Source organism: Trachypithecus francoisi, unplaced genomic scaffold (assembly GCF_009764315.1).
Source record: "Trachypithecus francoisi isolate TF-2019V2 unplaced genomic scaffold, Tfra_2.0 Lachesis_group10, whole genome shotgun sequence".
Taxonomy (NCBI): Eukaryota; Metazoa; Chordata; class Mammalia; order Primates; family Cercopithecidae; genus Trachypithecus; species Trachypithecus francoisi.
Window position 1 is genome coordinate 93,886,811 of NW_022681455.1, and position 1,049,543 is coordinate 94,936,353.

Genomic DNA, 1,049,543 nt, shown 5'->3' on the forward strand with positions numbered 1-1,049,543 from the left:
GAAGTCACTTTTGGCACTGGAATCTATCAGCCTCAAGAAAAGATCAAGTCTATTGTTGAGATCAGATTAAGACCTAAGACTGTGGTTTGCACCCTAGCAGGAAAGGCAGGCAGGATGTGGGAAGGGAACGGAAGGAAGTGATGTGGTTGGCTCTGTGGTGACGGTGGGATAGGTACCTTTGATTCAAAAGGCTCAAGAAAGTCTACAGAGCAGCCAGATGGTCTTAAGAGCAATCAAAGCACACCACTCTCTGGCTTAACCCAGAGGTATGAGGAGCCACTCATCAGCTTGTAATGCTTTGTTTTATAAAATGCCCTTTAAGTGTGTAAAGCCGCATACTTTCAATAAAACCAATCCAGAGAAGAAAGGAGCCATCATTTTTACCCACGGATGTCTGTCTGTACACATCTCTTTTTAACTCTGAGTTTAGTGAACACTTTGGGAATTTGAAATTGGTCATCATGGGAACAGCTACATCATAGAAGTCGGCAAACACCCTCAGTCCCTTCTCCGAGCTTCAAACTGCAACAAAAGACCATCTGATTCTTCACTGCGGCCTTTGGGGCCACTTCTCCGCGCTCAGTTGTTATGTCTCCCCCTTTCACCTACCGTGAACTAACTCACAAGCCTTACTTCTGCTTCTTGGACGCCCTCTTAGACAGCCTGTCTGCTCTGCCTGGATGTTCCTTCCCCAGATCTTTGCCTGTCTTCTTCTTTTTCGTGCCTTAGCTAAAGCGTCACCTCCCCAAGAGGTCTTCTCTGACTCCGTCTTTTTTTTTTTTTTTTGTCACTGTTACATCATCTTTTTATTTTCTTCACAGCACTTATCTCTCCTTTTATATATATGATTATATATTTATGTATAATATATATGGGGTCTTGCTCTGTTGACCAGGCTGGAGTGTAGTGATGCAATCATGGCTCACTGCAGACTTGAACTCCTGGGCTCAAAGGATACTCCCACTTCAGTCGCCTGAGTAGCTGGGACTACAGGCATGCACCACCACACCTGGCTACTATTTCATTTTTTTTTGTAGAGACAGGGTCTTGCTATGTTGCCCAGGCTGGTCTGGAACTCCTAGCCTCAAACCATCCTCCACCTCAGCCTCCCAGAGCACTGGAATTCCAGGCGTGAGTCACTGTACCTGGCCTTTATCCCTCCTTAAAATCCTCATTTGCTTGCTTGATTGTTTTATGTCATGCACAAAACTTCCTTGAGCGTGGGGCCTTCAATTTCTCATTTCCTCCAAGCCCAGCTCCGTCCCTGGTACACACTAAACTCTCCATCAATAGTTGCTGAACTGAATGAATAAATGGTGCAGATCCTCAAACACGACCATGGGGAAGTCAGCCTTCTGAGGTAAGCAGTGTGCCTCCATTTCTGTCCTCTAAGTCAGTAATTTCAGAAAATATCCCACTTTTAGTGACTAAACCCCTCAAGGGAATACGTTTCTCTACTTAGCTCCTCCTGGGTGAAAGGGGCCAGAACAGCCCTGGAAGAGGCTAAGCAATGAAAAGAGGCGTTGCATGCAAACCCAGCCCAGTAACTCCTCTGTCGAGTGACACTTCCCGGTGCCCTGTCAAAAACTACAGGCAGGCTGGGTGCAGTGGCTCACGCCTGTAATCCCAACACTTTAGAAGGCCGAGACAGGTGAGTCACCTGAGGTCAGGAGTTCGAGACCAGCCTGGCCAACATGACAAAGTCCTGTCTCTACTAAAAATACAAAAATTAGCCAGGCATGGTGGTGCACGCCTGTAATCTCAGCTACTCAGGAGGCTGGGGCAGGAGAATCACTTGAACCCAGGAGGCAGAGGTTACAAGAGTCAAAGGTTGCAGTGAGCTGAGATTACGCCACTACACTCCAGCCTGGGTGACAGAGACTCTGCCTCAAAAAAGAAACAAAACAAAACAAAACAAAAACCACAGGCAGCCCCACCAATGGCAAGAGAAGTGCAGACTGAAATTCCTTTTTTTTTTTTTTTTTGAGATGGAGTCTCACTCTGTTGCCCAGACTGGAGTGCAGTGATGCGATCTCGGCTCACTGCAACCTCCGCCTCCTGGGTTCACGCCATTCTCCTGCTTCAGCCTCCCCAGTAGCTGGGACTACAGGCGCCCGCCACCACGCCCAGCTAATTTTTTGTATTTTTAATAGAGACGGGGTTTCACCATGTTAGCCAGGATGGTCTCGATCTCCTGACCTGGTGATCCGCCCACTCTGGCCTCCCAAAGTGCTGGGATTATAGGCGTGAGCCACCGCGCCTGGTGTGAAATTCCATTCTTTAAAACTCTCAGATGAAAGAGAATTTGGTAACAGACTATGCTGGAAACTCTTATATGTGGCTTGTGGGAGCTTACACTGTGCCACCTTTGGGGATCACTATTGAAAATGCAAATACCCATCCCCCTTGACCTAACAATTCTGCTTCTAGGAATGTATCCAACTGATTTATATTCACACAGGTGCAAAATGAAGAGCAAGGTTATTAATTGCAACAAAAGATGGGAAGCAACGTAAAGGTCCCTGGGTAAGGGGTTAGTTAAGCAAATTATGGCACATGCACAAAAGAGAAAAAAGAGAACGAGGAAGTTCTTTATTTGTATATTAGTACACGATCTTCAAGCAATGGTCTTCAAGATGTGTTAAATGAACAGCGGGTATAATGCTATCATTTGTGAAATGAAGGGCAAAGGGAGGAGTGTGTGCTCGCACCCCCACCCCCCACACCACCATGCTTGTACAGGCATGCCTGAGAGATATTGAGGGATTTAGATCCAGCCCACTGAGATAAAGCAACTCACATACATTTTTTTTGGCTTCCCAGTGCATATAAAAGTTACATTCACAGGCTGGGCGCGGTGGCACACGCCTGTAATCCCAGCACTTTGGGAGGCTGAGACGGGTTAATCACTTGAGGCCAGCCATTCAAGACCATCCTGGCCAACAGGGCAAAACCCCGTCTCTATTAAAAATACAAAAATTAACTGGGCTTGATGGCATGCGCCTGTAGTCCCAGCTACTTGGGAGGCTGAGGCAGAAGAATCGCTTGAACCTGGGAGGTGGAGGTTGCAGTGAACTGAGATCGCACCACTGCACTCCAGCCTGGTGACAGAGGGAGACTCCATCCCCCGCCCAAAAAAAAAAAGTTGCATTTACACGGTACAACTGATTTATATTGCCTTTTTTTTTTTCTTTTTTCTTAAGACAGGGTCTCACTCTGTCTCCCAGGCTAGAGTGCAGTGACACCATCAGCTCACTGCAACCTCCACCTCCCAGACTCAAGCGACTCCTACTTCAGCCTCCCTAGTAGCTGGGACTACAGGCACACACCACCACACCCAGCTACTTTCTGTATTTTTTGTAGAAACGGGGCTGGTCTTGATCTCCTGGACTCAAGCAATCCTCTCGCCTCGGCCTCCCAAAGTACTAGGGTTACAGGCATGAGCCACTGTGTACAGCCTTATATACTATAACCTTTTAAGTGGAATAGCACTGTCTTTAACAAAACATACACAGCATACGCCAAGAACACTTCTGGAAGACTATAAGAAATTGGGGACCTGCCTGACTCTGGGCAAGAGGTCAGGGGGCTGAGGAGCAAGGGTGAGGGGAAGACTGTTTGCTGTGCTTTTTGAACGTGAACCCTATGGTGAGTATATCTCCTATCCAAAAATTATATTAAAACATTTAAAGCTAGGCCAGGCATGGTGGCTTACGCCTGTAATCCCAGCACTTTGGGAGGCTGAGACGGGTTAATCACTTGAGGCCAGCCATTCAAGACCATCCTGGCCAACAGGGCAAAACCCCGTCTCTACTAAAAATACAAAAATTAGCTGGGCATGACGGTGGGCACCTGTAATCCCAGCTACTCAGGAGGCTGAGGCAGGAGAATTACCTGAACCCAGGAGGCAGAGGCTGCAGTGAGCCAAGATTGTGCCACTGCACACCAGCCTGGGTGACAGAGAAAGACTATCTCAAAAAAAGCAACAACAACAACAACAAAACAAACAAACAAACAAATATTTTACAGCTATAGACTTGGCCCCAATCTAGGGTGCCAAAATCCCTTGGGAGACAGAAAATTCTTTATTTTAGTTTAGTTATATAAAGAAGTCAGGATCTCGCTCTGTCACCCAGGCTGGAGTGCAGTGGCGTGATCTCAGCTCACTGCAACCTCTGCCTCCCGGGTTCAAGGGATTCTTCCACCTCAGCCTCCCGAGTAGCTGGAATTACGGGTGCATGCCACCATGCCTGGCTAATTTTTCTATTTATTGTAGAGATGGGGTTTTGCCATGTTGCCCAGGCTGGTCTTGAACTTCTGGGCTCAAGCAATCCTCCCACCTCAGCCTCCCAAAGTGTTGGGATTGCAGGCATAAGCCATCACGCCCAGCCCCGAAACTTTTTTACCTACTTTCTTCCCTATGGAAGATAAACTCGAGAGGAACAACTCCTAACTGACCCGCTGCTCTCTTCGCTGACCTCCTGGTGTCTCCAACTGTCCTTGGCTTCTGAACGTTGGCGAGCTTAGGGCTCAGCCTGACACCTCACCTACGGTCACCTGCTTGATGACACACCCTGGGCTCCAGCCAGGACCCCTCTCCTGATCTTCTGACTCCTGAACTCCAGGCTCCTGTAACCAGTGCCGCCTCCTCATCTTCACTCGAATTTGGTCATCTCAAAGCCAATACGTCCCCCTGCCGCAGTGTACCTCACCCCTACGGGCCTCCCGTTTTGTAAACGGCAATGCTACGCTTCCAGCTGTTCGGGTTCATAACCCTACGGTAATCCTCTCATCTCGTGTCCCACACGGCACATGTCAGCAGATGCAGGAGCCCCATTTTTGTCTGTATCCAGAATCCAGTCACTTCCCGCCACCTTGCCTGCAGCTATCCCTCCTCCCCACTCCCTCTGCTCACCTGGATGACTGTTAGAGCCTGTGGATTGACTTCTCCACATTCTTCCCCCAAACCCAGCCACCGTGATCCAATCTGGTTAAAGCCTAACTCAGGCCACTCTTCTGTTAGGCTCCCAGAGCTTTCCTATCTCAAAGTCCAGAGTGCTTGTGCTGTGCCATCAGGCCCTGTCCAAGTTTCCTCCTCCCTTGCCCTCGTCTCCTGCCACTCTCCTCCCGGGCTCCTGCAGTGGCGGCCACAGTCCCAGTCCCTTCTGGCTCTGCCTCCGGTGCACCGAGCACAGGGCATTTGCACTTGCCATTCCCTCTGCCTGAAATTCTTCCAGACAACTACATCGCTTGCCTCCCCACTTCCTTCAGGCCTTTACTCAAACAGCACCTTCTCCGAGAGGTCTTCCTCATCCCCTGTATCTACAGCTGCGAGCCTCCCGCCCTCGGCCTCCTTCTCTCTGCCTACCTCATGCCAACACTCCATCTCCCGCTGTTCCCTAGCCTTTCTTGCCATGCAGCAAGCCATGTGCTTTACTTATTGTGTATATTACCTGGAAAGGGCACTCCATGAGAACAGGAATGCTCACAGCTGTCCTAGCATCTGGAACAATGCACCTAGTGGGTGCTGAATGACTATGTGTGGAATGAGTGAGTCCTCTGCTCGGCTCCTGGTCGGTGGCTGCCAGCCTGCCTGTGTCTGTGCTGCACCATGGACAGCCCTCAGGGGCTTCTCTGACAGGTGTACACTGCAGGCCTGGGCATCACACCCATGCATGGGCTACCAACCTGACGGCACTTCCCAGGCAGAGTCCTAATGTCTGCTCTGAAGTTACCCTGGAGCATGGACCAGATGTCTGGATGCCCATGGAGGCTAGACAGGGCACAGAAATGAGGGACTCAGGCCTGGCGAGGGAAGGTACGGGCCCAGCCCGAGGGATGGCCACTGCTCAGCTCTGGCCAGTGGGTACCAGGCATAGATGTGTTTTACAGTCATTAAAAGTCTTTGGTTTTTCCAGGGAAACTGGGAATCTGGAGTTTTTTTTAAAAATGGGATGGCTGGGCACCATGGCTCATGCCCGTAATCCCAAAGCTTCAGGAGGCTAAGATGAGAGAACTGCTTGAGCCAGGAGTCTGAGGCTAGCCTGGGCAGCATACCAAGACTCTGTCTCTGTAAATCATTTTTTAAAAGTTAGCTGCATGTGGCAGCGCATGCCAGTGGTACCAGTTCCTCAGGAGGTGGGAGGAACACTTGAGCCCAGGCAGCCGAGACTGCAGTGAGCTGTGATTGTGCCACTGCACTCTAGCCTGGGTGACAGAGCTAGACTCCATTTCATAAACAATAAAGAGGCCAAGCATGGTGGCTCACACCTGTGATCCCAGCACTTTGGGAGGCTGAGGCAGGCAGATCACTTGAGGTCAGGATTTTGAGACCAACCTAGCCAACACGCCAAAACCCCATCTCTACAAAAAATACAAAAATTAGCTGGGTGTGGTGGTACATGCCTGTAATCCCAGCTACTCAAGAGACTGAGGCACGAGAATCACTTGAACCCGGGAAGCAGAGGTTGCAGTGAACTGAGATCATGCCACTGCATTTTAGCCTGGCGGACACAGTGATATGGTATCTCAATAATAAATAGACAATTAAATGGCTCCTAGCTTTTCAAAGCAGAAGACTTAAACATTCTCAACATGTATATACCTACTACGTATCCACAAAATTTTGTTATGTGAAGTTAGAAAAATTTTCAACACTGAGAGTTTAATAAACGATGTACATCTTCAAGGTCTTTAGTCTGTGGCATCTTTATAGACCTTGACCAGAAAGCTGAGACCTTCTGACTGGGTAAAGAGGAGATGTCCAGTGATAGAGTTTTTCTGCAGTATAACTTGGTAGGAAAAATTCTATTTTATCATATTTCATAGGTTTTTTTTTTTTTCTTTGAGATGTAGTCTCGCTCTGTCACTGAGGCTGGAGTGCAGTGGTGTGGTCTCGGTTCACTGCAACCTCCACTTCCTGGGTTCTAGCCATTCTCCTGCCTCAGCCTCCTGAGTAGCTGGGACTATAGGCACCCACAACCACGCCTGGCTAATTTTTGTATTTTTAGTAGGGACGGGGTTTCACCATATTGGCCAGGTTGGTCTCGAACTCCTGACCTTAGGTGATCCACCCGCCTCGGCCTCCCAAAGTGCTGGGATTGCAAGTATGAACCACTGCGCCCGGCCTCTCCCAAACTTTTCTAAGGAGAGTGGATCCCAGGAGAATCTTGTTCATGGAGCTCAGGACCACCCTGTTTGTTGCATGGCCTTCAATGGCCTTTTCTCTGCTTGAAGAAAATGTGAATGAGTCAGGCTTGGAAGCCCCAGACTGAGTTTTACTGCTTTTGTGGAAAGGAATAAAACCTGGGGAGAAGATTGGGAGGCAGGTGGACGATGGGTTGGGGATGCAGGAGGGAAGAGAGACTGAGAATGAGGCAGGTGAAATGGAGATTTTTATTCACTGAGAACTGCAGGGTGTTCAGTATCGATCCCTCCCTTGCTCTTCATACAAAATCTTCAGTAAAATGTACGCAGTTGACTCAATGTCTGTCCCAGTGGAATTCACCTTGGGGGGAACTTGAATGGGGAGGGAAGGCAACCACTGACATAAGCCATTGTGGCAAAAATTAGTTTTAAATACTGATCAGAAGTTAGCGGCACTGACCCAGCAATTCCACTCCTGGGCATATATCCAGAATTGACGACAGGTGTTCAAACAGAAACATGTACCGAGTGTTCACAGCAGCCCTATTCACAAGAGCCAAAGCTGGGAAGCACCTAAATACCCATGAACAGATGAGCGGCTCAACAAAGCGTGATAGACAGTCATGCCTTGGTATAAGTGAGGGCTTAGGGTCCAGGAACCCCACGTTTACCCAAATCCGTGCATACTCGAGTCCTACAGTTGGCCCTGAGGAACCCATAAGAAAAGTTAGCCCTCCATATATACAGCTTTCACATCTCACAAATCCTGTATTTTTGATTTGGTTGAAACATATCTGCGTATGAGTGGACCCTCACAGTTCAAACCCACGTTGTTCAAGGACCAACAGTATTTCTACAGTGGAATATTATTTGGCCATAGAAAGGAATGAGATTCTGATACAGGCTACACGTGGATGAACCCTGAAAATGTCACGCTAAGTGATAAGACCACCTATCATGACTCTCTTTCTCTGAAATGTCCAGAGTGGGCAAGTCTATAGAAACAGAAAGTCAATTAGTGGTTGTTTATGGCTAGGTGGGGGCCTATGGGGATAGTAGTCAGCTACAGGTAAGCGATTTCTTTTTGAGGTCATGAAAATGTTCTAAAATTGACTGTGGTGATGGTTACACTACTCTGTGAATATACAAAAATTCATGCATTGTACACTGTAAATAGGAGAATTGGCCAGGCACGGTAGGTCATGCCTGTAATCCCAGGACTTTGGGAGGCTGAGGAGGGTGGGTCACTTGAAGCCAGGAGTTTGAGACAAGCCTGGGCAAGATGGCAAAACCTCGTCTCTACTAAAAATACAAAAATTAGCTGGAGGTGGTGGCATATGCCTGTAATCCCAGCAACTGGAGAGGCTGAGGCAGGAGAATTGCTTGAATCAAGGAGGTGGAGGTTGCAATGAGCTGAGATCACACCACTGCACTCCAGCCTGGGTGATAGAATGAGATCCCATCTCAAAAAAAAAAAAAAAAAAAAAAAGAATTGTGTGGTATGGGAATTATATCTCAATAAAGCTGTTTAAAAATGTCGAAGTTCATGGCACACCCGTGGATGATTCACAAAACACCATGTGGCGTGGTACGCCCACTGGAAACCACAGCCTGAGACACGCTCAGGTGCAGGGAGGGCCTGGACTAGAAGCTTTCAGAAAGAACTCTCTCCCTGACCAAGATTCAGCTCCAACTCTGGGATTCCACAACCCTTGGATGGATCAACAGCCTCTTCAGCTGTACCAAAGCAAGGAAGGGATGGAAGAACAAAGAATCCCCAACACCCTCTCCCAGCCAAACAGCCAAGAAGGCCTCATCTCAACCTTCCACAGCCCCTGCGTGCATGCTCTATTTTATAAACTCATGTCAGCACCCAAGATAACATGTGCGTGCTTAGAATTAAGCCCTTTTTAATACTAGAGATGGGAGGAACAGAAATCAGTCAAGAGGAGGAAGAGGAGGGACTTGAGTATTCCTGTCTTGCCTTGCATGTGCCTTAAAATCTGAGGGCCTGGCCGGGCGTGGTGGCTCACGTCTGTAATCCCAGCACTTTGGGAGGCCAAGATGGGCGTATCATCCAAGCTCAGGAACTTGAGACCAGCCTGGCCAACATGGCGAAACCTTGTCTCTACTAAAAATACAAAAATTAGCCAGGTGTGGTGGTGTGAACCTTTAATTCCAGCTACTCAGGAGGCTGAGGAAGGAGAATCACTTGAACCCAGGAATTGAAGGCTGCCATGAGCTGAGATCACACCACTGCAACTCCAGCCTTGTGACAGGGTAAGACTCTGTCTCAAAAACCACCGCCACCACCACCAAACAAACCTGAGGACCTGTGGCGGCATAACCACTGCAGCCGTGGGTTTGATCAGAAACAGCCGAGCTTGGTAGAGACTGATGAGGGTCAGGACACAGGACTCAGGGATCCTCTGTCGATTTTTGAGCACTGACGCCTTTGAACAAAGTACATAGGAAGCATTTTGGAGTCCCAGGGCTTGGCTGCAAATGTTAAAGTGCTACTGACAGGGGTGATGACACGCATTCTCTTGAGGATGGTCTGTCACTGGCTTCCTTGAATACTGGACCTTCTTGGAAGGCAAAGCAAGGCTAGATCCTCAGTGACAACCTGGTGACAAGACTGCTGGTGACAAGCAGCAGTCCAAGCTGCTGTGGCTGCTGCCTTTCTCTGCATTGCTGTACTCTCGGGGCCTGTTCCTGGCCACACCCCTTCCCTGTGTCCCCTTACAGCCTTGACCAGCCGCTTCCAGAGCCTTCATCACCTCAGTCTCCTTAAATCTCAACATCTTCACTTTTCATCAGCAGGACAAGAATGACACTTACCTGAGACAGTTGTCTTTATGGATGTTCAATAAGCGGATTCACGGGAAGCACTAACCACAGGGGCTTAGTGAGAGGCTGCAATAGGTAGAAAGTTTGTTCCTACCTGAATGTTACACTGGACAGGAGTATGGTACCCCAATGTGACCAGTCTCTAGCTGAGCTGGTGAGACAAGGTCTTGGGTGCCGCTCCCTCCTTCTGAATGTTTGGCCATGCTCCAGGAAGAGCCCTCCATCTACGAATACCAAAGCATAACCCTTAGCCACTTTAAGGTAGACTGTGGCTTCTCCCCAGCCACGCCCTGGCATTGCCCTTCCTCCTGAAGGGTTACACAGCAGCCCCAGGGCTCCAGATCAAGTCACCCTACAGCTTCCAGCTGGCTGGCCCCTCCTGTCCCTGCAGGCTGGCATCCTGTCTGCAAGCTTGCCTTAGCACACCATGGGGGTGGGCCACATGGGTCTCCACCCTCCTGACTGGCAATTGACAGTTCCCAAGAAGCAGGCTACGCTCGAGTGCAGCTGCCGAGTGGGCTCTGAGCACAGTCCTGGGCTCTGCAGCCACCTGCACGCCCCTCTCTCTGAACGCCAACCCGGGTGTCTGGCCACCATCAAGGTGACTGTGAAGTACTTAAGGCTGTGCGCTTTGCATTCCACAAAAATCATCACTGGGAGCCCCTTTGATTTCCAGGGAAACTGGGGCTTCTTGCTGCACTTCCTGTCAGGACGGCTCTTTGAACAAGCTCACTCCATAATTTCGAGTTTGAATCTCGTTTTAAATGGCAGTTAAAAATTGTATGTGGCAGTTCACAATGAAATTTAGCTTGACAGCTTGGACATAAAACTAAAAATAAATGACTTCACATCCAAATAATAAGTAATAACAATGTTAGCCTGCATAAGAATAGCAAGGCTGGATTCAAATACAATATTAATTTTAGGAATATGAGTGACTGGGGAGAGACAGAGGCAAAGAAACAAATCCTTCATATAGCAATCGGCTCCTCTCATCCCCGAGGCAACTGGCTGCCTCTCACCTCCGCGGCGCAGCAATTATGTGGTGTAATGGAGGCAGCGCAAATAAGCAGAAAGATTTTATTAAACCAAATGAGCAAATCATCTGCGTATTATTGCGATTTGATTGACACTGACAAGTGTCGAGCAGACGCGGATGTGAATATGATAAAGAAGCTTGCAGCAAAGCTCTTGATAATGTTACTCTTGATAAAGTTGCCTGGCCACCCTCTCTAAGTAAATAAAGGGGAGAGGAATATGACGCATATTAATTCACCCAGTTTGCAGCCTACTGGAAGACAAGAGGGGAAAAAAAAGTTGCAATGGGTTCAGCGCGTGGCATTTTATATGAATACCAAAATTGCATTCATGATTCACATAGACTTTACGATAATATATTAATATTAAAACTAAAGGTCATTCCACATAACAGTTAAGCTGCCTGAGCTTCAACCTTTATACCAATAACAGACTCTAGAAAGTAAGGAAGAAATATTTGAATACTCTAATTTTTTTTTTTTTAATTTGGAAGGATTGCTGGCTAACGCTAGCACAGGTGGCCCTTCACCCACCTGCCTTCTCCGGGGACAATTAAAGGGCTACCTCAAGGATGGCTGCATTTGAGACAGCTGGTGCTGCCGAGCGAGGAAAGGTGATTAACTGCCACAGGCCTTCAGGCCCTCGTACAGGGCTACGTCTCACTAATGATTCCCTTATGAGCTGGAGGAGTGTCTGCCATCGTCAGAGCTCCACGGAGTCAGCACAAAACTTTACTCAGCTGCTCAGGGTGCTCCGAGCAAAGGGCCCAGCGTGAGGAAGGCTCTGTCTAGGATGATTTAGGGGGAGACCTGCCTGGAGGCAGGGGGCTGGCCACGATGACCTCTGGAGCTCCCTTCAGGGGGTGGTTTGCTCCCATTCTGTCAGTCGGGCTGGCTCACACAAAAGATTGTCCTGGGTGGGTGGACAGACCCTGAGAATTTTCCTGGAAGAGGGGCTTAAAGAAGAAAATGGAGACAAGGGCAGTCTGCTCGTCCACATTGAGGTTCTGTTCACGCAAAGCAGACAACCATTTCCATAGAGTAAGTGAAACCAGTGTGAGAGAAAGGAATATTTATGCTGGAAAGTTGATCTGGCCCTCAGACTCATGGGCAGATTCAGAGGTCTTGCCTACTGAGACTGGGTGGCCAGGGAGCCTGGTGGCTAGAGTCAGCTTGTCCAGGCTCAGAGCCCACTGTGCCTCATTTAAGATAACTCTACATCCAGTGACCTCTACAGTAGCTTGAAATTGGTGGGAGTAGTTACACCATGGAAACTGGCCATTGTGGGTGTAGTTACACCATGGAAATTGGCAAGCACTATAAATCAGGACTCCTCCCCAACAGCTCATTTTAAAACATTTTAACAGCACCCCACTGGCTGACTCAGGGCACAGACACCTGGCTATTTTATCTAGAACTGACTGAGTCTTTATGAAAGCCAATTTGGTGCAAAACAAGAGGGAAGAAGAAGGCTGAACTCACTTCAGCCTATACAATAATGCTAACAACTTCTCTAGGTGATTTTCTACCTCTTTTGGGGAAAGAATTCGGGTACTCTGGCTTCCAAGCTCCTCTCTAAGGCAGTGCTGGAGTAAATGGGGTGGGACGTGGGGGTGTTGCTGAAAATGCCTGGGTCTTATGGAAGGTGTCCTTGTCTGCTGATTACTGCTGACCTTGCTGGCATCCTAAACGGGTGAACTCAGGCTCTGGTCTCCCTCGGCCTGGTCACTCTCTGGGCCTGGCTCAGCCTCGCCCTCCCCTAGCCTTCTGGCCTCGTTAGGCCTCCCTCATCTGCTGTGGAGTCACCTGGCCCATGCTGAGGGGGGAAGTGCCTGGGTTGTGTCCACACCTCCAGGGAGCAGAAGGCTGCTCAGAAATCCCATGCAGCTCCTCTGCTGGACCACGACCACCCACACTACTTTGCTTATCCAGGTGGATGAAGAGCGAGCAGGGGATCTATTTCCAGGTTCTCAAGGGGAGTTAGGGCAGAGATAACCTCTTCCTTTAGCCTCCTCTTATTCCTTTATCTTACACCTTTCCCTTTCCCCGCCAAGATGTGAAGGAGAGAGGTCAGGACACACGTCCAACTTCACCTCTCATCCATCTGTCTCTCCCACCTTCCTCCTCCTGCATCTGCCAAGGTCAATGATTTTCAATGTTTTCATGCTACCAGTCATGACCCATTCCTGGGAGAGGGACTGAAGTCAAGGGGTTATGACCAGCATTAATACAAATTTTAAAAGAATTTTAAAAATGATAAATTGTCACAAATAAGGCTAAGAATTGTTTTCTAAAATTTGTTTTGTGTATGTGCTGTGTGCACACACGAATGTCCTGCTGTGGGTCATGGAAAAAATATGTGGCAGCCACTCTTCTGCATGATAGTCTATCACAGAGCGACAGGCTGCATATCCCACGGAACACAGGGTTGTCTTCTCCACATGGGAGATCTCCAAGCACGGAGGCTCCCTAGCCTAGCTCTTGACTTGCTGAGGATATTTTTCTTAAAAAAAGAAAAAAAAGAAGAAAAAAAAGGAAATCTTCAAGTCTGGTTTGCCATGCAAAGTCCGCTTATGAATGTCAAAACCTGAGCATAATTCTTTCTCTTGCATTTCCACTGTAAACAAGCGTGACCCCTTCCACTCCTTGAAGATGACCAATGCCTCTGGCCAACTGGGGAGAGGCTCGTTTTCAGAAAGGCCAAAGAAAAAAGGAATTAATATATTATTTCAAACAACATCTCTTGTTCTATGCTAATGGTATAAGAGGCTGTTAGGCTGACCCCCCATCTATGGGACCCTCCTCGCTTCACCAGTGGCGAAGTTTCTCAGGGTAGCGATGGACACTGTGTATGGACACTGAGCTACAGTTTCTCAAGAGGTGCTCAGAGCTATACTGATCTGCATCTGAGAAGCCTCCGCTGTCCATCCTGTTGCCAATGCCATGAGCCACACTTGGCTTTAACGAGCAAATCTATGTGCGATTGTGCAAAAGCCGAGTTAAGTGGCTCAGAGGTTCCTTCCACCAGGACTAAGCCAGGTTGTTCTTGCAATCACTTTTTGCCACCTCCCCTCCCCTCTAGAGGGTCAGTTTTAGGAGGGTAGAGAATGTGTCTGCTTAACTCATCCTCACCCTCAGTCCTAACAGAGCATCTGAGGCATTTGGTATTGAAGTTGTGTAGAATAAACGAATGTGGGATGGGTGTAGTCGCTCATGCCTGTAATCCCAGCACTTTGGGAGGTTGAGGCGGGCAGATCACCTGAGGTCAGGAGTTAAAGACCAGGCTGGCCAACATGGCCAAACTCATCTCTACTAAAAATACAAAAATCAGCTAGGTGTGGGTGGTGGGTGCCTGTAATCCTAGCTACTCAGGAGGCTGAGGTAGGAAAATCACTTGAACCCAGGAGGCACATGTTGCAATGAGCAGAGATCACGCCATTGCACTCCAGCCTGGGTGACAAGAGCGAGACTACATCTCAAAAAAAAAAAAAAAAAAAAAAGAATAAATGAATGTGAACTTAAGTGGGAGAAGTGGCAAATCTCCTATATTCCTTTAAAGTATTTCTCTAATGCTGGGGTGTCTAATTTTTTGGCTTCCCTGGACCACATCGGAAGAAGAATTATCTTGGCTCACACATAAAAAATACACTAACACTATAGATAGCTGATGAGCTTTAAAAAAATTCCCCAGAAATCTCATGTTTTAAGAAAGTTAGGCCTCATTCAAAGCTGTCCTAGGCCACATGCAGCCCGTGGGCCAAAGGTTGGACGAGCTTGCTCTAATGGGTTCCAGGGATTAGTATTAAATTTGGTGTCTCAACCATGCCACAACAATAAGGCCAAAACACTTCTTGTGTGTTCTTTTACAAATCTGCAAACATGCAGAAACCTGAGAGACAAATTAGGTGATTTCTGGTGTGCCCATCTTTTTATAAAACGTTATCACTTTGGCTTGTTGTTTCAGAAGAGTATTTTAAGAGCCCATCATTTAAAGTAAATGTATAGCTCACTGTGCACCACAGCGGAGCATTGTGTATCCTTTGTGTCTTTAACTACTACCATTACTGCTAGTAAAAGTGAGATACACACCCATCAATATATTTTATGCCCTTCTGTTCAGGAATACATACAACGATAACATTATTCCCTATTTAATTTTGAATACTAGTCTGAGGTGAAAGTAAACAAGGCTCTATATTTTTTGGAGTAATAGGTCTCTAAATTCTACAAAATTTCAAGGGATAAAATCAGTCAGATATATCTTAAATGCTAACTGCCATTTCCCTGTGCTCTTAACAGGATTGAAAACCACAATGGTAGGATATTCAGTGTCTATAAGATATATGTATTCTAATCCTTGCTTTATGGCCTACAATAACTAAAACCTTATTTTAAATGAACAGACAATTTTCCCAAAGTACCATTTTCAATACTGTTTTCCTATTTCCTACGCACAGTGCAGACTTTGTAACCTGGTGCTGAAGACACATATAAGTTGAACCTTTGTTACTTCCCCAATCTTATTGACTCATTTGTATTAAGTTCCAGAATACATGTTAGGTTTTGGCAAGACAGATAAGACCTGTACAAGAGGGAAAAAAAATTCCAGATAATGATAGGTGCTGTGAAGGAAATACACAGGGTAAAAACGGACAGGTAGCACTTTGGATGGGAGAGGGTGGCTTTGGGTAGAGATGTCACAGAGGCCCTGGGGAGGAGCTATGGGATCTGAGGGCCAGCTGTGGGAAGGACCAGGTAGTCCCAAGGCCTTAGGAAGGGGAGTACCTGGCCTATTCAGAGTGAGTCGAGGGGGAGGGGTGGCCTGAGAACAGGTGCGTGTGGTCAGATCACACAAGGCCTCCAGAATCACAGTGAGACATGTCAGTTTTATGTTAGAGAAATTTGAAGTAAAATATTGCATAGTGGCTTTTTTCTTCATTGCCAAAAGACAGGGAAAAACTCAAATGTTCCTTGCCTGGTGGATGGGTAGGCAAACTCTGTACACCCTTTTAAAGGCATACTACTCAGTAATGAAAATGAACTATGGGTACATGCAAAAACATGGGTGAATTTCAGATGCGTTATGCCAAGGAACAAAAGCCAGACTTTGTGGGAGTCATCCATTGCTGCCAACAAAACTATTCCTGAACTTGGCAGAAGCAGGGAAGTACAATCCTACTGTGTATTTGGAAGGAAAACTTGAAGGACAGCACAACAGCCTGTTGTAGAAGTTGTAACTGCCTACTTGGGAGGCTGAGGCAGGAGAATCGCTTGAACCCAGGAGGTGGAGGTTGTAGTGAGCTGAGATCACGCCACTGCACTCCAGCCTGGGCAACAGAGTGAGACTGTCTCAAAAAAAAAAAAAAAAAAAAAGTTACAACTGTGTCTCTGTCTTACTTCTAGGGAGAGTCCTGTGATTTTTCACAAATGCACCACCTCCTTGGCGCTTTGCGAGGTGGAAGAGACAGAAGCACGCCATTCACAGTACTTGTTATTCACGTTACTCATTATTCACATTACTGGAAGCAAAATGTACTATTGTATTGAGTCAGCTGGCGAAAGAGAAGTGTCCCGTGACATAGCACAAGCTGTGACAGGCAGTGAGATGGCAGGGACTGGGGTGACCAATGCAGGGTCGCACAGCCACAGAGTCCCGTGCTGGTTCTTCCACTGACACCTATGTTTCCCCAGACTCTGAACACTTCATTTATTTTTATTTTTTTTGGAGACAGAATCTCACTCTATTGACCAGGCTGGAGTACAGTGGCACCATCTCAGCTCACTGCAACCTCTGCCTCCCAGGTTCAAGTGATTCTTGTGCCTCAGCCTCCTGAGTAGCTGAGATTACAGGTGCACACCACCACACCACACCTGGCTAATTTTTTTTTTTTTTTTAGTGGAGACTGGATTTTACCGTGTTGTCCACGCTGGCCTTGAACTCCTGACCTCAGATGATCTGCCTGCCTTGGCCTCCCAAAGTGCTGGGATTACAGGCTTGAGCCACTGAGCCCGGCCCCAGACCCTCAACACTTCAGAGCCTCAGTTTCCCTCACCTGCGAAAGTTGTGCCTAGGATCTCTAAGGTCCCTTCCATCTATAAACTGTTAGTCATCATTCTGTGATTTAATGACACACTGCTTCTTGTGCGACAAGCTGGGAGCGCCCTCAATCCCTGAAGCCACATCTGCTGGCCACCTGCTCTACTGGTCGCTTATCCTCTTCCTTCAAATGAACTCACTTTTTAAAACAAATTTAAATGGGTTTATTTTAAAAGTAAACTTTTGACAGTGCACAGTGGCTCGCGCCTAGAATCCCAGCACTTTCGGAGGCCAAGGTGGGCGGATCACTTGAGCCCAGGAGTTTGAGACCAGCGTGGCAACATAGTGAGACCATGTCTCTACAAAAAATACACACACACACACGCCAGGGATGGTGGCACATGCTTGTAGTCCCAGCTACTTGAGAAGGTGGAGATGAGAAGACTGTTTGAGCCTGGTAGGTTGAGGCTGCAGTGAGCTGTGATTGCACCACTGTGTTCCAGCCTGGGTGACAGAGAAGTACTGTGTCTCAAAAAATATATAAATAATAGTAAGTTTTTTTTTTTTTTTTGAGACAGAGTCTCACTCTGTCACCCAGGCTGGAGTTCAGTGATGCGATCTCAGCTCGCTGAAACCTTGGCCTCCTGAGTTCAAAGGATTATCCTACCCCAGCCTTCCGAGTAGCTGGGATTACAGGCATGTGCCACCATGTCTGGTTAATTTTTTGTATTTTTAATAGAGATGGGGTTTCACCATATTGCTCAGGCTGGTCTTGAAGTCCTGGCCTCAAGTGATCCACCTGCCTCAGCCTCCCAAAGTGTTGGGATTACAGGCATGAACCACCACACTTTATATCACAATGATAAATGGGGGAAAAAATATCAGTGAGACTAGCCGATTAGAAGCCAACTAAAAAAAAATAAATACCATGAAAGCAAAGCAATGTTGCCAATTTCTGGTATGATACTATTACAGCTGGAGACTTGAGTCTGTCTGCTTGCTTGCCTTTTTTTTTCTTTTTCTTTTTTTTAAAAAAAAGGAGGTGTGATTGAAGAGAGGTGTTAAAGACCTATTAGCTCCAAACTGAGACTTTCTCCTTGCTTTCTCTGAAGGCTTAAAAGATAATTGAAAAGGGAATAACTTTGTCCTTTGGTGACTCAGTGTTAATGCTGTCTACCTGCTATGTAATACAATTTCCCATTACATACAGGTCCACCTCCCACACTTTGAGAAACGTTGAGTTTGGCGTGCATTATAATAATTTATACATTATAAAAATTTATATATAATAATTTATAATATATAATAATATAATAATTATTACAGCAAAGGTAATTTATACCCTTGCTTCCCCTGACTGAACTCCCGGAGGCCAGGTGGGTTCTGGCTCCTCTCTCTCTGCAGCCTTACCAGATGCCCCTTCTGACCTCCTGGCAGAGGGCTTGGCGGCATCTAGAGCAGGTCAAGCCTTACCGAGGTGTGACAAGAGTGAGCCAGGGAGTGAAGGAGGGGCAGCCACCATCACCAGCAAGGGGGGATCTCAGTCCTGGTTGCTGTTGCACTCAATTAATGAGCTTTGTCTGAAGTTCTAAAGAAGGGGAAAGGGGTACAGCAAAGGAGGAGTCAGGCCTGAGTTCAAGAGCTGTTTTGAGATGATTTTCAGAGATACTCGAGTCTCTCAGTGGGTATAAGTCTACAAAACAATAATTATAGAATGAATGCTTAAAATAAGTAAACGTTTTAGATAATTTTTTAAATGAAAAAACATGAGGTTTAGGGTCTCTCATAGTTTTTTCATGAAAAATTAGAGCTGAGCCTCCCCTGCAATGGGACAAATGGAGACCCTACCTGGACAGCTCATAGCAGGCGCTGTGAGGGTGCAGCTGGCCTCCACAGTTTTAAAACCTTCCCAGGTGATTCTGACAGGCAGCCAAGGCTGAGAACACTGGATCAGAAAATTCACAAATAAAGAGAAAAACTTGGCCCAGATGAATGTGTTTGCTCGTTACCACATGGGCCCCCCTCCGTACCAGATAACTCCTTGTGCCCCAAAACACACACCTCATCTGCATTTTGTGACCTGTGAAAATAAGTCAGCTATACTCTCAACATCATTCGCCATTAGGGAAATGCTAATTAAAACCACAATGAGGTGCCACTTCACACCCAGTAGAATGACTATTATCAAATGAAAAATACCAAGTGTTGGCAAAGATGTGAAGAAACTGGAACCCTTGGTGCATTGCTGGTGGGAACGTAAATGGTGTAGCTGTGATGGAAAATGTGGTGGTTCCTCAAAAAGCTAAATGTAGAATTAGCCTATGACCCTGCAATTTCACACCTACGTATATTCAGAAGAACTGAAAACAGGGACCCAGGCAAGTACCTGTACACACACAGTAGCCAAGCGGTAGGAAAAATTCAAGTGTTCATCAACAAATAAATGGATAAACAAAATGGCATACACATATACAATTATTCAGCCACAAAAATTGAACATTATTCAGCCATAAAAAGAAATGCAATTCTGAGAATCCTACAAATAAGCAAACTTTGAAAGCGTTATGCTAAATGAAATAAGCCAGACCCAAAAGGAACAGTATTGTACAATACCACTTACGCAAGATATGTAGAATAAGTAGATTCATAGAGGAAGTAGAATAGGTTAGCAGGGACTGGGAGAGGTTGGTGTCTAACAGGTTTGGAGTTTCCGTTTGGAATGATGAAAAAGTTCTGGAAATAGGTAGTAGTGATAGTTCACATGAAATTGTAAATGTGCTTGTAGGAGTCCATTCTACATTGCTATAAAGAAAAAGCTCTGGAAATGGGTAGTGGTGATAGTTACATGAAATTGTAAATGTGCTTGTATGGGTCCATTCTCACATTGCTATCAAGAACTATCCGAGACTGGGTAATTTATAAAGAAAAGAGGTTTAATTGACTCACAGTTCCACAGGCTGTACAGGAAGCATGACTGGGGAGGCCTCAGGAAACTTACAATCATGGCAGAAGGCGAAGGGGAAACAGGCACGTCCTCCACGGCCAGGGAAGGAGGAAGAGAATGAAGGTGGAGGTGCTACACACTTTTAAACAACCAGATTGTGTAACAACTCACTCACTATCACAAGAGCTGCAAGAGGGAAATCAGCCCCCAAGATCCGATAACTTCCCACCAGGCCTCTCCTCCAACATTGGGGATTACAATTTGACATGAGATTTGGGCAGGAACACAGATCAAACCATATCACCGCTTGAAATAAATCTTATATACATTTTAATCACAATCTTCAAAAAAAAAAAAAAAAAAAGAATGAACTGGAGAAAAGAAAAGCCAGCTACAATGGGCCTCTCTAGGTATAGGGAGATCTTTCCAAACTCCACAGGGAACAGACCCATAAAGTCAGCAGAGAGACCTATAGAGCCAGTATGCACCTCCTGGGATCAAATCCCATGGATGCAGGCTGCTCTCTTGATCTCTGTGCCTCAGTGTTCTTAATAAAGTGAGGATACCAACACTGTTCACCTATTTGGTATGTAACAAAACTGAGTGAAATATGTATTCATATTGCATGAACAGGCATACATAAATATGTAAAGCATTTAGCACAGTGGCTGGTATACAGTAAGCGCTCAATGATATTAATAGCTACTAGTACCACTATCATCACCCATGCCTATAGTGAAGTGTCTACCTTGACCCTGATCTCCATTCCAAAGGCAGGATGCATTTTGAGGGTGATGAAAATATTCTGGAATTAATTAGTGGTGATGGTGGCACGACCTTCTGAATATACTAAAACCCACTGAATTGTAGTATGCTTTAAAATAGTGGATTTTCTAGTACATAAGTTATATCTTTTTTTCCAAGGAAGATTATATAGTCATGTAAAGTTTTCTGTGATGTAGACAGAATTGTGTGTAGGGAGCGGGTACATATTTGCTAAGCCTCAAAGTCATGGACACTGCACTCAAGGGCGATTTGCCAGCATAGCAGAGAAAGGCTTGAGTGCTGCTGGTTTGTAAGAGCTCCCCTGGGGGTGTCGGAGAGCAGCCTGCCTCAGACCCTGGGAGGCCCAGTCATCTCTGTTCTCTCAGCAAAACAAGAAGCTGCAGCATGGACCCATCATCTTGCAACACGTGTGACAGCCTCCTCGGAACCTCCAGGCCTGGCATGAAGGATGTCACAACCGTTTAGCCACCTGTGGGGGTCGATACCTGCCACACATTCGGTTGGCTGGAAAGGTGGCCAGCCTGAGTCTGAGGTCGCCTCTGACCAGGCAGCAACATTAGCAGCCACAACGGTGTCAACACCTGCCTGCCAGCAGGCACCATGCATGATAGGTGGCTTTTCATGAACAAACTCTGCAAATGGGGGACCAGTCACCTCCTGCCCTTGCCTGTTTCCACCAGAGCCTCCGGGCCAGCCATACCTGACTCTCTAGTTACCTACTGAAAGGGAGGAGTGGAGTCGGACCTTCCACTGGCAAAATCCAACAAAAACCCCTGGGGTGTGGGGGATCCTGCTGAACTAGAAGCAGGCTCGCCAACATCCCAAATCCATAATCTCCCTGCCCCTTCCACCTTCACACACACCACCCCCAGCTTTTGCCCTGCCTTGTCCCTGGAATCCCTTCTTACCTTGCTTCATAGGATAAACCTGCAGGGCAAGAGGGATGGAGGAAGATCAGCCACGAACCAGCAATCCCAGTCTCACTTCTTTTTTTTTTTTTTTTGAGACGGAGTCTAGCTCTATCGCCCAGGCTGGAGTGCAGTGGCCGGATCTCAGCTCACTGCAAGCTCCGCCTCCGGGGTTCATGCCATTCTCCTGCCTCAGCCTCCCAGGTAGCTGGGACTACAGGCGCCACCACCTCGCCCGGCTAGTTTTTTGTAGTTTTTAGTAGAGACGGGGTTTCACCGTGTTAGCCAGGATGGTCTCGATCTCCTGACCTCGCGATTCGCCCGTCTCGGCCTCCCTAAGTGCTAGGATTACAGGCTTGAGCCACCGCGCCCGGCCAGTCTCACTTCTAAGCAGGGCTAACACCGGCCTTGAAAGACAGCTCGAGCAGAAGGTGGGACCGTGCCGATCACCTTAGTGGGCTCGGCCATCTTGAAGGAAATGCTCAGAAGGGACACCTGCTTCACGGTGTTAACAAGAATGGGCAGCACCTGCTTCGGCAGCGCCACGAGGTCCGCATCTGCGTGAGCCACGCCCCCCACCTGGCGGCTGCTGACACAGCACCGGGACGCATTTCCTGCCTGGGTCACTCAGAGGCGCTCAAGCTCGGGATCCAAGCGGGAGGGCTGGGTGCGGAGAGTATTTGGCAGGTGTTGTGGGAAGGTGGGAGGTGTGAGCAGGGGACGGATTCGAAATTTTCTTGTAACCCAGAGACCGGAATGTCGTGAATGTGTTGGAACTATTTCCTTCTGGGGCAGGAGAGACAATTCCTGCTCATACTGTTTGTGTGATAAGAAGGAAATCCATCAAGAGAAGAGTTGGAAAATGTGTCGGCTCTCAGGACAGAGGAAGAGAGAATAACCAGCCTTTCAGTCTGGAGGATGATCTCCAAGGCTCAAATCTAGGTATTCAGGGAAACATTGCCCCACACACAAAAACTTCAATGCTACTATGATTACTTAGGAAAGATGTCATGCTTAAATATTCACAGTGTATTGTCTGCCAATCATACCTCAATAAAGCACTTGAAATTTTAAAATATATTAGCTGGGCGTGCTGGCTCACACCTGTAATCCCAGCACTTTGGGAGGCCAAGGCCAGTGGATCACGAGGTCAGGAGTTTGAGACCAACCTGGCTAACATGGTGAAACCCCTTCTCTACTAAAAATACAAAAAATTAGCTGGGTGTGGTGGCAGGTGCCTGTAATCCCAGCTACTCGGGAGGCTGAGGCAGGAGAATCGCTTGAACCCAGGAGGTGGAGGTTGCAGTGAGCTGAGACTGTACTACTGAACTCCAGCCTGGGCAACAGTGAGACTCTGTCTCAAAAAAAAAAAAAAAAGATATTATTAGCGACCTGCCCCTTGAAGTTTAGGTATCAGGTTCACGTTTCATTGACTTCTTGAAGAGGGAGGAAGGGCAGGTGTGACCCACACCACAGGGCGGAGACTCCTGGTGTTCAGGTGATTTGTTGGAGGTTGGACAGGTAGAGTGGTGGAGCTGGGCCTCTGCGAAGTTTCCACGAACATTTATGAGCTTGCTGTGGGCTGGTTGGTGGGAAAATTATCAGGGAAATAGTACAGCGAGTGTTAAGAGAGGGTTCCTCTTCGGGAGTTGCCCCCGACTTGCTGTGTAACTGAGCAGCTGACGCCTTTCTGGACCTCCGTTTCTTCATCTGTAAAAGGGCAAAGAAAGGGGTCTCTGAGACCCCTTTTTGCTCTGGGAAGCCAAAGGTGATCTGTGAATAGTTTTTCTAACTTAAAAGCAACGTGCCAGGTGCAGTAGTTCATGCCTGTAATCCCAGCGCTTTGGGAGGCCAAGGTGGGCAGATCACTTGAGGTCAGGAGTTCGAGACTAGCCTGTTCAACAGGGCAAAACCCCGTTTCTACGAAAAATACAGAAAAATTAGCCAGGCATGGTGGCAGATGCCTGTAATCTCAGCTACTCGGGAGGCTGAGGCAGGATAATTGCTTGAACCGGGGAGGTGGAGGTTGCAGTGGGCTGAGATCGTACCACTGCATTCCAGCCTGGGCAACAGAGCAAGACTCTGCCTCAAAAAAAAAAAAAAAAAAAAAAAAACCTCTCCATCCCACCCAAATATTGAAAAGAAGGACCCATCTCCTTTCCCAAATTAAGCAGCACTTTTCTTTCTAATTACAACTTTGATTCTGCTCTGAAATCGGCAGAGCAGAATCAAACTGTAGGATCTCTCACTCAGGATCCTAAAGTTATGAGTTATCTAATTCCAATGTCTTAGTCATTAAAGTGCCAGCAAATTATGTTTATGTGAATCAAAGCATACTTTTGGATTTAAGACTAAAAGCTTTGAATATCTGGTTTGTGTCTGTGTGTGTATTTAAGAAAAACGACGCATATCAGCTGTTAGAAAAATCAGCTCACTTTGAGACCTCCATGCCATTATTGCCTCCTTTAATATTGCTGACAGTCTCTTGCAAATGTATCACAAGTTGGCATTTATTAGTGTGAGGCACAAGTAAGGGGCATGTTATTTGATTTGAATAACAGCTCGGAGCTACAGTTTGAGTCCAGAAATATATTAGTCAGAAACAATCTCATTTAATAACACAGAAACTAATAAAAGAAAAGTATTCCAACTGATTCAGAATTGAATTTATGAATATTGCTTTAGCAGGATTAATGATCAAAACCCCAACCTGTTTGTCACGTTATAACTGACTTTTCCATTTAAATGCAAAACCAGAAGTCAATGAGTCCAAAAGATTGTATATTGCTTTGAAGAAAATCAGTTCATTTTACATGTAAGCTTCCAAATTGGCAATAAACTTTAATTACAGGGTCAGATAATCAAATTATAATCAAATAGCCTCACATAAAAATCTATGTTTGAAATTAATGAGACACAAGCCTGCCACTTGGTATCACTGCACCTCTGTAACTTACTAACAGACATTTCATTTTCATTTAAAAGTCACCTTAAGGACTTCCTCCTCAATTTCCACCGTGTAGCTTAATTTGATTTAGAAAACATTTCATTCTTAGACCATGCAGTCCTTCGGATTTTCATATTCAGTTCTGCATTCCCCCGCCTCCTCTCACCTTGGGGAGGTCTGGTTTACAATTGATGATGGGATTTCCAAATTGGGACGATTGTAACCCTTTCCAACTGAGAGGTGTCTATACTGGGAAGAACCCTTGATCTGGTGTCAGGCATCATGGGACAGAGGCAGCATCCACACCATGGGACTGAGTGGCCTGGAAAATTTTGCCAGAGGAAAAAAATGTTTATAGCAAGCTTGTCCAACCTGTGGCCCAGGATGGCTTTGAATCCAGCCCAAAAGAAATTTGTAAACTTTCTTAAAACATTATGAGACTTTTTTGTGATTTTTTTTCTTTTTCTTTTTCTTTTTTTTTTTTGCTTATCAGCTATTGTTAGTGTTAGTGTATTTTATGTATGGCCCAAGACAATTCTTCTTCCAATATGGCCCAGGGAAGCCCAAAGATTGGACACCCCTGGTGTATAGTTTAGAAATACTTAAATTATTTTGAAATCAGCAAATACATTGGCAAATGAATGGCATACCTGCTTCACTATCTCATGAGATCTGAACAAGCAGAATGCGAACTAATGCTTCAAAATCTCTTTTTTATCTTTAAAAGTGGTTTCTTTGTCTTCTTCAGTAACAGCGGCATTTTTTGTCGGCATGATGAAGAGCCAGCTGCTTCCTCTTCCTGGCAAGCAGGCGAGTAGTGGCCATGGGAAAAGAATGAGGAGCCCAGTAGCCCGCGGAGGGGAATCTAAGATGCGCACACTTCTACCATTGGCACACTTTCTTCCTCTAAGGATTAGACTTTTCTCATAGTTCTCCCATAGAATAAAATAAATGGGGTGCAAAGCATTCGACAGCGTCACCAGATAAAAACAAATTTTTTATATATACCAAATATTGCATGGGATATCAAAAAAAAATTCCTTGTTTATCTGAGATACAAATTTAAGTGGACATCCTATATTTTTATTAGCTAAACTGGAAACCCTGGCCTGCAATAAGAATGGCAATAAATGCTCCTTTAAATGTTCAGAGCTTGACATCTTCTGAAACATTAAAGGTGATTAACTTAACGTTTCCCAAACTTGCCAATGATCACCCAATCATAAGAATCAGCTGGGAGCCTTATAAAACTACGAAAGCCCAGCTGGCACGCTGGCTTACACCCATAATCCCAGTACTTCGGGAGGCCAAGGCAGGTGAATCACCTGAGGTCAGGAGTGTGAGACTAGCCTGGCCAACATGATGAAACCCCATCTCTACTAAAAATACAAGAAATTAGCTGGGTATGTGGTGGCGGGTGCCTATAATCCCAGCTACTCGGGAGGCTGAGGCAGGAGAATGGCATGAATCTGAGAGGTGGAGATTGCAGTGAGGTGAGATTGCGCCACTACACTCCAGCCTGGGCAACAAGAGCGAAACTGCATCTCAAAATAAATAAATAAAACTACAGATGCCCAGGCCCATCCTACAATTACTTATTCAGTAAGCCCAGGGTTTAGGCTGGAAGTCTGTATTTGGACAAGCTTCCAAGAAAAGTTTGGAAAACACTGCAAATATCGCAAATATCTCTTGTCACTACGTCCCTGAGAAGCAAGTGGTGATAGGGTTTGAGAGGTGAGGCAAAATTATTAACCGTCACTTTCAGCTGGGGAAATCATGGCTTAGAAAATTTTCAGCTGTATTTGTAACTTGGACCGATTGAAATGCCAGCCTCAAAATATTTTATTTCATTGCCACGTGAAGTAAAAGATCATATGGTTAAGAGATGGACAGGCAGGAGGCATCTGACCCTGCAAGTTACTTCTATCAGCATAATTATGGTCTTTACTGTTTTGTCTGGCATGCCCAGGGGTCCCACTGGGAGCTATTAAAGAATGAGGTATTGATTACCTCTGCCTTGGGTGTTTTATCTGCAGTAAGGGGATCCTCCCAACCTCAAGTTTTCTCCATGTGTTTATCCCTGGAACAAAAAAATAGAGTGTGATGGACCAAAAACCCATGAGATGTTCCATCCATCAGAGCATGGAGGGTGGAGGGAAGGTGCTACGCAGGTGAGCAATTCTGTACCCTGGCGGCCACTTTTAGCCCCTGTCCCATTGAACATCCGTGGGCCCCAGACACACATGGAAGGCGGGGACAAGTAGGAAAAACAGAACTCTCAAGATAATCATTTGCACTCGCAGCATGACACATGTGCACTAAAGGGAAACTGCAAGGATGTCAGGGTGATGAGAACATTCAATACAGAGAGGCCCCAGGATTATGTCCACCCTACCCTGCTCTGCGCAGTTTACTGCCAGGGCAGGAAAACTGGGTTTCAAGTCAACAATTTGTCTCCTTCTCCTGAGAGGTGTTTGCTTGCAGAAGGATGAATCAGAGAAAAGAATGAGGTCTGATTTCACCCTCCATGATCTGTGTCACCCTGGCCAAGCACACAAGGGAACACATGGCAGGAAATTGTTTCTTCCCAAGAGACTCCCGCCTCTAGAAGGAGCCCTGCTGCTGGTTCCCCTTATGCAGTTGAGTGTTTTCTTGCTCTCTAACAACTAAGACAGTCACATTTTACTTCTGTAGTTAAGTCACCCTCTTTTAAAATGATCACTGAGCCAGTAGTTAGAAAGACAGCTTACACCCATCTCTTACCATGACCATGACCTTGGGCAGCCCTTGTCTCTGCCTCAACTTCCAGTCACGCTAGTTACATTAGGTGCTAACTTTATGGGATTCTCTGCTGATGTTCTTCCTTTGCGTGTGACTGACGGGACACCGTCTACTAGGCACACAGTAAGATCAAAGCTTCTCTTTCCAAAATTAACCCAAAACTGACTTTTGCTGTGCAATCATACTCTTGTAAAATCTGCTTTTCATATCCCTTGAGTTGTTGCCAGAACTCTATATGAACCCAATGACTGAAGGGATAATATGGAAAATGTTTCAATTCCAAAGAAAAAAGCTCAAGTCTTCCCCAAGTCAGTGTATTGAGTCCTTAAACCACATCTCATATCTGAGAGGAGCCAGGGTTTTTTCTAACACCCACTGGATGTAGTTATCACTGCTCTGTGACCTCAGAGGACCCAGCTCCACCTTATAAGACATGCAGGAGAGGACAGGGCAAAGTATCTGTGGGCACAAACTGTGGACAGAATGTGGGAACAGGAAAAATAATCCAGGGGTGATATTAATCATGACAAGTGATGTGGTTTGGGTGATGAAGATACATTAAAATAATCCTGTCTGTCTTAATCTCCTGAACACTTGGTAATGCTCTATTGACTAAATACTTACCAGGTTAAAAACATGTCTTGCTTCCTGCTTTCCTGGAGGCACTCCAGCCTAAATCATCTACAAGGTAAAGAATTTATCAAAAACCATTCTGATAGCTTTGACTACCTCCAGCTGGGATGCCCTGTAACGTTCCCCGAACACCAAGGATCACCACTTACCATCACACTCTTTCTGGAACAGTGAATGCTCTGGGCTCCTGAAGTTAGATTTTGGTTTCAGATGTGATGTTAAATTCTAGGAGGCTGACCCTGGATGGCAACTTGATAAATGTCTCAGAGGCCTTGAAGCTACACGCCCTCTTTGATCCAGAAGTTCCAGAGCTAAGAGCGTATCTTAAGAAATGTCATCAATACAAACCTTATCATTGTTAAAATTCAGTAATCCTGTGTGGCATCAATAAATTATGGTATGCTTATATGAACGAACACTCTGTAGCCATTCAAAATCATATAGAGGAATATGCACTGACATGAAAGAAAGTTCCTCTCCTATGGGTTAATGAGAATTATAGTACCATGGAGAGTTAACAGCGGTCATCTTTGGGTGATAGGATTATAACCGAGATCTTTAGAATTCCTTTTTGTCTTGTTTTCCAAGTTTTCTGCACAAAGCAAATATTATTTATTTATTTATTTATTTATTTTCAGTGACAGGGTCTTGCTCTGTTGCCCAGGCTGGAGTGCAGTAGTGCGATCGTAGCTCACAACAACCTTGAACTCCTGGGCTCAAGCAATCCTTCCGCCTCAGCCTCCCAAATAGCTGGGACTACAGGCGTGTGCCACTGCATCCAGCTATTTACGTTTTTTTTTTTTTTTTTTTTTTTTGGTAGAGACAGTCTCACTATGTTGCCTGGGCTGGTCTCAAACTCCTGGGCTCAAGGGATCCCCCCACCCAAACCTCCCAAAGTGTTGGGATTACAGACATGAGCCACTGCACCCAGGCTGTTGTGCAGTGGTGTGATCTTGGCTCACTGCAGCCTCAACCTCCCAGGCACAAGTGATCCGCCCACCCCAGCCTCCCAAGTAGTTGGGACTACAGGTGTGCACCACGACACATGGGTACTTTTTGTATTTTTGTAGAGATGGGGCTCTCCCAATGTTGCCCAGGCTGGGCTTGAACTACTGGGTGCAAGCAATCTGCCCGCCTTGATCTCCCAAAGTGCTGGGATTACTGGCGTGAGCCACCGTACCTGACCCCAGCTGGTAACTTTTTAAGTAGGAAAAAGCTAATTCCACTTCTGAGGAGGAAAAAAGCAATAGAACAAGATAAAAATCTTACTGGCCTTTGTGGGACTGACTTCCAGTTTCCACTTTGTCATGAAAAGAGTCTATGTTCCTTGTGTTTCTAACTTGTCGCAAACACTGTATTCACGGTTGTCTCGGTTCTTCCTCTCTCACTATTCCTGTGGAAATGTTCCAGACATAAAGGACAAGTAGCAAAAATACCCTCTGATGAGTAAATAATAGGATGCATTCAGATCTGACTTCATTATTGCACTTAACACAGAACCAGACACATAGTAGGTGCTAATTAGCTGTTGAATGAATGAAAGAAAATGCAATGTTAGTATTTTAAGGGCTTTTATTTTTTCCATTGTTAAAATAGGGAAAATGTGTTTTTAAAAAAAACCATTTAACTCAATTCATAACAAACAGTGGTTTAAAATAGAAATTCCAAACCAATTTTGGCTAAAAAGATGCTAGTATATTCTGAACAGCTGCTGTTGTAGACACAGTCTGAAATAAATAACTTCCAGTGTGGTTCCAAGTCTGCGTTGAATAAACAGCACAGATACAGGAACGAGCTTTATTAGCGTTAATTGCAATGAGCCTGTGCAGCTCAAAGGCCGGATTCTTGCTCATGGCGAAATCTAGCAGTGACGGTCCTTCCTCCGGCTGTAGATGGAGCCATAACATTACTAAATACGATCCTACCACGTGCTTTGGGGGTTTTGTGCTGTAAAAGTCAGATGTTTGGAACTTTTCTGGCTTTAGTTTCTGAGTGTGAACAACCAGAAAACTCAGACGTCTATTTTCTCTGACGCTGACTGGGCTTGGAGAAGCCAAGAGACTCGCTGGGGTGGCTTCGGCTTTCATTCTCCCAGCAATTATCACCTCCTCTCACCTTCTTCTCTGACAATTTCTCTGCTTGAGGGCATCCCGGGGCTGTCAGTCGTGCCTCAGCTGGTGAATTTGTTTAGAAAAATCAGACCTGAATCCAACTTTTCCTCACATTCTCTTGCCTTCTTTTCACAAGAGCCAGTCATAAGCAAGGTGCCTGGGGCTCCCCAGACTTCCTGGGCCAGAGAAGTTCAGGGTGAGTTTTCACACCCGCAAATGGGGGCCTCTGCGAGCTGGGCGGGCGCAGACTCCACTGTCTCCCCACATCTGTTCTTTCTCCCCCTTCTGCTCCATCTCTCCTCTTTCTGCACTACCCCCACCTCCCTCACTTCTTTCTTCCCCATCTCCTCCATCTTCTCTTCCCCACTCTCTCCACACACACAGCCCTGCAGCCAGAGTCTTGAGACAAAGGACATTTCCACATGTGACTCTGCATGACTCCCCACTGGCCTGCGGTGTCTTATCATGTCACTCCTTCCTCCGAAGTATTCCATGGCTTCCTCTCTGCCCTCATTCTGGGGAAGTCCAATCTCCTTGGTTGAGGTTCTAGGTTATAGATCTCCCTTCTCCCTTCCCCAATCCCAGGCTGGGGAGATGAGGCCGACCCAGGCTACCTGGATGCTTCGTGCCTTGGGTCCCATTCCTCCTCCACCAGCTGAGATTTTACTCATTCCCTGAGACCAGGTCACATGCCCCTGCCTCCTTCAAGCAGCCCTCTTAGCTTGCCTCAGGTGGGAATTTCTCTCTCCTGTGGAAGGACTTTGTGATGGCACTTGATGGTGTTCTAGATTCGCCTTGGATTCTGATTACTTGGGTGCGCATCTGGGTGATGAGATGACCATTTGAAGGTCATCTCATCTGCACTGCAGTCTTTCCTGTTAACTTAGTGCATTCTTGCGAGGCTCATTGTTGCAAGAGAAGTGAGCAAGTAATTTATACCAGAGACAAAGGCATTGGAGCTGCCATAGTGACTCCATATAGCTTTAGGTGACTGTGAGCCTTGAAAGAGGATGTCAGGCCTGGTGCGGTGGCTCATGCCTGTAATCCCAGCACTTTGGGAGGCTGAGGCAGGTGGATCAGTTGAAGTCAGGAATTCAAGACCAGCCTGGCCAACGTGGTGAAACCCTGTCTGTACTAAAAATACAAAAATTAGCCGGGTATAGTGGCATACACCTGTAATCCCAGTTACTGGGGAGGCTGAGACTGGAGAACTGCTTGAACCCGGGAGGCAGAAGTTGTACTGAGCTGAGATCATGCCACTGCACTCCAGCCGGGGCAACAGAGTGAGACCCTATCTCAAAAAAAGAAAAGAAAAGAAAAGAAAGAGGATGTCTTCACATCCTTGGGCTGGCTAGGAGGAGGGCAGAGGGTGAGTTGAAGAGGATAGTGCAGATGCTGCTGGGTCCTTGACAAGGTGCCCTGTACATGCCCCATAGACCTAAACCTAGGGGCAGTGGGTTGGGAAACCACTGATTCCCAGGCAACTTTGTTGGATCTGAGTAGAGAGCTCTGGAGTCTTGCTTTCTGGGTAGGCCTTGGAGAGGTGAACAGAGTCTCAAGGCAACCCAGCTACTGGATGGGTCTGGGTAGAAAAGGCCTTAGCCTCGCAGAGTTTCCATCTTCCATGGTGGCACAGAGGGACTCAGGGACACAGAGTCAGGTCTTATAGCAGAGGCAGGAGGTCCTACCAGTCCCCATGGCCCTGGGGCTGTGATTTCTCCTTGCTGGCTGGCCTGACATCAGCTGCCAGCACCCAGGTCTGTCTACCAGAGAGGTTTCTCTCGTTGCCAGGGCCAGCCCTGCCCAAGCATGTGGCAGGCCAAAGTGTTGGGAAATTGATGGAACAGCAGTCCTAATCCAATGACCGGTGGGAGTTGGTGTATAAATACCCCAGCTCCCTCGCTCCTCATGTGGGATAACTGAGATGCACGCATGTTCTGCACTGTTTTCCAGAGCTCCTCCAAGAGATTACACTCCGCTGGCCACAGGTAACTTGCTGAATAACACTCTCTCTGCTGGCTCTTCCTTCCCTTCTCTATCTCACACCCCTGCTCATTTGGGGGTTCACTTCCATGTAAACTATCTCATGCTCTGGTTCAAACTGATATAAACTCAAAAGAGGCTCCTGGAGAGGAACCAAGGGTGCTGCCATCGTCGGAACTCATGGGGACTGATGATAGGGTGGGAGCAGAACTCTCTCAGCTGATTTCGTCACAGACAGATAATGACTGAGACCAGCTATGCCCCAGTTCCCAGAGCTCGCATCTGGTAAGCCCTCAAAGAATCTTCAGAACAACTAGAGAGAAAGGGAATGAGGGCATGTGCTTTAAATTAAGTTGATTTGTGGAAAGAGGAAACTTGCACTTTAAAAAATCGGAGTTTGTGGGCGCCTCCTCCATCCATGTCTCTCTTCATCTTGCCCTTTCTTTTAGCTGCTCGAGGGCAGGGAATGGGCCTGGCTCAGTCTGTGGCCTCCCATACACTAGTGTCTTCCATGGGAGTTGAGCCAAATTCAGCCCACCTGGCAATGTGACAAAGCAGGCAGATGGCCCTTAGGGAGCTGAGAGTCCCCGCTTTCCCCCCGGCCAGCTGACCGCTCGCAAGGAGATGGGACCCCAGCCCTAGACTGGCAAGGAGCTGAAATCTGTCAGCAACCTGAGTGAGCATGGAGGCAGCTTCTTCCCAGAGTCTCCAGTTAAGAACCTAGGCTGGCCAACACCTCGCTTTCGGCATTGGGGGACCCTAAGCAGAGAGGCCAGGCGAGCCCAAATAGCATTCCGACCTACAGTACTGCGAGATCACAAATTTGGGCTCCTTTAAGCCACTGACTTTAGAGTAACTTGTTACAGCAGCGATAAGAAACTAATAAACAGGTGGCTAGGGCCAGTGAGGGCCACAATTTGTGGCAACTTTGATTAAAACATTGAAATGCAAGCTCTAGAAATGCCCTTTCCATTTCTCTCCATCCTAAGAAGCACGTAGGTCAGTTATGGAGAACTTCCTATCAGGACAGCTTACTAAGAGTAACAAATGAGGCTGGGCACAGTGGCTTGAGCCTGTAATCCCAGAGCTTTGGGAGACTGAGGCAGGAGTGTCCCTTGAGGCCAGGAGTTTGAGACCAGCTGGGGCAACATGGTAAGACCATCTTTACAAAAAGTAATAATCAAAAAATTTAGCAGGGCATGGTGGTGCCTGCCTGCGGTCTTAGCTATTCAGGAGGCTGAGGCAAGAGGATCACTTGAGTGCTCCAAGATTGCAGGGCTCAAGGGTTAGAGTTTGAGGCTGCAGTGAGCTATGATGGTGCCACTGCACTCTAGCCTGAGCAACAGAGCGAGACTCTGTCTCTAAACAAACAAACATAAAGAAGAATGAAGAAAATTGACTCCTTTTGGATTTTTTTTTTTTTTTTTTTTTGAGACGGAGTCTTGCTCTGTCCCTCAGGCTGGAGTGCAGTGGCGCGATCTCGGCTCACTGCAAGCTCTGCCTCCGGGGTTCACGCCATTCTCCTGCCTCAGCCTCCTGAGTAGCTGGGACTACAGGCGCCCGCCACCACGCCCGGCTATTTTTTTGTATTTTTAGTAGAGATGGGGTTTCACCGTGTTAGCCAGGATGGTCTCGATCTCCTGACCTCGTGATCCGCCCACCTCAGCCTCCCAAAGTGCTGGGATTACAGGCTTGAGCCAGACCCCTTTTGGATCTTAAGGGGACAGAAATGGCTACACATCTAAGATGGCTTTAGGTAGGTTTGGTATGATCTGGAGGTGAGGTGGGGATGAGGTGATCACTGGGATGACTTTTGCATCACACAGTTTGATGAATGCCACCATGACTGACTACACAGTGGCTTTTGGCAGATGCGGGCCCTGGGATTTGCCAGGAAGTCTGGTTGCGTGCACACAAGCAGCCTCCCGTGAGCATGTCTGACAGTGCCCTGTCCCATCCGTTTCTCCATCTGGGTGGTGTGATGGGGCCAAGGTGCAGCTTCAGGTTCACTAATGCTCTTTTGCTCCTCTTCATCCAAGCAAAGGACACTTGGAACTCAGGGTTGGAATCTGATTTTCCTCCTTAATAAAACTTTTCTGTTTCAACAGATTTCAAGCTAATGGTAGCTACAGCTGCCAACTGGAGCTGTTCATATGCGTCCTGGGGGTTGTGGTAGGGACAGGAGTTCACACTTTGATCTTTGCAATGAAGGTAAATAGCATTTTCCAGTCCCCAAAATGGAGGAAGTGGGAGCTGGTTTCCTGCCCTAATCACAGAGCTCTGTGGAATCTACTTGTCTGGGATGGAAAACCCTTATACTGAGGGTTGACTTTCATGTCTCTCACTGGTTAATACAGAAAGATGGTGAACTGGGAAAGTAACCAAATATTCTCCTTTCTGTTGTGGAAAATGTCAACCCTATACGAAGACACAGCATGGAAATAATAACTGCCATGCAGTGGTTACTCAGCCCCAGCGATGGTCAGCTCATAGCCAGTGTCATTTCATCTGTACCGCTACCTACTCGCCTATCTTCTACATTCTTTTAAAGTGAATCCAAGACATCACATTATTTCATCCACAAATATTCAGTAAAGCATATATCAGTTTTATAGTTAGAAATAAAAAAGATTACCTGACTCATCCTGAAACTCCATACCTCACACTCTGCTGTAGAAGCTCCAAAACAGCCTGGAAATAAAATGTAGCTCTTCATCTTTGGGGGATTTGGAAAAAATGTGTTCTCTGCCCATGTTTGTTAACAATGTTTAGGCCAGGTGCAGTGACTCATGCCTGTAATCCCAGCACTTTGGGAGGCCTAGGTGGGCAGATCACTTGAGCCCAGGAGTTCAAGACCAGCCTGGCTAACATGGTGAAACCCTGTCTCTACTAAAAATAGAAAAAAATAGCTGAGTGTGGTGGCATACGCTTGTAGTCCCAGCTACTCGGGAGGCTGAGGCAGGAGAATCGCTTGAACAGGGGAGGTGGAGGTTGCAGTGAGCAGAGATCGCACCACTGCACTCCAGCCTGGGCAACAGAGTGAGACTCCATCTCAAACAACAAAAACAACAACAATAACAACAACAACAACAACAACAAATTAGCGGGGTGTGGTGGCACACGCCTGTAGTCCTAGCTACTGGGGAGGCTGAGGCATGAGAATCGCCTGAACCCGGGAGGCAGAGGCTGCAGTGAGCCAAGATTGTGCTGCTGCACTCCAGCCTGGGTAACAGAGTGAGACTCCATCTCAAAAAAAAAAAAAAAAAAGTTTAATCCAAAGGAAAGAATCTCTAACAGTGGAATTGCCAATCTCTATGGGATGGGCTGTATTTTGAAGCAGTGAGTAGGGGAATATCATCAGCTACTCGTCTGGGCAGTTCCAGTCCTGGTAGGAAAATTGGCATTCCCGTGGGTACAGCATGCCATCCCCCTCGTCAAATTGTGCTCAGCTAATGTCCACCGGACTCACAGCCCTACCTGCTGCCCACTGGGCTCTCTCTTCAACTTAATATCAGGCCGGAATTGTCCTCCTGCCTTGTCCATTTGGATTAGAAACCCCATGATGTTCAGCTGGGCTTACATTTTCCTTTCCTTTTTTGAAACAATAAAAATGTTTTGGAGAGATTCTGGAGTGCATTAGAGAATCATTTTCAATTTTCATGGGAGACATATGTAAAGACTCACCTTCGCTTACAGCTCATCCCCGGAGATGGTCTGCCTGACGTCTGATCACGACCAAATGGAGAAGACCTTTTCTGGCAGTCAACGTGTAAGTACATCTCCCGCCTTCATCCTGCATTGACCTCAGCACAACTGGGATTCATAGGAACGCGGGACTTTAGCTGAGGATCCAGGCCATGGAACCTTTCAGGCCCATGGTGCCCCCTCCTCACTGAGGCTGGTGCTCACAAAAACTCTACAAAATGAGATGGGGCCTGAATTTGGGGGAAGGGGGAGGGCATGGTGATGGTGCAGGTGTTTCTTTTGGTGGACAGAGAAAAGTCACCAGGATTTGTTGGATTTGGCTGTAGTACTTCCTTTTTGCCCACGTGAGTTAATGGAAAAAAGTCATTAAATGCTGTCTACCAGGCGCACTATATTTTCCTTGCAAATACAAATGTAAATTACTCTAGCACAGACAGTTTTAATGGCTGAGTAAATGTTTGACCTTCAGTAAGATTCCAGAATTGAGGTGTCTGCATCATTAGAAAACATGTGCTTGCACATTGACAAGTGACAGAGGGAAAGACAGACGAGATCGTTCACACAGGCGCGGAGTCACAGGGTGGGGAGCTGGAAAATTGGGTGTTTGCTTTTGAGGGGTTCATGAGCCTTTTGTGTGGGGATTAGGATTAACTGCAGAAGGGACTGCAGTAGAGAGATTTTAAAGGAATTTTTCAGGTGAAGGAAAGAATGGAAGCAGACCCTGCTCTCTGACCAGCGGGTGGTGGTGGTTTGAGAATGTGCTTACAGCAGGGATATCCAATTTTTGGGCTTCCCTGGACCACATTGGAAGAAGAAGAATTGTCCTGGGCCACACATAAAATACACTAACTGTTGAGCTTAAAAATAATCACAAACAAATCTCAATTTTTTTTTTTTTTTGAGATGGAGTCTCAGTCTGTTTCCTAGACTGGAGTGCAGAGGTGTGGTCTCAGCTCACTGCAACCTCCTCCTCCCGGGTTCAAGCAATTCTCCTGCCTCAGCCTCCCCAGTAGCTGGGATTACGGGTGCATGCCAACACGCCCAGCTAATTTTTGTATTTTTAGTAGAGATGGGGTTTGCCATGTTGGTCAGGCTGGTCTCGAACTTCTGACCTCAAGTTATCCGCCCATCTTGGCCTCCCAAAGTGCTGAGATTACAGGGGTGAGTCACCGCACCTTGCCAAATCTCATAATGTTTTAAGAAAGTCTATGAAATTTGTGTTGGGCTGCATTCAAAGCCATCCTGGGCTACATGTGGTCCATGGGCCATGGGTTGGACAAACTTTGTGTAGAGAGAAGAGAAAAAAGAGACTTAAGGCTGTCTTGGAGTGTGGGGACTCAAGGGAAGATCATGATAGGATTGGAGAGACAGAGGAATGACTGTTAACACATTTTGCTGTAGAAAAGCCTGGAATCTTTGGGTGTCTCCCCAGGGACTCCTGTTGAGAGGGATCTTCTCCATGACTCTCAGTTGCCATAGTGACACTGACTGACTGTGACGCTGATGGAAGCCTGAGGTGGTCCAGATATATTTGGGTTACAGAAGATGTGCTGGCACACCCTTCTTGAAGAAGGGAGGAGAAGAGCAAAATGTAGCCTTGGGAGACTGGTTGTCACTAAGACATAAACTGTGGGTCCAGGTGTGGTGGCCCATGCCTGTAATCCCAGCACTTTGGGAGACCAAGGCGGGCAGATCACTTGAGGACAGGAGTTCGAGACCAGCCTAGGCAACATGGCGAAACCCTAGCTCTACAAAAAAAAAAAAAAAAAAAAAAGCAAAAATTAACCGGGCATAGTGGTGCACGCCTGTGGTCCCAGCTACTCAGGAGGCTGAGGTGGGAAGATCACTTGAACCTGGGAGGTGGAGGCTGCAGGGAACTGAAGATTGTGTCACTGCACTCCAGCCTAGGCGACAGAGCCAGATACTGTCTCCAAAAGAGAAAAGAAGAGATAAATGATCTGTGGTCTTTGGTTGGAAGAGTAGAGCCCTCTTTCCTTTCTGATGAGGAGTGGATCACGGACCCTCTCATCTAGCTCCTGGCACTTGGATCCAGGACCCCACAGCACATTCCAAGCGCCTTTGGAGACCTGGCCCTGTAAGAAAGCACTGGTCCTTTGGAGCTGGTTTTCTCAGTGTAGTGCTGAGCATCACATGGATCCAGCCCGCTATGCTGAGACACAGTGTAGCATGCAGGCCAGGAAGGGGAGGCGGAGAGCAGAGCAATGAAGGACAAAGGCACATGTCAGCAAGTCCTCCATCCCTTCGGTCCTGGGGACTTGGCGGGCCAGCCAGAGTTTCCTGGCATTTGGTTCTGAAGTAGGTAAGGCCAACTGGCTCTGGAGTTTTGTAGAGCTTATGTCAGACTGCATCTTGGGGTCTTGTTTGCTGCCTGGGAGGTGATGATGCTGGCTGGCTGAGTCCCAGCAGTTCCCTGGGGGGCCCATGTGGAGGCTCAGGAGTCTGATAGGTTCTTTCAAGCCAGTAAAGGAAGGGGTACAGGAAGGTAGGGTTGGGGATGGAAAGTAGAGAGGATCTAACAGCCAGAGCTGGGCTTCAGGGCTTAAGTGAGTCATTGACTGTTGCAAGAAGGAATTCTTACTGACCTGGAGGCTAGACAGGGAACGTTGCTTCTTCCCTTCCTACTGTGAAGGATTCTGCATGCATCTTAGGCCCTTCCTTGGGGGGACGGGGATCTTCCCCATGGGTGTGATGCATGCTTTGAAAAGGCCTCCATAACCCCAGTACCCCCACAAAGCTTGCTTCCTGGAAAAAAAAATGTACTGAAGCCCAAGTTTAATGCAAACCCTGAAGCAGGCAGTCTTTCTGCCTCTTTATATTACTATCACTTTAACACACCTCCACCCCAGGCCCAGCCTCGGTGGAGGGAGCTTGGGGTTTGCCTCTGAAGCCGTGGATCTGTTTCCAGTGATGTTTGTGTACACTTGACTCCCACTGCTCAGGTCTTAAAGGTCATTTGCATGTAAAGTTTCTCCTTCTTTGGAGCAAAGAGATCTCTTTCCAGGACCCTCCAATTCCTCTAATGCTACCAGGAATGAAAACACCCAAGGCAACCAAGAGTGAATCACAGAGCATCCTCAGTCCAGTGTCTCACACACGCTGAGCCAACCAAGAGTGAAGCACAGAGCATCCTCAGCCCAGTGTCTCACACACGCTGAGCCAACCAAGAGTGAAGCACAGAGCATCCTCAGCCCAGTGTCTCACACACGCTGAGCCAACCAAGAGTGAAGCACAGAGCATCCTCAGCCCACTGTCTCACACACGCTGAGCCAATCCGCCGCTCTGCCTGCCTTCTCTACCCTGAAAGATAAACGCCCCACAGGCCACGAGGAAATGAGAGTGGCTGATGTCCACTGAGTGCTTATCACTTGCCAGGCACTCTTCTAAGTGCCTTGCATGGCATATCTCATTTAACCCTCATAACAGTAACCACTGGAGATATAGTATTATTTACGATCCTATTCCAGGGAGGAAGGAACTGAGCCTGGAGAGACTGTCTGACACACAGAGTTGTGCTGCAAGGGAACAGGGATTTTCTTTTCTTTTCTTTTCTTTTCTTTTTTTTCTAAAACAAAACAAAACAAAACAAAAAATAGGGCCTCAGTCTGTTGCCCAGCCTGGAGTGCGGTGGCACAATTATAACTCTCTGCAGCCTCAAGTTCCTGGGCTCTGTAAGATTCTCCCCGGGGCCTGAAAGCTTAAGGGGATGAGTAACTCCTCCCTTCTCAGGCCCAGTCCCAAGGCTCAAGGCCACTTGCATCAGCAGTGTGTGATCTAAGCAGGAAGAGAGCAGAAGACACCTACCCCGGCTGGAAGACATGTACCCCTGAAGATTGAGAAAGAGGTCAATCCGGGTACAACGTAGCAGTTACATCCAACTAGGACACTTCCTGTTTACAGGACACTATAAAACCTTTGCCCCGTCCTCACTTGGGGCTGACACCATTTTAGGCCTCAGCCCGCCAGCACCCAGTGTGTCTGCTCATTAAAACAGCATATTGCTCCACACTGCCTCATGTTGTCTGTTGGCATGCTCTCAGGGTTTGAACTGATACAAGAACCTTACAGGCTCAAGCAATCTTCCTTCCTCAGCCTCCTGAGAAGCTGGGATTACAGGTGCACACCACCATGCCTGGCTAATTTTTACTTTTTTTTTTTTGTAGAGACAAGGGTCTCACTATGTTGCCCAGGCTGGAAAATCCTGACCTCAAGTGATCCTCCCACCTCAGTCTCCTAGAGTGCTGGCATTATAAGCTTAAGTCACCAAGCCTGGCCAGGGAGCAAGGATTTGTCAATAGAAAAATCAAATTCTGTAAAATAGTTAAAGAGGTTTATTCTGAGCCAGCATGAGTGACCATGGCCTGGAGAACAGTCTCAAGAGGCCCTGAGAAAGTGTGCCCCAGGCAGCTGGATTAGTTTGGTTTTATAAATTTTAGGGAGACAGAAGTTACAGGTAAAGACATAAATCAGTACACATAAGGCATACGTTGGTTCAGCTGGAAAGGTGGGACATCTTGAAAGTGCAGGGGAGTTAGTGGGGTAGAGGGTGAGGGGGTGGTGTTTACAGGTCATAGGTGGATTCAAAGATTTTCTTTTCTTTTTTCTTTTTCTTTTTTTTTCTTTTCTTTTCTTTTTGAGACAGTCTCGCTCTGTTGCTCAGGCTGGAGTGCAGTGGCACAATCTTGGCTCACTGCAATCTCTGCCTCCTGGGTTCAAGTCATTCTCAGCCTCCCGAGTAGCTGGGATTACAGGCGTGTGCCACCACGCCCATGATTTAAAGATTTTCTGATTGGCAGTTGGTTGAAAGAGTTAAGTTTTGTCTAAATACTTGAAATCAATGGGAAAAAATGCTTGAGTTAAGTTAGGGGAGATGTGGAGGCGAGGTTCTTGTGATGTAGATGAAGCTTCCAGGTAGCAGCCTTCAGAGAGAGTAGATGGTAAATGTCTCTTTTCAGACCTTGAAAGGTGTCAGACTCTTAGGTCATCGCTCTGAGATCCAGCAAAGACCTAGAAAGAAAAGCCCTGGCTATATTAATGGAGATTTTCTACAGACACAAGTTTCCTCAACAGAAGATGGCTTTGAGGGCCATTTCAAAAGATGCCCAAGGAACAAATTTTGCAGCAAACTATTTTGATTTCCTTCAGGATCTGCTATCTGTCATATGATGCTATACCAGAGTCAGGTTGGAATTTGGTATCTTATTGCCACAAAGAGTCTGTTTTTGCCAGTCTTAGGATGGAGCGCTATGTGAATGTTAATGCTGGTCAGCTGTGCCTAACCTCAAAAGGGAGGGAATATAAAACAAGGCGTGTCCCATCACAGCCAGGAATTCAGTTTTTCGGGTTTCTCAGGGGTCCTTTTGGCCCACAGGGGGTCTGTTTAGTTGGTTGTGGTGCTTAGGATTTTATTTTTGGTTTATAGATTCTGGCCCAGGCTCTTCTCGCTTCTCTCCCTACCTCAGCAAACTCAGGAGCTTTGGTTTTGTGCTGTGGAATTGGGAACATCTTCTGGGGAGGAGTCTCAGTGTGGTGGTTAATGGGGGGTCTGGGGCAGCAGCATACCCAGGCAGGAGGGAGTAGAACTAGATTCTTCCTGGAAGGCCTTTGGGGCTCTGGAACCAAACAACTCAGAATGAGCCACATCATAGCTGTGTGCCTGTCCATGATCTCCCACTCTATTACCGTCCCCTGGGCCACCCCACTGACTACCCCCCGCCCCAGCAATGAATGATATGGTGGCTTTGAGCATCTTCACCCAGAAATTGCTCTGTGCCAGGACCAGCTCTCAGGGCTGAGGATGAAGATGAAAAAGACACAGCTCTTACGACGGTGACCTCAGGACCTGTGCATAGGTGACTAAATCCTGTGCGTGATAGGGAGGGAGAAGAGGGTTTGCGTTAAAGTGTAGCAGTTGCTGATAGTTGGCTTTGTGGCAAAATTCCACAGAGAGAGGGTCTCCTATATTTGGAGAGAGACCTTTTTTTTTTTGAAACAGGATCTCATCTATCACCCAGGCTGGGGCATAGTGGTGGAATCATGGCTCACTGTAGCCTTGACCTCCTGGGCTTAGGTGATCCTCCCACCTCAGCCTACCAAGTAGTTGGGACTACAGGTACGTGCCACCATGCCCAGGTAATTTTTATAATTTTTTTTGTACAGACCGGGTTGGCCATGGTGCCGAAGCTGGTCTTGAACTCCTGGGCTCAAGTGATCTGCCTATCTTGGGCTCCCAAAGGGCTGGGATTATAGACGTAAGCCACCACACACAGCCTGGAGAGACATTTTTAATGGGCCTGCTTGACTAAGAGAAGCATATGGCCCATGGGCATGACCCAGAGGAAGGAATTTAGATAAAGAGGTGTTCAATTATGCATTATGGAAAAGAGAAAGAAGCTTTGGAATTATCTGCATAGACCTTGCGATGGGGTTTGAGGTCCCAGAAAAAAAAGATACGAGTGAAGGGTTCCCCAATATTGACTTATATTATTAGGATGTCAATGAAAAGAGCCAAACTCTGTAAAACATTTAAAGGAATTTATCCTGAGTCAAGTATGAGTGACCAATGGCCTGTAACATGGCCCCAGGAGGTCCTGAGAACATAGCCTAGGATGGTAAGGCTAGAGCTTGGTTTTATCTATTTTAGGGAGACATAAGTGGGGGTTGCTTCCAGGTCATAGGTGCATTAAAAGATTTTCTACTTATTTATTTATTTTTGAGAGGGAGTCTTGCTCTGTCCACCCAGGCTGGAGTGCAGTGGTGCAATCTTGGCTCCCTGCAAACTCTGCCTCCTGGGCTCAAGCAATTCTCCTGCCTCAGCCTCCCGAATAACTGGGATTACAGACACCCACCACCACACCTGGCTCATTTTTATATTTTTAGTAGAGACGGGGTTTCACCATATTGGCCAGGCTGGTCTCGAACTGACCTCAAGTGATCCACCAGTCTTGGCTTCCCAAAGTGCTGGGATTACAGGTGTGAGCCACCATGTCTGGCTCATTGAAATATTTTCTGATTGGCAGTTGGTTGAAAGTTTACTGGAAGACCTGGCATCAATAAAAAGGAGTGGTGTCTGGGTTAAGATAAGGGATTGTGGAGACCAAGGTTCTTATTATGCAGATGAGGCCTCCAGGCAGCAAGCTTCAGAAAGAACAGACTGCAAATGTTTCTTACCAGACAGAAAGAGCCTATCAGCCATACTGGCTCTGTTTTAATGTCAGTGCTGGTCAACTGTGCCTGAATTCCAGAGGGAGGAAGGTATCATGAGGCACGTCCTCGCTTTCCATCATGGCCTGAACTCGTGTTTCAGGTTAACTTTAGAATGGCCTTGGCTGAGGAGGGTCCTTCTGTCAGTTGAAGGGCTTGGAGTTTTATTTTTGGTTTACAAGGAGGGAGCCGTTGGCTAATAAGATCTAGGAGAGTACTAGAAGCTTACAACTAAAGCTGTTCCCTGCTAGCATAGCAGTTATTTACTACAGTCACCCACTGCCTTCCTGATCCCCACCCCAAGGATCTGAAGTACAAGTCAGTCATATGCAGTCACGTGCACTGGAGTTGATGGTGAAGTCCAGGCAGTGATAGGCATAGGAGGCCTGAGGCAGGGCCAGCCAGATGGTTAGGAGATAAATAACAGTAGAGGAAAAGGAACAGTGCCCGCAGAGTGAGGAACAGATCTGTAACAAACCCTGTCTTCCTCCACTGCCCTGGAAAGGTGAATCTTGAAAATGTAGGATGGAGCGGGGTATGATGGCTCATGCCTGTAATCCCAGCACTTTGGGAGGCCAAGGCAGGCAGATCACCTGAGGTCAGGAGTTTGAGACCAGCCTGGCCAACGTGGTGAAACCCTGTCTCTATGAAAAATATAAAAATTAGCCAGGCATGATGGTGGGTGCCTGTAGACCCAGCTACTCGGGAGGCTGAGGTGGGAGAATCACTTGAACCCAGGAGGCGGGGGTTGCAGTGAGCCCAGATCCACTGCACTCCAGCCTGGGCAACAGAGTGAGACTCTGTCTTAGAAAAAAAAAAAGCCAGAAGAAAGAAAGTGTGGGATGGAGGAGGGGAGGCTAGATCCTGTTAGTGCCTAGTGTGTGTTGCGGTGCCGGGACTAGGGCAAGGAAATGAGGCACTTGCCTCAGGCACAACGTTTTGGGGTGTGCCAAAAAACTCATGCAGCCAGATGATCCTATTTTAAAGCAATATTTAAAAAAAAAAAAGCCAAAATAATCTGCGATTAAACTATCAAAATATTAAATAAAGAGAGGACTGGCATTAATGATTTTTCCTTTTACCTCAGGTTCCAACATGGCTGAGCTATGCTCTAAATCCTGTCTGTATTTAATATTCTAATAGTTTATGCATTATGGTGTTTTGTGTTAATTTTGGTCTTTAAAATATTGCAGTACAACATGATTTAGCTTGATTGCCAAGTTTTGGGCCACACCCCTAAATATTGCATCTCACTTGTCTCACCCTAGTTCTGGCCCTGCATTGGGACTCAACACTTTATCTAACTATAAAGAAAAGAGTAATCTGGGCCAGGAGCAGTGGCTCACACCTGTAATCCTAGCACTTTGGGAGGCCAAGGTGGGCAGATCACCTGAGGTCAGGAGTTCGAGATCAGCCTGACCAACATGGTGAAACCCCGTCTCTACTAAAAATACAAAAATCAGTTGGTCATGGTGGCACGTGCCTGTAATCCCAGCTACTCAGGAGGCTGAGGCAGGAGAATCACTGGAACCCAGGAGGCAGAGGTTGTAGTGAGCCAAGATCGTGCCACTGCAGTGAGCTGAGGTCGCACCACTGCACTCCAGCCTGGGCAACAGACAGAGAGAGACTCCGTCTCAAAAAGAAAAAGAAAAAGAAGATCCTTGAGCCGATAGGTTTGTGGGGAGGGGCAGATACAGATACCTGAGTAAAGACACTTTCACAGAATACCTTCAGAGACCCTATATCACCTTTGACAAAATATGTCTCTCTTCCTGCCAGTGAGTGCCCCTGGCTGGGGACAAGCCCTGTGTTCACACATCACTGCAGGCAGCAATGCTGGGGCCTTATTGGGATTCTGGACCCAGATGGTGGGCACAGCGCCAAGGTACCCACTGGTCCAGGAGGGAAGTGTTTGGGGGGTGGCGGGTTGATTTGATTTTGTCTCAATGGGAACTTTCTTTGGATCTCTTTCCCTGACTTCACTGTACATTTCAAAACAACATTCTTTTATGAACAAGCACCAGGACATCAAATACGTCCACACCCTGTGCTAGAAGCGCTTCAGGCCATGTTGTTCTTTTTCTTTTAAAGGCGTCCATGTAAAATCAGATGTTAACTCTCTCTGAATAAACCCGAGTGGAAAGCCTTTTTTTTTTTTTCTTTATTCACACCAATGACAATCCGAACAGGTGGGAAAAATATGTGCCTCCTACCAAACAATGTACAATAGTTTAGAAGGAAAACACTATGTAGTTACATGTGTAAGAAACAGTTCTTATTTATTGATGGTGAGAAAAATGAAAAACAAAGCTTCAAGGAAAACTAGCAGGAAATATATTAACAGGGAGAATGATTTATTTCTTTGAACGAGGCCTATTTCTTTTATAAGTGAGTTTTGTTTTGCACCATAGTCAACGTCAGCATCCCCTATCTTTTTATTTATTAAAGTTTATGGTGGGTCCATCATGTATTACAGTCAGCAAACCACAAAACAGACAAAAGAACCAGCATGCGGGACTTGAATGATGTGCATGGACTCCCGGAATTCCAAAATTATAGAATGCTAGGGCTGCATATGGTGTCTTGGAAGTCGACTGGTCCAACGTTACAATTCCCTCCTTGACCACATCTATATCCGTCCCCATTTTGTTGTGAGGAAAATGAGACTCGAGGGAAAAGGATTAAAGCCAGAATCACACAGTTGGCTGGTGGTGAAAATGGATCATTTTTCAAAGAGATGCTTTGTAGGGGGAGACTCAAAACCTAGAGTTCTGGTCTTTCTTCTTTCCTTTAATGTTTTTCCTCAAGTACTGCGTGAAAGATCAATTTCATTCATTGTTATTGATTATAGTAAATGTGGCTTACCCGGAAGCAATCAAATCTTTGTCTCCCTCCAAGAATTACCTTATTCAAGTTAGTGTTCTATTATATTTGTCTTTTCTTCTCTTTTTGTTCAGAGAAGGTCTCTGCTCTGTCACCCAGGCTGGAGTGCAGTGGTGTGATCTTTCATTTTCAGACACTTAAAGTGCACACAGAGGGCTGCAAGGAGCCTTAGGAAGAACTCTAATTGTTGCTAATGGTGATCCAAATGGATGATAAAATGCTGCATACTGGCTGGGTGCAGTGGCTCCCAGCACTTTGGGAGGTAGAGGTGGAGGGTCATGTGCTCATGAGTTATAGACCAGCCTAAGCACGTGCCTGTCCCAGCTACTCAGGAGGCTGAGGTGGAAGGATGACTTGTGGCCAGGAGATGGAGGCTGCAGTGAGCTATAATTACTCCACTGCACTCCAGCCCAGGCAGCAGAGCAAGACCCTGTCTCAATTTTTAAGAAATGCTGCATACTGCTAAAAGGCAAGATGAAGTAGGAAGACTATCTTTTTCTCTGCAGTCCTGGGCCTGAGAGAGCTCCAAAAATGTTTGTCTTGAATATTGTTGAGTCTTGAAAATGATATGCTAATCAACTGCTTCCTGCTGCAATAACACATATTCTTCTCTGAGTAAATACACAGGACCAGAGGAAAAAAAGTTCCTACTTGTATTCTTAGAATTCTCCCATGCTCTGAGGCGTGGCCTTCAGTGCCCACCAGGTGATTCGACATATCATGCTTTTCTGCCTTTTTTCTTGATAGTGTTCATTTGATTCCTGCATTTCCAGACTTCTTCCCCTTCCTATCTTTTGTTGCTGGGCTTATTTGTTTTGTTTTAAAAACTTTTATTTCACAAATAAGATGTATTCATTTTAGAATCAGAAAATACAGAAAAAGGAAGAAAAGAAATAGAAATCAGCCATAATCCTAGAGTAGTCAGTCAACTTTGACATTTTGGAATATTATTTCTAGCCTTTTGGTATTAATTTGTACACACTCAAGGTCTATGTTCTCTTTCTTCCCTTCTTCCCTTCTTTCTTTCCTCCTTCCTTCCTTCTTCTTCCTTCCTTCCTTCCTTCCTTCCTTCCTTCTTCCTTCCTTCTTCCTTCCTCCTTCCTTCCTTCCTTCCTTCCTTCCTTTCTTTCTTTCTTCTTTCTTTCTTTCTTTCTTTCTTTCTTTCTTCTTTCTCCTTCCTTCCTTCCTTCCTTCCTTCCTCCTTCCTTCCTTCCTCCTTCCTTCCTTCTCTTTCTTTTTTTGACAAAGTCTCACTCTTGTCCCCCAGGCTGGAGTGCAATGGTACAATCTTGGCTCACTGCAACCTCTGCCTCCTGGGTTCAAGTGATTCTCCTGCCTCAGCCTCCTGTGTAGCTGGGATTACAGGCACCTGCCACCATGCTCAACTAATTTTTGTATTTTTAGTAGAGACAGGGTTTCACCATGTTGGCCAGGCTGGTCTTGAACTCCTGACCTCAGGTGATCTGCCCACCTTGGCCTCCTGGGATTACAGGCATGAGCCACTGTGCCCGGCCTCCTTCTCTCTTTCTTTCTTTCCATTTTTTTATTTTTATTTTTATTTATTTATTTATTTTTTGAGACGAAGTTTTGCTCTTGTCACCCAGGCTGGAGTGCAATGGCGCGATCTCAGCTCACTGCAACCTGCACCTCCTGGGTTCAAGCGATTCTCCTGCCTCAGCCTCCCGAGTAGCTGGGACTACAGGTGCGCATCACCACGTCCAGCTAATTTTTTTGTACTTTTAGTAGAGATGGGGTTTTGCCATGTTGGCCAGGCTGGTCTGGAACTCCTGACCTCAAGTGATCTCCTCTCCTCTCTTTTCTTCTTTTTTCTTTTCCTCTTTTCTTCTTTTCTTTCTTCAATAGCCCTTGTCCTAATGCAGGTGAGTATCTTTTCAACAACAAAGATGGGATTATCCAGTGCCCACTGTTGCGCCGCTGTTCTTTTCACAGACTGTACCCTTGTTTTAGAATCTGCCAGTATTGGCAATGGCACTTCTCTCTGGGCTAGGCTTTTAATTTGTTTCAATACAAAGAGAATGAAGTTTCCACGTATAAGAATCAGGGACCCATCAGGTAGATTTTCTTCTACCCTTTGCCTTTGGTAGGGGCCAAAAAAAATTTTCCCTTTGCCCTCCAAAGTTTCACTGAAAAAAGCAACTCACAAAAAGCAGACTCACTGGAGAAAAGGCATGTAAACTATTTAATGGTGTACACATGGAGGCCTTCAAAATTAAGACCCAAAGATAACAGTGTCCATTTTTTTTTATTTTTTATTTTTTATTTTTTATTTTTATTTTTATTTTTTTTGCGTAGGTTCAATGAAGTCTGGACAGCCACACAGAAATATACTTGGACCAAAGAGTCTGATCTAGTGCTAACGGACCACGTGGGGAAGCCCAGCAAGGCCTGTCTAGATTCTTCTTGGCCTCTCTGAGCAAGCGTTTCTTCCTTCTGGGTCTAGGGGAGGACCTTCTCTGGAATGGGGTCTTATGACCTACAGTCAAATAAGGAATGTCAGATAACATCTTTATAGCCAGTTTTTACACAGAGAGGCAGAAGGAAAGTTAAAGTAGTAATTTTAGGTTTTATGGCTGGCTTTGGGGAAAAGCGATTTTGGTTTCTATGACCCACCTTGGTGAAGAGGAATTCCAGTTTCTATGACTAGGCTCAGGGGAGAATGAGTATTGTGCTCCAGACAGTACCTGCATGCCTGTGTCCCCTGAGAATTCAGGGTGAAGAGCTCACCCTTGCCCTTCACCTCTTCCTGGGCTCTGGCAGGCTGGCCTGCTTCCTGCCCCAGCCTCACCCACTCTCCGCACTCCTCACCACTGCTGTGGGCAAGCTGATCTCTCTGGTTTGCTGGGCTCTCACTCTCTGCCCAATGGCAGTAAGTTAACTTCTTTCCATGCTTTATTCTCTGTGAGTAAAAAGGGAAGCAATTCTCACTAACGCCATTTCTCAGAGGAGAAAACAGGTACAGGGGTGTTCGATGACTTCCTCACGACCACCAAGCAAAAAATGGGAGCGGGGCTTTGAAGGGAGGTCTACCCAAACTCCTAAAGTTGAGCCGTCCTCCAAGGAAAAGACAGCACCTGTAAAAGCTAAGTGAATGGGGCAAAAATGCCCTCACTAAGGTCCTACAAAGCTGGTACCCTGATATCCAATTCCAACCTCCAGAACTGGGAGAAGTACAATTCTGTTTTTGATGACCTCCCCAGGCTATGGCTCTTTGCTGTAATACACTGAACTGGCCCAGAAGTGTTATTCCATCATCTGTGTCCTATTCCATCATTCAGAAGGGAGTCACTAACCCCTCAGTGCTGTGTTTGTGGATGCTGCCCACCCAAGGCTGAGATGAGGCACAGGGTCTGGGTCTAAATAAAATGGTAAGGCACTGGAAGGTGCAATGTCAGAGAAGGAGGATGTCTGAATTGCATTTAATCTCAACCTCTACTGGTGCAGCATGAAAGACGAGGCCCAGAGCAAAAGCGGCTTTTCCTGAGATCACACTGTGGACCCCAGGCCCACTGGAGTTGTATTCCATGCTACCTCTCACCCCTTCTTGTATTTCTTCCATCTGTAAGTGTGTGCAGTATCTACAGGGACCACCACACCATGAGTTTTTTAAGATTTCTCTCAAACACACCTCATGAGCTCCCTAGCAAGGGTTATGATGCTAGCATAACTCTCATTGTGCAAGGTGGGGAGAGCCCAAAACACCAAAGGAGTTCTCTAGGGTCTCACAACTGCTAAGATAAAGCCTGTTTGACCCAGCACTGGCTCCTCAAACCTGGGAGCCTGGTTATATCCAGGTCTTCCCAAGCTGCTGAAGGGGCACACTTTTGCATAATGGTGAAAGGTAAGGAGTTGACGGGGGAGGGTGAGTAATCAGAAACCCAGAGGGGCCTTTGAGTAGGTCTTATGGAAAGGCGGCGCTTACAGGATGGAACCTACAAGACGTGACCTCACTTCCTTGCTAACAGATCCCCAGTAGAACTTAGAATTCTGGTCACTAGGCACCCATATTATACACACAGTCTCATTTCCAGTTCATTTGGTAGGCGACGCTCCGGAGAACAACATGTTCTCCTGCTGTGTCCCGACATGTTGCCGACCTCCTAGTCGCAGAAGAGGCCAAAATGAGAGTCTTTCTCGAGAATATAGACATTGGTTCAACCCTCACCCTCCACACCTCTGGCCCTTTGCCAGAAGGCACCCACAGGTAACACAGGGCCCAGGGCAGGCCCGTCCAGGCCAGGCCTCAGCTGTGTCCATCAGGGCAGCACCGAGTCCCTCCCCATATGTTTGGGGGAAACAGGAGATGAGGGGCCCTCCCTGAACAGGAGCAGGTAGGTTGTCAGGTGTTTGGAGCCTGGTAGGTATGTCAGGTTCACAGCCCAGACTGTGCCTGGCAGGATGGGAAGTTCAGTGTCGAGGACACAGTTTGCTGCTCAGATGTGAATCCCAATTCATCTGCTGGAGACCTCAACCTTCTCTGGCTGGAGATCTATGCAGATGCTCCTATGTGCCAAATCCTGTTGGGGATGGGGACACCAGGAAGGAGTTCTAATGGGGGTGTGCCACTGTGGGATCAGCCAGGCAAGCCACTGACACCTCTTGGCCCGGCTCTCGGGCACTCTCTTTGCAGAGCTCCACACAGCAGATCAAACAGGAGCTGTTGGATGGATTCCATTTCTCCATCTTCTTCAAAGAAGGGCAGGGGCCCACCGCCACCAACCACGGCCAGTGCTGGTCTGGGGTGAGATGGGGCACAGAAGGGTCTCCACAGACAGGGACTCCAAAAAACCAGGGTGGGCCCAGGACTCAGACATGAATATGGGAACTCCCTAAACTCTGTCCTAGGAATTTCCCACTTGAGTGGCCCAGTGTTCTCTTCCAAAGGAATCTGGCTCCCATTAGTCCCCAGTGGCAACTTGGTTACAGGCAAAGTCCCTTTCATCTATCAGAGGAAGATCAGAGAAAATCCATCTGTTTTCACTTTATGCTAAGCCAGGAGTATCTCAGCATGTTGCCACAAGAATTGAGTATAATGGTAAAATTATAGCAACATATTCATACCGTTATCATTTTAACTCCCCACCGTAAGTGTATCTCCGGCAACAGGTATCTCCACTGCCCTGCCAGACCTCCTCCAGGACTTAAAATCCAACACTTTTACACAAACAAGGTGGGGGTGGACATTGATTACAACAAAAGTAGGTGAAGCTACACTATGCATTTGTCTTTAAAGTGTCATCTCACAGAACTCATCCCTGTATCCCTATCAGGCAGGAGCTGTACCCTCGCATCTCACTGTAATATTCCTTAAGGGAGGCCATGCTCCACAGCGGGTCAGCCTCTCAGTGCTGGTGGAGCCTGTAGTGATAAAATTCCCTTTCTAGGAAGTCTTTCTACAGGGAGCGTAATCCTAATGTGTGTCCTAATAGGCTGGAGCAGTTTCCCAGGGCTGCCATAACACGGCATGCTGACTGCAGAGCTTAATCACAGAAATTTGGTTCCTCACAATTCTGGAGACTGGAAGTCCAACGTCAAGCTGTCAGACTGGGGTGGTTTCTCTGGGCCTCTCTCCTTGCCTTGGAGATGGCTGATTTCTTCCTCGGTCAGCACAGGGTCTTCTCTTCAACTTCTCTGTGCGCTGACCACCTCTCCTTGTAAGAACCCCAGGCATATTAACTTAGGGGCCACACTAACGAACTCACTTCACCTGAATTGCCTCTTGGAGAACTCTGTGTCCAGACACAGTCACATTCTGAGTCTCTGGGGTTGAGAATAGAAACAGTTACAGTTGGGGGAGGGGACAAAATTCAACCCATAAAATATACAAATCCCCTGCAGAAGACACACACCTGGGAAAGGGATATCTGGGTGAAATTATATGCAGATAGCAAGTTTCAACAGCTCTAGCCAGTTGACTTTCCAAAAGGGCTCCAGCTGCTCACACGGTCACCAGCAGCTTCAGCCTCTGAAGGTAGCTGCTTCTCTGAATACGGCCTCCCCTGAATACTAACATGCTTTTAACTTTTTGCCAATCTGCTGTCTGTGTGGCAGAGAAAATCACCTTTGTTTCATTTCCACTTTCAAACGTACATTTGCGTAACCTTTCACGGGTTCCATACCTGCCCGCGTTTTCTCTTCCCTGAGTCGCCTGGCAGATCCTGGGCCTTGGGATACACTTCCTCCCACCCTGGAGTCTTCTGGCATTTTCCCCTTGCCCAGGGCTGGGATGGCCGTAGCTGTTTCTCCAGACTCACGTTCATGTTAAAGGAACAAAAACAATCATATCCCTTTAAGACAAAGGGTTCTTCTAGAGCATCTTGTCCTGTGTGCTGTTGCTAAAATGAGGAGGGGACGAGACCTCCCCAGGCCCTTCCCCTCCATATCAGAAGTGGAGCCTCAGGTGGCCTACAGGGAATTTCATCCAGTCCTCGCTGTGGAAGGTACTCACTTCTGACCCGGGTGCTGCTCAGCAGCCATGTGACATCCAAAAACCTGCGTCTCTTCTCTATCATGAGGATGATTTGTGAGGACTGCAGGGATGATGCTCTTCATGCAGGCTGCTGATACACAAGGTGCCGTTGCCCCACAGCTGACAAACACCCTGACGATGCCTTGAAGGAGTGAATCATTTTATCAATTCTCCATCCTCACATGCAATTTGACTTTGAAAGCCTAGAACCCTTTTCAACACGGGCACCACATGCACAGGTCCCTGAAGGGTTGATGCTTCTTGGTGTGAGTTCCAGATCCCGATCCTCTGGTGGTTCATGGTGTTACCATGTATGAAATGGTATGTCCCCCTAGTATGAAAATGAGATCTGCAGGATGCCAACTTTCCAGCCCGGCACAAGGGAGAAGCTGTTGGACTCCCTGGTTCCAGCCTTGCTAACTAAACCCATCTCCTCCTATGCCACCTGCCTGGGCCCCTCCTGGGACTTTATCACCATGCCACACTTTTTGGAACTACTGGTTAGAAGGTGAGTGTCCATCCCCTCCAAGGCACGGAGGTGCCTCTGTCCTCTACTGGCTGTGTCTTGAAGATGCAGCTCTCTGAGACTCAGTTGGCTCCTCTGGAACAGGGAGTAGTGAGATGATGAACCTCACAGGGTTCTTGTGGGGACTGAATGATCTAAGACACGGCAAAAAAAGGGGTCCCTAGAGCCTAAAACTCTGGATATCTGCTGGGGGTGCTGTGATTCAAGTTTATTACTTTTCCCTTCCCACTCACTGAAGTAGCTCTCAGCTTTCTGCCTCAATGGCCCATATCCCTCACTGTTTGGAAAAGCACATAGAAAGCAAGTCTACGATGGCATTGGTAAAAGATGTCTGAGATTCCTACTGGCTGGTCTTTCTCCTTGACACAGACAGAAGGGGGTCCCTTGGTGCTGAAAGAGGAAGCACAGGTCCACTCAGATATCTGGAGAGGCTCACTGGGGTTCTCCAACGGTTGGGGTTCACTCATTCAACACATACATACAAAACACCTCATTTGTGCCTCGTTCTTCTTGTGACTTGGCAAAATTTATTAAAGCAGATGACAATCCCTGGGTCTCGACTTACTGAGAGTCAGGTGCTCACACGAGACAGAATAAACAGGTCATATCTACACAGTGTTAGAGGTGAAACCCTCATGGCCTCTTCTACGAATGGTGGCATCCTCCCAGATTCTGACTAGAATGATGGAGTCCAGCAACAAGTATAAACTGGGTGGATTTAGGGTTCTAAAGAGCCTTTTCATCCAGAAAACATGGGGTAAAAGATGTGGCCTCTGCCTGGGGAGACCCTAAAGGAGTCGTAGGGCTCATACTTCTTATAATTCCCACAAGAAGGCTGACATCTGGGTCCCCCACAAGAGGCAAATAGTGAGTTCTGTATATGGAGACTTAGGTGCCCTGCAAAGGAGAAAGGAGGCTGGGGTCTCAGCTGGCCACTGAGAGACCCATACCCCACGCCGTGGCTTCCCAACTCTACCTGTCCTCCTCCAGCCAACATCTGCCCCTACCCTCCTAACCCCAGGACCAGAGGACCCAGAGCTGGAGCTTGATGAGCAACCTGCTCACAAATCAGCCTGGAGCTGCAGTCTTGAGTGCCCACGTGCACAGGGCTGTGCTCCAGGGCCTTTGGGAAGAGAATGTCAGTGGGACACTGGGGCGCACAAGGGTCTGTACAGTCCTGCTGCATGGCCAGGTCTGCCCCTCCCAGGACAGCACTGATGGCTTGGGGAAGGGTGAGGCTGTCCTCCACACAGGCAGCAACATGCCAGGGACCCAGAACCATGCAAGTGTGCCCTGGAGGGTTGTGTGGGAGAAGGCCAGGCCTCTGACTCAGCTGTCCACTCCATCACCAGCACCACCACCTCCATTTTGTTCACCTGGCCCCTTGAAAACACTTCAGTTTGCTATCAGCCCCTGCAACGGTCATCTTTCCGGATAAAGCTGGCCTTCAGGAACTTCGCCTGGCCTGGACTGGGCGTGGAGGACCATCAGGAACTTGTCCTAGGCCAGTTGGTGCTTCCGGAGCCCAACGAGGCCAAGCCAGATGGTGAGGTGGCTTGCAGTCTGGAAGACTTTCCGGGGGTGGTGTTGTGGGGCTACAATTCCCTTACATTTCATCCGGTCATTTCTGTGCTTGGAAAGCCCAGTGAAAAGTGACTGGTGTCGTGACCTTTTCTCCTTTTCCAGATCCTGCTCCACCTCCTGGGCAACACGCATTAACAATGCCGGCCCTGGAGCCAGCACCACCACTGCTGGCGGACCTGGGGCCTGCTCTGGAGCCAGAGTCAGGTGCAGCCCTGGGTGCACCAGGATATCTGTATTCAGCACCAGGACCAGCACCAGGGGAAGGGTCCCCTCCAGTGACACTGCTGGAGCCACAGTCCGCCTCAGAGTCCCCCAGTCCCTCTTCCGGGACTGTGAAGAACCAACCTCTTGAGGAGATGCCTGACATCACCACCTTCCCTCCCAGGCTGCTGGCAGAGCAGCTGACCCTCATGGATGTGGTGAGCAGCTGGGCTTTGCAGGCTGTGCCTCTGGCACTAGCTGTCTCAGACCAGCCTCTACCCGAGGAGTGGCCAATGCCGTGGGTCGAATGTCATCCCCACTTCTTACCAAACATGGGATCTGGATGAGTTTCCTCACGCACAAGCCTTCCCTGACTGCATATGGACAGCAGAGATGGCATATCGCCTGTGCTAGCTCCACAGAGTGTGCAGACCAAATGACAGGGGATGGACAGAAAGCAGGACAGGGCAGGTGCTCACTGAGGGGCAGGCAGGGCCATGGGTCACTCACCCAGCTGCTCAGGAGCCTCACGACCCTCAGCGCTTATTAGGTGCCTGATGCATACTAGATTCTATGGCAGACACCCAAACAGAGCCCATAGTTGCAGCTGCCACAAGGAAAGTGCACCGGTATGGAGAGAAGGAGTACAGGGCTGACTGGGATGGGAGGAAGACGAGGTCTCAGGACGGGAAGGCCTGAGCCACTTTCTACTCCTTGGAGTGCGGATGGCCTGGGAGAAAATGTCACTCTCTCTTCCCACTCTTGTCGGATTCTGGGCCATGATGCACTCAGGGCCCTCAGTGGGCAGAAAATCAAACCCAGAGACTCCCACATGTCTAGAGCCCATTTTAAAGCTTTCTGAACTCCAGCTCGGTTCCTGCCAGAGACCGTGGATGACTGTGAGCTCAGTCCCTGCCTGGGACTGTGGGTGACTCTGAGCTGGGGTGTGCTCTGTCCATGACACTCTCCTCCTCCCCCAAAGGAGCTGTTCAAGAAGGCGGAGCTCTACGACTGCTTGGGCTCCATCTGGGGTCAATGAGCTAAGGAGGGGAATGAGCACGTGGTATCCACAGTTCATGCGACCATCGCACACTTCAACAGGCTCACCAACTGCGTCACCACTTCCTGCCTCGGGAACCATGGCATGAGGGCCTGGGACAGGGCCAGGGTGGTGGAGCACTGGATCAAGGTGGCCAGGGTAAGCCATGGTTGGGCCTGAGAATTTCCTCTTTAAAAATGGGGAACTGCCTCTTCTCCTCCATCGGCTTTCAGGATTGGCATCTGTACGTCTGGCTTCAGCCCTGGACATTACCTAGCCCCTTCTTGTCACAGACCTTGACTCCCACGGCCCAGTGGTGGCTGCTCACTTCTGACCTGGGCTCTTCCTTGGGTTGAACTAAAATCCTCCTAGATGAGTGACATTCACTCGGTCCCAGTTGTGCCCTCCTGAGGCTCCCTGGGCCTCTGCTTAATCCAGGCAGGGAGATCTCAGCACAGCGGGCTGTGGCTTAAGTGGGCCGGGCTCCAACTGTGGACTTCACAGCTCACTCTTCCCTCTCCAGGAGTGCCTAAGCCTCAACAACTTCTCCTCAGTGCATGCCATCGTCTCTGCTCTGTGCAGCAAACCAATATATCGGCTACACGAGACATGGGCAGCAGTGTCCAGGTGAGGAGGGTTCCCTCCACGGGAGCACCAGGGTTGACCTAGGGACCCATAGGCCTCCCCATGTGCCCTCAATGACTCTGAAAGGTTCTTGGAGACCAGGGACACTGGAGGCAGGGATGGCCTGGTGGGTGTGGTCACTAAGCTGCCTTGGACTACTAAGCAAGGATTTCCAACTCAGGACTAAGGTTTTTTAACCATCAGGAACGGACTGGAGCCAACTGGTGGCTTTCAGGTGTTTGTACCCAGCGGTGGAACTGTGTCCAGCTGGAAGCTAACTGTGAACACGCAGGGGCTCATTTGAAGTGGAGATGGACCAGGGGAGGAGCATGATGGGTCCCACCCTGGTCCCCTGGAGCCCTTGTCATCAGAGAACCCTACTGGAAACTCTCAGCCACGAAGTTGGGATTCTCTGGGTTTTCAAACACAAGGGATTGGATTGGAACTCACAAATCTCTCCGCTTATTCCCAAATTTGCTTTTCTTTCTTTCCTCTGCCCATAGCAAAAGCACAAAACATCTGAAACAACTCTGCAAAAAAGACCCTGCAGTGAAGAGGGACCTGCTGATCAAGGCACACTGGAGTCTGGGAGATGCAGGAGAAGTGTTTAAGAGTCAGAGGAAAGAGACAGTTTGGAAGGGCATTGGAGCTGGTGTGGAGTGGTTATTTTCTTTTGACTTACCTACTAAAAGTGGACTTGAAAAATTCCCTCCACGCCTACCTTGGGCAAACAGAAAGAGAGGTGTGTGGGTCCACAGGCACGTGGGGGCATGGCGGCAGGAGGCCCTGGAAATGGGCTGTGGCAATGGCTGCTGGGCTGCGGAGCGGGGGTGATGAGCTGCAGCATTAGCAGGGCTCTGGTTCCCGTGCTTGTCAGTGCTGCTGGCATGGAGCTGCCTCCAGGCTGGGGGGTGGTCATGGTAGGTGGGACTTTCTTTCTTCCTCAAACTGGAAAGCAGTTCCTCAGGAAGCCAGGCCTCTGCTGCTGCTTCTGTCTGCAGCGCATCTCCAAAGGCAGTGGCCTCTGCCCACACTGGGGGAGGGGGGAACAACAACAGAGGAAGCTCATGTGCCAGGGAGTCCAGTGGACCGCCCAGCTTTGGGTACCAATGGGCATACTTGGGACAGATTTACCTGTTTCCTGGGACTCCCTGCTCTGCCCTTTGCAGACACCCGAAAACGTTCATGTCACAGGATTCTCACCAGTGAGCAGTGACACATGCTCATGACAAGTATCTGGGGGATTCATGCATTCCCAGGGGATCCTCCCTGACCAGATCTCAGAATATTCCATGCAAACGGGAAGACAACTTGTCACCCCACCCAGGATTCTGGAAAACGCCGCCATGTCAGCCAGATGGCGCCTCAGGAGGCCCCTTCCTGAGTGGAGGAAGAGAGTTCTGTGCACGGAACTCCCCTGGGGGATCACTGGCGAGGCCAAACCTTTGGCATGGCTCCAACCCAATTTGTGTGGCACAGACTCCAGGGGGGCTCAGATAGGCAGATGCCACTTAACCAGGTCTCCTAAAACACCCTGTCCCTTTCCCATCATGACTGTGCCTGGCTGGAGACCTAGACACTCAGAGACTGCAGGGAACATGACCCTGATGGGTAGCGGTGCGGGGATATCGGGAGAAGGCAGCGGGACAGAGCCTCCAGGATGGGGAGGAGGCGCCTTCTCTTTCGGGTCCCTGGGGAGTCACCGCCTGCTCTGGGTCTCTGTTTCCTCATGTAGAAAATGAAGGGATGCTGAGCCTGTAGTGCAGCCCTCACAGGATGGAAATGAGGTTCAAGAAAAGAAAATAATTTGCTGGTGCTCATGCCTGGTTCTTCCTCAGAGGGATGAGGGGGAGAACAATGGCAACAGCTATAGGAAACAGTACTCAGGAGGCCTTGTGAGGTAGCTGTGGTTTTCATTGCTCTTTACAGAAGAGGAAGCAGTCTCAGGGAGGCCCGGCTGCATGAGTGGGTGACACACACAGGGAGTGTGGAGCTGGGCCAGTGGTATGAGCACTGTGCCAGGTGACTCACGCCAGTCCCTGAGGATCCAAGTGTGGGGTGGCTGGGGTGTAACTGGGGGAAGAGAGGAGAGCCTCACTGTCTCTGTCACTGGCACCTGGCAGGCGGGGAGCTTTAAGGTGGCCACCCAGGAAAGGAACCCCCAGAGAGCCCAGATGAGGCTGCGGAGGCAGAAGAAGGTGAGTGAGCCTTTGGCGTGGAGAGGCCGCAGGGGATCAGAGGACAGGGCTCCCTTCCCTGCCAGCTGGAGGCCTCCATGTGAAGACCGCAAGGACTTACTCTCCAGTCCTGTCCTCCTGTGGACACTGGGCCTGGAAAACCTCCATTTGAGAGACCAGAGCAAGGGTCTGGGAAAGCTGGACTCAGAGTGGATGTGGGGAAGGGTAAGGCTGGGACCACATGCCCTTGTGAATTGTTAAAATCCCACCATAGAGGTAAATAGGAGTGCTTGCTAGACTTGGGGGTCAGGTGGGATAGAGGAGGCAGGGAACTGGGAAAGGCAGTGGAGGGTCTTTGGCTGCTCCAACAGGGAGACCTGAAGAGGGGAGTTCCGGGAGACAGGGGCTGGTGGGACTTCATGAGACAGGCCCTTGGGCAGGTACCTGAGGGCCAATACTCATCATCACTACTCCTCCCCCCTCCCACCCCTCCTTGGCACAGGGAGTGGTCCCCTTCCTGGAGGATTTTCTGACTGAGTTACACAGATTGGATACGGCCATCCCAGACGATCTGGATGTGAGTGAGCCTGGGGCAGGCTGTTGGGAACCAGGATCCTGAGGGAGGAGAGGGTCCTGGACGGAGCCCTTAGATCTCAGCCCTTGGCAAACCTCCTCTCCTGAGAGCCTCACAGCTGCTCCTGTGGGTGGGGGTGTCAGGCCCATCTCATTACCTCTGGCTGATAGAGGCTCCACAGCAGCCACCAGTCCCTATTCCTGAGTGGTGAAGCTGCAGAGCCGCCTGACTGCAAAGCTGCTGAGGTGTGGGCTGAGCTGGACTTAGCCTTTCTCTAGAGTAGTCCCGTAACAGGCCGGTGAAATTGAGCCTCTCCAAGGGCAGGCAGTTCCACGGTCACTGAGTGCTTTCTTTCTATGAGAGAACTCAGTTTCCCTGTCTGTTATCACAGAGGGCTGGGGCAGAAAGTCCCTGAGCCTCAGCTCCTATGCCCCTGCTCTAGAGCCAGGAGCCTGGGGCAGATCCAAGTCCTGTCATGTGCACATCCCCTGACTCTGGTGGCCCTGGCAGTAATGCAGCATGGGAAGGGGTGGGGTGGGGCTAGTTGTGGGCCAGGGACCTTTCTGATGGACTCTGTCTGCCTTCCAGGGCAACACCAACAAGAGGAGGAAGGTAAGCAGCTGGGGCACTCACGTTGGATGAGGGTGGGGATGTGGACGTCACAGTTCACCCTGGACAGGACACTCCCTGGCTCCATCCTCTACATCTTAGGTTTACTGGGAGGGTTTGACACACACAGGAGGAGGAGACCTATCCCAGTGGAGAAAGCAGGAAATGGAATGGAATCAAAGACCAGTTCCTGCAGGAGGGACTTTTTATATCCAACTCTGAGAACAGGCTGGGGGCTGCATGGGGCCCCCTCAGAAAACTGCCCCAGGGATCAGCCCCTTTTCCCTGCCTACCAAAGGTACTCTCAGCATCTTCCACCCAGGCCCTGTCAGCATCCTCTCCTCCGTCTCTAGGAGGTCCAAGTTCTGCAGGAAATGCAGCTGCTCCAAGTGGCTGCCATGAATTACAGGCTTCGGCCTCTTGAGAAATTTGTCACCTATTTCCCAAGAATGGAGCAGCTCAGTGACAAGGAGAGGTGAGGGCCTAGGGGATGGGCAGAGGGTGGGAGAAGGCTCTCCATTTCTTTTTTTTTTTTTAATGTGGTCTGGCTCTGTCGCCCAGGCTGCACTGCAGTGTCACCATCTCTGCTCACTGCAACGTCTGCCTTCTGGGCTCAAGCCCTTCCTCAGCCTCTCAAGCAGCTGGGACTATTGTGGTACACCATGTCCCAGGACATGGTACAGCATGTATAGACACCATGTCCTGTTGTTCTGCTGCTGTTGTTCTGGTACAGATGAGGTTTCATGATGATGTCCAGGCTGGTCTCAAACTCTTGGCCTCAAGCAATCCACCCACCTCAGTCTCCCAAAGTACTGACATTACAGGTGTCAGCCACCCCACCTGGCCTAGAGGAGGCTCTCCCTGTGGCAAGCTGCAGAGAGCCTATGGCCATGACTCCACGGCCAGCATCAAGCCCTGTTGCATGGGGACTGCTGGGGACCCAGGATTCCAGCTGGGAAGGCACTGAGAGGGGACCTGACGTGTGGCTCATGGTGGCCTCACAGCTGCCTCACTGTCCTGTAGCTACAAGCTGTCCTGCCAGCTGGAGCCCGAATCACAGTAGGCCAGTAACATCTTGCAGTGGCTGGGACCCCACTGGGATGCTGGTCAGAACACTGGCTCTGCACCATCCTTCACCTAGACCGTGACACCAGGGAACCACATCTAGGTGGCTGGCAGCTCAGCTGCATCTGGCCCCTGCTCTTCGCGTAACACCAGCTGCTCCTGCTGGCCAGGATCAGGCCATGGGACTTTTGCCAGGCAGGCGGGAGACCATTTTATGTTTATTTTCTTTAGTGTATAAGTAAGGCTTTTTTTCTTAACTTTCATTAAAATAAAATTTTAAAACACTATTCAAAATGTTCTATAGTTGTTGGAATGAGAAAAGTAACCGCAGTGCAGTAACCGAATACCAGTCTTCAGGATTCATAGCCCAGTATGTCAAATTGAGGCTATGGCTGAACAAGTCATGCAACAGCATTTATGTTACACATGCCAACCACTTAATGTTTTCCTTCTTTGTTCTAATTAATTATTGTTAACTCTGTTTAAGGAAAACAAAAACAAAAAAAAAAACAAAGCAAAATCCTTAAAAATCAGAGCATGTTACCCAATCTACCACACTTGTTCTACTGACCAGCAACTCTCAAATTTAAATTCTAGTTAAATTCGAGTTCCACTGGGTTACTCTATTTTCTTGAAGTTTAAATATTTAATGAATCACTGAAATATTTACTGAAGGGCTGGAGATGGGAGGTATTTAAGCAAGTGGTATGGCTGGCCTTCTCCAGAAGTCCTGGGCAGAAGGGAGCTGGCCATCAGTCTCCACGAAATACAGATAAAATTTTTCCACTATAGATCTTCCCAGACTTTCTGACACCTCTCCCCTAAGTGAATATCAAGGAAGGCGAGAATCATTTGAGCCCAGAATCGAAAAGGATGTCCCATGGCTTAATTTGAACACAACCCCCAGTGTGTTATAACAGAGAAAAAACAAGCCAAAGAAGTCAACATTTCAGGGTCTGAAACATGTAATAACCCCAAATCAACACAAAATTAAAACCTAAACCCAATCCTGGAGCCACAAAGCTCCTATAAGAAAAGTGGGAGTCTGTATCTCAGCAAAACTTGTATCTATGCACGCAGTTTGCAAAAAAGAAAGAAAACAAAAACAAAAATTATCTGTGGCAAGAAACCCTTAGACCATGCAATTGATTTGGCAATACTTTTTCTTATTTTTTGTTCTTTTTGGATGGGACACAAAAATCACTGCTAACAAACGTGAATACAAACACATGGGACTATACATCATTTCAGAGCTTCCGCATAGGGAAGAGGAACAATGAACCATTAAAGAAACCATCCTACAGATTGAGAGAAAGTTCAGCAGAATCTTATCTGTGAAAGGGGTTGTTATCTAACATGCATGAGAAACTAACACTACTCTAACTGGGAAAATGAACAAAACCTAATACCCAAGCTAAAACTGAGAAAAGATCCTGAACAGGCACATCTGAAAAGAAAACACGAAATTCACTGACAGGTCAAAGAGAAGCTGCTCAACTTCACTAATCCTCACACAAGTGTCTAAGTACGAACCACGCTCAGATGTGTCTCACTCTAATTAGAACGGGACTTACCAAAAACAACAGAAAACCCATACGTTCACAGGTAGTGGCCAATGCAGAACAGCAGAAAAAGACATTTTTATACACTATCGCTGGCAATGTACATTACTATACACATGAAGTGAAACAGTTGAAGGTGTCTTAAACATTTTACAACTATCCGTTCACCTAGCAATCCCACCACTGGTTTTACACAGAAACCACATAGAATCTGTTATGTTGAAGAGATATCGGCCTTCCTATGGCGACTGAAGCACTATTCACAATAGCAAAGGTATTCAATCCACCTACCTGTTCGTGCACAGATGAAGGGATAAAGAAACTGCAGTACACAATGGAATCCTCTTCGGCCACAGAAATTCATGAAACCATGTCATCTGCAGCAACGTGCAGAAACCTGGAGGACATGACCGTCAATGAAATAAGTCAGGCAGAGAAAGCCAAACATGGCATGATTTCATGCATGTGAGAATGAGATCAACTTCCTCTCTAAACGACTTTATCCCCTAGAAGTAGAAAGTTCCACAGTGGTGAAGAGAGGCTGTGAGTTGGGGAGTCCTGGCAGGGACTGGGAAAGGGACACAATGTTACACTCAGATGACAGGAATAAATTCAGCTATTCTACTCCACAGCAGGTGTCCAGAGTTAACAGTATCCTACCATATTTTCCAAAAAAGACTGAAAAGAAGGATTCTGAATATTGCAACCACAGAGAACTAACAAATAATAACTACACAAGGTAACAGAGACAGTCAATGCCTTGCTTTCATCATTACACAAGGTACATATACATAGATCAAAATGTCCCACTCTACTCTTTAATTGTAAACCTTTACTATAGAGCAAATTGGTTTTAAGCACATAGAAAGAAACAATGCTCAAGTATTATGTGAGACCAGGAAATTCCCACATCTAATACACTAAAGAGCCACCACACAACACAAGAAATCACCAACAGAGTAGACAGACAACATACAGGATGAGAGAAAATGTTCCCAAACTATGCACCTGACCAAGGCCTAATATCCAGAATCTACCTTAAAGACCTTACAGAAATCAATGAGCAAAACTCCCCAAATAACTAATAGATAGGCATGGATATAAACACACACTTCTCAAAAGATAATGTAAAAGCAAGCAACGAATGTGAAAACATGCTCAACCTAATTATCAGAGAAATATAAATCAAAAGCACAATGAGATATCATCTCACACTGGTCAGAATGGCAATTACACAGTTAAAAAAAAAAAAAGGACACGGACGAGGCAGCAGAGAAAGGGGACACTGGTCCACTTTTGGTGAAAATGCAAAGTAGTTCAGACACCATAGAAAGCACTTCAGAGACTGCTCAAAGAACTTAAACCAGAACTACCATCTGACACAGCAAGCCCACCACTGGGGTATACACAAAGGAAAATGAATCCTTCTGTCCAAAACACACATGCACACAAACGGTCTTGGCGGCACACTTTACAATGGCAAACGTGTGAAACCAACCTAGGTATCCATCAACAGTGGATCAGAAAAGGAAAATGGGGTACATATACACCACAAAAAACTAAGCAGCTATAAAAAAAAAAAAGATGCAAATCAACTCCTTGGCAGCAACATGAAAGGAGCTGGAGGCCATTATTTAAAGAGAAATAAGGAAAAAACAGAACATCAAATGCCACATGTCCTCACTTCTAAGGTGGAGCTAACATTGAATACAACCTACGATAAAAGTGAAAACAAGAGACACTGCTGACTATCAGACAAAAAAGGAAGAAGGGATGGAGTATGGGCTATAGACCTACCTGGTGGATCCACCACTCCCTGTGTGATAAACTCTCTGGGACCCCAAGTCTCAGTATCAGGCAATATACCAAAGGCAGTAACTAATTTGCCTTTGTACCTTTTAGTCTATAATAAACGTAGAAATTATGTTAAAAAATACAAACTTAGGAGCTAAAACAATGAATGAAAAACACAAACTTATAATTATCCAAACAATCTTTTATTGGCATAAACTAAGGAAGTGTTCAGAATGAGTAAACCAAATACTCAATCCCAATGTACATATAGTGAACACATTTTTCAAAAGAACACCAAAAAGGCACAATGGGCAAAAGAGAGCCTGTTGCAGGGCAGAAGATGATCAGAGAAAAACTTCAGCTTCTGAGGACTTCATTTGGGGTATTGTTTTCTGAGTCCTTAATGCCCTATTTATGACAATGCAAAGCATTGCTTTCAGCCTTGTGCCCTATTTATGACAATGCAAAGCATTGCTTTCAGCTGGAAGTGGGATTATATCCAACCTTGAGCAGCCATAGATATCCACACAGTCCTGGATCTCCCACTGCCTCCACTCTATCAGTACTAAGGGAAAACACAGTATAGTTTGTCCACCACTCACAGCCACACTCCATGAATGTGACTGGATAAATTGTCAGAGGCATTTGAACCAGAACAACTTCATCTTGAGTAGGGACTGGGTAAAATAAGGCTAAGACCTGAGGGGCCGCATTCCCAGGAGGTTAAAGCATTCTTAATCACAGGACAAGATAGAAAGTCGGCACAAGATACAGGTCATAAAGACCTTGCTGATAAAACAGCAGTAAAAAAGCTGGCCAAAACCCACCAAAACCAAGATGGCAACGAGAGTGACCTCTGGTCATCCTCACTACTACACTCCTACCAGTACCATGACAGTTTACAAACGTCGTGGCAACATCAGGAAGTTACCCTATATGGTCTAAAAGGGGGAGGCATGAATAATCCAGCCCTTGTTTAGCATACAATCAATAAATAACCATAAAAATGGGCAACCAGCAGCCCACGGAGCTGCTTTGTCTGTAGAGTAGCCATTCTTTATTCCTTTACTTTATTTTTGAGAGACGGGGTTTCACTCTTGTCACCCAGGCTGAAGTGCAACGGCGCAATCTCGGCTCACTGCAATCTCTGCCTCCTGGGTTCCAGCAATTCTTTTGCGTCAACCTCCCGAGTAGCTGGTTATAGGAGCCTGCCACCACACCCAGCTAATTTTTGTATTTTTAGTAGAGATGGGGTTCCACCATGTTGGCCAGGCTGGTCTTGAACTCCTGACCTCAGGTGATCTGCCCACCTCAGCCTCCCCAAGTGCTGGGATTACAGGCATGAGCCACTGTGCCCGGCCCCTTTACTTTCTTAATAAACTTGCTTTCACTTTACTCTGTAGACTCGTCCTGAATTCTTTCTTGTGCCGAGATCCAAGAACCCTCTCTTGGGGTCTGAATCGGGACCCCTTTCCGGTAACAAAATGTCCCAAGGAGGGAGTATGTAATGCCTCTTTTTGTGGCCAGAATGGTTTGGCTTCTGCTGAAGTAACAAACCTCCAAATCTCAGTGTCTTAAGAAAGGCTTATCCCTCATGTCCGTCATGCTGTACATGCTCTGACTTTGGAACACATGTTGATAGCACATTCACTATCTTGAACATTACCTGCTGGATTCCATGTCGGGAGGAAAAAGAGTTTTCATTGGGTGAATTTTCTGTCTTCCAAGTTATCTCGGAGTTATCACCTTCCAAGTTTTACCAAGTTTTGCCATTGCAAACCTGGATCAGCGACCTTCCAGGCACCAATAGAAGTCTCCATAAAGTTGGATGCCTGCATTTAAGCCTGTGCTATCTATTTTCTTTTCTTGTTGTCACCATTTTCTAGGTACTCATCTTGGTATCAGTCAGGATAGCCTAAGTTATGCTGTGGGAAAAAACAAGCCCCCAAACTCACTCAGACTAAATGTTCATTGAAGGTTGGCTGGGTCTATGCTGTCTCTGTGCTTTCATAATTGTGATGGTTGGTTGTATGTGTCAATTTCACTAGGCCATAGGGTGCCCAAGTTAAATGTTATTTCTGAATGTGCCTATGAGGGTCATTCTGGATGAGATTAGTGTTTGAATCAGTGGGCTCAGTGAAGTAGATGGCATTACACAAGGTGGGTGGCTATCATCTAATCTTTTGAGGACCTGAATAGAACAAAAGGTGGAAGAAGAAATTTCCTCCACTTTTCCCTGCTTCACTGCTTGAGTTGGGATGTCTCATCTCATCCCCTCCTGACCTTGGATACAAATTTACACCATTTCCTCTAGGCCTTTAGATTCAGAATGAATTATATCACTGGATTTCTGTGTCTCCAGCTCGCTGATGACAGATCATGGGCCTTCTCAGTCTTCATCATTGCATTAGCCACTTCCTTATAATCTCTCTCTCCTCTCTCTCTTTCAGCTTTTTGCCTGAAGTCAGGCTTCAATCAGCCACCACCCAGGTGACTAAAGCAGAGAAACTCTTAACCTAAGAGGCACGAATATGCAGAGGAGTTTAGGGTGACCACAGCAGCTGGAAAACAAAGGAAGGGGGGAAGATATGACAAAAGAGATGCATAAATGGGGAGCCCTAAATTCGATGTATATACTGGCTATCCCTTGACCTACACATTCATAGGGCAGAGTTCAAGAAGTCCAACATAAGGAGAAAAGAACCGAACTGAGATTTCAGTTGCTGCCCACCACAGAGGAGATAGAGTTTGGAGTTTGACTACACCCAAGTTAACTGCTCATTAAACAAACAAAAAAAGTCAATAATCTTAAAAAAATATAATGAATCCAGAGTCTTATAACGTATCATTTCTAGTATCTAGGATATTATCCAAAATTACTAGACATAGAAACACACAGGAAAACAATATTCATACATAAGAGAGAAGGTCACCAATGGAGACTAACCGCAGGATGACCTGGATGCTGGAACTGGTAGACAGGATTTTTAATTCAGCTACTATAAGCATGCTCAACGATGTAAAGAAAATATGCTTGCAGTGAATGACCAAATAGGAAATCTCAGTAGAGAAACAGAAACAATTAAAAAGAACCAAGTGAAAATTTTAGAACCAAAAAATGGCATGTCTGGAAGATGCCTCAAGAGGAACTATCTAACCCAAAGAGTACAGAGAAAAAAAGATTTTAAAAATGAACAGATCCTGAGTGATCTGGGGGAAAATACAACAAGGTCTGATATACATGCAATTGGAATTCTAAAAAGAGGAGCTGGGAAAAAAATATTTCAAGAAAGCAAAAAAGGATAAGAACAAAGTAAACCATAGTTAGCCATGTCCCAGTCAACCTGCGGAAAACCAAAGACAAAGAGCAGCCGAAGGGAAATGACATGTCACATATAGGGAGCACTGCCACAAATGACTTCATCATTAGAAACCACAGAGGCAGGGAGACACTGGAAACATATATTTTAAATTCTGAAAAGAAAAAAAAAAAACCTATCAGTGCATAATTCTATACCCAGCAAAAATACCCTTCAAGAGTGAAACAAAATGAAAACACTTTCTATGAATAAAAGGTAAGAGAATTTGTTGCTGCAAACCTGCATTACAAAAAGTGCTAAAGAAAGTTCTTCAGGCTGAAGGGAAACAACACTGGAGAGAAACTCCATTAAACCTGCCACTAATAAGGTAAAAGAGTTACAAATGAACATTATCATGGGCCCATTTCTTCCCCTGCGCAGGTAGTAAAGTGTGAGGTAATCACTAGTGCTGTTCACCAAATATGTCTGGTTTTCCTTCTTTCAGGCATATGGTAGAATTGCCACTCCACTTACTGGGGTGGGGCATGACCATATGATTGCTTTAGTAAATGAGATGTGGCAGAAACCTTGTCAGAGGATGCAATTTGCCTCACTGCCTTTTTTTCCTGGCTTTAAAAATCATCCTATTAGGGTTCTCCAGAGAAACAGAACCAATAAGAGAGCTGGGGCTTAGAAACCAATACCCCCAAAACATGGCATTTTGACCTGCTGACTTGAAGAATTCCCCAGGTCTCTCTGACCTCTGCCTACTCCTGTCTCAATTCTCTGTCTCTCCCAAAGCACAGGATGAAATGGTTCTCTAAAGTTCTCTTATCTGCCTAATGTCTGGACCTGCCAAAGAAGAAAACAGTTACCTCTGGTCACTTTCCTGATCATTAACTAAAGTCATATCTCAGGAAGAAAGACAAGTCTGTTAACACATCTGGACAGACTTGTTGCAAACTATGTCTGCTCTTTTGGCCCAGCACCCTTTGTTTCAGGCCACTGTATGTTCTTCAAGCCCACTTAAATTCACCTAAAAATCATTTACTATCCCTCTAAAATCATCCACACTTCCCCATCTTCCTCTTCCCTAAGAAGAAGGGTATATAACCATCTGTACCCCATTGTGTGGTGGGGCAATGACTCTGTCATTCTCCCCTGTGCTTGTTAACACATTTGTATGCCTTTTTTCCTATCAACCTGCCTTTTGTCAGTTGATTTTCAGTGAACCTTCAGGGGGCAAAGGTGAAGTTTTCTTCTATTTTATAAAAATCTTCTTCACATACCTTTGGTTCTAGCTGCGTCCCTTCAGAATATCCACACTGAATCATTCGTTTGAGTCTTCCATATTGGGGAGAAATCTGGCCTTGAGAACCTCTCTGTGTGAATCACATGGACCTTCCATCAGCTCTGGACCCATCTTCTGTGAAGGACAGAATACCACCAAGTTTGCTGCCTGAAGTGTCCTGATTCTGAATACACGTTTTTTGCACAAGTCTCTGGGCCTGCAATCTCTTTCCTCCTGTTTATTCAGTACAAGTCACTACCTGACTTCCAAAGTTATGCTCCCTCTAGCATCACTGGATCCACTGTGACAATAGTCTTGAAAACTTACCACTTTATCACTATGGAAATAAAAAATGGAAAATGAAAATAAATCATATTTTCAAGGTGCAGGTGGTGCAATATTCTCATATTCACATTGAGGTGCAAGATCAAAGAAAGCTAGCCTAATTATGGACATGCACTTAGTTAGCAGTGAACCTCAGTCAGTGGACTCAGCTGTTTCAAACTCTTTTTATATGGTTTGAATTCACATGTTTCTACTGTCACCCAAGAATCTTATATGAAAGAGCTTTTTAACATCCAAACAGCTTCAGTGCTTCAACGAGGAGGCATGTGAGAACATACATAAAGTTCTTCTGCAGTTTTGTTTTTTTTTTAAAGTAGACTTTGTTTTTTACAGCAGTTTTAAGTTGTAGCCAGGAGTGGTAGCTCACACCTGTAATCCCAGCACACTGGGAGGCCAAGGCAGGTGGATCACCTGAGGTCAGGAGTTCAAGACCAGTCTGGCAACACAGTGAAACCCTGTCTTCACAAAAAATACAAAAATTGGCCAGGTGTGGTGACATGTGCCTGTAGTCCCAGCTATTCAGGAGGCTGAGGTGGGAGGATGGCTTGAGCCTGGGAGGTCGTGGCTGTGGTGAACCATGATTGCATCACTGCACTCCAGACTAGGTGACAGAGCAAGACTTTGCTTCATAAAAAAAGAAAGTACAAAAGTACGTAGAATTTCCATAAACTTCCTACCCCTACCCATGCACAACCTCCCCCACTGTCAACATGCAACCCCAGAGTGGTACATTTGTTACAACTGGTGAATCGACATTGACATACCATTATCATTCAAAGTCCATAATTTACATTAGGGTTCACTCTTGGTGTATGTGTACCCACTGTGATAGTATCATATGAAAGAGTTTCACTGCCCTAAAATGCCTCTTTTCCCCCAACTCCTGGCAACCTCTGATCTTTTACCTGTCTCCATAGTTTTGCCTTTTCCAGAATGTCAAGTAGTTGGAATCATACAATATGTAGCCTTTTTAGATTGACTTCTTTCACCTGGTAATATGCATTTAAGGTTTCTCACGTCTTTTCATTGCTGGATAACTCATCTCTTTTTATTTTTGTTGATTTATTTTGAGATGCAGTCTCACTCTGTCACCCAGGGTGGTGTGCAGTGGGGTGATCTCAGCTTGCTGCAACCTCTGCTTCTCGGGTTCAAGTGATTCTCATGCCTCAGCCTCCCAAGTAGCTGGGATTACAGGCACACACCACCACACCCAGCTAATTTTAGTATTTTTAGTGACAGGGTTTCACCATGTTGGCCAGGCTGGTCTCGAACTCCTGACCTCAAGTGATCTGCCAGCCTTAGCCTCCTAGAGTGCTAGGATTACAGGCGCGAGCCATGGCGCCCAACCACTCTTCTCTTTTTAGTACTGAATAATATGCCATTGTCTGGATATGCCACAGTTTATCCACTTACCCACTGAAGGACATCGTGGTTGCTTCTAAATAGTGACAATTATAGATAAAGCTGCTATAAACATCCATGTGCAGGTTTTCGTGTGGACATAATTTTTCACCTTCTTTGGGTAAATATTTAATACCAAAGAGTATGATTGCTAGGTCAGATGATAAGAGTATATTAATTTTGCAAACTGTCTTCTATAGTGGCTGTACAAGTTTGTGTTCCCACCAGCAGTGAATGAGAATTCCTATTGTTCCACATCCTCACCAGCATTTGGGGTTTTAGATTTTTGCCATTTAAAAAGGGGTGTAGTAGTATCTCATTTTTTATTCTATTTATTAATTATTATTATTATTATTATTATTATTTTTTGAGACAGAGTCTCGCTCTGTCACCCAGGCTGGAGTGCACTGGCACGATCTAGGCTTATGGCAACTTCCACCTCCTGGGTTCAACCAATTCTCCTGCCTCAGCCTACTGAGCAGCTGGGATTACAGGCACACACCACCGTGCCCAGCTAATTTTTGTATTTTTAGTAGAGACGGGGTTTCACCATGTTGGTCAGGCTGGTCTCAAACTCCTGACCTCGTGATTTGCCCGCCTCAGCCTCCCAAAGTGCTGAGATTACAGGCATGAGCCACCACACCCGGCCTTATTTTTGTTTTTTGTAGAGACAGGGTTTCACCATGTTGCCTAGGCTTGTCTCAAACTCCTGGGCTCAAGAGAGCCACCTGCCTTGGCCTCCCAGAGTGCTGGGATTACAAGCACGAGCCACCATGTTTGGCCTTGTTGTTTTTTTAATTTGCGTTTCCCTGATGACATATGTTTGTTGAGCATCTTTTCGTATGCAAATTGCCGTCTTATATCTTCTTTGGCGAGATGTCTGTTCAAGTCTTTTGCCTATTTTCAGTCAGGTTGTTCATTTTCTTATTGTTGAGTTTTAAGAGTGTTTTGTCTATTTTGTTGAATTGTTCCTTATCAGATACCTCTTTTGTAAGTGCTTTTTCTCTGTCTATGGCTCATCTTCTCATTCTCTTGACAGTGTCTTTTACAGAGCAGGAGATTTTAATTTTAATGAAGTTCAGCTTATCAATTATTTTTTTCATGAATCCTGGCGTTGCTGTTGTATAGTTGGTTCTAATAACAAAAACAAGGACAATAACAAGACTGACCCAAAGTGGGATGTTAATTGCCACAAAAGCAGTCATTTGATATCAACCTGAGTTTTGTGGTAATGTTTTATTTGGCATGTAAAGATCCTTTTATGCAAATCATTTCCATGGACATGTAATATAAAAACATAAGTATTTCCAATTACTTTATCAGTGTAGCTATTCCAAATGAAATGTCTACAGTAGCAACAGACAGACCAGACTGCATATGTCAGTCCCGACTGGAGACTAGCAGGCAGCAACCACTCCCCAAGCTGCTGCTCCTGACGTGTTGCTTGACTCAAAGCCAGGAATGATTAACAAAGGTGTTTTTCCATCCCATCAGAGTCTAGTAATGGTGTTCCATAGAAGAAGCAGAGACTACTGCTGCTAATGACTGTAGATATGTTGAACATTAGGGTTTGTAGCAAGAGTTGCCTGCCATAGCAAGTAATGACAACGAGTGGAGCAAGACAATCATGCTCCAGGCAGATGGACTCCAATGAAACATGTCTCAGGAGACCTTTGGGAAAGGGAACTGATAGTCTTGTTTAAGAGATACCACTTCAGATTGGGCGCACTGGCTCACATCTGTAATCCCAGCACTTTGGGAGACCAAGGCGGATGGATCACCTGAGGTCAGGAGTTCAAGACCAGCCTGTCCAACATGGCAAAACCCCACCTCTACTAAAAATACAAAATAATAATAATAATAATAAAAAACAACAGGTTGTGGTGGCAGGCACTTGTCATCCCGGCTACTTAGGAGGCTGAGGCAGGAGAATCGCTTGAACCCAGGGGGTGGAGGTTGCAGTGAGCCGAGATCACGCCATTACACTCCAGCCTGGGTGACAGAGTGAGCTCTGTCTGAAAAAAATAAAACAGCAACAACAAAACGAGATACCACTTCATTCTGTTGATCTGAGGCCTGTGTGTTTGTCAGTCAATATGCTCGGATGGGCAGGTAACTACAAAGGAACGGAAAGGAAATGGGGGACTTCCTGAGGGCTACACCAAGAGTTCTCATAGCATTACTTCCACTGTGTTCTCTTGGTCAGAGCAGCCACATAGCACAGATTCAAGGTGGAGGGAACATAGATCCCACCTCTTGTTGGGTGCAGTGACGAATAATTTGTGGCCACATGTAACCCACTGGCTGCAGAAAGTCTTTTATTCTCTTCTTTTTTAACCTATGGCTCCATTGGCGTGAGGAGTCCAGTGATCATGCACTCATTGTGACTTTGGTGGCTCTTAGGTGAAATGGCTCTCCTATCAGAGACCAGGACTTTACAGAGCCTATGATTGTGGGGACGGGAAGCACATATTTTGCAAGTAACTAATTGGGAGTGGTGGTAAAAGGGGCATTCCTTTAACTTTTGGTTTCTGGGCCCATATATTTTAGTTACTGGAGACAAAGCACCTTACCAGCTATAGACTCAGCACAAAACTTGCATCCTGTTGGCAACTGACCAGTGCCTCAACTTGCTCAGTTGTATCTGAGCAGGCATTTCAACTGAGCCTGTAATAGGCCATTCCACCATTGTCTTTTTTTTTTTTTTTTTTGAGACAGAGTGTCACTCTGTTGCCCAGGCTGGAGTGCAGTAGGCTTATCACAGTTCACTGCAGTCTTGATCTCCTGGGCTCAAGTGATTCTCCCACCTCAGCCTCCCAAGTAGCTGGGAGTACAGTCGTGTGCCACCATGCCCAGCTGGTTTTTAATTTTTTTTTTTTTTTGTAGCTCACTATTTTGCTCAGGTGGTCTTGAACTCCTGGTCTCAAGCACTCCTCCTGTTTGGGCCTCCCAAAGTCTTGGGATTACAGGCATCAACCACCATGCCCAGCCCATTTATTTTCTTTTTTGAGACAGAATCTTGCTCTGTCACCCAGACTGGAGTACAATGGTGTGATCTCGGCTCACTGCAGCCTCCGCCTCCTGGGTTCAGGTGATTCTCCTGCCTCAGCCTCCTGAGTGGCTGAGACTACAGGCACACAATGCCACACCCAGCTAATTTTTGTATTTTTAGTAGGGACAGGTTTTCACCATGTTGACCAGGCTGGCCTCAAACGCCTGACCTCAAGTGATCTGCCTGCCTCAGCCTCTCAAAGTGCTGGGATTACAGCCATGAGCCACTGTGCCCGCCCAAGACCATTTCATCATTTTATTAGGGTGGCTGCTTTGGGCATGACAGTATAGGGTAGAATCAATCACATGTCCTCTTTCATAACAGGGGCCAGTGATCTGAGGCAATGTTACATGGGATCTCATTGGGTAAATCAGGCCTTTGTTATCCCTCTAATGGTGGTATTGGTAGAGGCGTTGTGGACCTGGAAGACAAACACATATCCAGAGGAGGTATCAGTTCCAGTAAGAACAAATTACTGCTTTCTACAAAGTAGAAGGAGTCCAGTGTAATTAACTTGGCATCAGATGGTTGGCTGATCTCCTTGAGGAGTGGTACCATACAAGCAAGGACTCAGTGTTAGTTGAGTTAGGCTGGGCATTCAGCAGTGTGGTAGTTGGGACCAGCCTTGGGAGAGGGAGACCATCATATTGGGCCATGCATGTCTTCCAGCAGTGCTACTGTGGGCACTCCGTTCATGGGTGTGTGGAATTAGCACTAGAGTGGCCAAAGAAAGAGACAAGTTAGACCAGTCATCCCATCTACTGGGTTGTTGAGGGCCTACTTCGTGGTAGATACTTTCTGGTGGGCATGGACACCAGACACAAAAATAGATGTTCTTTGTGCCCCTTCCCATGCTTTTTCTCCAGACCTCTTTTTTCCAGTCTGCCTATTTGTTTCCCATTCTGCCTCTTCCAGGTCCTTGACCAATCAACCTGCCATCTGTCACTCTGTAGGAGTCTGTGTACCTCAGGCCACTTCTTCCTTCATCAGAGTGAATGACCAAGGGTGTTACTCACAGATCTGCCCACTGTTCTCCACTCCCTCACATCACTGTCCTTTGGAGCCATCCTTGAGTGAGGCTGTTGTGTGGTGCAATCCATTTTCAACTTACACCAGCAAATCAAGACTATGGATCCATAAACAAAGCCTGAGTTTTTCTTCCTCTGATATTTGGTTGTGGGTACGACCTTTCCTGTCCCATGAGACCACAGGTGTGAGATGAGAAAATGGCATTGGTATAACATAGTCAGGTGGCATGGCAGTGTGAGCCATCTGCTTGTTGATCTTACCAGCGCTCTCTGGATTTCTCTCTGGATTGGGCTGTTGGACCTGATCCTAGAATGTTCCATTTCCATCACATAATAGCTGGCTGTGGCATGTGCACAGGCTGAGTAAACGTCTACTGTTGTGCATAGTTTCAGAGAAGTCCCAGTGTAGAAAGCAAAGAACACAGTATGCACCTGAGGCAAGATGTTGTTAGAGTGAAGTAAATGGATACTTTTGCAGAACTGGCTACCAAAGCCACAGCAGGAATCTGAGATGTGGCAGAGGGGATGAAGTAGGCCCCTAGCAGTATCTAATATATCCCCCATCTGTTTCGGTTCTATTGTTACAGGATCTTTGGGTGTTGCTTTTCTGGCTGGAAACCTCTGTGGCTGGTGGTGCCTTTGCCCAAGTTCTTGTTTTGTGTCCAGGAAGAATGAAGTATGCAGACAAGTAGAAGGTAAGCAAGACAAAGAGGAGCTTTATTGAGGTTAGAATAGCCCAGAGGAGACCCGTAGTGGGTAGCTCCTCTCTGTAGGCAGGTCATCCTGTCAGCTCGCAGAAGAGAGGAAGTCTGGAGTGGGTGGCTCCTCTCTGCAGACATGTCATCCCAACAAGTGTTCAGCTCTCAGCAGACAGAGTAGCTCCTCTCTGCAGCTGGTCATCCTGATGTCTGCTGCTCTCAGCAGAGAGGAGGCCCTGGAGAGTGTAGCTCCTCTCTGCAGCTGGTCATCCCAATGTCTGCTCTGCTCTGGCTGAGTCCAGAATTTTTATGGTCTTCAGAGAAGGGAGGTGCGTGCTGCCATGGGTGGGCCCAAGAAAAAGCAACAGAGTTCTCTTTTCAGTCTGCAGGAATGGTAGCCTGGCCCCCAGGTTTCAGGCCTTCCCCCTGCAGGTGGAGCTTCAGTGGAGACCTGCCCGCTTCTGCCCAAGAGCCTGTCTGCCTCCTGCTACAGTCCATGGTGCCTAGGCTGCTTGGGCCAAGAGGCACCTGCAGGCCACCACTGAGCTGCCTTCAGTGCTCCCATCCCCCAGCTTCCCTCCTGTGCTTGTTGGTACCGAAAGTCCAGAAGGCGCTGAGGCAGCAGGGGGCTAGCATGTCAGCACTGCCCTGAGCGTGCGTCCACCTGGCCAGGCTGCGACAATACCTGGGCTCAGCCCCACCCTTGCTCCACAATCAGAGTGAACTCTGTGAGCAGGGAGAGGCCAGGCAGTGGCAGCAGGCACTTCTGAGCCCGTAGGGGGTAGGGGACCTTCTGGGGTCCCCTACCCGCTACCAAGAGCACCAACATGCCCTGGTCCACAGCCAGACTTAGGCAGCTGCAGCAGCACCCAGGGAGGGCGGGGCTCCTGCATGCTCTGCTTTGCCCTGTGGTGCAGGAGGCCTGGGTCGTGCCGCCCCGCTGCAGCCGGCATCTTGGCAGCATCCACTCTAGATGGGTTGCTGCTTCCATCACTATTATCCAAAACTGATTTAGATTCTCTGCCCTCATTCTCTTCCAAGTTTTGGAGGAAACACAATGATCAGAGTGGGAAGCAGAGCGAGAGACCTTGGCAGATCTTTAGGACCACATGACACCCATTATCTAGACCGCACCCTCTGTTAAAACACTTGATATTAAGTTTTACTTTGCTGTTTGTGGCTCCCTTCTTTTAAGGCTATTCTTTCTATACATATGTCCAGTTCTGTATCTCTATAAAATGATTTCAGAGCTTCAAATAAAGTTCCTATGAATTTTTAAAAATTGAGCAATCTGTTCCATTTACTGTATATCATTATATTTATCAGCATATTATTATATATTATCCAATATAAGCCAGTGAATATTCAGAGGGTTCCTGCCATCAATGTCCAACTCTCCAATTCCTCATTCTTAAGAAACTGATATCACTGCTGTTTGTTTGTTTGGCTAAAAAAAGAAAAAGCAGGCTGAGCACGGTGGCTCATGTCTGTAATCCCAGCACTCTGGGAGGCCAAGGAGGGTGGATCACCTGAGGTCAGGAGTTCAAGACCAGTGTGGCCAACATGGTGAAACCCTGTATCTACTAAAAATACAAAAATTAGCCAGGTGTGGTGGCGGGCACCTGTTATCTCAGCTACTCGTGAGGTTGAGGCTGGAGAATTGCTTGAAATTGCTTGAATCCAGGAGGCGGAGGTTGCAGTGAGCAGAGATCATGCCACTGTACTCCAGCCTGGGCGACAGAGTGAGACTCTGTCTCAAAAAAAAAAAAAAAAAAAAAAGACAAAGAAACTGATAAAACGCTAAACCTGTGTTACCAGGAGATTGGTTATGCACCTTCCTTTAGTGGGTCTCACATTGGCCTCAGTCTATTCAATGTATGCTAGAATGTGTCCTGCTTTCAGGGCTTAATTGCTGAGTCCTCAGCTGATATTTTAACTAATGCATCACTGTTTTACTTCTTCCCTCTTACCTGTCCTTGTGTGTTCCCTCCACCCTTCCAAACCATTGTTAGCACTCTTACATGCATCCGTCCATACATTTCTCCATGCTCATATAGCCATCTTTCATTTATATGTACATGGTGTCAGGCAGTCTTCCCATTCCTCCTTGCTAGTAGAATCCTGATTTGGAATGCAAGGTGCTTAGCCCTGGCAATGGGTCATGACTGGTTCAAGTCGATACTGATAATTTATACCCCATATTTCCTGGCCTATTCTGCACCTAGTGGTAATTATGTGACCCAGTTTTGGCCAATGAAATATCAGTGGAAGTTAGCTGAGTGGACATTTTTGCTGACTCATTTAGCAGGATCTCTTGCCCTTCGCTCTTCTTCCTGCCTAGAATGCATCGATGATGCTTAGTTGGTGCTGCAGGCAGCGTGTGACCGCGAAATGACAAACCAATACATTAAGGATGGTGGAGTCAAAATATGAAAAGAATCTGAGTCTTTCAGGGTCCTACTGAGTTGCTGAACCAGTGGCAGAAACAGAAATCTTTAGGGTACCAGTCATAGGAAAAAACCCCTATTTGTTCATACCACTGTTAGTGTGGTTTACTATTATTTTGTATCCAGAAGCACTTATAACTGATACAAAATGCATATGAATGCACACACACAAGTTGTCTGGTGTTCAATTTACAAAAATATGGCCATATTACTCATTATATTTTTATATATTTGTCTGTATAGTACCTTGCTTCAGATTATAATTTGTAATGGAAATCTCTCCAAGTCAGTGAGTATAGCTCTAATTTATTATTTAAACAATGTTTTATTGATTATCTTGAATAGGTAATACCAGAACCTGGTTTAAAATTCAAAATATATAAATGGAAAGTGATGCAGCCACTTTGGAAAACTGTTTGGCACCTCCTTAAAAACTTAAATATAGAGTTGCCATATAATCCAGAAATTTTACGTGTAGGTATATACCCAAGAGTAATGAAAACACATTACTTATACACAAACATTTGTACAAAATGTTTATCAGTTTCATCAATAATGCCCAAAAAGTAGAAAAACTTAAAATGTCTATCTACTGATGAACGGATAAACAGGTTGTGGTATATTCATATAATGGAATATTATTAAACAATAAAAAAGAATGAAATATTGATGCATGCTACAGTATAAATGAACAATGAAAACATTATGGTAAGTGTGATGGTTAATATTGAGTGTCAACTGGATTGGATCGATGGATGCCAAATATTGTTCCCGGGTGTGTCTGTGAGGATGTTGCCAAAGGAGATTAACATTTGAGCTGGTGGACTGGGAGAAGGAGACCACCCTCAATCTGGGTGGGCACCGTCTAATCAGCTGTCTGCACAGCTAGAATAAGGCAGGCAGAGGAACGTGGAAGGACTTAGACTGGCTGAGTCTTCTGGCCTCCATCTTTCTCCCATGCTGGATGCTTCCTGCCCTGGAACATTGGGCTCCAAGTTCTTAAGCTTTTGGACTCTTGGAGCTACACCGGTGGTTTTCCGGGGGCTCTCAGGCCTTCCACCACAGACTGAAGGCTGCACTGTCAGCTTCCCTACTTTTGGGGTTTTGGGACTTGGACTGGCTTCCTTGCTCCTCAGCTTGCAGACTTCACCTTGTGATGGTGTGAGTCAATACTCCTTAATAAACTCCCATTCATATATACATCTATCCTGTTAGTTCTGTCCCTCTAGAGAACCCTGACTAATACACTAAGTACAAAAATTCAGTCACAAAAACCACATACTGTATAATTCTGTTTATGTGAAATGTCCAGAATAGGTGAATCCATACAGACAGAAAGATTAGTGGCTACCTGGGGCTGGGGGTTGGGAGTTGGGAATGGAGAATGACTGCTAATGTGTTTGTGGTTTCTTTTTGGATTGTTGAAAATGTTCTAAAATTAGATTTTGGTGATGGTTGCAAAAGTCTGTGAATACATTAAAAACCACTGAACTGTACATTTTAAATGGGTGGATTTTATGGTATGTGAAATATATCTCAATAAAGCTGTAAAAAAGGCTTAAATGGAAATACAGTAAAAAGTAAGTTTCTCTTCTATCTCTTCCCCTACCTACCCAGTTCTCTTTTCCAGAGGTGATCACTCACTAACTTCCTGCTATGCTTTCAGAGGTATTTTATTTATATTCACACACATGCTCATAGGTGGGTTTATATACTTTCTTACATGTACCATACACTATTTTTTCCCTTACTTTTTTCCCTTAAAAATATATCTTGGAGACACACACAGACAGAGAGGAGAATGCCCTGTGAAGATGGAGGTGGACTGGAGTGATGGCTCTAAATCAAGGAGTGCAAAGGACTTACCAGCAAGCATCAGAACTGGAAGAGAGGCCTGGAACAGATCTTCCTCTCGGCCTTCACAGGGAACGGACTCGTGACACCTTGATGTTGTACTTCTAGCCTCCAGAACTGTGAGAGAATAAATTTCTGTTGTTTAAAGCCAAAAAACAAGCAGACAAAAAATGTATTTTAAATATTATTCCATATCAGCACATTTAAGGTGGATGCCTTCTTTTAATAGCTGTGTAGTTTCATGATTGTTACATAATTTATTTGATGAGTTCCTTATTGGGTATTTGGGGTGTTTCCAATGTTTGCTTTTTCAAACAATGCTGAAATAATAACCTTGTCCATGCATAATTTCTTACCTTGGCAAGTATACTTTCAGGACAAACTCTTGGAGGTAGAATTGTTGGATTAAAAGATAATTACATTTCTAGGCCGGGCGTGGTGGCTCATGCCTATAATCCCAGCACTTTGGGAGGCTGAGGTGGACAGATCACTTGAGGTCTGAGACCAGCCTGGCCAACATGGTGAAACCCCTTCTCTACTAAAAATACAAAAATTAGCCAGGCGTGGTGGTGCATGCCTGTTATCCCACCTACTTGGGAGGCTGAGGCAGGAGAGTCACTTGAATCCGGGAGGCAGGGGTTTCAGTGAGCTGAGATTGTGCTACTGCACTCCAGCCTGGGTAAGAGTGAGACTCAAAAAAAAAAAAAAAAAAGAAAGAAAAAAACACAATTGTATTTATCATTTGAATTGTCAAATTGATCTCCATAATGTTTGTAGGAAATTACCCTCTCACCAGTAATGTATGAGTATTCCTGTTTGCCCACAGCTGTGCTAATACCATGTGTCATATAATTTTTGATCCTGTCAATCAGGTCATTGAAAATTCTATATCATTGTGGATTTAATTTGTATTTTTCTCATTAGGAGCATGTTAAGCATCTTTTATATATTTCATATCATCGATCAATATCATCACACTCAATATATTAATGTCACATTCACTTCATTAAGTCATTTGAATTTTCTTTTCTGAACTTTTTTTCATATCCTTTACCCGTTTTTCTGTGGGTTGTTGCTCTTTTGCTTATTGTTTTCTTTAGGAGCTCATTACATATTAAGAAAATTAGCTTTTGTTCCAATTTTAGCAAATATTTTATCAAGTTTTTTTGTGTTTTGACTTTATAATTTCTTTCTTTTTTGCCATGAAGAAGATTTTGTTTTTGCGTAGTCAAATTTAATACTATTTTCCTTTATTGCTTCTGGATTTTGTCTTCTACTTAAATCATTCTCACTTGAGATTGTAAAGAATTATGTTTATATCTAGGGCTTTTATGGTTTCATTTTTTACATGCAAATCTTTATAAAATTTATTTTGTGTTAAGTAATGGTGTAGAGATCCAATTTGTTTATTTCTAGGTGTCTTTTTAATGGTTCCAACACCATTATTGAGTAGTCTACTTCTCCCCACTAATTTGATATGCCACTTTTCCAATTTCCTGTATGCATTTGCATCTGTTTCTAGACTTTCTGGGCCACGCTGTTTGCATTCCTAAAATAAACACCTCTTAATCATGATGTATTCTATTTTTAATGAGGTGTTCAATTCTATTTGTTAATATTTTACTTAAGATTTCTGCTTCAATATTCACAAATGAGTTTAGTCTATAGATCTATTTTGTGTATGTATGTGTAGTGTTTATTGGGTTTTCAAATCAATGATATAGTCATTTTATTAAAAGATTATAGAATCTAGCCTGGACAACAAAGCAAGACACCTGTCTCTTAAAAAAGATTATCTGTTGTTTAAAAGCCTGTTAGAATTCCCCTAAAAATCCATCTGGGCCTGGTGCTTTTTTGGGATTAGCTCATTAATATCTTTCTATCCTCCATGGAAATTGATCTTTTAGATTTTCTCTCTCTTTTAGGGTCAGTTTTGGTAAGCTGTATAGGACTATATAACTGAGACATATGATATTTTAGAATATCCTCTGATTCAATGGTTACTCTCCCATTATCATTTTTTTTTTTTTTTTTGGTGACAGAGTCCCACCCTGTCACCCAAACTGGAATGTAGTGGTATGATCTCAGCTCACTGCAAACTCTACCTCCTGGGCTCAAGTGATTCTCATGTCTCAGCCTTCCAAGTAGCTGGGATTACAGGCACATGCCACCACACCCAACTAATTTTTGTATTTTTTAGCAGAGATGGGTTTCACTGTATTGGCCAGGCTGGTCTTGAACTACTACCCTCAAGTGATCCACCCGCCTCAGCCTCCCAAAGTGCTGGGATTACAGGGATGAGCCACCATGCCCAGCTCCATTATCATGTTTGAATTTGTGTGTGTCCTCTCTTTTATCATGGTTAGATATATTATGTTGATTATTTAAAAGAACTATTTTTTTTAGTTCTAAGTTCTATTATGTGGTTTAAACTCAATTAACAGGCCAGGCGCGGTGGCTCACATCTGTAATCCCAGCACTTTGGGAGGCCGAGATGGGCAGATCACGAGGTCAGGAGATCGAGACCATCCTGGCTAACACGGTGAAACCCCGTCTCTACTAAAAATACAAAAAAAAAAAAAAAAAAAAAAAATTAGCCAGATGAGGTGGCGGGTGCCTGTAGTCCCAGCTACTTGGGAGGCTGAGGCAGGAGAATGGCATGAACCCGGGGGGTGGAGCTTGCAGTGAGCCGAGATCGTGCCACTGCACTCCAGGCTGGGAGACAGAGTGAGACTCCGTCTCAAAAAATAAAATAAAATAAAATAAAATAAAAATAAATAAATAAATAAATTAACTCAATTAACTTCTGCTTTTTTATTACTTTCTTCTCTCCACTTTCATTGGATTTACTTTTTGTTCTTTTTCTCACGTTTGAGATAGATGCTTAGTTCATCTATTGTCACACTTTCATGTTTATTTTTATTTTTATTTATTTTTTTTTGAGACGGAGTCTCGCTCTGTTGCCCGGGCTGGAGTGCAGTGGCCGGATCTCAGCTCACTGCAAGCTCCGCCTCCCGGGTTTACGCCATTCTCCTGCCTCAGCCTCCCGAGTAGCTGGGACTACAGGCGCCCGCCACCTCCCCCGGCTAGTTTTTTGTATTTTTTAGTAGAGACGGGGTTTCACCGTATTAGCCAGGATGGTCTCGATCTCCTGACCTCGTGATCCGCCCGTCTAGGCCTCCCAAAGTGCTGGGATTACAGGCTTGAGCCACCGCGCCCGGCCTCATGTTTATTTTTATAAATATTCTATGTATTTTAACCTTTGCTTTTTTAAGTTTTAATGTTTAATTTTTTGAGATGGGGTCTCATTGTGTTGCCCAGGCTGGTCTCAAACTTCTGGGCTCAAGTGATCCTCCTGCCTCAGCCTCCTGAGTAGCTGGAATTATAGGCATACACCAACACACTCAGCTTAAACCTATGCTTTAACCATATGTCAAGATTCTGATATGTATAATCATTATCTTTGAAAGAAATTATACAGTTTCACGTCTTTGACTAAAGAGTTGCTTAATAATTGAAAAAATTTCCAGATGGAAAAGACTTCTCACCTTTTAATTTAATTTAATTTTATTGCATTGTGGTAAAATGATGCTTGCTTTAGCTCTACTTAATTGAAATTATTAAAGTTTTCTTGATTATCTCATATATGACTAATTTTCATATGTTTGAAAAGCAAATATATTCTCTTTGATAAGGCTGAAGAGTTCAATATATAGCCATAAGATCTACTTTGGGGTTATGTTGCTTACGTTTTTTATTCTTTTTATTTCCCCATTTTCCTCGTCTTGACCTGAGGGTGGATCTTAGTCTTCTCTAATTAATGTACTTCCATGTGTTTCTCTTCTTATCACCTGTATTTATATTTTGTGAAGGTTGCTGATGTGTTATTTGATGCATAATTATTAGCTTTTATATTTTCACTATGAATTGTGGACTTTAGTAGTACAAAGTATCCTTCTTTGTCTCATTAAGGACTTTTTTCCTTCCATGAATATTTCAACTTGTCAGATATCAAGTTCACAATACCTGCTTTCTTTATGTGTTTTTGCCTGGTATAGTTTTATACTTTCTTTTAATTGTATTTATCTTTGTTTTGGGAATGTCTCTTAAAGTACAGAGTTGGATTTTGCCTTGTAAGCCAATCTGAAAATCTTTTTTCTTCTCATAAGTTAGTTAAGACCATTTACATTTATTGCTACACATTAAATGCCTGGTCTTAGATATATTCTATTATTCTATGTTATATTTACTATGCATGTTAAATTTACTATGTGTTTTTCACTCTGTAGTCTGGGTTTTTTTTCTTTGCTTCTTTTAATTGAAAAAATTTTTGGTGACTAGAATGATTTGTGTTTTTGTCTTAGTAATTATCATTCCACTAACATATTTATATAATGCTCACATTTTCTTTACTTAGGCTCCTATGATATGGTTTGTCTGCTTGAAATGAGACATTTGACTATCACCTATGGTTTATATAAAATCAGTGAATATATTCAATTTCCCATTTCTTTTTTCTTTTCCTCTCATTTAAAAAATTTATGTTTGTACTTTGTCAGAGTACACAACTACAATCTTTTCTTTCACCCTTACCCCATCTTTGATTTGTTTAAGATCTATAGTTAAATATAGTCAATGTTCACTACCAGACCAGTCCTTTTAACAGTTTCCACATTCATCTCTTAGTTGGATGAAGTTCCACCTCTGGCGAATTTTTCAGGAAGGACTTATTAGAACAATATACACTGAATTTTCTCATGTTTCACCTTTTTTAAAAAAATTATTTTTCTATGACTAAGCACACGACAAGATGCTCAACATCATTAGCCATTAGGGAGAACTACAAATCAAAATCACATGAGATACTACTTTACACTCATGACTATTTTTAAAAAAACAGAAAATAAGTGTTGCAAATATGTGTTGAAATTGGAACTGTCATACATTGCTAGTGGGAATGTAAGATGGTTTAATTCCTATGGAAAACAGTTTGGTGGTTCCTCAAAAAGTTAATATAGAATTGTCACATGACCCAGCAAGTCCATTTCTAGATACATACCCCTCAGAGTTGAAAACAGGTACTTAACCAAATCATTGTACTCAAATTTTCATAGCAGCACTATTCATAATAGCCTAAAGGCAGAAATAACCCAAATGTTCATTAGTGTGTGAATAAACAGATGGTGGTATAACCATACAATGGAATATTATTCAGCCATAAAAAGGAATGAAATGCTGTTACATGCTACAGTGTGGATGAACTTTGAAAACGCTATGCTACATGAAAGAAACCAGAGGTCGTATATTGTATGATTCCATATGTATGAAATATCTAGAATAGATAAATACAGAAAAACAGGTAACAGGTTGGTAATTACCAAGGGCTGAAGGGAGAGGTGATAGGCAGTATATGCTTAATGTTTATGGGGTTTCATTTTGAAGTGATGAAAATGTTTTGGAACTAGATAGATACATGTGAAGTTTGCACAACATTGTGAATGAAGTTGATACCACCAAATTGATTTTAAAAACTGTTTTACAATAGTTAATTTTATGTTACCTGAATTTCATAACAAATTTTTTTCTATACTCTTGATATTTGAAGGATAGTTGAGTTAGATAAAAAATCCCTGCTTCACATTTTTTGACAAGATTGTTTCACTACTGTCTTGCTTTGTAAGTTACTCTTGAGGAATCTAATGCTCACCTGACTTTATTTTCTTTGCAAATGTCTTGATCTTTTGTCTGAAGTAGCAGATAATTATTTTTCCTTAAACTGTAATGTCTAGTAGTAGTTTTAATAGGTTGTTTCAGAGTTGATTGCTTTGAAGCAATTTTCCTACATGGTGGGCCTTTTAAATATATAGATTCAGTTTTTATTTCAGGAAAATTTTCTTGAATTATAGTTTTATATATTAGTTCTATTTCAGTGTTTTTTTCTCTTACGCATCTCCAATTATATTATGTTTTGTCTAACTACTACATCTATCATTTTCTTACTGATTCTTTCTACCTCTTTCTTTAATTTCATTTTCTTGGCTTTTTTTTTTTTCATTTCTATCCACTATCTATCTTCCTTCTTCCTTAGTCTACTTTTGATCATACTTACTTTCTCTTAAGCACCTTATACTTTAATAACTTCAAGGTTATTGCTTTATTTATTTTTGAGGCAGAGTCTCACTCTGTTGCCCAGGCTGGAGTGCAATGGTGTGATCTCGGCTCACTGCAAGCTCTGCCTCCTGGGTTCAAGCGATTCTCCTGCCTCAGCCTCTTGAGTAGCTGGGATTACAGGCACCCACCACCACATCCGGCTAAAGTTTTGTATTTTTAGTAGAGACGGAGTTTCACCATGTTGGTCAGGCTGGTCTCGAACTCCTGACCTCCGGTGATCCACCTGCATGGGCCTCCCAAAGTGCTGGGATTACAGGGGTGAGCCACCACGCCTGGCCAAGGTTATTTCTTTTTCTTCAGCTTCTTTCCTAATATCAATTTCCCACTTTGTAAGTTCTAGTTTGTCCATTTCTACTTTGAGTTTTTAAATCCCTGATGTGTTTTTCCCTGTGTGCAACTGCTTAATTTCGTTTAGTTCATTTGGGAATACTGTGTTACATCTTTTTTTTTCCATAAGGGCTAGTTTTATTTCTTCTGGAGTTTCTTATCTACTGAAAAGTTTATTTTTATTTTTTAGAGACAGGGTCTTGTTCTGTCACCCAGGCTCCATGGAGTGCAGTGGCATGATCATAGCTCACTGCAGCCTTGAACTCCTGGGCTCAAGTGACCCACATCAGCTCACTGCAACCTCCGCCTCCCAAGGTCAAGTGATTCTCCTGCCTCAGCCTCCCGAGTATGGTAAACTTCTGAGTAGCTTGGACTATAGGCATGTGCTGTCATGCCTGGATAATTTTTTTAATATTTATTTTTGTAGAAATGGGGTCTCATTATGATGCCGAGGCTGGTCGTGAACTCCTGGCCTCAAACAGTCCTCCTGCCTTGGTCTCCCAAAGTGCTGGGATTATAGGTATGGACCACCACAACCTGCCAAGTTTTTTTAAACTTAAAAAAAATTAAAGTATAATAAATTCAGAAAAGTAAATAGCTGATAACACAAAGCTTCACTTTCCCCCTGCATTTATTATACTTTACCATTTATTAATCTTCCACCATTAAGAATCTATCACATGACAGGGTATACTCTCAACACCACTTACTATAAATAATGTCATTTTTTTTTTTTTTGCCATCTGATTAGTGAGTGACACTGGTTCGAGTCCCATTTTGATGTCTACTTTCTAGGGCTATTCCTGATTATCTACTCTCTTAACCTGGGCTTCCTGAAAGCAGAGCCTGAAACAAGGGCTTGCATGCAGATGGCTTATTTGGGAAATGATTCTAGAAAGAGTGAGGGACTGGGAAGAAGAAAACAGAATAGATGGAAAAGCCAACAGGAACTTGTATTACCAAGTTGATCATCTCTGTGAGTGTGGCTTAATCCTGCTAGACCCTCTGAATATAGAATGCACCTTAATTGTCCATTAAAGGATGGAAAGGAAGAGTATTTATCTACTGGCTCCTGGTCTCATGGGTGAAGAGGATCCCTGGGATGTTTTCTCCATTGTGTTTGGATAAAGATGGGGAAAGGGGATGTGAGGTAGGGTCCAAGAGGTGTTTCATACTATTTTCTAATGGCTTCCACTGTTGCAGTTAAGACATCAGCTCTTGGGCCCAGCATGGTGGCTCATGCCTGTAGTCCCAGCACTTTGGGAGGCCGAGGTGGGTGGATCACCGGAGGTCAGGAGTTCGAGACCAGCCTGGCCAACATGGCAAAATCCTGTCTCTACTAAAAAATACAAAAATTAGCTAGGCATGGTGGCAGGTGCCTGTAATCTCAGTTACTCAGGAGTTGAGGCACAAGAATTGCTTGAACCTGGGAAGTGGAGGTTGCAGTGAGCTGAGATTGTGCCACTGCACTCCGGCCTGGGCGACAGAACAAGAGTCCATCTAAAAAAAAAAAACAAAAAACCCAGAAATTTCCTCCTGGATCTTTAAAAACATAATGTCTAATTTCATGTCAAATTTCTCAAGATTGTCTTGGAATTCCATAAACATATCAAACATTGTTATTTTGAAGTTCATAGACGATGACTATTATCTGAATTACTTACGGATGTTTCACTCGTCTGTTATCTTAGTCTTCATTCATGTGATCTTGTCTCCTTATGTGCCTAGTTATAGTTAAAATGTGTAGCAAACATCATACATTAGTGTAGTGATAATTTGAAGGCCTGGATATCTTCTTCTAGAGGAGATTTGTCTTTGCTTCTGACAGATGGCTAGGCTAGTTGTTCCAGCAATCTCAGATCACCTTAATCCATTCAGAGATTGAGAAGGTTCAGAACAGGGCTTCAGTGTCAGTGAGTGCTAGTCTATTTCCTATTCACTGTTATTCTCATGGTTTAGCCTTTCAAAGTCACAGCTTAAAGCCTGGGGATTTACTGGGGTCTCCATCTTTGGTGTGCCTTAAATTCCAATCTTGTCCCTCAAAGTCTCATAAGTCTGTGGAAGCTCCATCCAGCTTCTCTCACCCTTGCTTTCAGATTGGCAGAGTCTCAAGGGGAAAATCAGCCTAAGTATCTGGCTCACCCTCTGGGCTTTCTTTGTTCCCAGATCTTGTTCCTGAAATTTAATACTGACTTAAATAGCTTGTGGGCATTCAAACCCTTCTATATATAATGTGTATTCTGGTTTTTCTAGTTGTTTTCAACAGGAAAGCTGGTTCAAACCATCACTTTACCATTACTGAGGGAGAGCTCCAAACTGCTGAAAAGGTTTTTCTTTCTTTTTAAAAAGAAACATGGACTAATTTGTTGTAGAAATTGTGAGACATTGGAAACAATGGTACATTTCAAAAACATTGTTTTAAAAATTGGGTGAAAAAAGGCTGGGTGTGGTGGCTCATGCCTGTAATCCTAGCACTTTGGGAGGCCGAGGTGGGCGAATCACCTGAGGTCAGAAGTTGGAGATCAGCCTGGACAAGATGGTGAAACCCTGTCTCTGCTAAAAAGACAAAAATTAGCTGGGCATGGTGGTGCACGCTTGTAGTCCCAGTTACTTGGGAGGCCGAGGCATGACAATCGCTTGAACCCGGGAGATGGAGGTTGCAGTGAGCTGAGATTGTGCCACTGCACTCCAGCCTGGGCTACAGAGTGAGAATCTGTCTCAAAAACAAGAATGAAAAAAAGCAAGTTGTATAAATAATGCCTGCAGTCTGACATTTATATAAATAAAAAACAAAACAATTCTATGCCTATTCTGTGGGTCCATGTACATACACAGAATGGTAAACTCTTGGTGGGGAGCAGATCTGGATTAAGGGTGGTATTATTCAAGGGGATTTTACATCTGTATTATTCTGATTTTTAGTGAAAATATGGTCATGTATTACTTGCTATTTTCTTTTATTAAAAACATCATCATTATTAGAGACAGAGTCTCATTATGTTGCCCAGAGTGCAATACAATGGCTAGTAACAGGTGTGATCATAGTGCACTACAGCCTTGAACTTCTGGGCTCCAGTGATCTTCCTGCCTCAGCCCCCTAGTAGCTGGGAATACAGGTGTATGTGCTTAGCCACTTGTGTTATTTTATAAAATGTTACTCATACATAAGGAAAAGACAGGAAGCAAGCATGCCAGATATTAATGACTAATTCTGGATGGTGGGGTTATGGGGGTCACTTAAAAATTTTTTTCTATATATATGTTTAAGACGGAGTCTCAGTCTGTCTCCCAGTCTGGGGTGCAGTGGTGTGATCTCAGCTCACTGCAACCTCTGCCTCCCAAGTTCAAGTGATTCTCCTGCCTCAGCCTCCCGAGTAGCTAGGACTACAGGCATGTGCCACCATGCCAGGCTAATTTTTGTATTTTTAGTAGAGATGGGGTTTTACCATGTTGACTAGGTTGGTCTTGAACTGCTGACCTCAGGTGGTCCACCCGCCTCAGCTTTCAAAAGTGTTGAGATTACAGGCATAAGCCACTGCACCCAGCCAATTTTCTTACACAGCTTTATTGAAGTATAACTGACAACTGCTGAAAAGTTTTGACTTTCATTTTGTTTTCTTACAGAATATGGATGTAGGATTCTCTTTTTTATTAAAACTTATTTGATTTGGAATTTTTCTGGACCAGGTAAGATATCACATGGGTGATGGAAGGATTTGGGTGGCTTACAAGTTTCTTTCTTTCTTTTTTTGACAGAGTCTTGCTGTGTTGCCCAGGCTGGAGTGCAATGACATGATCTCAGCTCACTGCAACCTCCACCTCCTAGATTCAAGCAATTCTCCTGCCTCAGTGTCCCAAGTAGCTGGGATTACGGGTGCCTACCACCACACCCAACTAATTTTTTGTATTTTTAGTGGAGACAGGGTTTCACCATGTTGGCCAAGCTGGTCTTGAACTCCTGACCTCAGGTGATCCACCTGCCTTGGCTTCCCAAAATGCTGGGATTACAGGCGTGAGCCACCATGCCCGGCCAAGAGGCTTACAAGTTTCCTAGCTCAACAATGTCCTCTGCTATTGTTAGTGAAGGGCCACTTCCTTTAATAAAAAATTGTATTTATTTTATTATTTATTTACTTTTTTTCAATAGGTTTATGGGGAACAAGTGGTGTTTGCTTACTTGAATAAGTTCGCAAACTTGAATAAGTTTGTGTCCTCACCCAAATCTCATCTTTAGTTGTAATCCGAATTGTAATCCCCATGTGTTGAGGGAGGGACCTTGTAAGGGGTGATCAGACCACGCAGACTGTTACTCCATGCTGTTCTTGTGATAATGAGTAAGTCTCATGGAATCTGATGGTTTTATAAGGGGCTTTCCCCTCTTCATTCTATACTTCTATTTCTTGCTGCCATGTGAAGAAGAACATGTTTGCTTTCCCTTCCGCCATGATTGTAAGTTTCCTGAGGCCTCCCCAGCCATGAGGAACTGTGATTCTATTAAATCTCTTTCCTTTATAAATTACTCAGTCTCAAGTATTTCTTCAGAGCAGTGTGATAACTAACACACACCCTTTCTCCTGAGTCCCCAAAGTATCATTCTTATGTATCATTCTTATGCCTTTGCATCCTCATAGCTTAGCTTCCACTTATAAGTGAGAACATACAATGTTTGGTTTTCCATTCCTGAGTTACTTCAGTTAAAATAATGGTCTCTAATTCCATCCAGGTTGCTGTGAATGCCATTATTTCGTTCCTGTTTATGGCTAAATAGTATTCCATGGTGTGTGTGTGTGTGTACACACACACAATTTCTTTATCCACTCATTAATTGATGGGCATTTGGGCTGGTTCCATATTTTCACAATTGTGAATTGTGCTACTATCTTGTGAATTGTGCATGTGCAAGTATCTTTTTCCTATAATGCGTTCTTTTTCTCTCGGTGGATACCCAGTAGTGCAACTGCTGGATCAAATGGTAGTTCTATTTTTAGTTCTTTTAAGGATTCTCCACACTGTTTTCCGTAGTGGTTGTATTAGTTTACATTCCCACCTGCAGTTTAAAAGTGTTCCTTTTCCCACCACATCCACAGCAACAGCTATTATTTTTTGATCATGGCCATTCTTGTAGGAGAAAGGTGGTATTGCATTGTGGTTTTGATTTGCATTTCCCTGATTATTAGTGATGTTGAGATTTTTTTCATAGGTTTGTTGGCCATTTGTATATCTTCTTTTGAGAATTGTCTATTCATGTCATTAGCCCACTTTTTGATGGGATTGTTTTTTTCTTGCTGATTTGAGTTCCTTGTAGATTCTGGATAGATGTATAGATCCTTTGTCAGATACATACATTGCTAAGATTTTCTCCCACTCTGGAGGTTGTCTGTTTACTATGCTGACTGTTCCTTTTGCCATGCAAAAGCTCTTTAGTTTAACTCTCACCTATTTATCTTTGTTTTTGTTACGTTTGCTTTTGGGTTCTTGGTCATGAAGTCTTTGCCTAAGTCAATGTCTAGAAGGATTTTTCCCAATGTTATCTTCTAGAGTCTTTATGGTTTCGGGTCTTCAAGTCTTTGATCCATCTTGAGTTGGTATTTGTATAAGGTGAGAGATGAAGATCCAGTTTAATTCTTCTGTGTTTTGCCAATTATCTCAGCATCATTTGTTGAGTAGTGTCCTTTCCCCACTTTGTTTTTGTTTGCGTTGTCGAAGATCAGTTGGCTGTATTTGGCTTCATTTCTGGGTTCTCTATTCTTTTCCACTGGTCTATATGCCTATTTTTATACAAGTACCATGCTGTTTTGGTGACTATGGCCTTATAGTTTGAAGTCAGGTAATATGATGCTTCCAGATTTGTTCTTTTTGCTTAGTCTTGCTTTGGCTATGTGGGTTCTTTTTTGGTTCTATATGAATTTTAGGATTGTTCTTTCTACTTCTGTGAAGAATGATGGTGATGTTTTGATGGGAACTGCTTTGAATTTGTAGATTGCTTTTAGCAGTATGGTCATTTTCACAATATTGATTCTGCCTATCCTTGAGCACGGGATGTGTTTCCATTACTTTGTGTTGTCTATGATTTCTTTCACCAGTGTTTTGTAGTTTTCCTTGTAGAGGTCTTTCACTTCCTTGGTTAGGTGTACTCCTAAGTATTTTATCTATTTTTTTAGCTATTGTAAAAGGGGTTGAGTTCTTGATTGGATTCTCAGCTTGGTTGCTGTTCGTGTATAGCAGAGCTACTGATTTGTACACATTAATTTTGTATCCTAAAACTTGCTGAATTAATTTATCAATTCCAGTAACTTTTTGGAGGAATCTTTAGGGTTTTCTAGGCCTATGATCATATCATCAACAAATAGTAAGTCTGACTTTCTCTTGACCAATTTGGATGCCCTTTCTTTCTCTTGTTGGATTGCTCTGCCTAGGGGCCATTTCCTTAATAAATGGCCTTTTATTGATATTGATACCACTTAATGATATTATCTTGTCGCACTGGGGCCCACAGTTTCTGGTGGTTCCTTCTTTCATTTCACTACCATGTCTCTAGAGATAGATTCACCTTCTAAAATGCTCCCTTTCTCTTCCAGAAGTACCTTTCCAAAGCTGCCACCTCTGGTCCTAATCTATCTTTCAATCCCCTTCCTTTTACTTCCCCTGTAGCTAATGCTCTGGTCCACCAGCCCTCAGATCAGTTCTCAGGATTTCCCTACTCAGAGTGGCCCTTCTCCTTCTGTGGGAACCTTAGTTGATATTATTTGCGTTCTGCCATCACTAGAATGCTGCCACACTCTCCTCTTATGCTCAATCCTTATCTTGCCTCTCCATCTGGTGTGGGCTTCTGAGCTGATGTGTATATCCCCCACTTACACATAATGCGTGTAGAATTTTGTCTCCTAGTTATGTTGTAGGAAAGGGTTATTTCTTGTACTATTAGGACCCAGAATAGTAATAATACCTCCATAAATACATATAATTTTTGTCAACTAAAAATATAAAACACAAATATTTTTACCTTTTAGGTAGGATTGTTTTAGCTATCCTTTTGCTATTGATTTCTAATTTTGTTGCATTTTGCTTAGAGAAATATATATTGTAAGATTTCAATTCTTTGGAAATTGAGACTTCCTCTATGGCTAAATACATAGTTGATTTTTTCTTTCCATGTTCCATGTGCATCCTATATTAATTTTAGCAATCACATTAAGCAAATCTAGACTTTTTCTTACATTTTTGATCTGCCACTGACAGTGAAAAGCTATTACTAAAATGGATGCAGCCATAGTATTTTTCCATAGTTCTGTCAGTTGTTGCTTCATGTATTTTGAGGCTATACTGTTTGGTGTTACATAAGTTTACATCCATATATCTTTAACTTGTTCTTCCCTCTAACAGCATAGAATATCCTTCTTTGTTGTCTTTTTTGACCTTGAGCTCTATTTTGTCTGATATTAAAATTGTTACCCTGTCTTAATCTTTACATAGTCAATATGCCTTTGCTTTATAGCTGTCTTTCCTCTCTTTGTTAGTAAAGTCTTCCCAACCTTAGGTTGTATGTACAGTGTCTTACATTTTCTTCTAAAATTTCTCTTTTTTTTCCACCAACCTGATGAACAAAATTAAAAAATATGTAAAAAATTCTTTTATTTTCATTGTCGTTAATGATGACATGTTTACCTATGACAAAACAACATTTGCACCAAATCAAGCGGCATTTTAATGACATATATCCTTGAATTTTTAAAAAACTTCCTTATGCTTCAGTTCCTTACCAGTGATTCCTGAGAGCTTTCTGAGTTCCAGCCTCTTTTTTCACTTCACTATAAAAAGGTACAAGAAGCAAAGATACAAAAATTAGCTTGCTGTTTCCTCAGTTTCATAATGGCTAAGAGTGCCCCTGTCATGTTAAATTAAGACAAATCTTAACACAAAGGAACGTTTTGGGAAGGCCACTGGAGCTGTCACAGATGCCGGTATCTCAAGAAGTGGCTGTCTTACCAAGAAAAGAAACAGTAAAGAGAAAGGAAAAAAACAGCAAAGGGGAAGGAAAAAAATGTGATTTGACTAGCTAAAAATAAGTAGGAGAACAGACAGATGGGAGGAGATGTTCAGTTGAATATAGATGTGAACAAATTAGATAGTAGGGATATAAAAATCAAGACGTTAAATTTTATTTAAAAAGAAAAATGGTGCGCAGTGAAGAAAGAGGTAATGCTGTTTTAGGGATGACAAAAGTGAATCTCAATAGAATGAGAAGAGACAAAAAGCAGAAAAGTTAAACAGCATCTACCTCAGAAAAGAGGTCATGATCGAAGTCTAAGAGTACCAGATTGCACTTCCAAAAGCCCGAAGGAAAAACATAACTTGATATATTAGCGAATGTCATATGGAAAATGAAAGGGCAAGAACAAAAGGTATAAGAATACCAGTAATATGGGCCCAATTTTCCAGGCGGTCAGGCTGGAAGGTGCAGTCCACTGGTGGCACTTTGAAATGGAAGTGAAAATTCTACCTTGTAAGATAAAAGAGATTAGGATGAGGAGATGTTTTCTAATTCTATATTTTTAGTTTTCAAAACACTTGTTTCTCTTGCTTTGATATTTTCTATTTCTGGTTGACCTGGAGGTTGTTTTTGTTCTGAACAAAGGGGATGTAAATCTGTGTTTGCTCCCATTCATGGATTTAATTAGGCATGTTGCCCAATCTCTAATAAATCACGGATTTAGTTTTTCTTTGTTAAGGTAGTCAGAGGCCTTCAGGCATGAGTGACTTATTAAAATGTACTCTGATCGTTGGGGATGAATTATCATCCTGATATTGTCAATCACTCGATAATTTTTTATCCCAAAAGCTCTCTCTTGGTTGTTTTGTCCTACACAAAGATGACATTTTATTTTCATATTTGTTCACAGACATGATTCACATTTTTCTATCTAGTGCATAAGGAAATCATTCTGCATTCAGCAATAGTGCCGGTTTGACTAAAAAAAAAATATTTTCCATATCCACAAAAATGTTAATCAGATTCTTGTTAGAACATGTGTAAGAACTGGTTTTCATTTTCACAGCTCTTGATGTCAGATTACTAAAATAATTTATGTTTTGTTGTGGGAACATGAGTGCACGCAAAACCTCTCCAATCACATGACCACTTCTCTGCCCACACGTCTTCATAACACATAGAAATTATTTGTGTTTTGTGGTAACGAATAAATGGCAGGAACAGCAGAATTTCAATGTGGCCTTTCTTTATTTGATTAAACATATTCTCTATGTATTCTTAAAAAAAACTAATTTAAGTTAAATGGCAGTAAACCATGATAATTTAGAAAACATGTTGAAACTAGAGTGAAGAGAAATGTTCTTTACGTAAACCACACTGTAAACCATAAAACTTATTTTTGTCAACTGCTTTTCATGACAGTGGCTGGGAATTTGACATTTCTACTACAGTAGGCAAAAAAACATGTAAAATACACTCTCCCACATACCACATCACATCTCTATTTATATTTCCAAACTAAAAGCATTACAGCCCAAAAAAGTGCTGAGTGCACTGGTCCAGTTACACCAAGAACTGTACATTCACACCAGCAACACCTTAAGCTGGTATCTGTGTGGTAAGGCCACTGCTGGTGGCCCCTGACGCCAAGCCCTCTTCAATGGATCCAGTTTGGCTCACCAAGAGAAAACCACTGCTCTTTAACCCAAAAGGTGGTAAGCTTTTCAATGGCCTCAGGTTACCACAAGATAAAACAAACACAATTCTCAAACAGACTATAAAACCCAACTGAAGTATCCACACGACAGCATTTAATACTACCTCGCCACTTCAAAATGTGTCAGCAGCACTTAGCTACGAAAATGAGTGTTGTGAAAATTCGCAATAGTTTGAAACTGAATATTTTAAAACTAGAAATCTTTAATATGACAGTAAACAATGTGACAGAAACATGGCTGCTTCTCTAATCTTGTCTAAGATATGCATTCAGTACAGGTGACTGGGTCCCAGAAGTTTTCTAAGAAACACTTTTCTTTTCCACTTAATGAACCTAAGAAGTCAGTGCAATCTGGTTCTTCTCCCTGCAGAAGGGTTATTCAGTTTGGGATATAACATTTTACAACAATAATACAAACCTCCTAGGAGAATACCACAATAAATGTCTCAAAAACCACTCCGTTAATCCCAGGGTATAATCTGGCTGTTTTAAATTACTGCAGGGAATATTATGGGCCTTAATGACACTGTAACTGCATAAAGCCAAAGAAAGCTAGAAAGAGGGGCCAAAAAAATGAGCTCAGAGCCAGCCTAAGTGACAACAAACATGTGGTTGTTTACTAGGATTGGAGAGGTTTAGTCTGCAGATGTTTGTGGTCTCTAGAAGGTTCCAGAGGAATGAGTTATTATGAAGATTTGCCGAGTTGGATGAGAGCAAGATTCTTCTTGGAGATGGCAGGCCCCAGGACAGACAGGCCCAGTGGTATAGACAGAATTTATAGATTTCTGTGGTCAGATCATACTCTACTGGTCCCACAATGTACATCAACAAATTAATATTGTACGGATGTCATTTCAAAGCCTCCTAAAGACGAGAGTCATTATTGAAGCCATTAGAGCACAGATGGTTCAAACTATATGCAGATATTCATACTTGCATTTTTGCATTATAGCTGCTTTTTTTTTCTATTGAACTGTAATGAATTGTCTCATAATCTATTCCATCTTCTTGCCATTAGCAGGCTTTGAATGTTCACAAATAGGAGCAAAGAACTCATTTTCCAGAGCTTTAATCACACAAAGAGGGAATGCCTAATTCTCTAAATGAAATGGTCTGTGATCACTGAAGCAGAGATTTAATATATCACGGCAAATTAGGTAGATTTTAATAAATTACTTATCTCCCTGAATACTTTACATATGCTTAAGAAGGAACATAGCCTGTTTGCAAACAGTGAAAACCCACAGCCTATAAAAATCCTTTGAAGAAAATGACAAATAAAAAAGTAAATTAAAAAATGAAATACATTATATCCTAGACCTCTAGAGACAATTCCTTTGCAGCATTGATTCACAGCTCCATTAAAAATATCAATTAAATCCTTCAGTGAGATTGGGTAAAAGCTAGAAAATTAACTTTTGGAGCTGCTTTTCGAGGATCTGGTTACCCAGATACACCTCGGCACTGTACTGGCTTGATGTAAATTTAAATAATGATAAAAAGATACTCCTTTCACGTCTAACTAAGCATATCAGAATTTGAGTTATACTTTTCATAATTTCTTTCTATGTCATATGCTGTTTTCAACGTGTAAATTTCACGTCTATCTATATACCTATCTCCTTTTTATATATACAGCCTTGGATCCCATATCACCATTACAAATACATGAAAATAATACAAATAGAATGAACTTTTACAAAAGAAAAACAAAAAACTTGCAGTCATTGAATAAGTTGGTGCTAAGTTTCATTCTTTATATTTAATTGATAGAAACTGCATGCATCAAAGAAAATGCATACTGAGCTTTAATGTGCATAAAATGGATATTAGCATTTTAAAGAGGAAGATTAACACATTAATCCAAGTAATTTTCATATATTGCTTCTAATAAAATCTTCACAGTATAAAACTCTTAATGAGGCTAATCATAGGCATTCCATTTAGTGGGACAATTAGGGATAACATAAAAGTACTTCTTTTTCACAGGTTTTCTAAGATTTATGCTTTTGCTTATTAAAAATAAAAATGGGAATTACATTTCAGTTCTTCCTAAGAAAATGTTGCAAATGCAAATAGACTTTCTCATGCTATCACGTAGGTATACATTATTGAGAAGGTACTGCCCATTATGGAGAACTTAAGTCCTGAGGGTTGGCAGTTATGAGAAAGAGGGAGTAGAGAAATAAACAAATGAAAAAGTATACAAAACTTCAACACTTCAAACCCACGTCTCCCCACTCCCAGCTTCCCATGAATTATAGATTATATACACCAGAGTAATTACAAAAATCTCATGTAGGAGCTTTCATGTGAGCATTTACTCAGGAGTAGGAGATGCTTCTGGAGCAGTTGCTTTCAAGTCTCCAAGTCATCTCTGTATTGCTCGTAGACAGACCGGAGGGCATGGAGAGCTTCGACTGTTATCCTGAGCTTGCCAATACTTTTATCATCTGCTCGTGCATCAAAAACTAGGGAGAAAAGAGCAGGAAAGTGTTAATGTTGTTCAATAGATTTTTCTTTGGAAAGGCTCGCAGACAGAAACAGTAGTTGAAAAGATGAAAATAGTTCTACAGAAGTCCAAAGTTCACTGGCATCTTGGGTATTTAAAGAATAAACCTTGTCACGTGTGCATGGAGATGAGCATTTGAGACGTACTGCATGGACCTGTACATATTGCTCGTGGAGCTAAAACTAACGAGTTAATTCTGAAGTTTACCTAGTAAAAGCCTCTAAGATAATGACCCTCACATGCAATCAGAATTTTTAAGCTAGTGGCTGGGTGTGGTAGCTCATGCCTGTAATCCCAGCACTTTGGGAGGCCGAAGTGGGGGGATCACTTGAGGTTGGGAGTTTGAGACTAGCCTGACCAACATGGAGAAACCCCGTCTCTACCAAAAAAAAAAAAAAAAATAGCCGGGCATGGTGGCGCATGCCTGTAGTCCCAGCTACTCAGGAGGCTGAGGCAGGAGAACTGCTTGAACCCAGGCGGTGGGGGTTGCGGTGAGCTGAGATCATGCCACTGCACTCCAGCCTAGGTGACAAGAGTGAGACTCCTTCTCAAAAAAAAAAAAAAAAAAAAAAAGAATTTTTAGCTAGTAAGCAGAAGGTCTAAAGGGAATTTATGATAATCTATACAGTGTTTCAGAATGGCAAACCGTTGTATAGATGTTACATGATCATAGCTTGAATTAGTTATTTATCTTTTTCAGGAAAACATTCCATTTAAAACAGATTTTATGTGGAATTAGAAAAGATTAAAATGGCAGACCCAAGAATCTTAAGGTCTGTGGGTTTGAGTATACGTGGGATTTTCTTGGAAGAGGGGCCACTCCTTTTAGAGGTGTCCCAAAGGTAGACTTGGGCTCAAGTGATCCCCACACTGTGGCCTCCCCAAGTGTTAGGATTAGAGACCTGAGCCACTGCACCCAGCCCAGAAGGTGGACTATTGGACTGGAGCCAAGGGCATTCTCTGGGCTCAGTGGTGGGAGCCAGATGGGATGCTGATTCAACCCCTGAGACTCCATCCCTTGTGGACAACGATAGTGTCTAGTGACTCAAGGCCGAAAACCTGGACTTTCTAAGTTTGATAACACTTATCACTTATGAGTCTTTATATAGTTTCCTGTGTTTTTTTTTTTTTTTTTTTTTTTTTTAACAGTGTCTGGCTCTGTCACCCAGGCTGAAGTACAGTGGTGTGATCTCAGATCACTGAAACCTCTGCCTCCAGGGGTCAAGCCAACCACCCACCTTAGCCTCCTGAGTAACTGGGACTACAGTTGGGCGCCATCATGCCCAGCTAACTTTTACATTTTTTTGTAGAGATGGGGTTTCGCCATGTTGCCCAGGTTGGTCTTAAAACTCCTGAGCTCAAGCAATCCACCTGCCTTGGTCTCCCAAAGTGTAGGGATTACAGGTGTGAGCTACCACACTGGCTTAGTTTCCAGTTTATAATTCCTTGTGGTTTTCCTTGAACTTTAATGTATGTGTGTGTTTTTTTTAATTCCAAGAAAATTTGTTAGAAAGCCTTACAACTTGATACATAAAGAGTTAGGTGCAGAAACTGAGCATTGGTGAAGTCAAAATGGCACGAGTGGTCCCCAGCTCATTCTCTGGAGCTGTCATCTCTGCTTTGGGACTTCTCACTTCTATGCTTGCCACAGAACAAAGCCGTAAAATCCCAACCTCACCTATGCCTAATCTTCTGGCTCTTTCCCAAAACATGGCCACAATAGCTGGCCATGTCAGATCAGTGGGTCATATGTGATCTCACAGAAGAAGATGGGTTGCTAAACAACTGTCTGGAAAAAATACCAAGAATATAAAGTAGAGATAATTGTGGTATTTTTGTCAGACTTTCTTGGTCCTGGTAGTCTTTAATAGGGTTCAGGTTAATATTTCAATCCTCTCATCTTTTTCTCTGTGCCAAAGTTGGGACCAACTGCCACGTGGTTAGAAATGCACAGTTTATAAAGATTTCCCAGAAGAAGTTTCTAATTTGGTTATTTGGTCTACTTTGGTTAATTACTTGGCTTGAGCCTGACTTTTGAGCACTTGACACCCACCTAGGACAAGCAGCTTGACAATGAACCAGGGCTGAGCTACAGCATAAGCAGAATGCCTGGCACTTAAGAGGTGCTCACTTCAGTGTTTGCTGAATGCACAAGTGAATATGTAAACAAGTCGTGCACATTTTTCCAGAGATGGCTCTGCTAACTCAACAAATGGGACTAGGAATCAGCTTTATTTCTCTATTTACTACATAAAGCCTAGGCCATCTCTGATTATGATTTTAAAAAGTCTGATTAATAAAACAATTTAGCATGTTCTAGAAACAGAAGAATAGAGAATAGAAATTAAGCATTGTTGGGAATCACAACTAGTGAGGTAAAAATCCAGGACAGCACATTTGTCAGGAACAGATCAAATGTCATTACTCCTCACAAAATCCTGGTGGGAAGTAAGGGATCAAAACTACTTCCTTGTTGTGACTGTATCACTACATTGCAACACTGAATTAAAGAGAAGCCTTGAGAAAGACACTATCAGGATCACTCAGAATAACACGCTTAAGGTTAAGTACCTTAGTAGAAATAAGGCTTCCATAAACATTAACAGAATAACATGCTTAAGGTTAAGTCTTAACTGAAATGTGGCTTCCATAAACAACCTTGGAAAAACATCTGGCCAGGCTTAGTGGCTCACGCCTGTAGTCCTGGCATTTTGGGAGGCTTAGGTGGGCAGATCACTTGAACCAAGGAGTTCAAGACCAGCCTGGGCAACATGATGAAACCCTGTCTCTATAAAAAATACCAAAAAATTTAGCTGGGCGTGGTGATGCACGCAGGTAGTCCCAGGTACCTGGGAGGCTGAGGTGGGAGAACTGCTTGAGTCTAGGAAGTTGAGGCTGCAGTGAGCCAAGATTGTACTCCAACTTGGGTACACAACTCTGTCTCAGAAAACAAACAAACAAACAAACAATGGCCAACTTTTTCTCATACCTTCACCCAATACTAAAAAATGAATAATTCCTTGTGAAGCTAAATTAATTATTTTACAATTTCTGATCATTCAAAGGAAAGCAGGTGGGGAAGGCAGGAAAAGGATGTTGGAAGACACCTCAGCTTCAACAAGGCGTCAACTTGAGTTGTAAAGGATTCAAGTAACGTGTGACTCAACTTGGAGCCAGCAAAAAGAAGGTTTCAATAAAGAGTTTGGAGTTCAGCAACTGTTGGTTGCACAAACTGAGTAACATTTTCACCCATACCATCGATGTTTTGCTCAATGAGGTCCCTCCCTTCCTGAAACATGTTGGCAAGGTCAATGTGAGCCACGCCAATGTCCTCACACTCCAGGTCCTGCTCATCCTCTGGAGGGTCACTGACCACAGTGAAGCGAATGCTGGTAAGGCAGAGATCAGAGAAAGTCATCACCAAGTGAGAAGAAATCACCACAAGACAAAACTCCCAAATGGGGTGTTATCACTAGGTATAAAATGTTAAAGTTTCCAATTATCCCAATACAAAGAAAGGTACACTAGGTTAGATAAGTTATTATAGGAACTATTAGAATTGTTATAAAACACCCAACCTTCAAATGAACACTAATCCACTTTCTAAGCACTGATTAACATTTATCTCTATAATCTGAGAAAATTACTAGGCAAAGAGAAGAACCAGATGTTCACTCTATTACATACTATCTGATTGTATTTTGACACCTCTACTTTTAAGGCTAAAAGGATGAAGTGAATAAAGACCATGGAAGTTCAATGGTCAGCATTTTCCATAGAAACGTAACATTTCCTATAGAAACACACAACTCTGGAGTTGCTACTAAGGACTTTAACAAAACTGTATGTATTCTACAAAACGCAGAGATCATGCTCCCAGGGTAACATTTGAATCATGTTAGATAAATGTTGTAACTCTGCCCAACAGTTATATCAAATGTTTGTATTACTTCAGCAATCTCCAACTTACAATCATAGCATCCAAGTTTTATTTTACTTTAAGACATATAATTGTAGGGTTCTGATGGAACTGATTTGAATTAGTGGCTTTTGTGGAGGCCAAATGCACTTGGATTGACCAAATGACAGGAATTTACAGTTAAGTACTCTTTTGATATGTCTTGGCAGCATAGCTTAAACCATAGATGCTTGTAAACTTTACCATTTTAAACTTTTCAAAGTGTATCCATCCCAAATCAGAAACAAAATAAGAAACATAAAAATCTACATCTCTGAGAAATCATGCCTTGAAAAACACAAATAAAATCCTTTCCAAACGCTTATAGGTAAACGTGACAATACATTTAACCAACTTGCTGAAAGTAAGTATTCTATATTGAATTCCTTTCCTAAGTCTCTGTTTTTAGCTAGCAACAAGAATTTTTTTGTTTTTTGTGTTTTTTTTGAGACAGAGTCTCACTTTGTCACCCAGGTTGGAGTGCAATGATGCAATCTCGGCTCACTGCAACCTCTGCCTCTTGGGTTCAAGCGATTCTCCTGCCTCAGCCTCCCTAGTAGCTGGGATTACAGGTGCCCACCACGACATCCAGCTAGTTTTTGTATTTTTAGTAGAGATGAAGTTTCACTATATGTTGGCCAGGCTGGTCTCCAACTCCTGATTTCAGGTGATCTGCCCACCTTGGCCTCCCAAAGTAATGGGATTACAGGTGTGAGTCACCGCACCCAGCCTGCAATAAGTTTTTATTAGAAAACAGAAATTCTTTAGGTAAAAATCAAAGTTAATGCCTACTCATAAAATAATTATAAAGAGTACATATCTTGGCCTTCAATGTGGTACAAAGGAATTTTTATAACATGTATAAGACAGAGGGATTAAGATGGAGTGGTTAAGGGCATCCATTCTGGGCTCAAATTCCTGCTTTCCTACTGCTTAGCTGTGTGACCTTAGACAAATTACTTAACCTCTCTCATCTCGTTTCCTTACCATTGGAATGGAGATAATTATACCTATCTTACAGGGCTCTTGTGAGGATTAAATGAGATGATACAAGTGAACTGTTGCCTGGAACACAGTAAGCACTGAGTAAATGTTTGCTCTTTTTTTAGTAGTATTTTAAATACAGATAGAGCTGCTTATGCTTCTACATTTCTAAGGGGAAAGAAAAACGTGGTATTGGAAAAGCTTGTTTCAATTGAAATTTTAGTTTGATTCCCAAATTATACATTGACTATATCATTCAATTAAGTAAGATGAATGATGATGAAATAAGTTTTCCTAAAATGAATTAGGAAAAGAGGAAGAATTAAAACTGCTTGGAAGAGGAGGAATTAAAAGTAATATATAATGCACATATTATAACACAAGACTTACAGAAAAGACTGAGGCTATGCAGACTGTAATAATAATGTTAAGTGTTATCTTCATACAGTGTCTCATATCTAAGGATCATGTCTGTATCACTTCACAAATGCAGACAATTACCTCCACTGGATATATGAGAATTCTGTGGCAAAAGAAAGCCTTCTAAATGCCAGAGAAAGAACTAGAAATTTAAAAATGCAATATTTCTGGCTTTAAATTCTATATAGAGAAAAATAAGATGTCAAAAACAAAATTAAGAAACCAGAAAGTTAAGCTGAAAAGGGAGGAAAAGTACACTAAAATCATTTAAGAATTAAAACTAATTTTTAAAAAATAACGAAAAGACACACATAGAATCTTACATCTTACTTCCAACACTGCCAAAACAAAAAGGCAAAACTTTGTTCCATGTCTGGAAGAATGCTTACAGTCTAGTCTGAGGACCTGGATCAACACAGGGAGCAGATGTCAAGCACTCAGGTGGAAGGAAACACAGGAAGTGCTACCTGAGCTACTTCTGCCTCCTCTTCCCACCTCTTTCTCCTGCCACTCTACTTCTCAGTGAGACCAGACTTGTTAACCACCTCTGCTTGGTCCTGGAACACATCTCTCTATACTCCTTCATGCCTGGAGTTCCCTCTGCCCGAAACGATATTCTCTAAGCTTTTTGTGACTTGACTGAGTCCTCCCATCCTTCATGAACCAGCTTACATGTCACCTCCTCAGATTCAATGCTGAGGATTCACTGAATTTGATTCAGCTTTCACTGTTATTTTCTATTTTGGCATTTAACTTGTTTGGTTTTCTCTTAGTCTTACTGCAAATGTAAGTAGTTTATCTGTCTATTTATTATCATAGTCTGTCTTCCTCAGGGGTGGATCTGTTCAACAGAACACTGTTAACAAGAAAAAACTGAAACCAAAAAGGGATCTTAAGTCAGTGTTAAACTATGACATCAAATAAATACTGTTTGAAGGCACATTTCAATATATATTACCTCCCTTTTAAAGTGACACATGTATATTTGCAGATACAGCATGGGGTGGCATGCAAAGGTACTATATATATTATACAATGTCTATAACTTTAGACATGTCGGGGAAGATACGTCAAACTTCTCCAACCGTCGCTTTGTAGGTTATCACCAATATTCAACAGGGTTGCTGTCTGAGAAAGTGAATTCTCATAAACTAGGAGCTACTTTAAATAATGTGACGTCTGAGTATTTAAAAAAGGTGAGAACATTTGCTGGAATAACAATTGGCTTTTGGCTGTGGAAAAACATACATGTAAATGCCTATTTCCCTTAGGAAAATGATACTGTTGAGGGAGAGCAGTAAATGGGGCCATCCTCTCCCATGGTGGTTCGAGGAGTGCATGGCCAGCACTCAAATACTCATCCATGGTTGGAAGCCCTGCGCCAGTCACTTGGCACCTGCAACACCTCTCTATCTTTCTAAAAAATGACATGAACATTTGTTTCTTTGGTGGGTGTTGACAGAAACAATCATGGGAGAGTGGGAGTCATTACAGTTACTGTGGACTTTTCTCTTTGAGACAGGGTCTTGTTCTGTCACCCAGCCTGGAGTACTGTGGCGCAACCATTGCTCACTGCAAGCTCGAACTCCTGGGCTCAAGCGGTCCTTCCTGCTCAACCTTCACAGTAGCTGGGACTACAGGTGCATGCCACTATGCCTGGCTATTTTTTAAAATTATTTTTAGTAGAGATAGGGGGTCTCACTATGTTGCTCAGGCCAGTCTCTAACTTCTGGGTGCCAGGGATCCTTTTGCCTTGGCTTCCCAAAGTGCTAGAATTAGAGGTATGAGCCACCGCACCTGGCCTTTTAAAATTTCTTAATCTATTCTGGTACAAATAAGTGGGTCCTCTGAGGAAAGGCAGGTCTAACATGAAAGCAGAACTTGCTTTTAAATTTTTAAAATAAACACTTTTGTGGTAAAAAAAAATTGTCTCTCAATATGTTACAATATGATCTCACATTTCAGAAACAAAGCGAACACAGAGGCAGACAAATAAGACTGAATAGGCTACTGAATCGCAGCCCAGGACTTGTCCATGGGAACTGAGCTCCATCCTAGACAGCCATGATGCAGCTCGCTGACCGTAGGGAAGCAGATGCCATGGCCACTGCTGTTTATTCCCTTGTCACTCATGACCTGGGGTGACCCTGGGGGACTGGTGGTTTTGAAGGGGGCCCTGAAAGAAGCTGAAGCAAGTCAAACCGGAGTGATTACCATCCTGGAAAAAGTAGAGCCTCAGGCTTAACAGGATTTTACCTTTCCTTCAGAAATAAAAACTGAGATCCAAAAAAATGATATATTTCAGGAGCTAGTGAAAGAATAGTGATAAAGCTATATTATCAGATCCCAAGAGCTAAGAATTCCAGTCTCTCTTCTTCAAACAGAAGATAAAATGCTAGTTTGGAAGTTCTTTTGAAAAATATGTCTTTAACATGGCCCTCTGGAAAGGAAAGAACTTGAGTCTCCTAAGGCAGCAGAGTCAGTGCTGTTTTTGAGGCAGTGATAGGCTGTGTCATCAGTAGGTCATAAGGCAAGGAGAAGTGGGCAATGGAGACAGAAAAGGTGTACTCAGGCCGAGGGAGGAGGGCCAGCAAGGGGCACTGGAGAAACCAGCTTGCGGTTAACAAGCAGCACAGGGGTAACTCCTCAAACTCTGCGGCAGAAGCTCACACAGAAGCACTAACTTTTTAAGATCAGTTTTTTTTTCTTCTGAAAATTATATACATGTATTTTCTCTACTGAACCAGAATTGCAAGGTATCCTATTTAAATTAGAAAAAAATGCCTTCAAAAAATAATAATGAAATGATGGCTTATTAAACAGTGATAGTAAGATACAAATTAGTCTGAAAGGCTGATGAGCCATTACAAACAATAATATTAATGTCACTACTCACAATGATTGCAATTAACACTCACTGTGCACTATGTGTCAGGTACTATACTATCTGTGTTACATATATATCTCATTTAATCCTCACACCAACCCTCTATGGTGTATCATCTCCATTTTAACATTGAAGAGAGAGAGGTGCAAGAAGGTTACGTAACTTGTCTGAGGTCAGTCAGCTAGAAAGCAATAAGACAAGAATTTACACCCAAGGCATGTGACTCCAGAGTGTACCCACCTTTCAACCTGTTAGTCTTTACAACTACAGGAGTGGCAACAGGATACTTTATACACGTTGCCCAGTCTTTGGTGTTCAAAGTCCTATAGGATCGTTACAATGACTTTGTATAGTAGGAAGGGCCATTACATTTCTAGGAAGAAAGCGATCTACAGAGATCCCGTACTCATTCAAGGACACAGAGTGAGTCACAGAACCCCAGTGTTCTGCTTCCTTATCTTGTGCCTTTTATTTTAACCACATCCTGCTACAGAGATCTACTTTACGTAAACCATTAGATAATTTGGACTGCCAAAATGTACCTTCTATTAGGCATCTCTTGTTTTTGTAGTATAGCTTTTAAGATGTCTCTCTTTGCTTGGTTGTTTTCTTTATCCACGTAGATCACTATACCAAAAGAAAAAAAATTCCAAAAAGGAAGTCACTCAGGAATAGGCTACATTAGTCCCACTCTGTATTTTTAAAAATACCTGTTTTTAAAGACACAAGCCATGCCACCTCACTTGTATGCCTGGGAAAAGAAAACAGCTCCAGAAACCAGAATCAAATCTGAACAGTCATGTGATCTAATGTCATGTCACTGGCAGGTTTATGTGCACACTGTCAGAAAAGATACAAGCAACATCTAAGAGTGCCACATCACTGTCACTGCCTGTTAATGGCACTGGCAGTCATGACAGTAAAAGCCAACGGTCTTTATTGCTTTGTATTTGTGGGATTTACTGCATTTTCTTTCACCCAAGAAGCAAGTGATAATGATAATGTATGGCAGAGTGCTTGTCCTTCCTGACAGCCTCAGTAATTTAATCCTTCTCTCCTGCCACAACATGCAATAAAAGAGGCGTCTAGTGTATTGGGTTGAGGAAATCCACAGGCTGACGCCTGCTGGTTAGGGGTATAGGGAGAGAAAGGTGCAGGGAGAGAAAGGCTTTTTAGGGTGTGAGGTTTTTGGTTTTAAAGGCACATGCTGGCTTCGAGGAATGTGGCCAGACTTCACTTGGCTGAAGCATGAGATTAGATAACTGACCTCAAGTCTCAACAGAAAGAAGATGGTAAACTCTTGACATTGTAAGTAAGCGTCTGCACTTTGGGAAAATGGCATCTCAATGTGCGAACACTACAATTTTCCTCCTGATTATTTTTTCTCAGTTCGGCAGCCTTTCAGCCATGCATTAGCTTCTGAAGGCATTTCTTTTTCATATGCCATTTTGGATGTAAAGGCTCCCCTGTGACCAGATCTCAACTTAGAGATTATCCCTGGTCAAAAGCACACAAAGGGTGAAAGATATCATGATAATTCTAAAGCCATTTCTCCTTAGGCTGTGCCAGGAACAAACATCTTTTATGTTGAAAATGTTTCCCTGAACAATTTTAGTTCAATTCCAAATTATGATGCTATCAACTCATTTGTTTGGCTCAGTTGAGCAAATATTAACTGAGGGCCAAAGGCACTGAGTAGGCACATAGTGGGAGAGACATAAAGGTACAGGTATAGGGGTGGGTTAGTGGTGTCAGAGAAGAATCATCCAAGACATAATAACCAAGTTAATAATCAACTCTGGATAGCCAAAGTCAAACATGAGCTCCTAGCTTACTGCTCTTTGCATGATATCATATTAGTAAATGTGGCTAGTTATATAGGTTACCGAAGTTTATAGAAATCAATACAGATTCAAAGGTTCAGAGTATTTTGTTTTATTTCTCAATGCCAAAAAGTCATGCTAACAGATCACTGGAAGATAGTACTTTGTTTTTTAGAAGCTGCTAGTTACACAATGCTAAAGGGGAACTTTTTTTCCAAATGGGATTTTTTTTTTTTTTGGCTGTTAATTACCAATTCAAGATATGGTACACCATATTGTTTTTGACTTCAGAGTTGTAAAGCTTTTATGTCATACTGGCTTCTTTGAAGACAAGGGTAATCTCAGTGGTTAAAAAAAAAAAGACTGAATTTCAAATGCCAGCATTCAAATAAAGGGTCTTCCAATTAAACCTAGAACAGATTTGATAAATTTCAATGGCTTAAAACTTTTTTTATTGTGGCAAAATATGCATAACATAAAATTTACCATCTTAAATTAACAATTAAGTATTCAGTTTAGTGGCATTAAGTACCTACACATTGTGATACAACCGTCACCATTATCCATTTCCAGAACTTCTTCATCTTCCCAAACCAAAACTCTACACTCATTAATCAATAATTTTCCATTCTTCCCTCCTCCCAGCCCGTGGTAACCACTTTTTGTGTGTATGAATCTGACTACCCGAGGTATGTCATGTAAGTGGAATCATACAGTATTTGTCCTTTTGTGTCTGGTTTATTTCATTTAGCTTTGGTGTTCTCAGGGTTCATACATCTTGTAGCATATGTCAAATTTCATTTCTTCTTAAGGCTGTATAATATTTCATCATATGTATATACCACATTTTGTTTATCCACTTATCCTGTGACAGACATCTGGATTGTTTCTACCTTTGACTATTATGGATAATGCTGCTCTAAACATGGGCATACAGGTATCTGAGTTCTTGATTTCAATTCTTTTTGGTATATACCCAGAAGTGAAATTGCTAGACCATATGGGTCATTCTAAATTTACTTTTTTTTTTTCCTTAGAGATGGAGGTCTTGCTCTGTTACCCAGGCTGGAGTGCAGTGGTGTGATCATAGCTCACCGCAGCCTCGAACTCCTGGGCTCAACTGATCCTCCCACCTTAGCTCTTAGCCTCCCCACGGTAGCTGGGACTACAGGTGCACACCACCATGCCCACCTAATTTTTATTTTTTGTAGAGATGGAGTCTCCCTATGTTGCCCAGGCTGATCTTGAACTCCTGGCCTCAAGTGATCTTACAGTCTTGGCTTCCCAAAGTGCTGGAATTACAGGTCTAAGCCACCATGACTGGCCTAATTTTTCTTTTCAAAACATTCTTACCATTGAAATTGGTTTTAAAAAGTGGTGTTGTTGGGGATTCCCTATGCTTCTGCTTTATCCAGTTGGCCAGCATACTATATTTCCTATTCTCTTAATAAAGATAAAAATAACTGCCACTATTTACTGGGTAATATTTATGTGCTAGGTACTACACTCAATACTTTTACTGTCATCATGTAGGTTAAGAATCTGACCCACATTTTACAGATGATTAAATGGATCCAGAGAAGGTTAGGAGTTTGCCCAAGACCACCTAGTTAGAATGCGGCAGAGCCAGAATTTGAATCCAGCAATATCAGCCTCAAGAGTCTGCTCTCTTAACCTCCATGCTACATAACCTCTCCTTCTTCCATGTGCAGCCAAAGTTTTCCTGTTAAAGCTCTAGTCATTTTGTTAACACAAGGCTAGAGGGTGAGAATGTTTCATAACAGTATCAAGGGAAGTCACCTCATTTTCTTTTGTTTCATAAAGGAATATTGCTTAGATATACCTTGTCTAGGTATGTCAAATCATATTTCTTGGCAGAAAACTTTCAAAATATTCTTTTTGAAAATACTCCAGCTACTTAACAATAAGCTTAGTTCTCCAAAAGTGTACCAAGTTGGAACTACGGCTCTCCTGCTTCCACAAACGAGGCCTAGAATGGGCATCTTTATTTAGCCCAACGGTTCTCAGTCTTCATTGTGTATCACAACCCCTTAAAGGGCTTGTTAAAATGCAGATTATTGAGTTGTATTCCCAGAGTTTCTGGTTCAGTAGGTCTGGATGAGGGCCTGAGAATTTGCAATTCTAACACGTTTCCAGCTTCTGTTGCTGCTGGTGGTGAGGGTTCTACACATTGAGAACAATTGTTTGGCCCAATATTCATTTGCCAAATTTTTAAATGGGATCAGGAGATAGTGAACCCTTTCGGGTTGAATACTGTGGGAAAGAGGAACACTTTGGCCACCTCTGATTATGTCATGATATTCTATGACTAACCATGGTTCATCTGGTATACTAAAATCCTAGATGGTTAAAAAAACTTACAATTTCAAAACCTGAAATACATCCTATAAAAAGTAACTCTGGTGATTATTAAAAGTATCAGAACTCTCCAAAAGTTAAGGTATTTACCTTTCATTCCCCTCAGAAATCATATTTGTTTACGACTTGTATGATTTTGACATAAACTTACTGAAAGCATATGTCTCAAAAAGGATACAAACTAGTAGTCCAAATACTTTAGTTGATCTTCAGTCATCTACCATTAAAAACATATCCTTTACTTCTGCAAGCTGGATAAATCCCTATATTCTGTTATCAATGTCATATGGCAGAAGAAATGCAGATGGCTTAATTATAAGGAGTTGATAACCTTGAATCTCAGATAATGTTTGTATTAAAGAGTTATCATCCCTATCATCCTTATCTTTGTCAAATTTCTCCTCCTATTAGTCATAAAATCTGATGTTTTACATCATCTTCATCTTTTGAATTAAACTTCAATTGTTCCAAAAGACAGACTGTTCCAAAAGACAGACTGTTCAGAGGCTAAAGGTCCAGACCGGTATAAGTCTCATAAAAACTTTGGATGATTTCATTAATCTTTTTCTTCCCATTGTCAATTCCATTGTAGGTTTTATTCGGCCCAGACAACATTCTTCAGACCTACCATTAATCTTATTTTTTCCCAAACTATTTTCTTGCCTTTTCAGCATTCTCTGAGCAAAATTTTCAGGCCCAATAAAATACAAATGTTTTGTTCTTGATACCACTATCTGGCAAGTAAATTCAATTTTAGTTTTTCAGTGTTGGTATTCCTTAAATATATATGGGTGTGTGTGTGTGTGTGTGTGTGTGTGTGTGTGTGTATATGTGTGTGTGTATATATATATATATATATATATATTTTTTTTTTTTTTTTTTTTTTTTTGAGATAGAGTCTCTCTCTGTCACTCAGGATGGAGTGCAATGGCACAACCTTGGCTCACTGCAACCTCCGCCTCCTGGGTTCAAGCAATTCTCCTGCCTCAGCCTCCTGAGTAGCTGGGATTACAGGCGCCTGCCACCATGCCCATCTAAGTTTTGTATTTTTGGTAGAGACAGGGTTTCACCATGTTGGACAGGCTGGTCTCAAACTCGTGATCTGCCCGCCTCGGCCTCCCAAAGTGCTGGGATTACAGGTGTGAGCCACCGTGCCAGGCCAATTTTTGTATTATTAGTAGAGGCGGGGTTTCACCATGTTGGCTAGGCTGGTCTCCAACTCCCAATTTCTTGATCCGCCTACCTCAGCCTCCCAAAGTGCTGGCATTACAGATGTGAACCACCACGCCCAGCCAGGAGATATATATTTTCTTTGTGTGTAGGTTACACTGGTTTTAATACCTCTTAATAAAGACTGAATTCAACTATGAATAATCTAGGGGATCACTAGTCTGCATCTCTCATTTTATGTACTTAATTTGGGCCTGAACATACAAGTCTCTTTTGCACAGATTCAGGTCACAACGTAGTGTAAAATCATTGCTAGGTTCAGCTAACCTCTCTACTGCATGGTGTTCAAACAGGAGATAGCATGTACTAATTGTCCTCTAAATTATCCATTTGAATTAAAAAGTCAGTTTGGAAATAAAATTACTTTCATTAATATTTAATGAGATTTGGAAGATCTAAGTCTACATTACATTGACCTTCTGTATCAGGTAACAAGTGAACGGTAAATCATTACAATAATTACATGAGATAGTTACTTATTAACCAAAGACTCAAGGAGATCCCCCCTGAAATGGAGATGCAAATATAATAATTTGAAATAAACATCTTCATTATGTCATACTTAAATGAAAAATAAAACATTCAACAAGCTTAATATTAATTATTTCTCAAATTTGCTGATGACCTAGGAGCTCATTTTTTCAGATATAACAGACATAAAACAGCATTAGTTTGCTTCTAAGCACGGAGTACATTCCTTTCCCCTTAAATATCCCTTAAAATTATCCTTAAAATATTTTCCCAGAAAAATATCCTTAAAATTATTTTCAATTAATCTTGAAAATTCTACACAGTCAAATCTCATTAGATAGGAAAAGAAACCAAAAAAAGGTATAGTAAACACTTTTACTGAACTCATTTCTAACAGATTACTGGTTTTCTTGCTGCTATCAAATGATTAATTCATTAGAAACATAAGTAACTGTTAACATACCAATTAGACAATAAAATACCCTGCAGTAAAGGGAAAAAACAAACCAAAATGCACCAACAGGATGGGCATGGTGGCTCACACCTGTAATACCAGCACTTTGGGAACTGAGGCAGGTGGATCACTAGAGGTCACGAGTTTGAGATCAGCCTCGGCAACATGGCGAAATCTTGTCTCTACCAAAAATACAAAAATGAGCTGGGTGTGACTGCGTGTCCCTCTAATCCCAGCTACTTGGGGGGCTGAGGTGAAAGGATTGCTTAAACCCAGGAAGTGGAGGTTGCAGTAAGCCAAGATGGTACCACTACACTCCAACCTGGGCAATAGCCCCAGACCCCCAGATCTAGAGGTAACCATGTGAGAATGTACAAAATTTGGGCCATTTGAGCATATATCACAGTTTGATCTAAAGAAAGATCTGTATTGCTCTTCAAGCAAATGGAAACATCTATTCCTTGACATGGCCAAGTTTCTCAATACACAATTAATCTCTAAAAAACAATTTTGTTGCCAGTCCAACCAAATATTCTACTGCTGACCTTTACAAAGAATAATACAAAAGCCAAAGAGTTTGTCATTTTTCTTGGGGTATCTTTCTTAAAACTAGTTGACTGAACAGTTCTTTCATTATTAATAATATTTTGATATGGTTTTCTTTTCTGGTACTCTGCAATTGAGGATTTCCAGGAAGCCTGAGAAAATACTTTTGGAAATGTTTTCTTTATATTAAGTGCATGAAATGAAGGAGGAATCAGATTCTTGTCCTGTCCACACTACTTACTTCACATGTGATTTCTTAACACACCTGTTATTGTAGAATTTAAGCTGGACTGGATCTTAGAAAGCACCTTACTTTTCAAATAAGAAACCAAGGAATCATGAAATTTAAACATCTTGCCTTAGTTCACATAATAGTAAAAATTGGGGATAGAGGGAGGACTAGACCACTAGGCCACATCTCTGGATACTTAAGACTACTGTCTTGAGGAATGAACATATTTCTAAAACTGCCAGATGGGGAAAAAAAAAAAGGTAATCATGAGCATTTGTAATCCTGCTGATACAACAGCATGGTTATACTGTTGATTAAAATGCAATTTCTAAGATTAGTAAGGAAAAAATAGTGATGAACTAGCATGAGATGGCCTATTTTGCTAAAAATAGCACGACACTCCATTTTTATGGTTTGTTTTAATGTAGAGCTCTAGGAGAACATACTAAGCTGTTTTAGCTTAGGGTCATGGTAGCCTGATAATATTTTCTATTTCTCTCCAATTATATACTAACAATCACACAATAAAGTTGATTGATCTCAGAATTTATAGGGTACCTGTTGGGTCTGTGCTGGTCCGGTAAACTTACATGTCAATTGGCTGCTAGATCAAGCCCTAAGACAGAAAACCTGCCTGCTGCTATGAATGGATGCGTGTGCTATATGATGAAAGGTGTAGTAAGAACTTACGCTTCACTCAATTAAAATCTTGAACATCTAGACACTGAGAGAGATATACACACGTATTGTAAAAACATCCAAGTGATGACATTGATCAGAAAGGTAGACAAAAAACAGGACATTGAAAGCTTTGAATCATATGATTAAAAAAACTACTTCTCTGAAAGATATTTCTTTGAAATATCATATATTTAAATTAAATTCCTAATTATAGACCCAGCTGACATTTTTCAATTGAACTATTACATAGCAGGACCATCTTAGAAATATTTTTTCACATTGTTTTGTTTTCTCTTAACTTTGGTATTACCTCAACTTTCTTTTCTTTTCTTTTTTGACACAGGGTCTCACTTTGTCACTCAAGCAAGAGTGCAGTGGCAAGATCATAGCTCACTGCAGGCTCACCCTCCCAGGCTCAAGCAATCCTCCTGCCTCAGCCTCCTGAGTAGCTGGGACTATAGGTGTGCAACACCATGCCCGGCTAATTTTTGTATTTTTTTTTTTTTTTTTTTTTTGTAGAGACGAGGTTTCGCCATGTAGCCCAGGCTGGTCTGGAACTCCAGAGCTCAAGCGATCCACCCATCTTGGTCTTCCAAAGTGCTAGGATTACAGGTGTGAGCCACTGTGCCTGGCCCAACTTTATTTTCTTAATCTTTATGCTACTGGTTTGACTTTTATTAATCAATTCTGACAAGACTTCCATGAATTTATGTGAACATTAGAGAAATAAACTTTCTCTCTGTTCTTTCTGCTTCTTTCATAAATAAAAAAGACAAACATAAAAGTCTATATTACAAATGAATCATACATACCATTGCTATAGTTATAGTAGACCCACTGCCCACTCTTGGGTTTTGGAAGTGACACGGGTGTCTCTTCAGCAGGAAGACTGTAGAATCGACACTCAACGAACAGCCGTTGGATAGTGTCATCCATGGTTACTTGAGAATCATTAAGGCTTAGAGCTATGATCTCAATCCGAATTTTTTCTGATGGCTGTTTAAAGAGCAAAAACAAAACAGAACAAAAAGAAATAAAATAATTGAACAAAAAGATCCACTATTACTTTCCACTATCAATTTTAAATAAAACACGAAGGCCAATGGGCTTCTTTTCTTGAATGCAATGTACACTACTGTATGTTACACATGATAGATTATTCACGACAGACAGCGAGAATGAGATTCTAATGCCCCAGGGTTTGAAGTTAACAGTGTCATGGCAATAGTCTCCTAATTTACATTTGAGGCTATAAATACCCCACTAGTAGTCTATCAGGAGTGAAGATTATGAGATCTTCATCTCCGATTGCTTTCAGAATGACAAGTTGTCCTTGTTTCAAACTATGTAATGAAGTACGTGTTTATCACTGCTTTTACTTAATCTACAGTACCTGAGAAAGTTTCAGTTATTCAGAGATCAAAGCCTGTTGAACACTTTATAGGTATTATGCTAATACGTGTAGCTATATGAATCAATATTAACTAGAGCAGAAACTACAGTTCATTCTCTCATATTCTGCCATAATATATTTTGTTCAAGAAATAATACATTTTCAAGCAAAAGAAACAATTTTATGTCTAATTTGAACATTTTTTCACAATTTATTTTTAATTTTATTTTTACAAAATTAACAACTAAAATGGTGTTTATTTAATTTTCACTTTAATCCTTGCTTAATAGATTTTGGTGTTATAGACATTAACATGGGAATTACAAATGTTTCCTTGATTAATGATTTCAAATAATTAATAGACTAGGATTAGAAATTGTATCACACTCCAAGATAGCCCCTCAGTTAAATCTGTTTTTTACAATTTAAAGTTTGTCTTTTAGTATCAAAATCCTATTTTACTAAATTTAGGGACATGCTATAAATTATATAACTTCAAATAATAATTAGAAAAACCTGAAAATAAGACCTGTTTTTATGATCAGCTTTTAGGAATTCATTGTTAAATGTAAATCAGTGTGTAAATTCACCATAGTGGTTACTTAGATATTTCAAAGCATATAATTAATCAAATTGAAAAGTATAAGTATCCTATTGTAAAAATATTACCATAAAGAACAATTTTCATTGCTGTCAAACCCCCTCAATATTTGATGAAGTAATTTTACCCCCTTCTTTCAAAAGACATTTTCTTTTATTATGTATTCTAAGACACTTTAACTAAAAACCGAAATCTGAATATTTCAATAAGGTTATTTTATTATTCAGTAGATTCATGGAAATTTTACTAGGATGACAGAGAAAATTCCACACCATTCTGTCTCCACTAATACAGGTACAAGGCTGCAGCTGGCAATATTACTAGGATTAGCATAGTATGATGAAATATTTAAAGGAAAATTTTTTCTAAAACCTAATAAATCAAATGACTGCCAAATGTCATTAAAGTGATGGTCTTTGACTTGAATATGCTTTTCATATTCAAATTTGAAAAGAAAGAGATGAAAGCCTGGAAAGGTTACTCGGTTTCAACTAATAACCTCAAGCCCTCTCCGTTCACGTGCATAAAAAATGAAGTTGGCTCTATTGTCTAATCTCACTTCAGAAAACCCCTTCTCTGCTCGTTGAAGACTACATGGTAAAGAAAATATTTTAAATGATATATTTTTTCTTAAAATGTATTACGGTTGTGAAAATACTGTAATACATATATTTTATAATTCTGGTCTAAGTGCAGCATACTGTATAGTTAATTCTTCTACGTAAGTTGGAATTTGACAAACTTAGAATTATTATAGCAATAACATCTTATAAAACATTTATGTTTCTGCACAAAAGAATTAAAGGAAAATAGCCACAAAAAGAAAAAAGTGGTATACATACTTATTTCTACTCTGTGAAAATAGGAATTTAAAATTGTTTATCACAGAACCTGATAAAGAAGTAAACGAACTTGTAAATAGCAGGGGAATCAAATTTATCTAAGTGGTTATTTTATTAATAATATATTAGCTATACAATCCCCATATGAAAACTTGCATTGTTGTAAGAACCAATTTAGGCTGTCAAATAAGACTACATGCAACTCTTTAAAGTTTAAAATACAATCCTAGATAAAAGTATTCACTTGGATCCCAGCCAAAACACAAAAACAAAATAACAAAACCCCAAACACCAAAACAACAAAAAAGAAAACTCACTGTATTATCAAAAAAGTCAAGAACTTTAAAATTCTTTTCATGATGTCCATCTTATGTTTGGTCAATTTTTTATATTTATTTGTGTATCTCTACACTACTGCCATTACTTCGATCAAATGTCCTTTTTAATTCTCTGACCAATACACCTGGCAGAAATGATCAGTTACTGTTTCTTCATTCATTTAATGCTACATGAATCAACTTGGAATAAATCCAAAAAGGGGTAAATTTTAAGCAGCTTTTACCTAAGAAAGTAAGCTCTAAATAAATAATTTTTCCAAACATAAATTTTGACAAACGAAGCTAGACAATTTATTTTTCAACACTGGAACAATTCTGGTTGTGTTCAAGCCCCTCTGATTAAAAAGTTCAACCAGATTTTATATAAAGATCTGAAGACTGGCCAGGCGCAGTGGCTCATGCCTGTAATCCCAGCACTTTGGGAGGCTGAGGCGGGCAGATCACGAGGTCAGGAGTTTTGAGACCAGCCTGGCCAACATAGTGAAACCCCATTTCCACTAAAATTACAAAAAATTAGCCGGGCGTGGTGGTGGGTGCCTGTAGTCCCAGCTACCTGGGAGGCTGAGGCAGGAGAATGGCTGGAACCCGGGAGGCAGAAGTTGCCGTGAGCTGAGATTGCATCACTGTGCCACTGCATTCCAGCCTGGGCGACAGTGCGAGACTCCGTCTCAAAAAAAAAAAAAAAAAAAAAATATATATATATATATAAATAAAAAAATCTTAAGATTAAGAAGCACATTAAATGCATAATAGAAAACTTTATCTCAACATGTCAGAAATGAACTCATTCTCGCTCCTCTCCCCCAATCCTATTCATCCTGTGTTATTTCCTACCTCAGCTGATGACATCACCATCCACCTAGTCCCCTACAACCAGGAGACATAGCAGCATCCTTGCCTTTCCATTTTTTTCACACCCACTATATCCTAAAGGTCACCCATTCCTGCTCATTATACTTTCTAAATATCCACAATTGGCCAGGTGCAGTGGCTCATGCTTATAAATCCCAGCATTTTGGGAGGCTGAGGGGGGCAGATCGTTTCAGCCCAGGAGCCCAGGAGTTGGAAACCAGCCTGAGCAATACGGCAAAAACATGTCTCTCCAAAAAACAAAACAAAAACCACACACACACACACACACACACACACAAACTGGCCAGGCCTTGGAGTGGCATGTGCCTGTGGTCCCAGCTACCTGGGAGGCTGAGGTGGGAGGATCGCTTGAGCCTGAAAGGTTGAGGCTGTAGTGAGCCATGATCGAGCCACTGCACTCTATGCACTCTAGCCTGGGTGACAGAGTGAGACCCTGTCTCAAAAAAAAAAAAAAAAATCAATTATTCACTGAATTGTTGAAAGCATATGATATTTCAGACATTGTTTTAACTGTTGGGGATATAAAGAAAAATAAGATGTTGTTTCTTTTCTATTTTTTATCTTAAGAGAAAATGCTAAGTTCCCATGGGGGTAACTAATACAATAGCTTCCTAGTTATTAGAAGGTAGAAATCTGACAGAACAAGGAGGGAGAAAATAGAAGGAACTGACATAAGAGATTTGAGAGCGAACTGGTAGCCGATTGATGAGCGTTATGAGACTGTAAGCTCAGTGACGGTAGGGACTATTAGATTGCTCACTGCATTATGTAGTACACAATAAACAAGTGGATCTACTCTCATGACAAGAGAGAGGTGAGGCACTCATCTCTAATCTCTGGTCTGCAGTCCCAACCATTCTCCTTATTGTAGCAGAATTCTCTTCCTAAAAACCAATCAAATATCATCTTTCCATCTGAAAAGTCTTCCTATTGCCTTACACTCTAGCCACTCCTTTAAACTCGCGGTGTGCTGTTTTATATTGCTCAGTTTTTGCATCTGTTATTTATTGTGTGAAATCTTTTCCATCAAAATTCTACTCTTGTGAGGCCCTGAACCACACATCCTCTCCTTTATGGCAGCAATACTGATCTCCAGGAACGAGTTGGTTATTTCCTCCTCTGGACCCTCACTGCCCTTCTCCATCACATTGTACTACATGGAACCGTTCACATATTTGCCTCTCTCTATAGACTCTGGGTTTCAGGAGGGCAGGACCAATATCTTACTCATTTTTTGCTACTTCACATCCTCCCCAACATAGGCTCTCAATAAATATTTAATGAAATAGTGGAGACTATATATCTTTTATATATTCAGAATATCTTTTATTTTTCTTCAGGGTCTTGCTTTGTTGTCCAGGCTGAAGTTCAGTGGCAAGATGACGACTCACTGCAGTCTCAATCTCCCAAGCTCGAGTGATCCTCCCATCTCAGTCCCCTGAGTAGCTGGGACTAGAGGAGCAAGTCAACATATCCAGATAATTTTTAGTTTTTTTTGTAGAGATGGGGTTTCACTATGTTATCTGGACTGGTCTCAAACTCCCGGCCTGAAGCAATCCTCTCACCTGGACCACTCAAAGTGCCAGGATCACAGGTGTGAGTCACAGTGCCCAGCCTAGAATATATTTTATTTATTGCCAGAACTATGTGAAGCTGCAGGTATTATTGCCTTCTCATTTAAAAAATATTTATTACGGCTGGGCGCGGTGACTCGCGCCTATAGTCCCAGCACTTTGGGAGGCCAAGGCAGGCAGATCACGAGGTCAGGACATCAAGACCATCCTGACTAATACGATGAAACCCCGTCTCTATTAAAAATACAAAAAATCAGCTGGGCATGGGGGTACGCGCCTGGTACTTGGGAGGCTGGGGCAGGAGAATCACTTGAACCTGGGAGGAGGAGGTTGCAGTGAGCTGAGATCGTGCCACTGCACTCCAGCCTGGGCGACAGAGCGAGACTCCACCTAAAATATAAAGGATGTTGTGTGCCTCTATGTTTTGGGGAGTGGTTATTATTAACTGCTGACAAATATATAGAACTCTTGTTCTTCTAGATTTTAATGAAATAAGACTATTGCAAGACAGCTGAATATTGTTGAATCTAAGTGGTAGGGTACTATTATTTCTACTTTTCTGCATGTTTGAAATTTTTCATCATAAGAAAATGGGGAAAAGTTTCACTCAGGTGAATTGGAAGAGGTCCTAAATAATATACTGATTCAAATGACAGTAATTGAAGCAAAGGCTTTTAAAGAGATGAATAATAATGGTTGTTCAGAATTACTAGAGCAACATAACGGGTCATTCCTCTGCAGGCTATCAGCATCCTTTGATACAGGAAATTGGCCAGACAGCACAGGCTTTAGACTTTTCCTGTTTTGTTTCCCCTCTACATGTATGAACTTTTGTTACCAGGTAAGATGCTTCTTCTCAGTTCTTTTTTTCTTGTTCACCAATTACTCTATTAGCGTCCTCAGTCAGCAAGATGTCAGTATCACCATGTAAAAAGAACATTTGTAAATTTTGATTGTGGGCTGGCTGTGGTGGCTCACGCTTGTAATCCCAGCACTTTGGGAGGCCGAGGCAAGTGGATCACTCGAGCCCATGAGTTCAAGACCAGCCTGGCCAACGTGGTGAAACCCCATCTCTACTAAAAATACAAAAATTAGTCAGGCGTGGTGGTGGGTGCCTGTAATCCCAGCTACTCGGAGGCTGAGGCACGAGAATCTCTTGAACATGGGAGTCAGAGGTTTCCGTGAGCCGAGACTGTGCTACTGCACTCCACCCTGGGTGACAGAGAGAGACCATGTCTCTCAAAAAAAAAAAAAAATTTTTTTTATTGTGGTGAACAGAAGTCATTCAAATAAGAACTGCATGCAACTTATTTTTAGTTGTCTGTATAGATGGACACTATATATTATGTGATTAAATGATCTAGAAATGTGATGACAGCTCATATTACTCTAAAAAAATAAATTATAGCTCTTGTGATTTTGGCTCAATTCCACTATTGCTTCCTGACTGATGATAATTCATATTTTGGATCATATTTTTCTATGTGATCTAAAGTGTTTACTTAGGCTTATTATTGGCGTGCTTAAAATTTTCACGTCCTACTTCACAGGATTGTGCGGAATTTTTCCTCTGGTTTCAGCCCTCACAGCAGCCACCCTGGAGTTGAATTGTTGGGCTTCTGAAAACTAATTCAACCTGACAAGCCTTAAACACAGTACTGCATAATTGAGAATGGCCCATGATAAAGGCCTTGCGACTTGTTTCAGTCAGTTATATTTAAATCTAGTTATGGTGAGATTACAGGTGAGCTTAATTGCATTCCAAGTTTCTGCACTGAATAGGCATTTCTTTAACTTTTTATTATAAAACATTTCAAACATGAGAAAGTAGAGAAAATAATTTGGTATATTCAAGTAGTCAGCCATCTCAAACAGATGTTACCATTTTTCGATAGCTGATTTAAGTCTTTTTATTGTTGTTGAAGAAGTCTTTTTATTGTTGTTGAAGAAATAAAATATTTCAGATACAGGTAAAGCTACCAGCTGCCAAATCGCTTGCCCTCCCCTCCTCATTCCCCCACGGTTACCACTATCTTGAAGCTGGTTGTATCATTCCCAAACATGCCTTTATATTTCCTACTACATATGTGTATATCTATAAATAACATACAGTATTGTTTTCTGTTTTTTGGTTTTATATTAGTGGTATCATACTCTTGTTAATCATTCTGCAATTTCTGTTTTTTTATACTCAATACTATATTTTTGAGATTTATTCATATTTATTTTTCAAATCCAATTATTCATATTAACTGTTGTATAGAATCCTATTTATATTGCATATATAATCTACAGTACATTTATTTACCTACTGATGAACAATTACATTGTTTACAATTTTTTTGCTATTACAAACAATGTTGCATTGAATATCCTTTTATGCTTTCTTGTATACATGCATGATTCCCTTAGGAGCAGAATTGCTGGGTAATAGGTAAGAGAATTTCAACCATAAAGGATTATCAAATTAATCTCCAGATAACTATAAATTGGAGTATTTTATATATTTTATATTTATAAAAATTGTGTGTGTGTGTGTGTGTGTGTGTGTACATAGATACAAATAAAGCCTACCTGTAGGAGCCACAGTATGTAGAACTTGTTACTTTGTAACAAAACAACAGAGACAAAATGGAACTAGAAGGCCAAGATCTACATCAATGCTCTTGAAGAGTACAAATTTTAATTGGGGTGAGCTCTAAGACAAGCTCAAAACAGTTGGTTAAAACAATCAGACTCAACCACTGGTATTGACAGAGCCATATGTAAGTAGGGTAGGAATGCATATTAATTAATGGTGATTCTTACAAGTTCCCTTCTTCAGGCTGGGCATGGGCAGAGACATCATCTCAAAGACTCAAAAAAGTCCCCTTGAGTTCCTCACACTAGGCTCCAAAGCTTCCTCTTACATTGTGCATCAAATCCACTCTTCATACGAGTTCTGGTTAAAGCATTTTGATTGTTTTAAACAATAACTTTTTAGGGGAAATAAATACATAGAAAGGTGATGTCTCCAGAATCTCAAACTGTTAAGGCAATAAGGTTTTTAACAAACAAAAGAAAACCACCCAATTGTCATCAGTGGCAGTAATCTATCTTTTCTAACATGTTCTGTTAAAATGTACTATATTAAACAAATAAGGTAAATGTTGCAAACTTCAGTGATGGGGATCAAAACAGTGCTTACTTTTAGAACATTGTCACGGTGTCCTTATATGCCCTATAAATTACTATGTCCATGCAGTGACTTGGATTATTTTTTCCTACCCTAGTATCAAATTAATCTCAATATAATTATGCCAAATAATTATAAATTGGTATTATTTTATCACCATAAAAATGGTGTGTGTGTGTGTATAAATAGATACAAACCTGAGGGACATGACACATTTCCATCATTAACTGTGGTTTACTATGGCAGCAATGTGAAGCAAGGAGAATTTTAAAAATCACCCTCAATTTCAGGTGATTTTGATCTGCTACTCTCCTTTCACCATCATTGAGAACAGATGTTGTAGTATGGTGGCTCTCGATTTTGGCTGCACACTAGAATCACCAGGGGAGCTATAAACAAACTTCTGACTTAATTTATCCGGGTGGAGCTTGGGCCCTGGCATTTAACAATGCTCCCCAGATGATTCTAATGTGCAGCCAAGGGTGAAAAGTACTGCTTTTTTCTAAAGCTATGGTTCTTGCACTTTAGCATACCCCAGAATCATTTGATAAAACACAGATTGGTGGACTCCATAGAACTTCTAATTCATTAGGTCTCCGGTGGGGCCAAGGATTTGCATCTCTTACAAATTCTCAGGTGATGCAGATGCTGATGTTGAGCTCTGGGGATCACACTTTGAGAAATATTGCTCTAAACCAAAAAAGATTCATCTTCCACCGATGGAGACTTCTAACATCTTTATAGAAAGCTTCCACAATATTCATGTTAAACTGTTATTTTGCTATTATTCAACATTTTAGTACAGAATTAGCTAACTACTTCCTTTTTTGAGTCAATCCAAGCTCACCATTAAAAATAATCCAACAATAAAAATTACCAAATGTCAAATATAGAAGTTCCTTGTTTCATTCTACCATCTAACTCACGAGTTGGCAATTTTTTTTTTTCTGTAAAAGGATGAATACAAATGTTTTTGGCATTGCAGGCTATATGGTATTCAACTTTGCTCTTGTAGAGTGAAAGCAGCAATAGATAATATGTAAACGAATGAGTGGCTGGGTTTCAATAACAGTGGAGGGCTGGATTTGGCACATGGGTCATTGTTTGCTGACTCCTGCCCTAGAAATATTCACTGCTAATGCTGTGTGATGTACATCTTCCCAGACATTTTCTTTGCTTACATAAAGCTAAAGGTCATGTCTGTATGCACAAATAAAAATATATGTATAGACCTTTTTGTTTTTCTTTTGTGTGTGTGTGTGTGTTGCAGAGACAGGTTCTCCTCTGTCACACAGGTTGGAGTGCAGTGGTATGATCACAGCTTACTGCAGCCCTGAACTCCTGGGCTCAAGTGATCCTCTAACCTCAGCCTTCAGAGTAGCTAGGACTACAGGCATGTGTCACCAGGCTTGGCTAATGTAAAGAAGTTGTTTTTGTAGAGATGGGGATCTTGCTACATTGCCCAGGCTGGTCCTGAACTCCTGTCCCAAAACAATCCTCTTGCCTTGGACTTCCTAAAGTGTTAGGATTACAGGTGTCAGCCACCACATCTGGCCCCATTTATTTCTTTTTAAATGAAATCATCACTGAGGCATAATTTATCCATTAGTTTGGCTAATCTAATGGATAGTGTCAAATAGGAGAAAACATGAATTTTCAAACATTGTTATGTATAACAATGTTCATTTTAAGCAGAAATATTTGTATTAGCAAAAAATGATAGAAACTTAAGGGTCCATCAAAAGGGGCTTATTTAAATAAATATAGTACAGCCATATAATGAAATATTATGGGTATGTTGAAAGAAATAGAGTATGCTGTCATGGAAAAATGTTGATGGTATGTTAGTAAGAGTTAGTTAAATTGCAAAGCATAAAAAATAGTTTTAAAAGCAATTTCTACCAGGAGAGTATGTCAACATTTCTGGTTTTATATAAAATATATTTTATTTTTATTTATTTATTTTTGAGACAGAGTCTTGCTCTGTTGCCCAGGCGGGAGTGCTGTGGTACCATCTCGGCTCACTGCAACCTCTGCCTCCCAGACTCAAGGATTCTCCTGCCTCACTTCTCAAGTAGCTGGAATTACAGGTGCCTGCCAACACACCCGGCTAATTTTTGTAGTTTTAGTAGAGATAGGGATTTACCATGTGGGTTGGGCTGGTCTGGAACTCCTGACCTCAAGTAATCTGCCCAACTCACCCTCCCAAAGTGCTGGGATTACAGGCGTGAGCCACTGTGCCCAGCCAAGTAAAATATATTTTAAAACCTACTTTCTATCTAGCTTAAGCTTCCACATGTAAAACATTGAGAGTGGCTTATTTTATCCACTGATATCATATTTGATTCCTAAGTGATTTAATAATTTTTCATATGTGAATTCTAAAGCTAGTGAAGTGCTTTTTGCATTGTGCCTTTCAAAGTTTTAAACATATTTTGCTGAATATCATTATTGTAATCACCTGGGAATGCCAGCTTATTGTTCAGAGAACCTAGTTTCCAGGTAGAATTGCAATTTAGTCCAATTGAATATGGCAGTTTTTACAAAACTGCTGAGTAGGAACAGAGAAAGAGAATGATGTAAATATGGACTGCACAGAAAAGTCCATTGTCTTTCAGTCTGTAATTTCCCATTCTCACCTGTGGGCACATTTTAAGACAGCTGTGAGTTCATGGCGATACATTTTGTTGTGAAAAATGAAAGCTGCAGTATTGAATAAAATTAGAAATAATGCAAAAGACAGATTGTTAATTTTTTTAATGCCATGGCAGATGCAAATGTTCAGTTTTGATGTCTATTTTGAGGACCTGAAACAAGGCTTTTAATCAATGTATTATACATCAAATTTATACTGTTAACTTCTGATTATTCAAATTAATAAAATATTCATAGAGAAATGTCCAAAGTTTTACATTTCTCAGACTTCTGTCCCCCCACCCTCGCCATTAATTATCATGCCTAGAAGCTTTTTAGTAAAAGCAGCAGTTGTCAGGCTGACGGAATCTGACAGGCCAGCAAGGCCCAATTACACTTGCGCTATGTGGCACTTTGATGTCCGGGAAACGAAGAGAGATAGGGCAAATTGGGTGGCACATTATGTTAATGACTTGATTTAATCCAGCCACTAAACTTTGTGTAGCCTGTTAAAAAAGATGCTAACACTAATTATGCCACTTTGGAAAGGAAAGGAGGGGACAAGCATTTCATACTGACAAAGTGAAACTCATAAATGTTGTAAATGAAATGAAACAAAATGAAGTAATCTATGATTAATTATACATCACAGACATGAAGAAAACAGAAATAACCATGTAATATGTAGAAGTACTGGGAAATCTGTTAGATTCCTTCTAAGGATCAACATTTCTAAGAAATAACTACGAACTGTCAGATTCTGTAACATGAAGAACAGAAACTGAATGATCTTAAATTGCTTACACAGTATATCAGATAATTTGAATTCACACTGTAACTGGCATAAATGATACTTATCTAGGACACTACTTCTAGAGCTAATTTTGTGACGTTATAAAATAGAGGCAAGCGACTCCCCTCGGCCTCCTCGCCATGGACGCGAACGACTCCCGGGCCCGCAAGGGCTCCTTGCGGAAGTTCCTGGAGCACCTCTCCGGGGCCGGCAAGGCCATCGGCGTGCTGACCAGCGGCGGGGATGCTCAAGAAGCTTGAAAGATCGTTTTTGTGTCTCCATTAAAAGATTGAAGACTGTGGGCCAGACCTAAACTAATTCCACTGGCATCAGAGAGAAGGATTCTTTACATATTGTCATTGATAAATTACCCAGTCTCAGGTGTTTCGTTATGGCAGTAGAAGCAGACTGAGATGACTTCCCTGCTGCCTTTAAAGAAATGACCTGCCATGTCATGAGAGGACATGTGAGAGGGCCCATGGCAGGGAACTATGGAGCTTCCAGCTGCTGAGAGCTTCCGGCTGCTAATGTAGTTGACAATTAGCAGGAAGTCATGGGCCTGAGTGTTACAGCTGAAGGGAGCTAAATTCTGCAAACAACCATGTGAGCTTGGAAGAGAACTCTGGGTTCCGGAAGGGAATATAGCTTATGCAATATCTGGATTTGCACCTGAGGAGAAATAAGTCCTGCCTGGACTCCTGAACTATGGACACTGTGAGATAATAAACGTATGCTGCTATATTTGTTCACAGCATAGAAAACTACTGCACGCAGCACTAGGACTGGATGTATAGATTGGGGATTCCATGACATAGAGAAATAAATGCTATCACCCAGGGACAGCCTGTAGAATACGAGAATCAGTGTGCCAAATAAAGAACTTGGAGGAACACCTACATTCTAGGAAGGAGAGGGAGACTTGCTATCAAAAAAAAAAAAAAAAAAAAAATCTGGAAGATGCCATCAGGAAGGGATGAATAGAGCAAGGAGAGAGTAAAGTAGAGGAAAGCCAAAGGGATGGAGCGCTTAAAGAAATGCCAAGTCATCAACCATGCACAATGAATGCAGCGAGGAGATCCAGGAAGTGAAGACCAAAACGTCGCCAGTGTAGGAATCGTGGGGGATCTTCTGAACAGTTTCAGTCAGGGGTGGTGGTAGAAATGTGGGGGTCATATATAATGGGCTGAGGAGTGAAGGTGGGATGATTTTTCAAAACACTAAGTGAAAAAATAGATAGTCCCTAGAGATTCCAAGAATCCAGTGAGGTGTCTTTTGTATTTTGCTCATCCTCCGCTCCTTCTCTTCTTCCTTCCTTGTCCCTCTTCCCCTACTTCTCCCTCTTCCTTCTCTTTCCCTTTCTTTCCTCTCCCTCCTCCTCTTCCCCCTTCTTCTCCTTCTTTCACTTCCCTTCCTTCCTCCTTTACCTCTGTCTCCTCCCCTTACTCTTCCTTTTCCTCCTTTCCTTCCTGCTTCTTCTCCTTTCCTTTTCCTCTGCCTCCCCCTCTCCTCCTCCTCCTCCTCTTTCAGAATGAGATAGATCTGAAATGAAGGAAAAGTTTCACCAGAGGGCAAGTCTTTGAGCTTAGCTTCTCATTGAGTCATTTACTATTAGTTGCTTGCTGTGCGCCAGGTAATGGCTGCAAGTACAAATCTGCTTCTTGCTTTGAAGGAGGCTGTGCTAGGCAGAATAATAGCCCCACACAGACATCAGCATCTTAAGCCGAAACTGGCTATGTTTCCTGTTACTTTGCAGATGTGATTCAATTGTGGATCTTGAGACAGGGAGGTTATCCTAGAATACATGGGTGGGCCCAATAAAGGGGTTCTTATTATAGGAGGGAAGCAAAAAGGTCAAAGTCAGAGAAACGAGCTTTGAAGCAGAGGCAGGTGGCATCAGAGGGAGATGCAGAGGCTCTGTGGCTGGCCTTGAAAGTGAAGGAAGGGGCCACAAGTGAAGGAGGGCAGGTGGCCTCTGGAAGCTAGAAAAGGCCTCTGGAAGCTAGATTTGGCCCTCGATCCTCTGGAGGGAGTGTAGTTGTGCTGACATCTTACTTTTGGCTCAGTGAAACCTGTATCAGACTTCCCACCTGCAGAACAGGAGATAATAAATTCGTGCTTTTTTAAGCCACTGAACTTGCAGTTTGCCGCTGTAGCCATAAGAAACTCACACAGTGGCTGATGGCAGAAGCAGCCTCCCTGCCCTCCAGTTCCATGCTCTCCTTGGGAACCACTGGGGCTGCAGCATCTGGGGAGGAACTCCCAGAAAGCTTTCCCGGGGAGGTAGTGTCTGAACAGGGTTCAGAAGGAAGAGCGGGGATCAGACGACGACAGAGGTAGACAGTGAGGTGGCAGGGGATATTTCAGAGAGGGAGCATCAGGGACAAAACCTAGGGTCAGGAGTGTGCAGGAGAAACCCCAGATGCCTCAGCAGGTGCAGTGGGGCTGGACTCCAGAGCGCGGAGTGGGGAGCCCAGGGTACTGAGGCTGGCGCTGCCCGGTTGGCCCCAAGAGATCCTGACGACACAGAGGAGCTATCGAAAGGCTTTTGTAGGGAAATGCACAGGGTAAGGTGGGGATGTTCGGGAAATGATTTGGAGGAAGGGGGAGGAGGGGATTGGAAAGCTAGAAGCAGGAAGTCCAGTCACGTGGTTGTCACAGTGATAGGAGCTAAGGTGGTGGGTGTCAACGGAGAGAAAAGACAGAGCTAAAATTCCTTAAGGCCACAGAGTGGGTGTAAGGAATAAGGTGAAGTTCTAGGGAAGACAGAAGATGGGGAGCTGAGTTGACACTCCTCAACCGGGCTGCTACCAGCAGGGAGGCACCTTGTAGATGGAGCAGGTCGGGGAGGAAGTAAACCTCAGGAGACCAGGTGGTGTGTACAGCGATGCCTGACTGCCTGCTTCCCCAGTGCCCTTCATCGTCCTCTGGCGGTGCTTGTGTTGGGGACAGGCAAAGCTTGGAAATACCTTCTTAAGAGATTAATTAAGGATCTGACCAAGCCCAAGGATTAGGTTAGTGGTGTTTTCCAGCTCATCCTAGACCTACATTTTGGTCCCACTATCCCTCCCCAATCCCAGGTAGCATTTAATATTTGGGAGTAGGCTGCACCTTCTCCCATCCCCAGGGGCATCTGGACCAGGGAAGGGCATCTGTGGGAGGAAGAAAAGAGACGGTAGCCACACAGGCACTCCTCCTATTGATAGTGTAAACCATTAAAGCGTCTTTGGGGTTAAGAGGGGTCCCTTTTCCAGGATAGCCAATGACTCTGTGTACACGGAGGGAACAATTCTCCCTCTCAACAGGCAGGTAGGAGCTAATTTTAATAGCACAAAGAATTTGTATATAGGCACTGATCCTGGTGGCAGATTTACTTGCAGTGTGTGACATCAGCCAAGTAACTTACTTCATTAGTTTGCCAGAGCTACTGTAATCAAATACCACAGACTTGGTGGCTTAGAAAATAGAAATGTATTGTCTCAGTTCTGGAAGCCAGAAGCCCAAGAGCAAGGCGTCGGCAGGCTGCTTTCCCCTGAGGACTCTCTGCTTGGCTTGTTGATGGCCATCTTCGGTCTGTGTCCTCACATAGTCCCCCTTCTGTTTCTGTCTCCTAATTTCTCTTTTTATAAATGCCTCAGTCAAACTGGATTAGAGCCCAACCTAAGGACCCCATTTTAACTTTAAAGACTCCATCACCAAATCCAGCCACATTGTGAGGCACGGGGGTTAGGAATTCAGCATATGCAATCTCAGTTGTATATCTACAAGGATGCACTGGAAATTGGTGATACAGACACTGTGCTTTCATGTTGAGTCTGTCTTTTGTTGTAAAGGAAATAAAAAGAAACTTTGATGTAAAAAAAAAAAAAATAGAGGCAATTTTTTAAAAAGTGGGGATAACTATAGAGTAGGATTATCTAATTCCTTTTTAACTAGTTTGTGCCTCTAATCTATTTTTTACATTACATTATTGACAGCATGATCTTTCAAAATGTGATCTAAGCATGCAAACTCCTTAAGATCAGGAGCTTAATTTTTTTGTATTCGTGGATCTATTCCCAGTCCCTAGAACAAGGCTAGGAACACAACAAATGTTCACTACATATATATCTGTTTAATGAATGAGTGATCTTCTATCCTCATTCCTTAAAAATCTCAGAGGCCTCAATACTCTGGATTATGCCTACCTTTTCAGCCTATTCTCCTGGGCTCCCTAAGCATACCATAACGGCTTGGCCCACCCGGAAACCATTCTGAATTCCAGAACAAGCCATGCACTATGTTCTCTAAGATTCTCACGCTTTTCATTCCTTTGGCCTATGATTTTCTCACCCTCTTCATGAACTCCTAATCATCTTCAACACTGGCTTTACTGACTCTAGGAAGTCATACTTGATGAAGGGAAGGCCCCTCAGGTTGACGTAGGGACCCCTTCTGAATGCTCCCATAGCACCCCATGCATTTCATTCTCCTGGTGCAGACCACTATACATTTTAATTGTGTTTCCCCTACAGACTATGAATTCTTTGAGGGAAGGAACTGCTTCTTGTATGCCTGCCTGACACACAATGGATGCTAATAAATGAAGAACTGTTGTGAGGAAATATTAACATAGGATGTACTTAGCACATAACAGGCATTCAGTAATACACTCCTTCCTATGAAAGCTATGTTTCACTGTTCTGAGATTTTTACCAGAAGCAGTTCTTAAAGAGAAGACAAAAGAAAAAACTAATGAACCACAAGTACTTGTAAGCTTACAAAAGGATTTATGAAACAATACTACAACCAAAGTTAACACCATCAATAACTAGGCAAAATGACATTTTCTGCCTCCTGATATGACGCAATGAAGAGGACATAGTATCACTTCTGTATTCCTATCAAAATGCATAACTGGAATCTGATCTTGAGGAAACACCAGACAAATCCAATGAAGAATATGTTACAATGTAAATGGCCTGTATTAAGGAGTGTCACTGTTATAAAAGACTACAAGAAAGCCTGAAGAACCATTACAGATTAATGGAGGCTAAAGAGGCATGAAAACGAAATGCAAAGTGTGATCTGGATTGGATCTTGGACCATATGAATAAGATGCTATAAATGATATTACTAGGACAACTGACAAAATTCTAATGAAAACTGTAGATTAGATAACAATATTATGTAACTGTCCTGAAGTGTTTAGAATTAAAGGGGCACGATTTCTGCAACACTCAAATGGTTCATAACAATTATGTATGAAAGAATGTATGTTTATAAGTAAATACCTAAGTATGTGCACTATATGCATATACAGGAAACAGACTAGAAATGATAAAACGAATAGAGTAAAAACTTAAAATTTGCAAATCCAGGTAAAGAATACACAGAAGTTTTTTGTACCACTTCCGCAATCTTTAAAGAGAAAGGTTCTATTATTCATATTAAATGACTTGCTAAAGTAGTACACACAAAAACTGGTAAAATCAATAGAAAATCCTGTATTTCATTGTCTTAGTCCATTTGTGCTGCTACAACAAAGTATCACAGACTGGGTAATTTATGAATAATAGAAATTTATTTCTCAGAGTTCTGGAGACTGGGAAGTCCAAGATCAAAGTGTCAGCAGGTTTGGTGTTTACTGAGGGTGCTCTCTGTTTCCAAGACTGTGCCTTGTTGCTGCATCCTCTACAGAGGAGGAATGCTGTGTTCTCACATGGCAGAAGAGCAAGAAAACTTCTCTTCAATATCAAGCCCTTTCATAAGGGTGCTAATCCCATTCATGAGAGCTCTGTCCTCACGACTTAATCAACTCCTAAAGGCCATATTTCTTAATAATGTTGCATCGGGGATTAAGTTTCAACATGAATTTTGCAGGGGACGCCATCATTCAAGTGATATCATTAGCCACTATGATTGCTCGAGTTTTGTTCCCAGGCTTTCAGATGATGTCATTTTACTATATTTGGTATACAATTTACCAAAATTAAATTTCACCTGTTAACAATATGCTATGGTATGAATATGGTTTGTTCGTCTCCACCAAAGTCATGTTAAAATTTAATCTGCAGTGTGGCAGTGTGGGGAGGTGGAGTCTAGTGGGAGATGTTCGGGCCATGGGGGCAAATTCCACATGAACAGATTAATGCCCTCACTCTGTTAGTTCCCTTGACAGCTGATTGTTAAAAAGAACCTGGCAACTCTTGCCTCTCTCTTTCCTGCTTCCTCTCTTGCCATTTGATCTACATATGCTCTGGCTGCCCTTATCCTGATGCCCTGAGTGGAAACAGCTTGAGGCCCTCACCAAATGCATATGCCAGTGCCACGCTTCTTGTACAGCCTGCAGAACTGTGAGCCAAATAAACTACTTTTCTTTGTAAATTACCCAGCCTCAGGTGTACCTTTATAATAACACAAAACAAACTAAGAAAACATAGGATGCTGGTCAGTGACTGCTGCTGAAAATAGAATTTTTTAAAGCCCATGGGAGCTGAAGCATGAAGAACTGCTTGCTTTAAATGACGTTCACATTTGAGATAGCATCTGAAACCATTATAGGAAATCAAATTTTGGAATGGTAGTGAAGACCGTATCAGGCTGTAGCAAAGTAATACAAATTATTTTCCCTTAAGTAATGAGAAAAAAAATCCAGTTTATTACAAAGAAAAAATACATATGTATGTCAGAATTATGTGAATATTTTAGAGAAATAGTTATTTCTTTTGCTAAACTTCTTTGTTAAGGTTTACTATACCTTAGTTAAGAGTAACGTACCCACTTCACTGAGATGCTAGCAACGTTGCCAACATACACATGGTTCTATTGCAGGTCTAAGTAGGAGTTTTCACACATTAGATGCTATTACTATAATTAATAAATATAAAATAATAATGATAATAAAACTTTCGACAGATAAAATGTTCTATTTGTATTTATCATGCACAGAAACAATGGATATCTCGATTCCATGGAGGAATCTGTGACAACAACTGAAATGTTCTGTTCTATTGTTTTGTTTTATTTCTTTATTTTTTTAGAGACAGAATCTCACTCTGTCACCTAGACTGCAGTGCAGTGGTGCAGTCACAGCTCACTGCAGCCTTGAACTCCTGGGCTCATGTGATCCTCCCGCCTTGGCCTCCCAGTGCTGGGATTATAGGTGTGAAGCACTGTGTCTGGTCTGTGGTTTTGTTTTAAAGAGATACTAAGCTAAGAATGTGTGAAGGAAGAGTTAAAAGAAATATTCCAATTCTTATCAATAAAGTAAAAATTCTACAAAAGAAGTACAATTAATCACAAGAAAAATTAATGTAGATGCACAGAAAAAGCTAGAGCTTTTTACTCACATTTACTTTATAAAAACTTTTTCCCTCTTACAATAAAAAAATGCTCTGGTAAATAGTATACCTCCCATAAATATTTTAAAAAATATAATTCTCTTCTCAAAATTTCAATTTACATACTACTTTTCAGCCATGTGCTACAAGAAAAGCAAAGTATACCAGTGCAAGATTAATTGCTTTCTAAGAAACCTTCATTTGTTTTGGCAGAAATGAAATAACTGTAATATATTATCAGTGGATATGTCTAGGTAAGAGTAGTCTATGAATTCACATAGGCAAACTACTATAGTTTCAAAGGGCACCTCACATTTTAAGTTCTTTAAAGTTCAAATCTGTTTCAACATATCTTGGTATGCTAGTCTTGAAAAGGAGTCAAGAAGTCAGCTAGTTTTAAGCAAATAACTATTGTAGGTACAGATTTAAGGTACTCTTTGTGAAAATAATACTTATATGTTATAGTCCATTACATAATGAAACCATAAATAAAAATTTCTTGTACTAGATGACTACTTGGTTAAGATTATGATAAACATTAAAGTTTTTCCAGACACAGTTTTCCTTAAGATTTTTAGATATGAAGACTGCACATGTATTATGAATGAAAGGCAGCCTTATTTCAGAACATTTCTAGTTGGCATCAAGTTACTGACCTGTTTGATATTCTTGGAGATAGGACCTGGAATAATACAGTCATCACTGTCAGAAGCTGACATGTCCTCTTCAACTGTTAAAAAATAAAAGGGTAACATTTACACAAGTTAAACCAATTCTACTTATACCTTGTAAAATAAAGAGAAACAAGCACACACCATAAGATAACCTTAAGAAACACGGTAATTATATCTAGATCTTTTTTAGTAGCAAATTTGTTTACAGACACATTACATTTTGGGAAAAAAAAAAGACTAAAAATTTCAAGGTTAACTTTGGTAGAAGCAAAGGAAATGCCAATACAAATACAGCTTATTGTGAAATTTAAGAAAAAATTTTTAAAAAGAGAAGCATAGGGTAATAGATGTTTTTTAACAGTCTGACCAGTAATGTTATGTAAGTCAATGCTATTCTTATTATTTTAGAGTTTTAAAATTTTTATTGCTTTATTGAAATAAAACTGACAGACAAGCGACATACAATTAAATTGCAAAATTTGACACACACATACACACACACACACACACACACACTTTAATTATTTTTAGAGACAGGGTCTTGCTATGTTACCCAGGCTGGGGTACAGAGGCTTTTCACAGGCACCATCACAGCACACTGTAGCCTCGAAGTCCTGGGCTCAAGTAATCTTCCCTTCTCAGCCTCCCAAGTAGCTGAGACTACAGGTGTGCAACACCATGCCTGGCTAAAATGAGATGTTTTGCCGTAAGTGTAACTCTGTGAAACCAACACCACGGTTAAGATAGTGAACATGTCCATCACCTCAAAAAGTCTCCTCAGGTCCCCTGTAATCTCTTCCTTTCTGCCACTCCCCATTCCTATTCTTACAGATTAGTTTGCTTTTACCAGATTTTAAAAAATACAGTAAGTGGTCATTTTTGGCTGGGTTTCAATTTTTATCAAAGTCAAGACCTCTACACTAACGCAGACAATAATACTGAACTCAAAGAGAAAATAAAACTGTTTAAAACATATATTGGGAACATGGTCAGCAACAACACTTGTATTCTATTGCGGAGCTCCAAGCTGAAATAAGAAGAGATACAACAATTCCACCTAACTACAACTAAGCAGATAGAACTATATTCTATCATTTCTGTCAAGAAACAGGTATCGTGAAATAGATGCTACCATTAAATGAAGATGTTCCATGATGCACACTCTAACAGACAAAACAAAGCACAGAGTTAACTAAACAATGTTAGTTTAAATAAGAAAGTCACCTTCTGGTTCCAAGTCCTCTGTTATTTCTGTTTCATCTTCAGAAGATGTCAAGCTTTGTTCTGCAAGCTGACCTTCAGATAGTAAAGACACATCATCTTTTCCTTGCTGCATTTTCTCAGTATTTTCTTTTACCTCATCTACACTGCTTTCTTGTGAAACCTGAAGAAATAAAAGCACACTGGTATATTTATTATTGCTTAGATCACATTTTATAGCATTATTACTGGAACAATTGAATAATAAAGCATGTAAATTTGAGACTTAAATATACACATATGTAATATGTATGAGACTCAGAAAACAACCACTTCAATTTGTACAGACAAATGACAATATATAGATAAATGGAAATCTGAATATGTACTAAGAATAAAAACTGTATTAATCTCAAAATGAATTTTACATTAAGACTTTAATTCACATATCCATATATTACCTGCCAATAGCAGTATAATTATAGCTGTTACCCTTGTCATATTTTTGACTTTCTATTCCAAGGAAGTCATATATAAAAATAGGAGAAATGTTATGACTTCCTGAGTCATGTCAAAACTTACAAGACAAAGTCTTTAAGAACCAAATTAAACCTTCCAAAATAATTTTAACACAAACACATACCTCGGGAACATGTGGAACAGTTGGCATATTAATTTCTATTTCTGGTATATGCTCTACCTCTGGTGAAATTTCCTTCATATCTTCAGAAGGAGGAGAAGTCTCCTTATATTAATGTGAAAACATGCATATATGTTATTTTTTATTATTACTAAATCCCAAATCATTCTATTACATACATATTGAACTAATAAAAATTGGCAGCAAATATAATACTCATTTGACACTGAATTTACTTAATTTCAATAAAATGGTATTTATATTCTTTAAAATATAAATATATATAATATATATATGTAATTTAAGAACTGCAAGTTTAGTTCATTGAAGCACTGTTTACAATAGCAAAAAAAACTAAGAGCAATGCAAACGTCCAATAGGGCATTAGTTAAATAAAATATGCTATATCCAAATACCTGGGTTCTGTGTTACTATGAAAAAATATGATGTAGATCTCTGTCTATTAACATTACAGAGATTTCTATTTCTTTAAAACTAATTTTTGATGGAAATAAAAATTTTGGTTACACAGTAATAACTGCATTATAAATACAATATATCCTGTTACATTTTAAAAATTTAATATGAGAACATAAATATTTTCTCCTGATACAAAACTTCGAAAACATAATTTTAAATGACAATAGAATATATTATATTGATGGGTGTGCCATGACTTAATGAACCATTTTACTACTGTTGGACATTTAACTAGTTCACAGTTTTTAGGTATTATGACTAACATTGCAACAAACACCTCTATGTTTGTGTCTTTTTAATGTTAGTGGTCATTTACTCAGGAATCAGGCTGTGTTCAAATCCCAGTTCTAATACTTTGGCCATGAGCAAGTACTTAACCTCTCTAAACATCACTTTCCCCATCTTTAAGTGGGAATAATTCTAGTATGAACCATATAGGGTTGTTGTGAGGATTAAATGAGTCCAATGTATATAAAGCACATAACAAGCACTCCATAAATACTAGTGATAAAACATCTACTGAATTATAATTATTGAATTCATTATTTATCATATGCATATTAAATGCTCTGTATGTGCCAGGTATTATTTTAAGCTATGGAGAGACAGAATATTTTGATGTGGGTGGTAGTTACACAAGTGTATACATATTTAAAAATCCATTGAGCTCTATGCTTATGATTTATGTCCTTTACTATGTAAGTTATATGCAAATTACAAAGAAGACATATTTTCTAAAAAGTCCGCCAAAGAGAATGGTAACAATCTGAATACAGTAGACATTTTTAAAGTACAGCTGACACCTTTTGTGGATGACCTGGGTGTGGGGGTGAGACAAAAAGAGGAGTCAAGAGGATGCCTCCAAAATTTCATGCCTGTGCAATCAAGTGAATGATTATGTCATTTACAGAGAATGGGAAACAGTGAAAGAGGCAAACATTTTGGAAGAGGGTTGGTATAATCAGGAGTTTGGTTTCTGACATGTTAAGTTTAAATTCCTATTAAACACTCATTGCACATTAAATAGGTAGTAAGAAAATGAATATGAAATTCAGCAGTGAGGTCTAAAGATTATAGATATGAAAGTGTCAGCATATAGATGCTTTTTAAAGCAATGGGGCTGTATGAGAGCTCTTAATGTAGATATGAATTGAGAAGAGGTCTAAGGATTGACTAGAGGCACGTCGACATTTAAACGTATGGTCAAGGAGCGTGAGAAGTATAATAGCAAACTTGGAGGAAAGCTAGGAAGGCATGGTGTCCCAGAGGCCAAGAGAAGAGAGGCCCGTATTCCACTGTGTCAAATGCTCCTGGGAGACTAAGACAGGCACTGAGAATTGACTGCATATGGCAGAGAGAAAGTCACTGAGACCTTAGTTAAGAGTAGTTTTATCAGGATGAAAGCTTGACTGAAGTGAGTCCAAGAAACAATGTGAAGTGAAGGAGACAGAATTTAGAAAATATTTTGAAGACTTTTTTTTTAAATAAATAGGAGCAGAGGATTGGGGCAGAAGCTAGAGAGAGGTAAGGACCCAAAAAAGGGTTTAGATGAGAAATTTGAACAGTTAACACTTAAATATAGTGCCAAAACACAAAGCGATTATTTTAATGGGAAAAGACATACTTTATTCACTTGTTTCCATTTAAATCAGGTAGGGAATAGTATGCCTATATAATTTATTTCAAATATTTGTTATGAAAAAAATCACTATTTTCAGTGTTGACTACTTACATCACTCTGACGTGGCATGATATCCACGAAAGATACCTTTTTATCTACAGGTGTTAAACGTTGTCTTGGTTTAGGTCTTGGTGCCTAAGACAAACCAACCAATATGTCAGACTGAGTATGATGACCATTAGATTTCAGATAAGACTTTAGCTATTACTATTAATTTTTTTTTGGTGGGGGTCACAGGCTTAGTTCTTAAGTTTTATATTCAAAGTTTTATACTTGTTAAAAAAATTAAAAGTCACTGTTACTCACTACAACTAGTGTACTAACAGAGGATGCTGGAGGAAGTCTTTGAACAACTTCTGGCTCTTCTCTGTGAATGAAATTTCCTAAGTCTTCAGTTGTTATTGATCCACTTGGTGGAAGGTAAGCAAATTTCCATTTCAATATAACATGGATGGTGCCAGCAGGATGCTTTTGATGGTCTGTTAACTCAAATATTCCTGTCAAATTACAACAATTTTAATTAATGCTAGGGTGAAGTTCTATTACTGTAAGAATTAAAGAACAAAGAACTCTCTACTTTAAGAGACTCATGCTATACCGACTGAGCTAGCCAGGCGGTTGTACCCCCTAATTTTGGCTTTTACTCAGAATTCAGAAGGCTTAGAGAGTAGAATAAAGACAAAATTATCTATGACAGGTTCATCCCTCAAGTAGACTTCCTTCAGAAGTTAAGGCCTCAAAGATAATACTGGATAATTTAGTTCACTGAAATTAAATTCAGAGATTATTCAGAATTCTTAGCCTTCCTTCGAGAAGGCTCAAGTATCCTCCATTTTGACTTGAAAGTTTTTGCAAGGCTTGTCTCTAAAGAAAAATATATTAATACTTTAAAATTTCAATTAATTTACACATCTAAAGAAATTTTTACATTACCATATAATTCTATTATAATTTTAAATATATTTTGTTGGGATTTGTTAAATCACTCCAAATTAACAGTAGCACAGAAAAAGTCCATAAAATAAACGGACCATCTACAGCAAATAGCAGTAACCAAAGAAACATGAATCTGTTATACTGAGTCTCAAATTTTAATAGTTGCACTTGATTTCTAGGTATGAAAAAAAATCTCTGACTTAAAAAATAATCTATCTATCTTTTTAATTTTAAAAAAATAGACAGGGTCTCACTACGCTGCCCAGGCTAGAGTGCAGTGATTATTCACAGATGCGATCATAGCACACTGGCCACCTTGAACTCCTGGCCTCAAGCCATCTGCCTTCTCAGCCCCTGGAGTAGCTGGGACTACAGGCACCGGCATAAACCTAAATTTCAAGCGTTAGCTTTTGCTTAAGAGTATCCTTTACTTTGCTCTCAAGTGTTGATACTCCTTTTAATGGCTGGCTGGAAAAAAAAAAAAAAAACCTCCCAAACTCTAGACTTTGGGTAGGATAAAAGGATGTAAGTAGAACATGAGGTGATAAACTTTTATAGGCATAGCAAGACTTCCAGAATAGCTAAGTAAAAAGCTCAGCAAATCCTCTCTTAAAAAATGATTTTAAAAACCAGACAAAATGGTCAGAAACAACCATTTAAGGACTCTGGAAATTGATCAAAGATATTGGATAAATCAAGAAGCATTTACTCAAGAAAATCTACTGCACCTTAGTAAGAACAGTAGGAATCTGTGGGACTGCTCTCATCCTCCCCTTTCTCCCCTAGTCCCATTTTGCATAAGTTCTCCCAGGCTAGGATAGGCTAAGAGGACTGGCAGCCTCTGTTGTAGGACACTGACTATATGTGGACAAAACATAGATAATTTCATGCCCAGAGGTATTGTTAAAAACAACAGCAACCTCAATGGCAAACAATCAGAGAAGGTCAACATCACAGACAGTCTGAGGTCTCAATACTGGTTGGGGCAAGCCAAAACACCAGAAGGCCAGCCAACAATTTAAAAGGGTGATCCAAGGAATAAGATATCAAAAGTGGGCATTGGCTGGGTGCAGTGGCTCATGTCTGTAATCCCAGAACTTTGGGAGCTGAGGCAGGTGGATCACTTGAGATCAGGAGTTCGAGACCAGCCTGGCCAACATAGTGGTGAAACCCTGTCTCTACTAAAAATACAAAAATTAGCCAGGTGTGGTGGCGGGTGCCTGTAATTCCAGCTACTTGGGAAGCTGAGGCAGGAGAATTGCTTGAACATGGGAAGAGACGTGGGAAGAGGAGGTTGCCGTGAGCCCAGGTGGCACCACTGCACTCCAGCCTGGGCGACAGAGCAAGACTACATCTAAAGAAAAAAAAAGAAGTGGGACTTGACAAGATCCTATTTATAGCTCATGATGTGGAAGGCTATGGGCACGCACAAAGCTGTGTAAATGCTCAGGGGAAACCCTGGTAAGCTATCTGTCCCTGGTTGAATGAGAGGTCTAGTCAATTCGGAAAGTAAAAGCTGAGGCAGGCTTGTAGACCAAACTTTGATTTGAATGCATCCTCCATGCCACACACTGACCCATAGGCAAAGGGTGGAAACCTACTGGGTCAAGGTGTTTAAGCACACCTTTGAACAATCACTGGCTGACCACTAAGCTATGTTGACTTATAGTTAAAATTGAAACAAAAAGAAAAAAAGAAACAAAACTTAGCAGAAACATCAGTGGCTTACACAGCAGAGGAAATAGATTCTACAGAATTAGTCAAGGCAAGTCACCAAACAAACAAAAATAGCAACAGTAACCACCTAGGAAATGACGTTACAATATATTCTCCAAAAATGTCCAGTTTTCAACAAAATACTTATGAGACATGCAAAGAAACAGGAAAATGTACTGCACACACAGCCCAAAAACCATCAATAGACATTTTTTGAGGATGACCACGTGTTAGACTTGGCAAAGATCTCAAAGCAGCTATTATCCATATGTTCAAAGAACTAAAAGAAAGTGTATTTAGAGAATTAAAAAGAAAGTATAATGATAATATTTTATCATATAGGGAATATAGTAAGAGATGATAATGCTTGAGTACAGTAGCATGTGCCTGTAGTTTTAGCTGCTCAGGAGGCTGAGGCAGGAGGATCACTTGAGCCTAGGAGGTGAAGTCCAGCCTGGGCAACAGAGCAAGATCCCTAATTCTGGAGCTGAAAAGTATAATTACTGCAATGAAAAAATTCAATAGAGGGTTCAGTAGGAAATCTGAACTGGTAGAAGAAAGAATTAATGAACGTGAATGTTGATCAGAACAGATTATCCAATCTGAAGAATGGGAGGAAAAATGAACAAAAATGAATAGAGCCTCAGAGACCTGTGGGGAAACCATCAAACATACCAACATATGGTACATGTACTGGAAGTTCAAGAAGGAGAAGAAAAAAAGAGGAGGAAAAAATAACTGAAAAAATAATGGCAGTAAACTCCCCAAATGTGGTGCATAACATTACACTACACATACAGGAAGCTCAACAAATTCTAAGTAGGATAAATGCAAAAGGATCCACATTTAGGCACATCAGAAGAACTGTTGAAAGCCAAAACAAATAGAAAAACCTGGAAAACAACATCAAGTATGAGAGAACCACAATAAAATTAACAACTGATTTCTTATCTGAAACAATGGATGCCATAAGTGGTCTGATGTACTCAAAGTGCAGAAAGTTAAAAACTAAGCTAAACTAAACTGTTGACCAAAAATATTATATACAGCAAGGCTATCCTACAAAAAACAAAAGCAAAATAAAAACACTCCCAGATAACAGAATCCTCCCAGATTGAGAGAATTCACTGCCAGTAGACCTAACTTATATCACAGGAAGTTCTTCAGGCTGAAGGAAAGAGACACCTATGGTAACTCAAGTCCACACAAAAGAATAGCGACCAATAAAGGTAATTACATAGGTAATTACAAAACACAGTATAAATATACATTTTATCTGGTCTTAACTGTTTTAAAAGATAACTGCATACGATGATAATTGTAAAATTATATTGTTGGGCTCATAACATAGGAAGACAAAATATATATGGTGATAGCACAAAGGAGGGGAAGGAAATAGAGCTATATTGGAATAAGAAACTGATATCAGACAGTAACTCAAACCTACAGGAAGAAATAAAGAATACCAAAAATGCAAATATGTAGGTAAATATCAAAGTTTTCTATAATTATATATTTTCTCCCATCTCTTACTTCTCTTAACTTTTTTAAAGAATATAAGATTTTATAAAGCAATGATTACAACATTGTATTGTTGGGTATGTATATAGCATATACATACCCAACATATACATATATACGATATGTATATATACGATATGTATATATGTATAAATATATACGATAATACATATATACGATATAATTGCATATATACGATATATACATATATATGATAATAATTGCAAAAAGGAGATGAGAGAGAATGAAATTATATTAGATTTTCTATATTTTAATTGAATTAAATATTTAATTTAAATACCTTAAGTATTTAATTCCATTAAGTTAGTATTAATTTTAAGTAGACTGGGATAAGATGCACATTGTAATCCCTAGAGCAACCAGTAAGAAAATAATTTTTAAAATATAGTAATATAGGCCTAAAGTTTAAAGACTTAGAAGAGGTTAGGATGATTAGCTATAAATCATATCCATAACAGTAAGATATAATTTTGTTTTGTTTTTACAATTTTATAGATTCAAGAACATAGGCTTACCTGAGATACACCTGTCATGTGCCAACGAAATCAGAGGCACATTGACTTTTCCTATGTAAATACTCTCCTGGGTATCACTATCATCAAAAACATAAAAACTCAGAGACTCTGACTTAAGGTATCGATCCAAATCCATATTCATTGGCACTGGGAAACACATATGATCATCAAACTGTGGATCATTGCTACTGGGAATGATGGCTGTATCATGGTCTGCAAAATCAAAAAACTTGTACACAACATATGGGTGTGGCTGCAGGTGGCTTGCTCGGGACTGCAGGTGGTTGCAACATCTTATTGTAATGTGAAGTTCATTTAAGTTGCCATCTGTGGAATCTGTAGAACTGAGTTGAGCAGTTTTGGGTGCTTGCTGACTTAACTGGAAAAACATACATATGTATATTACGGAAACAATACAGTTAAAAGATAAACAGCAGCTGCCAAGCCCCAAATAAGATAATTTTGTCAACGACAAAAGCTGCGTATTTTCACCTCATAATTTCTCTGTAAAATAAACTTTGATTCTAATGGAAAATCAGTATTCCCTAGAACATGTGTGAATAGATGATCCTGTGTTATTAGCAATAAACCTTAGAGACTGAGCATACATGTAGAGATTGGTGCTAAAATCAAATAAAACCAAGAAAAATGATAATCTGATGTTCTTCAATTCTATTTGATAACTCAAGACTATAGTTAGGAATGGGTCCAAAGATGAATGTCCTAACTAAAAGACATTCACCTGCCCACCCAGAGCAATGATTCCGTTATATTTGGGTTGGCCCTCATCCTGAACTGTTGGGATTTGAGGAAGCAGATACCTGAGGCCAAATTAGCCAGTATAACAAAGTCAAACTGTTATGAGAAAATGAGAACAGAGTCAGAGATAAACCTTGAAGGGAAAAACAGTTAGGACCGGGAGGATACTTCGGGAGAGAGATGAACAAAAGGAGTTATTAGGTAGAGCCGGAAACTACTCTACGGTTCCTTTGGAACCATTACTGAGATGGACAGCACACAGGTATTTTAGAAAAGAATTGTGCTGACTGTTAAATATTCCATGGCTGATGTGATCTGGAACAAAAAATGCTAGTGTTTCTGTGCTTTGTTTGGTTTACCTTCCACAAAGGCATCCCTCTGCATTTCTCAATCTGGATTGAGCATCTGGGACCCTGACTCCATGCGAAGTTTATTGGAGGAGGAAAAAATAAAGCTGTTGTCATAATCTCCTCAGTGGAGAAATCTGGTGTGTGGAGAGGAGAAACCTAAGAAGTGAATCACAATATTGCTTTCCCAGGGCTAGTTTGCCCTCAGCAATAGAAGGCCGAGAGGAATGACTGAAAAAGTACCTCCACTTCTCCCCTCAATCTACGTACCAGAGCTGAAATTCCACCAGGAAACAACTTACTCAAGTCAGAATCTGGGAGTCTAAAAAGCTTTACACTACAAAACCAAACAATGCGGTCTCCTTATTTCTAACTCCCATCCCCGTAACAGCATTTCCCAAAGCGTGTTGTAAGGAATACTGGCCAGAAAGATGGTCTCTGGAAGCAGGTGCACTCTTTCTTAAGTTTGGAAATCAGTGTGATATTAGTCATGCTTCTTTAACTGAAAGTCATAGAAATTAATTCTATCTAGCAAAAACAACAAAAAAAGGGACTTTAAGGTTACAGGCATATTTCATGGAATACAGACTAGAAATGTGGTTGGGCCTTCGGAAGGCAGTGGCCTAGAAACCAGCAGAATGTCCTCTCCATCTGGTCTCCACTTTTTTCTGTATGTTTGTTCATTACTCTCTTTCTTCAGACCCATTGTCTAACCTTCGCTGTTTAATATGGTAGATGATGGCTCCCTACAGCCCCCAATTTTACGTGTTCCAGATATGTCTTGCTTTCTCTTGATCTCAGAGGGAAGAATCTGACTGGCTCAACTGGTGTCAAGTGGGTATTCGCAACTCATTAGTTATAATATGGTGGGGAGTGAAAGAAAATGGGATCTGCTAACACAAACCTGGCCACTGGGAACCTAGCTCCATGGATTGGAAGTGAGGGAGTTCCAAATAAAAAAAGAGGTAAGATAATTACGACTTGAACAGACATACCAAATGTTTCTACTATATCCTATTCCTCTGTTACTCAATGTGAGTGCATACTCTACATTGCCTATTAGAATTCATGTTATATAGGCTGGCCGCAGTGGCTCACGCCTGTAATCCCAGCACTTTGGGAGGCCGAGGTGGGTGGATCACAAGGTCAGGAGATCGAGACCATTTTGGCTAACATGTTGAAACCCTGTCTCTACCAAAAATACAAAAAATTAGCCAGATGTGGTGGCATGTGCGTGTAGTCTCAGCTACTTGGGAGGCTGAGGCAGAATGCGTGAACCTGGGAGGCGGAGCTTGCAGTGAGCAGTGATCACACCACTGCACTCCAGCTTGGGCGACAGTCCATCTCAAAAAAAAAAAAAAAAAAAAAGATTCATGTTATATATGGGAACCCCTAAAGTCAAGAATCATATTTAACCTTGCTCAATTCAAGGTCTTCTGCATTTATTGGATCATGGAACTAATATGAAAATATGGTCATTAAGACTCCACGAAACATTGTTTGGGAAATGCTGCCCTAAGGAGTTGCATTTAAATTCCCAGTTCCCAGAAAGAGAATATTAATTTTGTATTCTACTTTGCACTTCAGAAACCTAACATGAGGAAATAATTTGAAAGCACAGTAACTGATAGTCCAATAACAGCTGTTTATTTCCTTAACAGTAGAATTTTTAACAAAAGTCTTTTGATGCGTGACAGCAGTATTGTGATGATTAAGTTTTCAAAAGTGTCCTGAATAGCACAGGGGAGTTTCTTTGTGTTGCTAGAACAGTTCTGTATTTTGGTTTTGGTGGTAGTTACATGAATCTATACATGTGATAAAACTGCAAAGAATAACTACACACATACGTGCACACACACACACACACACACGAGTGTATGTAAAAACTGATGAAATTTGAGTAAGGTATGTAGCCTAATTAATAGTATTGCACCAATGTCAATTTCCCGATTTTGAAATTATACTATACTATAGTTATGCAAGATGTTACAATTAGGAGAAACTGGGTGAAGGTTACAAGGGATCTCTTTGTACTATTTTTACCACTTCCTGTGAGTATATGATTACTTCAAAATAAAAGTTAAAAAAAGCCACTTGATGGCTGTGAAAGAAAACGATTTCAGTTTAAAGCATGACACATAAATAAATATTACAAAATTTCTATGTTATAAAAGGGTCTTAAAGCCAAATGAGCTTACCGACTGCATATGCTCTGGCCCCTTAAAATTTGATGTTATATATCCCAAAGCCTTTGCCCTTTCTCGATAAAGTCGAATTGCTTGATCCATGGGAACTCTTAATCGGAACCAGTATTCCACTGTGCCAAAATCTGGGATGTCTCCTTTTGTTCCTACAAATCAATACATAACCCAAGGTTAAAATAGTTTCATACATTAAAATATGTACCAGTAAAAATACATCAATGGCATTATGCATTAAAACTATACATTTTATGCTGAGTAAAATAATATGACTTGCACAAATGATGTGAGATTGGCAAATAGCAGATGAAGAAAATAGCTACTTCTGAAGTATGTTTCATTGTATACTAAATATTATTAAAGAACGACATCAAACTATGTTTGAGATATTCCAATTTGTACTATTTCATTCCTTCTGAAATATATTTTAAAAACCTAAACACTGAATCAAATACTCCACAGATTCTTTTTGATGTTATAGTATAATACTTTTTAAAAATAAGTTGCACTCAATGTTGTCTGACATTTACAATACAAAACCTCAAAATTATAAATATGACGTTCCACATTCTAATTCAAGTTTCAAGACATCTTTGCCACCTTCCCATTTGTATACTATATCACAAGCATAAGGGAAAATGTCATAGCTATGCCAAACACATGTTGCATGCAGTATACCCTTGCACGACGTTTGCCCTAACACCCTCAATACTCCTCTCAACTCAGGCAGTTCTTCATCTGTCTTCTGCGGGGGAGACTTTCTGTATGGCTCCCAGGAGAGTAGAGTATGTCCTTGTTAGGGCACTGATTGCTTTGGCCCATCTGTTCACCAGTCTATTTCTCTAATACGCTGTAAGTTTCTTGAGAGCAAGGGCCATAATTTCCACCAATATATTCCTACCAGAGGAACTAGTATATAAAGGCTACTTAATATTTGTCAAATAGAGAATATTCTATACATAAACTTTTCTGAACACACCAGATTATTACAAATATTACCCCTACTCTCTCCTACTTTATCAATTTTTTTCCCTGCTAATGGATCATTCTCATCAGCATACAAATGTGACTTACTATCTGCCTGCTATAGTTTGAATGTTTGTACCCTCCAAGACTCATGCTGAAATTTAACTATCGTTAAGAGTATTATGAGTAGGACCTTTAAGAGGTGATGAGGCCACGGGGGATCCACCCTCATGGGTAGGACTGGTACCATTATAAAAGGCTGAGATTGGCCCCTTCTTGCTCGCTCCCACCCTCTAATCTTCTGCCATGCTATTATGCAGTAAGAAGACCCTTGCCAGATGTGAACACTTTGATATTGGACTTAGGTATTCTGCTACAGCAGCACAAGACACAGTACGACAGAAGTCATCATTTAAAAATAAGTCCTAAAAGAATAATATTAATGTAATATATATTTGCTTGTATATGCATAAAAGATCTTTGAAGCTGGGTGTAGTGGCTCATGCCTATAATCCCAGCACTTTGGGAGACTGAAGTGGGCGCACTGCTTGAGTCCAGGAGTTCAAGACCAGCCCGGGCAACAGAGTAAGACCCTGTCTTTATGGAAAAACACCCCAAACAAATAAACAAATATCTTTGAAAGAATCTGTAGCCTTCAGTGAGGGGACCCAGGGTGGCTAAGGAAAAGGGGAAGGAGGTAGACATTGACGTCTTTTTGATTTTTGAGTCATGTGAATATATTACCTATGCAATTGATCACTCAATTAATAAAATAAAATCCGTCCCAAGACCCTAAGTCACCCTCCTTCCTTCTTCAAATACTTTCTTCACTTGGTCCCTGGGGTAGCACAGACTCTTGGTTTTCCTCCTACATCACTGGCCACTCCTCAGTTTCCTTTGCTGGCTCTTCCTCCTCTTTCTGGGGCCTTACTTTTGGAGTTTCCAAAGGCTTGGTCCTTGGTCACCTTCTTTCCTTTGTCTACATTCACTCTCTATGTGATTGTATCTATGCTTACGGCTTAAAATATATTCTATATGCTAACAACTCCCACTTTTATATCTCTATCCCTTACCTTCAGATCGGTGTGTCCAACCAACAGCCTGACATTGCCACTTGGATGTCTAATAGGCAGGTCAATCTTAACATGTCCAAACAGAATTCTTGATTTTCTTTATCAGATGTGCTCCTTTCCCAGTTTTCCCTATCTCAGTAAATGGTATCACCATTCTTCTAGCTCCTCATGCCAGAAATTCTTACTTCATCCATTTCCCTCATTATCATACATTCAACTGATAAGCAAGTCTTGAAGGAGAAGTTAATAAAATATGTACTGAATATGACTACTTTTTATCGCCACTTTCATTACCATCTTAATCCAAGCCACCATCGTCTTTCCTTGATCAATGCAATAGCCTGAGAACAGTCCTATTTTCCCTCTTGCCTGCTTCGGACTATTCTTTCCACAGCACTCAGGGTGATTTTTCTAAAAGCTCAGAAAATCCAAACTCCTCACTCTGACCTACAAGGCTCTGCAACATGATCTGGCCCCACCTATCACTTGAATCCCCCCTTTGCCGCAGCCACTGGGCTTCCTGCTGTTCCTCCCACTGTCAGGCTTGCTCCTCCTCAGGTTTTTGCACTTGCTATGGCCACTGCCTGAAACATTCTTCCCCTGGATCCTGGCATGGATCTTCATTCTTTACCAACGCTACCTTCTCAGAGAAGCCCTTACCTGAATTTGCAACCTGCCATTTCTCCCTTTAGCCTCTTGCTCTGATTAACTTTTCTGTATTGCCTATAATCCTCTCTAGAAGGTAAGCTACAAGGGGTAGTTTTGTCTGTCTTATTTACCACTGACCACCGTATTCCCAGTGCCTACTAATAGTGATAACATAAGGTCTTAAAAAAAGTAATAATTTTATAAATAGCTTATATTATTATTTATATTAGTTATAACTATTAAACTATAAATTATTATAAACTATTAAACTATAGTTCAATACATAAATTAATTTATTTATAAATTACATAATTTAGTCAGAGTATCAATACGATAAACATCCGAAGTTACAAGTTTTAAAAAATTAATAGCCATTGTACTGACATCATCAATGACATTTTTTTGGGAGATGGAGTTTCGCTCTTGTTATCCAGGCTGGAATGCAGTGGTGCCATCTCAGCTCACTGCAACCTCTTCTTCCCGGGTTCAAGCGATTCTCCTGCCTCAGCCTCCCAAGTAGCTGGGATTACAGGCATGCACACCACGCCTGGCTAATTTTTGTATTTTTACTAGAGATGGGGTTTCACTGTGTCTGTCAGGCTGGTCTTGAACTCCTGGCCTCAAGTGATTCACTTGCCATGGCCTCCCAAAGTGTTGGGATTACAGGAGTGAGCCACTGTGCTCTGTATCAGTGACATTTAAGATAGTCCAATTAACTGTGGGTAAAGAACGCTGTCTGTGCTCTAAAGGCAACTTTAATATGTAAGAAAAGACAGTATTGTAGAGTACCATATCAATATATAAACCAAATTAGTAATTCAAACACCCACAGCTTATACATCGTACTTACCAACCAAACTTGCTGTACAAAATATTCGGCCGCTTTTTTCAAGCATTTCGTGAAATTTTAATTGACATGCTGCAATTGTTTCATATTCTGTGCTATAAGCTTGGTGGACCTCAAGGGTGATAGTATTCTTCTGGATATATTGCAAAAATAAGTCATTAACATGAACAAGATATTGAGAAGTGAAGTTATATTCAGGATGAAGGCCTCGCACTACGGGAGTTGTCTGTAGTTCAAAATCATAGAAAGCATAGGTACAGAAAGTGACAGGCTCTTTATCTCCAGATGCCTGTAAAACTTCAGAAGAAAAGGTTACTTTGTTGATATGGATTTCAAATAGATTTTCGCCTCGTTCTAAGTGAATGGTTTCATCAAATTCATCAACAGAGTCATCTGGCATGATTTCTGGTTTAAATTTGTACTGCTTGGTGCCATAGGCAATATCCTTTAATTGGGCTGCAAGAGAAGACACACAGTTTAGAGATCAAAATATTGACATAAGAAAATGAAAACTGACTTTTGAAGTGGTAGGAATGAGTACTTCTGGTGAATAGTCTCTATTTTAAATTCTATGACTACACTGTTTTTCTGTAAATAATGCTTTATCGTACAAAAATTTATCATTTCTGTTTTGACATCACCTATTAGGCAACAACAAAATTGCAACCTCAGTTGTAATACAGTCTAAGCCATGAAAAAGGAGAGAAAAACATCAAAAGAAAAAAAGCCCTCTGAATGAACAGCTGAGGTAACTACCTGGCTTTCACCTGCTTCCCTGTCTCTGCTCCACCCATTGTCTTCTTTCCTAAAAAGTCAGTCTCTCTTTCTGCTGCCTCCTTTCCTTTAACTTACTGAGATTTATACTTTTCTTCTTTGTGGGGTGATGGATAAGTTTATTACCCTGATCATGATGATGGTTTCACTGCTATATACATAGGCCAACCAAATATCACCAACGTGAATATCTGCCTTACTTTTCTGTGAAACTGCTCCAGAAAGTCACCAATAATCAATTAATCGCTAGACGCAATGAACGCTGGTCCTTGTATTACTTGATTTCTTTGCTACATTTGACACTGATGAGGATCTCCTATTAGTGCACTCTGTCTTTCTTACCTGGGCTTCCATGTCATCATCTTCTCTGCTTCTCCTCCTATCCTTCTTCTCATTCTTTTGGGATTTCTCTTTCTCTGCTGGTTTTCTGGGCTTCTGTTTTTAATTAGTTTCTTAGTCTACATATTCTCATGAGTGATCTCATCAACTTTTACGACTTTTGTCATTATTAATATGCTAAAGGCTTCCATATTACTATTTTAAATTCATATTTATCTTCTCAACTCCATTCCTATATTTCTAATGTTTTGTTTAACCCTCTATGTAGCTAGGTATCCCACACAACATATTCAAAACAGAATGTATCATACTGTCTTGTTTTTTTGTTTGTTTTGAGACGGAGTCTCACTCTGTCACCCAGGCTGGAGTGTAGTGGTGGAATCTCGGCTCACTGCAACCTCTGCCTCCCAGGTTCAAACGATTCTCCTGCCTTAGCCTCACGAGTAGCTGAGATTATAGGCACCTGCCACCACACTTGGCTAATTTTTAAAATATTTTTAATAGAGATGGGGTTTCGCCATGTTGGCCATGCTGGTCTTGAACTCCTAGCCTCAAGTGATCCATCCACCTTGGCCTCCCAAAGTGCTGGGATTACAGGCTTGAGCCACCGTGCCCAGCCCATATTGTCTTCTAGCTATTTCTGTACTTTAAAGCTCAAGTGATGATTCATTCATTCATTCATCCAAGTTGCCCAAGCTAGATTTCAGAGAGTCAGCCTCAATTCCCCTTTTTCTTTTTTTGAGACTATCATAAAACAGTAACTCTTTTTATTTTATTTGCCTCACATCTATAGGGTCACTACTATTCAATACTGTTTCCTAACTCTTCAACAAATTTGTTCTTGTTCATTTCCACTGTACCTAATTTTATATTTCCAGTTTACTATCCAAATTATTATGGAACTCAAAATGTTTCCTTCCTTCAAATCTTCCTCTTTCTCCTCAATACCTGTAGCATAATCTCCAAAATGCAGTTCTGAGTGTATCACTCCCTACTTTAAAATCCCTCTGTGGTTCTCCAGGTTAATAAGGTTCTACCTCATCAATCAGGGTATAAACAGGGCCTTCACAATTTTGTTCCTTCTGGCTTTATCTCCAGGTTCTCCTCCTTTTTTGACTTTCCTGAATTCCAGTTGGATGGATCTACAGTGCAGTTTCTCAAATGTACTGCAACACTTCATATTTAGGGCATCTTTCCCTGCTTTGCTTACTGCCTGTAATGCCATATATTACTTTTACTTAGTAGTGAATTCTGTCATCTTTAAAGACTCCATACCTACTGTGTGAAGTCTTCCCTGAATCTTGAGGCAGGAATAGGCATTCTCTCCTCAGTGTTTCCTTTTTTTTTTTTTTTTTTGAGACGGAGTCTTGCTCTGTCGCCGGGGCTGGAGTGCAGTGGCCAGATCTCAGCTCACTGCAAGCTCCGCCTCCCAGGTTCACGCCATTCTCCTGCCTCAGCCTCCCGAGTAGCTGGGACTACAGACGCCCGCCACCTCGCCCGGCTAGTTTTTTGTATTTTTTAGTAGAGACGGGGTTTCACAGTGTTCGCCAGGATGGTCTCGATCTCCTGACCTCGTGATCCGCCCGTCTCGGCCTCCCAAAGTGCTGGGATTACAGGCTTAAGCCACCGCGCCTGGCCCTCAGTGTTTCCTTGATACCTTTAGATTTTCTTAGCTTTACACTCTTCATAGTAAAACATAACCATTTATTTACTTGTCAACATCTTAGGAGTTCCATGAGGATGGTGTCTTGATTTTTCCTATTTGTATTCTCCCTGCCCAGCACTTTGCTTAGGATGCATTAGGGGCTTGATCATGTTTATGGAGTAAATCAATGAATTGAGGGGATAAAATATGATGGTTAAAATTTAGTAAGACTTGAAAGGAATAAAAATTCCAAACATTGTGACCTCCCTTTTAACCAAGAAAATTCCATTAAGCAAATTTTTATTGAGTACTACTTGGAATAAAAGGTACACATTGCTCCTCGACTTTTGAAAAACGCTGCTTCATCAGATAAAGACATTTATTGAGCTCTTCTACCCAGATCAGAGTTTCTCAAAGTGTGGTTTGGAAATCCCTGATGGTCTCTGAAACCATTTTGGGGATCTGTGAAGTCACAACTATTTTTATTATAATGCTAATATGTAATCTGCCCTTTTCATTTTTATCCTCTCACAAGTGTATAATGGAGTTTCTTGGAGGTTACATGTGTGATATCACAACAGATTAAATGCAGAAGCAGATATAAAAATCCAGCTGTTTTCTATTAAGCCAGTCTCTAAAAAGATTTGCGAAATGTTAAAAATTTAAAAAATTTTAAACAATGTCCCTCTTCTTGAAGTATTTTTTTGTTTTGGAAAATATAACTTAAAAAAATAAGTACTGTAATTTATGTTAACATGCAATAAGTTTATTATTATTTTAACAAATTAAGAGTATTTAAATTTTTTTAACTTTTAATTTGTTATGATAAATATCAATTAAGTATAACTCATGAATAAAGGCCTTCTCGAACCTCAAAGTTTTAAGAGTGTAAAATTACTGCTGGCATAGACCACTCAAATAAGTATGGTATGTAGTGGACATGGACATGAAAGAGAGACAAAATACTTATCAGTGTAGAACTTACATTGTGGTTACGGAGAATATGCAAAACTCCAACAACTGAAGAACACTTATATGCTCCCCAAACATACAGCTTTTGAGTGCATGAGAAGAAAACTGGGTTGGTAAGTGCTGAGCTAGTTTTTTTCAACATGTAGTCTTGTACCTGCATCTGAATAGCTTGCAGTTATTTCTAAATACAATATAAAAAAGAATGGGCCCCAGGACCTCTAGGGGTGGGGCCCAGGAAACTACATTTTAAACAAGTTCCTCAAGTGATTTTTCTACTTGCTAAAGTCCAAAAATCACTGTAAGGACATTTCAAGTAGAGGGATAGCTAGGAATAACCAGAACCAGCTTCCTAGCACAGGTGAGTATTGTGTTAGGTTTCAAAGCAGGGAAGTGTGTATCTTGGAATCATGGTAGAAAGGAGGTTTAGGCAAAGCAAACAGCAAAAACAAAGGCATGGCAGTGGGCCTGAGCACGACATATCTGCAAAGAGCAGGCAGAGGACCTGTTTGGCTGAGGTGCCCAGGTTGCTTTGAAGAGAAATTAGAAAGTGCTGGTAAATTTGAATCTATAGTAATTTATGAAGTACTTTGAAATCTTGCTTGCAACACTGAATTTAAAAAGCAGTAGGGAATTACTAAAAATTCTTGAGTAGAAAAGAATCAAGGCTGGGTGTGGTAGCTCACGCTTGTAATCCCAAAACTTTGAGAGTCTGAGGCAGGAAGACCGTTTGAGCCCAGGAGTTTGAGATGAGCCTGGGCAACATAGGCTCTACAAAAAAATTAAAAATTAGGAGTACTGCTTGAACCCAGGAGGTCAAAGCTGGAGTGAGCTAGCTATGAATTAGGGGTAAACATAGCAAAAATACATGGTAAGTGCAGATTTGGATGACTTTATAAACTGTTATAAAATCCATTCCTCTAGTTACTGTGGACCAAAAAATCATGTATGCTGTACCTTCGAGTTTCTGGATACGTGCAGCCCTGATATCAAGAAGATGACCATATTGTTCCACTTTGAGTTCATAGTCTTGCTGCAAATTTTCCATCTTACGGGTCACTGCCTCAACCTCTATCTAAAAAATAAGAGATAGTAAGTTTTAACACTTGTGATTAGTTCTATTTTCATTATTCAAAGCAACTATGATTCAAGCATTTTCTAGATCCTGGAAACAGTAGGAGCTATGAACCACGGTTTCCTGACCTCAAATAGCTTACACTTTAGAAAATTATGCTTGGCAATATTCACAAATCAGAAGAAGGAAAAAACTCCAGATTCCTTTTTATGGAGATGTGTTTTCATTTTGTTAAAAGCTAAGACAATACGGTTATGGCATGACTTCAGGATAACTATAACTCACTTGCAGAATGTGCTAATGCTAACAAAGGTGATTTCATTGCCACTACTCATTCTCTAAAATCAGGGACTTTAAAAACATTATTTGTGGTAGGGTACGGTGGCTCAGGCCTGTAATCCTAGCACTTTGGGAGGCCGAGGTGGGTGGATCACTTGAGCTCTGAGTTAGAGACCAGTCTGGCTAACATGGTGAAACCCTGTCTCTATAAAAATATAAAAATTAGCTGGCCGTGGTGGCGGCGCCTGTAATCTCAGCTACTTGGGAGGCTGAGGCAGGATAATTGCTTGAACTGGGAGGCGGAAGTTGGAGTGAGCCAAGATCACGCCACTGTATTCCAGCCTGGGCGACAACAGCAAAACTCTGTCTCAAAAAAAAACAAAAAAAACAGAAAACACCCCACATTATTTGTTTTAAAACTATTTATTCTAATTAAGTACCTAGTTATGAGGCTACATTGCAGAGATGTGATATGTTAATAGGTTACAATAGATGATAATAGATAATATAACAGGTGATAACATATGGTATTTAGAAAAGTACATCATCAGCAGAATATTATAGAAAATGTACCCTCCCCATTTAGTGTATTACATTACCTGATAATCTTTATTAATTTTGTGTTGCATAATTAGCATGTTTCTTGTCTTTTCCAGCTCTTGCACCGTTTCTGCATGAGTTGCTTGCAGCTCTCTCATAGAGCGTTCTAGATCTTTATTAATTTCACTATCTACTTTCACTAAAAAGGAAAGGTCTCCATTTTTTTGTTCTTTTTGAGCCTAAAATAAAAACACGCTTTATGACTGAAACAAAAATTTCTAAGATGTGATTTTATGAATTAATATAGATGTATCAATAAACAATTCATTGATTCATCAATTTTCAATTCATTACTTGAAAACTGATAGAGGAAGTCCTGATATATACATATCAGGACTGCTTCATTCCTGATGGAAAAAATGAAATTTACCTGTTAATCAAATTTGAATATTTGGATAGACAATTGAAACAGTTATAGAGAAATCAAAAAATAGTTTGTTACTTTATAACATATAGAAGAAACATGCACATTTATTTTTATTTCTTCATTTGATTAAAATCTACACTGTGATCTAAAAGGAAGGAAGTGTATTTTTTGTGTCTTCTTGTAAATAACAGAATATTCTAGAACTAAAAACTATCTTCTTGAGATATTTATAATTCAATATTTTACTTAAAGGGTGTGCATCAAGGTCTCTTAGGGCAGAAAATTGTTAATTAGTTAAATAGTGAAGCAGGTAAAAGTAAAATGTTTGTTATAATTATAAGAAAATGTTTTAAATGAGAGTTTTTGAGGTCTGGTTTAATGTAACTTTGATGTCATTATGAAATATGTATACGCTATAACTAAAGGTCACCTGACCACTTTCCTGAATCTTAGTAGTGTTGATACGTTACATATATATTTGTAAAGGACATACTAAGTTTCAGAAGATGGAAGAATAATTCATTCTCCAAATGTAAGGGTTACAGATAAGGGTCATCATTATGCTGAAACAGTTGTAAGCAGACATGAAAATCACAATGAATTTCAGAATGTTACCTTTATAAGTAGGAGAGCTTGACTCAATTCATCAGCATTAATACCATTCTCCTGCAATAGATTAAGTAAAAGCTCACAATGAGTTATGAATGGAAAATACAAGAGACATCCCAAGTATTCAAATTATCCTCATGAAACATAAACTGACTGATGCCATGAACTAACAAACTAAGTCTACAAGACGTTCCAGCACTTCAAAATGTCCCTATGAAACATAAACTACCTGATAGCTTCAGTTAATAAACTGAGTAATTAATATATCTGTATTCTTTTGCTTTGTAGTATAGTGCTTTCTCTATGCATAAAATATTGAGATAAACATTCTGAGTTTTATTTCTTAAATAAGGAAATAATTCACCTGGTTGTACAATTTCATGCGTTTTTTAAGTTCATCAAGTTGTTGCTTTTGTTCCAGATACTGTAACTGTAGTTCTCTATTCTCTTGAACAAGTTTTTCATTTTGATCTTAAAAATAAAGTCAACACAATTGGAAAGGTAAGCAAAAATCAGGTTTAAGAACACATTTCAAATTACTTTAATTCCTGTTACATACCAGTCTTGATCTAGTATTGTTCTGGTCAGAAAGGAAACTGAGCTAGTCCTTCGACAAAGACAGCAGGGGAATGAGGAATAAATGAATACTATCATGTGTCTACCATATGAATCACTTGCTTATCAAAAACCCAAGACATAAGTTCACAGTATTAATATAAGGAAATTGTGGCCTCTGGGACTTCAAAGGAATGTTCTATTTAAAATACCTGAGAAAATGTGTTTCTAAATCTATGATTTTTTACTTACTTATTAAGGGTCCTGAAAAGCATGTGAAAAAAAAATTGTCTTTTAGTTTTTTAGTCGATATCTTCGAATTTTATTTTCCCAACTAAGCATATAGTATTTTTATTAAAACAAGGTAACTTCCAGAACATGGTAGGGGGATGAGGGATGAAATATTACCTCTTGGGTATAATGTACATTATTTGAGTGATGGTTACACTAAAAGTCCAGATTTCACAGCTATCTAATGTACCCATGTGCACTTGTACCCTCTAAATCCATAATAAAAAAATTAAAAAGGAAATTCTGAATCCATATGTAGTCAACCATACTTCCAACAGGTCTATTACAATGGGAGGAATGGATTCTTAAGCCACGCATGGTGGTATCAACAGTAATTCATACGGGTTGGGCATGGTGGCTCATGCCTATAATCTCAGCACTTTGGGAGGCTGAGGCAGGAGGATCCCTTAAGTCCAAGAGTTGAGATCAGCCTGGGCAACACAGGGAGATCCCATCTCTAAAATAAATAAATAAATAAATAAAAATTAGCTGGCCATGCTTGTAGTCCCATCTACTTGGGAGGCTGAGGCGGGAGGATCAGTTGAGCCTGGGGAGTTGAAGCTGCAGTGAGCCATGATTGTGCCACTGCTCTCCAGCCTGGGCAACAGAGCAAGACCCTGTCCCCCCAAAATAAATAAATTCATATGTGCTCTTTATTCACTGAGTTCATGCTACTAATCAGTAGGAATGGACTTGGAGCTAGTGCTAAGAAATGGAATAATGGTTATGCTTGTCTAGGTCCTCAGTTGCTAGGACCCACAAACAGGAGGGTAGAGTAGAATTTAGAAGACAGCAAATTTTTCATAAAGAGACTAATTTTTCACTCCCTGCATTAAACATGTTTAGCTTTTTTTTAAAAAAAGCATAATAGCTAGTGAACAAATCCATAGTATTTGATAATCTCACGTTCTTTTTTTTTTTTTTTTTTTTTTTTTTCTTGAGACGGAGTCTCGCTCTGTCGCCCAGGCTGGAGGGCAGTGGCCGGATCTCAGCTCACTGCAAGCTCTGCCTCCCGGGTTTTAGCCATTCTCCTGCTTCAGCCTCCCGAGTAGCTGGGACTACAGGCGCCCGCCACCTCGCCCGGCTAGTTTTTTGTATTTTTTTAGTAGAGACAGGGTTTCACCGTGTTAGCCAGGATGGTCTCGATCTCCTGACCTCGTGATCCACCCGTCTCGGCCTCCCAAAGTGCTGGGATTACAGGCTTGAGCCACCGCGCCCGGCCAATCTCACGTTCTTAAGTGTACCCTGCTAGAGCTCACTGTGGCACTTAGGTATCCTCCTTTGTTGACTCCCTGTGGACTAACTCTAAGCCGTGTCATCTAAAGTATCTCTACCAATTTCGTCCTGCTCTCAACCATTTATGTTTATCATAAGTCTTCAATTTATGATGTACATTTTTGTTTCCTTTTCTTAAAAAAATGAACACATTTGCCAAGAATTCTTTGAACAAATGCATTTGCATACTGACTGCATTTTAAACAAAAATATGTTTCTTTTATAAGGCATTGTGTTCTCAAGCTATAAATACTACATATAAACAAAAATGTTAAATTACACAGTTAGGAATAAATTTGGATGTTTTTAATGTCACATAATTCTTGGCAGTTTAAAAGTAAAATAATAATAATAATAAAAACCTGTGATCCTAGGCAATACAAAGACATTTTAATATCAAGGCTGGCGCAGCGGCTCACATCTGTAATCCCAGCACTTTGGGAGGCTGAAGCAGGCAGATCACCAGGTCAGGAGTTCGAGACCAGCCTGACCAACATGGTGAACCCCGTCTCTACTAAAAATACAAAAATTAGCTGGGCATAGTGACACATGCCTGTAATCCTAGCTACTCAGGAGGCTGAGGCAGGAGAATTACTTGAACCTGGGAAGCAGAGGTTGCAGTGAGCTGAGATTGCGCCACTGCACTCCAGCCTGGGCGATAGAGTTAGACTCCATCTCAAAGAAAAAAACAATCAAATATACTGTATAAACACTTTTGTCTTATTGTTAGAAGGTTAAAAGGTTATCTTAGAGTATAAATTGCTTATATCTAGTTAACTAAAGAAAAGAATATCCAGGCCAGGCGTGGTGGCTCGCACCTATAATCCCAGCACTTTGGGAGGCGGAGGCAGGTGGATCATGAGGTCAGGAGTTCAAGACCAGCCTGGTCAACATGGTGAAATCCCATCTCTACTAAAAATACAAGAATTAGCTGGGCATGGTGGCACACGCCTGTAGTCCCAGCTACTCAGGAGGCTGAGACAGGAGAAGAATTGCTTGAACCCGGGAGGCGGAGGTTGCAGTGAGCCAAGATTGCACCACTGCACTCCGGTCTGGGCAACAGAGTGAGACTCTGTCTCAAAAAAAAAAAAAAGAAAAAAAAGAAAACAATATCCAAATATGAACAATACTTGAAAATTTTGAAGGTATAGGTTAAATACTTGTCTTTAAACTAAAAATTCAGATGAATAATAAATATGGATTTTTATGAGATAAACTTTTTTGTCAGAGAACAGAGTAAGAACGTGGGTGGGACTCTTTATGTTAAGTTAAAACAACATCTAGACAACATGGTTAGGTAACAAAAAGAAGGCAAATATAGTCCGAAGTATGTAAAAACAAAGGTACTGAGGATAATATAATTTCATTCTCTGGCCAGTAAAACGTTTTAGGGTTTCTAAGGGTGAGCTAAAGTGTGAAGGACATGACTGTTCCATCTTTATCCAGACATACCGTATTTTGATTATTATTTCTATGTTCTAGTCTTCCTTTCCTTTCAAGTTTTCAGAGCAGGGTTCCTATATGTTATTAGGTAGAAATAAACTTGTTTATTTAAATGTTTCCAGACTTTCCTAACATTTGTTTCAACAACGATATCTCCATTCACTGATATTTTTTAAACAAGGGCATTATTAGTAGAAAAATAACTTAGTGGGAGAAGACATTACTGAGTACTGGTAACTTACCTTCTACTGAATTTTATTTAGAATTATCCACTACATTTTTCCTTTCTCAAACTGTTTATTTGGGACATAACTCCTGGGTCTTTAAAAAGTATTAAAATGCTATAGCTCAAAGAGGAAATATACTTGCTGAATTATAATAGGCAAAATCAAAGCACTCTGTACAAGATGAAAAATAACCTCTTTACCTTATGATTTGACAAAAAGCAGGTTAAGCTAAACAGCATTTTATTCAAATGAGATAACATTTCACTCTTTTAAAATTATGTTCTTCCAGCACACCATTAATAAGCAGAGGGCAGAGAACAATTCAACTAAACAATTTTCAGAGCGCCTTTGTGCTAATATCTTCAGCTGTGATCAATATAACCATATGCATTATGCTGAATTATGCATTTCAGCTACAGATAGAAAGGAACTTTCAAAAGCAAGCCCTTAAACACATGCAGTTAATTTAAGCATTAACCAAATGCAAACTGCATTTACATATCCTTCCCCCACAGATTCACACAATCTGAAACTAATTTGTACCTTGAATAAAGAGGTGAGTATTCTCTAAAAATAATTTACCAGTTAGATGAATGACTACAAGAAGCCAGGGAAACATCTTCTGGCAAAGAACACTTGATACATGAGAAGGTAAATGTATGAAGACACTTCAAAGTAAAATTAAACAATTTCAAAATCTGTAATACAAAATGGAACTTTCTAAATATTAAAAGATTTTCTTAAATAGACGGTTACAGTTTTTTTGTGTATTATTTCCCTGGAAGAAATGGTTAAAGGCTGTAATATTTTTCTTATAACCCATTTCCACAAAGAAATGAAAACTTAAATCCTTAGACTTGTAAATTTGAGGTATTCAAACAAAAATAACTGGAAAATAATAGTTGCATTAAAAGTAAAGATTCAGTTCTAGCAATTTTTCTTTAGGAAATAATTGGATAAACATGTAAAAATTTGTGTGGAATTGTTTATAATACTTAAAAAAACTGAAGCTATTTAAATATTCAATAGAAGATTGTTAAATAATCCATGTTACATTCACACACTGGAAAACTGTAACAGCCATTATAAATGATTCTGATGTAGAGTTATATTAAGGAATGATTTTACAATATAGCAAAAAAAGCATATTATAAAACTATATCATTTAGAAATAACTCTGAAAGGACATAAATCAAATATTAGCAGTGATTATTTTGCTGATATTTTGTGGGTTGTGGGATTGATTTTTATAATTTACATATTGGACTTTTTTCATAATGTACATGAGTTACGTTTATTATTTAAAAAATTCCCAAACAGTACAAGAGCCAGTAAAAAAGATGAGGAATAAATTAGATAAATTAAAATAACTTAAGAACTGTAATACAAAGTAAGAACCCTCAGAATTAATTCAACGACAATAAACAGGTCTAACAAAAAAATTAAGATTCTACCCCCCTTAAGAAAAGCTTCTTTACAAAGATCAGTTCAGATATCCAAAAAATAACAGCTTTAGAATTCTTGATATTTAAGTAAATACAGAAAGCATAGAAATAAAAAAAGTTTACTTCATTTCCTTTCCTTTTAAGAACGAGCAATTTATCTGCTCTTGGAAAAGAGAGAGGGAATATAGAGCACTTCCACTTTTTTTACCTAAACAATAATTTATTGAGCAATTACTAAGGCAAAGCACTCTGTTAGGTATTCGATACTGCACATTAAAGTCAGGAACTGTATGTATTTTTGACATGAAAACTTAAAAAAAATCCACCAGGTCAGAAAACCTGTCATCACCATTTTATTCCACTCATAGTCTTCTAGAGAAAAAGTCATAAAAAAATCTATCATCAAATGTAGTCACTTGGTGAATAAACATTGTACTAGTGTGTTTCATTGAAATTAAGACTCCATTGATTATGTGTTCCAATTTCAGACTTGCTAAAATGTGAAAATAATGTCACACTGAAATTTAAAAATGCTATCACTTATAAAATGCAACTCAATATTAGAGATGTTAAAATATGAAAAGATAATGTTCCTTACAGTCAGTGACATATGGCATTGTGGTCTAAATAAAAACATAAGAATACTATCTAGAAACATAACTGTTTTTTAGTGAGTCTGTATTAAACTTTTAAACATTCTCACGCAACTGAATTGCAAGTGTTCAAAAGGAGCATACGACTCGGTTTATCTAGGGCATGAGCAAACAGATAATGACACTTAAAGCAAATAATTCATTTCCCCTGTTGTGCATTTGTGTGTATATCTATGTGTGTGTAACACAGTAAAATTCAGACTTCTTTAATTATAATTCTTTTACTTCTATGAGATCTGTGACTTATACTGAAACTTATTAGTGATTATTATTTTAGCAGGGGGCACAAAGCTTCCTGGCATTTAAGTTCACTGTCACAGAGCAGAATTAGACATTTCATCAGAGATTTTCCCTATTCGAACTCTCAGAACGGCAAGCTACTATGTCTGCCAATCTCTGTCATCTTACACTAGTGTTTTTATGCCATTACACTTGCCACCACCTCACATATTACATATTTATTTAATTGTTGTAGTTTCTTCCTATTAAATTTATATTTTATGAGGGAAAGACCTTTGTTTCTATTCATTGCTGTATCCCCAGAAATTAGAACAGTGTCTAGCACTAACTGGTGCTCAATAAATACTTGTTGACTGTTGAGTAAAGAAAGGCTTAGAATTTAGGAAAATTGAACAATTAAAAACAACCTAAATAAGAACAGCTATGAGAAAAAGTAATTCTTTTGGCATATACACCAGGCTGAGTATGAGAAATTTTGACCAACCACTGAATTCATGAGAGTGGATGACTGTGTTTGCCCCTCACACATCGCAGGGTGAGTAGCAAACAGTAGGCACCAGAGTAAGTACTGACTGATTAAATGAACAAACATTAGATGTCTGAAATGAGAAAGGCAGTGGTTATTTTAAATATACCTCTTTCAGTTTTTAATCTGTCAAGGATTTCAGTTTTGTCTGTTAAGTCAGACTTCAAGGCAGTCTCGAGCTGAGCAATCTGTACTTTCAGTTGCTGCTCCTTTAACTTCCATTGCTCTTCATGGGCAGCACTGAAGGCACTGCAAAACACACGTGACATGCAAGGAAAGCTTGGAAATCAGCTTCAACCGAAAATAATAAAGAGAAAAGCTTTTAGTGGCACAGAGACCACTGTCATCATGTCTTAGGAATTAAGTAAACATATGCTGGTCTGCTGCTGTTGAAACCAAGGCGCCTTTCTCAGGCTGCGGTTAGGGAACATGAAAGAGTTTGTGGGATGAGCAAAGGAACTGGCCTTAATTTAGAGCTCTAAAGTCAGAAAAGCTGGCAGTGTGCTGCTTTTGTGGGACTAGTAAAGGAATTTAGATACTGTACATTCTCCAGAGGAATCCACAATTCCAAACCTCAGCAATTGACATCGTACAAAACCATTCTCTCCCACATACAAACCTCTTAATACAGAGAAAACGGACTTTCCACCTGATCTTTAATTCTGTGAAACTTTTAGAGTCTCTGATAATAACATGTTCACAAAATAATGGCCACAGAATGATAGCATATTGAAACGAAGTAGTGATAATACAGGTTTTGATAAAAAACAAAAAACAATAGGCTAAAAACAGTTTTAGTTGTTAACACATGATTGGAATGAAAACCAGTGCTCTGTGCCTGATAAGAATGATGAAAATAGAATTACTATTACCCAATAAAAGTACAGCAGTTTAAAACATGGTTAAAATTTGCTAATGATCAAGAATCAGCATATTAGAAGAAAGAACCGGTTGAAACATAACTAAGCGATGCACAGAAAGGATACCATAAACATTTGTTTACGCCAGTGATTCCCAAACACTGACGGAAATACTGGTAGTAGGCCAGCTGCAGTAAGGACAATTGGAGAGATTTTAAAATGAAGATTCCAGGGCCCAGGTATTCATATTTTTATAACGCTCCCCAGATGAGAGCCAGGTTTTGGAAAAACTGATCTTGATCTGAATTTCAGCAGAAAACCATTATCTGTGAAGCTTGATATGACTGAATAATCATCAGCAGCTTTGACCATCTAGTTATTTTAAGCCCAGTAAATACAATAAAAACTTATAAAATCTGGTTTTATACTGATGATGAAGTAAATGGAAAAGAAACATATTACTGAAAATTGCCCTTAATGTTGCTCCCAACTAGTCTTCAGTTTTTATTCCAAAAAAGATACTTTTCTGAGAGGCATAGCTTTTCAAAAGAGCAAAATTGTGTATTCATTTCACATTTTGAATATTTTACTGCCTTTAAGATAACACGACCTTGAAAATAAATGGAATTCTGGAAGCTTCTCTAAATATGACATCTGTTTCTTCTATTAGTGTTCTCATTTCACTTATGGAACCTTAAAAAAATATAGAATCTATATACCAATTATTTAAGTTGATTTTATCAAAGGTACAATGACCTAGACTTAAATGAAATCCAAATAAAATATGCATTTTAAATACTAAATAATTTTCTTTTTTATGTTTGTTTTTAAAATAAAGAACAAATATAATTTCTATGTATGGCCAAATTGTATATATCAAACACATCCATATATATGCATGAATGTGAGTACATCTACGTGTGTGTATATATATGTGTGTGTGTGTGTGTGTGTATGTATATGCATGTGTCTTATTTTATTAAAAACATGTACCACCCGGAAAAAAAATTAGCATGATGAAATAGGCACAACTATACATTATATCAGATGCCAAAAATTAGAAACAGTAGTGTTCCAATAGCATTAGTACCAGCGAAAAGATCACCAACGGCTAATCTGGCAGAAACATCAGAAGCTGTATGTGTTTAAATTAAGAACAATTTAGCAGCCTGGGTTTTCCAAACCCACAAAATACTAGTGTAAATCAGCATAAGTCAATCTGAATTTAGTCCACTGCTATCTTCCCTCTAAATTTAGGATTACATTCCACTGGAGTTTCATGAGGAATTCCTTTTGAATTTACTGTATTCCTCTATGCTTAGAGCCATCTGTGTAACTATAAATGGTGAACCACATCTGGCTCCATTTTCTTTGTAAGGGCTGTGCACATGATTAAATCTGCGTATGAGAACAGTCTTTGAGAACGTTTGATTCATGAAAATGTTTTTGTATATTGCCTATAGTGAAAACTGAAGTGGGATCATAGTTAGTCTTTGTACACATTTCACTGTTATGTGATGTTGCAGGACTGATCAAATGTCAGCCTGCAGTGGAATGCCCATTGCTGCTTGTGGTCAATGGCATGTACACTGGCAGACATGGGTCAGCATACTGTAAATACACACCCTTGATCAAAAACATGATAAAGATCTAAATAAAGCCAAAGAGTTCATCTGCTTCCTAAGATCTTTCCTCTTACAGAAGAAATTCCATTTGTTCGATGTTCAAGGGCATCCTAATGTGAGAGATAGGAAAGAACAAACTCTAAATCATCCATAAAGAAATCCATAGTGGCCGGGTACGGTGGCTCATGCCTGTAACCCCAATGCTTTGGGAAGCTGAGGCAGGAGGATGGCTTGAGCCCAGGAGTTCAAGACCAGCCTAGGAAACATAGAGAGATCCCATCTCTATAAAAAATAAAATTAAAGGCTGAGTGTGGTGGCTCGTGCCTGTGATCCCAGAAGTTTGGCAGGCCGAGGTGGATGGATCACTTGAGGTCAGGAGTTCGAGACCAGCCTGGCTAACATGGTGAAACTCCGTCTCTACTAAAAATACAAAAATTAGGCAGGTGTAGTGGCATACACCTGTAATTCCAGCTACTCAGGAGGCTGAGGCAGGAGAATCGCTTGAACCTGGGAGGCAGGGGTTGCAGTGAGCCAAGACCGTGCCACTACACTCCAGCCTGGGTGACAGGGCGAGATTCTGTCTCAAAAAAAGAATTAAAAAATAATAATAAAATTAAAAATTAGACAGGTGTGGTGGCACATGCCTGTAGTCCTAGCTACTTGGGAGGCTGAGGTGGGAGGATTGCTTGAGTCCAGGAGGTTGAGACTGCAGTGAGCTATGATTGCGCCACTGCCCTCCAGCCTGGACAACAGAGCAAGATCCTGTCTCTCTCTCTTTGTTTTTTTTTTTTAAGTCACAGTTACTTTATTTAGGGCCCAAGAAAATTAATTTCATATTCACATCAGGATATTTCAGTTACTGAAAGAAGATGATGACCCAAATGTACTTGGAGTTTCATTTCTGGGAAGCATAAGCTGCTCACATTTGATCACACGAGATTTTATGGTTTCTAGAAGGTTACAGGGCACAGATGCTCACTTTATGGAAACAGAACACAGAGCATCTATGGGTGTCAGCAGTGCTCTTTTACATTTTGAGAAGTAGATGACTATCACATCATAAAAACTTGATCCACCCAATTCTTTAAAAGGTTAATATCATCTTAAAAACTAGAGGAATACCTTTTTAAAATAGACATTATATTAGGGTCTCTCAAGAAGTTAATACCTCAAAATCACATTCAACAGATTTTTTTAGACCCAGTCTCAAATTAACTGAATCACAGCTGGATGGTATCGGGGCAGAGGGAAGGGTGCAGATGGATAGGCGAAGAAGCTCTGAAGAGGTGGTGAAACCTACATTTTAATAAGTTTTCCAGGTTATTCGCATACATTATAGTTTAGGAACCATTGCATTTATCATTTACATGGCCCCAACACTAACTAACTTCAGAAGTGAAGCACAGCATTACCAAATTATAGCATAATTATATAATACTGTATTACATACCACAGTATAGAGGTTCTCTCTGACCCGAGAGAAAGATATAATTGTCAAAAATGTATTCTGAACTTTTAAATTGAACATTTCTTAAAGTTATACTTATTTCTTGGCAGTGTATCAAAAGTGTTTTGGCATATTAAAAAAGGCTCATACTAAAAAGTAACATGAGGGTTTTATCTTCCCAGATGATTCTCTAATATGTCATATGTCAAGTAATAAACACATTCAAAATTTCATTTGAAAAAGGAAGATGAGAATGCAATCTGCAAATCATATTTTTCTCCTGAAAACTAGTCAATTTTGAATAACAAACAAATGCTGTCCTTTTAAAAACATGTTATCGTTATGACTAAGCAAACAGGGAGTATGTGTAGTTTTTGATGAACATTAGTTGTTGGCAATAATGAATAACAGTGTCACGAAACAAAAGCGCTGTAAAAAATCTCAGAGACAATGTCGACTTTTGTCAAATTTCTCCAACTATACTTCTAAAATGTATCATATATTTCAAAAACACTATATTAGAGAATTCTGTAGTTCTGTTGACTATTATGTGTGTTTGCTGGGTTTTGTGCTTATGTGACATTAATTCTTCTTTTGACATTAAATGTTTTGACACTCATTACACACATTTCCTTGCATATATCTCACATAAACTTCACGTGTGAGCAGCATAATGAAGTCTGCTTTTAGTGTGACAGGAAAAAAATGTTAGCGCAAGCATAAAACATTGAAAAAAAAACCCTTCAAATTTATACTCTTAGATCATCTTCTAATATGGAAAGATAAAGTTTTATGGTGGGAAAGTAAATATGAGAAAAACATGACTTTCTCAAAGTTTCATCTATACATTATTCCCAGCTAAGTTCGATTTTTTTTTATTCCAAGTAAGTATGTTCAGTAAATTTTCAAACTGGGGAGAAGTAGAAAATTTGGAAGTAATTGCCATATGGCACTATTTTCTTCTATTTGGACTATGTAAATTATTTGAAATTATAAGATACTGAAGATACATGTAAATCAGTAAGAATTTCTGGATTTATAACAGTTCTGTTATTCCATGAATGTTTCCCTTCTGCATATACAATTTGTCAATGCAATTAAAATCAGAGAGATAGTGAAGCATAACAAAAAAAGAATTCAAGTTTTAGAGTAAAAAAAAAATCTGGGTTTTAGTTCTAAACTACAGTCTCAGCAATGCTGTGTGACTCTGCACAAGTCTTAATTTTTCTGGAATCTCAATTTCCTCATTTACAAAAGAGAGATGATATCTTCTCTAATAGGGTGCTGTGCAATTTGTATACTGACATTTAAACTTTTCAAACACACGTATGATTTTAACTGGTGTCGGAATCTACTGTTGGTAACCCTTAATATAATGAGTCACTGTACAAAGATAGTCCCCACAAATAGGTAAATAACATAGATGATACAAACTACTGAAATAATGCCTACGTTAATTTACGTAACTTTCCCGAAGTAAATAAAAATAAAAGCCTATCCTCACACTCCTTGGGTATAATTTGTTTAATTTACAAAATGTAAATTTAAGTTATAAAAAATAAGACAAAGAGCTAAAAAGTTAAAGATGCACAGATGCACTTGTAGCTCAAATGGTTATTTTCTGAGGTTTCAGCACATGACCAGTAGAAGTAGTTGTTGAATATCAGCTATAACATATGTATTTAAGTATATATTACATTTGCTTTCATGTAAACCTGTATTTATCATTTACCAGTATCATATACTAAAAAGACTTAAAATTACACACACACACACACACACACACACACACACACAGAGAGAGAGAGAGAGAGAGAGAGAGAGAGAGATCTGTATCAGTTAACCAAACCTAGATGTGGAGTATGATTTTGTTTCTAATATTACCAGAAAGCACTAATTTCTAAAATACCATAATTATGAAGTAGATTAAGAAACAAAATCGAAGCAGCCCTTTAAAATGTACCTTGAGATAAAGATGCTTGTGTTTCTCTTTATAAGGAACAGAGACAACTCTAAGTGAACACCTTTGTTTTTCCCTAAAAGAATAACTCTCAGTTAATAAGCTGTGGAGTCTAGGAAAGAGACCAAAAGAGGTTCAAATACAAGCTCTATTACTTTATACATTTAAAAGGTATTGGCTCAGCACAGTGGCTCACCCCTGTAATCTCAGCACTTTGGGAGGCTGAGGCAGGAGGATCACTTGAGCCCAGGAGTTCAAGATCACCCTGAGCAACATAGAAAGAATTTGTCACTAGCAAAAAATTTAAAAAATTAGTCTGACATGGGGGCATGTGCCTGTGGTCCCAGTTACTCAGGCGGCTGAGGTGGGAGGATTGCTTGAGCCCAGGAAGTTGAGGCTGCAGTGAGCCATGATTGTGCCACTGCACTCCAGCTTGCATGACTGAGACACTGTCTCGAAAAAAAGAGGTAGGAAGTGCCTCTTAATGTTACTTAAATTGCTTTATCTTCCTTGTTTGCAAAATGAGAATTTATAATACATACACTTCAAGGTGCTGTGAACAATTTATAACAATAAATGTAGAGTATCTAGCATGCTGTCTGTTTATAGTTAGTGTTCAACAATTGATAGCAGTTTACTGGCAACAAAGTGATATGGTTTTCTTAGTAGTGATAGGCTACTGCTCAGGTTAAACAACTTATTACCAATGTCTTTAAAAAGCTTGTATTTCCTTTATAAAGTTTGTATATTTCTTGCTATCATTTGTTGCTAATTCTTTGATCAACATGATCTATTCTGACAACAGCAAATGCTTTCATATAAAAGAGCACAAACAAGACAATGAAAGAACACATGGAATCATGATTTACCTGTCATAAAGTTTATCATAGTTTTCCTTTAAAAGTTCCCGTTCCTTTTCTAAATCATTAATTCTATCCTGCAGCTAAAATGAAAATAAAATTACATGTTAAGTAAATATTACATAAAACTACTTGGGGGTAAAAAAAACATAAAAAACTCTATATGAGAAGAGGTTAACATGTTTTAATCTTGATTGCTAAATGGTAGCTGCTAACCAGACCACTTATATTGCCTGCATTTAATTCAGCACTGATTCTTTCTAAGTTGTTAAATAAACGTGAAATTAATATTCCTGTTTTAATTTAGTAGAAACGTACACAGTGCTTTATGCAACATGTGCCAGAAGTCAGTAAAGAATATGTTAAGAGCTTGCTAAGTCCCGGGAAACATAATATTTTTTACTTTTCACCATGATAACTTCTGTCATTATATTCATTTTGTATTAATTTACAATTGGCCCATAAAAAATTAAAAGGATTGAATTCTTTTTAGGTTCATGGTTCAACTGTGTTGTTAATCACAATTTACTCTGAAGATACGATTTCTCACATTATCTGAAATTTATAAAGAGCCACTAACACATTTTGTGAATAAATGAATAAACAAAGCTATATACTGTTTTAGCCCATGAATAGTATTTTCAGAAATAAATGGAGTAATAATTACATCTCTATGACTAAAATGTAGATTTCCATACTCTAGCATTTATTTTTAAGTTTTATTCATAAGTATATTTTACAGTCACAACTTTTCCCTGTGGATCAGAGTACTCTTAAACTTTACTTCCATTTTCAAAATTCTCTTTTGATGCTAGTACGAGACAGTAAAGGATTCTCCCAAGATCAGAATAGAATGCAGGCATCTTATTTCACTTCCATTCTCCCTGGGAATAAACTTAACAGGCTACAGAAAATACTACGATAATAGGAAGATGAGTTTTCAAACAACTCCCTAAAAAAAATAATTTCATAAAATTACTGATAATGCAGAATACAACAGCCACCTCCTCAGAAACAGATATAGTCCTGTTATTTTGTCTTAGTATCTCAAACGATTAATAAGCTGTTATGGTTGAGAAAATTAAGTTCCATAGGTAATCTGGTATCAGTTTCAAAATGTTGGTTTCATTTTACTCAAGGATCTTTAATCCTTTGGGTAAACAGTGGATCTTGCCACATTTGCAATACAGTTAAACACTGATTTGCCATTCATATATTAACTACTATATTTTACTGTGCTCAAAACACCATGTATATAGCTCATAATTTTAAATAAGTAAAATTTTGAAATGTCTCTATTTTACTTTTCCAAAACAGTTACCAAGAAGTTGTAATGCAACAGATGGCTAAACTCTTTGGGAGCTTACCTCTTCTATTCTTCTTTCAGAAAACTTCATAGAATGTAACTGTTTCTCAAGACTGCAGCATTTTAAACGCTGCTCTTTAAGTTGCATGTTTAACTCATCCCCATTGGCCATCAAAGCATCGTGGCTGATTCTGAGAGTTCTTTGCTTCTAAAAAATAAAAACAACATCTTTTAAACATTATTTTTGGTTATGACTAATCATTTGACTAAATGATTACAATTCTATAAATGAATTTACTCCTGAAGTTCACCTTATACAGATTATTTTTTACATAACAAATTATGAGTATGGTGCTACTTATCCGTAGGAGACACTCTGAACATGTGTGTGGCATGAGGAAGAAAATACAGGGTTATGTTAGCATAGAGTCACATATTTTATTTTCCTCTAGTTTTTGACTTATTGATGGTGACCAGCAAGTAAATTTATTTTAACAATAACTTTTTTCTTCTTTTTGCTGTGGCTACATTGGTTGGACGTGCTGTCTAAAAATGCTGTAGCATGGGTCAAAAATGCTGACCACAGATATTTGAACTGAAGGGATTCGCCGCCACATCGTATAAAGAGCCTTGGATAGTTAGCTTTTAATTTGCATACAATTAAGTTAAAATTTCCAATTTAGTAAAATTATGAACTTTTCTTAATTTTTAAAAAACGGTCTATTTATGACCATGCTGTAAATTCAATTTTATATACTTTAATGTCACATGGTTTTTTTAAATAAAAAAGGTAATCATATTAAAGTCTTTTCATAGAGACCATATAACCATAACATGCATTGCCTCACCTGCTAACTAAAATCTCTCAAGTCCTACTGAAGTTTTTCTTCACTCATTTAAATGAAACATGGCTATTGAGCCATTCAGGTCAATTTTCGTTAATCTTGGTATTATTATAGAACAGTATCGGGCCGGGCGCGGTGGCTCAAGCCTGTAATCCCAGCACTTTGGGAGGCCGAGACGGGCGGATCACGAAGTCAGCAGATCAAGACCATCCTGGCTAACACGGTGAAACCCCGTCTCTACTAAAAAGATACAAAAATCTAGTCGGTCGAGGTGGCGGGCGCCTGTAGTCAGTCCCAGCTACCCAGGAGGCTGAGGCAGGAGAATGGCGTAAACACGGGAGGCGGAGCTTGCAGTGAGCTGAGATCCAGCCACTGCACTCCAGCCTGGGCGACAGAGCGAGACTCCGTCTCAAAAAAAAAAAAAAAGAACAGTATCTTCAGCCATTTTCTTCTAGGCTCCACACTTCACTGAGGCTGCTGGGTTTAACCTCTCAATTTTTTACCCTATGTCGTGATAGAGCGAGACTCCGTCTCAAAAAAAAAAAAAAAAAAAGAACAGTATCTTCAGCCATTTTCTTCTAGGCTCCACACTTCACTGAGGCTGTTGGGTTTAACCTCTCAATTTTTTACCCTATGTCAGCTTCCAAAAGAGCTGCCTGTACCACAGCAGACACCTATTATTGTTGGTATTTAAACTAATACCTGGGTTCACAGTTAAATAGAAATCAAAACTGTCAAAGTGATAAGAGGATGTAAAATCATTTTTCAATTCCTTTCTTAATTCTTAATCTTGGAAATGGCTTTCAACCATAGGGATTTTTAAAATTTCCTCCTTCTAACATCTGTAGATAGCACTATCATTCTCACTCTCTAATCAGTCTCCTCTTTTACAAACTCTCACATTTATGCAGAAGTAATTACCACTTGGCATTTAAAGAGGTTCCTGCAGGATGGAAAACAAAATCCCCAGAGCATGGCTGAAAAATATTTAACTATTGAATTCAACAGTGAATTTAGGCTTCAGATGACCCTTTGCTTTGCATCAATCTACTGCTCTCCTTGTCTTGGGACTTCAAAGAAAGTATTACTTCACATAAATTCTGTTCAACTGGAATGTCTTGGAGTTCATTAATTCCAGAATCTATGTTAATTATGCAGTGCCAACAGACAGAAGCCCTCAAATGGCATATTCCTGTGGGGTCATAGTCCTTGTTAAAACAACCATGGGCATAAAGAACCCCAAGTATTGTCAACCTGAAAGGTTAAGGTTTAAAATAAATACACTGATAGTTGATATTAAGAGTAATCAAATATTTTGAAGTAATGGTAGTGACCAAAAAAGAAAAAAAATCCAAATCAAAGAAAGTTTTAACAGAACATGATTACTGACCTATTCATCACTTTGGTCTATCGCCAATAATTTTATAAATGCTTAAAATTGAAGATATATGCAAATATAGCAAAACTTCAGTGCTATGTGTCCATAATAAATTCAGATAAAAGGAGTTAAAAATAAATTTCCTTGGTAGAAGATGATTTATAATAAATATGTTTATTATTTTAAGATGACACAGATATTTATAAAAAGTCCAAGCAGTTAATTATTTCTTTAGTACTTGAGTTATAAATAATAAACAATATATTAAGGGAAAGGATACACATTTGTGAATACAAAGAACAATCTTTAAAAATTACGTTTTAGTGTTATGATCATTCTGTTTAAAAAACAACTTGAAAACTACTTTTGAATCCTTTGCATCTCTGTAACAACGTAATGAAATAAATTATTACTGTACCTCTTGAAGCTGAATAAATTTTCCTTCCATTGCTGAAAGAGCATTGCTTTTCTCCACTAGCTGTTTATGAAGCTTAATCATTTCTACATTGTCCCGAATATTTGACCTTCAGAGTTGTGTTTAAGAAGAGAGACAGAAGTAAAAAATGCAAGTTAGAAGAAAGAAAAGCTATGGTGGAATCACAATTTTTCAATTAATGCTACACAGAAAATATTTATATACTTGTACATCAGTCAATGAGGTTTTTGGATTATTATAAATGCAGGACAGATTAATTATTTAAAACAAACCAATAATCATTCCTGAACTTTCATAACCTCAAACTCACAAAGTATGAAGGGAGCCCCCCAAACTTCATGACTATGTTACCTCTACAATTGATAATATGGATTTAAAATCATTTTATAGTATCCTGAAAGATGGCACAAAAACACAATAGTTTTTAGTACATCAATGATACCATTACCAAACTTCACACTTACTTTAAGGAGGACTATCATGCTACTTTTCCCTAAATGAAAAATATGCAATACAGCCATTCATCTTTCTACAACTCTCTCGATGCAAATGGCATCATAAGATTACCATTTATTGGAGTTTCCTCTTGGAGTTTTAAACTTTTTAAAATATTTGCAAAAAAAGTGACCTAGCATTTTACACTAATAATACCCAAAGCTGGCATTTAAATATGTTGCAGATGTGCCTTTAGCTGTAAGAGATCATTTGATGTCCACAGGGTATACAGAAACCTTATATGTTACAATACTATTTTGTATTTTTCCTACTGAGATTAAAGCAAATGCAGAATTTAACAGGAAGATCTAGTTAAAGGTTAATCATAGATCTAAATGAGTACCTGTTTTCAAAAGGCATTTATTTTCTTGATGGAGAAAAGTTCCTTAATTTAATACATTTTATATTAAAAATATTTTGTTAATTTTGAAGCTTCATTTCAGAGTTCACTTTTAGGAAAAATAAATGTAAAAAATTTAAAATCAGAGTTCAATATTTAAAGTAAGAGACTTTACTTTTAAAACTCATCTAGTTTACACATATTGGAAAAATTGTCATAATGCCCTACTGGAACCAGAAAATGGACTACAAAGCTCACACATCTGTAAACCAGCTGAGGACTTGAAATACTTAATTTTCCTCTTTGATATTTGAAAGTTCATTGTATTTTGGCATCGGACAGTTAGTTGTCCTCACACAGAAGATAAACAAGTTCATGGATCCGAATCTTGCCCAGGGTACAGTCTTAACATAACGTTAAAATAATTATATATCTAAAACATGTAATCTAGTAGTTCTGAGCACATACTCAACAATATACTCACTATTATTCACTATTACCTTTAGTCACTAAAAATACAATATATATATACAAAGAGAAAAATATATCTTAAAGTCTATAGAAAATATTATTTTTTTTCATATTTAGAAGCCAAAATATCATTTACTTATTTGCCCCAGCATTACTTGATTTGACCACTCAGCAGCGAATGACAGTTATTGATATGTAAGGAGAGAATGTGATTCAAATATTTTTAAATCTTTTCATATATTTCCAGTTGTCTCTGATATTTTATTTTTGCTTTAAAGTATGATAATTTTTTTTTTTGAGATGGAGTCTCGCTCTGCTGCCCAGGATGGAGTGTAGGGCGCGATCTCGGCTCACAGCAACCTCTGCCTCCTTGTTTCAAGCGATTCTCCTGCCTCAGCCTCCTGAGTAGCGGGGACTACAGGCGTGCGCCACCACGTCCAGCTGATTTTTTGCATTTTTAGTAGAGACAGGGTTTCACTGTATTAGCCAGGATGGTTTCGATCTCCTGACCTCATAATCCACCCGCCTCGGCCTCCCAAAGTGCTGGGATTACAGGTGTGAGCCACTGTGCCCCACCGCAGTATGTTGATATTTTTAAGATTCAGATATATTTGAATAATAACCATTAATTAAAGTAACACAGAATTAAATCTCTATAATCCATTCAAGCACATAGGGTGACAGAAATAACAGTTTCAATTTTAAATTTTTTTTGTAAGGCAAAAACCAGTAAGCATATGTCAAAAACTTTCAGTGGGCCGGGCGTGGTGGCTCAAGCCTGTAATCCCAGCACTTTGGGAGGCCGAGACGGGCGGATCACGAGGTCAGGAGATCGAGACCCTCCTGGCTAACACGGTGAAACCCCGTCTCTACTAAAAAAATACAAAAAACTAGCCGGGTGAGGTGGCGGGCACCTGTAGTCCCAGCTACTCGGGAGGCTGAGGCAGGAGAATGGCGTAAACCCGGGAGGCGGAGCTTGCAGTGAGCTGAGATCCGGCCACTGCACTCCAGCCTGGGCGACAGAGCAAGACTCTGTCTCAAACAAACAAACAAACAAAAAAATCTTTCAGTGGTTTAATTGGTGGGTGCTTTCCTGAATATTTTCCTAAACTCCTTGGAGTTTAAACTTTTCAAAATACTGCCAAAAACAGCGACAGGGCATTTTAAACTGGTAATGCCCAATAGGTGGGCATATATACAACTTACGTAGTATTTAGAAAATAGCAGTAATGTACTTTAAACAATACCTTAAGTAACAATGTGGTATAATAATGTTGTACTTTAAATAAAAAGTCAGTTTGCTGCAGAGTACATCTTTCCAGGGACAATGCTAAACTTGTAAGTCTTTAATAATTACTTTTATGTATCAGTTTTAGTGGCTTTATTATTATGCCTTTTTTTTTTTTTTTCATGTAACAATGAGAAGAGGATAATCTGTTAAACTAAAAGTGCTAGGTCAGTGATAACATAAAAGTTCAAATCAGCAATGTGATAAATGTGGTCTAGCCTTTATGAAGATGTGCAATAAAAATTACCTCAAACCTGACAATCAAATCAACATTTTTATATAGATGAAATATGGTACAAGAATAATGGGGGGAAGTAAGAGAGAAACAGGGAGGGAGATGACACAAAAAGATGACAAGAAATGTGAGAAGGATGCTGTAGGCAAGATGGAGCTAGGGTGCATAGCTAAGTGACCAGTCCTAGACCTCTGTGTTTGTGGAGCAAGGCCTCAGGTTGGTCTTTGAAGAACAGACTTAGGGCTAATTTTATGAGTAATATTTTAAGTGACTTCCACACAATACTTTTTTGCCCTCTTCTACACACTACAACAGGAATACCAAATCTTCAGGATGAAGACATTCTGACAGAAAGAATAATGCATGGTAAAAACATTCAGACATTCAGATGAACTCTGACAGTCATATACCAAATCATACATGCTGCATTACACATGGTGAAACGATCTGCAAACAGATATCAAGCATACTAATGAAGTGCTTCGTAAAAATAAATTTCTCAAAATTTTCATCAAGGATTTTGAAAAAGCCAGGAATGATTAAGTCGGAAAATGCAGTTTCTTTTCTTTTTCCTTTTTTTTTTTTTTTTAAAAAAAACCATGATTTAGAATTATGATCAAATCTTATAAAACTATGAGAAGAGTTGTTGGCCCATCTCTAGATTAAAAACAAACTGAAATAAATTAGATTTTATGTCAAAAAAAAGTAATCCAGCTCAACAACCTGTGTGCCAAGTTTCTCTCATATAATTTGAAACAGTCAAGCAATAAACTCTAAAAAAGGAATTTCTAATGGAAGCCTTGAAAACACTTGACTCCAGCTTTGCTACTGGGTGCCATAATAAATCCAGAAACCTAAAACCTCAGATACACTGGAGAAGTAAAAACTTTCAGCGGAGCTATGTAATGTATAGTCTGATACGAAAGCTTAAGAGGCAAAAATCTTTGCTCCAGTGAAAGTTTCATAGACTTTATTCCCCAGGCATTCAACTCCCCTCCCCCACCCTTTGCCAACATTTCATTCCTTGCTACCGTATTATGAAAGCTAAAAAACGTTTCTTGAAGTTTTGAGATAAAAATGTCATAGTATTTAACGTCATTTAGAAGAGAAGGCTTTAAAACACAGAAGCTAGGCTATGAGATTCTGGGAAGTAGTTAGGTCAAATATTTATGAGACAGAATGGACAGACTGTTTTTGAGTAATAGTCATAGGCTGCCCAAATTTTGGGCATAAGGTTGAAAACAACCTTAGGGTTAAAAAAAGCGCGCTAGATTTTCTTTTCAAACAGTGGCAGACATTCTGTAGCTGTATTGTTGAAGGAAACGTAGGTCATTCATAGTTTTTATTAGGGATACACAGATAACAATCACCAGCAAGGCTACCCCCTAGGACTAGGGCTACAGAAGGCTGCTAGTAAACCGAATAGAATAAGCTTCACTGAAATAGCTGAGCAAAGTCTATTTGAAAGAGAATGATTTTGCTCAAAATTGCTACTTGACTTCACAGGTGAAAACAGTGCTCTCTGATTTAAGATTGCTCAAAGGAAAAACACTGTCTGTGTATGTTTACTTGCCTCTGAATCATTACTTTCCTGTGGTGCTGGGTCAAACTATAAATCAGAACTTAGTATTTTCTTACTCTTACCACCCACAGGAATGGAGGGGACAGTTTTGTCAGCTCTCTACATGCATGAAATCACACTCAGTGAAGGACACTCCCAAAGGCTGGTTGGGGATAGGAAGAACTCAAATCCTGGCTCATCTTCTTATATGGACCATTTTTACGATCAAGTTTAATGGATTCCAACTTGAGATTTACAGTAAAAGAAATGGGAATCTGATTTTTTTTTTCCTTTTTTTTTTAGACGGAGTCTCACTCTCTCACTGGGGCTGGAGTGCAGTGTCGAGGTTTCGGCTCACTGCACCCTCTGCCTCCCGGTTCAAGCCATTCTCCTGCCTCAGCCTCTGGAGTAGCTGGGACTACAGGCATATGTCACCACACCTGGCAGGAATCTGAACCTTACAGTCAATATTTCAAAAAGCCCAATAAGAAACGTAGATTTACTGGCAATGAAGTTGCAAAAGTGAACTAATGGTTCTGTGTTGTTTTCATTTTTTATAGAATTATGCCAATCCAGTGTCATAACACAGATTATTTAACAATTAGCAGAAGGAGTGATTGGCATGATACAGGCCTTTGATGAATACAGTTAATTTAGTAGGCCAAATCTTTCTGAATACAAGGTCCCTAGAGAGAAAAATAGCTGTTGTTTAAAGGCAGGGAACCATTTACCCACTTCAAGCTAATTGTTTTACAGTTCAGGTGGTTAACTGAGGCTCCCAGAAGTAAAGAATTTGGCCAGAGACCTTAAGTGATGAAGACAACACTCAAATCTTGCTCTAAGAGTTAAATTCTTCCCATTCTTCAAAGTTAAATTCTTCCCACGCTTCTAAGTTTTTTCCTCTAAGATCTTCCTAAGTTTTTTTTTTTTTTTTTTTTGAGACGGAGTCTTGCTCTGTCGCCCAGGCTGGAGTGCAGTGGCCGGATCTCGGCTCACTGCAAGCTCCGCCTCCCGGGTTTAGGCCATTCTCCTGCCTCAGCCTCCCGAATAGCTGGGACTACAGGCGCCTGCCACTTCGCCCGGCTAGTTTTTTGTATTTTTTTAGTAGAGACGGGGTTTCACCACGTTAGCCAGGATGGTCTCGATCTCCTGACCTCGTGATCCGCCCGTCTCGGCCTCCCAAAGTGCTGGGATTACAGGCTTGAGCCACCGCGCCCGGCCTAGATCTTCCTAAGTTTTTAACTTTCCCTCCACTATCATGCATACACTCACATACTAGTAACTATTAGCTGTGACAATTTCTGTGGTTTATATAAAGTGGCAGGAGGGTATGTTAAGTCACTATCAAGGACATATCTTAGATAATATTAATAATAAAAACACAAGGATAAAAGAAATGGTATTTGAGTGTGAAAATTTTCATTGGGTGAACTCTAAGCTATTCAAAATAACAGTCAGAGCATGGTGAATATATTTTAAAAAATGACAGCTCACTCCCCTGTGTAATAAGGTCCGCATGGCTATCCCTGCTCCCAGTAACCCATCAGAGAACCAGATGTGCCCTTTATATTAGGGGGCTGGGCAATCAGGCAAATCCAAAGTGAGGGACATTCTGCATATGACTGTCAATGGGCTATAAAAGAGTGGGGGACCATTAGAGAATAAAGGATACTTAAAAGACATGATAACTGAATGCAACAACACGTGACCCTCGAGTGGATCCAAGATTAAAACAAAACAAAAACGGCTATTACAAAAAGACCAAGCTGCAAAAGATATTATTGGGACAATTGGGGAAATTTGGATATGGACTGTATATTAGATGCTGCGGCTGTATCATTCATTGTTAAGTGTACTGAATGTGATAGCTGTATTGTGGTTATATAGGAGGATGTCCTTGTTCCTAGAAGATACTTACTGGTAACTGTACAGAGGGTGAAGTGATATATGCACCTAACGGGAGTAAGGAAGGGAGGGAGGTGAAGAGAAGGGAAGTGAGGAATGAGTGAAGAGGAGAGAGAGAGAGGGAGGAGAAATAGGAGAGAAGAGGAGATGAGAGATGTTGAGAGAAGAAAAGAGGCTGAGTGAAAGAAGACTTAAGCAAGAGCAGGCTGAGTGCAATAATAGGCTTGTACCATTCAAAAAGTATGCTAACAGATGAAAGGTTATGTGAGTGCTCAACTATTCTTTCCACTTTTCTGAAGGTTTGCAATTTTTCAAAATGAAAAGTTGGGAATAACTTAGAGTGCTAGAAAGTAATGTTGTATCTGTGCACAGCGGAAAGAGTGAGCCCTTAAAGCCAAACTGTTTCTTATAATGCATGGCGCGAAAGGCCTCTCTGTTGCGAGATTTGACAGTCGGCTGTCCGCCAAAGGGAAGAAGGCAAGTCAGAGTGTCTGAAATACTTATGGGTTAAATTTCCTCCACTGGGACATTATGGCAGTTACATGATTTCTAATTAAGAAGGTAAACACCCTAACATTTATTTAAAAAAAACACTTAGTACAAACTAGTTACACATTTGTAAGAGTATAAATATTTTTGGAGTTGAAAAAGGTCAATAAATGGTAAAATCATTCTGATTTTAATGTTCATGTACATATGTTCACTGGTTACTGCTTTGAATTTAATTTAAGACGGCCTTTTTAATAAGCAGAAAATGTGCATTTTTATATTGTTTAAATTTAATATGGATTTTTCTTCAAAACAACACAGACATTCAGGCTACTTGTAAATGATACAAGATTTTTTGCTAATGAGGCATTATGTAGAACATATGCAAAAATCACAACTCAGTCTTCCAAAATAGACCACAACAACAGGAAAAAACATGATTTTAATAAAAAAGAGCAGCACTGGGCTTTGACTTCAAAGCAATTAAGGGCTTTGGATAACCAAAAGTTTATGTCAAGCTGATGCCAAACCAAACTGGTCTATTAAACACATACTATGAAGAGTTTCTGTAATATTCTATGAAAAGGCTCTTTGCCATAAATATCAAGCGCTGCCACTCTGAAGATTACAACTACGTTAGGTTCATGTTTGAGAACAAGGAGTCCAACATCCAGATCAGGCTTCTAGAATTTCAAATCTGAAATAATGCATCTGTGAAAGAAAAGTTTAAACATGTTTCCCATTTTGTGATTTTTCTCTACAGTAAATTATACCAAGTTTTATATTCTCCCTAATGTTTTTTTCAAGTTTTCCATTAGTCTCAAAAAAATTGCTGTTACATATAAAATTATAAGCTATGTGTAAACATGTAAAAAAGGCATTGAAGATCCTTATTTTAAGCTATTTCCTCAGTTTCAACAACTGTATTTCAAGCAACAATATGCTATTCATTATAGGTATCTTTCCTTCTAAGCAAATAACATGTAAATTTTCAATTTTATAAAATCAGTGAGGTAGGTGACACACTGATTTATTTCTCTGGTCTCTGCAATAAAAGTTCCTTTGCCTGTAATACTCATTTTGTCTCTGCTTTTAATTCTTGATGTGACAAAAACAGATTGCTACAGAGTAAATAATATAGCCCCCTAAGAAGGGACTTACCTCTTCTATGTGTATATGTTGGTGTCTCTTGTTGGTAATATTCATAGTAGGAAAGTATGTATCCTTGTCTATCACTCTATTTCTTCTGTTGTTCTAGTTTTAGGATTGAAGGACTTTTGGATTTCCCTTTCAGTTAACACCAGCTCCTAAATGATCACATCCCTTTGGAAAAGGGAATGGCCAACACAGTGTCCACTTTACTCTATATGAACTTGAGAAATGTAATAGGGAAAGCAATCCTTGACAACCTTGTACTCAGTGGTTGAGTAAAGATGGGGACTGACCCAAGCTTGAGCTTGGCCCCATGTGAATTTTTATATTCAGACTGTGTCTTAAACATGGCTGCTGGCATTTATTAAGATCACCATATTCAGTGTTGAGGTCTGGTCCTTTAGCACTGCTTCTCACAAGGAACCATTCTTGGTTTTTAAAGTAGGCCAAATCTAAATCTTCTTCCTACAGAAATACGAATAACTCGGAGGTATTCAAGCTTACGCTTTAGCCAGAGTTCAAATTACATCCCCTAATTTAAATATGAATCTCGAAAATATTCATCTTTCTTTTGCCTTGCACTTAGAAAGGTATATAATGTCACTAGACATAAAGGATTTCTCATACAATTTAATTTTACACATAGTTTTTTAGGAATAGAATTTTTAGAGGTAATAATAATCTGATAAATCTATGAAATATAAAGCTTTTTATATATTTTAGTCCACTTTTTTTTAACGAGTCTGATATTAAACATCCTTTCTTAGTTTCCTTATATATTACCACATACGTTTAGTTTGTTAAAACATGAATAAACTCTGAATCTGAAATGAAAAGCTAGAAAATCTTACTTGGTTTTTCTAATAAGAACCTAGCCATACAAGTATGATATTAAACTTGTTGGAAAGGAGAAAAACAAATAGAGTAACTAGGTCTGGTTTAAAAAAAAAAATCCAGAGAAATAAAAGAGACATTATAACCAAATGCTACGTGTAGACCTTATTTGGATTCCAATTCAAATGAACAGTAGAAAGACATCTTCACAGAAGTTTGAATATAAACTAGTTATTAGACAATATCAAAGAACTACTGTGATTTTTATTAGGGATGATAATGGCATGGTAGGTACGTTTTTAAAAATTCCTTTTCAGACAGAAATAGAGGTTGAGTATTTATGAGTGAGGTGACATGATATCTGGCTGGGGATAATTAGGAAAATAAATGTGAGGGGACAGATAAACAAGATTGGCAAGATGCTAATAGTTGTTAAAGCTGAGTGATGTGCATGTGGGGGTTCAATATACTATTCTCTACTTTTGGGTATGCTTAGTTCAAAAAAAAAAAAAAAATGAAAAAAATCCATAAAGGGAAAACATAATTCAAGAAAGAATATGTTAAAAAGATAAAGTATTGTTGAAAGCACAATGTCAAAGCAGAAAATGAATGAACAGGTACTAGGAACCAAAAAATGGCAAAAGAGGATTGGAAATAAAATATTGTACATTATAAAATGTCAGAGATGACAAAAACAAGCAACCCCTATTTTATAAATGGTGCTGGGAGAACTGGCTAGCCATATGCAGAAAACTGAAAATGGGCCCCTTTCTTACATCTTATACAAAATTCAACTCAAGATGGATTTAAGGACTTAAATGTAAAACCCAAAAGTACAAAAACCCTAGAAGAAAACACAGGTGATATCATTCAGGATATAGGCATGGGCAAAGATTTCACAACAAAGATGCCAAAGCAACTGCACCAAAAGCAAAATTGACAAATGGGATCTGATTAAACTAAAGAGTTTCTGCACAGCAAAAGAAACTATGAACAGAGTAAACAGACAACCTACAGAATGGGAGAAAATTTCTGCAATCTATCCATCTGACAAAGGTCTAATATCCAGCATCTAGAAGGAACTTAAACAAATTTACAAGAAAAAAAAGTCAAACAACCCCATTACAAAGTGGGCAAAGGACATGAACAGACTTCTCAAAAGAAGACATCATGTGGCCAAAAAACATATTAAAAAAAAAAAGCTCAACATCACTGATCATTAGAGAAATGCAAGTCAAAACCACAATGAGATACCATCTCACACCAGTCAGAATGGTGGGTCAAAAAACAATAGATGCTGGTAAGGTTATGGAGAAAAAGGAATGCTTTTACACTGTTGGTGGGAGTGTAATTTGGTTCAACCATTATGTAAGACTGTGTGGCCATTCCTCAAAGAACTATAGGCAGAAATACCATTTGATGAGGAAATCCCATTACTGGGTATACACCCAAAGGAATAAAAATTGTTCTATTATAAAGACACATGCACAGGTATGTTCACTGCAGTACCAGTCACAATAGCAAAGATATGAAATTGACCTAAATGCCCACCAATGATAGGCTAAATAAAGATAATGTGGTACATATATACCATGGAATACTATGCAGCCATAAAAAAGAATGAGATCATGGCCTTTGCAGGGACATGGATGGAGCCGGAGGCCATTATCCTTCACAAACTAATGCAGAAACAGAAAACCAAACACTGCATGTTCTCACTTTAACTGAGAGCTAAATGATGAGAACAGATGGACACACAAGGTCAGGGGAATAACACACACTGGGGCCTGTCGGAGGGTGAGGGGTGGGAGGAGGAAAAGCATCAGGAAGAATAGCTAGTGGAAGCTGGGCTTAATATCTGGGTGACGGGATTATCTGTGCAGCAAACCACCATGGCACATATTTACCTAACAAACCTGCACATCCTATACATGTACCCCTTAACTTAAAAGTTGGAAAGTATTAAAAAAATGTTTTTAATGTCATAGACGAAAAGGCGGCAAGGATACTATCTACAGGTCCTACTGTCATTTATCACAGCCAACAGATTACAATCCAAACTTGGAATATTAGGGATCTTTTTAGGATTACAAACTGGTAGCATATTATGGAATTACCATCTTTTAAGGTTGAAAAAACTAATGCTGGACTTAACGTACAAGGTATGCCAACAGCTGAGTGCTTGTCACCCATACTTCTCTCAGTAGTTACAATCAAATGGTATCAGAACTTCCTGTAATCTTGGCAAATGGGGTAAATGAACAGAGAAAACAATATGAGGGTGATTTCTACCCATCAGAAGCTGCTTAAAAGCACAGCAGGTTAGGGAAAACTGTCCTTAGACTAGAGTTCTTGACAGCAGTTGGTAGGTCGAGCATAGGCTTATATGAAGAATGTTAAGTAGAAACACGATTTTTAAACAGACTAGATAAACTTATCCTTTTATGGCACATGATAAAGTATTTTAAACTAATTTTGACCTTATCCAAGTGATATTTCTGTTTTAACATACCTTTGATCTGTAGCTTGCTGTTCTCGAAGCTGAAGAAGAGATAACTCAATTTCATTTTCTTTTCTCCTCAACTGAGTTTTCAGGATCTCAGCCAAGTGCTCTAACTCCTCTATCTGGTCTCTTTGTGATTGAATAACATTTTCCCTGAAATAAAGGGCCTTTGTAAGAACTTGTAGTTTGAGGAAAAATTTTCAGTAGTTAAGATCATTGCAAAGAAAGTTCTTCATGAAAAAGAGCAAGCAGAAGTTAAAAAATTTAGCTTAAGTGCCTCTGCACACAGTGAAATAGTAGCAGATTAAATGTGATGATTTGGAAATACATATGGAACAATGCAAGATACTGCTTTTTATGATAAGGTCCTGGGCAATGGATTGGACTTTGGTTTGATTCAATTAAGTAAGTATTTATTGTGCAGTACACCTACTATGTATGCCACAATCTGGTCTTCAGAATATTTATATGCCTTTGTTCTTTCATATATGCACATCTGCTTATAACACCCAAATTAACACTTCAGAGAGAGGTGGCAGGAAATTTGCCAAGTATAACTTAGTGGTCTCTGGCAAGCATTTATGCCAGACTCTATCATGTCTGGCAGCATCATACTGTAATGAGCCTCAGGAACTGGTATAAACATTGGCTTTTCAGGTGATCATCAGGCGACAAGGTTATGTTTAGTCTTTTATTTTCCTGCAGGCTAATCATTACTGTACTTGCTACTTTTGCTACTTAAAATATTCAAAAGGAAACATTTGAAGACCATATTATTCTTAAGCAACTATCAAGTAGGATACTGTGTGCCATGTTTTCCTTTCTCATGAAGTATTGTTACTTTTTGATGATCCAGGTGAAGGCTTAAAGTGGAACCTTACCTTCATTTGTGTGACTCACGGACACTGAAACCATGAGGCTTGGATTAACTAGAAAAGTAAGCTAAATATGGTAGAAGTAACTTTTTTGAAACCATGATATGATGAAGAATGCAGTGCTACAGACTCACAAGAAAACAAAATCTGAAATCCATATGTATCTGATAACTCCAAACTTTTATGCCACTCCCCAATTCTTTATTTTTTTTTTTAACCAAGATAAGGGTTAATTGATTCAGGATCTAAAAAAATTACATGTGATTTTCTGGGAATAAAAATGTTGTCTTTAAAGCTTACACTATTCTAACTGACTAGACTTTATGCCATTCCTCTGAGGGTAAAACTATAATAAAGAAGACTATTCGATAAATCCTTCCATTGAGGCAGCTGGATAAGTTCTTCATTTTCCTCATTTTTCTGAGAACATGTTATACAATATCTGTTGTTACCCTACAGAACATAGCTGTATTTCAGTGGAGCAAACTGTTTATATATAGCCCAGTTTGGTTTAAAATAAAGGAAAGGGAAGGATAAAAAAAAGACATTATCAATAACCAAACTTCTCAAATGACCAAAAAAAGAACACATACAAATTTCTTATTTCTCCTCTGGCTTCTTCAAGTAAAGTGTTGCCATATTTTGTAAACATGGGATGTAGAGTTTCTGCTACATCTACATCTTGGAATCTTATACCTAAAAACAAAGTAATAAAATATGATTATAGAATTGAAGTTAGAAAAGAAGGATCTTTGATTTGCTATAATAAGGATATTTATAATAAAATCTCTTATTAAGTATTAGGAGGTATGTGTTTTATAGTACATAGAATTATAAATACACTGCCAAAGGGAATATATGATCTCAGCCACCAGAAGGCATTAAATAAAACACAGCAGCAAGTATTGCTCATTTTGCAAATCTACTGTAGAAATCAAATTATCTAGAAATAATTTTATTCAACTTAAGATTTAGACTCCTGCAGTAATTTCTGAAATAAATCACTCTTCTATCCAAGTTTTAACAATGTAAATAGGTTATAAAAGCTTGATTTTTTCCCTAGTGTTTGTGATAAGGGTTTTTTTTTTATTTTTAAATTACTCATTTATATTCCTTGCCCTTAAATGCTTAAGTAAAAATGTTTTCTGCATTTTGATTTATTCCAACCCAGTAAGAAAATCCCTATTTATGAAAAGGTACTTTGAGAATGGATCATCACTAGAATTCCTTTAAATAAAACAGTTCCCTGTTGCACTTAAAATATGTTTTTTCTTATAGAAATAACTATGTACAATTTTACAGAGACAGTCTCATTGTTAAAAATAAGATATATTCTTAATTATGTGAGTTATTTTACATTCATAGAATAAATACTAGAGTTTAAGGTAGATAAAGCATCACAGATGATTAAGATTTTTAAATTGAGAACAAAACAACAAATTTATTCTCTTTAGAAAAGTTAACTTTCTAAAAGTGAGATTTAATTGCTCTCCATATTCTCAGTAAAGAGAAAATTTAAAAAAAGAAAAGAGAATTTTAACAAGAATAATGGAACTATTACTTGCTCTTTCCAAAGCAGTCAATACCTATTGCTGTAATCCTTAAAAATAGAAAAGGCTCTCCCTAAAACATTAAAATAGTTTACTGTGTTAGAATTTGCCAATTATATTATTTTGGCAATAATGCTAATTCTTACACTTTTCCTACATACATCATGAAAAAATTCAACATTACTAGTGGAAATAAAAAATACTCAAAACATATCTTAAAACTTACAGTCTCATGTTGATTTGCCAATGGCTATATAACCTTTTAAAGATTGATACATAGTATTTGTACATATTGGTGGGGTACATGTGGTATTTTGATGCATGTATACAATGTATAATGATCAAATCAGGGTATTTAGGATATCTATCACCTTGATCATTTATCATTTGTGTTGGGAATATTTCAAATCTCTTCTGGTTATTTTGAAATATTCAGTATGCTGTTGTTGCCTATAGACACTATACTGTGCTATAAAACACTAGAACTTTTAATCTATCTAACTGTATCTATGTGCCCATTAACATTAATCAACGTCTTTCCATCCTCCCCAGCGCCCCATACCCTTCCCAGCCTCTAGTAACTATCATTCTACTCTCTACCAATGGTTACATTTTAAAACCTTTGCTTTACAAAGATCTCTGTTCCATTGGTTCCTCACAGTAAGTATTGTTTCTATATTACATTGATCACACATTTAGCCAGTGCTTTCCATCCTTTATCCTGACAAGGCACAAACAGAAAACAGTAGTATTTGTACAGCAGCTTGATGGTAAAGGCTGCTTGTGGCCAGAGAGGGGTTTTAGGGTTCTTAGCCAGCCATCCCAGGCTGAGATATTTTCCTGACAAGTCTGGCCTGTCTCAGCCTCAAAGGTAGTCCTGAAGAGCCTGTTAAGGTGTCAGTTTTGGTAATGATGCCTCAGGTTTACTCATAAAGACTGATTAAGAAAGTATTCATCACTACTTAATGTTTTGTGTCACTTCCATGTCCTGAACTCTATCCTGAACAGTGAGAAAGGTCTGAATCACCAACAGAGTACAAATGTAAGGAGAAATTTAAACTATGTAGTCATGTTTTTAAGAGTCTGCTGATCTGTGGCTCTTAATTTCGCTATAGGGAGAAACTTCCAGCAAACTCTCCTGTCTGAACAGCAATTTATAGCACTAGATTAGCTTGCCATTTTAATTAACATTGACAATATTATGATTTTATCAAAGAGGAAGTCAAAACTTATTTTTCTCTTTCTAAAGACACTTAAAAGCATGAATAATACAGAAACAAAACTTTGTGTTTTTTTTTCGTGTTAAGTGAACTAAGAAAACTTCAGTTTAGATTTAATGTAAAATCTGGGCATTAGACTTATTTATTTATTTATTTTTGAGACCGAGTCTCCTCTGTCAACCAGGCCGGAGTGCAATGGCGCAATCTCGGCTCACTGCAACCTCTGCCTCCCGGGTTCAAGCGATTCTCCTGACCCAGCTTCCTGAGTAGCTGGGATTACAGGCGCGTGCTACCAAGCCCAGATAATTTTTTTAATTTTTAGTAGAGACGGGGTTTCACCATGTTGGCCAGGATGGTCTCGATTTCCTGACCTTGTGATCCGCCCGCCTTGACCTCCCAAAGTGCTGGGATTATAGGTGTCAGTCACTGAACCCGGCCTAGTCTTACTTATTTTTAGAGACAGTGTCTCACTATGTTACCCAGGCTGGACTCAAATTCCTGGGCTCAAGTAATCCTCCCACCTCAGCTTCTCGAGGACTTTAGGTGTACGCCATTGTGCCTAGCGTGAACATTATTTTTATTTAGTATAAAAGATCTTGCAGACTTTAGAGATCATCTTGCCCAGTTCCAGTTCCAGATGGCAAAACTAAGGTTCAGAGAGGATAGGTCACTTTAAAGGTAAAATATATTATTGTGCGAGCTACCATCTCCTGATCTCTTATCCACGCTGTATTATTATCACTCCATTTTATAGATGGGGAAAATGAGGCTGAGGTCAGTATTATCTTCCAAGTAAAAAAGTTAAGCAGTGGCAGAATGTACTTTCTGATTTATAATTTATTATGCTTACTTTAGTTGTATTCAGAGTCTACTGCCAATCTCACATAGCTAGGAGTAGCTAAGCCCTTTCATCCTGCAGCTGCCTCCTGCCTGTGTTGAGGCCTTATTGACTTCAAAGGAACTCTATCTAGGGAAAAGATAGTGTTAACATTTTGGCTTGGAGAGCAAACTACAACAAATTTTTCTCCCTTTCTGTTCATGGTTTTTTTTGTTTTGTTTTGTTTTAATTCTTCAAAGAATTTAAACTAAAGTTTTACATGCTACTTTATATCCCTAAAAATGTTTGGTCTTTTTGTAAAGTATATTGCAAACAAAAACCAATTAGAACTAAAACCTAATTTCCTTTCCTAGTAGTTGAAATTTTAAAAATGTTACTTAAGATATTTATTAAATTGTGGTTCCATTATAATAAAATTTCTCTGTGGGTGAAGAGAACTGAAAATTTTTATTAGAAATATTTATGTTCTAAACTGAGTCTTGTCTACACAATTGAATTACTTTGCAACTTGGGTACATTTTAGGTTATTAATTTTTAAAGTGAATAAAGTGATTGGCCTAGGATCATTTTTAGAGATGGAAGAGACCTTTATCGTCACTTGTTTCAAGCCTTTTACTTTACACGTAAAGAAAACTCAGGGTCACAGTGATTAGGAGACTTGTCTAAGGTCACCAGCTAGTAAGCGGAGAAATAAGGACTCAACTTTTTAAACCTCTGGTTACATGCACATGCCACTGTCATGCTACTGCCATCCAACGAGAAAGATTTCAATACTTTTGCAAATTTTCGAAATGATCTTTGGATGAAGAACTTAAATGTGATCATTCAATACAGTAAATGTGGTCATATGTAAGCAAACTAGTTTCTCTACCTGCCTAAGTACAGTGTATTTAACCAACCCAAACTCAATTCAACTCATTTTACTTAGTTTCATACATGTCTCTTACATTAAGGTTATGCGGAATGTTTTCACTAAATTTGAGACTGATATAGTGATTCTTAATCTTCTTTGACATTATTTTATCAAAGAGAAAGTAAAAAATTATTTTTCTCTTCCTAAAGACGCTTAAAAGCATGAATAACACAGAAGTAAAACTTTGTGTTTTTTTTGTTGTTGTTAAACAATCTAGTAAGACTTCAGTTTAGATTTAATGTAAGCTTTGTTTTACCTTTCCTGGGGCATTCCTGTAAGCCTGCATTTTCATTTGCTTTTCTACGCCCAGTGTTAATACGAGATTGTACATTATTGTATGGAGTTTGCCTGTAACCCTGGGTTTGAAGTTGCTGTTTGGCTGAAATCAGTCTGTTTTTGAGGGCTTCATTTTGTCTTTCAAGCTCATGAACTTTCTCTTGCAGCTCCTCAATCATTTCTTCCATTTCCACATCTCTTCCCAGCCGCTTGGGGCCGCCACCAACCCGCTCATATCTTTTCTTGTCATTAACTAGCCGTATTAACTTGGTGGCCATTCTGGGGAAATAATAAAAAGATGAAAAGGAATGTGAGAAGTCAGCATAAAATGCATTCTGTTGAAAGGAACATAATCACTGTGAAGACTTCAGTGCAGAACCTGAATAATAAATTTCAGGTTTTGATGTAACTATTACTGCCTGTGAAGAATCCTTTGATGATAATTGAAACCACTGGGCAACAATCTGCTTTATAGCACTGACAAATAACAGTTTCCTAAGGCTTATCATTTAAGGTTAGTAAAGAGAGGACACATATTTACTCCATATGTTCCTGAAATGCAATTTTTAACGCATGACCTTATATAGGAATGCTGTATGCAGTTGAGTGTAGTTACAGATTGTGGATGTGGTGGGTTATATCCGCAATCCACAGTAAGTTAAAACTTTTGAAAAGTGTGTTAAGACTGTGCAGCATTTAGGTAATATATTGTTTTCAGTTTCTCCAGGATTAAGACACACTATAAATACAAAAATGTTAGAATGCATAAATGCACACATATAAAGCCCAATGAAAAATCCAAAGGAAACCAAAATGCACCAATAAATGTTACTTAGTGCTCAAGAAACACTTGTGTTTAATGGCAAAAAATAATTAGATGCAAAAGCATCATTTTAATGCTATCTTTAAATTTGGACATAAATTGTGCTTTTGACATATCAGGAGTTTATAATCTTGATTCTTTTAAGTTTTGATAAAAACTGGTTAGAAAGAACAAAAGACAGAAAGGGCACATGGGGGTGATGTAATATACACGTACGGAAAACATGCCTGACAGTGAATGGAAAAATCTTGGCAGGACAAGAAAGAAAAGGTGGCTTTGATGAGAGACACAAGTTCAAGACTTTACAAAATTGGTCGCACATCTTCAATAGCTGATTCTAGTTTATAGTGAATCTATTTTTATAAAGACCCAGACAGGAGATTGAAAATAAAACACACTTCATTTTTCTTTAAATGGGTTTTGCTTTATTTTAGCATGGTTATGGACAGAAGCTTTTACTTAAGGGAACAAAAGTGAAATAAAAAAATCCTTAATAGCTTTGGGATGTCACAGAACAACCTTTTTTCTGCCCTAAGCAGAGTCCGCTGTAAATGCGGTAGTAATACATGTCTATCTACACTTCTGGCTACTCAGCCTACAGCATGTGGCGTCAGGGAGAGCTATGCATAATATAATCAGTTAAGATTGTTTTCTCCTTCCCTTGAGGCACATCCATTAAGCATGCTTTATAAAGGATATAGGATAATAAAAACCAAGATCCAAGAGTACCACAAACACTCTAGTAAAATAATCAATGGATTAGTTCCTTTTCCACCTAATTCTGAGAATGATATATCACTGGGAAATTTGGGCAGGTACCACAGTCCAAGAGGGCCACACACCCTACCTAGTCCTTTAATGAGTTTAGGGTCCAAAGCCCCACCCAATGGCCTGTGCATAAAAGTAAGGTTGTCATACAAATGAGATGTCAACCTAAATATCTGAATTTTCTGTTACAGAGAGACTTTCACACAGAGATATAGATTACATTCAAAAGAAAGACACAGATTTAACATAAAAAGGCAGTTAACAACCAGAGAAAAATAAACGACCCTAATTTTTAAGGCAGGAAAAGCACATCAATAGGGGATCTTTAAATTCTTCAAATGATGTTCAAATAAACTTTGTCAACAAACATGATTGCATGTGTTTGTCTCGTAATAGCCATACATTCCATTTGTTGGATTTGATTATTTTATCATATTAATGAATCATACATGATCTGGCAAAGTCTGATTGCTTATTTAAAAAGGTAGTTTTGGCTAGACGTGGTGGCTCACGGCTGTAATCCCAACACTTTGGGAGGCCAAGGGAGGCGGATCACCTGAGGTCAGGAGTTCATTTGAGACCAGCCTGGCCAACATGGTGAAACCCTGTCTCTACTAAAACATAAAAATTAGCCAGGTGTTGTGGCAGGCGCCTGTGATCCCAGCTACTCGGGAGGCTGAGGCAGGAGAATCGCTTGAACATGGCAGGTGGAGGTTGCAGTGAGCCGAGATCGTGTCACTGCACTCAAGCCTGGGTAACAGAGTGAGACTTCCTTTCAAAAAAAAAAAAAATAGAAAAAAAAATAAAAAAATAAAAAAATAAGAAGGTAGTTTATAAAATCTACATTTATAGAAAATAATAATATTTACTTTTTTTTTTTTGAGACACAGTTTCGCTCTTATTGCCCAAGCTAGAGTCCAATGGCGCGATCTTGGCTCTCTGCAACCTCCGCCTCCCGGGTTCAAGGGATTCTCCTGCCTCAGCCTCTGAGTAGCTAGGATTACAGGCTTGCGCCACCACGCCCAGCTAATTTTTTGTATTTTTAGTAGAAATGGGGTTTCACCATGTTAGCCAGGCTGGTCTCGAACTCCTGATCTCAAGTGATCCATCCATCTCAGCCTCCCAAAGTGCTGGGATTACAGGCGTGAGCTACTGCGCCCGGCCTATTTACTTCTTAAGGATAAATTTAAAGACAGTTCTACCCATGTATCTAGGTCACAGTCAGTGGTGTGAGATTGAGAGGAATTTAGAGCTTTTGGGTCTTATTGTTCATTGGATCATTACTCTCATAGCTAAGTAAAATAAAATTCCAGGAGGTTAAATGGCTTGAACATACCATAGGCTAGTGGCAGAGAGATAACAGAATGTATACATACAACTTGATTCCTAGCTCAGTCTTTTTCCCATTAAACTACATGGCTCATTATTAAGTTGTTTTTTATTTTCTGGCTATGACAAATTACCAATGAGGTCAAATATGTGAATTCAATTCTTTTACTGACCAATTAGGTTTCCAAAGAAAAAAATTGTTAGGTGGTCATAGCAGACTACATGCCTCATTCTGACTGGCTGATGTGTGTGGGATAATGGTCAGAAAAGGAATCAGGCAAGTGAGTCACAAATCTTGAAAACAGCCCTCATCATGACTAAAACCCAACTCAAAGTAAAAGGCTTGCACATAGCAGGTCAGCGGGTTGTTAAAGTCCACAGAGTAGAAACTGAACTGGAACCACCTCCTCAGGATGGAATCTAAGCAGAAAAACCCTATTTTCATTCTTCAGTGGCTGTCTCACCTTTTCTTTGAACCTAGAACATAAATATGAATACAGACCTGCTCATGATTATACATCTGAACACACTTTGTTTTTAATGCTGTCCCTTCAGAAGATAGGCACAGCATTTCTGAATAAAAAAGAATGAAAGAGTATCTACTCTTAAGAAATCATTTTTGCCAAGATTTTTTGCACATAAATCAAAAGTGACAATACTGTTTCTTCAGAAACAGTACTCTTTGAAATCAATATAGAATCTAGTATAACCCAAGCAAAGTTAAATATGTTCCAGAGACTGAAGTGATGTTTTCATTAGTAAACCCCAAATCTTAAGGGAATGTGCATTCTAACAAGTTAGAATAGTTAGTTACTTTTTAAAACTTTCATTTTAAAATCAAGACATTTAAAACACAGATGCTTTGGCTATTTGCTTATTAAACTATAAATATTAAACCAAAAGTTATTTGTAGATATGATATACTCCTGGCACTCTTAGCTATTAGCTTTTTTCTTTTAAACAGCAAATTCAGACATAATAAACACTCATTATCTTTTTGGTTTATTATTCTAGTTTGCAAGATTTTCCATTTTTAAAAATTGTACTTATTTACATCCTGCCTTGTTCCAAAAAAGATTCAAGGTGGGGTTTTCAATTAAGTTTATAAAATACCATACCCTTCAAATTTTACTGAGTCAAGAAAAAAAGCTAAAAGCTTTTTATCATAACCTTTTAATTTTATCCTCTTGCTTGCGGGCATGTTGTTTAAGTAAAATGTTCTCATCATGCAAACGCAAAAATCTGTCTTCCAGTTCCTCACGACTGACACGTGACACTGCCTGGCGAGACTTCATTGTCCGTGTTGTTGAAGCTTCTGCAGAAATGCCAAGATAATTAATCGTGAGGTTACTTAAAATAGTCTCTAAAAACTCTTGATATTAATATCACCTCTGATGCACTAATCTTAGATTTTTTCCTTTGGGACCTACAGTTAAGATTGCTTTAGAAAATGCTGTAGTATTGTTTACATCAATTATGTAAGGTAAGAATAAAAATCTTTGCTATTAATACTTTACATACAGTACTAGGAATTTGAACAATAATAGTATCCATTCAAAAATGTATTCAAGTAGCCATTCTTTAAGAATATAATATGGAATTCTGATTCAATAAAGACTTTCGAATTTACATGCTGAATGTTGTGACAACTAAAAGAGTATCCGAAAGTTATTTTTTTTACAAAGGCAAGAGTAAGAGTAATTTGGTAAACATAATATGACTAAGATATTTTTCTGCACTATGGGTGTTTTAGAAAACAAACTATAGGCCGGGTGCGGTGGCTCAAGCCTGTAATCCCAGCACTTTGGGAGGCGGAGACGGGCGGATCACGAGGTCAGGAGATCGAGACCATCCTGGCTAATACGGTGAAACCCCGTCTCTACTAAAAATACAAAAACTAGCCGGGCGAGGTGGCGGGCACCTGTAGTCCCAGCTACTCGGGAGGCTGAGGCAGGAGAATGGCGGAAACCCGGGAGGCGGAGCTTGCAGTGAGCTGAGATCTGGCCACTGCACTCCAGTCCGGGCGACAGAGCGAGACTCCGCCTCAAAAAAAAAAAAAAAAAAAACCAAACTATAAAAGTTGTAAGATCAAATAAAAAAACTCTAAATTTAAAAATTATTATTTGAAAGCTTCACAAATAATTTCTCTAATATACTACCTTATATAAATTTTAAGAATGTTTATACTCTTTAGCATGCATATATGATATCTTTTTACAGACGCTTAAATTTGGTATTTTCCATAACATTGTGAAGTAGGTCGATTTTCAACAATTCTCCAATAGAAACAAAGAACAAACTGATAGAGACTAAGGTCCTGTGATAGGTTACCGAGGACAAGAATTGTACTCACAGAGTATCAAAACCCAATAAAGCCCTTTGCACACTTAAAATTTATTTGTATTTTAGTACTCGATGCTCCCTGAAAGATAGCTGCAAAGCAAAGCTTACACATACTTTTTACTTTTAACAATAAAATCTGTGTAGCCAAAAATTAGCTGGGCGTGGTGGCGCACTCCTGCAAACCCAGCTACACAGCGGGCTGAGGCAGGAGGATCGCTTAAACCTGGGAGGCGGAGGTTGTAGTGAGTGGAGATCCTGCCACTGCACTCCAGCTTGGGTGACAGAGTGAGACTTCATCTCAAAAAAAAAAAAAAAAAAAAAAATACTAATTCTGTGTAGCCAGATTTTATCTTTTTCAATAAACAACAGATTGACCACTTTTCTGGTTTTCACAGTGGCCATTTACACTGTTCTGATTAAAAAGTGTATGTACATTCCTAAATGGAATGTATCTTAAATTCCTAGCCTTCTCAGGCTAGAGGGGGATTTCACATTTTCTATGAGCTGTTGATAATTGATACATGCATGACAGCATAGCTGACACAATGGACAAACAAAGATAAACAAAGCTCTCTGTTCTAAATTGTTCTTTAATGTGGTGCTTTTCTTTCTCAATTTGAAAGTGCTTTTTAGCTCTACAGCAACTACTAAGTGATAAAAGGATAAAGAAAACCTTTAATCCATATTAATTTGATAAAAAAGTCACTATCACGTGAGATACTCTACTTAAAAGGCAAAACACTTAAAATATGGCCTTTCCTCCCATATAAAATTTAAACACAAAGAAATGTTTTAATACTGAATGTAATTTAAACCAGGCAATTCGGTTTGGAGGCTTGATACTCTCTATGTAGTTTCTACTGATGTAAGGAATTTTAAAAAGATGATTTATGTTAATTTTTTATCAGAACAGAGGGGGGATTGTACATTTTCTATGAGCTGTTGATAATTGACACACGTAGTAAAATACCATATGTGTTCTAAACTCTCCATCTTTTTGTTTAGTACAATCAAGGACTATATAGTTACTTAAATGGTTTGGGTTGTATGAGTATCAGAAATACTTTAAATTAAAAGTGAAGAAGTCAGTGATCAAAGTTCATAACTGTAATAAATAACAGCTGGTCATACCTTGTAACCCTCCCATTCCAAAGAGGTTTAGACCTGTATCTTTCACAGGCAAGTCTCCTGCAGTCTCATCAGTTGGACCAGACATGGCCTAGCTGTGGAAAAAAGAAAATTCAAATAAACTCTTTCCAAGTTATTACATTAACTATGTAATGGAATGAATCAAATAAAATGAAAAAGGGACTAGAACTTTAATGGGCATCTTATTGTCCATATGTGCTGCTTAGAGAAGATGAAAGCTTCTCTTTTAAAAGTACTACTACATTCAATCATGGAGACAGTGTTCCTTTCAACAGTATATTTCCTACAGCTTGCTTAGGAAATGAGGTAAGATTATCGTTTAAGAAATACCTCCTCTCCATCCCTTTCCTCTCCCCAGCCTCCAAAAGAGAGCAGGTATCTTGGAAAACACTCAGGTCAGGAACTTGATTCAAATAGTTGCTCTATCATTAACGAATTAGTCAAGCCACCTAAACTCTCTGAGTCTCTCAGCTTTAAAAAGGAGAAAATAATACCTATCTCAGAGTTATTCTAATGGTAAATGGGATGAGTAAAGTAAAAGCACTGATCACATGTGCCTGAGATGTCAACATTACTCAAATATTAATTGTCTGCTTGATGCGCAAATGAGTGCGCAGTTCTAAGTTTTGTGAAAGAGGTTTCGTTGCATAAATTTACCAACTGGTTTACGTTTTTGTGTGTGTGTGTGTGTGTGTGTGTGTCTTGCCTTTGTTGCCATGAGGCTTAGGTCCCGCGCAGAGTTCAACTACTTCAACATATAGGCTGTCTAGCTAATTCTGGTATTTTTATAGTTTCTATTCGTTACAGAAATGCACCACAGTAGCTTTATTTTGAATGTGGATACGAGTGGTCCACACAGTATCTAGTATGCAAAAATAAAGGATTTTATATTTTCATTTCAATCTACCTAGGAAGCTAAATGCAAACTGTGAATGAAGATACTCTAAAGGGCAGAGTTCTTAAGCTCTAGAATATTGGTTCTAGAATGTAAAGACCAAGAGAGTAGCAAGCTTCATTGTCTTGTTCACCTCTGTATTCTTTCAGGCTAGCATAAAGCTTGGTGCATTCTGAGAGCAGGCATTCATTAAGTAGTTGTTGAGTGAGTGAATGGAGTCCGTGGGGTTTCAGGGTCTGTGAACCCTGAGATGGTTTACCAAATTTTGTATGTATACGTATATATGCAATATCTTTTAAGGAGGGTTCATAACTTTTATTATAACTCACAAATGGTGGAGAACCATTGCATTTTGCTGTTACAGAAACAGCTAACAGACAAATCCTTGGGAGATCATCTACTTCTTTTGGAAGTACTGCTATAGAAAAGGTCAATTTTTAGGATCCTGTTGACACACAGGCCCATGTATGAAAATGATTAGTTTTCCATGACAGAGTTAAGGTCACTTTAAAAATAATGAGAACGATGATGATGATGATGATGATGTTGATGGTGTTAACATCATTGAATGCTTATTATGTGCCAGGTACTGTTCTAAGTGCTCTGTTATAGGAATTAATGAAGTGTCTCGCCATATCCTTGTGAGGTTGTTACTCAAATGATTACCGCTTTGCAAATGAGGAAGCTGAGACACAGATTAGTTAACTCACTTAAGGTAGTAGTTGGAAGTATTAATAGTTGTATCTGGTGATATTTTTGGTTGTCACAACAAGGAAGGGGGGATGCTACTGGCATCTAGTGAGTAGAGGCCAGGGATGATGTTAAATATCTTACAGTGCTTAGGAGACATAATAATGAATTATCCAGCCCAAAATGTTAATAATAGTGTGGAAGCTGAGTAATCCTGCACAATGCTGCAATGCCTCTCCAACACCATCTCATGTTATCCTTCTTTGCTCAGTATGCTTCACCTACATTATTCTCTACTTTCCTCGAACCCCCCACACCCTCGTGTACTCAAGGCCTTTGTATTAGCTGGCTCCTCAATCTCTGGAGTTCAGCTCACTTCCTCAGACAGGCTTTCCCTGACCATCCTATGTTAGAGTAGTCTTCCTTACATTTCTTCACTGTTTATTTCTTTTCTTTTCTTCTTTTTTTTGAGACAGGGTTTTGCTCTGTTGTCCGGGCTGGCCCGGAATTCATGGGTTCAAGTGATCCTCCCACCTCACCCTCCCAAGTAGCTGGAACTACAGCATGCCACCACGCCTGGCTTGTTTCTCTTTTAGCAAGTGTCTCTATCTGAAATTATCAAATAAATTATTGTCTCCATGAAAAAAGGATAAACATCTTGAGACGGGTATTAGTCTTGTTCCAGCTGTTCAGGAACAGTGCCGGGTACAGGGTGGGAACCAACATTAATATATATTGAATGACTGGCTGGGCGTGGTGGCTCACACCTGTAATCCCAGCACTTTTCGAGGCCAAGACGGGCGGATGACTTAAGCTCAGGAGTTCGAGACCACCCTGGCCAACATGGTGAAACTCCATCTCTACTAAAAATACTAAAATTAGCTGGGTGTGGTGGCGCACCCCTGCAATCCCAGCTACTCGGGAGGCTGAGGCAGGAGAATCGCTTGAACCCGGGAGGGGGAGGTTGCAGTAAGCTGAGGTCTTACCACTCCACTCCAGCCTGGGCGACAGAGCAAGAACCTGTCTCACACACACACACACAAACACACAAAAAAGAATAAAGAAAAAATATTTATTTGAATGAATAAATGAATACCAGGCACTGAGATTAAAATGGCAAGCAAAATCCCCGCCTTTATGAAGCTAGCAAGTTATGGAGATAATCAGATGATAAACAAATAATATATAATTAAGCAAACAATAGAACAGTCAGGAGTTTTAGGGTCTACCAACCAATTTCTAATCCAGGGCAAATGAGCAAACTGTGTTAGGGACCTACAACTTGCAGGATCTGGATAGAGATGGCAATCAGCAGCATCAACTCTCACCTTCATGACTGGGATACAACATTTCAAGTTGGTCCTGGATGTGAGGATAAAGGGCGGGCTGTGATTCAGGCCTGAGGATGTGGAGGTGTCTCGGGCTCGGCTGCTTTCCGCGAGCAGAACTCCAGGGCCAACTCCAGGGCCTTCTCCAGACCGCAGAGCGAACCCTAGGACCCTGGCCCGCGCTGCAGTGGGGAGGGTCCGCAACCTCCACCCACCCCCATGCTCCCGCATCCTCCCGAGTACTCACCGCTCCACTGGCCCCGCAGCTAGCTATACCGTTGCTATAGCGCCGACAGCGTGGCGGGCGGCTGGCCGAGAGGCGCACGGGAGAAACATGGTAGGCACCCATTGCCTCCTGGGAAATGTAGTTCTCCTTGGACTCCAGCCTGTTTGCTCGCGGTGTAGCGGACTACGCTCTTCCAGCTGTCGGACCTGGGAAATTCTCCTGTTCTAAATCCCGAGGCGCTCGCAGGCGTCGCCGCGGTGCATTCTGGGAGTTGTAGTTTTTTCCACTGTGAGGGAGAATGGCTCCGGACGGGAGCAGGACGCTGAGAGAACTACATGCAGGAGGCGGGGTCCAGGGCGAGGGGATCTACGCAGCTTGCGGTGGCGAAGGCGGCTTTAGTGGCAGCATGAAGCGCACCCCGACCGCCGAGGAACGAGAGCGCGAAGCTAAGGTATGTGGGGCTCCCGGGGCTTGGGGATCTTCGTGCGCTGTGAGCTAGGATCAGGGAACCGGAAGGGCTTGGTTTGATGGCGAGCGGATGCACGGTGTTAAGCTAAGGGATGACAGGGCCTTGTCAGCAAGGGACCTGGAGACATTGGAGGGGGTGTTACAAATTCCCCTTCAGGATGCAGGCCGAGTCTTGTTGGATCGGCTCAAAAATAAGAAGCAGGATACCTATTTCCTTGTCCTTCCTCTGCACCTATTCCTTGGTTAAATTTGTAGCCAGTTCTGTGCCTCAGTTTACCGGATTCTCAGGTGACTGTGATCATACCAGCTGTGCTTTCTTATAATGGGCTCTGAGGACTGAGATCAGCTTAGCTGAAATATCTGTGCGGTCAGCTGTGTTTCTTTGGAACAATTGTCTCAGTGACCGGCTGATAACAGTTTGTGTCTTTCAGCCATGTGGATATGAATCTTTAACTACATTGCTCGTCTCTACCTGTGGTGTTCAGTTTCCGGTAGTTGCCATTCCATGGGATGACCATAATAATGGCAACAGCGATTTTAAAAAGCATTTACTGTCGGTCAGGCACTGAGTTAGGTGCATAATATTTAAATTATTTCATATCATTGTCACAGCAGATTACAAGGTAGGTATTACACAGATGGAGTATAAACAACAGCCCTGCTTCACAGATGAAGAACTGAGACTCAGAAGCATTGAGTGTTTTCCTTTCTCTCATTCTCAAAGTCAGATCCTGTTGATTTGTCTACGTGTATTGGGAATCCGTCCGCTTTTTTTTCCCACCTCCACTACCTTGGAACAAGCTACCATTATCTTTTTAATGGACTGTTGGAATAGCCTCTTGATTGGCCTATACTCACTCTACACCCTAACTTAACTCTTCTTCCACCTTCTCTCCCTTCCCCCAACTACCATTCTCTTCTGCACACCATAGAGTAAGATCTTCATGAAATGCAAATCTAATTATGTCCCTTTCCTTTCTCCTTACTCTGCCAACCACCTGTTTAAAAATATTCCATGGCTTTCTGTTGCTCTTAGGATAAAGACAAAACTTCACATTGCCTACAAGATCCTGCGTGGTGTGGACCCTACCTGCTTTCACAACCCCATTGGACATGACACTCTGCTGTCTGCCTCCCAGTCACTTTGGCCTCTTAAAATTCACTCTTTCCTGTACTTCATCTGGCTTCAGGGCCTTTGCACGCGTTATTTGCTGCCTACTATATGTTAGGCAAATATTGGCAGTGAATATCAGTGTTAAATAACATAGACACAGTTCTTGCTTTCATAGAATTTCATCCTACAAGTGAGTCTGTTTTAGAGCAATGCACCTAAGGATTTAAAATTTAAAATATGCTCTATATTGACTTGAGTTATCGCAGTATTTCATAAGGGACTGGAAGTTTTCATGCTTGCGTCTGCAAATGATGTGGACAATATGCTAAAGATAAGCACAAACAGGGTGACTCTTCTGCTTTAGTCTACACAGTGCAAAGAAACAAATGTCGCCTCATGGTGTTGTGCACGATGTCTTTCTCATCTTTCAGGTTTATTTTTAAAGTAATTCATTTATTCTGTGAAGATTTATTGAGCACCTATTATTTGCCATACATTGGGATTATAATTTTGGTTAAAATAGAATCCCTGCACGAAAGGAGCTCTTACTCTATTGAAACCATAACTATTGCCTGTGAGGTAGTTATTAGTGTCATCTATATTTTAGAGATGTAGAAATTGAGACTTGCAGGTAAATCGTGACTTGCTCAAGGCCACTTGGTTGCTAAGTGGAACTAGCACTCTAAGCCAGGTCTTCTGACTCCAAATTCAAGGCTTTTTCCATTTTCTGCTTGTGAAACATGTTGAATTAGTAGAGCAAGTTGTCTTCCTTTTTTCTTTAACAAATTTGCTCTTCATTTAAAATTTGTTTGCTTAATATTATTGGTTAGAACAAAGTATAAGTAGTTGTTTTAAATCTGAAATGTAAAATGTCCAATGGCTCATGGAATTATTTTCTCTTTTTCTAATCAATTTTATTGAGGTATAATTTACATACAGTCATTTGCAACCATTTTTTGTGTACAATTTGATGCCTTTTGACAAATGTATATACCTGCAAAACCACCACAATGGGAATAGCAAACATTTCTCTCCTTCTCAGTTCCCTCTCGTTAATTTGTGGTCTCTCCCTCCACCTCGGCCCCCAGGCAACCACTGATATGTTTTTTGTTTCTGTAGATGCATCTGTATTTTCTAGATTTCATATAAATGGAAGCATACAGTGTATACTTTTGGGTCTTTTTTTTCATTCAGCATAATTATTATTATTTTTTTAAATAGAGATAGTGTCTTGCTATGTTGCCCAAGCTGGTCTGGAACTGCTGGGCTGAAGCCATCCTCCTGCCTCTGCTACCCAAAGTGTTGGGATTATAGGCGTGAGCCACTGGGCCTGGTCAGCATAATGATTCTGAGATTAATCCATGGTGTTGTATGTATCAATAGTTTGTTCCTTTTTATTGCAGATTAGTGGCCCACTGTATGGAGATACCACATGTTGTTTATTCATTCACTTGTTGCTGGACCTTAGGATTGTTTCTGGTTTTGGACCCTTATGAAAAAAGCTGCTTTGACCATTCATGTATGAGTCTTTCCATTTTCATTTCTGTCAAAGCTGCTATGACCATTCATGTAAGAGTCTTTCCATTTTCATTTCTGTCGGGTAATGCCCAGGAGTAGAATTGCTTAGTTATAGGGGAGTTCTTTGTTTAACCTTATGAAGAAATTGCCAGTTTTCCAAAGTGATTTGGCCATTTGTTTTAGTTTCCTATGGCTGCTGCAACAAGTTACCACAAACTTGGAGGCTTAAAACAACAGAAATTTATTATCTTTCAGTCCTGGAGATGAGGCATTGAAATCAAGGTGTCAACAGGGCTATACTCCCTTTGAAGGACTCTAGGGGAAACTCCTTCCTTGCCTCTTCCAGCTTCTAGTGGTCCCTGTTGTTCCTTGGCTTGTGGTAGCATCACTTCATAACTTCTCTGCTTCCATCTTCACATGGCCTTCTTCTCTCTGTTTCTGTGTCTCAAATCTCTCTCTCTTTTCTCTTAAAAGGATGCCCGTTATTGGTTAGGACCCATCCTAAATCCAAGATGATCTTGAGGTCCTTAAGAGCCTCAACTTAATTACATTTGCAAGGACACTTTTTCCAAATAACGTTACATTCACACGTGCTGGGTTTCTGGATTTGGACATACCTTTTTGGGGGACAATATTCAAATGCACTGCACCCTTTTACATTCCTACCAACTGTTGGTGGGAACGTAAAATGAGAGTTCTACTTGTTTCATATCCTTGCAATGCTTGTCAGTCTTTTACATTTTAACCATTCTAGTAGGTGTGCAGTGATATTTGTGATTTTAATTTGCATTTCAGTGATGTCTAATGATATTGCATATCTCTCTTTTTATAAATCTTTATTGAGGTATAATTTATATACTGTAAAATTCACCTGTTTTCAGTGTAGGACTCAATGGTTGGTAGCATATTTGCAGAGTTGTGTAACTATCACCACAGTCTTATTTTAGAACAGTTCCCTTCCAGAAGAAACTATTCATTTGCAGTTATTTCCCAATTCTACTTCATCCCTAGGGAACCACGAATCTACTCTGTTCTTTAGATTTGCCTTTTCTGGACATTTTTGTATAGATGGACTCATACAATATGTGGTCTTTTATATTCGGCTTCTTTCACCCAGGATGTTTTTGAGGTTCATCCATGTTACAGCATGTATTGGTACTTTGTTCCTTTTTATTACACAGTAGATAGAATTCCAGTGTCGGGCCGAGCGCAATGGCCCATGCCTGTAATCCCAGCACTTTGGGAGGCCAAGGCAGGTGGATCACCTGAGGTCAGGATAACTTAGATCAAGACCAGCTTGGCCAACATGGTGAAACCCTGTCTCTACTAAAAATACAAAAATTAGCCAGGAGTGGTGGCACATGCTTGTAATTCTAGCTACTCAGGAGGCCGAGGCATGAGAGTCACCTAACCTGGCAGACAGAGGTTGCAGAGAGCCCAGATTGTGCCACTGCCTTCCAGCCTGGGTGACAGAGTGAGACTCTGTCTCAAAAAAAAAAAAAAAAAAGAATTCCAGTGTCAGGATATACCATGTTTTGTTTATCTCTTCACCAGTTGATGGACATTTGATTTGTTTCTACATTTTGACTATTATGAAAAATGCTACTGTGAACATTTGCACCCTAGTTTTTGTGTGGATGTGTTTTCATTCCTCCTGGGTAGATACCTAGGAGTGGAATTACTGGTCATATGGTAAATCTATGTTTAAAATTTTAAGAAACTGACAAACTGTTTACTTGTGTGGTTACACCATTTTATATTCCCCACTAGCCATTTTGAGGGTTACAATTTTGTCACATCCTTGTTAACACTTGTTATTGTCTGTCTTTTCTATTGGATCTATCATAGTGGGTGAGAAGTGGTATCTCATTGTGGTTTGATTTGCATTTCTCTGATGGATAATAATGTTATGCATCTTCGCATGTGCTTATTGGACATGTATATATCTTCTTTTATGAAGTATCTGTTCAAAATCTTTGCCCATTTTTTTGTTGGATTGTGTTCCTATTATTAAGTTTTATGAGTTCTTTATATTTTCTAGATACAAATCCTTTGTTTACTATGTGTGTTGCAAATGTTATCTTCCATTCATCTAGGTTACTTAATAGTTTTTAAGAAAGGTCCAATTTATCAATGTTTATTTTTATGATTCGTGCTTTTTGTGTCATATCTATGCAGTCTTTATCCCAAAGTCACAAAGATTTCTTGTTTGCTTTTCAAATTAAACTTTGTCATCTCCATAATGGGTACTTAGTTTTTATTTTTCTTTTCTCTTTGAAGTAACTTAGATCGTAGTTTCTTCCTTGTGATTGCTTATGCTATAGACTTTTATGCTGTTTCCAAGTCTGGAGGGTGAATAAGAAGGTTGGACCAAATAGCTTCCTATGATTAACATTTATCTAACTTGTGTTGAGCATATGAGAGTACTATATGGTATTCATGCATTTTTAAAATGAACTTTTCTTATAAGGCATATAGTAGAATAGTCCAGATTAGTATTTGATGGTTTGAGATAGAACCATGGCATCTACTATTTCCTTACTATTGGGATAGAGGATTCATACCCTGTGCCTCAGTTTCTCCAGTCATACATGAGGTTAAGAATAGCTGCTTCTGTGGGTTGGTGTGAGGACCCAGTGTGATTAGGTCTAGCTGCTATCCCAGGAATAGAGTAGCATGCCCTTGATTGAGTTTGGTGGCTTCAGGGTTCCTCTGCTGGGGTGGGGCTGGCCCTATGCATTTTTTCTCAGATGTTATAATTTATTATTTTGAATGATTTAAAACTTATTGAAGAGCAAGAGTAGAATCTAGAGCTCCCATAGACCTGTTGTCCGTATTCACAGGTTAATATCTTGCTGTGTTCACTTGATTGCTCTCTCTCTCTTGCCATATATATCCATATGAACAATTTTTTTTTTTAATGAACCATTACTCTTTACCTCTAAATAGTTCAGCATATATTTCCTAAGAACATGGACATTCTCTTACATACGAATATAAACAGTCAGTTGTTAATTTCAGAAAAAGTGAAGGTTGATATAATGCCATTATTTCATCCAAAGTCCATATTCAAATTTTGCTAATTGTCCTAATAATGAATTTTATAGCATTTTTTCCTGGTCCAGGTTTCATCTGGACCGCATATTACCTTTCATTGTCAGGTCCCTTTGCTCCCTTCTCCTTTAATCTGGTGTCCTTTCGTGTCCTTTAAATTGGTTCCTCATCCTTTTTCTTTGAAGACATTGACATTTGTGATGTGTGCAGGCTATTTTTTATTTACTTATTTAGTACAATGGCCCTGCATTCTTATTTGTCTTATGTTTCCTTATGATTGGATTCAGATTTGGCTTTTTTTTTTTTTTTTTTTTTTGAGATGGAGTCTCACTCTGTCGCCCAGGCTGGAGTGCAGTGGCGCGATCTCGGCTCGCTGCAACCTCCGCCTCCCGGGTTCAAGGGATTCTTCTGCCTCAGCCTCTCGAGTAACTGGGATTACAGACACATGCCACCACACCCAGCTAATTTTTGTGTTTTTAGTAGAGACGGGGTTTCACCATGTTGGCCAGGCTAGTCTTGAACTCCTGACGTATTAATCCACCCACCTCAGCCTCCTAAAGTGTTGGGATTACAGGCATGAGCCACCATGCCTGGCCCAGATTTTACATTTTTGCATGTATATTTTTGAGGAAAGATGGGACCTCTAGAGGTCACATATTTATAATCCACATACGCATCCTGGCTGTAGGTAAGTTTCGGCCCAAACAAACTGAAAGTTGTTTCAGAATTATTTTCTAATATTTAAAAATTGAGGGATTTTGCATAAACATCTGGGTGTCTGACTCTCTTGAAAAACTAGAGTATCTGGTAACACTGGGCATGCATTTTCCTAACTAGAATTGAATAGTGGCTTCCCTTTTAGGCAGGAAATACGCTTTCCATTTTTCTGTCATCCAGTTTTGCCCCTTCAGTTACAAAATAGTGGTGTAGTGTGGGGCCTTAGACACAGACTCTTGAAATTGAATTCTGCTCCCTCATTTACTTGAGCAAGCAGTTTAACTTCTCTGAGCCTCCGTTTCCTCATCTATCAAATTGGAGTGATATGGTTCTGGTAGGGATTGAGATATTATATAGCACATAAAACATTGCTGGCATACAGTAAAAATAAACATTGTGGCCGGGCGCGGTGGCTCAAGCCTGTAATCCCAGCACTTTGGGAGGCCGAGACGGGCGGATCATGAGGTCAGGAGATGGAGACTATCCAGGCTAACACGGTGAAACCCCGTCTCTACTAAAAAATACAAAAGACTAGCCGGGCGTGGTGGCGGGCGCCTGTAGTCCCAGCTACTCGGGAGGCTGAGGCAGGAGAATGGTGTGAACCCGGGAGGCAGAGCTTGCAGTGAGCTGAGATGGCGCCACTGCACTCCAGCCTGGGCGACAGAGCGAGACTCCATCTCAAAAAAAAAATAATAAAATAAATAAATAAAAAATAAACATTGTTATTATCACCATCTTCTTATCATCATCATCATCATCATCACCATCATAACCACCACCTGCACTACTGCCTATCTGACTCCAGTAGATATATATTCTGTATATATATATGTGTGTGTGTATTCTGATCCCAGGACATTTATTCTGTAAACTTATGTTGAGTGTCTAGTCAAGTGGATTTTCTCAACTGGGGTTCCATTAACTTATTTCCCATGCAGCCAGAATGGTACTAGTTTTGTACCACCTTTCAGAAAATTGAGAATATAGTCACTCAAACCATTTTCTACGTTCTGTGGTTCAGATAAGGAACCTGATTAAGTGTTGAGCAGTGTACTCAGCACCAGGGTAAAGATGGCAGACACAGTCCCATGGAACTGGCTGGCTGTCCATGGAAGGTAAATAAGTACCAACAGTAGAGTGGTGAGTTTTATCACGGGAGGACATGGTAGCAAAGAGGATCTAACATGGCCTAGTAGTCATGGAATTCCTTCCTTAGAACATCTGTTTAAAGGTGTATCCTTATGAGAGGCCTGGGATTCCTTACGGGGTTTATCAGAAACATTAAAACTGTTTCATTAGTCATAGAATAAAAAGCTATGAATGTTGAATTCCAAGTTAGCTTCAAAGACTCTTATGCTGGCTTAGGTTAGATCATCTTTTAAACTATTAAAAATAGAACTAGTTTAAGTTTATTAAGGAAACGGTTATATACCTAAGAACATTTAATAGTTTTGTTTGAGTCATGTACATTTTTATCAGTGAAGGAAAATATCCATAATATATAACATACCATTTTAAGTAACATGATTTAAAAACTCTTCTGCTTTTGGTGATAGTTGTCTTATCAACTTTACATGATAAGGTTTATTGAGTTATAAAAATAATAACTTGGCCAAATGCAGTGGCTCATACCTGTAATCCCAGTGCTTTGTGAGGCCAAGGTGGAGGAGGCTCACTTGAGACCAGGAGTTGGAGGTTACAGTGAACTGTGATTGTGCCACTGCACTCCAGCCTGGACAACAGAGTGAGACCCCATCTCTAAATAATAATAACAATAACTCAACAAAAGAAAGTTTGCTATTTATGTTTATACTGACTGGGTATTTTTACCTTGTTTTGTATTTCAAATTTGGCGTTTTATTGAGGTCCTGAGAATGTTCTTTTGGAGTCTACTTTTATTATGGGACATTCTACATTATGTCACCAGTTTATCTAAACTGGACACTAAATATAAGACGGTTTTGGTGTTAGACCAAAGACCAGGGGACTTGAAAAATGAAAACCTCACCTGACAGATTCTACTCTATGTTTGTTTTCCTTCTTCCCAAAATCCATTATTATTTTTTGCTTAATCTCTTCTTCAATATATGGGTAAGCCTTTAATCACTGTTTTGGAGGTTCAGCTGACTTCTGTAAATAGAAGAAGAGTTAGTGTATTTGATCATAATTTCCAAACCACTTTAAATACTGTAACTTACTTGAAAATTAACCAGCTAAACTACCAAGTAACAGTGAATTCTTGTTACTTTCTGTTATTTCCAGGCCTGTTTCCTAACCCTCCTCGTATTGGTTTTGAAAACTAAATTAGCCATTCAAAAAAAAAAAAAAGTCTTAGACACTTTGAGCAAACAGTAGCTTCCTTGAAGATAGCATTTGTGTCTAATTCATCTTTTCATCTCTCCATTGTACCTGGCAGGATGTCTTCCACAAAGGAGACATTAATAAGTATCTGGTGAAGAAAGATTAAATGATTGAGAGCGGCCAGCATCTGCTATGTGATACATGTGACCCTTCATAATTATGATTCTGGGTCCTTGGCTGCTGATGAGATTTATTGTGGCTGAGTTTAGCGATACAGATTTTGGCATGTAGATGATAGTCTCCAAAAATGTAGAGATCATGTTTTTATTTTCAGTTTTGTCATTCACCATTTTATCTCTAGCCCTTAAGATTTTGCCAGACACATGGTCTATTCCATACTTGTAAAATAATGAATGAATTCCCAAGAGCATCACTTGTTATTGGTCAGTAGACTTTCTAATAGTGAGAGATGGAACCGGAATTTGAAATAAATAATGGAAAATGGTTAATATCTTATGAATTTTAAGTTAATATATCATAGATGTGGGCATCAATTTTGAGAAATAAGACTCTTCTGTTCAACACATACTTCAGCAACTATCGACACTTGTTTTCAGGTATTCTCTTCCAATTTTAAAATGCCAGTTCACCTTTCAGATTTGGAGTATTTTGTTGTTGTTAGTTTATTATGGTAGATTTCTTGCTAAAGTTATATTTAAAGTGTGACTTCCTAACTTTTAGAGGAGGGGAACTTTTGTTAAGATGGTCCTTTTGGAACCTTAATGAAAAAACACACCTTAGAGAAGGTGAATTTAGAGTTCTGCTAAGCACATTCATTTAATCTTCTATTATAAACTGATTTTGTAATATTTTATAAAATTGTCTCACTGGTTGATTTCACAATGTAAACTGGGAGGATTCTTAGGATTCCTTGGGTTGGGTTAGAACAGGTTCAAGAGATGAAGATTTGTGTTGATAAGGGCTTGTTTCCAAACTTTTGTCCTTGGCATGCTGTTTGTTAAGCCATCACATGTTTGAAAGTTAAACCTTGAATTGATGCTATGGTTTGCATTTTAAAAAATGTATTTTATTATGGTGAGAATACAACATAAGATCTACTTTCTTACCACATTTTTAAGTGTACAATAAAGAATTGTAAACTGTAGGTACAATGTTGGATAGCAGATCTCTGGCACTGATTCATCTTGTATAATTGAAACTTTATGCCACTTAATTAGCTCTTTCCCATCCTCCCAGCCCTGGTAATCACCTTCCTACTCTCTGATTCTATGAGTTTGACTCTTAGGCGTGCATTTTTGTTTTTGCTATAAGCATCTGTCCTGTTGCTATGCCGATCGTTTATTTATTCTGTAGTTTTGGAAATGACCTGCTTCCAAAGTGACCATGCGTCTCCTTATGTTAAAAAACTGCCATATGGATAAAGGGCAGTTAAGATCTTTACAACTGGTAGAAACCAAGTAGAAAATTCAGTTTGAAGGACCAAATTATGTTTTAGCTGCTCTGAGGAGGAGATTTGTTGCCAGAGCATGAGTGTTTTCATAATTGTTTGTGATCAGAAAATTCAGAGCTCTGATTTCTGCATTAGCCCTAAGTCTGCCCTTTGGCACCTTCATTTAGTGACTGGATCATTCAAGGCTGAGCCTCAAGGGCCAGCATTTCTCCAGTAATAATATAAAATGGGCTGATGTTGCAACCTTAACTCACTCTGCTGAATTGGGCATGATTAAAGTCTCAAGGCTGCATTAATATAGATTTTCTATTTCTATGTACAGCAGTCTGTTATCTCACTATTTTCCAGTTTGCCATTTTTTGAAAACAAAGATGGAAAATTCTGCTGATGAATTTTTTTTTTTTGTCTGTCAGCACAACAGCATTTTTTTGGCTTAAGAATATGAGAATAGCACCGGGCAAATGAATGCAAACATTACAGTTCATGTGGACTGTAGCCTGTTGTCATGTCAATCTTGTTATTTAGGTAAATAGTGTGCAATTTTTTGCCGAATCAGCAGCCAATATGCTGCGAGCCATTTTTGTTTTAGTTCCATTATTGGCTGGTAACACTATTAATGAGACAATAATTGGGAAATAGTAGTCATTGTTCTCATAAAACACGATCCTTGTGTTGGAACCACAGCCAGGCAGAGGAGTTGCATATGCAGACTGCAAGGGAGGAAAGGATGAGTAGCCAGTGTTCCCAGCTTTTAAAATCATCAGACCCCTGCTGCTTAAATTGCCCCAGCTGTTAATGCTGGAACCATTACAGTAATGGACTCAGCAAATGAAGGAGAACGAAGACACGCACACTTTATTACCAGAGGGGCAATTTTCTCTTCATGTGTAATAGCAGCGGTGCCTCATATTGATCAGACCATCAAGATACTAATCCTCTGTAAAATTACTTGTTATAACTGAAAATGTGTTAATCCAAATCAGTCTGTGTCCTGACTGTCTACTTACTATTGAATACAGACTATTAGATGCTTTATTTTTCATGATTTAAAGGCTCTGCCCTGAAAATGGTTGCCTTTTCCCTTGCAACACTGAGTGCTTAATCTTAGCTATAGCCCAGGGTTGTCTTTTTGTTTTAAACAGAACATCACCCACTTAATTAAGGAGTGAGTGTCTGTCTTGCTGTCTGAGTTATGCTGGTGTTTTATGTTCCTCTGGATTTATTAAGCATCTTGTTTTACATTCAGTCTGTGGTTTGTGCTGTAAATAAAAATAGGCCCATCTTGCACATATTAGAAATTTGCAGGTAGCAAATGTCAATAAGTACCAGGGACTTTGATTTATACTTCAGGCACCAGGTTGTGGTTTGTCGATTGAACCCATAGGCAGGATGCATCCTGGTGTCTTCTGTGGAGGAGATGTGTTTTTGCATTGTTGTCTAAGAAAGTTTATGTTTATTTCTGCATCCTTGGTTCAGTAGATTGCTTTTTAGACAATGAGGCATATCCGCTCCCCCTCTTATGTCCTGTGAGAAATGACTACAGCTAAACATTATTATGAGAAGACCCATTAAAAACTGATTTCTGTCTTCCTGAATATTTGGAATTTTGGGAACTTTGTAAAATTTCCATTTTTTTCATTACAATCTCTTTCTACATACCTTATATGTTTATTTGTATATAGACTCAGATGCCCTCTTGGCAGTATGTTTATTCTAATATGTTGTTACAGCTCAAAGCATTTGTGTGACATTCTCTGTAGAGTTCATTCAGAAATACTTAATTAGCACCCTTTGTGTACCAGGACTTGGATTACAGGCTGGCGACTTGAGGACGACTAAGATATAATCTTTGCCATTGAGGACCTCAGTTTAGGAGGAAGACAGGCATGTAAACAAATAATTATAACAATGCAGTATAGTAAATACTAGTCTACTGTGAATGTGTACTTCTTGGGAGCATGGGCGCAGTAGTAAAATCAGCCTCACTGGTTTTTCTTGCTGTGTTATCAAAAGCAGAATTCTGACATCCACTTTGCGACTTGTTTCTGAATGACTCGTAGCTGTTTGAAAGAAATCTCTTCCTTCCTCACTGGAGACATGTTTACTACCCTAGGGGGATAGTCAAAGGAAAGATTTCCAAAAATGTTTTGATCAATGACCACATCTTTGGATATGTATAGAGTTTCCCAAAGAGGCTACTTGAAAGGAGATAGTGCTTATGTTGTTTATGTTCTGGCATTTATGTTATAAATCAGTCTTAATGCTTTAGAGTATAGTTTATGAGGAGAAACGGTAGCCAGTGGTGGTTAAGAACATGGATTCCTTTCGCTCTGCTATTTACTGGCTGAGTGATCTTGGGCAAGTCACCTAATCTCCTTGAGTCTCAACCTTCATCTGTAAAATGGGGATCATAGTGGTTGTGAAGATTAAATGATTTAATATATGTAAAGCATTTAGAATATTGTTGGGGTAAGTGCTGTATAAGGTTAGTTATTATTACTATGTATGTGACTATTAAAATAATGAAATTATTTTTCATGTGCAGCTTATGAAAGTCAGCTTCGTAAATATAGAACCACACTGTATATATAAGTATATGGTATATGAGATAGAGAAGCATTTCTTAAATTTCTTAATGAATTTTTTTCTGATTACATAATAATTTTTTATTTTAGAAAAACTAACAAAGACGGAAAAATATGAGGCAGAAAAAAGTCCCATAATTCTTCAGAGATAAATACTGTTTACAAAGATGTATTTTAAACAAAAATTAGAATGATAATGTGTATATTTTTTACTCTGCTTTTTTTACCATCCAGTATATAATGAATATTTTTTCATATAATTCCAATTGTATAGTATTTTATCATATGGATTTTTTTCCATTCTATCATAGGTTATCCTTTAGTGAACATTCTTGTACATAAATCTCTGCAAGTCTTTGGAATGTTTCATAGGATAAATTAAATGGACAATTGTATGGGCTAACTTTTGTTAAGATTTTTGCTTCTCATTGTCAAGTTGCTACCAGGGAGGTAATGCCAGTTTCCAATTTAAGAAGCAATATGTGAGAGTGCTTATTGGTACATCCACTGTAACACCGGGAATTATCAGAAAACAAAAATATTTGCCAATTTGGAGGAGAAGTGGGAACTTGTGGAGGTAATTTGTATTTTCCTAATTATTATATTTGGTTGAATTTCCTCCCACCATTTATATTGGCAAAATATAGTTCTTTTGTGATTTGTTTATTCATATAGGCTTTGTTCATTTCGCTAACGTGTTTGTCTTTTCTTACTGATTTGGAAACATATTTTGTAGATTAGGGATGTTATTTACTAATCATGTGATAGAAAGATTTTTCCAGTTTGTTTATTGCCTGACTATATTTTTGTTATTCAGAAGTTTCTTCATTTATAATTAGAAAAACATTTTCCCCCTCAGTATTAGATTAACAGTCATTTACATGTTCTTCTGGTTATTAATATTTTATATTTTTTTCATATAATTGTTAAAATGTGTTTAGAATTTGTTGGTGTTATGGTATGGAATAGATGTGGAAATTTTTCTTCCCCAAGGCCGATCAGATATTGCTGCTTGCATTTACTGACTTATCTTTTACGTACTGATTTGAATGCTTAAATAATCAGATCTGCTTTTTATCCTGTTTGTTTTTACTTTGATACATCATTTTAATTGCCATAGTTTTATAATGTCTTTCTATATTTGGCAGCATAAGGCCCCTATAATTAGTCTTTACTTTAAAAAATTCCATGGCTCATCTCTTTCATTGAGAAGACAACCTAAATTTTTTCCCAGGTAAATTTAAAAATCACTTTGTCAAGGTCCTCCATGTGCCCTGCCAGTCCGTTGTTATTTGAATTGTTATTGCATTAAAAATATACATTAATCTGGAAATAACTGAAATATTTATGGTAAATAATTTTTTTCATTCGGTAATTATCTGTCTCTACATTTATTTAAGTTTTATGATCGTCAGAAAGTTTTGTAATTTTGTTCAGTTGGGAACTATTTATTTATGTAAAATACGTGGGTATTTTATATTTTTGATTACTATTTTTTGGTTGCTATTGCAAATGGGATATTTAAAAATTGTGTTTTTTTTTAAATGATAAGAAAGTTTTTTATGTGTGTGCTATTTTTGTATTTGGCCACAATACAGAATGCGTCCTTATCATTCTAATATTTTTGGATGATTTTCTTGGATTTTCTGGATATATACGAGGTAGATCATCTAATTATCTGCAAATATAATTTGTTTTTTCCTCTTTCAGTAATTATACTCTCCTCTCTTTTTTTTTCTTCTATTATTACCTTGTCTAGAACCTCCAGTCGGTAGCAGTTATAGCAGATAATCATGTCTTCAACAGTTATGCTTTGGGATTCTAATATTAAGTAAAGTGGTAGTTGTTGGCAGTTATCTTTGATTCTTACTTTTTTTTTTTTTTTCCAGGGGCTGAGGTTGAATTTTTTTTTTTTTTTTTTTTTTTTTTGTGAGACGGAGTCTCGCTCTGTCGCCCAGGCTGGAGTGCAATGGCCGGATCTCAGCTCACTGCAAGCTCCACGCTGAGGTTGAATTTTAATGAATTTTAGGAACATTTTTTGGATATCTGTTTAGATGGTAGTATTTTTACTTCTCCTGATAGAATGTCATTTATTAGACTTTCTAATTATGGTTCCTTGGGATAAAGCCTACTTGGTTGTATTATATAGATCTTTTAATATATTGCTGAATTCAACTTTTTAGTATTTCAATTAGGAAAGTAAGATGGGTCAGTACAACGATTCTTATGGAAATTGCAGAGTGGTACTCCAGGGGTTGAGGGTACATCAGAATCTTTGAATGGGTCCTGTATAACATCCATGTTGAACATAATTCAAGCTACAGTTTGTAAAGCCTAATAAAGCATTTTTGGCTGATGGGGATAAGATCACAGTAGAAGAAGGTAAAGTGAGTAAAAATACTGAGAAACTCCGTTGTGTGCTTTCTTTTTGTCAAATTTGGTATCGTATTATGCTAGTGTCATAAAATGACTTGCAGAATTTTCCTCCTCCTTCTCTGCTTGGGAGCCATTTACAAAGCATCAGGATTATTTGCCTGTTGGGAGTTTGAACTTTACTTCTTCTTTTTTTTTTTTTTTTTGAGACAGAGTCTGGCTCTGTCGCCCGGGGCTGGAGTGCAGTGGCCGGATCTCAGCTCACTGCAAGCTCCGCCTCCCGGGTTCACGCCATTCTCCTGCCTCAACCTCCCGAGTAGCTGGGACTATAGGCGCCCGCCACCTCGCCCGGCTAGTTTTTTTTTTTTTGTATTTTTTAGTAGAGACGGGGTTTCACCGGGTTAGCCAGGATGGTCTCGATCTCCTGACCTCGTGATGCGCCCGTCTCGGCCTCCAAAGTGCTGGGATTACAGACTTGAGCCACCGTGCCCGGCCTTTTTTTTTTTTTTTTTGAGCAGAGTCTTGCTGTGTCACCCAGGCTGTAGTCTTGGCTTACTGCAACCTCTGCCTCCCAGGCTCAAGAAGTTCTCCTGCTTCAGCCCCTTGAGTAGGTGGGATTGCAGGCATGCACCACCACGCCTGGCTATTGTCTATTTAGTTTAATTCTTGAGTAAAATTTTGTCATTATATCTTAGCAGGGCAGAGTTTTACAGTTATTGACATGGCATTGAACATAACATTCTCTGGTTTACTAGGATAGAATTGTGTATAGTTTTATAATTTTAAAAATTTCATATTCACTTTTTCCATCTTCTTTTAAATTATAACTTTGTATATTCATGTCTTCTCTTTAAAAATTGACTGTATTTGCTGGTAGTCTTTTTTTTTTTTTTTTAAACAAGCTCTGGAATTTGTTTATGCTCTAATTCATTAATTTCTACCTTTGTTTTTATTGCTGTCTTTGTCCTGCATTGCCTAAGCTGCTTTTGAAGCAACATCTTGAGATGAATGCTTACTTTTTTTGTTTAATATGGAAAGTATTTCAAAATCTTGAAGCAGTTTTCTCTTTTCTGTTTCTGTATCAATTTGTGCATGTTTTTGTAGCACTTATTCAGTATTCTAATGAGTTTTTTCATTTTCTTTCTCATACTTTATGTATACACACTGTACTTTATTTTTCTTTGTACCCCAATGTCCACAGAGTTTTGAACACAATAGGCACTGAACTAATGTTTCCTGAATGAATACCATGAATACCCCCATTTCACTCCACACAAGTAGTAAGTAGCCTGCTATAGTTAGTGGAAGTTTAGTTCTCCAACTACCAGTGCACATCACTGGTAGCTGGAGGGCTAAACTTGGAGTCTCACATATGCCACTTACTAGGCATTACCTTGTATGAGTCCTCCAATCTCTATGATGTTTCATCTGTAAAATGGGGATAATAACTCTCTTCCCTGCTTCATCTGAGATGTCATCAATAAGATAATAAATGTAAAAGAACTTTGAATACTAACAATGTTATGTAGATATAAATATGATTTAAAATAGGTTTTTAGCATTCTTATCTCATCTACCACTTCTCCCCCTCTCCACCGTGTAGAAATTATCGAGTTCTTAGGAACAGAAAATTATTTTTAAGTAGACAATATTGTACATATTCATGGAGTACATAGTGATGTTTTGATACATATCGTGTGTAGTGATCAGATCAGATCAGCATAATTAGCATATTCATCATCTCATTTATTATTTCTTTGTGTTAGAAACACAGAAACTTAAAAAGATGTATATATGTGTGTATATATATATATATATATATATATATCTGTGTCTTCTGAAGTATCTAGCACAGAACTTTGTTGACAGATATACAGTAAATGTTTGTCGATTGAATGTTTTCTGAGATGTACTTTTCTTTTCCATTTCTTTTTTTCTTTGAGACAGGGTCCTGGGTCCTGCTCTGTCACCCAGGCTGGAGTGCAGTGGCGCAGTCATAACTTACTGCAGCCTTGACCTCCTGGGCTCAAGCAATCCTCCCACCCCAGGATCCTCAGTAGCTGAGACTACAAGTGTGCACTACCAAACCTGGCTAATTTTTGTACATTTTATAGAGACTGGGTCTCACTATGTTGCTCAGGCTGGTTTCAAACCCTTGGGCTCAAGCTATCTGCCTGCCTTGGCCTCCCAAAGTCCTAGGATTACAGGTATGAGCCACTGCATCTGGCCTGAGACCTACTTTTCAAACATGAATTACTAAGTGATCCTCAATTGGACCAAGACCTAGGAGCCTTGCCCCAATCACGTTGCTTCTCCCAGTTTACTCGGGTTGACCTAGACAGCTACATCAACACAGTCTAGTGAAATGCACATGTGTAACTTGAGGATGTCAACCTTTTGGCGCCATCTCATTTGCAGAAAATCAGCTAGAGACATTATACTCTGTTCCTGAAGTATAGACTAATAAAATAGTGGAGTTGATACAGATTGATAACAAATTATAAAATTGGTAAAAAAAATTTCTATTTTTATACAATTTAGTACAGCTATTAATATTTTTTAAATTTTTTTCTCAATTGGATGAAAAATAAATGTATGATTATTCCTTCCCTTTCAATTGCAGTTACATTTTCATTGTTTCTCTTGCACTGAGATTTATTTTTATTTTTAATTTATTTTGTTTGTTGCTATGGAAGGGTGATAATTGTATCAAGTAAGTCTCTTTTACTTACCTGAGAGTTCCCACATTATTTGGGGAAATAAATATCATCATATAAGTCAGTCTTAGGTTAACAGGTTGTTTTAAAATTGCTAAACACTGTCTAAATGCAGAGTGATAGTATTTTCTGGGTAGGTATTACATACTCTCTTTTCGAATATTGGTCACTGAAGGATTTCACAAACCACTGACATTTCAGCATTATGACATTTCAGCATTATGAAGAGCAATGTGCTCTTCTCACCCTCTGCCCCCATATTTTTTTTAAACCATTCATTGCAGTAGGAAAAACTATAATTTTTTGAAAACAGAGATACTTACCCTTTACGCTGCTTTTAAAGATTCCTGGGAGACTTCATATCTCAGATAATTGATGGTAAATTCTGTTTGGTTGTTTATAAGCTCAAACTTTGGAGATCTACAAAAAGAGTTTCATCTGAGAAATAAAAACTATTTTAATGATTGTATGATCCACCAGACCCTGAGGTCTTTTCTTAAGTCCCTCCTCTTTCATGAAGCATTTGAGGATTATTCCCTTCATCTCTTTCCTTACTGACTTTATTTCCTGTGTCAAAAAGTATGATAATAACAGTAAGTTTGTGTATGGTACACTTACTGGTGTATGGTTGACATTAGGTCATATTAAATTTTACATTTTATGATTGCTTATACACAGTAGTGTTTTATACACAGTAATTCTCTTTTCCCTATGGGGATTATAAGATCCCTCTGGCTGACAACACTGCTATAAATTTATTTTTTGTGGCTAGTAAGATGCTACAAATGTGGTTGACTCTCAGTATTTCTTGTCATATGGAAACATATATAGACTGGAAGTTAGACTTTGGGTTTTTTTGTTTGTTTGTTTGTTTGTTTTACTTTACTGAACAGTTATTTAACCTTAACTCTCAGTCTGCTCTTCATCACCAATAGAAAATATTTTGCTTAGAAAATGTTTTGTATAGGCCAGGCGTGGTGGCTTATGCCTGTAGTCTCAGCACTTTGGGAGGACGAGGTAGGTAGATCACAAGATCATAGTTCGAGACCAGCCTGACCAACATGGTGAAACCCCATCTCTACCAAAGATACAAAAAATTAACTAGGCATGGTGGTGTGTGCCTATAATCCCAGCTACTTGGGAAGCTGAGGCAGGAGAATCGCTTGTACCCGGGAGGCAGAGGTTGTAGTGAGCTGAGGTTGTGCGATTGCACTCCAGCCTGGGTGACAGGGTGAGACTCCATCTCAAAAAAAAAAAAAAAAAAAAAAAAAAAAAAGTTTTGTGTAAAACCATATGCCAGAATAGATCTAAGGAAACTGCATTTGTAGCCATAGGAGAAATCGTAGATTTTGGTGGCCCTTTACCTATCACTGTGTTTTTTAAAAGAGTTATGTCTGAACCACCTATGTGTCCCGATTCATTTTGCCATTTCATCTACTGCTCTTCCTCCTGTTTTTATTTAAGACTATAAAGTTACTTTAGTGTAACTGCTGCTGTCACCTTTGCCCTTAGCTAATCAAATAGTTTACCTTGAGGGAAGCATTTATCTCCCACTTTCATTATTATTATTTTTGTAGCTGTAAAGATATATATTTTATGTCTGCAGAAGGCTGTAACAGTGAAACGAGGTATTGATCTGCTGTATTTAGCAATTTCTTTCCACCTTGCCATCAATAGCATGTCAGCATCTGTCTGTACCGTGGTTGACCTCACAAATAGCTCTTTATGCTCCCATTGGATTCAAATGATATAGTATGCTGAAAACTAAATCAATGAATGATTATAAAGTTTTTAGTATTATTTCATGACCTGGAGGCAACTGGACCCCTTGCACTGACAGTTCAGTGTACAATGAATATGGTAAAATGAGTGTGTCTGGCCTTTGTTCTACTGAAAGGAGGAAAACGGGTCACCTGGTTGGGTCAGCTCATACTTCTAATGATCTCAAAACACTTAGGCACTTCAGTTAAGCATCTCACTTTACAGAATCAGGCAGAGAGAAGAGCAAGACTCCCATTTAACTTTATTCCCCATGCCTCATCACAAGTATGTAGCAAATGTTTCTAAAATTATTTGAGCTCTAATCATATAGGCTTTTGCTTTCATTTATAAAAGAAAGACAAAAACCCAAAACTAGATGCTTTGTCACTCTGTCACCAAGGATCTAACGAAAAGACACAATGGTAGAAGGAGGGAGAGTGGTAACCTTGGTTTAGGTCTAAGGGGACTCTTGATTGCTGTCAGCACCTGGAACAAATACCAGGATAGGGTTGTTGGGCCATATTTTCCATTTGTGGAAGTTCCTACTCACCTCCACTGATCTGTGGAACACTGAAATAGCAGGAGCCACTCATTTGCCTGCTTTTGGATGTTGCTGAATTCAGCATCATCTTGAAAAGTTCTTGCTGAATCGTGCAAGAACTTTCATCGTGCAGATGAAAGATGTTTTAGATATTAAACTTGACATTTGGGACATATGGAGAGATAGAACCGGGTGATGGTGGGTGAACAGGGAAAGTAGAACCCAGCAGTTGTCATCCTGATCTTTTGAGGATATGAATCAAATCTATTTCTTTCTAAGAAATGCCATCCTGATGTACTCCTTTGTCCACCAGCCCAGTAGAAAGTTTGACAAGGAGTATTGGGGAGTTCACATATTAATTCATTTCCCAGACATTTATTGGATGAATAATGTCTGAATAATAGGGTATCTTGGCTTTATTCCTTATAGATGATGGGTTATCTCCTTTCCCCAGGGTCACTTAAGGAAGGGTGGGTGATAGTGATCAGAGCTTCAAGATGTTGGTCTACACCAGTGCTACCATGAGGTCAGGAGTTTGAGACCAGTCTACAGTGCTGCTACTGGTGTAGACCAATACCTTTATATAATGTTTATTTTCAAGTTCATTTGTACCACTAAAGACTGTCTCTGATGAGGGCCACTAGGGCTCTATCTGTAATTAGAAATCCTATTGTTGAGGATTATTACTGTGTCCTGGGTTAGAAAGAACAGATGCGAGGACTAGCTCCTTCTCTTGAATGTTCATGGGAAACTGTCATGCTGGGCTTTAGCAAATCCAGAATGTGTCTACCTACCTTGTTTTGGCCAATTGCCATTATTCCCCCCAGTAAGATATTTGAATAGGGGAAATAATGGGTGGATTTTATGACCATTTCACGTCCGGTCAGTTTCTCCTCCTGCATGAAAGGATGAAGTGTGAACTCTTCATGTAAAGTCACAGAGCCGGAAGCCCCAAGGAAGAAATTTAGCTTGGTCCTCTGAATCTGGGATTGAGAACAACAAACTGAGGCACGATACCCTCTGTTTTCTGTAGTATAGGAAATTGCTGATAATTTAATAATTTGAGCATTGAACTTATTCAAGTCCAGTAAAATTTTCTTAAGATCTGCTCAGGGATCTGCCTCTCCTAAATTCTTGGGTCACTTTTGTTATTCATTATGGATCTGTGACTAATTAATCAGCCAAGCTGTTTTTGAAGTCATTTTAATTTTTGTTCTGTATTATCCTTTAGGAATATGAGTACCATTAATACTCTGTGATGTCTGAAGGAGTACTTCCTTTTCATTTGTCCTGTGGTGTCTGAAGGAGAACCTTCTTTTATTTTTCCTGTGTTAGTTCACGTTATACCGTGAGGTTTGCAACTCAGGCCTAAATATAGGATTTGGGAAAGATGTTCCTGTCTCTCAATTCAGTCTTTGTGTACATATATACTTGAGTATTAGATAAGGAATTCTCCCACTCAGATTATGCTGCTGGAAAGAGAAGTCACTTCATATTCGAATCTTTATCAAGTCTTTTGTATTGTGGAATGCTCTTCACTGTGAACAGCATTATTTGATCAGCTATCCAAATAGTATGTGTGTACTTATGGCTTGGAATATTTTTCTGGATCAAAACTATATGTAGTAATCTGGATTTATGCACCATAATTTCTGTTTTTGCCTAAGAGTGGAAGGTTGCTACATGCTCATATATGTCTTAAAATAATTTATGTTTTGCTGTCTGCAGATGTATATTAGAAACTGCTATATTCTTGTTGGTAGAGAATAGGGCAATTGGTTGACCTTTGTTCATACAAGCTTTGATAGTGGGGTGTCTTGGCTTTGTTCCTTGTAGATCATGGGTTATTTCTTGTCCCCAGGCTCACTTAAGGACGGGCGGGTGGTAGTGATCAGGAGTTAGAGTGACTAGTGTTGTCTCTGGTGTAGACCCACACCTTTATATAAAATCATGTTCGAGTTCACACCTCTAAAGGCTGTGTCTGATGAGGGCCACTTAGGGCTCTGTTTCTTAGAAATCCTATTGTTGATGAAAAGGCTATCAGAAGACCTGTCCAACTTAATTCTTGATCCTAGCTAGTCACTTAGTGACAATCATGTGGCCTGTAAATGAGATAAGACATTTCTTTTTATTCAATTAAGATAAAGAAGAAACCTCTTTACAGGTTATATGTTAATGCATACACATCTTAATGCATTTCCACTACACAGGAAAGCAATAAGAGCCCAAACTTAGAATTGTGTAAGGACGTGTTTGTGTCATATGCTGGACTCTGAATCATTTGTGGACTACAATTTTATAAACAGACTCTAAAACAATATAAAATGTGTCGATGAACTGTGTACTTAAATTACATTATTTTCATTAAATAAAATTCTATATATACACAATAATATTCTTAGTTCTCATAATAGTATGGTCATATTATGATGAAATTAGTCCTTCTTAAGATTATTTTCTTTTGTAGACATTTAGGAACTTTCCTAGAAAATCTGTATCCAGTTTTTTTCTGTGCCATTTTAGATTATATACTTTATCAGAAACTCCCTAAAGAAGAATAAATTAATTTTGCATTTTCTTTCATTTTTTAGAATTTGAGAACGTGTGTGTGTCTGAGGCTACCTCTGTGTCTAAAAGCAGAGCATGCTTAAAACCATGACTGAGGAGTTATGCTTAACGGTATACTTTGCATGCATTTGTGATTTGAAATAGGAAAAAAGTCAAATTTGAGACAGCTTGAATGGCATGCTGTCAGTTTGGAACTTCATGAATTGGCAATGGTCTCATTTAGGACCTTCAGATGTGTCTCTGCCTGGACAGAATGAGAACATTTTGCATGTTCAGAAGGAGACAGCCACTCCTTGCTGCTTCACAATAGGCAGTGGTGCATGACAGTTGCCCTTCATTGCTGGCTTCTTGGAGCTTAACCTCTGACCCTCCACTTAGTCACTGCGCAGCAGTTGGAGCAGGTTGGAGATGTTGGTGAATGACGGGCATTGGCCTGCAACGTGCTTGTCATTATTTGACTGTCAAAAGGAGCCTGCCATTGGTTTCCATCAAGGTTTGAAACCTCTGTGCAGCAGTCCATATTACTTAACTTCCAAGGCTGTCAACAGGATGATCAAATGTGCATAAAAAAATCAGAGTGCTGAATATATCTTCAATCAGGAGATAGAAGTTTCCCCTCTTCTTTTCTTTCTTTCTCTCTTTCTCTTTTTATTTTTCTTTTGGCTAAATATATTCAGATGACTTTCACAGGGCCAAGAGGTTGAATCTGTTGCTGTGGTGAGAAAAGTGAACTGTTGTCTCAAGTGGTCTAAGTTTCAAATAGCACAATTTAAATCTGAGCAGCTCTGCTGGCTAAATTCTCTGACTTGTCTGGCATGTTCTGTCAGCTTTCAGCTGTTAGTTTAAGGGACTAGATGCTAGTCCAGTGGTGCTTGGGGTTAGCTCACAGGATGAAACGTTTACTTTGGTCTTTATGTAGTGTTGCAAAGGGGTGCAGAGGTCTGTGTATGTGATTGCGAATGAAAGGGCTGATTTTGGATGTACGATTACTATCTCATTTAAGACTTTTTTCCACATGGTAGAGTTCAAACTAGAATTTTAATTGATCTGATCAAGTCTTGGAAACTTAACAGGTCAGTCTTATGCAATCTTTTTTTAGACATAGAAAAATATGACAGCAAAAGCCATTTTTTTCCTGTAAATTTGTAACTCTGTATTGAAAAACATCTTGAAGTGGAAGAGGATGAACCTAACAGTATTCTAGAATTGTGTGGAAAGTGTTGGTTTGCTTCTAGCCTTGTGCAGTGGATGGTTTGGGAGTCACAAGACCTGAGTTTTAGTTTTGCTTCTGCCATTTTCCAGCAGTGTCATTGTGTATAAGTCACTGAACCCCTTAGTCTCAGTTCTTCATATGGAAAAATAGAGATACTAATATGGTGAGGATGGAAGGAGGTACTGTTTATAAAGTACTTGCTTTTGTTAAGTACTGTAGTCACTTAGTAGGGATTCCCTGATCTCCTTTTTATCCTTTTCTTTTACATTCGGTGTTAGCAGGAAAGATAACAAACAGTAGTAAGGGGCCAGATACAGTGGTTCGTGCCTGTAATTCCAGTGCTTTGGGGGGCTGAAGTGGGAGGATTATTTGAGGCTGGAAGTTCTGCACCAGCCTGGGCAACATAGTAAGACCCTGTGTCTACATGAAATTAAAAAATTAGCCAGGTATGGTGGTGTGTGCCTGTAGTCCTAGCTACTTGGGAGGCTGAGGCGGGAGGATCCCTTGAGCCCAGGAGTTTGAGGTTACAGTGAGCTATGATCATGCCATTGCACTCCAGCCTGGGCAACAGAGCTAGACCCTGTTCTTAAAAAAAAAAAAAAGTCACAAGATGATACTTGAGCTGAATAAACATTCCAGAGCCTGACACAGTCAATCTTTGTGTTCCGACTCTTTTTCTCTCGTATTTCTGATTTTCGCTTATGACATCACATTTTAGTCAAGCACTCAAACCACCAATCTGAGTAGCCTGCCTTCCTTCCTTTTCCTCTCCTTCCCTCCCTTCCATTCATTCATTCACTCAACGAATGTTTATTGAGCTCCTACTATGTGCCAGGCCCTGGTCTAAGTTCTAGGATACAGCCATGAACTAAATAGATATCATTTGGCTTCATGGAGTTTACCTTCTGGAGAGAGAGACAAAAAAATAAATAAATAAATAAATAAATAAATAAATAATGATTTTTGGATAGTTCTAAATACTATAAAAAATTAGTGTAAGAAGATAAAGAGTTATTTTGGTTGGTCACAGAAGAGCTCTCACTGTAAAGTTCTTTCCAGCAGAGAACTGTTTGAAGGAGGGAGAGGGCCCTGAGAAGATGGGGATGGAGTCTTCCAGACAAAAGGAGGCCATACTTCTTTTTTTTTTTTTTTTTTGTGAGGGAGTCTCGCTCTGTCACCCAGGCTGGAGTGCAGTGGTGTGATCTTGGCTTATAGCAACATCTGCCTCCTGGGTTCAAGTGATTCTCCTGCCTCAGCCTCCTGAGTAACTGGGACTACGGATGCCCACCATCATGCCTGGTTAATTATTTTGTATTTTTAGTAGAGACAGGGTTTCACCATGTTGGCCAGGCTGGTCTCGAACTCCTGACCCCAAGTGATCCGCCCTCCTCGGTCTCCCAAAGTGCTGGGATTACAGACATGAGCCACTGCGCCTGGCCAGGAGGCTACACTTCTGTCTCCTGCTCCTCTTCCAGTTGGGCACCAAGTTCTGGCCTTTGGCCTAATGTCTTTCCTTCTTTCATCTCTTCATCTTCAGGCCACTGCTGTGTTCAGCCCCTGTAGATTTCCCAAGACTCTTGGCCTGTTTCCTTTCCACCCACTTCTTCCTTGCCATCTTAAAAAATATAAAATGGGCCGGGTGCCGTGGCTCACGCCTGTAATCCCAGCATTTTGGGAGGCTGAGGTGGGCAGATCACGAGGTCAGGAGATGGAGAGCATCCTGGCCAACTTGTTGAAACCCTGTCTGTATTAAAATACGAAAAATTAACTGGGCTTGGTGGTGCGTGCCTGTATCCCAGCTACTTGGGAGGCTGAGGCAGGCTTGAACCCAGGAGGCGGAGACTGCAGTGAACCGAGATCTCACCACTGCACTCCAGCCTAAGTGACAGACTGAGACTCTGTCTCGGGGAAAAAAATAAAAAAAGTAAAATGACCCTGTCACTCCACTGTTCACAATTTCGTGGAGGTTTGCCACTGGCTGCATGTTAAAATTCAGACTCCTGGGCTTGCTGTATAGGTTCCTGTTTTTTCAGCCTTATTTTTTGTCAGCTGCTAACCACGCCCCAACCCCAGCTTTCACCCCCATAATTTATATCTTATACTCCTACTGTTGGAAAGTGGTGTCCCCTGAACATATGCCTTTGTGCTTTTCTCTCTCCAGGCTCTTCTCCTCCCTTCTCATCGGCACCTAGAGAATGATGTATCTTTCAACAAGGTCCACAAATGCCACCTCTTCTGAGACTTCTGTGATTCTGCCATCCTCAATGTTGTGTATACTTCCTTAGCTTTCATCTCACTGTTGCTGTTTGTCCATTCCTTGCTCAGTCCCTGAGCTCTTTGAAGACAAGAACTGTGCTTTTATTCCTCTCTTGTATTTGCAATATCTGGCTGAGTGTCGGGCATACAACAAGCACTTTATAAACTCTCACCTATCATGACCTAATCTTTAGAAATATTTAGGGATAGATTTACCATAGACTTCAAATGTAAATATAATCAGATTGGACAATATATTTTGAAGAGCTCTTCAGTCAAAATATTCCATGATTGATAGAGGGCTTCTTTCCTTAGGCCTAGTTTAAATAAGCATATTGAAAGGAGAGTGATGCATGAAAACATTAGCAACTAATAGAAATATTATATATACTAACTTCCCCAAAACACCAGGATATAGTGTCAGTGAGCAAGTTAGCTCCAGATAAACTTTTATGTTGCTGGTTTTTTTTTTTTTTTTTATAATCCAACATGTGGTATATCTTTTTTCAAAGAAGATGGTATTAAATTTCATATTTCAATTCAGTAAGTAAATTTCGTATTTTTTCTATCTGTCCATTTATCTCTACATTTTCCCAATTATATTGTATAACATTGTCATGTTTTTTTGTAATTTTCATTATTTTAGAAGGTTTTTTTTTTTTGGAGACAGAGTCTCACTCTCCTTGCCCAGGCTGAAGTGTAGTGGCATAATCACGGTTCACTGCAGCCTCGACTTCCCAGGCTCAGGTGATCTTCCCACCGTAGCCTCGTGAGTAGCTGGGACTATAGGTGTGCAACACCATGCCCGGCTAATTTTTTGTATTTTTAGTGGAGACTTGGTTTCGCCATTATTGCCCAGGTTGGTCTCGAACTCCTGGACTCAAGCGATCTGCCTGCTTTGGCCTCCCAAAGTGCTTAGATTACAGGTGTGAGCCACCGAGCCCAGCCTATTAGAAGCAATTTAATGCCAAACCAAAGTAGATTCGTCATATGAAGACAATAATTTATTTAAAGTTTCCTCTATTGTTGACCAATTAGCTTGTTTCATTTATTTTACAGCACAAATGATGCTGTGTTGAGTCAGTGGGTTTAAACATTTGTATGTGCATTTTTAAATGAATAAATTCCTAGAAACAGAACAACGGAGTTAAAGATAGGGATTTTTTTAAGGCTCTTGATGAATATTGCCAAGTTACCTTATGGAAAAGTTAGATTACTTGTATATGAATTTGGGATCTAACTGGGAATTTGATATTTGAGAGGACATAGGAGAGTTCAGTAATGGGCATAAAGAGAAGAAAGAGATAGAAGGAAAGGAAGAACAAAACCTCGTTTTGAACTTCTCAAATGGTGTTTTAGTGATTTTCAGGCTGTCCTGGCCACCTATAGGGATCTGCTTCTCCAGGTGGGGGCCTGAGAACAGCTTAGCTTCTGTTGATATATTTGTTTGTATTTTTAGATAAAAGTTCCTTCATATTAATACTTCCAAATTTGAAAAGTTTGAAAGCCACTTGGTAGGTCTCTATGTTTACTACTACCATTTTCACATGATTCAAACGGGAATTATCTTGTTCATGCCTCTGCTGTTTGAGATGTCAGCCTCCTAGTTCATTGTTACCTTCTTTTTTTAAAATTTAATTTAATTTAATTTTTTTGACATGGAGTCTCACTCTGTAGCCCAGGCTGGAGTGCAGTGGCATGATATTGGCTCACTGCAACCTCCGCCTGCCGGGTTCAAGTGATTCTCATGCCTCAGCCTCCCGGGTAGCTGGGACTACAGGCCTGCGCCACCACGCCCAGCTAATTTTTGTACTTTTAGTAGACACAAGGTTTCACCATGTTGGCCAGGCTGGTCTCAAACTCCTGACCTCAGATGAACCGCCCACCTTGGCCTCCCAAAGTGCTGGGATTACAGGCGTGAGCCACTGCACCCCAGTCCTCATATGGTCTTATTTTTATTTTTTGTTTTGAGATGGAGTCTCACTCTGTTGCCCAGGCTGGAGTGCAGTGGCGTGATCCCGGCTCACTGCAACTTCTGCCTCCTGGGTTCACATCATTCTCCTGCCTCAGCCTCCTGAGTAGCTGGGACTACAGGTGCCTGCCACCACGCCTGGCTAATTTCTTTTTGTATTTTTAGTAGAGACGGGGTTTCACCATGTTAGCCAGGATGGTCTTGATCTCCTGACCTCCTGATCCGCCTGCCTCGGCCTCCCAAAGTGCTGGGATTACAGGTGTGAGCCACCGTGCCCGGCCCATTGTGGCCTTCTTAAAGGAACCATGTTGCTAACCCAAATGAGAGAGGAGTAACCTCCTGAATTAGGTGTTGTTACTGTACTTTACAAATATCCTGTTACCTCCTTCACCTCTGTATGGTTAAGGAAATGTGATATCAAGTCACTTTCTAGTTACTACTCCTGTATGGGAACTGTGAAGTATCTTTTAGGCAAAGTAGAGGTTAAGGTACCTTAAGGGCAGGAACTTCTTATCTTGCTTTTATTAGCAGTCGTGTCAACATGCACTAAAATGTGATGACCTACTTTCCCTTCTGATAAAAGAAGAATGACCTGCCTGGCATGGATGGAGAGAGGTGCCTGAGGCAGATTACATTGTCACCTCTCATAATAACAGTAGGCATAAGGGAAGGGGGTGTGGAAAGGCCAGCAGATTTCTATTTACCCATGGAAATGCTTGACATTTTTGGCTCCTGATGAAATGTGCTAAGAAGAGGGGAAAAAGGAGCATTGTAGCCGAGGAAGGAATGAATGAATAAGGAAAAAAAGGAATCTGGCATCAGGGAAGGAATGAATGAGTAATCAAAAAAAGGAATCTGGGGTAATATGAGACGTTTGAAGCCATGAAGAGCCTTAAATCCCAGCCCTGTAGCGATCTATTGGCAGAGCTCTAAGACCTCAAACCATAGAGGGAGCCCCCTTTTCTGTCTTTTTAAATTTAACATATATTTGTTTAGAGCCAAGATCTCTGACATGGCTTGGCTGACTTTTCGAAAGATGAACTGAGGCCTGTTATCCCACCTGTTATCCCAGGACTTTGGGAGCTGAGGTGGGAGAATCACCTGAGGTCAGGAGTTAAATGTATTTGCTCACTTGGCTTTGAGACCACAGTCTGATAATCTGGGAAAAAGTAGTTATTTCGAGATGGTCGAAATAATTTAAGGCTTTTTAAAGACAGTAATTGTGTGGTTTAACCTATCATCTTGAAATATGAATTATACAGAGATAACATTAAAAAAGGTTATATGTGACATTTCTAGGTGTCTCAGAAAAAGATTTGAGTTTGTCTCATGTCTACCATGGCAACACTCTTGAGTTGTTATAAAGAACATTATGTAAGGATTTCCTCTAGAATTTTTAAATCTTAAAATGTAACTTACTTTAGCCTGACTAAAAAGAGGTTTAAATTAATGGGAAACTGACTGGAAGGAAGATATAAAACAAACAACAATAACACAGCAAAAACTTCACTAAAGTACACAGTTCTACAAATTATGCACATAAGCACACAAATTTTACAAATTGAGGGTATTTGTAGAAATTCAACTCTCTCATTTGAATCAACTCATGACAGAACATATTTACAAAGTAAGTAGAATGGAAAAATACCAAAAAAGCATTTCTTGGGTTAATGGTATTACCCAGGTCAAATCCATTAAGGAAGTTCTCTGCCAGACCTTTTCTTTTTTCTTAAGAGATGAAGTTTTGCACTTGTTAATATAATTTGGGAGTGGTCAAGAAGCTAGGTGATACAACTTCAGATTCTGGATTTCTGGTCTATTATTTGGTTTTCTTATGAATAAGAGATTCAATCTTTTCTTTAAAGGAAGTAATTTAGATTCGTAGCACTGTCAATTCTGTTCTGAATGTTATAAACTCTCTGTACAAAAATTTGAGAGGAACAGACATGCTCTGATGATGTGGAGAATCTTTAATGTTTCCAAAATGACAGTTCTCTTCACCTAGAATAGAAAGGTATAGCGTTCACCTAATTGCAAATCCCAAATGTCTACACCTGAGGTTGGGTGGCCAGTATCACATGAAAGAGTTTTGTGCCTTTTTGCTCAGTATATGAGTTTGAAAAATGTTGGTTGTAAGTAACAGAATTTCCATTTAACAGTGGATTAAACAGTAATGACATGATTTTTCCCACATCATAAGCTGTCTGGAGGGAGGAAGTTCTCAACCAGCAGTGGCTTAATGATGCAATCAAATGCAGGTACTTTCTAGTTTTCTGCTCTGCCATTCTTTAGCACATAGGCGTTTGGGTCTTTTGACTTGTAACCTAGTGATCGCTGGGTTATAACAGTGCCAAATATCATGTCCTCATGTAACTGTGTTCAGGGCAGGAAGAAGAGGATGGGAAGATAAAAGAGAGTTTTTGTATCAGGAGGGAAATCCTTCCTGTAAGTCCCCTAGCACACTCCTTATTATGTCCTATTGGCCAGATCTGGATTTGTTGGTCATTCCTAGTTGCAAGGGAGACTGGGAAAAGAAGTATCTGGCAAAAGGGAATGAGATTCCTATGCTTGGCTTAGAGAGCCTATGATCTGTTCCTTGGAACTGGGCTCCCCGCTGCCCCTGTTAGCAGGGAAGCAGAATGAATAGCTGTTGAGTAGGCAGCCAATGGCTTCTGCCATACTCAATTAACATATGACTGGAAATGAGATCTTTATCTTTTGTTCCACACTGGCCAAGGGATATGGCCTCTGTTACCGTGTAATGTAACCCTTTGAGACAAATACATTTAAGACCAGGACTGGAACTTCGAATTATCCATCCAATACATTTAATTAACACTGACAATGTTCTAGGTTGTTGCTGGACATAGGAGATACTGCAGTGAATAAGATGGACAGTCTCTGAACTCATAGGGTTGATACTCTAGTAGGACCGAGCGATTAGGAAAGAGTTTCAATAGATATGAGGAAGGCACAGTTTGCTGTGCAGTGAATGCAAATCAGCTAACATGGACTCAGGGAGTTAGGGAGGGCCGCTAACTCCAGAGACACAGGATTCCGCTCATCTCGGAAAATGATAAGTTGATCACCCTCCTTTTGTTAGGTATTCTTGGAAATCCAAGCAAAAAACAAATCTGCTCTTCATGTGGAATCTGTGGCAACTTGAGAATTGTATTCTCAATTTCTCTTCATGGAGTGGGTAATTCCAACAGCAGCTCAGGAAACAGCATAGCAGAGTGTAAATAGCATCATCTTTAAGCCTAGTTGGATGAGGTTTCTGCCTCAATCTATCTGTGTAAGGAACAGGGTTTCTTTGAAAGTATTTTCGAAATACTCTACCATCAATTCATATTTCTACTTTCACCCAAGTCAATATCGAATCCTCTTTGGAAATCTTGGGGTCATCCTTCCTTTCTGTCACCTTCTATCTTTAGTCACCAAGTCTTTCTGTCTGTTAGTGGCTCTAAAATCTGACCCTTCCTTTTCTTTCTTACTGCCTCTGCTTTAGTTTCTTACTCTATAAAATGGAGATAATACATCACTGTGTAGATGCCATAATAGAAATAGCAAGCACTTACAGCGTTAATCATTTTTTAATACATGTTAACCTTGTTAATAGGTCTTATTGTTATGTCCATTTTATGGATGGAGATGTTAAGTAATGTGTTCAAACTGTTCCAGCTAGCAGCTGGTAGAGTTAGGGGTTTGAACATAGGCTGAACTTCTGGCTCCTGAATCTGTGCTCTGTATTTTCCTGAGAACCCTGTATTGTACTGAGGTACGTCATCTGTGTTCTTCTGTACTCTCCTATTTTGGGCTAAACCAGGTCAAACTCCTACCTTAGTGTCTTTGAAATGCTCCACTATCAATCTGTAGTTTCTGCCCTCACCCAAGTCAATATCGAGTTCTCTCTGGAAATCTCGGGGTCATCCTTCCTTTCTGTTACCTATCTTCTGTCACTCACCAAGTCTTTCAATCTGTCAGCAGCTCTGAAATCTGACCCCTCCTTCTCATTTCCACTGCCTCTGCTTAAGTTGAGGGTGTCTCAGAATTCCTCCTTCCAGCACAGTTGCAATAGTCTCAGAACTAATGTTCTTGCCTCTATTTTTCCCTTCTCCCCAGCATCCTTTTTGACAATTTATGTTTCACATTGCTGACAAGTGGTTTTTCTTATTATTTAACTCTGGTTTGACTTTGAGTCCATGTAGGTCTTAAATGTATCCCTATTGGCTGTAGGATAAAAGCCAAGTGCCACAGGTTTCCAGAGCACTATCTGATGTAACCAGCCTCGCCTCTCAGTTCTGACATTCTCCATCTCCCCGCTACCAGCTCCATCTATTTGCTGTGTATTTTGTCAGAGATGCTGTCTTCCACACTCATTCCCCTCCTCCCCCAGATTTATGTGGGGGAGCTCCTTCTGAAGATTCTGCCTCTGCAAATCCTTCCCTTCCACTGTGTCCATTTATCACTTCAGTTTCTGGTCACTTTGTCCTTGGCCATTGTGTTGGTATACTTGGTGTCTCTTTGATGGTGAGTCCCTGGAAGGCAGGAACCCCGTGTGCCCCTGTTTCTGTAGAGCACAGTGCAGTTTCTGCTAACAGAGGGCCTATCATAATACTTATGGAAGGGTTGATTGATGTCCTGAGAATATGTTTTTAATTTTGCATGGTGGATACATTTTATCTATTTGTGGGAAGGAGATTCATGAATAAGTAGGTATATCTCTCTATATACATACACACATATATACACACACATATACAGTCATGCATTGCTTAATGACAAGAATACATTCTGAGAAATGCATTGTTAGGCAGTTTCATCGTGTGAACATCATAGAGTGCATTTACACAAACCTAGATATGGTATAGCCTATTCTCTACTGTATCAGTACAGTTGCTATTTAGTACAGTAACTTGCTATACAAGTTACTATACTGAATACTGTGGGCATTTGTAGCACAGTGGTATTTGTGTATCTAAACATAGAAAAGGTACAGTCAAAATACATTATTGTAATCTTTTTTTTTTTTTTTTTTTGAGACGGAGTCTCGCTGTGTCACCCGGGCTGGAGTGCAGTGGCCGGATCTCAGCTCACTGCAAGCTCCGCCTCCCGGGTTCCCGCCATTCTCCCGCCTCAGCCTCCGAGTAGCTGGGACTACAGGCGCCCGCCACCGCGCCCGGCTAGTTTTTTGTATTTTTAGTAGAGACGGGGTTTCACTGTGTTAGCCAGGATGGTCTCGATCTCCTGAACTCGTGATCCGCCCGCCTCGGCCTCCCAAAGTGCTGGGATTACAGGCTTGAGCCACCGCGCCCGGCCCATTATTGTAATCTTATGGAAGTACTGTTGTATATGTGGTCCATTGTTGACTGAAATGCCATTCTGCAGTGCAAGACTGTGCATATGTGGATGTAAGAAGGATGCTCCTTGTCACCCAGCAGTAATATGAGCCATCACTTATTTTGCCTATATAGTGCCCTTTTGGGAAACATTTTTATTGGCCCCCTTAGATTAACTTTATGAAGAGAGAGTATGTACCCTTCAGTCTATTTCTCCCCCAGTCTACCCAATTAAAGGTGACTAGTCTTTTTTAGTGTTATTGAAATGTAACTTACATCATATAAATGGAATCATACCATGTGTGGTCTTTGTGAATGGCTTCTTCTTCCACTTAGCATGTTTTCAAGGTTCATCTATGTTGTAGAATGTATAAGTTCTTTCCTTCCTTCCTTCCTTCCTTCCTTCCTTCTTTCTTTCTTTCTTTCTTTTTCTTTTTTGAGACAAGGTTTCACTCGGTCACCCAGGTTAGAATGCAGTTGCGTGGTTGTAGCTTTTTTTTTTTTGAGACGGAGTTTTGCTCTTGTTGCCCAGGCTGGAGTGCAATGGCGTGATCTCAGCTCACCGCAACCTCTGCCTCCTGGGTTCTAGCGATTCTCCTGCCTCAGCCTCCCAAGTAGCTGGGATTACAGGCATGCGCCACCACGCCCAGCTAATTGTGTATTTTTAGTAGAGACAGGGTTTCTCCATGTTGATCAGGCTGGTCTCAAACTTCCCACCTCAGGTGATCCACCTGCCTCAGCTTCTCAAAGTGTTGGGATTACAGGCATGAATTTCTTTTAACTTTTTATAAAGATGAGGTGTGGCTATGTTGCCTAGGCTGTTCTTGAACTCCTGGCATCAGGCCATCCTCCCTCCTTAGCCTCCCAAAGTGCAGGGATTACAGGTAATACTCTGTTATGGCTGAATAATATTCCATTATATGGATACATCCCACATTATCTCATTCATTAGTTGATGGACATTGGGTTGTTTCCACTTTTTGGCTATTATGAAAAATGCTGCTATGAACAGTTGTAAGGAGGTTTTTGTGTGGCCATATGTTTTCATTTCTCTTGAGCATATACCTGGGAGTGGAATTGCTGGGTCACATGGTAAGTCTATGTTTGTCAGTTTTTGAGGAACTGCCAAACTGTTTTCCAGAGTGAGACTCCCACTAGAAATGTATTACAGTTCCGTTTTCTCTACACCTTTGCCAACACTTGTTATTGTCTATATAACACCGTATCACATTCCCACTAGCAGTGTATTAGTGTCCCAGTTTCTCTACATCTTTGCCAACACTTGTTACTGCCTATCTTTTAAAAACTTTTTTTTGAGATAGGGTGTCACTCTGTCACCCAGGCTGGAATGCAGTGGCAAGATCATGATTCACTGGAGCCTCGACCTCCTGGGCTCAAGCAGTCCTTCTGCCTCAGCCTCCTGAGTAGCTGTAACCACAGATGTGCTTTCTAAAATTTTTTGTAGAGACAGGGTCTCCCCTATATTGCCCAAACTGGTCTCAAACTCCTGGGCTCAAGTGATCCTCCAGCCTTGGCCTCCCAAACTGCTGGGATTACAAGTGTGAGACACTGCATCTGGCCCTTGTCTATCTTTTTAATCTCTCTCATTTAATTCTCATAATTCTATTAGCCAAAGAAAAATATTCCTACTATTATTTTTTAGATGAAATCCCCAAGACAACAGATTAAATGAGATGCCTCATATATGTGTGAATGGAAAGAAAGAAGTGGTATGGATAATTCAAAACCACAGTTTATCCAAAATTTAGAAGTTTTTGAGTGTGTTTGATGTTGGAGATCATGTTTCCCACTCCCACATTAAAAGACAATTAGTATGATTGTATCTTTTTTGTCTGTGTTTTTTTAATCATTGAGGTATAATCTCCTAATATAAAATGAACCATTTTTAAAGCGTTTGAAATTATTATTCTGAGGATGCCTATTTTTTAGTGATTGCAATAGTGATATTGTCTTCAAAAAATTTGCATGTACTTAAAAACACTTAAAAAGAAAGAAGCAGTAATATGAAGTTTGATCTCCCAAGGAGCCATCATAGATCTACAGAGAGATCTATATAGGGAACAAGAGTAGAAGTACCACGAGGCAAACCAAAAGTCACTTGTTTTAAAGTGATTAAGATAACCATGTTGACTTTTCTCCATACTTTATGTATAGCCTTTTCAAAATTAGAAGGCTATGTCTTCCTTGTTATTCTGACATGAATATTTAGCAGTGCCATCTGTAACCCTAGGATCATACGGTAAATGTTAACAAGAAGCACCAGAACTTGTGTTTTCCCTGTCCTATTGTTTTTCTACAAGAATGCTGACAGCTAGAGTGGCTTTGTGACATTGTGCCTACAAAGCTGAATATTACATGTGTAGTTACCTGGGTAGGTGTAGAATGTATTTTTTTTTTTTTTTTTTAAAGAGCAGGACATAGTGACTGGATGTCATCAGTTACATCTGTTTTATCATACTAAAAATTTTACATATATTTTGAAAACAGTTGCAAATTAGAATTTTCTAACTTGTATCTTTGTGTTATGTTCCTGCTAAGTGAAGAGAATATTTTCTGAAAATACGAAACTTCTAATGTGCATACAGGATTGAAGACGTGCTTATAGAATATTTTCTGGTTTTTCTTGCCTTTCTGCTTAGTGTGTCATTATCTTATTTTTTGAGGGAAAACATGCACATTTTACAGTAGGTTCTCCCCATCTGTTTCAATTCTTCATCTTGTAATGCTTCCTTTCAAATAGCTACATGATTACCTTCCACTTTAGGGGCGCTGAAAATGTTATCTCTGGCTCAGCTGACAGTTTTTATTGATGATCTGGTGGGAACCAGGTCTATGGTTTTTTCAGAGCATTTCAATGTCCCAATACCGCACAAGAAACTTTTCTCTCTCCCCTGCACGCCCCAGATGAACACAACTTTACTGTATATTCTAATAATAAAATACATAAACCATAAATTAAGACAAGGCTGAAAGGTTTAAAGAAGAAAGTAAAAGTCAACCTTAATTTTACTTTCCAAACAACATAATCACTATGGACATTTTGGCCTATAACAGGGGTCGGCAAACAATTGCCTGTGGGCCACATCTGGCCTGCCACCTGTTTTTTTATGGACCTTGAGCTGAGAATGGTATTTACATTTTTGAATAGGAAAAACATTATAGTAACAGTAACATTTTGTGACATGAGAAAATTGATATGAAATTCAAAATTGTTTCCACAAATAAAGTTTTATTGAAACATAGCCATGCTCATTCATTTACATGTTATGTAGACTGCTTTTATGCTAAAATGGCAGGTTTAGTAGTTAGTTGTAGGCCTTCAAAGCCTGAAGTGTTTATTATTACTATCTGGACCTTTACAGGAAAAAAATTTGCTGGCCCTTGGTCTATACCCTTCAAGACTTTTTCTGTGCATTTGTGTGTGTGTGTACATTTTGAAACAATGAGGTTATTCTATGTGCTTTTGTAATTTACCCTTTTTACTGAATATTGTTTACAAGTAACTTCTATTGCATTGTTTGTTTATTCCATTGGATTATAATCTATGAACCACTCTGTTGCTTTTATTTGTATTGTACAAACCCATTAGATGTTACCTGGGAACAGTAATAATAATAGTAGTAGTAGTACTTACTATATGAATAAAAATTGATTTTAATTGTTTAATGAAATAAAGCTTTATTTTTTTCACATAATCTGAATCATGAGCTAGGTAGTGGTCAAGCTGCCCAAGAAGGTCATTGAGGAACCAGGATCTTTCCAGTGTCCTGCCATTCTCAGCATGCAATTTCATAGAAAGTTGGTGACTAAACTCTGTTATTGTTGTGTATCAAGTTACCACAAGTCTTAGCAATCTGAAAAGACAAATGTTAATTACCTTACAATTTCCATGGGTCATGAATCCAGATACAGCTTAGCTAGTTGTCTCTGGCTCAGGGTCTCACAAAGCTGTTGGCTGGGAATTCACTTATTTCAAGACTTGACTGGGGTGGAGGGGATCTGATTCCAAGCTCACTCATGTACTTTTGGGAAGTGACAGACCCATACTGGCTGTTGGCTGGAGACATCAATTCCTTGCCACGTTGGTCTCTCCTTAGGGCAGCTCACAATATGTTTGTTAGTTTCTGCCAGAGTATCTGGGGAGAGTGGGGGTAGGTTACAGACTTTTTGTAACCTACTCTGGGAAGTAATATTCCATCACTTCTGCGGTATTCTGTTTGTTAGAAGTGGATTTCCAGGTCCAACCTATACTCACAGGAGGGTGGGAATATCAGGAGGCGGGGATTATTGAGGGCCTTCTTGGAGGCTGCTTACTATGTGGTTTCATTTAAACGTGGTGGGTGGACCTTCAGGCATTGGCCTGGCAGGAAGGGTCAAAACCAGCCCTTCCAGTTTTTCAATTAGAGCAATGCCATATGGCCACCCCTAGCTGCAAGAAAGTCTGGGAAAGCAAGTTTTTTGAGTGGCACATTGTTGCCCAGGTCAGAATCAGGATTTTGTTGATAAGAAAAATTTCGATAATGGACACTGGGTGGACAACAGAAGGCATCTACAATCTCTGCCTTCTAAGGTGGTTATAAAGGTTCAGTGAGGCAATCCAGCACTGATCTGGCTTAAAATATTCATGCAAACACGAGCTATGATTATTGCTCTTACTTAAAAATCACATAATATAGGTTTGAAAATTAGCTTGTTGACAAAACAGGATCCCTATGTGTTGATACTAAAAGAGGCAGCGTAAAAGGAAGAAAAAATACGCTGATTGGGTACATAGTATGTACCAGGCATTTTATTTATATGCAGTATCTGAGTTAATCCTCATCATAAACCTAAGTAGGTATTGTTTACCACACTTTATAGATAAGGAAAACAAGGCCCAATAATATTAACTAGGTTGTTGAAGGAGCACTTTCCACTAGTGTGTCTTGAGTGGGTTATAGTTCGTGGAGATATTGGTTCCCTTAGTTCTTGGAATGGGCAGATGGGGACAGGGGTAACTGGAGCCCCTGGTCTCTTCATCTCTAACTCTGGGCAGCTTCTTCTGATTACTCCAGTGTGTCTTGAAAATATAGTTTTCTGCATGCTCCATGATGTGGAAAAGGTTAGAGTGTATAACTCTATCCATGAGTAAGTGACAGGACTTGAATTTGAATCCAAGTGTGTATAATTCCAGTTGCCTGTCTCCTTTCCACTGTCAGGCTCTCACCAATCTATAGAAGCCTTGAATTTCCATTAGTCTAAAATAGGAGTTGAAATGCCCCTTCATTTGCTACGAAAATATTATATTTCTTCATTTTCTTGGATTATAAAGTGATTTAAGTTAACGTGATTTGCAGCTTCACTGTGGTCTGAATGGAAACTTATTTGGCCACTAGGTGGCGCGTTTTGGTTCTTTCTCCCAGTCGATAGGTGTGGCTTTGTCCTGTGCCACCGTCTTAGAAGGAACCTAAATTGGATATAAGGAAGACTAGACAACAAGGAGATCTGAAATGAATGGGACATGCACTCTGATGATTCCAGTTGCCTTTTCATCCTTTACTTTCCACTCCTGCTCCTCCTGTGCTCATAGGCTGATGTTTAGGTAACAGATCTAGTCCCTGGAGCCTCAGATGAGTCTTTGATATCTCTTTCTCACTTATAAAAATGGGAAAGTGGGGGGAAAGAACTTTTGTCCTCATCTAGTATGTTAGGTAATAAAATAATTGTAACATGTTTGCAGATAATTTTAGGCACAATTTTTTAAATACAGCTTATTATCGTGGGAATACTTGTGTTACTAGGCAGATAATGATTGCACTATTAATATTAATTTCCCTATTCTTTAATTTAATAATACAAGCTTTAACTTACATGTATTATCTCCTATAATCCTCATAGGAACCCTGCCTAGTTACCATTTTTTTCCCCTGATTTTAGAGATGAGGCAATTGAAGCTTAGAGAGATAGGTTAATTTGCTCCAAGTTTAATAGAGTTTGGTTGCTTTCAGATTTTTTTTCCTGTCTGTTTGGAAGTTCTTAATTCATTATAGTTGTGGGGAGAGTTTTGATGTAAGTCAATATATTTTTAAAATTCCTGTGAAATAATTCATAGAAAGTACTTCTGGAACCATAGTTTGGTTGCAAGCACAGACGTCATTTTCTCCGGTTGTCTTGTGTAAGTGAGCAGTAGCTGGAAGTGGGCTCCCTTCAGGAAGGCTACAGGCTCTTTGCAGAATTACAAATTGTATACACTCAGGGATCACTTCCTTTCTCTTGCCTACAAATGCAGCACCCATTATCATAGAAACTGCAGGGCATTTGACAGGTTAGGTTTAGACTTGGAGCTCATAGAATGGAACATTCTTCTTCTTCTTCAATTAGAGACACAGTAAAAAGATGGGAAGGCACCTAGGCCTAGGGTTTTCTTTGAGACTGCTGACTGATGTATTCTCTTTTACCCAAATTTAGATTCTGCATTAATCTCCAGATTTCTCCAATTGCCTTGAAAAAATAAATCAGCTCATGCTAGGTTTTCTTTAGTCACGAATAATTTAACTGTGCTTAGTATCTCTAGTTGACTCCCCAGTTGTGGTGGTGATTTCTGCAGACCATAGGAAAATGTATAACAAATGTGAGATGAGAGAGCCTTGTCAGGCAGGGGGCACTTACTCTGGGAAGTCAGAACTGGCAGTGGGAGCAGTCCCCAGCACTAACAGGCACACCCACGAGATCTGCCTCCTACACTGTCACTTCTACCTCTTTGTTCCCCTTCCCGACTCACTTCCTGCCAGTGATTTGTGACATATTTCATAGCTGATCAAATGAGTCCCTGACACCTGATTGCTGAGTGCTTCTTGTTTACAGTTGCTTTCCAAGGACACCTAGACAAGATGGAAAGCTTAACGTGCAGTAATTAAATTTGCATCTGCTCTGTGACAGGACTCAAAGGAGTTTTCTTCCTCCCTCACGTATTGTAGAGCTCCTACTGTCTTTGACCATACAGCATCTAAAAAAGGCAGGATGTGGACAGGTAAACAAACATTGGTTCAGTCTACTGCCTGTCATTATAACGATGAATATTAAATAAGATCACTGATATCCCTTTCTTATTTGGCTTTCTACTCTTCACCTACTTGTTTTGCCAGATTGATAACTGATTTTCAATATAAGAACTATAGCTTGGAGGTGATTTAAAAAAATATTTTTAAAGGAAAACAAATATTGCCAAACAATCTGGATTGGTTTAACACCCATTGGATTGTACATTTCTTACAAATGCTTATGAATAATTCAGCAAAGCCAAATACAATCTGCTGGTGGTATCTAGTGTTATTCACACTTGCTAATGAATAATTCCCTTTGGCTTTTATAGGCCAGCTCTAAGGAATGACTTCTGAGACTCAGATGAGTTATTATTGGGCTATTTGTCCGTGTCCTTGGGGCATTGCGAGCCAAAGCCCAACTTGGCTGCCCACTCCACATACCTTCTCCAATTCTTCTGGGAAACATGCAACTCCTCTCCGTCCCAGCTTTTTTAGCCCCAGAATGTTGCTATGAAAGAGACTCTAACAGAAGAGGAAATAAAAATAACAGAATTCAGCTCCACTGTGATTGCATTGGTTCAGTTCCTTCATTGTTTCATTCATATAAAGAAATGTTTATTGGGCACCTTAAAAGCATTGCATGTCCACAAAGATAAGATAGATTTTTATGTGCAACATCCTCAAAGAAAGTAGAAAGTGTAGAGTGTATAGGAGAGGCATAGGATCCTGGAGGAGGATGCTCAGGGTCTTTTGTCAAAATGATCAGTTACCATTTTCTCACCATGTTCTCAGGTATACACTTAAATGCATATTTGCCATTTGTGGTGTTGGGTGAGGCTTCCGTTGCTTTGGATAAATCTAAGATTTGATTAATCTTGGAACTGCTTAAAGGATAAGCCCTATAATGTGATCCAGATATGACTGAGTGGCCCTTGTTCATTTCTGTTGCTCTGAAGTCAGGAATGTGGTGTGACCTGGCTTTACCAGCCTGGACAATCTAAGGATGGTGAACGTGGATTTATTTATGCCTGAGTGGTCTTATACTTATACCTTAGCAATCATACTGTGTAACGTATAACCCTGGGATCAGTGAGTGCATTCAGCCTTGGTGAGCTTGTTTCTGGCAGCCTGTATCCGTTTCAGTTTTCTCTATGCAACTCCTAAATTTTCCTTTAGAGGAGTGTAATCTTCCTCTGAGCACACTGGAAGATTACAGTTCCCAGCTTCCTTGCAGTTAGGTGGGATCATGTGATTAGTTCTAGCCAATGAAGTGGAAGTGATGGGTATCCTTTCCTGGTCAAGACATTAAAAGCTAGTGTTGCCACTTGCATTCTTTCCCTTTCCCTGCCACAGTGGCCTTGGAGGCCTTGTGTTTCAGATGGTGTGGTCTCCACTGGGCTGGTCCAGGAATGACTGTGTGTAGTAGAGTCCATTCCCTTCCCCCATCAACATACTAGAGAGGTAACTTGAGCAAGACAAAGACCTTTGTTGCATTAAGTCCCTGAGATTTGGGAGTTTATTTATTACCACAGTGTAGCCTGGACCATTGTCACTAATATAAAGGGATTAGTACAGGAAGAGCTGTGTGCTTGTTATCTAGGGCCTCATACTCAACATGATTTAGCCAGCTTTGGAGAATGTAGTTTCTTTTTTTTTTTTTTAATCATTTTTTATTATAAATTGCCAAATCATAGTTGTAAATATTATGGGATGCAAAGTGATTTATAATTTATGAAAACAATGTGGAATAATTAACATATATATCACGTCAAATACTTATCATTCCTTTGTGGTTAGAACATTTGAAACGAACTCTTGGTGATTCTGAAATATATAGTATGTTATTACTTACTGTATTCATCATACTGCAGTATATCTTTTTTTAAATTATTTTATTATTATTTTTTTTTGGAGACGGAGTCTCGCTCTGTCACCCAGGCTGGAGTGCAGTGGCCGGATCTCAGCTCACTGCAAGCTCCGCCTCCATGGTTTACGCCATTCTCCTGCCTCAGCCTCCCAAGTAGCTAGGACTACAGGCGCCCGCCACCTCGCCCGGCTAGTTTTTTGTATTTTTTAGTAGAGACGGGGTTTCACTGTGTTAGCCAGGATGGTCTCGATCTCCTGACCTCGTGATCCGCCCGTCTCGGCCTCCCAAAGTGCTGGGATTACAGGCTTGAGCCACCGCGCCTGGCCATGTATATCTTAAAGTAGAAAAAACCTCCCAAACTTACTCCTCCTGTCTAATTGAGGCTTTGTACCTTTTGGCCATCATCTCCCCAATCTTCTAACCCTCCTAGCCTTGGTTACCCACCATTTTATTCTTTGCTTCTTTGAGTTCAGTTGTTTTCAATTCCACATATAAATGAGAATATGCAGTATTTGTCTTTCTGTGCCTGGCTTATTTCACTTAGCATAATGTTCTCTCATTCCATCCAATGTTGCTGCAAATGACAAAATTTCTTTCTTTTTAAAGGCTGAATAATATTCCTTTGTGTATATATGTCACATTTTCTTTGTCCATTCATCTGTTGATGGACACTTTGGTTGATTCCATAACTTGGCTCTTGTGAATAGTGCTGTAGTGAATATGGGAGTGCAGACATCTCTTTGACATACTGATTTCAAGTATGCTGGGTAAATACCTAGAAGTGAAATTGCTGGATCATATGGTAATTCTATTTTTAGTTTTTTTGAGAACTCCATAATTGTTCTACTAATTTACATTCCCACCAACAGATTTCAGGGGCTCCTTTTCTCAACATCCTCACTAAAACATATTTTTATCTTTTTGGTAGTAGCCCTTTTGACTGGTGTGAGGGAATATCTCATTGTGGTTTTAATTTGCATTTCTTTTATGATTGGTAATGTTGAGCATGTTTTTTATGTATCTGGTGGCCATTTGTCTTCTTTTGAGAAATGTCTATTCAGGTACCTTCCCCATTTTTTAACTGGGTTATTAAGTTCTTAATTTAGAGTTGTTTGAGTTTAGATATTTACCAGATGTATAGCTTGTAAATATTTTCTCCCAATCTGTAGGTTGTCTCTTCACTTTGTTAATTGTTTCCTTTCTTGTGCAGAAGCTTTTTATTTTGATGTAATCCTATTTGTCTATTTTTGCTTTTGTTGCCTGTGTTTTTAGGGGTCAGATATAAAAATAATTGCTCAGACAAGTGTCCTGTAGTTTATCCCCTATGTTGTCTTCTAGTAGTTTTACAGTTTCAGGTCTTATGTTAAGCCTTTAGTCCATTTGAGTTGATTTTAGTATATGGTGTGAGATAAGGGTTCAATTTTATTCTTTTGCATGTGGATATCCAGTTTTCTCAACACTGTTTATTGAAGAGACTGTCTTTTCCCCAAAGTATATACTTGGCACCTTTGTCAAACCTATATACATGCATGGGTTCATTTCTGGGCTCTATTCTGTTCATTGGTTGATGAGCCTATTTTTCAATAGTACCATGCTGTTTTAATTACTATTGCTTTGTAGTATAGTTGGAAATAAGGTAGTGTGATACCTCCAGCTTTGTTCTTTTTGCACATGATTGTCTTGGATATTCTGGGTTTTTTCTTGTGTGTGTGGTTCCATATAAATTTTAGGATTATTTTTTCTGTTTATATAAAAAATGACATTGGAACATTGATAGGGATTGAATTGAATGTGTAGATTGCTTTGGGTAGTATGGACATTTTAACAATGTTAATTCTTCCAGTCTATGACATGGGATATCATTTACTTAGTTGTATCATCTTCGGTATCTTTCATTAATGTTTTACTGTTTTCAGTGTATAGGTCTTTTACCTCCTTGGTATTAAATTTATTCCTAAGTATTTTTTTTTTTTCACAACTCACTCTTCACAGAACTGTATTTTATAGCTATTTTATTTATTTATTTAGAGACAGAGTCTTTCTCTGTCACCTAGGCTGGAGGGCAGTGATGTGATCTTGGTTCACTGTAGCTTCTGCCTGCTAGTTTCAAGCAATTATCGTACCTCAGCCTCCCGAGTAGCTGGGACTACAGGTGTGCACCACCATGCCTGGCTAATTTTTTGTATATTTAGTACAGACAGAGTATCGCCATTTTGGCCAGACTGGTCTTGAACTCCTGACCTCAGGTGATCCACCCAACTTGGCCTTCCAAAGTACTGGGATTACAGGCGTGAGCCACTGTGCCTGACCTGTAGCTATTTTATTTTATTGAGATGGATCTTGCTCTGTTGCCCAGGCTGGAGTGCAGTGGTGCGATCTCACCTTACTGCAACCTCTGTCTCCTGGCTTCCAGTGATTCTCCAGCCTCAGCCTCCCCAGTAGCTGGGACTACAGGCATATGCCACCGTGTCTAGCTGATTTTTTTGTATTTTTAGTAGAGACAGGGTTTCACCATGTAGGCCAGGCTAGTCTCAAACTCCTGACCTCAGGTGATCCACTCACCTCAGCTTCCCAAAGTGCTGGGATTACAGGCATGAGCCACCATGCCCAGCCCTGTAGCTATTTTAAATGGGATTGTTTTCTTGATTTCTTTTTTGTATAGTTCACTGTTAGCATATAGAAACACTACTGATTTCTGTGTGTTGATTTTGTATCCTGCAACTTAATTGTATTCATTTATTAGTTCTAACAATGTTTTGGCGGAATTTGTAGGGTTTTTTATATGTAGTGTAAGAGCATATCATCAGCAAACAGCAGTAGTTTTACTTCTTCCTTTCCTATTTGGATGCTTTTTTTTTCTTTTTCTTGCCTGATTGCTCTGGCAGTACTCTAATACTGTATTCCACTTCTGTACTGAATAGAAGTGGCAAGAGTGGGTATCTTTGTCTTATTCTGAATCTTGGAGGAAAAGGTTTTAATTATTTACCATTGAGTATAATGGTAGCTGTGGGCTTATGTATGGCCTTTATTATGTTGAGGCACTTTCCTTTTATACCTAAGTTATTGAGTGTTTTTATCAGGAGAGGATATTTAATTCTGTCAAATGCTTTTTTTGCATCTAATGAGATGACCATCTGGTTTTTGTCCTTCATGTAGAATGTAATTTCAATTGGGAATCAAATGGCAGGTCTAATTTAGGGGCAGAAAGAGAGTTTGTTTAATCAGTTATCAAAGAATCTGTGAGAGAAATAACACTGGTGAAAACAGAGTCATGGAAGTGAAAGAATAAGTAATAAGAAGAGACAGACTTGAGTTGAGGCTATCATAACTGATGTTAATTAATTTTAAATTGCATTTGGCATGTTTAATTGGTAAGATTATGAACCTGTAATTTTTCTCTTTGCTTATATATCAAATTCTGGCCCTTGAGCTAAGAATGGCTTCTTTTTTTGTTCTTTTTTTCTTTCTTTCTTTTTTTGAGACAGAGTCTCACTCTGTTTCCCAGGCTGGAGTTCAGTGGCAGGATCTTGGCTCACTGCAACCTCCGCCTCCCAGGTTCAAGCGATTCTCCTGCTTCAGCCTCCCAAGTAACTGGGACTACAGGTGTGCGCCACCACACCTGGCTAATTTTTTGTATTTTTAGTAGAGATGGGATTTCGCCATGTTGGTCAGGCTGTTCTCGAACTCCTGACCTCAGGACATCTGCCCACCTTGACCTCCCAAAATGCGGGGATTACAGGCATGAGCCACTGCACCCGGGCAAGAATGGCTTTTAAATTTTTAAAAGATGGCCGGGCGCGGTGGCTCAAGCCTGTAATCCCAGCACTTTGGGAGGCCGAGACGGGCGGATCACAGGGTCAGGAAATCGAGACCATCCTGGCCAACATGGTGAAACCCCGTCTCTACTAAAAAAATACAAAAAACTAGCCGGCGAGGTGGCGGGCGCCTATAGTCCCAGCTACTCCGGAGGCTGAGGCGGGAGAATGGCGTGGATTTGGGAGGCGGAGCTTGCAGTGAGCTGAGATCCGGCCACTGCACTCCAGCCTGGGCGACAGAGCGAGACTCCGTCTCAAAAAAAATAAAAAAAAATAAAAATTTTAAAAGATTATAAAGAAAAACAAAGAAGAAGAAGAATATTTAACAGGGGCCATATGTGGCCTGCAAAGCCTAAAATGTTACTATTTAGTCCTTTACAGAAAAAGTTTGCTGACCTTGAATTTATACCCTTACCATCTCTATAAACTATTATCAAAAAGGATCACACTTACCAAACTGTCAGTTCCTGGAGAATTGGGAACTCATTGGTTTTATTAATCCCTGTGTCTTTCAGTCTCGCATGGTGCATGGCAACACAGTAGAAGATCAGAGCAATTTTACTTGATTGAATTGCACACAGAACATGGGCGATATGGAAGACAGTTCAGAGGATGAGAACCAAACACAAATTATGAAGATCATAGGTCTAAAGAAATAGAATTGTTCTTCTTCTGTTCTTGTGGGTGGTGACAGTCCTGGTTTGTGTAAACCTAAGTATGGACATTTATTTAATTTTCCCATATTCACTTTCAAATTAAAGGAAGGTTTTAAAGCAGAGGTGTCCAATATTTTGGCTTCTCTAGGCCACAGTGGAAGAATTTCCTTGGGCCACACATAAAATACACTAACACTGGCTGGGTGTGGTGGCTCATACCTGTAATCCCAGCACTTTGGGAGGTTGAGGTGGGTGGATCACAAGGTCAGGAGATCAAGACCATCCTGGCCAACATGGTGAAACCCTGTCTCTACTAAAAATATAAAAATTAGCCGGGCATGGTGGTGCATGCCTGTGGTCCCAGCTACTCAGGAGGCTGAGGCAGGAGAATTGCTTGAACCCGGGAGGCGGAGGCTGCAGTGAGCTGAGAGCGCACCACTGCAATCAGCCTGGGTGACAGAGCAAGACTCTGTCTCAAAAAAAAAAATAAATAAATAAAAAACACGATAGCTGATGAGAAAAAAAAAATACACTAACACAATAGCCGATGAGCTAAAAATAAAAAAACTCAAAAAAGTCTCATAGCGTTTTAAGAAAGTTTATGAATTTGTGTTGGGCCACATTCAAAGCTTTCCTGAGCCCACATGCGCATGCGGGCCCTGGGTTGGACGAACTTGTTTTAAAGCTGTGAACTTGTAAGTATTGTTAGAATTTTCTTGTTAGTCTATTGGTGTTGATATTTTGTTTTCTCTTTTTTTCTCTGACAACATTCGCTTTTTTTTAATATACCTTTTGCAAGTTTCTGTTTGTTTACTCACTCATTCACTTACTTGCAGGTATATACACACAGAAGTGAAAACATGTTTATACAAAAACTTGCACACAAATAGTAGCATTGTTAGCCAAATCCAGAAACAATCCCAAATGTCCATTAACTGATGAGTAAATAAACAAAGTGTGGTATATCCATATGATGGAGTACTATTCTGCAATAAGAAGAATCAAGAGTGGAGCGTGGTGGTTCCCACCTGTAATCCCAGCACTTTGGAAGGCCAAGGCAAGAGGATCACTTGAGCCCAGGAGTTTGAGACCAGCCCAAGCAACATAGTGAGACCCTCCCTCTATTAAAAAAAAAAAAATTAAAAAGAATGAAGTACTGTCACATGCTACTCCATGGATGAATGTTGAAAACATTATGCTAAGTGAAAGCCAGATACGGATGACTACATATTGTATGATTCCATTTATATAAAATGTCTATAACAGGCAAATCTATGAAGATGGGAAGTAGATGAGTGATTGCCCAGGGGTGGGGTGGGAATCAGGAATGAGGGCTGATGGGTGCAGGGGTTTCTTTTCGGAGTGATAACAAAGTTCTAAACTTAGAATGTGGTGATCGTTGTACAACTCTGTGGATATACTAAAAACCATTGAATCATATACTATAAGTTGGTGAATTTTATGTTATGTGAGTTACATCTCAAAGATACTAACAAAAATAATTATGCAGTGGATTGCCTATTTCCTAGTGACGTTGCTGGTTATTTTCTCTCTTATTTCAAGCAACAGTCAGAATTTGAATCACTTACATTTTACTGTCTTGAAATAAGTTGTTCTAAAAACAAAATTGACTTACAGTCAAATCCTCTTTGATCCAGCAATATTCTATTTACATGAATTTACTCCATTTGTTGTACTGGCACATGGGCACAAAGACTTTTGTATAAGAATGTTCATTGTGGCATTTTTTGTAGTGGCGGAACAGGAACAATCTAAATATCCATTAGTAGGGAACAGTTTAAATACGTAAGGGAGATGAAGCTAGTGAAGATGAAACTGTCTTCAAGACAATTAAAAGAACAAGGCGTAGAATACTGTTACTATTTGTGTAAAATGCTTGCATATGAACAGAATATGTTATAAAGATTCAACAGTGGCTACCTTTTTGGGAGGCAAAGATTGGGCTGATCTAGTAATAGGAGAGGGACAGCCTATTGCAGGGTTACACTTTTAAAAAAATATACTTTCTTTTCATGGAAGCATTATTCATAATTAAAAAGCAGAACCAATGCAAATGACTGTCATCTGATGAATGGATAAACCAAAGATGGTACAGCCATCCAGTCACATAAGTAGGGTCAAAGGGGATTTGAATATAAATCAATTTCATTTTGAGGAAATCTTAATTCAAAAGGGTAGTGTGCAAATATTATCTTTAAAATTAAAAAAATTGACTCCTAGATTATATCTCAGCAACCAATCTTGCATCTCTTTTTGCATACTTTTTTTCAGTCTATGTGGAATAATTTGTTTTAAGACTCATCCCTTCAATTCACCCTCTAACCACTAATGATGCAGCAATTATGTGGTTCCTCTGTAATTTTAACACTGTCTTCTAACCCAGCTGTGTGGCAGCAGTGTATCTGCAGGGTAGGAATGTGGCTTGCAAGGGTCAATATCACACTGCCCACAATTATTTTAATGTCTCCTCTGAAATGACAAATGAACTTTATAGTTATGATAAAAAGTAAACCCATTTCCCCCTAAGGTATAAAGGGTGTAAAATTTACATAGTCAGATGTGACTGCCCTTTTTTTTTTTTTTTTTTTTAAAGAATCCTTCATTGAGGGCTTTAAAAAAAAATCAGGGCTAGGGATAGGAATAGGTGGCTCATGCCTGTAGTCCCAGCACTTGGGGAGGCTGAGGCAAGTGGATCACTTGAGCCCAGGAGTTCGAGACCAGCCTGGGCAACATGGTGAAACCTTGTCTCTACAAAATATTTGCTGTGCATGATGGCACGCACATGTAGTCCCAGCTACTCAGGAGGCTGAGGTGGGAGGATCACCTGAGCCTAGGGAGTTGAGGTTGCAGTGAGCTGTGATCACATCACTGCACTCCACCATGGGCAAGGTCTTATAGTAAGACCCTGTCTCAAAAAAAAAAAAAAAAAAAAAAAAAACCAAAATGGAAAACCAGAAAAACCAGGGATAGGTTTTCAATGTGGGCATTTATTTGATGCAGCCCAATAAACGTGATTAAAATATGAAAATGTTACTGGATTTAGAGCTGCTTCTCTAGAAACTTACACTTTTTTTTTTTTGCTGTTGTTGGTATAATTGGAAGAAATTCTTCCAAGTTTTGCATCTGCGTTGCTTGTCTTATAACACTAACCTCATGTAACTTACAAAATATTTGCTGGCATTTTTCTGGCCCTAGGAGGACCCATAATTTATAACTCCTGCTTTTTATTATTTGGTGCCACTTGTGGCTTGTGTCCTTCCTAATTATTGCCAATCCTCTAGCCTGTCCCCACATTCACTCAGTAAGACTGCCACCTTGAGAGATGAGCTGTTGTTGTTTGCAGTATTTAACACAGCACCTACTACCATCATTTAGTTATCTCTGACAAAGAGCTCATTGGGCCCTCTTGCACCATTTCCTCAGCTGGGAAGTGTGGGATTGTAGAAGCTGCTTTACTTCTCCCCACGTCTGAAGCTTTGTCCTATCGCATGAAGCTAGGATTTAGGATTTCCATGCTATCTTTCTAGCTGCAGGAGAACTACCTGCTCAGGGGGCTGCGTTTTCATTTAAAACGTACTCCACTTTCTTCATGTTCCTGCTGCTTTCTACCTACTGACCCACAGCCAGAGGCAGCTCCCACTGCAGGTTTTTCAATTGCATTACATGGCACCTGGCTTTATACAGTTGACATCTCTGTTTAATTTTAATATCTTGCCTGTATCGTTAGAGAACAGGGTTTGGAGGTGTTCATGACTTATAGAAACCCCACAGTTAACCCTTTTATGATCCTTCTTTTAGTTAGGCCCTATTTACAAATTTTGTAAATTTAGATGACTTCTTATTATTAAATGATGTAAACCCATCCATTTGTACTATTAAAGCTGTCATGAATGGTATGGCATTTTTGAGTCAGACCTTCCTATAGCATAGCTGAGGCACACTGAGGCCCAGAGAGTTTATTGACTTCTTCAAGATTAAAAAGATAATTTGCAGAGCTGAATTTGGAATTCAGAATTCCAGGTCCAGAGCTTTTTCCATAAACTGAACTGATGTAAAAGCTCCAGACTGGGCGCAGTGGCTCAAGCCTGTAATCCCAGCACTTTGGGAGGCTGAGGTGGGTGGATCACTTGAGCTTAGGAGTTCAAGACCAGTCTGGCCAACTTGGCGAAACCCCATCTCTACTAAAAATACAAAAATTGGCCGAGCGCGATGGCGGATGCCTGTAATCCCAGCTACTTGGGAGACTGAGTCAGGAGAATCACTTGAACCTGGAAGGTGGCAGTTGCAGTGAGCTGAGTTTGTGCCACTGCACTCCAGCCTGGATGACAGAGCGAGACTTCGTCTCAAAAAAAAAGCTCCATGATACCTTGAATTTAAGGGTAAATTAATGGTGAGTTAGGAAAGGCATGATACACAATGCACCAGACAACTCTCCATGAAAATACCTCAACAATGAAGTACTTTGGAAAGAGGTGATGCTGAGGTATTTAAAATTTTGTTTACTTTCATTATCATCGAAGAAGTAACAAATCTTTTTTTAGGTTATTTCTGATAGTCTTTAAATGTTCTTCCAGGTACTTCTGTAGCAACTTAACAGATCGTATGACAATATGCTTATAGTGCTTCTTCCTTTTGATAACAGTATTGGAGAAGACAGACAGTGCTAGGACAACCGTACAAATACCATTTCTCATGGCTATAGGCAAGCCAGAAGCCACATCTTTCCTAGGGAAAAGGGCTGACCTGTTACCATTGCTAGTTGTGTGTAAAACATGTGTTAGAAGAAGTAATTATGTTTAGCTGACTGACTATGACCAAGATTAATAGCTCTTGAAAGGGCTGTAATGAAAGACTGCCCCAACTGGCTTCTACATTATTCTTTATTTATCCCGCTCTCATCCCTTTCACCTTTGGGCACCAGCCAAATGTCATTTATGTGAGATTTGCCCCTTGGATGTGAAAGGCCTCTCTTTCTTAATGATGGGAGGCGATTGGGCTGCAGGGCTGGAGAGCTTGGACGGTTGACGTGAGCCAGAGGAGATGCTCCAGGTCTGTGGGAGTCAGAGGACCGGGACTCTCCCTCCTGAAGGAGAAAGAATATGAGGATATTCGGCTGTCTGATCCAGGCCATTGAGGTGTACTTGAGAGATTACAAGGCGTACTTCAAACACTCTGTTGTCAAGTCCATGTATTTTAGTGGCTCTTCAGTTTGGAGCACTTGGAAGTTTCTTATTCTGAAGACCATTTGTTTGAATGAAATCATCAACTATTTCTAGTTTTGTAAAACTTGGAAGTCTCCTTGTGGTGGAGACTGCACAGATCCCTTCTTGCCTCCTTGAGTCATGGACTTTTCAGGCTGGACTGCTGCCCAAAATGCAGATTGCATTTCCCCAGCCTCCTCTGCAATTGGGTGTGGCCATGTGACTGAGAGAAGGTGTTCTTTGGGTGTCTCTGAGGTGTTTCTTTAAGAGAAAGCTGGTGTATGTTCTTTGCCCTTTGCTTCTTGGGCCCTTCCTTCTGTCCCACTGCCTGGAATGTACATACTGGACTTGGATCTTGAAGGTGAAGCCCAAGCCTTACGGGCTAAAAGGGGCCTGGTCTCTGAGAACTTCAGGAGAACCACTGTCCCAGCCTGGTTAAGCCACTGTTATTTTGGATTTTCTGTCATTTGTAGGCAAATCTAAACTTACATAATACGCTGTTTCTACACTTGCAGAAGATGAAAACGCCAAACCCTTGGATTGCCTTTTCCCGTCCTAAGTATTAATATCAAAACTTAAACAGGTTCCTTTCCCCTTCTTCTTTCAACTCCTCCAAATTAAAACAACCTACAAAAAGATCGTGCAGTAATTTATTTAAAAACTAAAGACATGAGAGAGATATCAGTATGAGAGATATACAAGGGAGAGATTAACAAGAAGGCTAGAACGGAAAAGAACACATTTAGGAAAATGATAACGAGGACTGGCCTTCATGGCCTTCTGTAATAGGTCAGCGAGCTCTCTCTCCCTTCTAGTGTTGGGGGCAGCAACAGCTTCTTTTCTTAGATTATGAGAGGCCCTAGGGATTCAATTTCACCTGCATTGTTAAGGCCATAGGAAGCTTTTTAAAATTTCAGATTTCAAATGTCAAGTCTCTATTCAGTGCTGTTGGGCCCCTTGCGTGAGAGTGTTTATGTTTTGCCTGACTCTTTGGTTTCCGGCCATAAAGTTGGCATGCCGTCATCTTTTCTCTAACATTATGTGTATTAGATAACATGTACTATAGTAGCTATAGTGGGTTACAAATGATTCTTAACACAACCCTTTTAAAAGAGTTGCAGAGATGTGTAATTATTTTTCATGATTTTCAAAACTTTTGAAAGAGAAAAGCCCCAGTTTGGTTCGCTGTTCTCATTAGCATTTATATAGTGAACTAAGAGAGAGGTTTTCTGTGCAGTGTTTTTCCTTGCCGTTTCTTGCCTTTTAATTTGAAGAATAGCAGGATCTTGTCTTTTGTTCACATGAGTAAAAGCCCATTCAGCTGGAAAAAGAACAGTGCACTCTTTGTGTACTCGGAGCATTTGAATGCTTTCGGTCACACACTAGTTGCTGTTTAACTACAATAAAATTGTGACCAAAGGAGATAAACATTTAAAGGATAAATGACAGGCCTGTTAATCTGAAAGCAAGTTTCGTAGCATTGTTGTTTTTAGCTAATAGGTATATAGCCAGGAGTCACGGTGATGACTTTTAAATCTGAAACTGAGTGAAGTCTGTGTTTTCAACCAGTTTAAAAAATGTTGCCACTGGACCTTTTTAAAAAAATAGACAAAAATTTTATGTATTTATGGTGTACAACATGATGTTTTGACATGTATACATTGTAGAATGGCTGGATCAACCTAATTAACATATGCATTATCTCACATACTTTTTTGTGGTGAGAACACTTAAAATCTACTTTCTTAGCAATTTTCAAGTATATAATACATTATTATTAACTATAGTCACCATGTTGTACAAGAGATCTCTTGAACATCACTGGACATATTTATGGCTGATTATTTTGTGTTTTAACAATCATTTGAACATGACTAAACTGTCTTTAGAAACTGGTAGGGATTTCTTTGCTGTATTTGCTAAGCTTGGCCATGTCATCCACATATATATCTGAATATATTCATATATGAATACATGCTATATATAATATGTGTGTATGTATGAATACATAATACATATATTTATATGTGTAATATGTGCATATATAAAGTGCCTAAGTATATTGTTTAAGAAAAGAGCCACTGGGGCTTTTATAAGTCTATGATTTCAGAACTAGGTCCATCTTTGCAGCTCTAAAGTATTATGATTTACCTGATTTGGTGGAGGAAAGGCATTTTTTGTCATTTTCTGTCCCTATGGGAATTCAAAGGATAAATTTCAATCTCTTTTTCTTTCTTTCTCTCTCTGTCCATCTTATGCAGCTGAAAACTGGCCTATGACTCTTTGAGGAGAGCTCAAACAGTTGTGGTAAGGATGCTTAGATGTTGAGTGTTATCTATTTTCTGGGATATGAAACATATAGGGTTTTACTAGTCTGTTGTTGCAGAGTGCTGGGTGTATTTTGCTTTAGTTCACTGTTCCGTTGGAGTATTCAGCCTTTTTTTAGGATAACAAAAATATAAAATTAATCGAAGGCATAATCAAGGACTTTTTCCTTTTGTGCAGTCACATCTTATTATACAACAGTAATCGTAAGCTTTGCCCACCTGCCAGATAGGTGTAAGATGATTAACGAAAGCTGAAACTCTGTGTCAGTCTAGAGGAGACAGCAGGGACTGGTGGTGCCAGTGGTGAAGTAAGAAGTGCATATGCTGCTTAAAGGGGCTCTGGTTCAGCATGTGAATGTCAGGCCAATGTTGCAGATATTCTGATTTTTCAAAAGAAGCCGGACACGTAGATTTTTATTTGAAAGCTCTTTATTTTAATGAGCCATCGACTAATTGAAATTTAAAACCTGGCCAGGTGCGGTGGCTCACGCCTGTAATCCCAGCACTTTGGGAGGCTGAGGCGGGCGGATCACGAGGTCAGGAGATTGAGACCATCCTGGCCAACATGACGAAACCCTGTCTCTACTAAAAATACGAAAAAATTAGCCGGGCGTGGTGGTGGGCGCCTGTAGTCCCAGCTACGCAGGAGGCTGAGGCAGGAGAATGGCTTGAACCTGGGAGGCGGAGCTTGCAGTGAGCCGTGATCCTGCCATTGCACTCCAGCCTGGGCGACAAAGCAAGACTCCGTCTCAAAAAAAAAAAAAAAAAAAAGGAAATTAAAAACCTGTGTAGTCCAAATAGACCATATCTACAGGCTGGAAGGAATAGACGGCCTGCCTTTTCTGACCTCTGTTATTTGGAGAGGTTATGTAACCATTGTAACCAGGGAAGGATACATGAGGATTCCTCTTCAGGGAAGCTGACCAGCCTAATAAAAAATATATAGGTTGACATTTGGAGATGTCTAAAGAGAAGGCCAGGTTTCCATCCTATCACTCTGTAGTGAGGCCCACCAGTTGACAAACGAAGCTTCTGCACATTCAACTTCTGATCTGTTTCATATTCCCTCACTTGAAATTATGAACTGATAGGCAAAGATCATTGAACATCGCAGAATGCCTCAAATAGGAATGACAAAATACAGAGCACAGAAACAGAAGAAAAGGAACCCAGAGAAATAGGAAGATGTGGAGAGCAGAAGACAATTTCAAAACAAATTGTAATTAATATTCCCAGAGAGATGAGAGAAAATACACGAAACAGGAACAAGGTGCCAATAAAAAGGAACCTTCACACTGTTAATTTTGTTAGTTGTGATAATGTGTTGTTAAACATTTTTAAAAGTGTTATACATTTTTTAAAAAGTTGTCCGTAGGTATTAGAGATTTATGCTAAATAATTACAATTTGAATATTGTGATGTCTGGGATGTGATTTGAAATAATTCAGAAAAACGGACAGAGTTGTGTGGGAGATAGATAAAATGAGATTGGCAAAATGTTGATAATTGTTGAAGCAAGCTGTGTAATGGGTGCATGGGGTTTATTATATTATTATTTGTACTTTTGTGTGTTTGAAATTTTCCATTATACAACCTTAAAAGAAAAGGATCATTTAGAGAGCAAGAAAGAGCTCTCAGATTTAAAATATGATAGCAGAAATTAAAATTTCAACAGAAGTGTTAGAAAATACAGTTGAAGACATTTGTCTGGAAATCAGACCAAAACAAAGCAATGGAAAATAGGAAAGGAAAAATATGAAATTAGAGGATCAGTCCAGGTGGTCCAGTATTTAACTCTGGGAGTTATAGAATGAGAACCAAAATATCAGAAGGAAAGAGATTATCAAAGAAATAATACAGGCTGGGTGCAGTGGCTCATGCCTATAATCCCAGCACTTTGGGAGGGCCAGCCAGGAGGATCACCTGAGGTCAAGAGTTCAAGACTAGCCTGGCCAACTTGGTAAAACCCCATATCTATTAAAAGTATACAAATTAGCTGGGCATGGTGGTGGGCATCTGTAATCCCAGCTACTTGGGAGGCTGAGGCAGGAGAATCACTTGAACCCAGGAGGCGGAGGCTGCAGTGAGCTGAGATCATGCTACTGCACTCCAGCCTGGGTGACCGAAAAGACTCTGTCTCAAAAAAAAAGAAAAAAAGAAATAATACAGGATCATTTCCTTGATCTAAAAGACATGAGTTTCCAGATCAAAAGGGCCCAGTGACTGCCCAGCACAACTGATGAAAAATGATCCCACTATGGCATTTATCATGAAATTTCCTAATTTCATGATAACCCCAGAGGAAAAGAGAAGATTCTAAGAGCTCTCACTGGCGTCCTGAGCTGGTCCAGGTGCTCTAGGATCCAGGGCTTCCTCGGGCCAATGCTTCAGACAGTTAAACTCATCTTTTGCTTGGTCAGGGATGTGGTGGTTGCCTGGTTGTTGGGATTGAGAGAAAGAATCTAGGGTCTAACCTCTGCTCTTGACTTCCAGCTAGTCTTCCTGTTTTCAGCTTCACTGTTGAAATGCACCTTCCTTCAGTAGTTCCTGGTTCTTGTATTCCTGAGCCTTTCTGGAGATGGTTGGCATGGGAGCTCACTTCTTATTGGTCTTCCCCTTTTCTCCCTCAGTCCTGCCTACCAGTTGGTCTTCAGCTTTGGTGTTTTGTTTTTGGTTTTTTTTTTTGGAGACAGGGTCTGACTTTGTCACCCAGGCTGGTGCAGTGGTGCAATCTTGGCTCACTGCAGCCTCGACCTCTAAGGTTCAAGATCTTCCTGCCTCAGCCTCCCAAATAGCTGGGACTACAGGTGTGTACCACCATGCCCAGCTGATTTTTGTATGTTTTGTAGAGATGGGGTTTTGCCATGTTGCCCAGGCTGATCTCAAACTCCTGGACTGAAGCCATCTGCCTGCATTGGCCTCCCAAAGTACTGGGATTACAGGTGTGAGCCACCACACCCGGTTTTAGGATTTGGCTTTTGCTGTTACATTACTTGCCATTCCTTTTTCATCTTTTGACGTCTCTCATCTGCTTTTTTTTTTTTTGAGACTGAGTCTGGCTCTGTTGCCCAGACTGGAGTGTAAGTGGCGCGATCTCAGCTCACTGCAACCTCCGCCTCCTGGGCTCAAGTGATTCTCCTGCCTCAGCCTCCCAAGTAGCTGGGATTACAGGTATGCACCACTATGCCCAGCTAGTTTTTGTATTTTTAGCAGAGACAGGGTTTCACTGTGTTGGCCAGGCTGGTCTCAAACTCCTGACCTCAAGTGATCTGCCTTCCTTGGCCTCCCAAAGTGCTGGGATTACAGGTGTGAGCCTCTGCACCTCATCTGCTCTTACCTTTCAATTGACTTTGACAGTTTATTTTTATTGTTGTTATTGTTGTCTCCTTTTCTTTTTTCTTTTCTTTCCCTTTGCCTTTCCTTCCCCCTCCCTCCCTCTCTCCCTCCCTCCCTCCCTTCCTTCCTTCCTTGCTTCCTTCCTTGGTTCCTTTTCTTCCTTTTCTTTCTTTTCTGCTTTTCTGGAGACAGGGTCTTGCTCTGTTGCCCAGTCTGGTGTACAGTGACAGAGTCATAGCTCACTGCAGCATCAACTCCTGGGATGAAGGGATCCTCCTGCCTCAGCTTCCCAAGTAGCTGGGACATCAGGTGTGCACCACCACACCCAGCTAATTTTTTTTTTTTTTCGGTTTTGTAGAGATGGCACCTTATTATGTTTCCCAGGCTTGTTTCCAAATCCTGGGCTCAAGAGATTCTCCCACCTTGGCCTCCCAAAGTGCTGGGATTGCAGGTGTGAACCACTGCACCCAGTATATTGTTTTAATTTCTTTACAGGCATTCCAGTGAGGTTTTGGGAAGGAGCCAAGTGCGTGTTTTGAATCCACCACATTAGAATGGAAGTAAATTTGTTGTGTTAATCATTAATTTGTGTGTCAGAGTTTCTTTTCCTGAGGTTTATTTGAAAATCAACGTAAGAAAACAAAATTTAATATGGAGAAAATAATTTCCTCCTTCTTAAAGTCTCCTTTGACTATCCTCACTCAAATTGGTTTGTTTCTACCTTCTCTGAAATACTATGGCCCCAGGAGACTTCCTCTCAGTTTAGCAAATAATTCTCTACTGTTTTGGGTCTTACTGTAAGCACTGGATATGTGCTTTTCACTCAACTAGATTATGGAGTCTCTGTGAACCTAGGGTGATATCTTAGTCTGCTCATTGATTACCTTATGGCTGCTTATGAATATAAATTGAATAAATACTTAGCTGACCAAGGTATACTACTCAATTTTGTATTACTTTGTTTTTATGTGTGTTATACGTGATTCTTTTTATGCCTTCTCAGCCTATTGCTCAGAGATTAGTGGGAAGGAATAAATGTAACAAGTAGACATTGGGGGTAATATTGATAAGTTAAAAATGTCATTGGTTTATAGCTTCAAGGGTATTTTACTGAAATTGCAAATGTTCTATTATATTTAGAAAGAGGAGAAATGGAAACTTGACTAGTCATTATACTGAGGTTGGGAAACCTGGAACTTGAGTTCTGAATCTGTTTTCTGTAGATAGCCTGTTTCACAGTGGCTTTGCTTAATGTTTTACCAGTAAACAGGCACTCCTGTTTGTTTTCAGCTCTTGCCTTTCAGCACAGGATAGCTACAATTGTTCAGAGTATGCCTCTCTTGTATAAATAACAATGCTGTCATTTTCTCTAAAGTCATCTTTTTTATTAAAGAAGCCCTTTAATAGTCCCACATATTCTGTAGTTATGCATTTCTGTGAGTGCTTACTGACCCCAGCACAGTGTTTAATAAATTATTGAACTTTGAAGAACCTTTGAGAAGCAAGGGCTTTATGTGACTGAGCAGCAGACATGAAAAAACGTTATCCTCCAGAGTATCTAACAGACAGAAATAGAGGCTTGATCAGACAATATAAGCACCGAGTGAATGATGGTAATACCATGAAATATTTACACCCATAGAGCATGCTAGGGTGGGGAGGAGAGTGTGTGGGTTTTTATCATTTTGGGTTGAACCTGATGCCATACAACTCACCACTCTATGATCTTAAAAGCAAAACAGAAAGAAAGAGAATGGGAGAAAGAAAGGAAGAAAGGAAAAGGAAAATAAAGAAATGATGAATATTGATTTGGTGATATTTTGTTGTTTGCATTATCTTATCATAAAAGCAAGGCTCCTTTTGTAGACAGGAACCTTACTAAGAGTCAAATTTTAATCAGTCTTTAACAGAAACTGAATGTATCTGAGGCGATTTCTTGCCACTACAAGTTTAAAGTTTTAATTTAATCAATATCTCATGATTTACCATGCCCCAAAAGCTGTCATTTTATTATCTATAAAAACTAGAGATTTGAAGAGTAAAGAACTGAATAGCCTGATACAATCTTACTTTTAAACAGAATATGCAATTTATTTATTTTTTCATGGAATTCTATTTTAAAGTGACTTGTGATTTTTTTAATAATGATCCACAGAGAAAATCAACATAAAGGAAGAAATGTCTAATTATTTAGGCAAGGTTTGGAAGATATTTATCCTAGCTAATATATTTAGAGAATGCCTAATATCTTAGAACATAGAAAGGGGCTAAAACAATGTGCCAGCCAATTTGTTTTGCCCCTGTGCCCAGTATTTTGTATATCCATTTTTAAAAATAAGGAGGAACCTTTTAAGATTTCATGGTGTTATCTAACGTTATTAAAAGTAATTATTGTTGATGATAAATAAAGGTTGACAATAATGTGCTTTATTGAATTTAATTTTACTCATGATTTATTTTAAAAACCCACAGGTTGTGTTTGGGAGATATTTTAATGTAGTGTGTCTGTTTTTTGGTTTTTAGTTATGGAAGAAAGAATCGAATTATGTATTAATAAGGAGTCTCAGATTGACCATAGACATTGGCCTTTCAAGGGGATCATCTGGTTTTAGAGGCTTTAGTCTCCTTTGAGTACCCTGGATGTTTGGTATGCATTATGCTAACCTAATGCATGATTACATTGACCCCATGGTTATAGTGACCTAAATTGGCAAATTTCTGTCACTTCTAAAGTCAAGGTAGTAATGTTGGAAGAGAAACTAGTGAGACTCCCCTTTGCAACTGTAATGTTTTGTCTGTAGATTGCAAATGAGGGAATTTTATGAAGGCTTTATTATTATCAGGAACCCACTGCATACAAAGACATTTTTAGTCTAAGGACCCAGTATTAGCGAAATGTGACATAGATCCATTTGTGAAAGGGTGTACCCAGTTGAAACAGCAGAAGCAAGATTTTAATTGTAGGTTGATTATTTTTGTTGCCAAAATGATGCCCTGGAAAGAATCGAGAGTTTTGAGTGTGAATGATGTGATGTGGATTTAAATCCTGTCTTTGCCACTTAGTGGTTTCACTTCCAGCGAGTCCTGAACCTAAGACTTATTTATTTTATTTCAAAATGGGGCTCATGATGATTTACTTTGCAGATTTGTTAAAGCTTGTAAGCATTTAGCACGGCATCCAGAGTGTGGGAGGCACTCAGTGAATATTAGCTCCTTTCTCCTTCCCTTTCAGCGAAACTAAAAAGGCTTTATCTAGGAGGTGAGACTTGTAGAAACTCTTGATTGATGGAAGGAATGAGTCAGTGAACTAGAAGAAGAGTTCTTAAGGCCTGTGGATAACCATGTGAGAAGGTGAGAAGTGTGTGTGTAGTGATGGGAGAGTGTGGCTGGACAGATGGACAGATAAAGAAAAGAGGGTCTGGTCGGGTGCGGTGGCTCATGCCTGTAATCCCAGCAGTTTGGGAGGCCAAGGCGGGCAGATCACGAGGTCAGGAGATCAAAACCATCCTGGCTAACACGGTGAAACCCCATCTCCACTAAAAATACAAAAAAAAAAAAAAAATTAGCTCCACCGTGGCGGGTGGCTGTAGTCCCAGCTACTTGGGAGGCTGAGGCAGGAGAATGGCATGAACCTGGGAGGCGGAGCTTGCAGTGAGCGGAGATCCTGCCACTGCACTCCAGCCTGGGTGACAGAGCGAGACTCCGTCTCAAAAAAAAAAAAAAAAAAAAGAAAAGAAAAGAAAAGAGGGGCTGAATTAACTGACTTGTAGAGGCAAATGTGATATTGATGTTGGGACACATTATCTGAACTTCCACTGTCATTATCTGCTTCTCAAAATTGAGTTGAGAGCATGTGCAAACTCGAGAATTTATTCTTCTTGTCTACTTGAACATCTCTCTTTTAAAAAATGCAAAATGTTAGAAATGTTTGATCCAATATAGGACAAATAAAAATTTGTCTGTTCTTCTTTTTTTATATATATCTTTTTTGAGACACAGTTTCATTGTCACCCAGGCTGGAGTGCAGTGGCGCAATCTTGGTTCACCGCAACCTCTGCCTCCAGGGTTCAAGCAATTCTTGTGCCTCAGCCTCCCGAGTAGCTGGGATTACAGGTGCATGTCACCATGCCTGGCTAATTTTTATATTTGTAGTAGAGATGGGGTTTCACCATGTTGGCCAGGCTGGTCTTGAACTCCTGACCTCAAGTGATCTGCCCACTTTGGCCTCCCAAAGTGCTGGGATTACAGGCATGAGCCACCATGCCCAACCTGTCTGTTTTTAAATTCTACCTCTGACTGTAGTACTTCAATGGAGAATACATTACTAATACTTCTAGCATGATGGGTACCAATATGAGATTTCCAGTTGCTTCTTGCATGTTCATTTTGCAGATTTTAACTGAGGCTTATATATGCTTAGGGCTGTACTGTACTCTGGGGATTCAGTGGTAACAGACCAGAGTCCCTCTTTTCATGGAGATTAATATTCTATTAGAGGAAGAAGGCCAGTAAATAAGTAAACAGTGGCCAGGGCATGGTGGCTCATGGCTGTAATCCCAGCACTTTGGAAGGCCAAGGCAGGTGGATCACCTGAGGTCAGGAGTTCGAGACCAGCCTGGGCAATATGGCGAAACCCCGTCTACTGAAAATACAAAAATTAGCTGGGCGTGGTGGCAGGTGCCTGTAATCCCAGCTACTCAGGAGGCTGAGGCAGGAGAATCGCTTGAACCTGGGAGGCGGAGGTTGCAGTGAGCCGAGAGATCATGCCATTGCACTCCAGCCTGGGTGACAAGAGCGAAACTCCATCTCAAAAAAAAAAAAAAGAATAAACAGTATTTAAGGTAGTAAATACAACCATGTCTAATAGTGATAAACAGTATGTTGTGTCAATGACTGAGGGGAGGGGACTGCTTTAGATACAGTGGTCTGAAGTCGCCTTTGATGTGAACTCCAAAGGATGACAAGGGCATTCATTTCAGCCTCAGGGACAAAGCTCTGAGGTGCTAAAAACCTAGCATGTAGAAGGAACAGGGGTGGTCAGTGGCCAGAACTTAAAGAGCAGGAAATGAAAGAACGGAGGAATGAGGCCAGATCATGAGGGTAGGGACTTTAGGCTGTGGTGAAGATGTCAATTTTATTCCAGGTCCCATTGGAAATCACTGGAGTGTTTTAAGGCAGGGAGCGTGTGTGTGGAGTGACTTACTCTGATTTGATTTCTATAAAGATCACTGTGGCTCTGTGTGGGGAATATTGGAAGGCCAGAGTAGAATTAGGGAGAAATATTGGGAAAGGAATGTTCTGATGGCTTGGCCCAGGTGGTGACTGTGCAGGTAGACTGAAGGGGAAGGATTTAAGATATATTTTGTGGGCAAAGCTGCCAGGATTTACTTTTAGACAGGATAAGGAAGTTTGAAAGAAAAGAAGAATCAAAGAAAACTTCTGGGCTTTTAGCTTAAGTAACTAGATTGATTTTGTTTGCTTGTTGTTTCTTTTGGAGACAGGGTCTCACTTTGTTGTCCAGGCCGGAATGCAGTGGTGCCATCGTGGCTTACTGCAGCCTTGACCTCCCAGGCTTCAGCGATCCTCTCACCTTAGTCTCCTGAGTAGCTGCGACTACAGGCATGCATCACTACTCCTGGCTATTTTTTTTTTTTTTTTTTTATCTGTGAAGATGCCTCACTGCGTTGCCCAGGCTGATCTCCAACTCTTGGGTTCAAGTGATCTACCCATCTCGGTGCCCCAAAGTGCTGGAATTACAGGTGTGAGCCACTGCCCTGGGCTGAGCAACTAGATTGTGACCATTTACTGAGATAAGAAAACTGAGGATGAAGCAGGTCTGGGGTGAATCAAGTGCTATCCCTTTGGACAATCACATGACTGGTGTCTGTTCAGCACCCAAGGGACCATCAAAGAGGCTGTTGTGGAGAGGGAATCCGAAGGTCAGGGCCAGAGAGAGGAATCTGGGGAGTCATCCAGTATAGAGCTGATGGGTTAAAGCCTTAGAACTCTTCTTTTCATGAATCATTGTTCTTTAGGTTGTAATGACGTTTTAGGCCTCAGCTTCCCTGAACTGGAGTGTTTTTCCTTCACCTTTTCCGGTCTCTCAGTTGCATTGCCAGAGTGTCTCTAAGCCCAACAAACGCATTCCTTCCAGGCAAAAGCAGAAGATGAGACACACCATGAGCCAGATTTTCCATGACAGACTTGTAAGGAACAAGATAATCTCATTGTTCCTTCTGCTACTTAAAATAAAGGTAATATTGATTTTATAGTAGCAGTTCAGGTCCTAAGGCATGATATTGATTAAGTGTCTGATGAGAATTTGTAGGGTAGCCTCCCAGACCTGCAGCTACAGGGCATCTCCCCACTGGACCAGGCCTCTGTGCTGACCTCCACTGTTATAAGTGGTGTTTTTCTTAGGAATCCTTAGCCTTGTTTAGTCTACGCACTGTCCAGAAGCATTTATTTTACCTGATGGATGGCTCAATCCAACCTATTACCTTAATCTGACCTTAAAGATGGGAACCTAATGTTTTTGTTCTTAGTAAATGTGAAGACTAATTTTGACACTGTTTAGAATTATTTTCTTATCAGTAGCAGTAGATTTCATGAGTTTTCTGCTATGAAATTTCCTATTAAAATGCTATAATCTGACTTTTTTATTTTTACTTTTTAACTTTGGAGCCTGGCTTTATGAATTTTTTTTTTTTTTAAACAGGGGAAGGTACCTCTTTTCAAGGTGTCATTATTAAGCCCATAGGACTCTTCAATTTTAATGTTACATTAAGGAGAGCAAATTTCTTGTGGTTATTGTCATATGATGCATTCAACTTGCAGGTCAGGTTTTATATCATTTACAGATCAGATTCTGAAGATATCTTCAATCAAATGTAGTAACAATCAAGGAATATATTATTCACTGGCCTGAAGTATAGAAAGAGTTCCCAGAAATCATCTAAAAATAACTGTTTCATATAAAACATTTTGACTTTCTATCGTAATAAGATTGATATATTTTTTCTCCCGTGTCTAATTCTGGCTGGATTGTTCATGGGGTTAATGCGAGGATTCAATGAGTTAATATAGGCTCAGGTGCATAACATAATGCCTGACACATAGTAAATGCTCAATTTATGTTAACTACTGTTAGCTCCTTTAGCCTGATGTTAGTTGCAAACTCCTTTTACATTATCCAGCACAGGCCTGGGCACAAGTATGATATTTAAGTAGATGCTTAGTGACTGATCGATGTCTCCAGACATTTGGGATTTCCTTCCACATTTGCCATAGCATAGCTTGTTTTATGTCTTTTCTAAAATGGTCTGGGTACCTGACATCCTTTGATCCTTCATATGGTTACACTCAAAAGGAGCCATATGAATTTTGACCATTTGCACCTCTGCCTCTCTTTTTGGTTAGCTGCCAGATAGAGCTCAGGTTTTAAATCCTTTGCAGTTAAAAGAGACAATAAATGTTAACATTCCTAGTACAGTGCCTGGCACAGAATGTGTAAATATCATTTGATTCGGAAACATGACTGCTGGTCAATTCTGCCTCCAGGGAGACAAAACTAAGGAGTGGGGTTGTGGCTCTTTTTGAGGTAGGGGATGAAATAGATATTACTTACCCAAGTAGAAGATGATGCCAGGGGGATCTAATGCTTCTTTTAAATTTCCCTTTTGATGCACAAAGGGACAACTCCGTGTAGCAGGACCTTGGTGGGATGGATAGGCAGCTTTGTAAGTGGAGAAATGGCCTCTGTTTAGCTTATGAGCACAGTCATTTTGGGGGTGGTTTATGAGTCATCTGAAATATGCATTTAATCTAGATTTGTGGCCTGCTGGTGAGGCTGCTGCTTTTTATGATCTCAAGTGTCTTGTCCATGTCAAAACTTGCCTTGTTTTTTTGTTTACTTTGAATCAGAAAAATGTTCACAACCACCCTTGGAATTCCTCCTCGAGTGTGCGTTTGGTCACATCACCCCTGGCTACCACCAGTACATGACTGTTTATTTTGGATGTCCTTTTCTGATGTTCAGCTAATTTAACCCACAGTGAAGTTGATCCTTGCTTCTTTGGAAAAGTACAGATTTACTTATTAGCTGCTTTCAGAGACATTTGCATTTTCGTGCAAGCGAGTATATAATTCCATTGACTTTTGGACTCATCTACCCACATATGTGGTGGGCACGTTTTGAAAGTCAGGATTCAGAGTAAATCAGAACTGTCTTGAGTTAGCTAAAGTTCTCTTTAAGGCTAATAATAAACGTATCTGTGACAAACATGCAGAAGTGGTATTGAATATTCTATTATGTCCATTTATCTTTCCTTCTTCTGGGTGAGAGAGGAGATGAAAATGAAGCTACCTTGGAATTCAAGTTTTCACCTTGTTTCTCTGCATTTATAGCATACGGATTGAAAGCATGGCTGCCAGAGCCATATTACTTGGGCTTGAGTACTAGCTCTGTCACTTACTCATTGTTTAACTTTGGGTGGGGTACTTAATTTCTCTGTACCTCAGTTTCATAATATCTCAAGTGGGAATAATTATGGTAACCACCACTGAGCATTGTTAGGAAGATCAAATAAGTTAATTCATGTAAAATATTTAGAACAGAACTTAGTACATACCAACTGCGATACAAGTGTTAGATATCGTTTTTATTAGTGTTTAGTAATTGCATAAATAAAAGAGATGAAAGTCGAAATTATTAATCAGGACCATTTATCTATGAGACACTACAGGCATTGTGTCTAGCCCTGTGGGTTTATATTAGTTAGGGTAGGTTACTGCTGCAACTTACCCTAACTTGATGTTATTTTTGCTGCAAAAATCATATCAAAATAGTCTATAGTGGCTTAAACATAATAAAATGCATTTCTTGTTTATGTAACAGTAATGAGTAGGTAAACAGGGTGGTAGGGCATTTTCCTCTCTTACTCATTTAGGGATCTAAGCTGAAGGAGGCTCTGCCATCTTCCACACATGGCTTCTAAGGTCACCTTAGGTTATCTCTATTCCAGCCAGCAAGAAGGGGAAGAGAGCTGCAGAAATGTGTTTAGGGGTTTTTTATGGGCCAGACCTGGAAGTGGCACTCATCACTTCTATTCACATTCCATTGGCCAGAACTCAGCAGGAAGAGGAGGAAAACAGCTGCCACTCATCTCAGCCACAGAGTTTTTCAGGGGCCTCTAAAAATGTATGAGACTTGAAAAAAATGTGTTGACTCCAAGCTCCAAACATAAAATTGCAGAATTGAGATGAATAAATGTTTAATAAATGCTTATAAAATGGAGCCTTATATCAGCTTCCAAAGTTGTTACATTTTATATGCAAAAATTGTAATTTCTTCCTACCTAGCCTCCTTGGTTCTTTCCTTGCCTTCTCTACTATATTTGAAAAGATTTTGTAAGTTGGAGTTTGGAATTTCCAAGAATTCCCAAGTACTATCCAGTGATTGCTGAGAAATTATAGTCAGTCATAATTGAGTTTCTCAAGGCCAAATAAATTCAAATAAAAAATCTTCTCAAATTAGTTTGTATTGCAGAGAAACCTTTTAATGCGAAATACGGATACAATCTAATATGTTTATTTTGATGTTGAGTTAGGCCTTCATAAGTAGCAGGATCATGACTTACAGAGGTCTTAAAATAGTCTTGTCGATTCCTATTGTATGCAGACACATTTCGATGGCTTTGAAAAGGTGTATGTTGCAGGTAACTAAACACATTTTATATTTTGAGCTCAGAAAATTTCCCCTTTAGATTCCCTTTTCTTTTTCCTTTTATTTTCTAATAAAATATTTACTGCTGTGATATCCAAGAACATGAATGACACTGCATTGAATAACCCAGGTGCTTGGTCTGGTGGATGCCAGTGGCAGAGAGGAAAAGTGCCCTATTTTTTCAGTTATCGTGTTTCAAGGCTAGGCTTTGGTCTTCCTTCTGAGTCATTTTTGGCTTCTTGGATGATAGATTTCTTAAATTCTTCTATTCTCCTAACTCAAGGCACTTCTGAATAGGTGTTTGCGAGCCGTTGTTTGAAAAACCACTTACTGTGATGGATTTTTGTTCTTCTCTTTTTTGCTCTCTTACACACTTTGCTGTTGTCCTGCCAACTGGAATTTGATTTGTTAATTACAAAAGCAAATGGTCCAGGATAGCTCTAAAGGGACTCTGCTAAAGGTTGGGGCTATGATAGAGACTTTCTTGAAAGGGATTGGCAATTAAGAAATACAGCAACTGCTTGTGATGATTAAACATTTCAAGCATGTCTGAAGGTAGAATGCGGGGAACCTCCAGAGAAGGAGGGGAATAGAGAGGGAATTAATATTTATTGTTAGTCCTACAGTCATCTCCATCTCAGTACAGGACATCTTCATCCTTCCAGTTGTTCAGACCAAAAATTCTGGAAACATCCTTGACTCCATCTTTCCCATTCCACTTTCACCCATCAGCAAATTCTGTTGCATCTGTCTTCAGAATATATTCAGAATCCAGCCACTTCTTACAACCTCTCCTTCTGCCATCCTTCTCCAAGCCACTAGCATCACTCTCCTGGATCATTGCAATTTCTTCCTATCTAGTCTTCTTGCTTCTTTCCTTGTCTTTCTCTACATAGCAACCAAAGTTTAGTCTTCAAAACAAAACAAAACAAAATCATTTCTCTTTTCTGTTCAAACTCTTTTATGTTTCCTCAAAATGTATGTAGAGTTACCATATAATCTGGCAATTCCACTCCTAGTTACCCAAGAGAAATGAAAATGTATGTCCACACAAAATCTGTATGTGAATGTTCACAGCAGCATTATTCATGACAACCAAAAGTGGAAACAACCCAAATGCCCATCAATGATGAGTGTAAACTAAAATGTGGCATAACCATACAATGGAATATTATTTGGCAATAAAAAGAATGAAGTACTGGTACCATGCCATAAAGTGGATGAACTTTGAAGCCATATGCTCTGTAAAATAAGCCAGTGACAAAAGGCCACATATTACATGATTCCATGTACAGAATAGACAAATCCCTAGAGACTGGAAATAGATTAGTGATTGCCAGGAGCTGGGGAGAGAGGAATGGGGGGTGACGGCTAATGGATACAGGGTTTCTTTTGCGGTAGTGAAAATGTTCTGAAATTAAGTAGTGGTGACGATTGCATAACCCTATGAATATACTTTCTGGCTTGTGTACTTTTTTGAAGGGGAAACTTGTGTGGTATGTTAACGATATCTCAATAAAGCTGCTATTACAACAAAAACAACTTCTTTGGCTTTCTTTCTGATCTTTTCCCTGAATCGTTTCTGACCTCTTATTCTAATATTCTTCTCTTTCTCTTTAACCCGTCCAGACTGGCCCCTATTTTGTTCCTCTCATAGGGCAAGTGCTTCCTGCCACGGGCCTTTGTATTTTCTCTTCTCTTTTTGTAGAACTTTCTTACCCCAGGTATCTGCGTGGCTGGTTCACTTGCTTCTTTTAGATCTCTATTTAAACATCCTATTCTCAGGAGACTCTGTGATTACCCGAAAATAGCACTCCCTACCTCATGGCCTGCTGGCATTCTCTCTTTCTTTCATCCTGTTTTATTTTTCTCTGTATCATCAACATGTGATACACTGTTTTCTTGTTTGTTTTTTGTCTGTCTTCCTCCATAAAATGTAGACTCCATGAGGCAGTAACTTGGCTTTGTTCATGACTATATCTGCAGTGATACATACCACACCTCTTTTCATTAGGCCATTAGCATGAGGAAGACATGGATTTCCTTGGCACTGGTGTTGAATTGGGACTAACTGTATTTGCAGGAGGAATATTCAGTGTGTCTATTAGATGCTGCATTAGAAATCATCAGTTTGGAAGCAGTCTCCATGGGAAAAGTAATTTTGGTTCAAAAGGTAGAATGGAACTACTCAGGTTACATGGTCTTTTATTGTCATATAAATGTTGGTACAGAGTTCCTGCTTTTTAAATCATTAGCATTATGCTAATATATAAAGTTTGCTGCTTTTCATGTTTATCTTATAGATTCAAAGCCTTTAGTTCTTTTCAGTCTAATTTACCTAACCTGTCTACTCTCTCCTTTTCTCCCTTGGAATGTTCTTAAGGTTTAATTTTGAAGGTGCTTTCTGTCAGACGATTATTGGTAAAGTAAATGTATTTCTGGGAAGCAGCTGATTAGTTGGGCCTTTGTTGTTGTTGTTGTTGTTGTTGTTTTTTTTTTTTTTGAGGAGTTCGTATTGAGATATACCTATTTTGTGGTTATTTAGAAAGGCCAAGGTAGGGGGAAAAAGAAAAGAATAAAATATATGTATACTTTTAAAAAAAGCAAGCATTTAGTTTGGGGAGCTCTCAAAATGTGATTTCTTCTGCTCCTGTTTTCCTGCTTCCAAGCATAGGTGGAAGATACTGTCCGTTTCTCTGAACTCCTAAGTTGAAATGTGCAAGTCGCTAGGTGGCGCTGAAGCATCATTCTCCGCACAGCCACGCCGTAGAACACTTTTGTTATCTTGCTCCAGCTGACTGGATTTCTAGGTGTCAGGGAAATTGTTTTATTGGTACAGGGCATAGTGTAATATATTCCTCTCCACCCTAGGCAGCTATTTAATGCCCTGAAACATGCACCTCTTGTGGCCATGGCCTGTTAACTATGCTTATTTGGTGTAATAATTAGCAGAATTTCTCGCTAACAGGGGTACTTACCAACGCCTCACATCTTCACTGTGTTTTTGTACGTGATGGATTGTACATTCTGTGGAGAAAGTTGGGAAGGTCAAAGCTTAACCTCTGCCTAACAGGACTAGTTTTTGCACTTTTGTTCAGAATGGGTTTATATTAACTGGCTTTTGAGCTTCTTCAGACCAGAATTGTGTGTAACGTAAACATATTTGAGCTTTTATGTAAGGACCTAGTGAAGGTTTGTAAACACAACACTGTTAATTTTCCAACTCATAGAATGACAGAAAAATAAATAAAAAGCTGCTGGAATAATTGGACGACACTTGTTACTCAGAACTGTGAGTGTTGGAAGCGTGTCATAGGAACAGTGGGCCTGCCACAAGCACCACATTTTAGGTTCAAATCGGAGAAGAAAATTGCACATGGAATTTTAATTTTTTCCATGATCGTAAGTTCGGCCCCATTTAATTCTTTGTGGTTTTTACAAGCCCTCTTAGGCTCCTAATATTTCTATAGCAACAATTTTAACGTTTATTTTAGAACGTGGTCAGAATTAACCGACAGAAGACCAAACAGGAGAAAATAGGTTTAAAGCAGGAAATACTTTAGCCGGGCCACTAACTTACCCTCTATGACCTTAGGCAAACTGTTTGCCTTCTCTGTGCTTTGAATCTCTCATTTCTTAAAATGGAGATTATAATACCCACCCCTTTGTGTCTCCTACATCAGGTAAAAGTGAAACAATAGCTCCTCAATATACCTTTGCTTATATTCAAAGCTCCAGGTAAATGTAAGATGTTGCTATAATTACCTAAAAAAGCTAAGAGGATTTTTCTTTGTTGATTCCAAGGTGAGTTGTAGAAATTCCAGAGGATGGATTAATGTAGTCGGAGGGCTCAGACTTCTACATCTGTGTAGATAGTACCTATTTTCATACACCGTGGCCTGGCTCTGTTTCTGGCCTGGCCCTGTTTCCAAGGTTTAAGTTCCATTCTTTTAACTGTGTATCAGCTATTTTCACTTGGTTATTCTGCTTTTACTTAAGCCCTTTATATAGGGCTGGATTTAGTTTTAGGAAACAGAAACTATGTGAGATAGGAAAATAGGTTCATATAAAGTCATCAGGAGGACCAGAGAAATGGGCTGAAGGTGGACCCTCCAGAGATGGGCTTCCGAAACAGTATCACAGACTGACTTGCCAGGGTAGCTGCTCATCCATCACACTCGGGAAGGGCTAAGAATCAGGAGTCATTCCTAGAACTGTTGATTTGTAAGAACACACAGCCATAGTTGTAGCTGGGATTAGGAAGGTACCACCATTAAAATTGGCATTTGAGAACTACAAAGTGAATGGCCAGATTCTGGAATGTTACTGCCTCATGACTATGTTGCCTGCGAAAAAAGTTGAAACAGCAAGGTGATGGCCTCCATTTTATTTTTTGACTTCTGATTTTCACATGCCGCCATTAAATTGATGAAGCTTATTTCTCATCCAGAACTCCTAGCTGCAAAGGGGTCTGAGAAATATAGTGTTTACCTTTCATCCTCTGCACCACAGGAAGGCACAATAAGAGGAGATTGGAAGGGTGCTGAGTGCCGCCTTATCTACCTCTTCCCCTAGCATGTTTAAAATAAAATATCTTTACCTCTGACTCGTATTGCATTTTCTGTCCAGCACAGCAGCTAGCTTATTGGACCCTCAGTACATGTGTTAATGACACTGACTTCCTTATTTCTTTGTATGGCCCCACCTTTCCTAGTCATGTGTCTTGGTACCATATTAGATTTCAGATCCACCTACCTATCTGTGACTCTTGGTTCCTATTCATTTCCATTGCTGTCTTCTTGTTCAGGTCCAGCTCCTCTCTGCCTGGGCTTTTGCAGTGGTCTCTTTATCTGGCCTTTGGTTTCTTTCACTGTAACCATAGTATAAGTAGATTGGTGTTTAAAAATCAGAACAACAAATAACAAACATGCTTCCATTGTGCTCCCTGTCCTTCTCAAAAGCTTTTTGAGGCTCCTCATTACATGCAGGATAGAATCCAGACTCCTTAGCTTGACTTTCAGGACCTACCATAATCAGGGTGCAATCTATCATTCCAGCCTTATCTTCCATTTTCCCCCTGCTGGAACTGAATTTTAGCCAAAAGGTCTAATCACTGATGTCTAAGTGTCTTGTCCTTTACTAACTTTTCAGCTCTGCTATCCTTTTGCCTGCTTTTAATAGTCTGTTTTCTTTTCTCATTTATTTATTCCTTTGATCCCTTAGGCACAGTTTTTTTCTCCTTCTTCATACTTACAGCATGGTTTACTAAGGCATTTTAATTTTATTACCTGTAGTGTTAGTTTTCTTTTTATGACTGTATACTTTCCACTCCTTTTTATGTAGACAATGTAAATATTTGTTGTGGATTGATTTGTTGATTTTTCATGGTTTAGACATCTACTTGCATGGGAAAAAGGGGATGGTGGAGGGTCAGTCTGGGGGCTGAAGCGGTACTCTAGCTGTGTGATTTTGTCCTTTTGATTACTATTGAAAGGACAAATTAACTATTTGCTTTGAGCAAACTAATGCTGAGTTTTGTGGATTTAGTGTTTGAAAAGGGCCCTGGGAAGGAAAACCCTGGAGTTGAGCTCCTTATCCCCGTTTGCCAGGCTGGATGAGCTCCATGTCCATACCCCTGCATTGCAGTTTGCTGAAGTGTGGGTTGTGAAATAGTAATGGAATTTGTCTGTGGTTTCTTGCCAGCGAGGAGGAGGAAGAAGGATTCTGAGTAAATCAGACATGCAAATTAGTAAGGCCCATGGGCCTTAAGCGAATTACACAATAAAGCCCAAAGAAATTCACTTTGGCTTCTTTCTGCTTTTTGTGTGTGTGAGAAGGCAGCTATTATGTATTTGCTTTAGGCCAGAGGTTCACAAAGTTTTTGGCTTCAGGACCCTTTTTTACTCCTAAAAATTATTGAGGACCCAAAAATCTTTTGTTTATATGGGTTATACCTATCAATATTTACTGTACTAGGAACTAAAAAGCCTTTATTGATTTAAAAATAGCAAAACCCCTTCATTACAAGTTAACGTAACATTTTTTATGAAAAATAACTCTTTTCCAGTGTAAAAAATTAGCAAGAAGTGTGCCATTGTTTTACTTTTCTGCAGATCTCTTTACTGTCTAGCTTGATGCTTGGTTCTTACACTTTTTTGTTTAGTTGCTGTAATACGTTGTTTTGGTTGAACTATATGAACAAAATCTGGCCTCACACAGACGTTAATGGAAAAAGGGAGTATTTTAATTGCTTCTTCAGCTATTAAATGTAGATATTTTTCTTTGCTGTTATTCCAAAACTTGTCAAGTGATAGCTTCTATTTTAAAACATTTTTGTTTTTAATTGACAATAATTATCTATATTTATGGGGCATGTTGTGATGTTCCATGTGCACATTGTGGCGTGATTAAATCAAGCTAATTAACATACCTATCGCCACACATACTTATTATTTCTTTGTGGTGAGAATACTTAAAATCTACTATTTTAGCAAATTTGAAATATACATTACTGTAAACCAGTCAGCATGCTGTGCAACAGACCACTAGAACTTAGGTGTCCTGTCAAATTGAATTTTTTACCCTTTGACTAACATCTCCCCTTTCTCCGCTCTATCCCACCAACCTCTGGCAATTACTGTTCTACTCTCTACTTCTATGGGTTTGACTTTTTTAGATTCCATATTTTAGGGAGATCTGTACCTGGCTTATTTCACTTAGCATAATGCCTTCTAGATTCAAGATTCATCCATGTTGTCACAGATGACAGAATTTCCTTTTGTAAGGCTGAATATTCTTCCATTTTCTTTAGACAAGTGATAATTTCTTAAAGATTACTTGCAGGGTGGAATCTGAAGCTATCTTAATTAACTTTTCCTACTTTGTTATATTAAAATCTGTTTATCTCTTTTGCACTTTGAATGCATCTTTTACATTCAAATGATTTTGTATCATTACGTTTTGATCATTTGGAAAATGATCATGTCACTGAGTTATACAGATCTTCCAAATGTTGATGCATTTCATTATATAATGTAAAAAAAGGTCACACTCATCAGTATCACCACTGATCTTACGGTACAAATCTTTAACTATTGGAAAGCCCCAAGCTCAAGGTAGCAAATAGAAATTTTCTAAATTTCTGATTTTTCTTGACAATCTGAAGTTTATCATTGGCAGCAAATATGGTCAGTTGTTTTTCTTGAAGTGGCAAGCTCACTTTATTAACTGTTGAGAAATGTCTGTCAAATACTCAAGTCTGATTAACCAGAAAAATAGCAGTCAGCTATTTTTTCAAGTAAAAATGGTGTTCTGTGGGGCAAATTCAGCCCAGAACTCAAATCACACACGTACTTTTCTTTGAGATGACCATTTTACTTTAATATTTATCAGAAGTACTTTATGTATGTTTCCTAATTTGTCACACAGTATAGTGAAAAGATAGCTACTTAAAGCTCAAAATTTGATATAATTGATGATTTTTCTGCTTTACCGAGGACATGCTTAAGTGAAACTAACTTCCTTTTTCTTCTTTCTCTTTTAAATGGAATGCGTGGTAAAGAACACAGTGACTGGTAAGTTTTTGAGGTCTATTACGACAGCCTGCTGACTATAGTTAATAATAATGTATATTTCAAAGTTGCTAAAATGGTAGATTTTAAATGCTTTCATCACAAAGAATGTGAGGTGATGTATAAGTTGATTAGCTTGACTTAATTATTCCACAGTGTGTACAAATGCAGAAACATCATATTGTACTCCATAAATATATATTACTTGTCAGTTAAATATAGATATTAAAAAAACTGAATACTAGTTTAGTTGGGTACCACTGGCTTGATTAGTGACAAGGCACCTGCAGTTTTACCCAGCATTCTTTTAAACCATCAGTGGAAATGTCCACACAGCAAATAAGAGTATTGTAACGAAAATAGTATTGATCTTGTGGAACCTTTGCCAAACTTCTGCACTGTACCAAATGGGAAGATTTGAGTAGCTAAAAATTCAAAGAGTGGAATAAGAGGCAACCTGGAGGAGAAAATTTCTCTCCTGTCCTGAGATTGCTGTTAGCCCAGGGTCAGAATTTCTAGGACCTGATTTTGTGAGTTTAAGAAGCACAGGGAGATTTTTTTTTTCCTACCTGCCTTTGGTGATAATACATGTTTAGCCTAAATCAATGTGATTGTGGGTTTTTTTTGTTTTGTTTTGTTTTGAATTGTTGCTGTTAGAAAAATAATGAATGGCAAGGACTGCAGAGATCAGTTGTTTGTGAGATGACTGAGAAGGTAATAGGACCTCCTATTTGGGACATTAAGAAAAGCCTTCTCTAAAAAAAGAACCCATTTTGAGCAACATGCGAAAATTCTCTGAGTCAGTTGGCCTCATTTGTAAGCCTTTGATTGCTTTATTTGTTTGTTTGCTTGCTTGTTTATTTATTTATATTTGGAAGGCAATCTTTCTGCTTCCTGAATGGCTGTCAGAGCTCTCAAATAACATCATCCCTTTGCTGGTGTGAATATAGCCTAGACTTGAGGCAGCAATTAACTGATCATGTAATAGAAGAATCCCAATTTTCCAGTTTCTTTTTTTAACTTCTTGGGTGGTTGGGTAATATCATTGAAACAATTATTACATTTACTCAAGAGTTTGTCTTTTCTATTAAAAAAAAAATTCCATCTAAGTGCCTTACGGTGAAGAGGAGGAGATTGTGTAACTGGAGTCTCCCCTTAACTGGTCTTTATTGTTAAAGAAGAGTGATCCCTTTGTGTTTCAGCTTGGCACACAGAAACGGTTTTAATTTAACAGTCCAGCTCCTTTAATAGATCAATTCTCTATTGTGGTTTGGATTTGGTGCACTCCCAATTTACTCTAAGCTTCTATGGGCTTCCTTGGAGAAATTGGGGCGGAGATGCCAGAGTCATTTTGGGTACAATTTAGAGTTTGTTTATTTATATAAATGTATAAATGTAAGGGGTACCAGTGCAGTTTTGTTACATGGATATATTGTGTAGTGGTAAAGTCTGGGTCAGCTTTTAGTGTAACCATCATCTGAATAATGTACATTATATCCGTTAATTTATGGTTTTATCTCAAACCTCTTATTAATTAATGCTAGCCATGGAAGGTAACTAGCACTTGTAAATGCCTGCTGTGTGTTAGATGCTCTAGTAGGTGTTTTAGACACCCTCCTGTAATCTTCATGGTGACTTTCTGATGTATCCTGAACCTGTACAGTTTTCTCCACTTCTGTCACTACTACTACAGGCCAAGCCACCATCATTTCTTGCACAGACTTGTGCACCCCCAATTTGGCCTCCCTACTTCAAGTTTTAATGGTCTCCTCCCTCTCATAATCCACTTTCCATACATAAGTTGGATTTATTTTAAAAATATATATCAAATGATGTCGCCTCACTGCCTGTAAGACTCTTCAGTGACTTAATGACAAACAGAATGAGATGATTCTCCTGCTCTGGCTGACAGGACCAGAACAGCCTGGGTTCTGTAGCTCTGAGAGCTCATCAGCCACTCTGTCCTTGCTCGTCCACTGTGCTCCAGTCGCGCTGGCTTGCTTTCTGTCCCTGGAAGCCACCAGACTGGTTCTTCCTTAGGGCCTTTGTACCAGCTGTTCTTCCTGCTTGGAACACTTTCCCCAGATCTTTAGTCTGGGCCTGGCTTCTTGTGATTTGTGTATTGCCTAAAATGACACCCACTCAATGTGCCTTCCCTGACCAGCTGAGCTACAGCAGTGTCCCTCTACTGCATCACTAGATTTTACTTTCTTTCTTTCTTTTTTTTTTTTTTTTTTGAGATGGAGATTTGCTGTTGTTGCCCAGGCTGGAGTGCAGTGGCATAATCTGGGCTCACTGTAACCACCTCCTGGGTTCAAGCAATTGTCCCGCCTCACCCTCCCAAGTGGCTGGGAATACAGGCATGCACTACCACACCTGGCTAATTTTTTGTATTTTCAGTAGAAACGGGGTTTCGCCATATTGGTCAAGCTGGTCTAGAACTCCTGACCTCAGGTGATTCACCTGCCTCGGCCTCCCAAAGTGCTGGAATTACAGGCGTGAGCCCCCGAGCCACCGCACTCAGGCTAGATTTTGTTGTCATTAAATCACTTGATGCAGTGCAGAGTGAGTTTCTGCTGTTAGACTGTCTGGATTTCAATCATGACCTTGTCATTTACTAGCTGTGTGATTTTGGAGAAGTTACTTAACTTTTCAGGACTTTCATTTTCTTCTTTATAAAATGGAAATATTATTATGTCCCTCCATTCTAAGAACTAAGGTAGTACTTAGCATCTTTTATGGTTTCTGACACATTGTACATAATCAAGAACTGTTAAATATTACTATTGCAATGTAATGTTATTAAAATCATTGCATATTTTATAGCTTATTTATTTGGCTATTTTTCTGTCTCTTCTACCAGGAATATAAGCTTTATGAGGGAAAGAATCTTATCTGTCACATTCCCTAGAGCTTAGAACAGCGCTTAGCACATAGTAGGCATTCACCAAATCTTTGCTGATTATTAAAATGTGAGATATAATTATCCCTGTTTTTCAAATTGAGTAATTAGGGTTCAGAGAGGTAAAGTAACTTACCCAAGGCTATGCAGCTACTAAATGCTAGTAGTCCTTGGTATTTGGACTGAATGCTGATTACAAAGACCATATTCTTTCTGTTATGCCACAATACATAAGTGGATCTTTATTTCAGATTCTGTCATTTATAGCAGATGGATTTTCAGGTTGCCTTTTTATGTAAATGTGACATGACTCATGAAATGTAAACAGCCATTTGTGTGACTATGAAAGGTCTGAGACAAGAGTTAGACCCACAGGCAAGTTAGGGAAGTGAGATATGGCACATCCACCACCTTCAATGGTGGAAGAAAAGTGACCTGATTCTTGCCTTGGAGATGTGTAGGGTGGTGACCTTGGGCTTGGGCTGCCTGAGGAGGTTCCTATGCTTTGACTTCTGAACGGACAGGATCCCTAAAGTCATCGACCCTAGTGTGGGCTCTTGTACTTCTTCTATCATCTTATTCTAGTTGGTGGAGGCAGAAGTTGAAAAATTAAAATGTTGGCTCCTGCAGCCTCTAGAAAATAATAGGCTTGAATTTGCTTTTGTCACTAACATGATTATGGTGCTTGGTCTGTGGGGGCTTCACTGATGCATTCTTTTTAACAGCCCTGTTTGTTTTTCATAAGTGAGCATAGCACAGAGGAAAAAATACAGGTTTTGGAGACTGGCACATCAGGGTTCAGATTTCTGCTGTGCTACTTCTTGGCTGTGTTTCGGCACATGAACTTCTCTACACCTCAGTTTCTTTGTTTATGTAATGGGGATTCATATGACAATTAAAGAGAGAGCTTGTCTAAAGTGTCTTATGTAGTGGTATCTCCAGTTTGACCCTTTTGAGAATCTGATGAAAGTTATGGAACCCTCCCCCGCGACAAGTGCCCATATACCCAGAACTTTGTATTTAATTTCATGGAGTTCATGAAGCCTCTGAAACCCAGCTTAATTCAGAATCCACACCAACCAAGGTTCTTATAGGAAGACCTTGTGTTTTTGTTTTGTTTTGGCTTTCTGCAGTCTTTTAATAATGTTTATTGAATGAGAGAATTTAACTAATTTCTTGTTTCCATAATCACTTTAAATTCAAGATTTGATTTCCTTTTCCCTGGGACCTGTGACAGTGGCAGCTTCATAGCCTAGTCTAGGCATGCCAGTTGCCCACTGTGGCAATAAATATCTGAGCCTGTGGTTTTTGCCTTAGGTAAACTGTAGAGGTGGACTCATGGAATGCTTGGAAATTTTTTCAGTTTATAATAATGTGTAAATGTCAAGAGCCAATTATTGAGGAATGGCTCCTCAAAGTGTTTGGGTACTGTAGATCGGACATGACCATCTTGGTGTGTGAAATTTTGCTAATGCATCTTTCCTAATAGAATATACAATCTCAGGGCTAGAAAGTCTTAGAGATCATTTAATTTAATTCCTCCAGATTGATTAAGTGGTTTGTCCAAGGTCATTCGACTGGTATAGTGGCAGAGCTCAGGCTGTACAAATCAGGTGAGTATTCTTCAGCTCCTCAGAAGCCAATAACTTCCACTGACTTCTGTGTCTGAAATTCATTAAACCTTCGACACAAAGTGCAGCCATTTTAATGCTGAATGATATTCATCACTGTTTGAAATGGGCTTATTTATGTATGAATGTTTATTCCTGTTTCTTCCTCCATTCTCCCAAAATGTAAACACCATAAAAACAGGAATCTTGTCTGTCTTAGTCACCCTCAGTATCCTTAGAACCTTGTGTGTAGTAGGTGTATAATACATTTTGGTTGAATGAGTGACAGTTCTAATAATGTCAGAAGAATTGGAATTTCTTTACAGAAATCTTTGTCAGTAATTTAACAAACATCGATTGAACCTACTATGTATCAGGCACTATCCCAGGCACAGGTACGAATGAGATATGGTGCTCAGCTTCAAGGAGTTATGGTCTAAATACCAAAATAACAGAATCAAGAGCAGCAGACTAAATTGGGCCCACTGTATTTTTTAAAAATTTAATTTGACTGCTGGGTGCAGTGACTCACTCCTGTAATCCCAGCACTTTGGGAGGCTGAGGCGGGTGGATCACAAGGTCAGGAGTTCGAGACCAACCTGGCCAACTTGGTGACACCCTGTCTCTACTAAAAAAAAAAAAATACAGGCCGGGCACAGTGGCTCACACCTGTAATCCCAGCACTTTGGGAGGCTGAGGCGGGCAAATCACGAGGTCAGGAGATGTAGACCATCCTGGCTAACATGGTGAAACCCCATCTCTACTAAACATACAAAAAATTAGCCAGGCGTGGTGCCGGGCACCTATAGTCTCAGCTACTCGGGAGGCTGAGGCAGGACAATGGCTTGAACCCGGGAGGTGGAGCTTGCAGTGAGCCGAGATTGCACCACTGCGCTCCAGCCTGGGCAACAGAGCAAGACTCTGTCTCAAAAAAAAAAAAAAAAAAAAAAGCCAGGCGTAGTGGCACGTACCTATAATCTCAGCTACTCGGGAGGCTGAGACAGGATAATCACTTGAACCCGAAAGGTGGAGGTTGCAGTGAACTGAGATTGTGCCACTGCACTCCAGCCTGGGTGATAGAGTGAGACCTCGTCTTGAAAAAAAGAAAAAAAAGAATTAATTTGAATGCATGCTCCATTATTTCCTGTGTCTTTTACCTTCCTGCTTTGCTCATTTAACTGCCTAATTTCTGATGACATTTAAGTCCAGGTCTTAGATTCTGTAGATTAGTGGTTTCTAAACCCGGTTGATCATCACCTCACCTCAGTGGCTTTAGAAACACTACAGACCCTACTTTTGGAGATTCTAAACCAGGGCTGAGGTAGGCCCTTGGAAACTCTGTTGAGAAACAGTAACTCCACAGTCACTTGCAATGAGAAGCAAATCTAGCTAGATGCCCCTGATTTATAGGTGAGTATTAAGGATGAGGGTTTCATCTTAAAACCTGGACTTGATATTCTATATTCATAGCATCTTTCTTATCCTTAAAGATTCTATGTACTTTTCAGCACATTGTTCTGTTCCAAGGGGCTCTGCAAAGTATACTTGCTGTCTGTACGTTTCCACTGTGAAAACTCCTTGAAATCATGTAGACAGATGAAAGCTAAACATCAAATAAATAACCTAAACTGGTAATACTCCCATTTGGCTCTCCTTGTGTCTTTTCATGTGGGTTAGCTCTTCAACCAGATTGAACATGTAAATTGAGTATGTATGGTTACATGGTGACTTTCAAGAGTAAATACTTTTTCTGTGGAACAAGAGAGATGGATTTGTGGTTTTCCAGGATTCCTTCTCCCTGACTTGGTGGAAAGATAGCCAGGCATAGCTCAGCACACCTGAAAATAGGCAAGCTGTCAAGGTGTTGGCAGGGAGAGGCTCCTCTGGGTAGGACTTGGGGCATCCTACCAGCGAAAAAGAGACTAGGTTTAAGTGATTTCACATTTGGGCTTTACGTATTATAATTGCTGAAGTGCTAAATTGAGTGTGACAAATCTAACAGGTAATTGCCAAGTAGGTTTCATTACCAGTCATTGCATAAATAAATGATGTTCCTTATGTGAAAAAATAAAACCAAACTAAAGAAAAAAATTGCACTATATTTGGAGTTAGAATTACAGATATTACAGATATGTTCATATACATCAAAGCTCTTTCAGTGTGTCAGCAAACTCTGTTCATTTACCTCTGCCAAGGTGGTCTAGTGTATGTGGGGGTGCAGAGTGGGGAAAAGTGGGGAGGGGTTGTGATTTATGACAAACTGTAAAAGAGGTTAGAATTGGGAAACAAGTATTTTTCTTAGAGTAGTGGCAAGTAGTAAGTAGCATTTGGACCTCACTCAGCTCTAATAGTTAGAGCTAAGCTTTTTAACATTATCATTATATATTAATAATATATCTGTGTGACCAGCCTCAATAGATTTTATTCATTAGTAACTTGATTTTATGAAAATATTTTATGAAAAGATTTTAAAAATACTGAAGCACAGTAAAACCTAAGGCTCACATCACTGTCTGTGGAGTCAGTGAGGAACAGGGCAGAGTGCCAGTGCATATGAAAACTGATTTTTTTTTTGCCTCCTTGGTTTACTGCTTATTCCCAGTAACTTGAACAATGCCTTACATGAAGTAGACATAAAATAATTACTGAATGAAAGAAGAAAGGGAAGTATACTTAGTCTCTACTTTCATGGTGCTTACATGCTAGTGGGAGAGAGACAAAAATTAAGTGCAAATAAATAAACAGAATATGTGATAGCAACTAGGGTGAGAGTGCTGTTTTTGATAGGATGGCGGGGATTGGGCCATTTGGGGAATAAATTGATGAGAAAGAGAAAGTTGTGCAAATCTGGGAGAGGAAACATCATTTGAAGAACAGAGAGAAGGCCTACATGATTTGAGAATGGTGGAGAGAGAGAGTTGAGGGAGAGACTTGCTACGATTAAGAAAGATAGTCAGCTGGGTGCGGTGGCTCATGCCTGTAATCCCAGCACTTTGGAAAGATGAGGTGGGTGGATCACGAGGTCAAGAGATCAAGACTGTCCTGGCCAACATGGTGAAACCCTGTCTCTACTAAAAATACAAAAATTAGCTGGGTGTGGTGACACATGCTGGTAGTCCCAGCTACTAGGGAGGCTGAGACAGGAGAATTGCTTGAACTTGGGAGACGGAGGTTGCAGTTAGCCGAGATCGCGCCACTGCACTCCAGCCTGGCGACAGAGTGAGACTCCATCTCAAAAAAAAAAAAAAAAAAAAAAAGGAAAGAGAGTCATGGTAAAGAGTGTGGATTTTATTTTATGCAAAGTGGGAGCTCATTAAGAAGGTAAAAGTTTTTAAGCAAGGGAATAACATGATTACACCTACTTTTTAAAGGAGGTTGCTCTGACTGCTGTAGAGGATAGACTCTAGGCAGGGGACAAGAGGGAGACCAGGAGGAGGCTCTTGGAGTGTGGTAGGCGAGAGATGGTGGTGGCTTGCCCCAAGAGGGTAGCAGTGGAGATGGGAAAAGTGGATGGATTTGGAATGTATTTTGGCATAGAGAAAACTGTTGAGTGGTTTCAGAGGGTTGCATGAGAAAGTTGATACACTGCCCCTACCCCATGCAAACACACACATTCTTTTTTTATGATGAGCTTTCTTTAAAAGCATTTGTTGGAATATGAGATTATAGGCCATAAGTGAGAAAACAACTCTTTTTGAGCTGTGAGGAATACTAGGAGAGGAGAAAGTGAACTGTGTGTGCTGCTCATGGTGGTACGCTACGATGGTTCTGCAGTTCCACGCATTTTTGACAGCATGGATTCAATGCAAAATGGCAACACACACTGTATCTTTTGGCAGATCAGAACATAATGAAAATAAAATAAAAAACTTCAAAACTGGCCATTGAATGAAATAGGATTCAGAAGAGGTGATCTCAAATCTACTTTATGAGATAATGTCCTTTTTAAAAAGAAACATTGACATCAGTTATTCATTTAGAATGTCTGAATTATTATTCTAGATTCTTTGTGACTGCTGTGAATTCATGATGCACTTGAATAGTCTCTGTTACTCTGAAGTTTTAATAGGTGACAGTCAGAAATGGAGTGGGAGAGCATAAAAGCAAACTGAAATGCTCATAGCTGGTACCCTGAAGCCATTAACTTTAAGCTGGTTATTCCTGATCTACTGTTTGGACATAAGATGGTAGAGAGGCTGAGTATGACTTGAACATTGGTTCCTTAGAAACACCATCCTTTGGCCGGGCGTGGTGGCTCACGCCTGTATTTCCAGCACTTTGGGAGGCCGAGGAGGGCAGATCACGAGGTCAGGAGATCGAGACTATCCTGCCTAACACAGTGAAATCCCATCTCTACTAAAAATACAAAAAATTAGCCAGGTGTAGTGGCGGGTGCCTGTAGTCCCAGCTACTCAGGAGGCTGAGGCAGGAGAATCGCTTGAACCCAGGAGGCAGAAGTTGCAGTGAGCCAAGATCGCGCCACTGCACTCCAGCCTGGGCGACAGAGTGAGACTCCCTCTCAAGAAAAAAAAAAAGAAACACCATCCTTGTAAAGAGAGCATACACCTTCAATTTCTAGGGCAGCAGCATTTGCTTTACAACTTGTATGTCTTGGTGGGAGTAGCGCTATCTATTCACCTTATGGGCCAAAGGGAAAGAGTCCAGTGAAAATGGCTCTGATGTTGTTGGAAGTGGGAAAGCAGGATAATAGGTTCTTCTTAATGGAAAATGCAGCCAATATTGGCCAACTTACTTTGATTTCGGTACTCCTGACACCACCCTAGAAGGCACCCTAGATAGAGGTCCCTTGCTACCACTCATTTTGCAGATCAGGATACTAAGGATTTTCCTGATTTTAAGCATTAAGTATAGATATCCCTGTTGGTCGAAGTTAAATTGGCCAACTAGAGTTTAAAAACAAAAATTAAAAAATATATTATTTTATATTAGGTTTCAAAGGAATTGTCAGTAGGAGAAGCCTGATTGTTCCTTTTATGCCGACTCACACAGTTTCAGCAGATTACATTTGAGGCCTTAATGTTGAAATCTCATCTGTAAGTCTGGTATATCTAACTAATCATATAAACATCTTTCATCTTAGACTGTGTAGCATATCTCTAGTAGACTAGGTGGGCCAAATGACATTATAGTTAAATCAAGCCAATAAATATATGAGAAAGAAGGCAAATGAGTGTAGACTCCATAGTGAGTGATGGAGGTTCTGACAAGTCAGAGACACTGAATTATTCATTGCTCCTGGTTTATGGAAGAGCAGACCCAGATATGTGTTATGCTGATTCTGTGTGATGGGCTACTTCCAGGATTGACCCTATTTTCCTGTCCTGCTCAAGTCTCCTTCCTTCTTAACCATATGTTGTGGATATTCAGAAATGCCGTGGTTTTGTTTAGAGTAGCAGGATTGGTGTTGAAGATCAACAAGAAAAAGCAAAATGGGCTTGTCTGTCCCATCAAGCGATGTGCTGTCAACATTTGTAGACTATGTGCCCTGAATTAGGAGGAAAAAGTAGAGATTCCTGAGTTTAGGAAATTATAATCTGATGCATCTTCTTCAGACTGAAGCCTTAACTAAAGTTTGTGAATTCTTTCTCTTTCGTCTTTATTCTTTCTCTACTCTTAACATTTTTCTCCCCACCTCTTTGGCTATATGCTGTTCTGCTTTTGATACAGAATTGACCTTATTTGGCCGGGTGGGGTGGCTCATGCCTGTAATCCCAGCACTTTGGGAGGCTGAGGCGGGCGAATCACTTGATGTCAGGAGTTTGACACTAGCCTGGTCAACATGGTAAAACTCCGTCTCTACTAAAAATACAAAAATTAGCTGGGCATGGTGGTGGGCGCCTGTAATCCCATCTACTAGGGAGGCTGAGGCAGGAGAATCGCTTGAACCCAGGAGTTAGAAATTGCAGTGAGCTGAGATCAGGCCACTGCACTCCAGCATGGGCGACAGAGCGACTCTGTCTCAAAAAAAAAAAAAAGATCTTTTTCATGCCCAACCTCTATCTCCATTATCTCCTAGCTTTTTGGAAAATATTTAGTACTGGCATTTGTTCTTCACTGATTTTTCCTTCTACCTGTTTCTTTAGTATCATGGGGGTAGTTACCTCAGCGGGAGTAAGGAGACCTTTGTTATGTGTCTCTTACTTGGACATACTCTGTCCTCTATCAGTAAGTGTGTATATACACTGTATTTTCCCATTCAGACATATTGTGTAAGTAATAGGAACCAGGTGTTTGAATAAATTAACCAAGTGCCAAATTTCATTTTGGAAATGAAATGTTTTAGTTTAAGACTCTAGGACATTTGTAAAGCTGAAATATATTGCAAAGTGATGAAAGCTTTCTTAAATTCTGTTATAGTCATGCACCTTAAAATTATTCATTATTACTTATAGTTATTATCTATCTGTATATGCTCATCTACATATGCTAAACATGAAGATATTCTCTCCAGTGAGGACTTCATGTGCCAGATTTTTCAGCCTGGATTGAATTTTATGGATGAGAGAGATACCCTGGAAATGGAACCATTGGCATAACCTTGTGTCTAATGTAATAACAGAACTCTAATGAACTGCAACATGAGCTCAGATCTGCAAAATATTCAGAGAATATAGGCAAAGAGCAGTTTTTTCCTCCTTATGAGCTAGGTTGTTCTCCAAAAGCAACAAGTACTGCTTGTCTTTGCAGAGAGCTGTCATGGAGCTGTAAGTCTCTTTGTGGTTTAGACTTAATGTGAGTAAGATTCCTCTGCATTCTCAGCCTAGAAAAACTTGACAGTTCTCTTGGAATTTGATGAAAGTTTCCTAACTTTGAGGCTAGAGAATGCTCTCATTTCAGATTAGGCAATTGTCAACATTTTTTTCTGTTCTAATTTCATGATGCCAAAAAATCATGTATGGTTGCTCTATTTGGAGAATAATATGTAGCCTCAGACACTTAAGATCATATGTAGTTTAGAAATAATATCAATTGCATATGAATGTTTTGATTTTTTTCCCCCAGCCTTTCTGAATTTTTTGATTTCTTCAAATTCTACATGGTTTTTTATTTTTGTTTTTGTTTTTGACTTTCACATAAATTGTCTATAGTGTCTGGAACATGTACATATACATGTATATATATGTATGTTTTATACAAATCATATATATGTATTGGGTATATGTATATATATGTATATGTATATGTATGTATATTCCATACAAATTATATCTGTGTGTGTATATGTACACGAATATATATATATAATATACATATACATGTATATACACACAAATTATAACACAAATTATATGTACATATATTTTGTATATATACAAATAGATAATATATTTGTGTATGTATAGTTATATATACACATATTTTGTATTTTGTATATATGAATACATATACATTTTGTAATATATACATATATATTACTATATATATTTTTAATTGTGGTAAAATACACATAGGATAAAATCTATAATTTTAGTCCTTAGCCATTTTTTTAACCATTTAACAAGTGGTATTAAGTACATCCTCATTATTGTGGAACCATCACCACTATCCATCTTCAAAACTTTTTCAGTTGTCCATACCAAAACTGTACCAATTAAACAATAACTCCTTGTATCAACCTTCCCCCTGCCCCTGGCAACCACCATTCTATTTTCTGTCTCTACAAATTCAGCTATTTTAGGTAATGCAACGCATATAAGTAGAATCATACAGTATTTGTCCTTTTGTGACTGACTAGTGATGACATTAATTTAATATTAAAATCAGGAGAAACAAGGTGGGCATGTTGGCTCGCACCTGTAATCCTAGCACTTTGGGAGCCCGAGGCAGGAGCATTGCTTGAGCCTAGGAGTTTGAGACCAGCCTGGGCAACAGAGTGAGACCCCCATCTCTACAAAGAAAACAAAACCAAAATAAAGCAAAAAAAAAAAAAAAAAAAGAAAGAAAAAGAAAAGAAAAAAATAGGAGAAACAGATTTAAGACAGTCGGGAAAGAAAAATATTGACTTTGATTTTGGTCTTATTGAATCTTAGGTGCTGGCAGGTGAAGACTTTCGTATTGTAATATCCTGAAGACAGTTTCAAATATACGTTTGGAATAGAGATGAGGACTTCAGAGTTATCCGTAATGAACTCATTTTAAGAATATGAGATTGCCTAGAGGAAGAATGTTTTGTAGAGTTAGAAGAGTGGGATTTATCTGATGATCTTCAGAATTCTGGACATTTATCTTAAATTGCTCTTTAGGAAGTTTAGTAGAAAAAGAAAGGATGCAGATAGTGTCTGCTATTAAGGGCAGAGGAAGAAAGACCTGAAACAGAGACAGAGAAGAAGGGAGCTTAGGTTATAGGAATAAAAGGGAGAGGATGTCATAGAAACCAAGGGAAATGAGGATTTTGAGAAAGAGATGCAAGTGACTGTGCCCGGTGTTTCCCTAATGACCAATAGGATAGTTCTGGGTTTTAGCAAGTATGAGTTGGCCATTGGCCTTGGGAAGAATAGTTTCAGCAGAATGGTGGTGGTCGAAGCCAGATCCTTATAGGGGTCAGGGCCAAAAGAAACAGTAGGAATTCTAGGCATTTATCTTAAATTGCTCTTTAGGAAGTTTAGTGGGGGAAAGAAAGGTTGCAGATAGGGAATCTCAGGTACACAGAGGTTAAGTAACTTGCTGAAGGTCACACCGTAACCTTAAGTAGCAGAGGCAGGATAAGCTCTGGTTCTGGAGCTGGTGCTCTTCATCATTACTTTAGGTTATATTCTCCCACCTTTTTTCTTTGTGGTTGTAGGTGGTTGTAGGCTACTTAAAGAGATACCTATGCACCTGCAGTTAAAATCCAAATAACTCAGTGGAGAGCCTGGTCCTTCGTTATTACGTCTCAGATTGAAGTTTTATATCTTACAGCATGATGAAATTACATCATGCTAGTATGATGTTTAGGTTAGGTTAGGTTATATATGATGGTTAGGTTAGGTTGCAAGTCTTGGAATATATGCAGAAGAATAACTTTATTACAATGACTATTTACTTTTTATAAGACAATCAGCAATGGTGATTTTTCATTAGTGATATAATTGCAAGAGGTAACTTGAGAACATAAAATGCACATATTGAGATGAGATTAAATACAATGCTAATGAAGTTATAGAGTTTTATGCAACAGTTCAATCAAGAAAGCATGATAATAAAGCGTGTATACTGACTTTCCGGAATCTTGAGAATGGATAAATGGAAACAAAGAGAAATACCTATTTTGTATTATAAACCTCTAAAACAGTTATGAAAGAAGTTATTCTTTTAGGTATTTTTCTTTCAGTTTTCATCACTATTAGGCAAAACTGATAGTCGATATAGCTCTGTCAGTAGCTAAGGGATTTTTGTTGTTGTTAAAGTAACATGTCATATCTTGTATAATTCAACTATGGCTACGCGAGGGGAAGTATTTAATGTCTGATTATACAGCCTGTGCTTTGGAAACAGCCGAAAGCCAGACAGCGACAGTAGAGGGCAAAGGATTATTAAATGGACAGTCACTGAGGTCACTTATAGTGACTTTACTGCAACACCATGTGCATCTGCTTTCCCATGGCAGGTTAAAAAAAACCCAGAAATCCTGCTGATCTCAAGTGTTATTATTTACTTTTGGATGCTTGGCAGGGAAGTGCTAAGTCTGATCATACTAACACTAAGTCAGGCAGAGCACGTGGTGAAATCTCATGGGGCTCTATCCTCTGAACCTTGAGAAGACTACCAAAGTGTAAGATTTCAAGGTGGAAAATATCCTGCAATATGATTGAGAGAATTTGGCTTTTTCATCTGAACAGGTGTGGCCGAGTGGAGGAGTTTCTCCTCTTGGAAATGTCAGGGGGTGTATCATTAGGTTCTTGGAGCTAGGATGTAGGTAGAATGGCAAGTAAGGAGTTTTAATTAGTTCTTTTATCTTTCTTTTATGGTTTGGAATGGTATTTTCTTTGGTCATGTATTCACTTACAAAATTATGGACAGTATTTGATGGTGAGGAAGAATCTTGGGTAAGTTGTTATCTTTGTTTTCAGTAGAATTTACTTGGAGCTGGTTCAAAGAAATTATATTAATAGTTTGCAAGTGAGTTACAGCTAATGGAGTCAAAAGAAGTTTCAATAGGGTCAAAAGAAGTTAGAACTGTTCCATCTGAGTCTTTGGCCCTTAGTAAAGGATCCAGCATTTTATTTTGTTTTTACTTATGTCTTTGATATTAATATATTTTTCAGAATATGATAAACCAGTCTTCCCCACAGTTTTGTTTATTTCCACAATCCCTCCCTAACCTTTATTTCTTTTTTGCTTCTCATCATATACATTTTTCTCTTCAGGAGACCTTCTTTTCCTTTTTGAAACTTGGACTATGTTCTTAAAATTGACGACTGTAGGTAAGAACTTAAGACCAAGTTTGTGAGACAAATAGAATTTGATATTCAAATTATCTGAAGAACTGAAGTACATTATTTTGTACTTGCTGTTTTTATTTATTAAAAAAAATTTCTCTTGGAAGAGAAATTGGTGAGATTAAGGAATGCTGTAGCTAACTTCGTAGAATATTTGGAAAACTATGAGTTATAGTGAAAGGTGCTGTCTTAGGGAGAACATTTTAAAAGTGCTGGAAAATATAATATTACAGCTTGAATCAAGAGAAGTGAACTCTGCTAGGGACTAAGTAGTTTGTTAGAAAGGTGCTCATTATAGAATGGCGTGAACGCGGGAGGTGGAGCTTGCAGTGAGCCGAGATCGCGCCCCTGCACTCCAGCCTGGGCAACTGAGCGAGACTCTGTCTCAAAACAAAAACAAAAACAAAAGTGCTTATAATAAAATAAGAAATAAAAATTCTAACTAATCAAATGGGACAAGACCCAGATTCATTGTCTTTATATGCAAATAAAGTATAGATTCTTAGATTCAGAACAGTAAAAGAAAAATACTGTAGAAAACAATAAGCAAAAGGCATGAACAGGCATTTCACGAAAGAGCTACTGCAAAGTCACAAACGTATTAAAAGTTACTCACCCTAACTGACAATGAAATAAATGTAAATTAGAGTAAGCAAACTTGTTTTTCCATTTATGAACTTGCCAAAGATTTAAAAGTTTGATGATAGCGAATGTTTGAGTATGTGAAGAACTGGGTATTATTTGTTGATGGACATGTACCATAGCATTTTTCTGGAGGGTAATTTCACAATGTGAATCAGAAGCCTTAATGGTGCATACATTCTAACCTATAGTGAATCTCCTGCTAAGACTTTTTATCCTAAAGAAGTCATATGTGGGCCGGGCGCGGTGGCTCAAGCCTGTAATCCCAGCACTTTGGGAGGCCGAGGTGGGTGGATCATGAGGTCAGGAGATCGAGACCATCTTGGCTAACACGGTGAAACCCCATCTCTACTAATAATACAAAAAATTAGCCGGGCGCGGTGGTGGGCGCCTGTAGTCCCAGCTACTCGGGAGGCTGAGGCAGGAGAATGGAGTGAACCCAGGAGGCGGAGCTTGCAGTGGGCCGAGATCGCGCCACTGCACTCCTAGCCTGGGCGACAGAGCAAGACTCCGTCTCAAAAAAGAAAGAAGTCATCTGTGCCTTCTTGTCAAGATGGTACAGTAAGCTGACCGTTTGTACATATCTTCTGCTCCAAATTCATAGGAATGGCAGATATAATGCATTAAAAGAATTAAAGGAAAGAAAAAAGTTGTAGCTGGGCTTATAGACAAGATAGTGTTGTAGACCTGAAAGCTAACTAAACATAAAGGGCTGGTAAGCTGGATTGAAGTGATGGTGCCACAGAGGCTCTGGGTGCAGAAACAGAAAGCTAGATTTAGCTCCCATAGCGTACTAGGGACTGAAAGTTTACCACTTGAAATGGGATCATAACTAAGCTCACTGCTTGAAGCCAGGGGCAGGGATGAAGTTGTCCATCCTATAAAAGGAAACTAAATAAAGACACTACTTGGAGGCTCTAGTTTATATGGAGCTGTGGGTCTTGAGGGGCAGGAGGAGATAGATTCAATTTCAAGAATAGGAACTGACTCAGGCTGACTGATTGTGGGAAGACAATGAGGAGACAATGTGGTGTTCCATGTTACCATTATGAGGTTTGGTTCTGGACAGTAGCACAGGGATCCTGGTGGAGGCAGCTGCAGAAACGCTATGGAGGGATAGGTGAGCACAGGTGGAGAGAAAGGGGAGTGAGAGAAGCAAAGAAGAAAAGCCTTTCGCTTAGAATTAGCCTTCAAAATGCAATACCAAAATACTGGAAGATAATAAATACCAAGAAAGATAGCTAACAAAATTAACAATGAGAACAAAAATTTATCCCAGACGAGATGAATTTTTACAGAAAAGTCAGTCAAAAATTAAAAGAAGCATATTCAGAATACTCAAGGTAATAAATAAAGGCATTACATAGATAAAAAATGATGTTTAAAAATACTCCCAAGATACACAGAAACGAATAGGAATAATGACATGAAAAAGAACCAGTTACAAATTTTGGAAATGAAAAAGATGGTCATAAAAATAATAAACTTAATAGAGGGGATGAACTTTAGACCTCACACAATTAAAAAGAGAACTGATGAATTAGAAGAGAATACTAAGGAATTCACTCAGAATGTATGATAAAGAGACCAAAGATTTTTAAAAAGGCATTTAGGAGATTTGAAGGATAGGTGGAAGAGTTCCAACATATGTCTGATATGAGTTCTGGAAAAAAAGAGAAGACAGCCTTGAACTTTTGGCCTCAAGTGATCTTCCTGCCTCAGCCTCCTGAGTAGCTGGGACTACAGGTACATGACACCAGACCACACTAATACGAGTGTGTGTTTGTGTATGTGTGTGTGTGTGTGTGTGTGTGTGTGTGTATGTGTGTGTAGATCAGATTCTCGCGATGTTGCCCAGGCTGGTCTCAAACTCCTAGGCTCAAGCCATCCACCTGAGGTCTCAGCCTCCCCCAAGTGTTGGGATTACAGGCATGAGCCACTGTACCTGGTCAAGAAGCAAAATGTAAAGAGCCAAGAATTGAGAATTTTCCCATTTAAAGAATGATGAGTTTAGATATGTTGAGTAGTACCATCAGGTTGACCCTGTAGAATTTAAGGGAAAAAACATTTTTGAGATACAAAACAAAAAAATGCCGATTACCTACAAAAGATTAGCAATAATAGATGCTAGAAGACAGGAGAATAATATACTAATATATTCAAAATGCTAAGGGAAAGTTATAGTTAATTTTGATTTTTAAACCTTAACAGTTAGTCTTTGATTCAAAAGTGAAAGAAAAATGCAGATACTTTCAGATATAAAGAAAGACCAAGATAGTTACCATCCATGGAAACCTCACCAGGGAAACTGTTAAATGCTGCTCTTCAGCAAGAAGAAAAGTGAAACCAGAGGTAAGGTCTTCTTTTCTTTTCTTTCCGTTTCTTTTTTCTTTTCTTTTTCTCTCTCTTTCTTTCTCTCTCCTTCTTTCTCTCTCTCTCATTATCTCTCTCTCTCTCTTTCTCTCTTTCTCTCTTTCTTTCGAGATGGAGCCTTACTCTGTTGTGTAGGCTGGAGTGCAGTGGTACGATGCTCACTGCAACCTCTGCCTCCCAGGTTCAAGTGATTCTCCTGCCTCAGCCTCCTGAGTAGCTGGGATTACAGACATGTGCCACCACACCTGGCTAATCTTGGACTTTTAGTAGAGATGGGATTTTGCAATGTTGGCCAGGCTAATCTCAAATTCCTGACCTCAGGTAATCTGTCCGCCTTGGACTCCCAGAGTGCTGGGATTGTAGGAGTGAGCTGCTGCTCCTGGCCTGGTTTTTAATTAAAACAAGCAAACAAACAAGGGTAGGCATAGAAATTGATAAAGTGTATTGGAAAATTCACTAAGTTATTGGTTTTAAATACTACTTTTTGTTCTAAAATGAATATAAAACTAAAACTCTGGAGAATGATGAGAATGTGAGAAGGGAGGAAGTAAAATTATGTGTGATCCAATATTAGGGACACAAAAGGGGACATACTACATGAATTACTAATATCTAAGAAAATACAATACATCAGAGAACTAAGATGAAGTTGATACATACCTAGAAAAATAGGCATTATTTAAATTGCTTCAAGAAGTAGAAAATCTGAATAAAACAATGAAAGAAATTGAATGATAATGAAAAGTCCATCTGTCAAATGACAGCAGGCCCAGTTTTATAGGCAAGTTAAACCCAATTTAAGTAATCCTTACTTACTCTTCTTCCCTTTTTAAAGAGTTTTATTGGGGTAGAGTTGACATAGAATAAACTACACATATTTAAAGTTTTGACGTGTGTATATATTTGTTAAACCACCAAAGTCAAGATTTAGGAGACACGTTCATTATCACTCCTAATCTGTGTCCCTCAGAAATCCTTTTCTCCTTCTCTCCCCCAGTGGCTCTGGGCAGCCACTAATCTGCTTTTTGTCGCTATTGACTAGTTTGCATTTTCTAGAATTTTGCATAAATGGAATCACTCATACAGTATATGCTTTTGCACGCGCTCTCTCTTTCTCTCTCCCTTTTACAAAATGGATTCTGTGTTTTTAGAGTAGATTCAGGGTCTGGCAAAATTGTGAGACAGGCACAGAGATTTCCCATATACTCCCTACCTCCACACATGCTCTGTTACACACACTCCACTATTGTCAATATCCGCCATTAGAGTAGTACATTGGTTACACATCATTATCACCCAATGTCCATAAGTTTAATGAACCATTAGGGTTTACTTTTGGTGGTATATATTCTGTTGCCTGGGACAAATGTATAGTGACATGTACTTGCCACTGTGTTACAGTATCACACAAAGTAGTTTCACTGTCCTAAAAATTCTCTGCACTGTGTGCTCTTTTTGGGGGGTTTAAGCGGAGGCCTGTCTTCCTTCACTCAGCATTGTGATTTTGAGATCCATCATGTTGTTGTATGCTTCACTAATTCATTCCTTTTTATTGCTGATTGGTGGATTATTGTATGGATATACCATAATTTCTTTTTCTTTTTTTCAATATACTGCGATTTCTTTATCTGTGCACTTGTTGATGGACATTTGGGTTGTTTCCAGTTTGGGGCAATTACAAATAAAGCTGCTGTGAACATTCATGTGCAGATTTTTATGTAGATATGTGCTATCATATTGTAAGTGTTACTAGATATTTTTTAAAGAAAGTGCCAGATTGTCTTCCAAAGTGGTTGACCATTTTGTTTTCATGAGGGCAGTGTATAAGAGTTCTAGTTTTGAGAGTTTTGAGAGCAGATTTTCTTAAATTTGATGAAATTTATCCTTTTTTTTTCTTTTATGGATTTTGCTTCTGGTTTCATATCTGTGAAATCTCTGCCTTGCGTAACTTAAATACGAAAAGAGTTTCGTGTGTTTTCTAATACTAGTTTTATAGTTTTAGGGTTTTATATTTATAGTTAGGTTTTATATTGATGTATTTATTCATTTTGAGATATTTTTGTGTATAGTACAAGGTGTGGATTGGAGTTCTTTAGAAAGTGTAGATATCTAATTCTTCCAGTACTATTTGTTGAGGACTGTTCTTTCTTCATTTGAATCTTTGTCAAAAATCAATTGAACATAGATATCTGGGTCTATTGTGGACCTCTGTTTTGTTCCATTTATCTGTTTGTTTAGCACTGTCTTGATTTCTGTAGTTTTATACTAAGTCTTGAAGTTGGGTAGTAAAGTCCTTCAACTTTATTTTACTTTTTTCAAAGCTGTTTTGTCACTTTAAGTCTTTGCATTTCTAAATGAATTTTAGAAATAGATTGTCAGTTTTTACAGAAAAAACCTTCAGGGATCTTAGTTTGCAATTGCATCAATTTGGGGACAATGAATTATTGAGTCTTCCAGTCCACTAACGTGGCATGTCTCTTTGTTTAATTTCAGTAGTGTTTTTATTTTCTTTGTGTAAGTCTGGAAAACCTTTTGTCCAGTTTATCTCTGAGTACTTTATAATTTTTGTTAAGGTTCATAGTATTTAAAAAAATTTCAATTTCAGATTGTTGGTTGCTAGCATATAAAAATAAACTAATTTTTGTATATTGATCCTACAGTGTAGCTAAACTTATTTATTAGTTCTAATAGCTGTTTTGTAAATTCTGTATAATTTTCTACATAGATGCTTATGTCATATTTAATGACATTTTTACCTTTTAAAAATTTATTCTCAATCCCGATCCTTTTCACTTCTTTTTCTTGCCTTGTTGCACTGGCTAGAACCTTCAGTACAATCTTGCGTAGAGGGGATGATGGGAAACATCCTTGGCTTTTTTCCTCACCTTAGGGTAAAATCATTCACTCTTTTACCACTAGGCTGGGGTTCATTGATTCCTTTATTAAGATGAAGAAATTCCCTAGTTTACTGAGGGTGTTTATCAGGGTCCTTGTTGGGTGTTGTCTCATGCTCTTACCACATCTATTCAGGTGACCCTCTAGTTTTTCTTTCTTAGCCTGATAATATGATGGATTTATGTAGATTTTTGAATGTTAAACCAACCTGGCATTCTGGGGATAACACTTGGTTATTCTATATTGTCCTTTTTATGTGTTGTTGGATTCAGTTTGTTAACATTTTGTTAATACTGTTTACATTTATATACATGAAGGATATTGATCTGTAATTTTCTTGTAACATTTCTGCTTGCCTTTGGGATTGAAAGCCATTAATTTTCTGGATTAATTTATGTAGAATTATTATTATTTCTTTCTTAAATGCTTTGTAGACTTTATCAGTGAAGGCTTTGGGTTTGTAGTTTTCTTTGTGGGAAGTTTTTAAAATACAAATTCAATTTCATTAATAGATATAGGGCTATCTGTGTCTACTAAAAAGGGGCTATCCTTTTCTTTTTCTTTTTTTTTCTTTGAGGGCAAGGACTATATCTTGATCACCATTTTGTCCCAAGCATATCCCTGGCACATAGTGGGTCAGGAGTAAATGTTTGGAATGGATGAATGAATGAGGCAAACTCAGAGAGAGAAAGTGGGTACTGTGTCTGTGCTTGGCGCAGCGTGGGGTTGTTTGTGGATGGCATCTCATTCTCATCCTGTAGTAGAGGGATAACACAAAAGTGTGGAGCCTCAGGGCTCCAGAGTCCTCATCCTCTGAGCTAAATCTCCTACTTAGCCGAGGTCTTTTCACTGTCTGGGCAAGACTCCTCACTTTGCTGAAATGACAGCGTTCCTGGTGCATGCCTGGTTTAGCTTAGGCTAACCTCTTCTTGAGTGAACCTAGGTAATTTGTGTCTTTCAAGAAATTTCTCTATTTTATTTAAGTTCTAGAATTTATTAGCATAAAGTTTATAACATCCCCTTATTATCCTTTTAATTGACATGTTGAAACTTCTGTGTGTTTTTTAAATTCATTCTGGCTAGAGATTTTAAATTTTCTTTTCTCAAATAAGTAGCTGTTGGCTTCATTTATTTTTAACTTTTCTATTTTCTGTTTCATTGATTTCTATTGTGGTCTTTTATTATTTTCTCCTGTTTATTTTATTTGTTCTTCTTTTTCGAGTTTCTCCAGGTGGAAGCTAAGGTAATTTATTTGTGACCATTTTTCTTTTTATTATAAGCATTCAGTGCCATAAATTTCCCTCAGTTTACTAGTTTAGGGGCATCCTACACATTTTGAAATGTTGTATTTTCATTTTTGTTCAACTTAAAATACTTTCTCATTTCTCTATTGTTTTCTCCTTTGACTCATGTATTATTTAGGAGTCAATTATTTAGTTTTCAAATATTGGGGTTTTCTAGATGTGTATCTGTTATTATTTTAAGTTTAACTCCATTTTGTCAGAGAATGTAGTTTTTATGATTTCAATCCTTATAAATGTATTGAGACCCAGAGATGGTCTATCTTAGCAAATGTTCTGTGTGTATTTGAAACAAATGTCTATTTTGCTGTTGTTTGGTGGAGTGCTATCTACATGTCAGTTTAAGTTGGTTGATGGTGTTGTTTAAGTCTCTTGTGGTGTTTTTGTCTACTTGTTCTACCAGTTATTAAGACAAGGATATTGAAATCTTAGACTGTTAACTATGGAATTACCTATTTTTTTTTGTTGTTCTTTCAGTTTTTGCTGCATGTTTGAAGACCTGTTATTAGGTGTATAAATGTTGAAGATTTTTATGTTCTTGATGATTTGACTCCTTTATCATTATGAAATGACTTTGTCTCTTGTAATATTTTTTATTCTGAATTCCGTTTTGTCTGATATCAATATAGCCACTTCAACTGTCTTTTAATTAGTATTAGTGGGTAAATTTTTTTTCCAACTTTTTACTTCTTTATAAATCTTTTTTTATTGCAGTAGAATATACATAACATATAATTTATCATTTTAATCATTTTAAAGTATACACTTATGTGGCATTAAATACAATTTCACAATGTCCTGTCCATCATTTTACTTTAAACCAGTTTCTTTATATTTGAAGAATATTTTTTATAGGCAACCTATGGTTGCATACTGCTTTTAAAAAAAATCTAGTTTGACAGTTTCTCCCCTTTAATTGGGTTATTTAGATCATTTACAGTTATTGCAGTTGTTTCTATGGTTGAATTCAATTCTACCATTTTTGTCTATTTTTTATCCTTTTTTTCTTGATTTCTGCCTTTTTTTGGATTGATTTTTTTTATGATTCCATTTTATCTCTTTTGTTGGCTTATTACTTGTAATTCTTTGCTTTTTTAATGTTTGTTTTAGGGTTTCTGGTATCCGTCTTTATCGTATCGGAATCTTTCTTGAAGTATTACTGCACTTCACATGTAGCATAAAAATTTTTACTGCAATATACTTTTCATATCTCTCTGGCCATTGTGATGCTGCTGTCATACATTTTATTTCTACATATGTTATGAATCCCACAATGTACTACTCTTGTTTTTGCTTTAGTCAGTTATCTTTTATAAAGACTTAGTGAGAAGTCTTTTGTATTTCCCATATAGTTACTATTTCTGATACTCTTCATTCTCTTAAGTAGATTCAGATTTTTATCTGTTGTCCTTTTCTTTCCACCTGAAGGTCTTCCATTATCACTTCTTACCTTGAAGGTCTGTTGGTGTTGAATTCTTTCTGCTTTTGTATATCTGAAAAAATATTTATTTCTCCTTTATTGTTGAAATATATTATAGCATTTCCCCACTATCTTCTGTCTTCCGGCAACCATTTTTTTTACAACGAGCTATTTGGTGTTATTCTTTTTTCTTTTTTTTTTTTTTTTGAAACAGAGTCTGACTCAGTCGCCCAGGCTGGAGTGCAGTGGTGCAAACTCGGCTCACTGCAACCTCCACCTCCCAGGTTCAAGCGATTGTTGTGCCTTAGCCTCCCAAGTAGCTGGGATTACAGGTGTGCGCCACCACACCTGGCTAATTTTTGTATTTTTAGTATAGACGAGGTTTCGCCATGTTGGCCAGGCTGGTCTTGAACTCCTGGCCTCAAGTGATCCACCCATCCACCTTGGCCCAAAGTGCTGGGATTACAGGTGTGAGCCACCACACCCAGCCTTATTTGGTGTTATTTTTATAGTTTTTTTGTGTGTACACAGTACCTTCATCTCTTGCTATCTGTGGGGGAGTGGTTCTAGGACCCTTGCAAATATAAAAATTCATGGATTCTCAAGTCCCTTATATAAAATGGCATGTAGCACTTGCATATAACCTATGCACATCTTCTTATGTACTTTAAATCATCTTTAGATTACTTATAGTACGTAATACAATATAAATGCTATATAAATAGTTGTTCTATTTCATTGTTTAGGGAATAATGATAAGAAAAAAGTCTGTACATGTTTAGTATATCTACAATCAGCCATTTTTTTTTTCAGGAATATTTTTTATCTGTGGTTGTTTGAATCCATAAATGGGGAACCCATATATATGGAGAGCCAACTGTATTTTCTTTTGTCTGACTGCTTTTAAGACTTTATCTTTTTCACTGGATTTAAGTAATTCGCGTATGATGCGTTTTAGTGTTATTTCCTCTTGTTTTTTGTGATTGAAGTCCTTTGAACATCTTAAATCTGTAGATTGATGGTTTTCATCCAATTTGGAAAATATTTGGCCACTTTTTTTCTGTCTTCCAATCTCTCTCCTTTCCTTTGTTAACTCCAATTACATGTATTAAGCTGCTTAAAATCATCCCATAGCTCACTGATGCTCTGTTAACTTTTTTCTCCTATCTTTTTCCTCTCTGTATTTCATTTTGGATAATTTTCCTTGCTGTGTCTTCAGGTTCATTTTTCTTTTCTTCTATTATAACTAATTTGTGTTGAATTATTATTATCCAGTGTATCTTTCCTCTCAGATATTGTGGATTTACTCTAGAAGCTTGATTTAACGTTACTTCTGTTTCTCTACTTACCATGCTCAATCTTTTCCCAACTTTTTGAACTTGTGAACTACCGTTATACTTACTGTTTCAGTGTACTTGTCTACTCATTTTGTCATCTGTTTTGTTTTTGCACCAGTTTCAATTAGTTGATTTCTCTCTTTATTATCAGTCATATTGTCTTGCCTTGTAGTATTCTCTTAGAAACTTCCATGCCTTGATGCTTTTGATTGGATGACAAACACTGTAAATTTTTAACATTGAAGTGCTGGATTCCGTACTTGCTCTTCTTTTAAATAACTCATTTAAGTTACTTGGAAACAGTTGGATCTTTTCAGGTATTGCAGTTAATTAGAAAGGAACAGTGTGACATTGAGTCTAGGGCTATTGCACTACTGCTGAGGTGAACTCCTTCTGAGTATTCTTCCTGATGTTTTCTAAATTATGACATTTTCTATACAGGCTAGATTTTTTTTGGTATGCTATAGTGTTGGCTCCCATTACTGGAAACAGAACAAGACTTGCTAAATATTAATTAAAAAGATCTCTTTTGAAAGCCTTATAGAGCTACCAAAGCAGCCAGGACATGAGGGTCCAAGAGCAGTGGCTGTAAGTATTGGTTTTAAAAATCTGTAAGTAGGATTGATTTTAATTAAAAACTTTAAAAAATTGTTATATTGTGTAGTTGTTTTTCAGTTAAAAATTAAACAGTTCTTAAGAGAGATGATTTCTCTTGCCTCAGGGATGGTGTGGTGCAGTGGGTGTGGCCTTGTACCTGGGAAGTAAGAATGGGAGTTGTGATTCTCTCCTAAGCAGCAGTATAGTCTCTTGCCAGTCACTTAATAGCTCTGGATGGGCCTTAGTTTCTTTATATGTTCTAAAATTTTGCAATTTTGTCATATTAAAAATTACACGATCACCACCACATAATTGACACATTTTATATGTGTAAACTTTTACGGGAAGTTTTTATACATTTCTCCTGTAGATCACTGAGACTAATTAATATCTGGATTTGTATTAATCCAGTAGCATTAATCTGTGGCCTAAAGTGTAATTTGATGTGCTACACATAGATTCCTATATAAGTAGTTTATAACTAGGAAATAAAACTGTCCTTTCCAGACGTGAATAAACAACAATAACAACGAATGGTTGCCAAAGCGTATTGAGGGCTGTTTATGTGCCAGGCACTGTTCTTAGAGCTTTATGTATTAATGTCATTTACATCTCACAGGGAGATAAGAAAGTAGTTCCAAATCATAAACCTAGACTGGCACTGGAATTCAAGAGTTTGGCGCCTTAGGCTATAAACACATAACAAAGGAGTTTGCTTTGTTATACAGACCCGTGCCCCACTGTCTGAATGCTATTTGCCTAATATCTGCATAGTTTATAGTTTGCAAAATGCACTAATATATATGAATAATGTTTATTTTATCATCACAACTCTATGAAACAGTGTCTCTTACAGATGAGGAAATTGAGAATGAGCGAGTTTGCTTCCGATGTGGTACCTCATCGAGGAGTCTCCATTCAATCCGACTTTCGCCTCCAAATCCAGTTTACTTTTACTGTGCCATATTTTCATGGAGAGGGAAGTTTTTCTTAGGACAGGGAATGCTGAATTTGTTGAAATGGTTGAAATACTTTTTTTCTTCTTATCTAAAGCAAATATGGTATAAGTATATGTGAAATATTTATTTACACTTCTTTTGGTTTAGCTACTTCTTATTGATCTTTTCTTTTCTTTTTTTTTGCGGGGGGGGAAGAATCTTGCTGTGTCACCGTGCAGTGATGACTTACTGCAATCTCCACCTGCCAGGTTCAAGCGATTCTCTTGCCTCAGCCACCCTGGTAGCTGGGATTACAGGTGTGCGCCACCATGGCCAACTAGTTTTTGTATTTTTGGTAGAGATGGGGTTCCCTTTCGTGGCCAGGCTGGTCTTGAACTCCTGGCCTCAAGGGATCCGCCTTCCTTGGCCTCCCATAGTGCTGGGATTTCAGGCGTGAGCCACTGCACCTGGCTCTTAATGATCTTTCTAGTGTTAGTTTAGATATGTCTTCTTTGCCCACTAAGCACCCTGCTTAAGAACTAGGTCATTTTCCCACTTAAAACCCTCATAGGATCATGCAGTTATTTTCACAATGAACGTTCATTAGCCATTATTTGTCATTGTATTTTGAAAAGACTCAGGTAACAAAATTAAATTTTTATTGAACCTGACACAATAGGATGCACAGTTGAAGAAGTATTATGTGGAACATGATACATGGATAAAGAATAAGTGTCCTTAGGAGCATAATCTTGACACGGCTGAAGAGTCAGGAGTGGGATGAAAAATATCCTTCATTTGTAGGTGAGATACACCCTTACATGATGAGTCATAATCCACTTAATCTTTTTATGTAATTACCGTAAGACTCTCAAACCATATCTCTATGTGACAAGATATACAAGCTCAGATACAGCTTAACTTTTTCACAGTAAAGCAGAGGCTTAGGGTTGGTGTAGTTTCTGATATTTAACTTGAAACCCTTAGGAATTTGAGTTGTGGTGCTTTTTTTTTTTTTTTTTTTTTGAGACAGTGAGTCTTACTCTGTCACACAGGCTGGAGTGCAGTGGCGTGATCTCGGCTCACTGCAACCTCTGCCTCCCAGGCTCGAGTGATCCTCCTACCTCAGCCTCCTGAGCTACTGGGACTACAGGTGCACACCACCACACCTGGCTAGTTTTTGTATTTTTTCATACAGACGGGTTTTTGCCATGTCCCCAAGCTGGTCTCGAACTCATGAGCTCAGGTGATCCTCCTGCCTCCTCCTCCCGAAGTGCTGGGATTACAGGTGTGAGCCACCGCGACTGGCTGTGGTGTGTTTCACATAGGTCTTTTGTCCTCTTTTACTTTGCCAGAGCTGTGGAAATAGGTGGTAGCCTGCGTGGAAGGATCTTCATCTGCCCCTCCTGCCAGGTAGGAGAGCTGAGGCTTCACGCTCTCTCTGGCTCTCCATGTGGCATTTGTGAACGGCTTGATGTATTTGACACAAGTGTGACAGCAAAGAAGTGTGTGAGCAGAGCAGTGTGCTGCAGGGCCCAGCTGTGTGGATTTATCTGTACATCAGGCCGAGGAGCAGCAGTTAGCCAGATCTGACAGTCAAACGTGAGCTCCTTCTACCTGTGCTCCAGAGTGCATTTTAATGTTGTGTGTTTTTACCATGGCTGGCATTTGACACAAAGAAAATTGTCAGAGCTGTTTTTTTTCCTCTCCTCTTTAGTGTGCTAGTCTGCAATGGTTTTCCAAATAAATACTTCATTGTACATGGACGAAAGTATGCACTTTCTAAAACAATGCCAAAAATCATGTTGTCTTTATCTTTATACTGAATTTCATGTGAGGAATTAGTAGGTTAGATGTTTGAATTGGTAATAGGTAAGACGTTTACATAGTGCGAAAATCAAAACAATATAAAATGGAATATTTTGAGTAGTCTTGGCTCTGCCTTTGTCCCTTTCTAGTCATTTCCCACCTCTGTTGACAGTTAATCACTTTAATAGTCTGTCATTCATCCTTTGTGTTTCTGTGTGTGAATGCAAGCAGAGTTTTGTGCCTTGGTTTTTACTCCCCAATATCTTCTGGAGAGCTTTTTAGCTCATAAACAGAGAGCGTCCTTGTTTTGGTTTACTGTTGCTTTATACTTCATCACGTGGATGTCCTGTAGTTTATTCATCTGTCCCCTGTGGCTGGAGATTTGCATTGTTTCTAATCTGTTTGTTTTATTGAGATAATAATTTCCATATCATAAAATTCACCATTTTAAAGTGTAAAGTTCAGTGGTTTTTAGTGTGATTCGAAACTTTTGTTCTACAAATAATGATGTAATGAGTATCCTCGTGCATATATTCTTCTGAACATGGTACAAGTATGTTAGAAGGATAAATCAAAAGTAGGTTCGCTGGCTCACATGGTAAATGCATTTGCATTTTGAAAGGAGTTGACTGTTACCCTCTCTAAGGATCGTGTTGTTTTGCCCTCCTGATAGCAGAGCGAAAGGGCCTGTTTTTCTTAGTCTTGCCCATAGTGACCTTGCTTTTCATAAAACAATCTTAATGTTTGATTTTTATAAAGCAGTTAAGAATTTTTAATTTTGGCCGGGCGCGGTGGCTCAAGCCTGTAATCCCAGCACTTTGGGAGGCCGAGACGGGCGGATCACGAGGTCAGGAGATCGAGACCATCCTAGCTAACACGGTGAAACCCCGTCACTACTAAAAAAATTCAAAAAACTAGCCGGGCGAGGTGGTGGGCGCCTGTAGTCCCAGCTACTCGGGAGGCTGAGGCAGGAGAATGGCGTAAACCAGGGAGGCAGAGCTTGCAGTGAGCTGAGATCCGGCCACTGCACTCCAGCCTGGGCGACAAAGCGAGACTCCGTCTCAAAAAAAGAAAAAAAAAAAGAATTTTAAATTTTGATGTTTATGAGCTACCAATTTAATTTACTATTGATATCTGATTGATTTCACTGATGTAAACATGACCAAAACTTCTCTTTATGTTTGTAAATATTGTTATTTAATAATTGATCTTGTCAGTTACTTGGTAAAATTGCAAGTAGTGAGTGTTGATGTTCAGAGCAGATTTTTATCTGTAGGGTCTTAAGTTGGGTGATTTTCTGGTCCCCATTCTCTGCTGTCGTGTAGACACAACATTGCTCACAGTATTAAAATGAAAATTCCTAGTGAAAGATCAGTTATATGCTGCTTGCTCTAGAGTAGGAAAAATCTTGTCAAATTTTATCCTTTTAATACAGCCTTTTAAGTTACAATGTTTTATACCTGTCTGATGCTCAATTCCGAAATGAACTAAGAAGTGGTGGTTGTTACAGAATTTAGCTGAACCATTAATTATAAGCAGAGGTTCAGCCTACATTGGCACTTGTCAACCTATGGGACAGGTCTGTTGCTGTTTCACCTGATTTAGGTGGAGTATGTAATTACTTTTGGGAATCTGTACTTTTGTGCTCCTCTTTATATGTAGATTAGCTTTATTGATGGACTCTCATGTAGAGATCTTAAGGTGGTGTTTGCAAGGTGGAGCCATTTCAAGGTTTGAGAAATGTGCATTTGAATTATTCAAGGCTTACTTTTTTTGGCATTTATAAATATTCTGGCACTTTATGTCTATAAAAAAGACTAAGAATTGATAAAATATTCATAGGAAAATGGAGGCATTTCTGAGCTTGAAGTAAAAATTGAAGTATAGATTTTGATTAAATTTATGATGGAGTGGAGAAATGTATAAGTATGCACATAGAAATATCATTGGTTCTTTCTATGGCCCAAATAATGATTAATACTGAAAAACAGATAAATTGATTAACCAATAGAGAGTTATCCAAACTGGTTTGTCGATTATCTGTAATGGTATGTGTTACATTAGTATTATAACTATAAAAGTATCATAATTTAGGCCAGGCATGGGAGCTCACTTCTGTAATCCCAGCACTTTGGGAGGCCAAGGCAGGCAGATCATTTGAGCCCAGGAGTTTGAGACCAGCCTAGGGAACATACTGAGGCCTCATCTCTACAAAGAAAAGTAAAACAAAACTAGCCAGGCATGGTGGCATTGCACCTTTAGTCCCAGCTACTTGGGAGGCTGAGTTGGGAGAATCATCTGAGCCCAGGAAGTCAAGGCTGCAGTGAGCTGTGATTGGGCCACACTTCAGCCTGTGGGACAGAGTGAGACCCTGTATCAAAAAAAAAAAAAAAAAAAAAAAAAAAAATTCATAGTTGAACTGGTAAGTCAACCTTTTTGTTATAAATGAGAAAACACCTATAGTCAAAACAAAGACTTTGACTAAATAAATATAATAGAATTATGCCTAAGAGTAGAATTCGGTTTTGTGTCTCTTAGGTCAATTGGTTGCTATACTTCTATTCCCTTTCTTTTTCCTCACTTTAGATAATGATACAAAAACAATCCAGAAAGAATTTGTGTTTTACCTAAAAGGACGTTTCCTTTGACTACTCTGATTGTGATGGGTTTGTGAGAGAAGGTTGCTATCCTGGGGTGGGAGAGGGTAGTACTTAGGGCCACCACGTCTGGTTGAGTAGGTTGTGCACTTTGTAAAGACAGTGGCCATTGGAGCAGGTGGAGCCTGAAATCCAGTTTGTGTTTACCAAGTCATATTCTTATGGAGTGGAACTATATTGGCCCAGAGCAAGGTGTACCATTATCTAATTTTTATAAATGTGACTTACTGGCTGACAGTAGCTTTGATGATGCATTTAATTGCATTTTTATTTGAAACCCAGTTGTTTCTGCTGTTTTTGCTTTCTTTCTTACAGATAATGTCTGTTGTATGTACATGTCTATGTGTCTGTGAGTGTATGTGCACATTTATGCCATTTATGTGCCACGTACACACACAAACTCCATATATTCTTGAATGTAAGGTCAGATATTCTTTGAAAAATATCCCTTAGAAGGAAGCAGGTGCCCTGCCCTATATGTATCTGATTTCTTATAAGATACTTTATAATATGAGATCCTCTTTCAGTTACTTTGTTTGAATAGCACAGTACTGTTTGGGGAAAACATAGTCTCTGGAAACAGCCTCAGACAATGCTGGCTTTGAGTGCTTAAAAAGGCTGCTTCATGGAATTGGAAAAGAAAAGAAACAAAGATGTTTAACACAGATTTAGTAATTATTATAGAGATGATAGATCACTCTAAGAAAGCAATGCTGTAAGTGGATATGATCTCAAATAAATGTTTACAAGATGAATAACTATTCTATATATCCTGACATTATGCAGATAGATACTTGTGGCTTGGTTTGGTATTTCCAGTGATAGTACCGTAAAAGGATTTACAAGCTACTATGTCTCAAGCAGATTGTACAGATGGGCGTTTGCTCTGGAAAACTGTATTGGATGACTTGTAAGCTGGCTCTAGCGATGAAAAAGACCTGGATGTCAACAATACATGTGAAAAGTGAATCAAATTGTCTCATGAAATGTGAGAGTGAATAAAATTATTTCTAAGTTTATGCTTCATACCATGTGTAATTTAGTATGTATGTAAATTGACTGGGTGCCATGACTCATGCCTATAATCCCAGCACTATAGGAGGCCAAGATGGGAGGATTGCTTGAGGTCAGAAATTTGAGACCAGCCTGCGCAACATAGCGAGACCTTGTCCCTACTAAAAATAAAAAAAAAAATTATCCAAGCATGGTGGCACCCCTGTAGTCCCACCTACTTGGGAGGATGAGACGGGAGGATCGCTTGAGCCCAGGAGTTTGATGTTATAGTGAGTTATGGTCACACCACTGTATTCCAGCCTAGGTGACAGAGCGAGACTCTGTCTCTAAAAGAAAAGAAAAAAAAAGATATATATATAATTTAATTAATACATTTTATAATTGCGATTTGACTAATTTCTCTCTCTAAAAGATTATAAATTCAAAGTTGGCTAAAATTTGTTTGTATTCTTTTATTTGAAAAATAAGAAAGTGCCTTATTTTGGGTCATTGTATATTCACTTATATGTAATTATTATTATTTTCAAACAGAAACTGAGGCTTCTTGAAGAGCTTGAAGACACTTGGCTTCCTTATCTGACTCCCAAAGATGATGAATTCTATCAGCAGGTAAGGTGTTTTAATATTTTTATCAATTTCAGTGATGTGTTCTGATCAACCTTATTTTACCTATGAGGAAGCTGGGCTAGAGAGGTTAAATGACAGGTGAAAAGGTCAAATTAGATCACCCATGACTCCTCATGGCCTACAGAGCATGTACATTTCTTCAGAGTCGGCTTTTTGCTATGAATTTAATGCTTTAACATAGTGACTGTTTTTATTTCCTCGGACATTCCACACTTCCTTGCCTCTGCTCATGCTGTTTCTTCTGCATAGCTCCTCCTCCTTCCTTTTGCTCCTTATCCTGTTGCAGATGGCTAATTCTTCAAGAGTTCAGTTAAACATCACCTCCTTTGTGAACATTTTTCCAGCTTATGCTACCTACAAGTCAAGTTGATTGCACTCCTTGTAAATAACTCTGCATCACCTAGCACATGTGGTATTGCAATTACAGGATCCCGTGTCTGTCTCTCTGAATTAGACACCACTGTTTCAATTACAAATGACAAAAACTTAAATCAAACTCACTGTGGCAAAAAATAAGGGGAATTTATTGACTTGCCTTAGAAGTCTGGGAGTACGTGGCAAAATCCAGCTTTACAAAAGATGTCATCCGATCAGTTTCTTTCTGTTTTTCTTGGCTTAGCTTTCCTCATTGTGATCTCATGCTCAGTAGGCTCTCATCTAAGAGCATAGCAGGACTCTGACAGCCCAAGGGGTATGTGGTCTTTGGCATCTGGGATCTTAGAAAAAGGTAGGGAGTTCTTTTTCCCTGGTTCCATCAAATTCTCCAGAAGTAATCCTGTTGGCCTGGTTGGAGTCGTGTGCTTATGACTGAACTAGTCATCATGTTCAGGAGAGTCAAATGCTCCTGTTTGCCTGGCCTAGTTCTTGCACCTACTCTTGGAGTGGGGCTGGAGTGGGAGTACTCCCACCAAACTGCATGCACTATGTGAGTTAGACGTGGGTGGCTTTCCCAAGGGAAAATCGGAGTCCTGTTTCCAAAGAAGAAGGGTAGGCCCTCTGGGCATGTAAAAATAATAAATTTTCACCTCTTCTTTCCTACTAGAATGTGAAGTCTTAAAGCGGAGGGTTACCATGAAAATCGGAATAGGAATTAGGTCACGGCATCTTTGTATCTCTAGCACCTGCATGTACATAGCTGACCATCAGTAACCAAGGAAGGAAGAGAGGAAAGAAGGACTTTATCCATCTAGAATCCAGGTCAATATGATTTCTGTGACTTCTAGCTCAGTATTATTCCTAGGCCACTGTCTCTTATCTCCATCCCCATTTGATTTACACCATCTTTCCTCTTCACTATCAGTCCTCTTATAGGTCTGTCTGGTTTTCCTCCTTGCCCCCCTTCATACTTGAAGCTGTAATCTGCAGTGAATGTATATTCTTTTGCAGTCAGGCAAAAAATAATTTTTAAATGTTCCCTTAAGACAGGTAAACCCACAAAAATGCAATTAGTTCTGAAATGCTTACTAATATTTTCATAGCTATGAGCCTTCTAGTGCATGATTACATGCATTGTCACAAAGCAGCTGCTGAGCCATTTCAGCTTTTGTAGTGTGAAAATGGTACAGGAAGAATGAGATACAAAAGGTTATCAGCCCACTGTGCTCTGAACCAGCCATCCGCTAAGGGATAAAAGGAAACCTAAATGCAAACAGAACAACCATCAAGCCTTCTCTGTTATCTTTTCAAGGCCCACAACAAACCCTGATACCAATATCGAATCACTCTAAGTGCACCTTCTTGTTTTTCTGTTCTTTTCTTTTATTTATTTATTTATTTTATTTTTTATTATTAGTATTATTTTTGAGACAGAGTCTCACTCTGTGGCCAGGCTGGAGTGCAGTGGTGTGATATCAGCTCACTGCAACCTCTGCCACCCAGGTTCAAGCGATTCTCCTGCCTCAGCCTCCCGAGTAGCTGGGATTACAGACACCTGCCACCATGCCTGATTAATTTTTGTAATTTTAGTAGAGATGGGGTTTCACCATGTTGGCCAGGCTGGTCTCGAATTCCTGACCTCAAGTCATCCACCTGCCTCAGCCTCCCAAAGTGCTGGGATTACAGGTGTGAGCCACTGCGCCTGGCCAAAGTACACCTTCTAAGAAGGCTTAGTACTTCAGTAAAACTTTAGTAAAAGTAAACCTCTTCTCTTAAAAGATGAAATGAAAATACTTTTTAATGACATGAATAAATAGAAAGTTCAGACCTGACACTGGGTTCCTTAAACAGGCCTTCACCACAAGAATGCCAATCCAGCTGCCAGTCATAAACAGAGGAGTCTGTGCAGCTTCCGTTTTGGGTCTGTTGATTGACCTTTACAGCGTGCTAGGCTTTGTGCTACGTGTTTTATGCATACTCTCACATGTAATCCTCACAACAGCCTCATTCATTCATTCCACAAATAGGTATTCAGCAACTACTCTTCTTCAGGCTTGAGGTACTTGAGGTAGGTATTATTTCTGTTGTAGAAATCAAGAGAGGAACCAGGCACAACTGTAAGTTCTACCTACTTGGGAGGCTGAGGTGAGAGGATCATTTGAGCCCAGGAATTAGAGTCCAGCCTGCATGTCATAACAAGGCCCCCTCTCTAAAAAAGGAGGAAATCAGGAGAGACTAGTTATCCGAGTAGAAGAGCTGGAGTTCAGCCCATATTTGTCTTACTCTGAATGCCCATGCTCTTTCTGTTATATTGTCCACCTCTTGGTCTACCGTGCTCCAATTCAAAACACCTTCAGAGAAGTTTTGCAGTTTCTTTTAATAAGACCATAGATAAAAGAAGCAAAACCAAACCACCAAAAGTCAAAGCAGAAAAGCAGAGAGAACCTCTGTTAGCTCATCATGGAATACAAGGAAGCAAGGACTTACATAGTCAGAAAACAGACTCTGGCTTCCAGAAATATGAATGCAGCCCCTCTTATCCAAAGAAAATGAGACTCTCCTCAGTAACCCCCTTGCTTTCATTGATTGTGTACTAGCTGTGTGCTAGGTTGTTCTGTTGCTATTTTAAGTGCATTACATATATGGGCTCATTGAAATCTTGCTATACTCTTCTGAGACAGGTATTACTAAAACCCGATTTTAGAGATGAGGAAACCAAGGGACAGAGAAGTTTAAAAATTTGTTCAAGACTTATATGCAGGATATGTTGGGACTAGGATTTAAGCCTGGGCTGTTGGCTTTCGGGTCTCTACTCTTAAGTCCTATACTGCTTCTCTCTTCCCTTGTGTTTCTTCATCCTTCTGAGATGACTCTGCTCTTGTCTCAATGGTTCCAGACCTCTGTCCCCATCCCAGCTCTCCCTGTGACCTCCAGCTCTCCACTTCCAACTGCCTATGGAGCGGCTCTACCTGAAAGTCTTCCAGCTACCTCTAACTCAACATGATTCATATTCATTAAGTTACTTACTCCATTAAACAAATGGATTTCACTCCCCAACTCTGTGCCAGGTAATGTTTTAGGCATTAGAAATGAAGTTGTGAAAACTAACAAGAGATTCATGTCTTCTTTGAGCTTATTTCTTGTGCGACAGGTGGTGTAGGAGCAAGCCATGTAGATACTTGTGGGAAGAATGTTCTGGGCCTACAGAATAGCAAAGCCTCTGAGATACATTTGGCAGGAAAAGCACCCGAGGCCAACATATCTGGAACAGAGGGAGAGAGCTGGTGACAGCAGGGGAGACAGTCAGAGAGAGAGAGAGAGGGACCCGGTTATATAGGAACTTACAGTTTGTAAGTTCTGTAAGAAGAACATTGGTGGTTACTCTGAGATGAGGAGGCATGAGAGGGCTTGGAGCACAAGCATGACAGGATGTGATTTACATTTTAATAAGGATTCATTCAGAATCCTTATTCAGAGAAGGCTCCTCCCATTCAGCCTCTTCTCTGATGGTATCCCCTAGTCCCATTCTTAAAATTAGAAAGCTCACCACCCTCTACTTCTACCCATTGCTTTCTTCCCTCATTTAGTCGCTGGGCCCCTGGTGGTTTTACCTCTTTAGAATCTCTCAAATTGTTTTTTCTTTTTCTATCCCACAGACACTACCTCAACTATGTAGGCCGCATTGATCATCTTCCACCTCTGCAGTTTTAGCATCCTCCTGATTGGCATTCCTCATGCCCTCCCCAGTGCCATCAGAACTGACTTGTACCTCCTTGTTTTATAAATTTTGTTGAGTCTCCTTTCTTTCCAAGGTCAAGTTCAAATTCCTCAGCATATCCACCCTATGAGGCCATTGACTTTCTTGTTTTCTTTTTTTTGAGATAGAGTCTTGCTCTGTCGCCCAGGCTGGAGTGCAGTGGTGCGATCTTGGCTCACTGCAACCTCTGTCTCCCAGGTTCAAGCGATTCTCCTGCCTCAGCCTCCCGAATAGCTGGGACTACAGGTGCATGTCACCATGCCTGGCTAATTTTTGTATTTTTAGTAGAGATGGACATGGCGAGGCTGATCTCAAACTCCTGACCTCAAGTGATCTGCCTGCCTCGGCCTCCCAAAGGGCTGGGATTACAGGTGTGAACCACCATACCTGGCTGCCATTGACTTTCTGACCCTAAACTAACCTCTCTGGTGTAATCTCATTCCATGGCCTAAAATGGCACTCAACCATAAACTCTTGTCATAGGGAGTTCTTGGTTCCACCCTGACTCTGCTGTGCCCTCTTATCCTTCCTTGCTAGTACTCTCTTCCCTTTTCTGTCTGGTAAGCATCTACTCTTAAAGACTTTACTTAAACACTACATATTCTGTGAAGGCTTCAGAAAATCCCTTTTGTTCTAAAATGTATGCAAAATCTGACTGCTTCTCACCACCTCTGCTGCTTACACCGTGGCCAAAACTGCCATCATCTCTGTTGCAACAGCCTTCTGACTGGTTCTGCCTCCTTCCCCCGGTCTAGTTGATTTTAACACGGCATCCGGAGTGATCTTTTGAAAACATAAATCAGCTCGTTACACTTTCTTGCTCAAAGCCCTTGAATAGCTTCCCATCAGCCCAGGACCTGACATGCACCCACAAAGCTCTACATGCTTGGGTTCCTAACTGCTTCCCTCACCTCATTTCCTACTCCTGCCCACTCCCCACCCTCCTCACACTTTTATTCCTATTCTGGCACTTTACTCTTCCTGGAATAAACCAAGCTCACTCCTGCCCCAAGGCCTTTGCAGTGAATGTTCCTGCAACCTGGAACTCTCTTATCTCCCCAGGCATCTGCAGAGATTGTACCCTTACTTCTTGCTTTCTTCTGCTCTGACGTCACTGTATCTAGAGGCCTTCCCTCACCACCCTGTGTAAAATACGCATACTTACCCCAGCACTCCCTATCCTACTTCCTTGGCTTTATTTTTCCCCATAGACTTATTATCATCTAAAATACCATCTTTTATTTATTTATATGCTTATTGTATGGCTCAGCATACTAGAACATGAGCTTCTAGAGAGGAAATAGACGTTTTGCTCTCTTCCATGTTCTCAGCACCCAAGTGCTTTCCAAAGAGTAAGTGTTCAATACATATGTATTCAGTACCTAAGGGTTTTCCAGCTTTTCCTTCCTAATTATTCTCCGCTCCCATAGCAGTATACTCACACTTCTATTGTAGTGGGTTCTTCTCTTTTTGTTTCCATTTCAGTCTATACTGTTAAATTATGAGATGCTGTCAAATAGGACCTATCTTCTTTCAATCCTTGTATGTCTGGCACTTTATACAGTACCTGGTACATAGCAAGTATTTGGGAAATATTAAGTAAACAAAATGAAATGAAGTATTGAATGAATGAATGAATGAATGAACGAGAATCTCTACGTCATTTTGTAGCAAAGCACATGTTACCTCAAGTCTTGTGATAGCTGTGGCAGAGTCTGAACAGGGACTCCAGAAGTGTATCCCTTCTGGGGCTCTAGTTTGCATCATGCAGACAGAGTCTGGGTCAGATGAGTGTTTAGCCCATTCGTCATCAGACAGCTGCCAAGTTGCAAGCATTTGACAACAAAAATTGTATAGAAAATGAGTGATAGGGTGCGAATTGCTGAGTGCAAAATAGAGTTAGGAGCAAAATCTATGAACAGCTAGATTAGAAATACGCTCCTCTAAAATCAGAATATTCTGGCACTTTTAAGTGAAGGGCATTTCCCGAGTCACTTGAAGATTTAAAATTTTTTTTCTCTCTATCCAAGGTTGAGTTCCACTGGGCTTCATTTAAGTGAGCCCCTGGTAAACTGGTATCTTACTCATTTAAAACCATGTCTGACTTCTCTGTCTGATGAAATCTTTCAGAAGCATCTCTTGATATGGGAGGAAAAGGTAGAATTTTTATATAATGGCTTAAAATAGACAGAAAATGAAGCCTGATCTCCAGAGAGCTTAGCTTTCCACATCTTTCAGCCATTGACAAAGGCCTGGCATGCTGGCATTTTATATCTAAAATACCTTTCCAAATACTTATTAAACTATATAATCATCATTTATGCCACAGGATCATTTGTGGATCTCAAGAAATACAGTATGTGACCAGACAACTACTAATATAAATTTCATGACTCATTGGAAAAAACTCTAATGGGATTAAATGAAAAAAAGTCTAGCATATTTGAAAATCTGCCAACAGCTGTTCCAAATTATTTGTGATATCTAATGTTCTACATGTACCTGTCCAAAATGGAAAGTGAACTTATTTGTTTGACAGAATGAATTAATATTAAGTTACTTAATGTTCACTTATTCTCCAAAGTTACTTGTTCTTTTTTTTTTTTCAAAGAAAAATTGAACAAATGCTACGTAGTACGTTTATGTGTCAGGCACTAATTTAATTACTTTATAAACAATAAAAGAGGGCATTTAGGTTGGGATTTTTTTTTTCTCTTACATTTTCTTTGAGACAGTGACAAAATTAGCCAATTATTATTATTTGTTTTCACTGTGGCACAGTGAAAATTCCTCAGTCTTGAACAACAGATTTAAATAGTACCAGAAGTTCTGTTGAAGATTTTTGACCATTTAGAGCCATCAGAAAGAATCTCTTGGCAAATATAAGAAATGTCATGAAAATTAAGAAGTTTTTTAGTGCAGCATCTTCGCTCTGATTTTTTTGATTAAAAATATTTTACACTTATTTTGGGAAATTTGAAAATAATATAGATGTCTAAAGAAGAAAATTAAAATAATGCTCAAGTACGTTACTCAGGGATAACCACCATAAACTTTTGGCTATCTTTTTCTCCAAGTTTTTTTTTTTTTCTGTGAGCCTTTACAGTAACGTACTGTTTTTCTTTTAATGAAACTGAGATCCTCTTGTCTGACTATCCTGTTACTAACTTCTTCTATGACTATAGTTTCCTACTGACTTTCAAACAGTTAAGTTTGTTACTTTAATATTCCATCACGTGGTTGTACCATTTTCCCTTCTAATCCCTTCTTGGGCATTTCGGTGATTTTCAGTTTTTAATTATTATCAATAACAGTGTGATGGATATTCTTATAATCTTGTGTGTTTAATAACTTCCTTATGACAAATTCCTAAAAGTAGAATAACTGCATGAAAAGACACGGGCATATTTAGGTTCTGAAAGATCTTGTCCAATTGGCCTTAAGCAACGTTGTAATAATTTGCATTCCTAATTGCTCGCTATCAGAATATTGCATTTTGCCATTATCAACAATATGTATTACTATTATAAAATGTTTTAATGCAAATTTGATAGACTAACTAATTTAAGTATAATATAATACCAATTATATATTTTCCAACTTTGATATAGTTAATATTTATTTATCTATCTATCTTTGAGATGGGGTCTCACTCTGTGGCCCAGGCTTAGGCTTACTGCAGCTTCCACCTCCTGGGCTCAAGCCATCTTTCCACCTCAGCCCCCCAAGTAGCTGGAACCAGAAGTGCATGTCACCACACCCGTATAATTTTTTTGTATTGTTAGTAGAGAGGGGGTTTCACCTTGTTGCCCAGGCTAGTCTGGAGCTCCTGAGCTCAAGCAATACACCTGTCTGAGCCTCCCAAAGTGCTGGGATTACGGGTGTGAGCCACCGCGCCCAGGCAGTTAATTTTTTTATGTGCTAAGAGGCTTCTCTATTAATTTGCTTGTGAATGTGTGTGTGTGTGTGTGGATTTAAATTTTTAATGGTTCTACGTTCCTGCCATATAGGTTGTACTTTTGTTTCCAGTTTGTTTGCCTTTTATTTTTATGATTTATTTTATACAAAATTTTAAAATTTCAGATATTCACATCTATCTTCTTTTTTAAAAAGTTTATTGATTAACTGTATATGTGTATAATTTACATACCATAAAATGCACCTTTTAAAATTGTATAATTCATTGATTTTGGTAAATTTCCAGAGGCATACAACCATCATCACAGTAGTTTTAGAACATTTTTAGCACCCCAAAAAGATCTCTCATGCCTCTTTACATTTAGTTTTCTTTCCTACCCCAGCCAAGATCTCCACTCATCTGCTTCAGTCTTTTAAAGCTTTTATTCTTAGAAAGGAGTCTTGAGCACTTATGTGGAACCAAGTGCTGTGGCTATAACGGGTACTAATGCTATTTTCTTGTTCTTTTTTTTTTTTTTTGAGACGGAGTCTCACTCTGTCTCCCAGGCTGGAGTGCAGTGGTGCGATCTGGGCTTACTGCGACCTCTACCTCCCGGGTTCAAGTGATTCTCCTGCTTCAGCCTCCTGAGTAGCTGGGATTACAGATGCCTGCCACCACACACAGCTAATTTTTGTATTTTTAGTAGAAACGGGGTTTTACCTTGTTGGCCAGGCTGGTCTCGAGCTCCTGACATAAGGTGATCCACCTGCCTCAGCCTCCCAAAGTGCTGGGATTACAGGCGTAAGCCACTGCTCCTGGCCACTAATACTGTCTTCTTTTAGGAGCTTGTGATCTTACAGGACAGATTATTAAACAAATAATAGTTTAAATAAATATAGTTACAAATAGATAAGTGCTATGAAAGAGAAGTAAAGTGTGTGGAGTGATAACAGAGGGCACCTATTTGAGGGTGGAGATTCAGGAAAGGTTTCTATGAGAAAATGACCCAGGGATGGGAAGGACCATCCAGATATGGAGTTGGGGGAAGAGCCTTGGGAAAGTACTTAAGAGCTAGACACTTGAGGACTGCAGGAATAGAAGCACTTATGGTCAGAGAGAAAAGGGACATGATCTAAGTGGAAAAAAATGGAATATTTTCCCATGCCATTATTTTCTTTTTATGCTGTTTTTTATGTCAAGGTATTTGCAGATGATATTTATGTGGTTTTATGGTTTTCCTGGTCCATAGGGTTATAATTTCCCTGTATTAAATAGATCTTATATAGTGTTGAGACCCAGTGTATGCTGAACAAGGGCAGCAAGATTTCAATGGGGGGAGGGCAGGCGCTTGTGCATATGAGTGCATTATTTTCAGTGTTCCTTTCTTAGTCCCAGAGGGGAGTGTGTTCAGAAACAGAGTTCTTTGGAATTACCATACTTTTCTTTATTATTTTATACTAAAGACCATTCAGAGAGTACTGGAGGTGTTAAGACAGTGTGAAGAAATTACCTTCTTCATCACTTCTTCATCATTGCTTTGAGTATACTGGGGCCTCAGGGACTTGCTTAGAAAGTAACCAGTATAGTGATAGAATTAGAGTTACTGCTCATGGCTCCAGAATATTTGGTCTCTGCCTACAGGATCGCATTGCTTTCTTCATAAGCTATGTAAATAGAAAGTACGATATCACTGTTTCTGTTTTCCAATGGGGATAACTGAAATATGGAAACTCTAAATCCTTAATGGATCCCTGACAGTCTCAATGACAGTCCATAGTGGTATGCCACATGACTCTTCTCTTTGTCACTTTCAGTTCATGGTCAACACCTCAGGTAGGCATTTTGAGAAGCAGAGCAGTCCTACCACACTTACCTAGTAAAGTCATTTTTTCACATTCAAACTTGACTCATTGATTTTTCTTACATGCACTTCCTCCCACTTTCTTCATGTCTTCTATAACATCTCCTGCACTCTGCCTCAGTCAGAACAGGCTGGATTATGATATAGTAACTGATAACTCTCAAATCTCAGTGGCTCCACACAATGATATTTCTTGTCCATTTTATGTATCATTTGTGGGTTGGCACAGAGTCACTACCCATTAAAGTAGCTCAGAGATCCAAGCAGCCACCAGCTGGTTGCTGTGGCAGAGGGGTGCAGAGTATGCTGGAGGGTCTTGCAGTGACAATGACATGTTCCAGGCTGGAAGGATGACCATCATTTTTCACTGGACAGAAGTAATCCCATGTTTCATCCATCATGAGGGGGCCAGGAAGTGTAATTTTATACTGGGCCCAAAAAGCTGGGTAGCAGGGGAGGAATCCAGAACTATTTAGCAAACAGCTCTAATGACCAGCATGCATTCTTAGCTAGTGATTCACGTTAACTTCACTGAGAAAGTCAGAGCTTTCTGTAACCACCACCCCTCCAAAAGAAACCCTAGAACTTACTCATCTGCCTACTATTATTACATTTATCATCCTATCTGAATTCATACCTTCTTTCTCCTTCTAGCCTATTCCAATATAAGAAGTATCTTCTCTCCTATCCAAATATTTTTGATCACATACTGCTATCAGTAGATAAGCACATATAGTGATGTCCTAGACAATGTTTAACAAGTGGCCTGTAGGGGAAGAGAACCAGCCTTGATTTTTAGTGTTTTTTGATTTCCGCAGTGTAAATACTCTCACTGTGGACAGTTTCAAGCACCATCATGGTGTTACTGAATGCCTGATTGGAAAGAGATGTACACAGTGAGCTCTCATGAGCCGGTGTGGAGTGACTCCAGCACACCACCGGTAGTATGCCGGTGGTAGTACTTATGTACTTGTGTCTGTTTTATAATAATTTTCATATTAAACCTATTTTTGTGTGTGTGTGTGTATATGCATACGTATTTTAAGAATGCTTGATTTCTTTTATTTTATATTAAAAATAAAGCAGTTCTATCTCTCTCTTGTGCCCCACCACTCTACCAGATTGCCTTACAAATCCCTATATATCTGACTTGGGGGCTACTGCTCTAGACACTCAAGGTCTCCACTTCTTTGGTTATTCACTCTCTGCGTCATCAGCCTCTTTCTCTTGTATCATTCTTGTGAGTGTACTGAGAAACTCTGGTATTCTCTAGCATCTTCCATCATTAGAGATTGTCGCTTAGTCTAGTCTTCTCCTTTATCAAAAGCTCCATTTTTCTACTCCCCTTCATAGCAGAACCATTCAGAGACATCTCTACATGCCATTTCACTTCCCCCTTTTTCTTTCTGTCTTCGCCTACTCCAATCTGACTTCCACCCCCAGCTGTCTACTGAGATTGCTCTTGTCATTGCCATAAGTGATTTCCATGCTGCCAAATCTACTGGATCATCTGGCATCATCTCACTTGGCCCCTCAGTGTCAGGTGACATAGTTGACTACCCCATCCTTCTAGAAATGCTCTCCTCTTGTAGCTTCTGCATTAATACACTCTGCTGGTTTTCTGCTGGTTCTCCTTTGTTGAGGCTTCTGCTGTGACTCAGGAAATAGCTTTGGTCTCCTTTTGATATTTGTACTATTTCCCTAGGTGATCTCCTTCATTTCTAGGCCTTTAAAACCAAGCTGTGTGCTGATCACTCCCACATTGCGTTCCTCTGCCCTCCTTTCTCTTCTGAGCTCCAGATGTGCACATCTAATTCCCCCCATATTTTCACCTGGAGGTTTCATAGGTGTCTTCAAGACTGCAGCTCCAGAGTGAAAGCTTCATTTCCCCCTTCTTCCTACTATTTCTCTTTTTTTTCAGTTTTCCTTATTTCTCAAAATAGCAAATTACTTGTTTAGTTGTTAAATCCAGAAATCTGGAATGTATCCTTAACTTCTGTCCTGAGCAACAGGGAGAAACCCCGTCTCTACTAAAAATACAAAATTAGCCGGGTGTGGTGGTGCATGCCTGTCATCTCAGCTACTCAGGAGGCTGAGGCAGGAGAATCACTTGAACCCGGGAGGCGCAGGTTGCAGTGAGCCGAGATCACGCCATTGCACTCTAGCCTGGGCAACAAGAGTGAAACGCCATCTCAAGAAAAACCAAAAAGCCCAAAAGACTTCTATCTTTTTTTATCCCTTACATCTAATTCATAAACACATCCTTTTGTTCTACCTACAACATATGTATTTCATCTGTCCACTTATCTCTGCCTCTATTTTAGTCCAGACTATCATCACTTTTCTCCCAGATGATTGTGATAGCACATTCCACTCTCACATGTGCCTCTTTCCAATCCATGCCTGATATTATAACTAAGAGCGATTTGTATAAGATGTAAATCAAGTTATTTTTCTCCCTTCTACATCCTCCAGTACATCTAGAGTTAGCTCCAGATTCCTTACCATGACCTCTAAGGCTGTGTGTGATCTGGCCTCCGCCTTCCTCTGCCTCCTCATTGCACGTCACTCTGTCTTTGGCTCTTGTGCTCTAGTAAAACAAGACTTTTTTTTGGTCCCTAGAATAGATTGGTCTTTTTCCTGAGTGCCTTTGGCTTCTTTGGTCTCTCTTTCTGGGAAGCATTTTCTCTGACTTGTCATATTTCTGGTACCTTCTTTTCCTGACGATCTCAGCTTAAGTCCCGTCTCCTTAGAGAATTCTTCCTGCTCTAATAAGATTTCCTACTGGTTTGTTTCTGTCTTAGTACTTAACACAATTTGGGGTTGCTTTTCTTTATTTATTTACTTGATTTGGTAGAAAGCTTTGTGAGAGCAGGGACCTTATTTCCACCTGGTGGTAGATGCTCAATAAACAGATGTTGCATGAAAAAAAAAATGTATGGAAGAGTACTGGACTGTTGCCCTGTCTATCATATGAATGGTAATTACTGAATGAAGACAGAGAAGGAAGGTATCTTAACAATGGTGTGCAGCACAATACAGGGAGGACAGGTTAATGTGTTGATCACGTCTGACTGTTTCTTTAAGACAGCCTAAAACTAGGAAGGAACAGATCCGATCAAACGTTACAGAGGTAAATGTAAAATCCTGTGATTTGGTTACAAATAAATCAGTTGCATTGTACAGAATCAGGAAACTCCAGCCTGACACCGATTCACATGCCAGGTCCTAAGGAAAGTGGTAGCCGAAAAGCTAATGCAGCCCTAACCTACATTAATCATTCCATGTATTTCTTTATTAGGGGAGGGAATTGGCTAATATTACTCTTCTCCAGTGACACCAGTAGAATTATTAGACCTTTCAAAAAAAAAATTATTAGAACTTTCTAGAATTGCAATGTAATAACACCTCATTCATCCATCCACAAATCCATTTATTTCATTCCTTTACCATTTACTGAGTAAATTCTGGGCACTTGTATTATAGTCATGAGCAAAATTACCATGACTCTTGTGTTCATGGAACTTAATGTCTGACTCCTGAAGAGAAGTGAGTTCTCTTTTTGTGAAAGTGTTAAGCAGAAACCAGTTTGTCATTTATTGAGAGACAATGCATACTCATGGTTAAGAACTCATGCCCTGGAAGCCAGGGGTTGGTGTCCAGGGGTTTTAAATTCCAGCTCCAATATTTGCCAGCTGTGTGACTTTGGGCAAATTAATGTCTTTGGTCAAATTAATGTCTCTCTGTTTCAGTGGCCTTATCTATAAACTTGAGATAATAGTGCTATACATAGAGTTAAAATGAGCTAATGCTCACAAATAATTTACAATAGTACCTGGTACGTAGTAAGTGCTTAATAAATATTTTAGATAATAAGCAGTTAATAAAATGGTGTTGAGATTTAGGGTGAGAAAAAGCGGTCACAGAGTAATTCTGGTGTATCAGGACCCACATTATTATTTTTTGTTTTTTATTAAAGATTGTTAGTAATTTGAGCTTGAACTTGAAAATCTTGACTGTAGAGTTTGATGACATTTGTTTTATTTGGTTTTCTGTTTTGGGCTAGGAAGATGTGACTCCTGTTTAGAAATAACCACCAGGTAGTCCCCCAACAACTCCCCAAATGCTTACAAAGAAACACACCTTTGGAAATAATACAATTGTAACTATATATCAACGTCTGTTTTTGCTTTGGTTTTGTTTTAGTGGCAGCTGAAATATCCCAAACTAATTCTCCGAGAAGCCAGCAGTGTATCTGAGGAGCTCCATAAAGAGGTTCAAGAAGCCTTTCTCACACTGCGCAAGCATGGCTGCTTATTTCGGGACCTGGTTAGGATCCAAGGCAAAGATCTGCTCACTCCGGTATCTCGCATCCTCATTGGTAATCCAGGCTGTACCTACAAGTACCTGAACACCAGGCTCTTCACGGTCCCCTGGCCAGTGAAAGGGTCTAATATAAAATACCCCGAGGCTGAAATAGCCGCTGCTTGTGAGACCTTCCTCAAGCTCAATGACTACCTGCAGATAGAAACCATCCAGGCTTTGGAAGAACTTGCTGCCAAAGAGAAGGCTAATGAGGATGCTGTGCCACTGTGTATGTCTGCAGATTTCCCCAGGGTTGGGATGGGTTCATCCTACGATGGACAAGATGAAGTGGACATTAAGAGCAGAGCAGCATACAACGTAACTTTGCTGAATTTCATGGATCCTCAGAAAATGCCATACCTGAAAGAGGAACCTTATTTTGGCATGGGGAAAATGGCAGTGAGCTGGCATCATGATGAAAATCTGGTGGACAGGTCAGCGGTGGCAGTGTACAGTTATAGCTGTGAAGGTACAGTCTGCTCTGCGAAAAAGCAGCCCTGTGTGTGATAATATGACCCGAGTTGTTTAGGCTCTGGAGATACACACATACACAAACATGTTTGCATGTGTGCTTGCGTGTGTACATGCATATGCTTGTGTGTGTATCATGTGTACTTCTTAGTCTTGTCACACCCGTATGTCTGCAGAATATGCCTCTTTCTCATCTAGCCATGCTAGCTGGCTCATCGTTATACTGTACTCAGAATATTTTCACACGTAAGCACTACTGTCATTTGTCTCTCGTGTGCCCAGGAGAGCAGCCTCTTGGTTTCACGCAGCCAACTGTCTTTCTCTACAGCTCAGAGGAGATTGTACAGTTGCTATAATTAACTTGCTGATAAAGAGCTGGGAAAACAAAAATCTGTCAAATCTTTCCAGGTTCCCACAGGTGCACATTTCCAGACTTGCCAAAATATTTTATTGTGGTTGACATCACTATCTTGATGGGTGTGATTTGTCAAATATGGACTTGTTCTTGGCTTCATACAGTTTGTAACTACTGTTCTTCCTTGCCAGAAGCAGTTGAGGTAGGTTTTGTAAGCAGACAGTCCTCCATTTTCAGGAAACTCCCTAGCCCTCTACCCAATTCTGCAGTTTTAGACCTTGCTGGGTGGCTGTGGTAGACTTGTTCTTGCATTTTCTGATATATAATCCCCTTGAAACAGAGATCATAGCCTACCTTTTAGTAGCCCACCCAAATTTCTCTTTTTCTATTATTATTTCTGTGTGTTTATGGCCCTCATTGTTCCTTAGAATAGAATTACAAAAATGGTAGTTGAACAGATCGAGGAGAGCATGACCTCTGTTGACTTTCTTTTGTGCCCGATTATTTGGCAAAGGAATACAAGACATAGTATTAGCTCTTCTGTCTGATTTACTGAAAGATGTTTGGAAAACCAGAATTCTGGATATCCCATCAGGGAATGACTGGAACTTTCAAGGGTCATTATTTTCTGACAACTCTAGTTATTTGACTGGATTTTTGTTATTGTTATTTGTTTTTTTGTTTACTAAAATGACTGTTTTGGAAAAGAGATTTAAGAAAAAAAAGATCTTTAAAGTACTCTTTAAATTTCTTACAATTTCCCAGTCTCAAAAATTTCCTCAGAACTACTCATTTTTTCTAACTTTACCTTGTGTCTTCAATCTGAAACAAGGAACAAGTTTAGCGTTTGGAAATTTCACCACTTTCTCTGGCATCTCAAATAATGATGCTGACCTAAGAAAATCGCTTGAAGGGATTTAATGCTGTCCTAATGGAAAGAACTGAGATCCTCTGATCTTTAATAAGGACTTGCCAGGGATTTAAGAACTATCACATCCAAGAACTCTGATGTGAACGAACAATGGAGTTAGTTTCTTTCTTAAGGAGACAACTCTCCAAACCTGAAGCAGTGGTATGTGATAGTACAAAGCTCTACAAAGATGTCTTTGTGCTCCCAATTACTCTCAGCCCTCCAGTTTAATAGTCCTATTGTACTCCCCTCGCGTGGGTGATCAAGTAGTTTTTGAAACCTAGAATATCTTTCAGAAAGGAATTTAAATGTCTAATGAATAGTTTCTATGCTCAGGAGTAATTAAGACTGATAAAGTATACAAATACAAATTACATATAAATATAGAAATGTTGGTACTTGCAATTGTCACCCAGAAGAGACAACTGCAGACGTTGAATCTGTAAGAGCAGTGTAGAAACTCCTTTGTTCTCTTAACCTCAGAAATTCTCAGAACTCCATCTAATAATAATAGCAATACTGGGAATACTCATTTATTGAGCACCTACTATGTGCCACATGCTGTTATAAGCATTTTACATGCATTGACTCATTTTATCTTCCCAACAATTCAAAGAACAAAATAGTAATGAAGTACTATTGCTATCCTCATTTTACAGATGAGGAAACCGAGTCACAGAAGGTTGATTAACTTGTTCATGGTGATGCAGCAAGTAATTAGCAGAGTTAGGATTTGAGCACAAATATCCAGACTTCAGAATCTGAACACCTAAGGCTATGTGCATTATGAGCAGGTGTTTCTTATCCCAGCAGTGTAGCTGTCTCAGGGATTTTATTTTATTTTTTTACTTTTTAAATTTTTTGAGACAGAGTCTTGCTCTATCTCCCAGGCCAGAGTACAGTGGCACAATCTTGGCTCACTGCAACCTCCGCCTCCTGGTTCAATGGATTCTCCTGCCTCAGCCTCCCGAGTAGCTGGGATGACAGGCGCGCACCACTATGCCCAGCTAATTTTTTGTAATTTTAGTAGAGATGGGGTTTCACCGTGCTAGCCAGGCTGGTCTTGAACTCCTGACCTCGTGATCTGCGCGCCTTGGTCTCCCAAAGTGCTGGGATTACAGGCGTGAGCCACTTCACCCGGCCAGGGACTTGGGTTTTTAAAATGTCCACCTCTGGAAAGGTTAAGGGGATGTTCCACTTGCTTTTTCTTGCAGGTCTTGGTGTCTTCCTTTCTCCAGTTTTACTTCTCACCCACATCTGCTGTAGCTTTCTAGCACATACTCTCAGATGATTGGAATGCATCAGATTATCTTATTCGATGAAACAGAACCTTTCTGTAGGTGTCTGGCTATGTGTCAGATGGTGTACAAAGCATGTGGGTCTGGGTCAGATGGTGTACAAAGCATGTGCCTTGAAACTCTGTGGTGGGTGCATGTCTTCTAAGTGACAAGTGATATCTGTTTAATTTTCTGGTCTTATAATCCTTGGCAGAATGCCGGAACCGTGGTAAAGGTGGACTTGAAGAGAATCATTTGGTTTAAAACCTTGGTTGAGGTTGAGAAAGACTTAAGGAGGTCCACAGAGAGTGGACACTTCAGAGAATTGTGTTTTTTTCTGTGTCCTTGAACTCGTTTGTCTAGACAGTATGGGAACTCCAAAGGTAAATCCGTGGCTTTCTCACTTAGAGGTAATAGGTGAGGTTAGGGGGGCTCTTTTGATTATAATTATGAAATGATGAAACATTAGATCTGAAAGAGACTTTTGAAATCACTTGATGCTCGCCTCTCATTTTACAAATGAAAACACTGAGAAGGGAAGTGGCTTGGCCAAGGTCACATTGTTACTTAGTGACAAGAGCAGGGATTTAAGTTGGAAAGTGTTCCTTGCCACTGGAGAGGTTCACGTAAAATGCATTGGGAATTCAGATACAGAAGTGATTGCTTCCTGCTGAAATTAAATTCAATTGAAGCTTAAGATCTTTCATGACTCTGCTCTCAATACCTTTTCCCAGGGAAATCTTCTTGTAGATTTATAATGAGCCAGTCATCCCTCTTTGGTTTATTTTCATGAGTAGAGGTCATTGAGAAGTAATTTGTATAGGATACGTGTGATTATATACTAAATTCATTGGCTTTCACATGCCGTTCTAGTTAATAGATATCTCCAGTAGGAAGATTGAAATGGTACAAGTTTTAATCAGGAATGGCTTCGGGGAACCATATGTAAATAGGCAGAATATTTGATTTTCCTATTCCAGCTTTGCTGGCAATTGCTTGTTACTCCTAGCTATAAAAAACGAACTTTAGCGGGGAAGGCATTAAAAACCCACTGTTTAATATGGTCCAGCACCTTGTTCTTTGACTGGAACACCTTCAGAAACATCACTTAGATCAACAGTAACTATTGGCTACCATTTTTGTTTCTTTGTTTGGAAGGAAACATTCTTGGTGAAATTGTCTTTCTAGAAAAGCAATTCTTAAGATTTTAAACTAGTGCCAAGTATTGCGTATTCTTGACATTATTTTCCAGGCCTCCCATAAAGAGCCAGGAAGGCAGCTGGGTGCGGAGGCTCACGACTGTAATCCTAGCACTTTGGGAGGCCGAGGCGGGTGGATCACGAGGTCAGGAGTTTAAGACCAGCCTGGCCAACATCGTGAAACCCTGTCTCTACTAGAAATCCAAAAATTAGCCAGGCGTAGTGGTGCGTACCTGTAGTATCTGCTACTCGGGAGGCTGAGGCAGAAGAATTGCCTGAACCTGGGAGGCAGAGGTTGCAGTGAGCCGAGATTGCGCCACTGCACTCCAGCCTGGGCGACAGAGCAAGATTCCGTCTCAAAAACAAACAAACAACAAACAAACAAACAAACAAACAAAAACCCCAGGAAGGCTCACAAAAGGAAGAAGCTGATCCATGTTTCCTGTTGAGCATGTCATGTGATAGCCTGGAGTAGAGACTTCGCAATAATGTTCTTGGAATTCTTGGATTTCCATTCCTGTCTTTGATTTGGGAAAAATTGCATCCCCTTAAGGATGGAAATTTGTTCCCATAATTCTTGAATCTCTAGTTTAACATGACTTGCTCTCATTTCTCAGTTCATCACTGAGACCATGAAAAGCTAGTTTATAATTGCAACTTGGAGTTTTAGAATATTCATAAAAATGCTGTGATGTTTAATGTTATCTTAGCTTCCCAGCATCCCTGTCTGAAATCTCAAAGCTTATTTGATCTAGCTTTGTTTTATTGTATCATGCTATGCCTTGTCAGTGAATTTTGAAATCACTTATACTGCTCAGTAAACCTTGTTTGGTCTTGTAAGTCACATTTTTTGGGGTGACCAGTCAGTTATTTATTCATTTAACAATAAGGTCTCCCATGAAGAACCAAGAAGACCAAGGGGGGGGTGGATCTTATTTGATCTACAAAGTTGCATTTTTTTTCATGCCTATGCAACTATTTTTTCATTTAACAATAAACATCTACTATTTGCTAGACAGTTGTCTAGATGCTGAGCATGTAGCAGTGAATAAGACGGACAAAAATCCCTGCCCTCATCGAGCTCACATTCTAGCAAGGGAAAACAGAAAATAAAAGTAGATTGTGTAACAAGGGTGAGGGATAATCTTACAATTTTAGATAGGAGAGCCAGGCAAGGCCTTGTTTAGGGGGTAACATTTGAGCAGATTGGAAGGAGAGAATGAATCACTGAGAAATTTCAAGGGGGAGCAGATAGGCGGAAAGATAGAACATGATTGGGATGTTTCAGAAGCAACAAGTGTGGATGGAATAGAGGGAGAGAAGAGGAAACGAAATGAAGACAAAGGGACAAGTAAATGGGTGGTGGAAGATAGGGCTTTGTCGTGTTAAAATACAAAGTAGTAGGTTTGGATTTGGAGTGAGATGGGGAGCCACTGAAGAGTAGAAGAAGGGAAGCAATATGAGAAACAGGAGAACTCACAGAGGCGACCAAAGTAATCCAGACTCGGGATATGATGGTCTAGATTAGAAGAGGCAGAGCAAGGGAGAAATGCGTAAATACCGTCCTGTAACTTTTTACCAACAAAGAGAGTGGCAGTGTTTCAGCACCGGTGAGAAAGGATGACCAGCAGTAACGTCTCCCATTTGTCAAAAGAAGACTAAGCCTATAAAAATGGCTACATTTTCTCCCCTCTGTGAATGGCTTTATTCAGGAATAATTGACATACGATTAGCTATACATATTGAACATTTATAGTTTTATAAGTTTCAACACACCTGTGAAACTATCCCCACTATCAAGATAATGAACATACCCATTATTTCAGAAGTTTCCTTGTGCCCCTTTGCAATTCCTCTTTCTGACAGATCTATTTTCTTTTTTTATTGTTTTTTATTTGTTTGTAGAGACTGGGTCTCAATATCTTTCCCAGGCTGGTCTTGAAATCCTGGCCTGAAGAGATCCTCCATGCTCAGCCTTCCAAAGAGCTGGAATTACAGGTGTGAGCCACACATTCAACCTGAATTTGTTTTCTGTCACTGGATGAGTTGGCATTTCCTAGAATTTTAAACAGATGGAATTATATATGTGCACTTTTTTTGGTCTGGATTCTTTAACTTAGCATAGTTATTTTGAGATTCATCCATGTTGTTATGTGTATCAATAGCTCATTCCCTTTTATCCTTTTTTATTGCAATAAAATATACATAAAATTAAACATTATAACCATATTAACTGTACAGTTGAGTGGTATTAAGCATCATCCCACACCGAATCTCTGTACCCATTTAAACAATTACTCCCCATTTCTCCTTCCCCCATTTCCTGGTAACCACTGTTCTGCTTTCTGTCTATATTATATTTGACTATTCTAGGTACCTCATATAAGTGGAATCATGCAATATTTGACCTTTTGTGTCTAGATTATTGATATGGTTCGGCTGTGTCCCTGGCCAAATATCAACTTGAATTGTGTCTCCCAGAATTCCCACAGGTTGTGGGAGGGACCAAGGAGGAAGTGGTTGAATCATGAGGCTGGTCTTTCCTGGACTATTCTCTTGATAGTGAATAAGTCTCGTGAGATCTGGTGGGTTTATCAGGGGTTTCCACTTTTGCTACCTCCTCATTTTCTCTTGCCACTGCCGTGTAAGAAGGCCTTTTGCCTCCCACCGTGATTCAGAGGCCTCCCAGCCATGTGGTACTATAAGTCCTATTAAACCTCTTTGTGTTTCCAGTTTCGGATATGTCTTTATGAGCAGCATGAAAATGAACTAATACAATCATTTTACTTAATATAATGTCCTCAAGATTCATCCATGTTATGGCATGTATCAGAATTTAATTCCTTTTAAAAGATGAATAATATTCCATTGTATGAATATACCACATTTTGTTGATCAAGTCATCCATTGGCTATTCATAATAGCCATCTTTTGGCTATGGTGGATAAAGTTGCTGTGAACATTGGTATACAAATATCTGTGTGTACAAATATCTGTGTGAGTCTCCGCTTTCAGTACTTTTGTGTATATACTTTTTTTGTGTATATACTTTTGTGTAGGATTGCTGGATCGAATGATAGGTCTATGTTGACATTTTTGAGGAACCGCTATACTGTTTTCTACAGCGACTGAACTGTTTTACATTCTCGCTGGCAATGCACAAGGGTTCTAATTTCTCCACATCTGTGCCAACGCTTACTGTTGCTGTTACTGTTACTGTCCCTGTCTACTGTTCCCTGTTTTTTGATAACAGCCATCCTAATGAGTATGAAGTAGTATTTCCTTGTGGTTTTGATATGCATTTTCCTAATGATTAATGACGTTGAACATCTTTTCATGTTCTTAGCCATTTATATATCTTCTTTGGAGACATGTCTATTCAAGTTGTTTGCCCATTTTTGAATTTGGCTGTTTTTTAGTTGTTGATATGTATTCTAGATATTAATTCCTTATCAGATATATGACTTGCAAATATATTCTTCAAGGATAGCTGAACTTTTAATGATATATTAATATGATGAGCAAGGGATCACAGAACAGTGGAATAGACTTTACTGTCCATGACATTGATTAGGCAGTTAAATTCTGTACTACCGAATGACATCATTCGTATTGGTATTAATTAGCTATGGGACCTTAAGCAAGTTACTTAAATCCTTTGTGACTCAGTTTTCTCGTCTGTAAAATAGTGATCAGAGCTGTATCCACCTCAAGATTGTGAGAATTAAACACCTGTAAAGTGCTAAGAACATAACAGCAGTAATTAGAATGTAGTAAGCATTCAATACTGTGTTATTTTTAGCTTTTATCAAAATTATTCATATAATTTTTGCAAGTCAAAAATTTCTATAAGGTTTGTTAAGGAAAAAACAATGCAGAAGTTATTTACACCTTTTCTTCCCATTTTCCTTTCCACAGGCAATCATTTCTACTCTTTTCTTTCAGGTAATGCTTTTGGTAGTTGATAGCATATGTATATTGTTTTGAACATTATATATTGGCTTCCTGATATGGAGGGTGAAGATTTACTCAGCTCTCTTCTTTCTCCCTGCCTGCCTACACATGTGCATGCTTCTGATTCCCATTATAGGTTTACTGTAATTTTGATTGTATCGCTATTCAGCCTTTATAGTTATTATATACATAAGAATGCCTTCCAGAACCTGTGATCTGTTACCCTTTTCTTTTCAACTTTTTTTCTTGCATTAATAGTAGTCTTGTTTTTTGTGTATTTGTATAGTTTTCTATGTAGTTTTCTACGTAGTTACGACTAATTAAATCCCTTGCTCTCCACCAAATCTCCTCTTCTGAAGAGCTTCAGAACCATCAGATATTCTGTCCGTTTCATTTTCTTGGAGCAATGTCTTCCAGAGTCTTCTTGTCTGCTCCAATCTGGTGTTCTATGCCTGATGCATGGGGATCCCCTTCTGTGATCTCTTCGTTGTAATCCAGTGATTCCCTTACTTCTCTCTTTTGTGGACTCCTCACCTTCCTGCATCCTGGCCTCGCTCTTTCCTGACTGTTTTCTTATTTTGGTGGAGCATGTGCTGCAATGGTTTCTTCAGAAAGGATGCTAAGGAGGTAAATTTTTAAGACGTTAAATGTCTTCAATGATCTTTATTCCACCTTGGCATGTGTAGCTTCTTCCAGTATGAAAATCTTGGTAGGAAATAATATTTTTTTCAGAATCTTAGTGACATTGCATTACTGTATTTTATCTGACAGAGTTCATGTTAAGAGTTCTGAATTTTTCTTCAGCTTTTATGTTGCTTTTTTTGTTGGATTTTTTTTTTAATGTTTTACAGTTTCACAGTGATATTTCTCACTCATTTTACTGTCATTGTGTAGGGCTTTCAATCAGCCCTTCAATTGTTGGACATTTTCTTGAACTGCTTTGTTAGTTATTTCTTCCTCTCCAGTTTTCTCATCTCTTTGGAATCCGTATGATTTAGTTAACCTTCTGGACCCTTCCTCTAGTTTTCCTGTTTATTCCCTTATTTTCAATCTTTATATTTGTTTTTTAGTTTAATATCTGGGAGATTTTCTTAACTTCCAACTTGTCTATTGATTTTTTTTTTTTTCTTGATGGAGTTTTGCTCTTGTCACCCAGGCTGGTGTGCAATGGCACTTGGCTCACTGTAACCTCCGCCTCCCAGGTTCAAGTGATTCTCCTGCTGCAGCCTCCTGAGTAGCTGGGATTACAGGTGCAGGCCACCATGACCAGCAAATTTTTGTAGTTTTAGTAGAGACAAGGTTTCACCGTGTTGGCCAGGCTGGTCTCAAATTACTGACTTCAGGTGATCTGGCCGTCTCAGCCTCCTAAAGTGCTGAGATTACAGGCATGAGCCACTGCGCCTAGCCCGTCTATTGAATTTTCAGTATTGAAATATAACATATATCATAAACATACAGCTTGAAGAATTGCCATAAAGTAAACATATCTGTGTACCTAGCACCCTGGTCAAGAAATGAAACATATCAGTGTTTAGACTGGCAGAGGGTAGAATAAGAAGTAATGCAGGAAGACAAAAAGATGCAAAGCTTTCAAAATGGACAACAAAGCATGCTTTCCTTGGCTGTATCGTGTACATATCACATAAACGATTTAAAAAATATGTGCATCCCAGATGGCACCTAAATTCCGAATGTCGTACTCTACCACCAACTGTGCAGAAGGGTCAAAGGCAGTGAAAGGAAGGAAAAAAAGAAACTCCCTTTTATAACTATTCCTTTGCATTAATTTGCTATAGGTAATTACAAGTTGATTTCATTGAGAAGTAAGAACATTATATTTAACAATAAAAAGTTTATCAGACATAAAACTTTTCTCTTCCCTACACAGCCCAAGGAGGGGAAAAACTCACCAAAATATCATTTTAATGAGCAGATTTCAAAAGTGCTGGATTTTTGGGAGACATCGAGAAAGACTTATTGCAGTTATTGTCTCAGATTGTCTTTATTGATGCCACATTGAGTAGAGTACCAGGATGAAAGTTAGAAGGGAAAGTAGTCAAGCAGACTGTTACACTATAAAGATTCCCACTTATTAGACTGTCCACACGCAGTGGCATTAAGACTTCCTGAAACTGTTCCTTGTAGTTTGAAAATTATTTCTTTTTGAAGTCATTATAATGGTTTTCTTTTTCTTTCTTTTCTTTTTTTCTTCTTTTTTTTTTTTTAAGACAGAGTCTCGCTATGTCACCAGGCTGGAGTGCAGTGGTGTGATCTCGGCTCACTGCAACCTCCGCCTTCTGGGTTCAAGCGATTCTCTTGCCTCAGCCTCCTAAGTAGCTGGGATTATAGGCACGTGCCACCACACCCAGCTAATTTTTGTATTTTTAGTAGAGATGGGGTTTCACCATGTTGGCCAGGATGGTCTCAATCTCCTAATCTCGTGATCCGCCCGCCTTGGCCTCCCAAAGTCCTGGGATTACAGGTGTGAGCCACCATGCGGCCTTTTTTATTTCTTTTTAATTTTGTGTGGACTTCAATGGTAGAAGTTATAGTTGATTTGACCAGAAAAGGACATGTGCAAAACCTTCCTAAAATATTTCCTTTTTATTTTCTTGTGCCGTTTGCTATATCTGTCATCATTAGGGCCCCCCTAGAACGAAGTAGCCAAGTCTTGGGTTACCACAAATATAAAGATAATTTTTATATCATTTTCTTTTGCTAAAATGATCTGGATATCAATTAATTTAGCATTACTTATTGTGTTGTATGCTGTCATTAGTCATGTTACATTATTAGGTATTAGTCACATTACATCAGAACTATTTTATGCAGCTTCAACTTCTTTACTAAAATGTGCAGTAGACATCAAATCACAAATATCAAGACTTTTGAACAGGGGTGGGCAAATTTTTTTTGTAAAAGGCCAGAAATAAGTAGTTTTGGCTTTGTGGGTCTTACAGTCTGTGTCTTATCTATGCAACCTTGCTGTCTGTGTGAAAGCAGCCATTTATGTAAATGAATGGGCATGACTGTGTTGTGGTTAAACTTTATTTTACAAAAGCAGGTCATGGGACTGATTTGCCTGTGATCTCTGCAACCCAGCTCTTGAGCAAGGGTCACACACAGACTTTGCTGTTGTTAGGCAGGTACCTCAAATGAGTAAAGTGAAGTGGCTGTGGGGACTGTGACTAGCAAATGTCACATTCTTGTCTAAAATGGGCAGCTACTTCTTCCCTGTAGCCACTTGTGACTGGCTCAGTGATACCAAATCTTGTAATTCAAGGGTAGCTGGGAATTTGGATTTTTAGGCAAAGTCCTTTTATCAGTTGGCAACTCATTTAGATTTGTTAAGGAAATATGGTTCAGGTCAAGCTACACACCTTTGTGAGTTCTTTTCTGGTCCATGAGCTCTAGTTAGCAAATTCTGGTATTTTCAAGTATAACAGTGTATTATGTGTCAATAAGAAGTGCCTGTAGAATGTCATCAGACATGGATAGCAAATGTCTAGCACTGGTGCTGCCACTCACTAACCCTTGTAGTGCCCATGACAAACATCAGTAATTGATCATAACACTCTTTCCTGCTGAGCTAAGAGCAAGTTTCAGATTTCTTCACTAGGGCTCTAAAAAGCTGCAACCAGCCAATCAGTCATGTCCCCTGATATAAAGGTATTCATCATTCCCATTCTAGAGGTTTCTAAAAAAATGTTTTTTTAATTAACCTAGGAAATGACTTTGGACTTTTATTGTTATTCTTTAAAAAAGAAAAACCCAGTTAAAAGATGCTCTTAATTAAAAAGTACTTGAGAAAACATGTATTAGAATGGCAGGTATGAAAAAAGGTAAGATTCTGTTAATATGGCAGTGTTAGATTTTAGATCAAACTAAGGGGACTAAAGAGTATCCAAAGTAAAATGTATCCTTAAAAGTCACTTAGCAGCATTCCTTCCTTACAGAGACCATGAGCTTGGCTTTCTGATTTGTTCATTTTCAGCATGCCTAGTGCAAATTAATGCAAATGGATAGTTATAAAGGGGAGTTTCTTTTTTTCCTTCCTTTCACTGCCTTTGACCCTTCTGCACAGTTGGTGGTAGAGTACGACATTCAGAATTTAGGTGCCATCTGGGATGCACGTATTTTTTAAATTGTTTATGTGATATGTACACGATACAGCCAAGGAAAGCATGCTTTATTGTCCATTTTGAAAGCTTTGCATCTTTTTGTCTTCCTGCATTACTTCTTATTCTACCCTCTGCCAGTCTAAACACTGTTGTCTTTCAGGTTTGACCTTCTCTAAGAGTTCTGCTCTAATTCTGTCGTTGAACCTCTGTCTTCTCTAAACTTCTTTAGTACTGAGGACTGTACTAGTTTAGCAGCAATGCCATGCTTTCTTATGTCCTTTGGTTTTAAATTTGAGGCATTTTTGTTTTTTTCTTCCAAATTAACATTTTCTTTCCCTGCCATCTAGCACAAGGACTGTGAATGGTGTGATCTAAAAGAACATTTTGTTTAAGCAAGCCATGGTGTTCATTGAATGCCTTCTCTGTGCCAATCACTAGGGCTATAATTGTGGATGAAACAGAAAAACAGACTCTGCCCTGGAAGATCAGAGTCTAGTACAGCAGTGTAAAGTCTGATGGAATTTCAATTTAAAATGTCCCCTTCATGGTAATCAGTGATGCACATTTACAGCTCCACTAAAAGGAAAAGCTCCAGTGGAGCATAGCTCTGTTTCAGTCACTGACATATCCCACATGCCTGGCACAGTGCCCAGTAAATAGTAAGTGCTCAATAAATAATTATTAAATTAGCTTTTAAAAGTTTTCATGTAGGGTTATTCCTGCAGGGCTGTGATTGTAGGCAAATCATAGTGTGTACACCTTCTACTTTTTTTAGTATGTCTCCCACTCTTGCACCCCAGAAAAATCAGTCTTGAGTATCCTTTCAGAAGTGTTGTATTCCAATCTTGTGTATCCTTCCAGAAGTATTATGAATATTATATTATTATCCTTCCAGAAAAATCAGTCTTGAGTATCCTTCTAGAAATATTATATGTGCTTGATATTTATTTATTTATTTACTTATATTTATTTTGAGACAGAGCCTCACTCTGTTGCCCAGAATTGAGTGCAGTTGTGCAATCACAACTCACTGCAGCCTCGACCTCCCAGGCTCCAGCAATCCTCCCGCCTCAACCTCCTGAGTAGCTGGAGCCACAGGCGGTTGCCACCATGGCCCACTAATTTTTTTTTACTTTTTGTAGAGATAGGGTTTCACCATGTTGTCTAGGGTGGCCTTGAACTTCTGAGCTTAAGCAATCCTCCTGCCTTGGCCTCCCAAAGTTCTGGGATTACAGGTGTGAGCCACTGCACCCAGCCTGTACTTTGTTTTCAATATGAGTATAGCCTATTTATTTTTTTCTCTGAAAATATATTAGATAGTTCCATATCTGTATATAGTCATATTATTTTTGGTGACTACGTAGAATTTTATTGTCTGGAGAGATCATAATTTATTTAACCAGAAACCTACTGATGAACATTTGAGTAATTTCTGATCTTTTGCTCTTACAAGCAATACTACAATAAATATACTTGCTCAACAGTCATTTTTAACCCCTGAAAGTAGGACTTTTCGTATACATTCCTAAAAGTGCAATTTCTATAAGAGTCAAAGACCTTATGCATTTGTAATTTTGATAGTATTGCCAAATTGTCCTCTACAGAGAGTGTGAGTGTGCCATTTTACTGTACTCTTACTAACACTGTATTGTTTTAAAACTGATGTTTTCTGATTTGATAGGTGAAAGTTCACCTCTTTTTGGCTTTAACATGCATATCTTCTATGTGAATAAATTGGAACATATTTGTATATGTTTATGAGCTAGTTTTATTTCCTTTTATGTACTGTGTCTTTATAACATGCTCAGTTTTTAATTTGTCTATTGGCCTTTGTCTTATTGATGTGTTGTTGCTCTTTATATATTTAGAAAAACATTCCTTGGCTATTCTTGCTTGTTTATATTTCCATGTATGTTATAGAAACAGCTTTTCTAGTTACTAACCCCACTCATCTAAAAAACGATCCCTTTGGTCTTTTTATGTATATTATGTCAAATTTCTAGATGAATTTAGAAAGTACTGACATTTCTGTGATGTTCAGTCTTACTTCCTAAGAGCATAATTTCTCTTTACATCTGTTTTTTATTTTCAAAAAGTAAAACAAAATTTTTTAAAAATAGAGATGGGGGTTTTGATTTGTTGCCCAGGCTGGTCTTGAATGCCCGACTTTAAGCGATCCTACCCCCTTGGTCTCCCAAAGTGCTGGGATTATAGGCGTGAGCCTCCACACCTGGCCTATTTAAGGTTTCTTGATGAAAAAATTAATGACATGTTAAAAATAAGCTAGAATATCTTTTTAAAAATATGACATAAAGGGAAGATATATTTCATTTAATATTCGTATTTTATTAAAATGTCAATTCTTTCTAAAATAACAGTTATAAAATTCAGAAGCCTAGATTAAACATTTCCTTTCTGATCGTTCTCTTTTGGCAGGCCCTGAAGAGGAAAGTGAGGATGACTCTCATTTCGAAGGCAGAGATCCTGATATTTGGCATGTTGGTTTTAAGATCTCATGGGACATAGAGACACCTGGTTTGGCGATACCCCTTCACCAAGGAGACTGCTATTTCATGCTTGGTAATCTTTGGAAAATCAAAATTATATTGAGACTCTAGTGTCTAAATTTAGATTATTGGATATCTATTTTGAATATGTCTTATGAAATAAACTTTTGGAGTATTTTATATTAATAGTGAACCTTCTTTATAAGAACATGTAACTAGGTTTTTCTTTTTTGAGATATTGCTAAAATTTTTTTTTTTTTTTTTGAGATGGAACTTCACTCTTGTTGCCCAGGCTGGAGTGCAGTGGTGCAATCTCTGCTCATTGCCATTTCCACCTCCCGGGTTCAAGCGATTCTCCTTCCTCAGCCTCCCAAGTAGCTGGGACTACAGGCACACACCACCACACCCAGTTAATTTTTGTATTTTTAGTAAAGACGAGGTTTCACCACATTGGCCAACCTGGTCTCGAACTCCTGACCTCAGGTGATCCACCCGCCTTGGTCTCCAAAAGTGCTGGGATTACAGGCGTGAGTCACCATGCCCGGCCCTAAATTTTTAAAAGTTGTTTTTCTTTTTATTCTATGTAGATGCAGAGTTCCTCAAATATGCTAAACAATTTTCTGGATTTTTTATCAAAGGTATTGAATTATCCAAGTCAAATTATAACTTTAAAAAATACTTTCCTGTCTGTATTAGTTTTTAGTAGAGTTTTTTTTTTTCTTTTTTCTTTTTTTTTTCCTAGTTTTGAATGTTGTTTCTTCTCAGGAACAGCTGACCTGACAATGAGGCCTTTCTCTCAACTTGTCATTTAGTTCTTTGGGAAGCGATATCTCAGCTGTGGTTAGGCCAGCTGAAGGTGTGGAGTTTGTGAGGCTTTGTTTTTTTCTTCTTTGCTGTAAGTTTTTAATTTTGTTTTTGGACTTTCTACTTGTTTTCCAATGCACGATATGTAAACAGTATCCTTTTTTACTCACAAAGCTTCTCGGAGTTTATTCTCTACTTGGCTCTAGTTCCTGATTATTTGGGGTTTATCTCATTCCTGTCTACCTGGAGAAATCTACTCATATGTTACTTTTGGAGCCAGGAAGAACCAGGGCTGAAGCCCAGTATTTATGATAAGAGTTGATTCCCAGTTGATTGGGTATTTTAGAGTCCACTATATTCCAGGTACTGTGTAAAGTTCCAGGGGAGATATTGGAGGTGGATGAATCTTGGTTCTTGCCTTTTGGGAATTCGGAGTACGGAATAGCTCTTTAGGCCATTCTGCCGCTAAGCGTTTTCCAAATTTTAGCTCATTGCGTATCAGCTTCAAGGTTTTGGTCACATTGGTGTACTTCTGCCTAAATAAAGTAACTTTTAATCTTTCACTGAATTGAATTTATTTTAAAAGGAGATTTTACATCACTATCTTAAATGGAAATCCAGTATCACTAGGAATAATTAGAAGGGCTTTAGAAATATAAATGTAGAGAAACCAAAACAGTACTAAGGGCCTGCTACTTTTGTGTGCTGGAGATCCTGAGTCTGAGTCCTATTCTGTGTTTCTTAAGAGAGGAGATTAGTAACAGAGAGGTGTTAACTGTATAGTGGTACCAGTCTGAGACTTTCTCCTTAACGTCTGCAGGAGGATTGGGGGATCATTGTGTAGGGACTCTTTCAAGTAGTGTGATTTAATGGCACTTAAGGCAATGTCCCTTTACCTCTTAAATACTTCTCATGAGGAGATTCCTTCATTTCTTGAACACTGATCTAAGTATGCCCTTCATCTCTTGCCTTCCATGTGAACATTGCTTTGCAGTTTACACATCAGTTTCACACAGGCAGCCCCAATCTCCTGTCAGCTTTGTGAGGGAGATGACAGAGATTGTTCTTTTTTTAAGTGATCTTCCTAAAGTCACTCAGTTATGAGATAGAACAGGGACCAGAATGGGTGGCAGGCATCTTATGCAGGGTTTTCCTACTCTAAATGGGGCTATTTCAACCTGGTCCCAATACACTGAAATCTCTATGTGGGAATGGTTTTAGTGTTAAGGTTCTCTCTTCCTCACTGTCTCTCCTGCCTGATCTCAGGAAGTAAGTTTATTTTTTAAAGTCCCTACCCCATCATTGAGTTTCATTTGTAGGTAAACATTATTTCGTTGTTTTTTTTTTTTTTTTGTACCACCCAAATACAGATATTCGGCGTGAGTCTTAATAGATATTAGTATCAGCCAATAAATCACTTTCCTTTGGATACTTTGTTCAGAAGTTTCTATTAGCAATGTATATCTTTCAAAGAAATAAGAGCCAGAATGTTATCTTTTAAAATAGCTTTTAAATTTTTTAAAAGATAGAAGTGGCTGGGTGCTGTGGCTCACACCTATAATCCCAGCACTTTGGGAGGCTGAGGCAGGTGGATCACCTGAGGTCAGGAGTTCGAGACCAGCCTGGCCAACTTGATGAAACCCCCTGTCTCCGCTGAAAATACAAAAATTAGCTGGGTGTAGTGGTGCATGCCTGTAATCCCAGCTACTTGGGAGGCTGAGGCATGAGAATTGCTTGAACCCAGGAGGTGGAGGTTGCAGGGAGCCGAGATTGCACCACTGCACTCCGGCTTGAGCGACAGAGCAAGACTCGGTCTCCAAAAAAAAAAAGTATATAAGTACTCTAAAAATTCAGCTGTATTCTGTATATTTAATAACATCTTATGTGTTCTTTTCTGATTAAAAAAGCAATATGTGCTTATTTGAGAGAAAACCTCTAGAAAAAAAAAAAAGAGAGTCTGAAATGAAGAAAGAATATAAAAATCATGTTAAGGCCTGATTTAATATATTTCTTTTCAGTCTTTTTCTGTACATATATGTCTGGAATTATAGTAGTAATATGAATAAAAACCAGATTTACTGGGAATTAATGACAAACATTCTTTTAATCTTCTCAGCAATCCTGAGAAGCAAATATTAGCTATACTGCAAAAGAATAAATTGAGGTTAAATTTATGTAGTTACTTAACCGTGACTGCACAGCTAGTAAGAAGCATGGATTGTATCTTGTCATCTTATCCCACTTGGAGTCTGACATCCCATGTCAGGCCACCCCTCCTTCTCCCTTAGGGATGCCCTCCTCACCTACTCCCCACTGAACCCTGCTCAGGGTTCCTGTGCCTTCTTCCCACTTGGGCATGATGCCTCTGTCTCACCTAATGGCTTTCAGACTAAATTGTTCAGGAAGGGAAGAAAAGAAGTTAATGATATTCTGTTTGTTTGTTTTCTATTCTTCTTAAGGTTATGGGTTTCTTGGGATTTAAGAACTGGATTATAGGCCGGGCGCAGTGGCTCACACCTGTAATCCCCGCACTTTGGGAGGCTGAGGTGGGTGGATCACCTGAGGTCAAGAGTTTGAGACCAGCCTGGCCAACATGATGAAACCCTGTCACTACTAAAAATACAAAATTTAGCCGGGTGTGGTGGTGGATGCCTGTAATCCCAGCTACTTGGGAAGCTGAGGCAGAAGAATTGCTTGAACCCGGGAGGCAGAGGTTGCAGTGAGCCAAGATCATGCCATTGCACTCCAGTCTGGGCAATAAGAGGGAAACTCCGTCTCAAAAAAAAAAAAAAAAAAAAGAACTGGATTTTAATGAAAATTTTAAATAATGACATTATTCATTGGATTTTTGTGTTATAATGAGTATACACTGTAAAATATACATTGGGTCCCTTGAGCTATTGTGCATGATAAACAGAAGAAGTTAGTGTTATTTTATAGGAGCTGATATCCAAGACATAATATAAAATCCACTCTTGATTTCTCATGTCTTATTTTTAGATGTAGGTGATAATAGTTGGTATCCTACTGAACTGTGCCAAACACAGCACAATATATCCCAAAGTCTGCACTTAGAATATATATTTTTATTAGGATGTCATATTTGATTTCTGAAATGAATCTTCCTAAAGGAAGATTCTTTTTTAAAAATTCAAAAGTAAAGGCAACCATGGTCTAATGCTGCCTTTTCTGTTTACTTTTAAGTCCAAATAGCACAAGGAGCCCCATGGGGGAGAAACTCCGGCCTCGTGCTGATATCTGAAATCTGAACTTCATAGCACTTATGAAAAGGAAACAGTTTAGCTCAATTTATAATAATATATTGGTCTGCAGAGGAAGTGCAGGCTGAACCCTGCTGTCTCAAGTAAATACTCCAGGGGTGTCTGATGGGGAACGTGTCGGGTGCCTGTAATAAATCCACTGCCCATGGAAGTGAGTGAAGTCCTTGTTGGCAGTGCCTGAGGACATGCTTAACTGGGGTTGTCACGGTTTTACTTTTAAATTGGAATCTTTGCCCTAATCTCAGAGTTAGACATGACCAGATTTGCAAACAGATTTACAATTTTCACTAATTTTCCAACCAGGACTTCAAAACACACTCAGAGAAAAAAAAAAAAAACACTCTGGTCTTTCTCAGAGTAGGATGATTTACTTTGCCACAGATGTTTTCCATAGACTGAATGTAACCAGGGAGTTAGGGACTTAAAAGTGGCTTGGAGACAAACCGTGGGTTTGTTTTTTGTGGAACAGATTATACAGTTCAAGGGACATCAACAAAATTATGTTTATTAACCAGGAGCTGGGTGTGGAGGTGGGATGTTTCAGGACAAAGGTGAGTGCTAGGTAAACATTTGGGGCAAAAGCCCTCTTTTCCCCCCTTAATTTATTATTATTATTCTTTACATGTCACCATTGATGACTCTATTCTCTCTGCTCTATTTACTTTTGTTTCTTAAGCCCAACTAAATCTCACTTTCAAGTATTTGTTGTTACTATAACAATCAACAGTTTCAAAACTTAAGTTGCCAGGTAAAAGTTCCACTGCGAAAAAAGAAAACTGCAATAGAAATGTAAATGCATAGCCCTTCTTTTTCGGTTTTTCTTTACCTTGTCAACAGTTTAGGGTAGAGTAATGAAAGGACCATATTATTTCTATCAGGTAACTGGGTCCCAGACTCACTACATTGTCAGTTGCCTGTGTATTGCTAGTGCCTCTCTGAGTCTCTGCCTTCACTGTAAAATGGGAGCTTAATGAGTCTTCCTTCTCGGAGTTTTTGGGAGTACAAATGAGAAAATATATGGTAATAGGCTTTGCAAGCTATAATTTGAAAGTGCAGACTTATGAAGAGTGGGAACTGGACCATGGCATATTGGAGAACCAATGAGACGACTGGGTGATAGAAGAATGCTGAATGCTGTTTTCTTATCCTGCTTCACGCCCAGAGTTTTGTCACATTCGCAAAATACCATTCCATATGTGTATTTGCCACATACAGGAACTACAAGAAAGGGAAGTTTTACCAATGGATTCTCAAGGGTGGGAAGAGTTAACATCTCGTCTGTTGGTTATCGGAGCCCTCTAGTAATCAGTCTTACTTCGGTTGAGGCCAGCTTTACTTTTAGAGCCTGGCCAGTAGTTTTTTACAGATTAAGTTCACCTTCCTTGAAATACCTATGGCTTAGAGGCAGCAAGAACCAGAGCACAGAAATATTTGATGTGGTCTAAGCTGTAAATTGCCATGCTTCTATTTTTTGACTCAACATGGCCACTCTCATTGGAGTGTCTAGCCCTGTGAGCAGGAAGAACAGAGGCCTCCAGGAGTTTAGACTCGTAAGCGGGAGCTCCCTTGGGACTGAGCATGGAAACTGTGGTATCTTTGTAAATCCTCCAGGTGTCCCTCAGTTTTGCCCTGATTTAGACATTTTATTCAAAGGAAAAAGCTTTTGTTATTTCTTTCTCTGACCCCCTTCCCTTCCTCCCCAACCTCTGAATGACCAACTAAAGTAAAAGGTACATATAATTTATGGCTTAATCATAAATTTAAAATAATTATACTTTATTACCTCTCATGGGTCTTGAAATGTAGGTGCTATGTTCTGCTTTCTGCCGAGGCAAGGGAATAATACAGAAACCAGTAATAAATTATAACTTCAGGCTGCAGTTGGTAAGCTTGAGGAACTGCTATTTAAGTGGAAAGTGCTCGAACAGCCAAATGAGCACCTGTCATGTTTATTTTCACTTTGAAAAGTAGAAACATGACAGTATAGTTTCCACTGCTTGTCCAATATGAACTTCTGGCATTCTTGTTATCTTCTCAGGAATTGCACTGTTTGCTTCTTGTGTTCATTTTTTTTTCCAGGGGTGAGGATGTATCTCTCCTTCTGAAACTTTCACTCTAAAATATGCCCCCAAATACTGACATTTTCAAACTTGTGCTTTTTTACTTGATACCTGATTTTTTTTTTTGTATTTAATAGGGAGAAGGTCATGACTTGTGAAATTTACTGGAAGGATAGGGATCTGAGCAGGCTCCTGAGTACTTGAAAGGCTTTATCTACCTCTTATACTTTTTTGTCACATCCAGGTTTTTGCTCATTTCTCTATCATTTGGTGTCTTGAACTTTACCTGAAATGCATGTCTTGAGTGCCTACTAAGGTCCAGGCATTGTGCTGGCAGATTTGATGTATTTTTATTTATTCCTTATTACAGGACTATTAAATAGTAGACTCTCATTCTGACACTCACTTTTTTTTTTCCAGAAAAAAAAATTAATGGAGATTGATTGCTAATGGGTACAGAGCTGCTTTTAAGGCTATGAAAATGCTCTAAAATTAGTTTGTGGTTATGATTGCACAACTCTGAACGTACTAAAATGCATTGAATTATATACTTTCTTTTTTCTTTCTTTTCTTTTTGCAGCTCTTGCTCAAAGGAGAATTTGATATTTAAAATGAGTGAATTGTATGGTATATGAATTAGATCTCAATAAAACTCTAAAAAAAAGAAACTAAAGCTTAGAGAAGTATAATGTCTTGTTCAAGGTGACACTACCTGTTGTGAAGCTTTTGTCCAAATTTTTCTGAGACCAAAGCTATTCTTTCTTCTACTGACCCGTGCTATCTCTGCTAATTTTATAGTTACGGTATCCTTTTTCTTTAAAAATGTAGGAAAAAATGGCTGGGTGCGGTGGCTCATGCCTGTAATCCCAGCACTTTGGGAGGCTGAGGTGGATGGATCACTTGAGGTCAGGCATTTGAGACCAGCCTGGCCAACATGGTGATACCCAGTCTCTACTTAAAAAAAAAAAAAAAAAAAGAAAAAATTAGCCAGGTGTGGTGGCATGCACCTGTAATCCCAGCTACTCAGGAGGCTGAGGCATGATAATCGCTTGAATCTGGGAGGCAGAGGTTGCAGGGAGTCAAGATTGCGCCACTGCATTCCGGCCTGGGTGACAGTGAGACTCCGTCTCCCTCCCCCCCAAAAAAGGAAAAAAATAATTAAACGACTAATACGTGAACACACATGTATTCTCATTCTAACTTTGTGGAACTATATGAAATAAAATGTAGACATTCTCTTTCACCTTGCTTTCCTATCTGGTCCTTTGTAAGCCTTAACATAAATGTAGTTATGTTGGCATATTTAAAATATATGTTGCTGCTGCTGTATTTTTAAAAAACATAAATGATACTTTATTATAAATATTACTCTAGTGTTTGTTTTTTGTACTTAGTATGTGCTGGAAATTTTTTTATGGTAGTATGTCATTCATATTATTCTTATTATAAAAATACTACATGCATGAGGAAATGAAAATTGAAAGATTTAAAATGGAAAGTTGAGGAAGATCTAAAATGGAAAGTGAAAAACTCCACCTATCCCCAAGTTCCATTCCTTAGAGGTAACTGTTTTTTACTGTATTTGCATTTTATTCTTTGATTACCTCCCTAACCCTTAAACATATATATACTTCTACTTTTATTTCTTTATCTAATAACTTAAAGCACTCTTGTTTGTTGATCCAGTAAGAATGACGGAAGCAGGCAGATTGCTGGAGCCCAGGAGTTTGAGACCAGCCTGGGCAACATGGCAAACTCTGTCTCTACAAAAAATGCAAAAAAAAAAAAAAAAAAAAAAGCCAGGTAAGCCAGGTATGGTGGCAGCCGCCCATAGTTGCAACTACTTGGGAGGTTGAGGTGGGAGGATCACCTGAGCTCGGGAGGTTGAAACTGAAGGGAACTGTGATCACACCACTGCACTCCAGCCTGAGTGACAGAGCAAGACCCTGTCTCCAAAAAAAAAAAAAAAGAGTTATGGAATTAGTGTTCTGATACTACCTCTCACTCTTGCGAAATTTGGCTAGTTAACCTTTACCTTTAGGGGTTTATTTCCTTAATTACTTTCCTTTAGGACCAGTTGATAGATACATTCTCTTGAATTTTAGTGTGTAGTATGGGGAATTAAAGTTCTCTTTCAGCCATATCATTACTTTGACATGATTGAGGTTTACAATTTTACATACAGATCTGTAATTTTGATAAGACAAGCATGCTTATAAGTTGATCTGAAATTAGAAAGCCGGTACATAATGATGTTGATGTAAGTGTTGTTTATTGCAAAACCAGATAAGAGTGATGGAATTAATAGGTAGAAAATGTAATCTACTATAACCATCCAACCAGTGCCAGTGAATGAGGAGTACTGCACATGTCAGGTCAAGATTTTATACTTCATCAAAAGCTCAAAATCACACTACATTTTAGCTTGCTTTGTATTTGAATCATAACTTTATTGTGTAATTTCCCTCTCCCCTTGGAATTTATAATTGTCTTTTTTTACTCTTACTGATAGAAGCAGCATGCTATAATGATTGCTCAATGTCACTAGATGTTTCGTCATGTGACTTGTTCAATGTTTGATAAATACTGGCTTCTTCAGACCCCACCTACCACAGTTATCATACTGGGATTTCTTCTCATTGAACACCTTTGCAAATTCCATTAAAACATCATTTTAGGCCAGGTGTGGTGGCTCACACCTGTAATCCCAACACTTTGGGAGGCTGAGGCAGGTGGATCACCTGAGGTCGGGAGTTTGAGACCAGCCTGGCCAACATGGGAAACCCCGTTTCTACTAAAAATACAAAAATTAGCTGGGCATGGTGGCAGGCACCTGTAGTCCTAGTGCCTGTTTTAGTTACTCAGGAGGCTGAGGCAGGACAGTCACTTGAACCTGTCAGGCGGTGGTTTCAGTGAGCCAAGATCATACCATTGCACTCTAGCCTGGGTGACAGAGCAGGACTGTCTCAAGAAAAAAAACATTTTTAAAAAAATTTCAGTAGCTTTAGGGATATAAGCAGTTTTTGGTTCCATGGATGATTTGTATAGTGTTGAAGTCTGGTATTTTAACGTACCTGACACCTGAGTAGTATACATCTGATAAGTGTTTTTTTTTTTTTTTTTTTTTTGTAATCCATCACCCCCCTCCCACCCTCCTTTCTTCTGCTTTCTTCTGAATCTCTAATGTGCATTGTACCACTCTCTACACCTTCATGTGCCCATAGCTTAGTGCCCACTTATAAGTGAGAACATGTAATATTTGTTTGTCCAGTTACTTCACTTAGAATAATAGCCTTCAGTTTCATCCATGTTGCTGCAAAACACATGATTTCATTTTTTTTTTTTTTTAATGACTGAGTAGTATTTCATGGTATGTATACACATCACATTTTCTTTATCTACTCACCGGTTGTTGGGCACTTTGATTGATTCCGTATCTTCGCTATTGTGAAATGTGCTCCAATAAACATATGTGTGCAGATGTCTTTTTGATATAATGACTTCTTTTCCAGGTAGATACCCAGCAGTGGATTGTTGGGTCAAATGGTAGAGTTACTTTTAGTTCTTTGAGAAATCTCTGTAGTGTTTTCCATGGAGGTTGTAGTAATTTACATTTCCACCCCCAGTGTATAAGCACTCCCTTTTCACTACCTTTCTAGCAACATCTGTTATTTTTTGACTTTTTAATAATGGCCATTCTGGCTAGGATAAGGTGGTATCTCATTATGGTTTTAATTTGCATTTCTTTGATGATCTGTGATATTGAGCATTTTTTTGGTATGTTTGTTGGCCATTTGTATATTTTCTTTTGAGAAATATCTATTCATGTCATTTGCCTACTTTTTAATGGAACTATTTGTTTTTTTTTTTTTTTCTTCTTGCTGATTTGTTTGGATTCCTTATAGGTTCTTTGTCAGATGCATAGCTTGCAAATATTTTCTCCCATTCTGTAGATTGTCTGTTTACTCTGATAATTATTTATTTTGTTGTGCAGAAGCTTTTTAGTTTAATTAGGTCCCATTTATTTTTTTTTTGTTGCATTTGCTTTTGGGGTCCTATTCATAAATTCTTGCCTAGTACAATGTCTAGAAGAGTTTTCTTCTAGAATTTTTATGGGCTCAGGTCTTAAATTTAAGTCTTTAATCCATGTTGAGTTAATTTGTATATGTGGTGAGACACAGGGATCCAGTTTCATTCTTCTACATGTGGCTATCCAATGTTCCCAGCACTGTTTTGAATAGGGTGTCCCTTTTCCAGTATATGCTTTGTTGAAGATCAGTTAGTTGTAAGTATTTGGCTTTATTTATGGCTTCTCTATTTTGTTCCATCAGTCTGTATTTACTTTTATACTAGTACCATGCTGTTTTAGTTACTACTGCTTTGTGGTATAATTTTAAGTCAGATAATGTGATGCCTCCAGATTTGTTCTATTTGTGTAGGATTCATCGGCTATTCAGGCTCTTTTTTGGTTCCGTATGAATTTTAGCATTTTTTTTTCTAATTCTGTGACAAATTACATTGGTATTTTGATAGGAATTGCATCAAAGCTCTTAATTTGTTTGGGCAGTATGGTCATTTTCATGATATTGATTATTCCATACATGAGTGTGGATTTCCATTCATTTGTGTTATCTGTGATTTCTTTCATCAGTGTTTTGTAGTTTTCTTTGTAGAGATCTTTGACTACCTTGGTCAAGTTTATTTCTAGGTACTTTTTTTTTTTTGTAGCTATCGTCAAAGGGATTGAGTTATTGATTTGATTCTCAGCTTGGTCATTGTTAGTGCATTGCAGTGCTACTGGTTTTTGTACGTTGATTTTGTAACCCAAAACTTTACTGAATTTGTTTTTCAAATCTAGGAGTCCTTGGAAGTGTTGTTAGGACTTTCTAGGTATACAATCATATTACTGGCAAACAGAGATAGTTTGACTTCCTGTTTTCAATTTGGATGCCCTTTATTTCTTTCCTTTGCCTGATTGCTCTGGCTGAGACTTCCTACCAATTCCACTTTTACTTGGATCACTTGTGTTTCTCTTTCTTAGAATTTTCTAAAAATTATACCGTATTTTAGATTCTTCCAGGCAAGGGCTGTTTTAGCTTTGTGTCCTGTACAGCACCTAACACAGTACTTTGAATATGGCTAGTGATTACTAAGTAATTGTTGAACTAATAAGTGAATGAATGAACCGAGGATTGGCGGTTTTTTTTTTTTTTTTTTCATTTCATTTCATTTCATGGTAGTGTGTCTTGGTTATACAAGCAAAAGGAAGTATTAATTCTATCCTTGAAAGCCCCTGACTGGGAAAGGTTTTGAAATTCCTTCTCAAACAGATGGCCATTCACCTAATGCTTGGAGATTACCAGAGACAGAATTTAGAATCTTCCATGGCAGCCTCTTCTTTTTCACAGTAACTCATGCTTCATTTCCTTACATCTGGTCTAACCACATGACATCACAGAACTTTCTAAAGCGACACAGTATCTGGATCCATCTGTACATTCTCTTCTAAATTTTTTATAAGAAAACCATCAAAGGTAAAAATAATGTGTTGGTTTCTTTTAAGCTGAGGAGGAATGTTTTACTGTGCATTTTGAAATGTTTTTGTTCTCTCATATTTCATTCAGTTAGGGTCACACTGTTTGGGGGTAATTCTGTATCTGAATTTGGTGGTGGAATTTTTCCCATTGGCTAACAGTCTTCATGTTCCCTCTTTGGCCACCTGTCTATTGAACATAATTCCCAAAGGCATGAGCTACAGAAAATGTTTTTTTTTTTGTTGTTGTTGTTGTTTTAGGTCTTTATTTAGGTTGTATATCCTGTGTGTGTTACTTGCCACTCCTGTAAAGACAGTGGAAGAATGACTGTGAATGATGCCATTGTTTTTTTTCAGTCGATCCTTATTGAAGGTTTGAATTTAGAACTAGGCCGGGAATTAGTTTGACTTTCCTCATCCAGTCAGTCCCTGCAGCACATTTCAAGGTCAGACTATATACCTCATGCTGGATGGTTCCTTAGACTTTGTAATCTAAGCCCAATACATACCGTCAGTTTTTTGTTGTTGTTGTTCAGGGATACTTATTTACCAAATAAATAGGACAGCACACACCCATCAGTCAAGGTGATAAGAGCTTTGGCTACTTTTATAAATCTTACCCCTAGATATAATTTTCTATGGGAGTGAAAACTTTTATAAAAACAATTGGGAGACCAAGGCAGGTGGATCACTTGAGGTCAGGAGTTCGAGACCAGCCTGGCCAACATGGTGAAAGCCTGTCTCTGTTAAAAATACAAAAATTAGCTGAGTGTGGTGGTGCGTGCCTATAATCCCAGCTACTCAAGAGGCAGAGGCAGGAGAATCACTTGAACCCAGGAGGCAGAGATTGCAGTGAGCCGCGATCACACCACTGCACTCCAGCCTGGGCGACAGAGCCAGACTCCATCTCAAAAAAAAAAAAAAGAAAAAAAATAAAATAAAAACAAGCATGGGGGGAAGATGATCTCAAGGTACATAAGATACATACCTAAAGGTACAAAGATAAAAAATCATAGTCCTTGGCTAGTTCATTATAGTGGTTTTGTAGTCTGTCCTACAATTGGTTGGGGTAACAACATTTTTTCTTATTTTTGTTCACACTGCTCTCTCTACCCCCTCATCTAGGTATGTGTATAGCTCATTTATTTAGGGGTGATGTTAAAAAAATTGAATGCCCTTAATGGCAAGGGAACCAACCAATCATTGTGGATGCCACAACTTTTTCCCCTGTGGACTGTAGTTATTGATACAGAAGTATTTTTTTTTCTCCCAGCTTTTATTTCAGGTTCCGGGGATACATATGCAGGTTTGTTACATGGGCAAATTGCATATTGTGGGGGTTTAGTATACAGACTATTTCATCACCCAGGTAATAAGCATAGTACCTGATAGATAATTTTTTGATCGTTACCCTCCTCCCACCTTCCACCCTTAAGTGGGACCTAGTGTCTCTTGTTCCATTCTTTGTGTCCATATTTACTCAGTGTTTAGCTCCCACTTATAAGAGAAAACATGCAGTATTTGGTTTTCTTTTCCTACATTAATTCACTTAGGATAAGGGATTCCAGCTGCTTATGTCAGCTGCTAGTAGACCTAAGCTTTCTGACTCTCTCTCTCTCTCTCTCTCTCTCTCTCTCTATATATATATATATATTTTTTTTCTTTGATACAGAGTCTTGCTTTGTCACCCAGGCTAGAGTGCAGTGGCACAATCTTGGCTCACTGCAACCTCCGCCTCCTGATCAAGCAATTCTTTGCCTTAGCCTCCCGAGTAGCTGGGATTATAGGTGCCCACCACCACACCTGGCTAATTTTTGTATTTTTAGTAGAGACAGAGTTTCACCATCTTGGCCAGGCTGGTCTTGAACTCCTGACCTCATGATCCACCCACATCAGCCTCCCAAAGTGCTGGGATTACAGGTGTGATCCACCACGCCCAGCCTCATATATATATATATGGAACTTACCACATATTTGGAGAGAACATCCTTTTTCTCTCTCTCCCGGGTAGTAGCCAGAAACCATAGCTATCTTTCTTAATTGCTAATGCAAAATTGGATATGAGATAGGATGCGTAAAGAAGGAGCTCAGAAGACGTAGAAACAGAAATTAGAGGTTCAAATGGCTTCTTCTATTTCATTCATTAACTTTGAGAGATTCTGGTCCTCACAGTTCACAGTTTAGTGGAACTGTGGGCCGAAGTGATAGCTCTGCACATACAAAGGGGGAAATGGAGAAAACCATTTAATCATCTTTTCTGTCAGTCTAACCTCTCTCCGTTTTCATTTTTTTTTCTGTCAATCTAACCTCTCTCCCTTCTCATCTTTCCTTTTCCCCAACTCGCTGTACACTGCAGTTTCCTGGGAAGAGTTACAACTTGTAGGAATAAAAGAGAAAGGTAGCCCTGGCTAAAGTGGATTGATCTTTTTGCTTATTTAGAAAGCAAAAATCGGCCAGGCGAGGTGGCTCATGCCTGTAACCCCAGCACTTTGGGAGGCCAAGGTAGGCGGATCACGAGGTCAAGAGATCGAGAGCATCCTGGCCGACATGTTGAAACCTCATCAGTAAAAATACAAAATTAGCTGGGCCTGGTAGCACATGCCTGTAGTCCCAGCTACTTGGGAGATTGAGGCAGGAGAATTGCTTGAACCCGGGAGGCAGAGGTTGCAGTGAGCCAAGATCCCACCACTGCACTCCAGCCTGGGTGACAGAGCAAGACTCCTTCTAAAAAAAAAAAAAGGAAAAAAAAAAGAAAAAAAACAAAGCAACAAAAATCAATTATTAACCTCAAGAATCTATTCTCTTCAAAACCCATCAACAAGCTAAGCATTCCACAAAAGTTAATTTTAAAAAAGGGGAAATGGGAAGTTATGTACCTTGAGATTATCTTTATCTCCATGCTCGTTTTGATGAAAGACTTTTCACTTCCATGGAAAAATTTTATTTTGGGGAAGATTTACGAAACTAACCAAAGCTCTTACCAATTTCACTGATCACTGTTTACTGTCCTATTTATTTGGTGAATGAATCACCTCTTTTCTGAGAATCTCTTCATTGAACATTTCCATTTGAAGCTTTAAAACATAAATATGCTTATTTTTAAAGTTTGTATTGCTTAATTTAAAAGTAATAATATATCATCCAGTCAGCGAAGCCATCAGTTTAAGATGGATTCCAATTTCAGAGATGTTAAATATGAAGCAAAAATGTCTACCTTGGAACTGATGAATTAGGGTACATGCTCATTGTAGAGAATTTGCAAACTATAGAAAAGTGTAAAGAAGAGAAAATATTATTTATAATTATTTGGTCTAATTCCTTCTAGTTTTTTTTTCTATACTTAGTAATGTGTTTATCCTTTATTTATATAAAATTAATATCATGTTGTATAAACATTTTGCATCTTTTTTCCCTGATACTTTTATATTTTGAGCATTTTTTTCTTATCAGTAAACAGTTCTTCAATTTGATTGTTTAAAACTGGTTTAAAAATTAATCCCTTACTCATATCAAGCAAGATGTCAGAATAGCACTTGTCTCTTTGTAGAAACATCAATTTGAACAACTATCCATGCACAGAATATCTTTATAAGAGCAAAGGAATCCAGGTTAAAGACTACATTGCCTGGGTGGAGCACAGAAATAAGAAAGGACACATTGAAGAGAGTAGGAAGAACAGTTTCAAATTACCTACGTCACCTCTCCCTGAAGCCTGAGCAGCACAATGTCAAGAGGGATACCCTTTGTGTAGGGGAAGGAGAATGAAGTGAGCACCCAACTTCTCTGTAAACTAAGCAAGAGGCCCACCCCAGTGAACCCCAGTGCTAGCGTGGCCTCCAAAGACAAAGGCTCCAAGCCTACTCGAGCACCAGGTATGCCCTCATGGACTCAGGCTCCAGGTCAGCCCTCGAAGCCCCAGAATCCAGGACTTTCCATATAGACCCAGTCTCCAGTGGACTCAGGATCCAGGCCTGCCTCACAGACTTAAGCTTCAGGACTGTGTTAGCACCAGCTCACCCCTGTGGATACAATTGCCAGGCCCACCCCAGTGGACCCAGGATCTAGGCTTACACCCACAGACCAACATTCTAGGCCTGCCGTTGGGGATGCAGGGACCACAACCACCCAGGTGAACTTAAGCTCCAAGTGTGCCCTAGTGGACCCAGGTTCCAGGCTCCTCCCAGTGGACCCAGGTATTAGGGCTGCCTGCCTGCTGATCTAAGCACCAGGCCAACTCACCTAAGGAGTCTAGCAACAAGCCTGCTCATGGACTCCACTAGATGGGCCCACACGTAATCTCTGGATGGGGTGACTGTTGAAAGGTTTTCCCAGCTGAAGCTAGCCTGGAAGAGGTTCCTACTTCTTCAGATGTTCAGACATCAACACACAGCCACAAGGATCATGAATAATCAGGCAAACATGACCAAAGGAAAAAAAATAAAACACTAGTTATTGACTCTATAGAAATGGAGATCTATGAGCTGACACGTAATTTAAAATATTGTATGCTGAAGGACAGTATGACTATAATGAAAAATTCCATAGAGAGCTTCAGTAGCAGAATCAATGAAGCAGAAGAAAGAATCAATGAGTTTTAAGATAGGACATTTGAAATTGCTCAGTCTGAATCACCAAAAAGAAAGAAAACAAAGCTTGTGGGACTTACAGGACATCATCAAGTAAATTCATACATACGTTATGGGAGTTACAAAAGGAACAGAGAGATAAGTAAGGAGCAGAAACCTTATTTGAAGAAATAGTGACAGAACACTTCCCAAATCTGAAGAGGGAAATGAATATTCAAATCCATGAAGACCAAAGAACCCCAAATAAATTAGTAATAAAGTCAAATTCACCAAGACATATTATAATCAAATTTTCCAAGGTCAAAGACAAAGAGAAAATTTGGAAAGCAGTAAGAGAAAAGTGGATTATTATATATAAGGGAACCCATGTAAGATAATCAGTGGATTTCTCAGCAGCAACCTTGCAGGCCAGAAGTGAATGGGATAATGTATTCAAAATGCTGAAAGAAATAAGACTGTGCCAGCCAAGAAAACCATCCTGGCAAAGCTATCCTTCAGAAATAAAATAGCAAGATTTTCCCAGACAAACTAAAGCTGTGGGAGTTCATCAAAACTAAACCTGTCTGTAAGAACTGCTAAAGGTTGTTCTTTAAGTTAAAATGAAAAAGTCCTAACTAACATGAAAACATACGAAACTGTAAAATTCACTGTAAAGGTAAAAATATACTCAAATTAAAAATACTCTAATATTGTGATGGTGGTGCATAGATCATTTGTAACTCTATCAAAGTAAAAAGTGAAAAGTATTAAAAATAGTTACTGCCACAATAATTTTTAATGGATGCACAACATATAAAAGATGTAAATTATGACATCCATAACATAAAATGTGAGTGGACAAGTTGAAGTGTAGAGTTTTTATATGCAGAGTTAAGTTGTTATGAGCATGAAGTAGACTGTTATTACTATAAGGTGTTTTATGTGGGCCTTATGGTAACCACAAGGAAAAACAAAAACACGTAGTAGATTAGTAGATACACAACAGGTAAAGACAAAGGAATCAAAGCATACCACTGAAAAAAATCCTTAAATCATAAAGGAAGACAGCAAGAGAAGAAAGGAGCAAAGGACGACAAAACAATCAGAAAACAATTAACAAAATGACAATAGTATTTACCTACCAGTAATGACTTAAATGTAAATGGATTAAATTTCCCAATCAAAAGACATAGAGTGGCTAAATGGATTTAAAAACTAAGATTAAACTATAGAGACTCACTTTGGCTAAAAACACACATAGGCTGAAAATAAAGGGATTGAAAAATATTTTATGCAAATAGTAACCAAAAGAGACTGGCTATACATATATCAGACAAGATAGACTTTAAGTCAGTAACTGTCACAAGATACAAAGAATTTCATTATATAATGATAAAGGAGTCAGTTCATCAAGAAAATGTAACAATTGTAAACACAGTTGGCCCTTGAGAATCATCGGTGTGAACTTTGTGAGTTCACTTATATGCAGATTTTTTCAACCAAACACTGATCGAAAATGCAATATTAACGGGATTAGAAACTCACATGTATGGAGAGCCAACTTTCCATATACACAGGTTCAGCAGGGCCAACAGTAGGACCTGAGTATACACTGATTTGTGGATACACACACAGTCCTGGAACCGATCCCTCCTGTATACCAAGGGATAACTGTATATATGCACTCAACATTGGGACCTAAATATTTAAAGCAAATATTAACAGAACTGAAGGGACAAATAGCGATACAGGAGCAGTAGGGGTATTGAGTACCACATTTTGGAAAATCAGTAGAAATCCATTCAGAAAATATATAGGGAGCCAGCAGACTTGAACAGCACTACAGACCAAATGGACCTAACACATACACAAAACATTCCATCCTACATCAAAAGAACACATTCTGTTCAAGTGCACATGAAATATTCTCAAACATAGATCATATGTTAGGCTACAAAGTAAGTACTAACAAATTGAAGAAGACTGAAGTCATATCAGGCATCTTTTTTGACCACAATGATATAAAACTAGAAATCAATAATAAGAGGAAAATTGGAAAATCCACAGTGACGTGGAAATTTTCTTGAACAATCAATTTGCCAGAAATGAAGAGGGAAATCAAATAATCTTTTGAGACAAGTGAAAATGGAAAGACAATATCCCAAAACTTATGGGATGCAAAGATATGGAAATACAAAACTTATGGAAAAGCAAAAGTACATGTATGTGATTGCATCAAACTATCAAGCTTCTCCACAACAAAGGAAACAGCACCAGAATGAAGAGACCACCTATGCGATGGAAGAAAATATTCGCAAACCATGCATTTGATAAGGAATTCATATCCAAAATATGTAAATAACTCATAAAACTCAATAGCAGGTTAACAAGTAACCTGACCTAAAAATGAGCAAAGGACTTGAATAGACATTTCCGAAAAGAAGACATGAATGCTCAACATGTATATGAAAATGTGCTCAACATCTAATCATCAGTGAAATGTAAATCAAAACCATGACATATTACTTCGTACTTGTTAGAATAACTATTATACAATAGACAATAGATAACAAGTGTTGGTGAGGATGTGGAGAAAAGGGAACACTTGTACACCATTGGTGGGAGTGTAAATTGGTACAGCCATTGCGGAAAACTGCATGGAGGTTTCTCAAACAGTTAAAAATAGAATTTCATATGACCCAGCGATTCTACTTTGGGGTACATATCCAAAAGAAATGAAATCAGTATCTAAAAGAGATATCTTTATTCCCATGTTCATTGCTGCATTATTCACAAAAACCATGATTTAGAGACAACCTAAATATCTGTTAACAGAGGAATGAATAAAGAAAATGTGGTAAGTATATCTATATATCTACATCTACACACACATACCCACACATATCCACACACAATGAAATATTATTCAGTCTTAAAAAAGAAGGAAATCCTGTCGTGTGTGACAATGTGGATTAATCTGGAATATGTTATGCTAAGTGAAATGAGGCACAGAAAGACGAATACCACATGATCTTACTTATATGTGGAATCTAACAGTGTTATAAATGCACAGAGTTGAGTGGTGGTTTCCAAGGGTTTGAGGGATGTTGGGTAGATGTTGGTCAAAAGATACCAAGTTTTGTTTATGCAGAATGAATAAACTCTAGAGACCTAATGTACAGCATAGTAACTGTATTAGTCTGTCACATTCCTCTGAAGAAATACCTGAGACTGGGTCATTTATAAAGAAGTTTCATTGGTTCACAGTTCCCCAGGCTGTTCAGGAAGTAGGATGCTGGTATCTGCTTGGCTTCTAGAGAGGCCTCATAAAATTATGCTGGAAAGCAAAAAGGGGGAGTCAGCACTTCATATGGCCGGAGCAGGAGGAAGAGAGAGTGAGGGGGGATGTGCCACACACTTTTAAACCACCTGATCTTGTGAGAACTCACTGTCATGAGAACAGCACCGAGAGGATGGTGCTAAACCATTAATGAGAAACCGCCTCCATGATCCAGTCACCTCCCACCAGGACTCACCTCCAACCTTGGGGATTACAGTACGACATGAGATTTTGTGGGGACACAGATCCAAACCGTAGCAGTAACTATATTTATTAATACTGTATTACATATGTGAAATTAGCTAAGAGAGTAGATCTTAAATGTTTTTAGCGCGCACACACACACACACACACACACACATACCCACACGATTACTGTGAGGTCATGGGTATGTTAATTAGATTGGTTTTAGAAGTCATTTCACAATGTATATATATATTAAAACATTACATTTTACACTGTAGATATATAAAATTTTTGTCAATTATCCTTCAGTAAAGTTCAGAAAATGTTTTAAATCACAAAATAATCTACTTTGGTTATTCAAGTTTTTTGATATTACGTGTATTGCTACAGTGAACCTCTTTGTATATATATCTTTATTTCCCCAGGAACTATTGCTAGAAGTTGAATGCCTTGGTGAGGTATTATGGTGTGAACATTTACACAGTACATATTCTATTGTCAGGCTGTTACTTAGAGACATTTTTATTTTCATTCCTACCTGCAGTGTATGAGATGTGATCATCAGTTACTTCCACCAGCCTCCTTTACCCTACTCTATACAGTGCTAAGCGTTACAATTTACAAATATTTTTGCCAATTTGATGGGCGAAAATGTGCTATTATTTTAAATTTCATTTCTCTATTCATGAGGTTGAACATTTTTTATTTTTGTTGGCCACTGTTTACTTCTTTCTGTTATTCATTGGCTGATCGTATTTTGCTCATTTTTCTGTTGAGGTGTTAGTGTTTTTCTTAACATTTACTTTATCCAACCCTTCTGCCCACTTCCCAGGTATTTTCTTTTTTTTTTTTTTTTTTTTTTTTTTTTTGAGACGGAGTCTCGCTCTGTCACCCAGGCTGGAGTGCAGTGGCGCGATCTCGGCTCACTGCAAGCTCCGCTTCCCGGGTTTACGCCATTCTCCTGCCTCAGCCTCCCGAGTAGCTGGGACTACAGGCGCCCGCCATCTCGCCCGGCTAATTTTTTGTATTTTTTTTTAGTAGAGACGGGGTTTCACCGTGTTAGCCAGGATGGTCTCGATCTCCTGACCTCGTGATCCACCCGTCTCGGCCTCCCAAAGTGCTGGGATTACAGGCTTGAGCCACCGCGCCCGGCCAGGTATTTTCTTATACCCAATTTTCAGTTTTGTACTTAGATTTTTAATATTTATTTTAGGTGAAACATCTTTCCATTTAAGTCTTAACTGTAATACTTACATTAAATTAAATAACAATATATGAAATTATTTAACTGCGTTTATGCTTACTGCTAGCCTTTTTGTACTGTGATTTAAAAAAAATTCTTGATTGTTCTCTTGGTCAGCCAAAATGTAATTTCTAATAATATTCACGAAGACTAATGGCAGGGAAGTGGTCGTGGCATATTCTTTGAGTCTTTGCATTATGGAAGACTGACTTCCTATCCTTTCATTTGTAAATATCTCTTTGATTGGCTATAGGATTATTGAGCATCAAACTTTCACCCTTAAAACTCTATAGAGGCTGGGTGCAGTGGCTCATGCCTGTAATCCCAGCACTTTGGGAGGTCGAGGTGGGCGGATCACCTGAGGTCAAGAGTTCAAAACCAGCCTGGCCAACATAGCAAAACACCATCTCTACTACAAATACAAAAATTAGCCAGGTGTGATGGCGCATGCCTGTAATCCCAGCTACTAAGGAGGCTGAGGCAGGAGAATCACTTGAACCCGGGAGGCAGAGGTTGCAGTGAGCCAAGATTGTGCCACTGTACTCCAGCCTGGGCGATGAGCGAGACTCCATCTCAAAAACAAACAAACAAACAAAAAAACCACCACCAACAACTCTATAGATATTGTTCTGTGACCTCTGATATTTGATGTTGGGAGATGTCTGAGGCCATCTTCATATAGGATTTCATTGTGGTAAGCTGTATTTTCTGTTTGGACATTTGTAGTATTTTATATTTAATTTTTTAACAGAATATGTTTATGTCCTTGCTCAACCATTTTATAGTGCAGACTCTGGTCTTTTCACAACCTTGGAAAACATTCTTCTAGTGTTTCTTTGATTATTCTTGTATCTTTCTGTATCTTACTTTTTTTTTTTGAGGTGGAGTCTCACTCTGTCGACCAGGCTGGAGTACAGTGGTGTGATCTCGGCTCACTACTAGCTCTGTCTCCCAGGTTCAAGCAATTTTCCTGCCTCAGCTTCCCAAGTAGTTGGGATTACAGGCGCCTGCCACCATGCCCGGCTAATTTTTTTTGTATTTTTAGTAGAGACAGGGTTTCACCATGTTGACAGGGCTGATCTCGAACTCTTGGCTGGCCTTAAGTAATCCATCTGCCTTGGGCTCCCAAAGTGCTGGTATTGCTGGTGTGAATCACCATACCTGGCTTGTGTTTTACTTTCTTTCTCTTTTTTTTTTTTTTGAGATGGAGTCTGGCTCTGTTGCCCAGGCTGGAGTGCAGTGGCGTGATCTCGGCTCACTGCAAGCTCTGCCTCCTGGGTTCATGCCCTTCTCCTGCCTCAGCCTCCCCAGTAGCTGGGACTGTAGGCGCTTGCCACCACACCTGGCTAATTTTCTTGTGTTTTTAGTAGAGACAGGATTTCACCATGTTCGCCAGGATGGTCTCCATCTCCTGACCTCGTGATCCACCCGCCTCGGCCTTCCAAAGTGCTGAGATTACAGACGTGAGCCACAGCGCCCGGTCCCGGCCTGTATTTTACTTTCATTCTGTGATTCCTGTTAAGTACATTTTGATCTCCAGGATCTGTTCCTCATGTCTTAGGTTTTCCATCACTCATTTCTTATATTTTCCCTGAGTTATAGGAGAATCTCTTGAGTTCACTCATCCAGCTCAGTAATTTGGTTTTTCTGCAGCATGTTTTCTGCTGTTCAGTCCATCTATTGCCATGTTAAATGAAGAAATGGTATTAAAAAAATCAATTGCAAGTGGTTTTCTCTGATCTCATACTGTTCCAGCTTCATGTCTGCTTACCTTATTTTCACAGATGCAGTGCCTTCTTGAATCAAGTGTCTTCTTGAAAAACTGAGAATTTTCTAAAATTTTATCATGTCAGTTCGAGTAAACCTTTTTCAGAAAAGACAGTTTTGATCAAAGTGCCTCCATTCCTTTGAACTGTAGTAATTTTGCATAGTTCTGGCAATGACTCCTTACCTCTTTATCCTCATAGAAAGTGGACTAGTACTGGCTTATATGCAAGTAGCTGAGATTGGTTCTGTGAGAGATTAGTATAGATTCCTGGCCAAATCCTTTACTTGAAGGTGGAAGAAAATGTGTCTTTACACAGCCAGATAGAGATTTTATAAATTGGAGTGTGCTTAAGCACTTGTTTTTGTCTTTATGTGGATGCTTGCAGTATGAGCAAACCATGGTAGGTTTTGGCCCACTCCTATCGTTGCTGGTTGCTGCAGTTCCTTGTTTCTGCAATGTGTGGCTTATAACAGCAATACATCCTGGGGTCTATGCGTATCACAGATTGTGTGCATAGAACTCTCACTATAGTGAGTATCACAGGTTGTGTACATAGAATACTCACTACAGAGGCAAGAGCCTTGCTCTCTGGGTGCCCCGTAAGCTTCCCTTGCCCTCCTGCTCTCTGCTTTCTGAGTTAAGAGGTGAACATTTCACTTAGGATTTGATTGGTATGTTTATCAGGCTCGCTGCTCTTTTGGAGAGATAATCATGTGTCAGCCTTCTTTGCCTTTCTTTAATTCCACCTATACTATATTCAGCACAATCATTTGCTCTTCTGGCATATTGAGCACCTTTCTCTAATATATAGTGCCAGAAGAGGTTTTGATCCATTTTTACGTTCCATTGATTGACTCATTGAGAATCTAGGAATGGGACAGGGCCTGTGTCTATACTGGCATCTTGCCAGGAACCTTCCCCTCCCCCTTTCATTGGCTATCGAATTCTGAAAATGTTTTCAGCCATGGATGGCCCACATCTAGGAAAAATAAGGTCATAAATATTAAGATTGAGAGATGAGAATGGACAGGTAAGTAAGAATGAAAAGCTTCAGTGATTGTCTGAAGCTGGGAAGATTGGATTTCAGTATTCGGCTTATTTACCCCAAGAGTGCCTTTAGCAAAAGTCATGATTGTTTCTGTAAGAAATTTGGGTGAAATGGCCCTGGTAACATACGTGACAACAAACCCAAGGAAATAAGGGCTGGGGTAAATTTAGGGTGACCAACTGCCCTTTTCGTCTGCGGTCAAGGGGATCTTGGGATGCAGAACTTTCGGTATTAAAACCAGGAAAGTCTTGAACATGAATTGGTCACCGTAGCGTAAATTATAGCATTGCTTCTGTCTTTTATATATGAGATGAGATTTCATGCTACAGTGAATGTCCAGAGCTGTCTTCACCACTGCCAGGGCACGCAGCATTCAGCCAGCAAAGAGTGAGAGCGTCCTTTCTTTTTGTATGTGTGTTGTCACATCATCTACAAACTCTTACTCCAGTTGGATCCAGTGTCAGTCAAGTTTCAGCTGTATTCTGAGATAGCTTTGGTAAATAGACATTCTTTAATTTATTTTTTCTAAAAATTATTAGGAATAATCTTTTAAAGCTGGGAAGGTCTGAAACATATCCTTTGAGATGCACAATCCATGAAACTTGAGTCACTTTTATAGACTTGGAGTTTTTGATAAATTAGAAGCTCTTAAATGAAAATTACAAGTTCCTTTTTTAAAAGTCATAAAGGATTAGATACAGTTGGAAGCAATTTCAAAAGAACTGTTTGATTAGAGAGTTGCCAAGGATGTAAATTAAGGTGGAAGCCTCAAAGTATACCTTCTAGTGTTGTGTTTGCCATTTGGCCTGAGTCACTAGGTGACTCAGTGTTCCCCTCAGTGGAACAAAAGCACTTAACAAACATGCTCATTAAGGTGGTGATTTTTCCCCTAATTATGTCTGTGGGTCCCAGTATTAATAGCATAGGAGTAATAAGGCTTTTATTTGGGTAGATGAGACTGGCATTTATGTATTTCCTAGAAATTGTCCCAGTCTTTTATGGGAATCTAGCCGGGGGAGCCCCCTTCAAACTCCACTTTTTTATTATTTTGCTTGACTCTGAAACCTCCTTTAGGCAACATAGTCAGGATCAACCAAAACTGCTCAGGAATGTCCTCAGAGATGGCAAACGGGAAGAGAGAATGGCCACTTAGCCTTCTTCATGAGGCCTTAAAGTCACACTTCTGAGCCCATCTTGGCTTTTGATCCTCTCTATTGTTATGTTTATATTTGGATTTAAAACTCCAAATGTATCACTGATGTTTTCATCCTCACCTCTAATTGCATTTTGTAGTATTGTTTTACAATGTCCTAAGGTTTTGTGACTTATTTACCTTCAGTTAGTTGTTGCTGTGAAAACCCCAAGAGTTGCTCATGAGTTTACTTTTTCCTGACTTGACTCATCTAATTCATTAGTATGTCCTATTATCTTTTCCTAGAACATTCTAAATCTGTTGTCTGCTCATCATCTCCTCCCCTGTCTCTGCAGTTCAAGTCACTGTTAACCCCTGCGTGACTTACTGCAACAGCTTCCTGACTGGCCTTCTGCTTCCATTCTTGTTTCCCCTTTAGTTCTTCCTCTTTCCTATAAAGCTGCCAGAGTGGTCTGTTCAAAGTCAGATTAAATTATTGATCCTTTTGAATTTGCTACACAGACAATAATATAATCTGTGAACAAAGATACTCTAATTTTTTCCTTCTCTATCTATATACCTTTTGTTTTCTTTTCCTGTCTTAACTGTGTCAGCCAGGTCTTCCAGTATGATACTGAAAAGAAATGTTGAGAGGAGACATCCTTGTCTTATTCTTCCTCTGAGCAGAAAAGCTTCTAGTTTCACACTGCTAAGTATGATGTTCACTGCAGGTTTCCTTACACATTCTTTATATGTTGAGGAAGTTCTTCCCTATTTCTAGTTTACTGAGTTTTTTTTTTTTATCATGAATGGGTATCACATTTTGTCAAATGGTTTTTCTATACCTATTGGTATGATCATATTTTTTTTTTCTTTGTAGCTTGTTGGTGTGATAGATTACATTCATTGATTTTTGAATGTTGAATCAGTTTTTTATACCTGGGAGAAATCTCACTTGGTTGTGGTGTATAATTCTTTTTATACATTGTTGAATTCAATTTGCTTATATTTGGATGTGGATTTTTGCATCTATGCTTATGAGATAATATTGGTCTTTAGTTTTCCTTTTTGTAATGTCTGTCTGGGCGATGCTGACCCCATAGAATGAGTTTGGAAGTATTCCCTGTGTTACCTTCTCATAAAGATTGTTAAGAAGTTGTATAATTTCTTCCTTAAATGTTTGGTAGAACTCAACAGTGAACATATTTGGGCCTGGTGCTTTGGAGACATGTTAATTATTGATTCAATTTCTTTAATAGAGATAGGCCTATTCATATTACTCATTTCTTCTTGTATGAGTTTCGGCAGATTTTATTTCTCAAGGAATTGTGCATTTTGTATAGGTTATCAGATTTTGGGGTAAATAACTGTTCGTATCATTTTAAAATTATCCTTTTAATGTCCATGGGATCTGTAGTGATGTCACGTCTTTCATTTCTGACATTAGTAATATGTTTCTTGTCTCTTTTTTTCTTAGTCTGGCTAGAGGCTTATCAATTTTATTGATCTTTTAAAAGAACCAGCTTTTGCTTTCATTAATTTTCTTTATTAGTTTTCTGTTTTTTATTTCATTGAGGTACATTAACTTTTATTGTTTCTTCTGCTTACTTTGGATAATTTGTTCTTTTTTTAATTTCACAAAGTTGAAGCTTAGCTTATTGATTTTAGATCTTTCTTCTTCTAACATAAGCAAGCAGAATGCTATATTAATGCTATACATTTGTGGCATTTAATGCTATAAATTTTCCTTTAAGAAGTGCTGATGTTGCTTCCAACAAATTTTGATAAGTTGTATTTTCACTTCATTTAGTTCATTTTTCTTAAGATTTTTTTTTGACCCACAGATTATTAGAAGTATATTGTTCTATCTCCAAGTATTTGGGGATTTTCCAACTATCTTTCTGTTATTGTTTTCTAGTTTAATTCCATCCTGGCCTGAGGTCAGACATTGTATGATTTTCATTCTTTTAAATTTGGTAATATGTGTTTTATGACCCAGAATGTGGTCTATTTTAGGGAATGCTCCATGTGAGCTTGATGCTAGTGTGTATTCTGCTGTTGTTGAATGAAATAGCCTATGCAGGTCAGTTATACTCAATTGACTGATGGTATTGTTGAGTTCAACTATGTCCTTAATGATTTTCTGCCTGCTGTATCTGTCCTTTTCTGATAGAGGGTTGCTGACGTCTCCAGTTATAGTAGTGGATTTGTCTGTTTTTCCTTGCAATTCTGTCAGGTTTTGCCCTATACATTTTGATGCTCTATTATTAGGTGCATACATGTTAATGACTGTTACATCTTCTGGGAGAATTTACCCCTTTATCATTATGTACTACCCTTTTTTCTCTGTGATAATTTATTTTTGCTCTGAAATCTGCTTTGTCTGAAATTAATATAGGCACTCCAGCTTTCTTTAGATTAATGTTAGCATAGTGTATCTGTCTTCTTCATTTATTTAAGTTTAATCTGTGTGTATCTTTATATTTGAATTGAGTTTCTTGTAGACAACATATGCCTTGTTTTTTATCCATTCTGATAATCTCTTGTTTTTTAATGTGTATATTTAGACCACTAGCATTTAAAGTGATTATTGATACACTTGGATTAATATCTACTATATTTGTTAAGTTTTCTATATTTTGTCTTGTTTTTCCCATTTTTGTCTTCCACTCTTTTTCTGCTTTTGTAGTTTTGAGTATTCCATGATTTCATTGCATCTGCTTTCTTAGCATATCAGTTACATATTTTTTTTTTTTTTACTTTTTAAGTAGTGACCTAGAGGTTGCAGTATACATTTACAACTATTCCAAGTCCACTTTCAAATAACACTATACTGTTTCACAGATAGGGCAAGTACAGTAAAATAAAATATTCCTAATTTTTTCTCTCATCTCTAATACTCATTGCTATCATTAATTTTAGTTACAAATAAGCATACATAGGCATATATATATATATGTATGTGGCATACATAATTGAATACATTGTTGTTATTGTGAATAAATTGTTATCTCTTCTATCAATTAAAGGTAAGAAAAAGAATGGTTTTTATTTTGCCTTCACTTATTCCATCTCAAAGTCTCTTCCTTTCTTTATGTAGATCTGAGTTTCTGACCTGTATCATTTTTCTTCTGACAAATTTCTTGCAATACAAGTCTACTAGCAACAAATTCCCTGAATATTTATTTGTCTTAAACATTTTTAAAAAAGTCTTTTCTTTCTTTCTTTTTGTTTTTCTGAGACAGAGTCTCACTCTGTCTCCCAGGCTGGAGTGCAGTGGCGCAATCTCGGCTCACCGCAACCTCCACCTCCTGGGTTCAAGCGATTTTCCTGCTTCAGCTTCCCGAGTAGCTGGGATTACAGGTGTGTGCCACTGCGCCCACCTGATTTTTTATTTTTAGTAGAGAAGGGGTTTTACCATGTTGGTCAGGCTGGTCTTGAACTCCTGACCTCAAGTGATCCACCTGCCTTGGCCTCCCAAAGTGCTTGGATTACAGGCACAAGACACCACACCTGGTCTGTTTCTCCTTTACTTTTGAAGGATAGTTTTGTAGGATCCACAATTCTAGATTGCTGGTTTTTTTCCTCTCAACACCTTAGGTATTTCACTTCACTTTTATATTGCTTGCCTGGTTTCTGAAGAAATGTCAGTTTTTTTTTTTTTTTTTTGCTCCTTTATAGAGAAGCTGTTTTTCCCTTCTGGCTTTTTTCAAAATTATCTTTGACTTTCTGCAGTTTGAATGTAATATGCCTAGGTGTAGGTGTTTTTTTTTTTCCTGAGCTTTCCGAGTCTCTAGTTTGGTGACTAACATTAATTTAAGAACCTTCTTAGTTATTATTGCTTCTAATTTTCTTCTGTTCCTTTCCCTCTTTCTTCTCCTTCTGTTATTCCCATTATACATATATTACACTTTTTGTAGTTGTCCCATGCTTCTGTTTGTTTTTTGTTTTTCAGTCCTTTTTCTCTTTGCTTTTCAGTTTTGGAAGTTTCTCTTAATATATCCTCATGCTCAGAGATCTTTCATCTACCTTGCACAGTTCTCTAATGAGCCCACTAAAGGCATTCTTCATTTCTGTTACAGTGTTACTGATTTCCAGCATTGTGTTTTTGATTCTTTCTTAGAATTTCCATCCCTCTGCTTACATTCCCCATCAGTTCTTGCATGTTGTCTACGGTGTCCTTTACAGTCCTTAGAATAGTAATTGTAGTTTAAAATACATTTCTGATAATTAATTTCTGCCATTTCTGACTCTGGTTCTGATTTTTGCTCAGTTTTTTCAAACTTTTTCTTTTTTTTTTTCCATTTAGAAGGCCGTGTACTTTTTTCTTGATAGGCAGATGAGATGTACTGGATAAAAGGAACTGCAGTAATAATGCAGTGGTAAGGTATGTTGGGAGGGGAAGCATTCTATAATCTTATGATTAAGTCTCAATCTTTTAGTAAGTCTATGCCTGTGAATTGTGAACCTCACAAGTGCTTCTCATTTTCTTTTTTCTCATTCTTAGTTGCGATAGGATGCCTAGCAGGGGCTAGGAGTTGTAGGTAGCATTGAGGTATGTTCATGCCACTACACTCCAGCCTGGATGACAAGTGAGACCCTGTCTCCCGAGAAAATAAATAAATAAATAAATAAATTAAGTGGCTGTTTTTTCCCTTCCTTCTGCCAGAAGCATGAGAAGATGTTTTTGGATCTTCACTGTGAGAACCTGTTAGAGCTTTTGGAGATAAAACTCACAGAAGTCTGGGAGTTCCCTAAGACTGAGCTCCCCTGGACTTTTTAACTTTCAGTCCTGTCTACATTTAATCTCCAGCAATTCAGTAGTTACAGTTACGACTTTTCTACCCTGGTACTGGTTCCCATGCATGTTGTTGCTTCTTGTTTTTTACTCTGATAAATTGTCATTCTCTATTTCCAGTCTGTCTCTACAGAGTGAGGAGTGACAAAATTACATGTCATTGAGAGCCATGCTCTTGGTTTTATAATATCTTTACATCTTTGACTTACCACAATGTAACTTTGAATGTTGTACCACTTTTCGTTCCATCTTCCTGTCTTTTGTGCTTTTTCATGTGTTTTATGTCTGCAGATGTTATAAACCTCACAATACTTTGTTATTATTTTGGATTTAAACAGGCATTTATTCTTTCCTGATATTTTTTACTTATGTTACTTTTTATTCCTTTGAGCAGATCTAAATTCCTTCTGATATTATTTTTCTTTTGCCTGTAGAATTTCATAACAATTCTTATAGTGTAAATCTACTGAATATAAATTGTTTCAGTTTCTTTCTGAAAAGTCTTTATTTCACTTTTATTTTAGAAAGCGTGTTCACTATGTATGGAATATAGATTGACAGTTTTTTCCTTTAGTATTTTGTCATCTAGTTGTCTTCTGAGTTTTATAGCTTCTGATGAGAAGTCTGCTGTCATTCTAGTCTTTGCCCCTCTGTATTTAATGTCTCTTTTTCTGACTGCCTTTAACATTTCTACTTTATAACTGATTTTAAGACATTTAATTATGATATACTTTAGTCTTATATCATTTTTTTTGCTTAGAATTCATTGAGCTTATTGGATCTCTGGTTTATAGTTTTCATGAAATTTGGTGAATTTTGGCCATTGTTTCTATAAAAATGTGTATGTATTTGTCACTCTTCCTTCCCTAGAATTTAAATTAAATTTTCATTAAATGGCTTAATATTGTCCTGGAGGTCACTTCTGCTCTTTCATATTTTTGTAGTCTTTTTTCTTTAGCCACTTTATTTTGCATAGTTTTTATTTTTTATGTGTTCTAGTTCACTGACCTTTTCTTCTGCAGTTTCAAATTGCTGTTCATTTCATTCAGTGTGAGTTTTGTTTCAGATACTATATGTTTAACCTTTAGAAGCTTCACTTATATATATCTGAAAGGGCAGACATGTACATTTAGAAGAAAAGAGAGATGTGACTATCTCGCATATTGTGTGTGTGTGTATCTTTCATTTCTCTGTTACTTTTTGAATGGATGTTGGATATTGCACATAGTATTTGTTGGGTGCCTGATTTTGTTATATACTTTTACATACTTTTGGCTTTTGCTCTAATGAAGAATTAAATTGCTAAGAAGAAGTTAGATCTTTTTTTTTTTTAGTTTTGAGATGGAGTTTCGCTCTTGTCTCCCAGGCTGCAGTGCAATGGCGTGATCTCGGCTCACTACAACCTCTGCCTTCTGTGTTCAAGCGATTCTCCTGCCTCAGCCTCCCGAATAGCTGGGATTACAAGCACCTCCCACCAGGCCCAGCGAATTTTTGTATTTTTAGTAGAGACAGGGTTTCACCACGTTGGCCAGGCTGGTCTTGCACTCCTGACCTTAGGTAATCCACTCACCTCGGCCTCCCGAAGTACTGGGATTACAGGCATGAGCCACTGTGCCTGGCCAGAAGTTGGATCCTTTTGAGGCTTAGTTTTAAGCCTTGCTAGGTGGGACTAGAGCAACATTTAACCTAGGACTCATTTAGCCCTACTTCCGCAGTGATGCTTTCCTAAGGATTTTCTAGTATCTCATGTAGTGAGAGCCATTTTGGCTGCTGGGATCATAAAATACTCCTAGCTGTGTGTGAGATCTGAAATTGGTTCCACCTGCTGCATTCTGGTGCTTCTTTTTATGGCCCTTGGGAAGTTTTTATTTATACGTGCACAGGTCAGTGCTCTTCCAAATACTTAAGGGAACCCTTCTGCGATCTCTGTGTGCTCTCTCTCTGTATATCTGTGTCTGTTTCAGCATTCTGCCTTTCAACGCCCTGTGGCCTTGGTCTCCCTGTATTCCAGTCTTTGTCTTCTCAACGTGGCAAGAAAGAAACAGAGACTGGGTTTTGACTTCCTCTTCTTTATTCTGTGACGTTGAAACTGTTTCCATGGAGTAAGTTAGGGCAATTGTAGGTGTCTCTCACCTATTTTGTTTCTCTTCGCCATGGGATTATATCTTGCTGAAACCTTTGATTCATATTTTTGGCTTGTTTTGTAGTTGTTTAAGGCAGAAGGGTAAATCTTGTCACTGTTACTTCACAATATTCATAAATGGAAATCCTGCCTTAATATTTTGCATTTCCTTTCTATGTTTAGAGATGATATTGTAGGTTGTTTTTGCTGACACATAAGGGGCCTGGTGGCATTTGCCTCTTAGTTTAAGTCATTCTCGTTTTTGGTATCTTGATAAAAATCTTGTATTGCCTGTATAGGCTATCATTGCTGGAAACATTACAACTCTGTTTTTTTTGTAGTAGAGGAAGTCATGTCCTAAGCCGAGGTTGTATAGATTTTGCCTGACTTGTGGTATCATTTCTCAGGATCTGCAACAACTTGGTCATTGGTTTTTCTCCCACTGCTTGTGGTTTTAGGAATATTCTTCAACTGATGAATTCACCACCTACTTCATTCTTGGGTCGTGAATCCCTAGACTTGAATTCTGTTCTAAGAGCCAAACATGCAACATGCTGAATTGGTTGGTTTGTTGCCTGGAAAATTGTTAGGGCAAAATTGATACTTTGATTACAGAAGGAAAGAGGCAGATTTTTCAGATGAAAGGTGTTCAACTCCAAATTCTGGTTTATTCTAAAGAGTAGAAATAGATGTGTCATGAGAAGGTGAAAGAAGCTCAGTCCATACATAGTGAATTTTATAGTGGGTGGGCATCATAGGACCACAAATAAGCAGAGTGACCCTATATCTTGTTTACTGAGGACAGTCCTGGTTTATACCTGTTGTTCTGGAATAATTATAAATAGCACCCCCTTTCACTCTTCAAAGTGTCATGCCTTGTATGATAGAATATATACATATTTAATTATAGACATATGATTATATATCTACTTACACTTACATATACTTGTGTATGTATAAGTATATATGTGTATCATATTTATTATATACTTATATTTATATTATTATACTTGTTATATATCTACATATATAATGTCTACTTATAAATAGATACATATATAAGGGAACATATATATACACATATGTATATAGTCACCTACTTATAAGGGATTGATGAAAGAATACAAGGTAAGTGTTGATTCCTTGGTTATTGTCATTTCTTAAAAGATGGATTTACTGTTTACTTTGTGTTTAGTTAAATAATATATATACTGACTAATAAATATGGTTTTTTAAATTTCTGGTGTTTTTCCTGTAGATGATCTCAATGCCACCCACCAACACTGCGTTTTGGCTGGTTCACAACCTCGGTTTAGTTCCACCCACCGAGTGGCAGAGGTAAGTGTAAATAAAAATGTGATTCACACCTAATTGGATGTGACAGAAGTGGTTGAGTGAGCAATTTATCATAGAGCTTTGGAAGAGTATTTGATGGGAAATTTGCTTCCATCTAACTTGACTTTCGTCTGTTTACTTGCTTTTTGAGCTTTGGATTGTGTTGGATACAGTTTTAAAAAGCGTATGCATGGCATTGGATAAGCGTATTTTGCTTCTTGGGGTTATGTTTCTTGGAGAAGGAAAATGCCATGACAAGTGTTTATAGTTAGAGGTTTATTTAGAGGGTTGTATCTGTCAAGGTCAAGGGCAGGAGATGACCAGAGGAATTGGGGCAGATTTTTGTGCTTGTGCATGTGTTAGCTGTGGCTGGGTTTGGATGTTGAGAATTTTCATTTTCCTTAACTTTTTGGTCCGACTTCTGGGCATGTGAATGTAAATTAAAGAGAAAGTTACAGCGTTGCCAAGGAGTTTCTGAGCTCCCAGCTGTGTTCATAACCCAGACTTTATTGCTAAATTCTGCCACCACTTGCAATGGTCGATGGTTAGCTGTTCAGACTAGTTCAGAATAGAAAACTAAGAAATGAGAAAAACTCATATTAGTCATGTTGGGGTCCCATGTACTCAGTTAAGAGGGGTTCCAGAGAGCAAGGCATGAAAGGGATTACAAGTGACCTTCTACCTAAGCTTGCTATGCATGGTTTGCTTTATAGCTTGACCTTTTATGGAACTACAGGGGACAAGTGTGAGAAAATTGGGCAGAAGTGGTACAGGAAGGTGAGAGGTATAAGTGCATGGTGTTCCAGTGGCAGTACTGCCTGAGTCTATACGGCAGTGTTGTGTCTTTTGGTCATTAAGTAGCTTTACCAGTGGACCGATCATATTGCTGTGTGGCAGAGAGAGAATGAATGAGTATTTAAACCAAGATGCCAGCCAGCCCATCCAGCACCCCTTTCTTCCTTTCTCCCCTTTCTTCTCTTTTCCATTCACTCATTCATTTAAATATTTGAGTGCCTGTTATGTGTCCAAAACTGTAGGCCTGGGAGATAGAGCCATCAACATGACCATCATGCCCACCACCTTTGTGAACTTTTGTTGGGGGGACAAATTTTAAACAAACACAGAAATAATTGTCTTAGAGACCTAAAAGGAGTTCTGTTAGAAAAGAGGGAAGGGAGGGAGGAAGGTCGGTAAGGCCGAACAGAGTAAGGAAAGAAGGGAGGGAGGGAGGAGCAAGTATTTATAGAACATCTAATATGTGCCTTGTGTTGTATGGAAGGATTTCATTTCCCCAGTTATAGGCATCTGTCTTTCTAGCTATAACCCTCCCAAGAATCCCTTTCTTGTGGATCACTTGAGTATATGGCTACTTAAGTGCACCCTTCGATGTCTTTCCTAATCTAAGCCGGAAGAGTAGACTGTCTCGTTAGTGCTGGGTTCAAAGGGCTGTACAAAAAGATAAATAAAAAGCTTGGGAAATATGTTCATGGGGATAATAATCATACCTAATTCATAGTGTTCTTATGAGGATTAAATTAGTTAATACACGTAAGTCTTTTTAGAACAGTGACTGGTATACATTCAAAGAAGTTCGCCACTACTACTATTATTAAATTACTTCTATGGCTACTACTGTCTTTTCATTTTATTCTGATGAAAAACTAATAGGAGATAGGAACAACTAAAGTTCACTGTGTGGAAGGTGATTCTGGCTTCATTTGTACACTAGAGTATACATAATAAAGCAAGAGAGATTAAATCATCAGCAAGTTTTGATTGCAGGAATTACAAATCAGAAGGGATTTCAGTTTGTTCATTCTTCAAACTTTTATTGAACTTTATAGTGTTCAAGTTATTCTTGTAGGGACTTGTGAACAGGAATGGTCATGTTCAGTGTCTTCAAGATGCTTATAGTCTAAAGAGTATGCACAGCGCAGAGTAGAAAGTAGCAGATAGCCCGGCTAATTTTTGTATTTTTAGTGGAGATGGGGTTTTGCCATATTAGCCAGGCTGGTCTTGAACTCCTGACCTCATTGATCCACCCACCTTGGCCTCCCAAAGTGCTGAGATTGCAGACATGAACCAGCGCGCCCAGCCTAGATTTTAGTTTTTGATAATTGTGTCAGAATGTTCTTGGGATTCAATACAGAATGTCTTCTTAAAGAAATTTAAATTTTATGCATAATTATATTTTGAATAGGTAGTTAATGCAAATGGTTCAAAATAAAAACAAATACCTAAGGATATACAGTTAAAGTCTCTTTCTCCTTAGGCCAACCAGTCCCTGTCCCCAGAGGCAACCAGTGTTAAAAGGTTCTTGTTACTCTTTTGGTAATATTTAATATATAAGTAAAAATGTGTGTAATTTCAAAAACATTTTAAAATATTTTTAAATATAAAAGTACATGGTTCTGTAGTTTTGTTTCAGTAAACTTTGGTAGTAATTACTCATTAATATATAGTTCTTATCTTGGAGTAGGTAATGGCTTTTTAGATATGACATCGAAAGCATAAACAACTAAAGGAAAAAACAGATAAATTGGACTTCATCAAAGTTAAAAACTTTTCTGCTTCAAAGGGTACCATAAATAAAGTGCAGAGGATCCATGGAATGGGAGAAAATATCTGTGAATCATTTATCTCATAAAGCACTTGTATCTCAAATATTCAAAGAATTCTTACAACTCAGTAATTCAAGAGAGAAATGATCCAATTTAAAATGGCAAAGGAACTGAATTAACATGTCACAGCCCGGATGCAGTGGCTCATGCCTGTAATCCCAGCACTTTAAGAGGCCGAGGTGAGCAGATCACTTGAGGCCAGGAGTTTAAGACCAGTCTGGCCAACATGGTAAAACCTCATCTTCACTAGAAATTCAAAAATTAGCCAGATGTGGTGCCACATGCCTGTAATCCCAGCTATTCAGCAGGCTGACGCAGGAGAATCGCTTAAGCCTGGGAGGTGGAGGTTGCAGTGAGGCGAGATTGCGCCACTGCACTCCAGCCTGGGCAATAGAGCAAGACTCCGTCTCACACACACAAAAAAAGACGGTATACAAATGGCCAACAGACAAATGAAAAATGCTGAACATCATTAGTCATAGGGAAACACAAATCAAAACCACGATGGGATAACATTTCACACCCACTAGAATAGCCAGAATAAAAAAGATAGCGACAAGTGTTGGTGAGGACCTGCAGGAAGTGACACCCGTGTGCACTGCCGGAGGGAATGGATAGTGGTGCAGTTACTTTGGGAAACAGTCTGGCACGTCTTCAGAAGGTGAAATCCAAAGATACCCTGTGACATAGCAATTCCATGCCTAGGTAGATACCCAAGAGTGATGGAAACTTCTACAGGAATGTTCATAGTCACCAAAAAGTGGAAACCACCCAAAGGTTCATCACTTAATGAATGGATAAATAAAACGTGGCATATCCATACAGTTGAATATCTTATTGGGCATTAAAATAGAATACAGTAATGATGCATGTTACAACATGAATGACTCTTGAAAACATATGAAATGGAAGCAGCCAGTCACAAAAGATACATATTATATGATTTCATTTATATGAAGTGTCTAGAATAAGCCTCTCCATGGACGTAGAAAGTAGATTAGTGGTTGCCCAGGGTTGGAAATGTGGGTGGACATCAGGCGGGGTTGTGAGTGGTGACTGCTAAATGGTATAGGGTTTCTTTTTGGGGTGACGAAAATGCTCTAAAATTAATTGCAGTGATATTTGTATAACTCTGTGAATATATGAAACAACATTGCATTATATGCTTTAAATGGTTTAATTTTATGATATGTGAATTATAGCTTAATAAAGCTGTTACCAAAAACAAAACAAAACAAAACAAACAAACAAAAAAAACACCTATCTCAAACTAGGCCTGATTATAGGTTATTTAAATAAAACAAAACACTATACATCCAGAAAAAAATTATTCCACACACTCTCTCTCTCTCTCTTTTTGTTTCTGCAACCACAGTTCATTTAAACTAGTTTTCCTATTGTTGAGAAATTTAGGTTGTTTCCAATCTTGCATAAAAATGCAATTAATAACCTATGTAGCTCGCTCCATACTTGGGAAAGTAAAGGTGCAAGTAGGAAAACTTTCTAGATAGAAGTCATTTTAAAAAGATGTTGTAGGCTGGGTGTGGTGGCTCATACCTGTGATCCCAGCATTTTGGGAGGCTGAGGTGGGTGGATCACTTGAGGTCACGAGTTCGAGACCAGCCTGGCCAACATGGTAAAACCCTGTCTCTACCGAAAATACAAAAATTATCCGGGCGTGGTGGTGCACGCCTTTAATCCCAGCTACTTGGGAGGCTGAGGCAGGAGAATTTCTTGAGCCTAGGAGGCAGAGATTGCAGTGAGCCAAGATCACACCATGCTACTGCACTCCGGTCTGGGCCAGAGAGTGAGACCCCGTCTCAAAAAAAAAAGATGTTGTAGAGGTTGCTGTGGGATAAAAATGAGTGGTCATTCACCTTTATTCTTTGTGGGGTTTTTTGGGCAGGAAATTGGAGTTGTCTGCCCTTATGCACCCAGCACTCTGGGATCTTCATATTAAAATACATATTAGTCAAACTTCTGTTTCTTGGCACAGAAACTTTCTTTTTTCCAGGCTTGTTGATGTTGCATTGGATAAAATGGTAGTAAATGTGCAAGGAAATTTTATGCCAGAGGATTAGCCTTCAAGGTTATTTACAAGGACTCAGTTTAAATTACAAATAATAAAACCAAAGTATTTTAGGGATACATTTTCCTTGTTGGGACTGAAGGGTATTTATAGCTGACTTTTTATTATTCTAGGAAATCACTTCAATATCAAAAGAAGCAGATGCACCGCCCATGTGCATCGGCCTCTTTTCCAACATATGATCCTTTATAAAAAGGAGTTTGTCCATTTGACCTCTGCTTTGCTCCCACGAACTCAGAGAGGGATGAACTAGTTATCTCTGTCCTTGCTGAGGCCGGGGTACTAAGTTGTGCCTTTGAATGTGCCCTGAGGGCATAAGCCAAATATTCTCCATTATTTGAAGAATCTATTCTGCCAAAAACTGCCACTGCCTAGTGTATGCTTTTTGCAGAAAAGGGAAATGAGTTCTTTGCCTTGTGATTATAACTTCAGTTTTCCCCTCTGTTATTACGGAACTATTTAGTGTGCTTTTGAACCAGTTCGGCAGCCTGTTTACCTTTCTTTCCTATCGTTAGTCTCAGGGCACTTGAGATAAAAAGTCAGTGTCCTTGACTTCTTGGTTAACCAGTTATTCATCCAATAATTATTTATTAAATTTCTTCTAGTTGTCGGACTCAGTTCTAGATGTTGTAGTATGTATAGAAAATGTATTTAACTTATATAAATAGGGCATTAGCCTCAGGGACCCAAATGTTTAGTGAGAGATATGAGGCCCACGTAAAAGAAAACCAGCAAACTAAGTGGCCCACGTGAGGCCAAACTTGGCAGCACAGAGCCCAGTGGAACAGGCCACTCTAGTAATTCTTGAGTTAAGGAGTACAGGCCGGGCACAGTGACTCATGCCTCTAATCCCAGCACTTTTGGAGGCTGAAGTGGGAGGACTGCCTGAACTCAGGAGTTTGAGACCAGCTTGGATAATATAGCAAGATCCTGTCTCTCTCTACAACATAAAAATTTAGAAAAATTGGCAGAGTGGTGCCTGCCTGTGGTACCAGCTATATGGGAAGGTGAAGTGGGAGGACTGCATGAGCCCTGGAAGTTGAAGCTGCAGTGAAACATTACACCACTATACTCCAGCCTGGGTGACACAGCAAGACCCTATCTCAAATTTTAAATTTAAAAAAAAAAAAAAAAAATGGAGTATAGACTGAGCCATGGGGTCAACAGGTGAATTCACAGCCAGGGACAAATATGAACAATCCTAGGAAGGGCGGCATAGTAAACTTAGATTTTGCCCATAATTGTAATTGCTGGTTCTGTCTCAACAGTGCTCAACAGGAACCTTGGATTATATTTTACAACGCTGTCAGTTGGCTCTGCAGAATGTCCGTGATGATGTGGACAATGGTGATGTCTCTTTGAAATCCTTTGAGCCTGCAGTTTTGAAACAAGGAGAAGAAATTCATAATGAGGTAAGGACTTTTTTTTTTTTTTTTTTTGAGACAGAGTTTCGGTCTGTCACCCAGGCTGGAGTGCAGCGGCATGATCTCAGCTCACTATAACCTCCACCTCCCAGGTTCAAGTAATCCTCCTGCCTCAACCTCCCAAATAGGTGGGATTGCAGGTACGCGCGCCACCACCCCTGGCTGATTTTTATATTTTTAGTAGAGACAGGGTTTCACCATGTTGGCCAGCCTGGTCTCGAACCCGTGACCTCAAGTGATCTGCCCACCTCGGCCTCCCAAAGTGCTGGGATTACAGTCATGAGCCACCGTGCCTGGCAAGACTTTCAAGAATTGTGAAAGATCTGAGATTCTACCCTACCTGCAAGCTAACAAGTTAATCTGCCACAGTTTCATATTGGTGTAAGACATGAGACTCTTAGGTCAGAGATAGAGGACAGGTTATTACGTACATCAATAGCAGTCACCAGAGTCTCAGTATTTTTGTGTTAGTTCACGAACTTATTTTGTTCAGGCTGCAGTAACAAAATAGCATAAACCAGGTTGCTTGTAAACGATAGAAATTTATCCTCACTGTTCTGAAGGGTGGCAAGTTCAAGATCAGGTGGCATCAAGTTCAAGATCTGGTGTCTGGTGAGGACTTGTTTCATGATTCATAGATGGTACCCTCTCACTTTCCTTACATAGTGCAAGGGCCAGGCGAGCTCCCTGTGGTCTCTTTTATAAGGCTACTCAACTCTTTTATGAAAGCAGAGCCTTCATGATCTCTCACCTCTGAAAAGCCCCACCTCTTAATGCCGTTGCCTCAGATGTTAGGATTTCAACATAAGAATTTTGGAGGGACGTGGCCGGGCATGGTGGCTCACGCTTATAATCCCAGTATTTTGGGAGGCTGAGGCAGGCAGATTGCGAGGTCAAGACCATCCTGGCTAACACAGTGAAACCCCGTCTCTACTTAAAAGAAAATAATAATAATACAAAAATTAGTCAGGCGTGGTGACGGGCGCCTGTAATCCCAGCTACTCAGGAGGCTGAGGCAGGAGAATGGCGTGAACCCAGGAGGCGGAGCTTGCAGTGAGCCAAGATCGCGCCACTGCATTCTAGCCTGGGTAACAGAGTGGGACTCCATCTCAAAATAAATAAATAAATAAATTAAAAAAGAATTTTGGAGGGACATACACATACAGAGCATAGCATTCTCCCAGCTTCTGTTTCTATAGGGCAATGCAAAGTAGGCCAGATAACATGTACACGTTGAGGGGTTGCATTATAGGAGAGGAACCATGAGCTATGGGAACCTAGTCTTTTTCAAAGGATAGTAAGCATGCCTGTCTTGTGCTGTAGGTCAAGACACTGTCTTTATCTTCCAAGCCTATATGCACACCTGCGCTTTTGTTCTGGAGGGAGAAACTCTCTCTATCAAGGTTGTTGCTGTATAAACATCCTTGCAATGAGAGTCCGTAACACAGGACAGTCATTGCTTCCTCACAAGACACGCAGAAGCACAAGAGTCTCAGGAAGAATAGTCTCCCAGCAAAGACTGCTGGGAATTGAGGGTAGGCCCTGGGAGCAAGTGTCAATGCCTTGCTTTTCATTGATGAAATCAGTTGCAATTCTGCAATCTGTGAGACCAGCAGGTCTGGATCCCATGGGTCAAAGTTTCACAAACTCTACTTTTCCCACTAATACCCTCTCAATATTTACTTTATCTTTGGACTACATGCATTGTTTAGTTACTTAATATTTTACTTTAAATCAACTATTTTTTAACATATATAAATTTCTTTAAAAAGGAAGCTTTATATTGCTACTTTAAGTGGAAATCCAGTATCATTAGCCAAAAGAAAAAGTATTCAGAAAAATAGGTCCAATGAAAATAGAGTAATGTTATTACATTCCAGCAGATATTCTTGTCTGGAGGAGGTTCTGAGCCTCAAGTTTCCTTTCTTCATGTTAAGAAGGGAGATTCATGGTAATGGTTGCACAGCTTCATACATTTTCTAATAATCATTGGAGTCTGCACTTACAATGTGTGAATTTTATGGCTGGTAAATTATACCTCAAAAAAAAAACCATTAAAAGAAAAAAAGGAGACACTAAAATGTGGTAGAGAACTGAAGTTCATTCACCTATCTGAGACTTTCTTTTTGATATAATAAGAAGGATTGATGGAGAATTTGAAGTTAAAAAATGTTCTCATGCATCCTTTCTATCCTGCTCAATTAATTGCTGACCATGTGCCAGACACTCTTCTGGGTGCTTTAGAATATATTGGTAAATAAAATAGACATTCTAGTACAGGGAGATGATGGTAAGTAATAAACATAATACATTGGTAGGCCGGGCGCGGTGGCTCAAGCCTGTAATCCCAGCACTTTGGGAGGCCGAGACGGGCGGATCACGAGGTCAGTAGATCGAGACCATCCTGGCTAACACGGTGAAACCCCGTCTCTACTAAAAAAAAAAAATACAAAAAACTAGCCGGGCGAGGTGGCGGGCGCCTATAGTCCCAGCTACTCCGGAGGCTGAGGCAGGAGAATGGCGTAAAACCCGGGAGGCGGAGCTTGCAGTGAGCTGAGATCCCGCCACTGCACTCCAGCCCGGGCGAAAGAGCAAGACTCCGTCTCAAAAAAAAAAAAAAAAAAATACATTGGTAAATTATACAGTATGTTAGAAGTTGATAAGTGCTACAGAAAAGAAACAGAGCAAGATGATGGAAACTGAGAGAACTAGAGAGTCTCCCTGTTGAGAAGATGTCCTTTGAGCAGAGAATTGAAGGACATGAGAGACAGCCATGTGGGTATCTGGGGAATTGCATTTTGGGCAGAAGGAACAGCCACTGCAAAGACTGTGTGGTGGGGGAGTGTCTGGAGTCCATGGAACAGTCCAGGAACAGTACTGTTTGAGTGGACGGAGTAAGGCTGCTACTTACAGGAGAAGAGGTCACAGAGGTAGTTCCAGGAGACTGGGGAGCAGCAGATTGTATAGGTCCTTGGAGGCCCTTATAAGGACAAGGCCTTTCCTTTTTACTCTGCAGGAAACGGGGGCCCATTGAAGAGTTTTGAGCAAAGGAGAAATAATGTCTCCTATAATGACATAATATCTTTTTAATGTCTTTATAAGTTATTTAATATCTTGTGAACTGCTCCACACTTTGTAAAACATTGTCATAATCTCCAGAACCACAGGGGAAGCTATTCTGCCTTTCAGGGGACTGGTAACCACTTCTAATGCTCAGCTCAGGTCTGACTTGCTTCCCTTCATTGTGCCTGATGGGTGTTCTACTTTCTGTCTTATTAGTCCCTGCTGGAGGCATTGCTGATAGCCAGAACTTCAGGAAGGAAGACATTTATGGGCCTGATGACCTCACTGAATTAGACCAGGGAGCAAAGTGATGTCTTTCTGCATATTTACAGTATAGAAATTCTAATCTTGAAATTTGGTTATTTCCTTCTCAAAAAATCTCACGGGCTGGGTGCGGTGGCTCACACCTGTAATCCCAGCACTTTGGGAGGCCAAGGCAGATGGATCACGAGGTCAGGAGATCGAGACCATCCTGGCTAACACTGTGAAACCCTGTCTCTACTTTTTGTATTTTCAATACAAAAAAATTAGTCGGGTGTGGTAGCAGGCGCCTGTAGTCCCAGCTACTCAGGAGGCTGAGGCAGGAGAATGGTGTGAACCCAGGAGGCGGAGCTTGCAGTGAGCCGAGATTGTGCCACTACACTCCAGCCTGGGCAACAAAGTGAGACTCCGTCTCAAAAAAAAACCTCACAATTTTCAGTGTCAGACTGGCAGAATGGATGCTTTCTTTAACATGCATACAGGCTATCTTATTTCCCTATCCTTTCTCATCTTTTGTGACTGACTGTGATGTTTTGTTACCATCAATGGATGGGAGAAATCTGTAAAATCACACTCTGTATCTAACAGAATATTGTCATCGAAGTCTATCTGCTTCAGGCTGAGTGCGGTGGCTCACGCCTGTAATCCCAGCACTTTGGGAGGCCGAGGTAGGGGATCACCTGAGGTCAGGAGTTTGATATCAGCCTGACCAACATGGTGAAACCCTGTTTCTAGTAAAAATACAAAAAGTTAGCCAGGTGTGGTGGCAGGTATCTGTAATCCCACCTGCTTGGGAGGCTGAGGCGGGAGAATCGCTTGAACCTGGGAGGCGGAAGTTGCAGTGAGCCGAGATTGTGCCATTGCACTCCAGCCTGGGCAACATGGCCAAAACTGTATCTCAAAAAAAAAAAAAAAAAAAATGTCTGCTTCAGAAAGTGACTGGCTGCTTTTGACCTTATTGTTAGGCAGGTGGGGCAGAGATGTACTGTATCAGAAACCTCGGCCCCTGGGGTTGAATAGATGCAGTGATCTTGATTTTAAATAGTGTGTGTGCCAGTCTTTACCATTCCTCCGATCTCTGATTCTTCAAGGTCATCTCCTTACTTTCACAGTTAATTCCATATGTCAGGGCACATTGTCAGATATTGTTCTTTTGCCATACAAGTTGGCCAGGGATTTAGCAGTTGCATGCCCGCTCTTTACTTTGTCCTCTTGCTCAGTGAAAGCCCACTTGTCCATAAGAGTTCTCCCAGTTTCTTGCTTGCTTGCTTGCCTGTTTCTGCAAGGCCGTGTGTCTTTGCTGGACAAATCACAGGATGAAACCCTTGATTTTACGTCCTGCAAGCTCTCAGTCTGTGTGAGTTGAGAAGTGGTTTGTTTTCCTTGTCTAGGATGGTTTCTAACTAAGCAGTTTTCAGAAGTTTGGGCATATGTTTTGGAGTACCTTATTGGAGAATTTAAGATGCTTAGGAAAGATTCCTGTTTAATTATAAGCAGAATCTTCTTTCATGTTATTAAATGGCCCATTTTCCTTTTTAAAGATAGTAAAATATGGAATTCAGCCTCTTCTCTTAGTAAATGTCCCCTAGAAGAATGGAATGTTTGACGGTATTGTTTGGCTCTCATTTTCTTCTGACCAGACCTGTGGCTTCCGTATAACCACTGCGAAAGGGCCTTCATAGGGTACCTCTTTGTAGATAGAGCCTTACCATGGCTTCCTGGTCTAATTTCTTTCTCAGCAAAGTAACTTCTATCCGTTATTACAGTGAGACATTAATCCCAAGGGGCGTAGTCACACATATCATGAGGGAACTCTATGGCTGACTTGGGACCAAATCAAGAGCCTAAACAAACTTAGCAGAAGAAAAGTAGGTGACATTTACTGACCCGTTGGAATGATGGAGATGATTTACAACTATATGGTGATAAAGTGGCTCAGAAATATTCTTTTGAAATCTTATTAGCTTTTGTCTCCAAGACCTAAGTGCCCAGTGACTGAAGTCCAGATATGTGGGTTGATTCTGTTCCTTTCTCCTCTTCTAGACTTATTTCCATTAAGTGCATGTTCAAAATCAGGGAGTTTGGTTTGTAAGTATCATGAAAACTTTGAGAGAACCCTGAGAGCTCCTACAGGTTGTCTCCCTGCTGTTGACGTCTTCAGGGATGTGTCACCCGTGGAATGTTCCTTGGCCCCAAGTCAGCATTTGCTCTCCTGACCACTTGCCTCTTATTTCTGCTCTGTTAGCTATGAGCCTCCTTTGACGGCCTACAACTCTGGAGAAGGGAGGAATACCCAACTTCTGTCGTGGTTACCACTTCATCAGTCAGTCAATATGATTAGACATGGATGTTTGCTTGGTTTTTTAGCCCCAAAGTAATAAGGACTTGCTATATTTTGAGTCCTGACTCTGGTTTTTGTGCAGTGTCCATGCTATAGCTTTCCTTCCTAATTTCCAGAGTTTCTTAACTCAGACTCTGAATCAAGCAGGTGGAAATATTTTTTTGCCTTCTTACTTAATTTTAAGGAGAGAGTCAGCTACTTCTTTCTATTGGCAGGGGGGAACTGGTAAAGGTGACATTTGATTAAAATCCTGTAACAGTTTTTACCCACAACATCGAAATGAAAAAGTCAGGTCATGGAGTTGAATAGAAGGCATGCCACTGGATTTGATGTCCACAGAGATTGTATCTCATGGGCAATATTTCAACTCATGAATAAAATTCGGTTGGGAGAAGGTCTTCAGTGTTGTTGAACGTTTCTGACTGGCATTAGTGGGAAGGGGTGGGCATGAATTGACAAGGACATTAAAGCTTCTCCTGGTCAGAAAATTTGTCAGATTGTGAGATGCTTGAGGACAGGAAGTCCAGAACCTTGTGGTCTTGTTTAGTATGCATTCTTGACATCTAGCAAATGCCTGACAGAGAGTAGGCAGTAATTATTTCTGTCTTACAGATGACATAGCTATTCTGTAGTGGTACTCACTTTTGAACTGACTCCAGAGCCCATATTCTTTTTTCTTTTAGAGACATGGCCTCACTGTGTTGCCCAGACTGGAGTGTAGCAGTGCAATCATGGCTCACTGCAAACTCGACCTCCTGGGTTCAAGTGATCCTCCTGCCTCAGCCATCTAAGTAGCTGGGAGCACAGGCGGATGCCGCCACAACCATCTAACTGTTTATTTGTTTATTTTGTAGAGATGAGGTCTCACCGTGTTGCCCAGGCTAGTTTCAAACTCCTGGGCTCAAGTGATCCTCCTGCCATGTCCTCTCAAAGTGCTGGGATTATAGGCCAGAGCCCTTATTTTTAACCATGATACTATCTGTCTCAAAAGATAGTTGGGCATCCAAGGGAAGAGGAAGGCATTATTTATTAAAATAGCCAGGGCTCTGTCTTTGCTGTCTTGTCCAATAGCAGAGCCCCTAGATATAACCTTCTCTTTGCTTCCAAGTTTTAGTGTACTGAAATCATTTCTAGTGTACCCTGATAGACTGGATGAACTAATTACATATGATAGTCTATTTCCAGAGCCACCATGGTTGCCAAGCCTTATCCATTCTGGCCTCTTCAATGGGCATGACCAGCCCAAAGACTGGAAAATCTTTTAAAACCTTGTCAACGCTTTCTGACATAGGACTTGATGTTTTGCTAACAGGCTCTTTCCATAGTGTGAACAAATTTTATGTGAAATCCATCAAAAGGAACCCATTTTTTTTCTTGAAGTAAGTATGTTGTTAAACCTGTATCTTCACAGAAGTTGAACCACACTTGTATTCATTCATCTTTCAAAGCACTCAAGGTTACATCTGTTAACCACTGTCTTTTAATAGCACAGATAAGTTTTAGCAACTGTTGTATTAATATTGTGTCTACATTCCTTTTTTGTTTTGTTTTGTTTTGTTTTGTTTAAACAGCTTTAACTGAAATCAGTCCTACACAGCAAACAAACAGTTAATGTAAACTAAAACCTTTTCATATGACTTGGTATTCTCAGGTTACTTATTTGAGCCATTTTCACCATTGTTAAGTCTTCACAAGTTGGTTTTGTTTGCCTCATGAAAGTTCAATATGGATAAACACACAAAAAAATTCTTTGCGGTAACAGGTGAAGATTATAATAGCTCCATGTCTATATATGGAACATGATCACCTTAGCAAAGCCAGACAACCCAGCATGAAGCTGTGGTGGCTCCACATTTCTGTTTTTTGTTTTTTTGTTTTTTTTTGAGACGGAGTCTTGTCACTCTGTCGCCCAGGCTGGAGTGCAGTGGCTTAATCTCGGCTCACTGCAAGCTCCACCTCCCGGGTTCATGCCATTCTCCTGCCTCAGCCTCCTGAGTAGCTGGGACTACAGGTGCCTGCCACCACGCCCGGCTAATTTTTTGTATTTTTAGTGGAGACGGGGTTTCACCATGTTAGCCAGGATGGTCTCGATCTCCTGACCTCGTGATCCACCCGTCTCGACCTCCCAAAGTGCTGGGATTACAGGCGTGAGCCACCGCGCACGGCCGGCTCCACATTTCTTTAGCGGGCAGTGGTAAAAAAAGTATTTAAGATCAGTAGCATTGTACCTTGATTTTCAAGTTGATGAATGATAGAAGAATTAGAAAATGGATAGAAAATAATTTTTTATATTTCCATAGGTTAACTCAGCCTCTCATCTAAATATGTTGGGATTATTTTAGTTGCAAAGGGCAAAACATTCAACCTGAACTGGCTTAAGTAAAAAGAGTTTCAGGAATCGTTTGATCAAGGGTCAGTTGATATCATCAGGATGTGGTTTTTGTCTTTTCGTCTTGCAGTTACCCCCTACTATGTTGGCTCCATTCTTCCCATTGCTGGCAAAATAGCTGCAGAGTCTTCTTCCTGTAGTTTCTGATAGTCTTGAGACTTACTCTGATTGGACATACTCCTATTCCTCTCAATCCTAGTTCTGTGACTACAGAATCTAGTGGGCTGATTGGCCTAGACCTGGGTTGCATATTCCACCCCTGGCGTTGGAGTTGGAGCCTCTTCAGACCATACGGGCTCTTTGGGGAAGGGGTGGGTGGGATTTGACTGGAATAGGAGGACTGCCAAGGTGGCAAACAGTTGAAGTTTACCATAGTAGATTCATCGGAAGGAAAGTAAGTTACTTGGGTATTTCTGATTTGAAAATCTGAAATTTGAGGTGCTCCAATATTCAGAGCTTTTTGAGCATAAACATGATGCTCAAAGGAAATGTTTATTGGAGAATTTCAGATTTTGGATTTGAAATGCTTGACCAGTAAGTATATAACACAAATATTCTAAAATCAGAAATACTTTTGGTCTCAAGCATTTCAGATAAGGCAGATAAGGGATATTCAACTTGTACTAATATGTTTGCTACTCTTCTTTTTAACCTATTGTCACCTGCCCTGAGTTGACAAGTAACAATTTGAATGGCTTTGTAGGTTTAATGTGTGCCTCCATAATTAGTTTTATATATACAGGTTAAGATTATCACCAGCTCCTCCTGGCCCATGGGTAAGTTATTTTAATTTATTGCAATTTAAGAAACTTATAATTAATATTTCCTAATATGTATCCATGTTTTGCTTTTAATACCAGCCTTAAATAAAGACATTTAATAAAAACACATTCGGTTTATGCCTTTCCCATCAAACATAGTACAGCCTGCTTTATAATTAGGATCTCAGTATTTATTGTTGATTGACTTATAGTTTCCTCACATCTGACTGATAAATGTGACTGAAAACCCCTCTCTGGCCGTGAGCTGGGTTGTGTAAGAGAATTTCAGCTTTTTAATTATTTTATTTTATTTTAACACAGAGACTCTTGCTCTGTTGCCCAGGCTGGATGGAATGCAGTGGCACAATTAGAGCTCATCACAGCCTCAAACTCCTAGGCTCAAGGAATCCTCTTGCCTCAGCCTCCCAAGCAGCCAGGACGACCAGCACACACCACTGTGCTTGGCCAATTTATTTTTAATTGTTTTTGTAGAGACAGCATCTTGCAGTGTTGCCTAGGCTGGGCTCAAACTCCTGGCCTCAAGCGATCCTCATGCCTCGGCCTGCCAAACTATTGAGATTATAGGCATGAACCAACACGTCTGGCCAGACCTCAGTTTTAAGACTACTCTTTTCTTAGCATTGCAGAAATGCTCTGGAGTTGCCAGCTTACATTGGGAACTGATTAGGCTGACCTTTCTCACCTTTTCTCATCCTATGGCCATCAAGTTACCGAAGGAGAATTAAGAGACGAAGTCATTGTCCTTGCTTGTCTATCACAAGGGAATTAAAACCACCATCTTCTCTTTATGGTCCACAGGTCGAGTTTGAGTGGCTGAGGCAGTTTTGGTTTCAAGGCAATCGATACAGAAAGTGCACTGACTGGTGGTGTCAACCCATGGCTCAGTTGGAAGCACTGTGGAAGAAGATGGAGGGTGTGGTAAGTCCATGAGGCCTGAGACCGTGTTTTGTGGACTGCTGTGTTATACAAATCCTCCACTGCCTCATTTGCATAGGCAAATGTAGATTTAATTATTCCTAATTATCAAGTTAGGTTCTTCTTGGTAAGGTGATGGATATAGCCAGGATTTTGTCAGTACAACCTCAGTTTAGTTCAATAAGCATTTATTATTTTCTCCTCATAAGGCATGTGCTGGATATATACTAGGAAGTGGTGATAAGAGAATAACTATTTGAAATAGTATTTAACATTTATTTGCATTTTTATATGCATCAGGTGCTACTCTGTTTTCCCAGTATTAACTTTAAAAAATTTTACAGCAGTACTAAGAGGTATAGAAACTTTTCCAGGATATGAATTTATGGATGTGAAAACTGAGGGACAGGGAAATGAAGGGCCTCCCCCAAGGTCACTGCGTAAGTGGCAAAGCAAGGGGGAAACCCAGGCAGGCTGGCTCCACAGCTTATGCTCTCAACCACTGTGATCCAACAGTTGAACAAGGAGAGGGGCACGAATATCACCAGGTATGACATTAGCTAAAATGAAATCCGGTGATATATGTTAAATGTTAAAAGAAAATCACAGTTCCAGAAGAGGGAGCATTACATTCAGACCACTTGAGCTGGCTGGGATGGTGGTGAAATGGCAGATGTGGCTTTTGGGGCCGTTGAATGCTGAGGAGTATGATGGGATGGGGGATCTGGGGACGAACTTTAGACTCCAGGAACTGTAAAAACAAGACCAGAAGTGAGGAAGTCCAGTGTGACCAGAGCAAGGAGTGCAGATGATGTGGGATGAAATGTAGCTGGAAGGCAGGTTGAAGCCTCATGGAGGTCTTGCACTAAGTCTTAATTTAAATAATAGTAATAATAATAGCAAACACTTACATAATACTTATTATGTACCAGACATTATTCTATGTGTTTTCTATCCTCTTTAACTTTTTATGGCACCCCATAACATAGGTGTAATGTATTCCCCATTTTTCTTTTATTTTTCTTTCTTTTTTTTTTTTTTTGAGACGGAGTCTCACTCTGTCCCCCAGGCTGGAGTGCAGTGGCGCAGTCTGGGCTCACTGCAAGCTCCGCCTCCCGGGTTCACGCTATTCTCCAGCCTCAGCCTCCTGAGTAGCTGGGAGGACTACAGGCGCCTGCCACCGCGCCCGGCTAATTTTTTTGTATTTTTAGTAGAGATGGGGTTTCACTGTGGTCTCGATCTCCTGACCTTGTGATCCGCCCGCCTCGGCCTCCCAAAGTGCTGGGATTACAGGCGTGAGCCACCGCGCCTGACCCTGTATTCCCCGTTTTTCTAACGAGGAGACCAAAACGCAAAGGGTTTATGTAACTTCCTCAAGGTCACCCAGCTAACAGGTGAGGGAGCTGGAATTTGAACTCAAGAAGGCTGCCTCTGGGGTCCTTGCTCTTCACCACCTCACTGTTCTGCCTTCGAACAGTTGGATTTGGAATGTAGTAGAAAAGTGGTAAACGCCTGCAAACTCTGGAGATAGTACCTCTGCACAGAATTTGAATTGTGCTGGAAACAATGAACTAATCTGCAAAAATGGATAGCTATTGCTAATCTCTATTTTATTTTTTTAAGGCCACTTTATTGGGGTATGATTGCCCTACAAAAAACTGTTCATATTTAATGTGTAAAACCTGAGTTTAGAGATACGTGTACATTTGTGAAACCGTCACAGCAGTCTATGCCATAAGCCTATCCACCACCTCCAAAAGTTTTCTTCTGTCTTATTTATTATAATTATTTTTGTGATAAGAACACTTAACATAGGGTCTACCCTAATTCCTACTTTATAATAATGAAAATGTCAAGTCACAACTGTGAAGGCCTCAGTTTAAAAGTCGGGATCAGAATCCAAAAGCCCTTGCTTTCCAGACATCTCAAATCTTTAAATCGTACCTTTCCATGGATATGTGTCTGGGGAAGGAATGTTATAATCCTTTTAATGTATTAATAGTATCACAAAAATTGATTTCTCCAAAGACCTGAATCGATGCAAAACTGAGCATTGTGAAACTGAATTGGAGTTAATGAAAAGTCTGTGCCTAAATCTCCTTGGTCAGTTCTGTTCCTAAACTAAGCCTGTTATGAGTACTCTCCGTTTTTATGGGCTTCTTATATAAAGGCAGCTTCAGTTTCAGGGCAACGTTTTTTTTCCTCCTACTGTGTAATTCTGATTTTGTCCATTTGCATATGAGTTAGAACCTCTTAACTTGATGAACCTTAGCTCTAAGACATCAGCTTGACTTTGAAGTTGTAATTTGACAACTCTGTGAATTAGAGTTGAAGAGCAAATAAGAAAGGCGCTCTTATTGATTTTTTTTTTTTTTTTTTTGAGACAGAGTCTTGCTCTGTCGCCCAGCCTGGAGTGCAATGGCGCGATCTCAGCTCCCTGCAACCTCCGCCTCCTGGGTTCAAGCGATTCTCCTGCCTCAGCCTCCCGAGTAGCTGGGATTACAGGCGCCCGCCACCATGCCTGCCTAATTTTTGTATTTTTTAGAAGAGACGGAGTTTCACCATGTTGGCCAGGCTGGTCTCCAACTCCTGACCTCAGGTGATCTGCCCATCTCGGCCTCTTAAAGTGTTGGGATTACAGGCGTGAACCACCGTGCTTGGCCCTTGATTTTGTTTTTGTTCAAGAGCTTTTTTTTTTTTTTTGTAAAATCTGGCCCAGCAAGGTGGCTCATACCCTTGTCTTCTCAGCATTTTGGGAGGCCAAGTTGGGAGGATTGCTTGAGCCCAGGAGTTTGAGACTAGCGTGGGCAACATAGTGAGACTTCATCTGTACGAAATAAAAAACATTATCCGCCTGTGGTGGTGCGTGCCTATAGTCTGAGCTACTTGGGAGGCTGAGGTGGGAGGATCTTTGGAGCCCAGGAGGTCAAGGCTACAGTGAGCTGTGATCGCTTTACTGCGCTTTAGCCTGGGTGACAGAGTGAGACCTTGTCTCTCTCACACACACACACACACACACACACACACACACACACACAAAATAAAATATTTGGTATTGTGAGCTTACCAGTGATATTCATTATGAATTCATTTAAGGGATTTAGTTATATCTACGTAAATTTGTGCATAAATAATTTCAAGGTGGTGGCACATTTGTTAAAAGGAAATATCTTTTGTTTTGTCGCTCTTGTATAAAAAATACCAAAAGGAAAAGCAATTCTGCGAACTCTCTGGTGCTAGTTTCCCAGCAGTTGGCATGGCATTCCTAAGTGTTCTGAGGGAGATCAGTGGCCTCAGTGTCTCTCCTCAGCATGCCTTGGGATGATCTTTATCAGCAGAGTGAAGATTTAGGCCCAGACAAAAGGGATGTTTCTTCCAAATTAAATGTAAGCATTGCTTCAAGCCTTTTACAAATGACTTTTTACAAATTCAAGTAATTTCTTTTTTCTATTGGAAAAGACAGAACAGAATAATTGTTGGACGGGTCTACGGTTCTGTGGCTGTGTTCGTGCAGTGCCATCTGGTATTTGTATACTCGGGTGGAATTGGCAGTGGCTGGTTAGATTTCCACTTGGTACCAGCCCACCTCATATTTTCTCAGTTGCCAGCAGTAGGGGGCAATGTTGAGCTACCAGATTGAGGCCCCAAGATGTTAGCCTTTCAGGAAAATGCATACAAAAATACCATTAACTGTCAAGAATTATCCCTGTTGCTTCAAGTTAGCTGTAATCTCCAAGATTCCATAACACAGGATATCAGTTGTGGGTTAACAAATTCAACAGCAATTTAACATAAAAAATACAGTGTTTGGTGCACATTTGGATTGTATAGCATTAGACTAATCCAAATGGAATTTCTGAGTGTCCTCGCTTTGCTTACAGGGACTATCTTACTCAAAATTATGATCATTTTAGACAAATGATTCTTTTTTATCTTTATGCTTTTTTTGAATTGTAAAATCATGTGTGTGTTGTGGAAGGATTTCTTTAATCAATGCATTTTGTCTGTTCTGCAAAATAACATCGATCTCTTTTGCTGAGAAAATAAAATAAAAAACCTCAGGGAATATGTACATTACTTTTCCCCTTTTGCTTATGAGTAAAGCAACCTTTATCGGCCCTTGTACCAGGGAAGAGACTTGAGCTGTGATTTCTGTCTTTGTGTTCTTTTTTCACTTTGTGGTTGGAAGGTGTAGTCTGAGGAAGGATATAGAAGAATGGAAAATGAGCTTTGAAATCGCTTTTCTTCCAGTAATGGTAATTGCTTCACATGTCATAACCAGTCACATATTTCAAAAAGTTTAGTCAGCTGTCTTTAAAACTCCCCCATCCTCCACTTCCCATTTCCTGTCCCAGCAAACACCATTTTTATCACACTGTTTATTCTTGCCATTTTTCTCCCGGCGGATAGTTTTACTCCGTCCGTGCTCTTGTGATGTAAATGTTAAACCTTATATTTGAATGACATTCTGATAAAATATCACATTTTCCCTGAATATTACCTCATGAATTTATGAGCCATTAAGCCCAAAGCAACATAACCCTTTCTTATAACCCAGGAATTTAGTCTGGCCTTTCCCCTCCTCTTTGCTCCCTATTGAGGATGGCATTATAACACTATAATACTATTCAAATATTTGTTTTTTATTTTAATTTTTTTAAAACCCGATGCACTTCCTACCCGCCACCGCCCCCGCCATCCAAGATGATTGTATTATGAGAAGACTCTTCAGGATAAGAGAGAGTTACCATTTGAAAGAAACTGTACAACTGCTTTGCTTTCTGGGTAAAGAGAAATATGAAAAGCTGAAGTCTCCTGTGAGGTGAGGAAGTCTTGCTGTAGCCAGAGATTCAACGGATAGGCCATTTGTCTCTCAGGGTCTGGTATCGCTCTTTGCAAAACTGACATTTATTTTACCTATAAAAATGTTTTAACACTATCAAATTCACAATGATACAGAAAAGAATGCTAGGTGCGAAATCCTCTAAATTGGTGACATTTATTCCTTTCCTGTTGACCTTAAAAAAAAAAAAGGTCAATTTGGTATAATCCAATGGAAATATTTGACGATCGTTTCCAGAGTAAACATTTTCAGAAGTATTGATGATTTCTATACTGGAGAGAAATTCTTGCTGTTTTCCTCAGTTTTTTCTTTTAGAAGAAAAAGTAGATCCTGATGGTTTTGAATGTTTTTAATTGCATTTCCTGTTCTGACAATTCCTTGTGCTATTATAGCAATGCATTTATATGGCAGTTGGCCTTAATAACCTTTATTGACTTTAGGGGGTAGGAGCCAAGACTGGATTATTTTAATGTATCCGTTTTGAAACAGTGTAAAACACAACATATAATTATGTTAGGTAAGCTATAGGCTACATTTATTTCTATCCATTTATGTTAAAATTTGGCACAGGAGAGCAGAGAGATGTGGAAAATGAGTAGGTGTTTAATTTAATAATGTAACCAGTTTCTTGTTGTTAAAGTTTTAAGAGAGAAATGTACTTAAGAAGGTAAAGGTTGTCCCTGACAAGTTAGTTATAATAGTTTAATTTTAAGATGAGTCATGCCTTTTCCCCTGCTATTTTGGCCTGTGTAAATCATCTGGGAAGGCCCTTGCCAGGAGCCTGCCCGTGGCTGTGTGGATGAGTCTTCCTCAGCGTAGGTTACACTTCATGTAGGTTACACAGTCATAGGGAATGATTGAGCCAAGCAGTAGTTTGTTTATTTTTGGAGAGATTAATGAAGCTCTCATCACAGTGCTTTAGAATAAATTCTTTAAAACTGAATACAGGAACAAGGCTGCTTTTCCATTTACTGAAATATTTACTGAGTATACTGGTATTTGCTATTGTATTATAGTTCAATTAGCTAAGTTTATTTTAAACTTCCTTCTAGGATTGCAGATTTTTGGGGATGTGCAGAAGAAAGTGTTGAATTTTTTTTGTTTGCATTAATGGGAAAGTCACCAATTTTTTGTGTGTGTATGTGTATGTATAATTTTTTTCTCCCTTCTTTTCAGTGTTAATGTGCACAGTAAGTTACATCAGCCAACATAATCCAGTCTCCCCATTTTTTCAGGGTTAGCATTTCTGATTTAGGAGCAGAGTATATTATAATTTAGGATCCGATGTGAGATGTCTAGTGGTTTTAAATTAAAATGTAAATTCTCTTTTTTGACTGGGGCAGTGCTGAGTGACTCAAGATAAGCACAGATTAGAGGTGGATAAAGAATCATAAGCATCCAAAAATTCAGTTTCTGAAACCTGTATGCAGACCTTTATATTTAGTTTTGAAAATTTGGAAAAATGAAAAAGTCACTTGCAGCTGGAGCAGCTTAAAATCTTTGGTTTAAATCTTTGGTTTTTGGTTATCTTAAAAGTGTTCAGGGAAGCTCGGTTCTTTCCATTCTCCTTCCTACCCACCCACTCCAATTCCCCACCCACTCCAATTCCCCACAGCTATATTGTTCTATTAAAAGTAAAACATCTGGGGAGAAATTTTACATGTAGTTTAGCAATGAATTTCTTACACGTTTTGATTCCTTTTTTGATTATCTTATGAATTTCAGAGTTTTCCATTTTTTTTCCCTAAGCATCTGCACCTTTAGTAAGGAATTTTACAAGAAAGTGTTGTGTATCCTGTCTTTTTGGGAAAAAAGAATATACAATTCCAAGAGAATTCAGGCTTAAACCTCAAAAACACAGTGTGCATCGAAAGCACAAAGGACTGTGTTTATGATTCTCTTTGAAGTGTTTTTGCAACTGGATAAGGAAAATTTTAGAAACCGTCTGATAGTGTTCAGGGTAAATACTTAAACCCCTTTAGAGAATTTCACACACAGATACTGTGCAGCAGAAAAAAGGGATACTTATGTTTCTTAAAGCTGCTACAGCCTACAGCTTTGTACTTAAAGACAGAGGTGTTGAATAGAATTCTACTGAGGATACATCCAGTGACAATATCTCCAGGAACATCAGAGCAAACCAGTGGGTAGGACTTTCTGTTTTTAACCCTTACATGAGCTGTGTGAGAGTTGAGCTTTATTGGTACCAAGTCCTAGGATGTGCCTGGTACATCTCAGGAATGTTAAGAGGATCGTTCCTAGCGCCTCTGCTCTGCACACAATAGGAACAAGACTAAAAATGCTGAAGATGCTGAGACAAAGTGACAGGAGCTAGGAAATTCCAAGTGACAGCCTTGCCATCTCTCTTAACTCTTAGTGTGTGGAGAGAAAAACTGGAGTAAACAGCCAGGGTTTCTGTTTTAACCTTGGTTCCATAGGATTTGGCTAAATTTTGACAACCTTTGTTAAATACACACACGTACATATGCACGCACACACATATGCACATTTCACACATTCTATATGTAAAGAAAAAAAGATGAATTCTGCTGCTTTAAATAGTTTTAACCACCCTGAAATTCAAATTGATATAAAGGTGTGAAGATCCTGCTATTTTCCCTGGGGTGCTATTTTAGCCTTGGCTGCTGGAATTTATTTTGGATTGCTTTGACTAGCAGACCATCATAGCATTTCAGATATGAATTAAGAAACCCTGGTGCAAGATTGGAATGTCAGAAATTTCTATTTTTCCTGGAAAAGATATAATATAAAACAAATTATATACCTTATTTCATCTAGGTTTTTTTGGGGGGGGGTTGGGGAGCATGGTAGAGGGATTAAATTCAGCTCTAGTCTGTTATTTACTTTATTATAATTACCTCTGAAATATCCTAGAAGAATCTCAGTCTAGAAGAATGAAGTAGTTTGCAAAATAATAATAATAATCACCAGACCTACAGTTTTGAAAGGGAAGCAAGATTTCCAAAGGATGTCATGCCATTTATTTGGAATATTATCAAGATGTTAGAATCTTTTTTTTCCCCAAGTTGGTTAATGAATAATCGCTAAACCTGTTACCTTTTGAAGAGTATTGTTATGATGATCCAGTGAGAAAGTCTGTAAAATATAAAACACATAAATACAAGGTATCACCAGTATTGATTTTAGAAGGAAACGTCAACAGTCTTCAGCTGAGGAATCCTTACTTCGAGTCCGGTTGACCGAGTCTTCCTTCGTGACAGCATCCCTCTCCTTTCCTCATTTTCCTTCTTCTGGAGCCGGGGTTCAGTCCAGGAGCTAAAGGGACTCACAACAATTTGGAACTCAGTGCTCCTCTTGCAATGCGTCTATCCACTGTGGGTTAAATATTTCGGGAGGCTGGGCTGGGAATCTTTCCATATTGTACAAAAATGTCTCTATGGAGAAATGTGCTCCCAGTGCCAAAAAATGACTTACCAGAGAGCCCCGGGAACACATTAAGTTGGCCCTTCCGTGCCTTATGGGTAACATAACCACCATCCTGTTCCCTCCTCATTGACATCTGCAAAATAATGACCCTTTTTTAACCAAGGGGAACTATGATCTATTTTTTCTGCATTCCTGAAAGGATCTCTGTGATTGTAGATGATATTTTTAATAGCATCTTTTCCTAACAAGTTAAATGTGATTGACGTGTTTTTTTTCATTTTCTTTGCATGATCTCAGTCCATCTGGAACCACCTGTGACAGTCTCAATTGTAAATTTTTCCTTCATATGTGTAAAAATCTCAGGCAGATCATCTCCTACTTGTTTTTTTTTAATACCACTCAATGAATCTCCTAATCTTTTTTTCATTGACAAAATTAGCTTTCAACTAAAAATCTGGAGTCTTCGGCATTATTCATAATTAAAGTTTAATGTTTTACACATACCTGCATAGCCGTATCTGCATTGGTTATAAAGACTTAGAACTGGTGGTAGCTTGAACATATATAACCCTCTTATTAAATATTATTAATTGAAATAACAAATTATGAAATATCCAGAATTATGCATCAGATGTTCTTTAACAGATGTTGGGGGATTAAGAGGTTTCATATTTTACTTCATGACATAAACTTTTCATGCAGTTAGCAGCGACATTTTTTAAAGGCTGGGAGTGGTGGCATAGACCAATGCCTGTAATACATTCATATGTTTCTGATACTGAAGTTTCGTGTCCTGGACACCTGAACATTGTTTGGGAAGGGTGGGCAGTATTCAGCCATCCAGTAATAAATATCTCAAAGGTAACATACCCAAAACCCACGGTTTGATTTCTGTAATCCCTGGTGTTTCACAGTTCAGTAATTTGAACCATCCAGTTGCCCAGACTAAAACCTTGGAGTCTTCTTGATGTATCTCTTGATTTATCAGTGAATCCAGTTAGCTCTGCTTTCAAAATATACTCATGACCTGAGTACCCTTCAAACCTCCTGTGCTACCACCTTGGTAAAAATTACCATCGTTTATAAAATAGCCTCTCAACCAGCTTTCCTGCTTCTACTACCCTATGTCCATCCCAATCAGAATGCTCCTTTCAGATACAAGGCAGGTCATCATTTCACTCCCCTGTTTCAAACCTACTATCATGGTTAGAAATCCACCTTCCTTGCAATGGCCCAATGCCCTGCAGGATCTGTCCATTCCTCGGCCTCCATCAGTGCTCCCCCTCTTTCCCTCCCCTAACGTCTGCCGTATTATGTCTAGAACATGCCCAGCCCACTCTTGCCCAGGATTTTTGTGTATGCCGCTGCCTCTGTCTTGAATGTCCGTCCTTCTGTAATTTACATGACTCTCTCCCTCATTTCATTCAGATCTCTTGCTCATGTCACTTTCTTGGAGAGAGTTGCTCTGACCAAGCACTCTCTCATTGTAGCAGGGACTTACTCTTTTCTACTGTACTCTTAACACTTTCCACCAACTGCGATTATCCTATATATCCATTTGTTGTCTGTCTCTATATGAAATAATCTCCATGAGGTCAGCAGGGACTTGGTCTGTTTTAGTCACTCTTATTTCCCCAACCTCTAGAACAGCATCTGCTGCATAGGAGGTACTCGACACATGTTTGTTAAAAGCAAGAGTTCACATGAGGTCTGTGTTCTAGTCCTGCCTTTTCCTCCTACCCATGTTGATCAGTGTGGCCTTAAATCTTTTATTTATTTATTTATTTATTTATTTATTTTGAGATGGTCTTACTCTGTTACCTAGGCTAGAGTACAGTGGTGTGATCATAGCTCCCTGTAGCCTCAAGCTCCTGGGTTCAAGTAATTCGCCCACCTCAGCCTCCTGAGAAGCTAGGACTACAAGCCACCATGCCTGCCTAATTTATTTTTATTTTTGCAGAGACAGGTTCTTGCTGTGTTAACCAGGCTGGTCTTAAACTCCTGGCCTTAAGTCATCCTCTCACCTTGGCCTCCCAAAATGCTGGGATTCCGGTGTGAGTAACAGTACCTGGCCAATAAATTCTTTTTAACTTTATACCTTTTCCTAAAGTGTTACCTCTTATTACCTGCTTCACAGGAATATTTTTGGGTTAGTTTTATTCTTAAACAAATACAACTCTCAAAATAATACCCAAAACATCTTTAACTTCTTTTTAAAAACAAAATAATATTGAGGACACAGAGGAAAGTCTTGTTTTATGCCTCTGGCATTTATAGCTGAGAAGATTGAGCAATCACAGGCAAACAACTTATGCAAATATGGAAAATCTTTTTTTTTTTTTTTAATGAGAGGATTAAGTAGGTTATTAGTTTCCCAGAGTACCAGTGTTGCTAAAAGTTACAATCATAGTGTTTTGTCTTATTTGTTATCATCCTTCATATCATCCTTTTAGATTTCCCTCTTCTAGTAAAACTTAGTAAATTGTCACAAAATTAAATGACTTCTCCAACAAAGCTTGGACTTTCTTGTTACAAATTTTCAAAATTATATAGAGAAAGCAGCATGGGCTGGACAGGTTTTGGGCACAGAACTAGGGAAGTCCCTGAGGAGTAAACTGACTTCCTCTAGACAAGCTGAAAACTGATTAAAATATTTATCATCCTTTGGGTATGCAATAGCTTTTGATGATGGAAGGCATATTAATATTCATCTTTGCTGCTTGTCTACACTTCAGACAGATCCCAGGAAAGGATGTTCAAATGACCAGTTTTCTTTCCTCACCAGGAGTCCTTGAGAAACCAGTACAGCTTGGAACCAAGAAATGCCTTGTGATGTGGGTTGAGCTTTTCCTTTGGGGGACAGGAATGGGGGAATACAAACCAGGGGAGACCTTTGGGCTGGAAAGCTTTAAAGGATGACTGCTTTCTCACAGGAAGTCTTTTGCAGAACAAAGGAAAAAGTTTGGTTGTAATTCTATAAGCAGCAGAACTGTTATTGCTTATCTGAATACATGAAGCCGACTTCATTCCTTAGGTAAAGTCGGAAGATCGAAGCCTTATACAAGCTGAAGATTTTTCTTCCTCACCACCAACCACCCCTTCTACAACCACTTTGTTGTAGAAGGAGAGAAATCAGTTGTGTTTGCAGCTGATGCTCAGGTCTTCCGATTGGTTCTAGAGTGCCCCATCTCCCTTTTGTCCTGAGACAGAATTTGAATGCATATGGCATCCACATAGCCTGGCATGAGTAGCACAGGGTGGCCTTCTGGGATTCTCAGGATCTGTCTTTTTATTTTTTATTTTTTTCTTTAATGTGAGAAAGAGTCTGGCTTTATTAGTTGAGTTAATTAAGCAGTGTTTTTTTTTTAGATTGAAACAGCCTTGATTATATTTTTGGTTGCAAATAAGACCTCTGAAAGAACTCAATCTTTATATGAACAGTCTGAAAAACCTGAAAGTTAATAGAATATTCTCATAAAAAGGGCAATGTGTTAAGACTCTTGGTTTCTGTCTTTTAAATCTGAAAATTCAGAATCCTCTTCTCTTGCATTTCAGTTTTTATTATTCCACACTACTGAGATATTTTGATGAAAGGTAACCTTAAACATTGGACAATAATTATGTTTGAAATCTATTGTAATATAGTGACATCAAAAGTGCTCTTTCTTCATCCCAGTCATTTAATCATTCATCTGCCTTTTTTTTTTTTTTTGCTGGTAAGTGTGAAGTTATACAAAGAGCTAGGACTTATGTCTCCCAGGTTGATAAGGCACAAGGCAGTAAGTAATTCAGAGGAAGAAAAAGGAGAAGAGCAGATTCTGACAGAGGCCTTTGGGAATACGAAGGATTTTGATAGATGGAGATGGGTGGAGAATATTCAAAGATGGCAGAAACAGGGCCATCGCAGTGGGAAAACACAGACCTGCTCTCAAACTTGATTAGACTGGATGGAGTTTGGTTTGTGTGAGTCCAGCAGCTAGAGATAAGATTAGGAAGATTAGCAAGGACCCTTTTTTCTCTAATGCATTTCTTTGCGAGGTATGGCACTTTCACCCCTTAATGACTGGCTTGCTATCAAAGTCATGGGAAGCAAAGTGCCAAACATGTGCAACTAAAAATAAAATGAAAACTGTTGGATTATCTTGCACTTGCAAAGGTTTTACTTTGAAAGCAAGTCAAATTCAATTATTTGCACTACTTTCAAGACCTGTCTGCTTTGTGAGTACAGCAAACAAACAACACCATACATTTTTAGAATGAGAATTACAAATGAGATTAGGTAATTTCTCTACCAAGATTCTTTGTTTTTCTCTCATAAATTGAATACCAGCTTAATAATTTTGGACTTTGGTCAGAAGTAGGTCTTCCCGTGTATGAACCACTTATGATTCTCTTCCTTGTTAGGAATCCTAAGTGTATTTCATTTGGTCTTTTGCTATTAGAGTTGTGGTTTGGAGGAAATGACATCTTCACTGCCTCTTGTCCAGGTGACAGTCTCGTGAACTCAATACTTGCATACAAATTATTTTGAAATAGAGCCAAAGTGTCATTCATGAGCTATTTGATTTGGTTCAAGAGAGTGGGTGTGGTCAGCTGTCACTTCCACTGCTGAAATAGAGTGGTTTCTTTCCCACACATACCTCTCCACTCCTTGGCTAACAGTCCCACGTTAGTGATTGTGCACTCTCTGCTGTCTCTATTTGCCAGGGCACTTCAGCTTGTCAGTCACACCAATTGAAAGACTGAGTAAATGTTCAGAACGTAAATGGCTGTTGTTCACTCTGGTCTTTCCCACCTTTGCACATAGGTTTCTGCTAGACTCTCATGTTCTCCCTCTATGTGATGCTCTTATTTTCCAATGACTGGTTTTATTACTTCTAAGGCACAAGATGTTAATTGTTGAGTGATTAATAACTCTCAGTTTGTTCTTCAAACGTGGGCTTCTGAAAGATTGCCTTTACTTTGATCCTGCTTAGGAATCTAAGGTCTTGGGGTAAATTTAGAGGCCACCATTCTCCTTAAATGATAGTGATATAGAGAAATGATATTATGAGACTACGGTTTCATTTTACCAAAGAAACTGATGAAAGTCACACCAGAGGGCCATTGCTCCCCTAGAGAACAAATGGGCTTCAGGCTTTTTAGAATGCCTTCTTTGATACCTCATTATTGCTCATAATGTCAGAGACACAGGTAATTCAGCATAGTGGTATTGGGCGTTGCTTAATTTCTTTCAAGGCCTGGAACATTTATCCTCTATTCTTTATTTATTAGGTATTCACCCTAATGGTACTCAAACTACTAGGCTCTGACAAGCTGCGGTCCAAATGCCATGGCATCCAGGAATGTCAATGTTGGAAGGGACCCGAGAGAGGATCATTTTCTCTTCCTTTTTGGAAAGGAAGGATTCAGAAGGATGTAGGCTTTTCTGGGGGGCATACAGCCAGATAATATAGCACCCCAGATTTCTCAGTTCCCAGTTCAGTGCTTTCTGCCACTCCCTAAATATCCCATGGCTGTGCTTGGGATATTTCTCTGCTACATTCACCAACTTTCAACGGTATGCCAATAGCAAAATAAGATAAACTGAGTGTTTCTCTGGAACTTTTTCTCTACCCTGTGTTTGAACCTGGCATATCAAAATTAGGCTATCTGGTGTTGAGATGGACACTATTTTTGCTCACCCAGCATTCATTCCTCCTTCTCTGGCAGCATCCTCATGTTGCCTTGTAGAGCCATTTTCTTCACTGGCTAGAGGGTGAGGTGCATTGTCTTATTCTGGCTACTCCATGAGCATGGGACCTGAGCCGGATCTTTCACATGAGCTTTCTCAGAGCTTTTTGCTTGTAAATATGGATACAATATCATAGGCACAGGATGCAGAATTCAAAAGTTATCAGTGTGGCCGGGCATGGTGGCTCATTCCTGTAATTCTAGCTCTTAGAGAGAGTGAAGGGCGTGGATCACTTCAGACCAAGGGTTCAAGACCAGCAACGTAGCAAGACCTTGCCTCTACAAAAAATGCAAAACACTGAGCCAGGCGTAGTGGCGCGTGCCTGTAGTTCCAGCTCCTTGGGAGGCTAGGGCAGGAGGATCACTTGAGTCCAGGAGTTGGAGGTTACAGTGAGCTGTGGTAGCACCACTGTGCTCTAGCCTAGGTGACAGAGTGAGACCCTGTCTCTTAAAAAATTAAATAAATAAAAACAAAGTTATAAAAGCCTCTGCTGTGAGAGTGTGTTTCTCCCCGCTCAGTCCTCCAGCTACTCATTCCCTTCTCAAGAGGCTGGCACTATTCCCAGTTCTTTCCATACCTTTCTAGGGTTATTCTATTTTTTTTTTTTTTCTCCCTTGAGACGGAGTCTTGCTCTTGTTGCCCAGGCTGGAGTGCAGTGGTGCAATCTAGGCTCACTGCAGCCTTCCCCTCCTGGGTCCAAGCGATTCTGCTGCTTCAGCCTCCTGAGTAGCTGGGATTCCAGGTGCCTGTCACCACACCAAGCTAATTTTTGTATTTTTAGTAGAGACAAGGTTTTGCCATGTTGGCCAGACTAGTCTCGAACTCCTGACCTCAAGTGATCTGCCCACCTCAACCTCCCAAAGTGCTGGGATTACAGGTGTGAGCCACTGTGCCCAGCCGAGATATTCTATATAGTTACAAACATTTATCTGTTTTTTCCCCACACGAATAACACTATGTCCTAGAGACTGTTCCATATTTGTATGTTCTTTTAAATTACTGTGTATCTTTTTATTGTATGGTTCCATAACTTATGTAACCAGACTCCTACTGTCTTTAGTCTTCTGCTTTTACAAATAATATTGTAGTGAACATCCTAATACATAACATTTTTCACAAGTAAGATCTATGGTAATTAATACCTAGGAGTAGAATTGTTGGATCAAAGGATATGTGTATTTTTAATTTTAAGATAGATGGTCAAATGCCTTCCATAGAATTTGTAGCAGAGTTTATATGTGTGTGTAAATGTGTGTATTTATAGATATATATATACTATCTATATGTATATATGTAGAGTTTATGTACATATATAAACGTGTATATATAGAGATTCGTTTATGTACATATATAAACATAGGCAATATACATATATGTTATCTATGTACATGTGTGTATATATCTATATGTACATATAGATATGTGTATATCTATACATATATGTACATGTGTACATATGTGTGCATATAACACCAGTTTCCTGACATCCTCACCAGTGCAGTGTGTCATCAGACATTTTTGCAAGTGTGATTGGTGAAAATTGGTGCCTGATTTCCATTTGCATTTCTCTCATTCCTGTTTTACCGAGAAAGAAACTAAGGCTCAGATGTATGAAAAGATTTACCAGCCCACAGGAGTAGTGAACAACAGAGCTGGGGTTTGCAGTGAGGTGAGAGCAACTATTCTCTTAATTGCTACAATAATCTTTACCCAGGCTCCATTCTGTTACTGCGACTGAAGAATCCCAATACATACAGCGGTTCCCATGAGGAACACTCATCTGTCCGTGACTGGTAAATGTGGGAAGGTTGTTCTCTTTCACCGTGGACTTGTGCGTCAAATCAACTGATCAGTCTGGGTGATGAGTGCGGTTAGTGTGACATGCAGTGATGTTGAGTTCCACATGGGGTGTAGGTGGCCCTTTATTTACCCTGCTGAGTTCTGAGGCTTTGTGCTATAACTATTTTTGGTGATGGATGGTGAAGGGAGGGCTCCCCATGCCTGGAAACGTGGCACTTTGCCTGATTTTCTGTTTAAAGTTATGTTCCTGTTGGAATCTATTCAGGTCTGAGTTTCAGTTGCCACCTTCTGATACGATGAGCCTCCTTGGCCTCTCCTGCTCGTCTCATTCTTCCTCCACCTGTCAGTCTTCATTAGAATCATTTAAACACTGACTCATTCTCTGTTCTGGGCCTTTTCCTGCTTGGCTATGGAACTGGAGGTTGAAGCCTTTACCTTGCACACAGTTTGTTAGGTAAGAGTTTTATTTCAAGAAGACTTTGCGGAGAACTGAGATGTTTGGGGAGTGGTTAGAACAATATTTTCTAGTAAAGGCAAGGACGAAAAGAGATCTCAGCAGGGGTGGAGAGCTTTCTTTGACCCCTTACTATATTTGAGTGGGTAGACATTAATTTTCGGGAGTTGGGGGCCTTACTAGACCACATCTCTTGCTGTGTTATCTCCTACTATGTTGTAAAGTGAACATCTGTTGCTGGCTCTGTGACCCATGTGATCAGCCACTCCATCACCTTTGAAGTGGTCAGGCCTAGATACTCTTGGGTTAAAAGCTTTAGCTTTCAAGTTAATTATACTGGGGTTTGGGCCCTGACTTCATCATTTTGTTGTGTATGACACTGGCAGTCATATGGAGAGTCTCAAGTTTCTTCATTTGTAAAATGGGGATAATAATAGTACCTCCCTTTAGGAGATTGTTGTGAGATTTCCCTGAGATAATACACGTAGTGTTTTGTGCATTGCCTGACATCTTTTGCATTATTGCTTTGAATCTGCTTCTTTTATTCCTCCTGCCATCCTACTGCTTCGGTGACCCCTACCTTTCACCTGAGTTCCTGTTGCTCCCTTAGGCTCTCATCTTATGTTTGTGCATATCTCTAATTCATGCTTTCCATTTGGTTCTCTGTTCAAAAGTCACCTCACAGTGGCCCTTTCTCTTTTTACCATGTTTTATTTTTTTCCTGAGAGTATTCATCACTGTCTGAAATTATGTTTTATGTGTTCACCTATTACCTGTGCTATTCTATAAGCACATTGAGCGCAGGGACTGTGTCTCGTATACTGCTGTGTTCTTGGTGCCTGAAACAAAGTCATAACATAACACATATTGGTTGAACAAGTGAAGAAGCAAGTGCTTCATGAGTGTACGCCCTCTCAGAGGTGCACCCTTTTGTGCTAGTGGTACTTTGTTTGTGATATTTGTTGAATGCCTTGCTGTTCCTTCTTTTTGGTGTAATCCATTTGAAAAACTCCCTTATTTTAAAAGATTCAGTAATTATCCATTACTAACTGCAGAAATCTTATCTTTTTCACTTTCTCTGGAATGTAATTTCTCTGCATTAGACTCTTTCAACATTAGCATCTATATCAAAGACACTTCCTGCAACTTTTTAAAAACATAAGTAGCAGCTCCAGGCATTGGGGTTCAGTAGCCATAGCTCTCGATCTTGGCTGCATATTTGAAACACCCAGGACAATTTTTAAAATGTTTCATCAGTTAGATCCCACCTCCAGAGATACAGATTTCGTTGGTCTAAGCTGTGGTCCCATTTGATTCTAATGCTTCACCAAGTTGCAGTATGGGTCTGACAGGTGTTTAGGGTTGAGAATTGCTGTTCAGCAGGTACCTGACCTCTCACCAAGTTAGATTTGATTGAACGGATGAATACATGAACAGATGAGCGAATGAACAGGAAGGCTCTCTCACTTTAAGCCAACAGAGAGGTACTGAGTGCCTGCTGTGTTTCCTTCATTCTATGGGGGCCTCGGGAGGGAAACAGCTATGTTTATGATTCTTATGTAAGGTGGAAGATGATGTTGATAACGATGGTAGAAACAGACTATGAAAGCTTGGAAGATGGTAGGATACATTTAGGTAGATCAGATTTCACAGCTTCATAGTGAAGCATTTTGAGTTGATTCTTACAGAATGGAGAGAATTTTAACAGGGGCATGGGCATGAGAAAAGAGTGGCTATTTCCTATGAAGAGAATATCGTGTAGAGTGGTAGAAGTAGGAAGATGCAGGTTACATTAGACTTCTAAAATGGACCAGTGGCTGGCAGTCCCCCCAAACTAGCCCCCTTTTAGAGTTCCCTAACTGAAGAAGCAGCACCACTCCACATCCAGGTCTTCATGCCAGAAGGAGAGGAATCCTTCTGGAAACTTCCCTCTCTCCACCCCAGGTACCCAGTGGGAGAACTCTAACCTTTGAAATACCCCCTCAAAGTTGTCCGCTTTTCATTTCTTCTGCTACCAGCCTTCCTCTGGGCTATTGCAGTAGCTTACTCTATGGTTTCCTATACTCTTCACACAGCAGCCAGGGTAATGTTTTCATATGCAAACCTAATCATACCCCTCTCTGTGTAAACTCATTAATGGGTTCCACTTGCTGTTAGGATAAAGACTAAAATATAGATGCTCCTCAACTTACGATGGGTCTGTGTCCTGATATACCCATTGAAAGTTGAAAATATTGTGAAGTTGAAATTGCATTCAATACACCCAACCTACTCAACATCATAGATTAGCCTAGAGTGACTTCAACATGCCCGGAACACATTAGCCTACCCTTGGCAAGGTCATCTCAGACACAGCCCATTTTACAATAAAGTGTTGGATATCTCATGTAAGTTATTGAATACAGTACACTGTAGAGTACAGTATTGGTGGTTTGCCCTCATGGTAGCTTGGCTAACAGGGAGCACAAACTCTCTGCCACAGCCCAGCATCATGAGAGAGTATGGGACTGTGTATCGCTAACCTGGCCAATGATAGAAATGCAAAATTCAAAGTATGGTTTCTACTGTGTGCATATAGTTTTTGCGCCATTGTAAAGTTGAGAAATTGTAAGTCAGACAAACCATCGTAAGTCAAACCATCATAAGTCAGGGACCGTTTGTCCTTTATCCTCATCCCATCTTTTCCTCCTCACCTTTCCTCCAACCCCTTCACTCCCTGTATTCCTACCACATTGGCCCTTTCTCAATCAGTCCAATTCGTTGTGCTCCCTTCTTCCTCCAGGCCTTTGCACATGTCATTTCTTCTTCCTGGAATGTCTTCTCTCACCAAGAGAGGCATAGAAATTATTTCTACTCGTTTTTAAGATACCAGCTCAATTACTCCTCCTTCAGAAAAGACTCCCTTGACCTGTCTGACTAGGTCAGGTCCCTGCACTATACTTTACCATTATTCTCATGAAAGCCATGCTTGGGAGCTCAAGCTTTATTCTGGAGGCACTGAGGTTCTATGGCAGATAGAGGTTGAGAGCACTTACCTGTTTCGTGGAGGTCCACTGCTTCTAGAGACATTAAATTTGCTGAAGTGGTTTTTGGTCATTAATTTGTGAATCTTACTAACCATCACTTGACAAAGAACTGAGAATTGTTGATCATATTGTAAAATAGAATGTAAATGGCCATGCCGTTTCTTTGTACAGATTCTCCCAATTATTGGAATATGAGCCAATTCCATAGTATTAATTTGGGTCCTGTTATCTGCAATAAGACATCCCTCGTCAGATTTTCGTTGTAAGGGGCAAGTCCAAAATGTCCAACCATTCCATGCAAACTTATAGTAAAGCCATTGTCTAGTTATTAACGAATGATGAGCAGATGAGTGAATTGACAGGAGTTATTCTTTTGGGATGTTGCCTCTGGTAGAACGTCAGTTATTGGCCTCTGTCATTCTTCTTTCCTACTTTCCTAATTCCATTATCTTCCAAACATTATTGACCTCAGATGTTAAGAAAGGTCCAGATTCCTGGGGGCCACCGCATTGTTCCTTCTTTTGCCAGATATAAGCAACTTTGGGGACCTTGGCCCACCAGCCTTTTCCTGCCAGGAAGGTCTGGTGCCATCCTCTTTGATATTGCCCTGTGCCTGTCTAGGTTGGCAGTCTTGTGACCAACCAGGACCTATCGTGGCCTGTGGGTACTTTGGCACTTCAGAGCCATGCAGTATCTGGACAGTGGGTTTGGAATTGTCATTGAGATGCCACTTTCTTATTTTTCTTGTGTTGAGTGCCTAGACTCACAATCCAGCCTGAAGGACCAGGAGGTTTTCTGGCCCAGGGTAGACCCTCTTGGCCCATGTACAAGAATCTTCATGCTGACTGAGTTGGAATCTCCTGGTGAGAAGTGATTTGTTGTCCTGATGAGAATGTAAACACTTGCTAAAGTTGAGTTTCGTCTCTCATGTGAGTTCTATTATAGCCTTCTGTGTTTATAAACATGTCTTGAGCTTGAGGGAGAAATGTGGTAACCTTTGAGCCCCCACGAGAACGTTCATTTGTTTTCTCTATGGGCTGAAATTAAGATAACTCAGCATCCTTCTTTGAGCATCCCATATCCCTCTTGCTTTTCCTAGCAGGCCTGGGATGACGCCCAGTTTGCCATTTACTAATTGCTCCATCCTCTTCCAGTAGAGTCTGTAGTCTTTTGAAAAAGTACAGCTCATATTCAGCAGGCATCTGCCAGCGGGGCTCAGAGTCCAGGGAAGTCCTCAGTCCAGTCTAACAACTGTTATTAATTTTTTTTTAAGGTTTAAGGTGTCGAGCATTTGAGAAAACGGAGTTGCTGCCCTTGTGCTGCTCACATGTGTGTTAGCACACGTAACAGACATATACATGAGAAAGGCATGATGTGCAGTGTCAAATGAGGGGTAGAAAATACATGTTCTGAGGGTGCTGCAGAGAGCAGAAGTTAGATTCAGAAAACTGGGCAAGACACTATGGAAGAGGAGGTACCTTTCAATTGTGCCTTGAAAGGTGAATTAGATTTTAACAGTCAGAGATTTGGTGGGTGAAAAAGAGGGACAGAGAGCCCCATGTTTTTTGTTTTGTTTTGTTTTGTTTTGTTTTTGAGATGGAATCTCGCTCTGTCACCCAGGCTGGAGTGCAGTGGCATGATCTTGGCTCACCGCAGCCTCTGCCTCCCAGGTTCAAGTGATTCTCTGCCTCAGCTTCCTAAGTAGCTGGGATTACAGGCACCTGCCACAACGCTCGGCTAATTTTTGTATTTTTGGTAGAGATGGGATTTCACCGTGTTGGCCAGTCTGGTCTCGAACTCCTGACCTCAGGTAATCCACCTGCTTTGGCTTTCCAAAGTGCTTAGATTACAGGTGTGAGCCACCACACCCGGCCAAGAGCCCCTTTTTTAAATAATTTTTTTTAAGAGGCAGGATCTTGCTCTGTCATTTAGACTAAAGTACGGTGGTATAATTGTATCTCACTGCAGCCTCCAACTCCTGGGCTGAAGCGCTCCTCCTGCCTCAGCCTCCCAAATAGCTGGAAGTATAGCTCTACCACCACACAGTCTAGCTTCTATGCCCGGCTAATTTATAATTTGTAGAGATGGGGTCTCACTTTGTTGCCCAGGTTGGGATGAGCCCATTTTAGACAGTACAAACAAGAGGCACAAGAGGGATAGCTCTACTGTAACATTAGTAGGGCATGTTTGCAGAAAAGTATGTGGTACCTTGTAACCAGCACTTCTGGTACCTAGGTGGGGTGGAACTAGAGAACAAGTAGACAAGGGAGAATGGGGCCAGCTGATGACGAGCTTTGAATGATACACTTAGAAATTTGGCCTTTGTTCTGGAGATGGTGGTTGGAGCTGGATTCAAAGATTTTTGAATAGGGAAGTGATCCAATCGACCCATTCTTCTAAATTAAAACTGGTAGCATTGTGGATAAATTGTAGAGAGGAGAGGCTGGAAACATGAGGACCCACTGCAAAAATTTTGGTGCAAAATAATGAGATTCTGAACCAGGGCAATAATTGGGAGGGAATTAAAAGGAGCGGTAAATTCAGAGTTTTTGTTTATTGTTTGTTTGAGACTCAGTCTCACTGTGTGAGACTGAGGCTTGAGTGCAGTGGTGCGATCTCTGCTCACTGCAGCCTCTGCCTCCCAGGTTCAAGTGATCCTCCTGCCTCAGCCTTCCAAGTAGTGGTATTACAGGTGCGCACCACCATGCCCGGCTAATTTTTGTATTTTTAGTAGAGACGAGGTTTCGCCATGTTGGCCAGGCTGGTGTCGAACTCCTGACCTCAGGGGATCCACCTGCCTCAACGTCCCAGAGTGCTGGCATTGCAGGTGTGAGCCACTGCGCCCAGCCTGTTTTGTTTTTAGATAGGTACATAGAATTCACCATCAGTTTGGATGATAGAGCTGAGAGACGATGAAGTCACAGGCAATTTTACAAGATTTATTCTAGTCTTAGTTATTAGATGGATGGTGACACCATTTACCTACTACACCCAAGAAGGAAGTTTAGGGGCAAGTGAGTTTGAGCAGCCAGTATACCGAACATCTCAGAAGAACTGAAAATACCAGTCTGGAGCTTGGTAGAGACATCGGAGCCAGAGGTAGATTTGGGAGTTTGATTTATGTCTGCAGTAGGCATTCCTTTCGTGCCTATCATGTGCCAGGCAATGTTCTCTCATATGTTAACTCGGGCTTGAAGTACTTAGCACATGGCAGGCATCTCCATAGAGACAGTGGCTGAGCGATTGGAGTGAGTAAGAGAGCATGTAGTTTCAAGAGTAAGGGAGAACAAAGTAGGGTGACCTAGTCTGAAGGACACGCACAGAACAGCCAGTGAAACAGCCAGAGATGGCAGCCAGAGAGGTGAGAAGAGGACCAGGAGTAGGCGGTAGAACGGAGTGGAGGAAAGTCAGTGGATTTAATAGTGTGGAACCCTACAGGGAAGTTAAGAAATGGCCATACTGTTGTATTCAGCATGGGAAGAATTTCAGTAGAATGGTAAGGACATGAGGACAAGGTGGGGGAAGATAGGTGAATCTGTAGAGGCATTTGTGTGATCTGGTTTGAAGGGACATTTCTCAAAACCATTCTGTGTGGCACTGATGTTTACAGGTTAACCTGGAGGTTCCCGAGAGGAAGTGCACTGTAGCCAGACGTGGTGTGTCCCAGCTAGCTTTACTCTGAGTGCTCCAGAAATCAGCCTGTAGACATTCATTTGCCTGGTAGCTGACTAAATACAGGCTAACCTAAAGCCTTAAACATTTTAATTTGCAAAACCTTTGTTGTATTAAATCACAAATGGGAGGCAATTTAGCAATGCATCTCTAAAATTGCACTGGGCTCTGGCTGTGGTATCGCAATTTATGTTGAAAACGAAACTTGAACTCTGTGGCATAAAAACAGATTGTTGATTTTGTGATTAATTTGGTCTCTAAGGCCAAGGAAACTGTTAATGCTGTATATCAGTTATAAAGTTGTGGGAGTATTTGTGGAGCAAAATGAAAAATCAATATCGTAACTACAGGATAGCTCTCTTATGGTGCATTTTGTTGCAAATTGCATGGAAGAAACTGTCCCCCACAGGGACAAACATACCTTCCTTTATTTCACAAGTGTGTGTCTGTTTTGGAAAAGCAGAGGCAAATGGTTGGGCATTATTACGGTATAGCTGGGGGTACTAGGAGAAAGATCAAATTGTTGCAACTTAGAGTAAAACCTCACTTACAGTTACCTGTGTCCCAAGGCAACCTCCAGGAGTAATCTCTAGGAGGGTTGTGAGTCAGAAGTCTAGATACCTGGGTTACACTTTAGCCTCTGCTAATCACATTCTGGTGTCAGACGAGCCTCTTCCCCTCCCTGGCGTGTTTTGTGGTTTTATGTGTTAACTTCAGAGATGCACTGACATGCGTCAGTGAAAAAGGAGTGTCTTCCATTAGCATCATTATGAATACTACACCAAAGGGGTTTGTTTAGGTTTTCCATTCCTAGAAGTGAATAGACTTCTTTTCTATTAAGCCTGTGTATTTAGAGAGGAGTGTGGGGAAATTCTTTCTTGTTTTGCCTTTTGTTTTGATAAAAGCGAATGGTTCCCATTCGCCATAGCAAAGAATCATCATCAACAGATTGCATGGGGAATGTTGAGGTTGGAGCCTCTTCTTAATGGGGATTTTGAGAACCAGGACATGACTTGTTCACCAGTTCATTTCTGCTGGCAACGATGCTTAGATGAGAAGTAGATCTCTCAACATCCAGGCACATTTGTTCTGCAATTCCACCTACCACTTTCCTGAGTAGTGCTGGGATTAATTAAGTCTGATCCCCCATCCAGTTGAAATTTACTGCCAGCTTCTTAGCCTAGTATATATTATCCTTACAAGTCAGGCCTCACCTTGAGGTCAGAAGAAGATGCAGCTTCAAGAAAGTAGCGTTAGTGGAAATACGAAGACTTCCTTCCAGTGAACTGTGCCTCAAGTGGCCTTTGTAAACTACTTCTGTTCTGTGTGACTTATAATTATTTGAGTGCTGGGGTTTTTGTGGTAGATTTTCTTTGATGTATGGGCAGTGGTGGTAATTTGTTTCTTTCTTCCCCCTTCTATTTTGCTTTGCCTCATTTCAATTTAAGCAATGAATTGTGTGGTCTTTTATAATATAGAGATTAGTGTAGCCATTTTTAGCCAGTTTTTATCATCTCCCTTAGGAGCTGACTCTGTGCAAAAGAAACACTTCTGTCTTGTCAGAATGACAGTGATTACCCCACAGTTTGGATCATCTCCAGCAGCTTTGTTCCCTGAAAAGCGAATTTGATTTGATGAATAAAAGTTTGGTGTATTTGATGAGTCAGAGGGCAGGAGAATGTCCTTGTCTCTGATGAGGCTCTTACAGTCAGACACATTGAACATCAGGGATAAAATAAACCTTAATCTCCGAAGGAAAAAACCCTGGAGCATGAAACTGTTCCCACTAGAAATGCTGTAAATCTTGCAAACCATGTAGGTTTTCTGTTTGGGGCAACATCAAAGCCCAGTGACTTTAGAGATTAAAGTGTATTTGACAAGCAAAACTTTCCCTGTGCCTTGCTCTTTACGAGATTTGGCCTGTCTCTTGCCTTTGTTTCACCTCGGTGTGACTTCCTTTCTTCCTGAGAAGTAGGAAGTATCACCTCAAGTCTGGAGTAGGCGGCCATGGTTTGTTCCTTTAAAGCCAGTCGTAGACCTGGTGCAGTGGCTCACGCCTATAATCCCAGCACTTTGGGAGTCCGAGGTGGGTGGATCACCTGAGGTCAGGAGTTCAAGACCAGCTTGGCCAACATGGTGAAAACCCATCTCTACTGAAAATACAAAAATTAGCTGGGCATGATGGCGCACTCCTGTAATCCCAGCTACCCAGGAGGCTGAGGCAGGAGAATCACTGGAACCCGGGGAGCGGAGGCTGCCGTGAACCAAGACCACACCACTACACTCCAGCCTGGGTGACAGAGTGAGACTCTGTCTCAAAAAAAAAAAAAAAAGGCTGGTCGTAGGCCCTGGCCATGGTCCCTTGGCCTTCTCGCATTGTCCTGCCCCAGTGGAGGACAGCGTCTTCTCACAGTCACTTCCCAGGGACTCTCTTATTTGTGGAAGAGTTTCAGAGCCTTTTGCTGACTTGAAGAAGATCAAAAGACAGGAAGACAGTGGTTTGCCTCAGCTTGGATTTTAGCATTTCTGTTTCTTTTAAAACCATCTTCTGTGATGTCTCAGAAGAAATACTTCTTTCTTTCTTTTTTTGTCGAAATAATTTTTTTTTTGCAGATAAATTATTGTTTAACAGAATAGAAATTTTTCTTCAGTAACGTCTTTTTTTGGAAAGTAAGGTACAAGATTTTGCTTTAAAAAAAAAACAAACTATTTTTAAAGAACTGTACCCTCTAAAGTCAAACATTCCTGCCTCCTGCCAAGTCCCTATAAGATCTGGTCTGTGGCTACTTCTCAGGGTGGTCAGATAGCAGGAGAAGGACAGATTGGGCAGGCAAATGGCTTTAAGGGTAAACCCCACAGCATAAAATCTCATTATTGGAAAAGCGCTTTGTGTTTAAGGATAGGTATTCGCATGTGGAAGGACGGCCATGGCCAATGCTTAGGGGACTCACTAAAATATCTTAAATTGTCTCCGTTAAACATGTAGCATCCTTAGAGGTCAGACAGAGCTGAAACTTGAACAGCTGTACAACAAGCATCTGAGATTGTTTTTAATTGTGTTTCCTTTCTCTAACAGCAGTAATTCTTGTTTATATTGTCAAGAACCTTTCCACTGAGCACAAGCGCACCATACTTGAAGGTCAAATGCTTAACCCTTCTGCATGGTTACAATGAAAATGGACCCTTTTGTTTTCATTAATGTATACCCCAGCCGTGTCTACAGGGAGAATGGGGGCCCCAAGCGTTCACCAAGCTGAAGTAACGTATTGTAAAAGAGCCACAAAGAGAGCATATTTTTGTTTCCATACAACAGTTGTTTAGCTTTTGCCTTGTGCACCCAACCACAGGACAATATGCTTACTTGTCAATGGGCAGAATTTGGGGGGACCATTTTGTTCTTTTGACCTGTGTTACTTTTTACTGACCCAACCAAATTGCTTAAAAATTTCCCCTTTCTGCTGTCAGTGTTTAAAGCTGCTTAATGTCTCTGAAGTGATCCCTTCTTTCTTTTTAACACTTTACATTCCTGTTTACCACAGCACCTGTTACTGTAGTGAACCATGAAATCGCAAATGCAATGCAGCTCTTATTGACCAATAATACTTTATTAAATATAAATAGAGTATCCTCCCAGCTTCTGTATGGTGTATAAAGGTATCAGTATATAAAGACAATTGCACATATGTCCATAGCTGCGCATGTATTGGTTGGTGGGCAACAATCGGGAAAAGAGGATGGTGTATTTATTTGTCAGGCAAGAAATCTTTCTTTTTCTGCTCCTTAAGAGTTAACCAAAACTAAAGGGGCCAGTTCAGCAAACATTAAATATGAGCCTCAAACATGAAGGCTTCTTTGTTACTGAAACAAAAATGCCACAGCAGGTGGTAGACTCGAACACAGGAGGGAGGAGGAGGTTCAGTTGTTGCCCATTTTTCTAATCCTTTCAGAATATCCATTGTCTGAACCCCAAAGTTAACGTGTTCCTGCTCAGTCTCATGGAGACAATTTCAGCGTGAAAAGGCTGTGCCCATCACTGGTTTTTGACAACAGTTTAATCTTTGGGTATGGAATGTATAACCACTCAACAAGGCAGGAGAGGCAATTGTCTGTCTAAGATGAGCCAATAATATCTGCTTATCAAAGCATAAAACTGTTCTGAATGTGGCAAGTTAGAGTTAAGTAGGAATTCATGCCAACCGCAGCAGTAGTTTGCAGGTTTTAGGCTGTTTTAATCAAGACAGAAATGTGGCTTTTGTTGTCCTTGGGGCGGCTCAAAGCAACTTTGTGGTAACCACATTAGGTTTCTAAAGCTAAGGCCAAACTCTGCACAGTCTGTATCTATTTATATCAAGATGCTTCAGTGGGGATACAGCTTTTAAAATGGATTCATAATTGAAGTTGGAATATTGTTTTCATTCCCTAAAAATGAATGAAATGTAGTTTATAACTCTGGACCTCAGAGCGCCCTAAGTGGGAGGCATTAAAAGATGAGTTAAAGGGCAAAGGTGGGCTACTGAACTGACGATGTCTGTTACTGCTCATGATGAAGGGCACCACGTATCCCGTTCATATGCCGGGTCCCTCTGTGTTCTCATTGAGTCATCCACATTCGTTTCTTTTATTCTAAATCACAGTTGGAACGATACAAGAAAATGAATGCAGTATAATGAGAATTAAAAAAATAAATCTGTGAGAAGTATAGAGTTGGAAATCTTGTTCTTATAAACGTAAGACACAAATTCTAATGAGCTTATAGATGGTCCGTAAATCATGTTCATGGGTAAAAAATACCCATGAACACGGGTATTCTTTCCTAACCAGAGAGAAGCTACGATTCTGCTGCCTACATCACACATTAGACCGATTCATGGCCTCTTTTAGTGGCACCAAACATATACACAGAGCACTAAACGTATACACAGAGCAGTATCTGCAAACTTATGGACTTTTGTGATCTTCTGGATAATACTAGCATTCAGAAGTTAGCGTTTCATCTGACACATTCCTTTCATGTGTAGTATTCGTAAATGTGAAAATAGCCCTAAATCATTATTTTCACCCTTGACCTGGGACACTATAGCTAGGGAGAATCTCTGGGATATCTGGCATGGAGCTAAGGCTCGTCAACTATTTGGTTGTTGTCTTTCTGAGTTTAAAAAACAATGCTGTTTACTGTGACCTCAGGTCTCTGTGTGTCCAAGAGAGGCTCCAGTTGGGTAGAGTCCCTGATTGGAGTCTCAGTCACCAGAAGTCCAGTCACCACTTCTTCCACCAGTGGAGACCGTCTCTGAACCCTAATCTGTCAGTGAAACCGTGGTCAAGGGCGTAGCATCATTAACCCTGATTTTGCCAGCCATTCTTACTCTGCTACCCCATGAGAACCTGGGCCACTCATTGAACACTCCGAGCCTGGATTCCTTCACTTGGAAAATGAGTTTGCTGAAGATACCAACCTGCCATGTCAGCTTGTTAAAGGGAATACATAAGATGCTGTATCCCTGCCTCACAGAAAGTGCCTTATAGTTGGTCATTTCATAGTTTAGTGGGTAAGAGAGTGAACTGTACTACCAGACTACCTGGGTTTAACTCTTGGCCCCACTACTTATCAGCTGTGTGATCTGAGGCAAGTTACTTAGTGCTTTGATTTTCTTTTCTGTAAGTTGGGATAATAATAAAACCGATTTCACTGAATTGTTATGAAGATTTAAATTGGGATTACATGAAAAGTGATTAGGACAGGGCTTGGCACATGGTAAATGTAAGATAAGTAATAGTTATTGTTATGTTTTGTTATTGTTGTTGACACATTTCTGATTATGCGTTTTACGTAGTCACTGTGATGGTTTTTCTTTCATAGCTACTATTAATACATTAATAAATGCACTGATATTTCCAATTAATAGGTCCTGAATTCCTATTTGAGAGCCATAGCACAAAATTGAGTGTGTGTGTGTGTGTGTGTGTGTTTGTGTGTCCATGTCCGTCCGTCCGTCTCCTCTGGGTAAATATGTACCGAGTAGCAGGTAGCTCTGACATTGAAGACTCGGTAGACAGTGGCGTTTAGGCAGGGACTGCATTTGTCTTAGGTAGATGTTATCTAAGGACAAGTACAGCAACTCTGCCCGTGTGATTTTCACTGGATTATCTTTTTCTACCAGATTGTTATTTTATTTAAGTTTTAATAGTCACAACGTCAATAGCATGAGCTTAGTGAGACATAGCTTTGACCTCAGGAATCTTAAGAAAAATAAGATTATTCTTAATAATAATAGAAAAATAAGATTATTAAGGGTGGGCTGGGTTTGTGGTGATATTTGTTAGTTGTATCTTTGTTCCTACAGGTCTACATTTTAGTTCCATTGTCTCAGAATGAAAAGATAATAACACAGTCATGTGTTGCTTAATGATGGGGATATCTTCCGGGATATGTGTCATTAAGTGATGTCGTTGTTGTGTGAACATCATAGAGTGTACTTACGCAAACCTAGATGGTAGAGCCTACTACACACCTAGGCTATGTGGTGGAGTCTATATGCCCCCAGGCCGCAAACCTGTACAGCATGTTACTGTACTGCACACTGTAGGCAGCTGTAACACAGTGATAAGTATTCGTATATCTACAGATACCTAAACATAGAAAAGGCAGAGTAAAAATATGGCATGGTAATCTTATGGGACCACCATCGTATATGTGATCTGTCATTGACTGGAACATCATTATGTGATATACAACTCTATTTAGCGAATCAGTGTTACATGATAACATGAAGATTATGATAGTCAAGGAACAGGACTTTCTAGTAGAGCAGAGTAACTGTTTTATAAATCAAAATCAATCCTAAAAGCTTAATCAAATTGAACAGTTATTTTATGTCCCCTTTTATCATCCTCCACCCTGTGTATATGTTGTATTTCCCAGCATAGATTGTAAGCTCCTAGTGGCCAGGTATTGTGACCTTCTGGATGTCTTCTGTATAGCAGAGACTCAACTGTCGTTGATTGGTTTATCACATGGCAGTTTACCTTCAGTATGTTCCATTCCCTGTGTTCTGTATAAAACGTGCTGGACCTGGAGTTTGAACACCTGGTTTCTAGTCTGAGCTCAACTTCTTTACTCATTTTGATACGAGTTACTTAATTTAGCTGAGCCTCAGTTTCCTTATCTATAAAAATGTGATTAATACTTGCTCTACCCAACACATATAGTTTGTATGAGGATCAAATGAGATGAAGTTAATGAAAGCACTTTCCGAACTTTGCCAGTTTACATATATGTTAGTTTCGAGCACGGATGTCTGATGTCTGGGTTAGATTTGGCTCTGTTGCTTACTAATGATATAAAATTTGACAAATTACTTAACCTTTCTGAGTCTCAGTTTTTTCATCTACAAAATGGAAATGATAATACCTTTATCTTACAGATTTATTTTTAGGATTCAGTAACATAGTGTATGTGAGCAGCACCTGGCGTATAGAAAGCACCCAATAATGTTGGCTGCTATATCATCATCATCATTATCATGAGTCAGAAAGTATCGAGGTTATGAGATACAGCTTATCTGATATCAGTGCACTCTGCTACCCCATGAGACCCTGGGGTAAGACTGAATAGGGGGTGGAAAACAGTGTGGAGATTCCTTAAAGAACTGAAAGTAGAACTACCATTTGATCCAACAATCCCACTACTTGATATCTACTCAGAGGAAAAGAAAAAAAGATACTTGCACATGCATGTTTATAGCAGCACAATTCACAGTTGCAGAAATATGGAACCACTCCCAATGCCCATCAGCCAACGAGTGGATAAAGAAATTGTGGTATATATATACCAAATGGAATACTGTTCAGCCATAAAAAGAAACAAAATAATGGCATTCACAGCAACCTGGATGGAATTGGAGACCATTATTCTAACTGAAGTAACTCAGGAATGGAAAACCAACCATTGCATGTTCTCACGCATAAGTGGGAGCTAAGCTATGAGGATGCAAAGGCATAAGAATGATACAGTGGACTTTGGGGACGTGGGGAAAAGGGTGGGAGGAAGGTGAGGGACAAAAGACTTCACATTGGGTACAGTGTACACTGCTTGGGTGATGGCTGCTCCAAAATTTCAGGAATCACCACTAAAGAAATTATTCATGTAACCAAACATCACCTGTTCCCCACAGCCTATTGATATAATAATAATTTTTAAAAGACTGAATGGGGGAAAGAGAGGAATAAAGAAAGGCTTCATTTTTATGACTCATTTTAGTAGATTTAATGTGACTCTGAGTGGCCAGTACTTTAGATTTATCCTAAATCTCAGTAGCAAAATTCTAGGGAGAAAAAAGAGCTAACACTTACGGACTGGCTGCCATGTGTCAGGTACTATGGTAAGGGCCTTATGTGTAAAAACTGAATCCTGTGAGCTCTCTGAAGTAGCCGCTATAAGTATCCTCATTTTACGCATGAGGAAACTGAGGTCCAGAGAAGATAAGTAACTTGCCTGTGGCCAACTTGGTCACTAAGGCAGTTGGCCTTCAGGGCCTTGGTTCTTCCTCCCTGTGCTAAAGTCCTCAAGGACAAGGGAGACCTCCTGAATCACCAAACATAATTTTTTCTTCATTGCAGCCAAAAGCAGAGAAGTTTATGCATCAGCTTTGCTTTAATTTGAATTTTGTACTGTCCAGATCCCAGCCTACATAGGGTGACTTATAAAGTGTAGAATTTGTATGTGTGTGTATATATAATTTTCCCAAATCTTTCATTTTTAGATACACATTTCTCTCATGTTCCAAAACGCTGCCTGCTTAATGTCCCAAAGCATCTCCAGCTCCACGTGTCTAGTATGGAACTCATCCCTTGTGGCTTTACAGTGTCAGGGGTTGGCAGTGGTTGGCAGGGGGGATATACTGTCTTTGTTCCTCAGTTTTTTCATCTTTAAAATGGAGATGCTTGATATATGGTGATCGCTGGATTAAGTGAGATAATGTTGATGACAAATGGTTGTTGGCATGGCAGGTCGTAAGCACTAAATAAACATAGCTGTTGTTCTTACTGCCACTCTGCAGGGACCAGTTCTCTAGGCCTGAGGGCAGTAGTAAGGTCTCAGTCGGACCTTCTGGCTTCACTCTCCTGAGCAGATAAAATTTCCACTAGGGCTTTGGTTCGGGTATTGCTGAAAGAGGAGGTGGGTGGGTGGGTGGGTAGGTGGGTGGGGGTAGATATATACAAAGGAGTGAATTATAACAATGAGCCTTTTCTGCTTCAGTTCTTGTGTAGAAAACATATGTTCAGTGATGCAGGCAGCAGTTGGGTTAAAGACACACTGTAGGGCCGCAGACAAAAGCCCTGTGCCCTTCCTGCATTCACAATGTTTCCAAACATATTCCCTTGTCTCACTTGTTAGGGACTGAGCTGTCAGCTGGATCCTCTTGAAAGTGTGATTTCTTTTTCCCGTTCCCTTTCAAAGGCCGTCCCTCCCTTCCCCTCTCCCCCAATGTTTTACACTTCATATAATCCAGTGTGCCCGACAGACCACTTTGGCCTTTGTGCTACTGATGTTTAGGGGAAGGAGAGAATTGATCTGATGGAGATCTTGGGTAACTTTTCACTTGTCCAAGGATCAGAAAGTGCTAAGCCACTTTTAGGCCAAACATCATCAGTGGCTCAATTATTTCGTACTTGGTGTAGTTAGCCATTCTTCACCTTCAATTAACAGATAAGACAATGAACAGATTAGTGCAGTGGAATTCTTAGAAGTAGCGGCTGGGAATTAGGGGCATGTGTGTGTTGTGGTGCAGTTGGGAGAATCCTTGCTTTTATTTATAAAGTGAATAGTTTTTGATAAAAAGATACAGATACAGCAAGGCACTGCGGAAGTATTTGGAGAGAAGTCAGCCGTCATTCTAGTATTAATTATGTGAAACGTACAGGTATGTCCATGTTTAATTCTAGATTGAGGTAGTATTGCTATGTGCCATGGCTGCAGTTTGAGCATTTTCATTTTCTTTATTGAAGTTTTTTGTGGCTCTGATGGGTTTTATTTTCATCAATGAGACTTTAAAAAGATATATTTATGTGTATTACTTTTTGTTATGTATATATATAACAGTTACGTATATATCACATAACAGTATTAGGTATAATACTAATACATTAGAAAAGTATTAGGTATAATACTTTTATGTATAATCTACTAACACTACTATTGAGGTAACAGTGAGCTAGAGATTTAAAGAACTAGCATGCTAAGTACTTCCATCACTGATTACTCCTGGGCATTTGACCCTCCCAAAGTGGACAAGTGAAAATCTGCAAAATGGGAATTACATGATTATCTTACTTTATAAAGCATACCATAATAAAATAAAAACAGTTTTATAGATGATGGTCAACAACAGCAATTTTCTTGTCTTTGTAGAGACCTTGGATTGTGTCTTCATTGCCGTATCATTGAGTCAGTTTTAATGCTCGTTTCCTTTTTTTCCCCAAGAGTCTTGCTCTTGCTTTCTTTCTGTTTCATACTATTGTTTATTAATTGGGTTGCTCATCCTGAAAAGCAGCAGCATATCCCAAGGAAGGAGAGGCAGTAGGCAGGCAGAGAATTTCCCATTGGCTTAGAGCTGTAAATGGGTTGTTAGCTCATTTTAGCAGTGGAGCAATTATAATCCCGCTAATGAGTAGGCAGATAAGTGGAGTTTCCCTTATATGGTGTCTTCTGGTGTGAGGATAATTTAAACACCTAAAAATCCATAGACAAAAAAAAAAAAGTCATATAAGTATTTTTTAACAGAAAATGCCAACAGAGTCATCCTCCCAATACTTGTCAGAACCAACAAAGGAAACTACTGATGGTGTTTTAACTTTTAGTACTGTCATCTGAAAAATCCTTGAAAGGAAAACATTGTGGAAACTCATACATATTCCCCTGAGACTGAAATTAACAGCCTGCAAAGATCTCAGTAGTGGGTAAAGCTAATAGACGGCGAGTTGGGATGAATTGCACCTAAGGTGGCACCTTTCTCTTGCGCCTGGAGTGGACTGTCACCCAGAACCGACAGTAGAACAACTGGGAAATAAATTGATATTCTTTCCCACATCGAATGAATTCATTTCACAGAGATGGGGAGGAAGTGAGGGTAATTAGAGTGTGTTTCTGAGGCTCTTCCCTCCAGCAGATAGGTTTTGTGTTTTCTTGGTTGTAAAGGGGGCTAATGCTTCAGAAGCTACAGTGATTCCCGGGCTCTCTCGGTAAGACTAATTATGCTGTTTCCTGCTCCCGTCTATGAATCAGCTTTGTTACATAGAGTGCATGTAAAAGTGACGAAGAGTAGACTCTATTGAAACAAACAAATCTATTAGGCTGCTTGGAAAACAGAGGGAGAAAAAAGAACAATGATTTTGTAAACTCCATAAAGGCCAAAAAAAGGCTTTCAGTAAGTATGCAGAGACTAGAAATCAAATCCCATTTCCTATCATAAGAAGCCTGTTGTTTCAGCCGTAGTAGTTAATGTACTATATGTGAAAGATTTAAGACTGGTTGGAAAGCTCTGCTTCTGTTTTATTAGGCTGCTATTGAAAAGCCAACAGCATAACTTCGACTAGGTGCTTTGAGATTTCTTAATGGGCTGTCAGGGGCAAGACTCCAGGGCTGTGCTATACTAGCTCTTTCCTGTACATTAAAACAACAGGGGCCAAACGATCACATACAGAAGTATGAATTACTTGATGCTTTCTCTGTTCCATATGGCCAGCCATGTCTTTGGCAATTAATCATGTACAAAATCAGTCGAGTGCTCTCTGAAGCATTGAAGTCAACATTTAGTTGTACCTGTGCCAGTAGGGGCAGTGGGGTTGCAGGCGTAAAATAGCAGGATGAGGGGCTGCTGGCGCCAAGGCCCAAGCAGCTGGCTTCTATAAACAACACTTTTTTTTCCTCTTTACCTTTCTCCCCCACTTTTTCTTTCTTTCTATTTTTTTTTTTTTCTTTCCTTGACAAGTACATGGGGCTGTTTTTCACTATCATCTGAAACATCAAAGTTGCCAACTGGAGCTCTGAGGTCTAGCTTTCATACACTGCCCCAGCATCCGAGCTTAAACCGAAGGGGCAGGCCATCTTTTCCCACAGCAGCCTGAACATTCCAGCGGTCGCCCGCATGACTGTCCCTGAGAGTTTCTGCAGTGGCGGGCAGGCTGCTGCGGCTCCATGGCTTTTTGTCAAACAGAGGAGGCAGAGTGATTTCTCTACTCATAGAAAGAGAGAGATGGGAGGTATGGTGTAAGTGCTTTGGGGAAAAAACAAAAATAAGTAGTCATTCGTAGTCATGGCTGTGATATTTTAGGATTTTGGGTTTTGTAAATCAATATCCATTTCTTTTCCTCTGTGATATTTCCCCCAAGACTTTATACATATAATGCTGCTTCCAATAGTCCTGATACCAATTTCTGACATTTATCAAGCATTTTGTGTATGCTGAGCACTGTGTGAAGCACTTTACATGGATTATTTCATTGACTCTTCACAAGAGCTTCACGAGTTCGGTGCTATTATTTATACCCCTTTATGGATGAGGAAACTGATCAAAGGAACATTTTCCCTGAATTCTTTCCCCACAGACATTCTTGATTCCTCTCAGCTAGCCCCCATAGCTCAATAGTACATGATGGAAAAACACTAAAATATGTCTTACTGGCACATTTTTGAGGACTCATGTCGTGAACTCTGCAGAGATGTTCAGTCAAATAAAGTGGGTCTTTGAGATGAACTAAACCAAGTGTGTCCTTAAGGTGGGAATAAAAGCCTGCTTTGTTGGCAGCCTCTTGAAGACTTCTGCCTTTGTGCCTTCCTTTCAAGACAGTGGAGCTTATCTCCTGCTTTCCTGGGTGAGTAGACTATGAAGGGCGGGGGAGGGGAGGGAAGGATGAAGACAGCAGCCTTAAGTAGTCCAGTAGACGTGGCACCCAGTGGTGACTTGGTGTTATCTTTTAGCCGAGGTCATCCAGGATGCGTTTTCTCAAATTCAGGAAACAGAGGAAAGAAAGTTTTAACATTGTGTAAACATTGGCACCCCCAAAACCTCCTGCTCCCGGAGAGGGAGATAAGGTAGGCAGAAGGCCTGGGAGGAATGTTTATTTGTTCTGCCGCGCTGTGGATCCAAGCATGCTGGAAATCTTTGGTGGTGCCCAGTCTAGTTTAGAAAATGTGAAGGCATCACTCAGCATTGAGCCAAAGAGGCCTCACAAAAGAGCCATCTTAAACTGACAATCACTAAATGAAGGAAGACCTGAGATCGACCTTTCTTTGATGGGACTAAGGCTATCTCAGTGGGTTCTGTGCCTTTCTTCTTCTTCTTTTTTTTTTAAAAAAAGTTAAAAAAAAAAAAAACGGAAAGAGAGAAAGAAAAAAAAAAGTGTTCCTGGACTTTTGAAGAGGGGAGCCCTGGTTGGGGCTTTTGACAGCCTGTGGCAATGTTGATGTGAGGAAATAGCTTTCCCAGCTGATAACATCTTAAACCAAGTTTCTTCACAAGTTGAACCTTTAGCCCTCATTATCAGTCAGAGCATATCTTTGTAATTTGTGTGTGCAGAGGGGAAATACAAGCCTAACATGAGACAGCTATGTATATAAAAAGTGTTGGGGGTGACATTTTTCCCATAATGACAGTATTACTTCTGTGGTGGTAGTGAGGATGGGTAGAGAGGGAGGTCAGAAAGGTACGCAGTTCTGGGAGCCTGGTGTTTAAATGCCTTTTGAAATTGCAAGAACAGTAGTAGATTTTTTTTTTTTTTTTAAATGAGCTCTGTAGAGGGATTACCAGCCATATTTGTAGAATGCCATCCTGTTTCCATGCATTTCCTTGGACAACATTCTTTGATTTGTAAGATGGAGAGAGTAAGTCTGAGTTTTGGAGTCACAGGCCTATCAGAAGCTGTTGCATCTTATCAGAGAGGAACCAAAAGGATTAAAGACTTGCATAGAAGTATTAGTAAAGAGTAAATGGTGTAAGTCTCCTTTTAAATCTCAGAGTGGTTCCTCTCTGAAAACCCTACATGTGACAAATTCTGCTATGATACAGTGGAATTAGGACATACTGAAAGTTACTGACTGTAGCAGTATGCCCTATAAGAATTAGGTAAATTGCTGAGTTTTAATTGAATCCGTTCAGAATTAGGATACTTTTTCCAAGAAAGATAGGAAACTTAAGCCTAAAATTCAAGGCTTCTTAGAGTTCTTGGCTTTTCTTTTCTAATTTGCATTCAGTCTCTCTCTCTCTCTCTCTCTCTCTGGCTGTGGATTTTTTGATTTGGTTTTATACATGAAGTTTTGAGCCAGGAGAAATGAAAGACTCTGGGAAATTCTTAGGGGTCCTTAATATACTGTGTGTTGCCAGAGTCCAAACTAGTTTTCTCTACTGAAATCTAGAAAGTGGGACTTCTTCCTCCTATGCATACCCTCGTATTAGGAGGGTATATTTTTAGACACATCCTTCCAAATGAGTATTGTCCTTTTAGGTAATCACCTACCAAGGGCATATACTCATTTTTCTGGATTCTGTTGCTTGAGAATAATTTTTCCGACCCCATTCTTAGACTCTTCGTCAGAAATAGTTTGAATCAAATCAAAGCTGGTTTCGCATACTGTTTTTGACCTTGAATAGTGCTTTCTGGCCTGATTGTTAGCTTTACTTCCCAGACATGTTTCAGCATGTCATTTGGCTTCATGTATTCCAAAGTATCCATCAGGAGTCCACGTGCGTGGCGTGTTGCTATACTAGGCGCCTTGGGGATTATGAAGAAATGGGTATGGACCCTTCTGGTTTAATGGAACCCACACTCTGGAAGAGAAAACTTTAAATGAATATGTAAGTGCGATGGAGTACGACATGGTGATGCATAAAAAGAATGATCAGCTCCGCCTAATTTGGTGGAAGGACGTAGTTTGTGGAAGACTTCACAGAGGAGGTGTTTTTGAGATGTTTCTTAAAGAATGAGTAGTTACTGAAAAGTTATACAGCAAAGGTACAAATCAAAGTATAGTACAGAACAGTTGTGTGTTTTCAGGGAATTACAGTTTTAAATGAAACAGATGATAGAAGATAAAATTTGAGAAGTAAGCAGGACCTGTATCAAACGGGTTTTTTCCCCCCAGGCTAAGGAATTTGGACTTCAAAAAAATCATTTTTTGTGTGTGTCCTCCAAATGCCAGTAACCGAAGCGTATATAAACAAAGGTGCTCTGGTTTAGGTGGGATTTTGAAGCCAAAGCTCCTTGTCTCCTTGGTGACCCTAAGAAACTTCGTGGAAGCGCCAGGGCTGACAAAAGCCTAGAAACCACTATTGTAGGTGATGCTGAATTACTTAAAAGGAAGTAACATGTTTGGACATATACTTTTAAAAGATCACTCTTGAAGCAGGAAAATTCATGAAAGGGGTGAGATGGACACAGACAGACCAGTTTGGAGGCCATTATATGGTCCAGATGAGAGATGGGCCTGAACTAAGCCTATGGCAGTGGGGAAGGGGTAAGTTTCAGTCATATTGAAGAGAGAGGAATCACAGGATTTTTTTATGTTTAGGTACAGGAAGTGCAGGAAAGGAAAGGGAAGAAGATTAGGGTGATTCTTAGGGTTCTAGTTTGGGTATTACATTGATCGTAGTACAGTCACCACTCTAGGTAAATACGGTGGAAGCAAAAATAGTCAGTTCAAATGTGGACAGGTGAAGGTCAAAATCTTATGTTTGAAGCAGCATGTTTAAGGAAGATAGTCAGTTTTTGGCTATATGGGACCAGAGCTTAGTGGAAAGGTCCGCTTGAAGGTAGAAGCATAGAGATGTCAGCAGTCTACAGGGAACCCTTAAAGCCATTGGAAGGGCAGATCACCCACAGAGACAGCAAGCCGAAGAGATGAGAGGAGGATGAAAGGTATGACCTTGGAATAACAACAGTTCCTCATCCTAGAATGAGGAAAGGCATACAGGAGACTGAGAAGGACCAGCTTAGTGTCAGGCACTGGCCCAGGAGAGAGAGATGTCCACTAACTGAGAGAGATCAAGTAAAATCAGAACTGGTTCTAAAAATAAAACCCACCCTCAAAGAATAAAGAGATAAAGATTTTCTACCACTAGGGATATGCAAAAAGATATGCCTCTGGCTTCTGGTACATAAAAACTTTATGATTGTGATTGTTCAGTGGTTGCCTGTTTTCCTTTAAAGTTATTCCACTTAAAGTAATAGACATTTTCAGGAATCCCTTTGTTAAACTAGCATAACCTAGCACAAGGTAGATAGATTGGCAGAGTTTAAGATGAAAATAAACAGTAATAATCATGACGGCATACGTACCAGGCAACTGATACTTACAAGAACTGTGGAGAGGTTCTGTTATTATCACCATTTGGAGTTACGGGAAAGACCCACAGCTAGGAGGTGACAGCGGGGATTTGAACAGCCAGTACTCTAAAATTAATACTTAGTTCTTTCTGATCTGGCCTGCATTTCCGTAGATTTCTATTGAAAAAAAGTACTAATGAAATGAAATTTAGCCTCTAGTGCACGTTTCCTAAACCTGGGGGGTTTTCTTCTGTATTTTGGGAAGAGAGGAGGGAGAATGTGTTTTTGGTAATAGGAGACTTTATAAAAATTGTTACTTGTTTGAAGACAGTTCTGTGTTACTACTAATAGGAAAATGGCCTATAAACATTTCCTGGGGAAGTCAACCCTTGAAAAGCCGACACTATTATAAGGAGTAAAAATATCACGTTAATTGCCTTGTAAAAAGAATGCTCTTTTGACACTGAAATTTCCTTTCGTGCAATGATTTCTTTTCACCCTAATTTTTTGAGTTTGAATGTTCAAAGTTCACCCTTCCTTTTCTAATGTTAAAATAGTTTTTTGTGACAGATTTTGTTTTTTTGTCAAGTTATATTTCTCTATATTTTTACTACTTATATGCTAAATGTGTTTACTTGAAATTTGTTTTCTGCACTCTTTGTTTTAAAAATGTGGTGCAAATGTTTTTAAGTTAAATTCTTATAAAATTTACATACAATAAAATTGGCCTTTTTTTGGTATACAGTCCTATAGATTTTTTATGGTTTTTGTTTGTTTGGGTTTTTCTTGAGATGGAGTCTTGCTCTGTTGCCCAGGCTGGAGTGCAGTGGCATGATCCTGGCTCACTACAACCTATGCCTCCTGGGTTCAAGCGATTCTCCTGCCTCAGCCTCCCGAGTAGCTGGGATTACAGAAGTGTGCCACCACACCAGCTAATTTTTGTATTTTAATAGAGACAGGGTTTTGCCATGTTGGCCAGTCTGATCTCAAATGCCTGATCTCAGGTGATCTACCTGCCTCGGGCTCCCAAAGTGCTGGGATTACAGGCATGAGCCACATGTCCTATGAGTTTTAACGTTTGTATAAACTCATGTAACCACCACCACAATCAAGGTACAGAATGGTTCCTCATGCTCAAAAATTCCCTCATGCCGCGTCTTGCCCAATCGAATCCCTAGCAACCACTTATGTTCTCTGACCCTATAGTATTGCCTGTTGCAGAATGTCAAATAAGTGGTTTTGTTCACTGAGCATCATGTCTTTGAGATGCTGAGTGGTGGCATGCATCAGTTGCTCAGCCCTTTTTATTGCTGTTGTAGTGTTCTGTTGTGTGGATGTACCACCATGGGTTTATCCATTTTCTCTTTGAGGAACATTTAGGTTGTTTCCAGTTTTTGGTGATTATGAAGAAAGTTGCCGTAAACATTTGTGTACATGTTTTTGTTTGAACATAAGTTATCATTTCTTTAGATAAATCGCTAGAAATGAGATTGCTAGGTCATATTCTCAATGTATGTTTAACTTTATAAGAAATTGCTAAACTGTTTGTCAGAATGGTAGTATTTTGCATTCCTCCTAGCAGTGTCTCAACTTTTAAAAACTTGAATGCTATTTTAGATGCTCTTGGGTTGGTGTTGGCGGATTGTGTTTCACAGTGCCTTGGGGCTTTGAGAAGATGCCCAGTGACAAAGGGAGGACCTCTAGGTCCTCCATACCAGCTTCAAAGAGAATTGTTCCAGTTTTGTTTGTTGTATATATTGGAGTTGCATGTAAGGATACATTTGGGGAGAAAAGAACTTTATCTGCAAAGTATTTAAAAACCGTTGCAATAGGGAAGTGCACCCACAGTGTGAGATGTGGACTACAGGTGATACAGGGTGATGCAAGGTGGCACTTGGGGACTTTGCACGTGAGGACCACACTGAGGCAGTGATTCTCTCTTCAGCTCCATCTGTTTATGTGATTATGTCAAGGAAGTTTTCATTTAAATCTGCTGCATCATTATTCTCCACCACTTGTTAATATCTTCCTTTACAAAGAGGGAGCATGCTTTAGCCTCAGAGCCTTCAGCAAGCAACAATTCCTGTCTAGAATGAAATAAATATATAGTTTTCTTTATAATATATTTACTTTTATGATTATCTTCTCATTTATAAGTACCATTGGTTTTTCCATTTTTCTTTTGAAGTGAATTTATATATTTTTAAAAATGAGCCAATTTTCATAGTATGTTTTTCTTTTTTCCTTTTATCTAGAAATTACTATGAAAAATGAGTCAATTTAAAGAAAAATATTAAATACTGTATTATATAGTTCATATACAAATATGGCAAGAATTATGAAGATGTGCTAGAATAACTGAAGTTTAGGAAACTCTTGAACTAGAGGATCTGGTTATTTAAAGAAACCTTAGAGTGAATCCTTTTGTGAAGTGATAAAGCACATAACTATTTCTTAGTTTATCCCTTTTATGAGTTTATCATTGATGTAATAGTAATTTCTTAAAAGAAGAGAGCCTTCATTGTTCTTTGTTTTTGTAATACTTATTTTTCAAGTCCCTTCTTTATTCACTGATTTGACAGATATTTTGTGGGCAATGGGGATACAGTGTTGACGAAACAGGCAACATCCCCTTTCTTTGTGAAACTTTCTTTCTTACATCCTTGTTCCTTCCCCTCTTAGAGACGGTTCAGGGCCTATGGAAAACAAGGGCCCCTGGATAAAATGTAAGTGATATGAAAGGCAAGGAAGAGGTAAATGACTTTAAAAAATAAACATTTTAATATATTTACAGAGGGAAATAATTTTGTTTTGATCATGTTTTTGGAGCTAGCTGGATGTCTACTTTGTCTTTCATTTAATGCATTTTTGCATTTTGGTAAGATGATATGTACCCATAGACAAAACGATAAACTATGTGACTTTTTTTTTTTTTTTTTGAGACAGAGGTTCGCTCTTATTGCCCAGGCTGGAGTGCGATGGTGCGATCTTAGCTCACTGCAAACTCTGCCGCCTGGGTTCAAGCGATTCTCCTACCTCAGCCTCCTGAGTAGCTGGGATTACAAATGCCTGCCACCACAGCCAGCTAATTTTTTATAATTTTAGTAGAGACGGGGTTTCGCCATGTTGGCCAGGCTGGTCTTGAATTACTAACCTTAGGTGATCCACTCGCCTCGGCCTCCCAAAGTGCTGGGATTACAGGTGTGAGCCACTACGCCTGGCTGATAAACTACATGACTTTTTGAAGTTCCTTTCAACTTTAAGTACATAAAGTAGGGTGTCACAGACAAGGAGTAGTACTGTTGTTAGAATACCTGCTAATGCTCAGACCTCTCTGAAATTAGACATCTCTTAGATTAGAGATCACAGATTGATAGCTGCCTAAGTTCTATTCAGCCCATTGGTGTTTCTCGTTTGACCCACGTGGTATTTTTTGTTTAATTTTAATGAGTTTACAAGATTTACAAAAATTGGTTTTCACATTAAACACACACACACACACACACACACACACACACACCCCACCAGATTTCTTGTTTATTTTGAAAATTCATGAATCTGGCATCAATGAGCCAGCTTTTCTGAGTGGCAGAGCTGGCTGGATCTGAATAGTGGCTGCCTTTTTAAGGCAGAACATGTGCTCTCTTTTAGTAACCTCTGCTTAACTCATTCATGTTATGTGCCTGGCCTAGTGAGTATTTGAATTTTTAACCTCTGGATCTTGGATTTCGTGCCCTGGAATTACCTAGAGAAGCTGAACGTTCCTGCTTGTGCTGGAGGGCTGAAAATGTTGTTACCACAGAAGCTGCTTGACTGTCCAACTGGGCACATCTTCCAGCACAGTAGATGGAATACTGGGCCTAGGAGGCAGGATCAGGGTCCTTTTCCTGGCTAGTGTCAGGTAGATTATCCAGGCTTCTTCACAATGGAGGTACTTTTTCTGACTTACCTGTTTGCATCCGTTAACATTTTGATAAGCAACAGAAACAGGTTCTGATGAATTTTTTTTTTTTTTTTTTTTTTGAGATGGAGCCTCACTCTGTCACCCAGGCTATAGTACAGTGGTGTGATCTCAGCTCACTGCAAACTCCACCTCCCGAGTTTCAAGCTATTCTCCTGCCTTAGCCTCCTGAGTAGCTGTTATTATATGTGCGTGCCACCACACCTGGCAAATTTTTGTATTTTTAGTAGAGATGGGGTTTCGCCATGTTAGGAAGGCTGGTTTCAAACTCCTGACCTCAAGCAACCTGCCCACCTCAGCCTCCCAAAGTGCTGGGATTACAGGCATGAGCCACCGTGCCCAGCCCTGGTGAATTTAAACAAAATGGGACTTTATTGAAAGGATATTGGGTGACTGACACTATCAAAGGAAAAGCGAATGATCTGGACTCAGAAAGTTCCAGGAACTAGAGATACTCTGAGAACCATGGGTGGAAGGAATTAAGGGAATTGATAAATTGCCTCAGCATTTTCCCCCATTTCTATATCATTCCTCTCAAGAGTCTAAAGTCCTGGAAAAGGATCAGGTTGGTCTGGCCCACATCCTTCAATAGGGGAGGGAGGATAGGACACCTTGGTTGACAGTCCCTCTAAGACTTTATACCATGAAAGAAAAGACAGTGTAAGGGGAGATTTAGGTGATGTTGCCAGACAAAGGGGATGAAGTATGGATTTAGGCAATAGAAAAAACAAATGTTCACCACTCCTCAATGTTGTCATGATGATATTAAATATACACTATCAAATGCTATAAAAGAGTAAGGGAGTAGTGTTTCAAGTTACAGGAGAACCAGGTTATGGGTGTGCTCTTTAAGTAAACAAATATATTGGCATCTGTTAGATAAGGAATATATTGAATGACTTAAAACACAGACAATTTCATTGACATTGTAGTGACAATTTCATTCCTTTTAGCGATTGCTTTGGTTATAAAATCTCCAAAGAAGCCACACTAACTTTAAATTAAAAAACAACATCTATAAAATCTAAAGATGTTCTTTGAGATATTCATTCAAAGAAATGGTCTTTCTGATTTTTGTGTTCCCTTTTTTTTTTTTTTGCAAGATCTTGATTTGCAACGAGCAAGGAAAATGAGTGAATCTTCTCCCTTCTTTCCTCGCCAAACGTTGCTGGCATGAGTAGAAATTTAAAGTAATGATTCAAATAAGAGAGGCAGAGAAAGCCTCAGCTGGGTGGCAGGAAACAGAGAGTGAAAGTCAGAGGCTGCTCTTTTTAAAAAGGCAAAACAAACAACTCACAGTGAAGTGTACGTGAAAATCATTTCTAATAATAGCTCATGGTAGGCAATTCCCAGGGAAAAAAAATCATTGGTGTGCTGAGAAAATTAGAGTAAGAATGTGCAGTATCTTGATGTGTTACTTAAGGCAATGGAGCTTTAGAGTTTACCTTATGTGCCATGTACATTGATTAAATACAAAATATATGCTGGCCATTTTTGGCCATCATTTACTGTATTGATTTGTTAGCAGGGGAACTGTAATAAAAAAGCCATTGATTTACTGTCCTTATTTGCTTATGGGCTTTTTTTTATTATTAATTTTTCACTTTTTCTTTCTGTTTTGGATCATTTCTTGTAGACAAATGCTGTGCTTCATGAAGTTAAAAGAGAGGGGCTCCCCGTGGAACAAAGGAATGAAATCTTGACTGCCATCCTTGCCTCGCTCACTGCACGCCAGAACCTGAGGAGAGAATGGCATGCCAGGTTAGTTCTGTTATGAAACGGGATTTGTTGTTCTTGACAAACAAGAACTATATTTGGCCAAGCCTTCCCTTACGGCTGGCCTCATCCCTTTCCGTTGAGGGGCCATGAAAAATAAGCACATTTAAGATGCTTTCAGCTAAAGTTAGCTTTCCTACCCACGGCACCTACATTAATTGTAATGATCCGTTGACATCATCAGTATATTTACACAATTTATTCCTGAATATAACATTTAGCATAAATGTTTGCATTTTGAGCATAATGTAATATAAGTACCTGATGCTGAAGAACCCCTTTTAATCAACAGTCTAAAAGACTAACATTGCTCTTTCATTAGAGCAGATGTCTGGGAAATCCACATAGTGCTCCTATATCACTCTGTGCAGGGCAGATTACTTGAAAGTATAGTCATGCATCCCTTAATGATGGGGATAGGTTCTGAGAAATGTGTTCTTAGGTGATTTCGCCATTGTATGAACATCATAGAATGCACTTATGCAAACCTTGATGACATAGCCTACTATACACCTAGGCTATATGGTATAGTCTGTTGCTCCGGGGCTGCAAACCTGTACAACATGTTGCTGTACTGAATATTATAAGCAGTTGTAACACAATGGTAAGTATTAGTGTATCTAAGCATAGCTAAATATTGAAAAGGTACTACAAAAATATGCTCTTATAATCTTATGGAACAGAACCACTGACATGTGTAAGGTTCACCGTTGACCAAAACCTCAAAATGTTGTTATGTGGCAATGACTGTAGCCTATTTATCAACCCGATTTTTAGGGTTAACCAACTAGGAATGACTCTTGTTTCAACCTGGTCTCTTTCCATGGAGTTACCTGTGCTTAGAAACTGTGTTACTGGTGAAGACTTTCTTTAAATCGTCAGTTTTTACAGAACTGATGCTTGCATAGTAAATACCATGTTATCCTGTTCTTTTTTGAAAAACAGTTGATATGTGGGAGGCTAGAACTAGTTCTCCCAAATGTTAAGATTATCTTTCCGATCTGTAGTTTGTAAAAGTTATTGAATTGTCATCTGTCTCTAAGCCAGAGGGAGAGGAATCAGGAAGGGTATGGCATATTTTGTCTCAGAGTCTTGTTTGGTGCTTAAAAATTCTATGTGCCTGGAAGTCAAGAACATTTATTGATAGACATAATATTCTGCAAATGACTTCATGCAACAGAATTTATAATAATTCATAGCTTTACTAGTAATAATTATCATAAAATAGGTTTGTCTGAACAAGGCTGAAGATGAGCATTTTCCAAGAAAGGAGACAATATAAGTATTTATTCTCACTGGATATCAGAAAGCTGCTTTTTCAAATATGTACTATTTTTAAATTCAGACTTGTATTTAAATAGTAATTTAAAAATTCCCAATGATACTCACCCTCCCCTTCCCCCATCTTTTTGGTGGTGTGGTCAGCATAAATGGCAGACAGTTTCTTTTTTTTCTTTCTAAAAAAAAATGTTTATAAAAATAGACACAGGGTCTTGTCATATTGCCCAGGCTGGTCTTAAACTCCTTGCCTCAAGCGATCCTCTTGCCTTGGCCTCCCAAAGTGCTGAGATTACAGGTGCAAGCCACCACACCTGGCCAGTGGCAAACGGTTTCAACTAAAGTAATGACTAAATGATTTCCAATTTACCTTTCAATAATTAATTCTAAAATTTTCTTTGTATTATAAGTTAAGCATGCATATTCATTAAAGTATACATATTAAGGAATGGAATATCAGTTTGTGGACATCTAAGGGGTTTCTTTGTCTCTGTTTGATGTTTTATGTCATCCTCAGGATGATTCCAATTAACTAGAATGGGAAGAAGAAAGAATTTCCCTGTAATCTCTCCTCCGGTTCCCTTCCACCCAAAGACCGTGTGGCCCAGTGAGAGCGCAAATGGATATTTTTTGTTGATTGCATTTGGTTTGTTAACAATAATTTTTTAATACACTAAATCATTAGACAACATGGTCAAAGTGGCCTGTTTAAAAGGAATCTGCTTTCAGCATTTCTGGCCCTTACTGCTAACAATTTAATCAGGAGCTGGAGCCAGTGTTGAAGTTGATGTAGTCTAGCAACTGAAACAAAAATTCTCAAGTCCTTTGTGTTAAGGGAGGAGGAAAGAAATAGCTTAACAGCTGACACTGTGCAGACCCCCTTAAAACTAAACACCTGAAAGAAAATTTCAAGAGGCTAGTGTCTTGAGGTCTCAGAAGGAGAAATGTCCTCAGAGTATTAAATAACCATAATCCTTCTCCCCACCGCTTCTCCACCCCCATTTGATGTTTCCCATCTTAGTGACCTATCTACAGACTCATCCATGTGATCTGTATAAACAGACGGTTACCATACACCTTTCTTTTCCTCATCAAAGTGTCATCTGGCTGTCTGGAATTGGGCATTGCCTCAAGTAGCCGTCAAACGGGTGGTGGTGAAAGTTATAAAACATCCACTGAGGTGCTTACTGAGCAGCCTGTGTTTTAGAGATTGGCCTATTGTGTACTTCGGAATTACACAAGGAAAAATGTGCTTTGACAGAAAATAATTAGCACTCACCAAAGGCCAAGCAATAGGTTACAGTATTATACTTTCATCAAAGCTATCAGGGGATCAGTTAGATTAGATAATAGAAATTTTTTTCCTCTGAAAGTTAAATACAGATGACTCTAATTACCTTATATTGCACATTAGAGAGTGCATTATGAATTGTACAACTTCAAGAAATTTAGGTCAACTGAGCTGCTGCAGCTGGCAATAACTTTAGTATAAGTCTTTTGTAATAAAGGTTTTTACCTCTCTTTAGCAGGTTCATTTGCGATCATATTAGGGAGAATTTTTAAAGTAAAACTTGTAACCTAGTTATAAAATATTTGTCTGTCTCTTAGGTCGGACGCCAAGCCATTGTTTGGGACTCACTGAAGTCTCTTAAACTGAAGCATATGTTCCTTGTAATTTAGCTTCTTGAGGAAAGTGTCAATTTTGCATGACTTGGGGTAACCGAGTTTGTCACAGTGTCACACAACCCAGCGACTCTAGAGGCACATCTGAGTGCTGTGGGTTTCCTTCTCCAAGCTTCATAATCCCATAAACAACCCTCTCCAAATAGGCTTATTAGGGCTGTCTATTCACTTCCCTAGAGTTGAATGATCCAAAGGACATCGGGAGAAGCTGTGTGAATGCAGGGTAAGTGTTAACAGAAGTGGGACAGAATTTCTGAAGATTCGCCTTTGTTTATCCAGTCCCCTCTGCCTGATGGACAGCTTGTTATAGCTTTTAAAGAACTGGGCGAGCCCTCTGATCTGACCCCTTCTTGACCTGCGTAGCCCAAAGGTCGGTCTGCAGCTAATAAACTCTGAGGTTCTTGGGGTCTACTGTAGGAAAAGGCAGAAAAAGAGCAGCTGCAAGGACCGGGTGTCCCAGGATAGGCTACTTTAGGGTCACTCTCTGATAATGAAAATGATTACCAAATTATATGGAAGTTTAACCGCAATCGTGAGTGAGAGGAGGGTGGGGCCCGGCGTATTAGGTTTGATAAATGAACTGTGAAGAGGCCCATCTGGCTCTCAACATCTTTTCTCCCCCTCTTTCCTTCCAAGGGGAAACATTTTAAAATAACAGCAGTACATATAGACTCAATGACCCATACAAGGAGCTGGAATGGATTAAGATTTAATGGTGACAGTGGAAGAAATTATCATTTGAAAAGTGCTCCAAAGAAAAGGTGCAGTTCAGTGTCCACACCCGAGTTGTCTTTCTAAATAAAATATAATAAAAATCACTGCCTTGTTTATTTTCTACAAAGCCCTGGCGTCTTTCCTAGATGGCTGAAAATTTTGAGGGTGTTGTTTATTATGGAATAATTATTTATAGTTTAGCTTCAGAAATGGAATGGGCTTCCTTTGCCTTGAAGAAGTCAGAATGAGAATCAAAGATTTTGTTCTGCCTGCTTGCTTCATTTCAGTAATGTAGGTAAATCAAGTGTTAGAGAAAATGCTTTTCCAAAAAATGTGTGTCCATGTCAGCATCTGACCACTGACTCTTGTGCACTCTTTAGTATGAAATATAGGTGTGACTCTTGAACAGAGTCTTATTCCTACTACAACCTGGCAGTTTTTCTGTAAATATAAGAAGAAAGCACATAATGTTAACTGAGTAGTTATGTTTGGTTCTTTCTTTATTCCTTTTTTCAAAGAAACATCATAGTGATGCTAATCATTGCCAACAATGGATGAGGTCACTATACACTATTCGTCTATTTATTTACCACTAATTGATAAGATTAGTCTATTTAAAGCTCTCCCCCAGTTTCTCATTAACATAGAGTCCTAATTTCAGACCAGTGATGATGGAGGCCATGCAGCTCTGTACTTTTCTGCAGAGATGAGTGGCACATGCCATGAGTCCGCTTTCTGAAACGAGAATGATTTCATTCAGTAAGCATCTTTTCGTATATTTTGTATACCTACTGCATGAGATGCTGTGCATAAAGGAGAGTGAGCTAAGTGGCCAATCTCAGGGTTTATCTGGGGATGAGAATGTAGAAGTGTCCTAGAAAGAGGCTGTGAGAGGCAGTGGCAAGGAAAGCAGTGGAACCATCATTACCACAACAGAGTGGCAAGTTCTCTGACCCACTCGGGAAAGTATTTAATGGTAGATGTCTTGGAAGACTAGAATTGTTGTGTTATTGAAAACCCTTTATATTGAACTATATTGTCTTGTAACACAAGCCTCACCCAGACAATAGTTATGTTAAAAAATCAAAACAGAAGGCTTTTAAACATTATCCAAAGTTAGCATATTTTTCGTCAAGGTTTTGGCTTGGCTGTCTTATGTCTGTGGGGATTTTGAGTGAGCAGAAAGCCAGGTAGAGGATAATTCAGGGAGGTGGCAAATACTTGAGAATCAATTATGCTTTTTAACTTTAAAGCCATGGCCCTAAATTTTTGCTAAGTGAGGTATAAATACAAAAAAAAAAAAAAAAAAGAAGAGAGAGACACAAAAGCAAGGTCATTAGGATTTTTTTAAAAATTGAGGTACAAGTCATGTATAATGTAAAATTTCATACAACAAAATTTATCATTTTAAAGTGTACAGTTAATTGTGCAACTATTACCACTATCCAATTCCAGAGCATCTTCCTTCCCGCAAAATGAAACCCTGCGTCTGTTAACAGCCACCTTCAATTTCCCCTTCTCTCCACAGTCCCGAGCAAGCACCAATCTACTTTTTATCTCTACAGATTTGCCTATTTGTAACATTTCTTATAAATGAAATCATATAATACGTAGCCTTTTACGTCTGACTTCTTTCATTTGGTATACTGATTGTAGGATGCATCCATGTTATAGCATATAAGTACTTCATCCTTTTTTTTTTTCTTTCTTTCTTTTGAGACGGAGTCTTGCTCTGTCGCCCGGGCTGGAGTGCAATGGCCAGATCTCAGCTCACTGCAAGCTCCGCCTCCCGGGTTTACGCCATTCTCCTGCCTCAGCCTCCTGAGTAGCTGGGACCACAGGCGCCCGCCACCTCGCCCGGCTAGTTTTTTTTGTATTTTTTAGAAGAGACGGGGTTTCACCGTGTTAGCCAGGATGGTCTCGATCTCCTGACCTCATGATCCGCCCGTCCCGGCCTCCCAAAGTGCTGGGATTACAGGCTTGAGCCACCGTGCCCGGCCACTTCATTCTTTTTTACTGCTGATTAATACTCCACTATATAGATGTGCCAAATTTTATTTATCCAGTAATCAACTGATGGGCATTTGGGTTGTTGGACAGTAATCAATTGATGGACATTTGGGTGGGTTGACTTTCTGGCTATCATGAATAATGCTGCTGTAAACATTCATGTACAAGTTTTTGAGTGACATGTTTTCAGCTCTCTTGGGTATATACCTAGGAATGGAATTGCTGGGTCATATGGTAATTCTGTGTCTAACTTTTTGAAGAACTGCCAGGCTGTTTTTCACATCTTTTACATCATCTTATGTTCCCACCAAAAACGCACAAAGTTTCCAATTTTTCTATGTCCTCGTCATTACCTGTTATTTTCATTTTTTTTTTTTTTGAACTATAGACATCCTAGTGGTATATTATTGTGGTTTGAATCGCATTTCCCTAATGACTTATGGTGTCGAGCATCTTTTCCTGTGCTTTTTGAAAACTATTGTTTTTTTCAATAGGACGTTTTAAAACATGGCGGACTTAAGGACTTCCTTACCCCTCTTGTTAGTGGTAAAGAGCTCACAAGCCTATTAAGAATATTTGGTTTGTAGAAAGAGTGGGGTTCCAAATGGGGCTGTCATTAAGTTGCAGCAGTGCTTGTTTCCGCGTTACCATGGTCAGACCTGGCTCTTTATTTATTTGCATGTGGCCCCACTTATTTTTTTCTAGAGATTACCTACTTATTTCTCCTACCATTCTCTTACAGTTCATTCAGCATTGCACACTGGATAGGAATGTAGCCTGATTAAATGGAAACTCAGTTCATTTATAGCTCTGTAACTTTTAGGCTCAAACAGGACTTACTGTACTCCCATAGGAGACAACTTCATTTGGGTCCAAGGAGCCTTAAAAATGGTGCTGAGATTCGTTTCAAATAATGTTTATGAAAGTTTCTTAGAAAAGCTTTTAGAAACTACTTGCTTCTAGTTAAAAGTGACTCTCTTCAGGTCCAGATAATCCTCATATTGGGCTTTGACAGCTCCAAAAACTTCCAAGTTTCCATTTTTTCCTGGACTAGTAAAACAACGGTCTTATTATTAGTCATCTTTCTATTCTCTGTGACCCCAGCCATTACCACCTACCCCCAGAATGGATCCACTCTGGACATCTTTGTTAAGTCTGTAAAATCTGGTTGTTAGAACCTAGAATGTGTAATGAATAGGATTTACTATTCCAAGCTAATCAGCTTTAGAACTTTGATCTGGGCTCAACAAGTATAACACTTTGTGTAAGTTGCTTATGTGGATCAGCTTGGGTTCTAAAACTAGCACATTGAGGTGTTCTCCACGGGTATCTGTCTCTCCTTCTGCCTCCTAGCTAGTCACGGATTGTATGCAAAACTGACAAGTCAGCACCATCCAGTTTAGCAATTAACTATTATTTATTGAGTGTTTATTAGGTGCAAGTAACTGTGCTAGACACTGTGGGGAATATCAAGATGAGTATGACTCGAGTCTCAACTGTGAAATAATTTACTTTAATGTGGAGGTGGTAGTTAATAAGAATACAATGGCTAGCATACACACTTTAACTCTTTTTACTGTGAGGCACTGTGAAACCGTAAGGTAATTTAGCAATGGGGTCTGCCCTAAGGGAACTTATATTTTGATAGAAGCTTTAAAAATGAAGTAACCTGACATTAATTATATATGGACTTGATTCTGTGTTTACATTTTTATCTCTTCTTCCAGAATGAAAGTTTTGTAAGGATAGGACATTTGTTTGTTTACCAGCTGTAAAACATACACCCCAGGTGAGGTGCAGTGTCTCGCATCTGTAATCCCAACTCTTTAGGAGGCTGAGGCGGGCAGATTGCTTGAGCTCAGGAGTTCAGGAACAGCCGGGGCAACATGGTAAAACCCCATCTCTACAAAAAGTACAAAAAACTAGCCAGGCGTGGTGGCGCACACCTGTTGTCCCAGCTACTCGGGAGGCTGAGGTAGGGGGAAGCACTTGAGCCCAGGAGGCAGCGGTTGCGATGAGCCGATTGCATCACGACACTCCAGCCTGGGCGACAGAGTGAGACCCTGTCTCAAAACAAAAGAACAAATTTGCACCCCAGATCTTTGTAAAAATTAAGCTATCTCTTCCATTGGAATAATGCCCTCTATCGAAGGACCTCATTACCTGTTTACCACATATCCCTGGCATCTAGAAGAATGCCTGACACTCAAATTTATGAAATAACTTTCCTCTCAATCTATTCCAGTGTTTATAAGTACTTTGTCTTTATTAATTTTGAAGGGGTATGACCACTTGTGATATTGGCCTGTTGCTTTTTTTGCTCTTTTTCTTAACCTTGCCTGGTGTGGAAATCTTGAAATTGGAAGTCAAGATGGATCTCTGATATTGGAAGTAAGCATTGGTTATTCGTCTAACCTTGCCAGGGGGTGGAAGCCTTGAAACTGGAAATAAGGAGAAATCTCTATTATGCAGTTCTCTGGTGCTTAAGCCCCAAGATGGTACCTCAGGCCCTTATTCCAGCATGAGCGAAGAGGGATGCCATGTGCACAGGCTGACTCCAGTGTACTTGAGGAAGAGAACACCATGAGTCTTGGCTAAGACCAGGACAAAAAGACATGGTCTCCTCCCTGAGCCACCATTCCCAATTTGTTGTCTTTCCTGAAAGTTAAATGGAGCTGGGTGAGAAGAGGAAGAACTGGCATGGAGGGGAAGAAGAGAGTTGTAAAGACCGCCCTTGGGACATGCCTTTGAATAAAGGGATGGGTTTTAGTTCAGTAGGGATAGGGACAAAGCTGAGGCTAATATGGCTTCCATTCCGTAGACAGCTATTTTTTCCTGGTCACCTGCTAGTGTCCTAGTCTGCTTTAGTGATATCAGCACAGTTATGAACCTTAGCATTGGTGACTTGGCATGTGGACTACAACTTGGAGCTGTGTTCACAAAAAGTGGAGCTCCTCACCTTGAGGATGGGCTATGGGATAATGAGACTGATGCGGTTATCTGCTGAGACAGCCTGTGATTGTGTCATCGGACCATGTCAGCTGCTATCATTCATGCTGAAGAGACTGGCTGCTTACTCCGGCACAGCTTGTTAGTTGGGAACTAGAAGTTGTGACATGTGTAGTTGGGTAGCTGTCCATTGCTACTAGGTAAAGTTGTTTGCAGTGTTGGGGTGGGCATGAGGAATAAATGGAAGAGATTCCAGGGAGAAGCAGGGAGGCACTGGCCTGCTAGTTGCCATCTGGGTCTTTTTTAAGACATCTGTCCCTTCTCTTCTAGTAAGTCTCTACTTTTTGCTGCCCTTAGCAGAAGAAAGTTCTTTGTGTCTCTGATCCAGATTACTCCATAAAACCTGATAACTCCATAAAACCTCCTCATAAATGTGTAGGAATTGAAACATTGTATAAATTTAGAGCAAAGATTAAATGAGTCTAGAGATAGGGTTACTTTTTTCCCCCAAGATACAGCAACTTATCTTAAGGAGGCAAGTGTTGTTCATGTTATTACCATTGTTACTGTCATTATTTGAACAGTTTTATGGGGGACAAAAGCCAATTGACTTCTGTGCATCTTATTTATAAAATCAGCACATGGGCTTTAGCATGAACTCTGTTTCTGGCAGGTTTCTGACCGCGATCAGTTGCTGGCTGGCTGTTTCTTATGAGCAGTGCTTCTTAAACTTTTTGAGAAAATGTTGATTCATTTAATTTTCCAACATACATTGATTAAATGTCTGTTGTTTTCTAAGCACCGTTCCAGGTTCTGGGAATACAGCAGTGAACAAAACTGATGGCAGTTCTTTCACGGAGCTTGTATGCTAGTGGAATGACAGATACGAACTGTTTTCCTAAGCGGAACTCTGAAAATTTCTTTTATAAAATGTACATGTAGTTGCTATTCCCTGTATATTCACCAGCACTCAACAGTGACCAAAATAAAGTCATTCAGTTGAGATAAAGATACACCACTCTATTTTCTGAGCTTTGTCATAAAGTAATCACTTGTTGTAAAATTTGCATTTCTAGTTGCAGTGGGTCATATTTGGGAAGTAGCCAGTGGGATGCTAGTTTTCTGAGGAACACCATCCTAGGGAATCCATAACATTAATTCTCCTTCAGTTATCCACACCCTGGTCCCCATTTCCTTTTCTAAGACCTGTGTCACTTTAAAGGTCTTCACTTGAAGGAAGGCTTAAATTCAGGCCACATTATATTGACAGATCTCTCTGAAGAGAGAATGGGCAAAGCCGGACCTATCTCATAGGTGTTGGGGGATTACCTGTGATAATGCACTCAAGTACTTCATAAATGCTGGTTTTTGTTGTTAGGAGTGATCTGTCAGTCATGCGTTGGTTCTACAAAGATTTCTTAAGTGCCTCCCTGGTATGAGGCACTATCTTAGGTCCTGAGGTTATAGAGATGAGTAACATGTGATTAGGGGAAATGTATTACACAATGTAGAATAATAAATACCATGGAAGAGATTGAGTCATGGTTCCATGGAAACCCACATCCCAGGGAAGAAGACAGGCTCTCCTTAAGTGTTCTCATAAGACTCTCATTATGTGCCCAGCCACAGTGAGAAATACTGCTCCGTTACCCAATTGTGTTGGCTACCAGTGGATAGGTAGCTGTTTGTCTCAAAGCATGAGTGAGAAGAAATAGGAAGAAATTTATACATGAGGATAGGTCATTGTATAAAAGTTGTGCTACCTTCTTTCCATTGTATAAAGTTTGTGAAGGAAAAATGGTTTTCTTTCAGAGTAAATTTCATTAGTATGGTTGGGGGCATAGATTCTGAGTCAGATTGCTTGGGTTTGAATCTTGGATGCACTTCTGTAACTCCAGGCAAGTTACAATTGTGGATTGTAGCCAGATGAGTTACTTAACCCCTCTGAGCCTCAATTTTCTCATTTGTTATTTGCCTAGGGGATGATAACAATAGAACCCATTTCATAGAGTTGATTAAGCAATTAAATGTAAAACACCCAGAGCAAGTACCTGTAACATACTAGATGTTCAATAAAAATGACCTGTCATGATCTTCAGATCAAAACAACAAAGCCAGGAATAAACCCAGCCCCCCTTATCCAAATTGGCCTCTCCTTTGAGAGAATGCCCCATGTAGTAAATATCCTAGCCTCCTTGTAGGGGCCTGATATTGCAAAACTGGTTCAGGGAAAAACACCAGACAGAGTTGGTGTTCTGCGCTCAGCACTGTCACACAGAATTGACAGGTGGAGGGCTGGACTTAAGTTGGAATCCCATCATTAGTGGCTGTAGGACTCTGGGCATGTTATAGACATTCTGTGCCTTAACAACTTTATGTAAAAAACAAGCGACTTGATCTTGATCACCCCAAAAGTGGAAGGCATCTTCCAGCTCTCACAAGGAGTGGCTCCCATACGTGAGATCCCCGGGAGCAGGGAAAAGTGGGTGTTACTCCTGATGGGTTTCACTCCTCTACTTCCACTTTCCCTGAAATCTGCAATGGTACTAATTTTAGTAACAATAGCAGCTGGCATTTATTGAGAACTCACTATGTTCCAGACAGAGTTTTACATGCTTTATATGATGAGAAAACCGAGGCATAGAAGTGCAGAGTAACTTGCCCAAGGCAACAGCTAGTAAGTAGTGAAGATGGAATTTAAGCTAAGATGGCCCAGGTTGGCCAAGAGCAGTAACAAGCTTTAGTTTTTATCAACCACTCGTATGGTTCACTTAGTATTTTAGAGACCTTCTAGGATCCTTCTCAGTGTGGAGATAGGCAGGTATGTATCTTTACATATTTATTTCCTCTGGTACTGAGCATGTTTTACAGTTTTTAGTTGTGGGTGCATCTCTATAAGGAAATAGTATCCAGCTAATGCATTATCAATCTCCTTACTATTGATCTTTTAAAGGAAAGGTATCACCTTTATATGCTGTGTCATTTCTTTCATATTTGTTACGGTCTTTTAGAAGGTGGGAGAGTAGGGGTGAAAATTAGAACACCAAAGTTTAGCCTCTGAGAATCTGTAAATCTCTGTAAATCCTCTAAGTCAAGTAATTTTGGGGCTGTGTTAGTCAAGGCTGATTTCAGTAGGTGCCCTTAAGGTGAAAGGGTAGCAATTTATCTACTCCATAATGGGTTAATCACCAGCTGTACAGTTTGTTTATATCTAGGAAACAATTTACCGCACATGAAGAGTAGTAATTTTATTCTATCTCAGGGGTATCCCCAGTGTATTTTACAAATTTACTCTGTAATGTTACAGATAAAAGTTTAACTCTGGCTTTCAGTTGAGGAAGTCATGGTGGAGGAGGATGGGGGAAGGGGAAGGAACAGCTCTGCTGGCCTGTAGGGGACACTGTTGCATCATTTATTAGCATTTGCCAGTCTATTGTCCCAGGACAAAAAAACAAAACCAAACAAATCAGAAAACAAAACAAAAAATAGGTTAATCACCTTAAAAATGCTTATTAGAATTATTTGAATCGTTCCAACGTGTTTAGGATGTTCAGTACTTCTCAGGTATTGGTTAGACTGTTCAGTATCCATGCATGAAAGGAATAGGTTAGTGCTTCTTTCTGAAAAAGGAGTGTTTGACAGGACTCTTCTGATTAGCTTTCTCTCCATAGTCAACTTTGGATAGGGTGCTCAGGATGTTACTTTTTAGTTTAATAAACCTTTAGGTTTAGTTAACCATCTTCATTTTTTTATTAAGATATGCTCATATTAAGTTGTTTGCTTCCAGAATGTATGCTAAATAAATGTTGTAATCCTTGGAAGGGCATTTTGAAAGTTGTTATTGTCTTCTTTTTATCCTCATATATTTTTTTCACTGAAAAAGTTGCTGTTTACTGAGAAAATGAAGTCATATCTACAAGGAAGGCTTATGTAGGGCCTGGTCTGAACTCCAGGAAGCATACGGCCAGATGCTCTGCTATGGCTCTCTTTCCAGACTGTTGACAGCCATTGTATCTGTCCAGGTACCCCATGGCCTTGCCAGCAAAACCTCCACCCCTCTGCCCAGCTCTGGCCTCTTTCCTACCAGAATACGGGCCTGGGAGGCAACTGCAATGAACCCTCAGAAAGCATAGGTTTTGCTAAGGCAGCCTGCACAGTAATGATATTGTTAGCTTGCTTCATTTCCAGTTTCACCATCAATTACACCATGTGTTTCATCCAGTTGGTGCTACCCTCCCAGTGTTAATTATAACCTACAAGACTGTTACAGTTAATTTTATGGCAAGCATATTGTCTCTTCAAGGCTCCAGAGCAGCTCATAAATTATCTTGAAGGTAAAATGTAACTTGGGGAACTAGTTATGAAAATTCCATCCATCTCGCTTAGGAGCTGCAGCTGCTACTGTCAGCTGCCTTGCCGCTGCACTGTGAAGGAATTACGGTGGGTCAAGTTTAAGAGGGTAGGCCCAGGCTGTCACTGAGGAGAAAGGCTGTCCTGGCCCTGTCAGACAAGTACCTTCTGCCAATCCCTGGTGGTTTCACTTTGCAGGCAGGAAGAGGCAGGCAGCGCAGGTGGATGGTCCCCAAGCTGTCTGTATTCATTACTTTACAGAAACTTCTTGTAGGTAGGCAGGTCCAGAGACCTTTCCTCTTCTCTGTTGTCATGATGTTAGGCATCATCTGCAAAGTGTGAGATAGATAACTCTATAACTAACTCTGGGCTTGGTTCAGGAGAGGAGGAGAATAAGGGGGCGGAAGCTATTCGTGGCAGCACCTCCCAGCCACCCCTTGCTGGTCTCGTACATGGTAATTTCTATCTTGCAAAAGCCCCTGGCTTGAACGAGCATTTTATTTGTGGTGGTGATTTTTCCTATAATCCGATAAAAGTGAGATTTCACTGTGAACGAATGTACTCGAAAATTGCCTACTAAATAAATTAACAGATTATCTTATTGGGATAATAAACACACTCCTTTTCTATTTCCTCACACGAAGTCTAAGCTTTACATTTCAGCCCTCGGGGCTTTAGCATTATTATTTTTAATGACTGAACACAAGTCTTTCATTTAGCTTGTTTGTATAGTTACTGTAAATGATCTTTCTGCTGTTGGTACTTCATTTGAAATTCTGCATGTTATGCTAGCTTTAAAAGCTTTGAGGGGGCCTTGGAGAATTGGGAAGCTGTATTAAGCACAGCATCTTCTAGTAGCATTGGAAACAGGCTGTGGCAGGGAAGTCGGAGAGGGTGTGTTAAGAAAGTACATCTGCATGTATAAATCAAAGTGTGAGTCTGAGTGAAGCGTACACAAACAGTGCTGGTTTTGGTGGCAGGTTGAGAACTCACCATTGTAAAGTAAGAGATCCATTCCCTTAGCTGGTGATTTCTCCTTGTGTGTTTCTGAGCACTTTATTGCATCCACACATCTACTAGTTTTTGCACCAAGGATGCCTAAGATCATTACACTGTGGCTGTGTAAGAGACCTGGTTTGGAGGGATTTGAAGGACACATGGAACGGGGAATTCATGTCCAAAGAGGCACCGCCCTTTCTGAAGGAAGTATTCGTCTGAGCTCTTGATGATGGGGGCATGAGAGCTGGATACTTGTGAGTTTTCTAGTGAATGCTAGTGAACTCAGACCAGGGATTGCAGATTCAGATGTCTGTAGGGCCTGGTAATCATGTATGTATTAATGAAGCCAGAGAGGTGAGACACTGTTAAGTTCAAGGCAACACACACACACACACACACACACGTGTGTGCGTATACCAGAACCTACATAGAGTAGAACAATGTTACAAAGTCACAGAGGCAATACCCAGATTGTCTTCTGGTCTCCTGGCCAGCAGGCATTCACACTCTGTCTCAAGTGGGCAGCCAGGCAGCTGCTGTCCAGCCTTGCAAGCAGGCAGGATCTATGTTAGTAGGTCTTCCACATTGTCAAGAGAAGTGAAACATTCACATTGTATGTGTATGCTTCCGAAGTCTTCCAGCGTTTTAAATGTTAGCATGAATTCAAATATTTGCAACTGTTATTCAGGCTAATCAAAACATGTATGGAGGCTGGACGTTGTGGGCAGGATTCTGCTATAGAATGAAAGTCCTGACTGCTTTGAATTAGAAACCTTCTCCATCTTCTCACACTTCTCAAGAATAGAGGGAATGACCCTGGCTGGGAGACCAGGACACAATCTGGGTATTGCCTCTGTGAACCTTGTGACCTTGTAACATTGTCTTATTCCATCTAGGTTCTTGCGTGTGTGTGTGTGTGGTGTGTGTGTGTGTGTATGTGTGTATGTATGTATGTGTGTGTGTGTGTGTATGTGTGTATGTATATGTGTGTGTGTGTATGTGTGTGTGTATGTGTGTGTGTGTGTGTGTGTGTGTGTGTGTGTGTGTTGCCTTGAACTTGGCAGTATTTCGTCTGTCCTTTTATAAACAAAGTATATGAGAGTTTCCAAGAGTGAATGAGGTGGATATGGTGCTCATTGTCACCATAAAAAGGTGTCCACAAAAATGTTGGCTGTTTTGAATTTGATAAAGAGTTTAATTCTCAGAAAGGAAGGGCCGGAACTTCATTGCTAGTGAATCACTATTTCTCCTGTTACACCCTTGAGCTCCTGCTTTAGCTCCCAGCTCCTCCATGGGGGAACCCAGCTGTTCTTTCATGGTAGAAGTGAAGCTTGAACAAAGACGTTATGTGGCCAGAATCATCTTTTAGTCTCACCACTCCACACTGATGGTCACATAGAGGTGTGATTTGAGAAGTTGTTAAATACAAGAGGGTTTGAGCTTCTGGAGAAGAGGAAAATATAAAAACGTTTTTTCCTTTAAGAAAGATAAAAAGATAAGCCTAAACCTTGGCTGCCACTGAAGTCAGCTGTTACGCATGTGTAGTTAAATCACCGTAAATATTTCATAAGGGTTATTAGAATGGAACCGGGTTGACATCACAGCCCCAACTGTACCAAAGGAACCATTTCATTAAAATAAGCCAACATTTCCAAAGAAACATGAATTGCTATGGCAAAGTTAACATAAGGTCAGAAAATCCTCTGGAAGAAATTTCGGTATCAATGTTTATAATCTCTGCATTTATGGATTTGCAGTTTGTGCAAAAAAAACTCCCAATGAGACTTTAGTTTGGTTAAGTGAGACTAGCTTGTGAAATAGTCTGTATATCCAGATCCATCCTAGCCCAATGCCTTGGCAGCCTTTTGGATAAATAATGTCTTTTCCAAAATGTGTGTATTTGAAAAAGGAAGAGGTAAATTAAGTGGCAAACTGTGTCTCTGGGTTGCCATAAACGAACAGAATCCAGAAACAGAAAGCAAAGACTGACAGTTCATTCATTCTTTGAACAAATTACATAGCTGTACGTTTATTTATTGATGCATGAAGGGTTGCAGTGAAGAGCGAAATGTTTACCCTAACTACTTTCATTTTCTTTTTTGAGGGGAGGTGGAAGTAAAGGTTTATTTAAACATGTATTTGTGTGTGTGTGTGTGTAACACAAAATATATATGAGGTTTAGAGGCATTTGGCAGAAAAAAAAAAGATATTCACATTAAAAAAAAAAAAAAAACTTAATCCATGCTCACAGATGGTCCTGTTCAGGTGCTATTTTAATTATGAGGTAAAAAAACAGCCCCACACAGTAGGAAGTCGTCTTAATAAATGGACTGGAGCTTTTGTCTTCAAGCGTCAAAAAGCCTTGTTACTGAGAAATTTAAATACTTAGTATTATAGGGGAGAGTCTCAAAATGACCACGATACTTGGAGAAAGCAAAATGATGGATTCTTCTAAAGATCAAATGAGTGTACGAGAAATGTTTTACAATTGTATAGCTTTGAATTTCCTTAGTATTGGTCATTTTAGTGATATTTTTTTCCAGTGATTAATGTCATAGATATATCCATGCAGCCAGAGGACAAATAAACAGAACAAATTGCAAATACATTAAAACATTTTAATCCTCGTGGAAGTATTTCTTTACTGTTCTTAAGTGCAAAGGGCTGCTTTGCCCTTCACGTGAGAGAGTGCCCAGAAGAACTAATAGTAATTCAAATGATGCGGTAACTTACAGCTTGCATTAATAACACACAAATAGAACAGTCTTCTTACTAAATATTAGTAATATATTTTAATAATGTTTTACTGTCTTTCCCTTAGTGGGGAATTATGAGGACCTCATGTTAGGACCTCAGTGTCCTGACATAGTTAATTATCCGTGGATAATGGCTTCAGCCACCAGAGTTCTCAGTGAGGCAGCTTTGTTGTTGAGGGCTTATTAAGTGTTAACAGACTCAGGTGCGGTGCACCTAGGCACTTGCCTACAGAAGCAAACAGCTGTGTTTGCTTTACCATATTATACATCACATAGAGCATCTCATTTATTATAACGAAGCTAATGATGCCAGTGGAAACCTTTATGTCCCGTTCTATATAGTGATAATATATTTGCTGTAAAGTTGTTAGCTTGTTTTTCTTAAGTAATTAATCTTTTCTTATGCCAAATGTATCACATGAAAATGGGTTAGCACAGGGTCAAAATACATTTAAACCAGTCTGCAGAAATTGGATAAGACCTTTGAATAGAGCATCATTTTTTTTTTTGCTTTCACAAAGGCTTCACCCCGTCTCCAAGCTACCCCCAACACAATGCTCACATTACTAGGAACTTAGGCTAATAACGGAACTGTTTTCCATTTTTTAGTGCTGAGACAGGATTCAGACCTGAATGTGTGCTAAGCCAAGTAAGCTTAGTGACAGTCCTCCATGTTCAGTCCCTTAACAAGGCTATGTATTGTCCATGTGGATAATTTTGGTGGCGGGTTTCTGTCTAACCTATAGTGTCTTTGAGTTTGTGCATAGTGAGACTCTATTGAAATATGCTGAGGCCTAGCTCAGAGAGTCCTGAAGTATAGTGCACTGTGCGTGGCACATAAGATGATTCTGTGAGACACTGATAAATACTTTTTATTTGAAAATTTATATGTTTCGCTTTTTGTGTATATAGGGAGACATTTGAAATTCACTCTCAGCAATTTTGAAATAATGCACTCTATTATTATTAACTATGTTACACTGTTATGCAGTATGTCTCAAAAACTGATTCCTCCTGTCTAACTGAATATATTTTACGTTAGGTTAGAAAAGCATAATTAGAATATTGGATCCATGGTTCTCAACTAATGTTATTGAGGACAAAACTCCAATCAATCTTGTTTTGTTTTTGTTTTTGTTTTTTTAAAGTCGATTTAAAGAAAAATGCTAGAAATACAGTAATGTGGGTGGTTCATGGATATGGCTAAAATCATGACAGTGGATCACATCATCAAAAAGTTTATAAAATGCTGGCCTTATAAACTGGAAGGGTCCAGAAACATATGTTTCAATCATAATTATGCTATTGATTATGAAGGAGATGATCATGATCATCATCATCATAATAATGGCAGCTAACCTCCACTGAGTCTTTACTGTATGCCAAGTACTGTTCTAAATGTTTTGCCCATATTCCTTACACCAACCCAGTGAAGTAGTTTTGTTTTGTTTTCTTTCATTTTAAGGTGGCTAAGACCCAGAGAGGTTACGGAGTTTTTACTCAGGATAGCACAGGTTGTCATTGGTCAAGCCAGCATCTGAGCCCAGGCAGTCAGCTTCTGATGTCCTCTTCTTAATCCCACTGCCTTTTTCTGTATTGTGATAGATTAAGAAATATTATTCTCTGTTCTCTAAAGAAGAAAGGTGGAGAAGCAACATGGAAACATGTAACATAGCATGTGACAATGCCATGATTATCCATGTTTTCTGAAGGGCTCTAACCTGTGCAGCTGACTGGACCCTGCTGGGCCCTTGGCTTCCTTATGTAGCATCCTGGACCTGTACTAGAGCAGATGACAAGGGTCAGTGGAGCAAAAAAAAAAAAATCTTTGGCAACTTCCTTTATTTTCGTACTTAGAAAATTATCATAATTCTTTTCCCCATTCACTTTAAATGTATGCAAGCAGTATCTAATCTTGTGGGAGACTGAAAGAGAAATTCTCTAGCAAATAGCATGTTTATATTCCGAGAAAGAAGAGACAGAGTTAACCTATGAAAATTAATCTTGACTGTTAACAAATGTGCTGAAATGGGTAGAGGAATACAGCCCACAAGACTGAGATGTATGTGGGAATTGGATCTGCCAGGTCCCAGAGCGAGACCTAATGCACACGTTTGAAGTTCTTCTGTGACTCTCAATTAACCTTGATTTAAAGTTCCAGAAAAATGCTCAAGCAAGCAAGAATTCACATACTGTCTTTCTCATTTGATATTTTTCTGAGCCAAAGTGCCTACTTTTTTGAGTGGTATTTATGACTGGTTACATTGCACAAGGAAACTTGACTTGGGTGAGGTGTTAAGGTATGGAGAAATGGGTAATTGGGGAACTTAGAAAACCCGTCCGGTGAACGTTTCCAAGTCACTCTCCCCACGGGCCCAGAGTCATCCTGAACAATTACTGGAGAATTGCGAAGGGCTCAAAGAGGAAAACTGCAGAACAAAATGGGTTGAAAGAATTTATACTTTGTCAACTTGAAGCCAGGGGCTAAAACTCATGTCTCACACCATGGTAATCTACAACCATTTAATTTGCTAACAAGACTTAACTGATCAGGCTCTGCAACCTCATTCTCCAGTATAATCAAAACAAGAAGCATTTGGCTCTGGAAAGTAAACGTTGTCTATCTTTTATTGTCTGGCCCCACCGTTTTCTTTCTGGCAGGCTGAGATGAAACAGAAAGCTGATATTTGGAGCCACTGGAATTGCAGGCCTTGTAATTTAGAAATATCCATTTTATCCCGTGTAATTTCTTCCCTAAGATTCCTCAGTCTAAATCTGATACAGGTAGGAGCCAAGACAAACAGTAACCATTTATAGTCACCCAGACCAGTTTGAATTTCACTCTAATGTAAAGCAAAAAGAGTTTTTGGCTTCATTTCAGGTGTGTAACAGGGGTAGAAAATGCATTTAAAATTTAGCAGCAAATGTTACCATATGTTTCCATAACAACTGCAAACTTTTATGTTAGAAAAGCAATAATATAAACACGTAGGAATCTTGGAACAGTAAACTATTAATTTACCAAATATAAAAAAATACAACATGAAGGGGCTTTTATAGCCACAGAAGCCATGAGGGGCCCAGCATCCTGTGAATTTCTCCATTATGTGGCAGAAAATGCTGTCGGTTCATTTAAATGAGCAAATCTTTTAAAATTATAGATACAGTGTCCGTTCTCCACAGTGCATTTTTGTGAAACAATGTGTGGTGGTGCCAGCTATGGCTGAATTCTTCTTACCGTATTGAACTAGTAAAATACCCTTCAGAAGCTACTCCCAATGCATGTCTGTAAAACAACGACATTTTCTCCCTTCACTCATAGCTTCACACTTAACGACGAAGGCTCGGGTCCTGCAGAAAGTGCAGTGCCCAGTAGTTGGCCCTAATGCTTGGCAAGGAGTAGATGTTCATAGGTTGTTGATAGATATGAGCAAGGTTCTCGGTTTCCTCACCTACCCATTTTGAAATATAAAAAAGACAACGGGAAAATGGGAAAGGCGGATCTATTTAACCACATCTCAAGAATGAGGAGTTAGTAAGAGTTACTGAAATCAAATTCACTGTTGTTTGATTTCTCTGTGGAGCAAAGAAATAACCTTCTTTTAACATGGCTACCTGTGGATGGGCCTTTCATTTAAAAGGAGGCAGAATTTTTTTTCCCTAAACCTACCTCAGAGGGTACATAGGTTTTGAATCTTTATCTACAATGAAACCAACAATGTTACCTTGTCATTTAAGGCAAATGGCGTACCTTGACTAGTCCTGAAACTTGGGTTCATGATATCACTGTCATTAAAAAAAACATATACCAATCAATGAAGGGTAAAGTCAAAGAGAAAAGAAGGTCAAAGGGAGTGGCTGACATAAAACGTAGGTGCAGAACTCTGGGGGCACAGGGGGTGCATTCAGAAAGTGTGCTGATGTAGCTACAGGGTAGAGAGAAGGGTGAAATCTCCAAAATTTTAGAAGGCAGAGTAAAGAGACTAGGGTTTCAGCTGTGGCAGGGTTTTCACCTCGGCCTCTCTTTACCTTCACAATAGAGCCCATGGGCTGTTAAGTGGTGCAGCAGGGGCATTGGTTAAGAAGGCTCACATCGTTAGTGGGCCAAAGGAGAAAATGGACGCTAATGTTTAAGGAGCCTGAATGGATCTGAGAAAATGTGGCCAAGCAGAAGCAAGAGTGAGTGGCATGATTTAGAGTAGCAGAGATGGGAGTGGCAAAAGAAGAGCTGCTTTGTGAAGACATGATTCATTCCCAACTCTTTGGTGGGCCTCTATTTTTAGAGCAGAAACTTAATTTCAGCCAAGTTACCACCGTCTCTAATTGGACTAATAAGAAAGTTTCTCGTGTTTCCGTCAGTGCTTGACCGGTTCTAGAGTGTTTTATCCCATGAAGCATTCTTTAAGCATTAGTGCCATTGGAGTCTAACAATTGACCATATGGGTCCTTAATTTGTGTCTAAGTATCCAGTTGCATGAAGATGGATGGTTAACAAGAAAACCAAGAGCCATTCATTTATTCCACAATTATTTATTGAACACCTAACAGTGTCCCTGGAACTGGGTGAAGAAGAGTGAACAAAACACCACAGCCTGTTTCTTGTGCTGGTAGAGCTCACAGTCTAGTGGCAGGAGGCTGACTAAAAATAAGCAAGCAAGTAAAAAAGAGGGTGTCAGATAACGATATGTACTATGGAGAAAAGGCAACAGGTAGGCAATGGAGCTTTTTAGGGCAGCCTCACTTGAGCTGAGATGAGGGGGAAGAGAAGGAACCAGTCAATATGACAGAGGGATGGGATGAGAGAGGAAGGAGGGGTCACATTTTAGGGTTGGAGTAAAGACTCCATCATGGAGTTTGCTGACAGATGAAACATAAATCCAAATTCTATTTACAAAGTATACGGAAAGTTTCCACTGTGTAGCCAGTGCTGTGTTAGGTGCTGTGGAAAACACAGTTCCTCTAATCAAGGTTATGGTTTAGTTGTTGGGAAAGAGACTTAATTGATTGTGAGATAAATGTCAAATTAAATAACATTGACCATAAGTAAATCATGAGCTCTTTGAAATAAGTAATCAGTGTGAGTTGGGAAAGTCTTTATGGAAAGAAAGAGGGCATCAAAATTGGAGCTCAAAACTATTCAGGCTGGGCGTGGCGACTCATGCTTGTAATCCTGGGGCTTTGGAAGGCTAAGGTGGGAGGATTGCTTGAATCCAGGAGTTTGAGACTGGCCTGGGCAACATAGCCAGATCCCATCTCTACAAAAAAAAATTTTAAATAAAAATGGAAAAAAAAATCTAGTTTGTACTTCCTATGTGTTGATGGTTTGTGTGTATCTTTAATTTTTTTCCTTGTAGTAATCATACAAAGGTGAATGGTTTCATCCCCATGTTATAGATGATGAAACTGAATTCAGAGAAAGTTAAAGATAGCTATTGACAAAACTTCAACTCAAACCATTTAACATCTGAGAACCTAAAAATCACTGACCACTAACTAAAAACATGACGGGCTTTGAGCATCCCTGTGATATTTCTCTCCCTGTCTCTTTCTCCTTTTTGCAGCTGATATGCTAAATGTCAGAACCAAGAGGATCTGTGTGCTTGTTTTTAGGGCTATGGGGAAGAAAGAGCACTTTGGGGAGTGGATGGTCTATTATGAAGCCTGTCTTTGGAGAAAATTCTCTCAAATCAAGCAAGTAGTGGCAGCTACTAAGTGCTGAAGAAAGCAGATCTAGTCTCTGGAGGAGAAGAGGAAAATTAGTGGAAGAAGTAGGTACTTCTTCCTTACCTTGTAAGGTTCAGGAGACCATCAGGGTGAAAAGACCATGAAGACCATTGCAATGTAGAACACATCTCACCAGTGTATTTCCCAGAGACAAGCAGAAATGCTATAAAAGGAGGCATAATACAGTCATGAAACACCCAAATTTTCCTCTTTTTGTTGTTTTGTTTTGTTTCTTTTTTTAGATGGGGTTTCATTCTTCTTGCCCAGACTGGAGTGCAATGGCACAATCTTGGCTCACTGCAACCTCCGCCTCCTGGGTTCAAGCAATTCTCCTGCCTCAGCCTCCCAAGTAGCTAGGATTACAGGCATGTGCCACCACGCCAGGCTAATTTTTTGTATTTTTAGTAGAGATGAGGTTTCTCCATGTTGGTCAGGCTGGTCTCGAACTCCTGACCTCAGGTGATCAGCCTGCCTCGGCCTCCCAAGGTGCTGGGATTACGATGTGAGCCACCACACGTGGTCCCCTTTGGTTTTAGAACTAAGACAACCCTATTTAAAATGTAGTTCTATAATATGTAGTTGTTTGCTTCAGGGATCCTTTCCTTAGATTATCTTTTTAAGGGATGGCCTGGGCATAGATAGGTCAACTTTAAGATGACCTTTTTTCAATTGAGGGCATATCCCAATTAAATTTTCTTATCCCCTGGCTTCTCTGGGGCTGGCATTTCTGACAGACGTGTAAACAGATGCAAGCATTGTTGCTAATGACAGGTGATTATAAGAGGCATGGGGGCCAAGGTAATTAAACCACGATTTGACAGGGACATTTGGCAATGTAATATTTCAGCATTAGAACTATCTGTGCAACGTACTTCCTCCACTTGGCTTGGTGAATATAATTCATTTTTATTCTTCAGAGCGTGTTGCTTTGAGATCTGAAACTGTCTTCTCTGAATTTCTTCATGGTTCATTGTAGAACACTAGAAAATGATTACCATTGGACCGTGTGGGCATCTAGTCAATATCTAAGACCCTATCCAAGGTTTGTCCAGTAGTAGTATAATAGGGTCTGTGACCCTACTGCTGGCATTGTATTTGACATATTATTATGCCCTGTGTGATAGTGATAGTGCCTTTGGAGAGAAACATGAGTTATTTTCATACCAGTCTAATTTCAGTTTCTCTGTTACCTGCATTTACTTGACATTGCTCTCATGAATCAAAGGATCGCTTATTCAATTCTCTTCTTTCCTCAATTTCCACTACTGGCAGTAGGAGAAAATCTCGAATTATCAGTAACGTGGTATTAGGAGGAATGATAGTAGAAATGATCATCAAGACATGGAATTTATGTATTCTTTAGAGTTGAATGTATTTTTTTTTTTAAGTACCTTCTTTTTGCTATCAGTAACAATGCCTCTTTAGGCATTTAGAGACCACCTCCTGCTAACTGCTAATGTGGCAAACTTATGAATATGTATTTGGGGGAATCCTATCTTCTGTTGTATAAATAGGTGACCCTCATGGACTGAATATTTATAGTTTTGATATTGACTAGCTATATGAATTATATTATTTATAGTGAACATAGTAGTGTGGTTTCATCTAATAAAATAACAGCTCACATTTACTATTTATTATGGTCCTGGCACTTGTCTAAAATAGCAACTTTTCCCAAGTAGGTCAATCCATTCCTTGACTGCAAAATCAGCTTTTTAATACTCTTGGTATAGGGGTTGCCTGGCCATTTTAAGAGATCAGAGAATTGGCCCACTTAGAGAAGGTTAACCACTGGCTAGATAGCTGTTTCTTTTCCTCGACCAGTTTTGATTTTCCCGAGAAAGGGATGTAGAGGGAAATGAACTTGTGAATATAGTTTCTTATGCCAGAGGAGTGCTGAGTGATTGTGCCTCTTCGTGGGTTGCCTCCCCCAGTGTGGAAAGCTTGGGAACACTTCATCGGGCAGCCTGGGAAGCTGGCGGCTGGCTTTTACATTCTGCTTCAGGCTGCAGTCTGTTTCTAAGCAGAGGCTTTTTTAAAGCTTTGTCAGATAGGTTAAAAGGTGTCCCACCCCTGGTGTATAAAAAAGAGAGAGCGAGATTAAGCTCACTAAGCCTGCCATGTTCCCTGTAAAATATCAAGTCAAAATGATTTTGAAATCCAAAGTTACCAGGCTTAGGGGTGTGACCTTGAGTGGAAGCAGCCTGGGAACTGGGAAGGAGAGATCTGTGCAAAACGCTATTGGCCACAGGCTGGTGGCCTCGGGAAAGCTGCCGAAGCCAAAGTGAATTGTCTTGTTTCTCTGCCTTGCAGCCAACAGAGCACAACCCCAAATAAATACCCAGCCTGACTTCTAGGCCAGTGGATTCACCACGGAACTCCAGGCAGCCAACCTTTCTCAGAGTGCCTGCTTAAAGCAAAGCCTGGGTTAAGCTCCAGCAGCTGATGGGGGTGAATAAGACAGGGTCTCTGCCCTTGGAAAGCTTACACTCAGAAGAATAGCACTAAAAATTAAAAATCTCATTGAACCCCTACGAAAGCATCCAAATCCTTTGCATGTATTATGAATGTGTTTAATCCTAAATAATAATAATACTAACTAGTACATATTAAGTGCCTCTCTGTGCCAAGTACTTTTTAAGTATTTTATGTGAATTAACCCTTACAATGGTAGGTATGTTTATTATCTCTAATTTTAAGAAAAGGGTACCTGGAGCCAAAAGACGTCAGGTAACATTCCCAGGGGCACAAGGCTGGGAGGCAGGGGAGCTGGGATTCCCAAGCAGGAAGTTTGGTTCCAGAGCCCATGCTGTAGGCCAGTGGTTCGGTAATTTTAGCATCATAATCACCTGTGGGCTTGTGAAACCCAGATTGCAGGCCCTTCCTGAGTGGGGCTTGAATATTTGCATTCCTATCAAATTCTCAGGTGATATGGAGGCCCACAGCTCTATGCCAAGTGGGAAGAGCACAGTGGAAAGCAGTCACTATAAAAGAAGAAAAAGTGAAATACCCTGTTACTGATGTAAGCAGAGTGCTTTGAGAATGTCAGTAGTAGCTAATAATAATATTATTTATTATTATTATCATTATTATTGTCATTATAACTGTCACTTATTGAGTGTACTGGACACTTTTGTAACCATGTAACCATTATAACTGTTACTGTAGGCTATCTCATTTAATCTACACAACAACCATATGAGGTGTTAACTGCACTTTACAGCTGAGGAAACTGAGGCACAGAGAGTTTACAAACTTGCCTAAATGACAGGCCAAGGATTCAAACTATCCCAGCCTAATTCTGGAGCCTTAGCTTTTAACCATGAAGAAGATAGTGAAAAGAGGGGACTCAAACATCCATCCATAGAGCAGGTAGGGTACAAGCTGGGCCCTGAAGGAGGAAGATGCCATAAAAAGGCTTCCCAAATGGAATGGATATGTGCAAAGGCCCAGGGGCGTGAAGGTGCAAAGTGTGATAGAGAGTGAATAACATGGAGACTTGTGTGTAAACTTCATGGCAAGAAATGACGAACCGTAAGGATGGGAAAGCAGGTTGGTTGAACAGCCTTGAAAATGAGGAGTCAGCAGTATTCAAGACTGGACTTGGGGATTTTTGAACCTTTCAGGGACACACTCAGCCTCAAAACTCATTTTTTGAGACTTCCAAACAGAATGACAGTCATACTTTGTTAAAGATGCAATGGAGTCGTCTCTTCTCTCCCTTACGTAGTTTGAGAGTCTCAAAATATGTTCAGAGAAGAGCTGGATGTCTAAGGTTCCGAAGCCTGTGACAGTGAATCACGCCCTGCCAGGAAGAGGGTGTTTTGTACACAGCCACATCAGAAAACCAGTGGGAACGTGCGTGCCCGGCTGTGAGTGTATCCGTGTATAAATCCGCACACTACACTTAGAAAATGCCTGCTGTGCGTGGCACTGGTGCAATGGTATCGTTGGAGCTGCCAACTTGTTTTATTTCTGATAGTGCTTGGCAGCCCCTGAAGGAGGGAAAGTATGAATTTTTATCTCCCATTTACTAGACTTTCATTATATTGTGCTTACAGACACAGTGTCAGCACATAAAATGTTAAACATCACTGGTCTGAAAGAGGCTCCCATTGTCTTACCTCTGGTGCTGGGGGAGTCTTGCTAGCTTTGCTGTAGTGGTTCTGTCAGTGTAATATGACATGAAGCATTTCTCAGTAATGACAGACATTGAATATGAGTGACAGGAACTCTGACCACAAGGAATGGGTTCAATTACCAGAGATTGGGGGGGGGTTACCTGAGATAAAACCAAAGGGCCCAATTGTGCTTGGTTTTGACCCCTTGACTCCGAGATCCAGAGCAAAGACAAATGGCTGATTAACCAGCCCCTAACCCTCTTTTTCAGTGATAAACTTGTTTGGATTTCCCTGTCCAAAAAAAAGAAAAAATTCTATGGGTGGCATGGTTTCTAAAGGAAACATGATCAGAAACAGGAGGGCTGGTGCTCGTCATTTTTGTCTCTTGCAAGCACAAAACTGAAAACTGTCATTCTATCTTGGACTGGATCTAGGATGGTGTCCAGAAATCAATACAAGATAAACGATTGCTCTCTTCACCCCACCTTTCTTCTGCTGCAGTGCCTACATTGCTCCAGTTCACCTGTAGCCAACCTGACGCCAGTGTAAATGAGAGATCCTGCCATCAGAGGCTCTCCTTTTTTTTTCCCTCTCCTGCAGGCTGTTCTGCTCTGCATCGAGTGCAGCTTTGTGCTTGTTTATAGTCCACTGCTTACAGCCCCCAGATAGAGTTATAGCGAGCAGACCAATTAAACTGTCGCAGGCTGCCCTCACTTGACTAGCTCTGCAGAGTCATTTAGCCAGCAGACATTCCTGACTATTAAAGCTAGTAGCAGCATGTCTTCAGTGCTGGAGATAAAATGAATGAAATTTGTTATTCTGGGCTGACACTTGATCCTAGCTGTTGAACTAATGCTGTTGCACCTGAAGTTTTTCTTTATGGTAATTGCTGTCTATGTTATTATTTCATATACTAAATTGGAGAAAATTGCAACAAGTATTAAATTCTTTGAGCTAATTCACGAGAGTTCTATTGTGCATTCTTCCAAGGTAGATCCCAACTTCTGTTGAAGCCTGGGAAGACAGATGTCACTAGCCAGATGCACTGGCTTGTGTTTCATTATTATCAGAGACATTTCAATTTCAGGTCTGGCCAGGCATTTATCAGCTTTACCTGAAATCTGTTTTAAAATACACTTTCGCTTCTAATTCAGTCAGCATATGTTGGGATCTACCCTGGGAATTCGGTTATGATGACCAACATTGACAGTGATTTGCACTAGTCTGGTTGATTCAGTGACAGATTCTTGGTATCAGGAAGTCTCTGGCACAGTATACACTTAGGTGAATGGGCAGTGTGAAATGAGACTTCCCACTGGGCACCTTTGGAATCCACAGCTCTAACTGGGAGTCCTTGAACACCTCAGGTAGTACCACTTCGATGAGGACCTATCAGAACAGGTACACGCAAGGTACAGCGCCTCCCAAAGCATCCGAATCACTGGGCCTCACTGCCCTGCCCATTCATGTTCCCTATCTCCTCATTTCTGTTAACTTCTTTTACCAGATCTCCTTCCAGAATTAGAGAGATTATTTTAGACTTTTCAATATAAACCATATTCAGAGTTTAGTGAAATCTCTGAGGCCCGTGTTTCTGTAGTAGATTGCATAGAAGATCATTTCTTTTACAGCATTCATTTGTATGCTCAGCTTGTGGTCAGAGCTCGTGGTGAAGGCTCCAGACAGGACCCAGAATAAGAATTCAGGTCTGATTAGTGGTAGAAGTACTACGCTTGCTTTCATGTTAATGCTTTGGGAAGACACTGACCCCAATCATAACGTGACTTTAATTTCTACCTGAAGACCACACCTGACAGACATAGCAGGGCTCTGTCAATTACAGGGACATGCATCTCTAGAATCCCAAGACTTTGTCAAGTCCTTACTAGGAAACAGTCGTCAGGCTGTACTCCATATTTTGATTAGAGGCAAATGTGAGAGGCTTGAACCTCAAAGTACTAGAAGAGAGACATGGGGCTTTGTTACTATGTTTCATCATTCTACCCCCAAATTTAGGGACAGTCCACAGATAATGATGCATCCTGCATAAGTGCTTTCTCTCTTGACATAGACAGACATCTGTAATTTGAATGATTATGGCTAGTACTAGAGTGTCTATCTTGGAGGATTTATATTGCAAGTTGAAGTCCATATAGTCTGTGAGGCCCCAAAGATACTGAATGTATGTTGGTCTGCATTATTTCTGATATTCATAAGCTTCGTTTAAAGAAGCTCTTGTAACAACTCGAATCTGCTAAAATTGAATTACTGTAGTTTGCAGCAAAGTTCAGCATGAGAAATGTATATTTTCTTTCCCCACTGAGAAAATGAAAGAAGCATTAGTCTTTCGTTTATATATGAGATGGGTAGATTATGTATAGAGTGTCAAGTATAGAAGATTTATTTTCCCACCCTCAAATCCAGTAGGAAAAACTGGCATTTTCATCAAAACTAAACTAAGACTAATCTTTGTTCTATTTTCTGAAATTGCCAAATATACAAGTTTTAGGTATTTTAAAACAGTATATTCACAGGCAAACATTAACTTGCTCCCAGCGGTCCTTCAGATACACATTCATTCTTGTGTTTGGTATTTGAGGATCCTAATGATATCATAATAACACAAGTAAAAGTTGCCATATAATAGCTGCGTGTGTGCATTTCAGACCCAGAACTAATTCTCCATGTTTCTGTCTCTGTGTCTATCAAGCAGGAGTGGTAAGCTCTTCTCTCCAAATCTTACCTGGACTTCTTTTTCTGTATATTTTATATTATTGTTGGAGCTTAGATGGACCTGTTTTGTGTGGACAGCACAGAGAACATAGGGGAGACCTCAGCATGTAAGCTGATTGACATCGTTTGGATCTGTGTCTCTGCCCAAATCTCATGTCAAATTGTAATCCCCAGTGTTTGGAGGAGGAGCCTGGTGGGAGGTGATTGGATCACGGGGACAGAGTTCTCATGAATGGTTTAGCGCCATCCACCCTTGGTACTGTGTAGTGAGTGAGTTCATGTGAGATGTGGATGTTAAAAAGTGTGTACCACCTTGCTCCTGATCTGGCCATGTGACTTGCCTGCTTCCCCTTTGCCCTCCACCATTGTAAGGTTCCTGAGGCCTCCCCAGAAGCTGAGTGGATGCCAGCATCATGCTTCTTGTACAGCCTGCAGAACGCTGAGCCAATTAAACCTCTTTTCTTTATAAATTACCCAGTTTCAGGTATTTCTTTATAGCAGTGCAAGAATGAACTAATACTACAAGAGCTTGTTTGGAAGCTGGTTATTTTAATAGTACAGAGTTGGCTCTCCGTATCTGTGGGTTTTCACATCTGTGGATTCAACCAACTGGGGTTCAAAAATATTCAGGAAAAGAAATGGATGGTTGTGTCTGTACTGAACATGTACAGACATTTTTTCTTGTCATTTCGTAAACAACACAACCATTAACAACTATTAACATAGCGTTTATTTTGCATTGCAAATTATGAGTAATCTAAAGGTGGTTTAAAGTACGTAGGAGGATGCGTGTAGGTTATATGCAAATATTATGCCATTTTATGGAAGGAACTTAAGCATCTATGGATTTTGGTGTCTGAGGAGGGTCCTGGAAGGAATCCCCTGCAGGTACAAAAGGATAACTGATTTAAAGTAATGGTCAGGGCCAGGCACGGTGGCTCACGCCTGTAATCCCAGCATTTTGGGAGTCCGAGGTGGGTGGATCACCTGAGGTCAGGAGTTCAAGACCAGCCTGGCCAACATGGTGAAATCCCGTCTATACTAAAAATACAAAAAATTAGCTGGGCATGGTGGCAGGCACCTGTAATCCCAGCTACTCAGGAGGCTGAGGCAGGAGGATTGCTTGAACCTGGGAGCAGAGGTTGCAGTGAGCCGAGATTGTGCCATTGCACGCCAGCCTGGGCAATAAAAGCAAAACTCCATCTCAAAAAATAAATAAATAAAACAAAGGTCAGGATTTGGAAGATTCTTGAAATGTGAGTGCAGCAGAAAGGATGACTGAGTTTGGGGCTGTCAGGAGGCCAAGTTAAAGGAAAATAAAGACCCTTCTTCATGGTACTAAGAATGGAAACATCTGTATGTATATAGACAGTTCACTAAAGTAAAAAGAGTCTGAAGATGGCAAATATTAGGGCCGGGCGCGGTGGCTCACGCCTGTAATCCCAGCACTTTGGGAGGCTGAGGTGGGCGGATCACAAGGTCAGGAGATAAAGACCATCTGGCTAACATGGTGAAACCATGTCTCTACTAAAAATACAAAAATTTAGCCGGGCGTGGTGGCAGATGCCTGTAGTCCCAGCTACTTGGGAGGCTGAGGCAGGAGAATGGCCTGAACCTGGGAGGCAGAGCTTGCAGTGAACTGAGATTGTGCCACTGCACTCCAGCCTGAGAAACAGAGCAAGACTACATCTCAAAAAAAAAAAAAAAAAAGGCAAACATTTGGATAAGGTGAGAGTGGTGCATAAAGAAGGGCTCCTGCTCCAGAAAGTTTCTTCTGCAAATCTTGAAATACAGTAATTCCTTTCCTCTTTCATATGCTTACATTTAGAGAGCATCAGACCTCGCCTTAAGCACCTTGCATTCATTGTCATGTTTCAGTTCCGTTGAGGTAGAATACCCTCACTTGACCTGTGAAGAAACTGGGCCTCTGAAAGCTTAAGTAAAGATTCCCACTTACCATTTGTTAAGAAATTTTGGAAGGTGGGTGTTGAACCTGGACTCTGTTGCTTCTAAAGCCCCTTCACCAGTTTTGAGTGGCCAGAACTTTGTGTCTCTGAAATTAATTGCACTTATCTTAGAAAGTAGAACTTCCAGCAGGAAATATGCAGACTGCTTAAAATCCTTGTAGTTGTTCTTGATAATGGTGCCAACCCAGTGCTGGGTTTTTGGTCACTAAAGCCAAAACTAAACCCAGCCAGGATATAAACCAATGTTTTGTTTTGTTTTTGTTTTTGTTTTTGTTTTATTGAGACAGTCTCGCTCTGCCTCCCAGGCTGGAGTGCAGTAGCACGATCTCAGCTCACTGCAACCTCTGCCTCCCAGGTTCAAATGATTCTCTTGCCTCAGCCTGCCAAATAAGCTACTTGGGATTACAGGCACCTGCCACCACGCCTGGCTAATTTTTATATTTTTAGTAGAGACAGGGTTTCACCATGTTGACCAGGCTGGTCTCAAACTCCTGACCTCAGGTCATCCTCCTGCCTTGGCCTCCCAAAGTGCTGGGATTACAGGCGTGAACCACTGTGCCTGGCCTACCAATGTATTTCTTAAAATTTAAACTTTAAACCTGTTTTCCTAAGTGTGGATTATTTAGAGTGGGTTGAGCTGACATGGTCCTTCCCGTGTGAATTATAGGTCTTTGTTCACGTCAGGGATCAGTAAACTTTTTCTTTAAAAGGCCAGATAGTAAATATCTCAGATTTTGTGAGCCATACAGTTTCTGTCACAACTGTTCTCTGTTGTTGTAGTTCAAAAACAGCCCTGGACAATATGTAAATGAGTAAGTGTGGCTGTGTTCCAGTAAAACTTTATTTACTGAAACAGGTGGCAGGATTTGGCCATCAGGCCATAGTTTACCAACCCCTAGCTGAGGCCATGAGGAAGGGTTATGTTTAAGGGAACCAGAACACAACCAATGTTGTATTCTTTTTTCATTCATTGTTCATGTAAATTGCTGGTGAGAGATGTTCTCTCAGCAGAACTTGAAACCATTTTCATTGGCTGGGGTTTAAATTTTTTTTTTTATTTTATCTCTTGTTTAAGCACATATTAAATGTGTCCATGTTCTTTCCATTAAATATCTTGGTTGCCTTCCCAGACTTCAAATTGCAGTGAATTTATCCCCAAAGGATGTTTGGTATCAATTCTCAAGATGCAATTTGAATGTAGTCTGCTTCTATAATGGAAACAGTATTCCAAATCTTCATTATTTAAGTTTTATAGAAAATAATGAATCATTGAATTGGTTATTACTCAACACTGTTAAGGCATATACAGAGTTCTTTGTTTTCTTGTCTTATAGCCTTATATCAGCTCAAAGGATAAAACAGTATGAAGATTTCATTTTATGGTTACATATGAGGTATTAGAGGTATTAGATTATTATTTTCTAGCTAAATTGTGGTAAACACAGATTATATTATAATGAAGCTTTTTCCCCCCAATCAGCATTTTATAAGAGGAAAACTTAAATACAACAACCAGCAAAAACAGTTTGTGAGTCATTTACCCTAACAATTTTAACAGTTTCCTTGTTACTCCATTACTGTAGTGATGACCCCGCCCCCACCCCCCCACCCCTTTTTTTTTGAGATGGAGTCTCACTCTATTGTCCAGGCTGGAGTGTAGTGACGTGATCTCGGCTCACTGCAACCTCCTCCTCCTGGGTTCAAGTGATTCTCCTGCCTCAGCCTCCCAAGTAGCTGGGATTACAGGCATCCGCCACCACGCCTGGCTAGTTTTTTTGTGTTTTTAGTAGACATGGGGTTTCACCATATTCGCCAGGTTGGTCTTGAACTCCTGACCTCGTGATCCACCCGCCATGGCCTCCCAAAGTGCTGGGATGACCCCCTTTTTATAAAACATCCCATCATGTTAGCTCCATATAGTAGGGATTAGTGACATCAAATTCTTTTTGGGAATTAATAGTGGCACTAGGGGTAGCAGTGTCATTTAACTGTGTGGCATGTTTGGGTAGGTAGCTTTTCTGTTTAAAAGTCATCACCCTTCCCCACCCAAGGGCAGCTGTACTGGGAATGGAGGAGAGGTGTCAGCAGAAATTGCATTCTCAACATCTCAACTTCTTTGCTGCCTGCCTGAGTGCCTCCTCACCCATCGGCTTACTATAACTAAAGGTTCTTGTGTTCTCTTGATTTATCTAATGCTGTACCTGTGAAATATTTAGTTACCCTCATTCTCTCTTTTCTCTCTGTTTTCTAGAGCAACGACACAGGGCAGTGGAAAAAGTAGGAGTTTTGGAGTCAAAACCCCTGTTATCTTGGAAAAGCCATTTAACTTCCTTGACCTTCAGTTTCATCTTGTGTAAAATCAGAATAATAATGCCAGCCTTACAGTATAATCTTGAAACTTTTTTTTTTTTTCTTGAGATAGAGTCTTGCTTTGTCACCCAGGCTGGAGTGCAGTGGCACAATCTCGGCTCACTGCAACCTCTGCCTCCCAGATTCAAGAGATTCTCCTGCCTCAGCCTCCCAAGTAGCTGGGATTACAGGCATGTGCCACCACGCCTAGCTAATTTTTGTGTTTTTAGTAGAGATGGCGTTTCACCATGTTGGCCAGGCTGATCTAGAACTCCTGACCTCAAATGAACTGCCCGCCTCAATCTCCCAAAGTGCTGGGATTAGAGGTGTGAGCCACCATGCCCAGCTGTAATTTTGAAACTTAATGAGGATGTATATTTAAGTGCTTTGCAAATTGTGTTTATAATGTATTTGTTATTTTTACTGTTTAACTAACTGTCTTCCCCTACCCTGTTCTGGAGAATCTTCTACCATCATTAAAATAAGTAAATCCACAGTGGTGTTCATCTTGGAACATCCTGTGTGGAGTTGCCCATATGAAAAGCAGTTTAATTATGACAGAATGCCAGGGAGCAGTGTTCCCATTGTGTTGAATAAATGGCATTTCCACAATCACAATCTCAAATACGAAAATCAACAAGGAAAATTCCAAGCAGCTGCCTTTATAACTTCTGATTTGTAGGCCACATTTGAAACCACAGTTTGCTTTCCCAGTCTACAACATTTTAATTCATAGAGCAGGTCTTTCTCTATTAGCACGCTCTCAAGATCTTTTCTTGATCTTGGTTTCAGTTGCTCTGGAAAACAACTACCTTCCAAAGTTTCCTAAAGTAAATTTTCTTCTTAATAGCTAATTCTATTTAGAGGTGGACCAAGCCAAGAATAGCCTCCAAGTTCAGTGACCATCTTTGCAGTCATATGCAAGTGATGCAATCACAAAAAGAAAGAAACTTAATTTTATGCAGATAGATATGAGAGACAGGTAGCTATGAATGCATGGCTCCAGGACCTTCTGCCATGTCAAATGAGCTAAACCCTTCCCCGAAAGCCAGCCAAGAAAACATATGATACCATTTGCAATAGTAGAATGTTGCATTCTGTTCTTCTGTAATTATAATGGCCTGATCCGTGTGGAGTGGGTGAGTCCTGCTTAACAACCGTTAATCTACTGAATCTTAGTATCAGCCTCCCATCTTGAGGAGCAGCAGTTCTTGGCTGGATGAGTCGGTCTTTGATTTCATTATAATAAGGATAGCTTTGTTAAAATTCCGCGGCGCAGTGGTGCCTAAGGATTCTGGGAAAAGAAGGTTTTTCTTTTTTATTTTCCCCTTTTTTGCACGGTGGGGATGAATTGTTTCTCTCTCTTCCATCCCCTAGGTTACTGTTTGTGCTCTCCCTTGATCTCCTGCTTGTCCCTTTATTTCTCCACGTTGTGAAAGTTTCTTTCTGTGTGACCAGGAGTCTGTTTAGCAGACCATATTGTGAGTGAAGGGCCAGCGTTTGTTGCCTGATTTTGGCAACGCTGGGCAGTCAGCTGGGATGTAATTAAGACTCTGAGAACAGGCTGTCTTCTCCACGGGAAGGGCATGTTAGATGGTGCTGGGATTTGGGGCTGTCAGTTTGGCCAAGGCTGGAGACAGAGAGCTAGGGACAGAGATATTTCCTTTCATTTATAATCCCTTTATGTACAGTGTGTGCACTTGGCAAAGTTTACATATAACCTAGTGGCTAGAGCTTACAAGCCAACGCAGTGAAATTAGCATATGTTACATGTATATTTTAGTAATATTTTAAAGCAAGTGCATATTTCCAAAGTGAATTATGCATGGATGGCAGCAATACGGTTGTGTTGCACTGAGTGTCAAATCCCACAACTTTTTGTCGAGACTGTGGGTTTTACACTAAAAAGGCAGAAAGACTAAACGAAGTAAAACAGTTTTAATTTTTAACAGTTTGGTTCGGCCCAAGGAGCCAGGCTGTGACAGATATAACTGACATTTGAATAATTGGATTAATTTAGAGAAGGGCAAATCCGGTTTTGACGGTTGTGCTTGTGTGTACGTCTTTTTTTACTATTATTTGCAGGAATGGAGTTGTGTGGTTTAAATATGCACTTTTTGTGCTGCCAAGCAAATCTTGAGAAAACATCGTGAAATTTATGAAATTATCATTTAATTAATTTGTTTTAATGTATATGTATGTGTATGTGTGTGTTCACATATTATACAGCCTTCATATGTATATAAAAGAAATTCACATATACTTGATTCAGCTCTATCAGTGATATACATATATACACATTGCATGTATAAGCACATTGTATGTGCACTTAGGAACTTAGTAGATCCAGCTTGAGATAACGTGCATGACTTCATAGGATGTGTAGAAAATGCACAGACAAGGAAGCTCACTGTGGCAGTGGCAAGCCCCTTTCCTCGCCACATCAATGTGTTGTAAAACACAGTGCAGAAGCAGCAAAGCCTAATTTGGTATCAGGGGTATCAGTAGCCAAATTCTGCATGGTTGATTCCTCAGTCCTAAGTTCCTTCAGATTCATACAGCTTTTTAAGTTTCATATATGAAGATAATCTCGGCAACATAAAACCAAGTACAGCCCATCATAGCCACCCTCCTCCAGAAATTCTGGTTATGAAATACCTCATCTAAAATCAGCAGGCCACGTCTAGGACCTGTGGCAGGCAGTCTTGAATTGTGGCTGTGGGCTGGCTCTAAGAGCCTTCTCCCCAGCAGGACATTAATAGACATTAACACTCGGACAAGAAGTGTTGATGTGTGGTTTATAATGTTAGCACCCAGTTAGGCAGGTATAACACATGCTGTAGGAATCTTGTACCAACACATGTGTGTGTTGAGTCAGATTAATGAGGACCATAAAAGGAGAGACATTTCACTCGAGCTGGGGACTTCATCCTGTCCTTTTACCAAGCAAACCAGTGCTCAGCTGGGTGGCAGTGTCCTGGTGGGATGTTTTCGATATTGGAATAAGGAGGATATTTGAAAGTTTTGTTTTGCTCTGTTGTTATGTGATCATGAAGCCTAAACTGTTAGGCAGTACAGCACATTCAAACTCCTTTGCATCTAGTACTGTTTGGCTCAGAGGAAAGGAAACTTTCACCATATTCACAACTACACTGTGGGGCAAAAGTTATTATTTTCCTCTCTCAGATTTACCTGACTATTCTTCAAGTGTTTCTGAATGATTCTGAGACACTTTCTGGTTTACTTTGTAAATGGGGCAATGAAGCATTCTTGTCTCCTGACTGGCTCTCCTTAGAGAATTCTCAAAGCCTTTTAAAATTGTGTGTTTTTCTGGGGCAGCCTTGAAAGTCCCAGGAGTGAAGTTGCCATCTGTCCTTTATATTAAAAGAATCTTCTGTATCGTATACCTGATGTACTTGTCCCAGAGATAGATGTTGTTAATTAAAGGACAGCATTTGTCCTTTATCTGAAATAAATCTCTTGCCTGAATAACAGTTTCCCAAGCCTTAGGAAACAGGTAAGGACATTTGGCCCAGAGCCCTGATGTTTACTAAAGGTCCTTGGTCCGGTAGCTGTCCCTCAGCCTTCACTAGATCACATGTGTAGACTAGAAAATTACTTGCTTACATTTTTTGGGGGGGCTTGTTTTCTATTAATTCATTTACCAACATGATGGCCTTTTGCATGGGTGTAAGTAAATGAACATAATATATACTGTTAATAGTAGTTTGTGCCTTTTTTGTGACGATTCACAAACAGCAAGTTCCCAGACATTCTCACCACACTGCATCTTTATGCAATAGATGTGACAGGACCTATATCCTCCAGTGTCACCTCTTTACTACTGCACACTCTCTGTTCCTATACCTTCTGCCCCTGGGAAAAGAAAAAGGCAAACATCTGCTTACAGCAAACAGAGCCAGAGTTCTGCCAGACCATAGCTAGAATATGTATAGGGAGAAAGAAAGCCTCACCCTTAACCTACTCCCTCTCTGTCTCAGGAAACACAGAAAATAATTTGTCTCTGTGATATCGAAAAGCAGTTAGGGTAACGTGGCTGTGAACTGCTGTCTAAAAGTGTGCTCGCCCCTGTAGTTGCTAAGCACGGAGGAGGAGCGCTAGCCAGGGCCTTGCCACAGACAGACTTCAAGAAAAGAGGAAAAGTGCACCAGCAGACTCTGGACTGAGCAACATGTCCTGCGTCCTGCGGGAGGAGGCGAAGTGTGGCCAATGGTTCTTTTGTTGATAAGAAAGACCCTGAAATTGCCTGTGGCGTGGTGAGGAGAGTAGTAGATCGGACCGTGATTTTCTGGTGACCTAACACACCAAACTAAAGCTCAAGTTTAATAGGCAATGATTCCCGTTTAAGGGGAATTCAAATTATTTACAGTTCTCCATCATCATTTCCCCCCCCTTAATCATATGGACTAGGAATGGAGCAGGTGACATACAAGAGGGAAGCCGACTTGGGTGACAAGCAACAGGGGTTGGGCGTGGTAGCTCAAACCTGTATTTCCATCTCTTTGGGAGGCCGAGGCAGGTGGATCCCCTGAGGTCAGGAGTTCGAGACCAGCTTGGCCAACATGGAGAATCCCTATCTCTACTAAAAATACAAAAATTAGCCGGTCGTGGTGACAGATGCCTGTAATCCCAGCTACTCTGGAGGCTGAGGCAGGGAGAATTGCTTGAACCTGGGAGGCAGAGGTTGTAGTGAGCCGAGATCCCACCATTGTACTCCAGCCTGGGCAACAGAGCGAGACTCCATTTCAAAAAAAAAAAGAAAAGAAAAAGACAACAGAGATGGTGGTGGGTGTGGCAAACAGGTGGGCACTTATGCTGTCTACAGGCGCCAGTTGCTTCCAACTCCAAATAGTTATTACCTTACAGAGGTGTGGGCCCAAGATTGCGAGACTAGATTTTTCGGTGAAAGCCACAAATGTGACACTTTTTGAGTTTTCAGTGTTGGCAGATAATTCACTGTTTTAAAACATGCAGATAAAACTCAACTGTAGTTGGATGTACTTCATGGGTTGCTAGTTTGCACACACTTATATACATAATGCAGTAACATAAGTGGGACTATTCTTAATAATGAACAAACAGTGTGGAAACTTTTCTTAATAATAGTAAGAAACTGAGCCGCAAACAACTATTAATATGTTTAGATATTTCCCTTTGGGTCTTTGTTTACTGCATATACATTTTATATACATGTTTTAAAATAGTTGTAATCATAGGAGCTTGTGATTTTTCACTTATCATTAGAAGCAGTTTCTTTATATAATTTATAATGGCTATTGGATATTCCATCTAGGGGATGTATTACAATATGTAAAGTCATGTCCTTATTGTTGGACATTTAAGTTGCTTTTGATTTAACATTGTTGTAAGTAACGCTGCAATTACATATTTGCTTATACTACTTTCTCCTTTTTCTGGGTTAGATCCTTAGAATCTAAAAGGAAGATTGCTAAGTCAAAAGATATGAACGTTTTTATGGCTTTTGGTACATATTACCAGATTGCTTTCCAAAAGCGTTGTGCCAATTTACACTGCAGTCAGCAAAGTATACATTTATCCTTGAAGCATTATTATATTTTAGGGGTTTTTCCTTCTAAATTGGTAGATGAAAATTGGACTTCATTGATGTTTGAGTTTGCATTTCTTGAGGTTTTCCCATTAATCTGTGGACAATTGTATTTGTTCTTATAACATCTGTATTTTCTAAGGCTAAATTTTGTGGAGGTTTTGTTTGCTTTGTGTATGTGTGTGTATTTTTGAAGTTCTCTTTATAACAATTGATAAATAATTTGGGAACAGCCCCCTTGGCAAGGCCTTCCTCCAGGGGACCCTCTGTCTCAGCAGTGCTGCAGCTGCTACTTTTAACTGTGTGTTAACTTGGAGTTGGGCCAGGGCCTAAGCAGGATCCCCTTCCTGAAGAGGGGCTCTTGTGTGTCTGGTGAACCACAAGCTCAGGGCTATATCTGCCAATATGTTTTTGGCAGAAGCCATCTAATAAAATCCCATCCGCGCGGTTCTATGAAATGCAGTCACAAATTTGGATGATGATTACCTGATGCCATATTTTGGTAACAGCTAATCTCCATGTCTTAGATGGTTTTTGTTCATTGCCTCCCCCCTTCCCTTCTTCACCACTCTGCTTGGTGCATGTTTTAACTACAAACGATGTATAATCTGAGTTTCATGTTGCATGGTCTAATGGAAAGGCACTGAGCCAGTCATATGGAGACAGGGGTCCTATTATTGGCACTGCCCTTTGTTTAATAATAGCTTAACAACCGCAGAAAATGCTCTTTTAGCATTCTTCATGTATTCTTGAATCTTCCTAACAGTCCTGTTAGACAATATTATTATCCTCGTTTAGGTGAGGAAACTAAGGCTCGGAGTATTGGAAATTTCCAGTACTTGTATTGGAAAGTATGATATTGGACAAGTATTTTCAATACTTGTGTTGAAGATATTGGAAATACTTGTCCAATATCCTTCATCTCTCTGAACTAAAAATGAGTTTTTTATTTCTAGAAATCTGTCTCCCCATCTGCAAAATGGAGTTGCTTCTCCTCAACTCAGAATGGTGGCATGGAACTAAAATGATGCCATGTAGATATTAAGTTGCCTTGAGGATTGAAATCCAAGACAATAAATTGGTAATAAATTGTAGTTATTAACTAGTTCACCTCTGTGGCTCTCAGCTTCTTCGTTAATTAAATGTAGGGATTGAACCAGATTCATTTCATTGGTTAGTTTGAGCTATCACATTTTCCTGTCAGCCACAGACTCAAATGTTGGTGGATGAAGCCTACGTGGTTCCCAGAGGCTGTGCATGCTGCCTACATTTCAATCAGCTCTACATTTTAGGTACATCCATCCCTCTCAGCCAGTGTTCTTAGGAAGAAAGTGCAAACTTTTAGGAAGGAAAAATCTCACTCTTCAGTGTTTGTGGTGCATACAGGGAAATTCTCTTAATGGAATAGTAGAGATACCGTTGTCCAGTGGCCACTGTAAAGCCCTATGGAGCTGCTTGCTTTTGGCTCTGGAGATATTGTGACCTCTTAAAATATATTTTTCTAAAAAAGGAACACGCCTTATTTCTGTTTTTCTTTGTACTTCATCCTCAGTAGGAATTTAACCAAGGGGGTTAACGGAGAAAGTAAGGCATTGACTTAGCTCCACACAAAAATGCATTCTGGCTTGTTTTCATACATATCACAAAAAAATAGGGGTTCAGGATCCCATATGGCACTTAGCCTCCTAAGCAAAGATCATCAGCCATAGACAAGAAGCAGGTGGCCTGGCACCGAGAGCAGAGGTTATTTTTGCTGCTGGGCTCCCGCCATTTCAGAGTTTAACAGTGGCAAGTCTACTCAGCAGGAGGCTGACCCCAGATGCTCTCCCCTTGGCGGAAATGGAGTCGTCCCATGTCCCACCTCCGCTGCTGGGAGTAAACCTGATGAAATCTAGGCCACAGTTAGACTCCCAGATAAGTCTCTGTTTAAGCTTATTCCCATTTGTTACTTAAATACCACTTCCAGATCTGTTTCATTTGGGGTGAAGTCACAGACTTAATTGTTCACCTATCCTGGGTGGCTCTTGAAAGCCTGTGATAATGATATCTTGGCATTTTATTTTAGGTGAACCCTGGTGCAACAGGTTGGAAAGGCCTAGTTTTGAGGATAGTGGTAGAGACCAGAGGTGTGGAAACCTGGATTCTGCCTCTGGCTCTGCCTCTCCCTAGAGCTCAGTCTCACTGTGTGTAATATGAAGAGATTTGGACCATGTCTGGGGTTCCAAATTCAGATGCCAACAGGGAAGTATCAAAAATGAATGAGAAGGGAAGAGAAAGGAAGAGGGAGACCCAATGGAAAGGGGCATGAGGGAACATTGCGGCGAGTGTGAAAATGTATACCGTGACTGGATGATGATTATATGGGCATATACATTTTTCAAAACTTGTAGAACTTATACTAAAGATCTATCCAGTTTACCATATGTAAAATAAGTGTAAAATGAGTGAAATGGACTAGGTAGTAAACTGCAGAGCATATACCTCATTTAAAGGGGGCGATGATGAGCTCTAGCCAATGACTTCTCTTCAGAATATAGGCCCAGTGTTGCTACATTTTCAAGTAAAGCCACTAATTCCCCTATTTATATAAAATCTCAGGATATGTAGATTTATGGGCCCTGTTTGGTCAGACAAAATACCAGTTTTGTGATCTCTCAACTTTGGGCTTCTTAATTTGACTCTGAGGATCATTTTAGCTTCAACATTGAATGATGCCAACTTGCGGTGAGACCTCAGACAAAAAGATTAAACTTGCCTACACCTCAGTTTTTTTCACCTGTAAGATGTTGATAATCCATGACTAACAGTACAGGGGTCTGATGAAGAGCATATGAAGTACCCTGTACAAAGCCACTTTGCAACATGAATAAGTAACATAAAAATGCAAGTCGCTATTACCTTTTTTATTATTATAAAGAATTATTTCCATTTTTAGAATTGTTATTGTTCAGAATTGAAGCACTAAACTTAGTAAAGATGGCTAATAAAAACATCAAGATTCACCATGAGTAAATGACTTGCCTGCAAATGATCATGCAAACCTTTCATTACCCTTGGAGGGGAATGTTTCTGTTGTGTGTGACAAAAAGAAAAGGCATTTCATTTGTACAGCTGCTCATATAAATTGCAAAAACCATGGGAACTGAAGTCCGAGGTACAGCAATAGCATATAACGAAATGAACTTGATGCTATATTAAAGATTCTTTGTCACATGCACTCACTGCCTAGGAATTGGAATGCTCCAGCCTTGTCACTGACATTTTGTGAACAAGCAGCCTGTATTGGATGGTGATAAATGGATTATCTTAAATGTCATTCTGCACTGTTTTAGAGTTGCAAAGAGAGTTTTGATATTGAGTTGTTGGTTAGTATATTCTATATCAATCCTTTATGATGAAATAATCTCCTCAAGTTACATCCAGAAATGGCAAAGTTGCTTATTTCTTCAATCACCCGTAGCAGTGTTTCCATTACAAGATATGCAGAGAAGATTGTGTAATAATGTCAAACTATTTATAGAAACATTTCCTAGGAATCTCTACTCTCCTTGAGTTGTTTGTGTATTTAATACTAGAGATTTGTTTTTATATGTGTGTGTATATATATATTTCTATTTCTAAATTGACTTCAGCTGAGGATGTTGTACTTTAGTTTTCATAGAGAGCACATTGAAAACTTGATAATATTAGCATTCAACAACTAAAACTAAGGCCACACTAACATTTTGTGAATAGAAAGATTCATGTATTTTGGTTTTAAATGTTGTAATTTTTTTTTTTTTTTTTTTTTTTGGTGTTGCAGTTGCAGCTGTGTCCTAAAGGCTGTCAGGTTGTTATATTCATAACAAATTTAAACCTATTTATTTTGTCTAAAGTAGTATGCAATACTTTGTCCAAAGAAGTTTTAGTATTTATTTTATGCTAATTTCTCCATTATTTTATCTTTAATTTTTTTTATTTTCCAAATTTCATAAAATTATTACTATGACACAGAATGTAGTCATTTGTATAAAGATTTGTTTGGTCCAGTGGATTTGTGTGGAAAGAAGCACAAAGTAGATTTTGAAAGCATATCTCACATTTTACTTGGCAAACTTATTCTAAATATTGGCTTTCTTCCCTAAAGATAAGATCTTTCTAGATACAGATATTGAAAATACTCAGTATATACAGAGTGGCTCCCTTCAGCCTCTCTGTACTCTACTCATCTTACCGTCATCCCCTCATTCTACAGTCCTCAAAACAAAAGACATGTAATTTATATTTTAAAAATCAAAACAATATAAATAATATTAGAGTGTACCATATAAAATTGCTGTTTTTATAGATCCAAACAGTCACATATGAGCAATTTTATATGGCTCACCCAAACAGTGAAGATTTATATTATATTTACTACATGCCAAACATGTGCTGGATGTATATGAATTCATGTACTGATTATAGCAACCCTATGAGTAGTTACTATTATTTCCCCTAGCGTACGGATGACAACTTCGGGACGTAGATTGATTAAGTAAGTGTCAGGACCAGGCAGCCTACCACCAGAGTCTTTGCTCATTATCAGGACTCTGTGCTACCTCTCCAAAAAAGCACTCTCCCACCCCAGTGTAGTGCTTTTCACTGCAAAAATTTAATCATGTCTTTTATCTTACATGTCTTAATGTAGTATTCCTTTCAGCTATTCTAATCAAATATATTATTCTTTTCCTTTGTAGTTTTTGCGCGTTATATCTTTCTTAAGATCAACTTTCTTTAAAAACTCTGTGTTTTTAAAGAAATTCGCTTTAATGATATCCCGATGCTTTCATAGTTTTGTTTTCAGTGTTTACCTATTTAATCCACCTGAACTTTACCTTTGTGACTGGTTGTTGGGTAGGGATTAACTTTATTATTAGGTTTTCAAATGGACAGGCAATTGGCACCTTTTATGGAATAAACCATTCTTGCCTCCATTGATTTGAAAAGACACTTTTATCATATACTAAACTTGCAGAAATTTGTGTGTCAGGGTTTTTTTTGCCTAATTACCAAAACTTTGTGTGTTTTTAGATAATAGGGCCTGCCCTCCTCCATTTTCTTTTTAGAAAATTTCGTTAACCATTTTCATGGCCTTTTTGTCAGATGAATCTTAGATTCCGATAGTCAGATGCCATAAAAAATTCTAAATCCTGTTGGCATTTTAATATAAATGCATTGAATTTATAAGTGTGTATGTTGGATAATTTCTTTAATGTCTCCTCATCTATTAACATGTTTTACTTCTTCATTTATTTATGTCATCTTTTGTGTTCTTAAGTGAATTTTAAAATTTTTCTTGACATTCTCCTTCATTTCTAGATATTTGTGTTTATTGCTGTTGTAATGGAATTATAGATATGTCTGGTAACTGTTGAGTTTTTACATTTATATAGTTACCTTACTAAATTTTATTAGTTCTGGTAGTTTTTCATTTGATTCTTCTGGAATTTCTAAATAAGGAATTAAATAATTTAAAATAAAATGATGTTGCCTTTTTCTTTCCAATGTACTTTTGTTGGTCTTTTTTCCTGTCTTAGCTGATTTTTTTTTGAATAATGTTAACTAATAGTAGGGATAATAGGCATCCTTTGATTTTTTATTTTTTCCTGTTGTTAATTCAGATATTTTAAGTGTTTTGCAGTTAACCTGGAGATTTACTGAGATTTCTGATTAATATCCTTTATTCAGTAAAATAATTCTTACTCTCGTTAATTCTCTTTAATGGTTGTTGCATTTAATCAGATATTGTTTTGAGGGTAGAAGGGTATCTACTGAGATGATGACATGAGTTTTCTCCTTTGTTTTTTAAATTGTGGCATATTACATTATTGGATCTTACATTGTTGAATCATCTTTCCATTCCTGAAATAGAGCTTACTGTATCTTGATGTGATATACACAGGAACTTAATTTGGTGATATTTTATATATAATTTCCTGTAGGTGATATTTTTCTATAACAGTATTTTCTGATGCTCTCTGACCCTAGTTAACAGGTCTCAGTAGAACTCATTCATTCCTAACATTTCTGTGACGTTACTGTTTTGAAGCTTATCCAAAGCTTGATTGGCTTTTGATTATTTTAGCATGAAGGCTTTTGCATGCAATTTCCCTCAAATCTTTAAAGTTTATTTCTGTTGATAGCTTTCCTTGGGAAAGGCATGAGTTTACTCTTCCAACTGTTTTGCTCTTGCCTCCTATCTTCTTTATGGGGAAAGAGTATAAATATTTCTTTGAAGCATGATGAGTATAAATATTTCTTTGACACCTTTATGAAACCTGGAATTGTCCCTTTTCATTTGGAAAGAATAAACTTTTCTTGCTCATCATTCTTTACGCATAAAACTGTAGTTTTAGTTAGTCTGATTTATATGCAGTGTTCCCCAAAATACAGATATTTATTTATTTATTTAGAGACAGGATGTCGCTTTGTTGTCCAGGTTGGAGTGCAGTGCTCACTGCACTCTCAAACTCCTGGGCTCAGAGGATCCTCCTACCTGTCTGCCAGGTAGCAAGTACTGCAGGCATGCACCACCATGACTGGCTAATTTTTAAAACAATTTTTTGTAGAGACAGGGCTCTCACTGTATTGCCCAGGCTAGATGTTTAGTATTTTATGGTGAGAAACAGTGGGGTTAGAGAAGACAGTATTGTTTCATTGTATGTATGTATGTCACCCTTGGCAAATATCACTAATCTCGATGCACATTTTCCTTCTAAACTTGTGTATAGCCTTCTTAACACAGCACATCAAATAGCTAGTATCAATTGATTGACACCTGCAATTTAAATGAGACCTATTGGCACCCCCTAGTATGGACATAGCACTTTTTGGAAGCCAGGAGTCCTAAGCTTTCAGTCTCTAATTTGCAGTGTGAAACATCAAGCTGTTTCAAAATTTAATCTTAGTTTTCAACAGCTATACAATGAAGAGATTAAATTGGATAATATAATAGATTTTCTGATTCTGTTTACATATGCTGCTTCATTATTTCAGGGCCAGACATCGTTTTAGGATTTGTAAATCTCGACTAAACTGTATATTTGTAACTTTATTATTACTATTTTGTTATTTTCTTGTTCATTTGTGATTTTGAGATTGTAAATACATCTGCCATTTAGCTAATTCTCTTTTGTGGCCAAGTACTTTCTCTTACTTTTAAAATTAATAAAGGCTCGTTGTAGAAAATTTGAAAATTGTAGAAAAGCACAAAAGGAAAATAAAAATTACCCATGATCACTGGGTGCGGTGGCTCACACCTGTAATCTCAGCACTTTGGGAGGCCGAGGTGGGCGGATCACTTGAGACCAGAAGTTCAAGACCAGCCTGGCCAACATGGTGAAACCCCTTCTCTACTAAAAATACAAAAATTAACTGGGCATGGTGGCGCCCTGTAATCCTAGCTACTCGGGAGGCTATGGCAGGAGAATTGCTTGAACTCAGGAGACAGAGGTTTCAGTGAGCTGAGATCATGCCACTGCACTCCAGCCTGGGCGGTAGAGCGAGACTCTGCCTCAAAAAAAAAACAAAACCAAAAAATTACCCATAATCCTGCCACCTCGATGGTTAACATTTGGTGTATGATTAGAAATATTTCTGTTGTTAAAATTGTTATACTCTTTTTCATAGAATATTATTACATACATCACTGAAAAATGATTTTCCTCAATGTATACAATCATTTATTTTTATCATATCTCTTTAGGGTTTCACTTTTAAATATTATGACAGACATCCTTTTATAAGAATCTTTGATGCTTTCTTGAACAGATTCCTAGATATAGAATTACTAGGTGAAGGAGAGTGTACATTTTAAGTTCCTAACAAATTACAAGTTCTTGAAAAATATGTCTGGAATGGATGTTTGAATAAAATATTGCCAATTTGATTTCTAGAAAGGTGGACCAGTTTACAGATTCATCAAGAGTTCTTTTTAGAATGCCTCTCCCATCTCAAGTTTGGCAGCATGTTTAAAAACATCTTTTCCAATTTTATGGATGAAAAGTAACAGAATTTCTTTATCACTACTGTGATTGGGCATTTTTTATGTTTATGGCTGTATATGTGTGTGTGTGAATTTCTTGTCCTCTACATTTTCCCCTTCCTTTTATGGCATACATGTTAATTGTTAACAACTACAGTGGCTATGAGCTCATTATCAAAGTGTTGCTCCATAATTTATAATTATACCTAACTTTGGGGGCAAAAATCCCAATTTGGAGGTCAAAAAGAGACCAAAAAGTCTCTGTACATCTCACATGACTTTGCTTGCACTAACTCTGCCTTCCTAAATTACAGTCTCTAATTAAGAAGTGCTAGTCTCCTGGCCAACTCTTAGGCATATTTTTGAAGCTCCTTGGATGCTTGCACCCTTCCAGAGGGCTGTTACTTTGCACCCTCTCTGGCAGCTCATTTGCTTCCATAGGCAGCCTTAAGCCAAAGCACACTGGCTTATTCAATCTGGTGTCTGGATCTTAAAACCTGGCTTCTCAGTTTATGATGCTCACCAGTAAAATACTCATGGCTCTTCTTGCCATGAAGAGAACCAGGCTTGCTTAGCTTAGCTTCATGTGTGGCCTTCATGAATCAAAATAAGAAGAAGGTAGAACTAGTCCCACCCTTAAGTCAAGAAGAACTGGTTAGTCATGAGGTGAAACCACATGACTTTGCTCTTTTCTATTGTGTCTTCTAATTGTTTCTGACAAGAATCCCTGGATTTCTCCCACACTCTTCTAGCTTGATGCTATCAGGCTCCTTTTCAAACAATTGTGAAATTAGTAACTAACCTCTGCTTGCTGATGAGATTGTTTGACAGCCTTTTGCTACCTGGAAACCAGAATGACTGGAAAGAGACCTGTTTATGCATTTTTCATCTTCAATGCTAGGCAAAGAGGTTATAGCCTACATGTGGACTCTAAGCTAAGGAGGCTGACACGTGGGGAGGGAAAAGGGCTGAAATCCAATGCATATGCCCCTCTTCAATCCTGGGAGATTGTATTTGCCAGTCAGAGGCACCTTTTTCGAATTTGCCCAGAGGTGCTGAAAAAGGTGACTGAGGCCCTGCTCAACTGCCTGAACAACTTACAGAAGTGCCTCTCCTTCCAACCAGGTTAGGATCCAAAAAGCTGTATGTGAAACCTCTTGTTTGTAAATCCACGGTGGCATTAAGCAGCCGCTGGGAGTACAATCTGTTAGGGACAGGCTTTTGCTCCAGTATTTAGGTTTGTTCTTATCAGTAAATCTAAAGTTCCTAAGTAAAGAAGCTTCTGTATTTAAATAGCTCAAAATACGACAGGTTTTTTTTTTTAATAGCAGCATTGTTTTTCTTTCCCAAAGCAACCATAAGTGAGACAGGATTAGATGCAAAAACCACTTGCTGATACAGTTTGGAATTGCAAAATTCTAAATTCCAACAGATTCATATTATATGCCAGTATAAACAGAGTGTAGCCAGTTTTCCTCAAAGAGATAACGTGGGTTCTCCACAGTATTTTTGACCCAACAAGCCATTATTAAACTTGGAGAGAAATTTTTGGCTGGGCACCTTGGCTCACACCTGTAATCCAGCCTTTTGGGAGGCTGAGGCAGGAGGATCACTTGAGGCCAAAAGTTTCGAGACCAGCCTGGGCAGCATAACAATGCTCTGTCCATACAATGAATTTAAAAATTAGCTGGGTATGGTGGTGTGTGCCTGTAGGCCCAGTTAACCAGAAGACTGAGGCGGGAGGATTGCGTGAACCCAGGAGGTTGAAGCTGCAATAAGCCATGATTGTGCCACTGCATTCCAGCCTAAGCAACAGAGCAAGACCCCATCTCTAAAAAAAATGGGGGCAGAGTTCTAATGGCATCCAAAGGCAAAGGCCCATATTCCCTGCTATTCCCCAAATCATTGCAACAAAAAAGCAAAGCCATTTACCCTCTAAGTAATGTCAGTAAACATGAAGGAAAACCTGAAGCTTTCCTGCTTAAGAGCCATCCTGAGGCCTGGCATGGTGGCTCACGCCTGTAATCCCAACGCTTTGGGAGACCAAGACGGGTGAATCAGGAGTCTGGAGTTTGAGACTAGCCTGGCCAACATGGTGAAACCCCATCTCTACTAAACACACAAAAATTAGGGCCGGGTGCTGTGACTCACACCTGTAATCCCAGTAGTTTGGGAGGCCGAGGCGGGCAGACCACTTGAGGTCAGGAGTTTGAGACCAGCCTAGCCAACATGATGAAACCCTCTCTCTACTAAAAATACAAAAAATCAGCTGGGCATAGTGGCGGGTACCTGTAATCCCAGCTAGTTGCGAGGCTGAGGCAGAAGAATCACTTGAACTTGGGAGGCAGAGGTTGCAGTGAGCCAAGATCGCGTCACTGCACTCTAGCCTGGACAACAAGAGTGAAACTCTGTTTTAAAAAAAAGAAAAATTAGCCGGGCATGGTGGTGGACGCCTGTAATTCCAGCTACTCAGGAGGCTGAGGCGGTAGAATCATTTGAACGCAGGAGGTGAAGTTTGTGGTGAGCCAAGATCGTGCCACTGCACTCCAGCCTAGGTGACAGAGTGAGATCCTGTTAAAAAAAAAAAGAAAGAAAGAAAGAAAGAAAGAAAGAAAAAAAGCCATTCTGAGCTTCATTTCAAAATCTCCATCCTAGGCCTTAGAGAAAAATTCAGTCCTCACCTTACCACACTCTGTTATTAGAAAGCATTAAGAAGGAGGTGTTTTAAGCTCTTCTCAACCTTATTGTGGATGAAGGTGAAGGATTGCACCCTTATGAGAGGGCACGGTACACCTCCAATACACCTCTTTTCTTTTGTCTGCCCACGTTTGTGACTCCAATGTCCTGGAGCACTTTATGTGAGACTTAGATTTTCTTTTTTCATGGTGTAAGTTAAATATGAAGTAATCTTGATTAGGCCTTTTGTTCACATAACCAATGAACCAATGAAAACCTTGGTGATATTCATGTGTCTAATGTTATCATCTGAGGGGTTTCAGCAAAACACCTTAACTTTAGGGTTCAGAGAGGTTTCATTCTCACACCAGATCCAAAAGTTCCTATTATAATACCTGCTTGCATGAACTTGTTCATGGTACTCACTGGTACAAATTAATGGCTTCAAGTGACAGAGTGCTCAGTAATATTGCCCTCTTGGAAGCTGTGCCCAAGAAACTTCGTTTCCTCACTGGGCTCTGCAGCTGTCGAAACTTCATCACTTTTCACCTGAATCTCTACGATGCCTTTTGCAAATGAGGAGCTGGTGAGAAAAATATGCAGCTCGAAGCTGGCAAAGTTTTAAGTGGGTAAAGCTGGTAGTGTTAAGATCATAGCCCCAAATTACTTAAGGGCTTCTGCTAACATGAAAATAAGACTCTTGACTGCTGAGAGACTGGATATTCAGATAGATTTTTTTATGAAGGAAATAAATATTTCAACATGCAAACACTACCCAAGCGGGTAGTGATGCTTCAAAACAGGGTCAGAGGTCAGGTTTTTTTCGTTTGTGTTTTTTGGGATGGCTCCAAGTTTAAAGGTATTACACATCACTACCTACCCCGAGCCTCACATGGTAAAGTAATTACTGCTAGCTAGTGGAAAATATGTACATTCATTTTTATTTCCAAAGATCCTGAGATTTCTCTCTGTGCTTTTTGTGGTCCTCATTATAAAAAATATATCATGAAGAATGATGGTTTTTCTCCATCCTAACAGTAAAAGAGTCAAGCTGAAAATGCATGTCTGATGCTCAACTTTTTATAACAAACTTAATTTTGGAGGAATAAATAAGCATAGAATGTATTTATTCTTTAGAGAATAGTAGAGTTCATTTTTATAGTTTGGCTTTAAAACATGCAACAGACCCGTAGGGTATTGGATAATTTTTAGAGGAGACGCTGACCTGCTGGTCAGCCAGTTTGAGGGAATTGGGGCCCAGGATGTCTTCAGGCAAGCATAAAGATGTGTGGCATACATTGTTATGAAACTTAAACACTGACTTTCTCAGTGGAGTGGAATTTGGGTGACTGTTGGAATTGCTAAACAGGACTTAGAGTTTCAGAAACCCTTTTCTCTCTGCCTTCAAGTAGGGAAGATAATTATTTGCTGAGCAATTAATTTAAATTCTCTCTCTCTCTCTCACACACACACACACACACACACACACAAACACACACCCACACACCAGATATGGTAAGCTCAGATCTCTGCAGAAGCCAGCAGATAATGTCAACGAGTGAGGCAGGGTTGGTATAATACATTAGGGAGTTGTGGGGACAAGAAAGAACTAGAAAGCACACCCCCGGTCTAAGAGGACAGCCAGCACTCTGCTCCCAGCCAACTGCTGCCATGAGACAATATGGGCCCACTGTTGCGTACAGCTCAGGTTTTTTGTTTTTTGTTTTTTTTTCCAAAAGAAGCCAGAAATCCAGATGTTTGTATGAAAGGTATTTTTATAAAAATTTTAGCATCTAATTTAAAACACTGTTTGAAAATGTATTTGAGGGCTAACTTTGGCCTACCAGCCACTAGGTTATAACTTCAGCTTTCAAAAATTGCAAAAGTTAGAGCCAGCGGCTTAGTGGCCGTACCTTCTCATTCTCTAAGGGAGGTGTTTGGAGCCTGGTGCATTCTAAACAATGACTGTTCTGTGGCTTAAAACCCTATTGTGAAGAACACAGAGTTACTCTGAAATAGAGGGCAGCTTGTCTCATTTATATCGTTTCTTTTTAGTGACATAGATCCTTCTTTAAGGCCAACTTTTAAGGGAGTCGAGTTGCAGAAAAGTTTACAGGGCATAACCACCCTCACCTTCCTTTTCTTACTGAGTTTTAACCATCACAAAGTAATTACTTTCCCTCCTCTATCCCTCCCTTGGAATGTGTCTTTTTTTTTTTTTTTTTGAGACTCACTCGCTCACCCAGGCTGGAATGCAATGATGCCATGACGGCTCACTGTAGCCTCAACCTCCCCAGCTCAAGTGATCCTCCCACCTCAGCCCCCCGAGTTGCAGGGTCTACAGTGCCCACCACGATGCCTGACTACTTTACTTTGTATTTTTTTGTAGAGACAGGGTCTTGCCATGTTGCCTAGCCTGGTCTCAAAACTCCTGGGCTCAAGCCATCCTCCTGCCTCAGCCTCCCAAAGCACTGGGATTACAGGCATGAGCTACTGTGCCCAGCCAGAATGTGTTACTCTTTAAAGTACATTGTGAGGCAGGACAGTATTCACATTGCCTTTCCCAGAGCCCCTAAGCATCAACTGAAGATGGTGTCCCTACTGCAGTCAAATAGAAATTCTGAGTAATGACTGGTTTAATAATGATCAGATAGACCAGAAAAGTCCTCGACTAAGTCAGTGATACTCGGATATGATTATTTTAATTATTTTAATATTGATTCTTTTGTTGTCTTTTGGATTGTTTAGCTGTCACTTTTTCTCTTGGCATTTGAGGTTTCGGGACACAGAGTAAAATGATGGAAATGTGTTTGTTTTTCAGGGCAGAGAGGAGTGGTGGTGAGTAGAGAAATTACATTGTGTCCTCAGCTACCATTGATGTCCTTCCAAATAGGTGAAGTTTAGTTTAAAACCTGCCATTAATTCCTGGCCTCTGGCAAGAGTGGTACAAGGTTACCTGTTTGTTCCAGTATGTGTAGGGAGGGGCTGGGGGTTGGGGAGAAAGAAGGGTGGCAATTAGTCAATGACATTTATGACCCATTTATAAAATACAAATGAAATAATTGGTTACAAAATCATGACAAGCCTTCACTTGTCTTTTACAAACTTGTTCTCAACACACTGTGAAACTTAATGGACACCCTTTGTAGAAAGTGAGGAACAACAGCCATTCTGAAGAGACTGATTCATAGCATTCAACCTGAGACTAGCTATGGCGGCGAAGATTCTTCAAGTACGTTCCTCATTCTCATCTCTGATAGCCGCATTATTGCTGTAGATCCAGAGGCAGGGAATTTGTGGATTCCTCAGTCAGGGAATTGCCACAGTTTTGGTGTAGGATGACCAGATATGAGAAAGAAAACATTTTCCCACAAATATTTAAATGCATGGGGCCCTTTGGGGTCTTTGCTGAGATTAGAGCCCTGTGTGTTTATGAATAAAAGAAGAATAAACAAAAGGCAGCATGCACTGGCAGTCCCCTCCTTCCTGCCCTATTAAAATGCTGTGTGAGGTGGCATCGAGAAAATAAACGCCAAGGTGGACCCCAAGTGTAGGGCCTGAGTGATTTTTCTTTCAAATCCCCTTTCAGTTCCCCACCTCTGACTCTTAGTCTTTCTCTCCTTCCCCACCTCTAGAGAGAGGACATTTCCCGAATAAAATGAAAATCAAAGCTAAAAGCTAATCATATTTTTAAAGTCAGATGTGTTGGGGGTATAATTGGAAGCTAATTTTTAAAAGAATCCTGCCATATCTTTGATAAGGAAGTTCGTGGCTTAAAGAGTGTAACCCCCAGTTTTAGCAGAGATGTTTCCTTTAGTTTTGAAACATTCTTCAACATTTCAGGTTCATGATCAAAAACGGCTGACTGGATTTAAGTCCTTTATTTTCTACACTCCTGAGTAAAATTCTGAAAAACTGGCCGGTCTAGTTTAGAGAAGAACGCTGATGTGGGAGTATTTTCACCATGCATTCCTGCTCTAAATTCTTTGCTTCTAGTGATAGACTATTCTACTTTTGAAATAAGTTCACATTGCTCTAACACTTCATAAGTTCAATCTTTTTCTCATTCTGTTTAAAATAACCACCATGACCACCAAACAGCTGAAATTCATTGTCGTTAAAATTATGATTGAAATAGACAGGGCAAACCTAAGAGTGAACGCTACCCGGCAAATCTGGGTTAAACAGGTTCGAGTTTTTCCAGGGCACAGTATTTAGGATTTCAGGTTCCTGTTCCTTTAAACTGACTTTGGTAAAGCCATTTACCATCTCAGAAACATGTTGTTTCTCTGCTCCTTTGTGAGGACTAACCATAGGTCCCCACCACTGTGCACCAAAGCTGAATATCATCCCAAACACTCTGGATCCTTCTGACGGGCGTTTGTGTGGTACACAGGAAGGGGTGCATTATGAATATGCAATCACTGGTATATAATGTTGTCTTCTGCTAAAAATACAAAAAGGGTACTCTGATCTCAGAGTTGGGAGCTGATTTCTGATTTCAGCCTAGACAGGTCTGCTTAAAACTATAATCAAGCTGATTGTATTGTCCTGGAATTCTAATTTCCAATTTAGGGTTTTGCTATATAATCTCTAGTAGAGTGTGTCTAATCTTTATGAAACCCAGAGTCTTTGTATAAACTCTATGGATTTTCTTCCATGCGTCTAGGTTGAGCTGAGCTGTATCTTTAGGCTGAGCTATAGAGACATTAAATTACTGAGTAAATGAAGGCAACGTTGTTATGTCACTCTGTCTTTCTGAAAGACCAACTCAGATTCTGTCTGCTGTAGCTTTGATCCTTTTCATTTAATTCTAAGTACACTTGTTATTATAGTAACTGTTGTTTGTATGTTATTTTAGCTTTTTACTTAAGTAGCTATTTAGCAATTTAAATGAAAATGTAATTAGGTTACATCTGTTTTACATGCATGTAATACCACGCACATGTAAACTTCTATTAAAGCCATATTTTCTTTTTGGCAAGAAAACGCAAAAACAAAATCGTACCAGTCACTGGAATACGTCTTGCTCTTAAAAATAATAATAATAATAATAATAAAGGATATACAGAGCTCTGTGCCATTATGTATATGGTGGTTAGAGTACACCACTTCTATTTTTTGAAAATTAAAAAAAATATATTAACAAGTAAGAAACAAGCATTCTGTTCTGTGTTCTCTCTTATAGTTTATCTGGATATGGTGTTTAAAATGACAACACAGCCAGGGGTGGTGGCTGACGCCTGTAATCCCAGCACTTTGGGAGGCCGAGACAGGCAGATCACCTGAGGTGAGAGGTTCAAGACTAGCCTAGCCAAAGTGGCAAAACCCCATCTCTACTAAAACTACAGAAAAATTAGCTGGGTATGGTGGCGTGTGCCTGTAATCCCAGCTACTTGGGAGGCTGAGGCAGGAGAATCGCTTGAACCCAGGAGGTGGATGTTGCACTGAACCGAGATCACGCCATTGCACTCAAGCCTGGGCCACAGAGAAAGACTCTTGTCTCAAAAAAAAAAAAGAAAGAAAGGAAAATGACAGTACAGCTTCCCCCCATTCTATGGGTTTGTGCACACAGAAATATACCCATCCTCCCATCACAAACACTGGTTCTTCCAACTCCATAGAGTGGAAAGAGTCAGAAGCAGCTGAGATTCTAACCTAGCTCTGCTTTAAACTGACTTTGGTAAAGCCATTTTACTCTTCAGTATTATTTTTTAAAAAACTAAGAGTAATATTTGCCCAATTTGCCTCATAGACATGTTGTGAGGCTCAAGGGAGATAATGAATATGTAGGTACTTTGAAAAGTATAAAATGCAATTGTTAGAAGGTATTATTAGTATAGTAGTCTGAAAACAGCATAAGCAATAAGCCCCCCAGATACCCACACATTTTTGTATGTACAATGGGGATTGAACTTAGAAAATTAATTCTCCTGTTTTGGAAACCATTGCCTCCCTTATAGCCTGTTAATAGGATTTATAAAACATCATTTCAGACAAAGTCATTTATCTTATTTGCTAATGAGACACAAAATTTGGACTGTCTGGAACCAGGTAACATTTTAAGAGTTGCCCATTTGTTTCATACATGTTCAGCTTTTCAGTGCAGTCATTTTTAATGGGGGTTTTTATAGCATCAGTAAAAATATTTTCATATAATTCTTCCTTGTAAATATGGTTAAACTTTTAGCTTTCTGCTACTTGGTGACCTGTTAAATAACTTAATGTACTTTGAAATTGATTGTTCAGTGCCAAGACAATAAGAAGCCAGGAGGAGCCAGCTTTCTTTTTTACATTGGGGCCTTAAGTTGGGCTATGAATAAAAAATTCTGGCAGGGTTGGCGACATCCAACTTTTAAGGGTTTTTTAAATCTGAATGAGGGAACATGGACTAGAATGCCTATTTCTCTTCCTGTCTGTCTTAAGTAATATCTTAGATGGCAGGGAAAGGAAATATTCTCCCCATGTAATAACATATCTACCATTTATTGAGCACCTACTATGTGGCAATTTGCATTCTAAATGCTTCATATATTATCTCATCTGATCCTTATGGCAGACTCATAGGTAGGTACTACTGTTATCTCCTATTTTGTAGTTGAAGAAATTGAAGTCTAGAGAGGTTGAGAATCTTTCTCAAGGCAAGATAGCTAGTGAATGGTAGAGCTAAGGGTTTAACCTTGGCCATCTGGCACCAAGACATAGGTTTGAACCCATTATGCCTCATCATACCTCATATAATACTAGGGATTTGATTCTTTTTTCTTTGTGTTGGTTTTGTCATCTGAATCAAATGTCTTTGACCTGGAAACCTGGAAAGAATCTTAAAATATTCTTATGCCACCTCCCTCTTTTATCCCAATTCAGAAAACCGTTTTTAGGAGACCTAGGTGACATAAAAATGAAAAGAAATGAGGCATGGTGCTCATGGTACTCACAATTCGGTTAGTGAGGGGGGTTGATAAATAAAGGGGTATAGCTAAGTAGACCGCCAAAGAGGATGACATGCGCACTAAGCTGATACTTGGCTGATGTGCTCTGAGAGGCCAGTGCAGGCAGCAGTCAAGGTCAGTTGAAGCTTCATTTGACCTGGGCATGAAAGAATGTGCAGGACTGTGGTAAGCAAAGGAGACAGGTGGTGTTTCAGGCTTCAGGAATAGAATGAGCAGGGAGTTGGAGGGAAGAAAACACAAAGTGGCCTATTACAATATTTCAGGCAAGAGATGGGGAAACCTTCAACCTGGTCACCAGCAGACAACATAAAGCAGAAAGTAAAATGACGTTGCAAAGGCAAGGTGATGGGATTTGGTGATTGATCAGCAGTCGGTAGGGAGGGCATTGGAGGCAGGTACTGGGGTCTCGAACCCAGTAGGATAGTAGGAATGTTAATCATAAAAGGCAACTCCGATTTGGGAACACTCATTGTAGTTAGGGAGGTAGAATAGGGCAGATGGCAAGAACTTGGAGTCTATATTCAGATGGTCCTGGGTGGCAGTCTGTGCTCTCCCACTTACTGGTAGAATTACTTTCAGCAAGTCACTTGTTTAAACTCCAGTCTCCTCCTCTGTAAGGTGGGAATAATCTTAATACAGCTAACTCTTGAACAACACAGGTTTATACTGTGCAGGTTCACTTATACGTGGATCTTTAAAAATAAAAGTTGCACCAAGTGTGCCTGCCTCTCCTGCCTCCCCTTGCACCTCTTCTGCCTCTGCCACCTCTGAGACAGCAAGACCCACCACTCCACTCTCTCCTCCTCCTCCTGAGCCTACTCAACATGGAGACAATGAGGATGAAGACCTTTAAGATGCTCCACTTCCACTTAATGAATAGTAAATACATTTTCTCTTCTTTGTGATTTTCTTAACATTTTCTTTTCTCTAGCTTACTTTATTGTAAGAATACAGTATAGAATGTGTGTGTGTGTGTGGGTATATATATATATATCCATCATACAAAATATATGCTAATTGACTGTTTATGTTATCAGTAAGGCTGCTGGTCTATTAATAGTTAAATTTGGAAGGAGTCAAAATTTGTACACAAGTTTTAGCCTGCAGGGGGTCGAGTGCCCCAAGCCCTACATTGTTCAAAGGTCGCATGTAGTGACCTCATAGTGTTATTAGAGCTAAGGTAATACCTGTAGCGTGCAAAGCACAGTGCCTCATAGCATACGTTCAATAAATTATCACTTAGTAGCCTCCTAATTTGGGTGAGTAGGATTTTATCCCCATTTTATAGATGGGGATATTAAAGTTTGAGTAGGTAGAGTAGCTTTCCAAAGTCCTAAAGCCAGTGAGGGCTGGCAGGGGTGAATAGAGACCCAGGCTCCTGCCTCGTGGTGCAGTCTCTGACTTCATCAATTCTAAGTCCCTTGCTGCCCTCACATCAGACAGTGGCAGGCCAAGTCTTCTGGTGCTGTTACTTTGACCTTCCTCCCGTAGAGGCTGGATATAGCAGAGGCAGGCACTGTCTCTTCACTTACCTTACCTTCTGTGGCCATTTATTGAACATGTGTGATGTGTCTCACATGCTTTTACATGCTTTGCATACATTTCTTTTTCTTTCTTTCTTTCTTTGTTTTTTTTGTTTTGTTTTGTTTTTTTTGCTTTTTTTTTTGAGACAGAGTCTTGCTTTGTTGCCCAGGCTGGAGTGCAGTTGTATGATCTCAGCTCACTGCAACCTCCGCCTCCCAGGTTCAAGCAATTCTCCTGCCTCCACCTCCCACGTAGCTGACATTGCAGACACCTGCCACCAGACCTGGCTAATTTTTGTATTTTTAGTAGAGACAGGATTTCACCATGTTGGCCAGGCTGGTCCTGAACTCCTGACCTCAAGTGATCCACCCGCCTCAGCCTCCCAAAGTGTTGGGATTACAGTGCTTTTCATACATTTCTAATGGCTGAGTATAGGTTTTCATTTTCTCCCTTTGCTTTCTTCCTATAAATCAGACATTCATTTTTTTCTGGAGTCCTTTTGGGCACCCCAGAGGGAGTTGTATCTTTTTGTGTGTGCCCTGTGGAATTTTCATGGCAACATAAGTTGTATTTCTTCATGACTCGCCACCATAGGAAGACCACCCAAAACATACCCTCTTCTGTAACCCAGATCTCGGCGTGTATCCTTATTTTCCTTGTTTTCAGCATGTCCGAGTGAAGCCATTAAGTAGGTAATATACTGTTAGACCCAGATCATGGTGCTTGGGAAAACAACACCCAAGCCTCGTGATTAATAAGCTCTGTTAATTGTTAAGCTGTTGTTGCTGATGTCTGACCTCACGGGGTTTGTGCTGTGACAGCTCTTTCATGTTGATGAGGTAAATGAGTCTCTGCCATGATGGCTGGGAGACGCGGGACAGAGTATCAGATCGTGTTTCACCAGGAAAACAAGGTTGATTTACTGTGTTACACGAGGGTGCAGTGGACCCAGCACCACTGCACCCCATGCTTTGATTCCCTTGTCTGCTAAGTATGCAAGCACAAAACAGCTTTAACACAATTTTTTACCTAGAAAGGAGCCTGGGGCTGCATCCAAGTACATTTAACATATGAAAATTGAGCTGCTTTGAACTTGTATGTTTTTGATAACTGCTTGGTATGCTTCCTGGAGGATCACCTGTAGGCTTTTCTTTCCAAATCCTAATCCCTTTGATTGAGTGCCAGGACAGATAGCTCTCATTGAATAACTCCAGTCTCATAATTCTTCCTTCATTCAGAGTTGAAAGGGAACAGCTCCAGATTCAATAGGCACATCCTCAGATTCTAAAGTCATTCAAACACTTTAAAACTGAAATTGTTTTGTTCTCAAGTAGGGTTCAGTTGGGCTACTGAATGTTTACACAAGCTAGTTGCTGCCAGGAACTGTAGGATGGGGAAGAAAACCACACTTCTCTCTGCCTCCAGCCAGTCCCCTTGCCTTGCTTCTCTCTGCCTCTGTAACCAAGAAGGATTACAAGGACAACTTTGAGTGTTAGAAGTTTCAAAGCAATCTGGCAAGATTGTTTGTAAACGTGGACATAAGAACATGCTTGACTCTTCTTGTTTTCTCTCCTCCATGAGACCAGGCTGAGCATTCCTCCCCTCTCCTCCCAACCCCCTTTCGGAGGAAGGAAAACAACCATGTTCTTTTTATCTTTACAAATGTGCCTGGTGGGGACTAATCTAAACCAGTTCAAGATGCCTTTGTTTAAGCCTGTTTAGAGGAACGGAAGGTGCTGCAGAATTGGAAATAGAGTGGCATATGGGCCTCTTTGCCACCCCGCTCCTGAGCCCTTTTTTGTTTTTTTTTGTTTTTGTAGGTTTCTTGGCACCTACCTGGATTTCTGCTGAGATCTCTGTTTCAGGTCTTTTCAGAGATCATGTTTCCTAAAAGATGGTTCCTTTCTTGCTGAACATCCTGTCTCCGTCCTATTTGGCCAGATAGTACTTCAGTTGGGAAAAGCCATCTTTCTCTTTGTGCCTGGTGCCCTATTTCAGGAGGAAGCCTGAAAAGTCATTTCCATATTCTGTGTGTGATTGTGCCCTGCCCCGCTTGTCACGGTTGTTCCCTCTCGGATGAGCAATTCCTACCCTCCTGTTTGCCCACCAGATGAAGGCAAGGATTGTAACCCATTATTAGAGTATTGAGGACCTGAGTTCCCCACTCATGTTGAACTTGAGGCAAGACTGGGAGGTTTATTCCCCTCTGGCTACTCTCCCACTTGTAAAATGGGGCGACATCACTAATCATTGACACCAAACCTTTGTAAAGAACATAGCATAATAATAAAATGAATGGTGTTACATAGTGATCAAGAAGGTTCAAGACTGGAATCTACTCCATAAGGAAGGACACAAAAAGATTCAACAGTGATTTACACAAATCTCATCTGAACACATTTTACAGACGCCTGCTGAACTACAAGTTCTATCTAGGACTGTAGTAAGACTTGACCCTGCTTAGCCTGGGAACTTTGACCCGTTGATGGTAGAAGTTTATTAACAGCCCTATTCATTTAGATCCTTCCCTGTTTCTACCTTTCTCTTTCTCTCCCCGGAAGGTTTTTATGACATTGTAATCATTCATAATTTTAAAATGTCTTCAGTTGTGCTTAAAAACAGCATTTGATTTTAATGGGTACTGCTTAACCATAGAAAGACTGTGTCTGTATTACTGTCGGCTCTTACAACAATACTTTGGAACGAAAGTAGAAAGTTTATGACACATTTTATTATATTCCTAAATGTGAAAGAGGATTCTAATTTAAAAATAAGTGGCTATACTTTTTAATTCTTATTTAGCCTCTGTAGCTGTTTTAATATCTCTTTTATGGTTGACTGGTCGATGTTTTAAAACAAGTTCTTCAGGGACTCTATGCCCATTAGTCTTTGGCAATAAAATCTGAACTTTACTAAAATAAAACATGATGCCATGGAGCAATTAAGAGGGGAACTTTCAGAGATGACCATGAATATGAAATACCGTGATTTATATTATTAATGGATTTGGGGAAAACCAGCCCACCTCTTTTAAGCTCAACTATGTGTATTTGGGGGGTTTTATATTTTTAATTTATTTCTTTGTTTCTCTCAAGGCAGTAGGGGTTCCATCGCAAGCTCTTAAGGTCTACCAATCCTCCTTTTGTAGCCTGCTGCTTCTGAATATGAGCCTTTCTTTTTTCATTTTATTTGGAAAATGGGGTGATGTCACTTAGGAAAGCATTTTTCCCAAAAGTGGTTTCAGGAACCAGAATCTGGTGAAGTGTTATTTAAAAGCGATAACATAGTAAAACTGTGCTTTGTGCTTTAAATAATTGTAGGATTTATGGGATATATCCCTAACCTGTTCAGTTTCATGGAAGGACAAAATACAGGGATTCATTTTATCATAGTTTGCTTAAAAATTTTGAAACCCAGTTGACAGTCATTTCTCTAGCATTATAATAAGCTCTTTGTGTTTATAAACGTAGTTCATAGTAATTTTTGGAGTGCTGCAATTTGGTAGTTATTTAATTTGCAAATGGGATTGGCCTCTCTAACCTCTGAAGGAACTAGTTCCTTTTAATGCTTTAAAACTTTCATTGACTCTCAATTGCCAACTACAGGAAAAAGTTTAGGTTTTAAAAGTCCTTACTTGCGTTTCAGCCTCCTCTCCCTGTTTCCTCTATGAACAGCCTCCTCCCACTCCCTTTCTTTCAATATAGGTCTGCTCCAGAACATTCTGCATCTCTTAAACTTTATAGGCACTGTACTTTTCAGTCTCCATTCCTCTGCTCATGTTGTGTTTTCTCCATGGATTCTTTCTTTTTATTAGTTAATTTTTTTAAGGGATAGGGTCTCACTCTGTTGCCCCGGGCTGGAGTACAGTGGCACCATCATAGCTCGCTCATAGCTCACTGTAGCCTCCTACTCCTGAGCTCAAGCGATCCTCCCACCTCAGCCTCCCAAGTAGCTGGGATACAGGAATGCACCACCATGACAGGCCACTTTTTAAATTATTTTTTGTAGAGACAGGGTTTCACTATATTGCCCAGGCTGGTCGTGAACTCCTAGCTTCAAGCAGTCCTTCTGCCTTGGCCTCCCAAAGCTCTGGGATGACAGATGTGAGCCACCAGGCCTGGCATCAGGGATTTCTTCTTTACCATGTCTTAGTCTCCAGAATTGTACCCTTCCTTTCTGTCAACTCAAGTGTTTCCTCCTTTCTTTTTCTTTTTCTTTTTCTTTTTTTTTTTGAGACAAGATCTCGCTCTGTTGTCCGGGCTGCAGTACAGTGGCGTGATCTCTGCTCACAGCAATTTCCGCCTCCCAGGTTCAAACCATTGTCATGCCTCAGCCTCCCAAGTAGCTGGGATTACAGGCGTGCACTACCACGCCCAGCTAATTTTTGTATTTTTGGGTAGAGATGGGTTTCACCATGTTGGCCAGGCTGGTCTCGAACTCCTGACCTCCAGTGATCTACCCACCTCGGCCTCTTCTTAAGAGGTCTCTTTGACTCTGTACCCAGGGCTTCCTCATATACCCATGCAGCATATGGAAAACAGCCTATACTGCTGTATGCAGGGGTCCTGTTGGAATCCTTCTGCTTCCCAGAGAATTGCCCACACCCCAGACAATGGCACTGTCTCCAGATCTTCAGCATTGCAGTTATTGTGTTAAACTTAGCTATTTGTGTATATGATTGTCTCATTCACCAAACAGTGAGGCCGTTAAGGACAGAAGTTGTCTTAACTGGCTTTGTGTCCCCAACTGCCACCAGGGAGATGCATGGTAACTAGCCAATGAATGAATGTTTTCTTCCCTTAAAAAATACCAACAGATGCCTAACATAAGCAATTAAGTGAAGGAAAGCTTTTTTACCATTTTAAAACTAATTCGTCAGCCCACACAATGCCACTGAGGAAGCCTCATGTGAGAGCTAATGAACATTAAACTCAGACACCATCGGGAGCTCACCAGAAACCCATGACTGGCTAGTGAGAAACCTGGGGCTAGAAACTTGATATTTTGGTTTCACAGCCAGGTACCCTGGCAGCCACAGCAGTGTTATGCTGACAAGCATGCTTTGTCTGCTATCTGTGGCCTCAACTTTATTAAAATAAAGCATGATGCCATGGAGCAATTAAGAGGAGAATTTTCGGAGATGACCGTGTATATGAAACACAGTTCCTGCTCTGCCTCCTTCACCCCTGATGAGAGAATCCAAATTTTATTCAGCTGGTACATAGAGGTCTCTTGATTTTGGGGAGATAAGTCCCTCTGCCAGCCTGCGATGGTAAATCATGGTTGGGTTAAGCCAGTCTTCGAATTCCTGTTCCCCTTTGCTGGATGCTCATTTTCCCAGGTTCCCTTGCAAGTCAGGGGATGTGTGAAAAGTTCTGACCTGTGAGACACAGGCCAAGTCCACTAGGGGAATTCTGGGAAGGATTTTCTTCTTGGTAAAAAGAGCCTCATGTTTGCCAAAAGAGCCTGATTCTCTGCGCTTTCAGAGGCTTCCTGCCTTTGTACACAGTGACAAGACATGATGCTAGGGCTTTAGCAGCCACCACCAGGTGACAGGTAGGAGGATAAAAGTGATTACGTTGATGTTGGTGAAGCAGGATAGAAAGAGCCTGGGTCCACGATGACCAACCTTGAAACCTCCCGTTTCCAGACTTCTGCTTCAATAAGAAGCATCCCAATGGTTTCAGCTTTTGATGGTTGTTTTTTTGCTGCTTGAAACAGGACACATCCTAACCAATTCAGTTACTTTTAGAAGGAAAAATAAAAGTGGAGACAGCATCCTAAGAGGAAAGGTGGTGACTGGATAAGCTGTGTGGTAGTCCTGACAACATCATATTTAAGAAATTTGGTGGCCGGCCTCTATTCTTCTATTAATTGTAGGGAAAACCCACTGAGTAACCCTGGAGCATTCATCATTCAAGAAACATTACATTTTAATCTTGGATATTCCTAGCATGATGCAGGATTCTGAAGATGCAGAAATAAAAGGCAGTTTCTGTCCTTAAGGAGCCTGGAGCCTAGTAAGGGAGACTAGTGAGTAAACAATTACCTGAAAGTATGAGGATCACTCTCTTTTGATAGGGGTATTGTATCAGTTATCTCTTACGCTGCTAATAACACATACTTGAGATTGGGTAATTTACAAAGGAAAGAGGTTTAATTGACTCACAGTTCCACAGGGCTGGGAAGGCCTCAGGAAACTTACAGTCATGGCATAAGGAGAAGCAAACACATCCTTCTTCACATGGTGGCAGCAAGGAGAAGTGTCGAGCAAAAGGGAGAAAAGCCCCTTTTAAAACCATCAGATCTCAGGCCGGGCATGGTGTCTCATACCTGTAATCCCAGCACTTTGGGAGGCCGAAGCGGGCAGATCACCTGAGGTCAGGAGTTCAAGACCCGTGGTGAAACCCCGTCTCTACTAAAAATACAAAAAAATTTAGCCAGGCATGGTGGTGGGTGCCTGTAATCTCAGCTGTTTGGAAGGCTGAGGCAGGAGAATCGCTTGAACCCAGCAGACAGAGGTTGCAGTGAGCCGAGATCGTGCCATTGCACTCCAGGCTGGGCAACGAGAGCAAGACTCCATCTAAAAAAAAAAAAAAAAAAAAAAAGAAAGGAAAGAAAGAGAGAGAGCGAGAAGAAAGAGAGAGAGAGAAACCATCAGATCTCATGAGACCTCAATCACTATCAGCATGGGGGTAACCACCCCCATGACTCAATTATCTATCACTAGGTCCCTCCCACAACACATGGGGGTTTGGGGAACTACAATTCAAGATGAGATTTGGGTGAGGACACAGCCAAACCATATCAGGTGTGTTCAGGGTACTATCACATATCAGATCAGGACCACAAAAACCTGGATAGGCTGGGGAATAGGAGAAATCAGGAGATGTTTCCTGGCAGAAATAATGGCTAAGCCAAATCTTGAAACAGGGATAGGATTTTGCCAGACCAAGAAAGACAAGGAAAGAAGAGAAGCGGGGCAGGGGGAGCAGTATACAAAACAGAGGGGACGTGTTATAAGGCAGAGAGGTATGAGAGAAGTCGAACATTGAAAAACTGTCAGTCTTAATATTTTTGCCATATTTGATTTGGATCTTTTTTTTTTAGGAAAAAGCTGCTGGTGGCTACAAATGTGTCTGTTATGTTTTTCTCTATACTTATAGTTATTTTAAAAACATTTTATAATAATTTGTGAGTGAATAAATGAGAAGGGAGAAAGGAAGCCAATGAGTATGAACCATCGTTCTGATTTTAAGCATAATAAAAGCAGGAGGTGACTTCCACAGTCAAATAAATGTGGGAAATAGTAGAAAATTGAATAGTGTTCATTACTGTGAGAATTCCTAGAACCCTTAATATTCCCATGTTGATTGTTACGGTCCAAGATGGGGCCACTGTCTAGCACACTTCCTAGGATAGATTTGTCCACAGGCCCCTCTTTTATGTAACCCTTTGCCAAACTGAGGCACTGGAAAGGCTTGATGCAGACTGCTCCTTCAGAAAACTTGACTGAGAAGGGAAGTACACTTCTAGGATGGCGTCAGAGCAGAACATGGGGAAAGGTAGACGTTTCACAAGAAGGGAGAGTCAAAATCATGTGTATTTATTTGCCAAGGGCAAAAAGTAATAGTGAGGAAAAGCAAACAAAAACCAGTTGAAGACACAGCAACAGAGGAGAATGATTGACAAGGTAAGCAAGGTGCTTGAGGTTACAAAAGGGATCAGCTATTAAAGGACTTCTGCTAGTGTCTGCTTGTCATATTCAAGATGGCACGATTTTTACAGTACCGTGTATCTGTGTTGCAGGAAAAGGTAGGCCTCTCGATCAGACACTTAGCCTATAAACCAGAATCTACTTAGTGAATTTAGGTATCCCTCAGTGTTCTTCTATTTATAAGAAACCGAAAACCCAACTCAAATTGACTTACGTAAAAAGAGTTTGTTGGTTTAATTGAAAAGTACATGGTTAACTAGCTTCAGGCATAGTTTGATCCAGGTATCAGCTATGTCACCAGGATCCATTTCTCTGCTCATAAGCTCTCTCAGTTGGTTCCTTTCTTATGTTCCTCATGGCTCCTGGAAATTTTAGCTTCTTCTGGTTGCAAGATGGTTGTAGCTCCATAAACATCACATCTGCCCTCACACTGCAAGTCCTATAAAGAGGAAACACCTTGTTTCTCAGAAGCCCCACCTTCTTACTATTAGTCTGATTGAATTGTATGTCCATCCTTGAACCAATTCTTATGACCAGGAATAAGGCACAGTCCCGATGTATGTAACTTCTTTCTCCTGAGTTGTACAAATCATCAAAGGAAAACCAAGAGGACTGTATCTCAAGAGTGGATTATGTTAAGAAAGTAACCCTTTCCCTCCAAAAAAGGAAACTTTCATAACAGAGCCCTTAGATTTTTACCCAGTGTGATTTTAAACTCTAAATGTTGGAATGTTTAGGGTGCCAGGTCTGACAGGATGAATTAGATCCCTCCATGTGGAGCACCCAAGTAAGTGAAGGGTGTTGACAGCCATCATGGGGAATGCTGATGCTTACTGAAGAAGTCATGCAATAAATCCTCTTTGGAAATAAACAAAAAGCAGCTCTTGAGAACCCAGCTTTTACCCAAGACCAAAACCTGTCAGCCACAGGCAGAAGTCATTAGGCAGGATTTATATGTGCCGGTATCCAACACTGAGTCAAAAGGAGATCCGTAGAGGGGATTTCTCTCTTCCGGAAACCCAGCAGAGGAACAGGGAAGACTTTCCGGGTAAAGTTTCAGAGAACCTAATGCATAAATCCCCTTAACAAACACTGGGATTTAGGTTTGTAACTCATCTCTCCCAGCTTAGGTCCTGTGGAGACAAGCTGTCATAGGGCTGACACAACCAAACCAAGAAAGAAAAGAGTAGAATTTATAGTGAAAATCAGGAAGCTACTTAAAATGGTGGGTTTCTCCGAATGTGGTACTCCACATTTTTTGCTTAGTAGTCCCTGAGATGTTATTAAAGACCCCATGGAAGCAGATGGATGCTGGCCAGTAGGCATTGTCCCCTTTTACATTTATAACTTCACTGACCTTCATTTCACCTCTAATAGAGCTTGTACCATTAATTGGCTGGATTCTCCCAAGCTCTGTGGCAAGTAAGAATGGAAAAGTGGATTTTCTCCATACCCCATTGCAGAGGATATCACTAATTTGCTAGGTTTCATCCCCACAGGGAGGTTTTAAAAACCAGCACAGTTGGTTTTTTGCCACTCTGGATTGACAGACATTCTTTGTGTAGGTGCCTCTGGTTTTGAGAAACGAGGCCAGAGTCTATATGCAGACAGTGAGCAGTGACCTTCCGTTGCCTACTTGTTGCAGTAGATATAAGATCAGGGCAAATGGTGAGTTCCAGAGGAAAGGATCCAGCATGCAGCCTGCTGAATAAGAGAACAGGAATGATCTCGAATGATGATAAATGTTTATGCTCTATTAGAGCTTTGGCCATGGGTTTGGCCACCATTCAGTTGCCTCTACAGCTGATTTTTTACATGGCTTTTCTTTTCTTTCTCCTGTTTGGTTGCAAACTTATTTTGACTGAGGATTTCCTTGTCACCTCATGTTGACATTTCAAGTTATTGCATTAAGAAAAACATAGGAGAAAGCAAACATGCAAGTATATTCCAACAGGTCAACAGGCACAGAAGTCATACTCACATTTCAAAGAAAAACAGTAGGATTGAAATAGAGAATGGAGAACAGATATATTTATGAGGGGGAAAATCTTCTTGGCGTTTGAGCTCAAGTCAGATTCTGGATTCTGGATAGTTTTCTCAGCTAATGGTGATTCCTGGGACTGCTTGAGCAGGGGACATTCTGGTCCAACTGAAGTTACCATGTAATTCTGTAGACTTATACTAACATTTTGATTGCTCTGATTATAAATGACTGCAACAACAAAGAGAGGAACTGTTGTAAGAACTGTTTCCACAGTGTCTCCAGGGACAGTTTTGCTTTAGTCTGTAAATTCTCCAAAGGCAAGCTGAGACTACGTAAATTAAAGAAATAGAGCCAGTGACAACCAACCCTGTGGTTTTATTTGATTTTCTAAAACACGTGTCCATCGGTATGTCTTAGACAACACAATATGATTAAAGCACAGTAATAATCACCCATATATTGCATTTTAATTGGTATAATGTGTGATGAATAGTAAAGTTGGAACCATTGGGCATACTTTTACCTTTAAGGTATTTCTTTGATTCATCAGAATTTCTAAGAACAGAAAATAGAAGTCAGAAAGTCTGTTTTCTGAGCTGGGACCTGCCACTCATCAGCTGTGTGATCTTGGATATGTTACTTTATTTCTCTGGACCCCACTTTCCCTAGCTATAAAATGAGGGGTTTAAACTGAATGAGCTCTAAAGAGCTTTTCACTTCAGAATTTGGCTATTCCAAGACCTTTTCTAGCCTTGTGAATTTAATTACTGATTTCTGGGGTCTTAAGTCTCTTTGTTGAGTCTCCTTTGTGGTCCTACAGCAAAGATGATTGTTGGCCAAACTTTGGATTTCTGAGACTGATTTCAGTGAATTGCATTACACCTTTTTAACTAGCTTATATTAAATGAGAGAAAGTGCAAGAGAGAAATAGCAACCACAATTTAAATAGTTTTTTTCCCTGCCATTCTATTCCATGAGCACCTGCCTTGGAGTAGGTGTGAAACGGGAGTCAGGAAATCTGTGCAAGCCTCTCAGAGGGTGATATCTTCCTGTTCTGAGTATGATTCCATACCATGAATATGTTGGTTGTGGATTTTTCTTTGATCTGTACAACATGAGGCCCCTAAACATAAGGAAACTACTTCCTTTGGTGCTTAACCTAAGAAGCATCTATTCTAATGATGGAGGAAAACCTAGCTATATTGGACTTACTGAAAGTGATATAGTGGGTTACAAAGTGACAGGTCAATATCTGTGTTCCATTTAAGGGGTTTGTGAATATAATTTTGATTCTTCCTAACTGTTGCTTTCTCTAATGATTTTAGAACCTGATACCCCCTCCCCTTTCCCCTACTCTCCAAGCATAGGATAGATCTCATCTATAACATTCATTGGATTTTGTGCTTTTCCTCTTCTAATTGGTCTCTGAAATGGTCAGAATGGAGTTGGAAATGGGACAGCCTATTAGTACAATCTACTTTTAAAGCCCTGAACAGCCTCGCAAGACTCCGTGCGTCCCAGCATCCCTTGGGACCTGGGTGTTTAGTTTGTGATCAACAGGTTGTACTCTCAGAAAATGCACAAGCCACCAGCTTCTCGTTCAAGCTGTTTATAGGCCTCGGAAGGGGCTTCCTTTGGGCCACATGATTGGTCATATTTCGTTTCAAACACCTGAGGAAAGGTACAGCAACTCGCTACTTGAATGCATGCTTTTACCAGCTAAAGACAATTGGTTGGGAGAAGATTTGAGAGAAGACATTGATAGAGTCCAGCAGTCCTTTTATCTGTTATAAAGCTGAATGCATGTTTATCAAGTTTTCAGCAAAGATATATGTTCCACTTTAGCCTCTTTGTTCTTATGTTCCACTTAGAGGTAGAGACTGGGTCTCGCCATGTTGTCCAGGCTGGTCTTGAACTCCTGGGCTCAGGCTCAAGTGATCTTCCCACCTTGGCCTCCCGAAGTGCTGGGATTACAGGCGTGGCCACAATACACACTTGACTATCATTTATAAACTCAAATGACTCAGCTATCAAGATGCCGAATTGAATTTTAGAGAGCCTCCTCCTGGGCACCTGATACTTTCATGCTTGGCTTATTGTACAAAGTAACTCCACTTTCTGTTCGTTTCAAAAGTGTTGGGAAGTGTTTGGAGGTTACCTTCCTAGCACCTGCCCGACCTTCTAGAGAAGTGGAGAAACCTGTGAGGAAAGCAGCACAGGTTTTGCCACTTAGGGACAGTTTCATGGAAAGAGATCTCTGCTTCTTGATATCACATTACCCTTTAGAATTCCAGAATCACTTCAGATCTTCAAAGCTTTTAACAAGCAGTGATGGCCTTTTACAATGATTTTTTAAAGCAGTGATACTTTAAAATTTTTATTACGTGCTCTCGTAAAACCTCGTGTCTACAAAAGACAGATAATAACAAGTGTTGATGAGGATAGGGAAAAACTGGAGCCCTCATACATTAGTAGTGAGGATGTAAAATGGTGCAACCACTATGGAAAATAGTGTAGAAGACCCTTTTTAAAAGTTAAATGTAGAATTACCCTAAAAAGCACAGGCTTGTGTTGACTTTCCCTGGGGGCCAGGTGCGCTCACCTTGGTGCGTCCTCCCCTGGCGGCCTCTGGTGTGGGAAGCCAGCTTTCCTACCATTCTTCATGCAGCCCTGTACTGGGTCCATGGGGAAAGAGAAAGACTATGAAATAGATGTTTCCCTGTTCCCAGAAATACCAACCCAAGATCCCCAGCAGTGACCCCTTATGGAATTCTGGGAAGAACTAAAGAGATAACGGTATCTTTTCCTGCCTTTTATCAACTCTGGATGGCAGGAGGGACTCTGGGGCTTGGGACTGGCTGCCCTCAGGAGTTCATGGCCTAGTACTGATGCCAAGGGGCAAAAATTTGTGAGAGAGAAGGCCTCCTCCAGGAGCTGTGGGTATGAGTCCCAAATGGGATCATGAGATCCTACATATGCAACTATGGGAAGAAGAAAGGATCTAGCCAACATCTGTTGTTATATTTTAAAAGGTAATTTAATTTGTTTACATTGCTTGTCATTATTGTCACCCACTTATATTTGATTATCCTTTAAGCACATAGTAGAAAAACGAGGTTTATGTTGATTTTTCTGGTATTACATTTCCCTAGGCTACATCTCCATATAGAACTTTCCTTTTTTAAAATCTGTTTTTTATTTTTTATAGAGACAGGGTCTCACTATGTTGCCCAAGCCGGTTTCAAACTTCTGGCCTCAAGTGATCCTCCAGCCTCAGCCTCCAAAAGCTCTGGGATTACAGGCAAGAGCTACTCTGCCCAACTTCCGCATATAGGATTTTCTGTAGCAATCTTGTCCTAGGAAATATCATAGAAATAGTTCAGGTTTTAAAAAGAAGGGCTGTATGTCATTTCAACTCTTATTTAACCTATGGTTGACAGCCTTGCTATTAAAAAAAGATCTCAAGTCATTTTACATTTTATATTCTTTTTAAAAAATGGTGATTAGACATTTCTTGAGTGGGTGCCATGTTTAATGTTGTTGCTTCCTAAGAACAAATATAATTTTTGTGAGAACATTATATTATGCTGAAACAGAGAACAGTACTCTCTGTCCTTTTAGTACCTCAATTTTTGATAGGGTAAAATAAGGTTATCTTATATGGCTAATGTGGACTACCTTATATTTTATGACACTTCGTGTTTTTCAGTGACTTTCTTCCAGAGGTTTTGTTGAAACACAAAAGGAATTGTACCCAAACTGACTCTACTTTCAATTCTGGGTAATAGATAATTATTGCCTTACAACTTTTAAAAATAATGAAGAAATCAGCTTAGAAAATGTTTGATGATTTTTACTTGGCATGGAAGATCCTATTATGAATTTAGCAAGCAAGTTGAGCATGGTGACATGCACCTGTAATCCCAGCTGCTTGAGAGGCTGAGGCGGGAGGATCACTTGGGCCTGGGAGTTTCAGACTACAGTGAGCTATGAAGGCACCCACTGCACTGCAGCCAGGGCAACAGAGCAAGACCCTGCAAATAAATAAATAAATAAATGGGGGATTTTTTTTTTTTTTTAATTTAGCAAGTAAAGTGGCAGAATATCCTGTGTTGGATTAGTGGATAAAAATGTCTTTCAAATCACATTTAAGTTGGTGTTTGCTCACCATTATTATGAACTAAGCTATTCCATGGAACTAGAGTATAGCTGTCAAGTAATTATGAAGCACCCATGCTGTAGGGACCACATGTCATTTAATGAGTTTACATCAGTAAAAAGAGAGGACAGATTCAAAATGGGACATGTCACACATACATATGAGAATTTTCCCATAGGCCAAAGAACCTCTTACTTGGTTTGGTATCAGGCACCAACTCTAATAGGATGAAGCTGTGTAGCTTGATGAAGTAGAAATTCATTGGAGTGGCTGGGCGCAGTGGCTCACACTTGTAATCCCAGCACTTTGGGAGTCCAAGGTGGGCGGATCACGAGGTCAGGAGATCAAGACCATCCTGGGTAATACAGTGAAACCCGGTCTCTACCAAAAATACAAAACATTAGCCGGGCATGGTGGCGGACGCCTGTAGTGAGGCTGAGGCAGGAGAATGGCGTGAACCCAGGAGGCAGAGCTCACAGTGAGCCGAGATCACGCCACTGCACTCCAGCCTGGGCAACAGAGCGAGACTCCGTCTCAGAAAAAAAAAAAAGAAAAAGAAATTCACTGGAGTACCTTAGCATTATGGGATATCTCTAGGCAGCACCAGGTTTCTTGTCTTCATAGCTAAGTTAGATGTTAAAGGAAGGAGAACCTTTTTCTATCCCATTTTTCTGGGACTTGGGTTAATATTTTTATTTTATTTTATATTATATTATTAAATTAATTTATTTTTATTTTATAAAATAAAAGTATTAAGCCAAGTCCTGTGAAGGCCACCATATTTTATTTTATATATGTAAAAATTTTTTAATATGAAATAAATAATATATTTTTAAAATATGTAATATACATATATGTATCTGTATACACAGTGTGTGTACAATTGTTATATTATTACTTATCCTACCTAGTATATTAATGGCTATATAACATAGCTGTGTCCCAAATACATGTAATACATATTACTTGTCATCTTGTTTAAACCTCACGAGAGTTCTTTGGTGAAGATATGATTACCATTTTACAGATGAGAAAACCCGAGAAGAATAGAAGTTAAGTTGATTACCATTTTACAGATGAGAAAACCCAAGAAGAATAGAAGTTAAGTAGCATGCCAAGCTTGCTCAGCTAGCTCTCATTCATTCATTCATGATTCATGAAGTATTTATCAAACAACTACTATATGCTATCATTAAAGATACAAAAAGGATCAAACATAATCCTTGCCTTCAAAGAAGCCACAGTCTAAGGTTAACAAGTGGGCTGGAGTGGAATTTGGTTTTATCATTTCAAAGGCAAAGGAACCCAGATTGGAGAGTTTCTGGCAACTGCCTTAGGACTTTTTGACCAATATTAATGTAATATATAAAGGTAAGCATCAATGTGTTGGTGGGAAGAAGTATCCTAGAAAAGCTTTTTTTTTTACTATGTCTAGGACTCTTATGAACTACTAATTCATTATTAAGTTATTTGGTGACACAGACTATTGTTCAAGAATTTCCTCCTAGAGCAATTGATAAATATCAAGTACTTTTATGGTGAGCAGTTCCAGGAAGGGTTAAAGTTAGCTTCTCTGGGACATATGACGGGGAAGTAGCTGAACATGATTTCAAAGGGATTTTTTAGGAGAAAATTCCAATTACAGAGAAGTAATTTCCCTTTCTAGCTTACTAAGCCCTATTTGAGACTAATGCAGTTTCAAGATCATATCCCTTCTCCCCTTATTTCAGCAGATATTTTGAATATGAAAATCTTATGTCAAAACTTAGCTGAAGCCTTCATCAGGCTTTTGAAAGGCTAAGTAAGAATTCTGTTTCTAGGAATAAAAAGATTTGGATCAGAAAGATTCTTTGCTGGCTAGAGTTCCTTTTCGGATGGTAGTTCAAGCAGTCTTTAATCATATTTTTGTTGATTATTTATTAGTTTCCTTGGGAAATCGAAGACTCAGTAACGTAAAATGTGTTTTCCTTAAGATATTTTATGAATCAGAACCCACAGTAAAGAAATAATGGGAAATACATTTCCTTTGCTGATATGGACTAATTGAGAATTAAAATCCCTTTTTCTAGTCAGTTTCCCACATGGAAATGCTGAATGACCCAACTGGCCCAATTGCACCAACCACAGTTTCTGCCTACCCAAAACTCTTATGCCACTAGTAGATAAAGAGAGTGCTTTCTCAGTAAATCAAAACTGCAGAGAACTAGAACTAATTTAAGTGAAAGGATAGGCTCCAAGCCAGCTGTTTGGGTAAACCCACACTGAACCAAGTGAGGGATTGATGAAACTTAATACGTGTGTATTCCAGTCATCAGCCTGGAGTATGTGTAATGCAAGCCTATGGTGTTTGTCACTGTGAGAAATGCAAAGGCAGACCTTCATTCTCAACTGTGTGGGGCTGCCAGCCTGTGGCAGCTTTGGTCAACATCGGGCTTGCTTTTGGGTGAGCCAGATTTTGGCTGGTTTCCTGATGGAGGTTAGGGGAATTGTGAAATGTGTCTCCTTACAAAGATCGTCCTGATCGAATGAAATAAAAAGGTATTTAAAAAATAATTTGCTTAGTGAAATACAAAGGAAATAGGATGCATTTCATACTGTTAAGGCCGATATGGTTTTGGGGGACACGAGAGGTACATACGTGAAAAATTTGAAAACAATTCAGAGTAATAAAGAATGGTCATGTAATAGAGACAGCAGATCACAGTGGTGAAGAGCAGGACTCTGGAGCCAGGTGTTCTGAGTTCAGAACCCACTCTGCCACTTACTAGATCTGAGACCTGGAGCAAGTTATTTGCCCTTTCCCTGTTTGGCTCTTCTGTAAATTGGAAATGTAAGAATACCCACCTCATAAGGTGGACTTATGAATTAATAGATACAAAGGTATGCAGAATTATTGCTATCATTCGTTACTGTTATTAATAGATCAGAAGTCACAAACTCCAATGCCTGCAGTGCCCATGAATACCAGTACAGGGATCACCGGCAACAGTGGCATGGAGATAAAATAAAGTGGTAGGGACAGTGGCAGACAGCCATCACCCTACTCCCCATTGATTGTGACCTTAAGGGAATGCTGGTCCTGTGTTGCCAGAGCTTCTGATATTGCCAAAGAAGCTTGAAATCTGTACTTGGTCAAAACTCTTAACTTGTAAAGGTGGTTGCTTTATTTTAAAATACTCTACAAGCCAAATAAAACACTGTCTCCAGGCTGTTGGCCGCCAGTGAATGACCTCTTTGGACTAACAATGAAACTCAGCTATGGAAATTCATCCAATTACTTTATTGTCACACTGTGAAACAGGGATTCGTTGTCATTCCAGAAACAGCCATTGAGTCCCCGCTGTGTGTCCACCCCTGTGCTGGTGCTAAGAATATGCCCAGGAATCAGGCAGACAATCCGAAGAAGCCACCTGCTCCTTTACAATTTGTTGGCAATTAAGAAACACCTAGCACTTAATAGATATTCCATAAATGTAGGTCCCAGCTCCTTCCATTACCTTTGATAAGTCTAGACCTGATCCAGTGAGTATTTGAAGGCCAATTTTGGTTTCTGAGTAGGAATAGTGATACTGTTGAAAACTAATGAACCCACCGACCCTATCACAGAAATACTCCTATACTTCTTCAGTGTGAGTTTCCTGCTTTTTATCTGATTTATCATCTTCTTTTATTTGATGTCTCTACTCAGTACTTATGGACTTGGGCTGTTATATTTTGCATGTTACCTCACAATTTTTTTTCTGTTTTTTTTTTTCTTTAAGTGTATAAACTTCCTTTATACTTCCAAAGGATGTTCAATGGAACTCTGCTTCTGTGAGGTAAACCAGTGTCATACTGCAATGAAAACTGCAGGTGATAAACATTGTCTAAATAAAATTTCCAAAATGTATTTGACCAAGAAATACCTTTCCCTTGCATTCCCCACTTAATGCATCTTAATATGCCAAGTTACTGATATTGTTTGACCCGTTTGGGGAAATGCTGGCTTGCCAAATTATTTCTTTTGTTAGGAACTACGGATTCTTGTAATTTCTTCCGCACTCCAGCATCCACACAGGTATCTCCCAAGGCTCTGACTTTATTTTCAAGAAGTCTATTTGAGACCAGCCTGGGTAATAAAGTGAGACCCTGTCTCTACAAATAATAATAATAATAATAAATCAGTTGGATGTGGTGGCATGTACCTGTAGTCCCAGCTACTTGGGAGACTTAAGGTAGGAGGATTGTTTGAGCTCAGGAGTTCGAGGTTGCAGTGAGCTATGATCATGCCTTTGCACTCCAGCCTGGGCAACAGAGTAAGACCCTCTCCCCAAAACAAAACAAAGTATAGCAACTTGAGTGTGGCAGTGGCCAACTTGATGGTACCTAACAATGGGATTGCAAACTCTTTGAGGAAAGGAACTGTCATCCTGTACTCGGCATAGAACCAAGCACTGGGTTGTTACATGGTGGGTGTTAAGCAAATGCTATGGAATGCCATAGACCCCTTTTTTTTTGCCGCTGTAACTGGTGTTTTAACCTAGCAGTGAATAGCTCGAGGAAAAAAATACTGCAAGGAATGTAACAATACATGAATTTGGATAAAGAGTATATGAGTGTTTTGGAGTATTATTCTTATAACTTCTCTGCAAGTTTAAAATGATAATCCAAATTTTAAAAACTCATTTTCAGTTCATCCAACTACTCTTAAAATGTGTAAAACTATACCTGAATTTAAAAGCAACAAAACTCATATTGCAAGTCTTGGCACACTGAGAGATAGGAGCAGAACACAATGGTGGATGCCCATAAATGGATCAAGAAAAGGGAGTGAGAATTTACTGGAAAGAAGGACAAATGAACATCAAAATCAACAGGTTTGGGTTTTTCCAAAGATCAGTGCCTGATACTGGTTCCCAGATGATACCTCCCAAGAGCCCAGTTCCCAGGGTGCGTTACAGCCTCTGTCACTCAGGCTTTCCACCAAGTCTTGTGCCAATAGTATTTGCCAGCACATTCTGCCTCACAAGTTGCTGGCTCCACCACTACTACCCTGTCCCACCTACGTCCAGGATACGCATCTGGCTTTTCTGCTTTGAATTCAGGAAGTCGTCTCCTTTCCTGTCATGTAACTCCCCCTGTGACCCAGCCTACCCAGCCACACTCCTCAGTACTTTGTGGCAAGACTCAACCTGACCCCCTTCAGAGAAAGAGAGGTAAGTGTTGGGGTTGAAGTTTCAGCTGCACCGTGATGTTTCCCACACTCATAAACTTAACGTAGCAATGAGGAACTGGAGTCTATTTTTGACTGTTATAGTGACCGCTGTGCATACCCCAGAAGACAGAGGAACATTGAGCTAATGTAGCCATCCCATTAAGCCTCAGTAGCTCTAACAGGTCCTTTTAGTTGTGGTCAGGGTGCTAGTTCTTGCACTTCAATACAATTCTTGGCTGTGCACCATGGCTCACGACTATAATTCCAGCACTTTGGGAGGCCAAAGCAGGAGGATCACTGGAGGCCAGGAGTTCAAGACCACTCTGGGCAACATAGCAAGACCTCATCTCTACAAGGTCAAAAAATTAGCTGAGTGTGGTGGTTCATGCCTATAATCCCAGCTACTCAGGAGATGGGAGGATCCCTTAAACCTAGGAGTTGGAGACTGCAGTGAGCCAAGATTGCGCCACTACCCTGCAGCCTGGGTGATAGAGCAAGACTCTGCCTCAAAAACCAACCAGCCAAACAAACAAACAAAAAATGCAATTTCTCCCATCCTAACTCTTCATATTAGTAAATCTTCAGTAAAATGTATATGGGAAATCAATATGGCACCCTCAAACCTAGTTGTAATAGTCAGGAGAAGACCATTCTAGCCTTTAAAATCAGTCCTGTTGACATCAATGTTTTTACCTCAAGTTCCTCTCCACCCTTCTCTGCCTCCTGATTTCATGTAGGCGAGCAATTTAGGACAATGAGAGTCACAGGATTTTAAATAACTTAATTCCTCGGTGTGTTTGGTATGGAAGCAATGGTAACCCTGTTCAACAGTGAATTTGTGCCCCTGGGTGAACGGCCAGGTGTTCTTTCAACTGAACTGTGAGACTAATTTCTTCCTGGCCTCTGGAAACCAGCTGAAGCAGTGGGCCAGCTGGTCTATCTTCAATCTTGCATACCAACATCTTTCTCTGATTCACAGATTTCCTTTATCCCCAGCAATTCCTCTGGTTTGTGCATCCCCAACAGTAAGTGATATCTATTATTGGATTTGAGCATTTTAAAATCATGAGCCTTCTGGAGGGGAGGGGAGAGAAAAGAGACTGGACAGTTACATTGGAATATTTCCAGAGGGAACCTCACTTTAATCTCATCCACCTCTGACTTCTGTGCCTCAGATAACCCCCGTATTTGGGACGGATGACTTCACAGTAACTGACAATGGAATTATGACCATTGCTCTTTTTAATATTTTTTTTTTTATACTTTAAGTTCTAGGGTACATGTGCATAACGTGCAGGTTTGTTACATATGTATACTTGTGCCATGTTGGTGTGCTGCACCCATCAACTCGTCGGCACCCCTCAATTCATCATTTATATCAGGTATAACTCCCAATGCAATCCCTCCCCCCTCCCCCCTCCCCATGATAGGCCCCAATGTGTGATGTTCCCCTTCCCGAGTCCAAGTGATCTCATTGTTCAGTTCCCACCTATGAGTGAGAACATGCGGTGTTTGGTTTTCTGTTCTTGTGATAGTTTGCTAAGAATGATGGTTTCCAGCTGCATCCATGTCCCTACAAAGGACGCAAACCCATCCTTTTTTATGGCTGCATAATATTCCATGGTGTATATGTGCCACATTTTCTTAATCCAGTCTGTCACAGATGGACCTTTGGGTTGATTCCAAGTCTTTGCTATGGTGAATAGTGCCGCAATAAGCATACGTGTGCATGTGTCTTTATAGCAGCATGAGTTATAATCCTTTGGGTATATACCCAGTAGTGGGATGGCTGAGTCATATGGTACATCTAGTTCTAGATCATTGAGGAATCGCCATACTGTTTTCCATAATGGTTGAACTAGTTTACAATCCCACCAACAGTGTAAAAGTGTTCCTATTTCTCCACATCCTCTCCAGCACCTGTTGTTTCCTGACTTTTTAATGATTGCCATTCTAACTGGAGTGCGATGGTATCTCATTGTGGTTTTGATTTGCATCTCCCTGATGGCCAGTGATGACGAGCATTTTTTCATGTGTCTGTTGGCTGTATGAATGTCTTCTTTTGAGAAATGTCTGTTCATATCCTTTGCCCACTTTTGGATGGGGTTGTTTGTTTTTTTCTTGTACATTTGTTTGAGTTCTTTGTAGATTCTGGATATTAGCCCTTTGTCAGATGAGTAGATGGCAAAAATTTTCTCCCATTCTGTAGGTTGCCTGTTCACTCTGATGGTAGTTTCTTTTGCTGTGCAGAAGCTCTTTAGTTTAATGAGATCCCATTTGTCAATTTGGCTTTTGCTGCCGTTGCTTTTGGTGTTTTAGACATGAAGTCCTTGCCCATGCCTATGTCCTGAATGGTACTACCTAGGTTTTCTTCTAGGGTTTTTATGGTATTAGGTCTAACATTTAAGTCTCTAATCCATCTTGAATAATTTTCGTATAAGGAGTAAGGAAAGGATCCAGTTTCAGCTTCTACTTATGGCTAGCCAATTTTCCCAGCACCATTTATTAAATAGGGAATCCTTTCCCCATTTCTTGTTTCTCTCAGTTTGTCAAAGATCAGATGGCTGTAGATGTGTGGTATTATTTCTGAGGACTCTGTTCTGTTCCATGGTCTATATCTCTTTTGGTACCAGTACCATGCTGTTTTGGTTACTGTAGCCTTGTAGTATAGTTTGAAGTCAGGTAGCGTGATGCCTCCAGCTTGTTCTTATGACATAGGATTGTCTTGGCAATGCGGGCTTTTTTGGTTCCATATGAACTTTAAAGCCGTTTTTTCCAATTCTGTGAAGAAACTCATTGGTAGCTTGATGGGGATGGCATTGAATCTATAAATAACCTTGGGCAGTATGGCCATTTTCACGATATTGATTCTTCCTATCCATGAGCATGGTATGTTCTTCCATTTGTTTGTGTCCTCTTTGATTTCACTGAGCAGTGGTTTGTAGTTCTCCTTGAAGAGGTCCTTTACATCCCTTGTAAGTTGGATTCCTAGGTATTTTATTCTCTTTGAAGCAATTGTGAATGGAAGTTCATTCCTGATTTGGCTCTCTGTTTGTCTGTTACTGGTGTATAAGAATGCTTGTGATTTTTGCACATTAATTTTGTATCCTGAGACTTTGCTGAAGTTGCTTATCAGCTTAAGGAGATTTTGGGCTGAGACAATGGGATTTTCTAAATATACAATCATGTCATCTGCAAACAGGGACAATTTGACTTCTTCTTTTCCTAACTGGATACCCTTGATTTCTTTCTCTTGCCTGATTGCCCTAGCCAGAACTTCCAAGACTATGTTGAATAGGAGTGGTGAGAGAGGGCATCCCTGTCTTGTGCCAGTTTTCAAAGGGAATTTTCCAGTTTTTGCCCATTCAGTATGATATTGGCTGTGGGTTTGTCATAAATAGCTCTTATTATTTTGAGGTACGTTCCATCAATACCGAATTTATTGAGTGTTTTTAGCATGAAGGGCTGTTGAATTTTGTCAAAAGCCTTTTCTGCATCTATTGAGATAATCATGTGGTTCTTGTCTTTGGTTCTGTTTATATGCTGGATTACGTTTATTGATTTGCGAATGTTGAACCAGCCTTGCATCCCAGGGATGAAGCCCACTTGATCATGGTGTGCTGCTGAATCCGGTTTGCCAGTATTTTATTGAGGATTTTTGCATCGATGTTCATCAGGGATATTGGTCTAAATTTTTCTTTTTTGTCGTGTCTCTGCCAGGCTTTGGTATCAGGATGATGTTGGCCTCATGAAATGAGTTAGGGAGGATTCCCTCTTTTTCAATTGATTGGAATAGTTTCAGACGGAATGGTACCAGCTCCTCCTTGTACCTCTGGTAGAATTCAGCTGTGAATCCATCTGGTCCCGGACTTTTTTTGGTGGGTAGGCTATTAATTATTGCCTCAATTTCAGAGCCTGCTATTGGTCCATTCAGGGATTCAACTTCTTCCTGGTTTAGTCTTGGGAGAGTGTAAGTGTCCAGGAAATTATCCATTTCTTTTAGATTTTCTAGTTGATTTGCGTAGAGGTGTTTATAGTATTCTCTGATGGTAGTTTGTATTTCTGTGGGGTCGGTGGTGATATCCCCTTTATCATTTTTTATTGCGTCTATTTGATTCTTCTCTCTTTCTTCTTTATTAGTCTTGCTAGCGGTCTGTCAATTTTGTTGATCTTTTCAAAAAACCAACTCCTGGATTCATTGATTTTTTGGAGGGTTTTTTGTGTCTCATCTCCTTCAGTTCTTCTCTGATCTTAGTTATTTCTTGCCTTCTGCTAGCTTTTGAATGTGTTTGCTCTTGCTTCTCCAGTTCTTTTCATTGTGACGTTAGAGTGTCAATTTTAGATCTTTCCAGCTTTCTCTTGTGGGCATATAGTGCTATAAATTTCCCTGTACACACTGCTTTAAATGTGTCCCAGAGATTCTGGTATGTTGTATCTTTGTTCTCATTGGTTTCAAAGAACATCTTTATTTCTGCCTTCATTTCGTTATGTACCCAGTAGTCATTCAGGAGCCGGTTGTTCAGTTTCCATGTAGCTGAGCGGTTTTGATTGAGTTTCTTAGTCCTGAGTTCTAGTTTGATTGCACTGTGGTCTGAGAGACAGTTTGTTATAATTTCTGTTCTTTTACATTTGCTAAGGAGTGCTTTACTTCCAATTATGTGGTCAATTTTGGAATAAGTGCGATGTGGTGCTGAGAAGAATGTATATTCTGTTGATTTGGGGTGGAGAGTTCTATAGATGTTGATTAGTTCCACTTGGTGCAGAGATGAGTTCAATTCCTGGATATGCTTGTTGACTTTCTGTCTCGTTGATCTGTCTAATGTTGACAGTGGAGTGTTGAAGTCTCCCATTATTATTGTATGGGAGTCTAAGTCTCTTTGTAAGTCTCTAAGGACTTGCTTTATGAATTTGGGTGCTCCTGTATTGGGTGCATATATATTTAGGAGAGTTAGCTCTTCCTGTTGAATTGATCCCTTTACCATTATGTAATGGCCTTCTTTGTCTCTTTTGATCTTTGATGGTTTAAAGTCTATTTTATCAGAGACTAGGATTGCCACCCCTGCTTTTTTTTGTTCTCCATTTGCTTGTAGATGTTCCTCCATCCCTTTATTTTGAGCCTATGTATGTCTCTGCATGTGAGATGGGTCTCCTGAATACAGCAGACTGATGGGTCTTGACTCTTTATCCAGTTTGCCAGTCTGTGTCTTTTAATTGGAGCATTTAGTCCATTTACATTTAAGGTTAATATTGTTATGTGTGAACTTGATCCTGCCATTATGATATTAACTGGTTATTTTGCTCGTTAGTTGATGCAGTTTCTTCCTAGCCTCGAAGGTCTTTACATTTTGGCATGTTTTTGCAATGGCTGGTACCGGTTGTTCCTTTCCATGTTTAGGGCTTCCTTCAGGGTCTCTTGTAAGGCAGGCCTGGTGGTGACAAAATCTCTAAGCATTTGCTTATCTGTAAAGGATTTTATTTCTCCTTCACTTACGAAACTTAGTTGGGCTGGATATGAAATTCTGGGTTTAAATTCTTTTCTTTAAGAATGTTGAATATTGGCCCCCACTCTCTTCTGGCTTGTAGAGTTTCTGCCGAGAGGTCTGCTGTTAGTCTGATGGGCTTCCCTTTGTGGGTAACCCGACCTTTCTCTCTGGCTGCCCTTAAGATTCTTTCCTTCATTTCAACTTTGGTGAATCTGGCAATTATGTGTCTTGGAGTTGCTCTTCTGGAGGAGTATCTTTGTGGTGTTCTCTGTATTTCCTGAATTTGAATGTTGGCCTGCCCTACTAGGTTGGGGAAGTCCTGGATGATATCCTGAAGAGTGTTTTCCAACTTGGTTCCATTTTCCCCTCACTTTCAGGCAGCCCAGTCAGACGTAGATTTGGTCTTTTTACATAATCCCATACTTCTTGCAGGCTTTGTTCATTTCTTTTTCTTCTTTTTTCTTTGTGGTTTCTCTTCTCGCTTCATTTCATTCATTTGATCCTCAATCGCTGATAGTCTTTCTTCCAGTTGATCGAGTCGGTTACTGAAGCTTGTGGATTTGTCACGTATTTCTCGTGTCATGGTTTTCATCTCTGTCATTTCGTTTATGACCTTCTCTGCATTAATTATTCTAGCTATCAATTCTTCCACTCTTTTTTCAAGATTTTTAGTTTCTTTGTGCTGGGTACATAATTCCTTCTTTAGCTCTGAGAATTTTGATGGACTGAAGCCTTCTTCTCTCATCTCGTCAAAGTCATTCTCTGACCAGCTTTGATCCGTTGCTGGCGATGAGCTGCGCTCCTTTGCAGGGGGAGATGCGCTCTTATTTTCTGAATTTCCAGCTTTTCTGCCCTGCTTTTTCCCCATTTTTGTGGTTTTATCTGCCTCTGGTCTTTGATGATGGTGACGTACTGATGGGGTTTTGGTATAGGTGTTCTTCCTGCTTGATAGTTTTCCTTCTAACAGTCAGGACCCTCAGCTGTAGGTCTGTTGGAGATTGCTTGAGGTCCACTCCAGACCCTGTTTGCCTAGGTATCAGCAGCAGAGGTTGCAGAAGATAGAATATTGCTGAACAGCGAGTGTGCCTGTCTGATTCTTCCTTTGGAAGCTTCCTCTCAGGGGTGTACTCCACCCTGTGAGGTGTGGGGTGTCAGACTGCCCCTAGTGGGGGATGTCTCCCAGTTAGGCTAGTCAGGGGTCAGGGACCCACTTGAGCAGGCAGTCTGTCTGTTCTCGGATCTCAACCTCCGTTTTGGGAGAACACTGCTCTCTTCAAAGCTGTCAGACAGAGTCGTTTGCGTCTGCACAGGCCTCTGCTGCTTCCCCTTTTGTTGTTTAGCTGTGCCCTGTCCCCAGAGGTGGAGTCTACAGAGACAGGCAGGTTTCCTTGAGCTGCTGTGAGCTCCACCCAGTTCGAGCTTCCCAGTGGCTTTGTTTACCTACTTAAGCCTCAGCAATGGTGGGCCCCCCTCCCCCAGCCTCGCTGCTGCCCTTGCGGTTAGATCGCAGACTGCTGTGCTAGCAATGAGGGAGGCTCCGTGGCCTTGGGACCCTCCCGGCCAGGTGTGGGTATAATCTCCTGGTGTGCCCGTTTGCTGAAAGCGCAGTATTGGGGTGGGAATTACCCGATTTTCCAGGTGTTGTGTGTCTCAGTTCCCCTGGCTAGGAAAAGGGATTCCCTTCCCCCTTGCGCTTCCCAGGTGAGGCGATGCCTCGCCCTGCTTCAGCTCTCGCTGGTCTGGCTGCAGCAGCTGACCAGCACCAATTGTCCGGCACTCCCCAGTGAGATGACCCCAGTACCTCAGTTGAAAATGCAGAAATCACCGGGTCTTCTGTGTCGCTCGCGCCGGGAGTTGGAGACTGGAGCTGTTCCTATTTGGCGATCTTGCTCCGCCCCCTCTTTTTAATATTTAAATGATACACAGACTCAGAGAGAACAAAATGAGTTTACATATAGTCATAATATCCATAACTAGGAATAGAAAACAAGAAGCTATGGAGAGTCTTATCTAGCAAAGAAATCTCTTTTAGAAAGTTTCTGATGACTTTCAGTTGCAAAGCATAGCTCTTTCGTAATGTATCAATTCACTTTCAGTGATTTGAGATTTGGAGAGGACGCAACCATAGATTTATCTGGTGAGTCACAGAGTAGAACTTGATATGAGAAAGCAAGACCCTAGATCTATCAGCCTAATGGTTCTCAGAATACCAGGTCATATCCATCATTTCTTTTCCCAGATAGCTGTAATAGGCATACCTCGTTTTACAGGGTTTCACTTTCTTGTGTTTTGGAGATGGTATGTCTTTTACAAACTGAACGTTTGTAGAAACCTGCATTGAGCAAGTCTACCAGTGCCATTTTTTCAACAGCACATTCTCACTTCGTGTCTCTGTCACATTTTAGTAATTCTTGCAATCTTTCAAAAGTATTTATTAAGATAAAAAGCAAAAAGGAAATAAAAATAAAGAGAAAAAGGGAAAAATTTGTTTTATTATATGTGTGGTGGTGACCTGTGATCTGTCATCTTTCATATTGCTATTGTAATTGTTTGGGGTCACCATGAACCTCATCCATATAAGATGGTGAATATAATAAACGTTGTGTGTGTTCTGACTATTCCACCAAGCTGTCATTCCTTCATCTCTCTCCTTCTCCTTAGGCTTCCCTATTCCTTGAGACACAGCAGTATTAAAATTAGGCCAATTAATAAAGTTATAGCATCCTCCAAGCATTCAAGTGAAACGAAGAGTTGCACGTCTCTCACTTTAATTCAAATGCTAGAAATGATTAAGCTTAGTGAGGAAGGCATATCAAATGCGAAGAAAGTCTGAAAACCAAGACTTCTGTGCCAGACAGCCAAGTTGTGAATGCAGAGATAAAGATACTGCACCAAATTAAAATGCTACTCCAGTGAACACATCAATGATAAGAAAGGGAAAAATAGCCTTATTGCTGATATGGAGAGGGTTCGAGTAATCTGGATAGAAGATCAAACCAGCCACAACATTCCCTGATGTTTGTAAGCCAAAGCCTAATCCAGAGCAAAGCCTTAACTCTTCAGTTCTGTGAAGGCTGAGAGAGGTGAGAAACTGCAGAAGAAAAGTTGAAAGGTAGCAGAGGATGGTTCATGAGATTTATGAAACGAAGCTGTCTCCGTAACATAAAAGTGCAAGATGAAGCAGCAAGTGCTGATACAGAGGCTGCAGCAAGCTATCCAGAAGATGTAGCTAAGATCATTGATGAAATGGTTGCACCAAACAGCAGATTTTCAATGTAGACAACCTTCTATTGGAAGAAGATGCCATGTAGCATTTTCATAGCTAGAAGAGAAGTCAATGTCTGACCTCAAAGCCTCAAAGGACAGGCTGACTCTCTTGTTAGGGGCTAATATAGCTGGTAACTTTTAAGTTGAAGCCATGCTCCTTTACCTTTCTGAAAATCTTAGGGTACTTAAGAATTATGCTTAATCTATTCTGTCTGTGTTCTATAAATGGAACAACAAAGCCTAAATGATAGCACATCTGTTTATAGTATGGTCTACTGAATATTTTAAGCCCATTGTTGAGACCTGCTTCTCAGAAAAAAAAAAAAAGATTCCTTTCAGAATATTACTGCTCATTGACAATGCACGTGGTCACCCAAGAGCTCTGATGGAGATAAATGAGATTAATGTTGTTTTCATGCCTTCTAACACGACACCCATTCTACAGCCCATGGGTCAAAGAGTAATTTCTGCTGTTAAGCCTTATTATTTAAGAAACACATTTTGTAAGACTATAGCTGCCATTCCTCTGATAAATCTAGGAAGGATAATTGAAAACCTTCTGGGAAGGATTCACCATTCTAGAGGCTGTTAAGAAAATTCACGATTAATGGGAGGAAGTCAAAATATCAGCATTAACAGGAGTTTGGGAGAAGTTGATTCCAACCCTCATGGATGACTTTGAGGGGCTTAAGACTTCAGTGGAGGAAGTTACTGCAAATGTGGTGGAAATAGCAAAAGAACTAGACTCGTAAATGGAGCCTGAAGATGTGATTGAATTGTGTAATCTCATGATCAAACTTAACAGATAAGTAGTTGCTTCTTATGGATCAGCAAAGTGGTTTTTTTTTGTTTTTTTTTTGAGATAGAATCTATTCTTGGTGAAGATACTGTGAACAATGTTGAAATAATAACAAGGGATGTTGAATCTTAAATAAGCCGAGTTAATAGAGCAGTAGCAAGGTTTGAGAGGATTGACTCCAATTTTGCAAGAAGTAAAATTGTGAGTAAAATGCTATCAAACAGCATTGCATGCTACAGAGAAATCTGTCATGGAAGGAAAAGTCAACTGTTGCAGTCAACTTCATTGTCTTATTTTAAGAAATTGCTACAACCAGCCCAACCTTCAACAGCCACCACCCTGATCCATTAGCAGCCATCACCATTAAGGCAACACGATTGTGACTTGCTAAAGGCTCAGATAATTGTTAACATTTTTTAGCAATTGAGTATTTTTAAATTAAGTATGTACATTGTTTTTTACGCTATATTGTAGTCTGCTATGCATGCAATAGCATTATGTCTAAGAGACATAATTTTTATATGCACTGGGAAACCAAAAAATTCATATGAGCTACTTTATTGCTATATTCATTGTGGTGGTCTAGAACTGAACCTGCAGTATCATCATTGTGCACCTATGTAAGATTTTCCTTGCACTAAAAAGGACGTTTGAAAGTCATGAGTAAGTGATAGAGGAACTCTGGTGACTTGAAGCTTGTCTACTTTTAGCAGTGTGTGCCTGTTGACGCTTCTGGTATAATTTGTATTCTTTCTCTCATAAGTATTTTACAGGAAATGCGTTTTCCTTTGCTAGTGATATATGCACTTTGGTTTTCCGGAAGTTGTAGTGCTTTGGTTGAAGCTCTCTGTCTGTTTTAGAGAAAAGACTTACAATGACCTCCTGATATAGTTTGGATATTTGTCTGTTCCAAATATCATATTGAAATTTGATCCCCAATTTTAGAGGTAGGATATAATGGGAGGTGCTGGGTTATGGAGGCAGATCCCTCATGGACAACTTGGTTCTGTCCTCTGCGTAACGAGTGACTTCTCACTCTATTAGTTTTTGCGAGAGCTGACTTTTGAAAAGAGCCTGGCACCTTCCTCCCCTCTCTCTCTCTCTTGCTTCCTTTCTCTCTCTCCGTGTAATGCCTGCTTCTTTTTTGCCTTCCACCATGAGTGTAAGCTTCCTGAGGCCCTTAGCAGAAGCTGATGCTGGCGTCATGTTTCTTGTACAGCCTGCAGAACTGTGAGCCAAATAAACTTCTTGTTTTATAAATTACCCAGCCTCAGGTGTTCCTTCATAGCAATGCAAACAGTCTAGGACAACCCCCAATGTGAGCTGCACCATAAGGCAAACTGGGATACCTCCTTTAGTTTTGCATATGTGAGAATTTTGATTGACTGAACCAAGGAATCACCCTCATAACTCCACTGCAGAAGGCTGTTCTCATGTCATTTGCACATGTTTAGCTTGCCTGAAGTGTGTTCTATAAAATGCACCCAGATTTTCAGGCATTGAAAACTTATGTATTTATTATTATTATTATTATTTTAAATCTCCTACTTTCTTTTTTTTTTTTTTGAGATGGAGTCTTGCCCTGTCATCCAGTCTGGAGTGCAGTAGTGCAATCACAGCTCGCTTCAGCCTCCAACTCCTAGCCCCAAGCAATCCTCCTGCCTCAGCCTCCCAAGTAGCTAGGACTACAGGTGTACACCACTGTACCTGACTGATTAAAAAAAAATTTTTTCTTTTTAGAGACAAGGTCTCACTCTAGGTCTTGCCTAGGCTGTTCTCAAACTCCTGGCTTCAAAAAATCCTCCTGTCTCAGCTTCCTAAAGTGCTGGGATTGCAGGCATGAGCCAGCATGCCCAACTACATTTTTTAATGGAGAGAGATGTCCTGGGCATTTGAACTGCAGATTCCCTTAAACTGGACATTGTCGGCTATTTACATATTACAAAAACAATTGTGTTTCATGTAAAGTATTAAACATCAACATTACGTCACCACAAGGGTGATTACAGCAACCTTCACTCCTAAGTGCGTCGCCTACACAAACAGAGTTGTTTGTCTGCAGCAGTTGTTTTCATGTGGTAACAGTTGTAGGAGTTGAAGTAGCACCTTAAGGAGCAATTTTCAGAGGTGAAGAAATCAGTTTTCAAAAGTGAACTCATGGTTAATAACTAACCAATTAAAAAAAATAAAGCTACGTCCATGGCACAAATGCCCATGGCAAAAGGAAATAAGACAAGAGTCGTTTAAAAAGTAGCCTTGGAGGAAAAAAAAAAAAGGATTTAAAATTCAAAGACTTTGGGGAAAATTCAACTTAATCAATAACATGAGTAACAACTATTACTATTTCCTGAGTGCTTACCATATGCCAAATACCATTGTACCTGCTTCACATAGATTATTTCATCTCATTCTCACAACATTCTGTGAAGCAGGTACTTTATTATCTATCCCTGTTTGCCGGATAAGGAAGCTGAGACTTCATACAGTGTCTTGCAAGTTCAGAGTGCCTCCAGCAAACACAGGAAACAGGATTTGAACCCATGCAGTCTGCCTCAGAGCCAAAGCCCTTGGCCATTTTTCTATCCTGCCTTCCACAGATCATTTCCGCCTACAGCAGAGGTCAGAAACTGACAACCAGCTGGCCTTACCTAGCCTTAGGTAACAGTGATGGCTATTGAACACTTACTGTGTGTCAGGATTATTTTACACACAGTCATTTGTTCCTTCATTTAATCTTCAAAGCAGCTCCGTGAGGTACGTTTCAGTTATTATCCCCATTCTACAGATGAGAAAACTGAGACCAAGATGAAGTAACACTTCCCAAATGTTAGCAGAACTAACATCCAAATCCAGACCGTCTCATTCCAGATTCTCCCCCTCTTCACCATTATGCTAAAAATACAGTTGTCTGCCAACATGACAAACCTGGATGTTTCACAAAAAAATGAAGGCTTTTGACTTGTCGTGGAAAAAAAAAAAAACAGACTTGTCCCCCTTGGACAGAGCAACAGTCACTTGTAACAATGAGTAGCTGCCCATTTGAGATGGGGTATCTCCTACCTAGTTGCCACTACCCCTCACTTAGGCTGCTTTGCTCTTTGATTGCCGGCCTGAACTTTGGGGACATTCCATTTTGCAGTCTCAGTCTAAGGTATCCCTAATACTGGATCTGCCTCTCTTAACAAGCTAAATGTCTGTGTGTTTTATGTTTTTTATTGTAGCACAAGCTGTTTAACGTTCTCTAAAAAGCATTCCCCCCAAATAGCAGTAAATGCCTCTTTCCTATTTTCTTCCCTGTCCCTTGCCCCAAAAGAAAGGCAGCTCTGCAGAACTAGTATTTGTGCCCAACCAAGTGGGAAGATGTGAGGCTGATAGCCTTTTCTCTCTCTTCTTGGTTGGTGGCACTCTGGTAGTGCTTGGTTAGCAATAACGGAGCATCTCCCGGCTTTGTTATGTATCACAGTAGGCTATTGTGTGACATAGAGACACCTGGCTTTTGTGCATGCCAGAGCAAAATTCAACTACAACATCCAGAATTGAAGAGAAGGATATTGACAGGTACATGCCTCCTTCTCAAACCAGAGATTTATATATTTAAAAAGGGCTTTTCTAAGAACTCAGTCTTGATTATTTGTTCCATGTTGGGCCAAACCAGTGCATTACTGGGAAGATAATGAGTGGCATTCACCCAAGGGTAATCCTTTCAGGGATTTTGATGATGCAGTAAATCATGAGTGTAAAGCCTGAGTGGTTTATGCCATTAAAACCTCAAGATAGAATTAGACTTGTAATCACCACTTGCCCATGTTTTGTCATTTGTGATAATTATAGTAGTAATAATCCATGTATTGTTGAGAAGTAGCAGTCAGAAGCATCCATCAATTTTTTATCGACACCAAATCAAGTTGATACTTCATCTTTGCTGCAAAAATTTAGATTGCACCAATTAGTCTAAAGAAATTGGGCAGTTATTAGCAACGAAGCAAGCAGTTAATCTACAGAACATTTCTGGCCCCTCTGATGCCAACAATTCCTCTTAATTATGTGGAATATCATGAGCTTCTTTGGGACTCTGTCAACAGTGCCATTGTTGGCTTACATTAGAAGGAGCATCTATGTCCTTGCTCTTATTTAAAAGAATGCAGTGCCTTCCAGCCCCCACCTTGCACTCTTAGGCGCTTCTAGGCAAATTTATTCTGAAGCAGAACACTTGAATCAAAGCTGTGCGCATTTTCTTTCTTATTTAGAAATAAGAATTTTCCCCAATGGGCTTCTTTCGGTGATGGCACGTTAGCTCACCATCCCATATGTGTTAACTATTTTTGTTCACCTTACCCAAATCATGGAATAATCATCTCCTTGAAAAAAAGGAAAGAAAAGAAAAGTCAGGGTTTACAAGAAAAATCCAAACTAGTTGTGAAGAAATCCTGGTCTAATTAGAAAGCTAATGAGCTTTCTGCATCTGCCTCAAGTCTTTTCCCCAGGCTAGCCCATTCTCCCTCTCTAGACATTTTCAATCAGCCTCACCTGCAAATTGTACTAAGCAGCTGAATAATGTAGGGTAGAAATTTCAAATATAAATATTATTTCCTATTTAGGAAATTTGGAAAAGAAAGAGCAGGAAAAAAATAAGTCACCCCCTGGTCCCCCACCATGGCACTACCTCTGTGAATGTTCTTTGGACTCTGACACATACACACGTGTTGACTTTTATCATCATCATCATCATCATTCTTCTAGTACTCTCTTTTTCACTTTGCTAACAGTTTGAATCATCTTTTCTAATGGATGCATAATATTCTACCAAATATAGAGTATGTATTTGTCCATGTTTTGGATTATTTCCCTAGGATAGCTTGCCCAAAGTAAAATACTTGGTCAAAATTTATAAGCCTCTTCATAGCTATCAATATGAAGCCTCTTCATAGCTGTCAAAATGAAGCCTCTTCATATTGACAAACTCTCTCCAAAAGGATGATACCAATTTTTAAAATCCCACCAGTAATATATGCAGATACTGGTTTGATGTTAGTGAGATTTAAATTCAGTTGTGTTGGCATGGTTACAGCTAAGATAGATAGATCGATAGATACATACATACGCGTGTGTGTGTGTGTGTGTGTGTGCGTGTTACTCCTCCTTAATGGACAAATGGTGATATGGTTTGGCTGTGTCCCCACCCAAATCTCATCTTGAATTGTAGTTCCCCTAATTCCCACATGTGGTGGGAGAGACCTGGTGGGAGGTAATTGAATCATGGGGGCGGTTTCCCCATGCTATTCTCATGATAGTAAGTTCTCATGAGATCTGATGGTTTTATAAGGGGCTCCCCCTTTGTTGGGTTCTCATTCTTCTCCTTCCTGCTGTCATGTGAAGAAGAACGTGTTTGCTTCCCCTTCTGCCATGATTGTAAGTTTCCTGAGGCCTCCCCAGTCCTGTGGAACTGTGAGTCAATTAAACCTCTTTCCTTTATAATGTACCCAGTCTTGGCCGTTCTCTATAGCACTATAAGAATGGACTAATATAATGGGCACAGTATCAAATTGTACCCTGACTCATATTACTGTAAACAATGATAGTTGTTATCTCACATCACAGGAAGTTCAGAAATAGGACAGCTGTAGGTGTGATACGATCATAGGCCCAATGATATGACTGAAGACTTGAGTTGTTTTCTTCAGGTTCTGCCATCATCACCACCCTCATGCTGGCCTCCTTCGGGCTTCACATGGCTACGGTAGCTCCAGGCACCACATCCAGATGTAGAAACAACAGAGATAGAAGGAAATCAATTCTTGTGTCTCCTTCTCAAGAGTGAGGAGATCCTTCCTAGTAGCTCCCAACTGAAGCCCCTAAACCAAGACTGTCAAGGGAAATGGAAGCACCATTACTGACTGAGTAACCAAGATCTTCTCCCCATCTGGCAATGGAGTCAGCTTCCTTTGAGTGCTGAATACCTGAATAAAATAGATTATGTTCACAAGGAAGAAGGAGGGAAGGTTGTTGAGGCACAGTGCCTCCCATAGGCATCATGATTTTTTTAAGTCTCTGTCATACTCATAGAACCGTATAAATTTCTTTAGTAACAGTTGATGCATTTAATGGGCATATGCGAAAGTTGTTGGCAGACCTATCAAGTACTGGGCTTTGTCCATTGTGGAAGGTCCTCCCAGGCAGTGATCATGCTCCACAATTCCTTTACATTTTCCTAAAACCTACCTCAGTGTTGGGCCCCTCAGGTAGAAGCCAGGAACACCTCGGTTTCTAGATTCCTTTGGCATATAGATTTCCTACGGGAAAGAAATAGGAGAGCTGACTTTCCTCTTTGAGAATCTCCTGTTTGGTGGAAATTTTACATCCAGGATACCATTGTTAGGACTTCCACTGAGATGAAGGTTTACAGCCTGATGAAACAAGTCTCACCTTCCACTTTGAATTACTCAGGCTCTGTGCATCTTATTCCACTGCACAGCCTAGCATTTTGAACACTTCACTACTCATTAGCACCTCCAGTGAAAGATCAGAAAAGAAGGTGGCTGGGAGGGGAGGATTGAAGAATGCAGATTAGTCAAATTGTTTTTTGTTTTATCTAGTTAGAGAAACAGCTAAAATTACTGCCTCAAAAAATTTTGGAAAATTATCCAGTTTATAGTTTATTTCTGCAGTTATTTTCCCACTAATTATAAAAATTATTAGGAGTATTACATTTTAGAGTAAAATAATAAGTAAACAATAACCAAAAATGGCTACAACAGAAGAAAACATGTTCCTGGATTGAAGAAACCAACCTAGAAATTATACTGTATGCCTCAGAAATTTAATGTTATTTTGCCTTTCCTGTATGCAGTTGGATTATAGAGTACAGATATTATCTCTTTATTAATGCATGATTTATAAATATTATTTGGCACTAAGGATATCAAGGTGATGGTGGACCAAAGCTGCCCATCCCTTCACCCTGGTAGGTGAGAACACAAAATATATCCATTTCCTATACACCACGAAGCGTCATTGCTTCCGGTAGGTTTTCTTGGTGGAGACAAAAAGGAAAAAAGAAGCACCTACTGTACTCGTGCACTTTCTGTTTTACAGTTTCATAAGGATTTTTACAACATAATTACATGCTCTATGATATTACATACATTTCCACCACTTATATAATAAAGTGCAATTATACTGACTGCTTGAATAGATGATGGGAAAAATGACTTGAATCAAAAATTACACAACAGAACGCTGTTTCAGAAAGGTTTTGGAGTGTACGTGCCACAGACCCCAAAAAGAGATGGATCAAGATGATTATAATAGCCTTGAAGTCACTTTTAGAATTTTCCTAGATTGGTCGGGTGCAGTGGCTCATGCCTGTAATCCCAGCACTTTGAGAGGCTAAGGCGGGCGGATTACCTGAGGTCAGGAGTTTGAGACCAGCCTGGCCAACATGGCGAAACCCCATCTCTACTAAAAATACAAAAAATTAGCTGGGCATGGTGGCACGTGCCTGTAGTCCCAGCTACTTGGGAGGCTGAGCAGGAGAATCCCTTGAACCTGGGGGACGGAGGTTGCAGTGAGTTGAGGTGGCACCACTGCACTCCAGCCTGGGCAACAGAGTGAGACTTTGTCTCAAAAAAGAAAAAAAAAAAAAGAATGTTCCTAGGTTTATGGCACCAAGAATAACTTGTACTATTTTGGAAGATTCATCTTTTTTCACATGTAACACAATGTAGCATGTAGTATATGTGACACATACCATAGCTACCTGTGCAGGAGCTCGGTGAGTTCTGGTTTTGTCATTCTTCCCCTCACTTTCTATCCCTTCTTTTCTTTGTGCTTCTTCCACTCTCCTCTTTCTGTTCTTCTACAGTCCTCCTTATCTTTTCATTTAGAGGCTTGGAGAAGGGCTTGAAACAATAGGTAATAGGGAGAAATGGAGTTTATTCATGCAACATAATTTCCCGCTGTAGTAATCTATGGATCAACACATTTGAGGGCAGCTGGTTTAGAAGAGGCCCTTACATTGTCTTAACTTACTCCTCAGAGGGTAGGCTGGGTGCATAGCCAAGGTCTATTAGGTTACATGGCCTTTACAAAGAATTTTTGGGTAGTGTTATTCTGTTTTTTTTGTTGTTGTTGTTGTTTTTGAGACAGAATCTCCCTCTGTCGCCCAGGCAGGAGTACAGTGGCGCAATCTTGGCTCACTCCCACCTCTGCCTCCTGGGTTCACCCGATTCTCCTGCCTCAGCCTCCTGAGTAGCTGGGACTACAGAAGCTCACCACCACACCCGGCTAATTTTTGTATTTATTGGAGACAGGGTTTCACCATGTTGGTCAGGCTGGTCTCGAACTCCTGACCTCATGATCCGCCCACCTCAGCCTCCTCAAGTGCTGAGATTACAGGTGTGAGCCACCACACCTGGCTTGGGTGGTGTGATTCTAATGTAGGAGAAAAAAGGGGAACGTAAATGCAGAACACAATTATGCAAAATTAGGAGCATTTAAAATGAAATATGATATTATAGGTAGTTTCTTCAAAACAGCATGCTAGTTTATTATAAATAACTGTTTATTCATCACTGAAAACACAACATACTTAAACGGCAATTTTTCTCCCAGCCAACCCCTTTTCCTCAGATATTGTTTCAAGAAAAATTTTACAGCAGATGTTTTCAAATAGATTTCTATTTATTTGTGGGCTACTATTATATCAGTAGGATTTCTCTAGAACCTTTCCATCACTTCACCTGAGTTTTCTTTATTGGAAGAAAAAAACAAACAAACAAACAAAAAAATGAAATGTCTGATCACCTGCCCTAAGTCTACAGTTGACAGCAGTTTTAGAGACTGGTAAGTCATGTTATCTTAAGGACAGTGTCTCCTAGGTGAGCGGCCCGTAGTCCATATGGAGCAAATTAGACAGTGAAAGAACGGTGCTGCCACTGTTTCTGATTGGTTACGGTAGTATTAAAAAAGAACAACAGCCGACTTGCCCAGCTCTGAAGAAGAAAGATGGATAAAATGCTCTTTGAACACACTAGTCTTTTTTTTTTAATGCCTGTACAGAAGGGTTGCATTTATATTTGGCTTTCCAGACCTGTCTCTTGACCTTCTAATTACTTTATTTGAAACAGCAGTGAGGGTATAATAAACCTGGAGGTTGTCTCTCCTTTGCTTTATCATAAATTAAAGCTGCTAGTTTGTTGAGGTGAAAGTGGAGGCTGAATGTTCATTACTGCTCAAGTGACGGCTTGTCAATAGCAGTGCTTTTTTAGTTTGTTCTAGTCAGCACTTGCTGTGCATTTTGTTGGACCACTGGGAAATAAATACAACAAGATTATACATTTGGAATACCACAAGAGTTAACAAAAAAAAAAAAAAACCCACAAATGATAAATTATACACTTGGTAGAAAGTGACATGCTATCTTGTGCTATTAACAACCAAAGATAATTGCAACGAATTGTAATTGCAGTTTGCAACTTACAGTACAGTGTGTCCAACATCAATCTTAATAGTGAACAAAGCAATTTATATTAAAACTTAATTCACTTGGTAACTTTCCGCTGTATACACGGGAGCTAACAGATGTAGCTTTTCAGAAAGTTCAAAGGCATTTGAAACGTGGAGAGAAATGCTAATGCAGTAAGCCTTGGAGAAATATTGCATTACTACTTGTAATGAAAACAAATGTATGTCATTATCTCCTAGTTTGTGTTTATTTAATAAAATATGCAGTTTGCACATTGGTGAATTCAGTGTTTCTGAATGGATATGGAATAATGTTCTGTTCAGAATCAAAGTCCAAACAGGACTAGCAATTACGCATCTTCTGTAAATAGTCTGCTGTAGCGTGCACATTGATGCTTGAGTGGGTTTTGTATGAGGTGTAACAGCAAACCGGGGTAACTTTATTCATGACTTTCCTTAGATTGGATGTCTTTGAAGCAAGAAAGGGAGATCTCCTGGAATTACTTAAGAGAACAAGCATATTTGTTTTGTGAGCTTGACTGATGGCCAGTAGAGCAGTTGAGTGAAATCTCTAAACTGATTAGGGCTTTCGTTCAAATAATCTTCTACCGTTTTCATTAATTTATTCTTTAATGCTATTTTGCTGCTCTTCTACCAAGGATAATAATCTCACACTTGCTGACCTCCATGAGTGGATGACCTGGAGCTCATAACTAATCTTATTTACTCTTCTGACCAGCCCAACTTCATTTACCTTGACTGGATAAAGAGCCTTGCGTTGCTAAGCCTCCCTTCCTTCATAGCATTCTTGTTAATCTACAGTGAAGGGGGAACGATGGGCTTTCCCAATCAAGATCCCAAAGCATGCTGGGGCATTGGGAACTTCGTGCGATTTCTCTTCCTTTCTTGAAAGCATGTTTTCACTTTATTCTCCCTCCTTTTTGATTTGAAAATAATAGAGAAAAATGGGGGAGTGGGACTTCCCCATGGTCCCACTCGCCTAATACAGCTATTTTTACCTTGAAAGTTAATTGCCAGCCATTGACCATAGGAATGTGTGGGTTAATTTAGGTGGTGGTGTTGAATACATGTAATTTTGTATCATGCTTTTTTTGTTTAATGCTGCATTGGTTCCTGCGTTGCTTCATAATTTTATAATTATGCATTTTAAAGACTGAGTGATAATGCATTGTTTATATGCTATTTTGGATTTAATTGTTCCTTAGTATTGAAGTTAGGTTACTTCTACTTAGTTTTGCTATTAGGAATAATGCTACAATAAAAATCTCTGTTTTCTTCAGTTAGATTGTTTCTCTTGAATATAATATTACAAATGAAATTATTAAGTAAAAGATATCAGTGTTTGTATGGCTCTTACCAGACGTTACCAAAAAAATTTCTGGGCTGTTTTTTTTTTTGTTCTTTGTTTTTTGTTTTTTGAGATAGAGTCTCACTCTGTCACCAGGCTGGAGTGCAGAGGCACAATCTCGGCTCACTGCAAACTCTGCCTCCTGGGTTCAAGCGATTCTCCTGCCTTAGCCTCCCGAGTAACTGGGATTACAGGTGCGCACCAACATGCCCAGCTAATTTTTTTTTTTTTTTTTTTGTATTTTTAGTAGAGATAGGGTTTCACCATCCTGGCCAGGCTGGTCTTGAATTCCTGATCTTGTGATCTGCCCGCCTCAGCCTCCCAAAGTCCTGGGATTATAGGCATGAACCACCACGCCCGGCCTGGGCTGGTTTTATATTAGTTTGTATTGCCACCAGCGATAGAGGAGTATATAATTTTATCACAGTAGCTTTGAGAATTATCCTGACTCTTCCACTTACAAACTAAATGGCACTGGGCAAATTAACCATTCTCCCTCGGTTTTCCCATCTGAATAAAGGGAATAATAGCAATGCTTAACTCATAGGTTATCATAGGTATTATATTACTTTATATATTTAAATATCAGGGAGTAGTGTCTGCCACAAAGGAAATACTCCATAAAGGTAAGCTGTTATTATTCCCAAAATTTAATTTTTCACCCAGTTTAATATTACCTTCTACTTAAGCTGCAGTTTTTAGAGTAAATGTTTTAATAGTTCATTGAAGCTAAGTAGTCAATAGATTTTATAATCAGCAACTTCTGTATTTAATGAAAAAATTTAAATCACTTAGGCAATGAGCCATTAGGAAAAGTTCACAGTAAGGAATGTTCAGTGTGTAAGGTAGAGGCTTTTAGAAATTCCATCTCTTAATTTATAATAAAACAGCTTTTATTCCAGAATCATCTAAATGGGCCTTGAAGCCTTAATCAAAGTCTGAAGGGGTTTAGTCTGGATCTTGTACCTGCTCCTCGATTAGGGGAGGCCAGAGCCCCTTGATGACAGTCCCACTAAGACTGCACACTATAGGGGGAAGAAATTTCCCAGAAGAAATTGGAGCACTATTAATACTAGAAGAGAGAGAAATGGAGGCTGGACAGCTAAAAATCACAAAGGTACACCAAACTTCTTAAAGACCAGTATTCTTATTACTCCAGTATTCTCAACACTAGTGATTGGGAAAACAACTAAATGATTGTAGACACCTTGAAGTATTTGGGTCACCCAGTAACCACTGCCTGTGACATTTACCCTAGAGATAAATGTTTCTTATTTTTTGCCAGGCTTGGTGGCTCACACCTATAATCCCAGCACTTTGGGAGGCCAAGGGGGAAGGATCACTTGAGGTCAGGAGTTCAAGACCAGCCTGGCCAACATGGTGAAATCCTGTCTCTACTAAAAATACAAAAATTAGCTAGGCGTGGTGACGCATGCTTGTAATCTCAGCTACTTGGGAGGCTCAGGTGGGCGGATTGCTTCAACTGGGAGGCAGGGGTTGCAGTGAGCCTGGATCGTGCCACTGCATTCCAACCTGGGTGACAGAGTGAGACTCCATCCCAAAAAAAAAAAAACAGTGACTGGGCGTGGTGGCTCACACCTGTAATCCCAGCACTTTGGGAGGCCAAGGCAGGTGGATCACCTGAGGTCAGAAGTTTGAGACCAGCCTGGCCAACATGGTGAAACCCTGTCTCTACTAAAAATACAAAAATTATCCAGGTGTTGGGGCGGGCGCCTGTAATCCCACCTACTCTGGAGGCTGAGGCAGGAGAATTGCTTGAACCCAGGAAACGGAGGTTGCAGTGAGCCAACATCATGCCACTGCATTCCAACCTGGGCAACAGGGCAAGACTCTGGCTCAAAAAATTATTAGTTTTTATTAGTCAGCACGACATTGAGAACTCATATAATTAGACATTTTGCAGGAGAAATGGCTCATGTTTGGCTGCAAATATCAAAGACCGGAAAAACGGTAACTTAAACAATATCAGGATTTATTTTCCTTCATCTGAAAGAAGTTCCCAAAGAATAGGGTTATTCTGGTGGCTCCACAACATCACCAATGTTCATGGCCCCTTTGGTCTTTATGTTCTGCTATACTTTGACTTGGCTTCTAGCTTCAGGTTTCCCTCATGGTCACAAAAGAACTGCTGTGGCTCCTAATGGCTCACCTACATTACAGGTAGGAAGAAGGAAGAAAGGGAGGGAAGGGTAAAATGTGCCTGGCAGCTGAGCCAAACCCCAACCCCTTTTTAAGGAACTTCCCCAGAAGCCTTGCCCAACAATCTCTACCTAGACTCCATTACCTAAAACCTAATCACTTAGTCACCTCTATGTGTAAGGGAAAAACTGAGAAGTGTTTTCAGCTGGGTACATTGCTGCTGTCAACAAAATCAGGCTTGTGTAAAGGAGTAGAAAGGGAAGAATGGTTGCTAGGAAGGCAACCTGCAGTTTCTGGCACAGCTCCCTTGTGTGAAGGAGACAGTCTTCAGCTCTGTGAACTCTCCTGGCGGTCCCTGATGTCGGCCAGTATTATAGACGAGAAGCCAGGAGAGTCATAATGAAGCACTTTCCAGGGTAGAGAAAAAAGTAAGTGGAGTGAATGATGAAAACTTTAGGTCATTAAATAAAGTTCCAACATTTTCTTCTTGCCCAAAACATTCACAACAAACTCTGTGGAGTAGGAATTGAAGGAAAATATGCCATGCCATTTTTCTTTAGCCTTTTTGCAATGCAACGCACAATCAATACAAATCTTTGCAGTAATCATATATTGATTTTCCTAGAATATAACTCCATTTAAAGCACTTTTATCCCCAAGAGTAGAAACATTGGAGGCTATCAAAGGAAGAAGTAGATTTCCTTGACCCCATCTGCAGTGCACAATTGATTAACAGGATAGTTACGAGAGTGCGAGAGAGAGACAGAGAGAGAGAAGAGAGAAGTCACCGAAAGGTTAATACCAGCTAAAGAGAAACATGATTATAGGACATTAGGCTTTTTGTAAAATCATAAGGTCAGGATAAGATAATGATACCATCTAAAATTACACAAGATTTTGAGTACTTAGCATCCTCTGACTGCCCCAGCAACCCAACCCAAACCCCAACAAGCAGAGCTGAATTTTTGGGGTTGGCAAAGCCACAAATGGAATGATAGGTTTAGGTTCAGGCCCCATGAGCTGGCTTGATAAGGGAATGAGTAATACTGATTCGGGTTTTCCTGAGTCATAGCTGTGTACTAAACTAAAACCTTAGCATACATCCCATCGAATGTTTCTTTGCTTCAGGCAAAGCAAAAAGGAAAAGAGACATTAGGAACCCTCATTTTTATGCCTTTTCTTAGGAAAGTTAAACACTTCCTTTCTTACACTTTCCCTCCTCTCTATCACTTTACTCCCTAAAGATTAAAAAAAAAAAAAAATCCGCTTTCCGAAAATCCTATGATTTTGGACCTGTAATGTAGGTGAGCCATTAGGAGCCACAGCAGTTCTTTTGTGACCATGAGGGAAACCTGAAGCTAGAAGCCAAGTCAAAGTATAGCAGAACATAAAGACCAAAGGGGCCATGAACATTGGTGATGTTGTGGATATATGCTGAATATTTCTATGCACAGATGTCTTCATCCCAGAGACAAGAAGAGTAATTGGATGGTAAGTTGCAAAAAGCATGCAAGTTCTGCTCTGCCTCTGGCCTGAGTAACTGGGATGTAGCCAAAACGGAGAATGGTACCCCCTGAAGCAATCCTGAGTTAATGTGTCTTATTACTCCTTGCTGAAAAGGCAGAGGGTGTACTCTTATTTACAATGTATTGTTCTCACTGTATTTCTCTCCCTAACTCCCTCTTGTTTTTTTGTATCAAGACTGAGTTCTCACAAACAAGCTGTTTATTAAATTAAATGGTGCATGTAGCCTCATTATCCTTCTCAATGTGCAATGCTTGATAGTTTATTTTACTAGCAACTTCCGGAGTTTGTGTGTTTTTGTTTTGGGGGGCTTTTTTACATTTTGGCTTCAGGCAAAGCAACTAATACACATTGTTAGATGAAGTATCTTATCTGTCAGCAGCACCCTTGTGAATTAATCATAATTCAATAGGATTACTAATCAAGATTTGAGATGAATGTTTTGATAGAGCAATCAGATTTGTCTAATCTATCATTAGTTGACAGTCACTGCAGGCAGAGTGCAAACTTGGCAATAGTAGACCTGTTTCTGATCCCTTTGGCTTGGCGCACCAGTTGGGTAGCTTCACTGATTATAGCAGTGGACCCAGGCGTTGCAACTAATTAAGTTCTGTTTCTCACTCGCCAGGATCCTCCCTCCTCCTCCCACCATTTTCAAAATATGTTGGGTGGAGTTCAGCTCTCATGAACCTGCCCATGTAATGAACAGATTTGGTAACAAGGTGTTCCTTTTGGTCATTTTCACTTGATAACAAAGATGTGCCAAGCCAGTTGACAAATCTCAAGGGTGATTTATGGTGTCACTTGCAAAAAGCGGTCAAAGAAAAGAGAGAAACTTAACCTATTGTTAACAGATACTACTGATTACAACTCTTTTCATGTCACTAAAATCTGTGCCCCATTTTACCAAGTTGTACATTCTTGGAAGTAATTTATAGCATATCTTGCACATTTGTTCAGTTTGATTAGATAAATGAAAGCTTCTGGTGTAGATTGGTATTTTATTTTATACAGTATATACAGTATTTAAAATTATATTAAATTTTGAAATAATAAATTATGCTCTGCATATTATGTGGCAGTCATTAATACAAAGATGGGATCATTTTATAGAGGAGTCCTTTACCAATTTTTCTTCCTCTCTCCACGTTGTTATTAATATATAGATATTTTTTCATTATAGAAAGCTTAGAAAATTCTAGAAAAGTCTAAAAAAAATTAAATTTGCCATAATCTTGTCATCTCAGAATGATCAATATTAACATTATATCATTCTATTAAAATTAAATAACAGCACAAATACCTTAATTAGTAATTGCTTGACAGTATTGTCAATAAAATATGATTCTACCTGGCACGGTGTTCTGGAATCTGTAGGCAACCCAAAGGAATCCAGAAAGATCGTACTTTCTCTCAAGGCTTCACTTTCTACATGAAAACCATATGGAAAAACTCATTTAGGCTGTTAGTGTATCCCACATGTTAGAAGTGACAACTTTTTAATTTCACAAGCACGTCACAGGCCTCACTAAATGAATGCTAGCCACACTGAGAGATTTGTAGCTTGGATGATTTAGACAAGGGATAGTTGAGAGTTACCTAATTAGACTCCAGGTGTAATTATGTAAGGCGTTCCAGGCAGCAGTGTGCTGTCTGTTAATTAACTCTCATGCTGAACATGCAGTAGCCCCTGAACAAAGAACAGTTCATGGAGGAAGAAAAGCTTCCTTACTTTGCCCTAGCTTTAGTTATTCTCCTACTAAAGTTAACCTCTCATGCTCCCCTTTCTTCTAGTTGAGAGATGAGCCATAAACACAAGCTACTTTGCGAAGTGTTCATCATTGGTCCCTGTAACTCTCTTCCTACTGTCTTCCATTTTCTTAAAACATTCTTTGGAGTGATCTTTTAAAAAATCAGATGTGTATGTATTTTTTATGTACAACTCTGTTACTGGTTTGAAAAATCCAAGTGACTTCTAATCCTGATTTTTTTTTGCTGCCCATTAAACTCCACAGTTATCTTTCTGTAGTGATGGGGAGAATGATATTTACTGAACCACAGGATTAGCTAATATCCCATCAATAACTGAGTGCCGTAGACTGCCTCAGTTGATCCCATTCCTATCTCTAGGTAGCCACAGTGAGAAAAGCACTGATTAAAGAATACTTTTTCTTCCACTAAATTAGTCCATGACTTCATTTGTGCTGGTCTCTGTTGTCGATTGCTGCCAAAAATGTTTAATGCATGCAATAAAGTAAACTTCGTAAGTCTATATAATTCAACTGAACACTTGCATGAGAAAATATTTCAGCTAACCAGTTAGGCCCTGTGTATGGATGGTGACTGATTTTCCAGTCTCCCAGTTGTCAAGTGAGAAAATCCCATTTTGAGGTTCTCTCTTCCTCCTAATCCTGTCACCTTGACATCTCCTGCAGACTTTAGTTTTCTACTAATAATGTCTAGAATGACACACAGGACCACCTTGTTCATATGGAAGATGAATAATAGTTCTAGAATTCTGTCTACAATAACATGCAGTTAACATAGATTAAGGATTTGCCTGAAACGTTAAGAACAGATAGGATTCAACATTTTTTTCTTCTAGTACCTCTTACCAATTATGAGAAAGAAACTGCGTACTAAAACAGTCTTGATTTTTATTGTCTGTTGGAAGAAAGGTAAAATAAAGGCTTTGTTGTGTAAAAGGCATTACCGGGCAGCCCTTATTTAAAGCCATATGGGAAATGCCTCAAAGAAATGCATCCTAGTGAAGATGAGGAACATTTGAAAAATTTGAGTGTTCTCTTTCAGTTGGATAATTTTCAGCTGGATATCTAGTGAAATTTAGTCCTCATCATTTTTTTTTTCTTGTTTGTTTTTCCTCTGACATGCAGCATAGACTACATCAGGCCTTTATAGTCAAAACCAGACCAACCAGTTTTGACCAAGCACTTCCTCTCTTCAAGGTTATGTTTAGTGCATCAGGAATCAAAAGACGTCTAAGACATAAACCCTATCGCCAGAGAGTATACTATCTGTTAGGGAAGATTAGACATTAAAAACTTGAAAAGTAAAACTCTAAGGATTTAAAGAGCAGTTCAAGATAACAGTAGGAAAGATATGCCACATGACAATACATGATTGTCAAATGCATTTACAGATTTCCTTTAGAACAAAAACTGTCCTTGAATCCTTCTAATAGTAGGGGCTCATAGAAACCATTATGAATCCTTATGAATCTTTTTTTTTTTTTTTTTTTGAGACGGAGTCTTGCTTGTCACCCAGGTTGGAGTGCAGTGGCATAATCTCGGCTCACTGCAAGTTGCAAGTTCCACCTACAGGGTTCACACCGTTCTCCTGCCTCAGCCTCCCGAATAGCAGAGATTACAGGCACCCGCCATCACGCCCGGCTAATTTTTTGTATTTTTAGTAGAGACGGGGTTTCACTGTGTTAGGCAGGATAGTCTCGATCTCCTGACCTCACGATCCGCCTGTCTCTGACTCCCAAAGTGCTAGGATTACAGGCGTGAGCCACCGCACCCAGCCTATGAATCCTTAAAATATTAAGAAACTGAAGTATTATTCCATAAGAATGCCTTTCAATTTAGAAATTTCAATGCAAAGCAGAAATCTGGTTTATGTAACTGGTAAAGTCATTCTTTTAGGTTATCACTGAACTGAAAGTGTAAAATGTGAAAATTCTTATATAAACAGTAGATCTCTGAGAAAATGCCAGTGGACCAACCCCACAGAGCCAGGAGAGGTAATCAAATAATTTCTTTAGCAAGTTCCAAATATGATGAGGTTGTTTTAAGCTACATACATAAGATCTTAGGGGAAAAAGTAGATTTTTTACTTGTCTAAATGAAACTGCAGTTTGTTACAGCCCCACGGATACTTCTTGCCTGCTGCACAGAAAAGCCAATGCACTGAGACAGTGGTGTTGCAGCAGAAAAAGAGTTTAGGAATCTCAGGGCCAGCCAAGTGAGGAGATGGGAGATATTTCTCAAATTTGCCTTCCTGAGAATTTGGAAGCTAGGGTTGTTAAAGAAATTTGGTGGGCATGGGACTAGGGAATGGATACTGCTGATTGGGTGGGGATGAAATAGCATGGGCGTCAAAACTGTCCTTGTGCCCGAGTCAGTTTCTGGGTGGGGCTCACAGAGCTGGTGAGTCAGTTCCTTGGTATGGGTCACAGATCTGGGTGGCATCATTGGCTCATCAGGATGCAAAGTCTGAAAAACACCTCAAACACCAGTCTTAGGATTTATGATACTGATGTTGTCTATGAAACAATGGGAGAAGTTACAAATCTGTGACCATCAGCTATGTGACTCCTGAGCTGTAAGCAATTATAGAAAAGCAAAGAAAAGCAAGTTATGAAACAATAACTACTTGTAACTTAACTATGCCCATACCTTAGCAGACCTTAAGTCCTTATCACAATTCTACCCTTGTGGCCTTTTATTAATTTTTTGAAGTTGGTTTCATAAGACATGGACAGACAGATGGAAAGAGGTCATTCCAGTTAGGTAGAATTCCATATGAGAGTAGGAATAAGGTAGTGTACAGTAGGTTTAGTGTGTTAGGCTATCTGACTGAAGCAGAAAATTCAGGAAACTTAGACCATATATGGGAGGCATCAAAAGATGGCTGCATTCTGGGAAGCCTTCAAAGGTTTCCAAGGCTAACAGTGACATGATGCTGGTGATATTATAGGCAGAGTAATCTAGTGGGCAGTGTCTACAATGGATCTGAGTTGTTCTTGCTTGAGGCAAAGGGTTGTATCTAGAGAAAAGCAATGTTCCTGAAATGAGGTGATGTGAGCATGCATCTGACAGAGCAGTGATAACAGAAAAGACATGTGAATTTCAGAGGACTTCTAAGTTGACAGAGCTTTGTAATCAATTGGTTTGGAGGATGAAGAAGAGGAACGAGCCAAGGATGATTCTCTGATATCAAACCCAGAAACAAGTGGACATTTGGAGGCTCCAAAACCAATTTGAGCATGGGAAGAGGTTTTAAAGATACAGCCACGTAAATTAGCTATTGGGAAGACCTAAAGTGCACAACATTCTTCTGCCTGTGAAAATTACGAAATTATTCCCCAAAGGACTACTTAGATCCTTATATCAACGCAGTCACCTGAAATATATTGATATCCAAAGTACACATCCAGTAATTAAAAGAAAAAAAATCCAAACAGTTTGTTGATTTTGATATTTTGTTATGGGTTAGTAATTGCCTTGACTGTCTTCTTGCAGAGCTTGTAGTTAAAGGCTTGCTTATTTCTTCATCAATTAACAGCTGAATTTCTTCTTTCTTCCTATTGATATAGTTTAGATACTTGTCTCCCCAAATCTCATATTGAAGTATGGTCCCCAGTGTTGGAGGTAGGGCTTGGTAGGAGGTGTTTGGGTCCTGGGGGTGGATCCCTCATGGCTTGGTGCTGTCCATGAGATAGTGAGTGAGGTCTCATAAGATCTGTTTGTTTAAAGTGTGTCATCTCCCTCCCCTCCACTCGATCTCTCTTGCACCTGCTGTGGCCATGTGACATAACTGCTCCCACTTCACCTTCTGCCATGAGCAAAAGCTCTCTGAGGCCTGCCCAGAAGCCAAGCGTATTCTGTCACCAAACCTCCTGTCCAGCCTGCAGAACCGTGAGCCAATTAAACCTCTTTTCTTTATAAATTACCCAGTCTCAAGTATTCCTTTGTAGCCATGCAAGAATGGCCTCACACACCTATTTAGGTTAAAAGATTTTCTTATCATCTTGGTTTTCAGAAATGGACAAATTGCCAAGGGCCTGTCAGTTCTGGACTGACACTGTTTTACCTGCTTGAAGAGATACTGTTTTCTCTTAAGAATTAGTGACTTTCTTCATTTGTGTGACTGACTTACATAATACTTGCAGAACTGGCCACTTAGTGTCCAACAGAGAAATGAAGTTGAGACTGTGGGGCTGGGAATTCTCTGGGGCAATACCTTCAAGTCTGAAAAGTGAGGAGAAATTAAGCAAAAAAATAAAAACACTGTACCTTTTGTCAAACCCTTTGCTTAGATCGAGGAATCTAGATTTGGCCAACAGGTTGAACTGAATGCATACAGTTGTGTGGTATAAATTTGTCTTTGTAAAGGTCAGACTTGGCCAGGCACAGTGGTTCATGCCTGTAATCTCAGCACTTTGGGAGGCTGACACAGGAGGACCCTTGAGGCCAGAAGTTCAAGATTAGCCTGGGCAATGTAACGAGACCCTGCCTCTACAAAGACGAGAAAACTTAACAGGGTGTGGTGGTTCATGCCTGTAGTACCAGCTACATGGGAGGCTGAAGTAGGAGGATTGCTTAAGCCCAGAAGTTCAAGGCTGCAGGGAACTATGCTCATGCCATGTACTCCAGGCTGGGCCACCGAGCAAGACCCTGTCTCTTAAAATAAATAAGTAAAAAATAAATAAAGCTCAGATTCATCCCATTCAAGGGAATAGGGAAAGTTCCCCATTGGTCAGAACTGAGTCCTGTAAGCTCCAAACAATATGATTCACCTTTAAAGTCCTTCTGACTATACCTTTCCAAGTGTCTGACTTATGATGTGTTCCTTGTTGTATAGACTTGTACATACCTGGGCTATATAAGTATCACTTCTGAGGGTACAGGTAGGAGGGTTTCTGCGAGGGCTCACTGTCACTTCAGGAAAGTGTAGCAGTACTTGCCAAATTTAAAAGCCATTGAAACAACTGGAAATAAAAATTAAAGATGGTTATTTCCCCCATTACTGAAAGGTATATGTGAAATCTTGTATTTACCTTTTTTCAGTAGACTTTAAACATTGACTTTCCTTTCTCTGGGAAAGCAGATGTTTGTGTAACCGGGAAAGAAAGCTGCTCTCAACAGCAGTTTTCTAATAAAAGCCCTACTTGCTTTTCCATCTTAAAACCAGTGTTTAAGAGCTTTATGATTCCAAAATGAAAATAATTCCCTTGCTATGCAAGGAAAAGGAAGAGTGTTGGAATATTTTTGCAAGAAAAACGTACCTTACATTGCCACCTTACAGTAGCCTGTTGGCATGAGTGCATTGGAATGAGGAAGCTTTTATTAGGAAATAATCATTTCCAGTTCTGTTACAGTCATTATCCCAAAAGTTTCCCAAATTCTGTGTACAGTACTGTGTCTTGGAACCTGTTTAGCCACACGTGGGGAATGAACTGAGCTTTTGAGACCAATAGGATGGTGTGAACATAAGACCAGGTAACAGAGCTGTTCTCCTGGTAGTTTTAGGGTTTTAAAAGGGGTCATTAACACTTTCAAGTCACAAAACAATCTTTAAAGTTCTGAAACTATACTTTCCTACAATCATATTTCACATTTGCACATAAGTTAGCTTGAATGAATGTTTAATAAAAAGCTGGCTACATTCACAGTGTTGTGCAAAAATAAAATAAAAAATTAAAGCTGGTCTCTGTAACTACTACTTATATGAGGTTCTCAGCCCCCACTAACAGTGTATGTTTTAGGGAAGGAAGCACATTGAGTCACCAGCAAAACATAACTGGGAAAGTGCATCACTTCCAAACTAATGATGTATGGTTGCTACTCTAAATAAATAGGGGTTGGGATTATCCATTTTGATAACCTGTTTTGTGTTGCTGTAACTGTTCAGTTCAGAAAATGCAGAGTTGATTCCAAATTTTTCCTGCTGGTTTGAAAGAATTCATGCATCTTTCAAAGTGTGACTGATACTCAGCAAGGAAGTGCCTCACTGGTTGAACAGGAATCTGATTTGTCATTCTTGTTGTTTTTGCTGTAAAACAAAATCTACTTTTAGTTAAATCGGTAATTTACAGGTATATAAACTAAAGCATCAAGAAAACAGTCAAGAAGTTGTTTCCAAGATCACGTAGCCATTCACATCCAGAAATGAAATGAGACCCCTAAGAGGCTCCTTCTTCGTTTTGATGGGGTCATTGTGGTTCTGGCCCCTCAATTTGGTTGAGGGCAACATGCGGAGTATCTCAGCTGAACACAGATCCTTCATTTGATGTCCTGTCTACATGTGACTTCACAAAGATCTTTTAGTCAGACACTGGCTAGCACAACTCCTCCCCTGGGAGAAAAGGTCTTTAAGGTATTTTGAGGGGAGGAGAAGGGTTAAGAGGTCTAATCCATAACTCTAAATCCCCATGCTTGGAGGAGCTCATTGACATAGTCGGTTTTAAGGGCTCCTTTGGAGCTGTTATGGTGTGTCACGCTGAGACCCACTGGAGAACACTTAATTGTAGGTCATCGTCCCAGTGTGTTTCAAGGCCTTTTCAGGGTTTTGACAAAGCAGCTTCCTCTGCCACTTACGGGAAACCTTGGGAAAGTTTTGATACTGACAAACCCAAGAATATTCTTCAGGTTTGTGCTTTTAAATTAAATAACTAGAATTATCAGAGGTTTTTCTGTCTTCCTTTCACCCCCTTCCTCTTGAAATGAAACCTCAACTGGACATAGACCCCTGGCTGCTGGATATGTGTTGGCTACATTTCTTTCCCTGTCTAATTTCTTTGGTTTTGAAGTCAGGATTTTGTTTTTGTTGGTGGCAGAGGTGGTATAATGAGCGAACACAGTTATCACATGCAGAACCTGTAAGCTTTGATTTCAAAATGTAATAGAAATCACATCATCTCATATGGAACCAATTTCTCCTTGCGTCTTTCCCCTGAGGAGTGAAGGAAATATCTCTGGTATATCGTTAAATACCTGATAGATTCGACCTTCAGATAGATTGGTGGATTAAGGCAAAGCACAAAAAAAAAGCTCATGTTTTCAACTGTCTATCCTATTTTAAGGTTCCTATTGGCCCTGAGTATTCTGAATTTACCAGATTAGTCCTAATCTAATATTTAGCCCCATAATGTTTTAAACATTTTGGCCAGACTCAGTTCCCAGCTTCCATGTCGCCTATCTCTGTTAACATCTCTGTATGCATAAGAGGGTGTTCATTACGGCTGGATTGAGGGGAAACCACCAAAAAACCAATTCCCATTTCTTGGGCCTGGGAATCCAAGACCCTAACAGTGAGATCAGAATGAATTGAGAGAATCCCTCTGGGTCATAAAGATAGACTGCAGGGTCAAAACTCAAAACCTTGAGATTCTTGTTGCTTAAAATTCCAAACTCTTTCAAAAATGAGTTCATTTCTAAAAACGCTGAAATGCCTTCTCATGGTTTTCCACACTGTCAAACAGAAGTTAAACTCTAGGGTCAGAAATAGTTAACAAAGAGAGCCTTTGTGCTAGGCAGGAGTCTGTGGATTGAGTTCTGGCTCAGCCAGTATATTTCTGTGTCATTTGGCTTTTTATAAACTCTTTGCCTCAGTTTCTCTTCTATAAATGGAGGTAATAATACTGTTTCATTTCTGTCTTATAAACTTACCAAGAGGTATAGATATGTAGTAATACAGAGGACACTTTATGAAGACTGTTAACTGTGAGTCCTTTTTGCTATGTGAGATATACCAGTAAAATAAGGGACATGATTGTTCTCGTAGAATTCTGTACAGATACAGGATATCTCATTGAACCCGATCTCAGGAATTATAGATTAGAAAGTTGTCAGTCTTTGATTTCTGCGTCTCCCTACGTGTCCACTTGCTCCCCTCTTTCAGCAAACCAACTGCCACTGTATCTTTGGGCCACATGACCAAAAAGATGGTTATCAATGGGTTTTGAGTTTTCATGTCTCAGGTCCAACAACCTGGGTAGAGACAGAATCTCTTTAGGATCTTAATTCCAGATTCCCAGGGAAAGAATTCTGATTGTTTCACCCACTTTTGGAACTAACAGCTGTGGCTAGGGAGTTCAGGCCACACTGAGCAAGCATGGCTGCCTGGAACCTGCTACTTAAATTGTATGCATATTGGGGAGGTCAGTTCCCAAAAATGGAGAATGTGGCACACACCCAATGTATTTCCACTGGACCACTCCTTTAGGGAGTAAGTTGAAGTACCCAGAGTTCTTTGTATTCCTCAGAAAAAAAGTTGCTTTAAGGAATGAACATAAAACTTTAAAGCAGGAAGGGATTTAAAGTTCACCCAACTCTACCCTCCTTGTCACGTTGGTGAAACTAAGGCAAATGAAAGAGATTAGTTTTCCAGAGGTCCTAAAGCTACTTAATAGCATCCAGTGCTCATGCTTTTAGTTAAGAGCATCTAGTGTATCTTTTATTCAGTTTTCTTCTGCCGTCTCACAGTTGTACATATTTCAGGTGTCATTTTTTCCTGTTGCCTAGATGTGTTTCAATTATAAGAGATTTATATTTATAGTCTCATTTAATAGGTGGTTTAAGTTTTATAGACTCTTCTACTTTAGAAAAACATAGATAGTATTTACAAAGACAACATGAAAACATGGAGAAATGCATATGATATACCATTACATGGAAAAAGCAAATGAATGCTTATATATAGTCATTATGTTCAAAAATATGTAAAAATTATGTATGCATATATCAACTAGGCTTGTTAGAATAGTAGTATTATGTGTAACTTTAAATTTTCCTTAACACCGTCATTAAATTATTTTAGCAGTTAATTTTAGAAAACATATTTAATACAAATACATCCTATACTACTTCTCATCTTAGAGCTACCTGAACCTGTATACCTAATGTTATTGCACACGAAGGCAAACTTTCTCTAATGTAAGCCATATATATTTTGGGCACAGCTGGAACTTTTATTCCAGCAGTGAACACGTGAAAATGGAGTCCTCATAGCTGTGTCTAAAGCTGCATTAAATTGTGACCTTAGTAGAGACTTGGCCCCAGACAGGATGACCCACTAGAGGCAATAATCAGAGGATAAGATGTTTTCAAGCGTGAGTAGAATCAGACTCTAGGAGCTGGGAAGAACCTAACCTGACCCTTGTGGGCTTCAGAACTGTCAGTGGAAGCATAGAACATTTCCAGTGTTTAGAGGTGGAACTCGGCTAAAGTGCAGAGAGAGGACTCTCAGTGAAGTTCTTTCTGCAGCCATAGCAGCTGCATTGTGATTATGCCCAACCTGGAAAGTGCCTTCCCCACCCACTCGGCTGGCTCCCCAACCTTCCCAGGAGCCTCACTGTCTACCTCTGGTGGCCAAACCTGGGGAGAAAATCAGTGTCTCTCTCAGATCCCATCTGATATGGTTTGGATATGTGTCCCCTCCAAATCGCATGTTGAAATGTGACCTCCATTGTTGGAGGGGGGCCTAGTGGAGGGTGTTTGGGTCATCGGGGTGGATCCCTCATGAATGGCTTCACACTGTCCTTGTGGTAATGAGTGAGTTCTCACTCTTATTAGTTCATGAGAGAGCTTGTTGTTTAAAGAGCCTGGCACCTCTCCCCTCTCTCTCTCTTGCTCCCTCTTTCGCCATGGGACATGCCTGTACCAACTTCCATACCAACTGCCATAAGTAAAAACTTCCTGAGGCCTCATCAGAAGCCAAGTAGATGCTGGTGCCATGTTGGTACAGCATGTCGAACCATAAGCCAGATGAACCTCTTTTCTTTATAAATTATCCAGTCTCAGGTATTCCTTTATAACGACACAAAACAAACTAATACATCATCTGACTTCGAATCTGCCCTCATGTAAATACATCTGTTCACATGTAAGCAAGACAGGGACACAAGAGCAGCCAGCAGGGCTTGTGGGGGCAGGAGCCACCCAAGAGGTGGGAGGCCTCCTGTTAACACCGCTTTCTTTTTCTCCTTGAAAAAAGCAAACTGGGTTTTCAAGGAGAATGAGAATTTCAGGGAAGGGATCAGAGAGAGCGGGCACTACATGTGCCACATCTGTCAGGTGTCTTCAAACCGTTAACTCCTAGACCCCAGGAACCTGCTCTTCCTAGCATTTTCTAGAGCATCTAGCAGAGCACTCAGTGGTGGTGGCTTAATGATGATAATGTTTTGTGAACTTTGATAGGAGGAAGATTTTCTCAAGAGCAACTTCAGAGGTGCCTGTACTTCCCTGAAAGTAGGAGTCTCTGTTTCAACGTGGATATAGAGGGGTGGGAGAAAGAGACCAGGATACTTTGCTTTCTGGAAGGAAGCTATAGAGATCAAGAAGGAGATGTAGGGATGGAGGGAGGATTTCCACCTCGGAAGGGTTATTTAAGTCGTTCAGGGCCCATGTGGCCCATTCATTCATTGACCAGTTTATTTGTCCATTGATGTTTTTCATTCAACAGACTTTTGCTGAGCATCTTCAACTATGCTAAGTCCTGAGCAGACAGTGAAGAACTAGAAAGACATGGCCCTGCCCTCATGAAGCTTACAAGTTAGGCCTGTTCTCCACACTTGTTCCAACTCAATCCACTACATCTATCTTGAGTGCCCAGTATGTGTTAGGTATTAAAAAGAGCTACAAAGATGAACCAGACACAGTCTTCAAGAACTTCAGGGATCAGGGAAGGTTTATCCTGATTGTAATTCCTCCAGAGGTTTTGATCCTTTCTGTAATTATTTATTAGGCCTCTTGCTTCCTGTAGGAATTTGTTCTCTATATTTGATTGAAATCTGCCTGTTCTAATTTCAGCTTCCTTTCTTCTGGCCCTGGCTCGTCCTCAGTGTAAAGAATTGCTGTTGGTACCTGCTGTTCAAGGCCAAGTGTTGTGAGCCAAGGTTTCTAACCTTGGCCGCAGTTGCACTTAACTGCTCCTCTCAAGCTGGATTTAGCAGGGATTTGATGGAAGCTCTGCAAACCTCGATTCAAATCAGAGTTCAAACCTAGTGACTGGTTGAGTGAACTGCTTTAATAATAACAGTGCAAAAATTGAATTTAAAATAATCCTTTTAGGGATGCAAGATGCAGTGGTTTGGCCTTTTATTAATATTCTTTTCTTTCCACTAATAAAGGTTTTAAGTCAACATCTCCTTAAATTTGATTAATTCCATTAGGATCACTCCAAAAAAAGGTTTATCAGTGGCTTTGAAATCCAAATGGGATGAAGAAAAAATCATTTATATGACAAAATCTCAGTTACACTAACTAAAGACTTTCTGCTGAGTTAAAGAAAAAAATCAACACATAAATTATTTGAAACTAATTGTAAATATGCAATTTTTAAGCACATAGAGAAATCTACCCTAAAGTTGATGTTTTTTCAAGTTCTCTTGGAGCTTACATTCCAGTGGGAGACACCCGTGTTAAACAAATACATAGAAGACAAATTTTAGATTGTGAGCTAGGAAATCAGGGTAGGGGAATGGGTAATATTAGAGAGATCGGGGAGGCTTCTCTGAGAGGTGACATGTGAGCTGAGATCTGAAAGACACAGCCACAGTCACATGAAGACATGGAGTTAGTGTTCCAGGCAGGGCAAATGGTTAAGTGCTAAGTCCCTGAGGGTGGAATGGGCTTAATGTCTTGGAGAAACAGGAAGAGAGTGGAGGAGTGATGCTAGATGAGAATAGTCAGAGAGGAAGGTAGGGCCGTAGGAAGACGTTTCGATTTTTATTCCAAGCACAGAGAATACTTTAGAAAGCTTAACGCTGACTTTTTTTTTTTTTTTTTTTGAGACGGAGTCTTGCTCTGTCACCCAGGCTGGAGTGTAGTGGCGCAATATTGGCTCACTGCAAGCTCCGCCTCCCGGGTTCACGCGATTCTCCTGCCTCAGCCTCCCGTGTAGCTGAGACTACAGGCGCCCACCACTGCACCCGGCTAATTTTTTGTATTTTTAGTAGAGATGGGGTTTCACCGTGTTAGCCAGATTGGTCTCGATCTTCTGACCTCGTGATCCTCCCGTCTCGGCCTTCCAAAGTGCTGGGATTACAGGCGTGGACCACTGTGCCCGGCAACGCTGACTTTTAAAAGTCATCAACAAAGGAAAAATATGCCTAAGGTGTGTTTTATAGTCCCCATTTTATTCTTCCACATTGAGTGTACAGCTATTAGTAAAATGAAATATTCTACTTCTTTTTTTTTTTTTTTTTTCTGAAATGGAGTTTTGTTCTTTTTGCCCAGGCTGGAGTGCAATGGCACGATCTTGGCTCGCCGCAACCTCCGCCTCCTGGGTTCAAGCAATTCTCCTGCCTCAGCCTCCCGAGTAGCTGGGATTACAGGCACGTGCCACCATGCCTGGCTAATTGTGTATTTTTAGTAGAGATGGGGTTTCTCCATGTTGGTCAGACTGGTCTTGAACTCCCGACCTCGGGTGATACACCCTCCTCGGCCTCCCAAAGTGCTGGGATTACAGGAGTGAGCCACCGCGCCCAGCCTAAAATGAAATATTATTTGCAAAAATGCTTTGAAAATGTTAAAGCACTATTCTCCTTAAATTTAAGAATATTGTCATGAAAAGGTTCAAAATGACTAAGGCTACTATTACTTTATGACAAAAGAATCATGCTGTATTAGTCCATTCTCACACTGCTATAAAGATGCTACCTGAGACTGAGTAATTTACAAAGGAAAGAGGTTTAATTGAGTCACAGTTCCTCATGGTGGGGATGCCTCAGGAAACTTACATCATGGTAGAAGGCGAAGGGAAAGCAAGGCGGCAGGAGAGAGAGAGCACACGGGGGAAACCACCACTTCTAAACCATCAGATCTCATGAGAAGTCCCTCATTATCATGAGAACAGCATGGGGGAAACCATCTCCATGATCCAGTCACCTCCCACCACTCCCCTCCCTTGACAACTGGGGATCACAGTTCGAGACGAAATTTGGGTGGAAACACAAAGCCAAGCCATATCACATGTTAAACTTTAGGCAAACTCTCCCTAGTAGACCCACCTAGCGATTCAAAGAAATACATGGCTATGAGGATTCCGTTGCCATTTTCCTCATCTCGTATAGGTCTAAGGGAGGAAGATTTCCACTGTTTAGACCGGAAGACCCTGAGGACAGTATCCTTTCTGGCTGCCTTGCTGTCATATGAGTCCATAGGGGGCAAAGGTGAGGCTTTCCTGGGCTTGTGATTCCCAGGATGTCTCCACTTCTAGGGCCACATTAGCTAAATGGTAATTATGAAAATATCCAGGACAAGAAGCTAATAAATAAGAACTGACAGGCATTGCATAGTAAGGGATTGTTGTGCATGCTGGCTCTTCTACAAGACACACGATGGAGGTTGAGAGTGTCTAACAATCCTCCTGAAACGTGCTGCCCAATGCACTGATGATACAAAAGGAAACCTGCTCGAATAGAAGAGCATGGGAGAAGATTGATGTCCTGCGGATGGCAGTTTCTATTGTCGTGGATCCGTGGGATGTTTCTAAGAGCTTTCTTGTGACCTTTGGTTTCTAAATGTAGAACCTGCTGTGATCTCTGGGAAAGAGGAAGAATATGTCCCAGGTTTGTTCAATGGTATCAGGAATAAAGAAGCTAAGATTTGACTTCCTCAGGTGGAGAAGGTACAAGATGATGATTACCATTCAGGTTGGCTGCCATCTGGGTAGGGATCCCTTCACGAAAGGCCCCAGCAGGGAGACTGTAATCAGTGCTCAATGAAGGCAAAAGTCGTTTTGATGTCTTTTTACTGAATCATTCCACCAACACTGCCTGAGCCATAAATGTGGCACAGATTAATTGAGCAAAAAAAAGTGACTTGCATACAGTTGGCACTTCTGTTCTTATTAGGATCAGAAAGAACAATTGGGTGAAGATCACTTCAGGAAAAAGAAAAAAGCATATGTTACTGATTGTTTTGGGTGAATGTTTTTATGAGAAACAGGGATGCCGCGTCATTAATAACTCTGGCATGCCATCCCAATTCTGGTCGGCCTGATAGATTAAACATGAGCCCTCTCTCATTATTCCAGCAGCCGTAGAGCATTGACTTTGCCTCCAGCCTGATATGTATTCCATGCACATTCAAGCCTCCGAGTTGACATCTTCTTCTAAAATTGTTTGGCTGTAATAAATATAAAACTTTCACCACTGATGTAAAGCATTGCTGGTTGGCATCATTTCCTACCCCCTTTTAATTATTCCTGACACTGTGGAGAAACATCTAATATAAATCTGTAATGTGCGCTGATGACAAACTACACGGTTGAAGGACCATGTAATTTCTCCACAATTAATTAAAGTGCATGGAGATTTTTTTTTCTCTTTCATTCTTTCATTCTTTTTACCCCCCACCCCCCCCAGCAGCCAGATGTCACTGACTGGCTCAAATAACACTGCTGTCAACTGTAAAAAATTAAGATCCAAACCGTAAGAAAGGTACTTAGATAAAGAAACCAGATGCCAGGTTATTTGTGATACTACCACATACATCTTGGTGGAAGCCACCATTGTTCAACATCTGTAGTTCCACAGCCTTAATTACGCACTTAACTCAGCAAGCCTGTCAGCAGTTTATTTCCACAAGTACCGTCACTTTTGTAAATCTTCCCTTAAAAATTGAATGCTGCCAATCAGCACAGGGAAGAGAGACAGAGACCCTGGAAGACCTTGTGCAAAAAGAGGCGGCTGCCTGTTTATGCTGGTGGCGCATGCTGGTGTTTACGGGCATGTGTGTGTGGTCACCCAGAGAGGAAAAAATGCTCTGCTACTATTTCAGGCTGATCTACCACCTGGAATTGATCAAAAGCAAATTAATTTTCATTTTCAATTAGGAATACAATTAAATTCAAAGTGGTGAGGGGGGGAAATGGCCATGTTTACATCTAGCTCCTGCTGGTGGGAGGGCTTGAGGAAATACCAGATGAAATGAAATACTTGTCTTTGTATCTTTGCATTTAACTCATTCAAGTGTTAAGGTGGTGGCTGGGGCCGCTGCTGCTGGGACTGCAGTTTACCTCCCCTGGAGCTGCGCCTCCTTCCCTTCAGGCAGAATGTAGGCAAAGGGAAGAGGGAGGGCGATCAGAAGGTGGCCTCTCTGAGATTCATGGGCTCTTTTCCCAGGATTTGGCCATGGGTCCAAGATATGGGTGTTTTCTTGTAGAGCCTAAATGAGGAAGCAGGAGTTCGGTTTTGCATTCTGCTGGCTCTTGGCGTCAAAGCATTACCTGGCAAATGGATCCACGTCTGGCCATCATGAGAGAGATTGAGTGATTGTGTGAAAACAATCTGGCTGTTGAATGCCTCATGTCACAGGATCCCAGCCCTTTTCACTTGACTTTTCTCTACATTCAACTGCTGCCTTTTGTTGGAGTAACTGAGTGGGGGCCTGTGGGGCAGACAGGATTCCTCCTGGCTGCCTGGGGAACAGTTGACCCAGTGTGTTCATCACCAACGGTGGTAATTTGGGGAGCTTTGACCCTGATTTTAAGGAAAGTCAATTATTTGTCAATTATGAGTCCTAGAAATCCTGATATGGGACTCAGATGTTAAAGGCCTGGCTCTCTGGTTTCTGGATAGATCGCAGTGGATCTGAGAATGTGAAGTAGTCATATTCTCCCAGAGCAGTGCATGTTGCTTGCCATAAGCCTTCTGTCATGCTGATGAGAATCTTCTAACTATCCATCTTGGAGATCAGCTTCTTTGAAAAAGCAGAGTGGGTGATAAATATTTGGTCATATGAATAACAATGAAGTAGCTTCAGATAATGGCTTACATCTTTATAAAATCCTCTGGGTGATGGATGAAGAGGAAGAGAAGGTTCTGGGTCATGGAAACAGCTGCTTTGGGTGAAAGATTATCCAAAGCAGTGTGGTGACCAGGAATCTTTGCTGTTCCACTCCATACTTTACCTCCTACCCACACCCCCAACCACCTTTCTTGTCCCAAAGCAAGGGTTTACATTTCCTCCCTGCGTGGTATTTGTGCTCTAAAAGAAGATTTTATTACTTCTGCTACAGTGGAATTTCTCTTTTTACTAGACAGTTGGCATGACCGCAGCCTGAAACCGCAATGGAGTTGTTAACACGCTGGGATCAGTTTTTCCCCCTTTAAAGCTATTCTTTTCTTTTCTTTATTTTTTTAAAGAGGAAAAAAATGCTCCAACAAATCAACAGAACTATTAACTTTCTGATTTATTTGCTAGAGAGAGCAAAAAAAGTCAATGTGAAGTGACAGAAACGCCAGCACAGACAGTATGAAAACATTCTATGTGAAAGTTTCCAACTGAAATCGTAGCACAAGCAGTTGGTTATCTGGAGATAGACATCTTCAATTTCCTGATTGCATAATAGAAATGGGATTTCTTTTTCCTCTACAAAAAGCGTTATCCGTAATGTTGACATTAAGTTTTCTGTGCCTTGGGTTCCAAAGAGTACTCTTCTCAACAACAGCCGAGCATCTTCTCAACTGCTAACGGTTACTGCCATTTCTTCTCCTTCAAGGGAAAAGGTAAATGTTGCTAATTAACGATGAAGGCCAGAAGAAGAAATCCTCAAGAGCCTGGGAGATTAACTCTGCCCAGCTGGCCGGTGTCGTGGCATCTAATAAATAGGCCGATCCTCCACTATAAGGAGAAATAGTCCTGAGGAAAATTAACCTGGGTATGGGTTGGCAACCCAATAGCTGCCTAGCCAGTGCACGTTTCTCCCTTTGCAAGTATCTCAGGATTAGAAGTGTCTAAGGATTTGAGACTGTGGTTCTGGGAGGTTCAGGACAGTTGTCCTGGCTGGGCCTGGGCCAGGCTTTGCCATGGATCTGCCCACCTCAAGAACTGGCAGAGGTTTTATGTAGTCTTCAAATCTACATGGCGTCCCAATACAGTTGATGACAATGCACTGTATTTTCCTCACCGCTCAGTTTCTGAGGACCCATTTCTGAAATGGAAACGTCTTGGCCCTGGCCTGTAGCTTACATCACTTTGGTATTTTTAAATGCCCATGATCTCAAAAGCAGTCCTCATTTTAAAATCACCCTTTATATCAATACTTCATTTTATGTAACACAGTGTTTTAAAATCATATTTAAAAGGCAGCTTCTTTTGTCTTATGTGCCCTTGGCTAGGAAACAAAGGAAGTCTCTTTTAAGAGGTGTTTTACATTTTATGACTACTGAGAGAGAACATAGTTCTTTAATAGGTAGATATGTAAGACAGTTTCACATTATAGGTTTTCAGAGATTAGAAGTTCTGGAACAAGGTTGTTTGATAACATCTCTGAAGGGCAAAGAAGCAAACGGAAACCTCAGAGGACTGGATGCCAAAACAGAACACTCTCTAAGCTTGTGGGCAACAGGAGCTTTTCTGAGATCGTGTTATTCTCACCGATAATGGCGTCCTGCCTTGACTGCGGGTGAGGGTGTGCAAGATGGATCATTCATGTCTTATACTTCATGGTTATGGGCATGTAATATGTTCTTCATTGAGCCAGGCAATTGACAGAGACGCCAGTGCATTTAAGACTTGAGTCTACTGGAAATGAGACTTGCTCTCTTGCCAGAAATGGATGCTTTTCTGTGTCCACCACTATCACACATCTTGACTTTTTTTAATCCTGACTCTTAAAACAATAATATCAAACAACTCGAGGGGAAAAAAGTTAAATATTTCCATATGAAGAGCTGATTAAATTTGTATGGTTTTCTTTTCAGTAAAAATTGATATGTGATGAAACACAGTGCAGCTGGATGACTGGTTTGGGTTGATGCTGTCACGTCCTCTGATCTCGCTACCCGGCTCTAAGGGCCAGCACCCGGTGAGCTGCCATGCGGTTCGGAATGCCCATTCCCAGGCACTAAACACTAATCACTAATCACCTGGCTCAAGTCTTTCCTCTTAACTCTCATCGTTCTTCTGTATCCCTTCCTCTTCAAGGGCAGGCTGAGTCCATATGAAGCATTATGGTTGACAGGCATGCGATGCCCATCTAAAATACAGATAATAAGAGGAAAGGGCTTCTCAATTATTGGTATGAATATAAGAACTTGACTTTTTTTTTTTTTTTTTTTTGAGACAGAGTCTCATTCTGTTGCCCAGGCTGGAGTACAATGGCGCTACCTCTGCCTTCTGGGTTTAAGAGATTCTCCTGCCTCAGCCTCCTGAGTAGCTGAGACTACAGGTGCATGCCACCATGCCCAGCTAATTTTTGTATTTTTTTTTTTTTTTTAGTAGAGACAGTGTTTCACCCTGTTGGCCAGGCTGGTCTCGAACTCTTGACCTCGGGAGATCCACCCACCTCAGCCTCCCAAAGTGCTGGGATTACAGGTGTGAGCCACCGCACTTGGCCAAGAACGTGACTTTTGATTTTCCCAGTATTTGGAGTGGGTGGGCTGCTTCTGCTGTTGCCATCAGTAGCCAAAGGTAACAACAGTATATTTTTCTGTAGCAGATTTTTCAGAGATGAAACCAACTTGCCAGTTCTATGCTTAATAACTGTTTCCATCTTTCCTCTCTGAAGAGATGAAATTGCCAGAGTCAGAAGCTCCTCCAGGCTTAGCCAGCTTCCGCCTTTGCTCATCATACATCTTCGGGGCTCCTCTTCACCCACAGATGGGCCAGCACCTGTTTTCAACCTTTATCCCGATCCTTCCTATCTCCATCCCCACTCCATGTCTCTCTCTCCAATGTCCCATATCTCTGTCATGCTTAACCAGGACCAGTTCTTCCCCCTCCCTCTTTCAGTTTCCAAAGGTCATCTCCTGCCAGATCTTGGCCTAAAGTTAACTTGATTCTCTGGCCTCACTTACAGAAGTCGAACTGCTCTAAACCACCCTTGGTGGCAGTGACTCCTTCCTGAAAGAGGTCAGGCACTCAAAAAATTGATAGACAACACTCACTCTGGGGCTCCTCACATATATTCCTCAGTCGGGAATGGTAAAGGTCCCCCCATTCAGGGACTTCAGTTTTGTGACAGAGAAAAAGACAAATTTGTCAACATTTGTTGGGCTCCAAGGAAGTCACATGTGTAACCGAGCTATTTCAGATCTCTATTTGTCAAGCCCAGCATGCACTGTGGGTTTCCTCACATCCCTCCCCTGCCCAAACCCCCACCTACAAGAAACAGTCTACAAACAAAGCATTTACCCTTTGAGGATTGCTTTCTAATTAAAATTTTACAAATGCCAAATAAACAAGGGCATTTTTGAAATGTAAATTTGTCATTTTTCGTAAGCAACTTAAATCAGCTCCACCTGCCTTGAGACTGGTTTCTCCTTCAGCACAAAGCAATGTGCTCCTAGGTTCTCTTTCAGCTCCTGCAGCTCCGATTCCCCGTGCACTTAGATCCTGGTGTCGATTTTTTTTTTCCTTGAACACTTTCTGCAGTTTAGTTATTTGTTGTAATTATCAAGTTCATTTTTCTCTAATAGATGTGATTAAGTATATTTAGCACTGTGTAATGAGTTTTCTGCCTGGTTGCATCTTAGCTAATAAGGAATTCCTTAGCGGCATCTCTGACAGCTGCTACGAGTCCCAGGTCTGCACAGCCACAAGAGACTCCTTCCATGAACTGCTAGCATTAGAGAAATTAACTCTATTACACTAACCATAAAATTGAGGCTGAAATTTGATTACTAATAGATCCTCAATTCAACTAGAAACTGTAGAAACGGGGTGGTGCCAATGGAGAGGAAGGTGAATGCGTGTGAAATGCCAGCATCCACGTTTTCATCAGTGTGTGTGTTCACCACACTTCCAATTTATTTCCTGGGCAGGAAGGAGAGAACAGAGCCAAGCTGATGGACTTAAAACTGCGTGATTCCGCTGGTATAAGACTGGAAATCTTTGTTACTGCCATGATGGTAATACCTTGTTATTAGTACCTCTGTCTTCGCTGAGCTGAGAAACCTCCTGGTGTGTTTTTGGCCATCAAAACTACTTGCCATTGTCACCGGCAGTCCAGATTTGTAAGGCTAAAGTGCTGAGGACAATTAGTAATTGGTGACTGGCTGCTATGATGTATAGTTGCTTAGCAACAGTCCCTGAATTAAGTCTCTGGAAGTGGCATACAGGAAGAGACAAGACAGGAAGATGAAATAGGTACCATTTCAATGTGTAGGTGAGTCAGTAATGAAAAAAGAGTGAAAGATATTTGTAATCATAGAGACGACTGAGTGGAAAATTGGGGCTAAAGGAAAGAAAAGGCGGAACTTAGTTCCTCTCTTGCTAAGTAAAATAAGAGTAAATGGCAGTTGAACCACCCCGTTGATACAAGAGCTCATTCTCTTTCTTTGACACTATACTGTGAACTCAATGCTAGCTGAACTCAGGGTGGGTTATTTACCCAAAATGCAGCATGAAAATTCATGGAAGGAAGAGATGGAGAATGAAGTCGCACTGGCTTGAAATATTTAAAACAAGATTAATTTAGCTTCCTTTAGTTCATACCAGTGAACTAGGATTCAGTGGGCGACAGAGCCCAGGTTTGATTCAGCCCTGCTCGCAATACCGGGTGGAATTAGTGTTCTGATATACTGATGTTCAGCCTTGCTCTGTTTGGAGTAGAGAACTATCTTGAAGAGGCCACGAACAGCATATTCATTTCATTAGACTTGGCTGTTTTGAGACTCTCAGCAGACTAAGATATCACCCTGAACTACATGATTTAGTGAGCTGGTTTGGCCTCTGGAAGGCCAGATGAGCAAAAGAAAGTGGAGAAGCTGCACAAGACCTTGATCCAGATACTGAGCCTTGTTAAGGGGCTGCCTTATCTAGGGCAACGAGCTATGTCTAGAGGTCTGCAAAGGTGCAGGGGCTCATTAACGTTAGTGAGGGCTGTTTTGCAATTAGTGTTGAAACACTGAGATAAAGAAAGGATATATAGGAATTAAAAACAGATAACGTAAACAACTAACAAAGAGTCTTAATCCCCTCGGCTGAGTGTTTTGCATGTTTACCTCTGATCAGAATTCTTAATAATTTCGAGTGTGTTGCAACTCAATAAAGATTCCCTAGGAAGAAACAAGTCGATTCGGGGATTAAAAAACAAAACAGAAACAGAAAAATGTATGCCCATGTCTATTACTTTAAAAATAAAAATTAAGGAAATTAAATGACACAGGAAGGTTTTGTTTGGGTTGAGTTTGATTCAGACTACTCATGGGTACAGTTCAGTCCCCCATTGTCTACTGATTAGCAGGATATCTTTAGGGCTCAGAAAGCAGGCTTTCTGTCTCTACCAATGACTTGTTTTCTGTCTGAAGAATGAAGGTGTTTTGATACAAAGTTATTATTGTTCAATTGAGAAAGTCTTTGCCCTCCTGGCCTGAAGTTCCCCACTGGAGAGAGGAAGCTGATAACCATCTCTGGTTCTTGCCTAGTACCTGTAAAGGGCTCACCCTCACTTACAATAGAGCACTGTATTTTCAGGACAATGTATAATTATTTGGGAAGAAGCCAAAATGATGACTAGTGCATAACAATAGTGTGCATGATATCACAATCTGTCTAATGGCTGATGGTTCCAGTTTAAATATCTTAAGCTAAGGGTGCTCCATGCTCTCACATTCATTCCCACAGTCCCACCACTGCTGTCCCTTAGTTAAGTAACACTCAAACTCTAGTTGTTTAATACTCAGCTTCCCTGTGACTGTAAACTCTGTAAGGGCGGGGATCATATACCTTGCTTCCCACTGACCATTTATTCCCAGCACCCAGCGCAGGGTTTGTGATGCAGAGGGCACCCAATAAACATTGGTTGAATTAAATTGTTAGAATTTCCAAGATGGTCCCTAGTGATCCACACTTCCTGGTATTCACAGCCTTGTGTAATGCCCTCCCTGTCAGTGTGGTCTGACGCTTCTAGTAAGGAGGAATAAACTAGGTTACAAAAGGCGTGTGGCCACTTACAATCTCTTTCTGTCTGGACTACTCACTCTGGGAGAAGCCAGTTCTACATTGTGAGCAACCCTATGGAGAAGCCCTTGAGTTGCTGAAGCCTCCAGCCAACAGCCATGTCGGTGATTTTGGAAGGTGATTTTGGAAGCTTATCTCCCAGACCAAATCAAGCCTCAGGTGACTGCAGCCCCAGCTGAAACATTGATTGCATTCTTATGAGAAACCCTAAAACCAGAGCTACCCAGCTCCCAAATTCCTGACCCACAGAAACTGTGAGATAATAATGTTTGTTGTTTTAAGCTGTTCAATTTTGGAGGTAATTTTTTACCCAGCATTAGGTGATAAATATACTGGCCAATTACCACATGTATCAGTTCATTTATTTATTCATTCAGTAGTCATTGAATGACAACTTTGCCAGGGTCTGTGCTAGATGCTGGGGATACCAAGACACATAAAGCAAGGTCCCTGCCTTCAAAGAACTTGCAGTCTAGGACAGTGAGATGGAGACGGAGACAGAGAACACTGAAGGTTGGTTTATGAGCAGCAGGCATACAAAGGAGGAAGCTAGAGTGGAGGGAGCCGTAAAATTGACAAAGTGGTCTCTAATATAACCCTCTCCGGACACGCATACAAATACATCACTGATAACACTTTCTTCCTAACTTTCGCTTAGTCTAGCTGTAGACAGTTCCAGCAAACCTTGTTTAACACTGCTCCGTGTTACATTGACTCCTCATGGAGCTGGCTGGCCACTGTGGAAGAGAGAGCACTGTCCCACGTTCTCAGCCCTTGGCTGTGGGCATCCCATGATCAACGTGATTCAGTTTGAGTGATTCTTGCCAGTCTATCAGTTTTCTTTCCTCTTCCCTGCTCTCTCTGTCATTAACACCCTATTACCTATGGATGTCTTCATTAGAAGCAAACTTTTTTGTTGTTTTTGGTTTTTTGTTGACACAGGGTCTCATTCTGTCACCCAGGCTGGCACGATCTTGGCTTACTGCAACCTCTGCCACCCAGGTTCAAGTTATTCTCCCACCTCAGCCTCCCGAGTAGCTGGGACTATGGGCACGTGCCACCATGCCTGGCTAATTTTTTTTTTTTTTTTCTGTATTTTGATAGAGATGGGGTTTCACCATGTTGCGCAGCTGGGCAAATGGTTTATTTTTTAAATGACCAAAACAAGTGAGATTATTTTAATGCTTTGTATGCCTGCCCGATGTATAAATGCAAGTTTCACTGTGGCTTGAGGCTGAACATGGTTGGTAGATATGAGTCATACCATGGGCCCAGCTGCGTCCACCAACAGAATACTTCTAAGGAGCGCCAGGAAGATAAAGCAAAACGCTCTAATATGTTGATGGTGAGCAGTAAATCACAGTGGTAAGAACGCATCTCCATGGGGACCCTGCTATCACGGCCCTTCTCATGGCTGATTGTTTAGAAGGCTCATTCCCACAGCCTCTTCCTCTGGGTGACACCATGCCCTGGACATGAATGACACTGTGTGGTTGACATAGGACCTGAGGGTGGGTGACAGATGTTATGGAGGAGGATTTTTTTTTATTTCATTTTTTGAGGGGGGAGACAGAGTCTCGCTCTGTTGTCCAGACTGGAGTACAGTGACACAATCTCAGCCCACTGAAACCTCTGCCGCCTCCAGGGTTCAAGTGATTCTCCTGTCTCAGCCTCCCAAGTAGCTGGGACTATAGACACACACCACCACGCCCAGCTAATTTTTTGTATTTTTAATAGAGACAGGGTTTTGCCATGTTGGCCAGGCTAGTCTCGAACTCCTGACTTAAGGTGATTCGCCCACCTCGGCCTCCCAAAGTGCTGGGATTACAGTACGCCTGGCTGGAGGAGAAACTCCAGTGAGTAAAGAAGCAGCCCTGCTGGGACTGGGTCCTTTACCCTCCGGAGTCGGGCTCAGGAAGAAGGAACAGGACCAGGTACCAAAAGCCCCAGTAATACCGTCAAGATGTGCCCAGGTTTAGAGATGACTTCAAGGAGGAAGAAAGCCAACACACTCTTTTTCCACCTGCTGCAGGCCACAGTGGCAAAGCAATAAAATGCTGATACCGTCCTCCTGCAGGTATAACTGATTTAAGTGGGGAAAGGCAGACAATCTGTGAGAGACAGCAAAGATTACTTGGCTTTTCCCCCACCTCCTGTGCATGAACTGGAGAATGATGGAAAAATTGGTTGTGTTTGGGGCCTTTATTTGCTTTTTTCCCTCCCCTCTTTAAAGAAAAAAAAAAATTCTGCCTTTGTCTGCTGCTACTGTGTCTATTTTTGTTGTGGTGGTGGTTGTTTTAAATAGGAGAACTTGTGAAATGAGACTGCATAAAAGATGGACTTGTTTTATATATGGGATATTGCCTGTCCTTCAGATCTATGTGTCTCGCTTATGGAATGAACCAAAGTAGGAGAGATAAACTAATATTTTGTATCAGCTCAGCCAGACAATACAGATGATAAAGATGTTTCATCTTCTTATGCATGCAGAAAATATGAAAAATCGTAGTTTACACACATTTGCTCAATTCAAGTGTAAAATTGGGCCCCTCGATTGCCCTGGGCCACAGTGGCTGTGTTAAGGAAGCTCGATTTACCTTGCAGCCGAGTGAAAAATGATCAGAATATTAGACTCATCTAGCCCACATTAAGGAGCCATTGCATTTCCCGACAATTTTATGCTATCTCAATATGAAAACAGAGCAATTTCAACTCATATCAGGTTATGATCGGCAATTACAGTTGCATAATTCACCTAGTCATCTCTTTGCAGGGCCTTTATTTTCCCTCTTGGTGACATTCCTGAGAAAGTGCCTGATAAAAATGTCATATATCATCCCAGCTTTAGAACTCGTGAGGGGGTAATCTGCTATGCCTTGCTGAGCCCATATTCATCACTGGATTTTTGACTTGGAGGGGTCATGGCACTCATAATTTCCTGTTTGATATTGTCCTCACCAGCTCTGACAAGGGGCTGTAAAAGCTTGGTTGTAGGCAGTAGTGAAGCGCTGCTCCAGTGGGGCCCATCACCAGCAATAAGAGTGCATTACTGTGGCTCGTGCTGGAGTTGGCCGTTTCGAAGATAATTAGATTTGATGTCAACATTTCTTTATCACCTGCATCCTTTTGTGCATCTGTGTGTCAAGTTGTTCTTTCCGGATTTATTAGCACCCTCAGAGCTACTCTCTATCTGTCAGCTTGTGTGCTGTTTGTGTTGACAGTTGTAAAGTTAATTACTAGTACTAATGAGCATCGGGCTTTTGGTGGACATGGCGTTTTGGACATTTAAAACTATAATTAGGTTTTTTTTTTCTTTCTGTGTGTGGTGCTTCAGTACAAAATAAAACGTGTTTTAAAAAATACCTCCCTTCCATTGCATTTTGACATTCTGTGTGCAGTCAACTTATCTTTTATTCAAAGGCTCCAAAAACTCAGTTCTGTTTCTTTTTAAAATAGACTTCCTTTTCATTGTAACTCCATGAATAATTTCTTTTGTTCCTTACTTCTCTTCCAACTTGATAATGTGACCATTTCATATGCCTTGAGAATTAAGGATAGTGATGGTGGAATGATCCAAAAATGTGCTGGGTAAATGTTCATCTCTGCCCAATCGGTGGACTACAGATTTTCCGCTTTTAACTCTCCTCTTTTCAAATCGTACTCTGGGTCCAACCAAAAGACTCAGTGAATGAAGAAGATTGGATAAAATGAAAACTGTAATAAATTGTTCTCTGAGTGGCTGGCCCCAAAATAATAGTGATAGCTCATATCGGTGTAATGTTAACTCTGCCAAGAATCACGGTAAGCTCTTTATACAGATTACCTCATTTAATCCTTGCACAAACCTAAGAGGTCAATACTATTATCTCCATTTTACAGATGGGGAAACTAAGGTTTAGAAAGGTGAAGGGCCTAACAACTAGGAAGTGGTGCTGGGATTTGATCCAATCAGTGTAGCTCAGAGCCTGTGCTCTCCAACACTATTCTATAGACACAAAGTACGCTTTCAAGGAAAATTAGCAGACTCCTGGGGCATGTATTCTGGAACAACAGAAAACAATCACTTACTAAATCAGATCGGCTCATTTGTATTTCACTCCCAGCCATACTGGGACGCTGGTTTCAATGTAATGGCAATTATCTATGGCATGTACTTTATGGAGGTATTCTGTTTGGTCTATTGCGGCAGCAAAGCACCACTCCCTTGCTGCTATTCATATTTACTTTCTATTCATCATTATCTGCCATTTTGCTAAATAACTATCCTTCCCAGACATAAATCATCTATAAAAAATACTCTGGCTCAGAGAAAATTTCGCCCTGGCCCTGCAATGATGAGATAACCATTTTCCTCTCTTGTTGAAGCATTGAGATTTATTGGCTTTCGATGGGCAGCAGACCAGGCATCACTCTCTGCTAAACAGACTCCCACTTGCATTTATTCTTATTGCATTTAGTGATTCAAAATGGAGCTCTCGGAATCCCTCGAGGGTCCATTCCCAGCCTGGGTGGGGTGTTATTACTTTATATTAGATAAGGGAAGGACACACAAAGAAACATGCGGTGATTCGGATGATTTTTTATTTCCGTTTAGCAGTGATGACAGAATGTCATAGTGAAATGACTTCAAAAGTCATTTTTCCCCACTGCCCTGGTTCTGCAGCCTTGTCCCTTGAGGGCTCTTCCATTGTACAGTGTTATTAATTCTGCTAACTTTCAGACTTCATTGCTGACAACAGGCCTCTTGGCTTTCGCAGCCTATTACATTAAATTTCCCATCAAACCATGTCAGCCTCTGAGGTCACAGATTTCGAGAGAAGCTTTAGATATTTTGCCATCTGACTTCACGGGCAGGTGTTTTCTAAATTGCTTTTAGGTTTGTTTTTCCAGTGTCAGAAATCAGATTGAACCTATTTTAAAAAACTCAGACAGTGAGTGCTCATCAGGATAAGAACAAAGCGGAGTTTGAGGCACGCCTGAACTGGCGTGTGTGTGTGTGTGTGTGTGTGTGTGTGTAGAGCCACACGCGTGCACTTGTGTTTCAGTTGACCTTTCAAAGGCAGAGCAAAGCCTTCCGACTCAACTTCATCCCCGGCCCCACCTGGTGAGTACAGTGTCCTGTTGACTATCTATTTTTCTAACACTTACTGAAGCCCCAAAATATAGTGTGACTGCCCTGATGAACAGAGATATGCTCTACTGACCTTGACTTTGGAATTCTCTGTGAAACTATTGAGTGGCGTCAGAAGGTCACTTTGGGCAGAACAGTGAAATGACAGAGGACCTGATCTAGGACTAGCACGCCTTAACGTGGACTCCGTAAGCAAGTTCCTGGTGGCAATAAAATTTCAGTGTTTCCCTTGGCGCCTTTATTTTGGTGTGCTGTTGTGGGATCAAAATAAAGGAAAAGCAGAAACCTTCCTTGCAAGTAACATGGCCATAGGCATCACGTTGCTGTCAAAATTGCATTTTGAAGGAAGCCTGTGCAGGAACATGGAACTGGGGCTCCGTTTAAAAACAGAAAAGAAATGAGATGTTATTTTTGAAGCAGTCAACTCACGGAAATAATTACAGGTCATTTGGCAAATCTAAAGTCCCCTTGAAATTCTTATTTATTATTAGTTCCAGTTAATATTTCTGCTCTGAAAATGACAACATTCAAATATTGGCTTGCCATGATAGTTCAGATTTACAGGCTTGGCAGTTAACAGCTTTTTGGTCCTCTTAACTGGGTATTGTAGCATGCTTGGCAGGGGGGTGGGGCAGGAAAGTGACAGACCTTGGAAGCTGAAGAGGTAGGAGGACCCACACGCTGGCTTCCTCGGTGATGGATATCTACGCACTTCAGTGCCTCACCTAAGAGCAGGTAACAAGAGCTTGGTGGCTTGCAGGAAGCATTGCAGTTAACTCTAGCCCCGCCCCCTTTTTTTCTTTATAATTTTTAGAGACCTCGGAAGCTGCTGTTGTCTGAGCCCATCGTTAGCCAGCTCTACCTGCAGGAGGAGATGCTGAACCAGGCTAGGACCAGAGAAAGATGAGTGAGGCGAGGTAGTGTCACTGTGTTTCCCCCTGCTAGCAGCCATAAGGAGAGAGAATCATTTGTGGCACTCTGGGGACAGTTTTGTCACCCTGACAGTAATGCTGTTATGCGCTGGCTTGACACACAGGATGAATCCATAAAGACAGATAAGTAACTGTGAAAGTGGCTGGGGATCAGGCTGAGTGCCACCACTCACCTGCAGTGACAAATAGATAGTCATGAAGGATTGGAAATCCTGCCCAACACAGAGATCTGTCAGCAGAGAGATGGACTGCACCCCCAGTGACACAGACAGCTGGAGCAAAGTGTGTGTGTGCACACATGCGCCCCCGCAGGGTGTGCGGGGAGCTTAACTTCAGAGCCTTGTTTCCAAGAGGGCGGGTGTGGTGGTGTAGGTGGGATGAGAAGATTTCAACACTGTTTTCCTTTATGAAGTAGAACTGTGAATGTTGTGTCTTTTGGTTGGTAAGTTCAGGCATATTTTGTTTAGAAGGTTGCGCTTACTTTCCGTTTTCCCCAGAATTTTTCTGATACCAATAGGGGTCCCCATCTGCAAATCAAATGAATCTGAGTTATGAAAGCAAAATACTATTGCTGAACTGCTGGTGTCGGTGGCACCAGGCAAGGGACAGGCGGAAGCGGGGCGGCGGGGGGGGGCCTTTATTTATCTTTTATGCTGGAAAGGCTTGTTCTTTCTGGTTGGAAATCTGCTTTTCGTCAATGACAGAAATTCCGAGGGAATTGTTTGAAAAAACAAGCACAATGCTGGAACCGCCGTTTCCCACTTGGGCTTGAGATCTGAACAGCACTGCGTTTCACAGATTTGAAATCTGTTACTGTTATTATACAGAATAGATCATCTTTGTTGTAATTATCCTTGAGATCACAAAAGCCTGATTGTGTCCTATTATCTTTCTGGAAAGTTACGAAATAGATTTGAGGTGAAAAGTAAACATAAGCAGTAAGAGTCAAACCTCACTGGGTCACTGTCAGCCATTTGGACAGAAGCTCTAAATGGCCCAGAGGCACAGCCATTTAGAGCTCTTTTCTTTTTTTCAACAGAATATTTTGACCCCCAGAGGTATGCGTAACTATATTGGGGATCCAAAGGTTTCACACAGGATAGGTCCTGTGTCTATGTGCAGTGTAGCGGGAGCTGGGAATGGAAGCAAACCAATATTCCAGCATCCGCTTCTAGAACAGTGATCAGGATTGCTATCATTAACAAGATGGGTGTATGTGGGACCCAAGACTCATCTATCAAGCCCTTGTTCTGACTGCTTTTAAGGTAATATTTTTAAAAAACAAGCAATTATAGTAATAAGCTTTTTTTTCAAGTGAGTCTTCTTGTCCTATTCCGTTATTATTTTTGCCACCTACCTTTATCATCGGTGGAATTGTACTTCATCTATTTCAGCTTTACTTATCCTGCTGATTTTACTTCTAGGAGCTTAACGTAGGGTACTGGTAATTCTAGAACTGGTTCCTGAAAAATGGTTACATGTAGCTTTAAACTATTATCACCAGTGTTGCTGCTTCTATTAGTATTACTACCTCTACTTGAGTGCTATATATTTAAATATTTATTCTTTCTATGTAGGCAAGCCCTTGCAACCAAATATTTCTTTCCAAAGCCCTGGGGTCTATGTGTTAGCTTTAAGATTCTTTATTTTAGTTTATCATTTTGGGAGACTAAGAATATTTTAAAGCAGTTCAGCTGTAATGAAAACATTTTCTTTTTGACCCTAGGTTCTGAGTTTGACATGTTTTGACCCTATCATTCTAACCATGATTTAAATTCTGAATTTCCAGAAGCCTTATTAAAGATGTCAATTTGTGCACCAGAATGGTAAATGTTCTTGTGAACTTTGACTCCTAAAGGAAACTCTATTTTAAAAGAATAAAAGATTTTCCTGATAAATATGTTCCTCATTTTGGGCTAATACTTTCAGTCTGAACTGGGGAATGGGGCAGGGAGAGACCATTGCCTGACCCTACTTGCTCCCTCATTCTGTGATCCAAAGCTATTTTACAACCCACAGCATTCGATTTTTATTTTGCCAAGAACACATTGGTAATGGGATATAAATCTCCCAGTGCACACCTGATTAAATAGGCCTGTATACGTGAATTAAAAAAAGGGTGAGCCCCTTGCCATCACGGGGCGACAGGGAAGCACACCAGATAACCCGAGCTCAGTTGGCTGAAGGGAGCTCGGTGGCTGTTTTTATTAACTTGAGAGCTAAGGTCATTCGGCTTCTTGGGGCCTTGGCGATGGAAGGTAAGCGAGAGGTCTTTCCCTGGCTGCGGATCTCCTCATTCTGATGTGCAAGGATGCTCCTGGTAGTGGTCCGGCCCCTACCCGCCTGACTCGTTGGCCACAACGGCCACTGTCAGTTGGTCACCAAGGCAAGTACCACTGAGGCTGGAGACAGCTGAGTGTAGTATAACACTTTATTGTATTTTATTTGTTAATGTACTGATTTTTGACATGGGATCTTATTCCATCATCCAGTCTGGAGTGCAGTGGTACAATCATAGCTCACTGCAGCCTTGAACTCCTAGGCTTGAGCATTCTTCTGCCTCCACCTCCCCAGTAGCTGGGACTAGGGACTATAGGTACACACCACCACACCCAGCTAATTCTTATACTTTTTGTAGAAATGGAGTCTTACTGTGTTGCCCAGGTTGGTCTCGAACTCCTGGACTCAAGCGATCCACCTACCTTGACCTCCCAAAGTGCTGGGATTACAGGCATGTGCCACTGCACCCAGCCCACAGTTACTCATTCTGCTGACCTCTATTGCTGCTTTCCTGAGTATATTCCAACTTTGTAGTCAGGACATCAGATACCAGCATTTATCAATAAAAAGTGTCAAATGATGCAAACTTCCTCAGTTTTACCACCAAACCCTACTTTTCAACGAGAGTGCTTGAGGAGAGAAATTTCTTCTGGAGAGTCTGGCTTACCTTGTCACTCACTGGTTCTCCCTGTCTTCACCAGATCAAACTATTCACAGAGAAAACTGGGCCACCTCTTGGACCTTTCTGGGAATGGAAAGATTATTTCAGTGATAAGATGTTTCCAGCCCATTGTTAGGGATCTTAGCACTGTGCCCATCAACATTTGGTATTACCCCAGCCTCCTTGGAGTCCTCGTCCCCATCTCCCTCTGACCTGAGTAACTTTGAGGAACTTTAGTATATTCGGAACCCATAGGCCAGCAGCACTGTTGGAAGCTGTCAGGAGGACACCTGGTAACTAAGTAACTCACTAACTTATACAGCTCAACTAACTTACACAGCAGAGCTCTTTAGACTAGCCGCTTTTGCACACAGTACTTCTCTTGATCCTCTAACCCAGTGAGATGAATGAGGTAGATATTATTGGTCCTGCCTTGCCTTGGGGACACTAGCAGCTGAGGAGTTACCGCTACTAGTGAGTGTTGGGACTGGGATTCCCCATAGCATTTTTGCTGTCCCAGGAGACTTTCATATGCATTGTTTTCCTGGGTCCTTATGGTAGTCCATGCAGTAAATGAGACAAGTGATGAAGTCTTGGTTTGCAAATGGGGATGCTGAAACTCAGAGAGACTGACTGGCTTTCTTGCGGACATGGCAACTGACAAGTGACACAACTGGAAACATATCCCAGCCCTTCCGACTTTTAGACCAACACCCTTCCATTACACCAGGATTAACTCCACAATTATGAAAATCTCAAAAACAAAACTACTCTGAAGTCTCTGTGTAGCTTCACCCTTCATATGGTTCCAAATTCCCATGCCAATCAAGCAGCAGTTCCGGGGAAAATCCCGTGAAAGGGAAGTCTTCTTTGGCTAGCTATTCAGACCAGGCCAGGGAGGGCTTAGCAGAGTGGCCCACACCCAGCGCGTGTGCTCACCAACCCATTGGCATTGAAGGTGCTGACAGTCTGGACTCAGATCCTGGCACTGCCCACCGTTTGCTGACTCATGTCCCAGGTATTTGCACAGTGTATGGGCTGTCACACAAAAATAGAGTGGATGTTTGGAAGAAGAGTATCAGGTGTAGCTCAGGACCAGAAGGAAAGATGTCCCTGTCAGTGGGGACAGACAGCAAAAGCAACCGTCCCTTGGGGCAAACATTGAAGGCACAATACCGCACTGTAGAAGCCTCCCATCTCTGCAGCCCCAGCTTGGATCACAAGGGAAGTTACTGCACAGCCAAGTGTGCTGCATTTGCAAAGGTCAGGCTTTAATTACATGCACAGTTAAATGGAAATACTGTAGAGAGGTCACACTCATATTTCTTTGGCCTTCATTAATATTATTGCTCTGTCACTTTCTCTCTCCTTGGGTTTGTAAATGAAAGTTCCTTTAGTACATTTAAAAGCATTATTTATTTTTAATTGTCTTACCTCTGGAGGGAGAGGTTACTTCTTTTTGTGTTTTTGGTTTTTTTTTAGAGTAGACTTAAAAAAAAAACTTTGCCTATGCGTTTCTGGTTAATTTATTTCAAACCTTTTGCTTTTTATAGTCTTATCTACTAATGCTTTTGATTAAAACACAAGCAAAAACCAGCCAACATGAACAGGTTGAATGCCACATCTGTGCAGAAGATAGCAGCTCACTTATTTATGGCTCAAAGAAATGGAGCCTAAATTAAGCTAGCTATTGCTGGAGAGTGGATAAGCGGCCATTATGAATTATCCTTAATTATAGCGATTTCCTAAACTAATAAACCTGCTAAATCTTTATTGCAAAGGTTAGTTTACGCAGTGCATATAAAACCCGCATGTGCTCCGCATCAGCCACCAGCTGTCTGACAGTGTGTTGCTATTGCAGTGAGTGTTCACATAAATTTTATGTTGGTTATATTAACAGTCAGTCCATATCACTACCCACAGATGCCAGTAGACATAAAAATTGCTCTCTAGTGAGCCTAAATATCCCTAGAAGCTAGTTGTGTCTAATGTTCCATGTAGTATTTGTACGTGAAAGCACCAGATTGGAGGGTTATTTACAGATGAATATTTCAATCCAGTTAGTTCATATAGGCCTACTTAGCCTTCTTTGCTGGTTTATTTGTATGCTAAATAATTCACCAAAGGTTCTTGTTTACTTTCTATAGTAGTTTCTATGAAATGCAAACAAGGGAGCCAACTTTAGGTGTTCAAAAGGCTAAGCAGCTCTGTGTTTAAATGCAGGTCAGAGCAGCAAATGCAGTCTTACTGACAGGCTGTCACTCAGTTTTACGCATTCCTCTTTCTCTCTCTTTTTTTTTTCTTCCTCCTCCAGATATAACTGGAGCTTGCTGCTTTCACAGGAATTTTTGGTTGGACTATCTTTATTCTAAATTTGTCTTTTTCAATACCTGCCTGTGTGCTACCTTCAGCTTGCACAATTGACCACCCAATGCCAGCAGCAAAGAACACATCCCTGGCTTTGAGAAGCTTCCCCAGGGTCCTCTGAGCTAACAAGAACAGGTCAATCCTCAGCTCTTGAAATGCCCTTGTTTTCTTCCTTTTTTCCCTTTCTCATTTTCTTATTTTTCTTTTCTTTTTCTTTCATTTCTCTCCCATGATTTGTTTGTAGTGCATTTCCAGATATCAAGATTTGAAAGGACAGCAAATAGGACTTTTTTCCTTGAGAGCCCTGAGCTCGGACAGCCTCTGTCACCCTGAAAGTCAGAAGGGCAAAGTCTAGCTCTAAAAGATGCAGCCTTGAGAAGCCCTTAGAATATATGTTCACCCAGGGGTGAGAAGGATCATTGTTTTCTAGCAAGGTGACAGTTACCTGGCCCTATTGTTCATATGTCCCCATGGCTCAGTTTATGAATGAAAAATACCTCTCTGCCCCCATGTTTTGCAAATGTTTATGATCCTAAACATTTGCCCCCAAAGAGATGAGAAAATAGCCTCCTCCATTTTCAGGCGGGCGCTGCCAAGATCGTGAGCGAGTTCAATAGCAGTGCTAACTTTTTATTTAATAATATTGATTTTATCATTTTTACTACTTACAGTGGGGATTGGTCGGCTGATAGTTATTTGACCTCCCTTTGTGCATGGCTGTGGAGTGCTTCGTTAAGGCTATTGACGTATATCTCTCTTCCCCACTCTTCTTCCAGCAGCCCATCTCGGCAAATAATATTGAGATGCAGTAACTGTTCCCTGATATTGATTTCAGATTGTGTTCATCACACCCTTCTCAGGGCCAGGCAGAGAGCAGCAGCCCCAGTTCTGCAAACCCTTGATGGCTGCAGGCTGAAGTATCATTTCCATCTTTTAAGCAAGAATATCACCCATGTATATTTCCAAAAAATTACCCAAGAAAATGAAAGCATTTTTTGATCAAGATTATTTTTTTACACATACATAATTAAACTGATCTCTCCAGTTTTATGTTGGGCTTTTTCTGCACTTTTCTTTTTAAGGAATGCTAGAAGATCCATGGGTCCCTGAGCTGGTGGAAGGAACTCTGATTACATTTTAAGCTTCTGGGATTCAGGATTTGACACACTCGGCCAGACCCAGGGCCTCGTTGACCTTCAGTTCTCAGCCAGCTGGGGCTCTTCGCACCACCTGGGCCTAAAAAAGTCCCATGTTTGGCCCCTGTGGAGTCAGTTGAGATGGCAGGGTATTTAAAAGAACCAGAAGTTTAACATTCAGGGAGGGCCTACCTAATCTAGTGATTACAATCAGACGTAGGAAAGACATGACACAGAGTTTAGGTTTGCATATTTATTTAAAACACCAAACACCAACCAAATACTACGAATACTGGAAATTGTAAGTTCCATGGGGAGAAACAAAAAGGCAATAGAGAATCTGTACCAAGAGTGATTATATCTGAGCAGTAGAATTGCAGATTATTTATATTTATTCTCTTTGGGCATTTCTGTATTTTCTTAATTTTCTTTTGTAATTAGAAAAAAAGAAATCTATTCATAAGTATAATTTTTTGTTAATGGAAAGATTAGTAGGCTTGGAGCTCCAGAAGATCCCTGTCCACCAAAATGAATGCATTAGCCAGGGTTGAAATTGACTCACTGGCCATGCTAATCTCTGCCCCAAGGGACGTGGGACAGACATCACTCCTATCATTGTGCACCTGCCAGTTTTCATTTTGTAAATCCAGTGGGGATTGTGCTAGCCCTTGTCACTAAAGCAGACATACAAAATGGTTAGGAAGAAGGGCCATGGAATCAGATAAGCCTGGATTTGATCATTGGTGCTTTCTCTTGCCAGCTATGACTTTGAGCAAGTTACTTAACTTCTCTATGCCTTGGTTTTTTCATCTGGAAAATGGGTTTTTCATAACCCATCTCATTTAACAGGTTATCTCATTAAATGAGATAGTATACAGTAAGCTCTTAACCTAGTGCCTGGCATCTAGTAAGCAATCAGTAAGTGTTAATTATCATTACTGGCATCTGTAGAGCAATTTCCTCTTCAAACTAGACTCATAATGAGAATTAGCATAAACACAGTCTACAGAATGGTCATTTTTTTCTCCTTAAGCACAAATGAGACTCCGTTGAGATCTGCCCCAGTGCCTTATACATATAAGATTTTCCAGGACATCCTGATTTTATATGTCACTCTTTGATTAAAGGCAATTCATTTTAAAATGTATTTCTAAATGGAAATTTTTTTGAGGATTTTAAAATAAATAAATACATGTGTGTATCACGAGAAAACCTTAGAGGTCTTTATTCCTGGTTCTGAACATGTGATCACCATACTGATAGCTCTTTGACATAGAAGGTGCTCCTCCCCACAAAACACACACATACATGTACACCTTCTATCCAAAGCAAGTATTAATCCAGAAAAATACTGGAAACCTATCAGGAATCTTTAGAATATCGTCTCATTTGTTTTAGAGTCAGTTTTGCTATTCTCATGCGTTTTTTACTTGTAGGGTCAAAAACACTTTCTAATACCACGGATGGCATGGAATTCTTCCCTGCAGGCAGCCATCTTCAGAACCGAAAGCAGACTATAAAAAGCAGCTAAATTAGAGAGTTTACACAGTTGCTGGATCCTGCTTAATGAGAGACAGCGAACATTTTGCAGGCTACTGAACTTCTGAAATGTGACAATCCAAGCAAATGAAATCATGGTACCTTTCATTGTAGTTTAATTGGACTCAAACTCGGCAAGAGGGGCTGCTGAAAGCTGTATTCAAAGAAACAGACAGGAATTGTACAACAACTAATTCAGCCCACACAACACATCTTACAACTGTCCAAGCTCCACACTTGCTCTTAAGACTGACTCTTTTGGTCAAGAGAGAGAGCTAGACCTGCCGTGAACAAAAGCAGAGATGGTAAGGCAGGCCAAATACTGGCATTGGGAATGGCATAGCTGTCACCCCAAGTTATGCATTTGAAGTAGCTCAGCCTCATGGCAGCCAGTACAGGCCAATTTATTTTAAAGAGGAAAAGAGAAGTGAAACAAACGTAGACCCTCTCTTCTGCCTGTTAGGGTGTCAAGATATCAGTGTCAAGGAGTCCTGTTAGCAGAAGGGTGAGGATGAGTTGAGCATAAATACTAACAAGAGAAGAACTTAGCACAGGCCTCCTGTTGAGTGGAGCTAAATGGCAGTCCCAGTTGAGTAACCCAAAAAGCAGAGAATTACCATAGCTGTCAGGAGTGGGACCAAAATCCTGTCAGGCAGCAGTAAAGGGGATGGGAATGGTTTGAGGGAAACATGAGTTTTGTGGGGGAGTGAGGTCAAGAAGCAGACTGTTTTAGGATGTGCGTGTCTGGACTTAGGAGGCCCTTGAACCGTTTAGGAGGGTCTCTTGGCTTCCTTGTTTTGTTCTTGTATCATTTGAGCTCTCTGGCCTGAAACTGATTATATCATCTCAGCCTCTTCTGGTGTAACCATCCCGCCTGACCACTTGAGTCCACGTTCACTGTTATTATGGCCGTAGGTTTAGCCAGTAGGGCTAAAAGAGTGGACAAATTGGGTGCCTGCATGTAACAGGCCATCCTGGACATTGATTTTTGAAGGTTCATTAGATAAATGCTGACATCACAGATTGATGTCTCTTTAAACCAGTACCTAGTGCAGGACCGTCTGGGGAATCAAAAATATTGATGTAACATGTTTGAGCAGAAGGCCCACTGGAGAATTCCACTGCCTAAATGGGATCCATCAATTTAGGCTTTCTTTAATTATTCTAATTCTGTGCATCACATCGGTAGGGGAGTTTGTCTGCAGAACCGGTTTTTATAGGGGGTGCCGCCCCTACGTTAGGGGCAAAGGAAGGCCAGACGAGGTATCCACATCTATTTTTCATTATTGTTTTGAGTTGCTGTTTAGTAATTAAAATTTTTGATCATAGACTAATTTTCCCATACCATGTGGCCGTGCGATTGACAAGGGACTGATTAATGGGCCGACCCCAGGGCCAGGAGGCTGCTGGGCTGTTCTCTTGTGGAAGGCATGCCGGCAAAATAAAGTTGATGGTTTTGTTTGTGTTTAACCCTTCACCTTGGCGCTATCAATAGATTGAAGACATCATTTGTATCTGCAAGTGTTTCTTTAATTAAGACCTCCTAAAAATCTTTCCTATTGATTCATTCCATTATCCTATTGATTAACTGCAGTGGATCATGTACTTGGTCTTCAGTGGAAGGCAACAGCCTCAGCCGTCTGTCATGACTACAGATGCAGACCACAGGCAGCCAGCAGCCAGCGCCCAGGGCTGGCAGGAGTGTCTCGTGTTCTAATGAGGCATCAGCGGTGGCTCACTGAACACCACAGAGAAAGCCAGTTGTCTCCTGCTGGAGGGGTGGCCAAGCATAAAGCCTTCCTTCCAGTTATTTATACTGCAGCCACTTAGCTAACAGTACGTACGGGGCTACTGGCAGCCTTGAGCTGGGGGAGGGGAAGAATTCTGCTGTGCATCTGAATTTGAAAATCTTGAGCTTTGAAGTAAAAGCTGCCTCTGAAATCTAGGTGCAAGGCATGGTTCAGAGGCTGACTGTTCGTGTTCCTGTCCCCAGGCTATAGTTTTGTGCCCTGCCCATCCTCACACTGTACCCCATCCTATCAGCCTCCTCACTCGGCTGGCTAACTAGGAAGTACCACAAGGGGCTTCTGGTTTGGAAGGAGCTTCCCTCTGACTCGGTCAGAAAGAAGGGCTGGCCCTTGATTTTACCTTCTGCCACTGGACATACATCTAAATCATCCCCTGCTATTAAAAATGAAGAAACCTGTGGCTGGACTAGTTCTTAGACTTCACGTTTTACAATATTCCTTAATATTGACAGTTACAAAGAATTATTCTGGTTGGAGTTTAAAGAGACAAAGACTTCATAAGGCTGTAGGGGTATTCTGGGATGTGCGAAATCAAGTGAGGTAAAACACTAGGCACGTAGTAGCTTCTCAATCAACAAACCAATAATTGTTGATCCACCAAAAAATTCACCTTTATGCCTCTCCTACGTGTCTTGTTGTGTCCCTATTCAGGCATTTTCTGCCTTCCCATCCTTCAAGTAGACTCAAGAAAATGGCCTTCTCAAGGGGTGGGACACCCTTCTTCCCAAATGGAATCCAGCAGGAAAGAGAAAATGTAGAAGTAAGGGTGCCAGGCAAGAGGCAGATTAAGTTTAGAAAATTTGATGTCTCTCTTCTCTGACTCTTTAGTAGGCAAATTAAGTTTTACTTTTGGAGTGAAAAATTCTAAGACTTTGAAACATCTCTCCTAAGTAAGTTTATAATGGTCTTCATCTTCAAGATCAGGCTTGGTGTGGGTTTTCAGGAATGTGTGTGATTCTGAGTTAAAGTCAGTGGCTTTTTTTAAATAGTCCCCAAGAAAGGAAGGCAGAAAGTCCCACCTCCCCCCCATGTGTATTTTGGGATTAGGAAAGCTGGTGGTTACTGGGAGGAGCTCTCTCTCTTCTCTCTCTCTCCTCTCTCTCCTTTTTTTTTTGGTAGAGACAGTCTCACCGTGTTGGTCTCAAACTCCTAGCCTCAAGCTCTCCCCCCACCTCAGCCTCCCAAAGTGTTGGGATTGATTACAAGCATATGCATTGCACCTAGTCCAGGAACTCTTCTTTCTAATGTGAGTATTTATAGAATACTCATGTACAGAATTTTCATTCTATAAATTTAAAGAATGAAAATTTATAGAATACTCATTTATAGACTCCCATCTATAGAATATCAAAATCAAAATTGATTTTATTAGTGCAAATTCAGGGCTGATTTGTGTTTCTTCTATCAGCAGTTGTTAATAACAGATTGTTTGCACCAAACCCAAGGGCTTGATTTCCCTTAGCACTAAATGTCATGTTTTGGGTGTCCTATAGTCTGTCCTGTGAGTTAACATTGTACAATAAACTGTTTACTCAGGCCTTGGCTGATCATCCTGCCTGCCAAGTCCACCCTCGAAAACTACTTTTTTATTGCTTATTTCCATACTTCTGTGAAATTTGACATCATGCAGATATCCCCAAACTCTTCTCCAAAAAAAGCAGAGATTTACTTAGATCTAAGTGTACTTTTCCTTAACCAAGTGATTTAGAAACTTTTAGGAAATAATTTTGAGGCTAAATGTTTCTGGGTTTTGCTTTTTCAATTAACAGTGTTTTAAATTAGCATGTAATCTGTCTTCATTAAAGACATGTTTTGAAAATTCAGAGAAGTATAAAACAGAAAGGAGGAGTCTCCTGGAAGCCTACCACCTTGAGTACCACTAGGAATATTTGAGTCTGTTGTCTCCCAGTCTGTTTTGAATGCATATATACTTGTATACATACTTTTTAAAGCAATATTAGGATCATAATATTTTATAACTTGCCCCTTTTCACCTACTATATCATGAGCAGTTTTTCTTATCTTTAAATATTCCTTGGGAACATGATTATTAAGGGAAACTAGAATTCCCTTGTATGGATATGCCATAATTTATTTAACTTTTCTCCTATCATTAGACATTTAGATTGTTTTTTTCCCTATCATATAAAACGCTGGGATGAATATCCTTGTCTAAAAATTTTGTGTGACTCTTTATCACCTAAGGAGAGATTCCTAGAAATTGAATTACCGAGCCAAGGATTCACACATTGTTAAGGCTCTAACACATACTGCAAAATGTTCTTCCAAAAGGCGGAACCAGTTATATAGGCTCCCCAAGTAGCCAGTGAGTATCCTGTTTTTCTGTAGCTTTAACCAGAGCTGGAAAGAGAGTGTGTGTGTGTGTGTGTGTAAACTGTTTTAGTCTGATAGTTTAGAAAACCAGCACAGTATCTCATTGATTTAATTTGCATTCCTTTGATAATGAATGAGGTAACAGTATTTTCTTATATTTAATGGCTATTTCTATTTCTTTGTTTGTGAAATATTTGTTCATGTCTTTTACCCATTTGGGGGGAGTGTTTGGCTTTTGCTAATTGATTCAAACTTTTTTTTTCTTTTTAATTAAGAATTGTGGCCCTTTTTCATAGATAATCAGATTAGATTGTTAGAGATAACTACATTGGATTTTTCATGTGGACATTAAGTTATACTTGGAGTATCTGTTGGTAATGGCAATATTATTAACGAACTTTTTACTTTTAAAAATGGTTTGTTCGCCTCTGATAAAAAAGATATATGAAAAAGAATCTGACAGTGTCAATCCAGCTCTCGTTAACTATCCCAGGACGCCACCAGCATTTTATTACAGTTGTCAAGAAAAAAGAAAACCAATAATTTTATTGTTTTGATTATTGAGATCCAGCCACAGATCAACTGAGCAATTAAAATCTCTAAATAACATTCTCTGAATTGTCAAACAAAGGATTAGTTCCCAGTGGAAAGGACTTTTTTAAAAGATGATAGTTTTCTCTGTAATGTCTGTGCCAGTAAATGGTTGCACTAATTGGAGTATACAGAAATATTTTACCAGTTTAACAATGCATGACATCCTAATAAGATTGTGATGACAAGCTTTTCTTTTTATGAAAGGTGATGTTACTGCATGCTTCTAATATACAGGGACTCATGTGTCTTTTTTGACATGCTATAAATGAAATTTTTCAATGAAGTTAATCTGTTTTACTAAATCTTCACTATATATGAAATTGGTTTTTTAAGCAGGACAACAGAGTCTTGATGCTTATTGTTTTTATTTATAGTTCTTAGAATAACATATTTTAAGGAATCTTAGAGTTGAGTAGAAAGGATCACAATTAAATGCATATTAAAGTGCTTGTCCCAAATCCCGTGAATCTGTCACTAGAATATGTGAGGCCGGATTCCCCATCTTCCCCTAGCTCAGGTGGCTGGCTGAGTGCAGGCTTGGGATGGTTAATGACAATCCTCCAAGACAAGCAGGACTTAACATCAATATCCCTCTTCCTGATAATCTATATACTCTAGAGGTGGTGAGCTCTGGCAGGGTTTTGATGATTTTATGGTGGCTTGTGTATATTTATAGTGTGTTTAAAATACTCTTTTTAATTATCATTTGAGTGACAAAACTTAATCTTTCTATCTTTACCTGCACCTCCTGGTGATGTATGTTTGTTAGGTAACTAAAAAGAGGAAATTTAGCAAAGCCAGAGTTTTATGCTAGCAGTAGGACTGAGGAGTCAATAGGTGATTAACCTGCCCTTCTCCTCTTCATGAGAATAAAGGAGTCACTTTTTCAGAGTAGCACCCTAGAAACATATAATAGCTGTGCAGAAATGGGCAACATTTGAGTTCCACAAAGCAAGTATACAGGGAAAAGAATAGTAGGAAATCATTTGAATGCTGTTCTTTAAACACACTGATGTATACCTCCGTTGAAACTGTCTGTAATAGTGAGAGTGTCCTTTGCGTTTTATGTACACATATGTGTTTGTGAGTATATGCATATATTTGTGTATACATATATGCTATATATATATATATTATGTACATATAAATTACGTGGGTGTAAGCAGCTTACGTGATTAGATACTGATATTTTGTTAGATTTTTGGGACTTAAATAAACAGGATATAATCATTATCTTAGTCTATCAAAGCTACACCTTAAATACATCCCTGTGTTATTTCATTTGAAAAGGCATGAAAGGCCAGGGTAATTACTCCTTACTGCAGATGAGTAAAGGCATCTGTGTTAATAATGGATGCTTAGGATTTCGAATTAAATATTGAACCTCTGGCTTGCTTTTCCCAAATGATGAGGCATAACCACCACTCTTTTTGAAAGCTCTTATTTCTTGTATTATTGGTCAAATTTTTAAGCAAAAGCTGAGGAAAACAGCTTCAGTTAATCGGCCTATGTGATTATTTGACATATGTGATTAACTGACCGAGGTAATGAGCGTCATTATTATATCATAATCATCATTATATATAAAGGAACTCCAGGCTAAGACTGCCCTCAAAGAAATGTTAAAAATCATGGATTGATTTGCAGATTTAGTGGGATATGGAAAGCTGATGTTTTGCCTGGATAAGATAAGCATTCTATATTGGACTGTACTGGAGGAAGCCCTCACGTGGCCATGTGATTTGATTGACAGCTCAGAACCAAAGACCATAAATTCTGTCGGGCAATATACTGTCCTAGGAAATGGACATCACAGATGCCAAAGTGGCCTTTGGGAGCCCAGTAAACACTGTGGAGTCAAGTGAAGCATTAAACCCCAGACCAAGCCCAACACCTGCACGGTTATCTTTTTTAGCTGGTATTGGTGAGGCTTGGCTGTCATTTGTAACACATCTGTGCCCCTGGAGCAGTTTTTCTCTGACATCACCTGTGAGTCACACTAAAGGCTCAGTAGTCATCCCGAAGCCACCTCCCCCATCAGGCTACTAACACCAAAATGATGTTTATCATATGATTGCCACTTTGAGACGTAGGCAGCAGTAGGACAATGTGACGTTTGTGCCAAAAGTTCAGCTAGACAGGAAAGGAAGCTTCCTGAGTCCCCTCGGTCAGGCAGGCAAGTGTTCATGTTCAGAGAAATCATCAAATGCAGAGAGGAAAGAATGGTGAGCTGAAAAAAGCAGATGGCAGGGGGGCAGGTCAGGGTGGGGAGCTGAGTCAGAAGGAAGAGGTAGGCAAGGCTTGGAGGCCAGAATGGCAGGCAGTTGGATCAAGAATCCAGATTAGTGGATTTGGGAAGAAAAGATCAGAGACTCAAAAGGGGTCAGGAACCCGGACCAGAATGCCTTAACCATAAAAAGTAGAAACCAGGTTAAGAGGTGGGCCCTTAAGAGAGTGACATACCAAGGATGGGGCAGTGAGGGCAGTCCATTTTAGCTCCCTGGCCCCACCCCCATCCATGCTGGTGACAAGGGGGTGCACTGTCTGTCGAAAAGCTTCCAAACAATAAACACTAAGAGTCAGTCTGCTTTTTACTATCCCCTTTCACCATCAGTTGTGATCAATGTAATAATCCTAACAAAATCTTCTGTTGGTCTAAATTCTATACACATATATGTATATGTAAACATATAAGCTTTACTGAAGTATATGTTACTAAAATGTGCTACTTTGAAGTGTGTGCGTGTAAATATATATTATTTAGTAAAATAATACATAATTATATATAATATTGTAAATATATAATTAGTAAAATAATAAATATTTATAATATACATAAATTATAAACACATATTTGCGCACACACACACTTCAAATTAGCACATTTTAGTAACGTATCCTTTGCTAAACACTGTATTCTTCATGGATGCAGAGTTCTCAGTTACACAGTTAGCTGTTGACACACACACAGTCAGCTACACATGCTCATTTCTGGAGTCAGTTCGTTCCCATCTGGATTGTTTGAGCGCACTTCAGATAGAGTTTGTGTCTCCAGTCACTGTAGTGCCGCATCGTTCTGCATCTGAACAGCAGATTCCAAATCAATAGTGATTAAGACAAAGAAACAATATTTGGGGTATTTCAGCTCTTCCCTACCGTGTGACCACTTGAAGTTTTTCTTTTAGTTTAAAATCTAAAACAGAAAGGCCAGGTATGGTGGCTCACACCTGGTGAGTCACTTGAGGCCAGAAGTTTGAGACCAGCCTCAGCAACATGGCAAAACCCTGTCTCTACTAAAAAAAGAAAAAAGAAAATTTAAAAATTAAAAACCTAAAACAGAGAAACAGTTTATAAACTACTCAGTGTAATATTTTCATTTGGTAAATGAACATGTTAGTTCTCTACATAAAATATTTAGCTGAATTTTCATAACGTTTTTAAGTTGAAATTTATTTTTCAATAGTTAGAAAATTGTTTTTTAATAATTTGTTAAAACTAAATAATAAATTTTAGAAAACATTATTACTGATTCTTATGTGACTGTTATTGGGAATAATTTGTTATAAAAGACAGATAGGTAAAAAATAAATAATCTACTTCAGCTGTTAGATATGCTAGGTACGTCCTTAGAGATGGGATAGTATTTATGAAGATCTAGTGAGTTCAGTGCCTGCTGACATAATCAGTGGTAATAAGGTAATATAAGCACAGGACGGCCAAATCAAAAATGAAGCTTGATTCTGAGCTTTATGAACTGGCATCTTCCTTCATTTTCTGGGTCTGAACTGGCCTCAGAGTGAAGCCAGGGCTGAAGCCACAGAAGAAAATACCTAAGTAAATTTTACTAGAGTTAGGGAATAGGAACAAATGACAAACAGACTTATTGTTGATGGCAGTCACTACAAGAAAAACACATAGATGCTACCCAAGTAATTGCTGCGGGATTGGGAAACGCATGAGACTTTGGTAAAGCAACTCCAAGGCCCTGAACTAAAACTGCAGAAAGTGCAATAGATGGGCAACCCACAGGGTGAGCGGCCACACTGAATGGGCTGGCTCTATTACAGCCCAGTGGACTAAGCAGGACCTGGTCATAAATAGGAATGAAGCAGGCCACACAGAGAGAGGTGGGACTGCTTTCAAACTGAAGCGTGTATGTCCTATCTAAGGAGGCAGTCGTGACTTGGCTCTGGCCAGTTATTGTCACAGCAGAGTATTGATATGGGCCCAGATAAGCAGATCTACCCATTTTTCAAGCAGAGTCAAAAATCTGGACTTTTTATTAAGATCTCGATTTATTTTTCTTTTTAAGAACTAATTCACATTTTTTAAATATTGCAAGAGTCATTACTGTTTAGGCCAAAATAAATAAATATCTGTAGGCTAAATGTAGCCCCTGAACCACCATTTTGTCTCCTCTGAGCCAGAGCCTTAACCTGTTCCAGTTGAATCTGTTGGTGGCTCTCCATACCAATCATAAGATAGTTTTCATGCTTAAGGCTATTAGAGAGGTTTAATAATCATAAGAGGAGTAGGCCAGGAATGGTGGCTGTAATCCCAGCACTTTGGGAGGCTGAAACAGGAAGATTGCTTGAGGCCAGGCATTCAAGAGCAGCCTGGGTAACAACGCAAGACCCTATCTCTGAAAAGAAAACAAAGAGTAGAAGCATTCCTAAATATTACAGACGGTAACAGAATGACTATCACAAAACAGTCACAGCTTGCAGACACCAACCTCCTCAGAAAATATTCTACTAATAATAATAGTTGTCATTGGGCTAGTTACTGAGTGCCAGGCATTGTGCTATACGTTTTGCATTCATGATCTCATTGAGTCCTCACAGTAGCTCTATGAAATGGATATGTGTGCCTGCATCTACAGATAAAGAAACTTAGCAAAGTTTTATAATTTTCCCACGTTCAGTTGTACAGTCAGGACTTCAGTCAAAGCCTCTCTTCGACTGAGCCTAAATTGCTGATGATTAGGGGACTCTGTTAGCTAAACTGAGGAACCACAGGCTGGGTGGCCTTAAATTTCAGGCTGAAGGACCCATCACTCAAGAGTCTTGGCAGCTTCCACAGCAAAGATGAACAGGCTTGTTAGGTGGTTTTTGTTACCTGATCAGTAATTGTTTCAACACCAGAGTTTGTCGTTACTGTTGTCCTGTTATGAAGAATTCTCTTTAACAAAACTCATGGGAAAAGGGACTGACTCGTGCAGTTTGGCCTGAAGCATTTGCGTCAGTATTCTGCTCCTGGAAGAGTATACTTTGACTTATGCATTGCTTGCTTAACAGACCACAAAAGTCAACATCCCTCTGGAAGAACAGCTCGTGCTTGGAGGCGTCACAAGCTCCAAAAGATCCTGTTAAGGCAGGATGTTGTGTGAAACCCACAAGCGAAGCAAAACCCCGTGTCTCCTAATTATAATGTTAATATTTAAGAAAGCTTCAGAGGCTGCCTCTGTGCTTTATACCAAAAAAAGAGTTGGGATTTTTTTTCCCCCTTTTGCTTTTCAGACCTGGAATCGCATCAACATTTTTTTTCAACAAAAGAATGTGTCTCTTGTCCCCAGGTATGGCAAGGGTACAAAGAAGCCAACTTGCAGAGGGGAGAGAGAAGAGAGGTAACTGACAGAGTCAGAGCACGTTGGAAAGTGATACGAGAACAGGGGCTTATGGTTACAGCCCTACCCCCTTTCCAAAGAAGGCAATTAGATATTATTTCAGATAGTTTCTCACTGTGTCCTAATTCCATTTTCCAGCAACCCTGTGGCAGGTCCCCAGTTTTTCTTGGGCTTGTGTGATTGGCTCCACTAGCCATGCAAGTATTGGCATTACACTCACAGATATGAAATCCAGCCTGACACCCAATCAGGATGCATTCTTGAATGTCTGTGTGACCTCAGAATCTCCCACTGTCTTCCACTTATGCACAGTGTATCTAAATAGACACTGGCCATGTTCAGTCCACCCTAAACCCTTGTGTGAGTAGCCAAAGAGGAATCGGATTTGAAGCAGAAATAACAAGCACTATGTATAGATTACTAAATGCCCCCAAACACTGTGGCATTGTTTGGAGATAGGGCATGTGTAGGAATAGTAGGAGGCACCTAATCAAAAATTCAAAATGAACAGCCTCACCGAACAGATGGGCAAAGTCTATGGACTTTCCTTCCTTCAGGAAAGGATGGGCCATTATTTAAATTTATATACAGTGGAAGCCACTGGAACCCCATTCTGATGATTAAATCTGGATGATCATAATATGCAGATGCATTAAACAGTGACCTTCTCAAATCATAACAGAACAGAGATGTCACATGGCTCTGGCCGAGGACGCAAGTGAGTTCGTTCGATAGGCATTTTAGTTCTGGTGCCAGGTCATTGGGGACAGAGCAGAGATACAGCCTGATTTTCCTCAGCATCTACCTGCCCCTTCAGACAGGGGTCAATAATTCTTCTCCCTTAGTTCAACTCTGCCCCGCACCCTGCTTATCTGAAAAATTACTTCAGTCAGATTGTCCTACTTAAATAGTCATAAAGAGGTTACGAGAACTATGTGATGTCAAGTAAAGGGACATGGCTTTTGTGAAATTCTGTTTGAACTGTTGAAATGAGGGTAGTGTCACTCTCTCCACACTTTCCGATTCCCTCCAATAAACCTGCAGAAAGCAGACCACCAGATGTTTCCAACAGTTTGGATCTCAGTTGCACTTGATTCTTGCTCCAGAAGCTGAGAACTTAGGAGCAACTTCCCGTGGAAACCAACATTCCCGCCAATACCAAAGTGTTATAATATGTAGAAAACTTGACCTCTAAGAAATGCATGTCAAGTGCAACCTGGGGCTTGGGGTGTCCAGTCCAGAAATCTGCCTTTGGTTAAGGTATTAAAAGATTAGGGAGTTACTCAGATTGTCCCTAACATTGCTTTAATATGTGTTATGGACCACACATGCTCCATGACTTTTATAACTTAGGTACTCTCATAGACTTAGAGGACAGTCCTGCTTCCACTTCAGGGTTTGCTGATAGCCTAGATGGTAGAATTACAGTTAGGTTAAACAGATGTAGGGCCTCATATGGCTTCTCAGACAATTTTAAGAATCCTTAAAGTCAGTTTTCGTGGTAAGTAAACTTTAATTTAAAAACTTTGAGATAGGAGGGATCATTCTTCATTCCTTTCATCCAGGTTCGAGGACTCCTTTTGGTTGCAACTGACCTGCCATGCTGCTTCAGAAGAAACCCTTTAGAAACAAACTTGATGGGAAGAGAAAAGGGTTACAATTTGGAGGCTTTTTAGAAATTACTTTTGGATTTTTCCAAGCTCTCATCTTGAGTAGAAAGCAGAACATGGCACAGACACATATTTTCTTAATTGTAAAAAGTAAATACTCTAAAATGTATTTTTTAAATTGTGATTATGTTACAGTGGTTTCTATGTACCATAGATTAGATTTTTATTAAGGTTTTTATTGAATAACTGGTGTTTCACCAACATCTAATTAAATCTTCTATCTAAATTGAACAGAAAATTATGGGGGAAAAGAAAGCATTTGTAGGAGACTTTATTACAGATAAGACTATTATTTGTTCATCTTAAGAATTTGAGATCAAATTTACAAGCAGCATCCTCATCGAATTTCTTTTCTGGGCTGCTGAGCCCTGGCCCCTTGAAAGCAGCCCATTATCTCCCCGCCTCCCCCCTTTTTATTATAGTGTCCTGGTTGTTGGCAACACGCCCGCTGTTTAAGGTTACTTTCATTAATTAACCGAAAGTTAATTTCTTTGCAAGCAAAATCTCTGATCTCATTATGTTGTCTTTAAAGCCGAAAGCTTCAGGTTTTCTGGTCTCCTTTGATGACACAATAAAAAGCATGCTCTTTGTCTTAAGGGAAACTGTCTCCAGGGTTTAATTTAATAGTCCTTGAAATAGTTACAGCACAGCCAGGCAGACTACAATAATATGCCAGTTTTAGAAAATCTTGGCTTTGTCATGGTTAGAGAGCCCAGTGACTGATGTGAGCTATGGTGGATCCATTTCCAAAGAAGTTCTGCACTTTGCCTCGAGTCCCATTTTTACACACAACACCGTCCTCCCCACCACCATTATGGAGCCTATTTGAGAAGAGACCAACACTAACACCAGCATTCTTCCAAAGTGCACCACTGCCCAGTCATCTGACTCTCTGGGATTTCGGAAAGTTTGGAGGAGCTGGCATTTTGTCTGTTTGCCTTTACTAAGCTATCTTTTGTTCCTCTGGTGGAAGCAAGGCAACATTGGGTGGTACCAAGAGTTTGGGGTAGTGCTTTTGGGGCCTGGCAGGCCTGGATTTGAATTCCAGCCTTTCCTTGTACAGGTTAAGCATCCCTAATCTGAAATCTGAAATCTGAAATGCTCCAAAATCCAAAACTTTTTGAGCACCAACATGATGCTCCAAGGAAATGCCCATCGGAACATTTCAGATTTTGGATTTTGGATTAGTGATGATCAACCAGTGAGTATAATATAAATATTCCAAAATCTTAAAGTCTGAAATCTGAAACACTTCTTGTCCCAAGCATTTCAGAGAAGGGATATTCAATCTGTACTGGCTCTCTGTCCTTGAACATGTTATTTAACCCCTCTGAGCTTCAGTTTCCTCATCAGTAAACTTTGAATGATTATGTAAAGAGAATTAAGTGAGATAAAACGAAGTAGTAGGCACTTGACAAATGTTACTCCCCTTCCTTTGACAGTCCTGTTCTAGTCTTTTCCAAGGACAAATGCATTTCTAGAGATGGAGCTCATCCTGATATTTGGGGGCTGGCCTACATACGGATTGCTATACCAGAAGGAGTAGTTTGGGGGAGACAGTCAGAGTCCACAGAGCATGTTTTGGTGTGGATTGGATAAGTTAGGTTCTGTATTGCCCCAGATGCCCTTTTACAGACATGGGGACTTACACAGCGTATTTTCTTTGTCTCTCTGCGTTAGCTTCATCTTCAGTGATGAAATCTTGTTGCTTCCTGAAGCATTAAATTCAGTGAGTTGAGAGTGGCCAAAATGTCTTTTCAGAGCCACCAGGTGTAGGTCACACAGAGGGGACAGAACTCTTCAGGTGGCTGAAGTCTCAGGAGCAATCTAGATACATGGAGAAACCATTTGTATCCCACTGAGTCCTGTGAAGCTGTGCATACACAGCTGAGATTTACAGAGGCCGGGCAGGGAGGGCTGCTGAGAGCGGGTAATGGCATGACCCGCCATGCTGCTTCAGATGCCTGGGAGAGTGGGTCTGTGCTATTTGCATATGTCCTCTGTACCCATTCCTGATGAGGGATGCCATTGACTCAACTCAAGCAGGTCAAAATCACTTAGGCAGAAAATCCCAGGTCTTGGGAAGAAAAGTCATGTGCCTCTTGGGCCCTTGGCAGAAGTCAAAGGTCCAACGTAATGTATTGGCAAAGATCCTGTCTGCTTTGGTGACTTACTTACTGCTCCCCCATGCTTTTAGGTGGAAATATTGTCAACGCTATTGATTAGTTGATCTGATAATCCAGCAGGCTCCCTGATGTGTTAAATTTCCTACTTTTGGAGGACTGTAAGTATGGGCAGAGTGTATACTTCTGCTGGAAAGAACTCTCAGCGGACCTTGCTAAGACACTGCTTCTACAGTGAGATTGCTACAGGCATGACAATTCCAATTATTCTTTTGGCTGTGACATTTAACCCTTCCCAAGACAAATTTTCTATAGTTATCCATTTTTTCTAGCCTTCCTTTAGATTTTGGAAAAATGCTTTATCTTCTGCATTGGGCCCGTAGGGTGTCTTGATTTATTAGCATGGTTTACCTGTATGTTTTTAGATTTTTATTTTTTAATTTATTATGAGTACATTCCATTATCTAGATCTTTCCCTCCTTCACTTGCCCTCCATGGCCAAAATCATATTTGCCTTTCTCCTTGTCTTATACCATCTTTAAACATTCCATCAGCCATGTCCCTCATTTTTAAAGTATATAGCAACTTCATGAAGGATATATAATTCATGATGTGTAGATATCAAAAGGAAAGGTGACCTTAGGCCAAGGCAGTGGAACTTTCTGTAAGTAAGGAGCATAGAGATGATATATAAACATAGTGATGACAAATAAGCATTGAAATTTGTTTGCAAATTGTTTGTTTAGAGCTTGGTCTGGAATAGTAAGAAACCTACATACCCTCCAACTCATCTCTCTGTAGTTGTTGGTTATTCACCCCACCCTCTCGCTAGCTCCAGTCTCCAAGCTCTTCAGCCTTGTTGAAAGGGTCTAAAGACACCCTTGCACATCCAGAGGCCACTTGGACAAATGATGCCTTCAGTTTTTGGGGTCCACAGTGCCATTTCTTCTACATCCCAGCTTACTATGCTTGACTTCAATTACATTCCCCAGTACCAAGAATGCAGGAGAACTACTTTAATCCCCTTTGCAAAATAATAATAACAACAACAATAAGGCCTCCAGGCAGAGCACATTGAGCCTAATTCGGATTTTTTTAAAGTGGAAAACAAATCATAAATACCTGAGAAATGAGGTTCATAATAGAAGCCCCACGAAACCCCTTAACCTGGGCAAAATCCTATAACACAATTATATAAAATTTCACACCTGACTGGAGCTGTTATTGGAACAAAATAACCATTTTTCTGCTCGTGCTAAATGAACCACAAGATCCATGTATCCAGCCGCAGAAAAACACAGGATTGCCCATTCTGTCTGCATATAATCAGTGTACTTGCTGGCAAGGGCACTGTAGGATCAAAAGAGTTAATAATTGGATCCTGCCCACAGCAACCACACAATTAAGGACAAGATTAGCAGAGATGAGAAATTTATGGTGAAAATGCAATGGTAGTCTGAAAAACAAAATGATTTCACTGAGCAGTTGTTCTGTTGCCATAATCCTAATGATCAACTCTATCGCACTAATAATAGGAGCAAAACTAATTGCAGTGAGGACAGGACAAATCTTTTTAAATCTGCATTGTCATCCCAACTAAGTCCCAACCCATTTATATTAACCTTTGCTGACAGAGTCACATGATGGACATAATTTCTTATAATTTACCAGCTATGGATCTAACCTTTCTTCATCAAATATTCATAAAGGCAGGATTCTCAATGATTTTCTGTCTCTCTTCAATTTAGAGCTTGTTGTCTTCTTCATTTTTATAGTAATTTGGACACAATTGAAGTCAAATGGAATTAAAGTTAAATGCCTTTAAAAACTGAGGTGCCTAAAAGCAAACACTTAGGGGAGGGGTCGTGAACTGAACGGGGAGAGCTTGTATTCCCAAGACCCTCCAAGTCCCAAAGGAGTTCAGTGGGCTGCCGGCCCCCAAAAGGAAGAAACAAACTCAGCTAGAGAATGAGATGCCATTGCTTTCTCTTGGCCTTGCTTGGGCTTCTTGTGCTGGATGTTCTGTAGCTGAGTTGAAACTGAGAGCCCCAGGCCTTCCCCTGTCTTAAGGGCTTGCCAGGAACTTAGGCTGCCATGACCAGGCCCTGTTTGAGCATGTGTGCCCAGCAGGGTACAAGAAACATGCCAGGGGCTGGAATAGTGGACAAGAAAAGTTGGTTGGTACAGTTACTTAGAAAACAAGCGTGAATACCTAAAACCTTTCCTGAGAGCGTTTTTGGTTTCTAGAAAAACATCTGTTTCCACTTTGCATCTTTGTTGCTTTGACACTTTTCTTAACAGGGATGTAGATAGGAAAAAGTCTTCTAAAGTTTAGGTGTTTAAAATAAGTATAGTAAATGGTTCTTTATCTTCACTCTTCCCCTTGCAAGGCTTCAGTTGTATTGGGATGGCAGAAGTTTGGGGAAGGTGAGATAGACAATCAAAAGAACTCCCTTTTTCTACTCCAATCCTCAGACAACCCTACATTTACTATAGTGGCAAGGAATGTTGTAGTTAAATTCTCCCTCAAGATGCAGAGGAGGCTGGACACAGTGGCTCACACCAAAGATCACTTGAACCAACAAGTTCGAGACCAGCCTGGAAAACATAGCGAGTCCCCATCTCTACAAAAATGTAAAAATTAGCTGGATGTGGTGGCATGTTCCTGTAGTCCCAGCTACTCAGGAGGCTGAGGCAGGAGGATTGCTTGAGCCCTGGAGTTCACAGTGAGCTATGATCATGCCACTGCACTCCAGCCTGGGCAACTGAATGAGACCCTGTTTCTAAAAAAAAAGACAAATTACAAAAGCAAGATGCAAAGAAATTGTTTCACCTGGTTGACTTCAAAGAATTTACTTCTTGCTAAGTTCCCAGAATTTTGTTTGTTAGAAAGAAAATGAGAATTGAAGGCAGTTATAATGTTTAACAGCTGATTCATGTTCCCCGCTAAGGTATTTAGTTCTAGTCACCACCACTTTTAGCATCTTTATCAATTTTTAACTATACAAGTAATGCACAATACATTCACTTTGTAAAAATTAAAACTTTATAGATAAGGATAAAGTCTTTTGACCACTGTTTCCAAACGTAGACCTTCTTGCCCTTCCAAATATTCTTCTGTGCATTTACAGACATACATGTACCCGACGACAAATATATGTTTTCCTTATTTGTTTTACTTAAGTGGTAATTATGCCATACAAATCAATACCCACATTGCTTTTTTACTCAGTAATATGCCTTATGTTTGGAAATCTTTCCATGTTAGAACATATAAATCCATGTAATTCTTTCAGAGAAGTCCATATACTATAATGTAGTATCATTCCTTCAGTGATGGATTTTGCTTCCAGGTTTTCAGGTTATAAGCAATTCTGCAAAATATCATTATCTGGTTGGAACTAAGTTCATATAATTGTCTTAATGGCATGCTTAACTAGCTTTTGCAAGTACAGTTTTCTTCAGTATGTTTCTACTGACCTGATCATTCAAAACTCTCTTTTAATGTTTTCTACCAAGCCACACTTCTTTTCTGATGGTAAGGACAAAAACAATTTTGAGACATTTCATATTTTAAGTGCCCCACAAATAAACAGATATTCCAAATATGGCAGTGAATTAAATGTTTTCAATAGGGGGAAAATGAGAATCTGTTGTCAGAAATGCCCAAGGAAAGGTTGTTATAAAAGGAAAACATCATTATGGCAAGTTTCTTGTTACACAAATTCAGTTACAAAGATCAGACCATGTCACTTGAACCACCACTGCACTCTGGGATAATTCATTCATTCATAGTAGCGTCCTTCCACACAGTATTGAGTTTTCCATTTACCTTGTTTGCTAACACCCGTGTGATAAAGAAGTGTCACTGATTACATAAAGGATGGTTTGCCAGTCAAGATATGCATACATGGCCTTAATAACCATTCCTCAGTCCAATATAAATCTCTTACAAATCCAATAGGAGAAGGCAGGAAGTTCTTTTGAAGAATGAGAAAAATTTCCCAAGAAGTTTTGAGGGCGAACTCCGTGAGAAGTTTTTCACTAGGGATCTCAGGTACTGTCATTCCTCTGGACATGAATTGAATAGGTGCTGAGATACTCACCAGTTAATTGCCTTTGGGTTAGTGGAAGAAGTAAGTCACCTAACCAGATCTTAAGCATTTGCACAAGTAGAGAATGGAAACCTCCAATCTGAGTGAGTTTAATTAAAGATTCTAGAATATTTTTAAAACAGTTCACACTAATTACTTTTAGTTTAGGGAATAACTCAAAGTTGGGTTAATTTTGTTGTCAGTAGAGGTCTTGCTTTAGTGAAAACCAACAACCGACTTGAGAATGGCAGAGATAGGGAAACAGTCCTTCCAGAGTGTAAGAGATACTGGATATCTCATATTTCTTCAGCTCCAATTCGTGCTGTTAATGGGCTCACTCTTTCATTCTAGATTGAGCATCATATCTGTGTCTTATGAAAAGGGAAGTTGGGGGACACGGTTAAGAGTTAATGGAAAAAACATAAATCGGACTTCATCAAAATTACAAACTCTTATGCATCAAGAATGTTACCAAGAAGGTGAAAAATAGCCTATAGAATGGAAGAAAATATTGCAAATCATATAATCTGATAAAAGTTTAATGTCCAGAATATGTAAAGTGCCTAAAACTCAATAACAGAAAGACAACCTAATTTTTAAAATGAGCAAAGGATTTCATTAGACATTTCTCCAAAGAAGATATATAAATAACAAATAAGTACATGAAAAGATCCTTAACATCATTAGTCAAGAGAGAAATGAAAATCAAAACCTCAAGGAGAGACTACTTCACACCTACTGGGATGGCTACAATTAAAAAAAAAAAAAAAAAAACACCAGAAAATAACAAGGCAAGGATGTGGAGAAATTGGGTTCCTCCATTATTGGTGGGAGTGTAAAATGGTGCAGCACCTTTCAAAAACAACTTAGTGGGTCCTCAAAAGAATTAAACATACAATGACCATATGACCCAGCAATTCCACTCCTAGATACATACACAAAAGAATTGAAAGCAGGGACTCAAACAGATACTGTACATCAGTGTTCATTGTAGCGTTATTCACAGTAGTCTAAAGGTGGAAACAACCCACGTATCCATCAACAGAGGAATGGATAAACAAAACGTGTTATATGCATACAGTGGAATATTATTCAGCCATTCTAAGGAATGAAATTGAAACGTGTGCAACAGTATGAATGAACCTTGAAAATATTATGCTACGTGAAATAAGCCAAACACAAAGGACAAATATTGTATGGTTTAACTTAAATAAAACATCTAGAATAGGCAAATCCATGGAGAGAAAGTAGATGATAGGTTACCAGGGGCTGGGAGAGGGGAAATGGGGAGTTTATTGCCTAACATGTACAGCATTTCTCTTTGGTGTAATGGGAAAGTTTTAGAAATAGATAGTGATGATGGTTGCACAACATTGTAAATGTAAATGTAATAATGCCACTGCACTATATACTTAAAAATGATTCAAATGGCATATTTTTGTTATATATATTTTGTCACAATAAAAAAAAGTTAATGGAACCAGATATAGTATTTAAGCATATCATTGACAGTTACAAAGGAATCCAGTGAAAGATCTTATAATACGGAAAACACTGTTTCAGTTATGCATTGCAACATAACAAATCATCCCGAAATGTAGTGAGTTAAAACAACCACAGTTTATCATTCCTCATCTAAGACTCTGGCCTTCTGGGGTTGACTAGGGCTCAGCTGGACAGGTGGTTCTTCTGCTGGGTTCACTGGGGGTCTTACCCATGACTATAGTCAGGGAACAGCTGGGACCAAAAAGCTGGTTCTGCTGTGACTCTGAGATTTCTGGGCCTCTCTTTCTCCATGTAGTCTCAGGGCCTCTTCTTCTCCAAGCGGCCTTTCCATGTGGGCTCTGCAGCAGGGCAGCCATGCTTCTTACATGGCGGCTCAAGACTCCTAAGAGCACAAAAGCAGAAACTGCCAGGCTTTTTTAAGGAAATGGCCCAGAGTCACCTCTGTTGTGATCTGTTGTTGAAGGCAAGTCACAGAAAGGGCCAGCACAGGCTGAATGTAGGAGTGAGTGCTGGAGGTGTGGTGCACTGGGGGCCACGTTTGGAGGCTAGTTACCACAAACACTATGTACATATGCACAGAACAAGTGAGAGCAAAATCCTCATGAAACATTACAGGAAACCAACAGATAATATCTAAAATTAATCAATCGAGAAATGGTTTGCCAGGTACAGTGGCTCACAGTTGTAATCCCAGCACTTTGGGAGGCCAAGGCAGAAGGATTGCTTGAGGCCAGGATTTAAGACCAGCCTGTGCAACATAGTGACACCATGTCTCTACAAAAATAAAAATAAAAAATAAGCCAGAAATGGTGGTGCACACCTGTAGTCCTAGCAACTCAGGAGGCTGAGTCGGGAGGATCATTTGAGCTCAAGAGTTCAAGGCTGCAGTGAGGTGTGGTCACACCACTGTGCACTCCAGCCTGGTGACAGAGCGAGACCCTGTCTCTTAAAAAGCAAACAAAGAAATCGTCGTACATGCATATTAGTTAGAGATACAGAAGGTAACTACCATATGAAACAAATCTGCAGGTTGGGTGGACTGGAATGGAGCAGTCTTGCTTTTTCATTATGAACTCTTCTATGTCATTAGATGTAAACCTGTGAGCGGGCCGTGCTTCCGTCATATTATAGGGGAGTGGTTTGGAGCATGGGCTCTGGAACCAGTCTGCCTGGGTTCATATCTTGGCTACATCACTCACAATCTTTGTGACCTTGGGCAAATTACATAACCACTCAGTACCTCACTGTTTGCATCTGTAAGATGGGGATAATAATCATAGCAACCTGATGGGATTACTGGCATTATTACATGAGTAAAGCACTTACAGTGCCATCTGGCACATACTAGATGCTCAGAAAATGTTAGTAATTAACAATTACAACATTAAAAAAAGAAAAAGGGCTGGGCACTATAGCTTATGCCTGTAATCCCAGCACTTTGGGAAGCCAAGGTGGGAGGATCCCTTGAGGCCAGGAGTTCGGGACCAGCCTGGGCAGCATAGTGAGCACTGTCTCTACAAAAAGTAATTTAAAAAAATTATCTGGGTATGGCGGCACATGCCTGTGGTCCCAGCTACTTGGGGGGCTGAGTTAGGACAATCATTTGAGCCTGAGAGGTCAAGGCTGCAGTGTGTCATGATTGTGCCACTGGACTCCAGCCTGGGCAACAGAGTAAGAACCTGTCTGAAAACAAAACAAAGCAAAACATTAAGAGGAAAAGGGAAAATTTGCAGGCAGGCCCATAGTGAACTAAGGATGTCAAGATCTGGATTCTAGCCTCCTGACTTTGACACAAATGGGTTGAGCAGTCTATTAAATTTGCCTTTAAACTAAAGCGGTAGGAAAGAAGATAAGGACCTCCCAAGAACAGAGGCTTTACCAAATCTGAAGTCTAAAAGAGCAAGTCATGGCTGTCCAAAATTACCTTGCTGGAAAATGAGAATTCCTTCTCTTTGAGGAAAGAGTGCTAGATTCTTTACAGTTGAACCTGTTCCTTCATCCTCCCACTGTATGCACCTTGGAGAAATAATTCACAGACCCATTCGCTGCCTGCTCAAAAGACCTTTCTCCTGGGAAAGAACTTTAGAAATCACTTTAAGTTAGCAACCATAACTCCCAGACGCTTACATGAGACCCACTGAAAAAGGACATTAACTTGAAACCAATGAAATTGCTTCTAGTCTTTATTTGCTGGCCTCCTGTTCATCTCTCCCAGAAGGCCATTCACGTGATCAACCCTAGGTGAGACTGTAAGGAAGTTTACCTCTGCTTCTCACCCAGGGACTGCAGAGGTCATGGGATTCTTCCTTCTTCACACCAGGAAGCAGCATGCTCTATCCAAGAGGTGACTTCAACTGTTATCCTCCTTAGAGGTAGTTGCGTTGTAAAATACCTTCCCCTCCTTTCCCCATACATTTGAACAAAATGAATTAATGGTAGACTACCTGGCGTTAGTTGAAAGCCAGAGCAAGAGTGTTTCTGGAGGGAACACTATTCTGGGACCTGTCACGCATGCCACACAGGCAGGCCACCTGCTGATGGCACTTACGCATCCAACCCTGGCCTCGGATTGGCGGATGCCTTTGGGCACTAGGACCTTTGCGAGTCAGTCTCCTGCTAGAAAGAACAGTTTAAATTAGGAATAGCAAGTTTTCCAGGTCTCGCAGTCTCACCCAAGCTAACCTATCAGCTAGCGCTGCAGAAAACGCATAATGGAGCCTCCATAAAGTATTCTGTGCCAACTCCCAGGTGGTCTCGGCTGCAGAACTGTTCTTCCAAAAAGTGTAAATTCTAACTTAGCAATCTGCCGAGAAGTCCGGCTCCCTGGCAGGCCCGGCACAGGGCAGAAGGTCACAGCAGCTAATCAAGTCCTTGCTGTGTTCTCCTGACTCACCGCCGAGCTCTGGCCCGTCCCAGCTGACCCCTCTCCTGTAATGCTCAGTGAGGAGCCAAACTTCTCCATTCATCGGCCTGTTTGCAGGAGCTGGAAAGGTGACTTGTAACAGGCCTCTTGTTCCCAGACTCCTCTGTAATGACATTCTGCACAAGCAGATGTCGTCCTTTGATTCCTTATGACCTTCTGAATTTTGGCAAATGAGAAAGCATCTGGGATCCGCAGTGAGGGCCTAAGGGTGTCTTTCCTACAATGAGCTACTGTCGTCCTCCACCCCGCCCTGCCTTCACCCCCATCTCTACCAGGCACATGGCAAGGACATGGCCTTGCTCATTTTCCCTGTTGGAAAAAGCCTTCTTCCCGGAGCCAGGGGACTTTGAGATGAGGTGGCCCGGACCGTCCCATGCTTGAGCATTTACCAGACGTGACTTCGGGTCCCTGTGGCTGTCTCAGCTTGACAGATGAGAAAACGCTGTTGCTAAGTGCCCTTCCCAAGGTCACCCCACAAGCAAACACTAGTGCTGGGAGAATGAGATCACCCCCAGACAGTGAAGGAGTGACAGACCCATGCTTTCAAAGCCCGGAAGTGTGACACTGCACCAGCCCATTGACCAGAGAATACAAGACAGTAAGTAATAAATAGATAATGGCCTGTCTCTCCTCTTGCTTTCTCCTTAAAGATGCCCAGGTGGGAAACTTGTGGTTGTGATGATTAATTAATAAGTCCGCCCAGTTAACCTGAAGTTTGCAGGCCATACTGCAAGCCTAAGGCGGTCTCTTTGGCAACTCATCCTTCTTTTCCAAGGCTCCAGTGGGCTTTATTCAGTGGCGGCATTGCTAGCAGCACTGCAAAAACTTCAGTCGGAGGACTTCAGAATTTGGCCTGCTCCCTATTTGAACTACAATGTTTTAAAACTCCTTTCAAACCAAGTCATTTCAGAAGCAAACCCTGCACTGACTCAGAGGCCTGTTCAGTCTTCCGTGGCTCTCAGCATATAGGATTACCCTTCTTCCTCAGTCTGAATTCACGGCACCAAAAAGAAAAAGAACAGCATAAATTGGATGTGTGTTGAGTTCTGAAGATACACATCAGGTGGACTTGGGAATACAGGGAGGCTTTGGCGTGATTCCTTCTTTTCTATTCCAGTGCAAAGGCGAACAATACATCAAAGCCTTGAAGGATAAGGTTTATAGCCTTCCCTCCCTCCCAGCCCCAGAACGGGAGTGGCCTAGGATTCCACCAAAGAGGCCTAAGATATTTTGCTTCATCAAACGAATACTGTGTGTAGATAGAGCATAGAAGTTTACTCTCATGAGATGACTCCATTCCTAAAGGAATCTAGAGGCTTTCTGCAGAGCACCATGACATAGATCCTATCATCCTCCTGCTTAAAACTCTCCAGTGGTTCCCCATCTCATTTAGAGTCAAATTCAGTCTTCACAGTGGCATCCAAGAGCTTAGACTTCACTGACCCCCTCCTCTCCTTCCCCTCTCCTCGCCCCCTTCCGCCAGCCACAGTGGCCCCCTTGCTGTCCCCTGAGTATGCCTAACTCTTTTTTCTTTCTTTTTTGGCGGAGACAGAGTCTTGCTATGTTACCCAAGGTGGTTTCAAACTCCTAAGCTCAAGCAGTCCTCCCACTTCAGCCTCCCAAGTAGCTGAGACCGTAGACTCATGCCACCATGCCTGGCTAATTTATTTATTTTTTGTAGAGACAGAGTCTCACTCTGTTGCCCAGGCTGGTCTAGAACTCCTGAGATTAAGGGAGCCTTCTGCCTTGGCCTCCCAAAGTGTTGGGATTATAGGCGTGAGCCACTGCGCCCAGCCCTAATGCCTAACTCATTCTAACTTACAACGCCCTTCCCCAGGACAAGCGTCCATCACAACCACCCTAGCCTAGACTCTTCCCTCAGCCTCTCTATTCACTCTTTTTTTTTCCATTTCTCTGTTTGATTTGCTCCGGAACACTTAACTCTAGCAGAAATTATCTTGATATTTATTTGCTTACATTGTGTGGCAGAGAATGTTAGCTTTTCATCCTGTCCCACTGTTTCCTTCTTCCTTGAAGTCTTGGTTTTGACAGGGAAAGGGAGCAATGTCCAGCTAGAATCCCACACTTCCCAGTGACTTAAGTTCTAATCGTGAGATCCAGAGGTTACTTATCTTCCTTTCAAACAGGAGGTAAGGGGAAATTTTAGCCCTCTTTTTTTTCTGCTGCCCCCTGCCTGGGACTCAGATATGGTGGCTGGAGAGTCCTGGACCCATAGGTGACTTCAGGGATGGCAGCCATGTGCTAAGGATGACAGAGCAGAAAGGTGGATGGAACAGCCTGGGTCTCAGATGTCCATGGTCTGCTTCTGAGTGATGCTCCTTAGACTTCTTTAATGTGAAATAAAAATAAGCTCCCATCTACTTTGACCACTGTTATTTCCAGTCCCACTTGCTAGCGGCTGAATGCAGTTTCTAACCGATACCTGTGTTTATTACCTGACTTTCCTGCTAGAATGTAACCTGGGACTTGGTGTAGTTCTCTACTGGATCTCTAGATCCTGACACCTCGTAAATATTTGTTGAATGAATGGATACTAAAAGCACAAAAGTCACAAGTCCTTCTGCCCAAGTCCTGGCTTCAGTAGACACTTAGCAAGCATCTTCTTGATCACTGACCCAGCGGCATAGATATTTATGTGAGACAAAGCAATGTTACTTTCCAAATATTAGCTGTAGAAAGAGTGTCATTCATTTCCTAGGTATATAAAAGGCAGACTTGCTTTGGATTTAAGGCCAGGACACTATGACATCTTTGGAGTTCAGGGGCTTGTTAACACAACAGTCCTGATGCTGCAGTGGCCTGGACTTCCTCCCTTTCTACAAAACAGTTGCACCAACATATAACTGTGCTCCTGTCATAAAACATCCATAGGCAAATGGAGCAGTTTATTGTCTGTAACCTTGGAATGAAGCGGCAGCTTAAAGACTACATAGGTTCTTTGGCTAGAGTGAAATAGTGCCCAGGAAGTACTGGAGTCAATGACACATATCGCTCAGAGGATTAGAACTTGCCTGCAAAAATAGCTTTTGAATCAGAGCTTAAGAGTGAGTGGTAGTAATTCCAATTTTACCAAGTTCAGTTGAGTTGAAAAGGTTGGACTAGTGAATGACCTAAGTTTCAGCCCCAGTTAATGTGACTTATTATTTATGTGGCCGTGTGACCTGGAACAACACTTTCACTTAAGGGCACTAATCCCTTTCATAAGGGTGCCACCCTCGTGACCAAAATACCTCCAAAAGGCCGATACCCTCACACTAGAGGCTAGGAGTTTAAGATATGAATTTTAGGAGGACACAAAGATATTTAGTCCACAACAAATGACTGTCACTGCTCCAAGTGGTGTCAGCTGTGTTGTCCTAGGGCTGGAGGCCCCAAGATGAACTCATGTGTTGAGGCCTTGGCACTACTGTGGCCTCATTTTCAAAACTGGGATTACACCTTTCTTTGCTGCCCTAGAAGCGAGGATCATATGGGATAATGCATATGGACGTAAGCCATAATGTTTATGTGTATATTTACAGTTTTTTAGAGATGGGAAGACCTATAGGGATTGTCTAACTCAAGCCCTCATTGTACAAATCTAAGTAATGATGGCCAGAAAGTCACAGTTTTGCCCCAGATCACAGGGTAAAGTAGTGGCAGAACTGGGTCTTTAACTCACAGACCAGTGTTCTCCCTACTATACCATCTGGCTTGTTATGTTATTAGCTTTCTCTCTCTCTCTCTCTTTTTTTTTTTTTTTTTGAGGCAGGGTCTGGCTCTATTGCCCAGGCTGGAGTGCAGTGGCGTGATTACTGCCCACTGCAACCTCGACCTTCTGGGCTCAAGTGATCCTCCTGCCTCAGCCTCCCAAGTAGCTGATACTACAGGGTACTGTTACTTTTATGTGCCCAGCTATTACTTTGGCTTATCATTGTTATTAAAGTGCTGTGTAGCAGGGAAATCAGCTCCCTGTTAAGGAGGTACAATTCAGATGCAAGATGCTTTCAATCACTTGTGCATTCTACAGTATTTATTGCTGCTACCATGTGTCAAACTCTGCTCTAGGCTTTGAGGATATAGCAGTGAGCAAAACAGACAGAAATCCCTGCCTTCAGAGAGCTTAGCTCACACACGTGTGCACACACAGGCACACACACGCACATGCACAAATGGTGTCAAGTGCTACAGAGAAAAATAGGACAGTGAAGAAAGATGGGGAGTGCTAGAGTTGGGGGACAGGGAGGGGTGATGTTAGCTATCCTGAGTAAGGCTGTCAAGGAAGATCTCCCCGATTGGATTAAGGTGTGGCCTGAAGGGATAGTGGGAGGAAGCCATGTGGATATTTTAGGGGAAGAGTGTTCAAGGGAGAAGGAGCAGCAGGTTCTAATACCCTGAGACTGCTCTTGGCCTCTTCAAGGTGGCAAATAAGCCGGTCTGACTGGAGCACAGTGAACAATGGAATGAGTGCAAGGAGAGGGCAGAGAATCAGGGGTAGGAAGGGGTCCGTCATGGAGGGCCTTGTGGACCACTATAAGAATTTTGACTTTGGGCCGGGCGCGGTGGCTCAAGCCTGTAATCCCAGCACTTTGGGAGGCCGAGGCGGGCGGATCACGAGGTCAGGAGATCGTAGACCCTCCTGGCTAACACGGTGAAACCCCGTCTCTACTAAAAAAAAAATACAAAAAAAAAAAAAAACTAGCCGGGCGCAGTGGCGGGCGCCTGTAGTCCCAGCTACTCGGAGGCTGAGGCGGGAGAATGGCGGGAACCCGGGAGGCGGAGCTTGCAGTGAGCCGAGATCGCGCCACTGCACTCCAGCCTGGGCGACACAGCGAGACTCCGTCTCAAAAAAAAAAAAAAAAGAATTTTGACTTTGACTCAGCTTTTAAATCAGTGCAAAGCATAAATTCATCAGAAGACTGATATGACCTTTATAAATTAGCATTTTTCTTTTGATCCACCATTTTCTCCCTAATCCTGAATTTGAACTGTGTCACACAGTTGGTATTGGATGCCACTGAGTTCCCTACCCTAAGTGACCTGTTAGCGAATCTTTCTAAAGAAGAGAAATCCAGAAGAGCTCAGGAAGCTCATGTTCCGAATAAGGTTAAAATGAACTTGTGCGGTGTTTCTCGGCATCCAAAAACCAATTAAGCAGGTTACACGGAAGTATTTCTAAAAAACAGCAGTACCGTGGAAGGAGACTGACAGGTGAGCAGATGGAGGAGCCATCAACTCAAATTTATTTCACAGCTTACAACTCAAATGAGCATTCCAAAATCAGAACAGCTGGCCTTTTATTCTGTAAGCCATTGTCCCTTGCTTTGCTTATCTCTCAGGAGTATGAGTGGATTATACTCACTGGCAGTCTGTCTGTCGGTCTTTGACTTTGCAGGGGAAAATCCTTTGTAGAAACACAGTCTCTTTGTGTAAATCAGATTTTTCTGTAATGTCTGCCGCTTCCCGCAGATTGTGAAGTTTCTAGATTCTGGAAATCAATGGCTTTTCCTTTTTAGCTTTTATTTTCCTAACTGTATTTGTTACTTACATGACTGCTGTTATTTACTCAGAATCAAGTTGATTCTGAGTAAATGGAATTGAACCACATAGTCAAAAAGCACAGTCTTCCAATTTGCAAGAAGAAATGTTTTTTTTAAATGTTGTAGTGCATTTAAAAATCACAGCCACCTTGGATTTCTAATCAGAAGTTATTCTGGAATCTTTCTGAAGTTTGAGACTGTCCCATGCAAACTTTACTTAAATTTCAAGCAACAGGAAGTCATGAGATTTGGAAAGGGTTATCTTTTGTCAAGCATGATCCTTTGCGGGGTTCTGTGGTGACAGAGGACAGTGGAGAGACCGTATTCTGTGGCTGAAAGGAGGGCTTGATACTACCCGGTGGGGATTTTGTTCCAGTAATTGCATCAAATTGGACCTGCTGCCATGTCGTAGGTATAGCATGATTATCGTTCATTAAGTCATGCACCTATATGCCTTCCCTCCCAATGGCTGAGTCACTAGCAGAATATATTTTCTTCTAAAGTGTTTGTTTTCATTGTTGCCCTTTAAAAATAATGAGTTCATTCTATTCCCTTGCAAGGAAAGTTACTCTAGACTGCTTTGAAATTGTATATCTTTTGTTGAGCACATTTCTGCAGTGGTTCCATAGCATTGTGTGCTGGGGAACCCAACCCGGCCTCTCTTAAAGCGTCCAACCAAGGGGCCTCCGACTTGATACATATAATCGTCCAGCCCATTTGACCTTTATATTGTTACCCTTGGGCAGGTAGAAGTCATGCAAGTTTCGGGTGACCCTATCATGTGACCAGAGATCAAAGGTCAGCAGCTCCTAAATGTTCGGCTGTCAAGATAGCCCATTCATCACCATCATTATGTAACTGACAAGCCCACAAATGAACCTAGGGATAAAATTATTCTCAGCCCTCTACCTCCTGGGTTTACACCCTAGTGGTGGGCCAAGCAGTCTCACATATTAAGTGGTTCCAAGGGCCTGCCACAGTCCCTGAAGTAGGGGGAGGACTTCGGAAGACCTATTTCATGTGCCAGACCCTGGGAAGTCACCAGCTGCCTGCCTGGGGAGCCAAGTTGCCGCTCTGCAGGAGCTGACCCTGAGTCTGGTTTCCTCTGAAATGGAGCTAAATTGAATGTTAGTTCTTTCTGGACCCAAAGACACACATATGTCCCTGCCACCACAGCCCACTTTGAGCATCTTTGTGGTCCTTTGTGGCAGGTTAACACAGTGCAGTGTTTTCACCAACTGGCTGATCTTAAAAGTGAAGATTCCCAGGATGCTCATCTGGAAAGTCTGACTGAGGACCAGGTGCCGTTAGGAAACTCAGTTTCTAACAGGGGTCCAAAATGAGTCTCATGATGTCTGTATTTTGGAAGAATGCAAAAAGGTTTGGAGTCAGACAATTTTGGCTTCACATCCTGACCCTATCCCTTGTTTGGCTGTGAAATCTTGGATGGGTTAGTTAATCTTCTGGGCCTCAGTTTCAATTTTGAGGACAAACATTTTAATAGAAGATGGATAGAATGCCTAGCACTCGTCTTTATTATTATGGGTTTGTGTTTGTTTGTTTGTTTGTTTGAGACAGGGTCTTGCTCTGCCACCTAGGCTGGAGTGCAGTGGCACAATCATGGCTCACTGTACCCTCAACCTCCCAGCTTCCCAGGGTCAAGTGATCCTCCCACCTCAGCCTCCCAACTAGCTAGGACTTCAGGTGCCTGCCACCATGCCTGAGTAGTCTTTTTAAATTTTTTGTAGAGATGGGGTTTCGCTATGTTGCCCGGGCTGGTCTTGAACTCCTGAGCTCAAGCCATCTGCCTGCCTCGGCTTCCCAAAGTGCTGGGATAATAGGCATGAGCCGTTGTGCCAAGCCTTATTGATTCTTTTAAAGATTTTTATTAGTATTCTTATTATCCCTTTGGTGTGAGAGGAGATGTCATCGAAAGAGCATTGGCATGAGGTACAATGTCTTTATAATCTCTCCCATGTCAACAGAAGTCTCTGATAAACCTACAGGGGTGGTTTTGAGAGGGACAGGAGAAAGGCAGTGCTGTGAGGATCACACAGGCTCATCACATGGCTGGGAGGTGCCCTGGTGGAGACTGCACATTCTAGCAGTAGAAGGGAAAAGGCAGGGCACTCCTCTGGACCCCTGAAGAAAGAGTGGAGATGCCTTTGAGCTATTTCATTACCAAAAAGTGGCCCTGACTTCCAAACCAGCAAGGGGCTCTTGCATCCCTTATCTCCTCATCTTCTGACCTCCTGGAGGTGCGATCTGAGCACTTTTACCCCTCACCCAGGGTCCTCTTTTCTTTCATAGAGCCTTTCTTTCATAGGCCAGAGGAGCTGGGGTTTTCTTGTTTGTTTGTTTTTTGTTTTCACTTTTATTTTAGGTTTGGGGGTATGTGTGGAGGTTTGTTACATAGGTAAACATGTGTCACGGGAGTCTGAGGTACAGATTCTTTCATCACCGAGTTATTAAGCCCAGTACCCAATAGTTATCTTTTCTGCTGCCCCTGTTTCTCCCACCCTCCCTGCTCAAGTAGACCCCAGTGTCTCTTGTCTCCTTCTTTGTGTTCACAGATTCTTATCATTTAACTCCCACTTATAAGTGAGAACGTGCAGTATTTGTTCCTGGGTTAGTTTGCTAAGGAAAATAGCCTCCAGCTCCATCCGTGTTCCCACAGAAGATATGATCTTGTTGTTATGGCTGCATTGTATTCCATGGTGTGTATGTGGATCTTGTTTTTTTTTATGGCTGTATTGTATTCCATGGTGTATATATTTTCTGTATTTAATCTTGCATTGATGGGCATTTAGGTTGATTCCATGTCTTTGCTATTGTGAATAGTGCTGCGGTGAACATTTGCATGCATGTGTCTTTATGGCAGAATGATTTATATTCCTCTGAGTGTATACCTAGTAATGGGATTGCTGGGTTGAATATTAGTTCTGCTTTTAGCTCTTTCAGGAATTGCCATACTGCTTTCCACAATGGCTGAACTAAATTACATTCCCACCAACAGTGTATAAGTGTTCCCTTTTCTCCCCAGACTTGCCAGCATCTGTTATTTTTTTACTTTTAATAATAGCCATTCTGACTGGTGTGAGATGGTATCTCACTGTGGTTTTGATTTGCACTTCTCTGATAATCAGGGCTATTGAGCCTTTTTTTTTCATATGCTAGTTGGCCACATGTATGCTTTTTTTTTTTTGAAAAGTGCCTGTTCATGTTCTTTGCCTACGTTTTAATGGGGTTTTCTCTTGTACATTTGTTTATGTTCCTTATCGATGCTGGATATTAGACCTTTGTCAGATGCATAATTTGCAAATATTTTCTCCCATTCTGCAGGTCATCTATTTACTCTGTTTATAGTTTCTTTTGCTGTGCAGAAGCTTTTAAGTTTAATTGGATACTACTTGTCAACTTTTGCTTTTGAAACCCTGGAAGACAAACTAGGCAATACCATCCTGAACATAGGAATGGACAGAAATTTCATGACAAAGACACCAAAAGCAATCACAGCAAAAGCAGGGGAGCTCTTAACCATGATTTACAGTGAGATCCTCTGGTTCCATGGCCAGGATGATGGGAAACCTTTACCAAAGCAAATCTCTTCTTGCAATCCCAAGTTGAAACTCTCAATGTTCTATCTCATGAAAAATAACAATAAGCTGGGCACTGTTTTACATGCCTGTAATCTCAGCTACATAAGAGGCTGAGAAAGGAGGATCACTTGAGTCCAGGAATTCTAGACCAGCCTGGGCAACATAGTGAGACCCCATCTCAAAACAAAACAAAAATCCCTGATCATTCATGGCTATTGTACTATATAGTATTATTAATATTACATTTCAGACAAACTGTAGGTCATGTAGGCGCTGCGGAAAAGAATTGGGAACTGTGAAAACCATTGTTTATATAGAAGATGTCTTTTGAGCTCCAAACAAATGCGGAGAACATAAGCCATTGACAGCAGCTGGGCACTGCCCGCACTGTCCCCTTCTCCAAGGCAGCAGGATGGCACAGACCCACAGGAGGGACTCTAATTATACTGATTGGCCAAGATCCAGGCTCTGTGCTAAATGGAAGAAAGATTTCTTGCCTGTGTATGGTGGCTCTTTCCCGTATTCTCGACACCTTGAGAGGCCAAGGCAGGAGGATCACTTGAGCCCAGGAGTTTGAGACCAACCTGTGCAACAAAGGGAGACCCCATCTCTACAAAAAACAAAAACAAAAATAGCCAGATGTGGTGATGCATGCCTGTACTCCCACCTACTCGGGAGGCTGAGGATCGCTGGAGCTCAGGAGTTGGAGGCTTCAGTGAGCTATGACTGTGCCACTGTGCTCCAGCCTGGGCAACAGAGTGAGACCCTGTCTCGAAAAAAGAAAGAAAGAAAGAGTTCTTGAAAAATGGCTGGTTGTTTATGTGGCTGAATGGCGTTATCTTGGTGTTCAAAAGCACTTCGGGTATATTCGGCAGTTAAAGCGTTTTTAAAGCACCTAAACAGCCTATCTTGTATTGGACTTCTCACCTCTTCCCAGAAGCCAGAAGCGTGAGGCCAAAAAGTAGATGTATATACAACTAGAATTTAAGCCAAACCCAGCTTCTCAAGTGGTCAAGGTTGAAGAACACTAACTACTAAAAAGGTGTATTGACCCGGGGGGAAAAAAAGCTGACCCCTGGGCAAAAGTCTGGATTTTCCTCACTCTCTGATATATGTTGACTTGACTGATCTGGAAACATTAACATGAGGAACAGAGGCAAGAGGTTAAAAGCCTTTCAAAGAAAAAGTGAACATGTCTTTTGTGAAAACTCATTTAGGAATTGGTTTGGTTTAGTGGTTGTGCAATAGGTAAACTGAGTTATTTGACATGCTGACTTGATAAGGCCCCCTTTGTCCGAGTAGACCGTTATGATAGCTGTAAGTATGACTGGGTGGCCATTTACTTGTAAAGTTGTCCACAGTGCCATGATAGTGACAAAAGTCCAAGAAGACACATTACAAATTCATTAACTTGTTCTTCTCTTTTCAGAGGATTTAGAGTGTCAAGGGAAAGATTATTATAAACTAGACTGCATCGTTTTGTCACCACTCACTATAACAGATTATTTGGAGCAAAACACAGTGAGACTATGAAAAACAGTGCAATGGAGTGGCTTCTTCCTTGAGGTTAAATTTTAAATGTAGCACTTAAGGTAGGCATCGTAGAGGTGAGAATTATACATGGAAATCCCTTCAATTTGTACATCAGGTACTGGCAGGGATTTAGATACCATGTTAATAGGAAAAATACTTATCTTTAAACCCTGAATCACTCTGTATGGCAAGACGGTTGCCACACAAATATACATTAGAGTGAAATGAACCCTCAAGATACTGAATTGAACAGAGGACATTAAGGTCCCATATTGGTCTCACACTCCCTTTAAAGCATAAGGCCATTGAGAGGATTGTTGCCCTATGACATCATTATTTCCTGCTTTTTCCATGCTGATCCTGGCAGGTGGGTTTTGCAGGTTCATGTGGATTTGATGTAACACCAGTGTTTTCTACCTGAGGCCTGGTTTTTTGTTTTGTTTTGTTTTGTTTGTTTTTTTCATGGAGTTTCGCTCTGTCACCTAGGCTGGAGTGCAGTGACGCGGTCTCGGCTTGCTGCAACCTCTGGCTCCCGGGTTCAAGCGATTCTCCTGCCTCAGCCTCCTGAGTATCTGGGATTACAAGCACGTACCACCACGCCCGGCTAATTTTTGTATTTTTAGTAGAGACGGGGTTTCACCATGTTGGTCAGGCTGGTCTCGAACTCCTGACCTCGTGATCCACCCACCTCAGCCTCCCAAAGTGCTGGGATTACAGGTGTGAAGCACTGCGCCTGGCTCCTGAGGCCTCTTAAGCCTTGGTATTGGCTTATGCTATGGTGCATTAGGAGAATGCATTATCACGTAGCTGATGCCCTCAAACAGACTCCTACTCAGCGTTAGGCCAAGTGACTGTCAACTCCTTAAATTCAAATTCCAGAAAAAGCACTGACTTAAAGAAGAGGAGACTTCTAAACATTGCGTATTTTCTGATGAAGCTGTCTGTTTAAACTGCTCTATTCTTTAGAAGTGTGATTTCTTTCATTTTTATTTGCGAGCGTTACAAGCCCTCTGGCCAATGTTGCGTGATCAGCTAGGTTTTAAAAATAGGACTTGTATCACATAAGAAAAGGGATATTGAGGCATAATTATACATTTATGTGGTACTTTACATATTTTACAGTGCTTTTATATACGTTATTTGATTTTATCTTCACATAACCCAGTAAAGCAGAGAAGCATTAACTTCAGTGTAATAGTTGAGGAAACTAAGAGGTTGAGATATTTTTCTCAAGGTCACCCAGGGAATATATCAATAATTAGAGATAGTTTATGCCCTCAGAAGCTGAACATGTATCTTTTATTTCTATAGACTGTAGATACTTACGCTGTAAGAGCCTCACCATCAAAAGAAAGAAAAAAAGAAAACTAGGTTTTATCAGTCATCTAACATAATAATAGTCCTTCTAGAAACTGGAGGTAAAAACAACATTTGCTTCTTTCCTCTGAAATGATTTGGAATGTCCTAAATATCTAAATTTGACAAGAATAGCTGACTAGTCAATGGACAGGATCCATTTTAGTCCAAATGGAAATCCATGAAAAAGATGGAACGAAGTGAAAAGGGCAACCAGCCAGATGTCCAGGGGTCTGACCCGCCCTGGCTCCCCTGCGCACCATTCCATCAAACCTTGAGTAAGGCAGCCCTCACTCAAACTGGGGATCCACATACCTACCCCTGCCATCTCTCCTAGGTTATTAGGAAAGTAAGAAGCAGCACTGTGGATCGACATTATTTGGGACACTTAAACATTGTACAAAATGCAACTGTTATTTTTATTAGGAGTTGTTCTCCTCTTTCCCATTGACGAATTCCCTCTTACGAGTTCATTTCTGTTATCTTTTCAGTGGCCCATGCTTGGTAATATTTCTCCATCAAATTCTAGTCTGTGTGTGTGTGTGTGTGTGTGTTACACTTGCTTATTCTGATGAATCTTTCAGCAGAAACCATTTCTCCTGAAATCTTTCTTTATCATTTCATCAAGAGTAATGGAAATGTTACCTGTCCTTCTTTATTTGTTGCAAAATTTAGGGACAAGGAAGAAGACCGTGTATGTTTTCTTAAAATCAATGGCCAGCACATTACTGTAAAACCTATTGATTAAAAACACAAAGTATAATGTTAGTCATTTAGTCTGTGAAGTGATGCAATAAGGGAAGAAATTTATCCTTTGACTTTTGCATTAACCTTTTATTGACTGCTTGCATACCCATAATTAACACACACTTTAGCTAAAGTGGTTAATTTTAGCATGGTGACCAGTGTTCACTAATGTAGCTGCAATCCTGATCATCTAAATGTAAGTGCAGCCCTGGGGGAAATCAGCGGGCAGTGAAGCCCTTCATGAGTTACACCTTGGTTGGGGGGACTTCTGGACAATCTGCTGGCAGCCAGCCAGTGTGACACCTTTCGGCTGCTTCCTGTTACGTCACTAGGTCATTCAGGGAGAACCACTCCTAAGTAGCTGAGAGTTTTAGGAGGTGGTTTATACAGTGCTTTGAGTCAAAATAATGTGAATTTAGGAAGGAGAAAGTATATATATTATATATATACTTTATATACACATATAATATGTAATATACTATATATTGTATATAGTTATATGTATTATATAATTATTTTATATATGATATATTAGATATAATTATATTTTTTATATTTATCATATAAGTATATATATAATGATATAACTATTATATATAATTATAATTATATAATAAATATATAAAATTATATAATTCTTACAATTATATGTTATATAATTATATATTAAATATATAAATATATAATTGTATAATAAATACATATAATTGTATATTGTAATAAATATATAATTACTTATTGTATATACAATATTGTATGTAATATTTATGTATGTCATCTATAATTATATATAATATAATAATATATTATTGTATATAAATATATCATAATACATAATATATTAAAAGTACATGTACATACTATATTATGTATATACTTTATCTCTCTTCCTCCTAAATTCATATTATAAATTCACATTACATATTATATATAATATATAATAAAGTATATTGTATAAAATATGTATATATAAATATGTATAATATTTATTATATTTGAAATACTTATATATAAAGTAATAGGTATATATAAAGCATATGTATACAATATTTTATGTGTATATATGTATTATTTTCCTTTGCTGTCCTTGAACTGCTTCATGAAAGGGGCAGTATTTTCTGAACAGATCCAAGTTTATTTGCTAACCCAACAAACATTTTTAAAAATGGGATTTTTCCTTAGGATAGGATTAGAGAGGACAGGATTGAAAGGGGGAAATTGTAACTTTCTTATTGTTTAGCTGGGTTCAGTAGGACTTGGGAATGACACTGAGAAGGGAATCTTGTTAACTTTCTTTAGCAACATTATCCAGCTTTAGTCCTGAAAACTGGCTTATTTTCATGCAAAGGCCAGTGTGGATGGACCAGCATTCTCTTGTTTTCTGGGCAGAAATCTGTCCCAAATAGAAATACTGTTTGAAACAAAACCAAATGTCAGTGTTTTCGTGGGTTCACACCCAGGTATTCTCTGCACACACTACACTGTATCAGCCACAACATCTCAGTTTAGAGAGACTACCTGAATCCACTTGGCAAGGCAATGGATGTTGTACAAGGCAGGAAATAACTGAGAGAAAGGAAGCATGGCCAGCATATCAGCTAGGATTCTTTACAGAAAAACCTAATTCAGACAATAAAGTCTCATGAAACGGAAACATCTAAGTGAAGCATGACCCAGATACTCAAACAGCATGGCCCAGGATCCACCCCTTGCTGGATGGCAGCAAAATGTTGATGGCAGTTCCACATCACACATCCTAATTGTTCATAGGCCAGGAGAGGAGAAAGTCTTTTCCTTTAGCTCCCATACCAGTCCTCTGATTTAGTCTCTTGATTTTGCCTCATATTGGGTCATATGCCTCCTCTTAAACCACTCCCTGTGACTAGGAGAGCATGATGTACTGACGTAGCTGAAGCCAATCAAGGCTCCTCTCTGGCTGTAGAAGTGGAGCTAGTCCCACCCACATCAAGTCATGAAGGATACAGAAGGAACAGGTACCCCACAGGAAAATTAGTATCCTGTTGGTGGGAAAGGTGGGAGTAAATACAGGACAATAAATTTCCATCCCAATCAGTATTCCTCACCCATTTCATAAGACAACTTGGGGCCCCTTTATTTTATAAGAGACTATAGAGTATTGTGTGCTAAGAAACAATCCAACTTTATTTCCTGTAAATGCAAAAATCAGTCTGGAACAACCACCACTTAGAAGGCCAGACGCCAGTGCCTTTTATCAATCCTAGGTCTTCAGGAACAACTGTTGATCCCTTCTGAATCTGAACATTTTAGCCTGACACTGGAAAGTCGTAGCAGCTTGAATACATAAGCCTCAGGGTCTTGGGATGTCACAATGTGATAGGATCCAGCCTTAGGTGCAATTTGATTCAAGCCAGAAAGAGCTGCTCCTGTATCCCCAGAGCTTCCCCTAGGAGTCCGTCTAGAGGCTCCGCACCCAGTTAGTATGAAGGAAGGAGACAGCCCAGGTATAATAGGCAGCTCTCTCATTGGCATTTCTCATCTGCCACTGGTACCTGGAGTAGAAGTAACCATAGTGATAAGATTATTTAATGGGTATTGGGCGCTTGCTACCTGCCAGGAAATGTTCTAAGCACTTTCTGCATATAATTCATGTAATCTTCACATCAACCCCATAAGTAAGATACTATTATTGCCATCACCACTTGACAGACTGAGGCTCAGCGAGGTAACAAAACCTGCCCAAGATATCATGCCCCTGGAGAGCAGCAACTCCGGCAATACAGAGAACACACTCTTTACCACCATGCTGCAGTCTCCCTGCTTCCCATCTTTGGCAATTGAGATCCAAGAAGGAAGAATGAGTGACCCGAGCAAAAGAAATGAAAGCCTAAAGGGGGACAGATGTGCCTTCAAGTAATTCCCAGCCTTCTCTTTATCAGTTCTGCAGGCTGGCATGATGCTAAATCACACACTGTCATTTGAGTTAGGGATATCTGTCCTTTTTCATGGGTAATACACCACCTCCAATAACGAGCCCTCTCCTGGCCCCTCTTACTATCAGTTGGAAATTGGCAAGGAACACTGGACATTAAAGAAAAAATTTTAAAGCAATCTTGAAATTTCTGAATGAAGGCTCTGAAGAAACCCAACAAAGGGTTCTACTCCTGACCCAGATGGATGCAGTGACTGTGTACAGCTTGTCTGTCAGAGCTTGAATGCAAAGGAGCCACTTCCCATACCAGCCAGTCTTTTTTTCTTTCTTTCTTTCTTTCCTTTTTTTTTTTTTTGTTTTTGTTTTTGTTTTTGGGAAATAGAGCCTTGCTCTGTTGCCCAGGCTGGGGTGCAGTAGCATGATCTTGGCTCACTACAACCCCACCTCCTGGGTTCAAGTGATTCTCATGCCTCAGCCTCCTGAGTAGCTGGGATTACAGGTGGGCATCACCGTGCGCAGCTAATTTTTGTATTTTTTAGTAGAGACAGGGTTTCACCTTGTTGCCCAGGCTGATCTTAAACTCTTGGAAGTGATCTGCCTGCCTTGGCCTACCAGGATGCAAGGGATTACAGGTGTGAGTCACCATGCGTGGCCCCAGCCAGTCCTTTGATGAGAAGAATAACAGCTGAAACCTGCAACAGCTTTGCCCAAAAGAAAAGCCGTCGGGATTGGGAAACTTGTACAACACAGCATAAGCAAAGCTCTGCAGCAGGCTTCAATGTGTTTAAGACTTTCACAAAGTACGGAGGCAAAACCCATTTGACAGGTGAAAAGGCATCTCTATTGACTTTCTACAAACCTTATGATATTCTAGGTGGATCGACACTTATCATAGCCCTTTAATCTGCCAGCCAGGATAATGTGTGCATGGATAATTTATCCACTGTGAGATTGAAATGCTCCATTTGGAATAACTTTCCCTACCCAGTAAATTGAGCATTACTCCAGGATTCTGAGACAGAGAGAAAGCACAATTTTAAAAGCTTTGCAGAGTTCCTTTGTAATTAGTCGCAGCTTTCCTTGAATATTAATTTCCCCCACATCCCTTTCAAGTGGTTTAGAGACTGTCTCTAGAACTACAGAGATGCACCCTCAGAACCATGACAGCAAGCGGCATGGTCTCAAACACCTATGATTAAGTAGTCTGCAGAACGCACCTTCTGTTCTTCAGTGCAGTGTGTAGCTTATCAGTGCAAACAGTTTAATATTTATGCTAAGAGGATTGTCAAAAGCAGCTTCTGTTGCTTTAATTCTTGTTTTAAATAAATAATGAGAACATTTAAACACATTACTCTTCTTGAGGCCCCGGGGTCAGCTAATCTTATTATTTATGAAGTGATGTGCTACATAATAGTACTTAGTGCATGTTAACAGACGCTATTATCAGGGCCTGATGCAGAGAGCCAAAGATATATTAGAATGTTATGTGTAATGTACGACGGATTGAGTGCATAGGATGCCGGTGTAGCAATTAACCACACGCGAAAATAGGTGTAAAGTTGACGTATGTTTTCCCGGGGGGATCCCCTCACCATTAATAATTCCCCAGAGAAGAAGATGTCTTTCAGTTAGGAACCCTCTCTACCATCAGGCTTGGAAATGGGGCCAGGATATTCCATTCTTTGATCTCTTCATAGTCAGTCCTACACAGTCAGAAGACATATAGTGAGCATGACTTTTTAGTTGATTTAGACAAAAATGCAGAGAAGGCGGGGGTGGAGGGAGGCACGTGTGCAGTGTCCCAAATGTCCTCATAGTGTTTGGTTTTGGTCCACACATTTTCACTGCCACATACTCCAGGAGAGTGGAGAAATTGTTCATTCCTTATTGCAATCTGTTTCCTTCTCTCTGATCCTCATTTTGCAGATAAATAAAGCTCAAGCCACTGAGTTTTCCCAGGTCACTTTTAAATAAGCCAGTCTCTCTGAGAGATAGATGCCTGCCAAGGTGTGAGAACGTTGCCCCAATTTTTTTCCTGTGAGGCTATAATTTAGCTTCATATGATAATTAATTTCTCTACTATTGATGAATAATCCATTCAATAAAAACCGTGATTTAAGTGTTTTCCTTAGGGACTAACTATTGCTAGCCTCTTAATTTAATTTTGTGGAAGTTTTTCCCACCTCTTCATCAGTGGAAATGATTATTAACCTCTATTTGCATATATCCTTATAAATCGGTCTCTCCTTGGAGTGCCTTTTTCTGAGCACAGCAAGCTGGGACACTTGTAAATCTCCAGGATCTCCAAAGTCAATCCCGGCCTGTAATATTGTTTAATCTATTCTTGGACGTTTTAATGCAGTAAATTCAATTTAATCTTTCCCAGTAATCTAGTAATACATTGAAATCCCACAAACATTTAAATCTGATAATGGCTTAATCACACACTTTAAATAACAGTTGAGATAATGAAAAAATAATTCACCGTTTTAAAGGCAGAGTAACTGAATTTCCCCGATGATTGGCTTCTACGCAGCCACCTGAGATGATACAAATCTGGGAGTCAAAGCACAGGAAGTCCGGACCATCAGGAACAGCCTTCCTTCTTAGAAACATCTGCGTTCCCCCTGTAGCCTCATTCAGTCATTGCCATGACCTTCACCCCAGTGGACTGTCTTTGGAGCATTGGCCAGTGTTCCTCCAAGCTTCCTGTGGGTTGGGGTCTTCTGGGGGTTTCCTCCCATGGATTCATTTCCTATTGTTACTCTTCCAGGTGCCAGTCGCGAATTGCCCGAACTTTACCTGCTGATCAGAAGCCAGAATGTCGGCCATACTGGGAAAAGGATGACGTTTCCATGCCTCTGCCGTTTGATCTCACAGACATCGTTTCAGAACTCAGAGGTCAGCTTCTGGAAGCAAAACCCTAGAAGGATCACAAGTCTCAGGCAGAGGAGAAAAAGAGATCGGCTCTTCTCCTCCAGTGTTGTCATGGGCTTAGGCAAGGGCAGTGGAGACTTCTCTTGGCCCCTAGATTGTAGCACCCGGGTCCCAATCCAAAACAGCTAGGAAATGGTGCCCATGAATTTTTAAATGTTTAAAAATGACCCTGTGTTATAGTCTGATTTGGTGTTAAACAGGACCTTCTTCCCCCAAAATTGTTCAGATTTTAAAATGTGAGCCATTCAGCCCCCAAAGTCCAGGGCAGGCGACAGGAACAAGCCCAGCATGTGACAAAGCCTAACCTACTTTCCTCTTTCCCAAGCTTTTTCAGAGACTCTGGAGTGGACCCAGCCCTCTGGGGAAAGACAGAACTTAGAGACATCCCAGTTTCTCACCACACCCATAAGTGCTGTCCAATACGGTAGCCACTAGCTAGCTGTGGTTACTTCCATTTAAATTCAGTTTTAATTTTAATATAAAATGCAGCTCTTCAGTTGCCCTGGCCACATTTCAAGTGCTTCATAGCCTCATGTGACTAGTGACTGCTGTATGGACGGTACAGATATGGAACATTTTCATCATCGAAGAAAGTCCTATTGGACAACGCTTCTATAAAAAGTTTGAGAGCAGGAATTCTCATTTCCATTCCTCTGTAGCCTCTATCCCCAAAGGCAAAGAAACTAAAAGAGAAACGACTCATTGAAGATTGGCCTCTTTCCTTCCTCTAAGACGAACCTAAGTAAGAGCCTGAGCTTTGAGTTCTGTGCTCAGCGCACAGGAAGGAGATGTTAACAATTAAAATAAAGTTGATAGCCTGTCTTTAGGGAGTTTCCCTGATCTCTTGAAAGAGACACAGCCCTATTTACATTATTCCCCGGATTTCACCAGCATAGTATTATTTTTTCTCTAAGTCCCTCATTCTTATGTAATAACAGGTGGAACTGAGGTTTGAAGAACCTCAGTGGCCCATCCTGATGACATTGGAGACTCAGAGAGACAAGCGAGAGTAGAGTTTAAAACCTGAGCTTTAAGACTCCCACTAGCTTTGTGTCCTTTGGTATGTTAACGTGCCTCAGTTTCCTCGTCTGTATAATGGGGATACATGAAAGGCACCACTCCCAAGGTGAATATTAAGTGAGATGATTCTAGTTACAGACTTAGAACAATTTCCAGCACATAGTCAAATATCCAGGAAATTCTAGTACTGTTATGTGTGGATGAACTGACCTGGATGTAGATGCTTTCATCTCTCTTTCTGACCCCTCCGCCAGTTTTGTCTTGTGATGCCATTAACACATCTCTCCCTTTCCGACCTGGCTCCTGCCCACGGATGTCCCAAGAAATCGTGAGAATAGTTAGCCCCCCTCTCCCCAGCCTGTTGCCCTCTCGTGTAGGTGTTCACAGTAGTTGAGAAGTTGAAGAGCTTTTGCCCGTTGAAGGTGCACTGAGAATAAACTCTTTCCTGCCACCAGAATTGCAGTGGTTCACGGCCTGCACTCATTCCCATGCAGTTAATAGACACAGAAATGTCGTGTTAAGCAAAGTGACCAGGATGTCATCGTGTTGAGACTCGAGTCTCTCGGACCTTGGATTCATCCCCTGGTGTCTTTGAGCCTTGGTTTCCTCATTGGTAAAAGAGAAGTGAAGCACTGTCTCACAGGGTCATCACAGAGATTAAATGAAATAACGTACGTAGACCAGGAGGGCGTGGCGTTTGAAGGTCACAGACGGGGCACCCTCGGGCCATCCAGCCCAGTGTTTTCTTTAGCCCCTATCATGTTCATTTTTTGTTATATTCCATTAGGTGCCAATATTTTAAAATGGGAGATTTCACATGAAATTAAAAGGTCTGCATTTTCATTCTTTTTTTTTTTTTTTTCTTTTTTGAGACAGAGTCTTACTCTGTCACCAGGCTGGAGTGCAGTAGCACAATCTCAGCTCACTGCAACCTCCGCCTCCCAGGTTCAAGTGATTCTCCTGACTCAGCCTTGTGAGTAGCTGGGATTACAGGCACGTGCCACCACGCCCAGCTAATTTTTGTATGTTTAGTAGAGATGGGGTTTCACCATGTCAGCCAGGATGGTCTCTATCTCAACCTCGTGATCCACCCACCTCGGCCTCCCAAAGTGCTGGGGTTACAGGCGTGAACCACCGCGCCCAGCCAAGGTCTGCATTTTCTTTAGAACTCAGAACACCCAGTAGTCCTAGGCCCCCATCCTCGCATGGCAACAAGCTAAATAACATCTTCCCACTGCGAGTTGGGGCATGACCCAGCCTATGGTTTGCCATACTCCCTCTTTTTCTCCGTTTTATCATTAATTGTGAACCTGACCTGTGTCACCTCTTCATGTTAGCGCTCTCCAAACCTGCTTGCTTACACCCCTCTAGTCAAAATGTTTTGTGCTCACCCCAATATATGTGTGACTATTGAGCTCCATTTGTAGACTGCTTGTACTAACGTCATGTGCATCATAAAATATTCATATCCAATAAAAATATTAAAAGGATGAGATAAGAAGCCAAGAGAGATTCTGCTGTTTTTTCCTTTTGCGTGGATGAGCCAGCTTCACTGGCCTGGGAGGGGCCCAGGTGGAATTAGTTCTCAAAGTCCTCCAGGTGGAATCAGGGATGTGCACCAGGGTTGGAGAAATCACTACCTTAAGTGAATCCGAAAGGTGAGATCACATTTGCTCTAAAGAAATGGTGATCCCAGCACTTTGGGAGGCTGAGGCGGCAGATCATTGGAGGTCAGGAGTTGAAGACCAGCCTGGCCAACACGCTGAAAGCCCATCTCTACTAAAAACACAAAAATTAGCTGGGTGTGGTGGTGTGTGCCTGTAATCCCAGCTACTTGGGAGGCTGAGGCAGGCAAGTCGCTTGGCCTGGGAAGCGGAGGTTGCAGTGAGCTAAGATCATGGCACTGCACTCCAGCCTGGGCCACGGAGCAAGAGAAAAAGAAATGGTAAGTTTCACTGAGCATGTGTTTGAGGATTTCGTGTTCTCTCCAGGGAGGTTTCAGGTGGGTAGAAGGAGGTAGGCAAGATCCAATAAAAAGGCGGCTGGTGTGGACAATGACAATGAACTCGTATCCTGCAGGGTCAAGGGAAGGCTTGCTTCTGCCCTGTGATTTGGAGAAGGACTTTCCTGGAAGCACAGGCTCAGAAATCACACCCTTCCCCCAATGTGTGCGGATAACAGACCACCTCCATCAGCAGCAGCCCCCTCCTGCTTTCCTGCCAGTCCTCCCTGTGGTCCCAGCTATCTTGAGAAAAATGATCTAAGAGATCTCTTTGCACTGAGGTGCTACTGACTGCCCTGCCTCCCTCCCTTCCTCCCGCAAACCTTTCTTGGTGTTGACCACAGCCTCAGCAGTGGGGCAAGCCTGGGGACCCAAGACAGATCTCTGCCTCCCAGGCTAGTGGATGCCCTGGGATATGCAGCGACCAAAACAGGAACTTACCCCATAGTGGGGAAATAGACAGTAACCAGCAAACCAATAACTAGAGTGTTCCAGTTGGTTGTAAGTGCCAGGAAGGGAACCAACTGGGAGAGGGACAGGAAGAGATGGTGACTGGCCAAGGGGACCTCGATCAGGCTGTGGGGAAGGAAGGTGGTCGGGAAGAGCTTCCCAGGAAAGGGGATGGTGGGCCCAGGCAGGAGAGCCCTGGGAGGGGTGCCCAAGGAAGGAAAAGGGCCCTGAGCCCAAAGCCGAGAAGACCAGGAGGGGAGAAGGGGAGATGTAGGGCAGAGCAGGCGGGAGCTGCTCGGGTTTTATTCCACACACCCCAGGAAGCATGAAAGGGTTTCAAGCAGCAAGGGCGTGGAAGTAACTTGGTAAGATATTTTCATGCTTTAGACCATCGCTCTATGTGGATTCCAGAGGGTTTCTCAGAGAGCAAACGGCTCAATCCAAAGGAGCGGCTTTCCAACTGGGGATGTCCCCCTGGCTGGGTGAGATCTCAAGATGGTCTGCAGCCCCTCTAGGTTGCCCACCTGCTGAGTTCACTCTAAACAGCACCTCCTCTCCACACCCCAGCGGATCCATTCCTGCCACCCTCACTGGCAGGCTTCAGCCCCTCAGAGCTTTCTAGACATGACAGAGCAGGGTCATGGCATCACTGGTGACACAATTTTAGTGTTCAGCTTCAAAATCCATCACTCACTGAATCGAGGGATGCCAGAATTGAGAGTCAATAGGCCGTGTGTAATGGATCCCACGTTTAGTAGACAGTTTTTTGTATGCTTCGAGGGAAGGAAGGCATTTTCAAATGCAACTTCTTTTTTTTTCTTGCTCTAGTTAGGGCTGATTTTACCACTGGGCAAATTGCATACATTTGGATCCATGCCACGCTAAATACTGTTTATTTTGGAGATCTGTCAGAGGCAAGTGCATGGAAGACAAGGGGATTCTGGTTTGAAAAGGCAATTCTCATCCAGACAGATTCAGATGGAGAGGAACGGTGCGGATTAAAATGCGCCGAAGTGGTAATGCCGTTTATCCCGTTTGCCTTTGTTACTCTGTGATTAAATGGTATTTTTAATTAAGTTTCATTGGGAGCCATAGGTATCGCGGTGGTGAAATCAATTTGACAACCATAAAGGGGAGAGAAGGCACAGGCGTGTTGTGATGATTGCGGCTGTAGGGAAAGCGGGCAGCTTGCAGAGGATGGGTGGGAGGAGGGGAGCCGGCTAAGAATGACTTCCTGCAAGACAGCAAGGGCACCCCTGGGCCGCTGCTGTGTTTGGGAGGCAGGTTTGGGGGGTTGTCAGAAGGCATTCACCTGGTTCTCTCGCTCACCTGAGACACCCGATAGATTCCTGGAAACTCCAGGAAAGTATCTGAAGTTCTGTTTCTCCATTCTCTCTTACTAACAAGGAGAACCACGAGTGACCCCCAGATCCCGGCTAGAAGGACCAGACAGCTTTCCACCCTGGTTCCCGGGCAGCTCTGCTCCCATAGTCGTGTGTCCCAACGGCCCCATGCTGCCAGGACGGTCCTAATTCCCACCTCTGGGAACCTTGTCAGCCAAGTCCTTCCTGCTCTCTGGTCCAAATCCTCCTCCTACATTGGAAACTGAGCCTTTCTGCACCCTCCGCTCTTTCTATCCCACTGTCATTCATCAGACTTTCCAAATCTTTGGATTCCTGAGTGGCAGAAGAGGTTTCCTGAGTTTTAGTCCTGGTTCTATGTGTGATCCTCACTCTACCACCTCTTCAAACCTTTGTTCTCTTGTCTACAAAATAGAATAGTAGTAATCCATCACCTAAGGTTGCTGTGAAGGTTCAATAAGTTAATGTGCATTTAAAATGCCTCCCACAGTACCTGGCATATACAGGTCTTCAGTGAGGTACTAGCTATCATTATTAACGAAGTTTCCTGTGATAACAGTTGTCGCCTTGTGACTGGGGCAAATCACTAAACCCCTCTGTGCTCCAGGCTTTGTTTATATAATGCAGATGATGATAATGCCTAGCTCACTGGATTGTTCTGTCCCCTGCGACCATCCATGTTAAGCGATTCATGTCATGTCTGGTACTCAAAACTCACTCCACGCATGTACGTTATGATGATGAAAAATATGATCTGTGGTATCCGGACCAAAATATTCAAAGGGACTAAAGATAGCTGTGGCTTGTTCAAGAAGAATATTGTGTCACTATCCCATATATTATCCCATTTGCTCTTCACAGCTTCCATTTTTTGTGAGGTGGATGGCATGGAACTTTTTATAAATGAGATATTACGAAAAATGATGCTTTAGGACTCCCACTTCTACAGTGGGAGTAGGTCACCCATTGCAATTTTAGATTTGCTTAAAAAGAAAATTCTTGCCATCACCTTTTAATGGATGATCTGTGTACAACAATTGTTTATTGACTCTGAATGTCTAAGTACCAGGGTCAGTCTATTTCAAGGGGAGGGAAGCATTAATTAACCTCCAGCATTAGATTCAGTGATTCTTTTCCAATGATGCAGTTCATGACTTTGCTCGCATTTACTTTTCATCAATCCTGAAAGAATTGAGGTAAAATAGTTCCTCTGCACATGTGTGTCAAGCTAAATGGATAACAGCAGATACAGATCTGTTTGCCTGTCTGCACTTGCCTTTAGACAAAATTCATCAATTTTACAAAAGCCACTGACTAAACATGGCACCAATACAAATGAAGCACTTCTAGCAGGCGGGGTTTCCCTTTGTTTCTGATCTGGTAAATGCAGTAGTTTCCTGCTGAGAGATGGGAAGTACTGGTCTAGGACAGCAAGGTGCCCTACAGGTGGGGCCAAAAGGGTCAAGACCATTCTACAGGAAGTTTAGGAGAAGTTCAGTGGTTCCAGATCCTATGTGCTTCGGGTAGTTCTGACCCTTTTCATTAGTGATAATGGCATGAAACTCTTTCGCAGTCTTTTTTTTTTTTTTTCAGACAGGGTCTCACTCTGTCACCTAGGCTAGAGTGCGGTGGTGAGATCATGGCTCACTGCAGCCTCGACTTCATGGGCTCAACCATCCTCCTGCCTCAGCCTCCTAAGTAGTCGGGATCACAGGCACTTGCCACCACACCCGGCTAATTTTTTGTAGAGACGGGGTTTCACCACATTGCCCAGGCTGGTCTCAAACTCCTAGGCTCAAATGATCTGCCTGCATCGGCCTCCCAAAGCGCTGAGATTACAAGCGTGAGCCACTACGCCTGGCCCTCCACACAGCCTTGCTTGGTGTTAAAGATTAAACAAAGACCACACGTGATCACTCTCTTCGTGGTGCCAGTTTCAAGGGCACCCTTCTTCCCTTCCCAGCCTCCGAGAGAAGGAGAGAGGGTCCACAAGCCAGATCCATCCCCACAGGTAAAACCACGACTGTGCAGCTAGCAGGTGGAGATAACATTTGGAGAAGGGCTTGTAAATGCTAAAGTCCTACTCAAGTCCAAGGGAGAGGAATTATTATTATTCATTTTGTGAAACCAATTTAGTTTGGGTGGATAATGGAAGAATTTCTATATACATTCATTACTTCTGATCAGGCAAGACCAGTCTGACACAGGAACGGTATATGGCTCACTCTTATAGCCACAGCAGGCAGCCAGGGCTTAGAGAAATGGAAACCTCCCTTGCACAAGAATAGTCTCAATGAATCATGTTAAGGCCTCTTTTAAGTTTTTCAGACTCCATGCACCCTGTGAAAACTGCCTTTCCTGAGTAGAGGTACGTTCAGCACTTCATAAAACAATCTTGGAGCCTCCAGACACACGGATAGAGGAGCATGATTTCGTTTGTTTCTTTGCAAAACTGCTGTCCCCAACTGAAAAACCTGATTATCCTTTCAAATAGGGAATTTGGCTTTCCACGTTGATACCAGCACAGTTAACCTTCAAACCCCCAAGGCCTGCAAGAGATGAATCAGTTTCTCAGAGCAGCCAAAGCTGTGGCTTATAACTCACCCAACCCAGAAAACTGGACCACTGGTCACCGTCCTTCCCCCTGCCCCCAACTCTGCAGACAGAGGTTTCTAGTTGATTATGCCTTGATTAGAGTCAGGAGAGAAGCAAGCCAGGTATATAGGATTCCCATTATCCTTCCCTCCTCTGTTCCCGACCAGGGTCACGCTGAGAGGGATCTCAGTGAACATGTGAACAATCAAGCCATGTTTACCATAGACGTTCAGCTTTCTCTTCTCAAAATCAAAACAGAGTTTAGTAGGCAGTATATTTCATACATGCCCCTTGATCAATGGAATGATCTGTCAGAAGCCATTAAAGCCCCCATTAGCTTGCATGCATTCAAAGCTAAACTATTGGATCATTTAAGGGCTGCAGTGATTGTTTTTAATATACCGTACATTGATTTCTCCCAGTGAGCAGCAACATAAGTTTGAAACTAACTGTGTATGACTAAGGCTGCATTTGCTGTCTCCAGCCCTCTGCGAGAAGCATGGTTTCACTTCGACCAGAAATGTCTGTGTATAGTTTTCAAAGAGATGCAGACCCTGTTCGATTTCCCAAGGTTTAGACTGGGTCGGGTTGTTATTTCTTTTTTCCCTGAGCTTTCTCCCATTTCTTTGTGCCCATTAAGTGAGCTGTGCGTGCAGAATGGGAGAGGCATCCCTGCCAAGGACCTCAAGTGAAAGGCGGTGGGAGAAATTGTTCTGAAAGCATGAAGCCCAGCTGAGGCCAAAATCAAAGTGAATTTGACAGCCTTGAGCCAGCAAAACTCTGTACCTAGCAGAAAGCAATAGATGCGTGGCTGTGTCAGGGGCATCCTCACTGGGACATAGCTTGGTGAGCTGAAGGTACCTTGGAAGGGCCAGATGAGGAAGGTAGCCAAAGCCACAGGCCCTCTTTGGACTGCCATATTGCCAGCTCTTCATAGTATTGACTCTTCAGTCTTAGCCAACACACTTGTTGATTCCTTCCTAACAATCAGACTCTGCTAGCACCACAAGGTCCCTGTCCTCAAAATCCTATGGTTAATCAGCATTTCTGGTTTCTGTCCTTTGCTCATTTTAATACCGAGCCTGAGGATAGGAGTGCAGCATGGTGAAAGAAGCAATAGTTACCACATTTGCAAAGGCACATACCCCAAAGAGCAGTTTTTAATATGTCACACCCATTTTATAGATGGGGCAATGGAAGTCCAGATGGGAGAAGTTATTTCAGGTGAATGATAGAAATTGGATTTCGAGTTTCTGGTATGTATTGAGATTTGGGAAGACTGTGAACGTTCTTAAGCCCTCCTCCCAATTTCACCTTCAACATCCTAAAGCATGTTGAAGAAGAAGGTGGTTCCAGGTCACTTACAAGAACAGGAACAGCCTCTCCCTCAAAATTTGAGCCCAGAAATGAGAACCTCTGTTACTCTAGAAAACAGTGTGTGTGCTATTGTTTTTTCCATGGGTCACAAAGATCCACAAGATACTGCTGATTTTACATACTATTAGAGCCACTGAAATTTATGATGCAGGATATTAACGTCAAAGAGGCCAAGATGCATCGTTCAGAACACTGGCAGGTCAAGCACAAACCACCGTAGTAAAATCAAAAGCTAGAGTCAGCAAAGTATAGCCCACAGCCGAATCCGGCCCATCCCCGGTTCTTATAAAGTTTTATTGGAATGCAGCCATGCTCATCAGTTTATGTATTATCTGTGGCTGTTTCCAACTACAGTGGCAGAGTTGAGTGGTTGCAAAGGACCACAGGGCTCTCAAAGCCCCAAATAGTCATTGTCTGACCCTTCATAGAACAATTTTGCTGACCTGTAGCCTAGCTCCAAGGATTGTTGTATCACCTGTGGTCATGCCTGTTAAGCAATTAAGGTCATGTCTAGTACTTGGTAATGACTCAGCATTTATCAATTACGATGATAAACATCATCATGGCATCCAAACCAAAATACTCATGCCAGCATCTCTCTGTACAGAAACATGGAAAAAAGAGCGATGCTATTAAGGAGCAAAATCGACCCAGGAGCAAAACCTAAGGCTCTTTCTGAATTAAAGAGGCTGGAGTAAGGTAGTGAGAGGACCATGGAAAGCCTTCCCAGGAGGATGGAGAGTCACCCCCCACCCCCGGCTTTCAGGTTCAGATGTCTCCTCTCAACAGAGGCCAGCTCTGCAGGGAAGCAGGCTGAGCCTGATCTTCCCTGCGTTAGAACTGCTCAACGGGCGAAGCACTCCTGAGCCCTTCGCGTTGCGGAACAGTGCGAAGATTATTCCAACGCCTCATTAGGAAAGGTGATAATCTGGTCTGTGGTTTCTTTTTCGGTGGGGTATGGGATGGGGGTGAGTGTCATGCTTTCTAAGGCACAGGCTGAGTAAAGGGTGTCCTATTTATGAAAGTCAGTAAAACACAGCAGCTTCCTATTCTGTGCTTATTACCCAGGAGCCCCTGGCTCTTAGAGTTTCTATTAAGATGTACCCTATAAATATATACGCCTCCTATGTACCCACAAAAATTAAAAATAAAAAAATTGAAATCACTCATTTATGCTTGGTGTTATGATTGCAACTAAGAATCCTGGAGTGAGCTGGTTACAAAGTGAGCCCGACTTTCCGTGGATGCACCATCCCAGCGTGCGCCGGGAGCCCCGCTGTCCACGGAGGCACCGTCCCAGACTGCGCCGTCGCCGTGAGCCCCGCTGTCCACGGAGGCACCGTCCCAGGGTGCGCAGTGAGCCCCGCTGTCCACGGAGGCACCATCCCAGGGTGCGCAGTGAGCCCCGCTTGTCCACGGAGGCACCGTCCCAGGGTGCGCAGTGAGCCCCGCTGTCCATGGAGGCACCGTGCCAGGGTGCTTAGAGCTCTCTGCACTCTGCCTTTGCTGCCCGCACTCTCCAGGAGCACCTCAGTTGGATCTTTACTTCCTTACTGCCTCTCTTGCGACTCGAATCCTTAAGTCACTTGTAAGATACTCCACGTTGATCATTTTCATTTGTTCTGTAACCAGAGTGTTTATGAACACAATTTTACTTGCCAAATTTGGTTTCCATGTTGGACTAGAGGAACTAAAGGGCAGGACTTACTGGATCAAATTTTTACTTCCATTTTATGACATCCCACAGGACTTAAGACTTCATGTCCCCCAGATTATTTGATCTTCAACAACTGTCAATCCAGCTAACTTTTATCTGACACATAATAGGTGCTCAATAAACATTTGTTAGCTGATTATTTGCTAAAGCAAAATTGATCTGATCTCAGCATCCCCTGCTTCAAGATCTCCTCTAGTTCACCCTTCCCTTTGGGTTTTCTGACCACAGCTTGCAAGACTGTTTGGAATCTTCCCCCACCTCTTACAGTTTCACCTCCCAAAACTTGCTTCTAACCTTTGTTCCAGTTACACCCAATTTTGTACCACATCCTGAGTTGTTTCATGTCACTAGTGCTGTGTACGGTGAGTTGACCATGATACCAGTGGAACCTTAGCAGCAGATAAGAGGAGAAAGCTGAGAATGGGCAAAGCTGGGGGGAATTTGGTCAGCGAAGTTAGTGTCTCAAAGCGACACTTAACTGAGGAGGTACTGATATGATAAACAGTTGTCTGAGCTGGTGCTTGGGGCATGGCAGCCAGTGGGGTCTGCAGAAGGTCTTGTTCTGTCTTGCTTAAAGGAGTAGGAGGAAGCACTCCAAGCAAGGCACTGCAAGGCCACAGTCCAGCTCTCAGAGAGCAAAATCACAAAAGACAAACTGCTTTGGCCAATGGAGGTTGAGGGAACACTGGAATAACTTGGTGGACATGGACTTGGGGCACTGGACTGACATCAGATCCCACTGTGCGACTAAAATGGTGGAGTCACTTCTTTTTTTTTTTTTTTTTTTTTTTAGACAGAGTCTCACTCTGTCACCCAGGCTAGAGTGCAGTGACATAATCTCGGCTCACTGCAACCTTCACCTCCTGAGCTCAAGAAGTTCTCCTGCCTCAGCCTCCCTAGTAGCTGGGATTACAGGCACCCACCATGCCTGGCTAATTTTTTGTATTTTTAGTAGAGACAGGGTTTCACCATGTTGGCCAGGCTGGTCTTGAACTCCCAACCTCAAGTGATCTACCCACCTCAGCCTCCCAAAGTGCTGGGATTACAGGCATGAGCCACCGCACCTGGCCCCATCGTAAATATTTAACTTACGAATTCAGTTACCTGTGCTCAGCAAACACACACAAAAAGGCAAAAGAGCATAAGGGTTCCATCCCCAAACTGCACTCGGGGATTGCACAGCCTGGAGTGTGGGAAGATGTGAGAACAGAGAATCTCTGTTTTCTCATTTGGGAAGCTACTACGTGGCTTCTAACTCAAGCCAGAGACTTCACGTTGTGCTCAACTGAAGAACAACGATCTGCTCCTGCACCTGACGAAGAACTATCGAGACATTTCACTGAAGAGGATACACAGGTGGCAAATAAGGACATGAAAAGAAGATCAACACCCTTGGCCATTAGGGAAATGGGAGTTAAAACCACAATAAGAAATCAACACACACTTCTGAGAATGGCTATAATTTTTCTCTGTTGAGAATGCAGAGATGCTGGATCACTCATACATTGCCGGGGGAGGATGTCAAATGATATTGCCACTTGGAAAAATCATTTGGCAATTTCCTCTAAAACTAAACATGACCCAGCAACTGTACTCTCAGGCATCGTCCCAGAGAAATGAAACCTGTATCCATGCAAGACCTGTACATGAATGTTCACAGCAGCTTTCATAAGAGCCCCAAGCTGTAAACAACCCAAATGTCCTTCTGAGTCATTAGTTAAATTTTGGTACATCCATACCCTGAAATACTACTCAGCAATAAAAAAGGATAAACTATTAGATGAATGTCAAGGGAATTATGCTGAGAAAAAGAATCAGTCTCAAACAGGTTTATGCTGTATAATTCCATTTACATAACCTTCTCGAAATAACAAAAATCTGGAGCTGGAGAACAGAATCCTGGGCGCCAGGGCTTAGGGAAAGGAGGGAGGGGCTGGGCGTGGCTATAAAGAAGCAGCAGCACAGGCCCCTCATGATGGTGAAACAGTTTGTATCTTGATTGTAGCAGCGGTTGCATGAATCTACACATAGGATAAAGTCATGTAGAATTGTGCGTATGTGCACACGTGCACACACACATATACACCATGTGTGTGAAACTAGTGAAATCTGAATCAGCTCTACAGATGGTCCCAATGTCAGTTTCCTGGTTTGGATATTGCATTATAGTTATAGAAGATGTTACTGTCTGAGGAAACCGGGTGAAGGATACACGGGACCTCTCTATATGTATATTTTTTGCAACTTCCTGTGAATCTATAATTATTCCAACATATAAAACTGAACAATGAAACTGACCGGGAGAGAGCTTACTGGCTTCCAACCTGGCAGCTTCCTAGGGGATTCTCATGAGTAGCTTCCACTGTGCATAACTTCACGCATGGAGCCGTCGTGAGATGGGACTCCTCTCTGGAAGCACAAGTGCATATCCACGCTTTGTTCAAGCAGATTGACTTCCCTGGGCTGCTGCTGCTGTGTCCTCATGCATCCTGCTGGGAGGACACTCATTTCCCCATTCATTGGGAAGAGACTTTGTTAGATGAGGTAGGATGTTTGGTCACAAGGACCTTTGGTAATCTGAAATGTCCTTTTAGTTTATTTTAAAATATTTTGGGGCAAACATGTAGTATTTACTTTTTTTTTTTTTTGAGATGGAATCTCGCTCTGTCACCCAGGCTACAGTGCAGTGGTGCAATCTCAGCTCACTGCAGACACCACCTCCCAGGTTCAAGCCATTCTCCTGCCTCAGCCTCCTGAGTAACTGGGACTACAGGCACATGCCACCAAGACTGGCTCATTTTTGAATTTTTAATAGAGACAGGGTTTCACCATGCTAGTCAGGCTGGTCTTGAACTCTTGACCTCGTGATCCACCCACCTCAGCCTCCCAAAGTGCTGGGATTACAGTCGTGAGCCACCGTGCCCAGCTACATTTAATGTTTTATTGGTATGCAACATGCATATAGAAATGCACACGGAAACATTCACGTAAGGCTTGATGGGATTTACTCATGTAACTGAGAAGTAGAACTAGCTTCACTCCTGCCCAGACCGTAACTTTCTCCTTTCCTCCCTTTCCAAAGGTAACCAAGTTAGCATTGTAGGTGAACTGTGCCTATTTATACAAGTATTTGACTGCACAATTTTTAAACATATAAAAATAAAATCATAGAATAGACCTGTCACCCAGCTGCAACAACTGCTAACCCTGTGTGAAATGGACTTTTAACCAAACATATTTGGAATACATTGACCTAGGCTACGTTCCTAAGTGTCCTTTGAAACCCAGGGATGGAAACTAGGCTTCCAGATGTTGAGAGTTCTCTATGTGCTAGGCAAAGTCGTGAGTGCTTCACACTGCTGTCTCACATAACTCTCACGGCAACCATATGTGGTCGTTACTCTTTTTCTCTTTCTTCCAGGTGATGGAATTTAGACACAGAGAGGCTATGTAACTTGCCCTAGGCCACACAGCTAGTATCTGGCAGAGGTGGGTTTCAGACCCAGGCACTGTGGTTGCAGAGCCTGAGCATTTAACCTCTTAACTTTAGCAACACTTTCAATTTCATTCATGTGATTGGTTCCGTCAAGCATAGAAGATACCAGATGTGGTAGAGGGAGGAGACAGAATGCTTTCCAGCCACTGCCATTTGAGAGTAATGCACCATAGCGAAGTGGTTAGATACTTGAGCTTTGGGGTAAATTGCACCTAGATTCTAGTCCCCCACTACACACACAGACAGCTGTGTGACCACAGGGAAATTGCTTAACCTCTCTGTGCCCGTTTCCCTTGTATAAAATGAGGCTACTAACAGCACCTTTAACATAGGATTGCTTGAGGGTAAAAAAAAAAAAAAAAAAAAAGTGCACAAAGCTGTTAGCATAAGTGAAATACTTAGCATAGTGCAATACTCATAATGCTCATTGCTCACAAATGTTAACTATTATGATTAATGAATGCACACCTGGCCTTTCGAGAGAGCAACTTTGCTCTTGGGTTCTGGGTGGTAAAGTGGGGAGGGGGGCAGCTTCTGCATGAGCACTATTGTATAAAAGAGGGCGATTTCTGATCCCTGGTGAAAAACAAAAGTGCCATCTAGGAGTCCCACTGTTTGAAAGTAAGTCCATGCCCTTCATAGCTTGGAAGCCATCTGATTAACATGTCGCCTCTGAAACCAAGGCGGAGGAGGGGACTGTTTCCAGCATTCTACCTATGTGTGACAGGGACCCTGGGGAGGATCACCTGCAAGGATGGCAGAGATGCCACGGCAAACTCATTCTTAAACTATCCAAGAAGTTACGAAGGAGGGCTTTGGAGTGAAACTGATGGATAATCCTACTCTCTCCCAATATTCCTTTTAGGAAAATGTTGAAGATTGTGGTTCAGCTTCCTAGAACACAGAAGGAAACTCTTGGTTTTTTCTGGCACCTCTCTGATCTCATCACCTATGACCTACCTGCCCCGCCCCCACTTCCTGCCATCTCTGTCTGCACCATTCACTCTGCTTCCCCACACCAGGCACCCACCCATCTCAGGGCCTTTGCACCTGCTCTTCCCTTGGCCAGAACACTCTTTTCCAGGCAGTCAGGGGTTCATTACCTTAGGTCTTTCCTCTGTTACCTTCAAAGTGAGCCTTGCTTGACTGCCCTCTACAAAAGTGAGCATTAGGGTTTTTCAACATTAACCCCAAGAACACTTTTAATAACACTTTATTGAGATACAGTTCACATACCACAACCAAGAGAACAGTGTTAAGACACCTCATCTAGTTTTACGGACTGTATTTTGTGGATTCTAAAGTGCATTTTTTTATGCTTTTTTTTTTTTTTTTTTTTTAAACACTGGGTTTTGCTCTGTTGCCCAGGCTGTGGTGTAGTGGTGCAATCATAGCTCACTGCAGCCTCGACCTCCTGGACTCCCGTCTCAGCCTCCTGAGTAGCTAGGACCACAGCCATGCACCATGACACCTGGCTAATTGGTTTATTTTTTGTAGAAATGGGTTCTCACTATTTTTTTGCCCAGGCTGGTCTCAAACTCCTGGGCTCAAGTGACCCTCCCACCTTGCTCTCCCAAAGTGTTATAGGCGTGAGCCACCATGCCCAGCCTTTTTGCAGTTTTAACGTCTCTAACATCAGGATGCAGCTTACAATGATAGCATGTCATAGTCTAACTGGCAGTGTTTCATTTTTTCTTTCTTAGTGATACATAAAATGATGGTGTACCTTACAATTGAAGGAGTCTTTGAATCAACGAAATACGGGCCGGGCGCGGTGGCTCAAGCCTGTAATCCCAGCACTTTGGGAGGCCGAGACGGGTGGATCACGAGGTCAGGAGATCGAGACCATCCTGGCTAACATGGTGAAACCCCGTCTCTACTAAAAAATACAAAAAACTAGCCGGGCGACGTGGCGGCGCCTGTAGTCCCAGCTGCTCGGGAGGCTGAGGCAGGAGAATGGCGTGAACCCGGGAGGCGGAGCTTGCAGTGAGCTGAGAACCGGCCACAGCACTCCAGCCTGGGCAACAGAGCGAGACTCCGCCTCAAAAAAAAAAAAAAAAAAAAAAAAAAAAAATCAACGAAATACGGTATCCAAAGTCTTCATAATCATTTTTTCTCAAGAGCTCCAAGTACAGATTTCAGCTGGAGAGTTGGTAAAGATGTAACGTACACTCTTGAACCTCCATTTGGGATTAGATGACATTGGGGTGGGGTATAAGGTATTGAATCTGCAGTTGCGTCTAAGTTCATGTGTATTGGATGGTGGGAATTTTTTTCATTAATGTATAATTCTTACTCTTCTGTTTTAGAATTACTTCTTTTCTGTTCCTGCTTCTTGAATGCTTGCTGGGGGATTTCTTTTCTTTTGAGAATGTTAAAAACAATAATAAGGAAAAAACTTCACAGTGACTCCGTCTTTGAAAACTGATATTAAGGTGAACATCTAGTGGAAATTTGGGGTTTGCTGGGCTGCCACAAGCAGTTTGCATTTAAACGAGCTGCAGCTTTGATTTAAGAATCTGACTTGATGGGTAATATATCTAAAGCAGAAGATAATATATATAGTGTTTCCATCAGAAACATCAAGTTCTTTGTGCAATGTGTTTATTTCTCTGAGTGATTATGTATTTAATAAATAATGTGTTTCAATGGGTATTATTTTCATTTCAGTGTTTAATACTTCTACAATATGTCTCAGATTCGGGGTTGAATGGCACCTGATAAATTACGAGCTGTTATTAGCTGCTTTCTTGTTGCATCTTAATTATTAGGTTGAAAAGAAAGGGCAGACTTTTATAAGCATTCATATTTTCTGTTTACAAGGCTTTTACTGACGTCTAATAAATTTAATTACCTCTAATAAGAAGAGGAAATGAAGTTCTATTTAGCAAATTCATAGCTTTGAAATGCATCTTGTAGCTTTATGAGCATGGCAAGCTCCAGGAAGGTGAAAGCTATTTAAGGAGCTGTTGCTGGGTTAAACTAACTGCAAAACTGTTAAATTATTTTTGTTTCCATTTTATTGCTTAACCTCCAGGGTAAACTTCGGGCTACCTGATAAAGCAGCCATTGCGGAACTTTAAACTTTACATGCTTTACCCCACAGGGCCGAAGCGGGCTCCTGTATTAAAGGTACATTTTTCAAACATAATTTTAAATTTGGAAATTGATTGTGTCTTGACCTACTTATTTCCAAGAGCTGTTCATTCCCGACTCCTTTGTTTTGCTCATATTATAAATCTCTTGTTCTTTCAGGAGGGCCCCCAGCTGCTAAGGGGGTGGAGGGAGGAATCAGTGCAGGGAAGATGAGCTCATTCTGCCAGCACCACCACCATTTGAATCAGACCCACCATTAACTAGGACTCCGGCTGCAGAAAAAACACCTCAGGTCCGTGAGCGTCCGCTTCCGACAGCGGGGCTAGGACAGAAAGAAGACTGCTGGCTTAGAAGGGTTGTGTTTGGGGAAAGAGGGATCCTACCAAATATTTAAAGGCTTATTTTGTAGGGCATCAGATAGTTAATTTGCATTTATTTTTTGGTCGAATATTTTCCCAGATAATACTTTATAAGCGTCTAGGTTTCCATTTATTGTAGTCTACTGGCAGACAGACCCTTGGCAGAAAAAACCACGCTACTTTGTGATAGCTCTTTCTTTTCGTGGTCTTTCTTTAAAATCTAAAAATAAGCCAGGTATTAACAGGAAGGTCTTGTGAATGAATGATCATCTCTGAAGGTGTCCCCAGCCCTGAGGCCTGCTCTCACTGGGACAGCTGCTCTCCTCTGAGGAGCTGCCTCGGGGTCTGTCCTCAGCTCCTTCTTGGTCCTCATCACACGCTCCCCATCCCTCCAGCCGAGGGGTCGCATCCTGCAGGAGTTTAATACGAGTCTAGGCAACACGGCAAGACCCCCATCTTTAAAGAAAATAAAAATTAGCCCAGTGTGGTGGTCCCTGCCTGGAGTCCTAGCTACCCAGGGGGCTGAGATGGGAGGGTCACTGCAGCCCAGAAAATTGAGGCTGCAGTGAGCTGTGGTCAGACCACTGTACTCCAGCCTAGGCAACAGAGTGAGACCTTGAAAAAAAAAGAAAAAAAGAAAGAAAGAAAGAAGAAGAAAGAAAGAAAGAAAGAAAGAAAGAGAGAGAGAGAGAGAGAGAGAGAAAGAAAGAAAGAAAGAAAGAAAGAAAGAAAGAAGAAAGAAAGAAAGAAAAGAAGGAAGAAAGAACAAAGAAGAAAGAGAAAAAGAAAGAAAGAAGAAAGAAAGAAAGAGAAAGAAGACAGAAAGAAGACAGAAAGAAAGAAAGAAGAAAGAAGACAGAAAGAAGAAAGAAAAGAAAGAAAGAAGAAAGAAAAAATATACAGAAAAAAATTTATTTTCTTTAGAAATGGGGTATTGCTTGTTGCCTAGGCTGGTCTTAAACTTCTGGCCTCAAGTAGTCCTCCTGCCTTGGCCTCCCAAGATGCTGGGAGTGCAGGTGTGAGCCACTGCACCTGGCCTTTGAGCATATGCATATTTGCCATTTCAATTTCTTTTTTTGAGAATTGCCTGTTCAGATCTTTCAATATTTAAAAAAATCTCAGTCCTTTTTTTTATTGATTTGTGGGAGCTCTTTGTGTATTGTGGAGCCACTGCACCTGGCCTTTGAGCATATTTTATATGCATATTTGCCATTTCAATTTCTTTTTTTGAGAATTGCCTGTTCAGATCTTTCAACATTTAAAAAAAATCTCAGTCCTTTTTTATTGATTTGTGGGAGCTCTTTGTATATTGTGGATATTATCCCCCTCTCTGTTGTATGTGTCACAAATATTGTTTTCCAGTCTATTATTTATCTTTGAATGCTGTGATTAGATGGCTGAATGAACAGTTGTATAACAGATGGACATTTTTTATTTCAAAGGGAATGGAGCCATCATTTCCCCTGGACTATCCCACTTACTTCTCCAGTAATCATTAGTGCTGTTTGTCAAAGACTTCTGGCTTTCCACCTTCTGAGAATGTGGTAAGATTGCACTTCCCGGCCTTAGGTAGAACACATGATGGGTTTTGGCCCAAGAGTTTTGAGCAGAAGTATCGTGGGTTGTGTTCAAACCAAAGAATTTACTTGCTGGTGCAAGACCTTTGGACATCTTTTTCTGTGTCGTGTGCTGCTCGGTCAGCTGGAGTCCCTGGATGAGTAGGAGGAGCCGTTTTGACAACCCATGATGGATCAATAGCATGAGTGAGAAACATGGGGGGTGCTTGTTACCTAGTATAACCTAGTCTAGCCCAAATGACACACCTTCTGATCTAATCTGAACTCCAATTATAACTGTTCCTGGAGGAAAGGAAAAGGAAGCCTAGTTTTCAGTTACCAAATTTCTTTTCTTTCCTTTGTAAAAAAATGTTTTGTGGTAAAAAAATATGTAATATAACATTTATCGTTTGTTTAGGCCGGGTGCAGTGGCCCATGCCTGTAATCCTAACACTTTGGGAGGCCAAGGCAGGCAGATCACCTGAGGTCAGGAGTTCAAGACCATCCTGGCCAACATGGTGAAACCTGTCACTACTGAAAAAAAAAAAAAAAAAAAACACACCCAAATTAGCCAGGCATGGTGGTGGGTGCCTGTAATCCCAGCTACTCAGGAGGCTGAGGCAGGAGAATCGCTTGAACCCGGGAGATGGAGGTTGCAGTGAGCTGAGATCATGCCATTGCATTCTAGCCTGAGGTGAAACTCCATCTCAGAAAAAAATTATCATTATTAATATTTTTAAGTGTACTACTCAATGAAATCAAATACATTCACATGGTTGTGCAACCATCACCACTATACATCTCCAAAACTGTTTTTATCTTCTCATTCTGAACTTTGTACCCATCAAGGAATGATCCCCATTCCCCCATCCCTCCAACCCCTGGTGACCACTGTTCTACTTCCTATCTCTGTGAATTTGTCTATTCTAAGCACCTCATGTAAGTGGAATTGTATAGTATTTGTCCTTTTGTGTCTGGCATATTACACTTAGCATAATATCTTTGAGGTTCCTCTCCATTGCAGCACGTATCAAAATTCCATTCCGTTTTAAGGCTGAATCATGTGCTACTGTCTATTTTGTTCCATATTCTACATTTTGTTTGTCCATGCATCCTCAATGGACATTGAGGGTTCTTTATACCTTTTGGCTACTGTGAATAATGCTGCTATGAATGTGGGTGTACAGAGACTTGTTTGAATCCCTGCTTCCAATTCTTTTGTATATGTAACCAGAAATGGAAGTGCTGGGTCCTACGGTGATTCTGTTTGATTTCTAAGGATTCGCCATACTGTTTCCTACAGCAGCCATGCACATGGGTTCCAATTTCTCCATCCTCACCAACTCTTGTTTTCTGTTCTGTTTTTTTTTTGTTTGTTTGTTTGTTTTATAATAGTCATCCTAGTGGATATGAAGTGATATCTCACTGTGGATCTGATGGTGTCTTCTCAACCCTTTCTTTGCCAAGTAGGAATGAAGCCATAGTTATCCTTGTCTCTACAGTTTGGAAATAGACATTCAGTTTGACTCTAAGTAGAAAAGTACCCCTTGACAAAATGATGACATGGATGAATTCAGGCTTTTCTACCTCTTCTTCCTGTGTCTTACGCCCCTTTCCAAATGCCCCTTTGAACAATCCCTGTTCCTCACTGAGGACCTCATTTACACTAACAAGAGACTGAGACCTCCCAGAAATGTTTGCTGTTTAAACACAGGGAGGGAGGAATCCAGTGCCAATGGCGCAAGTTCAAAATTCCATGAGGAAATATTTTGGGGGTGGGGAACCCCTGAAATTGAATGCCATGGACAATAATGCCTCCCGAGAAGGATGCCCCCTCCCCACAAGCCACATCCTGAATCACAGCTCTACCTATTCATCATGCTGCTGTTTGATTTACTGTATTTGGAGTTAGGCTCTCCTGGATGTGCTATTTAAGTAACAGCATGATTCTATGACTTTACCCAGAAGATTCCCTGGGAACCCATAAAGCCCAACTATAATATTCAGCAGCTTTACTGGAGTTGAGCCTATAATAGAACTGAAATGGAGTTCTGACATTCTGGAATGTTCTTAGGCTCTACCAAGCGATGGCTACGTGCAGGATCTTGGAGGCTTGATCTGGGCACCGTGAGGCAAAGGCATCAGGATATAGACCCAGGCTCAGCATGTCTGGTCTGTCAGGCCTTGTCAGATTCCATCTTCAAATAGGACACTCATTAGCCCTGGAAGCACCCCAGAGTGACAGCCAGAGTGGCCCCAGGGCTACTTAGCCGTGTGCCTTTGGGCATGGAAGCTGGGGGCTGCCACTTCCTGTCCCCGTAGGAGGTCGGGGTGTGGAGCTGTGGCCGGTGAGACTGAGGCTACAGGAAGGTTGGCCTCCCCAGCTCTGGTCAGTGATTTGGTCCTAAGTAGCTCTGCTTGGCTGTTACAGGAGATAACTCTGATAGAGCCGGGTCTAAGGAGTGGAGATTGTGGAGGTGATTTCTGAAGCAGTTGGCAGCTCAGGATAGGCAGTGCCCCCTCCTCTTTCCTCTGGGGTACTGTGGGCAAGAGCCATGCTGACCGTGTGGCCCTGCTGTTGCCTGCTTCTCCTCTCTCCACTCCACCTTGGATGCCTCTCACTTGGCTCCTGGGCACCTACTGAGGCTCCAGGGCTACATCTTTGCCATGAAGAAGAACCATCATGGGGAAAAGACATTTTCTTTTCGGTCCCTGCTCCAAAAGGAGACAAGATCCCATCCTATAATTCCTCATAAGAAAGCTGAGACCACACAGCAATGAAGGCTGAAGTTTGAGCAAGGGTTTGATGACGACTACAGGGACCTACAACATCCAAAAAGAAAACCTAATGCTAAACTCAGACTCTCTCCCTAGAAACCAGGGGTCCTTCCACTTCACAAGGGAGGCTACGTCTGCCACCTCTTTCTTTATCCCCCACTTTGCTACCAAATGCAGGAACCAGACAAGAAGTCTCTTCCTGATGGTCCTCTCTTTCCTCACTCCTGGTCCGAAGTCCTGACTGTTGAGCTCTTGTAAGAAAATGTTTTTTAAAAAATCAGATAACATCATTATAGTTTCTGCAGAGATAAGCATTGTTCTTTGTGAGGCCAGAATTTGACATGAAGAAGCAGATGTCTTAGTGTCTCATCTATGACATGTGTCTCTGGATGACTGTACTACCTCAGGACAGTGAGGGAGGGTCTTATCCTAATGTCAGCATGAATTAACTTGCCCCCCACAAGGGTTCCCTCCCACAGTGGGAGTTACCTCAAAGTCCAGCCCAAAGACCTGTCCTTGGAACTGCCAAGAGTTTAGAAACACTGGAGTCGAGTTGCAAGCCACCCTGCTAATACTTCCTATTTCTCAACTACAGAATGGCCAGTTGCCCCCACAGCTACAGGGAGATAGCAAACAGATCATTAGATTGGATCCCAATGAACAGTCCAATCCACTCTCCAACAGGCTTTCATTGAACACCCTCACCTCCTGTTATGTCCTGGAAGGACCCTGGCCCAGATAAACCCACTTTAGTAGAAAGAAAGAACACAATAGAAATAATACAATGTGATTCATAATCAAAGACCAACTCAGAAAAAGAGACTTCAGTTAGCAAGAAACGTGTCATAGAGCCATATTTTAGAGTACATTTGCTCTGGGAATTTGTAACAGTCTTAGAATTCCAGAGTTGGAAGGATCTTGGAAACCAACTATTCTAATTCCTTCATTTTCAAGGAAGGAGGCTGAGATCTCAAAGAGTGATATGACTTGCCCAAGGTAAACAGTTTAGTGAGGTCGCAACTGGGCCTGGTGCTTGGGTTTGCTGACTTCTGGTTCTTCATGTGTATCACGACAAAACTGATGCTCTCAGTGGGAGTTGACACCTGAGGCTTTAAAGGATGCAGAAGGATTCATCTTACCTGAACTCACTGGGGCTTAAGTTGGCTGGAAGCAGTGTGAGCTTCCTCTGCTTCTGAAGACCCAGGCCTGACTCATTTGTGACTGGATCATTTGCCTGGCAAGCCAGCAGCATCCTGGCTAATCTCCACCCTCTCCCTCTCCCCTTCAATGCACCAGCAATCTCCCTCACACCCAGCTCTAATCGGTGCCATGCCTCCACTCAGGTCCTCCCAGTGACTCCTACCACCCTCTTGGGATCTGCTAAAGTTAGTAGATGCACTTTTTGCCTTGACTAAGTCTTACATTGATCCTTTTTATCACTGCCAAAGAGGTTACTTTCTAAAAATGGAGATGTATTTCATACACCAAAAAATTCATCCTCTCAAAATGTTCAAGTCAGTGATTTTTAAAAATTTTTTATGGATACACATTTGTACATATTTGTGAGGCATGTGATATTCTGATACATGCATACAATGTGTAATGATCAAATCAGGGTAATTAGGATATCCATCACCTCTAACATTTTTCATTCTTTGTGTTGGGAATATTTCAAATCTTCTCTTCTAGCTATTTTGAAATATACAACAAATTGTTGGCAACTGTAGTCACCCTACTGCACTATCAAACCCTAGAACTCATTCCTTCTACCTAATTCTATGTTTGTACCCATTAATCACCCTCTCTTCATCCCACCTTCTACTGCTCCCGGCCTCATGTAACCGTCATTCTGCCTCTACCTCCATGAGATCAACATTTTTAGTTCTCACATATGAGTGAGAATATGTGATATTTGTCTCCTGTGCCTGACTTGTTTCAATTCAGTGATTTTAGCACATTCACAAAGCTGTAACATCATCACCGTTATCTAACTTTAGAATATTTTCATAACCTCCAAAACAAATCCCATACCCATTACAGGTCACTTCTCATACCCACTACCTTATAGCCCCTGGCAACTATTTATCCATTTTCTGTCTCTCTGGACTTTATTATTCCAAACTTTTCATATAAATGGAGTCATACAATATGTGGCCTTTTGCATCTGACTTCTTTCCCTTAGTACAATATTTTTGAGGTTCCTCTGTGCTGTAGCATGTATCAGTACTTCGGTGCTATTTTATGGCTGAATAATATTCTGTTACATGGCTAGACCACATTTTGTTTATTCACCAACAGATGAACACTTGATTGCTTCCACTTTTTGGCTATTATAAATAATGTTGATATAAATATTCATGTACAAGTTTTTGTGTGGACATATGTTTTAATTTGCCTTGGATGTACACCCAGAAGTGGAATTCCTGGGTTCTACAGTAGCTTTGTGATTTAACTTGTGGGGGAACTGCCAAACTGTTTTCCAAAGTGGCTGTGCCATTTTGTATTCCCAATAGAAGTTTATGAGCATTCCAGTTTCTCTGTATTTTCACCAACACTTATTATTGCCCATCTTTTTTATTATAACTGTCCTACAACTGGCACAGGAGTTGTATGATAGGAAATGGGGATGAAGACCAAACATATATTTCACAGCATGTTTCCAGGTACTTATTTGCCATTTGTATATAATCTTTGGAAAAAATATCTATTTAAATCCTTTGCTTATCTTTTTTTTTTTTTTTTTTTTGACAGAGTCTCACTCTGTCACCCAGAGTATAGTGGCGTAATCTTGGCTCACGACAACCTCCATCTCCAAGATTCAAGCGATTCTCCTGCCTCAGCCTCTTGAGTAGCTGGGATTACAGGTGTGCACCAACACGCCCAGCTAATTTTTGTATTTTTAGTAGAGATGGGATTTCACCATGTTGGCCGGGCTGGTCTTGAACTCTTGACCTCAAGTGATTTGCCCGCCTTGGCCTCCCAAAGTGCTGGGATTACAGGCATGAGCTACCATGCCTGGCCCTTTGCTTATCTTTTAATTGAGTTGTTTCTGTTTTTATTGTTGAGTTGTAAGAGTTCTTTATATATACTGGATATTAGTCCCTTATCAGCTATAAATATTTTCTCTCATTCTGTGGGTTGTCTTTTCACTTTCTTTATAATGTCATTTGAAGCACTAAAGTTTTTAGTTTTGATGAAGTCCAAGGTATCTGTTTTGTTTCCTTTGGTTGCATATGCTTTTGGTGTCCTATTTGTCCAAGGGTTTTTAAGAGCCCCCTTTATTTTATTTATGTCCAAGACAATACTGAGTGACATTGCAATGGTAATGGCACATCTCTGTAGATATCGCCTCTTTTTGGTTGTGCTGATCAGGGCTCCCAAAACCGTCTTAAGGGAGGACATAGAGGGGTTACACTATGGGGGCATGGCTGAGCAGCTGCTTCCAAGGGGTAGGTGGAAAAGCATTCAAGCAACAAATTGTGGGCTATGATGAGATCCAATTTCAACTCTGTTTTATTTCATTTGAGAGGAGCAAGTACTTCCTATTTGCTTTAAAACATTTAAAGGATAGACAGACAGAGACAGATGTCAAGCTCTCCTCTGGGGGCTTTTTTGCATATTTGGCTGGTCTCTTGGCTTGCATTTGATTGAGGTTTAACCAACTGACATCTTCTTCTCCATGGACAGCAGGCTTTGGGGGCAGAAGTGGCAGAAGGGCCTTCCCACTTGGCCCTTACCTCTACTCTTGCAGCAGATTCTGCTAATCTTGGTGATTCAAGGATATTTCCTCTGTCCCACTCTCTGCAGGGTAGATTGTCTGAGCCTTTGTGTCAGTGATAGGTTTTGCCCTCCTGATTCTAACAAAGCCCAACTGTAGGTCCTGGTGGATATCACTCAGAGAATGACTCAGAGTCCTCACAGGGTCCTTTGGGGAACCTAGTCTGTCTCAGAGCAGGAAGGACCCAACGGGAGCCCCGATAGATCTTAGCACTCTGGAATTTGGGGGATTTCTGTCACCTGCTCAGGGAAGTCATCTTGCTTTCCCCATTGGACTAAGATCCCTGCATTCTGACATTCTGATGTGTAGGGTTTAAAACCAGATGATTGCTTTCTTCTATCTGTGCTTTTTTTTTTTCTCCCTCTTTTTAGAGTCTCACTGTCTCACCCAGGTTGGAGTGCAGTGGCACAATCTCAGCTCACTGCAAACTCCGCCTCCTGGGTTCCAGCAATTCTCGTGCCTCAGCCTCCTGAGTAGCTGGGACTATAGGCACGTGCCACCACACCCAGCTAATTTTTGTATTTTGAATAGAGACAAGGTTTCACCATGTTGCCCAGGCTGGTCTCAAACTCCTGGCCTCAAGCAGTCCACCCACCTTGGCCTCCCAAAGTGCTGGGATTACAGATTTTTGGTTCTCTCCCCTCCCGGTCCAAGTCCCTCCGCCAGCTTCCAACCAGCAGCCTGGACACAGCCAGACTTCCAAATTCACTATGAAAATAAATGAAGTAAGGCCTTCGAAGAGGAAAGCCCTGGTGGTTTTTGAGTGAAGCCTTTAAGTCCACTACCTTGTGGCTTGGCCAGTGGGAAGTGCCATTGAGTAGATCTTAGAAAGAGGAGAGCTAAGCAGGGGTTGGCCAAGAAGGCACTTTAAATGGCGAAGGAGGATTTGATGGATTTGCCGCCAATGTGATGGATCTGTCATGCTCCCGAGCCTCACGCCTACATCCCTAGGATGGATCATGTCATTGCAAAGTGGGAGATGAAGCACCCTGCCTTCTTCTCATTTATTAGGACTTAGAGAAAATGAATCTGATCTCGAGCTCTCTGGGGTCAGCACTGGACTCATTCCTTTTTAGCTGGGAGGTGGTGGATTTGGAAAGGTTAGCATCCATTTAGCATCCATCCAGCTAGTTCCCCAAAGCTGTTAGCCAGCAAGCTCGGAGGCCCAGGAAGTGGGGGAGGGGAGGTTATGGGGGAGAGACGCAAGGAACCACAACATTAGGGAATGAAGTTTGCTGTTTGACCCTCCTGGCCATGAAGGTTAAGGGGCTCGTGACAACTGATGATTTCTCAAGGGTATTTTGTTTGCAGATGGCTTTCTAGTGATTTAGGTTGTTAGTGGATCAATGCTTTTCTTAGGAGTTCCTGAAATCCGTGACTGCTTAGTAGTTGAACCTAAGCAGTTATTTCTAGCAATTGTGCCCAATGGTAGAGAAGCAGCCTTGCTATTTGTAGCTGCCATCTGACAGCCCGCTATGTGACAGACACTATACTAGATGTTTTGTGAATTTGTATCATTAGTTTGTATCATTTTGTAGATGAGTCAACTGAAACTCAGACGAATTAAGTCTCTTGAGCACTGTCCTATGATCAACCTGCCCAAGCCGGAATAGTCCCCCTGCTTGTGAGGTTATATAGGGCACCCAAACCTGCTAAGCCTCCGTTTCCTTATGAGTTAAATGAGATAAGACATGCTAAGTCCTTGGCCCTATGCCTGGCATGTAGTCAGCTCTCAATAAATGACAGCTGAGGTGCAGTGCAGACTCCCCCAGAGTCTGCTCGCTTGCTTGCTTTCTCTTTTTCTTTCTTTTCTTCTTTCTCTCCTTCCTTCCCCTTCCTTCCTTCCTTCTTCTCTTTCTTTCCTTCCTTCCTTCCTTCCTTCCTTCCTTCCTTCTTCTCTTTCTTTCCTTCCTTCCTTCCTTCCTCCTTCCTTCCTCCTTCCTTCTCCTTCCTTCCTTCCTTCCTTCTTCTCTTTCTTTCCTTCCTTCCTTCTTCTCTTTCTTTCCTTCCTTCCTTCCTTCCTTCCTTCTTCTCTTTCTTTCCTTCCTTCCTTCCTTTCTTTCTTTCTTCTTTCTTTTTCTTTTCTTACTTTCTTTCTTTGATACAAAGTCTTGCTTTGTCACCCAGGCTGGAGTGCAGCGGCACAGTCACGGCTCACTGCAGCACTGAACTCCTGGACTCAAGCCACTCTCCTGCCTCACCCTCCCGACTAGCTGGGACCACAGATGTGCACCACCATGCCTGGCTAATTTTTTCTTTTTTTGTAGAGACAGGGTCTCTTTATATTGTCTAGGTCAGTCTCAAACTCCTGGGCTCAAGTGATCCTCCTGCCTCAGCCTCCCAAAGTGTTCGGATTATATGCATGAACCACTGCACCCAGCTAGAGTCTGTGTTCTTTTCATAATATCACAGGAACCTTGAGATAAGAAGGAAGATATGGGTTGGATTTTGCAAATGTGTATACTTCTAAGTCACAGTCAACCAGAAATACACAACACTAAGCCACTGACCTGCTCAGCAGAACACAGCGTGCTCAGGCTCTAGATCCAGGCCAGGCACCCATCCTGGGTCCACCACTCCCCAGCTGTGTGACCTTGGCAAGTTAAAGAACCATCCTGTGTCTCTGATGCTTCATAAAATGAAGATAATAACAGTACCTACTTCATAGATTGCTGAGAAGATTAAATGAGTTAATATGCAGAAACATGCAATGAACATTAGCTGTTGTTTTTACCATACTTTCACAGGTAAGGAATGGAATCAGAGCCATTTGCTGTGCAAGATTTCTGGTAGGTCAATGGTTGAGTTCATGGGAGTATAAGCTGCTGCTTCAAGGCTATAGAGTAGACATCGGGAGGAAGCTTCTGATATCGCTGGATGTTAAGCACGGGAATAAGTAATGAAAGGAGACGGAAGATCTTTAGAAAGAAGACAGCAGGTGGGAGGCAGTGGAGGAAACTGTTGGATGGAGTCAGAAGACCTGGGTTCCTGTCCAGGCTCTGCCAGGGGGCCAGGTGGAGGAGGTCTTGGCTGGGTATAAACTCATTGGAAGTTAATTCCTTCATCCATAAAATGAGAAAGTTAACATGAATACATTTATTTGGACATTTATTCAACAAATATTTATCAATCACCAATGTGCAAGGCACTGGGGATACATTAGAGAAGACTTCTCTCCTGGGGCTTACCTTCCTGTATGGTGTGCAGCAGGAGGACAGAAAGCAAATAGACCGGGCACGGTGGCTCATGCCTGTAATCCCTGCACTTCAAGAGGCTGAGGCAGTTGGAATGCTTGAGCCCAGTAGTTCGAGACCAGCCTGGGCAACATAGTGAAACCCCGGCTCTACCAAAAATACAAAAAACAAAAGAACTTAGCGGGACATGGTGGCACACACCTATAGTCCCAGCTACTCAGGAGGCTGAGGTGGGAAGGTCACCCGAGCCTGGGGAGATTGAGGCTGCAGTGACCTGTGATTGAGCCATGGCACTCCAGCCTGGGTGACAGAGCAAGACTCTGTCAAAAAAAAAAAAGAAAAGAAAAGAAACGGAAGCAAATAAACCACCAAACAAGATAATTATAAATGGTGATGTGTGCCTCTACTGCACTAAAACAGAGAGTTGGAGGAGGCAGGGTTGGCAGAGAAGGCCTCCTGGAGGAGGTGGTGTTTATACTGATCCTGGATAAATGGTCAGATCTGAGGAAGAACATTCTAGGCATAGACTTGAGGGTGGCAAACAAATTGGTATATTAGGGGAATAAAAAGGTGGCCGGGTGGCAGAGACTAGTGAGCGTCGTGGGGAGAAGTGCAAGCTGCAGAGTTGAGACGTGCAGGAGAGCTTGGTCAATGGAGGTCGTGCACAGGGCAAGGGGCTGAGATTTTCTCTTAACAACTATGGGGAGTCTTGGGGGCTTAAGCTAGGGAGTAGCATCCTCAGATTTTCCCTGTTTGAAACCCAGTCCAGCTGCTGAGTGGAGAAAAGATTGGAGAGCAGCAGGAAAGTGAACTCGGAGCAGAGTACAGAAGTGGTCCAGGAGCTGGCAGGGACAGCAGGGATGGGAAAGTGGATGGATTTAGATAGAGTTTGGTGCTAGAGATGGCAGGATGGTCTAGATTGGTGTGGAAGCTGAAGGAAAGAAGGTGTGAGGGATGAGCCCCCACTGTGGCACCCAAATTCTTCAGATTTGATTAAGTTCTGCTGCAGTAACAAACCCCTGAGTAGCTTGTAACACAAAGCTTCATTTCTCACTGAGATCACATGTCAGTTACCATTCGCTGTGGGCTGCATGTGGCATCTGCTCCACGTCTTTTTCATTCCAGGATTCAGCCAGAAGGAGCAGCTTCTATTCTGGATAGACTGAAAGACAGGAAGAGAACTGGCAGAAACATGCAATGGCTCTGAAAGCTTCTGCCAGCTGGGCGTGATGGCTCGTACCTGTAATCCCAGCACTTTGGGAGGCTGAAGTGGGAAGATTACTTGAGCCCAGGAGTTTGAGAACAGCCTGAGTGACATAGCAGGACCCCATCTCTACAATAATAATGATGATAATAATAATAATAATAATAATAATAATAATAAATTAGCCTGGCTTAGTAGTGCATGCCTGCAGTCCCACTACTTGGGAGGTTGAGATGAGGGTATTGTTTGAGTCCAGGAGTTCAAAGCTGCAGTGAGCTATTGTATTGATTGTACCACTGCATTCCAGCCTGAGCAACAGAGTGAGACAAAAAAAAAGATGAAAGAAAGAAAAAAAAGAAAGAGAGAAAGAAAGAGAAAGAAAGAAAAAGAAGAAGAAATAAATAAATAAATAAGAAAGAAAGAGAAAGAAAGAAGAGAGAAAGAAAGGAAGGAAGGAAGGAAGGAAGGAAGGAAGGAAGGAAGGAAGGAAGGAAGGAAGGAGAGAGAGAAAAAGAAAAAGCTTCTGCCTACATCACGTCCACTCATATGCCTTTGGCTAAAGCAAAGGCCAAGCCCAATGTCAAGGGGAAGGACTGCAAACTCTTCCCACAGGATGCATGGCAAGTCGCAGGGCAGTGAGCAGAGACGTGGGATCCTCCCACAGGGAGGGCAGTGATTATTTAGGAGCAGCAACAAAATTTACCACAGGGCCCAGGCCACCAGGTGAACAGCGGTAGGGGGAGGGGCTTAATACAGGGCTAATACGGACCTGGGTGGAAGGTAGAGAGAGGAGGTTTGGAGCAGCAAGTTTGGGGGTGATGTCCATGTCCGTAACCATCCTTTCACCTTTTGTCATCTGAGTTCCCAGCAGCGTTTGGATCAAATGTTAATTGAATGCATCAGGCCTGGGACCGCCTGAGAACAGTGTGCCCCTGAGGGGGCGATCCTATGCAGTTACACTGTTTCAGAGAACACAGACCAGGTGTTCTTGAGACGGGAGGGTGTCCAGGTTAACTTCCCTCAAGAAAAAGGCAGTTAACCCAAGCCCTTCTGTTTTGTCCATCCACTCATTTCAGTCCAACCACCAAGTTCTTGGCAGGAGAACAGGGGCCCCCTTCTTTGTTTTCTCTTCTCGACTCCAGGCTCAGGATCTCAAGGGCCTCTGGGAAGGTCAAGTGCTAGTCCCCTGCCTTCCTTTTCAGAGATCGGAAAATGGTTCCCTGATTGAACAATGGCCCGGCCATCTGCGAGATGTTAACTGCATAATGGAATGTAACTCGAAGGGCTTTTAAAAACACGAAGAGAGATTTTATTGTAACTAATCGTGATGGATGGTGAGTGTGGTCACACTAGGAACATAAATCTTGGTGCCAAGCCTGGGACTGAAAAAGCCAACTGACTCCGGAGTTCAGAGAAGCCTTATCCTCAGCCACGGGCATGTCACATGGGAAAGGTTCTGAGACCTCATCCGGAGTAGAGGGGCAGATGCCCTCGCTTTCAGTGCCTTTGCCTGCCTGGTTCTCGGCTCCTCTGCCTGTGAAGTCACTCTGGCGGCCCCTGCTTGAGGGATAGGCTGCCTGGTACACCCCCTCTCAGCTCTCATGAGTGGACAGGGAGGCAGGGGAAGGGGCTGGACAGAGCTGTGGAAGCTCGGAACCCTCTTCCATTTACTAAAAGAGAAGAATGAGTCAAAGATCAGGGCATGCTCTCAGCAGAAAAGTTCACGTGTTATAGCTGCTCCTATTAGCGATGTTCACTCTTTTAGAACCATCTCAGCTCCCATGAACATGGCCAGGACTCTTGCTTCAAAAAGTTTGTCAATTAATCAGGTCAAGATTTTGTGGCTGTTGGTGAAGAGCAGGAACATGGGACCTGGACTCGGAGGTTCTGAACCTGTTTTCCCCTCTGTCATCTGTTAAATGAGTATAATAATACTCAGGTTACCTGATTAAACGGGTTCGTTTGAGGAGCAAATGAGATGTATGTCTCAAAGTATTTTGTAAAACATTAGAATATATTATTTTTGTTCAATTTGAATTTGGAAAACAACAAAAAATATCCCCAGATTTCATGGTTTTTTTTTTTTTTCCTAAAAAAACATAGAACAACAAAACACAACAAAACAAAAAAGCCAAAAAGGAGATGGGAATACTGGATCAGCCTCTTTTTCAAAATGGAGATGTGACTTGGCTTCCAGTTCCCACCTCCCACCTCCAACTTTTAAAGAAAAAATTTCTGAAACTCAGCACTTCAGAATCTGATAATGCTGTGGTCTGAAAGTTTGTGTCCTGCCCCTCCCTATCAAATTCATATGTTGAAAACCGAATCACCAAGGTGAGCTTTGGGAGGTGACTAAATCATGGGGACCCCACCCTCCTGAATGGGATTTGTCTCCTTATAATAGAGGCCACAGAGAGCTGCCTTGACCCTCCACCTTGTGAGAGGACTGTATTAGAAGGCCCTGTCTATGAGGAAACGAGCTCTTTACCAGATGCCAAATCCATGTTCATCTTGGACTTCCCAACCTCCAGAGCTGTGAGAAACAAATGTCTCTTGTTTATACGTTTATGGCATTTTTGTGACAGCAACTGGAATGGACTAAGACAGAGAATATGTTGCATTTTTCATATGGAGACTGTGGCAAAATCTTGCTCTGAAAAAAATCTCTTTCTAGATAATTTTTCTGTGGGTCTTTGCCAGATGACGTTCTAATTTGTATAATACTGTGCTGAGACTAGGCCAGCACTTTCTGATGCTGAGTAATGCACCATCTTCAGGGAAAGGGACCAGTGTCCAGGGGCCATAGAAAGCATCACAGACCAGGAAGAGCACATGGTTTTCACCCAGGTGACAATTCCCATCCACTTGTAGTAGCTGGCTTGTCATCTGGAAGAGCCAGGATCAAAGCCAAAGAGGATTATGCCTGAGCACCCTATGCGCTGCCCAGGCCATCTGCATACTAAGCCCTACCCTTCTCGGATTGGGGGTTCTCCTGGGTTCCTTAAGTTTCCAGATCCTTCTCAGGGTTCCTCTATGTCTGGCATTGAAAATGGACTCTTTGTCACTCCTTGGATTGTTTTTCATTTCTACTTCTTCAGCTTCCAGAAGTACTTTAAAATTTGGGGTCCATTAGTTGTAGTCTTTTCAGTTTTCAAGGATAGTTACAGACTGTTTTTTATTCTTAGATGTCTTTTCTATACAATTTTGGAAATTAGGGGGAGATAACAGTCGGACTCAATTCTCCATGTTAAAAACACCTCTCTGGAGTTATATAGTTCTTTCTGAATGTATTAAGGTCATCCTTAGAACATAAAAGATAATTTTTTGGGTAAATAGTCTATGAATAATTTTTAAAATATAGTCTTCTTTGTATGGGATACAATTTGTTACATAAATATTATTATATTATTACCTAATATGATAGCATATTATTATATAATTTTATTATCACAAATTGTATAACATATATAATCGCAAACATATATATTATGTGATCACAAATTACATATAATATGTAATAGCATATTATTATATAATAATATTATATATAATATATAAACATATGACCTTATATTATCCAAATAAGTCTATATTCTTACTCTTGAATCCTTTTGTTTTAGGGTTATCTACCTAAATAGCATTTTTTTTTTTTTTTACTTTATTTGAGACTCTGAATTTAACAGGGTTAACTGATTTGTACGGGTTTGTATTTAATAGTTAATCCATATATGGTGACAGTAATGTTTGGTTTTCTATTGTTTTGTTTTGATTTTTAGGCTTATTTGATTTCCCTTCATTCCTTTTTAAAAAATATGAACTATGTTTTCTTCCTTCCTTTTATTAAAAAATAATTTAGAGGGACAGATCCCATTTTTGTTCTGCTAACGACACCCTTTACGTTTTTCACGTGTCTTTGATCATTTTTCTCTATCACTATAAATCAGTATCTATCAAACTTTCCCATGTGTATAATGGAAAATGTCTTGAATTTGTCTTTTACCTCATTAAATTGGTTTTCTTCAGTCTCCAACCTGCTGTTCATATGAGGGTTTTTAATTAATCAATTGTGTTTTCTCTCCATTCACTCTCCCCTTATCTCAGATGGTTTCTTTCTTACCCTGCTTGCTCGAGTTTCTGGATTCAATGTCTTCTTGAATATTGTTGAAAAGGCAAATCAGAAGTTTCCTAAGGCTGTGTCTATTTCCTGCTGTAAGTCTGTACGGCAAGAAAATGTTTTCTACCGCCCATCAGGCAACCTCCTTCTGCAGATCTGTGGGCCCACATCTGCAGGCCCTGTCCATGTAGCAGGAGACCTGGCTCTTCCTGCCATCTCCCTCTGAGCAAGGACAGTCCTGTGGGTTTTTGTCAAGGTCTTCTCCACTTGCTTCTGGGTAGGCTGCTCTGAAACTGACAGTGATCTTGATCTGCTCTTCTGCACCCCTCTCTGCCACGCTAAGATCACTCTTAAGAAGAGCAGTGGTATTTGACTGATAGGATGACAACAGCCAACCCTTACTGGGTTTTCATTGCCTTGTGGGAGACACAAAATAAAACTTATAATGTCACTCAATCGATGTTGGGCCTGTCCCTAGATTACAGGTAGTCTCTGATCTCATACAAAGATATTCATAACTAGTTTCTTTCCATGAAAAGTTTAATCTTTTTTTAAAAAGTACATTAACAGATACAGCAACTCCTGTTCTTGCAACTGATCCATCGGCAGTAATTGCGACTGTGTACAGTGGATCCGTGATGCTGGAGGCAGAGTTGTCTTACATTAACATAAAACTGTAAATAGACAAGGGGCCCAAAAAACTGTAAATAGACAAGGAGAATGATTGATTGATTGATCGATTGATCAAATAAGGCTTGGTCTTGCAGCCCTTAAAAATAATGTAGGAATATTTAATGAAATGGTAATATTTTCATTATTTAGCAAATAGGGTCACAAAACCTTGTTTGATCCCATTGAAAAAAAAATATTCATGGCCAGGCGCGGTGGCTCACACCTGTAATCCCAGCACTTTGGGAGGCCGAGGTGGGCGGATCATCTGAGATCAGGAGTTCAAGACCAGCCTGGCCAACATGGTGAAACCCTGTGTCTACTAAAAATACAAAAATTAGCTGGGTGTGGTGGTGGGCGCCTCTCATCCCAGCTACTCAGGTGGCTCAGGCCGGAGAATTGCTTGAACCCAGGAGGCGGAGGTTGCAGTGAACTGAGATGGTGCTATTGCATTCCAGCCTGGGTGACAAAGTGAGACTATGTCTCAAAAACAAAAACAAAAACAAACCCCAAAACAAAACAAGCAAAAAATTCATAAGAGTGTATGAGTGTGTGTGTGCATAAAAGAGAGAGAGAGGGAAAGAGAGAAAGAGAAGAGAGAGAAATAACTGTACAACAATATGCCAATACATTAATTTCTGGATGAGGTAATTACAGAGATTTAGATGTTTTCCTTTATATTAGTTTTCTGAATTTGCCTGTATTATCTTCAATACACATGCAGTACTTTAATAGTAAGAAAAAAGGTGATAATTTTTGAAAAAGCAGTTCATTGGAGGACTTCTGGAAACACTTATAGACATTATCTCCGTAATAGATGATTTTCCTATTGCTTTTTTTTTTTTAAGAAACAAAATGAGAAATATCTGGATATTCTAGACTTGGTATTGATGAGAAATCATATTAATATTCATTGTTATAATCCTGTTACACTGGAAGCTTCTAAAATAACTTCTGAATTACAAAAAGAGGTGTAATTCTCTTCTCTGTATGTGCATTTAAACTTAAATTTAAATTACATTTATAAACCCATGCAATTCTTGAAACTTGGAGGATCTTAGAGGCAGTGGTCAGGTGGGGCTGGCTCGAGGTAGCTTGCGGCATCTCTTCCCCCACTATGCATTCAGTAATGTCAAATTGGTAGCTTGAAATCAGTCACAGTCACAGTATTTACACCACGGCAATTAGCAGATGCTACAAATCAGGACTCCCCTCTCTAGAGCTGGTTGCTAAACATTCACCAGCACACCATTACTTTAGGGGTGATCTAAACTGTGAAGAAACGGGGGCTGGGGGAAATGAAGTCATCTGCCCAAGGGCACTTGACAACTTGGGGACAGAGCTGGCTTGACAGTCAGGCCTCCCTACTCATTCCAGCTTCCAAGGGCTCTGCTAAAAACAGCACAACTAAATTTTTGCCAGTGCTGAAGACAAGTGTGTTTATTGCTTTGAGGAGGAGGGAAAACCTCACTTCTCATGGCTCAAGAAAAATGAGCAGGGTGCTCATAACCATTATTTTGTTTTATGTGAATTCACAGAGAGACTTAGAGTGATAAGTAAAGACAATTAATCTACATGTGAAGCTAAGCTTTTCCCAGATAATTGTTTTTTTTAAAGCTTAAATCCCCATATTAGACAACACAATATTCTTAGCATTTGTGCAATGATGTGTTAATTAAATTGCTGCTAAAACAATCTTTATTTTTCACCTTAAAATCAGCGGAATATCAATCTACAATCGATACAGTGTTGCCTGGAGCTATCTCTTGCTTCAAATTTGCTTCACAAATCTGCTGCAGGTAATTTATACCCAGTCAATAAGACATGTTTCAAAAGCCACTTTTCCCTCCCAACAGGCAACCCTGGTCTAATTTACAACTGGATAAGAACTGGCAAACTATACACACCTGAGTTAAATGTAATTTGTAATAGGATTTTTTTTTTAAGCAGTGGTGAAAGATTTGATTTCGTCTGTTCGGTATGCAAGTAATCTTTGGCTATTTCCAGGATGATAACCAGAAAACATAAATTGCTTTGTTTCCCTTTCAGGCATAATTTTTTGTTGTTGTTCTTTAGGTGGGGAGTCAGGGGGAGAACTTCAGGGACACGGAACGTAATGATTGCTGTCTGCGGTACACGTTTTCAGAGTCCACGGGTAATAAGTGGAAAAGGCATCGTGATTGTTTAGGTTTTTGTTTTAAGGAAAGGAATTTTTTAATTCCAAGGCAGTTCTTTCCCTTGTTCCCTTATATTTTAGAAGCAGCAAGAGCTGTCAAGTTTCAGCTGAATGAATGACTTACAAATTAATCCCAGGGCTTGAAATCTCAACAAAGGTTGAAGTCTATAATTAGTGTTAGAAACTGTAATTAACTTATTAGGAAGCCCCGTGCAGTTTGGGTACCTCGTCCCCCACGGGTGGGTACCATCATTAGCAACATTCTCCAGGAAGTGGGTCTCTTAGCTCTCACCCCTCCATTTCATTCTGCCAGCTGCCAATTTGATTGGTTAAGTAGTTTGAACTGCTCAATCCTCTCCTTTTCTTTTGGATTGATGTGTTTATTACTTTTTGTGACAGTGGCTCCCAAGGCAGATGTTCAATAAAGAAAAGAAAAAAATCTGATACAGACCCAAGTCAAGAGAGAAGCGGTGGAGATTGCAGAAAATTGGGAAAGTTATCATAAGCATGGAGCTGTTATTGGAGATTTTGCTTCCAGCGTTTGTAGCAGTTGTGTTATTTACTCTTCAGCAGACGGAAACCTAGCGGGGAATTATTGAAAGCCGAGTTTCCTGAGTTTTAAATTGCACTCGTTTTGTGCACACCGTGGCGGCAGCTCATCAAAGGGAGGGCTAAATTGAAGCTCGGAGAAACTGGAGCTCTTCAGCCTCTGTCTCTCCCTCTGTTTTCCAGAATGAGAGGACTGGACTTAGCTGCCTGATGATTAGGTGGTGTCTATTTGGTGGCATCGGGGAGCAGGGTCGCACTTGGACATGACTGAATATGTATCACTGTCTTCGGGGTTCTCTGGGAACCCCCGACTCCTCACTCCTCACCCACCTTTGTGGCTTTGCCGGGCCCCAGTGCTCAGTTCTGCTGGCTCCTCTCCTGTTTGTCCTCTGTCCCCACGACCCTGGACATCTGCTGCTCTGCTGGGGACCTGGTGACAACCCCGTGCAACTCGACTTCCTCTGGAGCATCTCCTTCGTCTTTTCACATCTTTGTCTTTTCCACCCCTGATGTAACCAAAATGTCTTGACTCGGGTACCTTCTAGAGGCAGGGCCTTCAATCAGCATTTCCCTCCAGTGGGCTTCAAGGCGTCCGGGTTTCCAAAACCTCCAGGTTTCATGTCTGGACAGCTGCTCCTCCAGTCACCCCAAAGGCCTTCAATTTATGCTCCTTCAATTCCCCTTTAGTGTCCTTCAGCACAGTGGATGAAGCTCTTGAATCTATTAAACTACTCTACCACAGAACAAGATGACCTCAAGCTGCTGGTTAACTGCATTTCAGAATTTTAGATCCAAACAAATACATTTGCAGAGCAGATCCTTTTCTCAACATTTCTTAAAGTATGTTCATTGACTAAAGCTCTGAGAAAGCCCAAAGTAAGAAAACTGACTTAATTTTGGCTTTTATCTGGTGTTTCCCAAGCATATCTGGCCATGTAAACCATCATTCTATGTAGATTCATTGAATATACTATGCGGCAGGCTTCGTGCTAGGATCTGGGAAAACAAGGTATAAAAGAAAGATGTAACTCCTTCCTTGTCTGAAAGAACTCTTCCCAATGCTCCCAAGATATTGATTTATGTGAACCTAGTGTTCCTTTGAGCCCACTTTGAGAAACAGTTCCTTAAGTCAAAGGAGTGGCTTTAATGGCGTCTTTAAAGTCACACAGAGCAAACATCAGCTTTCTTTTCTATTTTTTTTTCAGAGATTCTTGCTCTGTCACCCAGGCTGGAGTGCAGTGGTGTGATCATAGCTTACTGCAGCCTCAAACTCCTGGGCTCCATGATCCTCCTGCCTCAGCCTCCTGACTAGCTGGGACTACAGGCACGTGCCACCATGCCCAGCTTATTTTTATACACACACACACACACACACACACACACATATTTTTTCTTTGATTTTTAAAATTTTTAGTTATTTTAATAACTTACTCTATTTTATTTTTGTAGAGATGAAGTCTCATTATGTTTCCCAGGCTGGTCTTGAATTCCTGGCCTCAAGCCATCCTCCTTCCTTGGCCTCCCAAAGCACTGGGATTACAGGTATCAGCCAATGCACTCAGTTCTGAGATCAACTTTCTTTTTTTCTTTTTTTTTTTTTTTGAGACGGAGTCTCGCTCTGTCACCCAGGCTGGAATGCAGTGGCATGGAGATCAGCTTTCTTGACTTACAAAAAGACCTATCCCTGAGAGAAAAAAAGCTTACAATGGTAAGAATTCGAAACACTGGAAAATATATGTTGTAGGAACACAGAAACCCACTTTCCTCCAAGCCACCTGTCCTGACAAGGCTACTCCAATCTTTTCATTGAATCCTTCAGAAGGCGGGGAGATGAGTGCCCGGGAGAGAGTTTGCTGACATTACTGCCCACATTCTCTCCAGGTGAGCTGAGACACGTGCAGCCCAGGGCGGGCCGTCTGGCTGGCTTTGGTTATTCATCGCAGGCTGGAGTTGTCTTGGAATTTCAGAGTAGAGACTAATGGCTTTTCTCCTGAGAACACGCAATGATGTGACATTTTAGAGAGGTCAAAACACCACAAAGCATGGGGACTATCAGTGTTTCCACCACTCATAAATGGCAGATGAAAATCACAGTTAATCCCGTTACTTCTTTTTCTGTCCAAAGTGGCTTCGTTGGTAGAGAAAGGTGATCCGAGAGAGGTGATGTTTGTGGACTTGTGCGCACAAATAAAATAGGAAATGTGTCTCTGAGATAGCAGGGATGATAGGCATGTCTTTTAAACATGATTCACGCATCCTTGGCCCTCTTGTTGAGGTTTAAGGACACAAGTCCTCATGGATCCACTTCTCCACTTAGCAGCATTCCAAACACAGTAAGAGGCATAAAAACCACCCAAAGACACACCCCCCTCATTAGCAGAAAGCTTAGCATCTAGGCTGGGACGATGTTAGGGGCTGAACTGTGTCCCCTCCCAAATTTCTATATCGAAGCCCTAATCTCCAGTGCCTCCGAATGACTACGAATGAGACTGTATTTGGAAATAAGGTCTTTAAAGAGGTGATCAAGTTAAAATGAGCTCTTTAGGGTGGGTGCTCATCTGGTCACCCTGGAATCTTTATGAGAAGAGAAAATTTAGATGCCAGGCATGTGCATGCACTAAGATAAAAAAAAAAATAGCCGCATGTAAACACATTGGGAAGGTGGCCACCTGCAAGCCAGGAGAGAGGCCTCAGAAGAAACCAGCCCCGTGGACACCTTGATCTTGGACTTCTGGCCTCCAGAACTGTGAAAAAATAAATTTCTGTTGTTTAAGCCACGCAGTCTGTGGTCCTTTGTTCAGCCTAAGCAAATGAATAGAGAAAGGAGGCTGGGTTCAGGTGTGGAAAATGATGATAATTCAATGTCAAACTGTTGTGACAGAAAATAAATATTTGGACAAAGAGGAAGGAGAGAGAAAAGAGGGAGTGGGCTTAAGCAAGGATCCTGGAGTTGGGAAAGACCTTCACTGATGTCTCCCCACAATCTCCCCTCCACGGATCCTCGCGTGACCGATGCCCCTTCGTCCTCATGAGAGGCCCTGGCTGAGCAGAACCGGCCCGGGGACCTCGAGGCAGAACGTGTGGGGACCACAGTTTGTTTCTTAAGAGATGACAGTGGGTTCATTTGATCCTACACTGCTGAGGTTGGTTTTTGTTTTTTGTTTTTTTTAGATGAAAAGTGAATTTTTGAACTTGCCCTTAGCATTGCCCATGAACTGTTTCCAGCTATTTCCAGCCTCCATGCTTGGCTACTTTAGGGCCTGAAATGGTGATGCTGCTTCCTGTAGAGATGAAATGATGGAAGGGAGATGGGGTAACGTCCATGTACTTATTTCAAAACTTTTTATTTTAAATCAAGAAACTGCCATGCAGCTGGATGATTGGCAATGGAGTGGCTGTTTGGTTGAGGCTCAGAAGAAATGCTCTAAACAGCACTGGAAAATGACCATTAAAAAAAACAACCATAACAACAACAAAAAAAAGCTAAACCTCTCTCGGAGTCTGCATCATATAAATCTAATAAGACAGAGCGAAAAATATTGGATTTATTTTTACAAGTTAGCTGTGACCTTTCCAACCTTCCAAATGGATTCACTTCGCACGGTTCCTCTTCAGGGCCTTAGGGTTATGAGTAACTCATAAAAATAAATCCAATATTTTCCCCTTAGCCATGTCATAGCCAATGTAGGAATTCAGATGATGGGGCAAGCGAGGTGGGTTTCATTTCGTTTGACCTCCCATTATGAGAGGTGCTGAGTCCTCAGCCCTGGCCGGGCCTCCCCAGAACCTGTGTACAAACAAACAAAAACAAGGCATTTGTGTCAGGGCCAAGTCCAGGGCAGGGCATGGTGGGGAGGTGGTGGCCAGATGAGACGGCCCATGTCCAGCTGGCTAGAGACACAGGATTCCTGGCCTGAGAGGCATGGGGAAGAGGGTTGTTAAAGTGGCATGTTTTCAGTGAGAAGAAAAATCTCACCTTTGAAGAAGGGTCTTCCCCACAAGAGGGATTCGGTCTCCATGGAGATGCTATCTGAGATAGCAGGGATGACAGGCACGTCTCTTAAACATGATTCACACATCCTTGGCCCTCTTGTTGAGGTTTAATGACACAAGTCTTTGCGGATCCACTTCTCCACTTAGCAGCATTCCAAACCGGATGAGGGGCATAAAAACCATCTGAAGACACACCCTCCTTGTTAGCAGGAAGCTTAGCATCTAGCCTAGGAGGATGTTAGGGACTGAACTGTGTCACCTCCCAATTCCTATATTGAAGCACTAACCTCCAGCACCTTCATTGAACCTTCATTGGGCAGGAATTGCCACCTGAGTCAGAGCCTCACCCTTGTCACCTGCAGGGACCTCGTTCGTGGGACAGATGTCCCCTGATTGCCTACTGCATGCCAGGCAGTGAGGGTCCTGAGGATATGGGGTGAACAAAACCAGCACTGTTTCTGTCCCAGAGGAGCCTGTAGGCTAACGCAGGATTCAGACACTTATCAAATAAACAGCAATCCATGTGTAATCATAAGGTAAGTCCTAGGGAGAAGACACAGGAGTCTTATGGAAGTGAATTGTGACGGGACGGTGACTGAGTGGGAAGGAGGAACAGTCCCAGGGGATTTCCTGGAAAACGTGGCGACTGAGCTGATTGATGACTGTATTCTAACAGGTGGAGGAAGGGGTGGAGGAGAGATTTCCAGAAAGAGGCATTGGCATTCCTGTAGCAGGCTGGGCTCCCCAGGAGTGACTCTGAGGCAAGAGAGGTTTATCAGGCAGTTCACCGGTGATCAGCGCTTGAGGGAGGGAGGGAGGGAGGGAGGAAGGAAGGAAGGAAGGAAGGAAGGAAGGAAGGAAGGAAGGAAGGAAGGAAGGAGAGAGAGCTGGGCAGAGGGAGAGGTTGAATATGAATGGATCAAAGGAGGCCTCGGCCAACCCTGGAGAGCTGGGAAGCTGGGATGACCCCTGGTGTATTAGTCCACTCTCACGCTGCTATAAAGAACTGCCTGAGACTGGGCAATTTATAAAGGAAAGAGGTTTGATTGACTGATAGTTCAGCATGGTTGGGGAGGCCTCAGGAAACTTACAATCATAGGGGAAGCAAACATGTCCTTCTTTACATGGCTGCAGGAGAGAGAATGAGGGCCGAGTGAGGGGGGAAGCCCCTTACAAAACCATCAGATCTTGTGAGAACCCGCTCACTATCATGAGAATGACATGGGGGAACCATTCCTATGATTCAATTATGTCCACCTGGTCCCACCCTTGACACGTGGGGATTATTACAATTTGAGATGAGACTTTGGGTGGGGACACAGCAAAACCATATCACCTGGGATGACCACAGTGACTGGTCCCTGAGTGCAGGCCACTCTGGTGAGGGTGTGGGAGCTTGAACAAGGCAACTCTCTTTCTTAATTTTTTTTTTTTTTTTTTTTTGAGACGGAGTCTCGCTGTGTCGCCCAGGCTGGAGTGCAGTGGCCGAATCTCAGCTCACTGCAAGCTCCGTCTCCTGGGTTTACGCCATTCTCCTGCCTCAGCCTCCCAAGTAGCTGGGACTACAGGCGCCCGCCACCTCACCCGGCTAGTTTTTTGTATTTTTTTTTAGTAGAGACGGGGTTTCACCATGTTAGCCAGGATGGTCTCGATCTCCTGACCTCGTGATCCGCCCGCCTCGGCCTCCCAAAGTGCTGGGATTACAGGCTTGAGCCACCGCGCCCGGCCGGCAACTCTCTTTCATTGACACAATCTTTGAAGTGGCTGTCAGTCACTAGATCAGAGGTGCATTCCAGGATCCACTACAATGTACAAAGGTCTTCCAGCAGAAAGAAACATGGGACCTTCTAAAAACTGGCTGGGGAAGAGAAAGAGAGGGGCTCAGAGTAAGGTGGGCCTGGAGCATGTAGGTCTTGGGGCACCACCAGGATGTCAGCTGCAGAAAACTGGAAAGGAGCCCCACAGCACCTGGCTTCCGAGAATGCAAGCATCATATTGAGCCAACGTGATTGACGAGTACTAATTTTAGGGCTTCTTCTATGTGCTGAGGATGAGGGAGAAAACTAAGAGAAAGATCCCAGCCCTCCAGCAGCTTGCACTCTTAAGGGTGAGAAAAGACACATGTGCACACATGCACACACACACGTACACACAAGCACACACACATGCATATGCACACACACGCATGCACACACATGCATGCACACACACGTGCACACACACAGACACACATGCACACACACGCATGTATGCACACAGACATACATGCACACAGGTGCATGCACACACACATGCATGCATATGCACACACATATGCACACACAGGCACACAGACGCATGCAAACACACAAGCCTAGAAAGATAAGTCAAGAGAGGCGCATGCCACACATTTAGAAGTGGGTAAATTTCTGTCTGTACTCTCAACTACAAATTCCTCCCCTCCCACTCCTCCTAAATCCATTCCAGTTGTGCCAGTCCACAGCAACTATGCTCACCGAAGACCCAGTGACCAGTATGTTGCTCAATCCGATTCTCAGTCGCCAGTGTCCTTGACCTATCACACCCCATCGGACACACGGGGTCACTTCCTCCTCTGCAGAACACCTGCCCCTGGCTTCCAGGACCCCACACTCCTGGTTTTCTTCCTACCTCCAGGCCCACTCTTTCTCAGCACCCTTCATGGGCCCTGCTTCTCCCAATCTCTTCACTTTGTAGGACCCCAGGACTCAATCCTTGCACCCTTTCTCTCTTCCATCCTCATTCTTTCCCTGGGTCATTGAATGCCTTCCCGTGGCTTTAAATTCTTTTTTGTTTGTTTTACAGATGGAGTCTCCCTCTGTCGCCCAGGCAGTAGAGCAATCTCGGCTCACTGCAACCTCCACCTCCTGGATTCAAGCTATTCTCCTGTCTCAGCCTCCGGAGTAGCTGGGATTAAGGGTGCCCACCACCATGCCCAGCTAATATTTTTTCTTTTTGTATTTTTAGTAGAGACAGGGTTTCACCAAGTTGGTCAGGCTGGTCTCAAACTCCTGACCTCAAGTGATCTGCCCACCTTGGCCTCCCAAAGTGCTGGGATTACAGGCATGAGCCCCTGCACCAGGCCCGTGACTTTAAATTCTATTAGCAGATGACTCACCCGTGTCTTCTACCCAAACCTCTCTGCCAGCCTGCAGAGCCATCTACCCAAGAGCCTCCTCAATGTCCCCATTTAGCTGTCTAATAAACCTTCAGGTCCCACATGGAACTGCAGAGCTCCCCGGCCTGCCAAACTCACACTTCCCCATCTCAGTGGGGGCAGCCCCATCCTTCCAGTTGCTTAGTCTATGAACCTTAGCGTTGTCTCCAACTTCTTCCTGTCTCTCCTCTCCCACTTCCAACTCATCAGCAAATCCTGCTGGCTCTCAGCTTCACACATGCTCACCAGCCAGTCCTCACAGCTCCCTTGCGGCCATCCCTGTCTGAACCACGGCCATCGCACTCTTGGGTACCTCAGTAGCTTCAGCAGCCTTGTCTTGGGTCTCCCTGCTCCAATCTTTGACCCCACCAGATGGTCTGATCTTAACACTAATGCCTGACCATGATTCTCTGCTTAAGACCTTCAGTGGCTCCTGTTTCACTCAGAGTCAAGGCTGAGCTTGCATAGTGGCCCTCGAGGCACACTGTGACCTGAATCAGTTCCTCTCTGAGCTTTTCTAGTCTCCTCATCACTCATTCTGCTTCCACCACCACATAGGGCCTCCCTACGGCTCCTCGCAACACCCAGGCTCACCCCATCCCAGGGCCTCTGCACCTCCCTCCACTATGCCTGCTGCTCCTTTCTCGACATTGTCTCGTGGGTGAGGCTCCCGCCACCTCTAAGACTTTCCTCCAATCCACCTTCCCTAGGAGACTTCACCACCACCCTCCACACTGCAGGCTGCTCTCCCTCCCCGTGCTCCTGGTCCCTTTGCCTCTATCCACTCATCCACTCTCCTAGCACGTAGCACTTTTCTAACATACTTTTGCTGGGTGCAGTGGCTCATACCTGTAATCCCAGCTACTCAGGGGGCCAAGGTGGAAGAATCGCTTGAGGCCAGTGGTTTGAGACCAGCCTGGGCAACACAGTGAGACCCTATCTCTACCCTACCAAAATTTTTTAAAAAATTAGCTGGGTGTGGTGGTGCACACCTGTAGTCCCAGCTAATCGAGAGGCTGAGGCAAGAGCTTCGATTGAGCTCAGTAGTTCAAGCCTGCAGTGAGCTATGATTGCATCACTGCACTCCAGCCTGGGTGACAGAGCAAGACTCTGTCTCTTAAAAACAATAACAAAAACCAACTAAACAAAGAAACAAAATCCCCACACTGTATGATGTTCATATTTGCTGTCTTTGCTGGTCACTGTCAGTATCATACTAGAGGTTAGGCTGCGGGGGGCAAGGATCTTTATTTACTAATGTACCAAGTGCCTTGAATGCTGCTAGGTTCTCAACAAATATTTGCTGAATGAATGAATGCTGAAAACCAGCTTGAACTGTTTCTAATCTACCTTCCCCTTGTAGTCAGCAGCCTTCAAGAAAGTTCTCAATGGTATCTGCTGCAGTTATTCTTACCCTTGTGCAATTCCCTCCACCAGGCTGAACCTAGTGACTCACTTTTTATATATTGTAGTAAAATATGCATAATATAAAATGTACTATTTTAATCATTTTAAAGTGTACAATTCAGTAGCATTAAACACATTCACAATATTGTGTAATCATCACCACCATCCATTGCCAAAATATTTTCATCATCCCACATACAGACCCTGTACCCATTAAACACTGACTCCTATTCTTGAGGCAGAGTCTTACTCTGTTGTCCAGGCTCATTGCAGCCTCAAAGTCCTCGCTTCAAGCAATCCTCCCACCTCAACCTCCCAAGTAGCTGAGGCTACAAGTGAGCACCACCATGCTCAGCTAATTTTGTATTTTTTATTTTTGTAGAGGCAGAGTCTTGCTCCATCACCCAGGCTGGAATGCAGTGGTAGGATCATAGCTCCACTGCAGCCTCAAACTCCTGGGTTCAAGTGATCCTCCTGCCTCAGCCTCCTGAGTGGCTAGGTCTACAGGCATGCACCACCGTGCCCAACTAAGTTGTACATTTTTTTGTAGCGGTGAGATCTTGCTCTGTTGCCCAGGCTGGTCCCGAACTCCTGACCTCAAGTGATCCTCCCATATCAGCCTCCCGAAGCACTGGGCATGAACCTCCGCACCTGGCTGGTAAACTCACTTCTAATGAATATACAATCTAAGTGGTGGATGTCACGTCTGACATTAGGTGATAAAAGATGGTGACTCCCATCTTGCTGGCTCTCTCTTGCTTCTCTCCTGACTCTCTCCGAGGGAAACCAGCAGACCCCCGTGGCAAGCTGCTGTGTGGAGCAGTCAACAGCGGGCGAGGTTCTGAAAGCTGTCAGCAGCCACATGAGTGAACCTGAAAGTGGATCCTCCTCGCGTCGAGCCTTGAGATGGGATCACAGCCCTGGCCAACACCTGAGTGTAGCCTGTGAGATGCTGAGCCGTTGCACCCAGCTAAGCCCTGCCAAGATTCCCGACCTGCAAAAACTGAGATCACACGGGTGTGTTGTTTTAAGTCGCTAGGTTGTGGGGTAATCTGTTTCACAGCAATAAATAACGACTACATCCTTGTTCCTGGAATTGATATAAAGCAGAGGACTCTGATGCTCAGACTCCATCCTACTTAAGGCCACATGACCTCCAGTGACCTGGAATGCCTTCTCATGGGACAGCACGAGGCTCCTCTGAGCCTAACATCACATCCTGACAGAGTCCGGCTTCCTACAAAGCCGCGTATGGTTCTGGCATTTGGAATCATGCCCACGTCCTTCTTGCACCCATTTATTTTTTCTTCTAACACCACTCTGAACTTGGGGAGTGTTGGAAGTGTAGGTGCTACCTTGTGAAGGAGTGTTCATTTCTTCTTTGGACTAACCTTTCCTTATTCACCAAGTCCTTGGAGGACTGAGGGTGGATTGTGCTCTCCGTCTAAGCGGGGCCTGTTGCGTCCCTCTCAACAAGCTCCGGGATGATTGCTGCCGGGGTGGAGGCTACTAGAGCATCCCTACCACTGCCTCTTGGCCACCAATAAAGTCTGGGATAGTGACCTTTAACTCCCCAGGGACCTCTTCAGAGTTCTCTGCATAACCAGGGCTCCCTTTACAACCTATGCCTTTTCAACACAGCTGAGACATATAACAATGCCTTTATTTGGAGAGGTTGTGGCAAAACTCCCCAATATTATCTTGTGCAGGTAATGCTTGCTTTTATTTGTCCGCAAACAACCTCTTTCAAGCTTCAGGGGGAGCCCTTCCTGTGGTGTTGGCGAGCAGAGTGACTTAGTATTCACACCGCCACGTGTTTTCCGATGTTGCATCCTTTGATCACGTCTGCTCTCAGACGCATCTCCTGACTGAGGACACCTGCTTTTGGGTCTTTCATCCAACAGAAGCCCCTTGACTCCTGGGCCTTCACTGCATCTTCTCTTGTTTGGCTGTTGTTTTCCTTTTTCTTTTAAAAATATCGACCCTTTTACTAATTAGAAAAATAAACCACTTTATTTTTGGTCTTGGTGAATCTTTAAATAATTCAGGATTGTATAAACAACAAAAATGAAAGTTGGTGTCTCTCTTAGGATGGATAATAAGAATTGCATGCAGCCTCCATCTAGGGTGGAAACAAACAAGGTTTCCTTCAAGGTGAGGTTGATGAGAGGTGGTGTGGTACAGTGGTCGGCATCCCAGATCTGTGTGTTCGAATCCTGGCTGTTTCACTGTTCTAGCTCTTTCCATCCTCTCTGAGCTCCACTTAAGTGGTATATTTGGCCATTTGTGCATTGCTACAAAGAAATACCTGAGACTGGGTACTTTTTTTTTTTTTTTGAGATGGAATCTCTCTGTGTCACCAGGCTGGAGTGCAGTGGCATGATCTCAGCTCACTGCAACCTCTGCCTCCTGGATTCAAGTGATTCTTCTGCCTTAGCCTCCCAAGTAGCTGGGACTACAGGCATGCACCACTACACCCAGCTAATTTTTGTGTTTTTAGTAGAGATGGGGTTTCACCATGTTGGCTAGGATGGTCTCGAACTCCTGACCTCAGGCAATTCACCCACCTCGGCTTCCCAGAGTGCTGGGATTGCAGGCGTGAGCCACCACATCTGGCTGAGACTGGGTAATTTATGGAAGAACAACGGGTTTCATTGGCTCACAACTCTGCAGGCTGTACAGGAAGCATAGTGGCATCTGCTTCTGGGGAAGCCTCAGGAAGCTTCCAATCACGGTGGAAGGTGAAGGGGGAGCAGACATCTCACATGGCAGAGTGGGAGCAAGACAGAGAGGGGGAGGTGCCACACAGTTTTAATCCACTAGATATCAAGAGATCTCCCTCGTTATCACGAGGACAGAACCAGGAGGATGGTGCTAAAACATTTGTGAGAAATCCACTTTCATCATTCAATGGCCTCCCACCAGGCCCCACCTCTAACATTGGGGATTACAGTTCAACATGAGTTCTGGGCAGAGACGCACATTCAGACCAAATCAGATGGCTCGGTGAGGACTAAATGACATAATGGGCTGGTGCAGTAGCTCACGCCTGTAATCCCAGCACTTTGGGAGGCTGAGGTGGGCAGATCACTTGAGGTTAGGAGTGCAAGACCAGCCTGGTCAACAAGGTGAAACCCCGTCTCTACTAAAAATACAAAAATTAGCTGGGTGTAGTAGTGGGTGCCTATAATCCTAGCTGCTAGGGAGGCTGAGGCAGGAAAATTGCTTGAACCCAGGAGGTGGAAGTTGCAGTGAGCTGAGGTCACTCCACCGCACTCCAGCCTGGGCGACAAGAGCAAAACTCCATCTCAAAAAAAAAGAAAGAAAGAGTGGAGGTCAACCCTGGAGAATGCCGCTTGGGACAGGGCGAGCTCTCTGTAAATACTACCATGGCCAGCACCCAACTTATGGGCCACCCGCAAGCACTGTCCTCTGCAGAATGTCTGCCTCAGTGACTGGTACCACTCTCCACCCAGAAAGTCAGGCATGTCCTTGACACAGCTTTATCCCTCGCTCCCCAGGGTCAATGCATCGGCAAGTCACAGTGATGTCACTGTCTGCTGTGGAAAATTTACCTTTATCTCCTTAGATCTCTATCTTGCTGCCCCCTGCAGGGTTACTGGAATGCTGATCCATTGGTGGTCACAATGAAAATTCAAAAAGTTAAAAGGCGGGACCCCATCTCTACAACAAATTAAAAATTCGCCAGGCATGGTGGTGTGCACCTTGTAGTCCCAGCTACTTGGGAGGCTGAGGCAGGAGGATCATTTGAGCCCAGGAGGTTGAGGCTGCAGTGGGCCATGATTGTGCCACTGCACTTCAGCCTGGGTGACAGAGCTAGACCCTGTCTTAAAAAAAATAAAGTTAACTGTAGAATTACCATAAGATCCAGCAATTCCACTCCTAGGTATATACTCAAATGTATCGAAGGCAGGTATTCAAACAAAAACTTATGTACAATGTTCATAGCTCCTCTATTCACAATAGCTGCAAGGTGAAAACAACATAATATTCATTAATGGATGATCAATAAACATAGTATGGTTATCCATACAATAAGCAAAATATGGTTATCCCAAAGGCCTCTTGGACAGAAGAACTGTGATGCTGACACTGACCACTGCACCACCATACCAAAGAATGAAGCACCTATGCAAGCTTCAACACAGATGAACCTCAGAGACATGATACCAAGTGAAAGAAGCCAGACACCAAAGGCCACGTACCATATGATTCCATCAGTGCGAAATGTCCAGAATAGGCCAATCCATCCAGACAGAAAGTAGACTCAGAGGAGGGGCAATGGGAAGTGACTGTCTAACGAGTCACTGTTTAAGGTGATAAAAAAAGTTCTGGCTGGACGTGGTGGCTCACGCCTGTAATCCCAGAACTTTGGGAGGCTGGGGCAGGCGGATCACGAGGTCAGGAGATCGAGACCATCCTGCCTAACATGGTGAAACCCCATCTCTACTAAAAATACAAAAAATTAGTTGGGCGGGGTGGCAGGCACCTGTAGTCCCAGCTACTCTGGAGGCTGAGGCAGGAGAATGGTGTGAACCTGAGAGGTGAACTTGCAGTGGGCCAAGATCACGCCACTGCACTCCACCCTGGGTGACAGAGTGAGACTCCATCTCAAAAAAAAGAAAGAAAGAAAGTTCTAAAACCAGTTGGTGGTGATGGTTATGCAACATTGTGAATATACCTAATACCACTGAATTGTATATTTTAAAATGATTAAAATGATCAATTTTCTAGTATGTGTAAACACATACTACTACAAAAGAATTGTGCCGTTTCCCTGCAATTGAAATTTAACTGAATCCCATGTATTTTATCAGGCAACCCTGTCCCCAGCACAGCATGGCTCACAGGACTGTTTGAAGGAGCTCTGATGTCTTCTGGCAGGGCCATCTGGATGGGTCCCCTGTTTCCTGGAGATCCCCCAGGGCAGGGTGTCCCCTCCTGCTCTACCCCTCCCTGTACCAGCAGTCTGGATAGCATGGGGTGAATGCTTGAGACTCTGCCCAGCTCCTCCTCTTCTGTTTTTGTCCCACCCTTAGCAGTGGCCTTGTTGCATGGTGGCCCAGGCTTTGCCTGCAAGGAGAGCCCCAACATGACTGAGAACCTCAAGCAATGTCTTTTGGACTGGTTAAGTGGTTCATCTTGGTGCAAGGGGTTGGGGGACATTTTGACCTTCCAGAAACCATGGCCCCTCCCTCCACCTCCTGTGTGTTCTTCCAGATGTTCAATCATGGGCTCATCTTTCCTGGAGCTCTCTGATCCAGGCAGTCGTCTCTGGCTGTACCGCTGCAGGTCAAAGCTGATTTCTCCCTCCATTCTGATCTTTAATATAAGCAATATCCTCCCAGCCGGGGCTCCAACGACAGCAGTTTGCTTCAAGAGCACAAATTAAAGTGATGCCACCAAGGGCATGAATGGTCTTAGCAGAGTCAACATGGGGAGCATTGCGCATTCCCTGTGTAATATTAAGAATGACTAAGTGGAGGCACTGTCCTTCCAGCCAAGCCTGGTCTGAATACCAAAGAGTCGGGCTGTGAGAAGGGAGGAGGGGGGAGCCCAGGGCTGCCACTCAACTGCAGAGGCCCAGCTCATCTGCTGGCCCTGCGGGGCTGAGGGACAGAAGGTAAAGGTCAGGAACTCTCAGCAAATATTTAGAGGGCTGTTCTCATGCCCAGTGGGTTTGGACACAAGGTAATCCTCTCTTGGAAGGGCCCAGTAATCCCTGAGCAAATGCACGGCCTAACTGGTAACTATGGCTGAGCCAGCCCAGCTCCTCCGGGACAGTCAGTGAGGGAGATGGTGGGCCCAGCACCCAGGCTCAGATTTATATGGGAGGGGAGGAAGAAAGCGCCTACCTCCTGGCGAATGCTTCTGTGTGAGACCTGTTGCATTGAGGTGTACAATATTTTGTTATGTAGGTTGGGTGCCGTGGCTCATGCCTGTAATACCGGTGTTTTGGGAGGCTGAAATGGGAGGATTGCTTGTGGCCAGGAGTTAGAGACCAGGCTGGGTAAAATAGCAAGACCCTATCTCTACAAAAAATACAAATAAAAAAATAGCCAGGCATGGTGGTGTGTGCCTGTAGTCTCTGCAACTCAGGAGGTTGAGGGAGAAGTATCACTTGAGCCCAGGAGTTCCAGGCTGTAGTGAACTATGATCGAGCCACTGCACTCCAGCCTGGGCAACACAGAGAGACCCTGTCTCTTAAAAAAAAAAAAAAGGAATTATGGAGCATGTATTGTATACCAGGCTCTGAGCTAGGGATGAGGCTTCAGAGATGAAAGACACTGTGGCTGTGAGGAGCCCAGAGTCTGACTGGGGAGCCAGTCCAGCTCTCTGAGGACACTCTTGGATCTCCGGCCATTAACATCACGAATAAACGAATAAATAAACAAGTGGGTGACTTGTAATATGCTGGAGCCCTTTACTTCTCCCATACAACTCAAGGATGGCTTCCTGGAAATGAACTTAAAGGGAGGTCAAAGAGTTGTGCAGTAAAGTGAAGGAAGGGTGGGTCTAGGCAGAAGGAACAGCATGTGCCAGTACATGAAGGTGCAGGGGGTCCTGGCACAGCTGGGAACTGCCAGTGTCTGCGTATCTGGCATGTGGAGCCCATTGGGTGCAAGACCTAAAGCTGGGGCCACCTGCAGGATCCAGATCTGGAAGAACCAGCTCTGGTGAGGAGCTGGGATTCCTTCTTGAAGCTCCTGAGGGATTTTAAATAGCAAAGCAACAAGATCTGACTTGCATTTTCCATCGTCTGTATGGAGAATGAGTTTGCTCATTCTATCTATTAATGCATCTTAAAAACAAACTCCCGCTACTTACCAGTGTTGTGCTGGGTCTAGACTGATGTAGTCCAACAAAAACATAATGTGGGCCATGTGTGTAATTTTATATATTTTATTTTATGTTTTTCTTGAGACAGAGTCTTGCTGTGTCACCCAGGCTGGAGTGCAGTGGTGTGATCTCAGTTTACTGCAACCTCCACCTTCTGGGTTCAAGCAATTCTCCTTCCTCAGCCTTCCAGGTAGCTGGGACCACAGGCACGTGCCAATCCATGCCTTCCTAATTTTCATATTTTTTTAGTAGAGATGGGGTTTCATCATGTTGGCCACGCTGGTCTTGAACTCCTGACCTCAAGTGATCCACCCACCTCAGCCTCCCAAAGTGCTGGGATTACATTCTTGAGCCACCGTGCCTGGTGTGTAATTTTAAATTTTCTAGTAGCCACATTTAAAGAAGTAAGAAAACCCGGGTAATATGCTTTCCTATATTTTATTTAACCCAATATATCTGAAATATCACAATACATTTTACATTATTTTTTTCATTTGAAGTTTTTGAAATCCAGGTGTATTTTACCTTCATAGCACATCTCAATTCATGGCTGCCTCACTTAAGTACCCAGTTGCCACACATGGCTCATGGCTGCCATTCTGAACAGTGGGTGCAGGTCTAAACAGTGGTGCATGAGGCCAGCAGGACCTCTGTCCTCACAGCACTTAGAGCATAGCAGAGAAGAACCTCAATTAAACAAGCAAACAAAATAGTGCAATGGAAGTCACAGTGGAGAGAAGGGATGGAAGGGAGGATCATGACACTCAGGGGACATGGCAGAGGGACCTAATTTAGGGTAAATTTGAGTCTTTTTTTTTTTTTTTTTTTGAGATGGAGTCTCGCTCTGTCACCCAGGCTGGAGTGCAGTGGCCAAATCTCAGCTCACTGCAAGCTCCGCCTCCCGGGCTCACGCCATTCTCCTGCCTCAGCCTCCCGGGTAGCTGGGACTACAGGCGCCGCCACCTCGCCCGGCTAGTTTTTTGTATTTTTTTAGTAGAGACGGGGTTTCACCGTGTTAGCCAGGATGGTCTCGATCTCCTGACCTCGTGATCCGCCCATCTCGGCCTCCCAAAGTGCTGGGATTACAGGCTTGAGCCACCGCGCCCGGCCTAAGTTGAGTCTTTAAGGATGCATGGGAGGGGTCAGTGAAGTGAGGGGCAGGCATTCCTGGCAGCAGAACTGAGTGTATGAACGGCCGTGGCCACGCTTGATGAACAGCCCTAAGCCCAGGAGAGTTGGCCTGACAGATCTGGCAAGGCTACAGGGCCAGATCATGCATGCCTGTAGCCATGATGGACAAGTTGGGCTTCATTCTAAGAGCAATTGGAAACCACCAGAGGGTCATAAGTGACCATAGTCAGGTCATTACAAATCTGTCACCGTGGGTGGGTGTTGTGTACAGGTGGATCAGAGTGAGCAGGACGGAGCAGAACAGCCAGTTGTCTAGAACAGTTGTTCTAGCACAAGATGCTGATGGTTTGGACAAGGGTGGTGGCCATGGAAACAGGAAGAAGTGAGTAGTTGCAGGATAATGAAATTACAACCAATAGGCCTTAGTAACGGATTGGAGGGGTACGCTTGTATGCGTGTGGATAGGGCTGAGGTTGTTTTTTCTTTTGTTTTGTTTTGGTTTGTTTTTCCTTTGAGACAGAGTCTCGCTCTGTCACTCAGGCTGGAACACAGTGGCAGAGTGGCAGGATCTGGGCTCACTGCAACCTCTGCCTCCCGGGTTCAAGTGATTCTCATCTCTCAGCCTCCCAAGCAACTGGAATTACAGGCGCCTGCCTCCATACCTGGCAAATATTTGTATTTTTATAATTTTTGTATTTTTAGAGACAGGGTTTCACCATGTTGGCCAGGCTGGTCGCGAACTCCTGACCTCAAGCGATCCGCCCACCTTAGCCTCCCAAAGTGATGAGATTCCAGGCCACTGGGGTGCAGTTTGAAAGAAAGGAAGCAATAAAGAATGACTCCCAGGTTTCTGCTGCTGTTTCTGGGATGGGGAATGTGAAAGAGGAATCATAGCTTTAAAGATCCGGGGAGATGGTAGGTTCAGTTTTGAACCTGTTGAATTTGAGGTGATTGTGAGATCTTCAAGGTTGAATTTTTAAATGACAATATATACATTCAAACTTGGGAGAGAGGTCTGGGCTGGACAAGCAGGTTGGGAAAAGGGTTGGTATCTGGATGTGTAGCTGGTAGCTAAATAGATGGAAATTGATAAAATCATCTAGAGCACTGGTTCCCAACAGGGGGCCAATTTTGCACACACATTCCCGCACCATCAAGGGGCATCTGGCAATGCCTGGTGACATTTTTGCTTATGACAATTTTGGGGGCAAGCTGGCATCAAGTGAGTAGAGGCCAGGGATGCTGCTAAACACTGTGCAATAAACAGGATAGCCCCTGTGGCAAAGAGTGATCAACCCCAAAATATCAGCAGTGCTGAGGTTGAGAAATCCAGACGGAGAGACAGAGCCCTGAGAAGCTCTGGCGTTTAAGGTGAAACAAGTAGGTGTGGAAGGAATGATTAGTGAAGTAGGAAGAAATGCAGATGAGAAAGAAGGAAGATGTGAACAAACAGGGTGCAGCGGCTCTGGTTAGGAGACTGTGAATTCAGTGATAGAGAACACATCATTGTATCTTTTAGTTGAAATTTTTTCCATTTTCATTTTTCTTTCTGCAGGTGAGACCTATGGATGCCCCAGATTTCAAGCACCTGGAATATAGAACCACACATGAAACAAGCCCATGGCAGGGTGGGAAGAGCCCATGGCAGGTTGGGAAGAGCCCAGGCTCCTTGCTTTCTTGTTAGCTGTGTTTGCTTGGACAAGTGGCTCACTCCTCCCAGACTCGGTTTCCTCATCTGAAAAATGGGTTTGTGGGACGGTGATCAAGGGAGAAGATAAATTTCACACATGGTAAGTGCTCAATTAGTGGTACTTTTCTTCCTTTCATTTTGCATCTTCTGGCAAGGCTTGCCGATAGGTTATTCTTCTCTCAACTCTGTCAAATCCTACTGAAAACAGGACTGGTTTTGGGATGAAGTCTCTGGCTGCTCCCTTTCCTTACAGATACAGTTTTGCTGGTTGTTTCCTAGGCTGTCGTGTATGCTATTGGTAAAGAACAACTTCTTCCACCCTCTCCCCACGCCCCAGCCTTTTCTTCCTCCTCATTAAGGTCCTTTGTATTAAAGATGACCTGATTGGTAGACGAGGTCTGCTGCTGCAACATGATTTGGCTCATTATTTATCAGACTAGGAAGCAGGAAATGATGTACCAGACTGGAAACTCTTTGAGGGCCATGAGAATTCCAGATCTTTTTAAACTTTCTCACTACTGTTATCCAGTAAAGGACAGTAAACCTGAACCACTTTTCACCCAGCTTTCTAGGGTTTGGGGTGTGATGGGGATGAGGATTTGGCAATGTACTCCAAGAATGTATTTTATTTGAAGTCTCCTGGCTTATCTTAAAATTTTAATAAATGTAAAGTCCTAGTAATGTATCACTTTTCATTTTAATATAATAATACCATTTTGGCCAGGTGCAGTGGCTCATACCTGTAATCCCACCACTTTGGGAGGCCTAGGCAGGTGGATTGCTTGAGTCCAGGGGTTCGAGACAGCCTGGCCAACATGGCGAAATCCTGTCTCTACTAAAAACACAAAAATTAGCTGGGCATGGTGGAATGCGCCTGTAATCCCAGCACTTTGGAAGACTAAGGCGGGCGGATCACCTGAGGTCAGGAGTTCAAAACCAGCCTGGTCAAAATGGTGAAACCCCGTCTCTACTAAAAATACAAAAATTAGCTGGGCGTGGTGCTGGGTGCCTGTAATCCCAGCTACTTGGGAGGCTGAGGCAGGAGAATCACTTGAACCTGGGATGCGGAGGTTGCAGTGAGCAGAGATCGTGCCACTGCACTTCAGCCTGGGTGACAGAGTGAGACTCAGTCTCAAAAAAAGGAAAAGAAAAGAGAAAATAATAATACCATTTTATTCTCTTCTCCTCCCCCATTGGTTTTCCCAAGGATCCTGTCACACCACCCCCAGGAGATGGGAGTATCTCAGCTTGAGATCAAATCCAACTTGAATGTTATAAACACCCAAATGCTCTTCTTGGGTACCATGGACCCCTTGGACATCTGACAAATTTCTAATGAGGTAGGGGATGATAAGCTATGAAGGCAACCACAGAGAACCCAATTGTGGAATAAAGAATTCTCTTAGGAAACGAGAAGATTCCTGAATTCTCCACAGCTTCGAAGAGAATTAGATTTTATTTTTCCAGTGTAGAAAAAACATTTCCAACTGATTTGGGGAATCTATGGAAGGCACGTGATGATATTTATGTTTGGTAATTGCTTGGTCCTCGAAGGTATTGAAGTTGGAGGTGTTGGTTTGCTTCCTGTGAAGACATTCATTATAGACATTCTCTGTGTTAGCAGGCATGGTCTAGCAAACTGGCTGTCAGAGCCTCCCAAGAATGATGCCGAGAGAAACGGAATGTCAAAGACAATGTCCTGTTCTTTGTCTCTTGAGAAAGAAGTCATCCCAAGACTCTCGGGGAGGCATGTAGTTGACTCTTCTCTGACATATCACACGTATTGCATTTAAGTTTGCAGAGATCCCTAATGGATGAACTCTCCCTCTAAGAAAAACACTGTCTGCTTATTTTTTGCTCCTGTGAACAAAATGGCTCTGAATTTACATAATTAAAATTCTAGTGTCTTTTCAGATCATAACAATGGGTAATTAACATTGTTACTTGTCAGCTGGGAAATACCTTGAGAGGAGGCGATCAGAGCCCAGCCGTTTTATTTTGGACCACATCTCGTGGACAATCAGGGCTAATTGAATCCCTCCCCATCTCATCGAAAATGAATGAAAGAACATTGAAGGCTGCTGGCCGGGCTCACAATCAACCCAGAAAGGCCATGTGTTCACACAAGCTAGCTCGAGATCAGAACCTCAACTCTGCATTGAGGATGGCTGCCTGACGGTCTAATTCAGAAGCGTTGCTTAAAATCTTAATCAGCGCAGTAAAATGAACACAGGCGAGTTTCGACACCATGTTTGTTGTTTATGGTTATCATTTTTAATAAACGTTAACATGTTTTCACAGGTGTGGAAAAAGGCACGTCCCTGGGACATCGCTCTGTTAGTTCTGTACTCTCTATGAAGAAAAAAAAAATGTCATCGTCGAGAATGAAGACGTAACGTATTCATCAGAGCCTGCCTGCTTTTTATTTTGCGATTCCCTGAAAGCTATCTGCACTCCTAAGCCTGAGTCCATCTTCCCTGCACAAGTGATATCTTGATTGACACATCTCCAAATAAGCTTCTGAATAGCTTTCCGTATTAGCCTCAGAATAATTCAGATGTCAAATTACGGCTCGCAGACTCCCTGACTCCACTCAAGCCCCAGAATGAATTTTTTAAATATTTGGGAGAAAATATTAAATTTTGTTCAGGTTGGGTCAAAGTTCATATCATTTGGTAATAACGAGCCACAGAGGGTGTTTGCCCGGGGTGGGCTGCGTTGATTTTATTTTGTGCAACAGCTGCAGGTTGAGCTGACCCTTGGTAGGCGGTTTGGAGTTGGCTTGCGTGCCTGCGGCATCTATGCAGTTTGCTGTGGGTTTCCTTTGGACAGAAAAGGGGACGGGGAAAGGAAGAAAGAAAAAAACGCAACGAGATTTTCTCTCTGTGCAGGACTCCTGGCTGATGTCATCTCTAAATATGCAGCCTTAATTGCTCTTCTGCAGCAACAAGGGAAGAAGAGATCTTAGTTACTTGTTTTCATCACCATTGAAACTGCACTGCTGATTCAGCCTGGATTTCTGTCTTGAAACCCATACAGCAGCATTCCTCACAAGCAAGACGGCAGAGCAGTGTTTGCCGGGCTGATAATGACCACTTTTCATAGTATTCGTTGGGTGCTCTGTAACGTGAGGCTGCGAAAACTCTCATTATTACCGGCTGTTTGTGCAGCTGTAAATATTTAACCAGGAATGCTACCTGCTTTGTGGAAAGACTTGCTAATTACACCTGCTTCTCTCTATAATTACATATTGTTGTAAAATTCTATGATAATGACACAACAGCGTCTTCCTCTTGCAAAGGGTAAATGTATACCAAGCGCGGTACCTGAATTTCCATAAGCAATTAGCCTACACATTTACATCCCTGTGTTTTCCTGTGATTTTATTGAAATGAAAGATAATGAATTAAATCCAATTATAGCAGGAAGACAGCCAGTAACTCGATGTTTGTTTTGAACCGCAGCTTTACTTCATAAGCAAAGTGAGGAGAATCAGGCTGCTGCTTAATGTAGTTGAAGCATCCCGATAAATTAAAAATATCACTCTGATAGCAGGGACCCTGACGAGGAGCCCTTATTGGAGACTGGGGTTCCCTTGACAAAATGCTTCTATAGAAGCTGCATATTTCTAGTCTGATGAATGTGAAGTACTGATTTTGGCTTGCAGCCTGATTATTAGAGGGACATCACTATAAAAAATAAGTTTCACTAGATGCCGTAATAAAACCCAGGGCTATCATCCATAGTTCACAGGGTTTGCTGAGAGGCGGGTGAGAGGTAGGGCCTTGGAATTCTGGAACTAGGAGACTAATAATATCTGTATTTTGTTATTTTAAAACATGAGCATTCCTACTCTTTTGGAAAGCTTGGCTCTCTGGGAGATGCAGAGAAATATAGCCCCTATCTAGGCTACAAAAAAGGTTCATTTGCTTTAATCAGGAAACTGCATGTTCAAAAGACGTGGACCCAAATTTCTTGAAAAACAAAAACAAAACGAGTGGCACATCCGTACATGTTTCCAGAATGAATATGTCTCCAACGTCTTTATTGTTTTTCCTTTTTGCTCTCATTGCCGTCTTCTCTCTCCAGCCCTCTTTCTCCCTCTGTACAGATGCAAACATCTCAAAATGTCACATGCAGAGGGGTGACCCATCTTTTCATGGCACAGGGGATGATCTTGCTCTGATCTCTGTGTGATTTCAGACACAAACACGATTCCCAGATTATAGGCTTTCCAGCACAGTTTTCAACCTGATGATGAATTTACTTACTTTTTAGCGGTCACGACTATTCCAACATTTTGGTAACTATAAGGGTGATGGCGTTGTCATGCCATGCAGGGAGAGGAGCCGCAGCCCGGGCTGGGATGACCAGTGACAGCGACCAGGAGCTGATACGTTGTCCTGCCTGGCCCAGCCGGGGAACTGTTCTCTTCGATTTCCTCTCAGTGGCTGGGCTGGAGTGTGGCTGCCTAATGGTTCGCTGTCGATACAGTAAAAATGCTAACCTGTCTTTACATTTAATCCGTTCTGAGAGGGCTCTTAACATAAATGGCCTATTCCATTTCTTCATTTTCAGTAAAGGCAATCAAATAAGATTGAACTGCACAGGCTATTGGTACAGAATTTGTGTGTGTGTTTAAAAAGCACGTTGATTAATTTGGAGGCACAGCATTTTGTGTTGTCTCTGACTATTTTCTTCCTATTTTTTTTTAAGGGCTCTGAAAATCAATGCTATGCTTCACTCCCATCCATCTTCATATAGTAATAAATTAAGTGGGAGGTATTGATATTTTTGACTGAGCTTTTAAAATTTACATACTAATGACAATGAGACCCTTGTGACTGTTGATTTCTGTGGCTGTGTACTGTTTGTGACTTGGGAAAAGTCTCGCCTGTTTCGCCTGCTGTTCCTGAGTGTCTCAGATCCTAGACTAGTTGGGACTGCAATTCTAACAAGGGATGAGCTCAGAAAAGCTGGTCCATCTGCTGTCTTTCTCACTCCCAGGAAGAGGCACTGCAGAGGGTCACAGCATGAGAACCCAGGACAGGCCAAATGACATCAGGCTGGGGCACCCATGAGGATGTGAGCTAGGGGTAGAGTCAAAATATGGGCACTGACCACCCCCCCCCCCCACCACCGCCCCACCAGTCAGCACTGGGGTCTGGGTGCTGGGAGTTCCTGCTGCCTTAGATGTTAACCCTTTAGGTGCTGAATTAAGGGAAGGGGAGGAAGTTCTGAGGAAAGGCCAGAGCTGTGGGCAGCAGAGGGCTTGGGGGGGGGTGATGACTGTGTTTCAACTGGTACAAAGCAGACCAATATTTAATAGTGGTGCGCCTGGGTGAGTTTTACCTCTAGATATGAACACCCTTCCCCCAATTCCTCCCACACAAATTTAGGGATCTTGGGGAAGTCACAGGACTATATGTGCCCTTTATATTCCTTAAGAAAAACTAGAATTTTGCAATCTTGACATTGAGTGCCTCGCTTACCCCCAGCTTCCAAGCTATTTCTGATAAACTTCAGGGTTTGGGCAGCAAGGTAGACAATCACTGCCCACTTCTCTCTTGCCGCCTGCCTCCCTGAAGGTAGGTGAAGGGCAGGCATCTTCCCAGCATCTGGCAAGAGTGTTTGTTCTGAAGCCGGGACAGAGCTCTAGCACTGAGGGAGCTAACGGAGCAAGGTCAGGGCCACTGTATGATTTTATTTTATAAAACCAAGTCCCTCTGGACAACCTGAGTGCTACCCACAGGTAGACAACCAGAAAAAAATAGCCGCGAACTGGTGAAAAGGCCTCAATTTCATTTAAGCAATTATTCCGGGGACTGGGACAGCCTTGAAGGTAACAACAGTTTATTTGCTGAGATTAATTTGTCAGTAATATTGATTGTTGGGGGCCTGTTTCATTCTATTTAAGATTCCACAAGGCACAGACAGCAGGAACTCGTGCGTGATTTTTCCATCCAGAATTTCCAGGATGTCGAGGAGATGCTGTGCAGCAAGTTCTGTCAAACTAGATCTTGCCAGGCCGATTCCCAGGGCAAGGTGCATGGGTTCTGTTTACATTTTGCCAAGGCAGCAAGAAATTGTTTGTTTACTTAGAGGGATCTTCCCCCGACCCTCGCTTTTTCTCCCCCAAAGCAGGTCACCCAGCAGTCCCGGCACCTAGCGTGCATAGAGAAGCTGCTAGAGCATTCTGTGACTTCACTCTGAAATCATTATGCAGGATTATCCAAATATTAAGGCTGCTGAAAGTTGGGCTTCTCCGGTTTCCCATTGCATGGAGATTGCTCAGTTATATCCAACTGTCCAGGAAGTGCCTGAGCAAGAGTGTCTGCAAAGAAAGGACAGAACAGAGGAGAGGTGTGGAGGTAAACTCACTTTCATCAGAGGATTGACTTTCAGGATGGCCGGGGAGCCCAGAGCATTATTGTATTACACATTGCACTGAAATGCGCCTTGTTCTGCCCCCCTCCACCCCGCCCCCTCCTTCTTTCTTTTCTTTGAGTGTTTTCGAAATGAAAGAGTTTCTTCTTCCAAATTGCGCTGGGAGGCAAATTCTTGAACGGTGTAATAGAAAATGTTAGACAATATTCCTTACCGGAGCTATTGACATTTTGGATAGTTGTGACACTTTGATTTTTCTCAAAACATATGGATCAAGCCTGGCTGCATTATTGGACAGGAAGTCCTGATGAAAGGCCTGCCTTTATCTTTCTTTGTATTCCCCCCTCTCTGTTTGCTCATGGCTTTCTCTCTGAATATAATCGTGGTTTTCTTAAGCTGTCCGGGGAGTCGTTATTGCCTTACTAAATATTTCATGGTGCACAGCCCACCGTACCTGCCAAATGCCTCTTATTTGTTGTCAAAAATAAAGGGTTCGTCCTTCGGAGGGGGAAAGAAAAAAGATAGAAGGTTTCTTCTATTGTTTTTATTTTCAAGTTTCTCGTATGCGCCAAATGCACGGAAACGCTGGAAGCCTAGGAGGGTGTGCCTTTTTATTTGCCGGGGACAAGGCTGGCCACTTGTTTATTTGTGGTTTATTTATTTATTTGCTGCACGCTTTTTTCTATGATTCCCAGCACTTGTTTCCTTGCAGTTTCCCTTCCTATTTGTTCAGAAGGGAAAAGTTCAAAGCGGCTCTGTCAGCAGAGGGAAAAGCTTTGCTGAATACTAACCCTCCAGCGCCCGCCTGCGCTGACCTTGAGCAGCGGTAAACGGTCCCATCGCAAACAGGCATGTGTGTTTGGTTAGGCCAGGTCGGCAGGGGTCAGGGCTCACCTGAGGCCAGCCGTGCGGGGCCGACCTGCCTGAGCGAGGAGTAATGCATTTTTAAAAGGGACATTCTCGCCTTCGAATGGGCCTAATATGGTCTCTGTTTAAAAACCTGTCAGAATCCCAAGCACACACTCCATAAAATATAAATAAGTACTTACTGTTTGCAGATGTTGCTTGTTTTTCATAATGTTTGTATTTGAAGTTTCGAATCCTCACTTCCTGTCAGCCTCCCTCATGCCTCCCCCTCCTGTGTCTCTAGGAACAAGGGGGAGCTTCAGATGGCAATTTCTCAATGAAGACACGTTCTGTCAAATCTGTCAGCATCCCTGGCACAATTAGCATTCTCTTTTTCTTTCTTTTTCTTCTCTCCCTCTCTCTCACTCTAACACAGAGGCTTATTTCTCACCACGGCTTTACCTGTGTGCCGGGGGAGAGCCACCTCTCCTGTTAGTGGCATTTGAAAGAGGCTTAAGTCTCAGCGAAGTGTGATTTTCTAGGCCCTGAACAGCGATGCTGTAACTCGAGAGGCCTGTGATCTGCACACTTAGATTAATTGGAAAGAATTAGGAAGGGGACCACGGGGAGCCTCCGTCACCATTCCCGGGGACATTCATAGATGGGGTCTCATACATCTCTGACACCTCCACCCTGGGATCCCTGTTGATAATCCATGGTGTAGGTGTCTGATTAATTTCGATGTGCCTTTGGCTGCATCGGGCCATTGGGCCCCTGTCTCTGACCTAGGATTCCTAGCCTTGGCAGTGGTCTTCCCCGTGTCTCCAGCACATGGCCTGTGACTCACTCCACGGCTCCAATCCCTCTCCAAAGAGGATTGTCTGGGGACCTGGTGGAGAGCCTCATCTCTTTTGGTGTGTCTGGTTTAGCTTCTTCCGCCACTACCTGGCTTCCTTCTTGGTTACTATCTTCTGTCTCGATGGGGACAGTGCGGGATGGCTGGACGGGGCCACATCTTTTTGCATGACAAAGTCAGCAGGTCATTTATTCCAGTGTTCCCATTGGACGGTGCGTGGAGAGGACTGTGGAAGTTGGTATTTGTTCCGCAGTCCTCCCACCATCCGCCTGAACATTTTAATAAGGCACTCTCTTAGAGCACCCACCACAGGATGCGTGAGCTCTCCCTGCAAACCTGTGTACTTGCTGAAATCGGCAGTTTATGCTTGTATGTTTTGAAAGATGCTTATTTCATACTGCTTATGCAGTTCTCCAGCTAAAAAGGCCAGCATAGCCCTTGTTTCTTAGCCCTTGCCACTTCGAAAGTGGTGGGTGATGCTATTCAGGTGCTGGGCTCGCTAGACGCCCAAACTCCAGCATTACACAATACGCCCATGCAACGAACCTGCCCATGCACCCCCTGAATCTATTTTTAAAAAGTGGTGGGTAACAGGGACCCATGTGAGGTCCCCGCTCTGCCTGTGAAGCTCTTATTACTTAGTTGTCCTGTTTTGAAGCCAATGGTCACCAAGAACTTCAAGAACTTAAACAGCCGTAAAGAATCAGAGACTCCCCTTCGCCCACTGTAGCCAGCAGATTCATGACAAATGTTATTCTCTTGCAATTTGCCATAATACCTATTATTTTAACAAAAAGAAAAAGAGACACACACCAAGCCCTCACTCGTTTCTAGGCAGTTTTGGGAGGATCTGATTATAAACATATGCCCAGGACGGCATGTCTGCGTGCCTGAATCAGGTCAGTGGGGTTTGCTTCTTCTTTAAAGCACAGAAACCATAAATCAAGATGAAAATCCGTCAGCCCAAAAGCCTTACCAATTGATACAATTTGAAAATGGGCAGCTGGAGAGGCTGGGGAGAAAGCTGACATGATGACTTTTATAATAGCAGAACGTTTAAGGTTATAGAAATAAAAGGAAGGGGATGAAATCAGGCCCGTTGATCTCTGCCTGCAGGCTCTCTCAGCTCACTGGAAGCTCCAGCAATTATTTCTGCTCCAGCTTTCCCCTCCTTTTTTTCCAGCAGACTGTTTGAAATGAAGCAGAACCAGGCATGGCAGGCTTATCAGTATCGTTAGCTGACAGGGCGCCCAGCACACCTGCTTTTACTTGCTGCCGTTTCAGGCACTAATGCCATAGAGAATGTTGCTTCGGCCCTTATAATGTGTAAAGATTCATTTATTTCACCTTTTGAACCTGCTTGACCCCCTGGGCTTGTGTTGGGGAGGGGGTGGAGGGCTGCAGAGGGCTTTTTTCCTGGCACTTAGAAGAAGCTGGCAATTAGGGGTCTGGCCCTGGGGCTGTTGCTATGATAGAGGCTTAAAAGAGAGGTAGGAGCTCAGCCAGGGAGGCGCTGGGAGCTGGGACTGGGGGCTGGTGCAGGGCAGAACTCCCTTGGCCGCTGCTTCCCTGACTCCACTGTGTCCCATGTGCAGAGCTGTTTAGAGACCCAGGCACCCTGACTCTTGGAGACCCTACCCCATATCATCACATCATCACAGGAGTTAAAATGCATCCACCTCTCATTTTCACTGCGATTGATGAAAAGATTTTTAAAAACCATTTTATCTTTGAAGCGATTTGGCTGTGAGTAACTTATCTCATTGATGGTGGCTGAGTTTCCTTGGCAATCATTGTGTGAACTTCAGAATTTCTGCAAAGGGAACACTATCTACCCTTCCAATTGTTTTTAATATAATGAGATTTTTATAAATATTAAATTTAGCCACTAATAAAGTTGACACAGTATTAAGTTTTGCACACATTTAGACATTCAATTACACACCAATTGATTTCAAGTTTATAGTTTGGAACCAAAATATATATATATATATATATTTTGGTCTCAAACATTTTTAATAGGCCGCTGGAAAGGAACTGCAGCCGGATATCTGATACCTCAGGTGTCTAACGATACCTTTTTCCCCCTTGCCTTATTTTGGTATGGGTTTGCTTCAAATATTTTCCCTTCTATAAGTCTTAGTTTCCTTGGAATATAAAAAGTGGTTTTTATTGGTGGACGTTAAACTCTTTCAAGCCTTTGGTTTTAGTTCCTTCAATTTCTTTTATTTTCTTTCTTTTTTTGAGACAGGGTCTTACTCTGTCACCCAATCTCCCAGGCTCAAGTGATTCTCCAGCCTCAGTTTCTCAAGTAGCTGGGACTACAGATGCACACCACCATGCCCAGCTAATTTTTGTATTTTTTGTAAAGATGGGGTTTCACAACATTGCCCAGGCTGGTCTTGAACTCCTGAGCTCAAGTGATCTGCCTGCTCAGCCTCCCAAATTGCTGGAACTACAGGCATGAACCACTGCACCTAGACAGTTTCTTCAATTTCATGTGTCATGACTACTACTGGAAAGAGGCGGTCATATTCCTCAACCTCAGCCTGGAAATCTGGAACTTCCTTCATTTCTTAATTTTCCTTCTTTCAAAGAGGTTTACTATATTAGGCTTCTGTTGTTTATGCCTCATTAGCATGTTCTTCTGTTCTTCGGTGAATAGAACTCAGATTTCCCTTGGGAAAGCCATCCTTCCTCACTGGTTCAGTCCCTTCGTCTCTAGGAATGGGCATATGACTCAGGCCTGGCCAAAGGGAGCATCCTATTGCCATGGTCACATTTATTGGTTCAGTGACTTCTATGCCTATTTGGGAAAAGGAGCTTTCTTTTTATACAGAGATTATTAGCTTATAGAGTTTCTAAGAGAACCACCAGGTAGAAAGACCCTGCCTGACAAGAAAGTCAATGCAGAGAAAAACAAAGTGGTTGAGCGAGAGAAGCTAAATCTTAATAAATATCATGAGGGCCCCTGGATTCAGCCATATCCAAAGCCATAAACTCATACCACTTCTAATATACTCAGTTACATGAATACTTTGCTTAAGCCAGCTTGACTTGGGTTGCTGTCACTTGCAACCAAAAGCATCCTGACAAACACATACTCTAGTATCACTAAGGGGCTAGTCCTACTAGAGAGATTTCATTTCAGCTGCTCTGTTAGGAAACGATTTGAATTAGAATGTGGGACTGGTGGGTGTAGGAGTGATGGGAAGGAGACCAAGGTTAATAGCAAGGAGGATAACATCATGGAGAGCGTCCCATGCACCAAGCACTGACACCTAGAACAAAAGTTTGGGGTTCACATCTTAATCCTTAGGGCACAAGGACCTGGAGACTCAGGGCCTGATGTTGGTTCCTATGGTCTTGGGTTAGATGTTTCATAAAGTTATTTGTTTCCATTATCTCACTTTCTTCTCTCTGCAACCTGTATGGACTTCCAACCATGAAAAATTGCATTCCTTTGAGTTCTGAACAATTTTACACCACAGTAGTTAGAATCTCTTACTACAATGCAAATTCCAGTTAATATTTAGGTAATCAGACTACCTGGAAGGTGTGAAGGGAGGCTGGGGAGGATCAGGGGTAGACGTAACTATCAAAGAAAAACGAACTTGTGTCTGTCACAATTTATTTCAAGATTTGGACCTGTCAAAGAAAAACAGGCCTATATGTGATACAAAAGAGGTAAGGGTCTGGAATAAGTGGGTTTTGGATTATTTCTGCCAGTTTTGGGTCTTGATGTGAGCAAATTTTATGTACATCCCTCCCCTTTCTCTCCATCGTTCCAGCTGTCCTTCTGCTGGGTCTCATGCCTCATCAAAGTGAAAGGATCTCAAAACCTATCTCAGGAGGTACTTGATTAAAACAGATGGATTGGGTTTCTGGGTTCCTCTCTTGCCAAACTCCCAGGAGAACCCCACCAAATCTTGCAGCATGGACAGGTGTATGTGCAATTAACTCTCCTGTTTCCCAGGCTGCCCAAATGAGGCAGGTACTAAAAGGAGGGTCCCAATAAGAGTAACAACAATCCGCTGCCCCAAGTCTGCTTCTACCGGTTCTGCGGACTCTTGAGCCTGTCTTATTGTTTCTGAGACAAGGTCTTGCTCTGTTGCGCAGGCTGGAGTGCAGCGGTATGCTCATGGCTCACTGCAGCCTTGATTTCCTGGGCTCAAGTGATCCTCCTGCCTCGGCCTTCTGAGTAGCTGGGACTAAAGACATGAGCCAACATGCTTAGCTAATTTTTTACTTTTTGTAGAGACGGGGTCTCGCTATGTTGCCCAGGCTGGTCTCAAACTCCTGAATTCAAATGATCCTCCTGCCTCAGCCCCACAAAGCACAGGGATTACAGGCAGGAGCCATGATGCCTAGCCAAAAATTCCCTCCAACTTTTTTTTTTTTTTTTTTGGCGGGGGTGATGGAGTCTCACTCTGTTGCCAGACTGGAGTGCAGTGGCGCGATCTCAGCTCACTGCAACCTCCACCTCCCCGGTTCGAGCAATTCTCCTGCCTCAGCCTCCTGAGTAGCTGGGACTACAGGCGCATGCCACCACTCCCTGCTAATTTTTGTATTTTTAGTAGAGACGGGGTTTCACCATATTGGCCAGGATGGTCTCGATCTCTTGATCTCGTGATCCGCCCACCTCAGCCTCCCAAAGTGCTGGGATTACAGGCCTGAGCTGCTGCACCTGGCCATTCTCTCCAACTTCTTAAACTCACTCCAACTCAATCTTGGAGGTGTCTCCTCTGCATATACTTTCCAATCTTCTCAGCTACCCTCAAGAGGCCATCATTTTTCTTGTTTCCCACCCTCAATGTTTTGTAGCCATTGCTGCTGCTGAAGCTGCCCCATGAAGTCCTCTCCCATTTCTCCACCTGGTACGTGGCCTCTTCTGAGTCCATTCACCACTCTAATATTAGCTCCTTCCTGTACCCCCTCACTCTGTGCATCAATTAAAGAACAGGTCTGACTTGTGCTCTCAGTATTTCACAGAGATACCAGTGAACCAGCTCTTCACATTTTAATTGCTCTTTCTTTTGGCTTCTTCTTCCTAGAAGAAGAAGATTCCTGGGCTGGGCAGGCTGGTAATCTGAGTAGTAGACAGTCCTCCTCTCTCACACTGGCTCACTGTCCTAGCACTGCAGGTCTGCAGCTGACTTGTCACTTCCTATAGGACGTATTCTTTCCCAGGAAATCTTAGGGCTCAGGGTAAATTACCCTCCTTGCTTTGCTAGACTCATGTTGGGTTTGCTTTCTTTCTTTCTTTTTTTTTTTTGAGACTGAGTTTCCCTCTTGTTGCCCAGGCTGGAGTGCAATGGCATGATCTCGGCTCACTGCAACCTCTGCCTCCCAGATTCAAACGATTCTCCTTTCTCAGCCTCTCAAGTAGCTAGGATTACAGGTGCAAGCCACCACGCCCGGCTACTTTTTTGTATTTGTAGTAGAGACAGGGTTTCTGTCTGTTGACCGGGCTGGTTTTCAGCCTGTTGATCGGGCTGGTTTTGAACTCCTGACCTCAGATGATCCACCCACCTTGGCCTCCCAAAGTGCTGGGATTGCAAGTATGAGTCACCATGCCGAGCTCATGTTGGGTTTTCCAACCGAGGTCATCAGTACTCCAGATATTAGAGCCCTCTTGAAACTCCAAAGAGTCTATGCCAGAAAAGAGCCTGTTCCTCAAACGTAAAATGAACTCCTTTGTCATTTCCCAAGCTAATGATTTTAAGGGTTTAACGTCTTTTGTGAATGCATGACTTTCCAATGGTTCTGTTTTTCTACTCTTGATGGCAAAATATTTCTGGATTTGTGATAAGATTTGTTTTATTGTTTAAAGTAGCAAATGCCAAGTGGAACCATTATATCAGTTGACTTCTATCTGAATACCTTCCCTGGTGGAAGTTCATTCTTGCAGACATTGCACAGTTCAAAGTTCATAGACTTGAATCGTGAAGTTTCTTCTAGATGGAAATATCTCAGCTCATAGTCCTCGAAAGTGAGTAGAGCTTCATAGAGTCTGGGTATGTATGTGGCTGCACTGAGAATTAATACGTGTCAGGCCTTGCTATTGTGAAATAGCTGTGGCAGGTAATGACCATCATTCATTCTATTTTATTACTTTTTAAATGTGATTCCATTTTGGCTTTGGCAGAGGTGAGGGAACTGACTTGTATTTTCTGTTTATACTTGATATCCAAAAGCCCCCTGGGGGGAAATGACGCTAGCTAAAATCATGTAAATTAAAGAGGAAATTTGCTAAGACACCTTGACAAACTCAAAAATGAAAATACTGAGCTTTAACTGTTTGGTCATCCTGATTCTTGACTCTTACACTCATAATTAGTGAAGGAGGTGTGGACAGGGCATGGAGCCAGAGTATTTTTTGTATGCGTGGCTTTTTTACAAGCAAGTGAAATGATGGTTAAGGTTTAGTGTCCGTAAGCAGAGAAGCTAAGCCTGACATAGCAGATACTTTAGAATAAGAAGCAACTGAATGATGAAACTTCAACTGAGCCTAATCCTCCTTAGATCTGTTAAAGTACCTACAATCATGAGCTAGGGCACTCAGTGAGGTCCAGGAGTGGGGGGGGCGTTCCCAGCCCAGGGAAAGAGCCTATTTGTTTTCTTTTTTTTTTGTTTTTTGTTTTTTTTAAGACGGAGTCTCGTTTGTCGCCAGGCTGGAGTGCAGTAGTGCAATCTTGGCTCACTGCAACCTCTGCTTCCCAGGTTTAAGTGATTCTCCTGCCTCAGCCTCCCGAGTAGCTAGAATTACAGGTGCACGCCACCATGCCTGGCTAATTTTTTGTATTTGTAGTAGAGATGGGGTTTCACCATGTTGGCCAGGCTGGTCTCGAACTCCTGACCTCAGGTGATCCACCTGCCTCAGCCTCCCAAAGTGCTGGGATTACAGTCTACTACTCAGATTACCAGCCTGCCCAGCCCAGGAATCACTGCCCACAGCTGGAAAGAGCCCATTCTAAGTGAGGACTTAAGAGCAGACATTTGGTGCTGAGACAGGAGAAAGCACAGATTAATGGGAAGCACTATGAGTTCAGATCTCATCTGACACTTACTAGATATGTGACTAATTTTAAAATAGATTATTTTATCTTTTATTACAAAAGTTTTGTAGTTTTTTATAAAAACAAAAGAAGAGAAAAACACTGTCAATCTCATTCAGAAAACAAGGTACTCTTAATTCTTTCATGGTTTTCTTTCTAAATCCTCTTTCATGTACGAACATACCTACTCATCACAAAAATAAGATTGTACATGGCATTTAGTAATCCTCTCTTTTATCTTACATATTCTGTACATTGCTGACATCATTTCTGATGGCTGCATAATGTCCCATCTTATATATGTGTTTTAATTTGCATAATGTCCCATCTTATATATGTGTTTTAATTTGTTGAGCAAGTGTTCTATTGTTGGACACATAAGTTGTTCTAACTCTTCACAATTACAAAATGGCTGTGATAAATAATTGTAGGTAACTGTTCACCCAAGTTCAAGATTGTAGTATTTTCTTAAGAAAAAAATTCCCCAGAAGTCATATTTCTAGATGAATGAGCATGTTATAATTTTCCTACTTGGAGTTTGTTGAGATTTTTGAATGTATACATTCATGTTCTTCATCACATTTGGGAAGACTTTGGCCATTATTTCTTCGGATAATCTCTCTGCCTCTTTCTCCCTCTCTCTTTCCCTTCTCTCTAGGGCTCCCATAATGCATATATTAGTCTGCTTAATGGTGAATCACAGTCCCTTAAGCTCGTTCACCTTTCTTCATTGTTTTTTCTTGTCAGACTTGATAATTTTAAATGACTTCTCATTAAGGTCACGGATTCTTCCTTCTGCCTGTTTGAGTCTGCTCTTGAGTGAATTTTTCAACTCAGTTATTGTTTGTCAGCTTGACAATTTATTTGGTTGTTTCTGTTATTTATAATTTATATGTCTTTGTTGATATTCTGAATTTGTTCGTATATTGTTTTCCAGATTTTCTTTAGTTCTTTGTGTTTTCTTTGAGCTCTTTGAGCATGTTTAAGATACTTGTTTTAAAGTCTTCACCTGGTAAGTCTGATGCCTGTGTTTCTCAAGGACTGTTCCTGAAGATTTACTTTGTTCTTTTGAATGGGCCATGTTTTCCTGTTTCTTTGTATGCTCTGTATCTTTTGTTGAAAATCGGGCATTTAAAAAAATCAGCTACCTCTCTTAGTATTTGGAGATTTGTGGATAAGGCCTTCACTAATTAGCAGGACATGTTCTGAGCTTTGGAATCAGCCTAGCATAAAGGCTTAAAGTCTTCTAAGGCCTTTTCTGAATATATGTCTTACCTGGGCCTGCATGTGTGATTTTTTTTCCCACAATTCTCCTGTATACACAATTGCTTTTAAATATCTTAATTTTCCCAAGAGTCTCACCCATTTCTTCTCTGAACCTTAGCTATTTTATTAAACTTACCCATCAGTCATCTTTGTTTCAGGTGTCTGCAGGCTGCTTGCTCCCTTGCTGTTTTCATGAGACATTCTGGCTACTTCCTGCAGCCTCTTCTAGCCTGAGGTCCAGGTTGTACTGTTGTTGGCTTTCTGAGCTCTAAATTAGGTGACACAGACACTGATCCCTCAGGCAGCCCCTAGATGGGTTAGACTATTTGCAAATTAGATCCACTCTGCTCTCTCTGGTTTAAAGACAGGAACTGGGGATTACGGTGTCATTTCTTTCAAACCATGGCATGCCACACTAGAGAGGGGGTAAGGAAAGAATGAGTAAAAACACCATGACATTTCCTTCCATCTGAATGTAGATTTTTCTTGATTCGGCATTTGGTTGGTTGTTGTAGATTTTTGATTCATTTCCAGAACTCCTATAAAGTTATTGTAGCCAATCTCTAAGTGTTTAATGTTTCCATGTAAGAATAAGTGCCTGGAGCTTTCAAGTCTGCCATCTTGCCAATGTCATTCCTGAGCATACGTATTTTTAAGGTTGTTGATGAAACAAGAAGTTTTGAGGACTGTAAGAATCCTGTATCCACTGAACTAGCATTTACCAAAGTTTGGAACACCAATTTCTCAAGATGCTCTGGAAAAGAGGTAGGAAGGAAGAGGATTTCCTAGTAAAACAAGGTTGGGATTTACAGCAGACTATGTTCCTCTCTGTGATATTGCCTGTGGACAGAGGCATATCGAAAGCTCTGGAAAGTCCTGCAATAAAGAAACCCATTCGATTCTATTAAAGCCAGTATTCCCAGACTTGATTGATCACAAAATACTTTTGTTTTCCAAAGGATCAATCTCCTCCAGAACTCATGTTTCTGAATAAAATTTGGGAAGTGCTGCTTAAAGCTTACTGAGAACCCATGAGGGCTCCTAATTTTCATGTAGCCAAGCTGAAACAAATTTCGTGATGTTTTCCCAAATAGTCAAGGGGCTAGAGCAAAGCCATAGTGAAACCCAGGTCTAAAATACTCATGAGTGTGGCTTGCAGCCCTGCTTCATTCATTTCACCTGTTTCTAGAAGCCCCTAACCCCTAGTCTCCAGGAGAGGAAGATGTTTCATACAAGGCAGGATTAAACAACACCAGGCTTGTAACAGTGACTTCTTCTGGAACGTGTAAAGAGATTGTCTCAAATATAACATCTGTGTTCTTAGAAAACATTACACTATTTTCTCATTGACTTTTGTGTTTTGATACCAAAAAAAGGATTCTCAGGTCATTGGTTTTGTTTTTTTGATTGTGTGTGTGTGTGTGTGTGTGTGTATGTGTGTGTGTGTGTGTGTGTTTTAGCCATTAGCTTGCTTCATGGCCTGCACAAATCAGATTGCATGGATCAGTTTCAGTCCCCAGCATGGGCTCATCATCTTCAACATCTGCCACCAAGATCTGTTTGTCTTCTACTTTGAACTCTCATGAGGCTTGGCATGTTGTGTGAATTTCACTTTCTTAATTTTGATGAAAGCCAATGATACTTTCTTTCATTGTTTGATGTATCTCTGTCTTTTCTCCTCAACTAAGGGAATAGAATGCTCAAAGACAGATTACTTAGCCAGGAAAACAGAAGTCATTCTAGGTACTCAAGATATGGAGGCTTTAATGTTGGGATTCGAGGGGTGCACAACCATTGGAAGAGCTGGGAGAATGAAAGTGAAATCCTCAGCGGGAAGCACTTAAGTGAGTGGTTCTCCAATAGCTTGCTAGGAAGGCCGGATAATTCTCAAGAAAGTCTGGGAAGCTCCTAACACCTCCTTCTACAGTACCAAAGTGAGTTATTCTTAAAGTTCTTCAGAAAGCTGCTGAAAACCTCCTGTCATCTTATGCACTTGGCTATAACTGCCTCCAAAGAAAAATGGCACCTTCTCTTTCACTTTCCTAAGTGTAGTGTGTACTACAGAGGTGTAGTGTGTGAGTCACGTGGCATGGAGACAAACAGGCCGGTGATGGAGCTGGTGCTGGTTGACACATTGAAATCTGCCTTTGCATACACGAAGGAGTCTTTGTTTCTAGAGCCCATGACTGGCCTTCAGTGTCCTTTCCCCTCAGTGATATTGTTATTTGAGCTGAAGCTTTAAGTAATGAAAGTTATAAACATAAATGAGGAGGCTACTGTGTTCCAGGTACAAGAATAGGAGCATCAGTATGTATTTCTTTGGCCAGTGGTGATAACAGCCATAAGAGGATAAGAGTAATTCAATTCACACCCCTTAAGATAGTTATTATCCAAACAAAACAAAACAAAACACAACAGAAATTAAAAAGTGTTGGCAAGGTCGTGGAGAAATGGGAACTCTTGTCCGTCGCTAGTGGGAATGCAAAATGTGGTGGCCACTGTCGAAAACATTATGGCCAGTCCTCAAAAAATGAAACATGGAATTACCATATGATCCAGCAATTTCACTTTTAGGTGTATCCCTAGAAGAATTGACAGCAGGGACTGAAACCTGTATTTGTACGCCAATGTTTATGGCAGCATTATTCACAATAGCCAATAGGTAGAAGCAACCCAAATGGCCGTCAATGAAAGAATAAACAATATGTGATATATACATACAATGAAATATAATTCAGCCTTAAAGGGAATGAAATTCTGATCCATGCTACAACATGGATGAACCTTGGAAACCTTGCACTAAGTGAAATGGGCCAGACATAAAAGGACAAATATTATATGATTCCACTTATACAAGGTACACAGGACAGTCAAATTCAGAGAGAAAGACAGCAGCATGGTAGTCCCCATGCACTGGGGGTGGGGAAATGGGGAGTTATTGTTTGATGGGTATACATTTTCAATATGGGAAAATAAAAGTTTTAGAGTTACTTTTGGAGATAGATCATGTTGCACAACAACGTGAATGTGTTTAATGCTACTGAATCATACACTCAGAAAGGATGAAAATGGTAAATTTTACATTATGTATATTTTACCACTATTTTAAAAAAGTTATTTACCCTTTTTATAATTGAGAAAACAGGCTCTGAGAAAGGGAGACGCCATAAAAGTTTAATCTTTTGAAGTTTTGGGCATGTCTTCCTTGTCTCTGCTTGCTCCCTTATCTAAGAACTTCTTCAACAAGCATTTACGGATTATCTTATAAATGCAAAACATGGTCACCCACACTGTGTGCTGGGGGCTTCGGAGAGCCTCGAGGACTCACATTTAGCAGGGGGTATGTTAGAGAGTGGGGGAGAATGGGGAATGAAGACCTGGGTGTGATGGTACCTCGAAAGGCAGAATGTCATCAGGGCTGAGGAAGGTGGAAAGAGGGGTTGGGAAAGGCAGGGAAGTGGAGAATAACTTCTAGGTGGGGAGGCAAAGAGATCCAGAAGGGCTTTACAGAAAGAGTGGGTAGGGTGTTCTAAGAGGAGTTAGGGATTCCTGGAGGAGGATACACTGTTAACATGGCAACAAGAATGAGAATATGAACAGTGCTTTCTCCATGCCTAGTGGTGTTCTTAGCACTTGATACGCATTATCTCATTTTATCCTCATAACCTCTCAGAGAGGCAGGCATTTTTATTATTTATTATCATTTTACAAAGGAGGAAAGAGAAGCCCAGAAATGTTAAGACACCTGTCAAAGGTCACACAGCCAGTTTTAGCAAACATGCAGTTGGGTGGGTGGTGTTCAGGGATCTTTAAGTCATTGAGTTCAGCAGGAACATGAGATGATAGAAGGGAAATGGTAGAAAAAATATAGGAAGTTATTGGAGTCATATCCTCTCAAATCTTCAATGCAGAATGATAGGGTGGACACTGTTTTAATAATTGAACGAACCAGCCAGATGTGGTGGCTCATGCCTGTAATCCCAGCACTTTGGGAGGCTGGGGCAGGAGGATCACTTGAGGCCAGGAGTTGGAGATCAACCTGGGCAAAATAGTGAGATGCCATCTCTACAAAAAACTTGAGAAAAAAATTAGCTGGGTGTGGTGGCACGTGCCTGAGGTCCCAGCTATTCAGGAGGCTGAGGCAAGATGGTTGCTTGAGCCTGGGAGGATGAGGCTGCAGTAGGCTGTGACTGCACCACTGCACTCCAGCCTGGGCAACAGAGCAAAACCCTGTCTCAAAAAAGGAAACTGTCAGAGGTCACACAACTGGTTTTGACAAACATGCTGCTGGGGTGAGGGCTGACCTCCATTTTCAGGGATCTTTAGATCACTGAGCTTAGAAGGAACATAGAATGATGGAAGGGAAGTGGTAGAAACAAGACAAGAAGGCATTAGAGCCAGATTCTCTTGAATCTTCAATATAGGATGATAGGTTAGACACTATTTTAATAACTTTAATGAACAAATTACACTCTCTTCTGTTCCAAAAGGAGTTAGGAAAGGAGTAGCAAGTGGGAATCTTTGTGGAACAGGTGAGGGATTGGGAGGCCAGTGGCTAGGAGAATGAGGGTTTAGAGTCAGGAGTGGTGGTGTTCAGTGTTGCTGATTATGAATATTCACCACATAATATCAGGAGGTGGGGCTCACTGGGGCCATCTTGAAGGTGGTAGCCAGCTTTCAAGATGGCCCCAGTGAGTACCACCTTCTGATATTCGTGCCTTTAAGGACATCCCTCTCATACTGAACGGAGATGTTCTGTGTAACCAGTAGGATATGGGGCAAATGATGGCATACAACTTCCAAGGCTAGGGCATACAAGGCATTCTTGTGTGGCTTTTATCTTACCTCCACTTGCATCACTTGCTCTGGAGGCAGCTGGCCACCATGTTGTAAGGACACTCAAGCAGCCCTATGTAGAGTTCCACCTGGTGAGGAATTGAGGCATCCTTCCCACAAACATGGGAGTTAGCCACCTTGGAAATGGATTCTCCATCCCCAGTTGAGCCTCCAGGTGACTGCAATCCTACTGACATCATGACTGCAACCTCATGAGAAAGCCCTGGACTTACGTCACTCCAAATTCCTGCTCTCAAATTCCTGACCTAGAGAAATTGTGTGAGATAGTAAACGTTGATTGTTTGTTTAAGCTACTACATTTTGGGCTTAAAAATTACCCCAAGGTAATATTTTATATAATGCAGATGAAATAAATAGCTACTGTAATAGCCAAAATGATTCATTCTTTGGCCTCTGTCTAGACAATAATGTTTCTTTCAGAATGAAAAAAATGCATGGGTCATTGGTAGCTGAACTTTAAGCTTAAGGAATATTTCATTCCAGCAAGGAGTAGAGGAAGCTTGCAGAATAATTCCTACATGCTGACACTCCTGATACTGTACTCTACAGTTCTTCAACTCATGGTTTCTCACTCTGGGCTGCCAGCTGCCTCACACAGATGTGGCTGTGTCCTCTGGGTGAAGGGAACCTTCAAGGGCCAGAGGAAGGCATCCATGGAGAAAGGATAACATATAATGCTGGATAGATATGGGATAGCAAAGTAATTCCTTTCTTTTCCAGATCTGCAGGTGCATTCCCACCAGGATCCCTTGGTCCGCCTGCCTGGCCGCCCCCCAACACTGGCCGGCCCACGAGCTCCTTGAGGGTACGGGCCGAGCCTCATTTTCTTTATGGCTGTAAACCCTGCTGTGTTGCTTAATCTTGGGTGGTGCATGACCCCGGACTCAACCAGACCCTGGTGATGGATGATACGGTAGTTTCCAGTTGTTTTGCTGTTATGAAGAATGCTGCCAAGAACGTCTACTGAAAAGTTTTGTCTAGTGTATTCACAGTGTAAAACTCTTGTAATAGACATCTCCATAGGGTGCTTTAGTTCTTCACTTTCTGAATTTGGGGAGACACCCCTCACAGCAGGAGATGCAGGAGTCGTAAGGGGAGGGCAGCAGAAGATAGACACCTCCTCCAGAGAAGGACAATTGTGCCCTGAGGCAGGGGGATGGCAGAGAGGCTTCCTGGAGTTCCTTCCTCATTGCCAGCCCCCAACTCTGGGTCATGTTTTAAGTAAACAAAGGTTGTTGGGAGGGGGTGGAGCCAGGTGGAGGGGCCCATGCGACTTGGGCAAGACTGCCAGTCGCACGCCATTGCCAATCCTGGCTCTAGGGAGCGTGGATGTCAGCTTTGAGCCCTCCTCTTCGTCCTCTGCTTCCGGCCTTTCCCTCTGCAGTGCCCCCGAGCGGCCTGATGGTGTCACCAGAGGGCATTTCTTCCTGGAAGCGGCCCGGGCCTGGAGAAGCGGCCACGGAATACCTGCGTGGACCGGGCGCCCATGGCACCTGGAAAGGAATCGGAAGCAAGCACACAACGGCGGTGTTCTGAGCCGAGAACACAGGAAGGAGTTCCGGACGTCATGAGACGTCCTTGTCCCCTTTTTTCTCCGTTGGGTTGAGTTTTGAGAAGCCATTCATTGTCAGGCGAGTAACATGAGACTCTGAGGCCAAATGTGTAACGATTTGCGGCTGAGTGTTCTCTCTCCCCACTCCCTCCCTCGCACTCTGCCTGTGCTCATGTCTCTTTCAGAAGGTGCCTTTGGCCCAGCGATTTGGCCTCCCCAGTCCTCTTCTGGGTGCTGCTGGGCACTGCTGGAGGAATAGGAAGAGGACTTGGGCAGGCGCCAGCCCCATGCAGTAATGCGCGAATGTGACCCCAAGGCACACAGTATGTGCCCTGACAGCCCAGACGGGTGTGGGCAGCCCCGGGCCACACGGGCCACAGCAGAGACTCGCTGCCCCTCCCTACCCAGCAATTAAGCCGAGGCTGTGAGAGCGACGTGGGCCGGGTGTTTTCTTCCCGGGCCGGTTGTGTGCCCAGGCCCCAGGGAATCTGGGATAAGACGCTGGGGGTGCTGCCGTGGGAAAGGCCAAGGGACACCGTCTGGAAGGGTTCCCCGAGACCACGTGCTCTAAGCCCCGAATCTGATCCCAGGCAGGGTGCCCCGCCTCTCCCAGCTCTGTCTCTGCTCCCCAGGGGACCTGCTGTCTCCAGCAGACCTGGAGGTGAGCCCAGCCCCTGGCCGCGGAACTGGGAGAGAAAGGCCTTCCTGGGGCCTGGGAGGAGTTTTGCCAGTCAAAGCCTCTGCACAGGCGCTGGCCTCCTTCCGCTGTCTTTGTGTGGCTGCGATGGGAATGGTATCCTGGGAGAGCTGCGAGTGCGAGTGCGTTTCCAGATGGAATGACAAGGAGGAGGAGGAAGAATGGGAGAAGGAGGAGGGAGAAGAGGAGGGACGGGAAACAAAAGGGAGGAAGAGGCAGCTTTGGTCAGCGTGGGCGTAGGCAGAGGAAATGCAGCTCCATGCAAGATGACCTTCTGGAAACCATAATATAATACACAAGTGTAAAAACGCCTCAGCGCAATGGCAATGGGAGAGAAAGAATGATCCCTGGGACAGGCCACAGGGAGGCCTGCTGGGGTCTCAGTGGCTAGAGCTCAGCTGGAGACACCCTGCCTGAGAAGCCACGCCCCTCTGTCTGGCAAGGGAAGAAGAAAAGACTCTCCATGATTGTCGTGCGGGCAGAAACATTTGCAGCACGTGTAATCCCTAACTCACACTGGTCTGCCCTGCCTACACCAGGCTCCCCACCCACCCTTACAGCCCATCCAGAGATGTGGGACGAGCTATAGGGCAGCCAGCAGGAGCGGTCCTTCTGTGTTCTTCAGCTGGAAAGGTCTCTCGCGCTGCTTGGAGTGTGCTCAGAGAAGAGGATTTGTTCCCTTAATTGATAATGAATATCAGAAAGGTCATCTTTACATTATGAGCGGGGTGGGAATTGTGTGTGTGCAAAGGGTGAGGAAAAAAATCACAAAAATAAATGACATCCAGCTCTCTGTGTTTGCATCTCCAGAAGGGGCAGGGAGATGGTGAATCCAGGGGGACTGAGAAGCTGGAAGAGGCAGAAATGAAGGGGAGATGACAGAGGGGGAGTGAGAGAGGCAGAGCAAGAGGGGAAAGTGACAAGAGAGGGAGGGAGGTAAGACAGGCCTAGGAGAGGAGGTCCAGAGAGGGAGATGGGCAGGATGGAGGGGAGAGGTGGCCAGGTGGGCTGTTCCCACCACAGAAGTCCATCTTACCTCCTGGGGCATGAGGGATCATTTTTCAAATACTACACGTGGCCAAAGTGGAGTGCACATAGGATCGTGCCCGTCTCCCTCGTTCAACAGTTCCATGGATTCCCACTGACCTCAGTAGTCCAAAACACAGTTCCTCAACATGGTTCACCTGACCCTGGATCGTTCAGCACACCAGGACCTACCCTGGCATTTTCCTTGACTAAGCTCCTCCTCCAAAAAGTCTTACCAGATTCCTAAGAGCTTTCTCTATGTGCCAGCCTCCCTGTCTGAGACGTCTCACTGTGCTATAAGTGCCTGTTGAGGTGTCTGTGTCTCGAAGGAGACTCTGTGCTGCCCGAGGGTGGGGACCCATCTTAGTCACCATCACATGCATGCACAGAGTCACCTTTGCATGTGTGTTAGTCCATTTTTCATTGCTATAAAGGAACGCCTGAGGCTGCGTAGTTATAAAGAAAAGAGGTTTATTTTGCTCATGGTTCTGCAGGCTGTACAAGAAGCATGGTGTCTGCATCTACTTCTGGTGAGGGCCTCTGAGAGCTTTTACTCATAGTGGAAGGTAAAGGGGGAGTAGGTGTGTCACATGGAGAGAGAGGAAGCAAGAGAGAGAAAGCAAGAGAAAGGAGGTCCTAACTTCTTTAACAACTAGATCTCATGTGAACTAACGGAGTGCGTGAGAACTCACTCATCACTAAGGGGATGGCACCAAGCCATGTGTGAAGGATCCACCCTCATGACCCAAACACCTCCCACTACATCCTACTCCAACATTGGGGATCACATTTCAACAAGAGATTTAAAGAGGACAAACATCCAAACCATATCAGTGTGTATCTGGGATTGGCATGTAGGACATATTTGTTGAAATGTGTGGAACCATTTAACCTCCTCTAGTAGAGTCGCCACAAAAGGGTGTTCTTCCTTTTTCTTATATTTGGGGAAAAGACCTTAAGAACAGAGCATCTAGTTCCTGCTGGAGGTTTAATATGGGGAGGGGATAAACCAGCTGAGCTTCAGTTTCCCTTGGGCCATATTTTGGATGGAAAAGTAAAGCATCCACAGGAGAGGTTCCCTGTGCCCCAGAGCATCAGCAATGGGAGAGTCCCAGGGGCTCCCTCTTCTCTCCCACTGACCTTGCTCTTGACCCTGGGCAGGACGGGAGGGCAGGCAGCTGCACAGGGGGATGAGCCTGTCATGCGACCATCACAGAGAGGGCCCTTCACTGAGGCTGACCTGGACACATGTCACCTCAAACAATTTGATGCTTCTTGATGTCTTTGATGACAAAAGGCAAGAGCCAGTGACTTGGGGACATTGCTTCCAGCTGGCCCCCTGACTGGGAAGCCTGGCATGTCATCAGTGGTAGGGGACTGATGAATAGCAGGGGTAACCCAGTTTCCCTCCATATGAGAAGGTGGGAAATTACCAGTGCAGGAAGACAGCTGTGTATGTGCGGGTGTGGGTGTGTGTATGTACATCTATGTAAATTTGAGTGTGTGTATGAGTGTGTGGTGTCTGTACGCACATATGTGTGTGTATGCGTGGGTGTATGAGTGTGTGTATGTATGTGTATATGTGTGTACGCATGTGTGTATGTGTGTGTGAATGTGTGTGTGTGTGTGTGAGAGAGAGAGAGAGAGAGAAATGAAAACCTAGGGATGGTGATGGAGGAATATGGGGTTCTCAGACTTTATTGTTCTCCAGACAGAAGAGGTGAATTATTTTTATTTCTATGAATACTTTTATCACTTTTCTTACAAAAAAATCTAAAAATTATTTTTGTGTGTATTTCTTTCCATAAATGGTATCATATGATAGCCATTTGTTCCCATCAAAATGGATTTGGCAGTGGGTGAGGGAGAGAGAGCCACCCCTCTAGCCGTGCTGATTAAGTGGGCCAGTTGAGGGCAAGGTGATGCCCAGCCTGCTCTGCAGGATGGCTTGGGAGGCAGAGGCTCTTCTGAGACCCCGGACAGGGTGGTGGAGAGGAGGGTTTGGGAGATTTGAACCTCCATGTAAGTGACCATGTTTATTCTATGTTTTCATTGCAGAGTCAGGTGGCGAAGGTGCAGTGTTCAGAACATTCACTGTGCCAGTCATAGCAATTCCTTCTCCATATTCATGGAACACCTCCTATGGGCAGCACAGTTCCAGGCACTGGGGAGACAGGGATGTATAAAGGAGACAGTCTGCTTGTTATATTTTATAGCAATATTCTAAAATTATAAATATATATGGATACAGTTTGGCTCTGTGTCCCCACCCAAATCTCACCTTGATTTGCAATAATCCCCACAGGTAATGGGGAGGGACCCAGTGGAAGGTAATTGAATCATAGGGGCGGGTTTTTCCCATGCTGTTCTCATAATAGTGAATAAGTCTCATGAGATCTGATGGTTTTATAATGGGGATTTCCCCTGTACCAGCTCTCTTGCCTGCCACCATGTAAGACGTCCAGTTGCTCTTCCTTTGTCTTCCGCCATGATTTTGAGGCCTCCCCAGCCATGTGGAATTGTGAGTCCATTAAACCTCTTTCCTTTATAAATTACCCAGTCTTGAGTACGTCTTTATTAGCCACATGAGAACTGACAAATACATGTATTGAGTAGTATATTTTATAATAAAATAGAATATTGTCTATCATAAGCATTTATTGTTTTATTTAATGGTAATAATAATAATAATGGCTTTCATTAATGAACCTCTCATTATGTTCAAGGCTTTGCCTCCATCATTTGCTTTAATCCCCACAGTAGCCTTTTATGGGGATATTCAATATCTTCATTTTACACACATGAAAACTGAGGCTCCTGGAAAGTAAGTGGCCCGGGCTGAGACTGAGTGTAGCACCAGACTTTCAATCTCAAGAAGTCTAACCACCATGTTTGTTATGCGTTAGAGGGTCTCAGAGTATAAACTCTAGGCCCCTCTCTGAGCGTGCTGGCATTCAGGGGCTGACTGCTCTAAGATGCCTAAGTCCCAGGGAGGGTCAGCACACACATCAGGGAAGCCTGGTTTCATGCAAGACGCCCTGCAATTAGTCAGTCCCTGCTTTTTGATTTAATTCTTCCCCTAATGTGTGTTCATCATGTAACTCAGGAAAGATTGGTATTCAGGGAAGGACCATCAAAGATGGTAATTAAACTGTCTCTGCTGATGCGCTCAGTCTCTGGGAACAGACCTGTTTGATTCCGCAAAGGAAATCATTGGTATTTTAACAGGAGGCAGGAAACTTTTGATTAGCGAATGATAGATAAACAGATCGATGTCTTTGCTGGCGACATTTTCAGCTTCATTATTGTCACTGGAAAAGAGATGGGGGTGGAGGGAAGATGACAAGAGGTCCTGGTGGGTCCTCCAGGGTCTGAAGGCGGGGAGGAACTTGCAGGGGAGGCGGCAGTGCCAGGCTGGGCACGGGGCCTGGGGCTGGCAGGCTTGGGGCCTTAGGAAATCAAGGCTGGGCCCCTGTCCCTGAATGGGGGTGGTGGGAGGGGAAGACTCCAAAGGCCACTGCTGCGCGGCTTTAGGGCTGCTCCAGACAGGGTCCTGATGAGATTCTGCTGGCAGCGGAGCTTTTCCGTGATCGTCTAAACCTGTGTTCCCAGCCCCTGCAGCACCCCCCGCTTGATTGCTGCTCTCTCAAGGTCACGGGGAGTTAAGACCAGAGATTATGCAGTGTCAGTCGCGCCTTTTTGAAATATGACTCAGTGTAATCTCTTTCCACACCAGAGGAGAGATGCCAAAATCGCACTTCAATCTCTAGCTCGCAATGGGCTTATTGGGATTTCAGCAGGGCTCTGGCTAGATAAGACCGTTTCTTCTCCCAGGGTGCCCTTTTACAAACTTTGGATAAGCGAGGCCATAACTTAGCGAGGGCACATTTCCAGGTGTCGGGGACCCTGTGCCCCGCTGACAGAGCAGGGGCCGGGCCACCCAGTACCATTGGTCCCGGCACCAGGGCAGGAGGGACAAGTGGGCTCCTGCAGTGTGTGTCTCTCCTTGACAGCCACACACGCGCAAAAATCCCAGCTCATCTTCGTCTTTCTGAGCCTCAGTGTCCTCATGTGCAAGAGAGAAATCAGCAAGTTCCCCTCTCAAGGTCATGCTGACGTTTAGCAATGACTTAGGAAAAGCCTCTGGCCCCTTAATAGGTGCTAATCAGTGGGAAGTCCATTCTGTTTTCCCGGGTTTGACCTTTGTGTTTTTAGATACCTCGTGGAGGGTGGGGGAAAAGTAAAAGGCAGCCAAAAAGTTCCATGATGGTTACCTGGGACACATAGATAGCTGGCAATCTGCTAACCCCTACCTTCCCCAAGCACATTAGAGACATCCACCTGCAATGCAATCCTCCCCAGAGACATCGAGTCTCTGTGGTTCAGTCACTATATGGTGCATGTGTCTGCTACCTTGACTCATTGGCTAAGCTTGACTCACTGCCCAACTCCTTGGCCAGGAGAGACGGTGTTCAAACAATTGGAGAATCTCATTGGCTAAGCCTGACTCAATGCTCCACTCATTGGCCAGGAGAGACAGTATTCAAACAATTAGAGAATCTCATTGGCTAAGCTTGACTCACTGCCTCACCCACTGGCAGAGCCCTTGATTGGTAAAAGGAAAGAGGTTGAGGGGAGCGGATGGTGAGGAGGTGCTTGCTGACAGCAAAAGAGACAATGAGTATGTTGTTCTGGAGCCAAGATTCCAGGCTTTGGGTTCCTGCTTCCTCATGTTGGTGCCTTGAGTTTTCCCCTAAACTCTCTCCTTCTCTTGCTTTTTTCCCTCTTCCCGTGTGTGCTTCCACTCTGTCTTAAGAGTCTGTGTTATGGAGAGTTTGACTGCACAGACCTTGGAGTCCAACAGCTCTACAGTCACATCCTGGCTCTGGGAGTCGTGAGCTCAGTGCAGATCCCTTAGCTGAGCCTCACCTACGAAGTCCATCGCCTTGTATGGCTGTTAGGAGGTTGAAATGAGATCACGGGTACAACATGCTTAGTTCACTGCTCAGCACAAGGTGAGGGCTCCATAAATGTAGGTATAGCAGCAGCTGTTCCTACTGACCCATTTCCCTCCTTAGGGCTTGGAGAGATACTTCCTAGTCACTTGATAGGGCATAAGTAGATACAGAGTAAAGTGGGATTCTTAGGAAAATCATCTTTCCTGAGCTCACTGATGACCCTTGTCATGGCCGGTTATTGTTTGTTGCCTAACATCCATCCCTTCTGTCTCCCCACTCCATTTATGGTGAGAACAATGAATGGCCTTTCCACAGTCCTCTCCTTGGTAGGACTGTCAATCAAGTGCTCTGCCAATGGGTGGGGCAGGGAGTTAAGCTTAGCCAGTGGGATTCTCCTATTGTTTGAATGCTGTCTCTTCTGGCCAGTGGGTGGGATCGTGAGTTAATCTTAGCCAGTAAGATTCTTCTATTGTTTGAACCTGTCTCTCCTGGCCAATGGGTAGGGCAGCAAGTCAAGCTTAGCCAATGAGATTCTCCTATTCTTTGAACCTCTCTCCTGGCCAATGGGTGGGATAGTGAGTCAAGCTCAGCCAGTAAGATTCTCCTATTGTTTGAACCTCTCTCTCCTGGCCAATGGGTGGGATAGTGAGTCAAGCTCAGCCAATGAGATTCTCCTATTGTCTGAGCCTCTCTCTCCTGGCCAGTGGGTGGGATAGTGAGTCAAGCTCAGCCAATGAGATTCTCCTATTGTCTGAGCCTCTCTCTCCTGGCCAGTGGGTGGGTACCTGGTCAGAGCTCAGCCATTAAGATCCACAATCTCAGCCAGGCTGGTGGCTCAAGCCTGTAATCCCAGCACTTTGGGAGACCAAGGCAGGCAGATTGCCTGAGGTCAGGAGTGTGAGACCAGTCTGGCCAACATAGTGAAACCCCGTCTCTAGTAAAAATACAAAAATTAGCTGGGCGTGGTGGTGGCCACCTATAATCCCAGCTACTTGAGAGGCTGAGGCCAGACAATCACTTGAACCTAGGAGGTGGAGGTTGCAGTGAGCCAAGATCCTGCCACTGCACTCCAGCCTGGGCAACAAAGCAAGGCTCAATTAAAAAAAAAAAAAAAATTCACTGTCTCAAGATGAAAAATGAATGGTTGATGTTTGGTTCCAATCTCATCTCAGCAGACTTTGTACAGGCTCTTGCTGCCCAGGTCCCTCACAGCTGCCCCTTTTGAGCCTAGCACTTTGGCTGATTCTGAGAGCTACCCCACATCTTTCAAGAGAGGTCCCCTCTGTGCCTAGGCCAGCCAGGGTCAGTTTCTGTTGCTTGTCTCCAAAGAGCCCTGACAAGGCCCAGCCTGTCTCCCTCAGGTATTAAAAGAAGGAGGTGGAACCAAGGGCGAAGAGCACTCCTTGGGTTATCCATGATGAAGAGAGGAAGAACAATCCCCTGACTTCCTGTCTGTCCCCTCAGTCACCCTCTTCTCCCTCATCCTACAGTGAGGGGTGACACACAGGAAGTCATCATGGGAAGGGGGTCAGGAACATTGTGTGAGCAACCTCAGACCCCTGAAAGGCTCTTCTAAGAGGGTCCTTAGCTTTGCCCTCTTAACGAATCCCCAATCTGTTACTCAAGCTCTGGTGCTAAGATTCATCTTGGATCTCCTCCTGCCTTCACTTATATTTTGTTATTGTTCTGTTCTCTGTCTTATCTCCCAGTAGCTATTTCCCAAGATTCACTGAATTCGGACATTGGCAACTTCCTGGCAGGAGCTGCCTCTGGTAGGAGGAGAGGAGCTGCCACGGCCAAGGGGATTTGCTGCGACTTTCCTCTTCTCCAAAAGTTCCCCCAAACCCTCAGGGGCAAGCAGAGTGTATGTAGGTGGGCGGGGCCTCCCACTCCTTTTCCTTTTGGTCTCTGAAGGCTTCCAGATCCTCATGGCACCCAGACCTACTTGGGGCAGCTGCACTAGCCCTGACCCTGGCTCAGAGTGAGGCTTGGGGGCGAGAGGGGGCTGGTCTCCCTTCTGATTGCCTATTGACCCCTGAATCATTAGCTGCTTGGAATCAAATGTTCCTGACCAGCCGGCTCTGGTGGGCACACAGCCATGAGATCAGTCAGGCCTGCCTGATATATCTGTGGCCCAGCTCATTCAAAATCAATGCCATGATCCTCTCAAATGGAGCCTCCCTGGGAGGATGCATTGATTTCTGGGCCATAAAGAATCGTGTGCCTCCAAACTGCAATGCTGAAATTCCCATTGTCTTTTTGGCTCCTGCTGGGAGCCAGATGCGATATTTCTCCCCACTTCTTTGGGGAGCACGCCACTGTTTTTAGAATATGGTGATGGCTAACACTAGACTACCCCATGAAGGAGAGGGAGAAGGCCATGACTCTCTCATCCCCTGCACATGGGACAGGCTGGGCTCCTAAACATCCTCCAACCCTATTTCAGAATTGCTATTATAATTTTTTCTTCTCTCTGTTGTAAAAACCATTTTCAAGTCACCAAACCCAAATCAAGTAGCAAGAAAGGAAATATTTTGGCTTAGGTAACTTGGAATTCTGGCTTTAGGAGCAGCTACATTCCGGAGCTAACATAATATTGTTGGCCAATGGGTGGGGCAGCGAGTCAATCTTAGCCAATGAGATTCTCCTATTGTTTGGACCTCTTTCTACTGGCCAGTGGGTGGGCACCTGATCAGAGTTCAGCCATTAAGATCTGCTGACCCCCTTCTCTCACAGCCTCTCAGCTCTGCTCTCCTTTGTTTGGTGCCATTCTCATAGTAGCACGATGGTGGCCAGCTGCCCCAGGCTGATCTGTACCCTCAGGTTTAAGTTCAGTGAAGAGAATGTCTCTTCCCTGATAATGCTAATGATAATCCTGGAACAGACTCTGTTTTTCTCTGATTTGCCAAGAGTTGGACTCATACCCACCCTTAAATCAACTCTAATATCTGGGAAGATGTGATGCTCAGATCGATCAGACCAAGGTCGCATGATTGTTGAGACCCAGCCCCACTCAAACCATGTGGACCCAGTGTGTGTGGGGTGGTTCCTTAAAACAACATCTATTGCTTTAAGAATAATGGGATGGGTGCCGGGCAGGCAGAAATGTCTGCTGCCTGCCTTAACTCCAAAGCCTAGCTGTGGGGCTCAGCGTGTTTCCGGCCCTTTCTGATACCATTAAGGCTAGAAGAACCTCATTCAACCCTGAGGGGACAGGTGGAGCTCCACTGACAAGGAGCGGTGGCTGTATCTGAGTCCCGCTGGGCTGTGTGCTTTCCTTTTTCCTCACCTGACCCCGTCCTGGCCTCACCTTGCAGGCAGCCAATAATGACAGTTTCTCTCATGCCTGGGGTCGGGGGGTGGCCACTGGTCAAAGAGCACTTGGGGCACTTGGCAGAAAATGGAAAATGCCTTTGATATCATGGGAAGAGTCAAACATTTAGCATCAAGTTACAGCCAAGGGCTTTAAAGTTAGGCTAGTCCTGAGTTCAGATCTCACCTCTGCCACTTCCATGGGCAAATGTTGTAGCTTCTCTATGGCTCAACATTCTCACACGCAAGGGGGTAATGATGGTAATAATGATGGGTAACATAGAATATGCTGTGTGCCTTAAATAACGTGTGTGTGTGTGTGACCTTATTGAAACTTCACAGTAATCCTATGATCCAAGGTACTGTTCTTTGCATTTTACAGATAAGTTATAGGAATTTGAGGCACAGAAAGACTAAGTCACTTGCCCAAGGCCACACAGCTTGAAAGTGGCAGAGCTGAGATTTGAAACCAGGCAGTCTAGCTCTAGAATCCAAGCTCCTACTACTAAACTATACCCACTTGACCAGCCTAGTGTGCAGAATAAATGAGGCACTGCACACAAACAGCTTATCATGGTGCCTGGCATTTGAAAGTGCTCAGGGGATGTCTGCAATCCCTCCCTCTCTCTGCTGACCTGCAACCTCACAGGCAGGGTTGGCCATCACGCCCCAAGTCCACGTGAGCTGGATTCGCAGCATTGTAAGGTTTCCATGGCAGGCTGGGCAGAGCAGGCAGCACACTGCCCTGCAGCTCCCAGCTCCCGGCCACACACACCAAAGACTCATTGTTGGAGGCTCCTGTTTGCCCATTTCGCCCATCACCAAGCAACAGGGGTGCTGCGGGGAGGCTAAGTGAAGGGAAAATGGAAATGGCTTTGGAAACAAAGAGCCGACTTGAGAGAGGTGTTTATCTATAGGATCTGTGATTTGTAGGTACCTGGCAGGGTTGGGATAGTTGGCTCTTCGCAGCTCTAGTGGGGAGTTAGCATCAGACTGGGTATGGAGGCCTCAGGAGGCAATGTTGGGGGTCCAGAAGTTGATGACTGCCCCACCGGCTTGCAGTGGCTGCAACTCTAATGGGGTTGAAGACCACGAAGCCAGTTTTTAAGCACATTGAGATCATGAACTCTCAAAAGGGACAGTCCAATGACCTGGGGAGGCTCCGAGCTGCAGAAAGACCTTCTAAGGCCCCCATCCTCTTTTTCCAAGGTGACCCTGGCCTTGAATGGAAAGCTCTGTCTCCTTCTACCCATGATGGAAGGTGCTTATTAACAAAAGTGGGACTCACTGCTGATTACCTTCCCCACCCCATTAATTTTCATTTTTCCTGAATCCTTTGAGGCAGGCTGTGGGCCGAGGCAGTGGGGACCGGCATGTGCACGTTACACTGAAATGCACCGTGGTGACTTGCTTCTGATTTCTAAGTTAGAACATCTTACCATTTGGCCAGGGATTTTTCTGCTCAGTGTTCTGGCCACAAACCCACCCTTATTTCTCATCAGCTACTTTTCCTCTTTCCCCCATATAACCAGAGTCCTTAGCTCCAGCCCCTCTGACAGCGGCACTGAGAAACCACAGGTTAGAGTACCTTCTTAAACCAGGCAGAGAGAGCTCAGCCATGGGAGAAACCAGCACAGCCCCCAGTCTGAACAGCAGCTGACTTCTCCTTTGGGCAGTTTGCTATGAGGAACTGATCAGCAGGGTGTCTCCTGGAACAATACTTCAGCAGGTAAAGATGTGTCCATGGAAATTCTCAGCACTCACATCGCATCGGAGAACATTTACTGACTTCAGATCCCTGGGTCCAGTCTTCAGAGGCTAGTTTCCATTATTCTAGACTCTAGAATCTAGAATATGGTCCAGATATTGGGTGTCTTCTAAAAGTATCTCAGATGATTCTAATATGCAACCAGGGTTGAGAACTCTTTGTCCGTAGCCTCTTCTCCCTTAAGTGGGTGAGTGCATGACTTACTCATTTTCTCCCAGGGAAGCTTTTAGTACTGTACCTGGATGTCACAAAGGAATAAATCCCTAATGGTGAAATACAGGGAAAGTCAAAGCAGTATATTGGACAGAATGGTGATGGTTTGCTTATCTCTTGAGTGGCATATGTTCCCCTGCAACTCACGAGGCAAGCCCTTGTTGCCATAATTTGCATTTCTGCCTGTCTTTAGAAGGCATGTGCCCTGATAGGGAGGGGTTAGACTGTGCTTTTTCCTTTTCTTCACTGGGAAGAGTTCTGAGGTACATGGACAGACAATCTCCTTGAATTTGTTGAGAGTACCCTTTACCCTATCTTTCCAAAAGATGTCTAGAATAGAGTCTAGAAAAGAAGAAATTAAGCCAGAGTCTTGTGGTCAGCATGGGAGAAGGAGGGGGAAAGTGGGTCTGTGAGGGTGGATGGGGGAACTGGCCCAGCCTAGGGATCATGGAGCCACATTCCAATTCTGGAGAAGCCAAGTGCTCAGATGGCTGGGTGGACACATGGGAACTTGAGCGTCTCCTGATGGGCCTACGATGGGTACTTCTCCTGCTTTGCTTTCTTCTGCATGGAGGCTGAGAAAAGGTCTCTGATTCTGTTTTGAGCCCCTCATCTTTGAGGCCTTATTCTCAAGATCTGGTGGCTGTGAATCTTTGCTTCTGTTTCCTGTGCTTGCTGAGGGCACGCTCTCATGCATTCTCTCTCTTCTCTCCAATGCTCAACCTGTGATTGGAAATCAGGACCATGCATCACCTCCTGGGGCCTTCAGAGGGTCTTCAGTGAGCTGCGAAGAAGATTTAGGGACCTGGGCATGCCTGGATGTCAGGGGATGGTCCTTGGGCTGATGGGCCCCAGAGGACACACTTACTCCTTTGTCCTTTCAGCAAGCTGGGTGCTAGAGAATGTCCAGAAGCAAGAAGACATGGTCCCCGTGCTTATGATCCTGCAGTCCAGTTTCCCTCCCCATGGAGGCTCTTCCCAGTTCCTCGGGCACCCCTGATTCCCATTGGGGTGTTCTCACCATGATTCCCTCTGCTGGAACACTTTTTCCTCTGCCTTTCTCTTGGTTGAGATTCCTTCACTCCCTTCTTACTTTGACACACCCCACCTGGGGACCCACCTTGAAGGTTCTAGCTAAGCACCGACCCCCTCCTGACCCAGTGCCTCAGTTTCCCTTGTCTCTGTACCCTGCATGTTTCCTTCATGACACACGTTCCATTTGTTATCTATTTACTTGTATGTTTCCTTCTCTAAGGTCTGTTTCCCCCGCTGGACTGGAAGCTCCAAGAGGGCAAGACCCCACTGTGTCCTTAGTATCTCGCACAGGGCCCACATAAAAAAGGTCCTCGGAAGATAACTATGATATTAAATAAACAGACAAATAGTTAGATCCACTCAAGAAAAATTCAAAGATAAAAATGCTATAATGCTGAAAGATCGAGAATTTGTAGCTGTGGGGAAGCAGAAGAGTTCTGCTGATACAGGGACACCAAATATCACAAATCAATGCTAACAGGAGATAATAATAGAAATCTAGTGTGTATGTGTGTGTGTGTGTATGTGTGAGTGCAAATGTGTGTGTGTGTCTTCCTTTATACTGAGCAGTATATTGGGTCATTATTTTAGAAACATCATGAAAACGAACTTCATTTAAGTATTAATTATCCCCATTTTAGAGATGGAGAAGTTGAGGCTCAGAATGGTTAAGTAATTTGACCCAGGTCACATGACTAGTAAGTGGGAGCGTTACCTGGGCAGTCCTGGAGAAACAGCTGGGACAACAGAACAGCTGCAAGAGCTCATTATTTTCTTAAGCAGAAGATAGCTGAGAAAGCTTAATATTGTCTCAGAAACAGTTTCTTTTAGCCTCTTTATCTCTATGTGGGTGTGCTAGCTTACAAGGACTGCAGATGGCCCAGGAACCTCAGGACCCCCTGCCAATTATCAGAGGAAGATAAGGCCTGTTCAAAACCAGAGCTAACAGGAGGCAGTGACTCCTCGTTACCTTTAAATCATTAACATATCATCATAATTCGAAAATCCCTGCCCATAGAAGAAAATCGCTGTTGTTTTCTGAACATGAATCATAAGAAGGGACATGTTAATGATTTGCGCCTGCAAATCTGAAGTTCCTTCTTGCACAAACTCACAAAACTCCCCACCCTATATCTGACTCCTTAAAATCCTCCAGCTTCCCACAGCGTAGGGAGGAGGAGGTGTCTTGGGAGCAAGAGCCCACTCGCTTTCTCTGGCCAAAAAGCAAATCCTGCTTGCCTTTCCCTGCCACCAACTGGGTGTTCTTTCTTTCTGGCTGATGCAAAAGTAGGGAAAGAACTGAGTCTACCAGTGACAGAATTCTGCTTGTTCTCTGATTCCAGAGTCCATGCCCTTAACCGTCATACAATTTAGAAACCAAACGCAGAAAAACTGATGCTGGAGAAGTGGCTCTCATCCCTTGGGGTTATTTTTGGTTGTTTTGTTATCAGCAGTGGGGACCAGAGATGCACATGTGCAGGACGACCGGAGAGAGCTGAGGATGCCAGAGAGGCTCCCACGCACGGGGGCAGTGGGCAGTAGACTCTCTATGCAGTGATGACTATGTAAGTAAAGGCAGTGTAAGGCCTATACACTACTCTGGAAGCTTTGGGTCCAGGCCTTCTGAAATAGACCAGACACCTCGGTGGTGCAAGTGATATAGGAGACTGCATAGGTCTCAAGTTCGCCTCCAAAGAGCATCAGATTGAAGCCAGCAGAATAGAGGTGCGAGGAGGCTGGGTAAGACAAAGCAGAAGTGCAGGCCTGGAGGTGAGTGTTCAACACTACTGACATCTTTGCTCAGGATCGAGGTGCACAGCTTGGGGGTTCCACAGTAGGACTGACAGTCCAGTGGATAGAGTCAGGACCTAGACAGAGCAGATGGGTGCCCAGTCACAGAGCATCCATCTTGGAGTTAATTCATTCATTCATTCACCACATATTTCTTGAGCACCTGCTTCATGCCCTGTGCTGCTCTAGATGAGTGGGTAGAGCACTGAGCAAGGGAGATGCATCCCTGCCCTCATGGAGCCAACGTTCTGGTGGGAAGAGGACAATAGCATGAACACAAATGAGATCACGCTATGAAGAAATAAGTCATGGTGATTTGGTAGAGAAGGGCTGGGGTGGGATGGAGAGAGAGACTGGGAAGCAACTTTGGTGGGAAGTCAGGGAAGCCTTCTCTGAAGAGGTGACATTTGAGCTAAGGCAGGCATAAGAAAGATATCTTTAGCTATAGCTATAAATATAGATAGAGATAGAGATATACTTAGCAGTGCAACCGTACATGGGACCCACAAAGAGCAGTCCAGTCAGAGGAATAGACTTGCCAAACTCTCTGAGGTTAAAATAAACTTGGTGTGCAGGGAACAAAAGGAACACCCTCTCTAGAGCACATGTGGGTGTGAGAACAGCCTAGGGGACCAAGTCCTGCAGAGGCTTGCAATTCCAAGTGCAATGGAAGGGTTTTAAACACAGGTGTAAGAAGACCTGATTTATCACTTGTTTTCTTTTTTGTAGAGACAGGGGTCTCACTATGTTGTCCAGGTTGGTCTTGAATTCTTGAGCTCAAGTAATCCTCCCACCTGGGCCTCCCAAAGTGCTGAGATTACAGGCATAAGCCACCGTGTCCAGCCTGATTTATAATTTTTAAAAATCACTCGGGGCTGGGTGCAGTGGCTCACACCAGTAATCTCAGCACTTTCGGAGGCTGAGGCGGGTGGATCACTTGAGGTCAAGAGTTCGAGACCAGTCTGGCCAACATGGTGAAAACCCCACCTCTACTAAAAATACAAAAATTAGCTGGGTGTGGTGGTGTATGCCTGTAGTCCCAGCTACTCAGGAGGCTGAGGCACAAGAATCACTTGAAACTGGGAGGTGGGGGTTGCAGTGAGCTGAGATCGCACCATTGCACTCCAGCCTGAGTGACAAAGTGAGACTATGTCTCAAACAAACAAACAAACAAACATCACTTGATTGCCTTGTGGAAAACAGACTGAGGTGGGTGAAAGTAGAAGCAGAGTGACTGACCAGGAGGCTCTGGGGAGGATCTCCCGCGTGTCCAGGCTGAGTGTTGCTGGCTTGGTGTGGCAGTGGTCATCAGAAGTGAGCCAATTCAGGATGTGTTATCGGTGGAGCTGCTCGCTGTTCTGGGATCCTTCCCCTCTAGGGAGGCTCTTATTAGCAGGAGCAACTCCAAAAGGGTCCCGAAAGGTAACGGCCTCCCCTTCCACACCAGCCTCCATGCAGGCCCTGGCAGCATGCGGAGTTAGCAGTGCCGCCTTTGTCTTCGGTCTGCTCTGGTGTTTGTGATTAAATCGATCTGCACATAATTGATGTTGCTTCTCGCCAACCTGCAAACTGGACCGGTATCACTGAGGCTGTGCTGTTCCCCACAGCGCAACTACTCAACAGAATCCTCCCCCTTTCTCTCTCCCAGACCAAGAGTGTGGGAAATACAGCACTCTGTAACAACAACAAAATTCTTAGCCCCTATAATTTTTATGATTTTGAAAGAGTGTCGGCCAGGGTTTCAAGACAGCACATGTTCCCAGAACATAGCCCTGGCTTTCAGATGGTGCAGGCATTATCCTATTCAAATCACAAACAAATAAATCATCACTCTTCACCATCTCCAGTTAGTTGCAACGGAAATTAGAAGAGCTTGCATATTCACTGTAGTCAGGTTCTGTCAAATTGGAAATGCTTATGATAATCGCGACACAGCATAGATGCAAAGTTGTGGCGTGTTAAATAACCAATTATGAGGTTTTTAAAGGAGAAGCTTGTTTGGTTCTGAGAGACAGATTCTCACCATTGGAACTTGCTTTTGCCTTTGCATAATATGGATGTAATTTAAAGTATCCCTGGGTGCTCTCCTTGTGCTATTTATTTAAGGTATTTATACAAGAATAAACTCTATCGAGATGAGGCAGCGTAGCTTGAGGAGGGCTCCGATAAAGCCAGAGTGATATTGATTACAATTGCAGAAGATTGTGGTGTCAGGTCACCTTCCCACCATTGATTGTTGATTGCTCTATAATGCACGCCCCCTCCCTGCTGCCAGTCACAGACACATTAATTGTGGGGACAAATTTAATCATTGCTCACTTGGAGTACTGTTGCAATTCCAAGCCATTTTTCACACACAGTAAACTTGTGGTCAGGATGCAGAAAGAGAATTGTGAGAGCAGCATGCTACTGCAGAGAGACAAAACATATTTCCATCCTTTAATGAATAGAGCTGGAAGGATAGTTAATTCTCTCTGATTAAGCTATGGCTGTGTCTGAGTGTTGGGCTAGGCAGAAAAATGCAGGATTGACTCTTTTCACTGCTAGGAAAATTCTCCTGTCTTTGTCAAGATCAGCTGGCTCCTACCCTCTGGGCGGTGATAGCAGAAAATAAGACAGCCTTGCAGGTGATCTACCTGCTTCCTTAACCATGACAGCAGGAGCCAGGCCAGCAATTACCACTGTGGTTGCTGTTAATTTGTTGGGGAACACACACACACACACACACACACTCACACACACACACTAACAAAACACTTTTAGACTGCAAAGATTTTGATCTTGCCAGTGTAGATAACTAATTGAATCCTTAACTAACTTTGCAAAGTAGGATTTAAATCCTGACCAGTCCAAGTTTTCTTACTGTAATGAAAACAGCACCAACATCATGTTGTAAGCAGTCATTCATTTTCGTGTAAGTATTTTGGTGCTAGGTCCTGGGAATTTAGGAATGAACAAGATGTTTAAGATCCCTGCCTTCACAGAGTTTATGTTCTAGAAAGAGCAGTGGTTTTCAAGTTTTAGCCTGTTTCGGAATTACCTGCAGGGCTTGTTAAAAACTCCAGTTTCTGAGGTCCAATATTTGAGTTTCTGATTCTATAGGTCTGGAGTAGGACTCAGGACTTTGCATTTCTAACACGTGTCTAGATGCTACTGATGCTGCTGGCCCAGGGAACCCCGCTTTGAGAACCACCCCTCTAGTTTGGACAGTGGATTTCAATTCTAGTTGCACATTAGAATCACCTTTGGGAAGCTTTTGAAAAATACCAATTTCTGGAGGCATTTACTTGGTCTGAGCTGGGGTCTGGGCATTGGTGTCTTTCGAAAGAGCACCCCAGGTGATTCTATTGAGCAGCTGGGTTTAAGAGCACATTTCCTAATCTAAAAATGAGGAATAGAGGACAGAAACATTTAGCATAGGAGCTAAGAGTCTGACAGCTGTCGTTTGGCACTCCAGTTCCATTCCTAGCCCTGGCAATTTTCTTGTTCTTCCTGCACCTCCATGTCCTCATCTATAACAGTAAGAATGTCCAATTCATAAGCCGTTGTAAGGATCAAGTGAAGTAATATATATGCCTGGCATACAGCAAGCCCTCTGCACATGCTAGCTTTTAGTATTGTTTTTAGAGTGGTGCACACAGCAGGGCTTTGCCAATTTCAATTTAATTGCTTGGTATATTTCCAGCTAAATTCCTTGCCTGTTAAGATACCAGCAGAGGTTTTTCTCTATTTGTCTTTCTTAGACCTGCCATTTGCCCTGATGAGGAATCCTGCCGGAGGAATCCCTGCCACCTTCCTTCTCTTTCTTTATTCAAACACCATATATAATCAGGTCGGCAGCCTTCTCCAACAGCCCTAACTTCTTTGCAAAAGTGCCTTGTTTGCAGCTGTGGAAACATTCGTCATCCAGTGTAACTAAGCAAAACACCCTGCCTTGGGACGTATCTGATACACTGGCGGTACAGTGCCAGAAGTGAAAATGGTACCCGAGAATAATTCCCCAAATGAGCCACGGGCACGTAGTGAAAGCCATTGGATGCCAGAGGACCCATTTTCAAAACTGTGACTGGCAGTGAAGCTCACTCCTCTCTCCATAGCTTTCTTGTGACCCGCTGTGGTTTGTGCTGTGTGAGATTTTAAAAAGTCATTCATTTGGGGGTTGTTAGGGAGTGGGGGTGGGAGTGGCTGGGTGTTGGGATTGACAGGACCCTGGGGAAAGGGGCTGTGTGTCTGTGCCCATGAGGATGGCATGCAAGACAAGGCAGCAACCCTGGCTAGTGCAGGAAGGTGATTTGGGGCAAGTTCAGGGTTCAAGAGGGTGGGGCAGGGAAGAGAATGTGCTCTCTTGAATTAGCCTCGTTGGATCTCACTTAAGCTAAATATATACATGGCAACAGCCTGGACCAGGAATCCAGGCGAGTCTGGGGGTGGGGAAGGCAAGGAAGTGCTTACAGAAGCTGTCATAACACAGATCGACTTGCCTTTGCCTCTGGTTACCTGGGGGACAGGACACCCTCCTGGTGGGTTATCCACTCATTTAGCCTAGTGGTGGAGAATGCCATCTCCAGGGTCAGAATTGACTCTGGGCTTGAGTCACTGCCTCCTCTGGATAGGTTGTGTGCCCTTGGGTAAGTGCCTTACCTAGTTGGGTTTGTTTCATTTGTAAAATGGGTACACTGTAATAATTGGACAGGGTTATCACAAGGAGTCAGTGAGATTATGTTTATAAAGTTCTTCGTGTCCTGCCTGGTGCTTGGTAACTACTATGCTTCATCCAATCTGCAACATTTTATTTGTTGAGTGTAGCTCAACAAATATGTGCCTATCTTTGCTCTGGGAATTGGACACACAGCTGTGAACAAAGGCAGGCAAGACCTCTGCCTCGAAAAATGTACATTCTGGTACAGAGAAGATGCATAAACAACAATATAAATAAATAAGGGAAAAGGGTAACACTAAATGCTCTGCTGATCGTCACAATCGAGTGCTGTCACAGGGAACGACGAGGCCCACTTTCCACTGGGTGGCAAGATAAGGTTTCTAAGGGGTGGGGGCATGGAAGCTGAGCTTCACATCATAAAGAGGCAGCCATGCAAGTAACTGGAGCAATGGCATTCCAGGCAGGGGGACCACAGTGTGGAAAGGCTGGAGTCTGGAGTGTGGAGGGACAGAAGGGGGCCAGAGTAGCTGCCACAGAGGGACCTAGGGGAAGAGTGGAGGGATGTGACATGATGGGAAGAGGCAGGAACCTGCTGGCGGAGGGCCCCATGGGCTCTGGGAAGGGCATTGGATGCTCTTTTGAGTGCAGTGGAAAGTCACAAGAGAGTTTGAACAGGGAACAGAGGAGAGAGTGACTTGGTTTGATTTCTATTTTTAATTCAATTTTTAATTTTGAGTAGTTTTAGATTCACATGCAGTTGTGAAGAATAACACAGAGAGATTTTTGTACCCCTTACCTAGTTTCCCCCAATGGCAATATCTTGCAACTAAGTATAACAACTATACTTGCAACTATAGTATAACATGGCAACTAAGATATTGACATTGATACAGTTGAGATACAGAACATTTCCATCACAACCAGGGTCCCTCATGTTGTCTCTGATTCCCACACCTGATTCCCTTCTCCCTTCCTCCTCCCTAACCTCTGACAATGAATCTGTTCTCCATTTTTATAGTTTTAGCGTTTAAAAATTATTTTATTTTTATTTCAATAGATTTTTAGTTTTATCATTTTAAGATGATTCCTGAGGCTACTGTGGGACAATGGATTGCAGGGGGTGGGAGTGGAATGTGGACTCCAGGGAGAAGGATCCTGCTACCTTCAGAGCGAGGACCTGCCGGTAGCTTGGGCTGCCCCTGTTGACTTCTCCTTCCAGCCCACTCTCACTTAGTGAGAAGCAGAGAGCAAAACATCCCGTTCAATCTTCCCATCATGGGAGTCCTTCTCACTGTGCCTCCTCCTGCTTCAGTGAAGCCAGCTGAGATGCAGCTGGAGGGAAGACCCTCCTGTTTACAGGCACCCAAAGCCCCTGCTTTCTTTCAGGGAAGTAGGACACCAGCCTTGAACTGCCCAGCCTAGAAAGCGGCTTCCTGAACAAGCAGGTTTGCCTGGGGATGGAGCTGGGGCTGGTTTCCAGGGGTTTTCTGGATCACTTCCGCTCTTGGAAGCAAGCACATCACCAACATGTGTGGGAAACATGCACACTCTGCCCGATGCCCAGACGCCTGGCCAACTGTTAGGAAGTTGCTCGGAATGTTTCTCCCATCTTGCTAGGTCCATCTGCTTTGGATCCTAGAGGAGCTCAAGCCCAAATGTCTGACTGGCTCTGTCCTCAGCCCCCTGGCCCTCCTGTCGGCTAAGTTCTCTTTGAAGACCAGACCATGGGCCTTTGGGATAGACAGGATTTAGGAAGACATGAGGAGGAATGTGGCCATTGGGAAAGCGTCTCTTGTCCAAGCCGGGTGGCATAAAATTCCCTTGGCAGGTTGTCAGGCTTGGGTTTATCAAACTAGGCTTCTGGGAGCCCCTTCCCTGGTCTGTCTCATGTAACCAGAGAACTTGATCTTCCATTAAAATAAATTTCTGCTCCTCATCTGGTCTCCTACATAAGCACCCCCTCCTGCAGCCTGAAAAAATTCCCTCCCCACTCTGTGCTTTTTTGAGCCAATCTTTGTATTTCTTCAATTTTTATAGCTGACCATTTTGTACGTGAACTAAGTACTAAACAAGCATTATTATCGCTTTGTGCACAGTGCACCAGAGGCATAAATCCCACATTAACCTCATGCTAAAGAGCGGCTGAATGCATTTTAATAAATGTCCCAAATGGTTTCAATGTCTAGTAGCCAAACGGAATAAAAAATGCACACACATTATAGGATGTTATGAACCTTTCTATCAAAAGTAATAATAAACAGACTGCTTGTTGGGCTGGGCGATTGGGTTACATTTTTAAACAGTATATTGAGAGACAAATCAAAGTAGAGCTGAGATGATTATGTGATATGATCCAGGGAGGCCCAGCAATTTCCAGGGGTTTGCTGTGAGCAGGTAGACATCTCTCTTGCCTCTTGATACGATTTCATTCTAAGCCCTCATTCTACATGGTACCCAGAGAAATGAGCAAATTAAGAAATCTTTGCTGCACTCAGATATTTAATATAAGCAGCCGGATAAAGGCAGAGATGCACGTCATTTGTTAGCTGAATAAAAATTCAGATGAGGTATTTTCCTGACGCTGTGCCAGGCACCATTAGGAAAGCATTTTATTTTCATGTGTCAGTGACGGCATGCTGCTGAGGCCAAACTTCACCAGCCTACAAGGTGTTACTTGAAGTCAGGCACAGCCTGGCCTCCTATTTTGGGCAGCGCGTCCGAAAGCCTGCCACCCGTATGTCCTTTCCGCCCCTAGATGGGATTTCCACTCTGAGAGTTTCAGAAGTTAATTAGCCATTTCAGTTATCAACCCAGAGTAGACTGAAAAATAAATAATAATACCATGCCGGTGGCCATGTTGGATGTGCAGATGTTTTGGTTTGGGCACATCTGTAGGCAATCACTCTGTGTTCTGGGCAGGCACGGTGTTTTATTATGGGATTATATGTGTAATCTTGGATAAATAGTAGAAATTGGAGGAGTTCAGTTGGAAGACTTGTTTTCTCTCCCAGAGAGCAGTGTAAATAGCAAACCAGAAACCATTCGCTCATTATTGAAGCAGTAATCTAACTTGCCAGCCTTTTCCCTTATGGCTGGACATCCGAGGTCAGTGTAAAACTCTTGGCAAGTGAGAGGCTATGAGGTGTCAAGCCAGGAACGGGGGCCAACGATTGGGGCTTCTGCTGGGTTCTAGCAACAGCCGTTGACGCAGTTGACCACCCTACCACCCCCTCGTTGTGGTGGAAGCAGTTGCTGGTATTTGGGACCTGGCCACCAGGGAATCTGGACTGTGACTCAGTACCTCTTTGCATTTGTGGAGGGCAGCTGTCTCCCCAGGCCCGACCAAATGTCTTCCCTACCAAGTGCGAGGAATGCTGAAAAGTAGAGGTAGCATGGAGTCAGCCCGGGGTGATACTGATACTTTACCCCAATTCTGGTAATACATATAATGATGCTACTCAGTTTTGTTTTTCATTTCCAAAACAGATGTACCAAATCCCTGTAAACTGATCTACAGTAATGCACTTAATTTTAATCTTCAATGTTAAAAGTAAAAACTGATCACTTAAAGCAGAAACATGTGTCACTTCACCCTCAGTTGGCAGAGGATGCAGCACACCCCCGTGCCTACAGCCTGCCCCCTGCGCCACTGACGGCTTTGTCTCTGCTGCTGGCCTTCTCTTGGTTTCGTCCTCCTTAAGACTTCTGCTCCTTCTCCTCCACCTTCAGGCTCTTCTCTCTGGGAGTCTCCCAGCCACCCAGTGTCCTCTCTGATGCCCATTACTTGCCTTGGATATTTCCCAGTACTGCTTAGCTTGTGGCTTTGGGCTACAATGAGTGAACTCTGCAAAGCATGTATCCAGTGTGGTTTGGAAAGTTAGAAAGACATGTCATCGTAGTGCTGGATTGTGGAGAGCCGTTGTACAAGGCTCCCTGAGCAAGACACTGGCTAAATATTGAACCAAACGGTGTGATAATGACCACACATCTTTATTCATGAATGAAGACTGGGGTACAACTTCTGAATTTTTATTTCTAGAAAATGCATTGTAGTTTTTTATTGTTTTTTGTTGTTGTTGTTTTGTTTTTTTTTTAGGTGGAGTCTTACTCTGTCACTTAGGCTGGAGTGCAGTGGCATGATCTCAGCTCACTGCCACCTCTGCCTTCTGGGTTCAAGCGATTCTGTCTCAGCCTCCAGAGTAACTGGGATTACAGGTGCCTGCCACCATGCCTGGCTAATTTTTTGTATTTTTAGTAGAGACAGGGTTTCACCATGTTGGCCAGACTGGTCTCGAACTCCTGACCTCAGGTGATCCGCCCACCTCAGCCTCCCAAAGTGCTGGGATTACAGGCGTGAGCTACCATGCCCAGCTGCACTGTGGCTTTTTGATAAAGAGGTCAGTGCTACTCAGAGGCTCAACATTGGTGGCAATTAAGAAAGTCAGTCTAGACACAATGAGGGATTCGTTGGGGTATAAAAATAGAGGCAAACGCTAGTGATATGTCAGAGCAGCTTGAAATGTTAAGATGCAGGGTAATCATTTTTCTTCTGGTGTAGACCTCAGACCTCCCGACTTTGCTCATTATCTGCTGAGTGTGCCACACGGTGCCAGGTTTTTTTCTGAATAGCTCCTGGTGGCAGTCGCTGAATGGCATGGAATTGCTGAAACTTGCATTCTTTGACCTTGAGGTTAGGAAGACTCAAAGGCAGATGGACATCTTTTGCACTAGAGTTGATTGGGGGTAGGGTGGATGGAACAGACTGCCATTGACCCTTGGGGTTGACCTCTTGGGAATAGGTGCCTGGAGACATCCCTGTAGGTGAATAAGCCCAGGCAGTAGGAAGGGCTTATTAACAGGGACAAGACCAAATGTGGAGACCAGAGAGAGCAGGTGCAATGGGGGAACTGGACATTTCTGGTAGTCTTGGGGTACTCAGCATTAGGTGAGCGGGGGATGAGGCTGGGGAGATAGCAGGGGCCAGGTCGTGAAGGGTCTGTGCTAGGCAGTTTTAGACTTTAGCTTGAGGTCAGTGGGGAGCCTCTGAAAGGACTGGTGTAAGTGGCCTGTGACTTAGATCTCTTTGACAGCTTTGCAGGCAGAACTGAAGGATCAGAGACCGAGGAAGAGAAGTTGGTTGACCCCTTTCAGTTCTGACATTCTGCCTTCTGCTCACCTGTGAGGATGTATGCTACTGCCGGGTCATCGCATTCTGACTCAGTTTCCCATTTTGCTACTTGTTCTTCCCATTCCATCCCTACCTTCCTACCTGATTTTCCATCCAAAATTTGGACAACTCCCTTCCCGTTCTTGGATCCCGAATTCCTCATTTGACCAAAATCAGGGTGCATTCTTTCCTTCAAGAATTGAATCCCATCAAGGGAAACAGCAAAGGCTGGTGCTGGACAAGGGTGGTGACAGCAGGGTCTCCTGGAGGACTGGAGAACACACAGATTTCTGGGCTCCACCCCCCGGAGTTTTGGATTCAGTGGTCTGGGGGTGAGCCTGAGGATGGAAATTTCTAACAAGCCCTCAGGTGTTTTGATGTTGCTGGTGCCGGACCACACACTGAGTAGCAGTGACCAGACTCTTGGTGTCTTTGGTTCCTCTTTGTCTTCACCGGTGGGTTCGGGAACCTGCAGAGGGGTGGCCAGATGTCCCTGGATGGCACAAGGGGAAATATTTTCCCAAGAGAGCTTCAGAAATTAAATGTAGAGGTCATGTCCTTGAGCCGGGCTCCAGAGACCCCGTGCATCGCTCTTGGGGACAGACTTATCTCGGCTCTAACCTTACATGGAGGGCCCACTTATTCGTCCAAGAACAACACCGCAAACAAGAAATTCAATTTGGCAGGGGCACTGTCTGTTTAAGCATACTTTCTCTTAATTTAATCCCCCATGCAAGAGCTTTCCAGACATTTGAATGTACGTTTTTAGAAATGTGGCTTATTTTCTCAGATATTTTCATTCTTGAACATCTGGTGGGGGATGGAGGGCAAGAGGTGGAGAGAGATGCAGTGAGACGGAGATTATTCAAGTAGGTTTGGAATGCAGATGGAAAGATTTTTGAAGCACAGAGTCGTGGGGAAGACACATGTTCTGGAGTCAGGCCCAGCTGGTTGGAATTCCAGCTCTGCTGCTCATTGGCGTGTGGTCCTGAGCAAGTCACCTGACCACTCTGACCCTCAGTTTTCTCATCTGGAAAATTTTGTTCTCTCATTCCTTTGCTCACGGGTTCTTTCATTCCATCAACACTCTCGGTGAGTCTACTTGGACCAGGCACTGTTCTAGGCATTAGGGACAGACCATGAGTGAAATGAAAGGAGTCCCAGACCCAGCCTGGTGGAGGTGACAGTGATCAAGAAGTCACATGCTGGTGACAACTGCTGTCAACCAGCAACCGGCACCGTGGAAGGAACCGGTGAGCAGCTGTGCCTGACCTGAATTTGGGGAGTTGTAAGGAAGGCTGCTGGGATGCAGGGACAGTTCAGTTTATCCTGGGTAAAGTCCATTCTTGGGAACAGCAAGATAAAATGGAAAATGTCACGTAGCCTGGTGAAAAGTGCACTCTCTCTCCTGCCCTCTCAATGATGGTCTGATCCAATCCACACCCTCTGCAACTGTGTTTCCATCTGCTGGGAAGAAAAGGGATGAAAAGGACTTTTCTGCAGTCAGGCAGACCCGCATCAGCTGCGGCGTGATCTCGGGTAGATTGCATGACTTCTCTGTCTCGGTTTTCTTGTCGGGCAGGGAGATGGAGGAGACGAATGTAATAATTATAATCATGGCTCACCCTGTGTTGGGCACTTTCTATGTGTCTGTCAATGCATCATCTCATTTAATCTTTTAAACAGGCCAGGAGCGGTGGCTCACGCCTGTAATCCCAGCACCTTGGGAGGCCGAGGCAGGTGAATCACTTGAGGTCAGGAGTTGAAGATCGGCCTAGTCAACATGGTGAAACCCCGTGTACTAAAAATACAAGAATTAGCTGGGTGTGATTGTGGGCACCTGTAATCCCAGCTACTCAGGGGGCTGAGGCAAGAGAATTGCTTGAACCCTCGAACCTAGGAGGCAGAGGCTGCAGTGAGCTGATACGGCACCGCTGCACTCCAGCCTGGGCAACACAGTGAGACTCCGTCTTAAAAATATATATGTATATTTGAAACAACCCCCATGAGATTGGCACTATTCTCTAGAACTGAGACTGGGGCAAGGTAAGGGAAACATTTGCCCCACATACAAAATCTAGAGGGGCACCCCAAAACTCAATAATGAAGACAGTATTTCATTGTAATTAAAAAAAACAAAGTTAATGCAAAAAAATTCATCTTGAACAGATTATCAACGTTTAAAATAAAGACACCATCCTTCTCTCTACTTGCAGGATCTGACCTCACTCATCCCACCTTAATCCTGGCCCGACATCACCCCCAATTTGCAAATGGAGAAACTGAGGCGCAAGAGGTTTCCTTCCCTCCGCCTTGTACTTCAGGGCCTTCTAACTGTGGTGACAAGGCAGGCTGCCTTCCTCCTACTCTGGATGTTGCTCTGAGGGCCTCTGTTCATCCATCCCTCACAGGAAGGACAGGAAAAGGGACAGTAAAGGGCAAGAAAATGGGGGCAGCTGGCCATTTCTGCTGTGATGGTCGTTACTGTTTAACATGCATTAAGAACCTGCAGTGTACTTTGAAATCGAAAAGTACCAGGAAGCGTCTTGTAAACTTAGCTGTGTGGTCTTTTGGGGGCACCTGGCTGTACTTCAGAGAGAAATCAGATAAAGCAAAGACAAGACCATTGTCCATGACCCCAGATGGGAAGAAAAGAGAGAACTGGACACCAGAAAAGAACACGTGGGTGCTTGAAAGAGATCGCCCAGCAGACAGAAGGGCACATCATGTTTTTCCTTTTTTAAAAATGACTTTCACAAACTTTAGTTCATTGTCTGTTCATGACAAGATAGATATGATGGTTTCTATCCTATTACTGAGAAAAACTAAAGCAGAGAGAAGATGTGGAATTCACTTATGGTAACATGGCTAGTTTCTCTTTGACGAATGGAGAAGACTAGAGCGCAGGGCCTCTGCTTTCATTCCTGCCCCGTTTCTGGTATTTCCGTTTCATCTGCTACACAGACGATTAAACTCATTACACAGGGTTTGTCTGTATTAAACTCACAAACACGGCACTAAACTCATTACATCTTTCAGTTGGAAGGAAGCAGTGGTTCTCTCACCCAAAATCTATGAGCCACAAGCACACTCACTGTGCCCTTCCTAGGCAAGTTATTCTTTGAACCAGTGTTCTGGACTTTGTACTCAAAACCAGTTAAATTTCATTGTACTTCTGCCAAGGTCTTTTTGGATGTCCCTGTGGTCATTTGGTTCTGTTGTAGATCTGGATTATGAAATGGACTCCAGTGAATCAGGTCTTCCTGCATCCTTGTCCCTTAAAATGTGACGTTGCTGCTCCTCTCATCTCTATCTATACAGATAGTCTGTATCACCAACCTCTTGAGTCTGGGCTGGCCTTGGGGCTTGCTTTATCCCATAGCACATGGCAGAAAATGAGGCTGGATTAAGGCACTCAAATGCCCATCGACAGGTGAGTGGATAAACAAAATGGGCAGTATGCATACAGTGGAATATTATCCAGCCATAAAAAGGAAGGGCATTATGACACATGCTACAATATGGATGAACCTCAAAGACATTATGCCAAGAGAAAAAAGTCACAAAATGATACATGCTGGACAATTCTGTTTTTATGAGGTATTTAGAGTCATCAAATCCATAGATGGATATTATAGTGGTGGGTGTGAGGGGCTGGGGAAATGGGGGAATGGGAAGTTAGTGTTTGATGGGAACAGGGATTTGGTTTGGGAAGATGAAAAAGTCCTGGAGGTGGATGCTGGTGATGGTTGCACAACAATGTGAATGAAGTCAATGCCACTGAGCCACACACTTAAAAATGGTTAAAATGGGCCAGGTGTGGTGGCTCATGCCTGTAATGCCAGTACTTTGAGAGGCCGAGGCAGGAAGATTGCTTGAGCCTAGGAGTTCGAGACCAGCCTGGGCAACATAGGGAGACCCTGTCTCTACAAAAAATAAACAAAATTAGCCCATGTGGTGGCACACACCTATAGTTCCAGCTACTCAGGAGGCTGAGGTGGGAGGATGGCTCAAGCCCTAGGAAGTTGAGGCTGCAGTGAGCTGTGATCATGCCATGGCACTCCAGCCTGAGCCACAAAGCGAGACCCTATCTCTAAAACAAACAAACAAACACAAAAATGGTTAAAATGGTACATTTTATGTTCTACATATTTTACCACCATACAAGTAAATTTACAGAAAAAAGTGAAGGCGGGCGAGTTTGGAGTGTAGGTTTTGAAGCCTTGCCGCTTCTGCCTGGGCCCTTGTGAAAGGCTACCCTAAGATCACAGGTAAAGAAGCCCATCCAGACTTCTAGAGGCTGGGAGGCCACATGGAATGCCTGTGTGAGTGGGGCCATCTGGGACTTCCCAGCCCAGCTTCTCCTCTAGCTGACTTCAGTGGCAAGACTGAGTCCAGGCAGAAGCCACAGGAGAATTGCCCAGCCAACCCACAGAACCAGGAGAAATCATGAACTATTGTTGTTTTCAGCCAGTCAAGGTGGCTTTCCTTCCAGTTACCCAGACACTCCTCTTCTCCAGTCCTTTGCCATTGTGTTCATGGATTTCAGGAGGATATATATTATGTTATTCCAACCGATTCCTTCTATTTGATTTTTTTTTCTTCTAAATACAAAATAATATCTTCCCTTTTATTGTCAGATCTCAGCCAGGAGTTTTCATCCTGCCAAATTTTAGAGATTCCTGAAGGATGAGAAAATAAAACCTAGGCTGAGTGTGGTGGTTTATGCCTGTAATCCCAGCACTTTGGGAGGCCGAAACAGGTGTATCACTTGAGGCCAGGAGTTCAAGACCAGCCTGGCCAACATGGCCGAGGCAGGAGAATCACTTGAACCTGGGAGGCAGAGGTTGCAGTGAGCCGAGATCACACCACTGCACTCCAGCCTGGGCAACAGAATGAGACTCCATTTCAAAAAAATAAATAAATCAAAATAAAACAAATAAATGAAACCTAGAGATACTAACATAGGCCTAATATCACTCAAAAAGCTTACAGTTGTCACTTGAATATCTTTTTATGAGCTATGGACTCCCTCCCCTCCATGAACTCTCCCCAGCTCCTCCATTAACTAAAGGTGATTTTTTTCCTATTGCTCCAGAAGGGACCAACCTCTCAGTAAATCCATTGTTTACATTTCTCCTAGACTGAGCAGCAACTCACTTATCAGAGGCTTTTTTCTTACTTTTATTTTTCTGATCAAACTTACAGCAAATGAGGCTTTTTTCTCAACCAATTAAATTAGGGCTCAGGTCAGTGAAAATTGGAATCACATACTGATGATGGGGAGAGGCAGTCGTGCAATCTTTCTAGCGACAATCTGGCAACATTGACCAAAATATTACAAATATTTATATCTCATGACCCCTACATTTCACTTTTTAGGGATTGCCCTAAGTAAGTAATTGTGAATAGGAGCAGCTACACAGATGTACCTTGCAACATTAATTCTATTAGTGAAAAATTCAGAACAACCTAAATGTCCAACAAGAGGGGATTGGAAAGTATTTTAAGGTACAGCCAAAGGCAGGAATACTATGCAGTTGTTAAAACTATGTTATAGAAGACTCTGACATAAAGAGATGCTCATAATCTATTGTGAACCAATATATCAGTGTATTAGTCTGTTCTCACATGGCTATGACGAAATATACCTGAGACTGGGTAATTTATAAACAAAAGAGGTTTAATTGACTCAAAGTTCTGCATGGCTGGGGAGGCCTCAGAAAACTTACAATCGTGGCAGAATGTACCGCTTCACAAGGCAGCAGGAGAGAGAATGAGTACAAGCAGGGGAAATGCCAGACGCTTATAAAACCATCAGATCTCGTGAGGATCTTTCATTCCCACGAGAATGGCATGGGGGAACCACCGCTATGATCCAATCACTTCCCACCGGGTCCTTCCCTTGACACTTGAGGATTATGGGGATTATCGGGATTACAATTCAAGAGGAGCTTTTGGGTGGGGACACAGTGAAACCGTATCATCAATCAATAAAATAATTGAGTATGCTTTCACTTTTATAAAAACATATACAATACATGTTATACATATGGTAGTTACATGTATAAAAAATGCAGAGAGGTTTATGCCAAAACGGTATGAAGAGAACCATTAAGAATGGCTACCTCTGTGGGGTGAAATCAAGGTTGATTTTAATTTTCTCTTTTTTGTAGCTTGTCCATAGTTCCCAAATATTCTACACTCAACTGCTATTACTTTTGTATCGAGGAGAAAACACAATAAAGGAGGTAGTGGCACATCCAGTTAAACATACCTATCTACTAATCCCAGTGCTTTGGCTGGCTTAAGCCCAGGAGTTTGAGGCTACAGTGAGCTGTGATTACACCACTGCACTCCAGCTTGGTTGACTGAATGAGATGCTGTCAAAAAAAAAAAAAAAAAGGCCATGCATGATGGCTTATACCTGTAATCCCAGCATTTTGGGAGGCTGAGGCAGGTGGATCACTTGAAGTCAGGAGTCTGAGACCAGCCTGGCCAAGATGGTGAAACCCCGTCTCTACTAAAAATACAAAAATTAGCAAGGCATGGTGGCGGGTGCCCGTAATCCCAGCTACTTGAGAGACTGAGGCAGGAGAATCACTTGAACCCAGGAGGTGGAGGTTGCAGTGAGCTGAGATCGCGCCACTGCACTTCAGTCTGGGCAACAAAGCCAGACTCTGTCTGAAAAAAAAAATTATCCAAGGAAACATTTTATTTTGTAATCACAGGAGAGAAGTTTTCAACGTATATAATTTGGAAGCAGTAAGACCAGCCATCTGAATCTCTGCTGTGGGGCAAAAGAGTGAACTACAGACCTGGTCAGAATCACTGAGGGACATTCATTCACTCAGATTCCTGGATATCCTTGTTTAGAGAGTATGGCTCATGAAATCTAAATGTAGTCTCTACCTGGATGGCCCAAGGCAACTGGTTTAGTACGTGGCTCGTGGAAGCAAATCTGCTGGATTGGAATCCTGCTTTTTCTTGCCAGCAGCTTTGGACCTTGGACATGAAAGGAGACCCCAGTCTTTTGTTTACAGGGAGCAGGGATCAGTCACCCTGCTTGCACTGGTCCTTCTGTCAGTAGAGCTTCCTGGGTGCCTACGGCTGATGAATATTTGAGGAGAAAGCACTGGAAGTAATTTAAAAATATCCAGGACCAAAGATTGCTTTCTGGATGAGTTAATGCTTCACTTCTTCCTGCCCTTACTGGAGCCTACTGGAGTTGGCCGTCTGGGGTTTCCAGGGTGGAGAAGGCCAGTGCCCTTGGAACACATCCATTCAGCCTGAGCTCTGTTCTTGAGTCTGTGTCAGATGCTGAAACCTCAAATGGCTTCCCGAGGGGGAGAGGCACTGAGAAATAGCCTACCCACATGGAGAGGCCAGAAGGAAAGACAAATGTTTCCTTCTCAACCACCCAGCCTCCTGTTCTTGATGTTTCCCTAACATATGCTAACATATGCTTTCCTCAAGAACTTCAAAAACATGCTTTTAGCAGCAATGAAAATAGGACCATGCGTCCAATTCAACTGTAAGCTCCATCGTTTCCCTCTAATACCATTACCTCATGTACAGAGAAAAATGTAAATCTGAAATATGCTGGTGATTATAACCTTTCTTCCTGACAGACATTGTAATATAAATGCACATAAATTGAATTTCTTCTTTAAAGAAATTTGAATACCTTTGGAGCATTTTAGCAAATCATCTGCAGCCCTTATGGCACCACATCAATGATCTGTGGAAAAGCGATCTCTCTGTAGCATGACTTCTGCAATAGAAGGACAGAGCGGGGCTGGGACATGCCAAGAAAAATAGAACGCACTTTATTGATATTCAAAATTTATTTTATTAACCTTGCACAAAAGAGAGAGATGCGGGGAGCTGGTGCTATCAGGGAAGGAGCTTCACATATTAACTCCCTACATCCTGCTCATGTCATCCACCTGCCAGAATGGGGGAAAAGGAAGAAAGAAGGGTGATTGTAGATTTGTAGTTTTGCTTCGATTTGACTCTGCTTGCTGAGGCTACATGTGGAGGCCTTGTGTTAACTATTGAATCAGAAATGTGAATAGCACTGAGTATTAGTGGGAGGCTGCAATGCACCAGATAAGAGTGCTTGGGCCCAGATGTCCCTCGAGGACCAGGGAAAGAGTGTTGGAGCAATCTTGTGCTCACCAGCTTGCATTTGGATGAACATGAGAACGTGGGAGCTAAGGCGTTGTATTAGTTAGAGTTCTTCAGGGAGACAGAATTAGTAGTATATAAATAAATATAGTATATACATACATACTGTATATATCATAGTGTATATATTGTGTATATGTACACAGTATATATAATAGTGTATATGTACACTTATATAATGGTATATATATACACACTATTAGTATATATACTATTAGTATACCTATATAGTATATATTGTATATATGTATATTATATATACATATATAGCATACGTATGTAGTATGTATTGTATATGTGTATATTATATATACATATATGTATTATATATACATACACACATATAATATACATATATATGTATATAATATACATATATACGATACATATTATATAGGTATATATGTATATTATATATGATACATTATATATTATGTACCTGTATATACTATATATGTATACTATCTATGCTTACTAGTATATATACTATTAGTATACATATATGTATATATTATATATGCTATATATACTAATAGTATATATGTGTGTATTATATACATAGTATATAATATGTAGTATAGAATATATATGTATTGACACACATATATGCTCTTCATTTTATTTATATGTATTTTTATATATTATATATTCATTTTATTTATATATATATATTTATTTATTTATCATAAGGTATTGGCTTCTGCAATCATGGAGGCTGAAAAGACCCATAATCTGCTAGTACAAGTGGGAGGCCCAGGAAAGAGGATTCCTAGTTCAAAGACCTGAGAACCAGGGGAACCAATGATGTTGATACAAGTCCAGGAATCAGAAGGCTTGACAACCAGGAATACTGAAAGCAGAAGAAGTGGATGTCAAGCAGAGAGTGAATTCAACCTTCCCCCACTGTTGTGTTCTATGTAGGTCTTCGGTGAATTGGAGGATGCCGACACACATTGGAGAGGGCAATCTGCCTTACTCAGTCCACCAATTCAGATACTAATCTCTTTCAGCAACACTCTTGCAGATATACCTAGAAATGCTGTTTAGCCAGCTATCTGGGCACCCCATGGTCCAACCAAGTTGACACATAAAACTGACCATCACGGACGTCTTCTGCATCTCAGAGGCTGAGTGCAGGGCTCCTTGGGGATTGATTGCTGATTGTCATGGCTAAGTTGGTAGAGTTAAAAATAAAATTAAAAGAGCATCCGAACTTTGAAAGCCCTGACTTGACCACCACACAACCTATGCATGTAACAAAATTGCATGTGTACCCCATACATTTATACAAATAAATAAATTTTTAAAAGAGCATCTGGACCTCAACCTTCCAAGCTTCTACACCCACTGGTCAAGCCCTGGTTCTGTGCCTGGGTTCCTCACTCACTTCTGGGTGGGTATCTTTGCTAGTGATGAGTGCACCATGAGTGCACCAGTCCCAGTGCTTCTTTGGTTCTGTGCCGAGTGGGCATCCAAGGACTCTATTGCTGTGGTTTGGTGGCTTAACTCTGGCCTGGAGTTACCCACTGTCTAGTAATCTCTGGGGTGTTAGGAAAGAATCTGGCAAATTTCAGTCAGAGTTTTTTTTTTTTTTGAGACAGGGTCTTGCTCTGTCACCCAGGTTGGAGTGAGGTGGTGCAATTTTGGCTCACTGCAGCCGGGAGCTCCCAGGCTCAAGCAATCCTCCCACCTCAGCCTCCCGAGTAGATGGGACTACAGGTGCATGCCACTACGCCCAGCTAATTTAGTTCATCTTTTGTAAAGATGAGATCTCACTATGTTGCTCAGGCTGGTCTAAAACTCCCAGACTCAACAGATCCTTCTGCCTAGGCCTCCCAAAGTGCTGGGGTTATAGGCGTGAGCCACAATACTTGGCCAGAAAATTTAAGCTTGGGTGTCCCTCACCTACAAATGTTGGGAGAACCAGAGAACTACAGAGTTCTGCTGTCCTCCAGAAGCAAACGTGGTCCATGCTCCCTCTGGTCACCTGTCCCGAGTGAGCCACCACATAGATAGTGGGTGTATTCACTTCCACCATCACCTCCTGACTATAAGAAATAATTTATTATAAATAAATACATATATTTATATATAAATTATGATATAATTTATATTATAATGTATAATATAAAAACACAGAAAGCACTTACAACAGTGCAAAGCACATGTATGAGCTCACTAAGTGTTAGCTGTCTAATGTGTACTCCTACCTGTCCCTCTCTTGCTCAATGGAGAATTAATCCCTAGAGGGGCTAATTTTCCTGGAGGTTGTCTGGACTCACGGTGAAGAGAGAGGACACAGCTGACACCCCTGTACTCCTAGCTGCTCCCATTTTTCTCACCTGCACTTAACGCCAGCACCTAACACGGCAGCACTCTGCACTTGTCTAAGATTTGTTCATCTTGCTACAAATGCACGCATTCGTTCAGCCAGGGCTGAGATCAGGGTGAGACAAACGAGACCAAATTTAAATAGGCACCAGAAAACCTCAGGCATCAGGCTAAATAAAATTTTAATGCAATATTTCAAAAAATCAAAATTAATACAAAAAATCTACACTGATCAAAATATCAACATTTTAGAAAAGACAGCACCCAATATGGTGGGGATTGGCGAGGAGGGGAGTGGGTGAGCACAGGGCAGGGAAGCAGTAGTCAGCCACATGGGCTAGGGAGGTGCTGCTGGGGGAAGGGCAGCCTCCCCTCATTTCCTCTTGAGCCAATCATTATCGCTACACCTTTTCCATCTGTTACATTCAGTTGGAGCTTTATGTTATTTTATTTTTCATGAATTTTGATGATTTATTTTTGTTTGAAAAACAACAACAAATCTAATGAAAAACAACAACAGCAAATCTAAACCATCTGATGTGCCGGGTGAGCAGAACAACCACAGACCCTGGTCTCCCCCTCTGACAGTGCTGGTTAGAACTGATCTGTACTGATTTATAGAAGGTCAATCTTTCTGCTGGTCTCGGTTCTGCAGGGTCCCATGCCAGGAGCTTGTCAAAGAAGCTTATTTTATTAGAATACAGAAAACAAAGATGGAGAGCAAAGCACACTTGCAGATGTGGAGGCTGAAGAACGCTCCACTTCCTATACCTGTAATTATTCCAAAGCCACAGAGCCAGTTGGGTATGGTGGCTCACCCCTGTAATCCCAGTACTTTTGGAGGCCCAGGTGGGTGGATTGCTTGAGTCCAGGAGTTCCAGGCCAGCCTGGGCAATACGGAAGAACCCCATCTCTAATACAAAATAAAAAAAAAAAATTAGCCAGGCATGTGGCACATGCCTGTAGTCTCAGCTACCCTGGAGGCTGAGATGGGAGGATCGCTTGAGGTCAAGGCTGCAGTAAACCCATGATTGTGCTACTGCACTCCAACCTGGGTGAGGGAGGGATACTGTTTCAAAAAAATAAATAAATAAAAATAAATAAAAGTCACATAGTCACAAGCGAGGATGGGGTATCTTCCGAACAAGTCCAGACTCTTTCCCAGGTCACCCGAGGTTCCACCAAACTCTCCTTTCCTTGGAACACATAAAAAGATGTTAAATTTTAACAGTTGAAACTTCCCAGAGCTGTTCCTTTGCAGACCCTGGGGAGAGTTAAACAAGAGGGATTTGCAAAGCTCTTAACTTTAGAAGGTCAGGAAGGCTCCTGTGGGGACTGGTGAGAGTCAGCTGGTCCCAAGGGGGCATGGCAACTTGAAGGCTGAAAACGTGGGCTTTGAAGTCATAAAGCTTCCGTGGTCATCCAAGCTCCAAGACTTCCTAGCCATGTGGCCCTGGACTAGTGAGTTAACTTGGCCAAGGCTCAGTTTTCTCATCTATAAGATGGGACTTCTTCACTGGGCTAGTGTTTGATGGAAAGAATTGACATGTGTGAAACGGTAAGAAGAGTGTATAGTACGTGTTTAATAAAAGCTGATTGATACAGAAAGGTCACAGTGCTGCAGAAAGAATCACATGTTTCTTTTTCCCCACTTCTACCATTCTCAAGAGTGAACTCTGGGAGACAGAGGCATGTTTATTCTCTTCTGCATCCAGCACAGTGCCTCGTATCTGTTGGGCATCAAGAAACAAGGTTAATAATGAAAAGATGGGATTGGGAGCTGGGAAGTCTGACTTCTAGTCTCAGCTCTGTGACTTTGGGCAAGTCTCTTCCTCTCTCTGGGACTCAGGGATGTGGGAGATGAAGCCTGGGTTGGAATTAGCATTTCTTGAAGTTTGCCCTGGGACTCTAGGAATGCAATCATGTTTTATGTTTCAGGGCAAGGGAAGATAAAAGAAGGGTTCTGTGGTCAAATAGGATTAGGCAAGGTTAGGATAAACAGCCAAACCAAGTCTTTTTGCAGAACTTCTCAGAGCCCTTATACATCCAGCATTTCTGAGATCCTAGAATTTGGAGCCCATCTTTGGCAGAGCATCTTGTGGAACTTACTGTGGGAAATGCTGGGCTCCATGAGATCTTCTCCAGGGTCTTTCTGAATCTGGATATTTTATAAGGGTGGCGCAAGTACAGGTCATTCTGCTTTGTTGGGCTTATGGCTCAGTCTCCTAAGAAGGCAGGGAAGTGAGGGAACAGCTGGGAATCCTTCAGGACTGGGAGGCTCTCCAGGGCAAACAGGAGGTCTTTGCAATCTCCTCCAAGGCAGAGATAGACGGGGGAAATATTTTTATTTTTATAGGTTTAGGCGGTACAAGTGTAATTTGGTTCCTTGGATTTACTGCATACTGGTGAAATCTGGGCTTTTAGTGTAGTCATCACCCAAAGAGTGTTCATTGTACTCATTGCAAAAGAAATCACTATGTAAAAAAGATACCTGCACTGGTATGTTTATCTCAGCACTATTCAAAATAGCAGATATAAAATCAGCCTTAATGTCCATCAACAATGCTTAGATAAAGAAAATGTGGTGTGTATACATATACAATGGAATACTACTCAGCCATACAAAAGAGTGACATCATGTCTTTTGCAGGAACGTGGGTGGAACTGGAGGACCTGGGAAATCTTTGAACCCCTGAACTCCTGGTCTGAGCATAGGAGTCTTTGAGGAGGACAGCGAGAATGACTTTGAGTGCCCAGGAAGTTAGTTATGCCAAGGAATGTGCTCCGCCCAGCAGAAAGGCAGGCCTCCCGCTGTGTAGATGGGAACCCTCTCTGGGAGGCTAATGTCCATGATTTCTCTGAGACTCCAATACTGAGGGGCTGGCTGGGGCATGGCAGAGGCGGCCTGACTAGGGAGGGAGTGGAGGAGATAGGAAGAAGAGATAGGATGAGGAGATCTGGATGGAGTGAGGGAGCCAAGTGATTATCTGAGGAAATCCAATTCTAGGGAGAGGCAAGAGCAGGTGCAAAGGCCCTGGAGCATAAGTGCACTTGGTATATTCAAGGAACAGGGAGGAGGCCATAGCGACTTGAGTAGAGTGAGCGCGCGAGAGAGAATGAGAATGAACTGAGAGATGCAGCTGTAGAGCAACATATAAGTCTTTGTAAAATATGCAAGAACTTGGATTGTATTTCTTAAAAAAAAAAAAAAATTGGCCAGGGATGGTGGCTCATGCCTGTTATCCTAGCACTTTGAGAGGCCAAGGCAGGTGAATCACTTGAGGCCAGGAGTTCGAGACCAGCCCGGTCAACGTGGGGAAACCCCATTTCTACTAAAAGTACAAAAAATTAGCCCAGTGTGGTGGCATGCACCTATAGTCCCAGCTACTTGGGAGGCTGAGGCAGGAGAATCGCTTGAACCTGGGAGACAGAGGTTGCAGTGAGCTGGGATCACACCATTGCACTCCAGCCTGGGCAACAGAGCGAGACTCCATCTCAAAACAAACAAACAACTTTATTGAGGCACATATTGCATATTATGGAATTCACCCTTTTCAAGTGTACAACTCAATGCTTTTTTTTAAAAGCAAATTTACCAAGTTGTACAACCATCACTCAAAATCCATGTTAGAGCATTTTCATCACCCCGATACGATCCTTCATGCACATGTACGATTAATCCCCTTTCTCCTCTGTCCCCATCCAGACAGCTGCTAATCTACTTGCTGCCGTCTTTACAGCTTTGCCTTTTCTGGATCTTCCCTGGAAATGGAATCATATAATGTGGGGTCTCTCCTGTCCAGCTTCTTTCACTGAGTATAACGTTTTTGAGGGTCATCCAGGCTGTGGCACATACCCGTCGTTCATTCCTTTTTATTGCTCAGTGGAATTCTGACTTGGATTGTGTGTTCCGTGGTGGCAGGAATCCAGAGGCAATTCTGGAGCATGAGGGGGACTTGTCATGACAGCACCTGAACTTTATCGCAGGGAAGTGTCATTCCCGGCAAGGTGAGCCCGGGCTTTGCATGAGTGGGATCTGGTTCTGCCACTCAGGGGCTACTGTCCTTGGATGAGTCCTTTCACCTTGCTGTTTGTCTTAGTTTTCTCATTTCTTTTCTTTTTAAAATTATTTATTTCTGGTTGTGGTAAAATACACAGAACATAAAATTTACCATTTTAATGATGTTTAAAGTGTGCAGTTTTTGCAGCATTAACATTAAATACATTCACATCGTTGTGCAACCTATCTCCAGAACTCTTTCGTCTGGCAAAACTGCAACTCTGCACCCATTGCACACGAACTCCCTATTCTCTCTTCCCTCAGCCCCTGGCAACCTCCATCCCACTTTCTGTCTCTGAAAAGTGACTGCTCTAGGCATCTTGCACAGTCTACAGGGGACTACCCACTGCCCTACAGACGCGTCTCTGAGTTCATTCTCATTCTCTTTCTCTCTCTTTCTTACTCCACTCAAGTCACTATGAGGTATTCCTACAGTATCTGTCATTTTGTGATTGTTTAATTCAATGTAAATCCTCAAGGTTCACCCACGTTGTAGCATATGTCAGCATCCTTCCTTTTCAAGGCTGAGTAATATTCCACTGTATGGATAGACCACATCGTGTTTATCCATTTATCTATCAATGGCCACTTGGGCCAAAGTTTCCACCTTTTGGCTGTCAGGAATACTGCTGCAACATGGTATATATGCATGTTAACAACAGGAGTGAGAACATTTACCTACTTGATACAACTGTGGTGAGGATTAGGTGAAACAACTCACACAGAGTCCTGAGCACAGGGCCTGGCACTCCTAAGTGCAGAGTGAACACCTTTCAACAATGATGCAGTGACCATGGAGCCCTTGTTACGAATGGGATCTGTAAGCCAAGCATCTGATAGAAAAATGTCACAGGACGGGGCGCTCAAAGAGAGGGCAAAAGGAGTTTTGTTTTTTTAATATAAACGGTAATGTGACCCTAATTTTTAAAATTTAGAAAATCTAGAAGAAAAAAAAAACTGCACCCATAATCTGGCCTCTTTAATTGAGTTTCAATTTCCGTCTACTTCAGACAGATTAAGCAGACCTTCTGGTTTCAGAAGAACAGAGGAAAACTGGAAGGACCTGGGGTGCTCGCTGGGGGTGATGAGGAAACACTGGAGAAGGCTCTCCTGCCAGAGGAATCATGTCCCTGTTTTGCTTTGGAAACCCCGGGGCCGGACTGGTTCAGCCAAGAGGGGGATGCATTTTTTGGCTTCAGCACTGAGAAGGAGAGGAATCAAAAAAAGGAAGTATCATTTCCTTAACTACTAGGTATTAATATCCTGTTTAATTTAATTTCAGCTTTCTGCGCCGGTGAGCTCTTTTCCCTCTAACATACAGTGTCAGCTTGGCAGGGAGTTTCTGACAGTATCAAAAGAGGATTTAGCTCTGAACCCTTGCCATGAAAGTGTCTCTATCTGCACACAGAAGAGAGCATTGTGTCCTGCGAAGACGGTAATTGACTGAATGAGGCCTGGCACCTGGGCCTGCCGTGGAGCCCTGATAAGGACATAAAGACAGGCTTAAAGGGCCTGCTTGCCAGAGGCAGAGACGCTCACAAGTCCCTGGGAGGAGGGAAGCCCAGCCATCCCTGCCATCCCCGAGGAGAGCTGAGTGCAGGAGCTTAGCTCCTGTAGCCCTGCAGAAAGAGGGTCCTGGGTGGATGCAGGCTGGGAGCATTCCTCACTTCAGCGTGGTGACCTGGCACTCCTCGTGGGAGATAAGCAGGGAACAAGTAGGCGGGGCTGGCCCCAGCTGGCTGATATGCCTATTTGCCCGCTCTTTCTTTCCTTCCTTCCTTCCTTCCTTCCTTCCTTCCTTCCTTCCTTCTTTCTTTCCTTCCTTCCTTCCTTCCTCCTTTCTTCCTTTCCTCCTTTCCTTCCTTCCTTCCTCCCTCCCTCCCTCCCTCCCTTCCTTCCTTCCTTCTCTCTTTCTCTCTTTCTTTTTTCTTCTTTTTCTTTCTTTCCTTTTTTTTTTTCAGGGTCTCACTCTGTCACCCAGGCTGGAGTGCAATGGTGCAATCACAGCTCTCTGCAGCCTCAATCTTCCAGGCTCACTCAATCTTCCCAGCTCAGCCTCCCGAGTAGCAGGGACTACAGGGGCATGCCACCATGCTTGGGTAATTTTTCTATTATTTGTAGAGGCAGGGTCTCGTTATGTTGCCCAGACCGGTCTTGAATTCCTGGGCCCAAGTGATCTGCCCACTTCAGCCTCTCAAAGTGCTGGGATTACAGGGATGAGCCATCATGCCTGACATTAAGCCCCCTATTTTTTTGATAAACACACCCTATTCTTATTTGGCTGGCCCCCATCTAACAAGATCCAACCTCCACTATCTGGACGTGTTTGTCTTTAGTCTTCTTGTCTTGAGCTACACAACCACTGTATAAATGAATCAGGAGCTCTGTGAGTCTGTGTAGTTAATTTCCCTAGTGATTTCACGATGCTCTGTGCTCTGGGAGGCCCTTGCTCAGGCCTCACAACCTTGAATGGGATTGCCCATCTCTCTGAGAACTTTGGGTTGATCGCATTGCTTCTTCCCACCTTTCAAGATAAACAAATACTTTCTGGTTCTTTCTCTGTAAATTGATGGCGGTTTAGTCTGTGAGTGACCACAAGGTCATTGCCCACACATCCATCCATCCATCAATGAATCCATCCATTCACCCATTCATTCATCAATATACCCATCCATCCATCCATCCATCCATCCATCCATCCACCCATTCATTCACCAGCCTATCCAGCCAACCAGCTAGCCAGTCAACTTTGGAGAGCTTATTATACTTCACATACAGGTGGACAGTATCTTTAATAGACTTTGAATGGTGAGAGCTGTTGAAGCCTGAATTCCTGTGTGACCTCGGCTAAGTCACTGCCTTAGAGTTTGCCATAATTAGAGTCTGCATTGGTCAGAGACAGGCTAACTTTTAAAAGATAGCTCCTAATTTCGATGGCTTAACGTAATATACATTTATTTCTAATTCATGATCCAAAACAGATGTTTTTGATTAATGCACATCATTCCTCCATGCAATGATTCAGGGATCTAAGTTCCTTTGATGCTGAAACTCAGCCCTTCTTAGTCATTCTGCTGGTACATTAAGTAAAAGTGAGGATTAGCTATGAGAGCCCTAGACATGGTGCACATTCACTTCTGTTCACCTTCCATTGACCAGAACTCAGTCATATGGCCACATATGACTGTAAGGGTGGCTGTGTACCCAGGAAGGGGAGGAGAGTGTAGACACTGGTGGGTGCCAGCATTTTGGGAGGCCGAGGTAGGAGGATTGTTTGAGCTCAGGAATTTGAGACCAGCCTGGGCAACATAGTGAAACACTGTGTCCATACCCGTACACAAAGTTAGCCAGCCATGATGGCATGCACCTGTAGTCCCAGCTACTTGGGACATTGAGGTGAAAGGATTGCTTGAGACCAGGAGGACAAGGCTGCTGAGAGCCGTGGTTGTGCCACTGCACTCCAGCCTGGATGACAGTGAGACACTGTCTCACAAAACAAACAAAGAAAGAAAAGAAAAAGAGAAACCTCTGTATGCCAGTTAGTTTTCTCATCCATAAAATGGGGAAATGGGGATGCCAGTCACTGTCCTGTCTTTCGGGGTAGCTTTAGTGAAAGGATCATATGAAAATGGATTTGGAAGCATTTGTCCCAGTAGATGACATCCCGTATGTGTAGAATCATTGCTTTATGATTTACTATCATTTGTTTGCAGGACTTCTGCCCCTGGCCTCAAAATTGCTAAAAGGCATCAAGTGTGTTATTCAGCAAAGAGCTTACGACAGAACATGGTGTTCAAATGAAGTCCTTGCCCTTGAAATATTAACCTCAGGAGGCTGGGGTGAACTGGGAAGTTCAGAGCCTTCCTCTAGGTCTCTGGCAGCCTGCTCAGCTGAGTGTGTTTTTCCAGCTCGAGGAGAGACAAGCCTCGTCTCCACACTCCAGATGTTCCCAGCCCTGCAGAGCCGTCATCACCTAAGCGAGCTGTCGAGCACTGACTCTCTGGGCTACATTCTCCCATGGGTTCTCTTTAACCTGCTTGGTTTCACTGCAGGGGAATGCTGAAGAGACACAAGTGTTTTTGTTTTCTTTCTTTAAAAATACAGAAACTGTAATCTGTTTTACATCTGGGTCTGAGTGCAGACAAGCAAGAGTGGGCGGAATGGAGTGATGGGCAATCCAGCTGCAAAAAGAGGTGCATATACCCCTCTGCAGACAGCACATCTGTGCAGGTGTATCAGCCGCCTCATGGAAGGAGCCATGGAAAACACTGGGCCCCTCCAGTTGGGGCAAGGGGATGGATTGTTTTTCTTTTTCAGTGATGCTGGAACCTTTTCTCTTGGAGCATGTCTGGTTCTGTCTAGGTTCTCTGGAAACAGTTAGAAGAAACAGCCGGATGTTTGAGGGAAAATGTCTAATGTGCTTAACATCTTTATAAAGCCGGTTCACATTTAGAGAAGTGATTTATCTGAATTGATTCTCCCAAACCAGCTCTATTCTCCCCATGCAAAGGGGCTTTCTTGAAACTTCCAAATGTTTATAGGATGGATGAAACAAACTTGAGGTCCTAAAGTGCAGCTGCTATTTAAATATAAGCGTCTAGGGCCCAGGCAGCTGATTATTGATGGGTGTTGAGTGCCACATTGCAAAGTGCGCAGCCGGCCTGCCTTAAATAACTCTAACTAGGCCCAAACAGTCCTGAAGAGGTTTCTAGGATTAGGTCACAGCCTGGCAAAAGCAGAGAAAGTCTGGAAAAATCCTAGGAGGATTTACAAAGTTTTTTTCCTTTTGTTTCAATTTATCAGATCAAGCAACTGATGCAAGCTTTGGACCAAATGGAACATTTCAAGAACTCAGATTCTAAAATCACAATCAGCTGGAGGAATTCGGGTTTGCATCTGGCCCAGAAGAATATTCTTGAGGATCTTTTGAAAGTATCACCAAGAGCAAGACTGGTGAAGCGAATTACTGCCATTGTTCCCCAAGGAAAAAAGGATTCATTTCATTCCTAACTGCAAGGCATTCAGCAGGTTAACTGGCAAGTGGAAAAGAGCCTAACCAAATTATCCCTTGGGACCGTCAAAACATTCAAATGCCTCCCAAAAATTCCATCTGCAAGAAACATTTTCTGCATTAAGAAGCACAAAGGAGATAAGTGTTCTATTCATCCACGCAGGCAATGCTGTCACCCAGGAAGTGTCACTCAGGGGACCTTATTCCACACCTGGCCTCTGATGTGTAGGCAGGCCTGGAACAGAAACCATTGCAAAAAATCCAGCATCATCTGTGGGATTCTCCCTCAATGTCTGTTCCGTGAAAGATGCATTTTGTCCTCTGGAGCCTGGTGTTGGAAATAAACTTGGCTGCACAGGTAAACTCTTAAGAGGCCGGCTAATGCCAGGTGATTCTCTCAGCTTGTGAAATCTCAGCCTTTTACTTGGTCATATTTTCAAAGGAGAAGACAGCTAATGGGAGTAAGTTCCTTACATTAAAAACATACTTCCAGTTAACAGCACCAAACCACTTAAGTTGGAAGCAGACCAATTATTAATTAGATGAATGGCCTTTTATAAATCCCTCTTCAGGCTCAGGACAACTGATGGGTTTATGGTCCGTGCATTAGAGAACATGGTTCCTCCGTGGTTGTAATTATCTATAGTTGCGGGCAATTGGGGGTTATTGCACCAAAATCAAATGCCCCATGAACATGCTGTCCTGAGCTACCATGGGGTGATGGGGAGAAAGCTGAAATAGCAGAGGATGGTTTATTCTATTGTCCTTCTTAAGCTGTTTGATTTTGGCACAATCCCTAGAGGTTTTTTCTTGGTTTCCTCATCTGAATGTGCATGTAATTGATATCTCTAGTTTTTCTCTGCCCAGCATCCATTCCCCCTTTCTTTTGATAGCAATCTCTTGGTTTCCATGGAGAAAACATCCCTTCTCCACTCCCAGCCATTTTGTTTGGGAGAATTGGCTACCCTCTTAGCTCTAGGGATGGGCATGTAGCCCAAGCCTGGCCAATCAGAAGACTGAATCCTTCTAATCCCAGCGATCGGTTCAGATCTAATCAGAAACAAAGAAACTCAATTTTCTGGCACCATATAAACAACCATTGTTCGTGGAGAGCAGATCTGACATGTTTTGACTCTGATGCTCAGCTTCATTCAAGTCTGTGAATGTTTGTAAGTTGAAAGTTTGGGAAGTTCATACATTTTCTGTAATTCTTTTAAAAATATTTGGAAGACTGTAAAAGAAATCCCTTGCTTTTATAAACTACAGAAAGTAGAGCCACGGAAGGTCTTGGCTGGTGGGGTTGAGAAACACTGATTTAATGGAGAATCCCCTGGACATGGAGACGTTAGTCAAGGGTATAAATACTGCTGGAAAATATAGTTCACAATGCGCAGTGGCTTTAGATGCACAAAGTTTAGTGTTTCTTCATGTCACTGTCCTGCTGATAGTGGGTAGGAGGGACTCTGCTCCCCCAGACATTCAGCGTCAGGTTCTTTCCATCTGGTGGCTCCACCATCCCCTGTACCTGCTGAGCTCCCACTGGATCTTTGCATTCTGACAACAGGTGGCAGGAAGAGAATGCTGGAGTATTGTGGTGAGGTTTGATGGGAAGACTGGCAGTGATGCATTCATTCTGCCTACGTGCCATTGGTCAGAACGCAGTCACATGGCTCCCTAATTGCAAGGGATGCTGGAAAATATAGTCTAACTGGGCGCCCATGAGGAAAAGGGGAAAATATAGGTAGACAGCAACAAGATAGCCTCTGCCTCGCCATGGCAACACAAATTACAACCTGGTGGTTAAGTCAAAAGCATGCTTTATTTTTGTGAATGTGGATATCACAGGTGTGCTTTCTTTGGGGAATAGAGGATACAGAAGAAAATAACAAAAACTCAAAGCTGGTTGGGCTTGATGGCTCATGCCTGCAATCCCTGAACTTTTGGAAGTCAAGGCGGGAAGATCACTTGAGCCCAGGAGTTTGAGATCAACCTGGGAAACATGGCAAAACCCTATCTCTACAAAATGTACAAAAGTTACCCAGTCATGATAGTGCACCTGTAGCTTCAGCTACATGGGAGACTGAGGTTGGAAGTTTACCTGAGCCAGGGAGTTTAGGGTTGCAGTGAGCCATGATTATACCATTGTGCTCCAGCTTGTGTGACAGTGAGATCCAAAATAAATAAATAAATAAAACTCAAAGCCAGCCATTTCTGGTGTATTTTACCTCTAAAGGATGGAAATTATTTAGACATAATAAGCTTCTTGGTTATCATTTAATGTCACCTTCATCTTAAGTGATTTATTTGATGTTAGGTAACAGAGTTGAAGGGTCCAGTGTTGCTCAAGTCAGAACTGGGTTTTCCTTTAACCAGGCATAAATCTAGTATCCTATCCGGTCATTTGTTTGTGACTGTCTCAAAATCTAGTCCCCAAGAAAGCTGAAGTTTTATATATATCAAATCATCTTAGGCTCCACACTCGTCCTATGGGTGACATTATATGTGTTCATGAGAAAATCATTTCAAGGGCTACAAATGAGTCCTTTAGTAATACCCAGGAGTCATAATGTCTGTGACATAATGAACCTTCCTAAATTACAACCTACAATAATTAGATCACTTATTGCAGCATTCCAGGCCCTGAAACAATTTGCTTAAAGTGATAGTTACCTCTAATGAAAAGATACATAACGGAAAATGTCAGCAACCTTTTAAATCCTCTACGACTTATCATTAGAACTGTCTTGTGCAAAGTGCCCATGGAGAAACATCTGTGTCACCATCTCCTCCTAAATTAGGTGAGTATTTTATGATCGCTTGGAAATGGAGAGAATTCCCCAGGGTGGTAAGAAGATTAGGTAAGGGTTAGTTGCCTCTTTCAGCCTTTTTCCTACCCTGTCCCACCTCTGCCTCTCTCTCTCTCTCCCTTCCCCAGCATTCACTGTCGCTGAAATACCTCCAGAATCTTAACTAGAAAGATCTATGGTTGGGCTGGGTGCTGTGGCTCATGCCTGCAATCCCAGCACTTTGGGAGGATGAGGCAGGAGGATTGCTTGAGCCCAGGGGATTGAGGCTGCAGTGAGCTATGACCATGCCACTGCACTGCAGCCTGTGTGACAGAGCAAGACCCTTGCCTCTTAAAAAAGAAAAGAAAAGAAAAATAGATGGAATGGTTATCAGCTTCTCGTGAGGTGGGCTTTCCTTGAACTCCTGGAGTCCCTGGCCACGTGGCAGACGGGAGGTTCCTAGTCTCCCTCCAAGCCCATTCCAAGTGGGCATACTTCATAGCCACCTCTCTGATGAGGATGGAGGGGGGTGCTCCATTCTGGGGGCTGATGGAGAACATTGTCTGCAGAGGGCTGGCTATGTCTTGCAGTCATGCCCTCAGCAGGAGACAGGATCATTGGAGGAGGCTTTCAAAAGGCACTGTTTACGAAGATGTGGGCAGGAAGCAGGGAAACCAATGACAACAGAACCGTTGCTCCCCTCTAGACCTAAAGCAACAAGGGGAGGGAGCAGTTATCAGAATCCAGAAGAGACAGGCGGATAGAGGGGGCCACCTAGAGCCATCTGCTGAGGCCACAGCCTGTCCTGGGTGCCCCAGAGGGAGGAAGCCCGGGAATAGACACCCGCTGGCTTTCCTCCTTCCTCTCTGCCTCCCTCTACTCTCTTATCAGGGCTCCCTGCTGGATCTCTTGTAAGCTGTGTCGGGAGTTGGGGTGGGAGGAGGCATAAGAACTCTGATTCTTTCCAGGGATGAGCCTCCTGGGCCACGGAGCAGTGGGAGAAGAGGGGAGAGCAGATCTGGGGCAGGGGAGATACAGATGTCCTCCAGGTCAGTTTCTGCCTAGAGCCCTTCTGTTTGGGAAACTATCTTCCCTGCCTGCCACAGCTCTGACTCCTCCTCCATGCCCTAGGTCCCTGTCACACTCCTCTGGGTGGGTGGGAACCAGCCTCTGGGGGCTCCAGCAAGGCCAGCAGCTCACTGAATTGAGGTACCTGACCCGGGGCTGCGTTCCCATCCTTAGCTTTGGCTCTTTCCGGAGGAGATCAACGGGGCTGCCTGTCAGGGGCATCTGATGACAATGTGTGGTGCTCCCCTGCCCAGAAGGCAGACAGATTTTGTTTGTTTGTTTGTTTTTGTTTTGAGACAGAATCTTGCTCTGTTGCCCATGCTGAAGTGCAGTGGTATGATCTCCATTCACTGCATCCTCCATCTCCTGGGTTCACATGATTCTCCTGCGTCAGTCTCCTGAGTAGCTGGGATTGCAGGCATGCACCACCACAACTGGCTAATTTTTGTATTTTTTTAGAGTTTCACCATGTTGGTCAGGCTGGTCTTCAACTCCTGACCTCAGGTGATCCACCTGCCTCAGGCTCCCGAAGTGTTGGGATTACAGGCACGAACCGTGGAGACTGGCTTAACAGCCAGAATTCAAGGCTTCCTTCACTTTACAAGCCCACCCTAAAAGTCTGAGGATATGCCCTCGTGAGAATGAAGGAGTTCCACCAGAAAAATAGTTGATAACCACACCCTTCTAGAAAAGGGGTTCACTCGGCTACACTCCTAGTTCTTGAGAAAAAATAGGAACTGAAAGGAAATTATTATTGTTTAGACCTTCTGGCTTCCAGAAAATTTATTTAAAACCACCTAGAGTGACTCCTGGCATATGGTGGGTGCTGAGAAATCATCAGGGGGATCTGAGTTCAGGACCTAAAAGCTAGTTCTCGGAGCAAAACCTTCCTTGATGCCAGCCATTACCCCAAAAAGAATAGGATCCATTTTGCAGCTAAAAATCATTTATTTGCCTTCAGGTTTAAGTGTCTATAACAATTGTGATAATAATAACAACTCATTTTAATGCAATAGGTAATTTATTGATGTAGTCCCATTGTGAGCCTCAGGACAACTCTGTGGAGCTAGAGATGAGGAACAAGCCTCAAGAGCCAGAGGCACCGGGGCTCTGGGAGTGCAGCCCGCTCTGCTTGACACAAGCTGGCTCTCCATCCCTCCATCCCTGCTTTGCAAGCCTAGCTGGGGAAAAGAAAAATCCAGAATTATAAGAGGTCATCCCTTAAGGGGCTAATGGCCTTATTGAAGAAACAAGCAAATCCTTAGGGAGGATTTGCAAGTACTGTAGGACTCAGATGTCAGTGTAAATGTGTGTATGTGCAAGTGTGTGATAGTATGTGTATGTGAGAGTGTGTGTGCGAGTATGTGTGTGTGAGAGTGTGTGTGTGAGACAGTGTGTGTGTGAGCATGTGAGTGAGCTTGTGAGCATGTGTGATTGTGTGAGTGTGTGCTTGTGTTATCGAGCATGTGAGTGTGTGAATGTGTGAGTGTGATGGTGTGTGAGACAATATGTGTGTGACTGTGTGTGTAAGCATGTGAGTGTGTACCTGTGTGTGTGAGTGTGTCTGTGAATGTGTGTGTGACAGTGTGAGTGTGAGTATCCATGTGCGTGTGTGAGTGTGCACGCGTGTGTGTACAAGTGGGTGGGATCAGGCCACCCTGCCGGGAAGAAACAACTCCAGCTGTTCTCTCTTTTTCTCCCGTCCTCTGTGACTTCACTCAAGATTCAAAGTCCCAGGGAAGATTCCGATGGGTTGATCTGGAGTCATGTACGCACCCAGATGGGCAGGGAAGGGGTGTGGAAACTTGATTGACAGTCCTTCAAGACTACACACAGTGGGGGAGTGTTAGGTAATTCTCCCACACAAATCCAATTACTGTTACGAAAAGAAGATGGAATTTAGTAGGAGAGGTTGAAAAATCAACAAGCATCCACTGTGCAAGACATTGTCGTGCCTGCAGATTTTTACCCCACCCTCTACAGCCCCACAAGCCAGGCAGAACAGGTGGCACTGGAGAAGTGGAAGCCGAGAGAGGGAAGTGACTGGCCCAGGTAACACACAGCATCCACCTTACTCCCATGCCACCACCTGCCCCACCTTGCTGTCTCTCAGGCTGCACAGCCTGTGTGTACCTGCTCAGGCCACCCAAGGCCTGTATGGCAAGGGAGGAGCTGAGGTGAGCCCAAGACAACAAGGGACATGCCTTACCCACCCCAGGCTGGAGGCAGAGTGGGCCATGGGGTCAAGGCAAGAAGAAGGTGTTCTTTTTAACAGCTTCCGAGCAGGGACAGGCAGTCACCTCCTCCCACCTGGAGATCATGGGCCTCCGCCCAGCGTGGTACCTGCTGTGACTCTTACTTGCTGGAAGAAGAGTCTGGAGATGAGGGCAGGGGTGACAGTGGGCTGGGGCTCCAGGTGAGCAGAGCAGGTTAGGAACGTTCCGGAACCCCGGAGAAGAGCAAAGCTGACCTTCTTCCATCCTACAAAATTATCAGCAGCCGTGAAATGTTGGCTTCCTAAGACTTGGGGAATGAACTTTCCAAAGTCCCTGCCTATCTGAAGCAAACAGCCCTGAGTCGGAACTTCTTCCTTCTCCTGGCTCCCAGGGTGGGTCAGAGGCCAAGAGGGTTCTGTTCCAATTCTAGTGCTGTCACTGACTAGCCGTAATCTTGCACTCATCTCCCTGGATCTCATTTGTACAATTGGAAGGTTGAATTAGAAAACAATTACAGTTAAAATATTAGTATTAATGAGTAACACTGCCCTAAGTGCTTGAGGCAGAGAGCAGCTACCTGTCCACCAAAAAGTTGAGCTTTTTCTGCCGTAGTGTAGAGTTCACCCTGGGAGGCAGTAACCCAGCCAGGGTCTCCATTTCCCAGACCCCTTGTGTACAGGCGCAAAACAGCAATGTTTTCTGGCTTTTGGCTACTATGAACAGTGCTGCTATGGACATTTGTGTACACGTTTTTGTTTGCACATCTATTTCCAATTCTTTTGGGTATATATCCAGGAGGGGAATTTCTAGATCTTATGGTAATTCTTTTTTTGGGGGGGAAAGGGGTTGTTTTAGTTATTTATTTGTAGTAGTCCATTTTCTTTTTTCTTTTTTTATTATACTTTAATTTCTAGGGTACATGTGCACAATGTGCAAGTTTGTTGCATATGTATACATGTGCCATGTTGGTGTGCTGCACCCGTTAACTCGTCATTTATGTTAGATATTTCTCTTAGTGCTATCCCTCCCCCGTCCCCCCACCCCACGACGGGCCCTGGTGTGTGATATTCCCCACCCTGCATCCAAGTGTTCTCATTGTTCAATTCCCACCTATGAGTGAGAACATGCGGTATCTGGTTTTCTGTTCTTGCGATAGTTTGCTCAGAATGATGGTTTCCAGCTTCATCCATGTCCCTACAAAGGACATGAATTCATCCTTTTTTTATGGCTGCATAGTATTCCATGGTGTATATGTGCCACATTTTCTTAATCCAGTCTATCATTGATGGACATTTGGGTTGGTTCCAAGTCTTTGCTATTGTGAATAGTGCCACAATAAACATACATGTGCATGTGTCTTTATAGCAGCATGATTTATACACCTTTGGGTATATACCCAGTAATGGGATGGCTGGGTCAAATGGTATTTCTAGTTTTAGATCCTTGAGGAATCGTCACACTGTCTTCCACATGGTTGAACTAGTTTACAGTCCCACCAACAGTGTAACAGTGTTCCTATTTCTCCACATCCTCTCCAGCACCTGTTGTTTCCTGACTTTTTAGTAATCATATGGTAATTCTATGTTTAACTTACTGAGGAACCACCAAGTCTGATTACCACTTTGTTCCAAGATGCATACACCTTTATCATAAGACGTTTAGAAAATGCATACACACATAACAAAACATTAAACATTTGCAAAAACAGGCAGTGGACTGAGTTTGGTCCACAAACCATAGTTTTCCTCTGGTATAGGGAATGCCTACAATATTCTTTCTCCAGATTGCCAAGTAGTAACATTTTCTAATCACCCATTTAGGAACATTCTCTAATCTGTACCTGCCCTGTTGGGGAATGCGGCAGGGTCCTGGATTTTACTGTTTAATTCTTTCAGCCAATATTTATTGAACCTCTCTTATGTGCCAGGTGCTGAGTTCTTCTGTTTTGTGAAAAACGGAAGTCCAGACTCTGCCCATAAAATTACATTCTAGGGGCCATGGCTGATGCGGGTAAGCACAAGGCTATGGCAGCCAGTAGGAGGGCGTTTAACTCCAAATGCAAAGTTCTGGTGGGTGGGAGGGTATAGACACACACAGATCAAAAGAGGTTTTCCTTAACAGATCTACTGAGTTGGGGTAACCTGTGAAATGTTATTCATCTCTGCATTCAGAGGACCCAGACCACTGCTTCTTTCTCCTTCCTGAGACTAGAAGCAGAGGACATTTGAATCCCAGGAGATGACAGATGTGGAATGGAGGGATTCCAAACCACCCAAATAATCACAGGGAGAAAAGCTGCCTGCTGACTAGAAACACCCTCCTTGAATTGTCAGGCAAGGGAAAAAGGTTTATTGTGTTCAGCCACTGAAATTGTTGGGACTATTTGTTACAGCATCTGGCATTACTCTAACTAATAAAGTGCTTTTTGCATATCATCTCACTGAAGTTTCTCAAAAATCATATGAAAGGGAGATTTGAATCATCCCAGTTTTACTTACAAGGAAACTGAGTCTCAGGGAAGTTAAGTGGCTTGTCCAATGTCACACAGCTAGTAAATTCAAGAGCCTGAACTCTAACCTGGAGAAGTCTATCCTCAAAGCCCATGCTTTGGACCACTCTCTGTTAACAAAGGGCTCCACTGGCTCTGATTCTGATCGATATATCACCCAGCCCTGCTGTCCAGTCCAGGCAGTGGAATCCAGGAAGAAGAAGGAGGCAGCCCTGTCCTGGGAATTGTATTAATGGGATGAGACAGGATTTCCCCAGGGCAGGGACCTGAAAGCCAGAGGCCAGGCAGAAAAGGGCAGTCATCCTGGCTTAAAGAGCCAGCTTTTCCAGGGGTTTGGAGACTGCTGTCTGCAGACCTGGGCAGAGTCACACACCCCAGATCCCAAACTCTTCCTTTACAGGCTGTGGGAGAGAGATGGCAGGCAAGTTCCGAGCAGGAGGACTCCCAAGGTACCTTCTCAGTTCCTGCTCCCTTGAAAATGTTTTTCTTTGCAGGCCGGAGAGGTACCTCTCTCTTTGTAGCCAACATGTCCAAGGCTGACAGGCTAAAACTGCTTGCTTGCTTTTAAGTGTCAGGAGATGTAAATAGTTTTAGTCTTCAGTGGTTTCTGATTGAATATCCTTTTGAAGTAATGATAGCTATAATTTAAAGCAACAGTTACCATATTTTCCTTGCTGGCTGGCCTTCTTTGAAGCACTAAGTATAAATCTGCTTAAAATCTTAAAATAGCTGTAGCTCTGTCTCAATATTCTACCAGGAGCCAGAGAGATTCGGCCTCTAATTGCCATCATCTGTAACTAATATCAGCAGCACAGCGGGCTTGTGACAAGGTGGCTGGGAGAATTGCTCTGACATGGACAGGAAGGTGGAGGCAGAGACATGGTCTCCCTTTGGGGATCTTGGCTTTGGTTGGAGTTCGGAAGAAACCCGTTCTGAAATTAGGACCAAATGGGCTCTGGCTGTTGGAGATTTTTCAGGATGATTTTTTCCACCCCCAGCCCCCTGCCCTTCTGGGAGCCTGGGATGGAAATGAGGGGGCCTCCTTGCAAAATCAAACTCAGAAAGCTCAAGGATTGGTGATGACCTGATTCTAGCCAACAGGATTCCCAGGGACCACATTTATGCCTCGGATAAAGCATTTTGAGAAAGAACGAGGGCCGTGGAGATTCCAGTGCGGATGATCACCAACAGGAAATAATGCACAACCATTTCTGCTACACATTGGCAAATGCATTTGAAATTCGGTTTAAATTTTGAATGGGTTGCCTCTTCATTCATTTAAAAATATTAATTCACTTGACAAATACTTATTGCATCTCTATGTGCCAGGCATTGCACAAAACAGTCAGCAATCCTGTTTATGATAAGCACGATATAGACGAGATGGAAGATGGCAAATGCCAGGGAGTAAAATCATACTGGGAAGTAGCAGGAAGTACTGAGGTTCGGTTTTAATCAGGCTTGTCATTGAGAAGGCGGCATTAAAGTGTGGCATTAAATGGCATTTATACAATCCCACTTCTGTATAAACTTTTAATTATATAGTAATATGTATATATTTAGGCATTCTAAACAATTCTTGTGGGAAACATTCAGAACAGTTGACAATGTTTATCTTCGAGTACCAGGACTATTTGTGATTTTAATGTTCTTATGTGTGTATGCATTTTCTAGATGTCTTATGATAAAGGTGTATGCATCCCAGAATGAAATGGTAATAGGACTTGGTGGTTCCTCAGTAAGTTAAACATAGAATTACCATATGATCCAGCAATTACACTCCTGGATATATCCAAAGAGAATTGAAAATAGATGTGCAAACAAAAACATGTACATAAATGTCCATACCAGTGCTGTTCATATAGCCAAAAGCTAGAAACAATAAAAATGTCCGATAATGGATGAATCAATGATTTGTGGTATATTCATACAATGAAATATTATTTAGCCATAAAAAGGAGTGGAGTCCTGATTGTGCTACAACACAGAAGAATCTTGAAAATATTAGGCTAAGAGAAAGAAAGTAGACACAAAATGTTACATATTGTGTGATTCTGTTTCTACAAAATGTCCAGAATAGGCAAGTCCATAGAGACAAAAAGCAGATGAACAGTTGCCTAGGCTGAGGGTGGGAGTTAGGGGAGGAGGGAATGGGGTATGGGATTTCCTTTAGGGGTGATGAAAATATTCTGGAACTCAGGTAGTGGTGATGGCTGTATGACATCGTGAATGTGAATGTAGGTATCACTGAATGATAGACTTGAATGAGAGATGATGGTTATAATGGCACATTTTCTGTTATATATATTTTATTACAATAAAGAAGTGCTCGTTTGAGGAGTTATTGAGAAGACTTGGTGACTGTAGATGGCAGGTAACAGTTGCCCGCGAGGTCTTTGCCGAGCAACCAAGTGTCAGGTGCAGGGAGACTTGGCAGAGGCCCCATTAGAAACATTCATGACTCCATTGAACCAGTATTTACCAACCACCTCCTTGATGTCATGCAGGGAGGCCACAGCTGTGGGCACCCATAGGCCTGCTCTGCTGTGATTCCAGTGGGGAGCTCTCCTGGGGACCAAGAAAGCACCCCATGTGGACAGAGATGTGGAGTGGGAGTGAAGCTATGTGGGGCTGAGCTGTGGACTTGGCAGCTTCCACCCTAGCCCTGACATGCTTGTCTTAGCTGAGAACACGTGTCTTAGATGAGCCCAGACAGACATGCTGGGAGGCCACACCAAGTGTACAATGGGAGCCAGTGGGAAGAGAGCTGGGTGGCTGTGGAGCCCATTCAGGCATGGGTCTCCAACCTCCTGACCACACGATCATGGCCTGTTAGGAACTGGGCCACACAGCAGGAGTGAGCAGTGGGTGAGAGAGCAAAGCTTCCTCTGTATTTACAGCTGCTCCTGATCACTCACATTACCACCTGCACTCCGCCTCTTGTCAGATCAGCAGGCATTAGATTCTCGTAGGAGCGTGAACCCTATTGTGAACTGTGCATGCTAGGGATCTAGGTTTCTTGCTCCTTATGAGAATCTAATGCCTGATGATCTGTCACTGTCTCCCATCACACCCAGATGGGACTATCTATTTGCAGGAAAACAAGCTCAGGGCGCCCGCTGATTCTACATCATGGTGAGTTGTATAATTATTTCATTACATATTACAAGGTAATCATAATAGAAATAAAGTACACAATAAAGGTAATGCACTCGAATCTTCCTGAAACCATCCCCCCACCCCAGTCTCTAGAATAATTATCTTCCACAAAACTGGTCCCTGGTGTCAAAAAGGTGGGGACCACAGCATTAAGGGATTAATGTTTTCCCCAGGTGGGATTTGCAGAGAGGGCAACCTGGACATCAGTAGTTAAGAAAGAGCCCATGTCCCTAAATCCAGGGCAATCCAGTCTTCCTTAGAAGACGTTTCCAGGCTTTTTCGCATGGTGGCAATCAAGATGTGTTTTTACATGCAGAGGGAAGGGAGAAGATGGACCATTTCCTCTCCCCCAGTGCATGTGGCCAAGCCCTCTTTTGATATCTGCCTCCTTGCTCTCACCTCCGCAAGAGCCCAGACACCAGCCCCTGTGACTCTGCCTCCTCTGTGCACCCTGGGACTTCGCCTGTGCTCCTGGCCCATGAGAGCTTTCCGGGTCCTACTTATTTCATGCTGAGTCCGGCCAAGATACAATAGAGCGAGGCTCCCAGCAAGCTGAGAGCCCTTGGCCCATTCCCATGCTGTCAGGACTCCTAGAAGGCCATGGCACAGAATTCCTTTATGCAGGGGCAAAGCACTCAGCTCCAATGAGAAAAGACAAAGGTTTGTCCCCGTCTGGGTTCCACAGATGTGGGCAGGTGCTGGACCCAGTGGGGGTCTGAAGCCCACTCTGGCCCCAAGAGAAGTCTCCCTGTCCTGGGACGTAGCTGGATGAAGCTGTCCCACCACACCAGGGGTGCTCTGGTGTTGGCCTGTCCCCAGCCAGTGCCTCTCCACACTGGCTTCTGTGTACGTGCTCTGTGCCCCAGCCAAACCCAACTCCACACTGTCCTGGAACAGCCCCTGCCCTTTCCTAGCCCCTGGACCGTGTACTTCCAGTTCCCTCCTCCTAGCATGCCCTCCCCCGAAGTGCCACCTGTTGAAATCCTAGCTGCTTCTCGTCTCATCTCAAATGCCACCTCCCCATGCGCTCTTCCTCCCTCCCAGTGTGCTCTTGCCCCTGCGCCCCATCCAGAGCACCTCTTACGGATGCCCCAGCACTCTGCCAAGTACAGACTTCATTTATGCTATTCTTGGGCCATAAACGAATCCCACAGAGCCCTGTGGGTTAGCGTATAGCTTTAAAGTTGGACGGCCTAGGGTTTAAGTCTGGACCTCAACTTAGGCAAATCAAATCACTTTCCCTCTCTGCCTGCCAGTTTTCCCATCTGTAAAATGCTGCTGATGATAATCATGATACCAGCCTACAACACAGGCTTCTTCTGAGGAGTAAATGAGATGATGTGTGCAGAGTGGAGCCAGGACTAGGGTGAGGCAAGCGAGGTGCCTAAAGTGCAAAATATAAGGATGTCCTCCATGAAAGCACCATCTGAAGGCGCTTGGCCACCTGAGGGCACATGAGGATGCCCTCCCCCAAAAGCATCCTGGGGAGAGAGTGCAGAGCGCCTTCTGAAATTTTGCATCTCAGGTGCCTCACTTGATGCGTTTGGGTAGCAATTTCATGACAGTGTTGATAGCTAGAGATGGAGAATGTTGCCATATTCCACCACAGTGCCATATTGCACGGCAGAGGCAGCAGGTATGGGCAGGACTATTATAAGGCCACGGTGCAGAATGCATTTATGCAGGGACCAAGTGTTCAGCTTCTGGTGCCGTATTTCCAACCTCAAATCCTCCTGCCACCGCTCATGATATATGTGACCTTGGGCAAGTCACGTAGCCTCTCTGTGCCTCAGTTTCTTGATCTTCCAAATGGGAATAATATTATCAGAATTAGAATTAAGCAAGTACCTGGACTGGAGCCCATGAGTGACAGAAGCACATATGTGCATTGAGAAATCTTTCTATTTGCAGGGAGTAGGATGAATTATAGAGAAATAAAGGCAGGAGGGTGCCTGGGGGCAAGAGGCTGGGTTAGTCATAGGGAGAAGGAACAGGGTAGGAAGTGTTGAAAGACATAACGGAGATAAGATCTAATGAACTTGGCAATTGATTAGATGGAGAGGCCAAGGCAGTGCAGGGATGTGGTGGGGTGGGGGCTAGGAGGGGTGAGTAGGGGATTAATAGGTAGGGGAGAGAAGAACCTAGGGGAAAAATGGCGATGTTATCAGAGAGCCACATTCTGTAATAAAATTGGGCTAGGCATGTTGAGTTTGAGGGACCGTGGGAATTGAGGCTGAAATCCTGGAAATAAGAGGGTGTGACTCTAGTTAAAGGTAATTGGTGTAAACTTGCCTGTCACCTTTAAAATAGGTTTCTGATTTGTACATCCTGAGGTCTTGGAACTGGTTATTAAAATGCAACCTCATATTTTGCACAGCTGCCTAATCCTAAAGATGAGGTAAAGAATTGTGGTTTCCTCTCTTACAAGTAAAGGCAGTGCTTCCCAAAATATATTCTACAGTTGGGTGTTCTAGGAAAAGAAGATTTTGTGGCCAGATAAGTTTGGGAAGCATTCAGTGAAACACAAGTAAATATGTTGCTTTAAGGCAGGACTTATCAGGGCCATGCATATGCTAATGTATTTTGTGCACTCGGGAGGAACCTGGCATGTAATATTTCTCCAACTTTCCTTCTGGAAGAACTATTTATTCATTTGTCAAGGTACTCATTCCTGAAAGCTAAGCTGTTTGGATTTAGGGTGGGGTGTGGGGGAGGGCTCCAGGTCTTCAGATCTTGGAGTGGAGTTTCACAGACATGAATGTGCATGTCTTAAGGTGGAGTCTAAGGCCCTGCGTTTCTGAGTTTCCAGGTGATGTGGATGATGCTGGTGCACAGATCACACTTTGAGAAGGACAGTCTTAGAGCACTGACTCAATTGGCCAATGACTGCTCAGGCCAGAGTGGGAAGATACAGCCCATTATGAGTGGCGTCCCATCCCTCTTATTCCATTCCCAAGACTTGAATCTTAGTTACTCACAGGTCACAATTGCCTTCCTTTATGGAGCATGGGGGAGTCAGGGAGCAATGGAAATCCAGAAAGGTTCCAGCTGGGCGCAGTGGCTTGTGCCTGTAATCCCAGCACATTGGGAGCCTGAGGAAGGCCGATTACCTGAGGTCAGGAGTTTGAGACCAGTCTGGCTAACATGGTGAAACCCTGTCTTTACTAAAAATACAAAAATTAGCCAAGCATGGTGGCGGGTGCCTGTAACCCCAGCTACTTGGGAGGCAGAGGCAGGAAAATTGCTTGAACCCAGGAGGCAGAGGTTGCAGTGAACTGAGACTGTGCCATTGCACTCCAGGCTGGGAGACAAGAGTGAGACTCTGTCTCAAAAAAAAAAAAGAAAAAAAAAAGTTTCCAAAGGGGAGGGAGAAGACAGACCCAAGCAACAAACTAACCAAATATTTTGTTTATATTTTATTTTATTTTATTTTATTTTGAGACAGGGTCTCACTCTGCCTGTCACTCAGGCTGGAGTGAAGTGTCACCATCATAGCTCGCCACAACTTTGACCTCCCAGGCTCAAGTGATCCTCCTGCCTCAGCCTCCTGAGTAGCTGGGACTACAGGCGTGTGCCACCATGCCAGGGTAATTTTTTAAAAAATTGTTTATTGTAAAGACGGAGTCTTGCTATGGTGCCCAGGCGAGTCTTGAACTCCTGGGCTCAAGGGATCCTCCTGCCTCAGCCTCCCAAAATGCTGGGATTATAGGCGTGAGGCATTGTGCTGGTCTCAACGGACCAAATCTGAATGAGCAGCCTCTGAAATGACATGCTGACTGCCCACCTGTCTGTAGATGGATTCATGGCTGTGGGCAGATGTGAGTGTGGCACTAGGCTGATATCGAGCTCAATTCTGGAAATGATGCAAAGGTTCTACCTGGGGGAGGGGTGAGTGTGTGTAATACTTCTTTCAAAATGCAAAAATCATCTTAATCAGGTTTAACAGCCCTCCCGTCCCTTACTTAGAATGGAATGTGGGGCCCAGGCTCTGCTTTCTTCCAACATGGGGAAGCGGGGCAATGAAAATAAACTTTGCTTTTACTGTGGCTGAGAAGCAAAGGGGGAAATCTGCATCTCAACCAGGGGATGCTGTGTGCCAGCAGCTGTCTTTGCACATGATGGGGTCTTTTGTAGGATGAAGGCTTCTGGGGACTTGTGGAAGACCCACACCAGAGGACACCCTCCCATCCAAGCTGCACTTTTGAGCTTTTGAAAGACCTTCTGCCAAAGGACCTGACTTTTTTTTTTTTTTTTTTGAGACTGGGTCTCACTCTGTTGCCTAAGGTGGACAGTGCAAGGCAGTGGTGTAATCATAGCTCACTGTAGCCTCGAACTCCTGGCCTCAAGCAGTCCTCCTGCCATGGCATCTCAAAGTGCTAGGATTGCAGGTATGAGCCACAACCTCTGGCCCACACCCAACTTTTTAAGATTATAGATTTGGTGTCAGACAGCACTATATTTGGATCCTAAATCTGCTATTTGCTGACTCTGTGACCTTCGGCAAGCCTCATAACCTCTCTGAATCTCATCTACAGCAAAATGGGGATGATAATAGCTGCTTCCCACACCCATGGCATGGTTGTAAGGGTGAGATGAGAGAATGCATATAAAGTATAGGAACATAGTAGGTGTTCAATTAATGGCAGATTTCTTTTGTTTGTTTTCTTTGTTTTTTTTTTTTTTTTTTGGTCTTATCCAAGAATTTAATGAGTAAGAACTAAGGTGCTTACTCAGACACATTTGTTTTGTCAACCTGAGCACTTTCTGGTACTTCAAACATCCAGAGCAGAGCTTTTGTGGGCGTCTCAGAACACCCTGAGGGGGAAGGGAGGGCAATTTCCAGAGACTGAGACATGTCCAGGGCTGCACAGCCAGTGGTCACTGGGACAATACTAAATTATAGGTTGACATCCCGGGAGTCCTGAGTGTAAGGAAAGTGATTCCTTAATGAACAGCCCCTTGGGGACAAAACTCCTTTAGATCCAGCATGTTAGGGCATGAAAAAGGGAAACTTTCCATATCTTGATATGCGGTGGCCTCTTGTGGGCCCCTGGGCCTGTCATGCTGTCTGGCTCTACCTAACAGACGGTTAGGAGGGTCAACCCTAAGAAGCGTGGAAAATCCCTTACGTGTGGTTTTCTACCCTTTCTCCCTGGGGGACTGTAGCTCGGCATCTCGCAAGAAGGTGTTTGCCCTCCTCCTTTCTGTAATCCTCCGTCCAAGTGGGAGAAGGGTCTGGTAACCAGACGTGAACACGTAGGGAAGGACTGGCTGAGAACTTTCATACTAAATGATATGATAGTAACTATTTTTTAAAAAATTGAGGCAGGATCTTGCTCTGTTGCCCAGGCTGGAGTGCAGTGGCATGATCATGGCTCACAGCAGCCTCAGCCTCCTGGGCTCAAGCAATCCTCTCACCTCAGCCTCCTGAGTAGCTGAGATTACAGATGTGCACCACCATGCCTGGTTAATTTTTTTTTTTTTATTATGTGTAGAGATGAGGTCTTGCTGTATTGCCCAGGCTGAGCTTGAACTCTTGGGCTCAAGCGATCCTCCAGTCTCAACCTCCCAAGGTGCTGGGATTATAGGCATGAGCCACCACACCCAACCATGGCAGTAACTATTAATGATTAATAACTGCCTTGCTGAATCTTTAATCTATCCTTCAATTCTCCCCACAGCTCCATGCTAGAAAGCAGAGTGTGGATGAGAAAGCTGAGGCCCCAGAGGAATGAAGTTACTTTATGGTTGTCACTCATAAAGCTGGGGTGTGAACTCAGCTCCATCACACTCCAAAACCCTAGCACTTTTCACCGAGCCACTGTGAGAGTCCCCTTTTCTTTGTTCTGGAGCAGAAATCCAACAGCTCAGTCCCCACTCCTCCTACCCAACTGAACCTCATCCCCCTGCAGGCTCCGCTCCCAAACTCACACATAAGCGCTTTGCCTTTACTGGCACTCCTGACATCATTCTTTTAGTATGTAACGTCATTTTGTATGACAGTCCCTATTCCCTCTGGGATTAACCTGGGCACTTTTTAAAGTCTCTTGATACATTTGCTTCTCTTGGTGACATGACTACATTGTTACTTTCACCTCTGGTGAAAGTTAGTGGCATCTGGCTTTTGGGTTTATCTCCTTTGCTTGTTGAAGGATCATTGATATGGTTTGACTGTGTCCTTACCCAAATCTCATCTTGAATTGTAGCTTCCACAGTTCTCATGTGTCATGGGAGGGACCCAGTGGGTGGTAATTAAATCATGGGGGTGGGTCTTTCCCACGCCGTTCTCGTGATACTGAATACGTCTCACGAGATCTGATGCTTTTATAAAGAGGATTTTCCCTGCACAAGGTCACATCTCTTGTCTGCCTCCATGTAAGAGGTGCCTTTCACCTTCCACTATGATTGTGAGGCCTCCCCAGCCACGTGGAACAGTGAGTCCATTAAACCTCTTTCTTTTGTAAATTGCCCAGTCTCGGGTATGTCTTTAGGAGCAGCATGAAAACGGATTAATGCAATCATTGTATTTTCCCTTCTCGTGAAAACACCTGTCCCTTCTGGTGGTTCATATAACAGGGTGGCCCCAGTGAATGCATTCTCCTGGACATTCCCGTGGAGCCGGTGGCCATCACTCCCACTGGTCCCCAAGCAGGGAGGTCCTTATACTGGTTCAGAACTAGGAAAATGCACCTCAAATTATCCCAAAGTACTCCGGAGAGAGAAGTGACTTTTTAGGACACCCTCATAAACAAAAGGTGTACTGGTTGTATAGCAGTGATGGAAGGAGTGAAAATTTAATTGTAGTAACATGTGGTAGGGATTGCTAGTTACCCAACCAACACACAATTTCCCCCTCCTCCTCAACTAAAGAACCCTAATCGTGGCTCACACCTGTAATCCCAGCAGTTTGTGAGACCGAGGTGGGCAGATCAGGAGGTCAAGAGACAGAGAAATCACATGGTGAAACCCATCTCTACTAAAAATACAAGAATTAGCTGCGCATGGTGGAATACGCCTGTAGTCCCAGCTACTTGGGAGGCTGAGGCAGGAGAATTGCTTGAACCCGGGAGGTGGAGGTTGCAGTGAGCCGAGATTGCGCCACTGCACTCCAGCCTGGTGACAGAGTGAGACGTTTAAAAATAAATAAATAAATAAATAAATAAATAAAATACTGAAGGTAGTGGTGTGACCAGCTGCAAGACTATTTTCCTCAACCTCCCTGTAGCTATGTAACTGAACTCTAGAAGATAAGATGTAAGTGAAAGTTGTTGGGAGACACTTTCAGAATGTCTCCATAAAAAAGTAACAGCTGAAGAAAGCCCTTTTTGATCTTACATCCTTTTCCTTCCTGGAGCATGAATGTGATGGTGGGAGTATCAGCAGCCATTTAGAACATGAGGTAATTAAATATGGAAATAACATACTAAGAATGGAAGAACAGCATGACAGAAGGAGTCAGGTTCCCTCGTGAGCCACAGTGACAACCTGGACTTCTTGCTTCTGGATCTTTTTTTTGCGTGGCTAGCAATAACCTATTATATATTTCTGTTATTATGAGTTTTCTATTACATAAAGTTGGATCTAATCCTTACTGATACATAACATTTAAAAGTAGCTAACATTCCCATAATGTGAAAATATGTATGCACAAGGTATTAATTGCTACATTGTTTGTAATTGCAAAACAGTGGACACAATCTAAACACCGGAGACAATCTAAACACCCACACACGTGAGATTAGTTAAGTGATTACAGTGTATTCACCCAATGGAGTTCTATGCCACTGTAAAAAAGAATAAGAATGATATCTATGGACATATGTGGGATGACTCCAGGGCATACTGTTAAGATAGGGTGCTACCTTTTGTGTAAGAAGGGAGGGGAAATAAGAAAATATTTCCTCATTTGTGCAAGAAAAAAAAAAAAAAACCAGCAGAACTAGAAGGATATGACAGAAATAATGAGATTGGTTAGTTACAGGGGTAGGTGGTAACGAGGCTGAAAGCAGAGAAGGAATGAAAAGGAAACGACCCTACTCTGCTACTCTATCTTTTCATATAGTTCTGACTCTTGGAACCCTGTTAAGATTTCATGTATTCAAAAAGAAAGGAAAAGAGACAGAGAAAGGAGGAAGGAAGGAAGCAGGAAGGAAGGAAGGAATGAAGGAAGGAAGGGAAGGAATGAAGGAAGGAAAAAAAGGAAAAAAGGAAGGAAAAGACAACAAGGAGGAACAAAAAAAATCTTAAAATGAGATGTAAGTAGAAACAAATGAAGTCAACTGTATTTCAGATGAAACACGCAACCACGTTGAAAGGAAGGTGGAGGTGGGAGGGGGACTGAACCAGTGACTGGAGCACAGTGCTTGGAATAAGGACTAAAGAACTCTGAGTTTTGTTTGTTTGTTTTTGTTTTTGTTTTGAGACAGGGTCTCCCTCTGTCATCCAGGCTGGAAGGCAGTGGCGCAGTCACCGCGTACTGCAGCCTCAACTTCCTGGGCTCGAGTCATCTTCCCACCTCAGCTTCCCAAGTACCTGGGACTACAGGCACATGCCACCACACCCAGCTAATTTTTAAAATCTTTTGTAGCGATGGGATCTCGCCATGTTGCTCTGGCAGGTCTCAAATTCCTGGGACTAATGAGTCTTAAATGCTAGATGGGAGGTTTCTATTTTGCAGATGAATAAATGATGAATTCTGAAAATACTGATTGTGTTCTGGGATTAGACAAAAAGTAAATATATTGTGCGTAGTGGGAGCCAGGTTTCTCACTGATGGGGAGAGAATTACCAATATGGGAAAGAGAAAGATCTAATGAGCTCTGCAGTGTTGAATAGGAATTGAAGGTACCAGTGGTTTTTAATGTGTATGTGTGCATATATATATATATATACACACACAAAGAGAGAGAGAGAGAGAATGTATGTATACCTGTGTATACATATATTTGTATATATGCATATGTCTCTATTTGTAATGCTTGTGTATGTTTATGTACTTGTATATATCTATATCTGTCTATCAATTGAGAGGGAAAGATGAGATGGGGCATCTGAGTGAAAGGCTTGTAGACATTCTTTTATTTAAAAATTATTATACTTTTAAGTTCTGGGTTACATGTGCAGAACATGCAGTTTTGTTACATAGGTATACACGTGCCATGATGGTTTGCTGCACCTCTCAACCTATCACCTACATTAGGTATTTTTCCAAATGTTATCCCTCCCCTAGCCCCCCACTCCCTGACAGGCCCCGGTGTGTGATGTTCCCCTCCCTGTGTCCATGTGTTCTCATTGTTCAACTCCCACTTATGAGTGAGAACAAGCAGTATTTGGTTTTCTGATCTTGTGATAGTTTGCTGAGAATGATGGTTTCCAGCTTCATCCACGTCCCTGCAAAGGACATGAACTCATCCTTTTTTATGGCTACATAGTATTTATTGGTGTATATATGCCACATTTTCTTAATCCAGTCTATCATTGATGGGCATTTGGGTTGGTTCCAAGTGTTTGCTATTGTGAATAGTGCTGCAGTAAACCTACGTGTGGATGTATCTTTATCATAGAATGATTTATAATCCTTTGGGTATATGCCCAGTCATGGGATTGCTGGGTCAAAAGGTATTTCTAGTTCTAGATCCTTTAGGAATCGCCACACTGTCTTCCACAATGGTTGAACTAATTTACACTCCAGCCAACAGTGTAAAAGTGTTCCTATTTTTCCACAACTTCTCCAGCGTCTGTTGTTTCCTGACTTTTTAATGATCACCATTCTAATTGGCATGAGATGGCATCTCATTGTGCTTTTGATTCTCATTTCTCTAATGACCAGTGATGATGAGCATTTTTTCATATTTCTATTGGCTGCATAAATGTCTTCTTTTGAGAAGTGTCTGTTCAGATCCTTTGCCCATTTTTTTTTTTTTTTGATGGGGTTGTTTGTGTCCTGAATGGTATCGCCCAGGTTTTCTTTTAGGATTTTTATGGTCCTAGGTCTTACATTTAAGTCTTTGATCCATCTTGAGTTGATTTTTGTATAAGATATAAGGAAGGGATCCAGTTTCAGTTTTCTGCATATGGCTAGCTTGTTTTCCCAACACTGTTTATTAAATAGGGAGTCTTTTCCTCATTGCTTGTGTGTGTCAGGTTTGTCAAAGATCAGATGGTTGTAGACGTGTGGTGTTATTTCTGAGCCCTCTGTTCTGTTCCATTGGTCTATATATCTGTTTTGCTACCAGTACCATGCTGTTTTGGTTACTGTAGCCTTGTAGTATAGTTTGAAGTCAGGTAGCATGATGCCTCCAGCTTTGTTCTTCTTGCCCAGGATTGTCTTGGCTATGTGGGCTCTTTTTTGGTTCCATGTGAACTTTAAAGTAGCTTTTTCCAATTCAGTGGTAGTTTGATGGGGATAGCATTGAATCTATAAATTACTTTGGGCAGTATGGCCACTTTCATGATACTGATTCTTCCTATCCATGAGCATAGAACGTTTTTCCATTTGTTTGTGTCCTCTCTTATTTCCTTGAGCAGTGGTTTGTAGTCCTCCCTGAAGAGGTCCTTCACATCCCTTTAAGCTGGATTCCTAGGTATTTTACTCTCTTAGTAGCAATTGTGAATGGGAGTTCACTCATGATTTGGTTCTCTGTTTGTCTGTTATTGGTGTATAGGAATGCTTGTGATTTTTGCACATTGATTTTGTATCCTGAGATTTTGCTGAAGTTGCTTATCAGCTTAAGGAGATTTTGGGCTGAGATGATGGGGTTTTCTAAATATACAATCATGTCACCTGCAAACAGAGACTATTTGACTTCCTCTCTTCCTATGCGAATACGCTTTATTGCTTTCTCTTGCCTGATTGCCCTGGCCAGAACTTCCAATACTATGTTGAATAGGAGTGGTGAGAGAGGATATCCTTGTCTTGTGCCAGTTTTCAAAGGGAATGCTTCTAGTTTTTGCTCATTCAGCATGATATTGGCTGTGGGTTTGTCATAAATAGCTCTTATTATTTTGAGATATGTTCCATTGATACCTAGTTTATTGAGAGTTTTTAGCATGAAGGGGTGTTGAATTTTATCGGAGGCCTTTTCTGCATCTATTGAGATAATCATGTGGTTCTTGTCATTGGTTCTGTTTATGTGATGGATTGTGTTTATTGATTTGTGTATGTTGAACCAGCCTTGCATCCCAGGGATGAAGCCGACTTGATCGTGGTGGATAAGCTTTTTGATGTGCTGCTGGATTCAGTTTGCCAGGATTTTATTGAGGATTTTGGTATTGATGTTCATCAGGGATATTGACCTGAAATTTCCTTTTGTTGTTGTGTCTCTGCCAAGTTTTGGTATCAGGGTGACGCTAGCTTCATAAAATGAATTAGTGAGGATTCCCTCTTTCTCTGTTGCTTGGGATAGTTTCAGAAGGAATAGTACCGACTCCTCTTGTACCTCTGGTAGAATTCGGCTGTGAATCTGTCTGGTCCTGGACTTTTTTTGGTTTGTAGGCTGTTAATTGCTGCCTCAATTTCAGAACTTGTTATTGGTTTATTCAGGGATTCAGCTTCTTCCTGGCTTAGACTTGGGAGGGTGTATGTGTCCAGGAATTTATCCATTTTTTCTATATTTCCTAGTGTATTTGCACAGAGGTGTTTGTAGTATTCTCTGATGGTAGTTTGTTTTTCTGTGGGGTCAGTGGTGATATCCCCTATATCTTTTTTTATTGCATCTATTTGGTTCTTCTCTCTTTTCTTCTTTATTGGTCTGGCTAGCAGTCTATCTATTTTGTTTATTTTTTTCAAAAAAACAGCTCCTGGATTCATGAATTTTTTGAAGGGTTTTTCGTGTCTCCATCTCCTTCAGTTCTGCTCTGATCTTAGTTATTTCATGTGTTCTGCTAGTTTTTGAATTTGTTTGCTGTTGCTTCTCTAGTTCTTTTATTTTTGATATTAGGGTGTCAATTTTAGATCTTTCCTGCTTTCTCTTGTGGGCATTTAGTGCTATAAACTTCCCTCTACACACTGCTTTAAATGTGTCCCAGAGATTCTGGTACATTGTGTCTTTGTTCTCATTGCTTTCAAAGAACATCTTTATTTCTGCCTTCATTTCTTTATTTACCCAGTAGTCATTCAGAAGCAGGTTGTTCAGTTTCTATGTAGTCGTAAGGTTTTGAGTGAATTTCTTAATCCTGAGTTCTACTTTGATTGCACTGTGGCCTGAGAGACTGTAATGATTTCCATTCTTTTGTGTTTGCTGAGGAGTGTTTTGCTTCAAATTATGTGGTCAATTTTAGAATAAGTGTAATGAGGTGCTGAGAAGAATGTATATTCTCTTAATTTGGGGTGGAGAGTTCTGTAGATGTCTATTAGATCCACTTGGTCCAGAGCTGAGTTCAAGTCCTGAATATCCCTGTTAATTTTCTGTCTTGTTGATCTGTGTAATATTGACAGTGAGGTGTTAAAGTCTCCCACTATTATTGTGTGGGAGTCTAAGTCTCTTTGTGGGTCTCTAAGAACTTGCTTTATTAATCTGGGTGCTCCTGTATTGGGTGCATATGTATTTAGGATAGATAGCTCTTCTTGCTGCATTGATCTCTTTACCATTATGTAACGCCCTTCTTTGTCTCTTTTGATCTTTGTTGGTTTAAAGTCTGTTTTATCAGAGATTAGGATTGCAACTCCTGCTTTTTTTCACTTTCCATTTGCTTGATGAATATTCTTCCATCCCTTTATTTTGAGCCTATGTGTGTCTTTGCACATGAGATGGGTCTCCTGAATACAGCACATTGATGGGTCGTGACTCTATCCAATTTGCAAGTCTGTGTCTTTTAATTGGGGCATCCTAGAAATTATTTTTACAATTCTTGCAGCTTTTCTGTAGATCTGAAACTATGTCAAAATAAAAAACTGTAATAAAAGAAGGAGGCTGGGCGCGGTGGCTCAAGCCTGTAATCCCAGCACTTTGGGAGGCCGAGACGGGCGGATCACGAGGTCAGGAGATCGAGACAGTTCTGGTTAACATGGTGAAACCCCGTCTCTACTAAAAAAATACAAAAAACTAGCTGGGCGAGGTGGCGGGCGCCTGTAGTCCCAGCTACTTGGGAGGCTGAGGCAGCAGAATGGCGTAAACCTGGGGGGCGGAGCTTGCAGTGAGCTGAGATCCGGCCACTGCACTCCAGCCCGGGGAACAGAGCGAGACTCTGTTTCAAAAAAATAAATAAATAAAAATAAATAAAGAAAGAAAGAAGGAAACCAAAGTGGTGGCCCATTAGACTTGGTGCTGAAACTTCAGTTACTCCTTCTGGCCCCAGTCAATGTTTTTCTTCTTCTTCTTCCTCTTCCTCCTCCTCCTCCTCCTCCTCCTCCTTCCTCCTCCTCTTCCTCTTCTTCCTCTTCTCCTTCTTCTCCTCCTTCTCCTTCTTCTTCTCCTTCTTCTTCTTCTTCTTTTCTTCTTCTTCTTCTTTTTTTTTTTTGACAGGTCTTGCTCTGTTGCCCAGGCTGGAGTGCAGAGGTGCAATCACAGCTCACTGCAGCCTCAAACTCCTGGGCTCAAGTGATCCTCCTGACTCAGCCTTTTGAATAGCTGAGACTACTAGTACATGCTACCATGCCTGGATAATTTTTAGATTTTTTCTTTTGTAGAGATGGGATCTTGCTATGTTGACCAGACTGGTTTCAAACGCCCAGCTTCAAGTCATCCTCCTGCTTCAGCCTGCCAAAGTACTGGGATTACAGGTGTGAGCCACTGCACCCAGCTGATGTTCTCCTTCTTGTCCCACAGACTTCTCCCCGTGGCTCAGTGTGGATCTACTGAGAAACTTCAGGTAAAGTCTACAGTGGGCAAATGTGTTTTCTAAACCTGTTCTCATTCATCTATGGGTAGGATCCCTGAATGGAGTGCAGGGAGAAGGAAAAGAGAAGAAGGAGGCAGTGCCCTTCATAGGAGGACCTTTTGGTTGCTGCTGGAACATGAGGTGAGGGGTTTCTGTCTGCAGTTCCTCCCCTCTTGGTAAAATTATATGTATTTTCAGCAGGACCTCCTATGCCAAAACTATGCAGCAAGAATTCACTCTTTGTGGCCACCCTTGTAAAAAATATTCACAGTCATTCGTATTGATCAGTTTCTCTCAATTTCTTCTTCTCATGTTTGTGTCTGCTTGGGGTGTATTTGTGCGTGTGTTGTGGAGTGGACTAAGGTAAGAGGACCTGGACCAGTCTTTGATTGGCATCTCTGTAGTCTTATCTTCCTCACTTGGCCCTGCTCCTTCTGTCTTCCCTAAACATGTGCAGAGAGATTTTGTTTTTCAGTATAATTTCTCCAATTTCTTTTCTTCCTGTATCTTGGATGAGGATATTTCTCTCATATGCTTCTTATATTCAGAAATGTTGCCTCTCGAGAATTTCGACAATAATTCAATGCCATGACCAAAGAAAACAAGGAACAAGCTTCTCTCTTCCTCTGCCGTTCCTCCCCTCTTGGTTTGTAAGCCTGTGTTCAGAGCTCCTGCTTTTGAAGCACAAGTGCTGATGACTTGGCAATAGTGTCAGGCAGAACTGGGTTCAAAACTTCATCTGCCCCCTTGGACCTCAGTTCTCCACCTGCAAAGTGGTCGTGATGATGGCATTGACCTCATTGAGTGGTTCTGAGGATGAAATGAGATAAGCGTGTAAGTATTTATCATTGTGCTCAACAAATGTCAGATATCAGTAGTGGCAGCCCAGTCAAGTGTGGTGACAGTGTGTAGCAGCACAAAAGATGAGTCATCGAGCAGGCCACATTGTTTTCCCGAACCCAAACTCATCTGCCCTGGAATTGCATTTAATCAGTGAGTGCATTTGTTACTTTGGAGGCCCCTCTGAGAAAGACATGGATTTATTCTGCTTGGCAAATAGCCTTCCCTCATGTCCCCACACAGTGTATAACTCAGGGCTCCCTGCCGTGGCCTGGGTGTGAGCTACAAGGCCTCCATCTTTCCCAGACATGGAACTGAATCATTGCATTGTAATTTCCCAGAGAGCATCTTCTTCCACTGCCTCCCATCAGTTGGTGTTAGGCAGAAGCAGTTTGCTAATATGGCAGGGAGACTGTGTTCTTTCTGAGGGGGAAACAGCACCAGGATTTTATAAGCTTCATGTAGATGTCTCTTCAAATATTACCATTGGGAGTCATATTTCTGTAATAATAGGGATACAGGTACAACTCCTAGAAACTGCCCAAATAAGAAAGCTCCAGAACATAATTATTTGAGGGCACAAAAGGTTCTTATTCTTTTGGGGAGGTAAAATTATATGTATTTTCAGCAGGACCTCCTATGCCAAAACTATGCAGCAAGAATTCACTCTTTGTGGCCACCCTTGTAAAAAATATTCACAGTCATTCGTATTGATCAGTTTCTCTCAATTTCTTCTTCTCATGTTTCTGTCTGCTTGGGGTGTATTTGTGCATGCACTCATGCACACTCATGTCTGCATTTTTAAACAGCATGTTTGTGTATTGGCCAATGTGGCACATCTAATAACTTTCCAGGGATAGAATTCACATATTATGCAATTCACCCATTTAATGTGCACAGTTCTACAGCATGTAGTATATTCACAGAGTTGTATAACCATCAGTACAGTCAATATTAGAACATTTTCATCACTCTAAAAAGAAACTATGTACCCATTAGCAGTCACCCTCATTTCTTCCCAGTCCCTGTGACCCTAGGCAACCACTAATCTTTTTTCTGTCTCTATGGATTTGCCTATTCTGGACATTTCACATAAACAGCATCATATAATATGTGATCTTTTGCAACTGGCTTCTTTCACTTAGCATGGTTTCAGAGTTCACTCATGCTGGAGTGTGTATTGGTGCTTCATTCCTTTTTATGGTTAAATAGCATTCCACTGGATGGCTATATCAACATTGCTTATCTGTTCATCAGTTGATAAACATATGAGTTGTTTCCATTTTTGGTTATTATTAATAATGCTGCTATAAATATTTATGTACAAGTTTTTTTATATGGACACATTTTTATTCATTTGGATATATACGTAGAAGTGGAATTTCTGGGTCATAAGGAAACTGCTTAATTTTTTTTAGTAACTGTCAAACTGCTTTTCAAAGGCATTATATTATTTTGCATTCCCATCAATATTGTATGAGGGTGACAATTTCTCCATATTCTTGCCAACGCTTATTATTTTTCATTTAAAAAATTATAGCCATCCTAGTGGGTGCAAAATAGTATCTTATTGTGGTTTTGATTTGCATTTCTCTAATGGCTAATGTTGTTGGACATCTTTTTACGTGTTTCTTGGCCATTTGTATATTATCTTTGGAGAAATGTCTATTGAGATCCTTTGCCATTTTCATATTTGTTTGTCTTTTATTTCTGGGCTGTAGTAGTTCTTTCTGCATTCAAGACATGATTCCCTTATCAGATATATAACTTGCCAATATTCCCCTTCATTCCGTTGGTTATCTTTCTACTTTCTTGGTGCCATCCTTTGCATACAAGTTTTGTATTTTGGTCTATTTCTTCCCAGGTTTCTTGTGTTTTCGGTGTCTAAGAAGGCTTTCCTTGGTCCAAGGTTACAAACATTTATATCTATATTTTCTTCTAAGGATTTTATAGTTTTAGCTCTTATCATTAAGTCTATGGTACGTTTTAAGTTAATTTTTGCACATGGTGTGAAGAAGGGATGCAACTTCATGGTTTCATATGTGGATATTCAGTTGGCTCTGTTTTTATTTTTTTAAATTTATTTTTATTTATTTATTATTTTAAGACCGAGTCTTGCTCTGCCACCCAGACTGGAGTGCAGTGGCGAGATCTCGGCTCACTGCAATCTGTCTCCCAGGCTTAAGTGATTCTCCTACCTCAGCCTCCCTAGTAGCCGGGATTATAGGTGAGTGCTACCACACCCGGCTAATTTTTGTGTTTTTAGTAAGACAGGGTTTCACCATGTTGGCTCAGCTGGTCTCAAACTCCTGACCTCCAGTGATCCGCTTGCCTCGGCCTCCCAAAGTACTGGGATTACAGGCGTGAGCCACTGCGTCTGGCCTCTCTGTTTTAAAAATAAAGAAATAGTTCCATGTCAATTGGTTAAATAGCACTGCCCTGAAATCCCCAAGTGTCCCCTCTTCTGCTCTGGCATTTCCCTGGGACCTCCTGGAGATTCCCATGACTCATAAACCAACCTGTCAATGCCAGGCACAGGATAATGTCTCAGAACCTTGTCCCTTTGGTTCTTATTGCTGGTTGGTTGCTGGTTCTGATGCAGTTGAGGCCCCAGTCACTAAATATTTCCAATGTCACATCTATGCATTGGTGTGTGTTAGGACACATTCTCAGGGTTGGAGATAGTCATAGCAATTCAGAAGTGCCCCACAACTTGTCATTAATAATCATTTATTATAGATTGTACGTTGATGGGGGCATTATTAGAGCAAAGACAAATGCCAGCTTTTCTGTAACTATCACACCAGTGAGGACTGGCACAAGAGTGTCACGCGACCTGAAATGAGCTTAGCAGTTGCACTAAAGCCTCTGGGTCAAAGATCTCAGCGAATATTCCTCTATGGTTTCTCCACAGATGAGCTTGTAGCCCACCTTTTGTTCCCATCCCCTCTGAGGAGCAGGGAGATTAGTTTTGCCTAACACGGAGTGGGCAGAGGAGAGCTGCGTGGGTTCCTCCTCTACTTCTCTTTAGGGAAGATGGCCTGATTCTTCCATTACAAAGTGACCGTTCACAATTTTGCAGGATGGAAAGGGCTTCTCTCTTTCCAGAAAGGTTAGAGAGTCAAGTCAATTTCCTTAGAAGCTTCTAGTTTGCAGATCCATCTTTCCTGGTGCCTGGGGCCTCTTATTCCCCAGCCACAGCTCACTGGGCCACTGAGAGGGACTCTGTCTGTCCCTCAGAACCAGCCCTACTTCCTCCAGCTTCTCTGTCCCTCCCCTACTGTCCCTGCTCAGTCTCCTCTGCTGCATTGTCTCAGTTCCACATTTCTGGGTAATTATATTTTTGGCAGTGGCCCTCGTGCGTGCTGTGGAACAAGCAGTTGAGTCTGTGGCCTTTTCCCAAGTGCTGTTTCCAGCAGGGCCATGCCATCCTGTTCTTCTGCTGTATTCCAGGACACAAAAGGTCAGGGGCCCGCCAGAAGAACAGAGCCTGGTGTGGAGACCTCCTGGCCTGACCATTGTGTAGGCAAAAAAAGAGCATCTTAGGAGAATCAGTGAGAGTGTACGTCAGGGTACCCCAGTCCCAGCCTTGCTGGCTGACCCCATAGTCTCAATTGTGCCTGTTTTTTGTTTGTTTTTTTCTGAGACAAGTCTTGCTTTGCTGCCTAGACTGGAGTGCAGTGGTGAGATCTCGGCTCACTGCAACCTCCACCTCCCAGGTTCAAGCTATTCTGCCTCAGCCTCCTAAGTAGCTGGGACTGCAGGCATGCACCACTATGCCCGGCTAATTTTTTTGTGTTTTAGTAGAGATGGGGTTTCACTTTGTTGCCCAGGCTGGTCTCCAACTCCTGAGCTCAGGTGATCCGCCTGCCTTGGCCTCCCAAAAGGCTAGTCGATGGTGACTTAATATTTGGGTGGGGGTCAGGAGGAGCTGCATATATATTTAGGGCACTCAGTTGTGGCAAGGAGAGGATATAGGACAATAAAAAATAGAGTGACTGCTGTTTTCAAAGCTTACTCTCAAACTGACCTCGTATAGGAAAACACAATGCCAAGTCTCTTACATGGAAAAGCTGAACAAAGGACAACTCTTACTGTCTTTTATAATTGCTAAATTTTATAATTATATATAAACAGTTACAATATTTGATAATTATTCGAATATTTTTACAAAATTATTATTTTTTATGATTGTAGTTGATCATTTTTTCTTATTTTATGAAATATTTCCAAAGTGATTTTCATAAAGACCTAAAAGACATTTTTAGGAAACATCTAACTTTATTGCTGAATTCTAAAGCAGCAATGCATTTGGTGAATATCTATTGAGTGTTTATTAATACTGGGTCCTGGGATGTACCCAGCACCAGGATAGTCTCTCGGCCCCAAGATGCACCCCTCCCCAGTTTCGGTTCAAGTGTGAATGAAGAACAGGGATGGAGGCTCAATGAAGAGAAGGGGGAATGTCAAGCTGGCTTTGGGCAAAGTATGAATCCCCTGGGAGTATACCACATCAATGCCATCCTTCTGCCCTTTGCCGCACTCCATGCCATTGGGATCTGGATTTGCCAACCATATGTGCCCAAGCTTCTTGAATCAGGGCACTGAGAGCTCTATGGTACACAGCGGCATCCCAGCAGCTACCAAGGCCACAGAGTGAATATAGGCCCTGAATTAACCATTTTATTTAAAGGTCTTTACAGAATAAACTACCTTTATAACAAGACACACAGTAAAGTATCCTGGAGTGTGATGCAAACTCTGATACGTTTAAGACAAAAAGTGAGACCAAAAAGAACCTTCCTGCCAGTGAGGGGCTACTTTGGGTCTGACCTCAGATTCTTCAGGCCAGTTCATCCACCCCTTTTCCTAGGGAAAGCTTGAGAAGGTGTGGCATCTTCCATGTCCATTTCCAATATGGGATCAGATGGAGACTGCTAGGCCTGGAGGGCTTGAGAAGGGCTGAGAGATGGTCCAACCTTGATTTCAGCCTGTGCTCAGTCCCAGCCCTGCAGACTGGCCTTTGGGAAAATGACTGATTGCTTTCCCTTCTTAACTCCTCCCAAACCTCTTCACAGATCTTCTTCCTGTAAATCTCCTGTACTGTCCTCCTTCAGTGGTTGTGTCTGCCTGATCTACTCTCCCCCACCCCTTTTTATGATAGAATCACCCCTAGTTTCTCCAAGGAATTGCCACTTCCTGTCACTCCCTCTGGCCATTATGGTTGGCCGAGTAATGAACATATGACGGAAGCTGAGCCAATCAGAAGTTTTCCTTGGGATTTCACAACTGAAACTAGGCAAGAGAAACCATTTCTTTCCCTTTGCATCAGCAACTCTCAGGCCATGGCCACTGAGTTAATGATGACTGTGTACCTGCCACCTGGAGGAGTCTGAGAGAAGATCAGCACTGGGACAGAAGCTGAAATGAATAAAGAAGTTACCAGTGCTTTCAGATCCCTGGATTGCTTCCTGCTTTACGTTCAGCACCTGCCTCATAAGGTCTTTATAAGGATTAGGTGAGTTGAAGCATGTGCTTAGCATGTAATATGTGCTCAGTAAATGTCAGATATTATTATTTTTCCACGTTTGTTTTCCTCAGCTATGTGAACTAATAAAACCAACAAATCATCCTTTTAAAAGGAAGGTTTGAATCAGGTTTCTGTCCTGGGCTCTTAGGCACCTGGTCTTTTGAAATTCCAGAGGTGTGTTTTCCTAGAAAGGAAAGCAGGAGCTAAATTAAGCTACATAGATGTATCAGTGACAAGTAGCCAGCCTCCAGGATGGCCCCAGTGACCCCTGACTCTTGGCATTAGTGCTCTTGTGTAGTTTTCTCCCATATTGAATAGGGCTGATTTGTGTAATCAAAATAGGATATTGCAGAAATGGCAGAATGAGACTTCCAAAGCTAGGTGATAAGAGACACTGTGGCTTCTATCTTGTTCTTTCTTGGATCACTGGCTCTGGGGGCAGTTGGCTGCCATGTTGTGTGGATACTCAAGCAGCTCAGTGGAGGGGACCACATGGTAATGATCAGAAACCTCCTTCCCACAACTATGTGAATGAGTCATCTTGGAAGTGGATGTCTCAGTCTCAGTCAAGCCTCCAGATGACTGCAACCCTGTGTGACATCATGACCGCCACCTCATGAGAAAACCCAAGCCAGAACCACTCAGTTAAGCTGCTCCTGAATTTCTGAGGCACAGGAACTGTGAGATAATACATGTTTGTTGTTTTATGTTACCAGGCTTTGGGATCATTGGTTATGCATCAATGGATAATTGATACAGTGCCTTAATGTGTAACTCCCACCAAAGCAGGTCAGTGCTTTGCATAGCATCATTTGACAATTTTTTTTTTTTTTTTTTTTTTAGTAAACAGTCCTTTGTTAAATAATATCAACTATCACTATGGAGCTTACTGATATGGTGTCTGGTGCAATACTAAGGGCGTTGCATACATCATTGCCTCAGTGAAATTCTCCGTGGCAATCCCGTGCAACAGGTACTATTGCTGTGTTCATGGCAGTATAGTGATTTTGTAACAGAGTGTTGGGAGCCAGACTACTTGGGTTCAATTATACCTACCCCCACTTCCTGGGGCTGTGGCTTTGGTGAATTATATCTTCCTGAGCCTCCGTTTCTCCAGCTGCAAAATGGAGGTAATTGTAGTACCTACTTCAATGGACCTTGTAAAGATTGGATACATTGCTATATGTGCTTAACACATGCAAGCTATACAATAAATGCTAGATATGATTATTTACAAAGGACAGCACTGAGGCTTAGTGTGGCTAAGCTAATTTGCTCAAGGTGCATTAACTGGCAAACAGTGGTGCTGGAATATGGACTCCTGCACCTCAGTCTTTTGAGGTCAGTGCTGCCCACTAGGAACAACATGTGCCATGTACGTCATTTAAAAATTTCTGGCCAGAGGCTGTGGCTCATGCCTGTAATCCCAGCACTTTAAGATAACAAGGCGGGCGGCTCACCTGAGGTCAGGCATTTGAGACCAGCCTGGCTAACATGGTGAAACCCCATCTCTACTAAAAACACAAAAATTAGCAGGGTGTGGTGGCTCACACTTGTAATCCCAGCTACTCAAGAGGCTGAGGAAGGAGAATCACTTGAGAGAGAAAATCCTGGGAGGCGGAGATTGCAATGAGCAGAGATTGTGCCATTGTACTCCAGCCTGGGCAACAGAGTCTCAAAAAAATTCTAATAATTACATTTAAAACCTATAAAGAAACAGATACAATTAATTTAAATAATAATTCCAAACTTACGATGGTTCAACTTACGATTTTTTGGCTTTACAATGGTGCAAAACCATTGCAATGTAATATTTTCCTAGGCTGGAAATATGCAGTATGAGAGATAATCAACACTTTATTATAAAACAGTTGTTGTGGCCAGGTGTGTTGGCTCCCGCCTGTAATCCCAAGACGGGCAGATAACTTGAGGTCAGGAGTTCGAGACCAGCCTGGCCAACATGGTGAAACCCCATCTCTATGAAAAATATAAGAATTAGCTGGGCATGGCGGTGCATGTCTATAGTCCCAGCTACTCGGGAGGCTGAAGCAAGAGAATCGCTTGAACCTGGGAGGTAGAAGTTTGCAGTGAGCCAAGATCATGCCACTGCACTCCAACCTGGGTGACAGAACGAGGCTCTGTCTCAAAAATAAAATAAAATAAAATAAAATAAAATAAAATAAAATAAAACAAAATATAAACAAAACAGGCTTTGTGTTAGATGATTTTGCCTAACTGTAGGCTAATGTAAGCATTCTGAGCATGCTGAAGGCAGGCTGGGCTGAGCTATGGTGTTCAGTAGCCTAAATATATTAAGTGCATTTTTTACTTACAACATTTTCAACTTATAAGGGGTTTACCGAGGCATAATGCCATAGTAAGTTGAGGAGCATCTGTATATCTTATTTAATCCCGTATGTTCAAAATACTGTCATTTTAATATGTAAAAACATAAAATCATTGTGATGCTTTACATTCTTTTTTCTTTTAATATCTGGAGTCTTTGAATTTCAGAGTGTATTTTGATGGCACAGCTCGGTTAGGACCAGCTGCATTTCCAGTGCTCAGTAGCCGTGTGTGGGCAGCGGCTGCCATGTTGGAGGATGGCGCAGGTCCAGGGCCCTCCTCTTCCTCTTTCCCACTGTGCTGCAGGCCTCCTTTGTGTCCCCAGGCCCATGAATGCATAAATCCTTCCCCATCCCAAACTAGGCGAAGTCCTCTTCATCATGCATACTTAACAGCATCTTGTTATTATCCCTCATATTCCAGACAACACAACACATTATTACCGTTAATTTTATAAAACTGTTCCAGTAGACTGAAGACACCAGGAAAGCAGGGACTTTGTTCACGTGTTGTCTCCCTGTGTGATGTTGTTGAATAAATGAATGAATGAATAAAAAGATGTGAATGAGGCCTGGCGCGATGGCTCATGCCTGTAATCCCAGCACTTTGGGAGGCCAAGGTGGGAGGATCACCTGAGGTCAGGAGTTCGAGACCAGCCTGGCCATAATGGTGAAACCCCATCTCTACTAAAAGTGGAAAAATTAGCCAGGCGTGGTGGTGGATGCCTGTAATCTCAGCTACTCGGGAGGCTGAGGCAGGAGAATTGCCTGAGCCTGGGAGGCAGAGGTTGCAGTGAGCTGAGATTGCACCACTGTACTCCAGCCTGGGTGACAGAGTAAGACTGTGTCTCAAAAAGAAAAAGTGAATGACACAGTCCTTGCCCTCAAGGGCTCCTACCTGTTTTGTGCCTTTCCAGAATGACCTTCCTTCCTTACTCCTTTCTTTCTTTTCTTCTTTCTTCTCTCTTATTCTATCTTTTCTTTCATGAGACATACCCAAGTTTAGTGGTGATCCGCTGTGATCTTCAATACATAAGAAGTTGGTTGCTATTAATAAAGTCCTACGTTTGTCTAACTAGGTCTCTCCCCGTCACTATGCTGTGAAGTATCTGGAAGGCTATGTGGGCAGAGGCTGTGGCCATGAAAAACCCAGTGTTACAGCCAATCACAAACATGTTTAAAGGCAGAGAAAGAGGCCAAATCCATCTTCCATCTTGGTGTAATCAGCCCCAGGTTGCTGCTTGGCTCCTTCCCCCTCGACCTCACTCAGTCTTTCTTTCCTGCCTCCCTCCTTGGTCTCCCCCACAGCATCCCAGCCCCATTCTGCATTTCCCATGGAGATCCAAGTCTCAGAGACTGTTCCAGCTCCGTCCTGATGGGGCCCCAGGTTTTACTGAGGAGTACCTAGACCAGTACTTCTCACCTTTTAGTATGCACATGCAGCACGGCACAGTGGCTCATTCTTGTAATCCTAGTACTTTGGGAGGCTGAGACTGGAGGATTGCTTGAGGCCAGTAGTTTGATATCAGCCTGATCCCTTTTCTACAAAAACTTTAGAAAAAAATTAGCCAGGTATGGTGGTGTGTGCCTATAGTCCCAGCAACTCAAGAGGCTGAGTGGGGAGGATTGCTTGAGCTCAGGAGTTCCAGGCTGCAGTGAGTTATAATCATATCACTGCATTCCAGCCTGGGTGATAGAGTGAGACCATATCTCAAAAAAAAAAAAAAAGAGATTGCACTGGCATCACACAGGTACTCCTAGGAAAATGCAAATTCTGATTGAGTGGACCTGGAAGGGGCCTGAGAATTCACATTTCTAACCAGCTCCCAGGCTGATGCTATGGGTGCTGGTCCAGGGACCACACATTGAGGAGCGAAAATCTAGAAGGAAGGCAAGCCTTTCTCCTGCTAATGTAGATGGCTTCTCACAGCAAAATTTCAATGTGCAATTACCCCCAAAGTCTCCTTCCACCAGGAATGAAGATGAGAAGCAATTAAAGGAGTGGACAGAGATCTTCGTCCTGTCCTCTTCCTACTGAAAGAATAAATGAGAGGGCCGGGTGCAGTGGCTCAAGCCTGTAATCCCAGCACTTTGGGAGGCTGAGGCTGGGCAGATCACCTGAGGTCAGGATTTCAAGACAGCCTGGCCAACATGGTGAAACCCTGTCTCTATTAAAAACACAAAAATTAGCTGGATATGTTGGCAGGTGCCTGTAATACCAGGTACTCAGGAGGCGGAGGCAGGAGACTTGCTTGAACCTGGGAGGCAGAGGTTGCAGTGAGCCAAGATCATGCCACTGCACTGCAGCCTGGACTATAGAGGGTGACTCCATTTCAAAAAAAAAAAGAGAGAGAGAGAGAGGAGAGAGGACAACAGATTCCAGGTTATTCCTGACACAGCTCTCAGATGCCCTTGCATTCTGTCTTCCACAGTGGAGGCAGGTGGATGCAATGTGCTAGGGCTGCACGTGACCCTGGCCCATCCAAGACAGTGTCATGCCCATGAACATCAGGTAGGTCAAGTAGAGGGATAGCATGGGATTAAAGTGAGTTCACAGCTGCAGAACACTGCACTCCAAATCTCGATGCATGAACCAGTGTAGATTCCAGCACAGACGAACGCATGCCTGTGCATTCCAGAGTCAGAAAGGCCTGAATCAGTGCTGGCTCCACCCTTGATGGACCATGCTGAACAAGTGGCTGAGCTTGGATTTACCTATCTATAAAATGGGGACAATTATGCTTATGGCCTAGGGTGGTTGTTATAATCAATAAAAATAACATATGTAATGTATTAGTTAATGATTATGCATGAGGCCAAGCATTATGAATGATGCGTTGCTTTTGGCATGAATTCACTCACTTCATTTTCTCAGCAGCCTATGAGAAAGGTAATATAATTATTCTTTCTATTTTAGGAGGGAGCCAAGCTCAGAGAGGTGAAGTTGGTACCCCAAGGTCCCACAGTTAGAGCGCGATGCAGCTGGGATTTGAACGAAGGCAGTCTGATTCTGGGTTCCATCTTCTGGAGCACCACGCCTGAGGTGCATGTTCCTACACAGGTGCTTTGTGAATATCTGTGGTGTCCAACAAGTGAGTCATTTTCAACTTCGCTGAGAGATCCGGAGAAGGTGGTTTCTTGCGTTTCTCTTTCTCTCTCCTCTCCCAGATGCATTTTAGTTATTTTAAAACAAGCAAAATAGGCCAGGCATGATGGCTAACGCCTGTAATCATAGCACTTTGGGAGACGAAGGCGGGAAGATTGCTTGAATCCAGCAGTTAAAGATCAGCCTGGGCAACATGGTGAAAAAATAGAAAATTTAGCCAGGTGTGGTGGTGTGCACCTGTAATCCCAGCTACTCGAGAGACTGAGGCATGAGAATCGCTTGAACTCGGGAGGTGGAGGTTGCAGTAAGCCGAGATCCCACCACTGTACTCTGGCCTAGGCCACAGAGCAAGACTGCATGCAAAAACATAAAAATAAAAATAAAAATAAAAAATACACACAAAACAGCTTTTTAAAGAGCTGTCGCATGATTCAAAAGGAGCAGAGGGATACACCCTGGAAAACAGTCCTTCTGTCAACTCCCAGCTGCCAGCTCCTTTCCCTGAGGGAACCACTCTTACCAGCTTCTTGTGCGCACACACACACATATTCCCCTTACCAGCTTCTTGTGCGCACACACACACATATTCCCCTTGCGGTTCAGATGACATCACGCCCTATGGAATGTTCTGCCTTGACTTTGTCTAATCCATAGAGATTGCTCTGTGTTTCCAGAAGAGTTTCCTGATACCCCCATCCTGCCCCGCTCAACTCCAAGCCTTAGTTTCCTCATCTGTGAAAGTGAGATAATAATACTGCCTTCCATAGAGGGGCTATGAACATTAAATCAAATGTACGGACAGTGCAGAGAAGAGGTCTGTCACATCATCAGCACATACTTTACTCTATTCTATTTTTATTTTTGTTTTTTGAGATGGGGTTTTGCTCTTGTTGCCCAGGTTAGAGGGCAATGACGCGATCTCAGCTCACTGCAACCTCCACCTCCCGGGTTCAAGTGATTCTCCTGCCTCAGCCCCCAAATAACTGAGACTACAGGCATGCGCCACCATGTCCAGCTAATTTCTGTATTTTTAGTAGAGACCGGGTTTCGCCATGTTGGCCAGGCTGGTCTCAAACTCCTGACCTCAGGTGATCCACCCACCTTGGTTTCCCAAGGTGCTGGGATTACAGGCCTGAGCCACCACGCTCAGTTCATTTTATATTTTGAAACAGGCCAAGGAAGTGAGCACTGAAACGGCCTCCACTCTACGCAGGCCACCGGGGCCAACGCCAGCTCCTGGAGGTGACAAGACTTCCTGTTGGTGTTTCTCCACAGATAACTAGCCATTCACCCCAAAGACAGGAAGGGAGCAAGGAAGAGGCAAACAAAAATATGGACAAAGAAAACTTCAAAGCCACTCTAAGAAACAGAAACAGAGGCCCCCGGACACCTAGCAATCCGGGCCAACTCTCCCCCTCCACGGGCCTCACCAGCACTGAGGTGGATGCCATCTGGCTTCAGACACTTTTCCTCAATGCCTCAGCATCAAGCAAAGAGGGGCGGCGAAGCGAAATCAGTGGGGCTGGTTCACATGGAGCCTCCAGATTCCATTCTCCAGTGATAAATAATGTACCAAACCCAGAAAACACTGCTATGTGGAGCCTGGGCCTCTTATTCCAGAGGTGTGAGGAATCAGACAAGCACTTCTGCTCAGTTTGTGGAGCTGTGGATTCCAGGGGCACAGCAGGGGCCTCGGGTGGCCAGACCAGTCCACTGCCAGCCTGTGGGCCAGCCAGGCTGCTGCGGGCCTCAGGCTTGACTAGGGTGCACCCACCATCCGGGCAGGAGGAGTCTGTCTCCCGCTATTCTGAATCTATTTCTCCCCTCCTGGTCATCAAAGTCCTTTCACACACACACATACACACACACACACACACACACACACACACAAATAATAGTAACATTATTTTAATCTGTCTGCATTTTTATCATCATTTAAAAGATTTTTTCACATAACCTCTGGAAACTCCTGCTATCTAATAAATATCAGGAAAAAAAGAGGAAAGAGAGAGAGAGAGAGGACAGAGAGACCAGCAAGAGGCAGGGAAGCTCTGCTTTGTCAGGGAGAAGAAAATAAAGAGAAATCAGCCCAGCTTCAAAGGGCGCATTTCCATAATTGCCCTGTAACTTTGGCAAAATAAATCTGAGCGGCGGGGAAAAGCACAATCTCTCAGATGAGTGCACTCCAAAGGCCCCGGAGGGCTGCGGGCCCACTTGTTAGCGGCCTGGTGCAGTGAGAGAATGCAGACTTGCCACCCAGTACAAAAGCCATGAAATCACAGCCTTCCAGTCCTGGCCGGCCCGGCCACAGAGTGTGAGCTTACCCTTCCTTTGTCTCCCTCCTGCACCCTGACACGGGACACACACAAACACGCACGCACGCACACACACACATGAAAAATAAGCAAGTAAATAAATACACCCATTCAAGGCAAAAGCCACACTAGTTAAGTTCTCATCTGCTAGAATCTTCTAGTAACCTGCACCTGACATTAAGATTCAAGGGAGACAGGCCCCAGCTTTCCAGACACATATCTCACTGGGGGTGACTCCCACTCTTTCACCCCAGAAGGTTCTGCCTCCAGACACTCCGGCCCTGGGCACCAGGCTGAGTTGAAACCTACTCTTCTGTTTTCCTCAGGCTCACACAATTTTCTGTTTGCTTTCTCTCTCGCCTGACTTCCCCGTTCCAGGGCCAAAAGTTGTTAAAGAACAAAAACACTCTGCTTAGCACCCTGTTTTAATGTTTCTCTCAACAAAGCTGTGGCTTGCAGGAGAAAATCTTGCTGTGGCTGCCTTAGACATGTCTCCCTGCTTCAGCTCTGTCTTTCTCAACCTCAGCAGTACTGAAATTTGGGGCTGGCTAACTCTTTGTAGTGGGGGATTGTTTTGCAGCACCCCTGACCGCTACCTGTGAGATGCCAATGGCACCCCTACCCTAGTTCTGACGATCAAAAATGACTCCAGACATTGTCAAATGTCCCCAGGGAGGGGGCAAGGGAAAAGCACAATTGCCTGGTTGAGGACAACTGCTCTACTCTTTTTTTTTTTTGAGACAGAGTCTCGCTCTGTCACCCAGGCTGGAGTGCAGTGGCCGGATCTTAGCTCACTGCAAGCTCCGCCTCCCGGGTTCACGCCATTCTCCTGCCTCAGCCTCCCGAGTAGCTGGGACTACAGGCGCCCGCCACCTCGCCTGGCTAGTTTTTTGTATTTTTTTAGTAGGGACGGGGTTTCACCGTGTTAGCCAGGATGGTCTCGATCTCCTGACCTTGTGATCCACCCGTCTCGGCCTCCCAAAGTGCTGGGATTACAGGCTTGCGCCACCGCGCCCGGCCATGCTCTACTCTTAAGACCCTTTCCAGTCATGCCCTTACCACGAGAAGAGATGCCTTCGTGGTGGTTTTCCATTCAGACCATTGGGATGGCCTTTGGAGAGCCTCTTTAGAGGGGAGGGGCAACTGCATCAAAGCTAGGTTCATCACACAATAGACAGGCATTTTTTTGTTTTTGTTTCTGTTTTTGTTTTTTTTTGAAACAGAATCTCACTCTGTCACCAGCCTGGAGTACAGTGGTGCGATTTCGGCTCACTGCAACCTCCGACTCCCTGATTCAAGCGATTCTCCCACCTCAGCCTCCAGAGTAGCTGGAATTATAGGCGCATGCCACTACACCCAGCTAATTTTTGTATTTTTAGTAGAGACAGGGTTTCACCATTTTGGCCAGGATGGTCTCAATCTATTGACCTTGTGACCTGCCCACTATGGCCTCTCAAGGTGCTGGGATTACAGATATGAGCCACGGCGCCAGACGGGCATTTTTAATTGGTCAAGTTGGCTGAATCCAAGGACAGCAGCGAATTAGGATCAACAGGCAGTATCCAGAGAGGTCAAAGGGCACCCTCACCCCCACAATTATCTTTGAATTGACAGTTCTTTCCTTTATGCCTAATCCTAGACAACACCGGATTTGGAAGAAAGCTTGGATAAATTCATCTAATCCAAGCCCTCCATTGCATGAATGTCAAAAGTGGGCCTAGAGAGAGTATGAGCCCTGCCTCCACTCAAGCTGGTGTTAGTTCATCACAGACACAATTTTTACGAACAATTGTCCATTTTCACTCAATGAGGGTGACGGGTAGCTGCAACCAGAAATTGTAGGATACAGAGGACATTTCTAGAAGGATACAAACAATTAGGCCCAAAGCAAGTCTCCAGCAAAAACTCCCAATAAAACTAAAACAGAAAATGTCTGATATCCAATTCTTACCCAAGCATTCAATCCCTATGGCCGACCTTGCAAAACTCAGGCAGGGCTAAGACAGTGGAGTCTTTGAGCCCGGCTGTCCTCCGGGTGCTCAGAGAATGCCCGCCTGGTAGGTGGGACCCTGCCCTGTCCTCATTCCTCACCTGGGACAGGTGATTGGCTTCTGTTGCACCTGCCCTCTGGTCCTTCCATGTTATTTTCCAGCTGTACCCCACCTCCCCCTTCCTGTATTCCCCTAGAGAGAAATTCAATTGGAAACCATTAATATGCTGGTCCCAGAGGTGGACAATCACTTAGGGAGATAATTTCATTCTCCTCCGTCTCCCTGGCTCTGGGATGCTCCCCCGCTCCCCAGCTCCACGCAGATAATGAGGGAAGCAGTGCCACACTTCTCCTCCTCTGACCTAATTGATTATCCCCACACACCTTGGAGCGCTTTGCATAACCAGCCCCGACAGCAGGAACCCCTTCCAGGAGGAGTGATTGACATATTTTATTTCTAATTGAAGCTTAATCAGGACCAGGGATGAGATTCCCATAGTCCCTCTCCTTATCTCCCTCCTGGTTTCCCTTTAAGATTTTAAGGGCAGACAATAAGGGAGAGAGGCATTCCAGGGACCCCTGAGGGGAGGGAGATGAGGGGAGGGCTTAGGGAGGAGGTTCTGGGAGGAAAAGAAGAAATGGGAGTTCAGTCAAGTGAAAGAGATGCCAAGAGGACTGTCTCCTCTTCCCTCTTTCAGCTGCGAAGCTGAGATTCTTTTTCTGTTTTGATTAGGTTATCTTATTGGGGTCAGCTTGGGACCAGTTGAGGGCTTATGTGTTCTATGGGATAAGAGAAAATACAGATGCATGGGAACTGCTCCTAGGTTTATGCCAAGTCTCCTCTGGTACCTAAACATGCTGCTTTTTCAGTGGGGACAGAAGGTGGCTCATGCAAGAACCATTATCCCTGGGATGTGGCCTGAGAAGCTGACCTTACTCCACGGTCTCCACCAGAGAAAGACCTAGAGATCTGCACTCAGGCATCTTCAAGCCCCACCTGCTTCTCCATACCCATCTGGCTGTGAGCAGATCCCCTGCCTCCTCTTGGGTGGTGTTCAGTGTAGAGAGGCCACCTAACTTCTGCTGTCACCTCCATGATCACAGCCTGTGCCCCTGCCTGGGAAGTTTCCTCTCTTGCTTAGCTGAGCTGGAGTTGCAAAGGATCCTGGGATGCCTGAAGGCGGACACCTCACTTTTGTTGCTAATGAAAGGGGTGGAGTGTAATACTGCTGGGAGTTTAAAAAGCGAAGTTGGAGGTTCTGAAATGTAATTTTAATAGTAAAATGACCAGGTGCTGAGGATCAAGTCTGTACTCCCAGTGCTTTGGGAGGCTGAGGTGGGAGGATTGCTTGAGGCCAGGAGTTGAAGATCAGCCTGAGCAACATAGAGAGACCCTGTCTCTACAAAAATAAAAAAATAGCTGGGTGTGGTGGTGTGTGCCTGTAGTTCCAGTGAGTAGAAGGCTGACATAGGAGGATGATTTGAGCCCAGAAGTTTTAGGTTGCAGTGAGCTATGATTGCACTAGCCTGGACAACAGGCTGGGCAATACTCCAGCCTGGGCAACAGAGTGAGATCCTGTCTCTAAATTAAAGAAAAAAAGAGTAAGATTGCTTCTGCCCACCTACCTTGTGTCGGCCCTGGACATTCTTCCTCTTTGCCCTCATTATTCCCATTTTGCAGATGAGGAGATAAGGGCTCAGAGAAGTGAATTGTCTGCCTTGGGTTTCTCAGGGGGTAAGTGGGAGCAGAGTCGGTGCCACAGTTAAGCTTGTGAGGCGTGAGCTGTTGAGGTGTCAGAGTGCTGTCCTTGTAAAGTCATTCAATGTGCTAACCAGTCTCTGCCCCGGTCCTGGCGTTCTGGCCTCAGGTGCAAGTCCGCGAGGATGAGTGGGCTCCACATCTGGGGGCGGTGTGAGCAGGGCCAGAGCGAAACCTCAGTCTGAGCTTACAAACTGGGAAGGAGCCTGAACCCCAGAAACACCGTTAACAAAGAGAGGGAACGCTGGGGAGCTGAGAAAACGTCTCTTTGGCCTCTGGGGAAGGGGCTGGAGGAGCAAGCCAGCAGAGGAGCGGCTTTGCCAGGTGTCCACTAGCGGTTCGCCAGCCCTCTGTGCGCCCGCAGAGTGACACAGAGGCCGACACAGCCCCCTCCCCACTCGCCCATGGGGCGCCGCCGCACCTTGATCGCCCCCTTCGCGGAAGGCACTCCCGAGGCGCGGCGCTGACCGCTGGGCCCGCATGGCCCAGTCCCGTCGGGCTCCGCTCTGCTACCTCCGAGCGTCGAAGTTGTGCAATGTTGAGCCGTGTCTTGTTCCGCGGCTTCGGGGGTTGTGCGCGCTTCCCATACCTCCCTGGAACGCGGGAGATAGTCACACGCGCCACTCTGAGGGTCAAACACCCCGCATCTGGCCACATCGTACCTTTAGTAACGTGGGGAGGGGGCAAAAAAATGTGTCTGTCCTTCTTACCCCGAGGTGTCACTTCGCCCAAACACTCCCTACAGCTTCTTCAAGTCAAACTTGGGCAAGGTTGGCTGGCTGACCGAGAGAGGAAAAAGAGGGTGCTGAGGGGGCGCGGCGCGCGGTGGAGAGGCCAGGGAGGCGAGGCGCCGAGCATCCCCTTTGTCCTGTAGAGGGAGCTCCAGCCCCAAATTTCCCAGCTGCCTCCCCCGGTCCGCCCACTCCAGGCCCCCCTGGAGCCGGAATCCCGGCTGGAAAGGTGCTGCGGGTCTGACACCCCCGCAACCCCTGCGCCGGGACCTTAGCAGGATGCCTCTCCTAGGGCACGCGGGAAAACCCACCAGGGTGCCAAGACGCACAGATGCTGCCAGGACCCGGGCTCCCCAACTCTCAACTAGAGCTGGGCAGTCACACATCATCTAGAGGGTTGATATGTACCCCTAGGCTCCCCTCTTCTCCATATCCGCCTCCACCGTCACCCCACACCCTGGCATTTATAAAGAGGGAAGGGGTGCAACCGGGTTGGAAGGCGGATGGAATCTGGGCTCGCACAACCTCTTATAGGTAACACTGAGAAAGCCTCAATTGTGTCGATCAAAGAATGGGGACGGGGGGAATGATGAGAACACGCCCCCGCCACCCGCGCAGGCTTAGCCGGTTGTGTCCAGACCCTTATCTAAATATTTTGGCAAGGTCGCCAGAGAAAGAACCAAGTCACCGCGGTTGCTCCCGCAGAACTGCGGGTCGGGCCCAGATTCCCGGCTCTTAGCAGGGAATCTTGCCGGGGTCTCCCACCTGTCTCCTGCTCCAGTTCTCTCCGCCGCCCCAGGTGCTTTTCCAGCCACTTCTCCGGCTGCGGCGCCCCTAGCCCCGCCACTTCTGCGCCCCCTCAGCTATTGCTGTCGTTTGACTACTCGGTCCTGATTCGTCTCTCGTCCTTTCCCGCGAATTCTTCAAACAACCAAGGGGAGAAAAAACCCAAAAAACAAAAAACCACCAAACAGATCCGTTGAGGGGGCAGACAGGCGGGTTATAGTCAAAGTGGCAGCAGCTCATTTATTTAGCCAAAAATAGATACTTTCTCGTACAATTTGGTTCACACATATGTACATTTCTCTGTATATATACACACACACACACAAAGGCAGACACGTTTATTCTCACTGAAACTCCACCCCCCAAAATCAACCGAACAAACAAACCTCACAGCGAATGCGGGGTGCCACAGAAGCGACTTGGGGAGGGCTGAGGAGGACTGGTTTTATTTCTTTTTTCTTTCCTTTTTTTTGTTTTGCTTTTAGGTATTTATACACGGACATGCTTACAAGTTGTAACTATACAGAGTGATTTTTTTTACAATTATTACAACGATTAAAAAAAGTTTTTGTTTTTTTCTTTTTTTTTTTTTTTAAAGAACTAGGATGAGGAGAGAGCCGATAAGACCAGGGCGGCGTCCAGATGGTTCTGGGGCCTGGAAGAGAGAGACAATAATAGCAAAAAAGGTGAGAATCAGGAGCGCAGAGGCTGCCTAGGGCCGGGAGATCCTACTTGGGTTGCGGCCGAGAGTCAGGAAGGTGTCGCAATGTAAAATTATGTCCAGTTGTAGATGTGTGTGTTGGGGGTTTAACTGTAGGGTGGGCACGAGGCGTCAGGACCCAAGGTCTGGGGCTGGAAAGAGGTGAGCGTCAGAGAGCCGCCACCCGCCCCAGTGGCCTGTGGGCCCAGCCACGCAAGGCTTCCCCTAGAAGGTACAGGCGCTGTACCCACCGGCCGCGCCTGGGGTGCCTGGGCTGGACCTGGAGAGCTGTCGCAGGGCCTACAGGGGCGACCGAAGAAATGACTTTCGTCCCCTTTTACAAAATGCGTCCCAGCAGGGTTCCCTCCTATTCCGGGGCAAAAGGCCGTGCGTGGTGCTCCGCGTTCTCTCCTTTCCCCGCCAGCCAGTCCCCCCAGCCCCCCAACCTCGGGGTCTTACCGCCTGGGCACGGGCTGGAAAGCTGTCTTGAGTAACTTTTTCTCCACTTCCAAGGCACTACAGCGATCTAAGGGAAGCGGGGGAAGAAAAAGGAGGACCTTTAGAACGCTCGGTTCCGGCGCCCAGGGCCGCAGAAAGCAGGAGCCGAGAGGGACGCGCCCTGCGCCTCCCGGACCCTGCCCGTCCCGGCCAGCTCCGGCACTATCCGCAGAGCCCGCCCCTGCTCCTCGCCCCGCGCTCAGCAGTCACCTGCTCCGCCTTCGGGCTCCGCGGGCCGAGCGAAGGCGGCGGCGGCAGCCGGGTGGCCCGCGGCTCCGGGAAGTCCCAGCAGGTGTGGAGGGGCCGAGCTCAGCAGGGAGAGCGGGTGCGGGCGGGGACCGGGCGGCGGGCCTGGAAACGGCCGGTTGGTCCAAGCCGGGAACTTGCCCAGCGGCGCTGAGACCAGTCTGTGAGCGGCGGCGGCGGCGGCGGCCGGGGAGAGCTGCAGGGCTGGAGGCGCGACCGCTGCCCCCGGTGGAGACCCCCCCGCGCCGGGAGGCGAGCGGCGCGGGTTATCCGGGCTTGTGGCAGTCTCCGCGAGGGACCAGATCTTGGGCTTCTGCAGAGCGGAGGCGGGGGCTGGTGCGGGAGCGCAGGGGTCCAGGCCCACGGGGGGCGAGGGCGGAGACGGCGAGGCCACCGCCACTGGTGGTGGCGCTGGAGCCAGACTCAGGACCGGTAGTGGCCGGTCCTCCAAGCCCTCAGAGCTGTCTTCTGAGTCGCTATTTTTGGAGTCCGAAATGGGTCCCAGGCCGAGGTCGCCATCCCTGCGAGCCGCCCCAGCCAGGGACAGCTCAGGCCCAGTGGCCGCGCCGTCTAAGTTTTCCAAATCGATCTCCTCGTCCTCGTCGTCGTCCGCCAGGCCCTCGCCCCCCGTGTCCTCCTCCTCCCCTCCGAGCTCCTCCTCCTCCAGTTCTAGCTCGCGTTTGCCATCCTCCTCGTCCTCCTCTTCGTCTTCCTCCTCGCGCTCGCTCCCATAAGCGTTTCCCTCCTCGTCAGTGCGGCTGCGAGGCGCCCAAGTCATCTTATTCTCCTTCTTGAGGCGCCGGCGCGCGTTGGCGAACCAGGTGGACACCTGGGTGAGGGTCATCTTGGTGATGATGGCCAGCATGATCTTCTCGCCCTTGGTGGGGTAGGGGTTCTTGCGGTGCTCGTTGAGCCAGGCCTTGAGCGTGCTGGTGCTCTCCCTGGTGGCGTTCTTGGGACGGGACGGGTCCCCGAATTGATACTGGCCATACGGGTAGAAGGCGGGGTGCGGGTGCGGAAACGCGGCAGCCGCGGCCGGATGCTGCACCCCGGGGCTGTCCTTCAGCTCATACTGCGCGCCCTGTAGGCACATGGAGAAGGAAGGGACACGCGCGGAGGGAGCGCGGGTGAGCCCCAGCCGTCGCTGCCTCCCCCGTCCTGGCCTGCACCCCTCTAGTCCGAACCCCGCGCGCTCAGCTCGCCCTGCGCCCCGGCGCCAACCCCTCCTTCCCTGGCTCCGCGGGCTCTTACCAGCTGTGGGAAGATGGGCAGCTCCGCGGCGTAGGGCAGGAAGGCGCCGTAGCCTTGGGCGGCGGCGGCCGCCGCGGCCGCGGCGTAGGGCGCCCCGTACACGGACGAGAGCACGTTGGACAGGGACCCCGAGGCGGCCAACTCTGAGGCTCCGGCACCTGGGCCGCCCCGGGCCCCCGCGCTGCCGCCGCTGCCGCCAGCGGCCCCCGGACGCTCTGACGGGTAAAGCGGGCGGATGTATTGGTATCCCAGCTGGGGGAAGGACATGGTGGCCCGCGGGGCACGGACGGAGAGGGGGCCCGGCCCCCGGGCCGCCCAGCTCAGCGCAGCCCGCGGGCTCCGGCGCGCATCAGGAGCTGGGCCGGGCTTCGGGCCGCGCTGCCGCCCGCGCTGCCGCCCGCGCTGCGCTGTGCTCCGCGTTCGCCTATTGATCTGCTCCGCGGCGGCGACGGCGGCGGCGAGGAGCCAGGTCAGGTCCGAACAGATTGGCGGAGATTCCCGGGGCTCCGGGCTCTGATTGACATTTCTACGGGGCGCAAGCCCCTCCTCTCTGCGCCGCGCTCCCTCCTCTCGGCCGCCGGAGCTGCCTCTGCCCGCGCCTCGCTCCTCACTGCCCTCCTCTCCCCAGCAGTGTCGCGCCTCGCTTCCTTCTCCCTCCTCTAGTTTTCACTCCCCCTCCTCGCCCTTCCTCTCCCCTCCCCTCTCCGCACTCCTCTTCCCCCCAGGATCGCTTCCGCTCCTTCGGGCTCCTGCACTGCCCTGGACGCTATGAAACTCTCCTTTCTCCTCTCCCCTTCCCTTTCCCTTTCTCACGATGGCTTTTGCTCTCGGGTCCGTTCCCTTCACTTTTTCCTCTCTCACTACTTCTATTCTTTAAATCTCTCTCTTTACTCACACGATACTTCCCCCAACCTTTCCAGCCTCTGCACCCTGGGCTAAGGCAGCCAAAAGTTGTGGACACTAAGGGTGCCGCGCGGGGGGTGTGTGTCCGTGTCTGTGTGTCCATCCCCGCCCTTCCACCCCCTCCCTCGCCCTTCCCCAAATCTCGGGTCTGACGTCGCGCCCTCTTATTCGACTTTTCCCCGCGTCTCTTCCTCGAGTCGCCAATCGCCTGGGCGCCTTACGGGCGAGGCCGCCCACCCCCGCGGATTCCGCGCGCAGGGCGGGGCGGGGCAGGGGCGGGAGCCCGAGCGCCGCGAGTCCCTGCCCGCCCTCTCCTGCCCGCGCCGGGCGGGGGAGCGAGAGGCGCGGGGACTGGGTGAGTGCCGGGTCAGCTCGCCCCTCCCGCCTCCCGCCCCTCCGAGCCTGTCCCCAGGCCGAGGCGCGGGACCGTGGCCGAGGCTGGCTCCGGGGGCCCCCCTGTGCCCGAGCCCATTTTGCAGTTCGCACCTCTCGACTCCCGGCCACTTTCAGCAGCGTAGGGAGGGAGCTAGCAGCCGGCGTGGGGGTGGGAAGCGAGGGAGTGCGTCCTAATATCATCTTCAGAGGCCAGTTCGCTGCCCTGCGGGGGCGAGGCAGCCCCCCCACCCAGGAGGACTAAACCCTGAGATTAGCCACTTAACGCCGCCCCCGGGTCCGTGTGCGAATCCCTTACTAAAAATGGCGGGCTGGCTCCAGGGGCTGACGGGTGGCAATCCGGGGGCGCTGGAAGGGTAGGGAGCGGCCACAAACCGGTGAAGCAGGCCCGCGCCCCAGGCGGCTGGGAATGGGGGAGGAGCAGGGCGCCGGGCCACGGAGGCCCTAGGAACTTTTGGAGAGCTCTTCGAGAAGTTTCTATACTGGCGTTTTCGTCTGTAGAGATCTTTCCTTGCGCGACCCCTATCCCTTCTCCCGGTCCCGGCGCTAACCTTTTTCTCTGCAAGGATCCTCCCACCGCCTCCGGTGGGGATGGAAGGCAAGAGTTTTGGTTTAATGATGGGATATTTCCTGAATCAAACTTGAAATCCCAGAATCGGGCTCCCACCTTCACGGATTAGGGCGTGCAGTCGACAGCAGCATTGAAATTCCCAGCATTGCCGCGGCTGGGGGCTCAGAGCTTTAGGCCGCCGCCGCGACCCACAAGCCAGCCAGGCCTGCAGTGGGCACGCCCTGGAGACAAAACGGGGGTGGCGACTCTGCCGTGGAGTGGCCAGCCCCAGCTCGGAGGCAGAAACCTTCACCTTGCATGGATGGATCCAGGAATCGAATTCGAATTCCACCAGAGTGGCGGGATTAGAGGAGATCAGAGGGTCTTGGCCCCCGCTGTCTCTGATCACAGCTCTGAGGAGCACAGTACTGGGGAGCGCAGCTCTGGAATGAAAGATGCTTCCACCTCCACGGCAGACACCCAGTCTTGATCCCACCCCCACCGCCCACCTCCCACTTCCCACCTCTTTCCCGGGGTCTTGGCACAGGCCGGCAGCCCTAGTAGGTGTGAATGCCAAAAACCTTGCGGGGGCGGTGCGGGGACGGGGAGGAAGCATGGGAAAGTTTGAGGAGGACCAGGTTTGGTGGCAATGAGGGGAAGTGGGGTATTCCCAGACTGTATCTGAGCAGTTTCCCTATCACCTTCCCTCCCGCCTCAGCCTGGTGTAGGGGAGCCTGGTGCCTTCTCAGGAGCCTAGCCGAAGGAGGCGTCATCAGGGGCCGCCCTGGCTTTGAAATATCTCCTCGAGGCCTGATTTAGTTTCCCGTTACACCTCTCAGAGAGTAGCATAGAGAATGTTGAGCTAACTTTCACGCGAAGAAACTTGGGATTACAAAATTGAGAGTTATTTTCCGGGATGTTTCCTAGGTGTCAGACCTCGAGCCTCGACGGCCCTGAAGTCATAGTGTTTGTACAAAGTGGTGGCACCAGACCAGGGGGGAGAGCGAGATTCTGAGGTGGGGGGAATGGGGTTGCGCTGTAAGTGATCGAGTGAGACTCCCGATATTTAATTCAGCTTTTTTTCAGAAGGAAAAGAAAAACAATAATGAGCCTCGGAGATGCTCCTTCCGCATTAACCAGCTGTCGACCTGGCTGCGTCGGACTGCAGGCGGCGAGAAAGAGGCCAGGGAAAGGCCAGGCGGCTCTTAGGGACTCAGTCGCGCTGGCTGGGGGGTGGGGAACGCCCACAGCCCAAGGGGTGAGCCTCCAGACCCAGACACAGACCCAAGAACCTCGCATATTAGATCCCTCCAGGCTCCCTAGGCCTCGAGCAGAAGCGGCCTCCTGGCTACCCTACTTTCCAACTGAGAACAGCCCTGGTCTGTCCGGGCCATCTGCGCGCCACGTCCAGACTCAGCGTCCCAGGCAGCCGCGTCCTACCGTGGCGCTGGTCCGCCAACTCGACCGGGCCAGTGGAGCCCGGCTGTGGGCCGAACTCGAGGGTCCGAGGGCAGCTGAACCTTTTCCAGGGATTTTTAATCCAACAGATTAAATGGTCAGAGTGACACACTCGCACAGGGAAGAAAAGCAGGTGCATGGAAGTAGATTTGGGAAAGTCGCGCGCACGAACGCGCTTCACGCAGAAGTTTCTCCATCATCTTGCCTTCTTTCAACATTCCTAGCGCACAAAGCGCTTTGGAGACTCACTGCAGGCCCTCTCAATGCTGCCCAGGGAGCGGGGAGTGTTCGGAGAGGGTGTCTGTCCCTCGCACACACTTGGCGCGCGTGCGCCAGTTGCGCACCAGGAGCCGCTGCCCGACGTGTGCCCGGGGTCCGCCGCCCGCCAAGCTCTGGGGGTTGCGCCGCGCACTTCACAAGAGCTGAGTCACCAGGCCCGCTTCCTGCCCCCTCCTCACCCAGCCTCACGGTGCTCACGCGTCCCGGTCAAGGGGAGCCGCTGCAGCCCTGGGACTCCCAGCCCCGGCCCATCTTCTATCCTTCCCTCCCAGGCCCTGAGTCCCTGGGCTGCGGTGCCAACCCGCGATCTCTGAGCTTCCTGCAGACGCTGCGGCGCGCGCTCCTACCGTTCCCTCCCCCTCGCGCTCGGGTTACAGGTTAATGAAATGCTCGTTTTCCTCAGTCATTTGTTTTGTTTTCCTGCAAAGTTCTGATAAGTAGCTAACCAACGAAGCTTGTAATTACAATCTTACAGAAACCGGGCCGATCTGTATATAAATCTCACCATCCAATTACAAGATGTAATAATTTTGCACTCAAGCTGGTAATGAGGTCTAATACTCGTGCATGCGATAATCCCCTCTGGATGCTGGCTTGATCAGATGTTGGCTTTGTAATTAGACGGGCAGAAAATCATTATTTCATGTTCAAATAGAAAATGAGGTTGGTGGGAAGTTAATTTCTCTCCGCTCTGTGAAGCGTAGACAAGAATTTAATGATTTAATTACAGTTGTAAGCCCTTTCCATGAGACTTAAATTGAGCTGAGAATATTTTTTTTCCTTCTCTCTCTCTCCCTCTCTCTCACTTTCTCGTTCTCTTTCTCCGCTATTAGCAGCCGCGGACTCCTGAGAGCGTGGCCTGGCGTCCGCACAGGGTGGAATTCGTATTTGGCCAGAAATCCGGACTCCGAGCATCCCAGGAGACGCGGACCGGGGGCCTCCAGAGCTCTCCCGAGCGTGCTGCCGCTCCCCACCGGCCACCAGGGACTTGGAGGCCCTTCCTGGGTCCGGAGAAGCGACGGGGAAACTCAGGGGTAAACTTTGCCAACTTCGCTCTCGGCGCGGGAGAGGCCGCCGGCCGGAATCGTGCAACAGCGGCGGCGGGCCGCGATGCGCAGGATGGGCCCCGGGCCAGGGCTAGGCACCGGGAGCGGGTCAGAATGCCCAAGGTGGGGCGTGAGGGCGGTGGGCTCTTAGCTCCCCCGCTCCGCCCCTGCGCCTCCTGCGACCCGGCTCACTTCCCGGCGTCTCTCAGCGGCCCGAGAGGCGCAGCGCCCTGAGTGACCTGGGTGGAAGAACCTGGCCCTCCGCGGGAATGATTTTCTTTTCCTTTACCTCTTCCGGATCAGCCGTTTTCCACCTGACTTAAGCAGCCCCCTCCCCCGTGCCTTTGTTTTTCTCTTTCCTTCCGTCTGGCCTTCCCATTTCCTCTATCTTCGATTTTTAGATCATTCATTCTTTCCTCCGCTCCCTCATTGTGCTGTTTTTATGCCTTTGCCCTGGACCACTTTTCAGTTCACTTTTCTCCCTTCTGCTCCCTCCCTCACCCACTTCTTAATGTCTCTTTTTTCCTCTCCTTGTGTCTGTGACTGTGTCCCTTTCCCCCATCCGCAGTTCTCGTTTTTAATTTTCTTTCTTCCCCACTTCCATCCGGATCCTCTCCTATTTCCTCCTTGGATTTCTCGTTCTGTCTCTCAGGTTCTCCTCTCCGTAAATATTCTCTCTTCTTCTCTCCTTCTCCGGGATCCGTCCCCTCCCCCACGTGGATCTGCCTCCCCGGCGCCCCCTCCTCATTCATCCTGGGAGATGAATTTGTCGCCTTATTGGACGCCGAGGCCAGAGCCGTGTGAGGGGGCTCGGCCAGCGCTGTGCATTTTCTTCATGCATATTGAGGACATGATAATGAGCGCGTTTGCATTGTTGCTTGGAAATGTTGTGTTTCCTGCTGCAGTTCGCAGTTCGGAGTGGGTGAGGGTGGTGCGGGCCCAGGACAGCTCCTCAGTAGGCACCCGGCCTGGCGGCCGCCGCTGACCCTCTCCGGATTCCCGGGCTCTCAGGGCCGGGGGAGGAAGCGACCTTGCCGAGCTCCTGACCCAGCCGCCGCCTCCTCCTCCGGTTTCTCGACAAAGGCCGGCGCGCTCCCCTCATTAAAGCCTCGTTACAGGAACCCCTGGCTGGCTCGCGACGGCTCCTCCGAGCCCCCCTGCCCACCGGCCTCTGAGCCCCTCCCCTGGTGTTGAGAGGCCTGTGATGGAGCGCCACCAGAAAATTAGTGCCTGACAACGTCGTCTATTGGCAATAAATTGAGATTCCGAGTGACACGTCGCGGGATCAAACACAACCACATTGTGTACCCTGCTCCGCTCACTCCTCTGTTAATTTTGGAGGGCGCCTTGGCATCGCTTGGCCAGGGGAGGTTGTACGCAGGCCTTTGGGCTGTCAGGACTCCGGTCGTGCCTGGGCTCAGCCAGGGCAGAGCCCACTTCAGTCATTCAGGAGGGACTGACTGCTCCTCCCTGGTAAGGTCCAAGGCGCTCAGGAGGCGTGACCCAGGCAGGCCTTTCAGTAAGCTGAAGGTTTATGAAAGTCAGGAGCTTTGAGGAGCAAACTCTGAGTTGAGCTCGTGGGGAATCGAAGTGAGCCTTGCTGGGAATTGAGAACATCAAGGTCTGGCCTTGTCTGGAATTGTCTGGTGTCGAGTTTCCCAAACTTCAAGCTTCTTGCTACCACCTTTATTATTTACTTAACATTTTTCCATAAATTGACTCATTTTTAAAACCAAAGTACATATTTTTGGAAAGAAAACCTGATACTACCACTGTAAATTGAAAAGTAGCTGTTACTCACCAGAAAAGGAAATGGTAAAAGATAAACACAGCTAAAACCAAGCAGTGTTAATACATTTTAGCCTTTTTACTGGTGTGGAAAGACTCCTAGGGGCTCAGGTGTGTGTGTGTGTGTGTGTGTGTGTGTGTGTGTGTGTGTGTGTCATTAGAGAGTGTTGGAAGTGTTAAATACTGAATCTTTCTCAGAAGAAATGAGACAATTGAAAAGAGAATGTTTCTCACTATTCAATGTTCATTTAATTCAATGTTAATTTAATTCTCTGACCTCAGACTGCACACTACCTAAAATAATGTTGAGAACCTCAAGAGCGGGACTGTTTTAGGACAGTTGAGAAGCATATAAAAACATTAAGATTAGGCCGGGCGCACGGTGGCTCACACTTTGGGAGGCCGAGGCAGGCGGATCACCTGAGGTCAGGAGTTCAAGACCAGCCTGGCCAACATGGTGAAACCCCATCTCTACTAAAAATACAAAAATTAGCTGGACATGGTGGCAGGTGCCTGTAATCCCAGCTTCTCAGGAGGAGGAGAATTGCTTGAGCTGGGGAGGTGGAGGTTGCAGTGAGTTGAGATCGGGTCATTGCACTCCAGCCTGGGGGGCAAGAGCGAGACTTCATCTAAAAAAAAAAAGATTAAAAACATAACGTTGATTTATTGTTATTTACCAAATAATTGTGTTAAGCATTTTCAAACAGTGTCATATTTAATACTCACTATAAGTCTGCAAGTGAGAGGCTATCCAGGGTGGCCATATGGGGTAGTACAGGATGTTCACTGAACAACGGCACCGAAGGGTAAAAAGGGTGTGAAGTCTAGCCCGTCTGCGTTCACCAAGCTTGGGGCCACACTGGAGGAACAGCAGCTTTCTCTCATGTGCACAAATTTTATACAAAATTTGCACAAAATTGGGTTATGACCTAACCCTAATCTTAGAGATGGGGAAGCTGAGGCTTAGAGAGTTTTGCAAAGCCCAGGCTAGAATACTGTCTGATATTTTTAACTATGATCCCTTTGGGAGGGAGAGCAGTCCTTTTGGGGGCTTGGGGAGGTAATGCTGAGAGTTTGGGGGAAAGATGCTGAAAGACTAGTCCCTGATTTGACTGAAGGAAAGGGGCAATCAGGCTGCCCAACTGTGCCTCCCCCTGAATCTTCACACTTCCCACAAATATTGGGGAAGATTTGGGCAGAAATACAGTTGGGGTCAAGGATCCATTATCCCTGCTGGTGGCTAGGTTGAGGGAGAGGAAGAAGGTGTTCTGGTTTGCTTAGGCCTAACTCTGGATGTCTGGAACTGTTTCTTGACTTTGTTGTTTTTGTTCAGCTTATCCGTATGAGTCTACGCACTCGAGTTCTGCCTTGTTCTCATTTACACTGTTTGGAAATTGCAGATTCTTAAAGACAAACTGAGGGATTGCAGCACACCAGTGGTTGTGAATCAGTGGTTGCCTCTGAGCACAATCTCTCTCTCTTTTTTTTTTTTTTTGATTTGGCCTCCATAGCGGCCTTTCCCTCCCTCCCCCTTTTTGATTGAATTGCTTGCTAACACTTGCTAATTAGGTGATTTCATTTAAAAATCCAAGCCTCGGGGTTTGTTTAAAAAATTGGAAGGCTAAGAAATACAAGACTTCTTTATGAGAACAAATACCTAGAGTTCATAGCTGCTGCCCTTCTATCTGGACACACTCTAGTTTGCTCTAGTCCCCATCTGGCCCACGTCTCTCAATTGCTTTCAGGCAGCTGAGTTTGTTAGCCCTATGTTGTATCATCAGTTGTGATAATGGGACACCCTTGCAAGTAGACACTGTCCTCCAGTGTGAGGGACATAGCACATGCTAGGTCAACATGGCAAGTGACTCTTCTCTCTGTCATGCTCCTGGTTAGCTGGGCAGCTGCTTTGCCATGGTGGGGTAAGGGTGAGGGCAGGTGTCTAAGAGTGACAGGGATGAATAGTTCTGACTCCCCAGAGACTATCCAGGTATCACAGCTGGGCCTGTTCTCAAGCTCCTGGGAAAAGAATGGGAAGAAAGATCCTGCAACAGGAGTTAGGAGGAAGCCCCAACTTTTTCTTGATTTGCCCCAACTTAGGCGCAGCCCTCCCTTGAGTCCCAATCACCATCTTAAACATGTCAAGCCAGAAAATCTGCAATTTCCCTTCTTTTCTACCCCTCTTCTTTTTTCTTCGCAACACGTATTTACAGAGTGCCTTCCATGTGCCAGGAGCAGTGCTAAGTGCTGGGGATACAGTGGTGAATTAGAGAAGTACCTTGTTTTAATGGAGCTTAGATTTTAGTGGGGTAATCAGATACTGAAAAGGGACACACACAGGACAGCTGAAGACAGCATTACATTCTACAAAACAAACAATAACACACAGTGTACTGGCTTGGATAGTGTCTTCCCCAGATTCAAGTCCTTCCCAGAACCTCAGGGTGTGATCTGATTTGAAAACATGGCCATTGCTGATGCTGAAGTTTCATCTCATGCTTGAGTGAGGTGGACTCTTAATCCAATATGACTAGTGTCCTTCTAAGAAGAGAAAAGATACAGACACTGTGACCCAAGGGAGAAGACAGCCACCTGAAGACAGAGGCAGAGATTGGAGTGATACGGCTATAATCCAAGGAATGCAAGGGGTTGCTGGCAGCCACCAGAAGCTGAGAGGGGGTGAGAAAGGCTTCTCCCCTAGCGACTGCAGAGGGACCAGCGTACTGTCGATACCTTGATTTCAGATTCTAGCCTCCAGAACTGCAAGAGAGTAAACCTCTGTTTTTTTTTTTTTTTTTTTTAGGCGGGGTCTCGCTCTGTCGCCCAGGCTGGAGTGCAGTGGTCAGAGCTCAGCTCACTGCAAGCTCCGCCTCCCAGGTTTACGCCATTCTCCTGCCTCAGCCTCCCGAGTAGCTGGGACTACAGGCACCCGCCACCTCGGCCGGCTAGTTTTTTGTATTTTTTTTAGTAGAGACGGGGTAAACCTCTGTTGTTTTAAGCTACCCAGTTTGTGGTAATTTCTTATAGCAGCTCTGGGAAACAAATGTCCAAGGTGACGTGAGAAGAGGCAGGAGGGCTGTGGCTTTAGATAAATGGCACAATCACAGGAGGCATTTGTGAGGAGGTAACAATTTAGTGGAAGCGGAACAAGTCACAAAAAACCTGAGGGAAGTGTATTTTAGAGCTGCTATGTCCAATGCAGTAGCCACTAGCCATATGTGGCCATGGAGCCCTTGAAATGCAACTGGTCCAAACTGAGATAGGCCGAACATGTGAAATACACACCAGATTTCAAAGACTTGCGAAGAACAGAAATAATGTAAAATGTCTTTATTTTATTTTATTTTATTTTTTTGAGACAGAATCTTGCTCTGTTGCCCAGGCTGGAGTGCAGTGGCATGATCTTGGCCCACTGCACCATCCACCTCCCAGGTTCAAGCAATTCTCCTGCCTCAGTCTCCTGAGTAGAGTAGCTGGGACTACAGGCTCCCGCCACCATGCCCAACTAATTTTTGTATTTTTAGTAGAGACGGGGTTTCACCATGTTGGCCAGGCTGGTCTTGAACTCCTGACATCAAGTGATCCATCCACCTCGGCTTCCCAAAGTGCTGGGATTACAGATGTGAGCCACTGCACCTGGCCTCTTTTAATTAATTTTAAAATATTGATTATACATGGAGATGATTGCATGATGAGTTAGTCTACTTGCATTGCTATAAAGGAATACCTGAGACTGGGTAATTTATCAAGAAATGAGGTTTATTTTGGCTTATGGTTCTACAAACTGTCCAGAAAGCATGGTGTCAACATCTGCTTCTGGTGAGGGCTGCAGGAAGATTACAATCATGGTGGAAGGCAAAGGGGGAGCAAGCACATCAGAGGGTGAGAGAAAAAGCAGTGAAGCGAGGAAGTTCCAGGCTCTTATTTTTTTTGTTTTTGTTTTTTTTTTTGAGATGGAGTTTCACTCTTGTTGCCCAGGCTGGGGTGCAATAGCACGATCTCGCCTCACTGCAACCTCTGCCTCCTGGGTTCAAGCAATTCTCCTGCCTCAGCCTCCCAAGTAGCTGGGATTACAGGCACCCACCACCACACCTGGCTAATTTTGTATTTTTAGTAGAGACGGGGTTTCTCCATGTTGACTGGGCTGGTCTCAAACTCCTGACCTCAGGTGTTCCACCCACCTTGGACTCCCAAAGTGTTGAGATTACAGGCATGAGCCACTCTGCCTGGCCCCTGGCTCTTTTAAACAACCAGATCTCGTGTGAACTCGTAGAGTGAGAACTCATTCATTACCACAAGGATGGCACCAAGCCATTCATGAGGGATCTACCCCTATGACCCAAACGCCTTCCACCAGGGCCCACTTCTGACACTGGGGATTACATTTCAACATGAGATTTGGTGGGGACAAACGTCCAAACAGTATCAAATGAGTCATCTATTGAATGTCACTCTTTGGGGTGGACAAGGGAGGAGGATGCAAAGAGGAACAAGACATGGGTCCTAGCCTCAAGGAGAGGGGCCATCTGGATATATTGGGCTAAGTAAAGTATGCTATTAATATTTATTTTACTTTTTACTTTTCTAAATGTGGGAACTAGAAGATTTTGGCCAATGAAATATGAGCAAATTTTTACATTTATGGCTCATATTATATTTCTACTGCATTGTGTTATTCTAAACAGAAGATGCAGCAAATGCAAAGGCCCTGTGGTAGGGACTGAGCTTCCTGTGTTTGGTGGTTCTGTACTCAGTCTGCATGTTGATACTTACTTGCTAATGTCACTAGACCTGGAGAGGTTATGTGGGAAGCCCTGTTGAACTTACATGGAGGAGTCTATGAATCTTTGTCCTTTCTTCTCAAGCAGAGAGCAAGGTCATGAAATTCAGCCCTTCAGACTGATGCCTCCTTCTTACTTGCCAATCTCACATGCTCCTTTAGACCTCAGATGGAGAAAGAAGACAGCTCCAAAATTCCTGCTTAGTATGTCGATTTCACTGTCTCCCTAAGCTCAACAGTGTCAAGGACGTGGAGCTAGGTCTAACTCCGGAAACCTCCTTGTGTGCTGATGGCTGGCACTAAGGCCATGGTGTTACAGTACAGAGCAGAGACTCCCCAAACCCACAGCTTGCAAAGTGAACTAGAAGGACCAGGTTAGTTCATTTATTAAGCTAGAATTTTGTTTTTCTAAGACAGAGTTTACAAAAGGGCATCTTGGGGCTAACTCCCACATGTTTTATTTGCATGATTTCACAATTCTTTTTAGGTGTGATTGAATTGCTGTATCAGTCAGGTTGGGCTGGGCTTTGCTGCAGTAAAAAATAAGCCTCATATCTTCATGGCTGGTAATCACCCACTCTATATGTTGTTTGCTATGGCATTACTCCATGCCTTCTGCACTTCAGGATCCAGGCTGACAGAATAGCTTCCATCTGGAGTGTTGCTGAATGCCATGACCAAGGGCAAAAGGGCATGGCATACCACAGACTGGCTCTTGAAGTTTCTATTTGGAAGCGACCCATGCTACTTCTGCTGATATTTCATTGTCCAAAGGAATCGTGTAACCGTGCTTGAAGTCAAGAGGGCAGGGATGCATATGCCCCCACGCAGGGAGGCACACTCTATGGATCATCTACTGTGCATCCCTTCAAATCCTTTTAGCCCCACCTTCTATTCCAGCCACTGCTTCAACAAGCCTTGAGCAGGATTAGCCTGACAGTACCCACTACATACCTCTTACTTTTCTGATGCAGTGCCCTGAGTAGCAGCAGGAACCTGTGAGCACTCACACACATGCCAACTGCAAGTACAGAGGAATTAACACCTGTGGGGCCATCTTTGGCCAAAGGGGAGGGCATGGATGACTAACTGTCCCCCTCTATTCTCAGGGCAGGCAGTTAGTTCTGAGATGCTAGCACCTAGAGCAGCACTCACTCCAATTACCCATCCTTACCCATCCTTCCGTGGCTTCCCTCTCATCCCTGTCTCACTCCCTGGGCCTGCACTCACTCCCAGGGATCATTTCCCCAGTAAACCACCTGCATGTAAGCCTTTGCCTGGGACCTACTATGGAAGGAAACCAAGCTGAGACAGACAGGAAATTGGTGGACAGTAACACAATCTACCACTTTTGCCCATATTGCAAAGTTAGAAGGTTTAATATAAAATTTCAATGTTAAGCTTTTCTTGATAAATCAGATCTGGCAGCACATAACTGCAATTCTGGCAAGTCCACAAGAGGCTGGACTTGAATAGGGGCAGTGACTTCCTTGAGATGGGACCCAAGCTCTTTGTTGACAACATTTGCTATCTGAGAGGGAAAGTCTTCACTTTTTTATACTGTCTACCTGGCTCCAGGAGTCATTTTTTTTTTTTGTTGTTGTTGTTGTTTGTTTTAAATCTCTGTTATAGGAGCTGTTGGCTTGAGTTAGATATCTATGAATCCTTGGAAATTTTTTTTTTAATTATATGGAGAACTTTCTCATTTTGGGGGGTTTTATTTACTTATTTTGTTTCTCGTTCTCTGTTTTATAACAAAAGGATCACTTAAAAAAGAAGAAAAAAAAACTTAGACTGGTAGTGCAAGGCTGGCAGGGACAGCCTGTCTGGTCACCACTGTATTCTCAGTGGTATATAGTAGGTGCATAAAGAATCTTTGCTGAATGGATGACAAGATGAGTGACTGAAGTAGCCTGTTCCCAATATGATCCTGAGCTCCTGACTCTCATGTCCTTGTAGCGCCTACTTTCTTTGAGTATGGGCTAAACTTATTATTTGCCTCTAATGAAGCAATAGGATGCCACTTCTGAGATTATGTTATAAAAAAGACTGTGGCTTCTGTCTTGGCCCTCTCTGACTCTCTCTCTAATGTCCACAGCTGTGGTGCCACGAGAATACTCAGATAGCACATGGACAGGCCCACATGGCAATGAATTGCAACTTGCCAGCAACCATGTGGGTTAGCTTGAAGCAGATTCTCCAGTCCTGAGTCTTCAGGTGGCTGTAGCTCTGGCTGACCATGTGACTGAACCTGAGGAGAAACGCTGAACCAAAGACACACAGATAAGCTGCACCTGGATTCCTGACCTACAGAAACTGTGAAGTAATAAATGTTTGTTGTTCAAAGCCAAGGGTTGGCAAAATACATTCCACTTGTTTTTGTAAATAAAGTTTTATTGGACCTTGGTAATGTTCGTTAATGGCCTATTGTTATGGCTGCTTTCATACTTCAACAGCAGTAGCTATTGAGTAGTTGCAGCAGAAGACTATATGGTCCACAGGTCTAAAATATTTACTATGTGACCCTTTAAGGAAAAGTTTGTCTATCCCTGTTTTAAGCTGCTAAGTTTGGGAAAAATAATTACCTAGCAATGGATGACGAATACAATAGCTTTCAAATCCAAAACATTGGTCCTAACTGGGCTTGCAGGTCTTGAGGTAGGGCATCTAATTTCAGTTTAGCTTCGTTTAATAGATATTAACTGCCGTCAAATGCTCTACCCCTGAGCTATACCCCCTCTAATAGATATTAACTGAGCACCTACTGTGTGCCAGGCATGGTCTCAATCATATTCCAGAATGCCACATTCAGTTCTTTCTCCACTGTCCCCTCCAGCATTTTCTTGGTCTATGGCATGATTTGCCAAATATTTGTGGATTTAAGTTGGCTTTTAGAGACTGGAATTAGCAAGACACTCTTTGGAATGTAACAGATAACTCTGTAATCATGGGGAGCTGAGCAGGGAGCAGGAGGACATTTAGCTGGTATTTCCATGCAAAGTTCTGATAGTTGTTAAAATATGGAAATGTTTCCATCCCACCCTATGGAAATATAGGGCCCCAAGGGCCCTACCTCCAGTAAACAAAGGGGTCAGGTATAGCACAGCAGGGCCACCCATAATTCTGAAGGCCACTCTAATTGGTCAGTTCCCATGCCATGCTAGTGATTAAATATTGGCACATGGTTCCAGGACAAACTTCTGGCTTGTCCAGCAGGGATGCTCAGTAATGTTGCCTGCATGATGGAATTCATAGACATCTATTGAATATTTGCCCCTTTTTGGAGTGGACAGGGAAGAGGACGCAAAGAGGAACAAGATGTGGGTCCCATCCTCAAGGAGAGGGGCCGTCTGATTCTCTAAGTGTGTCTAATCCTCACTTGGCAGGAGGGTCTGAACACAGACCTTCATGGTTGAAATCCAACCCCACTTCTTACCAGCTGGTTGACCTTGAGCCAGTGATTCAGCGCCCTGTGTGCCTCAGTTTCCTCCTCTGTGACAATAATGGTTCCTACCCCATAGCATTTTGGTAGGGATGTGCTAACAGTAATGCCTTGTACCTGGTTAGCACTCAGAAAATGTTAGAAAAGGAGTGATCACTGTCCAGGAGCCAAAAGAACGTGCTCTGAGGGGGTCATAATAATATCAAGAAGTACATTAAGAAGAGTTGTCAGTTTTTTGTTTTTTTGTTTTAATTGAGACGGAGTTTTGCTCTTGTTGCCCAGGCTGGAGTTCAATGGTGCGATCTCGGCTCACTGCAACCTCTATCTCCTGGGTTCAAGAGATTCTCCTGCCTCAATCTCCCAAGTAGCTGGGATTACAGGCATGTGCCACCATGCCCGGCTAATTTTGTATTTTTAGTAGAAATGTGGTTTCACCATGTCAGTCAGGCTGGTTTCAAACTCCTGACCTCAGGTGATCCACCTGCCTTGGCCTCCCAAAGTGCTGGGATTACGGACATGAGCCACGGCGCCCAACCAGGAAGAGTCCATTGATCATGGACGAGATTCCTGGCTCTGGTCTAGGCCCTATGCAGGCACACAAGGCTGGCTTCATGGGCATGTGGCCTGTGCAAGAGACCTTCCTTTGGTTTAATGCTCTGCTGTTGCCATCTTGAGATGCTAAAGAATTTTCGAACAAGTGTCTTGCAATTTTATTTTGCACTGGGTCTCACAGATTATGTAATTGGTCCTGCTTATAGAAGTGGACATGGCAAACTTCTGATCATCCCGGAGGAGCTAATGTGCCCACCAACCTTTACATCACAGAGCTACAGGCATTCTGGTGGAACACCAGGCCTAAGGCTGGCTCCCATGCTTCTTGGTTGGGTTGAAGCAGCCAAAGAGACTTCCCTGAGGCCACAAAGGAAGCCACATCAAGGGCCTAGCGTGTCTTATACCACCATCAAAACCTGGAGAGGAAAACGGATAAGGAGATCAGGTCCCATGATGCATCCGGTTAAGGGAATGCTGCTTGGATTTATTTTCTGCAAGAGGAATAAGGCCTTGAATTCTGAAATACTTTTGAAACCTTTGGAAAATCCCCCTTTAATCACTGATGACAGGTTGACATTTTTCCAGCTGTTTAGAAGCAGTAGACAAGTCAAGTTGCTCCGCAGGGCACAGGCTGGCATGCTGGGATATGTGTGGGTTCTAACCTTCCCTTTCCCTGGTTCTTTGCAGCTTTGAGGAAAAAGAAGAGAAAAATAAACCAACCAAAACAAAAGCTAGGCTCTTGCAGTGTTCTTGCCAGTCTATGCCATCTGCATTTGGGGATTTGCTCCTGAAAGTAAAATCTTAATTGGGTAACTTTTTCCTTCTTCTTCCCAGCTCATGGATTCACCTTTTCGGCAGCGTCCCACTACGGCAGCTTGTGTCTCTCTCTGTATTAAATCTACTTCTTGGTTGGGAGAATTGTTTTATTGGCTCATCAGATGCCAGCCTGAATCCTTTATTTCCCTCCATCCCCAATTCCACGTGTGATCAAGACGTGGGTGTGGAGTAGAATCCAGGTTCCACCACAAGCGAACCTGTTGGTTAAGGGTATGTGCTCAAATCCCAGCTCTGCTTCTCAGTCTCTGGGGGGCCTTGGGGAAGTGACTTGGCCTCACTGTGCTTCTGTTTCCCCATCTGTAAAATGCTATGAGAAGAATGACATGACTTCACACATGTAAAGCTCTTAACACATAATTAAGTTCATAGGCACATAATCGTATATTTAACGTTTTATATATACATATGCATCTGGTTAAGGGAATGTGTGTGTGTGTATGTGTGTGTGTGTATATATATACACATGCACACACACATATATGTATACACATATATATACACACGTATATATACACATACACACACATATATATACACATATACACACACATATATATATGTATCTTGCTCTGTCACCCAGACTGGAGTGCAGTGGCACGATCTCGGCTCGCTATAACCTCTGCTTCCTGGGTTCAAGCGATTCTCTTGCCTCAGCCTCCCAAGTAGCTGGGATTACAGGTGTGCTAATTTTTGTATTTTCAGTAGAAACGGTGTTTCACCATGTTGGCCAGGCTGGTCTCAAACTCCCGATCTCAAGTGATCCTCCCACCTCAGCCTCCAAAAGTGCTGGGATTACAGGCGTGAGCCACTGCTCCCGGACTTAAACATATTTTAAAGGCATCTTTTCCATTTATTATTATGAATGGATATAGTACTACCTCCACCATCCTATTCCCCCATTGATAAAAGCTCACAGGTACATAACACCATGTTCTAGGTGCAATTTTAAGCCTTTTAGAAATATTTCCAAGCTTAAATCTCAAAACAACCTTATGAGGCAGAGACTGTTGTTTCTCCCATTTTGTAGATGAAGAAAACTGAGGCACAGAGAGGTTAAATAACTTGTCTGAAGTCACACAGCTAGTAAGTGTCAGAGTTAAAGTTCATACTCAAAAATTCTGCCCTAGAGGCACCCCACTCTTAATCATGGTGCTCTGTTAACATGTGTAACTTGTGCCTTGCTGGACATTTAGAGTTTTTTCTTTTTCAATAAAAATTTAAACTTCTTATTGAAGAACGCATGTGTATCAAAAGCATAGGATGGGCTGGGCACAGTGGCTCATGTCTAGAACCCCAGTGCTTTAGGAGGCTGAGGCACAAGGGTAGCTTAAGCCCAGGAGTTAGAGACCAGCCTGGGCAACATAGTGAGACCCTATCTCTACCAAAAATCAAAAAATTAGCTAGGCGTGGTGGCACTTGCCTGTGCTTGGGAGGCTGAGGTGGGGGATCTCTTGAAGCTGGAAAGTCAAGGCTGCAATGAGCTGTGATCACACCACTGCACTTCAGCCTGGGCAGCTAAGCCAGATCCTGTATAAAAAAAAAAAAAAAAGAATGTAGAATGCATTCATTTTCACAAACGAAAACACCCTTGGAATCATCACGCAGCCTTCAACACAGATGATAACACCCCTCAGAAGCCCCTTGTGGTCACTCCCTCACCCCCAAAGGTAGCTGCTAGCTCCACCTCCAACAACAGAGATTCGTGTTGCCTATTTTTGTACTTTATGAAAATGAAATCAAGAGGTATGCATTCTTTCATTTCTGGCATCTTTGGCTCGATGTTATGTTTGTGATTTATCCATATCGTTGCACACGGTTGTAGATTGTTTATTTTTATTACCACATAGTGTTCCACTTACAGTTTATCTTATCTATTCTACCATCGAGGGGCATTTGGGTAGTTTTTGTGAGTAACGCTGCTAGGAGCATTCTGGTGCATGACTTTCAGAGGGTGGATGGGTGCATTTCTGATCGGCGTGTCCCTAGGAGTGAAACCGCTGGGTCAGAGGGGATACATCTGCCAATCAGTTTGCTGGAGGCTTTTCAGTGTGTTGAGCAGTGGGGTAGGGGAGTGAAATGGAGGGCTGGGCATTTTTTAAGTGATTTCTCTTGTTTCTGGCCATCGACTGGAAATAAAACATGACATTTGGACCCAGTGGAAGGCCGAGTCATCAAGGCATGCCAGGAGCTTATTTATGGGGTTTTGTTGAACATCCCACCTTTCTTTAATTTCTGCAGGATATCCTCTTCCTGTTAAGTGGGCTGAAAGGGCAAACCGTGAGGGCATCGTGGTGTCACTGTTAGAACTGTGAGGCAATGCTGTCAGCTAAGAACAGTGGGGCCAGTGCAGAAACTACCAGAGGGAAGTGTGCGGGCAGGCACAAGCGCCTCCCAACAGCCCCAGAATCCGCCATGGATGACCAAGTGGATCATCCACTCACTCACTCGCCAAATGCTGACTGAGCACTCTGTGTGTGGCCAGCCATGTGCTGGGCACTGGGGACAAAGTAGCATACAAGGCTGGCCAGGTCCCTGCCCTCTCTGAGCTTACCTTCTCCTGGGGATATAAACAGGAACATGAGCAAATTAAAAAAATATTTTCAGGCTAGGCCCGGTGGCTCACACCTGTAATCCCAGCACTTTGGGAGGCTGAGGTGGGTGGATCGCCGAAGGTCAGGAGTTCGAGACCAGCCTGACCAACTTGGTGAAACCCCATCTGTACTAAAAATATAAAAAAGTAGCTGTGCATGGTGGTGGATGCCTGTAGTCTCAACGACTTGGGAGGCTGAGGCAGGAGAATCACTTGAACCTGGGAGGCGGAGGTTGCAGTGAGCTGAGATTGCACCAATGCACTCCAGCCTGGGCAGCAATAGTGAAACTCTGTCTCAAAAAAAAAAATTTAAAAAAAATTTTTTTTTTTTTTCAGAGCATGATAAGGAAATGAAAAGAGTAAAATGAGGGGATGGGAAAATGAGTGCGTGGAGAGGGAGGCAGTACTGGAGACAGTCGAGGGAAAGCCAGTTTGAGGACATCATATTCGTAAGCTTGGAAATAGTGGTTGAGCAGGGCTGGCCTCGTGAGCGTGCACACCTGTGTGTGTGCTAATGCTCTGCTGTTGCTGTCTTAAAGGTCGTCATAATTTTTGAACAAGGGGCCCTGCATTCCGTTTCACACCAGGTTCTGCCAATCACATAATTGGCCCTCTCAGATTGTTCAGGTTTCTAGAAAAGAAGAAAACTCCCACCATCTCTTCTGGGGTGGGGAACAAAGCAGCTGCCCTGCAAAAACACCCTCGATGGCTTAACAATGAGGACGGCCTCTGTTTACCCTGCCCCTTCCCCTTCACCCTCATTTCTTTGCATCTTACAAGTTCTAAACCTGGCCCTGGAGCTTCAGTGAGAGCAAATCAGGATCGAGTGGAGCAGTCGCTTTTGATGTGGGCTTTTCATGGCTTAGAAATCTTGCAGTTCCCATCCCTGGAGGCCCCTGGGTGATTAATGATAATGGGGCTTTCTCCATTGTGCTAACCAGAAGGAAGGAAAGAAGAGTGCTTTGAAAGGAGAGGGTGTCCAAGTGCTAGGCTCTTGTAATTCAAGTCCCCCTGGGAGGAAAGTTTAACCTCTCACACAGGGCCTGGCTGGGTTGCTGGCTGGGGTGGCTTTGGGGAGCCAGATGAGCTGGTGACCTGGATCAGGTCATCGGGCTATGACCCCAGGTCATCTCTGTTGTGCTTTGAAGATCAACCACTGCATCAGGAACAGCTGAGGCCTGGAGACTGCTGCTGAGGAGCTGAGATCCCTGCAATATCCAAATTCTGGACTTGTCCACAAGGATGCTCCCAGCATCTCAGGGAGCCCTGTGTTCCAGGCACAGCCCCAGAACTCAGGGCATCTGCAGACAGAGGCTCAAATCTTCTACCCATAAGAAGAACCTTGTAACACCCCGTCTCCACTTTTTCAATGTGCTTGTCAATGTCAGATACCATAAAGCATGGAGAAAGAATAAAGGGTAGTGAAGTGTGGATGCTGGGCTGGCTGATACCTGCCCTAGTGGACATTGACTGTGTGTACTACACAAACAATGCTTCCCTTCCCTCTTGTGAGCACAGTGTCCCTACCTTCTTGAGGAATGAAATCTTTCTCAGCCTCAGGTCTTGTTTTGGATGGCAGGCTTCAGCAGTGAGGGTGTGGCCCAGGCCTTGGTAAGAAGCATACTAAGTATACTTGGTGTCACAAGACACAGTCATGGGTTCAGAATTGAGCACAAGACTCAAATGAGTCCCATCATGCTCATCTCTGTTGCTGCTATTGTGTTTTACTCTGAAACCACTGGGCAAAGGAGTCTCCTTTCCTGGTAGGAGTGGCTGAACTGGGGGGATACGGCATGGAGCTGAGGATGGCTATCTCATCACTGCAGAGCAGACATTGAGTAAGATGGTGAAAAGAACACAGAGAAAGGCAGAGCTGAGACATGAGCAGGGGTTGGGGAGGAAAGAATGAGCCCGATGACATTATTACACAGTGCTAGAGGGCCTGGATCTAGCCATGCCTGAAATCTACATGGTTTCCTTATTTGCTTCAGTCTGTTTGAGTTGAGTTTCTGTTTCTTTGTGACCAAGAGGCCCAACAAATTTATCTACTCAGATGTTAGGGGGTTAATAATTGGCTGAATATTTTTAATTCTGTCTCCCTAGCTAGTCCCCAGCTTTGGGGACTGTAAGTTCCCTAAAGGCAGGAACCAGGCTAGCTGTGGTCAGTAGGTTTTGTGGTGCATGTTGATGGGAGACTGAGTAGAATGTTGGCTGTGGTGAGGCAAGGACAAAATGATTGAAGCATTGGGGAGGGGAGGAGAGTGCATGGAGGCAAGGCAGATTGAAGGCTCCCTCGTTCCAGCATGACTCTGTGCGATCTCTGGGCTAGAGACTGAGGCTGCAGCAAAGGGCAGTCCACATACCATGTCTGTCCTCACAGAGTTCACCGTGAAGCGGGGCAAACAGGCACCAAACAAGACATCACAGTAATGACATTTCGTAGACAAAGATAGGGGTTGTTAATGTGTGTGTGTGTCTGTGTGTGTGTATTTATGTTCTCTGTTTCTTTGTCTCTGTCTCCCTCTGTCTCTGTCCATCTCTCTTTCTAAATATATGTGTAAGTCATATACATATCTCCCTAAGGTCCTCATAAATAAGCTACTTAATGTAAAATTGTTGTGGGAAGGATGGGGTCACTCTGGGTAGCCCAGGGAGAAATAGAAGATTGTGTCAGGGCACCGGGTAGTGTTCAGAGCAGTCTGGCCATGATCCCCCAGTCAGCAGAGTGCTTTTATGGAAGGATGTGTGCCTGGTGCCTTTGGAGCCATTTGCTTATGACCAATGGCCAGGATGGCTGCTGTGGTGAGTGCTGAGGCACTTTTCTAAGTTCTGCAAAAGGGAGAAGGCAGAGCCTCCTAGTGACCTGTCTTTACAGGTTTCCAGAGTCTTTCCCTTAGACTCGCTCTCTGCCTCCAAAGGATCTGAGACTGGGAGAAAACAAATGTATAAACAGTATCAGCCATTGGGAAATGGTTTTTTCTCATGTTGCCATGAGGCCTGGGTAGGAGGTGCTCTCTGGGTGAAGACGAAGGAGAGTGTCTCATACCTCTTTGGTGAATGGTCATCCAGAGTAGGTGTGTGTTCCCATGAGCTGAGGGCACGTACCCAGTTGCTGTTTTGATGGACAGCCCTGCCAGATGGAGGCTTCAGGCTGTCTCTCTGTACCTGCTCTATCTGTGCCACACAAGATACCAGGTCCCAGTGGTTGGAGCCCTGGAGGATGAGGGTATAGAGATGTGCAGAGCAGGGGCTTTGGAATCAGACAGGCCTGGATCCTGGCCCTGCCCCTTTCTATGCCAGTGATGTTTGGGAAGTTACTTACCCCTCTGCATGCCAGTTTCCACATCTGTAAAATGGGGATTCTTGCAGGGTTGCACCCCCAGGATGGCACTAATGATGATGATTCCTGGGCAGAGAGGTTTCAGTGATGATAATTTTCTTTGTCCTTTTCTGTACTTTCCAATTTTTGCCTGATGTAAATGTAAATATTTTTAATTCAGAGAAAAACAGTGTGTGCTGTTAGAAAATAAAAACATTTTTTGAAAGATTGGAGAGCACTGGGTAAGAGGAAAGATAAGAAGAGAGAGAGTGGAATTTGGAGGCAACCAGCAGTCATTTTGTTGCACTGCTACTATGGACTGATCAGAAACATGAGTCTCTTCTGGGGGCAACTTGGGAGCCCAGAGGTCTGCAGTGAACCAGGGAAGCCTGGACTGGGATGCAAGACTCCTTGTCACACCCTGAGAATGGGGCTGATGCTGCACTTTCCATCAGGATTGGAACAGCACAGTGGAAGGACAACAGGAGTGTGAAGGGGTTGGAAAAGGAGGGAGAGAGAACCAGGCCACGTGGAATTGATGAGGGCAGAGGAGAGGCCCAGAGGACAGACACCCACACCAAAGAAAGGTCACATGGTTTGTAAAAAAGAAAAATAGAAAGAAGGCCGGGTATGGTAGCTCATGCCTGTAATCCCAGCACTTTGGGAGGCCAAGGTGGGCAGATCACTTGAGGCCAGGAGTTTGAGACCAGCCCAGCCAACATTGCAAAACCCTATCTCTAAAAGAAATACAAAAATTAGCTGGGCTGGTGGTGCACACCTGTAGTCCCAGCCACTCAAGAGGCTGAGGCATGAGAATCGCTTGAACCTGGGAAGCGGAGGATGCAGTGAGCTAAGACGGCACCACTACACTCCAGCCTGGGCGACAGGGCAAGATTCCATCTCAAAAAAAGAAAAGAAAAGAAAAGAAAAATAGAAAGAAATGGTAATATCCTCAAAACCCCAAGTATTTCTAATCAGTCCCATTTCCTGCTGTCAGCCCGCCCCTCTGATGGGCTTCTTGGTCTGCGCAGGGGCAGCCCTGATACAGGAACATCTCTGTTTCCCGTATTGCCATAAACCAATGCCTGGCACATAGACAGTGTGCAACAAATCTTATCATTCAACTGGTTTGACCCAAATATAACTTGGGGTCTTATGTGGCTCAGTATTACCTTCATGTTGTATTTAGAAAAAATAGAGTCCAAAGTAAAAACTGTAATTTTATTGTTTTTGAAACAGGGGTGTCACTCTGTCACCCAGGCTGGAGTGCAGTGGCATGATCACCACTCATGGCAGCCTCTACTCCTAGGCTCAAATGATCCTCCTACGTCAGCCTTCTGAGTAGCTGGGTCTACGTGCACACTGCTATGCTTGGGTAACTTTTAATTTTTTTGTAGAGATGGGTTCTCCTTATGTTGCCCAGGATGGCCTCGAACTCCTAGGCTCAAGTGGTCTTCCCACCTTGGCCTCCCAAAGTGGTAGGATTATAGGTGTGAGCCGCCAATGCACCAGGCCCATTTTAAAAAGATTCGAATCTTTACTCCTGACTTTGAAAGCACTTTATGTAGATCCATTTGTGATTTAGAGAGACACTTCCCCAAATCCCCTCCCTCTCTTCTCTCCTTTTCCCACATTCTGTGGTTGCCCCTAAATCTGTTCCTCATCTCCAGCCTGCGTGGCGCTTCTACTTCCTCCTTCCCACATGCCACATTTTATTGTCTCTCTGCCAGAGGTCCCTGGAACATCTGCTCTGGTCAAAAAATATAGCAGAGGAGTAGAGAAAATGAATGCTCTTTGCCTCCAAGCCTGTCCTCACTCTGTACAGAGAAATTCAAGCAGCGATGGTTGATGAAGTGAACAAAGGGGGACTTGGCTAACAGAGGATCCAGGTTCAGATCTTGGATCCTTTTCTTGGTCACCATGTGACTTTGGACACGGTATGGAGCCATTTGGAGATTCAGTTTCCTTGTGAGTAAAACAAGGAAAATAGTACACTTACCTGAGAGAGTAGTTAGGTTTAAATGAGTTAATTGAGAGAAGAGTTAGATTTAAATGAGTTAATTCATTTAGATGCTCTAACAGTGCCTGACTTGGATTAAGTGCTAATAAGTGTCTGTTTCCTCCTCTTCCGCTTCTTCATTTATTGTTACCATCATTATCATTATCATGATTATTATCGTCATATGGTTATTGGAACCAGAGTGAATTCAAATCTTGGTTCTACTACTTACTCGAATCCAAGTAAACTGTTTAACTGTTATGCACTGTCTTCCTCTGTAAAATAAGATTAAGAATAGTACCTATCTTCTAGAATTGTTGTGTGGATTAACCTCTGCTACTAACATAAGTAGAAGAGGTTAGAAGAACATTTGGCATATGCTGAGTGCCCAACAGGTGTTAATTATTTTGTTCTATGCAGAGTTAGAGGTAGAATCAGGATTTGAAACCAGTTCTGTTTGACTGTAAAATCTGTGTCCATAACTACTGTCCTGCCTTCTTCTCTCAGGCTTGTTGTGGGGCCACTTGAAGTTACAAAAATGTTTCTTCCATATATACCTGAAAAAAATGCAAAGTAGAGTCTCAAAGAGACATTTGAACAACCATGTTCATAGCAGTATGATTCACAGTAGCTAAAAAGTGGACACAACCCAGGTGTCCCTCAACAGATGAATGGATAAAGAAAATGAGAGATTCCATACAATGCAATATTATTTAGCTTAAAAAGGAAAGAAAATTCTGACACTTGCTGCAACATGGATGAATGCTAAATGGAATAAGCCAGATGGAAAAAAACGCGTACAGTGTAATTCCGCTTATATGAGGTTTCTTAAGAGGTCAAACTCATAGAGACAGAAAGCAGAATGGTGGCCACCAGGGGCTTAGAGGAGAGGGGCATGGGGAGTTAGTGCTCATTAGTTTGGGAGGATGAAAACGTTCTAGAGATGGATGGTGGTGACAGCCGCATAATGTGAATGGACTTAATACTGTTAAACTGTACACTGAAAAATGATGAAGATGATAAATTTTATGTTACGTGTATTTTACCGCAATAAAAATATTGTGGGGTTGCCCGTCCCTGTAGTCCCATCTACTTGGGAGGCTGAGGTACGAGGATGGCTTGAGCCCATGAGGTCGAGGCTTCAGTGAACTGTGATCGTGCCACTGAACTCCAGTCTGGACAACAGTGTGAGACCCTGTCAAAAAAAAAAAAAAAAAAAAAAAAGAAAAAAAGAGTTCCCTTCTTTCTGCCCCAGGAAAGAGAGGCGACGGGACTCAGTTTTCCTTAAGTCCTTTTGTTGCTTTTCTGGGGACTGTGGTTACCCCAGTCAGCAGCTCCATCTCTTGCTTATGCCCTGACCTTGTGGTGCAGTGATGATAGCAGTGACCACTGCCTCCTTCTGGGAGTCGGGGGTGAATGACCAAGACCTGTCCTCACTCCCCCGCTGAGAAGAAGGTGAGTGTGAGGGAGTCGGATAGAGCTGGTGGCTCAGGCAGCCAGGAGGTCTTTGAAACTGATTAATTTTGAAAATGTGGAGGAAAAGTCTTATTTTGTAATTGTCTGTGCAGTGTTGGGAGAAAGGGGAATCCCGTGTGTTTTTGGCGCAGCCCCATTGGTTCGTGCGTGTGTGTTGCTGTGGAGCCCTGATTCCCTCTTCCCCTGTCACAGAGCTTCCAATAGATGGCCCGGCCACCTTCTCATTAGGGGCAGGTGAAGATAACAGCACCATCACTTGTGGATCCTTTCTCTAGCTGACTTGCTAATGTCTGCTGGGATTCTTTTAGCTAAAGTTTTGAGCTATTCTCCCAGGTCAGCAGGTGGGAGACCATGTTCCGGCAGAAATTGCTTCCTCTGGAGGAGCCCTGATTGGAATTCTGAGAAAGTGAAGGCAATTTGGAACTTCGAAACAGAGGCAAGCAGTGAGCTCACTGGCAAATTGAGGTTTCTTTTTTTTTTTCTCCTCTTCTTTCTGTCTCTTTCAGCTTAATTTTTCTCCCTGTCTTTCCAGGGTTCCTTATCCCATTTCTCTCTGCCAAGCTATTTCTATTTCTTACTCAAAAACCTTAGTTCAGACCTCTAGCCCATCTAGAACTCTGATGATTTCTGATTAAAACCTTGCCTTAGCCTGGACTCCTTCAAAAGCAGATGCCAAGGCAAACGCTGCTGCTCAGGTAATTTATTTGGGAAAATCCCAGGGGCCAGGAGTGCAGGCTGGGGCGGGAGTGCTGGGGCATGGGCAGGAAGTGCAGCAGAAATGCATCTCAGGACTGCCCACCCAGGAGATGAAAGCGGAAGTGTTTTCCCATCAGTTTCCATCCCTGTTGGTCAAGGCAGTCCCACAGGCATTAACTCCCTTATATTCTTGGGGTGCACTGGTGAATGCTGAATGGGTTTCTACAGGCCTGAAAAGTCTCACGGTGTCAGAGAAGACCTGGGACAGGAAGCAAGATGAATATGGTGGAGTGAAGGCAAGAGGGTGTCTACCTGTGGCTCCAAGAAGCTAGTCAAAGCCCATATGGTGATAGTGATCCCCAACCTTTAAGCACCAGAGACCAGTTTCATGGAAGACAATTTTTCCATGGACTGGGAATGGGGAATGGTTTGGGGATGATTCAAGCCCATTACATTTATTGTGCACTTTATTTCTATTATTGTTACATTATAATATGTAATGAAATAATTATACAACTTGCCATAATGTAGAGTCAGTGGGAGCCCTGAGCTTGTTTTCCTGCAACTAGACGGTCCCATGTGGGGGTGATGGGAGACAGTGACAGATCATCAGGCATTATATTCTCATAAGAAGCATGCAGTCTAGATCCCTCACAAGTGCAATTCACATACAGTTTATGCTTCTATGAGATTCTCGTGCTGCAGCTCATCTGACAGGAGGTGGAGCTAAAGTGGTAATGCAAGCAATGGGGAATGTCTGTAAATACAGTGAAGCTTTGCTTACTAGCCCACCACTCACCTCCTACTGTGTGACCCTCAGTTTCTAACAGGCCATGGACTGGTACTGGTCCCTGGCCCAGGCATTGGGGACCCCTGCTGTATGGGACTGACCACCCACCACAGCCATGGCTGGAGTAAGAGGTGGGCCAACAGCTACCCCGTATAGATCTTTAGAGGCCCAGCTCTAAGAATAGTGGGTGCCTTAAAACATACAGGAATGTAATTCAGCACACAACTGCTATGTAAAGTGTCAGGGGGTTCAGTGAAGGCCTATGTTTTCCCCAAAGGCCTACTTCGATGACTTTTGAAAGAGTGTCTATCAAATGCTTTAATTTCCCTCTCTAATTCTCAGTGATCCCAGATCCTGCTCTGCTCAGACCCTACATGTGTGCTCAGCCTGCCTGTCAGGTGTGACCGACTGGCAAGACCACAGCCACTGCTGACAGTGTGCACCTCACAGTCAGGCTGGAAAGACTGGACTCACTTCTATATGTAAAGTATTCAGAACACAACAGCTCCCCAAAAGTGGTCATTGGTTTTTTCAATTATATTATTATGATTATGTCTTTGTTTTGGAGTCCTGGATGTTATTGAGACTTGAGAGAAAGGATTAAAGAAAAGCCTCCTCATGTTTGAGGGGCAGAGGGGGGTTCCTAGTTTAGTTGAAGTGTCTCTATATTATATGTATATATCTGATATATATTTAGTTGGACTCATGCCGTGTTTCCTGGGTTACCAGCATGGGCGAAGCACTGTGTGGGACAGGCGCAGTAGAGTCCACGAGAAGCAAATTGTTGCAAAGGCACACGGCCTCAGTGTCCACGCCAGAGGCCCCCTACTGCCTCTGTAGACAATTGCACAGGGAGTGGCTTCGTAGCTGGAGCACCCAGCCCAAGGGTTCTTTCTGGCATCGCTTCAGTCTTTGGGGGTCAGGCTGGCAGGTTGCTAAGACCTCCAGGAGCAACCCCCAACCCCTGAGAAATAGGAGATGCTGGAGGAATCCCCCAACTTCCCTGCCCCTTGGTGGGGGCGCTCTGAGATATGTTCTACATACTGTCTCAGGAGTTCCCCAGTGAGATGGGGACCGTTATCCACTTTTCTAGGTTTTCTTCCCTATCTCCCTCGCATTCCTTCACTACACTTCTTGGGGTCATGGTGTCTACTTAGGAGACTTAAAAAATGACTTTTAAATGCCATTCTGATTATAGCAGTGATTCTTGCTTATTGTAAACAGTGGTGACATCATGATTTATAGCACAGGAAATGATAGTTCTTTTAGATATCAGGTCCCTCCCCCCTCAGCCGTGACCATTCTTAATTGTTTGATGAGCACCTTTCCACACTTTAGCAAAGATAACAATTTTTGGAATCACATTCGATATGGTCTGACGCTGCGTCCCCACCCAAATTTCATCTTGAATTGTAATCTGAACTACAGTCCCTAGGTGACGAGGGAGGGACCTGCTGGGAGGTGACTGGATCATGGGCACAATTTTCCCCATGTTGTTTTTGTAATAGTGAGGGAGTTCTCAGGAGATCTGATGGTTTAAAAATGGCATTTTCCCCTGCTCCCTCTCTCTCTCCTGCTGCCTTGTGAAGAAGGTACTTGCTTCTCCTTCACCTTCTGGCATGATTGTAAGTTTCCTGAGGCCTCCTCAGTCATGTGGAACTGTGAGTCAAACCTCCGTCTTTTTTTGGGGGGATAGATTCTTGCTCTGTTGCCCAGGCTGGAGTGCAGTGGTGCAATCTCGGCTCACTGCAAGCTCTGCCTCCTGGGTTCAGACCACTCTCCTGCCTCAGCCTCCCGAGTAGCTGGGACTACAGGCACCCACCACCATACCCCGCTAAATTTTTTGTATTTTTTCACCGTGTTAGCCAGGATGGTCTTGATCTCCTGACCTTGTGATCCGCCCAGCTCGGCCTCCCAAAGTGCTGAGATTACAGGCGTAGGCCACCGTGCCTGGCCCAAACCTCCTTTCTTTATAAACTATCCAGTCTTGGGTATGTTTTTACAGCAGTGTGAAAATGAACTAATATAATGTTATATTAATATTCTGTAACTTTTTTCCATGTAGCATGTATTTTTCCATATAGTCCATATAGTTCTATCCCATTTTTCTTCGTAGATGCCCTGTGTGTCAGTAAGAGAACACACAACGTTTCACGTAACTCGGACCCTACTGATCGACCATTATGTTACATCTAGTATTTTGCTGCTATAAACAATGGGCAGTAAGTTTGTTTGCAAACATTTGTTGTACTCTGCTGCTGGCATGTCCATGGGATAAATTTTTAGAAAAGAAATCTTGACTAAAAGAGAACCCACATTAAAAATACTAATAGATATTATCTAATTGTGTTCCAAGATAATTGAACAATTTATACTCATGAGGTTTTCAGATACTGGCTATGGCCTGGAAGGCTAGTGTAATTGTAGGGCAGTCATGAACTGAAGAGAGGAGCAAGTGGGGACAGGCTCTGCCACCCCAAATATGTACCTGTCACCCTTTCCTTACTAATCCAGATCACTGACTCCTACCCTCCAGAAGCCCCATTAGAAACTCACTTTTTCTTGGAGAGAGGAGAGTGCACCAGTGCAATGTTGTGGAAGGCACAGGGGTGGGAAAAGCATGTTTGTGTCGGTTTATGTGTTTTTGGACAATCAGGAGGGAAACAGTGTCTAGAATCAGATAGTCCTGTGCTGGAATCCCAGCTGTGCCACATCTGCGTCTATTACTTTGGTAAGTCACTCACCTGTTTGGATTTACTTTTCTCACCTGAAAAACGGAGATCAGAATACTTGCTTTATGCATACGTGATATCAGTTAGGCTAACGCTTAGCTGCTGTAATGGAAAGGCCCTCAGTCTCAATGGCTGAACACAATAGAATCTGTTTCTGGTGAGTGGGTAGCTGTTCTTCATGTGGTGGGTACAACTTCTTCCATCTCTGGTTCTTCAACACAGAAGCTTCTAAGTTCCCCCACCTTGCCTGCATCTGGAAGAGGAGGCAGAATGAGCTTGAGGACCATCTGTGGGAGGTTGCATGGGCCAGGCCTACACGGGGTGCACATCAGTCCTCTGTACATTCCATTGACTGGGCCTCAGCTATGAAAACCGGCCTCTCAGATCTCCTGCCATGGGGAGTGTGACCGACTGGCAGCGCCAACTGCCATCACCCTGGATTTACCATCACTTTCACGTGAAGGGAGGCCCTGCTTCTCCCTGGCTGCTCCCATCAAGAATTGGGATACCTTCAATGGGCAACTCTGGTGCAAAGACTCCCCACTGGGCTGGCAGAAACTTTCTTGGAAGTGTGATGCAGTCTGAGGCTTCTGCTACACAACCCTCTTCTCTCCCTGCTTTGCTCCTCCAGGAGTCAAACTTCAGGTAGCCTGAAAGCTCTCCCTGCTTTCTCCTGCTCTCCCCCCACCCCAACAAAATACTTGCAAATCAAATCTCATCTAGGTGTCTCTTTCTCTGTCAGCCTGAACTAAAGCACAGGACCATACGTAACTGCAAGGGACTCTGGGAAATGTAGTTCAGCTGCACGGCTGGGTGGAAAAGGAAGTGGGTTTGGTGAAGAGTGAGCCAGTCCCTGGCACAGAGAATTATGAGGATTAGATAATATGTAAAGTCCTTAGCTCTGGGCCTGACACACAGCAACACAGTAAATGGCTTGTCACCGTTGCTATTTGTACCAAGATAGTGAGTCCCTTCAAGCAAGCAGTGTGTCTCCTTATTGCACATGTGTCTTGGCCCAGCAGGTGGGCTGACCACTCAGTGAGGTTCCTCCAAATCAGAGCAAGGAGAGTCACAGGCACATGCCCCGGTGTTCCAGGGAGGAGATGTTAGCTGGAGAGGAGCCGCCTCCGGGAACGTCTCTCTGCCAGCCACTCTAGCTCACCATCCAGGGCCGCTCTACTTGGCTCCCTCCTCAGATGACAGCACGGTGTGATGTGACCAGCTTAGCCAATGCCGGTCCTCAGGAGAAGCCCACACATCCCAAAGGGAGCATCTTCACCCATCCCCAGCACCTCCCTCCATGCCTGCTTCCAAGCACTGCCACCGCTTTAAGAGTTCCATAAATGCTGGTAATTGCTGCATTAAACTTCAGTTTATTATTTTCCCTGGGTGCAGGTATGCGGATGATATGAGGCTTCGCTGCATTTACATACAAATTGAAGATTTTTATTAATCAGTCCAGTACCAGGAATCCAACGTTAACAGTCCATCAGGCCCTTAAATACATTTGGTGACATTTTTACCATGCATTAGCATGATAGGGCAAGGCGAATATAATGTACCAATGATTGCTTTTCCATTGAAAGCACAAACGGTTTCATTTTTCCTGTCATCTCAAATAAGTGTTAAAGAGGGTTTGGAGGCTGTTGTGTCCGCGCCGTATGCTCGGGACTTACAAACACTGATGAGCACATTAAATAACCATTAGCGTCTGGGCCTGGACCACAGCACCGTCCCTTCTCTTCAGAATTTATTCTTTGATTTAAAGTGAAGGCAATCTGTGGTTGCTTTCATAAAGTCCTGCGGCCCCTCTATTCTCCCTCCAACAAAATGCATTACAACAGTAATTTTATGACTGTTAAAATAACTGTCGTTAACAAGCACTTAATTAAAATGTACAATAAATAGCCTACTACAGCCTTATCTGCTCTCCGGAGCAGCCTCAGCCCGAGACTGCAATGCCCAGGCCTGCTGTTGCCCAGCTTGTTTGCAGATTAATTGCTTTTCGAGCTGGCAGGAGCTGCCTCTTCAGCGGCCAGATCGTAAATGACCAGATAGGGACTTTATCAATCAGGCGAGTGCGTCTGTGACCACTGGTGGACGGGGAGGCTGGCTGGGGAGCGGTTGGAGGGCAAGTCTTGGATAAGTGGAGGTACTGATCAGAGAGGGCCCGGAGTGGGCATTGGTGGAGGTGGATAAGGGAGAAAACCTGCAGGAAGGTGTCCCGAGTGGGCTGGCCTGCTTCAGACCTCATTTTGGACATCTCTAGCCTAGTCATTGCTTTGATAATAATAATAGCTAGTCCTCATCATGTACCAGGTGCTTTCTTTTTGTCAACTTTTTTTCTTGTTTTGAGACAGTGTGTTGTCCAGGTTGGAGTGCAATGGTGCAATCATAGCTTACTGCAACCTTGAACTCATGGGCTCAAGCTATCTTCCTGTCTCAGCCTCCCAAGTAGCTAGGGCTATAGGCACGTGCAATCATGCCCAGCTAATTTTTTTTTAATTTTTATTTTTGTAGAGATGGGGTCTCGCTATGTTGCCCCAGGCTGGTCTCCAACTCTTGGCCTCAAGCAATCCTTCCACCTCTGCCTTTTAAAGCACAGGCATTGAGCACTGTGCCCATATCAACTTCTTTAATTCTCACAACTATGTCAGGTTGTTATTATCAGGATTCTCATTTATAGATGAGGAATCTGAGGCCCAGAGAGGTTAAGTAACCTACCCAGGATCATACAGCTAATAGTGGCTCAGATGGAGTTCAGACCCAGGCAGGATTGCTCCTGCAAGGGGCACTTAAGCACTACATTGCGCTGTTTCTCAGTAGATATGAATTTATCTTGTGCCAGTCAAGTGCCTGGAGTTGCCCTAAACTCTTCAAGGCAATGTTCATTCCTTTAATAAATACCTGTCTATTAATGCCTACTTTGTGTTGGGCCTGTGCTAGAGGCGAGAGGTACAAAGGTGAGCCTGAAGGATCTCATCTCTGCCCTTCTACAGCTCAGCGGCCAGTGGAGAAGGCAGCTGTGGCTCAGGGGAAGGGACCTTAGAGCAGAGCACCTTTAAAAGGGTGTGTGTGTGGGTTTCAATTCTTGCACCTCTAGAATTCTTGCATGTGTGTGTGTGTGTGCATGCTTGTGTGAGTGGGGTTCAGGAGAGCTTTCAGGAGGAAGTGACTTTTCAGCTGAGGCTGAAAATGAGCAGGGACTAGCCAGGAGAAAGGCAGGGGAGTAAGTGTTCCAGGCAGGGGAACAGCATTTGTGAGGGCATTAAGGAGAGAGAGCATTCAGCAGGGCTACAGTGGCATGTGTGAGTGACCAGAGGTGTGGCTCAGGAAGTTGGCTGGTGCTAGACAGTGGAGGGTCTTCTGAATAAAATTCAGGGGTTCAGCAGGGCACCTGATTTGTGTTTTAGAAGGGGTCTTATCTGGAGAAGGTTCTCATCAACAACTTGGTAAAGTAGGTGTCATGATTCCCACTTCTACAACTGAAGAAAAAAAGGCATATAGTAGAGTTAAGTGACTTGCCAAGGTTACTGGCTCAGAGCTCCAGGGCAGACAGTGGTGAGCTTGAGGCCAGCTTCCCACATAGAGGCCCACAGCTTGCCCACCTGCTCAGCTACCCTAAGGTGACTCATTACCACCCAGGCTGGGGACTCTTCCGGGTTTTGGAGCTGGTATCTTGGAGCTGGAACTACTGAGTCATGAAAATAATTATCCTAAGAATGTAGGTTGTCTTCCTTTGCAAGTCTGTATTGCTGTGGTTTTCCCTGGAGCCCCAGGCTGGGAGGTAATCATGGCTAGGAAAGCTTTGGGCTGCAAGTAACAGAATACAATAGAAGACTCCAACAACATGCTGAAGCAATGCAACCATTTAATCATATTCCAGAATGAGAGGTCTATGGAAGAGCACTTTCAGCTTGGCAAAGAGTCCACCCATATCAACAAAGACCCACACCCTTTCTATATTTTCTTCTGCTCTGTCCAGTATATTGGCCCTTTATTCTTAGGCATTTGCAGAATGGTCACAAAATGGCTGCCAGATTAAAGGTAGGAAGAGAAGGAGCTTACTGGGAAAGAGCACTTCCTCTTGGGTGCCATTGGTCAAATCTAAGTCACAAGACTGTCTTTAGTTGTGGGGGTAGGCTGGGAAAGGACTCTCCAGCAGCTGACCTGTGGTGCTGGACTGAGCACCAGGCACACAGCCACCCTGAACAAAATCAGAGCACTCTCAGCAAGCAAGAAAGAATGGGAGAGATGAGGGAAGGCATCAAACAACCATAGCAGTTATCGTGCATCAGGAACTAAGAAGGGTTTTGCATGGTCTCTCTCTCTCTCTCTCTCTCTCTCTCTCTCTCTCTCTCCCCCTCTCTCTCTCATTTCTCACTTTTAAAAGACAGGGTCTTCCTTTGTCACCCAGGTTGGAGTGCAGTGACACAATCAGGCTCACTACAGCCTTGACTTCCTGAGCTTAAGTGATCTTCCTGCCTCAGCCTCCTGAGTAACTGGGACCACAGGCATGTACCACCATGCCCAGATAATTTTTAAATATTTTTTGTGAGACAGGCTGGTCTCAAACTCCCGGCCTTAAGTGATTCTCCCTTGCTTTAGCATCCCAGAGTGCCGGGGTTATGGGTGTGAGCTGCCTTGCCCTACTGTAGATTCGTTTTTCAATTTCTGAACCTCTAGAAGGTAGCTGAGAAAACGGAGGCTCAGAGAGGCCCTGGAGGGGTATCTCTGATCTGTCCAACCTCAGGATCCCTGCTCTTGACTCCAGAATGTAATTATGTGACCATCACAGCCCCTGGGAGTGTATGTGAAGGTGGTTCTCCTCAACTCTCAGATGCCTGTAGGCATCTGAGATGCCTGTTGCCCCATCTGTGCCAGGCACCCTGAGCCTTCAGACTTGGGCCTGATTTCTGGTTCTTTCTCCCAAGGGCCACATTCATCCACCCCGTTCGCCTAACAGGTTGACAGAGCAATTCCGTCAACACCTAGTGGTGAGCTCATTTTGCACAAATCCTAGATCTCAGACTCATTTTAAAAAGTCAGTTTCATTATAGTAAGGAATAGCTCTGTCCCCAAAGAAGATGGAAGGCAATGGTAGATTGCTTTTAAAGTAGGAAAATGGTCAAACTCTTTTTTGGGGTGTCTGTGTGTGTGTTGACTCTGAGGCCAGTGTGTACAATCTGCCTTTCGCTGGGGAGGTGATTGGTGATCAAGTAAATGCAGGCAGCTGAGGGGTCAGGCCAGGGGCTTGGCTGCATCCTGCAGCTGGAGATACATGAGACTCCTACTAATGTGGAAGCTTTATTCATATGGAGCCATCCCAGCCTCACAAATAAATGGAGACCAGCCAGAGAAGTGATCTGGAAGCCACTGCAAACACACAATCAGCTGTCAGGGAGACGGGGTGGCATAGAGCAAAATGCTTCCCCATCTTGGCTTCTCAGAAGATGTTTAACTAAGGTCTCTACCTGGCTGTTATTTAAACAAACACAAAAGATGAAGGTAAGCAGTCCAGGGAGAATGCTTGAAACCCATCAGCAAACAGGGGAGCTCAGCTGGGAGGGAGATGCTCTGTGTGTGTGTCAAATCCATTTGCATCAGAATCCTGCAGGGACAGAAATGCTCAAATGCGGAGTGAGTATGCACAGCCATTTGCCTGTGTGAAGGCCTGGGAAGGAGCTGAGCAGGCCCCTAGGGATGTGCAGAGGGGCACATCCTCGGGTGGCCAGCGTCTCCTGTGTGCATTCATTAAAGGGCCAGCTTGGTGGCTCCATGGCTACACAGTGACGGCGCCATTTATGCACCAGGAAGAGTGTTACCCAGGCATGCGCTGTTTCGATTTATTTTGATTAACTTGTTATGAGTCCGCTTACTGAGTGTTCCCTGTGCTTGCAGAGCCACAGAGCAGCCTCTTTGCTGAGGGTCCCTGTCATTCTTCATATCCTGTGGCTTTGCCTCTCCTGTTGCTTGCCCTATGGAAATCAATAAAGTGGGGTGGGAAGAGCAGGGGATGGTGATTGGATCCATGAGTCCTGGGATGGGCTAATTGTGTCATTTTGGGTAAGTCACTGTCTGGCTGAGCTCTACATTCCTTTTTGGTCAAATAGGAGTAATCCCCATCTCTCAGTATTGTTGGGAGTATTGAGTGAAATCCTGGACATTGGGAGGGTTCTCTTGCCTGCTTGCTTTCTCACTGTGTTAGATCCAGATGTTAAATCATGTGCTTGCTGCAAGACCAAAGATCTAGGAGAGAAACCTAGGGATCATTTGTGCAATATTTGCAACTTATGCATTGAGAGGCATTGGGTAACATTGTGACACTGAGTCCCAGAGAGTGAACTGTACTGCCTTTCCCACTCTCTTTCAATCAGAGCTAAGTCAAAATGAGTCTCCATTTGTGCTAATAAGCCTTTAACATCTCTCCAACTCTTTTAAATCTCTCTTTAAAACAAAAATAGCATGGGGACAGAAAGTAGAGGGGTGGTTGCCGGGGGCTGGAAGGAGGATGGTGGTGGTGGTGGTGGGGTTGTGATTTAATGGATATGGAGTTTCAGTTTGGGAGGATGAAGAAAGTTCTGGAGATGGATGGTGGTGCTGGTTGCATAAAGTGTAAATGTACTTAATGCCACTGAACTGTACAATTAAAAATAGTTTGAATGGTAAATTTTATATTATGTATATTTTCTACACTAAAAACGAAAATTAAAAACAAAAAACAAAGACAGAACAAGCTTCAGGCACAGAGGTTTTAGTAAGCAATGGTGTCTAACTAGACTTTAATAACATTATTTTAAAAAATTAATTTGACTTTTTAGGTGGCTTCTAGTTAGCACAAAGGATACTGGCTTTCCATTTCCAAATATCCACTTGATACAAAGTTTCCTTTTGAAATACATTTAATGAAGCCAGGAGAAATGGTGAGGAAATAATAGTGCATGAATAGAGCAACATCAGGAAGCTGGAACTTGAATGTCTGAAGTGGGGGAAATTGATGCCTGCGCTTCATCTTCAGGTGGGGCACCTGAACCCTGGAGGGAGCCCTGGGCCAGGGCCTTCAGCACACTGCTCCTTTGCATCCACTCTGCTCCCTCTTGATTCTTTGCCTTCACTACCTTCACTGTGCACACCCCAGTCAGGATTGCTTAATCATGGCTGGGGAGATGGCTGAGCAGGCACCTCTCTTGCCCAGCCTGAAGTTTCTGGGGCACTCACTTTGTCCTGAGGTCTGCTGTGGCTGCTCTGAGCTTTGGGGGACAGATCCCAAATACCCTGATAGCAAAATGACAAAGCTAACTTAGGTGACAATTGGTAAGGTCTTCCAAGATTATTTTTTTGTTCGTTTCTTTTAGAGACAGCGTCTCCTCTGTCACCCAGGCTGCAGTGCAGTGGTGTGATCGTAGCTTACTACAGTCTCCCAAGTCCTGGACTCAAGTGATCCTCCTGTCTCAGCCTCCCAAGTAGGTGGGACCACAGGCAAGCATCACCACACTGGAGTAATTAAACATTTTTTGTTTTTGTTTTTTTATAGAGATGGGGGTGTCCCTATGATGCCCAGGCTGGTCTCAAACTCCTAGCCTCATGACCTTCCTGCCTCAGCCTCCCAAAGTGCTGGGATTACAGTTATGATCCACTATGCCTGGCCTTCTTTCAAGGTTCTGATTGCAATTTAGGATTAACTAGAGCAGGGGTTCCCAAATATGGCTGCACTTTAGAATCATCTAGGCCCCACACCCAGGAAAATTAAATCAGAATCTCTTGAGGGTGAAGTTTGGCTACCCCAAATCTTCAAAGCTTCTCAGGAGATTCTAATGTATGACAGATTGAGAACCCAGATCACAGCCAAAGTGTGATTGCCTATCAATATCTTTATCTTCTGCCTGGAATGGCCTCTTCTTCCTCTTTACGAATTCCAAAATGTGTTTTAAGACACAGCTGAAATGTTTCCACCTCTAGGAAGGCCTCCATGCTCTTCCCAGCTTTGATATCTGATGGTTATACCTTATTGCGCTATATTGTAATCCTGATTCTTGGACAGTTTCCACCAGTAGGTGAGATGCTTCTTGAAGACTGGAGTTATGCATAATTCACTGTTGCATTCTCGTGGCCTGGCATGTAGTGTTCAACACATGTCTTTGCTCCTAGGGTAAATGAACATACAAACCCTAAGAAACATATTCACTTAGGCAGCTGAACAGGGTTCCTTTGAGGTCAGTGATGGGTTCTGGGGCTGGTCCTGCTTTGGCCCATCATGGATACCTTCCAGATTTATGCATCTTAAGACTTCTGCCTGATTGGGTCCCCAAGACTTCCCTGGTCTTACCTGCAGTCACTCTCTCCCAACTCTTCTCTCCCTTGCTTTAAATTCTTAGGTGTTTTCTAGTCTTAGAACCTTTGTGCAAACTGTTCTCTCTTCCTAAAATACTTTTTAGTCCAATATGGCCTGGCTTTCTCCTAAATGTCCCTTCCTTAAGTGACCTTCCTTGAGACTTATCCCTAAAGGTGTTTCTCAGTTCTGATTTTTTTTTTTTTTCTTTTGAGACGGAGTCTCACTCAGGAGTCGCCCAGGCTGGGGTGCAGTGGCCAGATCTCAGCTCACTGCAAGCTCCGCCTCCCAGGTTTACGCCATTCTCCTGCCTCAGCCTCCCGAGTAGCTGGGACACAGGCGCCCGCCACCTTGCCCGGCTAGTTTTTTGTATTTTTTAGTAGAGACGGGGTTTCACTGAGTTAGCCAGGATGGTCTCGATCTCCTGACCTCGTAATCCACCAGTCTCGGCCTCCCAAAGTGCTGGGATTACAGGCTTGAGCCACCGCGCCCAGCCACTGATTTTTTTTTAAGAGTCAGGGTCTTATGCTGTCACTCAGGGTGGAATGCAGTGGCCCAATCATAGCCCACTATAGCCTCTAACTCCTGGGCTCAAGCGATCTTCCCACCTCAGCCTCCTAAATTGATAGGACTATAGACATGTACTATCATGCCCAGATAATTTTTAAATTTGTTGTAGAGATGGGAGTTCTCACTATGTTGTCCAGGCTAGTTTTGAACTCCTGGTCTCATAGAATCTTCCTGCCTCAGCCTCCCAAAGAGCTGGGATTACAGGCATGGACCACTGTGCTTGACTCATTTTTTATTTTTAATTGCAGCACATTCTTCGTTTATTTGTAACACTAACGTTGGTTTTTAATTATATATTTGTCACCCCCATGTGATTCTTTGATTAATATCAGCCACTGCAACTAGCGTAGTTGGGGGCCAATAGTAAGTGTTCAATAAATATTGGTTAAATGAAGATTTAGGTATCATATATTGGTAAATGAAGATTTAATTATTGTGTTATCCTTGAAAGCAATTATGCCTGGGAGCCAGGCCAACCTCCACAAACAGCCAGCATCTCCACTATCCCATGGTTTTTGGTTTAGTCTCAGCCTCCTCTTGTTGCAGTCTCTTTCAGTTTCATTTACTCTCAGGAGGGAATGAACTGAGTCTCCATTTTCATGCCTAGATAATGTTGGGGGACTGGTGAAACAGTGGTGAGCCAAGGCTATTAAGAGAGGCTGCCATTAATCAAAGACTCTCATATGAAACCAAGATGGTGGGAGGGTGGCTATGGCTGCTGCCTCCCCACCATCTGAAAGACAGCACTGACCTGCACTGTGGCCAGTGGTGCACGGATTCTTGAACGTGTCCTCAGCTCAGTGTGCAGGGTGCCACTGGGCACACACAAGCCCATCACAGTGGCTACACTCCCACTTAGTGGTGCTTAGACTTCTCTTAGGCAAATGTTTTCATGGCCACAAAAATAAAGGGCAGGTCAGGTGCCAGTCATGTGGGAGCCTAAAGCCCAGAGGAAGCCACTGCAGTCTTCAGATGACACCAGCCTTCTTTCCCTTCATTCCACTTGAGTCAGAGCTTAGCTCAAATCCCAGGACTTTGGGAGGCTGAAGCAGGAGAACTGCTTGAGGCCAAGAGTTTGAGATCAGCCTGGGCAACATAGCAAGGCCCTTGTCTCTATGAAGTTAAAAGAAATGAGCTAGGTGTAGTGGCGTGTATCTGTGGTCCCAGCTACTTTGGAGGCTGAGAGTTGAGGCAGGAAGATGGCTCGAGCCTGGGAGTTCAAGGCTGTAGTGAGCCATGGTTGTGCCACGGCACTCCAGCCTGGGAAACAGAGTGAGACCCAGTCTCAAAAAAAAAAAAAGGAAAGAAAAGCAAAATAAAGTGAAATCATGAAAAGAACCAGGATCCTGCTCCCTGACCCCAGAAGTGGAGAAGGATTTGGAATAAAGGGGGAGGTGAATGATGAAGCACTGCGTGGCCTTGTCTATGCACTGCTTTTCTATTGATGACACTTTTCAGATCTCTCCTCTCTGTATCCTTCATTCTGTATTTGCAGTCTTCTGGATCAGTCAGTTCCACTATGGCTCAGTTACTTAAGACCAAATTAACAAACAGTTGATGGCCTAATACTGACCAGAATCTCATATCAAAACTAATGAATTAGACCAAAATATGACTTCTCTTCAGCTTTTGCAAACTTCCAGGTTTTATTTTTCATGTATGTGTAGTCCTTCAATGGAGAACATTTTCTTAGAGCATCTCCTCTGTTTGGTACCAGCTGTCACAGCCGCTGGCTGTGGTGGGGAAGCAGGGGTGTGGAGATCCAACCTGGCTGACAGTTGGACACAGGTGGAAATCTTGGGAGAAGAGAGAGTAGGGAGAGAAGACTCGTGGCCTTCCTATCCAGCAAAGAAGTTTGAGATAAGCCCTGAAATGGTATCTCCAAACTGATATTAACATATCCCGAATTGGTTAGTTTTTGAAAGGCACAACTTAAAATTTATTAGTAAGGCAGACTTGGTGGACAAAGGAAACCAGATTGTGGTCAGACAATGGTTCTGCTTGCCACAGGGCAGTGGTGAAATAGGAGGTAGGAGTTTATCCTGGCCCCAGCCAAATCAGCTCTGCATTTGAACAGAACATTGCTGCCAACACTCACCTTGGGGGTTAGTAACCACGGAAGCCGTGGGGAATTTCTACTTCAACCTGCTCTGATGAGGGGTTGTGTTTTGATATTTCTCTCTGCAGATAAGTTTCATTTCTAATTTCAATTTTAACATTTGGATTGTGTTCTGGCCAAATTGGAAAGGTCTCTCTGCTCACTTGCAGAAAGAACACGCTCTTCCCAGTGAAATCTAAGTAACAATACTCTACAATTTCCAAGAACCCTTCCCTCCTCCTCACTCCCTACTCTTACTGATTGCCAGAGTGTCAGAGACCTGAAATTGCCTCTTTTCTCACATGACTGATCCACTTGTACGAGTCAGGAGTGCTTAAAGTGTAGTAACAAAGAGCTCCAAATGTCGTATGTCATTGGCTTTAAGCAAAGGTTTATTACTCATATACACTTCATATCCAGCAGAGCTTGGTGCAGAAGTCAGGGTGTAGGGGGCCCCAGGACCTGAGTGACAAATGACCCCTCCATCATTTGTCACTCCGGTCCTGGGGCTGAGGAAGCCTCCTCCATCTCATGCCACTGGCATCTCCGCACAAAGCTTCCAGATCCTGGGAAGAGATGGCTGGAGAGTCAAGACGGCTCATACCTCACCGGCCATGACTAGTCACAGAAACAAGGAATTATGACCCTCTACGTGTGTGGAAGTAGAAGAGAAGTGGCTTCAGGTGACCTGTAGTAACCTGTGCAGACTGAGCCTTTGCTTTTTGATCCTGTCTTGCGATTCCTCTCTAAGTCCAGGTGCTTTTGCTCTTCTCGGGAGCCCCTCAATAGTTCTCAAAGGATTGCCTTTTGAAGAACTTGTCTTTGATTCTCTTGAGAGAGAGTCTAACATAGTGGTGAAGGGCGCAGATTCTACAGCCAGACTTTCTGGGTTTGAATTCGGCTCCAAGCACATGTTCTAACGTCTCTGACCCTCGGTGTCTCATCTGTAAAATGGAGACAATGATAACACCTACTTTCCAGGGTTATTGTCAGTATGACATTGTGAATACGTGTAACAGGCTTAGGAAAGTTACTGGGCACACAGTAAGCTCTATCTAAGAATTGTGGGCTGGGAGCAGTGGCTTACTCCTGTAATACCAGCACCTTGGGAGGCTGAGGCAGGTAGATCACTTGAAGTCAGGAGTTGGAGACCAGCCTGGCCAACATGGTGAAACTCCGTCTCTACTAAAAATACACAAATTAGCTGGGTGTGGTGGTGCATGCCTGTAGTTCCAGCTACTCAGGAGGCTGAGGTGGAAAGATGGCTTGCACCTGGGAGGCAGAGGTTGCAGTGAGCTGAAATAGTGCCATTGTACTCCAGCCTGGGCAACAGAGAGAGACTCCATCTCAAAAAAAAAAAAAAAAAAAAAAGAATTGTTTAACTTGACTATATTAGGTTACAAGATACACAGAAAAATAAGTCACAGGACAGCCTGGGGCTTGGGTGGGGGTTTGTGGGGTCAGCAAAGTACTGCCATGTCAGCTAGGCTGTTGCTTTTCTTTGTGATTGCTCACTAATCTACCAACTTCCTTGCACTTTATGGAATGAAACTCCATGACCATGAAAAGGATGTTTCTCTCTCCTCCTGTGCCTTCTGGAATGAGGCCCAAGTGGGGCCTGGGCCTGAGGCCAGAGGCAGAGCAGAAAGAAAACTTGCCTGAGGAGTGGCTAACATCACTGGAGATGTTGTTCCCCCAGAGCAGCTTGGCTCATGTTAGAGGTGACTGTGGGGTTTCATCCTTTCTCTGTTGCTTATGAGCTAGGTGAACCTGGGCAAGTCACACTTCAGTTTCCTAATCTGTAAATGGGGAATTACTGTATCTATCTTACAAGATGGTTATGAGGACTCAAAGAAACATATAATGCAAGAAAAATGCCTAGTGTTGGCCTGGCATAGAGTAACTCTGCATGGGGCCATGATTACTAGTATTATTACTGATGCTAATCAATAATTTGTGGGATGGGGGAAGAGGAGGTGGAGAATTAAATAGGAACTGGTTTGGGCATGGCCTCTCTAATCACCTGGGGAATTTAAAATGTCCTTAGGACAATGGGTCACCACTGAAGGCTTTAATCGAAGTGTGACTCCCTTGGGGTCTGCACTTTGGAAAGATCCCTCTAGCTTCATTATAGAGAGTGGATAAATGGCTGTAAGATGGGGGCAAAAAACCATCCAGAAAACACCCTGGATTAGGGGGATGTCTGGGGGAGAGAGGAAAATGGACTCTTAATATGTTTATCAGATAATATACTAATGCAAACTATTTATGCAGCATTATACTATTTACTCATCTAATCATCACAGCATCTCTTCCTGTAGGTTCTTCTACCATCAGCTCTCATTTTTAGATAAGGAAACTGAGGTACCGAGAGGTTAAATAATTCACCCAAGGTCACATAGATAGGGGTGGAGATGGATTTGAAACCAGAAAGTCGGGTTCCGACATTGGCCTTTTAACAAGTATGCTTCAATTTGGTGATTTATTGGGTATGCCGGAATATATCAGTTGTCTGTGACCACAAGGATGCTGTATAACAATCATGAGAACCTCAGTGGCATATAATAATAAACATTTATTGGTCATCACAAGTCTATGGATTGGCTAGATAGTTCTGGTGCTCTGAGCTCATTGGTGGAGCTCACTCACTTGTCTGCAGTTAGCCACGGGCTAGCAGGTAGCTTTGCCCATCTTGGGTGGCTTGCTCAAGTCTGAGGTGCCAGGTGGACTCAGCACTGCTCCATGTCTCATCCTCCAGGAGGCTAGCTGGGGCATGCTCTCATGGAAATGCAGAGGTACAAAGGAGTGAGCCAAAACACGAAAACACAGAAGGAGTGGAACATTGTCACTTAGCCATATGCTATTGGACAAAGCCAGTCCCGTGGCCAGCCCAGATTCAAGGAGTGGGGAAATGGACTCCATATCTTGTTGGGCCAAGAGTGTGGGTACAGAGAAGGTGGGAGATTTGGGCCATTTTGGCCATCAGTCCGCCACGGGGAGTGAATCTTTCGTAACTCCCAGAATTTTTGCTTGGGCAGCTCAGAGAAGAACATTACAAGTTACCGAGAGGGTGAAGCAGAGGAAAGGCAGTTTATGGGAGAAGTCAAGGAGGCTGAGACTCGGTGAGGCCAGAGGTCTAGCCCAAGGTCCCATAGCTAATATAATCAGGGTCCAGACTCCAGCTGCTCAGAACTGAAAATGACCCTTTGAACAGGTAGGTGTGATTGTGTGTCTATGAATGACCTTGCTGTGTGTAAATAATTACTTGGAAGTGCCGAATATGAACACTTCTGTATTTAGAATCCAGGTTTTCTGCCAGTTCAGTTCTGAGAATCCTGTTTTCCTTTTCTATTCTTGGAGTTCTTTCCAATACTGTCCCCGAAGGGGCTTCCTTCTTCACACTGTAGGGACTGAACGTAGGTTTTCACCTCCAGGGAATAGTCTGGTGGTGTTCCTTCAGGTGCTGGCCTCTAGGGACTGGAGCAAAGTCTTTCTCTAGGACTCTAGACAGCCACCATGCATGGCCCACTGTGGCTTGGGGCTGGGCCATGGCGGAAGTGGTGGCTGACTCTTTTCCACTATAATCACTGAACAACATTCCCTGCTACCCAAGGGGACTTGACTGAGTGTGTGTAGATGGAGGTCATCTCTGATATGGCTTTTCTGAAATCACCAGCACCTGAATTCTTAGGCACCTTCCTGACACCCAGAAGCCTCCCAGGCAGCGTTGTCAACTTCCCCAGTCATAAGAAATGTCTCCCCTTCTCAGGATGAACCAGCCCCACCTGCAGACCTCCTTTCCTCCACTTTCCAGGATTCCCAGACTCTGCGGGTGTTAGCACAGCCTGGATTCAAACCCAAGCTCCCCGCCCCTACATTACATTGACAATGGCCTCTGGGGGTGGGGGAGCTGAGACTCCCCCCATCATGTCACTCTCAGAGAAGGCTGAGTGAGTGTGTGTTCACCCGGGGGCGATTATTTCTTCTGGAAATGCCATGGGTGCAGCCTAGGCGACACCCCAGACAAGGGTAGGCTCAGAAAGGACCCTCTTCATGAGAAATGATTAGAAGTACTCTGAATTCTAACTGGGGTATATCATCGTGTTAGCTCTTGTAGTGCTAACAGTCAATATTTCATGAATGCTTACCACATACGAAGCATTGCATCAATGCCCTTGCTTCTCCTACCCTCTCTTTCCTTTCTCTCTTCCTCTTCTGCAGAGGTGGGCTGTGGGCTTACCAGTGAAGGACTCTGGAGTCAGCCAGGCCAAGATATGGGGCAAGTGACTACTTAACCCACTTTGGACTTCAGTTTCCTCCATGGGGAATTGAATGGGGCTAGCATCCATCTCCTGTAGGGTCATTGAAGGGAATAGAAGTGATGTGTGTAAAGGGCCTGGTACATAGTAGGTGCTCAATTCCTGGTGGCTAAGCTTGTTATTTTTGCCCTTGTTCATGAGCCCAGGGTCCCTGAGGCTACCCTGGGGTCCTGCTTTCTTCTCTTCTCAGCCTGATTTCTTCCCTCTGAGGCACTTGGGGGACACTACCTACCCTGCTGAGATGGAGAGAGGGGCTCATGCCTGTGGTCCACTCTCTTGGGTAGATCTGAAGAGGTGTTTTATCGCCCTCTGTAGAAATGACTTCTCCACTGGCAATAGGTTGAGTGTGGCCTCAACTGGAGCCCTGGTAGCTGAGGAACACGGTGCCCAGCATGGCTGGTCAGGTTAGAGGATTGGTGGTGGCACTGGACCACAGTCTGCTGGCGGGGCAGTCCTCTTCCCTTCCTTCTTTTCTCCTCCAGGTCCCTCCTCCCTTACCTGGAGCGGCTAACTGGTCTTATCGGCTTACTCTGCCATTTCTTCATAAACCCCTGAAGTTTATCCATCAAGCTGTATTTCCCATTAAAATGTAGTTCTGAGGAGGTATCCAATTCTGCAAAAAACATGTAGCCACAAGCCTCTTGTTGCTAGCTTATTATCAGTGCCAGGGTCCCTGGGGTCTGGGATGGCTCTGTGCACAGGATAACAGTGGGAGTCCTCCTGTCGCTGCCCCCCTCCTCTGCTGGAGCCTCTGCCTTGGGGAGACCTGCCTGCTAATTTATCTTGGAATGTTTGGGCTTGGTGCTTAATTGCTCTGTTTTATGACTTTCTAAATAGATGAGTGTGAAAAGCAAGTCAGCAAACAAACATAAGCTTCTACCAGAAGACCCTGAAACAAAGCAAACAGCTGCCTGCATAACTGAAGCAGAGCAGAGCATCCCTGGGGTCAACCAGTAGGAGACAAATTCCACACACTGTCTTGGGGCTAGGAAAGACAGAACTGGGGCCTGTGTCATATGGAAACGAGGAGATCTTGGTTCCTCCACTTACTGGCTGTGGGGCCCGAGAAAGTGACTTCCTGTGCTGCAGTTTTCTTGCCTATAAAATGGGGATGATACTGGTGCCTGTCCCATAGGATCGTTTTGCAGATTACATGAGATAAAACAGGTAAAGCATTTGGAATAATTCTCAGTGTATGGTGTGCCTGATAAATGTCAGCTATTTCAGTTACAATTCTTTTTTTCTTTTCTTTTTTTTGAGACTCGGTCTTGCTCTGTGGCCCAGGCTGGAGTGCAGTGGTGCAAACATGACTCACTGCAAGTTTGACCTCCCTGGCTGAAGTGATCCTCTTGCCTTAGCCTCCTGTGTAGCTGGGACCACAGACACGTACCACCATGCTTGGCTAATTTTTTTGATATTTTGTAGAGACAGAGTCTTTGTTTCTGAGGCTGGCCTTGAGTTCCTGGGCTTAAGCAATCCTCCTGCCTCGGCCTCCCAAAGTGCTGGGAATATAGGTGCAAAGCACTGTGCCCAGCTTCAGTTACAATCCTAATGGTTATTAATGGAGTGTGAATGGCTCTGTGATCTTAGATAAATTACCCAAACTTTTCATGCTTGTTTCTTCATCTGTAAACAAAGAAACAACCATAGCTACATCATGGAGGTAGCTATAAACATTATTAAGTGAAATAACATTTATGAAAATGTTAGCCCCGTGGTTAGCACCTAGCCGAACCTGAATAAAATCACTTTCTTTTCTTTTACGTAGGCAGAACTCAATCATCCAGACAGTTAAAATGACGAGGTTGTTTGTTTAAGAAATAAATTTTTTTTGCACTTATGCTTTAAAAAATGTGTTTTTATTTTTATTCTTAATTGACAAATCGGAATTGTATATATTTGCTATATACATCATGTTTTGCTGTATGTATACATTGTGAAATGATTAAATCAAGCTACTTAGCATATACCTGACAATGGTACCTTCTTCTTTTGTGATGAGAAAATTTAAAATCTACTTTCCTAACAAGTTTCAAGCATACAATATGGCCCAGCACAGCAGTTCATGCCTAGAATCCCAGCACTTTGGGAAGCTGAGGCGGGCGAATCCCTTGAGCTCAGGCATTCAAGACCAGCCTAGGCAACATGGCAAAACCCCATCTCTACCAACAACACAAAAAATTAGCCAGGAGTGGTGGCAAGTACCTGTGGTCCAAGCTACTTGGGAGGCCAAGCAGGAGGATCACTTGAGCCCATGAAGCTGAGGCTGCAGGGAGCTTTGATCACACCTCTGCACTATAGCTTAGGTGACAGAGTGAGACCCTGTCTCAAAAAAAAAAAAAAAAAAAAAAAAGCATACAGTACATTGTTATTACCGATAGTCACCATGTTGTACCTTAGTTCTTCTGAACTTATTCCTCAGGTCTAAATGACATTTTGTATCCTTTGACCACTTCTCCCTCACTCCCAGTTTGTAATTATAGCACAATGTATATAAAATACACAGTATTTAAGGGTAAAACTCAATGAATTTTTTTTTTTTTGAGATGGAGTCTCACTCTGTTGCCCAGGCTAGAGTGAGGTGGCGTGATCTTAGCTTACTACCACCTCGGCCTCTCGGGTTCAAGTGATTCTCGTGCCTCAGCCTCTCGAGTAACTGGGACTACAGGCACGTGTCACCACATCCAGCTAATTTTTGTATTTTCAGTAGAGATGAGGTTTTGCCATGTTGACCAGGCTGGTCTCTAACTCCTGGCCTCAAGTGATCTCCTGCCTTTACCTCCTAAAGTGCTAGGATTACAGGTGTAAGCCACCGCCCCTGGCACTCAGTGAATTTTTATAAATCACTGATCAAGAGAGAGAACACTTCTAAAACTCCAGAAAGTTCTATTACCCCTTCTCCACAATACTTGACCCCTTACAGATAGCCACGATCCTTATCTCTAATACTATAGACTAGTTTTGCATGTTTCTAAACTTTATATAAACGGGAGGATAGAGTACGTACACTTTTGCATCTGGCTTCTTCAGTTCAGCACCATGCCTTCAGATCCATCGTGTATTGTGCATATCCACTGGTGCACAATTTGTTTTGTTTCGTTTAGCTTTTTTTTTTTTTGAGATGGAGTTTCTCTCTGATGCCAGGCTGGAGTGCAGTGGCGTGATTTTGACTCCCTGCAATATTTCCCTTCCGGGTTCAAGCAATTCTCCTGCCTCAGCCTCCTAAGCAGCTGGGACTACAGGCATGCACCGCCACATCCAGCTAATTTTTGTATTTTTAGTAGACACAGGTTTTCGCCATGTTGGCCAGGCTGGCCTTGATCTCCTGATCTTGTGATCCACCCGCCTCCGTCTCCCAAAGTGCTGGGATTATAGGCGTGAGCCACTGTGCCTGGCCTGTTTTGCTTTTTAGAAAGGATCTGTTGCCCAGACTGGAGGGCAGCAATGTGATCATAGCTCACTGTAACCTTGAACTCCTGGGCTCAAGCGATCCTCCCACTTCAGCCTCCAAAGTAGCTGAGACTACCTGCGCATGTCACCACGCCTGGCTAATTTTTAAAAAAACATTTTTTTGGTAGAGACAAGGTCTTGCTATATTGCCCAAGGTGTCTTGAACTCCTGGCCTCAAGCGATTCTCCCACCTCGACCTCCCAAAGTGCTGGGATTACAGGAGTGAGCCACCATGCCCAGCTGGTGCATAGCTTTGTTACTTGTGAATAAAGCTGTTGTGAAGGTTCTCATACATATCTTTGTATGGCTATATAAACTTACTTTTGTTAGCTGTGTACTTGAGGAATTGAATTGCTGAGTCATAAACAGGTGCATGTTTAGCTTTATCAGATCTTGCCAAATACATATATTTAAACTGGTTATTCTCAGGTTACTTCTTGAATTGTTAAAAAAAAAAAAAAAAAAAAAAAGGAGGAGTTAACTCTAGAAGAGATGGAATGTTGAACTTAGTGATTGTAATTGTATTGCATTCTATTTTTCTCTTGTTTTATATTACTTATAATTCACTGAGAATTGCCCATCTTCTATAGGAACAGTTGCAATTGTAACTAAATATATTGCTACCAAAATATTCATTATTTATAATGGAAAAAAATGAGAACAATCTAAATGTTCATCTATAGAGGAATGGTTTATAAATCACAGTATATGTATATTGTGCAATTATAAGACAAATAAAAAAGTACTAGTCTGGTATGGTGTAGAAGCTATAGTAAGAGTTTAAAAAGCATGTTGGAGAATATCAAGCAGAATATGGACTACATATGATGTTTATTATATGTCAGAAAACTTTTATGGTATACTGTTTTGTAACTTGTTTAAAGTTACAAAATCTCTCTCTCTCTCTGTTGAAACTGGGTAAAGTGTATAAACAAGTAATTCACACAAGAGCAACCTGGAAAGGCTAGTAAACACATAAAAGGTGCTCAATGTCATTGGCACTTAAGAAAATGCAATGAAAACAATCATGAAATATCAGTTCACATTCAATAGATTGGCAACAATTTGAATGCTTGACAGCACTTTGTTGGCAAGGACATACAGCAACAGAAATTTTCATGTACTGAAAATTTGGATATTGTCAAATTGTTCTCTAAAGTGGTTGTACTAATTTATATTCGATGGTGGGAATATAAATTAGTACAAGCATTTGAGAGAGCAATTTGGCAATATTTAGTAAAGTTGAAGATACTCATGCCATGACCCAGACATTCCATCTCTAGCTCTATATTCCAGAGAAACTCCTGCATATGTATTTAAGGAGTTGGGTTCACTTATTTAGGAGTAAGCACTGTTTGTATAGTGAAAATTTTGAAACAATTCAAAATACTTCTCAAGAGGAGAACTGATAAACTGTGGCATAATTACACAGTGAAATATGACACAATGTTCCAGTGCATGAAATAATGCTACAATGTAACAACGTGGGAAGTCTGGAAACAAGGTGGATGGGGGAAAAAGCAAGTTGTAGGAGGTTACATACACTATGATAGGTCAGAAAGAATAACATGTGAAACAAAGTTACGTATTATTATAGATACATATAACACTAGTAGAAGATTAATGGGTATGGAAATGATAACCTCTAGACATAAATTACTTTTGGGGAGGGAAGGAGAACACGATGCAAGAAAGAAACAGTGGCTTTCAATTTTGTCTGTGATGTTTTATTTCTTAAGCTGAGTGCTGTGTTCTTGGATGGTCATTGAATTAACACCAGAAATACTTAATATAAAAAATAAGATTTATCTATCCATCCATCTGGAATGCTATATATCAAAAAGTTAGTGGTGGTTATTTCTGAGAAGATTATGGGGGGGAGTATATTTCATTTCCTAGTTTATGTATTTCTGTATTGTGGGAATTTTAATGAGCAGATACTCCTCTAAAAATATATATATATATATAGGCCGGGTGTGGTGGCTCACACCTGTAATCCCAGCACTTTGGGAGACCAAGGCGATGCATCAATTGAAGTCAGGAGTTTGAGACCAGCCTGGCCAACAGAATGAAACCTTGTCTCTACTAAAAATACAGAAATTAGCTGGGTAAGGTGGTGGGCACCTGTAGTCCCAGCTACTTGGGAGGCTGAGGCATGAGAATCACTTGAATCCAGCAGGCAGAGGTTGCAGTGAGCCGAGATCGCACCACTGCACTCCAGGCTGGGTGACAGAGCAAGACTCCATCTTGTGAAAAAAAAGATTTAAAAAAAAAAAAAGGAATAATAAAAAACAAACATTAGTAATCCCATGCACGCTAGATGTGGTAATTTTCAGTCAAAGAGAAAACCCCCATTTTCTAACAATTTTGGGTAAAGCCTGCCTAGAAATGAGAGTGGCTTCCTCTGTTAGAGTGGGGGTAATTTCCCCTGGGAGGGTCAGGGAGATGAATAAGAAGAGCCAGAGACACCAGGGGCGGGTGGGGTCATCTCAGGCCTCAGAGTGGCTTCGAGCTTAGCATGAGGGCAGGAAGATGGGAGAGGGATGGACTGCTGGGGTCTGAATCCTGTAATCCTCAAATATTCCCCCATTATCACAAAGCTGTGATCCCAGTGGACCATTTTAGGACCAAGACACTCCTTTAATGAAAACTCTTAAAAAGCAGAGACAGACCAATAAAACCCTTCTGGGTTATGGTCCGTTCACTTGGAGCCAAATGGTTTGCTCGTTAATACCTTTCCCCCTTCGCCTTGTGACCAGTTAGCAGCTATTAAGACCCAACTCATCCTGGCATGAAGCGTTTCCCTAGCAGCAGCTGCCACAGCAGTAAGGGCTTTGGGGATGGGGGGGAGGAGGAGGAAGAGAAGGCAGAGAAGGAGGAGAAGGAGGAGGAGGAAGAGGTGGAGGAGGAGGAATAGGTGGAGGAGGTAGAGGAGGAGGAGAAGGAGGTAGAGGTGGAGGAGGAGGAGGTGGAGGAGGAGGAGGAGAAGGTGGAGGTGGAGGAGGAGGAGGTGGAGGAGGAGGAGAAGGAGGAGGAGGAAGAGGTGGAGGAGGAAGAGGAAAGGAGGAGAAGGAGAAGGTGGAGGTGGAGGAGAAGGCGGTAGAGGAGGAGGAAGAAGAGGAAGAGAAGGAGGGAAAGGAGGAGGAGGAGAAGGTTGAGGAGGAGGAGAAGGAGGAGGAGGAAGAGGTAGAGGAGGTAGAGGAGGAGGAGATGGAGGTAGAGGAAGAGGAGAAGGAGGTAGAGGAGGAGGAGAAGGTGGAGGTGGAGGCGGAGGAGGTGGAGGAGGAAGAGGAGAAGGAGGAGTAGGAGAAGGTGGAGGTGGAGGAGGACGAAGAGGAGGAGGAGAAGGAGGGCTAGAAGATGGAGGAGGAGGAGAAGAAGGTAGAGGAGGAGGTGGATACAGAGACCCAGAGAACTCAGTATCTATGACATCAAAGCCAGGACTCTTTTTATAACCTTCTGTGGCCTTTGTTCTGAGTCGTTTTCACGGAAAGGAGTGGAGAGAGTGAAGGCAGCATTAGTCTAAAGGATCAGGGACAGTTTGCCACCCAAAGTGCTTGGTTCCCTGGGGCAGAACCCCACAGCCTGTCCCGTGCCACAGCACCCTGCAATTCTCAGTGGACTGTGTTCAACACTAGGCATCCCTCCCTGAACCAGTCCCTGCTGTCATTCCCAGCATCTCAGCAACCCAGAGCTGCATGGAATCACTGAGATCCCTTGTTCCCTCATCTCCCAGGTTAGGATGTCTGTGCTCAGCACCCTGCTGAGACATCTCACTCCACTCTAAAGAATTTCTGGGCATGGTGGCTCACACTTGTAATCCCATCTACTTAGGAGGCTGAGGTGGGAGGATCGCTTGAGGCAGGAGTTTAGGACCAGCCTGGAGTGGTCTCTAAACCCCGTCTCTACCAAAAAATACATGTTAAAACAGAAAAGAACTTTTGGGGAATCCCGAGACATCCTCTGTGCAGTAAGAGAATGCTCTGCTCTGCCCTGCCCCAAGAAAAGCATGAGCTGTGGGGCCTTGGACAAATTATATGACCTCTTTGAGCCTCAGTTTTCTCATCAGTAAAATGGGGTAATAAATCTCTGCCTCATAAGCATGTCCTGAGGACAAAATGAGATAATGTGGGTGAAACACAGGGCCCAGCATAAAGAAGCTTCTTGGGTATGATGAATTTCCTTTTACAAAGGTGAAAGTCACATAAAATTAACCATTTTAAAAGCTTTAAAGTTCAGCATCATTTAGTACTTCCACAATGTTATGGAGCTATCAAGTCTTTCTAGTCCCAAAACATTTTTTTTTTTTTTTTTTGAGACAGCGTCTCACTCTGTCAATCAGGCTGGAGTGCAGTGGTGTGACCTCGGCTCACTGCAGCACGACAAGCTTCACCTCCCAGGTTCAAGGAAATCTCCCACCTCAGCCTCCCAAATAGCTGGGACTACAGGAGGTGTGCCACCATGCCCAGCTAATTTTTTTTTTTTTGAAACGGAGCCTCCCTCTGTTGCCCAGGCTGGAGTGCAGTGGTGTGATCACGGCTCACTACAACCTCTCCCTCCTGGGTTCAAGCAATTCTTCTCCCTCAGCCTCCTGAGTAGCTGGGACTCCCGCCATGTCTGGCTAATTTTCATATTTTTAGTAGAGAGAGGGTGTCACCATATTGGCCAGGCTGATCTCGAATTCCTGACCTCGTGATCCACCCATCTTGGGCTTCCAAAGTGCTGGGATTATAGACATGAGCCACCGTGCCTGGCCAATTTTTGTATTTTTAGTAGATACAGGATTTTGCCATGTTGGCCAGGCTGGTCTCCAGTTCCTTAGCTGAAGGGATCCTCCAGCTTCAGCCTTCCAAAGTGCTGGGATTACAGGCGTGAGCCACTGTGCCCGGTCCCAAAACATTTTTATCACTCCCAAAAGGGAACCTCATATCCATTGAGCAGTCACTCCCCAGCACCCCACTTGCCCACTCCAGTCCCTGGAAACCGTTAATCTGCTTCTGTCCCTGTAGATTTACCCATTCTGGATATTTCAGATAAGTGGAAGTCGGCAATCTGTGACGTTTTGTGTCCAACTTCTTTCATTTAGCATAATGTTTTCAAGATTCATCCACGTTGTGGCATGTATTAGGACTTCATTCCTTTATATGGTGAATAAAATCCTAGTCTATGGCTGTATTTCATTTTAAAATCTATTCATCCATTGATGGACATGGGGTTGGTCCCACTCTTTGGCTATTGTGAATAGTTGAATTTTCATTTTTGTTTTTTGTTTTTTGAGTCATGGTCTCACTCTGTCACTCGGGCTGGAGTACAGTGGCACCTTCATACCTCACGGCAGCCTCAAATTCCTGGGCTCAAGTGATCCTCCCACCTCAGCCTCCTGAGTGACCAGGACTATCGGTGTGCGCCAACATGTCCTGCTGTTATTTTAAATTTTGTCGAGATGAAGTCTCACTGTGCTGCCTAGGTTGATCTTGACCTCCTGTATTGCGAATATCTCTCTTGGGAACACGCATGTGCGTGGACATGTGTGAGTGCCTGTTTTCAATTCTTTTGGGTCTCTCCCTAGGAGTGGAATTGCTGGTTGATATGTGGGGTTAATAATTCCATGTTTAACATGTTGAGAACCCACCAGACTTTTCCAAAGGGACTGCAGCATTTTGCATTCTTACTAGCAGTGTAGGATGCACTTACCAATTACTCCATATCCTCACAACACTTTTCATTTTTTGTTCATCGTCATTGAAGTAGGTAGGCATCAGTATCTTATGGTTCATTTTTAAGCAGTGGCATGAAGAGAGATGGTTTTGGGGACCTGGATAGTCCACAATCCTGAGAAATGGCCCTGTCATGCTGATTAGCTGTACACAGGGCTGCCTGCCCCCAGGTGTGGCCTGGACATCCGCTCCACTGCACCCCAAACTCTGGAAGGCAGGTGTGCCTCTCTTCAGTCCCACTCCCTCTTTTCTCCTTCAGAGCTGGGACCTCTGAGGGCAGCAGGGGACTACCCTCCCATCCTAGTCTGCCTTTCCTTATTCCTGAGCTGGAGAAAAGGCCGACTTTCAAAGAACTTCCATGAGGGAAGCCAGGACTGTCTCCTTTTGGTTTTGCCTTTCCTCCACCATATTGCTGTCCCTAAGACAGTACGTGGCCTGGAAGGCCAGGCCACACTGGAGCTGCCGGGAGTTTGGATATAAAGCTCTTGGGTCTCCTTTCAGCAGCTGCTGAGTTCCTGCCTTAGGGAGTAAGGAGACCAAAGCCATGCTCACCTAGCAAGGGACCTAACCTCCTCTCAGGCCAGCTCCTCCTTCCTCAGTCTTCCTGCAAAGCAGCAGGGCAGGGCCCCCTCCTCAGCTCTCCCAGCCCAGTGGGTTTCTCTGCCTCAGAATCAAGCCCAGCCACTAAGGCAGGTCTGGGTTCGAACCCAGTTTTGGTCCACGTGTTGCTTCCCTGTCTATGAGAAGACAAACCCTCTGGTCCCATCACTGGATCCATCCTGTGCTGAGTGGAGGCTGGTTTTGGATTTGAGGGCCCCAAGCCCTCTCCTAATTCCTAGGTGCTGCTGCCACACCCTATGTAACCCAGAAGACCATGCTTAATTAAGGAGACGCAGCAGTACCCCACCGACCTGCCCTGGCTCTGGGAAATGGTGGGCCCTGTGTGTGGGGCTGGTGCACTTTCAGCAAATGGGCCAGGCCTGTGGAGCCATAGACTGTGTCTCTGACCTTGTGGGTCCTTCGGACAAGGCAAGGCCATCAAATCTGTGTTTTCTGTAACTCTGTGGCCTCTACTAGCTCCTGGCACTTCCCTTTCTCTGGGACACGCCCCACTGCCACTCCCCCTGAGCCTCAGGACCAGCATTCAGAGCTCCTCTCCCAATTCAGCTCCTCCTTTTACTTAGTTGATGAATAACTCTTTCCACCCCAGCCCCTTCTTAACCCACCCAGGACTCTGATGCCTAGATCCCAGTAGGGGGTGAGATGGGTGGGGCGGGGAGGGGGAGAGCGAGGGGAGGAGCCAGGCATATCCACTTTGTTTTCCAATATGCATCCAAGAGAGTCCTCCCCTCTTTTGCCCTTCTTGTCTTGGGGGTGGGATCTATCAGAATGTAGTCCTCACCTGCTGAGATCACAAACCTCAGCTGAGTGACGCCTTTGATGCATCCAAGTTTCCCTCTTTAAAAGCAACAACTCCCTCCCCACAACCCAGTAACTTTATCAGCTTCAAATATATATATATATATATTTTTGTCATTGCAATGGCAGTACCTTCTAGGAAACAGACAAGGAAAAACAACCAAATATTCAAAGAGAAAAATACTTGTAATCCTACCACCCAGAGTTAACCATTTTTATACGACAATAACAGTAACTACAACAATTGAATATTTGTTTTATGCTGGGGCAACGCTAAGCACGTTACACAGGTAATTTTCTTTAATGTTTGCAACAGCCTCGTGAAGTAGGTATTTTCTGCATTTTAGAGACGAAAAAGCTGAAGCATAGAGAGGTTATGTAACTTGTACACGGTCACAGGGCCGGGAAGATTCGAACCCCAAACCCATCTGTCTGCCTGCAGATCACAATTCAAGTAAATATATTTGTATAAAGTCTTTTAATGGCATTAATTCTAGTTATTGCTTTGTAACTTACCTTTTCTCCCTCATTTAACAGCAGATGGTTAACACGCTCCCCATGTTACTGTGTATTCTCCTGCAATATTATTTTAAATCGTTGCCCAGTAGCTCCCTGTCTGCATGCTCCAAAGTTTGTTTAACTAATTCCCCATTGTTGAATAGGTAGGTTGTTTCTAAAGTTTTTGTTATTATAAACAACACCGCCAAACATACCAATGCTATTTTTTTTTTACCCACAGTTCAGGGTAATTTCCTTGGGGGTAAGTTCCCAGAAGGAAGGGATGGGTGGGTGGAGGCCCATGCCCTTTGTTTTTCAAATGTCTGTAACATCTTTGGATCAATTACATGTAATTTGTGAATACAAGTTGTGCCATTAACAGAGGGAAGGTTGACACCTTGCCTAACTTGTTGGGCTTTGCACAACCTAGAATTACATGAGTTGTAAACAAGGCTTCTAATAGCCGTGGATTATCTGTGGCTATTGTCAGGTCATGTAAAGGTGGTAATTTATTAAACAGATTTTTTAAATGTGTCTAAGTACACCTGGGAGGAGTGGAGCATGGGCGGGGCTCCCGGGGGAGGAGATGGGGTGTGGTGCTTCAGGGGCTGGGGGCACCTGGTGATTATTGGTTCTGGGAGTCCTCGTACCTGACTGGGGCTGGCTCAGAGGCCCCGCTCCCCACCATCCCATGGCCCCTCTGCCTGGTGTCAAGGTGCCCAGGAGTGAGCTGCCCTAGGGGTTGGGGGGTGGAAATATGGGACAACAGAGGTGGAGGCTGCGCAGGCACGAACAGGTGACAAGTCATGCCCTGTTCCTACAAGGCCGTGGGTGCTGTTTCAGTTGCCAAGAAATACCAGCTGGTGATGGCGAAATATCCCAGAAGAATTTCTTCAGGGAAGTTATTTAGCAGTGAAAACAGCCTCTCATTCTATGAAAGCTGTGAGGAAGGAGGATCTCTGTGTGTGAGGGATGCCTAGCCTCCTGCCACTCCCAGGTACCCTCAGCCATCTGGTCACATTCTTTGGATATCACTTGCTGGTGATCACCACATTATGTGGTGGCTTCCAGGCCACCTGGAGGGGTTGTAGGGTGGGGCTTCATGGGCACATGCGCCAGCCTGGCCGAGGCAGAGCCAGTTTGGACTTTAAGCCAGTGAGCTGTTCCATGAGGTATATGGCCTGGTTTCCTGTGCAGGCAGGGTGGATGGAGTCAAGAAGCCAGTCCCTTAGAGGCAGGGACTGTCACCCCTTTCAGTGGGGTGACACACTCAGAGCTCTGGAGGAGTCTTCCTTAGGCAGAGGTCAGTGTGGTGGGTGCCAACCTGTTGCCTTCTGGGTGTGAAAACTGAACAAACAGAAGCCCGTGGGCAGGTAGTGTTATGGGAAGGAAGTCCCCTTAAATAATTCACCATTTTCCAGGGGCACCAGGCTTCTGCGTGTTTCCTGGTCATATACCTTTTCTTTACCCACCATTGCCCCTCTCCCCTTAGTAATTTTTCAAGAGTCAGTGTAGCATCATGTCTCAGATGCCATTTATTGAGAACTTACTATGTACCAGGCACCGCTGTAAGCATGCTTTGTGCATTTTTTAAAAAAAATTTCCCAATAGTTTTGCAATGATATCATATCTATCTCACAGATGGGTAAATCCAGGCTAGTCATTTGCCCCAAGACACCCAAGCAGTTAAGTTGCTGTTCACCCCAAGGTTTGTGTAACCCCAGAGTTCAGTTTCTTGACAGCAACAGTCCCGTGCTGCTCGCTGAAGCTTTTCCTCACTCCTAGCATGTAGCTGTGTGCCCCGTAAACCCTGAGCCGCCTTCCGGGGTCTCCGCCACTGTCATCTACTACCTCCACCTTCCAGGTCCGAGTGATCTTCCTGCCTCAGCCTCTCGGGTAGCTAGGAGTATAGGTATGCGTCACTACACCCAGCTAATTTTTCGTATTATTATCTACTTGTTCTTTTGTTTAAATGTCTGTTTATTTGTCAACCTGGATAGGAAACTCCCTGGTGTCAGGGACTGTGTGTGACTCATATTCATAGGTCAGTATCTGGCTTAGAACTGGCATATAGTAGGTGCTTAATAACTATTTGAAGAACAAATGCATCTTAAATTGTAATAACTCAGCTGGATGCCTGGGTATCTGTAGGTTTTATCTTCTAGAAACTTACTCTGGAACATCCAGAGAATAGAGCACATCCACAAGACAGCAGAGTCGGAGAAGGACCCAAGTCAACACGAAGGTTTTGCTTTTGTTTTGTTTTGTTTTTACATGTTTCCTTCTTGACATTCCTTCTTTTGATTTTCATGGCATTCTGGAACATTCATATGCTTCCCATTTGTGATATCTCATGATCTTCACACTTACCCTGTGAGGTGAATAAATCAGGTGTACAAAGAGCCCATCTTATAAATGGGACCCCTTGATGCTGGGAGATTCATTTCTGAAGCCAGTGTCTCACAGGAACTCATGTGGAATCAGTGAGGATTCTGGGCTACCTGACCCTCCAACCAGGACCCTCTCCCTGGGTGCTGGAGATGCGAGGTGTCAATTAGGTTTTGTTTTTTGTTTTGAGACAGAGTCTCAGTGTTACCCCACTGGAGTGCAGGGGCCCAATTTCAGCTCCTTGCAACCTCCACCTCCTGGGTTTAAGAAATTTTCCTGCCTCAGCCTCCTGAGAATCTGGGATTACAGGTGCCCACCATAATGCCTGGCTAATTTTTGTCTTTTCAGTAGAGACAGGTTTTGGCATGTTGACCATGCTGGTCTCAAACTCCTGACCTCAAACGTTCCACCTGCCTGGGCCTCCCAAAGTGCTGGGATTACAGGTGTGAGCCACCACACCCGTTGTGATCAGGTTTCTTCACCGAGGCTCTGTGGTGGCCTGAGGACAATGGCAGAGTCCAAGGCCAACTACACTTCTCTACATGGGGCTGGAGCCCTTTACTCTTATCATGCATCCTTTCCCCAGTTTGATCAAGTCCCATTGGGGAACAACAGTCTTTTTTGCTTAGGGTCCTTCATGGGTTGCTGTCAATTAATATTGACAGTATCACTTCCCAGGTTCAAACACAGCCCATGTCAATATGGCATTCACCTGCCTTAAGTCTGGGCTCCGTTAGACTCTGGGGCTATACTGTCCTCAGGGAACTGGTCAGTCATTAGAACTGCCCTCTCCACCCACCAACCTTCCCCACAACACCAGATTTTCACAGCCTTGAAGGGGTGGGGAGATTCTCACACAAGCCTGAGGGCTGAGCAGTGAAGGGCAGTGGCGCGTTGAAGAGGGAATGAGCAGAGCCACTGTTGTGGAGTACAAAGTCCTTAACCTCGGGAATGTGGGACTGGGCTTTTTTCTAGCTCCCAGGAGAGCTAGAGAATAAAAAACGAAGATGATGCATCTATCAGGAAGGGACAAAATGCTACTTAAAAGCGTTTGTGACGTCCATGGAGGACAGGTCTTGTTAACTGGCTTCCTAGAAAAGTGACCGGCTGAGGACTCCCTGGTGTTTCCACCCCAGTTTTTCTGCATGAAAGAAAATTCCACCTGGTCGCTTCTCTAATGACAGCATGATTCACTAGAATAATTTTTAAAAGAAAAGGGAAAGGAACTGATGCTCAACCCCTTGGCGACTCTTCCACACAGGGGTGATGGCTCTGATGGGGGCAAGGGTCATGACAAAAGTCACCTTCACTGGCCCTGGTGGCTGCTCCGGGCTCTTCTTCTCTCCCCCCTGGGATCACGCAGTCAGGCAAAGCTGGTCAGTGACAGGACGCTGCGGAGGCCTCCGCTCCAGTGTCCTTCCCAAGGACATGCCCACTGTCCAACATGGCTCCCTTGTCAGGCAATGAACTCAGGGCAGAGGAAAGTGGAAGGGAAGGCGTTGGCTGCCAGCAGCCAGTCCTCGGCAGGGTGGCCCCTCCCTAGCCCTGGCTGTCAGGGCCTGCAGGAGGCAGGCAGGGCTTTAGCATGCAGCACCAGCCTTCCCAAGGAGTTCGGAGTCTAGGCTGATGCCAGGAGAGACAGGAAGAAAAGAAGTCAGTCACTGCCCCTCCAGCTAAATGCTTGTTTCCTTATTGCAGTCAGAGCTGGGGAGGGTTTTTTATTTTTATTTTTAAATTTTTGAGATATAGTTTACATGCTGTAAGATTTATTTATTTATTTATTTTGAGACAGGGTCTTGCTCTGTTGCCCAGGCTGGAGTGCAATGGCATGATCTCAGCTCACTGCAGCCTCTGCCTCCCAGGTTCAAGTGATTCTCCTGCCTCAGCCTCCCGAGTAGCTGGGATTCCCACTGTCATGCCCACCTAATTTTTGTATTTTTAGTAGAGATGGGGTTTCACCATGTTGGCCACGCTGGTCTCGAACTCTTGACCTCAGGTGATCCACTCGCCTTGGTCTCCCAAAGTGTTGGGATTACAGGCATGAGCCACCATTCCCGGCCAGATCTACTCCTTTAAATTATTTATGGTTTTAAGAAAGTTACAACATTATGCAACCATCATTACTGTCAAATTCCATCACTCCAAAAAGAATTTTCATTACCCCCAGAAGAAATCCCATATTCATTAGTGGTTACTCCATACTCCCCTATCCCCTCTGCCTCTGATAATCATGAATCTGCTTTCTGTCTCTATGGATTTGTCTGCTCATTTCATATAAGTGGAATCATACACTATGCGGTCTTTTGTGATGGGCTTATTTCACTTAGCACGATGTTCTCAGAGTTCATCTGTGCTGTTGCATGCCCCAGTACTATGTTCCTGTCTGGGGCTGAATCATATTCCACGTGTGGATAGAGCTCCTTGTGTTTCTCCCTTCATCAGTCTGTAGACATTTGGATTGTTTCCACTTTTTGGCTATGATGAACAATGTTGCTGTTAACATCTGTATAAAAGTTTTTGTGTGAACATATGCTTTCAATTCTCTCAGGTAGATACCTGAGAATGGAACTGCTGGGTCCTATGATAACTCTATGTTTAACCTCCTGAATAACTTCCAGACTGTTTTCAAAGCAACTGCACCACTTTACATTCTCGCACTAGCAGTGTACAAGGGTTCCAATTTCTCTACATCCTCACCAACATTTGGTATTGTCTGTTGTTTTGATTATAGGCATCCTAGTGGGAGTGAAGTGGGGGGCTGGAAATAGACTCAGGGTAACGTATGCAATTAGGATGACCTGAGTGTGGATTGCGGGGAGGAATTGGGATGTTGGGAAAGTCCCAAGTAGCATTTCTGTGAGATTTGGCACACGTCTCATGCAAGGTGAGGAGAGTTTGGCAGCCTCATAGCCCCAGCACCCAGCATGAAGCCTACACTAGTAAACACTCCACTGTATGTTGAATAAATGATTGACTGAATTAATGCATGTAAGCCCCAGTCACTGGAGACCTGGTGAGCATGAAGGAAGTAGCAGAAGGGCCAGGTCACTCTCTTGTGCATTCCAGGAAAGAAGTACCCACTTTGTGTCACATCTTTAGTCTTTTTGTGGTTGGGATGGATGCAGCTCCTTCCCTCCCTCCCTTCCTTTTCTTTCTTCCTTCCTTCCCTTCCTTCCTTCCTTCCTTCTTTCCCTCCCTCCCTTTCTTTCTTCCTTCCTTCCCTCCCTCTTTCTTTCTTTCTTTCTTTCTCTTTCTTTCTTCCTTCCTTCCTTCCTTCCTTCCTTCCTTCCCTCCCTCCCTCCCTCCCTCCCTCCTTCCCTCCTTCCCTCCCTCCCTCCTCCCTCCCTCCTTCCTTCCTTCCTTCCTTCCTTTCATTTTGATAGAATCTTGCTCTGTCACCCAGACTGAAGTACAGTAGCATGATCTCAGCTTACTGCAACCTCCGCCTCCTGGGTTCAAGAGATTCTCCTGTCTCAGCCTCCCGAGTAGCTGGGATTACAGGCACGTGCCACCACACTCAGCTAATTTTTGTATTTTTAGTAGAGATGGGGTTTCACCATATTGGCCAGGCTGGTCTTGAACTCCTGACCTCAGGTGATCCACCCGCCTCCACCTCCCAAAGTGCTAGGATTACAGGCATGAGCCACTGCGCCTGGCCTCCCTTCTTTCTTATAAATGAGGGAAAGAAGCCAGTGAGAAGTGAGGAGTGGGGAGGGCCAGAGCTTGTAGTGTGGAAGCAGCAGGCTGTGAATTGTGGCTAAAACAACCCTGAGCACGACAGCTCCACCCAGGCCTCAGTGCCCTCTGAGCTGTTCTTCTGTCACACTTGACTTCTCAAACCTGCTTTCCATGGTAATTCTCAGTTTCGGATCTCTTCTCTGTTGTCTTCTTCAGATCTCTCTTTGCAGACTGCTGTGACCGTTGCTTTCTGCAGCGGGGGAGAGAGCAGCTAGTCTCCTGCTGCACATCCTCCTGGGATGAACTACCTGGCTCTTCCTGGTATGGCTACATGGGTGCAGGGGAGATGCTGAGCTGGAAGTCTGAGGGCTCTGTGTCTTCTGGAAGCTCAGCACTGAGGAGGGAGCGTGTGCTGGAAAAGCCACCCTCTGTGTGAATGGCAGCACATTTAGCTTAGCTTAATCATAAACACACTTCCAGTTACTGAGTATTTTATATGTGCCAGATTCTGCCCAGAGTGCAGAGTGCTTTTTTATTGTTTGGGGAGACAAGGACTCTGTCACTCAGGCTAGAGTGCAGTGGTGTGATCATGACTCACTGCAGGCTCTACCTTCAGGGCTCAAATAATACTCCCAGCTCAGCCTGTTGAGTAGCTGGGGCTACAGGTGAGCACCACCATGCCTGGCTAATATTTAATTTTTTTTTTTTTTTTTAGAGGTGGGGCCTTACTATGCTTTCCACTGGTCTCAAACTCCTGGGCTAAAGCAATCCTCTTGCCTTGGTCTCCCAAAGTATTGGGATTACAGGCATGAACCACCACACCTGGTCCCAGAGTGCTTTATATAATCTGGCAACTGCTGTTGGTTGTCTCCCTGGAGGTCATTTTCCTACTTATTTCTCTTAATAGATGACCAGAGCATAAAGTATAATTGGCATGCCATCCCAGCATCCCTTGCAGCTAGGAGTGGTGGTCATGTGATCTAGTTCTGGCCAATGAAATATAGGGGGAAGTGTGCTGGGTGCTCTTTTTTTTTTTTTTTTATACTTTAAGTTCTAGGGTACATGTGCATAATGTGCAGGTTTGTTACATATGTATACTTGTGCCATGTTGGTGTGCTGCACCCATCAACTCGTCAGCACCCCTCAATTCGTCATTTATATCAGGTATAACTCCCAATGCAATCCCCCCCCCCCCGAGAGGCCCCGATGTGTGATGTTCCCCTTCCCGAGTCCAAGTGATCTCATTGTTCAGTTCCACCTATGAGTGAGAACATGTGGTGTTTGGTTTTCTGTTCTTGTGATAGTTTGCTAAGAATGATGGTTTCCAGCTGCATCCATGTCCCTACAAAGGACGCAAACTCATCCTTTTTGATGGCTGCATAATATTCCATGGTGTATGTGTGCCACATTTTCTTAATCCAGTCTGTCACAGATGGACATTTGGGTTGATTCCAAGTCTTTACTATTGTGAATAGTGCCGCAATAAACATACATGTGCATGTGTCTTTATAGCATATGATTTTAAATCTTTTGGTATATACCCAGTAGTGGGATGGCTGGGTCATATGGTACATCTAGTTCTAGATCCTTGAGGAATTGCCATACTGTTTTCCATAATGGCTGAACTAGTTTACAATCCCACCAACAGTGTAAAAGTGTTCCTATTTCTCCACATCCTCTCCAGCACCTGTTGTTTCCTGACTTTTTAATGATTGCCATTCTAACTGGTGTGATGGTATCTCATTGTGGTTTTGATTTGCATTTCTCTGATGGCGAGTGATGATGAGCATTTTTTCATGTGTCTGTTGGCTGTATGAATGTCTTCTTTTGAGAAATGTCTGTTCATATCCTTTGCCCACTTTTGATGGGGTTCTTTGTTTTTTTCTTGTAAATTGTTTGAGTTCTTTGTAGGTTCTGGATATTAGCCCTTTGTCAGATGAGTAGATGGCAAAAATTTTCTCCCATTCTGTAGGTTGCCTGTTCACTCTGATGGTAGTTTCTTTTGCTGTGCAGAAGCTCTTTAGTTTAATGAGATCCCATTTGTCAATTTTGGCTTTTGCTGTCGTTGCTTTTGGTGTTTTAGACACGAAGTCCTTGCCATTGCCTATGTCCTGAATGGTACTACCTAGGTTTTCTTCTAGGGTTTTTATGGTATTAGGTCTAACATTTAAGTCTCTAATCCATCTTGAATTAATTTTTGTATAAGGAGTAAGGAAAGGATCCAGTTTCAGCTTTCTACTTATGGCTAGCCAATTTTCCCAGCACCATTTATTAAATAGGGAATCCTTTCCCCATTTCTTGTTTCTCTCAGGTTTGTCAAAGATCAGATGGCTGTAGATGTGTGGTATTATTTCTGAGGACTCTGTTCTGTTCCACTGGTCTATATCTCTGTTTTGGTACCAGTACCATGCTGTTTTGGTTACTGTAGCCTTGTAGTATAGTTTGAGGTCAGGTAGCGTGATGCCTCCAGCTTTGTTCTTTTGACTTAGGATTGTCTTGGCAATGTGGGCTCTTTTTTGGTTCCATATGAACTTTAAAGCAGTTTTTTCCAATTCTGTGAAGAAACTCATTGGTAGCTTGATGGGGATGGCATTGAATCTATAATAATCTTGGGCAGTATGGCCATTTTCACGATATTGATTCTTCCTATCCATGAGCATGGTATGTTCTTCCATTTTTTGTGTCCTCTTTGATTTCACTGAGCAGTGGTTTGTAGTTCTCCTTGAAGAGGTCCTTTACATCCCTGTAAGTTGGATTCCTAGGTATTTTATTCTCTTTGAAGCAATTGTGAATGGAAGTTCATTCCTGATTTGGCTCTCTGTTTGTCTGTTACTGGTGTATAAGAATGCTTGTGATTTTTGCACATTAATTTTGTATCCTGAGACTTTGCTGAAGTTGCTTATCAGCTTAAGGAGATTTTGGGCTGACAATGAGGTTTTCTAAATATACAATCATGTCATCTGCAAACAGGGACAATTTGACTTCTTCTTTTCTAACTGATACCCTTGATTTCTTTCTCTTGCCTGATTGCCCTAGCCAGAACTTCCAAGACTATGTTGAATAGAAGTGGTGAGAAGGGCATCCCTGTCTTGTGCCAGTTTTCAAAGGGAATTTTTCCAGTTTTTGCCCATTCAGTATGCTATGGCTGTGGGTTTGTCATAAGTAGCTCTTATATTTTGAGGTACGTTCCATCAATACCGAATTTATTGAGTGTTTTTAGCATGAAGGGCTGTTGAATTTTGTCAAAAGCCTTTTCTGCATCTATTGAGATAATCATGTGGTTCTTGTCTTTGGTTCTGTTTATATGCTGGATTACGTTTATTGATTTGCGAATGTTGAACCAGCCTTGCATCCCAGGGATGAAGCCCACTTGATCATGGTGTGCTGCTGAATCCGGTTTGCCGGTATTTTATTGAGGATTTTTGCATCGATGTTCATCAGGGATATTGGTCTAAATTTTTCTTTTTTTGTTGTGTCTCTGCCAGGCTTTGGTATCAGGATGATGTTGGCCTCATAAAATGAGTTAGGGAGGATTCCCTCTTTTTCAATTGATTGGAATAGTTTCAGAAGGAATGGTACCAGCTCCTCCTTGTACCTCTGGTAGAATTCAGCTGTGAATCCATCTGGTCCTGGACTTTTTTGGTGGGTAGGCTATTAATTATTGCCTCAATTTCAGAGCCTGCTATTGGTCTATTCAGGGATTCAACTTCTTCCTGGTTTAGTCTTGGGAGAGTGTAAGTGTCCAGAAATTATCCATTTCTTCTAGATTTTCTAGTTGATTTGCGTAGAGGTGTTTATAGTATTCTCTGATGGTAGTTTGTATTTCTGTGGGGTCGGTGGTGATATCCGCTTTATCATTTTTTATTGTGTCTATTTGATTCTTCTCTCTTTTCTTCTTTATTAGTCTTGCTAGCGGTCTGTCAATTTTGTTGATCTTTTCAAAAAACCAACTCCTGGATTCATTGATTTTTTGGAGGGTTTTTTGTGTCTCCATCTCCTTCAGTTCTTCTCTGATCTTAGTTATTTCTTGCCTTCTGCTAGCTTTTGAATGTGTTTGCTCTTGCTTCTCCAGTTCTTTTAATTGTGATGTTAGAGTGTCAATTTTAGATCTTTCCAGCTTTCTCTTGTGGGCATGTAGTGCTATAAATTTCCCTCTACACACTGCTTTAAATGTGTCCAGAGATTCTGGTATGTTGTATCTTTGTTCTCATTGGTTTCAAAGAACATCTTTATTTCTGCCTTCATTTCGTTATGTACCAGTAGTCATTCAGGAGCAGGTTGTTCAGTTTCCATGTAGCTGAGCGGTTTTGATTGAGTTTCTTAGTCCTGAGTTCTAGTTTGATTGCACTGTGGTCTGAGAGACAGTTGTTATAATTTCTGTTCTTTTACATTGCTAAGGAGTGCTTTACTTCCAATTATGTGGTCATTTTGGAATAAGTGCGATGTGGTGCTGAGAAGAATGTATATTCTGTTGATTTGGGGTGGAGAGTTCTATAGATGTCGATTAGTTCCACTTGGTGCAGAGATGAGTTCAATTCCTGGATATGCTTGTTGACTTTCTGTCTCGTTGATCTGTCTAATGTTGACAGTGGAGTGTTGAAGTCTCCCATTATTATTGCATGGGAGTCTAAGTCTCTTTGTAAGTCTCTAAGGACTTGCTTTATGAATTTGGGTGCTCCTGTATTGGGTGCATATATATTTAGGAGAGTTAGCTCTTCCTGTTGAATTGATCCCTTTACCATTATGTAATGGCCTTCTTTGTCTCTTTTGATCTTTGATGGTTTAAAGTCTATTTTATCAGAGACTAGGATTGCCACCCCTGCTTTTTTTTTGTTCTCCATTTGCTTGTAGATGTTCCTGCATCCCTTTATTTTGAGCCTATGTATGTCTCTGCATGTGAGATGGGTCTCCTGATACAGCAGACTGATGGGTCTTGACTCTTTATCCAGTTTGCCAGTCTGTGTCTTTTAATTGGAGCATTAGTCCATTTACATTTAAGGTTAATATTGTTATGTGTGAACTTGATCCTGCCATTATGATATTAACTGGTTATTTTGCTCGTTAGTTGATGCAGTTTTCTCTAGCCTCGAAGGTCTTTACATTTTGGCATGTTTTTGCAATGGCTGGTACCGGTTGTTCCTTTCCATGTTTAGGCTTCCTTCAGGGTCTCTTGTAAGGCAGGCCTGGTGGTGACAAAATCTCTAAGCATTTGCTTATCTGTAAAGGATTTTATTTCTCCTTCACTTACGAAACTTAGTTGGGCTGGATATGAAATTCTGGGTTTAAAATTCTTTTCTTTAAGAATGTTGAATATTGGCCCCCACTCTCTTCTGGCTTGTAGAGTTTCTGCCGAGAGGCCTGCTGTTAGTCTGATGGGCTTCCCTTTGTGGGTAACCCGACCTTTCTCTCTGGCTGCCCTTAAGATTTTTTCCTTCATTTCAACTTTGGTGAACCTAGCAATTATGTGTCTTGGAGTTGCTCTTCTCAAGGAGTATCTTGGTGGTGTTCTCTGTATTTCCTGAATTTGAATGTTGGCCTGCCCTACTAGGTTGGGGAAATTCTCCTGGATGATATCCTGAAGAGTGTTTTCCAACTTGGTTCCAGTTTCCCCCTCACTTTCAGGCACTCCAATCAGACGTAGATTTGGTCTTTTTACATAATCCCATACTTCTTGCAGGCTTTGTTCATTTCTTTTTCTTCTTTTTTCTTTTGGTTTCTCTTCTCGCTTCATTTCATTCATTTGATCCTCAGTCGCTGATACTCTTTCTTCCAGTTGATCGAGTCGGTTACTGAAGCTTGTGCATTTGTCACGTATTTCTCGTGTCTTGGTTTTCATCTCTGTCATTTTGTTTATGACCTCCTCTGCATTAATTATTCTAGCTATCAATTCTTCCACTCTTTTTTCAAGATTTTTAGTTTCTTTGCGCTGGGTACGTCATTCCTCCTTTAGCTCTGAGAAGTTTGATGGACTGAAGGCTTCTTCTCTCATCTCGTCAAAGTCATTCTCTGACCAGCTTTGATCCGTTGCTGGTAATGAGCTGCGCTCCTTTGCAGGGGGAGATGCGCTCTTATTTTTTGAATTTCCAGCTTTTCTGCCCTGCTTTTCCCCCATTTTTGTGGTTTTATCTGCCTCTGGTCTTTGATGATGGTGACGTACTGATGGGGTTTTGGTATAGGTGTTCTTCCTGTTTGATAGTTTTCCTTCTAATAGTCAGGACGCTCAGCTGTAGGTCTGTTGGAGATTGCTTGAGGTCGACTCCAGAGCCTGTTTACCTGGGTATCAGCAGCAGAGGTTGCAGAAGATAGAATATTGCTGAACAGCGAATGTACCTGTCTGATTCTTACTTTGGAAGCTTCCTCTGAGGGGTGTACTCCACCCTGTGAGGTGTGGGGTGTCAGACTGCCCCTAGTGGGAGATGTCTCCCAGTTAGGCTACTCAGGGGTCAGGGACCCACTTGAGCAGGCAGTCTGTCCGTTCTCAGATCTCAACCTCCGTGTGGGGAGATCCACTGCTCTCTTCAAAGCTGTCAGACAGAGTCGTTTGCATCTGTACAGGTTTCTGCTGCTTTTTTTGTTGTTGTTGTTTAGCTGTGCCCTGTCCCCAGAGGTGGATTCTACAGAGACAGGCAGGTTTCCTTGAGCTGCTGTGAGCTCCACCCAGTTCGAGCTTCCCAGCAGCTTTGTTTACCTACTTAAGCCTCAGCAATGGCGGGCGCCCCTCCCACAGCCTCGCTGCTGCCTTGCGGTTAGATTGGAGACTGCTGTGCTAGCAATGAGGGAGGCTCCGTGGCCGTGGGACCCTCCCAGCCAGGTGTGGGTATAATCTCCTGATGTGCCCGTTTGCTTAAAGCACAGTATTGGGGTGGGAGTTACCCGATTTTCCAGGTGTTGTGTGTCTCAGTTCCCCTGGCTAGGAAAAGGGATTCCCTTCCCCCTTGCACTTCCCAGGTGAGGTGATGCCTCGCCCTGCTTCAGCTCTCGCTGTTCGTGCTGCAGCAGCTGACCAGCACCGATTGTCCGGCACTTCCTAGTGAGATGACCCCAGTACCTCAATTGAAAATGCAGAAATCACCGGTCTTCTGTGTCGCTCACATTGGGAGTTGGAGACTGGAGCTGTTCCTATTCGGCCATCTTGCTCCGCCCCCCGCTGGGTGCTCTTTTAACGCGTTTTCCATTTTCCCAGAGAATACTGCACTGGCAGTCAGCAGCACTTTTTTCTTTTTTTTTCTAAACAGGAAAGGGGTTTTAAAAATGAGAGAGATGTGGCAATGAAAGGCTTTATACAGAGGGTTCTTCACTTAGGGCTGCCAAAACCACCTTGCAAGCCTAAAGGAAAAGCCATGTTGATGGCAAAGCCACTGAGTTAACCCTGGTACTACCTGCCCCGATGTCTTGTTATTTGAGAAAAATATATATCCCTGTGTTTAAGTTGCAGTAAATGGAATTTTCTCTTCTTTACAGCCCCAAATCATAATCGACACACGTATTTTCTTTTTCTGCTTTTTTTTGTTGAGACAGAGTCTCACTCTGTCACCCAGGCTGTAATGCAGTGGTGTGATCTTGGCTCACTGCAACCTCTGCCGCTTGGGTTCAAGCGATTCTCCTGCCTCAGCCTCCCAAGTACCTGGGATTACAGACATCTGCCACCATACCCAGCTAAGTTTTGTATTTTTATTAGAGACAGGGTTTCATTGTGTTGGCCAGGCTGGTCTCAAACTCCTGACCTCCAGTGGTCCACCTGCCTCAGTCTCCCAAAGTGCTGGGATTACAGGTGTGAGCCACCACACCCAGCTGACATGTGTGTTTTCTGATTAATTCTTATCATGGCTTTGGGGGGAGGTATACTTATTTCCACATTAGATGATATAATTGGTATTCAGAGAAGGTAAGGTACTTGTCCTAAGTCACACAGCTAGAATAACTGGATGTGTCAGAATTTGAACTCAGGTCTGTCTATCTCCAAAGTCCTTGTTATTTTCATTGTTCCAAGCCTCTGCCCACTCTGGCTTCAGAGTGGAAAAATATGTGACCTATAGCCAGACAGAGATTTTTACAGAAAGGAAAAACATGTCTCAACTTTTTTTTAACCCTAACATGTGCCCTGGGTGTCCCAGGCTCCTGGGTTTTTTTCTTGCCTTGTGGAATCAGTCTCTGGGCCCTTCCACACAGCAGGTGCACAGCGGTCTCTTGGGAAGGGATCTTGTAGGGGAAAACACACTAGGTTTGGAATAAAAAGGCTGGGGCTTGAATCTCAGCTCTTCCCTAGGACTTCATTGGCCCTGTGACCTTGGGTAGATGGCTTAAGGTCTGTGAAACTTGATTCTTCATTTGTAAAATGTGTGAGAACTCATTTGAGCAGAAAACCCCTGCGATGTATTTCAGATATTTGTCCCCTCCAAATCTCATGTTGAAGTATGCTCCCCAGTGTGTTGGAGGTGGGGCCTGGTGGGAGGCATCTGGGTCATGGGGGCAAGTACCTCATGAATGTCTTGGTGCCTCCCTGCAGTAATGATTCATGTGAGATCTGATGGTTAGAAACTGGGATCTCCTCTTTCTCTTGCTTCCACTCTTGCCATGTGACATGCCTGCTCCTGCTTCACCTTCCACCGTGAATAAAAGCTTCCTGAGACCTCAGCAGAAGCTGAGCAGATGCTGATGCCATGCTTCTTGTAGAGCCTGCAGGATTGTGAGCCAAAGAAATCTCTTTTCTTTATAAATTTCCCTGTCTCAGGTATTCCGGTGGAGCAAGGCAAAATGGACTAACACACCATATCAGGCTATCTTGAGCCAAGGAGGGAATGTGTGGGCTTTTATTTACTGAAAAACTTAAGCCGTAGACCTGGCTTTCCCCTTAGAGGTAGGGGTGTTAGTAGAAAGGGAAAACAGACCCTGCCTTTCCAAATTCCACTGCCCAGCTTGCTCCCATCTCCCCAGGTGAATGATGTTTCTTCTTCCCCTGCTGTGTAATGTTCAGCCCAGTGGAAAGAGCTTCTTGTCTCCCGGTAGCACTGGCGACAGTTCTACGGTGAATGTCAGTGGCTCTGCCTGGCTTGGCTTGCTCACATGTCCTCTCTGGGAGCTGGAGTTAGCTTCACCAGAACCTTCCCTGAAAGTGGGGACTGGTTGGTTTCCAGTGGAAAAATGGGGCCGGGGGGAGGTTGTCTTGGTCCATTTTGCTGTGCCGTAAAGGCATACTTGAGGCTGGGTAATTTATAAATCAAAGATTTATTTGGCTCACAATTCTACAGGCTGCATGAGAGGCATGGCATCAGCATGTTTCTGGTGAGGGCTTCAGGAAGCTTCCAATCATAGTGGAAGGAGAAGGGGGAGCAAGCGTGTCATTGGTGAGAGAGGGAGCAAGAGAGATGTCAGGCTCTTTGTAAACAACCAGCTCTCCTGTGAATGAAGAGAGCAAGAGCTCACTTATTACCTCCAGGCAGGCACCAAACCATTCAAGAAGGATCTGCCCTCACGACCCAAACACCTCCCACCAGGCTCCGTCTCCAACACTGGGGATCCCATTTCAACATGGGATTTGGAGAGGACAAGTATCCAAATCATGTAAGAGGTCCTATATCCAGGAGTGAGGAATAGACACTGGGAAGGTCCCCTTCTCCCCCTCAGGAAGCATTCAATAAGACAACTACCTTCTGTGTAGGTGCCGACCACAGACACTGACTGCGGTAAACCCTTCGTAAATGCCAGCAGGCCTCTTCCCAGGATGCAGTGGTGTTCTGTCCACCAATAGCCCACGGGGGAGGGGAACCAGGCCCGTCTCCGCAGTGCATCCCCTATCCATCACCCCAGCCTTTGTGCCTGCACCCAACATGACAATCACAGTGTGGCTTGAGATGAGACTCTCTAATCCTATTACTCATTCATCAACCAGCAGATGAGAGCAGGCGCTGGATCGAACACTGCTGAGGAAGCTGGGAGATGCCTTCTTCACCGCTGTGAAACTGGGCTTAGCTCAGGCACAATAGGTGTGTAATTTAAGGTTTTGTTGAGGCAGAATCCAATCACATACTTGACTGGTGGATCACAGAGACTCACAGGCTAAAAGAATGAGATAATTCCACCTCACGCAAACACTGGCATTCAGCTTTGACTTAATGACAAATGTGTGACCAACCTTACACTGCTTCATTCTCTCTTTTTTGTTTTAATGCATTTCCACCTCCTTCCCCTCTCTCCTCTCTCCTGTATCCTCCTTGGTACGCAGAGATAGAATGAGGCTTGGCAATGTCCTAGAGCCAGAAAATAAAGGCAGAGAAGCAGGAAGAAGCTTTTAGAATGGTGACTGGCAGGTGGGATTCGCCCAGTCCCCACTGCTCTGTGGCTTTCCCATTTACAGCCCACATTGTAGTTTATATTTATAGCTTGTTTAATGCTCATCCCCACTGGGAAGACAGTGGCTGCATCTTCCTTGATCCCCAGAACTGAGCACAAGTACCTAGCACAACCCAGGTGCCCAGTGGATTTTTTGTTGAATGACTTTGTGAAGCTTCCAGGGATGGATTTATTCTAATTCTTAGTGATCTTGGTTCTTCCTTTTCAGGAGTGGTTCAGAATGAGGAAAGGCAGCGGGCAGGAGAGATATATGGTTATATTCATTAGATGTTTTCTTTATTCATTTTTTGTCTGGTGGGGATTATTCAGTGTGGGATAGGGAAGGGTTGTAAGAAGAAATAGAACATTTAGTTTCTGATCCCTGTTAAGTGATGCTATAACTGTTTATATAGGCCAGGCATGGTGGCTCATCTCTGTAATCCTAGCACTTTGGGAGGCTGAGGCATGTGGATCGCTTGAGGCTAGAAGTTCGAGACCAGCCTGGCCAACATGGCGAAACCCTGTCTCTACTAAAAATACAAAAATTAGCTGGGTGTGGTGGCATGCACCTGTAGTTCCAGCTGCTTGGAAGGCTGAGGCAGGAGAATCGCTTGCACCGGGCAGGTGGAGGCTGCAGTGAGCTGAGATCGCACCATTGTACTCCAGCCTTGGTGACAAAGCAAGTCCCCACCTCAAAACAAAACAACACAAACAAACAAAAAACCCCACAAAAAAGCTCTGTTTATATAATTAGAGAAAACACTATAAATGAGTCACCCAACTTTGTGAGTTTCTTCAACTTACATTTATTCGTTCAACAATCATTATATAATGGCTACCATGTGCCAGGCACTCTGCTAGGAACTGGGTAATGCACTGGTGAAGAAAGGCATTAAATGGAACAGGCAATAAATAGTATGTAATGAGGAATAGCAAAGAGTGCTGTTTTAGAAGTGAAAAGGGTGCAGGGGTGTAGAGAATTACATTGGAAGGCAGTGGTTAGGGAGAAATTCTCTGTGAAAGGGACATTTGAGCTGACACCTGAAAGACGAGAAAGAGACATTTATTTCAAGATTTCAGGGGAGGCCACCAGGAGTCCAAGGCTAGGCCCCAGAAGAGACAGCAGGGTAAGCCGGGAGCCCTGGATTCAAGCTCTGGCCTGCTGTTTCTGTGTGCCACATCTCAGGATAGGTCATGCATCCTTTTGAGTCTCTTCTTAACTTCAACTGCCAACTTCACAACTTCACAAGGTCTCTGTGAGGCTCCGCTGTGGTCATAGTGTGTCATTTTGTACAAGGATAAGCAGAATATAATTGCCAGGAATATTATTAGATTCATGTTTCTTTATCTCGTGGGCATATTGGGTGTGGGTGTGTAGGAAGGTGTGATCCCTAGCGATGAAAGTGGTCTGGGACCAATTCTTTGGAATCAGTTTCCATTCAATTTTCTTTCCTGGTACTTCCTTTTATGTCTGCCCTTGGCTGGCATTGTCCATATAAATATTTTCTATTGGCAAAGAGCTAAATTGAGCTATAAAAGCAGAATCCTGGGTAGTTGCCTCCATAAGTAATTGGAGATGAACGTGACTCTCATCGTTCCTGCTCTGGCCTCACAGGGGATAGATTTTGTAGCCGACAGTAATTGAACATTTACTAACTGCCAGATACTTATACTATTTCATTTTTACTAAAACCCTATTCTAAAGACAAGGAGGCTGGGCACGCTGGCTGACACCTGTAATCCCAGCACTTTGGGAGGCCAAGGCAGGAGGATCACTTGAGGTCAGGTGTTCTAGAACAGCCTGACTAACACGATGAAGCCCCGCCTCTACTAAAAATACAAAAATTAGCTGGGCACGGTGGCACATGCCTGTAATCCCAGCTACTCGGGAGGCTGAGACAGGAGAATCGCTTGAACCTGGGAAGCAGAGGTTGCAGTGAGCCAAGATCACGCCATTGCACTCCAGCCTGGGCAACAAGAGCAAAACCCCGTTTCAAAAATAAAAACAAATAAAGACAAGGAAACCAAGGCTTTTAAAGGTTAAGTGACTTACTCCATGTTCCTCAATAACACAGTGGCAGAGCTGATTTGAATACTTCTACTACTATCATTACCGTTACAAGCACTAATAATGATAGTTTCTATTTATCCAATGTTCACTGAGTGCCATTACTACATTGTTGTTGAGATGTTGGTTATTATTGTAGTCGATTTTCCTAAGCAGGTAATTTTTGAAAATTTCAAGATGCTTTTAAGATCTTCTCTTTGACTTTGGTGTTCTTTTACTAAGGTATGTCTAGATGTCAATGTTTATTTATTTATTCAGCTTGGGGTTCCTGAATCTCAGGACTGCTGACTTTCATCAATTTTTGAAAATCCCAAACCACTTTTGTTGAATATTGTGCCCCCTCACTACAGTCTCTTTCTGGAACTCAAATTAGATGTATGTTAGATGTTTTTCCTCTAACTTCCCTGTTTATTTAACCTCTCTTCCAAGCTTTTCACCTCTATTTTTCACTGTGCTACAGTCTGAACAGTAGTCCTCCCGTGTTGGGTATATTAACTGGGGATACATTCTAAGACCCCCAGTGGATACCTGAAGCCACGAATAGTACCAAACTTTATATATACTATGTTTTATAGAGCATATACTGAAATCATGGAAAGCAAAACCGCAGATAGGGAGGAACTACTCTACTTCCTTTAAACTTGTCACCTGGGGCACTAATTTCCCCTCAACTGTGTCTGATTTATCTAATCCATCCATTTCTTCTTTTAAATTGAAGTGTAAATTACATAGAGAAAAGTGTAAAAATCATAGGTTTACATCTTGACGAATTTTCACAAAATGAACATACATACAGGACCCTAACCAAGGTGAACAAACAGAACATGGTCAGCATCTCTGAAACTGACACGTGCTCCTCCTATCATCATCTACTTTCTCTACAGAAATGACTCTTCTGGCTTCTAACACCATAGATGGTTTTGCCTGTTTTCAACTTTACATACATGGAATAATATGATTGCACTTTTTTGTGTCTGACTTTACTCAGTAGTATTTTTTTAATTTTTATTTTTTATTTTTTTGAGACAAAGTCTGGCTCTATCACCCAGGCTGAGTTGCAGTGGTGCAATCTCTGCTTACTGCAACCTCCACCTTCTGGGTTCAAGTGATTCTCTTGTGTCAGCCTCCTGTGTAGCTAGGATTACAGGTATGCACTACCACGCTTGGCTAATTTTTGTATTTTTAGTAGGAACAGGGTTTCACCATGTGGGCCAAGCTGGTCTTGAACTCCTGACCTCAAGTGATGTGCCTGCCTTGGCCTCCCAAAGTGCTGGGATTACAGGTGTGTGAGCCACCACACCTGGCCAATAGTAAGTTTTTAAGATTCAAAAATATTGTGTGTATTATCAACATCTAGGCATCTAGGAGTTTCACTTAGTTCTTAAAACATGAGGAACATGATTGGTTTTAGTATTCTGTTTGTGTTTCTTTAAATATCTGCAGACTTTGTACGTCTTATTCTCATGGTGGTTTGTTCCCTTGTGGTTTTGTGATTTGGGGTTTGTGAAGCCATGTTCTCTGGCCCTTTATCTGTAGAAATTTTTTGACGTCTAGTTTCTTGGGCATGACTCTAGAGAAAATTTGCATTTGTTCCTGCCAGACTTCCTGATTAGTCACCAGCAAAGGACCATGTTAAAACAAATGGCTTAGGGCTTTTGGTGCTATATATATATAGGTATGGTAAATGGATTCTTACCCCAAACCCAAGTTAAGCTTGTGAGTAGGAGTTCACAGTGGGGACTGGCAAAAGTCTCATGATCTCTCCTGTGTGGAATGGTGGCTTTTTGTTTTTGTTCCCTTTATTTTTCTAGTAACATCTTTATTGAGGTATGGGATGATGTTTTTCATGTTAATTAACTCAATGAGGGGGTCACGTTTCTGGGTTTATGCAGAGGGTCCCAATCTAAACAACCACCTTGCTTAGGTTCCCAAGCCTTGTCTTCACCCCTCCACACATCAGAGACCCTTACAAGGGTAAAGTCCACCAGGTGTTAGCAGCTGCTCCCCAAGCAAACACTAGTTCATGCTTACTTACTCTCCGCTTTTGAGAGTACTTTCTCATTGTTTCTGGCCTCCAAGGGTTGCACCTGATTTTCCTACCAGCTCACTCATGCATTTTAAAAAATATTATATCCAACGTGTCTGTGTATGTATGCCTATTATGTAGCAGGAAGGTTTTCCCTTAACATCTATTCTGCTATCATGCTGGGCCAGGTAAACAAGCTCTTTATATGCAATACCTCATTTAATCCTGGAAACAAACCCTCAAGGTTAGTAATCAGGAAAATCCCCATTTTACAGATGAGGAAACTGAGACTCTGAGAGGATGAGCAACACATTCAGAGTTGCCCAACTGATACATGGCAGAAGCAGATTTAGATCCAGGTCCTGTGACCCTGGTGCCTATGTCAGTAAATGTGACACTTGCTGAAATTGGTGTCCAGGATGGCTTGGGTTTCACTCCAGGTCTCGGGGCCAATAGACCAATCACATTATTGAGAGGACCTGGTCAGTTGCCAAGGCTGGTGCCTGCAAGGCAAACAACGGCCAAGCTTTAGAGCTAGGATCCAGGCTGGACACAGGATTAGGCTGTCTCATTGGCTTCTTTGGGAGGTAGAGATGGCCACATGGAAAGGTGTCATTTGCTTAATTGAGCATCTTCAGATATCATAAATGTGCCAGTTCAGATGTAGGGAACATCCCAGGGGAAGAAATCTTGGTGGATGGAACATTTCAGGCCATTAGGCTATTACAAAGGGAGGTTCTTTGAGTGTAGCTTCATAACTAGGCTTCCTGACTCACCCAGGGAATGCTCCCATGGTGTGCCTCCCCTCCTTTGGGTGTCCTGATCCCTCTTTATTTTTCTCCCAGCCCCACTCCCCAACCTAGTTTGGTCTGGTGGGTTCCATGGTGCAGTCCCCTCTAGCCTTTTCCCGGTTGGGATCTGGACTCTTGGGTTCCAGAGCTGGGTGAACAGGAACTAGGGATGGGGATCTGGAGTGCCTTCATCTCTGCGGCATTTGTCCCACTTGCTGGGGAGGAGTGTGCCAGGCTCCTAGTTCTGAGCCAGTGCCTTTTCCTCCAATGGGTGATTGCTTGCATATTAGTTAGAAAGAGGGTCAAAGAGTTGGAAGCATAGAAACTAACTCCTGTTGAGCATTTGTTGTGTGTCAAGCACTTGTTTCACGGTAATGAGACAGGAGTTATTTTATTCTGATAATTCTTTTATTCTTATTTTTCTTTTTTGAATGCCATTAGAGTTCATTTTCATCTTACATCATTTTTCATTGTATTCTGTTTGGAGAGTGTGACATGGGACATGTGGTGTAGCCCACCAGGTCAGAGCCTGAGCTCAATTCCCAGCTTTTCCACCTTCCACCTGTGTGACTGTGAGTCTCCCTGAGTCTCAGCTTCTTCACCTGCAAAATTGGGATATGAAGAATAGCAGTTTCAGAGAGCTTCCTGGAGTGCAGGAGACATTGTTGGGGTGCTGACTATAACCCCCTGGCCCACTTGAGAGGTCCCCTGTTGTCAGTTCCTCTACTTGCCAATGGCTTTGCATCTCAGGCTCTGCCTGAGAATGTTCTTGAGAACTGCAAGAGGAACAGTTTGGAAAATTAAAGTTTCAAGAAAGACCCTCACCCAAAAAGGACTGGCAGATGGTGAGTAAATGCCTCAGATTCTTTCCCCTTGGGGGGACCATCCTGTGTTGTCTTCTGCAGCCTCTCAGAGGGTTGCCAGCAAGATTAAGCCCAGCTGTCCATCCTGGGAAACTGCTCCTTAATGAACCCTGCAAAGACGTTTCTTCCTCCTTGTCTCACTTCCTTGCCGTCTCACTGTGCTTCCTGAGGTCACCTTCCAAATCAACATGTGCACCTGGATTCTTGTCTCAGTCTGAATTGTTTGGGGGTAGGCCCAACCTAGGAGTGGAAGGGAAATGAGCTATGATGAACCCTGTCCCTGGCATGCATCCACCTCAATACCTGCCCTTTTTGGTTTGCTTCCCATTGTACATCGCCTTGGGGATGCTCCAAGCCCCATTCTGAGATGTTACTTTGTTGCTTGGGGATAACAGGACACTGGGCTTACTGGGGTAAGGGATATAGTATTGGAATCACACTGCTTGTTGTGTTTAAATAGCAGAATCCTTGCCTGGCGACATCAGCCCATGTGCCATCATGAAGCTGCCAGCTGGGTGGTAGTGACTTCTTGACCTGCAGATCTTGCTCTGTGAAATGGCAATGAATTTTAACATTTTTTTCTGCTAGAACACTGAAACCTGCAGCCAGTTGGCTGGTGTCCCTAGATGGTAGGCTTTGGCTGGCCTGAGTGGGTGGGAGCCCTTTTCCTCCCATCTACGCAGGCAAACCCAAGCAGGGGCTCTATGACCTGTCCCTGAAATGGATGGAGGTGGGCCTAGCGCAGCCAGCCATGGTCAGGACTTTGGCCATTGGTCTTCGGCTGAGTGGTAGGGGCCGGTTCTCCATGGCTGGGACTTGGTACAAGGTTGGCTTATCCTCTTCTCTGTGATTTTCCATCACCTACAATTTATCACACTCTGCATGCCACACTAAGCGCTCTGCAATCCACAACAACCTTGCCACGTGGGTATTCTTACTTCTCCCATTTTACAGATGACGAAACAGAGGCTCTGGGCAGGAAAGTGACTTGCCCTAGTAGACTCTGAAGGTAAGGGGAAGGCCAATTAGCAGCCAGGGTGACTCGGGGCAAGGAAGGAGATGGGAGTCTAGGGCAGAGCTCCAAGGACAGTGGTGCTGCTCAGAGAGCTTCCTGGTGGAAGTCCCTCTCCTTCTCTTTTCCCTTGGAGAGAGGCAGCAGGGCTCTTGAGAGCGTGACTTTTTGGGCAGTGGCTGAGTGGGCTTTTCAGGGAACAATGAGGCCGGGGAGACAACACAGGGGGGCGTTGTGTCCCCTTCCTTCTTGTGTGGGTAGTTCCTTCAAAGCTGGCAGAGGGGAGAGGAAAGGTAGCCTTCGAAGAGGCCTCCAGGCATGCAGGAATCTGTTCCCAGCTGTGCGAGGCTGTGCTGAGAGCCTGGGATTTACTGTACTCCAAGCAGTGGCATTCCAAATTTAAAAGGCATCGGGCACACCCTTGCCTCCTCCCATGCTGGGGTCATGGGGCCAATCTGTGGAACAGAGAGAATCACCTGGGGCTGGATTGCACCAGAATCTGCCTCTTATAGGACAGGCCTTGATGATGGTGAAATTGAATGGCAATTGGTGAAGATGAGCGGAGGAATGCTGAAATCCTTCCTCTGGAATAGGAGCTACATCAGCGGTGTGACATTTCATTGACATATCAGCATCATCATCATCATTCTTGTCATCATTGTCATCATTAGCATCCTCATGCTCACTTTCTCTGAGCAGTTACCATGTAGCAGATGCTACTCTAGTCCTTAGCTTATATCGTCCGATTTTAAAGCTCATAGCCTCCTTGAGGTTGGATCAGGCTGCTAACCACACAACATCTGAGTGTGAATGAGATGTGGTCAAGTGATATGGACTGGATCTCAGCTCCCAATGGCCTTGGTTGAGCATCTTTGGGCAGCCCACAGACCACACAACTATCGTGTCCCTGGATAACAAGCAACATGGTACCCATTGTTCAGATGAAGAAACTAAGGCCAAGAAGTACTAAGCCTGAGGTCACATAGCCAGTGGGTAGCTGAGTCAGGATTCGAATCAAGACCTGCCTGAGTCCAAAGCTGCTGGAATTCACAATGACACCACATTTTATAATCACACCATTTTATAAACACGCTTGGGTGCACTGGGAGGGGGGTGGGGGAATAGGGGTCCATCTATAAAGATGCCTTTCATTAAAACCTTGTAATTACCAGACTTGTGTAAAAAGAAGATAATTTGCTATGGTTTTAAAGTCATCACTGGAGGGGAAAAAACCCCACAACAACATGTAAATAGTATTAGCTGCTCTCCAACTTTGTTGAATTTAGCTGATGTTTTTGCTGTTGACTTTCTCAGCTATCAGCTTAACTATATAAATCCAGTTGACGTGTCTTTATTCAGATAAAACTCTAATACTGCAAGTGTAGCAAATTAGATGCAAATGCCCCTTTTTTATTTTAAGTATACTTAAAGCTGCCTTTCCAATGCAAATTTTATAGGAAATCTCAACCAGCTAGGACAGACGTCCTAGCTGTCAGCAGGCAAATGCTTTCATTTTGGTCTCAGGCAAGGGAGCTGCCTGCTTTTTTTCTTTTTGCCCCTGCAGACTGAGGTAATTAAAACTACAGAGAAATAGTTTTAAATATACATGATACACACAGTTCCTTAAATTATGGGATAATGCATAAATTCACCCATTACCATATTTGATAGCAGCCTCGCTGACCAAAGCTGGGAGGTGGGGGCAGCTGGTGAAGCGATTTTCTCCAACAACTTGCTTCCCTTGTCAACAACCTCGCAGCTCCTATCGCTTCACCTGCTGTCCTAAGAAGCCCTGGTAAAGGTTCAAAGAGAGGTTGTGAACACGCTCATTAAAAAGGGATTGCTATGTGTTTTTTTTTTTTTTTTTTTAAGAAATAAAAATGTTAATGGCAACTTTTTTTTTCCTTTTTCCCCCAGCAGTTCTCAGTCTCCTTGGAATACATATCCATTTCGGCTTTGATTTGTTGAGCTCCCTGAATGAGTTTATCCAAACAATGTGAATTTACTCAGATCTCTCTCAAATCCCACATCTCTTGTGGTTGATAAAGCTGACTTTAGCTAAGAAGGGCTGGATCAGTGTGATTTGAAATTCACATGGAAAATGATAAGGGCTTTGCTGGAAATAATAAGCACAGTCAAACGCTGTCAGGAGGAAACAGTTGAGCGTGCGGGGAGAAATTTGGTAAGGCCCTGCCCTGCCCCCCTTTCTCTTTCTAGAATCAAGGTAGGGAAATGGGGGGAAAGGTGACTGGGGCTCTGCTTAGACAGACACTTAAGCTTTGCAGATGAGGGGGCTGATAGTTCTAAAGAGCTTTGTGCAGTAGCTTCATTCTTTTTAATTACAAAATGGCAGTCATTTCTTGATAGTGATGGACGTTCTCCTCTTCCCATGGGGTTTGGGGTGGCAGTGACCATTGGCCGCCATGGTGCCTGACACCAGTTGAAATATCTCTCTCTCTCTCGCTCGATTCCTTTTTGAGCACTTAACACATGCCTGGTACTGGGCTAAATGTTTTCTCATTTTCTCCTTCCAACCCTATGAGACAGTGAAATTATTACACCCATTTTACAGAGGTGAACATTGAGGCTAACTTCGGGCCCAGGAGCCTAGTCAAAGTTCCATCAGGATTTGCCACTAAGTCCTTGCTGCTGAGTCCTAAACACTCATTCTCTTTCCCTCTAGCTGGCAGACTGAGACCTAATGCCTTAAAGGAAGAAATTGGTTTGGAATGTCATTCTTAAGACATTCTAAGGGAAGATGTTTCTCTGGAACATGTTAACCAGTGGCACTAAAGGGGAGGAGAGGGAGTGGGGTATGAGGGCGGGAACTGACATTCTGGGAACAGAGTGGAGCAAAGAGTAGGATCTTTACTCGGTGAGTGTGATTTGAGTAAACCAGGGCTTTTGACCTGGGCACTGCTTACATTTGGAACTGGATAGTTATTTGTCGTGTGTGTGTGTGTGTGTGTGTGTGTGTGTGTGTGCGCGCGCGCATGCTCAGGGGAGAGGGTGGGAGTAGCAAGGCTATTCTGTGTGTTGTAGAGTTTGCACCATCCCAGACTCTACCTACCAGATGCCAGCAGTACTTCCTCCCCAATTATGACAACTTCAGATGTCCCCTGACATTGCCAGATATCTCACAGGGGAACAAAATCACCCCAGTGGAGAAACGCTGAAATAGACGTGGATCCTTCAGAGCCTGGATTCCTCATTTTCCTTAAAAGGCAGGTTCCATGCGGGTTATGGCTCCTCCTCCCCGTTTCCCTTTGTCTCAGAAGACCCCACTTTCACACGCCCTCCTAAGCAGCTAAGAGCAACCTTCCTTGGAAATAGGTGGATCAGAGGAGCTTTGCCATTGAAACCTTTTTTCCAATTACAGTAATTATTCCCTCTCGTCTTCACCATCAGGGCAGTCGGATAAGGCGCTAGACTTCTCCTTGCTGCCTTAATCTATACGATTCCAGTTCTGCCTTGATGAATGACTTTTCTGAATGCTTCTGCCTTGTGTGGTGTGTGTGTGTGCGCGCGTGTGTGTGTGTTTTGCGGGGAGCGCTGTGGCCAGGCTGGGGCTGGGGGTGGGGTGCATTAATTCTTCCCAGTCCTTGTCCCTTGGATGCCTCGCAGGCCAGGGCGGCCCCACCGCAGCAATCCTTTTCCCACCAAGCTGAGCTCACAGCTGACCTCTCTCTTCCCCTTAGCTCGGGGCCTCCTCTCTCCCCCGTTCCACCCTCCACCTGGGCCGCCTCTCCTGACCCCATGACTCTGTGCTTCCTAACCAATGCTGCTAATAGCCACTGATCACCGAAGGGCAGTTTAAATTCTATTTAGACTTAAAAAGGGGTGGGGAGGGGGAGAGCAAAACTTCAAAAGCTGTTTCCTGCAAGCAGGGCGGAAGCCAAGTCCGGCCATCAGCAGCAGAAGCCAAATCGATATTTCAGCACCATCCCCTGGCTGGGGTTTCGAGGAACTTTTATTATGATTGCGGTTAAGCTGTTCTAAAGTGGAGCATCGTTTATAAAACAAACGGATCCCTTCCAAATAGGTTATTTTCCTGGTTAATGACCGATGGTCTGCCCCGGGGTCTGTCTGAGTTGCGATTCCAGATGGGAACAGACACTACCAGCCCAATTATCTTTATTAAGTGTTTTTCCTCCCCCCTTTCTGAAAAACGAAATGGCAGCCAGCTCCGCTGTCCCCTCTTCCCCTTGCTCTCACCCTGCGCCATTTCCTGCATTCGCCTCATTATGGACAAGTATGTCCTTTAAGACACAGAGACTAATGAGGCGGTTTTATGAGACTAATACATTTTAAATTTTAACACTGGAGCTAGCATCTTTAATTGTACAATTATACATTCATTTGGCACACACTATCTCTCGCTGTCTTTTTTTTGCTTTAAAAGATAACAAAACCACAGGTGACCAAAGGCATGTGAAAAGACCGAATTTATGTCATTCTTTAGGGTACTAAATCATGCAAGAATAAAAATTGTTTTTCTCCTGATAGATTTCTTAAGCAAAAGTAGTTCGCTACTGTTTCAATGAGAATTTTTTTTTTTTTTTTAAACTGGAGCAAGGAAGGATGGGAGAGGGTTAAATTATATCTTATTGCAAACTTCTATCTTTATAGTTGTCTATTTCTACATATGAAGCCTGTAGCTAGAAAACATTTTGAGAATGAAAGAAATCTTGATATTCTGTGGCCCAGAAGCTGGTGAGAGAGAGAGAGAGAGAGAGAGAGAGAAAAGCTACATATCCTGTCTCTAACAAAAGCCCTCTGCATTCCCTACCTGACAGGACTTTATCGGGGAGTAATAAATAAGGCTGAATTATTGATGATGAGAACTGCTAATATTATTATGACCTCAATTAAGTGCTTTTTTCAGACACGTTAGCAACAAAGGGTCTTCCCTCTCCTGGTTGCTGCTTTTCCCCCCCAGGCCCCACTTTACATTAAAATCTAATTGATCAAACCTATTTGCCATTCGCACAAGAGTGATCACCATAAGGGGTCATCTATCAGCATGGACTCCTCATCCGGCGATTAACACCTTTTGTTGCTGGCCTCAGTTCTGTACCAGCTGAGAGGATCAGAAAAGCAGGGCCTCCCATCTGTGTGTGTGAGGTCTGACTTGTAGGACCCTTTAATTACCTCCTTTAACACCCTTGCAAAACACAGAAGATGTCCTTGCTTTTGAGGAAGTCCTGCCAGGCAGGCTTGGGGTCACAAGATGGCACCCTCCTTATCTGGAGCAGAGATGTCCTGGTGGGGACCTTGCTGTCTCCACACCTTCCGCTCACTGCCCACTCCCCCATCTCCCCATCACATGGCCTGCTCCAGGGAGTCTCTGTGTCCTGTCTTCAAGGAGTTTGGAACTTGGTGATGAGTATGGGAGTGGATGAAGAGTGGAGAGAAGCCCTTATCAAAACCCGAGGCTGGGGCTGGGCTGAAAATGGAGACCTGCACTCTCCTACCCCAGGGAGTGGAGCTCCCCATGAGTTCCCGGCCTGTGATCACTCAGGACCATGCACCACCCATAATCCCCTTGAAATGTGTACAAAATTATGTTTACATGTATTTTTTGGGAGAGGGTTAGAGCTTCCATCAGATTCTCAAATTTGTCCATGACCCCAGAGTGGGTTAGAACTATTTTCTCAGGAACGCCTTTATACCTTTAATTTTATTTGTTTTATTTTTTAGTTTAGACAGGGTCTTGCTCTGTCACCCAAGCTGAAGCACAGAGACACAATCGTAGCTCACTGCAGCCTTGAACCCTGGGATTAAGCACTCTCGCCCCAGCCTCATGAGTAGTTAGGACTATAGGAACGTGCTGCCACATCCAGCTAATTTTTGAATTTTTTTGTATAGATGGGGTCTCCCTATGTTGCCAAGACTGGTCTCAAACTCCTGGCCTCAAGAGATCAGGAGCTTCTTAAATGGCAGAGGTCTTTCATGGGTTTGACTCTCAGGCAGGAGTCTCTGGTTTTGGAAATGTGACTCTCAGGCAGGAGTCTCTGATTTTGGGAATGCGAGGAAGCCATTGGGATGAGCTTGGCTCTTGGTGCATGGTGTGATGTTGGGTCAAACTCTCTCTCTCTTTTCACCTCCTTTCCTGGGTCTTTGTCTTCTCTGCCCATTTGATCAAAAGAAAAAAATGCTCATCAACTTTCTGCTTCCAGTAGTTAGTGTAAGAGTGGGCTTTCTAAATGAGCGCAGCTTGTACAGAGTCTGCCATTGGGTGTTGGAAGTAATGAGGATGTAGGCAGCACCTTGCACAGGCTGTATTGCTGCTGATGGAGAAATATGGCCCAACGGGAATGTTCCTGGGGTGACCTTGGACAGTTTGGAGCACTATTCAAGGTCATGTTTTTGACTCGCTCAACTCCACCTACCCACCATGAAAATCACATTATCTTTTTTTTCCTGATTATAAATCAATACATTCACAAATCAGTCAGAAAAGATTGAAGGCTGGGCGCATGACTCATGCCTGTAATCCTAGCACTTTGGGAGACCTAGGTGGCAGATTGTTTGAGCCGGGAGTTCAAGACCAGCCAGGGCAACATGGTAAAATCCGGTCTCTACAAAAAGTACAAAAAATTAGCTGTGTGTGGTGGTTTGAGCCTATGGTCCCAGCTGTTTGGGAGGCTGAGGCAGGAGGATCACTTGAGCCCAGGAGGCAGAGGTTGCAGTGAGCCGAGATCAGTTTGCGCCACTGCAAGTTAGCCTGGATGACAGAGTGAGACACGGTCTCAAGAAAAAAAAAAAAGGTGAAACATTCCCAAATCTTCACATTTTGGCCTACCTCAATTTTTATTCTTTTTCTTATGCAAATAACAATAGAAAGATATCCAGGAAAATTAAAAAAAATTTAAGAAGGGAACTATGTGTATTATTTCTTATTTTTCTTTTTTACATAGTAACATACATTGTAAACATCTTTCCATGTGAATAAGTATTGTTTGGCATCATCACTTTAAATGACTGAATAATATTTAATTGACTAGATTTACCGTATTTGCCAATCCCTTCTTGCTTGGTATTTAGGTGGTTTCTACTTTTGTCTATTAGAAACAGTGCTGCAATAAATGTCCTGATAGAAACATGAGGTGCTTACCTGATTATGTTCTTAAGATGGATTTGTAAAAGTAGAATTTCTGGGTTAAACGGTTTGTGTTAATATTTTTTATTTACAATACAGATTAAAGGATAAGATGCATCCTTTTTTTTTTTTTTTTTAACTTTTAAGACATCGTAAAAGAGCATTTTCTGTCAAATATTTGTCCAAAGCAAGGCGGTTGGAAGAGAGGAGAGTGGAGTTACATAAGGGCTGACTCGGTGAGTTTTCTTTCTCCAAGAGTGAGTCTGAAGGGCCTAGAGCAAATAGGCTTAGTTTTCTGCCCAGTGGAGGCTGAAGTAGAGACAGATCTTTGGCCTCTTCTGGAAGTGCTATTGAACGAGTTGGCCCCCTTCGATACACAGATCGCCTCCAGGTCAGTAAAGAGGCTTTGAGGCTCGCAGTGGTAATGATCATGGCCTGGCTCACCCTTATCTCAGAGCTCCGATCTGACTTAACCAGTCCCCATGCCAGGCGGCCAGGCGGGGGTTGGTCTGCCCACAGCCCCTCCAGAGAATGGGGCTAGGCAGAAGGCGGCACGGTCATGAAACATTCTGCCATGAAGTGCAGCTTGTCCATTTAGCACTGCCTAGTGGCTTTTCAGCTTCTGTTGTCTTAATTCAAGTTGTCATTCATAGACAAGTAGAAAACTAAAATCAATAAATGGTGAAAATGGACTTTAAAGGCAAACTGAAGTCACAGAGGAGGGAGAGAAACAGCATCCATTTCCTCAGTGGGTTATGTTTTTCCTTCCTATTTAGAATGACTGGATCTGGGGCCTGTGTTTTTTTTTTTTTTAAAAAAAGGAAGGGAGAAGAAGACAAGTACATATCTCTTTTAAAGATGTACAGAGTGTTCGTTGGATAAAATCTCAGGCCTGGAGCATCATTTGATTGGGCTACAGAGAATGATGAGGATGATGATATTTGGGGATGAGTCTCTATTTTCTCCCAGGACCGTAGCAGGTATATTTGGGGATGTCTGTCTGTCTGATTGCTATGTTACTTCCCTTAAGTTTGTGCACTTCTCTGGGCCAAGTCTTCTCAGTTGGAAAATGGAGTTGGACAAGGTGCAGTGATTTTGCAGACTGTTCTCTGGTGAGAAACTACAGCAGATGTGCCTCAGGAAGCATCAGGATAGGAGTGGGGTTTAGGTGGAAGGGGCTCTGGTCCTGCAGCTGAACCTTGACAGAACAGCCCTGGGCTCTTGCCAAAGATTTCATTTGAAGTTAGAATTTCATGGCAGAGACAATCATTAGAAAAAAAATCACCGAAAGAGGGTTTCCAAGTTTCCTTCCGCTTCTGAGGGTTATAAACATCTGTTGCATGTCTACAAGTTATTTCTGAAAACCCAGCTTGGACTAATTCCACCTTCTTCCTGTGATTAGTGTAGAACTGACAAGAGTAGAGAAGGTGCCAGGTCCAGGTAGGGGAGGGAGTGCTGGTTCCAACTATTCCTGGAAATACTGAAGGACTCCTTTGTGACACATGGGACATCTCAGCCTGGGTTGTCATCTCATGGGCTTGGGTGTCAGAGATGGAACGAGGGGAGACACAAGTCATACCAGGAATAAATTTCAAACCAAGAGATGATTGTATCAAACCACAAATATGGTAATACCATTTAGGTGGCACTCTGTGACCCAATCTCTGTGCAAAACCGGGAAACAATTTTTGTGTTTCTTTTGAAGAAACCAGACCTTCTGTTTATTGGCTCTAACTGGTGGCCTAGAAGAGGAAGGAGAAAGAAGAGCCTTCTTTTTTTTTTTTTTTTTTTTTTGAGACGGAGTCTCGCTCTGTCACCCAGGCTGGAGTGCAGTGGCCGGATCTCAGCTCACTGCAAGCTCCGCCTCCCGGGTTTACGCCATTCTCCTGCCTCAGCCTCCCGAGTAGCTGGGACTACAGGTGCCCGCCACCTCGCTCGGCTAGTTTTTTGTATTTTTTAGTAGAGACGGGGTTTCACCGTGTTAGCCAGGATGGTCTCGATCTCCTGACCTCGTGATCCGCCCGTCTTGGCCTCCCAAAGTGCTGGGATTACAGGCTTGAGCCACCGCGCCCGGCTGAAAGAAGAGTCTTCTTTGGCAATCCCAGTCATTGACATCTTTCTCTGCCAAAGCCACTCCCACCTCTACCCGCCTAAAAAAATCAAAGTAAGATTTGGGCTTGCCACACAGATCTAGACAGGTCTCCTAGCAGCCTCTTTCTATGAGTTTGTTACCACTAGACCCTTCCTATTTAGCAATTCTGGAGTCTCTGAGTGGCAGACTGATTTGCCCAGCCCAAATATAGAAAACCACTAAGGGTTAGTAAAAATCTCATTGGCAAGAGGAATAGAAATTCGAGCTTACCTGTATTTCGAACATACAAAAGCAGCCAACGTGTTGGGAAAACTTTCTAAGAAATGTAGCGCTGAAAAGTTGACTCGGAGCTAGAGAGCTGGTGCTGGCAGTTAGCTAGTTTCGTGAGGAGGGAATATACTGAGCCTCCTGGTGGGAATGGAGACCTGAAGCTCTGAACAGTTGTGGATGATCTCCCTATAACCAGCAGCAGCGATGTTGAATCTACCTTCCTGTCAAGCAGCCAGTATTCCAAGGGCCTGGGGCTGCTGTATTCACGTGGCTTCTGAGATAAGTGGACCTGGAAGTGCAGAGAAAAATCTCTATCCATGCCCTGGCCTAACTCAGCAACCTTGGGGTGAGACGGATGCAAAAGTGGTCCAACTTTTCCTTGAGCTGTTTCTACAAGTCAGTTTGATTAGGTGTTATCAAAAGGGGCCTCCAGGCTGGGCATGGTGGCTCACGCCTGCAATCCCAGCACTTTGGGAGGTTGAGACAGGTGGATCATTCGAGGTTAGGAGTTTGGGAACAGCCTGGCCAACACAGTGAAACTCTGTCTCTATCAAAAATAATAATAATAATAATTAGCTGAGCATAGTGGTGCGTGCCTGTAATCCCAGTTACTTGGGAGGCTGAGGTGGGAGAATTGTTTGAGCCCTGGAGGCAGACGTTGCAGTGAGCAAGATCACGCCCCTGAACTCCAGCATGGGCCACAGAGCAAGACTCCATTTCAAAAAAAAGAAAAAAAGCGGGGGGTTAGGGGGGTGAATCCATCACATGCCCATCATAATATCTTCTCATTTTATTTTAATTTTTAAATTGAATTTTATTTTTGTTTTTAGAGACAGAGTTTTACTCTGTTGCCAGGCTGGAGTACAGTGGCACAATATCTCGGCTCACTGCAACCTCTGCCTCCTGGGTTCAAGCAATTCTCCTGCCTCAGCCTCCGGAGTAGTTGGGACTACAGGCATGTGTCACCACGCCCATTTAATTTTTTTGTATTTTTAGTAGAGATGGGGTTTCACCATATTGGCCAGGATGGTTTTGATCTCCTGACCTCATGATTTGCCCACCTCCCAAAGCGCTGGGATTACAGGCGTAAGCCACCACGCCTGGCTGAATTTTTTTTTTTTTAATAGAGATGGGGTCTTGCTATGTTGCCCAGGCTGGTCCCAAACTCCTGACTTCAGGCAGTCCTCCCTCCATGGCCTCCCAAAGTGGTGGGATTACAAATGTGAGGCACCGTGCCCAAGTCATAATAGCTGCTGACATTTAATGAGTGTTTACCCTGGGCCGCACACTGTTCAAAGCCTTTGACATGTACTTACTTCACAGATGAACACACTGAGGCTCAAACAGGTGAAAGTGGTAGAGCCAGGATTGGATTCTGACTCGAGTCTAGGTGTGTAATCCTGAGACTATTTTGTCTTTGAAACCACATCAGTCTACATTTAAAGGATGAGAGAGAGAAAAAGAGAGAGAAGCCTGAAGGCTGGAACCTTCCATGCTTGATCTCGGCCATGATCAATGCTCTGTCTCATGGGGTCTCCAGGAACCGTGCACTGAGAGCAGGCACAGGGCTGCTCTGTTCATAGCTGAGGCTTCAATCCCAGCAGCCCCAGTTCAGTGTTCTGCTGGGACAGGCTGGGCCGCATGGCACACTCCCTTTGCCCAGATTACAAGGAAGGGAAACAAGAGGAGTATTCTCTGTGGCTGAGAGACACAGTATTCTCTGTCTCATGTGGAGACAGTTACATGCAGAGGCACAGGCCAGCCCCTCTTCGGAAGGCACAGCCCATGCTCCTGTGATTGGACTGAAACTCCCTATTTGAGGGCCTGGTCCATGGAGATGTCCTCCAACCTGGCCAGTGATGGAAAAGACCTGTGCCTGGCTCCTATGGGAAGAAACCTATCCTCTCTTTTATCCCCACTCTGCCTCTCACAAGCGGTTTCCAAGGTGGCAATGAGGATGGCTGTTCACAAATCAGCAAAGTGCAGAGTTCTCACTGTGAGATGCTTAATTTTTGTGAGTTGCGGAACCCTATTTATTTTATGTGACAGTCTCTTCCTTCCCCCTACCGTGACAGAGTGTTCTGTGGCGTATGTTATGATCTTTAATTAAAGGGAACTTAATTTGGTTTTGAGGCAGCCTTTGTTCGTTGGCGACACCCTAGGGTGTTTTAAAACCAGGTTTTGGAATCATTGCCATTGAAACCTGGAGTCTAAGGCAGACTCACTCCTATGGACCGACTCTGGTTGCCTGGATATCAGGGAATATGTATCCCCCTCACCCCCCTCCCGCACCTCCATGGAGAAGCTGGAACTTTACCAGGCTTTTCCCACTTGCCTTGGGATTTTCTGCCCATCTTCCCAGGAACACCCGGCAGGCCCCATGAATGGACCCTGGGCCAAAATGATGTTTGAGAAGGGGACGGACCATTTAAATGACAAATGGGCTTCAGGGCACTGTCAGAACGTCCAGGCGGTGGGGACTATTAACGATCACATGGAGGCGGCCGCATCTGTGATGGCAGAGCGGGTCGGTGGGTCCCCACTGCTGTGTTTACTGCTCCTTAATGTGGTATTGTTTACTCACAATTAAACCCTTTACCATTAATTTAACTTTCAGATGCTGAAATTGGTCACACAGCCTCGAGTCCCAAGGCCCGGACAGATGTGTTCTATACACTTGTTTAAACACGGCGCTCATTAGGAGGTAATGCATGTATGGCAAGTTGATTACACCACAAAGCAGGATGCTTTATCATGGGGGCCTCTCAGGAGGCGGCGGGAGGGGCGGTCAGCTGCCGCTGTCACTCTTCCCCCCTCGGATCCTGAGTGACGGCTCGGCCCGCCACCTCCTCAGCCGCCTGCTCGGAAGTACACAGCTTCCCGTCAGAGCGCCGCCGAGCTGCCTGGGAGGAGGTATTAATTGTTGTCAGCCTCCATTTCACACCCCAGATAACAAACGAGAGCCACCCTGGCAGTGTTTAAGGAAGATAAACAAGTTGCCTGAGCCCCTGCAATTAAACACGCTTGCATATTTAACTGAGATGTTTCCTGTAAAAACGCAGGGCTGCCCTGAGCACGTTCGCACAGTGGCCCTTCCAGATGCCAGCAGCAGTGTCCTATGACCTGGAGGCTGCCCACCCCATGTGGCTCAGAAAGAGACCCCATATTTGCAGAGTCTCTTGGTAAACCACATTTCTCCATCTTTATCCAAACAGACATCAGAGTTCAGGGGGATGTGGAAAGAGCAGAATCTCTCTTATTTAATATCTTTAGGAAAAAGGTAGAGTAGTGTAGTGGTTAAAAGAAAGGATTCCTGAACTGGGTATGGTGGCTCACGCCTGTAATCCCAGCACTTTGGGAGGCTGAGGTGGGAGGATTGCTTGAGCCCAGCAATTCGATATCAGCCTGGGCAACATAGCAAGACCCAGCCTCCATGAGAATTAAAAATAAATTAGTTGGGAGTGATAGTGCACACCTGTAGTTCCAGTTATTCTAGAGGCTGAGGCAGGAGGATCCCTTGAGCCCAGGAGTTCAGAACCAGCCTGGACAGAAGATCAAGACCTACAAAAAAATACAAAAATTAGCTGGAGGTGGTGACACACGCCTGTAGTCCCAGCTACTCTGGAGGCTGAGGCAGGAGGATCCCTTGAGCCCAGGAGTTTGAGGCTGCAGTAAGCTAGGATCTTGCCACTGCACTCCAACCTGGGTGACAGAGCAAGATCCCATATCTTTACAAGAAAATAAAATAAAATAAAAAATTCTTGGAACCAGACTACCTGGATACAAATTTCAGATCCGTCTTTCTAAACTGGATTAGTTTGATCAAGTAGCCCTTTGAGCCTCAGTTTTCTCATCTAGAAAATAGTTATAGTAATAACACGTATCTCCTGTTCTGTTGTTATGAGCCTTAGAGGTTTACATTGTGGTCCTGTGCCTGACCCATGGTAAATGGTGAGAAAATGCTAGAATTGTTAATAATTATGAGACTATAATAACCATCTCATAATAATGATGACAATGTTATCAAATGTTACTTTTACCTTTCAATAAACAAAATTGCTTAGGAATAGATGGTTAGAGGAACTAGTTATAGGCCATCCCTAAACTGAGTGCTGTGACAGCAAGGTTTGATTGTCACATCCCTCTGCTCTGCAGATCCAAGGAGGTGGCATCTGATGAGCTCATGACTGAAGTTGTTCTTCAGTGCTTTTCCTCAGTCCCAGGAATTGGACAGACCTTCATCTTCCAGATATTTCTAGATGCTTTCAGATATTTCTTCCCCAACCCCTGACAGAGTTGAATCTGCTAGACAAACTGGTTTGTTTCTCAAGTTGTTGTTACTGTACTTTTTTTTTTTTTTGAGATGGAGTCTTGCTCTTGTTGCCCAGGCTGGAGTACATGGCATGATCTCGGCTCACTGCAACCTCTGCCTCCCGGGTTCAGGAGATTCTCCTGCCCCAGTCTCCCGAGTAGCTGGGATTACAGGTGCCTGCCACCATGCCCAGCTAATTTTTGTATTTTTAGTAGAGACAGGGTTTTGCTATGTTGGCCAGGCTGGTCTCGAACTTCTGACCCTGTGATCCACCCGCCTCGCCCTCCTAAAAGTGCTGTGATTACAGGCATGAGCTGCTGTGCCCAGCCCATTGTACTTCTTTTAAGGTGGCTCTGCAGCAAAGTCCTGAATCCACCATTACGTAGTAGCCTGTCCCTCCATTCCCTGCCCTGTGTGCCTCCCCAACCCCAGTTATGCAAGGGAACTGAGGCAGCTGGGATGGACACTCCTTGCTACCCTGTCCTGGTCACATAAAGGAAAGAGTGAAATATTCTTCCCACGAGGAAGAATATGGACTTTCCCCTTCTCCAGATCCCCAAGGAAAATGGTCTGACTCATTCTTGTGATCCACTGCAGTGTTACAAACATCTTTTTTGTTTTGTTTTGTTTTTTTGAGAAGGAGTTTTACTCTTGTTGCCCAGGTTAGAGTGCAACGGCACCATCTTTGTTCATTGCAACCTCCGCCTCCCGGGTTCAAGTGATTCTCCTTCCTCAGCCTCCTGAGTAACTGGGATTACAGGCGCCTGCCACCATGCCTGGCTAGTTTTTGTATTTTTAGTAGAGATGAGGTTTTGCCATGTTGGCCAGGCTAGTCTCGAACTCCTGACCTCAGGTGATCCACCAGTCTCAGCTTCCCAAAGTGCTGGGATTATAGGCGTGAGCCACCATACCCAGACACAAACATCTCTTGAGCATCTACATGCAGTGTTCTAGGTGCTGCCATTTGATACTCTGTCCTGGGCATCTTATCCTTGTTGGGTAAGTCCAAACCATATCCCTCTTGTCACTGGGCCTTTCCATGTGTCCCTTCTGCTGCAAGAACCACTTCCACTGAGATCTACACCCTCTTTGCCTCCCAGGCTCCCAGGACCTGGCTTTTCCTGACCTACTGGACTGTGGGGCAGATCTTTCTGCTTTAGGTCCTCAGAGCACTCTCATGTTCCCTTTGTATCATCTTTCAAAATACTCATTATCTGTTTAATTTCCACCTTCCCAGTGAAGATGGGGGCTGTCTGTCTTGCTTACCCCATCACGCGAGCACCCAGGACCCCGCTTGTAGATGCTCAAGAGATGTTTGTGACACTGCAGTGAATCATGAGAATGAGTCAGAACATTTTCCTTGGGGATCTGGAGAGAGGGAAAATCCTTATGATTCCTCGTGGCCTCTTTATTCTTTCCTTTATGTGGCTCAGTGATGATGACACTGCTCCATTACCTCCATTTCCTTGTGGCAGAAAGAGGTAGGGAAGGGTTAAAGTGGACTTGCCCCAGATTAGGCGCTTGCGGTGCCCCTCCTGGAGGTCTGCAAGTCATCACTTTTGCCTTCAGCCACGCTGACACCACCAACTGCCCAGGAACCCGCGATGATTTGTCCTTGGACAATGCAGAGGATGTGGCTCTGTCTTGTGGGTACGTTTCAGGGAGGTGGGACCTTCACTTATTTGTCTCCACAGCTGCTTCCTCTGGGCTTTGTGGTTACCCATTCGCCGCCTTCTCATCCGATCGCGTTACCCTTAATAACCATCGCCCTGGCGGGAGAGGAGTGCCGAATTCCGTCTCCTGCGTGCCTGCGTGTGTAATGTGCCGAGCAAGTGATCCTAATGATGCATTCAGCACACCACTCCCCCCAGACCCGGCTTCCAGCTTATCCAAATCCATTTATATTCCCGCTCAGACCTTTGGGATCAAAATTCCTGACCCTTCTGTGAAAAGCAAAAACACCTTTTGAAAAAAACAGAAGAGGGAGGTGAAATTCCCCAAGCTTTCATTTCCCTTCATGGTTGAACTTCGATGACTCAAGTCATTTGCAGTCAATCTATTTCGCTGACTTGTCCTGCTGACTGCCAGGAGGTCAACATTTCTGGCTTTGCCCCTCCAGGGGCAGCATGTGGTCCCAGCTGGTTGTGCTGTGGTGGGAATGGGGGCTTGTGGGGTGGGGGGTGGCTGTGTTGTCTGGAAGCTACGTTGGGGGCTCTCTTCTTTTGCACTGGAGCTTCACATTCTGCAAAGATGATACTTCTAGGATAGTGCTTTTGTTTGCTGTTTGTGTTGAGTGGGATTAGCTCTGACTACATATTAATAACCTGGAGCACTATCTAGTAATTAGATGTTATCTTCCAGATGTTTAAAAGAAACCTTTAATATTTTAAGCTGCTTGGAGGTCTCTTGACACTTTATTAAAATGGATGGAATTTAAAATGGGAGTCGGTGGTGAAGCTTTTTCCAGATTCTCTTGTTGGTCTAAAGCCCCACGGCCCAGGGTATCTATGAAAGAACCCAAAGCACTTATTGTGGTAGCCCCTATTTGGGAACAATTGGAGCAGCCACCCATTCAATGGGTGGCAGAGAGATGGCCACGGCACTTCTGGCCCCTGTCAATCGGCTGGGGCAGCCCATTGATTTCTTTGAACCACTTGAGTGAATCTCTCAGAAGTTCCCCTCCTCTGAATCCCACACAATCGCCTGTTCTCTCTTTATTAGGCGCTCTGAGGGACGGCCTGGTCTACACCTGCCTTTGAAGGCGCCCCCTCCGTGGTTTTAATGACCTCTATCCGTCAAAGGAAAAGTTCAGAGTTCATTCTTTTGTGCAAGTCCCAGCAACTGAGGAGTTGAGGGTGCTGGCTGGTCCGGGCTCTTTAAGTCACCCGCCCAAAAACTTTCCCTGTGACCCGGCTCATGTCAAAACAGCAAGCTGGCCGCTCTGGCCATTGTCATCGGAATAAGGGCTAAGTGATGCTGCTTGGTCATTACGTGTGCCCTGATTGGCAATCAGGGTACAATAGGGGGTCATTAAAGGCCATAAAACTGCCAAAGCTCTGAAAAGGGGATTTTGAATGGAGCCAGAAGGCTCTGGGAGCCTGCCTTTGCTGCGCCTTCAAGGAGAGAGGGTTTGAGCTGATCTGAGGGGAAGAGTCAGCTTGGTCTGGATTAAGAAGTGTCTCCCCTGTGACATCAGAAAGAACTGATCTACTGGTGTCATCTTCCTAGTGCTCGTTCCTCCATTCTTAAATGAGATCCACCAGGAGCAACAACCCAATTCACATTTCGGGAAGTGAAGGTTGGCAAGATAAGGTTTCACACAAGGAGGTGAAAGTTATTCATAGATATAGAAATGCTTATTGGATTAAAGACTCATCACGGCTGGGCACAGTGGCTCACACCTGCAATCCCAGCACTTTGGGAGGCTGAGGCAGTGGATCACTTGAGGTCAGGAGATCAAGACCAGCCTGGCCAAAGTGGTGCAATTCAGTCTCTACTAAAAATACAAAAATTAGATGGGCATAGTGGTGCATGCCTGTAATCTCAGCTACTCGGGAGGTTGAGACAGGAGAATCTCTTGAACCCAGGAGGCAGAGGGTGCAGTGAGTCGAGATCATGCCACTACACTCTAGCCTGGGTGACAGAGCAAGACTGTCTCAAAAAAATGAAATAAAATAAAATAGCAATCATGCATATATGTATGTATATAGCTTTCTATAATGAAAGAGGCAGCTCTTATGGAACATTCATTTTATTTATTTATTTAGAGACAGGGTCTCCCTCTGTCACTCAGGCTGGAGTGCAGTGGCCCGATCACCGCTCACCGCAGCCTCCAACTCCCACCTTAGCCTCCTGAGTAGCTGGGACTACAGGCATGTGCCACCACGTCCAGCTAATTTTTAAAAAGAATTTTTGTAGAGATGGCATCTCACTATGTTGCTCAGGCTGGTCTTGAACTCTGGCCTCCAGCAGTCCTCCTTCCCTGGCCTCCCAAAGTGCTGTGATGACAGGCATGAGCCACTGTACCTGGCCTGAACACTCATTTTGTACCAGGCCTTCTTCCAGACTTTTTGCAGGTGTTAACTTAGTTAAGCTTCACACCAACCCATGGTGGTAGGTTAGCATGATACATAGCTAGAAAAGGCACTCTTGTTAAACTTCCCCCACATGGCCTGACTTGGAAAGGAACCATGGAAAGAGAAGGGGTGTCTTTTTTCTTAACTAAATATGATGGTAGCATTAAAAATTTCATTGTCTTGAGTCTACTGTGTGCTAGGCACATGCAGTATCTCACTTAATCCTCATGCCCATGGCATCGATACTGTTATCATTCCTATTTTATAAGAATTAACACTATGAAAACTGAAGTGCAAAGAAGGAGGATGTGGATGGCATGCAGGCACGACCCAACCCCAAGGGGTGCCGAACACATCTGTTAACTTGTGAGTGACATCTCCTGCAATTGTGCAGCTCGGTGGCCCTGCTGGGATTTGTGACAGCTCGACTGCCTGTGCCTTCAACCATTGTGTCCCATGCGGCATAGGGATCCTAGATTAGGCTTCAGCAGGTGTGGGTCCTAGATCCTACCCTTCTGTGCAGCCTTGGACAAAACACTTTACCTCTCTGTGCCTCAGGCTTCTCAGCTGAAAAACAGTAAGGCTGGATGGGGCTTGGACTAATTTTGAGTTGCTCAGACTGAGCTCTTCTCTGCCTTGGGATAAAGCCAGGAGACACATGGGTCACCTTTTGAGATTGTCTGTTTCATTCCAGGGCAAGTAATTGCAAACATTATCTTTCTGTTTTCTTAGCAACATATTTTGCGGTAGAATACAAACCCCCGTGAATTTTTCAGATTAAAAATGAGACTTTATGGAAGTTTGACATTTGCTCTGTATGCCACTGGGCTCTTTCCACGACCCCCAAGATCTCGCGGAGCTACTGTTCCCTCCCCTCTGCCTATAGGGAGGCTTTTGAATATAAGTGTAGGATCCTCCAAGTCGCATGGCATGAGAACAGCTTGAAATCCTTTTGAGCTAGCTTACTGGTTGGATAAGGACAGATAAGGACCAAGGATCCTCTTGGTCTTCCAAATGGAGCTCCCAAATCTTACTGGGGACATCAGTGAGAAAATGCACTGTAAGCTGTAAATGTAGGCATAAATGGGGATGATATGGTTTGGATGTTTGTCCCCTCCAAATTTCATGTTGAAATGTGATCCCCAATGTTAGAGGCAGGGTCTGGTGAGAGGTATTGGGTCATGGGGGCGGATCCCTCATGAATGGCTTGGTGGTCTCCTTGGGGTAACGTCTGAGTTCACACTCATTTAGCTCACACAAGGTCTGGTTGTTTAACAGTGTGTGGCACCTCCCTCCTCTCTCTCTCTTGCTCCTGCTCTTGCCATGTGACACCACTTGCCCTCCCTTTGCCTTCTATCTGATCAGAAGCTTCCTGAGGTCCTCACCAGAAGCCAAGTGGATGCTGCTATGCTTCCTGTACAGCCTGCAGAACTGTGAGCCAATTAAACCTCTTTTCTTTACAAATCATCCAGCCTCAGGTATTTCTTCACGGTGATGCAAGAATAGACTAACACAGAAGGGTGAGCCCAAGCTGAGATGGCTGGGGATTCCCGAGGTTGTAGCCCCAAGTTCCATATAGAGTTAGGAGGAAGGGCTCTAGGGACTGGGAGAGATTCTGGCTCCACGCAAGACTAGCTCTGGGACCCTGTGCAGAAGATGAGTTCTCTGAACCTCTGTGTCCTTATCTGTACTGCAGGAATAATCAGAGTGCCCACTGCTTAGGGTCACAAGGGTTAAATGAGAAAATCTGTGCAAGGAACTTACAACAGAACTTATATTATAAACGCTCAATAAACATCAGGCATCATGACTATTATCATCATGGTGTTTTATCTCTGCAGTTAAAACCATTCCTTTAAAGAGCTGAACACCTCTCCTCATCTGTGGTCCTTATGAAGTCTGCCCTTTGATTCAGAAAGATAAAAGAGAAAATAAAAGAAAGAAAAAGAGGAAGAAAGAGAGAAATAATGTGCACTCTTATCTTGTTTTTCCTTCGTTCAAGATTCTTTCTTTCTTTCTTTTTTGTAGAGATGGGGTCTCTCTATGTTGCCCAGGCGGGTCTCAAACTCCTGGACTCAAGCTGTCTGCCCACCTTGGCCACTCAAAGTGCTTAGATTACAGGCATAAGCCACTGCACCCTGCCCTGTTCAAGGTTCTTTTGGAATTAATTTTTCCTCTTTAATTTTACATTTAGAGCCATTGAGATTTGGTCTCACTTTGTATCTCTTTGTTGGGTTATTTAGAGTCTGTGTGTCCAACTGTCTCTTAGACACTATCTTTCCCTCTCTGAGTTTCTTGGAATCTCCCTCCTCCCTCTTTCTTGGTTGGGGAGTGTGTGATTTCCTTTGAATCTCTGGATGCAACCTTTCTTCCTCCTCATCGTAGGAGGTGGGGCCTCAAGGATGGAGAGAGGGGAGGCATTTTGGGGTGAAGCCATTCTCTGGTGGTTGGGAGCCTGGGGCCTCTGTGCCATGTGAAATGCCTAGTCCACCTCACACTGATTTACACAGGAAACTTCTGGAATGTTAAGGAACCACCCTGGGCCTTCTTTCTCCTGCCTGAGTGAGGCCAGACTTGCCTATGTAGATGGAGATTCCCCACGATGTCCTCTTTCCCTCCGGGAATTTTCCAGAGCACATTTGTCTCCCTCTGTGAGACAAACAGGATTTCCTGCACTCCAGTCCAAGTTATGAATGCCCAGAACACGACACCGTTTAAAATCTTATCAATCTTGCATCCTACTCCCTTGAATAAATGGGAATGGAACCTGGCATGGACATTTGCTTAAGTTTGCATTATCCTAGTGATGCCTTTGGGAAAAGGACCAATCGACTTCCTGCTTGGGATAATCTGAAAATGGACTGAGCTTGCCAGTTTGCTCTTGGTCCTATCAGAGGGATGAAGATCTATAGATTCTGACCTGGTCTGGCCACTTTCTTGCTGTGTGACCTTGGGCCATTCCCTTTCCTTGCCTAAGCCCTTGTTTGGTCCTCTGTAAAATGAAGAAGTTGAACTCCCTAAGGCCTCTTCTATAATAAGTTTAATAGTCAATTTTCAATATTCCTTTATTCATTTATTCAATACATATTTACTTGGCACCAACTATGTGTTAGGCAGTGCAGTCACTGAATGCATCAGTGAATAAGAATGTTTCAGCTCCTATGGAAGTAAGGAAATCTAAAAGTCTAGATGGAAGGAAGGAGAGTTGGGGGGCAAGGAGAAGGAATGAGGAAAATCAGTGAGGAGAGTTTACAGGGAGGCAGTTTTCAAACCAGTTATCAGACTTGCCCACAAAAAGAGCTATCCCAATGAGACAAGATTCCACATGAAGAGCTGAGTTCCCCAGCAGCAGAAGTGTTCAGGGATGTCAGAATGACAGCCTACCAGATCTGTGCACGTAATTCCCCTACCGAGAGGCTAAGAGCTGGCCAGGGGAAGGGCTTGGAAGGATAGTTTTAGGGACAAGAACAGCATGTGTGAAAGCTGGGAGACCAAGTTTTGACCATGTGGGACCTTGCACATAGGGTCAGGTTTCATCCCAAGGGTGATGGAGGAGTTTCAAGCAGAGCGGTGAAATGATCAGAGTTCTAGGAAAGATGTGTTGACTGTGGAGAGGTGAGTGGATGGGAAGGAGAAAGCCTGGGGGCAGAAAGGCAATCTTTAGGAAGCTGACAGGGTAGTCTGGGTGACAGATATCACTCTCTGAGCCAAGGGGGCATCTGTGCGGTTAGAGAGGAGGGACAGGTTCTAGACACCAAGAGGAGGTGAGCACCAGGGTGCTGGGTGACTGACTGATTGGCCAAAGGTTCAAGGAAGAGAGAGGACCAAAAGTTCACATGGGTAGATCATTGTGAACTGATTTTGATTTTGAAACAGTCACCTCTGGAAGCTAGCTAGAGGGAAGTGGGTGAGCTCTTTTTATAGGAAAAGGTGCCAGCAGGTGATAAGGAAAGTACTGACGGATTGGTACAAGGTGTGCGAGCCAAACCATCAGAATAGCTCGGGCTACCATTTTGAAATACTATAGACCATGGAGGCTTCAAACACAGAAATTTATTTTCTCACAGTGCTGGAGGCTGGAAGCCAGAGATCAAGGTGCCAGCAGGGTTGGTTTCTGTTGAGGTCTTTTTTCTCCTCTTGTAGATGGTGCCTTCTTGCTGTGTCCTCATATGGCAGCCTCTCAAAGACTGGGATTCCTAGGCCAGGCGCAGTGGCTCATGCCTGTAATCCCAACACTCTGGGAGGCCAAAGCAGGCAGATCACTTGAGGTTAGGAGTTCGAGACCAGCCTGGCCAACATGGTGAAACCCCATCTTTACTGAAACTACAAAAAAATTAGCTAGGTGGAATGGTGGGTGCCTGCAATCCCATCTACTCAGGAGGCTGAAGTCAGAGAATCACTTGAACCTGGGAGGTGGAGGTTGCAGTGAGCCAAGATCACACTACTGCACTCCATCCTGGGTGACCGAGCCAGACTCCATCTCAAACAAAAACAAAAACAAAAACGATAACAAAAATTGGGCTTTCCACTCCAGGGTTTCTCTTTCCCACCTACTCACCTCTCTGTAGTCAACACAACTTTTCTAGAACTCTGATAATTTCGCTATCCTGCCTGCCTTTTCTCTATAGGTGGGTGGAAAGAGAGAAAGTACACAATCTAGTTAGTCTTCCTCATGTTATAAGACCACCAGTCTTGTTGATGTCCCAATAGGACTCATTTACGTATGACCCCACCCTTTTGGCCTCATTTAATTATCTCCCTAACAGTGCTATATCTGGTCATATTGGAGGTCAGGGCTTCAACATCCATATCTTGAGGTGGACACAGTTCAGTCCATGTCAGCTTGCCTGTCCCTGGAGTGCTGGACATTAGGTATACGGTCATCTGGAGATCCTAGGAAGAGTAGGGTGTCCAGGCAGTGGGCATGGGCACTGAGGGGCCAATGTATTTACCGACTAGCATGGAAATATTTTAGCTTCTGACAACTTGATAAAGCTTCACTTGTACAGACCCCACAAATTCCAGCCCTGTGTGGGCTGCATGTGGCAAGTTGTGCCAAGCCACCAGGAACAGTATGTCATCGAGCCAAAAATCAATTGGGGTGGTGGTGTTGAGAGTGGCCTTTAAAATGCACATTAAATATTTGCTTTTAAAAGTATTAAGACTCAGCGCATGGTCCGTGGTTGCTTTGCTTTTTTTTTTTTTTTTTTTGAGGCTGAGTCTCCCTCAGTCACCCAGCCTGGAGTGCCGTGGCGCGATCTCGGCTCACTGCAAGCTCTGCCTCCTGGGTTCACGCCATTCTTCTGCCTCAGCCTCCCGAGTAGCTGGGACTACAGGCGCCCGCCACCACACCTGGCTAATTTTTTGTATTTTTAGTAGAGATGGGGTTTCACTGTGTTAGCCAGGATGGTCTCGATCTCCTGACGTCGTGATCCACCTGCCTTGGCCTCCCAAAGTGCTAGGATTACAGGTCTGTGTTTGCCTTTTAAGAGAGTAACTTGGTGTTTTTTTTTTCTCATTGGACTAAATATCTGTCTTGATGAGTGTAAGGGAGTCACCACATTGAACATCAAAGTTCCCATTACTAAGCAGAGGGAGGTATTTCTTTCCCCTCTCACTCTCTCATAAGCCCAACCTTATCTGGAGGGACCTCTGTCCCCAGAGCTGTAAAACAAGCTCTTTTTCTAAGCGAACGGTGCACAATAGTGTCAAATTATGTATAATGATTTTGTAATGTGAACTAATGCCACCAGGGACCTTGCAGAAAGTACCACTTTCATTAAACTTATCCAGAAGCAGTGTCTGAATATGAATTTAGAGGTGGTGGTAAATTGCAAGGCGCATTTATTTAAGCATCTGCCAGCTGCTCTCAGAGGCAAAGACTCACTGGGCAGAAATCAACAGCTCGGGTGCGTCTGGGTTTCTTAGTGCGGCAGTGGGATGAGGCAAGAGTGATTTATTCCCTCCCTTCTCTTCACCCCGGGACCTCAAGCCTTGTGAGATTCTCTGCCAGCAGATGCCGGGGCTGCCGGCCCCTCTTTGTTTGAGACATGCTCACCTCTCCAGGAAAGTTCTCCCACCCTTCCAATGGATCACAGAGGGCACCTGGGCATGGCCTTGGAATTAATGAGACCTCCAATTACATTTATTTGCTCCAAGGAATTATACTCAGCACTGACCCCATATATCAGACTTTTCCCATCCCCTTAGCATTTCTTCAGAAGAAGTAGCTAATTATAAGAAAATCATACCCTGGAAGGACAAATGGAAGAGACCTCAGAAGAAAATACTGGGGAAATGCCACCCCTCCAGCCCAGAGCCTGGTCCACGAACCCCACTCTGGAAGTCGGCCTTGCCTTCCCTGTGACCTGATAGAGCCAAACTCCACCTGTGTTCAGGCCACCACCACCAAGAGATGAGAGAGAAGACAATACTAATCAAAACTAACCCATGCCATTTTTCCAGCTCTGCTAATCTTAATTGAATCAATCTCCCAGCCTTTCTTGACAGTGAAAGATTGCTCAAATCTGGGAGGCCAGGCTGGACACGACTCCTAGAAGAAAAAAATCTTCCTTAATCATTAATTTGTCCATTCCCTCCCATTTGGCCCCATTCTTCACTGTCTTGCTGGTGGCACCCCCCACAACCTTCCTCTGTTATAATCACTCCTAAGTGTTCTTCCCAATATGCTCACATAGCCAGAAACCAATTTGCTGGAAAAGAATATGGCAGAGCAGCCCCCAGCCTCTCTCCTTCTCTCTGGTACGCTCTTTCCCCTTCTTTCTATGAAGTCTAGTTTGGCTTTAATTAAGTCCAATGAGGTCTCTGGTACTATTTTCTTGACACATTGGTAAATAGGCTTAGAGTGGACTTTTCCCCAGGAGCTAGAACTACCGGGCATCAAATTGGCCTTAGGTAAATTATTGGAAGGAATTCTGCCATTGTAGGATGCACCTTATCCTAGTGAATGGATCACCTGATGAAAGCAATTGCACTATCCTTGACATGTCTCAAAAACGAAAGGACTTATTTATATCCTCTGGACTTACAACTTTTCAGAAACTGCACTTTTTCCATATTATCCAGAGCTTCCAGGCTCTAGGTTTAACTGATTTTTGTCTTTCTTAAAATAGGTTCAATGGCTAGTAAGACATTCACGTGGGGTGTGCAGAGTGAGTTGAGATTAAAGTAGAGTGAGTGAGGGATTTGTCATCCATTGCTATTAACGCTGGCTTGGACTATTGCAATAGTATGTTAACTGGTCTCCTAGCTTCTATCCTTGCCTCCCAATACCGTCCTCATGAAGAGAGTGAGGCCTTCTAAGCATAGATCACAACTTGTTCCTCGTTGGCTCAACCTTCTTATGCTTCCTAAATCCCCTCCCAAGGCTTGCAAGGCTTTATATCAAGCTTGTCCAACCCACAACCTGTGGGCTCCATGTGGCCTAGGATGGTTTTGAATGTGGCCCAACACAAATTTGTAAACTTTCCTAAATGATTATAAAATTTATGCATTTTTTTATAGCTCATCAGCTATCATTAGTATTAGTGTATTTTATGCATGGCCCAAGACAATCCTTCTTCCATGGTGGCCCAGGTGATATGGCTTGGCTGTGTCCCCACCCAAATCTCATCTTGAATTATAATCCCCATGTGTCAGGGGAGGGACTTGGTAGGACATCATTGCATCATGGGGGTGAATTTCCCCCTTGCTGTTCTTGTGATAGTGCATGAATTTTCAAGAGATCTGGTTGTTTGGTAAATGTCTGACACTTGCCTTTTTCTCTCTCCTCCTGCCATGTAAGATGTACCTTGCTTACCCTTCATCTTCTGCCATGATTGTAAGTTTCCTGAGGCCTCCCAAGCTATGCAGAATTGTGAGTCAAGTAAACCTCTTTCCTTTATAAATTACCTAGTCTCAGGTAGTAGCTTTATAGCAGTGTGAGAATGGACCAGTAGACCAGGGAAGCCAAAAGACTGGACACCCCTGCTTTATGGGATCTGGCTCCTGGTTTCCTCTCTGATCTTGTGTCATATGACTCTCTCTCACTCATTCCACTCCATCCACTCCCATCTCCCTAGTGTTTCTTAAATCTTCTTCCAACCTCCAGCCTTTGCCCTGGCTGTTCTCCTGCCTTTTTTTTTCGAGACGGAGTCTCGCTCTGTCACCCAGGCCGCAGTGCAATGGCACGATCTCGGCTCACTGCAAGCTCTGCCTCCCAGGTTCATGCCATTCTCCTGCTTCAGAGTCCTGAGTAGCTGGGACTACAGGGGCCTGCCACCACACCTGGCTAATATTTTGTATTTTTAGTAGAGACAGGGTTTCACCGTGTTAGCCAGGATGGTCTCAATCTCCTGACCTCGTGATCTGCCCGCCTCAGCCTCCCAAAGTGCTGGGATTAGAGGCGTGAGCCATGGCGCCCGACTGCCTTCAATGTTCTAACTGTTTTGTCTGCATGACTTCTTCCTTCACTCTATTCAGGTCTGTAATTAAATGCCACCTTACCACAGAGACATTTCCTGACCACCCTGTCTACTAAAGCATCCCCATCACTGTGCTTAATTTTCCTCTGTATCACTTCTTGTTTTCTGATCTATTATTTATTTATTTTCTGTCCCCTCCATGAGGTGACGTACCTGCCACATAATAGATGCTCATTAAATATTTGGTTAATCCCCATGACAAGATTCATTGAGAGGGCTTTAATGACTAGAGACTCTTGAAGACACATTTTCACATTTTCAAATAACTCTTCAGGACAAATTTTCGTAATTTCAAAGTTCATAAGATGTCCCTGAAAGCATTTCATACTGACCTCAAATCTCCAAATACCAACAGTGAAGGTGGAGAAAACCCATAACGTATGCTCTCTGATGCTAATGCTAGTAATAGTAATAATATAATAATAATAATAATAAATCAGCAGTGTTTAAAGCTAAGAAAGGCGTGGCGGTTGTCACATTGGACTTCCAATTCGACATTATCCCTGATCAGGATAAAGAATCTTCCACCAGACAGAATTACTTTGAGGTTATTTGAGACCAAGTTTTTAACCCAAGGTAGGTTGCCATTCACAGGTGGATTTATTGTAACCTTGTGGATTACTTCCCAGCCCTCATAGGCCAACCCCCACAAGGCTCCTCTGTGTGTAAATGTCAGGTGGTAAATAAAACACACTGTTCTTCTCTCATGCCTCGCCATAAATCGGTCCCAGCCTTACTTGTGTGGCTGGAGTCAAGTCTGATTTATGCAGTTTGTGAGATTTATAGTGTAGTCATTTAACAAAAACAAAAAACCCTCTCAAACATTAGTTCTTACGCATAAATTCCAGAGCTTGCAAATGTTTGGAAACTTTTGTTTTCTTTAGATGATGCTGAACATGCCTGTCTTATCTTGGGAATCATTTTAGGTGGGAACCTTCACTCCTGAAAATTCAGTAGAGAGGAACGGAGGACGTTGAGTGTGACCAGCATCATGCTTTGTGCATAGTAGGTGCCAGATAATCGTCAATTGAGTTGTTGTTCAAACTGGGGTCTAAGCTAAGCGTGGCAAAGGGTAACTTAAGCTGGGTCCCCAAAGTGCCTCAGAACTGCCTCAGTGGAAGATATGCAGATTTTATGTGGACATAGTTGACATCATCAGTGACACTGAATCTTCTTTGGTTGCCCTGGTAAAGTTGGTGGGCAGAAGTGGGAGGTTCTAGAAAGTTCCCTGCATTAGATATAAGGAAATGTAGACTTGAATGAGTTTGCTATGTTTAAGTCCCAGTTTCCATATCTCTAAAATAAGAGAATAGATTACTGTTGCTGAGTTATTTCACATTCTATTTTATGATTCTATGCTTTAAAGGGGGAAGAATCCTCCTTAATTTTTCTTTGTATTATCACAGGCTTTGGCACAAGGAGCAATGCTAATATACTTGTTGAAAAGAATTTGATTTTTCACTCTGTAAGTTTAGGGTGGGGGTAAACCTGGGGAAAGAGCTTCTTTTAAATTTTGAAAATTCCTCATTGGCTCAGGAAAATAAAAATAGTTCTTTATCTGATTTAGTTTGTGTATGCTGTTTGAGAAATCTCTGAGAACTTCAACTTCAAGAATCTTTAAACAGAAAAATAGATCTGCACAACCCTTCATTTGCTTAGAATTTAGCAGCATTTTTGGGATAGTTGGCTATCAAAAACTTTTTATTTATGTCTTCGAGGCCAATAATTGTCATTTTGAAAGCAGTTGGGTGTTCGAGTGTTTTCCAACACTCAGAAAATTATAATTCACCATATGCACACTTATATGGAATATATATATTTTTTCCTGTTTAGGTGACAGTTTTAGGATTCTTCTAAGCAGTGATAAAAAACTCGCAGTTATAACGTGTGATCGTTTTGCTTTTCATTATAATGCAGAATTTCTCCACGCAAAATCGGGCCAAGATATAAGCATAAACCCAGGGGCAAAATTCATTCATTATGCATGTACATTATTTCCCCAAAATATTGATAATACTTTTCAAAATAATTATTTTACATATATTAGCTCTTGCTGCTATATTAGTATTAAAGATACCTTTATTAAATAATCTTGAATATTTTGTTGAATAATAAATAGAATCTCAGAGGCTTGAGTTAAAAGCTGCTTTTAGCTAGAATGCAGTAAATCAGATGTTTTATGAATAAAATTGGCTTTTGTATTTTTTTCCTGAGGACTGCTTATTTAAATAATTTTCCTGTTTATTGAATGTGTGTGTGCATTTTTTTTTTGTTTGTTTGTTTTTACTAGTGACAAGCCCTCATGTTTCCACCTTCCTTCCTGGCTCTCTCTGTTGGAGAAACATGCAAAATCATATCAGCCTTCTTCTAAACCTCCATCTGAAACGACAAGTGCCCTGCGTTATTTAGCAGGCCATATGCGTGTTTGTCTCAGCGATGGTACTGGCTGAAGCTCTCTTGCAGTAGACGGACTCCATGGCAAAGGAATGCACTCACAGGGAACCCTCACTGGTGAAACGTTGAGACGCACCCTCTTGGATGGAAGCATTTCAACTTGGGCAGTAGGAGTAGGTTCTTTTCTCTCAGATCTACCATACAGAATTGACTCTGTTCTTTCTCCTTTCTCCAATTTTCTTTTTTTTTTTTTTTTTTGAGACGGAGTCTCACTCTGTTGCCCAGGCTGGAGTGCAGTGGTGCCATCTCAGCTCACTGCAAGCTCCGCCTCCCAGGTTGACGCCATTCTCCTGCCTCAGCCTCCCCAGTAGCTGGGACTACAGGCGCCCACCACCACGCCTGGCTAATTTTTTGTATTTTTAGTAGAGAAGGGGTTTTGCCATGTTAGCCAGGATGGTCTCAATTTCCTGACCTCGTGATCTGCCCGCCTCGGCCTCCCAAAGTGCTGGGATTACAGGCCTGAGCCACCACGCCCGGCCCTCCAATTTTCTTAAACTGTGCATCCTCTCATTTCCTTTCTTCACAATCTTTGGCTAGGTAGGACTGGAGAGGGCTGCAGAAGGAAAAGAATAACATTTATTGAGTATCTACTATGTGCCAGCCACATTTGTGTTTTCTCATCTTCAGGGTAGGTGGTATACTTATTTAAATAGATAACAACAACAACAACAATAATACATGCCATTTATCGAGAGCTCTGTGCTGGGCTTTGGAAGTATCAGCTCACTTAGTGCTCACTCTGCCAGCTGAACACTATCCTTTTCTCCATTTTCCACAGGATGAAACTAACGTTTAAAGAGCTCAGGGTCACACAAAGTCAAGATTTAAACTCGAGTTTGCCTAACTCCAAAGTCTGTACAGTGCTGCCTCTGTGATGAAAGCTCAGGGAGGGGTGCTTGTGTGGTTCTGAGGAAGGTGCTAGGTCACCATGTCCAGCCTTGCAGGTCGTTGAGTGCCCCAACTGAAAAGCCCTGTGCTGCCATTGGTGGGTATGGATGTGTACAGAACAGAGATGTGGCTGTTGAAAGACAAGCTCGGATGTGATGCATACCACCATATATCAGCCTCTTCCTTTCGTATGCAGTTCAGTCTCTACATCTTTTGAATGTACCAATGAGCAAAGAAAGCTAATATCTTCTTAGATTTTCATAATCTCATCTGTGTAAAGGCCAAGGGCTAGTCTAGTAGCGCCTGCTCTGATGGATTGATTGGGTCTGCCTGGAGTTAGACTGAGTCTGAGGCAAGATCTCCATAGATTGGTGATGTCTGCCATGGGAACAGGCCGGAGACTGGACAGTGAGCTTATTGAGCATATGCTAAACCTGGGCTAGATTGTGTAGCTGTTGGACAACCTGACTCAAAAAATTCCATATTGGGGACTTGGAATTATTGGCCTCATATTCCAAAGAGAAAAAAAGATTCAGCAAAGGTGTGATATTTTCCAAAGTCATACAAGACAAAAAAGGGAAGGGTGCAATACAGGCTCCACAAGTGGCTTTTGTCTTTGAGCTGCTTTTCTGGGAAGTATCTCCTCATTGCTCTGAGAGGGAGAAACAAGACCAGCTCCATTTTCTTCATAGCACTTATGCCTGGCCTAAATGACCTTCGTTATTGTTCTGTTTGTTCTCTCTGCTGGGATGTAAAACTTATGAGAGCAGGAACTTGGTCTGACCTGTTTACTGCATGATCCTGACATCTAGAACTGCATCTGACTTCCTGTACGTGTTTTTTGAATGGATAAATGAATGAACGAATGAATAGTTTTAATGATTTTCCCCAGGACCTACTTTATTCTTTGAGAAATTCGAGCCACTCTCATCTCAGGTTCATCCTTCTCCAAATCCATCTTTTGCATTTGACCACTGTATGGGGTTCTGGATTTTATTTTTCAATTCATCTAGTATCTTCCAATTTTGCCATTTAATCATGACCCACATGTCTTCCTTGGGAGCAGTCCAGGGCATGGAAACGTATTCCAGAAGTAATTTGTATTCTTAAATATGGCCTCTTCAGCTCCCACAGCTAGGGGCAGCCTGGCTGAGTCGGTTTTTAGATATGCATATTATTATGTAAATGTAGTTGAATTGAATATAATTTCCTTAAAAATATTTTCCACTGGAAAATAGATCTCCTTGCAAAGGGAACCCAGCCAGGCAGTACCTGAAGAAAGCTTCATTGTTTGCACTAAGCATGCATGAGACATTTCAACAAGCTATTTTTAGAATTAATAATGATAATAACAATAGCTAGAATTTATTAAATACTTGCTGAGTGCCAAGCACTGAACTAATCACATTAAAAATGTTTTCTCATTTAAGTTTTTCAACAACCCTAGAGTGCTTACAATCATTACCCTCAGGTTACAGATGAGTAAACTGAGGCACAGAGGCTTGAAACGTATCCTAAGGTTATCCAGCTTGGGGAAAGAGCTGGCATGTAATACAGGTCAGGATGACCCCAAGTTCCCTGGTTAACCTCTCTGCGTTCCTGGTTCCAGGCACTAGCATCCCAACTTTGAGTCATCATCAAAGGCATCTCAGAGAAAATGTCTGAACAAATCTGGAGGATTAAGAAGACAATTGGCAATATCTATCTGATCTTCATACCTTTTTTCCCCATTATTTCAGCTGGTTCTAGTGCCTCTCTCAGGGATATCTTGCAGAAGCCAGATTATTCCCAGTTAATAAACTATGTGAAATAAATCAGGAAATATCCCAACTCCAATACAACACACAGAATCAGACCCACTTGGTTTTCTAAATGGAAATCAGATTTGCATTAAAAGACTAAGCGTGTTGTTCTCTCTACAGACACTCTGGAGGAGACATTTCAGGGGGGATTCTGCTTCTTTCTTTAAAAGGACATTTGAAATCCCATGCACACATGAGCCCCATAGACTTTTTCTCCACATGACTAATCCAGTCTCCTGCGACCTCTCTTTAGCGTGACGGGGACGAGAAACGAAGCCTGCAGCTTCCGCCGACCCCAAACATTTAGTTACATTAATCACAGAACATTTTTGGACTTTGAGCATCCAGAATGAAAGACACTTTCTTGGGGAGACATTGATCAAACAGTCTACAGGTATCTGTACATCAAGGGACATTAATCATTTCTGCATTATCTCGCTCACCAGTAGAATATGTAAATGTGATTCCTGTCAATGATAAGGGGAAGTGAAATTATTCTTAGAGATTGGTCCATCTGGAGCTGTTGATACAATCTTACCTAAGACAATAGGTTGTAAAGATAAATTTTTTAGCATTACTAATCCAGCCTTGCCAACACCCATGGAGAATGGAGAAATTTAAAACCAAACTAAGACTGTACAGTCAGTGGAAGAAAAGAAAACAAGTCCCGGTTTTGCTGGTTTTTTTTTTTTCTTACTTTTTTTCCTATAATATTGTATTAGTTGGCAACCTAGCAAGAAAGATGCTTTCAGGTGCTTTCAGTTTGATTAAGGAGGGCATTTTTGGAAGGATCTTGTTAGGCATTTGGAGAGTGCATTCTGAAAGGGTTCACATCCAGCCAAAGGTTTAACTCTTAACACAAATAGGACAAAGACCTTAAATTCCAGGAAAGAATATCCATTATTTCTGCAGATTCTAAGTTCAGGAGTTTCATCTTCGTAAGAGGAACCTCCTTAGACTTTTCTGACCCATCAACTATGCTTTATAAGATTGATAAAAAATGTTCAGTATAGAGAGAAACAGGAGGAAACGGGTAGACCTGTCTGCTGAAGGAGACCCAGGGTTCTAATCCCAGCCATGCAACTCAATCACTTTGCAGCTTTGGGCAAATTTCTCCCTATCTCTGCCTCATTTTTTGCATATATGAAATGGAATGGGTTGGACAAGATATTCTTTTCTCTATGATAGAATGATCAGCTTTCCTACCTGCTCCGTCTTCTCTGTCAAGGTTGAGTGAGTTAACAAGTTCAGTAGAAGGCCTTGGGATGCTGACCTTCAGAGAGGTCTCTTGGTTTATCAATGTGTGACCATGATGCCCAGAAACTTAGGGCTGTTTGGTGCTGGTAATGGTGTGGGATGTCCTGTCATGAAAGAGGCCTCTGGAGAGGGGACATATATCTTGAATATCTACTGTTTTAATAGAATTTATAGTACTCAGAAATCATTGAAAACAGAAGGGCATCTTGGAGAGTTGTTAGAGTGTGAATACTGAGCACGTTTTGCTAAAAGTTCCAAAATTCAATGTTACCCTGGAAGATTACTGAAAATCAACGGTAAGAGTGAGATTTCTTCCCCACATTCCAACTGCCCGCCCCCCCCTTTTTACATTGATAAATAAAAGAAGAGAAACCTCTAGATTATTATTTTTCAGCTCAGGTGGGAAGGGGAAAAGAAGGAGTTTTGGTGGGCATGAGAGTAATCTTTCTTGGAAATTAATGATGGACCAGCATGAGGTGAGCGATTAAGGGATCAAGGAACTCGCCCTTTGGAGGGGACTAAGTGATGACTTGCTTAGAAAGAAGGAACAAGGTGATTTTCTTCTATGATGTCAGCTTCCAAAAGGTCAGGAATGTTTTCTTCCCCCAGATCCTTAGCTTGCTTCAAATAATCCATTCTGAATCTGACATCCACAAATTAGCTTAAATGTTCCTTGAACTTTATGGAATAATGAGTTCTTTAACTTTGTCGTGTCCTTGTGAAGGTTAAATGGTGTCCCTCAAGCTCTGTGGCTGTCTATTTTATTTCAGGATATGATAGTCACCTTGCCCATTGTGTTGTATCCCCTTCATCTTCCCTCCTTCCAGAATGTGTGGTCTTCATTTTCTTTTCTTTTTTTTCTTTTTTGAGATTGAGTTTCACTCTTGTCGCCCAGGCTGGAGTTCAATGGCACGATCTCAGCTTACTGCAACCTCTGCCTCCCGGGTTCAAGTGATTCTCCTACCTCACCCTCCTGAGTAGCTGGGATTGCAGGAGCCCACCACCATGCCTGGTTAATTTTTGTATTTTTAGTAGAGATGAGGTTTCACCATGTTGGCCAAGCTGGTCTCGAACTCCGGACCACAAGTGATCTGCCTGCCTCAGCCTCCCAAAGTGGGTCATCATTTTTAAAGCTTGTTGTCATATAAAATTATTATATTATTTGCTAACAACCTTAATTCCTTTTTTTTTTTTTTAGTTTGTTATGTTTGCCATGCTGTTTAGTAGGGTTATTGGATTGGATGGGAACACTAACATTTACAATGATAAGATGATGCTCTTTGGCCTTGCATTAGACCAGATTCTCCAAAGTTGTTCTGAAGAACTAGTTGGTTGAATCTCAAATAGGCATTACTTGAAGAAAGAATTTGGTTTGGCAAATTCTGGGTTAAAGAGCTCAGTGGTTCTAAATGGGATGCAAGTATATTTAATGCTTTTAACATGCCAGTGAGCTCTGGGACTCTCAAAGAAGGGGATGACAGTACTTAGCCATCTCCTACATTTATTTATTTGACCACAGAATCCTCTTTGCTCAGCTCACCTCCTGCAATGAGTGTCCAGAGAGCACATTTTGGGGAAAGGCTAAGTTGAAGTCCACATGCCTGGGATGTGTTTGGGAGAGTTTACTTAATGCAATGTTCAAGAAAGAGAGAATAGATTGCATTAATGCAGGATATTACTTATGAGTTTAAAAATTCCTGGTAACTGGTGAAATTTTCTTATTAAAAAGATCCTTTGTAGAAAAGAGATACTTTCCTAGTCTGCTGGTAGGATTAAATATTGGTATAGCCTTTTTGAAATTGTTTTCACAATGCTGTGAAAAATGTTACAAAAAAAAGTTAATGCTTTATTTTACATCTATGTAATAAAACATTTCACAGCGATTAAAAATAGTGTTATTTAAGAATACTCAATAGCATAAATACTCTTTCAATATTAAGTGGGGAAGACAGGCTAAAATTACTTATAGATAATGATTCTGTTTTGGAAATAAAATATATATGCATGGTGGAAAGATGGGAAAGAAACACACCCACATATTAACATTAGTTATCTTTGGGTGGTAGGATTCCAGGTAATTTTGTTTTCTTCATTTTATTAGTCTATATTCTCTATATTAAGGGTCAGCAAAGTATGGCTTGTGAGCCAAATTTGGACTTCCTTTTTCTTTTTTTTTTTTTTTTAGGCGGAGTCTCGCTCTGTCACCCAGGCTGGAGTACAGTGGTCAGAGCTCAGCTCACTGCAAGCTCCGCCTCCCGGGTTCCCGCCGTTTTCCTGCCTCAGCCTCCCGAGTAGCTGGGACTACAGGCGCCCACCACCTCTTCCAGCTAGATTTTTGTATTTTTTAGTAGAGATGGGGTTTCACCGTTAGCCAGGATGGTCTCGATCTCCCGACCTCGTGATCCACCCGTCTCGGCCTCCCAAAGTGCTGGAATTACAGGCTTGAGCCACCGCGCCCGGCCTCCATTTGTTTTTATAAATAAAGTTTTATTGAAACACCGCCAAGTCTATTCATTTATGCCTACTTTTACGCTACACCAACAGAATTGAGTAGGTGCAACAGAGATCATACGGCCCACAAAACCTGAAATATTTGCTACAGGAAAATGTTGCTGGCTCCTGGTCTAGGTTATGTACAAGGAGCACCTTTTACTTGTATAATGAAAAAGCCTAAAATAGAAAACAATGAACTATTGGGTTTAAATATCAAAATTATCCCTTTTTAAAGGTGAAAAGGTAAAGAAATAACACTCAAACATTTAGTAATATTTGCTTCCAATATTCATACCTCTAGGAAAAGTTTCAAGGGAGAATGCAGCAGAAATCTAACAACCTACTAGATGCTATCTGAGATGAAATTGAAACACAGAATGTGTAGATTAAAGTGTTGACGTTTTCAGGCAAGAATATCTTTTAGCCAAGACATCAATAAGATGTATCCCCCCGCCTATCCATTTTTTTCTTCTCCCTGTTCCCAATGACTTCCCAGAAGATCACAATAACACATCTGCCACAGACTAAATATGTGTGTCTCTCCAAATTTTATATGTTGAAATTCTAACCCCCAATGTGATGGTATTTGGAAGAGAGGGTTTTGTGGGGGTGGGTAGTGAATGGAATTCATGCCCTTCTAAGAGGCCCCAGAGAGCTCCGCCACCTTCTGCCATATGAAGACACAGCATAAAGACAGCCATCTGGTGAGTGGGCCCTCACTGGACACTGAATCTACTGGTGTCTTGAACTTGGACTTCCCAGCCTCCAGAACTGTGAGAAATAAATTTTTGTTGTTTAAGCCACTTGGTCTATGATATTTTTTTATAGCTGCCCAGACTGACTAAGACATTACATTCAGAATATTCAGTTGTTGATCCTCTCTCGTTGCTTAAATTTCCGTTGCTTGCTCTCTGACTATCTCTCCGTTTTTCTCCCACTCTTACCCTTTAAGAGATCAGAGGATTTTTTTTGGAGAATAGGAATGTCTCCCAAGGAATGATGACTAGATATTGACTTATGGGAGCTCCCCAAAACAAAATATGGCCTCTGACCAATGATCAAAATACAAAGAACTTCCCATTTGCTTCTCAGCACCTCTCTCTTAAATATAAACAGGCAAGAATCTTCAGACATTTGAGAAGTTTTCACCATGAAAAAAAGAGACACTCTGCTCCACAAAAATAATGAAGGCAGGAAATAAAGACAACATAGGATCCAGGTGATTTTAAAAAACCTATAATATCTTTAGAGTTATATGATAATGTATTATAGTTATGAAAAAAGACTATAAAAGTCAACAAATACAGAACAAGAAAGAGTTTTGGGGAACTGAAAATGTAACAAAAGTAAAAATAAATTAATACAGAAGTTGGAAGATAAAGTTAAGAAATATTTCAAAAGATCAAGTTTTAAAAAAGAACAAAGTTATGACCGTTAGGAGGAAAAGAGCTTTTAAATATAGAGGTCAAATCCATGTGTTCTTTATCCCACTATCAGGAAGCTTAGAAAGAATGCAAACAGAAAATACAGACAAAGAAATTATCAAAGAAAAACTATAAGAATACTGCCCAGAAGTCTTCAAGTTACATGACCCACTGGTTTTTCAGTGCAATGAATGAAAAAAAAATTGACACTAGGCTCATAGTGGTGAAATTTTAAGAATGTCAAAGATAAAGAGAAGGTCTTTAAAGATTTCAGAGGGAAAAAAATGTCCATACTTGAAGACTGGGAATAAGAATTACATGAGACATCTCAATTGCTACAGAGGAAGTGAGAAGACAATGGAGAACCCTGAGAAAACCCTGAGACAGGTCTTTCTAATCCTAGAATACTATAACCAGCAACTATTTTATTCAATTTTTTTTTTTAAAGAAGTGGAAAGTTAAAAGATGCAATGATCTCCCAGGAAGCCACTCAAAGATTTATTTTAGCAAAGTGAGGGTTGTATTAGTCACTTTGGGATTCCACAGCAAAAATTATAGACTAGATGGCTTATACAACATAAATTCACTTTCTCACCATTCTGGAGGATAGAAGTTCTGGATCAAGGGCTGCCAGGGCTGGTTTCTGGTGAGGGCTCTCTTTCTGGCTTGCAGATAGCCACCTTCCTGGTGTATCCTCACTTAGTGAAGGGACCATGACTTGGTGTTTCTTCCTTTTCTGTTAGGGGCATCAGCCCTATCAGATTAGGGCCCACACCCTTATGACCTAATGTAATCTTTGTCACCTTACAGGCCCTATCTTCAAATACAGTTACATTGAGGATTATGGCTTCAACATAGGAATTTTGGGGAGACACAAACATTCATTCTATAACAACGTAAACCAAAACAGAGGAAGATAAGGAATCTAGGAAACCAGAGAGAGAGGCAAAGGGAAGCCCCAGGAACACATCTTTGTAGCAGGGCTGCAGAGCATGCAGCCTGGCCTAGACTGCAAGGATGGAGGCTCCAGGAGGGCAATATTCAGGAAAAATACAAGTTTGAGAATGAAAACCTGTATCGAGAGGTTGCTGGGGTTGGGGAGAGGTACAGTGGAGGAAAGAAGGAATATTTAGCATTGCTTTTAGAACACTGAGTAAATAAAAATGTCATAAACTGAGCCATAGCACGTGCCTTAGTTTCTCATTGGAAAATATTTGTATAATTCAAAATAATGTGAATATTGACTTAATAAAAGATTATACCATATCTCAGATCATACCCATTCCCTGTCCAAAATTTGACAGCTTTTTATTGCACGTAGCATAAAATCCAACCTCCTTTCCTGCCTCCCAGCATCCTGGGTGAGCTGAGCTGCCCTCTCTTCCTTATTCAGCTGTCTCTGGCCACATAGGTTTCATCAGTTCCTCTCAAAACACTGAGCTCTTGTGATCCTAGGGGACTCTGTTCGTGTTCTTCCCTCTTCTTGGAATGTGCATCTCTACTTTCCCATAACTAATTCTCTCTCTGCCTTTGGGGGTCACTTACAGTGTTACCTCTTCAGAGAGGCCTTCCCTGAAGGAAGCACCAGACAGCCATATATTTTTTTCTAGTTCTGTCTCTTGCTGGTTTCCCCTATAACTCTAACTCTAATGAGTAATTTTCGGGAACTTATAAAGGAAAAGCCTCCTCCTCATTCTTCCCTCTTTCTCCCTCTAAATGGAACCCTTGGAAAACTGCAGGTATGTACCCTTTTCAGTGAGACCAAATTATATCTCAGCTGGGCTACAGTGCCCTCTCTCTTCAACTCAACCTGTGCTTCAGTGGAGAATGCAGCCTCTGCCTTGTGCTCTTGTATTCATCACCAGCCCAGAGCCTTGGGATAAGGAAGCCTTGGTTTTTCTCTGCAAGGCCCCAGTCTGCCATCCTCCAGGGAGATGAGAAGGGTTAAACTCTTCTGACTTCTATGGAAGCCCCCATATGAGACTGATGGGCTTTGGAATCTAACGACTGAGGTGTAGTTTTGCCCCAGTGCTTCCTACTATGGTAACATTTCTGAGCCTCCACTGTTCCTTCTGTAAAATGGGTAAAATAACAGGACTTGCCTCCTAGGGTTGTTCTTAAGATTCAAGAGATAACAGCTCTAAACCACCAAATGCACATTCTGGCGGGTAGTGCTTGCTACATGCTTATTATGATTATTAGGAATATTGTTGAGGAAGAACATGCTGGAAATAGGGACTGCCTAGTCAGGCTCTTCAGTGTGGGTGGTCTAGGAAGGAAAGGAAATATAAGACAGACAAGAGATGAATCGTTAGCATTTATTGAGCCAGACCCTTTGCATTCCACTCACTTTCTCATGGTAGTGGTGTCCCCATTCTACAGATGAGGAAACTGAACCCCAGGAAGATAAAATCGCCCATGCAGCCGGAAGCTGGGAGAGGCAGATGTGGAAGGTAGGTTTTCTGTTCTGGACTCTGAGAGGTGAGAGTTCCGAGGGCTTCCGTCCCTGTCCTTTCTCATCACCAAACCCTGCTCCCCGAGTGCGCAGTTCTCCTGCATTTAGCCTTTGGGAGCCACGTTGGGGAACTTTCAGGCCAAGTCAAGGGCAGGAAGTGAGATCATCAGCCATCTTTTAAGGGGGTAATTAGCTGACTATAAAAACAGCTTCTTCAACCACAGCAATTTGCCCCACCAGGGAAGAAGGGAAGTTGATGTTTTTATTATAAACGGAATCATAGTGGGGTTTAAGACTTAGTAGTGTTTGGTTTAGTTTTGTTTTTTAAAGGCCTGAAGTGGAACTTGGAATCTCCTGCCCCATCCCAGAAGAAAGGAAGTTTATTTTCTGGGTCAGATTCAAAGACTTTGGCTACCTTGATTTTTATTTTCGTGAAAGAGGAGTAACTTGTTGCGTTTGCTGAATCTCCCAGAGTCCTTCTCTCCTTCTTGCACTTGCCTTCTCCGGATTTTCTAGCCAAATAAATGGGTCAAGGTAGACTTTGGCTACCTTGACTTTTATTTTCGTGGAAGAGGAATAACTTGTTGCATTTGCTGAATCTCCTAGAGTCCTTCTCTCCTTCTTGCACTGGCCTTCTCCGGATTTTCTAGCCAAATGATGTGGGTCTTGGGCTGAGGGCAACAGATAGGAGAGAGGGAGAGACTTGCAAGGCAGCTCTAAGGTCTTTGGATCCAGTGGGAACAGGGTGGAGCCCAAGGGAAGTGCTTCAGAAGCCACTTACTGCCTGTATGACCTTGACCAAGTTACTTAACCTCTCTGAGCCTAGTTTTCACATCTGTGCAATGAGAGAGGTACCTGTGGCTTGTTCAGGAAACAAGTTTCCCAAACATGATGTCATGGTTTAAGGTATGGACAACCCAGCTTTGGGCAATAGCCCCAGCCTTTACTTTCTGTATGAGCAAGTGCCTTGAGCCTTTGTTTCCTTGTCTATAAAATGGGAATGATATTATTAGAGTTGTGATGATCAAATGGCAAAAGTGTTTAAAATAAAGGCTGGCACATAATAAGTGCTCAAGAAACACTAGTAATTTATTGCTATTGTTACTGTTGGCATTGTTAGTAGGGTCTGTCTGGTTTTTGTAGGTGCGTAATGGATACTAATGCTGAGTTGAAGGTCATATGATGGAAAGATTTAAATGTTGACCTAAGAAATTTGGATTTAAGGAATCAACTTTTGGGATAAAGAAACCTAAGAGGCCATTTCATTCAACTCACTCAAGCATCGGGTGTATAACCAAGGTCTCAGGCAGAGAAAGTAGGTTGCTCAAGGCCCTACTGTGGCTGATCTATAACCAAGAAGGGGCAACTCGACAGGTTCATCAATGGCCATCAGTGGGGAGGCTTTCCTCTAAGAAGGGCCCAGATTAGAGCCTTATTGCTTGTGTCTAGAATCCTTCCCAATGGACCTGGATAAAGGTACTTTTCACATTCCCATGCAAACACATTAAGCCCACATAGGACCATTCACACTTTAGTATGAAGTTGTTTATATGAAGATTTCCACTGTGCTGGCTAGCTGAGGGAAGGGCCCTGCTGGGAAGGTCAAGGGGCAGATGCATCATGATATACGGTAGAGGTTGAGCTTGGGGTCTACCTAAATTAGCTTGGTGTGGTGGGGATAGGGCAGCTGAGAAGCCAGAGGCAGCTTGAGGACTGTCTCTCCTAACTTTCCAGAGACACCAAATACATGTCTCATACCTCCTTACAGTTCAGCCAAGACATTTATAATTTGGAATCTATTCACTTTTGGGCACAGATTCCTCATCCTTCCTGATCACTCAGAACCAAAAAATGCTCTAAAAATGTGGTCACTGGGGCCTTAACCTCAGAGGCCCATCTGCAAATAGGCCAGTGCATTGGGTGAAACCATGTCCCCAGCCCGCAGCATCGCTGGGTTACATTATTATTGCATTCATTAGTTCAGCTCTGCCTCCAACTGGAAAGGACTTCGGACAGTTTATAAGGAGAAGTTAAACAAAACAAGATGGTCTCCCTATCTCTCCTCTCCCACCCTCCTTACCTTAAAGAACAAAGGAAGGGAAAAAAAAATTAGAGTAGGGTAGACTGTTCAATTAGGACTGAGGCCCAAAAGGGCAGTCCAGAGCCTTGGGATAAGGAAGCCTTGGTTTTTCTCTGCAAGGCCCCAGTCTGCCATCCTCCAGGGAGATGAGAAGGGTTAAACTCTTCTGACTTCTATGGAAGCCCCCATATGAGACTGATGGGCTTTGGAATCTAACGACTGAGGTGTAGTTTTGCCCCAGTGCTTCCTAGTATGGTAACATTTCATGAATCTCACCTAACAGTATGCACATTTGACTTGATCCTGGGGACAATTTCAGCCTTTCTGGAAACATTGATGGAATCTGCTTCCCTGACCAATCCTCCAAACACTATCAGTGTTATTGGTACTAATGAAGAAACAGCTGAAGTAGAGACAGGGGTATGTGCTTGTTTCCTCAGATAACTTGACGATGATCATTGAACCACCTTCCCCTAAGAGGAGGCTGCCTCCCAATGGGCTGTCTCTTCATTTCGTTGGTTTATTCTTTCCATGCATATTTATAGGATGCTTACTGTGTGTCTGCACTCTTCTGGGCTTTGGGAATGCAAGGGTTAACAAAACTGTCCCAGATCCTCACTGGGTAGAGCTTACTATCTAATGTGTGTGTTTGCATAGCATCTATGAAAAGCTAAATGCCGGCCAGGCACAGCGGCTCATGCCTGTAATCCCAGTGCTTTGGGAGGCCAAGATGGGAGGATCACTTGAGGCCAGGAGTTCAAGACCAGCCTGGTCAACACAGTGAAACACCCACCTCTAAAAAAATATTAAAAAGTAGCCATGTGTGGTGGCACATGCGTCTAGTTGCCTGTGAGTCCTAGCTACTTGAGAGGCTGAGGTGGGAGGATTGCTTGAGCCCAAGAGTTCAAGGTTACAGTGAGCTGTGATTACATTGCTGAACTCCAGCCTGGGTGACACAGCAAGACCTTGTCTCAAAAAAAAAAAAAAAAGATAAAAGGAAAAGAAAAAAATATTAATGCGAAGAAATTCTCCAGGACCTCAGCTTGTATGAACATAAGAAAGGTGCTATGGAGAGGGAGCGCAGCAGGCAGGAACAGGTGAAGGCTTCAAGCATTTTCAACAGAGGGAAATTAACACAGGGATCACTTACAGAGAGAGGAAGGCTGAGATGCCAAGCAGGGGACAGTGAAGTCACTTGGATATCAGTAGCAGCTGGATGCAGCCACCACTCCCATCCCTCCAGATGGGTGGTACAAAGTGGTGAGGCTGTGTCTCTGAACTCCAGGGATCAGGATCAGCTGGTGGAGGCTGTAGGCATGCCTGACTCTCTGGAAGGAGCCTGAGCCACAGAGGGGATGCAGTTTCTTCTGAAAACCACCCAAGGCAGAGAGAACACTGGTGGGAGACATACCCTGACTTTTCCCTTCTTTCACCCTGCAGATGCCCACTGAGGCCTCTTATCAGCTCATTCCACTGAGAAGCCAGGCTTTTTGGGAGTCTAGGATCCACAAAGAGCTTGTAGGATCCCCCTCTCTCCTCCCCACTATGGGGTAGAGCAGCAGGATGATCCATAGGTCTGTTTGCAAAGCAGGCCACTGGCCATGGAAGGAATCATTGGACAAGATGTTATATGAGAGCCCAGTATAGAAACTCACCCTAGGCCAGGCATGGTGGCTCATGCCTGTTATCCTAGCACTTTGGGAGGTTGAGGCGGGAGGATCACCCGAGGTCAGGAGTTTGAGACCAGCCTGACCAACATGGAGAAACCCCGTCTCTACTAAAAATACAAAATTAGCCGGGTGTGGTGGTGGGTGCCTGTAATCCCAGCTACTTGGGAGGCTGAGGTGGGAGAATCGCTTGAATCCGGGAGGTGGAGGTTGTGGTGAGCTTAGATCACACCACTGCACTCCAACCTGGACAATAAGAGTTAAATGCTGTAAAAAAAAAAAGAAAGAAAGAAAGAAAGAAAGAAAGAAACTCACCCTAATGGTCAAGGGGAATAGCAAATTTCAGTGTCAGGTTCTCCTGGAAGTATAACAACAACAGTGACAATGGCAGTGATCACCACCACCACAGAATGCCTTCCCCAACTCTAAATACGTATGTGTGCATACTTACTCAGGGGGCTGTCATGGGGCCATTGTGTGGATGAGGAAACTGAGGCTGAGTAAAGGCAACTCATTTGTCCAAGGTCATAGGGTGAGCAAGAAGCAGGACTGGAATTTTGAATTGGTCTGTCCACCGCCGAGCCCTGAACCTTGGTGCTCCTGGGGCAATGGACTCTAGCGCAAAGCCAGTTCCTGGCATCGGGAATCCTTGGGAAGAAAAGGCAGCTTTTGCAGGACTTAGGGATGAGATCAAGACCTATAGGAAGAGCCTCTTCTGAACACCAGTCCACACTCCAAGTAGCATCTGAGCATCTGGAGCTGGCCAAAAGCCTGAGGAATGGGCCAGTGGGCTATTGGCAAGACCATGGCAGGGGTGCCCAGAGGACTTGAGCCAGTGATTCAAAGGGCAGTGTGTGCTCATTTCAAAATATACAGTGGGTGTCCCCAGTGCTGGGACGCCTCTGCTCTGCCTTTAGGCTCTGGGTGGTTGCGTTGGATGGGGCTGGATCCCTCTCTGGGATCTTCCTGCTGGTTTCTCCTTTGGGGCCTTCAGATGTTGCTCTGAGGCTGCTTGGTGTCATCAGGGGGCCTGGCATTGGGGAGCCGAGAATGGCTCCTTTCCCTGCCCCTGGAACTCTCAGCATCCCACCCAGGTCTGTGAATTATCTAAACTGGGAAGGGACGAGGCAGGCAGCATCCAGCCACAAGGACCAGGCATTTCTTTGAGGACACATCCCCATGGCCCTACCTGGCGGTCTCCAGAAATACCTAGATACCGAGCGTGAGACACACCTTCTTGAGAATACCAGACTGTCAAAAGAAGAAAAGTCAAGTAAAAGTGGGGACCCGGGGGTGGGGTGGGGGCCTCAGCGAGTTTCTTTGGAGGGTCATGTCACCAAGCTTCTGCTGTGGCTTTCACACTTTGTAATAGTCAGGCCTCCATATGTTACAGCGTTCTTTGCAGCCTGGGACCCTGGCTTTATCACTCCCTAATCTCAGTTTAATTGCTGTGGTCAATTTACCCTGCACTTAATAACCCACAGCTTGGTGTATTGTTTAATATGGTTGACACATACTTTGCTTAAATGTCAGCACTGGCCAGGTCTGGGGACTTGGCAGCCTCCCCGGGAGAGATGGCAGAGGAGCAGCATCATCTGCCCGGCGTCTGGGATGCTGGTATGTTGGCTGCAACTTCTCTTGGCTCGAGGGCTCCGCCACTGCCCAGAGCTGAGTTATGGGATGGGAACCGTGGGGACGCCTGGATCTGGGGCCCACTCAGCCCTGATCTGCTTTCCTCTTGCTGCCTCCCACGTGGGGGCCAGTGGAGAAGGGGTGTTGGAAGGCAACGTCCTCAGCTTTGAAAATGTGTTGAGTCTAGGCACAGACAGGGAACCCTGAAGCCCCAGAGCTATGTGTGAGCTGCTCCTGGTTGTGTGTTTGTGACAGAGACCAGGGGCAGCTGTTGGGTAAATATCACACTCTGCTTGAGGGACTGTAAGTGACATCAATGATGGCAGCTGTGCCACAATGCTCTGCTCACCAACCATCCACCATGGTTAGCATCAACTGGCAAACTGGATACGTTTTCGCCACCCACTCAACTTCCACTCCTTCTGCTTCTGATGGACTAACCGGTCGTAAAGATGCCTATCAAGGTGGCCTCCCAGCTCCCTGTGACACCCCACTGCAAATTTCTATGGAAACTGCCCTTCAAAATCCAAAGAGCAAGGACACTGGGTAGTGCTGTTGGCATTGGGTGTTTCCGTCTCCCTGGCAGGAGCCCTGACCTAAGCTGGGCTGATCACCTCTCTCCTGGAGGTGAGGAATTCAAGTCAAATAGACAGGATGGCAGTATCTATGGGTGCCCATGGCAGTATCTACTATGGGGCAGTGTCTATGATAACTCAGAGACCTGGGAGTTGCATTTTGCCGCATGGGCCAGATTGCAGAGGAAGCTAACTTGCTGGGCATGTGCAAAGAATATGTGCAGAGACAGGCAGGCAAGAGGAAAAGAGAGAGAGAGAGCTACTCTCGGAGGCTCTCTAGTTCCAGGTTCCAGTCTGTCCCACAGGAGCAGTGTTTTCCTGCCTTTGGCTTCTCCGAGACACTCTGAAGCCTTGTGATAAATTCCCCCTTTTAAGGTAAGTAATTTGGGTTGGATTTGTCATTTTCAAGCAAAAGCTCTGCCTCAAACAACAGTGTTGTCCTCTGCACTGAGCTGGCGTGTGCTGAAGGCTGATCCTAACATTAAGTTGTATCTGGCGTATGATTTTGGGGAGAATATGGGAGTCTGTTAAGGGCTGTGTGGGCTTTGGGTGAGGAGTTTGTTCCTAGGGCTGGAGTGTTGCTCTAACTGCTTCATCTTGCATGGGTTTCTCCTGCCACCCCTGACATTCAAGCTATTGCAGGAATCCTGTGTCTGTGCCCTAGGCCATAGCCTGGGGGGTTTGCTCCAGTCTCTGGTCTGGTTCCACCATCCAGGTGATGAATGCCAGGTAATGACTGCCCTTTCCAGGCTGTTTTGGAAACTTGGGCTTATCCTGGAGTACCTGAAAGTCAGCTTGGGAGCCTCTTCTCCAAGGATATTTTCTCCTCCGGACTCAGCCCCTGGGTACAGCCAGGCTGATCCTCTCCACCCTGAGACGGCTCATCCTTCAGGCATGGTGGGTACATGGTTTAGGCTTATGGTGCCTCTAGGGGTCCAGGAAAACATCTTAATGTTAATTTCGTTTAAAATTAGAAGAAAAAAGGCTAAAACAATAATAAAGGTATAATAATGAATCCAGCCTGGAACCTATTTTTCCATTTGTCTTTATACCAACAGAGTTGTAAAATATGTTTTAATTTTTTTTTTTTTTTTAATGGAGGAAGAGGCTTACAAGGGCAAAAGTGCTCAAGGCCCACAAACAATGTTACAATGTGGCTCTGTCTACACTCTCCTACTCCTAGGTATATATGGAGACGTCAGCTTCCTGGGGACCCTAGATGGAGCCCACTACAAAAGCAGGTAGATGTGCCCTGGATTGTTTAGGGGGTCTCTAGGGAGGGCAGTGCCTCCTGCTGCTGTGGCTGGGGGAGCAGACCAACCTGCTGATCTGGGGTCATTATTTTTTATCAGCTTGGATTGAGCTCAAAGTTCAACCAAGAAGAGGCTTGAACCCAAGGCCTGAAGACACTGAATTCGGATTCTGGAGGGACAATCTGCCAAGAGATGTGACCATCAGTCATAGAAGAGCGTCAGGCACTTGACCCCTGCCCTGACCCCTTGGAGGCTGGATCTAGGCACTGCTCTGCTTCCTCTCCATCCCAGCAGCCACAGAACTTTATACGAGCTGCCCAGTGCTGAGCTTGTCATATGCATTCTTGCATTCAGTTACCCTGGGAGCCCTGCAAGGTGGATGGGTGCTCTTAATGGCACTATTTTATAGACACAGAAGCTGAAGCTCAGAGACACGAAGAAGTTGGGCCCAGTTCCGAAAGCTGGTAAGTGGTAAGGCTGGGATTTGAATTCAGGTCTGGCTGATCCCCAGAGCTTATGCTTCCCTCACACTCCAGCCCCCAACCAGAAGGCTGGCCAGAGATGGAAGAGCAGGACCCGCCCTCCACAAGGAAGCTGCCTGGTGTCAGGTGGCATTTCCAAGGTGAGGTACAAAAGTAGTATCCTGGAGGTTTGCCAAAAAGTGACATCTGAGGGATACACAAAATAAATTTTCTCTTTTTTTCCATAGGTAGGCGTATAAGCAAACATGGAGACTTTATACACCAAACTTCCTAGGTATTCCTGCTAGAGTAAGGTCTGTATGTTTTTAAACATAGATTTAAACATATGATTTAAAGAAAAAGATGAAGTAAATAATGGTACCGATGACATATAAGTAAAGCAAAAAACCAAAAACCAAACAAAACCAACTGTAAGTACTGGTCTATGAGAGAGAGGTGTAAACCTTAAATCAGAATCTTCGGGTTTGAGTTATTTTATGAGCTGTGTGGGCTTAGTAAGATTCTTCAGTTCTCAGACTCAGTTTCCTCATCTGCAGAATGGGAAGGGTCATTGTAAAGATGCATCTTCACTGTAGATGCTGCGCCATGCTCTGTTTAGATCCATAGGGAAGTGGATCAGGGAGTCCCCTGGTCAAGTGTTTCTTGCTGCAACTCTCAGGCAGGGAGTGGGAAAGGCATTTTTGGATGAGAAAGACCGTGGAAGGGCTAGGTTTGGAGCTAGGAGTTCTCTGGGCTGGATTCTGCTCAGGACCTACCCCAGACTGCTGGGCCTCCCAAGTAACATGATACACATCTGTTTAATTGGACATGAGTCTTAATGGCCAAAATTACCTGTAACGTTTGCTTCTTTCACAGCTGTGCCCTCTGCTGGGGCTGGTGCCGGTTCTGAAGCCAGGTCCTGATGGGGTAGGCTGTCAGCGGGCCCGAGAGCTTAGCGCAGGGTCTTGGACAGAGGGCAAAGTGCAAGGGCTGGGAACTCACATGTTGGTTCCATGACCTCTCAGCTTGCTCTTCCCAGGATTGTCCTAGCCTCTTGTCCCAGCCACTCCAATTTCTCCCTGAAGAAGACTTCTCTGGTTAAAAGTATTGGAAAAGTTTCATTTTCCTGAACTCACTTCAGGTCCTGGAAGGCAGGGTCTCTGCCCTCATTCCTATTATAACCCCCAACCACAGAGGTGGTGAGGTGCAACCAGGGGGACTACTCAGCATCTCCTAGGTTTTTTTTTTTTATTACTTTTTTTTTTTTTTGAGATGGAGTCTTGCTCTGTTGCCCAGGCTGGAGTGCAGTGGCTGGATCTCAGCTCACTGCAAACTCCGCCTTCCGGGTTTAAGCCATTCTCCTGCCTCAGCCTCCCGAGTAGCTAGGACTACAGGCACCCGCCACCACGCCTGACTAGTTTTTTGTATTTTTTTAGTAGAGACGGGGTTTCACTGTGTTAGCCAGGATGGTCTCGATCTCCTGACCTCGTGATCCGCCGGTCTCGGCTGGGCACAGTGGCTCAAGCCTGTAATCTCCTAGGTTTTGTGGTGACTGGAGGGACAGGAGGCATGAGATGAATTTTGAGGAAGTGGTGACCATCCTGGGAGTGTGTTTTTACCTCAAGTGAACTTCTCTTCATTGAATAACATAAGAGAATAAAAATGACCAAAAGAAAGTAAGAAAGAAGAGATAAATGAGACCCATCACTTATTAGGGAAATGCAAATTAAAATAAAAAGTACAATTAGGGAATGGAGGGTGGGAGGAGGGAGAGCAGCACGAAAAGTAACTAGTGGATCCTAGGCCAAAAACCTGGGTGATGAATGACTTGGACAATCAACCCCCATGACACATGTTTACCTGGGTAACTAACCTGCACATCCTGCACATGTACTCCTGAACTTAAAAGTTCAAAAAAAGTTACATACATGTGTTCACTCATAAGATTACAAATAATTTTAAAGTTTAATCATTTCAATATTGTGTAATGTGGGAAAATGCACATTTTCTTTTTCCAGTGGAAATATGACATGAGAACATTTGGCAGTATTTACAAAAATTAATAATGTGCATGGAGATCCTCCTTGACCCCCTAGCAATTCCACCTCTAGTTATCACTATCTACCCCCAGGAAAGTCCTTGTACATGAACCAAGGACACTTGGCACAAAGATGTTCATGGCAGCATTGTTTAGCCAGCAATTGGAAACAACCTAACTTTTTCTCCAGAGTTCAAACATGCACGGTCCTGTGGTAGCCATGATCTCCTCCAGGTTGATTTCATGTCCCCAGTCCCCTGTGGTCAGCATGAACTCTCAGTGATGACTAAGGGATGGAACTCAATGCACAGATTTGGAAATCTCTCTAAGACTTACTGTTTGGTGAAAATAATCAATACACAGAAAGATCCAGTATGAAATAAACTATATAGGAGCAACAACATACAACATACAATCAAAATTATAGAACAAACCCAAAGCAATATAATGTATTCCTAAAAGTACATAGATACATAAAACTCTGTAGAAAAAGGCCAGGAAGGGAACCCTCCAAATAATAGTAGTTACCTCTGGCATAGGGTATGAGACTGCAGGAGGTGGTTAAGAAGATATTGAGCTTTGTATCAACTGAAAACGATTTTTACAAATGAATGTTTTCTTGTGCTATTTATGAAATTAAAAGTGAATTTACTGATGGAATTGGAGGAAGGATACGTGGAGGTGTGTTATTTTCTGTCAACTTGTTTGTTTGTCCACATTCTCTACAAGAAAAATTTAAAATTAAAAAAATACAACTGATATTATAAAAGCGATGATCTCACTGAGATATGGCTCCTTCTAAGAGGTTCTTTTGATGTGCCCAGCTCTTCCCCAAGGTAAACTTGGCTGACTTTGGCCCTCTGTATCATGGGCAGAGACTGGTGGTCTCATTCACTGAATAAAGAAATGAATGGATGGATAGATGATGGATGGTTCCACTGAAGCAAAGCAAGATCTTGTCCCTTGATGACCCATTTCTGGTATTTCTCGAGGCTTCAAGGGGTGCTGTGACCTCTTTGGGCCCAGTAGAAGATGTGGCTCACATTCTTCTTCGGGACTAGAGAAGTGGGTATCTTGGGATGGTAGGTATTTCTGACAGAGAAAAAAACTTTGCCAACAGACAACAGAAAACAGGAAACATGTTTCATATGACTTGAACAATAAAAATTACCATTTGTACAGTCTGCAAAATGTGAAGAATATGGACTGTGTCCTGCTCCCAACCCCATCTGCAACATGAGATTCCTGGATAGCAGCCCAAGCTGTTCCTTCGTCAGGGCTCTGGGCTAAGTCCCGGCATGCGGAAGTGTTTTCAGGGATGGTTTCTAGACGACTAAACAGGCTGACCAAAGGGATTTGATGTGAAGAGTCCCGGAGAGGATCCAGGTGTTTAAAATCCACCCTAGAGCAAGACTGGGAGCCCATCCACATTCTTTGCCACTCTCCACTTGGGTTCAGGGCAGACAGAAATCAACCACAGTGTTGGCCTTTCCCACGGAAGCATTACTCGGTCTTAGACTCTTGTCCCATAGATAGCTCCAGGGCAGCTATGTGAACTGATAAGGTTTAACGTGATAATTAAAATGTATTTGCCGTTCCTGCCTGATGGTATCAGTAAGAATCACCTTTCTCAACATCCAGTGTTTGAAAATGAAAATGGGAGGAAGACAGGAAGGGTGTGTGTAGTTGTCTGTGTGTGTCAGGGTGGTGATGGAGGCATGAAGTTGGAGAAGAGAGAGGTGGGGGACAGATGCAGAAAGACGAATACAGGCTGCTGAAGGCACATTCTGGGTGCATGCTGAAGGCACACATGTTCAATTATAAATCAGTCACTTGTAGGGGCTATAAGAGAGACGGAGGTTCTTATTGAGTATTCCGTCTTGGAGTCTCTGAAGTCTCGGGTTGTAGGGAGAGGCAAATGTCCTCAGAACACCCCTCTAGGGTCTGCAGAAATCTCTTTGTCTTCAGGTCCTTTGTGATTGTCATATGTTCTAAACATCTCAACACACCTGAGTCAAATCAATGGCAAACTGAAATCACTAGTCTTGCCAAAGATGTGGGTTTCATGAAGCAGATGAAAGCAATGTTGCAGGACTACTTGGAATAGTTCTCAAAGCCAGCATTAAAGGAAGACCTGGCTATGGTAGAGTAGTTGGCAAATGAAAAAGATGAAAATCATCAGGGATAATAGCACAGTAACTGCATGACAAGAGGATGGGTTGAATATCAAGATCTTGAGAGTTTCTTGAGAAAATGAATGAAACTCTCTGATAGCTTCACGAAATGACCTTTCTAAGTAATCTTGCTACCAAAGCCCAACATCAAACTGTCATATTGATTTATCACATAATTATATAGGAATTATAAATGGAGGCCAGGAATTACTCCTTGCTAGTTCTCAAAATTAGCACATAGTTGTGATGGTAACTTCAATGTGCTTAAAAATCAGATAAATGTATTTTGAAGTAATTTTCTATTCATTTATCAAGTTGAAATCTAAGTCAAACCCTTTTTCACTATGAACATGATATTTTGTTCATAACTTGTTTATTTATTTATTTATTTTTGAGATAGAGTCTTGCTCTGTCGCCCAGGCTGGAGTGTAGTGGTGTGATCTTGGCTCATTGCAACCTCTGCCTCTCAGGTTCAAGTGATCCTCCCACCTCAGCCTCCCAACGCTGGGATTACAAGTGTGTACCACCACACCTGGCTAATTATTATTATTATTTTTTATAGAGAGATGGGACTTCACCATGTTGGCCAGGCTGGTCTTAAACCCCTGACCTCAAGTGATTCACCTGCCTTGGCCTCCCAGTGTTGGGATTACAGGCATGAGCCACCACGCTTGGCCTCTAATCATTTTTTTTTTCATAATTTTAAAAAATAACCTTGAATTTTAAGTAGTTTGAGCTTTGTGATTTTAAGTAGAGGCACAGGTAGCACATTTCTGCTGTTTCAGTGCCTAACCCCGTCCATGGAGAAAGAATCAAGGAAGTTCTCTTGAGGAGCTGATATTTGAACAAGCCTGGACACAGGAGGAGAAGTTTGCCCATCAATAGACAAGATGAGGGAGAGGCAGGACTGACAGACGGTGCAGCATGGGACTGCACAGGAGCCTGAATGAGCGAGGTGCATCTGGGGGGCAGTCATGAGGCTGACATTGTTGTGTCATTGAGGACAAATGACAAATGGCAGAGCAAGAAGTTGTAGAAATCGACTGGAGACAGATCACAGAAGCCCCTGGGGGCCATTGTGAGAAGTTAGGACTTCATCATGGGGAGAGTTTACAGCAGAGAAATGACAAGATGAGGATAAGCTTTTGGAACCATTCCTCCAGGAGGCGCGGAGAAGCCTGGTGCAACAGTCTGGAGTTCCCCAGTGGTGAGGAGGCAACACTGTGCGACAGTCACCCTGCTCAGTCCAGTAGTAACTCACCTAAACCTCATTGCAACCCTAGGAGGAACACAGAGAGGTTAAGAAACTTGCCCAAGGTCACACAGCTAGCCAATTACAGAGCCGGGCTTCAGACTCAGGCTTGAGTCCTCAACTAGCACATCATGTGGCCTCTGTTTTGCTCTATCTGCATGCTACAAGCTGCCTGTCTTAACTTTTCAAAATGTAAATGAACTTACTTCCTTTTTTTTTTTTTCCTGAGATGAAGTCTCGCTCTGTCACCCAAGCTGGAGTGCAGTGGCACGATGTCGGGTCACTGCAATCTCCACCCCTGGGTTCCAGCAATTCTCCTGCCTCAGCCCCCATAGTAGCTGGGACTACAAGCATGCGCTATCACACCCAGCTAATTTTTGTATTTTTAGTAGAGATGGGGTTTTGCCATGTTGGCCAGGCTGGTCTCGAACTCCTGACTTCAGGGGATCTGCCCGCCTCAGCCTCCATGCCCGGCGCAATGAAGTAATGAACTTACTTCTTTATTTAGATATGCTTACTTGAAAAGAGCTTTATATTATTACTATAAAATGAAAAAGCAACTTATTTTCTTCCTTTTTTTTGAGACAGAGTCTCACTCTGTCACCCAAGCTGGAGTGCATTGGCACAATCTCAGCCCACTGCAGCCTCGACCTCCTGGGCTCAAGTTATCCTCTCACCTCAGCCTCCTGAGTAACTGGGACCACAGGCATGCACCATGACATTGAACTAATTAAAAACATTTTTTTTTTTTTTTTGTAGTGATAAGGCCTCCCTACATTGCCCAGGCTGGTCTTGAACTCCTGGGCTCAAGTGATCTATCCATCTCAGCCTCCCAAAGTCCTGGGATTATGGGCACGAGCCACCATGCACCACCCCAATTTATTTTCTATTGCCCATTAAAATAAACATCTAACTGTAATATTAAAATAAAACATTTGCCCATGCTGGAGTCTAATAAGAGAGGTGAAGGTGGGAACAAAGGTGGTGGTAGCTGACAGATAAGAGGGGACACTCTGGACACCCATTTAGGGGGTTTTGGCAAGAGGATGATGTCGTGGCTGGCTGGCATGTGGCAATGGCCTCAGAATCGCTTGAGGTCTGCATGATTAGTGACACGGTTCACACACCTGGGTGCAGGCTGTGGGCATCACGAGAGGGTCCACAGTGCACATTCAAGTTAAAATTCTAAAGAAAGTGCTTTTGAGAGTTAGGTTACACCTGAGCTAGCAGGGCAGGGTGGGGCAGAGGACTTGGTCACTGACTTCCTGGACGTGAGAGAAAGGGCTATGGCTCAGGAAGCATGCAATTAACATCACGGGGACGTGGAAATTCCCAGCGAGTGCAGCAGAAGAGCAGAGAGAAGGCTGGGAGGGCTGCTGTCTACCAGGCCCCTGTGCACAAGCCCAACACAGCCTGAAGCTGGAGCCCTGAGATCCTGAGGAAGGTGACATCAGGGCTGCATCTGCGGTGGCGCAGGACAGGAGGTTGGAGCATTTGTTACTTGATTGCTTTTCAGCACTGAACCAAGGAAACAGGAGTCTGTGGCATTGGCTCTGCCAACTCTGCTCCCAGGGCACCGGCCTTTTTCCATTTCCCCTTAGCCTATCCCCTCCAGGTTAAGCGAGGCCCCTCTCCCCTCCTGTTGTCTTTTGTTTCCGTGGCGGAAAATTTGAAAGCCCAGCGTATTACGTTTCTTTTCTGCACACTGATAAGGCAGAGGAAACATCTGCGACTAGGGACAAAATGTGTGAAAGATGGGGGTGGGGTAGGGGCAGAAGTTTTCCGTCTTAAAAAACGTTTTATCTCCTCGCTGGACACCTCCTTTATTAAAATGAAATTTATAGGTTGAAATGTTCACATGAACACAGAGGAGACAGAAGGTTTAAATCCAAGAGGAGAGAATTCAAAACGAATAAAAAGGAAATCCTGGAAATGCACACTTCCAGGACTCAGTGCAGACACATTCGTCTCGGTTTCCTATACTTCTCTCGGCCATCACCTCAGAGAAGTCTACCACCTGTGATACAGGCCTCAGATTTATGATCGGTTTCCAGGGACCAGCCGAACAGCCTCACTGCCTGCCTCTTCATAAATCAGGCGCTGAAAGCAGTTCAGATGCGAATTTGACGGAAGAGGCCCACATCTCAGAGAAAGCAAGCTCTTGAGCCCCCAAGTCTGGCCATTTGCCCTTTTGCCTAATCCCAAAGAGGGAGAAGACCTGGCAGAGGATATGATGTGGTGTTTTCTGGAATTAGACCAGGAGTCAGAGACAGCTGCATTTTGTGGCATCCTTCCACCTTGCCCCTGTTTGCTGCCGTTCAGGTCCTGGGTGCTGGGAGTGAATCCAAAGGGCCAGGCTGGGCGAAATGGCTCGTGCCTGTAATCCCAGCACTTTGGGAGGTCAGGATTGGAGGATCACTTGAGCCCGAGAGTTTGAGAGAAGCCTGGGCAACATAGTGAGACCCTGTCTATAAAAAAAATTTGTAAAATTAGCCAGGCATAATGGCGCACAACTGAGTCCCAGCTACTTGGGAGGTGGAGGTAGGAGGATCTCTGGAGCCCAGGAGTTTGAGGCTGTGGATTGCACCACTGTACTCCAGTGTGGGTGACAAAGCAAGACCTTTTCTCAAAAAAGAAGAAGAAGAAAAAAAAAGCAAAAGACCAGTAACCAAACGGTGCCAGGCTGGTAGATGGGCAGGAGCTGCCAGCACGGTGCCAGGCCATTAGATGGGTAGGAGCTGCCAGCTTCAGGAGGGGAAATGCCTTGCTTCAAAATAGCCACGAGTACACTCTGTAAGTGGGCCATTTATTGTTTGATGTGTTAGAAGTTTCATCAAACCTCTGGGCATATTTATACAATTAGAGCAGCTGGCAAAAGAAAACAGCACAGTGACAAATTGGGCTCGTGGACTCTGATTAACTTGTTAAGCTAAATAAATTGTGTAGGAAACGTGCCCCGTTTGAATTTATGAAATTGCTTCTCATCTAGATAGATGGCTGCTGGGACAGTCTGGGGCAGGCAGCTGGTACACACTCCGGTCGGAATGAGGTGCAAGTCCAGAAGGAGAGGGGAAACCATCCCTCTGCTGCAAACAACATGACAAATGCCCTTTACAGTAGCAAGGCAGGGCTGCTGTTTTGTCCAAAGCGTGTAGCGTTGATTTGCTGCAGTATTGTCAACTCCTGTTAAGGCAGAACCCAGGCAGCAAGCTGACGCCTGTCACCCAGTATTTGCTAGTTCTTGGTTTTTAAGAACAAGACAAGTAGCAGAAATATAAGAGAACATCAGGGTTTTAGTTAAAAACCCTGCAGTATCCAGCATGCATCTTGCACATTGTCAGCCATTGAGGATCTAGGAGGGTGGCCCCTGCGCCTTGCAGTGTTGAATTCTGTCCAATCCTAGCAAATAGAAGCAATCATTTATCAAGTACTTACTCTGTGCTGAGACAGAGGCTGAAGGCTTTTAAGTCAATTATCTTATTAAGTCCTCACAATGACCCTAGTATTATTCCCATTTTCCAGATGAGAACAGCGAGGGGATCATGGAAGTGTGCAGGGAAGCCAGAAAGAGGAAGCACCAGGATTTGAACCCAGGTGAGCCTGGTTCCGGGGTCTGCAACATTAACCTCACACGATGCTGCCTGCATCAGGGACTCCCAGGGGACCCCTGAGCCTTGTAGGGTCTGAAACATCCTTCTGACTCACCAAAGAGGTCGATTCCATTCCCTCCAGCTTGCTTGTTATTTTATGATGGTGCATTATTTGAAAATTGATATGTACAGGGATTGCCCCTTCATCTGGCGTAACCCAGAAAATTGGATTAATCCATTCACCTTATGTGTTGACCATTCCAATGCTTAAGAGGAGGTGGTATTTACAGCATGTCAGTGCCACTAGTAATAGCAACAGTGACCCTTGCAGCACTCATACTATTTATGTGGCCCCGTTTGAAGTATTTGCCTGTATCAACTCATTTGATCTTATCATCGACCCTAGGAGACAGGAACTTCTTTTTAAAAAGTCCGTTTTTCAGATGAGGAAACAAAAGCACTGGAGGTTAAATAAATGCTGAAGGTCACACCATGGCATGGGGACCCACCGAGCCAGAGTCTGGAGTCTATGTCCTGACAACTGTGGATATGGGTGAGGCCATGGAAGTCCTGTGTTGCCCCCAATAGGGACTGCCTGGTGCACAAAGTCAAGCCCTTCCCTTTCACCTGGGGAGATGGTCCTGCGGGCTGGCATTGGGCTGTGCCCAGTACTCTGGGAAGGAGGCTTATCCTACTTGACACCCAGAGGAACCTGCTTTCAAAGAGCCAGTGATCAGCCGGAGACCCTGTCCTTCCCCAGGTGTGGGTGCTCCTGCCCTGCTCTGCTGGAGGAAGCTGGGAGGCTTTGGCTCCTGCCCCTTGGTGAGCGTGGCTGGAAGACCCGTTCTTGTCAAGGAGTGTGTGGAGCTAGAAGCCCACCTGGAAGACCAAGAGCCTGGCTGGGAGCATGAGGGCAATGGGAACACACGAAGCTGTGCTTCTTCACAGGGCTGTGGACCCAGCTCCAGGGAACCAGGTGTCTCCAGGATATGGTGGAACTGGTTCCTTGGTCACAAGCTGTGGGCCTGTCTTCTTGGGTAACATAGGATGGAAGAAGTCAGATAATTTTCTTGCAGAATGACAGACCTAGGCCTGCTCAGGCAGGGGCACTTGTGTGAGTTGTAAAAGACTGATCTGAAGTGGAGGTAGGGCCCAATTTTCCCTAGAAACAGAGAGCCAGGAAAGAAAGGTGATCAACCTTCTTTTAGAGTAGAGAAAGACTGCGCTCTGGGATGTCATCACTTTCTTTTTCTTTTCTTTTCTTTTCTTTTCTTTCCTTCCCTTTCCTTTCCTTTTCTTTTTCCTTCCTTCCTTCTTTTCTTTCTTTCTTTCCTCCTTCCTTCCTCTTTCTTTCTCTTTCTTTCTTTCTTTCTTTCTTTCTCTCTCTCTCTCTCTTTCTTCCTTCCTTCCTTCCTTCCTTCCTTCCTTCCTTCCTTCCTTCCTTCCTTCCTTCTTCCTTCCTTCTTTTCTTTCTTTCTTTTTTTTTTTTCAGGGTCTCACCCAGGCTGGAGTGCAGTGGCACAGTCTCGGCTCATCGCAAGTTCTGCCTCCTGGGTTCAAGCGATTCTGCTGCCTTGCCCTCCAGAGTAGTTGGGATTACAGGCACCTGCCACCACACCCAGCTAATCTGTATTTTTAGTAGAGACGGGGTTTCACCATGTTGGCCAGGCTGTTCTCTAATTCCTGACCTCAAGTGATCCACCTGCCTCAGCCTCCCAAAGTACCGGATTACAGGCATGAGCCACCGTTCCCCACCTGAGGTCATCATTTTCATTGGTGATCTAGGACTTTAGCAGGTCATTCATTCACTCACTAACCCACTCATTCAGCCCGTATGGAGCAGGCACTCTCCAATGCACTGGGACACAGCAATGAATAGAACAGATGCAGCCTCTCAGGAACGAATGATCCAGGCGACAGGGAGGCGGTTACAGCAGCACATCAGCAAGGGCAAAATATGTCCATCTGCCATGAGAACTGGAGAGGAGAGCAACACAGTGCTTTGGGAGCCTGTAGGGCAAAAAACCCTGGTCAGCAAAGTCAGAAAAGGCTTCCCCAGGAAGGGGAAACTGGGGCTGAAACCTGAAGCATGAGAAGAGTTCACCAGACAAGGAAACGACAGGAAGAGAACATTCCCGGCAGAGGGAACCGCAAGTGCAAAGGATCCATGGCCGAAGAGAGCATCGCAGACATGAAGGACTAAGGAGGCGTGAAGATATGAGGGGTGGCTGGAGGACAGAGTCAGGGGTGGGTCTGCAGAGGTCCGCTTTGACCACACTAGGCTGGGTCATGTTGATGACGCCAACACCATGTACAATGACGGACTTGATCACAAAAGCAATGGGAAGCCATTACATGATTTTAAGCATGTGGGGGTGGGGCAGAGAGTGGACATGTGGGGAGGGCGGTGACCTACCCATTTGTGTTTGGCAAAGATCAAGTGGCCCAATCTCCTTTTTTCATGGCAGAATTTCAAGCAAGGGCTGGATGTTTCCAACACAGAAACTCAAGAGGCTGAGACTCTGGGTGTTGCAATCTGCATTTTGTCATCAACAGGAAGAGCCCAGGAGAAGACCCAAGTGCAAAAGAAGTGAATGAGCCAAGCAATATGGGGAAGACCTCGACTTTTAGGCACAAAAGCTAGCATGGGGGAACGTTTAGTGTGTGGTCACAAGCACCACACTCCATTGTCTTTGGGCCGGGTTTTGCTGTCCTGCAATAACAGAAGTTTATCCTCATGACCTCAGGGCTAGCCAGAAAAGATAAAATTATAGTAAGCATTATTTGTTCTAGAAAATAAAATACTGGGCCAGGCGCAGTGGCTCACCCCTGTAATCCCAGCACTTTGGGAGGCCGAGGTGGGCGGATCATGAGGTCAGGAGATCGAGACAATCCTGGTCAACATGGTGAAACGCTGTCTCTAGTAAAAATACAAAAATTAGCTGGGCATGGTGGTGTGCGCCTGTAGACCCAGCTACTTGGGAGGCTGAGGCAGGAGAATCGTTTGAACCCAGGAGGTGGAGGCTGCAGTGAGCCGAGATCATGCCACTGCACTCAAGTCTGGGGACAGAGCAAGACTCCACCTCAAAAAAAAAAAAAAAAAAGAAAGAAAATACAATATTGAACTATTGAACAATAGAGTAAGTTGCAGGTGTATTGCCAAACAAAATGGTTAAGATAAAAAAGAAATTGGTGCAAAGAAGGAACACATCCCATAACCTCTGATGAAATGGCCCCTGAGCCAGCCAGATAGCCAAGCCTGCCTGTATGACAAATATCTTATTCATTGATGAGATTTTCAGCTGACTAAAGGAAGTGAGATGCCCCATGACATTAGCTGAAAAATGTGGCAGTGGCTTTGGAATTGAAGAATGGATAGAAACAGGAAGAATTTTAAGGTGCATGAGGGAAAAAGAAACCCCTAGATTCTCTCAACCAGGCTGTTGGCAGAAGTAATAGACATTCAAGGTGCTTCTGAGGAGGGATCAGAAGGAGACACACACACAGAGGAGATGAGGAAGTAAAGATGGAGGCAGAAAAGGGAGCGATGCCGTCACAAGCCAAGGAATGCTGGCAGCCACCAAAGCTGGAGGAGCAAGGGAGGGAAAGCCTCCCATGGAGTGTGATCCTGAAGACACCGTAATTTCAGGCTGGGGATACTAATTTTGGACTTCTGGCTTACCAAACTGTAAGAGAAGAAATTTCTGTCATGTCTAAGCCACAAAGTTTCTGGTAGTTTCCAGTAGCCTCAGGAAACAAATCCATTCTGAGCATCATTTCCTTCCTATGCCACAAACACCCACAATCTCGCATGACTGATGTGTTCTCTTTTTAAAAAACATTATTTATTTATTTATCTATTTATTTATTTTTATTTACTTGTTTATTTTTTTTTAGAGACAGGGTCTCACTCTGTTTTCCAGGCTGGAGTGCAGTGGTACAATCATAGCTCACTGCAGCCTCTAACTCGTGGACTCAAGTGATCCTCCTGCCTCAGCCTCTTGAGTAACTGGGACTACCGGCATGTGCCACCATACCTGGCTAATTTTTACTATTTTTTGTAGAGACAAGGTCTCTCTGTGTTGCCCAGGCTGACCTTGAATTTCTGGCCTCAAGTGAGATTCCCGCCTCCACCTCTCAAAGTGCTAGGATTAAAGGCAAGAGCCATGGAGCCTGACTGGCTGATGCATTCTCATACTCCAGGGCTCCAGACTAAATGACACTTCCTCAGAGTGGCCTCACAGACTTCCCTAACCAGAGTAGGTTAACTCCTGTCAACCTCAATTGCAGTATTGAGTTAAACCTAAATTCTTTCTTTCGTTTGTGTACTTGTATTTTGCCTGCCTTCCCCCACTAGAGGAGGAGCTGCAGGTGGTCAGGGACTGTGGCATTCTGCTCCCTGCTGCACCCCCAGCACCTAGCAAGCAGACTGGAGGAAAGTGAACACTCCATGGATGTTGGTGGATTGAATAACTGACCTTTCACTATATTCTGAAGGTCAATTGAGAGTTTGACCAGTATTAATAAGACTAAGTCTTCTAGCTTGCCTTGATCAACAGGTATTGATGGCTATTTATATTATTATTTTGGATCTTTAGTGTGCCCTAGCCAGTGAGGCTGTTTAATATTCAGTCACTCATTCACTCATTCAATAAATATTTATTTATTTGGGGCTTATCATGTGTGCGGCAGTCTGCTGATGATTTGTAATTGGGCTATTTTTTCCCCTGTTGGATTTCAATTGAGAAAGAATAAAGCAATTGCAGCATTTTTTCAAGGCAAAACAAGCCATATAACAACCACAGACCACAAGCAACAAAACAGTCTTTCATGAGGCTAATTAGTCCTAAGCCTTAAAAAAATAATAATTGCCAATTCTGGAGTGGTCTTTGAAGGCTTTTTGAGCTGAATAGTAATCAGGAAACTACAGCCTTCACGAAGCAAGCTCCCAGACAAAAACAAGCCACTCTAGAGTTGTGTACTTTTCGTGCCTCTGATTTGGCTGAATTTCCTTCTGATAAGGAAATTTTAAGAACATTGATGGGCAAGGCAAGCACATTTATTGCACACACGAATTCTTTCAACAGACTTCATGATACACAGCCAGTCTCATAATCAGAAGTATTTCTCTCTGTTTAAAACCCAGAAGGGTAGCTGACATCTTTTATCAAAAAGACAGACAATTCTTATCCCCTGACAATTCCAGATTATGGATCTCAGGAGGCTCTCCTTACACTGGTATTTTATCACTGGAATCAGAGAGACTGCTGTTTATTTTCTAAACCTCTGCGTAGTTTTCAAGGTGTTGCCAGCAGGGCCTGGGCTGACAGTGACACGTGTTATTGTCACATTGCTAGATCTGAAAGAAAACAGAAGATAAATAAATATCAGTGTTTTCTTGGATCTCTTTTTGCTATTGTGGGCACCGGAGGCACTGGTATTTGTTAATTCACATATCTGCTCTGTTTGATGGGGCCATTTTCCCTTTCATCTAATGGGGCACGGGGGAGGCGGAGCACAGGCTGACCGACTGGTATGGACTAGGACAGCGAGTTCCTCCAGTTCCTACTCTGGGCGAGGGACAGAGTGTGGAACTCTGGACAAAAAGTTATATGGAGGATGCAGATTCTGGCTGCAGGATCTTGTTCACGAATTACTGGAGCCAGAAACCTAAGACCCATCTCGATTCCCTCATTCCTTCACACTCTGTAGCTAATCCATCAGCATGTCTGTCACCTCTACCTTCCAAATATGTCCTGTATAGGTCCTCGTCTCACCATCTGTACTGTGTCCAGCCAAGTCTAAGCCGCAAACGTCTCTTGCCTGGATTCCTGCAGCAGCCTCCAAATTGGGTTCATCTCCAAATGTGGTTTGTCTTCTGCACAGCAGACAGAGTGATCTTTCTGAAACTCAAATCCAATCACATCCCTCCCTGGCTTTAAGGAAAAGATTTCAGATGGCTCACGCCTGTAATCCCAACACTTTGGGAGGCTGAGGCGGGTGGATCACGAGGTCAGGAGATCGAGACCATCTTGGCTAACAGGGTAAAACCCCTTCTCTACTAAACACACACACACACACACACACACACACACACACACACACACACACAATGGCCGGGCGTGGTGGCAGGCGCCTGTAGTCCCAGCTACTCGGGAGGCTGAGGCAGGAGAATGGCGTGAACCCAGGAGGCAGAGCTTGCAGTGAGCTGAGATCGAGCCATTGCACTCCAGCCTGGGCAACAGAGATTCTGTCTCAAAAAAGAAAAAAAAAAGAAAAAGAAAAAGAAAAAGATTTCTGTTCCAACCAGAATAAAATACAAGCTTCTAGGAGAACTTTCCAGGCCCTGCATAATCAGGTCTTCCCTTAACCTTTCACCTCTGACCTATTCTGCTTCTCAAACCTATGAACTCAGTGCCTTTGCACATGCTGTTCCTTCAGCTTGGAAAGTTCAACTCACTCCACCCTTCTCCCTGTGACCCTTGTCTTTTCAAGGACTCTTTTGATCCTTCTTTATTGTTTAGGTCTCAGCTTCAGGATCTTCAGGGATCCTTGCTGATATAACCACATATACACCGTTTCTTTGTATCAAATTATTCTTGTTGATCATTCTTCTAGCTCTTACTGGGAACTGAAATTAGCTGATCTATTGTTTCCATGTCTTTTTTTCTGTCTCCCTCTGAGTAGAAACTTCATGAAGGGAAGGAGCAGACCTGTCTTTCCTTTTCCACCACTGGGGATGCAGAGCCTAAGACAGTGTCAGGCCTACAGTAGCTATTTGACAATGGCCATTTGTTGACAGAATGACTCATAATCTCCTTTGTCCATGGAGCACCTTTTGTACTAGTAGTTTATACTATTATTATAACAACAACAATTACACTTGACATTTGTTCCGCTCCTAGGTGTTTACCCAAGAGAGGTGAAAGCATATGTAGACATAAACACACATGCGAATGTTCATAGCAATATTATTTATAAATAATAAATTTATTGGTTTAAATTCTCCAAACTGGAAACCCCTTAAATATCCATCAACAGGTGGACAGATGAAGAAATTATGACATACCTCCATGATGGAGAACTACCCAATAATAGAAAAGAACAAAATATGAAGGCCCACCACAACATGGATGAATTTCAGAAGTATATGTTAACTTTGGGAGGCTGAGGCGGGCAGATCATGAGGTCAGGAGTTCGACACCAGCTTGACCAACATGGTGAAACCCCATCTCTACTGAAAATACAAAAATTAGCTGGGTATGGTGGTGCATGCCTGTAATCCCAGCTACCCAGGAGGCTGACGCAGGAAAATCACTTGAACCTAGGAGGCGGAGGTTGCAGTGAGCTGAGCTGAGATCGCACCACTGCACTATAGCCTAGGCGACAGAGTAAGACTCAGTCTCAAAAAAAAAAAAAAAAAAAAAAGTATATGTTAAGTGAGAGAAATTAGAAAAAAAAGACTGCACACTCCATTATTCCACTTTTATGACCTTCTTAGAAAAGGCAAAATGTAGTGACAATAGTTTGCTGGACCCTGGAATGAGAAGAGAGGAGTGAGATAAAGGAGCTGAGAAGCGCTTTTTGGGGATGATGTAAAAGGCCTCTCTCGACGGCCTCGATGGTTACATGGGTATATAGGTTTGTCCAAACTCGTGGAATTGTGCACTTAACATGGGTACATTTTATGGTATGTAAAGTACACCCAAATTAAGTTAATTAAAATAAGACTTTAAAGGAAAAACAGATAAACGATAAGGTACATATTAAATGAAGAGGCAAAACTCATAAAGGCGGTAAAGGAATGGCTGAGGTTTGGGAAGCCCTGGACTGGAGTTCCACTGCCCCGAGCAAGGGGTCTGTCTTTATTCTCCTGTTCTCTTAACTGTCATCAAAACATTCCTTAGCAATCTTTGTCAATCTTAATGCAATTGTGACTTTAACTCTGTCAACCTTTTCTTTTATGAATTCTGTATTTTATGTTTTACTTAAGACAACAAAAAGCCCTTTCCCACCCTAAGATTATGAAAAAGTAGGATCTCATATTCTCTGATGATCATATAACAGTTAAAAATACGACTTTGAGAAATTATTTTTTAAATTGCGGTAAAATACATATAATGCGAAATTTGCCATCTTCATCATTTTTAAGATGGTGAAAGTCCATCTCTACTAAAAATACAAAAATTAGCCTGGAGTGGTGGAGGGCACCTGTAATCCCAGCTACTCTGGAGGCTGAGGCAAAGAATTGCTTGAACCTGGGAGGTGGAGGCTGCAGTCAGCCGAGATCGCGCCACTGTACTCCAGCCTGGGGGACAGAGCGAGACTCAGTCTCAAAAAAAAAAAAAAAAAAAAGGTATAGTTCAATGGCATTAAGGACATTCACATTGTTCTGCAAAACCGTCACCACCATCCATTTCTGGAACTCTTTTTCAAAAAACATCTTTTTGACACATGATAATTGTACATATTTATAGTGGTACATTGTGATGATGTTTTGATGCATATATACAATGTGTAACAATTGAATCCGGAACACTTTTCATCTTACAAAACTGAAACTCTGTATTCATTAAACAATAACTCCCTGTCCCCATTTCCCCCAGGCCCTGGCAGACATCATGCCACTTTCTGTCTTCATGAATTTGACTACTCTAGGTAACTCATGCAAGTGGAATTTATTTAGTGTTTGTCCTTTAGTAACTGACTGCTTTCACTAAATGCGACATTCATATAATTTAAAAAATCGTTAGACATTGAATCCACCTGGAATTTATTTGTGTGTGTATGTCTGTGTGTGTGTGTATAGTGTAGGTAATAATTTTATTTTATTCCTCCCGACAAATGATTAACCAGTTTCCCCAGTATTGTTTATTAAAGAGACAGTGTTTTTCACAATCATTTAATATCCACCAGTATCATACTCAGTGTTCCACAGATAAATGCATCTTGTTTGGGGACCTCCTTTTTGTTCCCTTGATCTGTTTTATTTATTCCTATGCCAGTTCCACAGTGTTGACCACTTTAGCTTAGACCTCACCCACCTTAAGCAAGGGGCCGTGCTCTGGCTTAGTGCCTTGTCAATGTTTTTATTTTTTTTTAATTTTTTTATTTTTTGAGATGAAGTCTCCCTCTGTTGCCCAGGCTGGAGTACAGTGGTGCGATCTCAGCTCACTGCAACCTACGTCTCCCAGGTTCAGATGACTCTTGTGTTTCAGCCTCCTGAGTAGTTGGGATTACAGGTGCCCACCACCATGCCCTGCTATTTTTTTTTTTTTTTTTTTGGTATTTTTTAGTAGAGATGGTTTTTCGCCATGTTGGCCAGGTTGGTCTCGAACTCCTGACCTCAAGTGATCTGCCCGTCTTAGCCTCCCAAAGTGCTGAGATTACATGCATGAGCCACTGTGCCAGGCTCTTGTTAGTTTTTCAACTGTTTACAAGGATAGGGGATGCTCCCCAGGCTCCCTAAAACTCTCCCATCTCTCCTTTTCCCAAGGGAGTTTAGCATTCAGGGGTCTCAGTTTGGGCTGGTGAAGAAGGCCCAGGCCATGTTTGTGAGATTGCACAGAACCCAAGAGTGCTGGGCACCTTCTGCCTGCTGCAGGGCTGGGGTACCAAGAGGCTATTTTGCTGTTCTTGCCTCAGAAAGATGTGTTGGGGGTTAAGGTGCCCTGGGATGGTTTGAATTTCTCTGCCGGCAGTGGAACTTTGCCATAACCCAGTTGACTGTGAGGCAGAATTCAAGATAAGGCAAGTTAATCTTGGTTCCCCTCCAAGGACATTTGGTACTGACATGCAAAACAGGATCCCTTCAAAGTTCATTGCAGCAGGAGACCCTGGAGGCAGTCATAGAGTGTCCTCTGTATTTCTGCAGAGGGTATGTGGAGTGCTGCTGGGGCCACCTGTTGCAGGCTGTGACCTGGCATCGAAGGAAGACAGAATAGGCCCATTGGGGCAGGGCTGGCCAGCAGCTTTGTGGGCCCACAGAGTCTCCATGACTATCTCCAAGGCTGTGCTAGGCACACCGGATCTAGGCACTTCAAACTCCTTTCTCAGGGCCAGAGATGTGGGCAGAGAGTGGGAAGGGGTGATGTTTCCACGAACCTCTTGGCATTCAACTTCTGATGAGTCAGGTCGTGTTCATCAGTCAGCTCCCTCTAGGTTTCTGGTAGGAGGCAGGAGAGATAAGATGGGCCAAGTTGGAGCTGAGATAGCATGGGGAGCTTGCTGGAGAATAATGGACATCTTCTTCCCCTGCCCCTGCAAGCCTCCAGTGGCAGGGAGGCCACCTGAGAGTCTGGCTGCCTTTGGTAAAGGCCCTTGGGCACAAGGTATCACATGGGGACATGCAGCTCAAGGAGAATCATGCTGGGATTGTGGGCATAGCAGGCAGGGAGGCAGACTGACTAAACCAGTTATGTGATGGTTCAGTGTTTCCCAGATTACAGTCATTTCTATACTACCTGTCCAGGCCTCCCATATCCTCCAGCTTCTGCACTGGCCTTCACATTTTATTTATTTATTTATTTATTTTTATTTTTTTGAGACGGAGTCTGGCTCTGTTGCCCAGGCTGGAGTGCCGGGGTGCGATCCTGGTTCACCACAACCTCAACATCCGGGGCTCAAGTGATTCTCCCACCTCAGCCTCCTGAGCAGCTGGGACCACAGGCACACACTGCCACAACCAGCTACATTTTTTGTAGAGATGGAGTTTTGCTATGTTGCCCAGGCTGGTCTCAAACTCCTGGGTTCAAGCGATCATGGGATTACAGGCGTGAGTCTCTGCACTAGCGTATATTATATATATACACACACACACATGAACACACATGCTCATACAACATACATATATATTTGAACCACTTTTTCAACATAAATTTAGCATTTTTAAAAGCGGTAATATCTGTAATAATCACACGTAACACTCAGAGAACACTTATGATATGCCAGGCACTGCTGTAGGTAATCAAATAGATTACTCCGGTCAACATCGACTCCCTTGAGGTGGTTCTATTTTGTGTTATTTCCTCCCATTTAACATATACGGAAACTGAGGCACAGAGATGTTATAAATTACCTGCTCAAAGTCCCACTGATTCAAACCCATGCTGTGTCTGGCACCAGACCCTGAAACAGGCTGCCTCTTAAGGAATGAGTCAGATATGGGTTAGGTTGATTTTTTTTCCTAAGTCATATTAATAAATCACAAATCATATATACATATCAAAGTTTTTTTAAGCTCATCTGTGTACCATCTGGTTCTTTCTGCAAACCGCCAGTTTTGGGCACCCACTTAGGCATTGCTGAGCCCAGGAGGTGTAATATATGTGTCCCGTCCAATTCTGGAGCCCTGACAACTTCCTTCCCCTGGGTGGTGGGACAAGCAAGGCCACCATCCTCCTGACGCATGTGACTTAGCTCCATCAACTGTCTATATAATTTATACCTGGCTGCCACCTCCAGCCACTGTGGGGCTTTGGTGTGCATGTGTTGGACAGGAGAGTGGGAGGAGAGAAAAACCACGCAGATTCCTGCAGATCCCACTGATTCAAGCCTCGCTGTCATCAAGCACCTTACCTTACTCACTCCTGAAAGGTTCTCCATGAAGTCGGTAAGGAGCAAGTTCAAGGTCCAGCTCTGGAGCCGCCCCCCATGACCAGGAGGGCATGACCCTCAGCACCAGCCTGTTTCGTGGTTTTCATGAGCAGTTGCAGCATTGTTTGTCGGGTCACGATCACCTGGGTGTCTTATGGGAGAGCTGGGCAGCTCTTTGGGAAACCCTGGGGCACATTCCATTCCCCTTAGCTTCAGCCCATGGTAGAGTGAAGTTTGAGAAATTATCTTGTCCTTTTTTGAAAGCAGCAGGTCACATGGAGAAGGAATGGGCTTTTCCTCCTAGCCTTGGCCTGTGGCCTGCTACCTATCCATCAGGCTGAGCATCTGGGACTGAGATTTTAAAGGCCTGGACACTCATGAGGCCTCCTTTAAAGAATAACTTAGTCCTGTCCTCTGCTCTTAGCTGTGGATAATTAGAGCCTTCTGAGCAGGTGGCTCTGGGTCAAATCCTGCTGCTCCTAATGAGCTGGTGGCAGGGCAAGTCATTTAGCCTCAATACAGGCCCGTTTCCTCATCTGTAAAATGGGCATAACATTGTCTGCTTTGCAGTGTTGCAGAGAGAGTGGGATGAGTTAATTCATGGAGTCCTTGGCCCCTAAAAGCTGCCCAAGAAATATTGGCTGATGCTACACCAGTGTGGTGCCTGCTGTTGGCTTGCTTGTTTGTTTCCACTCCTATAGTTATTGTGTACCTCCTCTGAGCCAGGCTGTGTGTTACATGAAATTCAGTGGCAACTGACAACAATGTAGTTCTAGCCCTCATTGACCAAAATGACTATTTTTCCCTGGTTCTATATCACTGATTTTTGTATTTCTTAAAGATGAGTCTTTTCTAAATCTTAGTGGGAAGGTCACGAACGCTTACAAAAGTCAGACAAGTGCACATAGGTACAAGGGACATAAATTTGCAAACAAGTTCTTGCTTTTGCAAAGCAGTCAGGACCTCCTCTTGGTGCCAGGCTAAGAAATCCTAAAGATGGAATGAAGATAGGAAAAGTGCCTTCAGCAATTTATGCTCATTCTATTTTCCTCTTCCCAGCTTCCATGGGTGCCCAGGGAATGGTGAAATGCTCTCTTTAAAAGCCGAGTTGTTTACACTGACCATATTTACTCTCAACTTCTAATTATTGAGTCAATATCATTTTTCCTTCTCTCCTTCTGCCCCTTGGCTCACAAAGCAAGCAGCTGTATGAAACCTACCTGACTGTATCTCTTTATTCTATTTTAAATTTCACTTGCACCAATAATTAAATTACAGAGGCCAGGAGGATCTAGAAGAGAGCCACTGTCTAGGCTGATGTGTTTGCTTCTTCTGCTAGCATTGGCACCTCCCTCTTCTCTTGACATAGCTTTCAGCCCCCCATGTCTTAGGTGAGCTTTCACTACACCTCTCTCACATTGTAAAAATTTTTTCAAAGTTTTCCTCCCTAGCTATGACCTGAGACATTGCTACAACCAACGTGGGAGGGTGAGAATTTTCTCCACATCTATGACCACCAGGGAGTTTCTGAACATACTGTGATTACAGGAACCAACCCTCTTATCGGCTCTCCCCATCACTGCCTGTGTGAGGCTTTCAGGCTCTGCTCTGCTACGGGGCACCCTGTACCCAGAAGTGAGCTTCCAAGCACTGAGCTGTACTCAGCAAACTGATTTGTTCGGTCATATCTCAGATGCCGTGGGCAGATGAGAGTGATAACACCTCCTCTGTTTTGCAATGGTGGACATGATTGAGATGGGAGATAAGGCGAGGGAGAGGTGTGGCGCAACCTCGAACCAACTCCCTGGACAGCAGTAAGGCCATACAAATCCTTTTTCTTGTTGAACAACATGTCCTATCTCCAGTAGTTGTCTTACCAATCATCCTGTAATTAACCATGCTAATAGCATTCTCTGCGGTGCTAGCGCTCAGTGCTCTCCTAGGACCCCTTAGGAACAATGCCCTGCAATTAGCAGCCAATGGTGACTCAGAGCTCCTGGCTGGATGGTGATGGTCCTCAGATACACCATCCCAGGGCCTGCCCAATTCTGCAGAATTTCACCTGGGGCTCTTGCCATCCTTGAGTGAAGGGAACCTTCTGTTCCCCTTCGAGCAATTCCTCCTCCTGCCAAAAAATGTGGGCTCAGCAAACTGGTTTGTATTTGTACCTCTCTCTTTCTCCCCACAACAGAGCTTCTCAAAGCCTCAGTCTGTCTCTGGTCAGTTCACCTCTGGGTCCCCAGAAAGCCTGGTGCTGGGCTCAGCCTACTCCTGACCTGTGACAAATGTTGAATGAATAAATTCTGAAGAACAAACACACCCCAGCACTCCCCGTGGGTGCCAGTTTATTTCGCAAGTCTACTTTCTATCCTGCTCCCACCTCCTTCCTAGGCCTAAGGACAAGTTGCAATCTATAAGCTGAAAGGAAGCTGAGCAGTTTAGTCCTGAGGTGTGAGTACAGCTCTTGCTGTGGGTGGATGAGATAAGGCAATAAAGGCTGGTGACTGTCGTCGCTTCCAGAGAACTCTGTAGGGCACTGTGCATAGGTGTTCTTAAGGAACTGATGTCAGCCATTCACTCTGCAGACATGTGGGGGCTGCAGTATTGGTGAAGAGAGAAGTGGGGCAGGGCTGAAAGGGGGTGTCATGGGTGAGGGGGTGCCATGAGTTCAGCCCTGTGGTATTTCCAAATACTAGGAGCTAGGAGGGAAAGGCAGGGAGTAGATATAAAATAACACAAATATTTGTTGGTATATATCCATATAGACCTATATAAATTGTTTCTTTAATATACATGACCATTTTCTGAGCTGTTATTTGATGTGGTTGGTTCACTGATTGGAGTCACTGCAGGAAATAGATTCCAACTCAGATGGTCCAAAGGTCTTTAAGGAAGGGCCTGCTTTGGGGGATATTAAGGGCATGATCAGGGGGTGACAAGAACCCCAGAAACTAGTAAGGTGTTGTGACTACCTCTGGGTCTGAAGGGGCACAGGAGGAAATGGGACATCAGGGCTCTATGAGGGTGGAGACCATGGAGCAGCACCGGCCACCAGGAGCTGGAGCCTTGGAGGGACATGGCCACGGCCTGCAAACACCACCTGAAGCAAGAAGAGAGAGGAACAGCTTGTCCCGTCCTCTTCCTAATTCTTTTGCTGGGGCATCCCATTGGCCAACTGGGAAGAGCCCATGGAGGTCTGAGTGTGCCATCCATGGGAGCAGCTTCATACAACACAGGGTTGGGCAAAGCAGGGAAGAGAATGGATGTGGGATACATGGCAAGTGGGGAGAGCAGCACAGTTGGGGGACAATGACATCATTGCCTGGTCCTGGGATGGAAGTCCCCCTTGGCTGTGTGAGTGATGCTGCTGGCTGTCCTCCTGTGTCACCTGCCTAGGAGATGCTAGTAGTACACAGTAGGTGCCACATTGGTTCCTTTAATCCATTATCTATTAACTCTAACACACGGACTATTACTTAGCTACTTTGATGCATCCTTTTATTTAATTCCAGTACAGTGCCTGGCACTAGGAAGATGCTCACTAAGTACTTCTTAAATAATGAGTAGGTGAATAAATTAATCATAAGTAAATAATTGGATGGATGTGAGTCACCTTTGGAGGGGGTACTATGAAACCTCTTTGACACCACTAGAAACTTGGGTTGTGAGAGGTTAAGAGAGTGGCCCAAGTCCATTTTATCACTCAATGCATTCCATAAATTAAGTTGTCCTTTGGTATCTATGGAGGATTGGTTCCAGGACCTCTGCAGACACCAAAATCAGCAGATGCTTAGGTCACTGATATAAAATGACATAATATTTTCATATAACCTATGCACAGCCTCCTATATACTTTAAATCACCTTCAGATCACTTACAATACATACTACAATGTAAACCCTATGCAAATAGTTTCTATACTCTTTAGGGAGTAATGACAAGAAAAAAGTCGACACATGTTCAGTACAGATACAGCTTTTTTGAATGTTTTTGATACTGGTTTGGTTGAATCCACAAATGTGGAACCCATGTACACACAGAACCCTGTGTGTATTGAGACTATAGACTATCAGTTGAGCACTCACTGTGTACCAGTGGTGTTACATTTGACTGGAGGAGAAAAAAAAAACACAAACCTGTAAATCCTGTATAATATCTAAGTGCTACAGATGAATGAAGTAGACTAGAGGGACAGGGAGCCCTGTGCCCAGCTTTTTAGAGTGTTGACAAGGATAGCCTCTGTCACAAGGAGGGACATGGGAAGTGAGACCTGAGGGAGGTGAAGACATGTCATGTGGCTTTCTGGGACAAGAGCCTTCCTGGAGGAAGAGAGTGAGTGAAGAGACTTCGAGTAGGAGCGTGTCTGAGGGATTTGGGAAAAAGCAAGAAGACCAATGTGGCTTGGGCAGGTGTAACTGGTGCTGCTCTCTGCCCAGCAGCTGGAGGGATGTTCTGTAATGCCAGTCTGATGCCATCTTTCCCCAGTTGGAACCCTCTAATGACTTATCCTTTTACTTGGAGTGCAGGCCAAACTCCTACCTGGCCAGGCCTACTTGGCAAAGCACGATCCATTCTACCCAACTCTCTGAGGCTCACCTTCCTCTGTGGCTCCCCACCTGACTGTCCCGCGGCTACACTTGCCTTTGCCTGTCAAGCCTTTGCCCTGGTCGTTCCTCCTGCTTGGAACACTTGTCCTGGCTCTTCAGCTGCCACTCCTGAGAAAGGCGTCTTCTGACTCCCACTCCTGAGAAGGCTGTCCCCAGGCTCTCGCAGTCTATCGTGGCACCCTTTTTGGTTTCTTCTTACTTGACATTATTATCTCCTATTACCTGGTGGCAGAGGAAGGAAAGAATGGGAAGGGAGTGACCCAGAAAATTTGCCCCAGGATGATGGGAGTATAGGAGAAAGAGGGAGAAAGATGGAGAGAAGAGAGATGTCACTACCAGGTAATTCTACATCACTCTGCCTCACTGTGAGTGTCTCGAAGGAAGGAACCTCATCAGTCTCATCAGTTTTGTTCTTAACAGGGAACAGCACTGAGGGACATCTGTAGTCACCTGAGTATCTTCTATGCTTGGAGCAGTGCCGGGCACACAGCAGCTCTTCAGTAAATATTTATTGAATAATGAGTGAATGAGTGAACCAGCGAGCGATCTTTGTTTGAGACATCAGAATGAGACTCGCAAGAACATATTATCCTTTTCCTTGATCTTTTGACCTTACGGGTTTTCTTGTGAGACTTAAGGCTTCCCAGAGAAGATTTAGGCCAAATGTCTACACTCAAATGTCCACATTTGTTGACCAGAAGAGAAAATCTGTGGGGATGCCAGGTGGAGAGTTTGGGGAAAGCTTTCTTTTGCACTCTCCCCATATTTTCATCAAAAAGACGTTTTATGCAAGTTCTCCCCAGTGCCAGGAGCTCCTAGAACCCTGGGCAGCCCTTGAGGGCTGATTGTTGTTGGCCACACCGCAAAATCTGCTGCCAGCACTCTTGTTGTGACATTTTTCCTTTTAGCAAATGAATTAATGAACAAGAAACCACCCACTCATAGAGCCTAAAGCTGACTCGAGTTTGTGCTTTCTACCTGGGAAGCTTTGAGAAATCCAGATTCTCTCACCTCCAGGGTGAGAGGTCCCAGATCCAAACATCTAAGCTTAGATGGGGACGGGCTTGGCATCCTGCCTTTAGAACATGATTCCCAGTTACTTTAATATACTTGGTCTGAGCACCATACTCTGAGGGTCATGCACTGGGTCTTGGGCCCCAGGCTTGGTTTTGGGTATGAAGAGGTGGTGTATGTGTGTGGTGTGTGTGTATCAGTGTGTGTGTGTGCAGTCTATATATCTAGGCAAGTTTTTAATGTCTGATAAAGGTGTCTGATAAAGTCCCATCAGAACACTGGCATAGAAGTCTGCCATCATCAGCCTTATCCTATCACTTTCAATTATAATGCCTTTCCTGTCCTTTAAATTTTCTAATAGGGCTCTGTGGTAGATGGGGCAAGCATGTTTCTTGTCCCCATTCTACAGAGGAGGACACAGTTCTGAAGTTAAATGGTTTCAAGTCTCAGGATCCTCTCACCAGGGACTCTGCAGTCCACCAATTTCCCCTATACTCATGGGGAACCATGTCATGACATGCTGGTGGCAGAAGGAGAAAGGACAAGGATGGAGACAACTCAGAAAATCTGTCCCACAATGGAAGTATAGGAGAGAGAGACAGAAAAAGGGAGGTGAAGAGAAGAGAGGGATCACACATAGGACGGTCCATCACCTGGAGTCCAGCCTGTATATTTCAGAGAAAGCAAAATACCAAGAAACCTCATGCGCTGAGAAGGAAGTCCTGGGATCAAGACGAGCCTTGGTTCACCTCTCAGTGCTGTCCCCCAACTCTCTTGTCTTTGGCAGCACATCTCAGCCTGCGGCCCAAACAAATACCCCTGAGGAGGCTGGGCTCCGGAGAAGCCGGTATTTACACACAATCTCTGTTTTGGAAGTAATTAATCTTCGAATGTAGGAGCCCCTTTGTGGTGGAAAGCGCACACTGACACTTTTGTGTAAACACCCAGCTTAGCATATTGACAAACTGGTGGCTGTTACTTTGATCCTGGGCTGCCGGCTCTGAAAAGGCAAGCCAGCTCCGGGCTGCCCCACCGGGCACAAAGGCAGCTCTAATCCCCTCTACAGTCCTCTGCAATCCATATTTAGAATTCGGAGTCTTTATTTTCTATATCCACTTAAGCTCTGCTTGGAGTTTGTTTAGTAACCTTCTTCCTTCTTCATGCTCGCTGGTGACTCAGAAGTTCGTTTTCTTAGCAAGGCATGCAGCAAAATGCCAAAGTAGCAAATGACCCGAATGAAAACCCTTAAACTCACATAGATTTAATCACTGCAGCAAATTGGAACCATTTGTGGTCAGGTTTTGATGGCGATCTATAAAGATTTCTGCCATTCTCCCCTCTGCTTTCTTTTTAAGTGGCTTAGTGAAGGTTAGTGAGAAAACGAGACACTGATGCCAAGGTCCGTGGGGTGGGGAAAAGGGACACTTACATTGTTTGTCATCAGCTCTCAGGACATCTGTAGTGTCTTCCAATAGCATGGGGCAAATTTTGGGGTAGCCAGCAACTGAGTGTCTTCCAATAGCATAGGGCAAATTTTGGGGGTAGCCAGCAACTCTCCCATGCATCACAGTAGCCAGGACTGTGCAATCCAGAAAACAGGGAGGTTTCATTGCTAGAGTTTCTGCTGAAGGCTTGGGGCCCTCTTAAGAAAATATTGTGTTTTGTGACTTTTGTCGCCTCCAGATACCCTAATAAGGTAAGGGAAAGGTCGGTGCATTTTTTTTTTTTTTTTTCATGAACAAAGAAGAAATCGAACCCGATCTGTTATGATTTCTCCTTAAGCAAACCAAACAGAGAGAGCTTTAATGAAGACGCCGATCTGGGACTGAGGCTGACCCAGGCAGCGCCATGAGAGTGTCAGATCTGTTTCTGATAAAATCGACATTGAGGTTTTGAAGAATGAATCAGAAAGGAAGTTCAATTCTATTTCATGACTGGGCTGAACTAAATAGAAGGGGAAAGCTCATCTGTAATTAAAGGGATGCTTTTCTTAAATTTTTTTTTTCTGCAACATTTTTAGAAATTTCTAGAATTTGGATTGCTCTCAACAATCAGTTTTCAGGGTTCTGTTTGATTTCTTGAGAGCAGATGGGAAAGCAAATTTGCAGACTGCGGCAACAAATTTCACCGAACAAATGATGGAAAAAGTTACCCAATAGGGTCCTTTCCCCAACCTCCTTTTTTTTTTTTCTCTCTCCGTCTCTAGTTTCTATGATTATAGTTGGAGAGAAAATTCAGGCTGAAAGAAATTTGATATTTATTTTCTGCGAACTTTAATAAAGAAAGTGGTGGGTTCAGGGTTTTTTTTTAAGGCCCTTTGGACAAGTCAATTTTTAATTTTTTAAAATAGCACCTTTTGGCATAAAGCTGCTGGTGTGTGATTTATGGAACTGTGAAGGGGTTGTGCTGAGAGCTGTTCCCGGCAGGTTGGTGAGAGACTTTGAAGAGGCTTTTGACTCTGGGAACCCACTCTTCATAGGACCTGTGTTCACCCAGGCAGGCCTTTTAAAATGTTTAGTTCCCGAGCCTTCGCTTGAAGTCCCATGTTTGTTTGGGTTTGTGGAATCCCTTTCCTTTCTTCAACATTCTCAGATATCCTCGGTTTAGGCCCAGTGATCAGCCATAATCCACTCCAGCCCTGCCTAGGAATAGTCCACTTTGTTCATAAGCACATAACATAACTTCAGCCCCCAGGGACTCTGTTGTGAAATGGAATCCCAGATGCTCCAAGATGTCTTGGAAGATAAGCGCAGCTCTAATCCCAGGGTCACCCCGGCCCTGAAGGAGCAGGAGTTCACCTACACATCACGACATCGTTATCAGCCGGAGACCCCAAGCAGCCACAACCCGCCACATTTTCCACAGGGTTTGGCAGTGTTAAGAAAATACCCTCTAGCACGGTGTTATTTTAGGCTGAAACAAAAGTCGACATGAATGGCTGGGGGGAACAGAGAGGGCATTGTTCTCCCTGCGGCTGGGTGCTCAGAACTGGCCTGAAACTGGAATCCAACAAAAGGAGAAGTAAATGCCATCACGTACAAATGAGCTCTCGAATGTCCAAGGGATCAATGGAGCACAGAGGGCGGCCGGGCCAAGGATTTTGCCAGGCCCCAGGTCATGGGAAGTTTGGTTTCCAGAGGACAGACGGAAAGTGCCACCTGATTTGCAGTGGTATGACAACTGCCTTCTAGGGGAAGCCACCTGCTCGTGAGAAACAGGAGAACCAAATATCAGGGGCTGGCTTTGGGGGCACACTGACCGGGGCATGCCAGGCACTCTTATTAGCCCCTCAAGCAGATTGTCCCATTCGATCTTCCCAGACACCCTACAAGGTGGGTACTATCGTATGTCCCTTTTACAGATGAGGAAACTGAGGCAGAAGGTGGTAGACTTTCCCAAGGCCACATGACTGGAGGTTGGAGGACCCATGATTTAAAGCCGGGCAATCTGGTTCTAGAACCCACACCCCTTTCATCTGTGCCTGATCGCCTTATTCTCCTTTTCCTTCTCCCTGTGTTTCTTATGCTTGGCACCTGGGTGATGTGGCAGGTGCTGTCAGTACCCTGCACAGAAGCCCTCAGCTCTTACTGTGTCAGTGTGAACTGGTAGCCCAACTTTCATCTGCCAGTATCTGCATGCTTTTGCTTGAGGGCTTTCTTTTGCCGTGGGAGTCTACTCTGCCCATTTTTGCGACAGACCAGAAGTGCCAGGAAATGAACACTGTAGAAGTGCTGGGAAATTCACAACCAATGACAGTGTTTCAATACCACCATTCCCTTGTCTATCTGGTGGGAAAAATCTGAGGTGGGTATTTTACGCTGATCCCCAGAGTTCTCTCCTGTGGTTGAGCCCACAGTAGCGACCTCCTTGAAAATGTATGTTTTAGTGGCTCCTTTTTCTTCCTGGCCTCACATCCTTACTCCCCAGCAGTCATCCTGAGATTCCCTTCTTAATATCACCTTCTTTTTCTTTTTTCCTTTTTTTTTTTTTTTGACACAGTCTCGCTCTGTTGCCCAGCCTGGAGTGTAGTGGTGCGATCTCAGCTCACTGCAATCTCCGCCTCCAGGGCTCAAACTATTCTCCTGTCTCAGCCTCCCAAGTAACTGTGCCACCATACCTGGCATTTTTTTTGTATTTTTAGTAGAGACAGGATTTCACCATGTTGGTCAGGCTCCTCCCAAACTCCTGATCTCAAATGATCGTCCTACCTCGGCCTCCCAAAGTGCTAGGATTACAGGCGTGAGCCACTGTGCACAGCTATCTTCATTTATTTATTTATTTATTTATTTTTTTGAGACGGAGTCTTGCTCTTTCGCCCGGGCTGGAGTGCAGTGGCCGGATCTCAGCTCACTGCAAGCTCCGCCTCCCGGGTTTTACGCCATTCTCCTGCCTCAGCCTCCGGAGTAGCTGGGACTACAGGCGCCCGCCACCTCGCCCGGCTAGTTTTTTTTTTGTATTTTTAGTAGAGACGGGGTTTCACCGTGTTAGCCAGGATGGTCTCGATCTCCTGACCTCGTGATCCGCCCGTCTCGGCCTCCCAAAGTGCTGGGATCTATAGAACAGCTTCTGGAGGAACACAAGACAAGCCTGAGGTTGGTACCTCTGTGAGATTATTTGATTAATGTCTGTCACCTTCATAAACCTATGAGTTTAACATTGTATTCCTGGGGCCCAGGTGAATGCCTGGCTCATAGTAGGTGCCAAGTAAATACCTATTAAATGAAAGGATTTTGAAGTAGAAAGTCCCTTTCTATCAAACAGAAGTTTATACTTTGATAATTCTCTCATGACATTATCTTACATTTAAAGCAATTTTATTTATTTATTTATTTAATTTATTTAGAAACAGGGTCTCTCTCTGCTGCCCAGTGCAGTGGTACAATCACAGCTCACTGCAGCCTCGACCTACTGGGCTCAAGTGATCCTCCCGTCCCAGCCTTCTGAGTAGCTTGGACTACAGTAGCATGCCACCATGCCCAACTAATTTTGTAAATGAATAAAAATTATTCTTTTGGAGATGAGGTCTTGCTATGTTACCCAGGCTGGTCTCAAATTCTTGGCCTCAAGCCTCCTGAGTTACTGGGATTGCAGGCATGAGCCAGTGCACTTGGCAAGTAATTCTATTTAAAGTAGTTTCATTCTTCATTGAGGAGCTACTTTGTGGGAGGTTGGAGATCCCCTTCCTATTCCTCTTCTGTCTCGCCTAGAGTTAGGATGAACCAGCTTCTCTATTAGGGTCAGATTAAGACCTTTGGAAGTTGTTTCAGAGACTGGCCAGCTTTTACCAAATCTTTGTCCTCTTCCTAGACCATATTTCTCAGTTTCCTTTGTAATTAGCTGTGCCACGTGACTGAGTTTTAGCCAACGGAATTTGAGCAGATATGTATACCATTTCCAGCCCAGCCCACAAACATCCCCCACTGGCAATCTTCTGTGCTTCCCCCTTCTGTGGGCTAAGGCCAATGAATGGCCCACATTAAATACAGCAGAGAACACCATACAAAAAGTCTAGGTCCTGGAGTTGCTGCTTGGAGGAGAGCTACACATTAACCAGTAACAGTCATTTTGGACTTTACTAGTAAGAAATTTTCTATTGTATTTGAACCCTCACACATTTTGGGGCTTGTTTGTTACAGCAGCTGATGTGATCCTAATACTGAAGCTCTAGGTACTAAAAAGAGTTAATGTTCTTTGCTTCTTACCAGTTGTGTATAAAATAAGTATTAAATGTGTCCAACACAATTCCAATTTCCCTATGATAGCTACTCTCATTAAAAAACAAATCAACTAGCAAAGTCTTAATTATTTTCAGTACTAAAAGGGTAGTGTCTTGCTTTACTGGCACCATAAGTAAATACTTATTTGGCCTCCTAGATGATCCCACAAGCTGTTTTACTGGAAAGGACATGTCTAATAGGCTGGTGCACAGAAACCTGCTCCATCCAATAACCTTGGGTTGACCAAATGGAATTCAAGGGCACTGCTGTTTTCCATAGAGGTTCAAGGACATTGCTGTTTGCTACAGAGGTTTAGGCAGCAGTACCTGGCCTCCTATGGGCTCCAGGACCAATGAAGGTGGGTTTGAGGATTAAGGACAGAGAAGTGCTGATCCCTCCGACCTGTCTTTCAGCTTCCAAGCTTTGGAAATGTTTTCCTAAGCTTCCATAGACCCCAGAGGGAAACACAGCCATGCAACCACTAGAAGGCTCTGTGGCCAGTCTCCTCACCAGTTGCTACCTTTCTTGAGAGGAGCTGGGCATGTTGGGAAGCTGGTGATTCTGGAACCAGGTGGAGATTAGGGTTTGACTCTTTGATCTGTCTTCTCCTTGTCATTATCCCCATTTTACAGATAATAGTTGGGGACGGATTCCTGAACCTACACCTTGACCCCAAATCAAGCCATACTTATGTAGTGAGATGTGACCCATTCAGAGGCAATGGTCTGGGTAGAGAGTGCTATAGGGTGCTTAGCAGCATGGGCCTTCCCAGGCTTGCAGCGTGGCTCTGCCTCCATGGGCAAGTTACTCAGCCTGTCTGTGCCCATGGCTCCATGTGTGAAATGGGATTATGAATAGTATCTATGTCAGGGGCCCATTGTGAGACTGAAATGAGGTGATGCCTGTGCATTTATGACAGTTCCTGCAGACAGTATGCTCCTATACTTCTTATTGGAAGTCTATGGGGATTATCAGACTCCATCCTTGTGGTAAACAGCCCTGCAGCTTCTCCAAAGAAGGAGCAGGCGACAGTGGTCTGAAGATATGTTTGGGGCCTAGCCTGTGAAGAGAATGGTCAACGGGGTGGGGGTACATTTGGAGCCTTTGCAGTCTCAGGAGACCACAAAGCAGCACTCCTTTGACCTACGGGGTAGACACTTGATGCTCTGTCTGAGGGGTGAGCCTCCATCACAGGAAGGCATGGGTCTTTCATTGGACCCTCCTTCCAAAGGCACAGTGACTGCTGAACAAGAGCGAGGAGCCCTTTGCTGGTTTTTGGGCTTAAAGAAGCTGTTTCTAGGAGGAGGACTGGGGAAAAACACAGGAGATTCTGGTCTGAGTTGATCACCCATGCCAGAGGAAACATAGCATTCCTTACGGTCAAGGACCTGGCCTTTAGCCACACATACCTGACTATGCATTCCATACATCCACATAAGCAAGTCTTTAACTTCTCTTCCCCAGTTTCTTAGCTGTAAAATGGGACTGTTGATAGTACTTTTCTCATAGGACGGCTGTGAGGACTGTGTGGGATGATGACGTCCATATAAACACTTTGCATCATGGAAGCGGTTAATGTATCCCTGAATACATTTTTTCCTCAAGTGTAAAATTGGCATAAGGCTTAAAGGATTCTAGCAGTATAAAACGTTATGCAGTGAAGAGTAACTCTTTCCTACTCTTGACCACTTAGTCACAGAGGGCGTCTACAGAGAAGAAACTGGTTATCAATGTCTCGTGTAAAATGCCAAAGATGGTCTCCATATACCAACATGGAAATTATATATATATATACACATGCATACACACACACACACACATAGCAATTTTTGATCTACAAAAATGAGAGTTTCATATGGTTCAATCTAAATGGTATGTGTGTGTATAAACAGTGGTAGCCTGCTATATACACTGTTTACATCTTATTTATTTTTTAACATACTAATATCTTTTAGAGAATATTCCATGCCACTACTTACAGACATTTCTCATTATTTTCAACAGTTGTGAAGTCTTCCAGCATGAAGGCTTACCTTCTTTTATTTAACTCTTGGTGAATAATAGCTGGGTTTTTGTGTGTGTGACATTTTTGGAGGAGGAAAGGAAAGTCGTGCATTCAGACATTCTCCATCCCCCAGACCCCAGGCCAGTCCCCAGCCTCCAGCACCTGTTATTTCTTCTCTGTTCAGTAATTCCCTGGAGTGCACATTTTTCTCATTGCAACTGCACTAGACCCAAGTTTTGGGTTCCTGCTCTGTGCCTAAACATGCCTTAGATCTCTTCATAACTCAGCTTGTAAGTTGAGGCCTCTTAATTTGGCCCACAGGACTCTTTAACGCCCTTTAAACCCCGTTAAACCCATGTAATGAGTTTCCCCTTGCTGTGGTCCTGGCCGTGAAAGCTGAGAGCCGGGGCTCAGGCCTCCCACCTGTTCCAGAGATTAGGCTGCGCTGCAGAGGCTGTGGGGCCGGAGGGAAGGGACAGGGGTCAGCTGTGAAGCGGGACTTCTGGTTGCAGTGGGTGTGTAGGTGCCCTGAGGCCATGGGCAGGCATTCACTGGGGGTGTCAGAGCATTAACCTGTGGTGGCTGGGGACAGTTTCAGCACCCAGTGTTCCCATGGTGTGTGGCGGTGTGTGGGCCAGTTTGCGTGGAGCAGGGGAGTGGGTCAGGGCTGTCAGGGGTCTGCTGGGATGGGACGCAGATGCTCGAGGTGGCTTCCTCTCTTTAGAGAATCTGGGGGCACAGAGATGGCTGTGTAATGAGTCTTCCTAAAATGCCGTCCTCAGCATGTCAGCATTGTTACAGAATCTTCTTTCCATGGCTATGAGGGATGTCTCCTGGTTTACATGCGTGGGGTCCTGCCTCCTCCTTTAGCTCTCACACACAGAGTCTGCGTGACTAGGGAGGGCTGACTCTACAGTTCCCACTTCCAGCTCCCTGCACGTGACCCAGGACTAGCCAATCAGAGTATTCAAGGCTGCTGCCCATCATGATTGGTTCAGGGTGTAGTCCCTGCCCACCCTGTGATTGGTTAAGGGGTGGGCCCATGACCCAGGTCTGGCAAATCAGAATATTTAATCCATCGGCCATAGTCGCTGTTTTAGAAACAGACGCATAGTTCAGTGGTGGTTCAAAGAAATTCGATCCCGGAATACTATGTGGGAATAATTAGGAAAGAGATACACTCTTTCCATGGAGGTAACTGGAGGTGAGAATGCCAGCTTAGAGATTGGAGGCCAGCTTGTCACCATGAGAGAAAGCCTGCTTGACATGGCTTAGACAGAGGAGAACAGGGGCTAGAGAGAGAAAAGGCAAGATTGAGGCTGCTGGTATCCTTGAGTATCTGGATCCACCCATACCTGAAGATGTATATTTACATGAACAGATACACCTCTCTTTTTTACTTAAATCATCTTGAACTGAGTTTGTGGATTTCTTTCAACTCAGAGGTCTAACTAAAACACATCACCCACTACAGATACCACATTCTAAAATACGACTTTCAGAGTGGCCTCAGCCTACCTCTCCTTCCTTTCCTCTCTGGGCAACCTTCCTTCACATAGCACTAGAATTTGCCTTTGACACATCCCGCTTTCAGTTCGTTGTTCAGTCCTTTCTCTCTACATTGTAAGTCATTTCCCACTCCTTCTCAACAAGTCATTGCCAGCTAACATTTGGCTTCTAAGGCTCTCAGTCTGGGGAGAGCACAATGTTCTTAACACACAGGAGCTTGTCGTCCAGTTGCGGGTAGCTTTGCACAAAATGCATGCTCAATAGAGAACAAATGAAGTAATTGAATGAATGAGGAAGTGGGTCAAAGAGAGAGGAGGTGGGCTTATATTAATAATGTTTATATCCATCCAAGACAGACTTAGCTAGTTTCCAAATGAGAGGGACAGACAATCCAGCGTTCTGGGAAGGATCAGGAATATGAATGACAGGCACTAGGAAAGATTTGGAGGAAGCTGCCGGTAGAATGTCAAGCTAAAGCTTTTAGATGCTTCTTATGGGCAATGGACATCCACTGAAGGTTTAGGAATGTGCGCGTCACGTGCAAAACTGTGTTTCAGAGATGCTAAGCAGACAATGGTAAGAGGGCTGGATTGGACAGGAAAAGACCAGTGACAGATGAACTAACGATGGGGGGATTTGAAATACATCCTCTGAGGGTTGATGTGAGCCTGGCATAGGGGTCGATAGAGATAGATCATGGGTGGCTTTGGGGAGCTTCCTAGGTTCCACTCTTAAAAACTCTTCTTTAGTAGGTCTGAAGTCGGGCATGATGATCCCCATTTCTAAAAGAACTCACAGAAGATTCCAGTGTATGCTTGTGTCCTAGGGTTAGGGTTCATGGGTACCAGAAGGGTGATGGGAGAAAGAGAGACATATGAGAGAGTCATGGGTTTGGAGGGAAAATAGCAAGCCTCCTATTTTTAAAAAAATGTTAAAGAAATGGCAGCATTTTGGAAATTGGTAGGATGTTCATGCGTAAGCCCCCAGCACATCCATGAAGAAAGACACATAGCTAGAAGTCAACAATACTGGAAACCAGATCGGGAGGCTGTTCTTGTAGAGCTGGTGGACTCATCAGAATTAGTCGTCAATAGATTAAAATAGGAAAATATCATAAAATGCTGGATATCTGAATTTTGTGGAAAAGTTAGCAGATCTGCCCTGGTGGAGCCACCTTCCCACGTGGTATCCCTAGGTCGGAGCTGAGATGTGGCTGCTCCTCTTAGCAGGAGTCTGTGCTCTCAGCTTGTCACGGTTTCCATCATTCCCTAATAACTCACACACAACCCATGTGGTTCATTGACATTACCTGCCTGGCATCTGTTGGCATTTATAAGAGTGACCCCCAGTGTCCTCACATGTGGGGATAAGCATGTGAGTGAGAAGGCAGCAAAGGACCTAAAATGTGACCCTAAGAGGTTGAGTAAAACAAAGTCTTGGATGCCCTAGAAAAATAAAGGCTGAAGTTAACAGTGTCAAGGGAGCAGCTCTGATCGTGAGTAAATGATTATTTCACTAGTCCCAGTTTCTTCTTCTTTGTCTTTTTTTTTTTTTTTTTTTTTTTTTTTTGAGACAGGGTCTCACTGTCACCCAGGCTGGAGTGCAGTGGCGTGATCCCGGCTCACTGCAACTTCTGCCTCCCGGGTTCAAGTGATTCTTGGATTCTCATGCCTCCCGAGTAGCTGGGATTACAGGTGTACATCATTGAAACCAGCTAATATTTGAATTTTTAGTAGAGACAGACTTTTGCCATGTTGGCAAGGCTGGTTTTGAACTCCAGACTTCAGGTGATCGGCCTGCCTGGACCTCCCAAAGGGCGGAGATTACAGGCATTCACCACTGTGCCCAGCCTCAATTTCTTATTTCTAAAGAAGGCGTAATAATATCTGTTAAAAGGGCTGATAGATGCTTCAGATGTCTTAATGCTTGTGAGACTCACTTATGGCTTAGAAAGGGCTACAGAGCAGTAAATTATTGCTGTGAGAGGTGGGTGGGGTATCCCAAGGAGGATAGGTTTGCATCCCACTTCTGCAACTGACTAGCCGTGTGACATTGAACTAGATAGTTGATCTCCTTCAGACTAAACGTCCTCCACTGTAAACTGGGACAATGATGGCCACACATCAGGGCTGTTGGGAAGATAAAATGAGACACAAGAGAATTTCATCTTCTGTGGGTGTTAGGTTCTGAGAGCCAGCACATAAACCAAAAATTGTGTACATTTAAAATTATCATTGCAAATTATTAAAAATTGTCTTGAGCAGTTTTGAGGATAGACATAAAACATACAGTGATGGACACTATATAAATAGTGTAAATACCAAATACACTTCTGTGGAATGCCAAGTATTTTCAAGTAAAATTATTTGGCTAAGCTCACATTGAAGATTCATGTATACTTACTAGCGGTTTCCCTAAATAGGTGAGCAACACTTGAAAACTTCCTGCAGGACTTTTGGGCTCCTGACTGAATACTCTGTATGCTCTCACCAGGTGATGGTTTTAGGAGGTCATTAAGAGGCTTCATAGTTGCAAACAAAATCTTTGAAAGAAACTGTTGGGGTTACATAATGCTTTGTAATAGCTTTGACAGTCAAGAATAGTTGACTTAATTAATGTTTTATTTTAGAGAATATCATTTTAAATGCATGAAGCACAGTTAAATGAAGTGCTTACCATATACCAGATACTTTTCTAAGTGCTTTCATTGTGTTACTTCACGTAATCTTTGCAATGACTCTGTGAAGTAGGGGCTTTAATTATCCCCATGAAGGCATTGAGGCATGCCATATTAAAGTAAGGTCACATAGCTAGACAAGAGCAGAGCCACACCTGAGCCATCACTGCTGGGTCCCATATCCTGATCTTAGTCACATACCTAATTGCAGCTTGAAGCAGTGTGGAGGGAATTGTTTAAATGTGTGAAGTATTTGGAATGTATTAAATGGAAAAGTATGTGTTTAAATAGGTGAAAGTGATTGCGCCCTCTGTAGACCCTGGGTATATCATCTGTTGCCAAGGGATAGGGAATGCCTTGGTTTACACATCAAAGCTCCTGCACATAGGAAGGAGTCCTTTGCATGGTGGAGAATTTGGTTACTGTCTCAATGAGAGCTAGTTTAGGGGCTCAAGGAAAAATCCCAGGAGGCTGGAGGTCTCCCTGGAGGTGCAGATGCTCCAGAAAGGACAGTGACTCTGAGTGACAACTTTCTATGTGTGGCTACTCATTCTCAGGTCATGAACATCACGACCTTGGGGGGAAGGTGTTCCTGGGGTTGTGGGGCTTGGGAGAAGTACCGGGGAGACACACAAAACCTCTCGCTACAGACTGAAGCTGGTGCTTCACCAAAAACAAGGAGAGTAGGAGAGCTGTTGGGTATGTCTTTGGGTCTTTGCATCACGGGAGGGTAAAGTGAGCACAGAGAGGCCTCCAAGGGGCTAAGGTACAGAGGGGCCCTGCATGCTGGCTCACCACTGGGAAATATGGACATTTTTACAAACAATGAATGACTCTCAGCTCCCTCCTGAAGGTCACTGTTTATGTTGGAAACTTGGTTGTTGTAGCTGAGGTTGCTGAACCTCAAATGAACCACTCTTTTATGAAGTAAAGAGTTGCACTGTCTTTCTTCCAACCCACAGTTCTCAGAGGTGAATTGTGCTCTCTTCATCCTCCACGATCCCCAATACATCCCCTTATCGCATCACACATTGGACTTTCTTCTCTGAAAGTGCAAGAAAGCCCATGATGCTGATATGACCCTGGAAAAGGCAACCTGGTTAAGACCAGTGGCAGTTTTTAAACTATGGATCCCAGATTCTGTGACTCTCCTCCCATCAAGAGATAGAGTCCCTTAAATCTGGTGAAGCTAGGGACTACTTTGTCTAACAGGGGCTGTTGGAAGCTATACCATGTGACTTCTGTTGTGAGGACAGAAAAATGCTATGCAGCTTCCTCCTGGACCTTGGGACTTTTCTTTTGGGGTAGCCAGACAGGTGCAAGGAGTTTGACTACCCTGAGATCATTATGCTGGGGAGGCCACATGCAAATGCTGAGATTGCTCAGATCGGCAGCCCAGCTGTGCTTCAACTGTAAGCCATGTGGATGAGCCTTTTGGGAGGTTCAACCCCCTCAAGCCCTCAGATGTGTGCAGCCCAGCTGACAGTTGATTGCAACTTCACAAAAGACCCCCAGTGAGAAGAACCTCCCAGCTAAGCCCTTTCCAAATTCTTGACCCACAAAGTTGTAAGCAAAATAAAATTGTTATTTTAAGCTGCTGGGTTTTGGATACAGTGTGTTGTGTAACAGTGGTAACTGGAACAGGACCAAAGCTTCCTGAGAACCTTCTGGAAATCTAGAGATGGAATATAGACAGGGAAAAGGGCTCCAGGAACAAACAATACCAACATCTTCAAGTGTGCCTGACTTGGAAGGGCTGAGTGGACTGAAATGCATGGAGGGGAGGAAGCTTTTGTCTCATGCGTCCTGAGTTAGCAGCCTTCCTTGAATTGCACTCAGGGCATCTCCCCAGAGGAAGCCTGAGGCTTCAAGAATCTCCTGACTCATTGGTACACTCAGCACATAGGGTATAGTCTAGGGGTACAGGGGGAAGCCTGGCTCTCCTCCTCACCTAGCAGGCCTCATTAGGCGATATGTCCTTGGTAAGGCAGTATTGACCCATGGTTAGATGACTGACTCTGGCTTCAGACAGATCAGGTTCAAATTCCAGCTCTGCTGACATACGTGTGAGCCCATGGTTGAGTAATTTACTCCCTCTATACTTTACTTTGCTCTCCTATAAAGTGGGACTCATGGATATGCCTACCAAGTATATGGCTAGGTAGAGAATTAAATTAGATTGTAAATAGCAAGAGTTTAGCACATATAATAAACGCTGGACACTATTTGTTATTATTTAATTCACCATGTTGAATTTAGGGATCTGGTTCTCAAGCTTTTAGGATTAGAAACTCAATTGTATGGACCAAGGGAGAATGAAATAGTCTCACATTAACCAGAATGGAGTCTGATGTATAAACCTGAATGTTTATAAACTAAATGACAGTCAGAAATATGGCTATCCAACAATGTGGTATGGTCACATGGGCAGAGCAGTGTACTCCTTTTACTTGTGGGAGGACTAATTTTAATGGGAAGGTTACTTTGGAGAGTATACAGTGGGAAGAAATAGGAGTAGAATCTCAACTAATCTGAGGCCTCTCACCTCTCCAGAGAGACTTCTAGAGGGAAATGCAGTGTTCAAGTCTGCCAAGCCCCAATGTCCTCCCTTTGGGACCCACAACCTTTTGACTGCATAGGTTTTCTTTTTCTGTGATCTAAGCCAGCATGGCCCAGATTTCAGTCATTTCTGTTGGGAGATAATTCTCCATGGACCTCTCCCATTTCTGCGTCTTGCAAGGGAGGTACTAACTGGCTTTTGTCATCTCTGCGAGGAGAGCAAGAGATGCTGTTTGTACAGCAAACAGCTTTGGAAGATGGAGATAGTGTCTGCCTCCAAAACAAAGGGCAGGCATATTTATTGCCCATTATAAAAGATTCTGGTTCCCTAAGCTATGGGTTTCTCTTCCATGAGGCAACCCTCTGCATGTACAGAAATCGATCTGGCCATCTGCATCACTCCTGTGGGTTTCAGAACAATAGGAACTTTTGCAAATATGTGGTACTCACACAATTTGCTGAGCCATAAGTAATCGAACTCTTTGTCTCTGACCCCAAAGTCTTGTGTCTTCTGCCAGCATCCATGAAACTGGCAAGTGAATTTAACTTGTAGGTAGGATGAAATTTCAGATCCTTTCAAGTTCTGAACTATTCCCATCCACTCTTTCTGATTTTTTTTGGCATGTCTGCAGAATACCTATGCAATTACTACTTTATATGTCTATAAATCAGACCTCTCTTTGAAATTGTTGATTTATTTAAAAAGAAAACTTTATAGAACAACAGTCTTTCCCCTCTTATCTGTGGTTTTGCTTTCTGAGGTTTCAGTTACCCACAGTCAACCATGGTCCAAAAATAGGTGAGTACAGTACAAGAAGATATTTTGAAAGTGAGATGACATTCATATAACCTTTATTACAGTACATTCTTATAAATGTTCTGTTTTATTGTTGATTATTATTGTTAATTTCTCACTGTGTCTAATTTATAAATTAAACTTTATCACAGGTGTATGTATAGGAAAAAAACAGTCTACATAGTCTACTATCCATGGTTTCAGGCATCCACTGGGGATCTTGGAAATACTCCTCATGGATAAGGAGGAACTACTCTACCTTAAATTAAAAACCAGTTGCTACTTCATAAATCTAAACTCAAGATAAGTACAAGATAATAAAAAGAGTACACATTGTATGACTCTATTTTTATGGAGTTCTGGAAAACACAAAACTATAGGGACAGAAAACAGATTATTGGGTGTCAGGGGCTAGGGAAGGGAGGAGAATTGACATCAAGGAGCATGAGGGAGGTATTTTGATGGTGGAAATCTTCTTTATCGTAATTGTGGTTGTGGTTTTTCTACCGTATGTGTTTGTCAAAGCTCATAGAACCATATTACAAAAAGGGTAAATTTTATTGTATGTAAATTTTACTTTGATGAACTTGACTTGCAGAAGAAAAATTAAAACCAAGGTCATTAAATTCTGGTCAGGTATTCTTGCTTGCCCAAGGCTTGAGCCTAAAGTCTGTTCTTTCTTTGCCAAAAAGGGAGGTGATGACCACGTGTTGAAGTGATATTAAAGATCTCTTAGCACCAAACTGAGACTTTGTCCTTGTCCTCATCAGATGGACCAATCCCGTGAATCATGGGATTCAGTGCTAGGAAAGATGCATCCTCAAAAAACCCCAAACCATCTGTGTACTACCTGAAACAACAGTGGCATGTTTTGGAAACAGTGCTTCTAAGCTGACATCTCCCCTTAGCTCTCCATTCACTCCCAGGTCTGTCTGCTTGAAATTACTCCCAGGCAACACAATTCTCCTGCCTCATTGTACACTGACAACGCTTGGTTGCTCCAGAGAGAGTCTTGCAAACCTGCTGCCTATAGAATTTATTCACCACACTCTCTGGGGGAACTTGCCTTGGTCAGTGCCAAGTTCTTGGGATCATTTTGCTGTTGCTTGAATGAACAATTAATGCACTGAAACTGCATATACCTGTGCCTCCATTTCCCCTTCTGTCTCAGTCCACCCCCTCTCCCCACCCCCTGCTCCAGCCACAAATCCATCTGCCAGTCTCAGCAATGCCCCACTGGGCCCACCAGTCAGTCTCCCAGACTACAGTGGGGGAAAATGGTGGCTTCCTTGCACTAGAGGGTGTGATAAATGCTACTGTGTTTTTCTTGACTGCTCCTCTATTTTTCCTGGCATAGGCCTGGAGCAGGGAGTGCTTTGTGGCTGTGTCACTGCCAATTATTAATGTGAACATCATCATCGGTGGCTGTTGCTGCTGCCTGGTGTTGCAAGCTAAGCTCAGCCGGGCTTTGCACGGCTCCGCAATGATCTCTATAATTAACTTAGATGATTCACTGCTGTACACCCATTGTGCTCTTTTCAAGGCCGGCGACATCCATTTACATGAGGAGCTAAAAACAAGTATTGCCTTCTCTTGGAGGAGTTTCCAAGTGCTCACCCACCCGTTCTCTCCCTAATGAGACAAGTTGACCTCACCCTGCCCTCACTGCCTGTCAGAAAACCTAGTGCTTGAAACTAGACCACTGAGGATAAACTAAGTGTTTGGTCCCCCTTTTTTCAAGGCAAGGGGCCACAGGCACTGCCCTCCACCTTTTTCAGAGACAAGGTCTCATTCTGTCACCCAGGCTGGAGTGTAGTGGTGCAATCATAGCTCACTGTAGCCTCAAACTCCTGGGCTCAAGCGATCCTCCTGCCTCAGACTCACAAGTAGCTAGGACAATAGGCACAAGCCACCACACCACAGCTTCCCCTTATTATTGACCCTGTTCAATGCTTAGCACAGGGCCCAGCGGAGAGTAGACATGCAGGAAATGCCTTATTTGAATTTTTCTCTCCCAAATTTCAGCTGTCCGAGAGGATAGAAGCTTAGAAGCGTGGTCCTCAGCCCAGAGTGCTTTTGTGCTGCAGGGGACACTTGGCAATGTTTGGGGACGTTTTTGGTGTAGGGAGGTGCTACTAGCGTTAGTGGGTAGAGGCCAGAGATGATGCTTAGACATCTTGCAGTGCAAAGACAACTCCCTGCCCCCCTCCATACAGCAAAGAATTGTCTGGCAACAAATGGCAGTAATGCCAAGGTGGAGAAACGTCAGCGTAGACGGTATTGCACCAAGCTCATCTCGCCTGGATTTATTCCTGTTGGCCTTTGGTTGGGCTCGGGGAAGCCCGAAGAAGTTTTTGAAGCTCTGGAATGATTGACGTTTTACTGCCTGGATTTTATGTGAACTGCTGCTAATGAACACGGCCTGCCTTGATGACTCTGCAGAGGGCACCATTCAAACGAACCAATTATGAAGGATTTTTTAACGTAAACTTTTAACCAGGTAGCCTGAGGGCTTGCTGAGCATAAAAGTACAATTTAGAAAACATGAGGTTTCCTGAGGTTCCGAGAGGCCCCAGCAGGATCGATGCTGGTGCAGGAGCTTCAGGGTTGAGAACACGGTTCTCTGAAGTCGGTGGGAGGCTCCAGCCACTGTGTTGCCCCCAAACCTTCCCTGGCAAAGAGGGGCAGAGGGCTTTTTCTTTGGGAGGAGCTGGGTGCCAGGGCGGATAGGTCTGGAGTGGGGCACCTGGAGGTCAGGGTCCCTGACACACACTCCCCAGGCCGCTGCCATGCTCCAGCCCTTACACTAAAATCACTGATTCCCAGCACCTTGCTGACTCACTGCTTTCCTGCCTTTAGCCAGAGTGCTGGGATTTTAAGTAATTTAACGATTCATTCCCTCCCTCCCTTGGCAGTTATCTGCTCTGACACCTTGTGTGTCATCCATCAGAAGCTGGGACTCAGCTCCCCCAAGACAACACGAAGGCCAGGGGCCTCCCTTTGTTTTTCCTGGTTCCTCTTTTCTCTCCAGCCCTGATTCTCCTGTAAACAGGGGAGGCTGCCCAGGAAAATCGCTTCCTTCAGGGAAGCTGCTAAGGACCCTCCTGCCTGCCTCTATTTTCTGCAGTGTTATTTCTTCTGCCACTCCACACTTCTGGGCTTTTCCTGCAGAGTCCCCCCCTCCCATCTTCTTCATCCCCTCTTTGCCACTTGATGTTATGTTACTACTCCAGGCCCTTTGCTTTGCAAACTGACATTTGACCTGGTGTGGTGACTCACATCTGTAACCCCAGCATTTTGGGAGGCTGAGGCGGGAGAATTGCTTGAGCCTAGGAATTCAAGAGTAGCCTGGGCAGCGTGGGAAAACCCTGTCTCTATAAAACATACAAAAATTAGCTGGGCACCCTGGCATACGCCTCTGGTCCCAGCTACTCAGGAGGCTGAGGTGGGAGGATTGCTTGAGCCTGAGGATTGCTGGAAATAGAGGCTGCAGTGAGCTGAGATCAAGCCAGTGCACTGCAGCCCAGACGATAGAGCAAAACCCTGTGAAAAACAAACAAACAAACAAACAAAAACAAAAATAACTGACATCAACACAAATCACAGCGTGGTGCTGGTATGACACAACCATGGATTTTATTTTATTTATTTTTTCTTGAGACAGACGCTAACTCTGTTGCCCAGGCTGGAATGCAGTGGCGCAATTTTGGCTCACTGCAACCTCCGCCTCCCGGGTTCAAGCGATTCTCATGCCTCAGCCACGTGAGTAGCTGGGACTACAGGCATGAGCCACCATGCCCGGCTAATTTTTTGTATTTTTTTTCTTTTTCTTTTCTTTTTTTTTTTTTGAGACAGAGTCTCGCTCTGTTGCCCAGGCTGAAGTGCAGTGCATGATCTTGGCTCACTGCATCCTCTGCCCCTGTAGGTTTAAGCAATTCTCTGCCTCAGCCTCCAGAGTAGCTGGGATTATAGGTGCATACCACCACGCCCGGCTAATTTTTTGTATTTTTAGCGGAGTCGGGGTTTCACCATCTTGGCCAGGCTAGTCTTGAACTCCTGACCTCGTGATCCACCCGCCTTGGCCTCCCAAAGTGCTGGGATTACAGGCATGAGCCACCGGGCCTGGCCATTTTTTGTATTTTTGGTAGAGACGAGATTTCACCATGTTTTGGCCAGGCTAGTTTTGAACTCCTGACCTTAAGGGATCCACCCACCTTGGCCACCCAAAGTGCTGCGATTATAGGCACGAGCCACCACGCCCGGCCCCAACCATGGATTTTAGACCCAGCACTAAACTGGTGGCTTTAGATATTTTCTTTTCTAGATCTGTGGCCTCTAAAATGTCTTTTTATTTATTTATTTTCCTTAGCAGGGGAACCTACTCATTCATTCCACAAATATTGAATGAGCATCTGCAGTTTGCCAAGCACTAGTCTAGCCACAGGGGACAGAGCTGTGAACAAGATGGACAGGATTCCTGCTCTTCTGAAACTTACGTTCTAATAAGGGAAAGCCAATGATAAACAAATGAAAAACTATATAGTAAGTCAGGTGGTGACACATGCATTGAAAAGAAAGAAGCAGGGGAAAGGGTGTGAGAATGACTGTGGGGAGCGCATTACTGTGGATGGGGTGCACGGGGAAGCCTCTTTGGGGGAGATCTTACTTGAATGAAATCTTCCTTGAAATTCCAATATTTAAAATAGCTTAAGGCCTGCTTCAGTGTCTTACGCCTGGAATCCCAACACTTTGGGGAGCTGAGGCGGGTGGATTGCCTGTGGCCAGGAGTTCAAGAGCAGCCTGGCCAACATGGCGAAACCCCGTCTCTACTAAAAATGCAAAAAATATTAGCCAGGTGTGGTGGTGGGTGCCTGTAATCCAGCTACTCTGGAGGCTGAGGCATAAGAATCGCTTGAACCTGGGAGGCAGAGGTTGCAGTGAGCTGAGATCATGCCACTGCACTCCAGCCAGGGCGACAAAGTGAGACTCAGTCTTAAAAAGCAATAGCTTAAAAGGGGGGCTACTCTGCAGGGGGAGAGGAAAAACAAGGGTGATTGGCATAGAGTCCTCCAGGAAGGCTGTGCCGAAGACTTTGCATTTCAACTGAGTACTGAAAGATGAGAAGGAACCAGGATATGAAAAATAAGTTTATTTTAAAATTTAAAATGTAAGGAATGGAATTTTTTTAAATCTAACAGCACAAAACAGTATACGGGAAAAGATTCCTAATTCCCTGGGACACTGGTTTCCTAGTCTTATTGCCCTCCCCTTCACAAATTTTATGTGTCTCCTTCCAGGAGTATTTTTTATTTACCTAAGCATTTATGTGTCAGTATCTCTGTCTCTATTACCCTTCATTTAAAAACCAGTAATAGCATATTACATACAACCTTCTGCACTTTCAGTTTTTCATTTAACATAATACCCTGGAAAATTTCCTGTCCTAGCTGGTAAAGTTTTCTTCCATTCTTTTAACAGTTAAATGGTATTCCTCTGTGAAACTGCATTTTCACTTATGCCACCCATCTATTGCTGGTATTAGGTGGTTTCCTGAATGATTTCAACGTTGATTTGCAGATGTGTGACACTATATATATTATATATATATCATACATCATATCATATATGATATATATACTTGACAAATATTATTGGAAATAATTACTTTATTAAACATTAATTGGAGATATCTATCTACAGATAGACAGATAAGAGAAATTCTTAGATGCAGAATTGCTGGGTCAGAGAGGATGTGTGTTTTTCATTTTAATAGGCATTGACAATTTGCTCTACAAAAGGATTTTACATATTTATATTCCCCACTGATTTACAAAGGCACCTTTTACCTCCAATACTTATCAGCAGTGTGTCTGAAATGTTTTGATCTCTCTTGGCTACACTGATTGGTGAAAAGTATCTCACTTTTGCTTTCATTTGCATTTTATTGACTCTCAGTGAGGCTGAACACCTTCAGCATGTCTAAAAAGCCTGTTGTTATTTCTTGCTCTGTGAACGGCCTAGTCATGGAAATGTCAAGTTGAGAGGCCTGTTAGACACCCAAGAGGAGATGTCAAGAAGGCAACCAGATATACAAGTTGGAGCTCTAAGGATCCTTCTGGGCTGGGGCTATAATTTGAAAGTCAGTAGTACATAGATGATATTTAAAACTATGGGAATGAAGGAACTCACCTAAAGAGAAAATGAAGCAAGAGTGAGAAGAGGGCTGAGGGTTAAACCCAGGGTCACCCCAACGTCTAGAGTGTGGGGACAAGGACGGTCAGTGAGAGACCACGAAGCAGAAGCCAGAGAGAGGAGAGGGCAGGAAAGCAGAAACAAGGAGAAGAGATGCCTCAAAAGGGAACAAGGGGTCCCCTGAGGACACAGAGAAGAAAGGTTCTCTTGCACCTGAGGAAATGGAGCTCATTAATAAGCTTGACGAGAACAGTTTCCATGGCATGGTGAGGAAGCCAAGTTGGATTTGGTTGAAGAAAGAGAGACAGGGCTTGGAGACACTTGTGAGATATTTTGCCAAGATGGGAAATAGCAAAACAGGACTTAACTGGGGAAAGATGAGGGATCAGGGGATATGTTTTGTTTTGGTTTGGTTTCTTGAGATGGGAGATACTGAAGTATGTGTGATTGCTGGTGAGAAGGATCCAGGACAGAGGGAGTTGTTGATGTGAGTGTGTAACTGGAAGGGTGGAGACTAGTAGAAGGGGAGAAGTTTCCGGATACAAGTGGAGGGTAGCCCATAGTGGGAGGAAGAACATGTCTTTCACTATATCCAGAAGGATAAAGGAGAGTGGGGCACAGGTGTGGGCAAGTTTGTGGCAAATGAGAGAGTGTGAATCCGATCACTTCCAGTCCCTCCATAAAGAATGAGGCAGGGTTGTCAGCCCAGGGTGAGGGGAGAGGAAGTGACACAAAATCTGAGGAGGGAGGAGAAGGCATGAGGCGAGCATCTTGCTGAGCAGGACAGGGACTTCACCAAGGACCCAGCATAGAAGTGCCAGGCAAGTTTCAATGCCCGTTGGAGCCCTGCCCTAGGCAGCTCTGCAACTCAGAAATAAATCTAGCCCAGTAGTAGGAGGCGTTGTGTTGCCGGGAGTGGTTAGTTTTGATATGTCTGATCTCGACTCTGTTCCTGGAATTATTTATGTCTGAAATGATGAAAATTCCCTCCCCACATAAGAAGTGTTGGGGAAGTGGCCAAAATACCAGCCTGTCTCCCTGGGTCGTGTGGATTACTGCTGTCACGGGCATGTTTCGCGCCCCCATCCATCTTCAGCCCAGACTCCCCAGCTCATGCCTGTCAGGACGGGGCACTGACCCCTGCTGTGGCCGAGGTTCCAGGCTTTGGGCACCATGTGGGCTTGAACACAGCTTGTGAGCAAGTGCTTTTAATAAGCATCAAGTTCCAGAGCCTCTTTTTCTTCCTGGCCTCCTTTTCAGCATCTCAAGACAGCCGACCTCCGGCTCCCACTGAGTGTGGGATATGGTTTCCTACCTAAGTACACACTTGCCGCGGGATGGGGTATGTCCTGAGGCTGTGGGGGTCATGTACACGTGGGTTTTGTATTACTGTGTTCTACATTGTCCAGTTTCAGGATCCTCATTTTCTGGGAAATCGAACTCAAGGAAAAGTCTGGGTGGAGGCTTGTCTCAGATCCCACCCTCTGCTGTCTTGAGCATTGCCACGTGCTTTCTAGTCTTACTACATCAGTCCACTCCTCTGTAAAGTGGGATAATAATATCTGCTCTAAATATTTACTGTGTGTTTTTTTAGTAATGGCATATAAAATTCAAATTAAAGAATGAATGCAAAATTGCATTCCATCAAGAATGATGATGATGATGATGATTACTACTTTTGAGACAGAGTCTCATTCTGTCACCTAGGCTGGAGTGCAGTGGCAAGATCATAGTTCACTGCAGTCTTTAACTCCTGGGCTCGAGTAATCCCCCCATCCCAGCCTCTCAAGTAGCTGGGATCACAGGCACACACCATCATGCCTGGCTAACTTATTACACCTATTTTTTTGTAGAGATGGAGGTCTTGTTATATTGCCCAGGGTGGTCTCGAACTCTTGGCCTCAAGTCATCCTCCCACCTTACCTTGTCCTCCCAAAGTGAGAGCCCAGGAGTTGAGACCAGCCTGGGCAAGATGGAAAAGTCTGATCTCTACAAAAAATATTAAAAAATTAGCCAGGCGTGGTGGTGCACGCCTATAATCCCAGCTACTTGGAGACTGAGGAAGGAGAGTTGCTTGAACCCAGGATGCAGAGGTTGCAGTGAGCCGAGATTGTACCACTGCACTCCAGCCTGGGCGACAAAGTGAGACTCCATCTCAAACAAAACAAAACAAAACAAAGCAAAACAAAAAAACAGAGTATCTAATACAGAGCCAGGCCCATCATAGGTGTTCAATAAACATTTGGAGAATGAATGAATAAACAGAAGGGTAAATTTGCCTGTTGGTAAATCTGTGCATGCAATAATAGCTATAATTAATCAACACTTACTATGTGCTGGGCACTCAGCTGAGGATTTTGCAAAACCACATCATTTATTCCTCACTGGTAGTAAATGGTCCTATTTCCATTTTATAGATGACAAAATAGCAGCTCAGTGAGGTTGACTTGCTTACCCAATGTCTCCTGCTACGTAAGTCCTGGGGATGGGATTCTAACCCAGCCTTTTCTGGTTCCAGAGGCTACATTCTTAACCACTAGAGTAGATATTGTGTTGTTAATATCTACTCTAGGTAGGTATTCTAAGATGACAGCAGAGGCGCCAACTTAGAAAGTGACACCAAGGTCTTGTGCTGAAGTCACATGCTTCTCCCTGGGGCTAGAAGAGTTATTCCTCTGAGTCAAAGGCTGGCTTGTGAGAACATCAATATGCAGGGATTGAGTGGGTAAATGAGCAGCTTTTTGTTCAGGGGAAGAGGAAAAGGAGTTGTGTGTGGACACGCCCGCCAGGGGCCATTGTGCTGGTGTGGACACCGGTCAGCCACATAGGCTCAGCCATTGCATGCTCAGAACTGTCCCAGGTCAACCAGGATGCTGAATGTGTTGGATTACAGAATGAAGCAGGATAAGCCACAAGAGTTAATTTCTTGGCCTGGCATGGTGGCTCATGGCTGTAATCCCAGCACTTCGGGAGGCCAAGGCAGGCGGATCACCTCAGGTCAGGAGTTTGAGACCAGCCTGGGCAACATGGTGAAACTCTGTCTCTACTAAAAATCCAAAAATTAGCCAGGTGTGGTGGTGCACACCTGTAATCCCAGCTACTCGGGAGGCTGAAGCAGGAGAATTGCTTGAACCCAGGATGGAGAAGTTGCAGTGAGATGAGATCGCACCATTGCACTCCAGCCTGGGCAACAGCGAGACTCTAGCTCCAAAATAAAAAAGGATTAATTTCTTGCTGCCTCTTGAAATCAAGTAGATTTGGATTGAATAGGGCTTGTTGGCTTTTGTATCATTTCATTCCGCATCTCGGTTGGAAACAGTATGTGGTATGGTAAGGGTGGTGTTTGCATCTCCTGTCCTTCCAACTCTTGGCCTACTGGGGCCATTTGCCACCCCAAGTGGCCCGTCAGACCAGGAGATCCCTCACCAAGTTTTTGAGGCAATGGACTCCACAGGCTGAGTGGTCTCAACTCCCACCCTGTGGTCTATTATCCAGATGATGAAACAGTGGGAGCAGGGAGGGGACAGGGACGATCATTTGAGGTCCCACCTTCCTCAGCTCTCTTCTGGCCTTTAGAGAATAAAGGGCTTAACGTCAACCTCGTGAAGCCAGGTGTTTGCTCTAGAGAGAGCCCAGGGAGCTGCTGTCTGAACTTGGGTATTGTGGTGGTGCAGCTGGGGCTGGATTCAGGAGGAGACTGGACAGGCTTTTTCTACCCAGGAATGACGGCCCCACTCTGCCGGCGGGCACGCACTCTGTGTACTCTGCTGGCTGGCTGCTGTCTCGTTCTAATAAATTAAATCTGTTATATCATCACTGTTATATTCCTGAGACAAGCACTTCCAAGGCAGATTAGAAAGGAACTTAAGGGGATTAAAAGCTTCTCTTAGTGAAAAACAATGTTTCAGATGGGAAATCCATTTACCAATATGAATTTCAGCAGAAATGCATGTTTTCTTTAATGCATTGCTACTGCTCAAAGAAACTGGGATTTCCCCCCCGTGCCTGCCGTCCTCTGTTTTGCATAAGTTATAATGCAGATTCTGTTGAGCGTGGCAAACCTCTCAGGGAGATTGATGGCTTCCATAAAGTTGCACGAAAACATTTCTCCTTTGTTCACAAGGGAAAAGAAAAGTGTCTAATGGATTTAGAGTATTAAAAGAGTGTTGGCTTGTACTGTAAACCAGGGGAAGTCTAGGAGTAAATACCAGACACCAGAGGAAATAGATTAATTGGAAATGGAAACAGTCCATTCTCAGTTATCTGCATGTGGCTTATCTGCAATAAGTTAAAAAAATAATAAAAAGGAAAGAATCCCAGTGTTTCAGCTCCCCTGCCTGGCTGTCTATTGCCGTGTGCTCAGGGAATTGAAAGCCATTTTAATAACTTGGACCCAATATAATTTGGAAGGTACTTCTGCTGCTACAGCCAGATTTTTAAAAATCACAGAAGGCAGTCCAAAGAATATGTAATTAATTTTTTTCCTATTATTCACAGATTGGGATGCATTAACTTAAGATCATGAGCTAGTTCCCAAAAGCCAACATGGAGCTCCTACTTAAGAGGGAGTTAAAAGTTTGGGAAACTGTTGTCAGACCCCAACACTCACTTGCAGGGGGTCAGAGAGAAGATTTCTCCAGGAGATGGGTGGTACCCAGAAAGCCTCTGTTCAGATCCATGTAAGTCAGAACCTGGGCAGAGAGAAAGGCCAGGTGCTGGCTGTTGGATTTGGCCACTGTTGGTTTGTTCTAGGTGATTCTCAGGAATCCTAGGGGTGCCGTGTCAAACTCTGCACTCTGTGGAGCTGGGTATCTGTGCACATGGGTTCTTTGCCTTGGTCATGCTGTAGAAAACCCCTCCCTGACACTTTATATGACTGCTCAGAGTGGTGGAGACAGGTCTTTTGGTGACCAAGGAACAGAAGCCCACTTGTGACAAGTCAGGTCAGAGGAAGGTTTGTGGCAGACATATGACTCTCACGGGACCCAAAGCGAAGGAGCAGAGATGGGCTAGAATGTTGTGGACTAAAGATGGCTTTCTTTCTTCCTCCCTCCCTCTGTTCGTTCCTTCTTTCCTTTCTTCCTTCCTTCCTTCCTTCCTTCCTTCCTTCCTTCTTCCTTCCTTCCTCCTTCCTTCCTTCCTTCCTTCCTTCTTCCTTCCTTCCTTCCTTTTTTCCCTCCCTTCCATTTTCCCTCCCTCCCTCCCTTCTTTCCTTCCTTCCTTCTTCCTTCCTTCCTTCCTTCCTTCCTTCCTTCCTTCCCTCCCTCCTTTCTTCTTTCCTCCCTCCCTCCCTCCGTCCCTCCCTCCCTCCCTTCCTCCTTCCTTCCTTCCACAGGAAATTTCCATCCTCCTCCTTGTAGGGTGTGTGATGGGGGTGTGGCTTGCTTCTTCAGTGCCCAAACCTCTAGGGGAGCAAGTAGCTAGGTAGGTTATAGGGCTCTGACCCCATGGCAGTGTCTGGGGCGAGTATTTACAGCTGAAGCCATGGTGGGCTGCGTTACAGGGTGCTCTTTTAGTTTAGACTTCTATAGGCAACTTACAGTAGTCAGCTCAATTAGACCCCTGCCTTATCGCAAGGACAGGGTTTTCTGTAACATGGGGTTTCCTGCCTTTGCGTACTGGAAGAATCAGATCACATGTGGACTTGGAGAATTAGTGCAAGGTTTTATTGAGTGGAAGTAGCTCTCAGCAGATGGGGGAGCCGGAAGGGAGGTGGGTTTTCCCTGGAGTCGGGCTGCTCAGTGGCCTGGACTCTCCTCCAACGGCCCCAGCCAAACTCTGAGTCGTTTCGCCAGTCAATGGCCTGCCAGCGACTATCAGTGTGCTTTTCCACAGGTGCACTCCTCTCCATGTCCAGCCGCTTGTGTCTCTGCCTGTTAGGGTCTCAGAGTTTTTATAGGCACGGGGGGCGTGGCAGGCCATGGTGGTTTTGGGAAATGCAACGTTTAGACAGGAAAACAGAAATGCCTGTCCTCACCTAGGTCCATGGCAGAGGTCCAGGGTGAAGTCCTAGCCAGGGACCGCACCCTTCTCTACCCAGCACTTCCCTACCCCTCTTCCCTATCACTTCCTTCCTTCCCCCTTTTCCCTCTCCCTCCCTCCACCTCCCTCCCTCTCTCCTTTCCTTCCTTCCTTCTTTCCTTCCTTCCTTCCTTCCTTCCTTCCTTCCTTCCTTCCTTCCTTCCTCCTTCCCTCCCTCCCTCCCTCCTTCCTTCCTTCTTCCTTCCTTCCTCCTTCCTTCCTTCCTTCTTCCTTCTTTCCTTCCTTCCTTCCTTTTTTCCCTCCCTTCCATTTTCCCTCCCTCCCTCCCTTCTTTCCTTCCTTCCTTCTTCCTTCCTTCCTTCCTTCCTTCCTTCCTTCCTTCCCTCCCTCCTTTCTTCTTTCCTCCCTCCCTCCCTCCGTCCCTCCCTCCCTCCCTTCCTCCTTCCTTCCTTCCACAGGAAATTTCCATCCTCCTCCTTGTAGGGTGTGTGATGGGGGTGTGGCTTGCTTCTTCAGTGCCCAAACCTCTAGGGGAGCAAGTAGCTAGGTAGGTTATAGGGCTCTGACCCCATGGCAGTGTCTGGGGCGAGTATTTACAGCTGAAGCCATGGTGGGCTGCGTTACAGGGTGCTCTTTTAGTTTAGACTTCTATAGGCAACTTACAGTAGTCAGCTCAATTAGACCCCTGCCTTATCGCAAGGACAGGGTTTTCTGTAACATGGGGTTTCCTGCCTTTGCGTACTGGAAGAATCAGATCACATGTGGACTTGGAGAATTAGTGCAAGGTTTTATTGAGTGGAAGTAGCTCTCAGCAGATGGGGGAGCCGGAAGGGAGGTGGGTTTTCCCTGGAGTCGGGCTGCTCAGTGGCCTGGACTCTCCTCCAACGGCCCCAGCCAAACTCTGAGTCGTTTCGCCAGTCAATGGCCTGCCAGCGACTATCAGTTTGCTTTTCCACAGGTGCACTCCTCTCCATGTCCAGCCGCTTGTGTCTCTGCCTGTTAGGGTCTCAGAGTTTTTATAGGCACGGGGGGCGTGGCAGGCCATGGTGGTTTTGGGAAATGCAACGTTTAGACAGGAAAACAGAAATGCCTGTCCTCACCTAGGTCCATGGGCAGAGGTCCAGGGTGAAGTCCTAGCCAGGGACCGCACCCTTCTCTACCCAGCACTTCCCTACCCCTCTTCCCTATCACTTCCTTCCTTCCCCCTTTTCCCTCTCCCTCCCTCCACCTCCCTCCCTCTCTCCTTTCCTTTCCTTTCCTTCCTTCCTTCCTTCCTTCCTTCCTTCCTTCCTTCCTTCCTTCCCTCCTTCCCTCCCTCCCTCCCTCCCTCCTTCCTTCCTTCCTTCCTTCCTTCTTTCCTTCCTCCCTTTCTTCTCCTAGTTCCTCTCTGCCTTTCTCTTGCCTCCTTTTTTTTTTTTTTGACTGAGGGAGGCCAGGACAGAGTCTCTCTAAGTTCCCTGGCCTCCACTGCACATTTCTCTGCTCCAGCTCCTTTAGGAGGTGAGCATGAGCCCTCACTCCTGAAGCCAAGATGTTCCTTTCGCAAAGCTCCCTAGCCTTGGCTAAGGGGCCCCATATTTCACCACCTAAGAACTTCCATTTTGTCTGCACTGTGCTGCTCCCACATCTGGAAGTGGGCTTTGTCTCTTAAAAGGAGAGGCTGAACTCCAGGAGTTAACTTTCCTAATTCTCAGACCTAATAAATAAGAGTATTTGCCCATGGTTATTGGGTGTAAACTAGGTGCCAGGCCACTGCGTTAAGCGCTTTGCCCAGAACGTCTTGTTAAAGAGTCTTGGCAACTGTAAGAATAAGGTGCCATCACTGTCCCAGTTCACAGCTGGCAAAAATGAGGCTCTAAGAAGTTAAAGAATTTGCCTAAGGTCACACAGCTAGCACACGGAAAAGCAAGATTGGAACCCAGGTCTACTGGCTCGAGAGTCCACTCTTTTAACTGTCTTATTATATGGTCTTCATGATCTTCTAACCGGAGTTCTTGTGCGTGACTTTACAAAAGGTTGTTTTTTTGAAAGAATCTTTCAGATTAAAAATGCCAGTCTACAGGCCACGAAGCCAGTTTTCTACATTTATATGGATGGAGGTGAAAATAGTAGATTAAAAAATAAATATTGTTAGCTGATGCCTGGGGATTCTGAATAGCATCTGTGGGATTCCTTACCTATGTTGCAGAGAATCCCTACCCCTCCCCACAGACACCATCACCCACTCTGCCCTCCTCCCCTGGGCCATGTTTCAGGATCCTTCTGGAAAACCTGGTGCTAAAATGTTGCTCAATTTTAATTACACTTTCAAGCGCCTCGCTGTCAGCTGTCTTTCTGAAATTGTTTTAATTGAAGTTCCATGAATCCTGGCGAGTTCAGATGGAGTTCATCTCTGAGCCCATCCTGATTTCATTAAAGATTTGATCTTTCTTTTTTTGCCAATAAAACGTTTATTATCGTTATCTGTTTTGTAACCATATTCTTTCACCAAAGTAGGGGAGAAAATCAACCTCATTTTCATGCCAATAAAACTAAGGAATCATCTGTTGATTTTTCTGCATGCGATAACAGTAACATTTTAAAAAACTAATAATTATTTTTCTTTTATATGAAGGCAGTCCTCATTCAAGAGGATTTTTTAAGCCTGCAGGTGAATATTTATTATTAAACCGCACACAGGGCTTAAGAAAGAATCCCCTTCCTAAACATAGGTGTTTGTTTTTGTTTTTGTTTTTATTTTTATTCTAGTTGAGGAGATGTCAGCGTTTTTTAACAACTGAAGCAGAGATAGTTCTCAAACACTCTGCCCCCACCATCCCCACTACCTCACCACCCTTACCACCCCCACCAGGAAGTAAATTATGGGAAAAATAAGTAAATTATGGGAAAAAACAGTTACAGATGAAACATATAATACAAAAGTAAAACGTTACCCAAAAGTAGTAGTTTGTTGACCCCTGAGTGTTAATAATTAACAGTTAATTACTATTAAATCATCATTGCCCAGCCTTGGCTGGGATCACAATTTATGCTCAGGAGTCAGGTCTCAATTTGTGTTTGTGATTATCTGCTCTGGGACATTCTCAGCAAACTCGATACCTGTCTCCTGCTTGGCGGATTTGAGTCACAATGTTTTTGTTAAGATTTCAGCTGCAGCTCCTTCTAGATCTTTGTTTCATGTATGTAATATACTTAAAATGCACTAAATGACAGTTTATAATATCATTATCTACAGTTAAAGATATTATAACTTCAAAAATGAAAAGAAAGTGTAGCCATATGTGGAAATGGTCTATTTTGTGCCCTTTTAACCCTCTTCTCTCAATAGTTTCAACGGGACCAGACAGGCAACAGCACAAAAATCACAGGTCTGCAAAATCATTTTGCTCTTTTAGCCCACAGTTGTCATGAAAGGAAACTGGGTTATTTAGACAGTAAATAACAACGAGGACTAATTTATTTTTCTTTTCTTTTTTTTTTTTCCTGTTATTTTGGTACTGGATTTCAATATGTTATTACATGGTTTGATAATTCAAGGATGGTTCAGAAATCCCTGTTACTCTGCCACCGCCCCTCAATGCCTGCCCCCCGCCAGCCCTCAGTAACATGGAAGTTGATTTAAAACTTCACTCTGAACAGCCCTGGGGTTATTAGGAACAGTGTGGACCGAGTATGGATTAGGTTTAAAAGTAATAAAAAAGTAGACCTGTTGGTTAGGTGAAAAATTCACTATCAGATTCTTGAGTGTAGCGTTCCTTTTCATGTGCAAACGGCACTAAATGAGGCATTTAATTCAACAAATCCAAAGTTCTGATCCGCCAGAAATAGAGACTGGGTTAGTTCAATTTGTAACAAACGATCTCCGTATGATCAAAGTCCTGAGCGCTGATTTCAACATGCTGCTTAAATTAGTCTAACACCAAAGTCTTTGGCTCGGAGACAGTATTTGGAATGTCTTACCAGAGGAGAAATTCCTTCTCACACATGGTTCTAATATCATGCCATGCCAGCTTTGCTTTTTAATGGGCTGACAAGGAGGCGCAGTGCTAACTTTCTGACTCCAGAAAGTTCTTGTGCTGTCACCCGCAAACCAGCTAGGATAATTTTTCCTTGGCTTCCTTATTAAAGACTGAATGAAGGGATTGTGCGGCTTTCTTAATGTCACTTGGTCTGTTTGCCATAAATTCAGGCGCTCATGATGAAAGCTGCACTTATATTTCGCTGGGAAATGGAATCAAGGAGAATGCACCCAGGTTCACAATAAATAACTACGCGTGAGTTATTAAGTGAATTTCATATACTAGGGCCTTATTACATCAGCAGTTTAGATAATGGCTTCTGAAAAACTGCATCTATGTCTTTTGCGGCCAAAGTTTGCGGGGGTGGAGTGGGGTCTCCAGAGGGCGCCGAGGTGGACAGACAGAGCCAGCTGGGGTGAGAATGGAAAAGGTGGTATTTGAAAAATAATATAATATTTACATTTTTGCATGGTGTTTGCCTTTTCAGCTCAGCAGGGAGACTAGCAGGCCTGTTGGCCAACATGACATGCATCACTGCAGGCTTCCTGCCTGCGATTGTTTGTTTTTTTGCAGAAGGAAGACTTGGGGTTGTTTAGACTATGAGCCTAATTTTAGAGGATGATAATTATGTTGCTTCTAAACCACATATTTTCCAGAATTTGCTGCCCCATGAAAATAACTCGCATGTGTGTCCAGCCTGGCTGGCAGCCAACCGGATGCCCAGGGCCTCAGTCTCTGTCATCCTGGGGTCCTCTCAGTGACTCGGACAGGGTCGCCTGGTGTGATGGAAAGGCCTTAGTTTTAGGAAACAGAAGAACTGGGTTTGAGCTCCCACTCCACCATCCTTTTAGGTCTTGGGGAGGGTCAGGTAACTTCTAGGGCAGTGCTTTTTAAAGGGTGTTGCTCTGCAGAACATCAGTGCTATGCAATGCTCTGCAGGATGCCAGGATCAAAAATCCTTGGGAATCTTTGCCATTACGCTCTCTTTTCTTCATGATTCGCCATGCACATGGATTCATCCTCCATGCTGTCTTTAGCCTAGGCTTAGCCTACCCATCCATCCTCCAGGTCTCTGATTCTTAAATACACTCTTTTATTATGGTATAAATCACAAATGTAGCCAAGGAACCAGTTACTTGAGAAGTAATTTGTGGATGTCGGTGTCCACTCAAGACTAACTCCATGAGATCAGGTGCGATTATCTGTCTTGTGATGAATCCCTAATGCTCGGCACAATGCCTGCCATGTAGTAGATGAGGGGCGTCCAATCTTTTGGCTTCCCTGGGCCACACTGGAAGTAGAATTGTCTTGGGCCACACATAAAATACATCAACACTAATGAGAGCTCTCGAGCTGAAAACAAGAAAAAAACAATCACACACAAAAAATCTCAAAATGTTTTAAGAAAGTTTACGAATTTGTGTTGGGCCACATTCAAAGCCATCTCGGGCCACATGCAGCCCATGGGCCACAGGTGGGAAAAACTTGTAGTAAATACTCGATAATGATTTGAGAAACCGCTGACTTAAGACAAAGTTCCTAAACTTCAGTGAACATTCAAATAAACTGTGGAGGGGGTATTTCTTCAAATGCAAGTTCTGATTCAACAGGTATGAACTGGGGGCTAAGAGTTTGCATTTCTCATATGCTCCGATGTGATGCTGATATTTTTTCATTTTGAACAGCAAAGAATTGAAGAGTTTAACTGTCATTAATCCTAAATATATGAAAATCTGTTTGCCTTCATCTGGTGCAATATCTAGTAACGTCTATGAGCTGAACCTCAGTTTGTTCATTTGTAAAATGAACTAAATGGTCTTCAAGGACACTTGCAGCTTAAAACATTATAGCCTTTGGGTGCATTGCTTTGAAATTGTTGCTGAGGCAGCTCTGGGATGAGGATGAGGGGAGCTCCCCAACGCATATCATCTCATGAGGTACATGGGCAATTTCTGAAGTTTACTGGGGGCCTTGGGGATGTCCAAAAGGGGTGGGCTCAGTCTGACTGAGCTTTTTCAGGCTCAGCCAGGACTCTTAGGCAGCTAAGTGGTGGTCACAGCTGGGAAACTGCTCCTTTTTAATTCTCTGAGCTTTGGTATGTAAGGTTGGGGACATGAAACCTTTCATGTATTCTAAACTCAGAATGATTCAGATGCAGGGAGGCGGGACAACACAAATGGAGCTGGCCCCAAAAGTGTGACAGAGATAAGAAAAAAATAATTTATTAAAAATATGCAAAGCACTCTTAAAATTGAACTGTGAGAAAACATAATGACTCAATTTAAAAATGGGCAAAAGGTTTGAACAAATACCTTACTAAAAAAAGAGATGCAGATAGCAAATAGGAGTAAGAAAAAATACTTGGCATCATGTGTCATTAAGGAATTGCAAATTAAAATAACAAGGAGATACCACTACACATCTATGAGGAGGAGTAAAATCCAAACCTGATGATACCAACTGCTGGTTATGCAGCAACAGGAACTCTTATTCATTGCTAGTGGGAATGCAAATGGTGCAATCACTTTGGAAGACATTTTGGTAGTTTTTTTTTTTTTTTTTTTGAGACAGTGTCTTGCTCGGTCACCCAGGCTGGAGTGCAGTGGTACAAACATGGCTCACAGTAGCCTTGACCTCCTGGGCTCAAGCCATCCTCCTGCCTCAGCCTCAAGTGTAGCTGGAACCACAGGTGTGTGGCTAACCAATAAGCCTGGCTAACTTTTTTTGATTTTTTGTAGAGCTAAGATCTCCTTTTGTTGCCCAGGCTGGTTTTGAACTCCTGGCCCCAAAAAATCCTCCTGCCTTGACCTCTCAAAGTACTGGGATTACAGGCATGAGTCACTGCACCTGGCCTAGTAGTTTCTTATTAAGCTAAACCTAATCTGACTATATGATCCAGCCGTTCAACCCCTAGGGATTTTCCCAACTGACTTGAAGACACAGCTGCACAAAAACCTTCATGCGAATGTTTATAGTAGCTTTATTCATAATTACTCAAAACTGAAAGCAACCAGTATGTCCTTCAATAGGTGAATGAATAAATTAATTGTGGCATGCTCATACCACAGTTTTATTGTTTTCGGTAATAAAAATAAATGAATTAGCAAGCTTCAAAAAGACAATGCAAAATGAAAAAAGTCAATCTGAAGAAGCTACATATTGTGTGATTTCACCTACGTGACATTCTGGAAAAGGTAAAAATAACAGAGACAGTAAAAAGATCAGTGGTTGCCAGGGATTCATGGTGAGGCAGGGGGATGATTGATGAGATGAAGCACAGTAGATTTTTTAGGTGAGGGAAACTATTCTGTATGCTATTGTAATGATGAATATGACGCATTTGTCAAAACCCACAGACCTTTACAGGGCAAAGAGTAAAACTTAATGTCTGCAAATTAAAAAATAATAACTTAAGAGGTTGGGGAATCCCAAGATAGAGTGCCGAATGTGACAAAGGAACCTAACTATATTACAAATGTATAAACCAACTTCACTGAAATAGATGGGAGAATAAGATGCTGGCTTAAGTAACTGAAAATGAGGGGAGTCTATAAGACAAGGGAAACGTACATAAGCACTGTACTCTAGTTGATATAGTTGTTTCCTACAAAGGGAGAGGTTAGCTATTTGGAAATTACTAGACATGTGCATTGGAGCAGAACTATTAAGTAAACAATGGCAGAGGGTGGGAGCCAAGATTTTCATGGTTGGAGTGGTTGGTTACAGACACGGGTCTGAGGTTAAAATAAAGCCATATAGTAATGGTTTACAGTTAGAGACATCACGGTGGACTCATGTTTAGCTTGATATGGAAACATATTTACATGTAGACATTTTTATACATATGTGTGTATTCATAGGTTAGTATACATATCTATGTCTTATTGCACTGCCAGCTGAAAGGGCTTAGAAGTAGTGATACCCATATCTAGTTGTGATGTCCATGTCTAGTTCCCTGATCTTGGTTTCTAATACCATTCTCCAATAAATGGAATCAGGCTTTAGCGAAATGGCGGATTCTAGGATTCTAGATCTGGGGCAACAAATCTATAAGTTAGAAACATCTTATAGTACTAGAAAGCAAGAAAGTGCTAAAAGCAAGACAAAACCAAACCCAAATCAAGCCATCAGACCAAACCTCCAATGATGGGACTATGTCCGAGAGATACAGCAAAAAGCTCCCAATGGCCAGAGCTAGAGCAATTTGAGCAATACAATAAAGTAGCATTGGGTTATAACCTAAAGAATAAAATGAATACCCACAAGTTCATGATGATATAAATAAATAGTTGGGTAAATAAATAAATGGAAGGGAATACATCAATCTTCTGTGCAGAAGAATGCAAAATAATTTATGTAGATACCCTGCACTTAAAGAAGTTGAGGACAATTCTCCACTCCTTAAGGGTGGGCTGCACATAGTAACTTTCTTTCAAAGAGCACTGTGTGAAAAGTGAGAAAAGAAAGACTCACTTCACGATGGTACTTGAGCCAGATGATCAAGGTCAACATCAACAGTGGTAAGTCATGTTGGCAGTGTGGTCCCTTGATATGATGTGATGGGAATGACACTTTATCTCTGTCATCCTCCTCCCCAAAACACATCATCCCACTCTAACCATGAGAAAAATATTAGAAAAATTTCAGTTGAGAGACATTCTGCACAAACCTGACTGGTCCTCTTCAAAATTGCCGAGGTCATCAAAAACAAGGAAGGCCTGAGAAACGGTCACAACTCAGAGGAGCCCAAGGAGACATGAGGACCAAATGCCATGTGGGGTCCTGGATGGGATCCTGAAACAGAAAAATGACATTAGTTAATAATAATGTATTACTATTGGCTTATTAATTATGACACGTGTACCATATTAATGTTAAAGTGTTAATAACAGGGAAACTGGGTATGGAATATGTAGGAATTCTCTATACTGTCATTACTGGTAGATGGTCTGGACTGCAAGTTGTCCAGGTTCTTGGTGTTTTGAACAAAGAATTGGACAAAATGCACAGCAAAGAAAGGAAAGAGTGAAGCAATGAAAGCAGAGATTTCTTTTTTTTTTTTTTTTTTTTTTTTGGCGGAGTCTCGCTCTGTCGCCCGGACTGGAGTGCAGTGGCCAGATCTCAGCTCACTGCAAGCTCCGCCTCCCGGGTTTACGCCATTCTCCTGCCTCAGCCTCCCGAGTAGCTGGGACTACAGGCGCCCGCCACCTCGCCCGGCTAGTTTTTGTATTTTTAGTAGAGACGGGGTTTCACCGTGTTAGCCAGGATGGTCTTGATCTCCTGACCTCGTGATCCGCCCATCTCGGCCTCCCAAAGTGCTGGGATTACAGGCTTGAGCCATCGCGCCCGGCCGAAAGCAGAGATTTCTTGAAAGTGAAAGTACACTCCATACTGTGGGAATGGGCTGAGCAGCTCTCAAGGGACCCATGTACAGAATCTTCTTGGGTCCAAATACCCCCTGGCCATGGGGCTTACCTCATGTAAGTGAAGTGGTGGCCTGCAATCAGTGTCGGAATTAGTAGCCTCTAATCCTTTTGTTATTTAGTCAGGGAAAGTTGGAGTTTTCCTTTCAATTTATTTCTAGGAAGTCAGCGTGAAACAGTGTTAGGCTCCCTACCTCCAGACCCTATTCTCCTGCCTCACTATCTTCATGATAACTCTGCAAATCTAAAAATAAAGTTTACTTAAAAATGTGTCTTCGTCAAAGAACAAGACTTGCCAATTGGAATAGACTTGGGGAGAATGATGTTAGCTTAACCTGAGCACCTAGCATGTATCAGGCACTGGGCAAGATTTGCTTTGCCCTGAGCAAGAGCTTTTTAACCTTTATAAGAGCTTTATAGGAAATGTAGTGTAATCCACCTTTTTCGGATGTGGAAAGGAGTGGAAAGGTAGGAAAATTGTCCAAAGTCAGATAGCTATTATGGGAAGAATAGAATCCTACAAAGTCTAGAGTTCGAAATACACTTTTTGTGCATTTCCGCCAAAATACTCAATAAATTATCGTGAACTCTCTGACCTCCACTCTCTTCACCAATTGTGTGGTGGATTGGGGTGGGAGGGTGTTTCTGTCCAGTGTCTGAAAGAGTTAGCAGTGACTTTCAACTGAATACCCTTGAGGTAGAGGCCTTGTGGTTGGACATAGGGTGGTGTGGAGTCCACGGCATAGGGGAATAGCCAACCTTGAGGTGATTCCCAGACACATAGGAAGGGCCTTTCTGTTTTTATTATTTTGCACGGTCAGCGCAAGGTCACTGCATAAGCAGACTCTTTGGCAAGGGAGACCATTCAAGTGCTGCCTGCAGATAGGTGTGGCCAGAAAATCTTAGGCCCCTCTTGCATGGCCACTGTTTCTCATGAAGTTTCACACATTCTTTAATAGGGTGTTCAAGTCCTTCCTAACTAGAAACCCAAACTCTGCCTTTTGCTATCATTTCTCCCACTAGGTGCTGTGATCCTGCCGAGAGCGGGACTGGAATTCTGCCTCTATGGATGCCCTGCTATGCTGTGTGTTTGTGCAGCTGCCTAGTAACGAACATGTGCTGCTGCTGATCCCAGTGCCCACACAGCCACTCTAGCCTTGCTGGTTTTCCTCCAGTAGGAATATCTGCAGTCAGACTGGATTTGTATCCCAGCTCTGCAGTTTACAAGTTGAGTAACATAGGGAAAGCTATGTAATCTCTTGGAACCTCAGTTTGCTCATCTGTAAGATGGAGCCAACAACAGTCTCAATCCCTTAGGTGGTGGGAGAGTTAGGTGACACAGTACATTAGTGCATGGCTAGAACAGGTGCTCAATAAATGCAAACATTACTATAATAGCATTATTATTCCTAAATAACTCTGCCTCCTCTATCTGACTCTCTCTCCATTTTGAAGGGCCATTTCTTCTCATCTTCACTCAGCCAAATCCTTCCCTAAGTTGGGCCTTTTTAACTTGTGTTCTCTGCTTTATCTATACATTGTAGGGGCTTCAGGGACTATGGATGACTCCACTGAGAATAAGGATAAGATGCTGGGCTGCAAACGAGGTAAGTGGTAAATAAGGTAAGGGGAGGAATGTTCTCCAGCAGCTTGAGGGAAGGATGGAGGTGTTGTTTTGCTGCTAAGGTAGAGAACTGCTTTTCCCCCTGATTTCTAGCGCCAGAGGTGGCTGCCTTGGGCATGAGTCAGAGCTGTCGGCGTGGGGACAGTGCTTCCCATCACTGGCTGCTGGTGTGGGTCCCTGTCTTCCAGCCTGTCTGCTTGCACTGTAGCACAGAGCCTAAGAGACTTCCTCCTGTCTGCATGGGGTGACACTCATGAAGCTTTCTCGCCCCAGGTCTCTGTCTCATCTTCCCTGTCTTCAGAGTGGTGGCTGCTGTCTGAGGGACAGAGGGTTACCCATATGGTATTCCTAGAATTCCACTAGGAGCAACCCTGGAGCCCACTTCTGAAAACGGGCAGGAGCTACACGGAAGGGGCCGTCCCGCTCCATTCAGGCTGCTACACTTCCGGGCCATGACCATGCCTCTACTTCAAGCCCTGTGTTCTGACAACTGCATCATCTTTTGTGAAATAACTGCAACAGGAGTTGGTAATTTTCCTTTTCAAAATGTTCTTCTTTAGGAAAAAAAGGTAATTTTAGGGTAATCACCTTAATGAATGCATGAAAAAAGTTTAATGGCCAATGAACCTAAAAATCTTGGCCCATTCCCCAGGCCACACAGACCTTTACTCCATGAAATTTACTCAGTGGGTCAGAAACCAGAAGACCACAACAAGGAGATCTCTGTATTGCTTAACCTACTTGAATTTGAAAATAGATACTTATGTTTCTGTGGCCCTCCTAATAATGATGATGGTAATGATGAGAATAATAATAATAAATAATGTTAAGGAGTAAATGCCTTCCTCTTTTTTCTTTTTAAATGGTGGGGGAGAATTCCAGAGCAACAGATTTTTGAATGCCTTTCAATCCTCTCTCAGGAGAAAGAGTTCAGAGACACTCTCGGTCAGATAATGCTTCTCCTCTCCTTGAAACAGCCACTCAGATGGCGTTTAAGTGTCTTTGTTCCCTCTACTCAAGTTGCAAGAGATACATGTCATTTCAAGAAGTATGGAACTAATTGAGGAATATGTCCAGCTCTTGTAGAGGTGAACAGGGCAGATAAATAAAAACTCCATTGCACATAAATCTTTGCTCCCAACATCAAAGAAGCAGGATCCTGCTAAGTGTATTTGTATAATGCAGTAATTTATGCAAAAAGCAGCTTTGATAAATGTCCTCTAATTTATTGTCATGTATCTCAAATCAAAGTCAAACATTTACAGCCTGAGCCTGAAGGAAGCCAGGCCTCAGAGAGCCAAAGGGGTTTGAAGTAGTTAAAGCTATGTTGGGCAAAAGGTTAAACAGGATCTGGTTTGAATGTTATGAACTTTCTACCAATATGGTGAAAGAAAGAGGGGACTAGTTTGGCTCCTAAAAACAAAGCGAGGCAGAACTCTCAGACGTTTTTCTTCCCAGTACAGACATGATCCATGCACTGAAATGGTCTTAAGGGAACAGAACAAAGGGATGCCCTATATCCTTTTATAGATAATGGTAATAAGACAAATAATAAGAAGAGCCAACGTTGATTGGATTCTTAAATATAGGTCAAGCTTCATGCTAAGCATTTTACATTTATTATCTTATCACTTCTCAACATAACCCAATGAAGAGATAATCTTACCATCCTCATTTTATAGCTGGGGAAACTGAGGCAGCACATGGAATGTGGAGTCAGAAGACCCAGGAGGCTGTGTAGCCATGTGTTACTGAGCACTGAGCCCTAGACCCTTTTTTCTATTTGAGTTACTCATTTCTTTTATGATTATTTGTTCCAAGGGTAGGTATTGTTCCACAGATGGATGGGAATCACTATGAGTGGGGAAATATCCCCAAAGGTAAAGGCCTAGGTTTTATCATTAGGAATACCTTGATTCAAATGCCCTCTCTACCAATTTCCAGGTGTGTAATTCTGGGTGAATCCTTAACACCTCTAAGCCTTAAAATACCCATCTATTGAATGGATCAAATATTGCCTACTTACACGGTTGTCATGAGGATTAAATGAGACAACACCTGCTAAACACATGGTAAGCGTTCAATCCATGGATGTTGTCATTGCTGTGCAATTCTCTCTTACTGGCGACAGTTCCTCATTCTGGCCCCAGAGTATAAAAGAGCCTAGGGTTCCCCAAGCTAAACTCCAGGGAGCAGCTACACTCCTAAGATGCTGGGAAGTTGAACCAGCTTTTGTAAGATGGTCATTTTGATTTCAGTCTGAAGGGCTCTGTTTGCCTACAATCCCTATAAAATCAACTTACAACTCCAGTAGTGGCATAGCCATAGACAGCAGCTGTTTAAAAGATTTTACTGCCCATCTGGTGGCTTGGCGTGGCCTTCAGGCTGGTTCCAGGAGAAAGGGCTTCGCTCTCTGATTCCACCAGCTGGTAACTGGTATTGCAAACCCACAGTCAGCTCTCAGCCTTCTGGTTAATAAAACTGAGAAAGGAACGAACTTGTAAAGGGCAGGATTTTTTCCCTACCCAGGGGTTTAGCCTCCGAGGCCTGGATCATGATGCTGGGCTGGTTTCTAGCCAAGGCGAGGCCCTTGGCAGTTGCAAATCTCATGGTTCAGGGTGTGTGTGGGTTGGGAGGAGGTTAAGGATGTGTTTGCCATTGACTTGTTGGCTTTGCTCAGTTCCGGTTGCCATGGACGGCGTGGGAGGGCAAGGCTTTTCCCACCCAGATGGTGGCTGGGAAGTTTTACCACTTGACTTTTGAAACATGTTAACAAAGAACTTCCTGTCGGCCAGGCACGGTGGCTCATGCCTGTAATCCCAGCACTTTGGGAGGCTGAGGTGGGTGGATCACGAGGTCAGGAGATGAAGACCATCCTGGCCCACATGGTGAAACCCTGTCTTTACTAAAAATACAAAAATTAGCTGGGCATGGTGGCGCGTTCCTGTAGTTCCAGCTACTCAGGAAGCTGAGGTAGGAGAATCGCTTGAACCTGGGAGGCAGAAGTTGCAGTGAGCTGAGATCATGCCACTGCACTCCAGTCTGGGCGACAGAGCGAGACTCCATCAAAAAAAAAAAAAGAACTTCCTGTCCATTTATACCTTCATCCAGAGTGGGAAAATGTTCCCTGTCCTTTCACATGGAATCTGGGCCTTTATAGTTTAGCCCAGAACATATGCTGTAGGGAGTCCTCACCTTGAGAGAGCAGCAGAATTGAAAGAATCTGATTCTTGAGTTTGAATCCCAGGAATACCACTTCCTGGTTTTATAAACCTTGGGTCTGGTCCTTGACTGCTCAGAACCCTAGCTTCCTCATCTGTAAAATGGAAATGAATAATAACAGCCATCTAACAGGGTTGTTTAACACATGAGATGAGCAACCTACTGTATTGCTCAGGGGAGAGTTGACACGATAAATGTTTCTTTCTTGGCCTCAGTTTCTATAAAGCACTGGGTAGTTATGCTGTGAGAATTCATTGATACCATGGTTGCAAAGCACTTCACTCAAACACCAGAGTATCCCCCCAGTTTCCACGTCATCCCTCTATCCCACTGTAAACTGGTGGAACTGGGTACTTCAAACCAAAATCAAATACCAAAATCCACATTTCTTCTTCCCCAGTTCTGGCGATCTGGGTAAAAGTCCCATCTTAAAACCAGAGACTTTTTAAAGGCAGTTAAAGAAAGGGTGATGATATGGTTTGGCTGTGTGCCCACCCAGATCTCATCTTGAATTGTAACTCCCATAATCCCTCTGTGTCATGGGAGGAACCTGGTGGGACTTCATTGAATTATGAGGACAGGCTTTTCCAGTGCTGTTTTTATGATAGTGAGTAAGTCTCACAAGATCTGATGGTTTTTAAAGGACAGCTCCTCTGCACATGCTCTCTTGCCTGCCACTATGTAAGATGTACCTTTGCTTCTCCCTTGTCTTCCGGCATGATTATGAGGCCTCCCCAGCCATGTGGAACTGTGAGTCCGTTAAACCTCTTTTTCTCCTCAGATTACCTAGTCTTGGGTATTTCTTCATAGCAGTATAAAAATGGACTAATAGAGGTGGCCAGTTCTTTCTTGAGGAGGAATCCAGGCATCACATCTCCATTTTGACCCTCTCCTGGTGGAGAGGATGTAATGCTTTATCAAGGGCATTGGATAAGAGTCCCTGGGGCCTCTGTTAGAAGAATCCTGCCTGTTCCTGGGAAGTTGCCATCGGGCACCAGCTACCATTGTCCACAGAGTCGCCATGCCAGACTTCCAAGGGGAACAGAGAGAGGACTTCCTTCTCTTTGCTAGTGGTCCTGGGAAGTTCCCAGCCGAGAGGAGAGGACAGATCCCTCCCAGCAAGTGCACCAGGGCTCAAAGAATCCATCAAAGCCACACAAAAGCAAGCGCCAGTGAAACCTGGGTATCAGCTCCCACACTATAAGCTGCCCAGAAAGCCCTAGTTCGATCTCAATCTGTACCAGTGTTCTCTCACTCTTTCTGGCTCCCAACTCCACCTCCAAATAGATCCCAGAAAATTGCCACCACTGGGCCCTCTGCCAAGGTTTGAAGGAATATGTACCGTGTCCTGGGGGCCAGCAGGGGGAAATGAGCCACTCCATTTCCAGTTGCACGTCATGTACTGATAGCCACCGTATGTGGATCTGGCCGACGATCTTCATGTTTGTGTCTCCACTTGCCTCTGGGCAGTGAGCAGACCAGTCTAATTAGAAGAAATGGAAGAGTGTTTGTTTTTATTGCATTGTTTTCTTCCTTTCTTTTTTTGCTTTTGGTTACACTCTTAAGTTCTCTCAGCTGCTTGGAAAGCGTCCTTTGTGTAAACTATACCATGCTTTTGTGCAAATTAGAAAATGATGCCCCACTCCAGGCAGACACATAGCTTCTCAAGCGAACAGTAGTGTCCTTTCCCCTGGCAGGTGCCTCCCTGTAATAGGTACACTGCTTGGTAACTGCAGCACAGGCTGGATTTTAGTCCTTGCTCATCCCTCAGAAGGGCCTTTTGCAGTGTGTGACATATACATCTGTCTGTGGCTGCCCTGTTCCTGGGCTCCCCTTCTCCTCTGCCATCCCAGTGGTTTCAAAGCTGTTGTCCTCTGTGGTGTGAAGGCTTTCTCGCTCATTGCCCTTCTGAAAGCTCTTCATAATGTGACTATACTCAGAAGTAATACCCTGAAAGGGGTCCTAGAGATGGGAAGGTCACACAGAGGGGTTTGGGAGCAGGAATGGGACCCACTTGGAACCAGTTTTCTGGAGTGTCTAGAAGGTAGGGTAAGAGGAGGAAGAGATGCAGGAGAAAGTGCAGCCTGAACAGTGTCTGCTGAGGCTGGCTCCATGGTGTGATTCCCAGGCCTTGCCCACCTCAAAATAACTCCTCTAGCTATCTACCATAGCATTCCGGGTGGGGCTGGCTTCACGGGAAGGAGACCTGTGTGGTTGCATGGAAGGGTCCTGCTCTTGATCTAACGCTTTGCTCTCATCATCTTGAAATTTAGAATACTTTTGAAGAAGGGGCCTTGCGTTTTCATTTTGCACTGGGCTCTGCCAATTATATAGCTGGTCCTGTTCTCGGTTCTTGTCAGTCTTTTTGGGGAGTTGTTTTCATGTAGGTGTATTTGTTACCTACACCTGCATTCAACATGTCTTTGTGGTGCACTTGCTGTGTGGCAGGTGCTAGAGATACAGCAATGAGAAAAGCGAGGAAGGTCCTGGCTCTTAGGAAGCTCATAGGCTGCAGGTGCACAAGGGAAAAAGAATCAATGTCAAATAGGCAAATGGGACAGTGTCAGAGGCTGAGGAGTCATGAAGGATGAAGAGCGGAATAACCTGGTGGAAAAGGCTTAGAGTGCGGTTCCTTTGGAAGAGGCCATCAGAGCAGGCCTCTTTGAGAAATGACATTTGAGCTGACATCCCAATCATGAAACAAGAACCAGCCACGCCACAGTGGGAGGCAGAAGAAGTGGGACCAGCATCCCAAGTGGAGTGGAAATAACAGTGAGTGCTAAGGCCCTAAGGTGGGACAGAGCTCTGCTGCTTGGGGGCTGAAGGCACAGAAATGGGTTTGGATTTTAAACACAAGAGAACAGTAGTAAGTAAACAGCACTAGTAAGAGCAGTAAGAACTACCTTTTGTTAAGTGGTTACTCTGTTTCAGGCATTCTACAAACATTCATTTTTCTGATCAGCCATGTAAGATGTAAGATATGTATTATACCCATTTTCCAGATGGGAAAACTGATATCCAATGGCCCAAAGTCAACCAACTCGTCCATAAGAGAGCTGTGATTAGAACTCAGATCTATCTGATTCCAACAACACTGCTCACCCCTCTACATGGACAGTCTTGGTCCCACGTTGTAACCTGGTTAATTGAGGGTGGGGCTCTCTGCTGGGGTGATGGCTCCCTCCCTCAATGTCTTATGTCCCATTTTGGGCTGAGAGACTTCTGAACACCAGCCCTGGAGTTGATAGATGAAGCAGTCTTTCGTCACGTTCACTGGTGATTGTGATGAAATTTTATCCCATGATCACTTAAACAAAGCCAGCTGGAAGTAGCTGTTGAGGAGACACAAACAAGAATTTGGTCCAAGATATCTTTGTTTAACACCATATTTTGGCTGTGCCCAGCTTCAAGTCCAGAAGAAAGGGAGAGACCAAAACATTAATTAGTTGTGATGGAAACTCTGTGTTTAAATGCATGCCTTCCTTTAGCCCAGTGGTTTAGAAAGGGTGAGTTCACTTGTATCTTACGGACAAGCTTCAAAACCTCCTGATCTATGTATCTATGTTCCTGCCTCAACTGAATTTGAGAACCAACGTGGGCAGGACATGATTCTAAGCACTCCTGCAGGTGCAAACACAGATGCTTTCAAAGGCCTTTTAGTTTAGAAGGGGCTAGATGGGGTGGGATGGGGTGAGGGTGTAAGGCAGAATGCTAGTGCCATAAGGTGTGTAAAAGACAAAGCATGGAGGTTTTAGGGAAGGAAAAGTTGAATCCACAGTGGAATTCATTCATACATGCAATATACATACATATATATATGTATCTATATATATTCATCTGTGTATATCTATATACCTATATATACGCTGAGTGCCTACTATGTGCCTGGCACTGGGAATTCAACAAAATGGTCAAGGTCAAGGATCCCTGTCCTCACAGATCTCACATTGCAGAAAGTGAAAAAGACAATAAATAAGTAAACAGATGAACAACCACCATCATTTCAGACTAGGAAGGAAACAAGGAAGGCGACAGGATGTGACTAGGACATGGTGGGGAGAAGGTAACTTTGGACTGGGTCAGTAGAGAGGGTCTCCTGACTGGTGACCTTCAAGCTGAGACTCAAAACATGAGCAAAATAAAAAGAGAAACGGCTTCAAAAAGGAAGCAGCCATCACAAGTTGAGGAATCCCAAATAATATTTGTCATTGTTTTTATGAGTTTTTGGTTTATTCATGTAATGCTTTGATGTTTGAGAATACATTCTCATAACAATTTCTCAGAATTAGAGTGGTACCCAAACCTAGCATGGTGCATAAGTAGAAGTGGTGTGTGGTTCACCTTATTTCTTTGGCAACACTAACTGAACATAGCTATTAATATCAAAGTGTTGGTCTTGATGCTGCTGTGTGACCTTGGGTAAGTCACTTAACTTCTCTGGGCTACTACTCCTCTGAAAAAGGGCCAGGCAAAACCTAAAGGTCTCAAACTTTAAAGGTCAAGGATTCCACGATCTAATAGATCAAAACAAAACCTCTTGATGGGTCATTGGGAACACATGGATTCCCCCACTTTGGCAGAAAATTACATTACCAGGTTCTGACCTGGGATCACAGCAAAGGTTGTGAGCTAGGGGTGAGCTCTCAGCCTTGATCCCCAGCTTGGGCTGCCCACGAGCTCTGGGGACATGTCCTGACCATCATCCACATGTGTCTTATATTAGTGTTATTTTCTTAATGGCAGCAGCCCTGAAACAGACCTATTTTACTATTGAGTTACTCAGCTTAGTCTTTGTATCACTTACACATAAACACCAGCTCTGGCTGATGAGTCCACTGTTTTGTTTTTTACGTTCCCTACCGCCTCCTGCCTCACACAGGTGTGTGCTGCAGTTATCAAAAATAAAGTGGATCAATCATCTTACTGCTCCTAAACAAACCAAGACATGTTTTTGAAATTTTGCTTTAAGACAGAATTTGAAAGGAAGGAAGGAAGGAAGGAAGGAAGGAAGGAAGGAAGGAAAGAAGGAAAGAAGGAACGAAGGAACGAAGGAACGAAGGAAAGCAGGAAAGTACACTTGTTGTGTGCCTTCAGCAATCTGTTCTCTTGTCCACATGGGATTCATGAAGAAAAACAGAATAGAGGATGATGTTTTGGATGAGAGCGGACAAAAACAAGGAAAACGAAAGAGCAGAGGGAACAGCTGCCTTTCTGTAATGGCTGCTTGGTCTGCAGCTGGAGTTCAGATAGATCCTTAATTTCAGCTAAATTATGCCCTTGGCAAGCACCCTTCCTGGAGACCTGTGACAGTGGCCTACGCTGCCCTGCAGGGTGGAAACGACCACCTTTGACTTTTTGTGGGAAGAGAGTATTCATTATTAAAACCAGCTTCTTGAGAAAGTTTATCATACTCGAGGGTAACAAGAAAATGGACACCACTTGAAAACGTCTCCTAAGTGCCTTGACTGAGTTTCCCAAATTTTCATTCCTGCATGCTATTTCTACTATGCGTTCCTGAGCTCACACCCTTCCCCAACCCACTGGCTTCCATATTTAGAAACACATTGTCCTAGGTGACCCTACATTAGGGTGTCTCTCAGGCTGTGTTTGTAGAGCTCCAAGTCAACTGTCACTGTAAAGCAGAAGAGTGACTGAGCTAATTGATGAGTTCAGCAGACCATGCCAAATATATTGACCTATTTTTAAAAAATTTTGCCAGTTTCTGATGGAAAATATTCTGTACATCACCATCATACCACTCCCAAAGGCCAGTTGAACAGCTCAAGTCAATGGTTTCTTGTTTTTGTTTCTAAACTTACTGTCTTTTAAGTGATAACTATTCACATAGCTCAATAATTCAACAATATAAAGTATTAAGTGAGAAGCCTCACTCCAGTTCCCTGCCCAATTATCACAAAACCTGAACAGTTCCTTCATGTAAATAGAAATACATACCTTGCATCTTCCCTTTGTTTCACTAAGGCAGCAGCTTACACAAGCTATTCACCTTCTGCCATGGCTTTGGGAGGAGGGTCCTTGTTTGAAGCTGTATCTATAAGGCTGCCAATGTTATTTCTAGGGTCTGATGACGTTGTAGAAAAATATTTTGAAAAATAATCAAGAAAGCCACACACACTCAGGAGAAGGAGGTAGAGGGTGGCTCCACCCTTTGCTATGCGAATTTTAAAAATGGGGTACTTATATGTCAGAAAAAAAGGAAAGAAAGAAAGAAAAGAAAGTTCTTGAATCACAGCAATTCAAACTTAATGGGCCTTTAGACCCAAATCAATGTTATATTAAGCAATCTAAGGTAATGATTATGAAATTTGAGAGAAAACCAATTAGGAGGTAAGGATTTTCATTAATTTTATTTTTGAGAGAAAGAGAGGGGAGCCAGAGGGAGGGTAGGTGAAAGAGAGAGAGAGAGAGAATGAGAAAGTGGTAGATCCAGGCTTTGCCCACATAAAGAGAGGCCTGTTTGGTGAAACTGAGCAGCTTTTTGATTTCTTTGATGCTTCTGGATAGAAATAACCATTGTTTCTATCTGAGACTGAATAGAGGAATGACGGAAGACACAGTTATGTGCCACCCCCAGTGTCACAGTCCTTGAGATGGAAAGCCGTGTGTCCATCCACATGTATTAGTCTATTCTCATATTGCTATAAATAAATACTCGAGACTGAGTAGTTTATAAAGAAAGGAGGTTCCATTGACTCACAGTTCCGCTTGGCTGGGGAGTCCTCAGGAAACTTACAATCATGGCAGAGGGGGAAGCAGGCATGTCTTACATGGCAGCAGGAGAGAGTGAGAGAGAGGAAACCACAACCTATAAAACCATCAGATCTCGTCAGAACTTACTCACTCTCAGGAGAACAGCATGGGGGAAATCACCCTCATGATCCAATCACCCCCCCTCAGGTCCCCTCCTTGACACATGGGGATTACAATTCAAGATGAGATTTGGGTGGGGACACAGAGCCAAACCATGTCACACAACTGTGTATGAAGTGGAGCAGGTTTAACTTAAGGATCCAGGAGTCTTCAGTGTGTATAAGCACGTGCGTACACTCCCCTAGACCCTTACCTGCATACAAGCACTCACGGGACTGAACACCCAGCCCCAAGCATCAGAACACACAGGCATGGCCAGTCAGGGTACAAGTGATCCACCAGTGAGAACCTGAACACCTTCATGCCAGCTCAGAAGAGATGCTCCTTCTCTTTCTGTAAGGGTGGCATCCCAAACTACAGCTTTCCTCTGCTGAAGAAACTTGCTGTTTATTATGTTACTAAAGAAAAAATTGAAGAACTATGTAGTAGAAAGTTAGGGTGAATTACTAACAAAATATTTACAGGCAACGTCTCGCTCACGCAGATTCTCCTGTTCGTTTAAGTGCCACAAACTGAGAGAGGGAACTAATTATTGGCTTGCTCCAAAATGAAGGAGTATCTCTAACAAAAAAAGTGAAGGCGATAGAGCCAACTTCTATATAGGATGAACAGAACAGTGAGGCAGTTTTTAAAAATGTGATGTTCCAGATCAAGAACATTTGGGCCTGTTAATTACTTGAATGCATCTCTCTTTGTCGCCTGAGTTTCCTTGCAGCTGTTTTTGTTTTGTGATGCAGTTTGACATCCCTGGGGTTTTCTGTCCTGGGATTTGATGTGGAGAAAGCTCCTCTCAGCATCGTGCTGCTTACCCAGTGTTTATTGTGTGCACAGATGAACCCCAGCAGCAGGCGTCCTGGCCACATGGTATTGGCAATGTGTTTCTAATGAGCACGGTGTTTCCGAGCTCTGGTTTTCATGTGTTGGAGAATGGAAAAGACCTCAGAGCTCTGTGCTCCTTTGCAACTTGTGACCCAAACTTAGGGCAAAGCAGTAACCTATTCTGGGGGCTATATGTGCTACAAGTTAAGTTCTGCTAACTGGCCTCTTAATATGGATGGAGACTGCTTTTTTAATTATCTCTCTTTCAGAAAAATCAATGAAAAAAGAGTTTCTCTTTGCCTACCCATTGGTTGTCTCTCAAATTCCATAATCACTTTCTGAGATTGCTTAATACAACATTGATTTGAGTTGTTCAATTGGCAATTGGGAGTTATATGACTGGGAAGTGTAGAATATTTTCAACCTCATATTTCATGTTATATTAGTTGAAAACATATTTTTAAGATGTGTATTATTAATGATACAATAAAATCTCATTAACGGATGGGATTGATAGATGTGGTTTATCTAACATTAAGCAGAAATTGACATCTTGAGGGGAGTATCAAGATTCTGTGATCCCAGACACTGATATTGAACAAGCAGGGGCCAGGAGCAATCCGCTATTGATTAGATGGTGCAAGTAATTATATTTACCGAGCCGTTTTATTGGGTGAGGCAGAAGGTGAGGTGGCTCTTCTTTAGAGTGCAGAGAGAGCAATCAACAAAGATGTTGTCGGCAAGAGCCCCAGAGCCGGTGTGATTTTCTCGGGCTTTCCTCTGGCTTTGCCCTGGTCCTAATCATTATTTAGAATTGCAGCTTATGCTGGAAGGGTCCCAGTGGCTTCCGTGGTCCAAACGCTTGTGTTTCCCAGCAATTTCCTGGATAGGGCTCTGGTAGGGCTAAACCTTGCATTTTATTCACTCCTTACCCCCACTCTCCTCCATACTCTCATTATTGTCACCACCACCATCACCACTACCACTGTGACCACCATTACCAACACCTGCAGCTCCAGCAGCATTAACACGACCGCTACCACCATCAGGAATCATGTCACCACCATCACCACTGCTATAATACCACCATTGCCACTACCATCACCATGGCCGTCACTGCCACCAACCTTACCGATGATGCCACCATCAACACAGATATCATTAACCACCACCTCCACCATCACTATTACCAATACTACACCACTGCTTCCACTAGCGCCGCCAGTATTGCCACATCCACAACCACCACCATTGCCACCACCATTATCACCAACATCATCACCACTAATACCAATGGCAGTCACACCACCACTACCACCACCCTGCAACCAGTGAAGAAGAAGTAGGCTTTGGGGCTTGACAGTCATGAGTTTGAGCTACTGCACTGTCCCAGAGTCCTCCTCATTGCTTAATTGCCACCTGACTCAGAGGGTAGTGGTGAGTTTTAAATGAGTTAAACCTGTAAAGTAGCACACAGCAGACATTCAGTATATAAAAGGCATTGTACTGTGTCTTTGATGAAATATTATGAATTCTTAGCTTTTTAAAGATGCCCCTTTTCTAGCTCAAGGGAGGTTATGGGCTTTGACCTTCCCTCATTCTCTTCCATCTTCCCTCCCTTCTTTATTTTCTCTAGATTCTTTAGTCCTGTGGCTAAATTGTTTGTAAAAATCTTTCATTCATCAGAAATACCATTATCCCAACTAGATGATGAGTTCTTGGAGGCAAGATTCATGTCTACCCTACCAGCATACCCTCACCACAGTGCCTAGTACACGGTAGGGGGCTTAATACATGTGCTTTGATTAAATAGTCGTGTGTGTGTGTGTGTGTGTTTATGTGTGTATATAAATGAGGCTTTTACATATATTGGGCCTGAAGGCAGATTTTATTTTTTCCTATTCAAAGTTAATTCCACAAATGACAAATGCTCAAAGACATGCATAGAAAGAATTTTAGCACAGCATTGTGTATAATAACCACAAAAAAGGGAAATAATGTAAAAGCCCATCAAATCAGGAATTGGTTAAATGCATTTCTGTTCATCCATATAACTACATACTTCCGGGTATTTTAAAAGGTAAGCTAAAAATGTATTTATTGATAAGAAAATTATTTGCAATATGTTATTAATGTAAAATGAAGTTACAAAAATGCAATATTGTATGTAGGGAGATTTTTTTTCCTGTTTTGATGGGAAATGCATCAGTGAACAGAGGCGTCTATAGACAAATACTACATAACAGTCTTGGGAGACACAGACCAGTTCAATAGCATGTTAATCTCTGGTAGGGGCAAGGTGGGATTATAAGCAATTTTCTTCTTTACATTTTTCCATTCTCCTATGGATTAATTTTGCCAATGAACCATCACTGGTTTAGCAATCACTAGGTAAAGAATTAATGTTACAGTAATTAGGGCTGTCGTCGTCCCATTATTCAGATTCCAGGTCTGACTTCTTTGCCACAATCACACATATTCCCAACCTCAGCAAAACTGCAGTGGTATGCTCTGGGGGTTTCCAAGGAAATTCAAAGGGAAAGAAAGTGCCAGGTGGTCACAGGACTTGGGACTTCCCAGACAGGAGGAGTAGGAGGCATCAGAATTGTTTGCCCTTGCTGGGAATCTCTTGCTGGTTGTCAGAGAACCCCTAACATGGAGTTCTAGCTGGGAGGCTGAGTCTGCCACTTGTGAAGTATGTCATTTAAGCTCTTTTAGCACTTCCAACACTTTAAGAAAACATGCCAGAATCCTAAGACAAGAACAGGAAATGTCTTCCTGTAGTCTATCACCACCATGTGTGCCAAAAGGCGTCTCCTCCTCACCTTGGCCTCAGCCATTTCCTTCTTCCCCACTGTCCCCTGAGGCCTGGAGCGAAACATGTTTTTTGGACAAGCTCTTAGCATCAGGTTGTATGAGAAAAACTTTCATGCTCCCACATTTTTTTTTTTTTTCTTTTTTTGAGATGGAGTCTCACTCCGTCACCCAGGCTGGAGTGCAGTGGCGCAATCTCTGCCCACTGCAACCTCTGCCTCCCGGGTTCAAGTGATCCTCCTGCTTCAGGGGACCCACCTGGCCAACATGGTGAAATCTTGTCTCTACTAAAAATACAAAAAAAAAAACCAAAATAAAATTAGCTGGCATGGTGGCAGTCACCACCACACCCAGCTAATGTTTTTTGTATTTTTAGTAGAAACGGGGTTTCACCATGTTGGCCAAGCTGGTGGCAAACTACTGACCCCTGCCTGCCTCAGCCTCCCGAAGTGTCGGCATTATAGGCGTGAGCCACTTTGCCCAGCCCATGCTCCCACATTTTAAGAGTCTGTGTGTTCTATTTGATGAATAGAGAGGTTTCCACTCCATAGGCTGAATTCGTTTGATTCATCTGAACATTCACTTTAAACCTGCTATGTGGTAGGCACTGTAGTAGGGGTTGAAGGATATAGAATTTTATTCATTCATTCATTCATTCATTCAACAAACATGGATCAGGCACTTTCACGAGTCAGGCTCTGCGCTGGGAATACAAAGATAGACAAGGAGATCCCAAAGGAGGAGACAAACTTATAAACAGATCATCTCATTACAGTAACATTTCTCCCCGACATGTAGGAGGGGATCTACTAAAAGCAACCAGGTGGCTTCAGGGATAAGAAGCAGGCTCCTTGGTGCAGGACTGCCCTAGCCTCCATGGTGCCTTTGTGTTCATTAGAAAAAGTTCCCAGTCTCAAGATGGTTTAGTTCCATCTGTCAGAAAAGTGTCTATATATTTTTTTTTTTTTGAGACTGAGTCTTGTTCTGTCACCCAGGTTGGAGTACAGTGGCACGATCTCGGCTCACTGCAACCTCTGCTTTCTGGGTTCAAGCGATTCTCCTGCCTCAGCCTCCCAAGTAGCTGGGACTACAGGCACATTCCACCATGCCCGGCTAATTTTTTGAACTTTTAGTAAAAGCAGTTTTTACCATGTTGGCCAGGCTGGTTTCAAACTCCTGACCTCAAGTGATCCACCTGCCTCGGCCTCCCAAAGTGCTGGGATTACAGGTGTGAGCCACTGTGTCCAGCTGATTTTATTAAAACACATTATTGTCATTGTCCAGAAAGTTGTCATAATAAATATGGAAATCTACAAAAGCTATGATGTGAATGGCACCCCTTAAATATGGCCTTGTGCACAGTGCACAACTTGCACAGCTGGACATATGGCGGCTCTGTCTGGGTGGACCCAGATTGGAGGTGGGAGCATGTCCTGGCCTGGTTGAAAGTCAGGACTGACCTTGCTCCATGTGCCTTTCCCTCCGCATATAAACTCATGTCAAACAGTTTCTTATGAAGATCCTCTTGGTTTTACCTCTGTCCTGAAGTCTGGTCTAACTAATCTAAACAGATTGAATTGATGAATGTACAGTCCTTCATTTCATGGCTCAAAGAGACTATGTGAGCCCATGACTGGCATACCTCGAGAGACAGAATTGGAAGGGGATTCTGGAAAGGAGATTATTATCAAGATCATGGAGGTGACAGATATTAGAGGAAGCAAGAAATGGATGAAGAGAGAGTAACAATTCAGCTACTTCTGGCCCAAGGAGAAAATCAAAGACATCTAACTCTTAACAGGCCCACAATTTATTGCCTCCCCAAGCTAATCTAGAAATTACCTTGGCATTGATTAACCCTGACTTATGCAGTCAGTAAATCTCAGCTGGGCCCCCCAAAAGGTCCTGGGTTGAAAGGCACCTGCCAGGAAGAATGGGGGTGTGATTTAAGCCATTGGAGGATGTGGCAATGAACAGAAGGCCCTCCTTTCTGGCAGGCCTGCCATCTCTCCTCCTGGAGACCCAAACCTTTACCCCACTTCCAGTGGGGCCTAGGAAGGAAATGTTCCCCCTTTCTGGGGCAGGGAAGTGTCACACTGAAAACATGTCCTCTCTGCGTGGCCCCGATGGGAAGGGCGACTCAGATAAAGGAAACAGATACATATCTGTCGTTGGGAAGCTTTGTTTCCACACATGATATATGGTTCCGGAGGAGGAGTTAGAAAACAAATTATTGTGTCTCTTCACCACCGACAGGTCTTTAGTGGTGCCGACCAGAGAGAAGAGATGCCAGAGATTAGCAGTTACCTCACAATAGGTCCGCAGTACAGGAAAAGTGTCTTAAGTTTATCTATTGTTAAGTGATATAATTTATCGTCGCCAAGGGTTAAGGAGCAATTCCAGTCCTTTCCTACTTCAGGAACAGAGATTTATAAGATGATGCCCAAATTTAGACATTGAGGCACTGCCGGCAGAAACGTCCCCAAAGGCTGATGGCTTGTGTGTGCATTTGAAGCCAAGTCATTCACAGAGCTAATTTGAGGCTCTCCTCGGAAACTATATTTGCTTTCTGAGTGCATGGTGAGTTTTCATTTGGGCCCTGACCAGCTGACAGCTATGCAAGTTTGTAGATACCAGTAATTGAATATAGATAACCTTGATGGTTGACCTCGTCAGAGCCAGGCCTGCCTGTTCCCCATTGTTTCTGGTTTTGCCAGTAGATACTAAACTGCTGCTGGATGAATTTATATATTAAGAATTCGCTGCAGTGAGAATTGCTTATCGTTCCCTGGTCTATCCTGTAAGCTTCTATTTACTTGACGTAGTGAGCTGGGAATAAAAGCCGTGATTTGACTGTTCACTATTAGTGGCAGGGGGCAGTCTGTTGGAAAAGCTCTATTAATTTCTAAAAACAAAGGAGGCAGAGAGATCATGCTTTTGCTTTATCCAAATCGCAAAGAGAGGTTCTTATCTCCCAAAGCTGCTTGTGGCTGTCCGAAGTTGGTTCCCAGCCATCTTTTTAGTGTTCAATTTAGCTTAAAAGCAGAGTTTGAATCAAACACTGTACTGTCACCCGTGTGTAGCTCTTGTGTTTTAAGGGAAGCATTTGGAAGAGGTTTAGAATTTATGTTTAATTCAGAGAGATGCTTTAAGAAGTCTCTAAGTGGGAAAGGTGGCCATGATCCCCCTCGAGAGGGGAAAGCAGGTGACAGGGCCACATTCAGAGTGGGGTCCAAGTGAGGTGGAGTATTAAGCTACTTGGATATCTAGGCATACATTCACCAGCAGAATATTAACTGAGAGAATCTCTCCATGAGTGGTTCTGTAGCAATCTCTACTTTCTCCTTTATATTCTTCTGAGTTATTGAAATGTCAACAATGAACACAGATCACTTTTGCAATAAAAAAAAAAAAGATAAAGCTGCTGAAAAAAATATTTTCTGGAAACCATGTTTTCCAGCCTTCTGGAAACGGAAGTGATGTGTAATTCTCGAGACTCTCCTTCCACAGGCTTTGAACTTTGCAGCTGGCGCAGACAGGGGCTTAGGAAAGGACAAGTCTGTGTCCCTGTCAGAGGTGTAGGGGTAAGAGGGTGGCTTCATAGACAGGCGGGGAGGAAGAGGGATAAATGCAAGTTAAGGAATATCCCAAGTAGCCACTCTCTAGCGAGTGGAATGTTGGCCACTAATAACGCAGGGTCGATTCAGAGGGTCTGGGCTTTGGATGGTGGGGGTGGGAGCTCCGGAGGCCTGGCTGCCAAGCGACTGTGTGTCACTGCTCAGCTGAGGGGATCAGCCTTTGATGCTTTCAACATCAGAACATCAGAGCTGTTCTTCATCCTGAGAAGGAAGGTTCGGGTTAGTCAGCCAGGGCAAATAGCTCAAGGGAAATTTCATTTTCCCTTTGTTGGACCCCTGGCTTTCATCTGCTGGGGATGTACATGTACATTCCCACTACCACACGGAGGGAAGGAGGCTCGCTGGACCCAGGCGTGCGCAGCCAATTTGGGGCATCTCAGTGTTGGAGGCCTTGTGAGGAGCCGAGGCACAGATCAAGCCTGCAGGAAGCCTGAAATTACCTCTCCACAATGTCCCCTGCCGTCACCAGCCAGCAGTGTGGGGACTGGCCAGGGAATTTTTCGATCCTGGCCAGTCCAACCGGTCTGACCTCCCTTCCAGCAAGAATATCCCTGTTTCTGTGTCTGCTGATTAAGGTGCGTTTACCTTGTAAAGAAGGGAATGAAGAGCATGTGAGTGAGCCAATCATCAGCGCCTTCCATAACTGTAGTGCGTGATGCCATATGTCCCGGGTTCAAATCTAGACTCTGCCTCTATGAGCTATTTAAACCTAAGCAACTTATTTCATCATTCTCTGGCTTAGTTTCCTCATCTGTAGAATGGATATGGTATTAATATCAGCCTGCGAGGCTGTCGTGAAGATACAGTGAATTAACATGCACACAAAGCTCATTGCTCCACTAAAAAGGGTTCTTCAAGCATCAGCTATCATGGCAAACAGCCATTTGATATTCATTTGAACACAGTCCAGAAATCCTCAATATTTTAAAAGCAGCTTCAAGAGATGACTGCTTTTTCCAACCATGGAAATAATGTTTATAAAACAAAGCCAGCCAGGCGCAGTGGCTCATACCTGTAGTCCCAGCACTTTGGAAGATTAAGGCAGGAGGGTTCCTTGAGGCCAGGAGTTTGAGACCAGCTTGGGTAACATAGTGAGACTCCCCCATTTCTATAAAAATAAAGATAAATGTAAAAATTAGCTGGGCATGATGGCACATACCTGTAATCCCAGCTACTCAAGAGGCTGAGGTGGGAGGATTGCTTGAGCCCAGGAGTTCAAGGCTGCAGTGAGGGATGATGGCACCACTGCACTCCAGCCTAGACCAGAGAGAAAAACCCTGTCTCTAAAAAAATCAATAAATCAATAAAAATGAAAATATAAGACAAAACTGTGATTACAACATGAATATAGCTTAGCAACCCTACCTTCCATTCCCAAATATGTATTGAGTGCTTTTATTACAATGACCTACACTGGCACTCAGTTCTTGGGAGCTCAATACTCCCCAGCTAAGGCTGGGTCTGGAGGGAGGTGGGAGTGGGTGCATGTGGGACATGACAGCGGGAAGAGAAGGATTAAAGGCGATGGTGAAAATCAAGCCAGGGACTGGGAGCCCTGCAGTCCAGGGAGAAAGTGACTATCACAGATGGGACTTCAGAAAGGCAGGAGGAGCCACAGGATCCTGAGCCCCAGGCAGGGCATAGCCTGCAAGCTTAAGAGGTCTGATGAGGCCCAGTAGAGTGATAGGGTGGCTGCTGGGAGCTTGACCTTGGACTGTAGACTATTTTCTGTCTAGCATGCTTAATAGTGTCTGTGAAATTTGGAGGTCCCAGGTGTTTTCAGGATGAAAGCAGGTCCCAGGGTGACAGCAGGTGCCCTGAGGCTCCCTGGAGGAGCAGTAGAGAAGACATCACCACAGGGGGGGCCTCTGCCTCCTCCTCTTGGGAGCGCAGTGTGGCATCAGAATGTAGGCTCGGAGAGCCACACTGTATGAACTGTGGCTGAGAGGGTCTGATGAGCCTCCATCTCTTGGGACCATGTAAGTGTGAAAATCCTATAATTAATACCTGAGATGATTAATTTATTCAACCAACAGTATTTATTGAATACTATGTGTAAGGAACTGTGCCTAGTACTAGAAATAATTTTCTCTAGAGCTGGAATTATCTACAGTCTCACACCCAAGGCCAAAAATGACCAGGGAAAGTATTAAAAATGCAGATTCCAGAGCTCCTCCCAAGTGATTCTGATCCAGTGAGTTGAGACTGGGGACTGATTATTTGCACTTGGACAAGTGCAAAGTTTGCCTGCTGAGGCCAATGAGCCATGCATGACACGTATGTTTGTCCCTCTATCTGGCTATCATTTACTGAGTACTTGCTATGTATCAAACCCTGAGTAGGTGCTGGGGATTGGAATGACCCTTGCACTCAAGTCACTCATGGTTATTGAAAAAGATTGGGCTCAGCAGCTGTAATGGTTCCTGCTATTTCAGACACTACAATCTTTAAAAGGTGCTTTTGCAAAAACTCTAAAGCAAGAGGCAGAAACATATTCACTAACCTATAGGTCCAGTTGTTGTAAAGTTTATAGTGAACAAAATGTACAAGACACTTATTATAAGCCAGGCACTAAGTGTTATGCTTACTTAATATAATCATTAGTCTTTGCAGCAACTTTATGAGACTGATGTTATACGAGTAGTCCCATTTTACAGGTAAGGACATTGAGAGGTAGTCAGGATTAGTTACCAAGGCCTTGCAGCTAAAAAGGTGAGCCTGCTTTTTGAATTCAGACAGTCTAACTTCAGAGCTTTCACACTTATCCATTATACTGCTTTGCAACTCAACGTGCTATTGCTGCAGTTTTGAGGCTGCAAAAGGCTGTTGTAAAACTAGTTATTCTGGAAGTGGATCTATACAACCAAAGGAGAAAAGAATCATTGTTTGGGCTTGTCTTTTTTTTTTTTTTTAAACTAAGAGACAGGGTCTTGCTGTGTCAACTAGGCTGGAGTGCAGTGGTGCACTAAATCATAGGTCACTGTAATGTGAACTCCTGGCTCAAGCAATTCTCTCACCTCAGCTTCCCAAGTAGTGGGTATCATAGGCATGTTCCACCACACCCAGCTAATTTTTTTAAAAACAATATGTAGATACAGGATCTTGCCATGCTGCTCAGGTTTGTCTCGAGCTCCTGGGCTCAAGCAGTCCTCCAGCCTCAGCCTCCCAAAGTGGTGGGATTATAAGCATGAGCCAATGCACTCAGCTCTTGACTTATATTTTAAAGGACCTAGGGCATCTTTATTTTCTTGGGTGCTGAGATGGGAGTGAGAATGTGGGGCTGAGGGAAAGGCTTAACTTCACAATGGCAAGTTCAAGGGTTTAATTTTGCAAACAGCTGAAAATCTTAACTTTGAAAAGTGTATTTGGATTGGCAAAGCTTAAAGAACTTAGTGGTATCAAAATGTTGTCAAAGATGTGGGGAAAGAGCTATTCCCATATGCCATATAAATTTGTTCGGTAATCTTGGAGGGCAATTCGGCAATACCTAGAAAAATTTCAAGTGTGTGTGTGCCCTGTGATTGTGCAAAATCACATTTAAATATGTCTGTGTGTGCCCACAGAGATGGGTAAAAACATATTTATTAAAATATTGAAAAGACTGGAAACAACTTAAATATCCACCAATAAAGAGGGATGGTTAAAAAAGAAGGTTTCAATCCATGGAACCCTTCTAGCCAGATCTCAGCTTGCTGTGACAAACCCATGGCTTGAGAAACTCTAACTCTAAGAGACTGTGTCGCCTACTGGTCAGAAACACGAGTTCCGGCTTCCATTGCCTGCCATGAATTGTGGCTCATTCTTTTGCTCACAGTGTGATCATGGGCAATTTTCTGGGCCTCTTTGTGCCTTAGTTCCCTCATCTACAAATTAGAAGTGACAATATTAATATCTTGTTCATAGGTATCATAACTATTGTTACAAAGTTTAAAGGTATCAGTGCAAGCAAATCTCCTAGAATGGTGTATGTTTCATGGTGTTTGCTGCATAGTATTGCTAAATAGTCTCAATAAATGTGAGATGGGATAAGGTGATGGTGATGATGATGATGATGATGATAATGATGATGAACTGTGGCTTGGATGCATCTCAGACAGTAATTGAAAAAGTAACAATAAGCAAACAATGACAGAGAATAAAGTTCAGAGAAATGAACTAGGCTATTATGAACCCAGGCAAATATTTGATCCTTACTCACAAACTAGAGTAAGAAAATAATCAGTGGTGGCATGTAAAAAAGGGGACATGGGGAGCCTTTCTACAAAAAAAGAGATTTTAAGGGTTCAACATGGAGGCACTGATGTTTATAAGGGGTGAATATGGTGGTCACATATATTCACATGACTATGGTGAAACTAACAAAAGCTTAATCCCTTGGAGGCAGAGATGCTGTCGTGGCAAACACCTCCATTCTGGCTGCGATGCCAATATCTTTTGTCATCCTGAGAGTCTGAAATGCTGTTCAGGATTTTCCCACAGTGAGAGAAATGTTTTTTTTTCCAGTCCCCAGTGAATCCCTTGGATCCAACAGAAATCTTGCTGCTTCCGAAAACATCCCTGAATTCCACTATCCAAATGCGAATTATTTCTCAGTGACCTGGCTACTTGCAGCCTTGCCTACTGCCTCTTGGGGTTCCTGAGGACTAGCAAAGGGGATTTCTTGGTGTTTAGCAATGAGCAATCTCTCTCGGAAAACACGAGCACCTGGCATGGAGGAGATCGCAGTTCATCTTGCGGAAATTTACCCAGTCTTTTTCCTCCAGGATAAATGACAGATTTTGGGGGGTATTAAGGTAATACTGCACCTCCAGTTCCAGCACCAAGGCTTCTGCCCTGCCATGAAGCACTTTTCGTTTCAGTGAAAGATGTAGGAGTCACGTTCCAAATTGCTGCTGAATAATTCTGAGACATCTGCAGAGATTCCAAGGCAGCCACTGTGCTCTGTTTACCAACACAATTAAACCTCGACCATTCCCTGCTGCACTACAAATATAATCTTATCTACTTAACGTCAGCCGATTAAGTCATCGGGGCTGCAAAATGGTAAACAGATATTAATAACCAACCTATAAGTGAGTTATTTGAGTGAAGTGGAATATCATGGCAGGTTCTTAGGCCTTAAGGCGGAAAAGTTCACACCTTTTTGACACTGCTATAAAACACTGCAACATTACAACTTTTCAACCATATCTAAAAGGCCAATTTAGGTTTATTCCCATCCGCGTTTATGGCCATGGTTCAGCAGGTGTAAACCGGTAATAGCTGCAGTCCAGCTTTGGGTGGATGCCAGCACAGATGTGTTCAGTCAAATGACTAATTGAAAACCTTAGACAAAATCAGCAGCCTGGCCATTTTGCCTGCATAATAAAACAGTGCTGATAAAGGCAGTGGAGAAAAAAATCCACCCATCTCATCATCAGTGCCATTAACAATCATGAGTAAAGATGAAAACAACGCATGGTTTATTCTGCAAATGAAGGCATATAACTAGATGGTTTCCCAGGGGCCCATTACCCATTTTAATAATACATCAAGGAGCCTGAGCAAACAGTTTGTATGTGCAAACCAAACAGAACAAACTATTTACAGTTACCGCATACAGAGACAACTCCCAGCACTCTGGATTTAACAAATTTATAAAGGTACATAACATGATAGCTATTAGCAAAATTAAAAGAGAACCATTATAGACTTAGAGGCTGCCACGCTCACCAGTGAAGAAGGAACGGCAACACCAACTTTCTATTGAGAAGAATCCACCCCCACAGTTTTTTTTCTTTCTTCCAAGAGAGCAGCCTGACTTGGACTCAAATTATGTGCATGAATAATAAAATACCATCTAATTAAAAACTGTAGTTAAATATGCAAAAATTAATGGTAATGAGATTGTGCAATACCTTCGAGTATACGCACTTTATGAATTACTCACAAGAGTTCCTTTGCTTGACCTAAGCAGAGGATAACAGAAGCGACTTTGAACACTCTTGGTCCTGCTGGCCCATGGTATCCATAACATTCACGACCACGGCAGTCAATGGCCAACCTGGGGTGGAAGGTGGCTTGGCCAAAGCCTTCTCTTTTGATTATTGGAGGTGACAAGAACTGGAAGCATTAAGGTAGGCATTGTTCAAAAGGCCGGGTAGGGGTCCAGGCTGGGGCAGTGGCTTTTCACCCTAGAGTAAGAAGGGCCTTCACAAAAAATCATGATAGCTGGACAAAAAGACCCTCAATAATAAGAAACAAATAAAAATATATATTTTTGGACTCACTTAAGGGTGTTTTCCTACGAGCCATCCAGAACCTTGTTGCCTTCCCTGTCACCAGTGCAAAGTTTCACTCATACTCTGGATTGTACCAGATCATTCCAGGAGAGCATCCCCATGCCAACACTATTGCCCAGGACAAGAGCTGCTTCCAGAACCTTCTTCCCAGTGTGCAACCTGCTTTTCTCCCTTGCAGTCTCTGAAGCCTAGCGACATTGTCAGCACAAGCTCTTGTGCATATTTTCCTTAGCATCATTTGAAGAGGCCACTGGTCTCCTTTTTGCCTTTCAACCCTTTGGGTACTTGACCATGCATTTGTGACTGGCTCAGCCTCAGAGCCATCCTGACTTGTGCTCTAGAGGCAAGGGACTAGATCTTACCCATTGCCTTTGCTTAGAGCTTCTGAATCTAAACTTCCCCCGATCTCTATCTTCCTATTTCTCCACGGCTGACGATTCTTCTTGAGAAAAGTCGATGACAAACTGAATGACAACACTCCTTAAGAGGAGAACACGGTCTTAGCACAGTAGACAATTTCACATCCACTGACTATGACTCCAGCTTTTGCCTCTTCGTCTGTTGAGACGGAGGCTGACATGCTGAAAAGTAAGCATTTCTTTGGGGAAGTATGTCTCATTCAGATGAGGCTGATGGAAAAACTTCTCTCTCAGCACCTTCTTGAATATACCTTGTCATCCTGCTTATGATAAGGGTTTCTTGTCAAGTCAGTAGTATCTGAGCTAATTGACACGTTCTCAACAGCCCAGTATACCAGGTAGGCTCATCAGCTATGCAAAAGAATAATCATTGTGATGTCAGCAGAGTGATCATTTTGTTCACTGCCAGCTGACCTTAACCGGTTCCGAGATTTGCATTTTATCATTTGGGGCTTACGAGAAAATGGTGAACTTGATCTACCTTTTTTTTCTTTCTCCCATTGAAAAAGTCAGAAGTTCTCCTTTCCTCTCTCATAGGTTCTACCTGGCCTTCTCAATAAGTAGCCAAGTTTCAATGGTAGAAGCACAGTGGTAAGAATTGTTAGTGTCTGATATGGTAAAGGTACAAATTTGAACAGGCTGAGCCTTCTTAAAATCATTAAATAAATCCCAATTTGTTTAGGGATCTTAAAAAGACTTGGTGTCCCAGCTTGGCAATATGATAAGACCTCGTCTCTACAAATTACCTGAGCATAGTGGTATGTGCCTGTAGTCGCAGCTACTGGGGAGGCTGAGATGGGAGGATCACTTTAACCCTGAGAGTTCAAGGCTGCAGTGGGCCATGATTAAGCTGCTGCACTCCAACCCAGGTGATGGAGTAAGACCCTGCCTCAAAAGAAAAAAAAAAAAAAAAGACTTGGTGCCTCATAAATATTTTCTTATTGATATTGATTGATTGATTGATTTGTTATTTACATCTTCCACATGAGTGGGATTTGAGAAATCATTGAACATAGAGCCTCTGGTGTCATTAAGACTACATTCTGTGTTTCGGCTTTGCCACTTGCTAGTTGTGTGAACTTGGACAATTTTCCTCACCTTTCTGAGCTTCAGGTTTTTCATCTACAAATGGGAATAATTATAGTGTCTCCCTATAGGGTTCTTGTGTTGATTAAATGAGATAGTGACCATGCATTTGCAACCGGCTCAGCCTCCGAGGGCCACCCTGATATTTGCCTTAGAGGCAAGGGACTAGATCGTATCCATTGCCTTTGCTTAGAGCTTCTGAATCTCAACTTCCCCCGATCTCTATCTTCCTATTTCTCCATGGCTGGCGATTCTTCTTGAGAAAAGTTGATGACAAACTGAATGACAGCACTCCTTAAGAGGAGAACATGGTATTAGCACAGTAGACAAGCTCAGACCCACTCAATATGACTCCAGTTTAGCACAACACCAAGCATTGTAAATAGTTGATGAATGGTAGCTGCCATATAACAACCACCACCACCGCCATAATGCTTACTAGAGCTGCTTTTCAATAATATCACTGAAAACAGCATAGGAGGCCGGGCACTGTGGCTCAGATCTGTAATCCCAGCACTTTGGGAGGCTGAGGGCAGATTACCTGAAGTCAGGAATTTGCCAACATCGTGAAACCCTGTCTCTACTAAAAATACAAAAACTAGCTGAGCGTGGTGGCAGGCACCTGTAATCCCAGTTACTCGGGAGCCTGAGGCAGGAGAATCGCTTGAACCCTGGAGGTGGAGGCTGCAGTGAGCCGAGATCCCGCCATTGCACTCCAGCCTGGGGGACAAGAGTGAAATTCCGTCTAAATAAATAAATAGATAAATAAATAAAAACCAGCAGAGGAAAAACAGAAGGAGTCAAGAAGATGTGGGACAAAAAGAGAAATAGATGTCCTGGGAATAAGCATAATAGAGTAGCCTCCCCTCATCCATGAGCGATTCATTCTAAGACTGCCCCCCACCACCCCCACCGGAAGATGCATGAAACCTCAGAGAGGACTAAAGCCCATATACACTACAGTTTTTCCTATACATACATACTTTTGATAAAGTTTAATTTGTAAATTAGACACATAACAGATCAACAGCAATAACTAATAATAAAATAGAGCAATTATAACAATATACTGGGCTAGGCGTGATGGTTCACACTTGTAATCCCAACACTTTAGGAGGCCGAAGTGGGAGGATCACTTAAGGCCTGGAGTTTGAGATCAGCCTGGGCAATGTGGCAAGACTCTGTCTGTATAAAAAATTTAAAAATTAGCAAGTGTGGTGCCATGTGCCTGTGGATTCAGCGGCTCAGGAGGCTGAGATGAGAGGGTCATTTGAGCCCAGGAGGTCGAGGCTGCAGTAAGCCGAGAACTGCAGTAAATTGAGATCACATTGATGCACTCCAGCTTCAGAGAGGAGCAAGACCCTATGTAATTATCATCCTTTTATAGATTTTCTTTTTTTTTTTTTGAGACGGAGTCTGGCTCTGTCTCCCAGGCTGGAGTGCAGTGGCCGGATCTCAGCTCACTGCAAGCTCCGCCTCCCGGGTTTACGCCATTCTCCTGCCTCAGCCTCCGGAGTAGCTGGGACTACAGGTGCCCGCCACCTCGCCCGGCTAGTTTTTTGTATCTTTTAGTAGAGACGGGGTTTCACTGTGTTAGCCAGGATGGTCTCGATCTCCTGACCTTGTGATCCGCCTGTCTCGGCCTCCCAAAGTGCTGGGATTACAGGCTTGAGCCACCGCGCCCGGCCTATAGATTTTCAAAGTGTTTTTTTTTTGTTTGTCTGTTTGGTGTTTTTTTTTTTTTGAGACAAAGTCTTGCTCTGTTGCTCAGGCTGGAGTTCAGTGGCGCCATCTTGGCTCACTGCAACCTCTGGCTCCTGGGTTCAAGCGATTCTCCTGCCAAGTAGCTGGGACTACAAGCATGTGCCACCATGCCTGGCTAATTTTTGTATTTTTAGTGGAAACACAGTTTCGCCATGTTGGCCAGGCTGGTCTCAAACTCCTAAACTCAGGTGATCCGCCCGCCTCAGCCTCCCAAAGTGCTGGGATTACAGGCGTGAGCCACCGTGCCTAGCCTTTCAAAGTGTTTTGATGTACATTATTCAAAGTAACTAACGGTTAACGTATTTTTGACTACAAGAAATAGAATATAAACAGCTTAAAAGTTTAGGATATCTGTTGTCCTACATAGCAAGAAGCCCAGAGGTTTCCATGGCTGTTTGGCAGTTCCTGGATTCCAGGGTTGTCTCCCCTGGAAGTGTCTTGGCTTCCTATTATAGCTCCAAGATGGCTGCCATAGATCCAGCCCTAACAGCCCCACAGAAACCTCATCCAAAAGAAGGAAGACTTGGGAGCAGGGGATGGGGCTGGTTTTCTCCTTGCTCATCCCTCATGGAAGAAATCTCTTCCCAGGCTGTCCAGCAGGCTTCTCTTTATGACTCATTCACCATAACTGGGTCACATGTTTATCCCTACAGCAGTCTCAGAGAAAGGAGAATGAGATTCTCATATCTGGCTTGGACTCATCATGACTCATGCACTACAAGGGCATTTCACTACACTCAGCTGTGCAAAGATGTTAGATCAGAAACTTCAACCTTGCTGGCAGATGGAGTAAAAAGACCAAGAAGATGAACTTGGTGGTTCATTTCCTTATGATCTGGTCAAAAGGAGGCATACATTTATCTGGAGAGGAAAATTTTTCCTGGCATTAAACTATTGGAGGAATTTATTGCAGGGATTCTTCCATAAGGGACATAATAACATAATGCATAATGTAAAAAAAAAAAAAAAAAAATCAAAACTGGCAAATACTCTGCCATTATGAAAAAGAGCAGTGGTTTTTTAACATTTTGTTTTCTGTTGGGATGTATGTGAATGTCACAAACCCAGGTTTTGACTAACGTTAAAAAATTTGTCAAAAAAGCTAACCTCTATAGTAATGGAATAGATCAGGATGAATAATAGTACATTGGAAACAATCAGTACATTTTTTGGCAAAGATAAGCTGGGCTTTGGATTATGTGTAATTCTGATGTATCCTAAATCATATCCTCTTCTCTCTCATTCAAACAGGCAAATGAGTGAGAGTGAGGCTGTTCTATTGATCTCTTTGAATTGGCTTTATTTATACATACAAGAGTCAATCACTTGCAAAACTTCATTGGCTCTTATTAGTTTAACTGCTGTGCCTTATTCTATGCACCATAGTCGTAAAGTAGAGACAAGCCTCCTGGATTTCTGCTCAATCTTCAGAACAGTGAACAAATTCACCTTCATGAGAAAAGGTACATTGTCAAAGAGAACATTCTGCGTCTGGGTGTGGTGGCTCACTCCTATAATCCCAACACTTTGGAAGGTCAAGGTGGGAGGATCACCTGAAATCAGGAGTTCTAGACCAGCCCGACCAACATGGTGAAACCGCATCTCTCTACCAAAAATACAAAAACTAGCTGGGTGTGGTGGTGGGTGCCTGTAATCCCAGCTACTCGGGAGGCGGAGGTTGCAGTGAGCCGAGATTGCACCAGTGCACTCCAACCTGAGTGACACAGCGAGACTCGGTCTCAAAAAATAAAAATAAAGAGAACATTCTGACATTTCCTGATGTTTGCCAAGTCATTTTTCTTTAAAATTACTTTAACTAGATTTGTACACTATCTTAATAGCTGAGACTTAATCTATTGGAAAAGGATGATAGCCCACTTTATCTCTGGCTAATATTTTTCAAAAGCTCTGTAATCATCTGTGATTATTCCTACTTATCCACGTCTTCAAACCTGTGTGACCTTCTATTTATTCATATAGAGAGGAGTCGGCTTGCACGGAGCATACACAGAGCCCCGAGATCCCTGTAGTCACCATGGAAATACCATCATTGGCCCACATCATTGCTTGGGAGAGCCTCTGGCCACCAGATACAGAGTAATCTCATGATTTGATCATGAGTAAGCACACTTACCTTTTAAGAAAATTCTTATACTTATTTATAAGAAAGGAAATAAAGTACTTACTGCTGTGGAAGAAAACTTCTTTATCAAAGTATTTGTCAGTCTGGTTCTAGAAACAGTAATTGTTAAAGCCTTTTTCTTTTAAAAAAAGATTTTCATTTTTTGTAAACAAGTTTAGGGAGATACCTGATTGATTAACGGGAATCCCTCATGCTGAGAAATTTCAAATTTTCATAAAAGTACAATACATGAGAGTCAACAGATAGGTGGCAAAGTGGGAAAATGCAAAGAACTTTATCCAATTGTTCTATAATTATTTATTGAGCACCTAATGTATGCCTGCTACTGAACTCAGTCTTGTAGGGGATATGGAGAGGAGTAAGGCTTAGTACTTAACACCTTCTCTGAAATGGTTCCATCTTACAAAGGCCAGCATAAATGAGTGTTGCAGGCCAGGAAAGGACTGGGCAAATGTGCAATCCCATGCGGTGTCTTAAGGGGTGGACGCTACTCAGCTCCCGTAATGATTTCCATCTGGGAATGCTATCCTGACAGTTAGATCATTTCATTTTAGAAGACTAATTGGAAATCTAAAATTTAATGTAATCTTTTTCCACTTTTCAATGTTAAGTCATTCATTTAAATAAAATAAAAACTGTGAAGGAAAATGAAAACGCAGCGTAAGTTTGCTGTTTTTTTCTGAACTGATTTTTCTAGTTTTGTTTTGGCAGCATGAAAACGCAACTGTTAATGGCATTCATTTTCTGTCCATTTTGTCTTGTGAAGAAATTGATTATACTTATGTCAGCCAAAAATACCTTTGGACCTTTAAATCACTTTTTTCTTACTTTTTAAAGAGGACAGTATTTCTGTCTAATTGACCAGCACCTGCCCTTATGAGATGTTGGCCCTCATGAGAGATATTGAGAAATGGTGCAAGGACTGCCAACACATTTCAATGTGGTTTCAGCTGCCATTTGAGACTTGCTTTACTTCATCTTATGTGGGAGTGAGACTAGTGGTTGAAACCTGATGGCAAAGCAGAAGAATGAGAGAAGAGGAGACAAAATATATATATATGTATGTGTGTGTGTGTATATATATATAGAGAGAGAGAGAGAGAGAAAGAGAGAGAGAGAGGGAGTAAAAGTAGTATTCCTGGGAATGTGTAAAAGACTGAAATTAATTATTCTTAGATATTTATTGAGCATCTATTATGCAACAATCTTTGTTTCAGGTGTAGAGTATTTGGCTGCTTGGGAGCAAAGTCCCTGCTGTCATGAAACTTACATTCTAGCAGGGGTGTGGAAAGGACAGACATGAGTAAGTAAACAAACAGGGTTATTTGAAATGGCAATACAAGTGCTAATGAATGAAATAAGACAGGGTGGTGGGATATGACTGGGAGCTACATTTGTGGGAGTGGTCAGGGAGGCCTATCCGAGAAGAAGAAATTGGAGCCAAAACGTAGATGGTGACAAGAAGCTAGCTACGCAGAGGTGTACAGGGAGGTGGTACGGAACAGAGGGCCAAATAACCTGGAGTTATTACACACTGGGTCAGTTATTCACATTTTCGGTTCTTTTTCTAGTCTGTTTAACAAAGGGAAAATATCTCAATTTTGGTGTTTGTAGGTCTTTCCATTAGCAAGATCTTTCTAATGGCTGTCTCTTGAACATCGAGCACAGGAGATCGAGACCATCCTGGCTAACATGGTGAAACCCCGTCTCTACTAAAAATACAAAAAATTAGCCAGGTATGGTGGCAGGCACCTGTAGTCCCAGCTACTTGACAGGCTGAAGCAGGAGAATCGCGTGAACCCCGGAAGTGGAGCTTGCAGTGAGCTGAGATCGCGCCACTGCACTCCAGCCTGGGCGACAGAGCGAGACTCTGTCTCAAACAAAAACAAAAACAAAAAACATGGAGAGAGCAGATCTCAAACCTAGAACCATCAGCAAGCAGCAATAGCTGGCTAGCATTCATAATATTATTTTATTTGTTCTTTATTTTCATACTTTCTTTTTGACTTTCCACTTGCCATTGTGATATCAAAATTTCTTTTTGAATAAATGTAGTTCAGTGAAGAAAATGAATCAAATATAAAGACAAATATTAATTAAACCACAGGATAGGAGTTTCCAGAATTAAGACAAGGGAGTGTTTTTCTTTCCCCTTCTTTTCCTAGGAATTACTTTCAAATGTTCAGAAGAATAAAAAACCAAAATGCAGCCTTCATCGCTGCTGGAACTGGAAGCCATCTGTGGTACTTAATCATAATATATTAAAATGGAAAGCTAGTAGAGAAGAGGTGACCAAGTTAGCAGAGTCAGGGTGATAAGCTGCAAAAAATAAAAACAGGTAGATAAGTGAAAGCCTAGGTACATGTACACTAAGATGGCCCAGGGCACTTTGTTTGCCCAGTCTTCAGAATGCATCATCAGGCTTATAGCCCATAAATCAGAGGTGGAGGATTTGAGAATTCCTCTCTGGAGAAACTAGAACCAGAGAAAATATGCAGGAACACACTAAAAGGCTGGTTTGCCACCTAATTATCCACCAGTCAACAAGCTCTCTCGAGAACATGGAACTGCTGGTCAATTTTTTTTTTTTTAATGATTGATTGATTGATTGATTTTGCAACAGAGTCTCACTCTGTCGCCCAGGCTGGAGTTCACTAGCGCGATCCTGGCTCACTGCAACCTCCACCTCCCAGGTTCTCCTGTCTCAGCCTTCAAGTGGCTGGGATTACAGGCACCTGCCACCTAATATTAGCTGCCACCCAGCTAATTTTTGCAGAGATCGCGTTTTGCCATGTGGGCCAGGCTGGTCTCGAATTCCTGACTTCAGGTGATCCGCCTGCCTTGTCCTCCCAAAGTGCTGGGATTACACGCGTGAGCCACCATGCCCGGCCTAAATGTTACATTCTTAAATAAAAATTGGCTGCAAAGGATTCACAGATATTAAAAAAGACAGACCTCAAACAAGAAATCAGAAGTGAAGAAATTCTGAGGTATCCGAGTTAATGCAAGGGATAGAAGAAAATGTCACAATATTATAATTAATATTTTCAGGGAGATGAAAATGTATTGCATCCATGAAACAAGAACATGATACCATTGCTTTTAAGGTTCAGAAAGAACAAACAATTAAAAACTCTATAAATTCAAAGTAGAGTTACAGAAATAGCAAATGCAATTTAAGGATTAGAAGGCTGTAATCCCAGCACTTTGGGAGGCCGAGACGGGCGGATCACGAGGTCAGGAGATCGAGACCATCCTGGCTAACACGGTGAAACCCCGTCTCTACTAAAAAAAAATACAAAAAACTAGCCGGGGGAGGTGGCGGCGCCTGTAGTCCAGCTACTCGGGAGGCTGAGGCAGGAGAATGGCGTAAACCCGGGAGGCGGAGCTTGCAGTGAGCTGAGATCCGGCCACTGCACTCCAGCCTGGGCGACAGAGCGAGACTCTGTCTCAAAAAAAAAAAAAAAAAAAAAAAAAAAAGGATTAGAAGGTACAGTTGAATAGATCTCTCAGTTAATGAAACAAAAAGACTGAAAGATGAAAAGAAAATATTTAAAAATTGCAAGCTCTAATAGGGAAGTCTGACTTCTGGCTATTGGGCGTTCTAGAAAGGAAAAACAGAGAGAAAAAATAGAGAGGACACAAAGTGAAAGAGTAAAAATGATCAAGGAAAAAAGCATTAGAAAAATTTTTAGGACTGAAGAGCGTGAGTTTTCTCACAAAAGTTGAAAGAATCCAATCAGAGTTCAGCAAAATGAAATTTAAAAGGTCCACCTTAGGCAAATCAGCATGGTATTTCAGAACACTGAAGATAGATGCCCTAACAACTTTATAAGAGAAAATAAGAAATTATGCCACATGCGAAGGACTGGAAAGAATAATAAAATACGATTGTTAGCAAAACTAGGAGAGAGGAAATATGATACATATTTACTTTAACATACTGAATGAAGATGAGTTTTCAACCTAGAATTCTATACCCAGACAAACTATCAAGGGGTGGGGTAGAATCTTACAGACAGAAAATTTGTCTCCAATGGGCTCCTTCTTAGGAAGTGACTAGAGGATGTAATTCATCAAAGAAAGGAGCTTGAAACCCAGGAAACAAATCTAGTATGTGAAAGTCCTAACAGGCAACCAGCCCAGATTGGAGCAGTAGGGCAGAAGTCTCCAGGAAGAAGGTTGCAGGAGAAAAAAAAAAAAGAGAGAATTAAACTGATAGATGATCTGATATGTTGAACACATGGATAATTGAATCAAGAAGCTATTGGGGAAAATAGGAAGAATTTTAAGTAGGTATTTTGAAAACGAAGAAAATGATCACAGCAGCATGGAGTGCAGGCTGGATGTACGCATTGTATTCTGCAGGCAGGAGTGAAGTGAAGATCAGTTGGCTTGCTTGCGTGCTTTTGCGTCCATTAAAGCCATCAGATGCCTGCTATGTAGCAGGAAAGTGGGCGATCCTCTATGAGCATGTGTTAAGGTCAACTTGCCAGTGGCCTGCGGGGCTCCTTTGCATCTTGGGCTCTGCTGTCCAGGCTGGCCCTGGACTGAGCGGGACCCTAGAGTATTGATTCCCACACTCCTCCCTGAGGAATTCTATTCCTCTAGGAAGTGTTTCCTGACAGAGAAATCCTCAGATGGTGCAAGTTCTCATCAAATGCATGTACATAATAAACATATTTTTGTCAGTTTATTATTATCTCATTTGTGAAATGTTTTATGACTGTTCATCTTTTTTCAGGCAGGAGAAACAGGTTTGGAACCAGCTTCTGTGAGGGGCTTTTATTGCCCCCATCGAGGGAAAGGGTGTTTCTGGCCCACACAGACTTCACTCCATACAGCTGGGACCCGACCTTGGAGCAATTTTAGGGAAGGAAGTGTCTTCCTTCTTGATTGCTGCTTCCCTCTGGACAAAGGCTGGTGGTTGGACAGAGGTTTTAATTGTACTTAAAGAATTAAGGGATGACTAGCCGGGAATGGTGGCTCATACCTGTAATCCCAGCACTTTGGGAGACTGAGGTGGGCAGATCACCAGGTCAGGAGCTGAAGATCAGCCTGACCAACATGGTGAGACCCCGTGTCTACTAAAAATACAAAAATTAGCCAGGCATGGTGGCGCGCACCTATAATCCCAGCTACTCAGGAGGCTGAGGCAGGAGAATCACTTGAACCCAAGAGGTAGAGGTTGCAGTGAGCTGAGATCATGTCATTGCACTCCAGCCTGGGCAACAGAGTGAGGCTCCATTTCAAAAAATAATAATAATAAATAAAATAAAAAGAATTAAGGGATGACCTAGGCAGAAAAGGACGGAACTGACCCAGAGAAAGATTGACGGTAGTGCCAGGGTAGGGGAGTCATGTTTCTGATTTTGTCAACACCAGACGAAGCTTGTCCCAGCTGCAGACAGGGGACCTCAGATTGAGGTATGTTGATAGGCAGGGAATCCCCGTGTGACCCTGAGTGTAACCAAATTCTTCAAGGGTCCCCTTTCCTTTAATATCCATATAAAAAGGCTTACGCACCCACCCACTAAAGAAAGAACAACCTCTTGGCAAGAAGTCTGAAGATTCCTTAGGTCAGGGCCTGTCTTCTCTCATTCTGAAGTCCTGCACTGTGCTGGAGCTCCATTGGCCATGATGTGCCCACCACATCCAGCTCAGCGCCTTCCTGCCATCCTCAAAGGGCCATAACATGTCTGCTGTAAGATGCAGACCCCACTGAAATTTTCTAATAATAAGGGCAGGCCCAGTCTTAACACTTGTATATCCTGGAACACAAATGAAGGCCCACTCACCAGAAGTCTAAGGATTTAAAAGTTTTCCTTGAATTTAGAATTTGTGGACTCCTCAGAGTTAGGCCTGTAGCCCATCTCTCTTCCCTCCACCACTCAGTTCCCTTGCACACTGGGAGGTACCTCTAGCTCACGGGTGTAGACCCTCACATCAGTCTCTGTCCACACACCCTAAACACAGCCACCTCTTGGCTGCCTTCAGACCTAGGGCACAGTTAAGCCTTGGAAAGCAGTCCCAGAAATGGGCTTAGGGCAATGTGGCCAGGAAATTCCAGGGTCCTGGGTATGGGCTAGACCAGTGACAGATAAACTATGGCTGATGGGCAAACCCAGCCCACCATCTGTTTTTGTATGGCCTGCCAACCTCAGATAGTTTTTACATTTTTAAATGATTAGAAATAATCACAGAAGCATAATATTTTGTGACACATAAAATGATGTGAAATTCAACTTTCAGTGTTTATAAAAAAAAGAGTTATTGGAATCCAGCTACGCACATTCATTTACATAGCAATATATCATCTCTAGCTGCATTTGTGCTACTACAGCAGACTGGAGCATTTGTGACAGAGATGGATGGGTTGGCAGAGCTGAAAATACTATCTGGAGGATAGTAAGTATTTACAGAGAAGAAAAATCTAGAAAAAGAGGTTGCCAGCTCAGGTGGACACTGCAATCTCCTTGGCTATGGGGAGGGGCCCCAGGCAAAGAGGGACCCTGATGGGGCCCTCTAGCACACAGCAGCCAGGACTGGGGCCCCTCTTGCCAGAGTCTGAGGGTACAGAGGTGGTGAAGAGAAGTCCCATCGCAAAGCAGAAAGTGATCATCTTCAATTAGAGTGCAGATATTGCAGTATAATTGAACACCTTTCTAGAAGTTCATAGGCTAGTCCTTGGCACACAGAAAACTCCTCCCTGGTTGGGTTCCTCCTGGGGTCCTAAATTGCTGCTCCTTCCCCACCTGTCCACCACCGCTCCCAAGGACAAGATCTATCTCTTCTCACTCCAAAGTCCCATGTCACACTGGAGCTCCACTGGTTGTCTGCCGTGATGTCCCCATCCCACTCCGCACCTTCTTGCCATCCTCCAAACCGATGCTGTGACACACAGACCCTACCGAAAGCTTCAGAATAATGGGGGTAGGGCCACTGCCCTGAGGGCTTCTCCCATCTCCTCCCAGTCCAAATTCCAAATCCTCTCTCAGGTCACCGGTGTCAGTGAGAAAATCCCAAATTCACATTACTCTATTACACAGAGTCATGGCCTCTCTCTTTTTCTCACTGGCTTCTCACTAGAGCAGCCCAGATAACTTCACTTTAAACATTAAAAAAAAATTAAATTGTGGTAAATATACATAATATTAAATTTATCATCTTAACCCATTTAAGCATACCATTCAGCAATGTACAGTCAATAAGTACATTGATACTGTTCTGCAACCATCACCACCCTCCACTTCCAGACCTCTTCCATCTTCCCAACTGAAATTCTGTCCCCATTAAGCAATAACTCCATTCCCTTTCCCTGCCCCCATTTTTGCACTGCCATAAAGAAATACCCGAGGCTGGGCGCAGTGGCGCACGCCTGTAATCCCAGCACTTTGGGAGGCCAAGGCGGGTGGATCACCTGAGGTCAGGAGTTTGAGATCAGCCTGGCCAACATGGTGAAGCCCTGTCTCTACTAGAAATACAAAAATATTAGGCAGGCATGGTGGCAGGTGCCTGTAATCCCAGCTACTCTGGAAGCTGAGGCAGAAGAATCACTTGAATCTGGGACACAGAGGTTGCAGTGAGCCAAGATGGCACTACTGCACTCCAGTCTGGGTGACAGAGAGAGACTCTGTCTGAAAAAAAGAAAGAAAGAGAGAAAGAAAGAAAGAAAGAAGGAAAGAAAGAAAGAAAGGAGGAAGGAAGGAAGGAGGAAGGAAGGAGGAAGGAAGGAAGGAAAAGAAGAAAGAGAGAGAGAGAAAGGAAGGAAGGGAGGGAGGGAGGAAGGGAAAGAGAAAGAAAGAAAGAAAGGAAGGAAGGAAGGAGAAGAAGAAGAAGGAAGGAAAGAAAGAAAGAGAGAGAGAAAGAAAGGAAGAAAGGAAGGAAGGGAGGGAGGGAGGAAGGGAAAGAGAAAGAAAGAAAGAGAAAAAGAAAGAAATACCTAAAACTCAGTAATTTATAACGAAAAGAGGTTTAATTGGCTGGTTTTTCTGCAGGCTGTACAAGAATGGCACCGGCACCTGATCTGCTTCCGTGGAGGCCTCAGGAAGCTCTTGCTCATGGCAGAAGTCAGTGGGGAGCAGGCTCGTCATATGGCCAGAGCAGGAACGAGAGAGAGAGTTGGGGGCAGTCAGTGGGGGGAGCTGGGTGGAGGTACACACTTAAACAACCAGATCTCCAGAGAACTCACTATCACAAGGACAGCTTCAAGAGGTGAGGGATCTGCCCCCATGACCTGAATGTCTCCCTGGTGGGAGACAGTCCAACACTGGGGATTACAGTCCAATATGAGATTTGGCAGGAGCAGACGTTCAAACTCAATCTCACCACCTCCTGGCAGCCACCATTCCACTTTCTGTCTATGAATGTGGTCACTCTACATACCTCATGTGAGTGGAATCATGCAGTATTTCTTTTTGTGACTGACTGATTTCACTTAGCTTCACATCACGTTTCATTCATGATGTAGCATGTATGGGAATTTCCTTCATTTTTAAGGCAGAGTAATATCCCGTTACATCTCCATACCATGTTTTGTCCATTCATCCGTTGAGGAACACGAGGTTGCTTCCACCTCTTGCCTATTGTGAACAGTACTGCTATGAACACGGGAGTATAAATATCCCTTTAGGACTCTGCTTTCGTTCCTTCAGGCATATATCCAGAAGTGGAATTGCTGGATTATACACTAATTCTATTTTTAACTTTTTAAAGGAAGTGCCATAGAGTTTTCCATAGGGACCTCACTATAAAATATTCCACCAACAGCAGGCAGCCTTACTTTTTACAACCAAAAAAGCTCATGAAGGTGTTTGCCCAAGAAAAGTGTCACCCATCTCAAAAAAAAAAAAAAAAGTTCGATCTCTTTAAAGCAGTAGTTTTTGATAGTGGCTACGCATGAGAATCATCTGGGGAGCTTTTGAAAAAAATACCAATGTGAGTTGGTGTTGTGAGGGAGTACCTCAGGCCAATGAAATTGGAATCCCTGGGGGTGGAGTTGGGCACAGGTATTCTTTTCATTTTCTCCATCATTCCCCAAAGCACAGGGTCAAGAGCCCCTGCCCTTGAACAACCAGCTTGCCCTGCAGCCAGCTTTTAAAATAACTTGTCTTTTCTCTTGTGGAGCAAGAGGACCTTTCCAAGCACCCAGCTCCAGGAAGCAATAGACACGTCCCTGCACTCATGACGGGTGTTGGGCATGGAGGTGGTGACACATGGCTTCCTGGTGTGATAGCGGGTGTGTCAGAGACAGACGCCATCTGGAGTAGAGAGGAGGGGGGCTGAGATTGAGCTGGCCACACCCGGTCCCTTCAGCACCTACTCCCATCCAGGGACACTTCTAGGGCCTCTCTGTCCCTGTCTCCTCAAATCTCTCTTTCTGGGGGGAACACTCCCCCTGACCCTAACACCATTTGAGGGTGAGGTCATCTTCTTGATCCCCAACTAAGCCCAAATTCTAAATCTTCCTCCCACAAGTAATATTAAAATAAGCTCTCGGGTCACAGTCAAGAGACTAAAAAGAATTATTTTTACATTTTTCCTTGTGAATCCAAATAGCCATTTGATTCTGCAGTGGTAATTTCAGGAACACCATGCAGCTTGGATATCTTCCTAGAGAGGTACAGATGCCAAGAGAGATTTTGCAACACTGCTTTGGTGAAATAGATTGTGGCAAGGCCACCGTATGCGCTTAAATGGTCTAGAATGATGAACACTGCACAGAATTTTTTTGCTTTTCCGAGAGTGGCCCTTGTAGGTTTAATTGTAAAGTATAATTACTTCAAGACATCATAATTTGTTGTGTACAATATAAATCAGTAGAACTCCATGGAATCATGTTTTTAATGTAGACCCCAAATAAAATGTTCTTTTATGACATAGCAGATGTTTCTTAATTCGCTAGGGCCATGCATTGGGGTATTAAGATTATTCCTTGGCATTTTATTATGAATAACATACTTGCTCCATCATTAAGTGGGCCATTAAAGACATAAACAAGCTTTTATGCCCTGGTTTTCAACAGCTGCTGGTGGTCTACCAAGTGATAATCCAGCTTTCAGCAAATATTCTTCAGCTCCAAGAAATAAATACATTTAATAGGGCAACCTCGGGTCAGTCAGTCCACAGCTTCTTGGATCCTGGCTTTGGGAAATTCTTTACCCAAGAATATGGACTGAAGGGGTGTGCTTTGGGTGAGCTGTTTTTGAGAGCCCATTTTCTTGAGAATGTTTGTGTGTGTGTGTTTCTTTAAAATAAGAATTAAAACAAATAAAAAGGAAGAGAAATGTCAGAAAAAGACTATGCCTTGGAGGAGGTGCTGGGGCTCTGAATTCTCACAAATCCTGGAACCCATGCTTTGGAGTAATCAGCTGAGTCGATTTTATGTCACAAACAAAGGGAGGGAAGGACAGTGTAGGTCACAGGCCTACATTCGGCCACTGGCTCACATCTGAGCGGATGTGACCCCTCTGTGACAATGTTCCCAAGGTGTACTGGGAGGAGCCTCGTGCCTTATAACTAGGATGGGAGCCAGATAAGCTTTCCCTGTTCACCACCTTGGACTTCCTAAGGATAACAACTCCAGGCAGCCGAGAAGCAGAGCTGGGGAGAGTGCTGAGATAGGAAACGCCGAGGCCTGTATTATCGTTGGCTCCCCGTTTCCGTGTTTCCTGTGCCAGAGGTAGCCCCGAAGGGTGCTCAACTTCACAGCGCTAATGTACACAACAACATCCTCCTACAAGCAGATGTTAGGAGAAAAAGAAGCCAGTGGGGGTGCGTGGGGGCGGGGTGTTCGGGAGGAGAACCTGATGAAAATTTGCATTAAGCTTGCACTGCTCCCACCCCAGGAGACACTTGGGACAATGAAGGGAAAAAGGGGGAAGGTGGAACTGACTTTCAAGTCTGGTCAATTCCAGATCTATTACAAGATCTGTCATCAGCTGGAGGCTGGAGAAAGAGTTATATCTGATACAGTGAATCAGGTAACAGAGACCCACCTTAACAGAGGCCCTTCTTGGGTACCTGGGTAAACATGATTACCGCACTGTAATTCCATAGGTTACAGGGGAAAGGACAGTTGGGGGAGATATTAAGCACCTCATCCTAAAGGATGACAGCTACAGCAGAGACTGCAGAAAGGCTTTTGTGTTTTGTTTCTTTTCTATAAACAGGGTTTTAGCAATTTTATTTTCCTCTTTTTTTTTTGGTTGCTGATGAGGGTTTATTTTTCTTTTTGTGTTCTATTTCATTTTGTAGCTGGATGTACCATTGTTCTGGGCTGACAAAAAGTAAAATGGAGAGGGGAGTGGGAGGCAGGAACCACATTGTGAGTGAAGTTGGCAAAAGGAGAATTAGGAGGTCACTTCCCTGTAACGCACAGTCTCTGAGGTTTGCAGTGTAGCCGGCACATCAGTTCTTCCATGGGCATATCTAAAATATTCCTGTGCCCTGGTGGAACCATGAATGTACCTAGCCTGGTCTTTTTATTTATTTTTTTCTACTCACCTGATTAGAAAGTCAAGTTTGATCGTACTTTTCCATTATGTTAATTACAACTCTAATAGGATTTTATGGTGTCCTCGATGACATCACTTTGGAAACATCATTCAATTGGGTGGCCTGATTTCCTCTGGATGATTGTACAAAATAAACACGCAAGCCTTCTGTTCATAGCCACACACTGTGTTTCTAAACACACACACACACACACACACACGCATATTTAACCACGTCAAAAAGGAAACAGGGCTGCCAACTTCTCAACATTCAACATGATTTTGAATTAATATTAGTCCATTAAAAAGAGCTGTAATCAGAAGAAAAAACTTAGCCCGATTCGCACAGCAAACACATTTCACAGTTGTTTGGACAAATGCCCTCAGTGAATATGTTTAAAGTCATGTACAACAGGAATATGTTATCACAAGTAACCATGTTTTAATAAACACTTCATCTTTTTGTATTGCTTTCTTTTCATCACAATAATAGAAATATAACACCATATATCACTGTAAAACACATTTCCACATAAATGCTGATAAGCACAAAATATTTTTCATCATTTACATTTTAACTGTAATAATATATGGCAGGATTAAAGCTGCATCCATCATGTGTCTAACTAACCTTGCTGTAATGAATTTTTAAATGTAATGGTTTCTGTCGCAAAGTAAAATCATACATAATGTCTAGTGACACAGTACGCTGGCAGATGGGTGGGTTTAAAAATGTAAATGCAACTTCATTTTTAATTAGATTTATAAACTTCACTACCTCCCCTCCACCCCCTTCCCAATTATTTAAAGTAAGAAATACAAGAAGCATGAAGACGTGAGGCACTGCCAAACAGCGCACTCCCTGAGTTATTTAAAATCACTTGCTTGTTGGAGATTTGTGAAATCTGTGTGTGCGCGCGTGTGTGTGTTTTAAGAGTGAGGTACCCAATTGAAACAAAAGCTTATGGAAATCATAGTGAGGAAAGCTTTCTAGGGCGTCTGGAGGGGCTTCGCTACCTGGGGCATACTCAAAGACAGTGCTCAGGATCACATTTGGGGTTGGGGGGGCATCAGGGGTGTGAGCTGGAGGGATCTAGGTCAAGGACAAATGCATTCCTCTCTCTGCTTGAAATAACAAATAAGCCGACTCACCAGAGAAGAATCATTAAAAATAATTTGCACAAGCTTTCGGTTGTGTGAGCTCTTTTTTGATACAATATTTCCTTCCATGATTATCACTGAGGACATGTCCCAGCCATATGGAAGTGAGCTGGGCTGGGAGCTTCCACAATACCTGAGTGGTTAATTAAGAGCCGTTGCCCGGCCACAAGAAGCAGGTTTGAAATCCCTCTTCAGTCTCCGACAATGAGTAGCTTTTTTAGCAGCAGAAGTCACCAGGGACAGCCAGAAGCGAGGGTAATTATTTGAGATAACATACAGCTGAAGAGAGTGTGTGTGAGTGCAGAGAGGGGCGGGGGATCTGGGGGGAGCAGTGTGCAGTTGAAAGAAGGGCAACAGTAGAGAAAAGTCTATAATAAAAAGGTCAACATCTCCTATTTTTCTGTACAGTGTCGACAGTCTGTAATGCCTTTTTAGCATGAATGACAACGGATTCTGTCTTTTTTTTAAAAAAGGGGGAATATCTTATTTTGTATTCAAACTTTGCAATTGTGAGTTCAGGCCTGCCAGCTCCATGTGAATAAGCTATTCTCACTTTATCAGGGTTTGCTGAACTGACTTTGATTGCATTGTTGCAAAATAGCAGTAATTTTTCCATTAACCCATACAAACCCTCAGCGAGCAGGAGAACAAAGAAATATCAGAGGAATGAAAGCCATGGAGTGCCGGGAGGGAAGCCAGGAGTTTCCTAAATGGCTCTAAATGCAGCTGCACACACCAGCTTCGTAGCCTGGTGGGGGCTCATGGGGGATGCCATTTTAGGTTCCCTTTGGGGTCCCTTGGGGTTTGAGTCCCAGTGGGCACCTTTCATCTTCTCTGCCAAATTCTATTGTTTCCTCTGTGTTAGGAGGTAAAGAAGGGTCCTGGGAAGCAAGGGGCTGGGTTTCCCTCACTTCAAGGGGATAATAATTTTATCCCGTGTCTTACCTATGTCAGGGACCTCAGTCTTCATCTAGAACTCAACGCAGGAATGCTCAAAGTCCTTTCAGAATCCAGGCTTATATCTGAACACAGAGGGGCTTTCCTCTTCTCCAAAGCAGAGGCCAGGAGGCAAGGGCGAGAGCCAGTTCCTTTGGCCCTGGAAGTGAGCAAAGAACTCCCAAACTCTCCTATCTGACATTCTGGCAGGTTCAGAGTTACCCCCGCAGGCTCTTGGGGCAGGTGTGGTTGCTAGATTTCTGGTTTCAAGGTAGCAACGGGAGACTGTTGTTTTGTGTAAGTAGAGTCGCGTTCATGTATTGTTTTAATGATAGGAGGAAACCGAGGGCAAACTGGGTCTTCCATTCTCTTCTCCATTCACATGGAGTGCTTTTGGAAGCCTCAGATAGGGCTGCGATGCTGTGTTTCTGCAGGAAAATCCCAAAGCCAACATATTGATGGTTACGTTGTTCAAATCAAAGCCTACCTTTTAAAAAAAATGTTGAAATGTCAAGAAGTGAAGCTCTTTTTTTTTTTTTTTTTTTTTTTTTTTTTTTTTTTGGTATGAGGTTGTCTGCCACGGGACTGGGCAAAGAGCTAAGGTCTACAGCAGCTTTTGATCTCCCAGTACCACAAACAACCCCGCTCACACCATGGCGGTTTCACCCGGAATCCGCATCTCAGCTTTGTTTAGGAACTGCCCAATATGTTAATTATCTCCTTTACCTCCGCGGCAGGGTACTGTCAAACTGTACACCAGTCTTTAGAAAATAAAAGCAGAGACGGTGCGCCCGCTGTACCCTGCTCCCTAATATCCAGTCCCTGACAATGCCTGAGCTGTCAGATGAGAGGCAGCGTCACTGGAATAAAGGTGGGCAGATGTGTGGTAATGAGACAGAAGTGTGCAGATGCTAATAGAACTCCTCACCAGAACAGGCCTGCCATAGTTACACGGGGCAGGCAGCAGCTGCAGACTGTCAGGAAACCCGGATGCTACTTTCTCTTGATTCTCATTTAAGAGCTGCTTGTGCACTGCGCCTGTCAGTGAACTTTTCCCTCTCAGGAGCTCCAACCCCTGGGTGATCAGTCACATTTCGACATAACTAGATGTCAAAAGAAGTTTAAGTTGTATGACGAACTGTGATGCAGTCATCGCCAGCCTCTGGCCTCCAAGGCGGCGTCTTAATGATCCTCCTGGAAACTCTGGCGCCTTTTCCTGTGTTTTGTTTTCTTATTAAAAGACTAGCTAAGTCTTTGTCAATATCCATGTCAGCAACTGTGAGCTCCAGACAATATTATCCCAAGCATAATTTAATTTTCAATGCAGAACTCAGACCCAAGCTGGCCGGGTAGCGGGAGGTGTGTGTTAAGCAAACAGGAGCTCGCTTCAAACAGCTCATTTTAGCGTCATTCATTAAAATGAAGTCATTTGGGGATGTGTTGTCAGTCCCAGTTGGGACATTGACCACCACACAGAGGGAAACCCAGGACTAAATGAGGGGTGTCACTGGGAGCTGTTCCCCCAATTCCGGGTATGAGAGTGAAGCCAAGAATGAAAGATTGGACCCATGAGAAAGTGGTTCCAACCTTCAAAAGTCAGGAAACAGAAATAACCTGAGAATTGTCATCTCTCATTCCAGCAAAACCTTTGAACTCGAGTCTGAACTTTATGAGGTCCGTACTGGTCCCTGGGAGCCCTGGGGTCCCTCAGACGGTGCACTTTGGTGATGGGTTCGAGGGACGTTTACCAGAGGGGGCCTGGGGGCACTCAGGTATAAGTGAGACGTGCCATTGCAGATGCAGTGAAGCCCACCACCTCTCACCCTTCTTTGTGTGGCGGGCATTTCTTGGAGCATTTAATTGGGTCGGGTCAGTTTGTTCTCTAAATATTTTCATCTTCTCCAGCCACTGTTTACATTTCCATTGGGGAAATAAATACTGCATGTCGCTTCTGCCTGCTATATTTTCTTAGAGATTTTAATCCCTATTCCTCATGAAAGGTTTATACACATACGCGCGTGCGCGCGCGCACATACTCCAACCCTGGTGTGAAGGCACCGCAGTTCATAAAATGCTTTTCTTTCTTCTCTTCAGAGGCTGAAGGGATGTGCTAGGGAAACCTAATGCCACGTTGACATAATGAAGCATTTGGAGGAATCTCACGTTTGACAGTTCTCAATCAGAGAACCAGCCAGTCTCATCCAGAATGTTCTAAGCCACCAACACTGCCTTTTTCATCTCTCTTCACTCCTATCCCACACCCGCTGCCTCTCCCCAGTGTGGTTCTTCCATAACATTTCACAGACTGGCTGGTATGCGGCCACAGGCTCTCACATGAAACAAGGCTTCTCCCCTAGATCTGCTGTTTAGTAGCCTGAAGCTCATTAGTACTTTGCTCCTTTACCCTGGAGTTTTAAATTTTTAAGCAGCTAGGATTCCTCTAAGAGGTCTTAACCTTATAATTTGTAATAACTTAGAGATCACATATCTAAAGTGTGGGTTATTAAAAAAATGTTCCTTTTCCTTCGCCAGTCATTGATTTGCTTCCTCTTGCAGTCAGAGTGAGCACTATTAAATCAGGAGATGGAAAATGCTCATTTATTTCTCCGTAGTAAAACACAAGCAATTATGAGACATTTCTTAACATAGATTGATCTTGCTTAAAATGAAAGCTTAAGCTGTCAGAAGCAACTGTAGGGGCAGCAGAGATGAAAAGAAGTAAGGAAAGAAGGACCAGTGAGTCCAAGTCCACTGAATGGAATAAGAATATCTGTGAACTTGAACCTTAACCTTCCACCAAAATGTGAACAAGTACATGCTGATTTCTGACTGTTCCGGGCTCTGCACTAAGCAAGGTGGCATGGCAGAAAGCACATCATGGTTTGAATTTGGATCTATGAGCTGTTTAATCCTGGTCAAGTTGCTTAACCTCTCTGGGCTTCAGAGCTTTCTCTCTATTAAATAATAACAGAACCTGCTTCCTAAGTTCGATATGAACATTAAAGGAGATAGTATAAGTATGTCAATTATCCAGTGTCATGCTGGAGGCCTTATAGCTAACAATAGAAAAATCACCCTCCAGGCACAACAGGGAGAGTACATACATGGTTTTCACTTGGCCCTGGATCCCAAGAACCTTACAGTCTTGAGGTGGGGCAAATGGGACATGCAAAAATAGGCCTCATTACAATGTACAAGGAACCAACATGAGATGGCAGATTTCCTTTCACTTTTGCTGCTTAGAACAGGGCTGGGCTCCTGCTGCACCGACTAAACTTTGTCTAAAAATTATCTAAGGACCACCTAATGTGTGTCGATGCCGCACACGTCAGACGTGTCAGCCTCCCACAGTAATGACTCTCTGACATAAACAGTAAGGAAGAAATATTACAATTACCGAGGGGTGCCAAAGCCAGGCATGCATTTTCATGAGAGGCCTTGGTGAACGGCGGCACGGCTCGGCCCTCAGCTTCCCCTGCCTGCACAGCCGGCCAGAAAAAGCTTCTGGCCCTGCAAAGACAATTAAAATGGGTTAAATGAATTAAAAAGGCCCTTCCCTGTTAAAGTACAGTCAGAGGTTAGAAACAGTAGTATTTGGATTTATGGAAATGCCATGGCTGCCAAGCCTTAGGAATTGTTGGTCACGGGGGAGTCATTTCAATGGTAACCTAAACAGCTTATGAAATTGAAGGCAATATGCATAATTTTACATTTCTGGGAGGCAGCTTTCATTCCCTTGTTTATTTTGGCTTCTTTAGTAAAGAGAAAAATATTTTCACCTAGAGTCAGATTGAGAGACAGAGAGAGAGAGAAACTACATTCTTGGATTTATTAAAACAATGCTACAACTGAACAGGAATTTTTCCATTTCGAGACAATGGGAAGACCAGGCCTGGAGACAAGGTAGCAGAGGGAAGGCGTAAGATGCTTTGAAGCCCAATATCACCACTCACTTGTGACTCACTTGCAAGGGACTTAACCACACCGTACCTCAGTTTCTTCATCAGTGAAATGGGGTCAATCGTTTCAACCTTACAGCGTGGTTATGATCACTGAGATAAGGTCCACACAAGGCTTAGCCAGGTGTCTGCTGCAGTCAGAACTCTGCATGTCAGCTTTTATTGTTATTGATGTTATTGTTATCACCCTTGACTCAGGAAGACAGGAAGTTTAATGAAGGTGTGGGGGAATGAGGGCTTCGGGACCTCCAAACCTTCCCGAGTACCAGATGTTGACAAGCCATAGGGCCCCCAGAAGGCTTGAGTATTAAAGGCCTTGCTGCCGTTGTCCCAAACGTCCCCGTCCCCTGCACGTCCAGATCTGATCTCCTCGACCCTTGGCTGATTCCGTCAATTTCATAAGAAATTCTATGGAGGCTTCTGACCGCGGGGGCGTAAGAATACAGCCTCCGCTGTCCTCCTCCCGCCCCCGAGTTGAGTATGTGTACTCTCTCACCCATTACAGGCACAAACTCCATCAGAAAGCACTTGTCTACAACCTCTTTATTCACTTTCAAAGGGTTAAACAGCCTATTTACTGGGCTGTCAACAATCCGAGGCCCAAATCATGAAGAAAGCCCCGTCCAGTTTTGTGCGGCCAGAAGCCTTGTCTTTCCTGGCCTGTTCTTGTTACTGTCATGTAATATCCATGACAATCGTGTTGGGCTTTTTTGAGGGGCTCTGTGGGGCTCAATCTGAGGGGCCACTTTAAGCCAGGAAAGGCCTTTATTTATGTGGATTTGAAAGAGCCTGGAGACGGTCCTTCCCCTCAGAACCCTCTTCAGCAGGTCACTGTGGTTTCAAAAGGATTTAAATGCGGAGGCTGCGATCAGTACTTCCATCACGTTCTAATAGACTGACATGAGCGTTTGTGTCTGAAAGACAGGGGAAAAACTGATGCAGATTTTCCCTAAATTGGACTGACGCACAATGCAGGGAGAGCAATTGAGTGCCGAGGTAACCCCTCACACCCTTTTTTACACTTCTAACCAGCGCCGCACAAAGAGAGAGCCGTGGGAAGCTGCCCAGGAGCCGGGCCGGGCCATTTCCATGGGCCATATGGAAATTCTGTTTTGTGTACAGAGAAAGTGTCTGATAACAGTGACCTTAACTGCCATATGTGGGCAGTGAATAGACCAGAAGAAACCACTCAGCAAGCTGACCCTCAACATATGGACTCTCCGCCCAAGGAGATTTTCATTGCCATCTCGTTGGCAACCCGGGGGGATTTCATTAGATTTGTTAATGAATTGCTCTATTGACTTATATCTGAGCTTGCCTCATTAGAGGAGAAGAACACAATTTTTTATCTATGTTTTCACAAAGGGGACCAGAGCGTTCCTTCCTTTGTGGGGTGGTGGGTAATCTTCCGGGCTGTCATCGGCTTTGAACTAATTTATTGTGTCAGTTAAAGAAGGCCCTTCCGTGCTTGTGGAGGCTCGAGCCCACTCCAAGCCTCTTGAAATCAATGTTTTTCTTGTGCGCGGGATGTTTTCTAGGCTCCTGCTTGGTTTACAAATAGCGGAACATGATGTTGTCCTGGTGTTGTGAGTCTTCAGGGTGCCAGCAGCAAGCTGATTCCAGGAGTCCCTGCAGCATTACCTGTCAGGAAGGGGCTTTTCAAGGCAGCCGTGAGCTTTGGGCAGGGGTTGCCCATCTGCCTTCCCCACCCACCATCAGTGGCTAGAGCAACACGCCTTTGTCAACAAGCAGAGGGGCTTTGTGTTGGAGCATGGCTGCCTGAAGTGCACACCCCTCTTCCCTGCCAAGTTGAGAATCCCCCAAATCTTCCCATATTCGAGCCTTATTAGTAATGGCTTGATTGTTTGGGCTTCTCAGTGTTGAAAGCTTGGGTTTTAAAGCCATAAGAGCTATTAATTAGCATATTATTAGGGGTAAACCAATAAAGAACCCATTATGGCTAATAGTGAATGTGGAATCATGAGGAATTAGCAAAATGAGATTCAATAAAATGGAAACCATAAAGATAAGCTTCTGAAGATTGAATCTGGCTTTTTGAGCTTAAATCTCAAATAAACAAATGAATGATACCCACCAACATCTCTCATTGCTTCCTCTTTCCCATGCCTGCTAAGGACAGGTGAACTTTCTGAGTGGGAGCTAGGAAGAAAGCCAGTCCACACTGCAACTCAGAGGTGGTTTATCCCATTGGGGAGGAAAGGAGGGAGAAAGCAGGTAATCTGTAGACTGTTCATCTGTTGGGCTCCGTACTCCTATAGGACCTCCTATGACGGGATGTGGCACAGAAGTCCCCAAGCTTGTGCACTGGCCACTCTGACATGTATTCTTGACACATGGAGAACCCCAAAAGTTGGAAAACCTTCTATCAGTGTCACAGTGAAAACCCAGGACTCCCATAGGCCCCGCAGAAGCAGCAATGTCAGGGCAGGGATGCAGGGAGTTGCAGATGAGAGTGTATCTCCTCCAAGGGCTGCTGGGGCTGGGGTCACTGTTTATCTTCTACTGAGTCTCAGGGTGGAAATTAAGTTCTCTGGTTTAGCTAAGCCCCCTTCAAGTGCTTCATAGCAGTGTGGAGACATGCTCTGTTGTGCAGAAAGGAAAGCTCATTAGGAATATTGGAAGGCTTAAAGATAGAGGAACTCCCACATTGGGAGAAAAGAGTTCCACATTTGTTCTGGGCAAGACAAATGTCCTTGGAAAGGGGTCCTATAAGATCTGAAAATTTCTATATATGAGGATTGAATCCAGGGGGACTATAAAGGAAGTACTATAAGCTATCAGAGGATGAGGAAGAACGTGGCTAGATTTAGCCAAGCACACTGTCTTTATCAAGACAGGATCGCTGGGTTGCTTGCCTTGAGTGCATGCATGCTTGAGGATGATTGTGGCATTTATAACTGAAATACTACTTGGCTGTGTCCAAGTCCATTGGGCTTTTCTTCTTTGGTTGATACATAATATATACATATGGGGTGTATATGAGTGTTTGTTACAAGCATAGAATGTTTAATGACAAAGTATCATTATAAGGTATGTGGGGTACCTACCACCATGAACATTTATCCTTTCTATGTGTTGATATCATTTCAAGTTCTCTCTTCCTGTGACTTTAAAATATACAAAATGTTGTTGCTAAGTATAGTCACCCTAGTCTGCTGTCAAACATTAGAACTTATTCCTTCTAGCTAAGTGTGTGTTTGTACCCATTAATCAACTTCTCTTCATTGCCCACCCACCTTCTCAGTCTCTGTTATCTATTAATCATTCTATTCTCTATGTCCATGCGATCAAGTTGTCTTTTTTATTCTAGTTTCTATTCACTTTTAATTTATTGATGCTCACATGTTTTATCACGTTATTGTCTGCCACATATCCCCAGACTCTACACACCTCAAAGGAAGAAAAGCTCCTTACCTATCTTTGTTTCCTCAGATCCCAGTACATAATAGATGCTCAATAAGTGACTGTGGTATTATCCTGCACATGACCTTGTCAGTTAGAGTTGAAACTCGATTTTAGCAGAAGCTCACAGTGATTGGAGGTTTTTGATATAGGCAGCAGTGGTTAACATGACCTGACATGGACACACATCACTCCCAAGTACCCCAAGTACAGTGGGTTGGAGGATAAGGTTGGGGCTCCTGTTGAATGGTCGTGGTACCTGGTGCTGGACAGAGACATGCTGACTTAATAGGAAAAGTAGAGGTGGTGAGCAAACATGAATATTTTACACTCTCCCTCGTAGAAAAATTCAGACCGGCACTTCTGCTGGGAGAGCAAGTGACTAATGGAAAGGAACATGGCCTTTGATTTCAGGAAAACCATTAGAAAGTTCTGCAGGCTTCTTTTCCCCTTGGGGTTTTTTTCTTCTTAGATGTGCGATTTTTAGGTTGATTCCTGGCATCAAACTCCCCCAAAGATTGGCATATTAAATTTTTTTGGAAAGATTTTTGCATCCATCAGAGTCTTGGCAGTAAACAGATGGCACATTCAGAGGACTTTTTTGAAGAGTTTGGTGACGACATGATGTAGTGAGATGGGGACAGGGCTAAAGGCACCACCAAGGGATGCAGAGGCACTGGCAGGAAGGTGTTACCATGCCAGAGCCTAAAGGGACAAGGACAGAGTGGTGCTGTGGAGCCTGTTGAGAGTGTTGGCCATTGAAGAGGAGGCTCCATGGAGGTTCTGTGCCCACGGGCAGAGCCCTGCATTGCTTGACCACAACAACACTGGCCAGAACTCAGGGAGGCTGGAGTGATGTCTCTCCTCCTCTCTGCCTCTGCTTTCCTCTTCATCCCTCCCACAGCCAAGCCCAGCTAGAAGCCAGAGTCAAGGAGCCTGAGCGATGCAGTCATCCACAGACATCAGCCTCCCAGGTCCTGAGCTGAGCAGCCAACAGCAGAGTGTGGATCTGCAGGGCCCTGATCTACTCCAAGGAGAAAATCTTCCTCATCATCAAATAGACCAAATAATTAAAAAAAAAAACTAAATAAATTCCATCTTTCTCCAATTAGATTTACAAGGATGAAAAAGTTTGAAAACAAACTATATAGGTGAAGGTGTGTAGAGAAAGAGGCTCCCTCATATATCATTGGTGAGAAGGTAAGAAGAACATCCTCTAAAAGGGCATATTGACAGCATTCATCAAAATCACAAGGGCATCTCCCCCGCCTTTTACAAAGAAACTCCACTTCCAGGAAGCCATCTTCCAGTTATATTCAAACCTGTACACAATGCTATGCACACAAGGCTATTCATTACTGTATTGTGTGTACTGGCAGAACACTGGCACAAACCCAAACACCCGTCAGTGGGGGGTTGGTTAGATAAATAAATGGTTCACCCACACAATGGAATACTATGCAGCCATAAAAGAAGAATGAGGGACTCGGTAATGATTTCTCATTAAGCATAAAAAGCAAAATGTGGTCATTTGGATGAAAGGGTTGGGAGAGGAGATGGAGCTATAGCAATACAATCTCTTTTGGACCATGGATACACACGTGAAACTGAAGACATTGATTGGGTCCAATAAGGGGATTGGGTGGCTGGGGAACAGCATAGTAGGGAGGTTTCACTGGATGACCTTTGGGGTTTTGTATAATAAAGATATGTTTTACCTACACAAAAACGAATAAAGTCAATGTGTTAAAAAACAATCTTATTTAAAAGCTCTTACTTAACCATCTTTGGGTAGTGAGGAATTTGGATGAAAAACTGGATGTGCGACGTGAAGAAGCCTGGGATGAGAAGCTTCCAGGCTCCTGGGGAACTTACTGTGATTGTCTGGAATAATGCTGCTCCTTAGCTGAGGCTGCTCCTGCCTAGGACGCGAGGATGAGGATCTATAAAACAGTGAAGTAATGGAAAGGACCAGATTACACACCCTAGAAGCTTTTTGGCTTTGAAGTAGAATAGAAACAACCAAAGAATGCCTAGCCCACCCTCTCTCCTAGGATATGTGTCATTGGAGGGGTGATGTTAAAGGTGGGAAAAGCCTCCGGGGGCTGCTGTTGGGAACTTCCCCTCCTCTGTGTCTCCTTAAAACTCACTCATTCGAATCACGAAGTGGTGGTCACTCTTTGTTTTATTCTGCCAAGTCCTTGGAGCAACAACTTACCTTGCAAAAGCTTCAATCCCTCCCTGCCACTGACTTTCGGGGCTGCAATCTCCTTATCAGTGGATAAGAAAGAAAAGATAGCACGTGTCATCATGGTAGCAAACATGAGATTGCCTGTCTTTCCCCTATTTCATATCCACTTTTATCATGTGCTTCCATCTCCTGCCTTTCCATGCCTGTGTCCTCTTGTCAGAGGCTGTTGCATTCTTGCTGGAGAAGACAAGCAGACACATCCTAGGAGCACCACCAAATGCGCCATGACGGGTCACACTTAATAACCACCTCGTTGGGGTGCTCACTCCTTTTTGGCCACACTGGCCTTCTTGCTGTTTGTTCTTCGAGCTCAGAAAGGGGGCATCCTCTGTGATGCCTTCCTTGGTCCTGCTTGTTCCCTCTGCTTGGAATGCTCTTCCTTGGGAAACAACACGTCACCTCCTTCAACCTCCTCCAGGCCTCTGCTTACATGTCACCCCCTTCCCCAACCAACCTAAAATGACAATCCCCCATTCCACAAAACCGATTTTACTTATTTATTTGTCAAATTATCTGCACATTATCTGGAATGTAAATCTCATAAGTGCAGGGATTTTTTTTCCCCCTGTATTGATTGCTGATGAACCCTCAGTACCTGGAAGAGTGCCTGGCACATTACCAGGCTCTGTGTTTGTTGAATGACGAACCAAGTGAGGTGTAGACCTTAATCTCACTATTTTTTACTTGTCTCTTTACCTCTGCATCTCAATCTCTGGATGATGAGCCCCTTCCGTTGTTACAATCTCAGAACCCACCACAATGCCTGGTGGCCTGCTGATGCTCTATACATGTTTTTGACTGAATAAATGAATAATGCCTTTTTGTTTTGCTAACTTAATCCCTGATGATTTTCACTCTGTGGATACAGGACTGGCATCAACCACCCTCAAACACAGCAAAGGTCATTTAGGGTCCTTGGCTAACACTTCCTCTATTTGATGTGCCTAGTTCTGGTTTTTCAGACACATTTCAGTTTAGGATGTGTGAATGAAATCATGAGCACAGTTCTAGGGACTGGGGAATTGTAGGCAGTGTCTAGTTGAAGAACTAGTGTCTGAAAGGTTGACTTCAGGGACTTACCCCATTTGCTTTTGGATTGTGAAGTTTAGTTTTTCTTTGAGAAAAGTGGTTGCTGTGAAGGATCTTGTTCATTTGAGAACGAGAAGCCCCCACTTGTTGACTTGTCAGGAACTGCACTAAGCACTTAATTAATCTGAAAGGCATGGCAATCCCATGGGATAGTTATTGCTTTTGTACTCCATATGCGGGAAAGGTAACTGAGCTTTAGAAAGATGGAGATAGAGATAATTTGCTCAAGATCCTAGAGGTAGAAAGTGATAAAACTGGGATTTAAATTGAAACCTGATCATCTCTAGATCCTCTGCTTAATCTAAAATGTCTCTCTGTCATCATCTTACAAAGAGTAATGCACTGAATCGGTTTATAGTAACGTGATACCTTGGTCACGGTAAGCTAACTGCTAAGCTAACAACCCCCATCCCTGACTTCAGGGATATAACACCATAATTATTTATTTCTCATTCATGACATGATCTCCAAAGGGCTTGTGCTCTCTCTCTCTCACTCTCACTCTGTGTGTGTGTGTATGTGTGAGTATATTCACTTTGCTCCATGCAGTCATACAGAGATCCAGGCTCCTTCCTTCTAATGGCTCCCCATGCTTTAGGTCTTTGGAGTCCTATATTGAATTCTCTGCATATATTCAGCATGTGGAGGAACTAAGAGAGAAAAGAACTGGAAGCACTGGGAGGGTTTTATACTCCAGGCCTGGAAATGGTATGCATCATTTCTGATCACCCTCCTTTGGCCAGCACTTGTCACATGGCTGCCCCTACTACAAGGAAACTGGGAAATGTAGTCTCTGTGCTCAGGAGAAAAAAAAGCATGCAATTTGGTGAACACAAAATTACCTCTGCCACAGAAGAGCATGGACAAGGATGTTCCAGAACTGAGTTGCATAATTGGGTCTTAGTTTTCCATCAGTTGTTTTTTTTTTTTAAGGCAGGGTTATGAGTCAGCCAGAGCAGAAGATAATTAAACAACCACTTATACAGTAGAACCTCACTTGATCAGAATTCTCTGTTCATGTACCATTTTTGTTAACATGATATTTTGGTTAAATGAGGGGTAACCAAGAAGTCTTTGGGTTTCAGATCGTTTTGCTGAAAATCTTTGCAAGATGTGGTGTTGCACGTTCCTGCCTCAGCAGAATAGTTTTTCAGTGACTGAGGATCTCCCAGGGCTTCTGGGTTGCCGTTCTGAATAAACATCAACTTCAAGATGCAGGCTGGAGTGTGTGAAGGGAAGAGGAGGCCACACTGAATCAGCAGTGATTGGAAAATGTCTTCTTTGATTTTTTTGATCCTAATTTTTGTTGTTGTTTGGTTTTTTAACTTCAGTTTTTCTGATTACAGAAATCATTCATAGTCATTGTAGAAATTCTGGAAAATATAGCAAAGCAAAAATTACAAAACAAAATAACCTCTCACTTTACAACCTAGAACAGTCATGGTTAACATTTTTGGTTACATTTCCTTTGTTCATCTTCATCCCTTTCTTCTCTTTCGGTACCATTGGTATATTTACATAATTGAGTTAATATTGCAAATATAGCTTTATATCCTATAGTTTGTCTTGTTATTAACTAGACAATGGGAATTTCTCTTTGTTATTAATATTGCTTTGAAAATATAATTTTAGACTCTTCATAATATTCTACCATGAATAACCATGGTTCTCTCAGCATTTTTTTTTTTTTTGCAATTGGGCTAATCTTTTTCTCCTTCAGTATTACAAGTAGCACTGCAATAGATATATTTGCACATAACCTTTCATTTGCTTCTCTAATTTTTAAAGGACACTTTCTTTGAAGTCATACAACCAGGTCAATGAGGATAAATATTTTTATGTTTGCAACCCTGACCAATATGAAAGGTTTTCATTGCATCACTTGCCATGTAAAAAACTGAGTCTTTTCACTTGAGTTTATATTTCTTTGATTACTAGTAAGACTTTTTATGCGTATTAGCCACTGCATTTTCTATACCTAACCTATTCCTATGCTTTGCCTGTATTTTCCATAACTCAGTATTTTAAATTGATGTTTAGGGACTGTTTAGTCATTAAGGATAATATCTTTGTCATTCTTGTGGAAAATAGTTTCCCATTTGTTGCCACTATTTTAAACTTACTGTTATCAGCTTATTAGCTTGCCATTTACCTTTTTTGCTCTACAGTGAGTTGTAAAGGAACATGTTTCTGGTTAATTGAAAATTGTAATTAGTTGACTTCTGGCCAATTAACCAACCAAGATTTTTCTTGCTTTAACTCTGAGTCATGTTGCAAAAGCAGATAAATTTGTGAACTGCAGGGTTAAACAAAATTAAATAGGTTTCTTTATTGTAGGACTCAACAGAGCCTTTGATAGGCTGATATGCCTATGAATCTCCAAGACAGGATATTCTACATTCTCACGCTTATTTGACCATAGAGCCTCCTTTTTGGGAAGTATCCTTTGAGAATATGCTTAGGCAGAACAGTCTTTGAAAAATGCTACCTTAACCCCAAACGATGATTCTAACTGTGTATTTCAGACATTGTAACAAGCTGGTAGGGGAGATATTTGGTGGCATAAATAAATAATTAGATAAGTATATTAACTGCTCACTCACTGTCAAGATCTTTTTTTTACTTATCATGTCATCTAAACTTCATAACAGCATTATGGGATACCATGTAACTACTGCCTAAGAGGTCTAGGATTGAATTCTGATTCCATTATAACCTGTGTGATCACAGGCAATAAACATAACCTCTCTGTGCCTTAGCTTCCCCATTTGTATAACTTGGATAATAATTTCACTTACCTTACAGAGTTGCAGTGAAAAATGCATTTATATGGAGAAATACATAAAACACATTTATATGGAGAAATACATAAAATAAATACTTTACATGGCACTTAGGACAGTGTACTATATATCCTATGTATTCAATTCATACTGGATGTTTTTATTCTCATATCACAGCTGAGTAAGCTGAGGCTCAGAGAGCTGGAATAACCTGAACAATATTGTACCAATAATAAGAAGGGAAGGCTGGCTTTGAACACAGATGGTCTGACTTTAGAATTTTGCTCTCTAACTTTATAATCGTTTTTGCTGTTTGTCTGTGAAGAGCTTGGCATTCTCATACATCTTTCCATGCAGGCTATAAATAAAGACTGTGTCTTGTGCAGTGGGGCAGGGATGGGCTGGCTTCCTAGTAACATTTTTGCTCCGTCCTCCATGGAGTGATATTATTGTAGTAGGGCAGCTACCATGCCCAGGACTTAGGCCCCCTTGCAACTAACTGGTAGTGGTCATATTACTAATCTTACCAATTGAATGCATTACTCTGGGATAGAGTTTTAAATAAAAGGATGTCCTCTTTTTTCTCTCTTTCTGCCTTTGAGAAACGATGCAGATTACTAAGAAGCCCCCAGCCATGGTGGAATTACAAGACAGAAGGGTCTCCTTGGTCTCCAAATCACCACTAAGAAGAAAGATATTCCCTGATCAGGTTCGTCTGCATTTGGTTAATAGGAAAGCAAAAAAAAAAAAAAAAAACCATTGAAATGCAAAAATGCGAGGGTTTGTTTATTACAGCAGCTATCATGAGATCTTCTTACTAGCATGACATTCATTTACTAGAGAAGTGACATCAGTGTAACAAGAACATGCTTTACAGGTCTTTCTCAGAACTCCTCTGGGCAAACTCAGATACGCCAACTAGTTCTCTTGAAGTTATGGCCTAGCTGGATCATTCTATAATAGTACCAGGTGAGACACAAAACACAAATGCTGACAGGGCTGAGCACCAGGTGAGACACAAAACACAAATGCTGACAGGGCTGAGCTTGGGGTGGGAGGCTTGCTACCAAATGACCTTGCCTTTGAGAAACCTCTGGATAGAGAGAGGGAAAGGGAGTGGGGAAAGGACCCTGGGCCAGCAGGCATTTGAAGATGCTTCTGTTGCCTTTTGATCCCACTAGGCACAGTTTGAATGAATTTGTCGTTTAATGTTTACTGCCAACGTAATGAAGAGTGTTAATAAGAGAAGGGACACCAAACAGCTGAGCATAAAAGCCAACACTGGCCATAAAGCTGCATTGACCATTAACGGTGTTTCCCTACTTGGGAGAAACACTTTTCCTGTACAAAAGATATAACTATATATCTTCCGATTTTATGGGCTGCAGATTACTCTAATTATCATAAAAAATTACTACTGCTAATAAAAATTCTATTATAAGTTACTTATAGTAATCTCTAGGGTGCCACACTTAGCCAAGAAAAGGTTGTAATTACATTATACTGCAGGAAGAGTTTGTTTCTCAAAACTCCTGAAACATTGGCTGTGTCTTTTAACACCTTCACAGTTTTCCAGCCCCTTGTTCCTTCTCCCACCTCCTCCCCAGTTTTTGGTCAAAGGTCTCCTTGTTGTTTTCATTTTGCAGGATGTGGTTTGAGCCTAGAATAATGACCCATCTTGGACGCAAATGACGCAAATGAACTTTTAGAGCTACAAATATCTGGGTGGATTTCTCTTCCCCTGGGGCCCCCGGTATGTCAATGGAAGGATGTAAAAACAGGGAAGACTTGACAATCCCCGCCCAAAGGGAAATATGCTTTGCAAAATTGGTGGAAGCCACTGGGTGTTCATGCAAAACACAATGGTTAGTTTTTTGTTTGACAAGACAACAATTGGTATTTTCCCTTTTATAACTACTACTTTTTTTTTTTTTGAATTGTATCTGTGAGGGTTGATGACACTTCAATGACCTTAAAAACTCTTGCCAATGATACCAATTCTAACTGGTGATTTTATTACCGTTCCCACCCCAACTCCCTGCCTTTGAATTAAATATCAAAATAAGTTATTCTCTTGCCCTTCCCTGAATGACGAAGCAGTAAATAACCTCAAAGTCCAGGGGATGAAGCTAAAGTTGGGCCAGTGGTCATTCTCCTAAATAGGGCTTCCATTGCTTCTGCAAAGGGTGAATCAACATCTTAATGAATGGGCCTAGAAGGTGAAACAGCCGATTTGAGTTGCTTTAAAATAAACAACTTATTTTGGCAATGACTTGTGGCACATTAATTGCTATCAGTGAGGAGGAAAGTATGTCTCAGAGTTTTTCTGGCTCATTTTTAAGAGACACTTAGGAGCTCGGCTGTACAGGGAAGCTCTGAGTGAGGATTCCTGTGGTCAGCTGGGGAGTAAAGGTGGGTGCGGAAGGCTTCTTAGGGCTCTCCGAATACTCCTTAGCCACCCCTGACCTCCTGGTAGGGGGCGGTGGGTAAAAATCATTACCCAGCCAGGCACGGTGGCTCATGCCTGAAAGCCCAGCACTTTGGGAGGCCGAGGTGGGTGGATCACAAGGTCAGGAGTTCAAGACCAGCCTGGCCAACATGGTGAAACCCCATCTCTTCTAAAAATACAATAATAATAATAATAATAATAAATTTACTGTGGGTGGTGGCACATGCCTGTAATCTCAGCTACTCAGGAAGCTGAGGCAGGAGAATCACTTGAACCTGGGTGGTGGAGGTTGCAGTAAGCTAAGATTGCGCCATTGCACTCCAGCTTGGGCGACAGAGTGAGACTAGAAATCATTACTTATAGAGATTCATCCCAGATTAATTTGTTTCGTTTTGATTTTCATAAACAGAGGATAGAGGCTGATGGGGAGTTTGCTATCTCCTGCTTCTCCATACAATCTTGGGTATTTTTCTAATTTGAGGGAAAAGATATGTTTAAAAGAAAACTACATATGATCTCTGTCTCTCTCCTCCCCTAGAATGGAGATCTCGTGAAGGCAGGAATTTTGTGTTGTTTCTTAACGCGTCTTGAATGACTACAATGGCACTGAAATGACGTGTGTTTAGTAAATATTGTCAGATGAGTGAATAAATAAAGGAATTGTCAGGGAAGATTGAAACAGACAACGAAAGATGACTGGGTAGCCTGTCTAGTACACTTCTCCGAGTAATTTGATTATGTAAGATTATAGAATGTCCATTTTTTTGAGCTAGTTTACATGTCCACACCAACTTTATCTATTGATTTAAAATGCTAGTGGGTCAGATGTAGCTGCTTAGAGCTTTAAGGGCCAACTTCATAAGAATAGGGACGAAGAAAAAATGTCTTTGCCCATGAATATGGATACTCAACTTCATTTGATCAAGGAAGTGGTGTCCTGTGATAGTATTTCTCTTATAAACAGCTCAAATCTATGGAAAAGTGATGGATCTTGGCCCTGGAAACACCTGGACTTAAGCTTCTGCCCTGTCTTTCACTGGCAGAGAGCCAGCCTTGGATGAGTACTAAGCTTCTTTTACAGATTTATCATCTGTAAAATAGAACAAATACACCTACTTCCTCGCATAGTACCAAGCATGAATTAAGTCTCCAATAATTCTTGCTCTTCCTTCTCGATTTAAAAGTACTCTTCTTTATCCCTGCTGTCATTATGCCTATGCTGTCCCTCATGCCTGTCCAGATTCATGACTATCCCAAGCCACACCTTGCTGTTATTTGGCTCTTCAAATATGAAAGTATTTTCTATACAAATTCTATTTCTATTATCAGAGCTTAGTGTGACCAGGAGAAGCACAAGGTACACAGTCTGAAGAGAGGCACAGAGGTTAACAACATAATTCTGAAGCTAAAAGCCTTGGGTCACTGCCCTGGTTCTACACTTCCTACTTGAGTGCATCTAAGTCGTGTATTTATAGAAGTCTCCATTTTGACATCTGCAAAATGGGATTTCCAAGAGAACCTTCTATAATGGATGTATATTTCATGGGCCTGGCACATAACCATTGGTTAGTAAGTGGTAGCTGAAAAGAAAAATTAACATGATAAACAAATTTGTCTCCGAATTTGGAAATGGGAGAGCACCAGTGTCATTTCCTCCTTTCTCATTCTCCACTCCTCATTTTTCCTTGGAAGTGAAAGAAATAAGATGTCAACTTGGCAGAGGAAGTGTTCTCAGTAGTGGCATCTGGCTCCCTGGTGAGCTTCCCAGCACACATATTGGGAGCTGATTCAAGACCTGTTGGGAAGTGAGGCAGCTGATGAGGTGTGGTGCTATGAGATGTCATGTCTGGCAACTTTGCTTTGGAGTGAAGTGAAAGCAATTTCACCACTTTAAGCCAAGATAGTGCCTAACGAACCCCCTGTTTTAGTTATCTATTGCTGTGTAACAAACTACCCCAAAACTTAGGAGTTTAAAAGCAATGATCTTTTATTACTTGTGATTCTATAGGCTAGCAATTTGGGCATGTCTTAATTCAGCAGGGATAGCTCATCTTTACTTCACATGGAGTTGGCTGAGGTGGATATTCTGGGCTGGAGATCCAAGGTTGCCTCACTCATGGGACCTTGGTGCTAGCTGTTACACAGGACACCTTGATTCTCCCCCATGTGACTTCTCTCTCCATGTGGTCTCCTAGCATTTGATAACCTAGACTGAGCTTCTTTTCATGATGGCAATAGTGTTCCAGAAGGAGACACACAGGGTGCAAGGTTTCTGAAGGCCTAACTTCAGAAGTTAAACAACATTACTTCTGCCATATAATGGTCACTGCAAGTCACAGGGCTTTCCAGATTCAAGGGAAGGGGAAAAAGGCTCCACCTCTTGATGGGAGCAGTAGTCAACTCACATTACAAAAAGGCATTGAGGATGAGAAGGATTTTTGCAACTATCTTTAAAACCATCTACCAATGTCCTCCCTGTGGTCACAACAATCACATCTCTCCGGCATACAAAATGCATTCTCTCCTCATGTACAAGTCATATACCATTATAACACTAGGTAGAGGTTCAAGATATAGTCAGATAAATCAGGGCCAGATGCAGATGAAATTCCTCCAGAGAAGTTCCTTAGAGAGCTGTAAAGTAAAAGTTTTCCACATCTCTACACCCAACATACAAAAGTAAACATTGACAGAGTAACTGCAATAGATATTTCCTTTCAAAGAAGAGAAAAATGCAAAGCACATAGCACTCACTGGTCCATAGCAATTCTGAAATCTAGCTGGGCACATGCTTCCAAGCTCCATCCTTTGGGAGCATAGAATATTATTTAATCATGACCCAGTACTTTTCCCTAAAACAGGATCTCTAACTGTATTTTGTTCCCCGCTTTTGCATCAGCTCTCTGAGCTCTTGGCTGTGTCCTCTGAGGGCCTTCCTTCTTCATAAGAATTGGCTCATATTTGCAGTTAAGTACCTCTCACAGCACGCTTACTGCCTATAAAATGTTAGGGGCCCGGAGACCACTTTTTACTTTGAATGTTTCATGTCCCTTTTGATCCAAGCAAGTGGTACTTTCATCAGTATAATTATCTTAAAATTTTTGTGGGTTATCTATGAATCTTAATGGTATTTATTTTATGTCCCCAAAACTATGCTCATAGTTTTTTCTGAGACATGATTTAGGACAATGTTCTTACAATTTCCAATTCTGCAATGTTTAGTTTTGTGAGGGTTTACTAGGTTTAAACAGCTTTAACTCTTTCTGAGTTCTTAACAAGAGTCTATGGCTATGCCTTTATCTTATTTGTACCCTGGAGCCATTCCTCACATTGAGATTTTTTCTTTTTTTTCCGCTGGAGAAACTCTTCTGGGCCTGTTATATTTTATCTAAATTCTTGGAAACTTATTAATTCCTTCATCAGCTCTCTTTTCCATACTTAATCATAAACAGTTATAAGAAGCCAATTGGCACTTTTAACATTCTTCCTGGGGACCTTCTTAGTCAGATTCACACTATCTCGGTTATCTTTTGTTACGTAAAGAAGTAATTCCAAAACAGAGTCATTTAAAACAACCACCACTATCATTTATTCACTCATGATTCAGCAATTGTGTTGGAGTCAGCTGGACAGCTCATCCCTATTCCACATGGTGTCATCTAGGGCAGTTCATATGGAGCTGGAGGATCCAGCCTCAAGTAAGTCAAACTGACCATATTTTAAGAGAGCAAAACTGGAAGATGCTGGTCTACTTAAAGTTTAGGCTCAGATTGGCACAGCATCACCTCTGCTGCATTTCATTGGTCAAAGGAAGTCACAAGGCCATTCAAGGGGAGGGAAAAAAGACTCTACTTCTTGTTAGGAAAAGCAGCATGTGCACACAAAAATGAGAGAAACTGTTTGCAGCCATCCTTGAAGATGATCTACTTAAGCAGGCAGATTGCAGTTTCAAGTAGGTATACCCTACGTGTGCTGGGGAGACTGTGCACGTGGTAGGCCCTTAGTAAATATCCTTACATGAATAAATGAAGGCATTAATAAGTGAATATGTGAATGAATTAATGAGATACACAAATAAATGGATGAATGAATATATAAGTAACGAATGAGTGATTAGATAGTTTTTTTTTTTTTTTGAGACAGAGTCTTGCTCTGTCACCCAGGCTGAAGTGTGGTGGTGTGGTCTCGGCTCGCTGCAGCCTCTACCTCCTGGGTTCAAGTGATTCTCCTGCCTCAGCCTCCAAAGTAGCTAGAATTACAGGTGCGTGCCACCATATCCAGCTAATTTTTGTATTTTCAGTAGAGACAGGGTTTCACCATGTTGGCTGGGCTGTTCTTCAACTCCTGACCTCAACTGATTCACCCACCTCAGTCTCCCAAAGTGTTGGGATTATAGGTGTGAGCCACCATACCCAGCTGCATAAATTAATGGGTGAGTGAAAAGAAAGAATGAGTGAATGAATGGTGTGAAGAAGTGCTCCCAAATATAGTAGGAAACTCTTCCCTATTTGTGAAAAATATGAGGTGCAATCTTTTCCCTAGAAACTAGGCACAATCATTCCAAGAGGCAAGGCCTCCTCCAGTTCTCTTCACCAGTCCCATTCTCCCACCTCAGAAAAGGGGAGGTCTTGGGTTTTCTGCCCTCATCTGAAATAGGCTCCATAGGTGAAATACCTTTCTACTTCCCTAATTTGGCAAAGCTGACTCATGACAAGATCGTCATCAGGGATCTCAAACCCAGATTCCCCAATAACCAAGCAAATAATATAGATACATGAAGTGGTCCATGTGGCCAACAAGACAAACTGGAGATCAAGTGTCCCTAATATTGCCATGTGGACTAAAAATCCAGAGTCTTTCCAGAATTTCTCATTTACGAAGATAATTGGGAAGTCTAGGTTTTTATGTGAAAGCTCCCTATTCTCAAAGGTTGGCAACAGTATTTTCAGGATAGGCTAGCCATGCTGCTGCTATGATTGAGCAACAAAGAAGACCCAACTATAAGTGGATTGAAACAATGAAAGTTTATTTTTTGTTCACACGTTGTGTTATCAGAGGCATTCTGGGGACTCAGCTCTGTGACACCATCACTCAGGGTCCTATGATGAAGGTAATGTTCTCTCTCTCTCCTCTGTTTTCCAAGACAGAGAAGTGGAAACATGGTGAGTCATTCTCTGTCTCTTAAAGCATCTTCTTGAAGCAACAGGCACTACCTTTGCTCATACTTCATTGGCCAAAGCACATCCTACAGCCACTCCTAACTTTGTGGGGTCAGGGAACGGCGGTCTTACCATGTGCCAACAAGAATTGAGAGTTTCTTATTAGAAGAACTAATGACAACTGCAACAACTAACACGCTTTCCAAAAAACATTGTTTGGACCAGAGCTTGTCAGTGACACCCCAGTCTCTGAGCCCACATCAGGAGAGTGAAATGTGTATTGGGGCCTCCCCTCTCCACCACCTTGTCTGGCTCCTGTCTCCTTTCCATTGCCCCCAAACTCTATTGGTCAGGACACTTCAACTGGAGGCAGCTACAAACTAGTTCAGGGTTTCTCAACCACAACACTATGGACATTTTAAGATGGATAATTATTTTTTGTGGGGGATGTCCTGTGCATTGCAGAAGGTTTAGCAGCATCCCTGGCCTCTAACCTTTCCGATGCTGATGCCTCAGTGTGACAACCTAACAATGTCTCCAAGCATTGACAGATGTCCTCTGTGGGGTGGGCAAAAATCACTCCTGGTGGAGACCCAATGGGGTAGCAGAAGGACCACTGGGCTTCAAGAATTCAGACAGATCTAGAGCCTGACCTTGCCAGACTGTGTGATCCCACAACAAAATGCTTAACGAATCTCCATTGTCTCATCTGCGAAACAGGAGTAACTATTAGTAGTCTTTCCTGATTGGTAACATTTCTGAGAGGCTAGAATGAGATTTTGAACAGGAAGAGCCCGTGTAAGCTGACTTCTTAGGGTTTAGAGACCTGCTTATTATGGTCTCATCCAGGTAGCCTTTCATGTCCAAGGCCTTTCAGACAAAAATTGTGTCTTGGGCCCTGTCAAATATCCATGGTAATTGATAATATTTGTGATCATAGTCATCTCAGTAGCTCTGTATCGGGTGCTTTATACATGCCTGACACCACATGTCAATTTATGTTCACTGTCTTGAGTGATGTTCACAAGAGCCCTGAAAGGTAGGGATTACTGTCCCTGTTTGATGGTGACAAAATGGGGCTTCAGGGAGATAAAGAGACTTGCCTAAGCCATGTAGGAAGTGGTAGAGCAAGCCAGATGTGCTATCCCTTCTGGAGAGCATCTGTCTCTACCTAGTAAGAGTGTCAAGAGAACAGAGCTGCCTTAACAGATGGGGTGATGAAGTGGAAGGACGTGTTGAAGGTTCTGGGAAGTCTACTTAGCCCTCAACATGCAGGCAGCTACTCCATAGCCCAAACCTACATCATAATTGTGATTATACCAAAAACAGCTTCCATCGATTGGGCATTACCTATGTGCTGGGAACGCTGCTAAGAACCCTCTGTGAATGTTCTCGTTCAATCCTTACAAGCAGTCTAGGAGGCCAGTACTACTATTGTCCCATTTTACAGATGAGAACCCAGAAGCCCAGAGGTGGGAAACAACTTACCCAGAGTCAGAATAAGTGAGTGGTGGAGCCAGGATTCCAAGCCAGGTCTGTGACTCCACGTCCATCCTTTGCCTTCACACCATACAATTGCCCTGTGCTGCTCTTCTGCAGAAGTCAGGGCCCTAGGGACCTCATATGATACAGTCTCTGGTCTGCCTTCCTTCCCAGCACCCAACAATGGCAGATTCCCAGATGATTCATTTGGGGTTGCAATGACACCAGTTACAACTGCAGCAAGAAAATCCCCCAACCCTTCCCTCCCAACACACAGCCACACTTTGGATTCTCCTGATGTGGTATTCCTTGCCCTGCGAGCTCCATTCTAGCCCAGGAGGTGGTTATCAAGCATATAAACCAGGTGGTGAGTAAAATTCCAGTGCTCATTCACTGAAAATTAATGGCAGCAGGCACTTACCCCACCCTGGCTGGCTTCTTCTCCTGGGTCATTGCCACTTAGCGCAGCCTAAGCCCTACCACCCAGACAGGTCTCACACTGCCACCAAGAAAAAAAATATAATTGTATGACGCCTGTTAGGAAGGAAGGAACTGTGGGACTGAGCGGCTGCTTGGGCGATGAATGGGTTTTCTCGGCACACAGATAAACAATTTACAGTTCTGAAATCCTGTGTTTGATTTTCACACCTGCTCTCCCTCTGAAGATTGGCACTGAAGGCAGCCAACCTTGCCCTTGGAGCAGCAGTTGAAACTTGAAGTCAGCCTTTCCTCGCCAACTCCTCCCCTTCCCCTTAGCTGTAGTTTTGTGTTGTTATTGGAAGTATAGATAGAAAAGTGTGTTATTAGTCATAGAGTAAATGTTGTTTGAAAAGGGAGACTTCCATTCCCTGACCCAACAAATCTCTATTGAGGACCTACTGTGCACCAAGCAGATCATCGCTGGGTTCACAGGGTGACAGCACTTTGGGGTGGTGGAGTGCCAACCTAGTATAATGGGTGACTGGGATAAGAGATCATCCTAGTTAAAAACACTCCTGGTGGAGACCCAATAACGGGTATTCCTGTTCCCCAGTTCCCAGATAACAGGTTCCCAGATGACATTCATGCTGATGTTTATTTTTTTTTTAAATTCATTACTTTCAAAGTAATATGAAAGAAAAAGTTTTCTGTTGACCAAGTCTAGGAGATACCTCCTAGTGGGTGTCCATCAGGTTTTTAGTCTTAGAATTTGACCTTGAACAAGTGATTGTCCATCAGTTTTCCCCATCTGTATAACGGGAGAAGGAGTAGGTCAGTATCGTTGTTATTTTTGTCTTTAAAGGAAAACCTTCCCTCACTTTTGTTTTTGCAAATGAAATTGTAGCAGGAAATCCAATATCTAAGCAGACTGAAAAGAACAGCTTGACGATGGGGGCTGGGATCCCAGCACTTGAGGTCTTGTTCATTTCTAAGAATCTTTGGGGAAGTTCAGAACTTTGTGGAGCGTTGTGTGATGATCCCTGGAATAGACGATTTCTGAGAGTTTTCTTCCAGCTCTGATTTGAAGAAGTGAGAAGTAAAGGGGGAAATAAGCATTTGAGATCAAGATTTGTACTTGTGGAAAATGGCATGAAGTTTGCCTGTTGCCATTTCCTCTCCATTCAAAGGGGTTCAGGTAAAAGGAGGGCTTTACTGGCTCCCAACATCCAAAGAAGTTGGTGAAGCCCAGCTTGATGGAACAACGAAACCGCAGGAGAAACAGAAATACATGTGGGTTCCCAAAACTTTCTCATGCTATCCCTTGTCTTGGCTTCTGCTTGGTGGATCCATTTTCTTTCTCTTTGTGCCTCCTTCTGCACTTGGTGGAAAAATGGCCACTGACAGGCCTGGGCCTCTCATCCCATCACCAGAGACACTTAGCTTTCTTTTCATGCTCCCAATATGCATATCCCAAGCAATGTTTCTGATAGGTCTAGCTTGGATCAGGTGCCCACTTGTAGACCAAGCAACTATAACCAGTGGGGCAAGGTCACATCAAAAAATGATTCCCTTGTGTGGTAAGGGAAGCATTTCCTAGAGGGATTAGAGGGATAATGAGGCATGCAAAAGAATTAGATGTTCATGGGCCCTGTGGGGATCTTTGAAACACTAGCACACACAGGTTCTCCACCTTTGGTCTACACAAAAACACCTGGGAAGGGGTAGGGAGTAGGGTGGTTAAGATCTGAACTCCTGGGCCACAATCCCAGAGGGGTTTGCTTTGGTAGGTCCATTGAGGGCCCAGGAATCTTTCCTTTTAACATGCTCAGTGCATTCAAATGTCACTGATTCTCAGACTAAGACTTGAGAAAGACTGCAGTGGAAAAATCTGAGCTTTTCTTGTGCTGAAAAAAAGGTTCCTCACTTCATCTTTATACTCAGGAAACAGTCAGAAATGAGGACAAGCTAGAGCCAGTATCCGAAAAGCCACATCTGGACACCTGTAGCCCTTATATCACTACACATCCACCTCGAATCTCTGGAAGCTCCAGGACATGCTGATGAGGAGGTTGGTGACATTCAAGGAGGAGAGGGAGGGGAGTTTGATGGCAATGGAGTCTTCGGCCTCCATGTGTGCACTTAAAAAGGAACACCCTGAAATACAGCCCCATGAACCAATGGCACTGGCCCAGGTGTTTGTGACCAAAGAGTCAAGGGGTGGACTGTTTTTAGAGAATAAGGCCAGAGAGCCTATTGTGTGTCCAGTAGTCAGCGAGCAAAGATGGGTCTTCAATGATGAATGTTGATGGGGTTAATGGGGAGCAGAAGAACTGGGTCTATAGAGCATGAGTTCATAGGAAGGGCTTGTGATAGCTTCATGTAGTTTTTGCTGGTTTATAAGGAGAGTGAGAGACTTTGTAGCTGGCTCTCGTACTACTCAGCATGGAGCTGTTGAAGCCAGTCTACATTCACATCAGGGGCTAGTTAGGGAAACAACCCATATCAAGTCATTCAATGAAGGGAATTTAATATAGTGAACCACTTGTGTTGGAGCAAGGGTGGCAATCTAGATATTAGCATGAGCAAGAAGTTGCTACCACTCTTGTAGTAGGAAGTGATGTTCAAGCCCAAGAGCTGGGGCCATGAAGCAGGAGCTGGAGCCAGCAAGGAGGTGCTACCCAGCAGGAACTGGAACCACAGTGGGAGCTGCTCAGCTGGAGCTGAGAGCATGGAAGGAAACACTGCCCTAGAGGAATTTGAACCAGGTTGGAGGTGTATCATCTGCCAGAGACACTGCCTGGAGCAGAGAAGGAAGGAGAGAGATGCTCTGGCTTCTTTCTTCCTCTTGCTGTCCAATTCCAGTGCCTTCCATTGGCCAGACATTACTGGAAATGATCTGAGACAGACTGACACAGGTCAGCCCATGCCATAGAGCAGGGGAAGGATGGGATGAATGAGGAATGAGGATGAGGGTGAACAGGCAGTTGACCTCACATTGGGTCCTCCCTAATTTTATGAAATTCATTAGTATGAGTATAGAATGCTGAGATTCTATTGGTTTTAAAACATATTTAGGCCGGGAGTGTTGGCTCACACTTGTAATCCTAGCACATTCGGAGGATCACCTGAGGTCAGGAGTTTGAGACCAGCCTGACCAACATGGCAAAACTCCATCTATACTAAAAATACAAAAATTAGCTGGGTGTGGTGGCACATGCTTATAATTCCAGCTACTTGGAAGGCTGAAGCTGGAGAATTGCTTGAACCTAGAAGGCAGAGGTTGCAGTGAGCTGAGATGGCACCACTGCACTCCAGCCTGGGCAACAAGAGCAAAACTCCATCTCAACAAGCAAACAAACAAAATATTAAAAACTTAAAATATATATACAGGCTACTTGCGACTCTCCTTGCTCAACTGTTATCACAAATCCCTCTGCAATTTGTGATTCAATTTGCTTGACTCACCTGCTAAAGAAAGATTACTTCCATGATCTTGGTTTACTTTGCAGCTGCTTCATCCCAAACACAAATTTGTGTTGAAAAGACTTCCAGCTCTAAAGCAGAGGAGTGCTTGGCTCTCATGCATGGACCATACGCTGCCAAAACAAAAGATCTTGTCTTTTGCTGCCTCTCTTTGAAGAAAAAAATAGAAAAAGTGTTTCAATTTCCCCTGTATTTTGCCCCCGACTCCCCTTTTAAGATTTCAGCCTCACAATACTCAGATACTTCCTGCCCCTCTGTTCTGTTCTATTGCTTTTTCTTTAGGACTTATATCTATTTCATTTATAAATATTTCACTTAGTTATTTTCCATGTTTATTGTATCTTATTTATTTTCTGTCTTCTCAACTAGAATATACTATATGAGTTTCTTAAGGGCACAAACTTTTGACTTTCTTTTTGCACTGCTGTCTCCCCAACACCTAGAAAAGTGTTTGGTGTGCTGTGGTACATACCAGGCACTTAACAAATAATTGTCAAATCAGTAAATAAATGAATGGAGAGAACTCTGGGCCATTGAATCCTAGTTAGATTACTGTGTTAGTCAACAGTTTTCTATTAGCAAACACCAGGTTCTAGGCCAACATCAGTGCTCAAAGATGAAGCTGATTGGTTGTGAATGTGAGTGATGGCCTGACAAGGTGCTGAATCCTTTGCTTCTAGGTTCATTTTACCTAATCCTCAGTTACTTGAAATGAGATGTAGACCTTTTTGTTGGTGCCATGATATTATTCTCCACAATTATCCTGCTCAGATTCACATAATGTCTGCCTCCTGAACATAAAATTCCTCAACGATGGGAGGTTCCACAGTGATACTCATTCTCTTCTGAAAGGTCATGCATCTTTATTCAGTAGATTAACTTTTTATCTCTTAATGATGTTAAGGAAAGGTCAAAGCATCTAACAGATGGGAGATGGAAAGCTTCTGGTGATGGAGATCAATGTTTCCAACATCAATCTAACTCCAGAAACTTCTTAATGATTATGGGTGGAGTTCATGGGACACTGCAACTAATATGATAGCTTATTATGATAGTAAAAATAAAACTTGTGCAAAGCACTGTGTTATATCTGTCTTGAAGAAGGCTCTTGGCCTTCCTTCCGAAATCTGTGACCTCTACGGGCAGTCTATGCTTGTAGGATGATGTTTACAAGACCCAATGGCTCCTTCTAGGAAGAGAAGAGTTTCCATCCCTCGTTAGCAGATGGTCAACTCTGTTGTGACAACTCTGATGTGCATGATGATTTTCTTTCCCCGCACTCAGGAACAGAGGTGTTCTGCTTACAAAAGGAGCTGAAGTGAGGCAGGGGGTTCCTGCTTGAGGTTTCTGCTACCCTCAGAGACAACCCACCCTCCCCAGGTAGGGGAAGGGGGGTACCAGGGAACTTAGGTGCCCAGAGGGTGAGGGTGAGGACCTCAGGGCTTCCATTTATTTATCTGATTATTTTCTTAATGTCTTTCTCACTCATTGGACTATATAGTCCATGAGAACAGGGATTATGTCTGATACAGGGTCAGATAGGTGGAAGGAGCTTAGTAAATTGTTCTTAAATGAATAAATGGACAAATAAATGAATAAAGATTCCCATGCCAGAACTGTATTTCTCCAGCACCCATTCGGCCTTTGTCTAAGGTTAAGGCTTTAATTACACTGATGAGCTTTGTGCATGATCAGAGAGGCCTTCCAACCCTGATGTCCTCGCAATTCCATCAGTGTCCTCTGTTTTCGTATTTATGTGTCTTCCAGACAACTGGCCTTTAGTTCCTTGTGCTTCCTCTTTTCTTTTTTACTTTTAGGAGACAAAATCTTGCTCTGTCATGCAGGCCTCAGTGCAGTGGCACAATCATAGCTCACTGCAGCCTCAAACTCCTGGGCTCAAGCCATCTTCCTGCCTCAGCATCCCAAAGTGATGGGATTACAGGCACGAGCCACCGCACCTGGCATCCTTGTGGTTCTTCTAACACCTCTATACGAAATTGGCATGACACTGGCACCAAGAGGAAATATTCATTGAGAGAGTCTAGGACCAGTGGAAATGTGATCTCCCACCCCCACTACCTGGGTCCCCAGCCCAGAGCTGTCTATTCTTTGGTGAAATGACCTCTTTGCCTGGAATAAGGACCAGTTCCTGGGTCCTAAAATGGACAGGAGGAAAATTCAAGTTAGAGACTTGGGATCTGCTTTGAGCATAAAAATGAGGCTTTATGTGGATAACTTCAGAAATGGGAGGCTCAGAAAATGACTGAAGATGGATATTAGAGATGAAACAGATGGGTGCACAATGTCTCCATCAGTGTAAAATGTAGGGCAGCTGCCAGATGTGCACTCCACAACTGACTGGCTTTTCAGAGAGAGCTGGGCCTCAGCCAGCCCAGTGACTCCTCAGAACAGCAGGGGCTGTGGAGGGATGCAAGACCCCCAAGACCACAGACTCCCCTCTCCCAATTACACTGTGAGTGCTTCTAAGACTGAGGCTCTAACTGAGACAGTAGATTCTATGTAAATGTTAAATGGATGAATGAATGAGTCTTATAGGCCATTTTCACCCTGCCAAACTCCAAATCAGGATACAAGGCAGAATAGGATAGATCCAATATTAGCACCTGCCTACTAATGTTGGCTTTCTGGCTTCTAAGGGATTAACATTGTTCATTGGAGGTACCTGGTCAACATACCACTCTCCTATCCATCCCTTCACTATGCAGGTGGGGAAGGGGTCTGTGAGCTGTCTGCTTCCAGTAAGCTGAAGCCCTCAGCCTGATTCCACCCTTCCTTACTGTGTGATGTTGGTCAAGCGATTTAACCACTCAGAGTCTCAGTTTTCTCATCTGTAAAATGGGAGAATAATAATACTCAACTTGTGAGATTGTTGCAAGGATTAAGCGAACCATTTTAGCTAAAGCATCATCACCATCATCATCATCTGAAGTTATAGAAACAAAGGCAGGCAGGCAGCTGAAATTGGCAGGATTTCAGCTGAGAGAAGGATGAAGGTGAAGATAGGACAAGATAGGGGGTTGAGGGCTTGGGTTTTGCATCTGGGACACAGAGAAACTAGTAAGATCCAGCCTCTGCACCCTGTGGAAACAGAGATGGCACAGTCCTTCCTGAGAGGTGTTTCTTGGGCTCCTGGGAAGTCAATGGTGACAAAGCAAAGTTGGAGCAGGAGTGCAGTTCCCAAGAAACCACCCCTACTCCCAGCAGTCTTTCCTGGGAGAGGAAGGTATTGCCCCGGCTGCAGTTTTGATCCTTGGAAAACCCACAGTGAGACTTAGTAGTTTTTCTTTTTTTCTTCTTTTTTGAGACGGAGTCTTGCTTTCTCGCCCAGGCTGGAGTGCGGTGCCGCGATCTCGGCTCACTGCAAGCTCCGCCTCCCTGGTTCACGCCATTTTCCTGCCTCAGCCTCCTGAGTAGCTGAGACTACAGGCGCTCGCCACCACGCCCGGCTAATTTTTTTTTGCATTTTTGTAGAGACGGGATTTCACTGTATTAGCCACGATGGTCTCGATCTCCTGACCTCGTGATCCTCCCGCCTCGGCCTCCCAAAGTGCTGGGATTACAGGCGTGAGCCACCGCGCCCTGCCTAGACTTAGTTTTTCAAGTCTCCTACTAGCATATCTACAGTCTGGCCTATCATCTCAGAAAGCAGCTGCTTCTGGAACAATCACTTAGAGTTACTGGTTTTCTGTCCTTACCTGAGCTTAGAGCATTTTCTCAAGTCTTTTGTTACTTAGCTCTTAATAAAGGAATGTCCTCTTCCAGCTGAGAGAACATTTGCTTTGTAGACATCCAGCTCAGGCTGGCTGTTCTGCTGTGGTTTCTCAAAAACATTATCAGTCCTTCACCTGGAAGAAGCAGACTGTTTATACGCACTTTCACTTTTAATCAGGGAAATCCAAGACGTGGCTGTGGGTGCTTCAGAAATGACTTCCAGAGAATATCCTTTGCATGATGTCTTGGAAATAACATTCCAGAAAATAGTGACAACTTTCTGGGAGAGGGCATAGATAGAAAACCTTGGCCTCTGGGACATAACCTTTCTCTCCGAAGGCTATAATCTCAGGGATTCTTGGTTTGTGGATGTTTCAGATTCTTCTGATCTGATTTTTTCTACCCTGCAGGGGACAGCATTGGGCAAAGAACTGTGGAATTCATATGATAAAAGAAAAAACATTTGCTTCCAATTATCCAAATTATTGTTTGCTAATTGAAGTACAAAAGGGGTATTTTTTTCTCCTCTGGTTGGTATAAGCAGCCCTTCCCTTAAATCTCTTTGATTGAACAAAAATGCTTTTGGAGTGTTTACTTTAATTCCATACATCATTTTCCTGATTAGTAGTTGTTCAGTAATGCCCTGTGCATGGAGGCAAGCTTCACCCAGAGAGCAGTTTGTCATCAAAGCTGCAGAAACTGATATATGCACCATTGTGTGTCTGTCACCCTGACTGAATTTTTTTTTTTTTTTGGCATGGATATCAGTTTTGGGGACGAAAATTTATCTGCCACTATCCTATTACCATATATGCCTTCTCATATAGGTGAACATTGCCTTAGGTCAAGTTTTCTGGAAAGAGACTCTTAGATGGAGAGTTCCATGCACAGCGTGCTCTCAGAAACAACACTGTTGGGGGTTGTGGAATGCACGGGGGAGCTGGGTAATATCCCAGTACCTATGTCCCCCAGAGCATCAAATGTTGCAGTTGCAACAGAGGCCACATTTAATGCGATGGGGGGCATAGGTATCGGGATAATCTTTCGGAGTTGTCTCAAACTGAGACCACAAGGCTGAGCTTTTGTGCCCCAATCCTGACCAGTCTTTGGAAATGAGCTACCAGAAAAGAAATGGAACCTTGGGTGTGGTAGCTCCTTCATACCTAGGGAGGGAAGCAGCTGTGAACTTTTAGCAGCCTTCAGAGAAGGATGGGGAGTGGGAGTTGGGGAGAGGAGAATGAGTATCCCAGTCCTAAGGGGAGTTTCAGACAGTCTACCACAACACCTACCATGCCCACATCTAAGCAAGTGTGCTTTACATGGAAAATATGGATTGACATATGTTATTTTTGAAGATGCACATGAAAAGCCACCGGAAACCTTTCTCAGCTCCAGCTGTTGTGGTCCTCAAACTCTTTTTCAAGTAGAGCTTTGCAAAGTCGATGGCATTTGCTTATTCTGGGCAGATGCAACAAAGTTATCTCTGAACTTCTGCCAGCGATCAAAGGAACTGATGATGTAGAACAGTTCCATGGGCCATCTCCTTCCTGCCCATCGTCTATCATCCCAACCCTCAACCTTTTTTCTGAGTGATGATTGCACCCTAAACACATAAAATTAATCACCACTCCAGGCCAGCCAGGTGTCTTGCCTCCAGAAATTATCTCACTGCTGCAAAATAACAGCTTGGATCTGATAATGTCTCATAATTTCATTTAAAGAGCACCGTGGAGTCATTTGGGAGCCATTGACAGGTTTGCAAAGTTCTGAGAAGCAAAGAGCTAGAGCTGGCTTCATGCAAAGATCAGGTGGCAATTGTTTCAGGTAAAGCCTTGTTTCAGGTTTTAAAAAAAGGCTCACCTTGACTTAAACAGTACTAATTAAATCACCAGCTTCCAACAAAAGAGAATCCTTGTAGGGCAGAATCAGGTGCTCACCGAGAAGAATAGCTCTGTTTTTTTTCTGGAAACTTTACCACGATGGTTTTGGAGAACCCAGGCACAGGCTGGGGAGAAGCCCTTAAACTCCACACTTAGCAGCAGATTATTACATGATTCAATGAAGCTCTGATTTTGAAATTCCATGTGACAAGCCCTCTTTAACTTAACAGTGGCTGATAGTGGCCTTCTCTCCTACCCTGTATGTATATTTTATTTTAACTATGCGGCCCTCTGGCAACGTCCTGTACATTTCAATCAACCAGAAAGCCCCATTTGTCAGTTCCATGTGGAGTTCAGCGCTTCTGAGGATGTGGCAGAGAGAAAACAATCACAGAGCTAGATATAAAAATGATTGTCTTAATCTAATCACGTGGCATTCCCAATATCTAAATCCGGGATGGAAGCACATTCTTGAAATACACAGAACGATAGATCCACAAACACCAGGTGGGTTTTTACTGATGAGCTTGACCTCCGTTTTAGATTAGCGGCAAATCCTCATAACTTGGTTCTAATTGAGAGCTTAGCTGTTGCTATTAAATTCCTTTTCAGAAACAATACTGCCTACACGGTTACCCTTACTGAGAACATTCTCCTGCTCTATCGGAAACTATCCAAATGGATGAGAATTAAGGCAAACACTTTATAAAGTAACACTCCCCAAAGACAGGTTGGAATGTTTGATTAAGAGAAGCCTCAGATAGAGGCTGTGAATAAAATAAAGCTGTTCTAAGTGTCTCAGGGCTTTGCTCTGCATAAGTCTGCATTACAATTCCACTCCACCTTCATTCTCGGAGCCTCGTAAATATGTTCTTGCGACATTCAACTCCGAAGAGAAGGAAACTGAGTCTTAGGGAAGTGATCCATGTGCCTCTTCAAGCTCTATCATCTTGTCTTTTTAAAATTTTTCAGAAAATCCAGACCTGCACACATAGCCAGTAGGTCCTGGGACAGGTTGTGCTGCATTCTGGCTGGCCTCGGTCCTTCTAATGCAGAATTCGCCCAGGGGAAAGGAGCAGGTCTGTCCAGCCTCTGAGCAAACAGACACCCAGCCTCCTGGCTGGTTAGTACGCTAGCAGCAAACAGCACCCATGAT

The 1,049,543-nt window shown here is 42.4% G+C and overlaps 4 protein-coding genes, 1 long non-coding RNA gene and 1 pseudogene across 14 annotated transcripts; 3 read left to right on the forward strand and 3 right to left on the reverse strand.

Moving 5' to 3' along the window:
- Positions 1-50,053: 50,053 nt before the first annotated feature.
- LOC117087791 lies at positions 50,054-61,145 on the forward strand (annotated as a pseudogene).
- Positions 61,146-96,017: 34,872 nt separating this feature from the next.
- Positions 96,018-200,905, reverse strand: RPGRIP1L (RPGRIP1 like). 6 transcript variants are annotated; one of them, XM_033218416.1, is made up of 27 exons: positions 200,725-200,904; positions 200,478-200,511; positions 197,547-197,638; positions 195,243-195,387; positions 191,133-191,431; positions 186,949-187,051; positions 185,490-185,633; positions 174,190-174,295; positions 171,610-171,756; positions 170,252-170,325; positions 163,600-163,739; positions 157,200-157,306; positions 156,842-156,892; positions 155,859-156,038; positions 154,863-154,980; positions 150,182-150,634; positions 146,642-146,793; positions 143,338-143,716; positions 138,935-139,125; positions 138,680-138,763; positions 136,471-136,572; positions 135,852-136,011; positions 134,610-134,683; positions 115,224-115,407; positions 107,138-107,222; positions 101,602-101,735; positions 96,018-98,305 (listed from the first exon to the last, which is right to left on the reverse strand). In XM_033218416.1, exons 3-27 carry the CDS (start codon positions 197,629-197,631, stop codon positions 98,193-98,195), a joined length of 3,810 nt encoding a protein of 1,269 aa, XP_033074307.1. In that variant the 5' UTR covers positions 197,632-197,638; positions 200,478-200,511; positions 200,725-200,904; the 3' UTR covers positions 96,018-98,192. The 6 variants fall into 6 exon arrangements, with proteins under 6 accessions (XP_033074307.1, XP_033074308.1, XP_033074306.1 ...); XM_033218417.1 differs by lacking the exon at positions 200,478-200,511 and having other exon boundaries at positions 138,953-139,125; XM_033218415.1 differs by lacking the exon at positions 200,478-200,511.
- On the forward strand, positions 200,887-614,959 carry FTO (FTO alpha-ketoglutarate dependent dioxygenase). Of its 5 annotated transcripts, none has more exons than XM_033218423.1 (10): positions 200,887-201,154; positions 308,698-308,775; positions 322,891-323,518; positions 337,773-337,916; positions 370,983-371,062; positions 377,038-377,181; positions 386,828-386,947; positions 431,796-431,920; positions 435,074-435,119; positions 435,533-436,919. In XM_033218423.1, the coding sequence occupies exons 1-9, from the start codon at positions 201,002-201,004 to the stop codon at positions 435,081-435,083; spliced, it is 1,482 nt and encodes a 493-aa protein (XP_033074314.1). In that variant the 5' UTR covers positions 200,887-201,001; the 3' UTR covers positions 435,084-435,119; positions 435,533-436,919. The 5 variants fall into 5 exon arrangements, with proteins under 5 accessions (XP_033074314.1, XP_033074312.1, XP_033074313.1 ...); XM_033218424.1 differs by lacking the exons at positions 435,074-435,119; positions 435,533-436,919 and adding exons at positions 276,223-276,235; positions 612,272-614,956 and having other exon boundaries at positions 201,107-201,154; XM_033218421.1 differs by lacking the exons at positions 435,074-435,119; positions 435,533-436,919 and adding an exon at positions 612,272-614,959.
- Positions 614,960-740,006: 125,047 nt separating this feature from the next.
- On the reverse strand, positions 740,007-766,815 carry LOC117088763. Its single transcript, XR_004439308.1, has 3 exons — positions 766,454-766,815; positions 741,438-741,559; positions 740,007-740,259 (listed from the first exon to the last, which is right to left on the reverse strand). It is a non-coding gene; the product is annotated as an uncharacterized LOC117088763 (long non-coding RNA).
- A 13,581-nt stretch (positions 766,816-780,396) lies between these two features.
- IRX3 (iroquois homeobox 3) lies at positions 780,397-783,883 on the reverse strand. Its single transcript, XM_033218426.1, has 4 exons — positions 782,878-783,883; positions 781,591-782,707; positions 781,342-781,408; positions 780,397-780,837 (listed from the first exon to the last, which is right to left on the reverse strand). Exons 1-4 carry the CDS (start codon positions 783,142-783,144, stop codon positions 780,783-780,785), a joined length of 1,506 nt encoding a protein of 501 aa, XP_033074317.1. The 5' UTR covers positions 783,145-783,883; the 3' UTR covers positions 780,397-780,782.
- LOC117088597 lies at positions 783,143-788,618 on the forward strand. The gene is made up of 4 exons (XM_033219848.1): positions 783,143-783,346; positions 783,603-783,708; positions 783,843-784,135; positions 787,294-788,618. Exons 1-4 carry the CDS (start codon positions 783,143-783,145, stop codon positions 787,738-787,740), a joined length of 1,050 nt encoding a protein of 349 aa, XP_033075739.1. The 3' UTR covers positions 787,741-788,618.
- The last annotated feature ends 260,925 nt before the right edge of the window (positions 788,619-1,049,543 follow it).

Bases quoted from the DNA above. Each gene is read 5' to 3' on its own strand.
- RPGRIP1L (XM_033218415.1), bottom strand. From the start codon at position 197,631: ATGTCTGGTCCAACTGATGAGACTGCAGGAGACTTGCCTGTGAAAGAT. The intron at 143,717-146,641 runs GTAAGCTCATTT...ATGTTTTTCCAG, and splicing joins GGCCAGAGCATATGCAGTCG to TTAAGTCAGCAAGCACCCAA. The intron at 134,684-135,851 runs GTGACTTTCTTA...ATTTTTTAACAG, and splicing joins AGAGGACTTGGAACCAGAAG to TTGAAGAGGACATGTCAGCT.
- FTO (XM_033218421.1), top strand. From the start codon at position 201,002: ATGGCTCCGGACGGGAGCAGGACGCTGAGAGAACTACATGCAGGAGGC. The intron at 371,063-377,037 runs GTAAGTGTAAAT...CTGTCTCAACAG, and splicing joins CCACCCACCGAGTGGCAGAG to TGCTCAACAGGAACCTTGGA. The intron at 377,182-386,827 runs GTAAGGACTTTT...TATGGTCCACAG, and splicing joins GAGAAGAAATTCATAATGAG to GTCGAGTTTGAGTGGCTGAG.
- LOC117088597 (XM_033219848.1), top strand. From the start codon at position 783,143: ATGGTGGCCCGCGGGGCACGGACGGAGAGGGGGCCCGGCCCCCGGGCC. The intron at 783,709-783,842 runs GTCCGTTCCCTT...GTGGACACTAAG, and splicing joins ACGATGGCTTTTGCTCTCGG to GGTGCCGCGCGGGGGGTGTG. The intron at 784,136-787,293 runs GTGAGTGCCGGG...CTCCGCTATTAG, and splicing joins GCGAGAGGCGCGGGGACTGG to CAGCCGCGGACTCCTGAGAG.
- IRX3 (XM_033218426.1), bottom strand. From the start codon at position 783,144: ATGTCCTTCCCCCAGCTGGGATACCAATACATCCGCCCGCTTTACCCG. The intron at 782,708-782,877 runs GTAAGAGCCCGC...ATGTGCCTACAG, and splicing joins TGCCCATCTTCCCACAGCTG to GGCGCGCAGTATGAGCTGAA. The intron at 780,838-781,341 runs GTAAGACCCCGA...TCTCTCTTCCAG, and splicing joins TTCCAGCCCGTGCCCAGGCG to GCCCCAGAACCATCTGGACG.